Source organism: Cricetulus griseus, assembly GCF_003668045.3.
Source record: "Cricetulus griseus strain 17A/GY chromosome 1 unlocalized genomic scaffold, alternate assembly CriGri-PICRH-1.0 chr1_0, whole genome shotgun sequence".
In the NCBI taxonomy this organism is placed as follows: Eukaryota; Metazoa; Chordata; class Mammalia; order Rodentia; family Cricetidae; genus Cricetulus; species Cricetulus griseus.
Window position 1 is genome coordinate 263,587,878 of NW_023276806.1, and position 940,120 is coordinate 264,527,997.

Here is a 940,120-nt window from a genome sequence, read left to right on the forward strand (position 1 = left end):
ATCCTCTTTGGTGACATGGTCCCATGTACTGGTTTAGATGCAGACCTTTTCCCCCACATACTCCAATCTATATGGATGTGGGCCCTTCTCCCAGGTCCCTTGCTAGCTGGGTATGACTTCCTGTTTTCTTTGCTCAAAACAGTGTCTCTAGCCTCAGTCTATTTTAAGTGCTGGCCCTTATGTCCAACAGAAAGTCTACCCTTAAATGTCTCCAGGTAACAATGAACACCGGTTCTTCAGAAAACGTTTCAAAAAATACAGAAGGAAGGAGCATTTTTTTTAAACATGACTTTTTTTTTTTAATTGATTCTTTGGGAACTCCACATCTTGTACCTCAATCCCATCCATTTCCCAGTCCTTCCATGTTCACCCTCCACCTTTGTAGGTCCCCCCTGCCCTGTGCTGCCAAAAAGAAAAATAAAAACCATTTTGTTCCCCCATCTTTCAATAATCTTGCAATGAGTTGTTGGTCTGGTTCAAAACCTCTGGCTTCTGGTACGCCATCAATATAGGACCCTCCCTGAAATGTCTGCTCTTTCCCCAAGTCATGGAGATCCTGAAGCTATAGTTGTATAGGACTGATCTTTTCACTCGTTCAGCAGGTCATAGATAGGGTAGGCGTTGGTGTGGGCCAACTCAGAGCCCTGAATGGCAGCTGAGTTGGTCAGTCCCAGCCTCTTCTGGCTGTCCCACTCAGGCAAGGGTTAGGGCCAGCTCTCCTGTGACTGCACCATCGGGGGCCAGTTCTCCCAGGAGGAAGGTAGCCAGTGAGAGGCAGGACCAGTTTTCCAGTGCTCAGGCTAGCTCTCCCATGGCCCCTGGTAGTTACATGGGCCTCGGACATCAACACAGACATTGGCTGTAGTAGGACCACAGACCTAGACATGGCCCTCAGCCACAGCTCAGGCCCAGACATCACCATGGCCTCAGGCGGCAGGGCAGACGCTCAGATCAGTATGGCGCTGGAAGCAACATGGCCCTCAGCATGACCTCAGGTGGGTCATGGACATCTTTGCAGCCTTGGGTGGTGACATGGGCCCCTGGACATCAACCCAGACCCTGGCTGCTGTAGGGCCACAGGCCCAGACATGGCCCTCAGCAGCAGAGGCCGGAGCATCACATGGCCTCACTGTGGTCACATCTTCAGTTCCACCTCTCTCCACAGGGCACGAACCACTCTGCCTCTCCTTCTCTCCCATCTCCCCACCACATACCTGTTAATTGTCTTCCTACCTGTGTCTCCCGACCTGTCCTGCACACCTGTTGGAAGGGGCATTCTTTTACTCTACCATTGTCCTTACACCAGAAAGAAATCACAAGAAAACCATGGATCCACATGCCTTCTGAATAGAGACATGAAAAATGCAGCAAACAATAAGTGAAACAAATGTAACAACATAGTGAAAGGATTACATTATCAGGACCAAGTGCCATTTAAATATCCCAGGAAGGGACACGAAAAACCAGTCAAGGTACAAGAGTCAGAAAGATTATTCCGCAAAACCCAATATCCATTTGAGGTTAAAAACCAAACAAACACTGTTAGGACTCCTAACTTAGGGATCTCAGAATAGAGGAAAACCTCCTCTACGTAATACAGAACACCTGCAAAAATTCAACAGTTGGTATTATATTAACTACTTATTTCTTGAAATAAGGAACAAGACAAGGACCTATGTTTTTGTCACTCTGGTTCAGTGTTATCCTAGAGGTTCTAGCTAGGATATCCAGACTAGGAAGAAAAAGGGGGCATCCAGATTTTTTTAAATGAACAAACTATTTTTATTGATCAATTATACCATCACGATGAGAAAAACACTTTAAAACTATTAGAATTAACAGGTTCATCTTTGTGATGGCATCAATATACAATTAATTATATTTCTGTATGCTGGCTGTGAATAGCAAAATAAAACTAAGTTTTTTTTTACTTAGAGTAGCATGAAAAAGTAAGTTATAAGAAATATGTGCATGCTAGATTTTTTTCAACCCACGTTAGAGTCATCTGGGAAGAGGAACTTCAATTAAGAAAATGTCCTCACCAGACCCAGAACCAGATTGATCCATGGGGAGTAATCCTTTTTATTTTTTTTATTGATTGATGTGGGAGGATCCAGCTTTGGGATCAATTCCACCCCAATGCTGGTGGCCCTAGATGACATAAGGAATCAGGCTAAGTAAGCCATTATAAGCAAGCACCATTATTCAATGGCTTCTGATTCAGTTCCTGCCTGCAGGTTCCTGCTCTGAGGTTCAGTCATTCTTTTCCCTGGATGGGGACTAGAACCTGCAAGCTGAAACAAACTGTTTCCTCCCCAAATTGCTTTGGTCATGGAGTTTTAATCACAACAATAGAAACCCTAGGATAAAACCTAACAAAAGAAATGCAAGACCTAGGCACTGAAAATTCAGTATAGTTTCAAAGACCTTAAACACCTAAATAAATGGAAAGACATCCCACATTTGCAGATTAGAGACTTGGCAGTCACACCCTCATGCAGCTCATGCTAGGTGTTGGGAACGGAGCTCTTGTTTCCTTCCCCCAGGTTTGTTCTTTCTCCAGTGCAGCCTATTCTAGAATGGATGCAGCTTTCACCTGTATTTTCATGACAGTCACCCTGGCCCCTCTGTGATGGTTGGAACTGATTGTCAACAAGGTCTAGAAACACCTAGGAGGAACCCTATAGGTTCCTGCACACCTATGAAGGATCATCTGGAGTAGGTTAGCCTCTGGGCATGTCTGTGAAGGGTTATCTTGATTGGTTGAGTTGGATAGACCTACCTTGAAAGTGTGTTTGGTTGCATTCCCTGAGCTGGGCTGAATAAAAAGTAGAAATCTGGCTGACCATGGATATTGATCACTCTGCTTCTTGATTGTGGATGGAATGTCATCAGCTACCACAGCTACTTTTGCTATGGCTTTCAGGCTATGGTGGACCATAACCTTGAATTAGAAGTCAAAATAGACTCTCCCTGAAGTTGCTTTTTATTAGGTATCTTATCCCAGCAAACATGGAAAGTAGCCAAGATCCCCTCCACTCCAAAGTTCTTCTCTTCACCTTTGTACCAGTCTCCCAGAGGGTGTTCCTGCTTCACTTTCATCTCCCTGGCAGTGTCAGCAGATAGGATCTTATCACTTACCTGCTTTAACTCTAGAGGATTTAGGATTTCAAAGCATACAAGGACTCTGGTTGGGTTTGAAAATCTCTACCACCCATTGTCATTGTTTGGGCATCTTCAAATATGCCTTTCATTCTGGTCTCAAGCCTTCCAATGTCCCTTCTCTTATCAAATTGAATCCTCCTTCCAGGACTCTGGATCTGGGTGGGACACCATGCTGGGCATTCCTGTTTTGTGCAGGATTCCTAGTGTGTAAACCTGTGGACTTCTGCCTACCTCCTGCACTAGGTTCCTTTGCTGGAGCCTCATTGTTTCCCCTCGACAGTGTGCAATTAAGCGGCTCCTCTGCAAGGTGGTTCTATGCCTTGCAAGTGAAAAGGCACTTGATGGACATACAAACAGCATATGCAATATAAGCTATAGCCACCATTGTTGTTTTCTCCCTCCATAGGCTAGAAGGCCTCAGAGTAATTCCTATATGCTCTGTTCATAGCTATTTCTTTGGATATGGGAATAATGTACAACACAGTGATAGTGACACAGTACATAATCTGAACTGTCAGCTGGAGAATTAAGGAAAGGATGAAGGACTGGCTCTTTGAATATGCTTGATTTTCATGGTCTAGGGGTAGGCTTCCCTGAGATGCCTTCTTAAGGATTATGCCATTTCTTTTGGTCTAAAAAGGAAGAAGGAGAAGTTAGATAGTTCCAGCCCAGGAGTGCCTATACCTGATGGCTGGCTTAACATCCCACCTGGGAGAGCTCACAGCGAGAGTTTCCTTTCTCCAGAAATCAGAGTAGGAGACGCTACTAGTCAGTTGTGAATAGTGGGGAAGGCCAATTCAATTATAGCCTCAGCCCTAACTCTGGGCCAGGCAGGAGCTGAAATTTCCAGCCAGGTGGCAGCTGTTGCCTTGGTCTGTCATCAGCACTAGGCCCAGCATCTGTGAGTTAGGGCCCCTGGCACCTCCACCTGGCAGGGGTGGGGCTGGTCTCATGATAGATATCTTTGACAACAGGACTACATTCAAGGATGGGACAATAAAGCAGCAGAGGGTGGGTGGAGGACAGAAATCCTGATAGTCTGGTAAACACAAGCAAAAGAAAAACCAAAAAACCAAAAAACAAAGTACCAAACATACCAGAGATAAAAAGCCAAAATTAAATTTAAAGTGAAAGTCGTTGCTTATGAAGTGGAGCCATTTGGAGAAAATGACTCATCTCAGAGAGGAACAGATGTTCTCATTTGCATAGTCTCCTTAATCCTGAATGGACTTTGCTCTGTCCCCTGTGCATGCATAGTCCGCAGCTGGTGGCCCTTACATGACACCAAGGGAGTGTTTTCATTAGCATGGTCCTTGGCCCCCTATTGTTGGGTGTCCTTGGAGGAAACATTTCATCCCCATCGCAAGAAAGGAGTCTAGAAAAGGTAGCAGTCTTTCCTGTCCCCAGCTCCTCACTCCAGCTAGGCTTTTAGGCATAGTAGACGTGGTCAACAACCAACCACACACACAAAAAGGAGGATCCTTCCGGCAATGATGGCTCTCCAATGTGTCACCCTCTCTATGTCTTTCATGTGCTTGCTCACCTCTGTTATTCTGACTGCCTCTGCTGGGGCTAGGGCCCCTGTGCCTCTCAACATGCCACAGTGCTTTGCATTCTCCATCCCCTCAGTGTCCAGCTGTTGCTAAAATGCCTTCCTGGGGGAGGCATCAACAGCACCTACCTCTTCTAAGTTTCCAGTGACAAACCCAAGCACAGATGCACCAAAGTTCACTCTGGGGGGAACCCATGAGTTTATTGGGATCCCTTACAGAACAGAGTTGTGGTATTTAGAGGGATATGGATATTTGTCCTAGGGTCTCTATTGCTGTGAAAAAACACTCTGACCAAAAGCAACTCAGAGAGGAAAGGGTTAATTTCAACTTACAGTTTGTGGTTCAGGAAGTCAGGGCAGAGAACTCCAGGCAGGTACCCGAAGGTAGGAACCAAAGCAGAGGCCACGCGGAGCGGGTTACTGCTTACTGGTCTGCTTCTTATAGTCTGTTCAGTCTGCTTTCTTATATTGTTTGGGACCACCTGCCCAGGACTGGCACCACCCCCAGTGAGCTGGGACCTCCCATATCAATCATTCATTAAGAAAAACCGTGACATAGATTTGCCCAGAGGCCACCTCAGTGGGGGCATTTTCTCAATTGAGGTTCCTTCTTCCCAAATGACTCTAGCTTGTGTCTTTGACAAAACACCACCCAGCACAGCATCCTTCCCTCCATTGGGCTGTGCCTATGAAGTCTTTACCCATCAGGCATCAGGGCTTCTCCACATCTGAATAGATGGAACATCCCTCCCCCGAGTCTTTCCTGGCTTACTACTCTAGCTGTCTCTAAGGGCCACATGCAATTAAGGCAGTGTTATACAGCAGGTGGTAGGAAGCAGTCGGATACTCAGGTGGTGGTGGTGTCCTGTGAAACAATCAGAAAGCCCAGCTGGGACAACACCTTTGCAAGGGGCACAACAGCCGAACTCCCTAAGATGGTGATTGCTTGGCTAGGAGGGTACCCACCCACGGCAATGACTTGGGGGTCAATCATAAGTCCACAGAATAGGTCTGAAGACATTGAGAGGCAGGTCTCTAGGTCTCTCTAAATATACCTGAAAGAGAGGGAAGAGGCAAAGGTCAGGGGATATGCAAGTCTTGACCCTGAAGGGAGGAACTGAGAGTGAAGCCCACCTCCACAGTGAGTACAGTGTGAGTCCTCATAGATTCATCCCTAGGGTGTAACAGACACAACCAAGGCTGTGCTCAGCTCCCTCCAGCTGGACATTCCAGGTACATATGATGGAGATACGACTACCCCATGCTTCTGTTTTGCTGTTGTGTATTTATCCACTTCACCGAAATTTACTACAGCATCCCAACAGAGAATTACTTTTCCTCTCTGCTTGGATACCGAAGCACTGGGTGTTGTCAGATGGCTGACAAAAGCCTGGGTTCTTCTCTTCCTTTGTGATGATTCCACTTTCTCCTTTTTGTAGATGTTTTAGATGGGCATGGCTGTGCCTCCTAGCCATAAGGAGAAATGGCCCACACATTCTTGCTATGTTGCTGCAATATCCCGAGCTGTCTCTGTAGTGCTTAGGCATGGGTGGCCGGCCACTCCTCTGTGTGTGGCCTCTCCTGAGGCCAGAGGAAACCCTGTGGGTCCTGGAAACAGACATCATTCTCTTCAGTAACATCAGAGGTGTATCTTCTCCAGGAAGCTCTAGTCCTCTGCTTGGCCAGCAGAATACCTGCAGATACCTGGGCCCTGGAGGAACATCCTACGGCTGTCCGGAAGGGAAGCCTGGTAACTTCAGAAGGCTGACATTCCTTTCTCCAGGACTCCTAACTGGAGCTGCGTATTACCCCAGTGTCTGTCTGCACTCATGGTGCAGGCTGGCCCCTCAGAGCCTGTGTTGGCTGGGATCAGGACCATGTAAAGCCCTATCCCACTACTCTGGGCTCAGCCACTGCCTAGAGTGTGACCTCCCAGCCACTCTGGGAGCAGGATAACCCCATTTCAGTCAGAGCTGGATCCCAGCAGTTGTGCTGTGACATCTGATGTTTCATTCATTCATTGAACAGCCTCCAAGACACCCATGTCTCCTGCCTCCTGTCCCAGCCTCTGGGATTGGACAAGACTCAGGGACGGTAAAACTATCAGCCAGAGATCGAATGGGCTCCATTACGAAGTGAAAGACACCTGTAGCCAGGGAGGACCAGCCAGTGACATGGTTCTCTCATATTGTGGCCGAGAGTCTTGATTACCTGCCAGGCTGTGGCTTCTGCTCTTAAACACCCGTGGTATTACTCCATCACGCAGTGTCCAGGAGCACACAGGCTGCAGGGGAAGGCACTGGAGATGTGTTGAAAGTCAACTAGTGATTCAACCATAGGCCAAAGGTACCTAACAGGTGATGCTGTATAGTGAGCATCTGCCCATCTCAGGGGCTGAGTGCGCACAGTTTGGGGGCAGTGCACATTACAGATCTCTCATTGGTTACCTGAGTGCTAAGTGCTTCAGTGCCCCCAGCTCTAAAACTCGGCTAGTAATTATATGTACTCTATATCATTTCGGCAACGCCTGGCACACTGTGGGCATGAAGAGGTCCAGTTTTATCTGCTTGGAGAAGAGGAGCTGATAGCAGAGGATGTTGGGTCTTTTGTCCCCAGGACAGGTGACTCTCACTCCACAGAAATCCAAAGGTCATTCCTACCAGGTGATATCTTGGAGGTCTTGAGATGGTGCCACAGGCCTCTTCAGACCTAGAATTTAGAGTGGAAGGGACCTGTCTTAGTCAGGGTTACTATTGGCTGTGATGAAACACCATGGCCAAAAGCAAGTTGGGAAGGAAAGGGTTTATTTGCTTGTATTTGCACATCATAGTCTGTCATTGGAGGAAGTTAGGGCAGGAACTCAAGCAGGACAGGACCTGGAGGCAGGAGCTGATGCAGAGGCCATGAAGGGTTGCTGTTTACTGGCTTGCTCCTCATGGCTTGCTCAGCCTGCTTTCTTAAAGAACCCAGGACCACGAGCTCAGGGTAACACCACCCACAGTGGGCTGGCTGGGCCCTCCCCCAATCAATCACTAATTAAGGAAATGCCCTATGGGCATGCCTACAGTCAGTCTTACAGAGGTATTTTCTCAACTCTGATGACTCTAGCTTGTGTCAAATTGACATAAAACTAGCCCTCACAAGGCCTCAGAACTCCACCTTTCCTACAGTCTCTTTTCTTCTCCTTCCTTCTCTCCTTCAGATTCACAGCCTCTTGCCAACTATGTCCCAGGATCAAGAGTAATCTCATTATAGCCTTTATCCAGTGTTTGCGTCAGGGCTGGTGAGAGGCTCAGGTCACTCTCTTCCCTGGCTCCCATGGCCTCACATGCTCCTTTTTATGATGTTGCCTGTTAAGACAGGTTTTCTTTGGCCTTCTGGATGCCAGGCCTCAGTTTCTCTCAGGGTCACACTGTTACTTTTTGTTTGCATTGAAAGTTAGTTCCTGAGACTGCTTTGATGGTGACCTCTGAAGTCACCATCTTTCTGCCCTCCTGTCCCCGTTCTCTGTTACAGAGGGCTGTCTCCCACTGCCTTCTGTGGAGAGTCTGGTTTGGACTCCTGCATTACCCCCACACCCACCATATCCACCCACCCACCCACACCCACACACACACACACACACACACACACACACACACACACACACACACACCCCAAAAGCTATGCTCTATACCTGATAGAGAAAATGCACTATTTTCCCCTAGTCTGGTTATCTAGCTTAATTTAATATGTTCCAGATTCATCTATTTTCTTGCAAGTTTCATGTCTTACTTAGTGTTGAATAAATCCCATTGTGTATAAATACTGAATTTTCATTATCCATTTGTCTGTCTGCTGGTGGACATCTAGGCTGATTCCATCTCCTTGCTATTATGATTAAGGCTTCGATAAATAAGGATGTGCAGGTATTTCTAGGTAGGGCATAAAGCCCTTTGGCTCTATGCTATTGCTCAGAAGTTGGTATAGTTTGTACGGCAGTCTCATTTTTAAGTGTAAGACATTTTATTTAGCATTATTATTTTTCACTCTTGTGTACATGTGTATACACACACAATGGCGTTCGTATGGAGGGCAGAGGACAGCTTTCAGGCCTTTGGCTTTCCCCTTCTATGTTGTCAAGGCAGAGCCTCTTTTGTTGTGTCTGCCAGTCTACGGATTTTGTGCTAGCTGGATGGCTTCTGAGCAATTCTGTTTTCGTCTCCCATCTTGTGGTAAGAATGTTGGGATTTCAGATGCATACCACCGTGTTCAGCTTTTTGTGGGCACCAGGGTTTGAACTTAGGTCACTGGGATTGTGTGGCAATTGCATTTACCCACTGAGCCCTCTCGCTGATTCTATTTTTAATTTTTTGAGAGACATCTGTGTTAATTTCCCCCAATGGCTATGCTAGTTTACACCCCAACCAGCATGGGATAAACATTCCTCTCTCCTCACATCCTTGCCAGTGCGTGCTGTCATCTAGTTTCTTTATAACAGCATTCTGAATGGGTGAGATGGAATTTCAAAGCAGTTTAATTTGCATTTTCCAGACACCTAATCTTGTTGAACATTAAAAAGAAATTATTAACAATTTGTTTTTCTTCTTTTGAGAACTGTTTGTTCATTTTATTAGCTTATTGACTGATGCTTTTGATTTTTGATGTTTGGTTTTTGGCAGTGACTTATATATTTTATATATTATCCCTGTCTTAGGTATAGCTAGCTGGCAATGATTTTTTTTTCCATTCTGTAGGCTCTCTGATGGCTCTGCTGATAGGATACCATTTAATTTCCTCTAGTCTTGTTTGTTAATTCTTAATACTATGTCCTGTGTCATTAGAGTCCTTTCTTACATCTACATCTTGAAGTATAGTCCCTATATCCTCATGCAGTCCCAAGTTTCAGCTCTTAAATTAAGGTCTTTGGTCTATATATCTACGTATCAATATATAGAGATATAGATGTAGATTATAGATAGATATCCAGTTATATCAGCAGTGTTTGTTGAATAGGCTCTTTTCTAGTGTATGCCAAACAGCAGGCAGACATGACTATGTGGCTTTGTTGCTGAGCTTTCAGTTCTATTTGACTGGTCTACATGTTTTTTTTTTTTTTTCATGCCAGTTTCAAGCCGTCTTTGTCACGATGGCTCTCTAGTATAATTTGAGGTCAAGTATTGTGAGACCACCAGGAATGTTCTTTCTGACTAGGATTGGTTTGGCTGTTTGTGGTCTCTTGCATTTCCATAAATTTTTAGGTTTTTTTTTTTTTTTTCTAGTTCTGTCACTTTGGAGTACTTTGGTAACACGGCCATTTTACAATGTTAAATTGTCAATCTAGGAGCATGGAAAATCTTTCTAACATCTAATATATAATTTATATTTTCAATACCTTAAAAGTTTCAGCTTAGAGAGGTCTTTTACAGTGGGCTGGCTGCTGGTTTTTATATCAACTTGACATAAGTCAGAGTCATCTGAGAGGGAGGAGCCTCGTTTGAGAAATTGCCTCCATAAAGTCAGGCTATAGGCAAGCCTGGAGGGCATTTTCTTAATTAGTGATTGATATGAGAGGGCCCAGCCCATTGTGGGTGGTGTCATCCCTGGGCTGGTGGTCCTGGGTTCTATAAGAAAACAGGCTGAGCAAGCTATGGAGAGCAAGCCAGTAAGCAGCACTCCTCCATTACCTCTGCATCAACTCCTGCTTCCAAATTCCTTACTATTTTTGAGTTCCTACCCCAACTATATTTGGTGATAACTATGGTATGGAAACATAAGTGAAAAAGCAAAAACAAAAACAAAAAAAAACCCCAGCCAATCCTTTCCTTCCCTACTTGCTTTTGGTCATGGTATTTCATTACTATAATAGAAACTGTAACTAAGATAGCTAGATTTATTCCTAGGTACATTTTTTTCCCCAAATGATCCCTAATTTGTTTTTGCAGAAAGTTTACGTCAGGCTATGGGAAAACAATTGGTTCTCGTATGTTGGTTTTGAATTCTGCAACTTCATGAAAATGTTTATTAGATCTAGGAGTTTTCTTGTAGAGTCTGAAGGTCTTCTAGATACAGATTCATGTCAACTGTGAATAGAGATAATTTGACTTTTCCTTCCTTAATTTTTGTTCCCTTTATATCATTCTCTGATTGAGGAAAAGGGAAAACCAGAGGTAGGTGTTCTAACTGGAGAAAGAGGAAGGAGAGTAACACAGAGGAAGAGGGAAGGAGAAAGAAATAACATTTAAGATGCTTGAAAAAGTCATAGGCAAACATTGTTTTATTAGCTTACTTGAAATACATATGCAACACATGCATATACACACACGCATTATCTATGTTAAGTAGGCTTGTAAAATAATATATATTAATATGGAGTTATGGCACGTAGGATGATAATGCTTCTCCCAGGAGCCACAGACTATCCAACTAAAACCCCAGCACCAGATATGGAAAACTTCCATTTGAGTTGTTGAACAGGGGGTTCCAAGAGGCTTCTCTGAAGCATTCAATTATTCCTTATCAATCAAAAGTTGGGAGTCAGGTATTGGGGTGAGAACCTGAACAATCAGATAAGCTTCAGAGAAGCCACCAGTGACCTCCTACCTCTCCTGTTTCTCCAAAAGGGTGGAGATGCTCTCTAAGCCCCTCCTTACTACTTCCTCAGTCCTCCAAAACCTCTATGGTTAATTTTAATCAGGTACTAGCATGCTCACACTACCGTATGTGTGTGTGAGTAAGGTGTGCCCTTGCCACCACGTGACAGCCCTGGGGTATGGCATGCATGGACGCAGGCATGTCCACACTACTACGTGTTGTCATGGAATATGATATGCATCCAATGTTGCTATGTGGCAACATGGGGTTTGTGTGTGTATTGGAATGTGGCACAGGGCAGGTACCCATGCCACCACATGTCAGCATTGGCATGTATGGGAGCAGATGTTCCCATGTAGACGCATTGCAGTGCTTGGACAGGACATGTGTGGGAGCAGGCATACTCATAGCACTGCATGGCAGTGCTGGGACCCTTGCTCATGCCATAACATGGAGGCACTGGGACATGGAAGCTGAGGTACAGGTATATGCATGCCACTAAGTGATAGTGCTGGAACACAGAATATATGGGGACAGGTGGAGCCATGCCACACATGATGGTATTGGGTCACAGCATGTATGTAAATAGATGTGCCCACCACCATGTGATGACCTTGGGACATGACATGCATGAACAGGTATGTCCAAGCTGTCACATGATGGAGCTATGTTACGATAAATCTCTCCGCCAAAAGCCACCCGAGTTCTACGGCCATGTGGGCTGTCTCCGACAGCCGCCCGAGTTCTGCCCACCTCGTGGATGGACAAAATAATACACAGACTTCTATTAGGTACAAATGCTGCATGGTCAATCTTAATTAGCATAAATCTAATATATATTTTATAAGACTTATCTTATCGGACACCTTCCATTGTCGTCCCTCCTTGCCGGTGGATCAGATTGTGCTGCTGGAGGAAGAGCGGAGGGGAAAAGGACACTTCCTGTTTCTCCTTGCTTAAATATGAGTCTCCTTACTATGTCACTTCCTGCCTGGATCACCACTTCTCTACTATATTTCCCAGAATCCTCTTTGGCTCCTAGTCCAGTCTAACTTGCTGCCTCATTGGCCAAACAGAACTTTATTCAACAATCAATAAGCTAAACATACACAGAAGTACATTCCCCATCAGAGCTAGGATAAGCGTGTGTCAGCAGTCATGCCCATGCACAATGTGATGACCCTGGGACATGGTACAATTGTGAACAGGGGCGCCTATGCTACACAGCATGGCCCTGTGACACGGCACACATCTGAATAGGTGTGCCCACGCTGCAAATGTTGGTGCTGGGACACATCACGAGTGTGAACACACATGGCCACGATGCCACATGCTGGTGCAGGATACTGCTTATGTGTAGAAATGCATGTCAACTCTACCAGGGGACATCACTGGGACATGGCTTGCATGTGAACATGCACGCCCGTACCCAACACATTGGGACAGCACTAGGACATGGCTCATGTGTTCATATGTGCCCATGTTGCCCCAGAGTGATGATGGGACTCAGCACACGTATGAACAGGCGAGTCCTGTCACATAGTAGCACCGAGACATGGCAGGTGAATCCATGGACATTCCCAGGCCACACACACGGTGACTCTGGGATACAGCAAAGACGCAAACAGGGATGCCCATGCTGCTGTCAGACTGACATGGCATGGGTACAAATAGGCATGCCCATGCCACCAGATGCCAATGCTGGGATCCAGTAGGTGTTCCTGTCATGTGCTTGCACTGGGCCATGGCACACACACCAACAGGTGTGGCCAGGCGGCACGTCACGTGGCGTGTCAACAGGTATCCTCATGCTGTCTGGTGGCTGTGCTGGGACACAGAAGGTATGGAGGCATGCCTGAGCTGACATGTGGAAGGTAGTCTGGGACATGGCAGGTGTGTGACCAGCCACGTCATACTGCTGCATTGCAGCACTGGTAGGCACGCAAACAGGCATTTCCATGCCACAGACGGCAGTACCGGGGCACAGCCCGTGCACAAACAGGCATGCCTGTGCCACCTTGTGGTGGCTCTGAGAAACAGCATGTGTGTGCAGATGAGGCCAGGCTGGGACCTGGGTTATTATTCCAATACTGGGTTATTATTACAGGTCTTTGCACAGGTGGGCCCATGATGCTACGTGGTGACCCTGGGACATGGCCAATGAGCAGACAGGCACGCCAAAGCCACCACAGAGAGGCACTGGAAGACCGCGTGGGGACAGGCATACCCAGGCTCGCTGGTCCTGGATACAGCGGGTATGCAAACAGCCTTGTCTTGGTTTTCACAATGCAGCATTGGGACGTGACACTTGTGTACCCTGTGTGCAAACAGGCGTGCTTGTGCCACAAGGTACCGGCACCAACATATGACACAGTGTGAACAAATGTAACCGTGCCCACAACATGGCGCCACTGGGGCTTGGCAGACATGCAAATGGGCCTGCCCATGCCACAAAGTGTTGATGCTAGCTAGCACCCTTCGGGTATGTTCACAGGCACGTCTGCGCTGCCAGACGATGGCACTGGGACATAACAGGTGTGAGTAGGTATGCCCAAGCCACTGCATGATGTCTCTTGGTCATGGCATATGTGCAAGTGAGTGTGCCCACACAGCCACCTGGCATTGTTGGGACATGGCACTCAAGGGAGAAAGCATAGGCACACTGCTAAGCGGTGGCACCGGGGCCACGGCATGTGTGTGAGCAGGTGTGCCCAAGCTGCCATATGATGGAGCTAGGCCATGGCACATGCGTCACCAGGCAGGCACGTTTTTGCCATGTGATAACTCTGGGGCATGGCATATGTGTGGATGGGTATGTCCACAACATCATGTAACAATGCTGGGATACATGTGTCTGGGTCATCCCATAATGGTGCTGAGACATGGCGCGTATGTGAACACACATAACATACCATCACTGGATGGCATGTGTCTGAACCCAAGTCCTACGCTGCCGCGTGGAATCATGGGACTAGCATGCATGGTCACACATGACCATGATATCACGTGATAGTGCCAGGATACATCGCACATAACAACATCACCAGGTGTCAGTGCTGTGAGATGGCACGTGTGGGAGCAGATGGTCCCATATCACCATGTGTCAGTTCTTGAACACGGCATTGCAGGAGCGGGCATGCCTATACCACCACATTGCCGTGCTGGGACTCGGCATGCCAGGGTAGAGGCACACTCGCCAGGTGGCAAGTGCCGCAACATGGTGAGTATGGGAACAGGCATGCACACACCACTAGATGACTGGGTGGGACATAGTATTGTGGGAGCAGCCGTGAACATGCCACATGGGTGGCACTGGGCGTGGCACACAGGGGAGCATGCGTGCCAATGCACAGCCAAGTTGTGTCACTGGGATACAGCAAGCGTGGGAACCGCATACCCACCCGACATGGTAGTTGCGGGAGCCAGCGTGCCCATGCCAATATGGGCAGTGCTGGGACATGACACACAAAGGAACAGGCATGTGCACAGCACTGAGTGGAAGGGCTGGGACACAGCAGGCATGAAAATAGGCCCTTGCCACCACGTGGTGACACTGGGAAAACAGATGCGGGCAACAGGCAAACCCAGGCTGCTGTATAACGGCACCAGGACACGGCATGCATGTGAACCAGCGAGTCTCAGCTTCCATGTCGTGGTGGCTCTGGGACACGGCGAGAGTACAAACAGGCGTACCCAGGGCCACACATGGTGGCACTGGGATATGACAGGAGTGAGAACAGGAATGCCCGAGCTTCTCCATTGTGAGGCTGGTCCACGGCACAGATGTGAACATGTGTGCCCACACCACCAGCGGCCTGTGCTGGTCACAGCAGGTGTGCAAACAGGGGAGTGGGGGCCACCACATGGCAGGCCTGGGATGTGGCAGCTGTGTGTGTGCAAAAGCGAACCGTTTTGCTATGGCAGGTATACCTTGTCCATGAACAGGCCTGCCTGCCCCCCCACTGGATAGCGTGACGGGATGCAGCAGGTGTGTAAACAGGCAAGCATGCATCATCTCGTAATAGTGTGGGGACGCTGCAGGTGCTCAAACAGGCGTGCCTGCACTGCCAGGTAGCAGTTTGGGGACACTGTAGATGTTGTAATGCCAGGGGGGCATGGCAGGCATATGAACAGACACGCCTGTGCCAACACTTGATGACATTGGGACACGGCAGGAGAGAAAGGAGGCGGTCTCCCAACACGCAGCATTGCTTGGGCGTGGCTGGTGAGCAAAGAGGCACACCTGCACAGCCATGTTGTAGCACTGGAACTCGGCAAGCATGCCTACACTCGCATGTAGCAGCCATGGGACGCACCAGGCACACGAGCAGGTGTGTCTGTGTCCCCAGGTGGTCTAATGCACCTGGTGTGCTAGCTAACGCACAGGTGTGCACGTGCTGCCACGTCAGAACTGGACACGGCATGTGTGCAAGCAGGTGTTCCCACCCTATGATGCTTCGTCACTGGGACACAGGCTAGCATGTGGACAGGTGTGCCTGTCCTGCCTCTGGGTGGTGCCGAGATATGCCAGACACGCACAAAGTGTGTTCTTGCCCACCCATGGTGTCTCCGGAACACGGCAGGTGTGAACACCAGCATGCCTGTGCCGCCATGTTGCTGTGCCGGAACTCAGCAGACACGTGAACAGGTAGGTCTGCATCGTTCACCACGTATTGGTGTTCAGACATGACGGGCGTCAACATGCACGCCCACAGCGCCATCATTTGGTGACACGGGGATATGACAGGTGTACAAGCCACCAGATGCGGGTGCTGGAACATAGCAGGTGAATGAACAGGTGTGCCCCATTGCCAGGTGGCGGCATTGGGACATGGCAGGCATGAACAGGCATGATGGAGGCACCACCCAGCTGAGCCAGGAGGTGGCACTGGGACACAGCTAGTGAAGAAACAAACATGCCATGCTGCCAAATGACACTGCTGGCACTCGGCAGACTTGCAAACAGTCCTGCATGTACCACCATGTATCAGCTCTGGGAAATGGCAGGAGTGTGGACAGGCATGCCGTGATGCCAGGTGGTGGTGCTGGGACGTGGCAGGCCTGAACAGGTGTGCCTGTCTGGCACGTGGTGGTGGTACTGGGACATTGCAGGCTTGCAAACAGACATCTATTTTTTCTTTTAATTACTCATATTTACATATCCATCCCCCCATGTTCCCTCGCCTTCCCACCCTCCCATGTTCCCCACTCAACCCACCCCAATCCACCCCAACCCACCCCCTGACTCCTCCCCAGGGATGGTGAGGCCCCTCTACTGAGGACCTTCAAAGTCTGTCATATCATTTGGGGGAGGGTCTAGACCCTCCTTGCTGTTTCTGGGCTGCAATAGTATCCCTCCATAGGGAATGGGCTCTCAAAGTCCATTTGTGCTCTAGGGTTGAAGACTGGCTCCACTGTCAGAGGTCCCATAGACTGCCCTGGCCTCCTAGCTGGCACCCACATTCAGAGAGATTGGTTCAGTCCAATGCTATTTCCCCAGCTTTTTGACTAGGGTCTCCATGCTCTCACTAGGTCAGGTCCACTGTTTCTGTGGGTTTCTCCAGCCCTGTCTTGGCTCCTTTGCTCAACCCTCCTCCCTCTCCACAACTGAATTCCAGTGGTGTGGCTCAGTGCTTAGCTGTGGGTGTCTGCAAACAGACATCTTTGTGAGATGATACAGTGGCTCGGCCATGGCAGGCACGCAAAGGGACATGTCTGGGCTCACCATATCGCCACACTAAGATTCAGCAGGTGTGCCAGAGGGACTGCCCATGCCGTCACATTTTAGTGCTGACACACAACAGGTGCACGGACAAACCTGTCATACTGCTAGTACTGGGACATGGCGTGTACGTAAACAGGCACACTCAAGCCACCACATGGCAGCAACGGGATAAGGCAGGCTCAAACAGACACGCCTGCATGGACAGATGGTTCTTGGACACAGCAGGTGTGCGAACAGGTGTGCCCATGCTGCCACAGGGCAACGTGGGGACATGGTGTGCCTACAAACAGGCAAGCTCAGGCCAGCACGTGGCCACCATCTGGGCCATGGCAGCTATGTGAACAGGTGTGCCAAGGTCACCGGGTGGTGGCATTGGGAAGCTTGGGTGTAGGAACAGGAGTACCCAGGTTACATATTGTGTGGTTGGCATGCATGAACTGACATGCCCATGCCACCGGCAAGGTACCTGTCCTGCAACAGGCATGTTCCCATTGCCAGATGGTGTTACTGGGAAACGGCAGGCATGCAAACAGGTATGCCCCCGTGACAGTGCTAGGGCACAGCAGGCATGAACATGTGTACATAGCTGGGGTGTGACAGGTGTGTGGACAGGCATTGTCTACAATATGTGGATTGCAGGGAAATGGCAAGTGAGAACAGGTGACCATGCTGGGCCACACCGGAAAAATGAACAGGTGTCCTTTTGCTGCCACATACCAGCGCTGAGACAGGGTATGTGCGCAAGCAGGCATGCTCATGCTGTCAAGTGGCAGGCTTGGGACCTGGCAGGCATGCACAGGCATTTCCACACCACCATGTGGTGGCACCGAGACATGGCGGTCATGAAGAGAGACGTCTGTGGTGCTGAGACTTGGCAGCAACGCCAATTATGTGAACATGGCTTTTTGAGTCGCTGTATGTTGGTACCGGAACACAGCTGAGGCAGGAACAGGCATGCTTCTGCTAACAGGTGGCTGTCCCAGGAAATGGCAGGCATATAGCAGGCATGCCTGTACCATTAGGCGACATTGCTGAGGCACGGCAGGTGTATAATAGATATGCTCGTGCCATATGCCATTTCTGGGAAATGACAGGTGTGTGAACAGGTGCGCCCAAGCACCATGTGGCTGTGCTAGGACACGGCTGGCATGTAAACAGGTGCATCTCTGCTGACTCGTGGCATCACTCAGATGTGGCAGGCATACAAACACGCATGTTCATGCTGTAACGTGGTGGTGCTGAGATTTGACACACGTGTGAATAGGACTACTTGTGCCACACCACACGTTGATGCTGGGACACGGCAAGCCCACGAACAGGTATGCTGGAAACCCACGTGGAGGTCCTGGCACGTGGCTGGTGTGAAAAGGCATGCTCAAGCCACCATGTAGCCATGTTGGGAGATGGCAGACATTCAGACAAGAGTGTCTATCCTACGCGGTGGTGCTGGGACTCCACACACACGAATAGGTGGGGCTGCATAGCTACCAGGCATCGCTGAAAAATGGCAAGTGCAAACAGGTGTACACTCCTGGTGGCAGGGCCAGGATACATCAGGTGTCAAAATAGGCTCATCCGTAACGCCACTTGGTGGGGTTGGGACACGGCAGGGGCAAAAACAGGTCTGCCACCATGTTTGGCTCTGGGATATGACAGGTGCGTGAGCAAGCGTGCACACCACACCTGCCCGGCTGTGTGGCACGATGGGGGACAGCAGGTTTGTGAACGCACATGCTCATGCTCTCACATGAGGCCCTGGGACACAGCAGTCACAAGAGGGCTTTCTCACACTGCCTGGTGGCATCTTCAGGCTAGACAGGCATGTGAAAAGGTGTGCCCTTACTGCCATGTGGCGGTGCTGGACATACCAGGTGTGCAAATAGGCATGCCCATGCTCCATATGGTGGCACGGGACAAGACAGGTACAAGAACAGACATGGTTATGCTGCCAGGTGGCAGCCCTGGAATGCAGCAGGAGTGAATTAGGTGCATAGAAGCTTCCAAATAGCACATCTGGGATGCTGGTCGTGCAACAGGTGTGCCCATGTTGTCAGGGGGAGGCCCTATTTTTTTTGGCAGGTGCATACCGGCATGCTCAAGCCACCACGTAGCAGTGCTGGGACATGGCAGGCATAAAAAGGCGTGCCTCTCCTACGTAGCACACACTGGTACACAATAGGCATGAATGGGTATGGCCACACAGCCACTTAGCAGTGCTGGGAAATGGCTGGCACATAGAGGTGTGCCCTTGCCACTAACGGAGGTGCTGGGAGATCAAAAGTGCGTACAGGTGTGCCCGCACTGCCAGATGTTGCTGCTGAGATTTATAGCAGGCATGCAAACAGTTGTGCTTAGACTGTTACATAGTGTGCTGGGCACAGAAGGGATGTAAACAGGTAGGCACATGCCACACAGCATTGCAGAGATACAGCAGGTGCATGAAGTGCATGCCCACACTGCAGCTCCGAGTCATGGCAGGCATGCAAAGAGGTATGCCTGTGCCACCAGAGTTTGGACACGGTAGAAGTGAAAACGGTCATTCCAGTGGTGCTGTGGGGGTGGTGGTGAGAAATGGCAGGGGAACAAACCAGTTATTACTGCACTGCCTGGAGGCAGTGTGCCCGCTCCACCACATGGTGGCGCTGGATGCCACAGATGTGCAAACCGGACTATCCATCCATGTAGCCAGTGCCTGTGTGACTGGAATGTTGCATGTGTACAAACAGGCGTGCCTAGCTGCCATATGGCATCACTGGGATGCAGCAGGAGTGCAGACAGGTGTGACTTGTTAAAACAGCCTGCTCATTTTCACCCCTACCCCCTGCTGGTATAGCAGGTTTGGAGTCCGGCACAGTGCACATATCCAGGTGACACTCACGGTTCTGGATAAAAGCATATAGTTAGAAAGTCACTGCTGAAAATCACTGATTCACGAATCAGCTTTGTGAGGCAAGAAACAGCACTGTTGTTTTGCAAAGGAGTAATTCAAGATTCCGTGTTACTAATCAACGGGCAATTTTCATGCAATTCAAGGGCAGTCTTAAGTTACTCTAAATTTAGAATCCATAGCCATTGAATTTACTCAAACAACAGTCACCAATGTCAGAGAAGTTTAAAGCCCGTGAAAACTGGTTCTATGGCATTTGAACGGAACAAAGCTGGTTTCTTCTGTCTTATAATGGAGTGTGAAGTCAGTTCATCTATTTCATCTAACCAACACAGACAATTCCATGTCCTTTTATTTGAAAAATGACTGTTTTTTTTTTAATAGTTTGTAAGTCTAGTTGGTCGGGTAATTTAATTTCACTTTCAGTTACATTGAACAAAATATGGGATTATTATTGACCAGGGCATTGTGGTATATACACTAATACTCCTAATACTGAGAGGCTGAGACAAGACCATTGTAAATCTAATGTCAGCCTGAGCTACTGAGTGAAACTGTCTCAAGAAAAAAATGCATTAAAATGTATATTAGTTTAGTTAGAAAAGTGGCTACGGTGATACAATGTGGTTTCTATGAGGTAACAAGATGAACGTGTTCTAAGTATTTCAGTCAGAAATCATTGCCATTTGACATGCCTTTGGTAATGAGAGGAATAACCAATTGACTTGAATATTATGAATGAGACAGTAACTGGGATGGAGGAACTAAGAGACAGAGTTCCTCACTCATGTGAATCAAGGATGCAGAAAGTCTTAGGCAAATAAACACACTTGGAATGCCTGGAGACCACACAGGAAAAGATAAGAATCATCTACATTGTTAACTCCTAGACCTCAAAAATACCACATTGTTTAGCACAGAGTAATCGTTCAGATTTTTTTCAATGAATGTTTAAGTGGTTGCATGCATAAATAGAGATAGATGAGTGGAAACATGAAAATATATCTGAAGAATAAGGGTTGAAGGGGATTCAGGTTTGTTTTAGTTTACCTAAAATTTATGGAAAACACTGAGAGAGAGCATCTTCATTCTTTGGGATTCTTCAGATATTGAGACAAAATTCCTGTTGAGTAAAAGAAAGATGTACTGTAGTTACACTTAAACATCTTGCCATTTACTCTCCGTGTATCAAATGAATTAAACTTTTACTGTCAATCATGATGGGATTCTGATTTAAAAAGAAATAATTTCAATGTAATTACATTTAAGTTCGTGCAATTATAGTCACCTATGTGATTATGGCATGGTTAAATTGTGTAGTTCAATCAGTCAGTGGAGAATTCTTCTCTTTCCCATAGCCTGCTATCCTAAGACCACATCTTCAAGGGCTTTCACAAGAGCCTTGATGAAATAAAGTACCTAAATTCAGAAAATAATTGAATGGGATTATAATATTCTACTTGCTCTATGAAACCCAAACAGAGTTTTTTGAACTTTTGTCTTTAACAAATTAAGAAATTAGCCCCTGGATATGTATACTAGCAAGCAGGTCAGCCAGCAACTCCCAGGCCACACAAATCCCAGCACAGCTAAGAATGAAGGTCCTACTTTGATTTCTGCTTCTATGGATAAACATCGTGACCAGAAATAACTTGGGGGAGAAAAGGCTTTATTTCCATCTTACAGGTTATAGTCTAACATGGAGGGAAATCAGGGCAGGAACTCCATCAGGGCAAGAACTTGAAGCAGACTATTGAGGAAAATGTTCACTGGGCTTGTTCATAGGATCACATTCATCTACTATTTTTTTTTTCAAGACAGGGTTTCCTTGGGTAGCTTTGGAGCCTGTCCTGGAACTCATTCTGTAGATCAGGCTGGCCTCAAACTCACAGAGATCCATTCCATCTGCCTCTGCTTCCCATGTGCCTCCCTGTCACCACCACCAGGCTCAACTACCTTTCTAACAAAGCCCAGCTTACCTGCTTTGGGATGGTACTGACACAGAGAGCTGGGCTACAACATCAATTAGCAAACATGAAAATGCCCCACATGAATGCCCACAGGCTAGTCTGATGGAGGCAATTCCTGTATTGTGGATTTCACACTTGTCAAGTTGACAACCAAGATTAGCCATCACAATGAATCCCTCCCATCCTCTCTCAAAAATTGTAAATTTATTTAAAACATGATGATTTTTTTGTGATTTAGAAAAAATTCATGTGTACAGTCATTGAGCATGAACGTTGCAGATGACAGCATTATGTCACAACATCAAAAAGCTGGACAAATCTGCAAGGATGTACATAAAGGATAAGTCTGGATGGCATGAAGCTTGTAGTGATGTTAGCAAAGCTTCACGCTGCTCAGTCTTGTACCACCCACATACCTTGACTCTGGTCCCTGAGGACACAGAAGGTACCACATTGGTGAGCATATTTTTGTTTGAGGAAGTTGCTATTTTCAGTGCAAGATGAAAAACTTGCTGAATGGCAAGCCACCAAATAATACTGCACCCAGAAAAGCGAACAGGAGGTAATATGCCTGCAGTGCATGAGACAAATTCAGTGAAGTATCATGAATAAAATATTTCAAAAATTACAGCTTAGAAGAAGCACAGTGGAGTAGGAAGCTTCAAACTTCATGTCCCACAGAAACACTGTAAAATGACAGAATCGATTTGTTAGATCTCTGGAAACAGGCAACAAGGCAGCAGGTGATAAAGCAAACAGCAACTAACAGCAGCCGGACCCTTCAGATCTTTTCTGTCTCGTTCCCTTTTTTGCAGGACCATCCTGAACTCAATGAGTGTCTTTGTTCTGTGTTCTTGAGAAAGCAGAGCAGACATCATTTACATTTCATGCTTGTCTGTTCAAATTTACGTTAGGACTACCTAAAGAATTCCCCTAGAGTTCTTCCCCGTTCGGCTCATTGTTGAGGTCAGAGCAGAGAAGGAGTGGTCATGGATGGCAAGTCAGAGAAGATATGGGAAACATCTGCCTGGAGCAAGAAGTTACACGAGAAACATGAGGTAGACATGTTGAGCTGGGAGGAAAAACGAGGGGAAGAGTTTATTTCAGAAATTACAGCATTAGAAATCTGTTTATTGAGGAATTCAATCACAAGTCTACTTACCAAGAGCTTTAACTACACCCTCTCACCCACACACCATCCCTACCCCCACCCCCACCTACCTACAGTCACATAGGAGTGTGTAGGGGGTGCGGGGCAGCGAGACAGAGGGAGACATAGACATCAATGCTCAGAAACGACCTGAGAAGATTATAAGTTTTTTTTTTTCTAATAGCAATAGTTTCTTTATTTAAAAGTATCTGCTTTGAGCTGGGCGTTGGTGGCTCACGCCTATCCCAGCACTTAGGAGGTAGAGGCAGTCGGATCTCTGTGAGTTCGAGGTCAGCCTGGTCTACAGAGCAAGTTCTGGGACAACCTCCAAAGCAAGACAGAAAAACCCTGTCTGGAAAAACAAAAATAAAAACAAAAGCAAAAAAACAAAAAGTATCTGCTTTGCAGTGTCATTTGATAATATATCTGTTATCACTGCAATGGGAAAAATTCATCTTCAGTAACTGATATGCTATAGCTTCAATAAGATATGAAATAAAGAGTAGATTGTTTGGTCTCATGATGCTACTTACATTCTTTAGATTAAAATCATTTTATTCAGGATAAAAAAACCAGCAGAAATAAAACTTAAATAGCTACAGAGAAATTAATTAAGTCCCCAAGGCATTTCCTTTGTAAGCATTTGGTCCTGTGTGAGAAGGAGAGGTAAACTCCAAACAAGGTTTCTTCTACTCAAATCTTGGGAACATTTTAGAAAGTGGTTAAACCTGATCAAGAGTATTTTAAATTAATTAAAAATAACTATAGGATTAAACACATTTTCATAGAGCCCTTTTAGTCTTATAAAAATCATTTTATTTGCTTCATTTCCAACTCCCTCAAAATTCTTTTAAATGTTTAAGGCAAATCTCAAGGTTTGATTTCATTAGCGTTTGATGTACTCATGTATTGAAGTATGAGATAGCACACGGAGTCCCATTGGCGTGCATAATTTAAGCATATTAATAAAAAAGAAAATGCAAAAATCCACCCTAAGCTTTGAAGTAAAAATATTGGTCACAAATGTAAAAAAAGAGATGTTTCATATAACAAGCTATTAATAAGGATAATCTATAAAGAATAAATTCTGTAGAGGAAACTCAACCCTAATGTAAAAAAAAAAAAATCTTGAAAAACCTGTGCAGTTAAACTTAAATTGTCCCGTGACTGTTGGCAAGAGCGCTTAAGTAAAGATTAAGGTAGAATTTTTGCCTCTCTCTTGAGTGTTTGAAGACAAAATGGCATAAAATCCTAAGACAATAAACCAGAGACATCAGAACCAGAGGACTGTGACAAGATAAGGAAATGATTGCATGGAGAATGGTTGAGTGAGCCTCATTAAATTGTTGCACAGACCTCTCCAATTACAGCATCCCCAGGCTGTATGCTCTCATTTGCTTGAACTTTACTCTACATTTATTAAAGCGCCTCAGGCTTGAATTCTTATATTTTTGCCTAAGGCAATAAGACTTATTGGAAGAGAGCAATGTGAAGCTCAGCAGAATCTCCAGATCCAGGACACCCCTTACTGCTCAGGACAGGATCCTAAAGCATCATCCAAGACTAAGCTTAGTCAGGTGTAGGAAAAGGAAAGGGAGCTTGGAAAGGGCTGGGAGCCTGCCTTGTTTCTAAACGGGAATGTTGAGACTTGCTGGTGGGAGCCCGGGCTGGCTAGTTCAACCAGAAATCTGGACAAATATCTAAGCAACAGATTGAGGATCAATAGTGGTGAATGAAATAAACATTTCGGGAGAGCGAGAAAGGAGCGATTTGGTTGGAACTGGCAGCTAAGGACATGATTTCCATTAGCTGACGTTCTGGAAAAGCCACATTACAGATGGTGGGCTAAGATCCCAGGCAAAATGGCTGTGGCAGACCTCTTCCAATGATCTCTAAACAACCACTTGGGATAGAACATAAACGCTAAATTTTGTGAGACAAAAGGCCTTCTCACAAGCGCACACTCATTTTGAAGTCCTACCGACAACATGTGGCAAGTCTTATAAAAGAATGTGTATCAATGAAGATTATACTGAAAATTTCTTTCACTGTCTCAGTGACATTGCTAGTTTTGGGATTTTATTTTAATAATATTTGGGAATTTGTAGGAATATACAGACAAAGAACAATGTATCTCATTTCTGCAGTATAAAAAAAGAGCAAAAATATCATAAATATTTGGGCAGTGGTGGTGTACACCTTTAGTCCCAGCACTCGGGAGGCAGAGGCAGGCAGATCTCTGTGAGTTAGACACCAGCCTGGTTTACAAGAGCTAGTTCCAGGACAGCCTCCAAAGTCACGGAAAAATCCTGTCTCAAAAAACCAAAACTAAACCAAACCAAACCAAACCAAACATAAGTAATGAAAACATCCAAATGTTGGAACTGTCAATTTATGAACTAAACTGAAATTTTACAATCATCTTTGGTTTTCAGTCTTTGCTATGTGAAGCTGATGACATTCTCATCTTTATAGAAATATTTCTTTACTAATTTGAGAATTTAATACATAAGCAAATCTTCTGAGATAAACTCTAAGAATAAATGATGACCACGCTTAAAAGATAAACTAATGATAGCAAATAAGATTGGTCAACAAGCTATCCATGTTACTGTAAAGAAATATTAACATGAAAAGATGTATTGGCATTTCAGGAACTCAATTTTATGTGAATGAAATAAGTTTCTGCATGAAAGAAAAAAATTACTTTAAAGTTACATATAATGCTAAAATGTAATATTTGCAAAATTTGTAATATAAGCAGAATACAGCAAAGAGGAAAATCTTACATTCAGCCCACTGGAGTCATCATTGCACTATATCAAGTTAATAGAGACCAAGGACAACTAAGATAGATGCTCATCACCTATCATCTTGATCATATGGAGATAAATCAAATATAATCAACCTCACATAACCAACCTGGAAAAATAGAGTTTCAGCTTCAGCACTTTGAGTGAGAGGTAATAGTGAGTGCCATGGGGAAACCTATGCTAAGTTAAATCCCAAATCACAGCAATATAATGCTGATAGGATTTGCTCCCTGTCTTTCTCAAAGCTGGTTGGTGATTTGAAGAATGACTAAAGGACTGACTAAAGACTGTTTGCTGTTGCTCTCTTTCTGTGGTATCTGGCACAGTTGAATTGGGTGTGGGAAGATTCCTCACTGCCTGTAAGGTAATGTGTTTATTTCATGGAAACATCCTGTTCTACTGGACATTTTTTTTACCTGTGGATTATTACAAAAACAAACAAACAAACAAAAACCACGATTCCTCCCTAAGATCTACTGTCTAATTGATAATAATAATATTATCGTATACAGAGTTTTGATGAATAAAAGTAAATACAAGGAAGTGTTACACAGCAGGGGCCTATGAGTTTCACTTAAGGAGCAGGTAATGTTTAAGAGAAACAGTTGAGTCCCAGGAGCCAGGCTAGTTCAAATTCTTTTAACCTTAATGCTGAAAGACACGGTCACAGGTTTTGGCATGCATCATTAGCTGAAACAAAGCATTTTTACCTACACTCTGTAACAATTTAGCAGAATCACTGTATGGGGTAGATATTAGAATGAGCTGCTGTTCTTTAGAAGTACTTTGACCTTGAAGAATCCTTGTGGAAAATAGTAATTGTTTGGCTGAGGGGCTTTGCAGTCATCCCATGATTTTAGTCACAAAACACCTCAGGCATACCTGAGGCACTTGTATTACTGTGTACTGCATATGATGTATGATAAAGGACTAGAGTCATGGAGGCATGTGATGCTCCCTTTCAGGAAGACATGTAAATTAAGGTTAGGGACCTTGGTATGAGGAAATACTTTGCTTAGCAATCAATAAAGATACCTTTGTATGGCAGTTCAGGGTCCAAGTCCAGTCAGTCCAGTTTAGTCCATAAGAAGAGGCTGGACCTTCCTGCTGTCACATAGGCCTTAAAATTTCATCTTGGAGTGCCTTATTTTTCTTGAATCAACAATGAAAGAACATGGAAAGAACACAGAAGAATAGAGAATAAAGAAGGAAACCATCAAGAGAGTGTGTTAGTTTCTTTTCCCCTAACCCCCTCAGATTAAAAAGTCTTTGTTTGCACTATGTTGGTTCCCCTTAAGCCCTCCAGGGAGCAATATATCCACATCAAGGAGTCTAATAGAAGGCAATGGCCAGGGAGTACAGGAATGCCATCCATATACAAAGCTGGAATCCTGAAGAAAGAAGGGCAATTGTACAACATACTTGATATTTAAAACCCTAAAACTGAGGATATATCCCAGAGGAGGTATGTGGAAGGTAAATGATTATCCAATAAATGATTGGATAACCATAATTAAGCACTAGAGACTGAGAGTGAGCTCTCTCAAGTTGAAATTGCAACCTGCATCATGATCCTATAAAGTATAAAGGCAGTGTAGTTATCACCAGGTCTCTCCAAGTCTGCCATGCTGCTCATTATTTAATGGATAACACTTCACAGTCTAGCAAAGGGCTGTGCCATGTCCTCTGGGTCCATAATTCTCATCTATATAATGGAATCAATTAGAAACAGGCTAAGATATAAACCTTAAGTGAGTATTTTCTTTCCAGAAAAAAAAATAATTGCTTACCAGAAGTCTTTCCCAGGGTGAAGATGAAATTCACATCTAGACATCACCTAAAAACTTTTTTATATGAATTACTACTGTTATTTTCAAATACATAGCCTCTGCAGGGCTAACTCCTGCCCACATATCTGAGCACGGATTTACTTTATGCTCATTTATCTCTTCATTTTCTCATGGTGTCAGGACAATTCCCAGGCCATGTGAGATGGGTCTATTTTCTCCACTCTCACTTTAATTGTTAGAAAGATGGCAATACCGTTTCCACCAAACCATCTCTTCTAACAGGCTTTGCAATAGATCTGCAAGCCGACAGTTGAGCGTGTGGCACCAGTGACAGGACTAGCCTCACCCGCACATTGCTTTCCTCTTTGATTTTGTGTTTAATTACAGCTCTATGGAGACTTTCATTTTCTTCCAAGGGTACTGAATTAATTTCCATAAATCTTAATCAAATTAAAATTACCTAAATGAAATTAAAACAATCTGAAAATGGTTGCCCTTTAGACATCTTTGCGGAATAGGAATGGTAGAGTGCGTAGTATATTCTGCAGACTGTGACACTTTGTGAGACAAATTAGCATATTTTGTAAAAACCATATTTTAATTCCAGGACTACCATTTATCATCTTATAAACAATAGCTACTGGCAACTTAATAGAAATGCCTAATAGACATTATCAACTCAGTAATATGTTTTTTTTTTTTTTGTGTGTGTGTGCACTGGACTCGTTCCACAATGTTGCTGAGCTTCTAAGAAGTGAAAATCTTAACATCTGAAATCTTTGTAACTCTTAATTCTGTACCTCTTGCCAATGATCCTTATGTGTACATTTTCCCGATTTTGACCCAACTGGGCATTTCCTACCTTTCTCCACGAAGAAGTGTTTCTATATGACTTCTGTTGCATATTATTACTTTTATTTCTGAAAATATCATTTGTATGTTCATAAGCACATGGAAATACAATAAAACAACCATTAAGAAAAACAAAATTAAACAGTCATGGTGGCGTTCATAGGTAATTCCAGTACATGAGAGACGAGGCAGAGGCAGGCAGATCTCTATGAGTTCAAGGTCAGTTTTACCTATATGATGAGTTCCAGGCCCGTCAAAGCAACATACTGAGACCCTGTCTTAAACAAAAATTGCCCAAATCATGTCATTTGTAGAAATGTATGGATCTGTAGTTCAACATATTAAATGGAAGGAATCAGACTCAGAAAGACAAACATCATATTTTCTGTTGTATGTGAAATCTTGAGAAGTGAGAACATGAAACGAGAACAGATGCCATGAAAAAATTATAGGCTTGGGACAGCTAAAAAGGGATGTGAGATACATGGGTGCACATGGCTGAAGTACGTTCCAAACACGTATGAAAATGTTATAATAGACATCATTATTTCATTGTAGACCAGTAGCAATAACACTTTACTAATGACAATAAAATAATAGCTAGTAATAATCAATATTTGTGCTTTTAAGGGTGTGACCAGTGGTAGATCCACCATGTTCCAGTGGATGGCCACACACCCAGGAGTACATATGCAGCACAAACTGGACTCAACGGGTTATTAAAAAGAGAGGAGAACATGAAGTCTGGGGCAGGGGATGAAGATATAGCGGGGATATGGGAGGAATCAAGGGGCGGACCAATGGTGGATATGATCAAAACACATTGCACAAAGTTCTCAGAGAATCCATAAACATATTTTTAAAAAGAAACAAAAGAATAGAGCTAGAGAAATTATGTGAAAGCAATAAACCAGACACAGAAAGACAAGTGCCACATTCTACACATGGAAAGTTAAACAGTCTAATGCCTTACAAAATCACAATTAATACAGGCTGGGTGGATCAGACATGAAAGGGGAAAAGGAGAGTGGTCATACACGCATGGAAATAGCACCCCAATCTCCACGACTGTGTGTAGGTAGTACATTTTAGTAAGAAGTAAAGGATGAAATAACAGATATAATAGAAGACATAGAATTATGTTTGTTCTGTTTGCCTGGAAAAGCTGCCAAGGACTTATAACAGCTAAAGATCTTTTGGAAATCCTTGTGGTTCTGGAAATAAAAAAGATATTAATTGATAAAACTCCAGGACACCAGCAAAAACAAGTTAGAAATTATAAACTCTAAAAGGTCCCACACAAACAAGAGTCCTTTTTAGTTCCAAGTCATACAAAAAAATGGAGTTTATTGAAAGTTTTGAATAATGACACATGCCACAAATGAAGAGCAAGATGTATCATATCTAGAATACTCAATGGTTTACTACACTCATTTATAAAGAAATAAACATACAGCCATCAGTTTTACTTGTTTCAGAGAACTTGAACTGGTTTTTAAAACTTCTTGGTGATTGTTTCAAATAAAGCTAGAATACTGAAAATAATACAAAGCAATGCAATCTGGATGGAAATGGAGTACATCAGTACTTACACAAGTAATCTTGTATGTTGTTAGAACAACAACAGATATACTGGAACAACAATAACCAAAAAAAAAAAAAACCCAACACAGTTGCAGACTTAAACACATTTGAGTCTTTGTGTACCCTGTAGGAGGTAGGAGAAGTCACCAAGAAAAGATGGGGACAGAGACTTTGGTAGCTATCACTAATCTTCATCAGTATCAACTTATCTATCTTTTGTACTCATATCAAAATGTATTATTTCCCAACACTTTTGTTGTTAGACAACACTGACCAGGCTGTGTGAGTGAAATGTGAAGTGAGAGAGCTGGATTGAAATAGTAAGAGAATCTTCCAGCAGCTTTCGATGACATATATATGTATGTACACAGACATATTCATAAACTGAGTAACACAAAAGGGTCTAGAAAGCAATGATATTAATGAAACAAAGTCACAGGAAAACCCTGTAGTGATATTGTAGCTAAAGGAAATGTTAGCAAATGTGACAACTGCTTAAAAATGATTTGTTAGAGAATGCCATCTTTTAAAAAGACGCATTTCACTTTATGTGTATGAGTGTTTTGTGTATGTGTGCATTGCATGGATCTCCTGAGACTTGAGTTACAGATGGTTGTAAGTCACCATGTGGGTACTGGGAACTTAACCAAGATGCTCTGCAAGTGCAACAGATGCTCTTCACCACTGAGCCAGCTTTCCAGCTCTGAGAATAATACTTTTGTTTACAAGATTAGTAGCCAAATCTAACAAGTTGACAAATGATTTGCCATGCAATTTTAAAAAGAGCTAAAAATCATATAGTTACAAAAATGTTATGTGTCCAAAGGATATACACCGAATCATGATTCTTCCTCAGGAAGCAGTTAAGAAGGTTGAAACCCGATGAGAACATGCAAAAAATGTGGAGAAATTAGGGTTTTTCACGTTGCAGCAGCAAGGATTACAAGAGCAGTGTTGGTCCTTCCTTCCTTCCTTCCTTCCTTCCTTCCTTCCTTCCTTCCTTCCTTCCTTCCTTCCTTCCTTATTCTCTCCCTCCCTCCCTCCTTTGATCCTCCCTTCACTCCCTCTCTCTTTTCATTTCTTCCCTTTTCTCCCTTGTTCCCTCCCTCCCTTCTCTTGCTCCTTCCTTCCCTCTTTCTTCCCTCTCTCCCTCCTTTCCTCTGTCCCTCTTTTCCCTTCATCTTGCCTTTCCCACTCTCGCTTTGACAGTTTGCAAAGCTGTAGCCAACAGGTCACTTATTTAAATAACACAGCTCAGAATTAACAAAGTGAGAGGCAGTATTTCCAGATGATCACTTCTGTGAATTCCAGATGATCAGCTATGGCCAATTTTCAGTATTGTGATTTTGTGTTCTTTCGTGTGATTAAAATTTAGGTCTTTCTTGATATTTTCTAATTGATGTTTTACTCTTAGTTTTTCTAAATAACCAGTGAAAGTCATACTTGAATTTTATTTTTCCCATTTTGAAGCCTCCGTTCCTTATAGACAACTCATCACATACCCCAAAACAAAGGGAGAGCTGTCTATCATTCACAGAGCCAGGATGGGAGAAAAGTTTTTATGTAGCTGGCTAGAGAATCTCATGGCCCAATTTCACAAGCCATTAACACTCCAAAAGGAAGAATTAATTTGAATATCTGTCATAACCTAGATAGGGGACAAAGTGCTGAGACAAATTTTTTCAGTTGACTTCTTAGAATAGATGGCTACAAAATTAATTCATTTAAATGGGCAGATATTTTCACTTTCATTAAGAATTTCCAACATTTCCTCTTTGTCCTTTGTGCAGCACAAGAACAAAGTGCAAACAACAGTGAGGTTGACCAGAAGGCTTTCGAATGAATACATAGATAAAGAAGAAAATACATAGTGTGGAAGGGGAGTCAAGCATCCAAAAATAAAATTTAAGAAGTGTGGATTTAGAAAATTACTGCTAATAATTTCATAAGATGAAGCAAATACCCCTGTGTGCCTTGTCGAAGGATATTAATTAAGTATATTAAGCAAATATAAAAATCTGCTAGGCAGAATGAATTCTTCCTTCCCCTGGAGGTCCTTACTCCAAAGATGATGGCAGTAAATACTCTCTCTCCTTCTCTTTGCGTTACTCTTCTTTTATTTACTCTTTTCTCTCTTTACTCTTTTTTCTTCAAAGTAAAGGTAATTCTTATGTTGATACAAAACAGAACTTAGGGTTCCAATAGCTGCAGCATCAGATGTGAGAGACAAGATATAAAGACACAAGGTAGCCAGGTTTCAGGGGCTGACTGATGGTAAAAATATGAGAGTCTACAGCTGTGATTACTATCATCATTGGTAGCTGCAATGCTGCTGTATTGTGTATTTTGGCATCTAGAAACCTAGTGGACTTTTGGGAGACTGCACAGAAGCCAAGAGTGATGATGAAATTACTAAATGAAAGCATACAGACCCAACAAATGTGTTCTAAACAAAGGTGATATGTTTCATTATGAGGAGATGGAAAGAGTGTAGGTATTTTTGTTCCTTTGAACAAATTGCTACTTCTTCAGACAGAAACACTTTGCATTTTAAACATAGTTTAAAACATCTTATTTGGGGAACATGGAATTATATTTAAAAACATGTTTCCAAGGGAAGTTTTGGTATACTATTTTAATCTTGTAACCGATGCCATTTCTTCCCCTGAAATTGCAACGATAAAGGAAAATCTTGGCGTTTCTATGATGTGTCTGAGTCCTACAAGCTCCTTCCCAAACTTCAGCTAAGTTTCATGCTCATCTCTTGGACTGTTCACCTGAACAGGATTTGTCATGAAATGTTTAGCGCATTTCCTGAAAGTGTAAAATTTAATGTGAAGCTTCACAGGTTCCATTTCGAACGTCAATTCTAACTGTACGAAAGTTCATTAAGTGGTACAGAATTTGAGTCTGATTAATTTTGGTGTGTGTGTGTGTGTGTGTGTGTGTGTGTGTGTGTGTGATGTTTTTTATTTATTTTCAAGTTCTATCTATCTATCTATCTATCTATCTATCTATCTATCTATCTATCATCTATTTAAAAAAGAAGTATCCAGCACATAGCACATAGTTGGAACAGAACAACTTTGGTGATCACTCATGATTTTTATATAGCATAGAGTTCTCTCATTTTGATATTAATGGGCATCAAGAAATCAATGATTCCCAAACTGGAGGGCAGATCAGATGCAAATAGGAGATAAATAATATGAAGCATCAAGTCAGAACTAGTACCAATGACTTTTTGCTTTTTGAAAATGTCACATGAAAATCTACTACTATAGACACTTCCTATCACACACACACACACACACACACACACACACACACACACACAGTGAATATATACATAAATACTATGCACATATACATAAAGCTTCTATATACATAAAGAGTACACACACAAAGTGAATATATACAGAGTATACACACATATACACAAATATTATATATATATGTATATATATACATACAAAGAGTACACACACACACACACACACACAAAGAGGTCAACTGGATTTACTCTATAACAGGGGCTATTGCTAGCTGTAGGCTAGCAAATAAAACTCCATGACAAAAATGGGTTTCCTCATTTGAAATCGTTTCTCACTGTTTCCCAAACATCACCGGCCATTGCCATTGCTCTTGATCACCCTCCAGAGCTTGACAATAATCTTACTGAACAATACAGGCCAGGTCCCATGCCCAGGAGTAGTTGGCCCATAAAAACTGAACTCTGTGGTTTAAAAACAAGAGAGAACATTAAGTTTAGTGGGTAGAGAGGTTGGGGGTATTTGGGGGGAGTAAAGGAAGGGATGATCAAAAGATATTGGTGTATGATATTCTCAAATAATCAATAAAACATCAATTAAAAATGAGACCTTGCTAGGTGTTGGTGGTGCATGCCTTTAATCCCAGCACTCGGGAGGCAGAGGCAGGTGGATCTCTGTGAGTTTGAGGCCATCTTGGTCTACAAGACACACTTCTCTAACAAGGCTATACCTCCTAATCTTTGCCAAATGGTCTAACAACTGTGGACCAAGCATTTGCATATATGAACCTATGGGGACCATTCTTACTCAAAACATCTCTTCCTTTCAAGGCTCAGAGATCATCATGGAATATGTGGCAGATAGGTGGTTAGAGGCCAGGATGGTGGATGACGACAAGGAAACTGTTTTCTGGACACAGCATGGCAGTTGCTTATAGTGGACACAGCATTCATAAAGGTCTGTGTAAAACAAATCCCAGCATGGAGAGGGAAGGTAGGCATGAGCTCTTGAGCTCTCACCCCTTGCCAAGGAGCTATTGGCAGCTGACAGCTTCTGGAAGAGTTAAGTCAGTTTTCCTCAAGGTGTGTGGTTCCTGGTAGGTCAACCAAGATCCAGTGGGTGGTCTCATAGCCAAGAGGATATGGGTGGGACTGGACAGGTGGCTCAGCAGTTAAGAGCACTGACTACTCTTCAAGAGGTCCTGAGTTCAGTTCCCAGGAACCTCTGGATGGCTCACAACCATCTATAGTGGGACCTGATGCTCTCTTCTGGTGTGCAGGTACTTACTTACACATAAAAATACAAATAAATAAAAAATTAAAAAAAGAGTATATGGGCTGCACAAATTTGTTTCAATGATTTAAAAAAAGAGCACAAGTTAGGTGGTATACTAACGTGGTTTTCTGTGCCAACTTGACACAGCTAGAGTCATCAGAGGAAGGAGCCTCAGCTGAGGAAATGCCTCCTTGAGCTCCAGCTGTAAGGCATTTTCTCATTTGGTGATCCATGGTGGGTGGTGCCATCCCTGAGCTGGTGGTCCTTGGTTCTATTAGAAACCAGGTTGAGCAAGACATGTTGAGCAAGTCAGTAAACAGTACCTCTCCACGGCCTCTGCATCAGTTCTTGCCTCTGGGATCCTGCCCTGTTTTGAGTTCCTGTCCTGACTTCCTTCAGTGATGAACAACAATGCTGAAGTGTAAGCTAAATAATCCCTTTCCCCCCATCTTGCTTTTTGGTCATGGTGTCTCCACAGCAATAGGAACCCTAACTAAAACAGATGGGTAGGAAAAAGAAATAGATGGCTCTTGGAGGAGTTGGGGGAGTTTGAACATGATCAAAACACAGTATATGAAATTTCCAAAAGATTAGTAAAAATGTTAAAAAAATAATGTCACATGTCTTAATGGGTCCCTCCAGGAGACCTAAAAGTTTCTTAGTAGACAAAACCAATGTGATACCATAGAACTGAGTCAATTGTGATGCAGTTTGAGGAGGGAGATGCTTCATGTGATCTTCAGATTTCTCATTGCTGTTTTTGCATAATAGGTTTGACTATCTGTTATGAATGTGTAGCAGTCATCCAAAAAACCTCATCCCCTCCGTTTTCTTTGTCAAGTCAATAAAATCTAAATGTGGACCTGCATTAAAAGAACTTTTGATAGTCATAAACAAGCTGGAACTTGCTAGAATGAATGACCTTATGGAAGTCTGGTTTGGTCGGATACTCACAATCATATCACACAGAAAACACTTGGGGAAATGAACATAACACAAGGGTGGGAATTATGTATCCTTACCAATTAAATCTAAAATCTTATATATGTTATGTGATTGAAACTTGATCACTTTTCATAAAGAGGTAAAATGTGTTCCAACCCAATGAAGACCCCTTTGAAAGACAACAGTTGGTATCTCAGACACATTGGACAGGAACACTTTGTGGGAGGGGGTTGGATGGATTTCTATATTAGTAATAGATATAGGACTAGTATATAGGTAATAGGTGAGTTTCTATACCAGTAATCATAGCCCCAGGGAAGGAGCAATACAGCATTCTGTAGAAGACCAAAGTTTCTTTGTCTTATTGAAGTTTAGCTGCAAATATGCTTTTCTGGTAGACTACAAACATCATTTTAGGCCCCCTTCCAAGGGAAGCAATACGTACCAGCAGAGGTGAAGAAATCAAGACAAGGAGGCACAGTGTTGACTGATGAGGGAAGTACTTCTGTGTATGTTTATCTTATTGATTGTTTAATAAAGTTCTGTTTGGCCAATGAAACAGCAAGTTAGACAGGACTAGGAGTCAAAGAGGATTCTGGGAAATGTAGTAGAGAAGTGGTGATCCAGGCCGAAAGTGACATAGCAAGGAGACTCGTATTTAACAAGGAGAAACAGGAAGTGTCCCCTTTTCCCCTTCCTCCTCCAGTGGCGCCATGTGAGCCACCAGCAAGAGAGGGTGCCAGTGAAAGGCATCCTCTAAAGATAAGTCTTATAACATATATAGATTTATGATAATTAAGACTGAGCTAGCAGATGAAAAGTCCTAGTCATTGGCCAAGCAGCTTTGAACCTAATACAAGTTACTGTGTATTCATTTGGGCCCTAACTCAGGCGGGCGGCTGGCATAAAGCTCACACGTGGCGGTGGGGCTCAGGCGGCTTTTGGCAGAAAGATTTATCGTAACAGTTGACAGCTAAGAGCAGCTATCTGGCATGTCCCTTGCTGTTGGAGATGTCCCTGCATGCCTATGATGACCAAGGTCTACAGCTAGAGAGTTTGCATTTGTAACTTTTTACCTATTTCCAGGAGAACAGAACGAGATGGCAAGAAAACCACCTACAAGTCTGTAGGACTCTACTTTTATATATTGAAAGTCAGAATTTGTACTACTTAAAAATCCATCTACCAAAAAACTTAGCATATTCTTATTTGTCAGCCAAATCTAACCTCAGATAAACAAAACTCGAAAGAGGAGTTTCTATAAAGAAAAAAATACTAATGAAAAATTTTAGTGTCATTTGTAATGTGTGTTTTTAATTTAAAAACTCATTCCTTTTAACTAAAGCAAAAATTTTACTCTAATTGGACAGGGAGGTTGCTTCATTTCAGAGAGGATAGATGTCCTCATAGCCATAGAAACGAGAACACAAATTGCACCAGAGAGTACATGTCCCTTTGGCACAGTAGGTAACAGTGAATGTATAAATGGTCAATTGTCCAGTCCTGTCTGTGTGATATGAAAGGGAATCATTGCTTACCTTTGTCCTAACCATATGATTCAATTCTCAGAGAGTATTTTGATTGATATAATAGTATGGAAATTCTTGACGAAATCATTTTGTATTTACTCAAAATCTTGTAACTTTTATTTCCCCCTGATTTGTCCTTCCCCCATCCTCATAGACAATTAAGTGGTTCAAGGTGCCCGTCTGCATTCGCATTCCAAAGCTTCATTCCCAAGGATAGGACTCTTAGCAAACACAGATTTCATTAAATTCACTACAAGCTAGGATTTGTAGCAGGCTTTAAAAATGATCACGAGAAGTACTTTCACATTTGTTTTGAGCGTAAAATATCCACAATGTGATACAAATGGCAAGGTTTTGATGGGATTATCACTAAAATGGATGGTAGTCAGTAAAGCACAGTTCAATATCTGGAGCACTGTGTGTTAGCTATCATGGGCAAATGCAATATATTTAATTTTTATAGCTTTATTTTTCATGTAATTTTATTGTGCTATTACCCATCAAAACAAATATTTATATTAACATCAATGACCTGGATGACAGACACAACACATAGCAATTGCTTGAGAAATCTGCTTTCATATCAACTAACTCAAAAAACCCGATACCTGGGAAGGAATACTGTTACTGTAAAATGTTTTGTAATAAAAATATTGTTTGTTTCTTGTCAAACCCAACTATGGTTTATTATCTTTGTAAAATTAATTTAATATATATGACATATAATTATTGGTATATGATATCTCTATCTATCTATCTATCTATCTATCTATCTATCTATCTATCTATCTATCTAACTATATCTACCCAAAGAGGATTTCTAATAAAACATGTGTCTATGAAATAACTATAAAGTTAACAAGTAGCAAATGAGAGTACAAGAGACACAAAGTTTTTTTGTTTGTTTTTTGAGACAGGGTTTCTCTGTGTAGCTTTGGAGCCTATCCTGGCACTCGCTCTGGAGACCAGGCTGGCCTTGAACTCACAGAGATCCACCTTCCTCTGCCTCCTGAGTGCCGGGATTAAAGGCGTGCTCCACCAATGAATGCCCAGTGAGACACAAATTTAAGATGAACATTTGCTGTTCTCTAGAACCTTGAAATGTCTGATCTAACTGTATGAGATGGGATCCTGCGGTTTTCTGTGAAGTGAGGTAATACTCCTGAATGGTGATGCCTGTGTATTGAGGATGTTGACCATGGATGCCCTCACTGCAGGCTAAGAGCAGCATGTTGTCTCTCACCACAGACATGCACACATGGAATTTGTATATAGGAGTGACTTGGGAGAATCTTAAAGAATTGGTTTCATGGCTATTTATCTGGGATTTATCCCTACTACCATCTGGTCTAACTAGAAATGACTAAGTGTTTAGGAAGCATTTGCTCTACTTGGAGTTTGGGGAAACTCAACAGTCAAACACTTACCTTGCAAGCACAAGGACTTAGGTTTAATTCCTATCACCAAAGTGTAAGCATTTGGTAAATTAGCGAATTGTCGAATTAGTGATAATTTAATTAACTGAATATATCTATAGGGCCTATATTCAGATGTTTAAATATTTCAGATGCTGGCTCAGTCTAATTTGAATATCATCTGAAGAAATGTATACTCTTAAGTTTTCAAAATGTTATACAGGAAGAGAATTATGAATCTATTTAAAATAATTATTACACTTAACCTAGCTGTCTAACCCTCTGCAGGCTGTCTGACATGACAGACATGCTCCCACCCTCCACCCACTGACACAAACTCTCTCTCTCTCTCTCTCTCTCTCTCTCTCTCTCTCTCACACACACACACACACACAAAGAGTGATTATTAATCTTGGAAAATCAAACATTTCACCAAAATATAAATCATTTCATTGATGAATATTAAAGAGACAAATTAGCAAGTAGAAAATAACCCCCCAAGATAAAGAAAAGTAGAGGTTGCTTCATAAATGCAAATATGGTTTGATATTAGGATATTTATTCATATTATACTAAAAAAATCTAAGAGAAAAATCACTATCCCCTTGTAGGTGGAAAGGCATTTGATAGAATTTAATATCAGTTCACATTAAACATAATAAAAAGAAGGAAAAATTATAAATGGGTTTGTGCTATGATTTATTTCCCTCAGTAAAAGATTAGCTACCTTTTCATATTCTTCTGGAGAAAATGAAAATATTTAATAAACCAAAGACAAGATGGGTCATTCTATCTATTACTGTTTAATTTTATACTGTTATTATCTAATTTAATTAACAAGGGGAAGCAATTATTGTTATAGGAAATTGAAATGGTAAGTAAAATGTGCTGGTAAGTTCTTTTGTCAATGATACAGCAATTACAGTCATTTGGGAAGAGGGAACCTCATTTGAATAAAATGCCTCCATCAGAGTGGTCTGCAGGCTAGTCTGTGGGTTATTTTCTTGATTAGTGATTGGTGTGGGAGGGTCCAGTCCACTGTGAGTGGTGTCACCCTTGGATAGTGGTCCTGAGATGGGAGAAAAAGCAAACTGAGTGAACCATAAGGAGAAAAGCCAGAAATCCAGGGTTCTTACATAGTCTGTGCTTTAGTTCCTGCATTTCAGTTCCTGCTTGAGTTTATTCCGTCTTCCCTCCATGATGAATCCATGTAAACTGTGAGGTGCAAGATCACTACATATGATAAAATGTATTGCTAAGGAAACAGGTTATTAAAAACAATTCACAAGGAAGAAAACACTTGAATTTATTTTTTTAAAAAAAGAGATATTACCACATGCACACAAAGCACATCGACTATCAAACAAAATCAACAACACCAGGAAACTTCAAAAATGTGTTGAGTTCCATGAAAATAGGTTGAAGCCGTGGACTCTAATTTTCATATAGCATGGGAAGTTTCAAATCATTAAATTTAAGCTTTTCTGGAAAACAGAAAGTTAATGCAATTACAGCACAATTTAGTCTTTTATTTGACAGGAATTAGATAATGGAACTAGCATGTTAAATTTGGAAGGAAAAAACAGCCATGTGTATAAGTGAAATAGTCAAAGAAGGACTGGCCTTAACCACTCAGGAGAACAACCTACTTTTTATACATAATTACAATGATGTTTTGTTGCTTGCATAGGTAACTAATAAGAATAAAATATACTAAAAAGCTGGGAAAAGACATTTAGTGGGGCTTAGGTTTTGAAAGAGACATTTCCTATCACCGAGAATGTGTGAATTTCAAAGAAATGAAGACATAATGGAAAATTATCGCATAGAACAATATAAAATGATCTCAGTCCTAACTAGTATTTCTGTTTGGTCCTGGAACATGTCTTCCATCTCCTGTTTGCTTGGTCTTTCCTCTTTCTACTGTGTCTTTCTGTGCAGCAAGACCCCAATGCTTTCACACAATTTGACTAGGTGTCTAGCTGCTGTCAATGATGGATAGTTCAATCTGAGAATATAGACACTTTTGCCCTTTCTTAAATTTTACTTCTCTTTACACCAGATTAAATTGGATTAGTAACAAATGATTTATGTGTCAAAGAATGACCCATTTCTGCAAACTGCCATCAGTACTATGACCTTTATATTTAATAGTACATTTTACTAAAACAGGGCTGCTTCGGGATTCTCTGCTGTCACAAGAGAAACTGGCTCTAAGAAATGGTTCTGATACATTTACCAATTAAAATACGATTTACACAAACATTGTATTTGGACACTGATATGTTCTTTAGTATCAGTATCCAGGTGATCATTTTGATTTCTTTTCTTTTCTTTTGGTTTTTTGAGACAGGGTTTTTCTGTGGCTTTGGAGGCTGTGCTGGAACTAGCTATTGTAGACCAGGCTGGTCTCAAACTCACAGAGATCCACCTGCCTCTACCTCCCGAGTGCTGGGACTAAAGGCGTGTGCCACCACCGCCCATTGATAATTTTGATTTCTATACAAATTTGTTTTAAGCAATTTTAACCATAATCCAAAATTTATGTATTATTCCTTTGTTTCACTAAATAATAAATAAAATTTCAAGAAGTTAAAAGTAAAAGTTCTGGACTTAGAAGATAAACTTATGTAGAAGTTGCTGATTGATGGTGGTAAAATACTTAATATATGTAGAAACAGCTCTGCTAGTCTTAAAGTGACGAAAGTGATACATTTATATCAGATATTTACAGCTTAGTTAAAATATATTCTTGACCATCTATCTTTTAAAATGATCAGACTATTTGCTTTCAGAATGTATTTCAGGATGAAATTTAAAATATTGCTATCTAAATTACCTAAGGACAGAATTCATCTTGACATAAGTATGAACTGTTTTCAATAACCAAATTCATCCACTAGTTGAAAATATATTATATTATATTATATATATTATATTATTTCTATATAATAAAATGAACTTCAGTATGACCTGGGACAAAATTGCTTCAACATATTTCTCAGTTGACCAAAACCTACACAGATGTCTTCATGAATTCAAATCTTGACTTCCAGTCTCACAGTATTTATTAGGAAACCTTCAATTGTTAAGTTCTTCCTTAGCCCCGAGATAGAAATCTTATCCCACAACTCTCAGGTTTTACAAATCAAGGGTGTTTTAACAATGGCCTGTTATTTCTTTGAAATGTGACTAACTGAAAAGTTAAGGCCATTACCTTTGAATCTCTTTGGAAAGCAAAATCCTACCCCATTAGCAAATACAAGTTACAGGAATTAATTGGCACAAATAGTCAGATCCACAATGTTCTATTGAATGTCCAGCATTCCCACTATATCATACCAGTGCTCAGTAAGCCTGCCTTTTGTTTTAGTAGAACAGAGTCTAGGGTCTCTTCTATGTTTTAATGTTTTAAACTAACCCCACGACAGTAGTTGTGAATACAGTTGTTCTTTTCTTTTCTCTTCTTTTCAGTTTATTTAATTTTACAACCCTCCTCTCCTCCCATTCTTCCCCCCACCTCCCCTCTGCCACCCACACCCATCCACTTCTCCTCTGTTTCTGTTCAGGAAAGAGCATGCCTCCCATGGAGATCAACAAAACATGGCATATCAAATTGCGGTAAGACTAAGCACCTCCCCTTGCATTAAGGCTGGGCAAGGAAACCTAGTATGAGGAGTAGGGACCCAAAATCCAGCAAAAGAGTCAGAGACAGCTCCTGCTCCCACTGTTAGGAGCCCCACAAGACCAAGCTACACAGCTGTCACATATATGTAGAAGGCCTAGGTCAGTTCTATGCAGGCTCCCTGATTGTTGGTTTATGAAGTCATTCTTTCTATTTAACTTGTTTGGCGCAATTTTTCTTTGTCACCAAGAAAATTAGTTTTTAATGTATAGATAAGTGCCACAAAACAAGCAATTTAAGGGTCAACTGTACAGTCTTAGGTATGTCAATTCCAGATGTGAAAATGGCATTAAGGATGAAGTTTAAAGTATTACTATAGAAATTATTTAACCACCCACTTCTCTTAGTTTCTCATCTATAAACATAAAGGTTATTACCTACTTAATTAATGGTAACTTAATTAGTAGTGAATGGGTGACAAATCTAGCCAGGTACATGCTTATTATCACTTCCTATGACAGCAATGTGATCTGATTGATCTTTCTAGAGAATGACTGGCAATTTAAAATTAATGGCAGATGAACAAGATGTCAGACTCAAATATGTATTGTGTACTCTAGCCAATCCAATTAAAATGATTTCAGTTAAGTCTTATCTATTCTGCAACATTGGCTTTTGAGTGTGTGAGAAACTTCAAACTTGGTTTTAATTTTTCTAGGAGTTGAAACACTGACAGAAGCAATCACACAGTTCATGCTCGGCTATGCGAGATCCACATGAGAATTTTTCCTTCAGGGTTAGGGTAACAAAAGTCTTTCCAAATGCCAACTACATTACATGCTAGGACTTGTTAGACACCTGTTAGGGTTAGGGTTAGATGCTCAGTTCTTAGAGTATAATCCTTGAAGAATTACACTAATTGAGGCTGTACATTTGACATAGATTGCATTGGGATTTTATGTTTGGGAGGACAACAGGTGGTTCTACCCGTGCGTGCGTGCGTGCGAGCGTGCGTGCGTTTCTCTTTTTGGGCCACCAACCAGCTCCCAAATCATGACACTGCAGACTTATTAGTTACGAATGCTCAGCCTAGCTTAAGTACGTTTCTGGCTAGCTGTTTTAACCTAAATTAACCTGTTTCTCTTTATCTACCTTTTGCCTCAGAGCTTTTTACTTTTCTTTCCTTCTGTATACCTTACTTTCACTGCTTCCCATGTCTGGATGATGGCTGCTTTGCTTCTTGCCTTGGGCATGTCTCTCTCTTTCTCCCTCCTTCTTGTCCTTCATTCTTTTCCCCCTTTTTTTCTCTCCTCCTATTTATTCTCTCTGCTTGCCACCTATCCCTCTCCTGCCTATTTTTTTTTTTTTTTTTTCGAGATAGGGTTTCTCTGTTTCTTTGGAGCCTATTCTGGAACTTGTAGACCAGGCTGGTCTCAAACTCACAGAGATCCGCCTGCCTCTGCCTCTGCCTCCTGAGTGCTGGGATTAAAGGCGTGCACCACTGCCACCCAGATGCAATTCAGCTTTATTTATTTATTTATTTATTTATTTATTTATTTATTTATTTATTTATTTGGTTTTTTGAGACAGAGTTTCTCTGTGGCTTTGGAGGCTGTCCTGGAACTAGCTCTTGTAGACCAGGCTGGTCTTGAACTCACAGAGATCCACCTGCCTCTGCCTCCTGAGTGCTGGGATTAAAGGCGTATGCCACCAACACCCGGCTTCAGCTTTTTATTATACCAATCAGGTGCCTTAGGCAGACAAGGTGATACAAATGGCACACATCCTTACATCTTTAAACAAATGCAGTATAAACAAATGTAACACACCTTTACACAGTTAAAGTAGTATTCTGCAACATAAACAAATATAATATTTGCCAAGTTAAAATAATATTCCACAACATTATACATACACATATGATATATTACACATATACTATATACATATAATTAATATACAATATATGACATACATATGTATGTCTATGCTGTATAAATTGAGGGTTTCAGCTACAAGCTATGTAACCTGAAGACATGAGCTTTCCAAGGTATGGCTGATGGAAACTTTTCTATTATAGATAAGAGGGAGAGAGCAGTCTGAGGCATCTGGAAGAGTCCAGAGCAGAGAGCAAGTAGTAGATGGAACATGGCCAGCAGACTGGACTTAGAAAGAAGAAGAGAGAGAAAGAGAAAGAAACTGAGAGAGCGAGAGATGAAGATGAAGAGAGTGTGGGCAAAGGAGACCAAGAGAGCGGGGGCGGGGCGGGCAGGGGGGCAGAGAAGCAGGAGAGGGGACTGGGAGAGGAAGACAAAGAGAAGATGTGTGTGGAAGCTCTTGAGCTAGAGATATTTATGGTAGGGGAGGAGGTGAGAAGGGCTGGGTACTTGTGATACCAAGGGATCCTGGAGGCCAACACACGTTTTGGTGTGCTAATAGGCAATGCGGATAGCCATTTGTCCTTTCTGCCATTGAGAAGGGGACCGGCTCCTTTGGTTGAGGGTAACCAGCTTCAGAAGATCCTGAGGGAAGTTGGCTTTTGTCTAATGGACAGAATTTGAAGGGAATGATGCTTCCTTTGGACCTGACATATATCTGATAAGTGAACTGGGGGGGAGGGTAAAAACAGGAGGTTTTTTTTTTTTTTTTTTTTTTTTTGTCACCTCTGCTCCATTGTATGAAAAGGAACTGTTTGTGGGATAAAAGAATCCAAAGAAGTTGAGTCCGGGTCATTGTTTCCAATCTCACTGTTTCTTTCTTGAGAACCCTATAACTCTGAAACAGATACCACAATTCTGTCTCTAGCCTAGTGTTCTTTTCCTGCACCTCAGAGATCTGTCTCCAACACCGCGGTACTACCTAATAAGTGCTGCCTAGTGGCCATCTCAGGATAAATACTTCATAGTGAACTGGTGACTTTTCCCTCTGTCTTGTCCATCTCAGCAGCACACAGCACACAGCACGCCATTCTTTCTTCCGTTCTCTTTGTCCTGCTAGCACATTGGGTCAACTGTACCATGGGAGTATATGTGGCGATTGATCAGGTCTGACTGCTTTTATTGCTTCTGCTCTCTCACTAGTCAAATCAGCTTTGGATGATAGCTCTGGCCTCCTATCTTCGCTTTCACCCTGGACCTCTTCTTCCACCAGTCTGCTTTCAATACGATTACCAGTGTTGTCTGTCTAAAACATCATGTCAGTCCTCTGGTAGGAACTCTCCTATGGCCTTCGTTCCACTGAATGAGTGGTCGGTATTCTTAAAATAACCTATAAAGCTTTACTAGATTTAGACTTTTTCCTCTCATTCACTAATTGGGATTTTCTTCTTCTTCTTCTTCTTCTTCTTCTTCTTCTTCTTCTTCTTCTTCTTCTTCTTCTTCTTCTTCTTCTTCTTCTTCTTCTTCTTCTTCTCCTCCTCCTCCTCCTCCTCCTCCTCCTCCTCTTTCTCCTCCATGAATGAGGGCATGAATGTGTAGGACAAAGGCAGGAGCCTACTGTCTTTGTTTATTGCTTTCCATCATTTTTTTTTTTTTTGAGACAGGGTCTCTCAATGAATCTGAACCTCAGCAATTGGCTAGGCTGGCTGGTAAGTGATCCTTAGTGATCTTCATGTCTCTGTCCTCAAGTTCTGGGATGATAGGTATCTGTCAGGGACCAAACTTGGGTCTCATGCTTGTACAGCAAGCGTTTTGCCCACTGAGTCATCTCTCAAACCTTTGGGCTGAAAATTCCTCTACTACCACCCTACACAAATCCCAGGGACCACATGTTCACCTATCACCCCAAGCAAGCTCCATCCATCTCAAAGTGGGTGTCTGCTCTTTCTGCTCTGCTTGGAGACCTTTTCTCATCCGCTTTCCTCCATCCTGATGGCAATTTACTCTGAACATGGCACTGAGACTCATTTCGTTTGATTTCCTAACCCATTCTGTTATTGCTCTGTGCTGCTATTTTCTCTGTGGAGATGATCACAAATTCTCATATCGTGTGCTTTATTTGTTTGCCTGACAGTTTCTTTTTGTTTTTTCACATCTGGGAAAATGTGGGTTCCACAAGGGCACATAATAATCGTTGCTTTTTTTGAAATATGTACTTTAACAGCCATAAATCTGCCTCCAACTGTAACTTTAGCCAAACCCATAAATTGTGATATCTGCATTTTGACTATCATTCAGTCAATCTATCACTTTCCTCTCTCTCTCTCTCTCACACACACACAAACACACACACAGTATTTAAGTAAGCTTACATGTTTTAAAAATTTTTGCCTTTGATATTATGAGGCTGTACCATAAAAAAGAAATGGAAACCGTCCATTATTACAATGAAGCAAGTTTCCTTGTCATGTTTTTGTCCACTGGCCTAAGGTCTATATGGCTGGGGATTAGTGATTCCACCTTCCCTTCTATCAATGTATGCATCACACAGTTCATTTACGGCTCCTCAGTGTCCTTGTGGGAGTTCTAAGGAAGCACATAATATATTCTGTCAAAAACATCAAACAATACTTGATGTAGCTACTGCTGCTTGAGTTTAAATCAATCATTTTGAAAGTTTTCAATCTGTTTTATAGTCTTATTTTTCTTTACCTTATTATCAGTAAGATGCTTTTTATTTGTCTTCATTTACTTGTTATTCTGACAATAGTTATGGGCTATATATAGTCCCTGTGATGACATTAGGAAGTGCCACATGACTTTTCTACTCTAAATTAAAACTTAAATAATTTCTCTTAAAACGTTTTTCATTTAAAGGATAATATGGTGAGCACAATGAATCTCAATAATTAAGACATCAAGTGTGATTGTCTTTTCTTGCACTAAAGTTTACAATTTTTTAAGATTAAGATTCATATATTTATGTTCTTCAGGAAGAATCTGATTGACCCCTATTAAGAACTATTTTTTTTTCAGAGTTAACTTTTTAAGTGAATTCTCTTATAGTGGGTTGCTGAATCATTCCCAGGCAGTTAATTTTAAATTATTACCTATATAGTCCAGCCTATTAAAGGTTTGAATCATTTAACAGCAAATGTTATCTTAGTGAATCTTTTCACAGAATTCTTACCTGTCTAGGTATAGCATCTGTACTCTAAACAGGTGGTATGTACTGTGGGCATCAGTATTTGGTGTGCCAGATGAGATGTGAGAATAGTCAAGGGCAGTTGCCACCTGGCAGTGGGGAATTAACTACTTCATCTCCATGAACTGGAATGGGACTGCTGAAGATAATCCTTGCACCTTTTGGAATATTTTACAGTGGGTCAGCATGAAGCTGGGTGGCAACATGTTTAATTGTTGATCCCTGTACTACAAGGAATTAAGGCCAAAGAATAGAAAGAAAACGGGTTTCTTCAGAATTAGGGAGATCTAGAAAATAAAATGACAGTGTGAAATTTGTTCCCAAGACAGTCAGAGGTGACTATCAAGTGAGGCTAATCTTCATGTCGTTGAGTTGGTTGGATGTAGATGACATCTTTTTTTTTTTTTTTTTTTTTTGCTTATTGATGTTCTAGAGAAATATTTAAAGTCTATTGTTAATATATTGGAACACATGTCATTCAATTTCAATAATAATTAATTTTAACTTTAGTTACTTGCATGGAGCCAAAAAAAAATCTTCCCAATCACAACTTTATGTATTTGAGTACAAAACTTTTTCTCATCACTATGTTAACAATAAATTATTCCCTATAGGTCCCTAACTTCGTCCCAAAGTCAGCAAGAAGTAGCATGGAAATGAATACGCCGCCCATTTTCCCTGGTTGAAATGCTAAGTCAAAAGGAACTCCCTTGCATGGGGATGCTGACATCTCTCACTCCCTGATGGGGACGCTGGAGAGACAGCAATTCCATGATTGGAATTTCCAAAAAAGACAATGGGGGAATGAAGGGACCAGTTCCCCATTTTGTCAGCCATAATAGCCGAACATGCACTTGCCTGACCTTGTCTTGGTCACTAAGGTCAGATGCCTGCCCCTTTCAGCAGCCATAACAACTGAACACGTGCTTGTCTGACCTTGTCCTAGTCACTAGAAAGTCAGATGCCTGCCTTGTGGCAATCAGAAGTTAGCTGGTGGTGCTATGCTTTACGACTCTGGGTGTGCTTTATGGACAAGTAAACAGCAATGACGCACAGAACATAGCAACCACCCTGGGAGGGCCTATGGGCCTTAAAAACCAGTTGACCAATCAACACAGGGCAAACCCTCCAAGCCTGGAGGCACACTAATCCTGAGCCTGTGCGTACCCCTAGACACTCCCCTTTCGCTACCCTATAAGATCTCTATGCAGCCGATTCGAGCTGTCTTTCCTAGCCATCCGCCATGGTGGGTGGATGGAAGGCCCTAGCTAACATGGGGTTAGCTCGATAAACAACTATAATAAAGCCTCGTGCAGTTTGCATAAAAAAATTATTCCCTGTATACCTTGAGGCATCCTTCTGAAAAGCAAATGAATTTTGTGTAGTGTCCAGTGAGTGAAGAGAGTCATTATCTTACTGCTCGACACTGATAGACTAATGATGGGGGATGTCCTTCTGCATATGTGTTTCTCATTTTGGTTGATGAATAAAACACTCTTTGGCCAATAGAGGCAGGAAGATAGGCCAGACTAGGAGACGAGGAGAGTTCTGGGAAAGGTCGGCAGAGAGAGACCTTAGAGAGATGCCGCATAGCCAAGGAAGGAGTAACAGGTCTGTACCCTTCTCCAGTAAGATAAGACCACATGGAAATACTTAGATTAATAAAAATTGGTTAATAATTAAAACAGAGCTAGCCAATAAGAAGCTCAAGCCACCGGCCAACAGTTTAATAACTAAAATAGCATCTGTGTGTTTCTTTGGGGCTAAATGGCTGTAGGACCAGGCTGGAAAAGAAAAATTCCAGCAACAGGCTAAGGAACCAGAGAAGGCCCCATTCTTTAGTCACTTCTCATGGAGCTTTGTTGAGAGATTCTGAACTTGTGCACCATGCCACTGTGCCCAGACATCAGTCTTCTGCATTGTGGTTTTGCCCACAGACAAAGTTCCACTATGTGGTGACCCAGCAAGGAGGCCAGGAGAACTAATGCTGTTAATGTGTTTCAAATCTGCCTCCCCAACAACGTGCTTTGGGGTGATTTGTAGAATGGGGAGGTGAGAAGCAGCTTGTTAAAAGGTGACAGAGGTGACTTTAGAGTAGCCCCGGAGAAGCTCCAGTAGATAGACACCATGCCTCTCCAGAGTTACATGCTTCCTGTTTGAGTAGTTGCCATGCTTTCCACGGGCCTTTTGAGCTCTTTATGTAAAGCCACCAACTGCACGGTCTAGGCATGTCTGCTCACCACGATTGAGTTTGGCTTTGTGCTTGTTATGAAACACCGAGGCTAACAAGAACTCATACCTCCCCCCCCCCCCACGCCCCAACACCTCTACCTCCCAAGAACTGGGATACAGTGCCTGTCATGATAACCATATACCTGGTCTTCTAAACTGCCTTGAGTGGATTCTGGGGATTTTTCACAAGAGACCACTTAAGCCCTTTGTTATTTGATTCTGTTGCATCCAGGCGTACAGTCTTGATTTTAGTCTCTTCTCTGGTTAGACAGACACCAGTATGATGTGTGGTGTCACAATCTAGCTACTTTAGTGAGAAGCTTTCAGGCAGTTCTATTTCACACAGTAATAACAAGGAATTTGATAGTGAGTTTGTTGCCTGCCTTCTCACAAGAGTGGGCCAGAAACTTCTCAGAATTTGGATGCTCATTCATTTCTCTATTTTTTCTCATTCAGGTGGCTAGTAGTACATATAATTTATTAACAGCCACATTTAGCTGCCTAGAATATTTCCTTGTATAGTGTAGTGTGGGCAGTGTGAATTGTGAAAGTCAAGTACTGATTTGTGGGTCAGCACTAACTTATCTATTCAAATGACTGCTCTTCCAGTAAGAATTTATATGGCACTGGGCTGTGTGGTTAACAAAGACTTTGCCGTCACATGGGGCAGAATAAACCACATCCAAGGAAGCCCTTCTGGACCAGATTTTTTTCTTTTGGGCCACCAACCAGCTTTCAAATCATGACACAGAGACAACTTATTAGTTATGAATGCTCTGCCTAGCTTAGACACATTTCTGGCTAACATGTCCCTTGTTCTCTTTTCTTCTCTCGTTCTTCTTTCTCCTTCCCCAGAGCCTACATTTCCCATCCTATTTACTCTCTCTGCATATCAGCACTGCCTATCTCTCTACTGCCTAGCCACTGGCCATTTAGCTTTTTATTAGACCAACCAGGTACCTTAGTCAGGCCAGGTGAAACAAATGTGCACGTCTTTACATAACTAAACAAATGCAGCATAAACAAAAGTAACACACCTTTACACAGTAAAGTAATAGTCTGCAGCATGAACAAATAGCACATCTTTGCCTAGTTAAAATAATATTCCTCAGAGAAAATAGATGATATCTACAGGGCAAACCTTGTGCTAGGGTAACTCCCAAGAATCCACAAGAAGGACCCTAACTAAAACTCCTAGCAATAGTAGAGAGGATGCCTGAACTGGCCTACCCCTGTAATCAGATTGATGAATACCCCAACTATCATCATAGAGCCTGATGGAACCAGACGCAGGGATCCACAACCAAGAGCCAGGCTGAGCTCTGGGAATCTAGGCCAGGATAGGGAGGAGGTAAATATGAGCAAGGGAGGTTAAGATTATAATGGGGGAAATCTACAGAGGCAGTTGAACCAGGCTCATAGAAACTCATGAACTCTAGACCTACAACTGTGGAGACTCCAGGGAACTAAACTACCCCTCCATATGACAGTTATGAAACTTGGACTATCAGTTATGAAACTTGGACTACTGGCAGTAGGACCACAATATAATCCTGGTATATGAGCTAGGTGTTGGAGCCCATTCCCTATTGTAGGTTGCCATGCTCAGTTTTAATGCGTGAGAGAGGGGCCGGGCCCTACCCCAACCTATTGTGCCAGACTATGTTGACTCTGGGAGCCTTTCCTTGTGAGGAGGAGTGGGCTGGGAGTGGGCTAAGGGGGAGATGAGGGAGGGTGGGAGGAGGATGGGGAGGGAAAACTGTGATTGGAATGTAAAATGAAACAAAAAAATAAGAAATGGAAAAAAAAGAACTGATTTTATCATAATGTTAGATTTTAGTTCTCATGAAATTTGGTGTTTGCTCCTTTTGTTTCTTTTACTTTGATATGCTTATGTAATCACAGAAGACTTTAGAAAAAGTGTGTGCCATGAAAAGACTTTGTAATCAATGATTCAAGTCTATGAGAAAATGAAAAAAAATATTCCTTAACACTCTGCTGCATAAGGATGGCTGGAAGAGCAGATACACCTGTAAAAGATTTTACAGAGGCTGCAAGAGTGTTTCCCACGGACAAAGAAAAGCCCCACTTGTAATGGTTTTTGCCTTTGGGTCCCACGACAACAGTGGCTCTTAACCACAAGGGATCTGACCATTGGAGGAGACAATATCTCCCCCTGGAAAAACAAAGACTAGCTTGCTATTACCCTTCCCCAGACCTTTCTTCTCGCTTGCCTCCTCAGCTACAAGCTCAAAAATCCCATTTCTTTCAGCCTCATGGGTGAGAGAAGTCTGTGTTGTAGATTCCCCTGGAGTACAGTCCCCAATTTGATTTATTACACATCAGGTATCGTGCTCTATCTTTCTGTTAGACTAGTAAGAGAAAAATGAATAGTGGTTGACTGTCTTTTGTTACATAGAGCCTGAAAATAATCCAAAATGCTGGGAGGAAAACATCAGCACCTCTGTACCAACACCATTTAAAAGTATCGACACCTCTTAAAAGTCAAGCGATGGAAGATAGCTGTTCTACTTGAGTTTTTATTTTCAGAGGGTAGTAATGACTACGTTACTTAATGATGTGAAATGATTGTGAAAGAGAAAGAGGATGTGTTTGTCATATATTCATAAACAAAGAAACACTTGGGATGAGGAGTAAACAAATACATTGTCACGTCTCAGCTCTCCATGCTGATTTGGACAGTTTCAAGAGGACTCAGCTATCCAGTGCCAAATGGTCAGCTCTGAAAAACATACATGTGATTAACATTACATGGACTGAGTCATTGTGCTTAGAAATTTAAGTGTGTACACATAATATATATGTATGTGACATCAATTAGTGAAAGAGGAGGCCAGGAATTTAAAGGAGAGGGTATATTGGAGGTTTTGAAAAGAGGAATGTTGTAATTGAATTGTAATCTCAAAAATAAAATTAAAAAAAAGAGGACTGGAGATTAAAAGTTTAATAGGGTATATATTCTCCAGATGACAACATAAAAATGTGATGTTGGGAACTGAGATACACCATGTTGTTTTTTATCTTTTTTTTTTACATAAGAAAACTATAATACCTCAGTAAAGTTTATAAAAAGTAAAAAAGCCCCATTATGTGGAAGTCAAAAAGAAAACCAGACCTATTTAATAGGTACAGCATAGAGCAATTTATCAACGGATTGAATTGAAGGGACTATCTCCCCATTTTGGCAGCCATAACAGCTGAACATTTGCTTGTCTGACCTTGCCTTAGTCACCAGGAGGTCAAATGCCTGCCTCATGGCAAGGAACCAATCAGAAGTTAGCTGGTGGTGCTATACTTTATGGCTCTGGGTGTGCTTTACGGTCAAGCGCACAGCAATGACACACAGAGCATAGCAACCACCCTGGGAGGGCCTATGGGCCATAACAACCAGTTGACCAATCAACATAGTGCTCCAGAGACAGACAGTATTTCAGACTGTGGCCTGGCACAAACAAGTGTTTTCTGACTCCTCAGGGGTCATTGCCTAACATGGAACTCAAAAAAGATGGTTGAACCAGATCCATTAAACTTTTCAAGGTCTAATAAATTCCTTACTTATAAAATGCTAAATAAGTAGTTCAAGGTTTCCATTGACCAATAAAATACTTTTGTTAGAATTACAAAAGGACAGTTCTTTCAGGTAGGTTGACCTCTAGCTCATTGGTAGAGAGCTAGTCTGGGATGCACAAAAAGCTGATTTTGACTTTAGAGCTACTACCACAAATAAATAAATAAGTGAATAAACAAACAAACAAACAAATTCCAAATAAAGGAAAATAAAAAAACAAAAGGGGCCAAGGAGATGACTCAGTGAGTAAAGAGCTTATGATGCAAACACGAAGACCTGAGTCTGAATCCTTAGCATCCATGTGAAATCCAGACACTGTTCAAACATCTGTAATCCAGCACTTGAGATGAGAGGGAGGGGGAAGCAGAGATGTCCCTGAATTCATTGCTTAGTCAGCCTTGTCAAATTTATGGGTCCTAGGTTCAGTTAGAGAACCTGTTTCAGACAATAGGATGGAAACAATAGAGATGTGGACATCTGGTCTCTGCCCACGTATGCACCTGTGCACATCCACACAGATAGTTTGCACACACACACACACACACACACACACACACACACACACACAGAGAGAGAGAGAGAGAGAGAGAGAGAGAGAGAGAGAGAGGCAGAGACAGAGAGAGAGAGACAGAGAGAGACAGAGAGACAGAGAGAGACAGAGACAGAGAGACAGAGAGAGACACACAGACAGACACACAGAGACACACATATATACACACATACACACACACACAGAGACTGAGAGACAGAGAGACAGAGAGAGACAGAGACAGAGAGACAGATAGAGACACACAGACAGACAGACAGACACACACACACACACACACACAGACAGAGACAGAGACGCACAGACACAGACACACAGAGACACAGACAGACAGATAGACAGACACACAGACAGACAGACAGACACAGACAGACAGATACACACAGACACACACACACAGACATACACAGACACACAGACACACAGACACAGTCACACACATATATACACATGCATATATACACATGAATATATACACACACACACACAGAGACAGAGACATAGACAGAGACACACAGACACACAGAGGCACACAGACACACAGACACAGACACACAGACACAGACACACAGAGACACAGAGACATACAGACACACACACAGACACACACATACAGACACACACAGACACACACACACACACACACACACACACACACAGACACACACAGAGACACACAGACTCACAGACACACACACACAGACACACACACACAGACACACACACACTGGAATCCTGTGCCAAGGATGTGTAGAGAAGACTGTAGATGGATTGCAAGATTGGCAACCACACTTTATCTTGACCTTGGCCAAGCCTTGTCATACAGGACACAGCCTGCATCTTCTCATATAGACTGGTGAACCCATGTCAGTCACAGCATGCCATGTTTGGCTGAGCTGGTCACAATTACTGATTATCTTGGTACAGGATCCAGTCTGTGTTGGCATCTGTGAATCTAAAGTAGAATTCATCACCTTTATATAGCTCACATTTGGCTAAATCCACAAAACTATTCACATTGAACTCATTTGCTCTGTGCTGTTCTGCATTTCTCTCTCAAAATAAGCAAGTAAGGTTGTGTTTATAGGCTCTAGGCTCAGGCAGAGCAGTTTCATAACTTACTTTAAAGTCAGTCCCCTCAGTTTGTCATTTCTTCCCTCATGGTAATTCTGAATCCTCACTCATATATCCTGCTTATAGAACCCTCAGACCACATTCACATGCCATCTTGCTCATCTGCTTTTACTGCAAGATTATTTCTTCCCAAGTGAGCTATGTTTCCTATGAACATCCACAGCACAATCAAAATGTATTATTTATGAGTCTGGGTTGACAGAGATTGCAGCTATCAGAGATCCTCATTGCAATCTAAAAATGATAAGGAAAGAATTGGATTTTATTCTCAAATAGGATCAAGGTGTGGATTCTGAAACTCATTTTTGGGTTCCTCCAGGTCTGGTGAACTTGCAATCTATCATCTGGGAGATGACTGGTAAGATCCTATCTCAATACATCCATGGTGTAATGATTCCTTGATAATGTGCCACTAAGCGTCACCTGTCAGTAGAGTACCATGGATCAGAGTCACCACTGCCTCTATTTATTAGTGCTATATGTCACCGCAGAGTCACATCTCAGGGTCACGAACCCAGAGAGATGCTGAAGTTTCATTGTGATAAGTAATATCTTTAATAACAAGTGGGACTTGCTTTGTGGGTCTTGAAACAGCAACAGGGATGATTTTGATGGGGATGTAGATATTATTTATGTTATTAAAATAAGTAGTAATTTTACTATGAATTTTATTTCAAAATGTGTATTATTTATAACACTATTCATACAGTACACTAGCAGGCAGACACCATGTACTGTTTGTTAATCATGACTTATTTATAATATGATTTAGGTTTGGACTCATAAGCCTAATTCTTAGGTCAGAGGTATTTTTTATAAACCAGAGATGATAGTTTTGTTAACTTGCTTTTCCTCCTCTTCTGTCTAAATACATAACACTTTCTTTCTTTCCTCTAAGCTTAAAAATGTAAAACCTTTGCAGGAAAAATTGTCTTTGGAAAACTCAGTTGATTTATGTTATTTGTACAATAGCCTCTCCCTGTTGGGCTGTTTATTTACATTCGTTCACATCACTCTATCTAAAGGACCAGTTTCATCTTACATAGTCCTATCTGTGAAAACCTGCTTTCCAGAGCAAAGGAGAAACAGTCACATTTCAGTTTTCCATTGAGATGCTATTTTGTGACAGTTTTGTTACCACCTCCTATTTTTATAAGACGAGTACTCGGGAAAGACATATGCCCAGAAATGATCAAAAGGAAGATCATTCAAGAGAAGTAGCTTGGTTTTTTGAAAGGCAATGGACATTCATTATTCATGCTAACCCTGATATTAAAACCTATGCTAACATCAATAATAACATTATGAGGAAGCACACTTTTATCGTATTATATTACTAAGTATGAAGCAGTAATTCATTTAAGAATAATGACTTTATTGATTCTCTAAATTAGTAAGAATGTTACAGACTGCTTTTGCAGACTTGTGAAAGTGTGCTTACTATTTATCTATATGGGAAAACAATAAGTCATATTTCTAGTTTTATTTGCATGCTTTTCTGTTTGGAGGAGAGGGATCGAAGCAGGGTCTTACCTTGTACCATGGGCTCACCTGGAACTCACCATATTAGCTGACCTTGAATTCATGGTAATATTCCTGCCTCAGTCTCCCAATTGCTTGTGTAATAGGCATGAGCCATCCATCACACTTAGGTGTCTAAAAGCTATCTTAATAAATTCCTTGTATTGATGCTATTTTTACTTAGGAAGCATGAGCTAGTGTTGGAGAACAAACAAAGATGAATCCCTGGAACCTTTTCTTGTTAACATGTATCTTGGGGAAGACAGTTGAGATCAGAGCTGTGCTGAATGATACAATAAAAGGAGGCTTTGTGAGTTCTAGCCCATTCCTATCATCTCCTGTGTTCGACTCAGGAAGATGAACCATGGAGAATGGCATTAGAAGGTGGTTTGTTTTAGTCTTATTGTCTTTTCTTTCTCAATAAATATCAAAACTCTTTTGATTAGGAATTGATTTTTTTTCTGTATGTTCAGTCTATACTGAGGGTGTTAGACCCCGGAAAAACTCAGGCCTCCAGGATCTTAGCCCAGGACCTCAGTTATCCCAATCACCAGGCAGATTTGAGAGCTTGATGAAAACTGCATGAGGCTTTATTGTTGTTTAACGAGCTAACCCCATGTTAGCTCCGGTCTTTCACCCATCCGCCATGGTGGATGGCTAGAAAAGACAGCTCAAAGCGTCTGCATAGAGATCTTGAAGGGCAGCGTAAGGGGAATGTCTAGGGGTACGCACAGGCTCAGGATTGGTGTGGCTCCAGGCTTGGAGGGCTTGCCCTGTGTTGATTGACCAATTGGTTGTTATGGCCCATAGGCCCTCCCAGGGTGGTTGCTATGCTCTGTGCGTCATTGCTGTGCACTTGTCCCTAAAGCACACCCAGAGCCATAAAACATAGCACCACCAGCTAACTTCTGATTGGTTCCTTGCAATGAGGCAGGCATCTGACTTCTAGTGACTAGGACAAGGTCATGGCAAGCACATGTTACTGTCATGGATGCTGAAATGGGGAGCTGGTCCCTTCAAGGGAACAGTTCTGAACCCCACACACATGGCTAAGGTTGTGTCAGGGACGAAAATAGTTCCATTATAGAATGTCTTAAGGTCCAACCTCTGGTTTCACTAAACAGGAGCACCCAGGAGCTCCGGCCCACTATTGTATTGCTAATTCGAGCAAGTCTGCTATTGTTTACCATGGCATCAGTGGAGAATGTCACCTAGTTTGCATCTCTACAGAACTAAATATTTGAATAGGCCTGCACCTGGGTGAAGGTGCAAGGTATGTAAGTAACATGTGAGGACAGAGAGGAGCGATGGAACAGAGAGGGGTCAGGAGGAAAGAAATGGCCTGTTTGTGGCCATAGAAGCATGGTTAAGAAACAGCCAAGAAGATGCTAAATAAACAAGAGACTCTAGTTTTACATCATGAAACTGAGAACTCTCTAAAGATGACAAGATGCCTGTGTTTGGTCTTTATCACCTTTGGGTTGCTAGGAGCTTTCAAGTTCACGATCCCCCACTCAGGCTGAACCTCATGGCTGTCATGACTTGGAGCTGAGACCGGACAGGCCACAACAAGGTTGCAAATTTGTTCCCCTGGTTGATATACAGTCCCTAACCTGGTGGTCTCATGGCATGACCAGAGGTTTATATATTTATATAGAAAAGGAAGGGTGTAGCAGGGCCCATGTGTTAAAGCCTTGGCTACCAGCCTGTGGTGCATTTGGGAGGGGTTATAATCTTTGGAACATGGGATCTGGTAAAAGGTTATGAGTAACAAGCCCTTAGAAGTAGTATTGGGACTACAATCCTTTTCTGTGACTCTCTTTGCTCCATGATCATGAAATGGGTGCCTTCTTCACAATGCATGCCAACATGCCATGCAAACTCATGGACCAAAGCCCAGAAATGGCGGTCTGAAATCACCCTTTCCCCCACTTAGGTTGATTACCTTAGATATTTTGTTTGGAGACTCATAATATATTCTGTTAGCTGATCCTCAGTTTTCTGTAGAAGAAATTATGAACAGAGGAGAGGGCCAGTGCGCAGTAGATTTATCAGGGGAGCTGTTAATATATCTGCTATTGGATGCTGGTAGATGGAAGGAATGGAAACCCCACAGGGCATCAGCCATCCATTTTTAGTAATCGTCTTTCACAGTGTGTTGAAATATGATGACATCCTGATTAGTAATATATAGAAGAGTGTTTACATTACAAGGGAATTGAGTAAAGCCAACTATTTAGCATTTATGTTTTGGCAGGGGAATGGAAATCAAGGCAAGGTTACCCAGCAAATGATTTAAAATAGCAATCATTGCCATTTATGGAGTAAATAGCTAGTATTTGCCATGCTATGAATACTTTTTTATGTTTCACTTTATTTACTATTTAATGGTACATGCAAATAACTATGTCTTATATATATTATACATATGTAATGTTTAATTATGTGCAAAAGTAATGTAAATGATTCTACTATGAAATAAAATCTGTATTAGAATATCCAACTTTAAAATGGGAGCAGTGGTAATTTAGTTAAGTTGCCCAGAGTAATAATTAGTAGTGGAAAGACTCTGAATTGAGCAAGCATGTCTCCCTTGAAATGGGGCCTGCAGATCATACTTATGAAGGGACCAGCTCCCCATTTCGGCAGCCATAACAGTTGGACACGTGCTTTTCTGACCTTGCCTTAGTCACTAGAGGTTAGGTGCCTGCCTCGTGACAAGGAACCAATCAGAAGTTAGCTGGTGGCGCTATGCTTTACGACTCTGGGTGTACTTTATGGACAAACACACAGTAAGGATTCACAGAGTATAGCAACCACCCTGGGAGGGCCTATGGGCCATAACAACCAGTTGGCCAATCAACACAGGGCAAGCCCTCCAAGCCTGGAGGCACACCAATCCTGAGCCTGTGCGTACCCCTAGACCCTCCCTTTATGCTGTCCTATTTAAGATCTCTATGTAGACGCTTCGCAGTGTCTTTGCTAGCCATCCGCCATGGCGGGTGGGTGAAAGACCCGAGCTAACATGGGGTTAGCTCGTTAAAAAAAAACAATAAAGCCTCGTGCAGTTTGCAGCAAGCTTTTGAATCTGCCTGGTGATTGGGGTGACCGTGGTTGTGGGCTGAAACCTTGGAGGCCTGAGTTTTCCGGGGGTCTAACACTTATACCTGACATGCTGCCTATGACATTCAGGATTCTTATATTGTTTGATACAATTACATTATTTCTGATAGATATTCCAAATGTACATTTCAAGACTTGATGTTGCTCTCATTATATCATGGATGGCTATTTTGAAATTTCTTTCCACATGTTTATTTTATCTAGGCTTCTCATTTAAGACGTATTCGTTCATGTATCTGTGAGTCCTTCTTACTCTTCACTAAGCTTAAAATTCTATTTTATTAAAAAAATAAAAGGGTGTTGATTTGGAAAAATGTCAGGTATGCCTGGAATCTGTTTTCTAATCACGTGACAAATGCAGAAGAATCTATCAGACTGAAGAGCTGTGGAACTTCGTGGACTATTGAAGGCTTGGAGAAGGATTGCATTGGATCTCAGCTCTTGTCACATGTACTACAAATTTTATGCTGTTTTAACACAACACCTGATATAATTACCTCATGAAAGATTCATTTTGGCTCTCAGTTTTCAGGTTGAGGTTTATAACCAATGGTCTCTGTTATTTGGGAGTGTGTGCTAGAGAAAAAAATGGAAATCTGTAAGTGTAAGTGTGTGTGTGTGTGTGTGTGTGTGTGTGTGTGTTTTGACCTTGAAAGGGACACCGGTACCCCAGCTCTTTATTGTTTGCCCAAGGCCAGATCTGAACATCCTCCCCTGCTTCGATATACTGCTTATCCAAAGGCTCCAAGGCAATGATCCCAATCAACCATGGCCTGAAAACCTCCCAACTGGATGCCAAGGGGAAGCTCTCCTGCTCTGAAGATGACACTTCAGGCGTTTTGCTGTAATGACAAAGACTAAGGCTTCTTCATTTTTGCAGGTTCAGAGGAAGTGCATGGAACTAGAACTCTCCAGTGTCTACAAGAAGCTACACACTGAACCTCATAGTCCCTGACTGTGTGTGTGTATGTGTCTCTGTGACCACCACAGCCAGCAGAGTGTCCACTCCTGGGTGCATGCTTGGTTCAACACGACTCAGTAGCTGGCGCTGATTCTGACAATGGGAAGTTTATTTTAGGCATATTTAAACACAGCACATTTGGAAAAACAAGTTTCCTGGTGATGACTAACTCAATCCCATACTCACAATGAAGTTTAAGGCACGAGTACATAGGAACTCTTGTAAAACACTAGTGGAATCTTCCATAAAGACAGGTTCTAGAGATAAACTGAAGGAATGGGTTCAAGATAAGCAAGCTCGAGACCAGGGTCTGGGGGAGCTGGTGTGGGCTGGTGGCCGTTTGCAGATAAAACAAAGGTCACTAGGCTATTAACCACATTCCTTTCTAGCCTTCTGGGTGGAAAATAGGTTATACATTTTTCCTTTTGAAGAGACAACCCTGTGTGATTAATATTGCTGGTTTCCCTAGTGTTTTCCTGTGAACACAAGGGCCTCTGTGCCTCCTACATCTAATCCTTCACAACCTCCTTGCTGGTGTCTAAATGCCATGACACTTGTTTTCATTACTTATATCCTATGTTTTCTTTTAGAAATAATTACAGTGCTGGAAATCGAAAGAAGCCATTTAAAAAAACGCAAGTTGGGTAAAACTTCAAAAGCTGTATCTCGAGAACCTGTTCTTGGGTACAAGTGTGCTGAGATGGTTTCTACCTCAGGAGCAGCTGCAATAGTGGAGAATTTTTTCCTTAATTGAAACACACCTGGAGGGCCCTGTTCATAGGAAAGAAAATGATGGCGTTCTTCAGCTGTCCTGTTCTCACTGAGGAATCTCAATGCAGTGTTATTGAATCTGGGATTTTCCTTTGTTCCAAAAACTAAAAAAGAAAAGAGAACATTCTACAATAATACAGTTGGGTTGGCTATTGTTAATAATGCTGCTGTAAACATGTTAATTTCATTTTTGTCAGACATACATGAAACATCAATGCTGGATGTCGTGGTAGGCCAACTTTGAATTTTGGAGTAATCGTCATTCCCCTTTATGTAATAATGTACTAATCATATTATAATCACATACCAGGCTTTCCCCTTTCCCCATTCTCCCAGCATTTGTCTTTTGAAATAACCATTCTTCTTAGTTCTGTTGCAAAGACCTTTCTAAAATATACACTCTGTCACCAATGAGAGTGGAAGGGAGGTGATGTCACCAGGGGACTGATGCCAGGACAGCTCCTGAAAGGTTTCTGTCCTAGGTCCAATTTGCATTCTCATTGAGACTGTAAAACCGAAAGGTGGGGTGGGCAGGCAGTCATGATTTTACAGAAGTGTACGTGGCAGTCAGCAGGTTGTTAAGGGCAATGACCAATTATTTCACCTATTTCTGTGGGCCATTCTGTTTCAGGTAAGCAACTTAAGTCATACCTAGCTAATAGGCAGCACAAGGAGTGCTTTAAGTAAATCATTAGACAAACCAATATTTCATAATTAGCCTTTTCTACCCTAGTCTACTTCGTTTCCTCATCTTCATGTTTATAGACCATTTGAGTCTATTTTGAAATGGGTTGCTACTCCTGGCATATGGTCTGTTTCATACTCCCGTGGTTCTCATTTGTACCTCTAGCCTTAACTCTTTTCAATGACCTTTTTGGCATTTTTTCACACTGTTCATGTCTAGTTAGCATAGATGAGCATCCCTCATTTAAAAACACGCACATCCTTTCTTTCTCAGCATTAATCAAGTCTACTCATGTAGGGCTTGGGAGGACCATTGCTGTCAATGAATCTATCTGATTCTGAATGGTGACTGCTTTCCTGGTCACAGTTAGGTTTTCCTTGATGTACCTACTTGTTTTGTGTGTCAACTTGACCCAAGCTAGAGGTATCAGAGAGGAAGGAGCCTCAGTTGAGGAAATGCCTCCAGGAGATCCAGCTGTAAGGTACTTTCTCACTTAGTGATCAATGGGGGAGGGCCCAGCCTATACTGAGTGGTGCCATCCCTGTGCTGGTGGTCCTGGGTTCTATAAGAAAGCAGGCTGAGCAATCCTGCCTCTGGGATTCTGTGCTGTTTTAGCTTCTGTCCTTGACTCCTGTCAGTGATGAATAGCAATGTGGAAGTGTAAACTGAATAAACCCTTTCCTCCCCAACTTGTTTTTTGGTCATGGTGTTTCACTGCAGCACTAGAAACCCTGACTACACACTTGACCTGAGCCGAGAGCTGGCTACATTGAACTTGTCTATTGCAGTGGCTCTGGCGGTCATGGACCCTGTGAGGGCCGTTCCTAGCAGAATTTGTAAAACTACAGGGGTTCTCTGATTTCTTGATTCTGAGGGATGTAAGTATTGCTGGACCTAACTTCCTGTGGAACACATGCAAGTCAGGGACTAGTCTGCAATTGTCTTTCTGGATAGCAGGTGTAAATACCCTTGGGGTGATGGGGAGTGTACTGTGTATGTTTGTCTTATTGATTGTTAAATAAAATACTGTTTGGCCAATGAGACAGCAAGTTAGACAGGACTAGGAGTCAAAGAGGATTCTGGGAAATGTAGTAGAGAAGTGGTGATCCAGGCAGGAAGTGACATAGCAAGGAGACTCATATTTAAGCAAGGAAAACAGGAAGGCCCCCCCCCCCCCCACCTCCAGCAGCAGGATGTAAGCCACCGGCAAGGAGGGACGCCAATAAGGCGTCTGATAAGATAAGTCTTATAACATATATAGATTTATGATAATTAAGACTGAGCTAACAGATAATTAAGACTGAGCTAATTAAGACTGAGCTAACTGAGAAGTCCTAGTCATTGGCCAAGCAGCTTTGAACCTAATACAAGTTTATGTGTATTCATTTGGGCCCTAACTCAGGCGGGCGGCTGGCATAAAGCGCACATGAGGCAGTGGGGCTCTGCGGCTTTTGGCAGAAAGATTTATCGTAACATTGGGGCAGGTGACGTTATGTACCAATAGGAGCAACTGCTCTCTCAACTAGTCTGGTGCAGCCTTTTGCACTTTTCACACATTGGGTTTTTCCTATGACTTGAGTTAAGCATGTCCCTTTTATGTGTTAGGCAGACTTTGGCTAGACATTCCTGCAGCAGAGTAAGTAACCTGCCTTGCCTGTACATATATCCAGCAGTCCTGACTTAGAGATGACTCTGTCAAGCTAAGGAGCTCATGGCTGGCATTTACTAAAGCCAGCATTTTGCGACATGGCTTTCCAGTCTAAAGGGCTTTTCAATGGTCAGTTTCCACATCATTCCTCCTGGGTTCCCCCACACCAAAGCCCTATGACAGCCTTAACTCCTAGGTCCTCTGTGGGAGCTCCCTCTTCTATACCCCTTCATGGAGAAGTCCATGCATGACCACTAGGTTCCCCCATTGTTCTTTTGTCCTCTGGCCCTCGTCCATAGGCTGTCACTACCCTTCTAGAAAGAATCATTGTCTGCTTTTCCAGCCTGGGCTGTTCTGTCACAGCCTGATGAGGTTCGATGGATGATCTGTGGCTGGTCTATTCCCAAGTAGCAGAACCTACAAGAAGGAGCTCCGCAGAACCCCTCTGGGGGGCAGTTAGTTACAATTTGACAGGTGCCCAAGAATCTGAGTTGCCCTGGGACAATGTTGCACTCCAGACTCCATTGTGTGAAGGGGTCAGTGAGCAGGGACTGAAAGTGCAAGCTGTGCTTTAAATAAATCAGAATCTAATAACTGATCTTTTCTACCTTATTCTACTTGAGATTGATGTAGTATCGGTTTTGCATTTTTAACCTGTGTTTTTGGCAAATACCTAAAATGCCACTACTTAGACTAAAGTCTATAATCTTCCCCCCTGTGCTTTTATGAAATATGTTTGTAGTTTGAGGTCTTGCAGTTGCATTTCAGTCAAGTTTGGACAGATTCTATATACAGTAAGATGACGGTCTGATTTTGTTCTGTATTTATATATTCAATTTTCATAATACTGTCTACCGGAGTGTCCCTTTTACCAGTGCGCATTCTTCATACTTTCTTTTTTCTTTTCTTTTTTTTTTTTTTGAGTCAGGGTCTCTATATTATGCAGCTCTGCCTGTCCTGGAACTTGCTAGGGAGACCAGACTGGCCTCAAACTCACAGAGATCTGCCTGCGTCTACTAGAGGAAGGCTGAGATTAAAGGTGTGTGCCACCACTGCAGGCTTATTCCTGACTCTTGTGAAAATCAGTTGACTGTGTTCCTGCCCTTCTTGTGAGCCCCAGAATATCAATGGCCTCTGTGTGTCTGTGTTTGCAATAAGGACCATGCTTTCATTTCTGCAGCAGTGCCATGCACTTTGGGTTACGGCAGTGTGCTGTTCAGCTTTGCACCTATTTTGTTTGAGACTAACTTGGGTCATTGGACACCCTTTGTGGCCCCTTCCACTTTCAGGACTGCTATACTTCAGTGAAAGTGCCAGCAAGTTTCCAGGGTGGGGCACTGATGAGTTTGTAGGCTGCTTTGAGTGACATAGGTATTTTAAAATACTGTCTTTACCAACCCCTGAATCAGAAATAATTTCATTTATTCCCATCTTGTTTATATTTCACCATATTTCACTTTTAGGCTTTTTGTTTTACAAGCGAATCGTGGCACTTTAAAATAGTTAAATTCTTTGGATTTTTCTGAGAAACCCCCTCTTGCTTGCTTTGTAACATGCTCCTACAGAGTGAAACACACACGAAGGGCGGCACTCTCCCCTCACAGGGCTCCATGGTTAGATAACTCACTCTTCCATCAGAACTATTGGAGCCAAGTGTTTGTGAATGCTGGGATTACACTGTAGTTTTGTTACAGTCCAGGTTTAATCTGGTAATGATTCTATTAACCATAACACAGGTAGTAAAGTTTTCAAAATTTAATTGCTAAATTAAAAAAAAAACGTGCAATTTTAAAACTTAATTTAAGCCATTTCAATGAGGATTTGTCTCAATATGCAAGGATTTCTGCTTCTGTTGTGAAATTTCTGGAGATTGTTTTGTATGTTGTCCTTTTCTCTTTTCTTTGGAAATTTCTTGAAAATTTTCATCATCAGTAGAAACTCTCCATGTTTTCAGAAGTGACTGGCAGCTCGTTATATAATGTTTATGGATTTATTTACAACATATTGACTATTAACTTCAAAGCATTCTGCATTTGAACAAAAAAACATACATTTATATTGCAACTTAAGTCCATTCACAGGTCCCTCTACTCACACATGTGCACATAAAATGGCACAGAACCCAAATAATATCACGGTCAAGTTTTGGTCATTGCTGATGGTTTCTAATGGGTGTTTCTGTGGTGTTGGCGCCTGTCCTGGAACTCGCTTCAATAGACCATGCTGGCCTCGAACTCACAGAGATCCACCTGCCTCTGCCTCCCTAGTGCTGGGATTAAAGGCATGCGCCACCACTCCCGGCTCTAATCTGTTTTCATTCCTTTCTTCTAACTCTCCTGCTTTCTGTTCTTCTAATTCAGTCCAGGAAATACTGTTCTGCACATAAATCTCACACGTTACTGTTGTGCTTTTGAAACACAGGCTGTGCTGCAGCTGAAGAATCATGAAATCAATTTAATAAGACTTGATAGCATCAAACTGTGAACTGCTGTACTGGTTTTCTTAATTTCTTCCATGCCTCGCTAATACGAAGAAAATATATTTTGAAATTCAGCCAACTATTTTGAAATATTATCCCATCCAAGCATCATAAATCCATTAGAAACACTTCATTGAATTCACTGTTTCCCATTTTCATAATAAGATGATTTCAATGTTTATTCAGTGTAATAGCAAGTCTTTTCTAGGAAGCACAACCTTCAGGCAGAAGGAAAGTAGTTTACAACATAATCAATGCCATCTGATTAGTCGTAATCTAAGTTATTAGCACATGTTAACCTAAAAATCAACCAACATGCTTGGCACTCAGGGGCATACATTATTATATAAATGGTTTACTTTCAATATCTAAACAAGTTCAATTACAGCTAAGATGCTTGTAGAGCTAATTAATAGTATAATGATTATCACAAATATAGTTTAAAATCCTTCACATTAACTTAATAAAATCTTATGTAAATATAGCATGTTTGCATATTATCAATATCTAGTCAATATATATATGCATATATATATATAGAAGCTTTGTATGTCGTATTATATGAGAATACAAATATTTTTCAGATGTAGCATATGTGTGTGTATGTATATGGCTTATAATAAAAAAATCAAATATAAAATTATCAGGAAGGCTTAACACTTTCTGGAAGGATATGCCTAATTTCATTTTATCGGTTACATCTATAAATAAAGCTGTCCATAAGAGATAGCAGTGCATCAACATGTTAATTAACTAACTTAAGATATTAGATTAAAAAGTGAAAAAAATTATTTGGGTAGTCTTTTAGATAAGACAGATATAGGATAAAAAATAACCAGAGTAAAGGGAAGCTGTTTTATCTAATCAAAATTAATTAGGAAAGTTGTTTTAATGTAGACAACAACATAAAATTTCCAAGGGTAAAAAAATTTTATTTAACCAACATCAGAAGGCCAATTCCTAGTGCAAAAATAATTCACAAATACCCCCATGTCAACCTCATGACCTTCAGTTTTCACATGTGTAAACCCAAGTAATGCTATTGACTAAGTGGCCTATATCAAATGCAAACAATGTAGTCAGAAATATCTTTCTTAAAGGTTGGTTAGGCTATAGAAAATCATAAAAGACTTTCTATTGTTCTAAAGGCACAAATGTCTTTAACATCAGAATTTGGTTTGGTTTTGTTCTCTAGTAGCTTATGTGTCTGTGGCCGGGGTGTATGTGTGTGTGAGGGGACATGTAAGTGGTACGTGTTTGTGTGTGTTGTGTGTGTGTGTGTGTGTGTGTGTGTGTGTGTGTGTGTGTGTGTGTGTGTGTGTTCCACACCAACTACAAAGAACTCTAACTTATGAGAATACTCAATGATAGGGACTTCTTTACAGAAAATAGATGTGGGATAATAAAGAACAAAGATAAATGTCTCCAGCAAAATTCCCACAGAACTAATAATTTTTTAAAAATTAGAAAAACAAAAGACATCTATCTCCATCTATCTATCTATCTATCTATCTATCTATCTATCTATCTATCTATCTATCTATCTATCTATCCATCCATTCCAAGGAAGGAATACCATGGTCTAGAGCCCTACTGCAGTTTGATCTGGGATTTATATCCTCCATAGTGAAGAAAAGTAAGTGAGCACTTAAGGCAGCCAGCCTGTGGCACTTGACCACGGTGGACTTCCAGAAGTCTCCTGGAGAATTCGGAAGCAAAAATAACTGGCATCATTTAACATAGGACATTCATAAGGCTTGACCGTGAAAATCCATTGAGCAGCCAAGAAGAGGGAACATGTTCTCTAGAATTTCATGAATTTAAGTGTGACTTTTCCACTATCCAAGATGGGTTTTAAGGATCCAGGATTTGATGGAAACTCTTGGAGCAGTGTGGTAGTATTCATTAGCAGAAATGCAAACAGGAACCTTCAACCTCATCTTATTACATAGAACTTTGCCAAAATCCAAGTTCTATCTAAAATAATTGTGCAGAATAACTGCATAATTAACAATATCAATGCAGATAATGAGTATGACAATAAAAACATTCTAAGGCTGAGATAAATGCAGAAGTGCTAGTATTTAATAAAGCACTCAAAAAATCACTATGGAATATCATTGTCCTGTTTGGTATGGTCTCAAAATATCTTCTTTCCATTTTTAAATCCTTAAGAACAGTGAATTCTGCTTTTAGATAAAAACTGAGTTTTTGTTTTTCAATCCCATTAGAAACTTTGAACAAACTGTATCAGAAAATAGTATTTGTTAAAGACATTAAAGATCTTTGGAAACAAGGAATAAGTGAAGGCTACAAAATGTTCAGGAGAAGGGAGGATGTGTTGGCTAGCTGAGATGAAACTATATACTACATCCCTGTTGGGTACACAGGAATGCTGGGAATGTGGGCCAATGAAACACAGGGAAACTGACATGACAGCGATGGCCACTCCTATCTGGCTTGATGACGCTGTCAAGTTGAGGGACTCCCAAAGAAAGCCACTACATGTCAACAGGCATGCCAGTTTTATCTGAAGGACGTGACAGCTGAGAGCTAAACTAAAAATATGTGAGGGACAAAAGTCAAGCGTTTCAGGGACAGGCTCCAGGCTAACCCTCTATCCTGCAACAGTGGACATAGAGTCAGACTGTTAGCTTTACCAGATCGAAAGCCAGTCTCTATGCTCTGACTCCTTAGCATCATGCTAAGTCAAGAAAAAAATGCTGTCCTCTGAAGGGTGATAGAGATGACGGTTGAGTTGTTCACAATTTCTGCCTCAAGGTGCAAAGCTGGCACAATAGAAAGGGAGGAGAAAGACAATGGCCACAGAGCTTTAATTTCCCAGCCGCTAATGCTTGCCAGGGTTTGATGTTAAGATTGTGAATGATTTTCTCAATAAAATATTTCTCTGCTTTTCAAATATCTAAGGAGATGTAATAATGATAAAATGTCTGATTTTGAAATTTATAAAATACAATTAAACTCCAGACATGAAGAATACAAGAATATAAAGGATAAGATGTGAAAAGAACAGTGACTCATCACTTTGTAGAAACTTGTAAAAAGCAAAGAAAATAATACCATGCCAGAGGAGACGGACACTTTTCCTTCCAAGAAGCAGCAGTTCAGCGGAGTGAGGTGGCACACACCTATCACACACACCTGAGGTGTAGGCAGGGGATGCTCCGTTTGAGACCATCCTGGGGTACATAGCCAGATTCTATCTCGAAAACAGAAACAAGACAAAGCAAACAAATATATAGAAGCTGAAACCCTGGAAGACCTATCAACTACTTCAAGGATAAGCAGAGGGAGTGGGAGCCTTCTTCTTGGGGCAGAAAGCAATCCATCATTACAGTCTCACCAGCAGCTTGTTCCCAGGGAACCAATGCAATCCTCAAGCTAACTCCTCCCTAATCCGATCTCTGCTCTATCTCTCCCAGAAATCAAATTATTTTGAACTGTGGGGAACTGAGCCCTATAAAAAGAAAGAAAAATTCATACTGGAGGAATCACAGGTTTATTTAACTCAGGATTTTGATTTTTATAATGACCTTAGTGGACAGTTTGTGATGATGTCTCTTTGAGGTCTATATGAAAAAAGAAATTCATGCAGCAATTAAATTGGCTTAATTAGCTTTTGCTTAGAGCATTGGGAAAGAAGTTAAGGGTTGCTCAATTCCTGATGCCTTGCAAAGTATCAGTCAAGATAAACGACAAGAATATTATAATATATAGCATCAGAATATTCTTTTAATTTTCTTTCTCTGTTTGGCCACAGTGAGTTGAGTGTAGGCAGAGAGGTGACTCAGTAGTTTGTGCATGGTGTGTTGACCAACATAATAAAAACTGGTTTCTCAACGTCTTTAAGCTGCCTGTGTTTAGTAGAGATGGCATGATGATTGTATGTTAGGTTATGCTCACTTCCAAAGGTTTAAAATTGTGCCCTCAAGGCTACAAATGATACACAGATATATTTTAGTTGACTGTCAAAGTGTTTTGAATTAACTAAAGGATAAGTATAAAAAAATCTGATTTTTATTTATTTTGAGACAGAGTTTCTTTGTGTAGCTGTGGCTATCCTAGAACTTGCTCTGTAGACCAGGCTGACCTTGAGCTCAGAGATCCACCGGACACTGCCTCCTGAGTGTTGGGATTAAAGGTGTGTACTACCACCGTCCGGCTGGGTTATATTTTTTAAAAGTCAAGTTTTTCTTGTACTACTTGTTGAAATTACAGTTTGGCTTCTTATATTCCTACCCAAAATGTTCTTCGATGTTTAATGCAAAATTACCCTCTTGAGAACATGTAATGTACATTTTTACTTTAAGCATCCTGCATCCATGTTTTTGTAATTTTTCTAGTAGTGGTGTTAAAAATCAGTTGTAATTTGCTGTTTACTTAAAATACAGTATTCTACAGTAGGGCAATATTTCTATGTAAATAGTACCTGTCACAACTAGAAAGATAACAGACACTGACATGAAATATCAACGAGTATGTGTTCTTTTTGTTTTGCTTCAAATGAAGATTTCTTCAAAATTAATGCATAAACAATCTTAACTTAAGATAAATGGAATTGTTTTTAAGGAATTTGTACCTTGCACGGCCCCTAGAAAGGAGAGTTTTCCTAAACAAATTCCCTGTACTTCACAGGTAGGTCTTGCTGTATCTCAAGTACTAGATAAAGAAATCTAATAGGGAAAAAGAATATTCACAAATTATGTGGAATGCCTTTGTTGTCCAATAGCAGAAACTGAGCAGGGATGTGAGCTGTACTAAGAGACTCTGGGTACCCACGAGGCACCATGGGGAGGCACTTCTTCCTCAGTGTCTTTGATAAGGAAATAACTTGCATATATTAAGAAGACAAAGATAAAAATAGCAAAGATAAAACAGCAAAAACAAAACAATAACAAAAAAACCCCATGGAATATAGAAGTTTGGAAAAGTGTCTTAGAAACAACTTTCTGTTTTTTTGTTCTGTGACAAAATGTGTACTTCCTTCTATGTTTCGTTTTGGTTATGCTGGATAGTTTTATGTACCAGGCTTTTTCTTTTGGGCCACCAACCAGCTCCCAAATCATGACACAGAGACTAATTATTAGTTTTGAATGCTCAGCCTAGCTTAGGTATATTTCTAGTTAGTTCTTTTAACTTTAATGAACTCTGTTTATATGCCCTTTGCCTCACGGCTTATTATCATTTTTCTTTATATCTTTCACTGCATCTCTATGTCTGTCTGTCTGGTGTTGGCCTGGCATCTTGCCCCGGGCATGTCCCTTTCTTCTCTTATTTATTATCTCTGCCTGCCAGCCCACCTATCCTTTCTCTGCCCACCTGCTGGCGGTTCAGCTCTTTATTAGACTAATCAGGTGCCACAGGCAGGCAAGCTAAAACAGCTTTTCATAATTAAACAAATACAACATAAACTAAAAGAACACACTGTTACACAGTTGAAGTAGTATTCTGCAGCATAACCAAATGTAACACACCTTTGTCTAGTTGAAACAATATTCTGTAACAGTTTTATGTCAGTTCAACACAAGCTAAGGTCAGAAGAGGGACGTTTAGTTAGGAAAATGCCTCTGTAAGATGGGCCAGTAAGCATGCCTGTTGGGCATTTTCTTTGTTAGTGATTGATGTGGAGCCATCCCTGGGATGGTGGTCCTGAGTTCTATAAGAAAGTGGGTTGAGCAAACCACGAGGAGCAAGTCAGTAAGCCACACCTCCTCCATGACCTCTGCATGGAGGACCTCAGCTCCTGCTCCAGGTTCTTGCCCTGTTAGAATGCTTGTCCTGACTTCCTTGATAATAAACTGTGATTTGGAAGTGTAAGTCAAATAAACCCTTTCCTCCCCAAGTTGCTTTGGTCATGACATTTCATCACAGCATTTGTAATCCTAATTAATACAGTGATATATTTACTTTCACCTAGAATCCCTGCATGAATAGTTCAGTATAAATACATGGACTGCACGGATAGAATCAGCCTGAATGTAGGACCTGGCAACTGGAAACCTGGTGAGGTTCTATGCCAGGGAGCTCCTTATTGACCTCAATGAAAAGCAGTACTGGACCTGTCTTAGATGAGCAGATGTTAACACTGAGGCAGCAGTGCTAGTCATGTTAGAATCCATTTTTTTTTAACACCAGGATGCTTAAGTCAGCTTCCCACTGTTGTAATTTAGGGTCAGGGTTAGGGAAAAGCAGCACGTGAGAAAAAAGATGCCATGCAACAGAGCTTGGGTGGAGGGTTTTTTTTTTTTTTTTTTTTTTTTTTTTTTTTTTCCTGGAGACAGGGTTTCTCTGTGCAGCTTTTGGAGCCTATCCCGGCACTCGCTCTGGAGACCAGGCTGGCCTCGAACTCACAGAAATCTGCCTGCCTCTGCCTCCTTAGTGCTGGCTCTGATTAAAGGCGTGCACCACCAACACCCGGCTGGTTTTCTTTTTTTTTTTAATATTTTTAAATTTATTTTGGAAGCACTCTTATTTACATATCAATCCCCCCATTCCCTCATCCTCTCATCCTCCCATGCTCCCCATTGACCCCCGACCCACTCACTCCCTAGGGATAGTGAGGCCCTCCATGGAGGACCAACAAAGTCTGTCCCATCATTTGGGGGAGGGCCCATCTGGCCTGCAATGGTATCCCTCCTTTGGGAGGGAATAGGCTCCCAAAGTCTATTTGTGCTCTAGGGATAAACCATGGCTCCACTGTTAGAAGTCCCATAGACTGTCTTGGCCTCCTAGCTGGCACTGACATTCAGAGGGCTTGGGTCTGTCCCATGCTCTTTCCCCAGCTTTACAACTAGGGTCTCCATGCTCTCACTAAGTCAGGCCAACTGTTTCTGCACATTTCTCCAGCACCATCTTGGCTCCTTTGCACATCCCTCCTCCCTCTCCGCAAGAATGCACATTCATGCAACAAGGCCATATGTTCAACTATGTTCATAGCAGCATTGTTTGTAATTGCCAGAACCTGGAAGCAACCTAGATGCCCTTTGACTGAAGAATGGATAGAGAAAATGTGGTAATTTACACAATGGAGTACTACTCAGCGAGGAAAAAAAAAAACACAATGGAATCTTGAAATTCGCAGGCAAATGGATGGAACTAGAAGAAAGCATCCTGAGCGAGGTAACCCAGTCACAAAAAGACAAACATAGTATGTACTCACTCATATGTGGATTTGAGACATAGAGCAAAGGATTACCAGCCAACAGTCCACACTGCCAGAGAAACTAGGAAACAAGGAGGATCCCAAGAGAAGAACACATGGTCCCCCAAAGAAGGGGAGGGGGACAAGAATGCCTGAGCAAAGTGGGAGCATGGGGGGGGGGGAGAGGAGGGAGGTGGGAAGGGGAGAGGGGGAGAAGAAGAGGGGGGAGGAGAACAAGAGGACTGAGACAGGGGAGGCATAGAGGAGGGCAAGAAAGGAGATGCCTTGATAGAGGGAGCCAGTACAGGTATGGAGAGAGGTCTGTCACAGGGAACATATTAGGGGATCCACAGTGATGACCCCAACCAAGAACCTGGGCAGTGGTGGAGAGGCTGCCTTTGATGCCCTTCTCCTATAATGAGATTGATGACTACCTTGGTTTTTTTTTTTTTTTTTTTTATTGGGGGAAAGTGAAGGGAGAAAGGGAGAAAGGAGACGACAGGCTTCTGGGGACAGGAGTGTCAGAAGAGAAGAGAGAGGCAGAGAGAAAGAGAAGGGGAGAGAGGGAGAGAAGGAGAGAGGAAGAGAGGAAGAGAGGAAGAGAGGGAGAGAGGGAGAGAGGGAGAGAGGGGGAGAGAGACGGGGAAGAGAGAGGGAGGGAGGTAGGAGGGGAGAGTGAAGGGGAGAGAGAGAGAGAGAGAGAGAGAGAGAGAGAGAGAGAGAGAGAGAGAGAGAGAGAGGAGGTGGGCAGGGCCCTTTGAAAAGGGAACATAGAACATAGTGAATGTGCACAGGTGGTGCTCTTAGCCGCTGCAGCTGAGGGCACATCCTGTCAGAACCCCAAGGACAGGCCAGTACAGATGCCTGCCTGCATACTAAAACCTACCACTATGACAAAAAACAAAACAAAACAACCAAAAAACAAAAAATAAGAGAAGTCAATCTAATAATAAGAAAGGTTGTGGGGCTCACAGTATCAGAGAGTTCAGTGTCTGTTGGACCCACAGTCGCACTGCAGGAGCCTGTGGCGGCGGCATTGAGCCTCACTTCAGGAGTGTGTGACAGCACAGGACGCCATTACAGGAGCATGAGGCGGGGCATCTCTATTCTCTACAGGGCAATTAGGAAGCAAAGCAAGAAAGAGAGACAGGAAGGAGCTGGGGTCCCAGTATTCTCTTCAAGGGCTCAATTCCAATCACATAACTTGTACAGCTGAGTCCCATCTCCTTAATGCTTTGCTGACTCTCCATAGGATCAATAGATGAAAGTCATTCCCTCAAGATACGCGCCTTCCAAGAGAATTCATTGCCCAAATTATAGTACATGCTGTGAATAGATGTATGTATGTATGTATGTATGTATGTATGTATGTATGTATGTATGTATGTATGTGCAGATAGATAAAAGATACACAGATGCAGGGCCTTTGCTATTAGAGCAACCTGAAAACTGGTCAAAAGCTGATTTTCGTATTGTATTTAAGTTGAAGCATAAGCAAAAGGGAAGGAAAAGGTTTTATATTTGATCTTGTTGCTCATAAACAATTTAAGCAAAAGCAATGTAAGCGTTAAAATTCCAGCTTTCTGTGACAGTGGATTAAAATTACTATTTTCGCTTGTTTCGTACTTGTACCGAGTTAGGCTTTACCCAGGCTTACCAAGACACACCAAGTCTGCTTTCACTCAGGGCTCTATAGCAATGAGCACTTTTCATCAGGGGTTCTAGCAAAGAGCTCCTGGCTCCCAGGAAACAGCCTGAGCTAGTGTTTGCTAATTGTTCATGGTAGTTTGTCAACCATTACGTCATTACTTAATCAAACAAGCCTACCAATATTCACAGCGGAGTTACCATTTGTATGTCCTTTACCAAGGAAGAGTCTGGGATGGGAAAAAAATGAAAATTAAATGGGTAATGCAAGTCACCAAGGTGTAAGTGGGGGGTCTTTGGAAGTGGTGTTCTTTGTTTCCTGCCTCACTGTCACACCGCTAGGGTATGGTCCTTACACAGCTTGTGTTTCATCGTGGGTCTCCTGCAGGGACATGAACTCTTCCTGGGATTATTTTTGAAATTAGGGTGATACATTAAAAAATCAAGTAAGAACATTAGATGGGGTGGAGACATCATAAAATATGAATCATATTTGCTACTGATGCCTTTGAGTATACTCACACACACTTTTTTTGCAATATAAAGTGATACTTTTTTCAAATAAAATTTTTTATCTCTTCTATCCAACAGTATCTCCACATAGAATTTAGCTTTTATTCACAACCCCGATTTTAAGGAACCTTTTAGATACATGCTTTATAGCTTTAGTGGCTCATCATCAAACTCTCTTACTGTTTAATGATTCTGTGTTTTATTCTCTATCAGTCTTGGATGTTATAAAATAAAAATTTACTTTTAGCACATCAAAAACACTAACATACTTTCCATGTCCTCTTTATGAATTCCATTTTCCACCTAAATTGGTTTGTATTATATCAAAATGGCAATGGTAACATGAATGTCGGGGATGGGGTTAGGATATGTACATACATTAAAATTTTTACTTAAATCTGAATACTAAACTAACTTGCCGGTTGGAGTGACTTCACTTCTGAAAGTTAAGTTTAGAGAAAGAAAATCCTTATAATTTTCCATGAAATTCTTTTAAGTTACCAACCACTTCTTGGAGCTCAAATATCGGCTATTTTATCCAATTGCTTTTTGTGAAGATCTGAGTCTGAAAGTCTACACTGATAAACATTAAAAGGAGAAAATGTACATGAGCACGTAGACTATTTCAATCGCACTAAGCTGGATCATCCTGCACATTTATTTAACCACAAAGATCCCACTCGTGTCCCTTTCTGTGACAGGAGAAGGTAAGCTTCTACAGTGATCTTTGATACTCATAAAGTAGCTTTAAACTAGGATTTAAAAATGTCTCACAAGCACTAATCCCTGTAACACCTCAATAGATAAGGATTATAAACGGTGTTTTCTGAGAGGGCGAGCCTATCCATTGATGCCCCAAATTGCCAGAACTCGAAGCCAGTGTAGGAAATGGATTTTCTCTGCCCATCACTGCATAATATTTACTCTAATCAGAGCAGCACAACATTCTCCTAAGTGTCAGCCATCAATCTGTGGTCCTGTTTCAAAACAATGAGTAACCTGATACCTTTTTCCCAATCAGACAATATATTAAGAAAGCAATGGAATATTCATCAGAGATCAAGGGATGTGTGCTTGTAATTTTACTTTTTGTTTAAAGGATTTCTCTCTCTCTCTCTCTCTCTCTCTCTCTCTCTCTCTCTCTCTCTCTCATGTTCAAAAAATCATTTAGCAAACACTACTTCAGAATTCACATCTGTGTATTGTGTATAATGGTTATTTTAATTTTTCATGTAGTTACCACAACAAGGCAGTTGTTACTGGTTCCTTTGGTCTCTATTGAAAGAATTTATACAAGATATAGAGTACAATACTGACCATAGTGTGACATCAGAGTGGACAAGACCATGGGTGGGCAAATGCTGTTTTCTAGTGTTTCTGAAAAGACAGCCTTTCTGAGGGGTGCTTTCCTTTTCAGGGGCTTGGCAAGCCTATTTTTATTCAACCTTAAGACAATATTAATGTCTTTATTCTTCAATAGAATGGCTTCTGATAGATAGGATTCTTTCAGTCTTCCTGGCAGTTCAGAAAGTCCTGTCTCAGCTCATGTCTCACTACCATGGAAAAAAGCAAGACCACTATTGTAGGGAGTAAAAATGGTAAAAGCAACTTGTTGCAAAACTAGAGAGAAACATGCAAACTCTACCTAGAAACACTGCCTACATTTTATGTAAGAGCCTTTGACCAAAAAGTAAAGAAATATACTTTTGTAATAAAATTTATGGATCACCATATTAGCATAATTTATGTTATGTGATGACATATTATTTATGATTTAATAAATATTGCCTGAAGTATCAGAATGCAAAGCCAGCCTCACTAGTTAGCTATAGAAGCTGGGCAGTGGTGGCACACACCTCTAATCCCAGGACTCAGGAGACAGAGGCAGATGGATCCCTCTTAGTTCAAAGCCACCCCGAGCTACAGAAAATCGATCCAGTCTAAAAGAGAAACATTTCACACAAAGGAGATCTTGGCACTTGGGATCACACTCCTTAATCCCAGGATTTGAGAGGTATAAAAGGAAGAAGCAAAGGAGAGAATTTGTCTCCAGCCACAATGAGGAGAGGCAGCACTCTGGGATTACAATCTGAGGCTTGGTGGAGAAAGGATTGAAGCCTGAGAATTTGTGGAGTCAGGATCTCTCCTTTCAGTCTGAAGATTTCCTAGAGGTAAGAACTCTCTAGTGGTTGGCTGCTTTGCTTCTCTGATCTTCAGCTTGAACCCCAATATCAGTCTCTGGGTTTATGCTATATGCTAATTAGCATGTATGTTCTCGTGAATTCTAGTGTCACCAAGACTTTTCCAGCATGTCCTGTGTCATTCTTGGATCTGTAGAAGTGGTGATTTCACTCTCATGGTTAGTTAGGTCATGGTACCCAGGACAAGTGGCATTGTCCAAGTATGACCAAATCACATAAGACAGATGGTTCCAAAATGCGTAGGATTCATGCTGAGTGAGTCAGACAAAAGCAAATTTCACTGCTGTGCACTATTGAAGGAGCCACTTGGTGACATTCTAAAGAGGGACACCCTCTGAGAGCAGCTGCTGGCCAAGGGCCACCGAGGGAGTTGGAACCTCCATTCTATAACACAGGCACGAAATTATTTTGCCCACAGACATAACAAATAGATTTCTCTTCAAAGTCTCCAGAAGAAAACAGAATAGCTCAAACCTTGTCATTAGCTGGCTAAATCCAGGAAACCTAGCCATGCATTATCTGATAATAAAACACACTAACCTCTTTTTAAAATTTAATTAATTGTGAAATCATGCTGAACTCTGCCTAACTGTCACATGTCACACAAAATAATTGTGCTGTGGTGAAAGGGAGTCAGTCCTCAAGGAACTTAGAATTTTTCACAAGTAAATGTATATGCTTGAAATATGAATCTTTACCAACAAACATGAATTTGAGTATTTAAATTAGCTTCATATTTTCCTAGTTGATGAACATAAGATATTTTATTGGTTTAAGGATCAAGCTTAAAAGCGTTTTATGTTCGACTCTTCAATGCATACTACAGTGATGTCTCTTTAAGTATACACCTCATTCTCTAAGATAAAGAAAACTTGATGTACTCCAAGTTTGAATTAAATAGATGCATTAGTAAATATTTTAAGTTTGATAATTATTTTTTACTTCATTTAAAAAATATTTCAAAGGATATTAATTAGCTATAATTTTCTTAATTATGAATGGCTGTGAACCCACTACAAGACATGGAAAGGAATTAGGTATTTCAAAAATATTGCCCCTAGCTAGTAGTTTGGAAAAACTGAGAACATTTATGAAACATAGAACTTATAAGTGGCAAGCAATGCTTAATCTCAGGACAGGAAACAAAGACAGGAGAATGGTAGCCTGAGAAGTTCACAGTTTGTCTAAAGGGGCAGCTTCTTGGGTCTAATTGAATAGTCACACCCATGTGTAGGTGGTCAATCTGTAGGTGGTACTTTTTCGTTGGGACTGCCAGCCTACAAATAATGACACAGAGAATTATTATTAATTCTGAAAGTTTGGCCATTAGCTTAGGCTTATCCCACTAGCTCTTATAACTTAACTTGCTTTTATTAATCTATGTTCTTCCATGTGGCTCAGTTACATCTACTCTGTACCATATGTCAGACCTCTTCAATGTCTCCCTGGTGTCTTGCCGGTGTAATCTGTACACCTAGATCCCCTCTCCTCTTCCTCTCTCTCCCTAGAAATCCCGCCTATCCTTCCCTGCCTAGCTATTGGCCATTCAGCTCTTTATTACACCAATCACAGTCATACATCTTCACAGGATGTACAACATCCAACCCATAATTTTCTCAGAGGCCATGATGAAGGACATGTCTTTGTTCAGGAGTGGAATTTGGAAGGCTGGTCTAGAGCTGGAGCCAGTGCCTCAAAAGAGAAAGACTGTGACTTCTGGGGACTCAACTCTTCCTACTGGGGACTCAGTCCATAGGCAACCATGTCTGAGGTACACTGTATTCTCTTTGCCAACATTGTCTGACTCAGCTCTCTGCTGATCTTGGCCATCTTCCCCCTGAAAATAGTATATATGATGCTGTATTTCATATATATATATATATTATATATATATATATATATATATATATATATATATATATCTTGTTTCTAATATATTAGAAACAAGCTTCTTTTACATGTCAATCCCAGTTCCCTCTCCTTCCCCTCCTCACTTCCTCCCCCCCAACCCACCAACCAAGTTTTGCTCCCCAGGGACGATGAGGCCTTCCTTGGGGATCTTCAAAGTGTGTCCTATCATTTGGAGCAGGGCCTAGACCTTCCCCTGTGTGTTTAGGCTAGGAGAGTAACCCTCTATGTGGAGTGGGCTCCTGAAGTCCATTCCTGTACTAGGGATAAATACTGATTCACTACCAGAGGCCCCATAGATTGCCCAGACCTCCAAAGTGACATCCTTATTCAGGGAGTCTGGATCAGTCCCATGCTGGTTTCCCAGCTATCAGTCTGGGGTCCATGAGCAACAAGGAATGCTGTATTTCTTAATAAACTTACTTGGCATAAGTCATCGGTTTATGCAAGACCCTCTGGTTCTAGCTATTGTTTTTGTCTTTTTTTTTTTTTCATTCCCAGCCATTCCATATAACACCCTGCTGTTTGGGAACCCTTATTCCTGCTCGTTCAGGACATTCCTTGCAAAGCATGTATTTATTCTCAGTAACAACTTGTCTGGGTCCATGGAGAAAATGCACACCTAGCAAACCCCCTGAAATGGATTTGTTACTTGGGCAGTCACAAATATATTGTGAGCCAATAGCTCACCCTTAAGGGAGCTATTTGGAATATTGGGAGTCCTGATTATCTGTGTTTCCATTAGGATCACAGCTGAGGGAACTCCAAATCAGCCTATGGTGCTGCGTATTTTAGGGGTAACACAGCCCTCTGGGGTAAGACTTAGAATAACATTCTACTTCCAGGACAAAGTAGCCAATCCAGGGCCATCCCAAGAAGTTTCTCCCTAACTTCAAAGATTGATTTCCTTCCTAGGAGGGATGGGAGCAAGCCCTAAGCTGTTGCTGACAGAAGTCTTCCTATCTCAGGAAATGGCAATTTAATAACCTCTATAGTTATTCTTGATAACCACAAACAAACACGGTGAGAGAACCAAGCCAATCAAAGGCTGTCTGGAGAACTGCATAGTTCACGTTGGGATTTCCCATTGAGACCAGAAATCCGAATTTTTATGTGACAGTTCTTGCTTTTAAAGGACTCTGTAAGATAAAAGATAGTCAAAAACGTTTATTTCCAACTGGATATAGCATTTAAGTTGCCATTTAATTTTCTCTCTGTCTCTGTGTGTGTTTTTAAAAGAATTTATTATAAAGCAAAGCAGGTAATTGAGAGCAATGCATGATTGAGTTAGGCTGTGTGTGGTCATTATTCTAAAGAGAATAGACAGCTTGTAACTGCATGGAAAGCAACTGGAGTTAGGTCAGTTCTAGATTCCTTTGGAAACAGCTGGACCTGGTCCGGGTGATTTTAAATGCTAAATACACACATGACGGGGCTCCTATTATACTTGAGCCTCCATGATTCGTCACCTCCAGCTTCCTTGAGTGCATTATTCATGTTTTACTGTTCAGAGCTGATGTATTTGCCATATTGAGAATGCAGGACTGGCACATTTAGTACAAATACTAAATTGTGCTATGTCATAACATAAAAACACAAACTCCTAACCCTCTGCTGAGTCTGTTCCAGTGACTGTCAGCAGGAGAGGGACAAAGAGAAGGGAACCAGATGATTCTGACCCGACACTGCTTTGCAACGCTCTTGAACATCTCACTCCACTTTAAAGGAACTCGTTTATAAATGACAAGTGGCTTAGTTAGTGTAAAACCACATAACTCTCTAACTGGGGGCTTTCCAGCCCTAACAGGGCTTTGGCTGTACACGAAATGGTACAATTATCCTTATGGTACATATACTTCTTAGGAAGTAAAATAACCCCTTTAAGACACTAGTGCATTGTGAAGTGTGATTTTTATATTACTTTGCTTCATGAACGAACAGAACAATGACTTTGCGGCATCGGCCATTTCAGAGTCCAGGACCTCCTGAAATTAAAAGTAGAGGTTTAATTATTTAAAGAATAACAGGAGAGTTCAGTACCACTGCATAGTTAGCTAAGCACTAAATCTTCAGAAGTCTACATGACCTTTTCTCCTTGATGACCAGGGTATTAAAGTAGAATAGCGGTCTCTGTGTAGATAACTCCCATTGAGATGTATAGCACCCTGATCTTTTTATGTGTCTAAGAAGTTAGCCAAGGAGCTTTTCTGCAGGCTTTCCTGTGTCCGCTCTCCTAATCAATATACCCAGAGAAAGGCGCTGGTAAAGAAACGAACCAAACAATGTCCGGCTTGAGACACTTGCACTTCCACGAAGTGTTTAAGGGCGATACCCAGCTGCTCAGGCTCTCTTGCCTGTAACGAAGCCCTACAGTGACAGCATGGGGACAGCCACTAGGTGTCCATGGGGTTCGTGATTTAAATTAAGTTAAATTTCACAAGCGTTTTTTTCAGGTATATTTTCTGGGTTTTTATTTTTAATTTTCCCCATATAGCATAGCTTGCATTTGCCATATCTTGATTTTTCATTAATTATATGAAGAAAATAACAGGAGAGGTGTTGTAATTTTAAAAAGCAGCATTCGAGAGAAAGATGCGATGCGACAGAGCTTGGGTGGAGGTTTTTTTTTAATTGGGGGGGAAGTGAATGGGAAAAGGGGGGAGGGGAGAAAGGAGACCTGCCTCTGGGGACAGGAATGGCAAAAGAGAAGAGAGAAGCAGACACACACACACAGAGAGACAGAGACAGAGATAGAGGGAGAGAGGGAGAGAGAGAGAGAGAGAGAGAGAGAGAGAGAGACAGAGAGAGACAGAGAGAGACAGAGAGAGATGGAAGGTGGGCAGGGCCCTTTTAAAAAGGAACTTAGTGAATGTGCCAGGTGGTGCTCTTAGTGGCTGCCTCTGAGGGTGTGTCCTATCAGAACCCCATGGACAGGCCAGTACAGATGCCTGAATACTAACAAGAGGTCAGTATAACATAACTTGATTAGACAGGTTATTAGACTAGAGGTTGCTTTCTACAAACTTACAGCAAGGCCCTATTTAAGTCAACACCTACACAATTCATTGAACATGGAGAAGTTGAATTGGTGCCGGCCTAGAGCCTTGGCTCCTAAGTCTTAGAGTCTTTAGTACATGAAATTACTCTTCAAACTATCAAAAGAGAAACATAAACACCAAGCCAGCCACAAACCCTTTATCTACAATGGTGTACCTGCAAGATACGCTAGGCCAACAGTGGCCCAAAGGCTGTGGGAGCAAGCAACCAGTATCTGATTTGACTTAAGGCCTACTCTATGATGTTGCTTGGTGACCAAGAACCTGAGATTAGATAGCCCAGGGACCTAAGGGAAAACCAAACACTACTGTTCTACTCTAGGAATGTAGCAATAAAATAGCTCCCGGTGACATTCTGCTACACTCATAGATCAGTGCCTTACTCAGCTGTCATCAGAGAAACCTCCCTCTGGCACCAGACAGGAACAAATATAGAGACCCGCAGGCAGACTGTATGCCGAGACCTCAGGAACAGTCATCCCGGATGGGACATCTCCGTGAGATCCCTCAGGGAAGCCTGTGGAAGAGGAGGCAGAAAGAGTGTAAGAGCCAGAGAGGATACAGGACAACAAGGAAACAAGGCGTCTAAACACAAAGGGACTCACAATGACCGTGGCAGCACGCACAGAGCCTATACAGGTCTGCACCAGATGGGGTCCTAGGGGGTGAAGGGGAGAAGTGGGCATGTGCTCCCTCCCTAACCAAGAGTCTAGCTCCAATTGGTAACCACTTGCAAATAAAATGTTACTTTTCTCCCAGGGAGCCTCACTGGAGAAACTAACCACTCTTAAGGGTAGGCCCCATGGCCAACAGCGGATGGCCAACAGCAAACAAACTCAGCGGCATCTTTGGAGGTTGATTGTCTCACAAAGTGGTGTTAGGGCTTTTTATTTTTAAATCCTTAATTTTTATTATATATTTTAATTTTCATATTAAATTTAAAAATTACACATATATATGTACATATATATTTCTCCCTTTTTTACCTGCAAGTCCTTTGCATATATATATATATATATATATATATATGTATATATATCATGGATTCCAGCTTAGTGTTTTTATTAGATTCCCGAGTGTGCAAATGAGTGTCTGTATATGTTTCTTGTGCTCTTTGGGAGGGCTCGTTTCCTTCTGTTTGCTTTGTCCTGTTCCGATGTGTTAGTTTTTGTTTTGTATTGTTATATTTTATCATTATCCCCTAGAAGCCTGTTTGTTTTCTAATGAGAGACAGAAAGGGGTTGGATTTGGATGAGAAGGGAGGTGGGGGGGGCTGGGAGGAGTAGAGGGCAGGGCAATCAGTATCAAGATTTATTATGTAGAAAAAAAATCTATTTTCAACAAAAGGATAAAAAGGAAAGCTTTGTAGCCCAGATGCCAGAATGAGCTTACTTTGTGGTATTTATCTGTCTACTTTTGGCTATGTTGTCTAAAAACCTGAAACAAGAAAAGGATACTTTTAATGCAACCATTATTGATTGTTAGTTACCACACACAAAATCCAGCACATTTATGGCCTTCATCCTAACGTGAGTCTCCTTAATGAAACTAAAATAATTACATCATTACAAAAAGTTTTGGAAAGTTTTCGTGAATGATGCTTGGACTCTCTTCCGGTGGCTTAGCCTTGCTAGCTTATCAGTAGATCGAGGCAGGAAAAGATCATGCTATAAGGAAAAATTAACTTGCTGTCTTCTGCAAAGACATATTTCAGAAGTCAACCCAAACCGTGTCAGGGATTCATATGAATTCCCACCTGAAGCTGGCTTATCTGTCTCCAGAATGGAGACCTGGAGTAGAATGGTCTTTATATCCCCATTTTTTTTTTCCTACTTAGTTGAGCCTTGTTTTAAGGTATACTAAGTGGCATCAGTTCTTAAAAAAATATCCAGGCAGCTGAGTAAAAATATTCAGTCTTGAGATTTCATCTTGTAGCTCGTGTTTTGGAAGAAAATGATTGTAGCATCATTTTAAAAATAGGAGCTCTCCCTCCCTTTGTCTAAATGGAAGTATTTAAAATGCCCCAAATCAATAAACATCTGTTTCATGAAATTTCAATGCAGGCTTATTTCCAAGTTTCTGTCATTGTTTAACATTCTTGGAAGACACAGCTAAATAACAAAGACTAAGACTCTGGGTTACAAGAAATTTGCCAAATGTTTCACAGGTTCTATTTTGGGCAACACCACCAGCTAAGAACGTTTAAAAACATTAAGATCTGGAGACAACAAACAAATGGGTTGCGGTTGTTTGGCTTGTTCTTTTGGTAAACATTTTCGGGACAAACAGCCCTCGTATGTCATGTTTAAGAAAAACTAAGCGACTGTATGTGTGATACACTCTCAATGGGACGTTTTAAGACACACAAGTTTCTGACTATCCAATTACATGGCCTCCGCTTTTGGATAGTAGCTGAACCTCCATCCAACACCAGAGGGCGCTCCAACATCGGTTTGCTTTATGTTCCTCTGCTCATTTCAGTTTAGTGGTAAAAATTAACACTTAGATGTAAGAAGATTAAATGTGTGCCAAATTAAATGGCACACGAAAAATGGGCGTGATTGGTCAGAGTGTCAGGGGAGTGTAGAGCTGAGCCTGAAACTTGTCTTTGGGAAAACTGTTGAGTCTCCATGAGACGTTAAGAATGGACGCTGTATGAATAATGGCGCTGGTGTGTTGTTCAGCATGGGTTGCAATCTTGCAAAATGGCCACAGAAAATTCACCCATCCTTTTATTTTTCAGGGAGAGAAGGGAAGAGGGAAATTATTCAGTTATATCATAATCTCAAAAATAAAAGAAAAAAATGGACAAAAAAAGGCAAGTAACTTGTGCTCACTATGAAGAGGACCCAAAGTAGTCCTTGTTTGGAATATAATATCTCATGGTATTTTATTCTGTAAATGCCTTTTTGTGTACAGTTAGGCTCTATATTTGCCAATGAGATTTTTTTGATAATTATTTTTAGAACATATTTTTTCTTTGGGTAATGACTTTGTAAGAGAATAATGAAGGACAATAGGAAGAAGGCTATTTCATTAGCTCAGAGTAAAGCATTTTCATAACTTAGAAGTTGGAGAAGTTCTGGTCCAGTAGAGGGAGACATTCTAGCAGAAACCGGAGCAAGCATCCTCTGCCTTGGTAAGTAGCCCAAGACAAATTACTACTGGCTCCTAAGTGAAGACTCACCTGTCAGTGACTGGTCTTCTGCCTAAAATGGCAATTTATAAATTAGGCTGAACTTGGATTCACTGGATCCTAAGAACTCTGTCTTTTTCCAAGTTACTTGAATTGAAAATGGGAATCATCAATCCTTGAAGCGAGAGCTGAAGATCTATCTATCTATCTATCTATCTATCTATCTATCTATCTATCCATCCATCCATCCAATATATCCTATAATATATAATTGTATATATAATATGTAATTATCAATATCTGGTCATTAATAAGGTTAACTAGTCACTAGCTATTTCTAGTATATGATGAGGAACATTAGAACATGTTAGCATGGCTAGTATTTTGAGGCACTGTTACATATGAAATACATTGCTAACCTGATTTTAAATACAGTATCTAAATGCTAAGCCTCATTGAAAATGTGTATTCTGTGCCAAAACCTCTACATTACTCTATATTATAACACAAGGCTAATATAAATTTCACAGTAATATAATAAATATAATACGATGTATTTGTTATATATTGTATATTGTCCTCTTCACACAGATAAGGGATGAGATGGTTAAGATTTTCTAATAATTATAATGCTCTTAGTGGAAAACCTCGTTAGCTTTGATTACAGTAAGCAAAGCCAAGATAATGAACTTAAAACAAAGACAGTTTATTTGGATCCATATTTTGGGAGGTTTAGTCCGAGATACTTTTAATTGTGTGGTGTAGCCAGGCATCATGGTGGGAATGTGTGTTAGAGTAAGTCCTCCCCTCTCGGTCAGCACAAGAAAGGAACAGGAAGGGCTTGGGTCCCCATGTCTCCCTGAAGGATCCCTACTTAACCACCAGAACACTTCTGTTAGTCCACTCCTCTTAATGGTTTATCCATAATATGCTGGGGACCACACTTTTGTGATGTGCACCTCTTGAGAGCTGTCCAGATCTCAACCACACCCTGGGCCAAAGGTCCACCCAAATCCTTGGTCCTAGGGGCATGTGTTTACTTTCTTAGTGTCTTTTCTTTCTAATAATGAAGCATTTTCATTGCTTAAGAGTTGACATTGCCACTTCCTACTTTCTCACCACAAGGTCATATGATTAGCATAACAAGATATGGTGCTTGATTTAAAAAGCTAGTAGCAAGTGTGAAACCATTGCATATGAGAGAGAAAAGGTCAGAAGTGTTGACTGCCACAATAAATGTTAATTGGCAGAAATACTGACTTGCCAACCTGGAGAAACTACATTAAAGGCATCAGGTCTGGATCTACATCAGAGAAGATCATAAGCATATTAATATTTTGCAATCCAAGATTGTGCATTTTCGTGTACCATTGCAAACCAACACAACCTAAAGCACGAGGTCCATGAACATAAAGGGAATCTTTTAAGAACAGCTGAACCCTGGAGCAGAGGGAAGTAAGGCAGAGAAACTGATTTCAGTGCATCATAGCAATTTCTCTAAATGAAACTCAATGTATTTTGAAACAGTGACCTTCATGCTTTTGCCTTGTTGTATTCTGAAACAGGGAATGACTTAGGCAAATTGTGTAAGCGAGGCATCCGACTCAAGCTCAAACCAGCCTATCTTCTAGCTAAGGTAGAACACTCATGTATAACTTCTTGACTCACCTGCTAGGGTTAGAATATGCACCCACTCAACACACTCAAACCTCATGGACAGGTCTACTCTGTTCACACTAGGTGTAGCAGTTTTCTATTGGTAGAACACATTTACAAAACCCTAATTTAAAACAACCAAGGTATATTAATTTAGAGTCAGCTTGACAGAGGCAAGGATGGCATAGGTACATAGTTCTGTCTTAAATATTTCCAAAACTGAGAGCAGAGTGAAATACTTGGAGTCTTCCAAAGCAATCCTATTTAATTTAGGAAGACTAGAGCAGTGAAGGTCATTGGGACTTTACTGGAGGTCTGCTACTAGGTTGGTTACAAGTTAAAATATTTCTTTTTGTAAGTCATAGTCAAAACCAGTACTGCTGTCTCTACTTGAAGACTTCAGTTTGCAAACACTTTTATCATGCACAAATAGTTCAATCTTTGGGTCTAATTTGCACATAAAAATGAAAATAAAAGCGTATGCTTTTCTTTCCCCAGTTGATAATGATATTATTAACCACGAGTGAGAGAGAATTAATGTTTTGTCATGGACTAATTAGTTTGTTTCCTTAGCCCTTTAGACTATTAACACTATTAATACTAAGTGAAAAGTGTCAAAGAGTACTTTCTAGTTTCATTGATGTAGTGATAATTTAAAACAAAACAGAAACTTTCTAATGTTAAAAATTGATAACATATCAAATATGCTGATCACCAAGATTCAGAGTGTCACAAAGGCATGGGCCTCTCCTCACATGGGAGAGGTACAAGTTAAACTTCAGTCCCTACACTGTTTTGTTTGGCCTCTCTTAACTTACTTTAATGTAAATATATATATTAGTCAATATTGCATACAACCTTAAGGGGCTTTATTCTTATAGTCCTCATTTTCTCATTCCACGGCCCACTTATTATAAGCTCAGAGAAACATTATTTCCTCAGGAATGTAACTGTTAGGATACAAAGCATTTGACAGCCTGGCCACATAACTTCAGGGACATTGATAGCTCCATTTTTAGCTCATATTTTAGGTGTGCAGCTCCACGAAACCAAAAATGGCTGTTGTGGTGGTTTGAATAAGGATAGTCCTCATAGGCTCATGTATTTGAATGCTTAGTCACTAGGGAGTAAAATTGTTTGAAAGCATTAGAAGGATTAGGAGGTAGGTCTTGTTAGAGTAGGTGTGGTCTACTCAGGAGTTTGACAGTAGAGTGGGTTTTGAGGTTTCAAAAGCCCTTGCTAGGTCCAGTCTCTCTCTCTCTCTCTCTCTCTCTCTCTCTCTCTCTCTCTCTCTCTCTCTTTTTGTTTCTGCTTGTGGATTAGAATGTAACCCTCAGCTACTCCTCCAGCACCATGCCCGATAGCTGCCATGCTCCCTGCCCTAATGATAATGGACTAAACCTCTGAAGGTATAAGCAAGCCTCAGCCAAATGCTTTCTTTCGTAAGTGTTTCCTTGCCTTGGTGTCTCTTTACAGCACTAGAAGAGTGACCAAGACAGCTACAATATAAGAACATGTGTTGTGAGTTGGGTAGGTTAGCAGAGCATTTGACTTTAAGATTACTGGTCTAAATTTGGCAGGTGAGAATTGAATTACAATAGAAAACCTATACAGAGCATGTGTGGCAAAGACCTGCAGTTTGGGCCTGGAGTCTAGAAAACGCTTCTTTTCAGAGTGGAAGAGGAGATGCAGCTGCCTCAGATTCCTAATCAAAGGTGGACTTGGGAGGGGACTGTTGTTTTTAGATGCAGACTGATGGGGGAAGTCCTTCTGTGTATGTTTGTCTTATTGGTTGATAAATAAAGCACTGTTGGCCAATAGGGAAGCAAGTTAGGTGGGACTAGGAGAGAAGGAGGATTCTGGGAAATGTAGGAAAGGGAGAGAGTTGCCATGTGATCCCAGGAAGAGAGGACACATAAGGCCAGCATCCTCTGTAAGGTAAGTCCTTATAAAAATATATAGATCAGTAGTTATGGTTGATAATTAAGACAGAGCTAGCAAATAAAAAAAAATCCTAGTCATTGGACAGCAGCATTGCAACTAATGTAAGCCTCTGTGTGTTATTTTGGGGCCCTAAAGCCATGGCAGAATGGTGAAAAGAGTTATCGTTACAGCAGACCTATGTGTTTTAATAAGAATAGGAAAAAAATATCAGAGGTGGCTTGCCATTAATCATGGAGAATAAGGGCAGCTCCTTGATGTGCAATTCCTTCCTCTGCAAAGATCCTGCTCATGTGTACCCTCAGAAATGGCCTGTGAAGGCTGATGTCTGGGCTTCCTCGTCTGAACTTGGGTTCCAGTTTGGAAGCTGTTTCCCGAGATTTCTTTCCTAAACAAAAGGTAAATGAGGTAGCTATGGGCTCTTATTCCAAACACAAGGAGTTGTGTCAAGTTTTAACTGCTTTTCCCATTTTTTTTTTACCCCTAATTCTTGAATTCTATACTATGACCTTTCTTGCCCTTTGCCTCGATACTTCCCCCCTGAAGTCTGTTTCTAGATCACTGCCATGGCCTTCTGAAGGTGGTGTGCCAAGTCTCCTACTTGGGTAACAAAATCAACATGATTACAGACCTGATTTCTCCTGCCCTTGGGTGAGCCTCCTGTAGCTTGTTCTGTCTCACAGTTTAAGAGTATCCAGAAGCCTGTGATATTTGTATCATTTCTAGCAATTTGCTCCTATATTGACTTGGAGATTTTCCACTAGAATGACTCTAAGGTAACATGAGTAACATAAGGAAAATCTTTGTGTAGCAGAAACAGCCCCTGAATCTTTATTTGCTGTCCTAAAGAACAGCCCTGGTTCCTGTTGATGATTGATTTAGCCTACACACTTGCTCACGGTGAATATTTTATTTTTATTTCTTCTAAACTTTGTCATTGCTTTTTGATTTTCCTACTTGCAGCATAGGGTCATATCGTGAGATTCATTACATTTTTGGTACCCTTTAGAACTTCTTCCTCAATGTGCTGCTCCATCACGTGATAGATTTTTGCTGTTCAGAAGGTTTAAGAAAAGGAAGAATAAATGTGGACTCTTAGAAAACTCTATAAAATCAAGTTTTTGGGAACTTATGCTAAGATTTTATACCAATTGCATATCGGGGGAGGGGGTGGGGGGCTAGTCTTGTAGATTGCTGGGAGTTTCTCTTGCACCAGGTTTCTATCTTACCCCAAATGCCTCCGATTTCCAGTTGTCTACTTCAGTATGCTTCCCCTTCCTACTCCCTGCCAAACCTGATCTCTTACGTTCCCATCCCCTCCAGCCTCTTGGAAACACACACAAAGGACTCCAGATCTTGCTGCGGAGACACTTGCTCATCCATGTTCATTGCTGCTCTATTCAATAATAGCCAGAAATTGAATACATCATAATTATCCACCAGCTGATGAATGGATAGTGAAAATGTGGTATATTTATACAATGGAATATTATTCAGCTGTTAAAAAATGAAATGACGAAATTTACAGGTGAATGGGTGGAGCTAGAAATACTCATCCTGAGTGAGGTAACCCAGACCCAGAAAGACAAACATTGAATGTCTTCTCTTATATGGGATGCTTGCTTTTATATTTAGATGTTTGTGTTTCGTTCACAATATCCACAGAGGTTAGATAGTTAGTAAGGGACCACAGAGGAGGAGGGGAATCATTCAACAAAGAATAAATAGAACATAATGTTTTAAGAGGGCATGGGTAAAATTGAATAGGAAGACTAAATGAGGAAAGTCATGGAAGGACAGGATAGAGAGGAAGTTATGGGGAGGGGTAACTAACAATAAACTCCTTTTGAGAAGTCATATGGACCAATGAAGCTCTGTAAAATATGCAACTATATAAAGTGATTTAAATGGAGTTGCCCTGCCATGGGGTAGACAATGTCCTAACTAGACATCAGGTACTACCAAATAAAACCCCAGTGCCAGGAATGGGTTCATATTTTTGAGTACTTGGCCAGACAGGTCCCATGATCTGCCTCCAGACATTATAAGCTATTGCCAATGCTGTGGGTCACCTTCCACAACTTGATGGTAAGGACCTATTGTGACGACACAACATACTTAATGTCACTGAACATGGAGAAATTGAGCTGTTGCTCAAGGCCTCACTGACACTGAGTAGTGTTCATAGTACTGGAAGATACTCAGCATGCTACAGGAGGAGAAAAGCAATTATCAGTCTTACCCAGCTACAAACAATGCAAGCTACTATATGGACTATATGGACATATCTGCAAGTTACACACACTGGGGCAATAGGGGCACAAACGTTATAGGAATAACTAGCTACCTTTTGCTTATATTTAAGGGTCATTCTCTGAGGTGCAATCCATACATGACATTGTTAATAAGGCCAATACCTGAGGTTAAATAGAGCAAAGGCCTATACTACTAAATGAGCACAGCAATCAAAGGACTCCTAACACACTCCTGCAATATCCACAGATCAGTGCGTCACTGAACTGTTATCAGAGCAGCTTCTTTCGATAAATGGGAATTAACATGGAGATCCACAACTGGACAATGTGCAGACAGTGAGAGATTTTGGAGCACTCAGGCCTAAATGGGATGTCTGTATCACTTACTGTTACGGTGTTCCTGCCTGGTTCTGCAGTTGCCTCAGAGTCCCCAAATAACACACGAGACACTCTATTAATTATAAGCTGTTGGCCGGTGACTAGGATTTCTTATTGGCTAGTTCTGTCTTAAGTATTAACCCATAACTACTAATATATGTATTTTTACAAGGTCTCAGACTCATGTGTCCTCTCCTCCTGGGATCACATGGTGACCTTACTACATTTCCCAGAATCCTCCTTGTCTCCTAGTCCTGCCTATTTTGCTTCCCTATTGGCCAACAGTGTTTTATTCATCAACCAATAAGAGAAACATGTGTACAGAAGACTTCCCTCATCAACATCAACTTATCCCCCTAATCCCAAGGCTCAAGGATCTGTATGGAAGAGGAGTTGGAGCGAATGAAAGTTGGCAGAGGCTTTGGATGACTCAGAGGAAGCCGTTTCCCAGGCAGCAGGGCTCATGGACATATGAACCGACATGACCGAGACAGTACACCCAAGACCTGCACAAATTCAATCCAGACAGGGGGCCAACACAGAAGAGCAATTGGGTACAGAGTTCCACCTCCATTTAAGAAGCTATTTGTTTTTGATAGCTGCTGGGAGAGGGAAAAAATCACTTTTCTTCAATGGTGTGACACTGGGTATATCAACCATGCTCTGATGACCAACACAGAACAGACTTCATGTTTTGCTTTGTGGGGATGCTTTTTTATTTTATGAGAGAGAGCAGGTATCTGGGGGAGCTGGGGCAGGGCAAAGAATATGACCAATTAGACTGCGTGTAAAACTTTAAAAATTACTAATTATTACATAAGAAAAGTATTTGTTGAGCAGACATGATGCTAGACCATAAGAAAGTAATGGTGATCACTTAGACAAACTCCTTTCCCTTGCTTAGTCTATGTCTGGAGAGAAATGATGCAGAAAATCCATATAATTAGGAGCTCCAGGGAAACACTGTATTGTAGTATCACAATGCCTTGCTGAGTCAGCTCACTGTCTGGACAAGAGTCTGGAAGATAGTGGTGAAATAAAGTTAAAGGTCAGGAAATCTGAAAGGCAGAGCCAGAGTGGTAAAATGTATCCCAAGTGCAGGCATCATCAGTGTTTTTGTAATTTCTTTAATTTGACAAGTTATCCATAGAGCTCTATGTAGCATGAAAAATAAAAGACCCAGAGACTGATGTTGGGTTCAAGCTTCAAGCTGAAGTTCAGAGAAGCAAAGCAGCCAAGCCAGTAGATCTTACCTCTGCCAAGTTGAAATGGCAATCCTGTCCCCATGAATCTCCAGAGGCAAAAGCTCTGAGTTCCTGTCTCCTCCTCCTTATATTGCTTTCTAAGCCCAGCCATATCACTCCTGTCTCCACCTCCCTAGTGCTGGGATTAAAGGCATGTGATCCCAGGTGCTGAGATCACCTTTGTGTGAGCTGTTTCTTTTAGGACTGGATCAATTTCGTGCAGTCAGTGTGGCCTTGAACTAACAGAGATCTGCCTACCTCTTAATCCTTAGTCCTAGGATTAAAGGTGTGCACCACCACTGTCCAGCTTCTACAGCTAACTAGTAGGGCTGCTTTGCTATTTGATTGCCAGTGGCTTTAACAAGTCATAAGCAATATCTCACCACAGGTGTATGTATGTAAGAGAGGAGAGTGGAAGTGCAAGCTGAGTCTAAGATATTTACTGATTTATTTATCACTGTTTGCTAACATTGAGTATCCAAGATTCAACAGAAAACAGCAAAGTCAAAGAAATTAAGTATCTTAGGCATCACTTTCATCAAGTTACTTTTTAGAGAACTTTGAAAAGTAAATGATTAAGAAGAGAGGAAAAAAGATTTGTTTTGTATAAAATCATTTCAGACAATTAGTGAGTTTTTAACAAACCTTTAAAAATTTTTTTCTTACTATTTTAAAAAAGATATCATATTAGAGCCAATTATTTTCTGGATGTAACACCCAAATATTACAACATAAAGGAATCAGAGGAATGTTTTGATGTAGAGTTGGAAAGGGAATATAATATTTTATTTAAGTTTTTCAAATATTTAATTACTATACTATCATTCCTTTTCTTTTTTCCTGATTAGGGAATAACAAACTTAATATTAAAATTTTCTGTTCCCTTTTAGAAATTTTAGATCAAACAGCATTCTGACTTTCTTCACCTTGAAATTTTTCTGAAGAAAATCATGAGTTTTTTTGCCTTTATCTTCAATTTATGGGCTCACTAAGGGAATTCATTAGTACCAAAAGGACTGAGAATATTTTTATTACAGTAAAGGCCATCTAACATTTTAAAATAACTTTATTGTCTCTTTAACCCTTTTCAAGCCAATATTGGAAACAAAAGGATATCAGAGGAATTTGTATCCAAATAGTTTCCCCCCCACCCAAACCCTGATCCTCAAGCTATGCATTCCCAACCATAACAGCTAGGTCACCAGGGTTTTGCAGCATCTTTACAAAGGATGCCACACCTTAGCCTTTGAGATATGCCCACTAGAATGAACAATGACCTAAGTCATTTTCACTCTGGAGTGATGGAGCATGGCCAAAGGTAACTAGGAGGAGGTGACTCCTTGCTGTCAGGAGTGGCTGCCTACTGAAGATGATAATGTCTGTTCACCACACAGAACAAACTGTGCGTCTCTCATTTCTCATCTTTATCTAAATTCCATCGCTGACATCCGGTCCCTTTTCAGCTAACTCCCCACTGTCTGAAAGCTATTGCAGCAGAACCCATGCCCACCAAGTCTTTGCAGTTGTGTTGTTTATTTCACAATAAGTAGATGATAGCTTTTAATTTGTGGTAACAAGATGTCTCTCTTAAATAATAGCTGATAGTGTCAGATATGAGGGGAATGTGGAATAATAATAAGTCCTGTTTATTTTTTATTTTTTGCAACTTGCAGATTAAATTAGGTAACGTTCTAGGTGAGAAATTCTATGAATAATAAAAACATATCTCTTCATGACATTGAGTCATGTTTCGTTTTTATTTTAAAAACTATGTTTAAACGTTAAGAAACCAAGCTAAGATAATAAAAGGTGCGGAGAACAGGGCCTGCACTGGCTGACTGTGTCTGCTTAACATTTATGAATGGTGTCCTTCGGCCATCCTTTGTACCATTGGCTGCTGAGCTACATACACTGAAGGGAACAATAATAACGATGAGTTAGTGAAATAACAGGACACGGGAAAGGTCAGAGTTACACCATTCAGTGTTATCTTCCAGGAAACATACGAGGACATAAAAATCCTAAAACCTAAACTCTGAGACAAAGCTTGTAAAAAAAATGAGAGAAAACAGAATATCATAAATCCTACCCCTGCCACTAGCTGGAGTAGAAGGGATTCTTGACAGTTTAATCTGTGTTACCTCAAGGTTAAGACTGCAATCTTGTGGGAAACAGTCCCATAGCTAAGACTGAACATTGCTATGTTGTAGAATATTATTTTAAGGTGTGTTACTTTTGTTTATGCTCTGGAACATTTGTTTAGTGATGAAAAAAGGGGTTTAATGAAATAACATTCACCTGCAGTCAGGAGGCTGGGTCAGCAACTAGCTGACATAAAGTTGTATGGAGGAGCCAGCTGGAGAAGGGTTTATGGGGGGGGGGCGAGAAAAAGCACGAGGACTTCTTCGGAGACGTGAAGAGGTGAGCTGCTTGCTATTTAGCCTTTGTGGGACGCAGGATTCTACCTCAACCTTTGAATCTTGAGTTCTTTAGTGGGACAGAGATTTAAATAAGTTTCCTCAGTAGCTTTAAAAGAGTCCGTGCCTGAGGGAATTCTTCCGCTCTTGCAACCTTGCTGCTGCTGGTAGCAGCTGAGTTGCAGTTGCTAAACAGGATAGCCGTAGCTTAAAAGGTAGCAACAATTAAAAAAGAAAAACAACATCACTATCCTTCATACATGGAGCTTTTCGACAGAAAACGGTAGAGACGATTTCTCCATCAACTTGGTGTTCCCTGTAGCTATTTCCCTTAACGATGTGGTTACGTGTTTTGAAAGCGTTTCTGAGATGTAACACCTCTGCATTTGTAGAATTTAGAATTCATTCTGTAGGAAAGGCTATTGTCCATATCAAAATTAAGCACAGTTTTGAAAGTACTTGTTGTGTAATTAGAACTAATCTTTTTGCATCTATAAGTGTCTTGTGAAATGAGACGCCGATACAATGCAAGCCAGTTCTGGGCAGTCTGTTTCCAGCCAGTGAATCACAGGCTACTGTAGACACCTCCCTCCTCCCCTCATCACTGTCTGATTCTCTTCCTCTCCTTATCACCCGCCAAGTAGGTAGTTTACTGCCAGAGAACCTATTATTTTGATGACTATTGCGATCATATTAAATATCAAACAATATCAAAATCTCGCTCTCTCTTCTTTTTTTTTTCAAATTGACCTTTTATCTCCAAAAAGTTTATCTTCTAACTCACTTAAAGCTGGATATCTTCAGAGTCACATGATGGGCCTTGCCACCCAGGCTTCGCAATTTGAAATACTTTCTACAAACATTCCACCACAGGCTGGCTGTCCTCAGTTCACACGCAGTGCTTCTCCGCCCGTCCTTTGGAATTCAAAAGAGCGCTTTGATTTATGCGCACAGTCCTTTCTGTCAGTCGTGTTCCATTGCTTCATGATGAAGATGACGTCCTGGGGTCCATCAATCACACTTGCAAGTCTCCTCCATTCTCTAGACCCATTAACTTCCCATCGTGATCTTGATCTTGAAATTTTCGGTACCGTTCCGCTTCAACTGTCCGTGTTCTTGTAGCTCCTGAGTGATATTTTGACAGCCCCATTTCATGCCATGATATACTTAAGTGCCTGGACAGCACCAGTCCTCTATTTCTGGTGCACTTCGTGAATATTCTGTTCATGGCCCTTGCGGTTTTCTCCACATCTACCGACATATGGTTTTATGCAAAAAAGAGGATTCCCAGGACTTAAGGGCCTTTAAAGCTTTCCCCACAAATTTATCTCTAGCTTGCAGATTCTGGAGAGGTAAACATGTCTGTTTTGTTTAATGTTCAAATATCTCTTGATGTTCATCAATGGTGGTTATAGGATTATAATTTAAAGTCTAAGGAGATAAATGCCGTCTAGCATAAATTTCAGGCCTCTGGGAATTCAGGTCTCTTTAATTGTTTTTCTGAGACAAGGTGTCACTATGTAGCCCTCCCTGGACTGAAATTCACGATGTAGACCCAAGTGCCCTGGTATTGAGAGATCTGCCTGTCTCTGTCTCTGGAGTGCTGAGACAAAATCCTTTCATACCTGGCATCTTATTTACTTTCTTAAAATGTACAAAGTTTGCTTTAGACAGGAAAACACACGAAGGACTCAATAAACATTTGCATTTTGAGGTATTATGTCATATCTTGACTGTAGGTTTTCTAAGTTGTACTTTTCTTGTGTCCCTCCAAAACTTGACAGGGCTGGCGGTAGCCATGATTTATCTGAGAAATTAAAGTTGATTTTTTGTTAAGTGCTTTGCAAGTTCATTTATAAACAATCATTAAAGATGAGAAATGACAGTGACAATGGCTGGCAGAGATTCATGAGTTGGCAGTGCTTGCTTCATTAAGAAACGTAACATCTCAGCTTTTATGGTGGGAATTTTAAATCTCAGGATCGGACTCATGATATTCTCCATGATATGGTAACTACTTCAAACCTAACAATAGCTTTCATATTTCAATAATGAAAGCTGTTTTCAAAAATTAATAATTGACCATTCAAAGGGTTGAGTCCAAGATCAATGTAGAGTTTTTTGTTTTTTGTTTTTGTTTTTGTTTTTGTTTTGTTTTTTTGGCTTAAAACCCCAAAAGAGATAGGAGGGAAAAGGTGAAAATAACAACAAGAGAATATATTGAGGCATGCTTGTAGGGGAGTAGTGTCACATACTTCAAAAAAATATGTTTCTTAATAAGCCGCAGCTTTGTACAGTCACCAATAACACAATTTTACCATTATCAAAAATGATTTAAACTAGGATCTATGAATTTCATAACATTTCAAAACAACAAAATTAAATGCTTGCAATAAAGGTTGATATTTAAGTTGTAAAACTTGTTCCCGAGATAATTCAGTTATGTGGAAAAACAAACACCCTACAGTCGTATTTAGTTAATAGCAAGCAAATATTCAGAACATCTATGTTCTGATATTGAAGCAAGAAACAAAATATTTTCTTAAATTATTTTTTATTAGTTCAAGTTAGGGAACAAGCTTGTTTCACATGTAAGTCCCTTCTCCCTCTCCCTCCCCTCACCCCCAGAAATAAATTGTTTTTACTATTTTGCTTGCCTATGTAACAATGGATTTAAATCAGTTAGTGGTGGCACATGTCTTTAATTCCAGCACTCAAGAGGCAGAGACAAGCAGATCTCTGAGTTCAAGGCCAGCCTGGTCTATAGGGTGAGTTCTAGGACAGCCAAGGAAAGACAGGGAAACCCTGTCTTGAATATCCCCCTCCCCACAAAAAAGAAATGCTGTAACAGAGTTGATTAAGTTTATTTCTATTTTGGCGCTGAATGGAATGTTTCATTTATACACTCTGTTACTGAAACTCAAGTCTACACCAGTGTAAGTGGGGTGTCAGCAGAAAATGATGGAAGAAATTGATTTCCTGAGGAGGGAGGAGGCAGGCTTCATGGCAAGAGTAGGGTAAGTCATGTATGAAGTTAGCAGCCCCACAGACCAAAAATGTGGAACCAGGAGAGAAGCTCGCTCTTGCTCCAAGGCAATTATAAGTCTATTTTTTTGCTTGAGTAACCTGACACATCCTCCACAGCTGATAAATCAGCCAACTTAGGTAATTGCCATGTCTATGCTTTGTGTGTTCATGAGCTATGAACCAAGATATGACACTTACTGTCAGGAATAGGAGGACAAAATTTTTTTTTTTAAATGAAAGAAATCAACCTTCTCTGTGCTTTACCTTTGAGAGCATATGAATGATGTGTTTGATTTTTATAAATCTGTGAGCGAGTTTTACAGATGAGGGCTCTAATTCTGAGTTTATCAGTCAGCGCATTGTATGTATTATTGTGTCTTGAGATAGAGGGTAGACAGAGATTCATGACGGCTAATAGACTGATGATGGATAGATAGATGATTTATGACAAGATGTTAATTAGATGATAGACAGATAGATATGGTTGAACAGTAATATAGCCATTTAGTTCTCCATGTATCTAGATAAATCCATTTTAATACAGATGTACAGAACTTCAGTCACAGTACATGCCTTGCTGGCTATACCTCTTCTCTAAACTCTCTGAACATCTTATTTTATGGGTTAGGCAAGAACAGAAAGAAGTGAGGTGAGGACCACTGGCCTCACACACAGCCTAGCAGCCTTCTGCAGCCTTCCATGTCCTATCCCTATTCTCTTTGGCGGCTGATACTGACGGGAGACAGTGTCTTTACTTACTGGCCAGGAGTCAGTGTATGTGAGAAAGCCTTTCAAAGGGTTCCCCTGGAAAGGGATTCTAGGTATGACCTCATAGCATCTCCCACACTGAATAAACCAAGGACTGAGGTAGAATGAGTCATGTGACCACCTAAATTAGGACTCAGAACCATGGAGACCTTTAGGTACTAGGCATTATTTTTAACCGATTCCATCAGGATCCATGGAACAAATATAGCCACTTTAAACTCTGACTGAATGTGACAGATTCATGGAACACATACTAAAAGGACAGCATTGTATTAGATATTTTTAAATATCCACTGCATCATAATACTTATACACAAAGATGATTTTGTCTGCACAAAGCTCTGGGTCCTGTGTGTTTAAACTCTGTGTGTAAATTTTATGGCTTTAAAAAAAATCAGACGGCCATATAATCTAGTATTATAGCTATTTTACTAGAAGAATCTCTTTTAATTTTAATTCTGTATTTTAAACATCTTGGTGATTTCTGTTTTGATTGACTATAGAAATAAGTCTGTGTCAGACTAACAGCACCTAAGCAGCAGTGAGATGCATCCCAGTCAGTCTCTGTGCTGAGGAAGACCTGTGGTGTCTGTGTGGGGCCTTCTCCAGTTACAGTTCCCCAGCTACTTACTACCTGTGAACTCATATAGTTGGGAAGTGACAAGTCTCCATTATCCTGACAAGTTACCATCTACTGAGAGCTAACTGCGGACCAAACAAATTTAGGGGCCATGCTGCAATATTATGGATAGAACTATACCACCACTCTATACACAGGCAGCTCAAGCCTGTCCATTGTCATAGCCTGCCAAAAGCTCTTAACATGACATCCATGCTAAATATTCAGGCCAGGACGCCCACATGTATGTGTTTTTACTTGAAATACGCACATTGTGTGATTAGTGATATAATAACAAAGATGTAACACCCGTGGTGGTTTGAAAGAAAATGGCCCCCAAAGGGAGTGGCACTGTTGGGAGGTGTGGCTTTGTTTCAGTACTATAGCCTTGTTGGAGGAAGTGTGTCACTGTGGAGGCAGGCTTTAAGGTCTCATAAATGCTTCAGATACCTCCCAATGTCCCAGACCACTTCCTGTGGCTGCAAGATGTAGGATTCCCAGCTCTAGCATCATATCTGCCTGGTGCCATGATGATAATGGACTGAACCACTATCTGAACTATAAGCCACCCAAATAAAGGTTTTTCCTTTAGAAGACTTGCTGTGGTCATGGTGTCTCCTCACAGCAATAGAAACCCTAACTAAGATGCCAACGAAGCTACGTTTTTGGGCTGTAGGAAGTTTTGAGAACAAATGGAAACTTGAAAATTATCTAAATCAGAACATCCCAAGTTCTAGCATGAAGATGTTGGAGCTGGAGGATTCTTAGTGGGTCACCTGTGCACGGTGGAATCTTTCCAGAGTTCATGGCTTCATACACCAGAGCTCTCGCCAAATCATACTAATGAACATTCCAGACACTGCCAGCTGCCTCTTTGGAAGCAAAATAACCCCATAGCAGTATGAGCCTGTGACCACTGAGCATCTTTCCAGCCCAGAATCTGTGTTTAATTATGCTGGTCTTCCCTATGTAAACATCAGGATATTAAAACAAAACAAAGCAAAACCAAACCTCAGGGCGTTGATGGTCCATGCCTTTAATCCCAGCACTCGGGAGGCAGAGGCAGGTGGATCTCTGTGAGTTTGAGACCAGCCTGGTCTACAAGAGCTAGTTCCAGGACAGCCTCCAAAGCCACAGAGAAACCCTGTCTCGAAAAACCAAAAAAACAAAACAAAACAAAACAAAAAACAAAAAAACAAAAAAACAAACCCTCAAATTTAAAGCATACATTCTCACTGTGTTCTAGTGAAAAGCTGTATTTGAAAATAATACTGCAGTTTTTCACTTATGAAAAAAGAATGAAACACAAATTGAATCCCAAGCCATACTAGCATTTGGCCAGATGGCATCTAATAATATGAAGTTAAGAGACGAGGGAAAATCAAACCATTCCCAGATCTAAGAAGTGATCTCTATCCACTGATAAGTTCCCCTGGCAGAGCTTTCCCAAGGAAGAGCTACAGGCTGCTCTGCATGTGCTCCTGGTGTCATCTGTTTACCGTGACAATTAAGAAGGCTCCTCAGTGCAACGTTGTCACTCAAATGTGTATTCTTAACCTTTCCATATTTTCCCCCAGAGATTTCAGTGTGTCTCAGCACTTTACATTATTTGATGGATATGATAGTTAGTCAATCACTATACTTACTAAATAATTTACAGATTATTTAGGTATAAGTTAAGGGACAATGATTTGTCAAAACCTGATAAGATCTTTTTGCTTTGTCGCTGGCACTCAATCTTAACACAAAGATGAACAGAGTTTTACAAATAACAGTTAATTTGTAGACCCTCGGCAAGCTAATGATATGTTTAGCCAAGTCTTTGTACACCTGGCTAGGAGTTGTTACCCAAGAGCAAGCTTGACTGAGATAAATGGCTCTAGAATTTTGTGTGGATACCTCAGGAGACAGAGGAAGGCTGGGAGCTGCCTATGACTCTGAAGGTGCAGAGCGCATCGATGCTGGTAAGAACCATCATGGATTAAGAATCATGCAGATATGGACTCTACTGTGAGTGAAGAAACACACTGCTGAAGTGTATAAAATACAGTAATCACATTCTGGTCAGTTACACCCACAAGGACCAGATTCTCTCCTTGACTGATGGTTGCTTCCTACATGGTTCCTCCGGAATGTGTTCACAGAATGGTACCAAGGAGTTGAGGAGCCCTGTGCTATTTGTTATTTCACAGTTCAATTTATATATCAGTCTCCCATGCTTTTGTTTCTTCTCATCTGCAAAACTGAAGCACTATAAAGGTTGAGAGAAATTAGGTGTTCTTCTCTCTCCACTTGACCTGTTGTAAATGAATTAATTTTTCCTTACTGGTTTCTTTATTCTATTCTTTTTAACTCATAGGAAAACTGTATGTTGGGTTTTTTAGTCTAAGTTCTCAACGAACACTGGGATTTTTAAGAATTTTAGGATCCCTTAATAACAGAACTCCAGGCTACGAGGACATATTCTTACTTTCATATTTTAAAACTTAATGAAAATGAAATAAGGAAACCTTCTTTCTATGTTAAAAGTAATTCATTGGTATTATATAATAATTTGGGATGTTGCATTCCTATAAAGCTTATATATTCCATCCCTAACCCTCAGGACTATAGAACATAACTTTTAGGAATTGGTATCTTTAAGGAAATGATTAAATTAAAATGAAGTCATTAGAGAATGCCCCAAGCATAATGGACTGTACCCTTCACAAGGAAGAGGGAGAGGAAGGATCACGTTAAAAAAGGACAAAACCAACCTTCAATGAACACAGGCCAAAGGCTACTGAAGAAATTACCATTGAGAAATACTTTGTGTATATGTTCCTGGAGTTTACTTTAGCAACTTGTACATTATAAAACTTGAAATAGAAGAAGAGTTACACTAGGTTTGTTATATTTTCTCACTGTTATTACAGAAGCAATGTAAGGGAAGAAATTATTCCTTGTGGCTCACAGTCTCTATTCTTACACCACCACAGTGGCAGATAACAGGAGCCTGTACCCATATCCCAGTAGAATGGAAAGTGGGGAACAGGAGAGCATGGCATGGTTAAACCTCTCAAAAGCTGTCTCAAAGTTCCACTACTGACAGTCAGGACATACCTCCTGATGTCCCATAACCTTCACAGCCTTACCATCTATGAACCAAGTGCTCAAACACAGGAGCCTGTGTGAGACCACACACACACACACACACACACACACACACACACACACACACACACACACACACGCAAGCCACAGCACAATGCATGATGAATTGCTGGATTAGTATTTTATTATTTGGTTGTGCAATAAGCCAAAGCTATATATCTAAATATGATAACTTTGTATATAACCCTGTCCTCATATTAAACAACCACAGTCTCCATAAACCAAAGATGGATCTCCAACCTCCATCCCCATGTTACCCATTTTTTTTCTTGTTGGTGATAATATTTGTTGGGCTCTGATTTTGATTAGACTTCCCCTTTGTTTGAATTTCATTGTATTATTACAAATTCATACCTCCATTAATGCCTCTTTCTAGGATTCATTTATTGGCCTGTTGATCTTCATATGTCCTATAAGGATTCTGTATATTTTAATGCATTTAGGTTTCATAGTAAATGAAAACATTTCCCTTCATTGTTGTGTTTTTGAGATGTTTAATCATTGACACTCAGGTGAAAAGGGAAAAACTGACATTTAATCATTACTCTGTATTAATTTGATTAACAGGGTTTTCAGAGTGCCCTGCTCCCCTTCCTGCCCCTGTGTGCACAGAATATACTGTACCCAGCTGGCCACCTGCCAGGCTGTTCATATATGGGTGGGTACTCCATGCTGGTGTTGCTTCTGAAACTGACAATTATTAATATATCTTGCAACTCAAGATTCCCATTTGTATAAGATATCTGAGAGCAGTCAACTTATTAGAGTATGTGAAAAAGCTAAAAAATATTTGTTGAGAGTATCTGTTAACTCTATTTTATGAATACTATGCCATTTAAAATATAAATAGAAATATAAATAGAAATATTTATCTGCTCTTCAAAAAGCAAAAAAATTCAATTCAGTAATTGGTAATAACTGTAATCAAAATGTTACACAGATATCCAAAAATTTAGTGAACTCAGGTTCATCATCCCTGTTTAGCATCCATAAAATGTCTTCATATCTAAATTTAAAAAGGTATTCAAAATCCAGATAGTACTGTAAGTTAAACATCATGACATTGTTGGGGTAAGTATATCAATGTAGTTTTATTAGAATGTTGACATCCAAAGGGGGGTTCCATCTATCTTAAATTTATGTAAAAGAGCCAGTAAATACTGAAACAACAATACACAGGAAGAACAGTTTATTTTTACTTAATTCTTTTTTTATGCTACCAGCATATTTTGAAAACTGTATGCATGGCTGATAAATAAAACTTCAAATTTCAAGGAAAATTTAAATGACAGTATAAGAACCAGCTTCTGTCCTTTGGAGTCATTACTGTACTGTTAGCTAAGAAAAAGCCACTTGGAATTAGTAAAAGTTCTCTAAGCTTCCCTATGCTTAAAGTCCATTTTAATCATCACTAAACATGCTCATTTTATCCTGGAGAATATGAGTAATGTAAAAATAGATGACTGTGTCTGTATCAGCCGAAGCACACCATGGCATCATAGAACATTGTGGGCAACAGTTACAAAGCCTGCCATGCAGGACAAGCATCGATTCTGAGCCGTCTCCTGGGCCATGACTGTTTAAACGTGTTGAAGCCAGTGCTGAAGTGCTCCTGATGCCTGGCAATATAAACACTTCATACCCTGTTGCTAGGAAATAAATGCAGAGGAGAATAGAAGACATAGACATAGACATAGACATAGACATAGACATAGACATAGACATAGACATAGACATAGACATAGACATAGACATAGACATGGCCAACCAATGTCTGATTTAACTTGAGGCACACTCCGCAAGAGAGGAGCTCTAAGTGACACTGCTTGCATGGCCAGGAACTGGAGACCAGAGAGCCTAGAGACCTAGGGTAGAACAAAACAGTACTGGTCTTAAAAAATCAATGAGATGATTCTGAATGATAGCTTGCTATACTCATAGATCGGTGCCTTGTCCAGTCATCATTAGAGAGTCTTTCCCCAGCAACAGATGGGAGCAAATGCTGTAGGAAGTAGAAAGTAATAAAATCTGTTTCACAAAGAGAGAAACCAGAGTAAATTATAATCACCATAGTAGTGATAATTCATTAGAAATAAACTATAAAGGCTTTCATATGATATTCTGGAGATTTAATCATATAAAGAGATTATTTTAAAAATACCATTTTGAATTCACATATGTACTGAATCATCATTAAAATATTCGGTATTTTAAAGTTCATGTGACCCGTGAATGTTATGTAATGAAAATGCCACCGAGTACAAATCTGTTTTATGTGTGGTTCACATACTCAGGTTTAATCTAACATGCAGGGTATGTCCAGACCCCACATTCAGGGATAACAAGACATTGATGTTCAGAGAAATTTGATATAGCTGCCTGTCTGTAAGCAGTAGAGTCATGATTTGTCAAACTGGAAAATTATGCTTTCCTATATCATCTAAATGCATTTAACAACTTGCTCCAAACTGTAGCAAATGATTGATGCACAGGATTAGATTAGATTAGACTATGAGTTCAGTGTATTGAGATAAATATTAAGTATTGAAAAAGCCTTGTGTTGCCACCACGTATTTCTGCAGGGGGACAGTATAATTACACAAATGGCCATACTATTTAGCTTTTGTCAACATGACACAAGCTAGAGTTACCTGGGGATAGAGTATCTCAACTGAAGAAACTGCCTGTGTAAGATTGGCCTGTGGGAATGTGTGTAGGGCATTTTCTTGATTACTGTTTGAGCTGTGAAGGCCCAGCCCATTGTGGATGGTGCCATGCCTGGCTATGTGGTCCTGAGGTATATAAGAAAGTAAGCTGAGAGACGTACATGGTCCCCTGGAGAAGGGGAAAGGAACAAGATCTCCTGAGCAAATTGGGAGCATGGGGCGAGGGGGAGGGAACTAGGAGAATGAGAAGGGGAGAAGAAGAAGGGTGAAGAAGACATGATGGGACAGGGAGGTTGAGTTGGGGGAAGAACAGAAGAGAGCAAGATAAGAGATAGTATAATAGAGGGAGACATTATAGGATTAAAGAGAAATCAGGCACTAGGGAAATGTCTGGAGATCTATAAAGATGACACCAACTAACAATCTAAGCAACAGAGGAGAGGCTACCTTAAATGCCCTCTCCTGATTATGAGATTGAAGACTAATTCATATGCCATCGTTAGCCCTCATCCAACAGCTGGTGGAAGTAGAAAGCAGACACCCACAGCTAAACCTTGAACTGAACTGAAATCCAGATGCAGAGAAGGAGGACTGATGAGCAAAGGGGTCCAGATCCCCTAAATGTGGGTGTCAGTGAGGAGACCTTAGAAATCTATGGGGCCTCTTGTAGTGGATCAGTACTTATGGCTACCATAGGAATGGACTTTAGGAGCCCATCCCACATGGAGGGATACTCCCTGAGCCTAGACACAAGGGGGTTGGCCTATCCCAAAGAATATGACAGACTTTGAAGACACCCCCCCATGGAAGGCCTCACCCTTCCAAGGGAGCAGAAAGGGTATGAGATGGGTAGGGCATTAGTTGGGGGGGGCATGGGAGGAGGGGAGGGAAAGGGAGCTGGGATTGACATGTAAAATAATTTTCTTGCTAATAAAGAAAAGAAAGTAAGCTGATCAAGTCTTGAAAAGCAAGCTAGCAAGCAGTGCTCTTCCATTGTCTCTGTGCATCAGTTTCTGCCCCCAGATTCTTGCCTCGAGTTCCTGACTTGGCATCCCACTATGATGGACTATAACCTGTAAGCCAACATAAACCCTTTCCTCCCCAAGTTGCTTTGGGTCATGGCGTTTCCACAGCAATAGAGAAACAACCTGGAACAACAAAGATGTCTGTTCAAAAGTGTCTCCAGGTGTTTGTGTGTCTCGTTATCTTCCAGTGAATGTAAAGGTGCACACACATATGTGAATGTATTGTTTTAATGGAACCACTATTTCTAGTGTCACATAGTTTTTCTGTAGAAAATTTCCCCCGAATAAAATAAATCTCAGACTGTATGTGGAAAAACTAACCAGCTTGAGTAGTGGAGGAGAATCAATACATTCTGCTTCTGAGAACTGTCACTATTTTATTTCACCTGCCACTTACTGGAGAAATAAAGGCTGGCGTTAAACTTCACCATCCATCCGTCATGACATGTGGAATGAACCAATTAAAGCTTGGGCACTGTGAAATTGCTACCTTTCTATCTTTATATGGATTTATGTTTGACGAATTGAGGAAACCAAGAAAGCTTATCATAGAATATGACCTGGTTAATAGGATTTCTTGCCACAGAGAATATGTTAGATGTAGAAATAGTCATAAAATTAGATACCTTTTTGGTATGGTATTGGAAGTTCCAGGAAAGTTCTATTGTTATTAACTGAAGATTATGATAATGCCAATCCCCTATGTTAATAAAAGGAAGAAAAATGTTAGCAAAAACTGATGGAGAGTTCAATGAACAAGGGAAAAATAATGGACATAGTGTTTCATTAGAGCAGCAGATCAGTAACTAAGACAATGCCATTTAAGAACTGATACTTTATAGTAATGTATATATTTGATGCAAGACATGCTTAAAGGAAATTATCAGATTCAATCATATGCAAATAAAAACATTGTTTTAAGAAAAATGATCCAGCTAAATTTATAAAAAGAACACAGTAGTTAGGCAATACACATGTGCAATAGAGAAAATGCTTTGTCTTATTGTTCTGATTTCAAATTTTTACGAAAAAATGGTTAGCAATTCAACAGACCAACTCTATAACACACCTTCTACATGAGGAAGATTACTGATATGTAAGAGAGCACACTATATCTAACAGCCAGAGATAAAACTATGAAAACACAAATAACACACATAATACTCTTTGAATAAAATAACATAAATAATATTTGTTACCTGGTTACAGAAGTGTGCTGAACTAATACATTCTGTATTATTGTCATAAATATAAACAGCCTACAACTCTCTTGATTTGTCTGCTGGATTGTTATAAAATAATTTGGAAAATTGACACTTGTTTGCACTACTGGGGCAGTCAACTATTGTGAAAATTTATCTTGGGGTAGAAACTCTAAAGAAGAGAAAATACTATGCACAAAATGTTTATTGTCCTGTTGTACACGGAGGAAAACATGATTCCTGGTGAGTGTAGCATATTAGCATCACTGGATTCCCTGCTGAGATGAAAGTATTTGCAGGAAATGTAGAATATAGCCTCTTGAAGTCTCTTCCACTTTAAAAATGGTGGCATTTTTTTCCCTGTCTGTTGAACTGTTTGACGAGACTACCAATGATGAAGTTCAACAATAAAAAAAAAAAAAACAGAAATTCTCCAGGATAAACTGTCATGTCTCTCACACACTTGCTCTCCCATTTATACCCGTCTTAAAGGCACACGCCCCCCCTCCCCTTCCATACCCTTGCCTCCCTTCTCCTCCTTTCCTTTGTCTTCATTAAGTCTTCCTTCTCCTTTGCTTGCCCTTCATCGCCCCCTCCTCTCTTTGCTCTATTCTGCTCTGCTCTCCTCTCTACTTCCCCCTCCCTCCCTTTCCCAGCCCTTCCTTCCTCCTTTCTTCTGATTAACAATAGAAAAAAAAATAAAAAAGAAGAATATTATGAGGCTGTAGGCATACTAGTACCATAACGTTATAGCTATCAAGACAATGTGACAATGATAAAATAAATAATAAGCAAATTGGTTAAATAGTAAAATACAATGCCCCTAAATATAGCCCTGTAAGTGTAGCCAATGTGTCTTTGACAATGAGGCAACAGAAATCCTGGAACAACTTTTTGAGCAAATGGTGTTAGAGCAAATACCATATCTGACGATTGAATCTAGACCCAGAAGTCACAGCCATGTGTGTTAGTTAACTCAGTCATGATGGTAACTCAGTGAATCACAGGTCTCGGTATAAACCAGGAACTACGAAACCCCTCAAATGAGATCAACAAATTCCTAGAGGCTTCACATTTAACTTTAATTTCAAGGTTTAATCATCATCTTCTCATATAAACTCAATGCATACTAATTTTACTAAACTTTACCCGCAGCAAGCTGCCAGCTGCAGAGTCTGTTGGGGATCTCTACGTCCTACCAACCTGCCAGGGATGTGACTTCAACATCATCAAGATATTGAAGTGATGTGTGAATTCATGTATGTCTTCATCTTACGTGATTTTAATTCTTCACTGTGTTTTCATGCATGTTTATTCCCCAACGACTTCCTGCCTCTGCACTATCGCTTATTATGCCTAACACCTCTTCCAAGAGTCCCTGGGACAGGTGCCCACATGTCAATCTGCTGTTTTGACCCAAAGCAGTAACAGACATTTGAAGAAAACATCACAGGCCAGGAGAGTCATGGACGGACCGAGTTAGCTCTGCTTGAGTGTGTTCACCCTGTTTTGTATACAGAGAGGGAATCTAATGTCATTAATTGGTTTACTAATGTTCTAGACAATGTCCCATTGTAAGCCAACTGCAGGACCAGGAAGATCTGTCACACGAGGGTGAGAAGTTAGCGCATAATTGAGGCCCACATTCAGACATATGACATAGATAGAACCTAGGAGAGAATTACAAAATGCATTTTAACTTTCTCTTTATTTATTCTTTGTGTCTGTCATATCATGTATCTATATCCCATTCATTTTCCATCCCTGTATCTGCCCTCTGCCCTTGCAGATCCCTCCCTCCCATAAAATTTAAGAGGAAAAAAAAAGGGGGGGAAATCTCAACGTGGAAGCTATAGTGTGATGTAGTGGGTCATGCAGTAAACCCCTTTGTCTCCATACCTTTACTCGCAAGGAGTCATTGCTCTGGTTCGAGGCCTCTGGTTTCTGCTACACTATCTATGCTGGGCCCTCACTGGAACTCCTCTTGGTTTTCCTATTGCCGTGTCGTGTGAACCTGCAGCTTTGGATGTGCAGGACTGGTTCCAGCAGATCACAGACAGTGTGGATGTTGGGGTGGGCCAACTCATAACCCTGGTTCTGGGCCTGAGTAGTTGCAGGGTTGGTCAGCCCACCCACTCCCCCTTGTCCTCACCACCAGGGTGAGCTCTCCTGCACTGCCTTGGTGAATTCACCCTTTGCAGCGAAGAGCAGGGAGTGGGGCCAGTTCTCCTGCTTCTGTGTCCTCAGGGTTGGATCTCCCAACCTACACCTTCAGAGCCAGCTCTACTGTGTTGTCCAGGTGTGGGATAAAGCCACTCTCATGAGTGTTGTAACAGATGGGGATCAGGACTAGCGTTCTTACTCTTGTACCTCAGGGCTAGATCTCCCACTCACCTCAGGTGTTCACGGGCCATTTTTAACTCTATAATGTTTATTGTATAAGGCCATATCAATAGAAAAATAGAAATGTAATTTTTTCAACACTCACAAAACTCATCAATTACAATACTCCTGTATAAATACAGTCAAGGGAATTAGAAGAAAATTGAATATACAACAAAAATATGGCATACAACATAGAGCATTTGTGTGGAAACGATAAGCATGGGCACATTGAAGATGACAACATGAAGTCTTCAAGCAGCTCATTTGTTGTTTAATAACTACTAAATTAGTAAGCAGCCACTTAATAAGTAAATACTTGGAAAATGTTTTGCTGTTCAAAGAATAGCAGAGCAACATAATTTGAATTTTGAAATCAAAGTAAAAACTGTAAAGAAATCAAGCTAAAATTACTAGCAGCATAGCAGAGTGACTATATTTGATGACTCACTCCTGAGGTTCAAAAACAAAAAGAGCTGACTGTAGCATCCCCAAGGGAAGAGTGTACTGTCCTGGGATGAACATCTCAGAGGGTGGTTTCTGTGACATCTCTCTTTTCTCCTTTGAAAATATAAGTCATCTTGGTAGCTCTGTGTTGTTAACTCTAGAGTGTCCAAGGATCCATGAAAGAAAACCCAGAAGCCTAAAGAAGTTGTCTTCTATGTAGCCCTATTGTAGTCTGCACTGGTTCACCAAGTGTTTTTTTCATTCACCTTTTGATTAACACCCCACAATAAATACCCCCATTTCTTCTTTAACTTTCTTTTACTCTTTGAAATCTTAATATTCTGCCTATTGCAAATCTCAGGAATTCTGTGGTAGTTTGTAATATATTAAAAATAGAAAGTTAAACTTAGTTACTATACAAAAACCAAAAATCAAGTATAACAGTGGCCAAACATATTTTGATACATAGGTACATTAGGTTGTATTTAAGCCAAGCTAGACATGCCTGTCTGTTCAAATGTTTATCATTTCTATTAGTATTCAGAAGTAAACCTTGTCCTTGTAGAGATTGCTTGTTGATGAGAAGTGTTTTTTTTTTATTTATTTCATAGACCATGAGCTGCCACTTACAGCACAAGAACATGCCTAACTTTGCCTTATTAAAATTTTGTCATAAATTTTTGAGTAAAAAAAACTTTTAATGGTTTTAGAGAATTATCATATGTAGTTAGGATCTTGTTAAACTTAGCTCAGTAATTTCTATTCCATTTTCATTGGTGGATATTGATATTTCTTGCATAGACTTGGACAGTCTTATGCAGGAATTATATATTCTTCAATATTACCCCCTCTTGACTTTGAATTTGGGGTATCTAGTTTGAAGTCCTTGATATGTGCATTGTGGATATCTGTGTGAAGACGTGTGCCGTTCCCAGGATATCTGTAATCATCAACTAGCATCTTAACATTGTGTGCCAGAGGAATTGCTCCAAATTCAATTTATTGAATAAAAACGTCATTTTTATTAAAATTCAACATAATTTATTTCCCTGTCGAAGCTCAATCACAACACAAATTTATTTTTGCTTTGTTCTAAGATTTGTTTTGCACATTCCTGTGTTATCTTTCCTCTTCTCCTTTTTTTTCACACTTTTATCTCATTACTGCTTCCTTTAAATTCTATTTTCCAATTGCTTTTGCTTATTCATTGAAATCTTAATACATTTCATAAAGTTTTATATTTATGCATTTACATAAGTACTGCTTGGCTGTGTTAGATGATAAAACTTTGCTTTCCCTACATTGTGTTTTGCTTTATCTTTTCACCCTTTCTCCCTTATGAAGTCTGTCAGTCATCTCTGAGCCCTTGCTGGTGTGTCTACTTGGCTCTTCTGCTAGTTCTTGCAGTCCTGTCTGTCTCTAGGGCTATGCTTGGTCTGATAGTGATGACCTCCTTAGTGTTAGGAGCGGTTGTGAAGACACAGCTATTCCCAGAGCTCATGGGTGCCATTGATGCTCAGGGCTCTCTGTGAGATCTGGACTTCTTGTGTCCCCATCTACTCCATGCCTTTTATCACCTTTCCTTTGTCCTCTTCTCAAGATTCTCATCTTCCTGGGTTTTCTTATTTGATAAATAGGAGTATTGTTGGAGCTGGAAAGTGCTATCATGTAAATCTCTCTCTCTCTCTCTCTCTCTCTTTCTCTCTCTCTCTCTCTCTCTGTGTGTGTGTGTGTGAGACAGAGAGACGAGAGAGAGAGAGAGAGAGAGAGAGAGAGAGAGAGAGAGAGAGAGAGAGAGAGAGAGAGAGAGCACCATAAGAACAAAACTCCCAACTATCCCCGAGGCTTCACCCTGGCTAGGTGTTCTTCCAGGCTGTGTTGATGTGGCCCTCTGCCCTTTCACTGGCTAGCTCATCGGACTGGGACCTATGCTTCCTGGCTCTTCATTTCATCTCTGAGATGAAACCGACAGCTTCCCTTTCCTGTGGCCTGATCTCTATAACTGCTTCTTCTTTGCAGCTGGTTCTGGGGATGACAGCTCATCCATATTGGCTCTGCTGACATTTCTATCAGCCTTCTGAAAACCACTTGAACTCTCCTGCAGCCTCTTTACACTGTATTCATTCAATTAACTTCGCCTATACTATGTAGATAGAATTCTATGTGCTGTGTAATGTGAGAATTAACATTAGTAATTAATACTGAAATGAAATTAACTGCATTTACCTTGGCCAGATTACCAAGAAAGGTGGGATTATCTGACAAATTGCTGCCATTAAAACCTTGTTTATTTATTTTTACATCCCAACCAAAGCCACCCCCCCCCCACCATTCACTCCTCCTCCACTGTTTCTTTTCAGATACAGGCAGGCCTCCAATGGATAGCAGCCAGCCATGGGATATCACTTTGTTGTGAGACTAGACACCTCATCTATTAAGGCTGAATGAGGAAATTTGGTAGGATGAATGGTCCCAAAAGAAGGCAACAGAGTCTGAGAGAGCCCCTGCTCCCACAGTTAGGATTCTCACATGAAGACCAAGATACACAACTGTAATTTAGTTACACAACTGTAACATATATGCAGAAGGCCTAGGTCAGTCTCATGCAGGCTCCCTGGTTGGCAGTTCAGTTGTTATGAGCCCCTAATATTCCAGGTTAGTTGGTTCTGTGGGTTTTCTTGTGGTGCCCTTAACTGGGACCTACAATCCTTCCTTCCCCTATTCCACAGGATTCTCCAAACTCAGCCTAATGTTTGGCTGTGGGTCTCTGCATCTGTTTCCATCAGTTGCTGGGTGAAGCCTCTCTGATGACATTTGGGCTAGGCACCAATCTATGAGAACAGCAGAATATCACTAGGAATCATTTCATTGACTGTTTGGTTCTATTGGTTCTGTCCTAAGTCTCTGGGGTATCCTGCCTCTGGTCCTGGCCCTCAGAGGGGAGCTCCCTCTCAGGGTATGGGTCTTTAACTGTGCCAGTCACTAGTTGGTCAGTCCCACAATTTCTTTGCCATCTGCACCCTGTCACATCCTGTAATAAATTCTTACATTGTGGAAAGACATACTAGTTTGTTGATGTTTCTGGCATAGCATTTTCTCTGCGTCCTTAAAATCAACTTGATTGCCCATCTGCTGAGATAGTTTAGTCTCAGAATTTGCAACTATTTAGATCTCACACGTCTGTTTGTAGTTATTACTTTAAAACTTGAACAGAACTTTTTTTTTGTTATACCAGATACATAGAGTAATAAAACTTGTAGAGATGAAACAATTGAATTGTTCAATGGAATTTCACTGTTTCTTAAAAAAAAATTCTAGAAACTTCTTCATATGCCTTTATAAGAAAACTGTTTATAGTTGACAACAACATCACCACCGCAAACAGACCCAATGACTTGTTAAAATTTTTCTTTCACCATCTTTTCACAGTTATCTTTATTAATTTTTCTCTAGAGAGATTTTTATTTTCTTTTATGTTCTTAGGAAAAATGTTTGCAATGAAACTAATTACACTGGCCAGGGAATCCCCAACTAATTAACTGTCTTACTTAAGAAAATCCAGCTTAACTTTTGCATCTGAAAGAACAATAGAAATGATGTTTTGATAAAACAAAACCTAAATGGATAGATTATAGGCCCATGCACAGCTATCTTAATTCCTTTTTGTGATCTCTTGTGGGAATAGGGCACAGTTGGGTGATATTTAATTAGACTGAAAAGCAGAGCTACTCAGTGGGTTACATATGTATTAGCTAAAGCCAGTATTACTGGAAGTAGAATGTTAACTTGTGTTAGTGCTAGATTTGGATTGTGTACAAATAAATTTAATATCCACTGCATGTGAAAACCCCTTATCCTATTGACACTTCCCTACTGATGGAGGTCAAACATAGCTTCTGGACGTGTTAGAACATGTCAGAAGGAAAGGCTCATGTGAAGTTGAATTTTTCAATTTTAATTATCAAATTTTGTTACCCACAGTCACTGTTAATCTTGTGATGATAGAATCAAATATTAGTTCTTTCTTATAGGGCATTACAAAGTCATGAACTTTATAGTAATACTTGTATCTGTACGCTACCTGCAACAGTTAAATGTAGGATTGATATCAATATTTTAGTATGTATTACATGCAATACTTTGCTATGTGTAAGTTACATCACTTACTGCTATTGCTGTTTTTATATAAACATTTTATTTTAATCACCTCTAAGTCAGATACAAGGGATGCCGCCTAACTAACTTGTGATCCCCACTTTCTATTCTGTTCATTCCTAGAGACACAGTAAAGCTAAGTGTGGCTTTTCTCTGTAACTTTGACCTTGCTATTCTTGGTGAGAGGCATTCTGTCATGGGAACTGGTATATAAACTGATATAAATCAAGTTTTTCTACTTTGTACATAGTTCAAAGTACTAGGGACAATCACAAGCATATCTGTTTTGTTTTTTTTTTTTTGTTTCTGTCATGTTTTTAAACCAGTGAAGTGAAATGTTCAATTTACCAAGTCACAGCTAAACTAGGATCCTACGTGTTGGGAGCATCCCAGACAGCCATGTCCTTAAAACTGCATCATTTCTTTATCACACCAAATATGCTCACATTTTCAGTGTCATTCCATTTTACCTAAAACATCTTACTTTATTATTAATGTAATAGTGCTTGTACTTACAAATGCTGTCACTTGACAAATTGGGAGTATTGTTGAAGCTGGTAAGTTCTATCATGTAAATCTTTCTCTCTCTCTCTCTCTCTTTCTCTCTCTCTCTGTGTGTGTGTGTGTGTGTGTGTGTGAAAGAAGAGAGAGCGAGAGCGAGCAAGAGAGAGAGGAGAGACTTATTTATATGAATTTAAAAATTTTCATTAATTTATAATGTTTAGGACTTCATGTAATATACATACATTGAATACTTTTAATTGATGGCACCATATCAGTGATGTGAAAGGCTTCTTTATCCATCAGAGGTGAGAGTTTTCTGTATACTATCAGCCGCCAATTTTTTCTCTAATGTAGTAAGAGCAGTTTTTAATCTATTGGGCAAAACACCTCTTCCATGTACTTAGAAGCAGTCATTCAATACCCTCGAATTGTGATTTTATGCTTTTGTTTCGATGACCAGCAATTGATTCTAAACCATGAAGAATCATTTCACGCTTGATCACAAAGAAAATCTGTGACTATAGGACGTCAGAAATCCAGCTGAAGACATACAGTGACATTTTTTATTGTCATAAAACCCAAGCTTGTGACATTTCTATGCTGGCTAACTGTCATCCTAAGACGGTGGTGAAGCGCATGGCTTTAACCCTAGTAAAGATGGCTACTAACCTCATTGTTCTTTCCATCCTGATGATGTCATCAGTCAAGATGGAGGCAAGTCACATGGTCACTGTTTAAAAACATCTATCTTCCTAAGCAAGAATTGAATTAAAGTTACATATATAGCAAGTTGATTTAATTTTTAAATAAGAGTTGGATCACATATATAGTAAGCTGTATCAAATTAAGATTATCCATGTATAGAATTTTAACTATAAGTCTTTTGTTATTTGTTTTAAGGTAAATTTTGTTACAGCTTTTTCTTTTTTTTATACCCATACCCACTGAACTTACAATTCCTGAGACAGAGTTAACAATAGAGTCTTAAGAGACTTTTCAAGAGCAGAGCACAGAGAAATTATAGAGATAAAAGATTTTTTATATTTATTTATTTTATTAGTTCAAATTAGGAACAAGCTTCTCCCTCTCCCTCCCTTCCCTCCAACCCTCCTCCCAACCACCCACCTGCCCCCATCCCATCCACCCTCCACCCCACAGGCAGGGTAGGACCCTTGACGGTGGCTTCCCAAAGTCCACCACATGATCCTGGGCTGGGCCTAGGCCACACCCCACATTTACAGGCCAAGAGTGCATCCCTTCACGTGGGCTCTTAAAGTCCCTTCTTACACCAGGGAAAAATACTAATCCACTACCGGGGCCCCCTAGAGTGCAGAGGCCTCCTAATTGACATCCATGTTCAGGGGTCTGGATCAGTCCTGTACTGGCCTCTGGGGTCGATGCGCTCCCCCTTGTTCAGACCAGCTTTTTCTGTGGGTTTCACCGGCCTGGTACCGACCCCTTTGATCTTCATTCCTCCCTCTCTGCAACTAGGTTCCAGAGTTCAGTTCGGTGTATATCTGTGGATGTCTGCCTCTGCTTCCATCAGCCACTGGATGAGGGCTCTAGGATGGCATAAAAAGTAGTCATCAGTCTCATTATAGGGGAAGGGCATTTAGGTTATCCTCTCCACCATTGCCTAGATTGTCAGTTCGTGTCATCCTTGTAGATGAGATAAAAGATTTTAAGAGTGGGAAGAAGGAAAAAAAAATCCTTAGCGATAAGAGAGTTTTGAAAGTGTAGAGCAGGGAAAGTTTAGATATAAGAAGAGGTTTTGGGATCATTTGTTGTGCAGTGGCAGAAGTTGTTTCCATACAGGAGAGTTTGAAAATCCAGCATGCCAATCTTTAGCCAGTGATTTGTGAGGCCGAGTTCTTTGTAGTAGCACAGCAAGGATTTAACAAGATCTGAGTTCGTGGAGGAAGAGAATAAGGGTTCTGAAACTGAACTCTGCTATCGGAAGAGTTCCTATGAGCTCTTAGAGAAGCTGCAGGACCACTGGAGGGAACTGAGAGAGAACCTGGTCACAGAGGATCTCAGAAGCCAGAGGGAAGAGAAGGAGCAGGCAGCCCTGACGGGGAGGAGAGAAAACACCTGGAGGGAGCTGAGAGCTGGAGAACAGGGTTGGGAGACCCAGAAGGGCATAAGGAAGTGGTAGAATTGCAGGCAGCTCACCGGGGAGGTGAGAGGAGCTCAGTGAAGCCGCAGGGACTGCGGGAGGGAGCTGAGAACAAAGGAAGTGCTGTGGCGACCAGAATTTCAACCTAGTGGAATGAGAGACTTGTTCTAGAGAAACGCCCCAAATCATGGAGAGGTGTCTTTTTCGACATGGTTGGGGCCCAGGAGGGCAAGAAGAGCTTCCTGTCACACGGTTGCAGTGGCTTTCATAGTAATAGTAGACAAAGGAGGTGTGACACTTATCCAGTAGATGGGGGCGGGGGAGCGGCAGCTGAGGCTTTTGGGAAGAGGGAAACTGTAAGCATCTTTAGTAGAAAGATGTGCTTATATAGTATAGAGAGATACCCAGATGGGTGTAGCAGACTATATCTGAGAGATGTGAGGCAAATCCCAGGCAGTGCCCCAGGAGGGCATAGAAGGCTCCAGGAGCTGGAGAGACACTTGGAGTAGATGATAGAGGAATGATTAGAGCAGCTGGAGAGGAGAAGTAGCTGGGGGAGAGGAGCTGGAGAAACACTTGGAGTAGATGAGTAGAGGAGAGATTAGAGCATCTGGAGAGGAGAAGTAGCTGGGGAAGTCAGACTCTAGAATTCAGAGTCAAAGTTGGTGGGTGGCAGAAGCCAGCAACAACTACGATCCATACATGTCAGGAGAGTCAAACCAACAACTTGGTTTGGAGAGGCCCAAGTTCCTTGGAAGGGAACTCATTTATGCCAAACCCGGGTTTTGGTACCAGATGAGTGAAGGATGAGGACATGACTGCCCCTAGATATGATTTAGGAAAAGGGATTTATTGTAGATTCGAGGGCAAGGGAACAGCCAGAAGCTTCTAGAAAGGCCCAGATTGAACTGGGCTATGAGGTGGGGAGAGGCAGGAGTGTGAGAGAGGAAGAGAGAGCAACCAGGAGCCAAGAGGCCAGGAGACAAACAGACCACGTTTCCAAAGTGGTCGGGGTTATATAGGGATCAGAAGAGCTGGGAGAAGGGAAAGCCCAGTTCATTGCCTTGTCTGAACAGGTGGAGGGGAGGGGCAGGATATGCCAGCCAGGATGACCCTGTAACAGGTAGGGCCTGAAGGATGGGGTGACCAGAGTCTACTTTGATATGTTAAGTAGGCATCTCAGTTAGCCCTTTGTCCTTAACTTGAGAACTAATAGTTTTGAAAAGAAATAATCAAGGTAGGATATTACTAAACTTTTCCTCTTAATCTTGATTGGGTATTCCTCCAACAAGACATTGTAAAATTAGTACATAGAAGCATACGATGTGGGCAATCTTTTTATGTCCTAATTTAACCTGAGGTTAGATATTTAATCTGAGGTTATATTTGATTTCATAAAAGGCCACATTGACACCTGTCTGTGATTTCAACTGCCCAACAAGCAAGTGATCTGAAAATCAAAAAGCTCTCAAACACACGAGTATTTATAAGTCAGTTTGAAAATATTAACACGTGACATCATAGGCTTATAATCCAGAGAGTTTTGCTACCTCGTCCTCAGAAGAACGCAAGCAGTTGATAATCTCATATTTTCTTCTGTGAGAAAGACACTACCATCACCACCTATTATGAGGCACTGTGAACGATCAGCTTAATTTTCAAAGAAGACCAAGTCAATTGTCCCTTGCAGCACAAGTTTGTATGTTTTTCTGAGCTTGGCAAGTGCACAGGTCTTCTTATATTCAAGGTGTGATTCTATGGTAAATTTCCAAGATTTCCCAAACAATTCTACTCTGCAACAATGAGAGAGGTGAACATTCAATGTGTTTCAACCTTTTGCAAAAGGCAGCAGTGTGTTCATGTCAGGCTGTGTGTGGAGGTCTACATTCTCCCAGTCTCTATGGAGTGCCATGAGAATCATAGGCAGATGTGTGAATTTCCTTTGGGAAATATCTATTCTTCCAAATGTAAAACCACCTTTTCTCTACCTTAGATTTTAAATTTTAATTCTTTACCATGCAATATCTGCCACCCCCTGTTTCTGAATCAAGAGCGAGTATTAACTGTGCTCTATGTGTGTCAATGTGGCTGCAAGCATGCGCGAATGCTCTGTATATGCCTGTCTTTTTAGGTAGTAGACGCTGGCCCTAAACACCTACCTACTTTTTCCTCCTCCATAATGAAAACCAAAAAGACTTAAAAGCTTCTCAGAGTGTTGTTTGGGAAGAAAAGAGATTGAAAAAAATCGTTAACGGCCCTTTAAAAAAAAAAGGAGTAGAGAGTAAACAATGAGTATAATTATCTTGGGAGTAAGTGCTGCTAATGACAGTGAAATCAATGATGTACAATGAGCACATGTACCTGCTGTTATGGAATCGGTCCAGTTCTTGCTGAAAAACTTAATTTGGGATAGTATGGGACCCTCAGTGCATTTCCTTAAAGGATGTCCCCTCATAGTGCTGCCTTAGATTTCCTGATCTGAGGACGCGGGTCTGAGCCTCATTCTTGCAGGCTTCTGAAGGGTGAGTTTTCCACTGTGGTGTCTCAGCCGACTCTATTGTCCCAGAGTTTTTTTTCTGAGCAGAGGAAAATTAAAATTCAGACTTTTGTCAGAGTCACAAGAATGTGGTTTTCCCTTGTCTTGGGTCACAGATCTCGAAGTTGAGCCCCCCATCTCTTAGTCAATGTGGAAAATGCTAGGGGGCCATCCCTTCCATCAATGTCAGCAATAACCTGGCTATTTTAAAATATTTAAGAGGCAATTTCTTTTTTATGATTGTTTTTCTATGAAGTGAGGGTTATTTCCCCCACACTACCCCAATGCTATGACCTAATAAACCATATTCGAGAATCTGCCTTCACCTGTCTTACTATCCTCAATGTCAGTCTCAAGGGCAGCAAAACAGCACAGAGATCACACTGTGTCCTCAGTTTCCAGGAGCCTGAGATGAGAGCTGAACACACAGTTCAGTTTCAGCATGTTTTTCAATCAAATGCTCTGTACTAAATATTTATACATCAGTAAATGTCACACATTAAATCTACTTAGAGTAGGAAGAGTGCAACTCAGTCAGTCCTTCTATTCCAAAGGCTGAGACCCAATAATCATCATCCCTTTATCAACAGAGACAATTATGAGTTATGGAAATCTAAATATGGGCGTAGAGCTGGGTCTGGAGCATTTCCTTGTTCTTTAAAGGAGTTCAGTTTGAAGGAAAAGAAAGCCAAGAAGGGAAAGGATCAAGTAGTATGTATGGCAGGGATCTGGGAAGAAAGGAGAGATAAGCACCAAGACAGATCTCTTGCAATGCCTAACACTATGTTAAGGACACCTATAGAAGAAGAAATTTTGCTGTTTAATTTATATATTCTCTTACATGCACATGACATACTTTCTTCTTAGAATAACTGGAAAGAATACAAGTTCCGAGTGTGGGTAACAAATAAGGCAGTTGCAGAAAAGGAGGAGAACTGAACAAGAGCCCACAGTCCTGGTAAACAGCACTATGAGGAATCTTCCACACAACCCTGCCCTTCCACACACCCTGGAGTCCTGTGGGGGCTGCTGGTTTCCCACAAAGACTGAGAAAGGAAAATCCATTCATGGAGTTATCTAGAGATATGTTCTCCTTTCCTGACATCTCATCACAAAATCATTTAAAGAGCAATCTTAAGGAAATCTACCAAAGAACCAAGAAAATAAGGAGCATTTGGAAAACAAATGAAGTTTAGATGGTTTTCTCACACTACTTTTGCTTACTAGTATTTACAAGTCATGTTTTAAGAAACTATGCACCACACAGAAAAAGAGTAAAATGAACTCACAGAAACCTATTTTCCCAAGTCTCACTATATGTGTCTGTTTGTCACTGTCATTATCTTTTTATTTAGCTGTTTATCTAAAGTTAGATACAAACTTAAAATATATTTATATAAAGTGATATATTGATACATGTATATATCTGTGTAGATATCCCTCTAAACTGTTTGGTGGCTAATAGGCAGATAGCATATATCTTTACCTTTTCCCAACTCAATTTCAGTATGAAATTCTTGTGAATAAGGAATTATGCTATGTCATTATAGTACAATGACTGATCAAAGCTTATCTTTGATGCATTGCTATACTCCTTTATTTTTGATAAAGAGAACCTCATTGTTTTATTTCTTTTCATTACAAGTTTTTGTTTTTTGAGAATCCATATGTGTTTTACAGTGAAATATGCTCATGTCTACCGCCTAGACTTCCTGCTACAACTCTCTCTCAGTTAATTCAATTAATGCTGTCCATATGTGTATGGACGTGAGGCCATCCACTAGAGCATGGGCAAACCTACCTATGGCCATACCCTCAGAGAAGAGTGACTGTCTCTTCCCCAGAGGCTGTTAGCTGCCAATTGCTCTTCAGTTAGGAGTGGGTGCTGGAGCGTTTATGCTGGCTGTCTCTTGTCCTGTTGTCATGGCTGATGTGAGCTTCTGAGAACAATAGCATTGCTCTACTCTTAGCTTGATGGTAACAGCCTCTCTCTGTGAGGGGCCAGGCACTACAGATCCTGGGCTTTGTAGACAATGTGGTCTTTGGAGCAATACTCCATCCTGCTGTTTCAATGTGAAGGCTCCTGGAGAAGGATGCAGATGGTGGAAGCATGTCTGTGCTCAATATGCTTCCATCCTGAAAGGCAAGTGGCAGGCATGGCCCATGCTAGACTTGGTGTTCCCTAACATAAAGATGCCGTAAGTTTTTATGTCATTTATAGCAAATACAAAGCCATGTATGACATCCAATTTTTAATCCTGCTTAGTCACACTCAATCTTAAACTCTTTTATTTTAATTTCCTCTATCATCTTCATAAAGTTATTTTTAAGGTCATTTTCTTCTGCATCATCTGTGTTGGGATATTCAGGTCTTGCTGGTGTAGAATCCCTAGTCTCTGTGGTGCCATATTACTCTTTATGTTGTTGAATGAGTTCTTATACTGTCGCCTATCCATCTCTTTCTCCAGTGGGTGCAGGTGGGGCCTCTCCTGGTGTGGGCGGGGCCGAGGCTCCAATGGCAGCTGATGCAATGCTGGATGGTTTGGAGCTGCCCCCAGGTCTCAAACTCTTTTATTTTTTTAATTTTTTTGACACAGGACCTCTCTACACAACCCCTGTTGTCCTGCAACTTACTATGTAGACTGGGCTAGCACTGAACGTAGAAATCTGTTGGCCTCTGTATCTTGAGTGTTGGGATGAAAGGTATGTGTCACTATACCTGATTTATTTTTAATAGTTTTCAAATCTACTGGTGGCTTACTTTGTAGATTATTTATCTGGCTGAATTTATCACATAGCTCCTTCTGATTAAAGTTTAGTATCATAGGAAACGATAGTGAGCATTCCCAGGGATTATCAGGGTTGTGAAGCTTTTCATTACAAGGCTCTAGCTCATATTTCTTAATTAGTATGTGTTTTGTTGGATGCTGCACTGCATCTCCTCATATTGTCACCCATTGGTTTTTCAGAATTCACTATTAGTCTGGCTTGATTGGTCATGGTATCATTCTTTTTTTTTGTCAAATGCTGATTTTTCTCTTTTCTTCTACATTTATGGGAATTTCTGATTTAGCAAAGGCTACCTTTTGGTGTGTTATGTGTCAGGACACTCTTGAATATTTTATGCTTTAATTTATCTCCATTGAACAATCAAAGAATAACATATATAATTCATTACACTTTGCTTTCTCCACTTTACAATGTAACATGAAAGTCATTCCTCTCCATTCATTGAGATCTGCTTCACTCTTCTAGTTGTCTAGAACTTTAATTTTGGTATTCAACAGAAGGATTAATCTAGGGTCAACATGATGGCTCAGTGGGTAAAGGTGTTCACCACCAGGCCTAGCAACCTGAGCTGGATCATTAGAATGCACATTGCAGGGAGAGAACTGTCTCCCATAGGTTGTCCTCTGATTTCATACCTATGCTACAGTAGGCAGGGACTCACCTCACTCATGGGGTAAATAAATAAAATTAGAACAGAACCTGCCACTCTCTATTTCATAAAGATACTAATAATACAGAAAGGGAAAGATGAGGTTTAAAACCCCACAGTGTTTCATTGTATGTGTAGCACAAAGATCCTCATGTCTGGGGAAAGAAAAGTCACTGCATTGAAACTGCTAAATTGCCGCATAGCAATTTCTCTTTTCCTCTTTACATAATGCAGTATTTACTAAAATATGTTTCCATGTGTCACAGTGCTTTCAAACGATTTATTTTGAGATGTATGTAAAAGGATGATGTTCAAACATGAAGCGTTTAATCCCTGAAACATACAAAGTAAATCATGAGTAGTGGTAGTGGCTCTAACAAGCAAGTAATCTAATTGGAAACATGTGTCTCCAGAGCCCACCTCTTTGTCCAGGGTACTTATGAGTTTCATCACATGCCAGAGGCATTGTGATGCTTGGAAACGGAGTTGAAATGCTTCCCTCCATAGTGCATATCTTGTTGGTGAAAGTCGCACTTGAACATAATGTAGGTCTTAAGCAGCCTGGCAGTGTGCCTGTGGCTAGCTTGGAGGGAACCATCTGGAAGGAGTGAGAGAAGTGCCCGTGTTAACCTGCTAACTAGCTTCCTTCTCCAAACGTGAAGAAATAGCACAGCAATGCCTCATTTTTCCTCACGCCATCCTCTCGTCTCTCCCCATAAGTGTATTCACAGCTTTTATATGTGTTGAAATTAATGGCTTCTGAAAACACTCATTATGGGGAGTGTGTTGTTCTGTAATTGGTTTTCTTTTTATCACGTTAGTTTACCCAACCATAATTCTTTCCTTTTATGAAAATAAACTCGGCAATTAGGTCCAGGACAAGATGGTTTACATAACCACTAGTGTGCTTCCTGCCCAAATTTGCACTGACTGCTTCATTACACATTTCCACCATTGTCAGATGGGGTCTCCTCATTTTCCTCAGGACCTCTAAAGAGTATTTCTCTCTCCAAAGTCCAAAGCAGAAGTTTCAGGTCATTCAGAACATGACAGCAAGAAAATGTTTCTGCATATTTTATGTGTTTCAAATTACTACAGTAGGCAAATGGTAAATATTATCATACCACATTATCCCTCGGCTTCTAAATAGTTCTGCAAATGTCACTACAGGATGGAGGTGGTGTATAACCACTTCCTAAATTCCTTCAACGATGCTAGCATCAAAGGTGAGCAGTACTGAAGACCTCCATAGACAGAACCTAAATAAAAGGTATCCAGCTATGCCCCAATGGCCTTTGCCCCCCTGTAGGGAGACACCATAACCACACCTCCTAAGGGCTGGCTACAGGTGTGCCTGACCACGCCTGTCAGGGGTGGTCAAGGTGATGTCAGGATGATGTGTAATAGGTTTTTAAGGGTCTGCATGACACGTGCAAGACCCTTCTCTTTAGCCTGCCTGCCTTGCTGTCGCTGGCATGCTCTGGCTTGCATTTGGCTGGTGTTTATCTGAATAAAGATATCTTAACCTTATGGACTACAGATTGGCTCTCGGCTCTTGTTATACCTCCCTCTTCACAATACACCAGAAGACATTAATGGAAAAGGAGAATGGTTGTCTCATATAGCTGTGAAGACAGCTTCAGGTAATAAACATTGACATTTGGCTGTCTGCATCTAACTGATTTCTTAAGTTTTCTAGGGTTCTACTTTGATATTTTATAAAATGTGAATGATGATGGTGTCTATTTGGCCATATGTCTTTAATGATTATAATTAGACAATACATCTAAAGCTCTTCTAGGTAATGTTAGATGGGAGATAAAGACTCATATACAGAATCTAGCTTACTGTTTTCCCCTCTTTATATAATGCTGGCAAATAATATGTTTTTTAACATGGCTTTTGAACTTTTGTGTGTGTACTTTTCTGTCACAGGGTCTAACTCTGAAGGCCAGGCTGACTGTAATGTCATAGTGATAGAGGTGATTGTTGGCTCAGCTTAATCCTCAGCAGTATTGTGGATCATTTCACTATATGTGCAGTAGCTTAAATGAACCCATAGGGCCTAGAAGTTTCTATTATCAAGTCAAAGGGATTTATGAAAATTCAGGCCAAAGGGGACTGATGTTATCTAGAAGAAAGATAGAAAGCTGCAAGGCCTGTGGAGATATGTAGGCATTCAAATTAAGGAAGGATAGCAACAATCCTCAAGGATAATAATAAGTTATTATTATCCACAGTCAGTGTGGATTTTGGGGAGATTGCTTTATTCCATTGTTAATTAAAACCAGAGAAGCTGCCTAACAGGGTCAGTAAATCCTTATCTCCTACTTATTAACAGTATGCTGCAATGTGGCTAATGCATTTGCTGTTCAAACACCAAGAGTTATTCCAGGAAATGCCATACATCAGGATTTTATTGTGCAGCATCCTGGATTTTATATTTCAGACAAAATGCATTTTAATCTTATTTCGTGGCCAACTAAACAGACCACGATGCCTTCAACCTAAGAACTACTAAGATATCTTCTGATACAGTTACCTTGCTTAGGTATAAAATCCTTCAGTCTTCATCAGGTTAAGTTATCAGTCCTATTCAATCATTACCATTTTGGTCAATTTCCTTCCTGTGTTTGGACATACTTGGAAGTTATTTGAGCACTCCATTTTCCTTCTTTCTCTTAGAACCATGATGAAAACTCTAGTATGCTTTTTTTATGTATTGACAAAATTACCACATCCTTATCCATACAACAGTACCTGCATCCCTTTCTGTTTCAAATGGTTCCTCCAAGGATTGGAGTTTTTTTTTTTTTTTAATTTCTGGTTGAAAAGACTTCATTTATAGTAACACTCCATATTCTTAGATGTGGTCAAGACAGAGATAATTACTGTAATCTAAATCGCTCTGGAACACAGCCAGCACCAAGGGGCTATCTTTACCAGACCTCTGTAAAAAACAAATCAGTTTACTTCTGGATTTACTCTTCTATCCTTTCAGCTTCTGAGCATGCTCTATCATTTATTCCACTTGACACTTTACTCAACAAGGAGATATCTCATGTTTCTACCTCCCAATCAACTCTCCAGCACCTGGCTCAGATCTGCAATAGTTTGCAAAAGGTGAAAGTTATGCCACTGCTTATTTTATTTACTTATTAATTTCCCTAGGTTGGTAACAAACAAACAATTCAAGTGCTGTGATTACAAGTATGCATAAAGATGCCCACTAATATTTCTTGTGACTTAATCATGTTTTACTCATTTTATCAGAGATTTTGGTCATAGTTTTGGATATCGTTGTACAAGATTACTTTCTTGTACAAGATTGAATTTCTTTCTTTACTAGTCAAAAATATTCAGCAGTCAGGATTATTCAGACACAATATGCATTTAGCTCATTAGAATATGAAACAGCTCACACTTATCTTTGTTTGTTTGTTTTTCGAGACAGGGTTTCTCTGTAGCTTTGGGGCCGGTCCCGGAATTTGGTCAGTAGACCAGGCTGGTCTTGAACTCACAGATATCTGCCTGTCTCTGCCTCCCAAGTACTGGAATTGAAGGTGTGTACCACCACCGCCTGACAAGCACACACTTATCTTAAGAAGCAGCCTCCTGTTTGTATTTTCCCTGGCACAGAATCTGTTATTATGCTTAAGAACATATCAAAGTCAAGTTCACTTACTAGACCTCAGTTGTTGTCAGTCTGAGAAGCAGCCTTGTGATCGACCCAACAGCAGCCAATTATGTCATCCACTGAGCTCAAACAGCGTCTGTACTTCTTTTTAACCATTTTATCTTATCTCCTTACCTCCCATTTCTTTAAGGGAAATAATTTATGCATCTATGAGAGCAGTGCTAAACTCTATTTCTTATTTACTAAGTTGTTATGAAAGAGTCTCCAAAGATGAAGAACCCCTTCTCTTTGCCAGGTTGCTAATGTAATGTGCACCGCATCCTCAACCCTCATCTTCCTCACACACCTGAGTCAAGGACCCAAAGAGGTCACTTAGGGTGCGGGGATTAGACTACAGCTCTGAGAGTGTTTTTGTTACTCTCTCACTTCATCTTAAAACTTTTCTTGTGGACCTATGAAGACAAATAAATACATGACACACAAAATTTCAAGTGAGTGATTTATCAGCTCTGTAGACATCCTACGGTGAGTGGCAGTGTGAGGATGAGATTAGAGATATGATTTAAGGACCCGTCCTTAATTTCAAGCATGCCTGAGCTTTTATAGTGCTAAGACCAAGCATTGAATTCTCCTTTATAGTCTCAAAGAACACGGTTTTCTTGAGCATGATCTTTCTCTCTAGACTTCTACAAGTCTACAAGTTTCTTTACGGCTGTTTCCAGGACTCATTAATTTTGAATGTTGGATTCTGTGACTTCCATCTGCTTCTGCCTGGTTGTCAATTTTACTTGTCTGTTTTAGTGTTACCCATCTATTCTTTACCTACTTGCTTTCCCTTGGAATAGGATCCATTAGAGATGGTGATGTTTTAAAAAGTGGAATGAATGCTTACACTCTGGATCGTATACTCCCAGGGGCACCACTGGCGATCCTACATAAGTTTGGGGGAATTTATTTAACAATTTTCTTCTCTCTCATTTTAAAACTTGAAAGCAATTTAATGTAAGGCTTTGATTAGTTTTCTATCATGGTGTACCAAGTATTTGGAAAATTAGAATTTTGAAATAACACTCATTAGTTAGAGTCAGTTTCGTGTGGGAGTTCAAAACCAAGATCCTTGCTTTTCTTGACATCAAGAAGTAGCCATTCTTGGCAACTAAACACGCTTAGAATCAACAGTACAACATTAACTCCCTAAGGCCAGCAACAGAGACTCTGATGTTTGAATTTCTATTGTCCATTTTGTTGGCTCACCTGATAGAGCTAGATCCTGTCATCCACTGGAGGTGGGAGCAGTGAGGGGGCCACAGCAGGTTGTCCTCTATGGAGGCGGGGAGGGGTGGGGAGAATGGGGGATTTGATTTGGAGGAGAGAAGCAAGAGGTGGAGATCTGCAGTTGGCCTCCAGTGGCTTAAAGAATTTCTTTTGTAAGTTGTAAGGTGGATTTACTAGGGATGTTGTTTAGACATAGGAATCAGAAAGAAGCAATGCAAAGTCAAGATTATAGATCATTTTATTCTTGAACAAACAATTTATGTACTATCTTTGACATCTCTGCTTGAGATATGCTTAGGAAATCACACATTCCCTTTGTGGGGAATATTGTCTTTGTCTGTGGAACTCAAAGTTCCCTGAGCCTGTTCTCAGGACAGGCAAGCCAGACCTGGAATGAAAAGACTATTTTCCTTCCATGCTTTCCCTCCTCTGTCATCATCATGTTGCCAGTCTTTCTAGTCTGACACAAGATGAAAACCCTCTAGCTATCTTTTTCTCCTCTTTCTTTACATTGTGCATGTATAGGTCGTATGGGGTACCTGGCAGGGCCACCTTTAGCTCCTCATAGGTATTTTATTGATAAATTGTTACTTTCAAACCACTGTTGATGTTTTTGGTGCTCCAAACAACAGGATAAACCTAGAGAGAGTCCCATGACAGCTCCATCAATCACACTGCCATTGATATCATCAGAGGAAAATGTCTCAAGAGGAAACTGGAATCTGAGGAGACATGTTTCATACCAGGCATTCAGTAGCTTTCACTTTTTGTGACTGGTGACAAGAGTGACCCCCGTCACATGGCAGGGAAGGATCGATCCTTCCTTTGTGTTACACACCAGGCAGGTGGTGTTTCTAAGCATTAACACTCCGTGCACCTGGGCTGAGATGGAAGGCATACGGTGGTTTGCACAGTGAGGATGAGTATAGATGTTTGCACATGTCTGGATCAGAGAAATGTATAATTTGTAATCCTCGGTGGCCAAAGTGTAGCTCAGATGTCACCGACAAGAGATTCAGTGTGATGCAACAGTCCTTCAGGTCTGTTGTTGTCACCAACCAGACATGATTGTTTAGAGGACACAGTTAGTATTACTAATGCCCAAACATCTCTGGTAAGGAGAACAAATTTTGACTGTGGCAGTTGGAGTGTAAACCACCACCTTTGGGCTGAAGTCTCGCCATGGCCTCATTCATACCATACTCATTACTCTCATCTTCTGTGTGGATTGCTTCCTTAACTATTCATTTCTATCACTAAACCATAAGGGTTCTGAAAGTCATGTTACTTCCGCTGTGTTTCTCTGTCATTTTGGCTGATAATTTCTGATCAATAGGTAGTCACCAAACGTGATTTGGTTTTTAGAATATATCCAAATACACAAACACTTATCTTTCATTTTTTTTGAGAAAGTTCAAATCCATAATCGTCATTTCTGAAGATTTTCACATGCACCTTTATGTTGATCAATCAATAAATTTTAAGTGCTTTCTTATGCCTATCAGTTTACATACATTAAATCATTAAGGTGGAGCTGGCAATCTGTTTTTTTTTTTTTTTTGAACAGCTTAAAGTAATAGTAATTTTTCTGTTTTCTAGAACTGAACTAGTAGATAAGAAAGAATCCATTTCTTCTTTCTTTCTATAACTACTCTACCTAAGGTACTTTTATTTTAAGGCACCATTCACCATTTTAGGAATAAATCTAACATTGTGTGTATTAATGGATCATCAGAGCAATTAAGCATCCATAGAACTCCTTTGGGGGTGCCCCAGGCAGTGGTTGGTATAACAGCAATTTTCTGAAATAAGATTAGTGTTCACTATCCAGCTGTGCTGCCCATCAGCCACAGTGTAAAGCACCTACACCAGATTAAGTTTTATTAATGATGTCTAGCTTCTTATTGTAAACTATGAAGTAATGGATAATGAAGGGGAATTTACAGCAAAACTATTTCATCTAAAGCATACTTGCATTTTAAAGTATCTCAGTGAAAAAACAATAAACAATTAAAATGCACAAAAGAGTAAACAAGTTAAGGCTCATCCATGCAACAAGACACAGTGCAGTGTTAAAATTATGTGAGTCCACTGGCTATATCCAGCATATGCTGGTTTATATAATTCCAATTTCACAGAAGCCATCTCATTCCTTCATTTGCATTGTGCCTATCACTGCTATTGCTCTGCCTCAGGAGAGCAGGGCTTTCCACCCAGTGTTTTACATCCAGTAAAGAATAATAATTAACAATATAGAAAATATTCAGTATCAATTAAATATAGTTCCAAAGTTAAACTTAAAAGATTCCTGCTATATGTTCTGAATAAGTGATATTTTTAAAGTTTCCTGATTCTTTGTATTTTGTTAAGTTAAATACAAAAAATAATAGTTGGTCATTTGTGAATTGTTGCTGTGGAGATTAAAGTATAACTTGAAAGATTTTTAAAATTAAATAACCAAAGTCACCAAAAGTATGTTATTTTTAGAAATCACAATTATTAGGTTTGAAAGAAATCCACTAGTTGAATTAAGAGGCCATGGATACAGAAAGTTTGACATTAAATAAGTGTTAAAAGTTATGTGTGAAAATAGGCATTTATTGAATGTGAAACCCCATTTCATATTCAGACACTTAGTGAGGAAGGGGAATTAAAAGTCACCTTGGCCAAGCAGTCTCCTAACAGTGTGATAAAAGGTTTCAATGTTCAGTGCCTCAAGTTAGGATATTGTTTGAGAGGCTAAAGCATGAAGACCAGAGTGATGGCACCCAGGCAGGGATGAGTGTGGTTCATCCTGAAGAAGCCAGTAGAGATGAACACTGAGCAGAGGAGAAAATGCTAGCACGTAAGGACAGAGGACAGAGGAGGAAGATCCTGGAAAGAAGGGAAAGGAGCTACCCCTGACCAACTTGACCACCCTTGAACATCCTTGACTACCCTTGACTAACTTGACCACCTTTGACCATCTTTGACTACCCTTGACCAACTTGACCACCCTTGAACTCTTTGATTACCCTTGACCAACTTGACCACCCTTGACCATCCTTGACTACCCTTGACCAACTTGACTACTCATAACTAACCCGATCACTCTTGACCACCCTTAACCATTCTTTGAAGTCCCCAAATGTTCCTTTTTAAAATCTAGAAGATGGCACAGCCTCTATTCCCCTTCTACCTGAACATTTTTATATGAAAAAGAAGTAACACTTGACATCTTCCCGAGTCAGTGTTTTTTAGACTTTTTGATTGTGATCATGGTGAAAACACCTGTCATTTAGAGTGTTGTGTGTGGTCTGTATTAGCCCCATGCTGCAGGGGCAGTCTATTCTGGACTCATGCCTTTGGGGCTGCAATAGGAACTAGCCAAACAATCCTGGGTCCGACCCTGAGTGGGAGAGTATGGATGAGGTAAGGCCTAGTTATTCAAGGACATTAAAGATGAGACAGAGACATCTGGTCATATCAGGAAGGTTCTCTGTCAATACTGAAGGCCATGGTTTATTGAAGCATCATCTTAAGTAACCATCCAAAAGTGGGGGTAATGGCAGAAGACATCCATTATCATGTATAAAAGGCTGATAGTAAATATTTTCTTTAATTCTTTAATCCACTCCTTAGTAGCATGTACTCAAGCCCTCAGGTACCCCACACCAGCCCTCAGAGTGGGTGTAGACTCACCCTGGCCCAAGTCTTTTGTTATTCAGAATAGGAGCCATTTCCCATGAGGCCAGGCCATCTGGCGGTAATCAACAACATCTAAAAGACAATAGAAGTTTTGAGCTTTCAGAACACATTTCCAAAATTGTTGCTCCAACAATAGAGCAACCCAGTCTACCCTCATAATGAATTCCTCAAAGAAACAAAGGGTCATAAGACAAAATTACTCTTTCATGTAGTAGGATCTAGTGCTCTGCTCTATTGAATTAACCATTCTGGGTTTAGCTCACTATTCAGACTTTATAATTCATTAATTATCCATAATATTGCATTCATGTATGCTTATTTAAGTAAATGTCATCTGAAATACAACATAAAAAATGAATTTTTCTACTCTACCACTTTTCCTACATTTTCTCTTTAATCATCATCATTTTTCCTTAAACTCATGACTGCCCAAATGTTTCACCATTGATTTTCATTTCCTTCAACTCCCCTCACTTTACAAAAACTCATTGTTTTCACAATGAATCATCCATCATGCCTTGGTGTCTAACCCTAATCCATGTCAAACCCATCAGCATCACCTGAGGTTCCCATAGCATTTTCAGGACTAGCCATCCTGCTTTTGTTTGAAAGTCCTTGATTTTTTTGTTTCTCTTGATACAATGGCCTCTCATAATAGAATAAAATATCAGATAAAATTACTTAAATATAGACTTGTGGCTTTATATGTTGACTAAAGAGGCAATGGAGGTTCTGTGGGAAATACTATTGTTAAGAAACACATTTCTGAGGCTAAGATCAGTCAGCACAGAGCCAATGGATCAGCACACACCCAGAGAGCAGGACTATTAAGGATCTTAAAGAGAAAACACATCTGATGTACTTGAGACACAAGGAAAGCTTGCTGGAAAATGTTGAGCTGCCTAGAGCTTGAATGAGCTAAACACAGGCTACCTCATATGTGGTGTGCATATCATCAAAGGAGCTTTATTGCATTAAACTTGAAAGAAAACCCCTAGGGAACTCATGGAGGCATGCAACAGAACAAATACATTTGAGTCTTCTGTTTCTGAAAACCTTCCAGATATGAGGATGCTCAAGTTCATTACATAAGTAATGTTTGCATATGAGCTATGCCTCTGCCCTACTTTTGAAGTCATCTCAACATTACTTATAATTCTTAATACTGTGGAAATAATACATACTGTGGGAATATTTTTCTATAGTAGTGTCCAAGGACAAGTATAACTTAAGAGTCCATATAATGGTGTCGATCTGCTGTAAAGAGAAGTTTCTTTGGTGAGGGGTAAAGACCATACTTACCTGTGAGTAAGTATATAAAATAAACACTTAACATGTATGACAAAAAAAGAAGAGGCTATGACTTTTAATGAGAGCAAGGGTCAGGTATACAAGACAGATGGAGGGATAGGAAGGGAGAAATTATATAGATTATATTATAATCCAAAAAATAAAAATAAGTAGTTGAAAAATCTATATAGATGCATATTTTTTTTCAGATGTTTTCAGTCTGTGGCTGGTTGAATCTATGGAGTGGATCTATAGATAGGAAAGGCTAATTTTATCATTATAAATAATATATATGATAATCAATAATATAACTTTGATACTCAATAAAGTGAACCAATATATGTTTTCTTCATTTTTGCCTATTCGTGACATTTTAAATAATTTAATGAGGCACTAAAAGGATGCTACAACTTTAAAGGCAAAGATTTGGAAATTCCAAGTGAAGTAGCCTCAGATTCTGTTTTTCTAGGCTAGTCATTCCTGTCCCATGGAATTTGTTTCCTGAGAAAGTGTCCAAGTCACCAAAAGGCACAATTATCTCACTTGCCTGTGCTGGGTGTATGTTTATCTGGGATGGAAACTGAATAAGGGCAGCTTCTAAGTGACCAAGTAAGTGTAGCCGAGGGTCTCGCTCAAGGCTCCTGTGAGGACAACAAAACACCGTTTGAATCCACCACAAAGGCAATGCAAAGAACACCTGCTGTTGTGTCTGAATCTAGAACAAAATACTGGAAGTCAGTGCTGAGGACATGGACGTAATGGTGGTCTTTTGAATATGTAGTAACTATAAGATTTCTGCTATTTGTAATTTTGAATGCCGTCTTGACCCTGGTAGAGTAAAACAGTTCCAAGTTCACTGACCACGAGTCACTTTGCTGCATGAGTTAAATGTGGTCTTGCAGAAGAGATTTATACCACTATCCAACGAGTTTAATGAGTACAGGAGCCCTGGGTATTTGAGATAACAACAAGTAGCATTGATTGGAAGTTAAATTAATTGTCTTTGCCAAGAGCACCACATCTCTTAAATGTACATACTGGCTGGCTGCTCCTGAAGCAACTTACAACAACCCCTGCTGTTTGGAGCCAGTGGTGCACATATGTTCCCAGAGTCTCTGTATTTCACATCCATTCTCTAAAAGATCCTCATAAAAACGTTGGTAGTGAAGATAAGAAATCATAGTGAAACTCTGGAAACGAACATTGCATGCATAGACCTTGGGTTGCCTTTGAAAATTGTGACCGTCGTGCCAGGCATTGGCTTAAAGAAAAAATGGAGTGGTTCTATAGAGGAACTCTGGAGTTCCAGGCTCTTATGTCACACCCACATCAGCACAAGGACATTGTGTTCTCATGGATTCAATCACAACTGTTACTTGTGTGTGGATAGGCAGCCCTTCTGCCATCCAAAACATTCTGAATCCAGTATTTCCAGCTCCATATCGGGCATAATTTATGTCACTGGTAAAACGGTGTTCACACAATCCATATAAATTTGTACAGTAGTCCAATCAGGCTTTATTTTGGTGTGCCATTTGCTGTATCGCATATTGAACCAGAAATATGTGACCACTTCTGAAAGCAAAGTGGAGCTAGCTATTTTTAGAACTCAAGACCCATTTTCTCTCCATTATACATTGATTTTTTTTGAGACTGTCAGGACAAATGATCAGAACTGGATAGCCTAAAATGGCAGAAATGTATTAACTCACACTGCTAGAGGAGGGGACTGGGAAATCAGTGTGCTAGCAAGGCTTGTGCCTCCTGGGGATTTAGAAAGAGTAACCACCCACACTTGCCCCTAGCTTCTGGTGACTGCCAACAAGCTGCTGACAACCATCCACAGCTACATCAGTCCAGTCTCCTCTCCCTCTTCAGACAGCTCTAAGTGTGTGTTACCCTTTCAGTGAGTCATAACTTCGTACAAGAACCTCTGTCATTTGCTTTAGGACCACCCTAAGCCATGAGCTCATCTTGGATTTTGAGTATTATCTCACCTTGAATTTCTAGATCAATTACACTTAACAAAGAACTTACCTCCAAATAAACTCATACCCACTACCATAACTCTGGGAGATATTGGCTAGGATGCACACATATTTTTGGTTGCACACATTTTAATGAAATATAATTAAAAGGATATTGTTATTATAGGGCTATGGCAATTCTAGATGACTAGCTTTTAATATTATTTTCCAAAATGGTGTGGATAGCAACAACAAATTCTTTTTTGAATTGTGTGATTCTTTGGAAATTTCACTTCATGGGTTGGAGTCCTGCTCACCTCTCAGACCCTCCACATCGAGCCTTCACCCTTGGAGTACGCTCTCCCAAATGAATTAAAAACAAAACAAAGCGACCAAAAAAAGAAGCCCCCACCTTTCTCCTCCATCTTTCTAACACCTCTTTATTCATGTAATAACTTAAAAGTTACATATTTACTTTTAAGTGTCAGGGGGATGAAAGAAGATACCCAATGTAATATCAATGGCTGTATTTTATGTTTTGGATCAATCTCTGTATTTCATGTGATGTCTAAGTATTTTGAGCAGGGTGTTACACAAGCATAGAGAGGTAGTGGTGATCATAGCCTCAAGAAAGAGTATTGGATGTCATTCAGTCATGCTGAAATCCTAGAGGAGCCAGGCAAATTGTGAACCACATGGGATAAGTGGTTCACAGAAGCTCTGGTCTCTAGATTGATGGCTAAAACTCCTGAAGGAATTAATAGTTTTAGAAAACACACTGTGAGAACTTAAATAATTGTTTTCCTGTTAACTTTTAATATGTTCAGAGATAAAGTCATTAACATGGGCATTGCTAGTATTGGATTAGAATTCAATGGCATGGAGCTTAAGAAAGATCTGAATGTCTTGTGAGTTATCAAAACCAACTAGATTGTGATAAGACCTGGCATGTTTAATTCTTGGTTGGATAAAATCTCTTTAATCATTACTTCTTTTCCTTGTGTAATTACTTTCTTGGTAATTTTGAACAATTCATTTCAAGCAGGATTATGCTCAGTAGTGATCGTCAGTATAGAACATGGTCTCAAGTTTAAAAACAGTATTAATCTTCCTATATCTCATTGATGATAAACAGTGTTTTCTTTGTTTTTTATTTTTTCAATTTATGTTAAATTTACTACTTTTACTGTATAGTCATTTTACTGTAGAAAATGTAACTTTCCCCCATAATTATTAAATACTATTGTTCCCCTATGAGTTTGATACATACTTCATATCTTGTGTACATTGAAAGGAAATATTTTAATAGATCCAGTTTTCCTAAGCAAATTGAAAATTTATACCTGAACTCTTCCTTTGGAATTCTTGTGGTTTCACAATTCAAACTGAGTATAGGAATGTCCACCAACTGGAACAGAGCAGAGATCTTCTGGTTGGTGTTGTTATACATGAGACATGAAAAAAAAAGCCTATTTAGTTAATGGCATGTCTTCCATCACATCTTGAGTATTGTTTGTTGATGTGTTGGGTTTTTGTTTTAGAAATTGCTACCCCCCTCTGCTTCCTCCTTTCTCACTCTTCATACTTTTCTCATTTATTCCAAGTCTGAAAGCAAGAAATCCAGTTGGCTTTTGCTTCAGGATGTCTCCCAAGTCTGGAAAGCATAAATCTGACCCCAAACTTAAGCTAGGTTCAGCAAGTCAGTTTTATTGAGACAAAATTTTATTGGCATAAATTAGGCACCCTTTAATTACTGTGTGTCTCCATTCACTTTGTCCCCAAGATAATTTTTATTTGACAGAATTCTGGAGGGGATGGTGGGTGAGTCTTTAGTCCTTAATATCTAATTCAATATAATTAAAGGATTTGAATAATTGAGTTGGGATAAGTGACTTACTGCCATTAGTAAAAAAAGAAGAAACTTGAATGTTCATTCTGTACTTAACCCTGAGCTAGGCATAGTGGAACTAACAAAATTGTCAAGCCACTTTATCTGGAAGCTGAAGTTTGTAGAGCAAAAGCCAAGTGCCTTTCTAGGTTGATGTTGACAAGAAGCAGAAAAAACACCTTTGTTTCCCAAGTAGGATCCTTCTTAACCTTGAAAACTCACCCAATGAGAAGAATAATTAACCCAGGAACTTTTTCTTAAGATGCAAATGAGCTTCTTTTTTTCCTTTGGGAGAGAGTTGATGGCCTTTGAAGCATTAAATATGTAGATAAGATCACCAGGAAGGCAGAGGGAACTATATTGAGTGGTTCTATTGGCTATCACTTCAATTCTTCTTGAGAAAATGTCTTAATAAGGCATTGAATGATAGAGCAAGATACCCAGTATCATCCTCTAGTCCCAGCCCGTGTACGTGGGTTCCCATACCCCTAAGCACCTGTATGCAGACATTCTATGCTCACTTACACTCACAAATCACCAGATCACTGCATTCATCTGACATCTCCAATTAAATGCCATCGGTTAATTATGGGCCATTTAAATTTCTTTTAGTTTAGAAATGTAATTTAGTATGGAATTTTGAAATATCCATTCTCCAGTCTTCCCATAAATTTACAGATACAGATGTCCCATCCTCTGTTATTTTCTCTTGTGAAAGGAAGATGTGAAATTGCAATCTAATTTTCTGAGTCATTATACTTCTCTCTCAAATGGTTTCAGTATTTATATTGAGGAAACAAATATTCCTTTATCTTACAAATAATAATCGTCTTAGAATCAAGCATTATAAAAGTCCTAGCTCCCTGGCTTATAAGAAATTAAGTGATGTTTAAAAGTAGATTGTGTGGGCCCCACCTGAATTAATTCAAGGTTGGGCCAAACACATTACTTTGCAGTTTGTCAACTTGCCTCCTTGGAAGAGTATCTGAGGGCAAGAGATTATTCTTTTAAAGTCCTATTGGCTTTGCCAAGAGTGTTCTTCAAAGAGCAAGTGTCATCATTGTTTCTCTTACTAGGTAACATTTTCCCAGTGTTTTGGAGATTATCCCTGTTAAACAGCAGTTCTCAACTTAGGCTTTACATTAAGACCACATGGAGAGATTTTAAACTGAATGGCCAGGTCATGTCCTGGAGTAATTAATACAGAATATCTGTCTATAGAATCAGGACACCAACCCTTTCCAAAGTCCCTGATCCAAGTGTGAAAACTCATCCTTTGAGAGGATCGGACTTCTTCAGTTACATTAGTTAGATGTTCTCAACACTGTCTGCAGTGCAGTGTTTAAAAGATGTTTTTACAGCCTTCATCTGGTAACTGATGGAAACAAATCCACAGCCAAGCACTGGGCTGAGCTCTAGGAATCCTGTTGAAGGGGAGAAGGATTGTCTGAGCCAGGGGCATCAAGGTCATCACAAGGGAACCCACAGAAACAACTAACCTGGGCTTATAGGAGCTCACAGACTCTAGACCGACAGCTAGGGAGGCTGCATGGGACTGACCTAGGCCCTCTACAGATGTGTGACAGTTGTGTAGCTTGGTCTATTTGTGCAATTCTTAGCAGTGGGATCAGACCCTGTCCCTAATGCTTGGGCTGGCTTTCGGGAATCTATTTCCAATACTGGGTTGCTTTGCCCAGCCTTAATACAAAAGGAAGGAGTTTAGTCCTACCTCGACTTGATATGCTTTGTTGTTGGCCATGGGAGGCCTGCCCCTTTCTGAACAGAAACAGAGGGGGAAGGGGTGGGTGGGTGGGCAAGGGATCTGAAGGAGAGGAGGGAGAGGAAATTGCAATCAGCAAGTAAAATAAATGAAAAAAATCAATAAAAAGAATTGGAAGAAATAGACAAAAGATGCTCTTACATGTTATTCCAAAAAGAGCAAACATTGTACATTTAGGTAACCTTCAAAATCTGTGATAGTCCCTTCGGAGATAGAGGGATCAGCCCCTTTTGGTCACTAATTAGCATATCATGCATTTGGGTAAGCAAATGGATTCATTTGCACTTTCCACAAGCTCTGAGGATGCAGCTTCCTCTTACTCCCAAGCAGTAGAGAGTTTTGTCTTCCCCCTGGGTTACCAATTGGGGAACTTCAAAAATGAGATTGCACTACGAGGGTTCACAATGAACTTTGGCATGAGACATACCTGGGCCAAGGCAGTCTTCACATCCTGCTCAGCATGGCTAAACTATACCTTTCCTTCCTGACTGCAGTGTTTTCACTTTCCTAAGTCTGTTTTAGAAAACTCTCATTTTGTCAATTCAGTCTGCTGTTAGAATATATAAAAATCAGCTTCTCTCTAGTTTCTGCAAATGAGGAAATATCTTTCTCAAGGACCAAAGAACTTTTTAAACTGAACATTATTCTTATCGTTGTACTAAATAGCTGACAAAAGCAATACAAGGAGGGGAGGGTTTTGATCCACAGGCAGCAGAAAGAGAAATAAAGAGAGATTGGGATTGGCATGGGATTTTGGAACCTCAAAGCCCACCCCCAGTGACACACTCTTCCAACAAGGCCACACCTCCTAATCCTTCTAATCTTATCAAAGAGTACCACTCCCTGGTGACTAAGAATTCAAATATACGAGCCCAGGGGGCCATAATTATTCAAACCATCACACCTATTCCCTCGACCCCCATGGGCTTGTAGCCATGGCACAGTGCAATATGCATTTAGTCCAACTACAAAAGTCTCCGTAGTCTTTCACAGTCTCAAAACTGCTTAAAAGCCCAAAGTCTCTTCTGAGACTCAAGGCAATCTTTTAACTGTAACCCCCTGTATAATAATTAAAAAAAATCAAAGAGCAGATAACATACTTCTGACATACAATGGCTCAGGGATGGCTCCATATGTCTCATGCCCTTTCACCCCGCTCATGCCTGTGTTTACAAATTTTCTGCTTCTTTAGATAAACTTTAGTTCAGTTTCTCTTACTGAAAACCTTGAATAAGATTGCCCTTGCCTATTTAGCTTTGCTGTCAAGTTTTACTTTAGCAACCTCTATTTCATGTCTCCCCGAGAAACTACTTATACAATAGTAGAGAGAACCAAGGGTGAAGTGTTCTGACTCTCCAAATCTTCAAATGTCCCTAAGTAAAATAAGTAAAATGTGTGCGGCGTGTGTGTTTGTGTGTATGTGTTACTCATGGCTTTTTAGCATTATTCAGAGAATAATGAATTATATTACTTAATGTTCTTAGTGATTTGGTTTAAAGATTCCTTGGCTGCCCAGGCATGTTGGGTGTTACTGAAAGAAGAAATAAGGAAGTGTGGGCAGATAATCAGTGTACAGTGTTAGTTGTTATTGATGTTGTTGGCACTAATATCACTTGTACCACTCTTACTGCAGGTAGACAGCGCTCACCATTCCAGCTCGAAAAGAATATATCTGTGACAGGGCTTCCCTGCCTTTGTTAAGTTTTGTTTAACTGTACGCATCAGAGGCATCACAGACTCAATGTCAAATGGCGTCATAGCCATCACAGCCTCTAATAGATTGAGGCAAGCAGCTGACAGGGGCCGAAAACTCAGCTGTTTGTTTAATGTCAGTGATATTTGGCAATATCCATGAGGCAAACCTGTGTCCCGGTCCAGATAGCTACAATATTGTCTGTGTTCATTGCTATTCATGCATTCTTGGAGGAGTTATTCAAAACTCTTATTCTCAGGGCCTGTGAGATAATAGGGTTATGGCAAACTGCAGGTGTTAACCACCTGTCTAGTCACAAAGCGCTCTGTCTCCTTAGGAGGCCATCATGTTTTCTACAAGGGTTGCATGTGGAGCTGTGCAAGGCAAGCCATCGTGGAGTGTTTTTTGCGAATAATTGATGAATCTCCTGAGGAGTAACCACAGGTAAACAAATGTCTTTGGCTCTTGCTCTCACCTTATTTATCTTATAAAATCTCATTGTCATCATGAGACCAAGAGCCAGGAAATGAGAGAAAGGCTGTGCCTTTATGTCTTTCCACTCCTTTGCACCCCCTGGCCTTATTATTCCCTATTTCATCAGAGTCACTTAAATATTTCATGTTTACCTGAGTATTTTGTAGTAGCTCGTTTACCTTGTCAAATAAGGAAATAGAGTTACCATCAACAACAAACAAACAAAAGTGTCGTGTATTCTAGTCCCCACTGGAAACTGGTTGGAGCTTCGGTAACTTTAGTTTCAGCTGTCTGTGTTTGTACTGGAGCACCCTCAGAATTAAAATTTTGATTTTTTAAACGGACTTTCTCAAAGTCTCTACATGGAATATCATGCTGAGAGTGAGAGTGGACACTTTTGCCCCCCCACCCCCAAAACCTAAACACTGGCATCTGAAGCCTGCAACAAAACAAAAACCAAGTGGTCAGCCTGGAGATCTTACACATAAAAGTAATGTTACATGGAATGAGCAAATTATATGTGACATACATGTGCACACACACACATGCACACACACATATGCACACACATATGCACACACACATGCACACACATGCACACACACATACACACATGCACACACACATGCAGACACATACACACACACACACACAAACACACACATGCATATACACACACACACACACGCACACATACATACACACGCACACACATGTATACACATGCACACACATGTACACACATGCACACACACATGCACACACACGTACACACACATGCACACACATGCACACACGTGCGCGCGTGCGCACACACACACACACACACACACACACACACACACACACACACGCACTTACGAGCACATACATGCACACACCACCACCACCACCACCACCAATGTTGAAAAGGATGTCATGAATTTGAGAGAGCGCAATGAGGTACATGGAGGGAGGAAAATGACGCACAAAATGATATAATTGTAATCTCAAATAATAAGGACATATCATAAAGCAGACAGGCAAAAAGCCAGACTGCAACTTGTGTTGTTTTCCTAGCTTCTGTTCTGCGAGGTCAGTAGCTCTGCTGTGAGGAAGGAAGAGTGACATTGGGCCCAGTTTGAGCAAAAGTGTGAATAGAGTTGATTTTTGAATTTCAGAAAAGGCTGGGTGACATCTCGACACAGCAAAGACAGAGGTGAGCAGCAGCGTCAGGTGCAGAGAGAGGTAATCAGTGTGGCCACGCTCAAACAGATGGAGGGCTTTGGCGACCCACGACCACTATCAACTGGCAGGAACCTTGGGGTCTTTTAAGAACGTGAAACAGGAAGGGTGGGTGGCTATCACTGACCACTGAGACCCTGGTTAGGCAGTGTTCTGATGGATCAATTCCCTCAGTTTCATTCTGCATGGAAATATGCAGAAGTTGGTTTTACTTTGATAGGAGTAAGCAGGCAGCGGTGATGTGGACACATGCTCCAACGTGCTGCCCGGGACCCTTGGTGCTTGGCTTTCTTTAAAGCATGATCTTTCCTGCTGGATTTTTTTTTTGTTTGTTTGTTTGGTTTGGTCAGGGGTTGGGGTGGGTTCAGTCCTTTGCCTTCAAGTGTTTACTGAAGAGTCCTGCATTTTTCTGGAATTCAAGCTAATGATAGGAGACTCTAGGGAAAAGTTAAGAGAAGAACGAAGTAGAATGAACGAGGCCGTGACTGATGCTGGCCTGTAAATCTAGCTTTTATTTTGTAAGGCTAGTGTCATTGTTCTCTCAGTATGGTGAAGTGTCTGGATCCAGACCTGGGTTGCTATGGCTGGAGCTTCTGGTAGCATTTTTTATTCAGTAGTTACTTTTAGAGTTTTATTATTATTATTATTATTATTATGATGATGATGGTGATGATGATGTATCTGCAAGTGGGTGAAATGTAATTCTTAAAATTCTCATAGGGTTTTTAGACTAATGAGAAGGTAGAGAAAAATCAGTAAGAAACAATTTTATTGTAACTTGAACACAGATAGGGGCCTCTCCTTCAGAACAACGGGACAGTATGGAATAGGTGATTAAGCTCATTAAGCATTGGGTATAGGCTTCTTTGGAGTACTCATATTTACATTGTGGTTCAGTTAGTTACACACACACACACACACACACACACACACACACACACACACACAGATACAGTCATCGATACAGTGTTATCCCTCTATATGTCTGTCTACCCCACCTCATGTATGCATGTGCGTGTATACATACATGTGTCGGTGTGTGTGTGTGTGTGTGTGTGTGTGTGTGTGTGTGTGTGTGTGTGATTAGAGGACAACTTTCAGGAATCACTCCCCTCTTCACCACGTGGTTCTTAGGCATTAAACCCAGGTCCTTGGATTTGGCAGCCATGTCTATACCCACTGAGCCTTCTTACTGGTACCTACTTTTCCGATTTTATATTTTCCCTGGTCAAAACAGAAAGGACTATAATTTGGTATTTAAATCTTAAGAGAAGAAAAGTAAGGCTCAGTTGCATGTTAGGTGTTGATTTTGAGCAAAGTCTTTAATGCCTCAGCTTCATTTTGCAGATCCTTAAATTGTGGATGGTAATCACATACTCTTGGATGCAGTTTTGTGAAGATTAAATAAAACAATCACTCAAGCACAGTGCTTAGCATAGTTTTGACAGGGAGAAATCAAAACAGAATGGCTTTCATCACTTTTCCTATTCAGTGTGGCACTGGTTCCTTGTTTTTTTTTTAAACAAGAATCTTAGTGGGTTTTCTTGCCAATATTAGTGTGGTGGGCACAAATGCTCCTAGGGAGAAACACTTCCTTTACAGTCTTATTATGTATGAATTACACTATTGAAGTTTGCCAGGTCCCCAGATACTTTCAAACCATGTGTGTGATGGGCACATTTGTATTTCCAAATATAGACCTGCTTTGATTTAGTGACAAACCATTTAATAACAAACTATTACAAGTAACCACTTCCATTAGGTGCCTGCTTTTTTACTATTTCACATATATGAAAAATTTGCTCCTGAGTCTGTGTAGGTGAACATTGCCCCAGGTGCCCTCATTTTCTGAAGCTGCTTAGTTTGAAGGAGGCCTGTTGTTTGTTGATTTTTACTCTTTGGATCTTTTGGGGGCCTGCTACCCAGCTCCCGAATGAAACACACGGAGGCTTATTCTTACTTATGAATGCCTGGCCTTAGATTGGCTTGTTTCTAGCCAGATTTGTGTGACTTAAATTATCCCATCTACCTTTTGCCTCTGGGCTTTTATCTTTCTCTTTTCTATATATATTTCTTTACTTCTTACTCTGCAGTTTGCTGTATGGCTAGGTGGCTGGCCCCTGGTGTCCTCTCTCCTTTCTTCCTTGTTCCTTGATCTTTTCTTCCCAGATTTCTTCTATTTCTTCTTCCTGCCAGCCAGCCCCGCCTATCCCCCTCTGCCTGGCTATTGGGTGTTCAGCTCTTTATTAGACCCACCAGGTGTTTTAGACAGGCAAAATAACACAGCTTCACAGAGTTCAACAAATGCAACATAAGAGAATGCAACACATCTTTACATCATTAAACACATGCTCCACAGCAAACAAGAATGTAATACGTCTTTAACTAATATTCGACGGCACTGGTCCCTCCCAGATTAAGAGGGTTCTGAGAATCGTTGTGCAGTGTCAGAGAGTAGAACCCTTAATGTTTCTAAACAGATGTGATATCATCCTGTATTATTCCTCTGAATGAGCTCAGTTTCTTGGCCACACCCACTGTTCAGGGGGACAGTTAAGGCTATTCCCAGAAGTAGAGGTGAGCCTTGTGGACAGAGGGAAGACATGCCCAGGACAGTAACAAATGTGTGGATCAGAATTCCCATCACCACATCTCTATTGCTTATTCTTTTTCCTTACATGTAATTCACCCCATCTGACTTTATGCATCTAAACATCACAGTTCCTTCTAGAATAAGATGCTGTTAGATGAATACACAGTCAGAGAAGGAGGCTTAGCCTTGTTCTTAACCACACCAGCAAAAAAGTACCCGGCAATGGTAAATACAAACTAAATTATATTAATTAGCAAACTTGTTAACACAAAAGGAGTATTTTTTAAAATGGCTACCATTGGCATATACCTAAGATATTTTCTTCTGTGTGTCCTCATAGATAAGTGAAAAAAAAAGGAAAAGCCAGCCTAAGGTCACACAGCCCCATAATCACACAGGAAGGCAAAGACAATCAATCCAATCATGTAGCGCTGACATTGTTATATATTAAATAGGTAAGTTGGAAGGGAGGAAAAGAGATTGATAGAGGAAACCATAAAATTATCTGACTCCTTTTTCCCTGGTAGGTGGTATGAAGTAAGTCACATAGTATGTTTTTCTAGTTGAGGAATACTGCTGATGCCACAGGAAGGGATGAGTATGCTCTGTGTGACCATGGTGAATAGCATAAGGAGCCTTTGTTTTGAAGCAAAGACTAGCTGGTGGAATTGCACAGCGGCATGCCTGTGGCCCCTGAAGTTGAGGAATGATTGTGAGGGTTGAAGCCTCAGTAAGCACTAAGCTTTGAGAACTTAGGGAAACATGAATGCCTTGAAGAGAGAAATGATGAAGATTGGCAGCAATGGTGGCAGAAGGGAGTTTGAAAAGTCAATGCACTCCTACTTTGAGAAATGTGGTTAAGTACTCTCATCTAGGGTTGTAGTAGTGACTTAAATGGACAATATTCTGTTTAATTTTATCCACTTCAAAATTATGCCTTCTAGGAAAACAAATACTTCTTCAGGGGATTTGTGAAACCAGCTATTAAAGTAATTTATGTTTGTTGGGATGTAGCTATAGATCATTAAAAGCCGAATTAGAAGTTTCAAAATTTGTGTGCTCTGCTAAATTATATATTCAAATATTATGAACCTATGAATTCAGTAATGTTCTAACCATTTCATGCAAAAGATGTTGAATGATACTTGAAAAATACAGATGACAATGTTTTTACTCTCCAATATTTTTCATTATGGTGTAGTTAAAAGTAATAACTCTCACCTTTTAATTATGTAGTCCTGAACATCTCGACAAAATGCTCCTGTATCCACCATAAGCAAGAATGGCCACGACTGTATCAGACGGAAAAATCCCCTAGGGTCCCTCGTCAATCACACTACAAACATTAGAACTGGATAAGTACAGGACATTCCAGTGGTAGCTTCAGTTAGGACAATGGAAGAATTTGTGGAGGAGGGCATGGAAAGATTCATCTACTAAAGAACTATGTTTACCATTGAACCCCAAGCATGGTTATCATTACCATTACCTTCTTCTTCTTCTTCTTCTTTTTTTTTTTTTTTTTGGTTTTTCGAGACAAGGTTTCTCTGTGTAGCTTTGGAGCCTATCCTGGCACTCGCAATGGAGACCAGGCTGGCCTCGAACTCCCTGCCTCTGCCTCCCGAGTGCTGGGATTAAAGGTGTGCGCCACCAACGTCCGGCACCATTACCTTCTTAATTACTTACTTTGTGTTGCTGGAAATGGAACCTGGTGCTTGGCATATTCGAGACAAGAACCTTCCTGCCTAGTTATACCAGCACTAAGGCTTTCTCAGTGAACGGGGCGGGAGAGGTTTATAGGGATTTTTTTCCCTTGTAGGAACATTGCCATATGGAATACACTAAAAATAAGCTAAATTAGATTTTTCTCTTAATAATTTTTAATTAGTGTAACACAGTTTTAAAGACATAAGGGGCAATTATAATAGACAAGTTGTTCTTATGTTCTTAGTTTCTCAGTTTGAAAAATAATGCTTTAATTTTTATGTTTCATTACTGGTATAGTATAGTATTTCATTTAATAAAATAACACCATTATTCATGAAGACAAACTAATAGCTGACTAAGCGGATTGTTGGCATTCAGGATAACTAGCATACACACGCTGCAAACAGAGCCAGGATATAATCATATTGGAACCTAATCATAAAATGCCAGCAATTATTATCTCATAAATTATATATATCTTTTGATGAAAATTTTAGTCCAATTAACTTAAATGTATATAAATAATTCTTTTGTAAAGAGGAAAAAAATTCCCTAGTAAAACACACGCCTCCTAAAGAAACATGCAGTCACTGTGTAGATCTGACCAGTGAGTTTGTCTCTGTGTTTTCAGACACTATGTGTCATGGTGAAGCTCTTATGAATCTGTCTGCATATATACAATGTATCAAGAAATGAATATTCTAGCTATGCGGTATTTTATGCATCAGAAGAGCTGGAAACAGGGAAGATCTTTCAAGCATGCTTCCAAAACACTAATGCAATTTCAATTACTAATTCTAGACAAGAATTTTCTTAGTATAAACAAAACAAAAGATTAATTAGGAAGAAAACTAGTAAATAGACCTGTTTATTCTGATTTTATGAGAATTAAAAAAATCAGCCTTGAGATTTCACTGTCTTCCAATAATGAACTATGGTGACATTTAAAGACATCAAAGGTACCTCCTATCGTTACGTTTAAGCCTGTGTTGCTTTTGACTGTGAAACGTCCAGCATGACCTTATGTGTTAGATACTTGGGCCATAGTTAGTGTCGCTATTTTGAAAAGTAGAAACTAAAAGGTGTAACCTGGTTGGAGGAAGTGCACAGTGGGGTGTACCATTGAAGATTTTACCTGCTGCATAGTAATTTTTCTCTTTCAACCTACTTCCTGCGTGTCATGAGTTTGATTACTGTCCTCTATTAATCTCTCTGGCTTTCATAATATTCTGCTTATTTGGATGCCTGGAGCCAAGTAAGCATTGATTAAACTCTTTGAAACTATGAACCAACATGACTGCTTTATGGGATTCTGGTGGCTTGAATAAGAGTGGCCCCCATAGGCTCATATATAGAATGCTTGGCCTCTAGTTGATGGAAACTTTGGAGAAGGGTTAGGAGGTGTGGCCTTGTTGGAGGAAGGTGTGTCACTGGGGACTTGGTCAGAATAGAGCCGGGCTTCTTTTGTCATTTTTCGCTTATGTGCAAATAACATCACTATTCCACTTAAGACACCTTGTGTAATTAAGAAACATTTTCACCAAGTTCTTGCAATTGGTGAACCCTAGGCATGGATGCAGTGGGCGGGGGACTTTGGATGTCCAGATACACTGGTTGGCATCCTGGCATCTTCCTGGCAATGGGAGACTACATTTGGGTTTCAAAATCAGAGAATCCTCTACCCAGAGTGATGGAGTACAAAGATACTAAGATTATAGGAGAGAACGAGGGAGGGCAAGGGGAGAACATCTTAGTTACTTTTCTATTTTTGTGATAAGACACCACAGCCATGGCATCTCCTAAAAGGAAGAGATTAATTGGGCTTATGGTTCCAGGGGTTAGCATCTATGGTGACCAAGTGAAGGCATGGCAGCAGGCAACGTAGCAGAAGCTGAGAGCTCATATCTTCACTGGCACCTAGGAGGTAGAGACCACACTGGGAATGGCAGGAGTCTTTTGAAGCCCCAATTCCATCTACAGTGACACACCTTATCCAACCAGGTCACACCTCCTAATCCTTCCCAAACAACTGGAGACCAAATATTTAAACATATGAACCTATGGGGGTCATTCTCATTCAAACTACCACAGAGAGGAAGGTAGGGAAAAGAGAAGGGAGGGAGGGAGGGAGGGAAGGAGAGAGAGAGGTTACAAATTTTGAAAAATTACTTTTCACATTTTTCTAATATGATTAAAATACAATTTTAAAGATTAAAGTACTGTTGTATCACTTAGATATTAAAAAAACTAGCAATTTCAAAAAATACTTAAAACCAAATATAAAAAAAAATTGCAGCAGCATTCAGACAAAAGATACAGTAAGAAAAGAACAGCTGCCTCTAGGCAGAAATACAGAGGCCTGCTGACTATATATTCTCATATTTCCATCACCTTTTTGGAGGATAAATTTTGGAAAAAGAACTCATGAAATACTTGATACTATTTTGATTCTAGTAGTATGGGAGCAGGAAATTACATGGCACCAAATACCAGATTTAGGGACAAGACTGACGCCCATAGGCACATATAGTTGAATACCTGGTCTCCACTTGATAGAACTGTTTCTACCTCTGGACTAAGAGGTGTGGCTTTGTTGGAGGAGGCATGTCACTGAGGTGTGCCTCGAGGTTTCAAAAGGGCAGAGCCATTCTCAGTTTTCTCTCTGCTTCCTGCTTGCGGATCTAGATGTGAACTCTCAACTGCTCCTGCCACTAAGCCTTTACTTCACCAACATGGACTCTAACCCTATAGAACCTTAAGCTCAATCAAATGTTCCATTTATAAGTTGCCTTGGCCCTGGTGTTCTCTTACAGCAATAGAACCCCTAACTCACATAGGAATGAATAGTTATCTATAGCCTCATGATAGACTTAGCCACACATAATTTGCTACTATGGAATGATTTCATATTTCTTAGTACCCAGAATAGTTCATTATGATGTAAACTGAATCAAAATTGACCATTGTAAAGAATATCACCTAAAACTGCACCTAAAGAAGTCCATATATCTTCTGAAAGATGCATAGACTTATGGTAGCTTAGATTAGGATGGAGGTTCACAAAAAGCCACAGAGCAAGTAGTTGTGTGATATTCAGACAGCATCAGCAAAAGGACAAGTCCAGTCGACAAGATTTGCACTGCTCTCACTACTTAGCATCCCAGCTAAGTAGAAGGGTGCACTGATATTGGGGTGAATAGGCTGGCTACACGCCAAAGGTCTACAGGGAATTCAGGGACAGGAGTGGGAAACCTGTTGGAGGGATTGGTCCATTCTGAAATGTCTTTGGATGGTTGCCTGGATAGTTCCTTAGTCACGGAAGCTCACTGATGCACATTTAGCTGCCTAAGAATAAAGAAGTATCACACATCCCCTTGCAGAGCTTCCAGCTGTTGTGGGGGAAGGAGGAATACAAATCAAATGAAGCACTCTGAAATGAAAATGGTCTTATTGTTGCTTTTGTTCTCCTCCCCTTCCCCACTCTATGAGAGGCACAGACACAGGAAACAATAGCTCACTTAAGAAGCAAGGGATGGGTACTAATGAGAGGGATTAAAAAAAAAAAGTTTTGTTTTGAATCAATTGCCCATAACAACAAAAATGCTACGATTATAAATCAGTTTCGGGTCACTTACATTATCCCGTGACCCGCATAAACCTTACTAAGTTAGTGAAAAATACAAGTGTTTTTAGAAAAAAAAAAGAAATCCACAGAGGGCTAAAAGCACAGGTGTGTTAATAGCTATGCAGTTCACTCAGAAGCCCAGAAACAATGAAGGAGCTCACATCTCAACGTTTCATTTTACCAGAGCAAAGACCCCAGGTGCAGGCATATTCTTCATCTTCTCCCAGCCATTTTCTCTCAAAGATGTACTGTATTGATGGCAGATACTATACACACAAGAGCTCCTTCATGTAACGGGTGTTACTACTAACAGGCTCTTTTTATCCTGGAATATTATCTTGGTAAGCTCTTACAAAGCCAGACTCTTACCTGAATGGGAGAAAATCTGTCCTGTGATGAACTTGACCAATACTCATGTCACCACCAACTTTGTGTTCAGGGACTCTGAAATCTGCCTCTCCGCTTAGATTTGTTTCCCCTTCCATGGTAAGTTCTGCACTGAGTATCCAGTGCTGTGACCTCAGATCCATTCCCACACTGGTGGCTCTATGATTCTTCAGTTGCACAAAGACAGAGTGTCCAAATTTAAACTGCTGGATCATTGCAACTCTCCCAGAAATACACGTGGATTTGCTCAATGGTACAACCATAGGTTTCTACTCAAGTTATCTCAAAATGCATTTGTTATTTGTCAGTCAATGGCAAGGACCTACAATGATGATAAATGCAGCTCTGAAAACTGGGGAGCTCTGTGGTCCCAAGAAAATGCCAGCTTAGATAAACTTGAAGTATTCAGGCTCCATCACACACAAGTATTTATGCAAGGACTTCAAAGGTGGGAGCCACGATAAGGTGGTACATAGTAAGGGCCACACAAAGATGTTTTCTCCACTACTCAGGTTGAAATTTAATGGCCAGCAAAGCAGATGCTTCTACACTTTGAGGAGTTTGCACTCTGATAAGCCCATTGTGAGGGAACATATCTTAAGTCACATATGTAACTATAATCTGGGAAACCCATGTTAAAGCAAAAGTAAGTGGAATCACTGTAATCCACATGCTCCTTGACTTGTGATTGACCTCTGTCCACAAAATGCATTAGGAATAAGAAAACTCATAAGTCAGACTGTTGTCAGTGAGGGTATTTCTGCATTAAGGGATGTGCCCCTTGGGAGCTGATTAAGTCAGGAGGCTCACTGGCATATTTACGAAGGTCTCAAGGGTGAATAGAACATCTTGCCGTTTTACCTTCTACCAGTGACAAACTATGTGGCTCTGGCCCAAGGGTTGCAGTGACATAGTACCATTTAGAAGCAGGGAGCAGGCCTCATTGCATATCAATCATATATGTATATGTATATATTGGATTAAGGTCTCTTTATTTCCAAGCACAGCCGGGTGAAACACAGGCCAGAGCTAGGTTAAGAACCCAGCCAGCGCAGCCAGAACAAAGAGAGAGCCCGGTCCCCACGTGCAGTCCTTTAAGAAGCCCCCTTTACGTCATCCCGGCTTTCCTTCACCCCGCCCTTATGGGCGAGTCCCCAGGTCCACCTGGTACCTGCCCCAGGACTATTGGGCGGGGCTAGGGTGACTCCCTACATGTATATGTATATGTATATATATTTTTTCTTTTCTCATACAATACATCCTGATTTCAGCTTCTGCTCTCTCCACTCCCCCCAGTTCTTCCCCTTCCTTCTCCCCCAGACCCACTACCCTCTGTCTCCCCCCAAAAAACAGCAGGCCTCCCAGGGACATCAAAAACTTATCAGCCTATAAAGCATGAAAATAATAATTTATGTTTATAAATTATTTAGTTGCAGTTATTCTGTTTTGGGAGCAAAGAGCATGACAACAGGCCAGGAGGTCAGGAGGTCAGGGACCTTGCAGGAGAGGCTCCTAAAGACCACATGTCTATAAGAATCACTATCTCTGTAGTCAGAATTAGTAGATGATGTACCACACACGCATTTCATTCTCAGGATAGGTCAGACGGACAATTGTCATAGGACTATTCTGTACCAACATAGAAAGTTTCAAATTATGTTGCTTCCTTCTTTAATGGCCAGTGGAGAGTCACTCACAGACTGCTTTGTTGGGACTATACCTATGACCTGGTTATCTATGACCCAGAAGAAATGATAAGTGCTATAAACCAGTGAAGCACTCATACACTCATCTTATTTTTACTCAGAAAACACTTCTGTCTTTATTCCAAATTCCTAAAAACAGAACATTCAACAAAAATCACCTGAAAAATGGTCATGTTATGTAGGTTTATGTCTAGTATAATTGCAGTACCTTTTTGGCAATGTATAAATCCTCTTGCCAGATTAGTTTTAAAACTAGATATCACATTAATTAGAAATATCTGATTTTTAGGTCTATAGATCAAATCCTTAAATTGCACAATCCTGAAGACATTATTCATGGGTTGCAGGCAATCAGCAACTGTTTTTATAGCAAAATACCTGAGCAGATCCACTAAGGGGAGAGAGGACTTGCTTTGTCATACTTCCAGAAATTTTATTCTATTGTCACTCAGTGCAATAGCTCAGTGGCCTGTGGTGAGGCGGAGTATCAAGGATAGGAAAATGAGCTAAAGACAAGTTGTGCAGATCATGGCATCCAGGAAAGAATGAGGAATAAAACCAGGGACAAAATGTATCCTTTAAAAGATGCCTCCAGACTCTTCCTTCCCCCTCCTCCGCCGGCCTGACCCCTACCATGGTGCGTGTACTCACTGCTCCTGTCCTAGTCCTACCCAACTTCCCATTCACCTGGTCTCTCTGGGCCTGTGCCTGCTTAGAGTGGACCCACCCAGCAGGGAGGAGCTCCCTGAGTCTGGAAACACCTCAATCTTCCTTCCCCCTCCTCCAGCCTGACCCCTACCAAGGCCCAACCCCTACTGAGTGAGGAGACTTCCAGGAGAGGCAAGACCATCCACAGCTGCAGACATTGAAGTCTTGGCCCACACACACCACCGGGTGACAAGAGGAGACAGAGAGACCCCGCCTGCACCCACTGGAAGAAGACATGGGAAGAAGACTGAATAAGAACACACTCAACAACAGAAAGACCAATATGACACCACCAGAATCTAGGGACTCCACACCAGCAAGATCTGAAAAGCCCAACACAGAGGATGAAGAAGAGATGGACCTCAAAATTTATCTTAAGAAGATGATAGAGACCTTTAAAGAGGAAACAAGAAAATCCCTTAAAGAAATAGAAGAAAAAACAAGTAAAAAATTACATGAAGTGGAGGAAAAGACAAACCAAAAAAATTCACGAAATAAACAAATCTCTTAAAGAATCTAAAGAAAGCCAAGAAAAAACAACCAAACAAGTGAAGGAAACATTCGAAACAGTTCAAGGCATGAAAGCTGAAATAGACACAATAAAGAAAACACAGAATGAGGCGATGCTGGAAAAAGAAAGGCTGGATAAAAAACGATCAGGAACTAAAGATGTGAGTATAACCAATAGAATTCAAGAGATGGAAGAGAGAATCTCAGTTGTTGAAGACACTGGACACATGGGGGAGGGCCTAGGCCCAGCCTAGGATGATGTGGTGGACTTTGGGGTGCCCCCATTGAGGGCCCCACCCAGCCTGGGGAGTGGAGGGTCAGTGGGGTGGGAGGCAGGTAGGAGGTTGGTGGGGAGGGTTTGGGGAAAGGGGAGGGAGAGGGAGAAGGGATTGACATGTGAAACAAGCTTGTTCCTAATTTGAACTAATAAAAAAATTAAAAAAAAATAAAAGATGCCTCTAGGGGCCTTTCTGCAGCTATGTTGGGAATAATTTTCATTCCAGCCCTAAATCATCATGCTATCCTGAACTGTTAACGATACACCTGGAATGCTAAATCCACATTTTTCCAAATGAAGTAAATGTAAGGAAAAAAATAGGTGTCTGTTTAGGAAGACCATCTGTCTGTAACCAAGGGAATGCATTGTTGAACTCACTCTTGGCCTTGTCACATCACAGAAAGGAGACAACCTTCAGACCCCATGACGTCATTCTTTTTCTCACGATAAAGAAAAGAATGTATGCACAAAAGGCCAAATAAAGCTAAAAGGATAAGTACTCTTGGAAGTCTAATAAAATAATGTCATTATTCCATATAGCCAGGCCATAATTGGTGAGGATAAGAGGACACGGAAAAACAATTAGGTAATAGATTAAGTAGTCATCTCAGGTAACTGAGGAAAACACACAAGTCTTCTCCTCCCCTTCCTGGAGTTACAATAAAGTAAGTATTCTTTGATTTCATTGAGTTAACTTTAAAAGCAGACAGGTTAACCTTGGCCTTTGAGGTGTTGACAGTGGTTATAAGAACTGGGAGGACTTGATGAACTCTGAGATGGTCATTAGTCAATTCCTTTGTACACACAATATGGAAGGCTTATCTGTGACTGCAGCTAGCTAGTCGGTGGTCACTCTACTGCTCTGTATATATGTTACTTTCTTGAAAATAAGGGTTTAAAAATGGTGGCCTATGGAGGAGGCTAAGTGAGTAAAATCCTTGCTATGCAAGCATGAGGACTTGGCCACTCTAAAAGCCAGGTCCCGTGGTTCATGCCTATAATCCTCACACTGTGAGGCAGACAGTGCATTTACAGGTGCTTGCTGACCTAGTCCAGCTAAATTGTTAAGTCCAAGGTTCAGTGAGGGACTTTGTCTCAAAAAATAAAGCAAGAGCGATATAGAAAGTTACCTGACATGGACCTCTGGCCTCTGACTACACTGTCACAGCACGTTTATATATCACACAGAGATTCATACCATTAAAAGGATGTGGAATTTCCAAGAACTGCAAGTTCTAGGAAACAAGGAGCTAATCAATACTCTGCCCTAGTCCTAGAGTGTTCATCTCTGTACCGTGATGCTAGATGTATAACCAGAGTTTTTTCCTTTTCACTGTGTACCTGGAGTGTTCATTTTTGCACCATGACACTAACTGTGTACTCTGAGTGTTCAACTTTGAGCCATGAGGCTAGACCAGCACCTGGAGTGTTGACCTTTGCTCCCTGACACTAGCAGTACACCCAGAGGGTTCACTTCTGTATTCTCTGTCTGGATGACTATTCACTTAAGGTTGTAGAGAGTGTTTGGAGACCAAATACCACATAGAGGAAATAGGGACAAGAAGCAATAACTAGTTTTTTTTTTTTTTTTTGAGTCAGGGTTTCTCTGTATAACTTTGGAGTCTGTCCTTGAACTCACTCTGTAGACCAGGCTGGCCTTGAACTCACAGAGATCCACCTGCTCTGTCTCCCTAGTGCTGGGATTAAAGGAGTGAGCCACCACCACTAGGCTAGATTTCTTTAAAAAGGCTTTTCAACAAGATAGAAAGCTTCGTGAAATGAATAGGTGAAAGTTGCACATTGTAAGGTAATTTTTCTTTTTTCTTCTTACCGAGGGGATAGAACTGCAAAGCTGCACCTATTTGGCACTTCAGAAGCAGTTCCATGCCATCAGGTTGGCAGTTGTTAGTGAAAAGAAAGCATTGGTAGAAACCCACTTAGTGGTCACCGTGGTCCATGATATTCATGTAGGAAAGAACAGAACACTTCTCTCTTTTACTCTGCAAAACTTGATGACAGTGATTGTATTATCTCAATATAAAATAAAGAAAGAAGGGCTGGAGAGACGGCTCAGTCAGTCAAGTGCTTGTCACAAAAGGATGAATCCTCAACATGCACATCAAAAAAATAACAGCAAAATAGAAACCTTGCTGCCAGAGCACTCTAATCCAGTGCCAGGGAGATGGAGGCAGGAGAATCCGCAGAGCCTCACCCTGGCTAGATAATAATATGGAGAATAATAGAGTGTCCCGACCCACAGGATGTCAACCTGGGGCAAGAGAGTCAGGGATAGGGAATGGGAACAAAACATGCAGAAAGAATGACCACAGGCCAGGATTCTGATCAAGTGTCAAACTTAATTTTTCTCAGGCTAGCTTATATAGTCAGCAGAGCAGGATATGGGGAGGGGTAGAATAGGTAGGTTGTGCACCAGGTGTTAGTGTAGGTAGGTTATTAGGAAGCCACAAAGAGAGGATGTTTGACAGGGTAAAGAGTTCATGAGTAAGAGGTCCAGGAAGGGTTGCCCAGGTGACTGAGCCTGTGGGTGGAGGACTGGGTCAAGTGGTTTCTTTTCCTGAGCTGAGGTTCTAAGGAGCTGCTATGTAAAAGTTAACATACAAGTATGTGGCCGGCCAAGAATGGCCTAGGATCTCATGCCAAGCCCTGAGATCTTTGGCTCCCAACAATAGAGGAAAACAGACAGCATCAACCAGGGCTTCCACAGGTGTGCACAGGCACTGTCAGCCAGACATGCACACACACAAATACAATACAAGAATACAGGGAAGAGGTTTCTGGCCAGGGAGTTTATGCATCTTGTTTACCAATGCTCGGCTTCTGTGGACATGAGCAAGTATCTCACTGGGAAGCTACTGTACAACAACAGTTCCTCAAAACTAATTGTCAGCTTACACATGCAGTGATCAAATACAAAGCAGAGAAAGGCAAAAGTAAGAACCGAGCCCCCTCAGATGTAAGTTCATATTCTTGATCCTACCCCATGTCTAGGGATTACTTAGTTTCTTCATAAGGGAAAAGTACCCTTTGAAACTATACATACCTATGTCAAAGAAAAATGTTTAATGATCTGATAGTAGGATTGTTAGTATAAGTTATATAAGTAAGATCCAAACAGGAAACTGATGGATAGATAGTACAAGAGTGAAAATTCCCTTTTCCTTGAACCTAGTTCTCTTTGTAAAATCACTCCATCTGCAGATTAAAGCTTCCACCCACACAACCTTCACTGCTTACATATAACAGCCCCCCCCATCCTGAATCACACAGCAGAACCACCAGGGTCCAGATTTAACAAGATAAACAGCTTTACAAAAAGATAGAAGCTGGGATTATGACAGCTCAACTCCCCTCATTAAATATTATACCTAGTGCATGCTATCTGTGTCAAACAAGGGGAAAGATAATAAATCATCAGTTTCCATAGGTCTGCATTATTTTATCCTCTTTTATCTTCCATAATTCATAGAGATTTGACAGAAACTTGGAGATTATAGTCTTAAAATTAGAACATTGTATAATTTAATTACAAATAGCCGGGCCATCTTGTTAGGTTTACACTACTTTGATATTTTCGATTCCTTTAAGGCTATCTTAGTTTGCTAGAACAATCGCAGTTTGAAGCCACTGTGAAAGTATCGAAGTTGTTACCTTTGAGATTCTCTGTGTTATTTAATAGACTTGCTGGTGCTGAAAACTGTCAGTCATCCATGCCAATCTTTCTTCAACACTTGACAAAATCCTCGGCACTGCTGCTCAGGTGCACAGAACTCTCTGATCTTTGTATTGAACATTACACTGTGCAGGGACTAAATGGTTAAAGACATTTTTAAATGCAGGCATGTCACTTGACATTTTGTTCTTACCTAGATCTCAGCGGTCCTCACAGCACTGCGCTTATCTGAGTGCTACTTAGATCTCCTCGAACCCAAATTTCCAAGGCATCACCATGGACTGCACAGAGGTGCTTCAAATAGAAGCAGGGCTATGGATTTCAGCTGTTTCCGGAGATGCAAGGACAAATGCATTCTCTCCATTGACCCAGGTATTTTGATACCCAGGCAGACAAGCACCTTAGTCCTTTTTATTTCCGACATGGCGGCTGATCTTCAGGCTTATAGGCTGGGCTTGAAATTTTAGGACATTGCAAGTGATAATGAGAAGATTGTGCCACACGACCTTGCTTTGACAACCATATTAGTGCTTATCTGGCTGAACTGGATGACATTTTGCAAGGTGATAGTATATTCTGCTTTTTGCCTGTGAAAGGCATAGGAACAGACATCAGTAAGAACTATGATGATGGTCTTTCAAATGTTCCTGTGTCTTGAAACAAGCCACACTGTTGTGGTTTGTAAATGTTCAGGGTGCAGCATGGGAACGGGCATGGGATTGCACTACACTTTGCAGCAGAAGCTCATGCCTCTACCTAAAATAACAACAAAGCATTGCATGTCTCCTAATGAAGGCCATATAAGGTCACCCCATTGATTGCTACATTTTAGGACTGACTTGAAATGCAGCCACACAAATATAAAATCATGATTTGAAAGTCATAGGACATTAAAAAAAAAGTCTGCAAAAACTGAGGTTACTGAAATTTTCACTGACAATGCAAGATTGAACAAGGAGACTGTGAAATCCTTTAATTCATTTTGTTCTCCAGTAGAGGAAAAACTCTGGTAAGTCAGGATTAGTAAACATTTGACAAACAGCAGATGAGAATAAATAAGAGTATGCATAAATTTGAAGTTGAATGAAAAGATTTATTGATTTTTATTTTGTGTGGAGGAGCATTTGCCTGCATGAATGTATGTGTACCATGTGCGTGCCTGCTGCCCACAGAGGCCAGAAAAGGGCAGTGGGTCCTGTGGAACTGGAGGTAAAGGTGGTTAGGAGCTGGCTAATGTGAATGGTGGAACAGAATCCAGGTCTTCTGGAAAAGAGTCATCTTTTTAGCCTCCAGAGTTGAGTTTTATTTGTAAATATAAAGAGAAAAAAACCCAAACCCTCAAATGCATTTATATATGAACTGGATGACATTTTGCAAGGTGATAGTATATTCTGCTTTTCGCCTGTGAAAGGCATAGGAACAGACATCAGTAAGAACTATGATGATGGTCTTTCAAATGTTCCTGTGTCTTGAAACAAGCCACACTGTTGTGGCTTTTATATATGTATACATATATATATGTATACATACATATATACATATATGTTTACATACCAAAATATCTATAAACTTACATACAAGTGGCACATTCTGTACAACAGGCATGCCCAGTACATTATGCATCTTTGGCATTCTGTATACTTGTTTCACTCCATCGTTCATCTTAAAATCTTTAGGATTAAAATTAGAACTTGCAGACTCCTGTAGTATCAAGGGCTGGAAACTGAACAGCTCCATTTTTTCACGATGTGTCTAGTGCCCCCTCCACAAAAAGGAGACTGCTCTTTCTTAAGAACTGCCCTCCTTGGGGGATTGGTGTGCATCTCTAACACCTTAACCTGAATAATTTTTGTAGGATTTTTTTTTGATAAGTGGATCAACGGATGAGTTTTCTGTCAAGGAGATGAAATATGTCAGAAAATCAATTTGTAAGCGGTGATTTTTTTTTCTGGGTCATGGTTTTAGAGGCTTAATAATTGGTCCTATTCCCTGGGCTTGAGGTGCCTTTGTACATGCATGGTGAAATCAAGGAGAGAGATTTTTAATTTTTTTTTTTATTATTTCAAGTTAGGGAACAAGCTTGTTTCACATGTAAGTCCCTTCTCCCTCTCCCTCCCCTCACCCCCATCCCTCCTCCCCACCCCCAACCTACCCCCCACCCCATCCACCCACCACTCCCCAGGCAGGGTCGGGCCCTCAATGGGGGCTCTGCAAAGTCCACCAAATCTAAGGAGAGAGATTTTTAATGGGATAACTGTGCATTCCCCATAAACGATGTGCCGGCTTTCTTCATCAACATCATACTGGCTGGCTGCAGTGGATGATGGTCTGGGACATTTTCTACAATGAACATTAAGCATGAACTCTAATGATACCATGTTCTTTATAATGGGGCATCATAGCAAACTAAGGACAATCATGGAGCCTGCCAGTTTTTACCTCTTGTGAAAGAGATTTGTCTCCTGAACACATGCTGGATTTTTATTCCAGGGATGCAAATATGAAGACATTTGTTCTACAGAATACGATTCCAACTAACGAAGCAGGTAATGGGAGACGGAGCTGTACGCACACTTCCATTTTTGTACAAATTGGAATTACATCAGAATAGTGATGTTAATGAGATTTAAACATTTGTTTCCAACAGGGCCTTAGCTCTCCAAGCCATCGAGTATATTTAATCAACAGACTCTTCAGGTCCATTAGAATGTCTTCCGCGCATTGTTTGTGATTGTTACAATTTGTTACAGTGTAGTGGAAAGAAGGGAGTGAGGCTGATTTGTAAAGCCCCACTGATTTCAAATGTCTGTTGCGCCCTCAATAGCTCCTCCTTTTATTTCCTTAAGATGGCTTAGGTGCGTAGTTGCCGGCATTGGTTGCTTCCTCCATTTAGAAGAGAATTTGCTCATATTTGCTTTGGGGTTGGGAAGATCCCGCAGTGGTCAGAGCATAAGAGACAGGTAATATGTCTAAGACAGCATGGTCCAACTCTTGATGGTCCAACTGCTTCTCAAGCCTCAGTAGCCATTACCAGAACATCTTGCAGCATTGGCATCAGTTAAATCACAAGGAACTTAACTCATTAGATAGAAAGAAAGGTTAACTTGTGAGTAAGAGAATATCACATGTGGTTGAGATTAGCCACTTTACCTCTGTACACATGCAAAGGGAAAGAACACGCCTAAGTAAAATTTAGACCCCATTTGTGGTTAAGTAATAATAAAAACACGACAAAATTATGAAATATACACATTCTTTTTTCCTTTGAATAAATTTAATACTTTGAAATGATGAAAATGTAAACTATGCATTAATTTGATAACATTTAGTGTCCTCTCCAGATGGATCCTCTAATCCTGCTTTAGCCTGCCCACTGGAGCCCCACTTCCCAGCTTCCCTTCATGCCCATGGAACTCAGACTCTTGGTGTAGACCCAGGGTCCTCTTAGTTATTGTCAACCACCATTTCAGTCTTTCCTTCTAGCCCATCCCCATTACCTTGCGACTCCCTTCCAACCACAGAACAGCTCTCTACAAGGGACCCACAGCTGCCATATATGTCTGGACCATATATGCATGGTCAACAGCAACTAAAAAGCAGAATGCCCACTCAATGAGGAAGAGACCAGATATCTACACCAAGAAACACTTCAAACATCATGACTTCAGTTGCCAAGATCCCTATGAAAAACACAAACACGAGCCACCAAGATAATATGTCTCTCCCAGAAGCCAGGAATCCTATTGCAATAGGCCCAGAGAGAAGCAAGCTAGCTGAAGCATAAGATAAGGTATGTACAATAGCTGTTATTAATATTTTTAAGGACCTTAATGAAGATTGGAATAAAAGCCTTTATGAAGATTAGGAAGACACAAACAAGCAGTTGAATGAAATAAAACAATTGAAGACACAAAAGTAGAAATCAGTAAGGGAATAGAATCAGTAAAGAGAATCAAAACTGGTAATGAAAGTTCGAGATATCAAGCAAAAGCTTCAGGGATTAAGACTTACCAACACACTAAAAGCTATGGGAGAGAGAGCTTCAAGTATTGGAGACAAGGTAGACATGGATAGCTAAGTCAAAGAAAATACTATATTTAAGAAAACCTGGGGAAGGAAACATCCAGGAAATCTGGGACACAATTTAAAGAACAACCCTACACACAATAGGTAAAGAGAAAGGAGAAGAAACCCAAGTTAATGTCAAAAAATATTTTTTTCTAAAAAAATTATTAAAGAAATTTATTTTCCAAAATGAAAGAAATGCCTATTAAGGTACCAGAGGCATAGAGAACACCAAATAGACAGGACCAGAAAAGAAACTCTCTCCTACAAAGAATAATCAAAATGCTAAATGTGCAGAACAAAGAAATGAGTATTAAAAGCCCAAAGGAAAAATGACCAAGTCACATATAAAAAAAGGCTCTTTAGAATAATATCTGAATTTTCACAGGAGATTTTTGAAGGCCAGAGAGGGCCTGAATAATTGTTCTACAAGCTCTGAGAGATGACAGATGTCAGCTCAGACTACTTACTATACACAAAAAACTATCAACCTTAATCAACAAAGAAAGAAAAACATTGATTAAAACAAATTTAATCAACTTTTTTCACCAACTCTGTTCTACATAAGGCACTAAAGGAAAATTTCAGTCTTAAGAGGAGGTTAACTATGTACAAGAGGACTCAAGGAATACAAAAACACAGAACAGTTAATAAGAGTGGAAAAAAAAAAAGCCCATACCACCGTAACAAAATTAGAGGGATTAACATGGGTGTGGAGAGATGGCTCAATGGTTAAGAACATTTACTACTCTTGCAGAGGGCCCAGATTAAATCCCAGTGCCTATGTGGTGGTTTTTAATCCTCTGTGGCTCCAGGTCTAGGGGACCCAATGCCCATTCCTCTCCTTGGGCGTCAGGTACCCAAGTGGTACACACATGGGCTCAGACAAAACACTGTGTTGGTGTGAATGAGAATGGCCCTCCACAGTCATGTATTTGAATACTTGGGCCCATGTTGGTCTAAATGTTTGGGAAAGATGGGGGGGTATGACCTTGTTGGAGAAGGTTTGTCACTGTGGGAGGGCTTTGAAGTTTCAAAAGACTCATGAGACCCCTTAGTGTGCTCTCTCTCTCCCTCCCTCCCTCTCTCTCTCTCTCTCTCTCTCTCTCTCTCTCTCAATTTTGGATCAAGATACGAGTTCTCAGTTATTCCTTTGCTGAGCCACCATTGATTCTAACCTTCTGAAACCAGAAGTCAAATGACATGCTTTCTTTTAAAGTTGCCTTAGCCATGGTGTGAGGTAATTTGAATGCATTTGGCCCCTATAAGCTCATAGGGAATGGCTTTGTTGGAGTTGGTGTGGTCTTGTTGGCTCAGGCTTCTTAGTGCCTATCTCTCTCTTAATTATTAAGTCATTTCTATTAATCTAAGTATCACTACATAGTTTTGGCTTACCGGAGAATGCCCAGGCACCCTATCCTCCAAGTAGCTACATGGCATTTCCCTGGCGATTCCTCTCTGCCTTCCTCTTCCCAGAATTCTCCTAGACTGATAGCCCTGCTAAACTACCTGCCTGGGTACTGGCCAATCATCATTTATTCATCAACCAATAAGAGAAACATATATTCACAGCATACAGAAGGACCTCCCCCATCATATATATTATGGGAGGGGAGGAAAGAGCTCCCTTGTCTTGCAATCTTGGAAACTTTACAGCAAATGTTGGATGGAGTTGGTAGAAAACAATGCACTTCAATGATTTGAGGGGTCCACCAGGGGAGAATCCCAGGAGAATGTGAGCACTCTCATTTTCATATGCCATAAGATAGGACTAAAATGAGCTAAATAATGCTATTGTTCAAATTAAATGTGGAATGATAAGGGTGCTGAAACATTCTGTTTTCAGTTTTGATTCATGCCCTGAAATGGCTCATGTGAGGAGAGCCCTCACCCAGGAGAAAAACAGAGGCAATGCATGCCTAATGGTGGGCTGTAGACGTGCACTATCACCTTCAGGGTTCTTCTTCTCTTCCTTCTGAAAGCAAGTTCGGAGTCTCCCTGCCTTGACTCAGGGTGAGTCTGGGACTGTAGTTTTGCAGCGTAGTAAGTAAAATACAATGTGAGGTCAGCTTCTAAGTAGAAAAATAATAGAAATTTAATGGGTATGTCTTCCACCTTATTCAATAAAATGCCCCGTGATATTAAGTGAGATGCCTAGCTCCTAAGATGCAACAGAGCTGGGAGTGAACACAGATAGAAAGGAATGTGCCATGACTTGGCTGACAGTGTGTGTGTGTGTGTGTGTGTGTGTGTGTGTGTGTGTGTGTGTGTGTGTGTTCTAGCCAGGGTCTCACTCTGTCACCACGTTTGGCTTTGAACTTGTGGTCTTCTTGGCTCAGCCTTGGGAGAGGTGGACTTTGAGGCTGGTGCTGATGCCCACCTCAACCCAACTTTTTCATGAGCCCAACCAAGGCACCAGATGTGTCTGTGAAATGATTCCAACTCTTTTCAGTCAAATTGAAGGGAGTGTCCCAAAACTTGGTGTTTGGTTTTGATCTAGAATTTGCCCCAGATCCATGTGTTGGGAGTCTTGTTCACCGGCTAGCGGTACTATTGAAAAGCATCCAGATCATAACAACAATATTCTGTGGTGATATCTTGTTTATACTCAAACAAATAAAGCTTGCCTGAAGATCAGAGGGTGGAGCTAGCAATTAGCTAACCATAGAGATCTGGAGGTCTGTACAGATAGATAGGAAGTGAGGTGGCTGGGCAGAGAGAGGAATATAGGCGGGATGAGACAGGAACTCTCTCTTTTCAGTCTGAAGATTTCATGGAGCTAAGAACTAGTGGCTGGCTGCTCTGCTTCTCTAATCTTTTAGCTTTCACTCCCCAGAATCTGACTTGGGGCTTTTATTATTGAGACCTATTAGAACTTGTGTTACATAGCCATTGAGGAAGTAATGTGGTTGTGACTAGGTGGGAAGAAATAGGTCATTGGAGGTCACTGGAGGTGTGTTCTTGAAAGTTTACCCCCCCTCTTACTCCCCCTCCCTCCTCCATACCTTCCTCCATCCTTCTGAGTTACCATCCTCTGTTTGGGTTCCCACATTTTGCCTTGCCTCAGGGTCAAAGCCATGGAGCTCTTCAATCACAAACTGAAACCTGTGCCTGCAGGCTGTGCTAGGAGGGAACTGTTGGGATGCAGCTTTTGTGAGACCTCAGTAGTGCTGGGATAGACTTTCCTATGATGTTGCTGCCTTGAGTGACCCATGCTGCAATATGTAAACCCAGTCAATGCACTATTTCACTGAGCTAGCCTTCGGTAAAATTGTTTCTTTGGCTTGACATGGGTGTCCTCTCTGGGTTGGGTAAATGTTTGTTGACACTTCTCTGGGAGAAGTCACAAGTCATTCAGTCAAGCCTTTTGAGAAATGAAGAGACTTCTTTCCTCAGAGATCCCAAATGTGTTTAACATGAACTAACTATAGCATCCATTGGTGCCCTAGCTTTAGATCAGGTTGTTTTTCTCCGAGGGGAAAATTACCATCTTTGACTTCCTACATTAAACCCTCTAGAACTCTTTAAATGGATTGATACATGGAACTTGATTTGATGCAATTGAGCCACAAAGAAAATATAGAAAAAAATCTAGTAGTATTTCTGCACTTCACATCATTTGCTACGAGTTCAGCACTTTTTCTTGTGACATTTAACAGAAATTTAATGCTGTAGAGTGGCAGGTTTGAATCCCATTCTGCTTTTGAAAACCTCTGATTTATAGACTAAGTTTTCACTCTAAATTACAAATTGCTGTCACCAGTTTCTTATTCATGTTTTACAAAACACACTTTTGTTTTAGTGAAATGTGTTTTCAAATCCATACATGGAATAAATATTAACTCACTGGCTACTAAAAGAAGAGGTTTATTGTACCTACAATATCATATGGCTGATTTTTAAACACCGATAGCAACTGAAGTGTGGCGTTCATGTCGTAAGAATCCCCATCAAAACAGTGAATCATTCCTTCAGTCATCCGAACCAGACCATCACTTCAGAATCAGCAAGATGGATGTGTCATAGTTTACCCCTGGAATGCTCCTCTTGGCAGAAGACAAAGACATCACTGAATAACCATGAAGTAGAGGGAGGGGTGCTCACAACCACTCAGGAAGGACCCTTCTGCTCCATCCCAGACAGCATTCTATCTGTAACAACACCAAGGACTGGGTAGCAGGGAGCGGGGAGAGAGCACTTTTCTCTAAGTGGCTAGCATAAACAGAAGCACCTACTTTTCCTGCACACTCATGTTCATTTGACAGCAGCCTGATACAAAGCAGGAAGGGATTTGGGAAGAATGGGTCCTGGAAGAAGGGAAATGTTCGTCTTCCAGAATCTCTTCCCACTTCTCTCTAACAATTCGAGGACCCATTTCAGAGCATGGTTCCAGGGCAGCAAGAGACACTCACCCAGAGGGAACTGTTCATTAGTTTGTTTTTATTTTTAATTAATAATCCTCAGGCGAGCTGGGACAGCAGCAGTCTTGCTAAGATATCGTTACAAGCCCCTTCCCCCCGCCCCCGTGACTGGGTGGCTGTACACAGTGCCTGAAGAGATGGAGCAATCTATAACGTTGTATATTACATTTCTTATTGTGTAACGAGGAGTCTTATGATTTATAAGCTGGTAAGTATGTTCTGCTAATCTTCAAGTAGGCTGGTGTTAGCGTCATCTTCCAGTCAGAAGTCAGAAAAGCCAAGCCCGCCCTGTCTCAGACATGGGACACGCAGGCTCTGAGCTCATCAGAGGGCAGGGGCAGTTCTGCTTTTCCTCCCTAGCTTTATTCCGGCCGCTTTCCACATGGATGAGCGACTTAACACTGTGGATTCTGGGTGCCAAAAAGCAGCAAGAAAAGCTGCCTCACTGAAGATTTATATGGGATCGTCGTAATCGTTTCTGACACTGTGAAGAGACGCATCTAATCAGCCTCCTAATGGTGTGTCTGGATCCAGATGAGGCAGGAACAGAGGAATGCTGGGAGTTCATTTACTTCTCTTGACCTCAGCTGGGCCGAAGTGGCTCCACAAAGTAAGCCGTTCTTTTTTCCAGTCCAGGGGTAGTTAGGGCCACCTACACTGGCCATAGATGACAGGGGTACCCTTTAGTCAAGGAGAGAGTCTGTGTTAACACAGATATGAGACGCTTCCTTAAGATTTTAATTCCCTTAACAGTAATAAGAAAAGTATAGAAAAATACTAAAAACAACATAAAGAAGAAAATAAATCTTATTTCTCTAACAGTTTGATGTAGTAATCATTACTATTGTTTTACAAATGATAATTGGTAATCTAAAATGTCATGCTTAACTTATAAATGGATAGGCACCAGAAACTTCTTGAACTATGGATGTATTTTCTTTTATATACACTATACTTATATACATCGCTGCGGCCGTGACTATACTTTATTCCCTGCTACTTGGAAGGCTGAATCAGAAGGACTATGAGTTTGACGACAGCCTGGGGTATGTAAGTGAGACCCTGTCTCATAAAAGTAAAAGCCTTGAGGGTTGGCATCTATGAGAGCCTGGGTTTGATTGTCCCCTGCTTCCATATGCCAAATGTAATCAGCACAGATCTGGTGCTCACGTGCCCTAGCACAGGGGTCTAGCTGTGTGATAAGGAGTCTTAGTCTGAGGCCAAGAGTGGGAGCTGCTCTGTTGATAATGCAGGACTTGAAAGGCAGCCCTCCTAGACTTACCATTGCATATCTGTGAGTTTTCAGCCATGGCCATAGTTTTTTATTCAATCTAATGACTAAATTCATTCTGGTCAGAACATGTGTCTCGGTCCTTACCTCGATAGTTACGTGATATGAAACATGGAGTGAGAAATTCACCCCATGTGCCTTCTTAGCTCACATTTGTGAAAGGAAGTACACACAGTGTTTTCATGGAGTTCCTTCGTAACCGAATCTGGAAAGACTGGCAACTCACTGGCCCAATGACAGATGTTGTATTAGTGATGGTTTAGTTTACTAAGCAGCCCACCAACTGTCAGTCTTGAAACAGGAGAAACTGGGGGGCAGAAAGGAAGAGAGTGTCCCCAGGGGCAGAACATTCTACGACTACACATTACAGGAGCAAAAGGCCTTGAAGAGGAGAGGGAACAAAAGAGTGGGTATTAGCAAGTAGATAAAGAAAGAAGCTATTTCATCTGTCTTCTATTCACAGGTGGAATTTTCAGGCACTTTGGCTATCCAACCCAGTCAGTCTTCCAAGTGTGACTTTTCAAGGTCAGCTTCCTGGCTGTCAAACACCCATGAATCTTCTCCAGGAAGCCAAAGCAGCAGTGTTCGCCAGTACAGTTGTGTTCGTCATCACCTGTAGCCCTAGTTCTTGCCATGACAGTGAGATGTATAGCTCAAGAGTCAGAGAGAGCCATTCTCTGGGTGAGTGACTGATCGTTTAAAAGTCAATGGCTTATTTTAAATAAATATATGTTCAGTCCAATTGTTCTTTGCTAAGGAAGCCTGGCATCGCATCAAGCACCCAAGATATATTTAACACCTCACCTATAAGTCTATCCATCTGTACCAAGCACGTGATAGGTCCCATTTATTCATAAGCGTGGTGCAATTCAAGTTGAGAATCCTCAGAGTGTTTTTGGCGAAGGTTAAAAGTACTGCTATAAAATATAGTATGAGAGAGGGTGTAAATAGGATGCTAGTTCTTGAGAACTAAATAGGGGACAGGACCACAAGCTTGACCAGAATACATATTTGAAGATTTTACGGCAAAGGCTCTTGGTTATGGTGATTAAAAAATCTCGCTTGAAAAATTGCAAATGAAATGTTTTTAAAGTACATTTTAAAATGAGGATACTTGCAATTGTTATGGTTACTAGAAACATTTGCATAGGAATTTTGATTGGTTTATGAGTTTAAGGGGACAACTATCTATGGAGGACCAAACTTGAAAAAGACTTGTGTATATAACTGAGTAACAATCAGTGCATTTCAGTAGATAGCTGTCGAGGTAACTGAACTGAAGCCTCTGCAGAGTCTCAGAGTCAACAGAGCATCATCTCAACTCCATGCTCTCTTAAAAAAAAAGTAACAAAAAACCCCTTAACTTTGTTTTAGGAAATGTAAACAAATTCTTCCCTTTGAGAATTTGTGATAACCTGTAACCACTTCCTATAGTTGTTTGCTTCTAGCTGCAGCCCCTGGATTGCTAGATGTCTTGTGGACATCTAGCTAGGAGTCTTGTGGCCTCCATCCATCATGAGAAACTGAAATAAATTTCTCTCTGGAGGGCAGAATCCATAACACTCCCTTTTGCCTGCAGCAATGTGCAGTTTCTATTTTTTTGGGGGGGGGTGGGTTTCAAGGCATGGTTCCTCTGTGGCTTTGGAGGCTGTCCTAGAACTAGGTCTTGTAGACTAGGCTGGTCTCGAACTCAGAGAGGTCTGCCTGTCTCTGCCTCCCGAGTGCTGGGATTAAGGCATGCGCCACCACTGCCTGGCTTGTGCAGTCTCTATTTTAACTAATATTTGTATCACGGATATAAGAATGAGCTCAAACTCATTCATCTCATTTGAATGGTGTCATTTTGAGATTGCAGGTCAGAAAAAAAATTGAGATCAGAAACTCCCTTAAAACTTGTGCAAGGTGGGCAGGTTCCTTTGCAGGGTGTCCTCTGCAGGTCTGCCTCTGGCACCTCGATTCAGAAAAACCTCTCTGACAAGAAACCTTGATCCTGAACCCAAACCCACAGGAATGGTACCCTATTTTTATCTTTCAGGGGATTCACTGCTCTTCTGCGCCTGCTGTAAGCAGTGGGCCAGAGGCTGAGGAGCTCTATGATGCATTGTAGGTCTTCCCTATGATGGACAGTGGGTCTTCACTGTGGTCCAGTGACCTATTAGTTTAGAAGAATCTCAAATATTTAGCAGATTGAAGAAGAATGTCCACAGGCTAATGCTGATGATGCAGACATTTTGCAGACATAGATTATCCTTCACTGAATGCGTTCTCTGAAGCATCCTCTTGCATCCTGCAAAGCTCTGTTTCATTACAGCCAATTCCTTTAAGAATGCTTATACTGAACCAGAGTGCCAGGAGATTAATACCCTCCAAAGTTATGGAGCAAGAACTCAGGTCCTCTGACTACAATTGATGTTCTCCCCAGAGCCCAGTTGACTTGTTATTCTCTTTCTTGTAGAAAGTTAGACACAGCCGAGGAAGAAACAGGAATGGAACTTTTAAGACTGGAATATGATGTAAGACAATATGACTTTCACTTTGAGATGATGGGAAAACTTCTGAAGCAAAGACAAAAGTGGGGAGAAATAAATGTGTTGAAAGTTGTGTACTTTAAGTTACCCTATGAAAGAGGACATATGTGAAATTGAAAGACACAATGTACATTGATATAAGCATTCATGACACATAACAAGACGTTTAACATTTTCTGTAGACCTTTAAAGTGAGCGAGAAACAAAATCATCCTGAGTATAGGAAGGAGGAAGGTGTAGGGAAGGTAGGGAAATTGCTAGCGGGGCCTAGAAAGAATATCTAACCCCTTAAAAGACAGTGAAGTGGAAACTGGAACCAGGGCACTATGACCTCTCCCATCATATTGACAGAATATAAAGGTTGGCAATATAAACGACTTTGGGATATGAGAGAGGGAATTCTAGACTGGAGAGGAGAATGCTGGGTTACCTTGCAAGCTGATGAAGGAAATACAAGAATAAGTGCAAGGTTCCACTTTATTATCAGAGAAAAATAAGAAGAATAAATCAATTCTATTTTATGAGTTAGATTTCTACCAAAAATGTCATTTATGGCCACACACATATAAATCCATGCCACTCAAAATCAGCAAGTATATTACTGTTAACCACGATACCTACACACTCTCTTCTTTTTTGAGCCAGTCACGTGTAGCTCAGACTGGCCTCAAGTTTGTTATTTATCCAAGGATGTCCTTGACTTGTGATCATCTTGCCTCACCTTCAAATCAGTGCTGGGATTACAAGCATGTTATACTATCCCCAGCTTACACATCTTTATTTTTCTTTTTAAAGATTTACTTATTTATTACATACATACAGTGTTCTATCTGCATGTATGCCTGCAGGCCAGAAGAGGGCATCAGATCTCATTACGGATGGTTGTGAGCCATCATGTATTGCTGGGAATTGAACTCAGGACCTCTGGAAGAGTAGTCAGTGCTCTTAACCCCTGAGCTATCTCTCCAGCCCTGTTTGGGCAAGACTTTTTTTTCCAACCACATGATTTTTCTTGTTCTCTTGATGACTTGATTTTTTTTTTGTGCCACACATGAACTTACTTCAATTATTTTATTTAAATTTGCTTTCTAAAGATCGATTGGCCCTTGATGGTTCAGCACTTTCCCATGTTAGCCTCTCTTCCTGATGGGCAGAGTACTGCATATGTTTGTTTCTGAAATGGTGCTTCCTGGAGTACCGCTAGTGCCTGCATTCTATAAAAGTTAAATCATAACATATAAAATGATATATGATTGGCCCCATTTTCTTGTTTTACTCAAGAAATTGATTACAAAAAAGGCCCAGATAGTTCCATCTGCCCACCACACTTAACATACATTACATATACAATCAACATACTCTAAGTATAATAACATATGTAACTATATGTATATTATACATGTGTATAATTAAAGCTATATGCACACACATATATATAATACATCGAAAGGAAAATGTCTGAGAGCTATGTGAAAGTTACACACAAAAAAAAGTCACAAAGATTTCATTTTTAAGCTTGCTCAGTTCAGTAAATTTTCCTAAAGGGTGTCTTTAAAAACTCTATAATTGCTTCTATATAATGTTATTATGTGTATGCTTTCAGGTTTAACTATTTGATCTTGGAGTTGGATGTTGGGGCGGGGATGCCATGGGTAACACTACTGACTCAGGTGGATTTCCTTTTTCAGCAATATACTGTTTGACTAACGTGTTCTTGACTGAATTGAAAAAAAATTCACAGGATCCTAAGTAGACGACCACTAACTCCAAATGGACTAAGTGTATTAAAACTTATCTTTTCAAAAGAAGATGTTGAACTGGCCACCTGCTTGTAAAAAAGATAGTCTCCATCACTAATCATCAAGGACAAAGACAATCTCAATGAGACATCATACCACTCCGCTTGGGTTGTTATAAAAGACAAGGACATCATATGTAGGTGAGTTTATGGAGAACCCCCCCCCCCATGTGCCACATCCTGGGGTCATTACTAAACTGCGTAAACTCAAAACATTAAATACAACTGCTCTTTGATCCAGCACATGCATGCCTGGAAACAAAGCCAAAAGGAATGAAATAATTATATCTAAGACACATCTCTCATTGTAGCAAGCAAGATAACTGCCCTACCACCTGTATTATAACCATATTTACAAGTGAGAAAACATAGACTCAACCCAGATCCCCTTTAGTGGGTGAGAAGACAAGGCAAAGGAAATACGCTATGCACTAGGTGGAATAGAATAAAAAAACAGAGATTCTGTGAGGGAGGGAACTCAGGTTTGTGGTAGAATACTGTTTTAAGGTCTGTGACTTTTGTTTATGCTGCATTTGTTTAACTCAGTGAAGCTGTGAGTCTTGGCCTGTCTAAAACACCTGATGGTCTAATTAAGAACTGAATGGCCAATAGTGAGGCAGGAGCAAGGATAGGCGGGGCTGGCAGGCAGAGAGTATAAACAGGAGAAAGGCGGAGGAAGGAGGAACAAGAGAAGGAGAGGTGGATGTCAGCAGCCAGCCCACAGTCTGGCCATCTAGCTGTGCAGCAGGACAGGCAGTCAGCCAACCAGCCACACAGCAATCCATGGAGTAAGAATAAGACTTACAGAAGAGAACAGGAAAAGTCCAGAGGCAAAAGGTAGATGGGATAATTTAAGGTAAGAAAAGCTGGCTAGAAACAAGCCAAGCTAAGGCCCGGCACTCATAACTAAGAATGAGCCTCCATGTGTGATTCATTTGGGAGCTGGCTGGTGGACCCCCAGGAGAAAAAAAAATCTTATTACGAACATTCATTGTATTAAGAGAAATAAGCCAGATACAGGAACAAGGTCACATGTCCTCTCTGACTTCAGGAAAGGAGTAACTTAGCCTCACAGAGAAAGAAACAAAATAGTGGCAAGTACTGCACTAGAGAATTTGGGGGGGAGGGTTTAAGAAGAGAGAGATGTGGCTATAAAGCCCAGAACAGTATGACATCAAGTCAAGTGAGAAAATGCTTATTGCCTTTCTGCAACACAGTGGGATGATTATCAGTTAAAACAACCCATGATTTATTTCAATACAAGAGTATAAAATTTTCCACACAGGAAATAATTCGCACTTGAGATGGGAAAGCTCATCACCCTGATTTAATTAAGAATCATCCCCACCATCAAAGTGCATTCCCTAAAATATATAAATATAACTTGTTTAAAACACAACAGAGAAAGCAAAACAACCAAAAATGGTCCAGAAAAACAAAACAAACCAAAACCAAAACCAAATCTTAAATTTAAGTGATTCCATGCTTCTGTTTTGTTCATTTGTTCTGTTATCCAGACAGTGCGAGGGTGACACCACCACCCCCATTTAGGACAGATGGTACCAGACTGTCCTGGTATCCTGCGTAAGTGACCAGAAAGAGGAGGTGTGATATGAAGTAGAAGAGCATTAAAACTGATTTTTGAGAAGCCCCCCTATGCTCAATTTCTCACCAAATGCCTTGACTACTGGACACTATCTTGGTAGTCTTTTTACAAAAAGGCCGATATTTTTCAAACAATGACTGGCCTAGAAATCTGGAGAGATTATACTTGATTTTCAAGGGAAAAGGCCACATGTGTCGTAGACTGAGGCTGAAATAACATGACAATAACATAGAATGTTCACTAGTGGGAAGGCTTTACTGATAGCCATGGCATGCATATTGAGACTCTCAGTGGCCCAATATTCATTTTCTTCTACTTTTATGTGAGTTCTGGTGTCAAACTCAATCCATCAGGCTTGCAAACCTTTACTCCTGATGCCATCTTGCTGGCTGACATGTGGTCTTTCTTATGGCAAAAGAAATAAATAAAGCAACTGGGAATAGGACACATGTCTAACATGGCCAAAAGGGTGCTTGACATGTTATAGCTCATCAAATAAAAAAAAAAAAATGGAACAATGTCTTGAGTTATTCATTAGATAGACAATGTGTTCAGGGGAACAATTACTTCTATAATTTGTTATCTTATGTAGGGGTGATTTTAGTTATATCATTTATAATCTGTCCAAGAGTCAATAAAAATATGTGATGTCAATGGGAATGATTGTTGGCCAGAGTTATCGGGTTGAATTGAGTTTCTACCCTTTGGAACATGTGGCCACCCTGATTTTAATTTCTTACTCCCAACAGCTGTGACTGAAGAAGCATAATTTGCTCCCACCTCAGTGTAACTTAGTGAACCATGCCTGCCTGTGTAAGGTACATCTGTTCTGAGGAACTCATCAAGCCAAGACTTTTGCCTCAGACGCAGGGAGGTTAGGGTTAACATTTGTGGCCAGGGAGTAAATGACTTTGTGTGAAACAAAAATGGTGATAAGCTATGCCTGTCAAAGACACTATTTTCCTGTGCCGGGTAAAGCTCTCCTTATGAACAGGTGATTCTCCCATGAGCATCTACAGCAAATACGTGTAAGACACACTAATGTCAATACTTCATTCTTACAAAGTAAAGTGCTGAATTGCATGAGAAGTTCCTCTGGGTCCTCTGTTAGCATCTGTCACTAAGTTGTTTTGTTCAGTGAGGGAATAGATCACACACGTGACAAGAGACTGTAATAGCTGCCCAAAGAGTGCACTATGCTCTGACTTAGGCAAGTGTATATTTAGTTGGAAGATAGAAGACATAAACGGGTAGGTATAGTAGCTTGTTGGCATGGGAAAGAAAACTGGGATCCTGGAAGTATTTTTTTTTATTTGTTTTTTATCCCCTGGCTAGGTTCCCCCTATCTCTGATATTTTTCTCTTTCAAATTATCTGGCCCAAGGGTCTGGTCATTAAATCCTTTCTTTGTGTAGGCCGTATCTTTTGCAGCCAGGTGTCACCCATGTACTTGTGGTTGTCTGAATATGCAGAGCCTGTGACTAATTTTGTATTCTATCGAATGCAAAGATGAAAGTGAAGAGTCCTTTGATCATTGCATTATCAATTTAATACCACTGAGGTATTCATGATCCTGGCCTTCAGGCATCTTTGATTGCCATGGACTATTCCTACTCCAGTGTAGCACCTGGGGCTTAAGAAACCTTTATTCTCAATGAAAACAAACTGACAATATATAATGTAAAACCTTTCCTAATGATCAGAAATGATTATTTCTTCATTAAAGATTTTCCAAAATTTTCAGCATGCTCTGTTCTCTTGATGCCCCTGCAAGTTTTTTTCCTAGGCAATTTAAGACTTGTTCCCAGATATTCAGATGTGAGCTGTGTGGAAAGAACTAGTCTAAGCTGTATTCTAGAAGCTGTGGAATACTGTGATTGTGATATTGGATTGGAAATTTAGACACTAATAAAATCCAGAATTTCAAAGCTATTGATAAATTTAAATTTTATTAAGATCATATTAGAAGTTTTTCTCCAGGAGAAAAAGGCTAGAGGAGAGGAATCTATTCAGGATTTATTGACCAAGTCCTGGCCAGGTGTTTTCAGATCCAGGTCAGGGGTCGAGTCTCCATACATGGAAAGTTACTCTTCTGAGAGTGAAAGTGGAGAAAGGCAAGCAGGAAAAGCTGGTGTTCTTGGTAGAGGAAGGGATGGGGGAGTGCTGAGGGCACAGGGAGAGAAGGGAAAAGCAGGAAACCTTGAGCCACATGGAGCCACTGAAGGAGCCTGTGTAAAGTAACAGAACACTATGCTTGTTGAGGTCTGGGAATGATGAGCTATACATATAGTCCATTTTATTTACAATATACTGGATTTGAAGTTTCTGGGCAAATGTCAGAGGGGATGGTAGTCAGCAGAGTGACTCTGTAATATGTCAACATTCCATGAGTGTAATTTTGAGGCAAGTCCTGTTTTCACTAGAGAGGCTACAGTTGGCCATTTCAGCAGTGGAAGAATGATCCCCTATCTCCACATCCTCTCCAGCATAAACTGTCATTGGTGTTTTTGATTTTAGCCATTCTGACAGGAGTAAGATGGTATCTCATAGTTGTTTTGATTTGCTTGGCTAAGGATGTTGAGCTCTTTCTTATGTGTCTTTCAGCCATTTTAGATTCCTATATTGAGAATTCTCTATTTAGTTCTGTACCCCACTTTTTAATTGGATTAGTTGGTGTTTTGGAGACTAGTTTCTTGAGTTCTTTGTATATTTGGGAGATCAGCCCTCTGTCAGATGTGGGGTTGGTAAATATCTTTTCCCATTCTGTGGGCTACCATTTTGTCTTGGTCATTGTGTCCTTTGCCTTACAGAAGCTTCTCAGTCTCAGGAGGTCCAATTTATTAATTGTAGATCTCAGTGTCTGTGCTACTGGTGTTATGTTCAGGAAGCAGTCTCCTGTACCAATCTGTTTGAGGGTACCACCTACCTTCTCTTCTAAGAGGTTCAATGTGGCTGGATTTATGTTGAGGTCTTTGATCCATTTGGACTTAAGTTTTGTGCATGGTGATAGACATGGATCTATCTGCTGTCTTCTACTCGCCAGCATCCAGTTATGCCAGCACCATTTGTTGAAGATGCTTTCTTTTTTCCATTGTGTAATTTTAGCTTCTTTGTCAAAAATCAAGTGTTCATAGGCGTGTGGGTTAATATCAGGGTTTTCAATTCAGTTCTATTGGTCTACTTGTCTATTTTTGTGCTAATGCCAAGCTGTTTTCAGGTCTAGAACTCTATAATAGAGCTTGAAGTCAGGGATGGTGATGTCTCTGGAAGTTTCTTTATTTTACAGGGTTCTTTTGGCTATCTTGGGTCTTTTGTTTTTCCATATAAAGTTGAGAAGTGTTCTTTCAAGATCTGTGAAGAATTGTCCTGGGATTTTGATGGGGATTTCATTGAATCTGTAGATTGCTTTTGGCAAGATTGCCATTTTTTACTATGTTGATCCTACCTATCCAAAAACATGGGAGATTCTTCCATTTTCTGGTATCTTCTTTAATTTCTTTCTTTAAAGGCTCAAAGTTCTTGAGATACAGATCTTTAACCTGTTTGGTTAGCATTACCCCAAGGTACTTTATGTTGTTTGTGGCACTCGTAAAGGGTGATGTTTCTCTGATTTCTTTCTGAGCGTGTTTATCATCTGTATATAGTAGGGCTACTGATTTTTTGAGTTAATTTTGTATCCTGCCACTTTGCTGAAGGTGTTTATCAGCTGTAGGAATTCCCTGGTAGAGTTTTTTGGGTCACTTATGTAGACTATCATATCATCTGCAAATAGTGAAAGTTTGACTTTTTCCTTTCCAATGTGTATCTCCTTGATCTCCTTTTGTTTTCTTATTGTTCTAGCTAGAACTTCAAGGAAAATATTGAAGAGGTATGGAGAGAGTGGACAGCCTTGTCTTGTTGCTGATTTTAGAGGAATCACATTGATGTTTCTCTCCATTTAGTTTGATTTTGGCTTGCTGTATATTGCTTTTATTATGTTTAGTATGTTTCTGTTATCCCTGATCTCTCCAAGACCTTTATTATGAAGGGGTGTTGGATTTTGCCAATGGCTTTTTCGGCATCAAGTGAGATGATCATGTGGTTTTTCTTTCTCAGTCTGTTTACATGGTGGATTACATTGGTGGATTTTCATGTGTTGAACCATCTTTGTTCCGTGGGATGAAGCCTACTTGATCATAGTGGATGGTTTCTCTGATGTGTTCTAGGATTTGATTTGCCAGTATTTTATTGAGTATTTTTGCATCAGTGTTCATGGGGGATATTGGTCTGTAGTTCTCTTAGTTGTGTGTTGGGTACCAAAGGTTATTGAAGCCCCATAAAAAGTTTGGTAATTCTGGACACATGGGGAAGGGCCTAGGCCTGGCCCAGGATGATGCGGTTGACTTTGGGGAGCCCCTTTTGAGGGCCTTACCCTGCCTGGGGAGTGGCGGGGGGATGGCTAGGGGCAGGTGGGATGTTGGGGGGAGGGGAGGTAGAGGGAGAAGGGATTGACATCTGAAGCAAGCTTGTTCCTAATTTGAACTAATAAAATAAAAAAACAATCTAACCATGGGGAAAAAAGAAAAATAAAGTTTGGTAATGACCCTTCTGCTTTTATTGTGTGGAATACTTTGAGGAGAATTGGTATTAGCTGTTTGTTGAATTTCTGGTAGAATTCTGCATTGAAGGCATCTGGCTCTGGGCTTTTTTTTATTGAGAGAATTTTGATGACTACTTCTATTTTATTAGGGGTTATAGGTCCATTTAAATTGCTTACCTGTTCTTGATTTAATTTTGGTAATTGATATCTATCCAGAAAATTATCCATTTCCTTTAGATTCTCCAATTTTGAGGAATACAGGTTTTCAAAGTATGACCGGATGATTCTCTGGATTTCCTCAGTGTCTGTTATGTCTACCTTTTTATTTCAGATGTTCATTTTCATGTTCACTCTCTGCCATTTGGTAAGTTTGGATAAAGGTTTGTCTATCTTGTTGGTTTTCTTGAAGAACCAACTCTTCGTTACATTGATTCTTTGTATTGTTTTCCTAGTGTCTACTTTATTGATTTTAGCCTTCAATTTGATTATTTCCTGGCATCTGCTCCTCTGGGGTCTATTGACTTCTTTGTGTTCTAAAGCTTTCAGTTGTGCTGTTAATTCGATAGTGTGACTATTCTCCAGTTTCTTCATGTGGGCACTTAGTGCTATGAACTTTCCTTTTAGCACTGCTTGCAAAGTGTCCTATAGGTTTTGGTATGTTGTCTCTTCATTCTCATTGAATTCTAGGAAGTCTTTAATTTCTTTTTTTATTTCTTCCTTGACCTAGGAATGGTTCAATTGCACATTATTTAATTTCCATGAGTTTGTAGGGTTTCTGCAATTCGTGCTGCTGTTGAATTCTAACTTTAAAGCATGGTGGTCTGATAAGATAAGATACAGGTGGTTATTTCAATTTTTTTGTACCTGTTGAGGCTTGCTATGTTTCCAAGTATGTTGTCGATTTTAGAGAAGGTTCCATGTGGTGCTGAAAAGACATTCTTCTGTGTTTGGATGGAATGTTCTATAGGTGTCTGTTAAACCCAATTGGGCCATAACTTCTATTAGTTCCTTTGTTTCTTTGTTAAGTTTCTGTCTAGTGGTGAGAGTGGGGTGTTGAAGTGTCTCACTGTAACTGTGTGAGGTTTTATGTATGATTTGAGTTTTAGTAGTGTTTCTTTTTTGAACGTGGATGCCTTTGTATTTGGGACATAGATGTTCAGAATTGAGACTTTATCTTGATGGATTTCTCCTGTGATGAGGAGGAAGTGACCTCCTTCATCTCTTTTGATTGATTTCAGTTTAAAGTCTATTTTGTTAGGTATTAAGATTGCTACCCTGCTTGTTTCTTGGGTCCATTTGATTGGAAAAATCTTTTCCCAATCTGTTACTCTGAGGTACTGTCTGTCTTTGAAGTTGAGGTGTGTTTCTTGTATGCAGCAGAAGGATGGATTCTATCTTCTTTCCCTTCCCCTAGCCTGTGTCTTTTTATATTCCAGTTAATACCATTAATATTAAGGAATATTAATGACCATTGATTGTTCATTCTTTTTTGTTTTGGATTTGTTGGTGGTGGTGGAATTGTGTGTGGATTTCTTCCCCATTTTTCTTTTGGCCATTGTTAAAGTGCGTTTATCTATTGCCTATGTTTTTGTGAGTGTAGTTATTTTCCTTAGGTTGGAGTTTTCCTTCCAGTACTTTCTGTAGGGCTGGATTAGTGGTTACATATTGCTTAAATCTGGTTTTGTTGTGGAATATCTTGTTTTCTCCATTTATGGTGATTGAAAGCTTTGCTGGGTATAGTAGTCTGGGCTGGCATCTGTGTTCTCTCAGATTTGATAGAATATCTATCCAGGTTCTTCTAGCTTTCAGAGTTTGCCTTTATATGTTACTTGACCTTTTTCCTTAGCTGCTCTTAATATTCTTTATTCTGTATGTTTGGGGACTTTTTTGTGGTCCACTCTATTTGCTGTTCTCTAGGCTTCTTGTATTTTCATTGGCATGTCTTTCTTTAGGTTGGGAAAGTTTTCTTCTATGATTTTGTTGAATATGTTTTCTGTACCTTTGAGTTGGTTTTTTTCACCTTTTTCTATACCTATTATTCTTAGGTTTGGTCTTTTCAGGGTATCCCATATTTCCTGGATATTTTGTGTTAGGGATTTGTTGGACTTAAGATTTTCTTTGGTCGATGAGTTTATTTCTCCTAGTGTATCTTCAATACCTGAGATTCTCTCTTCCATCTCTTGTATTCTGTTCGTTGTGCTTGCATTTGTAGTTCCTGATCATTTCCCCAGCTTTTCTATTTTCCAGCATTCCCTCAGATTGTGTTTTCTTTATTGTCTCTATTTTAGTTTTTTGGTCTTGAACTATTTCCTTAAGAGATTTGTTGATTTCTTGTATGTTTTGGTTTGTTTTTTTCTTCTATTTCTTTAAGGAATTTTCTCATATCCTTTTTGAGGGCCTCTATCATTTTCATGAAGTTGTTTTTAAGGTCATTCTCTTTTGCATCATGTGATGTGATGTGATCAGGTCTTGCTGGTGTGGAGTCCCTAGACTCTGGTGGTGTCATACTGTTTTTTTCTGTTGTTGAATGTGTTTTTGTATTGTCTTCTTCCAATGCCTTCTTCTGGTGGGTGTAGAAGGGCTCTCTTTCTCTCCTGGTGGGTATGGGACCAAGGTTCCCTTCTGGTGGGTGCAAACAGGTCAAATACTCTGATGTCTCTCCTCTTCCCATTGAGGGAGGCGGAAGAAGGTGGGCAGAAACAGGCCCAAGCTTACCTAGGCCAGTGAATGGAGGTGGGACTGGTACTGGGCCCTTGGCAGTCTCTGGGTGGGGTGGATCCCATGGATGGGATCCAGTGTGCACAGTCCCCAGGCCTCAGGTATGTCCCAGCAGGGCAGAGGAAGGCCTATATTTTCATTTATATCTAAGCTATCTACATTCCCTTCTTTCTTTTTATTGTACTTTGATATTTTTGTCATGAGAATTCTGAGCCACTTGTGGAAGAGACCAAGGCACATAAACCTGATGAGGAATATAAAACAAGGCCGATAAAGACATGCGGAGTCACAGATACTGACATTTTCCAAAAGCCATTGCTCAGTGTTCAAGGCTTTTGGAAGCCTTGAGGCAAGGCAGTTGTTGAAGATAAAGGGAGAAAAAACCTAAACTCAGGTTATGTTTTTTTTTTTTTTATTTAAAACTCAATTTCCTTTCAAACCCACAGAGCCAAGGCTAATCCAGTTATTGCGTAAGTATGTTTTGAGCAGTGGGAATGTGGCATGTTTTGGACATGTCTCTAAATATTCTCCAGGCCTCAGAGAGGCCATAAGGCTGAAGGGCTCTTCTGTTCAGCCACTCTATGCTCCTCAGTAACAGCTTTTTCAGCCTTTAAATCTCCCACTCTAAAGAAACAGAAAAACGAAAACAAAAACAACACTTCCCCAACTGATAGACCCCCTCCTGCTTCTTTTTTATAATCGTATTTTCAGGAGCATCACGGGAAACAGCTGCATTTTCTCATTGACTCAGTAAGAGGGGCAGATCAAGAGGATTTACACTCATGTCAGTGCTAACGTTTGGACAGAGCTGTGAAGCAACTTCATCTTCTACTTTTGAAGGGTATTTTCTCTTTCCTGTGGGATAAATCACAAACGGATGAATCTGAGGCCACAGTGTTGCAATTATGACAAATCCACGTTTTAATTAATACCCTTGCTCCTTACTAGCTTTTGCTTATGCAAGGCGTTACAGCGAGGAGTGCAGGGCAAGCAGGGATCACTGAAGTGCTGCTCTAGGAAAGAACCGAAGGGCAGAGGGGCCAGGCTATTCCAGTTATTTTGTATTTTGATGTCTAGTTTCTTGAGTTCTTTATAAATTTTGGAGATCAGCCCTCTGTCAGATGTGGGGTTGGCAAAGATCTTTTCCCATTGTGTAGGCTGTTGTTTTGTCTTATTGACAGAGTCCTTACAGAAACTTCTCAGTTTCAGGAGGTCCCATTTGTTGATTGTTGCTTTCAGTGTCTGTGCTGCTGGTGTTATGTTCAAGAAGTGGTCTCCTGTACCGATTAATTCAAGGGTACTTCCACTTTCTCTTCTATCAGGTTCAGTGTAGCTGGATTTATGCTGAAGTATTTTTTTAAAAAAATTATTTAACTTTATTTCATCTGCATTGATATGAAGGTGTCAGATCCCCTGAGAACAGAATTGCAGATAGCCGTGAGCTGCCATGTGGGTGCTGGGAATTGAACCTGGGTCTTCTGGAAGAACAGCCAGTGCTTTTAACCTCTGAGCCATCTCTCAGCCCCTATACTGAAGTTTTTGATCTGCCTTGGATTTGAGTTTTGTGCATGGCAATGGATATAGATCTATTTGCCATCTTCTACATGTTAACATAGTTATGCCAGTACCATTTGTTAAAGAGCTTTTCCTTTTTCCCACTGTACCATTTTGGCTTCTTTGTCAAAAATCAGGTGTTCATGGATGTGTGGATTGATATCAGGGTCTTCAGTTTGATTCTGTTTATCCACAGGTCTGTTTCTATGCCAATACCAAGGTTTATTTTATTACTATAGCTCTATAGTAGAGTTTAAAGTCAGGGATGGTGATGCCTCCAGAAGATCCTTTATTGTACAGGATTGTTTTAGCTATTAAGAGTTTTTTTTTTATATGAACATGGGTATTGCTCTTTGAAGGTTTGTGAAGAATTGTGGAAGGATTTTGATGGGGATTGCATTGAATCTGTAGATTGTTTTTTGTAGGGTTGCCATTTTTATTATGTTGATACTACTTATCTAACAGTATGGAAGATCCTTCCATTTTTCTGATATCTTCTTCAGTTTCTTTTTTTTTTAGGGCCTTAAAGTTCTTGTCATACAGGTCTTTCTCTCCTTTGGTTAGTGTTACCCCAAGATATTTTATATTTGTGGCTATTGTGAAGGGTGACATTTTCCTGATTTATTTCTAGGCCTGTTTATCATTTGTATGTGTATTTATCAGCTGTAGGAGCTCCTGGGTAGAGTTTTTGGGGTCACTTATGTATACTATCATATCATTTGCAAACAACGATACTTTGACTTCTTCCTTTACAATTTGTATCTCTTTGATCTTTTGCTGTCTTATTGCTCTATTTAGAAATTCAAGTACTATATTGAATGGATAAGCAGAGAGTGGACAGCCTTGTCTTGTTCCTGATTTTACAGGAACAGCTTTGAGTTTCTCTCCATTTAGTTTGATGTTGGCTGTTGGCTGTTGGCTTACTGTATATTGTTTTTATTATGTTCAGGTATGTTCCTGTTATTCCTGATCTCTCCAGGACCTTTATCATGAAGGGACGTAGGATTTTGTCAAAGGCTTTTTCAGCATCTAGTGAGATGATCATGTGGTTTTTCTTCTTCAGTTGGTTTATATGGTGGATTACATTGATAAGATTTTCGAATGTTGAACCAACCCAGCATTCGTGGGATGAAGCCTACTTGATCATGGTGAATGATTTTTATGATATATTCTTGGATTCGGTTTGCCAGCATTTTATTGAGTATTTTTGCATCTGTGTTCATGAGGGATATTGGTCTATAGTTCTCTTTCTTAGTTGTGTCTTTGTGTGGCTTGGGTACCAAGGTAATTGTAGCCTCATAAAAAGAGTTTGGCAATGAACCTTCTGCTTCTATTGTGTGGAACAGTTTGAGGAGTATTGGTATTAGCTCATCTTTGAATTTCTGGTAGAATTCTGCACTGAAGCTATCTGGCCCTGGGCTTTTTTTTTTTTTGCTTGGGAGACTTTTGATGACTGCTTCTATTTCCTTAGAGATTATAGGTCTGTTTAAATTGCTTATCTGTTCTTCATTCAATTTTGGTAAATGATATCTGTCCAGAAAATTGTTCATTTCCTTTAAATTTTTGAATTTTGTGGAGTACAGGCTTTCAAAGTATGACCTGAAGATTCTCTGGATTTCCTCAGTGTCCATTGTTATGTCTCCCTTTTCATTTCTGATTTTGTTAATTTGCATGTTCTCTCTCTGCCTTTTGGTTAGTTTGGATAAAGGTTTTTCTATCTTGTTGATTTTCTCGGAGAACCAACTCTTTGTTACATTGATTCTTTGAATTGTTTTCTTTGTTTCGACTTTATTGATTTCTGCCCTCAGTTTGATTATATCCTGGCATGTACTCCTGGGGTGGTAGGGAATTTGCTTCCATTTGTTCTAGAGCTTTCAGCTGTGATGTCAACTCTATGGTGTGACTATTCTCTAGTTTTTTCATGTGAGTACTGCTTTCAAAGTGTCCCATAAGTTTGGGTATGTTGTATCTTCATTTTCATTGAATTCTAGAAAGTCTTTAATTTCTTTCTTTATTTCTTCCTTGACCCAGGAATGGTGCAATTGTGTGTTGTTCAGTTTCCATGAGTTGGTAGGTTTTCTGCAGTGTTGTTTTTGAATTCTAACTTTAAAGTATGGTGGTCTGATAAGACACAGGGGATTATTCCAATTTTTTTGTACCTGTTGAGGTTTGCTATGTTGCCGAGTATGTGGTTGATTTTTGAGAAGGTTCCATGTGATGCTGAAAAGAAGGTATATTCTTTTGTGTTTGGGTGGAGCGTTCTATAGATGTCTGTTAATCCCAATTGGGTCATAACTTCTGTTAGTTCCTTTGTCTCTTTGTTAAGTTTCTGTCTGGTGGTCCTGTCCAGTGGTGAGAGTGGGGTGTTGAAGTCTTCCTCTATAACTGTGTGAGGTCTTATTTGTGATTTGAGTTTTAATAATGTTTCTTATATGAATATTGGTGCCTTTGTATTTGGGGCATAGATGTTTAGAATTGAGTTGTCTTCCTGATGGATTTTTCCTGTGATGAATATGAAATGACCTTCACCTCTTTTGATTGATTTTCGTTGGAAGTCTAACTTGTCAGATACTAGGATAGCTACCCCAGCTCGTTTCTTGGGTCCATTTGATTGGAATGTCTTTATCCCAACTCTTTACTCTGAGGTAATGTCTGTCTTTGAAGTTGAGGTGTGTTTCTTGTATGCAGCAGAAGGATGGACTCTGTCTTTTGTATCCAATCTGTTAGCCTGTCTCTTTTTATAGACAAGTTAAGACCATTAATATTGAGGGAAATTAAGGACCATTGAGTGTTTATTCTTGTTTGTTTTAGATTTGTTGTTGGTAGTGGTATTGTATGTGGATTTACCCTGCTTTTCTTTTGTTTTTTCATAGAGTGGGATTATCTATTGCCTATGTTTTTGTGAGTGTAGTTAATTTCCTTAGGTTGGAGTTTTCCTTCCAGTACTTTCTATAGGGCTGGATTAGTGGTTACATATTGTTTAAATCTGGTTTTGTTGTGGAATATCTTGTTTTCTCCATTTATGGTGATTGAAAGCTTTGCTGGGTATAGTAGTCTAGGCTGGCATCCATGGTCTCTTAGTGTAAGAAGAATATCTATCCAGGACCTTCTGGCTTTCACAGTTTTCATGGAGAAGTTGGGTGTAATTCTGATAGGTTTGCCTTTATATGTTACTTGGCCTTTTTCCTTTGCTGCTCTTAATATTCTTTCTTTATTCTGTATGTTTGGTGTATTAATTATTATGTGACGAGGGGACTTTCTTTTGTGGTCCAATCTATTTGGCATTCTGTAGGCTTCTTGTATTTTCATTGGCATGTCTTTCTTTAGGTTGGGAAAGTTTTTTTTCTATGATTTTGTTGAGTATGTTTTCTGCACCTTTGAGTTGGGTTTCTTCACCTTTTTCTATACCTATTATTCTTAGGTTTGGTCTTTTCAGGGTATCCCATATTTCCTGAATATTTTGTGTTAGGGATTTGTTGGACTTAAGATTTTCTTTGGTCGATGAGTTTATTTCTCCTAGTGTATCTTCAATACCTGAGATTCTCTCTTCCATCTCTTGTATTCTGTTCTTTGTGTTTGCATTTGTAGTTCCTGATCATTTCCCCAGCTTTTCTATTTTCCAGCATTCCCTCAGATTGTGTTTTCTTTATTGTCTCTATTTTAGTTTTTTGGTCTTGAACTATTTCCTTAAGAGATTTGTTGATTTCTTGTATGTTTTGGTTTGTTTTTTTCTTCTATTTCTTTAAGGGATTTCCTCATATCCTCTTTGAGGGCCTCTATCATTTTCATGAAGTTGTTTTTAAGGTCATTCTCTTCTGCATCTTGTGATGTGATGTGATCAGGTCTTACTGGTGTGGAGTCCCTACTCTCTAATGGTGTCATATTGGTTTTCCTGTTGTTGGATATGTTCTTATATTGTCGTCTTCCCATCTCTTCTTCCAGTGGTTGCAGGTGGTGCCTCTTCCTTTCCTGGTCTGTATGGGTCCAGGGTTCTCTTCTGGTGGGTGCAATTGAGTCCGATACTCTGATGGGTGTCAAGGTTGGTGCAGGCCAGTTTGAGGCACTTGCTATCCCGGTTGGTGAGAGCCGGACTTGGGCACAGATATCAGCAGACTCTGGGTTGCTTGGTCCTCAGGGGCCGATTCAATCTGCCTCTGCATTGTGTGTGGGGGCAAGAATAGCCCAGTGATCTCAGCAGAGTCAGGGTCCCTTGGTCCTCAGGGACTGATTCAGTCTGCTTGCAGACCTGGAGACTTTTAATGACTGCTTCTATTTCCTTAGCCGTTACAGGTCTATTTAAATTTCTTATCAGGTCTCGGTTTAATTTTGGTATGTAGAACCTATCCAGAAAACTGTCCATTTCTTTTAAATTTTCCAATTTTGTGGAGTGTAGATTTTTGAATTATTATTTGATGATTTTCTGGATTTCCTCAGTGACTGTTATATCCATCTTTTCATTTCTGATTTTGTTAATTTAGATACTCTCTCTCTGCCTTTTGGTTAATTTGGATAAACATTTGTCTATCTTGATTTTCTCAAAGAACCAACTGTTTTATTGATTATTCTATTGTTCTCTTTGTTATTTTCTTATTGATTTTAGTCCTCAATTTGATTATTTCCTGTCATCTCTTCCTCCTTGGTGTGTTTGCTGCTTTTTGTTCTAGAATTTTCAGGTGTTTTGTTAATTGGATAATGTGGGATTTCTTTAACTTTTTTTATGTAGACATTTAGTGCTATGAACTTTCCTCTTAGCACTGTTTTCATAGTGTCCCATAAGTTTGGGTATGTTGTACATTCATTTTCATTGAATTTTAGGAAATCTTCAATTTCTTTCATTTCTTCCTTGACACACGGGTGATTCATTTGGGCATTATTCAGTTTGCATGACTTTGTAGGCTTTCTAGAATTTGTGGTGTTGTTGAATTCTAACTTTAAGCCATGGTGATCCAATAAGATACATTGGCTTATTCCAATCTTTTATGTATCTGTTGAGATTTGCTTGTAACCAAGTATGTGGTCAATTTTAGACAAGGTTCCATGGGGGTGCTGAGAAGGTGTATTATTTTGCATTTGGGTGGAATGTTCTATAGATGTCTATTAAGTCCATTTGAGACATAACACCTATTAGATCCCTTATTTCTCTGTTAATTTTCCATCTGGCAGACCTGTCCACTGATGAGAGTGGGGTGTTAAAGTCTCCCACTATTAGTGTGTGGGGCTTGATGTGCAATTTAAGCTTTAGTAATATTTCTTTTAAGAATGTGAGTGCAAAAAAAATGAATGTGGGTTCCCTTGTATTTGGGGCATATATGTTCAGGATTGAGAGATTACTTCTTGATGGATTTTTCCTGTGAGAATATGAAATGTTCATCTCTTTTGATTGCTTTTAGTTTGAAGTCTATTTTGTTAGATATTAGGATAGCTACATCAGCTTGCTTCTTAGTTACATTTGATTGGAAAATCTTTTCCCAACCCTTTATTCAGAGGAAATGTCTGTCTTTGAAGTTGAAGTAGGTTTCTTTTATGCAGCAGAAAGTTGGATCCTGTTTTTGTTTTTGGTCAAGCATTTGCTACTTTGCTCATTTGCTTTTCTAATTTTTTAAAACATTTTTTGATTTTTTGTTTTTTTATTAGAAAATTATTTTACATGTCAATCCCAGGTCCATCTGCCTCCCTCCTCTGCTGCCCCCCAACTAACACCCTACTCATCCAATACCCTCTTTCTGCTTCCCAGGAAGGGTGAGGCCTTGGTAGGGGGGCTTCGAAGTCTGTCATATTCTTTGGGATAGGGCCTTGGCCAACCCCCTTGTGTCTAGGCTGAGGGAGCATCTGTGGGATGGGCTCCTAAAGTCCATTCCTATGGTAGAGATAAGTGCTGATCCACTACAAGAGGCCCCATAGATTTCCAAGGTCTCCTCACTGACACCCACATTCAGGGGGTCTATATCAGTCACATGCTGGTTTCTCAGCTATCAGTCTGGGGACCAAGAGTTTTCCCTTATTCAGGTCAGCTGTTTCTGTGAGTTTCACCAGCCTGGTATGGACTCCTCTGCTCATCAGTCCTCCTTCTCTGCATCTGGATTTCAGTTCAGTTCAAGGTTTAGCTGAGGGTGTCTGCTTCTACTTCCACCAGCTGCTGGATGAAGACTATATGATGGTATAAGAATTAGTCATCAATTTCATTATCAGGAGAGGGCATTTAAGATAGCCTCTCCTCTGTTGCTTAGATTGTTAGTTTTGTCATCTTTGTAGCTCTACCGACATTCCCTGGTGTCTGATTTCTCTTTAAACTTATAATGTCTCCCTCTATTATATTATCTATTATCTTGTTCTCTTCTGTTCTTCCCTCAACTCAACCTCCCTGTCCCATCATGTCTTCCTCACCCCTCCTCTTCTCCCCTTCTCATTCTCCTAGTTTCCTCCTCCCTCACCCATGCTCCCAATTTTCGCAGGAGATCTTGTCCCTTTCCCCTTCTCCAGGGGACCATGTATGTCTCTCTTAGGGTCCTCCTTGTTTACCCACCTCTCTGTCAGCCTGGGCTGCAGGCTAGCAATCCTTACTCTATGTCTAAAATCCACGTATGAGTAAGTACATACAATACCTGTCTTTTTGTGACTGGGTTACCTCACTCAGAATGTTTTTTCTAGTTCCATCCATTTGCTTGCGAATTTCAAGATTCCATTGCCTGTTTTTTTCTGCTGAGTACTCCACTGTGTAAATGTACATTTATTCTATCCATTCTTCAGCTGAGGGGCATCTAGGTTGCTTCCAGGTTCTGGCTATTACAAATAATGCTGCTATGAACATAGTTGAACAGATGCCATTCTGATGTGTCTGCCTTTATATTTTTTTTCAAGAAAAGCTTTAATTGGGGCTGGCTTACAGTAAGTACAGAGGTTTATTTGTTCTTTATTGTCATGGCTAGAAGCATGGCAGCATATGGTGCTGAAGAGGTAGCTGAGAGTTCTACATATGGATCCACAGACAGCAGGAAGAGAATGACACAATGGGCCTGGCTTGAGCATCTGAAAACCCACATCCAGTAACACACTTCCTCCAACAAGGCCACATATACTCCAAAAGGTCACAGAGCCTAATAGTGCCACTCCTTCTGTGGTAGTATGCCATTTTTATTCAAACTTCCACAGCCACTAAACTAAATTTTACCTTTAAATTTGTTAAATACAGAGAGGTCCATGACTAAGAATTATAGTAAACAAAGGCAACAAATGTTGAATATTGCAGTAGAGATAGAAGATTTGCTTTTCTTTGCTGGTCCTCAAATTCAGGTGTATGTTAACCTTGTTAAGTGCAAAAACTGATAACATCAACAGGAAAATTATCACATGTGAGATTTCACCTAGTTTGATATCTCCTCAGAAGCTTCTGGAACATCCTATAGAGTGATTTTCTACCATAACTCTACATGTATTTTTACATTAGTCCCTGGCTGTTTGTGACTTTCTCAATGCCTTCTTATTGAGAAAATGCCACCTAACACCTAACACTAAGAATCTTTTTTTTCCACAAGGAGGAGATATAGCAAAAGAAAGAAAAAAAAAAAAGAAAGGAAGGAAAGAAGGCCACACTACAGCATGCACAACAAGATTCTCTTTTTTTTTTTTTGTTTTTATTTGGTTTGGTTTTTGGCTTTTCTTTTAAATTTGGTGTTGTTTTAAGGGAGAGGTTACAAGGGCAGAGGGCAGATTTGAGGTGACAAGGGGATAAAAGGGATCAGAATGTATGATGTGAAATTTCAAAGAATAAATAAAAGTAAAAAATGAAAAAATATTTTTATATAATATATTCTGATCACAGTTTTTGCTCTCCCACCTACCAGAGCCTTGTTCACCTCACCACCCATCCAACTCCATGCCTTCTTTCTCTCTCTCTTTAGAAAACAAACTAGCAAATAAAAAAGAAAACCAACAAGAATTAAAAAACATAACACACAAAAATTGCACAAAATTGGAAACCATAATATACTAGCAAAAGACCAGTAAGATAAAGTGAATTCCCAAAGGAATATGAGACAAAAAATAAATCTATAAGCCACCACTGAGTTTTTGGTGTTGGGCATCTAGTACTAGGCATGGAGCCTACCCTTATGAGTGGTTTGTATACCCAGTGAAACTCCATTGGAGAAAACCGATTTTTCCATTGAAAGAATTAGTTAAATGGAGATAGCTTTATGGTTAGAGATGGGAGCTCATGTCTACTTCTTCTCAATGCTGGGATCCCATCTGTTTTGAAACTGTACAGACATAGTACATGCTGTGAATGTCTGTGAATTTATATGTGCATCAGTCCTGTTGTGTCTTAAGTCAACATTTCCTTGGTGTAGTGTCCTCTGGCTCTTACATTCCTTTTGCCTCCTCTTCTGCATAGCTGAGTCCTAGGGGACAGCTTTGATGAGGACCTCTCCTTTAGGACTGAGTGTTCCGAAGTTTCTTGTCCTCTGCATGTTGTCCAGTAGTGGGTCTCTGTATAAGTTCCCATGTAATGCTACAAGAAGATTTGCTGATGATGGCTGGGAGTGGCACTTTTTTTTCTCTGCAGCTCTTAACATTCTTTCTTTATTCTGTATATTTTATGTTTTGATTATTATGTGGTGAGAGGCCTTTTTTTTGTCTTGTCTATTTGGTGTTTTGTGAGCTCCTTGTATCTTCATAGGCATTTCCTTCTTTAGGTTGGGAAAGTTTTCTTCTATGATTTTGTTGAATATATTTTTCTATGCCTTTGAGCTGGTATTCTCCTCCTTCTATCCCTATTATTCTTACCTTTAGTCTCTTCATGGTGTCCCAGATTTCCTGAACATTTTGTGTTATGACTGTTGATTTCAATGTTTTCTTTGACCCATGAATCTATTTTCTCTATCATATGTTCAACACCTGAGATTCTCTCTTGCATTCTGTTGGTTATGCTTATGTCTGTAGTTCCTGTTCATTTACCCAGCTTTTCCATTTCCACATTTCCCTCTTATTTGTGTTTTCTTTATTACCTCCATTTCAATTTTCAAGTCTTGGACTTGTTTAATTGTTTTTTATTGGCTATCTTTAAGGGATTTATTGATTTCCAATCTTTTTTGTCTTTTCCTCCATTTTAAGGGGATTTTTCATTTCTTCTTTAATGTCTTCATCATCTTGATCAAGTTATTTTTAAGGTCATTTTCTTCTGCTTCTGGGTTGGGATGTTCTGGTCCTTCCTGATGTAGTCCTACTAGGTTCTGGTGTTGCCATATTGATCTTTATGTTGTTGACTGTATTCTTGTATTGATGTCTACCCATCCCGTTTGTTGCAGGCAGTGTCTTTGATCTTGATCCAATCCTCTCAGCGCTCTCTCTCTGTGCAGTAGATGTCTGTGTCCCAGAGAGCTGCTGAGGTCCTAGGGGATGGGTTGCATTGGGGGCAGAGAGGGATTTGTAGGTTACATGGCCCTGTGGGGGGCTATTGGTATAGTCTGCCTACAGAGTCTTCCCTGCTGACCGGCTGGTGTGACTGACAAGGGTCCAGGTTTTTGCCCCAGGACTTCGGGCCTAGACACTGTGTGGTCCAGATAGCAAGCTGGTCTTTATTTTTGTTAATAATAAAATTAAATTGCACATGGAGATGGCAAAACAATTGCTGATTTTTAATGTCTATCTGAAAGAACAAAGAAACAACTTATTTTTAAATAGAAATTTATTTGTAAAACATTGTGTAATGTATAACAATGCACTTTAACTCAGACTTTATACTTGATTTTCTTCAAACAGTAACATAACATTTAAGGAAGAACAGGTGTTTGAGAAATCAGAATAGCAGTGGCTGTCCTGATAATTTCTCAAACTATAGATAACATCCATATCCTCCATACATGTGCTTAACGTACCATAAACTTAAACTAGACTTCAATGTAAAAAAAAAAGTAACTGGAATCAACTAATGCTAAAATGAGAGATATACAACAAGGCTCGAATTGTTATTATCCTCGAATAGGGAGGAACTTTCTATATGAAATGGAGTCCTGGATACTATCTGAACTTACCCCTCAGATGCACCACTGTGGTACTGACAGGCACAGAAGGCATCTGCCCTGAGAATATAGATTCTTAGCACTTTCTACCTATTTCACCAGTGAAATGAAGTCATCTGTAAGTTCTACTTACTATATAAAGTGCAGGCAACGAACAAAGCAGAACCAGAGATAAAAGAATTCCATGAAAGGAAGAAAGACAGTGGCTTCTTTTATCAATCAATATTCAATGATTTTTTGCTCTGTGATACATAAATGTTATTAACAACGTTTTGATTGTAGCTACAGTAACTATTAGGAAAAACCATAGAGGGCAAACGACATATTTTAACATCACCGCTGGCTGTGGGGACTTCAGGGCAAGCCTTTCCCATACTTTAAGAAGGTCTTTTGGGCCAGGAATAGCTTTCAACCAATGAGAAGAACAAATCTAGAGACTCAGGACACTGGGAGCTGATGGTCACTGAAGGGCCAATACCCTACCATACTGATTGCTTTTGCTTCTTGTCTTTCATGTCTATACCTTAGGCTCCTAATGTCATGTTTCACAACGGGACTTGATGGTATCTACTGCTTAGGTTGCTTCACTGGGAGCTGCAGTTTTTTCTTTTTCTTTGTCTCTTTGAAAGCTAGTGTTAAGGACAAAAATGAAAGGAACTTCCTATGCCCTTTCCCCAAAACCAGCCTCAAATTTCTTTATGCACACTTACACATAAATACCATCTAATGTTAACTTTTTAAGATTAAATATACCTAGGCATTTCTCCTGTGTTCTGCATTTTTAATACCGAGTCAGGATTTTATGGGCTTTTCAAAGTCCTGGGAATGTAATGATGCGACCAATTCTGAATTATTATTCAGCTAGAGTTTTAGTGCTGTCTCTTTTCTCCAAATACACTAACCAAATATTTGATTTGGCTGTTCTACATCAAGGCTGCTCATCTTTATCTCACCCAGGAACAGATTAGCCTTGTGATCACTTGTATCAAAATGATCATTCTGTAAATGCTGAAATATGCATGCCCCCTGGGTTTTAATAGCTGCATATTGTCTTACAAAATGTCATCTTGAAAATAATGTCATCATGTTTGGACATTATTCTTGGGCAAAAAGCTAATCTTCAGAATTATGCTCATATCTTAACAGTGGTCACAGAAATTTTCTGATATCCATACAGTTTTTTTCCTGAGATGGTCATATCTTACCCCCATCTTAAGTTTGTTTTCAATAGGAATAACCAAAATATAAAACACTGCAAACTTCCCTACCCAAAGTATAAGAAACTATGGCTCGAAAGCAAAAAAAAAATAATAATTGTGCTAGAAACAGCAACAAATAAGCTAAATTTTACAGCTAGAAGCTAAAGGAAGAAAAAATATTCAAAGCATAGGCATAAAGAATATGAAGGGAGGGTATGAAATACTACCATGGAATGTTATAATATTAAATTATAGTTAGTGATCAGTGACTGAACTAATGGGGAAATATGAATGCTTAATTAGAGATCTATGCAAGATATTTCATGTCACAAACAATTGCTTTGGTGCGTGAATGAAAAAGACCTGCATTCCATCATTGCGTCAGGAACTTCAGTATGTATACAGGCCATCTTAGATACTGTGAAAATGCACATTCTTGTTACTGTGCCTTCGAGTGTGGACATGACTCTGTACCTCTGACATTACTATTAATGCTGATGGCTTTTCTAAGGAATCAAAAGGAATGAATTCCCAATAAAATGAGATGTTAGGATATGATTCCAAGTATGTTCAGAAATCTGAAATAAAAACATACTAGTCACAGAAAATGGCAAGTTTGTGAATATAATTTCTTTACCTCATAAATATGAAAATAATACCCTAGAAACTTTGTAAAAATGTGAACCATGTAGGGGCAATAAATAATAACGCCCTATTCAGTTCTTCAACTATATAATAAGCATGCCTGAGGGGATTTAATAGAAATATGAACAATTGAGATATGAACTTGGTCAATACAGTGCAAAATTTTGAAGTAAACTCCATCACACTAAGACATACTCAGTAAAATTCTGATCTCTTTTAGTCTACTTTGGTCACCCTTTCTACTGCTGCAGGATACGTAACACATAAGGCAATTTTTTTAAAGGATATTTTGTTTAGCTTCTATTAATGGGAAAACTCCGTGCTTTGTTCAGAGGTGGGGAATGAAGACACATTTGCAGACAATTTTATAAATATGCAGAGAATCATTTTTCTGGCTTTGGACCACAGCACATTAATACGTGCATTAGAATTACTTATAAATGAACTGGAGCTGGGAGAAGTTAAGTGCACCAATGCCATGAAACTATATGTGCAGCCTGTACACGCATTTCACACATTGTATGTACCTGTGACCCTGACACATCCTGGTATGCTCCGCTTATGAAATATTCATGTCTAGTCACATCGAGACTTCTGCCTTGCCGTATCGTCTGCTGAACCTGCATTCTAGAAGCAGTATTGCCTATTTGATCCTCTCTGCTTCTCAGTGAGCTTGAGCTGAGAGTGAGGTTTCTATGTTTCTCCAGACAGTTACTGAATTTCAAGTGGTTAAATTATTTGCTACATTTGGAATGAATAGAGCATGTGTGGACATGTGTGGGTGTGCACCAGGTAAAATTGTAAATTATTTATGTTTTTAAAGCTTTGACCTCAAGTGTTCTTCCTAAGGTCAAGGGGACTATTTCAAAATCTTTTAAAACTCCATTGTGAATAAGTAATGTCAGATTAAAAATAACTTACAAGTGCTTCCCACATCTACTGTTGCTTTGCAAGTCTATTTTTCATTTATAAAGTCAGCACTGTACAGACAGTATCTGTATAAATCTCATACCTATAAAAAATCCCTTATCCCATAGAAAATAAAATTACATGTGCTGAAAATCTAGAAATGGAGTACAATCTATGTTAACCAAAAATTTAAATGTTTTTTTTACTGTTATTTCTTGTTTATTACAATGAAAACTAATTCAGGATTTAACAAAATAGCTTAACTTTTAAATATGTTATTTAGTGAATTGAATCTGTCCATAAAGATTTTCTGGGGCTAACAATTGATACAAATGTGATCTCTCTCTCTCTCTTTTATTGTAAAGCAAGTTCAAAATGTTAGCTTGTGCACATTATAAACCCCATGTTGATTTTTTTGTGACAATAAAAAGCACAGTTCATTTTAAAAACAAGTAAAAATCAAGTTATTTCTTTTTTTTTATTTATTGGTCAGAGTTTTGTCATTGGTATATGGAGGCTGTTCCATGGGCCCATCCAGAGCTCCTCCTCATCTGATGGTACATTGTCACCGTGGAATTCCATCGACTCTCTGGCGAGCCTACTGTCTACCATGGACTCCTGCTCGGCTGTGTTTTTCAGCCTGGTCCCCGATGGCTTCACTGCCGAGTGCTCGGCTACCACAGGACACGGGGCAAATGTGACCAAGGTTGGTGTTCTTTTCACTTTCTCTGTAGAAAAAGGCCCCTTGAACAGCGTGTTCAGGGGCACATTCTCCTCATGTGTCACTGCCAACTTGTCTAACTTCTTCAAATGCCTCCCCAGCGGCCCAGGGGAGGGGACCTTCAAGCTATCGGCCAGGCAGGCACGGCGTGTTCTCATCACAGAACCATTCTGCGCAATGTAGATGTTGCCGTTGACATTGCTGTGGCCGCCCGGCTTGTAGGGGCAGCTTCTCTGACACTCAGGGGCACTGTCTTCCCCAGTGGAGCTGCTTTCATACTCTCGATCCACCACTAACTTGATCATTCTTTTTCTTGCCCACTGAAAAAGAAATCACAATACACAAGTCATTCTCAAAGGAAACCAAAGGCCGTGGAGTCCACACAGTAATTCTTGGAAAGGTGGCAAAGAAAATTCTCAAGCAGGGACGAAGAACCTTTTTCATAGCTCACTTTCTTATCTCCAATTCTGTATTGGATTCTGAGCTTAAACGCCTTTGAATGAAGTGCTGCTGAGTTTGGAAGTAGACCCAATAGGAAACACTTTCTTTTTACATCAACATGCAGTGAGATGTGAAAAGAAAAGTGTATTATCCATAGTTATGGAAGTTCCAACTCATTGTTTTACAGCTGCTAAACTATCCGGGGAGTTAAGCAGAAAGCCAGGAACGGAATTTATACATTGTACCCATTTTAATGCTTCTCCTTCTGGTATTTTAAAGATATTGCCGAATCCATGTAACTCTAATTTGTAATTCACTTTCTCATGTTAGTGAACATGTTGGTACTTATAACAGGAGTCATCAGTGGGAGCATCTTGGTGTCCTGGGTCCTCTCACTTGGACTCCACTTACTTAGAGGAACTACCTGTCCAACACGAATGTTTATTACTTTATAAAATACAAAGTCTCCTTCTGTAAGCGACTGGGAAACAATGGGTGTTTTCACGGATTCAGTTGTCTTTTACCAACCAATATCAGAAGTGGACGAGGAGTAACACATGAGCAATGCTGCATGTTTCTCCAAACAGTATGGCACTTTGGGGAAACAGGAATGCTCTCTCTGCACTGAAGAGGCAATGGTTTCCCGTCTCTGTATGAATATTTTAAATTATGGTCCTTATTTGCCCAGAAGAGAAGCCGTAACTGGTACAATATATTTTTAAACACAATCATAAATGGTAATCACTTTTAACTTTCAAAATACGCTTTCCTTCAACTCCTAGAATTTGAAGGTGGGAGTTGATGCAGGGTACCTTTGATACGGCACCTTCTCAGTGAGCAGAAATACAGAGACACAATTACCATTTGCTGTTATTGTCTAGCGTCTATTCTGCAAAGACTACATGTTTGCTACATATATGCATATCTTCCGTTGCTATAGACAGCGATAATGCCACTTTACAGTCAGTACTGATGTTTCTCTGTTTAATGGTACAGGAGAGAGTGGTCAGCTTTGATCTAGTGTGTTTCCGCGTGCACATCTATGTAGGCAGCATATGTCATCATCTTTTTATGACCTACTTCTGATCTTTAGTCAGAGTGAAATCATTCTAAAGTCGAGAGTCATTTCAGAGAACACACAGAAGGCACTGCACACGGGAGCACACACCACCGCAAACCCCACCTACTAGGAACTCTCCTAAAGGGCTGTGTTGTAGCCTTCAGAGTTTGCCCCTGGAGATTTCTTTGGGTCTGCATCCTTCCTTCTGTCGTAGTCTGGCACCTGGAAGCCCCATGGGCCTCCAGACAGACTTTCACTCGTACTGCTGCTACTGCTCAGTTCTGACTCCTCTTCACTTTCCACGCCCCTCTCCATGGAGGCTGATTCTGCACTGCCCTCCTCAGGGACGTCTTGGGCCTCCAGGTCTGCGACCTCATCCATGGGAGCTGCTTCACTCTCCTCGTCTTCTGGCTGTTCTTCCTCCACCGGAGGTTCTTCCTCCTGCTCCTCCCGTGGCTCCTCTCTCTTGCCTTTCACTTCCTGGACTTCCTCTACCACAGGCCTCCTTCGAGCTAGCACAATGTTTTTTCTTGCTTTCTCTCCTTCTGACTCAGTGGACTCAGATTCTTCTGACTCTGGGGTAGAGCTTTCCTCCTCTTCCTCAGATGGGGTCTCCGACTCAGACTCTTCTGTGGTCTCGGACTCACTGAACTCAGACTCGGTTTCTGTGTATTCTGTGTAGTCGCTTGACTCCTCCTCGGATTCCACTGTGCTTTCTGTAGCTTCCTCCTGGTCTAGAGTTAGTTGGAGATAGTCTTTGTCTTCCTCTTCAAGGCGCCTTCTCCACTCTTCACCCTCAAGGTCAATGCCTCTTTTCTCAGCGAGACCTCTGACTTTCTTAAAAATCATTGGGAATATCCTGGCTCTCTTCCATGTTGGGTATGTGGGCTCAGCGGCTGGTGGCTTCTCAACAGTGACCACTACCTCTTCCTCACTGGGTTCTCTAATTTCAACTTTGGGTTTTTTAACTTTCTCTGGCTCTTCCTGAAAGTTTTGAGAGTGCAATTCAAACGTTAGCTTGAGGGTTAGTTACGATGTGATCGTGCCCCTCATAAGTTAAGCAGGGATTCATCTTTTGGGTAATAGCCTCACACAAGCTATGCAAATAGTTTCTAAAAACAAAGACAATATTCTTTTTCTGATGATAAAGAGAAGCTGGCTGACAGTCAGGCAGTAACTTATTTTATTTTGGCTTTAAGGTATTAATATCTAAATCTAATGGTCTCTCTTTTCTGCTATTCAGAGTTTTATTTAAAAAAGTATTATATCAAGAAAGAAATAATCATTGCCATTTCCCTCTTTAAACCGAGAGTTTTGGCATGTTAGCTTTCTGCTGCGTCTCAGAATTTTTAAATTCACAAAAATACATTAGGTGATTGGAAAGTTTATAAAAAATCTGTCTTGTTGAACCAATTAGAACTGCAATAACAGTCATTTCATGAAAAGAGTTGTTTGCCAAATGAATATAGCAGGTAAGGTGTAAGAATTTGAAAGAAATGATGCATGTTAATTTAGAGTCACACAATATTTTAAAAATACTAGTGATGATATTTTATTCTCTGATAATTGACATATGAATACTGTCTTTTTCATGATTTTTAGTTAAGCAGGTATAAGAACAAAAGCAACCAGGTATTGTATAATTTTTTAATATATTTGGGCCTTAGTTCTGCCTTTATAGAGAGACAGTCATGATTTTTGAAAGCATATTTTGTTGCAACTTCTTTCAGTTGTTTAAACTTCTCTGTAGAAGGAAGTCAACTGAAAAAACTTAAGGAATTTCTCTCCATAGATCAGAGAACGAAATGGCTAGCACTGTGAGACTTCGTTGTAAAACAAATACTAAATTATTAGAAATTCTCAAAATTGGAGTATTCGACAGTGACAGCCTGTTACTCAAACCAGATCAAAACTGCGATATCGCATTGCTCCTTCACTCAATAAAGTCATAACATTTACCTCTTCCTCTTCATATTCCTCTTCGGCTTCACCCATCACCTCACCGTACTCCTCTTGTCCAGCAGGAGGGAGAAGTCGGCGGCGACTTCCATACTGGGGCATTTCATACCTGCAACACAAATTTGTAACTTGAGACATTTCTCATAGTTGTGTAGACTGTCACAATGATCTCTGCTTTCTTCTTGTTCTTCATCATTTCATCAACAGATACTTAGGCTCTATTAAGTTCCTTCTAAAAATGAAAACCAAAAACCAAAAACCAAAATAGAACTACACATTAAGAACCACTACCTGCTGCCAGAGCTTATTATTTATTTATTTATTTTACCCAATAAGGTTTCCCTGGAATAATGAGGAAGAGCGTTATTATTTAACATGTAAATTTTGAGAGAGACTAGAAGTAGGGAAAAGAAACATATAACACTTTGTAACTAAATGAAGGATTCAAGGTCACAAAGGAAATTCTATATACAAGTATGTATCTCACCAAGGATGTAAAAGCTATGTTTTTACATGAAAATTTTATGGAATATGGCCTGGGTGGCATTGTCTTTCTTCTGTATCTTTTGTGGATAATTGTCTTAGGTGTGCAGAATTAACTCTAAATGTCCATACTATTCATTAGGTTCCGAAGTATATTTTCTGTTTTTGTTTTTTTCACTGCTCTGGCACAAAACTTCAGATAGGCTGGTTAGTTACAATGCTAAATCCAGCATATGGATATAAATGGTGAATTCAGGAATTGAGCAAACATGTTTGACTTCTATATTCCATTTTAATTATTATGAACTTTCTTTGCAGAGTTCTAGATACACAAGCAGCGCAAGTGAGATAGAAAAATGGTGAGAAGTTGACTAACATAAAAATCAGATACCCTATTCATTTTCAATTATAAAACTGGGGCAATGATGCTCTAAAAATAAATTCTACTAGTAATAATAATTTCCTATTACATTTTAAAATAACACAGTGCAATTCTGAAGGAAAAACTGAAGATGTACCCATGCTCATAACTGTAATAATCTTGTCCATATTCCTGGCCAGGATCAATCCCAGATTCCATGGATAACTCCTATTGTTCAAAAAGAGAAATTTGCATTTTTAAATAAATTCTTTACGTCTTACAGTTTTAAGTGAGATTGCCATACCTACAATTCATGTCTCTCCGAACACTCCTGCCAGAAGAATACGTTTAATGCCAAGTGCCGTTTAATACATTCCTCTTCTCTCAGTTTCAACTGCTTTCATGGAATACATTTGTCATTAGATAGTGTGTGAATGGGAGAGCTCAGTTTTCCTGATGGCAAAACTGGAGGTGTTTCCAGGGGAGTAGTTTTACTTGAGTCTAGGTAGCTTTTAAGAGTAAGGTAATCAATAGTAAACTACAGTGTAGCTTACTGTGTGACTTCTGCAACCAGGAAAAGTGTTATGCTAGCTTTACTTGCTCTGTCTTCCTGCTAATGGTTCTCTGGTACCAAGTGCTCCATCACCGAACATTTTACGTCATCTAATAGTAATTCATAATTCATAAGAACTGCTGATTAATGCTGGGGTTAAAGACCCTTGTTTTGAGATCTCACTATGATAATTCTGACTTGATAATTCCTACTTTTCTCAAACTCTGCTCTTTTGCAGAGTTTACATTAATTTCCACACACTTCCATTTTTATTCCACTAAATTAGCAATCATAAATGGCAAAGCTAAAGAAGACTAAATTTGTAATGGTGTAAGAGGAGTATGGGGAAACTAAGTATCCATAGGTTAGTATATATAGATAATCCACTATTGATAGGAATTGGTTTTATGTGTAGTGTGCATCAGGAACTATTGCCTACCCATGAAGGCAAAGGGGAATCGTTTATAATGCACACAAATCATAGCCTGTGTGATAAATATGGACAACGACTCTTAGTTATGTCACAACTTGCCAAATCATTTAAAAGGATTAATTGTGGCTAACCCCGACCAAAGAATTCTACCAAAAATCTGGGATTTGGATTTCTCTTAAAAAAAAAAAAAAGGCATGGCACTATTGCATACTCCAGATATTGTGTTGGTGTTTCCTGCCTTCCATGAGGTCTGGTTACTACGTATCTACTCTTCTGCCCCGCATCCATACTCTGCCTCTTGTTTTTACTACATGAAGTCTGCTCATGTACATTCCCAGCCAGGTTCCTGTAGTCACTAAGCCCACAATTACCCTCCTACACTAATGACAAATGACTTTGCAACTTACAAATATTTTGAAAACCAATTCAATTGTGATGCTAAAACTCATTCAGCATTCCAATTAGAATAAACATTGTGAAAAATAATTGGCAATATCATGGTACCATGGACAGTGCGCAACTGGTACCCATAAAATTTTGGTGTGTGTGTGTGTAAATTTGCAAAACCTGTTGGAAAATGCATACCACAATGTATTCTTCATAACAGTCCCAAATCAGCACCAATGTGAAGGTCCAAGAAATGAATCCATTGCAGCACATCGACACAGGATAGGCAAAGGAGGCTGAGGCCAAGTGCGGGTGGAACACAAGGTGAGATCCCACTTACAAGAGGTTAGAAAAGAGGTAGTCTGCATGTTGCATGTTACAAGCCTGGAGAGCATTTAGGATGCGGGAAATCGGTGCCCACAGTTGATCCATGTGCCAGTCACACACCTGAGTGCACTCTTGAAATTTCCGTGTAAGTGGTTTATATGTGCTTTGTAGCTGTAGGTTTTAGTATAACAAAATTTCCCATTATAGGAAGGGAAGCATAAAATAACGTTAAGAAAGAATGGTAAGAAATTAGACCAAAGTTAAAGCCTGGTTTTAAGTTTCTTTGAAAAACATGTGTGCTTCATACGGTGAGTTCAGACTTTTACGTGACTAACAGTATAATTATATTGGTTTACATAAAGCAAGCATCTCAGAAGTGCTACTTTTACACTGATAATCCATGCATTTCTAGTCTAATATGTAGAAGGAAGCAAGAAGAAACCTCCAAGTGGTTTTAATTGTAATTTAGTAATGATTAGTTATATATAACTGTACCTTTTTATTGCTAAGGTAAGAATAAGGCTCCAGTTTTGTTAATTGCTGTATGCTCCCAGCATCAACTACTTTCAACAGGGTCAAGGTTAGAAGGGAACAAAACAGGAATGATGGAGTACAGTACAATATTCTATAGTTCTGAGCTGGGTCAAGACAGACAGGAACTAACAAAAACATGAAGAGCAGAATGTAAATTGTTAAAGAAAAGGAGCAAAGGGAAAAAGTTTTAGTGACACAAAAGACCACAGAACTGAGATGAGCAAGTGCCAGGAATTGGCCTCTTCATGGCATGACAATGGTCCTATCTGCATCCCTAGTCACTGCATGTCATAGGTTCTATCTGCATCTCTAGTTCACGAGCCAAAAAAATGATTGTGTGAGTGGACCCAATATTTAAAGTTAATTTTCACTGCTGCCCACACAGAGAAAGCAAAGTTAACTTAGACTCTTCCTACTAGAATCAATGCTTAAACTTCTGTAAACCAGAACCATTTCAGTCATATTGTCTCAGCTTCTCTCTGCTTTGTCTGTCTTGTTGACCAGAAGCTCTTGAGCTGGATGTGACTGCCAACATTTTTGGGTGATAGTGCAAGATGCAGATCTTGTTGAAGGCTGTGTGTATATTTAGATTTTAACTATGAGGTTTTCTGACTCAATCATGTTGGAAGTTTTTTCATGAAACTTCCTATTTAAAAGATTAACATTAAACTTATATATACACGCCTGTCCCTTGCCTCTGTATTTGAGGAGAAATCTAAACAAGAAATACCTTTCTTTAGTAGGGTACCATTCCTGAAGAGCCAAATGTTTACAAATGCTTATCAAAGGCCCAAGTTTATCATAAAGAATATAAACATTTCAAATTAGTATTACTTAATATTCATTTTAGTCTTAGAGGTAGATAACAAGTAAATTAGTGTGCATTTATTGCATAACTCTGAAAATACTTTTTACTTTGTAGGAGAAATGCTGACTCATGCATGAGTCAAGGGAGCAGGGCAAATGCTAGAACATTCCTTCAGTCTTTGCCTCATCTCTTTCTGACCTGAGGAGTAATGGGATGAGTCCACATTGAGACGAACCCCAGCTCCTGATCATCCATGGAGTGGCTTCATGCAGTAGTGGCTGAGTCTTGGGGAACAGTGCTTTGTTTGCCTAATTTCTAGAGCAGTGGTCCTCAACCTTCCTAATGCTGTGACCCTTTAATACAGTTTCTCATGTTGTGGTGACTACCAACCACAAAATTATTTTTGTTGCTGCTTCATAACTGTAATTTTCCTACTGTTATGAATTGTAATGAAAATATCCATGTTTTTCAATGGTCTTAGGAGACCTCTGTGAAAGGGTCATTTGGGGTCACAACCCACAGGTCAAGAACCACTGTTCAAGAGAAAGGCTAAAAATTGGTGATTTTAGCCACCAGCAAGCAATTGACAGATGATTGCTTTTTGTTTACTTACTTCTTTCAATTTGAAAACACATTATCTCTCTTTGTTAAAAGGGGACCACATCAGAGGCCACTCACTCTGCCCACATGTAACAGAAATATTAAAGTATGGTAAAGGTTTAGTGAGGTTGAAAAGGAAGTGAAAATCGATACCTCCGGCTTAAGAAGAGAAGGTCTCAGCAGTTGATGCTGCCAAAGGAAATCAAAACAGGAAGAGATTTAGGTAAGAATTCAGACGGGAAATGTAGAATACCATTGCGAAGAGAGGGATAAAGGCAACAGCTTGGGCCTGTCACTTGAGATATGATTCACTGTTCACAGGACAGCTACCAAACTATTAAGTGACATTCTAGATAATTACTTGGGAATGTAAGGTGTACAAGAAGTCATTTCTTTTAATTTTGGTTATTTTAATTACATTTATAATAACCTCAATAACCAGCATCAATAAAGACACCTTTATTTAAGCTTTATAGCATGAAAGGTTACTTGGGTGTCTAAGAACAAATAACACGGGGACACTTTGACAAGCTTAACCTTGATTCAAGTTGTTTATCACTTTACTTCCCATCACATTGTAATCACATCCACTAGGAAGAATAGAAAACTGGAGTGACAAGATGCAGTACCTTTGGGATTACATTTAAGACATGGTCCTCATGCCCCCATTTCTTTTTAAATGAAACATTCATGCATGTTTTCAAATTGTCCCTCCTCTAATGTTGTAGAGCCTCCTACCTGCCTTCTACACCTTTAGTCATTCAGTGAGCTAACTTATGCTTCATGCAGATGGGAACTAATGCATGATCCAATTAGGAATAAGTGAATTTGGGGAATAAATAGTTAAGTGGAGACTCTTGCTTGGGAAGGTAGGAGACAGCTCTGGAAGTGGTCTTGTCTGGGAACCAGCTGCTCAAAATGAGCATTTAGACAAGTTGCTCTTTGAAAAGGAAAGGGCATTCAGGGTCGAGATTCTGGGTCGAACTCATCTGTCATCTGTTACAATCATCCCTGAGAACCAGTTCTTCCTATAGGTCATTAGTACAATTCTACATAGCCTAGAACTTACAAAATTCAAAATATAAGCTACTCAGAGAATGTATTTACATCCTTCTTTGGGTTGAGAAGCTGTGTGCTAAATCAAACTAGGATCCCAGTAACATTGCTGGCATCATCACTCACAAATCTGACCCAACATTATTGGTTAGAATCTTCAGTATGTTCTCTGTAGGCCGAGTCAGAGGAACATAATAGAAAACTCAGAGATTTCTAATGGTTCGATTGACTTATTAGACATTTAAGATATTTGGGCTAGGTAGAACCCTGGATTGTTTTTAGAGGAAGAATGTCAAGTAACTGTACAGCTTCTGAATCATAGCTATAGAACCAGAAAACCAAATTTAGCATGCTATCACAGTCCCAAATAGTTGCAATCGAGGACAACAGCATTAAAAGTTTTGATGGAAATAAAAGAAGATAAAGCTAGCTTCAAAAGAAGCAGCATTTGTCCTATGTATTATACAAAGGCTTCCCTTGAAGGCTTGGTGCTGTACCATGTGAAAAGGCCCTTACCTCTGGTGCAAAGCCTCCCCTGAAAGGCAGAAATGGAAACTTGTATTAAATACATGGATTTTCAGGCCAGAGAGAATTACAGATAAGGACCATTTAAGAGAATAAGAGGAAAATAGGAAAAAATTTACTAAAACTTGTCTCACCTATATTTCCTATAATAGAGTTATGATTGAGTCACACCTGAATTAATAAACAATTATCTCCACAGATCTTATATGATGAACTAAGTATATCCATTGATCAGGTGAAGGCTTTTGCCACCCAGCTTGATGAACTGAATTCAAACCCCAGAATTCACATGATGGAGGGAAAGAACCAACTCCTGAAAGTTGTCCTCTGACTTCTATCTATAGGTATGTTAGGGTCCATATTCTCCCTACTCCCATGCACAAACATATACCGGATGTAGAAATGTGAAGGTAACCTAAAAAGAATCTATTAGTTCATTTTGATTCTATTACGATCAACTGGCATAAAGGCATTCTATGCTGTCTCTATCAATCTCAATATGAATAATAGTTTCACCAAGGAAGAAATGCTTCTTAAACAGAAAGTCAGATGGGTATGTCTATACTTATATCCTTGAAAGTTATTGCACTTCTTTTGTCCACGTCAACTTGATTCTAGCAGTAACGAAAACAAAATAATTGCTACCTCCCATGGGTCAATTACATGATTAGAACTGGAGTGAAGAAGGTTTGACTTCCAAGTATTCAAAACTATAAAAAGATGAAGTTTCATGGACCACAAGTTGTACAATATTTGACTACACTTAAGAGGGACAACGAGTGTGACAATATGGGTGCCACTAATTATGAGACTTTTCTTTATTTTTTGTGTATTTAATCGTTAGACTGATGCTGTTAATCTTGTTGTATACAACTGTGACTAAGAGGTGTTACCAAGTTAAAGACGTGGCTTTCTAAAGGCACAACAAAAGCATCTCTGCAGAACACAGGCAGCCATACCTCTAGAGCCGTGGTTCTCAACCTGTGGGCTGTGAGCCCTCTCTGGGCCTCAAACAACCTTTTCACAGTGGGTCAAATGTCAGATATCCTGCATGTCAGATATTTATATTACAATTCATCACATTAGCAAAATTATAGTTAGAAAGTAGCAATGAAAATAATTTTATGGTTGGGGGGGTCACCACAACATGAGGAACTGTCTTAAAGGATGGCAGCTTAGGAAGGTTGAGAAGCACTGTACTCAGGATAAGTCTACAGATCTAACTGTGCCTTCAGTGGTTACCCAGTAGCTTGGTGGAGGTGCCGGTAATGAGGGGAGTGCAGTGTGACGCAATCCTCAACAGCTCATTTCCTGAATATCTCCGTAGTGAATTTTACAGTGGCCATATGCTTCTGCCAATGCACGTGGCTGTTACAGTCCTTCAGATTCTTGTAAAACTTGATAAGCATTCCAATTTATTCCATTGTCTTTCAGGCTCATATTTAGGACTTAATCCTGCTGACCACCACACACATCAGGCACGATATCCAGACAAATTCTATTTTCTAGAATATTTGGCCAAAAAATTTAATATCCTGGTTTAGTGGCTCCTGCTTATAACCCCAGCACTTGGGATTCTGAGACGGGAGAGTAGACCTGAGTGTCAAGTCAGTGTGGACTACATAGTGAGTGTGAAGCCATTGTGAGAGGTGAGTGCAAGGTGACAGAGTAAGATCCTTTCTCAAAAGTAATCACGCGCACACTTGTACGTTCTGGTGTTTTCATTGGGTATATCTATACAGCTGTTTGATCTGAAACGTAGAAACTAACCTACAAGAGGTCTATAAATCAATATTCATAATTATCTATGCTGTTTCAAAGTGTGAATATTGATAATTATAAAAAATCAGTCAGATAATACAGATGCAACTTTTATATGATTCTATCATATTGTGTGTAGCAATCATTCATTTTATATCCTGCATCTATATATATTTAATTTTAATAGTGACAAATGTGTGATGAATATTTTCTTTAAATTTTAAATAATCTATGTAAACCATCCTTTAGCCATCAAGCGGATCTTAACAAATGCAGAGGAAAGTAGGCCCTTTTCATACAGACAGGTGTCAGCTCGGAGCATGGAAGAGAGGGGGACATTTTGGGCCTATACATCTAAAGAACCTTTATAGGGCTCATGTAGAAGATAATTCAACTGACTTTCAGACACACCCTATCAGCATCCACCATATAGTGCAAATTCTCAGGCATAGGGCCAACAGAAATGCCAACAGAAGCTTTTCAGTGAGAGAGAAAAAATAAAAACAAAACACATTCAATACTCGCAGGAAAGCAATTACTTTGGATTTGGAGAAAAAGTAGCTGAAGCAGATGGACTACCAAGAATAAACAGATTTGCTGATTAAAAAAAATCTTGTTAATCAGGAATGAACATTAAGCTATTGAAGGGCTATCACCTCAGTGATGACGCGCTAGGAGGTTTCTCAGGCTTTGTGGACACACAGAATAAAGCCAAGCTTAACCCTGGCTGGAACACTTCAGCAAAACATCTGCTGTTTCCCTGAAGTAACGGAAGCTGTGGAGGCGGTCACAGCTGCTCTCCTGGAACATTGCAAATAACTATTTTGGAATTGCACCTTTCTCTGTTTAGGGTTATGTCTTCTCAAATACTACAATTCGAGAGTTCAACAAGTACAGGAATTTGAATAAAATTATAACTACTAGAAATCCCTACTTTTTAAACAATGTGTTTCAATGGAAAAACAGTCATGTGCCTCTCTATGTAGATATAATTTATAATGAATATGTACACTTCATGAAGATAGGGATGCTTAGCTTAACTTTTATTCCCAGAATTCAGTCTGTTGAGCTCAGGAATATTTTAACAATTACTGCAACTATGGGACTTTCTCCCCATGGGATAAATCTTTTATCTTCAGCCTAAAACAAGGAGCAAACATAATGAGCATAGAGGTGATAATACAATCTCTTCATTTTGAACGTGACTTTATTTCATTTACTAAATAAATTGGCTATCAAAGAATATTTTCATGTAAGGAAGAATCCTAAAATTATAATTAAGGAAATGATGTCATTATATGAAAAGGCTAAGTTAAATAGCATCTTAGGCAGCTTTGATAAAAATCAGATATCTTACAAAAGTCAAGGGCATGAGATTTATTTTCATCATAAAGAAGGAAACAGAAAATACCAAGAATAAAGGACTAGAACATCAACTAAAAAGCGGGAGAGATTTACCAGCTGAAAGCATACTAATAAGGTCAAAACAAGCCAGAATGGAGGGTATCATAAGAAAACCAATAACTACATATTATAGCACCTGAGATTGATTCGAAATCCCTGCTGTCTCTGTCACTCCCTACATTTCTAAGGAACATTTTTACCTGGGAAACATTTCTTTTTTTACCAAATACATAGACTTCAAGAAAATAACAAGCCCAAGAGAGAGCACTATTGCTTACTAATGGTCTGTTTTGCCGGTTTCCCCCCACTAGAACGTTCACATAAAACTATGGTCCAAAGCAACACTGCCCATCAGCAAAGTCAAACAAGCCTTTGGTTTTAGTTGGATCAGTACTTTTCATGCCCACATCTCCCCATGAAAAACAGATAAAGTTACTTACTTTTTAAATAAATGAAGGACAAATAATGCTACCTTGAAGTTAAGAAAATTAAGGTAAGTCTACTCTATGAGTTAGTGGCGATGATGTTAATTTAAATTAAAAGTGTGGAAGAAAACGGCATTGCATTGAGTTTGGGGTTAAAACAGAGGAATCTTCTTTGACGTTCGAATTCTCGTGCTCCACTTCAGGCTTCTGATCAAGAAAAGAACTGCCCAGTTAAAAAAGGAGAAGCAACATTACAATGATGTTGATTGACAGTGAGTTTGCACATCAATTCCCTCAACGACCCTAACCAACGTTTCCTGGCTCTGGTCACATGTGGTTTCCATGACTGTTTTGTCGGGAGGGCAAAACGTGTGTAGCTTTGAGAAGTCTGTGGGTGGACAGTTTTTTTCTATGTGACTGTACATGTTAGACACTGACTTCTCGAGTTCTGCTAGGTTTTTCACGTGTCTAAGGACCCCTTTGGGATGTCTGTGAGGTTCCGCGTCACACAGCCGTTTGGATGCTGGTGGCTGTGCCGTAGAAGGTTTAGTTTCTCTGGCGTGTGTGACACTGGCAGTGCATTTAACAGCTGGTATACAAATGCTGTCTGTGGGTGGACCTGAAGTCGAAGGAGGCAGTGGTGGGCAGAGGCGTGGAGCTGGCGGTCGAGGAGGAAGTGATGGTGGTGGAGGTAGAGAAGAGGTCCGGGGAGTAGAGGTGGGAAGAGAAAATGTAAGAAGCTGGGGAGGAGGAGGATTAGGAGGAGAGAGGGGAAGAGGAAAGGTAGTGAAGGCAACAGGAGGTCGAGGAAGAGGAGGCCGTGGAAGGGGTGCAGGGATGTTAGGTGGGTGGGAGAGGTTTTCAAAGGAGTTCCTTTTCGTTTCCGTATCTAACGTGCAAGTGGGGGTGTCTCTCTTAAAGCCTAGAGAATTGAAAACACAAGGTCTCGGAGGAGGAGGAAGTTCCAAGGTGCAGTCAGGAGGAGGAGCGACAACATTTGGTTCTGACCGGAGTTCTACCGCTCTGGAAATCGTTGGCAGAGTGGAGAATGAAAAGTGAGACCAGGAAGAAGAAAAGGAAGAGCCCGAAGATAGAGACTTCAGCTGCTCTGTTTGCTGTATGATCAGGGTGTCTCTGTGTCCCCTTTCTTTCTCTGACCCGTGGGCATCTTCGGTTGGGAGCAGGGCATTGCTGCTACCTCTCTGGGTTGGGTGGGGTCCAGTGCTTTCGCATTCAGCTTTCTGCCTGGTGATCTGCCACTCCACCAGGTCTATGGTCTCTGGTCTGTTTGGAGCTTTCCACATGAGCCTCCTAGGGAAACTCACAGACTGATTCCATAGCCTCTGAATCTTTTCTCTTGGGCCCCTCAGAGACTGACTCTTAACTTGTGTCCTGGGTGAAAATAGCTCTTCAAAATCTGTCCTTGGTGAAAGGTCAGAATTGGTTGACCTTTGACCTATACTCTCCATATAAAGGGGATTATGGGTACTTAAGTCATCCTCATCAGGAAGAAATGAGAACGTCCTTGCTGGCTTAGGCTGGCTGTCCTTAAGTGGTCCCTCTACATGGGCCGGCTCATGAGACTCAGTGGTACTGGACGAAAAGGCCATCCCATCGTGATGACTGGTCCTGTCTTCTGGGACCGAGTTATTTCCCCTGCTTTGTTCAAAATGGTAGAGAAGGAAAAGACTTGAAAGAGAAGAAGGAGACATGTTGTGAAATAGCTTTCATTAAGAGAGGCGTTCTCATGGTTATCATTCTATTTTACATTACAAAGGCCTAACAGTGCTAATTCATTGAAGCAGAACATCAATTTCAAGATCCTATTCTAGAAAAGACAAGGCAGGGGCATCTAGAGTTGGGAGACGGATGGGACATTCTCATGAAAATATCAATCTCTAGACTACTCCCCCCCCAGTTAGTTTGATATAGCAAAGTATCTGGGTCCATATCTAATGGTTTGTTCCTATATAAGTCACAGTTTCAGAGAGAGTGTGGAGGGCAGCTCAGCTTTTTTGTGTGTGCCCCACAAAAATATCCTTGCTGGAGGGTGCTCAGGGCACTGTTATGCACGGGTCTTGCTTGGTAGTATCTCATTAATGGTCCATTATATCGCATCTCAGTAACTCTGGGAGCTAAATATATCCACTGATACAAAACCAAATTTGTAACAATACAGAAAGGGATATCCCCTTCCCAGTTTAGAAAGATAGGAAAGTCCTCCGAGAGTTCAAAAGTCATAACTGAGAAATCAACTTCATGATACAATCCTGAGCTAAAACGATTTCTTCCCATTTATAAATTCCATGCTAAACTATTTTAAAACACAGTCAATACAAATAGAGGGGGGATTTACATTTTCTGCAAACATAAAGTGGGTCAAATTTTAGTCAGGGTTGCCCTTAATGAAAACATTTGTTAAAATAACATTGTATCACTACATGGTTTGTTCATGCATGAATACTGAGCAAGGGCCAGGAGTGGGTGTGCCTGCTAATTAAAGTTCACAAGTTTCAGAGCACAAATCAAGGGCCTGAGCTACAGCATTGGGACCCTTCCTTCTGAAAGGTTAGTTTGCCCTCAAGCTAAAGCATAACAGCAAATTAATTTTGTCACTTATTTAAACATGAAATAATATATAAGAAATAGTTATTAAGAATGGGGTAATAGATTAGGTAATAAAATGATATGGAACTCTGAAATTTGATGACAAAAACAGGCATGCTCACAAATGGGCTGGGATTATCACCTAATATGAGTAATTTAGAATGTATGGATTACTGGACCAAAAAAAAACAGACAACAAAGACTTTTTTGCCTTTCCTAAACTTGGAAAGATATTTTGAAAACACATCAGGTTATCATTTAACTTGATAATATATAGCCATTAGTTTTGGAAGAAGTGACCTATGAAATCTTAGATGTCACTTCAGATTGAAAGAAATCTGTCTGAATTTAAGATGAAGATACTTTTGAATCCTTCCCAGGTGGGCATGAGCACTGTCCCATCAAAAGGAAACTAGGCAGGGACGATGAAGTCTCTTTTAAATACGAATGCCTACATGGTGACAGATGAGGACCACTGTGCAGACAACAATACTCTCAATCTATCCCACCACTATCTACTTTCTAGAAGCTTTTTATTAGAATGATATTATTTACTTACTTATGCCTATGTATCCACAGGTGGGAAAGAGAAAACACATGAGAGGGAAAGAAAGTTTTAGCTATCATTAATTTGAGGCCATTATGCAATACTGACAGACACTTGTTTTAAACAATACACACATCCAAGAGAGAAAAGTGAATTTTTTTCAAAAAAATTTCTTTCCATTTATTCATGAGAATAATGTCTAATAATGTGTCAGATAAAGTCTTGTGGCATTTACTCCAGTGTCTTGTCACGTAGGATTTGTATCTAACACTAATTTGCTGGAGATATATAACATTTATCTTTGTGAAACATGGGTTATGTTAATCACAAAACAGAAATTTCAAATAAGGCCAAGAATCATGAATGTGTCTTAAATACTGGTTAGTGTGCACTATGACATGGAGATGGTGCTGGGGTTGGGGAAGAAAGTCAATCAGGTAACAGATGAGTAGTAGTTTAGAGTGTTACATTTACATAAAGTTATTTACCATGTGAAGATTTTTTTCAAAATTGATTTTTCTTTTAAAAATTAATTGGTAATAGTTCCCTTGGAGCTAGTTTATTTTGTAGCTTGCTAGGATCCTCATAAAACTATCAATAGAAAAATGTTTCAATACATAATTGAAAAATCTGCAAGTTTTCAGGTGCAAAATAAAAACTCTCCCTTGCAATTTACCCTCACCAAATACTACTGATTGCAGGTGCTGTTGCATGGAACTCTTTGTAAAAGTGGATATGTATATATATATATTTATCTCACTCATTGTTCTCATGGAAATACTGCCAACTTCACACAAATGCTTTTTTTTAATCTGAATGTTATTGCTGGGAAGAGCTGCTCGGTGTAATCATAGAATCAACTCATATTGGCTCAATTCCTACTTCACCAGTAAAAAATTCAATGAGAGCATCATTGTAGACAATGAAAGAGGTGAAAACACATACTTAAGGAATGAATCCTGTATGCAAATCCAGATCTGTGCTTTAAATTTTGCTTTAACTTCAACACACATGGGATATATATACTGCATATTATATCACATAGCACTATATATTTATACAACACTACAATGGCACCCATATACACTTTACATATACCACTCATGCATCTATCTAAATTGGTTTTTCCAGTAGAAGAAATTTTCATGATTTTTTAAGACTTGCTTTACTACTGTGGCTAAATGCAGGAAACATAAAAGATATGTTTTTAGTCACTAATAACAAAGTTTCCTGAGTTTAGGGCTCTTCACAATTGTATAGTATACTTAGTTGCTTATCATGACCCAAAGTAGTTGCTCTTGAAGTTTTATAATAAATACAAATTAAGTCAAATCAGACTGTGTGGGTTGCATCATTTGACAGAAACAGCTGTGAAGTCTCAGCCATACATAAACAAGCTCTGTCAAAATGTCTGACTTAAAATTGCACAGTATAGAGGTGGTGACCACAGCCGCTTCCAGAGCAATAAATACAGTGAGCAGACTGTTCAGAACACACCTTGCCCTTTCATAGTTCAGATTTAAGTGTTCCTTCATATAATATCCTACAATAGTATCTTCAGAATGTCTGATTTTAAACTACAGAATTTAGTTTTGATTGCCAAATGGAAGGTTTTTCTTTCCTTATCTCAAACCAGGAATTACCATTTTACCATTTGGATTTATTACAATCTCCTACTTAGTTGTTTTTTGAAGTCTATAATTTTGCTCAAGAAATTGTCCCAATATCATTAAGATTGGCAGACTAAATATAATATCCAAACTCTATTTTGTAGTTGTATGTTAACATGGATCTCTCTCTCTCTCTATATATATATAGATATATATAGTGTGTGTATATGTATTTTTTTTCTTGATTTGTTTACTTTTTATTTTTGGCTACCATTTTCCAAGTTAACTTTTCAACTATTTTTGACTTAATAATAAATGACAGAGCATAATAGGCTTACAGCTGTATTTCTGCATAGGCTTGGAACTAACTTCACGCAGAGCATCACTCCTCCCCAAAGCAACTGTTCCCCCTGCTACTCACATGGCGCTCTCTCCCAGCTCCTCATAGAGATGTGCCCCTGGAGGTGGTGGTGGTGGTGGTGCAGCAGGCACAGGAGCTGCAGGCTTGGCTGCAGGCATGGCAGACTGGATTCTTGCAGTCTTGGTACATTCAGCCTGGCGTCTTGAGTAGAGCAAGGTTGTCTTGTAAAACTCAGTTTAGGAACCATAAACAGTCAATAAATAGTCTATTGTTTTAATAATGAGGTTCTATTATCAGATGGGACCCACTTAAATCATACACATATATTTGAATTAATAAATTGATAGAACAGAGCATCCTCAGATATTCAATATGTATGTACATATCTGTCCCTTGGAGAAACAGAACTCACAGAAATATTTTCCAATTAATCTGATTTCTACCAATGTCTGTGACACTGGTGTTAGAGGTGATCTGTGGTTTTAAATGTCACAGACAGTATTTAATTTCTTTCTTAAAATTAAGGCACCAAATTGTAGAAATGATCAGAATACACCTTACCTTTCATGTTACTGTTATAACAAATGCACTAAAATCAGCTCACACACACACACACACACACACACACACACGCCTCAAAAATCTTAAATAAGTGCTAAGAAAAGAATACATAGTTCATGATGGTATGTCTGCTTGATCAATATAATGTCTGATTTCTCATTTACTATTACATAAATTCACATGCAAAAATATTCATAATGATACTTACACTTTAAACCTGTTTTGGAAAGCAGTGTGTAAGAAGAGAGAGCAACATTAGAAATACTAAACTAAATGGTTTGATAACATGATTTGCTATAAATTATGAACAAGTCACTGATTAATCTCAGCATGCCACAGTAGCAGGGAGAGGAAGGACTTGAGTTTGGTGAGTGAATGAGTCTACTTACAACTTATTAAAACATTCACCACAAAGAAAGATATAGATGAACTGTAGGGAGTAAGAAAAACTATTGAAACACAGGTCTGAGAGTTTCAATTCTCATAAGGAAATGGAAACGTGAGGATGACCTGATATTTGTAAGGGCTTGTTTGGTCTACTGGAGGAATATTGATTTTACTCATACCAGAATATGATATACTCCTTTGATGAATAGTTGAATGAAAAGAGAACCAATACTGCAGGATAAATGTGGAAATTGACACTAGATATCTTAGTGATTTAAAGTGATTTTTTTCAGTACTATTTATGAGGAACTTTAGATTTAATAATCAATTTGTTAAAGCAATCTTTCTGGATGGTGGTGGCGCACACCTTTAATCCCAGCACTCAGGAGGCAGAGGCAGGCAGATCTCTGTGAGTTTGAGTCTAGCCTAGTCTACAAAACAACACAGAGAAATCCTGTCTCAAAAAACCATACCCAAATGCCAAATGTTATGTATGTTTACAAGCTCACATGAACTTTGTTATGAAATTATCCACTTCACGTCTTCACATGGAACACATCTTGGACATTTCAAGTTGGGATCAACTCACTGTGTTCAATTTAAGAGAAAATTATTTAGTGATTGAAAAGAAGGTATGGTGACCTAGTTTTGAGTGTCAACTTGACACCCCTGAGAAGAGGGAAACTCATTAAGGACTTGCCAATATCTGACCGGCCTGTGGGTGCTCTGTTGTTGTTTTTTGTTTTCAGACTTCTCACAAGTTAGCAACCTCTGGGAAGGAAGAACCTCAAGTGGGAAAAATGCTTCCATCAGATTGTCTGTGGGACATTTTCTTGATGGATGTTTGATATGGGAGAGCTCCGCTCATGGCGTGCAGTGACACTGCTGAGAACGTGTGCTTGACTGTGGAAGACAGCTGGACAGGAGCCTGGAAGCACGCCAAGGCAGAATTCCTCCACTGTCTGTTTCAGCTCCTGCCTCCAGGTTCCTGTCTTGAGCTGCAGTCCTGGCTTCCCTTGGTTCTGGCTTATAACTGTAAACCAAACAGTCCCTTTCTTTCCCAGGTTGCTTTTGGTCAGTGTTTTATCACAGCACCAAAAAGCAAATTGGGACGGAAATGTTTCAGGGTAAGGATACATTGGGAACATCTTAATGCTTTCCTTGTAGGTATTTTAAATAATGAATAGCTTTTCCTACCATTATTTCTTAGTTATATCTAGTATTTATAAAATTTATTGTCATTGCCCATTTTTTCTTTTAAGAAGGCACCTTAACAGTGACTTCTCCTTTTCATCAACTCTTCATTTTTTAAAATGGCTGTCAATAGGGACATAACACTAATTTCTCATACCTGGCCCAATGTGTTCCTTGCTTACCTCAATTACAGATACCTAACACTTCAATTCCTTGACTACCTCACACATATTAAGTAGTTTTCACACAGAGATAATCCAAAATGAGTGTATTTTACTGTAGGAAGGGAAAAGACCAAGACTCTACCCAGCCATTGCATTTATGACAAGATATGCCCTGGCAAGTGTGCCAGGAAGAGAGAAGCTATATCAAAAGCCACAGGTGAGTGTTGAGAGTTTACCACGATTTTGCTAACACTACATTGTCTTCATAGAGGAAAATGTAACTACAAGGAATAAAAGAAACAAAAATAAGACAAAATGACGAAACAACTAATGAGCGCGATGCTATCTGGCCGGGTTAGAGACCATGCAATCTTTTCACTCAAACTGGGCGAAGAGCAACTCTGCTATCATCTCGTACTGCTTTCTCTCTGGGGGATTTTCTTGGGGGCTTTTGACCCACAGAAGAGAACGCACAAAGCCAAGAAGAAAACGGTCCTGTGAGCAAACACTTACCTGGAGGCAAAGGACACTAAGAAGTATACAAAGAGTCCTTGTATACTTGACTTGAGGAAGGTGTTTTGGTACAAGCAGGAAAACACAGTGATGGAATAGTTACACCATGCCCGTTTTGCACCCAAAGCTACTTTATGGGGTAGCTTCCTGAGAGTATCCATTTAGCATCCCCCATACTCACTGTCGGTAGCTCACTAAGACCACCAAGATGGCCGGGATGCAGCAAAGGATGATGATGAAGGCCAAGGCCAGCAGGGCCCCTTCCGTGTACCCTAAGCTTTCTCCTCGCTTCTTGATGCTGGTCACTGCCTCAGGAGTCCGGATCTCCAGAATGCGCCCTCCTTCCCCGTAATAGGGCTGGAAGTCTTTATTGATATCGAGCAGTTTGCCATCCAGGAATCTTTATTGTGAGACAAAGTGAAGAACCGATTACGTTAGAAGAGCAGAGTCGATCTGAAATTAAAATGTATCTGTGACATCTTTTGATATTTTGAATTTAAAAAGCAAACTGCATTGTGAGGGTTAGTGCTACTGAATTGAGACCTGGGAAGCAAGCATACTTGTGAGGGATTGTCTAAGGTTAGGGTTAGCCCCTGAGAGTGTCTGTGAGGGACTGTCTTGATTTCATTCAGAAGGAGGACCTAGCCACCGTGGGTAGCACCGTTCCTTAGACCTGGGATACTGGATTATATAAAAGGAGACAGTGAGCAGAGTGCCCGTGTGTTGGCTACTTTTCTTCCGACTGTGGATGCACAGTGACAAGTTCTCTCCACATCCAGTCTCCGTGGCTACAGCATGAGGATCTATAATCTGGTATTGTGAGCCACGTAAACCTTTCCCCCCCTTATGAGGCTTTTTATCAGAGTTACCTCACCATAGCAACAAGAAAAGTAACTGCCCATGATAGTTAAACACTGTTTACTCCATAAAAGCACGACGAAAGAATTGTGAACACCGTCACAGTAAATAAACATACAAGTTTCAGGAGACAAACAGGTTTATCCTTACTCAGGACAGGATACAGGAGAAGAGAGTGAGGTTATGCTTCTATACGCCAGTTAAACAAAGAAAAATATAAGCTGTGTGTGGTGGCACACAGTGGCAGTCACAGAGTGGGGGAGGCTGATGTAGAGGATCACCTGCTCCAGCTGTGAGGTCCCAACGGTCCCAGCATCAGTATTCATTTAGAAGCTATTTTCTTTAAAAATAAATTTATTTTACATCCCAGCCACAGTTTCCCTTACCTCCTCAGTCCCTTTCCTCATCCCTCCTTGGATCCCTCCCCCAAATACAGCCCCCCTCTGTCTCTGCCCAGGAAAGGGCATGTCTCAAGTTGCAGCAGGATTTGTACCTTTATAGGCATTTCCTTATTTAGGTTGGGAAAATTTTCTTCTATGATTTTGTTAAATCTCTTGGGTTTTGGGCTGGGTTTCTTCTCCTTCTTATATTGCAGCTATTGTTATGTTTGGTCTTTTCTTGGTGTACCAGATTTCCTGGATATTTGGTGTTAGAATTGTTTTAGATTTAACATTTTTTTTGACTGATGAATCTATTTCCTCTCTTGTGTCTTCAACACCCGAGATTGTCTCTTCCATTTCTTATATTCTGCTGGTGATGCTTGCATCTGTAGTTTCCATTCACTTACCCAGATTTTCCATTTCCAGGATTCCCTCAGTTTGTGTTTTCTTTATTGCTTCTATTTCCATTTTCAGGTCTTGGACATTTCCCTTTATCTGTTTTTCCTTGTCTTTCTTTTTAGTGGTTTATTATTTTCTTCCATTTTTTTGTTTGTCTTTTACTCAATTTCTTTAAGGGATCTGTTCATATCCTCTTTAAGGGCCCCTCTCATCTTCATAAAGTAATTTTTAAGGTCATTTTCTTGTGCTTCAGCTGTATTCATATCTGCTGTTGTAGGATAGCTGGGCTCTGCTGATGTCATATTTTCCTTCCTGTTACTGACTGCATTCTTACACTGGCATCTAGACATCTGGATTTGAGATCATTACAGGTCTAGGTGTGTTGATTGCTGCATTTGTCTTTGTTAGATGGGTGTTTTGTTCCTTGGTTTCTCTTTCCTCTCTGGTCTTCTGGTCTAAATGGCCAAGGGTTCTGGTGGCTAGTGTGTTTTCAAGTCTAGTAGGGTAGGTATCCCCTCCAGGGTTTTGGGGGCTAGGGGTCCCTATATCCAGCCTGGTCTCTGGTAAAGCCAAAGTTTTCCTGAAATTGTAGACCAGGATATAGAGCCCAGAGTGGTGGTGGTGCAGACTGGGGTCCTGAGATTTGGTCTGCCTTCTGGGATCCCTAGAACCAACCTGGTTTCTGGTATCAGCAGTGGTGTTCCTACATCTGGCCTATGTATCAGTAAAGCTGAAGTCTTTTTCTGAAATTGTAGACTTGGGGTCCATAGATCCCACCTGGCCTCTGGCAAAGCCGAAGAATTCATCCAAAGTAGTAGGCTGGGATATGAGGCCTAGGGGTTAGGGTGCATTCAAAGGTGGTTGGACAAGCTTTAATGAGTTTAATGGGTGGTGGGTGGGGTCTTCCCTGGGGTCTGTAGGACCACTCTGGCCTCCAGTAAAGCTGCTGGGGCTGTGGGCCCTAGTATGGAGCCCAGGAGAAAAGAAAAGGTACAGTCTGGGAGCTACCTTTTCTCCTAACTAAAAATTTCCACAATACAATGTAAGATAATTAAAATACTTGTGTCTGTCCAACTCCTACATCTCTCCTCTTTGTCATATATGCATATTTATTAATATATAAAAAGAAATATAATATAATATATAATATTGTATAATTATACATAGTAATCAACAATTATATAACATATAATTATATATATATATATATATATATATATATATATATATATATATATCTTAATGAAGATTCTTACCCAGAGACAGATATTATGCTCAGGGATATGGTAATAAATTTGCTAATTATTATTACTTTGTTTCCTATCTTTGGAACAAAGAATCCAACATCTTCAGATGCTTAGATTTCAGATGATAGAGATTGAGAGAATAACCTTACTGTCCACGGCTGGGTGTTAGGCAACAATTATAATGTCTTGGTATAATTGTTTAAAGCTTAATTTCCATTCCTTTAGTTTTAATATTAATATCTGCATTTTTGGTCTTGGAGTGTGAGTGTGTATCTTTATAAACAAGTTATGAAATATTTATGAAAAATTCATAGGTTTAAAAATGCCAGTGTTTCTCAGATAGTAGCTTAGGAAAATTCTAAATGCCACATTTTATCTCTTCAAAAATTATTTTCATTTTCCATATCCTTTTGCAGTTTTCTCTCAGATATTTTATTCTAAATTTCTCATGAATGCAGTTCAAATTACACCCCAATCGTTCTAGTCTTTACTGCCAGTTAGCATCCTTAAGACGTAGACATGCGTTTTCTAAAATCCTGAAATCTATTATCAAAATTAAAACACATTTATATAGAAAATAAAGGAGACTAGCAGATGAAAAAAACTAGGGAAAGATGTATTAAGAACAATTGTCGGAAAGAATGTATGCACCGCTCTGAAAGTCTAGATCAGACTCATGAGCTGTATTTACAGGACTATGTATCACTGAACATTTTAATTTCTTCAGGACACTAGGTGTCGCTAGAGTCCAGCAAAAATCTGGATATAGCCTTAGAGCAGATTAACAGCCAATGGAAAGTATGTAATAACATTCTATTTAAAATTTCAGCCTTTCTCTCCTCATTGTTTTTTTCCTGTCCTCCTCCTTTTTCACCTTCCTCCTTGCCCTTCTCTCCCTCTACTTCCTCTTCCATTTTCTCTTCATTCCCTCAACCCCCTTCCTTTCTCTGTGGATTCTGCTACATACAGAATGTAGACAGCGATTTTCCCTTTACGGAACTCCTCTGAGTCAGGTGGACTTCACACACTTTTATTTTTTCCCATTACAACAGAGTTGTAAGAAGACACAGTTTCTTCCTAACCATCAAGCCTGCTGAAGTCATTGCAGGCAATCACCTCCACCATGGTTTGTTTTTCCCTTTTAGCCAGTGTCTTGTATCAGGAGTGTGAGGTTGCTATGAGGAGGACTCAAGTGTTGTTTGGGCTCCTGGCTTTAGCTGACTCCTGCTGCTCCAGGTTTCTGACTTCAGTCCAGCCCATGCAGGACTCGTAAACAATGTGTGAAGATACTACACCGTCTTCTGAGTTAACTTTTAACAACCTCTCAGGAGCTTTTAAACTTTAATTATCCTTAAATAAGAATTATTTATAGGTTGTACTGTTAATGCATAGCTTTCTATAATAAAACAAAAACGACTTACTTAAAAAGCTCATTTCTGTCGATGGCTCTGTTGGTCTGGGGGTCGATGGCATAGACAGTCAGGTCGCACTTGCTGTAGTCTTCTAGGGAGAAGGCGTCTCCATGGCGGCGGGCACCAATGGACTCTACCACAACCTTGGCACCAGGAATCTGATCCTGAACATAGCGATCCAGAATCCTATACAAAAAATAACAGATACATATTACATTCTGATGGACTTAGTGAGGATAAAAAAATCACCCTGAAATGACATTTAGTAAATGACAGTTGGTTTCTGTTGATGTTTACTATATATGAACCATTGGAAAAAGCCTATATGTGGCTTCAGCATGCACCTGTCAATGGTGTTGGAGGATGACAAAGTGCAAGAGGTTATCAACCATGTGCTATTTAAGTCTCAACTTCTTAATTTATGATGTCACTTGAGTGTTTACCTTGCTAACAGGAAATATCAACTATATTGTACAAACGATGCTGTCTCTGCTTTAAAGAAGCCAATGGATACTGGGACTCTCCACCTGGGTTGTTGATGTCATACGTGACACCTCTACAGGAGTATGTGACACCAGCAACATGCTACAGTGGAGTAGTAGAATACCTTTCTCCCAAGGATATAAAGATCCTCTGAACATGGTTGCACTGGAAGATGTGGACATGTTTGGAGAGTTTACAAGATTAAATAGTCCATGAACATCTCAGAAGCTACTTGGGATAAATATAAAAATTTAGGAGATGTATTATCATCTTATACAGACAAAGAAATAATTGGTAGAAAAGATAGACATGATATTAGCCATGAGATCATTTCTTAGAAGTTATAATTCTTCTCTAGTTCTATAACTTGACATTAGTTGCAAATACCTATTATTAGCATTTGTTGTTTTCTATATTTCTATAAATAGGAGTTTCTTTAATAACTTCTTTATTATTAAAACATTATATCACTAACCCTTGTAGAGCACATTAGAGTATATATTAAGGTCTTATATTAAATATAAATGTATTAGCAATATCCACATGTCGATTTCCTTTGAGACAGGGTCTCACTATGTAGCACAGGTTGACCTAAACTCAGTTCACACAACACAGTCTTTTTGTGCAGAAACCCTTTTTTACCCTAAACATCTTCATTCTTATGTCTTTTCAACATATTTTCCTTTATCTTCCTGGTTCCCTTTCATTTTATGTCCTTTTATGTTACCATGGCACACAGGGAGCATAGCCAAAATGCCATCTTATTAAAAGAAATTTGAAGCCAATATACATATACAACATAATGCAATAAAATTGCCTTCATGCATATTATCATACTATGAGGCTTTGTACATTCCCAGGGAAACCCCATAGAAAACAGAAGATAGTAAATTGTCTTTTCTATCTTTGTAGAGCCCAGAGAAAGAACACAGTAGAGAGATGCTTGTGAGATTTTCAGGAGGCTCCAGTGGACTTTGATTGGACAATTAACATTCTGTATCCTGGCTCCTCTTGGTTCCCTGCCTAGGAACTGTATTGTTAACAACTCTTGTCTTCTTCCTATGTCTTCATCTAGGCACTAGTCAAGGATTCCTTTCCTCCCTACAACTGGCTGCCATACAATTATAACCATGATGCACCTTGGAGGTCCCCTAGATAAACCCACTGGAGGGGATCCCCCAACTGCTGTGTCTGAAAACCCCACCAAGAAGTATGAAGTCAGCATTGGTCAGTATCCCCATCCCTCTACAGAGAAGAGGATACTAAGGACAGGAAAGAGACATAGCAGGCACAGGGGACTCAGTTCATGTCCTTAGCCATAAGATGGAAATGTTCTTGGTCCTGTCCTGGTTGAAGGTCAAAACAATCCACATGTCCAAAGAACAGATAGTCTCAGTAGAGACCAAGCATTCCAGTTGGGCAGGTCAGTGACCTGGTTAAGGGATCACCCCTCGGAATGATGGGTACACCTTCAGCTACGGCGAAGAGAATGGAGGACAAAATAGCCCTTTAAGGAGGTGGTGTAAAACTCTTTCCTAGAATTCCCACCCTCCAGCACAGTAGCTGAGAGAGCATTGCCAGTTGGCTTGCTTTCCCGAATTGCTCAGAAAAAAAGTGTGGCTTTCCATTTTCCCTTCTCTTCCAAGTATGCGCTTTCTTTAGGGCTTTGGGCTTCACTTTTTCTCTGAAGCTCTCCTCCCTCCATGTGGCTGCTTCTTAACCACGTGGCAGGCTGCTTCTTGACCACATAGCTGGCCTCCACACAGGCTTAACTCAAACCACAAAGCATTTGTCCTTTTCTGTTCACATCTCTCTTCTAGGCACTTGCTAAGATTTATAGCTGCCTGCTCTGTTTTTTTTTTTTTTTTCCTTTCAACTCAATAAAATTGTCCTTGATGTCCCTTTGGAATCCATTCTTACATTTTTTAATTAATAAGCCTAAGAACCCAAGAGTGGAGCCTAACAAGTGTGATATCCCTAACAAGTGTGACTCTGCCCAGTCTGCTCCATGTGTGCACCCACAGGATTCTTCCTGGAGATTCTTCTTGGAGAAAGCCACAGCCTTACTGAGGGTGTGTCTTTCTGTGTGCCCCTCTCTCTCTACACTTATGGTTAATGTCTATGTTAGAATCCCCACTCTGTTTTATTAAAGAAAAAAATCTTGAATGCAGGCTACACATGCCTGCAATCCTTGAATTTGGGAGGTGGAGAGAGGGGGCTCAAAGGATTAAGGTCATCCCTGCACAATATAGTCTATATGAGAACTGTCTCTAACAACAGACAGACAGACAGACAGACACACAAGTGTGCAGCCCACACTTCCTTAAATTTGCCTCCTGTTTTGTTCTCAATAGTGCTTGGATTATTGATATGGACTACCATCCTGGTTAAATTTATCTGTAGATTTAATACTCCCTTTGGGATATATCTTTGAAGTATGTAAGAGAGCAACATACTCAAAAATGTTGGAACATCTAGAAATAACTGTTTCAAATATCAAACTGACCCACTTTCTGCTCTATTAAAAATGCACGTCTTAAGAGTCCAGTGTGTGCTATTTTTGCCCTTATTACAAGAGAAATCAGGATCTTAACTCTGGAAGAAATTTGTATAACAGTTCGCGCTAGGAGATGCTGCCAATTACAGCGAGATGCTTTGTTTGCTTGATTGATCTTAAACTTTTGTAGGCCAGATGCTTGAAGCCTGCCTGTTCCCTTTTACATTTATCTCACTCATTAGTTTCTTCACTTTTTCAAGTTTTCTGGTGAGACTCCCCAAAGAACAAATAAAGCATGGAAGACTCACGGAGAGGAGAAAGTCACTTTCCAAACTCTGAATTTCTGACTGCTGTGTCCATGCATGAATAGGGAAAGGGACCTCAACTAACAGCAATATTGATCTGTATTTTAGGATTTTTCATTCTCCCAGATAAATCCATGCTTACAGTGATAATAAAATCCCAACAGTCACATAAAACATATGGAATATAAGAAGGGCCTCCACATCAAGTAACATCATAATTTTGACATTTCATAGGCAGAGACAGCGTTAACACAGCATTGGAACCCAGAGGTTTGGCTTTAGCATCCAATTCTTTTACATAGCAGTTGCCTAATATTAGGCTAGTGATTATAAGTTTATGAAGTTTTAAGTTCTTTAAATATATTTACACTTAAATATATTACATTTAATATATATATGTACATATATATATATTAAAACAAAAAATAGTAGAAAATCATTTCCTGCATGGATTCGTGTGTGTTACTAACGAAACAGACTAAAGACTTCCTTACCTCCAGTTATTATGGGACACATAGTGTTCCACAAGATTTGATTGGGGTTAAACATTTAATAGAGTAATACCACCTAGACATAAAACAAATAATGCATTTTTACAACTATTCATTAAATACATTCTTGAGAAATGTATGAGGTGGTTCAGCTAGAATTCCCTTTTCTACCTTACAATACAGAATTTTACACTTTCTGTGTTCCTGGATATTAAGGATGGTTAATATGTCCTAATATCCTTTACTGTAAAAACACTCTACTTACTAAAAATTACCATCATTTCTACTATGGCTTGGAGAAGATTCAGGGGTGCTTCCTTGTTTATCTCTGAGAAGGCCACACACACCCTGATTCCACTTCCGGGTCCCTTAAATAACTGGTTCTCACTGCAGTCAGAACTAAGTTTTGCTAAACATGCTCTTTTAAAAAGGAAACTATGGGTTTTCCCTCCTTCCTCTGAGCTCCTTAACCTTACAGCCCAATGTTTCCATTTAGTAGGATAACAGTGGGGTATGACATTCTCTAATCTTATTTGATCAGTTTCCTCCTACACTTTTTCCCCCTAGCTTTAACTACTATTCCCCAGAACAGAAGAGTTGTTTTCCCTGAGTCCCAAGTGACTCAAAGTAGACCACACTTTAAAGTTTTCTAATGAGTCACATTCTTAGAGTTCTTGTTGCAGACCCTTGTTACATACCCTACATACAAGGATGGTTATGTGCCATCCTTGTTTCAGGCCTTTGGTGCTATCTGGTGGCTGTGTTTACCCTCATCTCTATTTTCATCCTGATCCTGCATCTTCAAAGTTCTTCCAATACATCTCTGTGTGCTGAAGCTAGCTAGCTCATTCAGTTTCTAGTACCCAGGAGCTTCTGGTATGTGAATTGTTATTTTAATGGCTAGCAACAGCCAAGGCCTTGTCCTTCAAATTGCTGACAGAGACTTGAGCAGTTGTCCTATTCCTCAGTCTTTGTAAATCTACAGATTCCATATTTTACATTTGTGGAAAGTTACAATAATTGCTACTGTCTTTGACAGAAATTTATATTCTAGCTATCAGTTTAGTCATTAAATTGCTGTGAATCAGAACTTCAAAACTTAGAAATTACTGTCTTTCAGAAGGCTACTGAATAAACAAACAAATAAGCAGCTATTCAGATATTAGCAAACTTGAAAATAAAACCAGGAAATGAAATGGGAGGGGGCAATATTTTTGATTATTGAACAAAAGAATGGGCTCTGGCTCCCATTTCTGACCCCAATAGAGAAATATCCTGCAGTGTCCAAAAGATTACTACCTAGGAAAGACTTTCTGATAAAGATCCAAGAGATAGTATTCCCCCCTCCCTTAAGACAATGCCAAATGTGGCTGACAATATCTAGATAGGCCCCTCCCTCCTCCAGGGAAGCTGTCTGTTTAAGAAACATTAGAAAATGGTGTAAAGCTCAATAAATACGTTAGTACAATGCCCTCTAGGCCACTGCTCTTTTTCTTTCTTTTCCCCTTCTAGTGTGCTTCTATTGTTCTGTAGTAAACTATGATTGCTTTCTATACCTAGATCTATGTGTTCATCTGAATTGTTTTGATGGAGAATACAAGGTTTAGGGAGCAGAGAAGAGCCTGAGTGACATTCCAGCAATATATGTACTTACTGAAGTACTGGTCAGTGATAAAATGAAACAATCTAGCCCTGAAACTGTGGAGTAACCTTAGACTGTTAATATGAAGGAAGCCAACTTGAAAAGGCTGCGTACCGAATAACTCCAAACATTATTGTCCTTCAGTTTCCATGGAGATGGTTTTAGAACTCCTAGGGAATTGCAAAGTCTGTGAATCTTAAGTTCTTTTTGCAAAATGCCATAGCATTTGCATTTAATCTATCCATATCCTGCCAAACCATCTCTACATGACTAATGATACCTAATACAGTATATATGCTGTACAGATAGCTGCCATACTGGTTTGTTTGTCTATACATGTTCAGCATTAATTATGTTTTTCTTTTAAATTTTGAACCACAAGTTGGTTACATCCATAATATGTGGCCTATGCATAAGGGCAATTTTACATTACATTCTAGAGCCAACAAAACCACAGATTAAAAAAAAGTGTGTACTATGGATCGGGTAAGGGAAAAATGATATCAAAACACTGGACATAATTTATTACACCTAAATCAGACATTCAGAAACTGGTTTTTCTAAGGATGAATGAGAACTGAGTCCTCATTTGGGTAACAAGGTGACTAAAATGAACAACAGATTGGTACCTTCTCTTTAATTTTGTGTGTGTTTCCTTCACTATGGAAGGACTCTGCATAGACATTTTAATCCCTCAAGGAATGTCTAAATTTGTCTCATCTCCCTTCAAGGGTGAAGGCAAAATAAAAGTCATTGTCCTGAGTCAGCATCACCTGAGAATCCAGGAAGAACAAGAATTCAAAGGAGTCAGACCCCTCTACATATTAGAGAAATTACCTATGAGGGTAGGTCTGCATTATGCAACAGACATACTTATCTAGAAACCAGATTGGTACCCTCAGGTGATGACACCAGTTAATAGATTAACAGTCCATAGGATCACCTTGTAGGACACCAAGATTGAGACAAAGATGGGTCAGTGACATCCTGGATCATGCCTTGATTAACACTGCTTAATTATGCATACTCCTTGGATTCTCTCTTTGAACCTACATCTCATGACAGCAGCTAGAAAGCAGACTTGGGGGTCACTGGCTCCCTCTATCTGTCCTTCCCAATATGGCCACATAGCCATATAGAATTAATCTCCCCTCTTTGTTTTCCACTGTTCATCTCTTTAATCAGCACCATTGGGATTAGCATGTTGAAGCTGCAGGAACCTAGGATTGCTTCATAAAGCTCTGGTTACACACATTGTTCAAATCCATAGAACATATTAGACCAAGGCTTAATCATAATGTAAATTCTGGAGTTAAGTGATAATTATGTCTCAAAATAGTTCTGTTGCATAATGCAACTCAACTGTGAAGAATACAGCATAGGGCTGGAGAGATGGCTCAGCTGTTAAAGGCTAGGCTCACAACCAAAAATATAAGAATACAGCATAAAGTTGGCTATGTTAGTAACACTGACTAAGGGGTGCTGACTAAGGGGTGGAGGATGAGGCTCATGGACAATCTCCATGATTCCCTTTTAATATTCTCTAAAAATTAAGTTTAATAAATTCTAGTGATATTTGAAGAATAGAAATAAAATGTACAAAACACACAAAGTCAGAACAAGGTTAACCACAAAATCCTACAAATTAAATGTTTTAGGCAATTGGTACTTTAAAATTAAAGAAATAATCCTTTATCATTAGATAGTATGAGCTACAATAGGTTCTTTGAGAATGACATTTCATATTGAGTAATGGCAAGTGTGAATTTAACAATTTGAATTCCAATGTGAAAAAGGATGCATTGCCTTAAAGTTCAAAAGTGTACAGGTGAGTGAGAGAAAATAGCATGAAATAAGTGTGTTTCCTCAAAACTGACTAATTCCTGTGATGTGTCCATTTATCAAACATTCACATGTGAGTCAGAGTACTGAGGATTTTTATGGTGAAAATACTCTATGTGATATTGGAATGATAGAAATATTACTTTAATGTATAGAGTCATTTGTCAGCTACCTATTCTTTAGTGTAAATAAATACAATTATATATATGTACATTTTAACTACTATATATATGTATATACATTTATACATGTACCCATATTATCCCTTTGCTAGCCACTTGCTTATGTATTAGAAACACAGGAATCAACAATAATAACATCTACTTATAACAATAATAACATCTAAAAGCTATCCTGACTTCATAAAGTTTATATAAGCATCACAAGACTGATGTATGATAGTTTATTCTGGATACCATAGCTATCTCTTGTGTAGTCACATTTCTCTTAATTTCACTGCAACCTCTGGTTTATACTATTTTAATAAGAGGATTTATTCAACATTTTGAAAATGTAACAATGGTGCTTGATCATTGTCATGCACACAGATAAAGAAGATTTTGGGTGACTGCATTTCTTACATTGCCACAGCATACTTTAGCCTCATATAGGTTTAGCAGGAATGAAAATAAATGAGAGCATATCTGTAGCATTATCCTAAAAGAATGAATTGAAGATGACTGACCAATAGCAACAAGAACAGTTGTCCTGAGTTTAAATTCTCACCATTAACAGGTCTATTTAAAATATAAATACTACTGTATTTATTTATGCTGTGATGGCCCAACTAGAAACACAGATCTATGATGCCAATCTAATGTTGAGAGCTGGTGTGAGAATGGAGAACACACCCCATCAGCATTATGGTTGTTAGAAAGCGGCTTCTTTCCTCTCTGATAGGCTTTGAACAGAGTGAACGGAGCAGGGAGAACCTGTGACCTACGCCTTCCTTTTCCAGGTCTTCTCTAATCCATTTTGAAGGTTGAGAGTGTCTTGCTTTGTTCCCTTAAACTCACAGCCTTCTCCCTCAGCCTCCCAGTTTTGGATTTAATGATATAGCACTATGCCTCACTTCCTGCATCTTTTAGAGGTGCATGCCTTCTCCACATTGTATTTTAAATTAAAGAAAACTTTTTTTTTTTTTTTTACATCACAGCAATTGATGCACAGAAAAGCAATGTGTTCACCTAAAAAGAACATACAGGTTCTGACTCCAGGAGGTCCCAGATTAGAGTCAAAGCAAAGGAATGCAAAGGGGACAAGGACGGAGACTACACACTATACTGAGGAGAAAAACAGACAACACAGACAGACAAAGCCCCGCTAGAGAAGAGACTATACACTGCAGCAGGGATACACCAACTTATCTCACTGTAACCCACTGTATCCCACAGAAACTTGCAACAAACCTCACAAACCCCTTCGAAGGTGAAGATGATGTAGAAAGCCGTCCCCATTTTCTTCAAAGCCGACTCTGAATGTAATACTAATGATTTTCAATTTGTTCCACAAAACAAAGTATTCTACAAAAAAGGGAACACTACCAAATCCTTTCCACAAAAAAATGTTATCTTGATACCAAAACCCAATGATGAAGCAACTACAACAAAGAAAACCACAGGCCAGTAAATGCAAAATTCTCAGAAGGATGCTTGCAAACAAGAATCATCCTAAAGATGCAGAGCCATAACCACAAAGCAGAGAGGGAGAGACACTGGGAATGGTGCAAGTCTTTTGAAATCCTGAAGTTTGATCCCAGTGACAGACATCCTCCAGGAAGGCCACACCTTGTAATCCTTCCAAACAGTTCACCAACTGGGGACCAAAATTAAATTGTATCTTCATGGGGCCATTCTCATTGAAATCAACACAACAGCACAACTAAAATTATGCCAAATGGGGTCAGGTTAAGAGCATCACCTCCAGAGTCAGGAGCAGGTCACAGAGGCCCACTTCCTTCTCTCTTATGAAGTCAGAGCTGGAGCAATAAGAGAGAGAAACACATAAAAGAGATGGAAATATGAAAGGAAGAAGCCAAGAAGTTTCTGTTTGCAGATGGAATGATTCTATACTCAAAAGACCCCAGAGAACCTTAAAACTCCTCTTAGATATATTAAACACTTTCATTAAAATGGCAGGATACAAAATCACTAGCCTTTGTATATTGCAACAATTAACTCACACAGGAAGACATTAGGAAAAATATCCCATTTATAATAGCTTCAAAACAATAACGTACATATCAAAGTTAAAGACCTGCCCCGTACACAATAAAAACTTCAGGACATTGAGAAAAAGAAATTAAAGATGAATTTGTAGAATTAATAGCATAGACATACCTATTTTGCCAAGAGTAATCTTCAGGTTCAATACAATTCCCATCAAAATCCCAATGCTATTTTTCATAAAACTAGGAAAACAATCCAAGAATTCACCCGGAACCACAAAATCAAACACTAAAGCAATGTTAAGGAGAAACTGTTAACATAGACAGAGGAATCATGGTCTCAATTTATACTACAGGGCTTTAGCAACAATGTTACTGGCATAAGAGGAGAGGTAGACGATAGAAATGAACTGAGAACATGTACATAGCTGACATAGCTATGAGAACCCAGATATAAACCAACATAGTTGCATGAACCTGGACATAAGCCAGCATAGCTATGAGAACACAGACTCTAGCTGGCTTGAATCTGTGCAGAGCCTGTGCACACTGGCATAGTCTCTGTGACTTCATATCTTATCAGTCCTGCTGTGTTCAGAAGACACTGTTTCCTTGCCTCATCATCATTGACTCTTAAAAATCTTTCTGCCTCCTCTTCCACGTAGCCTCCTAAGCCCCCAGCAGAGGCGTATATCCTGGTATATATCCTACTGAGCTTATTTAGTGCTGTCTGTTGGAATGTTGGCTGAGCTTGTTGACTTGATCTTTTTTTTTTTTTTTTTTTTTTTTTTTTTTTTTGTCTGAGACAGGGTTTCTCTGTGGCTTTTGGAGGCTGTCCTGGAACTAGCTCTTGTAGACCAGGCTGGTCTTGAACTCACAGAGATCCTCCTGCCTCTGCCTCCCAAGTGCTGGGATTAAAGGCATGCGCCACCAATGCCTGGCTTGACTTGATCTTGTGAAGGTAATTGTATCTTTATTTCATTCATGAGTGTAATGACTATGTCATGATGCCTGGAATATTCTTGGAGTTTAACTGACCACTCAAAAAGCTCTCTACCTAAAGCTTGTCAATACATTTTCCTCTTTTTTCAGAAGAATAATTAAAAGAGTCAACATACATGGCAGATGGTGGGAGAGCCCCAGAAGGCAGGTTCCCCTGACATTCAGAACTTCTTGGTTCCATTCCTTCAGGGAATCATCCCAGATTATGTTTAAGTACCAGGCCACGTGTCCCATAGCACTTTCTTCATTGGAGAGACCCTCTCTACAATATCCCACAGGGGAGCTGAACTCTGAAAGATTTTCTTTTCTACAATAATTGGTTTGGTGTTGTGAACTTTGTAACTGAGTCTTTTTTTTTTTTTTGGTTCTTTTGAGACAGGATTTCTCTGTGTAGCTTTGGAGCCTGTCCTGGCACTTGCTCTGTAGACCAGACTGGTGTTGAACTGGGATTAAAGGCATGTGCCACCACTGCCCGGCTGTAACTTCGTCTATTCAATTTGTATTTGTTTGTTTAGTTTGCTGACTCCTAGGCTTCACATTAATTGTTCAATGATTTGTGATGAGGTGATATTTGAAATGCTCTTTAGTGATTGTACTATCTAGAAAGCTCCGTGGTGATAGCTCATAGGCTTGGTGGTTGCTCTTTGAAGCATCTCTATACATTATTTGTTGTCATTGTGAACTCTTTAACTTATTTTGTTTTTCTGAACTTATTTTCAGTGTATTTTATTGAAATATACTATATAAATCACTGTAAAGTATTTTCATTCTCTTTGGGATAAGGTGGACTACTAAGAATAATTCAATGTAGGAGCCAATACACATGAGACATAGACAAAAGCATCTAAAACACTACTTGTCACGCTGCTGATACAAATGGAATTTTTAAAATGTGCGTGAATTGAATTTCCCATGATAAGAAGCAGTAGCTCAGACAGAAAAATCATGAATAAACCGTAGACAGTTAAGAGAAAAACCATACCCCCGATTCAGAAAATGCAAACTTGATAGCTACTGTTCAGAGCACAGGTCCCAAGCAAAAGACTCATTGATTTGATTCCCTCATGGGTTGGATTATAAAATAATAAGCTGTTCTATTTGACAAGATTTCTATATTTTAGAGCATAAAATATTATAATGCTAAATTATTCATTTGGTATCTACAGAGAAGTAGAGTACTTCAAAGGGGACAGAGGATGGCTACATGAGCTCATGTCTGTAAGGTAACTGCACAGCGTCTTGAAAGAAGTGTGGCTAGTGCCATGACCATTTTCACGGGATAACTACTTTCTACTTAGCTTCTGGTGCAAAAGTACTTGGTGCAAATGTTAAAAAAAAAATCAAATGGAATAATCTTATATTTGGAGAGAATAAAATCGATCAATGAGATCTAAGATAGGCTATTCTCCATTTTTATCTCCCTGAATTTTCAAGGTATTTAAAAACTGAAAATCTAGTTAAATAATCAGCTAGAAAAGGACATTTTCTCATTGTTTTAGTGGTTTATTGATTCTGGTGTCTGAGGGAGAGTGCTCGATAGATAGAGATGCTTGTCTTGAAAGCCAGACAACCTGAGTTCTAATCCCCAGCATTCATGTAAACGTCAGAAATGGACACATGTGCCTGTAATGTCTGTGTCATGGGATAGACACTGGTGAATCTGGGGAGCTCACTAGCTATCTAGCCTAGTCAAAACAGAGAGCCCCTGGGGCCAGCAAGAGACCCTGCCTCAAAAAGCAGTGTGGGAGCGATAGAACAGGTCTTCCAATATCCTTTTCTGGCCTCTGCATGTATGCACATAACACACACACACACACACACACACATACACACACACACACACACACACACACACACACACACACACACACACACAATGATTCTTGCAAAGTACATCACCTAAAAGTAATAGCTAAGCCTTGAATTATATTCTAATCTATTTATTATTATTATTATTATTATTATTATTATTATTATTATTATTATTGTTTTTTGAGACAGGGTTTCTCTGTGTAGCATTGGGGCCTATCCTGGCACTCACTCTGTAGATCAAGCTGGCCTCGAACTCACAGAGATCAGCCTGCCTCTGCCTCCCAAGTGCTGGGATTAAAGGCATGCCCTACCAACTCCCACCTTTAATCTATTATTTTTACAAAGATGTAAAGAATACTCACTGGTGAACAGACAAACGGTGATGACAACACTGGATATCCACAGATAAAAGAATGAAAGCAGACCTGTGATCCTTACCTTGCACAAACATAAACTCCAAATGGACCAAAGACTGCAACATAATGAAACCCTAAAAAGGCTAGAGAAAAAAGTAGCAGAAAACATGGCAAGATATAGGCACAGGTAAAGACTTCCTAAGTAAGATTCTAGTAGCTCAGGAAGCAAGGCTGTGATGCGGAAGTAAGACACCACGAGACTGAAGGTATTTGTTTAGTATAGATAATAGCTAATAAATGGAGGAGGTAGCTGATAGACTAGCATAAAGGGTTTGCCAGTTACACATCTCATAGAGGATTAATATCTAGAACATAAAAAGAACTAAAAAAACTAAACGCTAAGAAAACAAACAACCTGAACAAAAATGGACTGAGAAACTTAACACAATTTTTGGAAGAAGAAATACAAATGGCCAATAAATGTTTTATAAGTGTTCACCATTGTTAGCCATCAAAGCAATGCATGATACCATTACTCTGAGACTTTACTTTGCCACTTCCACAGTTGTTATCATTAAGAAAAACTGACAACAAATGTCGTGGGCATGGATAAAGAAGAATCCTGATCCACTATTGGTGGGAGTGATATGGGGAAGTCACTGCTGGGCATCACTGGCGATTTCTCAAAAAGCTTAAAAAAGCTGCATAACCCAGCTGTTCTGCTCCAAGGCAATTTACTCCAGAGATCTACATTCATCCATGAGTACAATTGTCCTATTCATGATGCCAAGGGAATGGAATCAGCTTAGATATCTACCAACTATTGGGTGGACAGTGAAAAATGCAGTACACATACTCAGTAGAATTTTATTTAGCTGTGGGAATTATTTACAGGAAAATGTATGAAACTGCAAAATCGTACATACTAGATGAAGTAATTTAGACCCTGAAATACAAAAGCCACATGTTCTCTATTATATGTGGATATTGGCTTATAATTTTTAATATATGTGTGGAGTAAGGAAAGGTAGAAGCCAGAAAATTAGAAAGGGTCCCAATAACAGCAGAAAAACTACTTTCACTGAAAGAGAAAGAAACAAAACAAAACCAAAAACCCAAAATGTCCAAATAGCTGAATCATATTAGGTATGGCCAGATGTCAAAATAGATGAATCCGGAGGATGTTAGGCCAAGTCAAGTCAGTCAGTCACAAAAGGTTCCACTCCACAATATGAGTTAAAAGGTCAAATTCCCACTGTTAGCAGCAGAGTGTGAATACTAGAACTGGAGGATAAAGGTAGGGGAGAGACGCTGTTTGGTGAATCAACTGATGTCGAATCTTTCCTATGAGGTGAGGAAGTTAGGGCATATGTTTAATAATAATGTAAGTCTATTTAATAACATACAACTATGAATTAAAAAGTGTATTTAAGAATGGAAGTACGAGGAAACCAGACACATATGCCCTCTACAAAGAATATATGATTTTATCAGGGTCAACAAGATGTTTTCATTCCTCTTTTGAAGATGAGAAAGAACAGCTTCAAGTATGACTTTGCTGGCAGAGGCCAATGAGGCTCTAAAGGTATTCAAACACTTCCATCTGAATTCATATGCTGCTCTCCATTACAAAGCTTTGCTGTCTTACAAGATGGTACAAAAGCCTGGCCTCTCTGTCAGAACCCAATGACTTTGTCTACTAGCCCAGTTTACACAGAGCAATAATCACTCACTGGGTGTTCTTGATTTTTAGCACCTTATATAATTTTGTTCTCTCAACATCAGTCGTGCAAGCCTTACTAGCCCTTATCAGCAAATGTTAGAACTGAGTCTGGGAAAGACTGTTTCAAGTAAAAAGCCTTCGTTCATGTCAAAGTTTCCTTTGCAATAATATGGGTATCTCAGGATCTCAGACTTTCTCATTCATGAAATCAGACTCCCTCATGCCATTGACTCTTATAGATGATCATGAATAATCATTCTGTCTTGATACTTTCAGTTTCTGTTTAATACATTTTGTTTCCCTATAAAGGAAAGGGTACAATGATTGTGCTTGGGTTAAATGTCCAACCAATAAATGTCATCAAATGCCTCCTATAAAACTGGACTGATTGTGGGGGAAAGGCCAATTCAGGCATCATCTCTAATTGTCACCATAGAACCTATATCCAGGAACTGATGGAAGCAGGTGCAATGATCCACAGCCAAGCACTGGGCTGAGCTCCTAGAGTTCAATTGAAGACAGGGAAGTAAGGATCATATGAACAAAGAGGGGTCAAGATCATGATCAGAAAAGCCACAGAGACAGCTGACTCAAGCTACTGGGAGCACACGGATGGACTATGGACTGACAGCTGGGAAAACTTCATGGGACTGAACTAGACCTTCTGAATGGGGGTGACAGTTATGTGGCTTGATCTGTTGGGGAGACCCCTGGAAGTAGGACCAGGACTTATCCCGGGTGTATGAACTGGCTTCTTGGAGCCCATTCCCTATGATGGGATACCTTGCTCAGTCTTGATACAGGGTGGGGGGAAGGGAGGAAGGGGGAACTGGGGTTGGTATGTAAAATGAAAAAAATTAAATAAAAAGCTGGACTGATGATTGCATCAAACCCCATTAATGCACTCATCCTATTATAATCTAAGAAGTTGACAAATGATAAGAGCATTAGTGTATACTTTGAAAGAATAAAAAAGACTAAACAGCTAGCTAGGAAAGAGAGTTTCACCTTTTTCAGTTGGTGTTAAGAGAGAGCATGTATCTATACGTGAAATAAAAGCAGCTAAGAAACAGGAATTACTCTATTTCTCGGGTGTCATCAGCTAATATTTTCATGGGGGTTATCTGTACACAAACTGCAGAGATAAATAAAAAGCTCCATCCCATCTGTGGCTAGTGAGACTATCTGTCTCATGGAACATTTACGTGGTATTAAATGTTACAAGCACAAAATCTGAAGAAATCTCTACAAAGTACTTAGGGGAACATGGCATGTGCTAGCCAGGCCCTAGGTAGGCTCTACTGTATTCCACCCAGTGTTTAATTGTTGAAAAAGAAACTGCCAAAGGATCTGAAGATTTTTCTGTGCATTTAGAAGTAGGGTTTTTTTTTTTTTTTTTTTTTTTTTTTTTTTTTTTTTTTTTTTTTGTAGCGAGCACCATGTTTATACAGAGTTGACATTGATCTCCCTGAATCCAACAGAAGGCACAAACATCACATGCTGCACGTAGAAAGCACAAAGTGGCACCAGGCTAAAAGGACAACTGTAGTTTGATAATCCTTGACATGATCAGAATATTAAAGAATAGAGAGTTGATAAATAATAGCAAGCCAGATATAGAACACAGAATGTAACACAACACTTAGGGAGCTGAATCAGGGGCTTCAAGAGTTCAAGACCAGCCAGGCATTGTTGGTGCATGCCTTTAATCCCAGGACTTGGGAGGCAGAGGCAGGTAGATCTGTGTGAGTTCAAGGCTAGCCTGGTTTACAGAGTGAGTTCCAGGACAGCCAAGCTACAATGAGAAACCCTGTCTCGAAAAAACAAAACAAAACATAAGAAAAATGAGTTCAAGGCAAGCCTGAGGTACAGAGAGACTCCATCACAAAAATAAATACAGGCATGTAAAAAATGACATAGGAAATCATTACCTAACTGGTGTTAAGGAAGCAGAAAACATAAACTTATAAGCTAATATCACTTTTAAAAATTTATTTATTTATTTAAAGTAAATTTATTCAATATGGTCCTGTGGGAAGAGGGACCAAGAGACCCAGTGACACCTTCTCCCCATGTGCATCCTGAAGTGAGGTAAGAAATTAGAGAGCCAAGAACATGTGCATCCAAAACATCCCATTCAAGGTGAAGCCTTACAATGAAACAGTCAATGTTCTACAGAAGAAATGAAACAACAGCCAATGTTCTACAGAAGTAATGAAGCAACAGTCAATGTTCTACAGCAGTAATGAAACAGCCTACAGAAGTGATGAAACAACAGTCAACCTTTTACAGAGGTAATGAAACAACAGTCAACATTCTATAGAGGTAATGAAACAGCATTCAACCTTCTACAGAAGTAATGAAGCAACAGTCAATATTCTACAGCAGTAATGCAACAGTCAGCCTACAGAAGTGATGAAACAACAGTCAACCTTCTACAGAAGTCATGTAACAGTCAATGTTCTACAGAAACACAGCTTCAGACACAGGAACCTGAATATTTTGCAATTCTAGCAATTACCCATAGCACAAGCAGAATGGATTTCAGTTATGCCTGACCTAAAAGCTATTCCTTCTATACTTCAGTTGTCTAAAACAGTGTCGAGTGCTTGTTAGCACTAAATGACTGGTGTTTGTCACTTATTACCCACTTAATGTGGGATCAAATCAGACCATAGAATGTGAATCTTTCTCTGGCATCATGGAACAGTGAAGATCAAACCACTAAACAGCTAATCAACAATGACTTTAAAAAATACAATGCTTTTGTTTTAAAAGGATGATCTATGTCAGTAGACATACCATTTTGAAAAATAACACTTTCTGTACATTGTATGATCTTGCAATTATGAATTTTTTAGATGATCTTGGATGGCCACTTCAAGGCACACACTCAAATCACAAGCCTGAGGCTGGCTTACACTGTACCCTGCAGTCTTCCTGCATCAATTCATTCTGTACCCTGGGCTATCCTCAGTCTAACATCCATTGTTACTTGAAGGTATTTTCAGAACCTTTACCTACTTCCAGTGAAACTCTACAGCTTGGGACAAGAGTAAACAAAATTAGCATGAAGAAAGTATTTTAAAAACTTTCCATAATCTGACTATTGTAATAATATAAACGCTCAGTCAAACTAAGATTACTGTTACATGGAGATAAATCTATAAAGAAACAAAATCCATTACTCTGTGAGATCTTCTATCTTCTTCTCCACTAATGTAGGTGGTACATTGGAGACGATGACCTGCATATCCAGTTGATTGACCACTGATACCTGAAAAGTGAAAACAGAATGTATTTAAATCCTGATCATGGAAATTTCAGTTTTAAGTATTAATATTGTCTGTTCCTGACTGTCTATAGAATTTGTAATTTCTTGTTCTTAACTTATTGCCAGATGATTGTATTGAAAAATTATTTATTTTTCCTATTGGCATTAGGAATAAGCCACTGTTGAGAGTACTTGCTATGGACCTAGAAATTACATGCTAGGAGGATTTCATTATTTTGGCTTTGAGTTTGCTTTTTAAAAATCTATTTATGATGACTGTGGTGGTTTGAATGAGAAAAGCCTCTAGAAGCTCATATTGAATAATTAGACACCAGGCAGTGGAAGTGTTAGAAGGATTACAAGAATTAGGAGGTGTAGCCTTGTTGGAGAAAGTATGTCCCTGGGGGTGGGCTTTGAGGTTTCAAAAGCCCATGCTAGGCCCAGAGTCTGTTCTCTTTCTCTCTGTGCCCATGGATCAGGACATAGCTCTTAGCTACTGCTCCTGTGCCTGCCTGTATGTTGTTCTGTTACTCACCATGATGGCACTTGGCTAAACCTCTGAAACTGTAAGCAAACCCCCAATCGAATGCTTTCTCATAATAGTTGCCTTGGTCATGGTGTCTCTTTATAGCAATAGAACAGTGATATGTGATATTCATTTAGTACTCAATGAGTTCCTTCTGTTCTTATATAAAAGAAAAATTCCATGCTGACTACATTCTATTTTATTTTTCTTCAGAATTCTACAGGTTTCAAGTTTATCATTAACTATCCCTAGTAGTTATTAATTTTATTCCAATTTAAATAAAAAACTATTTAAAAACTCAAATATTTGTTGTGTGATTGTGATGGCTAGTTTTATGTCAGCTTGACACCAGTTAAGAGTCACCTCAGAGAAGAGAACCTCATTTGAGGAATTGCCTTCATAAAATTGATCCCTAGGCAAGCCTATAGGGCATTTTATTAACTAGTGATTGACATGGGAGGGCCTAGTCTATTGTGGGTACTGCCATCCCTGGGCTTGCAGTTCTGGGTGACATATGAAGGCTGAGCAAACCATAAGGAGCAAGCCAGTAAGCAGAATCCCTCCATGGTCACTGCAAAAGCTCCCTGTCTCCAGGTTCCTCCAGGTTTTGAGTTTCTGCTTTATCTTCCTTCAATGGACTGTGATTCAAGGTATTGAGCTTGTAAGCCAAATTCTTTACTCCTCAAGTTGCTTTTGGCCATGGTGTTTCATCAAAGCAATAATAGCCCTAACTAGGACAGAAATTAAAGGATGTGACATAGCCATAGTTTAATAATCAATCCTGTTTAAATGAGAGCTGTGTGGCTCCATAACTTCTATGCTGTACTGTGTCCAAATATTTATACAAGAATTGAAGTCAAATCTTGTACAATCCTGTACATATCCATGTACTATTACAGTATTATTAGTGCATGTATTGCAGAACCATAAATTGAAAACTCTAGGTTGGTTATAGCTATGATTGAATATCTCAACATGATACATGATGGAGAATATATTCATTCTGCCATATAACTTTTATATAGGCTCTAAGTTATCTATATGCAGTTACTCATTGATGGCATTATAAAACCTTAAGGAATCAAACAGGAAACTTAGACAACAGAAGTAGACAAAAGAATAAATGACAGGGAGTAGTAAAAGTCTGCAATCTGAGGGCACATATACTCCTGTGAAAGGGCCAGCCTCTGAGGGAACACACTCCTAGCATTAGGCCAGCCTCTGCTGGCTTGCCCTGAGCAGAGTCCAGACATCCTGTATCACTTAGATTTCCAAGGAAAGAAGTCCAAAATATTACAGAAGATGTTCGAAACTCATTAGGACACTGATCAATTGAGCCTAATATTGCATGAACCTAATAAATCTCAAAGTCTCTAATAAGAATCTGTTTGGTATGCCCACAGGCAAGCAGTGGAGGTAGCTGGAACCCCAGGCACACAATTTTATTTGTTTTATTATTTTTGAGTTTCTAGGAGTAGAAATACATTGGGGAAAAAAGTCTCTAGAAGTGTGGATCTAAAGCTTGTCCCTCCCTTTCCCCCTCCTCTTTCCCTCCACATTCCCTTCCCCACCCTCGTCTCCTCCCTTGTACCTCCTTTCCTGTACCCCAACAGGCAAGTCTTTGACTGAAAATACCAAAATTTGGGTACATCTCACTAATCTTAGAGTGAGCCAGGACCAAAGGAATCAGTGAATGAATGAGCAGAGGGTAACAGTCAATAGGTATAGGAAAGGAACTGATGAATAAGTAGACGAACGGAATCAATGAATGGATGGAGGAAAGGGAATCAATAAATGGATGAGCAGTGGGAAGCTGCATCGAGAGCAGAGGACAATCCACATGGTGCCCCTCCTTACCTAAGGATTTAATCAAGGAAGTGCTAACCCAGCATTGGGGAATTATATAACAAGCATTCACAAAAATTCCAAAAATGGTGTGGGCTAATGAATGCTGTTTATCTACCTTCCTTGGCCTCTTCTGCTGAGGTTTTATTGTCTGTGCTGCTTCTTGCCAACCCCCTCTACAGTAGAGAACAATGCCTATTAGGTCACAGAAAAACAAAACACTCTCCCTCTAGACTTGATGGAAGGAGTAGCATTCCATGTTGACAGTTAAGATTCGGATGTCAAGTTTAATTGATAACACTCTGCTCTACATAAGAAAAAAGAAAAAAGAAATGCACGCTTGGTAACAAGCAAGGTTCCAGGTTCCTGGAATCCACATGTGTTACACTAACTTTTTAGAGATTATTGTCTTGACAAAATTTAAAAAAAATATTCTTAGGCTAAAGAAGAAATACAGGTAAGGGACCAACAAATTGCACATCAGTAGAGCCATTATCTTATAGGTACGAAGAACAATTATCTTGTAGGCATAAAGCCTGGGCTCAAATACACATCTATTTTTAATAAATTAACATATACATCTATTTCTCTTAAGTTGATAATTTTAGGCTCCTGTAATTCTATAATTGGTTGTCTCTGACTTGTCTTTAAGCAGATATTTTAAAAATTTTGATAGCTGATGTGTAACAGAACACAAACATTTTTATTATACACACAAGAAGAATAATACATTATAGCTTAGGTTTTAGTCTTTAAAGAAATCCTGGATCCTCAATTTTGCTTTTCTTTCAGCATCCTCACCAAGCACATATAACTGATTAAGAGTGTAACACTTGTCTTAATTCTCTATTGCAATCATTATGAAAATATTTCCAGAAACATATAATTTATTGAATCATAATTTAAAAATATTCTTATATAATTGCCTAATTTATTTTCTCTCTACAGGCTGATTTCAAATATTTCATAAGTATTCACTGTTGGGAATGCTTTGAGTGATAGAGTAAAATTAATAAATATGGTCACAATAAAGAGAAGCATATGACTTACAAAGGTTTAATGACAGCTTCACTAGGTCCTCTATTTCTTCCTTAAGAGCCATTTTCTTTACCTCCCCACTCTTTCCTATGAAATTCAACACTGCCATTCTAGCTAGCATGCACAAAATCACAACTAAGTGACCCTATGTAACTGAAATTCTTCCATATCCACATTAGGAAGATAAATGTCAGTAAAACTGTTTTAGTCATGATTTTAATCAAGTGTTTAAAAATAGTTTAAGACATTTTTAACTCAATCCCAACATGAAATCAATATAAAACACCTCATGGAGACATTTGACTTCATCCATGGAGTCTTTGGGATCCAGTTTCATCTTAAACCCACAACAGACCTCACTATGGCCCACAGTGGGTTTGGGCACAACACCTACACAAGGCCAATGGCTAGGGTTTGCACACACTTGTCCTCTCCTCCTGGACTCTTAACTGTCCTTCACATGAACTCACCTTTCATGAAACCAAAGGAGTGGTTTAAGAGCCTTTTAGGGTAATTGTGTATTTTCTTCTTTGATAATGCACCAAAATTCAAATGTTACTTTCTACAACCCTGGATTTCATTTGAAATCTGAAGCAATGATTACAAATATGGAAAGTCTATTTGTTCTTTCTGTATTTTAATTAATCTTTTGTTTGTGTTTCAAATTAATATTTTTGTTTCTTCTATTTTAGACAGCAGTCTCATGTAGCTCAGACTGGGCTTGAACTCTGTATAAAGTTGAAATTGGCCTTGAATTTTTGATTTTCATGCCCCCCCATCTGCACAAGTGGAATCACAGCAGTGTACTCCCATATTTGACTTTATGACTGCATTTCAACACGTTGTCCTCGCCATTTGGATATTGGCTCATATTTTTCAAATACTGGCAAATTTCATTACACAATAGGAAAAAAAGAAATGTTTTTAATATGAGCACCGAACTCATCAGACCATCTCAGAGTCATTGGCTAATGGGAAGTTGTCAAGTTCACAGTAGGGAACATGAGCTTTCCAGTGCTGTGAATTGAATCAGAAAGCTCCAACGCTATTGTCATTGGAAGCAAATACTGCCAGCTTTCCTTGAAATGAAAGGCTTATTTCATTCATTTTTCGTAAATGCCTTCCAAATATTCAGCTTGAATAAACATATTTTGTCTCTAAGTTGTTCCTTCAAATAAAAATATCTATTCTATGAAAAACTGGGTACGTCAAATTGAATCATGTTTTTCTTGAGACAATCACAATTTCTTATTATACTTTAATTCATCATGAAAATATTTAAAGATGTTGTTGATAGCTAGACAGGTGATTGTTGGAAAGATAGGGAGGGAGGGAGGTAGATAGATAGATAGATAGATAGATAGATAGATAGATAGAAAGATAGATAGTGTCTGGTACTCAGGAATAAGCTCTGAGGTTTGAGCATTTTTACTACATAGATGATATTTTAAAGTTATGGTACCAAATCTTGCCAAGTCAGTGGGAGGAGGGCAATAAAGAATACTTGACCTGAGCCTTGTAAAGCATAAATGCCACCAGATGAAAAGAAGAAGAAGAAAAAAAACCCTGAAGCTGTATTCAGCCTGAGAGAAGAAAAGACAGGAATACTATTTCATACAGACACAGGTAACTCAGTAAAAAGTCATTTCTATCATTGGAGATTCTGCTGTATCATGTATAATAGAATATGTTACCACAAATGTTCTCTGTTTTTTTAATTACAAAGGCCAAATATCTTGATGAAAATTCAATGACATTTGCATTTTAGATAGTCTATTTTGAAGTAATATTAAAAGTGCTAAAACACTTGCTCCGGGCTGGCGTCCCATGTCCCTCACTCATGCGCTTACCAGTACATCAGCTTTCCCGCTCAACCCCTTCCCATAGTCGTCAGTTGCAATCACTTGAAACTTGAAGTAGGATCTCCTCATATTGTGGAAGAGCATGGCTGTCTTGATGAGTCCCGTGTATGTTTCCACCACAAAACCCTCTTTGCCCTCTTTAATGGGAGGTATGATGAGTCTGTAGGCCATGGCACTATAGTTTCCTGTGTCCTTGTCGGTAGCCTAGGAGGGGAAAAACCAGATGATAAATCATTAACCATCATGAGATACAAGAAAAAGCTTGCAACTTTTTCATATCTCCACTTCCAAGGCTACTTGTGTAACAGCACAGTACATGTCTCCTAAAAATCTATTTCTCTGAATATCATACATCATAACAAATAGTTCTCATTAGACGATCCTGGCATCAGGACAGTTGTTAGAAAAGGAGCCAATCAACCAAGTTTTACATATCTGTCAGGATGAGATCAGATTTAGGCTATGGATCTAGGCTATGACCATGCTGGCACCTATGGGTTACTTGACGATCATCACCACATAGCTGTGGGTTTTTCTTTGCTTGTTTTTTTTTTCCAGATTTGTCAGGAACTTTTTTTTGTAATTGTAGATATTTCTTTCTAGAAATTTTCATTAATGTATTCTGGTTATGTTTTCCTCTCCCCCAGCCCCTACTAGATACTTCCCACCTCCTTACCCACCCAACTTCATGTGTTTTTCTTCCTCTCTCCAAAAAAAAAAAAACCAAAACAGAAAAACAAAAATAAAAACAAACAAAACCCACATTTTTCACCTAGCATGTAGTCTAAGGGGTAGGAGATATAAGCTACTGTACAATGACATATCAAATTGTAAGTCAAAGATGATAGTTTTAAACAAATACATTCATGGATAAATGATTGAATGCCAACCAGTTATTATTCTAGCAAGACGAGAGTAAGAAAGATGCTAACTCTCTCTTTTGTGATCCTCCGGAGTCAGCAAGGTTTCTAGTGACAGGGAGTTATGGTGCACAGGCTCATTTCTTCTTTAAAAATGGCTGCACATACAATATAACTACACGGGGTCTATGGCTTCTATTTAAGCGAAAGTCTTTAGGATGTCAGTTTAAGAATTATTTCAAAGCACCGCACTCAGAAAAGATATGGTTGAGAGTGAAGAGGCTCTCAGCACTGAAGAGTACTGGCTGCTTCCCGAGCACCCAGGTTTGGTTCCCAACACCCATGTGATTGCTCACAGCCAGCTGCAACTCCAGTTTCAGGAGACCTGATACCCTCTTACATTCTCTGCAGACACCAGGCATGCAAGCAGTGCACAGACATGAAAGCAGGCAAAATACTCATACACATAAAATTCAAAGTATTTTAAAAAAGATTTGTAGGCTTTATTGTAAAAGATAACTTGAAATAAATACCCCAATTAACTAGACCCCAAATCTATATGTTCAAATTGACTTTTAAACAGCCAGAAAAGGCATTTGGAATGGGAGCCGTGAACTTCCCATTAGGTTTGCAACTTTTGATAATGGATATATTACAAGAAAGGCTAAATACAAGAGGACGAGGAAGGAATGAATGTAGGTAATGGACATGAGTTACAAGAGAGGATAGGAAGCCAACTGCTTTTCTCATTCTAATTCTGTCATGGATTCTTTTGTTTGTTTGTTTGTTTTGGGTAGTGGGTAAGTGTTAGGATAAATCTTTCCGCCAAAAGCCGCAGAGCCCCACTGCCACGTGTGCATTTTACGCCAGCTGCCCGCCTGAGTTAGGGCCCCAATTAATGCACAGAGAGACTTGGCCAATGACTAGGATTCTCATCTGTTAGCTCAGTCTTAGTTATCATAAACCTATTTATTTTATAAGACTTATCTTTGCTGGCACCCTCTCTTGCCAGTGGCTCACATGGCGCCGATGGAGGAGGAAGGGGAAAAGGGACACTTCCTGTTTCTCCTTGCTTAGATATGAGTCTCCTTGCTATGTCACTTTCTGTCTGGATCACCACTTATCTACTACATTTCCCAGAATCCTCTTTGACTCCTAGTTCCATCTAACTTGCTGTCTCATTGGCCAAACAGAACTTTATTTAACAATCAATAAGATAAACATATACAGAAGTACTTTCCTCATCAGGTAAGTGCATAAAATATTTTCAATACTAAAAGTATATTAAAAAACAGTGAAAGAGAATTGGATAATGCCATCAGGCTGTATGTAAATTATTCAGGATATACATCTTCCATATTTCTATTTTTCAGCACTATTTTTCATGATATACATTACATATTCATTTTTACTTTTATCATTGCTTAATTAAAATATGATATATTAAACTTTTAAATTTGCATTAAAACTCTAAGAGTTGCACTAAAGTAATTTAAGTAGTAAGAAAAATATTGCTGAGGAAGCTTCTGTTCTAATTTTATAGATTAGTGATGTCTAATAGAATCTTCTGATAGACGTCATCCCAGAATAGCTGATCCTCACAGCCGAAATCAGCCCATATATGATCACTGAGAATCTGAAATGAGGCTAGGCAGCAGAAGCACCAGGATTCTACTTTGACCTAGCTGAACCACATGAGTGGTAGTGTTGGTATATAGACAAAGACAGTAGTAAATAATAACTCACATTTAGTATGGTATAGTATACACTTGACTTGGCTTCATACATATTCCAAACATGTAAAACATTTCAGGATAGGCCCATCTACACAACAGGGGAAGTTATCTTATACTAAATAACACAGATATTTCAATTCAAGATTGTCTAAGTTGCTGTCATGATTAATTCTGATTGCCAAGTTGACTGGATGTAGAGTTACCTAGGAGACACATCCATGGGTGTGGCCATTGAGGCATTTCCAGAGAAGTTTAACAGAGGAGGGAAAATTCCCCTTAAATGTGGGCAGTGTAGTCTCCTAGGTTAGTGTGTGAGTCTGAACAAAATGGAAAAATGGAGGAAGCCATGTGGACACCAGGATTCATCTCCATCTACTCATTGACTACATATGCAATGTGTCCAGATGCCTCATGCTCCAGCCAACATGCCTTCCCAGGAGGCAATGATCGGATTTACCATCCCACCGTGAACCAAAGAAAAGCCTTCCTTCTTATTTTGTTTTCACCATTTTACCCCCTACAGCAACAGCATAGCTACAGCTACTGAAGTTCCTCATTAAGTAGAGGGAAAGTATGCTATTTCAGCTGGTTTTCTCATGTGGTCTGATGTTTAGCAGAGCTGGGTTTGGGCATTAGAGTTCCAGGGAAGAGATTTTAGTTAGCTTTCCATTCTCTCTTACGGGAGAAAGAAAGAGTAATTAAAGTGAAGCTTTTAAAGCTTTAGAACATGGTGATTCTATCCATTTAACAAAGGCTAGCATATGAAATGTTAAAAATGTATCCACAACTAAAATTAAACTTGGAATTTAAACCAACTAACATGAGATGTACATCTCCATATTATGAGTAACTCTGCTACTAAGGTCAGATCAAAGAGGCTTGGAAAGGGTGTGGGAAGGGATGGCTCAGTTAGTAAAGCAGTTGCCTTTCAAGCATAATGACCTGAGTTTGAGTCCCAGATATCACATAAAAAAGTCTGGGCATGGTGGCATGTATGTATAATCTCAGCATTGGGGAGTAGAGACAGCAGAATCCTTGAGGTTCGCTGGCCAGTCAATCTAGTCTACTTGGTGAACTCCAGGCCAGTGAGACACCGTTTCAAGGTGAATGACACCTGAAGAACAACTCTCAGGTTGTCTTCTGGCTTCCACATGCACGTACACACACATATAGATGCAGACCTGCATAACACACAAGCACACGCACGTGTACACACACACACACACAGACATACACAAAACGATGTGATGCATTCAGCCTTCAACTTCTGGTTAGCATTCACATTTCTCTCTAAATAAATAATTTATTGTTAATATAAACTTTGAGATATAATAGCCATGCCCAATGGGTACCAAATTATAAATGTACAGACCAATAAAATCTTGAAAAATTAGCATATCTGTGAGACTATATGTATTAAGAATCAAAATACCACAGCCATTCCTGTCTACACGCATGCCTCAATCACATCCTTGTCCCTGTCACACCCATCTCCCTGTCACCTCCATTTCCCTCAAGGGAACCACCCACCCGGCTGCTTCATTGCTTAGGTTTTGCTCATTTTCAAAGTTTATATTGGTAGAATCAGTACAAGTTCTATTTCATGACTCAACTCTTTCACTAAGTTTTGTGCTGTGAGGTTCAATCCTGTTCCATTTTGAGATAAATGCTAACAACACAATGATATTTAGATAGGGGAGATGGTTACTGTACAAACATAGCGGTTGCTTGGTACATTAAGCTAACTCACACAGTTCCTACTGACTAACTTCCCATTTCAAAAAATTGTTTGCCTTTCTAATTTATTACATTATGAAAGCTATAACATAGCCATATTTCACAATAAACGACTGAAGTGCTTTGTGTTGTAAGCTTTTTCTGAAGCAAATCATCATTTAATATAAAACTCTGAAATGTCATTTGCTTTTAGAATTTTGTATAGTGTAGTTCCCAAAATAGTAAAAGTGAGGCACAATTTTTCTTAAAAAGCCAGATTTGCCAGGATCTATGTCTTACAGGCTCCACAGCATTCAAAATAATGCTGCAAGCTGGGAACAAACTTTCACAACAGGAACCTGGAGGTGGTGGGCATTTCACAAACCATGATGGTACAGGGTAAACAGTGACTTCACATTGTCCACAATCCCCATGCCTACTGCAATTAAAAAAAATCTCTGGATGGAAGTTAAATTGTAAAAGTCAGTTCTTTACAAACATTTACATACATACATACATACATACATATAGGATTTCCATATAGATTATGCTTATTTCATGTAAAAGCTCTTTAGACGGAGTCACGATTTTGTAAATCTTTATGTAATTGAAATAAGAATTAGCTAAACTTTCCTTTCCCCCATATGGTGGTATTTATATTTTCCAAGGTTGATTTCATTGACAAAGAGATGGTATAATGTTTGAATATATGTATACATTGCAGGCTGGCTAAATTTTAGAATTTAGCTCATACACCTCTCATTTTTTATTTTCAGAAAGTCAACTAGTTTCTAAACAGAGAAAAATATATTATAAGGTTCATGATAAAAGGTATTTAAATAAACAACCCTGCCCACTAGTGGGCTCAGCTCTTCTGTTGCTTTCAGAAAACAAGAGTGACCCTCTGCCTTTATATATTAGTGGCATTAGATGTCACTCGGGGTTGTCTTTGAAGATTACACCTGCCCCTGGATCTGGCCCTGGATTTGCTCTGCTTCCTGGAATGCCACTGATGCCTACAAATGAAACACAAACCTCCAGAGTCCCAGATTCTGTGTGGGTTTTCAGTGATGCAGCTGATTTTGAGTTGCCTATGCTCCTGTACATAAACTCTCACCCATGATCCTGTATTGACCCTATTTCATTTTCTCTTCAGGGTTCACTGTACTCAGCAATCTATCTCCAGGATCTCACTTCTGGAGATGGTCACAGAACAGCTGTCAGGAGCACATGAATTTTGGGAATTCTTTCTAGAAAGTCTGTAGAGTTGACTGCTGGTTAAGTACTGAGGAAAAGTGGAAAATTCTAGTGGCTGATGAGATTGGGACAAACAGACAGCAAACCCAAGTTGCATTGAGGATCGATCCTTAGCCTCTCTAGGAGACGTTAAGTCCAATGGTTTGTAGTGACATACAGACAAGAACCAAATGTTCCCACAAAGTCAATGATAAGATATGACATGTTTAAATACATACTGACTCACTTCCAAACTGCCAGTAACAGGACTCAGAGCACAGTTTGAGATCTGGGTTAGAATGTGCACAGGCGGCAAAACATTTCAGGGTTAAGTGAGTCATGTCCATGCCTTCCTGCCTTTAATATCTTCTCATTTATTTGCTTACTCTTCCATATTGTTTATACTGAGGAGCACTCCAAAGCCACTTTTAACTTGGGTTTCTTATCCACCCAGGAGGTGAATTATGTCTAACAAATACTATTATAAGTGTATACATTATATGACATATATGCTATATGACATGACTGTGATGTGCTGAAAATTATATTTATGTAATTAGAGTTAATGACCAGGGACATCATGACCATAAGAAATACTTGCTATCATGACCATAAGAAATACTTGCTATCAGAGCTGTTCAATTCATATTGTAATAGCAAGAAAGTTTTGCTTTTCTATAATATGTTGTGTGCCAAATGAATACAGAAATTTAAGTACTCAAGAATTCAATTTCGACTCATCATCTTAGACACATAAGATTATAAGTCCTCTAAGAAATTAACATTAAAATATTGAGGTCAGGGTGCATGTATTTGGTTTTCATAATCACCTTTCATTTTATTTATGCTTTCTAGTTTTCTTTTATTGTTTCCAGATCTCATTTGACTCAGTCTTGAAAACCTTCTCCCTTCATTGAACCCCACACCCTTACGTAGAGAAACCCCTCCCTCCTTATTACTGAACTTGAGGACATTGGTATCTAGTCCTCAGTTGTACTTTTCAACTTATTCCTTCTTTTAAAGTGCCATTTTCATGTAGATGGCATACTTGGCAATTTATCTTCAATTCTCAGTCTAGACACTCCTAGATCAGTGAGCCGCCTGCTCTAGTGTTAAATCTCATGGAGGTACTGGCCCCGGGGAAATGCTCTGTCTCAGGAAGATAAAACTTCAGCGTGTACATTTCTGACCACGGTGCACTCATCACACCTTAGACCTCTGATGTTAGAGAATTTTCACATTCGCCTTCTCCCTTGAGACATTGGGTTTGGAGTTCCCATCTGCTTCTGTTGAAGCCACACTGTGGTTATCTAGACTTTGTACCTTGGATCAATTGAGCCACAAACCTGATAAATAAGACTGAAGATGGAGAATTTAAACAACCAGGAAAAACAGCGTGACTATAAGCTCTCAGTCTGAGTTCCTAACTGTGCTTTTGCTCCATTTGGAAAATCTTTTCTGTAAACAGTGATGCTTCACATCAATAATTCAGCCCATTTGTCTTTGGTCTCCTCTAGAGATGTACACATTCTAATTTACATGAAATTTCAGGATATCAAGTGTGACATTTCTCAGCTGTTAACCTGAGAAGTAAAATATCTTTACCAGTACCATCTGTCAGCTCTTAGAATCTTAGAGAAGCAGCTGTCCTGCCTCCCCCATCAAAGGCACATTCACAAGGATCCAAGCCTCTCCCAGGTCTCATAAGGAACACGCTGTCATTACCCTGTCATTTTTACCTTTTCCTCTTACAGCTATAAAAACGTATTTATCTTTCCTATTAAGACAAAGTGAAACTTTTACTCCGATGCTAACTAACCACACCAGTTTTCCTGGTTCAGTTCTCTACCATTTCTTCCTACAATTCCTTCCCTCCACGTCATCCCTGAAACACAGTCAGACCTGAGTGTTGTTGGTTTTTCTACCCTTTTGACTTATTTGCTCTTTTGGAGAACCTGCCACCCAGCACCCAAATAGATACACATGGAGACTTATTATTACTTGTGAATGTCGGGCCTTAGCTTAGCTTATTCCTAGCCAGCTTTCTTTAACTTAAATTATCCCATCTACCTTTTGTCTCTGGGCTTTTACCTTTCTCTCACTCTGTGCCTGGCTGGATGGCTGGATGGCTGGGTGGCCGGGTGGCCGGGTGGCCGGGTGGCTGGGTGGCTGGCCTGTGGTGTCCTCCTCTTCTTCTATCTTGCTCCTTTCTCCTTTCTGCCCAGATTTCTCCTATTTATTCTCTCGGCCTGCTGGCCCCACCTCTCCTTTCTCCTGCCTTGCTATTGGCTGTTCAGCTCTTTATTAGACCAATTAGGTGTTTTAGGCAAAGATAACACAACTTCACAGAATTAAACAAATGCAGCATAAAAGAATGCAAAGTAACCTTGCATCATTAAAACAAGTGTTCTGCAGCATAAAGAAATGTAACACACCTTAAAATAATTATCCACAATACCCGAGCCTCTCCAGTGAGAGCAACTATCCCAAGTCAGGCTTCAGGTGGAGCTCAGGGTCAGATCTACCAGCCTGTGCTCTTAAAAAGCCAGTGTATGTATAATGCTAGTGCACAATTCACTGTCAGCTAACATTTGCCCACCATTCACAGTCTCCAGTGCTGTGTGACACCTCCACACAGTCTCCCTAACAGTTCCTTGTTAATTCACAGGAGAACAATGGAGGCCAGAGAGATAACTGTACAGGTGGCTGGTAGCTCAGTAGATTGGGTCTCACTCTATGTCCACTCTATTCAACATGTCAGAATACCAGGGATTTAAAAACTCGCTGAAAAGAACAGAAAATGAAAGATGGACCATCCTAAGAATTTTTTCTGTACACAGTAAGAAGAAGGAAAGAAAGCGATAAACATACATGGCAGAAACTAAGTGCATATGCTTTTTCCAAAGCTGTTGAAAAATACCCCTATAATGTGGTGTATGGAAGCTGGCCTTTGGATAGTGATTGGTGCGTGAGAGTAGAGCCTTATAGGAGGTTCTAAGATCCCCTTTATCCACTCCTGCCATGTAAAGATGTAGTGCAAAGACAGCTCTCCAGGAGCCAGGGATTCAACCCTTGTGAATCTGCTGATGCATAAAAATTGCTAATGATCCAGGCCTCTAGGAGCCAGGGATATAGCCTTAGTGAATCTGCTGATGGGTAAAAATTGCTAATGACCCAGGCCTATGAGAAAGAATTTATCTTCCATGTAAATCCGTTAGTTATAAATGCCAGAATGGATAAGTAAAAACAGTAATACACTGTGTAAATCTCATCATTTACTTGATATTTTATTATATTCAGTTTTTGTTTGTTTTTTATGATATGGTCTAGGCAGTCATTGGACTTGCCATCCTAATGGTCCAGCCTCAGGTGCTATGAATATAGATGTATGTCAACATGCCTGGGTAAGAATGTAAAACCTTAATGTTAATGGTAGTTTCTGCTTAGATGTCCTCCTCTTTTCTTCCTCCCTCCCTTATGATGAGTGGCTGGAAGATCAGGTAACAAGGTGTGCTCATGGAAAAGAATTTAATATGAATCCCTTCCCAGAAAGTGGAAATCTTCCTATAAATCAAGAATATTCCTCTCTTTTCTCTAGCCTTATTCTTCCATCACCATAAAACTGCAGAAAGAGTTGCCCAGCTTAAACCCTAACACCAACTGCAGTTGGCCAAATTCTCTCTGTGATCTCATAACCAAATGCCTCCCCATGTAGGGTTGCAGTCCTTATTCATACATTACTCTTTGGCCCTATGCAAGAGAAAATAATGGAAATTTTAAGGTCCTGTGGCCCTAGACTCTGCCTGAGTTGATGGGCAAACCACAGTCTTGGAATTTAAGACCAATGATGTTCAATGAAGCATGACTTAGGACTCTGACTTAAGGAGCCCTTTTCAAAAATGTCACCTCAAAATACACCTCAGGTAATTCTAGCAAATAAAGGTTCAAGAGAGATTAAAATAAATTTCAAAGAACAAAATAGTATGAGAATAGTGACATAAAAATCAAATCCATAATTGCGAAGAATTTAGATATTTGAACGAGTAGACTCAGATTATGAAACAAATATTAAATTTATTAATTTATTTGAGACAAGGTCTCACTAGCTAGCTTTGGCTATCCTGGAACTCACTATGTAGACCAGGCTGGCCTAAGCTCATAGAGACCAGTCTCTGCCTCTCAAGTGCTGGGATTCAAGGAATATGTCACTAGGCACATCTAATCAATGGTATTTAAAAGCCATATACCGAATGGAAAGTAGTTGAAGACTAAATATCTTTCAGAAATGGAAAATGAGTCATTCCACAAAATATCATTACAAGTTAATATTTTTAAAAATATAAACTGTTACAAATACAAAAAGGACTACTTTCTTAAAATTGGAGAAAATTCATAGGCATTTTTATAAAGGCCCAGATATATAAATAAAAACCATAAACCTGAAGACCAGCTAATAATCTTGACTAAATTAATGCCTACAAACTACAATTGACTTATCAAAAAGTTTAAAATGTATTGAATTTCCTTAAAGAGTTAACACAATACTACTTAATCTGTTTCTTTATACTAAAAAGATGATACCAGGTTCAAGGCATAGTTACCAAGAGGAAGAGGTGAGCCTGATGATTAGGTTTACTGACTTTTTATGTTTTCTGTTCGTGAAAAGAGGAAAGTGATGTCTGCAGTTCCTTGGAAAGAAGCCAATTTTGGATACTATAATTCTACTTGCTTTAATTATATTTTATAATGAAAACTCAGACACTGGCAACCATTTAAGTATTTCTAAGACCTCTTCTGGAATTTTTAATGTGTACAGGTGCCCAGCATTAAGAGACAACCACCAAATAATTGCCTCTGTGATAGGGAATAGGTTCGACATTTACTTTCTAATAGTCTTAGTAACCGTTCCCCTCTGTTGCCTAAATGAATACCACAGATGCAGAAATATTAGCAAAATAATTAATGATGTCCTAAGAACTTCCAAACCTATTAAAGTTCAATAATCGGGCTTTAACTCTAGCTTCTCAATTAGGCCCATTTCAGCCTTTAGCAGCACAGAAATCTTGCTTTACCTGAGACAGAGTGAAAGTGATTTAGAATGTAGAGCCCAAAACTCGTGTCTCATGTCCACCCACTGATGTGGGTGTCCAAATGTGATTATTAGAGGCAAAAAAGAACCAAGCGTTGGCTTCTGAGTAATACATTCACTTTACTCTTGTATTTTTAGAAAACACGAAGAACTTTCATTTTTAAAGTCCTTGCAATCAATGTGCCAGCATTTGATAAAACATGGATAAAGAAATGCCAAGGAGATTGATCTATTTCAGGCCTATTCAAAAATCTTACAAAAACTAAATGGAAAGGAAGAAATGTTTTAAATAGGAAAAAGAAAATCAATGTTAAGAGTTTTCACAAGAATTTAATAAAAAGTGACCTCGGTGAGACATTAATAACACCTAATATTTAGTTCACACTAGGTAATTGTGGAGTTAAGTAAATGACAATATATTGCAGAGCTATATTTTCAAGCTTTTGTTACAATGATCCAGCCTCACCCATGGATACACATGGTCTTCAGGGGTGGCGATCTGTTCCTTAGCCTGCCTGTTCTTACTGAAGAGCCAACAGAAGATAGAACTGAAACAGGACTACAATAGTGTTGTGCAGAGGCCTGCAGTCCCAGCGAATCACAGGATCCTGATAGGTTATTTATATTCATCATTTGTCTACATTACTCTTGAAGAGTGGTATCAAAATAATCAGATAGCATTTTTTGTGTGTGTGTGTGAAAAAACTAGGCACAAACCTAATGAAAACTTTTTTTTTTGAAAACAAACACATCAATATTCTGTATCATAGGAGGCACAATTGTGAAAACTAAGTTGTACTTCCTTGTGTTTGCATAGCAATTGAAGTATTTAATTTTCCTTTTCTTATAAATTCTTTCACAAAATAAACATTTTTACCTCCAAAATGAGTTCTCTTCACCACTATAATTATATAGTCCAACACAAGGGCTAACTTAAGACCTTCCAAGATGCTTTCAAATGAATTCTGTTCTTTTTACATGTATAAAAACAAATCGTTTGATATTCAATAGGCATTTAAACAAGAGGAAAACTGCAGTTTGAGCTTTCTTTTTGAGAGATAAAGTGAGTTTAGTGTCAATGTTTATTTTTATAAAAATGTATGGATTTTCTTAGATGTTTCTCAGTTATGACACCACTATTCAAAAATAATGAACTTATTTTTATGGGCATTGATTGATGTTTTGTCTCCATGTGTGTTTGTATGAAGGTGTCAGGTCCCCTGGAACTGGAGTTACAGACAGTTGTGAGCTGTCATGTGGGTGCTGGGAATTGAAACAGGTCCTCTGGAAGAGGAGCCAATGTTCTTAACCACAGAGCCATCTCTCTAGCCCTACATTATCTGTGATTTTACTTCCTCATTAAAAACAAGTTAAACATTTCACTCATATATTCTCACTTTCTGGTTGTTCCTTACTCACAATGAACTGCATCACTTTGATCCAAAGTCAGCTTGTCTCTCACCCCCATGTCATACTTGGTTCTCTTTCTGTATTCTCTCTTCATAGTGAGTGCATGGTTATTTGTATTAATTACATTTTCATAGTGATGAATAAAAGCTCACAGGTTTCGAGGACATAATCCATCGTAACAGAGAAGACAGGAAGGTAGGGGGGCGGGATATGTAAGTGGGACTCCACACCTCTTCACATCTTAGGAGAACAGGAAGCAGAATCTAGTCAGAAAGTGGGAACTGGCTACACAACTTCAAAGTCTGTTCCCATTTTAACCCATTGCCTCCTTCAAGCCCCCATTCCAAAGGATTCTCCTTCTCTTGAAACAGAGCCACAAAATAGCATTGTTTGTTTATTTTTTTCTTATTCAAACCACAGCATCCCTGTATTGAGCTGAGAGTTGCCTCTCAGCATCCTCTTTCTCTGTTCCGCCCCAAATCCTGACTCCCTGTAAACAGTCCATCATAAAAATTCTGAATTCTGACTCTGCAGTCCTCTAACTGTCTCACACCCTGCCAAGCTTATGAGGCCCAATTCCAGGCTTTCATCAAGTATTACCCGTTATTTTTTCAATAATTAAAGTACTGAATCACTTACAAGAAAATGACACCAGTTTACCATCCCAACTTCTTGCCTATTCTTATTTTTATTTCTTATGTTTTTCTCTTGACAAAGTAATCCAGTGGACACAATGTGCCACAGAGATGTCAACAATTCACCAGCAGCCATGAATCATCTCAACTGGGATTACTTATAGCAGAGACTGGATCTTACAGCAAATTCAATACTCGGAACCAGTCTATTGCTTATTACTTATGTCTTTCTAATAATCTATACTGTGAACCATCCCATTTCATATTACTTATGTTTTTCTAATAATCTATACTGTTTCTGATTTTGATACTTTTAATATTTTTTATACGTAGTCAAAACAGCTCTTATCTAGTAGGCCAAAGAAGCAATGGTTATTCCGTGACTCTAATATGGTATAAATGGGGAGGGAGGAGGGTGAAACAGATGGAGATTGATGCAGAGTTGAATGCTTCCTTTACTCCCTTCAAGTGAGTTGCCTTCAGTTGCATGTGCCTTGTGTGTGTGTGTGTGTGTGTGTGTGTGTGTGTGTGTGTGTGTATGTGTTTATTTACTATGTTATGACAATGACGTAATTATGCCTGTATATTACACATTCAACTTTTTGATTCATGCATTTAGTGGTAATATCTTTTCTAGTAAAGTGGCATTTTGTTTAAATACATATAGAAGAATGTTACAGTGCATTGCATTTAAATATTTAAAATAGATAGATTTAAGCTCATTTCTATCAGTTATTGTTGCTAGTTATTTGAAATTTGTCGAGTAACTCCCTAGGGTTTAGGTCCTCCTGTTAAAATGGGGAACCAGGAAAGATTCGTATGGGCAGGGATCAGAATATTATAGGTCCCCACTGGATTACTTTATTTTAAGAGTGTAGCACACAGGTACAGATATGAATTATTCTTTTATTTGTGATGTCTGTAAATTTGGGAACATCTGGGAAATTTTCTGATTTATTCTTTGCACATGATAAGCCTCGCTGTTTAGAGACTTGCGCACTTAAACCATTGCTGAAGGACAATTTTGAACTTCTAAAGAAAGTTCACTTATTGATGTATTCTAATAAGGTCAGATTGTTTGCTGGTTCAAAAGCAAAAGTTCTTAAATGGAGAGGGAATTCTATGATACTATTGCAAAGGAACCCTGTGAATCAGTCACTGTGGGCTAGAGTTCATTGTGGAGTCCTTGCCTCAGAGAGTAAGGTCCTGGATTTGATCCCCAGCAACCAATTTTAAAACAAAATAATAACAGACACTGGATCATTTACAAATGCAAATAAAATAGCTTCACTTCCTACTTAGCAGAATATATTTCATTGTTGGTGAATTTGCATCATATTGATGTATAGAACATTTTTCTCTTAAATGCATACATGTCTGTATTTTAAAGCATAGTTATCATTAAAACATAATCTTTAGTCCCGGCACTGAGGAGGATGAGGTATGAGGATCTTTGTGAGTTCGAGGCCAGCTTGGTCTTCATAGTGAGTTTCAAGTCAGCCAGAACTGCATAAAGAGACCCTATCTCAAAAAAAATAAAAACCCAAACAAAAACCAAAATTGTTATAATTTTGAGTAAGAATCAAAGATGAGAAGTCCTCTTATACTTCAACTCTTAAGTTTAATAGAAAACCAAGGAAGGAGACCAATAAGACATTTGAATATTCGGTCTGAATGTTAAATTTCTGTGAATTCACACTCTTGATATTTATTGCCTGTCAAGTAAATTAAACAACACAAAGAGTCTTATTACATAAAGAAAAACTTCTTTTTTATGGCTTTTACAGAAAAAAGAGAATGCACTGAGACCAATAGAATTCAATTTATAAACCTTTTAGTTTGGAAAATCAATGTGAACGTTCAAAAACATGATGAATCTAAATTGTTGCTCTGAAGCTAATGATATCAAAAAAAAGCCTTTAGTGTCACGATAATTGTAAAGAAGTTCCAATTCTCAGGCTGGAATGGGTTCTATCTAAACACAGGACACTAAAATCTGTCACTTTGGACTACACAATTCACAACATTTTAATATAAAGACCACATTTATCAAAAGCAGTGGTTATTCAAAATGGCCTTCATTTAAATTGGTCATATTTCCGAGTTTTCCTCTCTTTTCCCTCCTCTCTTCCCCTCCCTTCTTCCTGGCATTTGTACATATGGGTATGTAAATGCATATATTTAAAAATATGCACAAACGTGAATGTATTTTTTTGTACAATGGATTTTATGTCATTGGGTACTGATAGTTTCTAAGAGGACATAGCTGTAACACTGAAGCAAAATGATTGGGAAATAGTCTTTGATTGGCAGAAAATACACCACCTGTAATTCGATGATTTTTTTTTTAGCCACATTCAGCATCAACTGAAAACTTTCTTGGTTTAACCATAAAATGACTGGGAATGAGAAAAGAATATTGCATATTCCACATATGCAATAAATAGAAAATAAATATATATGAGAAAGAGCTTTTCTGTGAGAATTTATTCAATTTACCAATTTTACCAAACTGTTAGACATTCATAATTTTGTGAAAATTGAGGCAAAGTGAGCAATAAAGTATTTATGTGTATGTGCACATATGTGTGAGTACATGAGTGCATGTGTTTGTGTGTGTATGTGTGGTCATTTGTGTATATGTCTGTTTCTCCATGTATGTACATATATGTATGTATATATGTATGCCAATGAATGTGCCATGATGTGTTTGTGGGTCAGAACAATACTTGGTCTAGTTGATTCTCCCCTTTCACCATGTGGGTCCCAGGAATTGAACTCAGGGATAAGCATGAGTTAGAATCATCAAATCCTGATTTTTTTGCATATATTCATCATACATAGCTTTTTTTGCATTTACCTTGCAAACATTTCCTTCAAGTACAAGTATATCATGGACTTCAACCACATTTACCCACAGGCTCTCCCATTATTTCTTCTCTTTCCTCTTTTACTATGTGTGTGTCCATGTGTGTTTGTCCGTGTGTGTGTTTGTCCGTGTGTGTGTGTGTGTGTGTGTGTGTGTGTGTGTGTGTGTGTGTGTGTGTGTGTGTGTGTGTGTGTTATGGTTTTACTTATCTATAAATTATTCTAGATCCCTAAATGAGGGTAAACATTCAAATTTGTCTTTGACACTTTGTTTAATACAATCATTAGTAACATCCATTGTTCAGCAAATTACATAATTTCAGTCTTCCGATTGGGTAAAATTGAGATGCGTGTCTATTTTTTGACAGTGGAGTGAAGGACTTCCCTCTCCTGCATCCACACTGGCATGTGTTGTCAATTGGTTTTCATGTGAGGGCCATTCTGACAGGGCAAAATGTAATTTTAATTTGTATTTCACTTGTAAGTAAGAGCATTGAATCATCCCCCATATGCTTACTGGACATTTATATTTAATCTTTTGTGAATTTCTTGTTCATTTCATTGGCCCATTCTAGAAATTATTTTTTAAATTCTTTTTGATACTTAGCTTTATATATTTTAGAAATACTCTCCTATAGCAGATTCAGATTGATTTTAGTATAAAGCAAACGCTGGGACCTAGCTTCATTTTTTCACATATGGATATGGATATCCAGTTTCCCCAGCACCATTTGAAGAGGTTGCCTTTTCAACAACTCACTTGTGTGTCATCTTTAAAAAAAATGATCAGGTTGCTGCTGATGCTATGTGTTTCCTTCTGGGACCACTGTTTCATTCTGTTAGTCTCTATGTCTGCTTCTGTACCATGACCACACTTTGTTACTTTGACTCCATGGTGTGACATGAAATCAGGTACTGTCATATGCCCAGTATTGATCTTTTAGTTCAGGATTGCTTTTCTCTGTGTGGTCTTTTGTGTACGTATGCATTTTAGGGTGTTTTTCCTATTTTTCCAATAAAATATTGATGGGAATTGCTTTGACTCTGTAGATCATGATTAGAACTCATCCCTTCCTTGGCTAGGTTTATTCCTAGGTTTTCCATTTTTGAAGATATTATGAATAGGATAGGTTTCCTGGCTGCTTTCTCAGAATGTTCATTATTGGTTTATAGAAAATATGTTTCTTTTGTATATGTTTAATTATGTTTCCTGTTATATCGCTGAAGGTGTTTTTCAGTTCTAACTGTTGACTGGTAGAATCTTGAGGTTCTTTACGTATTAGATGACATTGTGCCCAAATAGAGATCATTTGACTTCTCATTTTTTTTTTTAGCTGAGATTTCAAGGACTATATGTAGAAAATAGACAGCCTTATCTCATTTCAAATTTTAATGGGAATGCATTGAACTTTTCCCTATTTAGTATTATGTTGGCTATAGGTTTTCTACATACAGCATTTATGATGTTGAGATATGTTACTCCTATTATCTATTTCTTCCAGGCTTTTATCATGGAGGTATGCTGGACTTTATTAAATTTTTTCTTTCTGCATCTACTAAGACATTTATGTCCATGAGTTTATTAATATGATATAATGCATTAATGACTTCCTGTTTTGATCACCATTTTATTCCTTTTATGAAATCACTTGGTCACGGGCAAGGCTTTTTCTGATACTTTGTTGAATTCAGTTTACAAGTATTGAGAATTTTTGTAATAGTTTTCATCTTGGGAGTGAGCCTATTATTTTCTTGTATTGTTAAGTCCTTGTCTGATTTTGATATGCATGCTATGCTGGCCATGGGAAATGAATTCAGTGTGTTCCTTCCATTCCTATTTTGTGCAGTAATTGGGTAGAATTGTTTTTGAAGAACTCAGCTGTGAAGTCACAAGAGTCTGGGGATCCAACTAAATGCTCGTTATGAACGTGTTTGTATTATTTCTATGCTCTTTGTTTAATCCAGTAGGCTTATGTGTCTGGAAAATTATCTTTTTTCCTAGATTTTAAAATTTATTAGACTATATGTTTTCATAGTATGCCTTAATAATCCCCTGGATATCCCAGCTGTTTGTTTTAATATCTCACTTTATCAATATTTGTATATTTTGGGTCTTCTCTCACCTTTGATTAGTTTGGATAAGAGCTTGCCAATCTTGTTTATCTTTTCAGAGAAGCAACTCTTCACACTGGATTCCTTTTCTGTCCATTTCATTACTTTGTGCTGTGGTCTTTACTGGCTCTGCTCACTGATTTGGGTTTGTTTGATCTAGATTTTCTAAAACTTTGAGGTTTATTACTTATTTCAAATTTCTCTGATTTTTTTAAAATATAGTTATTTCTGATACACGCTATCCTCCTAGAACCACTTTTAAACAATGTACCTCACTATCAAAGAGAAGCAAGAGTTCAGAATGAAACAATGGGGAAAAAATAACAAGATACAAAGAAGTCAGCAGTCTTGGCAAGTCTCATTCCTGAGGACATTGGCCTCAGAGTCATTAGGATGCGGAGAGATAGACACAGCATGTCAATTAAGAGAAAAGTCCACCAACAGGTTATTACAATTATAAATTTTGATTCTCAAGTTTTAACTGTTTTGATTTGCTGCAGAGAGAGAGAGAGAGAGAGAGAGAGAGAGAGAGAGAGAGAGAGAGAGAGAGGATTTGCTGACTTGTTTTCTATCTTACTGCCTTTGATGAGCTTGCTGTGGTTCAAACTTTCTCCAGCCGAATCCATAGGGACTGGGCCTGATGATGGCTGGGATTATTCAATGCCGAGGGGTGGTACTGCATAAAGGGGAGGAACGGTGGATGATATTTGAGAAAGATCTGGGGAAATGTAAGATACTGTGAGGATGTAGAGTATATTGTACTTGTCTAAACATTTCATTAATAGTTTTCTTTCAGTCCTGCAGAATAAGAAGCCATTCCCGAGCCACAGAAGATGCAGTGAAGAACCAAACATGAAGAAGAACTAACTTTCTCTTGACACCAAGCCAGAAATGCTGTTTGTTGATAAACTAAGACAACAAAATTATGAGACAGGCTGAAGATTATTATGAGGTTCTGTGTTTCACAGTGAGACAATTCTCGCACTGGATTCACAGATTTTACTAAAGTAACTATCCAGGGATTAGTGTGGGGGTGTGAGGTTTAGTTGCCATCAGAACATGAAGCCTGAGTTGGACTCCAAACTCCCACGTAAATGCCAGGTCTAGGCACACACCTTTGTAACCCTGTGTGAGGGAGGCATAGACAAGAGGATCCTTTGAATCCACTGGCCAGACATGTTAGACTAACTGATGACTTCAATTTCAGTAAGAAGTTGTCTTTAAAAATATAAAGTGGAGAGAAATTGAGAAAGACAACCAAAGTCAACCTCTGGCTACCACATACTCATACATGTATAGCCACCAACACATGTACATATACACACCCACACATGGAGACATGGACACACACACACACACACACACACACACACACACACACACACACTCTAATACTGCTCATTATTTTCTTATCTATGCACTCTGCTGGAATCTAGTGTGAATTAGCATAAACACGGAGGTTCTTTTCTCCTTTTTAAGACAAAGCAGGACTTAGGTGTGGAAGGAAATGAGTTGTGGATGACCTTGTCTGTGATGCAGCCCCAGTGGATGAGCTGTGGGACTGTAATTCAACTTTCTAATTGCATTTACTGCTAAGCATCCACTCATCAGCGTAGGTGAGATGTGGGCTTTCTGCAAACTTCTTTTTCTCATTAGATGGCCCTAATTTCCTTGATGATTATTCATGTAACATACAATTAATATGCACAGGAGGTGGCAAAAAAGATCACACCATTCATTACTGAGAGAAGGGGTTGTTTTAGTTTCCAAGCTTTATAGATAATTTACTTTATGTTCACGAAGGACAATTATTCTGCTGTCCAGAGCTTTCTATAATACCTTTACTCTGAAAACAAAACAAGAATAACAAAATGCCTTTTTAAAAAATGAAAACCACGGATCTATAAGGGAAGATGTAAGAGGCCTCTTAAAAATTCATAAGCTGATGCTGTTTTCTGCTTTAGAAACGTTTGGTAAAGCTTTTAGCTTTTTCAAGACCCACCTTTTTTTTTTTTTTTTTTACATCCACCACAGGTCCCTTTGTGCCACCTCTACCACTTTATCCCCAGACAGACTTCCCACATCCTTCTCCAGAGTCTAGTCCTCAGTTTTACACATTCCTCCAGATCTACTCTGGGTCCCACAGCCAGCACCCCTGCACCTTGCTGTAGCTAACCTCTAGCCTTCCAAGGGTCTTACTCTCCATGCCTCATCCTGACCTGTGTCACAGCTAACCTAAAACCACCTACAGGTCCCTTCTTTGCCTCCTCAACCACCCTGCAAGGTTACCCAGACTTCCCGCATCCCCCGGTGTGTAGCAGGGGACCCATGTCCTGGCCTTGGCTTAGTCAGACTGCCCCTGCCACATATCTGGCAGAACTGTAGGCTTCTACCAACACCCTCCCTTCTGTGATCACTTATAAGTCTCTGTGTGGCCTCCACCACCCCACTCAATACTTAGACTTCTTTCCTAGTCTGCCTTCGGTGTCTACCCTGGTGTGTACCCCAATCTCCTTCCTCATTCATCCCTTTTCCTCAGTTCACCAGCTGAGCCTCACACTCACAACCAGTGGACCAGCCTAATCTGGACTTCACTGCAAAGGAGATCTAATCCTGGACCAGGATCCTCTGTACCTAAGCGCCAAACCTCAGGATTTTCCCATGTCTCCCACATCATACTCAGCCTTTGTACTCAGACTTATCTACTCCCACACTCAAGGTTTGGAAACAGAAACACATTCTCAATGGCACCCAGTGTGGTCTGTCCACCTGACTTCATCCACCCAAAGCATTTCCAACCTATAGACCCAACTCTCTCCCACATGTCTTCCCCGTCCTCAGCATGCTTTATCCACAACAAACCCAGAACCAACAAAGGAAGCCCACATGCCTGGATCTCATCACAGGAATACCAGCAGTATGAGAGATCAATCCAGTATCTTTCCTCTAAAACCAACTAGCCCTGTAGACATGTTTGCAAATGCAACTGTCTAGAAGAATTCTAGAATACAGGATTTAAAAGAATAATCATGAATCTCCTCAAAGAACTCAAGGAATTGGAAGAAGATACAAAGAAACATTCCAATGAAATAAAAAAGACAAAGGATAAGGAAATAAATGCCTGAGTAATGACCAAGAAAGCATAAATATAAGGATGACAGAAATGAAGATGACAATTCAAGACTTGAGAATGGAATTCAATCAGGAGATCGAAACAGGAAAGAGGGCAAGCTGAAATGAAGATGGAATTGAAAAGACCCAGTATACTCAACTAGAAAACTCAAAGGAAAACATCACAAGAAGAAAACAGAATAGCAGGTTTCAGAGGTAAAATAGACTTCACAAACCAAATAAGCAAGGAACATGAGAAATTAACACACACACACACACACACACACACACACACACACACACACACACACACACACACACACACACACACACACACACACACACACACACACAGAGACACCATGGTGGGGAGGCACACAGAAAATGTAGGATACTATGAAAAAAACCCCGAACATTAGAATTATAGACATAGAAGAGGAAAAGGAACAAGATCATAGAAGAAAATTTCCCAAAACTAATAAAGACTCAGCCATACAAATCCAAGAAGCACACAGAACACCAAATAGACTAGGCTGGAAAAGAAAATCCACATGCTATATCAAAGAAACTGCACTGAAAACTCCAGGAGAAAAAAAAAAAACAAGCAAGTTATGTATAAAGGAAATCACACCAGAATGACATGGATTTCTCAATAAAACTTCTGAAACCAAAAAAAGCCTGGAACAATGTAGTCCAAGTCCTAAAAGATGTAACAGCCAACATAAAATAATAAACCCAGCAGAACTATTTGCCATGTTTGAAGGATAAAATACTGTTGAAATTCAAGGGAGAGTGCTGATGCAGCTGGGCGAAGGCACTGGCTCCGCTGGCCCGACCACATGAGTTTGAGTTCGAGAACCTATGTAAAGGTGCAGGGAAAGAACTGACTCCCAAAAGTTGTCCCTTGACCTCCACACAGCCACCTTTCCATTTGTGTCACTCCCACAACACTAATACTAATACATTATAGATGTATAAAGAGGCTTTAAACTGCATTGATCTGAAAGGATTAGAATAAACCAAGAGGAACCATTATATGTCCACAGAATGGCTAAAATATCAAGGATAGAAAAATAATTTTTTGGGGGGATAAACCAGAGCGCTCAGGTACTGTTCAAAGGTTGGATGTTGATAGGTGTAAAGATTTGGAGAACATTGTGACATCAACTATTAAGTATGAGCACGCATGTTAACCCTCACACATTTCCACGTCTGTTTGCCAACAGAAAGTACTGCATACATTCCTTAAAATAAGATACCTAACGTGAAGCAGGAAAGATGCCTCAGAGCTTAAGAGCGCCTGCTGTTCTTCGAGATGACCTGGGTTTGACTTGGTGAAAAGCTCATGCGTGGACTGGTCCTTTCAGCCGGAGCTAGAGGTGAGAGCTAGTGGCCAGCTGCTTTGCTTTTCTGATATTCAGTTTGAAGCTTGAACCCCAGTATCATTTCTTTATTCATGTTACAAATCAGTACCACACATAAACAGCCAACCCATCTCACATGAGTTACACCATTGTCATCTCCTATAGATCTATTCTGTTTCACTGAACATCATATCTTCAGTATTTTCTCAGGATACACTACCTTTAGGGCTGAATAATATTGTAGCGAATGTGTAGACTAGAGCTGCTCATCCATTCATGCAGACAGGCATATAGATTGATACCTATATATAAATAATTGGTTTTTTTCCAGACAGGGTTTCTCTGTGGCTTTGGAGGCTGTCCTGGAACTAGCTCTTGTAGATCAGACTGGTCTCGAACTCAGAGATCCACTTGCCCCTGCCTGTCAAGTGCTGCAATTAAAGGTGTGAGCCACCACCGCCTAGCACCAGTTTTTTTTTTATTTTTTTATTTTTTTTATTTTACTGACATTGCTACGTGAATGGTTGTGTATGCCTGTTCTTGCTTTCAATTACTCCAGTTATTGTTGTGTGGTATTCCTTTTGTGTTCTGACAAATAAAGCTTGCCTGGAGATCAGAGGGTGGAGCTAGTCATAGAAGCTGGGTTTAATGCCTTTAATCCCAGCACTCGGGATGTGGAGATAGGAATTTATAAGGTGTGGTGTACACAGGATCATGGCCCTTTTGGACTGAGGAACAAAACAGGTAGGAAGTAACTGGTGGGTGTTCTTGGTTTTCATTGATTAAGACTAATTAGTATCATGCTTCGAGTTATATATTCGAGTCGTGTTTTGTGCTGGAGATGGGGCAAGCACTCTATCACTGAGCTATCCCAAAGTGAGTGAGGTTTTTAAGTGATGTTAATGGCTTGGATTAAAGACTGAAAAGAAAAAATAGTATTGGGTTTTCCCTCCCACTCTCTGCAAGTGGAATGACTGATTACATGTTGCCAGTAGAAATCAATGTCGCTAATCACTTTGTGACAAATGTGTCAGCCTTAAACCACAGCGAATGCTGGTCATGCCGGATTAGTCTTTATCTTCGTGACCTTTTAACACAATCCAAGAATTGTTTGAACATGAATTGGACATTCAGTTCCTGAGTCACATAGAAGAGGACTCCATTCCCATGTGAAACACTGTCTCCTGATCTCCCCAGCAGGCTGGATTATTGCCTAACACGAGTGCAAATGGGTGGGACTGCCACGCCCAAGGACATCATGCGTAACAGGACAAGTGTGCTTGGGTCAGGCTGAAGTGAAGCGGGGAGAAGCCAAATGCACCCTCTAAACTGTCCCATGGTGGCAAATGATTTAAAGGCGCCATCACCTCAAGTTTTAGATGATAATGTTCAACTCAGTGTAGTGGAAACCTGCAGTAAGATGACGTTAGATGTTGTATGTCCATGCGGAGTTAACTTCTGCTTCTCCCTCCGTCTTTTTTTTCTTTTTGTCTCATTATTTAGGATGCCAGTTTTATTTATTATTTTTGTAAGGAGGGTAGAAAGCTAGTTCTGTGTCTTTAGCACACAGTAGGAAAACACTACGCTTCCTAATCATTGGCGCCTGGTGAGCTTGTTAGCGTATTAGATGCTCCAACGGAGAGCAGATGTGCAACTTCCCTATTTCCCACTGCATTCTGGGCAATTTATCCCACCAGTTATCGGACTGTGTTATCTTCTTCACACAGCACATTTTGAAGTATCAGCTCGAGTCCATGCTCCATATTCTCAGGCAGTACAGCTTTCTTGCTACTTCAAAGCACCATCTTACACTGTCAGTTCTATTTTACGCAACATTTTTCCTCTCTTGTCCTTTAACTGGCAGCATCTTTTGAAAGGTATAGCTTTCAGTATTTTGGGTTTAGTGGCAGGCTAAAAAAAATAACTTATTCATAGTCGATGAAATCCGGCATTACTCTAATGTACGCCAGCAAGTGGCTTAAAAGCCTCTATCATAATCCTGGGAGATTGCTCATTTGAAAACCATCTTTTTTCTCAAACCTCCCAGGAGAGTAGGCACCAACTCAGTGTTACTTTTAAGTAATATTTTCCCACCACTGCATGAATTGAGAACTGCCTTAACTCATGTCTACTGGGCTAATATGGGAAATAGATGATTCTCGGGTTCCGGGCTAAGAGTGCCAACTGTGTTGGCCAATAAAGGCTCTTCCATTGGCTCCTAAGTCCTTCCTCCTGTCACTATTCCACTGGCTTTTGCACTCACTTGCTGTCCAGCACTAGAGGATCCCATATATGCTCCAGTCTGATCTTTCCACCCTTCTGCAGCAGTGTTATCTGTTGTGTCCTCCCAAAAACAAACCAATGTTCTCTCAGTAATTGAAATGGTTCCTTCCTTTAGGTCCACAGTGCAGTCCATATTCTCCTAACTGAATCACTCCACCAGGTCTGTCCATCAGTGTATCTCTAGACTCTGTTCAGTCATTTCATTCCTGGGTTTCTGCAGTCAAATGCTCTACCCCTGAGCTATACCCCCATTCCTAGGTTTCTGATCATTGCAGGGTCATGCCTCACCACCAAACCCTGATTCCCATGAAGCACTCGGTCTCTAATCAATGTTTCCCCCCAAAACTCTAATGTCACCCTTCTCTAGACCCCCATCCCCAGAACTCACAGGCTCTGGAGTGTTTATTCTCCCCTCTTAGTATTGCTTTTACACCTGATTGTTGACTTGGCTGAGATTTCTTTTGTTACTGAAGGTGTTTGGTAGGTTATGAAAGCTGATGGAAGCATAAAACTAATCACAGAGTTCCTGCTAATGGGAAAGAAAGACAACTTTTAATGAGCAGAGCTTAAGGGATGCCAAAGCAGAGCTTGCCAGGGGTAAAAATGAGTCTATATATTTAGTGTATAGCTGTTAAAATGGTTGTTAAGGTAATCTCAGAAAAATAACTATAACTGATAATCTACAATAAACTAAGAATCTAACGCTTACCTTAATAAGAAAAAGCATTAAAAATTCTATTGTGCAGTTAATAATACAACTGAAAGTATTTGAGAGCAGTTAAAATATCTCTAGATATGCTTGTGGATATTAGAAAAAATGGAAAGCTTCAATCTGAAATGAGCATTTTGTAAATTATAGAAGTGGTTTGCCATTTTTTTCTGAATGTTAAGGGATTTTTAAAAAGAAAACTTTAGTAAAGTACCAAATTAGCAGTATTTATGAGTATTATCTTTTGCTAATTTAGGCATCACTTGAAATTTGAAAAGTTACTGTAAGAAGGCAATCATTTTCATCATAAATTGATGGTTTCCATATCTGTCACTAGAAATTTCATTTTGAGGCTCTGTGGAGTTATTCTTAAGTGGTCTTAATGGAGGCATGAACACTCATTAAGAGGCCTGTCATGATGGCTTAGCAGGTAAAGGTGCTTGCAGTTCAAACCTGACAACCTAAGTTCAAGCTCCCAAACCCAGAAAAAGGAGGAAGGAAAAACTGACTTCAGAAATACGATCTCTGATCTTCCTGAATATGATGTAACCCCATCACAGCATCAAGTACACAATATCCAACAATAAACAAACAAACAAACAAAATTAAATATATGGTGGGGAAAGCACTGTAACATTTTATGTGGAATATCATAAGTAATTTGACCTGATTTTTAATAAAAAAATGTGCTAAGTTGCTCCATGTTCACCTCATATAAATAGTCTGTGTTGAGTTTGGGTAATTAAATTTATATGTTTGTACCCTGTTTGAATGTGAAATGTTCCCCACAGGTTTGTGTGTTTGAAGATTTGGTTCCCAGAGGGAGGAGCCTTTTGGGAGGTTATGGAATCTTTAGGACGTAGAGACCTCCTGGAGGAAGTATGTAACTGGGGTGGGCTTTGAGATGTTATAACTTGGTCCCACTTCTGTCTTCTTAATGGTTCTGAACTGCTGATGCAATGCATTGGTGGAACTTCTTTTCCTGCTGCCAAGACTTCCCCATCACAATGGATTTATCTTCCCTGGAACTGATATCCAAAATAACCCATTTTCCTTATGTGGCTTTCATCAGGTTGCTGTTTATCCAGCAACAGAAATAACACTAATGCAATCTCTAGTTTAAGAACTTCGAGTTTTTAGCTGGACGGTGGTGGCACATGCCTTTCATCCTAGCACTCTGGAAACGGAGACAGGTGGATCTCTCTGAGTTCAAGGCCAGCCTGGTCTACAGAGCTGGTTCCAGCACAGCGGCTACACAAAGAAACCCTGTCTCAGTAACAAAACAGAACAAAACCCCAAGAAACAACAAGAATTTTGTGTTTTTAGCCTGTGTATTAATGTCATTAACACAAATGACGAGGCTATAGCAGATCTGCAAAACCCACAGCTCTTTGCTTTTAATGTCATTTGGTATCAGGATTTCTTTTCTCATACCTTCACTCTGAGCACAGACGCAAACATCCTTGCATCTTCAGACACACCGCCAATGTAGAATTTCTTCTGAAAAACTGGGGGGTGATCGTTTTCATCCTGAATCTCAATGTAAACTTTAGCTGTATTGCCTGGAAAACAAGATAAATTTTTGTTGGTGCTTTTTCATTAGAACAAAATTACTGGAGTAATATTTATCGTACTTTAAAATAAAGGGATGCATGTAATTTGCTAGAAGGTCATTCCTATGTGATGCCTAATTCTAGGTCAAGGGGAGATGGATAAGAAAGTTACTGGAATATTAAAATTTACTTTTTTATTTTTGAGGGGCTAGACATTGAATCTATGCTTGTGGGTGCTAAGCAAATGTTCTTTCAAGCTGCCACCATTTAAACTGAAATGCCATAGTATTTTACTTTCCACTTTAAATTATTTTCCCTTTTGTAAAAGTAATTAATGTGCCATGTAAATATTTCTTTTATGGTGTTACTGGACACTGGCTTACTGAAAACTAGTTGGCATATATTATACGCTACATTGTTCTATATGGTTTCTATATTTGACTAAGTAATATCTGGATAATTAAAAATTTCACTTGTGCATTTGTTAACACAATGCATACATACATGCACACTCATACATAAATAATAAATTTAAGATAAAATTCTCTCTTGTTGCTACTGAATATCTCTTGTTACAGTGGCCTGGATCAGCTCATGAGGGTTTTGAGGTAAGAAGGCTTATGAACAACTCAAAACACAAGCTATAACTTGAAGAAGGGACAGACGATGCTATGGGTTGGGTGTGAGTGTCTCCTAAGGTTTCTCATGATGGAGATTTGGTTCCCTTTGGGGCTGCATGCTATGGGCAGGTGGGAATGTGTCCATGATGGCAGCATCATGCTGTAATGTCAGAAGGTCAGGTATCCCTGGGCTTCCGGGACCTGGGAGAGAGAGAAAGGAGCAATGCTGAGCCACCTCCCTCCCCATTTTATTCTCATTTCCCAATTTACCCATGACATTTTGATTTGTTTTCAATCTGTTGCAAGAGGGAAGACTGTTAGAATTCAAGACCCCTTAACCATTTTTTAAAAAATAATGTATTTTTTAATGCTTTTAAATTTTATACATATATAGTATATATGTAAAGATGTATACATATATGCATTTTGGTGCAATTAGCTGACAGCTGCCGACAAAAACTCTAAATAATTTAAAACTACAGGTAGCTACTGAATTCCATTGGCCTGTGTGTGTGTGTGTGTGTGTGTGTGTGTGTGTGTGTGTGTGTGTGTGTGCGCGCGCGCATGAGCACATGCATCTGTCTGCCTGCTTGCCTGCCTGCCTGTCTGTCTATGAAGGTAAGTTCAGATGCTCAGCTCCCACACTGCTGCTGGATGAAAGTATCAGACAGCGAACAGCAATATTTAGAACTCAGCAGTTGGTGCTGGTTCCCTTCCCTCTCACAAACCCACTTATCCTTCAGCACACACCAGGAATTATAATCATTGTCATAATTCAGGATTGAAAGTATAAATTACATGCAGAATTTCCCAAAGGCTTACAAACACTTTATTATAATTTATGTGCACCTTGGTCTCTCTGCATGTATGTGTACATGCATGGGCTTGTGTATACCATAGGAGAAGTGCTCATTAGCAACCAAGACAATTTGTTTAAAAAAACTATGGTAGTGCTCCTGTTAATTCTTAAAATAGACCCGAGGTTGGTACATGTACATAACTTTTATACCCTAGTTTCAGGTATAAAACTAAGCATTAAATACTGCTTCAAGGATCCATCAACCTTAACAATTCAATTCATAGCGATGGGAAAACGGGTTTTAACCTATGAGGGGAATTTAAATTGTGGCATTTAGGGATTATTGTATTAACTCACTTTAGATTAAGTTCATCTTTGTCTTAGTTAGGTTTCAATTGCTATGATAAAACACCATGACCAAAAGTACCTCGGTGAAGAAAGGGTTTAATTGGCACAGGCTTCCGCATGACTGCCCACCACTGAGGGAAGTCAGGATGAGAACTAAACAGGGCAAGAACCTGCAGGCAGGAGCTGAGGTAGAATCCATTGAGGATCACTTCTTTCTGGCTTGCCCCTCATGGTTTGCTCAGCCTGCTTTCTTATACACCTCAGGGCTACCAGCACAGGGCTGGTACTGTTGGACCCAAAAGTGAAGTCCAACTCTGGGAGACACACCCCACAGAGTCACTCACAGGACACAAGTTCAATGCAAAAGCAAAAGGATTTTATTCCAAAGCGTTGGGGTCATTCCCTGGGAAGAGAACAGCCCCGAGTTTCCAAAGCAGGCAGTTCTTATGTCTTTTGGTCACTAGGCAGGAGTGTGACAACATATTGATTGGCTATAACATACATGAGTCATTTTCTGATTGGTTGGGAACTGAAGTTACAATTTTGCCCATGAGGGGTTTGGAATGTTATTTTGGTTTTTACACATGCAAGGGCATGGGACATCTAGTAGTTTTTCTGGGAACAGAATGACTTATACTTATTTTCAAAACTTGGATGCTTTGGAGCAGGGTAACCCATAACAATTTTTAGAAACCAGATAGTTGTTGAAGATAATAGACACTAGTTATAATAACAATTTCCAGAGACTGGTCATCATGACCGGCCATTTCATATGTTCTTTGTCCCAGAGGTGTGTGTGCCCAGAATGATTTTTAAATACATGCTGGTGGGTATCAGGCTAGGCTTGACTTGGGGTCTTTCAGTACCATGCTTTTTTATATGTCCCAGGACCATCAGCACAGGGCTTGTACCATGTTTTCTCATATACCCCAAGACCACCAGCTCAGGAATGGTACCATGCTTTTGTATATAATCACACGACCACCAGCACAGGTTTGCTACCATGCTCAGTATGCTGGCATCTCCCTTATGAATCATTGATAGAAAAATGGTCTAGACACTTGCCTGCAGCCTAATATTATGGAGCATGTTTTCAGTTAAGAGTCCTCTTTTCCAAGCATGTCCGTGTTTGTGCCAAGTCGACAAAACCCAACCAGCACATAATACACCTTGTCAATTTGACAAGCAAACATAATAAATGAAAACTGTTAAATCATAAGCTTTCATTTCTGGTATACCTCTACATGTCATATTAATACAAATATTATAATAAAAATATTTCAACTCGTCAAAGTTCCAGTCTTTAAAATTTAAACAATTTAAAAGCTCAGTTTCAAATATCCAAACTCTCAATCTAACATTGTACCTCAAAACCTCCATCGTCTCTCTAAAATTCTAAAATATCTTAACTGGGGGATTCTGTAAAATAAAAAAGTAAGTTACACACCTTTTTTTTTCTTTTTACTTCAAGAGGGAAAACTAGGGCACAGTCAATCAAATAAAAACAAAACTGAACTTCGGAGGTGTAAATAACTTGATGTCCTATGTCTAGGCTCCAGAAGACAGCTACATCATGATGCTGAGTTTCCGTTTGCTGGTTTTTTGTTTTATTAGCTCTTTTTTTAAAAATGCCATCTCCAGAGTCCATGGAGACATTTGTTTATTTGTCTTAATTCCATTCACTTAAATTCTCATAAGCTGGAACATTTTTCTTTACAACTAAGTTGAGTGTGTGTCTTCTAGAAACTTAATAAAGACAATTATCTTTACTAGTTGATGAATCCCCTGGCACCTGGCTGTGAAGACTTCAGGAAATTTGGGGAAATCAGAGCTCTTTGTTCCTTTTTTGTTACCAAATCACTGACATGGTTTGAAAACCCAGTGATACCAAAGGGAGGAAACGCTTTAATCCGGAAACATTTAAAGGCATTCATTCATCTAGTTCTGACACTTTCTAGTCTGTTCACAGTCACCTGTGCTCACCACTTCAATGTCATAGAACTTTGGGGAGATTTCTAATTACTAGCATTTAGTTTTAAAGAAATTAGTAAATATACAAGATTCCGTAGTAATAATCATGCAAACTAAAAACAACCAGTCATGCTCAGATTTAAGTATATGTAGGATATTTCACAAAACACATAAAAATTACTTTATGAATTGTGATTCAATATAATTTGCCAACTAATTTTGGAATTTATGTTTACAACCTTATGCAAAACTATGGCTAAAGCACAGTTATGAAAGAAGCAGTTTTCTAATTGTGTGATTTATATTTGGAATAAAATTAACTTTATATTTTTGTACTATAAAATAAACTAAGTCCACTCCTTCCTTTTTCTTCTGATTTTTGATAGATGATAGGTATCCTTCAATTAAATGTATAGACCCCTAAACAATTTTTCTCTATATACAACTTTTCAACTAATTTTATTACATTTAATTATTAGAATTCTTTGATTTCCACCACAATTAGATTCTTACAGGTGGGAAGTCTGCCTTGGTGACCTATTAGTGCTATAATACCTTAATTTACTAGTAATTTTTCCAGGGCTACTGCCCCTTTTCCTGAAGACATTATTCTAATTGCTTTATTTCCTGAATAAAGTAGTTAACGTAACTGTTTGTCTGAATGAGAATGGCTCATAGGCTAGCATGTTTGAATAGCTGGTCTCCAGTTGGTGGCACTGTTTGGGGATGTTTAGAAGCCAGGGCCTTGCTGGAGGAAACATGTCACAGAGGGCAGGGCTTTGAGATTTCAAAGGCATGTATGTGCCTTTCCCGGTTTACTCTATTGTCTGCTTGAAGTTCAAGTTGTGAACTCTCAGCTTCTATTTACTTGCCATGTTGGTCAGCTGCCATGAATCCCCACCATGATGCTGAGGGACTCCTATGCCTCAGAAACTGTCTTCTCAAATAAACCCTTCCTTCTATAAATTTGCCTTGGTCATGGTATTTTATCCCAGCAACAGAAAAGACAGAAGTCTGTGCCAGAAAGTGGGATATTGTAGTAGGTCTGACCATGCTGTTTTTACAGGAAGATAGAGCCCTTTGAACTTTGGACTTGAAGAGCAGATGAATACTTAGTGAAGCTTAATGGGCCCTTCTCATAGGGACTTGGAAGACAGAAGTTCTAAAAGCAATGTGGTATCATGGAGACCCAATTCAAGAGGTTTCAGTGGAGAACAATCTAGGCAACTGGCCTAGAGATTCTTGTGATATTTTGGTAAAGAATGCAGCCGCTTTCTGTCCATGTCCTAAGAACTCACCTTGGGCTAAATTAAAAATTAATGGACTAACTTCCTTGGTAGAAGAGATTTCAACATAGCTTAATATTAACTTTGTTGTGTGGATATTATTAATCACTCTCTTATGCTCTGGGAAAACAGCGAAGTCAGTAGGGCTTATGGTTAGGGTGAAATCAGAATAACCCCTTTGGTATTCAAAGAAAGAGAAGAGTTACATGGTATTGGCTATAGGGGGTTGCTTAATTTTCTAACAGATAACTGATGATGACATTGCCATTAGTGCATCAGAGGTACTGCTCAGTTTGGTGTCTGAAGCCTGAGGAACAGCCCTGAAGACCCTCCCTTAGATAAAACCAGCTCCTTGCCCTTGCCAGAGAAACGAATGCAGAAAGTGTTATAGAGAGGAAAAATTGGTTCTTCAATTAGAGTAGAAATAGGACAGATTTTAGATTTAGGTGTGGGTTATTTAGAGAGGAGGGAGGGATTTTAAATGTCTTCACAGTGTGTGTGTGTGTGTGTGTGTGTGTGTGTGTGTGTGTGTGTGTGTGTGATTTAAAAAAGAGGGAGGGATTTTAAATGTTTGCACAGAGTAGTGTGTTTGTATGTATGTGTGTGTGCTATTTAAAGAAGAGGGAGGGATTTTAAATGTCTTCACAGTGTGTGTGTTATTTAAAGAAGAGGGAGAGATTTTAAATGTCTTCACAATGTGTGTGTGTGTTATTTAGAGAAGAGGGATTTTAAATATCTTCACAGTGTGTGTGTGTGTGTGTGTGTGTGTGTGTGTGTGTGTGTGTGTGTGTGTGTGTTATTTAGAGAAGAGGGATTTTAAATGTCTTCCCAGTGTGTAAATTCGTATGAGTGTGTTTCTAAGATTTCTGTAACTGCACCGCTCAAAAGATGTAATTAACCAGTTTCAATGATTAATGAAAGCTTAAAAATACATACAAAAACATAAGGGCACTGACTTGTTTCTCTTAAAGAATTTCATTGTTGTAAATATTGTGTGTTCTGGTTTTGGCTTGAGAGAAGAGTCCTAATATAGATAAACTCAAGCATCATGGATATTTTGGCCCCAAGTATTATTCATCTATTGTTTTTGCATCCTTGTTCGATTCTTAGGAAAGTGGACATATTTTCCCTTGCCAGTCTTCATTGACTTTGTCAGCTATCCAGTTCTGGCTTCTCAGACAGTGGGACGTGCAACTAGACGCTGAGTGAGAAGCCATTTCCCTGAGCCAACATTTTCATTCTATCTATCCATTCAAAATAGCTCAGCAGACTCTGTTGTCTTCTTTCCTTATGATCCTTTCCCTTCTTTCTTTTTATTCTTTAGACAAAAAAAAACAGAGACTTATATACCGGAGACACCGCACCTCGTTTACCCAGTGTGGGTTATGTGTGCAGCTGGTGTCTAAGGGGCAGCGGTCACCATTCACCTAGAAAGAAATTGATAAGGAATTCATAAGGAACATGCCATGTGTCTGACGGAAGAATACAGAGTAAATGTTGGTCAATAGTGAAAGATCAAAGTGTTTCCCTGTGTGGGGAATCACCGGGATGCCTTCATTTGGATGCTTTTACTTGTGGGCACACAGCATGCATTGTGCCTTGATTTCCATACCTATGTTGGCGGTAAGGACTGTGTTTCTTGTTTTCCCCAGCCAACTCTGGGGTTTGATTATTTTAAGGCAGAAGCTTGGTAATCACTCTGATTTAAGTCAAGTTGCTTTAAATTTCCTTGAATGTTTGCAAAAATCCCATTCCTCCCTATGTTGTATCATTAATGTAAGACGGATTTCAAGCACACGGTGAATAAAGATAAAATAAAATGAGAGAAGTGTTGATAAAATGGATCAGAAATTAATAGAAAGACATGCTATTCGGTAGTCTCAAGGCAGTGTGAGAGTCACAGTGAGTTATGGAGCTGAAAAGGTGGCCAGGGTTAGCTCACACAGGCTGCCCCTACAGAGTATTTGGAAATATACTACTCTGTAGAATAAGATGAGAAAGCCACTGGTCCTTAGTTCTCAGCATTTCTCTGTGGGTTTATACTCCACTGTGTCTTTTGTGGTACTTGTTTTCAGTAGCCAGACAGCAAAACAAGGTTGAATATTTCAAAGTTTATTTTAATAGTTTTCTAATCTGGCTTTGATGTTGATTTAATTAACCTTTGCATGATTTTAATTGCTTGTATCTAAAACATGCATTTTATGTATGTTTGACTGAAAGGTTAATCACTGAGTTAAGGTGAAGAAATGAACACAACTGCTTGCCTTCGACCTAGACATTCAGATTACTATACTATACTATACAGTACTGCAGTTTAGCTAGGTTTTCTGTGACAACACTGATGACTTCAGCTCTGATATTGAGGACATAATTAAATGAGTAATATCCTAGATAGTAATTATGGATTTGTGTTCATATTAGCATTTTTTTCCTCTTTGGAAAATTATAAAATTACATTGCATTAAGTGTGAGTCTCCTATATTAATGGTTACCTTTTTTTGTTTTTCTAATCTATTATCAATTTATCCATCATCCACGTATCTAATCTATATATCTCCAATCTATTATCTGTACACCATTTGTCTATTATCTATGTCTGTCTCTATTATCAACCTACCTATGTATATATCGACTACCAATCTATCATATATCTATCTAGAAGATACATTTCATACAGTTTTATAGCAAATTACCATAAAATTGGTGTCAAAGACATTAACTTATGACTTTAAGTAACAAAACATATTTTGTTTTATAGTCTGTCTGTCTAGTCTCTCCCTAGAATGGCTGAGATATAGGCAGCATTGAATCCCACTTGGGAAGCCTCAGGTAGGGCTGTATCTTTTATTAAACATATGGTATGCAAGGATCACAGTTCTTAAATTAATCTGCCAGTGTCTTACTTTGTCAGCTTTGAGAGGTTGTGTGTTCTTTGCTTCCCAACACTTTTCTTCCTTTAAATCTAGAATAGTTAGAGACTTTCTAGTGTTGTTTTGCCAACACAGATCATCTTTGTTCTTTGTCTCACTTACTAAGACCTTTGTACATGTGTTAACCCCCAGATATTGTATATCTAGCTCTGCTTCTGTCATCCACCAAAACTGAGAAGTCCCTGGAGTTCAAACCTTCATGAAGTTCGGAGATTTGGACACAGAGATCTTTTGGGAATGGGAGGCCACCACTCTGTCTACAATGGCCTTAATGTTTGTATGTAAATTATAGGATACAGGTTTACCAAACAGAAAGGGTGTTCCCAAATAACAAAGTTAGTGAAAGTAAAATGACTTTCCAATACACATGTTTGTATTTTGAACCTTTTATTTATGCATGAACATGACCATGGACAGTGACTATTATTAATGTTTATACCAACCTTGGGAACTTAGGGGGTTAAATGCTTTCTAAGAGCTATTTCCATTTAATTCTGTAATAAAATCTTAAGGACCATTGATTGTCTTTGTTTTATCAATGAAGATAATGGGGCTTGAAGAAATGAAACATGTTCAAAATTATACAACTAGAAGAGCCAGAAATAGCACTTAAGCCCAAACATCTGATAGCATATACAAACTAATTCCATTATGCCCTCAGCTAAATCATTTTAAAATCTATGAGAATATTTGAAACTCTCTAAGCATTGTAATTCAGAAAGAATGTGGCACAGGAATTTTTGTTAGGAGGTGTTTAAAAATTATTTTTATTTACATAGGTACCAGACATGTTAGTTTTCTTCCGTATCAGAAAATGTGAGAAATATTATCTCACATACTTTTGGGGCTGAAAACAGAACAATGAAATGGAATTCAGGAACTGAAATTTACTTTAAAACTGCTTCAGAAAATAGATGAGCTAGTTGAGATGAACATGGTTTTTGGGTGAGAGTGTGTCTATGCAGACACCCCTTGACCTCACTTCAATAAACAGGAAATGATTTATACACAAAATGAATGAACATTGAGGTCTCCCATCCCATGCACTGAAATAAGCTGCCAACTATACTTGTAAAAGGAATCAGATTTTCAGTAACATAGCATGAGACTAAATTATGATACACCTCCAAGGAAAATTATGACAATTATTAAGTCATCAAAATGATGTTTCTAAAAAATGACATAAAATATTTTGGATATTATAATAAAAGAAAAGAAACAGTTCCAGATTTTAAAAAGAGTATACATGATGAAAATTGTGTTTGAATGCCTGTACCTACAGTAAGATAGTTGAGGAGAAAAAAAATATCAAGGTTTAAAAGAACAAATATGTGGAAATGTAAATTGAATTTCTTTTTATACACATTTTATGATTTTATATTACAAAAGACACCACTTCTCTAGCTAAAATAAATCAATGTTAATGAGTAAAAGGATATTTAATACCCAAGTTATAAAACATGATGTTATCTCTCACACACAAATCCTGAAGTGCACTTGACCAAGGCCATTATATGTATTTTCTACTATATACTATGCAAAGAGGAGATGTGGTATGAATATTTGCTTTTTCCACATGAATAAACTCAGGATAAAGACCTACATTTTCCCCTATGAAGTAAAAATATGAATTTGTGATTTGCTGTTTCACCTGTTTGTAAGAAGATATTTCCAACTTATATATGACTTACTTGGTGAGACTTAACCAAAAGGAATAACTAAACAGAACAATGACTGAGCAAAACACAATCTAATTATTCTTTAATATGTTTATTTCCTTTTAGTTCATTAATCATTGGTGCACAACATATTAAATAATTAAATTTTACAGAAAATTTAAGATGAAGCAATGCACTTGCAACTATTCAGTGTAATGAGCATGCTAAATTTAGCCTTTGGAAAGTACATAATGAATACCTGTTAGCATTTCACAGTTCTTGCACTAGGTCATTACCTCAAAGCATTACTTCCATCCACTCATAAACCACTTATTAGAAAAAAACATGTTTGAAGCAACACAACTTCATAAATTAGTTCAGTTATTCACTCGCTAATAATTTTAGGCATCTCAGTAAAAATGAAAAATAAAATTATAATAGAAAGTAAAATGCTAGTAGTAGAACCTTCAAAAATTATCCCATTCCTTCACACTGCCCCCCACACTGCTAAACCAAGCATTACCTCAAATATATCAGTGCTCTAATTTATTTTTGAAAAAGTGAAATAATTATTTTTCCTGGCCAGTCTCCTTTCATCTTTCATTTTTATCCTAGACTTTTATCATTGTGCCCACATACCCACCCCATTGGTTACCTCCATATCTCATGGGCTGCGAGCATCCACGCCAACCATGGTCAAGGGGACACACAGCAACATCAGCCAACCAGATTCTGTCCTCAACAGATGCTGCCATAAAGTCATTGCCCCAGTTGCCTTGATGGCATAGTTGCAAAAAGAATATTAATTTCTAATACCATGTGTTTCTCAAGCATTTGTCTTTCCTTAGATCCAATTTTACTCCTTCCTTGATTGTTTGAACCTTAGAGGGTTCTCATGATAAATTCTTAGCATGAGTCAGTCTGACCATGAGTGGCTTCCATCATTTTTAACTATGGATTCTTTCCAGGAAAAATTGAGCATAATAAAAATATCATGCTTAAAATTCTCAAACATCTAATGAGATAGAAACATTTTATCCCCAAAGGAAGCTGTGAAAACTTTAGAAAATTTAATAAATGTTGAAGCGTGGTAGGCCTATCTGATACCAAAGATAGGGATGTGCTAATACAGATTTTTTAAAAAATAATATTTCTTCTTTGTTTGCTTTATTGATATATTTAGTCTCCTTCCTGGAATGTGGGTACAGTGTATGAGCAAAGCTGAACCACTGGTCTGGATAGCATTCTTGCCATCCTATGTTTTAATAAAATAGGCACACAGCTCTGTGTGTTAAACAGCCAAGATGGAAAATACATGCTGTAAGTAAATAACCAGCAATACACTTTCCAAATTGAGAGTGACAGCATTTAGAATAATGATTTCCTTTGAACTGCTTGTCTGTAATTATTTTTTAAAGATATTACGTAGGGAGTTAATTCTCTACAAGTTTCCACAAGAGATGAAAACAGGAGCAAGATTGATTAATGGAGTTTATCAAAATTTCTAGGAATAAAAGCATGAATTAGGTTTGGAAGAACTGACTGCTAGACTTGCATTCTAAATAATGATTAAAAAGAATGGCAAACTAAATTTATGTTTATTGTTTCTGGGTCATAAAATTTTCAGAAACACTGCTAGAGCTTAAATCATATATTGACCTTCACACAGTGACAGTGTTTGATTTCAATACCCCACTCTCACCAATAGACAGCTAATCCAGACAAAAAACTACACAGAGAAATGCTGGTACTAACTGATGTGATATATCAAATGGACCCAACAGAACATTTCACTCAAATACAAAAGAAGATAACTTCTTCTCAGTAACCAAATGGAACTTCCTCCAAAATACTCAACTTTATATGGAAAAACAAAAAATCCAGGATAGCCAAAACAATGCTGTACAATAAAGGATCTTCTGGTGGCATTACCATCCCTGACTTCAAGTTCTATTATAGAGCCATAGTTCTGAAAACAGCTTGGCATTGGCACAAAAAATAGACAGATAGACCAAAGGAATCGAATTGAAAACCCTGATATTAATCCACACACCTACGAACACCTTATTTTTGACAAAGATGCTAAATCTATACAACGGAAAAAAAGATAGCATCTTCAACAATGGTGCTGGCACAACTGGATTCAGACATGCAGAAGATTGCAGATAGATCCATATCTGTCACCATGCACAAAATTTTAGTGCAAATGGATCAAAGATATCAACATAAATCCAACTACACTGAACCTTCTAGGAGAGAAAGTGGGTGATACCATTGAACGAATAGGCTCAGGAGACCGCTTCCTGAACATAACACCAGTAGCACAGACATTGAGATCTACAATTAATAAATGGAACCTCTTGAAACTAAGAAGCTTCTGTAAGGCAAAGGACACAGTCAGTAAGACAAAACATCAGCCCACAGAATGGGAAAAGATCTTCACCACCCCCACATCTGACAGAAGGCTGATCTCCAAAATGTACAATGAACTCAAGAAGCTAGCCACCAAAACACCAATCAATGAAATTAAAAAGTGGGGTGCAGAACTAAATAGAGAATTCTCAATGGAATCTAAAATGGCTGAAAGACACTTAAGAAAGTACTCAAAATCCTTAGCCATCAGAGAAATGCAGTTCAAAACAACTCTGATATGCCATCTTACAATGGCCAGAACAGCTAAAATCAAAAACACCAATGACAGTCTATGCTGGAGAGGATGTGGAGAAAAAGGAACACTCCTCCATTGCTGGTGGGAGTGAAAACTTGTGCAACCACTTTGTAAATCAGTATGGTGGTTTCTCAGGAAAATGGGAATCAGTCTACCTCAAAACCCAGCAATTCCTCTCTTGGGCATATACCCAAATAATGCACACTCATACAATAAGGAAATATGTTCAACCATGTTCATAGCAGGGTTGTTTGCAATAGCCAGAACCTGAAAGCAGCCTAGATGCCCCTCAACTGAAGAATGGATACAGAAAATGTGGTACATTTACACAATGGAGTACTACTCAGTGGAAAAAAAGCAATGAAATCTTGAAATTTGCAGGCAAATGGATGGAACTAGAAGAAACCATTCTGAGTAAGGTAACCCACTCACAAAAAGACAAACATGGTATGTACTCACTCATATATGAATTTTAGACATACAACAAAGGATTACCAGCCTACAATCCTCATCACCAAAGGAACCAGGAAATAAGAAGGACTCTAAGAGAAAAAAGCATGGTCCGCGGAGAATGGGAAGGACCAGGATCTCCTAAGCTAGTTGTGAGCATGAGAGTAGGGGAGAGGGAGCTGGCAGAATTAGAGGAGAGGAAGAGGAGGGAAGAGGAAGAAATGGAGGACCAGAAAGGTTGAGTCAGGGGAAGTATAGAGGAGAGCAGGATGAGAGATATCATAACAGATGGAGCCATTATAATTCTGAGGAGTGATCTGGAACTAGGGAGACTTCTGGAGATCTACAAAGATGACACCAACTGACAATCTAGGCAATGGTGGAGAGGCTACCCTAAATGTCCTTCCCCTATAATGAGACTGATGACTACTTTATATGCCATCCTAGAGCCTTCATTCAGTGGCTGATGGAAGCAGGGCAGACACCCACAGCTATATACTGAACTGAACTCTGGAACCCAGTTGCAGAGAGGGAGGAATGAAGATCAAAGGGGTCTGGAACAGGCTGGTGAAACCCACAGAAACAGCTGGCTTGAACAAAGGGAGCACATGGACCCCAGACTGCTGTCTGGGATGCCAGCATTGGACTGATTCAGACCCCCGAATCTGGATGTCAATGAGGAGGCTTTGGCAGTCTATTGGGCCCCTGGTGGTAGATCAGTATTTCTCCCTGGTGTAAGAAAGGACTTTGAGAGCCCATCCCACATGAAGGGATCCTCTCTGAGCCTGGACACATGGGGATGGCCTAGGCCTGGCCCAGGATGATGTGGTGGACTTTGGGCCCTACCTTTCCTGGGGAGTGGAGGGGAGGTGGGGTAGAGGGCTTGTGGAGGTTTGGGGGAGAGGGGAGGCAGAGGGAGAAGGGATTGACATATGAAGAAAACTTGTTCCTAATTTGAACTAATAATAAAAAAGAATTTAAAGATGTAATCAGATCATACTAATTGCTAACATTTATTATATACCATGCTCCACACACTGCCTGATACTATTTAATCTTTATTACAACTTTATTATGTGGATACCAAAATGGTCCCTTTCTGTAAGTAAGGAGATGCTAGATAGCTTTTTCACCCAGTCAGTGAATTTTGACTAACTATAGAAATGATCCCTGAAAGTATAGTCTTGTCAGTGAGTTTTGAAAGTAGGGTCTAAATCTGGTCCACCTGACTGCAAAGGCTGTATTTCCCATTGATCTTAGACAACTTTCATGGAAAGGCTGTCAGATGACTGCAGAAGTGTGGAGTTTCTATGGTTTACCCTATGTTTTATTACTTGTGAAGAATATTCTTGCCCAAGATCTTGTTCATTTTCATAAGATATTTACAGATGAGAAAAGTGGAGTTAAGTAACTTTCCAGAGGGAGGAGAGTCAGAATATCACCCTGGCCTTTGATTCCCATCTCAGCACCTGGTCTGTAATGCTGAAGTCAGATGTGCTGTGGGAAGGCTGGCAACCATCTTTGGCAAGTATCTTCAGTGTTGTGAGGTACCCATTTTTGTTTTGTTTTAGTTTTTAAAGTATCTGTTTACATTTCCAAACATAATATACCAATATTTTTGAATTATCAAAATATTAAAAAAATACATTAAAAATGGCCATCCTACCCAATCAATCTGATTCATTGCAATTTCCATCAGAATTCCAATACAGTCCTTCATTGATCTTGAAAGGACAATTTTCAGCTACATGTGTGTCTTACTTAGGATTTCTATTGCTGTGAAGAGCCATCATGACCACAGCAACTCTTACAAAGGAAAACATTTAATTGAGGTGGTAGCTTATAGTTTCAGAGGTTCAGTCTATTATTTTCATGGTGGGACATGGTGGCACACAGGCAGACATGGTGCTGGAGAAGTAGCTGAGAGTTGTATATCTTACAAGCAACAGGAACTGGTCTATCTCACTGAGAGTAGCTTGAGCATAGGAGACCTCAAAGGCTACACCAGAAGTGACACACTTCCTCCAAGACCACACCTACTCTAGAAAGGCTACCCCTCCTAATAACTCCCCTTGGGATTTGTCTTCCTTCAAACTACTGGACATCTGTTGTCATCAAATAAATCTTCCAGTACCAGGAGTAGGTTATGTCTAATTGAGTTGGTGGCCAAAAAGATCCAATGGGAACCCACAAACAACCCAAGCTGTTGCCAATACTACAGGTTGCTTTCCACAAATTGACAGCAAGGTCATATTGCTGAAGACTATATCTGCACAATACACTGAATGCAGAGAAGTCAAGATGGTGCCAACCTCGAGCCTTCAAGCCTATGGGCTGGTATTCTTGGTACAGAAGATACTGTGCACACTATCAAAGGAGAAATGTAAACACAAACTGGTTACAAACCCTATGATCTACAAGTGTGTCTTGCCTGCAAAATGTGCTAGTATAAAGCTGGCACAAAGCTTGTGGTAGTAACCAACCATCGCTGATTTGATTTAAGATCCATTTCACAAGATAGAACCTATACCTGCTCTATAGAACCTATAGAACCTTTATCCAAGCTCAGGGGCTTGGATGACCAAGAACCTGAGACTAGATAGCCCAGGGACCTGGGGGAAAACCAAATACTACTGTTCTACTATAGTGACAGCAATAGGATAGGAATCACTGATGTCCTGCTACACTCATAGATCAATGCCTTGCTGAGCCATCATCAGAGAATCTATCTTCCTTCTGCATTACATGGGAACAAATACAAAAAAAGCCACAACTGGACAATGTGTAGAGTATGAAAAACCTTTGAACATTCAGCCTTAAACAGTATGTCCTTTTCAAATCCCTCCCCTCATGGCCGAGGAAACCCTGGGAAGAGGAAGAAGAAAGAGTGTAATAGCAAGAGGGGGTGGAGGACACCAAGGAAACAAGGTCTTCTCAACATAATAGGACTGACACACATATGAACTACAAAGACTGAGGCAGCATGCACAGGGTCTGCATAGAGTCCGCACCAGATAAGAGTGTAGATCTGAAAGGAGAATTGGACCAAAGCTCCCATCTGTAACCCAGAAGCTATCTCCAACAGATAACAATTTGCAAATGATAGTTTATTTTTCTCCACAGGAGGTTCACTGGGGAAACAAACTACTCTTCTTCTTTTTTATTCTTATCTCATATAGTATATCCTGACCATGGTTTCCCTTCCCTGATTCCTCCAGTTACCCCCTCTCACTCCACTCCCCCAAATATACCCCCATCCTGTCTCTCCTCAGAAAAGATCAGACTTCCCGAACATGGCATAACAAATGACAATAAGACCAGGCACATATCATCACATCAAGGCTGGACCAGGTGGCCCAGTAGGAGGAAAAGAGTCCCACAAGCAGGCAAAAGAGTCAGAGATATCCCCGACTCCCACTGTCAGGAATCCCACAAGAACACCAAGGTACTCAGCTACAACATAAATGCAGAGTTCCTAGATCTGACACCTACAGGTCCCTGATCTCTGTGAGGCCCCATGAGACCCAGTCAGTTGATTCTGTGGGTCCTGCACTTCATCAACTATGTTCATAGCAGCTTTACTCATAATATGCAGAAACACAATACAGAATAGATGGCCCTCCACCAAAGAATGGATAAAGAAAATAAATACCCCATTTATACAATGGAATATTTATTACTCAGCTGACATCATCAAATTTGCAAGCCAATGGATGGATCTTGAAAAACATTATTTTTGAGTAGGTAACCCAGACCAAGAAAGACAACCATGGCATGCACTCACTTATAAATGGATATTAGGAAAAGTGAAGGAGAGCCATGCTACAATCCACAGACCCTAAGAATCTGGGTAATAATGAGGGCTCAAGGAGAAATGCTCAGACTTCTCTGGGAAGTGGAAAGAGAAGAGAATTCATGGGTGGCCTGGGGCAGCTGAGGACAGGACAGAAGGGATCAAGTGAAAGGGAGGGAGAAAATACTAGGAGAAACAACTGGAATTGGGGGGAGTGTGGAGCATTTCGGGGTGACATGGAAACCTAGTGCACTGGAAACTCCATGGAATCTATGAGAATGGCCATAGCAAAGAATCCTAGTAATGGGGGTCGCAGCCTGAACCAGCCACCTTCTGCAACCAGGGAAGGACTCAAGTGGAGGGACTGGGACTACAACCCAGCCACAAAAACTTCCACCTACAGTTTGACCGGTGTTCTGGGACCGGAGCTTAGCAGAGACCAGGGAGACTTCATCCAGCAAATAATGGGAGTGGATGTTGAGTTCTACATTCAAACATTATGCCAAGTTCAGGGAGTCCTGAGGAGGAGGAAGGATTGGAGGAACCAGAGGGTAAGGGACATCACATAACTACTCTTAAGGGTAGGCTGGCCAAGAGAAAAGAAACTTCATGATATCTTTGGAGGTTCCTTGTCTCATAATGCTGTCTGAGGACTTTTCTTTTTTATCTTCTTTTATTTTTTAAATTTAATTTTCATATTTTAACCCTATAAGTACTTTTGCATATATTATGGTTTCTGGTTTTGTGATTTTTTTTGGTGTGTGTGTGTGTGTGTATGTGTGTCTATATTTGTTTCTTGTGCCTTAGGCTCTTTTCCTTCTGTTTGTTTGATTTGTCTTATTCCAATTTGTTTTTATTTTATCTGTTCTATCCTATTCTATTTTATTATTATCGCTTAGATACCTATTTTCTAATGAGAGACAGAAAGGGGCTGGGTCTCAATGAGAGGGGAGGTGGAGAGGAACTGGGAGGCACAGAGGGAAGGGAAACAATAATCAGAATATCTTATATGAACAACATCTATTTTCAATTTCAAAAGAACAGCAAGCTAAATAAATTTATGTTTATTATTTTAGAATCACAAAATTCTGTTTCTGAATTGAAATGATATGCAAATGCAATTGTATTAAAATACACACTTCATAAATTGTAAACATTAATGGAAATCAGGGAATGTTTAAAACTGAGTCAAAATTTAAGTTTTTCTATTTTCAAATTTTCATTTGCATATAAGCTTGTGTGTGTGTGTGGACAGGGGTCAGTGCCATCTCAGTGCACAAAAGGAGGTCAGAGGATACCTTGCCCTGTGTGTGTCTGGGAATTGCTGACAAGTGCCTTAATCTGCGGAGACAACTAACCTGCTCCCTTCCAAGACATTTAATACTTATTTGTCGATAACTATGTTGATGTGAGTCTCAGCTAATTGCCTGAATAGCAATTCCACAATCGCTACATCCATGCTAAACATCCCTTAGAAGTCCAGTTTCCTCTTTCCAACTAGTTTCTAGATCTAAGTCACGTCACCCAGGCTTTTAAAATCATTCTTGATTTATTTTGTGCTCTTTCTTGACAGTAATAACAAATTTCTATCATCTTTTCTTTTGCATCTATTGTAGTCTCTATTCTTGTTCAACACGAGTTTTGGCTCGATCTGTTCTTTTGAGTCTTCATTCTGTCTCCCTGCCAGATAGGAGTGACATGAAGTAATTCTTGTCCTACTGAGGAATACAACACATTAAACAAAAGGAACCCTGCAGTGAGGGCTTCTCTACATCACTGTTTCAAAAGTTGTTAACAAACAAAGGCGAATGGGGTCATGCTAGATATTCAGACTCCCATTTCTGTTTTGGGGCATCTTAATTCAGTATATAGAAAGAACATGAAAAGTGCTTAAGAAGCATCTGAAGACATTATCATCAAGTATCTGTCTGTTCCTCATTTTTCTTCTTGAACTGGCCTTGGTGAGCACTCATCTACTTAGTTTTCTCCAGAGTGTCACCTTAAAAATAGTCTTCCCAGGAAAAGCAAACAGTGCTCTTAACCAATGAGTCATCCAGCCCGACCTAGGCATTCTACGTACATGTTATAACATATGTTGTGTAGCTTGGTCCTCCTGTGGGATTCTTAACATAGGAAACAGGCTGCTTCTGACTCTTTTATTGGCTTTTGGGACCCTACTCATACTGGGTCACCTTGTCCAGCCTTAATACATGGGGAGGTGCTTAGTTTCACTGCAACTTGATATGCCATGTTTTGTTGATACTCATGGGAGACCTGCCCTTTCCCAAACAGAAATGGAGGAGGAGTGGTCTGTGAGGTGGGAGCAGAGGGGTGGGGTATGGTGGGGGAGAGAAGGAGTGGGGATACTGCAGCCAGGATGTAAAATAAATAGATAAATAAATCTAATAAATAACCTCTGCCCTGATCCTTTCTTTCTAATTCTCTCCCCATATCCTTCCTCATTTGTTCTTCCCTCAACCTTAGTCAGAGTGGATTGATAAAGAAAAAAACCAGTTAAAGTGCCCATTTGTAATCTCAATGGGAATCTAGCCTAGGCAACATTTTTCTCTCTTTAATCCCAACCTGTCTCTTCCGGTCCTTCAAATATCAAACGGCTGCACACTGCCCCATCCTACTGCTAACTGCTATATTCATGATGATGTCTCACTTGAATACAAACATCTGAGGACAAGGAGCTGCCTTCTGGCCATCTGTCCTCTTCCCACCCAGAGAAAAATGCTGTGTCTCGTGAGCAATCAGTGTAGCCTTATTACTTCAGCCCTTCACTCTGATTCCAATGGCATGGGGATAATGTTCCCGGGGCCACATGACAGAAACAAAGTCATGTTAGACACATACCTTCAGAATAAAAGAACAGCTAAAATTCCTTAAGGTTAAATGCACATGGTCAATATGGAAACTGACATCTAATAGAGTTGAAAAGGCTTACGCTAATATTACTCAAAGAATAACACAGATAAGGAGAGGGTTAGAAACCCTTTTCCAGTCCCTGGAGTGTAATCTAAGATAATAGAGATCTCATCTCAAGGTCAGAAGAATGTCATTCCTGTAACTTGTCATGTATGTGTTCATCAATTTTATCTTGGAATATATTAGATCCTATTAGTTACTTTTGCGTCCAGTACTTATTTATTTTATGTTTAATTCTTAGAAGTTCTCTAAATTCTAGACAAGCCATGAGTCACTAACCAGCAAATAATATTTCATGTGGAAGTTGTACAAGATTTTTCTAAAGTAACTGATGATAATATATGAATAAGTGTAGCATGGTCTTTCACACACATAAAAATTTCAAAGGTAAGGCTAAGGGGCTAGAGTGTGGCTTCTGGAAAATATACAGCTACCATGAATGAGACCTGGGGTGAAATTTCCAGGACCAAAAGAAAAACCTAAAGCAAAATGTGATAGTGAATTAGAACAATTGCTAATATGAAAGTGCTTTGTTCACAGAAACAATGGACCACAGAATCACATCACATCTACTATATAAATTCTGCAATATGAAGGCAAAATTTGTCCCAATGGCTCCTGAAATAATATCCTCCAGCAGCTGTCCCTGCTCTATCGACCTGCATGTCAAACTCAGAATTTACCTTCTGTGGGATTCTCCACATAGCACCTGTGTCCTGGTGATGGAAACTGGGGTGCTGCAAAATTGAATAATTTTGTCACATCCTTGTCCTTATAAAGAAATCAAGGCCAGCTGTATCTGTTCCCACTTGACAGGGACCACTAATCATTAAAAGTTTCAAAACTGGGATACTTTTCAATAGGGCTGGAAAAGTCATCGGGGGTTGATGAGGATCAAAGAAAAGAAAGAACATTTTAAAAGAAGAGTATAAGCAAAGAAATTAAGATGCCGATATTCTTTGAAGTTTTTTTTTATCTTTTTTTTTTTTGACTCTGGTTGCTTCGAGATAGGTTCATGTCCAGGCTATAATTGGTTTACTCCATAGCTGACGAGGGCATGAACTCCTCATGTTCCTATCCCAAGAGATAGGATTACAGGTGGAGTTCCACTCTCAGCTATATTTATTCCTCAAGAGTAAATAGGTGCAGTCAATATAAAACTGAGAAGAGCAGCCACCTAGATGTTTTGCAGAGTGGGGAGTCACACTTGAGTTGAGATAAAGATTCACCGGAAGGGTCATTCCCATTTACACTTGTTGTATGTGGCATTTCTATGGTACTTCTCACTATAGAAGCATAATGCGTGGGGTGTCCCAGAAGTCTTGAGTGCATACCCATCATTGATATGCACACGTCCAGGCCAAGGGGCCCAATGCTTCAGAACCATGGCAAGGCTGTGTTGATATTTTCTTTATGATCTTACAAATGAAACTTGCCTGAAGACCAGAGTGCAAAGCTAGCCACACTTGTCGGCTCTAGAGGTGGGGCAGTGGTGGCCCACGCCTTTTATCCCAGTAGCCACACTAGTTATCCATAGAGGTCAGGCAGTGAGGACACACACCTTTAATTGCAGCACTAGAGAGGAATATAAGGCAAGGCAGGAGGAGACAAGAACTCAGTCAGTCTGAGGAGGAATCCGAGGACAGGATTGCCCTTTTGATCTGAACCTTGGCAGAGGTGAGAGCTCTCTAGTGGCTGGCTGCTTTGCTTCTCTGATCTTTCAGCTTTAACCCCAGTATCTGTCTCTGGGTTTTTATTATTCATGCTACACAAGGCTTTTCTCAGGTCAAGCTCAAAGGAATGGCAAAGCCTTCTCCTGCTCTAATTATTGATACCGACAGTGTGCAGAAAATAACCAACAGCAGCTCCTACCTCCTGGATACTGCAGCCTGAGAGTGCTCACAACAGGGACCTCCCCCTGAGATCAGCCACCTGCCTCATCCTCTTCCCTGCTGTACATAAGGGACTTGCAGAGTTTCTGCCCTTCTGCCTGTGAGTCTCCACCAGAGTGCATGGATCACCCAACCCCAGCCTTTCTGTATGTGTGTCTGTCAGTTCCTTATGCCTTGTCACCTCAGTCATGTCAATCCCCAACTTACATAGCTCACAGCAATAATGAGTACTTGATTTATTATTTGAGATATGCCATCCTATAGCCTTCATCCTGCAGCTGGTGGAAGTAGAAGCAGACACCCACAACTAATCACTGAACTGAACTGGAACCCAGATACAGAGAAGGACGAGTGAACAGTAAAGGGGTCCAGACCAGGCTGGTGAAACCCACAGAAACAGCTGACCTGAACAAGGGGGAGCTTTTGGTCCCCAGACTGATAGCTGGGAACTGATCCAGACCCCATGAATGTGGGTGTCAGTGAGGAGGCTTCGGAAATCCACAGGGCCTCTTGTAGTAGATCAGTAATATCCCTAGCATAGGAATGGACTCTGAGAGCCCACTCCACATAGAGGGATACTCTCTGAGCCTAGACACATGGGGGTTGACCTAGGCCCTATCCCAAAGGTTATGAAAGACTTTGAAGAACCCCCCCCCCATGGAAGGCCTCACCCTCCCTGGGGAGCAGAAAGGGTATGGGATAGGTAGGGAGGTAGGGTGTTAGTGGTGAGGAGGGAGGAGGAAGGGGAACTGGGATTGACATGTAAAACAATCTTGTTTCTAATTTAAATAAAAATGGAGAAAAAAGAAAATTAAAAAAGATTTATTATTTGAAATTGTGGTGTGTGTGTGTGTGTGTGTGTGTGTGTGTGTGTGTGTGTGTGTGTGTGTGTATGCAGGTACCTTTAGAGGCCAGAAACATTGAATCCCTTAGAGCTGAATTTATAGACAGTTGTGAGCCACCTGAAGCAAGAGCTGGGAACTGAACTTGGGTCCTTGGCTAGGGCATTGAGAGCTCATCCCTGAGCCATCTCTTCAGCTCTAGAAACCACTATTGTTATCAGGGAATAAAGTTCAGAGATGGACTACCTTCTTAGTATGGCTGTGGGCTTTATCTCCAGTCCTTAAAAGAGTTCCTTTTTTCTATAAATCTGTCGACTCCTCACTTGTTCTCTAAGCTTAATAACAGTGGGTTTGATGTCTAGCATCTTTGCCTTCATTTATGTCTGTACATTGGGTCAGACTCCTCTTGACTTTGCAAAGACATGCTAAAGTCTCACATGTGCCTGACCTATCTCACAGTCTCTAAGGCCAAAGGCACAAAGACAAGCATCATTGGCCTTGCCTGCAGTTGCCCTGTCTTTCAGAAATGGATGAGCCTTGCTGGGCAGATCACCTCCAATTATCTCTGTTGGTGAGGCTCAACTGTGAAGCAGGTGGAGTTGGCTTACAGGAGCCAGATGGTTCCTCTCAAACAACTTCATAACTGAGAAGATGAGTGCTGAGACACACTTTGCCCAGCACTGATTAAATACGCATACTTCTTGCCCCTGCACCAATTCTAACTATAGTCAAATCTAAAGCCCATGCCAGGACTCTGGGGATGGAGCTGGCCACTGGCACCCTTTGAGCCATTCCTCTTCTCAGCCCAGCCACACTGATGAAAATGCCTCTCTGCTTTTCAAAATTGCTCACCTCAACTTGCTATTGAGCCTAGCTTGTTAGGTCTGCCAGACTCAGGGTTGTTGCTATAAACTCGGGCAAGAGAAATGATGAAATTTATATTTGTCTAGTTAATGGGAGTTCCCCCACGAACAATCAAGAACCAGGAGATTTAGCCGCTTTTAAAATTTGATCAAAATAAAGTATTTCACTAAGTAGAAAAAATGCCCACCACTCATGGGCTATGAGGAGTAAAAAACAAATGAAAATCAGCCTAACAGGTATACTAAATCTTTAGAAAATTATAAAATGTCAGCCATGCTATTGGAGACTTGAAGTCTTTCCTCACTGAAACAATAGAATAAGACCTAGTCACATGCTCAGAAAACACAGACCTGGTACACTGGGGCTTCTTCTTCAGTAGAGCCAGCCTGACAAAGAGACCAGGCTGCTCACTGGGTAAAGAAGAAGCAGTTTTTATTGATTTGCTGGCATAGGTTAATGGGCAAGTATCATCTTGTCTGAATGCCTTCAGATGCTTAAGTTGTTATAGCCGCTGAGAGACCGGGAGGGCACTCTCTCTGCCCCAGGGAGAGTCGGCAAGTCTGCACACAGTGCTGGAAGGAATTTGACCCAGAGGCTCAGGCAGCAAAGGAAGGACAGGCATGTCAAGGGTTTCCATTCAGTTCCAGGCACTATTGAGCATCTAAAAGCCCATGGAGCCAAAAGGCTTATATAGTGTTTTTCACACTAACCCTGGTTTTATAGTTCAGGACTCCACTTTTCTTTCTCTGATACTAATGACTGTAGCTGGTCTGTGTACGCTAGGCAAGCACTCTGTCACTGAGCTACATACAAACCCTGGTCATAATTAAATATCTGTAGACTTAGTACATCTGACTCCTACTCATAAGTAGTAAGGAGTTCTTGTCATTTAGAAGAAAATAGTGATGATTTATCCTGTGCTTTCTATTACCTAGAAAGTTGCCTTAATTTTCTATTTTCAGAAATGATACTTTAGTTCTATGCATTATTTAATGGACTTCAGTTCCATGCATTGTTTTGTGTGCATTAAATTGGGTTAGTTACTCTCCATGGAGCAAGTGTCTTTCTGATTGTAGAAGCCTAGGGACCCATTGTATCATTTAGGACTCTCATTATTAATAGACCATTTGTGCTTTCTATTTTCTGAAATAGGATATAAGTTTGAAAAACATTTAAATTCAATAAACAATCTTGACTTGATTCTCAATTTAGACTTGGACTAAAATAGCTCAGGAAAAGCTCAGATGATGGGGCTGGTAACAGTTCAGGGGAGGTATATTTCAGTGTATGAACAAGGCTCAGAGAAACAACAACACACACACACAATTGTTAATTGCAATAATTAGAGGAAATTTAAGAAGGAAGAAATTGCATCTTTTGTCTTTATACTTGGGTTCAATTCTCAAAGATAAGCAAGGATACCATCTTATGCATTCCTATTCTCTTAAATACTTTTTATTTTTTATTCACTAGTCCTCAAAACCAGATCCAGGAGTATTGTGTATGCCAGGCATCTACCACTAAGAAAAATTATCATCAAGTGTTTGAAACATGATCTTTCCATGCAGTTTGGTCTGTCCCTCAACTACCTATGTAGCCCAGGCTAGCTCATAATCCTTAAGCTCATTATCCCTCCCCCCTTCTGCCTGCTGAATGCTGGGGCTTACTTTTTAAATTACCACTCCTGCTTAAGAAGAATTGTAAAATGTTTGAGATAAAAATGCTACACACGCCATGGCATTATTTTAAACTGGTCTCCGTATTTGAAATTAATGAATTATTCATAGGATTTCTAGAACTGCACCCATATGAACATAAGAGACTGGTCACACCTAGTTTGTTTTTTTATGGTGAAGACTATACTGTGTGACATGCTTCAGTTTTGTGGCTTGAGCTATGTGAAGAATGTTTTTGTAAGTCAGTCAATAACACATAGTCATTAGCAGTATCTGTCACAGACCTTCTGTCTAAAGCCAGAAAAAGCCAAGAAAATGAAATGTATTACAAGCTTGTACCCTAAAGCAAAACCATAAACTGAAATCAATGGCATTTGAGTCATTTTATCACCAGATTAAGCTTATCTTAATTGCCCTGTCATTTATTCCTGATTGAAGGCCTAGTTAACTGAGTCAAAATATGACGATGTGTTTGCAAAAAGATTTGGTTTTTCTCTTCGACACTTAAAGATAATTATAATTTTATAATAAAGCAAACATTGCCACTTTAGTTATGGAATTACATAAATCCACCTCAGCCATAAAGTTTTGTGTTACTGCTTCTTTTACACTACATAAAAATGAAGCACGTGTATATCACCATGGCAGAAATATTGCAACAGTTTTTTTTTTCTAGGTCTTGTAGTTACCAGCTCCATAGAGAGCTACTTTGAGACATATAATATTTTGCTCTGTGAGCTCAGGAGCAGTTGCGTTGGTAATGGGAAGATACAGTGCGTGTACAGAAACTAAAGGGGGTACCAGTTCAAGGCAGGCAGCCTATTAGAAATACCATCACTCTCATGTTCAAAATTATTGGATCAAAAATAGCGTTGAACAGGAGGGCCGATCAAGGGCGTGCAGATACTGTCAGAATGAGACTGAAGGTGAAAGGGAGGCCTAGCAAACAGAGTGATAGATACCACGGGAGCCAGTCTCGCTTTCCTCCAAGGAAGGAAATCCCTCAAATGGGTTGTCCCCATAGTAAGTGCGAAGTGACACAAAAGCCTAGCCCATTTCCCTGATGTCAGCACTGGTGTGGCTCATCTGCAGTGTAGCCAGGGCTATAGGGCCAGTGTGGGGAGGGGTAGAAGGGAACCGGTGCTTAAGCTGCTAGTCCTGGGTGGATGAGAACCGTGACACACAGATTTGATGCCGTTAGCCTGACGCTCAAGCCCTTCACAGTTTGGCCCTAACTTTCCAGATTCACTCACACATTGAACAAATACCCAGTGGATATATTTACACACTCCATTTTAAGGCTATTGTTTTTATTGGGATAAGAACCAATAGGGCCTCATGCCTGCTAACACTATTCTATACCCCGCTCAAAATTAGCAATTCTAACAAAAATCTTGTTCATGAATGGGGTTCAGTTCACTGCAACTATTCTCACTATATTTACAGTCATACTAAAGATGGACTCAGAACAGAGATACGGGTCATAGATTTTTTTTAAAGAGTACTCTTTCATTTATATTTTTATTATCAATTAAATATATCCTTTAACAATTCCATATATGTATGTAGTGTATCCTAATTACCATGTCTTGTAATTCCCTACACAAAAATACATACATACATATATATTCACTATTCTTTCTAATTTTTCATTTAAGATTTTTTTCTGGTTGATAAAAGCTTAAAAATAACACAGCTAAAAGACCTGAAATTATAAAACAGTTAGAAGAAACTTATGGGGAAGTTACTTTGTGTTGATTGAGACATGTTTCTCAATGCACAAGGAGCAAACACAAAACTTGAGAGGCATTGCTTCATGCTAAAAAGACCCCACAGAGCACAGGAAACATCAATGGGGCTGAGTGTAATACAGATTAAGAGTATGTATTTTCTAAATTATCTGACAATAAATCATTTGACTATATTATACTAAAAAGTTCTTAGTGATAAGAACAGTCCAAAAATTATCAAACAACCTAAATACATATTTCTGTATAGACCAGGCTGTCCTTGAACTCACAGAGATCTGCCTGCTTCTGCCTCCTGGGGTCTGGGATTAAGGGAGTGCACCACCACTGCCTGGCTTCTAAATATATATATTTCTCAAAGGAAAATTGTAAATTGCCAGTAAAATATATGGATAATTACTAGTATTTCAGCTATCAGGGAAATGAAATCAAAACAACAGATACCACCTGAGACTAGACAGCACCATCATTATCTAAATGGCAAACATAATAAATGCCTGAAAGGAGATGGGGGGAAAACAAACAAACAAACAAACAAAAAAACCAAAACAGACATTGACTGGTTGGTGCCTTTTCCCACTGAGCCATTTCGCTCAGTGACATGAAGATCAAGTGAATCTGTGCTCATAATGAACTCTGTCTGACTTGGAGCAGGATCTGTATTTTACATCACTAGGCCCAAGGCTGGAATCCTAACTTTATAATTCTGGGAGTCTACATGGATCAAGATGTGATTAGGAGCACCACCATAGTAATAGCAGCTGCTGTATCTGTTTACCTATGGATCTATCTACTGTGTCTCAAATGTGAGTTCCTCACCCAACAATTGTACTTTTATTGTAGCTGCGAACATCGAACTTGACATGGAAAGGCATATATAGCCCACACCTCTTCTTCTATGAAGATGAGTGTACTTTAGGGAAGGATTCATATCTAACTTCAGAATTTGATTTTCTTTCATATAAAATCTCCCATGAATCCATTCACTTGACATTTTCCTTTCTTCCTTTGAGTATAGGCAGCCAACCCTGCTTTAATGCCCTACAAATCTATTATTTATATTAAATTTGTTACAAATCTCTTTAGATTTTCAGTACCTTGGTTCTCTTATTATAGATTCTTACAAAATGATTATTTCTCATACTTTTAGTATCTCCTTACTGTGCTTAGAATTGCCCCCGGAACTTCCTCTAGTTCATTCTCAAAGGTGCAGTGCAAAGGTCGGGTTATTTCCTGGGTGAACTCTTCTGAGTGATGTCAATTTTGTACCTGCACTGGCAATTACTCACAGTATGGGTCTTGCATTGTCAATGGTTATGTGTTACTTTTGTTTCTTTATTCAATCAAAGGGAACTTGAAGGCAGCAATTTGGATTCCAAAATCCTTGTGTCCTCAAATACTGTTATGGTGACAGACATGTGGTAGGTAGCTAATGAACGGTCATCAGATCAATGAATACACTGACACTCAGGGCCTGGGCAGTCATCAGGACATGTGGAGGCTTGAGTCTGTTGTCTACTGGAGCAAAGGGAAGGGTGTATCAGAGAGTGACTACTGGAATACATTTCATCTTTCCTATATTTGTTTTAGTGCTGGGTTCATAAGCCAGTAGGTAAAAAAAATGCTTTATTTTTTAATTTGCTGGTAAAATATGTTCTTTAAATATGTCTTATACATATTTGGATTTTCTAATTCATTACTTTGTGTATTTATTATATTAATAGTATCAAAGAGGATCAATGAAATTTAAATAATAATTTTACCAGTTATGAAGGAGGATAACTATCTATCTATCTATCTATCTATCTATCTATCTATCTATCCATCTATGTATCTAGATAATTCTGAATGAAATCTCTAAAACAAATGAATAAAAAGTTAGGTAAGCTGAGACCCATAGCTACTTCATTAAAAGCTTCAGTGGCATTTGATGGAGTCTGCCTTGTGTTGTTTGTTGCTTTTTCTTACTATTGGATGGTGACATTATTGAGCACACTCCTTACAGAAAAAGCATATGGCCCATAAAACAAAAAATGATAATTATTTGTTATTTTTATTTAATTTCTGTTTCAATAAACAAGGTCTTGAGTGTCATTATTTAAAGAAACAACCCTTAGCCTCAGCCTCTTGCTGCCATCCTAGGGTCTCCCTAGTCCTTCCCTGGGGCCCATTTTAGTTTTTCCTTCTACACCATTACCATCTCCATTCCTTTGTGACTCCACTGACCCACAGAACCACTACTAGACTGGAACTCAAGTAGGCAACCTTTATCCCCTTCCTGTCCTCCATTTTGTTCTCTGAAGTTTAACCCCTAATTGGGCTTCAATCTGCTCAAAGGAATCCCTCCTCTAAGTCCATCTCCATCCTCTATGGACTTGGCCTCATGGTTCAGACCCAACGTCCCCTAGCTCTCCCCCATGATCCCTTTGAGCATTTTATTCTAGACCATCCCCAATCCTTTGAGACTCACTGTTACCCAGCAGAATAGCTCCCTATCAGGGACACCACAGATGGCAGCCTTGGCTGGGACCCAGATCTAATCTGCATCAGGAACCATATAGCCACCACACTTGGCTGGGACCCAGACAGAGTAACAGTAACTAAAGACCAGAATATCATTCAGCAAAGACAAGACCATATATCTACACCAAGAAAAGCTTCAGAGATCATAATTCTAGATGCCTAGCACAAAAACTAATCATGAACAACCAACAACATGTCTCCTCCAGAAGTCAGCAACCTTACTGTAATAGGCCCTGAGAAAATCAAGTTAGTTGATTCAGAGTAACAATTATTTATATGGTCAAGGACCTCAATATGATATAAATTAACATCTTCATGAAAACACAGTTGAATGAAATAACAAAAAATTCAAGAATATATATATTGAATGAAACTGGAAATGAAAAATCCATGTTATCAAAAAAAAGCACCAGATGTAAGCCTATATATTAAAAGACATGGAAGAGAGAGAGGTTTAGGTGTTGAAAACAAGATAGAAGAAATGGATAGTCAAATAAAATGTTAAACCTAAAACAAGGGTGGGAGGTGTCTCCAGGCACAAAATAGCAAGAAATCTGGGACAGGATGAAAAGACAAAAACTAAACAGGATAATAGGTATAGACAAAGGAGAAGTCCAGAAAAAGGCACAAAAATATTTGAAACAAAACCATAGAAGAAAATTTCTCCAGTCTAAAGAAATACATAAAGAGATGCCTATCAAGGTACAAAAGGCATACAGAACAATAAATAGTCAGGCCCAGAAAATAAACTCCCCACGATATATAATACTCAAATCACTAGAGATACAGAACAGACAAGAGATATTAAAAGCTTCAAGGGAAAATGATCAATCACATATAAAAATAGACCCTTTAGGATACTATATGACTTTTTAGTGGAGAATCTAAAACCCAGAAGGGCTTGAACAGATGTTCTACAAGCTTGAAGGGATCACTGATACCAGCCCAGATTACTATATCCAGCAAAACTATCAATCATAACTGATGAAAGAAAACAACAAGCCACAAAACAAAAATTTAGGCAAATTCTTCCCACCAATCCAAATCTAAGAAGACTCTAGCACATTGGTTCTTAACCTGTAGATTGCCTAAGACCATCAGGAATAACAGCTATTTAATTACAATTGATAACAGTAGCAAAATTATAGTTACGAAGAAGCAGTGAAAATAATTTTATGGTTGGGGCTCACAAACTGTATTAAAGGGTTGCAGCATTACAAAGGTTAAGAACCACTGATCTAGAAAGAAAACTTCAGATTGAAGAGGTTAACTAAAGTTAAGAGATTAAGAGGACACAAGGAATAAACCCAGAACAGTTCATCCAATAGGAAGAAATCCCACACTGGAACAACAAAATAAAAAGAGTAACTAAACATTGTTCATTAATAACTCAATATTAATAGTTTCAATTTCCCAATTAAAAAACACAGACTGGCAGATAGTATTAGAAAATAGCACCCATCTTTCTGCTGCATCCAAAAATACGGTCACCATCAAGGGCAGAGAATACTGTAAGGTAAAACAATGGAAAATATATTCGAAGAAAATGAAAAAGCACAAGTATAGATATTTTAATAGCTAGAAAAATATGCTTCAAACAAAAACTAACCAGAAGAGATAGGTAAGTGTATTATATTTTGTTCATTTAGGGAGAGGTAGCAGTAGAGTTCTAATTAAGATCTAAGAGGGTTTACTGTGAACTGAATGTTTACAAAATCATCCATACCTGTGGTGAAAGTTACATGACTTATTAGAAATTTGTGACTGTTAAAAGCTAAAATCCTGCAAAACTAGAGCCAGATTATCTTGCATTAATTTTAGTTCCTTTGAAAGTCATTCCTGCTCACTACTATGTCTGACCTAATATCTTTTGGATCCTGTGAAACCCTGGAATGTGTTAGCAGATCACTACTTTCCAAGAGCTAATTTGTTTGTAGGAATCTTTTCCTTAACCATGGGGATCTGGGGCTTGATAGCAATGGCCCTTTCCTGATAAGCCACTTCACTGGCCCCAGTTTCAGCACTTGAAAAACCTGAACGAAGAGGCTAGAGAGAAGGCTCAGTGGTTAGAAGCACTGACCGGTCTTTTTTTTTTTTTTTTTTTTTTTTTTTTTTTTTTTTTTTTTAACTTACTGGTCTTGTAAAGGATCTAGTTGCAGTTCAAGCTCCCACACTATAGCTCACAAATAATATCCATCATTATTTGCATTTGTTAATACCTTAATTTATAAATTCTTTATTCTATAACAGAAAAGCATGTACTCACTGCCACAGTTGAATGTGACTTCCTCGATAAAACTGAATTATGTTTTGGGTCGTAGTCACCCATTTTTGTTTCAAGAACAAAATATCACTTATTTCATTTTGAGGTCAGAGTTGTTTGTGTTGGCATTATTTTTAAGAGATAATACTGGAGATACTTAAAGATGGATTGGAATGATGAGTTTTAGAGTGATGTGATGACAGGTAGCTGGACTTGTAGAAGAGAGTGTTACACAAGTTACTATTTCGATGTGATGGTCTGGTAAGAGTTAGATATTGAAATATGCCCAACTTTAATTCAAGCACTGAAAAACACTAGCCCATACTGTCTTAACCTCCAATGTTGAATCTATGACATGAATTCTTTAATTGCCTATTTTAATTTTCATCTGCATGTTAAATTTATTTATAGAACATTTATAAATTTCAATTTGAAAATTGTTTTATGAACAATTGCTTGATGAAGTCACAATAAACTATAACTTTAGTGAATTAGATTCTTACTTTTATTAATATGATGTGCAATAGAGTTAAAATCCATTGGGTAGCTAATTTTGTAGCAAATTAAAACCTTTAGACAATTAATTAATTAACCTCAATTTACATAATGATCGACTTATTTGCATAGCTAATGGACTAGGGATTGATTTCAGGCTATTAACAGTTATTAATAGATGGAACAATGTTGGAAATGCATGTGTCTTCATTTTGAGCAGAAGGCAAAGGTTAGTCATGAAATGTTAATAACAATATTCAAATAATCAGGCAGTGAACAAATGAATATGTGGCTCTTAGGCTTCATGCATTTCTGTGAGGTAATTCATGAGTTTTTTTTAGCTGGTCTCATCACTGCATGCCCACCAGGGCACATTCAGGCATTTACTTTGGCATTGGGTAAAATTCTATTGCCTTCCATTTATGTTTATACCATAGTGGAGGGAATTACTTGTAATATGTTTATATAGAGAACTTATCATCTTCCTATTCTGAAAATCATAGATAGTCCTTTGGAAATGCAAGGTCCTATACCCCAAGCATGCAGTAAAATTTGCCTTTTTAAAGCTATTTGTTTCAACGTAAAGTGATAGCTACAATTTTCAATTAACCTCTCCCATTTGCTGTGCTAACAAGTTACATAACACCTTTTCTTCACAACATTTTGTCTATTTGTTTCAGCCAACAAGTTACATAATATCACTCTTTTATAACATTTCAGCCAGATAGGTTTACAGTCTATGGATTCTTCTATCCTCTCTAAAAGTGTAAATGCTTGCAATTTATAGTTTTTTTTAATTGCATTCATTTAATTCATTGTGTGTGTGTGCATGTGCCGGTTTGTCTTGGGTAAGGGAGAGTCAGAGGACAACTTGCAGAAATCTTTTCCTCAGCCATGGGGGCCTGGGGATTGACAGCAATTGCCCTTTCCTGCTAAGCCACCTCACTGGTGCCATCTTATGGACTTTAATGAAGGGGATGGAGAGATGGCTCAGTGGTTAAGAGCACTTGCTGCTCTTGTAGAGGTTCGAGTTCCAGTTCCCAGCTCCCACACCGTGACTCACAACCACCCATAGCTCCAGTTCTAGAGGGTTTGACCCCTTCTTGGGCCTCTATGCACATATTGCCACATGCATAAATGGAGGGAAGCACTGATACACATAAAAATCTTAAAAAATTACAAATGTTTAAAGCCTGGGAGAAGTGGTCTACTCTTTTGAAGCAGTTTAAATATGCCAGTGAAATATTATCTCTGAGTACTGAGGACAGTTTAATTCCTTTAATTTATGAGGCTGCTCTCAGCCTAGATACACGGGGGAGGGCCTAGGCCCTGTCCCAAATGACTTGACAGTCTTTGATGATCCCTCATGGGAGGCCTCACCCTCCCTGGGAGTGGATGGAGGATGGGATTGCAAGGGGGGGGGGCGATAGGGGACCAGAGAGGATGGGAGGGAGAAGGAACTGGGATTGTTAGGCAAAATAAGATTGTTTCTAATTTAAATAAAATTTATCTAAAAATAAGATATATTATTTACCTGGATTTTTAAAATAACTTTGACGTATCTTTGCAAACAACACCCACACAAGTTCGTTAGGTAAAATTTATGGTAAATAACAGTCTCTAGTGACAGTCCCCTGCTGAGCTGATGTGCTTGTATATCGCATCTCCCACGTTTGTTCCCCTACGCTGAGCCCTTCTTCAGCACCTTGCTCTTTTTCTGAGGTCCCACATTTCCTCCATCCCTTTTCCTCTTCCTCTTCTAGAGAAGATGATGAATGTCATCTTTTAATACCGTGTTGAAAGATGATCAAAAGGGAAAAGGTGAACGTTTTAGGTCAGTGGTTCTCAATCTTCTTAATGCTGTGATCCCCAGCCATAAAATTATTTCATTGTTACTTCATAACTGCAATTTTTGTTACTGTTATGAATTGTAATATAAGTATCTGATATGCCAACCCTGTGAAAGGGTCTTTCCAACCCCCAAAGGGGGTCATGACCCACAGGTTAAGAACTACTGTTTTAGATGCTTTATTGTACTTTTTCTTTCTTCAGGTGCCTCTGTTGTATAGTTAGGTGAAATGTGTCCTGCTTGCTTTTCCGTGGGAGTCATGTTGCTCTGATAGTTCAGAGAAATACTTTAGTATCACTGTTGTGGCTATATCATGTCTTTTATGTACTGTCAATTCACAACATGACTGAAATTAAGGATAGTCATTTTATCATCACATAGAAATGGATGGAAAGGGGATACTACATGTAATTTTATAATTACTATTAATCACTAATTTAAAATATTAAAATACTATACTTTTCTTAATTATGTTCTCTGTCTATCTGTCTCTGTCTCTCTCTGTGTATGTTGGCCATATGCATTCCTCCTATGTACGTGGTAGTCAGAGGATAATACTCAGGAACAGAGTCTTTTCTTCTGCCATGAGGATGCTGGGTCCAAACTCATGTCTAGGCTTCGTGGCAAGCATCTTCACTCACTGAGTCATCTTGTCAGGCCACTAGTCACTATTTTTTCCTTTTTTAAAATTTAAATTAGAAACAAGCTTGTTTTACATGTCAGTCCTAGTTCCCTCTCCCTCTCCTCCTCCCCTGCATCCTACCAACCCCCTATCCCATCCCCTTTCTACCACTCTACAGGGATCTTCAAAATCTGTCATATCATTTGGAGCGGGGCCGAGACCCTCCCCAATGTGTCTAGACTGAGAGAGTATCCCTCTATGTGGAGTGGGCTCCCAAAGTCCATTAGGGTACTAGGGATAAATACTGATCCACCACCAGAGGCCCCATAGATTGCCCATACCTCCAAACTGACATCCATGTTCTGGGGGGTCTGGAACAGTCCCATGCTGGTTTCCCAGCTGTCAATATTTTTAAGAAGCTTTCCATTTAGTCTCATGTAGGCAGTGTCTGATGGTCACACATCAATTGCAGCAATGTTAGCCATGCACCCTAGCTTTCAAGGGGGATTAAAATTTTACTGATCAACTTATGCAAGTGAAGTTAACATAATAGTGTTTTATATATCATCTATAAATAGTATGTTATTACCTCATCCCTAGAGCTGCCATGCCATCTGCTAAGATGAATGGCTATTCCTCTCTAGCACTTAAGAGGTTCCTCAGCCTTAAGGGATAGCTTTATTTTATGCATATATAACTGATTATCAAACCAGCAAAAATACCACAAAATATAGTCATTTTCTTAAGCAATGTAACTTACTTTTTGAAGGAACTCGGAGATTGGCAAGGACTACTTCCAGAGAATCTGCCTGCACTCGAAGCACATAGCTGGTCCTTGTCTCATAATCCAATGGTGCATTCACATAGATGACACCTGTGACATTGTTGATTCCAAACTTATCTGGAATTTAAGATACAACTCATTAGTTTCTTCACGTGGCAAGGAAAAATATCTCTCTAAAAGGTATCATGGTTTCAACAACACTAGTAACATCCAAAAGGACTGTTAAGCTTAAAACTCATGTGGCTCCAGTACCTGGAAACACATTCCTGTTGTTGGGATTATCAAAGTGTGTTCCCTGAATGGTGCATGAAGACTGTAGCTTCAGTTACATGTTAATTAGAGAGTCTGCTGGGTGCATGTGCTCAGTTGGCCATCCTCTGTGATGTTGGTCCTGCCCTAGCAGGGTCTTTGTCTTATAGAATCCCATCTCATTTTGATTAACTGGGTATTTTCAGTTTTTGATCTTCACCACACACATCCAATCCTGCCGATTTGGTGCTTGGCTATGAACACCAAAGGTCATGTTTGTAATTTAGCTTGTAGGTTACTTTTATACAGTGTTTTCTTATTATGAGCATTTTAAAATACTTTGCCTTGGTCTCTGTTATATTTTTTAAAATTATGTAAGTACTTTAAGTAGACAAAAGGGAGCACTCTATCTGTGTAGTATTCCACAGATCCCTTCCCCACGCCCTACATTACCCTTTCTCTGTAGTGATCACCATCACTGGAAACACTCTACATTCATGCTTAACAATGGCTGGACTCTTTAATTCTGAGATCACCAGGAACATGCTTGTTTGCTTTTCTCTACACTCCTGGCAGCTGGAAGAGCCGTTACCACACAGCTGACAGTCAGTACTTGCTGAGTGGGTAAATGGCTAAAGGGCATGGAACAGTCACTGTGGTGGAAGCTGTTGATAAATAGAGCGTGTTGCTATCTTGAGGGACAAGGACAGGGTGAACATCAGAACAGGTTGAGAAGTTACAGCTTTTTCTGAGGTGGAAGCAGTGGGGAGAGGAGGTTCCATAGCCCCTAGGGAGGAGGGCCAGTGGAGCAGATAAAACAGAGGATCAATAAACAGGGGCGTCAGTGAGTGCTTCTGGCAGGGGCAGCCCACTCTAGTAACAGGTGCTCACCTAAAGGCTTCAGACAGTCTCAGGACTGTGCTTTAAGATGCCAAGGAACATACATGCCTATTCTTTGATTAAACACTCAAAAATAAACTAGTTTATTAAATACTTATTAAAAATTCTCAGCCACCCATAATATCCCAGTCTGCTCAGTGCCTCAGAAGAGGAAACAGCAGACAATAGCTGAAATGCAAAAGCACTTCGGGGGAAGATGATATTGTTCCTCCAGGGAAGAATGAATAGGAAACAATACTGTTCCTAGTGGGAACATGGTGGGAACATGCGTGGGAGATGCTATTGTTCCTAGAATCCAGCAAATGACTACCATTCTGAAAGTGGTTAAAAGACAAAATTCAAAATTCCTCTTAACCGATTTGACTGTTTGGGGTATCATATTATACAGCACACATGTCCTTTAGCACTGACATGTCTCTTTTGGTATTTATACTTATATAAGATCCCAAAGCTTCTTCAGGATAAGTATGACATGAGGTCGGGGTGGTGGTACACACACAGAGGGGAGAGATGAGACTAGAAAATAATTATCTCTTGTATTTGAAAGAACCATTTGCTCATTTTGAAGAAATGTCACAAAAATATCACTAAGAAAAGGAAGGTAAAAGCTTCTGTAATTGAATGTTAATCATGAACCAGGGCACACAATGACTTTAGCTAATGCACCTAGACTATTAATCAAGTCATCAATGACACTGAAGACAGACACAATTACATTAGGATAGAGAAAATAAGAGCTTAATTAAAAATTCACATGTTTCTACATTTATTGGTTTTTGGAGAAAACACAGGCAAAACTCTCTACTTACCTTCCTCATTTCCTGCCACAATGGAATACACGATGCTCTGATTGATAGCGGCAGCAGAAATGACACCAACTACAGTCCCTTTGGCGGCAAGCTCACTTACAGGAGGAGGTCTGCAGGGTTAAAAAGTAAAAGATGCTCATTTCCTTCTTTTCTTCCTTCCTATCTATTTTAGTACAATGCTATTATTATTATAATTATTGTTATTTATTTTTTGAGACAAGGTTTCTCTGTGTAGCTCTGGTTATCCTGGAACTCACTCTGTAGACCAGGCTGACCTTGAACTCAGAAATCATCCGGCCTCTGCCTCCCAAGTGTTTGGATTAAAGATGGACATGATGGCTCAATCATTAAAGGATAGCCTCACAACCAAAAATATAAGCAACATTTATTTTTAAGAGTGAAATTGGAAACATATAGTGATTTATCCAAATATCTACTGATAAACAATGATACTTTTTATAAATTCTAGAACATTTTCTTCCAGTTGCAATTCCTAAAGCATCACACACAAAGTGTTTTTTTTATAGCAGGCTCATCACATTAGTTATATTAATAGACTTAGAATATCATACAACCTACATTAATTTATTAATAATTATTAAAATTAACACTTATTAAAATTATTTAAAACAATTATTAAAATGCTAGCCAAAGTAACTTGTCTTCATAAAGAACAAGAGCCATTTATGCCATTTTGATAAAGAGTATAAAGTAGATATTTATTTAGTTTTAATTCACTTATTTAATTTACTCCCATCCATTTCTCTGTTTTCTTCTCTGCTTTGTGCAGTGTTGGTTCCTTCACTAGCCATCGGAAACTCTGGGGAGAGCTGCCTCACCACTAAGGATGGATGAATAAACATATTATGGGGAACCAGTAATGGACAGAACCAAGCCCCCTGAATGTGGGTGCCAACTGGGAGGCCTGGGCAGTCTATGGGACTTTTAAAGTGGAGCCGGTGTTTATCTCTAAGAGCACAAATGGACTTTGGGAGCCCATTCCCTATGCAGTGATACTATCGCAGCCCAGATACACAAAAGAGGGCCAAGGTCCTCCCCCAAATGATGTGGCAAACTTTGACAATTCCCCCATCACCATTCTTGGGGAGTGGGTGGGGAGTGGGTTGGGGACACAGTGGGAAGCATGAGAGAATGGGAGGGTGAGGGAATTCTATCTTCTAACTCTTTATTTAGTAGTTTTATCAATTTCATTTGTTAATTTTAATGTTGTTACATTAGAAAAAGAAACATGAAGTAGATATTTCTAATGTATGGTATTATTAAACTAATATGTTCCATAAGAAACTAATCTAGACATTGTTTCAGTACTGGGTCAGTGCAATAGAAATGCCCTGACCTTTAAATGACACTGGCATACTATTTAAAGAAGAACAGCACATTTATAAACAAAGTTCTAAGTTTGGATTTGTTCTCTAAATGTAAATTTGTAGTATTTGATCCTATAAAGGAAAATAAAGATTACTTGTTTCACCCCTGTTGATTAATTAGAGACCCTGTAGCACTGAACCAGGAAGGGAATAAAAGGAGCAATTCATAGAGAGGGGGTGGGTAGGGCAGAGAGTTCTAACATGATAGTCCACTCTTTCTTCCTGGCATTCTTTCTCCTCATTCATTTGTCTTTTCCTACATGAGGGCCAAGTGCTATTAATTTCTAACCAGATTAACATGACAGTCACCTAGAGATTGATTGACATAACTGAAAACTTATGTCCAGACAGTAGACACTTTTGACCACATCCTTTGCTGGACAGAGTAACAACAGCTACTCTGGGAGTGGTTCATACGGCAGGAAGTTGAAAGTTATATCTTCACTGTAGCCAACAGGCCTTATTGACAATATCCTTCCTTGGACTGAATACCAGTTGTCATGGGGGAGTTTTTAATGTGGCAAAAATCCAAAAGTGATGTTCGATCACCAACCTGCAATAAACCTAAGCCCCAAGATCTAATACCTTCAAAACTTGCTGTGAATCTTTGGGCTTAGAAGTGTATCCAAGTTCAACCATTCATTAGAAATTTACATGAGCCTCCCAAAGTGAATGGCCCCCACCTGTGTGAGAACACCACGAGAGAACACAAAACAGGCCATACCCAGTCCATGCCTGGGTTCCTGACTGCCAAAGCTTCCAGATGACAAGGGTGTTGTTCTTACGCTTTTTGCTGTGATATGATGGTGCTGTACTGGATACTCAAAGACCAGAACAGTGAGTTGTTAATTTGTGACATACTATACCATGCTATTTTTTAAAAATAATTTGGACATGAGAAAACATATTAGTCATACTATGGTATGATTTTCAAAACTGGAAATTTTTTTGGTAGAGATTCACTTTGATTGAGTTTTTATCCTGTTACTATATGAGGAAAGCTAACTGCTATGTCTTCATTGTATACATATGAATCTGACAGCTTGAACAAGTACCCTTCTAGCATTAACATTAGGAAAAGAATTCAAACATGAAAACAATATGCTGTACTCATTTTTGCTACTTTAACTGAATAATCAGGATAGAAATAATTAATACAAGAAAAAATCAATGACATAATTTATAATGAAATTTACATCTTCTGCATACCAATAAAGCACTTAAATTTCTTCTTGGTAGCGAATGTGTAAAACTAATTTGCTTCTAGACAAATATCAGCTCATTAACCTTTGCCTTAATTATTCTAGCGGCATACGTCTTTCTACCAGAACAAACGCCACTATAAAAATTCAATTTTCTCCTTCCTGAATTGAGTGGACCTCTATGAAAAGTGAACATTAGATTAAACATTTTCAATTCTTCTCTGTTTATTGGCAGTCAGGTCCATTTTATTATTGTTTTATGCTCTGGAAAATATCTGTTACATTATTTGACAAATTGCATTCTCTTTCTGCAGTGAGATATAACTTGAATATGAAATGTACTAACAACAAATTATGAACAAGGTAATTCTATGGATAGAGAGACAGATTCATAAACAGGTTAAATCAGGTGAGCATGAATCACCATGGAGATGGATGGAGGTAAGGCTATAGACAAAGTATAACTCAGATGTTGTATTATATTGACAAACTCCATGAATGCAAGTCCAGTGTGATATTTCCAATTGACAAAAGAAATTCAAAGCTTTTAAAGTATGATTTGTATGAATTTTTAAAATTTGACAACTAATGGATTTTGTTTTATAGCATCAAGTGACTATATTTGATTCATGGGAGAAATCATTTTTTAAGTTTATTTTCAAATTTCATTCTTTGCAACTGATAGATTATGATGTATTATGTTCTTCTTTCCTTCTACAAAGTATAATTAAAATGTATGGCTTAATTTCAGAAGCAATTAATTATAGGTGAAAAAAAGAAAAGATTTCTCACAAGGCTTAGCCCAAACAAATCTTCCACCATTAACTCATACGCCTGAAATTCTTCTTATAATGTGTATTAGTAGACCTCTTTAAATTTATTTTTTTAAAGATAATATCTGGTTATGTTGTGTAGTTGGTGTTGGATTCTCTCTGTAGCTCAGGCTGCCTTCAGATTTGAGTGATATTTATGTTCCTTTGTTCCTGAGGGCTGGGATTACAGGTGTGCATCACCGTTGCAGACTTACTTTTCTTTTTTAAAGTTTTTATTAGTTTTTCAAGACTTTCATGCAGTACATTTTACTCATAATTACCCCCAACCCCTACCAGATCCACCTTTCTCTATCTTCCTGCTCAACTTTGCTTCTAGCCCTCTGCTGTAAAATCTATCAAGTCCAATTTGTGCTACTCATGTATCCTTGTCTATGTAGCTCAACTACTTGAGTATGGCCAACCTACCAGGGGTCATACTCTTAAAGAAAACTGACTCTTCCTCTCACCATCAATTGTGAATAACTCCTTGTCCAGGCATGCGAATGTGCCACGATGCCCTCTCCATGCAAGGTTTTGCTCTGTCATTCACAGGCTTTGTGCATGCTGTCATAGCTGCTAATAGTTTGTATGTGCGGCTACTCTTGTGTCCAGAAAACACTGGTTATTTGTAGTCATACAAACCCTCTGACTCTTACACACACTTTCCACTCATATCCTTCACGAAGATCCCTGAGCCTGGGAGGAGGGGTTGTGACATTCCATTTACGGCTGAGAATTCCATTGTCTTTCATTCCTTGCACCTTTATCAGTTTTGGGTCTCCGTTGGTTACTATCTACTGATTTAAAATAAAAAGGGGGGTTTCTCTGATAAGGGTTGACAGAGGCACCAATCTATGGGTATAACTACAAGTCATTAGAAGTTAATTTAATACTAATTCCATTTAGTAGACTAATAGTAGGAGGTCCTCTCCTAGGGCCTATTTTCTGGATAGCCACAAGTTCTTGGCCTGAGTAACAGCATCATATGTGGGCTTCTTCTTATGGACCAAGATTAAAATCCAATCACAAAGTGGTTGGCCACTCCCATGACATGTGGACCACTATTGCACCCCTATTGCATTTGTTGCCAGGCTAGTCATTATTATAGTACACATAATTCACACTTGGGGAAGACTGATGATTGCTTTTTCCGTACAGTAGCAGGCACAGTACCTTCCCCAAGCCTTATGAAAGTTAGTTAGTAGGGATGAAACTCCCAGGTTAGTTTGAGCATGTTTTCTCCATGTTCTGTGACTTAAATATGTGATATCTTCAGGCACAGAGGAACCAGGAACTCCTGTAAAGTAACCCAATAGCAATGACAATGGCCTGTAGTGTTTAGGGGTCCACTGGACTTCTTGTATAGTAGCTCAAAAATGAGGGGTCAATTGGGGTACTGCTCCCCTGTTATAGGGTAACTCCATTTAAACTCCTCTCATCCATGTGGATGCATATGTTTTATAGTAGGAAAATTAATTATTGCTTTTTCAAAAGGTCACTAGTTATTATTAGTGTTAGTTATTCCTCCCCTTATTCCTTGATATGCTCCACTCTCTCTCTCCCACCCCATTTAATCCTACTCGTCCCACTACTTCCCTTTATATCACTGCATTGAATTCCCTGAAGCCCCCTCCTTACCATGGCCCCTTACTAACTTCCTGATTCCTGTGGGCATTACAAGCGAAATGGACATATCTGAAGATGAAAGTTAGCATTCCATTTGTTTTGTTGAAAAAGAAAACAAAAGGTTAAAATTGCATGACATGGAATATTGCCTTTCTTTTAGCCCTGAGTACTTTAATTTCCCAAGAAGCTTCATGCTATATCATCCCCGTTTCCCTGCCTTGCTGGATAATGCTTCATTGCATAATGGACCAAAACAGCAGTGGTTTTTATTGAGAAGAAAATTGATCAAAATAACTCTAAACTTACTGTTTTAAATAAATCCTTGTAAATAAAGTATGAACCAGAAAAATTATTAGCTTTATAATAATTTATGTGTAAGAAATGTACAACATAATTTTTCTTAGTGTCATAAATTAATATGTGTTTAACATTTCTAATTGTTTGGGAAAATACATAGTGCATTAATACTTTTTCAAGCAAATGTTTTAAAATATCTGAGTCATCTAGATAATAGCTATATTAAAATAACATAATTTGTAGTATCCAAATGTTAGAGCCCATTTTTACAGTATAAATAGAGGTGAAATAATTATTTCACAGTTTAAAAATCAAGGTTTATATTTGGGTTCAAGAAACAACAATAAAAGTAAATGTTATGCATGCTGAACAAAGCTCCTAATTATTTTAAATGCTGTGCAGTTTAGGGCATAAAAGTGTTTGTCAATAGATGCTATAAAAGTTCAGTAGTTCCAATCTGGTTCTATTGCCCTCCTTCTAGAGAGAGACAAATCTAATTTATTTTGACATGCTGGAATTCAATATATTTGCAAATCAGTACCAATTAAGGGACCATTTTTATATCTGCTATGAGAAAATTTAATGAAAATGAGGAGAAGTAAACACCCAATGGAACTCCTATTATTGTAACCTTGTGGTAATTGTGCCAGAGTGACCCAATTACACACATTTAACTGAGAAAAATAGTGCCAAGACAGGGCTGTTCAAAGATACTAGCACACCCCATGATTCTGAGGATGGATTATAAATAATAACATGAGTCAAGGACCATGTGGGCAGAAGCTACCAGAGGTTTACAAGACACTTTCAGCATCAGGAGGTGAGAGTAGGAACCCAAAGAATTTCCCAAATTATTGTCAAGATAAAAATGTCACCTAGGGAAACATCCATGTGTGTGTGCATAGTGTGTGCAACTTAGTAAGCTTGGGGCAATATCACATGACTTGGAGTCTAACACTCAATAGGTATCGAGGTTTCTAATTTGTCCCATGGCAGCATGGGAAATCATCTGCTATAGACTTACCATGGACAGAAGAGAACACGGGAGGAGATGTCCAGGCAGCATCCAAAAACTCTGTGGCCATCCTGAACACCAGTAGGGTGCATAAAGTGAGATGATTTAACAGTTTCCCAGTTTGACTGAACTTAATGAAATTGTCTTCCAGCCTCTTTGATCTTAGCTTCATTGTTCCTAAAGCTCTACTAGAAAACTTGACATTGCACATTGTTTCTGTAAAATCTTTCAGAAAAACCCTTCTTGCCAGATTTATGGTTCAGGACAATGGCACTGCCATTGACCAGGGAGGCATGCTTTGCCACAGGTTCATTAGGAAAAATACCTATCTATCCTATTCTTGGCCCCCATACCTGGTTATTCTGTTTTATGGGTTCCCTGCTTCACATTGTAAAACTGCCTCTACTAGTGAACATGGGAGGACCTTTCCAGCACAGCTTTCTCTTTAAAAAAATCATTTATTTATAATTTATATATGAGTGTCCTACATACCAGAAGAGGGCATCAGAGCCTATTATAGATGGGTGTGAGCCACCATGTGGTTGCTGGGAATTGAACTCAGGACCTCCGGAAGAGCAGCCAGTGCTCTTAACTTCTAAGCCATCTCTCCAGGCCCCCTCTAGCATACCACTTAATGAAAACCCCCTTCCCATGCAATGTGGAGCTTAGATTGAGTTCTGGCCTTCTCCTTTATCACAGTAGCTTGTTATCTCTTGTGTGATCAATATGCTAAGCTTGGTTTGTTTGTGTGTCCCTCTTTTCTTGATAGCAGCATATGTAAACACAGTTTGGATCAGTGCAGGTTCTATCCAAGAAACCCATGGATCTTAAGAAACAGCCCATGGCTATTTGAAACCTTGACATTGATTTATACTGTGATATGTAACTTACGCACATAGGGAGAGCCTGTAATAAGCCAGACTCCATTCATACATAGCAGGAAACAGGGCATCCAAGCCACAGGGCACATACCACCAATCAAAAGTGTGTCGAGAGAGATTCTAGTAATCCTATGATTCAATTTATCTGTGACAACCCTTTTGTGCCCACCACTGCAGCTTAATACAGTGTGTATCTCTTTACATTGAAAAGGACTGTGCCTTGGGCATTGTAAAGATAGAGTAAGCAGGAAGTTTTACCCTCTCATTTATGATTGCAATCTAATTAGTGAGACCAGGCATAAATATACCTTCACAACTTGTGTCTGAATTATACCTTCATCAAGTGACATAATAGTCCTTGTTTTATTCTTGTTTGCATTTGCCTGATATACCTTTTTTCCTATCATGTGATTTTTATGCATGTGATTTTGTTTTCTGTGCACTGTTTAATGGAACATAACTATGTTTTAAAATTTTACAAGAAAAAAATGAATTAACCCCTCAGGAGATGAATTATATGGCATAGTTACTGAGAACCAGGGAAGACTGAAGAGGAAAGACTTTATTATAACCTGAAAGTAAAACCATGTCTTGATTGTGAATCCACACTCAGTGGGAAGACCTGACTTCAGTTCTGAGTGGTAAGTATGGCTTTTTCTGGTCAGTGCCTTTCAATTCTTTCACAAATAAGGCCCTTCATATTGCTCATAATTGTTCACGTCAGTTTGGCCCAGCTTGCATCTCCAGGCTCATCAAGTCAGAACTATACCTTCAGAGCCCTAAAACAGGACACTCCACAAAGAGAGAAAGATGCCATCTGTTTAGCTGTGAGTAATGAACTCCAAATGAGGGGAACAACAAGACACCATAAATCATCTACAAATCAGAAGATGCAAGGAAGTTCAATCCCAGGAGGCAGAGAAAGTGTTTGGATTCACTCTAAATGCCCCAAGTCTTTCCCCAAATACAAAGGGAAACTCTCTTGTGTCTGAGGAGGAATGAGTTGAATAGTGACAGAAGAAGATATGGCACTTTATCTTCAGGGAATATGAGATTGCACAAGGGACAAGAGATCTACACTAAAGTAGAGCAGCTTTAGCCAACAAGTAACACTCTCTGTATTTGAATGTTTACACAAATGTCCTTGTCTTTTTCTTTCTTTTTTTTTTTTTTTGTAGCCTCTTCAATCAGTGCGTTCTCCCTGAATTCATATTCTTGCTGGCTAAGGTCTTTAAATCTGCAAATCAAGGTTTCCATGAATGATAACAATGGCCCTTAATTGAACACAACTGTAATTCTTTGACTAATGGAATCTCATGGGACTTCTGTGAAAACATTCCTTCTACTTTTATCATTTAGTATATGAAATGGCTATCTCTGATTATAAATTATAATTTTCCTCATTTTATAAATTAGAAGGTAGACTATTAATTCTTTATCCAGTTTATACTAATTTCAATCCCCAATACAAAAGGAGTTCAGACTGAGTTTAATTATGAGTTATATGTAAGTTTTACTGTCCATTAGTGATGAAATTATTTCACATTAATCAGTAACCTACTGGTTTTTAATTTTAATGTGGAAATTGTGAAGGTTATACTTTAGTAAAGAGTATTTAAAGTTTGAAAAATATCACGATGTTCTCATGTATAGTTATCTTTTATCTGGGTTTGATATATTAAAATTGAATAATAGTAGAGACAGTAATATTTGTCTAGGATTAGCACAATACTTAAGAAATTAACAAAAATACATTTGGAACATTTGATCTTTTTCTTATTTGCATATAGTTATAAGTTCAATTTTTATTTTCATAGGAACAATACTTTAAAACGCACAGTTTTTAACTGTCTATAAGTATAATTTTAAATTGAAATATTTAATAATAAATTTGACAACATCTCTATCATAAATGAATACCAAAGCACCATATCTATCTATCTATCTATCTATCTATCTATCTATCTATCTATCTATTCACTGTAGTCTTTGGAAAATTTTAAAGTAATTGTTTTTGACTACTTTTTTTGATAAATGGAGAAAGACGCTGCATTTTCCACCCAAAATCAACATTTCCATTTAGCCTGCATGGGTCTATCTTAGACATGGTGACCTTTCCATGATATTTACTCTCAACCTGAAGGCAAGTGAATTCCAGTGTATGCATGATTCAGTGTGCCATCCTCAGATGAAGATCAAATGTCATTCTTCAGGGTGCTAACACACTTGACCTACAGAAGTCAATCCATTCTTGGGTACCCATCCAACCTTAACTACTACCAGGATTATAGTATTCTTGCATAGGGTAATGGAGAAACATGTTAAGTGAACTTTTCATGGCAAGGCAATTAACTTTCCAAGAGATGCTAAATAATGAAAGACAGAAACCCTCTCATTCAACATGAACATGTTGTAGTTTAGGTTGTATCTTGGGGCTACTGCCAGAGGAGATACATCTGGACCACATTTTAAGGATTACACTGGAATTTTACGTGGTATTTGTGTATAAGGGATGTGTGTTTCCCCATCAAACTGCAGTTAATGATGAGGGCAGTAGAGACACAGAGATGGGAGATTTTTACTATAACCTGTCGATGACCTGATTGTCAAGTAGACACTCACTTAAGTGAGATGGTACTCATTTCAATGTGATAATAAAGTCTGGGATATTGTAATGTTTTGGCCTAATATTCCCTATCTCTTAACTTGGGTTCATATATTTCTCTTAAACTCCCCCAGCCTCACCCCTGTTCCCTTCCAATCCTTTCACATGGGAGTTTCCTCTAAAGAGGTTGTTGCTTGTAAGTGTCAAGATAAATTTATTGTTGCAGGACTTTATTATTTTGATAAATATAAGATTATTTCAATATATTTATGATTAATGAGGTAAAGTTTTAAATAGAAATTTAATGGATATTAATATAGACTTTAGATATACATATTAAAGTAGGCCTTATTTATATGCTTGTATATTAAAATGAGTAAGTTGGATATGTTTAATACATATTAATTTATGTACATATTCCATCTTAATAACACCACCAATTACATGGAGTTTTCATTCCTCAACTGCTCAAACCATGTCAGGGTACCTCCCTACCAATAACTGTCATTTTTTCTCATATAACACTTTTAACTCAGTTTTAGTCATATTACTTAGAAGAGAGGTCAACAATGAAATGGATGATGGCCCAAAGAGGATTGAATCAGAAAAAAATCTAAGAAAACGAATCTAATCACTGTAGTATTGATGTATGACCAGTTCCGTAATCTTCACATTGGTTCCAAGAATGAAAGGGGCAAGTGAAAGATTTAGATGGCTTAGGCCAGTGAGTTGCCTCAATGGGCAAAAATATTCACTTTGAAAGCCTGAGGACTTGTATTTGATCCCTAAAGTCCACCAAGAAATGAGAGGAGAGAAATGATTTCACAAACTTATTGAAACATACACACAGTGACAGATGTGTTCCTTCCACCATAAATATATGCACAGAATAAGTAAAAATGAAAATAAAAGTACCCCAGCATATTTAACCTTGTAGCAAGGATTTCAATTAAACCAAATAATAAATTGTCAGGTCCAGTTAAATTGTGGGAAATGGTTTAAATAAAGATATGAGGACACAAACACCACACACACACACACACACACACACACACACACACACACACACACACACACACACACACACACACGAGCCTCAATATAGTCATGCTGGTGTGTTATGTCATTGCAAGTTTAATCTTGTTTTAAGCTTGGTTAGACTGAAACATCCTGGGAGAGAAGAACACACTTCAGGGCACGACTCTTGAGTGTAATCATAGAGAGGATTCCCTCCCTCATGGAGAAAGGACTATCTTGAAAGTGGTTGGTACTATCACACAGACTGGGGATCCAGCTGGAACTGAAGGGTAAGGAGAGGGTCCCTGTGCCAGCTTTCTCAAATGTCCACTTCTCGGCTGCCACAAGCTGCACTCATTCCCGACTGCCAAGTGAAACAAGTGTGTGGCCTTTAACTGCTCCATCATTGATGTCTCTGAGTTTCCCTTTTGGGAGACTGAGTGATCCATGTCACAGTTCCCATATACATGAAATAGTAGGGTTGTGGAAGATGGTGCCATGATTGTCAAGAATTCAGTTTAAATTCCTGAGATCTGAGATAAGTGAATAGTTCATCTTCAAATGCTGTCATTTGTTGGAAATAAACTTTCCACTAGGAACTGAGACATTAACACTTGAATGGAGACAGTCCTGAGACCTAAAATAACAGGTATTCCAGCTCTCACTGTGAGTTTTCTTATGACATACTGTTCACATGTAAACTCCGAGTCCACACCACAGGGCCAGAATGCATACACAACTTTGTATCTCTGCAAAATTTGACTTGATATGGATTTGTGTTTTCTTCCACCAGGAGTGACATCAGTGCAAGGCATCTTCCAGGCAGTCACAGATTGATGCCTCTTTGCCCTCTGGGACTGATGCACAGACTGCCAAGGCAGTGAATGGATTTAAGAGTAAGAGAACAAAGGCCATAAGCATCTTACATGTCATGGTTCTGGACCAGAAAGCAGACAAGATGGCCTTCAAGGTGTAATGGTATTCTGCCTTGCCAAGTGAACTTGTGGTGGTGGCCACACCCTTTGGCCATCATTTCAGGTACAGATATGATCCTTTATAATGTAGAAGAGGGGCTGGCTTATGTTTTTTGGATTGGTTGCGAGCATAGTAAGGGCAGAGACTGCATCTTCTGGAGCAGGAAGACCGCAGTGGTTATTTACTCTTATCTATGTTAGTGCTTCCTTAATAAATACCAATTTGTCATTTATCTTGGGTCTGGGGGACTCATTTAAACCTCGCCTTCATTAAGGTAGTCTGAAATTGCATAAGAACATTGCCACAGCTAGCAACTGAAAATACAGTGACAAGAATCATCCTTATAGACAATGCTTTCAAAAGAATCAAAGCAAAACAAAACATGAGAAAATCTTGTAGCATGAATGAGAATGGCTTTCAGTATGATTATGTGATGACTTCTTTCAAATCAATATAATGTCAATTTATATCACTGGAAACGGTAGTCCCTAGTACAAAACACAATTATAAATTTCTTATCTTCTTTGTCTACCTTTGTCAACAAGTGGCCGACAGGTTTGCCCTGTGTTTATTCTGTATTTCAGGTATTCCTGGGTGGAAAGGTTCCACCAGGCCAACATAAGGAAAAGACCATTCAGTGCCACATTTTATTTCTAAAAGTACAGCTCTGTTGCATGATTCCTGATAGCAAGTGTACCTAGGAAACAGTTTGGTTGTATGTTCACCAGAAAGGAGAAAGGACTTAGGGGACTCCAGAAACACTACCACGAGCATGCCCTAAATCAACAAAGCTGGAGAAAGTGCTGAGGAGCTGGCCTCTTAAGGTTTTCAAAGCACATATTCTAAATGCTTAAATTCAGATATTGACATTAATCACAAAAGCAGTACCTTCAGTTCAATTTACTACTATTGTCTTTTGTTTTTGAAACATCCTGTGTATCTGGTAGACAGCAGTAACAAATTCCACTGAGTGCATATCAACAGTAACATTGAATCTCATGTAGCAGTCTATCAATAACCAATAAGTTACAAGATGGCTACATCCCCTTTCTGATTCAGAATAACAAAGAATTGAGACAAACAGAGAGACTCTGGAGCTGTTAGAAAATTCTTGAAGGTCAGAACCTTCTTAAAGGTCTTATGACTGCTTGTAGCACCAGATAATTGGCAATTCTTTGTTCTCTAAGTTAATAATTCTATTAATAGAATCTATTTGTACTTGGTCTTTATATTCAGACACAGTAGGAAATGCTAAATTATTTACTGAGCAAAACAGTTGTGTTTTTCAAAACTAGTACTGAACAAGGACATATAGAAAAGAAAGCTAAGTGAAAAATGTCTAGATTCTTATTATGACCTTGACCTCAAAGCTTCAAGCTTTTACCTGAAGGAGCCCAAGCTCTTTCTCTGGGCCCCAGATTGGAACTTGACTTGTTCCCTGCTAGTACAGGTGTTTCTCAGATTCTCAGACAATCATGCTGATTTGTGTCTCCTTCAGGTAAAAGCTTGATTAAGCCTCGGGAAGAGTAGAGATTTCTGATGGCAACAGAATTATAAACCATATATATGTATGTGTATGTCACATCATATATGTGCACATACTCCATGTGACCACATAATGAGAGTGTGCAAAGAGCTGACTTTCTTTGCCGTGTGCAGACATAGCAAGGAGGCATTTCTAAGAAAGACTGGGCAGGAATCTGATTCTGATGATGCTGGTGCCCCAGAGAGTCTTGGGAAGCTAGCCACCATGACTATAAAAATGAATTCTAGGATATTTCATTTGGTGCCAAGAGCACATGAAAGAGAATTCTGGCCAGCAATACATTTCTAACAATTTCCAACTTTCCCTAGACTGTCTCAGATCACTGTTTTTTCCTTAATTATTTTCTTGTCACTTGATGAGTTGTTCTTGCTGTAAATGTTGCTGTAGATCATACGTCAGAAGTGAGGTCACATTGTACTGGCAACAGTGAGAACTAAACATTTATTTTTTTCACCACTGGGTTCATTAATGACTTAGAACCATACAATTATATTTCAACATATCTTCTTCATTATTTATAAAGGATCAGTTATTCACCAAAGCATTGCTAAAGTACTTCTGACTAAACGGTTGTTAATAATTGCCTATCTTCAAAGGTTCCATTCTAATTTTAAAATCAAGCTGAAGGTAAAAGCCATCATTATTGGTAAACTCGATCAATTTTGAGAGTACCTCTAAATCACACTAAGAGCTCAGTGTTTTCAAACCTGATAGAAATTCATACCTATATTCCTCTTGGGTGAAACGTGGGATCTCTCCAGGATGTAAGACGAGAATTCTCACGGTGGCACTGCTGGACATCACAGGCTCGCCATCATCAAATGCTACAACCACCAGCTAAAAAAGTGACAAGATTCACATAAAGATTATAAACAGGAGAACATGCCAACACAGACAGCATCAAAGACAAAAATTTTGCTATTTTGTTCCTGGTTCCAGTTGCAGGAAGAAGTAATAATTTTCCTGTTCCTTCCAAAGAAAGCGATATCATGTTAGAATATGCCACATTCTCCCTTAATCTTCATAAGCATTTAGCTATGTAATGTCATTTTTATTTGCCTGAAGAAAACAAAAGTCAAATGAATTACTAATGCTATTACGAAAAAAACCAACTTGTAGAGCATATGGATGATGTTCCATGTAATTCTAAATAGATTTCTACAGCCAATGCTGCCTATAAGAAGAAAACTGTACTTTTATAGCATCAACACACTTAATTAAAAGGTGTTAACTCTGGTTGTATAAACAGCAAAATGATGATTAGCTTACTTATAAAAATACTAATTTTTCCAGTGAATTTCCTCTTAAGTTAATGAGTAGAAATGTTTCTCTCTAGAGAATAAAATAGGCAACCTTTATAGTTAACACTTTATTATGTAATCTCTTAAAACAATTAGTCCATTTAAAATCAAGATCATACACTACACAGTGTGACTTATTTATATACATAAACTGAAAAGTTTTAGTCTCATGAGGTAATACCTATGTATTATCACTGCAATATTAGTTGGTACTTTGCCTTAACAACCATATTACACAGAGAAGTGCTCTAATATTTATGTTAAGGCACGCCAAACATTTTCACAGAGATGTACATTCTTGTGAAAATTATAGGTTATTAATACAAAGTAACTCAGTTTAGGCTAATGGATATTTTTCTTCAAATTTTCTAGAAGCATTATCTGTCAAGAATATGTGATTTTGCTTCTGCAATTATACTTGTGGGCACTTATGCTTGTAAGCAGGTGTACAATGACATTCACACAAGTCATTTCAGAACAATAGAGTTGCTTGCTATTAAAACACAGTAGCAAATTAATGATCAACTATAGTAGAATTAGAAACACAAAGAAAAATGTAATGGTTTTACTGGCACAGCAGAATACAATATAGCCATTAGGAAAGAGTACTACTTGTGTTGGTATGGACAGTATATAATTGAGTACAGACTATCATAATTATTGTAATGCATAGACTCTCATTATAAGATCAAATAGTAGCATCTACTTATGCCAAATATGTAAAATATGAAGTAATTCTTTTATTTTAAAATACAATTTCCAAATTTCCATGAGAAATGATTTTTAAAAACTAAAGTGAAAAACAGAAAGAAAATCATATTGGCAACTGTTAAGCAAAACCCTCAGTGCTAAAAGTCAAATAGATGTCACAAAGAAAATGGCACACTGACCTTAAAAATTGTTGTAGGCTCTTCATTAAGATTGACACGAGTTATTACTCTTCCAGAATCTTCCTCTACATCAAAAATGCTGGCAGGATATGGGAACTGCACGTCATCCACTCTATACCTCACCCGACTTGCAGGCAAACCCTGAAATGAAATAATTGATCTATCAGGATGGAAGCAAAGAGCATCAGTGTAAATAAGGTGACTTTTACAATAAATGGCTTTGTAGAAAAGAGAAATTGTCATGATTCCACGCACTGTGTTAAAATGTGACAGGATATTTCTTTTTTTGTGAACAATTCAACCCTAACCAATGAAGTGTGTTACAATTAGGCTGTGGTAAAATGATTTTTTGGAGGGGAAAAATTAGTATATTGCCACAGCCATCTTTCCTTTCACTCCACATCTTGTCTGCCTCCCTAAACACCCATTGTCTGTGAATATTTTATTTTCTGCCACAGTTGTTCCACTTTTAATTATGCTCATATAAATCCAGAACACTGGTTTCTTTTAGCATCAGCATTATAGCTAAATGGCTGCACTATTACAAAAGGGCAAAATATCAAAGCCCGAGAATATTCAACGATCCCTCTATCCACTAATAATCAACAACCAACTGTCACTATCATCATGATTCCTGTGGACAACTCATACACTGATTTTTGTCCGTCTTTTACAGCCACCTTTTTTTTTTCTGTATTGGATATTGATGTGGTTTGCTGCTTCCATTCTCTTAAAATTGTCTTCAAAATATAAGCACTCTCAGCTGCCAGTGGTAGCCCACACTTGCAATCTTAGTGCTTGTGAGTTCAAAGAAAATCACTATGACTTAAGAGGCCAACTTGTGTTACCTGGTGACTTCCAGGACATTCTGGAATGCAGAGTGAGACCCATTGTCAAAATAAAAAACAAACAAACAAAAAACCCAAAACTTAGAGAGGGAGCAGGAGTCAGAGTGTACAAGTGAGAGAGAATTCATTCTCATAAAAGCTGTTCATAACCTTCTAGCGCCTTACATCAAACACACAAATCTAGACTCCTCACATGGGGATAGCAGACGTTAATAATGTCTCATTGTTTTCCTACCTAGTTTGAAATTTCTATTCATTTTTGGCTCTCAAGTTATTGCTATTTATGCTTGGATACCTTTGTTTTAGTCCTGATACACCAGTTTGACAGACTTCCGCTTTTTGAATTTATGCTCATGATTCCCTGGTCTGTTTAAGATGTGCCCCTAAGCTATTGTTATTCACCAGTCCTACCTGGGATTGTTTCACACATTTCTGTTTACTTCTTGTGATAGAAGTAAATATGAAATATCCCCTACAGGCTCATGTTCTGAAATATTAGTTCCCAACTTGTGGCAGTTTTCCTGGTGCTAAGATCATAGACACGTACCATCATGCCTTGCTAAATGGTCTTTCCCTTCCTTTTTTAAAAATTAGAAATGGCTCTAATCTCAATTAATTGATGTTACACTTTATGTGCTTATGGTTTTTCTACCCATTTATATCTGTTCAGATACTCGCATTCATAGCTCCTTACATTCATTTTTGAAGATGGCAGGGATAATGAGAGACAGACAACTTTCTTTGTGCTTATTGTATGCTTATGATATTCACTATGGGTTAAGAAGTGATGATAATTTTATCTTATGCTTCCTAAGTTAGAAAAGCTTTCAATAATAAAATAAAATATGAAACAACTTTAAATTACTTTGAAGAAAACAAAGTGACCCAAGAAAAGTAAAACTATGTATGGAAAGCACAAAAAACAGTTTAGTAATTTTGTAGTGGTATATATTCTACTAAGGTTAAGTTCTTAGTTTTTATTTTTTTGTATTATTGATCAATTCGTTATTTTTATATCATTCCATGTATTTGGATTTAAAAGTTAGTTAAACTTAAAAACAAAACAACCCTAAAAACTTGACCTTTTCTAACAGAAAATAGTGTAAGGTATGGTGTTTGAAAAGGTGATAATTTTAGTTTTCTACTTTGATTTTAAAGTAATCAGGGCATCCTAGTAAAATTTATCTGACAAAATTTTGGAAATGTGAGCCTTGTGAAGCAAAAATCAGGGCAGAATATAGGTTTTTTTTTGTCATCGATATTGACAAATGTAAAAAGGGTTATCACACAAGCAGTACTTTCAAATAGCTTGATCTTTTAGATGATGAACCAGGGCTTAATTTTTTCTGTCATAACTCACCCAACACATCCCCCTACACTACACACACACACACACACACACACACACACACACACACACACACACACAGACCAAGATTCAGAGAACATCATGGAAGAAGCAGAGGTCAGGGAGAACTTGAATGAAACAGGGTCTTCTGGATATGACAAGAGTAACTAATAAATTCATAAACTCACAACAATGGTTGCCTGCACAAGATCAAACCAAACAACATTCCAGTATTGAGGTGGAGGGATTTATAAACCCTATCCATGGTTGAGGAGCTAATGACAGCTGATGGTTATTAGAGGAGGAAAAGTCCTTTTTCTTTAGGGGTGGGGCCCCATTGAGGTCAATGAAGCTCCAGTGAATGGCCCTATATCCATGTATATGTGGACAACATAATTGGACTCAGTAAGTTATTTAAAAATGAGGATATAAAGTTAGGAGGAAGGGTAGAACAATAGGTGTTGAATATGGTCAAAATACATTGTATACATGTATTGAAATTCTTGAGGAATATACAGTATATAATAGAATAAAAATTATGCTAAAAATCAAAATAAAGAAGTGATGATAGATAATACATAAATACCATTTTCTGGAATTACTTCATCAGTGAGGAATAAGGCTGTGGTGTGGTTACAGGGATCCCACCTCCTTACTTGTGTATTTTAGGTCTTATTCCTCACTCTATAGACACCTATCCCAAGAGACACAAAATATATTCTGATTCATAGAGTGTAGTAATCACACTATATGTTGAGTTTGACCTGATAAGTTATTTTAAGTTCAAAGTGATATACACATGCACACACATAATATATATATACATATCCATATATGAATCTTAAAATGTCTATTTAAAGAAAACTTTATATTTGGGCAACAATCTGATTATAGTATGTATTTTGTTTGTGCATTTTATGTCTTCTTACATTTTTTTCAGGAAAAATTTGCTCTCAATATAAATTGCTTCATCAGACAAAGTATTCAGTGAAAATCTCCCATGCAAATAAAACAAAGAAACCAAGAAGCAATACATGAAATTTAATTTGATATTCTAAAATGCAAAAGAGATGGTATTAACTCTGCAATACCTTCTGTCTGCTAAAATTGACATCTATAAGCCTGCATTACTATGGACACATTATTGAGTTTTATTTATTATAGATATGCTGACAGTGTAATATGATATACTCCATAGCCTATGGGCCCAGATATAAGAATCTCGTCATGATGGCACATACAGTATGGTTTTCTTAGAAACTGAAGCTCAATATGATTCCACATCATAAGGTAGAAATTATTAATATAGAAAAGTAAATGTAAATTTATATGAAGAAACTATAAGCAATTTGAATTATTTTTGTTATTAGTACATTATTTTTTACTTTAGACTTCCATTCTTATGGGTTAAATGTAGTATGTTTTGACTTTATTATGGTAAAATTATAATTAATTAGTACAGGTGGCAATTGCAGAACTGTGTGAAAGATGTTGCATACATACAAACAGGAGGAATTTCAATGAGACTGTAATGGGCCAAAATAATCAGATTCCTAATATCGCAGGACATCTCATTTAGTTATTCTTTAATACATAGTTAACAAGTAATTACTCAGACTCACATAACTTCCTTTATAATAATGTGATCATGTTATATCAGGAAATACTAAACACATTAGCATGAAATTCAAATACTAAGTAATTTGTTTTCCAGATACATGAAGATTTTTTTTTCTTCCTGGCAAGGTTTCAAAAACTCTTTCTTCTGGTGTGTTTGAAATCAGCATTGTTTTACTGCGTAAGTGTAATTGACTTACAACTGTAATCATGTACAATCTTTCAAACATGACTTAGCACAAAGAATTACTAAAAAGTAGCTAGTAACTTTTCATCATTCATGATGATTTTGACAATTATTTTTGTAATTCTTATGAAATGTTATAACATCCATAAAAATGATAAAGAGGAACTATGGGTCACACTCAATTTATTCCAAGGATCTGTTTTTCATTTTCATTCTTCCTGTCTGTATGTAACACACCACTCTGATAGGAGGGTTTTTCATGTCATATGCCATGTAATTAGTATGTGTGCAGTTGTGGCATGACTATAGCTACTAAAAGCCCTAAGAAACATTTCTTTGAGATTATTTACCACTTAAAATCTTGGTAAATATGCTTATTAGAGGGAAAAATAACCCTCAAGGCATTGCATAACACTGTTATATAACTTGCCTAATTCTGACACATTTGTTAGGCTAAGAGATAGCAAATTCCCTACTTCCCTTACAAAACATATCACATAACCCAGCGGTTGAACCAGGACCAGAGTGGATCATTTGAGATCTTCTTTCAGCTCCCCTAAAATCTTCCTACTTTTAAATGATAAAACAGGAATTTTGGGGACTGGAGAGATGGCTCAGTGGGTGAGAGCACTTGCTGCTCTTCTTGGGATCCAAGTTTCATTCCTAGCACCCAAATCTGGTGGCTCACAACTGCCTATAGCTTCAGTTCTAAGGTTTACAACATCCTCTTTTGGCCTTCATGGGCGCACACACGTTATAAGCTGACAAACATACATATCAATAAAAACTAAAAATAAATTAAAAAATCAAGAATTTCTACTACTGCTGCCTTCATGAGGCTTGAAAGAGGTCTCTCAGGAATATTTTCACCCTGTGTTCACTGGAACTATTACTGTATTCATATCACAGAAACAGCCTAGGTATGTACTGGTGGATAAGCCTGTAAAGATGTTTTCTATATATACAATGACAAAGTGTATGCATATAGTGGAAAGGTTGCCAACTATACACAATGTCAACAGAAAAGGAAATCCTGCCATTTGTAACAATGGGAATCCACCTTAAGAGCATAAAGCAGCTCCAAACAGTTTAATGCATAAAGAAAAATACTACTTAATTCTTCCTGCATGGGGAATGTATAAAAGGGAAAATTTACCTAATTTTATTTGCATTAAGAATCTAAAATAGTCAAAGAAACAGAGAAGAGAGCAGAGGTTGACAAGGATTGGGGCGGGAGAGGGGGGTGTGAGCAGATGTTCACAAGGCCCAACTTTCAGTGTTTTTGTTCTGTTTTCCAGATGTACAAATTGAAGGGCACAGTGGTTAAATAAATGCAGTGGTAACTGTTGGGGGCCCATGTTGAGTTGTTGCTGGTTCACGCAAAACCCATTTTCTTGAAGCCCCAGGAAACTTGCTTGAGTTAATGAACACTCAAACTTGTGTATAAGGAGCCATAAATATCAGGCAATATTAACATGGGAATCAATACCTAATTACATTACTAGTGTGTAGATTATTCCCAGTAGACAGGTAAAAACAAAATATAAAAGTAATAACAAAATTATCTTGGCTTTATATAACTTTACCTGACATAAAATAGTAGGGATCATACATGTATTGCCTTAAGGGGAAAACCATTAGAAGGCTCTAATAGCTTGTCAAATTATGTTTTATATGGACCAACAAAATAAAACCCCGTATTATAAGAAATCAGTATCTATTCTCAGCTAAGCAAAGATGCAACAAGATACACTGCTTAGCAATTAAAGGATCAGTGTGTGAAAGGATGGAGTTCACTCACACATACCATATACTGGAGTTAAGCATATGATCACCTCAGAGTATCCAGATAGTCAGTTAGGATGCTATGACAGAGACCTTCTGTATGAAGCTTAGCAAAAAAAAAAAAAAAAAAAAAAAAAAAAAAAAAAAAAAAAAAAAAAAAAAAAAGAGAACTGTGGGGTATTTAGAGGTAAATTTAATGAAATTTATTTAAGATCTATGTCTGAAACTAAAAGTCATTCCTGAAAAAAAAGCACTAAATAAATTGACAAAAGTGCAATTCAAGTAGATAATGATAAAACAAACTGACCCAGGAATGAGAGTTGTACTGTCAAATAATTTGATACATAAGGGAAGTGTCAGAAGGACCAAGGGGACCCCAGGTGGTTTATGACCCAAGTTGCCAGTGAGCTGTCAATCCACAGAGCAGTGGTCTTTATGCAGGTTGCATTCTGTTAGTAAACTCCTTCACCTTCATTCCTTCCTCGTCAGTGAATATCTTTAATCTGCTTTGAAACACAGGCAATTTCCTCCTCTATCTTTTCAGTCTTTAATATAGACATTTCTGTTCTGCTCTAGGGTGTTTGCTTCGTAAGGAATGAGCTCATTTCCAGCTTTAAGGTTTGCTCTGGACATTCATAGGTCTGTGTTTATTGTCTTAGGTTTCTTCTGGAGTTTCTGCCTGATTCAGCCATTGCTGGCCCTAAAAGACAGCTGAGTCATCACAGCTTCAGATCAAAGCAACTGTTCTATGCACATTTTTATCAACTTTTTATATAACTAGCTTCCCCATTGCAGCTGGAACTCTGGATTGGTATTTGAGTGTGCCTTTAGTACCCTGTAATCTTCAACCTCATGTCCAATACCTATTGTTCTTCTGCCTAAATGATCTTCACATATTTTTGTTGTCTCTATTTGTATTGCTACTTTGCTTTTCTAAATTGAGTGAAGAATATGTCAGCCAGTTTTTCTTCTGGATTTTATTTATCATGTTTTATAGAAAGTCACAGAATAACTTGTCATAATAGGTATCTTTGATTTTTATTACAACTCTTTATTTCTTTAGTAACCTTTGTTTTCTGTATAATAAACTGGGTCTCATAAACCATCTTGCAGATTTGAAGTCTACAAAAGAACTTCTTTTTTTATCTATTTTTCTCTTCATTTTTATTTAAATTAGAAACAACATTATTTTACATGTCAATCCCAGTTACCTCTGCCTCCCCTCCATCCCTGTCCCCCCAACTAACACCCTACATATCTCATACCCTTTATGTTCCCCAGGGAGGGTGAGGCCTTCCATGGGGGGGGCGTCTTCAGAGTCTGTCCTATTCTTTGGGATAGGGCCTAGGCCCACCCTCTTGTGCCTAGGCTCAGGGAGTATCCATCTATGTGGAATGGGCTTCCAAAGTCTATTCTTATGCTAGGGATAAGTACTGATCTACTACAAAGGCCCCATAGATTTTCCAGGTCTCCTCACTGACACTATGTTCATGGGGTCTGGATCAGTCCCATGCTGGTTTCCCAGCTATCAGTCTGGGGACCAAGAGCTCCCCATTGTTCAGGTCAGCTGTTTCTGTGGGTTTCACTAGCCTAGTCTTGACCCCTTTGCTCAGCACTGGATTCCAGTTCAGTTCAGTGTTTAGCTGTGAGTGTCTTCTTCCACTTCCACCAGCTGCTGGGATAAGGCTGTAGGATGGCATATAAGTCAGTCATCAATCTCATTATCAGAGGAGGGCATTTAAGGTAGCCTCTCCTCTGTTGCTTAGATTGTTAGTTGGTGTCATCATTGTAGATCTACAGACATTTCCCTAGTGCCTGATTTCTCTTTAAACCTATAATGGCTCCCTGTATTGTGATATCTCTTATCCTGCTCTCCTCTATTGTTCCCCCAAGCACAGACACTGAGATTGACAATTAATTAATGGGACCTCCTGAAACTGAGAAGCTTCTGTAAGGCAAAGGACACAGTCAGCAAGACAAAAAGGCATCCCACAGAAGGGGAAAAGATATTAACTAACCCCACACCTGACAGAGGGCTGATTTCCAAAATATACAAAGAACTCAAGAAGCTAGTCTCCAAAACACCAAATAATCCAATTAAAAATTAGGGTACAGGATTAAATAGACAATTCTCAATAGAGGAATCTAAAATGGCTGAAAAACACATAAGAAAGTGTTCAACATCCTTAGACAGCAGGGAAATGCAAATCAAAATGACTCTAAGAAACCATCTAACTCCTGTCAGAATGACTAAAATCAAAAACACCAATGACAGTTTGTGCTGGAGAGGATGTGGAGAAAGGGGAACACTCCTGCATTGTCACTTTGGAAATCAGTATGGTGATGCCACAGGAAAATGAGAATCAGTCTACCACAAGATCCAGCAATTCCACTCTTAGGCATATACCCAAAAGAAGCACATTCATACAACAAGGACATCTGTTCAACTATGTTCATAGCAGCATTATTTGTAATAGCCAGAACCTGGAAGCAACCTAGATGCTCCTCAACTAAAGAATGGATAGAGAAAATGTGGTACACTTACACAATGGAGTACTACTCAGTGGAGAAAAAAAAAAAAAACAGTGCAATCTTGAAATTTGCAGGCAAATGGCTGGAACTAGAAGAAACCATTCTGAGCGAGGTAACCCAGTCACAAAAAGACAAACAGGGTATGTACTCAATCATGTATTGATTTTAGACACAGAGCAAAGGATTACCAACCCACAATCCACACCACCAGAGAAGCTAGGAAACAAGGAGGACTCTAGAGAGACATACATGGTCCCCCGGAGAAGGGGAAAGGGACAAGATCTCCTGAGGAAATTGGGAGCATGAGGGGTGGGGAGAGGGAACTAGAAGAATGAGAAGGGAAGAAGAGGAGGGGTGAGGAGGACATGAAGGAGCAGGAAGTTTGAGTTAGGGGAAGAACAAAAGAACTTCTAAAGACAGATTTTAGGCTATCTTTCTTATAACTTACATTATTTAACCATTGAAATTTAACCATTTAATCATTGAAATCATGTTACATAAATTCATGAATGTTCTGGACTTTGCAACACGTGAATATGTTTTTTCTGCCAATTGTGTCTATTTGCATTCATATTAATCCCTGTATTTTTAAAAATTCAACTTCCTGCCTACAGCAGGATCAAAACATATCAAAATACATACATCTGTCTATTCTCTGATGTATTTTGGAAGGAACAGTATGGACATAACCAGAGCCAAGTTATCATTGCCTTCATAGCCAATTAAAGCCAAGAATCCTGGTCACAAGGAGCTGAAGTATTTCTTTCAGAATGCCTGCTCCCTTTTCTTCTGAAAAGATGTTCAGAATAAAAATTCCCATTTAATATCTAATGGAAATCTATGAGTGAACCCTAAAGACTAAGTATTTTGTTTTACACAGTGCCCTGGAAAATGCCCTTTGTGTTGTGACCTTGATTCCTTGATTCGCAGAGTTTCTCTCTAGAAGAAGAAAAGGGTCGGTGTGAATTACATCATGAGGTGGTCCTTCTAATTGACCACATACTCAGACACAAAGTAAGTCTCAAAAACTACATGAAGATTGAAACAACATCCTTCATCCTATCTGCACAGTCCAGATTAAAGCTGGACATTTAAAAAAACAACAGACACACAGAAAGCTTACAAACCCATGGAAACTGAACAATTCACTGCCAAATGAAAAATAGGTCAATACAGAAATCAAGAATTAAAAACTTTTTAGAATTGAATGACAATGAAAACATAATATACCCAAACTTATGGGACACAATGAAAACAGTTTTAAGAGGCAAGGTCATAGCACTAAGTATCTACATTAAAATTTTTGGAGATATCTCCTGTTAGTAACTTAGCTATATACCTGAAATCTTTAGAACAACAAGAGGGAATAACAGCCAAAAAGGAGTAGACAGCAAGAAATAATCAAAGCCATGACTGAAATAAATAAAATAAAAGTGAAAAATACGAAGAATCAATGCAATGAAGAGTTGGTTCATGGGGAAAATAAATAAGATTAATAAACTCACAAAACGATATTGGCATGTTAATCAATGTGATAGAATTGAAGAGCCAGGCATAAGTCCACACACATAGAGATATTATGGATATCTGATTTTTTGATAAAGAAGCCAGAAGTACACACTGGAAAAAAAGACAGCATCTTCTACAAATGGTGTTGGTCAACCTGAGTGGTTAAATGTACAAGATGCAAATATACCCATATTCATCACTCTGTACAAAACCCAACTCCCAATGGATAAAAGACTTCACCATAAGGTCATACACACTGAATCTGATCAAAGAGAAAGTGGGGCAATAGTCTTGAACTCATTGGCATAGGAAAAGATTTTCTGAACCAAACACCAATAACACTAAACTTTCTTAATGTTAATGAGAGAGGACAAATAGCTGCAGAAAGACACTGGACTACAGAAAAGACTTCTGAACTGGATCAGCCGGTATATCTCATAGATATATTGACCTCAGTATGGAAACCAGGACATATGTTATGTTGTGGAAGGGGTTTCACCATTGTTTCCACAGGAGAAGAAAAGCTTTAGATACCATCAAAGTTGATCAAGATTCTGGTCGAAAAGGAAAAACCTCTCAATGAGGAGAAATGACAGGTCATCCACCAAGGTACACCTAACAAAATGTATAGAAATCTCACAAAGGAAAGGGGAGTGTTTTGTTCTTGTCCTCACAGGAAAACCCATCTCTAAGAAGCAAGAAGACACCGAATGTGTAGATAACTAAATAAGAGAGGATAGCTATTGAAAGAAAACTATCAAACAAATGAAAATCTATCATGTGGTAAACTTAAAAACTGTTTCTATATAAGAATCTATTTCTCTTTACTTCCTAGTATCCTTTAGTCCCAGTTCACGCTGACTTTAGAGTTGGATTTCCCTCTCTTCTTCGCTCTTTATCCTACCCCTCTAGGTACCTGTGACCCTGCCCAAATGGGCGTGGTCAGAGGTACAGGTATCCATGTTCTCTCCCTACAATTCTGCATACTACCAGAGGAGAAAGTTAAACACCCAAAAAGTTAAAAACCCTTTGATCTACATTGGTGAACCATTTGTATGATATACTGGTGCAAAAGTGACATAAAAGTTGTGGGAGTAACCAACCACTATCTGATTAGATTGAAGGACTATGCCTGACACTGCTTTGATAGCCAAGAAAATGAGACTAGATAAGCCATGGACCTAGGGGAAAATCAAATACTACTGTTCTGTTGCTAAAGGATCATAACAAGTAAAGGAGCCCTAATGACACTCTGTTATACCTATAGATCAGTGTCTCATTCAGTCTCTATCACAAAAGCTTCCTTTGGAAGTAGATGGGGATAGAGAGACCTACACCTGGACATTGGGCAGAGAATGAGAGACATTGGAATGTCCAATTCTGAGTGGGACATCTTCATCAAAGCTCTCACCTCAGGACTCAGGGAATTCTGTAGAATAGGAAGCAGAAAGACTGTGGGAGCCAGAGGGATGGAGGATACTAAGGAACCAGTGTCTTCTAGGTAAAACAGCACGGACACACATATGAACTCACAGAGACTGTGGCAACATGTACAGGGCCTGTATAGTTCCAAACCAGCTGGGGTCTCAAGTGCTAAAAGGTGGAAGTAGACACAAGCTCCATCCATACACAAGAAAGCTATCCCCAACTGACAACCACTCAGAAAAAAAAAAAAAAAAAAAAAAAAAAAACAGTTTCTCCAAGAGAGTCTCACAGGGTATACAAAGCACACTTAAGGTCAGGCCCATGCCCAGCAGTAGATGGCCAATGCAAAGTGAACTCAACACTAATTTTTGAAGACTTTTGTCTCATTGCTTTGTTTGGCAATTTCTACCTTGTTGGTCTTTCACTTGTATATGAAGGTTGACAATTTATCTTTTAATTTTTTGTGTGTCCCTGGGTGTTGTATTTCTCTTGTATTTTTTCTTTATTTTGTTCATTTTGATCTATTTGCCTGTTTGTTTTTTAAAGGGAAAAAGAAATAAGGCATGAAATAGGTCAGGTGCGGAGGTCGGAAGGATTTGGGGGGTGATGAAGAAAGATAACTGTGACCTAAATATACTGTGTAAAAAAATGTATTTTCAATAAAAACTAACCAAAGATACCCTCTTAATCTTGATACATTGACAGTTTCTAAATAAGACCAGTGATATTTTCCATCTGAAAACAGTATTGTTCACAAGTACTAGTAATCATATTATTGTTTTCAGTAACTTACAGTTCATGATACATTAACTATACCATATCATTATAATGCTACATAACATAAGCCCAGAGAGGCCATAAAAGCCAGAAACTTAAAATGCATTAGTAAGCCATTTCCAAACATTAACCACATTTAAACTGCCTCAAAAAACTTCCTTTGCACTCTCTTTCTTTTTACCTTCAAATCTAACTATATCCCACAGTCATTGAAAAAAAAAACATCAACTATTTCATGTTTTTTTCCATCTAGTTAAGTTTCTGAAACAAAGGGGATATGGGCTGGGCCATGTCACCTCAGTGTTTATAAGGCATTCATGGTGCAAGTAGACCATGATTGCATCTCTGTTCAGCTTTAGGGTGAAGTAAAGAACCTGTGATCTGTACATGCCTCACATACACTAGACTGTGGAGTCACAGTTGGCTTCTGCTGCATAGCTGGCAATAAAATGAATCACAACACAGGCTGGAAAATGAAGAGTGATGAAAAATAGATCAGTAAAGATACCAAAGGAAAAGAACAGATGAGCACACTAAGCAGAGGTAAAAACACAATTTTATAACATTTCTGGTTCTGGTCAGCTTTCAGTGCTGCATACAGAGCAAGCAAATAGCAAGTTATGGATCAAAATGGGATTACTCCTCTTATGAATTCACTGGCTATAAAATACTGCAGAACAACGGATAAGCTTTCTCAGAGGACCACAATCAGCTGGCGTTCCTGGTAACATCACAGAGTTTTAATAAAACACAAGATACTCATCATAGAAATCAAATACATGGCCATCTTTTCTCCACTGTAGAGATCCGTAGAGGTACCCTGAATGGTGAGGATAACTGTTAAAGACATCTGTACAAACACTGCACAAAATCACTCCTTGGTGGTTTATCTAAATCCAGAATTGCCAAGTCTCATGTCGTCATAGAAGGATATGAAATTCATCACACTGGTGACTACTGTCTCATTATTCCTTCTGAAGAAATATTGTGAGATTGCTTACTGTTCAGGAGTAGACTTTAAGCCAATTGCTATTGATAATTTACAATCTTTGGATGGGGATTTTATTTCGTAATTCTCTAAGCCTATGATTTATTTGAAAATAAGGAAGTTTATGAGTTGCTAGCATTAAGGATGCTCTCATTAGTGCCCTATTTAATGAGAAACTGATTAATCCTAAAATACAGGAAAGGGAAGATTACACTAAGGAGTTGAGTTTCTGTGGGCTTCCATGCTTCACTTCTTAGAAATCGGTGAACAGCCAACCTCACTTATGTATCCCAGTTGGTCCATGGCTGTGTGTTGACAGAAGACATTTAATTTTAATACACGTTATATAATAGGTTAATTTCTAACCCTTCATACAAACAGAATCCCATGTGATGAGTTTGGAAGTTTCAGAAAGAATCAAGATATGTGAATGGAAATTACACTTACAGTTTTGTTTTGTGAGAGTTTGAAGTGAGAAGTCCCTAGTGAGCAGAAAGAGAAGGTTAGCAGTTTTTTTTCTCCCAGAAATCCACATCCCCTCAATTCTGTGTGAGCACGTAATGTCAATCCTGCCATCTCAGTAGAGGGGAAGAGAAAAATCCCAGCAGTGTCGGGGTCCTGGAAGATTGCTCCTCCCTCCAGAACACTTTAATTTTACACAACATGCATTTTATAATTTTTAATTTATATTCAGAAACAGTGTTCTCTCTGGCTTTGAGACTGCACTCAGTCTCCACATTTGATACTTCAAACAGTTTGCTATTACTACTTTATAGTTTAAAATGTGTGGTTCTCACTTTCCTCAAATCAAACGGGATGTCTTGACCAAGACGTGGTAAGTCTCTAAACATAAAAGTAATTTCTGAATAGCAATGATGCTTAAGATAGGAGAGGTCAGAAGCTGTGCTAAGAATAAGTATGCATCTTTCTTGAATTTCAGTTTTTCAGTGACCTAACTGAAGCTTGGAGACAGCAAATCTTCTGAATATCATGTATAGCTACATTTCTGAGGCTCTTGCAAATTGGCCAACACTGAAGAGCACACAAATAAACATTAATTTATCAATTTATTACATTATGAAAATGTTTCATAGCTGATTATTATGTACGGAACAAATAAAAATGGAGTGAGTTTCCTACTACTGAAGAATTTGATTTAGAACAGAGGTCACCAATAAACATTTAGTACTATATTAGGCAGTAATGGCCTCAAGTACTGATGCAGATAAAGGGACAGAGTCTCTACAGATAATAGATTAAAATTTTATCTATTGGTAAATGTTTATAACCTCAGGAGGGAAAAAACATCGGACAAGCACATCTGTAAAATACATGGTTTTATGAAACCAACATCAAAGTATAAGAACAAAATTACAATAATTTAAAATTACACACATAACACTTTTCTTTTGAAAATTTCCTTGGATTTGGGTTACTATTTTGCACTGGTGTGGATGCATCCGAACTACAGGCATCTTCATTCAAGGGAACAAATCTGTAGAAATTTGTTAAAAAGCTAAACTCCAAATAATAGCTATTGTGAAACATTGCTAATCCTTTAAGAGTGGAAACTTGAATCAGAAATTTGTACCTAAATGCAGCAGCTGAAGCCAACAGGCTCAGCCAATGGGATGTTCTGAATCTAATCTTTAACTGCTGAAAAGCTATCATCATCATCATCATCATCATCAATTATCAGATGCTTCAATAATCGCTAAAGAACCAAGGGTGCAAACTACCAGTTTCTTCCACAGGAATGTGGACCTGGGACACTTTTAAAAACAACTTCAAATCAGGAAGGTCGAGTTGGGGGAAGAACATAGAAGGAGAGTTAGGAAAGAGATACCTTAATCGAGGAAGCCATTATGGGATTAACGAGAAACCTGGCACTAGGCAAATCTCCAGGAATCCACAAGGATGACCCCAAATAAGAATCTAAGCAATAGTGGAGAGGCTACCTTAAATGCCCTTCCCCTATAATGAGATTGATGGCTGCCTTAAATGCTAACATAGAGTCTTCACCCAGTAGTTGATAGAAGCAGAGGCAGAGATTCACAGCTAAGCACTGAGCCAAATTCCTGGAATGCAGTTGTAGAGAAGGAGGAGTGATGAGTAAAGAGGCCAAGACCATGCTGGGGAAACCCACAGAAACAGCTGACCTGAGCAAGTGGGAGCTCAAGGACCCGAATCTGACAGCTGGGGAGCCAGTATAAGACTGAACCAGGCCTCCTGAACATGGGTGTCAGTTGAGGAGCTTAGGTAGTCTATAGGGGCCTCTGGCAGTGCAACCAGTATTTATCCCTAGTGTATAAATGGGTGTTGGGAGTCATTCTCTATGGAGGGATACTCTCTCAGCCTGGATACGTGGGGGAGGGCCTAGATCCTGCCCCAAATGATGTGACAGACTTTGATGATCCCCCATGGGAGGCCTCACCCTCCCTCACATGGATGGGAGGATGTTGAGGTAAATGGGAGAACAGGAGGGAGATGGAATGGGATTGGTATATAAAAATAAGATTTTCTAAAATTTAAATAGAAATTAATTAAAAAAAACTTTAAAGACTTAAGTCAGAGACTTCTTCTAGGAAAGGAAACAACAGAGACCATTGACCAAGTCATCGTTTCTCAACCCCATGAGGATGATCTTACTGTCAGGTACCAAGGCTGTGCATGCTAAAAGCAGATGCACTAAGACTTTGAGTGCCTCATACAGAAGAACTGGAATATTTGGTCACTCATCACGTATACTCTTAAACTTAATGATATCCTAAGTTCTTCATTCACCAAGCATACTTTGTTCTAATTTCCAGCTGTAGTTCTACCTTGTCTGATTGTGAGTTTCTTGACAGCAGAAACTGATTAGCACAGTGGGCAGTTGGAAGCAGGTGCTCATTGTTATGGGTGTGCCTCTGGGTCACAGTGGACAATGTACACTGGGTGTTTGTTGCTGTTGGCGTGTTCGCAGATAGGAACTTTTGCGTATTTCACAAGTGTGACAAGCCAGTTACAAAAATGTTTTAATGCATCAGGGAAGGTGCTCTGGAGATAAAGAATGATGCTTCCAAAGTCAACATATTCTTTTTGTTCCGATGTTATAGTCACAGGAGACTTCATACAGCTTGTTGCCACTGGAGCTAACATTTTGTGACCACCATTGACTTTTCATTAAGTAAAAATTGGTTTAGAAATACTATGCATACTAGCACTAAAACTAATTTTTAACTTGCTTATGATTCAAGACTTTAATTTTTGTGACTTTTCAATTATAGCTTAATATGTTTGTGTTTTCTAGATTCCATTAGTAGCACAATTTCACTTGAAGTAAAAATATAAATCTTTAACAGTCTGTTCAGAAAATAAAAAAAAATAACAGTGGAAAGCGTTGTAGGTTTTATACAGAGCATTTTATATTGGTACTATTACTTTAAAGTTGTATCAAATGCAATAATTTAACAGCATTAAGGAAAAATTTCTTTACTTCTGTTGTAATAATGTATTAGTTGAAAGCCCTCTCTCTCTTGATTGGCAATTTGAGATGTTTTGAAAGAGGTAAATGCTCTACATGGTTAAAGAAAACTCCTCTAAATATATTTGAAAGGAATACTGAGATTTCTGTTTATAAAAATGCAATCTCATGTTATACATGGGCTTAGCATTTTCTTACAAAATGGCTGTGCACAAATAAAACAGAAAAGCATGAACGTGAAATCCTTCCCATACAAAACAGAACTCAGATAAAGACTCTGCATGATGGTGAATGTTTCCAAATGCAAACAGTTTTGCATGATTTTATCATTTGGGCAAAATAATTGTAAAATAGTAAAAAATTTGAAATCTATGTAAAAAGCATATCATCAGCTATCTCACTTCATCAGTGGTCCAGGTAGCTGTGTAGGTAATAAGTAAGAACTCCCAAAAGGAGGGGAGGGTTCTTCAAGGTCTCCCTGATTTCGTGGGAACTGGGTGCTTTCTCACTCAACCCAGCTCATTGGCCAGTGTCTCTACTTACAGGAGGATCTGCATCTTCAGCATAAACCGTGGTGATTGGTGTCCCCTTGACAGCGTCTGGAGCCACCATCCCCTTGTAGATGCGTTTGCTAAATACTGGAGGGTAATCATTCATGTCCTGCAAAATAGAGATGAGAATTTGGTGCTGTAGTCAAGATTAGGGAAATGGTTAGGTTGATCCAGCTCTTTATGTCAACTAATCTATCTATCATGGCCAGCTGCATCCTCCCACTTCTATTGATTTCCCAACTGATACCCCAGACACCCCTGATGTCTATGATATCAGCTGGAGACCACCCTCAGAATATCACATGCTTTCAAGGCCCAAGTGGTGCTTGGAATTTGCCTCAGAATATTCCTAAAGGTATGATTTAAATTCTAAACATTGAAAACATGAAGAGAATTTCTTGTATGGTGTGAATGTTTGAGTGTCCATGGTGCCAGTTGAGCATGTGTGTGGAGTGTGCGTGTATATGTTCACATGTACACTTGAAGGCTAAAGGACAGCTCCAGGTGGCATTCTGTGGCTGTTCGAACCTCTTGTTTTGAGATGTGGTCACTCACTGGCCTGGAACTCACCAGAAGGCTAGACTGCCTGGTTTATGAGTCCCAGGGGTCTGCCTGTCTCTGCCTCTGAAGAACTATACCAGTATATGCCACCATGCCCAGTGGTTTTCTTTTCTTTTTCTTCTTCTCTATCTCTCCCTTTTATTCTCCTCCTCCTCTTCCTTCTTCTTCTGTGTGGTTTCTGGGTCTCAAACTCAGGTCTTCATATTTGCAAGTCAATAACTTTACCCAACAAGCTACCTGATCACCTAATTCCCCTCAAAATGTTACACACAATAGAAACAGAAGGCTCATTGCCAAACTCTTTTTATTAGGCTTCAATAACCTTGGTACCCGAGTCACACAAAGACACAACTAAGAAAGAGAAGTACAGACCAATATCCCTCATGAACATTGATGCAAAAATACTCAATAAAATACTGGCAAATTTAATCCAAGAACACATCAGAAAAATCATCCACCATGATCAAGTAGGCTTCATCCCAGGGATGCAGGGATGGTTCAACATATGAAAATACATGAGTGTAATCCACCATATAAACAGACTGAGAAAGAAAAACCACATGATCATCTCACTAGATGCTGAAAAAGCCTTTACAAAATCCAACACCTCTTCATGAAAAAGGTCTTGGAGATATCAGGAATAACAGGAACATACATAAACATAATAAAAGCAATATACAGAAAGCCAACAGCCATCATCAAATGAAACTGACAGAAACTCAAGGAGATTCCTCTAAAATCAGGAACAAGACAAGGCTGTCAACCTTTCCATACCTCTTCAATATTGTCCTTGGAGTTCTAGCTATAGTAATAAGACAACAAAAGGAGATCAAGGGGATACAAATTGGAAAGGAAGAAGTCAAGCTTTCACTATTTGCAGATGATATGATAGTTTACATAAGTGACCTGAAAAACTCTACCAAGAAACTCCTACAGCTGATAAACACCTTCAGCAAAGTGGCAGGATACAAGATTAACTCAAAAAAAACCTGTAGCCCTACTATATACAGATGATAAAAGACTGAGAAAGAAACATCACACTTTACAATTGCCACAAACAACATAAAACACCTTGGGGTAATGCTAGCCAAACAAGCCAGAGACCTGCATCGCAAGAACTTTGAGTCTTTAAAGAAAGAAATTGAAGAAGATACCAGAAAATGGAAAGATCTCCCATGCTCTTGGATAGGTAGGATCAAAATAGTAAAAATGGCAATCTTGCCAAAAGCAATCTACAGATTCAATGCAATCCCCATCAAAATCCCAGCACAATTCTTCACAGACCTTGAAAGAACAATTCTCAACTTTATATGGAAAAACAAAAGACACAGGATAGCCCAAACAACCCTGTACAATAAAGGAACTTCCGGGGGCATCACCATCCCTCACTTCAAGCTCTATTATAGAGCTATAGTCCTGAAAACAACTTGGTATTGGCACAAAAATAGACAGGTAGACCAATGGAATGGAATTGAAAACCCTGATGTTAACCCACACACCTACAAACATATGATTTTTGACAATGAAACTAAAATTATACAATGGAAAAAAGAAAGCATCCTCAACAAATGGTGCTGGCATAACTGGATGCTGGCATGTAGAAGACTGAAGATAGATCCATATCTATCACCATGCATAAAACTTAAGTCCAAATGGATCAAAGACCTCAACATAAATCCAGTCACACTGAACCTTTTAGAAGAGAAAGTAGGTGGTACCCTGGAATGAATTGGTACAGGAGACCACTTCCTGAACATCACATCAGTAGCACAGACACTGAGATTGACAATTAATAAATGGGACCTCCTGAAACTGAGAAGCTTTTGTAAGGCAAAGGACATAGTCAATAAGACAAAATGGCAGCCCACAGAATGGGAAAATATATTCACCAACTCTACATCTGACAGAGGGCTGATTTCCAAAATATACAAAGAACTCAAGAAGCTAGTCTCCAAAACACCACTTAATAATCCAATTAAAAACTGGGTACAGAACTAAATAGAGAATTCTCAATGGAGGAATCTAAAATGGCTGAAATACATATAAGAAAGTGCCTAACGTGAGTTATTGAAACGTTACATTCTGGACTTGGCATAGGTGTGGTGCATGCCTTTTATTCCAGCACTTTGAAGCAGTGACAGGAAAATCTCTTAAGTTCTAGGCCAGCCTGGTCTACAGAGTGAGTTCCAAGACAGCCAGGACTACACAGAGAAAACCATGACTCAAAACTAAAAAAAAAAAAAAAAAAAAAAAAATACCAGGAAATTAGATAAGATGATGTTTTGTTATTTGTTTTGAATATCTTGCATACTTAATGTGACTGTATGAACAAACTGTGTTCTATGATTTGATGTTCATTCTTATGAATATAAAACAGTAAAGGGGGGAGGTAAGGGGGACTTTTCCCTGAAGCATACTACAGTGATGGTATTCATAATCATATATGCTTACAGATAGAAAACAGTGTTAATTTACTTAAGGGAAAATTTCAAAGCACCTTATATGTATCTAATTTCATTTTCACTCTGGTGGTTAAGATATACTGTCAGTCATTAATAGATATTTACTAAGTTATGCCCATGATAACTAACCACTGGATTCTATGCTCTTGGATACTCCAGATAAAGATATTCCTGTAACAAACCTCTCCCAACTGCCATTTGACCCATAAAGATAATGGTCCAGACAGTATTGACTTCGTCCAAACTGATATAATTATTTGTGAGAGCCCAAAATAATAAATCAAGTCTCCTGAGTGGAAGACTTACCTTAACCACCTTATCATTTAGGGAGAACTGTGTGTCATTTATTTCTGACTAAATAATGTTTATTACAGTGATTGCCTTAATGTTTGATTAAGCATTACATTCTGCATTGTTTGGGGGTGCTTCAGGTCAAACACATTTAGGAACTATGCAAATTTAGTTAATTATCTATTTTTCCTCTCCAAGGTAACTTTTCTCATTTGCTCTTAAATGAATATGGTAAAATACTCTATATATTTTTTCCAGTGTGTTCAGACACATCTTCTCTACCCAATGCTAGTTTGAAGTGCACTAAATGACCTATTACAAACTTCTCTTTTTGCAGAATGGCCGGGGTGTTTATGTCTGAGAAATGAGGCAAGATTTATATGCACAGTACAGCAGGCTGAATAAGAATAACCCAAAGGTATTAGATAGAAACAGTTCTCAGTCAGCAAAATTGAAAAACAAAAGGTATCATTTCCTCAGACAAGTGATGTTCACAACCTTTTTATAAAAAGAATGCTTCCTTTCTAAGTTATGGAGTATAGAATCTGCACTAGTAAATGAACTTAGAAGTGCTGGCTCTCCATATGGGCTGGTATAAAGAGATTCGTCTGGGGGTTCAGGTAGAGAAAATGGAGAAAGCATTTGCATACATACTGTCCACTGCTATTTCAAGAGTAGTGATTAATTTAGTGAGTGTATCTCATAACTGAAAATGGGAATCTAATTTGCATCCCTAAACTGTAACTTCTGTATGTTTTAAAAGGAGAGTCCAGCATCAAACTTTTAACCAGGTGACCTTCTACTGAGAAAATCCATGTTCTCCTGTGTAGTCTCTTCTGTAGCTATCCTTGCCCTCTGACCCAAGGAAATTCAAATTTTTGGAAAATTTCACTCTTTGGGGTAGGATATCAGGGTGTATTTTGTTTTCTGGTTGCATTTATTCAGTTCTTGATGATACTGAGAGCAAAGACCTTTTCTTTTTCTTTTCTGCTGAGAATGTATTTTCCCGATTCACCTTTGTTAATTCACAGTGGGTATTTTGATATCCACCCTCATAAAGCAATTACACACACACACACCTAAGGCTATAATAACAGAAAGCCATTACAAGGTTGCTTATCCTCCTCATTATTTTCGCTTGCCATTGACAATGTGAAGAATAAATCAATACAGTTATAATGTAGCAGTGTTTCTTTTGATGGCCTCTTGTACATATTGTAGTCTCATAATCTCTATTGTGGCTGAGATATGTGGCAGGTTGCCCATCATTTTCCCACAATGCACTGTTTTGGATGAGGCAGTTTATTGAAATGCAATGCCAGCATGCATAATCAATACTTCATTATATTTATGCTTCAGGGACATCAAAGAAAAACCACATATGACTAACTCTGTTTCCCCACGTGCTGTATTATGCTGTAATTTTATAAGTTCAATTCTCCCACTAGAGGGCCATATTGGCAAAAGGATGGATTCCTTCCTCTGCCCTACAGTTAATTTTATCATTAAAACCCATTATAGTTTGTTTCCTGTGGTTATATTTGTTGATCTGAACAAAAATTAGTTTTCATGTTTCAATAGAGCATTCTAAATGCTACCACGGTTTTCAAGTAAAACAACACCAGGCATCTCTCTCACTATGTTGTTCTTTTTTTAACCAGTAAAGCTTGTAATTTGAATCCACACATCCTGCAAATAAAATTGACCTCAAGATATTGTTAGCTAGCTGGAAGAAAATACAAGTTTCATGTGTTCATTTTCAAAATTAAAGGCTAAAATAGTCACAAAACAATTTTTTTCTTCATTCAGACCAAAGAGTAGATTGGGAGAATGATTTGAACAGCATTCCAGGATGCTATGAGCTAGCTGGCAAGTATATAAATGAATAACAAGTTGAAAAAGAAGCACACAAAAATGAAATATAAAGAAATGACAAAAATGTGATGCTTTTTCAGCAATATGAATCAGTTGTGGTCTAAATCTCTTTCAGTTCTGTTGCCCCCGCTTCCCCAAGAAGACACAGTGTTGGGAAATCGTGGAAAGGGCAGCCTTTATGCTTCTGCCATTCTGTTCGGCACTGGCACGATTCTGTAGCACTATCTGGCCATCATGCCCATCTCCAGCTCTTCTTAGTCAAGCACAGTTGGCTCTACTGTCTGTGCCAATTCTCTTCCCGGCCACCCGGCTCCATGTCAGAGCTGTCACACTGGTGTTTCCTGTGGGATCAACTGGTCTTCTCTCTTTTTCTTGCAGCATTCTTGTGGTATGCTTTCTGACTCTTCTCATCCCTGCACTCCCGGGTGTACAGTCAAAACATGCTTGCCTTTACACAAACGGCATCTTCTCCTGTTTTGTGTTGGGACTTTCTTAAATATAAATCAATTTCTCTAATACCCTCATAGTTTTAGAAAACTAAAATCTTCACTAGATGATTCTTAGCTGTTGATTGTGATGACTAATCTTGGTTGTCAACTTGCTAACTTTTGGAATTAACTACAACCCAAAGTTGGATGGATTTTTGTTCAATTTGAGTTAAGTTGATCTTCCTGAAATTTGGATCCTTGAGATGAGAAGACACGTGCCTTTCATCTGAGCCTTACCTGTTGTTGGAAACCTATATAAGGAAGCTTTTGCTCCTTGCCTATTTCCTCCTTCCCTTTCTGGCAAGTCTGATCCTCCACTGGCATTAGAGCCCATTCCTTTGGCATTCCAGTGTATCCTGAAGACCAGCTGAGACATCCAGCCTTGTGGACTGAACAAGCCAGCAACCAGCACTCCTCCTCCATGCCCTTTGCATCAGCTGTTCCTCCAAGTTCTAGTTCTGACTTCCTTTGATAGTGGGCTGTAATGTGGAAATGGAAACTAAATAAACCCTAACTTCCCCAACTTGTTTCTAGTCATGGTGTTTCATCACAGCAATAGTTAAGATACGCGTGTGTATGTGCGTGTGTGTGTGTGTGTGTGTGTGTGTGTGTGTGTGTGTGTGTGTGTGTGTGTGTGGTGTGTGTGTGTGCATGAGAGAGAGAGAGAGAGAGAGAGAGAGAGAGAGAGAGAGAGGAAAGAGAGATCCTAAGTTTGTAAACTTTTTGCTGCAGCGAAATATCTGAGAAAATTAACTTTAAAAAATGAATAATTCATTTTGAGTTACAGTTCCGTGTTTGAAGAGTATTATAGAAAAGCTTCATACTTCGTGGTGGCCAGAAAGCAAAGAGAAAGGACAACTTTCATATCAAAGACCCTCCCCTAGCCCTGTCTTCTATGATCTATCAATAGGTTAATCCCTTCATAAAGTTCGAACCTTTGGGGGCCAATCGGCAGTATCTCCCTCCCCAATACTACTGCACTACCCAACAAAGAACTTTTGAGAAATATTGAAATTCCAACCATGATATTACAGGCTTACACTTGTTATCATGGTTTAAATGAGAATTGAAGCTTGAAGGCTTTAAATTGCTCTCTTCTATGCAGCTAATAAAAAAAAAAAGACACAATGAAATCTGGTGAGGCAGACAGACCCTAAACCATTATCCTGATATCTGGAGGGAATGACAAAGGGAACTGCAAAATGCAATAGAACATTTTAGGGAAGAAGACCTGAATGGAATTTTCATTAAAAAAAATGAAGAGAGCCCTCAGATAACACTTAAAATATCTCTTTCTGAATGTAGGTTTTTTTTTGAACAATCCTCCAAATCTTTGCTATAACTCATTTGGCTTGAGAAGTTACAGATCTTAAACAATTGCATACTTTGAAAGATTTTATGAATGACATAGATAAGACAGAAAATGGGTAGGAGTTATATTGACATTTAAGACAAGTACCAAATCAATATTCAACCACCCAAAATTGTTGTTTTCTCTAAAATCTAAGATAGTTTCCTCAAATATCATTCTTGGGAACATTAGTTCCAGAAGAGGCTTCACAAACAGGACCAAATATTCTTACTGGTATAAAAAATGTCACTTTATTTCTTTGATATTCACAATTTATAGTAGGATTATATGAAGTCCTGCTGTGCAGAAATGCATTTGCTTTTATGTAGTCTAGTGTTTCCCAAAGTTACTTGTCTATGGTGTGTGTGTGTGTGTGTGTGTGTGTGTGTGTGTGTGTGTGTGTGTACACTATAACAGATTCCTGAGGGGACTAGTCTGAGATATTGAAGATGTAAATTGTAAATTGTTATTGTTTGGAAAACTGAATGAGTGACTTTAATCAAAATTTTCTGAGGATATACTAAGATACCAAACACGACAAGGACCATACAGTGTATAGCAGGTAGCTCCTCAGGGCAAGGACAGCAGCTGTGCTTGGATGCGATGCAGCTGGGACAACAGAACCTATGATAACTGGAGACAAGGACTTAGTAAGAATGAGATCTTGAGGTGACGGCTGGTGTTGGACTTGAGGTAACTGAAGAGGGACTAGAGGTGATGGCTAGTGTTGGGCTTGAGGGAACTCCTCTAGTCCCACCTCAGTGACCTCAAGCCCAACACCAGCCGTCACCTCTAGTCCTACTTCATTTACCTGAAGTCCATCACCATCAGTCACCTCAAGTCCATCATCAGCTGTCACCTCAAGTCCATCATCAGCTGTCATCTCAAGCCCAACACCAGCAGTCACCTCAAGTTCAATGCCAGTGGTCACTTCATGGTGGAGTCAATGCCAGTCCATCCCAGAGTAAGGAGAATGCACCGCCAGAAGGCCCCACCATCATCCTGCTTGAAGCCTACATTTATTTATTTATTTATTTATTTATTTATTTATTTATTTATTTATTGTTTTTTCGAGACAGGGTTTCTCTGTGGCTTTGGAGGATGTCCTGGAACTAGCTCTTGTAGACCAGGCTGGTCTCGAACTGAAGCCTACATTTATACCAACAAAGTGATGCCTTCATTTCAACTCTGCCTGTACCCCGATGTTAAGGACTCCAAGTATCCCCCTGAGGGCAATAAGATGGTCCATTTTGGTTGTTGCCAGGACTCTGCCATATACTGGCTCTGGCCCATCGTGAGGTCTCGTAAATGCCTCTCTTACTTCCCGTTAAAGAAGCTAGAAACAAGGACAACTCATAGTTGATGACTCATAGTTGACATGTTTTTTTTTTTTTTTTTTAAGACTGGATCTTCCTATATAGTCCGTTTGGCCTGATACTATGTACACTAAAGATGACCTAGAATCCATGGCTATCCTGCTACTTTCTACTCCCACAGGCTGGGACACATCCTTATAGAACTTACTTATTTTATTATTGAATTGAAAGTAGGGAATTGAAAGTAGGCTTCCTATGTGTATCCTAGGATGCCGTCCTCTTGAGTATAAGAGCCTCCTAGAACCATGGGATGAGTAGGATCATCTAACTTGACTTAGACGCTGAGATTTCAGCCACTCTACCTGTGTTTCCCTGCCAGCTGTATATAATTCTGCCCCAGCTGCACCTACATGATCTTATGGTCAAAGGAGCTCCCACAGAATTAAGAGCATTTCATGTACAAAGATTTGAGGCTGTCTTCTTTGGTGTTAAATTGAGACTTTCCAGTATGTCTGTGTGGTGGTTTGATCAGAAATGGCCTCCATTGGCTCATATTTGACTGTTTGGTCATTAGAGAGGCACTACTAGGAGGTATGTCCTTTTCAGAGTAGGTGTGGGCTTTGTTGGACAAACTGTGTTACAAGAGTTGTCATAGGGGAAGGGCCTAGACCCTGCCCCAAATGACTTGACAGATTTTGATGGGAGGGAGAAAGAAACTAGATCTTTTCTAATTTAAATAAAATAATTTATATTTAAAGCAAATGTATAAATTGTTTCCAATTTAAATAACATTTATGAGAAAAAAAAAGAATGAGATCTTAACAGCTTCATTCACTCCCATTGGAAGGGGTGACAAGACTTCTTTTCTTTCAATTAGGGGAATAGTGCTAATTGGTCACAGTTAGAGGGCTGTATTTATATACGAATAAGACACTTCCTTAGAACTTCCAGAAACCATAATGCCTTAATTATATCATTCTGAGAGACCCATATCATTGTTCCAGTTCAGGAGACAAATTCAGCCAGTTTACACATGTTCATTGGCTTCCTCTAGTCTAGAGGAAACAAGTTCCATCTGAGCCCTCACTTTCTAGACTGGTAGGACATGTAGAAGTCCCAAGAAACTCTCTGTATCAGACCCAATCATATCTCTCCATGTGTTAAGTGTTTGTCAAGATAAATAACCACATGGAAGATCTCAGTATGTTTTTAATTTTTAAATTTTATTTTACATGTAAAGGTGTTTTGCCTACATGAATGTCTGTGTACTACTTGAATGTCTCATGCCTTCAGAAGCACAAAGAGATAATCAGATCTCCTGTAACTGGACTTACAGGTGTGGTGTGAGCTGCCATATGGGTTGGAAATTAAACTCTGGTCTTCTGCAAGAGCAGACAGTGTTCTCAATTACAGAACAATCTCTCTAGCTCCATGCATTCAGTAAATCTGAAGAGCAACAATCATTATTCCAACAGCTAGTTTCCCATAATTATCTTTTTGTTCAAATGCCTCCATTTAGACAGGAACATGGTGGCTGTCACTAGTCTTGGAGTGTGCAGAGTTTCTGCCTTCCTTGAGCCAGGTACTATGTCCAAATCAAAGCCAGGACCCTATTCAGTGGCCCTCAGGTGTTGGTGGCTTTGTCAATGTTGTTGATGTTTTGGTCCTGTACATTGGTTCTTTCTAAAAGAGAGCTATCATCTGGTTTATATTCTTCTGCACAGCAACATTTTGTTCTGGAGGAGAGTCCTTTGAAAGAATAAAATATGAGGTCCTTCTAGGACCCACAGTTTGTTACAAATTCAGCCTCTGTGGGCAATCTTTTATTCCTCAGCTTCTGTCCAGCCCTTCATGTCCCACAATGGCCCTCTGGGAAAGGCAAGCACAGCTGGGGTGAATTCAAGCACTTCTCTTCACAGAAGCCCTCCTGCCACCAGAACCTTGCCACTCATCAGTCTTCACTTGTCCCTTGAAGGTGTCATTCACCTATGAGCAAGCTCAGCCTTTCTAACTGGCACTCTTTCTAGTTCTGCAGTTACATCATATTGTAGATTTTGAGAACTTGTTTGTACTATGACTTATGCTGCTAATATCCCATATGAGCCAAAACATCATACTGGATCTTATTATTTACACTGTTTAGAGTTTTGTTTTCGATTTTAGGTATTTCCCCAGAGTCTATAATTTACTATGTTTTTATACAATGAAGGTTTGTTTACCAGTGCCCTTTAAATCTACAACAAAACATAGATTGTTTGTATGATTTTGTTTTCGGCCATTGAAATGACACTGGGTAAATCTTTCACAGTTATTTGTGGCAAACTTCTATTTTGTTCATTATGTAGACATACTTTCTTCCAAATATTTGTTGATTTACCTTGCTGTCAAGTTTTCAAATATTCGATGAGTTCAAATTTAAATATCTTATCATTCCATCTTTTTCTTCTTCTTTACAAAAGAAACCCTGCCTGTGTTCATACTTTTCAAAGAGATGGTTTTTAAGATGCTATCCCTGTGGTGAGTGTTCAGGAACAACTGTCCCTTCCTCAAATACCATGCAATTATGTTATCAGCAGAACAGCTTGCCATGCTGCTAGAAGCAGACAAACAGTAGAAACTTTACAAGCTTGGGGAGGTTGCATTTGTGGAGAGCGGTGACCTGGACTTCAGTTGTTGGCTTCAGTGGCATCTGTGAGAGCTTTTAAGTTTCAATTTGCACATCTTACCTAGAGTTCCCAGAAAGATGAAGCAACCACTGGCCATTAGAAATAGTGTCTGAAATTTAATTATGATTATATGAGTTAGAAAAGGATTAAAAAGTGATGTAGAACATGCATATAATTAGACAATGGAAAAGTTTTGCTTCAGATGTATAATAAATGAGAAGTGACATGGATCACGCAGATTCATCCACTGGAGTTCTTGATTTCTCTGAAGAAAGTGAAGGACCAAGGCCCAGAATTATTCTACATCCTCTAAATCCTGAGTAGAGGAATGAACCACAGTGAATGGATCCTTGTGTTACAATAATGAGAACGCCGGGACAAAGAAGAGTTCCGTAGGAGGCTTGAGTCTACATAGGGAACAGGGTGATTGATTAAAAACCTATTTTGATTCTGTTTTTCTTTTCAACAAAATATTTGGACCTGGTTTGTTGCTATGGACTTCTTCCATGAATGTAATCAAGACAGATTGTATTCCTAACAATGTGACATATTTAGTCTCAATTTGCCTTCTTCTGACCCCCCTACATGAGCACATGTCCACCCCAAAGCCAGCGCAGGGAGCTCCACTCATGGGTGTCTATGGCCATCTCTACCAGGCACTCCTGAGGAAGAAGACAGTGCCATTTGATTAGCTATTTTTCAGTCTGGGAAGAACAGGAAAACACCATCAAATGACAAGGCTTCTTCCATTGTCACATAACAACTGGACTATTTCCCTCTTGAATGCTGAAGGACTCGGCCCTACCACCACATTAAGGTAAGAACAGCAGGCTGTTTGTCATCTGCTTCAGGTGCTGCTTTGATGTACCTGATCCATTTTTCTCACTCTCACTCAGTGTTTTTTATGTACTTTCCCAGTGTGACATTTTTTTTTCGAGATAGGGTTCTCTGTGTAACTTTGGAAACTGTCCTAGCACTGGCGCTGTAGACGAGGCCTGCCTCTGCTTCCCAAGTGCTGGGATTAAAGGTGTGTGCCACCAATGCCCAGCTGTGACACTTTTTTTTAACCCCAAGAAAGTGTGTATACATACCCTGGAACTCACAACACAGACCAGGCTGGTATTCTTTTTGTGGGGACCTTCTCTTTGCCTTCAATTTGCTAGGACTGTAGTGGTGCTGACCACCATACCTAGCAGTCATGACAAATTCTTAGCCACCAGAGAGTAAGCTAAGTCCCCAGTGTCAGAGAAATTGGAGGTTGATCCAGATTTGAACATTAAACCTACTTATCTCTAAAGCCCTTTTTTTTATCCAAGTCTTAAAATTACAAACTAAAATTCATGCTGAAGAACTCTTCATCTCTCTTTCCTGAAAAGTTTGCAATATGTTCTATCCACTTGCAAGAGAGAGGAGGGCAGTCACTCCTTACCTTCACAATTACCGTGACTGTCGCTATACCAGGTGGCATTGTCCCATAAATATCAAAGGCCTCCACCAAGAATGTGATGCTTGCTTCCTGGTCAGGAAAGGCCTCATAATCCAAACTCCTCAAAAGGGACAGCTCTCCAGTGAATGGATGAAGTGCAAACAGGTGCTTCACTTCAGGGCTTCTGATTCGATATGACACATTTGCTCCAAGATCAACATCCTTGGCCTATGACAAGTTAGAGAGAAGAATGATTACATCAGAGGGTTTCCCACAAGAGGAGTGAGGGCTGATGGGAATGCATTAGCGCCTTGGATAGCATGGGCTTCATGATAAGACACATAACTGTCATTTATCAGGAAGTGGAAAATGGAGAGAAGGAGAAAGGACAAACATAAGATGATGAACATGAAGTAATTTAGAATTAAAAGTGTCTGTGGAGTGCTTCTAAACAGGTTCTAAAATATTATAAGTAAATATAGAACCAGTTCCTTCTCGGAAGAATGCCTAGGAAGGATGAGGTAATGTATTCACAAAGGCCACTCTCTTATACCTCCCTGCCTTTTACTAGTGTCTGCTTGGCACGCATTATGCAGAAGGTGAAGTGAAGAGAATAAAAATGAACTGATGTGTAAATCTTTCTCTCTATATCACAGCCCGAAGGGAATAAAAAGCATAAATAACCAAATAAAATGGGAAAGATAATGTTTCATCTAAAGGTGCTCTGAACTGGAACCCAGATGAAAAGTTTGTGTGTGTGTGTGTGTGTGTGTGTGTGTGTGTGTGTGTGTGTGTGTGTGTGCACGTGCGTGTAGGTAAAATGGCCATTCCATTCAGTAGGATAGGTTGGGAAAAGCACCTTTGTGTAGGGAAGACAACTGCAAAAGTAGAAATGCAGAACCCTGAGTCAGTTGCATGAGTACTCATTGAAGCCCATACTGCCTACATGTCAGTCATGTTCTCCTCTTACCAGTTGATGACATCACAGTAGAGAGAACAAATCAAAGCACAGATTTCATGTCATCTTCCTTTGAAAATGCTCCGGTTTCTACTCTATCTCTGACTGTACTACTACTACTACTACTACTACTACTACTACTATCTACTAACATTGTTAGTCACCTTTCCGGTATTATAACAAAATTCCTTTATTAAGCAATTTATAAAGTGGGATATCAGTCCCTGTTCACCTAGCCTTGTGTGGACATATGGGAGAACAGGACATCATGGAAGTAAACAAGGACCACAGAAGCCTTGTCTGTGTCATGAAACCCAGGAAGTAGACAGAAACATGGAGGGGCTGGAGACTAAATATCTTCTTCAAGGACTTGCTACCTGTGTCCCAGCCTCTAATAATACCACAGGCTGAGTATCAAGCCTTGAGTATAGGAGCCTTGAGGGACATTCAAGATTCAAATGAGAGCAATCTAATCCTCTGAATATTGTGTCAGAACACAATGCCTTCTGGCTCCTTAGAACCTTGATGAGCAATCAGCATCTCCCTTGACATTTTGAGTGTTTTATTTTTACATGGCCTTGAATAATCCTTTCTGTTTCTCTCTTTATCTGCTAACCCACTTGGTTCTTAGTCCAGTGTTGCAAAGTAGCTTTTCCGAGCAAAAAGAACCACCCAAGGTTGAACAGAAGATGTATCTCAGATTCCTAGGATCTTGCTTCTGAGTACCAAGGTGACTGAGAATTTTATGGAGGCTGTGAGTCCATCTTGATCACTTCTTCATCACTAAAGCCAGATACACACACATACACATGTATGTATATAGCATATATGTATGTAACAACAACCAATAAAAATGAAGGACATGGATTTGAAAGAGAGCAGAGGGGAGTCTTGAGGATGTGAAGGAGGAGGAAAGGGAAGGGGAAATGATAGTATCAAAAATAAAAAATAATTACTGAAAGAATAGCACCAGACATGGTATATAGACAGAGTGTATAGTTGGGCACCTATGATGCATGAGAGTTGGAGAGGTGGATGGATGATAAAATGGACAAATGATTCTTGCCTAGTTGGAACATGTCATTTGATTTATTAATGTCTGTAACCTAAGGATTTGCTCAGGCATATCAACACAGTCTTGATAGAAAACTTCAAGCTGTGCTTTGTAGATGAAGTATAAACAGACTGAGGATTGCTTTCTTTGTCATTATATGGTTCACAGACCCCCTGTGTTGGAATTAAATGGGCTAGTACATAAAAATAGATTTATGGGTTAACCTGAGTCTTAAAATTCTATTATTATAGTTGAACAAAGAGGTTTGCATATGAAATTCAGTTAAGAAGCGCTAGAAATTTGAAAATGTCATAAAAGCAAGTGAAAAATTACCACAGAATAAACAGTATTTTAATATGTGTATATAAAGTATATGGGGAAAGGTATATTAGTTCACAAGCATATACACAAGTATATATGTGAATATATACATGTTACCTGAACACACACACGTGTGTGTGTGTGTGTGTGTGTGTGTGTGTGTGTGTGTGTGTGTGTGTCTACATGCATGTGTATATACTAATGTCTATTTGGTATTTGTGTGACTCCTCTGGTAGATGTGGAAACAATTTTAAAATTTAATGTTGATTTTTTTCTGAGAAAATCAGTGTTTTATTTGTGTTCTCAATGTGACAAAACCATCTAGCATTACTTTTATATATGCCAAAATACATAAAATGTATTACATTTCTTCTGATTTCAATTTTTTTTTACTTTTAATTTTGTGAGCTCTCCCAGAGGAAGGTTTTCACATAAAACACAATATGCAGTTTTTGAGACATAATAAGATTTACCCATGGTCTATCTGAATCTAAGTTATTCTGAGCTCATCATATGTTTGTAGCTAAACCGCAATGTCTTATCCTCACGGCTAATCTTATGATACAGATTTCCTGGAATTAATGCTTGTCCACACACCTCTATTTGAAGAAAGGTGGTCCCAGCTGGCAGATTCTCTTCAACAACGACTGTGTATGTTGAATTGGTAAAAACAGGACTGTTATCATCAATGTCCAACACCTTGATGTACAGAGTCAGAGTTGAGTGCCGAGGGTGCACCGCTCCATCTGTTGCCACAACAACCAGTTCATAGTGGTCCCTGACTTCCCTGTTCAGCTTCACGGCTGTGTAAATGCTCCCATTGGATGTGATGCGGAAGAGGTTGTTGAAGTTCCCTAGGCTGTAGTGTACTTGGCCATTTATCCCAGCATCTGGATCTGTTGCCTAAACAGAAGAAACAAAGGGCTTAGTACAACAGCTTAGTACACACTGCTGAGAAACTGTGCCATGATTTCTAACCACCAAATATTCTTTTTTTCCTCGAAAAGTAAAATTTAGAAAGGTAATAAAGGTACAATTTGCAGTCAAAATAATGAAAAGAAATAAGCTATGATTTAATTATATACTCAGTATAAATGAACATAAGCTGATATCATTAGAAACAGTAATATATTATGTCAGAGAAATGGATATTATAAAAATGGAAAGTTTCTTATAATTTTATTGCTAGAGTAGATTTTGAATGTCAAAAATAGCACTTGGTTTGAATTAATTTAAGATAATTTATTAACAGTTTAAGATTTGATGGTTGATTTTGTTTAAGAAATTCATATAGTCATTTTCATATTTGCATATGTTTGGGCATTATGTATATTTACCTCATTTAATCCTTGTGATGATTTTAATGAGTAAATATCGTTGGCCCCATTTTTGCAAATGAGACCATATGGCTTAAGGAAATTAATCATCTCATGTAAAGTTACACAAGAATTAAATACCTTGGGGGGTCCTAGAATGTAGCACAATATCTCATATGCAAAACTATTTAATAAATACTAATGAAGTTAATGAATGTTCTGTGAGTATATGGAACTGAGGTTTGAAATTAAACGTATTCCCAAACTGAATGGCAATAAAAGTACAGTAATTGTCAAATTAGAAGACAGGGCTACTGTTTAATATTAGTCTATGAATCTCACATAATGGCTGAGAATTGTTGGTGATACCTGAATCTATATTTGCTGAAATTTTTAGGCATAGAGTTATTTTGCACAAAAAATGAAAAAGCTTTGAGTGACTATATTTCTGATAGAACGTTGATATGATAATCCTATTAATAATTGAGCTAGTTTACTATAACCTACAAACTCATACCACCAGATACTGTACATTTTAAATCAAATAATTCTATTATTGTTTTTCATAAACTCTTGAATCTATTTAAGAAGCTGTGAAATACTATATACTTATGTTTCAAAACACCACTAAAGAAATAAAGGGCCAGGACTTCATTTTGGTCTCCTTTTCAGTACACACACACACACACACACACACACACACACACACACACACACACACACACCCCTAAACATATGTAACCTGATTTACCATGGACTATACCCTTACAAACCCATTTAAAGTAGACCTATTGTGAGTCAAAACTCATTGAATGCATTAATGAGCTCAGCCGCACAAGCTAGGAACCCACCACACTGTGCAGCTCCAGGCATTTTCCTCTTGTGAGGTTTGTTGACCGAAGCTCCGTGCTGCTGCCCAACTTCACTAGACACTATCCTTGCAAAATGAATGCCACCATGATAAAGAAGCAGCTTCACAATTTTAAGTTTGTGTTGCTTCTGTAACATCATGAACCCCAAAGCTACTAAGTCAACCGTTCGCTCACAGGGACTGCCTGTACTAGTATCCATCCCATTACCCAGATAACAGATAACCATACTCTTCTCAGCCCCCATGAAATAAAAGTTCATTATATAGATCTCTGAAAGTAAGAAGTTCAGTGTAGGGTTATCAACCCAAAAGCTACGTGCCATCTCTGCTCGGCCCTGGAAGCTCTGGGACAAATATTGACAGACTTGGGCTGTGTAAGCAGTAAGTCTGAGATTTGGACCCCTGTGAAAGTAGAAGTGTGAGGACAGCCCCCAGCCCCCTGCTCCACCGTTTTCTGTACCTGTAAGTGTAGTGACATTTACCCTGTCTTATCTTTTTTTATTTAAATTAGAAACAAGCTTGTTGCCGGGTGTTGGTGGCGCATGCCTTTAATCCTAGCACTCAGGAGGCAGAGGCAGGAGGATCTCTGTAAGTTGGAGGCCTGCCTGGTCTCCAGAGCGAGTGCCAGGATAGGCTCCAAAGCTACTCAGAGAAACCTTGTCTCGAAAAAAACAAAAACAAACAAACAAACAAAGAAACAAGCTTGTTTAACATGTCAATCCCAGTTCCCTCTCCCTCCCCTGTCCCTCTCTGCCCCCCTATTCCATCCCTTTTCTGCTCCCCAGGGAAGGGGGAGGCCTTCCATGGGGTACCTTCAAAGTCTGTCACATCATTTGGAGCAGGGCCTAGGCCCTCCCCCATGGGTGTCAATTAGGAGGACTGGGCAGTCTATGGGGCCTCTGGTAGTGGATCAGTATTTGTCCCTAGTGTACCCTGTCTTTCTTGCAAGTTTTGAATCACTTCTCCTCTTCTTCCTTCTACCTCACCTCTCTGACCCTCTTTAAAAGCTTGTGTAGGTATTCTAGGCTTACTCTGACAAACAGGGCTAAATTATTACCCTCTCAAGTGCCTTTCCATCAATCATTCATTTTGCAAATACACAGTAACCTATATATGCTTTGAAATCATTTACTTTTAGTCTACCTGTTGAACTGCCCATTTTAAAACATTTTTATTAGCAAACATCAGTTGATGCACCCTCTTTAATGCATCCCAAGACTCCTTTAAAATCTATTTAAAGTAGCCAAAGAGTAGTGAATGTGTCAAGTACCTACACAGACACCAGAACCTTTGCTTCATCAGGTAGTACTGAGCTCCCTGCATGGCTAGCCACTGTGAAAGAATGTAGGCTTAACTGTATATTCTACAGCAATTAACTCTAACAATGTTAAAGTTGCTCAAATATGCACCTAATGGTGATCAAAGGACAGAATATGCATGAAATCGGATTCCTTCCTTCCTTCCTTTCTGCCTTCCTTCCTTCCTTCCTTCCTTCCTTCCTTCCTTCCTTCCTTGCTTCCTTCTTTCTTCCTTCCTTCCCTGTCTCCCAGTCACTGAGCAAGATGAATGAGGTTGTGACTCAGGCACTGGGGGCAGATTCAGTTACTTTACTGTTACATATGAGGAAGTCAGTGTGAGACAAGAGAGCTATCTACAGACTTCCTATTATCAATAGTACTGTCAAGAACTTTGCATGGATGCTTTAATATCTCTACTCAAGCAGCTCACTACACAGTGCTATAATGGGGCCATTCATCTTCTTACAGATCAATTAAAAGTTAATTAAAATTGTTAATAAGAAAAATTGCACTTCTCTACTTGTACTACATCAAAGCAATAAACAGTAATGGCTGCAACTTTATAATCATCTGTCCACCGTATACTCACTCTAAAATCTGCGTCCTACTGTGACCTGATTTGTAGTGAGTTTTTTGGGCATGCCTATGGCTGGGAGATTGGCTGAAGGTGTATAATCAAATAAATACTTGAAAAATCCAAACAAAGGTCTCATTGGAGAGATGTTTAGATATGTGCTAGAAAGATAAACAGTGCGTTTAAATGACTAAGGTCAAAATTAGAGAAAACCAGTTATTTAAGAGCGAGGCCAGAAGCTATGAAAATCACTTGCTGAACACTATATCTTTTTGAACAATTGTACATGGATTTTTTTTTTTCATGTTACATGTCAACGGAGCTATGGATTGTAGTTCCTAAGCATTTGATTCATTCCCTCCTTGACAAACTTGTAGAAATCTTAAATATTTCTGTTTTTTTTTTTTTGAGACAGTCTCTTCCTCTGTAACCTAGGCTGCCCAAGAACTCAGCTTAAACAGGAGCCAACACACCTCTGTGTCCTGAGTTCTGGGAATACAGGTGTGAGCTGGCGCCCAAGGATTTCCATGGTCAAAACAGACTGAGATAAAACTCTAAAAGAAGGCTAGATGTGTGTGCGGCCCACTGCTGAAATATCTGGGCGGAAGGTCTCCAATGTAATATGCCAGTGATCAATTCCAAGTTAAAAACGTATTTACCCTCACAATCAAATTATTTAGAGGAAATATATTTGTTTAGAGTGACAACATTTTTCTACAAGCATCAGACTGATGCCACACAGGGGGCTATCCCAGCTACCATGAAGGTGTGAACTACCATGCAGGACCTCATTATAGCCGTGTGAAGGTGAGAGTGAGCTTTGCTCCCTCTTTGCTCAGTTCTCCACTGCAGTTTCAGAGGCTATGGCCCGTCTTCTCACTTAGAGAAGGAGTTGTAGATTTTCCTGAGCAGGAGGTCATCTGAACACCGGTCAGCGCATCTTTAAGGACATCTTTAGTAGAGATGCCTTTTGAAGATTTTTATCTGGAAACTTTAAATTTTATGAAGCAGTTGTGGTGTTACTTCCTATAGTAACCTTCTGACCTTCTTCAAGAGCTGTGATAATTTGTTTAAGAGGAAAGAAAACAATTTAATTACTCAAAGTGGGGGTAAATTTTTTTCCCCTCTCTGAACAGATACCTAATTACTACTGCTAAATAAAAATGGGCAGACTTACTAGGCAAGAGTAAGCAACCCATGAGCTCAAAATATCCCAAGCCACAGCCAGAGTGAACAGCTTCCTGACTTGAATCTTGAGATCTCAGGCTGTAGGTCTCATAAAGGCTTGGTTTTTCAGTTGATAAATGGTTTTTCCATACTGATTGAATGGCCTTGGTTGAGCCTTTCCCTGCCCTCCTCATCTGTAAATTAATGTTAGTCAGTGGTATTCATTTCACTGCTTATGGGCTTCTTATAGAGTTAACACCAAAATATTGTCCATGAATATTGTTACTGCATCTTATGATCTCTATTAGAAGGCAATTTCAATGGATAGGCTGTATCCTGAAATGTATTCAGAATTTTGTGGTGGAACATGCCAGGCTACTTTTTTTTTTTTTAATCAGCGTATGTCTGTATTCTATTTTCCTTTGGCTCTATTAACTCTGAAACTTTGAAGATTCTCTGGGAATTTCAGTGTTGATCTGCCAAAGAACTCATATATAAAGTGTACCTCATTGTTCATGTAGCAATTTTAGTGCAACAAGTGCTATTGGCAAGGACATTTTATTTGATGCAAGTAATATAAATTGATTTTTAGTTATTATAAGGAAAATTAATGAAGATCAAAGCTTTCTTGTGTGTTTATAAATGTACTGTAGCATGAAGGGGTAAACTGTCACACAGCACCTAGAATGTGAGTGTATGTATGTGCATATGCATGTCTGTGTACGTGTGTGAGGATACATATGTGTCAGAGTGTGCAAGTTTGTATATAGGTTTATATGTATGTGTGTGTTACTATGGGAGAATACATGTATGTTTGAACATGTGTGGGTATGTGTGTGCATGTGCACATGTGTGTGAACATGTGTGTGGATATATGCATTTGTGTGGGTGTATGTGTATATGTGGGTTCACTTGCATGTGTTCTTACATGTGTGGTGGGTACATGTGTGTACATATACATGTTCGTGCATAAATGCATGTGTAAACACATGTGAATTAATGTATTTGTGTGTACATGAATATAGGTATGTGTGTTGTATGAATTAGAAACACCTCCATAAGTTCGTGTATTTGAACAATGGGTTCCCTGAGGTAGTGGTGTTTGGGAGGTTATGGATTTTTAGGAGGTGGAGTCTTGCTGTAGGGAAAACATCTCTCAGGGCAGGATTAGGGCATTTATAGCCTCATACCACCCCCAGTCCATCTCGTTGTGTAGTGGGAACTATGATATGTCAGCTTTCTGCTCTGGTCATCTGTGGTCATGCCTCCCCCAATGTTATGGACTCTCACCCTGGAGTTGTTAGCCAAACAAACTCCTTTTCCTATGTTCTTTGAGTCACTTATCATTGTGGTATTTTATCACGGCAATACGAATTAATTAATACATTGTGCACCTGTATGTATGTGTGTGCAGGTACATGTGTATATGTAGATAAACTAAGATTATCATCCTTTTTTTTTCAGCAAATGCTTTTACACCTGAGCCATCTCCAAGCCTGATACAGAGATCTTTTTTTCAATATACAAATTTAGCTATTAGATTAGACACATGATAGAGAATGTTTCAATGAAGAAGTCATAGATATTGTCACAAAGAAATGTCTGATAAATCTGTCCTGGGGAAAAACATCTCAAGATGTTCATTTTCATTTTAAAGTCATTTCACCGTGGCTTGAGAAACAAATGCATGCGTCTCTGTGCAAGCGTTTATGAGCTGGTCTTAAAAATCACTGCAGTGATACATTGAAGGGTCTAAGAGTTATCTCACACTAAGCATGTCTTTACTCATAACTACTGCAGGCTGTCCTAGCACATTTGAAAAGATAAATTCTGCCAACAGGAATCAGTAAATAGTATTTCTACACATAAAAGGTTTGGCAGCTGCCCATATTTTTCTACAAAGCTATGGCTTTTTTAGTGTTCTTACATTCTTTCTATTCTATCATGGAAAAACCACAATTAAGCTGTTGTAAAGAGTTTAGATATTTTCCTGGCTTGCATTCCTCCAATTGACTCTACCAATTTCAAATAGCTTTCCATTCATTCAGGACCCCTGTCACCTTGTATTTATTTGGCTTTCTAACATGTTATAATTGCCTACTTACCTGCCTGTCTCCTTCACTATACTTCAAACAGCCTGGGAAAGAAGTATCCTTCTTTATCCTTGACTTCTTATTCACGTCCTTCATGTATGCCCAACAAATATTTGCTGAATAAATGTTTAATTAAGAACTTCTTACCAAGCCATAGATGGCTTTCTTGAAGGTTTTGCTGACTCCCTCAACATCCAAAGCAATTACTCCTAGTTACACAATAAGGTGGGTTTTATAATAGCATTCAAGAATCCCCATGCTCTCCTCCTCCTCTGTCTTTATGCATTTATATCCACAACTAACCCTGTGACACAATCTCCATTTCACTTATGCTTTTAATGTGCTAGTCAGCTTTCAAGTGTCTGCTGTCTCTGTGGTTTCCCTCTCCCATCAATGCTTCGGGCATCATAGTTCCCTCCACTTGTACTCCATCCTTGCTTTACTTCAGACAGGATAGTGCTGGAACAGCCCCATTGACACAAGCCACTCTGGTGACAGAGGGGGAAAAAGAAAGGAGATAACCCATCCCTGACACTCCCTGTTTCTGGTTGGAAGGGGACACTTCCTCTATCACTTCATTGGTTAAGACAAATCACACATCTGAAGCTGATACCATAAGGTGGAGAAGCTAACCTCAGAGGGAGATAAAACAATCAAGAAGCCATCATTCTATTTACTTGTCTCATTTGTCTTGAAATGCATCTGAATCTTGTGACTTCCTTGAGAGACTTCTCTCTCTTTCCCATACTAAGCCTCCAATAGTTCTCAGTCTTTCTGTCCAGCTCCTTCCTGCACTTATCAAAGCCCACTTTTGTTGCTCTTTCTAAGCACCATGTGGCTATATATTAGATGTGAAAACTATAGCTCACTATCTAGTACATGGTGTTTATATCAAGAGGCAGTATTAGAGAAAAGAACCTGTGGGCTACTTAAAGAGAAAATAAGGGGAATAAGAAGTTGAAGCAAGGGTGGGGATGGGGAAAAAATTAAAACAGGCAGGCAAGTGAGAAGAAATAATCTCTGTGGAATTGGGTATATGAAGATGTCAAATAAGCAAGTCATTTTAAGATGCCACCACACAGTCTATAGATCTTGTAATGAAAGAATGTAAATTCACTTAGGTAATTAAAAAGAGAGCATCAGGCAGAAGGCATGTAGCCCTGTGCTTAAATATTTACATAGTCAATTATCACATGATAGCAGATAGTCTGAGATGAATGCTTTAGAGCTTAACAAAAAAGGTTGTTCAGTAGTTCATACTTTCATTACTAGTGTGATATTTCCAGGTTTACTAACAGCCTCTCCACAATTCTATGGTAAGTCCATTTCCTTCCTGCTCTCAGCATTTTTCCAACAGAGTTGGGAACAAAACAGAAGCCCTAGGAAGACTTCTTCAATGAATTTTGAATTTTATGTTTTTCCTATGTTACTAGATGTCCTAGTTTCTTTCCCTATTGTTGTGATAAAATATCCTGACAAAAGCAACTCAAGGTAAAAGGGGCCATTTTAATGCACAGTTCCAAGTTAATGTCCATCATAGCTGGGAAATCATCATAGAAGGAGCTTTGTCACATACATGTTCAGGTAGAGATCAACATTCTCATGCTCAGATTGCAGTCTCCATAGTACATTGTGGAAGGTTTCCGTCAGGGAAACACTCTCACCCACAATAGATAGGTCTACCCATCTCAATTAAAGAAATAGAAACAATTCCTCACAGATCTTCCAGCTCCTGGGGGATTCCAGACTGAATCAAGCTGACATCATTAAGAATCACAGTTGGTATTTCATAACTCTACAATCAGTTTAGTGGATATGACTCTATTCCTTGAGGTCAATGGATTCTGCAGTTAGAAATTATATTTGGAATCCTTACCTCTGTTCTCATTCTTGAGAGATATGGGCCAGGTTTAAGTATTAAATATTTTGTCAAAACACCAATGCTGTCTTATGCCAGCTCCTTCTGTCCAATGGACTCCACCCATTTCCTAAGCTTCATCTCAATTGTACTATCAATGGGCATTAAAAGGGAACATGGATCGACTTAGGCAATTCTTTAATCAATGCCTTATTAATATTTTCAGCAATTTTAATATCCTTGGGTTAGCTATTTTTCATTGCTGTGATAGGAATAACCAACATAAACAATGTCATCTGCCTCAATGTCTCTAAGATATCAGTCAGCCCCAGGATGTGCAGCCGAGCAGAGCCATTCCTGCCAGGGGAAAGGAAGCAGGGAAGGGAGGATATTGGCCCTCGGCTGGGCTCCTCACTTTTGCATTTTTATTCTGCTCAGATCACAGGCCCATAGTAAATACATCCATAATAGTGAGCTGTTCAGTGGCTCTTCCACCTTTAGTTATAGATAACACAAACTTAGTCAAGCCATTCAGACAGACAGATGGGATTACCCATCACAGCCCCAAGAAGTCACACCCTTCATTGTCCTAAGACCTTGAAAGCCATGCAACATTTTCTTCAAATAATGCCTTTCTTAAGCATCAGTTGTTGCTCCTACGTCGGCCATCCAGCACATGAATAAATGGAAACTATTATCTGGTATTCACAGTGTTTTCTTTAAAAGTAGGTAAGTCTCAAATTTGTTAGAAAAAAAATGAAGATAAAATATTTCCTTAAGATGAAAATTAAGTTAGCAATGATATCAACAAATGTCCTCAGATTTGTAACTATGTTCCTATTCTATTGCTTTTTTTCGCCTTGCCATCTAGAATCTCTTCTGAAAATGTATTTCTGGTTTGATATGAATATAAGTGAGTATATTATTTTGTGGAGAGTTAATATAGTAGTTTAATTCTTCATGTTCTTCCTAGTGTTGTTCTACTCCTTTTTTATTATCATTCTCTTACAGAGGTTTTCTAGATTATCTTACATGTAATTAAACTTCCAAGAAATTTCATTAGCACAGATAAACATTGCATATCTATTTGTATTCATATACACGTGTGTTTATGCATGAGGAAGGTAAGACAGTTTCATCATATAAGCAACAATATTTACTTTTCAGGAATGATATGTTCCTGGAGACATTTGTGTTTTCATCTAGCAGCCCCTATTCCTGATATGACAAAGACATACAAATAATGTCACACAAAAGCCATCCTTTCAGGGCTCATGTTGATGGCATGATTTTCTGAAGTGTTTGTCCATGTCACTATCAAGGTAACTGAGGGAAAGTGGAGCTGTCCTCAAGGAACACTACTTTTTCACAATGATTATACTTTGTGGGGTTATCTGCTTGAACCAGATTTTCAATGCATTTGTTTGTATTTTCTGTCAAGTTCTGACACAAAATATTTCTTTCTTTCCTCAACTAATTCTTAATCACCTCCTGCCCATTTATTGTCAATGTAATACACTACTTATTAAATACCTATATTTAATATCTCAATATCTTAACTACATATCTTAACTGTATTTTATCCAATATTATTTGCTATTAAATATGAGCTAATTTTTGTTTTATGTACTGTCCTTTTTTATTTTATGTTGCCATCCTTTGGTTTGGTTTTTCTGTATCAGTGTTAGTATAATATAACAAGAAACTAAAAAATAAAAAGGCAATATTCCCCAGGTAAATACATCCTAATTCTCCAATACTACCAATTCTTTGAGTGTAAGTAAGCTGTTTGAGGTACTTTTCTTCCTTCTTGCTGTGGCTAAACATCTGACTTGAAGGATGAAGGCTTGTAGTTTTCAAGGGATGTCACCCTCTCAGAAGAGACAACATGCCAGAGTGCCTTGCTGCAGGGCCTTGTGGTGTGGCCCTGCTGGCATACCAAGAGGCATAGAACATACACAGGAGTCAGCAGTGAGGGTGACAAAAGTGTCATTCCTAGTTTCCTCCCTCTGTTGGCTAGGTACGTCTACGTCCCTAAGATTCCATCACCAAACATCATCATCATCCGAGAACAGAGGTTCGCATATGTTACATTCAAACCATAACAGTTATGTCCCTAGACCCAGTATGGTCATGTCCATTTCCAAAAGCAAGAATCCTCACAATTTTAAAACCCTAATATGGCCGGGCGTTGGTGGCGCATGCCTTTAGTTCCAGCAATCGGGAGGCAGAGGCAGGCGGATCTCTGTGAGTTCGTGGCCAGCCTGGTCTCCAGAGTGAGTGCCAGGATAGGCTCCAAACATTTTATCAACATCTTTAGTTTTTTTTAGACTTAATGAGAGAAAAATAAGATCGGAAATAAGAAATTCAAGAAAACATTTTACTCTCTGTGTGTGAGTGCACGCATATACATGCTTCTAGTTTTATTGCTGGGCCAAAGGCGGCAAGTAAATGGGCATTGGAAGAGTGGAAACCTCCCTTGATATAATAAGATGTGATCTATGGAGTCATGTTTGTGCATTATCGCCCCTCCCTATGGGAAGAGCACAGTCAGTAGAATGCAATGATATAATGGTATAAAAGGGTTTCTTTTTTAACTCTATTACTCTGAGACGCTAAAGCTGTACAATGTGTCCACCAAGAATCTTTGTGTATAATAAAGAAGAAAGCTATTGACTTGTTTCAAACTTAAAATCTGAAGGATCTAAATAGAGTTGAGCATTACCAGGCAACATAACAAGTCAGAACGGCTTTGATTTGGTCTGCCCCTAGGAAATATTACCCCTCAGCTTCCTAAAGACTGATTGGCTTCAACAGGAATCTGTCTGCGCCGACATGGATGAGCAGGAGGCTGAGGAGTCATGAAACCATCAGAAAAGACTGCGGGCTCAGAGGAACCCCTCGTAAAAACAGAGGGGGCAAAGACAGTGAGTAAGTGGCTGGACTCGCTGTATATCCACGTGCTGAATTATGGCACACATAGGGAATATTTCCAGTCCTGAGTTTTCAGAAATCCCAATGAAGCAATCCTTCTGAGATACCATAAACTAAATAGTGAGAAAACAAGCCAAAGAAATATTGCCTGCTTTTATATATTTATTTCTCAGCCTGCAACCCTCTTTGATTCCTGTAGCTAGAAGGAGAAGCTGAATTGGCTTACAGGCTGCATTCAGTGGGAAGAAGGCAAAGAGGCAGACATTGCCTGCGAGTCCTTTGTTATGGATATGCTTTGGAAATCCACATCTCTGGAAGGCAGAGTAAGCAGGGCGGGAGTCAAGGAGAAGTTGGATCTCTCTCAGGGTCCAATTGTAGCATTAGCGGTTCCATAATTAGCACAGCAGATGACAACTGTTCTTGACTGAACCAAAATGACCATGCCTTACCCCTCTGCCATAGGTCAGAACAAAAACTACATCAATCAGAGTGGGATGCTGGGCGAGGAAGCCTTCCACAGTTGAGAGAAACCTGAAGTGGCTGCCACTGAAGGACATCTGCCTACCCCACTCCCAGCAGCTGAGATGGGATTTTTATTTCCCTTTATGGGGAGTCTGGGTGGTGGCTTACAGTCCTGTTAAAAGATTCTATCTGAATTGTTTGTATTAGATTCTAAATTCCTTAGTTGATGGGATACAGCAAGTTTTCTACCCATTCACATATAAAAAACCACAACAATATCAACCATTGATTTTTCTCAAAACAGTCAGCTGAAGCATAGCCATAAAATTATTTAATAAAAACCCATGATTTGATTGTTTGGACTCATAGAGTTTTCTTTTCTGCCCAGAGATGCATCTCATGCTTTTCTGTTGAATTTGATTCCATGTGGGATTAAAAACCACAGATAGCACAAGCCTCATCTCCCTCCTGTCTTCATGCTTACCCATTAGGATACTATTTTCAGTATTTGGAAGATGGTTATTCTGTGAAATATAAAGCTTGTTTAGATTAGTATGATAAGCACATAAAAGAAATTGGATTTGAATTTAGGATCCCAGTGTGGTTTCTATCTGTGATCTTTTTCAGGAGTACCCTACTTTGGCTGGTGTGGTATTAAGTGTTGTACCTTCAAGGGGATAGAGCCCAGAGATTCCAGTAATATTATCTGGAAAAAATGTACTATTTAGTTAAGAATTTTCAGTTCTATGTAGTTTAATTCTGAATATTAAGAGCCATATCAGGGAAATACACACTCTGAACACCACAATCCCATAAGGATTCAGAATTTACATTTGTTTTGGAATATGAAGATGTAGACTACCTAGAATTATTGTTGGTGTCTTCCCTCCCACTCGCCTTCATTCTGTCTGAATTCTGAGGTAATGTGACATCAGAAGGAAATTCTTTACAAAATTCAGCAGACCCTAAACTGCTGGATCACAGGGACAGATTGTGCAATGTGCTCAGGGCTAGGAATTCCACTCATGATCTTAAAACTTGCAGGGGGTGAGAGCAAATAAACTGAAACACCCTTCATGACTGCTATTTCCTCTCCATTCTCATGCTATTGAAACTGAACAAAGCACCAGGAAAAGTCTGCATTCCTTTCACAACCCCAGGGGACACGCTACTTCCCCGGCAGCATCTTCCAAATCTCTCTTCATTATACCACCCACCGATGTCCAAACATGCTGACAAATTTTTCATTGCAAAGAAACCACTCTTGCTGTATCTGTGTTTTGAAATAACATCTTATCTCAGTCTGATAGTGGGACAAGATACGACCCTCATAGCCATGGCACTCATTCCCTGAGGAGTTATTCGCTGAGTTGTCTGTTAAGTTACTTGTACAAAATATTCCCATTTTATTGGCCTGTCTTAATAAGTTCCTTTGTGTGGCGTTTACTTCTCAGCCCTCTAGCCCACATATGAGAAACTCCTTTACACACCTATTGTGTTAGCCCTTTTGCCTCATGGTACAGTTGGCTACTGGATGAATAAAGTAAGAGGCAAGATATGTTTATGAATAGTACACACACCATTTTAAAAACTTTACAATGTATATCATGCTGGATCTAAAACCATGAGTAAATGTCAGCAGATGCATAAAGGCTATGATCATAAAATTTTACCCAGTCACTCACTGCCATTTGTTTGTTTTCAACATCAATAGGATTACAGATATTTTTCACTTCTCAGGATCTCTCATTTCAAAAGCAGACAGAAAGCTAAGTATAAGAAAAATAGGTTGAGAAAGACAGGATGCTGTGGTTCTAAAATATTTTTTCCAAATATGTTTATCTGCAACATCTCTCAAGTGAAATTTAAAAGTTATCTAAATTGTCAGGGGGGTATTAAATACCACTGTGACTGTACCTTGAGCTGACAAGAACTGCTATCTGTGATTTGGGGGCCATCAAAGTGAAAATTCTGGGCTTAAAGATGCTTGGAAAAGTAGACCTAGCATTCATCAGTGGTGAGGCTTTGCTGAACTGCACTAACTCTTTAAGTTTCTCCTGTGCATAATATCATTTCAGTACACAGATAAGGTTCTTCTGTCTCTTCAGAACTTAGATCACCTGCACGTTTCAGTGAGATCATAAAATCAAGTGTGAAGTGTTTTAGGTACAAAGATTTCTGTCTCATACTTGTCCCAAGGAGGCTATAACCCGATAATCCATGGTTTCAGTCTGGAAGCTAACTTTGAATTTCAAAAGAATTTTTAATGTGTTCTTAGAAAAATCTCATCTTCTTATTCTATTTTTCCTGTCATCTCCAACTCAGCCTCCCCGAGTCTCCATCTGTGGGCCTTCTCATAGTCTCTTTATCATTACATCTTTTATCACTCTAAAGTCTCATGAAACAAGCTTTTGTTTCACAAGTACACTGTGGTTTGATGGAGAACTAAATAACTCAAAGTGAAGCAGTTCACAAACAACCAATTTCATTTTATTACTTGGCATTTAACTTTTATGTCCACGAAGCAGTGGTGGGAAGCCCTGGGTCACAAGGTTCTCTGAGTGCTTTCTGAGGGACCTCACAATCCTTCTGCTTTCAATTTATTTCTCCATCCTTTCTCAACATTTGTGTTTTGTTTTTGTCCAACAGGATGCTGACTTTATGAGCAAATGATGAAATTAATCAGAGATTCATGATGTCCTAATGCAAAGCTTTTGCTAGAACAGTAATGGCCAGGTAGTAAGCAATGAGCAGCCCCTGGACTTCCAGAGACAAAACCTGAATACCCTCTGAAGGGCTATGATGTGTGGCATGCTGGTCTAACCAACATGTTTATTTTTTTCCTTTAGTAGCTTATTGTTAAATTATTGGCCACTTTGAACTTTCTGTAAATGTTTTGTGGAATCAATGGAATAAACTCAATGACAAAGTAAACAAACTTAAACCATTATATAGGTAGCAGTCATGGTTGTTTCTTCCTATCCTACTTTTCTCTGGCTGCTTCACAGAATCTTCGTCCAACTGAGGCCCTAGGATGACCTGCTCTCCTCAGTCTATGAACACAGGTGTGGGAAACCACAAGTCACTCGGGTTCCATTTGGAGCCTATTCTGACCTACAAGTTCAGCTTGCTTGCTCCAGTCTCCTTGAGAGCTGTGAGGAATTTCTGATTGAGCTCATGAGAAAGAACACGGTATCTTGTAAAGACACAGGTTGCTAAGGCAGCCGGAGGTACAGTGTGATAGAAAATGAAACTTCAGGCTGCTAGCCAGAGGTGGCACGTGAAGAGACAGCGAGACTGCTGTTTCCTTGACTCAAGGGCAGGATAAGGGGGTGGTTAACCCGACTATGCTGTGCTTTGTTCTACCTTCTGCCTTTGGTTTGTATATAAGCAGGTTCTGGAATAAACTCATGACTGTTAGGCGTGCTGAGAGGCATTGACTGACAATTTTCCCAGCTCTGTCTTAACCACCCTGAGTCAGGTAACCCAGCTGACTCATTGGAGCAGGCTCCAACATATAGGTAAGACATTTTAAAATTTAAAACATAGCTATGTGTGGTGGCACTTGACTTTAATCACAACAATCAGAAGGCAGAAAAAGGCACATCTCTGTCAGTTTGAGGTCAGCCTGGTCTACAAAGAAAATTCTAGGTCACCGAGGGCTACACAGTAAAACCCAGAATCAAAGAAGAGATATTTTCATGATAATGGGTATATGATAATTTCTTTGCTATAATTATAAAATAAATGCCAGGTTTGAGATCCATTTGAATAATTGGACTTACAGAAAGAATAAACTTTTAGGAATCCAATGTTGTCCTGCAGGACATGTAGAAGGGGGGCAGATTTTTAGATCCCATTGAATCTTGCCGATATATCAAGGAGCCCAGAAACCCCAATTCATATGTATACATATGTGTGTGTGCATATTTCATAATATATATATATATATATATATATATATATATATATGTATTATCTATGGGTGATACAGCATTATGACCAGAATATATTACTAGTTCAAGTGCCCTTGAAAAGCATCTAAAATCTGCATTTTATAAAACAGTCTCTGAGTGATGATTTTCTTCTATGCTATATTATCAATGATAGATGAAATATCGCCTTTCCTCAACATAAGACCAGATAGTTTAAGCAGTGGAACTTTCTTAAAATAAAGAGAGGTTAAATATAATGAGACATATTTGCCAGCAAGACTCTAGTTGCCATTTCTTTTAATGCCAAGCCTCACAGTTTAGTAAGAGAGTTGAGCACACAGAATAAGGTCAGTCTAATATTTGACATAGTCTCTTAAAAAAATCTATCAAATTCTCTAATGACAGCGTATGTTGGAGAGGATTTGGAGTAATGGAACACTCCTCCACTGCTGGTTGGAGTGCAAACTAGTACAGCAACTTTGGAAACTGATATGGTGGTATCTCAGAAAACTGGGAATCAATCAATCTATACCACTCTTGGGCATATACCCAAAGGATGCTCAATCATACCCCAAGGACACTTGCTCAGTGATTTTCATAGCAGCATCATTCATAATAGTCAGAACCTGCAAACAACCTAAATGGCCCTTAACTGCAGAATGGATAAAGAAAATGTGGTATATCTACACAATGTAGTATTAGTCAGAGGAAAAAAAAAAAACAATGACATCATGAATTTGCAGGCAAATGGATGGAACTGGAAAAAATCCTGAGTGAGGTAATCCAGACCCAGAAAGGCAAACATGGTATGTACTTACTCATAAGTAGACGTTACCTGTAAAGTAAAGAACAACCAGGCTACAGTTCACAGCACCAGAGAGGCTAAGTAACCAGGTGGGCCTGTTATATAAGATGCTGGCCCAGCAGGTCCCGCTGCTATGTCAGACCCAAATGAACACACAAGACTTATATTAATTATAATACTATTGACCATTGACCTGGGCTTCTTATTGGCTAGCTCTGTCTTAATTACTAACCCATTTCTAGTCTATGTATTTCCACGTGGTCTTATCTCACTGTAGAAAAGGTTCGGACCTGTTACTCCTTTTGCATCCTACATGGTAACTGAACTCTGCCTACATTTCTCAGAATCCTCCTCATCGTCTAGTCCCACCTATCTTGCTGCCATATTGGCCAACAGTGTGTTATTCATCAACCAATAAGATAAACACATACAGAATACATTTCCCACCACCTGCCCAAAGAGGAATGCATGGATTTCTCTGGGAAGGGGAAACAGAAGAGATTTTCTGGATAACTGGGGGTGGGAGGACGGGAAGAATTGGGGGTTGGGAACATGAGGAATTGGGTTGGGTGGATTGGGAGTGGGATGGACGTGGAGAGTAATGAAAGAGATGTCTTGATGAGAGGCCATTTTGAGGTTAGGGAAAAATCCTTGTGCCAGAGAAATCCAAGGAACCTACAAGGATGACCCTAGGTAAGACTCCTAGCAATAGTGGTGAGGGTGGCTGAACTGACCTTCTACTGTAATTAGATTGGTGACTACCCTTATTGTCATCAGAGAGCTTTCATCCAGTAACTGATGAAAGCAGATGCAGAGATCCATAGCCAAACCACTGGGCTGAGCTCTGGGAGACCTCCTGAAGAAAGGGAGGAGGGATTGTATGAATCAGAGGGGGTCAAAGTCATAATGGCAGAACTCACAGAGATAGCTGACCTGAGCTCCTGGAAGCTCACCAACTCTCAACTTACTGTTAGGGAGCCTGCATGGACCCTGTGTGTGTGTGACAGTCGTGCAGCTTAGTCTGTTTGTGGTGGGTCCTAGCAGTGGAATCAGGACCTATCCCTGGCTCTTGAGCTGGCTTTTTGGCACGTATTCCCCACACCTGATTGCCTTGCCCAGCCTTGATGCACAGGTAGGAGCCTGGTCCTGCCATTACTTGATGTACCATGCTCTGTTGACTCCCATGGGAGGCCTGCCCCTTTCTGAAGGAAGAGGGAGGAGGAGTGGATAGGGGTGGGTGGGCAAATGGGAATTTGGGGGAGGAGAAGGGGGAGGGGAAATGGTGGCCTGTATGTAAAAATAAATGAAAAATTTGATAAAAAAGGAAAAATAATCTATCAAATTCTAAATATGAATTCTAAAGTATTTCCTGATCCTCTACTTTGGAAAAGAAAAAGGAATAAAGTTGCTGGTTCAAACCTAGTGATACCATAATTGCTAGTGTTAAAGGATGCTACAAATAGTAACAAACAAACCAAAGATGAAATTGGTTAGAGTATCATTTTAACAATGTTAGGAAGCAAATACTGGCAAATTCCTACTCTTCCAAGCACTTGTAGAGGAAACCTGATTGAACATGGCTAGACAGAAGTCCTTTAAAACAGAGATGAGAAGAATTAAAGAAAAAAGGTGGTTCGGTGTTTAATAGCTGCTATTGTAAGAGACCTGATTATAGTTCCCAGAACACACATCGTGGGTACAACCAGTTCCAGAGGAACAATAGGAACCACACATGTCTATATCCATGCAGGCAAACATGTATTCATGTAAAATAAAATAAAAATTCATCATAGTAAAAGAAGAGAAACTTTTAAAAATTTCAGACTAGAAAGCACAATCTCCATCATACAGGGCATTGGTGTCCACTGTCCAGGAGGAGGTGCATTGTGACTTCAATTGTATCCTCTTGAGATGGCTCACTATTTATACTTCACATCTCCAATTCTCACTTCTTTCATTGTTTCTGGACCAATAATTTAGGCCATGTTATGGCATTGTTACATAAGTGTCCTAACCATCTCAGTGAAGGAATTGCAGCTAAATGTCTGTGAAGTACAGATGACTGTGGAAAAAGGTAAAATGAATCACGGTGTTCCTAAGGTCAGTAATGCCATGGCTTGATTTACATAACTTAAAAAAACATCTTAAATAGGTGGATTGAAGGCTCATGTCTTCTGTTATATTTACTGTGATATTATATCTACATAATATTCACAGTGACATTATATATAATGCATATATATTATATAGACATGTTATTATATATTTACATAACATATACTATTATAATCACATGTAATGCCATGGTGAATATTTTATATACACATATATATATATATATATATATATATATATATATATATATATATGTCAATTATGGGTTATTTTGCTCTTCCTAGTATCCAGCAACCAATATTAATATTATATTGTATGAAACAGTTTTTTGATGATCCATAGATTGCACAAAATAGGCTTTTTAAAATTATTTAGAAGACTCATCTTCTTGGAAATGGAAATACTAGCATATACAAAGACCACTGTATCAGCTGACTCCATGTATGGAAATAACAAGCATTTCTGACCTGTTCCAACCATAGAGTAGGTTCTCGAAGGAACAATGAATGAAGGGAAGCTTTGGGGATTATTATTAATGGGTTAGGGCAACAGTGACCATAGAACACTATTATATTCTCAGTAGGGAAAATAGATGTGAAGGCAAAGAGTTTAGGGGTGGAGGGCCCTCTGTTGGGCCATCCCAACAGACATGGATACTTCCTGTCCTTAGTAATCATGCTCATCTTCACTCAGATACCATGATTTCTAAGGGTGTGCATGACACTTTTACCAAGGGGATGCAAAAATGTCCCACTAGAGTGACAGGATGAAGGAAGAGTCATAAAGTGATTGTATTCTAAAAGACAAGATTCAAGAAAGGTACCACTACAGTGCCAAGAGGCTGGAATGACACCAGCTAAGTAATATTTATGGTAGTCCCTGGTCATATTTGCCTATTTATGCAAAAAGGCGGACAAAAAAGTACAAAAAGAGACACCATGACCAAGGAATTAGCAGACTTGACTCTAATGAAAACTCGCCCAAGAAGAAAGAGGGCTGATTTCATCACATATAAGGCTTATTGTAAAAATCAATTGACTAAGACACTTTTGATATTGTTGCAAAGGTACACTAATACACCAATAAAAAAGGAGAAAACAGAAACAAATCCTGATACACAAGAAAATGGAATTTATGATATGGCTCACGCAGCAAGGGAAGAGAGGGTTGCCTGCTAAATAAATAAAGGACCTCACACATAAAACTATAGATAACAAATTTAATACAACTAAGAGAAAAAATGAGGTGCTTAAAAATAGTATAGGGCGATATTCATGACTTTGGGGTGTAGGGGGCATTCCTTAAACAAGAGAAAAACGGCAGTGACAACTTTAAATTGATGCGTGAATGAGAATAAGTTGTCTCAAAGGTTGCTCTTATCTGTAAGTATTTGTTTGTTTACAGATCAGGTGATTGAACCTATGGCCTTGTTCATGCTAGGCAGCACTCTTGGATTGGCTTAAGCCCCAAACCCCAAACTCTTCTTGAAGTAAATGAGCTTCTGCTGGCCACAGAGAGGGAGAAGTTGTCTGGGCACATATGATAAGGAAAGAGTCACACAGTCATATCTATAATGGACTAGGAATACTCATGGATGAAAAGAGTCTCCAAGAAAGGACAGTCAGAGGCAATCCAATGGGCAAGTGAGAAAGAGACTAAAAAAGATATATGTTTTGCAAAGAGAAGGTTTGGAATAACAATTAAATACAGGAAAAGATGCTCAGTCTCAAGGAAATGAAAACCAAGGTCAGAGAACATTGTGTCTGATACCATGCTGTGTTGGTAGAAGGTCTCACACAGCAGGATGCTGAGGGACACCATTCTGATCCTTGCATTGTCACCTTGACCAGCAAGCTGGGATTGCCAAGGAAGCCAAACACACACATGTGTGTGACCTAACATACCAGGTACATGTTTATGGATAGAAATAACAGGAAACTATTCATAGACTTATGGGGACAACATCCTCAAGACAAAGGCCACTCATGTATCAGAAGTGTGGCAAGGAACTGCCCCATGCTACAACTGCCTGTAGAGAGTAGAATAGAAGACACAGAAAGGGGCTGAATCACAACAGGGATGAGCAAATGATGACAGCCATTAACACACGTACACTGGACAGTTCTACTTCTATGTGTTTCAAAAGACAGACACAATTAAACTACATCATTCATGGAAGCTTATTCTCATGGTGAGTCTGTACAGAGAAGACGGGCCAGCAAGTGACTGTCAGTAAAGGAAGGTGGCTGCACTGAGGAGTGCTGCACACAGTTTTCCATGGCTCACTATAGAGACATACTGTGCTAACAGCTGTGCTTACTGTACAACGAGTTATGAGTTATGCACTGATATTGTATCACATTCACCTTTGCTAATATATGAGGAAAAGAGGCTGTGGTCTATAAAAGGCTCTAGATAGTTGGAATCATGCCTATGAACCCAAAGGTCGATTGCCATCTTTATTTCTGGTTGTGTAATAGTCAGGGAGAGTAATTGCAGCTGTAACATTTGTAAAGAACGAGAAATGAATCCAAATAAGTGTATAGGCCATGAATTCTCACCAGTCTATAAAACAGGAATACAATTTGTATAAAGTGGAGCCTTATAAATATGTAATGCTGCATTGACTGACACACTAAGACAAATAGAGCAAGGGTGTAAGGCAGACACAGTTGGTAATTCTTCTTCAGCAACTGTTAAATAATTTAAGGAAAACATGTTGTGTGTGTGTGTGTCTGTGTGTACATTCACACATCTGTATATTCATCTGGAGGCCAGAGGTCAACCTTGGGGGTCTTTCTTCAGGACCCATTCACTCTTGTTTTATTATTATTATTATTATTATTATTATTATTATTGCACAAGGTTTCTTACTGAGACCTGGCATTTAACAAATTGGGGCTAGGCTAGCCAGTCCATCAGCAAGGTCTAGTAACCTACTTGCAACCGCCTCTTCTGTGATGGGATTACCATGACAGTGTGCACCGTCATGCCTGCTTCTTTATATAGTTCTATGGTTTGTCCCCAGGTCCTTACACTTACACAGCAAGCACTTTTACTAACTGTGCTCTCTCTCCAGCCTGGTATATATTCTAAAGGAGAGTATTTTTGTTTTAAATAAATGACCAAATCAGGTTAATAGCATGTTGGCTAAACTTTACTCCTAAATAACCTTTCTACCTGAGAGAATCATCCATTATTGGTACTCTGTTCCAGGAATGTAACAAAGAGGTATGCTATATTGTTCTTACCAGCTCACTGCCAATTTCAATTGCTGTGCTAACAATTCTTTTTAAAATCAACTAAGCATACAGTGTGCTATTTGACAAAATTCTCAAACTGGAACTACAATACATTTTCATTTGCCAAGAGAGCTTGTAGGGTATGAATATGCTTATCTAATATGTCAAACATGTACATTTGGAAGTTGACATGTAATATGAATATAGTATAAGTCTCTTTCCTAAAATGTGTGAGTCTTCAGTGTAAAACACCAAATTTAAGGAACTTCATTCATTATAGATAATCTAGCATGTTTCTGTGAGCGTAAACCCAGGATACTGATGTTTCTAAGATAAATAATGCAGTCGGTGATTTAAAGAATTTGGATAACTTTATCAAGTGTCCTATGAGAAGGAGACACCTAGTCTGTAGAAATGCCCCAAAGGGTGAGTATATGTGACAGGAATGTTTAAGGATGAGAAACCTAAATAAAAAAAAATGGAGAAAGGAAATAAAGCAAGTGTGAGCAGAGGCAGGAGTGTGAGCAGAGGCAGGAGTATGAGCAGAGGCAGGAGTGTGAGCAGAAGCAGAGGCAGGTGTGTGAGCAGAAGCAGAGGCAGGAGTGTGAGCAGATGCAGAGGCAGGAGTGTGAGCAGAGGCAGGAGTGTGAGCAGAGGCAGAGGCAGGAGTGTGAGCAGAGGCAGGAGTGTGAGCAGAGGCAGAGGCAAGAGTGTGAGCACAGGCATGAGTATGAGCAGAGGCAGGAGTGTGAACAGACACAGGAGTGTCAACAGAGGCAGGAGTGTGAGCAGAGGCAGAGGCAAGAGTGTGAGCAGAAGCAGAGGCAGGAGTGTGAGCAGAGCAGGAGTGTGAGCAGAGGTGGAGGCAGGAGTGTGAGCAGAGGCAGAGGCAGGAGTGTGAGCAGAAGCAGAGGCAGGAGTGTGAGCAGAGGCAGAGGCAGGAGTGTGAGCAGAGGCAGGAGTGTGAGCAGATGCAGAGGCAGGAGTGTGAGCAGAGGCAGGAGTGTGAGCAGAGGCAGAAGCAGGAGTGTGAGCAGAGGTAGAGGCAGGAGTGTGAGCAGAGGCAGAGGCAGAGGCAAGAGTGTAAGCAGAGGCAGGAGTGTGAACAGAGGCAGGAGTGTGAGCAGAGGCGGAGGCAAGAGTGTGAGCACAGGCATGAGTATGAGCAGAGGCAGGAGTGTGAACAGACACAGGAGTGTCAACAGAGGCAGGAGTGTGAGCAGAGGCAGGAGTGTGAACAGAGGCAGAGGCAAGAGTGTGAGCAGAGGCAGAGGCAGGAGTGTGAGCAGAGCAGGAATATGAGCAGAGGTGGAGGCATGAGTGTGAACAGAGGCAAAGGGAGTGTCATCAGCATTTTCAGTCCCATGACAAATGATGGAAACCAACAGCCCAAAGGAAGAAACATTTAGTTTAGCTCAGAGCCTCCAACCCAGTGTAACTGGGAGGACCTGGCTAAGTTTCTGAGTTGAGCAGTTCACTTCCTGGTGGGCAGAGAGCAGACAGAGGGGATCTGTGCCAGCAAGCTCTCTCCTCTCCCTGTTTATTAATTCTGAGCACAAAGTCTCTGGAATGGGTGACACCAACCACACATAGGACTGGTCCCTACTTCTTAGTCAGTCTTTTCTAGAAACACCACCATAGACACACTCAGAGTGTATCAATATTCTAGGCATTGTTTAATACAACCACATATACAATAGAAATTAACTGATACAGGAGAGATCTCAGAAGAGACTTGTGCAACTCCAAACAGGCTAGGACAGGGGTTGATGAAGTGTCAAAAGAGTTAGGGTTTTTTGAGGTATGGTTTCTTCATGGCACACTGAGGGGAATCATCTTTTTTTAAATTAATTTTTAATTTAAATTAAAACAATCTTACTTTACATACTAATTCCAGTTCCCTCCCCTCCCAAAATTCTACCTCCCTCTACCATCTCCCAATCCCCCTTCCCCCATCCACTCCACAAAGAGGGTGAGGCCTCCCATGGGGGAATCATCAAGGTCTGTTGCATCATCTGGAGCAGGACTGAGGCACTGCCCCTGCATCTAGGCTGAAAGCATATCCTTCCATAGGGAATGGGCTCCAAAAAAAGCCAGTTCATGCACTAGGAATAAATATAGGTTCAACTGTCAGCAGCTCCATAAACTGCCCAAGCTCCCCAACTGGCATCCACATTCAGGGAGCCTAGTTCATTCTTATGCAGGTTCCCCAGTTGTCTGTCTGGAGTACCTGAGCTCCCACTTGCTCATGTCACCAGTTTCTGCGGGGTTCCCCAGCATGGAGAGGAGGACCATCTTCTACAGATGCATTGTGTTAGCCACACTATCTTGGTAGTCACATGAAAATAATTAGTAGCTGTCAAGACTATCTCATGGTTATAATAATACTTCAGATGAAAAATATGAGTCTGACAAGGTTGTTGGGAGAGAGAAGATGAGAGAATAAAACAACTGCCAGCCTGAATAGTGATCAGTATTGGTGACTGGCAGCATATAGATTTCAAGGGAGGAGGAGGAAGCTGATGAAGTCATGGCAACTGTCTCTGGGAGGATGAACTGAGGTATGGACTAAGTAGTGTGGACACTTAACAGGGAAGGTTGTTTTGGAGGCAAAGTTCTATTTGAAGAAGCTTGACGATCAGAAAGAGCTCAAGATACAGCCACGAGAGCCACCAGCATCTGGATATAATGTATCCTGTGGGCTTAATATGAGTGGAAGTTTTCCAAAGGAACTCACAGAGTCACAAGAGAAGTTTAGAAGATATTTCCAAAAGTTTATAGGAAAATAGAGAGTATCAGATATTATCAAACATGAAAACCTAAAGCAAGCTGGTATTAGAGAAGAGATGGACAAAGGGATGTCATTTTCCAATAAAGATTTCCCTTGTGACCTTGGGTCTATGGTGAACTATGATTCACAAGAATTATAAAATAGTATTTATACATATTATACATATTCATACATACATATCTGCACAAATACTTGCAGATACATTTATTATATCAGGTGGTAATAAAACTAAAACTGGTAAAAGGTTGGGCTTTAAATAACTACTGTAAAAATACTTGCTCACATTTCAAATCTTTTTATGAACTGCTAATTGAATAGTCAAAAGATCGTTTCCAAAAATAGCGACAGGAAACAGATGAATCTCATTATACATAACCTTATAGGTAGCTGCACTGAAATAGACATCTCCACAGTTTCAAATCATGTGATTTGTCTGTGTGTGTGTGTGGGGGGGGGATTGAACAGTGGTGTCTGTATTATATTGTTTGACTTGGCAAGAGAAGACATAAAGCTCCCTACTTGTGGCCCACTTAAAAAAGAAGTATTATAGCTTGAGGCACTGTTGAGTGCCATACAGAGCTCAAAAAACATAAAGGAAGACTCATAAGGCTTCCTACCTTCCTTTCATTTTCTGAACCCCACACAGAGAGACAACAGCTACATCAATCAGAGACAGCCTACAGAGGCTTAGATTCAGTTTGTTTAATATTAAAATGTACAGTTGAAGCAAACATCCATTTTCGTTTTAAGTGACACCATCACCACTCTTCTGAGCACCATAGTTTACTAGTGATCTTAAAACAACTTTGAGGGTTTACAAATGAATCCCAACTCTACATCCCAACGACCAATTAGCATGCAGATCTCCTAGGAAATGTCCTTGATTTTAGGGTAACTAAATTAAGCATCTTTGTTTTAGAACTATAGAATAATGTTTTGTTGACTCGGGACTCCCTTTGTCATATAGGCCTTTAAGAACATAGCAGGCCATGACTGAAAGTTTGGTGGGGGAAGCCCACCTCTACATTCATTGTACAAAGAGATAAGACCCAATTTAAGCTAACAGGAAGTGTTCTTCCCCAGTTTGCCTTCCATGGTACATCTGTGCATGTTTCCGCCAGAGGGCTCTCTGAGAAGAAGACAAATATGTTGCTTCTGAATTTGAAGAAGTTTGGCCCATAGGATGTTTTCCAGTGAGATGCCACTGTGGAGGCTTTACACCTGGGGTGTGGGTTTGGGGGCTTATGTCCTTACCTCTCCTTCTTCTGTCACCACTTAACCTACATAACCACACAGAGATGGGCCAAAACATCCAGTGTGCTAACCAAGATATATACAGTCACTACAGGAAATTCTAGGGTCCCATTCCACCAATAATGAAGTCATGTCACTGCAGATGGTTTCCTGTGAAATACCAAGATGGAGTAAATACATGTATGTATGTATGTATGTATGTATGTATGTATGTATGTATGTATGTATGTATGTGTTGGGCAACATGATTGTAAGTGACATTGATCTCCACTGATCTTACTACTCACAGAGTATCAGGACTAGTTCAAGCACATCTTCAATGATGACTAGTTCAATGATCTGTCTGACTCTCAACTTCAGTGGCCTCAGACTACCTCTCCATACAAATCACATCATATTTTAACCTCTTATTGCTTCACAATCTTAATTTCGTCCCCCTTTCTCAACATAAAATGTTACTAGAGGTTGAAAAAGAGTTAAAAATGACCTTTTTCTTTTGAACCCTTCCCTGGTCACCTCAGACTCCTGTAATATTGTTTCATCTCTTCTTTTACACACACACACACACACACACACACACACACACACACACACACACACACACACAGTTGGACAGGACAGGCACACACATGTCCGTACTGTGGGACTAGGTTTTATTTTCTATATATTTCCTCCATGACTACTTCTCTACTTTAGGCAGTTGGAAAATATTGGTAAATTTCTTTTTCTAAACCTCCAATAGTTGTTTGTGAATAGTAAGATCTACACTAATATTTGCTGGTTGGTATTTTACATTATATTCTGCTAATGAAGTTTCACTAAAAAAATTTGACATGCATAATCTTAAATAATGTTTAAGACACACTTCTTACTAACTCTTTTTAAAAAAGTAACCCAAAATTCTTTCAGCTTTTGCACAAAAAAACATTGGGTTGCTCACATTAAAGCACCATTAGGCATAAACAGGAACCAATAACTCAAGCTTAGTACAGTAATTAACCATGTGTATCCTGGCTTTTGAGACTGTCCTAATAGTGTGTGGTGACAATTCAAATTAAAATTTACAAGAAGATCATGAGTCATTTAGTGAAATTAATGTATTATATAATTATCATTAGGTAGCAACAGGAGACCATTAAGAGGCATGAAAATTCCATTGGAAAAACATTACCATGTTCTCAGAGCTGCAGAGTCAGAGGGATACAAGGCTGTTTGGGGTGTTTTTCTCTTCTTTGTACATTCAAAGTTGTTCTGGTTTTATGTGGAAATGCCACACCCTAATGAACACCCAAGATCCCTGCATCACACGAGGAGTGCTAGGTTCAGTGTTCGGTTTTCAAGACTGAAATACACGTTCTCGTCAAATGCAAGAACAAATAAGTGGAGTGGGGTTAATGCAAAAACCTTTTCAGGAATCACCAGAGGAAATGATAAAATGAAGAAAGAAGAAGAAAAGAAAAATGAATTACAAGTTGATAAGCTTATTTTACTTTCTCATATTTTTATTTATATAGTCTCTGAACTTTACCCCTTTAATTCTAGGTAAAGAAAGTATGAATGATAATTTCCATGGATAATAGGTTATCTGTTTCATTGGAAGAGTCATATGATAGAAAGAATCAGTTTTAAACAATGTGGTGTTTCAGAGTGGGGACCATAACCTAATTCTGGATTCTTACCCTCTGTCTATTTCTCCCTGTGTACAGAGAGTCTCCCTTGACAGTAATTAATCTTTCTCACTTAAACATCTGCTATGTCCACATCTTAGACTCTTTTTTGAGTCTCCCAAATCTACAACAAATACGGTATAGAAAAACCTTAATGCTGTGGGTTGTGTTTGTTTTGTTTATTATAAACATGGCGCATCACATTCCCACTTCCTGCTTTTAATTAGGTAGTGACTGTCCTGAAGAAGACTCCTGATCTCCCTTTGTCCCTCTTGCCAATGCCCATTCTCTGTGTGCCTCTCTCAGCATCATCATGATGTTTCCACACCAGCCTTTAATGTAGACTTCTGTTACCTTTCTTGGTGACTTGTGCCCAGCGGCCATAACATCTGTCATTCTCTATCAGTGTCCATCTGCTTGTGTACACTGCCTCATTTATTACCCATATTAAAGAGTGTGCCCATTTGCTTATGATGGATGAAGGAAGGCCACAGTGTGCCACTCTACCTTCAGTACTGGTAGCAGCCATGACTCAGGGTTTAGCATAAAAGTTTTCCAGAATCAGTGATGTTTTAGGGCTGTTGTTCTGGTACAAATGTTTGTCTCCTCCTTCAAGGTACCCTGACATTAGCTAGTCACGTGCGTTCTAAGTGGTAGCTGCTCTAATGACTCTCCCTCTTTTGAGTACTTTCCTCCTACATTGTCCTTACCTCACTGTTAGTACTACCTGAATGCACTAAAATTATCTATGTGTGTGTGGGTTTATTGAGTATATCTGTGGTATACGTACATGGATATGTGGGTGTGTATGTCATTAAGGACACTGCAGAAGGCAGTGAAGGACACTGTACAGAGTGTCCTGTACTAGCAATCTCTATTTTATGGCCTCAGGGCAGGCTCTTTCATAGAACTTAAAGCTGGGCTGGTAGCCAGTGAGCCCCAGTGAACTTTCTGTCTCTGCTCCCCACACAGCTGTGATCCAGGTACACTGTGGGCATATCTGGCTTTTTATGTGGTTGCTATTACTCAAAGTCAGGGCCATGTGTTTTTGCAGCAAGTGTCCTTACCCACTGGGCCATCTCCCCATATCCCTAGGAAACTATGTCTGTCTGAATTTTCAGTCACTGGTGATTTCCTTGTATAATCCACATGTGCTGCTTGGCTCTAGAGATGGTATGAGGGAGTGGAGCCATCACATGAATGGCTTTACATCTGCTCTCTAGTGAGTAACATAGCATCACTGACATCACATTATTGGTTCAGGTTCCCCTTGTGGTAAGTAGGATTGGAAGGAAATTGGAAAGTGCACTCTCCCCTAGATTGGAGATTGTGACAGAAAATGATGATGGCCATGGAGTTGGCAGTCAGAGCATTATCAGTGCTATAAAAGAAGGAACGAAAGGTTCAAACTAGCCAATCAAACTCTCAGCACCTGGGCTGGGGAGGTGTGTTTAAGTGCTTGTGTGGAAATGAGAGGGTCAGAGTTTAGACCCTCAGAATCCATATGAATGATGGGTGGGTATGGTGATAATTCTAACCTTGGAGATGGAGAGAAGGGATCCTCAGAGTAAGCTAGCTGGGGTGACTAGATGCATCAGTGATCTCTGGATTTGACTGTGTGTGTCAGCCACACTGAATAAAGTGGAAGAGCCATCCAGGGTGTTTGCTGACACCAACTCCAACCCAGACCTCCACATGCAAACACTCCTGTATGTGGGCCTGTACACATGCACAAACATGCATCTCTCTCTCTCTCTCTCTCTCTCTCTCTCTCTCTCTCTCTCTCTCTCTCTCTCTCTCATACACACACACACACACACACACACACACACACACACACACACACACGAAAATGAGGAGGAAAAACCTCAGGCCTTGATGTGAAAGTCTCGAGTTTGTAACAGCATTTAAACAAAATGTCTTCCACAGTCAGGAAGTGTAAGGGACACCTATCCCACTTCTGACACCAGATATAATGACAAATTATCAATATGCAGCCAGGAGAGATTGGGGCATATTTATTGGGGATATGCCTTACGGAGCAACCTAGCCAGCCAGCAGGAAACGTAGTAAGCAGAGCAAGCAAGCCGAAGAAGCAGGGAAAAAAAGAAGGGCCATCATGTGTGTCCCCTCACTCTTAAAACTTCTCTCACATTACCCTGCCCATGCCCTAGGGGGCATGGCCCGGTACACCTGTAGCAAGCCCCAGGAGGCATGGTTAAGGTGTCCCCTACAAGGAAGACTATAAAGAGTAGACTCTATATTTGCTTAGGAAGTAGTAGAATTGCAGAAAATGCTTTTTCAGAGACCAACCAGACTCATTTGAAAAACTGAGCATGAAGAGAGATAGGACAGAACCTGCCATGTAGACTTGGGGTCTGGGTGACTGACTCTCAGTAGTTGTTGGGTTCTGGGGCTTGGCTAAATGTCCTTTCACAGAACTTATGTTGAAAAATCATCCCCACTACTGGAAGATGGTGGAGTCTTTGAAAGGTAGAGATTTGTGGGAGATTCTTGTGTGCTTTGGGGGATGCTCTTAGAAGATATTTCTTCTCATTGCTGGATCCAGACATAGACAGGTGGCTTAGCTGTATAACTGTGTTTTGGTGTCTGTCCTCACCAGATGCCCACATCAATGGACTCAGTGAAAACTGAGCCAAACCAGCATCCTGTTTGTAATGTTAGTTATGACAGATGTTTCCCAGAGGTAAGTGTAGGGGACAGTATAAGCCATGCCTGCTAGAAGCTGGCTACAGGTGTGCCTGACCATGCCTGTCAGGGCGTGGTCAAGATGAGGTCAGGATAATGCATGATAAGTTTTTAAGGGGCTACAAGGCACATGGGAGCACTTCTCTCTGGCCTGCTTGCCTTGCTGCCCCTGGCATGCTCTGGCTTGCATTTGGCTGGTGTTTATCTAAATAAAGATATCTTAACCTTACAAACTACGGACCTTCTCGTAATAGGTAAGTCTTAGGGACGCTGATGGAGGACACTTCAACACTTCATCTGCCAGGACGAGCTTCTGTCTCTATATTTTTCTTGCCCTGTGGCTTCTGAACCACAAGCTGTGCTGGAGACTAAGCACAGACCAAGTATGGGAACCTGACTATACCTTAGGAGAAATGAGCTCGTTTTCAAAAAACAACCACAGAATGGAGGCTATGGCTCAGTGGCTGAGCATCCCACTAGTGTGCCCAAGGCTGTGGGCTCTTCCCTTATCTGAGGATAAGTACTGCAGAAAATGGCTATCATGTCCCACAAAGGAAGCAGAGGAACACTCCTATAAATTAATCCTAGAATGTGCAGGAATATACAACAAGGAATAGAGTCTAAAGAGAGATTTATAATGCCAAGTGAATTGACAACTAGTGTTTTATAATTAGAATTGGGAGAGTCCACAGCCAAACCTAATTGTATACTTAAACAATTGTGTACACATATTTCACTTTTTTCAGAAAATAAATTTATATGGGTTAAATGAGAAGGGACTACTCTAATGTCAAAGTTATATGCATATCATTAAATGTGACAAATAAAAGTGAAATGTACATGATCTGACTATGGAATGTTCGTGAAGAGTGTGCCCAAAGAGTCATTTAATGGATCTCACCTGAGTGTGTCTCCTTTTGAAATTACAATGTAAGAAACTAGGTTCCTCCAAACAACATGTCAGCTAAATGATTATTCCACTTACCCTGACTTGACCCACGAAGGCATTGGCCTCTTCCTCCAGCACAGAGAGGTTCCTAGGCAGATACGGATCGAACACAGGGGCGTTGTCATTGACGTCTGTCACCACCACGTTCACAGTGGCAGTTGAGGTCTTAAAGGAAGAAAGAAGAAGACTGTGAGAGGCAAGAGAGGATCTGCTGTCATTTTGGGTTCAGTCAAGAGTCCGCACTGGATTTTCTCTATCTGAAAGGCATCTTGATCCTTATCTTTCCAAAGAAAAAAGACATAGCACATAAAAGAATCATTTTGAAAGCCTTAAACATCTCAAAAAAAAAAAAAGAAAGATAGAGAAAGCCAGTGGTGATATTAAAGGGCACACATCTTCCTGAGAATGCCAAGTAATTTTTAGAGATATACCTTCTAGGAAATGATACCTTTATTTAATTTCACTATATTTAGAAAAACATACATCACACACACACACACACACACACACACACACACACACACACACACACAATCAAATAGCATAGTATATAAATAAGAATTTTTTAGCCAAGATAAGGCTATCAGAATATATACCTGAGTAAGTTTCTATGTTTACATTTAAACCCAGAATTTGAGCCCCACGAATTTTATTACTATTAAATTATTATTGAGATTGTTGTGTTCTCGGTTCCAAAACAGTGACATTACTGTTAGGTAAGCCACCAATTTTTGTGAATGCTGCTTTCTTACAGGGAAATCTTGTCTTACTGAACTAGAAAATGTTACAGAGGCTGAGGCCTTGGGGTCAGTAAATTTGTCTTCATGTGTGACTTGAGTGTAAGCCTGTGGTGATATATTATTTATGAGTTATTAAAGTTTATCTGAGGATTCAGAAAGCAAAGTCAGCCACAAGCCATAGAAGCCAAGCACACAACTTTAATTCTGGCAGCCAGAAACTAGGAGGTGGTGGTACATATCTTTAATCCCAGTTCTCAGGAAATAAAGGCAAATGGATCTCTGTTAGTTCAAGGCCACCCAGGGATACATTAGACTGAATCAGTCTAAAAGAGAATTATAGCCCACACCTTTAATCCCAGAATTAGGGAGGTATATAAGACAGGAGCAAGGTCAATATCAGACATTCATTCTCCAGCCACATTGAGAATAGGAATGCCCCAGCCCTGTTAGACGTAAGAACTCTCTGGTAGCTTAGCTGCTTTGCTTCCCTGATCCTCAGGTTGAACCCCAATATCTGTCTCTGGGTCTTTTATTAATTTGTGTTACATGAGCTTCCATCTAACCTTGGCCTCTTCCTCCCTCTGTCTCAGTGTGGGGGTGGGTTACAGTTGGCAAAGAGCTAACACAGAAGGAAAGAACCGTAACTTACAAGGTAAAGCATATGGTATGCTATGTTATTAAAATGCTTAATTTCAGGCCAGTGAGATATAAGGGGAAAGGGGGAATAGAAATCCCATGAGAGTTTGGTCCAAGATTTGTTTAAGAAAATAAAAACACACTGATGCCCGAACACCAGAGAAAGTGTTTATAAAAACAGTTTCTACTAACCTGTAGGTAATTTGCAATGAAACTAGACACAGAGCATAAACTGTAATGAGTGACTCTATAGAGGTTATGAGGCAGTCAACAAATGGAAAGAGGCAAAGTAGGGTTTCTCAGCCGCCAGAATGGAACGGCCTGGTAAATGCCTGTGCATTCTGCTGAAAACAGTGCAACTCCTTACTTGAGAGGAGTAGTAATGATTCAGTCCCAGCTGTCAAGACTTCTGTAATTTTAAACTCTCTGTACTGTAACAAAATCAAGAGCAGTCTTTACCCTGCACCTTCATATCTATTCTATAACATGTACAGCTGTCATCAAAACTCACCATGCATTACAGAGTGGTACTGGCCACAGGTGGATTGTTTATTTGAATCTATTGATGGCTTATCACCTCATAATTCAGAGCTACATCATATATGTATTTAATGTTCAACCAAACTTTGAAGACATGATATTAGTCCCAACACCATTCTGTAGCCCAAATCTGGAAACTATCCAATGCCCATTCATAGAAGATAAGGTGATTTGTGCAGGTGCTACAAGCAATCCTATAGTATAGTTCCAGAACATAAGGTTGAGTGACAGGAGTCACTCACAATCACATGTGGTTATAGGATTTCACTGACATAGGTGAGAGCCCTACATAGTGACAGGAGTCAACACAGGGCAGCAAGAAGGAGAGATGGAGTAAGTCCTACATCAAAGAAGGATTAGATAATTGCCCAAGTATGGAATGATTTGTTTCTTGTAGTGGGCTATACTTACATATGCTTTCCTACTGCAGAAACTCATCACACTTTCCAGTTATGGTTTGTGTACTCTGTATATATTTCCAATGAAATTGTTTAATTTAAAAGATGCATATAAACAAACACACAGGTGTGTACATATATTGTGGATTTATATAAAGAAATTAAAATGTTTTTCTGACTAGACAGAGTGCAGGTGTTTTATTTTTCCCTTGTAACATTTATATATTTCTCAAATGTTCTCCCAGAAAACTACAGTGCTTCTATAACAGAAAAGTATTTTAACAAATGTTATTTCTTTTCAAGTTATGTTAGAAGTGAAACCAACCAGGTTTTTGTTTTTAAATGTGTTTTATAGCAGGAGTATTTTCAGATTTGCCCGAGGGTGAACAAGGTATTAAATTGGACAGCTTGAAGCTAAGATCTCAGTGTGGCTGCATTCATGTTGCTGGCATTTCTTCAAGCTCTCTGGACACCTTTATGTCCACCTCTGCCTTTCCTATCAATCTATTATGTTGTTAGATTCTCCTTCATCCCCTGGAGCATAGGTTTGCAGACCATCTTGGATCCACTGTAAAAGACTACGACCTCTGGCTTCTTGGTGCACAGAGGAACTGAGTCACCACTGAGTAGAAGACAGACTGTTGGGAGCTTGGGTGTATTTTCCCATGTTGTTTTGAGTTTTACATGAAATGACAGGAATCCACATTGCTGGGTAATTTCTCACTTATATGTTTCTTAAGAGAGGGACAACTCTCACGTCAAAGTTGTCCGGGTGTCGGTACTGCACATGACCCTGGATACACTTTACAGCTACAGGCCACATTCTTTTGACTGTGTTGACATAGTCAGAGACTGCCTGGATGCAGGGCAAGATGGATTCAGTTTTTAGATTGGTCAGAACGATGGTCACCCTTTGGTTTAACATGGCTCCTGCTTCACACTAAGGGCAGATTCTAGGTTTTAAAAGTTAATTACCAATAAATGAACACAGCCTGTGCTAATAAAGGTATGATAAAAGGACCTTTCTAACAACTGATTCTGTAAGTCAATTTGTAATATGGCAAGTAACAAATATCAAACCAATAAATCTAATAATCTATCTATTCTTTTTTGTTGTTGTTGTTTTTGCTTTGTTTTTTTGAGACAAGATTTCTCTGTGAAACACTCCTGGTTGTCCTGAAACTCACCCTGGAGACCAGGCTGGGCTTGAACTCATTGAGCTCCACCTGCCACTGCCTCTGTAGTGCTGGGATTAAAGGTGTGTATCACCGTGACCCGACTAGTATATCTAGTCTTACTGAAGAATTTACTTATTATTTTTTTAAAGTTGTAGCAATTATAATCCTTCTAGTTAGAAATCCTTCTATTTCAGTACAAAATACTATCATTGATCACCTGTGGTCATTGCCTGTTTGATTACCACTGTGATTTTATTTTCTATACTATATGGATGTTAATAGTATATATTCTGTTCTCAACTAATGCAGGAAGTGGTTTCCATAGCCACAGTTTTTATACATGTATTTTCTTTGACTGTGATGGCTCTTAAATAGATACATATGTAGCATTTTTAGTTTTCTAAATATTTCATGGACTAGGAAGTAATGCACAATCATCCATGCAAAGAAATTCTCAGTTAGACAATATTAGAGTTGGATCTGCATTATTTCTGCTGCTTTTTATATTATAAACTTTATTGAGCCTATCAAGGTAATTTCTTAAATTGTTTTATAAAATATAGTGTGGAAGTAGAAGGTAATTAAGATGTACAAAATGTAAGTGCATTAATTGGTAAAACGAATGATGATGCTTTTCTATTGATGTAAGTCTAAATGAAAATATTTACTTTTAAATATATCACATGAGAATAGCTGGAGAAACATGTGCATCTATAGATTGAACCCAGCATTCTGTACATGCTAGGCCAAGCCTATACCATAGAACTACTAAGACCCAGCTCTCCAGTATTCATACTAGGGTGTGAATCCAGTGTGAAGGTATATGGGGAGGAACTGGGAAGTATGTAGGGAGGGGAAATCTTAACTAGGATACAGGAGAAAAAAATCAATTTTTAATAAAAGAAGAATGAAAAGAAGTACAGTATTTTAATAATAAAGTAAATTTAGACATAAATGAAAATTAAAATATTTTAAAGTACATCCTGAAGATTTAATTCAGAATTTACAAATAATTCAAAAACAAAGAACCAAGATTATAAATCACCCAAATAAAAATGGGCCATGGGGGAAAGAGGGCTGGGTATTTGGTTCAGTGTTTAAGAATACTTATTGTTGCAGAGGATCCAGGTTTGATTCCCAGCATAGCACCTACCTGGTGATTTGCAACTATACCTCACACATGCATGCAGGAATGCACATAGATAAAACACTCATGGATATAAAAATAATAAAAAATTTAAAAAATTGAAAAAATTAAAATAGGCTATGACTCTGAACAGAGAGCTCTCAAAAGAAGAAATAAAATTGGCTGAGAAACATCTAGAAAATTATTCAGCATCCTTAGCAACTAGAGAAATGCAAATTGGGATTCCTTTGAGATTTCATTTCACCCCAATCAGAATGGCCATGATGAAGGAAACAGCTGACATCAAATGTGGTAAGGATGAGAGGAAAGGGGGACCATTCTCTGGTGTGAAGAATCCTCAAAAAGCTAAAAACAAATCTACCATATGACCCAGCTATGTCACCGCCTGGCATATGCCCACGTGACTCAACAGCCTACTTCACAGATACTTGTTCAGCCATGTTCGCTGCTGCCTTTTCTACAACAGCTAGGAAACAGAGGGAAACAACCTAAATGCCCTTCAGTTGATGAATGGGTAATAAAAAAGAGGTATGTATACACTATGGAAACTATTCATCTGTAAAGAAAAATAAAATCATAAACATTTCAGGTAAAGGGGTAGAACTCGAAAATATTATACAAGGGAGTTCATGCAGACAGAGAAAACAAACACCTTCTAATTGGTTGTTCCCAACTCTGCATGTATGTAGCCTGAATTAATTCAGATATTAGGAAAGCTAAAGGGACCAGTGGGTAGGCTTCTAGACAGGACTTCTAGAGGGGAGGATAGCAGGACACAGGCATTATGAAGGCAGAAATAGTAAAAACGGGGAAGGAGTATGGAGGTAAATACATAAGAAGAGGGAGGAAGGCATAAATAACACTAGGAATGTCTGGAAAAGCCATAGACAAATTCAGTATTTTACAAGGTTATTTAAATACATGCACAATTCCACACTAGGGGATAAAGCCCTCTACCCAGAACCATATAACAAAACTCTCAGTTTCACAAATGGGAAACCTTCCTTCAAGCTGTTCATTGCAGGGTAACTAGAAGATTCCAAAAACAATTATATGCTATTGTCATTTGCTTTGGTGCTCCAAACTTGAAGATTATACCCCGTTGCTGGAGACACCACATCTTTTCAACACAGAACTTGGAAGAAAATGCACTCTCAGAGACCACGCAGCGTGCACAGGGCCTTTAGCGGTCATCACCTGCTGGAGTCCTAGAACTGAAAGGAGAAAGGGACACATTCTCTCTTTCCTAATGCAGACACTGACCTGGAAGCCTCCTCCATGAAGATTAGCTCTCATGGTATCAGAAGCTGCTATTCAAGCTACCAAGGGAGGAAGCAATTGGAAGTTTTACCAGCTGTAAAGTTTTACCCAACAAGTCACAGTAACGATCGGAGGGTGGGGGTAGGGGGAGGGGGGAGAAGGCTACTTATAGAATGCACAGTGCTCACATCCGGTAACAAAAAGTTTATTCATATTTTAGAAATTCATTTTTTTGGTAAAAATGGAAGTTTAAAAGGTTGAGAAAATTGGGATGGATGACTTAAGAGGTAGTTTTTTTTGTTGTTGTTTTGTTTTTTTTTTATGTGCCAAATAAAACAAGGAAGTGGAAAGTCAGTAGTGGGCACATTACCTAGAGAATGTTAATGGAAAATATTATTTTTCTTAGCAGCCAGACTTCTTGAAGCTCCAGTATCAAGAGCCAGGAGAGTCTTATTCAGGACATTGGATTTCCTCTGTGATTCAGAAAAATGTTATTCTTGCCACTCAGGCTGAGCTGGGAAATTTTTCAAGAAAGGAAAACCAGGAAAGGAGAGCTTTGTTTATAAAGATGGGACAAGGAAGATTGTCTCTCCCTCCTCACCCCATCCCTGACACTTGGATATGACACTAGATATTGCAGTCACAGTCTACGCAAGGGAAGGCTACTCATGGAAAAAGGAAGAGAAATTCACAGCAATCAAATTATATCCTTGAACATAGAATAAAGTTTTCCCAGACTTTAGTCTGGTTTTGTTTTAGTCTGTTGTAGTCTTTTTTTGTTGGTCTGGGTTTCTTTCAGAATTAAGAGATGTTACATAAAATTTCTTGAAAGGACAGAGTAAGTGTAAAACCCTTCAAAGGAAAAGGGAAGCAAGAATCTGAGAACCTACAAGCGGCTGCTACAAGTACACTCGATAGTGTGTAATTGCTTAAACGCCAACACACACAAGATGTTCCATCAAAACCTATTCCAGCTACACTTTGGCAAGCTGGTAAATAAGGAGCAACTCTAAAGGAATGTAATATTAATATGTGATAAATAGATGTAATTATTAATTTGTGATAGTGGAAGGACTTACATCTGTGATGATTAATGAAATCTACATGTTTATAATAAACTTTAGTTAGTTTGCTGAGGGTTTTTTAATTATTTGGAATGAAAACAGAAAAGAAAAAATATAAGAAAGTCAAATTAAGCAAAAAAAAAAATCCTGTTCAAAATTAACAATGAGACATACAGTGTGAGCCTCCCTTATTTATTTTCCTGTCAGTATTCAAAGAGACAAGGGATCTTCATAAAAATTATCCTGGCAATTTATTTCATACAAATTAATTTTAACATTTTTTATTTAATTGAAACCTGACTACCTCTGGCCCATGTTCACTATGAACTTATTTAAAATTCCATGGTTTATTTAAAAATATTTTTGTGATGCCTGGACAAAAATTTACGTTAAAAAAGTTTAAATATGAGAAGTGTTATTAAACTACAGAATACATTATGATGTATTATATAGTTTGTTCTTCAAGTACTGGCTGTACAGGTGCCTATAAAATTGTATTTCCGGCTTCCTGAATATAACACCAGTAGCACAGACACAGAGATGAACAATTAACAAATAGGACCTCCTGAAAGTGAAAAGCTTCTGTAAGGCAAAGAACATTGTCAATAAAACAAAATGGCAGCATACAGAATGGGAAAATATCCTCACCAACCCTGTATCTGACAGAGGACTGATCTCCAAAATATATAAATAACTCAAGAAGCTAAACATCAAAATACCAAGTAATGCAGTTCTCAAGAGAGGAATCTCAAATGGCAGGAAGACACTTAAAGAATTGTTCAACATTCTTAGTTATCAGGGAAATGAAAATCAAAATCCAGAGATTTTGGAAGCAGAAGCAGAGATTCAAGGTTAAGTGCTGAGCTGAACTCCTGGAACGCAGTTGTAGAGAGGGAGGAATAATGACCATGCTTGGAAAACCCACAGAAACAGCTGACCTGAGCAAGTGGGAGCTCATGGACTCCAGACTGACAGCTGGGGAACCTGTATAAGACTAAACAAGGCCCCCTGAACATGGGTGTCAGTTGAGGAGACTGGAGTCTATGGGGCCTCTGGCAGTTAGTGCATGAATGTGCTTTAGGAGCCTATTCCCCATGGAGAGATACTCTCTCAGCCTAGATACAGGAGGGAGGGCTCGGTCCTGCCCCAAATGATGTATCAGACTTTGATGATCCTTTATGGGAGGCCTCACCCTCTCTGAGGAGTGGATGGCAGTGGGATGGGGAGTTGGTGAGGGAAATGAGAGGACAGGAAGGAGAGGGAATGCGGATTGATATGTAAAGTAAGATTGTTTTTAATTTAAATAAAAATAATAAAAATGACTCTCAGATACCACCTTACACATGTCAGAATGGCCAATACAAAAAACACTGATGAAAGTTTATTTTGGAAAGGATATGGAGTAAGGGGAACACTCCTCCACTGCTGGTGGGAGTGCAAACTTGTATATCCACTTTAGAAAACAGTATGGGTTTTGTTGGAAAATTGGGAATCAATCTACCTCAAGACCCAGCTATACCACTCTGAGGCATATACCCAAAGGATGCACATTCATACCACAAGGACAGTTGCTCAACTATGTTCATGGCAGCATTATCCATAATAGCCAGAACCTGGAAACAATCTAGATGTCCGTCAACCCAAGAGTGGAAAAGGAAAATGTGGTACATTTACACAATGGAGTATCTACTCAGCTCTGAAAAAAATGACCTCATGAAATTTTTAGGCAAATGGAAGGAAGTAGGAAAAATCATTCTGAGTTAGGTAACCCAGACCTAGGAAGACAAACATGGTATGTACTCACTCATAGATGGTTATTAGGAGTAAAGTATAGGATAACCAATCTAAAATCCACAGCCCCAGAAGGACTAGATAACAAGGATGGCCCAAAGAGGGATGAGTGGATTTACATGGTAAGGGGAAATAGAAAAGATCTCCTGGGTAAACCGAGCAGGGCAAGTGTTGGGGTGATGGAGGGATGGGAACCACAGGGAGCAGGTTGGGTAGGTTGGTTGCAGGAGGCAGGATGGAGGGGGAGAGCAACAAAAGAGATGTCTTGATTGTGGGTGGGACATTTCAGGATTAGGGAGAAACCTGGTGCCTGGGAAAACTCTAGGAACCCACAAGGATGATCCCAACTAAGACTCCCAGCAATGCTGGAGAGAGCACCTGAACTGGTCATCAACTGTAAGCAGATTGGTGACTTCCCTAATTGCCATCAGAGACACTCTATTCAGTAACTGATGGCAGTAGAACAGAGATCCACAGACAAGCACTGTCCTGAGCTCTGAGTGAAGGGACCAGCCCCCTGCTTTAGCAGCCATGACAGGCTAACATGTGTTGGCCTGACCTTGCCCCTCCTGTCTTAGTTACTAGAGGTTCCTCGTGGCAAGGAACCAATCAGAAATTAGCTGGCACGGCTATGCTTTATGGCTCTGGGTGTGCTTTTATGGTACAAGTGCACAACAGTGATGTGCAGAACATAGCAACCGCCCTGGGAGGGCCTATGGGCCATAACAACCAGTTGACCAATCAATGCAGGACAGGTTGCCCAAGCCTGGAAGCACACCAATCCTGAGACTGTTGCATACCCCTAGACAATCCCCTTCCTTGCTCTACCCAATATATTCCCTGCCTCCTCCTCGGGGTCCTTCTCCAAGCCTCTACTTTGATGAATGGACGAAGGGTCCAAACTAATGGGGTTAGCTCGTTAAACAACAATAAAAGACTTTGCTTTTATATTGAAATGGGTCTCTTGGTGATTTTGGGGTTTCAGAATTTGGGCACAACATTTGAATCTTGTGGAAGAAAGGGAGGAGGGATTGTACCAGCCGGGGTTGTCACGATGCAGGAACCCATAGAAACAGCTGACCCGAGCTTTGAGCTCGCATGAGTTCATGAACCCTGAACTAATGGTTAGGGAGCTTTCATGGTACCAACCTAGGCCCTATGCCTGTGGCTTGATCTTTTAGTGAGGTTTCTAACAGTGAGAGTAGGACCTCTCCCTGGTCCTTAGCTGGCTTTTGGTAACCTGTTCCTTTTGCTATATTACCTGGCCCCGCCTTGACATTAGGGGAGTAGCTTGGTCCTGCCTTAACTTGATGCCCCATGCTTTGTGCAAGCCCATGGGCAGCCTGTCCCTTACTGAATGGAGATGGAGGAGGAGTGGATGGGAAGGGAGGTGGATGGGAAAGGGGAGGGGACAGGAGGAGTGGAGTGGGGAGGGGAACTGGTTGGTAGGTAAAATATATTTAAAACATGTTATTTAAAGAAAAAAGAAAGTTGAAAAAAGTGTATTTCCCAGTGCTGGAGAGATGCCTCAGCAGTTAAGAGCAGGTACTGCTTCTGACCTCAGTCCCTGTGCTCACACAGGGCAGCTCATATGGGGCAGCTCAGAACTGCCTGCAATTTTATAACTGTCTGCAATTTCACAACTTATGTGCCCCCTTCTGCCCTCTGCAGGGATCTGCATTCATGTGTGCGCCCCCTCCCCCATTAAAAATTTAAAAAAATGTATATATAACAAGTTACATAAATAATTAAAATATTCAAATCCAATATTTTTGGTTAAAAATTCAAAAATTTCAATATTTTCAATGCAAACTTTTGAGAATAGTTCTGAGCTTATCTCAAAGCAACAAGTTTTAAAGCTGAATGAGATCTTAATGATTAAAGAACAAGACAATAGAAACCTAGAATTGCTGTGACTCAAAAAGCAGAACTGAGATCCACATGCAAAGGACAGAAAATGTCCTGCTGTAACTGAAGAGCTGTAACACATAGATTGCAAAACCCAGTAGCGCCATGCTTAGCAGACAGCATCTGGTCCAGACTGTGAACATGTTGGCTATTCCCTTCACTGAGGCATTTTATTTTTAACGGTATGCCTCAAATATCCTCGGTGATGTCACTGCCATTAATTCCCAACTGGTGCTTTGATTCTCCTCAAAACTATGTGTACCCTTTGCTTTTTCTTTTACCCATGCTTGGCCCAAATGCCACTTCACTCTAATTATACCCTTTAAATAATTACTTAAGTAGTTCCTCCTCTGTTTCCCAAGGAGTGCCCCCTCTCAGTTATTGGCTGGTTATGTGACTCGGTAATCTTTATTATTGTTATTATTAGTTTTAATTTTGAATTTTTTAACATTCTGGCTACAGCCTCCCTCCCTTTTCTCCCTCCAGCCCCGCCCACTCCTTCCCCACCCACCGAGCCACTCTTGGATGCAACCTGTTTTGTTGATGCTCTTGGTAGACCTACCTTTCCTGTACTAAGTAAACTTTAATCATCGGTTGAATAGCAGGTTCTTCCTAGAGATTCTGACTCTCGCATATTTGTGTAACATTGGCATGCAACAAATCAGACATGCATCAATATCCTTTGAACTCTATGCTCTATTATCAGCATAGTACTAATCAAAATCTTTAAAATGTCAAGTAGTTCTTATGGGACAATTATAATGGCCAATTATCTCTAGTCTTCTTAACTTTATAAAGACTTTAATATTATTTCAGTATTGATTTGATGTTTTCATCTTGGTAAATTTTCTTAGCAATCCCCCTGATATAAATGTTAGAAAAACACTCTCTTATATTCAGACAAAGTGTCGTAGAGAGCAAATAAGTCATTATACAAGGAAACTGGAATATGCCGCCGTTGAACTTGATGACCTGTACCTACACAATTAATGGGTTCAGAATTGTTTATAGGCATATGTGTTGAGATGACATTTAAGGAGTTGGCTAAAAGAGATGAAACACAGGCCCTGGGAGTATGGCTCAATCTGTGGAGTCCATGATAGTGGTGTTGAGACAGATAAATCCCTGGGGCTTGCTGTCCAGTCAGTCTACTCTGAAAGTCTAGTTACCAATGAGAGACCCTGTCTCAGAGAAAGAGATGCATAGTTCCTGAGCCAAGGCTTGAGATTGACCTTTGCTTGTGAAATTATTTGCACACATACAAACTCAAGCAGATCTGTACACATACTACACACACACACACACACACACACACACACACACACACACACACACACAGAGTGAGAGAGAGAGAGAGAGAGAGAGAGAGAGAGAGAGAGAACAATAAAACAGAAACACAAACAAAAATAGTAAATAAACAAATAAACTATTATCAGTGATTGAGACACTACAATGTTTTGAAATCAGATGTGGAGACTGTGAGCAAAGTGGTTGAAAGAACACAGACAAATAATTTGAAATTATAGACTCTTGAAATTGTGGTCCATGGTAAAGGCTCAGACGAGACTCTGGGTTCCATCACCATATATTAAAATAAATGAAAGAAACAAAGCAAGCAAACAAACAGAAAAACCTCCAGAAAGATGAAATCAAAGTATTTATTCTTAAAACTGATGATTAGGTTTAGAAAAATGGGGAATGGAATTTACCTCTCTAAAATTATAGACAGCTTAAACTGGAGATGATAAGGTTTCCTCAGACTTTGAGTGATCCGTGTGTACACCTCTGTCCTCAACTGACCCAATCTCCTCTGCAAGTCAACCTGCCTCATTCCTACATCTCCAGGAATGGGCTTAGTGATGGATGTTCCACCTAGTAAGCCTCAGGAGCTACTCTGCTGCTGCTTTTGACTAATGCAGGCAGTACAATTACTGGTAGAGAAGATCTGAGTTCAGGTTATCTGTGAGTTGCAGTGAAAAAAAATAGCAGCAGTGTGGATCACAAGGACAGTTTCAGAGTCTGGCCTATCTCGTGGGGAAGCCCTTTGAGAAAGGAGCACTTTGCACAGTGCTGTCACACATGTTTTAGAGGATACGTGACCCTTTGGTTTCCTTAGCATTGCTTTGAAACCCTTCGCTGTGAACCCACTTACCCCATCAGGTCTGCCGTCTGAGGCTGTGACGATGAGGATGTAGCGGTCCGTGCTCTCCCTGTCTAGTGCCTTCCCTAGAGTGAGAATCCCCGTGCTAGAGACAGAAAGTGAGAGAGAGAAAAAACATGACAAGAGTGTCAAGTGAGCTGTTCTTTTCTGGAACCAGATGTACAGGTCTCTGCAGACCTGTTCACGTCTCTGTCCTCTCCCTACTTCTCCTCCCTCTCCTCCTTCCACCCTCCATTTCCTCCTCCTGCCTCTGTCCATTATTCATGTGCAAGCTGTATCTTTGCTTGTCCCCTTCTCCCATTTCTATTTCTCCCCACAAATAAAAAATTGCATATTTTCTCTTATACATATCATGAGGCAGAAGAAGAGGGACTGTTGGGAAGAACTATTTTTTTTTATCATTTTTATCCACTTTCCATAATCAAAAACTGAGTAGTCAAGTGTGATTCTAGTGCTCACACTGAAATCAAAAATGACTCTTTAAAGTTGTTGAAATTCTTAGCAATAAATAGCAAACTGCAAACCTGAATGAGATCACAGAGATGATTCTCTACCTTCTAGTGGAAGAAATCAAGCAAAACAAAAATCATTATGATTAATTCATTCGTGGGAGAAACACACAGGCCTTTGGTGTCATCATTTCAAAGTAAAAGACTCCATTAATTGTAATTCTCAGTCAAGGAATTGTCCTCTACAAATATCATGTGTGGTTTTCCCATTTAATGCAAAATGGAAATGGGAGACAATCTTTCCCTTTGACAAGTTCTATTATGAAGCTCATTTTCCTTTGCACTTCCCATTTATAGAACTTATAGAAAATCAAGTAATTCAAAGATTATATTAAATCTGCAAAGTGCCAAATTTTTAATATTTATTTTTATTTTCACGTATGTTTAAATTTATATCTGTTCTGTAAAGTGATCATATTGTATATTTTACATTCTTTATAATAAATTGTAACATGCTCATTTAATAATATTTAAATACACACCTGTGGATATACTAGAAATCATATAGTTTGCTTATTTTTTATCAAATTTGGAGTGATTCTTAATCTAAATAAAATAAGTTACAAACAATACTTGAATAAATTCTCATCCTTAGACTTATTTAATTCTACCCCTATTACCCAGAATGAATATCCCTGCTGTATATATTTCTCTAATGCAATATTTATAACAATTCAGTCTCCAAAAATCAATTCAAAATATCTTTTTGGGTTTTACACTGGATGCTACAAATGACATTGCCATCCAGGATCCACTGTAGAAGAGCAAATAAACAGACATATTAATCAAATGTAAAAACCTAGTTTGCTTTTAATTGAAAAATAGGCTTCATTTTAACTTAAATGTCTTGATTCTGAGAGTGGAATTTACATGATACTCATTGCAAGGGGCAATGAAAACAGAGTCAAGGGCGAAAAATGGAATCCAGGGACACAGTAGTTCATGTGGTTGATTTTGTTGCTGTTGATGATGCAGACTTTGGAAGCTCTCAGAGCACATGGCAGGACTGAGAAACACTGACTGAAAACTGTTTAGTCCAAATAACTGCAAACCACTTCCAGAGCACATTCACAATAATCGGGTTTGTATCAACTGCAGATGCCTCAGGAAATCTCATCCTGTGATAACATTCAAAGAGTAAAGGAAGGTGGTTTTGGCTTTTCAGACATACTTACAAGCAACTTAAATAGGAAATCTGTCAACCTAGGTGTGGTACAGTGAGAAAAATGAATTGTTTCCTGCCTTGCTCTGCTTTAGGTTGTTACAGTCCTTCATTCCTCCTCTGTAGCTCTCCTTGGGCATGAACTTAGAAAGAGACTTGACTTTCTGTCTTGTGCTAGTTTTTACACAAATCTATCTTTTCTTATTTATAGGATTATGATGGAGAGAAAACACTCCATGCCTTCTAACTCAGTGATGGGGGCAGTGGACCGTGGGGGAACACTTGGCACTGGGAGGGAAATGTAGATAGTGTCTTTGAGTACTCAGAGACAAAAGACAAGTCAATGGAAAATGTGAACATCTCTCATGGTAAAGATGGCCTGGACGAACATCCTGCCATGAGGCAGGAAACACTGTCCGCATCAGGAGTGAAAAAAAAATCTTTGCATGTTACATGAGTATTGCTTCTGAACAAAACCCAAAAATAGTGTTGTTTAGGTTTTATAGAACTGAAAACATGGCTCAGAAGTGAAGGCAGTGGGTGTGGCAAAAGAGGTCATTCCAAGACAACATTTCCCCACTGCTGCGCAATAATTCTTTTGTATACTGTGAGTATGTGTTACTTTCATTGGTTTATAAAGAGCTGATTGGCCAATGGCCAGGCAGGATTTGGGGGGCAGAGAGAATGCTGGGAAGGAGAAGGGTGGAGTCTGAGGAGTCTCAAGGAGACAGACGGAGCTGGAGATGATCATGCAGTACTGAGATAAGGTGAGCCACATGGTAGACTATAGATAAAATACGGGTCAATTTAAGGTAAAAGCTAGTTAGTAACAAGCCTAGCTATTGGCTGAGCATTTATAATTAATAATAAGCCTCTGGTTATTTGGGAGTAGCTTGTGGGACAGAGCTGAATGGCCATCTCAACCAACTCTGCCTACACTCCAAAGACCATTAAAGCTTCAAGCTGGCAGAGTCAAACCCACATTGGATGGGACTCTGGAGAACTGTCAGATACATACAGAATCCAAATGAAGATGTAACACAGAAAAAGGTTAACAATCCTGGGAGAGCATTGTGGATTATTTTGTTTGTTATGTTTCTACTCCTGGCTCAATTGTTCTTGAGAAGCTATTTTCAACCTGCGAGCCGTGATCTCTTTGGGGGTTCATATAAGCCTTTCACAGGGGTTGCATATCAGATGCCCTGCATAATTCATAACAGTAGCAAAATAACCATTATGAAGTAGCAACAACTATAATCTTATGGTTGCAGGGGGGGTCACCACAGCATGAGGACCTATATTAAAGGGTCACAGCATTAGGGAGATTGAGAACCACTGGTCTTGAGAGTGTAAGGAGAATTCATGCTCTGATCTCTGTGATATAGGGTCTCACCTATAACTTCTCACAAGGACTTGTAGCTGTCTTATTTGAAGGTTGGCAGCTGCTGTAAGAAATATTATATATAGCACTTTGCTTGCTTGAATTTAGAACTCACTCAAAGAAGTAAAATACTGGGCACACTTTAAAACCACTGAAGGCAAGAAAGAACCTGAAACCTCAGGCAAAGCACATCCTGCCCTCAAGATCCTAGGATAAAAGCCCAGTACACAATTTCAGGGTAATCTAAGCATTACCAAGTGGATTGAAATATCCAATGTACAAAATTGAGGTTCCAGAATGAATAGTGTCCACAGTAGAGTTTCAACAAGAACTAGGGTGTCAAAACCACTCAACAGGAAAAAAAATATTTTAAACCAATTACTGGGTGAAAACAAATCTACATGCAATAGTTTAAAGGATGCTACTTAAGTGTCTGCAATAATCAACTCAAATGTATTAATCAATAATTATAGGAAATAAGGCCAAAAGAGCCTCATATGGCAACATCTGGGATGATGAGGGAAGCCCTTCTGTGTATATGTTTGTCTTATTGGTTGTTAAATAAAGTACTGTTGGCCAATAGGGGAGCAAGTTAGGTGGGACTAGGACAGAAGGAGGATTCTGGGAAGTGTAGAAAGGGAGGGAGTCACCATGTGACAGCCAGGAAGACAGGACTCAAGGCTGGCATCCTCTATAAGTCTTATATAGATTAATAGTTATGGGTGATACTTAAGACAGAGCTAGCAAATAAGAAATCTTAGTCATTGGCCAGCAGCATTTGTACCTAATATTAATCTCTGTGTGTTATTTTGGGCACCCACATGGCGATGGGGCTCAGGTGGCTAGCGGAAAGACTTATCGTTACACAGGGACAATATTTATGACTTGGATTCAGCAATATATAAATATGTATGAAGCAAAAGGAAGAGTGCTTCTATTGGAGTTGGTCAAAATTATAAAATTTTGCATCAAAAGCCCTATCAGTGAAGTGAGAAGCTGATAAAGCAGAAGAAAATAATTTCAAAATCTATATCCGGCAAGCGTTCGGCTTCAGAACTACCAGGGACTCCTGCAACTAACCAAGAGGGAACTGGTTAAAGTATCACAAAGGATCAGAGCACATGTTTTCCCAAAGACAGTGTGTAGAGAAAGGGATCATGAGAGATGTTCAATGTCATCATTTTCTCTTGTGGGAAATATAAAGGCCACATGGAACTACCACTTCACACCTACTTATAGTTATAATCAAGGAAGAAAAACCATAGAGAAAACACTTGATACTAAGTATTGGCAACATTATGGGGAAGTTAGAATCCTTTTATATTGCCAGTGAGAGTGAAAATGGTTCAGGAGATCTTATAATTTGGTGCTGAGAATATAAAATGATTCAGACCCTGATGAAAGCATTTAACAATCTCTTTAAATAATTCTGTTACAGATTTACAATATTCCCTAGCAATCCTACTTCTGAGTATATAGTCAAAATAAACAAACCCCAAATCATGTACTTAGATACAAATATACACATGTGTATTCATTACAGTGTCAATAACCTAAAGGAAAGAATATAATCCAAATACCCATTAGGGAAAGAGTGAACACATTGTTGTTTATGTGTATAGTATGATAGTGTGCAGAGATATAAAGCAAGAGGGAACAGATATGTCTGCTAAATAGAGATGTAAAAGGAACCAGACACATATTTACTTGCTAGATGGTTCCTGCGCATGCTCATCTTCTCCTGGCTTTTGTTATCAGGAGGTGTGTGTCTGTGTGTGCATGTGCGTGTGTGTATGTGTGTGTGTGTGCATGCATGCCTGCATGCCTGCCTAATCTGTGTACTCCAAATAAATGGAAATAGAATTATATGAGAACTTTGAATTTATTATACTATGTCACTTAGAAATGTGTTTGCAATGTATGTCCTTACTGAATCATGTCTCAGTTATTCATTCCCTTTTAGCAATGAATAATAAACTATTATGTAGATGAATAACACTGCTTATTCATTGTAGATGGATATGTGAGGAGGTCCTACTCTGTTCATATATATATATATATATATATATATATATATATATATATATATTTGCAATGAACATTATTTCACATATTCTATATACAGGAATGACTTTAATTCTGCTGAGTATACATGAAGATAATTGCTTAGTTATATGGATGTATTGTAATATGTGGAGAAAATGTTCAGCTTTTTTAAGCGTACATTCTACATAGAAACCCGTGAAGGCTTCCTGTTCCCATGTTCTGACTCATTCTTCATACTCGTTTTTTTGGTGTTTTTTGTTTTGTTTTGTTTTGTTTTGTTTTGTTTTGTTTTTACCTGAATGTGAATTCCTCCTTCATTTCCATAGCTTTGATTTGCATTTTCTGGATGAAAGAGACTACATTTCTGAATCCTCACTGGCTGTCCCTTAGAGAGAGGGGAGGAGGGAGGGAGGGAGGGAGAGAAAGACAGAGAGAGAGAGAGAGAGAGAGAGAGAGAGAGAGAGAGAGAGAGAGACAGAGACAGAGACAGAGACACAGAGAGAAGGGGGAATAATGGAATAATGATGGGTGTCTTCTCAAATCTTTGCCTATTTTTAATCAGGGTCTTTATTTTTTTACTTTTGGGATTTTAAACATTTTTGATAAATGGTTTTTATAATATCATAACTTAAAGCATTTTATGTAAGTGTGTAGGTGTCCTTTCATTTCAATGATGGTGCCTCTTGGAACATATTTCTTCCTTAATATTTGTGGATGAGCATCAATATCCTTTCTTATGACTAATTTGTGGGGTTGTGCTATATTTGTGGATCACACATGGCCTGCCTTATATGCATCATAAATTTTTTCTTCTAAGAGTTCTGAAGTTTTACTTCTTGTATTTAGATTTGCAACCCGTTTTCAGTTAATCTTTAAGAATGGTCTCTAGACTTGACTTCATTCTTTCTCATTGTGTCCAAAACTCACCAGCTAAACTGACAACTCATTGTTGACAGGATGGACTCTGGTCCTGTTTCACAAGTGTTAGGAGTGTCTCTCGATTTGTAACTCTATGCCAGTCTTGGCAATATTTAGAATATGCCAGGCTTAGATTCTTAGCCTAGCATGACTACAGTTTCAACAAATGGCCTTTTACATAGTTTTATTTTTAATGGAAATTACAAACTCTGGCCAATTCATGATCTTAATGTATCTGTGGAGGAGATTTCAAATAGATAAGATTTTCTATTGTTAAGTAGAAATTAATTATCCAAGTTTTAAATCCAGAGAGGGAGGGGAAAAACTGTTACTGTCTACCTAAGACTTTCTAAAATGACTTGACCTTTCTCATAGAATCCTATTATATTAAATTCTGTTTGTCATAAGATTAATAGATCCACACATGGCTTGCTTGATTAAGAACCATATGTTCTAGAGACAGACTCAGTGGCTATCCTATTGTGACTATAGATAAGTTAGTTATCTCTCCTTTCATTCAGTGAGAGAAAACTGGCAACAGATAGAGAACATCAATTCTGTTTTTTAGAAAGAACCCCAACCTCAATGCTACCACAGTGCAGAGTAGAAGTCTATGGTGTCTATACATTGACCATCTTCTCAAACGCTATCACCCATTCCAGTAGCTATGACCTGAGTATCTTTAATATATTCAGAGCAGACAGACAAAAAGGTGCCAGGATTTTGTTTCATCTTAGATGTGACGGAACACACATGGTTGCCCAGCCTCCTTTCAAATGAACAAGTTAGTGCTGAACTCTTTGTAGAAATGCCTACTCACTATGAGCAACAGACAACTTTCCAGGCACCTAATTAATCCAAGGCTTTGCCTGAAAGCGAGACTTTTTCCACCTCGGTGGATTTTACTTGATAAAATTGTTTAAGATAAACAAATAGTCTCCTGGGAAAGGTTTTGTGTTTAGAATTACCCCCAGTGCTCATTAACATTCATAGGAAAAAATGTAAAATAAAACTATGAACAGCTGAAAGTCTGTCCTCTTGCTAACAGCATGTTGTTTGACATTAACAGGGGGCAACCAAGTATAAATCATTCCCTTGTAACTTACGTTTCTGAAAGATTAAAAACTCGCTGAGGGTCTCCATTCTCGATGGCATATGTGATCGGGTCTCCTTCTCGATCAGTTGCCTTCAGAGAAGAAAACATAATTCAATTACCAACTAATTACAGAATGTTCAAACTATTAGTGTAAAGGCATAAAGTATAGTCTGATGTCAAAGACTGAATAAAGAAGAATTTTATAGTGAATCTTGGAGTTTTTGCCAGTTTGAGAAATTTTATGTGTGTGTAATAGTGATAAAACTTAATTTATATAAGTTAATGAAATTATTTTATTTTTAGGCTCCTATGCCTGAAATGTAAACAAATACATTAAATGTTACAAACCTAATTGGGTAAGGTGTCAGTGTACTATTTAAACACTTTCGGCTTGTCAAAATGTATCAAGATAATATTCATATCTACAAAACAATTTTGATTAAAAATCTTAAATTCAAAGTTAGACTACACTTACCAGCTATGCAACTATTCCTCAGTTTCTTTACTCATAAAACAGAGGGCTATGGCACAAGTTGTAATGGGAGTTGAGAGATCTAAATTGAGATACCATATCAAGACTGATATTTAGAATATTGCAAATTTTCAGTAAGTTTAACTGTTTTGTTGTTGGTGTTGTTTTCTCCTTCTCTAACCTTAGTCTGAGAAGCAAAACCCCACATTGTCTCACACTGAGTTCTGTGTCTCTCTTCCAAAACACAGACATAAGCATGTGTTGTGGGCAGAGGTCTGTGCTTGCCCACCAAAAACATTTAATACTTTCTTTTTACCAAGAGCCATCAAATTCCCCCATGAAGTCATGGATGGGAAGGGACCTCTGTTGATTGTGTGAGTAGTATCAGAGGGAAGTCACGGATGGACAATGGAATCTCAGTGCTGTGTAAAGGATGTCCAGGGACTTCTCTGATCTTCTCCTAGGGAGAGGGGATTATCCACAGGGTGAAATAATCTGTGGGTCACTGTTCAGATACAGCACACCCCTTGGGTAAGATAAGCTCTTGTTTGTTACTAACCAAGTACCAAGGCTGTGCTCTGGAGGCTATTATTGCTTTGGAGCTGGAGGACTCCGGAATGGAGTGGTCACTGGACTTCCTGAAGTAGGATATTAAGTGCACCAGACACTCAGAGTCCAGTGGACAATCCATGCCACACTGGACAGGAAAGCCATTTCTATTGGCAGGTCAACCTATCTGATGTGTTATAGGATCTGAACGTGCAACATCCCTCCAAACTGTGTTCCCAGACTCCAGGGCCATCGGAATAGTTACATTTCACCTTGTAATAAACTACTATATCCCCTATTATGAGATTCTGTCTAATCTACCGTGTACATGGCCAGTTCCTCTCTGTGATTCGTGTTATCCTGCATTCACACATACCCTCATGTTATCCTGTCTCATTCATGAAACCAACAAGAATCTGATGTTGGGCCAGCAAATCCTTGACACAAAGCCTACACTCTCCAGGACCTATGGTGCCAAGAGATAACTGATGCTTGCACTATATGCACTATAGAATTTGGATTACCATAATACCCACTATACACACAAATGACTAAATGCAATCATAATAAAAAGAACCTGTTATAATCATTGCCCCAACATCTCAGAAGGACCAATGTCTTCATTCTCCATCTCTCCTTTCGACCTATCTCCCATCCTTTATCCTACATCTTACATCCTCAGGCTGACACAGTTCACATCCATTCACCTCACTCCAAGCCCAACCTATTGGCAAGTTCTACTGGCTGTTTTTGAAATGTTTGACCATGACAAGTTTCTTCCTTATCATGGACTTACTTCAGGTATAGAAATAAATAGCAACAAGCCCAGGTATTACTCTTATACCCTCACAACGATCAGTTTTCAGTTAGCTTAACAACATAATCATCATTTCCAGGCCCAAGCATTGTTCCTTCAGGTAGTTGCTATGACATATGTTCATACACAGAAAGAAAATGAAACACAAATAGAAAAGTATAAAGAAAATCTAGAAAACACTCTATTAAATCTAGACACACAATTCTCAATTTTGTGAAGTTAACTACAACAAATCTACAAAGTAAGAAAGGAATTACTCAGTGGCCATTCTTCTTTGTTTGCTGTTTGTAGGGAAAAAATAACAGAACTAAAACTTTGTCACTTGTTCTGTTGTCCCTGTTACCAAGAACTTTGTTTGCTTATTGCTTTGTATCTGAGAGTTTTTTGCTTTTGTTTTGCTATTGTTTGCTATTCACTTTCTTTATTTTTTCTTTTGGAACAAGTTATCAATTTTCAGAAGTGCAAGGGTACAGCGTCAGAAACAGGGATTCTTTGTAAACCCTCATGAAGTCTTGATTAATATCCCATCTTTGTGTGCACTGTTGGGAATGGAACCCAGGGCCCTCTGCCTTCTAATCATTCTACTGCTAAGCTACAACCCAATCTCAGGATATGGAATCTTATCTCTTAAACATTTGTTTATTTAATAAGGGTCACATGTGATGAGGCATGAGTGTGGAGGTCAGAGGACACCTCGCATGAATCAATTTTCTCCTTCCAACACTTGGATATCTAACTCCATTTATCAAGCATGGTGGCAGCACCTTTATTCCCTGAGCCATCTCAGCTGGCTGGCCCATGAATCTTTTAATGTGCAGGAGTGACTACAATTTGCTGTAGTGGGGATGAAGAATCTGTGGATACAGTACACCTTTATTTGTAACATTCTTTTGTGGTGTTAGTGAATTACAGTTTTATCTGAGGTTAATAGAAATCTTATTGGTAATTAAAAAATTCAAAAGAGTTTAATTATGCTATTATTTCTACCTTCATGTCAACCAGACTATTTTGGACTCTACTTAATTGAAAGTTGTATCTTTTAAAATCTTGAGATAGGGTTTTTTTTTTCTTGAAAAGGTAAAGTTTAGTCATATCATACATTTTCCATGTAATAAGTAGGAATCATTCCTCCTCATTGCAAAAAAATAATTCTAATATATTTATTTTACATAAGTCAAGTGAAAAATGGGTTTGAAAAGTGCAATATCAATCATAAATAACAAGTAATAAATATATAGCAAAAGTACCATATCTTGGCTTGACTTAGAATTCATTAGGAGGCTCTAGAGTCAGCTGCCAGGTTGGTCCCTAGCTGTCATCTATTCTGAGGCAAGATGCCTATGTTTAAAAGAGCTAAATAATGAGTACCATCTACCCTCCTTAATTAGCCTTATATTTATTAGGTATCCCACCTGTGTCATTGTCATCCTTGGATGCTCAGGGATGAACAGCACAGATAAACCACTGCCTGCTCAGCTTACACAACACAGTGGAGCAAAGTGCAAATAGAATAGCTAATTTGAATGCAGAATGTTCAGATCCTTGTGGAATAATTCAGGAAGAACATGTAAAGATGATGGCAAATTCTCCCTTCACAAATGAGTGATCAGGACAGCATTACTTAGTGTGTGAAACTCCAGCACTTGCTTGAATATGGGGTAGGAGAAATCCAGGCATTAGTGGGAGGGTGAGAGAGGCAGAACACACCCAGTGGGTGTGGGGAAGACCCATGAGCTTGTTAGCTTGGTACTCAGAAGACAATGACTGGCATTTGCTTGGCCACTGACCTCAAGCTAAATGACTGAATGATGTTGACTTGGACAGACAGTATTTAGCCATCAATTTGCTGATATTTGTTCAATTTAATGGCTCTAATAAAGCTAAGTTTTTCTTTAATTATTCCTTGAAAGACAAACAGTAGCTTTGAAAACAACTCTTTATAGTCAATTCAACTATAGATGACTTAATTCATCTATTATGAAACTGCTGCCTTCTTTTTCTTTTATTTTCAAGCTTACAATATTAATTATGCATTTTCCTGATTCCCTTTCCTCCCTCTGAATTCCCCCCATAAACCCTTTCTTGCTCTCTCTCAAATTCATGGCATCCCTTTTTTAAAAAAATCAAATGTTATTATATTCATACATATACACATTTCAGGGGCACAAAAATTCTCAAAAATATTCAAGTAAGAAATGTTCTTGGAGTCTAGAAAGGAATTTTGAAAAATAAGCAAATCTATAAACACTATTCTGTCAGGTTATAGAGGAACAGAGCCATCAAATGCCATCTGGTGGAGTGTACCTTAATGCATACAATGATGCTACACATTTCAGAGAACATTAAGACAAAGCAGCAGCCTGTGGGGACTCTAAAGGAGATACAAGATCAATGGATTTAGACGAGCTTCTCTCTCACTGATGCAAACAGGTCCTGACTGACTCTATTAACAATTGACAGCAAGAACTGAAATTCAGTTTAGCAAAACAGTATCTCACTCTTTTGGAAAGATTTTCTCCTGAATTTGTTTTCTTTTATGTGTTGGATGTTTTGTCTATTTCTATGCTAACATGCCATACACCATGTGCATGCGATGAAACATGTGCTTATTCCTGGTATTACATTGTTGGGCCTTTGATAAAATGATATCATCATGAATATATTTTGGTGTAGATTGACATGCATACCCTATTTATGTGAAGGAGTATCCATATAAAAAATCACTTTTAAAAAATGAGCCCAAACTCAAAAGATCTACCTATTAAACATTCAAAATGTTTAATACCCTATTTATGTGAAGGAAATACATGTAACACATAATTCTGAAATTTGTAATGTACCTAAATATGGTACAAAATAAAAATATACTTCAAAATATAATAATGTTGGAAATAATGAACTGGAGAGCAATAACTCCTCGAATGCTTCTTTTTCTTTCTGGATTGTGTGGTGAACAATCCACAAAAGTAAGCCACACAAAACACTTCAAACTGGAAAAGGCAGAGCAGAGTCTTTACTGTCAGGATTAGATTTTAAACTAAGTGTGTGCAATACTCAGAAATGAACAGTGGTTAAAGTGGACCTCTGCTTACTTGTTCCACATAGGGAAATGCCTGTAAACCAGGAACTGTAAAAAGAAAGTCTCCAGATGATTTGGGACAACACTTACAAGGTCCAGTTTCAATTTTCTTTTTTTCTTAAATACACAAAATTAGTAATTTTGGGATACAATGGACCTTAATTTATTCTAAACACATTTGCAGTTCTAACTGTGTATGGCTCTCAAGAACAATCAGCAAAATAAATGTAAAAGTAACAGAAAGACTCAAATTAGCTACTCATTATATCCACAGGACACTTTAGATCACATGCACCACAGTCCTTCAACCACACAACCTTCTTGGCCTGGTGAGACCTAACCTCTCTGCTTCCATGTTGATAAAATACTGATTGCTAAAAGTTAAAGGGCTCTTGAAGTTCACATCAACTCACTGTCCTCAATGTTTTTAACCACTTTCTTCTTAGAATCCAAGTGAATTCTCTGTGATGAGTATATCATCTTCTCAAGGTGTGAGTCCTATTGTTCTGAAAATTACTCAGCTCTCATTCCAACACTCTATTCACTGGATGGTATGTATCCATTGCAACACTTTCTTGTGAGTGTCTTCATTCTGCACTAATGAACACCCCTCCCATATTTTGCTCAATATCAATCTCATTGCCTGATTTGTTAATCTAATCTAATGGTTTTAAATAACACGAAAGTCCTCAGGGTATTGTGTTTTTCTAGCACCTGTTGTTCCAAGCTTGGATAAGAAGTATACCTCACAATGTTTCATGTGTTGGAGGGTTGGACTCTAATTGGGAGATGCTGGAAGCCTCATGAGGTATGTACTACTAGGGGGAAGTAGGTCTCACATAGCAGGGGCTTAGAGATAGTTGGTCTTTGCTATCACCTGTATAGTTCTTAGAACACACCCCAATGGTTCTGTATGGGTCACTGTATGAGCCCCTACAAAGTGGCTCACAATGATCTGTGACTCCAGCTTTAAGCATCTGCCACTTTTCTGACTTAGGCTAGCTTCTGCACACATGGCTCTCAGGCATGCATACATACACATTCAACCAATCAAACATCAATCACTAATCAATATTTTAAGAAGAAATTTTGTTCTCTTAATGATTTTCAAGTATCGACACCCCCTTGCTATGCTCCATCTATACCATCTTCCTCTGTAGGCTGCAGCTGGAGTGTACCATGAGAAACTAAAGCCAACAATGTACCTACATACACCCATGCACAAATCTTTTGTGTGTAGTGTTGTTTTTTTCATGACCTACAGACTGACAGGCATTTGATGCACACACTGGTTACATTGCCCAGAGGCATTCAGGGGATCTCTGATTATTACATACTTCAAAGACTGACATACACACCATACTAAGGCAACCTTCTGCCCTGCTGGATGCCATTCAAGCTGCAGCGCAAATGCATGGGGCCAACTAGAGTAGGTCCACCCTTGCTCAGCCTATGAAGACTAAACTGTTCCCTGCCACAGCTGGCATACTAGAGTTGTTATGCTATATCTGGACTGGCCTGTAGCGACAGACATGCAAACTGTTTGTTCATGGCACAGGGGTGCTCCACTCCCACAGTTCTGTGCACCATGCCTTCCCAGGATGTTGTTACAGTATTTCCACTGTTCATGGACTTTCAAAATGAATGATGCTCTGACTCACTGCTGTACACAACCCTTAAAAAGGCTGTAATCTGCAGTTATAGATTCTATATGGAAAGTATCAGGACATCCAACAGACACCAAATCCACACCCTGAAACTTATCTTTGGGAGAAATTTACTTACTGTGAAACCTCTGTAAATTAATAAACTTATCAGACAGATACCAAAATATAGTATAAAAATCAAGGACGTGTGCTAGCTCAAAAGGAATACAAAATGTTTTATCAACAAACTCCAAAATCTAAAAGAAGAAAATTATTGAAATGTCTAAAAAGAGCCTTTTAAAATCTGATTACTTGAAATGTCTATGAAATACTAGAATATATAAATAATTTATAAAAACATCATGGTCTTGACCCCTTTGCTCATCACTCCTCCCACTCTACAACTGCATTTCAGGAGTTTGGCTCAGTGCTTAGCTGTGAATATTTGCTTCTGCTTCCTTGAGCTACTGGGTGAAGGCTCTATGACGACATTTAAGGTAGTCATCAGTCTCATTATATGGAAGGGCATTTAAGGTGGCCTCTCCACTATTGCTTAGATTCTTAGTTGGGGTCATCCTTGTAGTTTTTTGTTAACATTAAAAAAACAAAAACAACAACAAACAAAAGGAGGAGCATTCCTTATTACTCATTTTGACATTACCCTGATGGCAACACCAAACACTAACACACACACACACACACACACACACACACACACACACACACACACAAACAGCAAAAAAACCAAACAAATAAATATTTAAGACCACAGGAATTTGATGGACACAGAAACAAAAATTATAAAAAAATACTTATAAATAAATTCCGAGAACACATAAAAGAGACAATTTATCATGATCCAGTGGTATTTATCTCAGAGCTACAAGTTGATAACAATTGATAAATGTTACACATCTTAGTGACTCAATAACAAAATGGTATGTTTGTGTCAATAGATGCAAGAAGAGAGCTAATGAGAAGGGAAGAAGAGGAGGGGTGAGGAAGACATGAGGGAGAAGGGAAGAAGAGGAGGGGTGAGGAGGACATGAGGGAGCAGAAAGGTTGACTTGGGGAAGAATAGAAGAAAACAAGATAAGAGATACCGTTATAGAGGGAGACATTTTTAGGTTTGCAGAGAAATCAGGCACTAGGGAAATGTCTGGAGATCTACAAAGATGACACCAGCTAACAATCTAAACAACAGAGGAGAGGCTACCTTAAATGCCCTCCCCTGATAATAAGATTGATGACTGACTTATATGCCATCCTAGAGCCTTCATCCAGCAGCTGGTAGAAGTAGAAGCAGACACCCACAACTAATCACCAAACTGGAATCTAGTTGCTGAGAAGGACAAGTGACGAGCAAAGGGGTCCAGACCAGGCTGGTGAAACCCACAGCAACAGCTGACCTGAACAAGAGGGAGCTCTTGGTCCCCAGACTGATAGCTGGGAAACCAGCATGGGACTGATTCAGACCCCAGGAACCTGGGTGCCAGTGAGGAAACCTTGGAAATCCATGGGGCCTCCTGTAGTAGATCAGTACTTATCCCTAGCATAGATGTGGACTTTGGGAGCCCATTCCACATAGAGGGATACTCCCTGAGCCAAGACACATGGCTTTGGGGGTTGGGCCTAGGCCCTATCCCAAAGGATATGACAGACCCTTGAGACCCCCCTATGGAAGGCCTCACCCTCCCTGGGGAGCAGAAATGTTATGTGATAGGATGGGTTTTAGTTGGGGGGGTGTGGTGGTATGGGAGGAGGGGAAGGAGGGGGAACTGGGATTGACATGTAAAACAATCTTGTTTCTAACTCAAATAAAAAACGGAAAAAATATTCAATAAGATTCAACATTTTCATGATAAAACTCTGAACTAATCATGTACATATGTAACACACATGAAATACGATACACGCTGTATATAAGAATATTCATACCCAGCATTGCACTGAATGAGGGAAAGCAGAAAGCACTTCAGTATGGCTGGGAAGAGCACAGATGTCCGTGCTGAACATGCTCCATGGAGTCTTAGTCAGTGCCATTATGATGAGAAAGAATAAAGGACATACAAATGGGAAAGTGGGAAGTCAAATTATTCCATTTGCAGATGAAATGATTCTACATATAGGAGATAGAAAGGATCCACCAAAATATCATTGTCTGAGATAGATCAATAAATGTTTTCAATGCAAACTATCAGTATCTCTTTCACAAAGCCAATGTGGACCTTGGAAAAGGGAGTGTCCTATTCATAATGGTTATGGTAAGACCACAAGAATCAATGTAACCAAGGATGCAGATGCTTACTCTATGGTAAAGCATACAAGATACTCATAAGTACACACACACACACACACACCCAACCACACACACACACACACACACCCACACACACACACACCTACCTCTCTTTTTTCCTATTTTAGATGTGTTTTTTTGGCTAATTTGTTCTTCTATTCAGGGTGATTTGCATATTTGACTGCAATTCCCATTAAAATATTTATTGTATTCCTCACAGAAATAGAAGAGGTATTTTGAATTCATACGGGAGACTCAAAGGTTTCAAAAAGCCAAAGCAGTCTTCCAAGAACAGATTCAGAGTTAACACAACACCTTGGTGTTATGATAGAGAGCACTGATGCAATCAGAGGGACAGCCTTTTAGTGAGGTTAATGACTGACATGGTGACCAGTGGCACAGCACTGAGAACACAGAAACAAACCCGCGCATCTGCGGCCAAGGTATTCTTTATAATCCTGCCAAAAAGAGTGTTTCCTGAAGGATCACTTCTTCAATAAATGGTACTTGGAAAACTGAATCTCCATATGCCGAAGGATGAAATCTGACACAAACCCCCATGGGAATCCAGTATGGCCCAAAAAGCCAGATGTCGCACTTGAGACTATAAAGTGACTAGCTAAAAACATGGGCACACTTCCCAGAAAGCCAGTGTAGGTAATAAATACAGGTGATAATATATCAAAGACACAAGTACAAAAGCAAAATAGACAAATGTGAGAGCATCAGCCTGAGGCAATTTTGCACAAAGGCCACGGATGGGAGACGGTGTTGCCGTCTATCCACAAGAGAGAGGAGTCACACAGAGAATGCGGAAGGGACGCAGAGCACAGCCAACACTTGTGATTTGATTAAAATGGGGCAAATGATGGGAATATACATTTCTCACAGTCCAAACCAGAGAAAATGTCAGCTGATTTATGAGCAGGTGCTGACTCATGAGTCACAAAAGAAATAAAACAAAACAAAAACAAAGATACACTTCTGCCACATTCAAGATGCCGTAATTGTTAGTCAGTGTGAAAATACATGCAAATGCTGGTAGTGAAGTTTCAGTGAAGGGTACTTACATGCCAGCGCTATGAGTAAAAATCAGCACATCCACCAAGAGGGGTGATGTGTAGGGTCCTCAGATAACTGAACTAGGTCTACGGTAGGAATTTTGGGTCTCAAAAAAATGTAACTGGCACATGGAAGACAGACACACATCCCCATGTGTGCTACAGTATTATACATAGCAGCTGAAATGTGAACCTATATGTTCATGGATGAAGAGATGAAGAAAGTGGTATAAGTAACTGATATTAGTCAGTCCAATAGGAAAACAATTACTGACTTGGGGCAGAAGGAGGCGGCTATGATGAAGTTAGTCAAACAGAAATAGCAAATGGATGTGTTTCCTCTCAGATGTGGAAACTGAAAGTCAATCTGGTGAGATGGCTCTTAATAGATGTAGGAGGAGACAGGGCATGTTGGATAATGGGATCCAAATACAGTGAAATAGGAGGAATATTCTAGAATTCTGTAGCACAGAGAGGTCCTCTACATTTGTGTGAAGAGCTCATGGCATGGTGCTCAGACATTACAAGCATCAGGATAGGATAGCAATTAGTGGAAAGAGATGCACAATGATTGGGCCAGCATGCATTGCACACATGTTTCCAGCTATCATACCCCACCCTCCTATTTAAGTATTTATTGTAAACTTACAAGGAAAAAAATTAAGCTAGAAAATAATTGTGTTGCAACAGAACACTGCATATATTTGTAGTTGGTCCTTTCAAAGTCATAAATTGTGAGAAGGTTATGATGAGAGAAACTCATTCTGACAAGAGTAGAAAAGGAAATGTCTCTCCATCTTCACGTTTTTCCAGAAGAACACGCATACATAGCCTCTAGGAGGGCACGGAAGCCAGATAACATCATTCAGGAGAAGAGAAAGCTACAGTAGAAGATTTTCTCACTTCCTTCAGTAAGTTATGACAAATGTCCCGTGTTGGCCTTGCTCTGAATAGAGGGGGTAGTTTACTTCACTGACAGGCACAATGTACCCCAGATTCACAGTGCACTCCCATCTGCCTGTCAACAGGATGCAGAGTAAAAGTGAGTAATGCTTTGTTTCTCCTCCATGCTTGTTCCATGTGTCTGTGCTTCTAAAAGCAACACCGAAAAGATATAGCATGTAGAATGTACGTGTGTCTGTACACGTGTGTGAAATATGCCTATCTAATTGTGTGAGCTTGTGCATTGTGTGTTGTATGTATTTGTGGTTGCGTGTTTGTGCTATATATGTCATGCTTGTGTGTGTATGTATATAACCACACACACATATACAGGGATTGTTAGTATGTATAATGTGTTTATATGTCTATATGTGTATGCATTTGTGTGTGGTTGTATGTAAGCATATATGTATGCTTATGTATATTAATGTGTATGTGTGTATGTTATGTACATGTCTGAATAAATACTACTTTCTAATCACATAAATCTGAGTTTTTCATACAGTTAAATCCATGTGTAGTAATATATTATTTATGATTTATTAAAGCATGGCTGAAAATTCAGAAAAGCAAAATCAGTCACAAGCCTTAGAAGATAGGCACACACCTTTAATCCCAGCAGCCAGAAGCTAGGAGGTGTGGGACACACCTTTAATCCTAGGACTCGGGAATAAGAGGTAGATGGATCTCTGGGAGTCCAAGGCCACTCAGATCTACACAAAAATGAATTAGTCTAAAAGAGAATTAAAGCCCACATTTTAAATCCCAACATTAGGGACGTATATAAGACAGAAGCAAAGTCTCAGAGAGGGGTTCAGTCTCCAGTCACACTGAATTGTAGAGGCTTTTCATACTCCAGCCACACTGAAGAGAGGCAGCAGTTTGAGACTTGGTGAAGAGCTCATTCGTGGATCAGCACTTTCGCCCTGAGCTAGAGGTGAGAGCTAGTGGCTTGGCTGCTTTGCTTTTCTAATATCCACCTTGAAGCTTGAACCCCGAATATCAGTCTCTGGGTCTTTTATTTTTTGTGTTACATCCATGGCTGACATAAGAAAATATAAAGTGGGTGTGAAACATCTTGTTAAAACAGAAAACAGCCATGTTCACAGAATGGTGAGGATGTGATAGGGAACACAAGACTTTCCTTGAACAGAGTCATGAAAACAATTCTAAGGCTAAAGGACAGTAGCACAGCTGTGACCTAAATCTGCATCCTTTCAAAACCCCCACATGAAGTCCTAGGCTGCATAGGGTTGTCTGTAGGAGGAAGGCATCATGAGTGGATTTGTGTTCTTGTATTATGAGGACTAGGAGAGGGATCTTTCTACTCCCACTCCCCACAGGTGTGGGCCTTCTGGACCCTGACTATGGTGACAATCTGACTTCACCCTTCTCCGGCTCAAGGATTTAGAGAAACATCTGTCATGTGAAATAATCCATGGATGATTTGAAAGAGCATTGCACCTTCTTATTTCAACAGGTATTACACTGTGCTATATTAACACCAATGGCTTACAATCTTTTGGTATAAATCAATAGGTGAATAAATTCATGAGGATAAAAGAGCTGTTTCCTTTATAATAAAAAGCAACAAACTGACGTAAAATAAATGATGTTAAGAAATTGCCACTTAGGAACAATAATGATAGTTTATCCATACATCATCAGAAATGTTAAAATTAAATGGTTGAAGTGAATGAGAAAATGATATTTATATTATCAAGTAATGCAGGAAGGTTCTTTACAAAAATATGTATTTTTATGTGTGTGAGTAGTGCAAAGGCATGAAGAGGGCCTTTGATATCTTGGAACTGGAGTTATAGGCAGTTGTGAGCCACCCAATATGGATGCTGGGACTTGGATCTAGGTCCTCTGCAAAAGCCATAGAGCTGAACCACTGATCTGGCTTTAATGAAGCAACAGCTTTAAAGTATCCATAGTGAAGTTTGCTGTAACGAAGTAACGTAAGCTCTCTGCCCTCTGAGAGGCAGCATCACTCCAGTGTTCCTACCAGAAAACTGATTTACAGACTGTGATTTTTGAGAAATAATAACCAAACTCACTACATAGAATGTGTATTAAACATCTGTTCTGGAATCTTGTAAAAAAATGAGAGAGCCACAAAAGTCAAGGCTATATGTTTCAGCCTGAGGAACCTAAAGGAATGGCAAATATGTGAGCATGGGGCTCTGGACTGTAGTATGAGCTAACAAGGACTTTGTGTTAGCATGGACCCTGGACTGTGGACCATGTTCACTAGGTCTCTGTTGGGGGAACTAGTAAGAACTGAAAGTAGTCTGAGGACTTTTAAAATGTAGGCATGTGCCAAGTTTGTGGTTTGAGTGGTTGAGTTGTAGCTATATATATAAAACCAAAGAACAAAACACAAAACATGCTTTTTATAAGAACGCCTTTGTTGATAATGTGACATCATGTTGACAAGTTATTTCAAAAGATTTCTACAGCAATAGTTTCTGTACCTTTTATGTTATTTCAAAAGCAACTTAAGATTCAAATATCCCATGCATATTTATGGCATGGCAAAAATGGCACATTTATGTTGTGTATGTGTCAATTCTATGCAAATGTTCACAAAGACAAATCTGTGCCTTACATAATCCTACATATAAAGGTGAAATCATGGACAGAAAGAGGTAAGAAAACGTTGGAAAACCAGCTGTGGAGAATACAGAAGGAAACAGGAACTAAGCAAAAATAAGAAAATGTGTATGTGATTGGATTTGTGAATACATGGCATATTTTAAAGTACACAAGTAAAGAAACAAAAAGGTAGGCAAAGTATAAACTTCTGGATGATGTTAGCCTGCTATGTTTCATCCTAGGCTTTGCATTTTTCCATCCTGCATCACACAGGCACCTTTTGGGTCCAAATCACTCAGCAGTATTCAATCAGGGACAATCAAGTGTGGCAATCAAGTGTGCTGTGCTTTCTAACCATTTGATTCCCCAAATCAGAATGCACTACTTTTAGTGGGGAGGAAAGGAGGGGCCAGCTCTATTGAAGAGCCGAGTCAATTTTTAGTGCTAGATAATTCTGTTTCCCTCTCTGAAGCTTATTTTCTTAAGCTGCATACTTAAAAACAAAGAAGTCTGCTCCTTGTTGGGAGTGGGTCACATGGTGTACAAGTGGGCCATGTGTGTGAGTGGATCATGTGTGCAGGTGGGCCATGTGTGTGAGTGGATCATGTGTACAGGTGGGCCATGTGTGTGAGTGGAGAAACAGAGGGAAAAAAGATACTTGTTTTATAATTTTTCAAATGATTGGATTTTGTGAATCTGTATTTTAAAAATACATTTGCAATAAGCATAAGAGGCATGTAATTGAATTCTTCAGGTTTCTTGAGTAAATTAAAACCCTCCAATGTAAATAATCTCTGATTTTTTAAAAAGAAAATTGTTTTCTCAGCTGCAATCCTAGCAGATAAGTGTGGGAACACCACAGGCTCTTCTCCAAATCAATGGGGCTCACGTTAATTTTGCTAGAAAACTGACTCCCGTTAGCTGCTTGATGAGTGTTTCTCGGGAACACCGTTTTGTTTCTTTCTATCTACCTAAATCTCAGGAAATATTGGCACTTGCATACTTAAGCTTTAATCAACAAAAACTGGCAGTGTGTGAAGCAACAAATGACTTCAAGACATTCAAATACACCCTGAGAATTACTTTAAAAACAAAACAAAACACAACACAACACTGCAAGATTTTCTACTGTTATGCTATTAAAGATGGGATAGAAAAGTTCCATAGAAATCTCACCTATAAGTAGTTGTCTCTGCTTTCAGCACAGAATTCAAATTAGTCCTCTTTTCACTTAACTTTAAAAGGGCATAATGGCTTAACTATGTGTAATATAAAAATACCAAAAAAACCCAAAAACTAATTAAACAACAAAAACTCCGTATGCCACCTTATGTACACTGGACAATGTACATTTTTTTCTTTTGGATTCTAGCATAAAGCAAATAGATTCTTTCATTTTCATTTACAGGCCTGACTCAGTTAAAAGTCATTTGTGAAAATAAGAATGCACAAAGATAGACACAGGAGTATCCTCATTAAACTGTGAAGTGTCACAGATTCTAAGTAGACATGACAAAGCTGTCAAAGGCACTCAGCACAGAACAAAGGTAAACCCAATGTGTCTTTTTCTCAGGTGTCTAAAAGGCACAGTGTCATTGCTCTATGCAAGGTCTTCAGGATGGCCTGCACTGTTTGGTTAAAGATGATATTGTATGGGAACACAGGGATCTGTCTCAGCCTGCCATGACCATCTCCATCACACAATGAAGGATGTGGTTACCTACAGAAGATGTGGTCTTGTAGTCATGGCAACAAGCAACACAGAAGCATCAAAGAGCAGAACGAGGATAAAATCTTGAGATCTCACTTGATTCCAGCCATCACACCCTCCTATCCCTGTTCACCTGGTCTTGAAGGAAGGGCTGGGGCACTGTGGACTTCAAGGCTATCATTTCTCCTGAGTTACTCCATAGCATATAAAACATCTTTAAACTCTCTTGCCCCATGAGGATGTTAATGCCTGATGTGGATCGAAATATCTCCAAGTCATGTACATGAAATGTCCTTGTATGGGATTATTGTTAAGAGCTTCTCTTTCAGGAATGTTCTTAATATGCAAGCCATAAGTATGAGATTTTTTTCTAAAGGCTTTGAAACATATAAAATGATGGATAGATATGTTTCACAAAAATCTGTATGCTAAATTCCAATTTCAAAAAGGAAATTGCACGCAGGAGATGTGATCCATACAAAAATGTCACATTCAGGGTTTAGATTACTCTGCCTGTAATGGAACATGTCTGTTTTAAGTGTTCCCCCAAAATGATGGATTAGTATGTCGCAGTAATGGATGACAGAATTGTTAAATTATGATTTTTTTACATCCTCAGAAAAAACTACTTTTTCCTTATCTGACTTAAATGAAAATTAAAAAGAATAATTTTAAGATTGGTCTATACATACAGATAATTTTATATTTTTCCATTTTTTCTCCATAAAAATAAAAATGTATTTTGCCAATATTATTAGGATAGTAATGCTATCTATCACTCAACATTAATTTAATGGTTGGAGAATAAAATTATCAATCAATAATGCTATGTATGATATATTCTAATATCTAACTTTGCATATATTTGTATTTGAAAAGCTATCAATAAAATAGTATTATCAATCACAAACTGATTGTATAATTCAATAGAATACTACCACCATTGACAAACTGGTGGTATATTTTGAGTCTCTATGATCCTTAATTCAGAAATCAATTGTTTTGTTCATTTTTAAAATTATAACAAAATAAAATATAAGATAAAGCAAAAGCTATCACATCGAAGTTGGACAAGACAAACCAACAGAAGAAAAAAAACAAGAGAAATTACAAGAATCAGAGACCTACTTGTTCACACATGCAGGAATTCCATAAAAACACTAAACTGGAAGCCATAATATATACGCAGAGGACCTGTGCAGACCCGTGCAGGCTCTATGCTTGCTGCTTCAGCCAGAAGTTTGATTTTGTTTGTAACAGAAAATGTTTTTCCAAAACCAGCAGTATAAGCTACATGACAAAGGCAACATGGTGAATGTATCATTAGAAACTTTGTTCTTTGTGGTCTCGGGTGAAGGCTCTGGGTTTAAGGGCACTTATTACTCTTGCAGATGACCTGAGTTCAGGTCCAGCTCCTACAAGATGGCTCACAATGATCTGTGACTCCAGCTTTAAGGATCTGCCACTCTCTTGACTTAGGCTGGGTTCTGTATGCATGGTACACGTATGTATACTCAGGCATGCATATATACACATTCAACCAATCAAACATGGATCACTAATCAATATTTTAAGAAGAAATTTTGTTCTCTTTATGATATGAACGCGGTTTGATCTCATCTGGAAATGCCGATCCATCATGTGTCTGTGGTATAGATTTAAATTTCTATGAGGATTTACAATACAAGTCTGGGCTGACAAGGCAGCTCAGTAGGTAAAGGTACCCAAGACCAGAGTTTGATTATTGGGACCCTCATGGTAGAAAAAGACAATTAATTTCTAACAGTTGTTCTCTAAATTGCACACAGGTGTTGTGGCAAATGTGTGTGCATGCAGTGTGTGTGTGTGTGTGTGTGTGTGTGTGTGTGTGTGTGTGTGTGTTTGTACACATAAATAAATAAATGTGATGATAAAGTACATATTTAGTTAGGTAAGACCATAACTGTAATGCTGTTTATTGAGTTTTTTTTTAACTGTTTAAAAACATTTTGAAATAATGTGATTATATCACTTACTCCCTTCCTGTTCTCACTCTGTTTCCCTTCCTGTTCTCACTCTGTTCTCTCCCATGTCCCCTCCCTCTATCCGCTCCCATTCTACTACAACTCCCAATTCAAATGGGTGGCCTCTTAATTATTATTATTGCTACACACATACACACATAAATACATAAATATATAATACAACCTGCTGAGTCTATTTGGTGTGGCTTCTGTGAGTATAATTTCAGGGCTAACTATTTTTCATTTAAGTCTTCATATTCAGAGCCAGTAGACTCTCTTAGAATGTTGATCTACTCGTAGTAAAATTTGAAAGATTAAACAAGAATTTAATATTCTCTGTCATTAAACTCACTAGTAGCAGCATCTTGGGGCTCATTTAAGTTCTGTTTAAGCTAAAACCCTAATGGTAACTTTCTAAGTTTAAGCGTGGCTAGCTCACTTTTACACCAGGGGATAAGGCTACTTGTGAACATTGATGTGATTTTTTAATTGTAAATTAAATGTATGTTTTTCTAAAGGGTTTTCTGAGATCAAAATGTAATGAAGCAATGTTAAATAGAATGGGATTTTCTGTGTCTAGAGCATTGGGGCTTCTTAAAAAGATGCTTCTGTTTCTAATAGAATATTCTAAAAGACTTAATTCTGACTCCTTAGGAAACTGAATGTTAGCAGGTTCAAATTTGAATTCTTCAGAGTTGGTCAAGAAGCACAGAGACAAGAGACCACAGCTGGTAAGGTCAGTTGAAGGCAGAGGGACTTGGGAGAAGCAGTGAAACTGAGTTATCTTGGGACCAGCTAATTTGGTTGACTAACCGGAAGTGAGGGCTTCAGAGAAAGTAAGGATCAGGCTAACTTGAAAGGAGGTCTGAGAATTCGCAGAGTGAAGAAACTTTTAGTGAGTGGGGTAAATACAGGAGGGTCCTCATTTTTCTCTGGAGGAGGAGAGTTAGTATCAAGTGCTTAGTCAAAGTAAATTAATTTAGAGTCTCCATGGCAGTACCGTGACAGTTGTCTCACAGCTCCTTCGAAGAACAGAGCAGTGTTCCCCATGTGTGTTGAAAATGTTGCCTGCTGGATGATGGCTTTAACTGTCATGCCATTCAGGGATTAAGTCTTCGAAAGGGAGATGCCTTACCTAAGGTCAAGTAGCATCTTCCTGCACCCTCTTTACTGTCTATCCCTTCTAACCCTTACAACTTGAAACTCTGGCTTGAGTGGAGTCTGCTAATCTGAACATCTCCAAAATTCTGATAATCCTGCATCTCTCTCCTTCTCCTCCAAAAGATCTTCAAAAAGCACCCCACCCCAGGGGCAGAAGAGATACTCAGCAGTTAAGAACACTGTTTGCTCTTCCAGAGGACCTTGGTTCAATTCCCAGCACAAACATGGAGGCTCATAATAGTCTGTAACTCTAGTTCTAGTGACTTGATACCCTATTCTGGCTTCCATGGGCACCAGCATGCACTCAATGCACAGAAAAACATGCAAGCAAACATCCATACACATAAAATGTGTGTGTGTGTTCAAACACCACTGTAAGTTTTCTTAAGTCCTTCATAATAAATATCATTCCAGTGATTCCACATCATGGCAGGTTTTGCTGAAAAGCCAAATCAAATAAATGCTTATTTAATATTCAGAGGGATCTGATATCCAGACATGAGTCCATATTTAACAGCTAAACTGGAAGAATCAATGAGAAAGTTTAGACACATAACAGATGAATTGATGACATCAAATGGACTTGGGGAATGAAAACAAACAGGAAAAGAAGCTTGAAAATTTAGCCTAGAGGTATTTCAAAATTATTAAGGATTCATTAATGTATACAAGTGTATGCCAGTGTGAATTTATGTGTATGACACATGAGTAGGTGCCCACGGAGGCTGTAAGGTAGCGTAGGATCCCCTGGAACTGCAGTTGCAAGCAGTTGATAGCCTCACATGCAGGTGCTGGGAACCAAATCCAGGCCCACTGCAAAATTACTAAGAGCTTCTAACTACTGACACAGCTTTCAAAGACTACATTTTCACTTTTTAAATTCAAGAAAATGAACAAGAAGTATCTAAGTAGAGTTAAACAAGGAATGAGGAAAAAGCATCCCTGGAGACTAGAAGCCAAATAAATTCATTTTAATTTTTTTTGTGTGTGTGTGTATGAGTATGCTTTGTCTGCATGTATATCTGTATATGATGCATATGCCTGGTCCCATTGGAGGCTAAGTCAGGATGTCAGCTCCCCAGGTGATGGAATGTGGGTCCTGGGATTGAACCCGTGTTCTCTGGTAGAGCAGTCAGTGGTCTTAACCACTGAACCATCTCTCTAGCCTCTAAATATATTTTAAAACAGAGAGAAGATGATCAATTTTAACATAGCTGCCAATAGATCTGGTATGAAGAAGGATATCTTTGAGAATGAAATGGGCATGGAGATTGTAAAAGAAGTCATTGCAATGAATTATTGTGATTAAACTTCTGAATAATACAGGGTCTGGGGAAATGATAGAAAGGAGAAAACCAAGATGCCAGGCCACTGAGAAGAACAAATCTAAGACATTTAACAGAAATGTAGAATTAAAAGAGGGGGTCACCAAGGGTGATTTTTGTGTTGTCTTCCAAATTTCAGTGCAAGCTATGTAGACAAATTTGAATTCTGATAAAACTGATTAAGTCAAGAAAAATATCCTTAAATTGCTAAGAATAGATGATTGTGGATCACTGAGGATGGTCTCAAGTAGCCATTCACAGCAAACAGCAGCATGTATACTGGGTCACTATCAAGGCTGAGATTTGCAATTAGTACTGGGCCTTGCAAATTAAGTTGCTAGTCTCCACTGCTGGGGGGTCCATTGACACTGCCCTGTGTCTGTGATGCTCAAGGTAAAATGAGAAACTGAGAGCCATGCTTGTCAACATTTGAAGTGGCTGAATGGGAATTTTGTATTGACTCTGCAAAGCAGCTTGCTGTTTAGATGTGCATGCATGTGTGCATGTGTGTGATTGCATGTAGAAGGCAGAAGGTAATCTGGATGTCATACTGAAGATGCTGCACATCTTGTATTTTAGAAATGATACTTCTCCTGGCCTGTTAATCACTAAACAGTTAGTACTGGCTGGCCAACAAGACGCACAGATTCTCATGTATCCACTTCCCAGCTCCGGGGTAACATGCTGGCCCTTTATTTGGATAAATTTAGGTTCTCCTACTTGACAAACAAGTGCTTTGTAGACTAAGCTATCTCTCCAACTCCCCCCCAATCAACTTTGATCCTATATTTTTGTAGTAATTCAATTAAATTCAGCCTTCCTCACAAAAGTTTTGAGCCAAGTTTAGATGTGAAGGGAATAGGAGAGGTAGGATTCAGAAGCACCATATAGAAAAGAGATGAGTAAGTTTGGTCTGTAGGGTGAGAGACTGAGAGAGTCGTGTTTTAAGTCTTTGATGAAAAGGTGATGCAGTAGAAAAGATACCATAAACTTTCCCCTTCTTACCCCATGAATCTTTGTTTTTGGGCTCAATTGTAACCACAAATGACAACTATACTGGCCTGTGCAAGAAGCCACAGGACTATTATTCTGTGCATAGTGGAAATGCTACTGTAAGTGATGGGCTCAGTGCACATCTATAACCCCCATCTCCATGTGGGAAAATGAGGAGGGAAGACAATGAATCTGAAGCTAGTGTATAGAGCATCAGTTTGAGGTATTGCTGCTCAGGGTAAGATCTTGGGGTGGAGGTGGAAAAAGAAGAGAAAAGGATGGGGTGGGGGAGAGAAGGGAAGAAACTATCTTATTTTTAAATCCCTATTTATTTTACAAAAGGGCTTGAGAACATGGCTTTATTACTAGATTATGGTGAGTTTTTCTAAACAACTAGTCCCCTTTGAGTGAAAAAAAATTTTTTTCCACTGGTTCCTATGGAAACTCCTGTTGTTCAAGTATAAATCAGAGGCAGAAATAAAGGCTTATCTCATTAAAAATGAACATGGAAGTCACAGTCTGAGGCAAAAAAAAGGTCAGGAGAAATTAGGTAGGAAATAACATACCTAACTCAGGATTCATCTCTGCTACCTCCCCGACATGCCTCAAATTTCATGTCTGTGAGCACACTGTTGTCTATGGAATTGTTAGTACATGAGACTAACTTATCACTGGTAAGAAGGAAGTGCACATACGTACAAAATAGATAAAAATGTGTTTTTTTCCAAATACTACTGTTCTGCTAAAGGAACACGGTAATAAAAAGACTCTTAATGATGTTTGTCCACACCCACAAACCAGCGTCTTGCTCAGTCATCATCAGAGAGGCTTCCTCTACTGCAGATAGGAATTAACACAGAGCCCCACAACTGGACAATACGCAGAGAATGAGAAACTAAATGGGGTATCTTCATTAAACCTTTTCCCTGAAGGCCCAAGGAGTTGTGTGGAAGAGGAATCAGGAAGATTAATATAGCAGTGAGCAGAGGCTCTACACAGGCCCAGCCACATGGGGTCCTAGGGCGGAGAGGGGGAAGTAGTCAAGAACTCCCATTTCTAACCCTGAAGTGAACTCTAATTGACATCTGCTTGCAAATGAAAAGTTAGTTTTCTCTAACATAGAGTCTCACTAGGTATATAAACCACACTTGAGGGTAAGTTACAGGCCCAGCAGTGGATGGCCAACACAAAATAAAAACAATGATACTTGTTTTGTCTTCCTGGTCTCTTGCTTGTATATTATAGCTCTTGATTTCTTTTTCGTGTGTGTGTGTGTGTGTGTGTGTGTGTGTGTGTGTGTGTGTGTGTGTGTGTTTCTTGTGCTTTAACTTTGATTTTGTTTTTGCTTTTTTAAAATAAATTTTATTTAAATTAGAAACAATCTTATTTTACATATCAATCCCAGTTTCCTCTCCTCCCATCCTCCCATGCTCCTCCCACCGACCCCCCTCTCATCCCCTATCCACTCCCCAGGAAGGGTGAGGCTTTCCATGAAGGATCATCAAAATCTGTCAAGTCATTTTGAGCAGGGCCTAGGCCAAGAAGTCTGTTCGTACACTAGGGATACATCCTGGTTCCACTGCCAGAGGCCCCATAGATTGCCCAGTCCCCTTAGCTGACACCCACTGTCAGGAAGCATGGTTTGGTCCTATGTTAGTTCCTCAGATGTCAGACTGAGGACCATGAATTCATACTTGTTCAGGTCAGCTGTTTCTGTGGGTTTTCCCACCATGGTCTCGACCCCTCTGTTCATCACTCCTCCCTCTCTACAACTGGATTCCAGGAGTTTGGCTCAGTGCTTGGCTGTGGATCTCTGCTTCTGCTTCTATCAGCTACTAGATGAAGGCTCTAGGATGGCATTTAGGGTAGTGATCATTCTCATTATAGGAGAAGGTCATTTAAGGTAGCCCCTCCACTGTTGCTTAGAATCCTAGTTGGCGTCATCCTTGTGGATCTCTGTACAATTCCCTAGTGCCAGATTTCTCTTTAAACCTATAGTGGCTCCCTCCATTGATGTGTCTCTTTTCATGCTCTCATCTACTCCTCTCCTGACTCACACTCAATCTTCCTGATCTCTCATATTCTCCTCTCCATCCCTCTTCTCCCATACTTTCTCCTACCTCCCTCCTTCCTCCCCCCATGCTCCCAATTTGTTCAGGAGCTCTTGTCCCTTTTCCCTTCACCATGGGACCATGTATGCCTCTCTTAGGGTCCTCCTTGTTTCCTAGCTTCTCTGGAGGTGTGGATTGTAGTCTGGTAGTCCTTTGCTCTATGTCTAATATCCATAAATGAGTAAGTACATACCATGCTTGTTTTTCTGTGACTGGGTTACCTCACTCAGGATGGTTTCTTCCAGTTCCATTCATTTGCTTGTGCATTTCAAGATTTCATTGCCCCCCCCCCCCACTGAGTAGTACTCCATTGTGTAAATGTACCACATTTTCTTTATCAATTCTTTAGTTGGGGGCATCTAGGTTGCTTCCAGATTCTGGCTTTTACAAATAATCCTGTTATGAACACAGTTGAACAGATGTCCTTGTTGAATGAATGTGCATCTTTTGAGTATATGCCTGAGAGTGGAATTGCTGCATCTTGTGGTAGACTGATTCCTGTTTTCCTGAGGAATCACCATGCTGATTTCCAAAGTGACTGTAAGAATTGGCACTCCCACCAGCAGTGGAGGAATAAGGGATATCTTTTCTGTGGGATGCAGTTTTGTCTTGTTGACTGTGTCTTTTGCCTTACAGAAACTTCTCAGTTTCAGGAGGTCCCATTTATTAATTGTAGATCTCAGTGCCTATGCTAGTGGAGTTATGTTCTGGAAGTGGTCTTCTGTGCCAACTTTTTTCAAGGTTACCTCCCACTTTCTCTTCTAAGAGGTTCAGTGTGGCTGGATTTATGTTGAGGTCTTTGATCCATTTGGACTTAAGTTTTGTGTGTGGCGATGGATAGGGATCTATCTGCAATCTTCTACATGTCAGCATCCAGTTATGCCAGCACCCTTTGTTGAAGATGCTTTCTTTATTCCCCTGTATAGTTTTGGCTTCTTTGTCAAGAAATCAGGTGTTCATAGGTGTATGGGTTAATACCAGGGTCTTCAATTCGATTCCATTGGTCTACCTGTCTGTTTTTTGTGCCAATACCAAGCTGTTTCCATTACAATAGCTCTATAGTAGAGCTTGAAGTCAGGGATGGTGATGCCTGAAGAAATTCCTTTATTGTACAGGTTGTTTTGGCTATCCTGGTCTTTTGTTTTTCCAAACAATTTTGAGTGTTGTTCGTTTAAGGTCTGTGAAGAATTATGCTGGGATTTTGATGGGGATTGCATTGAATCTGCAGATTGCTTTTAGCAAGATTGCCATTTTTACTATGTTGATTCTATCTATCCAACAGCATGGGAGCTCTTTCCATTTTCTGGTATCTTTAATTTATTTCTTTAAAGACTCAAAGTTCTTGTCATTCATGACTTTAACCTGTTTGGTTAAAGTTACCCCTAAGATAGTTTATGTTGTTTGTGACTATTGTAAAGGGTGATGTTTCTCTGATTTATTTCTCAGCCCTTTTATTGTTTATATATAGTAGAGTTACTGATTTTTTTTTAGTTAATCTTGTATCCTGCCACTTTGCTGAAGGTGTTTATCAGCTGTAGGTGTTCCCTGGTGGAATTCTTTGGGTCACTTATGTAAACTATCATATCATGTGCAGATAGTAAAAGTTTTATTTATTCATTTCCAATTTGTATCCCCTTGATCTCCTTTTGTTGTCTTATTTCTCTAGCAAGAACTTCAAGTACAATATTAAAGAGATATAGAGAGAATGGACAACCTTGTCTTGTTCCTGATTTTAGAGGAATCACATTGAGTTTCTCTCCATTTAGTTTGTTTAGGTATTATTATGTTTAGGTATGTTCCTGTTATCCTTTTAAGACCTTTATCATAAAGGGGTGTTGAATTTTGTTGAAGGCTTTTTCAGCATCTAATGAGATGATCATGTGGTTTTTCTTTTTCATTTTGTTTGCATGGTGGGTTACACTGATGGATTTTCAGATGTTGAACCATCCCTGCATCTGTGGGATGAAGCCTACTTGATCATGCTGGATTCTTTTTCTGATGTGCAAGTATATTATTGATCAGAATACATTGTATTATAAATTCCTTTTCAATAGAATAAATTAAAAATGCGGTTTCCTTATAATTTTACTTGCCTGAAAAAGAAAATTATCCTTGGGTAATCTAAGTCCCACAGTATTAAAAGCACCAACGTATTTCTTTTAAAACTTGGACTACCAGATCATCTACTCAAGAAATTAAAATTTTTACTATGAATCTGTTAATTTTTATGAAGCAGACAACTGACATGAAACAGCCTCACTCTACTACTTTTATTTCTCCTCTGCCTCCCCTTCATCCTTCTCTCCCTCCCTTTTCTCATTTTATCTCATCTATCAATCATCATCATTATCTATCAATCATCTATTATCTATCAATTCTCTATCAGTCTCCTATCCATGTATCTGTCATCTATATGCCCATCTACCTATTTATCTACCTATCAAGTTACTTATCATATATAACATCCATCTATCTTCTAGCCAATCTGTTTACCTAAATTCAGTCTATCAATTATCTATCTCTGCCTATCATCTCTCTCTCTCTCTCTCTCTCTCTCTCTCTCTCTTTCTTTCTCTCTCTCTCATCATCTATTATCTCTCTTTTGTCTATCATCTTTCTACCATTTGTCTATTCCTTGTATAAAATACAATTTATACCAATATCAGTATTTCACATATTTCAGCTGTGTCTTCTATACTTTGAACAGTCTTTTGAGATAATGCTAATAAGTAAAGAGTTATTCCAAGTCTGAAATTTGGTGCTAGCAAATGAATTTTCCAACACACAAGCTGAAACAAAGGAAAATCAGTGAGCCTCCTCTTCAATGCATACAGGAAAAGCAGAGTAGCCTTCCAACTGGGATAAATGGCACCTGTCATTTATGGGGAAATGGCATCTTCAAGCCTAATCTTCAGTTCCCACCATACAGTAACACATGAGGGAACTTGAATGCTCAGAGAAAATATTTTATCACAGAAGGGAAAATATTAAAGAAAAACATCCACACAACAGTGTCAATTATCCGCTGCACACCTGCACCCAGTGCACAGTGTTCATGAATCATAAATTCCAGTGTCATCTTCAGGGCAAAAGTACATCCTATTGTATAAGGCATATTTATCACACAAAAAGGGAGAAAATGAAAGAGGAGAGCAAGAACCTGAAACTTCTAGAGCATTTCAAATGTCAGAGAAACAAATTAGTGCCTCTGATGGGCTCTGAGCTGCAGAGGGGCATGTGTAGGACAGCTTGCATTTAATTCAAACTGTTATGGGAAAGAATCAATTCTGTAGTGAAGTCAAGGCAGCAGGACATTTTTCTTCAAGACTAAAAATAATACCGCCTCCAGGCATGTGGGCTAAATTCCATAGCATTTTGAAACTATTGTTAAAGACTTTAAATATGGAGAAAGATGAATGAAAAACATGCTGCAAGCCCACACAGAACCTCTGGAAGGAAGAAAATCCTACCCCATGCTAACTATGATCAGCAGGAAACCCAGAAACATAGGTCTGAGGGCAGCATTGTTCTGGGGAATGCCATCCCTACAGCAGTCACCAAATTAATATTCACACAGAGAGGAAACTACAAGCTTCCCAAACACCTCTAAGTAGGATGCAAAGAACATAAGGAAAAATAGGTGTAGGTCTGGAAACTAGGGTCATTGAAGTCCCTAGACATTAGGTAGAACAGATTCTCCTGAAGCAAATCCCTTACTACCCTAGGCTTTCCTTTTCTTTTCATGTTGGGTGGCATCACCACATATGAAGAAAAGTTAAAGACAGAGAGCTGCAGACACCATTGTGCCTCTTTTGTAAGACTTTGGAGGAGTAATTTGAAGGATGCTTTTCAACTTAGAGGTCTTGAGTTTAAACTGTGGCTCAGTGGATTATGAACAAAAGAGGTTGGTGGTCTATAAGAAACCCTTGATGGTGACACTCTTGTTCCTTCTTATCCAGTCTGTCACAACTGTGTTCTTTCTTTTGCTTCTTCCAGCAACACAAAGGAGAATTGAAATGTCATCGCGAGTATTTTATTTTTTTCCAGCTTTTGTGCCAAAGAAATGTGAGATATGAGAAAGGCAAACTCAATTCATCTTGAATGTCCAGTTATTGTTATTCTCCTATAATCAGGTTCCCAGATCTTCCTGGGATTTATTGACAAAAAATTCAGGCTGCCTTATAAGCAAAAGTTATGACTTCTCTCATAGATGTTACAAAAGGGAACATTGTTAGGGAAGATTTAATTGTAAACCATGGATATTTTCTAGACCTGAATCTTAAAAATTTAAGGTTTATTGTGTTTTCTATTTCCTTTTTGTTTTGCTAAATAACTTCTCATTGATATTAATTTTTCATTATTTCATTTCAGTGAATGTAAATTAATATTTTATTTTGCATTCTATATCTTTATAATAATATGATTAGGTATTTTGTCTAGCTAAAGAAATGATGCATTTTCTTTAATTTGCCTAATAGAATTGTTTCTTAATTATTCTTGACATTTTATTACTACTGATATTTTTACTTGCATGTAATTTTGTTGCCTACAAATTCCATTAATAATTAAATAATAAAAAGGGAAACATCAAGTCACCTTGAGAAAAGCAATAAAATAAAAATTAAGGAAAACCCCAGAAGTGCATTGGAATGCCAACAAAGTTCTTGCATTTTGGGTAGCCATAGGATGACCCTGCCATAGCGAGTTTGGAAGTCAACGGGCATAAGACCAAAACCTAATTGTGTCTTGTGTCACTATAGTTAAGGGCAAACGTCAAGGCTGGGATTTCCTCAACATATTATTTTAATAAATGTCTCTTAATATAAAGTACAGCTTCCTGAATACTTATGATAGAAAATGGGCTATTTCCAAGCAACATCAGGAAAGATAATGTCTGTTCTATAAACAGGTAAAGTAGTGTGATTAATTTTCACCTTTTTTAAGGAAAATTATTAATATTTAGGGCATCAAAATTGTGATGTCTATTATGACATTTTCAAAAAACACACAAACTCATATGCATACTTACACACAGAGATACACAGACACCACATATATATACACATATATGACATAGACATAGACACACACAGACACACATTGACACATATACACCCATACACACATTGACACATACACACAAATATAGACACACACACATCTGCACAAGTACACATACAGACATGTATGTACACACATGCATACACACTAGCACAGACACACACACACACACACACACACACACACACACACACACACACACACACCTAACTATACTTTGGCCATACTAACCCTTTCTTTACCGTTCACTAAACAGCACATTCTACTTCAATGTCACATTTAGACAGAGATGCAGGCAGATATATTTACATCTGGCTTGCATATGAGAGAAAAGGTGAAATATCACCTTTTCTACTTCTCTCGAGCCCATTCTTCATATACCACTTCCTCCTCATACAGTCCTTTCCCTGATACCATTTTCATGATTGTTTAAAGCCAGAGACATTATTGACATCATATGGGAAATGAGTTGAAGCCAAAGGTATATCTGAAGTAGTTCGGCATGCTTTGGTCAGCGACATGCAAATACTGAAAACCAAGCTATTTTTTTTATAAGAACCTCCTACACCAGGAACCTTGTGCTGCAAATAGAAATACCACCTCAAAGCTCCCTTTTCATATAAACCAATATACTGAAACACAGTCATTGAAACATGAATGTGGCTATGGGGGGGGGGAAGGAAGTTTGTCTCAAACTCTGAATGCCACCGTCAACCTGAGTCCAAGATTGTTCCCCCTGGTATGACCCTGCAGCCAAATAAACTGAGCTGGGGAAGCCAGGACAATTGTCGCCTCTACTTTTTAGTATCGAATCATAAAATATTCAAGTGCACACTGCCTATCCCTTCATTTTCTCCTATGATCACTGCAACCAATCCCTGCCAGCCCATGTTAGGGTTTCAACCATGCAACCAATGGAATAGATCAGATGTAGACAACCCTCCTCCCTGAGTCCACATGCCACTTGTCTCTGTCCCTTCCTCCCCAGAGAGGTAGGTGAACAAGGAATTCCACTCAGCACTGTATAAACTCACAAGTTATCACAAGGGGCCTTTGGGCATGTTACACACATATTCATATCCTAGGAATACCTGTAGGTTTAGTAAAACAGCACCAATCCTCATGGCTTCGCTGACTTCCAGACTGTACATCAGCTGTGGAAAGCGGGGAGGACTCTGGTTGTTGGGAGGGAGCACCTCGATGTACACGGTACAGATAGAGTGCCTGTGAGAGAGAAGGGAACAGGGTATTTAATGATCCACACTACTCTGAAACTTAGAATGCATGTTTTATTTGTTTGCTGGGTTTACAGGACAAGAACATTTCAAATTTTATAGAGAGCAGTAAAATCAGGAAAGAATAAAACAGTAAAAGTTAACACCAAAATATAATGCCTTTGTGAAATTAGCGTAGTAAAAGAAAAAAAATGGCCTCTAGTACCTGTTCTTACTATTTAGATGAAAATGTGAGTTAAAAAGCTGCAAAGGAGGGCTAGTAAATTGACTTGCCTCAACTGATGATCCTATTTTTAATAGCAAAGAAAAGCAAGCAGACAAACAAAATCTTTGTGTAAACACTTGGTAATAAAACTTGTCTTTCAGGTTCTCTTCCAGTTAAATCAGGTGAAAGACTATTTATTAATTCAACACATAGCTACACATATGAACACACAGACATGTGCACGTGAGCATACATCCCCCTTGCACGAATACACACACACACAGACAAACACACACACAAAGACATAGAGAGAGAGAAAGGGACAGAGGTAGAGAAAGAGAGAGAGAGAGAGAGAGAGAGAGAGAGAGAGAGAGAGAGAGAGAGCACTGAAACAATGAGCTGTGTTTTAATACTTCTGTCTCTAACATCAATCTGTAAATTTTTTCGGGGGGGGGGGGTTGAATGTCAAAATCATAAAAGAATTCTAGGGTGAATTTATGGTAATAAACCTGGAAATATTATACATTTTTGAAAATAAAATGAAAGACTGAAAATTACCTTTAAAGCCTCTAATGAGGGAGCATTTTCATGGGGAAAATAAAGCCACTTTATTATCATAAGTAAAACTTTTTACCATCCTCACATTGGTTCTTTTAGCGTCTTTGAACACTGGATTTTTAGAGAAAGAAGCCGAAGAACCCAGGTTTCTGAGACTTAAAGGGCTTTCTAAAGAGAAACACTGACAAAATAGATAAATAAGACTCATGAATTCACAGACCTGGTCCTTTATCAGGAAACGCTCAGAGTATTTTATAGGAACAATCCTGCTTTCTAAAATGTAGGCTTCATGCACTATGGTTTTTATTGTATTTTTAAATTTAAAACACTGTAGTGGTAATTCCTGTTTAGGGGCTAGAATTGTCTTACTGGAGTACAAAACCCTTTCGGAGTAATGTGTTCCAATGACACGTTCTTGTAGGACTAAACCATTTCTCTTTTTAAATGTTTTATGTGCAGACCTTGAGCACTGAGACCTGGCTGGCAGCCTGTCCATCCGTAACACACATGGGTGCAAGTTGCTGAGCTCCATGCAGACAGATGACACACCCTGTTAAGCATTTCTATTAAACTGGGGTCACTTTAAGACATTTATTACTTCCAATTATTATTCCAATTATTACTGCAATACTATCCCAAAGTAAACTCATTTTTTTTTGTAAAATATGTCAGTATTTCAATCAGTTAAAATGTCTGAATTCATCATCTCTCCTGTGTGTTTTGTGCAAGTGCCTTCACAAAAGAGAATACATTTTTTTTTCCTATGGAGATATATTCAGATGGAGATTTAGATGCAATGGTGAAGTAATTGAAAGACTTAATAATTCAAATTTAGCTTTTAAGGGTAAATTAAAATGAGTTAAAACAGCAGTTTTCAACCTGTGGGTCGTGACCCCTTTGGCAACACTCTATCTCCAAAAATATTTACATTTATGATCCATAACAGTAGCAAAATTACAGTCATGAAGAAGCAATGATAATAATTTTATGGCGGGGGGTGGTCAGCACAACATGAGGAACTGAATTAAAGGGTTGCAGCATTAGGAAGGGTGTGGACCGATGAGTGATGATAACTCATTTTCTATATGCTTGTTAGTGTTCCTATGCAAGCCAAGTAACAGAAAGTTACAGTTTTTCTCTGTTTGGGTGTTTTGCTTGTTTTGTTTTGTTTCATTGTTTTTGTTGTCAAAACAGGGTCTCTCTATGTACCGCTGACTGTCCTGGAACTCGATCTGTTGACCTAGCTGGCCTAGAACTCAGAGATCTACCTGCCTCTGCCTCCTGAGTGCAGGGGTTAAAGGCCTGTGCCACTACCTCCTGTTTTTTTTTTAATAGTTACAGTTTCAATGTTAGTGAGTCCCATTTCTGTGGTGAGAATGGGGGCGGGGTTGTCATCCTCAACTGGGCTTAATGCCCCTTACAACACACTTGGCAGTAGCCACAGGTGAGTCTCAGAAATCGGTTGCTGGTATTTGTTTTTGAGAACTAGTCTGACTACTTACCCCAGGTTGGCCTGGACCATTCATCTATGTTGATCTTAAGTTAAGGAGATCCTGTCTCAATCTCTTGCCTGCTGGGATTATGCTTGTAAACCACATCCCCAGACTAGTTGTCAAATTTTGTAGCTGGATAATGCTTTATTGGGCTATTGTTGTCCCTCCCACATTGTGACCTTGGGCTGAGACAGAGGACGATTCTGGTCCAGTATGACTGCCTCTTTCATTTACTCTTCCCCTTTCTCCCTTCTCCCATCCTCTTCATCATAATTCAGGGGTTTGGATTGCTAATCATGCTTCCAAGACCTTGGGATTTCTCTCTCAGGCTTGTTAGGGGAAGATCATATTTCAGTTGCTCCTCTGCCATCCTTCCTATTTTGGCACTCTTCTGGTATATTTAATAAGTACCAGTCTTTTTGAGGGTTACTGCTTTTTAAAATGAGACCTCCACTTTATCCCTGATGTCAGCATAGTGTCATTGTAAACATTCCTAAAATTGAAGGCCTATAGCATTAACAATAAAGTGATGACTTAATGCTGTAATAAACAGCAATCATTCAACAGCATAGTTTAACTACATAGTAAAACTGGGCAGTTGCTAGGTAAATAACAACATTTTATGTGAGTATTTCATATTTACATTTATAGCCAGTACTAAATGCATAAAATCAAGCTTCTTTCTATCCATATTTTATTTTGGTAATAGGGTATGTATGATGCAAATAAGGTTCCATTTCTAAAAACGAAAAGCATGAGGTCTTATTATTCTTATTTTGTTAAAAAAAATGGCCCAAGCTACACAAAAGATACCTTAATAGAGGGAGCTGTTATGGGCTTAACAAGAAACATGGCACTAGGGAAGTTTCTAGGACTTCACAATGATGAGCCTAACTAAGAATCTAAGCAATAGTGGCATGCCTACCTTAAATACCCTTCTCCTATGAGATGGATGACTACCTTAAATGCCATCATAAAGCCTTCATCTAGTAGCTTATAGAAGTAGAAGCAGAGATTCACAGCTAAGCACTGAGCCAAACTCCTGGAATCCAGTTGTAGAGAGGGAGGAGTGATAAGCAAAGGGGTCAAGACCATGCTGGGGAAACCCATACAAACAGCTGACCTGAGCAAGGGGGAGCTCATGGACTCCAGACTGACAGTTTGGGAACCTGCATGAGACTGAACCAGGCCCCCTGAATGTGGTTGTCAGTTAGGAAGCCTGGGCAGTCTATAGGCCTTCTGGCAATGGAACCAGTATTTATCCCTAGCATAGGTGTGGACTTTGGGATCCCATTCCACATACAGGGATACTCTCTCAGCCAAGATACACAGGGAGGAACTAGATCCTGCCCCAAATGATGTGACAGACTTTGATGATCCTCCATGGGAGGCCTCACCCTCCATGAGGAGTAGAAGGGGAGTAGGGTGGGAAGATGGTGGGGCAATGGGAAGACAAGAGGGAGAGGAAACTGGGATTGGTATGTAAAATAAGACTGTTTTTAATTTAAATAAAATTAAGTTTAAAAAGTAATGAATTTCTCAGACAGTTTTATGTCTTAAAAAGGCATGACGAATCACCTAATTTGACTAGGTTTATAATTTTAAATAATCACAAAGATTAGGTGACTGAATTAAAGTTGCCAAGCTCATTAACAAATTCAGATGAAATAAAGGGCCTTCCGAATCCCTTAGGTTTCAGAAGAACAGGTTTTATAAACTATATTAGTGAGATTTTCCTTATTCATCTAATGGCTGTGAATATGAAAGGTCTTTGCTTTGTTACAAATGATGATGTCTTATTCCAAATCCTAAAGTCTTTGAAGTCTTGGAATCAGGCTACCTAAATTCCAATATTTAATTAGTTATGGCATAACTGAAACTTCTGCTATGATGAAGTATGTCTATTTATTGTGAGGGATAAATAAAATATTAATGAAGAAGAGCCAGAAAGATGGACCAAATGTGCTTTGACTTTGGAAATGTTATAATTTAAAGAGATAAAATGGCCTAAATTTGTATCACTATGATACTAATCAGTATGATTGTGCTTATTCATTATATATGACTACTTATTTCTATGATAAAGGTGACTAGTATTTATATTATTTTCTCTGCAAGACTTAAAACAGAGAAATCACAGTGGGTTTTTCTTCATCCCCTCACCATTAATAACTTGCTACAAAAATCTATATTTATAATTCATTGCTTATGGATTCCATTTTACTATCTTGGCAGAAAATACAGACAACTACAGAAGCAGAAACTTCATATTTCAGTCTAACACAAGAGACCACTTATCAAAGAAGCTGGGAGCAGAGGACTCAGATGCACCACACATATGTAATAACACACAAAGCCTCACAGACAGAGGGAGCAGTTATGCAGCTTCATACAGGAGTAAATAGGAAAATGATAAATTTTGCACAACCTGCGTGGGGTAGTATGCAAGGAATAGAAAGAGCTATTGAAGCTGGAGTGTGATGGAGAGTGTTCTTCTGTGTATATGTTTGTCTTATTGGTTGATGAATACAACACTGATTGGCCAGGCAGGATGAGAGGTAAGACTAGGAGACAAGGAGGATTCTGGGACGCATAGGCAGAGAGGAGTAGTCATGTGATCCCAGGAAGTGACATAGCTGGGCAGAAAATGTCTCTAGCTAACCATAGAGGTCTGGAGGTCTGTACAGACGTAGCTGGGCAGAATCAGAATATAAGCAGGGACAAACAGAATCGCTCTCTTCTCTTCTATGCAGACATACTGAGTCAGTCACCATGTAGGATTCAAGAGGAGTAACAGTTCAGGACTTATTCTCCAGTAAGAGAATACCATGTGGAAATACTTAGATTATTAGAAATGGGTTAATAATTTAGACAGAGCCAGCCAACAAGAAGCCATAGCCAGTGGCAAACAGTTTCATAATGAATACAGAATCTGTGTGATCATTTGGTGCTGAAGTGGCAGCAGGGCCTAGCCAGGTCAGGAAACATTCATGTTACAGGAGTGTACAATCATTCAATACCATCAAGTTTGAACTTCATCTTGACAGTGGGCTAGTCAATACATTTAAAGCAGGCCACTAATATGATCAAATGTTCTAAGTCTCCTCATGATGCCCTGCCTTCACCTACATTTCCTGTCTTTGTCCTTGTTTCCTCCCTGACATTTCCCACAAGTGTTAATAGCCACTCCAAGACCAGTATCCCATCAGGCCTTTCTTTACCTTACCTTTATTTCAAGTGTTTTCCCCACAACATGAGGAATTTTGGAAATGCAATATATTTTTGTCAAAACAGATGACTATCTGTCATGTCTCTATCACTATTTACAATTATTTTAAAGAATATATATTCACAATGGAAAATCTTGTATTGGAGAACATTATTTAGTCAAGGGTTAATTAAGTACTAAATTGGATTCCATGACAAAAAAATAAGAATATAAATGATTACCATATTGTAGGGAGACACTGTAGCCTCACCTCCTAGTAGCCCCTACAGCTGTGCCTGGCCATTCCCATGAGGGCGTGGTCAGGGGAGGGCAAAGATGACATGGAGGCAATTTTTAAGATGCCACAAACACATGGATGCCCCTTCTCTCTGGCCACGCTAGCTTGCGGCCTCTGGGCACTCTCTGGCTTGTGTTTGGGCTGGTGTTTATCTGAATAAAGAAATCTTAGCATTACGGCCTATGGATCATCTTTGAGCACACGCAATACCATATCGTGAGTCAGTTATTTTATGGAGAGCTGTTAGGATCAGGACTGTTTTCATTACTGACAGTAGCAATAATTCATTCTAAGATTAAACAATATCTATCTACTCAATTTAATTGAATTAAGTAAATATATTAACCAACAGAAACCACTAGAGTAAATGATGCTTTAATAGTAGGACATTTTTAACCCTTTAGCTTCTGTCTGCATGTTTGTTCTGATCATAGGAAAAACCCTAAGAATCCAGTGATAGGTTTCTACTGCTGTCCCTCTGAACTGGTGGACACTTCACACTAGGCCTGGAGTCATGGAAACCTGACGTCATTTTATGCTGGGTCTGAGGTTCAATACTATTTAAATGTACAAACCCAAGCTGCCAAACTTAAAAATATTTACAGAGAATGCCCCCAATTCTGATTGTTGTGCCAAGGTTTTCACTGCTATTACTTAATGTGTATTCTATCATTGCTAGTGATATCAAACCACAGCTGTTTATATTCTTATGTTGGTAACTTTCAAATATCGTCTTCATTTCAAGGGAAATACTGAAAGCCAAGCCTCCTGACTCCAGCTCACTCTCCAACTCCATTTGAAGGCTTAATTTCTCTGCAGAAAACAGTGAATGTCATTATCCAACAGCAAACACAACATTATCCCCACAGGTAGAGAGGGGGAGTGGGGATTTTATTTTCTGCTGGTTCCAAATGGTGTCTGATGGGTGTGTTGGTGACACAGTGGCAAGCATAGCTGCCTTGCACATGATGTCTGATGACATATTGTAAGGCAATCTTTTAGCGTCCAACCCATTTAAAATAAAAAATAGAAAGCTGATGCCACTTTGAGGCCAGACACTCCCTTTTGAGGATGCCACTTTGTTTGAATGCCATTTTACTTGAGGAAAATCCCTTTTGCTGACCTAGCGTGTTCAGCCAGAGGTGAGCAATCTGCACACAGGAAAGGGAGAAGCTGAGAATTCTCTGTTGTCACTCATTACGTACAGTAATAACCCCACTCCGAGGTTTGATGTCTGAATTTTCAGTCACTCCTGTTCAACAGTGGTCCCAAAGGATTAAAAGAACAAAGTATGGCTAAGTTTCAAATTGCATATTGTTCTGAGTAGCACAATGAAGTCTGCCCCCCCCCTTTTCTGCCTTGGCCATCAATCAGACATTTTCCCTATAACCCTGCTGCCTATATGATACACGCTTCCATTCATAGAACAGCTTTCTGCTGGTGGGACCTTGTTTCAAGTCCCTATTTTTTTACTTAATAAAGACCCCAAAGTGTAAGTGTGCGATGCTGACAGCATTGGACTATTACATTGCTATAATAATTGGATTTCATCATTTCTGTTACTGTGTCACTGCTCTTCATTTTTAAAGTATATTATAAATATGTGAGCACAGTTAGAAAACAGCCTACATCCATACAAAGTCAACACATCAATAATTCCCTTAGTGAGCAATGTTCTGGTTGCTCACTGGAGGCGAGCCTATTACTTGCAGAGAAGGGCGCAACACCACAATTCATGGGATAATTAAAAACCCTTACATCATAGTAACTATAATATATCGACACATGTAAATCAGGTCAGATCTATTCAGTACAATGGTGTCTTCAAATGAAAAAAATTATGTATTATAAAATAAACTGGAGAATATTAAAGGCCTTTTATGGAATTTTAGCTGAAAAATAACAGAAGGTGACTTTTTTTTTATAGTAACCCCTTTTAGTATTTCACATTTAGTGTACAAATGTGAAAAATTTTTTCTAAGAACTATGAGACCTAGTGGGAGTCACCTTCTCTCTGCAGGTGGGGCGTTGTCCGAGGCCTGCACTGTAAGTGCATATGTCTGTCCCACGATGAGCTCCACTCCTGGTGCGATGCTCACCAGCCCTGTGGTCCTGTTGATGATGAAGTCTCCCTGGGCGCCCACGAGGATTTCATAGGAGATCTCCCCATTGGAGCCTTCATCCGCATCTACTGCAGTCAACTGCATTGAAAGGTCACAACACAAATCTTGTTAGGATTCAGCCTTTCACCACTGTGCTGCTTCCCCAAACACAAGGAACTGATTTCAAAGACGAAGATGCTATGGAGTGCATTAGGTGTGTAAATGTGTCCCCTATGTTTGTGTTTTGTCGTGACAATGAATCACTGCAGGAACCACTATTGTTGTTTTGTCCCTTGTGACCATGTTCAGACCGATTTTCAATACTGGAGATTATCTTTATTCTAACTTAATAAAAGGAAGAAGGGGAGAAATCCTTAACATAAAATTGAAGAATTTATTATCTTCCCTCTCATTCTTTACACATGGATGCACATCACTATGGTCTGAGACCAGGACAAAATGAAGGCACAAGGTTTGCTTTATTTCCACTGTGTTTCTATGGGCCCGTTTTCCCATCCACGATGCTCTCCTGCCTCATAACCTCTTCCCACTGGCTTATGATTGTCTGATAGAGCCTGCACTACAAAAATCCTTTTCTTTTAAGAAAAGAGAATTGTTCTCAGAACCACTGAGATGGAGGCACATAAGCACCTGTAGACCTGATATGCACGTGTTCAGTATCACTTGTGGGCAACTGGTACACATTGCCTGTGAGAGGAGAATGATCCTTATTAATCCCATAAAGCAATATTAAAGCAATAGTGGTTTATTGTGTTCAAACAAGGTCCCTCCATGTCTTGATAGATATATGTTTACAAAGAAGGGAATGAATAATTCTGGTAGGAAGGAGATGCTACTAACAACCACTTCATAATCTTTAACACGATCCTGTTTTCCACCCAGAATAGTATATGGGGGAAATAGGAACGTAGCCACACTTTACCCAGGAAGGAAAGCAAATATTGTCCTTTGGATAAGAAAAGCATGTCCCTTCAACCAGTTCGTCCATGTGCTTCTTTCGTCACCTTTCCTTGTCCTTTGCTAATACCTATCTGAATTCCCAGGTCTTCAAAGTTCAGAGTCCTTTAGGGGTTTGGTGACCTCTGGTGCATATTGATTCAGAAAATCTGACTGTTGCAGATTTATCTTGAAACTTAAATACAGGCCCCAGAGAGGCAGTGCTAACATATGGCTCATGTTTAATACAACCAGGAAATGAAAATAAATTCTTCACATACCCATTTATGACTCACCGAGGAGGCATGAGGCACATCTTTTAATTCTCATTCTATTTTAAAACGGGCTGGAGAGATGGCTCAGTGCTTAAGAGCAACTGTCACTCTTCCAGAAGACTCGGGTTCAACTCCCAGCACCCACATGATGGCTAACAACCATCTGTAATTCTAGTGCCAGGGGATCTGATACATGTTCCAGGCATGAAAATAGTGTATATACAACATAAAGGGAAAATACATAAAAATATATTTTATACCTGTGGTGTGTGTGTGTGTGTGTGTGTGTGTGTGTGTGTGTGTGTGTGTGTGGTGGAGATTAAAGGGCAACTTTCAGTAGTTCGTTTTCTTCTTCTATCACATGGGTCCTAGGATGAAATCCAGGCTGTCAGGCTTGACGGGAAGTGCCTTTTACTCACTGGTCCATCCATCTTGCTGGGCCTCTAATTATATTTTTAATTATTCACTGCTCTTGAAGTGGTGGTAGGAACAGAAATAGCAGCAATAAAAATAGAGAAGACAAAAAGATATTTAGAGACTGGCATTAAGGAGGCTACATCCAGAGATTGGTATTTTAGGTAGACAGATGTGGCTGCCACAGGGAAGATGTCCCTAAAAATGATTCTGGGACTTATGTAGGCATGACAGACATACATCTAACGGCAAAGGAGAAGCGGACTATTTGTAGAAGCAGTCGAACGAATGATGTGTATCGGGGGAGAACTGGTCCTGTCACACAAAGCCATGATCTTTGGTGTGTGAATAAAATTAGAACTTTCGAGGGTGGGGACCAAGGAGGAGATATCAGTTTTGATTATAGTAAATCACTTCCACAAAATGTCTTAGGAAATCTTAATTAAAACTTAGCTCAAAGTGGATTCAATATTAACATTTTTCTTGAGAATTAAATTGGCTGAAGAGATTTAATGATAATTGGCAGTGCATCCATTTATGAGGAGGACCTGGGAGTGTGCTCTGGGGACACAGGTATTATGGATGGTCTTATTTAACATTTTTTATAAATGAGGTTGGAAGGGAGGCATGGATAGATGATAATTAAATTGAGGAAGGCACCCATGTGGGAGGCACTATAAATATCAAACAGGGGTACGGAACACATATGTCAAGAACTCACCTAAATCTGAAGTCAGATCATTACAGATGAGCTAACCTAGTCTGCTAAAACTAAGCCCTCAGAAACTCTCAGTCTGTGGAAAGTTTAATAAATGAATGGAAATGATGAGTGTATGTTTGAGAGACTTAAACATTTTAAGCAATCTTGATCTTCTCATTCTCTTTGTTTTGAGTCATAAGGTAACTAAGATAATTAAGTATTAACATCATTTTTGTCTTAAAAGCAAACTTTTTTGAAGAAATTAGCAGTAGTCTAGGATTAGATTAGGGTGACTTCCTGTAGCATTAATATTGGACTACTCCTCTTAGTACCCAATCAACATCAATATTTTCCTATATATAACTGAAAACTCAACACATTTCTTTGAAATTCTCAGCAAAGGTTTGCTGTGGATGGCTCAGCTATGGTTTCCATTGTGGGATTGGGTAGAACTAGAGATGACACCTTGACAGTTGAAGTGCTCAATGTCATTACAAGGTAAGTGACTTGTGTCTGAAGCCATTAGTTAAGCGTGTATGAAACACATTTCTATTATGGGATGGAGAGAACTACTTCACAAATTAAAAGCAGATGTGAAAAACTGATTATACAAAGACACTAGTGTAGTATCTCTGATGAAATGAAAACTAAACCCATTGTTTTTAAGGATTTAAATATTTCAATAGCTAAATGATGAGTATTGAGCTATTTGTTTCTTTTCCATGGTGTATTACAGTTCTTTCCATGAAGTTTAATCATACCTTCCCATAATTCTGTCCTGCTATTTTCTAAATGTATATATTCCAGAGGTCCCCAGCCTGATTTGATCACTGATGCTACACTTTTCTGGGCATCCTGTGTTGGCCGCAATTAGAGACACTCATTTTCACTGAGTAGTTTGTCAATTCCCAATCCACATTTATGTCATGTTGACACTGGGCTCCTGTAAGACACTGTACTGAGGCTGAATCTGGAGTTGTGCACATTTCTGTTAGTCTTGTCTACCTTGAGCTGAGACAAACTTCCACATGGAGAAAACAGGTCCAGGAATTAAAACAAATATCATTGATACAGTTATGTCCAAGGTTGAATAACACCGAAATTTCTTGATGCATGAATCAAAACTCTACTTTGAAAAAAAACTAAGTGAATTAGAAAGTATGCCACTTTATGAATAATAATTCTGTTATATTTGAAAAGTGTTTTATTACTGGTTATGAGGCACACTATCATGAGGAATAAGTTAGTCACAGGGAACTCTTCTTATTGGTTTATGCTGGCACATCCCTCCCTCCCCATAATGCATTTGGCACGGTTGCTCCCTAACATTCCTGCTCTATGTGCACTCATGCTTCACCAAACAAGCACCTGGCAACTTCAGATCACTGCCTTGATTGTATTCTCCTCATGTCCTAATAGGAAACCAGAAAGGCAAATCTGGCTTGAACTGGTTTTACATATAGGAAAAAAATAAGTGGAAAAAATAGAAAACTGTGTCCTCCACTGAATTTTATCTCTATGCCTATTTTTCTAGACATATGTTATAATTATATGCTTCCATCCAAACTCTGCCCTTGGTAATTAGATCCCTCCTTTGCCTGAATCACAGAAGGGCCTGAGTATCTTCAGTTAAGTTGCTGCTGGCTTCCTTGCATTATATGCTAGTATTTTCTATAGCTATGGTTTAAATAAAGTTTCTTTTCTATATTTTTCAAATATATGCAGGCTTTTGTTTCAATTCCTTGAACAAGAAGCCATAAACTTACAAACACCCAGCTGTGGACCAACAGACCATAATAGTTATGTTCTTGGATCATGCTATGACCTTTGTGTAGAATGCCTGTGTCCTGATATCTTGGTATGTGGTAAATGTGATCACAAAGTTATCTAACCATCTATGATTAATTACTCATTATAATGGTCAGAGATCTTAATATGAAGATAGTAGCATTACTTTTACTAAGAAATTGTAAGATACTTTTTGAGTGATGAAATACAAATGACAGAGTTTCCCTTGTACTAATTTTAAAATTTAAAGTTATATTTATCTAAATTTTAAATTGAACACATTTTAAAGTGCCTTACTTCTTATTTATGTTAATATTATCTTTATTATCCAAGTTGACTATTTGAACCATATATACAGAAAATAATAGAGCAATTTGGGGGAAATTTGGTGGTATTTAAAACAATATTTGTCCATTAATGCTCAATTATGGCTCTTCTTACAATGAATATAAGTTTACAAGATAAACTGTAGATGGATGATATCCTAAAACACGTGAACCTGAGCTTGATAATTCTGGAAAATACTCCATTATTTCATTGGAAGAGAATTATAAAAGTACTCTCTCTGCACAAGGCCACATGATAACAGAATTAAATTCTAAGCTTGATTGAGAGAGAGAGAGAGAGAGAGAGAGAGAGAGAGAGAGAGAGAGAGAGAGAGAGAGAGAGTCATAATCTAGAGGAAGCATTCATTTCAGGATGAGTGATGAACACTGCAAAGCTCCAAGGCAACGCGGAAAGAGCTACGGGAAAAACGAAATACAAACATTCGTAAAAGATGCAGGATGCTGCGCTTGGGGAATTCACTGTTGGATGAGCAAAAAATTTGCAAAAGGGAACAAATAAATTCATGTTGACATTTTGTAATATCTAAATCTTTAAAATGAGCACGATAAATGGCTAGCGGGTGATAGGGTAGCTTCAAAGTTGCTTAGGCACGGATTAGATTCCAGGCATTATCTGAAAGATACAGATATGATAGGAGGAAGTGGATAAAGAAAAAGCGTGAAGTACTGTTGTAACCCATGTGCAGTGTAAAGCGGCTGCGCAGGGGAAGGCGATTTCACGAGATGATAATGGACCTACAAAGACAAGTGACCAGGGAGCCGCGGTACTTGTCCCACAGAGCACTGCTATAGGTGAATGATGCAGGTGTCAACACTCTGTTCATAAATGCCAGACTAATATCCATTCCTTACACATATTACACCTTGTCACGCTTACCGTACCATAGAGTGTGCTCCTTCTGCACCACATTGCCAATACAGCCTCGTGTGTGTGCATGCCACACGCTTGTCTTTGCCCTGCGTTATTTGCTCATGGGTACCACAGTGTTTGCACAAGGATAAACACCGAATGAAGCATTTCTAAGGGCTTATCTCTGTTCAAAAAGCAATGTGTGACCCTCCTGAACACTTGTGGGAGGCCGACACTGAATTGTAAATTGAAGCTCACAATGAACCCACAGATTGTACTGCCAGCATGCTACAAAATATTCTCTAGTCTAAGTCTTTGAAAACCTCTGTGCCAGAGCTCAAAGGGGAGAAGGTTGATTCATGTGCAACACACAGAGGACTATCAAATGACATGTGCAACACACAGGAGCCCAATACGATATGTGTAACTTACAGAAGAGTCTCTACTGTTTCCTCCACAGTGTTGTTTTTCGTACTTGGGGTTGGGAAAGCGAATATGATTGTAAGAGACAAATAACGGAAGAGAACTATTTTAATCATTTTTAGCTTGACATATATTAATTATTTGTATGCATATGTGAGTGTATATGTGACATATGGGCCATGTCATGCTTATGAAGGTCTGAGGACAACCTTTAGGATTTGACTCTCTTCTTCTACCATATGGTTTCATAGATGGAACTCTAGTGCTCTTGCTTGACAGTAGGTGCCATTACTGGCTGAGTTTTTCTTTGGCACATATGGTCATTTTTAAAGAAGATTTTAATTTATTTTCTTCTTCTCAGTGTTTACATCCATGCATACATATGTGATGCCTTTGGAGGCCAGAAGAGGGTAACAGATACCCCGGAACTGGAATCTAAAGCTGCCGCCATGCATGTAGGCGCTGGGAACTGGATCTGGGTCTCCTGCAAGAGCAGTAAGTACTCTTGAGTGTGGAGTCATCTGTCCAGTCCCCACAGGACTTACCTTTGAGGATGAAATGATGGACAAACTCCTTTGTACTCTCAACTATGAATCATGACTTTGCACACCCGATTTAGGCAGCAGAGTAGATGTGAAGATGGCAAGTTGTGACCAAATTATGAATAGTAAACAAATAACAAAGAATGAAGAGTTATTATTTGCTGTGTACCTGCAAACTCTTATGTTATAGTTGTCTAGTGTGATAAAAAAGTGTTTTCCAAATTATGTGGTACAAAAGGTTATTTTTAATGATGAGGTTGTACTCTAGAGACCCCTTATTGGTGGAGACAGAGTGTTAGAATGTTAACATAAGAAAAATCTAAGGATTTTTTTTATTTTTTTAATACGTGATTTTCACTGAGGATGCTTCTGTTTTCCTTAGAATTTCATATTCCCCCAAGCGCTATTTATTTGAACCTTAACAGGAGATAAATTTGAATCAAACAATAGACCAAAAGGGACAAAGGTATACAAAAAGATTGCATTGTGTTTCTGCCTGCTTCCAGCCAGGTCACACTGAGACTCTCATTTTCTGTTTCGCATTTTAATAGAAGAGATTGCTCTGTTTCATACATTGTTTCCTGTTTGGTCTGTTTATGAGAAAACAAGGAAATGAATCCCTCAGGAAGTACAACATAGGTCACAGAATTGTCTTCATGTTAATGAATCTGTGATGTTCTAATTTTCTCAGATAGTAGCTGCTTTGTTTATTTTAATTTGACAGAGCAAGAGTTTGTATGCCAACACTCTAATATGGCATAGTTTTGTTAGGCAGACATTACTGTCTAATATAATAAGTTTGAGTCATAAAATTAATATACTAGATTGTGGTTATCTCAAAACACAGAATTTTCCCTTTATAAAAGTCTACTTAGCATATACTTAATATGTGAAATTATCCATTCTATTGCTTCAGTAAAAAGAGATACTTCACTATTGAAACAGATGTACAGTAATATTCTGTATCTTTTCCCTTCAGAGGGTTTTCCATCTTCAAAATTCTTTACTTTACATCTGGTCTGACTGATACCTCCCAACTGAAATTTAATCTTTTAGAGCAAAGGGAAGCCTGTTGGGGAGACAGGACTTTAGGCAATGGTAGTTTACAATATCAGATAAACCCATTTCCAGAAGATGACTGAAAATCTCCTGCCTTGAGGTAAAGCAGAGACAGAAACTTCTCATGAAAAGTAACCTTAAGACCATAAATATAAGTTGATGGCCAAACTGTGCAGCCCACATGAGTTATACATACTGAAGCAAAACCATGCCCAGCAGATGAAGTTTAGATACATTTTTTAAAATAAATTTTGAGGATCAAAATTAAAAGTCTAAAGTGACTAAAATGTTTAAGTTAAACATATAAATGAGCAAGTAATAAGTCAGAGGTTATTAAGGAAAACTAAAACAATGACATGTGCTAAAATGGTATGGAAATTTTTACAAGGAATTCTTGGGATAGTTGTAGAGTCTTGTACAATTGGTACGAGAAGACCAGCTAAGCTCATCTCCAAGGGATATCAAGAAGGAATTTAGAGTTGAAGAACAGAGGGAAGAGGGCAAAAGCTGGAAACTTATAACAGGAGACATCATAGGCATGATGACAGGCGACATGGGTAGGAATAGAAGAACCTGATCAGAATCCAGGATGGAATCAATCGCTCTCTGACTTGGGATTCTGGCTAAAGCGTGGCTATCCATGCCAGAGGTAGGGCCCAGGGAGTCCTGTAATAGCAGAGGAATTTATGTGAACTGAGATCAGCAAAATAAAAAAAAAATCATGAATATTCAAAAGTTTAAGTATCCCAAAAAGTATAAAAACACAGATGGGTCCATATTTCATAGATTGTGGAAAATTTTAGAGAAAATGTTGAAATCAACAAGAATAAAAATTCAATTTACAAAAGAAGAAATAACATTAAGTGGTGTGACTCCTTTTCATTTACAATAAAAGCTGGAAGGAAAACATATTCAATGTTTTTTGGGGGGGGGGGCTAAGACAAATCAACATTTCCTTTTTACCAACTACCTTGCAGAAATACTAAAAAAATTAAATATAAGGAGATATTCTAACAATGTACATGATAAAGATGTCAATGAGAAATCATATAATATGATAGTTTAATTAAAGGCAGGATGATTAGATAACAGAGCTCAATATCTAGTTCGTGATAAATTTTCAGCAAGCTAGGAACAGATCAAGAAGCAAGTTCACAGTTCACAACTATTTGATGGCAGAGGGCTGACATTTCATTCCTAATATCCAGAAGGAGAAATACCCATCTGCACTTTGCCTATGAGTTGTGAACCAGGATATGCTCATGGATGCAGACACCTCCTCTGGTGTGGCTTGGACCACTCCACACTGCACATCCTCCTCACACACAGATAGCTGGTACTACAGGACTGATTCTCTGGCTCCCTAGCAAGCAAAACACAATACATGCAGGATGGTATCTGATTATGTTAACCCACCAGACAAAACCAGAATCATCTGAGAAATACTTTAAAAATAGTCTGCTGGGAAAAGTTGAGGAACTCACATGGTATATTAAGTAATTGAAGGATGTTGTGCTAAAGGTCTATAGTATCTGCCTTGATTCTTGGCTGTAATGAGAATTCCTTTTTCCTTATGCAGCTAAAAAAATGAAACATAAGTATGTGCTGGTCTCCAGGACAGAAATGGGAGCTGAGAAAGTAAGCAAGTCTCATAGAGTAGATAATATCCGCAGAGAGAGAGGCACCAGGAGAAGACTGGGTGCTGCAATGGGGGAAAGAAACACATTGAGGGTGTACCAATAAAAGCGACAACCAGTAGAAGACAGAAATATTTTTTTCAGTGAAATGCAAATATTAGAAAACCAAGTGAAAGAAGCCTGAGGTTGTAGTGTGTTTATTACAGGAAATTCCAACTATTTTCTGCCTGAAATGCATTGTTGGATGATATTGCTTTACTATCTACTTTTATGCTCCAGACATCAGTCTTAATTGGTGGTGACAGAAACAATAAATAAAATACCTTACCTTCTGAGTCCATACCAAGAATGAAAAGTGTCACCTAGTCGTCTTATTGCCATTAATATATGAGATTTCTAGTCCTGCATCCTTTCTTATCACTTCCTGAACTTGGTCCTTGGTCTGACACACGTTGATCTCAAAGTTGGGGTCTGTGGACCCAATACCATTTCTGCTGATTAGACAAATTGAGTCTTTGACGCTTAAAAGTTATAACAGGATACTGTCTATGCCTCAACTGTTCAGTATATTATAACAATAAAATATGATGGGCTTCTCATGTAGAGAATTGTTCAACAATATATAGCACCCAGTTTTACATCTATCATGAGTTACATACCTAAGTATATGTAGCACTTATATACCACTCATATCTTAGGAACTATCAGAAGAAGAAAACAGGAAAGGAAATTATGAGAAGGCATTATTGTGTGGGGTGCTTGAAGTGTTTCACTCATTTTCTCTGGCAATTTCAAAATCACTTATTAGAGTCTAACTGATTCACAAAACTCAGACTGAAGACAGAGACCCTGAAGTGCTCCAATGCACTTGAATTCTCTCACATTCGGTTTACATTTTTATCATATTAAATAAGGAGTTGTCAAACTAGGCTTTTATCAAGTCCCTTTCTTAAGCATCAACAGCCCATGTGCACCAGGATCTTTTACTATTATTTTGAGGAAACCTCAGATTTGCAAAGCCAAATCTAAGCTACTTTTCTAAGCAAGACAATTCTTCCCTGGTCTACTGACAGATTAACTGACACACATGCCATCTTAACTTGTACCAGGTACTGTCCTCTGAGACATGCAGAGGCAAAAGCTAAGCAAAGCAGGCACCCTGGGAAAGGTGATGCCCAAGTAAAATCTCTTTGATAGAAGTGTCTTCACACAAGAATCAAAGTCTGAGACAAGATGACAGAAGACCCTCCAACAGTAGCAGTGTCAGAAGAACAACTATATTAAACCTAGTAAAAGGAAAGCAATTATTTCACTCTCTCACTGTTTTGAACCCCTCTCCAAGTAGAACTGGTGTCCTGATACCTCAGGCAGTTGTTGCACCTATGCTCATTACATTCGCCTCTGCAAGAACACGAATTTGCACCTGCCTTTGAGGGTTAAGCATCCTGACAGAGTCATAGAGTTCTAATTATCCAGGAAGACCTCCTATCTACCTGATCTTTAACAGGTGTCACACAGATTGAGGACTGAAAGAAACGCTTTCAAATTTGAGATTATAGGTACAGTGATGTGTGGGGTTCCATGTGAATGTAGCAGTATGGCCTGGGTATAATTTGGGTGAGGCAGACAGAAAGAAGATGGATCACTACAGCTGTGTAGACACGTGCACTGATTTATGCATCCAGATAATTTTGTCAATTAGGTGAAGGAATAGAGTAAGGCAACAGAATGAAGAGCCAGACATATAGCTTAGCTTGTAGAGTGTTTGCCTAGCATATGCAAAGCCCTGGGTTCCCTCCCAGAACCACATAAACTCAACATGGTGGTAACTGTCTGTAATCCCAGCTTTGGGTATGTGGAGCCATGAGGATCGGGAATTCAATGGCAGTCTGCTATTCCGTGAGTTCATGGTCAGCCTAGACTAAAGACCAAAAGAATTCTATCTGAGTATAATGTTTAGATTCCAGCCAAGATATAGAAGGCTAAAGAGCTACTTGAAGATAATATTCCTCAAAGTTTGGCTCATTCCTTATTCATGCTGGATTCAAGAAAGTCTGTTACAGTATTCAAGAAGAAAGTGGATACATAAACCCATAGGTGTGGTTTATAACTGAAAGCTTTGAGATAGTTCTGGCTTCACTCTTCAGGTACAACCTATCCATTTCCTGTAGGCTAGGATAGCTACCACCTAATAAAGACACTGCACTCAGAGATGGACCTGAGCTCCTACAGGCCAAACAAGCTTAGACACACAGTGACATCACTGAACTTGTAACAAAGACTCACTTTTTGGGAGGGTGTTTTCTCTCCCCTTTGCCTTCTAAGACCTTCACTCACATGACATCAGGTTATTAAGCAACAAGCCAAATGGCTGCTCTCTGGCAGGTCGGGGGTGTCAATGGTGAAACAAGGGAGCACAGAAATGAGTCAGAACCTCATAGGGCATTTGCAGACTGGAGTTCTGAACCTCTTTACTTTGTTTCAAATTTTCTCTCTCGGGGAAATCAATTTCATTTTTATCTCTAGTCTCTTCCTGGATGATTTACAGTCACACAGTTCTTTCAGCACACACCAGGAATAACATCACAAATACTAATTATGAACCTTAAATTCTTGCCTCTTAAATAATTAAAAAAAATTGGAGGCATACAGACACAAACAACAGTCTGTCTTCATAATCTGCATGGTTCAGGGAAATGCACACAATATAAATCTTTAAATGCAAAGCAAGATCTGTTTTAGAAACAGATACATAAGGGAAATTAACTTTTGTAGACCTCAAATGCCAGAAGTAAGCTTTTGATCCCTGAGGGCAAACATTTTTGAGCTACGCTTCACCACATAATTACTATCGTTTTCTTAGTTAAACTTTCACATTCCCTGCTGGCTGGTTTTCTATATAAACTTACTTTTACTTCTAATTACATCATTATAGAGATGAGAATCAGGTCTAATTAAATAAAAACATGAAAATAATTGTCATTCCCTTATCTGCTACCTTTGAAAGATGCTTTTTTAAAGAAAAATGTGCCTGGTCCACAGATTGACTAGAAATAAAAGGCAAAGGCTTACAAGTCCCCATCCTGAATCTCCATTCACAGAGAGCTGGTTTCTGCCAATCTTTTGTCTCGAATACAGACATTCAGTACCCACTCTGTTAATCAGCTGCTACACACAGGTACTATGGCTATGCAAATGAACTAATTACAGGTCTGCTCTTGAAATAAATGAGCTAGAACTAATCCCTCAGTATGAGAGGTGCCACACAAGTATGTGGAGAACATTTACGGATCAGTGAGAAGCCTTTTCCTTCCTGATCACACACACAGTGAATGAATACGCAGGAAGATATTCATGCACAATTGCATGATTCCTTTCCATCTGACCCCAGAAACTCCCCGGCTGAATAAAAGAAGGAATATATGGCTTCGTGTCCTTAATGAAGAATGTAAGTGGGTAGTTCATCAGAACATGCATTTCTTGCACAGAAAACATTCCTGGCACATGCTGGCATTGCAGCAGCAAATATAGAGAAAGGGGTGATGAACTCTGAAAGTTTGGATCTGGGGTGAGGAAAAGAGGAACATAAGGAAATTTCAGATGTTTATAAAGGCCCTGGCTTTTAAATAGAGGGTAAGGTATCCATAGAGTACATGTGTGTATGTGTGTGCACATGGGCAGATGTGTGTATGTGCATGTCCCTGCACAAGGGTTTGTGCATGAACGTTTACAGTGTGTGTGTGTGTGTGTGTGTGTGTGTGTGTGTGTGTGTGTGTGTGTGTGTGTGTGCATGTGCGCATGCGCAGGTATTTGTGTGTGTGTCTGTGAGCATGCATAGCTACTTGCACAGGTGTGTGAGTATAAATGTGTAAATGTGTGTGTACCTGCAGAAGTGTTTGTGAACACATGAGCATGCTTATGTTTGTTCTTGTGCTTGTCTTTGTAGTTCATACGTACACATGTAAGTGTACGCCTGTGTGCATGTATGTGTACATGGGACTCTATGTGTTTGTGTACACAGAGAGACAGCTGACATCCTGGTAGAATTATTTTCTCACCACACCACACTGTTGGCGATGAAGTGCTCTGCTCCTGAGATCCAAGCATTGGAGCTACTTAATTCTTAGGAGCAAACTACTGACAACTGAACTAAGGGATAATGGCTTTGGGGAAATAGAAAGTGAAAAGGCATATAGGAAAGATAGTAAATGCTCAAAAAGCATCCCTAGAAAGGAAGAGATGAGGAAGAAGAAATAATTCAAGGAAATGAAAATGGGGAAGTTGGGAATAGAGGCCAGAGATGAAGTTAAATGATGTTCCAAGGACACCATGAAGACTATGCTCCATCCACAGGGGAGGCATTTGGCCAGTTTTCAAAACATTCTGATCTATTTATCTCATGACAAACTATGACACTACTTCTTTTGTCATTATTCAGGATAAATGAATAATTTACAATAATTTGTTGCCAGATACTGTAGTGAGAATACAGGATTGTGGCCTCCTTGACCTGAAAGTGACTTATTCGAATCAGGTCTAACCCTCAGGGTTGGAGAAGGTCTAGGCCTAGGTCTCCTCATGGTTGCACAGCTGAACCCAGTGAATTGAGTTTTCAGTGCTAATCACCTATGTTTTGCCCTTTGAGACGCACATTCAGAAACTCTAAATTGATAGGCTGTCTTCCTGACAAGATCCCTAGAAAAATGTTGAACAGATGGCTTGGAAAATATGTCAACCAACTACACTTCACATTCCTAAAAACCCTCACAGATTGATATGACCAAGTCTTTATGCCTTCTGCACCAAATAGCCAGAATACTAAAGGAATTTGCCATGGTTTGTAATTATCTAAATGTGAGCATATAAAATGTGAAAAATAAATTGAAAATATAATTTTGTCTGATTCTCATGTTTTCAAAAGAACCTTTTACTATCTAATCTAAAATTTATTTCCTGTAGTTATTTGATTTTAATGCAGGTATGCAATATCTAATATTCAATATCTAATAAATCCACTGATTAATTAATGTTATCTTTTATGTTTGTCAACAAGGGAAGCTTAGCAAAGGTAATTTGAACATTTAAATTATGTGCTGAAACACTAGTTAATCATATTTCCTAAACCAAAAGCTTTAAAAAAACAGGTATTAGCAGGTCAAACAATTGTTTGTACATAGTAGCTACTTCATATCATATATATATATATATATATAATATATATATATATAGAGAGAGAGAGAGAGAGAGAGAGAGAGAGTACATGTTTACTGTAAGCATGTGTATTTTATGAATGCATGTGTGCATGCATGCACATTTCTTGATGTAGTTCATTCCTTCTACCATGGTTTTTAGGCACCAAACATAGGACATGTGGCTTTGTGCATGAAGAATTTTTATCCACTGATCCATTTTTCTGCCAGCCCAGGGTATTTATTTTTATTTGAAACACTAGCATCCACTAGGAAGTTTCTAAAGCTGTGCCATTTGTATATCTGAAGCTAATTTTCATTTCCTAGGAAGAGCAGTGTGTGATGTCCCAAGAAGGGCTTCTGCAAGTTCATCCCACATCCAGTGGAATTACCTGAATGACACTGTCCCCAGGACTCATGTCTGTGTAAACGTAGACATTATAGGAGATTTCAGGGAAGGTTGGTGTGTTATCATTTGCGTCCATCACTCGGATATTGACCACAACTGGTTCACTTTCTTGAACTCCATCAAATGCTGTTATCTGTGGAGAAACGGAACACACTTAGTGGAGAAGACACATAAACATAAGAGCAAAGAAGTTACTCTAACATGCTAACATGTTTTTAATGTGATTTAAAAATATGCTTAGCTATGTTTTCAATAAAATGAACTAGTAAGACATGAATTACAAATGTCTAAAGTGTTAAGAAGCAATTAGGGAGGCCTACACACATGGTTAAAGAATTTTTAAATAATAAGATGTGGAAAAGTTTTAGAAGCTTACTATGGACCAGTGACATTGCTGACACTTTAAAGTTAAATACATTGGTTGTTATTGTTTTTGAGAGCTCCAGCAGACCTCATATTTATTATATAGTTGAGAATGACTATGAATTTGGTCATCTCATACTCCTACTTCTGTCTCATAACTTGGGATTATAGGCATGCACCACATTTGATTTATGTAATGAAGGGGATTGAAACTAGGAATTCATGAATTCTGGGCAAGTACTCCACCAACTGAGCTATATCCCCAGCCCTAGGTACAATTAAATACCTAATATTTCATATGTATATATGAAAAAATTTTTATGATTATAAAATTTGCATATAAGACAATTATTTCACAATCAGCATTCTTAGTTAAGAAATCTCGGGCCTAGATATGCAATGTAATATTCTATTAGTATGTAAAATGGTGACATAAATGATTCATCAACATTCATTACTCATACTATCTTAATTACCTACCTTATTGACAATTTAGAAGTTCCTAACATGCATCAGTGCTGCAGCCATCTGTTGGCCGTCTCACCTGAACGACTTCGAAATTCTACTACATATCTAAGTTGTAATTGTCATATGGGGCTTTCTGGAGGCTACAATCACATGCTAAGTGGGCTCTTCCAGAATAAACTCCTCAGTAAGCCCCGTAACTTGTGCCCCTATATCATCCACTTTTCTATTATGCTGCATTTGGGAATTCGGATATAATTAAACTTGCGTCTATGATATATGAATGTTTGGTGCATTTATATCCTATACCATAATAAACAGCTACAAACCACATCTCTAATGACCTTCATTCTCCCTCTAATAAGTAAGCCCAAGGTCTTTGTCTCAATATTACTGACATCTGGTGCAGATACTGTCTGGTGCTGGGCTCCTGTGTGCACTGTGTGTTGCCTAACAGTGTCCAGCAGTAAATGCCAGGAGCATCATCTGGCATCAACAGGTACCCTCTGGAGCTGGGAGTCACTGCTAGTTGAGAACCACCTGCTTCAGACAGCAGTGAAACTGAAAATCCATGTGGTGACATAATATTTATGACTTATTAAAGCTTGCCTGAGGGTACAGAACACAAAGCTCACCACAAGCCACAGAGGCTGGCAGTGGTAATACACACTTAATCCCAGCAGACATACTAGCAAGCCATATAACCAGGCAGCGGTGGCATACACCTTTAATCCCAGGATTTAGTAGACAGGCAGATGGATCTCTGTTAGGTCAAGGCCACACTGAGCTACACGAAATTGACCCAGTCCTAAAGAGAAACAGCTCACACAAAGGTGATCTTAGCGCTTGGGATCACATGACTTTAATTTCAGGATTTGAGGGGTATAAAAAGAAGAAGCAAAGTCAGTCTTAGAGATTAGACTCCAGCCACATTGAGGAGAGCATAGCAGTCTGGATTGCACGCTGAGGATTAGTGGAGCCAGGACCACTCATTTCAGTCTGAGGCAGAGGTGAGTGCTAGTGGCCAGGATGCTTTGCTTATCTGACCAAATGCTTGAAGCCCAATATCTGTCTCTGGGTTTATATTTTTCATGTTACACATCCATACCACAAACATTAAAGCTAATGCTTTATTTGCTGGGTTTCATTTTAAATCACTCACTCCTCTAAGGCAAAGACAGAAAAATATGTATGTCACTGGAGAGTACTCTCCTCTCCAATGGCACACATTTATAATACATAAAAGGGAAAAATGCATGTATTGATATCTTTCTTCTTCCTGACATGGCATGTTTTTTTCCTCACAAAGCATTGGCCTTATCAACTTCAATATCAGTTTCAACTACAAGAATATAAACATCTGAAATATTTTACCAGAAAGGTATACGTTTGCTGTTCTTCCCTGTCCACAGGCTGAAGTAGGGTAAGGTATCGGGTGATGCCGGTGGGTGTGACAGTGAAGACGGAGGTGTAATCATTCAGAAAAAGGTGGAGTTCTGGATCTTTTGTCTTTGAAAGAAAACACATCGTTTAAAAATGGTGATCATACAATGGACTTTTAGTTTATTGCCTGGAAATACTAAGTTTTGAAATTTGCCATCAATAATGTCATTACGTTAAAAATTCCTAAAGGAAAAGAGATACTCAAGTATATCGACTCACAAGCAACCAAAGCCATACAACAACATGGGCCACGGAATCCTGAAGTGTTGGCACAATTAATGTAAAACAGGAACAACAACACCAAGAAAGAGCAGGAAACAAGTTAATTGGATGTACTTCTGCAGATCATTTAATATAAAATTTTCTGTGCTTTATTGGATCCAAGATATAAGAAATAATAGGAAGAAAGGGAAATTGGAGCCCAGAATTTCAGCTGTAAAATTTTATAGTCACTTCATTTGTAGCAATAAACTGAACATATGCATGCTACAGTGTTGCTTTCACTTTCCATGTAAAACAGGAATAAAATTGTTGATGCATTATTCATTACCCATAAATATTAGGCTTCCTTTTTCTGTCTCATCTTAATACTGTAAAGTTCTTCAAGGGAAAACACAGTATTTTAATTAAAATATTCAGATGATTTGCTAGAAAATATAAGTGAACTTAACACTTGTGCCTGTCAAAAAGCCTAGAGAAATTTTTTTTTTAAATTTCAGAACTAAGACTATTAGCATAGCACTGAAAACCCTTCATAGTTTTGCTCATTCCCTCTTCAATGGTAAGACACCGTTCACTGCTGTTTGGAGAAGGGATGGACAGAAGGTAAGGACCTTGGGTTACTGCTTGCACAGTGTACAAGGAAGGAGCTAGAGGGAATGAAAGGGTTCTGGGGAATCCAGTGCCCTGACGGTTTATAAAACTGGGTGATACAGGATACAACTATGTTTATGCATGTTCCCTTTAAAATATTATCATAGTATGCTGTGCAGTGTGTTTAAGAACGCTTTCATAGGTCTCTTGTATTAATCACAGATTGCAGGGCAGGTGATTCCACTGTCACATCTGTTAATTTGGGGAAAAAGAAGACCTTACATTTTAAATTTTCTGTGTCGGAAGAGAAAATAAATACTTATATAAAAGTGGGTGCACCTTGGACCACAAGCTTTCTTTAGTAGATTTCACCCTGTGTGGTTATTTGTGTACATTTCAAGTATCTTCAAAATGAATGCTACTCATCTGGACATGCAACAGAGTGTATGTTGAGGTTTGTCTGTGTGTACTTCTGTGTGACCCCCATGCTTTTGGGGTCAGGCTGGTGTTCTATTTTCTTCTCAGAACAATAAAGTTTGAGTACTATTGAGACTGACTTCCTTTGTCTATTGGATTTTAAATAATCAAATCCTTTAGTCCATAAGAGCCAAGAATCAATACTCCAAAATCCTCATATAGGTCTTGGGCAGACCTCGTATGTGGTTAAAATGATTGAGGAACTTTGTTAATTTCAAAAAGTGAAATAATTTAAGAAAAATTATACCTTGATCCACATTCTTGAAAATTCTTCTTTTCTCAAACAGCAGTATCAATTTTGGTAAAATTCAGTTATTAATTTAAAGATGATCAAAAATAGTGAGCTCATAGTTTCACAAATAAGTGAATGTGTACCAGTTTTTAGTGTTATTCTTAGTTTTATCAAATTACAATACTTAAAAATTCACATTATTTTTTTGTTCTTTGAGTGTGTTACCAATATTGCTACCAGAGATATTCTACTCGTGACTCCAGGTTCCTGTGATGCAGATGCCTAAGTTTTGACATAATATTTGTTTAATAACAATGTAATTCTTCCTACTGGTTCACATATTCCATTATTTTCATTTCTCTTTGTGCCTACATTTTCCTGACATTGTCTATAGGCTTGTGCAGTACACTCATTAATACATTCACGAGTCAGCATGGTGACAATATAATAGTTAATATTAGTGTTAATAATAGTGTGAATATTAACCTGTCACCCTGCATATGCTTATGTGACTGTAGTAAAATAACAAATTCCAAATAGCACCATTTTTTGACTGATTTTGTGAAGATACAACGATCTTCCACATCAGATGCTACTAATTGATATTAGCACACACAGCTCTCCAGCTGTAGTAGCACTAAAGATGTTCTGAGGATCTCAGAGCATCAGCGTCTTGAGTCATCCAATGGAAACTGACTATAGATGAGACAGTGCATCCTAGAGCTGACAACTAGTGCATTACATGGACCTTACATGGAATACACTTCTGCTCACTCTGCTCTGCTCTGCAGTTAATCTCTTACTACAACAGAGATTTCCTTGACATTTATGTTTATTTATAACAGGAACCTTTTAAATCTCTGCAATGTATGCGTAGATGCTATTGCTAAATACCTCAGTGATCATTCAAGAACAAACATTTATGTCAGAGTTGGAAATACTGAGCAAATGGTAGTGTTGATATTGTACATTCATCTGAAGGTAAATAGTGAGTTATAAAATAGGTTATGTTTTTGATGACTTAAATAAAAATGTCATGATCGGTGTCAAACTTCAGTGCATGTGTGTCAACACAAATGACACCAACGCTTTAGGAATTTTATAAGTAGAAATTTCATCATTTTTGGCCAGAAACATTTCAAATATGCCAAAATTTTGGCAAAAAACAATGTGTGCATTGAGTCAAATATCCCTTTTCTCGTAAAGTACAGGTCTTCCTTTGACGGACTTCATTATAATATTACAGTTTTGATTTCATAAGAATCAATGACTTTTCATACAGTTACGGAGTCAACTAAAGGAAATATTGGTGTGTTTGCATTGTCTTGGAACATAAAAGAGCCTAGACCCCTGGGTTTCATAGAATAAGATGTGAGTATACATATTTTGTCACATAGACAGGTACTCTGACCTCATTTCCACACAAGTCCAGGAGAATTCATGTAGCAGTCATGTCTATGTGACTCTAAAATGAACTTCATTTTTTAAATATAGAGAATTTATTAATGAATAACATTTTCTTCTCTCTCATACAATTAATTTATTTTACCCTAAAACCCTAATGTAGTATGCACCAAATATATGATTTATTAGTATATTGCTTTGGAAATTGTTTGGGATAGGGTAAAATAAACTCCAATTCACTCACATAAATGGAAAAAATCAATACAAAACCAAGTGTATATACAAAAAGGTAAATAAACATTTGAATGTAAAATAAAATATCAAATAAACCTTCATTATGTAGGCCTGGGTTCACATGGCTGTTTGTAAAATGTAAAAACAGGTATCTTAAATGAGTCAAAATATTATCACATACATGCAAGTCAATATGCATGTTTGCATATGTGCACATAAAACATGTCTATATATGTGTCCATACGCATGAATGCATATTCATGTGTGTATAGACACATGACAGAGAATTATGGGAAATGCTAAAAATCTAATATAACTTGTAAGTTTTAATTAATTAGTTAATGAGTCCTAAAGCACTTAGATCAATAGTATTCCATCTTAAATTTAGATCCTTTTGGAAGAGAAATTCTATGATTAATTCCCGATGTCTGTGACAGACTAAGAAACCATCAATATTTAAATAACACTAAAATAGTGTTTGCTGACTAAATTATCACATACATTAGTAAGTGATAATAAAGTTTTATTTGGAAAGAAAAAGAACCAGAAATGATCCACACAGCAACTGGCAACCACAAAATCAACAACCTAGTACCTACAGGAACTCCACCGGGTGGCACCTACATGAAAATCAAACACAAAATAAACATGGTAAGCATAAAGGTCATGCCTACCCAATGCACATAAATATACAATAGTAGAGAAAATAAATGAAGTTCACTTAAAGTAACAATGTTGCCCATGAGATATACAATCATTTTTCCCTTAGCACTTTGACATACATATGACAGAATTACATTTTATAAGTATCTAATTATAAGTACATACTACCTTGAAAAATAAGTTGATTAAATATCTTAAAACATCATCACTTATATTGACTTGTTAGTGAATCACTATCATTAAACAGCTAATGAACAATTGTTGATTATCACTTCATGTGTTCTTACAGAGAAGTTCAATGCTCAGCTTTTCTTGGCTCTGCCCTTGGAAGCATAGTGTCTCAGATCTGCTGCAAACCTTGTGCATCTCTTGATGTTCTTCCAAGAAGAACTATTTCAAAACTACACTAACGGTACTGCTAAATGATGTAAGTAAGCATCTCATGGATGTGTGAATGTTGATCTATGAAAAATAAAGCCTGATACAGGAATGTAATTTTTCAGTCTTACAATGATGTTCAGAGTGTTTTTTAACTCCAATTCCATACTAAGAAAGGCACTGTAACTCAGCAATCTTGGCTCTCATTTCCTGAAATCTTGTCTCACTTTTTCTTGGTAGAAGGAAAAAGCCATCTGTAGGATGTAATTTACCATCTGAAGGAACAGATCCAGTTGGCATGTGGCCTTAGCCTTGACTATACCTGAATCAGCCCAAAGAAATCTCCCCCTGCAGTGAGCCCTGGCTTCCTTTGCTTGAGGCCAATTGCTTTTGATATTGGTAACATCTTCTTGAGGCCGCTCATTTCTGTAAATTTTATTAGACCCCTGCTCTGTGCTGGCTATTCTCACTAATTCTGGACCCTCTTGGAGAAAATTTGTCCTATCAGGTAGTAAATACTTTAAAAGTAAGTTGAAATAACCTTAATATTTATTTTTGTTAATGTGGATATTTGAAACTCCTAGAAATGAACTAATTTCTTGTAAAAATATATAAGTTTGAAAGAAAAAAACAGATGATTCAGACAGACAAATATCCAACTTACAAACATATTCATGTCCATTTTGTGATTTGTTTTGTGTTCCAATGAATGCAGAATTTAAAAATCATGGGTGAGTTGTAAGTAAATGGTTTATGTCAATGTGATATAGAGTTCTGTAAGAATTGAAGATGACCACCCAGTGAAAGGGCCATACAGTGAATACCTAAATCAACTCAGTATCTTTGAACTATCTGAAGCCCATGCTTGATGTCCTCATTCCTCCAACCATGTCTGAATTTATCAGTATATTGGGGAGTTATCAAGACCTATCAAGGGGTAGGAAGTGGTGTGAAGAATAAATAAGTTATCATGGTATGAGATTTCCATGAAGAGATTTAAGTTCAGTGAACTGGAAAAACCAATACTTCAAAGTCAAAAGTGTGTTAGAGAAATATACAAAAAGGGACACCCACCACAGCTTGAACTACAGGGAAAAAAAAAGATTCTTGAATGAAGAACCACCAGGTAAATTACAAACATTAAACAATGTTAGCAAGGCAAAGTAGTTTATATAAAATAGTATGAGACACCTCAAATCATGGAAGTGAAGCAATAACATTTAGTTAAGACAAAGTTTGTCAAACATGAGAAGTGCCAATGATTGCTCAAGGTCAGCAGGAAGTTTCAGAAATCGACGATGGGGAAATGTCCAGGTAGCAAGAAGTGCCTTGTGCGTGAGATGGGCATTCCTCTACAGAGCAACACACATCTCTACATATCTCAAGCACAAAAGAAGCATAGTTTGTATTCTAATCTTAAAGTTTAATTAAAAATAATATAAACGTCTTTAGAAGTGTCACACAGTCATGTCTTGAGGTTTTGAAAAGTGACTCAATGTCCCTTTCTGAAACAAGAGAATTTTAGAGATGAGACAGTCACCATATTTTCAAGTAGAGACAAAGAAATTAACAGAACTATTATTAAAAATGTATTCAAGATTAAGAGTAGAAAAAACAAAGAAGGACCAAAGATTTAGGCGAGAACGAGAAAGACAAGCATGAAGACAAAGAACAGAAGACAGCATTTAGGAGGAAGAGGCCTATGGAGCAAGAATAGCATGGGAGTTGTCAGTCTCAGCTGACAAAAGGAAGCTGAATGTGTCTTCTTGTGACAGCAGTGATGAATCCCTGTGTGATTAAAATTTAAGGATGTTCTAAAGAAGTGCTATCCATTTAGCCAAACATGATATTTATGTTTGTCAATTAAAGTTTTGTAAAATTAAAGCCAGGTGTTGTGGTGACGGCCTGTCATCCCAGAGCTTGTGTGGTAGAAACAGAATGATAAAGAGTTCCTGGTAGATTTTAGGGGATCAGGACAGCCCTGGGACCAGATGCCTCCTCGGGACTCTGCTATGCTCACCCTTTCCACTGGTTGCTTGCTCTCATCGTTATTTTAAGTATTAGCCTATTGGCTACAAAGATGTCACATTCATTTCTACAATAAATAACAATCTAAGCACCAGAGGAGAGGCTACCTTAAATGCCCTCTCCTGATAATGAGGTTGATGACTAATTCATATGCCATTATATAGCCTTCATCCAGCAGCTGGTGGAAGTAGAAGCAGACATCTATAGCTAAACCTTGAACTGAACTGGAATCCAGATGCAGAGAAGGAGGACTGATGAACAAAGGGGTCCACACCAGGCTGGTGAAAGTCACAGAAACAGCTGACCTGAACAAGGGAGAGCTCTTGGTCCCCAGACTGATAGCTGGGAAATCAGCATGGGACTGATCTAGACCCCCTGAATGTGGGTGTCAGTGACGAGACCTTGGAAATCTATGGGGCCTCTTGTAGATCAGTGAATCAGTACTTATCGCTACCATAGGAACAGACTTTAGGAGCCCATCCCACAGGGAGGGATACTCCCTGAGCCTAGACACAAGGGGGTTGGCCTAGGCCCTATCCCAAAGAATATGACTGACTTTGAAGACTCCCTATGGAAGGCCTAATCTTCCTTGGGGAGCAGAAAGGGCAAGGGATAGGTAGGGTGTTAGTTGGGGGGGGATGGGAGGAGGAGAGGGAGAGGGACCTGGGATTGACATGTAAAATAATTTTCTTTCTAATAAAAAACAGAAAAAAGTTCCTTTAGATATGCTATTGCACAAAATTGCAAGTTTTTTCCTAGCATGTAGACCAATAAAGTTATTCTTTCCAACTTGAAAAAAAATGATGTCAAGCTCCCTCGCTCTGCCTCTCCCTCCCTAAGTTCCTAGAGGACTCTGGTTTGACTCACATGGATGTTCTGTCCAGACTCCATATAAAATCTCTCTGGCCAATGACATAAATTACCCTCATTTTGTCCAGCTGGACTGTTTTCCACTCATACCAACAAGGTCAATACTACAAGACCAGAAGTCAGCCAGATGGGAACTGTAGAAATAGAAGCCATACCAGTCACTAGCTAAATTATGCACAGGTCAACGGCCCTCAAGCATGGGTTAATAACCTGCCCCCACAATGGAAGGCAATCCCAAGGTGCTACTCTGGGCTGATTTCAGAAATGGCTTTGATCAATCCACATTCTTTTGATTTATTTATTTGTTTACTTATTTGTGTGTGTAGTATATGTATGTGGACATGTGGTGTGTGTGTGTGTGTGTGTGTGTGTGTGTGTGTGTGTGTGTGTGTGGTGCACGTATGTGGTGTGCAAGTGTACCTGCCTCTGTGTGTGTGTGGAATCCATGAACACATGTGGTGTATGGCTGTGCATCCACAGATGGAGGCCAGAGGTCAAAATCTGGTATTTCTTCCACACCTTATTGTTAGCAGTCTTTCGTTGGTGTGGAGCTCTTTTACTGGCTAGCTTTCCTTTAAGTGGGTGCTCAGACTCTGAGCTGAGGTCCTCACACTTGGGAGGACGAACCTCCCTCCTTAGTCCTCCTGATTTTATATTCACTTAGCAATGCCCTTATTTTTCCCAGTTACAAACTATATCAAGTAGCTTTCAATTTATACTAACTCAAAATACCACCCTGGTGATTTAGCAAGCACCAAGTAAACAATTCATTGGTTTTCACATGCAGAACTGCTACACCGAAGAACAGCAATTAAGTGAAACAGACTTTTAAAAATATCTCTGATAGAGAATTAAACTATAGCACTAAGATTCACTATTGCCAACTTTGTGTATTCTCTGCTTTGTGCTTTGTGTAGCTATCATTTTGTATTACTTCCTATAGACATATAGAGAAGAAGAGGATATCAATAAACAACAACAAACATATTTATGGAACTTACGTCTTCTATGTCTTTGTCCAGAGCAACAATTCTCAGAGGAGTGGTTAGGTTTAGGCTGTCAGAAATGGTGGCTCCCACTGGGGCAGATTCCAGGATGTATCCTTGATAGCTGGGCATTGTGAAATACGGGCTCTGATTGTTTTCATCCAGTATTTCAATGTGTAGACTAGCAAAGGCAGGAAGTGGGTGGCCATTGTCTTGCTCAGCCTGAAAATTAAAGAAAAGATAGTTATGATGTGCTCTGGGATGATACTTTCCATGCCATAGGCATAGATTCCCTTTACCTAGGGGCCTTGCAATGAGACAAACTGCTCTAACAAGTGTTAGAAAACATAAATGAGGAAGAGAAGTAGAGAACCTATATTGCTTAATTGCCTCTTTTCAAATTCAGCAATCATTTCAGAAAATGGCTACAGTAAACTAAAGCAATACTATATATGGTAAAGAGTTGAGTGTATTGATACACAATTAGAAATATAGAAGACAATACAACTGAGTTGCTGATAATTGGAGGATACAGAAAAAGAGAGATTTATCAGGCAAATAAAAACCTTCACTTTTTAATATCTTTTCGATAACTTCTTATTCCACACTGGAGATTAACTGCCTGGTGTCCCATGTATGTGTGTATGCCCAAAGTTATATATTAAAATCCTAACTCAAAATGGAGTAAGGAATGGGGCTTTGGGGATGAATACCTTGGCAACTGTACCACCTCTAGCAGTGAGATTATTATCCTTAAAAAAGAAGGCAAAAGTGGCCCTGAGGAGGCTGGCCTGTCATCTCAGCACTGCCTGATAGACTCAGGAGGATAAGAGTTCCAGGACAGCCTGGGATATACAAGAAGAACCATCTCAGAAAACAAAAACATGAAAAGGCCTTAGAAGATCCTCTGCCACCACATGGAGCATGGCACAGAAGTGACAAATATGAGTGGATGCTCCCTTGCCAAAATGAACCTGCCAGGGCCTTGCCCTCAGACTCCAGAGGCCAGAAATGTAAGAGATTCATGTAGTTGGCAAGCCACTGGCCCATGCATTTTGTCACGGCACCGTCCCCAGTGATTGTTTTGCATAAATTAATAGATGAAAGCTGCATTTATCATTTTGGAAAGGACCTGGAAGATCACATCTACAAGTGAGAGAATTCCACCATAATTTTTTAGCAGTTAAATGATTTCTAAGGTTATTTATTGGAAATGTATCACTCAAGTATACTAGAATAAAGCTGTACTAATGTATGTGCTTATTTTTCATATATTTTATTTTTCTGTGCTATTTCTGCTCCCCTTCTGAAGGTCAAGGAGTGATAAAGGAATAAAGGAATGTCCCCTGTGCCCCAGGCCAGCAGAATCTATCCTGGCAATCAATGGGGTCACATGTAGCAACCACATTGCCCTCATATCTCTAACCTAGGCTTCTAAAACCTTTCTCTCTGTTCTTTTTATTTAACATTTCCATCAAATAAGATGATGAACAATAATCCCCAATTGCATTAGAATTGATGATCTTGTACCAAGAAAATTCCAAGGATCTCTTACTGCATGTGGCCACTACTCATAAATGTCATAATTACTACTTTTAAAATATGATCATTAGTAAGTGGACAGCAAAATACCATATACTACATTTTAAACTTCCTTGTATATTTTCACTTTTTTGTCGTTCATACTTTGAGGTTAGTTTCTCTTTTGTACAGTTATTTTATGCCTTCACATTATCACTTGGCAGGAGAATGCCAAACTGGTCCTTGGCATAGTGTTCTGAGCTCCACTCCTCAAAGAAGGTGACCCTGGAATCAACCTGTGGCTTCTTTCCACAGATGTGGGTGGTGCTGCCATCATCAGTTCAGAGGTCACTGTACTTTCAAGGACTGGGATTAACTGTGCTGAGCCATGAAAGTTCGAGGAGCTCCTGGGATGTAGGTCAGGCCTTACGGAGATAGCCAACGAGAAATGGAGATGCAGTGCACAAACAGCAAATAGAGTCCATCACTATAGAAACCAATGGTTCAGACACAGGGCTCCCACCCACGGCCGTGGTGTACTGAAGGCAGAGATGCCCCATGCTAGGCCTGTGGGCATGGGGCAGTTCATACACACAGGCCATTCTAGACAGGATTTCTCCCTCTGTGTTCTATTCTTCTTGTTCTGATAGTTACTAAGTGCTGTCCGGAGACACCAACAATAGTATAATGATTTGCACATTGTATACTTTATTTCCCTCCTCCAACGAACACATATATATTTTTATGTGTGAGGGAAATGAGGGAGACAGCACAACTGTATAATAATGCAAGGGGCTTGTATTCCATATTCAGATGATGTCATTGGTTCTTACTACCAGCTGTGAAGCCAGGAAGACTTGTATTATTTGCTTCATGAAAACAAAGTGATTCAGTGGGAAGAAAACAAAAACAAAAATTAAATTCTTCAGAACAACTTAATCCCCACTTTTCCCATAGCTTTGGAAAGCATTGTATGAAATTTTTACTGGTTGTTATACAGATATTGATTTGTTGTAATAATGACTTATGCTTTTGGATTGCTATTACACCTTTAGTTCTATTGGGTGTGCAGCAGACCCATTTCTAGTGATCTGTGCCCAAGGCCACATTTTTTATTCTTATGCTATTTGCCTCTGTAGATATAAAACCATATACTTCTGCATTGGGAAAAGGCTAAGAATGTTAGTTCCTGTTCAGTGTCACGTGGTATTTAAGACACAGGCAGGTTGGGCTGTGATGTCTCCAGATGAACAAGAAACTACACAAGGAAATGTACTGCTAGTTCCCTAAAATTTACAGAGCAATAATGAAAGGAAAATGGATGGGAGAAATTGGCACAGGAAATCATAAGACGATAAACACTTCCTGTTCAGTTAGGGTTAAAATGTAGCATTGAAAAGCAACCGTATTACGCTTTGTTCTTTAGCGGGCCAAGTGTTCTTAGGACTCATTTATGCTATTGCTATTCCACCGCAATCAAAATGGATGAGATGATTTCTAAGAAAGAAAGGCAAGTGAAAATTGTAGCATTTAAAGCCATTTACTCTTATAAAATAATGTTATTAACATCGACAAGTGTGTGCTTAGAAGTAGGAAAGTGTATTTAAAAGCCAGATTTGAGGGCTGGTGAGATGACTCACATGAGGAACAGTGCTGATTCCCAGAATCCACATAAAAAGCCAGGCACAGTGGAGTGTGTCTCTAATCTCAGCATGGGGAAAGCGGAAACAGGAGAGGAACCAGAGCTCACTGCCCTGCTAGCATTGCCAAATCAGGAAGCTCCAGGTTCATCGAGAGACTCTGGCTCAACATGCATGATGAGGATTGAAGAAGGCACTAAATTTGGACGTCTTGTAGGGAGAGATGGCTTACAGTGAGGCTAAGAAAGATCCTGCTCAAAGATCATAACAATATTAGTAACTATTTAACCATTTTATTAAGTATAGCCTATTTCTTGAATTGGTATAAAATTATCCTGCATTCAAGCCTACAGAACATCATTTGGTAGGCTAAAAATTAATGCCACATTAAGAAGTTTGGAAGTAAGGTTACTAGAGATCTTCAAAAGCTTACCAAAATATGTAACAGATAGCACAAACAAAATACACAGAATTGTGTTGTGTACAATAAAATGGATTTGTCTACAGGATCATAAATCCAAAGAACTTGTTTCTCATAGGAATAAACATATTTCCACTTGACAAAGAAAGATATCTTTACCACATAGAATATAGGAAACACACTCTCAGAAGGCCTTATATTATGACAGCATGATAAAAATCAGCAGACTTCCCAGCTAGGGATTATTTTTAATATAATGAAGTATATTTTTATTTTTGTTTCAAGTTGCTCATATGTTTGTAATTTATTGCAATAGAAATAGAAATCTTCAAAGCCCTTATGCACTTCTCAATAATAAAATCATTTCCCTTTGTTTAGATTTCAAAATACAAACTGATGCAAGCTTGCCAGTTATTTTCAGCAATTTGAAGAAGACAAAAATCAGTCACTCCTGGGAAAACCATAGCTTTAGAAAGGGTACTATCCAACTTGTGGTAGTTCTTCATTTTGCCTTACCCTTAACACTTCCATGACAGGGGAGCTCTGAGAGGTGGCTGCTCCCATTCCCAAAGTAGCCTCACCTTTGAGAAAACATCAGCTAAGTGCCTTTTCTGAACTGGTTGATTGATAAGCAACCCACTTTGCATTATATGAAAGTCAGGGACCAACAACATAAAAACACTGATGTAAAAATGGACTAGAAGCTGTATAGCAGAGGCTACTATTTCTCTTCTCTGTTCTTGAGGAAACTAGAAGTTTTATTTGACCTAGTTTTTCCACTATTCATTTTAATGGTTCTATGTAGATTCTAAAAGTCACATAAAAAAACCCTGCACAGTATAGGGGGTGATTGGGAAGTTCATCAGTGGGAAGTGGTGTGTGGGGGTTGGGGTGATTCACGGGGGGGGGATAGAGTGAGGGTTGGGGCTGTTCGTGTGAGGGAAGGGAGCAGGGGTCATTTATGTGAGACCTGGAATGGGTGCTTGGATCGTTCGTGTGGGAGTACAACAGTTGGGGACTTGGGTGGTCCATATAGTAGAATAGGATGAGGATGGGGTAGTTTATGTGACGGCGTGAGGTGAGGGGTGGGGTGGTTCATGCAGGGGAGTGAGGTAGGGGCTTGTCTTGCTCATTTTGGGTATAGAGTAGGGTCTTGGATGTTTCCTGTGGGGGATGGAGTCCAGGATAAGTGAAGTTCTTGCGGCGTAAAGCCTGGGGTGGTTCCTGTAGGACATGAAACAGGGGATGAGGAAGTTCCTGCGGGCATGGAGTGGGGGGCTGAGGAGGTTAATGCGGGCATGGAGTGGGGGGCTGAGGAGGTTAATGCGGGCATGGAGTGGGGGCCTGAGGAGGTTAATGCGGGCATGGAGTGGGGGGCTGAGGAGGTTAATGCGGGCATGGAGTGGGGGGCTGAGGAGGTTAATGCGGGCATGGAGCGGGCATAGGTGGGATATGGAGTGGGAGCTGGGTGGTTCATGTGGATTGGTTCAAGTGGAGGCTTTTACAACAATTGAAATGCTGCTTTCATCAAAACAGCCCAGGGGACTTTCGATGTGCTGTTTTGTCCCCAAAGAGTACTGTACATGTAGAGAGCACTTACTAAATAAAACTCAATGTCTATGAAGGGGCTGAATAAATTTCCTCTTTCTCCAAGCAGTGAGAGGTCAACCTTTGAGAAAGGCAAATGACCAAGTAAACTCTTGCCTCTGTGCATATTTTGTCAATGTGCATTTGGACACCACTGCATTCATCTACCATATATATATATATATATATCCCTTGCGGGTGAACAGTGGTATAAGATAGAGATGCCACACATCCATGCCTCACACTCATAACCAAAACCAGAAAGGAGTATATTCATTTGTCTGATTACTTATACATTATTACCTATCACCAGGACAATATAAAAGAAAAAATGTAGTTGTCAAAGATGCAAAAACCATGTTTCATGTGGTAGTGTACTGAAGAAAAGCATTCAAAATAAGATGGATATTTACCACTCTGTCAAAGGGGCTAATGGGATTCAGAAACTGGGTTTTTTTTTAATAAACCCAAGGAAGCATTGTAATATCTTGTGAATGGCAGTTCAGGTCTGAACTCTCAATGGGAAATAGAGAAAGGCACTCACTTCATTTTAGAGGCCTTGATGAAGCAGGGTGATGGATTCAAATTTTTACTAATTAGACAGTATGAAGTATGGTAGATTTATAACTTGAATGTCTGTGCTTTCCAGAGTCAATGTGGTCCTCACCTCTCAGAGAAGGTGTCAGAAGGTGGGGCCTTGTGAGATATTAATTTATAAAGCTTGGGTGTTCATAGACGAGATTAATGTCCTTTTAAAAAGCACCTTGGGGACATGAAAGATGGCTCAGTGGTACAGGGAGTTTATTGTGCTTCCAAAGGACCTGCATTTTGTTCTCAGTACCACACTGTGAAGCTCTCAGTTACAAGCAACTCCAATTTCAGGGATTTGACAGCCTCTTCTAGCATCCATGGATACCCACACATACATGCCATGCATAGAGATAAATAACTATTGAAAAAACTGACACCAAGTAGTTCAATTATGCTCTTCTCACCAAGTGAAGATACAATGAGATGCTACAAATCTTGAATGAAAAGCGACCTCAACAGAGCTCACCCCATGTCACTCAGACTGCAGACTCTGCAGAGTAAGGAAGATTGTGCTTGTGACCATTGGTTTGTGGGAGTTTGGAATAGACAGTAGTCTGGAGCAACTCACTGGAATGTACTTGATATGTATTTATTGTTCAAGGGGAGTACAGAAGAATGAGAGCACTAGCCAGATGTGCAGCACAACCGTGATGCCAGCACTTGGGAGGGAGAAGTAGATGGATCAAAATCCTGGACAGATCTCCTGGCTTTGTGATTCAAGTACACGCTGGCTAATAGAACTCTATTGATAAGTGGAAAAAGAAAGAAGGGAAGGAAGGACAAGATGGGGTGGGAGAGATAGGGAGGGGAAGGGGGGATAGAATAGGTCCATGATTATACAGCTAAAATATTTCCAGACTCTGAAGGAAAAGGATCCATACTCTGTGGAATGTGACTTGCCTATAGCTGGGGAAAGGCATCCATGGGCAATATTTTGTTTGTTTTGTTCTAACATTTTGTTACTGAAGGCTCCTGTTTATTCTTCCCAAAAGTAAAGTTTCATGATCTCTCATCTCTCTCTCTCCCTCCCTCTCTCTCTCTCTCTCTCTCTCTCTCTCTCTCTCTCTCTCTCTCACCTCTCTTTAATATACACTGGCAATATTATACATTACAGACATCTGAAAAGATCTAATGAATTCTCACTCCTTTCCATGGAGATTCCATCTCTGTGTATTGAGAAACTATGATAGATGACAGGTGACAGGCTGCCTTCTGTGACATGTGCAATCCTTCAAGTCTGTGTAAAAAACCACATGAAGCCGGATGGGAAGGGAAGAGGGTAGAGAGGTTAGAAAGCAGCATGCAGAGGGTCATGTCTGCAGTGGCTTTAAAGACATTCAATTGACATGTGACAAGCTGGATGGGGTGCCCAGGAAAGCAGGTACAGTTTGAGAGATAGAGATAGATAGATAGATAGATAGATAGATAGATAGATAGATAGAGTGAGAGAGAGACTATGTGTGAGATGTAAACAGATGATAAGAGCATAAGAGGCAGAGGAAATTATTCAAGCATCAGGGTAGTTGACATGAGGGAAACGAGCAGAGAAAACTTGTGAGAAGATAAGAATGCCTGGCTTAGGTGACTAGTGATAAAATACTAATTCATAGGAGAGTCAAGAGAAGGCTTAGCTGTTCAAGGGAATGTGTATCACTTGTTGCATCATTAACCCAACACAATTATATAAACTGGGAGGAGTTTTCCAGGTGATAATTCGAATGCTATTGTAGTCATCAGAAGGAAAATGTATTTGAGATTGTTTTGTGCCTTTGTACATGCCTATCTGACAGCTGTTAGGCACCTTGATCAGTACTCAGAGAAGTTACTGAGAACTGAAAACTAACAAACACTACACTAAATATTTTAAAAATATTGAATCTAGAGATGAAGCATTAGTGATACACAGAAGGCCAGGAGTTAAAGTGGCTGTGAGCTTAAAAAATAATCACTTCTCATGTATGACCTCATAGTGCTCCAGGTAAACATTTGACTAGGATCGGTGGCATGTGGGAACTAACGTCATTAATTTAAATTTCTGTCTCACTGTCTATTTCAAATACTTATATTTTCTTCAGAAGGAATATGGCTGTTAGTGACAGTCACAAATACCTCAAACTACACATTGGCATACATTTGACTTTTGCTAAGGGTTCTACGTAGGTAATGTTAAGCAGGGGGCACAATAGAAATTGTATTTTAGTGGTGATGGAGAGATGGCTCAATGGCCAAGAACAGACACTACTCTTCCAGAGGAAGAGGACCTGAGTTCGATTCCCAGTATTGGCATCAGGTGGCTTATACCCACCTGTAACTCCCGCTGCATGGGACATCTCTGGCCTCATCAGACACCCTGAGTTACACGTATATTCACGTTCCCTCCCCACATGTACATAATTTAAAATGATAAAAGTACAATTTAAAAACATTTAAAAGGAAATATATTACCATCCATTATCTTTAAAGACGAAGAGAATAAAGAGATCCATTTACTACTGAGGAACCTTGCCATAGTATAGACAAACAGCCTGTGAGGACGCTTCTTTCATATGCATACATAATTGTTTTATACTGTGACTTAGACCTCTGGCCTGAAAAAAGAGAGGGAGACCAGAGTAGCATGATGAATCTAGGTCTCTGTGATTCTCTCCATCTGGGCCTCAGATCCTACAAGGTGGCTGCTAATGCTTAGGATGGCAATACATTGCATGATAGTAAAGTATGCCTGTGGCTTGGGAGAAAAGCAAACTAGGATGTAGTTGCCGGGCATTTGAGCAAGCTCCTGAGTGGCATCAGGAAGCCTGAGGCACTGTAATGCTGTGTTAGCGGTTTCACCACGGCTCTTGCTTAATCAGAGTTTAATAAAAGCTTTTAATCAAAAGGATTTAGATGAAATGCAATTATTCTTTAAAGAACTGAGGGACAAAGAATTATTAATAATCTATTCATTTGATCTGTTTTAATAATTCAAGTTTTTTGCTTTGTATTGGAAGCCTAGCGTATAAATACAACTTTAAATATGCTACAACTAGTGAAAGTGAGTTTTCTGAGATTTGTATAAGGTACTCAACACATGCAATAAAATAACTGTTATAACATCTGAGATCTGTTTTTATATTTCTGCCTCACAGGAAATCTGCGGTTGCTTTTGGGAGGATCATGTGGAAGGATCCGATATTTCATAATCCAAACTGGGATGTTCTTGACAATTATTCAAGGACCACGGTCTATAGGTGGAGTTATTCTGGCACAAAGCAAGTGACTGATTCTTTTTCTCAAAATGGGTCAACTTTCAATATCCTCAGATGAGAGCAGTTAACTAAAGGCTGGGGATTTGTTTTATAATGGAGCATCCCTGTCTTTTCCAGGCCTGTGTGCTTGGGTTGTTTACCAGGCTAATGTTTCTAATTATGCAACTTCGTCTTGCAGGTTTCACCTTTACATTTTTACTTGTCAGCAGGCAGAATAAATCACTGGCAGAAATAGCAAGAAATAAAGATGAGAAATCTCTGGTTCGTGACACAAACCAGCTGTTAGTGCACTGTGTGGCTTTTAAAGGCAGAATTCTTCCTCGGTCCAGAAGGAGACACTGATATTTTATTTGAGGCAGCTTCCCAAACAGAAATTTGGATCAAATCCAACAACAACACTGAAATACTTCCATAGCTAATAAAAAAAACACAAAACACTAATGTGGGAAAAGGTATAGATAATGAAATATTTACTACTGAAGAGAACTGTGGGATTATGGCGTTTCAAAAAATGGCAGGATATTCGGTTATTTCTTGGTATGTGTTGTGTTGTTATTCTTTTAGCTGATACTTTCTCTCATGGTCCTATCATGATACATTTGCGTCATGGCAATTTAGATCTAGTGATGCTGCCAAAACTTTCATTGATAGTATAAAGTGCTATGAAAACATAAACAATTATTTGTTCACATTTCTAATTGATTTTTTTTCTGTAATTGACGAGCTGTTAACACTATTCTCAGACATACCAAGACAACTCATGTGAGTAGCAAAGGAAACTGATTTCATACTCAAAATGAAGTAGTTTGGAAACAATACATAGACAAAGATAAGCATCAGGGGACCCAGGCAGATAGACATAGGCAGTGGACGTACGTTGCTTCACTTCTATGGGGTCCCATGATAATGGCAGGTCTGTGCAAACTGAGAACCTCATGTGTGACCAGTTTGTATAAAGAAGGATAACAGCGACATTCAAGGGGGGCTATATCCACTCAGAAGGTGCTCTTCCTCATTTTTTTCTGTTGACTGCTTGCAGTGAGCTACATTATGCTTCTAAGCCTTTCTGTTAAGAACACATTTTTTCCCCCGCTTTCATTTATTGGCCCAAATCTCTTAACACAGCAACCTTAAGCTTGGAGTAATCTTCAGAAAAATCTTTGAAATGCCAGATAATTGAAATACTCTCTTTTGGTTGGTTGTTAGTCTTGTTTTATCTGCTGTCTGCCAGCAGATTCAATCTAGAGTGATAGAGACTTACCTTCTTCTACACTATTAATTCTCCAAGGACAAAGCATAATTAAACAAACACCTGATTAGCTATGCATTTTGTAATGTGATGTAAGAAGCTATCAATACTATGAAGTAAAATAAATGTATTTAGTATAATAGTATTTTGAAGTTGGATTTATCTACAGTTAATCCAGATAAGCCTATACAACTACATAGTGTGTGCAGAGAGAAGACCCAACAGTTGCATGAAATAAAACCAAATCACCTCTGCCCAGTAATAGTCGTGTGTCTCATGATAGCTAAGGATACTGGGATACTGACACTGAACTTGATATTCCCACATACAGCAGTGCAAATAAGACACCAACCAGGTGGTGGCAACCAGCCAATGAAGATGCACAAAATTCACCATTCCCAGAGCCCCTACTCAGCAAGCCCTCTCTCTTCATTTCCTTTTTATTTCAATTCTTCATTTAATTAGGTAAATTATTTATGTGGTTCTGGGGATTGGAACCAGGGCCTTGTGTCTGCTTGGCAAATAAATGTTCTACCACGGAGCTAATGCCATAGCACTATTATTTTTAATTATTTTAATAATGCTTTGGGCATGCACATGTATGTGTGTGTGTGCGTGTGCGTGTGCGTGTGCGTGTGTGTGTGTGTGTGTGTGTCTGTAATATCTTGCAATATTTATTAAATTTATTCAGGGTTGACTGCTGCCCTATCTCTTACTCACATTTATCTCCATTGAGTATTTATTTCCACTCAACAAATCCTTACACTTCCTTCAGTGTCAAACAGAAATCTTAAATCTCAACTTTCTGGTGAAGGTCACCAGGATTAATTAATTTCTACAGTACTTCTTCTGTGGCTTCCTTATGACATAATCTATATTATTATTAATTGTTATTTAATTTTCCATCTTTCTTTGAGTTCTAGACTCACCTTCTGACATAAAGAAGATAGTAAGTCATACATTTAAAAAATGTCAGGGTGAGAATATACTTTCAGTCTATGCTAGAAAAAGCAACAACACTAAAAATAATATGTTAAGATAAATAAAGCATATTCTAATGTTGCCATTGTTTATCTTTCATGTCAAAAGTTATTTTCTTAAAAAGTTAAAAGATAAAATGTAATTTGTTATTTAAACTATGTCCCTTTGACCAAGGCATTATGGACATAAATATATTGAATATTACTATACACATGAGAAACAATTCCAGTGTTTATGGTAAAAAAAATTGGTTATAGTGGTTCATATTTATTCTCTTTTTTTCAAATGAGATCTACAGTAGCCTCCATATGTTCCTTTGCTTAGCCTTTCATAACCACAAGGAAATAAGGTTTTAGTTTAATTTACCTTAATAACCAAATCGAATTTCTGGTGGAAGTCCCTGTTGACTGGCTCCAGAAGAGTGAGCTGGGCTGTCCTGGGATGCATGTGGAAGAACCTGGGGTAATCCTCAGGGGTGCCTGGGAGACAAGAGACAGCATTCAAAACTGAGAACAAACAGCAACTAGCTGGTCTGATTCATCTTTTTTCCCTCAGTAACCGAGCAACACAGTTACAATTTCATTAGTAAATTGAGTTTCTAAATTATCCAGTCTAGGGAGAGTGGATGCAAATGTGATATATAATTAATTAGCTTATGAGTTAGAGAAAGGGAAGATATTTGTTTGGATGGTTTTCTGAATTTTTTTAAAGAGAGCTCTTTAATTAATTTGGAAACTCATCATATGAAAATAGACATTAAGTAGAGGAAAAACAAATTTTGGGTTATAAAATTATATTTTAATGGTACATAAATCTTAATTACACCCTTCATGTTTTTTTTCAAAATATCTTGCAATAAATAAAGAGCAGCAATTTAAGCCAAATATCAAGATGCCTAGGAACTATTATAAATATGTTCTCTTGCAGTAGGGACATTTTTTGTTGTTGTTGTTGTTAATGTTGTTTGTTTTTTTTTAAAGATAAGTGTTCTGATAACTGCTGGAAATTTAAATGAATTTGTTGTTTTAAGGTACATATTTCTTAAATGCAGACATTTTGTACATTGAGTTATATTTGTTCCTACAAATTTTCTAACTTCTTGTATCTTCTTACCCTGTATGTTAGAATATTTTGTTCCAAAGGAAAGAAATGCCAATTCAGAGTAGTCAGGTGTAAAAGGCAAATTTTTAAATGTTAAAATTTTAAAATGTTAATTTTAAATGTTAAAACATTCATTAACAGTTAAGTATGTCAGTAACTATCAGTGACCCTGTCAATAATTTATACTTGTAATGAAGACTCGGGAACCTGAGAGATTAAATGTTCCCACTACAAAGATATTTATAATAACTGATTTCAGTCATGATGAGCAATTATACTTACTACTCTAGAGATTTATTTATAGGAAAAATCCACAGCAATGAGTGGAAATGGGCTGAGAGAGATTATACTGAGCACATAGAAGGAAACTGCAGTGTTTTAGTCACATCCATATATAGCTCCCTCTGGACTTAAGAACACAAACACAAATTCAGTTGCATTAAGTTTCCATCACTCATTTTTTTACAACAGACACTGATGACACCCTATGGAAGGCCTCACCATCCAGGGGAAGCAGAAAGGATATGTGATAGATAGGGTTTTAGTTGGGATTGTCATTTAAAACAATCCTGTTTCTAATTCAAATAAAAAAGTTGGAAAAAAAGAATGTTATGGAAATAGATTAGGAGACAGGAGTGTACTTAATATTCATACTTTGTATGATATGTGATCTTATTTGAATCTCAGTTCACATACCCCCTCTATGTTTAAGAAGGGGATCCTATCTGTAAATAGCTAGGAAGGCGGTTTAAAGATTCAGTAGCTACTGAGAACTTTCAACTAACCTCTATATGTAGACTACCTGTTTCTTAGTGTCACTGTCTCCTGACACTTCTGTATATAAACAATATTGCTTCTAGACTTTGCTCACTGACAATGTGGTATTTGTTCCTTTGTGTTTTGCTATGCTAATCTAGCTACTATTTGTTTTGGAGGATCTAATATGTAGTAGATATGTGGATTTGACAGAGTATAAATTAGATATGTGTTCTGTTTGTCATCTTTACCTTGGAATCTTAAAAAGTTTAATTATGACAAAAAAGATTCCATCACTCATTTTTGGACACATGTGGCATTAATAAAGAGTTTTGCAAAACCTCTAACAAACTTGGCTTGATCAATCTGTAGATCTGTGCCAAAGCCAAGCTTTACCTTCTTTGTAAGAACACTAGGGATGGGTCCTACAGCCTTATTCATGATCCATGCTCTGCCACTGATTATAAACATCCTCCAGTCAATAATGCAAGAATACCATTGTTATGATAAATCATCATCTAAAGTCTATAGTAATTTGTCTGGCTAAGTTACATGGGAAATATATCTACACGTACATAGATATTTACAACACATATAATCTTTAACTGTCAATGTAGCTATCTTTAGGTAAGTAAAACTGAACTTAGAAAATTGGTCCACTAAAAAGGAATACATAGTACATTTAAATGGAAAATCATATTAAAAGTTGATGATATAAGAGAGAGACAGTGAAGCAATAAATGACAGGGCGGTAGAGAAGCCAGACTCTGTTAACAAAAAAATGTATTATTTTTGGAGCCATATGTATATGCTCCATGTAATTATAAAACAGATTAGGTTTACAGGTATCTCAGAAATGCCAATGTAAATGTGAATTCATTTGGGGTTATAAACACAAACATCACAGAACTTCAAAAGGTTAAGAGTTTCTTATCTTATCCCAGTGAATATAGCTGATACAGAAAAATCACAGATGAAATAAAGCTGTGTACCAGCCCTGATGGTAGGGGTTGATGATATTACTATAAGATCACTCCAAGGGAATTTGATAGTAAGTTAAATAACTATGTGATACTTGAACTCTAGCACTTAAAGTATTGAAAACTGATAAAAAGGAGTAAAAAAGATATAAATATAGTATTAATGCTAAAATAAAAATATATTTACATCTGAAGTCTTGAGTTAGAAGCAAAACATACTCAATAAATACTGACAAACCAAATCCAACAACACATCAAAAGAAATCATCCACTATGATGAAGAAGGTTTCATCCCAGAGATGTAGGGATGGTTCAACATATGGAAATCTATCGATGTAATCTACCATATGAACAAACTGAAAGAAAAAAGAAACACATGATAATCTCACTAGATGCTGAAAAAGCCTTCGACAAAATCCAGCACCCCTTCATGATAAAGGTCTGGGAGAGATCAGAGATAACAGGAACATACATAAACATAAAAAGGCAATATACATTAACCCAATAGTCAACATCAAACTAAAAGGAGAAAAACTCAAAGTGATCCCACTAAAATCAGGAACAAGACAAGGCTGTCTATTCTCTCCATATCTATTCAATATAGTATTCAAAGTTCTAGGTAGAGCAATAAGACAACAAAAGAAGATCAAGGGGATACAAATAGAAAGGGAAGAAGTCAAACTTGCACTATTTGCAGATGATATGATAGTATACATAAGTGACCCCAAAAACTCTATCAGGGAACTCCTACAACTGATAAACACTTTCAGTAAACTGACAGGATACAAGATTAACTAAAAAAATCAGTAGCTTGCCTATATATAGATGATAAATGGGCTGAGAAGTAAACCAGGGCAATCTCATATTACAGACTAGCTCTAAGAGACAGGCACACTCCATGTGGTGCACCCTGAAATGGTGACCTGCTTGGGAACAATGACGATCCTTGGTAGTGAGGTTGTCATTTTATCAAGTGTATTTGATACAATGTATTTGATTTGATTCAAATCCCTTGAATCAAAAATCATTAAAGTTTCTTAAGGGCATTTCCCACTCTGGGTCTATGTCAGAAATTTAAAAACAAATGTGAACTATTTCCCTACAGGTGGCAGGAATAATTTACAAGTCGCCTATACTGCCATACACTTTTCAAGGGCCAATAAGAAAGGTCTTCCTCCTGAAAGCCAGGTACTTTGAGTATCAATAATAATAACTGTCTTGACTTGAAATAGAGCAACTATTTAAATTTCTTAAATTCAATTTTAATTAAAATTTAAATTCTACATTTCATAACATTAAAATCAAGAGTGCTGTGTTGTTCACTGTGGTGGTTTGAATAGGTATGCCCCCCCATAGACTCATGTGTTTTGAATGTTTGCCCCATAAGGAGTGGCACTTTAGGAGGTATGGCCTTGTTGGTATAGGTGTGGCTTTGTTGAAAGAAGTGTGTCACTGCAAGAGTGAGTGTTGAGGTCTTAAATGCTCACGTATGCCCAGTGTGGAACACAGTGTCTGCTGCCTACACATCAAGATGTAGGACTCTCAACTCCTTCTCCAGCTCTATGTCTGCCTGCATGTCACCATGCTTCCCATCGTGATGACAATGGACAAAACCCCTGATCCTGTAAGCCAGCCCTAATGAAAAATTTTCCTTTGTAGGAGTCACCATGGTCATGGTGTCTCTTCACAGGAATAAAACACACTTAAGACAATCACTATGGAGGAGGCTGGCTGGCATCATTTGAAAATTAGAAAGTTATACTGTAAATCCAAATAACTGAGATCACACATTTCTTTTTATGAACTTATTCAAGGTGGTGATGGAAAACAAAACCAAAAGCCTACTAAAAACAAAAATGAGGTGAGGATGCCCTATTGCACTCACGGGATGGGGACTTCATCAAAAGCCAGAGGTGGGAACCTGGATCTTCACCTCCAAAACTGGAAGGAAAGACTTTTGTGTGTTTGTGTATATTGATCTATGTGCCATGTATATTTAGTCTTGGGTATTCTGGGATGACAACACAAAAGAGGTTGCACATTATCTAGGAAATAACTTGAGCAGAGACATCAAGACCCTTCATTTGTTTACAGTAACTCTAAGAAGAACATGCAGAACCATGCCAAGGAGAACACTATGTGTTCGGCAGGGAATCTCAACAACCTTCAACTTATGTTTCTAATAAACACATCTAGGAGAAAATTAATGGGAAGAAATCAGTGTAAATTTAAAATGACTCAATAGAAATATTTATAACAGGTGAATGCTATGTGAAGCTTCACGACCCTGCTTTGTGTACTTACAAAGAAAAAAAAAGCCACAAGCTTAAGTATGTTTGAGAGAAATTTATAATAAGTAATGATGAACAGCAGACTTTTAAGCAGTTGTTTTATAAATGTTTGTAATACATATTTGGGAATTAAAGAGGTATGTCTGAAGCCTTTTTCATGATAATAAGATAGAAGAAGTGGAAGGGAATATAGACATAAAAACAACTTCACTCTGTTCATCATTTCTTAAGTAATAGTGAATGGAAAATGTCTATTCTCTCGTATTTTTATTGAAATTTATGTAAAGTCCAGTATAATTCAGGGTTGGCTCTGCTGGTTTCACCATCATTGTCTTCAGAGGAGAATGTATTGGGGGATCTGCTGAGGGTGAGCCACTAACATAAAGGAATGCTCAACACAGCTGGACTGGGAAAAGGGGGCTAGCTGCAGGAGAGAAACACTTATTAGATGATAACTCTGGGTTTTCTGTGGGGGAAACATTGTAATCTTTTTATTTATAAATCTTCTACTTCATCTAAGTGTCAAACAGCCCTATGGGGAAGATGCTATTATTGGATCTATGAAGAAAGGAAAACTCAGGAGGGATTAAGGGGGAAATGTCTTCAATTCTTACAGCTGGCAAATGAATGAAGCAGAATTCTACCACAGAATATCTATTTCTAGACTCCCAACTCTTCTCTGTCAGGTCATATAGTCTCACTTAATTAATTACACTATTGGGCTTATTGGGCTGTTGTAGAAGGTAGATTTGTAGAAGGGATTACAACATACTAAACATATCAAATGTGTAGCTAGAGATCTAAAGGAAGATCTAGAGTAAATGCTATGACAGTTTAATATTCTATACTTCTTAAAAATAATGCTTTACTAAGGAGAACTAAAAAACAATGCTTGTCTATCTACCACACACTAATTTTTATACTTTTATGAAACCCTTCCATAGAAATGATTTTGATTGCCCAAATTTCAGAATGTAATTCTTTGTAGTCAAAAGAACTCATGTATTTGAAAACCCTTATTGTTGTATATACAAAAAAGGCCTACATTTCTAACCTCGTAGTTCTGTGAAGGTAATTTCAAGTTAGATTATCCCTCTAATTTTTTACAAAGTTGGACATAATTTGTTTTCTGTAAGAGAACTATAATTACTATACCATAGGCTTTACACATTTTAGAAGTATAATTTCATGTTGATCCATGTACCATTGTCAGAATTAAAAGCAATGTCCCTGTTAATAATTGCATGATGGCTCCCGACTGCCTTCCTCAACTGCACCCTTCATGTTTGCATGTGATATTTTTATGGCATCATATGTTTTTATCATGGCAAACTTGTGGTTCATATTCTTTTCTGTATTTTAGGTCATTTCTTTTTACTGTGTTGAATTTTTCTGCTCTATTAGTACACCATGATTTTACCTGTTCTTGTGTTTGTGAGGATTCTAATTTAGTCACAGATGCAGTTTTTTTTTTTTACCATTTTTATGCACACTCATAGATGAGCATTGATGTTCTCTTATTTTTGTTAAATAGCCAGAGAGCAATCTCCTAGCAGTCATTGAGTCTAAATGTTTTATTAACTGTTTAAGGCAGCACAGTTGTAAACATCTCAGGTATGTTTGTTGGACAATCACCACCTCACTGGTGATTCACATGGTCCATGGTCAAAGTATCCTCTATGAGATTCTTATCTCTGCAGCCAGATTTGCTCATTGTCTCTTGGGTCCACCTTCCTAAGAACCCATTTAGATAAAATCATACAATTAATAGGCTTCTTCAATTCAGTCTGACACATCAGAGATTTATACAAGTATCTATTACCATTTTTCATTTATGACCATGCTTATCTTTTTTCTTTAAAAAAAATGCTAGTTTTCCAAGGTGACTGAACCATTTGATACAGCATTGTGCAGTAGTTCTGTATTCTCCATGGGTTTGCTACAACTGAGGAGATCAGTTTTTAAATTTGGGCAATTCCAATTGGTATGCAGTCATAGACACTGAGTTTTACCTTGCATCTCTTTAAAGGCAAATTAACTAAAAGAGCTTCCATTTAATTTTTATAGCTATATATTTTTCTAAGATAAATCATCTACTCAAATTTTATCCAAATTATAATTGAGTTGTCTTTTCTTGTTATATTGTCATCTTCCATATTCCCAGGGAAAGACTTCTGTTACGTATACATTTTGCTGGTCTAGACCTTTTTTCTGTCACTTGCCTTCATAAATCAGTTAACAATAGCCTTTGATATTTTTGCTTTGATACCATTAAACTTTAGCTTTTTTCTGTTTCTATGTTGGCATTTGCTGTATTTAAGAAATAAATGAAAACTTTAAGACTGCTAAGATTTTCAACTCCGTTGATTACAAGATGAGATCTATAACTTTATCTCTTAGATATGTAGATTGTATGACCTTCGTGTCAATTGGCACACAGAGATATGGGCGGAGTTGTATTTGATTGTGTTTGCTAATCCAGTTGTTGGGGATTGTTGTTGGCAAATATGAACTGTTTATGGAATTTCTCTCTCCGTGGATTCACTTTGTGCTTTGTGTTCTTTCTCAATGTCCTGAGACCCTTTATGGACCTTTCTAAGAGCACCCCCCACCCCACCTTACTGTGAGCACAGTGCTAATAGCCCTCTGGTTCCATGAAGTGACTGGAATAAAGTTCCTTTAGTGTCTCTTATTCAAATTCCTGCCTCTGATATGTCCTCAACATTTTCTTGAACTGAGGAACAAATCTGCAATTTAAAAACTTTACTTCCAAGATAAGTACAAGTTCAGTTGTATGTGTTTTAACAAACAGATTTCTGTGTAAAAATAACTTATTTTTATTGTTTATTATATTGAAGATGTGTTTCTAATATACTGATGAGGGACATTTACCCATATATAAAAATCTGATTGATATATGCAGAAATATAAAAGTCTTGTTTATTTGCTGCCATGAAGACATGAAAGTTAATGATTATTTCCAAAGCTAACATTAGAGATAACTAATGACTCATTTTATACGTACCAATCAAATATTACTAATGAATACATCAAAAACAAAAGAAACTTTAATATGTAATTAATCTTCAATTGATTGGCTATGAACCCTTTTCAGTGATGCATGAATGTTGAGAGCCTTGGAGAAGTGAAGGTATTGAAGTATCAAATTATCCAAGGCCACATGTGCATGTGGAAAATCAAAATCTCAGATCACTGGGATTTATCACAGGAAAATGTACTGTTTGGTCCAACCACCAGTTCTCCATCTATCTGGAAGTGCTACTCATCCACAAACATTTCCAAAGCTCTGCATTTTCTACAGTGAAGCCACCTCTTCCTTAATTCTAGGGTAAGCATTACTAACATCACATTTTTCTGATGTTACGTTCAAAGGCTACTCCTTTAACATTTACATTCCTCTGATGTTACCTACAAAGGCTTCTCCTTTGTAGTAAATAAAATAATTCCACAATTTTAATATTATTTTTCTTTAGGAATTAAAAACCAAATTTTCATTAAATTACCCCCAGGTTTCAGTTCTGATAATACCTATTACCTCTAATGTCTTGCTCATCTCCCCCAATGATCAACACTGCAGAGAAGGGAAATGTTGCCTGAGGGAAATGAAACTTAGGAATGATGTGCAAATTATGTAATGTTTAAAAGGCCAACATACGGAGGATGATTAATCCCTAAAATGTCTCACCATGTTAAAAAAGGAAAACAATAACAAAACAAACAAAACAATGAAAAAGTAGCTGTATTCTCCCCTTCATAATTCAGTAGCCTTTCATACTACTACAAGTTAACTTGGAGCTTATAATGCTGGGTTAATGATGCCATTAAATAGTGCTTAATAGGTGCTATTTGGGTAAACTTAGGAACACAATTAGAACCAAGAAACGCTCATATATGCACAATATTTCTGTATCAGTGGGCTCTTAGCGTAGTCTCTTTTGACTGTCGTTTTGATTAACCTGATGACTCGAGCCCACTTCATCTTGATATTGCTACCCTGTATCTATAGAAAGGATTTTATGCAAAGGAAGTACCATTACCATTATACATATTTCCTACAAATTAAGAGAACAATAAGCAATTTTGCTTGTTTCAGTATGAACATATTTTAGTTATCACTTTCTTCTGATAGTGGGTGCTAATTATCCTATGAGACTGACCTTACTGGGGGTGTTGGGAAAATGATTGGCAGCCATCTACATGATCTACACACACCAACTCAACATTACCATTCAATGTATCTGTGTACATGATTAGTGGCTATATAATGTCATGTATAGTATGGATTCTCATTTATTCTGGAAGACAGAACATCTATTTTCTGGCCACCGCCTTCAGCAAGCAATAGTTTCAGATAACTTCTACAAACTGTCTCTGATGTGATGAGATAAGCTGCTGCTATTAGTGGGATGGTAAAACCTGTATGATCAGGCTGGAGACATGGCTCAGAGGTTAAGAGCACTGACTGCTCTTCCAGAGGTTCTGAGATCAAATACCAAAAACCACATGGTGGCTCACAACCATCTGCAATGAGATCTGGTGCCCTCTTCTGGCCTGTAGGCATACATGCAGACAGAACACTGTGTACTAAACAAATGAATCTTTAGTATATATAATCTATATGATCCAAATAAATCAAAATATATCTAGATGGTTTAATACATTTGCCACATCAAGTTTATGGTAATTTGGTGGGCTTTTTTTGGTCTGGGGTACTATGAAGTCTGTCTAGAGTCAAAGAATATAGTTTGTATAATTTCAATGATTTCCCACTTAACCAGCCTCATTGTCAGTTCACAATGGTCTATACTGGAGAGCAAGCTCTCCAGGTAAATTTGAGAAGACTATTTAATGTTTTCTGCAACTTGAAAATAGAGAGGTCTATTGATCTCGATTTGATTTGGATTTTATAACACCAGCTGAACTCTCTTCACATTCTGCTACATTTTTTTCTTTTCAGTGGAAGGTGCTCTTCATAACCATTAGTGAAACTTTAATTTCAGAGACACTTCTCGGTTTTGCCTTTGTTCCTTTTAAGTCATCTGTTTCTCTGTTGCTATTCTGTATTTGTTCAGGCATCATTCCTCTGCTTTCTTTTATCTCTGTGTATGTGACTCCACTTAGCTTTTCTTACACACATAACCAGGAGACTGAACATGTTCATCCAGTGGGCTAATGTTGAATCTTCCTGAGGAGAATGATATTTGACTTAATTTTCTATCTGTAACATCCATGCTTACTGTTTTCTCTAGTTTAATAATTTGATTCCTTCATAGCTGGACATTTGAAATTTTACTATGTAGCAGCTGAAGAAATCATACTATTGCTCTTGTCTGTGTATCGAGGAATACAAGTGGTGTGTCTGTTGCTGTACTGCTCTCTGTACGTAGCTGTATCTGCTTATGTAAAGGCCGAGCTCTGTCATGTGGACTGTGGAATAACTGACTGCATGGGGGTTTGCTCTGTTTTATCTTGTTTTACATATTGTACCCAACATAATTTCTAGCTCTTCCCAGAAGAACTCTCTAAGTAGCATCATTAGTTTTTCAACTTGATGTCTGAAGAGCTCTTCTCTCAATTGCTGGTTCTGCTGGGGGGTTTGTAGGTCAGTAAGGGAGGGCAGAATTTAAAGCCTTCCCAAGATTTTCCTGTGTGTACACACAGCACATGTTTTGCAGTTCTTCTAGATTCCAAGAGACATGGTGAAGTTTTTATATCCCAATGGATCTTCTTTTCCACCTTTCAAGTCTTTTACTTATTTAAGAATTTCCTTAAATGTTCCCCCACTACATAAGGCAGCCAAAAAGGCACAGCATTTGGCATAAGTGCTTTGACAAATGCCCATGGGAGAAGCCATTGTGTCTTTGGTGACATGGGAGGTTCTTTTCTGGTGGTACTTCTGGGAACCCTCAGAAATGAACAATCTTGCTAAGTGAGGCATTGAGAGACCTCCTTTTTATTCTATCCAACACAATGGCTGATGAGCTACATGGAGTAGTCAGGCTGCCATGGACTGTGGGGCTTCAGGAGTGAAAACAGCACAAAATTCACCAGCTATTATCACGGTTTAGCTGCTTTGCTTGTATAGTCAATGAGAAATGGGGAACCTCATTTAATTCTCAGCTCAAATGAAGTTGATTTGGGCTTTCTTTGCCATTCCTTTCCTTTCTCTTTGTTAGTTTCTTTTTTTTTTCTCCCATTCCTTACTGTTTTTGGAGGAGCATATTAGTCAGCTTTGTGTCACTATGATAAAAAAAAATAAACAAAAACCAGAGACAGGTTTAATTTTAAATGCAGTTCATTACACCACAGTTACAGATGTTTGAGTCCAAAATCACAGGGCTCCTAGTATGAATGGCAGATGGAAATTGCAAAGCAGAATGAGTGACAGAGAGAAGAAAAACCAGGGTCCCTCAGTCTCCTCCCTGTTTGTGTGTGGACCTAAGGACTCCGCTGGGCCACTCTGCTTAGGTTCACAGTAGCTGCAGCACCACATTAAGGCTTTGCATTGTGTCCCTTTGGGGACAGTCATCCAATGATAGGGACTGATAAGTCTTACTGGACTGACTTTCCCAATTTCATTCATAAGAGACTGAATATTTGATCTAAATTTTCCACTGGTCATTGAGCCTCAATTGGAATTATAACTTCATATTATTGAGATAACAAATATAAAATAAAATCAAATAAAAATACCTAAATGTCCACACATTTCATAGAAACAATCAGTTCAGCAGAAATTCTATTTTGTTCTTACTTGAAATTTAATTTTGAATGTTTTCCCTGTAGCCCATTTCAAAGTAAGACTAAAATTCATCTCCCTATTGTTACACAGAGGAAGACCACCAATTAAACAGGCAAATCTATTTAAAGAAATATTAAACTCTACGATTTAAAGAAGGGGCTTCTCTTTTGATATCCATTCTGCAGACGTTCAAATGATATCCCGGAGTGTTGTTTTTGTCAATCCATCAATATTTTTCTGTCTCTTTTATAGAAGATCTTGGCAAGGTGACCATGGGCACTAATGGCTCAAGTGCCAAAGGACTGACTTAGTTTACAGAGCGACTTTGACTGCAGTAGCAATAACTCTACTGGTTTCCACCTGCAGACACCATCTTTCCTGTTAAAACAGCTGTGGACATAGCTGGGCAGCAATTTAGAAGCATTTATTTCTTCTTCCTCTGTGTATTTTAATTCTGCTCTTGATACTTTTGTACCTACATATCCCCCTTTTAATCTGGGGCATTTACCTCTCACTTTTCTATGTACAATACAGATGGACATATCTCATAATTTTCTTCAATTGGTGGATCAAGCATTTCATGTTTCCTGTTATTTATAACAACACAACTATGGGCTTAAAAAGACTTACGTTCATAAGAACTAAAAAAAAAATAATAATTTAATGGGCAGATCTCTGCATTTGGCCTGAGTTTTATATATCGATCTGAAGAGTGAAGCCTTGAAATAGAACTATGGGGGCAAAGTTTTGAAATACTACTTCTAAGCATGTTAATGTAAAATTGTCTGGAATCTGCATAATGTGGTTCATATGAGAACACAGGCTGGAGGCAGAGGCCCGGACTGGGACTGGAACTGGAAGATAATGCTCATCTCTATTGGGGTCATTCCTAAGTCAGCAATTCCTAGTTCAGAGATGCTGGCCTCTCCCATGAACCTGTCACTCCAGAGCCCATTGTCATGCAAATAGGAAACATCTACATTTTATCAAGGTATCTTAAGAACAGTTTTGTCAAATCTCTTCATTTCTATAGCTGGTGCAAATGGTAACATGCATAGAGATGGATTAGCACAAATGCTTTTTTTTTTTTTTTCAGAGCAGAAATGGGCTCTGGGTTGCCATATCATATTCCTGGGCTGGTAGTCCTTCCCTTCTTTCATGAACTTCAACAAAGCTCATATTTCCTTTGATTTTGAAAAACAAAAAACAAAAAACAAACCAAAATAACTGAAGAATGCTTTAAAGTTGATCTCTATCTTTTTTGTTTTTATGAAGGCAATATTTCTGTTCTGTAACATTTTACTGAGACAGGAAGAAGGAGACCTCAGATTTCTATCTACTTTTATATCTGTGACTTTCAATAAGGAAAGCCTTGTTATTAAAGAGCTTGATATGATATTGAGGGGATTCGTTCACAGACTTCTAACAGGATAAAATGTTGGCAGATACAAACCGACAAGGATGGAGTAGAGGATACCAGGTCGATCAGATGGTGGTTGGATGTTTCGGTCCTGATCAATGGCTTGGATAGGTGGGGTCACCAAAATGGGGTTCAGTTCTTCCTGGAAGAAAATTCAGAGTGTTTAGCTGTGCTGCACACGCACACTGCAGGAAAAACTGGCAGCAGAATGCTTGCTGGAATCTGGACAGCTAGATATGCACCAGGCAGGCACAGATTTGCAACTGCCTGCACGTGGAATTTGATACTTTGCCTAGTTCATTCTAAATCTAAGAAGGAAATGAGCCTCTCTCAAAGTCAAAACGAAAACACGTAGTAGCTATGTGCACAGAACATTATCTAAGGGATTCGCCCAGGAGGAAGTTAGGGGAAAAAAATTACAGCATTAAGCTGCCTAGAGGACTTAAGTGAAATGTAAAGACATCAAACAGCTTCTTATGTGGGTTCTCTCTGCTTTAGAAAAGATTTGTGACTCTATAGTCTTTCATTCTTAAATTATTTATTTTATTCAGATAATTACAGTGAAATTGAAAAAAAACACTCAAAATATATTCTAACTAAAAATGAAAATCAAAGCCACACCATTCAAGTGTCATGTAATTAAAATGAAGTTCATATTACAGTTGTGTTTATTTAATTAATAGTGGTGTGAAAAGATTCTGTTTAGGATGAGAGTGGAGTCCTTTAAGTCAGTGTTTCTCAGTTTGTGTTCAGCGGCATTCACTGAGCTCTTAGAATTCTCATACTGGTGTACATTAACTGTAGGTAGGTGCACTGGTTTCTCTTTCAGAGAACCCTGCTTAAGTTTTCAAAATCCTCATGGCATCTCACAGTTCTCTGGAATTCCAGTTGTAGGGCTTCCAGCACCCTCTTCTAGATTCCATGGGCACTGTATAACATGGTATAGCTATGTACACGCAGGCAAACACTCATATTAGACATAAACATTAAAATAAATACATCATTAAAAGAGGATGGGGACCAAGCAATAAGTTTAGGCTCTTGCAGTCAGAGGTCTGGGTTGCAGCCTTTCAGACATGCCATTATGTTTCAGATCTGCCATTAGAGTAGAAGACACACAAGCAGACATGGCGCAGTTAAGTGAGAAAACGGTGATGGGTACACTGAAGGGAAAAATGAAAATCCTACATAACAGATCAACTTGGGAAACACTACACTAGATAAAGTTTGAAAAGATAGTATTTCCTGGAGGTCTTCTCAAGGAATTCATTGTGCTGCTTTTCATGGTGATTCAAAGAAAAAGGTTATTTGTTTTACATTTTTTACATATACTGAGTAAACATCCACTAATATCTCCTTGAAATAATGCTCCAAGAACACAATTTAGGAAACATTAGGGGTGAACAACTCTCAGCCAAAATAAATAAATGGTAAGTCTAAAGAGGCACCAGTATTTACTCAGTGTCTGAGAAGTATTGCAAGGTGATTTTGTGGTTTATTGTGAAGTGAAGAACACTGAACGATGCTGTGCACACTTAGGCAAATCCAGTAGTTTAAATTCTCAGTGGACATGCCATGGTGTTGGTTTATATTTCAAATGAGCTATCATATTAACTAACCACGGGCAATACTTTTTACTAAAATAATAGGTAGGAATGAAATATAATTATTGGCCAATGGTTAGTACCTCACATACATCTCAGGGGCTGTACAATTGTTTATACATTTTCTAAGTGGTATCACTCTATTTTCTTATAAATAATGAGACTTGATAGCAACAATTTTGTAACATTGTATCTCTTCTTCTTAATGTGGTTTTAGAGCCATGTATATACCACCTCATAATAAAAATTGCCCCATTAGATCCAAATGATTTTTTCTCTCTATCTTACACATAGAAAATCTTCTAGAATTCTTTCACCTTCCTCCCCTCATCCCTTCCTTATTCACATTGTTCCTCTCCCTGTACTTTATTTTCTGTTTCTATTTCTTTTCCCATGCCTCTGTCTCACATAGTACCTTTCAGTAGTCAGTTCATGTCATATATAATAATGTGTTTTTCTGAAAGTGTCATTCTGGCAGACCCCAGGAATGCTCTTAAGAACTGAAGATCCTCTAAAATACAATTGTGTGCCCCAAAGTCAGATATTCCAAGTAATTCTCAGAAGTCTCTGACTATTAGATAAATAAAACTACTTTTCTCATTCATAATTATTTTAAAAACCTAGAATCTGAGCTATTCTCTTGGAGTATCAGGTAAAGAAATCTCATGTTGAGGGCACCCTGTGGTCCCCTTTACTCTCCTTGTTTCTGTAGAGCCATCAAGCTACCAACCCAGCACAAGTTTTGGTTTTGTTAATTCATCAGGTAACTTACAATCCACTATATTTATTATGTAGACTTGTTGAAACTAGCAATTGGGGATTTAATTACATTATTTAAAGTTACATGTAAACAATAGGAAAATTGAAAATAGCACAGCAAATAAAATCAGTGGGGATGGAGAAGTGTAAATTAGATTCCTCATCTTATATCATTGCTTGTTAATAAGTCTCATAAAATAAAGAGTACATGAAAGAGAGGTGGATATGATTTACAATTTCTTTGCTTGACATTGGAAGAACTAAAAACTGTGAACACTCCAGGAGACTTTGTCTAGAAGGAGGAAATGGGATTATATATATTTACCTAAAGTATTTAGTATTATTGGACTTCCTCATTATCATATGTATAATATTTTATATTATAAAAATAAATGTATTAATGTGAATAAGAAAAGATAATCCCTCTGGGTAAAAAGCTTTCATCTTTTGCTAGACTATTTAGAGAAGTGTTAATTTTAAATCACTTGCTAGCTTATTAGAACTGATATTTTCTCTTGTTCTCTGTTTACAACACATATTAATAGAATTTTTCTCATTGGTTATCATTCATGAGTTTGGCAGAAAACTCTAGGTTTACAGTCGTGATAGCTACTATTTGTTATCAACTTGAAAACATCAGGAATTACCAAGCTGCTGGGTACACCTGTGAGGGATTTTAATTAATTGTATCATTTGAGGTATGAAAACCCAACTTAAATTCAGATCACTTGAAGTCAGAAGAACCACTCTGAATCTGGGTCACACTTTCTTTCGGCAACCTTTCTATGAAGGACATTGAAGAAGGAAGCTTGCTCTCTTTGCCTGGTTGCCCTAGATCTCTCTGAGCTAGTGTTAGAGCCTACTTCTTTGAGACTCCTACGTGCCCTGAAAGCCAGCTGAAACATCACACCTTGTGGACTGAGCAACTGCTGGAACCTTGGACTTCACATCAGTAGACAGCCATTGTTAGACTAGGTAGACCACAGCCTGTATGCCACTCTAATATGTTCCTTTAGAGAACCCTAACTAACACAATAGAAAAAAAAGTCCTCAATGATAGAGGAGATTACTTCTCAAATTGTTACCCTTAAATCTGAGAAAATTTAAACATTACAGAATACTGAGGGTTATACTTAATTGAGGATGATTTTGTTAAAAATTAACTTTTATGAATAGTCATCATTTCAGTTTAGAAATGTGTGTGTATTCATAAGAAAGAACAGTACAAACTGCATGCTTTCTGTTTTGAGCTTAAGTCTACACTAAAATCTCTACAATAGATGGGACCAGGCTCAGGCAGAGTGCAGAGATAACTATTAAAATCTCAGAAGGATGCATTCCGTGCATCAGGAATTCTTTGCTGAGAGAGCAAAGGGCAGAGGACCTGGGAGGTACTATGTAGCCCACTGCATATTGAGTGCTTAGCAAAAATAACTAGGTATTCAATGATAAACTAATCCATTAATGTGCTACATAATCCACTCCACAAAGATAGAACTCTAAGGGAAATAAAAGCAGAAATCAACAAAAGGAGATTCTAAATCTATAAAAAAAAACAGTCAATATAATTATAACTCAAAAACTTTTTGGAAAAGTTATTGATAGAGTTGTTGTATAGCATGTAGGAGATTGTTGACATACCCTAACATGGCAACTGTCAAGCCAGCCTCAGCTGCAGAGTGAGAATCCTGTCTGGGTTCACAGTCAAATGAATACACAAACACAGAAAGAACATCTTAAGGCAATCTATTGCTTATGATTAATTACTGAATTACACTGTACCTCATAGATATGTACAATTACTATGGGTGGATCAAAAATAGTTCATTAAAGTTCAGTATGTAAGTGTTTACTATTCTAATTTGGTTCTTCACACATTATATAAAAGTATTGAATTATATCATACTGCACTTCACAAAAATCTTATTAATAGCATTAATAAAAGTGAGGAAGTAGAAATATTAGTGTTTACACATGAGTAACAGTGGTCTCTTTGCACATTAAAACCTGCAAAGTACCACTAGAGAGTTAAAAACAAATTAGCTGAAAATCCAATTACGGGGCTTGTTTTATTCCTCACCCTCCTAAGACAGGATTTCTCTGTGTAGGTTTGGAGCCTGTCCTGGAACTCACTCTGTAGACCAGGCTGGCCCGGAACTCAGAGAGATCCACCTGCCTCTACCACTCATGAGCTGGTATTAAAGGCATGAACCACCACCCAGCTAAGGGACTTGGTTTTAAAGAACAAGGTAAGCTCTAAAACCAAGTGTAAAATGGTTAAGGATTGAACAAACTGAGGCCTTATGCATGATCATGTATATAAGATGGCAGGTGAAGTAAACAGGGGGCATCTTGGTTCAGATCACTGAGTGCCAAAATATCTTAGCTTTTGAATTTCCAGAAAATAAACGTTTCCCTGATCCATCTATTTTCCCTTAAATTATTCTGAAATACATTTCTAAGACTTTGAATCTGGAATATTAACCTACATAAGAAAGTCAAGTGAAGATTAGTATATGGTACGTAGTTACCCTTTTGCTTGTAAACTGAGTTCTTGAGAACAGAATTCTTTTTTGTTTGTTTGTTTTGTCGAGACAAGGTTTCTCTGTGGCTTTGGAGGCTGTCCTGGAACTAGCTCTTACAGACCAGGCTGGTCTCAAACTCACAGAGATCCACCTGCCTCTGCCTCACAAGTACTGGGATTAAAGGTGTGCACCACCACCGCCTGTCGAGAACAGAATTCTTCTTGCATGCAAAAGTCATGTGGCCATATGTGGAACTAGACAAGTAGCAGGTTCAATTCATTTGTGGTCAACTGTATCTTAATGAAGCTTCCAGGCTGTTTATATTGGCCCATTACTCTCAGAAGACCTTTCAGTAACTACTCCCAGAGGAGTCTATTTGTGATTGCAGAGAGAATTCCTCCCAGGGTGTGAAATGCCAATCAGTTCACCTGTTTGCTTGGAAGTGAATCATCCCTGGGAGGTTGGAACTCGTGTCTCTCCTTCTCATCTCCCTATTTCTTTTAGCTAGTGACCTATCTGTCTAGGGTATGGAGCTGGCACAGGTTGCAATCATAGAGCCATTCATGGCTCAAATATGTCTAGAAAGTTTTGAAAGTATGGTTCAAAATCCCCTTCTATCTTCTATACCACATACATCTTTATCAAGAATTGTATTGGTAATGTAGAAAATACTCAATTCATCTTTATAAAGCACAGACTAGTGCCTAATGAATCTTAACACAATTTCACAACCCAGTTGAATTCCAGGAGACCGAGACAAGCCACCGGAACAGTGGGGGATGTTTGTACTTTCCCACCAGAGCTCAACTGCTGTGTGACAGTCTTTGGTGTCTTGGGGAAGCCTCACCTCACACACATTTGCAAGACACCATGTCACTTCACTGTGGTTTGAATCATTGATCTCCTTTACTCAATTTAGCTTTGGGGACACGTATCTAAATTGAATTATGTGCACATAGAAGTTCACACCGTAAAGATAATCATAGATGCTCTCATAATAACAAAAGTGCATTGTTAAAAACCAATTTGTCATTGGATGGTTATGAAGGTCAAGAAACTTCCACTTTCTTCTCTGTGCTAGCATCACTGAGATGTATTTTCTCTTCTAAGCTGATCCTAGACAGAATTTTCAAGCATGGTTATTGTGATCTTAAAATGAGGAGACAAATATTATGAAATTGAGTTGGGCTTTAAAATAGTTTAACTACAAATTTTGTCATGTACAGATAGTCAACCAGAATTTTTTTTAGCAGCCATTTACAACAGAATGATTTTTTTTTTTGAAATTCTACTAGTGTAAGGAGTCTCAGCTCTCTACTTTTATGGTTCAAACCACTGCCTTGTAGGAAAAACAGGTGCTAAAATTTCAGATATTTGAAATTTTGGCCATTTTAACTTACATCAGACAAATGGGAGTCATGATCCATAGAATTATAAGATTTAGCCTTATTATATCAGATCTATGTCCAAATGGTAAATGACCCATTTGAGTCTAAATATCCAAGTATTTTATAGACAGACAGACAATCTTTAAAATAATTTCAGAGTCATTATATATATATATTATTTTCTATTTCATTACTGGGACAATATATCCTATGCTTATATAAATATCTCAAATCTAAAATTAAAGACCTATTTTGACCCTAGAAGACTGATTACTGGGGTCTTCAACCCAAAGAGGTTCCAGTAAGAGAAACAGTATTAAAATTTAAGTAGACTTCAGCTTAGAATTCCATGGAATTAACCGCCTGAATAGCATATGGCTAACAGTACTCCATACTTGGCAAAGTAATGGAATATTATAAAATGAAATGAAATTATATCAATCCTCAAGACATTACGATAACTCTAAAACAAATAGGATTCGATGCAGCCCTGGGGAGGAAAAATGTGTCTAAATAACCACATAGTTCCCTTGCATTTGAAAAAATAAAGACTTAGAAACTGCCTTACAGTAATATAAGTACTAATTTTACTTCTATATTTAACTTATGAAGTCCTGATATCACCATTTAACAGTGTTTAGATATTTATTCCAAACCTTAAAAAGCAATAATCTTCTAGGATTGGAAAAGCTACATTGAAATATTAAAAGCCGTTTATCATATATTCAAAACTCAAATGATTTGAAAATTCAGTATGTTATAAATTTCATACTTAAACTATTAAATTTAACCATTTGTATATACCACTGAATTACTTTGTTAATGAAATGATTTTTTAATATTTGAATAGGTATTTATCTGTTTAACATTCATAAGCAATTACTAGTTGATTTGCATTTTGAAGATATACATCTTTTCAAAAAATAATATTTAGAGTACACAACAGAGAAGCCTTGGGCATTATTATTCTCCTTTCATGTTGTATTATAAATTCAGTTTTTTTTCCAAGAAGACTTTGGAGATGTTCTGTCACGGACTTGCTTATATGTATGTGTCAAATAGTACAGAAATGAGTATCAAACTCAACATGTTCTTTCACACATTTGTATATAAACAAATAGACTTATATGATCCCTTGAGAGACTATTTGCTTTTATTTGGCTTATTTTGCTTTTTGCAAGTTGTAGAAATAACATGTTGGCTGAGAGCTATCAGAAAATCTTACATACTCTCTGCCTTTGGTGTATTTTTGAAAGATAAATAAACTTGGGTGAGTGGCAAGGCCAACTAGGTTGCATTGAAAGCTATTATTATTGCATATTAACAAATGGAGCCCTTAAGTATAGTTTTGAAGCTTATATACTCTACAGTGAAGGACACCTGATTCTTATTAGTCTTCCAAACAACACTGATAATTATCTTCCCTGAATAGTAGTGGAAAGATCATAGAGCAGATGTCACATGGCCACAACTCATGAAAATAATATCAATACCTACAGAGCCATTGGATTTTTATATTATACTGAGACAAACAACAAAATCCACCGGGGTAACAACAACAAAAATCTCTTCATTTTATTATCTCGATGCTGGAACTTCGTGACCCTTTCAATATTAAACACATTTTCTCTGATGTGTACTCAAATTTCTCTCTCGTGTATACTTACCTATGTGCTGAGATTGAAATCACTTTAAAAAATTGCATTTGAATATTCTTTCAGTTGCACATATGAGTATCTGTGCCAAATTCTAACTTTCAAAAATGTTCCTTTGAATCTCTAACTCTAAAATTCATTTCCTCAGAAGTCTATGTCTATGATACTATGGATCTTCAAATCATCCCTAGACAGGGAGTCAGCTCTCTCATTATTTCCTAGCACCAGCTATAAAACCTACAACAAAGAAAGGAAGCCTGTTGGGGTCATTTCATTCTGTCCACACTGGAGTCCCAAAGCACTGTTGCAAATCAAAGACAATGGGTTAGCTTCCAGGAAGACCCTCCAGTTCCAGGGCATCCATTGTACAGACACAGTGAAGAGGCTCCACATGCAGTAGAGATATTTCTCACAACCATTTTCAGCAGTCTCATCTCTTCTCTGATGGCTTCTGTTGTTTTGTTTCTTACAGGGTTGGGTCAGATTGAGAATTCAGTCTCTTCCCCTCCATTCTAAACCTGAATTTCAGGAATATGAAAGATGATGGAGAAAAGTCCTGACTTACTTTGGAAATTGATTGGAGGGAGGACTGTGAATAGTCAAAAAAATGCTCCCTATGACAGTGAAGAGAAAAATCTTGGGAGGAGGTGTTCATAGGTTTTGACTTGTTGCATGTAAAGGTTGTTGTAATTTGAATGGAGTATACTTTCTGTTGAGTCCGTGTGGTGTCTTCATCATTAAAGAATAATTCCATGGGGCTTGCTTGTTAACCGGGACTTTGTGAGCATTTTAGGGTGGCTCCCCTACTCTGTCTAGCTCAAGTTTCATTAATCAAAAGGGTAGGAAGAGAGAATGAGACACACACACACACACACACACACACACACACACACACACACACAGACATATACATGTGCACACACACAGGCACACACACATACACACCATCACACACAGAGTGCATATATAAACATATATATGCATGCATGTATGTGTGTATACAGTTCTTAAAACTTTTGTTTTGAAGAAAGTGAAGTCTTAGAATTATCAGGTGCCATACAATTTGGTGGAAGTAGTACATTTAGTATCTTAAAGCAATGATCCAGAGTCATTTGAATAAAAATTTAACTGTATTGTTTTATCATCTTATAAATGTATGTGAGGTAAACGTGGGAGAAAACAGATTTTCATAAATAGTCATGATGACAATTTGGTTGTCAACACATGAAAAATCATGTCAGATACCAACACTCCAAATAATGTAAAATATTTTTGTGCATAATAAAACAATAATAAGAAAAAGACTCTTGTGTGAGTGCAAACTTGTATAGCCACTTCGGAAATCAGTACGGCAGTTTCTCAGAAAATTGGGACTCAACCTATCTCAAGACCCAGCAATACCACTTTTGGGCATATACCCAAAAGATACACACTGACACAAGGACATATGTTCAGCTATATTCATAGCAGCTTTTTTTTCTTAATAACCAGAACATGGTAACAGCTCAGATGCCCCTCAACTGAAGAATGGTCAAGGCAAATGTGGTGCATTTACACAATGAATTATTACTCAGGAGTAAAAAACAATGTCTTGAGATTTGCAGGCAAATGGACAGAACTAGAAAAAGCTATCCTGAGTGAGGTAAAGCAGACCCACAAAGACAAATTTAATATGTCCTCATGAATAAGCAGATATTAGACATAAAACAAGGGACAACCAGATGACAGGCCACAACCTCAGAGAATCTAGGTAACAAAGAGGAACCTAAGAGAGACATACATGGATTTGACTAGGAAAGGGAAAAAGACAAGATCTTTTCAGTAAATTGGGAACATGGGGGTGGGGGTGGGGGTGAGAGATTGGAAGAGAGTAGGGGTGTGGAGTGGAGAGACATATATAGCTCAATAAAAGAAAATTTAAAAATTAAAAAGACTCAAATGGATACATGATAATGTAGGGGAAAATAAGGAAAATAAATAGTTAATAAAAGAAGTCCTGTGTCAGACCTGTGGTTTCACATGAAATGCCAAGCATAGTCTCATGTGTCTGAACAGCACTTCTCCAAGCAATCTTTGGGAAGGTGATGGGAACTTTGGTAAGTATAATCTCACTCAGGACAGTGGGGCATCAGGAGTAGGTATTGGACCATCATTGTTTTCTGATTTCTCCATTTGCCCTGTGGCATGTATGTGCCCACATGTGCACATCGTGGACACACAATTTAAATCATCCTAAACAGTATTTTCTCCATCAAATAAATTATCACTAATTAAAGACAGATCCAGTAGTGAGCACAGTGGATGATGAGCACATGATCAGGGTCAGATAATTTGCAGGTTACATTCTAGAAAACCTTATAGTCTTGTGACAAATTGGAAGTGCTTCAAGCTCAGAATAAATGCATGTTCACTGAATACACTTAAAAAATGCTCAGAGGCACATGTACAAGAAGAATGCATAGCACATCAGCTGTTGCCCTGAAACATGCTCTTTACTGAAGTACGACACAAGAAATCCCCTCAAATCATTACTTATTTGTTCAACGGATTATCACAGTTGTAGTTCATTGGTGGGATCACTACTGAGATGAATAGAATATTAGCAGAACCTCGGCATCCCATTTTCTATGTCCTTCATCAATCACTACCCATCTTTCCATTCAGAAATAACCCATCTTCTAACATCACAAACTTGTGTTAGTTGTCTTGAATTTTCGGTGAAGTCTGTGTATCCTATTGAAGCCAATCGCTTCCTGCTTCATCATGCCTTACATTCATGTGAGATTCATATTCGCAGTAGCTCACTGTAACATTTATGAAATAGTTCATTAGATAAATAAGCCAAGCACTATTTGTTCATGTTTGAAAATTCACTGGAGAAGAGCTGGCTTGATTTTATTCTAGGGTATTGTGAACAATCCTACCAGATCCTCTTGGATGCTCACATACATGAACAGGGTTGCATTAAACCTAAGAATAAAGCAACTGAAGAAATGTATGGTCTAATAGGTGGCATTACCGCTATTCTACAAAAGATGTCCCATGGCTTTATTGTTTTAAATGCAAAATAATCCCAGCTGTCCCACATATTTGCCACCATTTATAATTCCAGTGTGTAGGAATATTGCCACCGTTCAAAACTGTGTATTTGGTCTCACAGTGAATTAAACTTGAATTTATCAATGGCATTTAGGTTGACCAGCCATTTTCTTCTCTTGTCTGTTTTATATTTGTCCTTTTGTCTACAATTTCATGAATTTATACAAATAATCTACATACAAATTTAAGTCTTATTTTCTGCTTGATGTTATATAAATATCACAATATCCTCAATGACTTATATTTGATTCTTTGTGTTTTGTGATATATATTTAGTATCTATCTATCTATCTAGCAGTATAATACATAAGTATATATTTAGTATAGTCCATTTTATCCCTTCCCCTTTCACTGACACCTGCCTAGTTCTGACCACCCATTATACACTATGGCTATTACTGTTTATGCCATGCTCAATGTATTCTTATCACAACTTGTCATACATTTGATTTTTGTATGCCTGGATGTTTCTGTGTATTCCTTGAGAATATGATTAATGCCTTTGCTATCTGTAGCACTGAATAATTCAGACAGCACAAAAGCCTTCTTGAAATGAAAAGCTTCATGTGCAGATTGACTCAGTGTGTTCTTGAGGGTCAAAGATATGATCTTTGCTCATAAGTATTGCATAATTTTTCACATATTATCTACTTACAGCTCTGAAACCTTTATATGAACCTGTTTTTGCCACTAATTGGAGACAGAGCTAATCCAGTCTCCAGAATAGCTAAGGACAGGGACTCTCAACACTTCATTGAGAAGGAAGCTTGTGTTGTGAATATCTTCAATGATGTATCACTTCTATTTGCTCTTAAAACTAGCTATAGATGGGAAATCAGAAAATAATTTATTTAATTACTATATTTAAATGTAAGTTAGAATTCTGGGCTAGGGAGCTGCATATTCACTTCAAATGAGTATTTTATTTGACCTTATTAAAGTGAGTTACAATGAAATTATTTTCCATAAAATAAATCATATACTACCTTTTCATCCAATTTCATAAAATTGTTGTTTGTGTTTTTAAAATAAAAATTTGAAGGGATAATCTCATAATTCATTGAACTGGGGATGGGCTTTATCAATCTATGAAGCTCTTAGTGTTATCGGGACTCTAATCATGTCCAAGCAGTTGAAATAAACTAGATAATGTTTTTATTACTGGAGGGCCCCATGATAAGGGGCCAGAAAATTTATGCTCCACAATTTAATTTATAATATGCATTAGGTGCATTTACTGATGAACACTTCTAGAAAACACTTAATGAAAACTTATAGGTTGATGCATAATATGAGAATATTTCAGAACAGCAAGAATTGTATTTACTGAATCATGTATGCCTTGAATAAAGAAAAATTTGATAGAATTAGCAAAAGTGAGGCTGACAGAGAAAAGATGAGCATGTCACTGATAGAGCTGGGTAAACTAGAAAGACAATGACAGATATAGATAGATGATAAAAATGATGTGACAGACAGATAGCTGTAAATGTATAAATGATACATTTATTACAAATGATACATAGATTACAAATAGATAAATATACATAGAGACAAGATGACATGTAGACTGGTGGAAGGTATATCAATACTATAGCAACAATAACAGCAGTGTCCTTAAATGAACACATGGCCTGAAATGCTTTGTGAGCCCTGGAGATTTGGAGGATTTTTCTACCTCTTTGGGTCTTTTATGGATTTTTTTTAAAGTTTTATAAGAACACATAGAACCCATAAAGAATACTCCACATAATATTATCCCTTGCCAAAGAAAATACAGACTACTTTTGCAGCAGCATTTGTAGAACAACTTCTGAACTTTGGCAACAACAAGAGCCATGGCCTATAGAAGCATCTCATTCTGACCTCTTGTTGATGACAAATATGTCTTTCAAATACTTTCAATGAGTCTGGATTATTGAGAGAAACTAATTGATTCAGAAATAACTCAAGACTGGATTAGTCTTAGAAGATGACTATGTTAGCTAGGCAGTGGTGTCATATGCCTTTAATCCCAACACTCAGGAGGCAGAAGCAGGCAGATCTCTGTGAGTCCCAGGCCAGCTTGGTCTACAGAGTAAGTTCTAGGACAGCCAGAGCTGTTACACAGAGAAACTTTGTCTGGAAAAACAAGAACAACAACAACAACAAAAACCAAAGCAAAACAAAAAAACCAGACAACCAAAATGAAAGGAAGCAAGCAAGAAAGAAAGAAGATGACTATGTTTGTTGTAGAAATTTACTCTATAAACCCTGAATCTTAAGAGGAGTGAATTAGAGTACTATTTACATACTCAGGTCCTAAATATTCCTATTATACAAGATATTATCAAATAAGGTTTTCATAGGAATATAAGAGCATTTTATTAATTATAAATGCAATGTTGATCAATTTTGTAGTATTTTATTTTTAATTATGTGTATGTGACAGTGTGTGTGTGTGTGTGTGTGTGTCACGCAGATGCCTGCAAAGGCCACAAGATGGTGTCAGAACTAGAGCTACAGATAGTTATGCATCTCTTGGTTGTGGTGCTGGGAACTCAGTCCTCTTCAAGAGCAGAAAGGATTCTTCTTAATTGGTAAGCCATCTCTCTAGTCCTACATATTTGGATCTTACATAGTACCTTTAGCAAGCTATTGATAAACAAATAGGGCTTCCACATATACCTAAAACATTTTATTCATCATATGTAAACACAATTATTGATCAATTGCTATTTGTTATCCAGGAAATATGGAATGGTATAGAAGAGATATATTAGTAGCAACTTAAAGTTTAGTAATGTTTATTACACTATGTCTCTCATTTGACTAAATATCAAATAAGTACTGATGAATTAGAGCTATTGCCGTAAATCATAGATGAGTTTTTCTTCTCATAAATGCTTTAAGATTATTTAGTGCTTTCTAAGCAGGTCCTTGGACAGGCATGCCAGCATTCTATCACTGAAATTCATCCTCTGCCCTTGCCCTATATTTCAAAAACAACATTTTCAATTTTATGTACTGAATTTGCATTTAGTATTAAGGAGAGAGATGGTTACATCACTCTCTGGTTATAGTTAATCTAATATGTTGATATTTTGTAATTTGTTCATTTTCTTTATAAGCAATATTATGGCCTGTGCAGAAAATCTGCATGAAATTTACAAAGAATGGTAACCCTATATAATTATACATAGTCCATCCATGATACTGAAAAGAGGAATTGAACCAAATACTCATTTGGAGACATAAAAGAACTGACTTTTTATCTGTATCTCTTAATGGAAGTGGGATAAAAAGAGACATGTCTTGTTACGAATAGAACTTGTCCCAGCAAAAACTGCATGATTTAAATGTTAACAAGAATATGCAAACAAGCAGAACACCTACAAAATAACACTGAAGTGGAAATACACACAGGATCCCTCAGAATCGTAATGTCTCCACGAAACTCATACATCTAGAATTTCCTGAGAACATAAGGGAAGCCAACGCCAAGGCTTCGTGGTATTAAGTCTGCCTCATGGGAGGAACTCAAAACACAGCCTGTAGATGGGCTGCCCCATCCGCTCCACCCTAGCTGAATCACAAACAGGAGAGCAACTTCCGCAGATTGAATTTTCTCATTATGTAAATCCCAGTATCCCAGACCTGGCTTTTTCTGCAGTAACAAAACACTTGGTTCTATAGCTGAGAGAAATATGACTGAGGTATGAGTTAAGACTGCTGCTTTGTCCTTGTGAGAGAGACTGCAATTGTAAATCTCTCAGAGGACTCGATGCCCCTGAACACTGGCACCTGCAGGGCACCAAGGCTGGCTTCATAAGTCTTCTCTCAGTGGTTCTTGGTATGTTCCCCCAGGGTCTCTGAATGCATCCATTAGATTTTTCAGGTTTTCCTTGGAAGTTCGACTTGATAGGTTTGTCCTTCGTTCACTGCATTGGTGTAGCAATTATTTCCTCTGCATAGTGGTTTTTCTTCCCCATGATACTGGCCTTTTTGGAAGAGTGGGTAGGATTACATTAGCATCAGAAGCCACTATTAAAGGAGCCTCATTCTGGGAGGAGAAAAATAATCATGACCCCTGAGGGAGACTCTGGATAGCCTGCATTTTGAAGGAGCACCCCAGGAGATGTGTAGGATCAATGAGGATGTATGCAAACTACCTTCTAGCCTTCATGCTCAGTCTGAGCAGCTTCTTCTACCTCTTTTCTTGCAGTTCTTCCTCAAGTCTACTTGACTCTCCACATCACCCTCTTTCCAGGCATTCTTATTAATTTAAATTATGTGTATGTGCATGTCTGCCTATGCGTATGTGCACACAAGTGCAGGTGCCTGCAGAAGCCAGAAGAGGGCACTGGATCCCCCAAAGCTGGAGTGTAAAATGGTTGTTAAGACACCACTGACATGGGTTCTGGGATTTAAACTGCGGTCGTCTGTTAAAGCAGTATGTGCTCTTGCAGCCATCTCCCAGCCCCATTTCTCTGCATTCTTAACAAAGACAACATCAAAGGTGTTGGGAAGCATGGGGTACATGCAAGGTATGTGTTCTCTATATGTTTGAAAACAGGGCTTCCTATATTGCATTGGAAGCTTGCTTAGCATGGGTAGGTCTTACTGTGTGGTTCCATTGAGTGGTATCAGCTAAAATATTCCCAAATACGTAAATTTAAATATATGGGGAACTAATTCCACCTTCAGACATGCACTGTTAATGTTCATCTCAAGAAATCCTTCTCGATGGCAAACTATTCAATGTAATAGAAAGGTGTTTAACCTAAGTCATCCACCAACCCCAAGATTTAACTGAATGTACACTTGATAGTATGGGATTTAGGTAACTGGTCAAGAAACAATAGTCAATGTGGTGATTTAACATGGGAGGAAAGTGGAGCTTTAAATAGAAAAGACTTGGAACATTTACAATGACACAAAGAACAAGGAAGGTAATTTAAAATAACTGAAAGAAAGGTCACATAGCTAGCATCATCTATTTGTAAAATGTCTTAGGTAGGTTAAATAATCGACACACACTTGCTGGAACTAACCACAAAGTTGGGTCAAGGACACTGACACTCTACTTCTATCTGGTTCTGTGGCTTTAATTTTAACTTTCATTGTTACAAAGATTGCGAGAAGCTTGAACACCAAGTGTGATACTGGGAACCAGAGGGAGACTTTGAAGCCTGTGCTTCCTCAATGCCTGAAACTTTCTACAGTCATGAGGACAAGACTACCTGACCTTGACTGGTGCCTGACTGCATCTCTCAAGCTCTTTCTCATTCCCAGCATCCTTAGATCTCTGTCTTTATTTCTTTTTTTTATTAAAATGCAAAAACTTCCACTTCTTTTTACATTTATTATTTCTTTAGTTTTCTTCTCATGAAGCAGGTTTCCAGTCAAACATCTTCATCAGAGAAACATCCTGTGGCCAGTCTAAGTCCCCCAACTGCTTCTTGTGTGTGCCACATTATTAGTGGGTGGCTTCTCCATAGTTCAGGGTCTATTGTGCAACAATCATGGTAAAGGTTTTCTACAGCAAACAGAACTTGGAGACTACCACCCTCTGTGACTGCTTCAGAAACACATGAGTAGCCTTCATTGGGAAAATCCAGCTCAGTGGGGAAATGAAAATCTGCTGACAGCATCACAGATGAACTATGCAAGCAAGAGCAGTTTGTACACATATGTGTGTGTGCTGGGTTCCATGGTCAAGCAAATAGAGAGACCTATGGTAGATAAAATTCAACTAAGCCATTTCTAATGTATAAAATATGGTGGAGGAATTCATGGCTTTTTGTTTCTTTGAGAGAGGGTATTGCAGTTGTAGAAAGCATGCATTTTTAAATGGAATTCTATCCAATTGGTCTCACATAGGACTAAATCCATCCTTCCACATGATAAAAGAAGGATTACTGCATTTACTATATGCACAGATCTCTACATGAGGCCTGATCCCATGAACACATTGATACATCATCCAAATCTGTTCAGCATCGAGAAACAACCCATATGAGTGACTCTCAGTCTCTCAGTTACTGATCTCCTTTTGGGGGGCATTCTCTGGGTTTTATCCAATATTCCATAGCCACTTCTGCCAGTTGTGAGACCTGGAGATGCGGTTGCTTAGATACCACAGATCCTGCATGGCCAATGGGAGGCAGAAAGTCAAAGAGTGAATTAGATTGATGTCTTATTCTGGTTTGGAAACAGAATTTGTTTTGTTCACTGAGAAGAATCTGGTGAGTTAAGGAAGGGAAGACGCTGCTGTCAAAAGACTGCACGAAGGAAAGCAAGAATTAGGAAAAGCACAGTAGAAGGCTTCGGGAATCAACTAGAGAATGAGCATAAATACAAATCATTAGGAAACAGTAGAACACCAACCATGATAGGGGTTTAAGGGCAGCATCTGAGGAATGTGAGACTGAACTCTGAATGTGCTTGCTCACTCATGCTTTCTCTGTTCTCTCTCTTAGTCTTTCTCTCACTGTCTTATTTGCTCTCACTCCAGTCTGTATATATAAAGTGAACATCAGTTATATCCTTCACCTAAATTTTGAGATAATTATCTCAGCACACTGTGAGCTTTTTAAATAAGGTGAAATCATATGATGGAGAGAAATAAGCATAAAATCATTAATATGAAAAAAATCAACAATGGAGAAATTTTGAATAACAAAAATTGCATCAAAACAAAAGAATCTTTTCCAGATAAAAATATTAATACACATTGATATTACTAGTATATGTTTCAGCACAAGATTCTGACATAACATATAAATCCCCTTTCATTTTCTGTTAATGTATTTCTTCATATTTTCTGATATGTGAGCATTTAACATTTATCCTTTTGCCACCTGCCTTTAAAACCTTTTAGTCACTTTAAATCTTACAAAGTGTTTGTATTTTAGAAAAGCTTCATGAGAAGTCAGAGACCTTCTGCATTTGAGGAGACAGTGACCCAGTGTACTCAATAGCCATGTGCACTATGATTGAATGACACCAGGGAGCCAAAGGTGTTTATAGAAAATAAGTTTGCATGGAATTCAACAGAACACCACAAGCAGGATGAGAAAGGACAATCAGCCACTGGGAGAGTACAAAAGTGTCACTGGCTCCTATCTGGAACATTCCTATCTGTTCCTATCTGGAACATTCCCATATGTTCCAGATAGAGGAGTAACCAAGTCCAGCAAAGGGTTGAGAACACAGAACAGTATAAGGATAAAGCTCATCAGATTTTTACTCTAATTTTTTGTGATGCTTTACATTCATGTAATTGAACCATTAAAGAATCCTAGACACAGCAGATCAGGATGTAGCTAGGAGTTATTTCTTTCTTGGGTGTAATCATCCCATCAGACACTATTTACTTATTTATTTACTTATTGGCATAGACCAACTCTATGGCCTCACGTAAGTATTTACTCATACTCTACCAGTTAGCTATATCCTAGTACTGTTAAGTTTTTATTTTTAGCAGGGCCTACTAAGGTGTTCAGTCTAGACTTGAACTCAACGTGTAGTCTAGGCACGACTGTATGAAAGATTGTGCACAAAAGAGGAAGCTGGTTCTTAGAAACTAAGATCCTGATTCATTCATTGAACGAACATTCATATTCATCACCAGGGTGGCCCTGGGACACAAGGTGATCTTCACATACATCAAGGCTTCTTACCAATAATGCCTCATTAAAAGGAATTCTTCATGCCATTAATTAATTAATCGTAAGTGTGAAGGTTACTCTGAGACAACATACAAATTGAAAATCATTTTACGCAGGAAATGAAGAAATCTTTAATTGAAGATATTTCTTGATTGACAGGATTTTTTAAAAAAATCTTCTGGGGAGAAAATGTCCTTGTTTTTAATGAGTATTTCTTTATTATCTTGCATATTTGACACGTCCCATCTCTTGTTTGCTCAGATCCAATAGAGCAACTAATGTTTCTATACTTCTGAGAAGCCTTAAGACTCACCCTATATTAATTCTGAGTGTCAGCAATTTCCCCTGCAGTGGCAATGTGGCTGTGTTCTCTCAACACTATAATCATGAAAAAGTGAGCAACTGGAAATTTAATTTGGAGAATGTGAAAGAAACAGAGTCAATTAGCCCAGGTTGTTTGTAGGCGGCATATGTTCAGCTTTCAGCAGGGGTGAACAAATGAGGATAAATGAGAAACTGAAAGAAAACATGCAAATACTTGTTTTAACACACAGGAGCATTAAAGAGCATTTCTTCTCTACTGATCTCAAGCAAACAAGCATTTGGTCAGATTGGTGGGTAGTGAGCTGTGTCCACACAACTTTGTCAAGAACAGTGAATAGAGTGTAATGAATCTGTGTGGCAGGGGAACATGCTTTCTACTTAAAATGATACCGTAGGCACCACATGTTCAAAAAAATGATCAAGGAGAGACTGCATAGGTGTTTGATCAGGGTGGTTATTAAAGTGTGTTTTTCTATATTTGACAAGCTTTACAAAAATGCCCTCAACAGAATAACTGCTGAAGCCAAAATGGAATACATTATGGAGTGATGTGCCTTGCTTGATATTCAGGTGCTGTTCAGTCTCGTGTATGGTCCATGCAAGAGTGTGGGGTTGGGGTTGACATTCCATTTTGTACAGTTTGAAAACTGTGATTAAGAGCCATAAAGACTTTTCTCATTGACATTTCATCTTTCTTCACAAAGGTGGACTGCTACAATTTTCTTATTTTTATTTCCTCTGAACTCTGATACCATCTATAGATGTTGGATTTCTCTTAAGGGCAAAGTTCTACAGTAAAACTACCTCTGGATAACCACTTCATTTTACCAGAAAGAGTCTAAGACACTTCAGATATTTCAGACATTACATTCGGGTTTTTAGTATTATCCACAATAAATATGCAAGTAAAATGATTTTGATTGTGCCAATATCTTAAAAATTATGCTACCCAAAATGAATTGTTGTGCTTTCTAATCTTGCAAGCTTTCATTTTATCTTGAATACTTAACTTGTTCTGTGGTGAACTTTATTCAAAAACCTGCATGTGGACAGTCACATCAACTGTTGGATGTAAGATCCTGAATGGATTATTTCACTTAAGGAAGGAGTTTAATCCTAACATGGCAACCATTACCACATTGGCCAGGAGTGAGTAGACAGGAAAATTCTGTAGGATATATTAGATTAGTGGTGTGTGTGTGTGTGTGTGTGTGTGTGTGTGTGTGTGTGTGTGTGTGTGTGTGTTAAACTGCGTGCTTATGGAAGTCAGGGAACAATTTTCAGGAAATTATTCTCTCCTTCCATCTTTGGTTTTGGGCCTCTATCACAGGTTGTCTATATGTGGGAAAGTGGTATTATCCTCTGAGCCATCCATCTCACCCATATTTTAAATTGTGACAATTATCATTCCTAATATCTCTAAACAAACAAATCATGAAGTATGTGGTGGGCTATTTTCTAAGAAGCACTAGAGAATTTGGAGATGGAATTATAAAGGATTCTCTGCCGACATTTCTTAAGAGTACCTTGGATTTGTTTGTTCATGTTTGTTTTGAAGGTGATTTAGCTACAGACCAAAGCAAATAGTATCAGCTAGATTTTGCACATGATTTCTAGCTCATGGGATAAGGACAGGAGCCTATTACAGTCTGTCTTTTGGTTAAAAACATACTCATGATTTGAAATGTTTTCTTGAGGCTGAGGAGATAGCTACATCTCATGCAATTACATCTAGAATAATCTGAGGGCACAGGAGGATACAAACAGTTACTCCTCTGTAATAATTCCCACCAGACCACCTGCCCACCATCCTTAGATACAGGCTGCACCATTCTCATTTTTGCAGGAGAAAGAACCAGTCTACCAGACCTTCTACTCAGTAGCAAAGAAACATGCACCCTTTAAAAAATTATGGTATTTAAGAAACCAGAGGCACCAGAGACACACTTTTATTTTTGTTTGCAGCTACCCATCAACATGCATTCTATTTATAGCTCACAGAAGATTTGATTTTGTACCCGTTATTTGATTAATTGTACAGCTGTCAAACTACCTAGGATTCTCACTGTTTCAACAATACAGAGAAAAGTATCCCCAGCTCCCATGTTCACAAACAGCTATTTGGGGACTAAGTTAATATTCTGGCAATCAATATTGACATCAAAGTTATTTCTATTTGTACTAGTAATTCGATGAAAATAGATGACTGTGGAAGCGAGAGATCTTTGGGAGAGACGTAAATCTTGTTATTTTAATGATCATTCAAAAGGATGCTATCAAGTGAAAAACATAATGACCTATACAGAAAGTGTGATCTAAATTTAAATCACTTGATAATAATGAAAGAGCAAGATGAGACAGCTTTTAAAGATAGAAAGGTTATATTATGTAAATGTTGCAACAGGAATGAATTAAGGGTACTAGGTGAAGGAAGACTCTTGGCTTTGGAAATGTTTCTCAGAATGAACTATTGAAAAAAAAAAAACCAAATAGCACCATTCTGGCAATATTATCTAATCCAAATGCTGGCATAACTGGTTGCAGACATGTAGAAGACTGCAGTTAGACCCAAGCCTATCGCCTTGCACAAAACTTAAGTCAAAATGGATCAAAGATGTCAACATAAATCCACCTACATTGAACCTAGTAGAAGACAAAGTGGGAAATACCCTTGAATTAATTGGTACAGGAGATCACTTCCTGAACATTACACCAGTAGCACAGACACTGAGGTCAACAATTGATAAATGGGACCTCCTGAAACTGAGAAGATTCTGTAAGGCAAAGGACACAGTCAGCAAGACAAAACGGCAGCCCACAGACTGGGAAAAGATATTCACCAACCCCACATCTGACAGAGGGCTGATCTCCAAAATATACAAAGAACACAAGTAGCTAGTCTCCAAAACACCAAACAACCCAATTAAAAAGTGGGGTAGAGCTAAATAGACAATTCTCAATAGAGGAATCTAAAATGGCTGAAAGACACATAAGAAAGTGTTTAACATCCTTAGCCATCAGGGAAATGCAAATCAAAACAACTCTGAGATACCATCTTACTCCTGTCAGAATGGCCAAAATCAAAAACACCAATGACAGTTCATGTTGGAGAGGATGTGGAGAAAGGGGAACACTCCTCCACTGCTGGTGGGAGTGCAAACTTGTACAGCCACTTTGGAAATCAGTATGGCGACTCCTCAAAAAAATAGGAATCAGTCTACCACAAGATCCAGCAATTCCACTCTTAGGCATATACCCAAAAGAAGCACATTCACACAACAAGGACATCTGTTTAACGATGTTCATAGCAATACTATTCGTAATAGCCAGAACCTGGAAGCAGCCTAGATGCCCCTCAACTGAAGAATGGATAGAGAAAATGTGGTACATTTACACAATGGAGTACTACTCAGTGGAAAAAAACAATGGAATCTTGAAATTTGCAGGAAAATGGATGGATCTAGAAGAAACCATTCTGAGCGAGGTAACCCAATTGCAAAAAGACAACCAAGGTATGTACTCACTCATACTCAGGTTTTAGACATAAAGTAAGGATTACCAGCCTACAATCCACACTGTCAAAGAAGCTAATAAACAAGGAGGACCCTAAGAGAGACATACATTGTCCCATGGAGAAGGGGAGAGGTTCAAGATCTACTGAGAAAATTGGGAGCATGGGAAGAAGGGGGAGGGAGCTAGGAGAATGAGAAGGGGAGAAGAAGAAGGATGCAGAGGACATGAGGGAGCAGAAAGTTTGAGTCAGGGGAAGAATAGATGATAACAAGGATGGAGATATCATAATAGAGGGAGACATTTTTGGTTTACAGAGAAATCAGGCACTAGGGAAATGTCTGGAAATCTACAAAGATGATACCAGCTAACAATCTAAGCAACAGAGGAGAGGCTACCTTAAATGCCCTCTCCGGATTATGAGATTGATGACTGACTTATACGCCATCCTATAGCCTTCATTCAGCAGCTGGTGGAAGTAGAAGCAGACACCCACAACTATCACTGAACTGAACTAGAACCCAGATGCAGAGAAGGACAAGTGAAGAGCACAGAGGTCCAGACCAGGCTGGTGAAACCCACAGAAACAGCTGACCTGAATATCCCATCTGGGAACTCTTGCTCCCCAGTCTGATAGCTAGAATACCAGCATGGGACTGATCCAGACCCCAGGAACATGGGTTTCTGTGAGGAAACCTCAGAAATCTACGGGACCTCCTGTAGAAGTCCAGTATTTATCCCTAGCATAGGTGTGGACTTTGGGAGCCCATTCCACATAGAGGAATACTCCCTGAGCCAAGACACACGGGGGTGGGCCTAGGCCCTATCCCCAAAGGATACAATAGACACTGATGACATCCTATGGAAGGCCTCACCATCCAGGGGGAGCAGAAAGGTTATGTGACAAGATAGGGTTTTAGCTGGGGGGGGGGCGGTAGGGGAGAACGGGTGGGAGGAGGGAACTGGGATTTTCATGTAAAACAAAACTGTTTCTAATTCAAATAAAAAAGTTGGGAAAAAAAACTGGTTAGAGAAAATAAGATAGGACTGGGGGTGTAGTACGGGAAAAAAAAAACTGGTTAGAGAAAATAAGATGGGACTGGGGGTGTAGTACAGCTGTGCTAGCCTGGCATGTAGGAAGCCCTGCGTTCAGTCTTCAGTACCATGTAAAACAGTGTGGTAGCATGTGCTTATAACCCAAAACTTGGGAGATGGTGACAGGAAGATTAGGAGTTCAAGGTCATCCTGAGCTACATTTTACTTCACCTCAAAAATGGAACAAAACAAATCCCACATGATGTTGTTAATGTTTGTGAAATTAAACACGTGTGGCATTTATCATTCAAAAACTTGGATGGTAAATCCATAGTTTTAAAGATTTATTTTAGTTTTTGTATAGGAGTATGTGGTGTGTGTGTGTGTGTGTGTGTGTGTGTGTGTGTGTGTGTTCTTGTGCATGTGCATGTGAGTGTATGTCCCATTCAAACGCCAGAGGAGGGTGTTGGATCCTTTGTACCTATAGGAATCAGTGATTGTGAGATGCCTGATGTGGGTGTTGGGAACCAAACTCCATTCCTTTCAATAACAAGCACTTTCGACCAGTCAACTGTTTCTCCAGTTCTTTAAACATGTTATCTTTAGATTTATTTATTTAATTTATTTGATATTTGGAGACAGGGTTTCTTTGTATAGATTTGGTTATACTGGAAGACCAGGATGGCTTTGTCATAGAGATTCCCTTGCCCCCTACTGAGTGCTGGGATTAAAGGTGTATGCCATCAAAGCCTGGCTGCTATCCTTAGACTTTAATCTCATTTACATAATGACAAAGTATGGTTGAACAGTGAAGAAACTGAAGCATGAAAGAGAGGGTCTCAGTTTCCCTGGCACTGGGGTTACAGGCAGTTGTGAGCTTCCATGTGGGGGAGAATCCAACCCAGATTCCCTCTTCAAGGGCATCAAGTGTTCTTGGTCTCTTTAACCACCTCTCCACTCCCAAGAATGAACGTTAAATCCCACATCACATCTGATGGAAACCTGAAGACCATAGAGCAGCCACAAATGATGGACAATTGGTGATCTACATATTGTATTGAAAAAGAATTCTGTACACACACACACACACACACACACACACACACACACACACACACACACACACACACACCAGCCCTAACAAGCTTGTAGTTCTAGTGCCAGGATTGCTGGCTTCAACAGGCAACATGTGTTACAACCAATTGTATTAGAATTTAATTTTCACAAAGATGTTACTCAATATATGCTACATGCAAAAATTAAAATCACCTATACTAATGAAAAAGAAAGCATTGCTGCTTAAAAATGACACTTAGCTGAGAATGTCACATTTTACCTGGCATCCTCTCAGTCTGAAGAGGCTTCAAAATAGTAACATAGCTATATTTCCTTTTTAGTGTTAAGGAAATTTAAAAACAATTCTATTGGGGTCCATGAAGCCAACGAAGCAGGAAACAAAATACTAGTTATTTTAAACGCATGGAATTTTCTCTAATGAACTGGAAACAGTCCAAGTTTTATTCTGCTACTGTGATAAAATACCTCAACAGAAAATGACTTAGGGGAGAGGGCTTATTTTCTATCACAGTCCCTTTACAGTTTATCATAACCAAATGATAAACTGTTTGTCAAGCTGTTGGTAGCGATTTCCAGGGGTTCCAGGAACCAGGAGCTCAGGTCTACATTGAATATCGGATGCTAAGTGATTTGCTATTGAATAACATGACCTCAGTGGGAATGTCTCCTAGTTTGCATCCCTATGGGCCTAAGCATCTGAATAGGCCTGCACCTGGGTGAGGTGCAAGGTAGGTAAGGAACAAGTGAGGACAGAAGGTGAGGTGCCTGCCTGCAGAGATGAGACGAAGGACAGAAATGGTTTCCTCACGGTCATGGAAGCACAGTTAAGAAACAGCAGAAAAGATGGTAAATAAAGAAAAGACTCTAGCTTTACAACATGGAACTGAGAGCTCTCTAAAGATGACAAGATGCCTGTGTTTGGTCTTTATTGCCGCTGGGTTGCTAGGAGTTTCCAGGTCCACACAACCCCACTCAGGCCGAACCTCATGGGTTAAGGCTGAGACATGCTGGGTCACCACATCAAGCCAAAATGGCAGGAACTTAAAAAAGCCTGTCACATCAAATCTGCAAACAAGAGCCTTGAAAAAGGAATACACGCATGTTTGTATTCATCTCACTTTCTCTTTTATGCAGTCCAAAACTGAAATCTAGAGAATGGCTCCTACCCATAGTGGGTTAGAACTTCCCATATCAATTAACACAGGACCACACCCCACAGACATGCCCAGAAGCCAACTGATTCAAGCAATCCATCATAGAAACTTTCTTTCCAGGTGAGTCTAGATTGTGTCATGTTGAAGATTAGAACTAATAAGCAAAAGAATGCAGTGGGGAACTTTGAGCTGGGTGGCTTTGACAACAGGGAGATACTCTCGGAAGGCATCCCAAGGATGCCTGTTTGAGAATGAAGTCCTGGGTAGGGCAGAACCACTGAGCTTGGTGGGAGGCTAGTCAAATGCTCAGGCTAGACTTAAGAGCTACAGAGTTGACATGATTTATCCCACACAGCTTTAGATTTGGGGCATGCATGTTCAAATTGATTTTGACTGTGTACCCAGCCTGTGGAGTCTCACAGCATAAGTGTTTACATTTAAGAGAAAATTAATTTTCATACAGGCATTTTTGTCATGTTATTCTATAGGCTCCAAGAAATCTGCTAATTCTGTGAGCTTGGGCTCCAAGTACTTCTAGCCTGACACCCTATGCATCCTACAGCATCTTTGGTTTTCTCCAAGGACTTGCTATACCCCCTAGGGTAGACATGTTTTTGTATATAATTGTGAATTTGCTTGTAACAGCTCCTGTTTACATATATACTATTATCACGTCACAGTGGATGGTTATCAGATGTCAAAATAAACACAATAAATACATCTTAGAAAATATAAAAATCAACACTAATATACATAAACATAGATAGCATTTGCTACAGCTGGGGTAGGGAACACTTTGTGGGCATAGTCATACAACAGTATGGTCTACTGGGGAAAAAATTCCATACTTACACAAGGAAATTAAATACCTTAATATTTAAATGGTGACTGCTAGGTCTCAGCTTCTCTAAATGTCTAGAAATAAGCTGGAGCTGGACTCCACTCCTTCTCTGTATAATCTGAATGATTTGCCCACCCTATGCTCTCCACACTATCTCACTATTCCTGTCTTCTACTTTGTGCTCTCTTGTGGTTTCTCTTCTCTCTCCTGCTTCCTTCCATCTGTTATCTCTACTACTTTCTCCTGCTCTCCCTAATCCCTATGAAGGGACCAGCTTCCCTTTTGGCAGCCATAACGGCCGAACACGTGCTTCTATGACCTTGTCCTAGACACTAGAAAGTCAGATGCCTGCCTCGTGACAAGGAACCAATCAGAAGTTAGCTGGCGGCGCTATGCTTTATGACCCTGGGTGTGCTTTATGGACAAGCACACAGCAATGATGCACAGAGCATAGCAACCACCCTGGGAGAGCCTATGGACCATAACAACCAGTTGACCAATCAACACAGGGCAAGCCCTCCAAGCCTGGAGGCACACCAATCGTGAGCCTGTGTGTACTCCTAGACACCCCCCTTACACTGTCCTATAAGATCTCTTGGGAGGCCCTAGGAACCGTCTTTTGCTAGCCATCCGCCATGGCGGATGGGTGAAAGACCCGAGCTAACATGGGGTTAGCTCGTTAAATTACAATAAAGCCTCGTGCAGTTTGCATCAAGCTCTCGAATCCGCCTGGTGATTGGGGTGACCGAGAATGTGGCCTAGGACCCCGGATACCTGAGTTTTCCGGGGGTCTAATACCTAGCCCTGGCCACGTTCATCCTGCTTTCTTTTCTCTCTGCTCTGGACTATTCTGGATGCTCTGGATAATTTCTCTCTCTTACAATAAAACCCTCCTCGATCCCTAATGCAGCACTCATATCTACAGTTTCTTTCTGCACCACAACTCAAGTATAGTGTCAAGTTCTCAATGTGGTTTAAATACCTATTTAGAGTATTTCTCATCACTCGAAATCAAACGCAATACTAAAGTTGCATGGTAGGCTCATAGCTAAGTTGATTCCAAAGACATCTTCCTAGGTAATGATTCTTATTGGCGAGGGGCTTTGCAGTGGAAAACAGTGTGTGAATAGTAGCATTTCAGGTAGGAAGAAAATGCACTTTGTGTCAGCATTCAGGTAATTTGCCAGTGGGACATGAGAGAAACCATCACACAGTCCTGAGAGCTGAGTATGGACATCTCCATCTCTTACAGGGAAGTGACACCAACTGGCCTGTCACATCTCAATCGCTTTCTCAATTAGCAGCAGTTTCTCTTAATTGTTTCTGTCCTTCTTAGAGCAGGCTCGCATATATAAAAATTAATTACCCGGAACTCACATCTTTATAATTTTAACCTTTTTATGCTTCGGCTGTTTACAGTGACATTTATTTAAATTGTTTTTCAGATGACTGCCTGTAGCAGGTCTGTGATTGATCAAAGTGGGGTGGTGCAAGGAGGAAAGTCAGGTGGTTTTTTTTTTTTTTTTTTTTTTTTTTTTTTTGGTACTTTGAGACTTTCCTAGAAATCCTTGGCTCATCAAAACTTGTTTTGACATGCTGAAAGACACGTTCTATTAAAACGGTATTAACGCAGTATCTCCCCTGTGCTGAGGCCATTACATTGCAAATTACACACAAGATGAAAACCTGTTTCGACTTCTTATTTCCTTCTCTTTCAATTATGATAAGGAACCTCCCAGATTATAGACAGCTAATTCACAACCACGAAGCCAAGGTCACCTGCAAAGTCACTCACCTCAGATCCATGAAGACTCTTAAGTATTCCTGAGGTCCTCAGCAAACCCTGACATTTGACAATAATCTCCACTCTTGGCCTTTGGTAGCCAATCTTTTTATTATTATTTTTTGAATGAGTGACTTAGGAAATAAATCTTTTATTCATCCTGCTGTTTTGCTGTTTTGTTCATAATCCACTCTCTAGGCCTTAAATTGTTATCTGTTATGTTACTTTTACTGAATGAAGTTTTTTGTTCTTTGTTTTGTTTCTTCTTCAATTCCCTGTCTGTTTCTATTGTCTGGTCCTCAGCCCTACAGACTACTCTTCTATATCCTTCAAGAACTCATTGTCTGCTCTTCTGTCAATGCTCAAAGAAGATCTCACGTACAACATTTTAAATTAAGCATCTGACAAGTTTCCCAATGTTGACAGGACCAGTGATGTTGCAAAGGCAAACATGATTATGGCTGGCAATGTGAATTCTTTGTGTGATGCCCCAGATGCTTTCTTGGATTCTACCATAACCATGGTCCACAAACTCAATTCCTTGTTATAATCCCTGACTGGCTCTCTTTTATCCCAATAATAACTGTTATCTGTTAAGCAAGGATATAAACTTGCTTAAAACATGAACAGTTGATTTTCTGCTTCCAAAATGTCAATCAAATGTTTACCATGTCCCTATATCCTAAAATCAACATGGAATTACTACAGGATGGAAAGCAGCTTTGCCTTTGATTACCTGGAGGAGTTTAAAGATGTTGTACTAGCAACATTAGAATTTGTTGTAATAAACCTGTTCATTTAACATAGTGTAAAATCTAAGGAAATAAAGATTTCCAAAAAGCCTCCAGGTAAACAATACCTCATAGACTTTTGACTCAATACAGGTAAAGGTAAAATTGAAAGGTTTACAAATGATCTTCTGTCCTTAAGTAATGCCTAGCTAAGGCTTCAAGGGGCAACATCACACACTTTATGGCAGTGAATACTGCCTTTAAAATACAAAGCACTTCATGAGGTAAAATTATCATTAGAGTGTCTGTAAGGAGTGGCATGATTCACACAGCTCAATTTGCTCAGTGTACTCTACAAGAGTACAGTCTGCTGCTATGAAGGCTGGGCTGTATTTTAGAATTTATTTACCAGTTGCCTCCGATTAGTACTTTTAAATCACACTTAGATATAACAAGTGCCAAGATAACTACATACCAGGAAGAATAATGAGATTAATAAATCTGGGAATCATGCACTCTATAATTAAGCTGTTATTCTTGCCTAGGCTAGCATAGTATAACTATTATATAATTGCAGATAAATATCAAGCCCTTAATTCAGAGTAATCTTGCAGGTATTAAAGAAATAAACTACCCAGTAACTCTTCAAAAATATCCTCTCACTGAGGTAATGTAGGTAATAACATCTGTGCACGTCAGTATAAAGAGATCTTAATTCAACTCTTTAAAGGTGGTAGGACAGAATCTTCAATTAGTTTGATTTCTGGAGCCAACCAGAGCTGTTGATTTCATGGGCAGGCTGGATGCTTTCTGACATTTACTACTGGAAACCTTTGTTATATAGACTCCAATAAAGCTCTTAGATTTCACCTTTCATCCATGGTGAAAATGATGTCACTAGTTACCCAGGATGGAGTACAGGTCTCCGCACCACAGAGGAACTGTAAATTCTCATGCTTAACCCCAGCTCTAAGGAAACAAGAAAACTGTGGGTCCAGCCATCGATGTTTTAATAATTTCTTTAAACAATTTTGACAGAGACTAAGACTTTCAAAACACTGGGAAAGAGAGAGTGGGGGAAGGGAGAAAGGAGGGAGAGGAGAAAGAGAGATATAGAGAACAAAGATGTCCTAGACTTTCCACTGTAGGAGAGACAGCTGAAATTTTGTAAAGGACTTAAAGTTTCTAAGATTTAAGCACAGGAGAAGAAAGCTCACATGTCTTTTCCTGCTTGCATACTGTCCTAGTCGGAGTTACCATTGCTGTGATGAAACACCATGACCAAAAGCAACAAGGGGAGGAAAGAGTATTTGTTTTTTATATCCCAAGTCACAGTCTACTGAGGAAAGTCATGGTAGGAACTCAAACAGGGCAGGAACCTGGAGGCAAGAGCTGATTCAGAGGTCATGGAAGGGTGCTACTTAGCTACTTACCATTTTTTTTTCTTAATGGCTTGCTTAACCTTCTTATTCAACCCAGGACCACTGGTGGAGGTATGGGAACACCCACAATAGGCTATGGCTTCTCCCCATAAACCGCTAATTAAGAAAATGCCCTACAAGTCTGCCTATATAACTGTCTTATGGAGGCATTTTCTCAATTGAGGTTCCCTCCTCTCAGATCGTTCTAGCCTGTGTCAAGTTGACAAAGCTAGCCAGAACACACACTATTAAAGATTTATATTTTTCTTTGACTTTCTTTAACATATATTTTTAAACAGAATATTAACTTATATAACTTCTTTCTTTCCCTTTCCTCTCTCCAACCCTTCCCATTCATCTCCTCCCTCCTTTTCAAATTGATGACATCTTTTTCTTTGATTATACTGTCACACACATATGTATGAATATGTAATAAATACAACCTACTAATTTTTTTCATATTCACACTATGAAAAAATGTGATACTTTAAAAATTGGATAAGAGGAAAAACCTACTGGGCAAAGTTTAAGATACCTCTCACTGCAAGTCTATTGAAAGTCTGGAAATTGTGTCTTGTCAGTTGAATTTGTGCAGAGTAATCAAGATTTGAGTGCTGTAGGTAAGTGACATGTTAAAAGAATGGAGAGAGAATCATATTGTTTGGGTAATATTTTGGACAACTAATGATGTTTTGACAAAGTAGCACTCTGCCATGGCCTCATTTGGGCACAGGAGCTTTGCTTTTCATCTTTAATCTTTTAATTTCTTTTTTCTCCTTTGGGGACACTTAGAAAATAAGTAAACCAAAATTACAGTATTTGATGTAGGAAACATAATTGTAATTTTTATTTAAAAACACATTCACTTGTCACATTGTATTAAAATTTACTCATGCTGCTTCTGGAAGGAAACTGTGCCCAGTATCAGTAGTGAGGCTACTCTAGTCAGTCTAGTCTCACTGAAATACTAAGAATTCATGACTATTTTCTGGAAAGTAGCAATATACATTACTATTTCCAAAATCAGCATATAAGGATAAAAAGTTATTTCTTTTTATATTCATTATAGGAACAAAAATATTGATTAGTAAAAAAGAGAAAGAAAACATATGTGCAAAAACATTGTGTAGTCTGTGTCATAGAGCACCATCTAAAATGAAAACCAGAAACTTGGCATTTTCTACAAGGCATGCTGGAATAGGTGACATGGTTTGTTTGATGCTCAAATCTCAGGAGAATTATGATAGCTAAATGGATTAAGTAGAGAAATGCAAAAGTTAAAATGATAATCAAGTTTTAAGTGGACTTTAATAAAAATGGATTAGAACCAGGCATTATAGCAAACACCTGTAATCCCTAGTATTGAAAAGGTGGAGGCAAGAGGATCAGGAGGTCAAAGCCAGTTTGCACTGTGTAAATTCCTAAGACAGACCAATGAATAAATAAATAAACAATAAATAGAAAATGGATTAGAATGGATAAGAGGCAAAAAAACTAGCAATTCAGTTTTGAGAAGTAGATCTGAGCATTTGTCTCTATGTAAAATGTCTGTTAAATCTTTCTGACTTTTTAATCAGAGAAAATAATGAAACATGATTTTAAAGTAACCATCCTCTGGTTGCAATTATATTTATGTATCGAGAGTCTAGTTGTTAAAACTTTCTCCAAGACCAGTGTTTATCCTCTCCTGAAGAGGTGTGATGACTAACGTGGTGTGGCATGTTTTAGGAATCTTTTGAAATAAATCATTAAATACATGGCAAAGTATTAATGCCAAAGGCCTAACCTGGAATAAAAAGCAAGTTCTGGGAACTGTTACTTCAGTCAGAGATAGCTCTTTGATGCCCAAGCCATTCAACTTCCACAAAGGTCAGAAGTAAAGGTTGAATGATTGACAAAGGTAATAGTGACTTTTAAGATACAGTACCCATTCGTGTCCTTGTTGACCTGTTCATTATTGCTGGCCAACCTCAATGAGCCCATGATACAGAAATGCCACCAGTACCAACTTCAGCAGGGCTATCTCATGTTACAACACACATTTAATACTGGACACAACACAGAGATCTTCCTGCCCTGGAAGGGAGAGGAGATGGGGCCATTCAAGACTCCTCACTTCCATTTTGGGGTCTACCTAGAGGTTCAGAGATCCAAGAAAGTAACTGGTGCATGCTGTCTAAATAAAGACAAGATACTTTTATGTTTCACATGGAATATTTTATATGAAAATAAGTCCTTGCAACAAATTTTATTCAATAAAACTATAGAAGGGAGTATTTTCAGCTAATTATATCTAACGAATGTTTGGTTAGAACCTGTTTGTCTGGCTGACCTCTGCCTGTTTATGTGACTTAAAATTAAATGATCAATGCTGAATTTGTCATTAGGCTCCTAAATATGCAGCAAATTTTGTCACTATGTTTTACACAATTCTAAGCTCTAAATATGCACAGAGGAATGTGTGTATGTCTCTTACATTCTATACTGATTGTATCCAAAACCTGTGTAATAAGATTGAGATTTTAATGTAGGTATCTATCATATTTTAATCACTCTCTCTTAGTCTTCAGGTGTTCTTACAGTGTTAAAATCATAGATGAGAAGATAAAAATCACTCAGTATAGCATGCTCATTCAACTAATCATATCACACACTTGATGTGTTCCATTCTCAAGAACTCTGAAACCTAAGTGTTTTCTTTGTTGTACATTTTCATTATTTGAATTGATTTTCTTCTCAAGTATTTCCTAAGGTTAAATTAAGAAAATACTACTCAAAAATTAAGAAAAAATCACAGGAAGTTGATACCATACCACATCTAGGGTTCAAAACTCAATTAGTTTTCTTTCCAGTAATCAGGGATTTTCACAACATAAACAAATTCTTTTGTTTGTTTGTTTGTTTTTATTTTTTATTTTTTTATTTCGGAGGTAGGGTTTCTCTGCAGCTTTCGAGCCTGACCTGGCACTACCTCTATAGAGTAGGCTGGCCTTGAACTCACATAGATCTGCCTGCCTCTGCCTCCCAAGTGCTGGGATTAAAGGCCTGTGCCATCACCGCCCTGTCACATAAACAAAATCTATATTTGTGTGTTATCAATTGTTATGTAGTACATTAAATTATATTAGCCACATTAAGGTTTGTCATGGTCGAGTATACTTCTTTTTAAAGAACAAATGCTGAAATACCATTGTCTACATAGTTGAATTTGGGACCTATCTAATTTAATGATTTGTTAATTTGATATATCTGGATTCCTGCCTATGTGACTATTAGTGTTTTACCCTCATGGATAATTGATGACATCTCAAGACACTAATATAGCCCATGGGTGTCCTTTTAGCCATTTTCCACAATATATATTTTTTGCCTGTTCATATTGTGCAGAATGGAGTTATTGATTATGGGAAAGAAAGAACACTTTCTTTTTTGATTTTTCAGGACAGGGTTTCTCTGTGTAGCTTTGGAGAGAGAACACTTTTTTATATTTCCTCAGTGGTTCATGAGCCCATATAGTCTTTACAATAGTAAAACTCATTTTAATGACATCAGTTTCATCAATAGGTATTAATCCAAATGCCAAATTAACCGAAATTTGGATTCAATTCCATTTAAGATAGTTCAAGTTGTGTAGAAATTTATCACTATGAAAGACAGTATAGCTAATCAATCCTGGATAGAAATGACAATGTATCCTAAATGAACTGTCAAATATTAAATAAGGCTATAAAAATCATCATTGTTGTGGGCAGCTCTTCAGGAAGGAAAACTCAAGGGTTGAGATATCTGCTTTTTGTTATGCTGCTGCTGTTGCTGATAGATGATGATGATAGAAAGAGAATAAAAATAGAGAAAGCAAGGGAAAGTTAAAGGGAGGAGAGGAATAAGAAGAAGAAGAGAAGGATAAGAGACTAGTAAGTCAGGTTGGGCCATGCTAACGTACATCGTTGTACGCGCGCGCGTGCGCGCGCGCGCACACACACACACACACACACACACACACACACACACACACACACACACACAAAATATGCAATAATATCCAGTTATGCTTCTCTGAATTCCAAAATGCATTTGTGCTACCATCTGAAGACACATGACTCTGGAAAATATGTACATTGAAAAATTCTCAATCCCAAGGTAATGGAACTGGGATGTAGTACCTCTGTTAGACGAGTGATTGGGAGATGAAAATTAAACCCTAATCAATTCACATGATAAGTAAGAAGTCTAAGGGAGATCCCATCTATCATGTGAAGATAAAGCCAACTCCACACATGCTGAAATTCTAATCTTAAACATCCCAAACACTAGAATCTTGAAAAATATGTATTGTCTTAAATCTACTCAGATTTTTGGCATTTCTGTTGTGTTCTAAGCACACTAAGAATTGTTCCTATGCTATAATCAGTTTATACAGCATCTCTCACATACTATAGGCATGCTACCACTCAGTTCCCCCTTTGAACTCTGTCTTTGCTTTGGGGCATTTGTATCTTTTACCAAATTGATTTTAGTTCATATTAAAGAAAATGTATGAAGTTTCCTCATGTTTAAATTTAGTTTGGTGAGTTGTGAGTTCCATACTGTAAGTATCTGGAGGGAAGTGTCTTTAAGAACAGGCATCACCTCTGACCCAAATTGGACATTCCACCTACAGGTTCATCCATGAAATCAGAAGCCTTTACTAAAGTTTGCAGAATTGCTGAGACTCTCACATTACTCTGCCATTCAACTATAGACTCCTCAGTGCATTTTCCCCACATAGAAAATATATATATATTTCTGCAAGCAGGTCATAATCTTGATTCTCTTTTGTTGTCTAATTTCATGTATTCTTCAAATATCCTGGTCTCTGAATGTGGCAATGCGCCACTGTCTTACAGCAACTGGAGTCTGAGTCTGGAGCATTGTAACTCAAGGTCATTCCACACACACTCTGTAAGCTATACATCTTGTGGTGCACATAGAAAACATAATTTTAGCCTCAGTGTGATTTACCAATCTGGCATATGACATCTTTAAACACTGTGTGGTATAATATTGCTTCTGAACATAAGACATATTTACAACCCAAGTATTCAACCTGAGAACTTCCTTATTTGTGACACCTCATATCAAAGCAAACAGACTGAGAAATGAGTACTTCGAATAGATAGTAGTGTTTTTAATAACTCTTAGCCCGGTACATGTACACCATGCTGATATGTGCGAACTGGTTTTTACAACCCTCAAATCACATACGATGCTTCCTGCAGAGTGACTTAATCCATTCACATCTCCTTCTTTGCTTTTCCCTGGTATGAAAATCACACAAAGAGTTGTATTTTAAGAAGTAGTAATTCATATCATATGCCTTCAGATAAATTTTCTGTCAAACTTCATATTGGAGATTTAGAGGTTTTGGGGTGTTTATTATAATTCTTTGACACTATTATTATAAATACATACAGGGCCCATGATAATTATTTTCTGATTATTCAAAATGTCAGGGGTTTGTTTTTTCTATTCCAGTGAGATAAAAATAGCTGTCTTCTGTTTATTTATTGATATTATTTTTATCTCAAATTGTCAACATCAGCACAAAACCATGGCAAGGACGAGAAACATCTCACAGAAATTGTAAGAGAGGTATTTTAAGTTTCATTCACTTTTCCATGGAAACTGAAAACAAATACAGTCATTTCTTGGTATCATTGGGTGTTGTAATCTATTTTAGGAAGGGTTGGTAGGATCAACCAATGCATGGTTTTGGTTTCTGGAACATGGATTAGAGTGAAGAGAATGTATCAACCGCTGGAAAGACCCAGAGGTGCTTTGCATCAGAATGAGCACAAAAGGTTGGTGAACAAACTCAGAAGGTCTGAGAATAAGAAAAAGTCTTGGAGAAAAAGATCCACAATAGAAAGGGCTTGAAAACCAATTGTTGTATTGAAGTCTTATTTGAACCCATGTTCAATTTTGTTCTTAGCATAATTAGATGCCACTGGAATGTTTAACCAGGTGTTTTAAAGCTATTTGCCCCAAATTGAGAAGGAAACAGGAATATTAATCAATTAATTATTTTTTAAGAGAATGATATTGTCTTAGGGTTTCTATTGCTATGAAGTGACACCAGGACTACAGAAACTGTTATAAGGAAAAACATTTCATTGGAGTGGCTTACATTTTTTAGAGATTTAGTACATTATCATCATGGAGCACCATGGTGGTGTGCATGAGGACATGGTGCCAGAAAACTAGCTGAGTGTCCTACGTCTTGACTTGCAGGCAACAGAAACTGGTCTCTGACACTTGAACATAAATGAGACCTCATGGCCCACCTCCACAGTGACACACTTCCTTCAACAAGACCACACCTACTTCAACAATGCCACACCTCCCAATAGGGCCACTCTCTTTTGATGCCTTTTTCATTCAAACTACCACAGATAACGTATTTAAAATTGCTAATGGGAATCTAAGCCGGTACAGTTACTATGGATATTAGTATGGAGGTTTATCAGAGGGCTAGTGAGATGACTAGGGGCTAAGGAGTTTGCTGACAAGACTGAAGACCCAAGTTCAATCCTTGCAAGTGACATGGTGGAAGGACGGTCCTGACTCCGACCACACACTCCACCAAACACAAGATACATAAACAAATATAAAACATCATGGGGACAGCTAGAATTATCAGCACACCAAGAGATGCCTGCATACCAATATTTATGGCAGCTCTGCTCGCAATTACTGAGAAATGCAACCCATGCATGTGTCCATTGATATGTAAATAGATGGAAAAATGTAGTACACAGACACAATAATCTTCTTCTCAGCCCCAAAAGTTCATATAAAATCATTGTCAAGAAAATGGATGGAGATTAAAATCATTATGTTTGGAGAAATGCTTGGCTTGGGAGGACAAATACTGTTTCCTCTTATACACAGAATCTAGATTTATAATTGTATATGTAGCTATGTGTGCATATGTATGTACAAGAGGAATGTCTGTTTAGGACATGAAACTAGACAGGGGAATGGCAAGAGAGGAGGAAGTTATCTTAAGAGAGAGGGAACTAGAAAGGGCCACAGAAAACACACCGTAAGGGAGGGAGATGGCAGGAGATACAGAATGAGGTCCAGAGGAAGAGACTCTGGAGGAGCCTTGTGGTCAATCACAAGTGATAATAATGTTGAAGCAGGAAATGACATGATCTACTGTCTACTTTTAAACAGTTACGACTACATTTCAGGTCCACCTGAAAATAGCATTGTAAGACACTAGCAGTGAACCAACGGGTGATGATTCGATTGTAAATCTGCTTTGGACAATGCATGTTCAGCAGTCCAGTGCTGGAAGACTTACTGCTAACAGTGGTTCCATTTTAGGAAATACCTATATACCCTGCTAGACATACTCTCCTGGCAGGTGGGCGGCTGAGGGAGCAATGGACACCTCAGTTCAAGGTCAAGGACAATCAGCTGGCTAGAATGCCCTCCCATTTGCGGAAGCTCAGGTTTTGTTCCTAATGTGTTCAGCTATTAGTTGAGCACCACTTACATATAGAATGTGACCTGCTCTACCATAAGCCCATTGATTAAATGTTAATCTCATATAAGTAAACATATTCACCTTGTAGTTAGACATTGGGCCAAACATTTGGATACTATGATTTCGCTAGGTATTTAATATACAAAATTACCATTGCAGGTTCTACCCCTCTAGTTAGAGAGGGAGCTGTGATGGCAGTTACTTCAGTGGGAGGCTATGCCTTCAAAGTTATATTATGTGTGTGTTTCTCTGAGCCAAGGTATCATGTAGTCTGGGTTGGTCTACAACTTTTATTGTAGACCAGATGACTTATCCTTCTGCCTCCACCTCCCAAGTGCTGTTAATGTCCATGAGCAGAAAGCTAGGTCCAGTTCCCAAAGAACGTAGCTGTTCTCAGCTTCTCAATCATTGTATCCCAGGTCCTTTAAAAGGCACTTCTATCACTCACTTTATGCCGGCCAGAGTTGTTTGGTTTGTTTGAAAGTATGGAAAAGTGATAATTAGAAGCATAGTTGCCTAAGTCAGCTCTAGACACTTAGAAAAATGTGAATCAAAAGCAGATTATCCTAGAGATTGAAGGATGATGATTTCAAATTTTTGTTTATTACTCTTTTTTTATTTATGTGTATATGTCTGTAGGAGTGTGGGCCAAGTGTATATGGGTGCTCCAGGAGGCCAGCAAAGGGCCTCAGATCCTGTGGAGCTGGAGTTACAGGCAGTTGTGAGCCACTCATCTGACATGTGTTCTAAAAATTGAAGTCTCTGGAAAAACAGCAAGCACCCTCAATCAATGAGCCATTTCTCCAGCCCCTTCTTTATATTTTTAGTACAAGTGAAGACCCAGGTCTGAGCTTGTACAGATAACTGGTCAACATCCAGTGGTGTTTTTTTCAAGAACTTTTCATCATATTTTTTTGAGATGGGACCTCTCATTTTCCTAGGGCTTACAGGTTCAGCTGTACTGGCCGTCCTGCAAGTTTTCATGATCCATCTCCATCCTCCCATTCTGGGATATGGGATATACACACTCTCCACAATGTCTAGCTTTTAATTTGGATGCTAATTCTCTGAAGACAGGTTCTCATGCTTCTATAACAAGTGTATTTATCCACTGAACCAGCTCCTTAAACCACCAATTAGTTATATTTTATTTTTATTGAAAATGGATTTATTTTCATGTAATATATTTTGATTATTGTTTCCCTCCCCCCATCCTCCTAGATCTTAATCATCTTCCAACCAACACAGATCCATATCTCTTTTGGCTCTCTCTTATTAGAAGGCAAAGAGGAATCTCAAAAGAAGAAAAGGGAGGAGGAGGGGAAAAAGGATAAAGTAAAATCAAAACACACCTGAATAGGACAAAAATAATCAAATGAACAGAAAACAAAGAGCCAAGGAAAAGGCACAAGAGACACATATAGAGCTAGAGAGACACATATTGGCATGCACAGAACCCCCCTAAAACACACAAAATTGGAAACTTTAATATATAAGGAAAACACCTATAGGGTAAGAAAAAGAAACATATCTGTATATACTTCTCAGGCTTTTAAGTTTCTTCTGTTGAGAAATCTGTTAGGATTTGTAGCCCATTTTAAAATTGAGTTATTTGTTTCTTAATGCCCAGGTTCTTGGCTATTCATATATTATGAAAATGACCCCTCTATCAGATTATCAAATGTGTAATTTGTAAAAATATTTTCCCATTTTGCATGCTGCCTCTGTGTGTGAGAGATCATGTCCTTTGCCATGCAGAAGCTTTCCATTTCATGAGATTCCACTAATAATTGTTGGTCTTAGTGGTTGGGATAATGGTATTCTCTTTTGAATGTCCTTTATTTTGCAAGTAAGTTTAAGACTATTCCTTATGTTCTCTTCTATCCGATTCAGTGTATCTGGATTTATGTTGATGTCTTTGATGCATTGGGAGTAGAGTTTTGGGAAGGGTTACAAGTATGGATCTATTTGCATTTTTCCACATGCATCCATCTAATTTGACTAGGACCACTGGCTGAAGATGTCTTTTTTCCAGGTTGTATTTCTGGCTTATTTATCAAAATTCAGGTGTCCATTGGTGTGGGCATTTATATCTGGGTCTTCCTTTAGATCCCATTGATCAACTTGTCTATTTTTATGCCAAGACCATGCTGTTTTATTACTATTGTTCTTTAGTCCAATTTGAGATTAGGGATGGTGATATCCCCACTATCTCTTTAATTAATCAGGGTCAGGGTTTTAAAAGCTGTTCTGGATTTTCTGTATTTCCACATGAAGATGGAAATTGTTTTTTCAGGATCTGTGAAGAATTATGTTTAAATTTTGATGGGGTTTGCATCAAATCTCTATATTGCTTTTCGTCATTTTGTTTTTGTATTTGTTTTTCTTTTTTTTTTTTTCAGTTTTTGGAGACATGGTTTCTCTTTGGATTTGGAGGCTATCCTGGAACTAACCCTTGTACACCAGGCTGGGCTCGAACTTAGAGATCTGTCTCCTGAGTGGTGGGATTAAAGGCATGCATCACCAACGCCAGGCCAAGGATGGTCATTTTTATTATGTTCATCCTACTGATCCATGATCATGGAAGATCCTTCCATCTCCTGATATCTTCTTCAGTTTCTTTCTTCAGTGTGTAAAAGTTTTATTATTCAGTTTTTCACTTGCTTAGAGTCATCCCAAGATATTTTATATATTTTGAGATTATTGTGAATAACACTGTTTCCCTACATTCTCTCAGTCCATTTTTTTAATTTGTGAAGACTACTGGTTATTTTGAGTTATTTTTGTATTGTGCTAGTTTGCTGAAAGTATTTTTCAGTTGTAGATGTTTGCTAGTTGAAGTTCTAGGGTCACTTATGGCTGAAATCACAACATATTCAAATAAAGATATTTAAGGTATTTTTACTTTTCTCCTTGCTATGTTCATTCCCTTTGTCTACTTTGGTTGTCTTATTGCTAAGGGTAAGACTTCAAGTATTATACTGAATAGGCATGAAGAGAGTAGTCAAACTCACTTGTCATGTTCCTGATTTTAGTGGAAACACTTTGAGTTTCTCTGTATTTGAATTGATATTGGCTGAGTCTACCACTTTTTAATTTGCATAATGTTTAGATGTTTCTGTATAATGCAATACTTTCTAGACTCTTCCTTTACCACTGAAGTAAATTATGGATCATTTTCCATTCATATAAAAAGGCAGGATGTCCAATGATATGATCAGTGCAAATCCAAGGCAAGCCAAAGCCCTGAAGCATTGCAAGCTCAGAACTCAGGAGGACAATTTGGAAAACTTTATTAAAATTCTTTGTTCTTATATTTCTATTGAGGAATGAAAGAAAGGATCAGGCACTGAACACTCTCCTGTTGACATTTGGAATGTGGCATGTTGATATATTTTTGGCTCAGGGCATTTATTACCTTGTGGCATTTTGCCTCAGCTGTTCCTCTGCACAAAGGGATAATATACTGCATAATTAATTCAGCACGAGCCTGCCAGTGCCACACCTGGCTGTTTAAAAAATACAGAGCACAGGTACTCAATCCTTTTAAAGGGCTAAAATCATACTGAAGTAATTAGAAACACCAAATCAGAATAAATTAGGCAGCATCATCATATACAACTTGCTTTTCAAAGGTGCCGTTCAAATTAAATATAGTCATACACTTAGAAATTAATCTAGATTACCTTACTTATCAGGAGTAGTTGAGTGAACACCCTACCAGGTGACTACATGTGACACTGACAGTGAGAACAATAAGCAGTACTTTTAAACTCTTCCAGGAAGTGCTTGTGTCCATTAAATGAACATCACATATGACAGAAATTTCCCTTGTTGTGTAGGTGACAAACTGAGACATTTATAGATATCAGACTTGTTTCCTAATACTACTGAGAATTTCCACTCACACTGACTTATTAGTAAGTGTTCTAGACTATGGCAGAAAACATTATCTCTACAATTGGTTTCTAAATCAAATTGAGAAACAATCAGACAGTTTCAAAATACATGGCTAAGAAAAGTTAAACATGCCTAACACAAATTTACACAAATTTCATCTTTAATAGGATATATATTTCATAGAATAAGCATAGATCAAGAATCCATAGAAATTAATACTTGGAAATCTTTTTTCCCAAGTAAAGATGTCCTTAACCTTGACACTCAGATAGTCATTACTTTAATGTTTCTCCAGACTTCAGAAAAATCAATTCCTTCTTGGAGTTTAACTGTTCTACCAAAGTTGCAATTTCTTATTATTGTGATGGAGATGTGATGGAGCGGACAGTGGCAAACACAACAAATCCTGCATCCTTGAATGACTGCTCTACAGCTGTGTACCTGAGACAGTCCTAACCAAGTTTATAGTCTCTGTTATTGTCACTCTTGTTGATTACTTGTTGCTTCTATGACCTGAGTCTGAGGCTTCTGAACATTTGTTTGACCTTTGCGGGAAAATATACAATACATTGTAACATATAACAACACATGTGGGTGTGTTGCTTATCAGTTGTTGTGTGCATGGTTTAAGCTACTACTGTTTCTTCTCAAAGCATGTGTACAAGGCCCCCAGAAAGCTCCATGGGAAACACATTGCAAAGAATCATCCTAAAGACTGAGACGGGAATCAAATTTAACATTTGAGACCTAATTGAAATGAAAAGGAGGCTTGTTGAACAGTATGTTGAGACTCATGGGGCTTGCCATAGCAACCACACAAAATGCATGCTTTACAGGGACTGGTAAACTCCTTTTTAAAGACTAGAAAGTGGACAGGAAAATTGGTGCTTGCCATTGTCTTCGTACTTTAAAAGACTCAAAGTAATTTAAAATATACAAATAATGTGGCTGTTTTTTATAATCTATGATTATATTAAATCAATGTGGACATATATGTATATAAGTTCTTCACATGTGCTTGTTTGTAATAAGAGCTGTCTTTACTTAGTGCATTTCTGTGTATTATGTATGTGTCTTAACATCTCAGTTAATTAATTTAAAATAAAACTCACTCAACATCTACTATGTGAGGTCATTGGATTCAAGCTGGAATATAATAAAAAAAAATAAAACCCTCACTTTCTACTGAAAAAAGAAATATGTGAATGAGTGCTAAGTGACACTTGTAGTGGGGTATGCCGATAAACATAATTTAACATTGTTCAAAATGAACCTTGAATAGCAAATATCAACTTAATGTATGTAATATATGACAAGGATGGGTGGAGAAGTACTGGACCAAATCAGAATCATCTGTGTGGACGAGGTGTTTCTGAGCTAGGGGAGATGAGTTAAAGAAAAGGACAAGATACAGCATTATTTTGAACAAAATGCTGAAAAGTTTGGCAACTTACTTGACATACTCTGATGAACATCAGTATTTTTTTTCCTAAACAGCCAAATATCAGAATAGTATTTTGAAACCTAACTTTGGGTTGATGTGCGGGTGACTAGAGGCAGAAGAGATGAAAGGCTGGGACTACAGAGTTAACAAAATACTTTAAGTGGATGTGTTGGCACTGGGAAGGGAGGGGCTCAGTGAATAGGTAAAATGGCCGTGGGTTTGAGGCACATCACAGTTGGTTATGAAGGTCAGTAGGCCATCTGTGCAGAGGTACGCAATACTACCAGACAGTGATAAACCAAAGCTTGGAACCTAGGATAGAGCTGGAGACAGAGATGTACTTGCAGCTTATTTAGCAAAAACACAGAGGAAAAAAAAACCAAACCAGAACTTACTGATGTGGTATTGCTTAATTTAGTCTTACCAAAAAACAGCAAAAAATTAAAAACAGAGAAATGTAGATATCCCTACATTTAAGAATAAGAGAAAATACAATGAGTTTTCCCAAAATGAATGAAACCCATCAAAGATTTAAGATGATGAACTCAAAGCCCTTGAGGGAAAGAAAGTGAAAAAGATACAGATGTTTGTCCTCCCAGACTGTAGGGTATTTATATAGAGTGTGGTCTGGGTGGATGTTTTAAATGTTGCAAACTTTTGGAAACCCCATCATTCTGATATTGGACAGAGCAGGTCAGAAGCAGAAGACAACAAACAACCTGAAGGAATTAATGTGGACAGTTCTATGGAAACTAGAGCTCTGTGACAAAGACTTTAGTGGGGACATTTGCGAGTGGTTATTATGAGAACCTGCCAAGAGCTTTACACAGGGGGAGGACGTTTGTTCCTTGCCTGGGAGGCAGATGATTCTCTCACAATGAAAAGCATTGGCACAATAACTCAAAGATGGCGTATATACAGGAATACAGATACTATGTCAGTGAGTCAGAGAGTCTATTCTGGGATAAATTACTCAACAAAAACACAGCCAAGCAACTAAAAAAGCAAATATATACTATTGCTTGGTTTTGAAAAAATGAATAAAACTTTTTTGTATCTTGGTCCGTGTTTCATTTAGAATACAAAAAATGAAGAGACAGATAAAAACACAGAAATTAGAATATGAAGCAAACTCCAGTTTGACCCATGATGCTACAGAATGGATTCAAGCAAAGATCAATGAATTCTAAATTCCTAGTTACACATATTAGAGCCCAGTAGATATTTAGTAATTGATAATAAATAACTGGCATTGAACTACCACTGACTTTAGGATAGGTATGATAAGAAATATACATAGTAACATATTCAATACTTAACAACATTAATGTTAGTGATGGTAAAGACATTAATTTCTGTTGACAGTTTTCTCTAGTAGAAAACATGATCTACATTCATAAAACATGTTTATCCTAAATAGATGCTAACTTAAAATGTAATAGGTAGCACAGACTTTGATTTATTTATGTTTCAGTTCATGAGTTAAGCATGCTAAGTAAGAATACACTAGACCACATTCCAAAAGTTTTTTTTTAAGCTGATAAATTATGTGTGTATTATATTAGAATTAAGAATATCACTGAGGTAATTCTTGGAAAATTTTCCAATAACACAGGGGTGACTATCAAAATGACTTTTGGAACCCCAGGAATTAGTTTTAGAGTCAGACACTATGTAATTACAATCAACATGTACAGTTCAGCTGACATCAGTGGTTGTTTTTCTCACTCAGAATATCAAGATCTTATTTATTGAAATTTCCCAAACTTTTAGCAGGATATATAAAGGAAAATTAAAGATTTAAAGATGGGAGGGAGCAGGAGGGGATGAAAAGACAGACACAAAGCAATTTAAACATGAAATTTAAAAATGAAGTCAGGTTTGACCTGTGCTTTGGATGTAGAAGAACACATGGACCTCTAAAAATTTCCCTTCTCCTATGGTCTTCTCAAGCAGAATTTGGACACTCCCCCAGCAACATTTGTCTACAGGTAAACCAAGGAGATGTTTGACTGTGGCAGAAAGAACACTGTAAAGGCCCAAGTTACTTGACAGCTGTTTATGCCTACTTCTCTAATAAGGTTATCTTTCAACTCACTGTCTAGCTCTGGGCAAACACCAGCAGATTTAATCTGCCAGCAACCTGAGTTACCCATCCTAAACATGACTCAAGTTCCACAGGCAGAAAAATTCAAATCTCATAAAAATAAAATCATAGCCTTATGGAAACTTTAAATGATTATAGTTTGAAGGCACTAAGTTTAGAATTAAACACATTGCATATATTTTTTTTTTCCTGGATGGCAATGAAAATCATCTCTAATGAGTAACTATCAACTTGCATATCTATGGGTGTAAAAATTTACCTTTATTTGTTTCACAGAGAATTAGGGAATGAATTGATCTCTTAGAATGGTGAAATATGAAGCTGGAGAGATGACTCAAAGGTTAAGAGCACTTAATACTTTTGTAGAGGGCCTGCATTCGGTTCCCAGAACCCATGCCATTTGACTCACAACTACCTATAATTCCATTTCCAGGAAATCCAGGGCCTTCTTTTGAATGCTACAAGCACCAGGCACATATGTGCAGGCACTCATGTGCAGGCACTCACACATACCCAGACAATAAAAATTGAAATTAAAATATGAAGTATAATGACTGATTATCCAAGAATTTTAATGTAATATTAATTCATAAAACATGGTTTGAAGAACCACCTAAAGGATACCTTCTCATGTGTTTATTTGTTTAAATATCCCCTTTTACACCAGAAAGTGTCTGCCATGCTGAGAACCCCTGATGTTTCTGTTAAATGGTCTTTCAAGGGGGTTAATGTCTCAGAGATTTCATGACCAGACATCAGTTCTCTCCTTGTATTATAATAGTAAATTTGGAGCTAAAGAACATATTAGCTTGTTGAAAAGGCAATAACTTTCAAAGTTGAGTTGTCTCTTCCTTGGGTACTGATTTCAGTGTATGAAAATTAGCATGTGCAGTGTGATGATAATAGAGAGTCAAAGGCTCATCATACATTATGGTTTCCATAGGCGACATCAATGCCCAGCTTAACACATGCCCCAGGAGCCCCAGGACTCCTCTATGTTAGTATGTAGTGCTAGTCAGGCAATGGGTATCAACTCTATTACTGATCAGATAGACAGACAGACAGACAGACAGACAGACAGACAGACAAACAGACACACACACACACACACACACACACACACACACACACACACACAGTGTGTATAGTCTCCACAATTCACTTACTGATGCTACCATGGGAAATTATATAAACTCTCTGAAGGCTCATCTGCAAAATTTGCATAAAGATACGCTCTCTGCCAAAGAGATGTGGGTACATTTGCTCAGTTAATATTTGTTCAGTTCATGAGTTCATGGCAAACTGGACACTGAAAATTACTGTTAGTCACTGTTATCATTTATCTGACTCTTCCAAACCCTGTCAATATAAGATTTTTTGTCAGTATCCTGGCGTGCAATACTGCTCTTAATGAAACCACAGGGTGCATTGCTATTCAAACTACAGCTTCAATCTTTGCTCCAAATATCAAGCCCTATTAAATAGCCTTTGGATCAAGTTAATAAATATAATTATTGCTATACCAATAATATGTCCTGTTGGGGTCTTGTAGCTAAATAAATTAACCCAGTAACAAATACCAAGATATTTTCAACATTCCCATTAAACTTCACAAAAATATTCTGCTATTTCCCACTCATAGTATTTTTCTTACAGAATTCAAGTATTAATATCAAGACATAAAAGTTGCCCACACATTTTATTTACACAATGCTGATTAGTTTTTGCCCTTCGAAATTAGTGAAACTTTGTTATTGTTTGTGACTATCAATCAGGTCAACACACCTGATCTCAAAACAATAAAAATACAATTAGCATCATATAATAAGCATCACAGCATTAATGCTTCATGTGTTAGTTGTTCGTACAGGTCAATGTATCATTGGTCATTTGCATTTAAACTAAGCTCTCACACATTTAAGATGCACTAAGAACAAAGTCTCCATCCAGATGTAACACTGGATGAGAACACTTTGAAGTGAGTAAAATTCTCAGCAAATTATTTCAGATTTAAGAGAAAGTACTTCTGTCTTATTATCTAAATTCTCAAATAAGAACAGTAAACCCCAAACTTCTGTTCTCATTTATACTGAGAAAAACTTCAAAGATTTTCCAATAAATTATAACATTGGAAATTATGTTGGGAACCCAGAAAGCTGGACAAGTAACAGATAAAGTTCAGGGAGATGACTCCTGAGAATTCAACTTCCATGAAACAATAATGTGTATATGCATTGGCACACACACACACACACACACAAACACACACACACACACACACACATATTAGAGAGAGAAAAAATACTATTTTGACATCAGTTAATGCCTTGTTGCATGCCAGTTAGTTGTTATTTTCTTAGTTTTTATTAAATATGTATTTGTTACATAAAATGGTCGGCTTCTTTCTGACATTTTCATGCATGCATATTGTGAACTTTGATCATATTCACCCCTAGTTGTCTTTTTCTGACCCCACATATTTCCTGCTGGACTATTTCCTCTTCTCAAACAGTCCTTCTTTTACTTTGATATGTCATCATATCACTTTTTATTCATTCATCCACCCATCCAAAAATTAATCAATCATCTGACAGCTTACTTCATTCATCCATCCATCCATCCATCCATCCATCCATCCATCCATCCACCCACCCACCCATCCATCCACCCATCCATGCAAGCTGTGCCCATTAGAGGCAATGCAGTCCTTGTCCTTTAGAGTTTTTAATGTCATTTTCAGAAACATGCCTGCCTTAAATCCTTGACTCTTGGGTATGTGTACCTGGCACTCACTAAACTGGCATGTTTTAAAACTCAGAATTGAGTGTAGAAAATATCATTCATGTTTTTCTTTCCTGATTCTTTAAAATATATCTTCAAAGGGGTAGACATCTATATTCAGAATCTGCTAGCTCCTACTTTCAGATATCCCAGCACCATCTTCAACATTGCGGAATGTATTATCAACTAAACACTGTTCTAATTTACTGGTGAAAATGCTTTTTAAAATCAGTGTCAGAGAGTTTGTGGCTCCTTGAGTTCTTTCCACTTTGTAAAGGACAAAATTATACATTGTGACACTATCTATATAGTGTATGAAAACAGTGTTATACAAAGCTATCACTTCAGTTCTTTGCTAGTAAATTTTGCTATTATCAACCAAACTGTCTGCAAAGCATTTTGACAGGGTTCTGATGGGCTAAAAGTTACAAATAGGGGAGAAAATATAAGAGTGTACTTACCGGAGTCCTCAGTTCAGGAATGACAGCTTGATAGGTGAGTGGACGGCAGTCACGGGTGTTTGGCACAAGTACACAGGGCAGAAACATTGGTCCCAGGTCATCTCCATCTAGAATGTCCACTGTGAGGGTGGTAGTGGTTGTTCGCCTCTCATTCAAATTTTGTGCACGGTCCTGATGATTATAAAACATACAAACAAGCAATTAAACAACTAGATGATGGAAATACCAGGCACTGCTGTTTTGTCTTTAAATGGATGATTAGTAACCTATTGAAATCAAGTGTGATGTGGGGGAAGTGGGAGGTGAACTTTCCAATGGTTGTATGAAAACCTCATTTCTTAAAAGTACATTGGCACCGCTAGGATGTCAGGTTAGAACTTTTCAATGCATTAGAAAGAAAATGACAAGATTTTGTCATGGGTTTCCTGTCTACTTGGGAATTAGCTTCATCGAATCACACTTGAGACAGTGTGTAGAAAGAAGTGTAAGGTAGAATGAAGAGCACCATGGAAGCCAATCTGACAATGAATGTAATAACTTGCCAACACAGATGGACAAGAAGAAACAAAGCAGAACGTACCTATTAGGGGCAAGAGTTGTAAACTATAGTGATTTTAAATACATTTTTAAACATATGAAGTAGATTTAAATCTAATTTATCTTTTTAAATTGGTGTAAACTAAATTTTCCTGAGTATTCCATTTAAGTTGAAAATCTTGCAGACAATTGACTGACTAGTTTTATGATTGTAGAGAGAGGGCATGGTATACTAAAGATCAAGAGTCTAAATTATTTTTAGACTAAATTATTTCTTAATTCTTCTTCTTCTTCCTCTTCCTCCTCCTCCTCATCATCATCCTTCTTTCTCTTCTTCTTCTTTTTTTTTTTTTTTTGAGACACAGTTTCTTTGAATAACAGTCCTGGCTCTCCTGAATTGGCTCTGTGGACCAGCCTGGCCTCGAACTCAAAGAGATCGGCTTGCCTTTACATTCTGGGACACTGGGATTAAAGGCATATGCCACCACATCTGGCTTCCTAGTCTTCTTAAAAGTAACTTATCAATGTCTGATTCTGACATAAAATATTTGTTACTATGATGTAAAACTTTTGGAATAGAGTAACAGTAGATTACTTGCTTCCACCAATCCCAAAGGTAAAATGGTGTCAGGCACAATCTGAGACCTATACAGAGATCCTCCACTTGGGAGCCCCCAAATCTCCTCCCGATATCCTTGGTAAATGCCTTGATTTATGTCATTCTGTTGTGACTATAAAAGTCCATGTGACCTTCCCTACAGTAGATTATGTCATCAGAGAAGCCTGAATGCTTGCGCCCAGGTCACAACCTGTCTTTTGTATTTAGCTCAGAATAAATTATCTTCTATTCCTTTGTTACAAAAGCGCTGCTTTGTACATCATTGGGAATAAAACAGAGTACCCATATATCCCAAATAGCATCTCTGTTTTACTATCCTGTTATAGTAATACAAAAACTTTGCTATAAAGAGACATCTTGAGTGGTTTCAGATTTGCACACTGAGCCTGGATTCATGGGCATGTCTCTCTGCCTTTAGGCCTCTGACCTACATCCAGATGGCCTAACACAAAGGTCCATCCTTCCTCTTCTTATGACATTCCAGGAACCTTGCAATTTCAATTCTATCTCTGCTTCTATTGGATAAAAGCCTTTTCTACAGCTCTCCAACCTAACCTTGCTCCTTTTCAATCACCCAGGAGCCATTCCCTTGTAAAATCATGGTTAGGGAATTTGAGTTTTCTACTCCTTATCCTTGAGAGGATAGGAATAGAACTTTCTAGAAGACTTGCTCCAAATTCTAAAATCTTTTATTGCTATAACTCTAAAAATAAGTTAGCTTCCCCCATCATTAAGTATATGTTTTACACTTCCTTCCTCAACCCCACACACATACCAACCACCCTATAGCCCTTGTGATGTGGGCATTTTTTCTTTTTTTGCTATAACAATATCCTTTAGTAGGCCATCCTGAACCTATTTATATTTGGTTTGAAAATTTATTGCTACTAACTAATATCCAAGTTTATTTATTTTCCCCAGTGGCTACTTAATGTCCTTTTTTCTGTTAATATATCCACCAGGACACTGTTCATTTAGCCATAATGTCTCTTAACACATTCTCAGGTTTTATGTTGATCTTGGCAGTGTTCAATACTTAGGTCATATATTTTGCACAATGCCTTTAAATGTAGTCTATGGGATTTGGGAAGGAAAACGGCAGAGGTAAAGTCACCCTTTCATCACAGTATATCAAGGTTGTATTCATTAATAAGACTATAACTTTCACTGTGTAAAAGGTTGTATTTGTCAGGCATCTTTCTCACATAAGGAATGGGAAATGACTTCATTCAAAATCTATAGTTCATCTAAAGAATGTTGGTCAGGGCACATAAGGAGGAAACGTTGGAGGAATCAGTTCCTCCTAATAATGGTGATGGTGGCGGCATGATCCTTTTGTGAAGTATCCTGGAGATTCCCTTCTGGTGCTCCATTCCTACATCAATATCTGGCCAGCCAGCAGCATGGCACAAGTAACAGTAACACTGTAAACTGTGAGTGATATAAAGAAAAGGAATTTCTGCATGCATTTTATTTAATTTCAGTGAGTTTGTTTCATTCACTGAAAAGGGAAGATGCCACACAGGAGCTAAAAAAAGAAAAGCTCATTCACTGTATGTTCTAATTTATACTCTTTACTTCTCTTTTCTTTCTTCAAAATAAGATGTTTTCAAATTTTGTTTTAAAAAGGAGTATTTAATTAACAGAAAACCGCAATTAATATTAATAGAAATGACACTTTGAATCATTTTCTGAGTTTAACTACTGCTCTACAACCTGAATTGTGCCATCCAAATTTTCAGGGGACAGTTCTCACCACAGTGACACTACAGATGAGTGATCAAGGGTAATTGCTATCAGAGGACAGGATCTGACACCGTAGAAAACTTACGGAATTAGAGATCCCCAGTCCACATGAAGACAAGGGAAGGCAATAAATGTGAACACAGAACAAGAAAATAGCCCTCTGTAAAGAGACCTCCCCTCCCCTAAAACAAGTCCTGGCCAGTTTTGATCTGGAGGTTTTAGACTCCAAAGTACTGGTAAAATAAAGTTCTGATTTACAAGGTACCCATTCTTCATAAGGTGTTTGTAACTGATTAATTTACATGTCCTCAACTTGTATTGTTATTTCATGTATCATGTACATTTCCTAACAGCATGCATTTGTTAACATCACTCAAAAAAGTGTGATGTCATTGACAGTGATGGAGTTTATCTGACATAGGTTGGGTTATAGATCAGGGGACCAGGATGTAGGAAAACCATCCACTACCAAAGCCAGGGTAGGCCTATAGTCTCCGGGTTCTTGTCTCATGAATTCAGAAAATAAAATTTAGAGACAAAGGAAGAGTGGGCTTCAAAAGAAAACTTTATCATAGAATTATAGGTAAGACTTTCAGAAAAAGGCGACAGAGGTCCTGGGTAGTAGAAGTGGGTCCCCAGAAATGCGAAACCACTGAATTGTTTGAAGAATTTCATGGGACTCAAGGCAGTAACTGTGGTGAGGTATGAAGCAGGGAAACAGGTGAGCTGGTTCATTTAGTCTGGCCATCCAAGAGGTATTCCAGTGTCTCTCAGTTTCCATCATGATTCACATGTAGTTTTTGGTCAGAGGTATTGGTTTAGGGGAAGCATTTCTAGCTTTTCACTACCACAGAACTGCTAACAGGACCAAGGACCTTTCTGACTGCTAACAAAGGACCAGAGTCAAAACTGTCTGATTGTGCATTCCTACACTAAAACTGACCTAAATTACCTTTAAGCACAATCACTTTATTTATCTTTTTCAAATGAAAATCTTTAATCATTTTTTAAATGAATCATTCAATGACCTTTACGTTTAACTACATATAGGTATTATAATTTATCATTAGCTAGTATGTGGGAAATAAAATATGTGCATGTATCTTCAATGCATTATTATACATCAAAGACAAAAATCTTATTATAAACTAACAGAGACCAGAATGAAGGTGGAAAATTAAACATCCGTAGACAAGAGGGTGAGGAATGGCTGTGCTTTCGAGAAGGAGTGTACTCATATCTCCATGGCCCAATCTGTGGGCCATGTCTACACATCCTCTGGAAACCTGATGCAATTTGGAAAGCTGAACTTCCCTAGCCTTTATGATCTCATTACCCTCCTAGTTCCACACAGCTGCCACGATTCCATGCCTTGCCACCCTAATGAAATCTCATGGGGAAACAAATGAACAACAACAAAAGCTCATCATAACTATTGACCAGAGTGGGATTAGTGTGACTGGACTTTTGTCAGAGCTTGTGGAAGACCACAAAGACTGACTCCCAAGTCCTTAGCATCTCACCTAGGGTTTCAATACTCTCATTCCGGACAAACTTTCAAGATCATATGGTAGCATGATGCCTCTCAAATCCCATGCATCTCAGTTTCTGTGTGAAGTTATCTCCAAACATCATGATGAAAGCCTAACTATGTTTTTCCCAAACAAGGTATATGCCTGGTAGAGTCTCAAGCAAAATTATCTTTGACATGTAGCTCAGTTATAGCTCACTGTCACACCCACTCCATTTATTAACCATAGTTTCAAACATCTACCTGTAATTGTCAGGAATGGAACATGATGGATATTAGATAATATGTCATACTTTACTTGTTCATTCCCATGAAATGAAGATACTTTCTGTCCATGCTCTGATGTGTGGTTATTGTTGTTATTGGTAACCAAAGAGCAAAAGTTTGTAGCTGCCTGACACAGATGCTGAGATCCAAACCCTCTTAATCACTGATCCAGCCTCCCAGTCCTACCCACAGATTTTAATTACAAACTTCTGAGGTAGAATTCAGAATAGTACCTTTTCATCATGCTTCAAGGTTGACACCACTGTAGCTATTTTGTATATACACAGAAGAAATACCTCAGTTTTGTATATATTTTGTATATATACAGAAGAAATACCTCAGTTATGAGCAGAGACCAAGTTTTATAGCGTGGTCAGCACATTAGAGAATGACTTAGATATAGAACAGAATGAATGGAAACCATATCCAACCCCACTCCTCCATCTATATATAGAATATATGCAGCAAGATCGGGGGTGCTCTGTCGAGGACCTAGTTGCACTCAAACCTCACAAGGCCACCACGCCTGTTCAGAGGCACACTTTGCTTTACCAGGTCCAGAAAAAAAGAAGCCAGGCACTCACATTAGCTTGGATGATGACGTAGTAGCGAGTCTTATCCTCATAGTTGAGTCGTTTCCTCAGCACCACATTTCCAGTCAACATGAGTGGGATTTCAAAGGTGTCGTTGGATGTCTGCAGATGTGAAATAACACTAACTTCAGACCCGTGGTAGCTTGGTATTGTGGTCTAGTCCTCTAAACACTGGAGTTAGTGGGTTTACAGTTGGAGAATAAAGCATGAGTGCTGACTTCAGACCTGACATTCTTATCCATCAAAGTGACTGACAGCCGTCACTGAGCTTCCTCAGAGTCCTTTCAATAATATGATGACTTTTCATGCATTATTAGATACATTCAATCCGTGGACCTAGACTGATTCTTAACCAAGTCATGCATATGAAAAAACTTACCTTATTACCTTTGCCATTTGGTTTTGCACAAAAGAGTTCAAAGCATTCCCAACTTATAATTTCTACTGAATTCCACTTTTCAACACTAGTATTTACTTTGCATTCTAAGTATATTTCACTTTAAAAATGGAGTGAATTATTATAAACTATTAAGGAACCAATGAGATGCCTCAGCAGCTAAATGCTTGTAGCCACACCTGGAGGTCAGAGATGGGTCATCTGAACTCATGTGATTCACATGACGGAAAAAGAGAAACTGATTTCCTCAAGTCACACATTCTCTCTCTCTCTCTCTCTCTCTCTCTCTCTCTCTCTCACACACACACACACACACACACACACACACATACACACACACACAACACACACACACACACACACACACACACACACACACACACACACACACACACACACACTCACTCACTCAAAGGATAAGGTTTCCTGCTGTCAAGTCAAGCCTCAGAAACTGACTTTGAAGACTGGAAATCACATGCAGAAAAGAGAGAGCAGAATTCTTTAAGTTGTCTTCTGACTCTCTCTCTCTCTCTCTCTCTCTCTCTCTCTCTCTCTCTCTCACACACACACACACACACACACACACACATACACATACACACACACACAGAGACATGCACATGCACACACCAGATAAGCAAAAAGCATAATTATAAAACAACTGAAATAAAATTATCTGAGATGAGGGTTAACGTGTTAAACTTTGCAACATCTGCCTATGCACTAATCTCCTCCCAGTAGAAACACTCCAAGAATGTTTGGATCCCTGCTCTGTTCATCAACCCTCACAGTTAAGTGCACTCAAGTACTAGGAGAGGAGAACTTCACAGGTCAGGGTCTTTTCCCTGAGAAGGCTTCCATGGCTCTTGTTTGCTTGCCATTGTGGAGAAGGATCTATGATGACCTCAGGAACCGTATCAGTCAGTTCCCTCTATTTCTACCTCTGTGACTGATTCTCAGGGTCTTGTTTTGTGACTGTGTATTAAGCAGTTCCTTCCATGCAGATTAATTCACCAGTTTCTGCAGGGAGAGACAGCCTATCAGGGCCCAGGAAATCACAAGTGTTTTCCAAAACTAACCAGTCTGCCCACAGTCTACCTAAGCAGCAAATACCTAGTAGGAAAGGAGACTCATAATGGTGTAGCTCCTGCAGGTCAGGAAACCAGTTCTGGTTTTGTGGCTTTCCTGAGTCCTCATCTATGCTGGTTTGGTTTTCAGAGAGGCAGCTGTTCCAGTCAGCCACATTCCTATAATTACTCCTTACCTACTCACTCAATAAATTTACCAAGATGAGCTTGAGTGAAGTCATTTGCTTGGCCTGTGACTGGCTTGCTAGTGCTGAATATAAATAAATTCCTCAGGAATTCTTACATATGAGAAGGGAAGGGTTATTTGGCTTGGATCAAGGATAGAATGTTCCAAAAGAAAGGAGAGGGGAAAGAGGATTAGGATTATTAGGAGAAGAACAGGAAGAGGAAGAAGGCAAGAGGAAGTCCCTCCCTCAACTGAGCATTGATGTATTCATAATTCATGCAGTAGTGACCTACTCTAAGTATCTATAAAGTTATGATGAGGAAAGCCTTACTAATGTTGTAATTTGTGCTAGAAAACATACATTTCAGTGACTCAAGAGCTATAGGAACAGATTTTTAGTAAACATGAGTTTAGTCATACATACATGTATATGCATATACACATACTTGAATAACAAATATACATACATGCATAAACAAATACACACACATACACACATACACAATGCATACACATTCACACCCATACTCACACATACATGATACACTCACATTCACATATGTATACATGCCCACACATGCATGCACATGTGCTGCGTGTATGCGCGCATGCACAGACACACACACACACACACACACACACACACACACACACACACACACAGAGTCAGATGCTTGACCTAAAGCCTCCTCATCCATGGACTCAGAATTCAAAGCTTAGCTTTTCCTCATCTTTGTCCTTCTAGGGAGGTGATGTTTCTAAGTAGGATGAATCTTAACTAATTCAATCTAACCATGGGTAATGCCATTCTTTTAAAATGATGATTAATTGCTGTTTTTACATGCCATTCAATCCTAGGCAGTGCAGAAGACATTCTCTTAGGTAGAAGGAGAGTGATGAAGAAACAAATCCCCCTCCTGTTTTTGGATGCTCTCAGGAGATGTGACCTAAACCTTCACAGGCAATTCATGAGAATTACTGAAATTTTTGAGAAGTTGCTAACATGCCAACAAAGTCAGAGGATAAAATGCAGAGGCCAGGTTTTATCTGTGAGGTTTTAGACATATCCGGATGTTGGTCCCACTTTTGGGAGATGACGAATCATGTTTTGGGTCAGCCATCTTTATTTCTGGTTTCTAACTCCCACAACTGGAAGCCTTATGCCCTGTGATGATTTCTGTCTTTGTCTGCATACTGTGGTCTGTGCATCTTTCCATGTGGACTGTGGCTCCCCATTCTTGCCATCTGCTCCTGTATTTTTTGTTTGTTTGTTTGTCTTTAACTGTCTAAGCAATATATCTCTTGTTTCTCTGCATAGTTACATTTCTGATACTCTACTCTGAAACTTTCTTTGTCTTCTCTTTTCAAATTAAGACTTTGATATGATGACATACTATTCTTTTTCACAAACAAAGCATCTGTATTTTTGTTTTACCTCACAGATTCTTGATGTCTCAAGACTGAGATAGCAACCCTTCTATCAACATAACCTAATAATATCTATAATCTCTCCCCATTGTTGTTACTGACAGTTTTCATTAAAATATTGTAGACTTATTACAGACAATGATATTAGTAGCCATGTTTTTGCACTTAAATTGCTTTTCAGTTGGATTTAATTCCTATAGCTGTATCTATCTATCACATATATGAGATTTTTGCTTTTTATTTGTTTTATAAATACTTGGATTTCATAAAAAAGGGGGCACTATATGCTTTCTAATAAAGTTCTTCTGAATGGCTGGGATACTTCTATACTGATGTCATTAGTTATTTAATTAAACAAGTAGTTTTTGAGTATCAATTTTTTCTGAATCTCAAAACACTAATAAAAGTTTTAAAAACAAAATGTAGGCTGTATATTCAAGACACTCTTTCCTCTTCTTTCCATTTAGCCGTATATTTGACTAAATCAACTCTAAATAAATGCTTTAAGTAGCAATGTTTTCTTTTGTAAGCAAACACCATTTTAATGTGTTACAAGTGGGCTGTGAGGGAATTGGGCACACACACCTAGTTTCTAGCGACTGAGGAAGACAGAAGAGATAGACATCACACTTCAGTATCTGGTATCTACCAACCTGAATGTCACGGAACATCAGATGACCCAATAAATGCTGATAGATGTGGCTAATAATTTACTTGGAGAACAGTGAACATGGAGGTGATAGGAGTGACCTCCATGGCACTTAGTCTGTCACTGATTTTTTGTTCATAGGTTTGGCCCACAAAGAATTGTGAAGATGGAACACCTGATCCAAAGCAGTATTTTATTTTTGAGGCAAAGCAACTGCCTCTCTGGCAGATTTGGAGACTTCTCTGGAAGCACAAAGAGTGTTGCTTTCCTGAATGTTGGAAACTTCAATGTTTACCTCCCACCCAGTATTAAAAAAGAAAATCTTGTTGAAAAAAATTCTATTAGTGCCCACCAGTTCAAATCCTCTTCCCAGCATTCACAGAGGTACACAATAAGTACCTGGGAATTCAGTAACTATGAAGTTATCAAACATGAGGTCATCCTCCATTTAAGATAGGTCAAACAATTATGTTACCACTCTAGAAAGACACCAAAGATGTCAGGAAGAGCAGGTAGAATTCACAGCCCATGTATACACACCTCTGTAAGAAGGGAGAGAGAGGCCTACTGCCATTCCAGAAACTCTTGTTCCCAGGGCTGACCTAACCCCATGAACATAGATGCCATGGCAGCTGAGCTGATGTCTCCATGGAGACAGATGCTCTGGAAACAGGAAGTACTTGGCCTTCCTCTGCCCCCTGCTTAGAACTCTGGCCACTCATCTTGTCTAAAGACAAATAATAGATTACGTGCAGCTCTCATGCCTGTGTAATATTTAGAAATATCATTTGTTATCTCCCCATTATATTTACATTAGAAATACAGAAGGGATGCTGCCACAAAGGCAGGGACACACACATGCACACAGGTCTCCTTGACATGTAAGAGCAGCTGAGCACAGGTATGCCTAGGAGGACCAGTAACTGAAAATGTGAAAGATGGGCAATGCTCTGACTCTCAGAAAATTTTTCTCAGAAGCCTCACAAATGTTTTAAAAGCTCTCCCCACCCTCAGTCTCATCCATCTTCCTCTTTCCCTCTCCTTCCCCATGCATCCCGATGAACACTATCAGCTGGTTCCCCATCAGTCTCCATTCCTTCTTTCCCACATCTCTTCGCAAGTGAGGCTACTGTGCCTTCAGCTACTATCTGTAGGTTGTGCCACTGCTGAGAATTTTCCCTGATCAAATTCCCTGAGGAGTAAAGAAGAAGGATTAACAAGATTTGACAGTGTCTGTCTACTCAAAAAAGACTGACTGGAATTTAAGCAGACAATAAAATTTGCCCCTTTATAGGAAGAATGGATACTAATCAATTATATTGTTTCATACAAAAAGATAACCCTAAAGGAACAAGAATAGCAGTTGTATTTTGATGGGTAACCAAAAGCTCTCTGATGGATTTAAGACCCATACAACAGGAGGAAAATCAGGCCTGGTACTAGACACCTAACCAACTACCCAGGGCTAATGAGGTCATGGATCTCAGAGGAAAACCTGCTACCACCACTTTATTAGACCAGCATAATTGCTAAATGTACTCTAAATACTCACCATTACACTCACAGATAACTGATGAAGGGAAGGGAATGGAGAAATGAATGACATCTATTTTAATTAAAATTTAAAAAACTTATAAGAAAAAGAAGGTATACATGAAAACAGAAAACAGAAGAGTTTAATTTTTTAAATGACAAAATAGAAATAAAAAAATAATTAATCAAAGAGTGGAAATTGCCGAAGGAATTTTGGTTTTCTTAGAAGTAAGTTATTCTGAGTCAATTCTCCATATTGGAATTATTCTTTCTAACTAGTACTGTGATTGCAGTTTGGGAGGAGCCTAAGCAGAGGCTCAGTTGGGCCGAGGAGAGGTACTGAAAGAGAGACACAAGGGGGAAAATCCAAGTGTATTGTCTGAGGCCACCATGTTTGTGACCATATGTTACTACATTAGAAATACATGATGTGCAGCAGATTGACTTGGCCCCTGAGGACCAAGCACCTCTGAGTCTTCTGAGATCGCTGGGCTACTCCTACCCCCACTCAGGGCAGATGTGAGCTGCTTCAGCCCCTGCCTTGGGTCCAACTTCTGCTCTGGGAACTCCTGTCCTGGGGTCTGCAGGCAGATTGACTCAGCCCCTGAAGACCAAGCAACCCAGAGTCTGCTGACATCTCTGTGCCAGTCATGTTCCCACCCACCTGGAGAGTGAGTGTCTCAGATCTGTCTGCACCCACACTGAAACCCTTCAGAGTATCAGACCCTCTGGCTCCCAACAGAAGAGAACCTTGGATCCATACACACCAGGAAAGGAAGAGAAACCACCTGCACCCACTGGAAGAAGAGATGGGAAGATGACAATATAAGAACACATTCAACAACAGGAGAACCAATATGAAACCACCACAGTCTAGGGAGTCTACACCAGCAAGACCTGAACATCCCAACACAGATGAAGCAAAAGAGAGAGCAACCTTAAAAACAACTTCATGCAGATAATGGAGACCCAAAGAGAGGAAATGAGAAAATCCTTCAGGGAAATGGAAGAAAAGACAACCCAAAAGTTGCAAGAAATTAAGGAAAGCCAATGAAATACAATTAAGCAGCTGAAGGAAACAGTTCAAGACCTGAAATCTGAAATAGAGACAATAAAGAAAACACAAACTGAGGGAGATGCTGGAAGTGGAAAAGCTGAGTAAACAATCAGGAACCACAGATGCAAGCATAACCAACAGAATACAAGAGATAGAAGACAGAATCTCAGACACTGAAGACAAACTAGATGAAATAAACTCCTCAAGCAAAGAAAATCTTAAGTCCAAAAAATACTTAACACAAAATGTCCAGGAAATATGGGACACCGTGAAAAGACCAAACCTAAGGATAATAGGTATAGAAGGTGATGAAACTCAACTCAAAGGTGCAGAAAAAGTATTCAACAAAATCACAGAAGAAAACTTTCCCAATCTAAAGAAAGACATGCCAATGAAAGTACAAAAAGCCTACAGAACACCAAACAGATTGGACCACAAAAGTCCCCTTGTTATATAATAATTAAAACACCAAACATACAGAATAAAGAAAGAATATTAAGAGCAGCAAAGGAAAATGGTCAAGTAACATATAAAGGCAAACCTATCAGAATTACACCAGACTTCTCCATGGAAACTCTGAAAGCTAGAAGGACCTGGATAGATATTCTACCAACTCTAAGAGAACACGGATGCCAGCACAGACTACTATACCCAACAAAGCTTTCAATCACTATAAATGGAGAAAACAAGATATTCCATGACAAAACCAGATTTAAACAATATGTAACCACTAATCCAGCCTTACAGAAAGTACTGGAAGGAAAACTTGAACCTAAGGAAATTAACTACACTCACAAAAACATAGGCAATAAATAATACCACTTTACCAAAACCCAAAAGAAAAAGCAGGGTAAATCCACATACAATACCACTACCAACAACAAATCAAAAACGAACAAGATTAAGCACTCAATGGACCTTAATTTCCCTCAGTATTAATGGTTTTAACTTGCCTATAAAAAGACACAGGCTAATACAGTAGATACAAAGACAGAATCCATCCTTCTATATACAAGAAATATACCTCAAATTCAAAGACAGACATTACCTCAGAGTAAAGATTGGGATAAGATATTCTAATCAAATGGACCCAAGAAATTCTAGTATCTATTCTAGTATCTAACAAATTAGACTTCAAACTAAAATCAAAAGAGATGAAGAAGGTCATTTCATGCTCATCACAGGAAAAATCCATCAGGAAGAAGTCTCAATTATAAACATCTATGCCCCAAATAAAGGCACCAATGTTCGTAAAAGAAACATTATGAAAACTCAAATCACATATAAGACCTCACACAGTCATAGTGGAAGACCTCAATACCCCATTCTCACCACTGGACAGGACCACCAGACAGGAACTTAACAAGGAGACAAAGGAATTAACAGAAGTTCTGACCCAACTGGGATTAACAGACATCTATAGAACATTCCATCAAAACACAAAAGAATATACCTTCTTTTCAGCATCAGATGGAACTGTCTCAAAAATTGACCACATACTCAGCAACAGAGCAAACCTCAACAGATACAAAAATATTGTAATAACCCCCTGTGTCTTATGAGACCAACATGCTTTAAAGTTAGAATTAAAAAATGACACAACTTGCAGAAAATCTACAAACTCATGGAAATTGAACAATGCACAATTGTACTACTCCTGGGTCAACAAAAAAATAAAGAAAGAAATAAAAGACTTCCTAGAATTCAATGAAAATATAGACACAACATACACAAACTTAAGGGACACTTTGAAAGCAGTACTAAGAGTAAAGTTCATAGCTCTAAGTGCTCACATGAAGAAACTAGAGAACAATCACACCAGAGAATTGACATCACAGCTAAAAACTCTCTAACAAATGGAAGTAAATTCACCCAGGAGGAGTAGACATCAGGAAATAGTCAAACTGAGGGCAGAAATCAATAAAGTTGAAACAAAGAAAACAATTCAAAGAATCAATATAACAAAGAGTTGGTTCTTTAAGAAAATCAACAAGATAGACAAACCTTTATCCAAATTAACCAAAAGTCAGAAAGAGAACTTGCAAATTAATAAAATCAGAAATGAAAAGAGGGACATAACAAGGGACACTGAGGAAATCTAGAGAAGCTTCAGGTCATACTTTGAAAACCTGTACTCCACAACATTGGAAAATTTAAAGTAAGTGAACAAATTTCTGGACAGAGATAACTTACCAAAATTGAACCAGGAACAGATAAGCAGCTTAAACAGACCTTTATCCTCTAAGGAAATAGAAGCAATCATCAAAAGTCTACCAACCGAAAAAAGCCCAGGACCAGATGGCTTCAGTGCAGAATTTTACCAGAAACTCAAAGAAGAGCTAAAAGCAATAGTCCTCAAATTGTTTCACACAATAGAAGCAGAAGGTTCATTGTCAAACTCTTTTTACGAGGCTACAATTACCTTGGTACCCAAGCCATGCTAAGCCACAACTAAGAAAGAGAACTACAGACCAATATACCTCATGAACATTGATGCAAAACTACTCAATAAAATACTGGCAAACCAAATCCAAGAACATATCAGAAAAATTATCCACTATGATCAAGTAGGCTTCATCCCCAGGTATGCAGGGTTGGTTCAACATTTGAAAATCTATCAATGTAATCCACCATATAAACCAACTGAAGAAGAAAAACCACATGACCATCTCATTAGCTGCTGAAAAAGCCTTTGACAAAATCTAACACCCCTTCATGATAAAGGTCTTGGAGAGATCAGATATATCAGGAACATACCTGAATATAATAAAAACAGTATATAATAAACCAACAGCCAACATCAAACTAAATGGAGAGAAACTCAAAGGCATTCCTCTAAAATCAGGAACAAGACAAGGCCATCCACTCTTTCCATATCTCTTCAATATTGTCCTTGAATAGCTACAGCAATAAGACACAAAAAGGAGATCAAGGGGATACAAATTGGAAAGGAAGAAGTCAAGCTTTCACTGTTTGCAGATGATATAATAGTCTACACAAGTGACCCAAAAAACTCTACCAAGTAGCTCCTTCAGTTGAAAAACTCTTTCAGCAAAGTGGCAGTATACAAGATTAACTAAAAAAAAATCAGTAGCCCTACTATATGGACAATAAATGTGCTGAGAAAGAAACCAGAGAAACATCACCCTTTTACAATTGCCACAAACAACATAAAATACCTTGCATCAATGCTAACCAAAAAAGTGAAATACCTGTAATATAAGAATTTTGAGTCTTTAAAGAAAGAAATTAAAGAAGATACCAGAAAATGGAAGGATCTCCCATGTTCTTTGATAGGTAGGATCAACATAATAAAAATGGCAATCTTGCCAAAAGCAATCTACAGATTCAATGCAATCCCCATCAAAATCTCAGACCTTGAAAGAACAATTCTCAACTTTATTTGGAGAAACAAAAGACCCAGGATAGCCAAAACAACCCTGTTCAATAAAGAACTTCCAGAGGCATCCTTGATTTCAAGTTCTATTATAGACCTGAAAACAGCGTGGTATTGGCATAAAAATAGACAAGTAGACCAATGGAATCAAGTTGAAAACCCCGTTATCAACCCACACACCTACGGACACCTGATTTTTTGACAAAGAAGCTAAAGCTATTCAATGAAATAAAGAAAGCATCTTCAACAAATGGTGCTGGCATAACTGGATGCTGGCATGTAGAAGACTGCAGATAGATTCATGTCTATCGCCATGCCATGCACAAACTTAAGTCCAAATGGATCAAAGACCTCAACATAAATCCAGCCACAGTGAAGTTATTAGAAGACAAAGTAGGAAATACCCTTGAGAGAACTGGTACATGAGACTGCTTCCTGAACATTACACTACTAGCACAGACACTGAGACCCACAATTAATAAATGGGATAAATGGGACTTCCTGAAACTGGGAAGCTTCTGTAAGGCAAAGACACAGTCAAGAAGACAAAATGACAACCCACAGATTGGGAAAAGATCTTGACCAACCCCACATCTGACAGCGGGCAGATCTCCAAAATTTACAAAGAACTCAAGAAGCTAGTCTCCAAAACACCAAATAATCCAATAAAAAGTGGGGAATAGAACTAAATAGACAGTTCACAATAGAGGAATCTAAAATGGCTGAAAAACACATAAGAAAGTGATCAACATCCTTAGCCATCTGGGAAAGTCAAATCAAAACAACTCTGAAATACCATCCCATTCCTGTCAGAATGGCTAAAATCAATAACACCAATGACAGTTTATCTTGGAGAGGATTTGGAGAAAGGGGAACACTCCTCCACTGCTGGTGGGAGTGCCAACTGGTAAAGCTACTTTGGAAATCAGTATAGCAATTCCTCAGAAAATGGGAATCAGTGTACCAAAGATCCAGCAATTCCACTCTTAGGCATATACCCAAAAGAAGCATATTTACACAACAAAGACATCTGTTCAACCATGTTCATAACAGCACTATTTGTAATAGCCAGAACCTGGAAGCAACCTAGATGCCCCTCAACTGAAGATTGGATAGAGAAAATGTGGTATGTTTACATAATAGAGTACTACTCAGTGGGGAAAAACAAAACAATGGAATCTTGATATCCGCAGGCAAATGGATGGAACTAGAAGAAACCATTCTTAGCGAGGTCACAAAAAGACAAACATGGTATGTACTGACTCATATGTGGACTTTAGACATCAGTAAAGGATTACCAGTCTACAATCCACACTGCCAGAAAAGCTAGGAAACAAGGAGAACCCCAAGAGAGACATACATGGTCCCCTGGAGAAGGAAACAGGACAAGATCTCCTGAGTAAATTGGGAGCATGTGAGGAGGGGAGAGGGAACTAGGAGAATGAGAAGGAGAGAAAAGTCGGGGTGAGGAGGACATGAGGGAGCAGGGAGTTTGAGGTGGAGAAAGAACAGAGGAGAGCAAGATAAGAGACACTAAAATAGAGGGAGACATAGGTTTAAAGAGAAATCAGGCACTAGGGAAATGTCTGGGAAGCTACAAAGATGACACCAACTAACAATCTAAGCAACAGAGGAGAGGCTACCTTAAATGCCCTCTCCTGATAATGAGATTGATGACTAACTTATATGCCATCCTAGAGCCTTCATCCAGCAGCTGTTGGAAGTAGAAACAGACACCCACAGCTAAACCTTGAACTGACCTGAAATCCAGTTGCAGAGAAGGAGGACTGATGAGCAAATGGGTCCATACCAGGCTGGTGAAACCCACAGAAACAGCTGATCTGAACAAGAGAGGGCTCTTGGTTCCCAGACTGATAGCTGGGAAACCAGCATGGGACTGATCCAGACCCCCTGAATGTGGGTATCAGTGAGGAGACCTTGGAAATCTATGGGGCCCCTTGTAGTGGATCAGTACTTATCCCTATCACAGGAATGGACTTTGGGAGCCCATCCCACATGGAGGGATACTCCCTGAGCCTAGATACAAGGGGGTGGGCCTAGGCCCCATCCCAAAGAATATGACAGACTCTGAAGACCCCCTATGGAAGGCCTCATCTTCCTTGGGGAGCAGAAAGGGTATGGGATAGGTAGGGTGTTAATTGGGGGGCAGGGGAGCTGGGGAGGGAGAGGGATCTGGGATTGACATGTAAAATAATCTTCTTTCTAATTAAAATAAAAATTTAAACATGAAAAAGAAATACATGATGCTACTCAGACTTACCTTAGAATTGGTGACTATAGACAGTCTAGTGACTGATCAACATTTACATGTGTTTATTCTTGAACTTAATGATCTACCATAACACTACAGTTTGAATGCTGGAGACAGAATAGCATGATGGTACCCTCATATAAATCTTCTTCCCAAAGCATCATCATCTTTTGTCTTGGATATAAGGAGGTGAACAGACATCTCAGATTCTGATATCTTTTCTGAGTTTATTCCTAACAGGAGATACAGTACAGGACAGATTTGAAGATTCAAAGTCTCTAGTTGCAATAACCGTTGTGACACAGCAGCCCACAGCGTGTCAGTGCAGTTCCGCAGTGGAATCTGACAGACTGAAGGGATGCCGGACTGCTGTAGGTTGTTCAGATTTTAAAAAAGATGCAGTCACTGCTGCTATTGCACTATGTTTGAGGAAAACCAGGGTGGTCCAAATGCAAACACAAGGGAAAGTGATCATTTACTAAAAACATGACTCCTGTGTGGCCCCATACACATACACATGTCCATTAACCGACACAGATATATCAGAAGCACTAATTAAAGTGATGTTTCACTGTAGGGGTTGCTACAGCCACGCCTGCTTAGGGGCTGGCTACAGGTGGCTAAAGCATCCCCTACATTTCATGGTTAAAAGACTTGTATTTGTCCATTACACTGTGCTGACCCACAGGATTGAGAAACTGACATAAGTTGGGAATTGATGGAGGCCAGGCATACCACACATGCTCACTCAGTGTCTCAGAGGAAGGAGTGATATCGCCCAATACCAGAAGATTACTGTCATATGGAAACTCACAAGCTTCTCAAGAAGGGAAAAATAAAAAGGAAACACATTTTAGTGTGAAATTCAGGAGTTTTGAAGAACTCTGGCTGAGTTTTTCTTTCCTCTCTTCCATTTTTTTTCTTTTTATTGAAAATAGATTCTTCTCTCATACAATCCATACTGACTACAGTTTCCCCTCCCTCCACTGCTCCCAGCTACCCCCTAAGTCCCCACTCCCCATATCCACTCTCTTTGTTTCCCTTCAGAAAGAGCATGCCTCCAAGAGACAACAACCCAACACAATAAAACAACATACAATAAGATAAGGCAAAAGCCCTCGTATGGAGGCTAAACCAGGCACTCCAATCAGAGGAAAAGAATCCCAAGAACAGGCAAAATAGTCAGAGACACACCTACTCCCACTGCTAGGAGTCCCCCCAAACACCAAACCAACAACCATAACATATGTACCGTGGACCTGACATAGACTCACACAGGCCCTGTGCTTACTGCTTTAGTCTCTGTGCGCCCATGTGAGCCTGCTTAGTTGCTTCTGTGTGTCATGTTCTCCTGGACTTTTCAGTTGAAGAATTCTGACATTATATAAGAAGTCACCAGAAACAAATCATTTCATGGCTAAAACAATTAGAAAACCAACACAGATATTCTCTGGTCTACAACAAAGAAACTGCTCCTACCCACAAACCACAAAGGCCATTGCTGTGTGTCTTGTTTTGTATAGGGTCCAGTGGCATGGATGGGGCATTAGAGGCATTCTGTACCAGAAACACACTTCCTATGTTTACACTACCTATGATGGCAGCAGTAAGAATATCTGCAGCTTCTAGGCTGGTGCCTAGTCTTGTCTGTGTTATTCTATGTTGTCACTGGTGATTCATTTAGAATGTTCTGGAGTTCACTGCGATGGAAATTCAGTTTAAAAAATGGTGCATTATATCTATCTCCAAAATAAAATTTTATAAAATATTCATCAATGTTAAGAACAATGCAACTCAAGGATAATCTAATAATTATATTAGCTAAAGCAACTATCTACTAGATGCCTCACAGCAGACACAAACACAAGCACCTACCGGATCTTCTGGGTTGTACTGAATGACATACTCTATCTGTCCATTTGGGCCATCATCGATGTCTGTAGCTCCGTTGTCTCCTGAAAATCCTGTGAAAATCGTGGTGCCAACTGGAGTGAGCTGAAAAGAAAAACAAAATAAAAACTGTCTGCTCTCCTTTCATCATCCGTGCAAACCTCCCAGCTTAAAAACCATCTCTGTATCACACAGAAGAAGAGAGAAGTCAAACCACAGACTCGTGGTAGTAGAGTAAGTAGAATAAGTAGGCAAATCTGTGCAGTCCACACACAAGAGTCCTTAAGTGTGTGAAGTTTGCGACATCAAGACTGTGATTGGATAAAGAAAGAGAAAGTTGAAAAGTCCACTTGGACCATTTTGCTTCCATTAGCATCTCAGCTCCTGTGGAGAAAAATGCATCTGTTTTCTTTTGCAGAAACGTTAATGCATTAAGATATTTCACAAGCTACAACTTACATTGAGGTTGGGCTTTTTATTTTAAAAGAAGAAACAATTTCAGAGAGTCACAAGATGCAGCAGGTTGGTGAGACATGCAAATTGTAGGTTAACAAATAGCCACTCTGATAATAAAATCTACTCCTCTAGCATAAACCTTCCTTTATATTTCTCTGGCTATCTTAAGAACAATACACTTAGTGACAAAGCCCCAAATCATCAAATTTCAACTATGGGAAAGAAAATGTATTCATTTGTTTTTGTAATTGTAAAGTTATCCCAGAGATTAGTGTTATTTATTTATGATTTTTATGATTTTAGTTCAGGATTTGGTGTCATATGTATCTTTCACAGCAGATTATATTTGGTCATATTTAGCTTTATTTTAGAAATTCAGCAGAAATACCACTCTACAAGAAACTTAAATAAGCTTGTTTTTGAAAGGAAAAGAGGGAGAAACAATGGCTTAGTCTATCAACAGAGAAAGGGGCTATGATTGCTATACAGAGTCATAGAAGATGTATCTGAGCAACATTTTAAGCTAATATTAGAAAGGGATTTAAGTCCTTGAAAACGAGATTGCAAGCTGCCGTGTAACAGAAGATCTTGCCATTTTATTCTCTACATGCTACTGTCTCTGTTTATACTTAAGTCAGAATTCATTTGATCTCCAGCTTCCCGAATGTTTGTAGTTTTGGTTTCTCAGTGTAGAGGAGGGGCAGGTTTAGGCACAGCCAGGTAATCCCAGAGCTCAGCATTGTATAGCTGAGGGAGCTTGGCTCTGTTCCCTGTTTGTGTGTTTATAGTAAACATCTTAATGCAGATGGTTCTTGCTCAGTTTTATAGTTATAGCACACTAACATGCACACGTATGAATTCATACACACAGTAGAGCATGGTTCTTTATGATCTGCTGGCGACAGACCTGTCCCACTCATGTTTGAAGCTGCTAGAAGAGGAATATCTGTGAATAAGGTTTGGAGGCTCTCACTGAACATATGCCAATCAATATCTGCTCTAAACACAAACAAATAGAACAAAGTGGCAAGATGTGCTATTTTTAAAAAATTAATAGACTTTAGGGCTAAGGAAATGGCTCAATGGTTAAGGGCTTGCCACTCAAGCAAGAGGACAGGGTCTTGGGTACTCAGAGTCCAGGTAAATACCCTGAAGGTGTTGCAGTGACCTCTTTATTCCAGTCTCAGAAGACAGAGGAGGGGATTCCAACAAGCTGACAAAAGAAATATTCTAGGTGGTTTCTGGGTTTGATTGGAAGAGTTGCCTCAAAGTCTAGGTAGTCTCTGGATTTGATTGAGAGAGTCTGCCTCAATAAGGCAGAGAACAATCTAAGAATATTGTGGATTCCAGCTTTAGACCTCCATAGGCACATACACACATACACACACACACACACACACACACACACACACACACACCCCATATCCATGCACATGAAAAGAAGAAAAAGACAAAAATAAATGTAAAATTAGTAGACTAAACATTTAATATTTTTTTGTAATATTGCTTGTATCTTTGCACCTACATGCCCGTGTACATGTGGCCTGTAGGTAGGAACATGCAAGCATATTCCCATGACATATTCCTGTACTAGAACTATTTTTGTATGTCTGCAAGCTTGCCTCTGTACATGTGCCATCTGGGGGTGAACGAGTAAGCATATCTTCATGTGAACTTCTCTTACTGAGGCACAATGGATGCTACTTTGTAAACTCCTGAGTATGTTGTGGGAGTGGGACCCCCCAAGACTGCCTGCTCTTGCCGGGCATAGTAGCTTGTGCCTTTAATCCCAGCAATCGGGAGGCAGAGGCAGGCTGATCTTTGTGAGTTTGAGGACAGCCTGGTCTACAGAGCGAGTTCTAGGACAGCCAGGGCTGTTATACAGAGAAACATAACAGCAACAAATACTACCTGCTCTTTTGTAGTCTACACTGTGTGGCATTCATAGTTTTGGGGCACATCAACTACACAAATAAGTATGTTCTAGATCTTTTTATATTTCAATATGTACGTTTTAATTTGGGTTTTGAAGAGCCCTACATAGTAAGACCAACCTGGGCAAATACCTGAGGGTGCCATTTCCTTATTTAGTTTGTTTCTTCCCCATGAATCATTTACACAGCTATCTTAAGGTTCATAAACAATACAGATTAATTGAAAGTCAAAAGCTATAGAAAATCACTACCCAAGCCTGATGGTGGTGGCACACATCTTTAATCCCAGCCCTGGGGAGACAGAGGCAGGGGCATCTCTGTGAGTTCAAGACTAGCATGGTCTATAAAGTGAATACCAGGAAAGGCTCCCAAGATGCAAACAAACAACAACAAAAAAAAAAAAAGAAAGAAAAAGAAAAAAAGAAAAGAAAAGAACTAACCAGAAAGTAAAACAGTTTATGAAGTTTCAATAGTGAAAAGGTTTCTTGAATAAATGAACGATCAATGCCTCAGGTGACAGGCAAGTTTAGACTAATTGAAATGTAAGTAATTGGTACATGTGTGTAAAACTCAGGCAGGAGTGCATCAGTAGGTGCAATTTTGTTAATACATATGTTATTTATTTAATTAAAAAGATCACTGTTTCCATATGCTATGGCTGGCAGAAGACTTTGTTTTGATTTGTAAAGTTATTTTTTCTTAATAGTTAAGCAATTGCCTTATTTAATGAACAGTAAGAGGCATTAGATTGTAAATATAATATTAGTTACTCTGTTTATTGTGCAGGTATCATATGACACACAGCTCCTTTTGCCAACTTAATTGATTTTGATCAAGAGTCTCAAAGAGAATATTTGCCTTCACTAATCTCACTTGATTTCCCCCAGAGAATCATCGTGTTTATTGCTTGATTTACATTTTTGGACAGTTGGTATTTCATTATACCTGGGTCTTAAGTTGCTTAAAATTACCATGAATGCTGAATTAATGAACAATAACTCTGGAGACCCAAGCAATATAGGACAAGTCTGTAAGTCTCTGCTCACACACGTTTATCTAGTTAGCTAATATAAAGTCTTTTTTTACCCACCTAGGTATAAAGAAATTTAATATGTAACTTTGATTCACTAATGTAGTGACAACACAAACCCTGTTTGAATGCAATTGATGTTACATCCCCATTTTCTCTGTGAGCCTCATTCTATCTTCTTTGGCTTGGGGGACAGTGGGAAGCACAGGACAACAACCAACACTTAAAACAACAAAATCACCAACAAATCATCACAAAATGTGGGGGGCAGGGGAACGGAACACTCAGTGAACTGTACAGACAATGGCATGTAGCACGGGAGCAAGTATAAGATTTCAGAGGCTGGGGCTGCAGAACCCTGTGCAAGCCTAAGTCTTTTCCTGAGGTTAGCTTCTTCCCTTCCCTGCCCTGCCCCTCCCCCACACAGCACACCGCCACCTGCAGCTGGGAACCAACCCTTATTTACCTGTGAAGAGACCATGACCAAAAAGCAAGTTGGGAAGAAAAGGGGTTATTTGGCTCACATTCCCACGCTGCTGTTCATCACTGAAGGATGTCAGGACAGGAACTCAAACAGGGCAGGATCCCTGAAGCAGAAGCTAACATTGAGGCCATGGAGGGGTGCTGCTTACTGGCTTGCTTCTGAAGGATTGCTCAGTCTGCTTTTTCACAGAACTCAGAACCAGTAACCCAGGGAAGGCACCACCCTTCCTTTCACTGATCACTAATTGAGAAAACGCCTTATAGCCTTACAGCTGGATCTTATGGAGGCATTTCCTCAGCTGAGGCTCCTTCCTCTCTGATGACTCTAGCTTGGGTCAAATTGACACACAAAACTAGCCAGTAAATCTTACCTGGGAACTCTCTTCTTCTCTCACCCCTTTCTCTCCATCCCATTATGATCGGCAAACTCAGAAGCCTAGTCCCAAACAAGGACCCATGAACCTTCTTTGCTCCAGGGTGAGCTTTGTTGCCTAAGTTGATCTCTCCCTTCTGCATTTCCCCCCATCCTCCTCCGTGTTTTCCCTGACTCTGACCATCTCCACACAGACCCAGGTGCAAATGAATGACTGTTGAACATTTTCTCAAGAGCCATCTTTGACCGGTGAGACTCTCCTTTCATCACCCATCTTTCCCTTTGCCAATGCCATCTCTGTAACCACAGACCTAGCTCCAGCCTCCGGGTCACTCAGCTCACGAACTTGCCTAGTCTCAGGAAAGCCAGGGGATCATATCAAAACACAACCAAAGAAAAAAGTGCAAGTGCCCAGGCCAAGTTGCAAAACTAACATGGCCAAGAGTACACCCTATTCCCTAAAAGGCACAGTAACCGAATTAAAGACGAGGATTAACAGACACTCAATAATACTAGGTGATTTCAACACCCCAGTAGATATTTCTCCAATAGAGAGGTCATCTGGACAAAACATAAAAAGAAACCTCAGAATTAAATGACATCTTACATTGAGTGGACCCAACAAATATGTACAGAATGCTCTACCCAACACCAATGAATATACGTTCTACTCAGCAACAGTAGAATTCATAATTCAGTAGAGAATGGCAGACCCTAAGATAGGATAGTCATAAAACATCATAATAGTCATACAAAATTTAGAACATTTCTTTTTAACTAGCAACAGGAAATATTAAAATGTCAATAAAACATGTCTATTTTAACCAGCTTGACTAATATGGGGGGTGTGTGACTGGCAATGGAACAAGGACCTATCCTTGCTGCATGAACTGGCTTTTAAGAGTCCATTTCAGACTGTGGAGTACCTTGTGCAGCCTTGATACATTGGGGAGGGGCTCCATCCGGCTTCAACTTGGTATGCCAGACTTTGTTGACTCTCCAAGGAAGGCCTCACCCCCTCTGAGGAGTGGATTGGGGGCAGGACAGCGGGGGGGGGGGTGTGAGGAGAGGGAATTGGGGTTGGTATGTAAAATTTTAATTAAAAAAAAAAGAAAAGAAACAGATAAAATACCAATTTTCCCCAGAAGGTGGAGCACGGTGCATGCTGTTGTTCTTCAGTGGAAACAAATTTTCCTAACCACTTTGAAAATATTTCCTTAGAAAATTCATGCATATCCTATTGCTTGCAGTTTCCTCTTTAAATGATTTAGTATTTGCCAAACAGGAATATAACCATATGTACCCTCATGCCACATATGAGAGTATACATAGATAAGTGTTGAAAGAAAAAAAATGAATGTCAAGGAATGGAGATACATCTCTACGATAGAACAGTTGTTAGGAATACAAATGCCCTTCATCAACCCTCAGTACTTCAAAAAGTCAGCTAAGTGTGAGGTGAACAACTTTCAGACCACTGCTCACTGTGTTGCTTCAGGATCAGTGCAGATGGACGGACCAGCAACATAATGGTGAAGCCAGGACATAAAAGGAATGTGCAATGTGAAACCCAGTTTACATTGGCAAAACCAATAAGGGTGAAGATGTTAGACTACCATTTACAAGAGAGTTCCTTCCCTATAGAGGGGATGGCTTGACAGATCTGGACCTGTTCCCCTGACTTTACTTTGGAAAGATCCCTGAAGTAAATGATATAAGCCATTCATTTGTGACATCTTGGTAATATTTCAAAAGTGTTCTTATATATAAAGCCTTCATCATTTAGTAGCAATATAAATATCAAAATGATTACATGTGAAATGATAATGATGTTTAGGATTTGCTTCACAATAACATCACTGAATGAGGAATACAATGAAACAAGTGCTGTTGATTGCTGAGGACGGATAACTGGTATTGATCATTGTACAGAAGAAATTAATAAGGATTTGAACAGATAACAAAAAATCATAATGAAGTTATTCTTGTTCAATATGTCTTTCCTCTCTGTTTAGATCAATTCAACTTTTTCTTCTTGGTTTCCTAACATCAAGATGAAAAGATTAAATGTCAAATGTATGTAAAGTATTCATCAGAATGTGTGTCTTAGTGGACTCTGGGATTTTATACTCCTGGTGTAGTGCTGATATTAGAATCTTCTTTCCTGGTGTCTCTCAAAAATATGTCCTCTAGTCTGTCGATTTCATTTTTGCAAGCAAACTGTGGTGTGAAAACAGCGATTTTTTAAAGAACTTTTCAGAACTGCTGGCTTGCTGCAGCAGATTACAGCAGAGACTGCAAAAAGCAATTTTGATACAAATATCCTATTTACCCACAAAGGTACAACATGCTGGAAGTGTCCACTTGCTATAAAACAAATGCAAAAAGCAAAAAGGAAAAATCAATAACACCAACTTAATAAAAATGCCACTTCAAAACTCCAAAATACAGAAATGGTTCTAAGGAATAGGAGCCCAGTGCAACATAAGAAGTAAATTGATGTCACAGTGGGGATTATATGTAAGAACATTCTATTAAAACTGTCTGGCTTTGGATTATTGAAACTAGTAAAGAAACATTAAACTGAGCAAGACAGCCCTGCCCAGTAGTTAAATACCAGGCGTTACTGCTATGTATACTGTACTAACTAAGCAATTTTTTTTTGTTTTTTTTGAGACAGGGTTTCTCTGTGTAGCTTTGGAGCCTATCCTGGCACTTGCTCTGGAGACCGGGCTGGCCTCGAACTCACAGAGATCCGCCTGCCTCTGCCTCCCGAGTGCTGGGATTAAAGGCATGCGCCACCAACGCCCGGCTTAACTAAGCAATTTTATTTGCTATATTTTCTTCACAATACAATTTTAAAGACTATATAGGATCAGCAATGTCCTGAAATAAATATCTATTATATACACACACACACACACACACACACACACACACACACACACACACACATTAACAGGTAACAATTGTATTGTGTTTTGAATGTGGAAAGTGCACCATGTGTTGATATGGTGGTATTGGATAGTGGTGTTACATTTGGTATTGTTGTGGAATATTTACAAGGAGGATCCTCTTGGGAGAAGGTAGGTCACTTGGGTCTGCCTTTGAGGCTTCTCCCTTCTTCCTGAGTGATGCAATGTGACTAGACAGCCTGTGCTTCTGAAACCATCTTTACCCACTGGCTTACATGTGTTTTCCAAAACTAGAAAAATCTGAAGCGTCATGTAGCTTAATGACAAAACATGTTACCAAACGTAGAGGGCACTCTGTATTCACTAAGAGATGAGCATCAACATGGCAATGTCATCTCGCAAAGCATGAGTGTATGTCAGTCAATCAGACTGACACACAGTTGTTTCCCAGTTAGCAATATAATCTGTGCGATTCATGGCATTAGACAGACATTGCGTGCAGTCTCAAGGAAATCCCAGCAGAAGGCCATGAGCAGCACATTGTTGACTTTTACTCTTGAAAGTTAGGGATGTTCCCTGTCCAATCAACAAATCCTCCATCTTCTGACTAATCTTCCGCATTTGAATGGCATGGATATCTATATTACATTATCTTGAACCACGGGGTGGCCAGACTAAACATAATTCTGCATATTTATACAAGAGGTTTCTGAGTGAGAGTATCAGTAGAACTGTAGAGTGATAACATGTCTCAAATGTCCTGCCCACTGTGATCGGCCTCTTTCAAGCAGCAGCAGCCATGAGTAAGAGGAAGGCGTAAGAACTTCTTTACTCTGTCACTGAGCTGGGCAGGGTCTCTTTCTGCTTCAGATCTGGACTGGAATTAGTGTGTTTCCTGTGTGTAAAACATACAAGCAGACTATGCTTTCTTTTTCAGGAAATCCACACTGACACGGGGTGAGCTTCATGGGCTTCATATATGCAGCTTACTCTTCCCTAATATAAATAGCTGCATATTTCTATGGAACATTTGACAAATGATTGTAAATGACAGAAATTACCAGCTTCTATATATTCAGCTACAGAATATATGTAGATAAGCATTTATTGCTACATATTTACTGTATCATAAGAATGTATGTCACCTTTTATCTATTAGAGGGATGGTTGTCTGACCAATCTTTCTCAAGGTCATCACATGAAAACTTTCCATGGTCTAAGTATGAAAAAAGAAACAAAGGCACTAAAATAATGAAGTTCATACATGGGGATATTGAGGATTCTGGTTTTAAAGAAAAACTAAGGATGTGTAAATAGTTAGATTTGGGTTAATAATAATGGGTACATATTTTAGTTGTTAAGAATGAACCATAAATATTTAAGAAGCTACTAATACAAGAACTCGTATGATGGCTTTTCAACTCCTTAAAATAGCATTTATGTATAAATTGTTCTTATAAAGCACGACAATAAAGCATTTCCATTATATTTTTTGTCAGAACAAAATCTAAGATATTACAATATTGTTACAAAATTAACTTCCCAAGTAATAGAGCTTTATGTTAATTTATTTTATAATTATCATACATAGCAAATCATAACTATTTATCACTAAACCAAACAAACTATCTTTGAAAGTGAGAGAAGAAAAGTAAAAGAAAAAGAGGAATGTTCCAAAACCTTTTCTTTCTGTGTGTGGCTTAACTTGACTGAAATTCAGTAGCTGGTTCCTACAGGTAGATAGAACCATTAAAATGTTTTAACTATTATACAGTCTACTAAATGTAACTGAGGAGGCAATGGAAACATAAATTTACTTAAGACACTCTGAGGATATTTTTGCAATTATTTTTGTGGTTCAGTTTTGTGGTTTTTTAATGTTAGCTTGGTATAAGACAATAATCTCACACCCTGCTGTTGGACACACTTAGTGGTCCAAGACAGTTCTTAGTCATCCTATGTGTCTTGGAGAAACCAAAACATTAACATTTCTCAAGGAAGGCTTTAATAAAAAAGAAGATCAAAATTTTAGGACCCCTTTAAAAGGAATATTATATGAATGCAATTAGTAATCAAAAGTGCCATGAATTGGAAAGAGAACAAGGAGAGGTATATGGAAGGCTTTGGAAGGAGAAAAAGAAGGGAGAAATGTTGTGTTGTTTCAAAAATATCAAAAAAGAAAACAAAGATAGAAAAGAATAAGAAAGAATATTATAATCACTGGTGTAAGAGCCAGTATTGAAGGGTGTGATCAGCCATACTGACATGAATAAACAAAGCTGCATGTAAGGCTAAACAAGGTATCCAATTAAGCAACGGTATCTCCCAATTCAAAGACAAAAAGCCTTCTATCAAATGCCAACAGCTACACAATGCTCATATTGATAAACAGGCCCTTTCATTACTGCATAGACACCTCCGTGATGGTATGGCATTCTATAGAAATGGTGATTAAAATTATAGTACATATAATTACCAAATATATGTTGTATCTGATAAACTTGTCCTTATAACCAACTGCCTTTAATGCTGTGCCGTCATCATCCTATACTCTACTCTGTACTCTACAGTCAGCTTATCATAAATAATTCATTTTAGTTGCTGCTATGATGCACTGAAGGGAGAATCCTGGTAAAGTTTGAAAAGAATGGGAAAATGTGTTCATTTTAAGAGAAAACTACATAAAATGAATATCTGCAAACACAGTGGTTTAAATTATGTTAGTCTTGGTGTTACACAGGTTACAACTGTTTTTATCCTATTTGGGTATCATGCTGTGCTAGCCAGTTTTCTTCAGTTTTAGAAAACAGAATTATTAGCAATATAATTATAAGTCTTGGGATCTAGAATTATCTTAACACAAATATGGTAGTAATAAGAAAACTTAATAATTTCATGATAAAGTTTCATTGGTACATATTTAATTTTGATAACTTAATTTTGATTAATTTAATTTTGGATGTGTGCTTGAGTGAAGGTAGAGAATACTGTATGTGGGGGGGAGTTTGCTGTCATAGCCCCCTACCCATCAGTGGGATTCAATGTAAGGTCCTTGGTTCCCTACCTAAAATGCCTTGCTTACTTTCTGATAAAAGGACCCAAGTCTCTTAGAAAGTAACCCACTTTCTTTGTTTATAGACGGTAAGCATTCATTCTGAAACTGGACCCCCATGCCATAAGGATTCCAACAGCTCTTTTCTTACAGCCATTTAGTTACAATATGATTCTCTTATCCAATTGTGAAGTTAATATGAGTAATTACTGATACAAATGATGTTAATTATCCACTCCTTAGACTTTCAAAAAACATAATTTGAAGACATGGAGAAGCAGCATGTATTTAATTTTATTATTGGTATTTTCCTAGATACTGAAGCCTTGTCTTTTTTTTTTTTTTTTTTTTTTACATCGTGGGTTTATACATTATGGTGGTGAAGTTCCACATTTTCAAGAGCGACTGCTTGGCTTCTGACTTTCATTTACCACCTGATAACAGAGAGATCGTGTGAACCTTGAGGACATATCTCTGTTCCTCCATCCTAAGCTGTCATATGAAACTATGAGGACACAAGGTTTGAGATTATGTGTAGATAGTCAGAGGTTTTAAGTGGGCTGTTTTACAGAATTAAAATTGAAATCTCTTTGCCAGCAGTGCATTTCAGTGTCAGTACTTAGTACAATTCTATTGCTGACATTATTCCACTTAACATCAAAAGAGATGAAGCTACTAAAATGGGAAGTAGTCTATAGTAACTGTATTAAAAATATTAGGAAGTAACATTAAAAATTGGTCTTCTGAACATTTATGGTGTTATCTAAGGCATAATTTGTAGTGGACTTGTGATGTCATATTTGCAATATAATTTGTTTATTCAGAAAACATGAGGTTATTTTAAAGTCTCAAATTGATTTCCTTAAATTGTAAGTGGCATCCTAGATTCAGAGTTATGAAGTAGCTTTTAAAGAGTTGTTATTCAGTAAAGAAAGCATTAGAAATTGATTAAACACAGTTTTTTAAATTGACTGTGAACTTCCTTGGATACTTTGTATCGAGCTTTGCAGTGCGTTTTATAGAAAACTTCCGAAGAAAAACAGACATTTGGCTAAAGGGGAGTCATATAAATGCTGCCTCATCAATATGACCTCAAGCTTTCTAGGACACGAGAAGTACAGTAAACATTCTCCAGTGGTGTAAAAACCAGTGGTGAATAAACACACAGAGTTACTATATATCACAATGTTCCTGGTGATGTCCCAGTATGAAAAAAAATGTGTTTTATTGTCATTGCTGTTTATAATTATATAATGTATTTGTTTCTTTTAAACTTTGCCATGCATAAACTTTTCAAATACTTCAGTGAAGAGCCCTACTAATTATGAACTAATTGGTTAGAAATCATTCAAGACACAACTCTGTGTTTTTCATTATTTCCAGTTTCAACTCACTGTGTGTATTCCTGTAATCTGATGATGTATTCTTGAGTATACTTCAAAATTCACATGATGATTTGAAGCACATAGAATAAAACAAAACTATGTTTGAAAATAAAAATGCAACAATTATAAACAACTTTATTATCATTGACTACCCTGACTGGTTACAATTGTAGTTCCTATGTAAAATCTATACTGGACTTTCTATATAAACTTCTGGTGGATATGTTATTGATTTATTTTAGATGGGTAAAAACAAACAGAACTGTTGATTCATAGAGAACCTATCCCTGATTAGTTTTATATAGGCACCAGAAGATTATCAAAGCATTTGGTCCAATGTTCTCAAGACTAACAATGTAGGAACATTATAGTGATTCCCTAACTTTGCTGAAAATGGTGATTGTAATTAGCATAATCTAATTAAGAATAAGTATAAGTGCAACTAAAATTCCATGTTAGTAGATACTGTGATCAGTAACTCATGGTCACTTTATTCTAATGAGCTCACAAACAAAAAAATCACAAGTTGATTTAAGGAAACAAGTCAAACACTTGCCCAGATTTGAACTTATGCATCTCAGAGAACTTCATACACTTACAATACCTATTCCAAAGCCATGGGGCTTCATTCATGGAAAAGTTCACTATCCATTTGTTGTTTGATTACAAAAATATTTTTAAAACATTGAATTTCTATCCAGTACATTTGGTAAATTCACTTTAAACTAATAATTCATATGCAGTTATGTTCATTTTCTGAACAGTCTATAATATTTAGTGTGAATAGTGACTTTTATGTTATTTTCTAAATCTTATGTGGAATTTGTCATCTGTTTTCATTGATTTTTAAGCACAAATATAAGGTTTTATATCATATTTTGTTTTGTATAACATATTTTGTATAACATATTTTGATTTCAGTCATTTGTGATGTGTTTATAGATCCATAGACACCAGCATTTGGTGAATTCTTGGCATATTTTATATCCTTAAAAGCTTTGAGTCCTGTGCTCACTAAATAAAATATTATATATGAGTCTACCAGGAAAAATTGCTAACTTCTTTGCTTAAATCTTCTAGTTTCTTCATGATTCTTTTTCCTATATTTTTAAGCCATTATAGAGATAATTTATACACTAATTTCTAGATCTTCTCTAACAAAACATAACAAATTTAGAATCCTAAATAGAATTTATTTTTTATGTAGTTATGCTAGTTAGGATGACAAGTTACAAAAAGGTGAAAACTAAGCAATGTGTCATTTCAGGTTTTTCTCCAAAGAATCTGGGAAAGAATACACTTTCAAGATCATCTAATATGGCCTCAATTAGTTGGCTAACTTTGCCCTTTAGAACTGAGGAATGTAATTCCTTGGTGCTCCCTGTGTAGGTTTCTTCCCAGCAATCAGACTGTATCTCCACTAGGGCTTCTGTTATGTCAACTCTACAGCAAGTAAGGGTTACTCTGGACTTCTTATGCCATCTTTTCTTAATCTCTTCCACCTCATTTCTCTCCTGTCTTCTTCCTCTATCTTTCTCTGACTCCAGACAGGCAAACATTAAGTGTACACATGTATTCAGAGTCCAGAATAGCCAGCATTTATATATCACATATGTATGTGCACATATACGTGTATATATAATGTTTAATGCTCAGACCATAGTAATTAGACCCTCAGTCTGTTTAGCAACTTGCCACTTCTTTGTGGTAGGAAACTTTGAGGTCCTCTCTTCTGTATTTTTTATAGAATGAATTATAATGATTTTCTGCCACTGCAATATATTCCTCCTTGTACTGGTTACACTAGCTCCTTTTCTTCTCCCTCCATCTTTCTAGATCTAATTGTGATGGTTCCATTCTCCATTTTCATGGATACCAAGTTTTCATCTTCCATTAATGAAGAAGGTTTTGTTGTATATCTCTTTCTATGCCTGGCTTATTTCACTCTATTTTGCTGTAAATTACAGGGTTTCATTACTTATGATTGGATAATACTTGTTTTGTCTGGAAACCATCTATTGTTTTTCCAATTATGCATGGATAATACATCAGTTGATTTCTCACTTTGTCTGTAGTGAGTTTGTCAGAGTAAACACTGGGGATAGGTATCTCTTTGATCCACTAATTTCATTTCTGTATGCTACAAACTCAATCTTGACCAGCCTAATCCTACCATCATTCTATTTTTACTTGTTCTGTGGGTTTTCTATACTGATTTCCGTGAGGGATTTAATAACTTTCATTCCCGCCAATATTGTACACATTTTCTCTTCCTCACCTTCTGATGACCATATAATTTCTCATCCTTTTGACAACAGTCATTATAATTAGATATATCACATTATGATTTTATATGTTATTGAAAAGTAATAGTTTTGAACAACATTTTTATATTCTTATTGGTTACCTTTATATTTTTTCTTGGGAAATATCTGTTGATGCTTTCCCCAAGTTTCAGTTTTTCATTGTTATCATTATTATTTGGCATTAAATTTCTGAGCTCCTCTTAGATTATGTAACTTGATTCCTCATTAGTTAGTTTTTTCACTCTTTTTAAATTTAAAATTATTTTTCATACACTATATTCTGATCACAGTTTCTCCTCCTCCTTACCCCTCCTACCCATTGAACTCCATACCCTCTCTCTCTCTCTCTCTCTCTCTCTCTCTCTCTCTCTCTCTGGAAAGCAAATAAAAAAATTAAAAGCAAAAGCAGAGGAAAAACAGAAGAAACACAGAGAGACATAAACAAAGCCCATAAAACTACAAGGTTGGGAACCATAATATAGAAGCAAAAGTCCAGTAAGGCAAAACTGCCCAAATAAGGCAACATGAGACAAAAAGTTAACAAAAATACCATTGAGTTCACTTTGTGCTGGTCATCTACTGGTTGGTATGGGGCCTACCCTCAGGTGTAGTTAATATACTCAGTGAGTCTCTATTAAAGAAAACTAATTCTTTTCCTTGGCAAGTGGGTGTCAAATGCAGAAAGCTTCTTGGTTAGGAGTGAGAGATCATGTCCACCCCCCCTTCTCCGTTCAGGAGCCCCTCTGTGACAGGCAGCTTTCAAATTCTTTCCTTATCTTCTCTGTTGTCTCATTTCACTTTGTGGATGCTCTTTCTTTGATGTAACCCCATGTGTCCACACTTGCTCCTTTCCACACATCTCAGCCTTTACTGACATTTTGAAGCTGTTTACTCTTTTCTTCTTGTTCTTCTATGTCTTTAAGGTGACTTTGCATCCAAGCCATTACCAGCTTCATGCACACAGGCTGTTTCTATGGATAAATGCTGCTTGTACAGAAGAAATGGGAAACATTTGGGATCTGTCTATGTAAAGATTCAGGGACTTCTGCTTTCCCCTGTGGAATGGTTTGATTCAAAGTCCTGTCTCTGGTCCACGAGAAGCAAATGAAGGAGGAGTCCTTCTTCTAAAGGCCATATATTTTCCATTTTCCCATGTTTTATTTTTGATTACTAGTTTTATTTCATTGTGGAAAGTACATGTTAAGATTTTATGTCTTAACATAGTGAGGATTTTGTGGATGTGACCATCAATTACACTCTATACAATCAAATATGGGGTCAGTGGATCAGGCCTACCTCAGCTGCCTGTCACACACAAAGCACTGAACAGCTTTGTAGAAGAAACGGGGTTGTCGAAAACAAGGGGCAAAAAAATGTCACATGTTCCTATTTTACATCACTCAGTTATACAGATGCTATGTGAGTTTAGGGTCCAAAGAGATCAATGATCAAGAAGCATGGATCATCTAGGAGAACATGATTTCTGGAGAATAGATCCTGAGCTCATTTTAGATGACAGAGGAGGAAGAGCTCATAGGACAGAACATAAACCTGGCAGAGGAGATGCCTGTGGGACACCAGGAAGTCGGTTGGAACAAGGTGAGGCATCATTAGTCTAAATGCAGAATGAGAAGAGCATTGACAAATGATGAGGCTGTGTGGGCCTTGAAGATGCGCTAAAGGAACTGGCCTTTTCCCTGATGATAATGTGAAATGAAGCAGCCTCTGAGCAGCAGATTGACATGTGGGAACTGGTATCTGAGAAGCATTATTCTTCAACAAGACAGCTGAAAGATTGTGGGAGAGAGGGAAAGTAATCGGGAAATGCAGAATGCTTTAAAAATCAAATTAAGAGCATTTTAAGTTTCAGAAAGAAAAATGAACAATAGACAAAGTTGGAAGAAAATGAATGTGAACTAAAAACAGATTTTTGCCTAATCTAGAGCTTTGCCTGAGATAATTTGCCTATCAGTTTCTATCATCCAAGTTACCAATCAAACAGGGCAAACTCTAATTCCAATGTTGTACTTCAGATATTGAAAAAGAAAATACTTAAAATTAACTTGGAGACAGAGACACGGGTAGTAGTCAGAAACTATGGTTACTGCAAGAGCTGATAGAAGGGTTTCAAAGACAGAATGGCCTCCTGACAACATAATGAACATTTAATGGTCAAACATTTTAAAGTGATATTATTTCATAATTTGTTATTTAATTTTACACAGTGTTTACAAACAGAAGTTTTTGTACAAACAAAACATACCTTAATTGCTTTAGGGATTGCTGAGCTGAAAGTAAGAAATTTGTGTTTATATCCAAAATATGCTGATGGCTTCCTATAAAGTATGTATGTATTTTAAAAAGGAAAACATTTTGAAGGTAAGAATAGTCTTATACATCAAGGGTAGTTTTTATAGCAACTTAAAACAATGTTATATGTGTCCATATTGAATATTGAAAACAATATTATAGTTACTTTGCAAGTGTTTTATAGCTTAATGTCTAACATGAAATTAACAGAGGATCCATTACTTAAAAAATCATAGGGATATTTGGGAAAAGAGAAAAATAAGACAAAAACTAATTTTTTAATAAAAACAATAATAATACTTTTAAGATTTTTTCAAAACATTGTCATGGTTTTCATATAAGAATTTGTAATAAAAATAAAATGAAATAAAAAAATGCAGTTGTGTGGTTGTGGTTTCTGTTTGAAGATTCTGGGTATCGTAGAATTGAATTTTAAAGTATAACAAGCTGCTAATGGGGTCACTGTTATAATTTGAGATTTGAGAAGGTGAGGGAGAAGGATCACCAAGAGCTTGGAGTTTGAAGCCAGAGGATGCTGTATGACCTATGGAGTAAGAATATTTTAAAACAAAAATAAAGCAATAAATTATTATTATTATTATTAAATATTAGTCAATAACTCTAAATAAATAGTCTCACAAAAATAATTTCTTCTGAAGTCTCATGAGATCATTTCACAAATATGAAGACATTTTGCCCAATGCTTTTCAATAAACATAAATGTCAGTAGCATGCCTTGAATTCTCTCAATATATTCAATTTATATATAAAAAAGTAATTTTCATTTTTCTGTAGCAACCTGAATTTCTGGAATGCTATTGTAAGTTACTAGAATGAATTTTTCCAAATATTAGTTCTTGTACTACGTTCCCATTACTTCTAGGACACATGGGTCATTATTATAATGGAATTACATTGTTTTATAATGTAAGCTAACCACATACATCAGCACAAGGGCACAGACCTCATTCACTGTGGCATAGTAGCTTTCATGCTTGAATGTGGGTGAGTTGTCATTCCTGTCCCGCACCACAATGCGTACTTCATGATAGATAACTGTGCCCACCTTCTTGTTGACACACTGGACTTGCACCACGATGGAGTGTATGTTCATTGGTGGCTGTGGGGAGAAAGTACATCTTTCTTAAGCACAGTTTTGGTCAGGGTCTGAGCACTGTCAACACGCTTGACCACCCATTCCTAGTTCTATTACTTTTTCTCTTTGCACTATGATAAATTAGGGAACAAGACAACATTGGCATGGTTTAAAAGAGAAGATAATCATGGTTATTTCATTGTTTAATTCCACATTCAAGCATATAAGGTTTCAAGTACTATTATGATCATCGGATTTTGCTGATGAATAAAACCACAGAACTAGTTCTGCTGGAACAAAACAATTATTTTCTTTATAAATCCTGAAGTAATGGCATTAACTTTATTTCTTTTAACAAACTTACCAATAAACTTCTGAGGGATGAGAGACATTATAGCATTTTGTTCATTTACTCTTTATGAAGACATATGCTCATTAATGATAAAATTAACATGAGAATAAGGATCAACTCACAAGCCAACCAAATTCAAACTGCACAATAAATGTACACACATCATCTATCTTTCACCTCTTATATATGCACCACTTTTTTTAATCACTATCAGGCTCATCAAATTTTCTCTCTAAACATTATTTTGTCAGAATAACCATTAGGGAGCTTTGTCCATCTTAAATATCCTCTCTCCACCATGCCTCATCTTTCCAACTTCTACTATTAATTTTTTTATTGTACTTCTCATCCACAACTTCATGTGTTCTATACTTTACATGTTTATTTCAATCTGTGTCCCTTGATGAGACTGTAAGCCACCTCCCATCATGGGGTACTATTCTAGGATACTAGTTACATCCTTCTACCTAGCAGCTGAACTGTGCCTAGAACAGATTTGTCAACCCTCAGAGTCAAGCCACCTCATTTCTCACTGTTTCTACAAATACTGTCTGAATGACCTAGGGGAAATTTAACATATGGCCAGTGCTTACCTGCTTAGCTCTGATGGTGGGAATACAACAATGTTACTGGGGACAGTACTGCAGTTATCATGCAGGATTACCCACCACTGGCCAATAATTTATTACAAACACTTACTGGTTGTAAACTATCTTCTATTCAAATACAATGAATTCCCATCCTCTTAAAGTTTTATCCTACATTCATGGTACAGTCAATATTATTATTGTTTCAGAAGCACATAATGAACTATTTATTATTCATCTAGTTGTTGTGTGCCATAGATCCCTGGAACACTGTCGCCTGTCCATCAGCAGGGTTGGTTTCACTGGCCAGCCTCCTCCCACAATTGACTATGTGCCTCAGGTCTGACAATTTCCTATACAGATCACTACCATTGTACATGAATCAAAGCACTACATTTACTTCACAATATGAGCACATCTCTGTTAATCAAATATGCCAAATCCACCCATAAAAATAAAACAAATGGAATCTATAAAATATAAACTAATAATTTTGGATTCCATGACAAGTTACTTAACGTTCAGGTTAAACCAATTGAGTGGAAAGTTAATGATCCTTGGGACTGAGGGAAGTACCTTGTAAATAACTACATGCCACACTTGGAGATGAGAAGAATGCTGCAACAAATGTGTTTAAACTGCCACAAAATGGTATTTAACACCAAGGGTCTTTGATGAGCAACAAAGACAAAGAGAACAGAATTGGTGAGTGGTGGCCTCCTTTAAATACAGGTGAAGATCTTTACATGAGTTGTGACAACATTCTGTGCTGTGATGTCAAACTGACATCAACAAGGCAGTGAAGTCATGTTTGTAGAAATTCCTGAATGACACAAAACTCACAGGAATAAATAATAAACACTGCCATTGAGGACAAAGTCATCTTAATAATTCACGATAAACAATTTTGCAGCATTGTAATAATACATGTCAGTCCCCAAATTTGTATAAGCAAAAACTGCCTAAAAACTGTATGAGACTACTGATGTTAATGTTGTTAGTATTTAGGCATCTGTACTGGCCTGTCCTTGGTTCTGACAGGATACACCTTCAGCTGCAGCCACTAAGAGCACCACCTGTGCACATTCACTATGTTCCCTTTAAAAAGGGCCCTGTCCACCTCCCATCCTTCTCTCTTTCTCTTTCTCTTCCTCTCTTTCTGTTCCCCCTCCCTCTGTTCCCCCTCTCTTCCCCTCTTTCCTTTTTTCCTGTCTCCTGCTGCTCCTGTCTCCGGAGGTCAGTCTTCCCTCTTCTCTTCCCCTTTTATGAGCCCTTTCCCTAATGAAAAACCCCTCTTCTTGAAACCTGTCACATGGTGTCTTTCTCTCATGCAGTGCTCTTCTTAAATTACAACAAATATGAGCACACACTGATTAAAGACTGATAGCTAAGAGTTACTCTTACATCCCAACATGAAAAACAGAGTTTGGAAGACTAATGTAAACCCTATACTCATTACTAATATCAAAAGCATAAGAACTTGACATAGCAGATACCCGTTTTACAGGTGAACAAGAAAGAGAGCAAGTGCATTTTGAGAGAATTTGGTAACTTTCAGAAGTTAGAAAAAGACAGAACTCCGCCACTCTAAACAGTGTTATAAGAGGGCCTTTTAATGAAACATCACCAAATCTAAGAGTTGTCCACCCTGAAGACCTTCAAGCTTCAGGTAATGGCTTATTCTAAAGGACTGAATCACAGAAGATTCCCAAAAAGAATAAATAAGCCCAGTGTCTTTACTGCTGGTTTCAGAATAGCTTTAATGGGCTAGTAGAAAGTATTAATGGTTTTAATTGTAAAAATATAAACAGAGTCAGTATGCCCACCACTATCCTTGGCAGACTCTTGGAAGACAATCAGGTGAGTTACATCTGAAGTTATCCTTCTAATCATGTCAAGAGGGACATATGAAGCCACCTATCTTCACTTGCAGTTATACATGGGACAGTATCTCTGGGACAAAAAGGTCACAGGCTTTCAAAGGGGTTTAAATGCAGTGTATAAGGAGCCTCCTCTTAGTCCAGTTGAAAACCCGTAAATATGACATGAACAAGTCACTTGGAATTGGCTGTCACTCTCAACTTCAGCTCCCTGTGCAATGCTTAGTGGCATGGATGAACTTACTAGGCAATAAATTCCAACCACTACGGATTACACTGAAGTGAAGAGTTCCCTACGGCTAATATTTAAGGCACAGTGTAATTTTGCATTGGAATAAATCCTATTCTCTGTACAGAAAAGTCATAAATACATCAAGTATAGTCTCACTGAGTTGATTAATCAGAGTTTGGGGATGCTGTAATGCTTATGGCAGTGTTGGAGAGTTTGGGGACTCTATAATGCTCTGTAATGACAGAGCAGCATGGGAATTTTGGGTGAACTTTCACAGCTACTGGCAAAAGTCAGTCATGGTAATTCTTTGATAATCTTTCTTTCATCTTGAATTCCGTTTACTAAGAAATATGCTACATATAAATGACATTGGGTATATATTTAAAATAATCACATTCATATACACCTACATTTCAAAATGAAATCATAATGTAGTATTTCAAAACCATACCTGCATATCTGTGTATTTGCGTAGTTTATCTTTGAAAAGTAATACTGGGAGCATGAGGTGAAGAAGAAACACTCCAAAGTGAACAGGAATTTTGTAATGTAAAAGAGACGGAAAATTAATCTCTTAATGTAGCATGAGAACAGAAGTTATGAAAAAGAAGAAACTGAAGTTTACTTCAGTTACTTCACTGTGGATTATAACACTCCTCTATGGTATAAGGAGAAATTGATATTTTTAGAAATCTATTACTTGAAGATTAACAATTTGAAGTTTCTTTGTTTAAATGAAAATATTTTTTGCAAAGCTTTAAGATTAGATCTTATTTTCCTAGAGCATAACTGTGTCAAATTCTTACAGGCATGGATTGCTTTGTCCTACCCCCTTCCCTCTGCCTGTGGATTTACTTACTAGTTCAATAGAATGAAGAATTGTCTGTGTTTTACAAGATAAAGGGGATAGGTGAAAATATATATTTTTGTATTTCTGAGGATTGGACCCAAGGCCACACATATGGTAGGCACGCACTCTACATTGAGCTATGTAGTTCAGTCCTGAAAATGATTTGCAAATGAGGACATAGAAGTACTGACTGCCCAGTGTTTTCTACTTCAAAAATTACACTTCATAAATAGGGATATGTTTATAGGAATTAACATTTTGAAAACCATAAAATTTGTAGATATTCCACAGTATTTGTTACATGACAACTTTTAGATTGGTTAAAATTAACATGATCTAGTCCTTGGATAGTAAGTATAGTCCTATAAAATTCATATCAAATAGGCATAAAAAATCACAATGGATCTGTGGCTTATTCCTTGCTGGGAATTCATCCCAAAACATCACAGACATGGTAGTAAATTAAAAAAAAAAAGAAGAGATGAATTTGGCATAGACACATGAAGGAGAAGAACTTAGAGGAGGTTGAGAATAGGGAGTAGAAAAGGCTAGCTGACATCCACTGATAGAAGGGCCACCATTTTCTGAAGAGAAACAGAGAAGGAGGAGTAGATGGGGGTGAGGGATGGCTATTTAAAATTTTTAATTTTGAAATACTTTTATTTACATCCAAATTTGCTTTTTGCTCTACACAACCATGATTATACAAATGAGGGATTGTGCATACCCTTGAGCAGAGGGCACACAACTTGGCTTGGACTTCTATCTCTAGAACAGTTTTCCATTATTAGCACATTAAAAAGAAAGTATAACCAAAGAAACACATTTGGCATGGCCCCACCTCTCTTCTTTGTTATAGTTCATTCAATCAAATGACTATTTAGTTGATCATTATATCAACAATTTGAAAAAAATATGGTCAACTTATGGGATATTCGTTATAGAATATGGAGACTTAGACTCTCGCAAATATAAAAAATATTCAAAATAAACCAAAGGTCTGAAGACACAGCTTATGAAATAAACTTCTTGAGTGAAAGGGGTTTAACAATGGCCTTGAAGGTATTGATGTGGCAACTGTTTATTTTTAATGGTAATAGTCCCCAAAGCAGAGGAAACAAAAGTTTTAAAAGTATGGGTAGAGTATATCAAATCAAGAAGCTTTCGTATAGCAAAGGAGAAAGTCAACAGGGGGACATAAATTGTCATTTATTAGTAGGATTGGAGAAATTGCCAATTAGTCACCCCAAAATGTTAATACCAGAATATATGAAGAATATGAAAGATTCAGTATGGAAAAAAAGAACTTAACCAGAAATATGCAGACACATCTCAGAAGAAAGTGTAAATGATCAAAAAAGTTTTGAAAAGGTGATTGAATTTCATTAGCTTTGTTGTCATGGAAATGCAAGTCAAAGCCTCAATGAAACATCATCTCACCTCAGCTAGAGTGTCTGTTATAAAGGATAGAAGTGCTACTGAGAATTAAAGAGGGACTTCTCATATGATTTTGTTGGGAATGCAAATATAACAGAAAGTTTGTGGGAAAAGTGTGGGGCTTCCCAGAGACTGAATCTACCACAAGGCACAGCTATCCCACTTCTGGATTTTCAAAGGAAAAATGACCTCAGCATATCAAAGAAAAGCCCATGTGTCTATGCCTGCTCTGAACTACTCTCACTATACACTATATAGACTTTACAATCATCCTAGGTGCCTATCACAGAACAGTGGGTAGAGACAAAGTGGTTCATTGCACAACAGAAACTTTCTTAGACATTTAAGGAAATGTTGTTCTATCACATAGCAAAACTGAGGGACCTAAAAGACTTTATGGTAAATGAAATTAAGTTAGATAGGGAAAGAGAAGTAATGGTGTTCTCTGATATGAATGTTCTAGATACAGTAGGTTGGAATTTATGATAGTGACTACCAATTGATGAGAAGGGCAGTGGGCAGGGCTTGGCAGCAGGAGGCTGATGTACAGGACTACAAGTTAGACAGACAGAAGTAACACATTAGGTATTATTCCTAAGAGTGGATGAATGTGTGTGTGTGTTTGTGTGTGTGTTTGTGTGTGTGTGTTGTGTGTGTGTGTGTGTGTGTGTGTGTGTGTGTGTATGAGAGAGAGAGAGAGAGAGAGAGAGAGAGAGATTTTACAGTAAGCTATTGCTTATTTTCTAGATAATTGAAGACTAAACTCAAAGGTTCCACACACAGTAATGAGATGAGATTGAAAACCAACCATATCTTATTACTTAGATTTGACACTATAAATCGTATACACATATTGAAACATCACAATAAAAACCACAAATGTGTATGTTTAAAGTCATCCTAAATACACAAGGAAAACTGTTACTGTGGAACGGGGAGGAATGAACATCAAAAGCCAAAATAATGCATGAAAAAGAGAAATTCAGCATCAAACAACACAGATGCACAAAAGAACCTGACCTGCGGGGATGAGAATAAAGACTGCACAAAGACAGATATGACCATAGGGTCCAAGACCAAGAAATGCAGCGGCAGATACACAAAACCACTGAGGCCAATACGAAGTAGGCTTCTTCTGGAAAAACAGCCGTTTTATAAAAAATATTTATCATGTCATATAAATATACATATACATTTATTTATATGACATGATACATACATGCATATATTTCACCTGCATTTTAACTGTATTTATCTGAAGTCATTTTTCTGCTTTATTACCCACATTTTGATTTTTTAGATCTTAGTATCATGGTATGTCTAAAATACAGGAGAATTGTGTCTAGTAAAACATTTCTGTAGCGGTTTTATTTTCTTTAATGTTTTGAATGAATTCAAAGCCAATGGTCATAGCATGGAGCTTGGCAGTCTGATTATCAGCTCTGTCTGGCTGTAAAAAGCATTCACATTGTTTATTATGGCTTATTATATTCATAAAAGGAATGAATCAAATTATTTGGCACCAACTCCAAGAATTATATTTCTGGCAAATACTCCATGTTTAGTTTTGTTTTCATTCACAATAATTAGCTCCATTATAATAGTGTATGTTTTATCAGTATTTACATATTGAATAGGGTATATTCTAAATACACTGGGCAGCATCATAGTAAATGTAGTCTGAATATGATAAACAGGTACTCCAACTTTGTTCAAATGAATTGTTCTACATTATTTAGTGGAAAATGTTAACAAGGGATACTGTTAAGAATAGGCACTGGCTGCTGGGTGTTGGTGGTGCACGCCTTTAATCCTAGCACTCGGGAGGCAGAGGCAGGTAGATCTCTGTGAGTTCAAGGCCACCCTGGTCTACGGAGCGAGTGCCAGGACAGCCAGTGATGGGGGAAGTGCTTCTATGTATGTGTTTGTTTTATTGGATGATAAATACAGTACTGTTTGGTCAATGAGGCAGCAAGTTAGGCGGGACTAGCAGTCAAGGAAGATTCTGGGAAATGTAGTAAAGAAGTGGTGATCCAGTCAGGAAGTGACATAGCAAGGAGACTCATATATAAACAAAGTCAGGAAGGAAGTCAGCCCCTTCTCTCTTCCTCCAGAGTCACCATGTGAGCCCGGGAAGACAGGATGCTTGTCACTGGCATCCAATAAGATAAGTCTTATAAAATATATAGATTTATGATAATTAAGACTGAGCTAGCAGAGGAGAAATCCTAGTCACTGGCCAAGCAGCATTTGTACCTAATATAAGTCTCTGTGTATTATTTTGTCCATCCACATGGCCGGCAGAACTCATGTGGGTGGCAGAAAAATTTATCGTAACACAGCCAGGGCTACACAGAGAAGACCTTCACCTCACATTGCCACTTCAGATCCATGTGGGAGCCATAGTCATATGCTTTCTTGACGAGTCTGACAAAGGACCCTAATCCTTGCCACCTACCCTCCCTCCAGGCCTAGACAAAAGCCACATCTCCACACCCATGAATCCTTACTGAGTCTCAGTTACCTCATTCTACTTGCTGATGATGGATGAATCCCAAAGTTCTACCATAAAACGTCTCAAGACGATCAAGTGTTTCAGCAAAGTGTCAAGATACAACATCAACTTATGAAAACCTGTAGCCTTTTTGTGTATCAAAAAGGGAAAAAGAGATCATGGGAACACTTTCACTTAACAATAGCTTCACAAAAAATCTATCAATAAACATAACAAATGAACTGAAAGGCTTCAATGATAAAACGTTTAAGTCTCTGAAGACAGATTGAGGAAGATACAACAAGTACAGGCTGCCCGTGCCCGTAGATTGGCAGGATGTTGTGAAAATGGTCTTCCTGCCAAAATAAATGTAAAGATTCAATGCAGTCAAAATTAATACACATAACATTCTTCAAGGGAATAGGAAAAATACTTTAGAATTCATATGGATGAACAAAAGGCCCCAGAGAACTATAGAAACCCTGAGCAAAAAGAATGATCCTGGGGTGATTGTCATACCCGATGACAAGCTATATTACAAAATTATAGTAGTAGACACAAGGTGGTACCATCACAAAACAGGAAAGTAAAATGATGTAATAAACAATGGAAGACAAAAACCTGAGTTCCCTTAACTACAGCCATCTCATGTTTGATAAAGATGCCAAAAATACATACTGTAGGAAAAACATCATCTTCAACCAGATATTGCTGGGAAAACTGGAATCACCAACACAAAAATTACCCCCAAATGGATCAAAAACCCCAGTGTGAAATTTTAAATGCTAAAACTTCTAGAAGAAAACATATGCAATACCCTAGAAGGTATAGGAATAGAAAAGGACTTTCTGAATAGGGCTCCAATGTGTTTTCAGGAAATAAGGACACAAATTGACCAATGATGTCATTTATAAAAGAGAAACAAGCTAAAAATCAAACAAGTGAAGAAGCCCATAGAATGCACCCATTCATCTGATAGAAGATTAATATCTAGAAAGAAACAAATCAAGAGAGCAAATACCTTAATTTAAAAAATGGGCATGGATATCAACAGAAAATTCTAACAAGAAGAAATAGAAATTGTTGAGGAATATTTGAAAGAGTTTCAACATCTTTAGCAATTGGGGAAATGCACATTAATTTCAATTTCATCTTATGCCAGTCAAAATGGCTCAGATCAACAAAATAACTGACAACAAGTGCCTGTGAGTGTATAGGGGAAGGAGAGCCCTCATTCACTGTAGATGGAAGTGCAAACCTGACCAGCTGCTACAGAAATCAGTGTGAGTCTGTGTGTGTGTGTGTGTGTGTGTGTGTGTGTGTGTGTGTGTGTGTGTGTGTGTGTACAGCATCTCAATAAACTAAAGATAGATTATGGCATGATCCATCTTCACCTCTGCTTGGCCTACACATAGAGGATTCAACATCCTAGTCAAAATACTTGCTGTATTCTCAATGGCTAGAAAATGAACACTGCAGATGCCATTGACCGATGAGTGGATAATGAAACTGGTTCACATACATGATTGAATTCTATTAAATTGTAAAGAAAATAAAAGCATGAATTTGCAGGTATATAGATGGGACTGGAAAATGTTACACAGTGAAGTACCTCAGACCCAGAAAGACAAAGGCTGCATGTTCTCTCTTATGTGCGGATCTTAGCTCTCAATCGTTAAGTGTGCATTTATAACATCAAGTCATCTCAGAAGCCAGAAGAGTAGAAAGAGAGCCTGTGAGAGAGGGGAGAAGGAGCTCTGAGGGGCATGGGGAATAGGGTAGGATGCAGGTGGTATGAAGAGGAAAGGGAGAAAATGGGGAGGGAGTTTAACTAGGGAAGAGAGAGGAGCGAGAGAGAAATAATGCTAAAGAAGTTTGAAAATTCCATAGGGATACATAACAGTTTATATGTAGGAGTGGAACAGAGGCCCTGGTTTATGTCACTAACTGCTCATGAGTAGTAGTTTGTGAGTGACTCAGTACAGGCGGGCTTGTAGGGAGACTGTAGATAGAAAGACTTCCACTGTGATAAGTGCAGCCCTAAAAGCAGTGCTGTGGGCAAGGGTGGGTAATTCCCAGGAACCCAAGGGCCAAATATTCTCAAGTAAATGGTGAACCGAGTAAACAGTAAGTAGAGAGAGCTATTACAGCCTGCATGTGGGATCTACGGAGGATGAAGGGGTCATGTAGTCAGCATCCTGCTGGGATGTGGGTCATGAAACTACACAGCAACGTGCAACAGCTAGTTCTGCAGCCTCCGGGGTTTGAATTTTGTACTCTGAGTAGGGAGTACTCTGTACTGCTTCAGTTTCCCTGGGGCCCTGTATACTCCCCTACCTTCTTTGTCCCCAAGAAAGATGGGGATACTTGTGGTTGAGATGGGGCACCAATCTTTTCAATACTTGGTCAACATTTTCAGAAATGATGGAATGGACAACTTTGGCAGTTCAGCTGGTCTTTATGAAATGCTTCTGCCACACTTTTTGACAATGACCGAATGAGGATGTTGCCAAGACTCTGATTTACCTTTGGCTTTTATCAGCCTTATAAACATGATGCTCAGATGCCTCCTTCCAATTCTAACTGTGCTAGCAGCTAAATGAGATGGCACACACCAACTTCTAGACTACCCCAGCCAAAAGGCAAATGGTAACCTCACTTTCACATTGTTGGGAAAAAATGGGGTTCTGTGTGATTTCCCTACTGGGCCAGAGTCATCATATCTTTATTCTTTGTTGTCTGTTCTTTAGCTCAGAACTAGGACAAAATTCATGAGTATTAAACTGGTTCCCTCAGACACAAATGTTTCTTTCCTTTCTTATTCTTATATCAAGGAGTTACATTTTCTTTTGTTCCTACGCCTAATAAATAAAATGTAATTAAGTGAATAAAGTTTACTGCTATGGAGATAGTGCATGTAGACATTTCAGTGATACTAAAGCTATAGAACAGTGACAGAGGAAAAAAAAATAAGAACACTGACGTCTCTATCCAGAACTCTTCCAGTACTGTTCAGGAAAAGCATCTGTTTAACAGGGTCCAACAACACCCAGTAGTCCACGTTGTCCTTCAAAGAGAGCTCTATGGTTGGGTCTGGTCCTCCAGCAGTTCCCTTAATCAACATATTGTCCACCAGAATCGTACCTGCAAAACAAACACAGCTATTACAACCACACTTTACTCAAAAGCATTATTTGGCAAGGATTATGCTTTTAAACCCAGCTGCCTCACACATTTCTCCCAAGGCAAAGCACATTGAATATTGTACTGAGCATCACAAAGGTATTTTCTTGGCCCTTGGAGCTGCAAATATCTACCTTCATTGTGCTATTTGTCAGTGGTGTTTGGGTAATTCCAGACACTTGCAAAATACCACCTCATTTCTCTTCAGCAGCATTGAAACTTCCCCATCTCCTGTCCATCAATTCTCTCAGGATTTATCACTGACATTTTTTTTTTATCCCTAACAAAGGAAACAACTGTGACAGCAGAGCAGGGTACCAAATCCACTCAGTGAGACTTCTGTTATGAAAAGAGAGATCTTGAAAATGAGAGAGGAATAAGGGGAAGAAACTAAAGGAGCAGCGAGATTTCCCACAGTGAGAAGTGCATCTTTCTCTTACATGTCAGAGTAAATTCATAAAACACCAATCTTAATGCTACCTCCTAGACACACAGCAGTAGCCACTCAACTCAAAGATATGTCTGGGGTGCTCAACTGAAGTGATACACTCTTGTGATTTTACATTTTAATGCTTGGTTTCTTCTTGTATTTTAAGAAGCAGTTATTGAATAAATATGGGAAAGAGAGCAAGCCTCTAACATTTCTTCTCTGCAAAAGATTTCATGTAGTTGCAAGTGGAACGTTATCAGCAGTCATGCAACTCAAACTTATTTTTCCCCCCACAGTAATGATCTTCCTGCCAATCAAGGGCAGTCACTTACTGATATATCATATTGCATGAACAGCATATAAAAACATGACTATGAAAATAAAGATGAGCTCTTCTAAACATCAGAAGAAAATGGAAATATTAAGATTACTCCTTGCCTTAGGACAGAACACAGATCAGATGTAATCCACAAATATGAATCTAGGCTTGAAAAATAAAATGTCAAGTTTATCAATCATATGACGGGAAAGCAGGAAAGTGGCCTAAATATCATACCATTACATAGTTACAAAGAATAAGATTGTGTCATGACTTGATTTTCCTCTGTACTTTATTAATATTAAGGTGGAATATACAGCATATGTTTTATCTGCCTAGGAAATTTTGAAAGCAGCTGCTTTTCTTTGTAGGTGAATCTGTTTTGTTGATGTACATATTCTTCACACGTCCCTAAATTCTAGGTATGATCTTCTTTTTTTCTCTTCTGCAGAATTGTGACAATAACTGGCAGGAATTTCTACCCCAAATCATATGTTTATCATTGAATCACATTTGTGTCTTTGCATCTGCACACCAACGAGAGCTGAAATAACCCTAATAGGTGCTCTCACACGGTTAAGACTGTAGAGGTGTTAGCGCTGAGAAAGACAGCCAGCCCTCTCTCAGCCTTGAATAACTTGGTGTGTGCTTCTACTTTGAAAACTAGGTGTTGAGGATCTTTTGTCTTTAAATGGATGTATTTAATTTCCTTTTTTTTTAAAAGCAAATATCCATGTATTTTCCCCCGCCAGAAGTTAAATGTTTTCAACCATCCTTAAGGGGATAGAATGTTTACTAATAGATAATTAAATTTATAAGACAAAACCTTGAGGACAGAATGGCATTCTTTCCTTTTTATCTTTACTGTTGTCATATCAGGGTTGGACAATGACTTTTATGTTAACTTCTTTTTCATATATAGTGTTTATATTCCATTATTGAAAATTGATTTTTTATACAATATATTCTGAATATAGTTTCCTCTCTCCTAACTTCTCCCAGATCTTCCTCTCATTCTAAGTCAAACTTTTTTCTCTCTCCTTAGAAAACAAATAGGCATCTAAAAACAATAATAAAATACAATAAAAACAAACAGATTCAAATAGGACAATACAAACAAACAGAAGAAAATAGCCAAAAAGAAAGCTCAAGAAACCCATACAGATAGAGACACATGTTCACACACATAGGGGAATTCCATTAAAACACAAACTGGAAACCATAATTTACACTCTGAAGACTTGTAAGGTAAATAATAATAATAATAATAATAATAATAATAATAATAATAATAATGAAAATGATAATACAAAACAACACCAACAATAATAATAAAGCCCTTTCAAAGCACTATGAGACAAGAAGTTTCAAAAATACTATTAAGTTCATTTTGTGCTGGCTGTCTACTACGAGGCATGGGACCTGCCTTTAAGATTGTTTTGTAACCTAGTGAGACTCCATCAAAGTCAACCAATTTTTCCTTTGTAAGTAATTTTTCCTTTGAAGAGAACTTCTGGGGTAGATATGGGAGCATGTATCCACTTTGCTTCTCATTGCTGCAATCCTATCTGACTCAGAACCCTATAAGCCCAGTGCACGTGACTACTGTCACGAGTTGATGTGTACATCAGCCCTTGCTGTGTTTAGAAGGTCTTATTTCCTTGGTGTCATCCATCCCCTGTATCTGGATGTTGCACACTTTACACCTCCTGTTCTGCAGGGTTCCCTCAACCCTCAAGGGAGAGATTTGATGGAGATGTCCCATTTTGAATGGACAGTTCCAAGGTATTTCACACCCTGCACACTGTCCAGCTGAGAGTCTCTGTATTTATTCCCATCTCCTGCAGGAGGAAGCTTCTCTGATGATGGCTGAGCAAGACACCGATGAGTATAACAGAATGTTATTAGGAGTCATTTAATTGCTATATTTCTTTAGCAGAACAACAGTACTTGGTTTTCTCCTAGCTACCTGGCTTATCCAGTCACAGGTTCTGGGTCACCCAAGCAGTGCTTGGGATGAACTCCATTTCATGTTGTGGGTGTTACATTACAATATTGGTTCGTTACTCCTGTAAGCTTTGTGCCACCATTGCACCAGCCTGTCCTGCAGGCAGGTCACCACCGTAGATTGAAGGGGCAGTAGCTGGATTCGTGTTTACCTTTTTCCTATGGTAGCATGCAAATTACAATAATCTTTAGTCAGTAGTGGTGAAGGCTTTAGGTAGGCACCAGCTCAACTTCTCCATTTTAAATGAAATGTGTAGATTTTGTCTTCAGCAATAAGGGCCTTATTATCTGTTTGTGGAGAGAAACCCATAGCCTTGGCAATAGTCTGGATTGTGTAGGGATTACCATGGATTCCTTTGACCAAGAAGTCTGTAGGATGTAACTCATTCCAGAACTGGAGGCTTCATTTGGTGACAAGAGATGTTCAGCTGGGACATGTAATATACATGTAAGAATGCAAAACAGAGACAGTGCATTTGGAAGTATGGTCCACAACCAGATATCTCCTTTTTCTTTGCAAGTCTTCCTTAAGTATATGGTTGTAATGCAAATGGATCACATTCTAAAAACACTAAGGAAGCCTCAGTATGGAGGGGAGGACCTTTGTGTTTCTAATTAACCTAATTTTTGTGAAGCTTAAAAAGCATATTGTACAGAGAGAGGGAATAATGGACTGACTGGGATCATTCCAAGCTCTGAATATATCTACTGCATAGAGCCTCCCAGTTGATGCCATGATCAATTAATGACCCAAAGCTGTATAAACTCAATTCAGCTTCCCCAGTAAATGTTTCCCCAGTTTTACCCACTTGGAAAAAATGGTACACTGTAAAAACCATAGAATATTTTGCTTTCTCCAAATGCTATTCTATGAGAAAACAAACAAACAAAAGAAACAGAAACTGGATTCCAAGATCATCAAGCCAAAACAAAACTCTGCTTATGTATGGATTGTTTGTCTTGCATCTTTCTAGGATGCTCACAGACACAATTTGTCATTTGATTTTCTCCCTTCTTGATTTGGAGATAAGTTGTACAGGTCAGTGAGGCACTTGTACTTACCATATCTACATAAGATTCTGCTTTGGGGAAGGAAGTATACCTGTTGCTAACTAGCAATTTCATAAAAAGTTTTTAATACAATTTATTTGTATTGTGATTTAAATATTATGAGGCTATTAGCAACCTGCCAATCTTTCTAAGGATGAATAATAGTGCCTGCAATTTTAAAAGTAGCTAGATGAAAACTCATATACAAAAGCACATGTTTTGCAAACTTGTGTTTTTGCTGAAATTTAAATTATTTATATATCATAATAAGAAAATCATGACAAAATGGAATACTTCACTAAAATGTACATATACCTTAAGGAACAATACATTTTATTTACTTATTTTTACTTCATGATATTTAATATATAATGTGTCAAGAATTTGTAAAATTGCATGTTTAAAAGTTTAAAAATAAAGTTTGTTCTCTCTTGAGCTTTTTCTTTAGAAACTAACATAGCTACCTTGATATTTAATCATCAGATAATATCTACTTTAGTTGTAAATTATTAAGTAAATAAATATACAATACGGATTTCCATGCAAAAGTTAGGCATACTTGCTCAATTTTCTAATGAGAAATATCATCATGAAAATCTAGAATGAGGACAAAATTTAGCATGTCTTCAAGTGTGTGTGTGTGTGTGTGTGTGTGTGTGTGTGTGTGTGTATTTTTGCAAGTGTGTGTATCTCTGTATATGTTTCTCTCTGTGTGTATCCATCTCTGTGTATCTGTATGTGTGTGTGTGTATATCTGTATGTATTTGTCTCTGTGTATATTTCTATGTGTGTATATCTGTATGTGTTTATGTATCTGTGTATGTGCCTCTAACTCTGTGTGTATTTCTGTGTGTATGTGTTTGTCTACATATCTGTTTATGTGCATCTCTCTCTCTCTCTTGTGTGTGTGTGTGTGTGTGTGTGTGTGTGTGTGTGTGTGTGTGTGTTTTATAGAAGGGGGTCAAAGTGAAAGTAGGAAGGAAGGGAGAGAGGAAGACAGAAAAGAGAAGCAAAGAGAAGAAAAGAGATGAGAAAAGTGATGAAACTAGCCTTTCTGCTATCTCAATATCTCTCTGTTCTAAGAGATGTAATCTAAGGTCACCCAACTAGAAGATACAGATCTCATATCCAAGTCTTCTCCACCATTTAGTCTTCTGTCCCTGTACATTGTTATTGCCTTAGAAATGTATGAGCAGATTCTTAACTATGAAACCCTTTCAATTTATGTTTCAAATATCTGGACATTCTCTACAAGAGCCCATTCTCTTTGGAGGGGTACCTTTCTCAGCCTAGATATAGCAGGTAAGGCCTTGATCATACCTCAAAGTGATGTACCATATACTTCATTGACTCTCCATGGGAAGCCTTACCCTCTCTGAGGAGTGGATGGGGAGCACATTGAAAATAGATGGTCACAGATAGATAGATGATAGAGGTAGATGACTGATAGATAATGCAGATAGATAGATAGAAAATTAATGTATATGAAAGCCAACCAGAAAATGGTCATGTCTATGCAAAAGACTAAACAGAATCAGAAAACAGGGACAGCTCATTTTCAGCTACTGTTGAGAATCTGTTACAAGGCAAAGGCTATTTCTTGCTGGTAAAAGAAAATGTTAACAAGCTAGCAAGCAATGGAGGTCATATTACTAAGGTCAAATGAGGATAGGATTTGTTTACTTGGTCAAACAGAATAGGTGATAAGGCATAAAGACCGAGTGAACACCACCCCTTCCAATTAGCAGACATGAAGGTGAGAAAGGCTCACACCTTCAGACCACTGCAAGACTATCATTTGCAGACTATCACATTGATGCAGTTTTAAATTAAATAACTAAAATTTTCAAAGCAGATGACTCTCGAATGCAAAAACAATGTGGATAAGAAAAAAATTCTTATCTTGCCCTAGTCTTTCCTAACGTGATGAAGAATGTAGAACTTTATTTTCAAGAAGGAAACTGAGGGAAAGGGTACAGGGGAAGACAGAAGACAGAGAGGAGAGAGAGGAGACTCAGTTTGCCATGTGCACACCTCACATTTCTTTCACTTAAGACTGAGGGAAAGACTAAGGTGAGATGATGTCCTCAGGGGCCATACGTGTGAAGCCCTTCTGCTGCTCTCCAAGCGTGTCCTCTTGGGATCTCTTTCTCTTCCTCATGTTGCTGCATCTTCAGGGTTTGACAGGCTCCCAAGTAAGGGACACAGTCAATTCATGTACAATTTGCTGACTTCTTTGTCATATTAATATTGGAAAAGGCAATAGAAATGGTGGCGAATCAATCTGTTGTGAGCATATTGCCTAATGATTCCAATTATTTCCTATAATTTTGAGTTTCTGTTTGAACTCAAACTGTGTTTATATTGTCAGCAGCATGATAGGACACATTACACTCTCCTCCCATTTCTGTGATCATTTCAGATTTAATAAAGTATTTAACATATATTTAAAATACTTTATATCATGTTATAAATATTTTAAATATATATAATAGATGAATTTGTCAGGAAAAAACAATCCAATCTTCTTTTCTAATACTTCTTGAAGAATTCCGAGTGATTGTAGCTCTAAAATTAAATCCATTTTCTCACCTCTAAATTCATTCAAAGAATCAACAAAAGGCATGAGGTTCTTGTGACTACACTATATGACAGTCAGAAAGCATATTACATAAAGAGGTTTTATTTCACATGTAAGTTGCCTCCAGAAATCAGTTATTGAAGGACTTACTAAATAAAAATTGTATGCATTTGCTATTTGATTTCTAAGTATCCATGTATTAGGAAAGTCAACAGTCATATTTCTATCACAGCATCCATCCTGGGAAAATAAATATGCTGAAGTTTGACCATTAAGAGTAATAAAGTATAATAATAGAGGATAGAATAAATGTTGCTAGGTGTCATAGACTGGTTGCTGAACCAGTCAAACAAACTGAATGCAATGAACTACAAATGAAATGAACCCTTCCAGCCTTTGCAAGTTTTTCATATTAAAGATATACCATGTTAAAAATCAAATTAAGTTGAATAAGTTTCTTTTAAATAGTTTTCATCTGGTGTTTAAAACAATAAACCCCAGACAGGCACTGGACGTCCAATATTAAGTGCTGATGTGGGTTCAGAAAGTTTTACAGATTTTACTATGCAAACTTTCATTTCCCTGCTTAACCCAAATATTAAGTGTCTAATTCCTTGTTATGCTCTGGTGCATGAGGTACTTTTCTTAATTTCCTGTTGGGATGATGATTTTTAGTGTAGTGACAGTAACTAATTTTGTATTGTCTTGAATTTTGTTATCAACTTTGGTCAATTATTTCTTTGTTCTAACAGGGGTCTGTCAAATCAAGATTTTCCTATATATATACAGTATATTTTAGAGAAGAAGTTTATTAACCATTATAGAATATCAACAGAGAACTTTTGGATATTTTAAGCAACCTCAACATCTTTATTCAACAACAATCCAACATTGATGGGAGAAGTCCTTCTGTGTATGTTTTTCTTATTGATTCATGAATAAAACACTGATTGGCTGATTGGCCAGGCAGGAAGTAACATAGCTGGGCAGAATCAGAATATAAGCAGGGACAAACAGGAAATCTCTTCTCTTCTCTTCTCTCTAGACATGCTGAGTCAGTCACCATGTAGGATGAGAGAGGATTAACAGGTCTGGACCCTTTCTCTGGTAAGCCAAGGCCATGTAGAGATACTTAGATTAGCGTTATGGGTTAATAATAAAGCCAGAGCTAGCCAATAAGAAACCATAGCCAACAGCCAACAGCTTTATAATTAATATAAGTCTTCTGTGATAATTTGGGGTTGACACAGCTGTGGGACCAGGCTGTCGAGAAGAGTTCATGTTACACAGCATTGCTGAAAACACTACCATAAAGTATTGTCCATTTTCTGTAAATACATCTCTATCACAAAAATAAAGCAGTGATAGTGAGAATATTTTGCTGCTCCTAACACTCAAAAAGAAAAAGATTTGATTAAAATATGGGTAAAGGATATAAATAGATATTTGTCCAAAGAAGATTCATAACAGACCAAAGAATTCTTGAACTTCATACTCACCAGGGAAAATCAAACCAGAAATACCATGAAATGTCCCATCTTACCCCACCAAATACACAGAAGAAGAAGAAAAAGAAGAAGAAGAAGAAGAAGAAGAAGAAGAAGAAGAAGAAGAAGAAGAAGAAGAAGAAGAAGAAGAAGAAGAAGAAGATACTGTGAAGTACTGCTGAGGGTAGAAAGAAGTTGGTACTTGGGCTGAGAAGATGGCTCAAGGCCCCTTTAGATAGTGCAAGCATGATGACATGAGTTCAAATTCCCAGATAACACATACCAAGCTGGGGATGGCCACATGCATGACCTGTAGCCCTAGAACTTGGAGGCCAGACATGGAAGAAAGGCTGGAGCTTGCTGGAACCAGCCTAGTTCCAGGTTTTTGGGAGACTCCTTGTCCAGGGAATAAGGAGAGTAGTAAAGAGGGAGACCTAAGATCTTCTAGTTTTGGCTTGTCCATGGGTATGTATGCACAGATATGTACACCACACACACACACACACACACACACACACACACACACACACACACACCAATAATGTAAAGGAGAAAATGGAACCCATGTGGGAAACTGAATGTATAGTATTCATTTAATTTAGAACTGAATATAGTATTCATTTAATTCCAGATGAAAGTTCTGGAAACAGATTACAATTCTAGGTAAAACAGAATGGATGTAGCTATTACCTCTGATTGCTACACCTGGATATACTTATGGTAATCAATAATATTATGTGTATGTTGTTCCTCCTTTGACTCCACGTGCGTTCCCTTTTTGGATGAAGGATAGTGTAGCCTGCATGCAAAGCTGAACAGATTCTTTGGAAAAGGATTCTGTGAACACACATGATGCTGAATCTATACAGATAACTCAAATACATACAAAAATATCATTCCCTTGGAAGAAAATGTACTCACTTCCATTAAGAAACAGTTCAAGGCCAAGCATTGTGGTTCACACCTTTAATCCCAACATTCAGCAAGAAGTAGCAGGTGGATCTCTATGAGTTCAAGGCCAGTTGGTTTTCATAGCAAATATCCAGCCAGCCAAGGCTACATAGTGAGACCCTGTTTCAAACAAACAAACAAACAAACAAACAAAAAACCCAGCCCCCCACCAAAAATTATCTAAGGTGACTGGAAATGGGAAGCTAGTTGGTCCTGTGAAGATGGAACATTTGATTTTCACTTTTCCTCAGCTGCTGCTTAGCTGCACATTAAGGGACAGAGGCAGCCAGGTCTGCCTCAGCAAAACTATCTTGTTGAGCCTGTATGTATGGATTATTCCTTGCTGAGACACTATGGACACTTTTTTTAGGGAAATTACTTAATTCCTAATTGAGATCAGATCCATCAAAGCATCCCTCACTACCTTCCCTACATCTTGGATAATGCTATAAGCAATGGAGCTGCTCATGGATATTTGATGCTTCTCCTAACAACATGTTTGCTAAACCATGTTGCTATGCGTGACTCCTGGTCAGGCTGGAAGAGTATGATAAAGGGTGGCTTATCAGGTTATGCATAAACATGAATCTACTCCACATTTCAATCGCCCTGATGCTTTCAAGTCCTCCAAAGTGGTGCTTCTGAACTGTAATGTGTCTATGACTCTCTAGGGATCTTATTAGAGTGAGGAGCTCTGGCTTTGTAAATACACTGTGGCCTCTAGTTGATGGCCTTCCTTGTCTATAAGTCTTGAGTCTTGATTTGTGGAATCACACCCTTTAGCAGTTTTTCCTCTAAGTGTCATCCCAGAGAGATACCTCAGTTTCATACAGAAGCTTAGTAAAATGCTTATCTGTGGTGTTTTATACATCACACTATCACTGAATTAGGATGTCAGAGAGAGGGGTGCTTGACTTAACAAGTCAATCACATGATTCCAATGCTCCATTGAGAGTCTGATTTTTACAATATTCTGGAAAGAATGGAAAATTTTAAACTCTTAAGGTGTAGGATGCCACCAAGAACTCAGAGCAGTCCAGCAGACTATTAATACCACCTTTGAGAATGTAGCCTACATATTCAATATATTCCACACTGAATCCAAGTTAATAGACTCAAGGAAAGGATTAAGCATGATCAAGCCTAAAATCATGATCTTGTAAAAATTTACTCAAGTTCAGTGAGTATGGGATAATTAATTAATTATAGGCATCATGGTCTAGGTACATGGGAGAAAATCTACCTTCATGGCCAGACAGGTACATGGGATTTAGAGGCTTAAGCTTGACTACATCATTTCTCAACTTCTGTTTCAATGTCTCACTTGTCCCTGGTTGTGTTTTCATTACATTTGTCTCTAGCTTAAAGGAAAAGAAAGGACTGGGAACACATGTGGCCCTAAATGTGTCAAACATTTGCAAACACGCAAAACAGTAGGGCTCCTTCAAAGCTCTCAGAGAGACACACAGCTTCCCCATGCATATTCTTGGTGAATTTTATAGATTTAATTTCACATTTTTTTGCTATGGAGATTTTTTAGGGTTGTCAGAGAAAGCAAATATGATCATAATTGCTACTGTTGTCATGGTGATTAAATACTTGAGCCACTTGATCGTCCAATGCTCTACACCTGCACTTCATCTCTTGCTACTGCAGGTGCTAATTTGGGTAATTGTGATGCTATGCTTGGCATGGATTAGCCACATGCCATGTGGATTACCCACCTATAAGAAAAGAATGTATCTCTGGCTTTTCAAATATATGCACAATGCAGTCCAAAAATTTAATTATGAGGTCCTTTTATTTATTTATTTATTTTTGTCCCTTGGAGGCAAGTCAAAGTACCAATTATAGTATCAGTGTGTCAGCAAGAAATGTCAGCTACCAACCACTGAAGCCAGTGTGGGTTCAGTAAAGGAACATTTAACAAGGTGGGGTATGGGAAATGAGATGTAGTTATGCACTGGGACAGCCAGGAATACAGAAGGGAAATGTTACTAAAATAAACAAACAATGAATATAACAGAGTCCAAAGCAACATCTCACAACAAAGGCCACTGTGAGGAGGTCTTCCTTTGTAGAGAAGCTTTAATTCCAGCACCTCAGGAACAAGCTTTGCTAAGACACTGAGTCACCAATCACTCAGTTCTATCCTCGGCTCTCATTCTCCAGCTACTAAGATCAGCACCATATCACAGTCAATCATTCCCTCCTCAGACACCTCACCAGAGCACCTCACCTTCTGCCTCAATTATGATCCTTTGATTCCCTTGCTCAAACATTCTAGTTTTTCATGGCATTTTCTCTATCACCTCTTTCCTATTGTCTTGTTCAGTTCTGTCTCTACAGTTAACTCATGATTCCCCAACTTGCAGTCACCATCTACACTATTTTCCTGCCCCCAAACTCATACCCAGATCTCCACAGCACCTCTCACAGACTTCGTAAGTGAATCAAACTGAGATTTGACTTAAGGGAGCCAGGGGAAGGGGTTGCCATGCATTTTCTTGTTATTTTTCTTGTTATTTTATTTTAAGGGCTCTCCATTTTCCAGGTGTTAAGTTTATTATTTGTCATTACCCACTTTCTATCACACCTCTTACCCATTTATTAGAAAATAATACATATTGAAATATAACCTGGGCTGGATAAATTTGAAAATTGTTTTAACAGCCTGGCCTGTGCCAACACTCTCGTGGCTGTTGCAATAAATCCCTAGATGGTCTTCATGTTGCAGACTCTACTCTGCCTTAGTCTATTTTCAACACACCTGCTAAAATTATCCTTCAAAAATATGCCAGCTCAAAATTCTCTAATGGCTTCTAATGCCTCAGAAAATAGAAGCTAAATCCTTACACTGCTCCAAAATGTCTAACATGATTTAGTCCTTTCAGTCTCTAGCTGGCTGCTATTTTTTTTAAAATCCCACCAGCTACCTTCTCTACCTAGTCTTCTTGCCTTATGGCCCTAGACCTAATTTGTCTTTCCTGCAATGCCTGTACAAGATCATCTTACTTGTGCCTTTTCCCACCATGCCACTGACTTACAAATAATACTGTATATATTTTTCCAATTTATATTTTTCTATTCCATCTAGTATTTCATGGATTAAGAAAAATTAGAGTTCTATTATGTAGTGGGTTTTTATTAAACTTACAAACATTTTGAAACTTTGGGCTGGAAATAGGTTTGTTACTGGTTGTTATAAAGTTTAGATTTACAGCACACCTCACCAGGAATGACTAAATAGTTACCACAGCATTAATTTCACAATTTGATATATAGATTCAGATTAAGGTTAAATTTATTATTATGAAGGAATTATGTAAGTATTGCTTTTATATGCTCACTAAAATAATAGGAGTGTGTTGATATAATTAGTCAGATCTACTTGAAAGTTTATTTTTTCAACTGTCTACTGGTTAGTTGGGGAAAATAATTAGTGCGAGAAGTTCATATATCACATATACATTCCTTAATTACCTTCTTTTTAAAGAAAACAATTTTCTTTTTTTAAGAAAAAGTAAGTGCACAAGAGTTTAGGTTGGTTATTCTCAGGGTAAGTGTATTCCATTATAGAAGGATCTCAGTATCTCAAAGAACCATGCTACATATGACAGATGTTGAGAACTAAGTTTAACATAGATAAGTACTATTTCATTATCGGTTTTTGGGCCATTTGATGATAATACATCTTGTATTGAGTTATAATTACTTTCTTCACCTCCTGTCACCCGAGACATTTGAGATGTATGGACATTCTTGAGTATTGGTTAATTACCAGCTCTCTGGCCTCTGTCTTTTATTTATTATGTTCTCACACCACCTCTCCTCTATCTTCAATCCAGGGAAACAATGTGAACTGCAATATCAGCACTACTACTCTGGTTCCATCCGAACCTTAAGACCACACCCACATCACAGATCTAGAGCATAGTATGTTGCCTAGAAACAGATGCTGTGTACACAAGAAAACATATACTCAGAAATGCACACCCACACATGAACATGTAACTGAGAGAAGATGAAACATCCCAACAAAGAAGGTTAGAATTGCTTTCACAGCACAGAGCTTTTACATCAGCTCAGAAGACATGAACAGGTCTTCTCGTCCTCAGGCCACAGCGAATATTCACAGGCATGATACTAATGTCACAAAAGATTGGTCTAGGCTGAAGGATGCCTTCCTGTGGAAAGGAGGAAACAGCTTTGCAAAAATGAAGACACCTTTTATTTTTCCCTCAAGGATTTAGCAATGTAATAAAAATGTTATTCACTTCCTGTTGTGTAATTTCATGTGTTCTTCCAATTCACAGTTAGCAGAAAGGAAAAGATACCACAGTATCCTAAGGTGCTTCCCTTCACTTCCATGTCTTCCCACAACATAACCTGTCAGGAACCAAAGTAGCAAAAGGAGAGGCTGCCACCTCAAACTGAGTATGGGAAAGGGAAGTGTGTGATGACATTTTTATCTTCAATATGTGATTAAAATTTCAATGCGGCTTTTAAGATCTGAGTATTTTGTTTAAGAATATAAGCTGCTTGGCTTTTTTTCCCCAAATTAATTTAGGCAAAGGAGATCTACAAGTCTCTTTTAGTCTTGACATAGGAGGTATATAAAACCAGCCTAAGTCCACGAAAACTGTCAGCAAACTCTGCCCTCATCTCCCTAAAAGGCTGAATGGAGGACACTTCAGGTGAGGGTCGGTTCACAAGGTTGTTGAATGGGCCATCCAGCCACCACTTCTGGAGCTAGACTAAGGGGATTCTGAAATTCTTGTCATCTTCACTACTGATTTTTCTCATTTGATGGCAAGAGCACCTTGAAGAAGGGAAGTGTTATTTGGCTCAAGGTTAGAAGGGTACAATCCATCCCGATATGGAAGGCATGGCAGCAAGTCACATCACACCCACAGGCACAAAGCAGAGGGGTGAATGAATTTCTCCTCTTCCTTTTTTATTTTGTCTGGAATACCAGAAGTGAGGTGGCGTCACCCACATTCAGGAGGGGTCCTCATTTCATACTCCCCGGAAGGATACTCACAGATACACCCAAAGCTGTTTATCTCATTAATATTTTGTTTCCTGTTAAATTTTACCTACCAAGCCCACATCTAATCAATCTGACTTCAAAAAAGAACATACCTACACTGGTATATCGAGTGCTAACGCTTTCATCTTTAGTGAAGATTCTAGTAAAATCCACAAGCAAGAAATAGCATCAAGTTCTTAGCACACACTAATACATTTGCAATGGGACAGACTCAAAGTTTAATGGCCACTATGAAAAGTAATGAAACAGTAATAACTAAATAAAGCTGGAGATAAAATCCGAATATCAGATTTGGAAGAAAATTGGAAGAGGAAAAATTCAGAGAAATGTATGAGCTTATTTCATCCTTCATTTCCTCCATTTACAACCTTTTCAAAAGAAGTTGGAGAGTCTCCACAGACTTTTTAAAACAATCTACATTCCATTTTCAAAAGGTTGCAGGCTGTTTTCTGTCTACCATGCCTGATCCACTGCAGTCTCTCTCTCCTTACTCCATTCTAGTTCATATTCTTACTCAGAAAGCTCCCTTGTCTGGAGAGAAGACATCACTACTGTCTGATTCTGAATGCTATCGCATGCTGCCTTAGAGCTATTACTGTGCATGGAAATCCATCCCTGTCTTGCAATATGCGGTATAGGCTGTTCTAGAATGTGCCTTAGTACATTCCATATAGTATCCTACTCTACTGGGACAAAACGATGTCTTACATGCTCTGTGATGGGTAAACTTTAGGAAGAACAGGAAATAAGGAAGTAGGTGGAGAAAGAAAGAATAAAGAAAAATGATGATAATTCAATGCATGGGAAACTAAATCTAGAACTTAGGTCTCATAAAATGGTGCAATTCGTCTTAGCTCAAATTCACAGTTATAATAAATTAAGATATTGTAAAGAGTCTTAAATCAGTCTGGAGGTACAGAGAGGTGGCAGAATGGTCATCTGCCATGAATAATGCTCTGGTTTCAATTGAGCATACCACCATCAACAACAATTAAGGTCAAAATAGGTAATGATTTTGTAAACATTTTAGCATGTGTAGAAACTGGTAAGGCAGTGGCTTAGGCATTCTGTGACCAAAACACCCACATCTGTTTGTTTGTATATGGTAGCATAGTATAAGTATTATATTAAGTATATAAGATCTTAGAAAATGGGCATAAATAAGAAAAACAAACATGCTAAATTGTTAATACCACCGTTTTCTACATACATGTGTGTAAGCATTATATACATACATTTTTAAGGTGTGCTGTATAATATATTTTCCTGTCTTCTAATGGAGAAAATTTTGTTCCATATTACGGTGTGTTTTAAGTCCTGTGGCTACATACAGTGCTTTGCAGCATTCAAGTGCTAAATGTGTGGTTCTAAGCATGGACATTATCACAGGAAGTGAGAGTCATGAGGCAGAAGGTCTTTTAAGTATTTTAGTAGCTCTAAGCAGGAAAGGTGGTTTCCCCAAAGCCTGAAGACCTAAGCTTTGTTAATCTTCCAGTTGTCCTCTGATGTCCATGTGCCCATAAATAGCAAACAGCAGACAAAGGAAGTTGTCTTCCATTTGTGGAATCTGGATATGTGTGTGTGTGTGTGTGTGTGTGTGTGTGTGTGTGTGTGAGAGAGAGAGAGAGAGAGAGAGAGAGAGAGAGAGAGAGAGGATGTCACAAAAGAAGAATTGCACCAAGTCATCATCAGACAGGAGGATGAGAGCCTAAGTGATGGGGAGGGAATCTGTGTTGTACTGAAGTGGAATGGGGTGGGGCTATGAAGAAAGAAATGGGCCAGAAAGAATTAGACAGGGGACTGCAGTGAGAACAAGTGACAATAAAGTACAATGACATATATGTATAAAAATGCCATAGTGAAACCTATCATTGCATGGTAACTTTAAAAATTAGTTTTAAAAAAGAAAAGAAAGAGGTTGGAAAATTCTGTGTTCACTGTATTTATATAAAAGGGGGCATACTATACACATGGCTTACCTCACATTCTTCTCAACAAAGGTCGAGGAGGGGAAACACTGACTGTTTGAAGGACCTATGTGGGGTTCTCCCTTATGTCCTGGTTCCAGGCTGCCAGGTGCCACCTGTGTGTTTTATCTTCAGGTTACTGTTTCTGATTTGTGCTGTCTGACAACTTTATTCTTGTGTAAGATATTACACAGACACAAACTAACCTCTTTGAGAACTATTCATTCCTTGATGTCTCCTATGTATAAACAACATATTCACCTTAATTTAGCTCTGATGATCTTTTCTTAGAATCCTTTTTTTTTTCTTACAGGGGTTCAGTATAATCAAGAGCTCACAAGGATTGTAGACCAGCACTCAGTCTAAATACAACATGTCTGTTAGTATTTTCTGAGTGAGAGATCAAAGGGAATGACACAGGGCTCCCACTTTACTGTCCTTTAGCCCTTTAATCACAGCCTTTTGAAATCAGTTTCACAGTTATAAGGTAGTATGACATACATACACAGGGAAAGGGCCATGTTTTCATTCCAGAGTTTAACGTGCTAATAAAGAGAACAGAAGGCAAAAGCCTGCACTGATATATATGTCATGTGGCACAGAGGTGTAACCCAATCAAACACAAGCATCAAGGGCCTCTGCCACCACCATGAGAGGGCCAGAGTTCAAGTGATAACTGTTGATTGGAATGGGATTTGGGACTACCAGGAAGGAAACAATGCATCTCTGTTCAGTAGGTTCTTTCCAAATGAGCAGAAAATGTCCTGATAATACTAGAAGTCTTAATCTGATTTCATTTTGTCTCATTTCTTTTCACAAATATTTTAATTTATTGTGCAATACTGAATCTGTTTGGGGATTTATCAACAGCTGCTTCTGACTCACACTGGAAAGTCCACTGAACATCATGAGTGTAATGTGTGCTCCGGTTCTCAACTTCAGGCAAACATCTTCCCTGCAGACCCCAACCTCTTCTGGATTTTCTTTTCTTTCCTTTCGTCATACTAAAAACAATTTTTCAAGATAAATATTCTCTTAGTCTCTTTCTAGGAATGCCTTTCTCAAAAACTGGACAGCCATCAGTTTGAGAGATCAGAACGGCCATTTCCTTTTTTATCTGTGAGTTTGTATGGAAGGAGTAGACATTATTTCCACAAGCAATGATGAATAGATACAGATGGTTTAATCACATAGACAGACCTCACCCAAATACCTTCCAGAATTTTCTTATGATTTACTTCAGCCTAGAAAAAAAAAAAAAAAAAAACCTCTTGTCTGTTGTTCCCAAAGATGTGAGTCGTTTCTTTCCATTACAGAAATAGTCTTAAGTAATGCTTTCCTTACCTGGTTAATTTGTTCATTGAAATTATTCTTTGAAATAATTTTACTTTATCCAGTTGTGTTTTGGAAAAGGAGTTTAAATTTTAACCTACTGTCATTTTATAAAAAATAAATATACAGAAATAAAATGAAATCCAAGCACATACTACAAATGGTATTGCATATATCCAAGTAGACACTTAACACGTCTTCTAAAACTATGACAATTTTGAACTGGTTACATTCAAAAGTGGATATGTACTACATAATTTTCATAGTATATTGACTCAAAAGCTTTTCTGCAAGATAGAAATTTATTTATTATTGCTAAGATTTTAGATATTCCAAAATTAACACAGTCCATTTGAAATCCATTATTTCATTTGTTGTCCCTTCAAAGGGCAATTTCATATTATTCCTTCTGACACAAATGTTCCATTAAAGTCAGATTGAATTCAGAAATTTGTGAACTCTACAATAGCTACAAGCGTGTGTGTGTGTGTGTGTGTGTGTGTGTGTGTGTGTGTGTGTGTGCATTACTGAAAACTAATTTATTCTTGGTAAAAATAATTGAGGTAAAAGTTAGATATCAAGATTCTGAAAGTAATTCTATATGTATTACAGTTACTCCCTGAGGTTAGGAATAAACAAATCTGAGAGCAAAGGTACATAAAGACCCAGAGATCAGAATTATATTAAGTAGAGAAAAATTAAAATAGGCTTTGCCAAAATCAAACAAAAACACCATCTTCATTCTAAAAAGAGTGGTTCAAATCATTTACTGCCAAGTTCTTTCCTGGAATGTTGCAACATATATTGTGTGCATGGAGATATACATAGCCACACCTATCATTTCAACACGTGTCTGAATATTCAAAACATGGTGGGGAATCAGTGTTATCAATTTTCACTCTGAAGAGTAGCTGACAAGACTTTTAGAACATGAGGGAGAGTGACTATCACCCAGTGTGCAGTGTGATATATATATATCATCAGGCCACCAAAGCCAACAACAGACTGATGAGCATTCTGCCATGAGAGACACCAGGCTAGTAAGACTCTGGCCACTGGAGGCACCAGTAAAATAAAAGTTTTTTCCCTTTAAAAAAATATTAAATTAGAAACAATCCCAGTTCTCGATTCCTCCCATCCTCCCCTGGCCCCCACCGATCCCCTATCCTGTCCCTTTTCTGCTCACATTATTTGGAGCAGGGTCTAGGCCTTCCCCCATGTGTCTAGGCTGAGAGTATCCCTCTTTGTGGAATGGACTCCCAAAGTGCATTCCTACACTAGGGATAAAAAATGATTACCAGAGGCCCCATAGACAACCCAGGCCTCCTAAAAGGCACCAGTAAAAATTTAAATAGCATCTGATCATGATGGGCACTAGGCTAGTGAGCATTTGGCCAGTAGAGAGACACCAGCAGAAGTCATTTCCCCACAAGCTTGATTAGAGAAATCTCAGGGATATCTCAGGGGAACTGTGTGGGTTCCAGTTCAGAAAGAACTGACATCTTCTTAAACTGGACACTATAAAATGGTAGGAATTTGGATGAAGGGCTTTTGCAAGAGATCCAGTGGTGTTCAGAGGAAGTAAATGTTTGGGCTTCCAGTGAGTATTTTATGGCACCTACACTGGCTGTGACAGAGAATAATGAAGAAGAGCACTGTGTCTGACCCACGATGGTCACCAAGTGTAGCAAGGAATTGCTCCCCATGAGATGAGGATGGCAGAGTTGTTCAATTGACTATGTGTGGCTAGAGTTGCATTACTCAAGAACTTGTGGGTGCCAGGAATCCAAAGATGCCAGTCTTTGAAAGATCTGCCAAAGTGACCAGTCATTTTACCTCATGAATTTACAGGTCCAGACCAGAGGACACAGCACTATGATATTTCCTTCCTCTCTATCTCCCATGTCCAGCAAGACTGTCAGAAAGTTGAAGAAACAAAAAAAGAATAAGGCAGTGATAGAGTAAAATGGCAAACTTCAGACAAAAAATACTGTATTAGTTGTGGTTCCTTAAAGGAATAGAACTGATATGTATATATATTTTTATGTACAAACACAGATATGTGTGTGTGTTGGGGGGGTACCTGAGGGGAATTTATTAGCTTGTCTGCTGTCTCCTGGTGGAAATCTCAGGGATTCCATGGCTGTTTAGTCTAGGAGACTGGATATCTCAGCAGTCCCAATCCAGTGCTAGAATTCAGGGAAATCTTAGAGAGCTGCCACTCTTATTATACATAAGAATCATGAAAAAGAAGGTTCCAACAGTAACAAAGGACTGTCCCAGCAGCGAGATAGATGGACTTGCCAAGAGAAATGAAGACAGGCAGTTAAAAAAGCAAAAGCTGCCTTCTTCTAGGTCCTAGTTGCTCAGATAGCTAGGTGTGGCTCAGATTTAAGGAGGGGTTTTCTGAACGCAAATGATCTGACCAAGAATAATCCCTCACAGGAGTGCCCAACTGCTTGGCTTTTAATTGATTCCAGATGCGGTCAGGCTGACAACCAAGACTAGCCATTAATAATAATATGATACAGCAGACAAATAAGCACCTGCTAAGCCTTGCACACCCTCTTTCTTTATGTCAAAGAAAGACATAAAATAGACATTAACTTAAAAAGCACTGGGAAGGAAATCTAGAAAAAAAGAATACAAGAGCAAGGACTCATAAAATCTTCGAATGAAATGGATGCTGATTTGGCAATGGTGTCCAATGTGGGTTTTTTTTACTGAGAAATTTAGGATTAGAATTATGACTCAACAATACACTTATGCTTCAGCAACAAACACAGGAGTGAAGATGATTTGGTTGGCTTTTAAATTTATTTTTCAATGTGCTAACCATAACCATTTCATTAAAAGTTCATTACCAATTTCTTGTCATTAGAGATTCAAATTTCCATTCAGATATGCACTATATGTTACAAAGGATAAGTTATATTAATCATCAATAATCAAACTTAAGGTGATATGCATTTGTATTAGGCTATTAACATCTACTAGAAATGAATATTTTGACTCAAATATACTCTCCCACTTAACTCAATAAAGATGCAAGGTATTATATATAATATTTACACAGTGAAATTAAAATTATGCAGTGCTTGTTCATCATTTATTTTTTAACTCCCATGACAAAGGATGGGTTATAAAACAAAAACAATAAAATAGCTTTGAATTTAGATTTCTCCCAAGTATCTGTCCACAAAAATATAAATCACCAAAACAACATGAGATAAAAGACAGTTAGGAGAGGAGGAGTGGGAGAGTTTTCTGTAATACAAAGATAAGTGGAATTTGTTAATTTGTTTTTCTAGGCCACTCATTTTATATGATGAAGAAACAATAAGAGTGCATGAGGGGATGCTAGTAACGGTTGTATGGTACTCTCAGTGTAGGGCATGCATTTCTGAAAACACTGATACTAATGTGCTAAAAATTTGTTCTGATCTCATTTTAGAATAAGGAACGAAAATGTCAAAGTGTCTTTTATTGTCAGAGACGCCATCCATAAAGCAAGACTTAAGATTTGTCACCAGCAGCACACACAGAAAATGTTCTCAATGGAAGATGATGGTTGGGTATAGTCTTAATTTTCTAAGCAATATGTCTATATGGCATGTGCCATTAGATTCACTTGAGATAGAAACTATGCCCAATACTTTAGATCACACATGGAGAAGTGCCATGGGTGTCTCCACCTTTCATACTTAGACACACAAAACAGGCCACAAATCACACTTTGGCAATTTCTGGGATATCTTCAAAACACAGACCTACAACTTCTTTCCACAAAACTTTAAAGGAATAGTGTAGATCAAGGAAAATCTCTTTGACAAATGGGAATTCATGTGAAACACAAAATTTAACCCAGACTTCTACCTTTGCACACCCGGAAAAATAATACATGAAGGACCAGAGCCCTCATCAAGCCCTCTATGCAGACAGAGAAACAAAGAAGAATACCACAGGCAACCTGGAATAACAATTTTTAAGTAATAATAAAAGTAATTTTAATAAATTGGACTTTCAGGAAATCAATCCCAAGGTTTCATGCATGGAGTCAAACACTGTACTGTGGAACTACACATACATCCTTAAAATAAAAATCTTTAAACCTGTAAAATTAACATTATAGAAACAAATTTGTGGGGATGGTTGGCAGTACTGGAAACTTCTTAGAGTCATGGAACACATATCATATCACAAATGGAGCAGTAATCACATGGGCATACCAGTGTTGAAACTACAATTCACTTTGGTGCCATCTACCAGGGCAAACATCATTTATTTTATTCCAACCACCTTCTTAGCACATACTGCTCAGATTTAGAACCTGGGAAGAGGTGAGGAACCAGAAAGGGAAGCAGAAACTACACTTAGAAACTCAGTTGCAGCTAGAATTCTATGTATAATTATGTTACACAGACAAGAAGGGATTTGTAAGGTTGGAGATATGGATCAACAATTAAGAGACTATTGCTGCTCTTCCAAGTAACCTGAGTTCCATGTTCCAGCAGATCTACTTCCCTGTTCTGACCTCCAAGAGTACCACATACATAGAATAAACAGACACACACAGAGTAACACACAGACACACAAAGAGTGACACACAGACAGACAGACTGGCAGACAGACACACACACACACACACAGACAGTAACACACATGCTGTCACACACATAAATAAAAATGAATAAATACTGTTTAAAGAAGCTTTTCACAAGAGGCAGTGTATACTCCACAAGCTGGTTCCTCCTAGATTAAAACATTCCGTCCTGCAGGGAAGCTCCTGAGGCAGGAAGGCAAGCCACTTAAAAGAGCCCCAGGAAGTCCCTGAAACCAACTAAGATTCACTAGGCCTCATCTTCCCAGAAATAAACAATCCAAGTTGCTGAAAGGCATCTTCAGACAAACTGCAAAAAAAAAAAAAAAAAAAAAAAAAAAAAAAAAAAGACTGAGACCAGACCAGCTGCCTAGAAGAAACAGAAACCAGCCAAGCTCTCTGTAAGAGGTTTAGACCCACTGAAATACTAGGAAAGAATACTCTACAACATGTTGAGCTATGTACAAGCTGTGCAGTACGCCAGGATTCCAGGTTTGGGGGAGCTGCCATTCATGCTAAGGAAGGCTTTGGTGATGCAGCTGCCTTTGGGTCATTTCTGCTCCTGTAAATAACCCTTTATCCGTATTCTTATAAGTAACCTCAATAAAACTCACTGCTTCACTAATTTGGATTTTGGTGGCATCTGTATTTTGATGAACTTTGTTGCCGGCTCTCTATCTGGGATGAGTTGACATGTGTACTACATATTCCCAGGAGAAGTCTTGTCACACATCAGGTATGCCTAATGTCAGGTTCTGTGATTTTCAAGAATGGATAGTAGCTAATGTTTGGAGGACCTAGGTTGCAGATGGTGGAAAAACATTTCTGATTCTTCACTTCTGGACCATAGGAAAAGTGGCATTTCCTGGGGTGGCTCCTTGTGTTAGAGTTTGAGGATTTGTCCAAACTATCCCTTTCTGCAGCCCTTCCAACAATATCTGAGATATTTTATTTTGTTTAAACAAACTAGAGTGGATGCTGTAGTGGGTTTGTTGTTATTTGTTTGTTCAATTGTTGAAACTACAATGGCACCTATTGGAGGCATCACATAAAATCCATCCTGCCTAAGATAAGAGGCTAGAGGTGGAAGATGCATTCCCCAGGAACACATAAAAGGAAACACACCCAGGATCTCGACAAAGAACTTGATTCAATAGCACAGTTGGTTTGAATCATGGCATTGTCAGCCTTTTGCTCAAAATATAAAGCAGTGTTTCTATAGCTTTTAAAATGTGCTCAATTATTATTTTTTACAATCTTTTGAAAACCACAGTCTCTCACACAGTTTGCTTGCTTGCTTGTCTATTACCAAGACCTGGAATCTCACAAGTACAATTGTATGTAAACTGATTATCTATTAAAATATAATCTATGCAGAAGCCTGTCATTGGAGTAGTAGACAGCAGAGCTGGGCTAGCTGTGTCTCTCTCGATTTTCGGAAGGACTTTCCGTGAGGGTCTCTACTCTTTCTTCAAATCTAGCTCTTACCGGCACACACAATAAACAAAAAGAAAACTGGTATAATCTTCCTGAAAACCATGCCCATGTCTTTCCTAATAGTGCCAGTCAGATGCGGAATGGTCTTGACTTTCAACATGGCAGTGAGTTTTTGTTTATTTCTTTAGACTTTGCTTGACAGTGAGGTTCTGGAAGACAGAGTGGAAAGGCAATCATGTACTCATAAAATAGTTTTGTAGAAACTATCAGACTTGTAGTTATTAAAAGCTTCCACAATGTTAGCATTTATGTAAGTAATTGTAAGGGAACATTCTTCTGTTGGAATAAATTACTTGGAGGCCCACTTTTGCCCTTTTCCAAATAATGCTGTTAGTTTCTTGATGAAACTCACAATACACAGACTTTCAGAGGAAAATGAAAGCAGGAGACTCCCAGAAAATAAATTAATAGTGTTACTTTTATTTTCAAACCTTTAACAGAGGCTCCTGCAAATTGGACCAAGATGTAAAGTTTTGCTGAGTTTCCATCTGAAATCCAAAGGCAGCAGTCATTTTCCAAAAAGACAGACCCACTGTGAGAATAAGAAGATAATGAGTCTGGCTAAGACAACATTGTTGGGCCCAGGCTCTGGTGTGTTTCACAATGGTTCACTCTTCAGGCTTCCATTATAAGAATATCTGGGATGATTTTCCTCTGCGCCCTTACTGGGAGAGAAATGTCACACAGAATCTAAGCATGTTGGGCCAAGCCCTAAAGCAAAAGCACCTGGACTTATGGAAGTGCAGGTTCACTGAAGCACATGTGTAGGTCTTGTTGTTTATGAAGGCAGCATGGTGGCTTTGCCAGTGGAACAGTTATCTACAACCACACTTGTATCCCGGCTGCACTGTCAATGTACTATGACTCTAAAGGATACCAGAAGCTGGCCCTGAGAAGGTTTTAAGCACCTCTTCCAAAACTGTGTGCAAGATCTTCCTACTTACATAATAAAAAAATGGCAGAAGTACAAAAGACTAATTTAATTTAAGGTGCTTGTTTTTTTTAACCTAAGTAAGCAAAGAAAATTTTTAGCATATTGTGATAAAAAAGGAAGGGTAGATTGATTATGTTTACCTATCAAGAGATTTTGTATTTGAGAATGAGAATGGAAGGAAACAGTGTTTTTTGTTACTGTTTGTTTGTTTTGCTACTTAATTGTGGTTTTAAAAGCCTATTTTGGAATTGGAATATGTTATTCATGGTTCAAAAATGTGTAAATGTAATACATCCCAATGATTGGTGGCATATGCCTTGAACCCCAGCACTAGGGAGACAGAGGCAGGCATACTGCTATGAGTTTGAGGCTAGCTTGGTCTATAAAGTTAGTTCCAGTACAGCCAGGGCTACAGCAAAACCCTGTCTCAAAAACAAAAACAAAAAAATCCAAGAAAGAAAATGGCAAAAGAATCCTAACTGCAATAGCAATAGTAATCATTTTCACACCTAGCAAATTGTGTACATGAAATATAATAGGAAACGGAAGCCAAATGACACAGATGAGGAGAAATAAGATTTAGCAAAAGATGTATCACAGTTTGCAATGATGTAAACAGAGCAAAAGATGTATCATAGTGTGGGATAAGGAAAGGAAGAATGTAAGTGTATCCTTGTCAACAGCTTTAACAAAACCCTAACAAGAACACAGTGAGAGAATCCAGACTTGCCACAGTAATACTGAGGTCGAGAGAGTTACTGAGAATAGAGACGGACTTGGCCTGTTCTGAATGGCATGTCTGCTCTAAATGTGGGCTATAGGATAGAAGTCAGCATTTAAACAGATTCATGAAGGAATCCAGCCCCCAGACCCCTTCCCCCTATAATGGAGAGTGAACTAGGGCCTCACACATGCTAAGCAAACGCTCTGCAATGAGCCATGTTCCCTGGATCTCATGAAGAGGCTTTTGACATTGTTTATATTATAGTTTCACATTATATTTCAGGTACAGTCAGTATTTCAAATTATAGGACACTTGGTACTTCATTTAAAGTAGGTGTGATGTAAGAAAATACAGTAACTAAACACATAATCATCCTATATGCTGTAGGCGATCCTGGAACTCAATGCGGACCTGAGGATGAAAGAGCACATGTTGCATGTACATAGACTCCACTTCTAGAACTCTGAGTAAAATGGTAAGCAATCTGAAAACATGAAATAGAAATTTTATGAGTAAAATAACAATAGCAAAGTGACAGAAACAACTGTTGTTTAATATAATAAGTCTAGGATACACCTTGTGCAAGCAAATATTTGATGAAGAAAATTACTGAAGATGTCTCCATCATTAAAATCAGTTTAGAAGATCTCTGAAACTATCAAATTTGAGTGTTTACATTTTGAAGTGTGTGATCTTTTGTTTTTCTATTTCATAGAATACACTAGCCTCATTTTCCTTCAGACACATTCTCTCCTTTCAAAGGAGATAACTGGTGAAGCCTTCTATGTAAATTATAGTTTATAGTTATTAAAGTAAATATTTTTGAAACGTATTTTGTATGTACAACTATTTAGCTATATTTATATCCTTCTCCTTTCTAACAACTAAATGGTGATAATTGTAATTGTCTTTTATTTTCACCACAAATCTCAACAGACAGTCTAAAATACAGGTACACATCTTTAATTGCTATTTTGAATTCACAAAAGATGAAGAAAGCCAATTTTCATGTAATTCGCCATAATTTTTTCCTTGGAATTGTAGGCATTTTAGCCATCAATTTGTTCCTATAATATATAAAATAGTAGAAAATTAATCATTGATGTAACAAAAGATGATGATAACAAAGCAGAAAGCTGAGTATGACACATTAAATGTTCCCCAGGAACCGTAAAAACAAAGAACTACTGTGCCAGATGCCTGGGCAGCCACCTGATCCTACTTCACAGGAGAGCCAGTAGGTGAATGTCCACAGGTCTCACTAAACTTCGTCCTCAGGAAGTAGGGCAACTGGAGGGAACCAGCTAATCAAAATTTGACTCTAGTGGGTCATGGGTGCAGTCCTTGAGTCTAAACTAAATGACACAGGGTGTTATCAACTCAGGTTCTTAACACCAGGTTGAAACAGCCTTCCAGAGCTTCCAACACTGTTAGTACATGTGATACTTTGAATATATTTAGCCCCTGTAATCTCATACGTAGTGGCACTATTAGGACGTATGTCTTTCTTGGAGTGAGTATGGCCTTGTTGAAGGAAGTGTGTCATTGTAGGGACGAACTTTGAGGTTTTTTATGCTCAGGATATCACCCAGTGTCTCAGTTGACTTCCTATTGCCTGCAAGATATTGGATTCTCAGCTACCCTCCAGCACCATGTCGGCCTTCATGTCGCCATGCTCACTACCATGATAATGGACTGAACCTCTGAACTCTAAGTTCTTGCCTCTACTAAATGTTTTCCTTTATAAGAGCTGCCATGGTCATGGTATCTCTTCACAGCAATAGAAACCCTAACTAAGACAGCACAATCTGTACTTATGGCTACTAAACTGGATACATTCCCAGCTAAGTTCACATTTTTGTAGAAAAATGTATCATGAAATACTTGATAATGGCATTTATTAAGCATCATTCTTTATCTTATGTTCACATTTCGCTTAACATCCTATATTGCCATTGGCTAAACCTAGTAATTTTTTCTCAGTTGTAACTGCCATAAGCAAAGCTGTCTTCTCAAAACTGCCTTCCCCACTTCCTTCCCCAGGCATTCCAGCAAATATCTTATACATGTCTATCTTAGACCCACATCTACAGCAGAATTCTTAGCAGTATGCTCAGATGGAGTCTCTTAATGAGTTTAAAGCCACAGAAGTGATGTCAGCTCTTTCATTTGAATACCAGCAGCATTTATTATACTTTAAAATAAAAAAGAACTATCATACAAAAGTTTTGTATTACATTTAAACTTTACTCATTCTAATTAATGTCTTATCAAAGGAAACTGAGAATCAGACAAATAAAGCTATGCTGGGTTTGGCTGCATATACATCTATCCCTAAGCCATGAGTATCAGACGAGGCTTTCAGAAAGTTAGTTTTCTCTGAGTCTCATCTTCAGGCAAACAAGTCCAGTCTTTTCCCATTGTGATAGGATATTGCAATCTATGAAGTTCACACTGAAGCATATGCTATCAAGTTCAACACCAACTGAAACAAAAACTTTTAAAACAGACAACCATCCCTAAATACCCTAAGTAACTTTAGTATTTTGTGTCAGAACACATTTATTTGTAGGTGTTCTATAGTATACAAGGATTGTAGGCTGTGAGCTGGACACTCTTGATAGAACAAAGTCAGAGAGGGAATTAGTGAAAAAACGTTAATTAGAACAAAATTTTCACAATTTCCGTGCACATATCAAAACCATGTTTCTTCTTGTTACTGATGATGACCATTTGGTGTTACTTGGGCTGTAATTCATGGGATGTTTGAGAACTTATTCTGTATAGAGGTGTAAAGTTGATGTGAACAATTGGGAATGGTTACAGTTGGAGCACAGAGGCAAAACGGGGGAGAGATGGATATGGTACCATTATTTCCTTTCTTTCTTTCTTTCTTTCTTTCTTTCTTTCTTTCTTTCTTTCTTTCTTTCTTTCTTTCTTTTTCTTTGTTAAAGCGTACACAAATTTTCTCCCTCTTTTAGAATGCTCACAAAGCCTCTCAATGATTTCAACAGTAAGTCTAAAAATCTTTGCTATGGACCATAAATCTTTGAAGTATTTATGAAGCTTCTCTTCCAATACTTTCTACTAGCCCCAACCTAAAAGCTCCTTGAGTCCCAGACTTAATGACATTTATATCTTGGGTTTTGCACCACCGAGACTTAATCAAAGACATCTTATTACCTGCAACTTTCTGTACTTACCATTTCTGCTGTATAATCTCTAACCATGCTTTAGATATTAGCAAAAATGTTCTTCCTTGAAGGCATGTTCTAGGTTTGGTTGTCCTCACACTACCTCTGGCATTACCTAATGTTATAACTATGCAATAACTACTGCCTGCTGTCTGCACTCTACTGCATGCAAGTTTGCAGGTTTGTTCAGGATTTGTCTACTGAAAGAAGGATGGAGTCTATGGAGGTAAACACTAGTGTGGGTCTCATTAACCTAACCCTAAATAACATACAGTTCTTTGTTTTTCCCAATGGATTCTCCAATCTGAGCTAAACCAGAAGTAGTTATGATTTAGTGATGGTTCTTATTGTCTTAATTTATTAATTCAATTGACTTAACTGAAGCAAGTAACTCATCTTGGCTTACAATAAACTTAGATATTAGAACAAAGCCAAGTCAGTGTCGTTTATATGCAGTGTGGTTTGGTTTAATAGACAGATAAAGTTTTTCATTAATAAACAAAATGAAAACAGTAAGAGCATAAAGGAACACTTCCAGCAGAATGCTGTGGCTCTGTGAAATATTAATAAGTTGAGGCATATCCTTTACAATAAAATGGTTGAGATGTTTTGAGGGCCTTTCTAATACTAGAAAATTTTAATTTGTCACAATTTCAAATGTATAAATAGTTAAAATAATTGTGTGATTTTTTTTATTTTTTTTGTCTAGCTCTTATTTCCTGTATTAGACATGTAAAACTATACTAAAATGAAAAGGATTACTTAATGCCTATATTGTGCTTTCAAAACAAACAAAGAAGATATTCAAGGTTATATTGGATGCATGACACTGATTCCTGGGGAAATGTGAACAAATGCCTATTCATTCTAGTAGGTAACCAGCCATAGACAACAATAAGCAAACCAAAAAGCCCAACTTGAGGAGCCAGTGAGTTTTATTGGAATTTCTTACAAAAATATGAGCAAGAGATTACATACAAGAGGAGAAATGATCCAAGACAGGTGCATCACCAAAAGCCCACAGCAGCATAAGTGACAGTTCACAAAAACTAGAGACCTGGAGCACACTGTATAACTTCTGTCAGCCAGATTGGAAAGTGTCTCTGCTAGCGATCTTGGTTGTCCTGAGCTCCTTTTAGGCAACTAGGCTATTTCTGCTCCTTCCAGGTAGATCAGTTTATCTGAGAGTGTCTCTTAGCCATCTTTACTGCTTATATTTGCTTAGGAAGGGCAGGGTCTAGAGAATCTCTTTAGCCCTCAGTAACTTCCTGAAGCCTTTGAGTTGTTTACTTCCCAATCTTCAGGGTGGACTGTTTTATCTTGGTGTAAAATGCTACATAACATGCTTACTTAGCTTAACAATTAAAGAGATAATCTATAACAAATACAAGTTTCAAATCTCTTATCATTTGGGAGAACATATAGCAATTTGGTAATTGTTAATTATTAGCCCAAATGTACCTACCCTCTCTGCCATCACTCTCTCTCACCTCTGTTTTGCGTTTGGAGACTTAAGTTTGTTCCTGATTTTTAGAGAGGATATTTATTATAATAAGATCAGAAAATAATTAGACTTAAATTCATAAGTTATTTAAGTCCTCAGGAAGTTGAAGGCCACTTCCTTTTTTCTCCCGCTTAGATTTTATGATGGTTAATAATGACTGTCAACTTCACAGTTATCTAGGATCACCAAAATAGAGAAGCCCCTGGACACAGCTGTGAGTATTAACTTAATTAGTTTAGTCCCTTGACATTGCTCTGTTGAGCTATCAAGACATGGTTCAGAGAGGAGGGAGGACTTACCCTCAACATGAGCAACCCCATTTTGTGGGCTTCTTTCTAGGACTTCATAGAAAGGAGGAAGCTACCTGAGTGCCAGCATTTACTGGTAATGGCTCTCTATGGACACGGCATGTTTGGCTATCCCTTGCCTCTGCTGCTACAGCTTCCCTGTCAAGCTAGACTGTATCGCCAGGAACTAGCAGACAAAAGAGATCACCCTTCAATAAATTGTTTTTGTCAGGGAACTTTACCTGGAAATGGGGCACATCATTAATTCAGAAAGCATGCATTCCTAATTAAAGAGAGAAACCCAGAATAAGAATTTTGTTGCAATTGTCAAAACTGGTGCCTCTACCTGTGGTCACACATTTTTATAACATTCACTTCAATGAGGTCCTTTCTTGTTCATCAGGACAGCAGGTAAACAATGGCACAAGATACAGGGATTAGTGACTGATAGGAAGTCAGCAAATTGTGGCTATCAAACTGAGGACATTCAGCAGAGATGATGAATGAATTCCCTGTATGCTATGCTGTAGAAGCAAACATTGAGTGTTTGGCTAGCATTTCAGGAGGGGAGAAGGAGGAAGGGGCGTTTCCATGGGCAGGACTACTGCTTTAATATGCAATATCCTAATTCCGGATCCTTGATTCAATTTCTTTGTTGTTGTTGGCAAATCCTTCACTGGTCTATGAGATAGTATTTCTGTCTTTAATTTGAAATCAAAACAACATTCAGAACCTACCCAGAGAATACAGTAAACTAAAAATTTGGCAGTATATCAGTTTGGTGACCTCAACAACCTAAATGAATAACAAATTGCTTCTGCTTGAGATCAAAAAGGGAAAATCTGCTCCAGTCAATGTTGCAGACAACTAATAATGACTATTGTTTGTGAGTTATACAAACCTTCCCTTGTTCCGAGTACTTTATTTCACATCTGTAGATGGACTCATCCATAACCACAAAATGTTTGCACCTGATTAGATTTATGTACTACAATGAAATCTTGCCCAAGGTGGCTTTGGGGCCACCTTCTGTCAAGAAAATATCATGAGACATAGTAGTGAAAATTGTCAAAACTAGTACAAATATTCTACCAGTTTATATGATGGTACCTTTATGCAGTCAGTCCTCAAGAGTTATGTGGATCTAACCAAATTTAAATGGAAATACTTAAAAATCATTTGCTCACTATGAGCATGAACAGCCATCCTCCAAATCCTCTTGTGAACAGTAAAGCATAATAGCAATTCGTACAGTATTCTCACTGAATTAGGCATGATTTCTTTTTTTGGGATGGGGTGGGTTTCGAGACAGGGTTTCTCTGGCTTTGGAGGCCGTACTGGAACTAGCACTTGTAGACCAGGCTGGTCTCGAACTCACAGAGATCTGCCAGCCTCTGCCTCCCGAGTGCTGGGACTAAAGGCGTGTGCCACCACCGCCCTGAATTTGGCAGGATAAATCATCTGTGAATGACCTGAAGTATGCAGGAGCCTCCCAGCATAGAGGGAGATAATATGCACCTTCCCATATAGGACTGAGCTACTAGGAGTTAAGAATCCATGTCTGCACAATTTGCCAATTCTCTGTAACCTGATCCCCCCAATCTCATACACAAGGGACACTTTACAATAGCATTTGCAATAGTATATAATCACACAGAGAAAATGCATCATTTCATTATGTATGCAATGCAAATGAATATATTTATTAGTAAATAAAGAAGGAATTTTTCTGTTCAAAAGTTTTGCTTATTTCTCATCGGGAATGATGATAATTTTTATTTGATAAGTGATAAATGAGTAACAAACTTTACAATCAGTTTTATTTTCAGTGTTGAATTCTATCTTCCTTCTTTGGTGAATACCTGCCCCTAGCTCTGTGCTGCCAGTTACATATTATCAGCTAGCCTGGCATAAGCCAGTTAAAATGAATTTTTATCTTTATAAAAATAGTTCATTCAAGAAAAAGCAAAAACTGTGTGATATAGATTTCAAAGTCTAAACTGGGGAAAGCATAGTCTTTGTGACATTCTCCACAACCCAAAGACTATGCTTTCCTCAGTTTATACTTTGAAATCTATGTCACACAGTTTTTGCTTTTTCTTGAATGAACTATTTTTAGGTTATGGAAAATGTCCATTCAGATATTCTTCTAATTTTACTTCTGAATTTGACTCTAGTAGTACCCTACTCCAGTCTCTGGGATTGCAATTTAATGCTCACATTTCTTTAGCTTGTGGCTCAACCAATGTACCCAATGGATCTGAAGAAAGGACTTGATCAAATGAGGTTGTTCTGAGTGAAAAGTAAAAGTCAAGAGTATGTCACTCTTTTTAAGACTTACTTTTATTTAACATGTATGAGCATTTAACTGAGAGTGTGTTTTTTTTGTGTGTGTGTGTGTACTTGTGTGTGTGAGAGAGACATTCAGAGAGGCAGAGAGCAAGAAAGAGAGAGAGAAGAAAGAAGGAGAGAATGAGATAGAGAGAGGGAGGGAGGGAGAGAGGGAGAGAGAGAGAAAGAGAGAGAGAGAGAGAGAGAGAGAGAGAGAGAGAGAGAGAGAGGAGAGAGAGGAGAGAGAGGAGAGAGAGAGTTAGGGTTACATTGCTGTGATGAAACACCACGACCAAAGCAAATTAGGGAGTAAAGGATTTGTTTACTTCACTCTTTTACGCCACTGTTCATTATTGAAGGAAATCAGGAGCAGGAACCTTGAGGCAGGAGCTGATGCAGAGGCCATGGAGGGGTGCTGTTTACTAGCTTGCTACCTATTGTGGCTAGTTTTATGTCAGATTGACGTGTTATAGTCATCTGGAAGACAGGAACCTTGATTGAGAAAATTCTTAAGAACAGGCTCTATGTAGATTATCCTGTATGTTATTTCTTCTAATTATTTTTATTGATGATTTGTGAATCTCATAACATGTGCTCTAATAACACCTCCCAGTCTTCCCATGTCTGCCCCCCACTATGACCTCCCCCACCCCCCAAAAAAGAGAAAAGAAAAAAGCCTACAATCCCATTTTGTGTTGTCTACATATACACTGGATCATCCTCCCTTGGGAGCATTTTCTTAAGTAATGATCCATCTCTAATAGCTCACCCCATTATGGGTGGGGCCACCCTGGGCTGGTGGTCCTGGGTTCTATAAGAAAGCCATATGAGCAAGCCACGAGGCAAAAACCAGTCAAAAGCACTCTTTAATTGCATCTGCATCAGAGCAACCTCCAGGTTCTACCCTGTTTGAGTTTCTATCCTGACTTCCTACAGTGACGAACAGTGATATGGAAGTATAAGCCAAATACACACTTCCCTCCACAAGTTGCTTTGGTCATGGTGTTTTATTATCACATCAACATAAAACCTAAGAGATTCTTCATGGTTTTTTCAGCCTGCTTTCTTATAGAACCCAGAACAACAGGCTCACAGATAATCCCACCCACAATTGGTTGGACCCTCCCAATCAATCACTAATTAAGAAACTGCCCTACATATAGGCTTGCCTAAAGCTCAATCTTATGGATGTATTTTCTCAGTCAAGGCTTCCTCCTCTCTGATGTGTCAAGATTTGACATAAAACTGGCCAGTATGATACGTATACTACATGGGTACTTGATGCCCTACGAATACTACATGGGTACTTGATGCCCATGGAGGCCAGAAGAGATCATCTGGTCCCCTGGAACTGAAGGTAGAGATGGCTATAAGCTAAATTGTGGGTGTTGGGAACCAAACCTCTAAATCTTGTTCCTCTACAAGAACAGAAAATGCTTTTAACAACAGAGCCATCTCTTTAGTCCCCTGTTATAACCTGTTTGTAAGTTAAGGGAAAAAACTAAATTAATTAAATCCTTTAGCTTTAAAGAGGTGGTATGCAAATATGGCTTTATGTATTAGGCTTTAGTTTTCCTTTATTAAACCCAGGGAACTCCCATTTGGGATTAAGATGTATGACTCTGAAGAAGGTATAGTGCTACAGGCCCACAATCTCAGGACTCCAGAAGCAGAGGCTGGAGGAAGGCCAGATCCAGGTATGCATATGTCACATAGTAAGATGCTATCTAAAAATAAGGGAAGAGAAAGAGAACAAACACATATGGCCTTATTATGTCAGGGCAGGGGCTTGTTTTCAGATGCTCATAGGAAAACAGTAATAACTCAACTCTATTGTGTCCTCCCCCACTTCTCAAAAATTCCAATTCTCATTCTTGCTATTTCACTTTCCACTATCCAACTAGTCAGTTTTCTTCTCTACATACCTCAAGCTGCATGGCCCTCATTTGTTCTCTGTCCTTCATGATAATGCCTTAGTTCAGCAAAAGAAATTAATACAGCAACAGAGACACATTGAAAGTCACATGTTTTCACATTGAGCATAAACACAATTCTTAATTCACTTTTCAATTTCTGTGTCTTCTTTCTAATCAGATTAAAAAAATAATCAAGTCCTATATTTATCCTTTAATTCAGGAAAATAATTCAGGCCTATTATTTTATGGAGGCAGCATTTAGTTCCTTCATTCAGAGTATGTATAACAAGGAATACAAAACACAATGTGTGAGGCACACAGGCTCATGGGGTCATAAAAACTAACCTTGCAAGCCTGAAAATACATTGCATATATGAGAATGACATATTTCTGCTTTACTCTTCAATGATGAGTGAAAGAAGAGCAGGCTTCAAAAGTCTGATGGAGGGGACTTCATTCTATTGTTTCCTCATTGGCAAGAATCTGATGGAACTAGATTTTCTTTGCCAGAAGTACAACGAGAAACATAGGAAGTGTGAGGATGATACTGACTGGACCAACCCAGACCATGACTACACAGGAGGAGGCTCATCTGCTTCCAAATGACATCACACAAGACATACAGTAGACACTGGATGATTGATGTAAGTAAATAACTTCTAGCCAAGATTTCCACAATGGATTCACTACTTGACTTCATATGGCTATTTGTGTATAAGGAGAAACTCTCCATTTCTCTTTCTTATCAGTGCCTTCAAGCATGCTCTTAAATTTTCAACACAGTTGAAGATTGTATCATGGATTTTGTCTTAGACCATTTGATTCATTTTCATATTTTAAAAGAACTTGTTGCATATTCTTCAAAATATCTCCCATCAAACTCTCCATTTCTTTCTCAGTACTACCAGACAACAGGAATTGGTGCCAAATTTGCCACTTTCCCTTATTGCTTTTCTCTCTGTTTTGCTATTTGAAGATCACAAATGATTATAGCTGTGAAAACAAAAAATTGTTAACAGGAAAAATGTACTTCATTCCTATGAGAGTGTTCTTTGAATGGTGTAGCTTTCTTTGAGGGGTAGGCAACTACATGTCTGTTTTGGTATAGACTGTATCTTTAAGTAATTGGTGACACAGCAAGTCCCCATATGCTCTGTGACCTTGGTGATTTGTCCTCAGCTCTTCTTAGAGCTCTTAATTACAGAGCATCCTTGATGTACACTCTTCTATGGGTTATACTACATTACTCATCTAAACTCTAGGACTTCAGTTTGACTGTTTTCCCCTCTCCTCACTAAACCAGCAGCTGTCTGAGTCCCTGAGTCACCTTCAGAAATCTTAGAAAAAACAAGGACCATGGTTTATAATGGCCGAGTTTGGCTTCATACGAAGAATCAGAATTTGCCCTAAATTGCATCTTGTACATTTCATCCTTCAATGAACATAATCTTGAGAATTGGCAACTCAAGATTAATGATGTTTAAGTATCACCATCCTCAAAATACATACATCCACATGGACCCTTCTTCTGATTTGGCTGTACAATAGAAAGCCATAATAGTTCTCTGCAATGAATGAACACTTCACTGCTTGGGTACCAGACCCTCTTCTTGTATCATTACCTTTAGAATGGCTAGTTGTTTCTTTCCAGGAGAGCCTGGAAATCAGAGAAGGTTTAAGTAGGCAGAATTTCCACAGCTTTCAAAGCCTTATGATTTTTATCTTCCTAGATTAGAATACCCATCACTTTGGATAAGGAAAAATTTGAAAGTCCCCGAAATGTTTTACCTCTTTTTTTGGAGTGGGGGTTGTAGACTATGGAAGAAAATAGGCTTTAAAAGAATGACCATTGACTTTCAAATAACAGGAAGTGATAGACAGTAACATGTGAAAAATTTAAATATAGAACAGACATGGGTCTGAATGATGGTGAGTAAGTGTAAGAATTGTGGGGTAGAACAAAGAGAGTCAGTTCCTGGGGGAGGGCATGTATGTGTTAAGGGTGCACTGTGGACCCACAGTAGGAGGTGAAAAAAAGACCATAATAGTATGAACATTCATAAAGCAATTGAATCCGAAGAATTGTAAGTTTTATGATTATGGTCAGTTGGTAAGGTATAGCCAGCCCCTATCAAACAAAAGGAATGTGCCATATGGTAAACTTTTCAGCTGTCTCTCAGAGAACTTTATTTCTCTTCATTTCCTAGTCCCTATTCAATTAAACCAATGCTGGATTTAGAGGTGGATTTGGCGTTCCTCCTCTAAAATCCAAGCACGTTATTTAACTAAACTAAATGTTTATGTATTGTATCAAGAAGCCAATTGATATAATACAGAATAAAAGAAGAATTTGGGGACTGTCTTTGTCTTTTTCCTGGATCTTTCTCTCAAGGTGTACACCCTCTCATAATTGTTATGTTCTCATGGTTGCATTCCCCATCATGTGTACATACACAAGCAAACATTTCTCTGCTGTTTATGTTTGAGTCCCACACAGCCAATGAAGACGTGCCTGACAGCAATTCCTGGACACCCCGGATAGAAAATGGACCACTCCTCCTCGACTGCACTGGATCCAACTTGCTCCATTTCAACTGACACTCCGGCCAGAGGTTCGGGTACTGACTTCAATCAAGTTGAGGATTTCAAGCGAGATCTTCTATCAAGAGAATCCCATCTAACATGGACTGGATACAATCCACTCAAAACTTTTACTACACTAACATTTTCTTCCTACAGGACCCCACATGACTTTCATTGTCCCATTTCAGAAGGAAGTAACTTGGAGGATGCTACGCCCCCTTTCCCCATTGTTGTCACTTAGGATAGTGTATATACCTAGTTAGGGATAGCTTCCTATTGTTTATGGTTGGGATTGGAAGGAGGTGTTCAGGCTTGGACACCTCTTTCAAATGACTTTAGGGTTTAGTTAAAATAGATAGTTATGATGTGATATAAGCAGATTGTTGTATCTTCTTATATTTCACCTTTATGATTGTTAATTTTGGATACTTTACACTGTTAAGTTTTAATCCTCTTTTAGACTAAAAGGGGAATTGTAGGGCAAGTTGTAGCCACGCCTACTTAGGGGCTGGCCACAGGTGTGCTGACCACACTTGCGTGGGCATGGTCAGGGTGACGTAGAGAGATACTTGCATGGGACTGCGTTTTCTCTTTTGGTTTCTCTTTTGTATTTCCTGGACAGACTGCTGCTGCACCAGCTGGCTAGGTTGCTCTGTAAGTAAGGCATTTCCCTATTAAATACCCTTATATTTCTACTTGACTCCGTATTGGTAATTTCCCACTATAGTACGGCATTTGTGAATGGATGCAGAGCTTAGGTAATTTTTATAATCGTGGCAATAGTGGAAGACAGCCTCCAAAGTCTGTTAACTTTTGAGAACATAAAGTTAAGTCAGACAAGATCCATCAGATGCAATGTAAATAATACTGAGGTAGCCTTTGAACTCTATAGAAAGCATCTATTACATAATATTTACTTTAAATATTCCTTACGAATATATACTTTGTATCTCCTACTTTTAAATTGCATTTATCTTGTCTGTACAGGAGAAAACAATTAAGATTTTTGCTAGGGTTGTTTTCTATGATTCAAATATTCATAACTTTGCTTTAAGTTCCTTAAAAAGTAGTAATCACAGTAATCCAAATGCTAATTTATACGACTGTGAAGTTCTTATGCCTATAATAGCTGTTGTGGTTTTATGGACAATTAGACATTGTACAGGATGCAGTTATAAACTAATAGATTTCTCATTAGACTACCTAATAAATATTTTCCACTTTGCTTTGTAAAACATGAGCTCTTTTTAAAGTCTTTGTTCCAAGAGATAAAATGCAATTTATAGTGAATGTTAAATTGACTGGAGTAAAATTCCTTTTATTTTTTTTTATTTTTTTTAATAGAGAGTGGATGTTGGCAGTTGAATGCCTGCTGTTTATTCAAAGTGTATGGATCAGCAGCAGACATGAGGCAAAGTTGGCTGCTGCCCCACTTCCCACAAGCAGGATGCTGTGCTCAGTGAAGGGAGGTTTGTTATTTGCACAGTGAGCAATGGGGAGAAGAGAGCACTTGAGCTTTATTCCCATGCAAATGAGCTATTTGCAGGTGGCCTGTGAACAGGAGGTAAACTATCATTAAAAAAATGGGTCAAATTCTCCTCATTTGTGCTCAAAATTTAACATATTCAGGAAGAAGTTCTTAAATTTTATTACACCATTTTGTAAGAAAATTTGGTATGTAGCCACTTTTATACTTCTAGTTCACCTGAAGTATTTTCCTTTTATGATATGATTGATAAGTTAGAAAGCTTGGCAGGATTCTAAATGTGTCCTTTTAGCATCTGTTTTTCTAGGGGTGGGTAATCAAATTTGGACAAAATCCTTGATTGAGAGCTCAGATAAAATGCTTACAATGTTACTGAGGACTCAACTTGAAATGCCCTTTCTTTAAAAAAAAATCTTTTATTTAGATGTGTTTATTGTGTTTTTATCTGAATAAGTGTGTTTTGTCTGCATGTATATCTATGTATCATATGTGTACAGGAAGAGGTATTTGTGAGCTGCCTAACATGGCTTCATCTCTAAGAGCTTTTAAAAGTTAAGCTATCTCCTGGGCACTAAACACCCTTCATAAACAATACTTTGTTTTGCCTAAGTTTTCATTAGCTATTTATCAATTTCTCTACCCCATCATCGCTCTCATCTATCTATCTATCTATCTATCTATCTATCTATCTATCTATCTATCTATCTATCTATCTTCTCTCTCGTCTATTTGTCTATGTATCTATCATATACCTCTATCTAGCTAATATCTTACTATCTACCTATCATCCATCTCTATCTAGCTATCATCTTATAATCTATCTATTATCATCTATCCATTTTATCTATCATCTATCAGTCTACCTATATAACATCTATCACTCTGGATCTATCTTCATCTATCATCTATCCATCTACCATTCATCTATCTATTTATTTGTCATCTATCTAAATGTCTATCTATCATCCCTATCATCTATGTATTCACTTACCCATCATCTATCTATCTATCTATCTATCTATCTATCTATCTATCTATCTATCCATCTATCTTCTATCCACTAGATAGGTGATGACCTATCTAATTCTTGTGGTGCTGGGAACTGAACTTAAAATAAGCATGCTAACAATGAGTTTTATTCCCAGCCTTGCAATCTGTTTTTGAAAATCATCCCATTTTAGGACATTTATAAGTATTATGGCTTATATATCTCTTATTAAGCTATCCAATAAACAATACTAAATAAAAAATAAAAAAATAATTTTGAGGACACAAAACCCCCATCAACCTAGTCAAACATTGCTTTATATCATGGAATACATGAATTAAAACAACTTTATGTTTAAAAAATAGAAGTATTAGGTATGACAGTGTGTGACTCTGATCAAAGCACTTGATAGACAGAGGCAGGCAGAACTCTGAATTGGAGACAAAAGTGGTCTACATTCCCAATTATTGACAAGCCAGGGCTCCATAATGAGACCTTGTCTCAAACAAACAAACAAAAACAAAAATAGACAGCAAACTAAACTAAAGAAAATAAACAGTAACAAAAATCATAAAATTATCCTGAAATTCCAAATTGTGGCCTTACAGTTGTACCTAACTGTATTTAATTCCTTATGGTGACAATTTTACACCTGTTTAGATGATTTGCTCCCTAGAAACCCTTCCAACTCTCCTTCATTCAGCAAAGCAATTAGGTATGTAAAGCATGAAGTGTGCTTGAGTTTTCCTGGAAATGTTTTTAAATATCTACCTTTAAATATACATATTGCTTGACTGTTACCTCTTCAATCTACTCTCCATGTCCTCCCAAGATTCACACAGCACTTTGTTGGGGAAGAATGTTGGTGTGAAGTATTTCTAGTAGTCTTATTCATAAATCACTCTGTCAACAAAGGACATGCTACAATTTTTTTAAAGCAATGCACTGAAACATTTCTTCCATTTATCCTAATCAACTAAAAAGTAATCCAAATCATGAGATACTTTTACTACAATGATTTTAAAAGTGAAGATATAACTGCTTTTACTAAACACAATCCTTTCCGTAAATGAGAATGCTCACTGATTAATCTCCTGGACTCATTGGTGCAACTATATAGTGGATCCCTCATCATTGTGGCATATGGTCAAACAGTCAAGAAGATAGTCTAAGTAAAATGGATAGATATGGTTTGTCTTCTAATGATTAAGAGGCTTGGATTAACGGATGGGGATGTATAGAGACCATAAAGATGCAGAGACTCATAGGAGGCCTTAAGGCATTGCTATGTTAAGGAACAATACTGTTCACTCAATGTTTCCTTGCTTCCCATTTGACTGTATTTCTCTTTCTCACTCACACCTTCCTAATCCAATAGCACTGTAACACTGTCCAAGAGACTTTCTCCAGAGCTGAGCTGATGCTAACAGTGTGAGAGCATTATCTCTGAGTGCTTGGGTATCCACATACATGCAATCTGCATTTCTTCTCTTTGTATGATGTGGAAACTTATTAAAGTAAAATCTTTAAATGTGTAAAACCTTTACACTTCTGAGGTCAAGTGTGAGGTGTGGCCAATTCTGAGACACACTCTTGATGTATTTTCAATTTTCCTGGAGGCATAGATATTAGTTTCTTATTAATAGTGCTAATCTCTTCAATAAACATATACTTTCATGTTTGAAACTTTGTCCCTTTTCCTGTGTTTCTTTTTTTTTGCTGGCCAAACTTCAAGTTTAGCGAACAGTAACAGCATCATAACCTGAACTGCATACTGTTTTTGTAAGTATCTCCAGCTACATTAATTAGCCCGCTCCTTTTGAGGATTTTGGATGAAAATGGCCCCATAGGATTATATATTTTAAAGCTTGGTTTCCAGTTGGTGGAACTGTTTGGGAAGGATTAGGACGTGTGGTATGATCTTGTCGGAGGAGGCTTGTCACTAGGATTGGAATTTCAGGTTCTGAAAGCCCACACCATTGGAAGTTAACTCTCTGTTTCTCACTGCCTTCTAATTGTGGATAAAGATGTAAGCTCTCAGCTTATGCTCCAGCACCATGCCTGCTTGCTTGTCATCACACTCTACATCATGATGGTCATTGACAGAAAACCTCTGAAACTACAAGCTCCAGACAGTCTTCCCTCTATAAGTTGCCTTGGTCATTGTGTCTTAACATCAGAATAGAAAAGTAACTAAGACAACTTAAGCTCCGGCTCCTAACAATCTTAAGATAGTGGCAAAATACAGATAAGTTCCTCGCCTCAATATAACATAATTTCTCTCTAGGACATTTCCCAGTTGAGTCCTTACTTCAATCTAAACCATCATCAGCGAATTCTTTTCTGGCCTAACACCTATTAACATCTAAGAGCACTCTAGGGTATCTCTAATACCTCTCCAAATTTTTCCAAAGGCCTCTACATTATAGTGGATAGTCACAGCAATGCTCATACTTCCTTGGTACTAATTTTCCATGTTGGTTGGATTTTATGTTGCTATAGCAAATGTATCAGCTGTCTTGGTCTCAAGTAAAGAAAGATTGTAATCTCTATGCCAAATAAACCTATTTCTTGGCCCCTGGCTTTTGAGCTCCCAGTTTAATATAATAGAGAGGTCTTGTTGCAAGAACAGCCTGCATCACAGTATATAGGAAGCAGTTCCAAAGAATGCCCACTCTAGTGAGTCTTGTTCTCCTTCCTCTGTTATTCTATGTCATTTCCAGCCTATTGTCAAGTAGTCTTCCCCATTTTCAGGACTTGTCCTTCCTTTTAGTTAATCTTCCCTGTAAGCCACTTCATAGACAGACTCAGAAGAGTGCTCGTGGGAATGACTCCATCCAACCAAGTAGAAAATCAAGTTTAATAGTTGGACAGGTAGCTACATGGTTTACAGAACCCGCCCAAAGGAATGAACAATACAGTAATGTAAAGGAAATTATTATATTCCTTCTCTGGAAGTAGAAGCAAATCCAGAGAGAAAGATGAGATGGGCTTGTATACAGAGAACCCAGGAATTAATACCTATTTGATTACAATGGTACTTCACTTTATAAGAAGCTAGTTTCTTTCTTGCTTCTAATTTTTCTTTATTGTTACTGAGTCTGTGTCTGGGAAATGACTTCCTGAGTTCAATTTAGATAATCCATCAGATTGCATGTTCATCTATTTTTTGTTCAAGGGTTGAGAGTCCTAATTAGTCTGGATCTCTATTTCCTTCAGCTCACCACTGGCTCAACCTTAAGCTCAGAGTTCCTTTAATAAAGTTCTAAGCTCTGCTGTGGCCTCTCCTGAGGAAATGTCTTGTGTCTGTCAAGTATGCAAACATGTAAACCTTCCTATTGAACAAGAACCCAAAGCCCCATGTCCTGGAAATATTCCAAGAAATATTTTATAATGAATTCAGACTATCAAAAATCCATTAGCTCAGGGGCTGGAGACATGGCTCAGAGGTTAAGAGCACAGGTTGCTCTTCCAGAGGACCTGTGTTTAATTCACAGCAACCACATGGTGGCTTACAGCCATCTATAATGAGATCTGGTGCCCTCTACTGGAGTGCAGGCATATATGCAGACAGAAAACTGTATACATAATAAACAAATAAATCTTTTTAAAAAAGGACAAAAAGATTTTTTAAAAAAATCCATTAGCTCTCTATAAAGACAGTGAGGGGGAATAGAAATGACAATTATTTCAGCCTTCTTTTTCATCTTTATACATTATATCAGAATGAATTCTTGTAAAATTGAATAAAAAATAACAAAAAACCTGCTAAATATGATGATACAATGTTTACTTGTTGATACAATGTCAGAATATTTATTACCTGTGTTTTGCCAAAAGACAGGGTGTTTGTTTGTGTCCAGTGAGTACTATGTCCAGGTACTGTGATATGGGTGCCATATACATTGGATAGGGGCCAGTCTTGGCTTCCTTTTTCTTGTTGTAGCTATATACAGACATTGTTCCTGGCCCTTTATAAGGAATACCCAAATACAGAAACAGCATTAATTTAATAAGTTTATCCAAACTGCCGTCTAGATGTTTTCATCATCTAATCCCTTCAGATGGAAGCATTTAAATTCTCTGATTGAAATCATACTATAAACATTTTCTGAAACATTATTATTTGAATTTCATATGTTTTCAATTTTAACATCACAGTACTATCTTGGTATCCTATAGCAACTTGTTCTTGCTAGTTTATTGAGAATTTGACATAGGGTTATCTGAGAAAAGAGAATCACAATTGAGAGAATGCCTCTGTAAGACTATCCTGTAGGTAAGTTGTGGGGCATTTTCTGAATTAATGATTGATGTTGGATGACCCAACCCAATGTGGGTTATGTCATATGGGGAAAGATGATCCTATGATTTATAACAAAGCAGGCTAAGAAATGGGGAGCAAGCCAGGAAGCAGTGCTTTTCCATTATTTCTGCTTTAGTTACTACATTTAGGTTCCTGCCCTGCTAGAGTCCCCTTTGTCACTTCCCTCTGTTGTAGACTAGTACAGGGAACTGTAAGATGACATAAACCCTTTCTTCCTCTGATGGAGAATGCCCTTCTGTATATATGTTTCTCTTATTGGTTAATGAATAAAACACTGATTGGCTGATTGGCCAGATAGGAAGTGACATGGCTGGGCAGAAACTGCCACTAGCTAACCATAGAGATCTGGAGGTCTGTACAGACAGGCAGGAAGTGACATATCTGGGCAGTAACAAACAGGAAATCGCCCTCTTCTCTGTGAAGATGCTGAGCAGTCAATATGTATTAGGCAAAGGAGTTGCAGGTTTGGCATTCTCCGGTAAGCCAAGATCACTTGGGAATACATAGATTAGTAGTTATGGGTTAATAATTAAGACAGAGCTAGCCAATAAGTAACCTGAGCCAACAGCCAACAGCTTTATAATTAATATAGTGTCTATGTGCTTCTTTGGGACAGAGAATGGTGATGGGACCTGCTGGGACAGAAAACTCATGCTAACACTCCTCAAGTTGCTATTGGTCATAGTGTTTCATCAAGCAATAGACACTCTACCTAAGACACATGTTAAACCCAGAATAGATGTGTGAGGTGGTGCATTCTTGAAATCCCTCCACTTGAGGGGGGTTAAACCAGGAGGATTGCCTTAAGTTCAAGGCTAGCCTGGGCCACACAGCAAACAATATACTGTCCAGTGCTACATGGTGAATATCAGGATATCCAAGGGTATGCAGTAAGAGCCTGTCTTAACAATGCAAACAGAGAAACAAAGAAAAAAAAGAATAGAAATTTTAAATATGACTACGTTTCAGTTCACTTGCTAAACCCACAAAAATTCTTTCCCTGAACATTCTCAGGTCTTGAGTTGTTTGGGGGGACCTAGGGTTGACTGTGAGTGTTTGTTTAGTCTTGGTGCCAGGGATTTTGTCTGAACACTCTGTTCTGCTCAACAGAGGCAGCATGTTTAGATTCTGATATATTCTTGATTGACAAGGTCTTCTGTGGATAGTCACATGGGAAACTCCTTACATTACACTTTTTCATAAGACCACAGGAATATGTACTTGATCTGACAAAATGCTTTTTTACCCCCCTGAGGTCAAGGAATGAATTTTTCTCAGTTGTTTCCATGGAGATACTTTTCTCCTTTCCTCAACTGTCTATTGTATTCTTTGTGCCCTGGCATTTATCTTTTCAAATCTCTTGAGGCATCTCAGTCCAGCATTCATCTTCTCTGAATCGAGGTCCTTGGCTTTTTCCCTTATGCATTGTTTTGTTTGTGGGAATTTTGTGTATTTGGTTTTTTTTTTTTTCTTTCTTGCCTTTTCTCTCTACTTCCTGCATGATGTGAGCGCCCAAGGGACAATAAATTCATCTATTATTCTGTGTTTACCTCACATTTTATGTGGATACTAAAACATTAAGGATGGCTACAAATCAGATCCCCACCTCCCCAGAAAGAGGTGAGATATGGAGAGGAGCAGAGAGATTCTGTCTTTTGGATTATGACTACAGGCAAAACTCACACCCGCTTTGGTTAGCAATAAAAAACTCAAACAATATCAAACCAGCTAACATTCTAACAGGGATGGGAGCTGATGCTGCCCCACCCTTGAGGAGCTATTGGCAGTAGGAAGCTGCCAGGGAAGAAGAATCATTAGTATTTGTGCTGTGATCACAGGTAGGTAGCACATGCTCCCATTGATGGCTCTACAGTTGGTGCACATATGGAAGCACTTAGTGGTTACTAGAGAGAAAGAAGGCAAAGACATGAAGCCAGGAAGGGGACAGGATTGAGGGGGGTTAGAGTTGGGAGTTGGAGGACAGAAATAAGGATAGACGTAAATATACTTTCTTGCATGCATATATAAAATTCTCAAATACTTGTCCTTTAAATTTTATGTATTCTTTGAGATTTTTGTACAGTATATTATATCCTTCAACTCCTCCAAGATCCCTTACCTATCCTCCACATTCCATGTTCTGTCTCTCCCTTAAAAAGAAACAAAACCAAAAGAAAACAGCCATTTCAAAACCACAGAGTCTGATTTATGTTGGTCAACTGCTTCTCTCAATTGAAAATAAATGTGATTTTCTTTCTTCCATTATTTGTGAATAGTTTTTTTTCCCCAAACGTAGGACTTGGTGCCTAGTGCCCCATCTCCAAGCTGATATTGTTGTCTGGTTTGAACTTGTACAGTTATTACAGTTTCTGTGAGTTCATGAGCACATTAGCCCTGTTGGGTCTGTAAAATGATGTTTCCTTAAAATTGTCCATCAGTTGTAACTCTTATAATCTTCCCACCCAATCTTTATCATAGATCCTTGAGCCTTGAGGGGAGGAGTAAAGTTCAAGACATCCCATTTATTGCTGGACATCCCAAAGTCTTTGGTTCTCTGCATATGGTCCAGTAGTGAGTTTCTTTGTAAATTATCATCTTCTGCTATAGGAAGCTTCTTTGATGAGGGCTGAGTGATGCTCTGATCTACAGGTGTAGCACTGTGTCATGAGGAGGCAGTCATCTTATTGCTAAGGTCATTTAATTGATTAATGGTAGTAGGTTTCTACTATAGTCCCATCCACTCTCAGGTTTTTGGTCACTTTAGCAGTGTAAGGTCTGCATTTCTTCTAATGGAGTGGTTGGGTATCCCTCATCCCCCCCATACACACCCAAGTAATAATTTGACATATTATAAAACAAAACAGTAAGAGCAAGTCTGGATGGTGCAAATTCAAGATCTACACCAGTTTGAGCTCAATATCTTGAGAGGAAAGTGAGGGACTGTGGTGAATGCTCAGTCACTTCCTGAAAGACGTCCATAGTTACCTGCTGAAGCACCTGGGTTCTAATGTGGAGATGACTATTAAATGTGCTGAGGTACAAATGTCCTTCCACACATCACCTTTTCTTACCAACATTTCCTCATCAATATCTAGTATTTTCCTTGTAAGATTTAATCATTTAAAATCATTTGATTTCAAATATTACTAAGACCACATTTTTAAAAATTGTTTTGTCCCCCATCCCACTACCTGTCTTAAAATTCAATCATCTAATATACATTGTTTAATTATGGCCTCTTTTTAACTATTTTCTTATGATTTCCCCTGAAGTTCTGTCTTTTGGTGATCCTTTCCTATATTAAATGTATTTCAGTCCTGTCCTTGGCATCTGGCTTCCTCAGCAAGGTATACTGCAGTCTCCTCAGTGTTTTTGAAGGCAATGGCCTTCCTGGCCTTTAGACTGGGCATCATGATGATGAGCAAATAGCTTTTGGGTTTTTTTGTTTGTGGTTTCCTTAGGATTCCTGGCTAAATCAAAGATAATGCCTTACTTCATTGTTTAAATGTAAGAGTACTAGTTTGTCTTTGTCTTGTTCTTCCTGGGACCATCATTTCCAAGAGTAAACCCACACACCATTAGCTATAAGACCACTTCACAATGCTCAGCACCTGGAGTTGTCATGTTAAGAAACAATACATATTTCACATGAATTTCTGATTGAAATTTGATTTAACAACATTGTAAGTTTAAAATGAGTATCTATGAACCAAGTGATTCAAAAGAAATGTTTTGTGGGGCTCAAGTGATGGCTCAGTGGTTAAGATAGTCCACTCCTCAGACAGAGAAACTCAGTTTAGTTCCCAGCACCCATGGTGGATATGGCACAATGGCCTATAAGTCTAGCTCTAGGCTAATCCGAAGCCACTAACTTCTGTGGACACATGTACTCATGTGCACATAATCACACATCAGCACACACTTATACACATAATTAAAATAATAAAGATAAATGTTTATAAAATATATCCCTAAGGTGAAAATCTCAAGAGTATCTATTCTATTATATTTTTCCCCTACAGATATCCCATAGGAAAAATACTTTAATATAATTCTAACGTGGATGCAGCATCATCCAAAATTAGAATTTAGACATGGGCATGGGATGGGGACACACTCTTATAATTCTATCATCTGAGAGCTTGAGGCAGGAAGATTGTCATGAATTCTAGGTCAGCCTGAGCTATGTACATAATGTGTTGCAGGAAGCCTGAACTTCAGTATGACACCTTGTTTCAAAACAAATAAGCAAAAGAGAGCAACAAAATTACCTATTATATAATATACACTATATATCTTTTAAAATTGTATACATATTGCCCTGTTCATTGCTCATGATCCTTGAGATACATGGAGAACATGCATGTATCATTTCAGGCTGGGCGTTGATGGTGCATGCCTTTAATCCCAGCACTCAGGAGGCAGGTTCAGGTGGCTCTCTGGAGTTTGAGGCCAGCCTAGTCTACAGAGTGAGTACCAGGATAGGCACCAAAGCTACACAGAGAAACCCTGTCTTGAAAAACCAAACCAAAACCAAAACCAAAACCAAACCAAAACAAAACCCACCAAAATGCAACATTTCTTACTTCTCTTCATAAAAAAAAATGGCGTCTTCCTCAACCCAAAAATTAAAATCCACAGATTTCCATAATAAATTCCAGTGAGGTGTCAGCATTAACTCATGCACAGTAATGTAATTCATGAACTCTGCCATAGTCTAAGCTGGGCATGGGCTGAAATACACAGGGGATACTCAGAAGTAGACAAAGTATGGGGAATCCATTCACCGTATTTAGGATGATGATTCCAATACTCCTCTACGCAAATAGAGCATTGCTAATATCAAAGAATCATGTACAGTATTGAAATATATAATTTTAAGAGCTGGGACGGGGAGATATGTTTTAGAAGAGATTAGGGGATCCCCTCCATGCCTGCTATTGTCTGTGCTTAAAAACTTAATGCAAAGCAGAAGATTGGAAGGCCAGCAGGAAGCAGCCATTAGAACCAGAGGGACTCTTCCCCGGAGACTCAAGAGGAAATGGTAGAAATAGCATTTATTGTGGAGGCTAAGTTACATCAATATTATCTCTGCATGCTTACTGTAATCCTCTGTAATCTTCTAAAGCAAACAGGGATGGTAACAGTCTTTTCTGTGTACTCAGGTTCTTCTCTGAGTGACTAGGACACATCTTATATGCAGTACTCATTCTCCAGTCAAATTTCAATTCTTCCACTTCTCAAGAAATGGATGTTATGCTTTAAACTCTCCTCTCCTCCTCTTCCCTTATGTGCTTATCTTAATCTCTGCTTAGCTTGCCTTTCCTTTGTTGTCATTTAACAGCTGATGGCTTTAACTTCTTCCTTCTCTAATCTTGCTTCACTTTGGGCAGCAATAGGAACCTTAGTACCCCTGCCCTCCACTCTAAGACAGAGGACGATTTCAAGCCATGCAAATCCTAGCCCTTTCTTTCTCCTTTCTTGGTAGTGCAGACTCTCCTTGAGGCCCTGGGTCCATCAATGCAAGAACAACACTGCCTCACCAGTACTCATTTCCAACAGATCTGGGGCCATTTTCATTGACAATCAAATGCCATTTAGGGTGCAACAACAATATGGAAAGCATTGTTTCATGTCCTTTGTTTCATATGGGTCTCAGTATCAATACATTCATAGGCATTAGGTAGAGTGAAGGTGACCAATATCCAACAATGTGGAATATATCCTTATTTACACATAAGGCTTTTACTTCCTCTAGTTACGTGTATAGGATCTATAACATACTTGATCTCTCATTCCTGATGTACTGATGACCATACACTCCTTTGTCCTGAGAAATATGGAAAGCACAGATCATGCCTAAGTGAGACAGGTGTTGGAAGAAGTCATATGAAAGAACTCAATGGGGAAGAGGGAAGAAGACTCTCAGGAACACAGGGTCTCATTTCTGAAAGCAAGCTTGTAGTGGCCGATGAGAGTCCTTGTTCAAAGTATGGTTTGAAATGAATATCAGGGAATAGGGGCAGAGCAAATGTAAAAGCAGGAGGGCTAGAAAGGGTGCTTTCAAATGCTGTCCTGTGTACGTACAAGCTCTTGGCAGTAGTGCTCTTTTAGGCAAGACCTGCATAAGATCAAGCCAGTTAAAAACTATCATGGAGTGTGGAGTGGCCCCTGCGGTCCCAAGCTAGCTGAGGAGCTATTGACAGTTGATGGGTGTCACGGAGGAATTGACACTTTCTTTAGGAATGTGGGTACTGGTAAGTTATCTGTGTTCCAGTAGACAAGTCATCCCCATGCTCTTGGGAGTACTAATTCGACTCAATGGACTAAAAGAAATAATGTTGCAGGAAACAGTGGAGAGTAGGAGGTTAGAAGGTAGATGTGGCGTGGGACCCTTGAAGAAGGTGCAGGAGGAGACGAATGGGTATATTTGATCAAGATACATTGTACACATGCATGAAATTTTCAAAGAATAAATCACAAATTTTTTAAAAATGTGTTTTCTGGGAAGCTTTGGAGAGTGATGACAGAAAAATATCAGCATGAAGCCTTGTAGCTTCATTTATGTTTTTGTTACTCTTTCTACTTTATTTCAGTTTTGTTTTTTAACATAAATGGGATATCTTCCAAAGTGAGACATTAGACAAACTTTGTGTGTAGTCCAATCCATCATAACTATGGCTGTTTCAACTGTACAAGATAATGAACTCTCAGAAGCTGACTGCTCTTTGGCTGCCTTAAATTAATGCAACTTCTTTGTGGGTTGTGGTTATAAAAAAAAAAGACATGCAGGTAATGGAACTGGCCTAGAACATTGTGAATATTACCAGAAAATAATGGCTCAGATCTATAGACAGCCATATAAAAAGCAGTCATTCTAGACCCAATAAAAATGTTAAAAGGAAAGCAAACTGAAATTGCCTCATCTGGATACTCAATCGTTTGTTTTACTGTCTATCTGCAAACAGGGTATCTCTCAGATGGAGTTAACACAATATAATGAAAAGTAGTGAGTTAGGCCTGCAAAAATGTATGATATCCAGTGGATTTACTACAAATGAATGGTGAACAATCCAATCAATGTGTAGCTCTCTTTATGATAGGTATATAAATTTCCATCAAATTTATATTCAAAATATGTTCAAATTTACCTAAGAGATTCAAAGCCTAGAATTTTATGCTATTATTGCTACATGCTCACAAACAAAAAATAGTAATTTTAAATGTTATTTCTATTAAAGAAATTTTGTTCATATTTACCCTTTCATTTCTAAGATCTTTCTTGTTGAAATATGAAAGAGTAACAGTATTAAATCAAGCATGATAAATATCACCTTTTATATTTATCTTTACCATTGGCATTTATTGGCACTTGAAATCTATTTATAACGTCATATATTCTTGCTAACATAAATTATTATGTAAATAGTTGAAATTTTACTGGTTGTTTATAAATATTGCATGCAAGTCTGTAGACTTTAACAACTAGGAAATATCTTTTGTAGCTTATAAATGTAGAATATAGAATAGAACATAGCTTAGACCAGTCTAAAACAGACATCCCCTGTTCATGGATTTTAGTGAATTTGTTTGGGGAGGGTTTTATGTATGCCATTAGCATCTGTGATTTGGAAAGTTAAACTGTAAATTATTTTCACTCCCCTAAAAACTTGGGAAGGAGGTAGCTCTAAATAATTGACCCTAATACAACTGAGTGGATTTTAATAATATTTAGTTAATATTGGAGAGTTTTCACATAGTGGATGTTTAACCTAAAATCATCAATATCCAGTAGGTATAAACTTATCAGATGGTATAAGGTTAACTCCAACTCCAAATTTCTGTAATGCAAATGTAAAATATACATATTTATTCTTGATTCACATTGTCTAAAATCTTCAGGAGATAACCACAAAGATTTAACAAACGTTTCTATAAATAATTCCTATGGAAAAATTTTTGAATGTGTACACACGCATTCCTGCATGTACAAAGATATGCATTGTTTTATGACTGTCTTTTTATTCCAGAGTAATGAATATGAATATTAATGTGGAACAAATATTTCCTTGCTTTTTAAAAAGAAAATAATAAGCCAAATATTCATGGGCAAAGAAAACTACTTCCAATCCTTTTCTTTTGTGTACTCACCCTTTCAGGTAATGCTTTGCAAGGGTATCTAGGCTACATTTCATGGGCTTTAAAATATTTCAGGATGTTTTGACAATTTTTGCTCATATCTTTTCAGCTATTATTTCATATGGATGCAATTCAAGTCAAGGTAAAAATAATAAAGTATAAATCAGCCTTGCAAAGACATATAAATCATGAATTTAGCAGCTAATTCAGATCTCAATACTGTGCACAGTACAAAACAATCTATTGCAGATGACTAATTTCAACTCCAACTGTCAAAATGACAAGAAAACAAGCTATTAAAGTCAGCCTCCCTCACAAATGCATGTGGTATTTTACTGACAAACAGTAACAACTAAATAATGAGCAATATTAGGAAGATTGAAACCCATAGTGTAAGAGATGACAGCCAAGGGCATAATGATGTCCTCCGTCCTCTACTATGTCTGGATACTTATTCTTCAGCTAACTTTTGTGTCTTCCTTTTTCTCCAGTAGGATAATGAAGCCCGACCCTCCTATTCCTGCATATTCTCCCCCTAGTCTACAGCATTCAGAACTTGCTGTGTGGCAGTTGGAATGTTATCAGATGCTCCCCCAGTGCTTGGACCACCTGCTACTGTTCTCAGTGTCTGTTTAGGGAAAAACGGTTTGCCTACTTTTCTTTTCAATCTGGCAAATAAAAACTAATTTGCAATGTGATTCAATGGAAAAATTCTAGGCATAAAAATTATACAGCAGCATCTAAAATATACTTACAATATAATGGTAAATCACAGTCATAAACACATAAGATAAAGTTGTATTGAAAGGATAATCATAAACACAAGCGTGTATGTTGCAGGGAAAAGTATAATAGGAAAGTTCTTGGACGCTCTGCAATGCCTATACAACCCACATATTTTGAATTTGTGGCATGCATTGTGCATTTAGCACATTTTTATGCACAAGAACGATGCTCTTCTCTAGCCTCCAGGAGAGTTAGCAATCTGGGCTGAGCTTGCGATATTGTTGGCACTTATCACTAACCACTGAATAATGTGAAGGAGAGTTTAGAGTAGTTATGGACAAATGAGGCTTTAATTTGAAAGTAGGATATGCCTCCCTATTAGAGTTAACATTACTGCCTTCCTTTCCTTTTGAATAACTAATCTTTATTTTCTATATACTCTGTATCTATTCCTTACCAATCAGTGTTGAACCAGAAGTTAGCACTAATACTAACCTTAGTCTATGGAGGAATACCAAGCCACACTACATTAATAATTGTCTTTGAAAATTCTGAATGGGTGAATAAAGTGCTTTGAGAACTTGAATGCTAATGCTGCTTTTCACATAAAAATTAAATGTTTGTCCTGATCTAAAAAACACCTTTTATGATCTAACACACCTTTCCTATTCATTCAGCCTCCAAGTAAATATTTTCTATCTTTGGTTGGTTGGGTTAGCAGGCAAGACACCCTTAGATTGTAGAAGCAAAGTCAATTCCCAAGGAGACAAGTGCAGACGCTAGCATGACAAAGCATAAAAATCAAGAAGATAACATATGAGGAGGCAGAGAATCTCATGATGGAAATAATGAATTCCATGTCCTTGTGTATTGAATGTGGGGAAGCTGGAAGAGAGGTGCTTCTGAAGTGATGTCCTTCTGTTGGCTTAAGAAACTCAGGAAATAACAGTGACATTTTGTGAGGTAAAGTGACCTATTGAAAAATTACTTCTTTCTCCTTTTCCATTCTCCCTCCCTCTCTCCCTCTTTCCCTTCTTCCCTTCTAGCCCTCCCCCTTTTAGCCACCCTTCTTGCCAGGGGGAGACTGTGAGGAAGGGAATGCCTTTTGGACAGGCAAATGTGAATTGTGAGAAATGAGAAAGCCAAAGTGGCTAGACTTTTAAATAAATTTTTCATGTATTTTTAGCTAAATGCAATTAATTTTTCTAAGACAAGGAATGAAATTAAATTATAAGTGGAGGAAGACATTCCCTATCAACGCCAGTTACAACAGTATCTGAACAGCATATACAATGTGAAATAAGTCCATTGTAAGTTACTAATACATTAGCCAAATGACATCCTACACAGGCCTTGCTGCTTGACATTACCTTATAAAATGGCAAGAGATGAGCTAGAACATTTGTGCTCAGTTATGTGTTTCAGTAGCAACGTTGAAGAATGTTTCCTATTGTTAATGTACTCTCTCCTCAAGGTGTGCATCACCAGGTATAATAATGACTGTCACCATCTCCTAGTTGTTTCTCTTCTAGAAAGAATGATCACAGCTTGAACTATGCTACTAGTAATGGCTAATTAGCTCAGGAAGTACAAACACGCATTATCTTGTGTTGTCTATTTGTGGATCTCATTTCTTTTCTATATCTGTCTTAGATAGCTTTAATTATCAATTTAAACAGTCTATAGTCATCAGAGAGGAAAGCCTAGATTGAAGGATTGTCTATATCAGACTGGCCTGGAGACATATTTGTGGGTGATTGTCTTGATTGCCTCAGCCCACTTTAGGCAGCACAATTGCTTGGGCAGGTGGTCCTTGGTGGAGAAAGCTAACTATGAGTCCATGAGCCATTAAGGAAAGAGGGTTTGCTCCATGGATTCTTATTTAAATTCTGGTATGACTTCTTGTTCCAGGTTCCTTCGAAGATAGACTGTGACCTAGGTGTAGAAGATGAAATATACCCTTTCCTCCTCTAAGGTGTTTTGATAAAAGTGCTTTTAGCCCAACAACAGAAGGAAACTAAAATAATAGCTTTCTTCATGCTGTTTGCACAGTATTAGTGAAGGTAGGAGGGAGCAGTAATGCACAATTCCCTTGCCAATCACATCCATGCTTGTGTTTCTCCATGTGAGTTTAAATACTGAGCCACAAACCCTTGTGAGCATGTCAGCTATCAGTTTTATGGCTTTATACCTCTGTGTCCTACTAGACATATTTAGATCTAAGCTGATGGAAGAACATCAGTCAGAAGCAACCATGCTGAATCTATGGAGGGCTCTCTGGCCTATGAGCAGATGTATGTAGAACTAGACACTGGTAAAGTCCTCTGTGAGTCTTTTAAACTTCACACGTATTCGCTATGGCAAAAGCCAACCAGTGACCATTAACCTCCATCAGAGGACTACGGTAAGAATTAAATAACACATCGCATGCATAGATTGCAGAGCACAGGTAAGTGAGAACAATTTCAATCCTAAACCTAACTCTATCTCTTAGATGGTGCGTGGTGCATTCTTGAACGTATAAGCATTCCATGAACTGAGCTTCTCATTTACACAAATTAAGATTAATGAGATCTAGATCACTCTTGTGTTGTTTGGCTTGTAGCTGTTAGTTCTGAAGATACACACATCCTGAGAGCTAAGTCAACATGAACTGGCAGGTTGGAGGTGTGGCTGGTACTTGTTTGCATGGGTGACAGCAATTGCCCTCTATCTGAATTCAAGTCTTTGGTAAAATTCTGCCACCTCAGTTCGTCCTTGTATATTTTTGAGCATGCTATTCTTTCGTCTCAGTGGCTCTGGGTAAGGGCATGTCTTTCACTTCCTCAGTCTTCAGTGTATGTTTGTGCAAAGTAACAGGTGCTTTCTAGATCCTTTCAAAACTTATATAAAACAAGAACAACATGTTCTGAGAGGTTCCCACATGTGAGAGCATTGATGGAAAAGCAAGCATGATTATTAGAGAGGATCAGCTAGGAATGTCAGAACATATGTTGACATGGTCACATCCCCTTGTCCAGCCTGACAATCACACTACATACCACAGACAGTGTATACTCCCTAAAGGAGATGAGACAGGTACTCAGCTCTGCTAACCCTGCCATGATGTTATCTTAACACATTCTGGGTTTGAAAAGATTGTTTCATAGACTAAAGGTTAGTAAGCTAAATGCACTCAAGTAGGAATATCAAAATACGTTAGAATACTACTTTCATCTGATTAATCCTATTGTGTAGTTTTCAATGGCTTGTATTTACAAAAGTTCAAAATTCAAAGTATGTAATTTTGTTAGTTACTCTTACATGTCTGTAACCTAAATAGACGCCACAAAAGGAAAGAGAATTTTAGTTTGATTCATGGTTGAAGGACACAGTCTTTCCTAACAGGGAGAGTCTAACAGATGACTGGGTTAGACTGCCTACAGGAATCTAAGTTCACACAGCCACTTGCTGCTTCTGAATTAGGCAGCAGAGTGAGTCTACCATGTTGGAGCCCCACCCTATGGCTTTGTCTTGTTCCACTTCAAAATCAGTGCTACTGCTGGAGACTGAGTATTGAAACACACGATAACAACGTGGGGGGACATTTCACATTTGAATACAAGTCTAACCTGAAAGGCAACAAACTATTGGAAATCATACTGAAAAAATCATTTTTTACCAAATATGTTAACAGTTTGCAAATAAATGTAACTACTGTCTATTGGGGGGACACTGAGAGCACAGCCAGATTCTTTGTCCTAAATCCCTAGATGGAACCACAACAGTTCACTGAATCATTGGCAGCAAAGTTTCACTGCCTTATGGTAAAAGTCGAGTAGACATTCACTTTTAATAAAACTAAGTACTGTGTGAATGGTGTAAATTCCTATCAGACCACAAGCTTTTCATTGCCCTGGAGAGCAGAAGGGTCAGTGACTTCATTTGGTTTGACTTCATGTTCCCACCACCGCCCACGACAACATCTCTTCATTTGACTCGTGATGGTGGTTTGCGGCAAAGTGCTGACACAGCTCTGTTAGAGCCCCAGGAGAATGCTTTCAATAGAAACTGACATGTGAACTCTGGCATGGAAAATCAATGCAGTTACTTATTCAGGGGAAAGATTCAGAGAAAAAACCCAGCATGTATGAAGGACAGCCTGAAATGAGAGAGCACTGGATGCTATTGTGTAGGGTGGCAGGAGGCGTTGTAGGACAACTAAAGACAAATACGTCTGAAGCTGTTCTTCCTATCAACCTTATGCAATTAAGAGGCACAACCCCCATGTGGACCTCATCTAGGCCTTCATGTGAGTGAAATGTTCTCCCAAATGTAAGATTTGGCCATTTGAATTCAGAGCAATAAGAGCACAGCTGGGGGGAAGTTATGAATGACTACTACAAGAAAGGCTTTGAGAGTACCTTTAATAGTTTTAGATTTAAAGACATGTAAAAGAAAGCTGGCCTGGATGTCAAAGGAAACACATTCTCTTAGTTCATGCATGCCCATATCCTAGGCCAGAAGCTACATTACAGAAAAATAAAACTCTACACTGGACACAAAAAATCCCATCAGTCAGTCAGTCAGTCAGTCAGTCAGTCAGTCTGCCTGCCTGCCTGCCTGCCTGCCTGCCTACCTGCCTGCCTGCCTGCCTACCTGTCTCTCATTCGGTATATATATCTGTGTATGTGTCTGTGTGCTTGTGTGTGTCTTTGTGTATGTGTCTTTGTGTGTGTGATGCTCGGGTTTGGCTGGAGAACAGGATGTCATGTGTCTTCTTCTTCCAGTCTCCCCTTAATTACCTCGAGACAGGGTCTCTCACTGAATCTAGAGCTAGACTTATAGCCAGCAAGTTCCATTGATGCCCCTGTCCCAAACCCTGGCTTCACTGGGGTTACAAGAGCACATACTTCCATACCCTGCTTTGAGTGTGGATTTTGGGACCAAAATGCAGACTTTCTTCCTTAGGCAACAAGATTCACTGATCACTAAGCCATCTCTCCAGTCACCCCCCCCCACACACATTTCTTTAACAAAAATTACAATGAAATATTACTGTCAATTTGCAAGATAACAACACAAAGCCTGAAAAAAACAAAGAAAAGCATTTAAAATATTTTGTCAGTTAGATCAATAAACACAGTGAGCTGCTCAGGAAAAACTCAAGGTCAAGAAAAGCTTCCAGAAGGTGGTAATAACTGACCACAACTTCAGAGGATCAACAGGAAGCAGGGAATGTGTGCATTTGTTGAGGAGCAACTAAAATGGAAGGAGAGAAATGACAGGAGGAAGAAATGCATTGTATACACACAATGATTATCTGTACAGCATACTGCAGAAAGGTTAAGTCACCCACATGTAACCACACCTCACCACTTTTAGGGTGAAGATAACAGCTGGAAGATATGAGAAGTCCATTCTCAGAAGGTTCTGTGTTGTCTTATCATGAAGGGTGTGGCAATGGGGCAAGAGAAATCCATATGTGACAGAAGTTTATGCATCCATTTAACATGATAGCCACAGGAGGTATTGGGAGACAGAATATGGAAATAAGTCAAATATATGATTTAAAGGGACCCAATAGCAAAAGCCTATGCAGATTTCAGAGCATCTTAAGGGGGGGGTGTTAAGAAGAATTAACAGCAACAGTCCACTGATTATTCCACAAAATAGACACAGAAGGAATGTTACCCAACTCTTTTTGACAAGACCACAGTTACTTGATACCTAAAATACATAAAGACCAAATAAAGAAAGAGAATTACAGACCAATTTCCCTTGTGAAAATAGATGCAAAAATTCTAAAAGGAAAAAAAAATACTTGAAAACTGAATCCAAGAGGACATCATAAAGAGCATCCACCATGATCAAAAAGACTTTATCCCAGAGATGCATGGATGATTCAACATATGTAAATCAATAAATGTAATGCACCATCTAGACTTAGTGAAAAATAAAAACAAAGTGATCATCTTATTAGATGCAGAAAAGGCCTTTGACAAAGTTCAACACCCTTCACAATAAAAGTTCTGGAGTGCCTAGGGATACAAGGGACATACATAAATATAATAAAGACAATTTACAACAAGCCCACACCCAATATCAAACTAAATGGAGAGAAATTCAATGCAATTCCACTAAAATCAGGAACAAGACAAGATTATCTGTATCTATTCAATATATTATTTGAAGTCTCACCTAGAGCAATAAGAAATCTGAAGGAAATAATGGGATACAAATAGGAAAAAAGTCAAAATATCTTTATTTGCAGATGATGTAATTATATATGTAAGTGACCCTAAAAATCCAACCAGAAAACTTCTACAGATGACAAACACTTTTATAAACTAGGCTATAAAAATTAAGACACAAAAGTCAGTAGGCTTCCTATATACAAACAATAATGGGGAATATATCCATTGATGGTGGAAGTATAACTTGTACAGAAACTATGAAAGTTAGTGTGGCAGTTCCTCAGAAAGCCAGGAATTGATCTACCTCAAGACCTGGCTGTACCACTCTTAGACATCTACCCAGAAGACTATACATCCTACTACAGAGACACTTGCTCCACCATGTTTGTTGCTGCTCTATTCACAATTTCCAGAAATTGGAAACACCTTGATGTCTGTCAGTGGCTGAATAGTGCATTTATACAACAAAATATTACTCAGTCAAAAAATTTAAATCATAGCAGTGTTGTGGTGGCATACATCTTTAATACCACCACTTGGGAGACAGAGGTACTCAGAGCTCTGAGTTTGAGGCCACCCTGGTGAATACAGTGAGTTTCAGGACAGCTAGGGTTACACAGAGAAAGACAGTCTTGAGAGAAAAAAGGAAATAGTGAAATTTGCAGGTAAATGGATGGAGCTAGAAAAAATATCCTGAGTGTGGTAACCCAGACCAAGAAAGACAAATATGGATTCATTTGTAGGTGAATGTTAGTTCTTAAGTAACATCAATCCATAAGCAAGATACAATTCATAGAAGCACAGAGATTAGGTGTAGATTAAAGGACTAAATGGGAGGGGGTATCTTCCTAGGAAGTGGAAATAGAATAGTTATGGATGGATGTGTAGAGTTGGGGCTGGAACAGGATGATCAATTGGAAGGGGGAGGGAAGGGGGGTAATGAAAGGACTTTGGGGAGGAACAGCTAAAGGGCCAATTAAGGGGTTGTATGGAAACAATATAGTAGACGCATCTAAAATACATACATATATGAATTAATCTAGATTAAATTCTAAATAATGGGGCGATCAAACACCACCTGGATGTCTCTCAATACCAAATGATGTTTCCAATACCAGGAGAGGATTACATCTAATTAAGCCATTGGTCAAGGTCCCATGGGAACCTGTAAACAACACTTGCTGTTGCCAAGGATATAGGTTGCTCTCCATAAACTGACATGGTCCTATTTCTGAAGACAACACCTGCACAACTCATTGAACATGGACAACTAGAGCTGGTGCCTACCTAGATCTGTCACCCATAATGTTCGTGGTAATGGAAGGTACTCTGCATGCCACCAAAGGACAAAGGTATTTAACAACCCAGCTAAAAAAAAACCCTTCAATCTATGACAGTGAGCCTACATCAAGACATGCTGCTGCAATAGTGGCACAAAGCTTGTAGGAACAACCTATAAAGATCTAATTTAATTTAAGGCCTACTCCAGAAAATGGAATTAATAACTAACATTGGGTATCAAACAACCCAAGACTAGATAGGACACAAGCTAGGAGAAAACCAAATACTACTGTTCTGCTAAAGGAATGTAGCAATACAACAATTCTTAATAATACTCAACTATATTCAGTGATCAGTCCCTTGCCTGGTCATCCTCAGAGAACCTTCCTCCTGCAGCAGATGGGAATAAATTCAGGTTTTTCTTGCTGAACTTTTGTTTTATTTTTATTTTATTGTTAACTATTCCTTCTTTTCCTAATGTATTTGGTAAAAAAAAGTGGTTTAATTATTTAAGTGCACATTTGATATTTTAATATTTAATAATTAAGTATCACACTGTCTTCAGTTTATTAGAAGACTTTTGGATTCTCAAGACAATGTAGGAAATAAAATAGCAGCCCATTAAAGAGCATCTTTAAACATTCTGTCATTAGATTTTTTTTTTCCAGACAGGGTAGCTTTGGAGCCTATCCTGGTACTCGCTCTGGAGACCAGGCTGGCCTCTAACTCACAGAGATCTGCCTGCCTCTGCCTCCCGAGTGCTGGGATTAAAGGTGTGAGCCACCAACGCCTGGCTTCATTAGAATATTTTATTGTCCCAATATCAACAAAAAGTGTGTATGGAGACCATCAAGTATAAAATAAAACAACAGATCTATATAGAAAATTTATAAAGGTAAAAAATATCAAACATTTCTTTGTATATATGGGTATTATTATCTGAAATTGTATTAGATTTTCTAATATGTATTTACTTTAAGGTATCTATAAACTCATTTTTATCAAGGAATTAATCAAAAATAGTAATTTGAAAATTAGCTAGAATGTAATTAATAAAGTCCATGTATCAAAGCAAACCTAAAATTTTGTGTGTGTGTGTGTGTGTGTGTGTGTGTGTGTGTGTGTGTGTGTGTACACGCTCGTGCATGTACATACATCATGGTTTGCCTGTGGAGGTCAGGGAACAGCTTGCAGGATGCAGTTTGCTGCTTCCACCATGCGTGTCCAAGGGATCATCAGGCTTGGCCACTGGGGCTTGTACACAGCTTGCATGCTGACCACTAAAAGCTTAAGAGGGACTTTTAATAAAACAAGTTTACTGTAAACAGAAATAAAAAAATAAAATCCCCATTTTTATATTCAGAATGCAAAGACTGGGACAAGAGCAAACAGATAATTTGTACAGCTCATAAAATATTCCCCCAAAACAATGGCTACATATGTCACTTGGAGTGATATGTTCTTTCAAATAAAATGAATCTTAAGAATAAAAGTTGGGGGCTGGAGAAATGGCTCAGAGGTTAAGAGCACTGGTTGATCTTCCAGAGGTCCTGAGTTCAATTCCCAGCAACCATGTGGTGGTTCATGAACATCTATAATGAGATCTAGCACCCTCTTCTGGCATGCAGGCATACATGCAGGCAGGACACTGTCTACATAATAAATACATCTTTAAAAAACAAAGAATAAAAGTTGGGTTTAAGGGAAGTCTCAAGATTAGATTCTTAGAAATGAAGAAAACATAATCTTAAATTAATCCTAGTTTCACAGACAAGGAAACACTTGACCCAAAACAGCTCAAGTGGGTGGCAGGAGAGTGCCCAGCCTGCATGAAACCCTGGGTTTGGGTTCCATCACTGTACACATCAGGCATGGAGCTCACATGTATAATCTCTGCAGTGGGGAGGTGAAGACACAGGATCAGAATTTCAAAGCCATCCACAGCTACATAGTCAGTTAGGGGCCAGCCTAGGTCAGGTGAGACCCTGTTTCAAAACACAATGACCAAGTGTTTGGGGCCAGGTGAGGAATGTCAGGGTCAAAAGAGGTCACTGACTCAGACCAGTTGTTCATAGGGTGACTAGATGTTCTCAATGGGCAGGGTCAGAAGCAGGACTGAGGACAGGAGGCTCAAGTCCTCCAAGATGGCACCATTAGACAAAACTAATCAATGTACGGGCATCCCCGGGAAACTCTAAATCCACATTGTGTATCAACAAGATGGAAGAAAATACACACATGTCTAGAGAATGTTGACCACCTGGCATGCTTTTATTAACTGAACGTATCCCCAGATTTTTGTTAAACAAAGTTTTCTTTTTATTTTTGTTATTTTATTTTATTCATTTTATATACAAAATATAGCTCCTCCTCCCTCCTCTACTCTCCTTCCTCTCAAGCTCCCCCAAACCACCCTCATCCATTCCTCAGAAAGGGTAAGTCTCCCCATGGGAAGTCAACAAAGCTTGGAACATTCAGTTGAGACAGGACCAAGTACCCACCCCCTCATGCACACCCCCACACCTACACACATCAAGGTTGAGCAAAGCATCCCATCATATGGAATGGGCTTCAAGAAGCCAGCTTATGCACAGGGATAGATCCTGGTCCAACTAGTCCCACTGCCAGGGGTCCCACAAGCAAGTATTTAATTTTCTTCTTAACAAATTTCTCTCTTAAATCAATGATGTACATTCTTTGAATGAATGAAATGTAATTCCATTTTAGATGAATTTTCTAAAGCTCTCTTACATACCCAGCCATATGAAATTAAATTCATCCTGGTGTGATTTTACAACTTTCTCTAGGAATTGCTCTGGAATCATTATTTGTGTTGTTGTTTCTTTCTCATTTATTTATTTATTTATTTATTTATTTATTAGTCAAGGTCTCTCTGTGGAGTCCTGGCTGTCCTGGAACTCACTATGCAGACCAGGCTAGCCCCAAATTCACAGAGATCTTCTTGGTTCTGCTTCCCACTGGCTTAACAGTGTTTCTTTTTAATATTAGTTATACTATTGCTTGGCATACTTAAAATAAGAACATAATTGGGTGATTATAATCCCAGCACTCGGGAAGCTTGAGGTAGAAGGATTTCTCAGAGTTTGAGGCTAATTAGGGCTACATAGTGAGTTCAAGGCCAGCCTTGGAAATAGAGTGAGACCTTGTCTCAGAAACAAAACAACCAACCAATAAAATTCTCCTAATTTATTTTGATACATTAAAAAATCTTTCATGTGTGAATTCATCATGTATATTGAAGCTATTCTTTAGAATTAAGTTGGCTCTGATGTATTGATTTTACTGATTTAATATTTCAACAGTAATACTTATGATTTTGTATTACATGGAAATAGGATAACCAAATAATCATAATTTGTACCATGTATTAATTATTTATTTATTTGGGACTGACGCTATGGCTTCAGCATTCTAAGGAAATATAAAGTACTTTACCAGTACTAGCCTATCCCTATCCCTCATTTTATACTTTTGCCAATTTTTAAAATGATTTATTTATTTTTATTCTGAATGTATGGATATTTTTCTTCTATGCATGTCTGGGCACCAAGTTCCCGAAATGCCCATGGAGGCAAAAAGAGAGCATGCAATCTCCTGAAACCGCAGTCACAGATAGTTGTTAGTCACCATGTGGATGCTAGGAAACCAACCCAGGTTCTCTGGAAAAACATCCAGTACTCTTAGCCTGTGCATCACTGCTCTAGCCAAAGCTGGTCTGATAATTGTGATTCTCCTGCCTCAGCCTCCTGAGGAGTTGAAAACACATGCCACCATACCTGGTTCCATTTGTTTAAATTACAAATTACACTTCACCTATCTAAGTTTACTTCAAAGCTCCACCACCTTTTATAGCATGTATACTTTTTATTTATAAAATCCCAGTAATGATTCTGAATTCATGAGTCCTTACATATATAAAGGTCTTGTATTCAGAGCTAGGAAGGTGCATAGCACTCCTACTTTACTTCATTTGTATTTCATTGACATATCAATGTAGAGAAATTCAAATGCCATAGCAATCGTAATCACAAACTATTTTGTCTAAAGACTATCTTTCTTATACCCCCTTCCTCAAATAGGGACAATATAAGTTAACTAGGAAAAATGAAAAATAACCAGTATAATCCATTATTATTTCTGCAAGGCCTCACAGGAGTGGACACTTCTAATGGACTGCTGTTACAGGTAAAGGTGATGATTCTGCCACTTTCAGAGGGAAAGCCATGAACTCACATCAACCCATAGGAATGAAACTCTTTGTGAGTTCCCTCAAGGCCAGGCTAGGCTGTAGCACAGTACATGTCCACACAGTGGAGACACATGTGGGACACAATTTCACAATTTTTCTCATGACATATTACACTCAGGGTCTATGCAGTAAAATGCAGTGACCTGTGGGGATATTTTGTTATGCTTTAACAAATAAAGCTTTCCTGAAGATCAGAGTATGGAGCTAGCCATAGTTAACCATAGAGGCCAAGCAGTGGTGGGTGGCATATACCTTTAATCCCAGCCCTCAGGAGGGATCTCTGGGAGCTCAAGGCCATCCTGGGCTACAAGAGATTGATCCAATCTAAAAGAGAAACAGAGCCAGGTGGTGGTGGCTCACATCTTTAGTCCCAGTTCTTGGGAGTCATACCCCTTTAATAAACCCAGCACTAGGGGGGTGCGGCCAGGAGTGATAAGGCTAGGCAGAGAGAGGAATATAAGGTGGGAGGAGACAGGAGCTCATTGCATTCTGTCTGAGGATTTGTAGGGACAGAATTGCCCCTTTGGTCCGAAGATTCAGTAAAGGTAAAAAACGAGTGGCTGGCTGCTCTGATTCTCTGATCTTTAAGCATTGACCCTGATATCTGACTCCAGTTTTTTATTAGAAAGACCAATTGGAATTTGAGCTACAGTGAACCTTGGGTATCAGAAAATTGGTTTGAGGGAATCAAAAGATACCCAAAAATTCAATATAAAATGGTACCCACATACCACTGTACACATTAAGTCATCTTTGGGTTAGATCTACAAAATATTTATGCCACTTGATAGTATGCACAACACATTGGTTAGGAGATAACGGGATAAGTTCACTAATGACACAACTTTAAAAATATTTTGCCTATTGGTTGACCTCATAAAGTAACACATATACATAGAGAAGACCGACTGTAACATTTTCAAAACACTTTTGGCCTCTCCCTCATATACATTGTTTAAAACCAATTCCTTCCTTGAAACACTTCAGTTCTCAGTTGAGTAACAGCTTTGCCCAGGCAGCTCTGCTGGGCTCCTCAAGAGCTGGGTGTTCCTTTCAAGCTGTCCTTGTAAAAGCATTCATTACAATGTGTTAAAATCAATGCCAAACAAATGTATGTCTACCACTAAATTTCAAATTCTTTGAGACAAATGACTGTAGACACCAGACGCACACTGTGTCTGAGCACAACATGAAGCCAATTGAAAAGCAAATGCTTATAAAACTCTAATGAAGGATTGATATAATAGAGAAACAAGTGACACAGAGAACACAGCACATGTCTGTCTAACTTCCTTAATGCTTGAAATCAATTTAGGATTATTACTGCTCATTTCCCTAGATTTCTGTATCTTTATTGCTATTATGTATCTAAGTTCAGATGGTTTAAAATAGCCATTTAATTGTATTTTTAGGATTTTCCAAAACCTACAGATAATGACCATTTCTCAACCACTGTGCATGGCAAGACTCAAACTGCACAGAAAAACAAAAGTACCCACCATCAGATTTTAATGATAGCACCAGGAGTTCTGAACATTTGAATGAAAATAAAATATTCTAAACTATAGCATTTATAGAGGCAAATTCCATTAAAACATGACTTTGAAAGTTTTTAAAATCACCTGGGTGATGGTGGTACACACCTTTAGTCCCGGGACTTGGGAGGCAGAGACAGGTGGATGAATTTGAGGCCAGCCTGAACCACAGAGCAAGTGCTAGGAAGGCTCCAAAACTACACATAGAAACCCTGTCTAGAAAATGGAAAAAAAGTCTTTAAAATCAAGAACATTGTAAGCCTCAAAAACTAAATTCCCTAAAAGGGTTTTTACCAAAATTAATTCTTTTTAGTTATTTGCACCCTATGTTTTCAAGAAAGGAGAATAAAAGAACGTTTAAAGTATACTAGCAAGTCTAAAACACAATAATCTATCTCGTTTCTTTAAGACAAATCTTCTTCACAAGAAAGTAATTTCAGCTGTTAAAAAAAAAGTGACAAAAGGCTATATTTAACACAAAACTATTTGACTTATTTCAGCCGAGGATTTAAAATCATTAGTGTGAATCATTCTCATCCCATACTCCCTCCCAAAATTCCATCCCTTTCCACCTGGGACCAAATCAAGCATCCCATATTATATTGATGGAAATTGCATTGATTCCTGCAATTTCATATTCCATTTTTTTTTAGTGTTCAACAGACTTATCTAGCAATTCCATTATTTATAGTTATTGTCGGGAGATGGTGGGGGGAGTATGGCAGAAAAGAGAATGCTATACAAATTGCATATTATAAAATTAAATGGTAACATATTGTGCTGTTTCAGATCACAGTCAAGTCTAGAGGCAAAATAGAAATAACAGATGCAACATAAATGCAGAGTTATCGTGTGTGTCATGCTGGTTCCAGGCTCACAAAATTAGCACGATATGCTATACCTGAGGGCACACACACACACACACACACACACACACACACACACACACACACACTAGAGAGAGAACAAGAGAGAGAGAGACAGAGAGAGACAGAGATAGAGAGACAGAGACAGAGAGAAAAAGAAAAAAAGAGAGGGAGAGGGAGGGATGAAGAGACAAGAACCTTTTAATTTTGGTTGATAATAAACTGTGAAAAGACACTGTATCCTAATTGGATTTCTTATTAAAATTTCCAAGAGAAATTTATTCTGCATTAATAGGTGCCTCCATTTGTTAATATCAGAAGAATTATAACATATCTTTTAATTCAGCCATTTTTACTAGTTTGAATGAACCTAATTAAACCCTACCCTGAAGCTAGGCATGGGTACCCTCCTTATTCTAATAGTCCATCAGTAGTTTTACAAGTCTGGTTTGGAAAATAACCTAAGGCAACTGGATTATATTTTTGGTTGAAATATAAACGTGCATGTTTAAGGTACTGCACAAATAGTTCATTTACTATAGTTACTGCTGTATTGTATGGATTCTCTATGATAGTAGTTGCCAGAATTTTTTTTTTTTTGATTTATACTTTAAATAGAATTCAGTCTACAGGAAAAAGAATCTTACTCTGCAAGTGAAGATTTAAATTTAAAGATATTTTTTCTTCAGGAAATAAAACTCGGAGAAGAAAATACTTCTAAACCAAACATTTCTGTGGTAAATTTAATGGGCCTCCCATCTTTACCCTTACACTATTCTTGGCTGTTTGCCGTGTAAAGTTACACTAATATTTTTCTCTTCTGTCCTTGAAAGACGTGAAAAAAAAGAGAACCCACCTTTCACTAACAGAAAGAATTAAAAATTCTGTTGAATAATTTAAGCATATAATGCTTGTTTCCTTACAACTTGGGGGCTAATGGCCCTATATTGCCACTAATATCTTTAACCTAATTTGCTACATTAGCCCTTACAGCTTGGAGAACCAACACTATTCTCCTGCAAAAAACCTTTTATGGGTTTTTCTTTTATTTTGGGGATTAAATTCACATAGAATTCTCTGCCTCTAAATCCCAGAGAGAAATCATCCATAAAAATAGAGAATAAAAAGCACTTGTACATTATTTATAATTAATTAGAGCTTGTCTGAGGATTCAGAAAGCAAAGTCAGCCACAGCCATAGTAGCCAGGCACACACATTTAATCCCAGCAGCCAGAAACTAGGAGGTGGTGGTATACACCTTTAATCCTAGGACTCAGGATTAGGAGGTAGACTTATCTCTCTGATTTCAATGCCATCCAGGGATACATGAAATTGAATCAGTCTAAAATAGTAACATACCACATGCCTTTAATCCCAGTACTAGAAGCAGGGTCTTCAGTATTCATTAGTAGGCATTCACTCTCCACCCAAGATGCAGAGAGCTCCTAGGTCAGCCCTTTCAGGCCTGAGGTAGAGGTAAGAATCTCCTGACCAGCTGATTTGCTTTTCTGGTATTCAACTTGAAGTCTGAACCCCAATATCAGTCTCTGGGTATTCTTGTTACAACTAGGGAAATCTGTTCTAAGGCTTGGTGATGGAGCTCAATGGAAGAGAATATGTTCTGGGTAGGTGGGTCCCTAGGAAAGGAAAAGAGAGGAAGGCAGGAGAAAGAGAGGTGGGGGAGGGGTGAAGAAGGAAGGAAGAAAGGAAGACTGGGCAGACAAGGAATGAGAACAGATTTCTCTTTAGAGGTAAGAGCACGTTTTACATTAATTGAGTAATTAAACTGAATGTTTGTCCAGTAGCTAAATTAAGGGAAAAAAAAGACTGGTGACTAGGAGACAATTCATGGTAGTGAGACTTGTATACATCTGAAAACCGAATGTTGTATTACAACCAACCACATTAGCCCATGGACTCTGGGAGTTTGGAACATTAGCCCAGTAAGGACTCTAGGTCTTATCTAAACCAAAAATGACGAACAAGAAGACTTGCTACCATTACCCGATCATTCTGTCTAGAACACACAAAGCAAAAGATCTTATCTTCTGCCAAGAAACCACATGTCCAAACTGCCAAATACTCACTCTACTAGAATCATGAACTTTCACTGGGTGTGATCATTCTGCTCATATTGCATCTTCATTATTTCCAACAGGGGAATACAGGACTAAAGACGTGAAGACAAGGTTCTTATTTTTCTAAAAGCACTTCCTGAAATTTCTGAGCAAAGCAATGGTTTCCACACTTCACAGAGAAGACAATCAAAACAGAAGCCAAGAACTAGAAATGTCATGATTCTTCATTTGTTTTGATTCTTCATTCAGAGAAACATGAGACCCTTCCCAAACAAACAAAACCAAAAAGGTGCATTGCTCAGTATCTAGGTAGGCAAAGGGGCAGATTAGGAAACCATGATATTTAGGGCCGTCAAAAGAGAGTAACAGTGGGTCTTTCTTCCCTAATCATCTTCTAGATTTCAGTGTGTGAGAGACTATCTCAAGGAATGAAAACACTATGAGAACTGTTGTTAAAAATAACCCCCGACTCCAAATATAGTCAGCAGGAAGGTGGGACTGTACTGCGGCTACATCAGCAGGTTCTACCCACAGGTACGGTCTGGAGCCAAGTGAATTTGGCAGTTGTTATGGATACAGAACAAGTTATCCAGCAGTGCGGTTTTAAACAGTGAGTTTTTTCTCAATGGAATATATAAACAATAACCTTTAGCTGAAGGTTTTCATTTGCAGGGTTTTATGGATTGTGTTTTGTGAAGCTTTCTTGAGTTATACTGCCTCCTGATAAATTTCTTCCTTTTGTAAATTTGTTTCAGAATTGAATCCCTAGGTGGGAAGTAAAGTGCATGGCCATCAACCCTGTATCAGTTTCCGTACGAGCAAGAAATGAAGCACCTTAAAATAGTCCTTCTCTTAGGTTTCTATTCCTGTGATTAAACACTGATAAATATCAACTCCCAACGAGGAAAGGGTTTATTTCAGCTTAAGACTCTCAAAGTACAGTCCATCAAGGTGGCAAGTAAGGGCAGGAACCTAGAGACAGAAACTGAAGCAGAGGCCATGGAGGATGGTGCTAACTGGCTTGCTCCTCATGGTTTGCTCAGCCCACTCTCTTATATAACACAGAACTGCCAGCTCAGGCATGGTGACCCCCACATTGAGCTGGGCATTCCAGAAAGTAATGTCCCTATTCTTACCCATAGGTAATCTGATGGAGACAATTCCTGACCTAAGGTCCCTTTTCCCAAATGACTACCTTGTGGTAATTTAAACAACAACAACACGGTAGAGGCCATGTAGTTGAAAGCCTAATTCTTACTATCGAGAAGTTGGTCCCAAAGAAAATCAAAATCGTGATGTCTTTACCAGAAACAGATGACAGGATTAAAGGAAAGGTGATTCCTACAACGGAAACAAAAGCAACGACGGATTGCAACTGGAGGCTGACATCTCTCTAGCCAAGGTTTTCATTTTCCTACTTTCTCCTCAACAATATTTTATTGTTTCCCCCTTTTCTCCCTCCCCCTCTCTCTTTGTGTGTGTATAAGAGAAGGAGAGAGAGACAAATGCAGAGGGACAGAGACACACTCAGAGATTGAGAGAGAGAAAAATGTGGAAAAGGACATATAGTATTATTTGAGATATTTTATACTATATTCTTTCAAAATATTTTCTAATTTAATCCTGTTCTACTTTTTCAAGCAAATATTACAAATGTTTTTTAACTGAAAAGGGAAGTAAATGAGCAAAAGTCAACTGTGTATAAACCTAAGCTCTTTCTGATTTAGCTGGTTATGATTACTTCATTTACTGTTTTAAACTTGTTAATTCCTTTTATGACCCCCATAATCTTCAGAAGTATTTCATTACTTCTTAAAGAGCAAATGCTACTCAGACAAAAAAATCATATTTTGCTCTTGTAACAAAACCCAACAAAGATGTCAACCATTGGATCTAAACAGAAAGGCAGCAGCATTTCAATTTTTTCTCCTTTCTCTTCTCTTCTTTCCCTCTCTCTCTGTCTTTCTGTGTTTCTGTACTCCTCTCTTTCCTTTTAAAACATGTGAACGATACCTGGCTCCATCCCGTGAGCTGAACAGGGCAAATGGAGTCTTTGCAAATTGCCTGCTTGAAGGTAGACGGATGGAGGACAGAATATCCTCTCCTGACCACCAAACGAGGAGATTGTTTTTCCTTCTCCCACTCCCAAGGCATGTACTCAAATGCTTAAGAACCATTTTTGACCTTTTATAGAATTCACCTGTTAAGAGTGCTTTCATAAGCCTGAGTCCAGGCTCCTGCTGTAGCCTCTACAGAATCTTCCAAGGAAATCTGGTATACCTCCAACGGGATATGGACATACAGCAGAAAGGATAGAGGGGACAAAGATAGCCATAAACCAATAAAATCCAACTTAAGGGTTTGACATGTGATGAGTGAGAAAAACTCACTGCCATTTCTCCAAAAAGAGGGAGATACTCCTAATCTTAGAATGATACAAAAAATAAATAAAAAATGGATTAGAGTCAACCAAAATCACATGACAATGCAGAGAATAAGGAAAAGATCAAAACTGGAAAAAGTGCTAATTTAGATACATTAATGGTCTCAACCCTCCTAGAGGAGTTATTAAGTAGGGATGATTGTCTCTGTCAAAACAATCTGGGAGTCCTTTTCAGATAGCTCTTGAAGAACTTCAACTATGTGTGGTCATCACCTGAGTGCTCCGTGACAGCATGGAAGGATTATATGAATAGGAATCGCCTGTGTCACCATCTAAGTCACCCAAAACTAGGACAGATGGAAGAGAACCCAAGTACACAAGTAATGACACATGCTGATGCCAGGCAGGGTCTGTGAGATCCCACAATAGGAGATTGAACTCCTTTTCTCACAAATTTTCTCTATATTATTTTGGAATAAAGTAGAAGTAATAGCTGTAAAGACTTCTCATAAAGTATCTAGTATCTGAATAATAGCATTTTCCAAATTGCTGTATATCAGAAAGTTCCATTTTCTCTGTGACCTACAAAATAAAAAAAATCTATTTTCTGAGCATGACTTCCTAGAAAGTGTTTCTGAGATGCATCCTGAGATAATCTGCTCTTCAACAAACAACTGACCCATGCTTCCTTCTGCAAGATGCACATTAGAGTCAGGGCCAAGTTGCATATTGAGAAACGCAAGATTAGGCACACCAAAATTTTGAAAACAAATCAAATTGCATGTTACCTACTGCATTTCATATTTCTCCTAGATGGAATCATGCTTCTGCTTTATAAAAAAATAAAAACAGATGCCACTTGGCCCATGATGTTAGTTAGCCAATCACTGGACTTAGACCATGATATATCCTTGAGAAGTGAGAGGCTGGAAAACTTCATCCTGAATTCAACATATTCATCTCATACATTAGGAGCTATTCGTGGTGACCAAACATCCATTTTTTCCCCTTTTCCTTAATTATGAATACCTTTCAAAAACACTTTATCATTTGCTCAAATCCTTGGGGGTGGGGTATCAGGGCTAAGTTTAATTGAACCCTCCCCAACAAAACAAATGTGAGCAGATTTTTAATTTGGATTTTAGGTTAGCTGCATCCATTTTTTTCTATATTTTGTAAGAAACTATCCAAAGATGAACTACATTTACTCTGTGTGTGTGATATCTTTATGTTTTTGTATGCTGTAGCACAAGAGGGATGAGCAGAGAACAGCCTCAGGCCACTGTCCTTATCTTCTACCATGTTTGAATCTGTTGTACACTCCAGGTAAACTAACCCATGTGCTTGCAGGAGTGTTCTTCACCCCACCCTCTTCTTTTAGGAATACTGGATTCCTAAATAGACTCCTGTTGCTGCACCCTACTTTACAAGGGTTCCTTGGATTAAAAGTCATGTCCTAACACTTGCAGGAAAAACACATTGACCCATTGAGCTACTACCTCCCTGAGCCTTTATTTACATTTTAAATATTTTTGTTCCACAAAATGATTGATTATTAACAGACTTGAGCACCACATATAAGCTGACATCCATATGCCAACCTGATTTCTGACAAGAGGCCAAAAATACACATTGGAGAAAGGAGAACATCTTGAACAAATGGTGCTGTTCAAACCAAATAGCTACATGTTGAATAAACCATACCCCTACTGCCCACCTTGCACAAAATTCAACTTCAAACATCTCAATTAAAGATGTCAGTATAAAACCTCATACCCTGGACACAATATAGAAGAATTTGGGAACATGCTTGAACTCATGGATACAGGAATGGACTTTCAAAAGAGGACCCCAGCACCACAAATATTAATATATAGGACCTCATGAAACTAAAATGCTTTGGTACATCAAAGGATACCATAATTTGAGGGAAGAGGGAGTCTAGAGAACATGAAAAATACTTACCAGCTATAATCTGGCAGAAGGTCAGCATTTAAAATATACTAAGATCCCCCAAACCCCCCAAAACAAAAAACAAAACAGAACAACAACAACAACAACAAAACCCAAAACTAACCATGGAGAAAACATCACAGTTAAAAATGGGGCATTGAATTAAACAGAGGCATCACAAAGGGTAAAATACAAATTTATGAGGAAAATTTTAAAAATTGTTCAACAACCTTACGCATCAGGGAAATGAAAATTAAGAATACTTTGAGATTTTATCTTATCCCTGTCAAAATGACTAAGATTAAAAAAAAAAGGACAAATGACAACAAATTCTGGCATGTATGTGGGAAAAGAGGAACACTTATTGATTGTTGGTGGCAATGCAAACTGGTACAGAAACTATAAAAATCAGTGTAGAAAAGACAGACATAGATTTACTACAATTTCCAGCTGTACCATGCTCTAGTCATAGCAGCCAGGGAGTAGAAATGACCTAGATGCTGATCGCCTGAAAAATGGAAAGTGCAAATGTGATACATTTACACAACAGACTCCTGCTAAACAAAACTATTGCATTAACAGGTAAATGGATGAAGCGGGAAACACGCATTCTGAGAAAGATAAATGTCATTTTTTCCCTCTCATTTTTAGATGTTGGCTTTGAATAATCACATGCATTTGTATCATTTGGAATACCCTTAAAGGTCAGGAAATTCGTAAGGGGCCATGGCGGTGAGGTTTTCAAGAGAGAGGAAGTAGACTGCAATGGTATAAAGAATTAAAGTGGAATGATGGGAAACAATGAGTTACATTGAGGTGGCAGATGTATAGAAGGGTTGAGGTATACAGGGAGAGGTAGTTGCCATCAAGGACCCTTCAAAAAAGTCATATGGAAATATACTACTGTAAAAAAATTTCTTAAGATATGTACATATACACAAATACAAGTTGCCCTATAAAAAGGGGGTTGATAATGCCCCTACTAGGCACCATAGGCTTACAAATAAAAGGCTCAGTACCCGCAGTGGGTTATCACTTTTAAAGTTTTTTTCACCATTGACCCATACACCACAGATCCACAAAGAATACAAGCAATTGTCAGCAAGTGCTCTTGGCTCCCCTCCAGAATTTGACAGCAAGACCTTATTGCTGAAGAGACCAGGTAGCTGAGTACTAGGACACAGAGAAATCAAGCAAGTATTGACATGGATGCTTCAACCTTACTTGCTAGCTTTCACAGTGCTAGAAGGTACTGTGAGTACTACTGGAGAAGAGAAGTCATCCTCACTCTTACCCAACCTTGAACCTGGGAGCTACAATAACACCTGGACTAGGAAGACACACCCACTGGAGCAATAATGACACAAATACCATGTTTCTAACAACTACTTTCTGATTGGGTTTAAGTCACACGCCACAAAATGAAACCCATATCTGCTACCTTATTGGGTGACGATCCAGTCCTAGACCCGAGGAATGTTCATCCCTTGATGGTACACGTAAATCATTCCCCTACTCCTAATTCTCAGAGACCATTGCAGAAGAAAGGGTGGAAAGATTGTAAATGACAGGGGTAATGTTTTCAAGACACAAAAAGGCAGTTACATCTATAAACTTGCAGGTGTGACAAAATGCACAAAACCTACACAAGCTAAAGTCAGAAAAATCCTAGTAGAGAGAAGAAAGGTGGGCACATAGTTCAATCCCCATGAGATTGAAGCTTTTGGGAGAGATGAATTCAGTATTCTTTAACAAAACAGCCCCTGGTAGATAGACTACACTCCAGTAAAAAGCTACACATTTAATAGTACACAGACCACAGGAAGAGAAGATAAATGTGGGTAGGACAGGGGGAGTAGATCAGAAAGAGTTGAGGGAGGGGTGAATATGATCAAGGCATATTGTGTGAAAGACTTAAAGACAATAAAGGTAAGAAAACATCCTACAAACCATAAGGTAAAATATCAAGAAATTCTTTTGTAATAATGTTTATTAATTTTTCTGGAATTCAATACAATGTCCCTTTGTCTTGTAGTATTTAAACTTTAATTAAAATGTAATTATATTACTTCTCCTCATCTCTGTCCTCCCTCCAACCCCTTCAGTGTCCCCTCCCTCCAACCTTCCCCATATTCCCCTATCATTCTCTCTTATATTGATTACCTACTTTATTATTGTTGCAAATATATACCAACATATATAAACACAACATGCTGAGTTCACCTAGCGTGGATTGTGTGGATATGATTTCAGGGCTGACCACTTTGTACAGGAATAACTAATTAATATTAGTGTTAAAACTTGACTAGATATAAGTGGTTTTGTTTTTTCAACAACAGATTTTATTATCTCAGGGTATAATCTCCACAGCTTAATGAATCAGAAACTAAAGGCAGAAGGATATTTTAAATTTTTTTGCCAGCCTGAATCAGTTTTGGTCAATGATAAGTTAATGATAAAGACTGTAAAGTTTGGTGGTCTACTCTGAAAACTACTCACATAATTTACCTAGAACTTTTCTTATGAGAATGATAAAAATAACTTTGCTCTATACCACTGGATTTAATAGGAGAAAATGCTAATTTTTATTCCATCACGTAGTCAGGTCATATAGACAGACAGAACTGCAGCCTGTTTGTACTGATGTTTTGTTATCCAATGAAATTCTCTCATTTTTGAGAGAGCATGTCTTAAAATCATTCTGTTTCTTATATTTATTTAAAATATCTCATTTTCCCTCCTGATCAAATAGAGGTCAAGCTAATCGCTATCATTTTTATTTTCAAGCTACTGCCTCTATCATATGGATAAATCTCAAATCACACTTTTGTTGTTATCTTCCAAGATTAATCTTAAATACAGGATATAGTTTTCAGGGTATTTTTTGGCCACACAGATTCAATTGCAGAGAAAAGTCTCTCAAATATGTGCTTTTGGCCTAGTAAGAATAGCAATGCAAAAGTAATGTTATATGTTTGTGTGAACCTCTCTACATTTGTTATAGGGCTTCAGCATTATCTTGAATAAAATGTTCCTAAGTGAAATACTTCCCTAAGACAGTTTAGTTCATATAAAATATATATTTAGAAATCTCTAGTGCATGAATTCTCAGAAACATATAATAATCATATAATCATCTAACATAATGGGGGAAGGAAGAGAGAGATAAAAACAGAGAGACAGAGAAAGACAAAGACAGAGACAGAGTGGGAAAGAGAGACAGTGGGAGAGAGAGAGAGACTGAGATACTGTAAGATTCCACAAACTCTATGCTCTATGGATCTATGAACTCTTCCCTTGTGTTCTCTAAACTGCTGAAAAACATGACTAACCTTACTAAATATCTTTATGATAGGAGTATTTCCTCCTGTGGTAGTTTGAATGGGAATAGTCCCCATAGGCTCCCATGTTTGAGTGCTTGAACTCTAGTTGGTGGAACTGTTTTGAAAGGATTAGTAGGTGTAGCCTTGTTGGAGGAGGTATGTCATTGGCAGTGGGCTTTGAGGTTTCAAAAACCCATGACAGGCCTGGTTAGCTTTCTCTCTGCCTTGTGTTTATGGTTCAGATGGGAGCTCTCAGAAGCTTCTCCCATATTACGCTTGCATGCTTTCTACCATGTTTTCATCTATGATGGTTGTGGACTCATTCTCTGAAACATAAGCCAATAATCTCTTTCTTCCATCAGTTGCCTTGATCATGGTGATTTAACACAGTAACAGAAAGTAATTAAGCCATTCCCCTAAGAAAGATCTGTCTGTTTTCCTGTAGGATGTGTTTGTTTCTCTAAGAAACAAACTTAAGTCATCAGATCCTGTTTTCAACAAGTAAACTTTGTGGTTATTTATTTTTCATATTTAATAAAAGTTCAAAGCAAAAGACTAGAAAATAGTCTTTTAATAGACTAGACACTTTCAGGATTTCAGCAGAATGCTAAAGTAGTGAAAACAAGGTGGGCATAGGCCCCTCCCCGGAATGATAGGAGGAACTTTGAAGGTCCCCTGTGGAGGGCCTCACTATCTCTGGGTAGGAGTTGGAGGAAGAGTGGGGTTGGTGGGTAACATGGGAGGATGGAAGAGAAAGGGAATGGGGGATGGATATGTAAATATGAGTAGGAATTTAAGTAAAAAATATAAAGGAAAAAAATAACTAAACAAAACAACTCAGAGATCCATGTTAGACTGCAGTTTTCATTTGGCTCCTGAAGAGAACTCAAGAATTGGAAAGAAATGTGTTAGGGCTTGGCTGGGTTTCTTTTTTTCTGGCCCTGCGTGAGGGACTGTGTGTCTGGGCATTCTCTCAACTCTTCTTTCTTTACTTTCATCTAGTGTCAGATCAGGAAAACATCAACTGCCAAATCTGAGCCATGCTTAGTTTAATAACTGGGATGTGGTAAGGATTAAATAGTTCAGAGTCTAATCCTTGAGATCAAGCTCAAAGTCATGGGACACCAAGATAGTGTCTCAGCTTCTATACTATGGAAATACAGAAACACATTGAATATCTTAGAAGAGAAGAGACGCTTGTCAAAATCAACATTTCCTCTTGGTTCATTTTTCTAACTAAACATCCAAAGATGCTGTGTCCTCAATTTTATGCTAAGGATGGGAAATTACAGATTATAATTTTTACAACTATGACATGTACTAGAATTTATGAGGGAATTTTTAAGCCAGATTTGCACCATCCCACCTCAAACCTGCTGAAATGGATTACCCGAGGAAAAGTGTTAGACAAATATTCCCTAAAGAAATCAATCATAATCAAATTTGAAACACTGACCACATTCACTGATGATTTCATACAAACAGCTCCTTGCCATTTTACTTGTTTTCTAGGTTTACTGAACACTGGAGTAGGTAATAATTTATAACTGGGAAATAAGATTTCACCTAGAATCACTAAAGTCAGATCTTACATAGTAACACCCTACTGCCTAAATTTTTTTATGAGATTTCAGATGGCTTTTTCTTAACCATATTGAATGTGTTACATTTTTAGCTTGCTGGGACAAGGGAATATTTTCTTAGTGACAATATTGCATATTCAGCAAAGTGTAAACATTTGGAAGCTTGCACAAGTGTAAAGGAAGGCACTTGTAGCATCATTCCGTTCTTTACAAAGGTACTGCAAAATATTGCAGACAATTAAACTGGAGATGACATACCTCTATGGGGCAATTAATTAGACATCTTTGAAGTCATGATCAAGTAAGATACATTGTTGCATAAGTTTGAAACTGAAGGTCAAGATCTTAATTGCTGTTTTATAAGTTACAAGCACTTGGCATATATATATATATATATATATATATGTATATATATATATATATGTTATAATATATATAATATATATATTTAAATCACCAGTGAAATATTAAGTCATCTGCTAAAAAGGAAAATACAATTTCTTTATACAGTTGGCATTAGTAAAAATTTCAGATATAAATACACAAAGTATAAGCTAAAATATAAAGAAGTTCTTTTGTAATAATGTTTTTATTAAATCTTTGAGAGGACATGAGGGAGCAGAAAGGTTGTCAGGCGAAGAATAGAAGGTAACAAAAATGGAGATACCATAACAGAGGGAGACATTTTAGGTTTACAGAGAAATCAGGCACTAGGGAAATGTCTGGAGATCTACAAAGATGACACCAGCTAACAATCTAAGCAACAGAGGAGAGGCTACCTTAAATGCCCTCCCCTGATAATGAGATTGATGACTGAATTATATGCCGCCCTCATGCAGCAGCTGGTGGAAGTTAGAAGCTGACACCCACAACTAATCACTGACTGAACTGGAATCCAGATGCAGAGAAGGATGAATGAAGAGCACAGGGGTCCAGACCAGGATGGTGAAACCCACAGAAACAGCTGTCCTGAACATCGGGGAACTCTTGCTCTCCAGACTGATAGCTGGAATACCAGCATGGGACTGATCCAGACCCCAAGGACAAGGGTTTCAGTGAGGAAACCTTGGAAATCTACAGGAACTCCTATAGTAGTTCAGTACTTATCCCTAGCATAGGTGTAGATTTTGGGAGCCCATCTCACATACAGGAATACTCCCTGAGCCAAAACACATGGGGGTGGACCTAGACCCAATCCCAAAGGGTATGATAGACTCTGATGTCCTCTGGAAGGACTCACCATTCATGGGGAGCAGAAAGGATACGTGAAAGGGTTTTAGTTGGGGGGGTATGGTGGGGGAGGATGGGAGGGAGAAGGGAACTGGGATTGTCATGTAAAACAATCTTGTTTTTAATTGAAATAAAAAAAATCTGAGAAAAAAAGAAAATTCAATACAATGTACCTTTGATTTATAGTATTTAAAATTTAATTGAAATATAATAATATCACTTCTTCTCATCTCTGTTTTCCTTCCAACCACCTCAGTGTACCCTTCCTCCAACCTTCCCCCATGGCTCCCTATCATTCTCTCATATATTGATGGCAATTTTTGGTTATTATTGTTGCAAATATACCATAAATAGAAAACACAACCTACTGAGTCTGCTTAGTTTTCTGTTTCATATACTTATTTAAAATGTATTGCAAAAGCCCGGGATAATGTTTTCAAGACACGAAAAGGCTGTTACATGTATAAACTTTCAGGTGTTGTTATAACATGCACAAAACCTACACGAGCTAAAGCCAGAACAATCCCTGTATAGAGGAGAAAGGTGGGCATTATGTTCAGTTCTATGAGAAGCTATTGGGAGAGGAGAAGTCAGTATTCTTTAACAAAAAAGTCCCTGGTAGATTAACGACACCTCAGTAGAAGGCTAGACATTTAATAGTATATGAACAACACAAATTAGACTTGGTTTCTTAAAAAAAGAAAGAAAGAGGACATAAGGGTAGGTAGGAGTAGATCAGAAAGGAGTTGGGGGAGGGGTGAGTATGATCACAGCATACTGCATGAAATACTTAAACTACAATAAAAATAAGTAAAATAAAAATTCAAATTCCTTATTGCTTTTTTCAATAGTCTATTTATGCAGTTTAAATAAATTTAAACTATGACGTAGACATTGTCCCTGATCCACATGCACAGAGTAGATGCTAAGTAAACAATAGGTTCTTATGAGGCTGAGAAAGAAACATTACATTTCTCTGCTCTGTATGGCTAGAGACGACTTCTTGCAGTTGGAGAGAGGTATGGTTCTCTTTTCTTGCTTTCAACAGTAAATCTGATAATGTTCTCAAACTGGTTGCTTTTTACCACTTCAAAATCCATTTTCAGAAAGGAGCAGAGATGGAAGAATGAGAAATAAGAAGGTGATGATGCTCGGTGAGCAGAAGGAGGGGGCAGGGAAGGAGTGGAACAGTGCTCTTTGAAGATACCCTGGCAATTAGAAGAGTTAGAATCCTGCTTTTACTTTTAAGAATCATTGTTATCTAGCTTTTTCTGATTTTTTTCATTACTAAAATATCTTCAAAATAAATAATTTAAAATTCACTAAGAAGAAACTGTTGGATAAAAATCTAATTTTACCTATGTGGAAAAGGTTGGTTATAAAGCTACATAATAACTGAAGTTCACATTACATTTGCCCTAATGACCAAATGTAAAGTCATATACATCACTTAGTATTCTCTAATATTTAGTTTTTAAAAACTCATTAATAAAACTATTTCTACTTCCCACATGGAAACCAGAGTAAGAGTCAAGCCATGTATCCTTAAAGGGATAAAAAAACAAACTTTAGCACAGGACAGCAGCCCTCTGGAATAGCAGAGGTGAGCCATGTCTTGAACAGACAGACATTCATCTTTACACACAAAAATAAGAGGTAAGAGGGCATAGAAGAAAGGTGTGGGTGAAACATTTAACTCAAACACACTTAGTTGCCAGACAGCAAAAGGTGAGGTTTCCAGTCTCAGTAAATAGTTTTCTAGATACACATGTTTTAAAGTAAATTTTCTAGATGAATTGTAAACAAGGGGCAGTGTACTAAATAAAGCATCAGCTGTAGTCCTGGTATAACAGGTTATTGTTATTATCTTTCTAGTTGTGGTCATGCCTATCTCATATAATATCTATTGCCTTCTCATAGTCAAGTAGCAACAAATGCAAACCTCTGGAGGGTTGATGTTCACTTAGTAATTAGCAAAACTCGGGCTATACATCAAACTGAGATAAACAATTGGCAAATCTCAGAAGCTCTTGTCTTGGAAGTTCTTGTCTCTACCTTCCGTCCTATTACTTGGAATTTCTGCATAGGTTGTGCTCTTGGTCGTGTGGACAAATGAAAAAGATGGCTCTTGGAAGGTTGGAAATACAGCTGTCCTCTTTTCTCTGTTGCTATTGAAACTATCTAGAATGCTCCCATCAATAAATTAATCACCAGTGGAAATGACTTCAGATGGATTGATTCATAAGAGCTTAGTATGATTCTCTGTGGTGGGACGTGTGTCCACTGTCTGGGAAGCCCTGTTTGCCATTCCCACCTCCACAAATGAAAACAATGAACTGACTCATTAAACCTTAAGTGTCACACTTAGCTTATTATCAAATAAGGAAGTTTATGGGAGAATTTTGAAGAATGTATATGGCAAGATGACTAATAAAATCATAGAAGTAATATTTGGAGATACCATAATAGAGGGAGACACTTTAGGTTTACAGAGAAATCAGGCACTAGGGAAATGTCTGGAGATCTACAAAGATGACACCAGCTAACAATCTAAGCAACAGAGGAGAGGCCACCTTAAATACCCTCCCCTAATAATGAGACTGATGACTGACTTATATGCCACCCGATAGCCCTCATCCAGCAGCTGGTGGAAGTAGAAGCAGACACCTACAACTAATCACTGAACTGAACTGGATCCAGATGCGGAGAAGGACGAGTGAAGTTTGTAAAGGGGTTCAGACCAGGCTGGTGAAACCCACAGAAACAGCTGACCTGAACATCAGGGAACTCTTGGTCCCCAGACTGATAGCTGGGATACCAGCATGGGACTGATCCAGACCTCAAGGAACATGGGTTTCAGTGAGGAAACCTCAGAAATCTACAGAACCTCCTGTAGTAGTTCAGTACTCATCCACAGCATAGGTGTGGATTTTGGGAACCCATTCCATATAGAGGAATTCTCCCTGAGCCAAGACACACGGGGGTGGGCCTAGGCCCTATCCCAAAGGATATGATAGACTCTGATGACACCCTATGGAAGGCCTCACCCTCCAGGGGGAGCAGAAAGGATATATATGATAGGTAGGATTTTAGTTGGGTGGGGGTAATAGGGGAGGATGGGAGGGAGAAGAGAACTGGGATTGTCATGTAAAACAATCTTGTTTCTAATTCAAATAAAAAAATCTGCAAGCAAAAAAAAAACAACAAACAAACAAACAAAGAAAAAAAATGTCTGTGCTTTCCAGGGAGCCAGCAAGATGTACATACAGTAAGAGTCCTAATGGGGGTCCAGCATTGAATGTGTAGTGGAGACCAGGGATCATAAATCAGATCAGTGATTTTTGCAATGAACACTGGACAAAGGAGTATACGGTATGACTTGTTGGGTTGCACTGCAGCTTCCATGACAAGATTTTTAATTCCTTCCAAGTTTTGTTAAATTTTTTCATTTTATTTTCTTCATTTTTTTCTCTTGAATTTTGTTTCTTTGGGGGGGTGTTGCAGGGGTGGAGGGCAAATTCGAAGGGACAAGGAATGAATGGCATCAAGATACATGATGTGAAAAACACATAGAATAAATAAATTTTATCAATAAAATGTATATCATAGTATCACATAATACTTGAGCCACTCTTGTGAAATGCAATATAACTACATAAAAATACAGTGCTATAACTTAGGTGAACACTCATGTAACCACTTGTCAAGTAAAAAATTATATATATGATCAATCTTACAGAAAGCCCCTTCCTCTTGCTTTCTATTTTATTTTACAATGTTAGTTCCTGTGCTTACTGGGTATATATATATTTTGAGACAGAACCTCACTATGCAATTCTGACCAGCCTCTCAAACTCATAGTTCAGTATGACAGGCATACATTACTATGTGTTTTATAGTTAGTTTGGAAGTAGTGACTTTGAGCATGTTAAACAGGCAACTAGACCACTGAGCTATGCCCCCATTACTTTGTGTGTAGATTTTGAATGTGTGTTGTGGCTCCATTGTGTCTGGATTGTTAATTCAATATTCCACCTAGTTTGCTGCATTTACTTGAATGTGTTCATTTTCATTTTTTTCATGATATTCTATCTAGGGTACACTCTAGATGTCACATACACATCCAACCTAGTGTTAATTTTGGAGCTCTTATGAGCAGCGCAACTTTGCCTTCTTTGGACTGTCTCTCACAGCATTTTTATACATGGAATTCTCTAAGTGCTCAGCTGTGTTATTACTGCTCGGAGTAAGCAATTTTAAATGTTATAAAATAATTAAGAAGTTTGTGTTTTCTAACTCCTCTCTCCCCATAACGATTTTCAAATGGTGGAGTTATAGTTGATTTCAGTATATCTTCGTGGGCACCAGTTCATTATAGAACCATAGATAGAAAGAGGACAGACAGACAGACAGTATGGTGATGGCTCTGCAGAAAGATTGGGTCCATATAAGCAGAGTGAAGGTCTCTTCTTATATATGTTAGTGGAAGGGGAGATCTATATATTTGATTGATAGGCATTCCATAATATATACTTGTAGTCAATTGTCTTTGATGGCTGGCATGTGGAAATGTAGAACTCTGTATACAAAATGGGCTAAGGGAGTGGGAAGAATATGGATCTAGAACTATATATTAATGGACTATTTTTACAAAATGGCATGGCCCTGACTAATACTGAGTAAATAGGAGAGTGATGTTTACTCTGATGGTGATTGGAGAGTATTTGTGGGCTTCAAGGTCATGTTAATGAGTGCCTGAATAAGAATGCAGGTCTTGAGTGCCTATGCTGTATCAGAAACACTCTGGGATTACCACAATGAACTGTCACAGACCCAACTCTGTTTCCTGGGACTGTGATCTAATGCAGGAGAGGACCCTAATGTTCTAATTTTAAAGGTAAAATGTACTCTCAGCTAATAGGAAAAACAGCTAAATATTCTCTTTTTGCCTTTCCCTAGATCATGGCTTATAGGTTGAGTTCTACATGTCCGTACCTCTTTGTTAATGTAAATACAATGACATGAGTTATTCACATAGTCTTATTCTCTCACATATGGAAGCAATGACTGCAGTAGCCCAGAAATTCTGTCACAGAATAAAGAAGGCACACTTTCCTGTAACCTTAATTTTAACTAAGAATATTTTTAAACATTAAAATTAAATAAAAAAACAGATGTTTTCACCTAGGCCCTCAACTATGCACTACCTGTGATGGTGACACCAGTCAGCCAAACTATATGACTTAATATAGTCTCTGAATTTGTTTTTATTTTCTTAGTGGAGCAGATATTTTCAAAGGATAGATCTAAGATATAAACAAACACGTGGAGCCATGTGGCTATGTGTTTGAACTCAGAATTGGGGAGAACAAGACTGCTGAGAGATGGGGAAGAGAGAAGTTCTCTGTACTACAGGCTTTAGAGTAGTTCAACATCAATGGATTTGTTTGGAAATCAATAACAGCATCAAAGACTTTCATGACTACTGTACACGTATGCCATCAGTCGGAACCACTCTTCTATACTTACACAAACACATTAACTTTCAGATATCTGCTGTCTCCTCCATCAACTTCTTAATACTTCTTCAAATGACCACTCATGCTCATCTGTGAAGTCTGGATTTGTTTATCCTATATGTAGCATAAAGCTTGTAAATAAACACCTCATATCTTCACTTGTAACTGTTCAGGGCTCTCTCAGCATACTGTTTCCCCCACCTATCTATTGTTCTCTGTCCTCTTGCTGTCCTTTCCTTTTTCTCTTGGTTGTCTGGTCCTGGCACAAATGTTGAGGTTCTGGACTATTTTTTCTTGATACATCCCAATACAACTCTATGTTTCATCTATCAATGTCAGAAAATATGCACAAACACATCTCAAAGAGAGGTCTAAATAAGTGACTTAATAAGTGAACCTTACATAATGATATTCATGTAGTATACATTTCTTTAGCTCATTTGTAACAGGAAAAAGAGAATGCAGGGAAGCAGTCTCCTTCATACATGTTGTATTGTAGTCAAGTTGATGGGAAGTTAAAGGTAGAAATGTGAATGTACAGATATCTTGATTTTGATTGGCAACCTACTATAAGGCATTTTCATACATTTTTCAAAAGCAAAAAGGAAACCAAACTGGAAGAACAAAAATCTGGCTACCAAAATATCTTAAGTAATGGAAAAACAAACAGATCAGTGAAAATCACCTTATTACTATAGACTGGAGACCAAATCTTCCATAAAATACAGAAAAATACAGGATTCAGAAAGCAGAAACAGACTAAAACCAACCAAATAAAACAAGATACCCACCATCTCCATCTCCAAAATAAATAAACCCTAAACAAAGAAAACATGATGCTCATCATCTCTACTCTGCAAAGTAAGTAAGTAAGTAAGTAAGTAAGTAAATAAATAAATAAATAAAACTTAACTCTCATAATTAGTGGCAAGTAGTTCTGATAAAAGAAAGTGTGTTGCCACCCCAACTGGTGATCCAATACCAAACGGTCAGCCCTACAAACACAGCTACAAGTAACATTATACATATTGAACAGGTTATATTTAAGAATACATATATGCATGTAACAACAACTAATGGAAAACAGGGGCCAAGAATTTGAGACAGAGGACGAAGGAGTCTATGGGAGGGTTTAGAGGGAGGAAGGAAAGGGTAAAATGATGTAATTATGTTATAATTTCAAAAATACAATAAAAAGAAAACTCTGTTGGTTATAATATATTGATATGTTTCCATATTTTATTTAGTAAGGACATTTGTAAAGCTGAGAGTATTTCAGCAATACATTGGATAACAATATCCAAAACCATTATTATTACCGAAAGTATTGGGACTAGGAGATTCCTTTATTTGGTATAAAGAGTAAGTGTACACTATTTGATTGAACTATATCTCATGAAATAATGTAAAAGAAACACATAAATTTATAAATACCTGTAAATTGAATATAGCCACTACTTTAGCATTGTTTGATCTACATGTGAATAGTACATGTGGTTGAAATATTGCATCCATTCCACTGGGAATTATTTGGTGCATAAACATTTTCTTAATTGCTATGGGAGGCACTATGAGACTAAAGCATTTCAAAATGGTGTGGAATGATTGATTTTCTCAAGTGGTTTCTAAAAACCTACACATTGTTGATTTCTATACTCTCTTCAAATGGGAGAATTTTGACCCATTTCCCATTTTTTTTTAAATATTTTTTGTCCTTTGAAGAAAATTCACAGCACAATTGTCAGAACACTCAGATCACTCATCCACCCTCTGATCGCAAGGAACATGGGTGTGCTCTAAATGCATATGTGTGACGATAATTTGGAAGAGCAAAGACATGGGATAGGGGCAATAAAGTGTAATCTAAAGCCTCCAGAAAGTGAATGTAAGGACAGGTAACCCTGGAGATCTAGGCTTAGAATGGTTCTTCAAAAGACCAGGTGCTGCACTGTCAAACCAGGTACTTAACTGGATGCATCCTCCAGCCACTGTTCAAAAATGACTTCCATCAGAAACCTCCAACTCAGAACTGCAGAGCACTAACACATGGATGGCCAAGGAGGAAATGAAATCCCTGAGTTCCTTCCCATAACAATGCGGCCCTAAACATGCTCCTTTCTTCAAGTGAGATCTCTGATTTTTCTGCTATTTTAGTAGACTTCTTTTATCTGTGATTCCCTAAGGAGTTTCAAAACAGTGCAAGGGCCATTGAGCTGCATAGATGCATTTTGTTTTACAAGGGATCAATCATTAAATTAGGCTGAGTCATTCATGTGGAGAATTTCTTACTTTAGTGGAAAACAATGGTAGAATGCACTTTGCTACAGGTTACAAGTGAACAGCCCTCTCTCTCATTTTGTATGGTAGTACCAGGGCCATTCTTGCTACCCCTGGTTTGATATTCTTTCAGTTTATGCAAATGAAAGTATTACACTAGCTAGCCTTTGCGTTCATGGCCTATGACTTAAATGCTGCATTTATAGAAAGTCACTCCCTGTAATAGTTTCACTTAGGAGTTATTATGTATATGTGCTACATGATTCAATTTGATATAATCCAAGCTTATTTCTATAACACACATAGTTAACATAATTGTTAGAATGAACAAGCAAGCATATAACAGAACCTGATGTCTCTTTCCTTAAATACAGTGGATAACTACACAATTAATCTTTTCACCTTCTTCAATAATCTTAGTAATACCAGAATCATGAAATTTAAAATGTAGTTAAGCAGTCACTAACATTTACTGTTATTTATCTCTATAACAAAATACTTCAGCTTCGTGGTCATTTTTTATATTTGGGCTTCTTAGTGTATGTCTTCTTTTCCTAGCTCTGTGAATGTTCTATTATTTCCTAAAATCTTGTTGTTTATTGGAACATACAGTCAAAACTGAGGATACGATTAATACGAGGAAATACAGAGCTTGATGGAATTCTAATAAACTTAGAGACCATTTGAGGAGATAAATAACAATTTTTTATTAGTACTCAGAGATCTTTCTCTTTTCTTGTCACTTCAGTTACACATTCAGACAGAGGAAGCCACTGACCTTCTGGGAAACCATCCCCCAGTACAAATGAAATAAACAGAAAGTGTTGCCCTATATGCAGCCTCCAGGTGGACATAGCCAAATGGTTTCTCATGACAACAGCTATCACACAATAGTAATATGAGCAGTTGAATATATGGGGAGTCTAACATGATAATCTCTTTATAATTCACAGGAAAATGATTCCTTCATCACTGTAAACTACTTTCACTGTAAATGAAATAATCCATAGTGACTTGATGATGAGTTGGATAAGAAATAGAGCAATGCTGATGGATGAGTTTGAAATCATGCTCTTAAAGTTATGTATCATCTATCAAACCACTAACATTACACAAAGACTCATTTTCTGCAGCTAGAGATGTTAGGGCACTACAACATTAGAGAATAAAATAAGATATTTTTTCTGCATTATCCAAATGTTAGAATTACCATGTTACACCAGAGGGCAGTGGTTTGACATTGCCATAGATGACTCTATTATCTTGGAAGAATATTTTATTACCACCTCTATTTCAATACATTGCAACACGGTGCAATCATTGTTAATTAGCCACAAGAATTTTTTGTCTTTTTTTTTTAAACAAATGTTTTATTGTCTTAGGCTTTCTATTGCTGTGAAGACATCATAAACATGATAACTCTTTTAAAGAAAAGACATTTAATTGGGGTGAGTTACATTTTCCGAGGTTTCTGTTTTGTTTTGTTTTGTTTCTTGAGACAAGGTTTCTCTGTGGCTTTGGAGGCTGTCCTGGAACTAGCTCTTGTAGACCAGACTGGTCTGGAACTCACAGAGATCTGCCTGCCTCTGCCTCCCGAGTACTAGGATTAAAGGTGTGCACCACTACTGCCCCTTTTGGGCCTTTAAAAAAAAAAAAAAAAAAAACAGAGTCTCACTATGTAGCCTTGGTTAGCCTGGAACGAACTATGTAGCTAAGCCCAACCTTGAACTCTCAAAGACTCACCTGCCTATGCCTCAGGAGTGGTGGGATTAGAAGGGTATGATACCAGAAATTTAAGTTTCTTCTATCATTACAATTTCTTTGTCTCTAAGTGAATATTCTGGTGTAGAAAACTATAGTTTTTATTTATTTGAAATTGTCTTTTACTTATCCCAGTTTCAGTGGTAACTAGTCTTTGACCAAGAAGTATCCTGCACTCTTGTGTAAGTACACTCAAGGACAGAGACAATTAACTTTCTCTGGCTGACAATGTGGCAGATGCACATGCTGGGTTAGCACAATACATGCATGACCTTAACAGAACAATCCTTCCAAATGCATATGTGGTCAGTAATATTCTGTCTTATCTCCCAAAGAGCTTTACATGATTTTCAATAGCTCATTATCTAAGACATCTATCTTATTTAAACATGGAATACACATACGTATCACTGATGCTTCATTTGAAATAAATGCAGGATTATATAAATATGGTGGTGGGAGGGAAGGAGAGAGAAAGAGGAGGGAAAAACACCAAATCTTATTGACCACTATTTTATATTAGTGGTCCATCTTTAACTCATTGAAAGGGTCATGACCCAGGCTGGGCTCAGGTGAGAACCTCAATATTTCCAAAGGGCTCTGAAATATTTGCAAACATCTTTCCACCTACTGGATTCTGGAAAAGCAGGATACACAAGAGTTTATTACCACCCCTGAAAATAGGCAGAAAAAGAGAAATTAACACAGCATTTAATATCAGGACTGGAAATAACCCAGCTTTGTGGCAAGTTTTTTTGTGTTTCCTAGATCATGAATGCCATGTCCTGAGAGCCTTAAAGTGAAGAGAATTGTGCACATTATAGTATCTGGCAGAGATGCATTTGATCTCAATGGTTTTTATAAATTTCATGTAAGAAGAAAAAATGTAAAACATTTACTGTAGGTTGATATTTATGTGGTCTTGTTGATCCTCCAACAGCTTTGGCAGCATTCTGAGGACTTGGCAGTTTTTGTAAAATATGTCAAGAAAGAAGCACAACATTCTCAATGCTGCATCAACAGCAGAGCTAAACTCCCTTCATTCACCAGTGCAGCCTTGGCAATCTCTTCCCATACCCTTTAGAAAGACGGGGATCAGTTAGCGCTAAAGGAGACAGGTGCCCATGCTTTGGCATGACCTGCAAGCCCTGCAGTCACATGCTAATACAACTTCCTTTAGTAAAAGTGACTGTTTTATTTCAGCTCAGTTTTAAGCACAAAGAAATTGGATAGTCTTTCTGGCATGCTTATTGGCTTTACACTTCCACTTAAAAGTCAAAATTTGCATCTTACAGAAAAATAGGTTTGATCTGACTAGAAATAGTTAAGTTTAAGAAAACATAAATCTGCCTATGGAAAAAAAATCTTTTCCTGTTATACCACTTTAATGCATTTTCTCCTTTGTATATAATTGTAATTTAGTTCCAACTTATTCAAGCTGGTTGCAATTACTTACTCCATATGTTTTCATTGTAGATGGATGGAATTAATTTTTAAATAACCAATATACATTTTCATAATTACCTAATATTTTAAAAATAGTGTTTGTTCTTAACTTTTTTTTTAATGGAGGCTAGCTACAGTGCAGACACTTTGATTACTTACAAAGACCATGGATGTAAGTAGAACTTTACAGTGATTTCTTAGTAAGTAAAAATGGGTAGCCATCAAAAGTAATCCATAATGAACTGCAGGTTATTGTTATAATATTATAATGTGTGTTAATGTTCACAAAGTAGGCCTGAGTAGAATTACAGGAAAAATAAAAGCAATTTTTCAATGAGCCACTTGACATAATCCCTTTCCTTAAAGTGTGATTTCAGAAGAAAAGTCCCTTATAACAGAAAGTACCCTAGCAACAACCCAGCAACAAACCACTTAGACGGACAGTGGAGAAAATGCTCAGAGTACTCTCACACAGGTTGGCCCAGGATGTCACCATCTTGATATGACCTGATAGGGGAGTGAATTTTATGACTATTTTGAAGTTCAAACTCATGAAGAGTGAGAGTTCTAGAACAAAATCGCATATATTCTTGATTTTGAGAAAGTATATTTTTATATGCAACTCAGTATGGCTAGGTATTATTTCTAATGACTGCAGACGGGGTGAGTGGAGTGAATGCTCAGGCTTGTTCCCTGCTGGCAGCTTTAGCTGTGTGCTCTCTTTCAAGTCTAGGCAGACTCCCTGTTACCCAAGCTCAACCACTGTGTCTCACCAGTTTTAAGTGTTAATCTTTACCAGATTCCAGGCAGGACTCACAGCATGGTCCCTTCTTTGGAAGAACCCACTGCATTTCAGTTAGTGGATTCTCAGTGACTGTCAATTCTACCTATTTACAGAAGCATCCTCCCAACACATATATGATTCATGCTTAGGTTAACTCAGATCAGTCACTACTCACACAGAACTAAAGACATATTCACCGAAAGAGTCTTTTGTGACAATCCCAAGGAGGCATTTCTAGAAGTGATATATTTGAAAGCCTTGGACAGAAAATTAAACATGAATCATTAATTGATTTTGATCTAAAAAGCAACCTTTTTATGTAGAATCTCTGATTGCATCAAACCAAGTGCCCAAATAAAAAGAAATTCTTATTATGGACAGCACTGGTAAATACAGAACTCACTTACCATTCCGACTCTCTTCATCAATGGCCACGATGGTAGCTGGTGGGCCTCCCCTAGCTAGTTTGCAATCTAGAGAAAAGATAACCAAAGACCATAATCAACAACTGCTTGAGAACTTAATCAAGATTACATTCACCAACATATATTCCGATATTAAAAAATTACTATTAAGTTAATATAAAACATTTCAAGTGTTTGACTATTAACAGAAAACAGGTTCTAAGGCCCACACAGATTCTATGACACCATAGCCAAACACTGCTCAAACCTTAATTGTGAAACCAGCAAAGATGGCTGAAAAGTTGTCCTACTGGACAGAGATAATGGAATGGTAATTTAATGCATAGAAATGACACAGAGATATGATTAACATGATAAATGATGAGAAAGCTCAACAAGAGAAACAAACACAGTTGGAAATTAATTTCGATAAAGGGCATAATTAAAGAAAGTGAATAGAATTTTGATAATGCTCGAAAAACAGTAGAGGGAAAATGGACAAGCAAGGGATGCCATGAGGTACTGGGGATTATTTTAATCACCTTACCCTCATATTGCCAGTCTGGAGTCAAAGTACAGAATCACCAGTGGGAGCAGATCAGAGAACAGAAGAAAGAAAGGAAGAAAGGATACATGTATATATTTAGCAAGAGATTTATAGATTCATAAAATTCATTATATGATAATAGATGAATTACCTAATGATCTGTGAAAAGAGAACCCATCAGATTTTATCATAGTAATATAAACACTAAAATTAGGTAATATATACATCCACCATTAGTATAGAACTATTTAGCAGTGACAGTAACAAAGTATATTTATACAGTTTTTTGAAATTATAAATTTACTTATGAAGTTTTTACTCTTTCACTGAAATCTTTAGGGTAATGTCTGTCAATCAGAAGTTATAATGAATTCATATTATAAAGACTCATCTTACCTTACTGAGTATTACTCAATAACAGCTATAAAATTAGCTTTATAATATCTAGAAGTTAAATGTAAAAGCCAAGCTTACAAGCTGACACATGTACATTTCACAAGCAGAAGACACTCTTCAGAGAAACAAACAGGATGATATGTGTATATATGTGCACTGATGGCACACTTAGAAGCATGCCGGAAAGTAACTTGATAGACATGGCTAACCTGTGTGCTACCTGAATGACAATTTCAAGATTTGCTGATAAACACTTATTTCCTGCCTTTTACGTGTGTTGGCACAAGTCACATAGTTTTTGGAAGCAGAGCTCTGTGACGTAAGTGCATTTCCTCTTCTGAAGCAAAAAGGCTGTGAAGTCTGCAGCTTTTACTTCATCTTTATCAGTTTTTTTTTTTTTTTTTTTGGCCAAAACATTCTGTTCTCTGTTTGACATAAGGAGAAACTGTCTGAATAACCATGGAAGATTTCCCTTCTCTGGCCCAGCTATTGTTTGAACCTGGCTTAAATGGCTCCCTAAGTGTTCCTGTTTGGGGTTTTGAGCCTAGCCTTCGATGCCTGAGACATTTCTCTAGCCCCATTTTAGTCTTTGTACAGCAGTGACAGGAAGTGGTGTACTTACGGAAATGTGACACAGGAACACTGGGAGAATTACCCTCAGAAAGAATTAACGTAGCTCTCTAGAACCCCTATTGGTCCTCACAAAGCAAAGGTGATCTCAAATGATGAGCCTGGCTTTGATTCCCCAACCCCTATCTTCCTTTGTCACTAGGTGGTCTCTTCCCTGCCTCGTACTCTTGCTTTCAATGTATCTTTAATGAAGACTGTGTGGTGAATATTCATGGGTCATCCTCCCAAATTGTGTTAAAATAGAAAAGAAGAAGAAGAAGAAGAAGAAGAAGAAGAAGAGGAGGAGGAGGAGGAGGAGGAGGAGGAGGAGGAGGAGGAGCAGGAAGAGGAGGAAGAGGAGGAGGAAGAGGAGGAGGAGGAGGAGAGACAGAGAGAGAGACAGAGAGACTCATACTCATTCCTAGTTGGCCCACAGTTTATGGTTCAAAGACATTTCCTAGACATACCGGAACATGTGTATTTAATGCATTAATTCTTCTGGAAGTTCATTTTCCCCATTTCTGTCCCCTCAGTAGTAGAAAAAGCTACAAAATAAGAGTTTAACTCAACTTCTTCCCAATTAGATCCTTTACAGGGCTCCCATTTTCCACCAATAAGCAGTGCCATGTCCAACTGATACTCCAGGATTGGCCCAAACCTATTTTTACTTTGTTACTTTTAAATGCAGAACACTGATGTGTTTGTCAGACACATAATCTATTAATAACACTATTCAAAGCAGCTCAAGGGTTTGTTTTGAAACGATGCATTCATGAAAGTATAATTAGCTCTGAAATGCAGGAAAACATTTTTAATAACAAGTTTATTTAGAATTGTCTTGAGAAGAAAGTCATTTACCTATTGAGGGTAAAATACCCTAAGTGAAATCAAAGGAAACACTAGTAAGCAATTTGGACTTTCCTCTTTTCTGTGGCCTGTGAAAAAACTACCTGCTGTGAGGAGGGTGAGTGAGCTGTTGGTGAGGGGACCTGGGAAATGGGCTTCTCTTGTGGGTTTAATTTACTCTTCACTGCCTTGGTTAAACCACACATAGGTCTTCCATCCTTATATATTTCCAACATCCAATTAGCTACTAAATGTGAGATGTGAGTGTCATTACCCAAATCAAGGTGGCTTATTATAGAGATATGTCACCATGCTACATGTATGCCATGCATCCTTCAATGATCTTACATAACTGGTTGGATTGAGAATCAGAAGTGACTTGCAGTGACAGGTTTGAGATTTGAATCCCAAGACATTCTGTTTGTAGTGTAGGCTGAGGACCATTCAGATTTGCTACTAACTAAAATCTTCATCCTGAAGAGGAGGCAGCCTGGGAAGACCATCCAATTCTAAAACTTTCATTTCATATCAAACACTGTTGTTTCAATAAAACCCAGAGTAGATGACATAAAAATCTACTGACAAGACAACTGTCACCTGATTGTCAATGACTGGCACATTGCTTTTCCTAGCAGTTTTCTGAGAGTCCATTGTCCAGATGATGTCTCCACTTGTTATTTCAAGGCAGAACTCCAAAATAAAATATCAGTTGGTACTTGGCCAAGCCTGGTTTTTTCAGTCACACTGGCAAAGTAAATGTCAATAATTTGTGACAACTGAATGAAGTTACCTATGCCCCTCCCACTTCCTATGTTTCCTTCCAGGGACTCACTAGCAGGTCTGAATTTAGTGGAAGTCATCTTTTCATATGTGCTGATTTCCATCTCCAGACCTGTGAGAGGATTCTTAACTCTCTTCTATTCAAATCACTCCCTAGTTTTCTTCCTACAGGAAAACATGTCCCGATATTTTATGCTAACTTTCTATCTTTAACATGGTTGTCTTTGCCAAATAAAAACATTATTTTAAAAGTGCTTAATACATATCACACCAATTTCCTAAGACTCAGGAATCTTCATGGAAAAGGAGAAGAAACATTTTCAGAGCCAGAAGTAGTCAATAACAATAGGGAAATAGTCATTTTCATACACAACATGGAAGTTGCACTTATGAACTCATGGCAATTGTGATGGCATACACAGGAAATGTGCACTTCCCAATCCTAGCCACGATGGTGTAGGAGTGAGCAAGAAATCCCGCCCCTAGCTAAGGAGCTTTTTGATTATGTATACAGTTTTCTGCAGGTCAGAAGAGGGCATCAGATCTCATTATAGATGGTTGTGAGCCACCATGTGGTTGCTGGGAATTGAACTCAGGACCTCTGGAAGAACAGCCAGTGCTTTTAACCTCTGAGCCATCTCTCCAGCCTCAAAGGAGCTATTTGACACCTGATGAGATGGCAGGAGTCAATTTCCTTCATGATGTGAAACTGGTAAGCCAACCACAGGACAAGAGAGGTCACACTCCAAAGATCAGGGGAAGATTAGAAGAAATGAGATGTGATAGGTAGGGTTTTACTTAGGGGTGGTGGTGGTAGGGGAGGATGGGAGGGAGAAGGGAACTGGGATTGGCATGTAAAACAATCTTGTTTCTAATTCAAATAAAAAAATCTGAAAGAAAAAAATAAGAAACTCTCAAGAATTATAACATTGTTGAAAATGACTAATCATTTCTTTTAGGTTAAAACTAAGTATTTTATGGTGTAGAACTCAATGCATAACATTATTTTAGAGAAAAATATGTTAAATGGCCCACTGGATGCCATAGTATACATTCTTCCCACACCTCTCAATATCCTTTAGTGCATGTTCTAACTGTAGACAAAATCCAGATGTTTTCTTTTCCTTAGTACTTTCCCTTTCATCAGGAGCTACCCTCAAGACCTGTTGATATTGCATGACTTTTTTATTCTATTTTTTTACCCATTTTTTCTTTGTGACCAATCTGTTCTTAACATGTATCTTCTATTCATGTCAACATATGACTAACTTCACCAGGAAAGCCATTTTTGTCCCCTGACTTGGTAAGATTCCCTGATGCACACTCTTATAATAATAACATGCATCATCGTAGCAATCTGAGATGATCTGAATCCCAGTGACAGACAACCTTGTAAAATCCTAGACCTCCTATATAATCCTATGGTGTATCTTACAGATAAGACCATATTATAAATTAACCATCCCCTTTTTCCTTTTAATCCTTAAAATGGCCTGAAGTACAAGAAACTTGAAAAGGATAGAAATTCATTAGTTGTCTGGAGAAAGGACTTTTGCTATCTCTATAAACAGAGTGTCTCCTTTTCACATAAAAGGGAGAAAATGCTTATTTCCTACAAATTATTCATAGCTTCCTCTGGAGCTTCATACACTGACTATCCAGTAGTCTGGACGTAAGCATATTATTGGGTAAGGTACCTTGTTAGGACTGAGGATGTATTTCAACATGTATCATAATTTTGTACGTTAAACAAATGATGCATAAAGACTTCTGCTACCAAGACTTTGTGCAACCTGTATGATGGCACACCCCTAAAACTCTAGAAAGGCTGAGTGTTCTAGTCTGGGATCAAAGATCTTGTCACTTTATAAATTACATACAGTCACTTCCTTTTCAGTATTATGTAACTATCTGAATCATGTACGATTCACTAACGTTTTTTTAACTTCTAATTATTTGACACAGTTGTTAGAGAATTCTCATCTCTGTGACAAATAAATACAAAACTCACTCATCCAATCTGTAAGTTCAGCCATTTCAAGTTGAAATTGATCCCTAGTGAAATGTTTTATGCTTTGACATTTGAAATCTAATGTTTAATAATCTAATATGAAAGGGATGGACACCCCTACTAACGCCTTTTTTCTTTTATTCTAATATGTTCCATGAAGATCCATTTTTAAAGAGACCACTACAGAGAATACAGACAACCAAAATGCAGAGTTATAGATCCCAGTCCAAATGCATATATCTACCAAATGATTCTCATACCGAAGGCTCAGGAAACATAGGGGAAAGTGGGGTAGAATGATTTTGAGAGCCAGAGGATCAGGGAGTTTGCTGTGAGAGTTCATCTCCTACTAATGTCAGAAACTTGTTCATGTCTCACAACATGAACAAGGAAGACACCAATAGACATTCCACAGTGAATGGGGAGAAACTCAGGGTGTCGACTCTATATAAAGGACTACAAGAAACTACAGAATCACAAGAATGCAGAAATAGACTCCCAGGGAAGAGCACACCAATTTGTTATCCAGTACCAAATGGTTGGTCCCAAAAACACATGTACAAGTAATATTATATGTACTGAACAGATTATATTTAGGTGTATATTACATCTGTATATGGTGTGTGTGTGTGTGTGTGTGTGTGTGTGTGTGTGTGTGTGTGCGCGCGCGCGCACATATAAGCATTCAACAACAATCAACAAGGAAAGCAACCATCAATTTGAAAGAAGTCGAGGAAGGATATGGGGAAGGGTTTGGAATAACAAAAGGAAAGGGAGAAATGTAATTTTATTAGAATATAAAAAGTTAACTAAACAAGAAATAAAATTGAGGCTTAAAATATATTTTATGTGTATGAGTGGTTTGCTTGCATGTAAGTATGTATACTAAATGCATGCCTGTTGTCCACAAGGCCAGCAGATGGCATCGGACCCTATGGAATTGGAGTTACAGGCAGTTATGAGCTGTTGTGTAGGTGACAGAAACGGAATCCAAATCTCCTATGAAAGCACCATTATCTTAATCATTCCTAAAGACTCTGTTTTCAAGAATTTCCTGTCTGCATAAAATGTGCTTTGGTGAAGTTCACACCCCATTCCCTTCCCTCCAAATCCTCCACTATACCCTCAGCATGATGGTTTCTCAATTTAATAACCCCTTTTAAAAAAGTCCACTGAGTCTTCTTAGAACAAAAGAGTAAAGCAAACAAACCAACAAACCAACAAACCAACAAACCAACAAACCAACCAACAAACAAACAAACAAGCAGATGCTTAAGTGTCTGGGTGGGGCAGAATTTGTGTGTGTGTGTGGGGGGGCACACTATGCAAAGCAGGTACACAGGATAGATCTAAGATGCTCCGAAAACCAATTTGTTATTTTCTTTTCTAATTATTCTTAATGAGGCTTTGTAAAAATTCTCAGCCATGATTGTAAGACTCAAAGCTACTGCATCAATTCCAGTATTTAAGACCACATTCCTGGAGCAGGAAGGTCCTCAGTCTTTCTTTATTTAGATCTACTTTGCTTCTTTAAATAGTTATTTGCCATAAACCAATTATGCAAATACATAAATGCTCATTAAAAAACCAAACTGTTAAAAGAGAAAGAAGAAAGAAATGATAATCCTTTAATTACTGCCAACACTCACTAGGTATTTCTTTTAAGTTAACATCTGTTTTACAGGTGTGAAATATTTCTAGAGCATTATCTGTCACATTTACCTGTTAGTGCGTTGACATATTTTCTTACTTACATGGAAAAAAAATAAGGATTTATTTTTATTTCTGGAACCTTGGAAGAATATGTTAATATTTACCATTGTATTTACTACCTTTCATTTATACATCAGTATGGAAAGGAGGAGAAGAGGGAGAAGAAAAATGTTGTTGGAGGGAGAAGAAAAATGTATTTCATTTGACCAGAAGATAAAATTTGATCATATATAGGTAGCTAGTTAAGCAATGCAGGTAACTATTGCCATGCTTGTGGAGTCTGGCAGTTTGCAATCCTTCACGTTATCTTCTTACTCTAACACACTTGCCTCCTCTCTTTTCCCTGAGTCTTAGTGGGTGACATAATGTCTTGTTTAGGACTGAACTATGGTGTTAATTTTCTGTCTCTTGGCATGTATGAGTCTCTTCGATCTTTATGCTATAGAGAATCTACTTTGAGGTACTAGTATAAAAAAGGAAACTTCCAGGGATAAACAGACGAGGGCTGGTGCAGAAAGCTAAGAAACCAGAAAGACTGGAAGAATGTCAAAATATCAGTGTACACAAGACTGTTCCCTATTTCCCTATTCATTTCATCTTGTTTTTTCAGGGCTTCCCAGGACACAGTAACTAAGAATAACCTGCTTAGGGTCAGCAGGTGAGAAAGTCATTACTGACAAGTCTAAATACTGAATTGCAAGCCCAAAATAAATCCATCTTCTCTAAATATGACACCAGAGAGGTAAAGTGCTAGCAATGTCTTTGTGTCCCACAACCCTAACCCTGACATTACGCCACTCAACGAACGATTTATTCCTGTGTTATAACCATCTAAAGAACAAAATAAAAGTCACTTCCAATCAGAAGTCTGATGTGACCCATTCTGAGCAGAAAGAAAACTCTTGCTGGCAAATGTGTTCCATCCTTGGGTTGAAACACACATATATACAACGAGAACAGAAATAGAGCTCACACGTGGTGACGCCATTTTCAGGTGTCCCTTCCTAATATTCAACATATAAAGAAGAAGAAAGACCTCCTGTGAGTCTTTCCACTCACAGGCTCCTCTTTAAACAAGAAATTTACAAATGGCGGGCACTATGAAGATCTGTTGCTGTTTATGGCATCTGTGGGGAAACATGCCTTACTTCCTTTCACTACATTTGCACATCTCAGATTTGACATTAAGCCCAATGAAGACTTTATTAAAGTTGTGCTGCTCCTGGCCTATAGGCTGCCTGGTCTTTCTCCATGTAAGCCTTTATTCATAGTATGGTAAATCAATTATTATTTCCCCGCTATGATTCAGAAAAGGCAGCCACTGTACAAAGACTGAGAATGGAACTTCTTGGAATCTCTAAAGCCTAAAACACATCAGTACAGGCCTCTTCATAGTGTCCAATTTCCTGCGGTGTTGGCCTTGGTGAAGACCCAAAATGGACCTGATCTGAATGTCTGAAGTATTAGCAATATGGATTAGACCTCTTCAGGAATTGCCTCACATTCCTGCACTGCTGGACTTGGTATTTTCCTGATTTATCTTCCTCATGAAGTTTCAAGATTTTTCTACTGCTGGTTGGGTGTCTTTTGGAAAATAGCAGTTGCCATAATAAAAAATAATGTATCAGGACAGGAGTGCAATAGCATGTCCTTGAACTCAAATATCTGCCCTGTCTTGGTGCTTAGAAAAATCTAAAAATAAATTGAAAAAAAAAGGCAAAAGTAAAGAACATTCAGATGAAAGAAGCAGGGGTTGGGGGTCAAGAAAGCAACTGGAGTTCCATGATGGAGAGAGTGGGGTTGGGGGGCCAAGAAAGCACATTCCCAGCTGAGTTCTATGCTGGAGAGTAACAGTTATCAGAGTATACAGAACTCAAAGAGCACTGTCTGGAGTAATGCCTTGTCTTAACAGGACAGCTTTGCTGCCTTGTGGCAAGTGACACTAATTAATGGCTATAGTATTGACCCTAACTTATCATATATCATGTAATTTATGTACTCTCTTTAAAGAAAGTAAAAATATATGATTTATTTTAGAAGCCTTTATATTTACTTAGCTTATAATAAAAGTAAATGTTATTAAAAAACAACCCTGTTTTTTTAAACTTGTCAAGGATTTTGATAAAGAAACTACTAGATGAATTTGTTAGAGATATAACAGTTTTAAGAAAAAAAGGAACAAAATGAAACAAAAGAAAGAAAGGTATAAATCCATATAGCAAATGCTCTAAGACAAGGTTTTTCATCCCAAAATTTTACTTCAGAGATTATATTAGTACAGAAACAGTCATACAAGTATATTGTTGTAAAATTATGCTAGTAAATAACTATATAATTATGCAACCTTAGTAAATTATCATTATTTGGTTGTCATATGCATGTATGAGAGGTAGAGTGATTGGCTATGTTTGTTGTTTCCACCTTTGTTGTTATTTTTGGCTTTATTTTCATATCATTAAGACCTGAGTCCATAAAAATGCTTTTCTCACACATTCTCATTTGCCATAAGAATTGATGCTGTGTTTTCCCAAGAAAAGTACACTCCCCGGGTATTGGAAGAAGAAAGGTAGTAAGTTATCCAAACTGAGGCTGAACGGGGAATGTAAGGACAGTGTAGTTCTTTGGTGTCAGCTACAATGGACAATTAGTGTCTGGCCAACCATATATCCAGGGTATCCTGTTGGGGTTTGTACCGCTGCGGCTTCTAGGAGAAACTTCGTATTTGTAATCAGATATTATTCTGTCTCTTTTGATCTTCCCTCTGGTGCTTAGTTTCTGATTTTTCTAAGTCACTTGTAACATCATGTGTACCATGTGTACCATGACAAGCAGATTCAACTAATAAATCATCCATTACAAACATGTATTCTGTTGATTTAAAGTGACTGAGAGTGAAGGGTAAGGGCAGTTCAAGAGATAAGAGTGTTTCCTGCTCTTGCTGATTACTGGGGTTCAGTTTCCTGGAGAAAGCATGAGGGTTACACTATATGACACCCATTCATCTAGATTTCAGAACTGGACATGACAGTGATAGGAACGAGACAGAATGGATCTTGGAGTCAGTTCTTGTTCTCTTGAGCACCTGAGCCATAGTCCTTGGATCGTGAAGACCATCATGTCATTCTGAGAGAGCTGTAGATGGGATTGACACTCAAGTCAGGGGTCAATATGCATTGCCCATCCAGTCTACAATCTTCCAGTACTTGAAATCCATTTTCCTGGCATTTATTGTACAGGAAAACATTCCACCATGTACAAAGTAACCTAATAAGAGCTTTAAAACAACACAAAAGTGATGGACACCCAGAAATTTAACAGAACATCTAACATTATTTCCCTTTACTCAAACAAAATATTATATATAGTCAAAAGGCTTTCTTGCCATCTCTGTCAATGCTCTCCTGTTTATGTTACCTTGTTTCACATGTTTTAAAATTGTCAAACATATCAGGTCTGCAACAAGAAAATCTAATATATTCATAGAGGTGGCCATCAAGAAAGGTACAATAAACAAATGTATTTATATCCCATAACTGACAAAAATAGACAGAAATAGCCATAGACCTGCTATTACATGTTATGAAAAAAAAATCTCAGTGCACAACCTGGCATGTACTGCATGCAACAGAATGATATTTTTTGGCATCCTAGTAGCAGAAATGGATTGTGGGTATTGTGAATATTTAAGTTTACTAATTTAGCAACAAGTATTTTCTATAACACTGGTATCATTTTCATAAGTAAAGGTAACTTGAAGGTGATTCTTTCTTAGAACAATTAGTATTGGGTTTTGTCATTTAAAATTTTAAAATGACATTTGATGCTTTTGTTTTTACAATTTTCTCACTGCTTGGTAATTTTGTGTTTTTAATGAACATGACTTTTATGAAGCATTTGTTCAATTTTACATTCAGTGGCTTCTTTTGAGATGTATGCTGCCAACTAGACACATGTGTGATGAAAGCCTTTCACGGCCAGTGGGATCCACTGTCATTTTCATTTGTGTCTTTTGATAGGATATTACTTGGGAGTTTGTTATATTCTTACAACATCTGTTCATTTTTTTGATAGCATTTCACTGTTTAGCTAAGGCTAGTCTTCAACTCTTTATATTCTTGTCTTAGGCTCATAGTTGGCAGATTACAAACATGCTCTTCCATGCCTCCTTCACACATGATTTCTTGATGCAGTACTTTTGAAAACTCTCTTGGAAGTAAAGAGACAAAGTTATCTCTCTAGAGCATCTTCTATCAGTCTTAAGTTTTGTCTCTTTTTAGGACAAACCAATATTAGTCTTTAAAAACCACTGTTATATTTTTAATTAATTTTGTAGAGTTGGGCATGAAATCTAGAGCTTCATGAGGTCCTATATCACTGAGCTACATCATCAAGCATAATAATTATTTATAATATGACAAAATTAGTAAATATCCAATTTCTCTAAATGCTACAGGGAAGCAACAAAGACACACCATCATTATCAGAAACAGAATTTCACCCAAGTGGAATCACAACGTTGATGCCACTTCAGCACTAAGTAAGAGATGTTAAACTAGAAATTAAATGTGTCATATCAGCTGCTTTTAATATGTAGATGCCCTGGGCAGTATGGAATTAAGTGAACATTTATGACTAAGAACAGGAAAGCAGCACATTAAAGTGAAATAAACTAATTCAATTCAATTGTAAAAATGGTTAGGAGAATAATTTAGGGACAAATGTAATAAAATAATTATCTTCATATAAAAAAGTATAGCCACCAAAATTCAATTTTTACTTTGACATCCTGTATTTCTCTGGCTTTCTAAATGACACAGTTTTCTTTTCTTTGAAAATATGCCTGCCTGCACTAAGCAATTTTAAAACACATCAGACCATCATTTTCACCACTGGCTTCAGTCATATTTTTAAATTTTATTATACTTGTTAGAAATCATTGTTTTTTTTAACTGCACTTATTTCCAGTAGTATGCTTTTGAAGGAGGACAGTCAAAAATTGTGGCTTTTTAATCTCAAAAAGGATTTTAGCTGAACTATAGCTCACAAATGGATATTAGAATCTCATTCATATTAATATCCCCAAGACTTTGTTACATTTATGTGGTACATTATTAAGGAAAAATATAAGTGTATGTTAATTTAGTCAGACTTTGATGACAATGTCATTAAAATTTCCCTTTTGGTATTATCAATTATGTTGTCCATTAAATGATATCAATATTCTTGTAATTGGAATATAATGGTTATCAAAATTAATACCTGTGGGGTCCTAATTGTTTTATTTGTCATTTTATGAATTTTTGAATCCTCTGAAGATTGTGGTCCTATCCCATCTATTTCTGCTGACTGCAGATGGAAGAGTAAGAAGTAAGTCCTCCATGTGAAATTTCTCAATATCAATGCAGATCTCTATTGCTTATCCTAAATGCATGATTAATGGGGTAGTATCATTATAGTGCAGACATTGTGAACATAGCAACTGGGCTGGGAAGATGGCTCAGTTGGTATAGTAATTTCCATGCAAGTATACCAAGTTGAGTTCAGATCCCCAGAACCAATGTAAAAAAGACAGGCATGACAGTTAACATCTGTAATCTAAGACAGGGTAAAGGGAGCAAGACAAGGGAAGAATCTGGAGATTGCTAGCCAGCCTTTCCACCTTGGTAAACTCTGGATTCAGTGAGAGACCCTGGACAAGAGCAATTGAGGAAGACTCTAGTGTTAACCTCTGTCCTCCAGAGGTATGTGTATGCAAATAGAAACACAGAGATATGCATATACCACACATGCACACATACTACATGCAACACACACAGACATGCATATGCACATGCATACATACATGATACAGGTCACCTGTTTGCTTTGTCACTCAGGTGAATGTTCTTGACCAACAGTTAGGGGTCCAGAAGACTATAAATGGCTTAATGCAATACAAGTTACAAATAATCTCATTGTTTTGCTTGTTTCTCTATGAAAAATATATAGACCAATTTACCTAAGACAATAATCTATCCATCTAACAAAATAATTCAATTATCAATGGTCTATTTCATTAGAATGCCATCATCAACTCTGAACTCAGACAATCCCAATCAGTCCTTTGCAATGAAAGTTCTGCATTCACCCTCTTGAGTTCATATCCAAAATTTTTGATATATGTTGCACTGAAACATAGCCTAGGCTCTGTCAAGGCAATGATACCTCTCATTAACCTTCCTTTAGATCTAACTATGTATCACTAACAGATAGACTAGGGGGAAAGCACATACAAATAGCTAGCACTATTGTGTTCAACTCAAAAATAAAAAAAAAAAAAAAACCTTCTCTAATGTATCTTCAACTCGTTGGCTTGGAGATGTTCCCATCATCTGCTGAACCCTTGGGGTGGATCTGCAGCTGCAATGGAAGTACTGATGATGAACCTGAACTTTGAGGAGCCTCTGCCAAGCTTCCAAATGCAAATTTCACTTTGTATCCCAGGCGATGAGAAATATTCCAGAACAATGTGATCTGATCAGATCTGAATGATGTAATGTTCAACGGAAAATTATTGTGTAAATCAAATGTGTATGGCCAGGTTGTGCCCTACACTAAATGACTTCATATTACAGAATACAGAAGCTTTCAAGGAGTACCTTGCCCTGAGTGACTTGCCCATATTATTGAATAGTAGTTTGCACCATTTTGAGTACAAATGCAGATATGGAATAACTCTGTATTCTTTGCATAGGTAAACAAACTATGAGAGGAAATGTTGAGTAAGTTACCTATACAATTAATACTACTACCTATGAAATTAACAAATTAAATCAGGAACACATGTACACATGAGTGTATCAGAAACATGGCCGGAAAAAAAAACACATGCCTAATTAAATGATGTAACACATTTATCTTGGAAAATAAAAGAGAGCATAGCACTTATCTTGTCCCATTATCTAGTAATTCTTCATGGCCTTTATATAGAAAAACTGAAACACATAAATAATGCTATTTGGAGTCCTGAGACTCAAATAAGTTTTATTGCCATGTTTCTTTAGCAGATTAATATTGGATTTTCCCCTAGGTCTAGGACCCAATCTAGTCTCAGATTCTTGGTCACATTAGCAGTGTTAGATATGGGTTCTATTTCATGAGGAAGACACTAAATCCAGTCAGAAATTGGTTGGTTACTCCAGTATCAGTTGTAGGTGGCAGGGTTAGTAGCTGGGTGGTATTAATGTTCAGTTTTTTGCCCCAGTAGTATACAGTGTACCTTCCAGAACCATGAATGCTAAGTGAAGCTTCTGTCTGGGCACCAGCTTGGTTTCTTTGTGTTTGATGATATAAATGAGTATTGTCTTCATCGATATGACTTTACCATCAGGTAGTGAAAAACAGTCAATAGCCTTGGCAATACACTGTAATGTTTGAGAAGGTATCCATGATCTCCCTTTGACCAGTGGTTTAACAAGATTTAACCATTCCATAAAATGACTCTTCATGATGTATTGCTATACCCATTGATAGACTCACTCAGCCATCATCAGAGAAGCTTCTTGGGGCAGATGTTAAGTAACACAGAGACCCACAACTGGACAATGTGAGAGACTTCGGTGCACTCATTCCTAACTGGGATGCCTTAATTAAGTCTCTCACCTCAGGGCTCAGGAATCTATGCAAAAGATGTGACAGAGAGTCTGTCAGACTGAGAAGTGGTGGATGACTCCAAGGAAACACACATGATGCACATATGAACTCACAGGGATTGTGCAAACATGCACATGACCTACACATGTTCAAACCAGACAACATCCCAGCATGGAGAAGATGAAATAGTGACAAAGTCCCACCTCTGACCAGGAAGCTCTATGATACCTCCAGTGAAGGTAGGCAGGGGAAACCAGGCTAAGAAGTATGGGAAGAAGAAGGGTAGAGTCGTGGAAGATGCTTAACAGTCACAAAGGAAGAAGATGTGCACAAAATGAGGTAAAAATCCATGAGCCATGTGGGAGAACAGATAAGAAATATGGGTTAATTTACGTTGGGAGAGATAGTTAGTAATAAGCCTGAGCTATCAGTTGAGCATTTGTAATTAACATTAAGTCTCTATGTTTTAATTTGGGAGTGGACTGGTAGGACAGGAAATCTCCACCTACAGCTAATTAAGACAGACTAACACAATTTCTATTTCCTGACAAATCATGGAATCCCTCCCTCAGAACCAGTTAAGTGCTTTGAAGATGGCATCTGCAATAATCCACAGACAGTAATGTTGGGGTGGCTGTTAGTGTCAGACATTTAAAATTCCTTCTCAGAGATTACCACCTGGTCCGATAAGAGGCTGGAAGAGTAGAGTTATAGAAATAGAACTGCCGATGTGAATGCTCCCTATGGGACATTCTGATAGCCCAGATTCCATTGTTCACAATCATAACTAATTTGGGTTACCTATAGCCTCAAATGAAACGCCTAAACAGAAGATCTCCAGAAGATGTCAATAATTCATTGGGGGAAATTATCAGAGGAATTTTCTACCCAATACACCAGATTTCTGATTGGATCATTTGAAAATCTATTGCTAAGTTGTCTTCTAAAACAAAATAAAATCAGAAGCCTAAATGTTATTGGGGATTTTAAGGTTCAAGCCTCCATGGGCTCTGGCAGCCCAATAATGAAGACTTTTTTCCTCATTTATCCTTAGAAAGAGACAATAGTAGTGAAAGAACAGAGAAATGAGATTTATTCAGGGAAGGCACTCTGGGTGCAATAAAATAAAGAGTCCCAGTGAACTCATGCATCCCATGGCTTTGAGGTTTAGAGTTAAAGAGAAGGTAAGAAACCTTCAAAGCTAGGCAGTCATAGTCAAGAGGAGGTGCTGCCAATCACTGACCATTGGCTCTGTCCGAGTCTTTTTCACAAGCTGCTCAGCAGGTTGTTAGAACAATGTATAATCATTTCCTGGGAGTCAAGTTCCCTCTCTAGCCAGCACCAGGCTTCAGCCTTTTCCTTCTTTCAGCACAGGATTCCTCAAGAAATTTCAATTCTTTGGGTGCCATTGTTTCAATAGTCAGAGAGCCAACAAGAAGGCACGAGGGTCACAACTTGGATATTTTCATGCCAGGACAGCTATAGGAATACTAATAAGTCATGGAAAACTGTCCATCACAATGCTTTTATTCTCCCAGTCACAAAATCCAGTGGACAGCACATTCCTTAGGGATTTGGGGATCATAAATAAAAGGTTTCCCTGTGGTCTCAACTATCAGTTTGTGCACATCATCTGGAACAGTATTTTAAGGCTCAAAAATGTACATTCTGCTTCTCCATTGCCCACTTTATATCAAGAGAGAAGATGTCCAATGAGTTCTTACCAGGGAAATCAACAAGAAGCTTGGACAGTTTTGCTCAAGGCTCATACAGAGACATCTTTTTGCATTCATAATTCCTAAGCTAGAACTGAAAGTTGAATCTCCCCATAATTCTATTCTTATACATGTAAGGCCAACCATTTGCTCTTTTAAACATGGCATGCTATTTGAAATTAGCTTCTGATTCTTTAACTCAGAAAGCCTATAAAATTAACAAGAAAATGTAATATTACAAAAAGAAAATGCACCATTTGTGACATGGTTTCTCTAAAGGAATATGCTTATTGCTCTGAGAGAGGGCTAACCATGTAATATTTTGGGGGATGTTCAAAAATAGATTATTATGAAATGTTCTTGTTTCTTTGTGGGACTTCATAGATTATTGCATGTAATAGATTTTCAACAGTTGTGAAAGTTGAACTTTAGCAACAAAATACCTTCTGCAATGTTGTAATTCTTTCTTCACAGGTACTAAAATTTCCCTTGATGGAGAACTATGCGTGGATCTTGCAACAGAAAACATTTTAATTTTCCTTCAACTTTGAATTTCTCCACTAATACTAGTGACCATTTTAATCTCATATGAAGGATTTTTGAATGAGTTATTTTATTATAATTCTTTGTATGTGTATGTGTCTATATGTGAGTATGAGCATGCAAGTGCAAGTTAATTCAGATGTCAGCAAGAGAGTGTGGAATCCCCTGGAGCTGGAATTACAGGTGGTTGTCATCTGGCCACCATGAGTGCTGGGAACTGAACATAGTTTGATTACAATGGCAGTATACCCTACAGCTAAGCCATCTCTCCAGTGTCTTTTATTAAAGGTTTTTGACATGTCTTTCTAGTACATTGTCCCTATGTCTTCAACCTTGGCACAGAAAAAAATAACTACTGATGTTTTAAAGCAAATATTATCATTTTTTTATAAGAACATTTCCTTTGGTTCTCATGTTTATCAGTTCTACACTTTAGCCACTTGTGGACTCTGACTAGGGAACCGTATCATTGCATATGACATTGAACATGTCTTCATGAGTTTTGATATCTACTTTATACACTGGACATGAGAATGTACTGACTGGTGAGTGTGTCTCAAGCAATATACTGATGAGAATTGCTTATTTGTTATGTCCACTCAGTCTCCAAATGTTCTTCATCACAGAGAAAAAAGATATTAATCAATCATGGGATGACTTCTGTTATGTATATTTGATCAGTACATAGCTAAGCTCCAGAATATGTCATAGGATCCAAGACCTCTGGTTAGAACAATTAATCTTCATCCCAGAGCTCTCACTCAGCCAGGAAATTACAGCACAGAATTCTAGAATAGTCAAAGAATCAATAGCCTTAGAAGATCACGGACCAAGAGCTTTAGGTTGAGACCAGGCCTGCACACCACAGAAAGCATTCAGTAAAGGCTGAGGAACACAATGTGTTGTTGACCAGAGCAATGATTTACATGCTTTAATCCTATTGTTTTCTTCCCCTTAATCATCCTATGATTTTATTTTATTCTTTTCCTTTTTTATTATAAAGAAAATTATTTTACATGTCAAATCCAAGGTCTCTCTCCCTCCCCTCCTCCCCTGCTCCCCCAACTAACGCCCTACCCATCCCATACCCTTTCTGCTTCGAAGAAAGGGTGAGGCCTTCCATAAGGGGGGTCTTCAAAGTCTGTCATATTCTTTGGGATAGGGCCTAGGCCAACCATCTGGTGTCTAGGCTCAGGGAGTATCCCTCTATGTGGGATGGGCTCCTCAAGTCCATTCCTATGGTAGTGATAAGTACTGATCCAAGAGGCCCCATAGACTTCCAATGTCTCCTCAATGACACCCACATTCAGGCGGTCTGGATCAGTCCCATGCTGGTTTCCCAGCTATCAGTCTGGGGACCAAGAGCTCTCAGGTCAGCTGTTTCTGTGGGTTTCACCAGTCTGGTGTGGACTCCTTTGCTCATCAGTCCTCCTTGTCTGCAACTGGATTTCAGTTCAGTTCAAGGTTTAGCTGTGGGTGTCTGCTTCTCCTTCCACCAGCTGCTGGATGAAGGCTATAAGATGGCATATGAATTAGTCATCAATCTCATTATCAGCAGAGGGCATTTAAGGTAGCCTCTCCTCTGATGTTTAGATTGTTAGTTGGTGCCATCTTTGTAGCTCTCCAGACATTTCCTTAGTGCCTGATTTCTCTTTAAACCTATGTCTCCCTCTTTATAGTGTCTTTTATCTTGCTCTCTTCTGTTCTTCCCCCAACTCAACCTCCATGCTCCCTCATGTCCTCCTCACCCCTCCTCTTCTCCCCTTCTCATTCTCCTAGTTCCCCCCCACTCACCCATGCTCCCAATTTTCTCAGGAGATCTTGTCCCTTTCCCCTTCTCCAGGGGACCATGTATGTCTCTCTTAGGGTTCTCCTTGTTTACCAGCCTCTCTGGCAGCCTGGGCTGCAGGCTGGCAATCCTTTACTCTATGTCTAAAATCCACATATGAGTGAGTACATACAATGCCTGTTTTTTTTTGTGAGTGGATTACCTCTCTCAGAATGGTTTCTTCTAGTTCCATTCATTTGCCTGCAAATTTCAAGATTCCATTGCCTTTTTTTTTCTGCTGAGTAGTACTCCATTGTGTAAATGTACCAATGAGGGGTAAATGTACCAATGAAGCAACCTAGAGGGGCATCTAGGTTGCTTCCAGGTTCTGGCTATTACAAATAATGCTGCTATGAACATCATTGAACAGATGTCCTTCTTGTAGGAATGTGCTTCTTTTGGGTATATGCCTAAGAGTGGAATTGCTGGATCTTGGGGCAGACCGATTCCCATTTTCCTGAGGAATCGCCATACATATTTCCAAAGTGGCTTTACAAGTTGGCACTCCCACCAGCAGTCGAGGAGTGTTCCCCTTTCTCCACATCCTCTCCAGCATAAACTGTCATTGGTGTTTTTGATTTTAGCCATTCTGACAGGAGTAAGATGGTATCTCATAGTTGTTTTGATTTACATTTCCCTGATGACTAAGGATGTAGAACACTTTCTTATGTGTCTTTCAGCCATTTTAGATTCCTCTATTGAGAATTGTCTATTGAGTTCTGTACCTCACTTTTTAATTGGATTATTTGGTGTTTTGGAGACTAGCTTCTTGAGTTCTTTTTAAATTCTGGAGATCAGCCCTCTGTCAGATGTAGGTTTGGTGAATTTCTTTTCCCAATCCATGGGGTGTTGTTTCATCTTGTTGACTATGTCCTTTGCCTTACAGAAGTTTCTCAGTTTCAGGAGGTCCCATTTATTAATTGTGGATCTCAGTGTCTGTGCTACTGGTGTTATGGTACAGGAAGCAGTCTCTTGTATCAATTCGTTCAAGGGTATTTCCTACTTTCTCTTCTAATAAGATCAGTGTGGCTGGGTTTGGTAGTCTACTTAAGTGCACTGAAAAACTCTACCAAGTAACTCCTACAGCTGATAAACACCTTCAGCAAAGTGGCTGGATACAAGATAAACTCAAAAAATCAGTAGCCCTACTAAAGATGGATGATAAATGTGCTGAGAAAGAAATCAGAGAAACACCACCCTTTACAATTGCCACAAACAACATAAAATACCTTGGGGTAATGCTAAACAAAAAAGTGAAAGACTTGTATCATAAGAATTTTGATTCTTTAAAGAAAGAAATTAAGGAAGATATCAGAAAATGGAAGGATCTCCTATGTTCTTGGATAGGTAGGATCAACATAGTAAAAATGGCAATCTTGCCAAAAGCAATCTACATATTCCATGAAATCCCCATCAAAATCCCTCACAGTTCTTCACAGAACCTGGAAAAAAAAACGATCTCTACTTTATATGGAAAAAACAAAAGACCCAAAATAGCCAAAACAACCCTGTACAATAAAAGAACTTCCAGAGGCATCACCATCCCAGATTTCAAGCTCTATTATAGAGCTATAGTCCTGAAAACAGCTTGGTATTGGCACAAAAATAGACAGGTAGACTAATGGAATCAAGTTGAAAACCCTGATATTAACCTACACACCTATGGATACCTGGTTTTTGACAAAAAAGCCAAAGCTATACAATGGAATAAAGAAAGCGTCTTCAACAAATGGTGCTGGCACAACTGGATGCTAGCATGTAGAAGACTGCAGATAGATTCATGTCTATTGTCATGCATCTTATGATTTTAAATTTCACACATTTACATTAACAATTATTGTTAATTTTAGCTATTGAGATGCTTGTCCTTCATCACTGGATTTAGAATCAGTTAAGCAGACATCCCTGGACTTGTCCATGAGGGTATTTCTAAACAGGATTAAGGAGACAGGTGGAAGCCACCCTGAGTATGGTGGCACCATTTTGTGGACTGGGGTTCTTGAATGAGTAAAAAGGGAAAGGGGGAGAAGACATGAGCAACAGCATTCATCTTTGTGCTTCTTGACTGGATACAATGTGGACATTTATCTCCTAGTCCAGCCATCATGATGGAATCTACTCAAACCAAACATGATCTGAAGCACATGCTTTATTCTTTAGGTTGTTGGAATCAGGTATTTGGCCACAGTAGGAAAACTAACTTACTAACTAACTAACTTACTAACTAATAAATTAACACAGCCTTCTGTTTACAAACTTCTTATCTTGAGCTTCTTTCTCCTATATACCATAAGATCAGGGCATACTCTTAATAACTTTGGTATTTGCTTGACAAAAATTCCATAGATCACTTCATGAAAGAGTCCTGTACTCTTCTGACAGATCATTTGTCTAGCAACAGTTTATATATAGAGGCTTTCTTCAAGATCTTCTTTCACTGTGATCACAACTAATTTACTCACTCAAGTTACCAAACTTAATCATATTTCCCCAGTCCACAAAGCCCTTACACATCCGAGTGCTGACTTTCTGTCTTTGAAACGTTTCTAATCCGCATCCAGGCTGGTGTTCCTTGAAACTACAGTCTCAAGTGCCAGCACTTTGAAATTTCTTAGCATGGTATCTGCTTAGGTCAAGCACTTAGAGTTGTTATTGATATTTATATTATTACCAGTCTTAACATTTTTATTATAGTATCTCTAGTTAATATACTGTTAAAAGTAAATGAGAGAAAAATATCTATTGTTGTTTTAAAAATAAAAGTTTGGTCATTTTTGTTCCTAGTCCCCTTAGCATATTTTCTATTTATGCTTTCTAGTTTCATTTATGTTAAACTTGAAGTTCATTAGGTATTCAAGTCAAGTAACACAAATTCTGAGTTCAGGTTCTACATCACTGAAGTAAGCATGACCATTGTCTTGTAGGTACTGGATTTGCTATTGAATTCTCTTCCTGTCATCACACTGTGTATGTGAGAGCTGAATATAAAACAAGAATAATGCAATGCTCCTGTCAGGCCAAAAGACTATGTTTAAGTCTCACAGTGTGTGTGTGTGTGTGTGTGTGTGTGTGTGTGTGTGTGTGTGTTAGGAACAGCTAATTCTATTAGCATAAATCTAAAAAGTTGTTAATGTTACATTTATCTATCATACTACACTTCAGATCTTTAGACCTGCTCAACCTACCGATCTATAATCTCACTTCACATCTGCTTTCTCCAAAATTGCATTTCTAGCAAAAATGAAGGAAAATTTCCTTTTATCCACACAGTTACCTACATTTGCTATTTTGTACCCCACTCCTCTCTTGAGATAGGATCTCCTGTCGGCTGGGATGGCTTGCACTTCACTGTTTTTCCACCTCCCCAGGCTTGGAATTATAGAAATGCACCACTGCACCTGGTGCACGCTACACATGCTTCCTACCAGCCGAATATCCATACTGACAGGTGTATGGTGATATCCTATGGAGTCTTTGATCATTAGTCTGGTGAAAACCTGCAAAGAATCCTCTTTAACAGTTCGAGGAAGTTTGTATTTCTACATGCAAATGAGTAAAATGAACAAAAATCAGCAGGAAATGAATGAGACCTAAATATAATCATAGAGACTATAAACTTGTCAAAGACAGCAGACAGGGAAGACCTTGGATATGGACCATAGGAACATTTGTTGGACTACACAAAAATCTCAGACATCAAAGTAAAAAAGTAACTGAATGGGACTATCTGAAACCAAAACCTAATTTGTACAGCAAAGGTAAGAAATGATACAATGAAATGACAGCCTACACATTTGGAGAAAACATTTGCAAGCTATTATACCTGAAAAAGACCCAGCATCATGGTTTGTGAAGACATGATACAACTAAATAATTAAAATATAAAACCCCAATTACTAAATAGGGAGTAGGCATAAATGAACATTTTATTTAAAGAAGAAATAAAAATAGGCCACAAGAACATAATGTGACCCCATTCATTGCTTCTCTAGCAGTGCCCTGTGGTCCTGTAGCTGAGCAATGGTGACCATGAGCTATTTGGGGCTGACTCATTAGGTGGTCCTGCTATGTAAATCAACTCCTCTGGACATCTGTTAAGATCTCCTACCAATGGTCCTGATGTCTGCTCATAAAAAGGGGTTTTATAAATGTTAACCCAGGATTAATCAACTTAAGAAAAATTGTCATAATCATTATCTCCCCAAATTCTAATGTATGATTAATGTTGTTTTACATTTCTTACCTCAGATAGGGATTTCTGACCCTAAGTATTTCCCAAAGTATTTTGGAAACAATGTTATTACTTCACGAGCACTGTGTTGCAGTGCACATTAGATTATGTTCATATTGATGGACATTTAGATTGCTTCCCTTCAGTAACAAATCAATGCTGTAAGGAATATTTTCATGCAAATCACTCTGTGACTTGATGAAAGTCTATGCTAGAAGTTGATTTTTATATCAAAGATAAAACAAATAAATTTTAACATGTCAAGGGATGTGCTTCTTTGTTTTTGACAATGAGTATGAACATGTAGCCTGTATTTGTCTATATTTAAATGAGAATACTTTATGGCTTCTTGGTCACTTTTCTATGCTAGAAATGAAAAGTAGAGTCACTTTATTTCTGTGTTCCTTTAGCAGAACAATCATAGTAGATTTTCCTCGAGGCCCACAATCTATCTAGACCCAGGATCTCAGACACTTTAGAAGTATCAGGTATGGGTTCCAGCTCATTGAATATGCCTTACATATGGTCAAAAAGTAGTAGGTAATTCCAAAAATGTTTGCACCACCGTTGCACCAGTATGTCTTTCAGTCAGATTAGTGTTATCTACTGCAGGTTTTGTAGCTGGGTAATAGTGATTGTGGGGCAGGATGACAGATACGGATCTATTTTCATCTTTACACATAGCCATACAGTTTGGCCAGCACTATTTTTTTCCTCTGGTGTGTAATTTTGGCTTCTTTGTCAAACCCTAGTTGTCAGTTGCTGTGTGGAGTGATGGCTGGGTCTTCGATTTGATTCCACTGGTGTGTTACCAGTTTGGTTTTATGACAATAGCATCATAATACAGTTTGAAATTTTGGATGTTGATATCTCCAGTGGTTCTTTTATTACTCAGATTCTTCTAATCTTCTTTTTCTGTCCCTCCATATGAAGTTGAAAATTATTTTTTTCAGTTTCTGTGAAGAATTGGGTTGGTATTTAGATGATTAATTCATTATTACAATAGATTGGCTTGGTAGGAGAGCCAGTTACACATAATTGATCCTTTTGATCCCCAGAAATGGGAAATCTTCCCACCTTTTCATGCCTTAATTCAATTTCTTTCTTCAAAGTCTTAAAAAATTTTATTATATGAGCCTTTTGTTTGGCTTGAGTTATCCAATCATATTCAATTTTTTGAGTCTACTGTGATAGCTACAGCTTTTCTGATTTCTTTTCCAATCTGTGTCAGTCATTTGTCTATGAGACGGCTACTGAGTTCCGATTGTTAATTTTGTAATCTGCTACTTTGCTGGAATTGTTTATCAACTGTAGATTGGTTTATAATTTTTCATTTGAAAAAGCAATAAATGGTCATGGCAAAGACTTGCCAGAAGAGGTCCTGAAACTTGAAAACATTCATTAAAAATGTACTAATTCTAGAAATGCAGTAGATGAAAGCCAAAGAATATTGAAACAAATCAAATTTGGACATATAATTTTGGAAATAAAAGTGCATAGAATTGGTGGATTTCAGGGAGTTGACTGTGTGAGCAATATATAACTTGAGCAAAGAAAGCATGGGGTAGACGGCCTCAGGACGATGGGAGTTGAAAAAGGCTGTTCCCCTGTTTTTCCCTGAACCAATAGTTCTCATCCTTCCTATTCCTGATGACCTAAAGTACAGTTCCTCATGGTCTCTTGAACCCCAACCATAAAATTATTTTGATACTACTTCATAACTGTAATTTTGCTGCTGTTATGAATTATAATGTAAATATCTGATAGGCAGGATATCAGTTATGCATCCCCAAAGGGGTCATGACCCACAGGTTGAGAATCACTGCACTGTACACATTCAATATTCATAAGTAACTATGCCAACATCTTTAGAAAGAAATGTTAGAGAAGGGAGTTTTTCTACAAGACAAGGGTATTTTAATTTTTTGGGTTTGCTATCTCTATAAAAGCACTACTAACTTAAGTAGATAAAAACATTATGTATTCACTTTATGTAGTAAATAGCAAGGGGCATAATTAAGTAATATATATAAGTGATAAAGCATTCTTCAGTTTTTAGTCAGTAAGTCATTTTTCCTATTGAAAGAAAAATAAGCTAAAGATGATTATAAACACATTTTATAATATTTTTATTACAATGTGTAAGGATTGTATCATTTCATGGAATTTTGTGAGGATTCAATAGGATGGTTGAAATGTAAACCAGAAAATAAATATTGGATATCAAGAAACTAAAGTAAAATATCATGAAGGATGGAAAAGCATCCTTCATGCCTTCATAAGCTAATTATTATCTCTACAATAAAAATCATGGTGTACAGGGTTGTAATACCATCCTGGGAATCTAATCTCTTATTAGAATATAACTTTCAAATGCATATATCTAGTGATGAATGCAGGGACTACTAACTGTTCACAGTGATGATAAGAAAGTGTGAATCCTCTACTCTAAATGGGATATCTACATTAGTCTCCCCACCTCTAAGTTTCAGGACACAGCACAGAGGAGGGAGTGGAAAGCATTAGAGTTGGAGCCTGGGGAGAGATACTGAGAAAGGCTGTCCCTTGACCATGGGACATTGCACCCACAAACTCTCAGCACATGCGGTTGTGTGCATAAGACCTACACAAGATCAAAGTAGTTAAAACTTCCAGCTTGGAATGTGGAGGGCTGCTAAGGCTCCACCCATGATTTAGGCTCTAACAATAGGTCATAGCCTGTAGTGATCAAGAGTTGACTTTTCTTTGGAGTGGGGCCACTAGTAGGTTCTTTATACCCCAGTGGACAAACCCACACTACACATACAGGTAGCATTAATTGCATCCAGTGAGTTGAAATATATTTAAAAAGGAGGACATGCAATTTTGAGGGAGATATGATAGGGTTGCTGGTGAAAGTGGGAAGTGGGAGTGAGGGGCTGATATGATCAAGATACATTGTATACACACATGGAATTTTCAAAGAGTAAGTGTTAAGTTGGGTATGAAGACACTGACTTCATACACACACACACACACACACACACACACACACACACACACACACACCTGCCATAATAACTGGTATGCTCCATATCATAGAAGCATATATATTATATCACAGAATGACTAAAACTGAATTATCAATGGTCCATGACGAGAGGTCAATATTTTATTCATCTCTTCATAGAATCAAATGCCTGAAACTCTGTTTTAATGAGAAGCCTCCAAGAAACACTACAGAAAATGTAGTGTGTTTATTTTTTTTTTTTTAGTATTACTGAGGGAGAAAAAAAACACAATCAATTTGGTCTCCAAAGTTCTGGAAATTCTTTTTTTTTTTTCTTTTCCTAAAAGCTTTGTTTTGGGGGGTGGTTTCAAGACAGGGTTTCTCTGTGTAGCTTTGGAGCCTATCCTGGCACTTGCTCTGGAGACCAGGCTGGCCTCGAACTCACAGAGATCCACCTGCCTCTGCCTCCCAAGTGCTGGAATTAAAGGCGTATACCACCAATGTGCGGCTGCTTTTTTTATACAATAAAAATATGCTACCAGGGTGTATTTTAAAATAATTTAACTATGTGTATTCTAGTACTATTTCTGACCCACTTTGTATACATTTAGTTTAAGAATAAATAATAAATTTGTATTATTGCTCAGATTGTGGAGTGAGCGTGTTTATTGCTATCAACTTAAGGCTAGGTCTACTGTGGCCACAGAACCACAGATCTGTGGTTCAGCAGGTACTAGAGCATTGTGACTTTTGTGGCTCACTCCCTCTGTTGTCCTATGATCTCCATTTGCACAAAGCCATGGCTTTAGTATGATTGCATTAGTATCTGAATTTTCTAGGTTATCATTGACAACTATGCCAAACATAAATCCACTCCAAATACAACCTTACTTTCAGCCAAATAGAATGTTTGACTGTCTACAGAAACCAAATTCCTTGCCCTGTTGACAAAAGAGAAATATGCAACGAAGAAGAAAAGTGGAAGGCAAAGTTGCTTCTGTAAATAACTGTGTCAGGATCCATTACATTAGTGGACGGTAGACTGAGAGGTAGAATATTTTTCTAAGTGTCAAGAAGCCCTGGGCTTTATCCCTAGCATTGAAAGATAAAACAGGAAGAGAAGCATGTATTCCATCTCATCTCTGGCTTGAAATTATAATAGAGACTAGAATCTGTAGGCAGTGATATGCCACAGAGAAGAAGGAAGAAGGGCGGGGGAGATGGCTCTGCCTTCAAAGGTTATGCTCACAACTGAGACAAGTAAAAAGTAGTTGATCAAATACCTGAAAAACAAACTGGTAACATTTAGCTACTTATAACATCAGGACAGATCTTGACACATCGGGAGAATCTTACATGCATTTGCCTGGCATTTCTCATTAACACTTAGGTACAAATCTGTAATTACCATGTAGGGTAAAATTAATTTTTACCTCGAAATATTCAATGGAAGGGAAAATATGTATCTTCTTTTAAACGACAACAAACAACAGGCAAACCATTGTAAGTTTTTTTTTTTTTCTTCAGTAAGGAGATGTGTCTGTCAGACCAAGGGTCTCCAGCCTGAGTTTTGATAGTGTGACTAGAACAGGGTCCAGCTCTGCTTATAGAAAGGACAGTCCATTCCAAGATGTGACTGCTGGATACTGTCATCACAGGCTCCTAGGAAGTCTTGGTCCTCAGCCTGTGATGTTGTTCTCAGAAGTGGTGGGAACTACAGGAAGCAAGGCCTAATTAGAGGAAGGTCACTGGGCATATGCCTTTGAATACCAGGGTTCTGGTTCCTTGGTACAACTCTCTGCTTTCTGGCCACACAAGGAGAGCAGGTGAGCTCCATCACTGCTCTTTCACCATGATGGCCCCCACCACAGAGGCAGAGTCAATGAAACCAGTAATGTGGCATGAATATAAAATAAACTCTTCCAAAAAAATAAACAAAATCAAAACCAAAAGAAACCACTGTTGCTCTTAGCTATTTGTCCACAGTTTCAGAAAAGCTAACACACAAATATTGAAAAATACTCCGAAATATGAAGCCAATAGCCCTCAGAAATTAAAAATGCAAGAATGACTGTTCTCTGATCAGTGTTGAGGGAAAACAAATATTGGACTAGTTACTAACTCACAAAGAAGAACAAAAACCAAAAACAAACAAATGGAGCTCCCCCACCACCACAGGCTTCCTGATTTATCCTCAAAATCTCAGAAAGGAAATAGGAGAGAGGACCAGAGTGCAGTTGATTAATTCCTTATTAATTAATTAAAACTGAGTCACCCACAGCAAAATGCTCTCTCACAGCAGTTTTCATGAATTTATTATTTTTCCCATATGTTGCTGAACTCACTAGTGTCTAAAACTGGGACTCAGCTTTGTCTATTCTTTCCACATTATCTCAACCAGGGATTCTATTTGTGTGATAAAACACAATGACCAATGACAAGTTAGGATGGAACTGGTTTACTTCATCTTACAATTCATATTCCATTATCCAGAGATACCCAGGCAGGAACTCAAGGCAGGCATCTGAAGGCAGGAGGCCATGCAGAGACAATGGAGGAGTGCTATTTACTGGCTTGTTTCTCATGATGTGCTCATCATGCATTCTCATATACCCCCTGGCACCTACTCAGGAGTGGCACCTTCCACATTGTCCCTCATACATCATCAATAAAGAAATTACAGCAGGTCCACAAGTCAATCCTGTGGGAGTATTTTCTCAATTGAAGTTCACTTTTCTCAAAGGATCCTAGGTTAGGTCAAGTTAACACAAAACTAGCCAACACACACACACACACACACACACACATACACACACACACACACACATCATATATCAAAGAAAACTGCTAAATACACAAAAATGAATTCTTATTTATTTCTGAAAGAATGAGAACATCTAAGGCAAAATTAGAGCTTGTTTCTCTTAACTCAAAGGGTCCAGAAATATGGTGAAATTCAGGGAAAAGTTGGCAAAAATATTTACATTAATAAAATCATAGAAAAATAAATGTTAAAAATAGAGAAAGGCATTCTTTAAGTACCGTTGCCGGGTTTGTCTGCTTTAAAGATTTATTTCTATTATTTTCATTTACACATGTATGTTGTGTTACATATGTGTCCAGGTACTTGTGGAATTCTGAAGTGGTCATTGGATTCCAAGAAGCTGGAACTACAGGTGGTTGTGAGCAGCCTACTTTGAAGCACACTGATCCTCTGAAAGGGTGGTTAGTGTTCTGGAATCCTATGACATCACTACAGTTCCTCCAGATTTATGTACACCACAGAGACAGCACTGTTCAGTCCACATGTTCGAGCTAATGTGACAGTAAAATTTACCATGATTTACTTTAGATAAGTTTGTGATCTGATTCTCTATCTGCATATTAAGGCTCTGACTCCACGCAATTTAAATGGACAATTAGAAATATTTCTATTTTTGTTGGCTGGGTGTTCATATCTTTTGTGACATTTTTATTTATTCCTTGAGATTTTTATATAAGTATACAATGTGTCTTATCAGATCCAACCTCTCCTTCACCTGCTTCAATTACCCACAGCCCCTACCACATACCCTTTGAACTTCATGCTCAGTTTATTTTGGTGAAAAATACACAGGTTGATATAAACTAGAGAAATGAACAGCCAATACTCTTTGGGAGAGAGTGGCAAGTATTACTTCTTCAAAAGGATAACAATCTGTGCACCTCTTTGGTTCAGATCTTCAAAATGTATGAATATATCCTGGAACTGATGAAAAGAAAAACCCTCCACAGCATGTAGTTTATCCTATATTATAGAATCATTCGTCAGTGTTTGTGTGTGTGTATGTATTTTCAATGTATATATCTTTAAAATGTGAATATGAGTAGCCAAAATGCCACATACTGGTGTAAAACCATGAAAATACAATCACAAGAAAATGTGAATGCTTTAAACAAAAGTATAGGATATACCATGTAACTATAGACAAATGTTTGGCTTCAAAGTACTACTTTTCAGATACCCCTTTTGATTTGAATTCAAATTTCACAGTTTGAGCTAACATTTTGTTGCCTGCTTCTGTTTTCCAACAGGAAGGAGGCAAAAGTCCGAATAGATTCAGACACTTTAGGTCATTTGTCAGTTGTGTTTCTTTTGCAGATGAGCATATTTGCATAGGGTCACATGGTCTTCTTGATGGCTATTCTTGGTTGTCAACTTGACTATATCTGGAATTAATTTAAACCCCCAAAATGGGTATACCTGTGAGGGAATTTTGCTTAATTTGATATGGGAAGATGCACTTCTAATCTGAGGTGGGAAGAGCTACCTATATACCAAATTTTGAGATGTGGAGATGAAAGACCCCTGCCCCTTAGCCCTCTCTTTCTCAAGTTTGCCTCCTCCTCCGGTTGGCGGCTGGTGGGGTGCGCAGTGGATGCCTCCGCTCCTGCGCCATCCCCACCCCCGCCGGCCTCCACTTCCCCCGCCACCGCACACCCGGCCGGCCGCAGGTTCCCTCCAAAGCTGGTCCACCCCGGCGGGGCCCGAGCCCCCTGCCCGCCCGCCTGGCACTGCGCCCCAGGGCTGGGGCCGAGCGAGGAGCCCGAGAGGCGGCCGGAGGGTGAGCACCAGGTGAGCCGGCTCGGGGCCCCGCCCCCGCGCCCCCGCCCGATGGGGAACACTCCGTCCCAAGGTCTCCGTCCCAAGGTCAGCTATCTGGACCGGAGGGGGAATTGAGTCTGTTGTACCAGACACCAGACCTTGAGAATATGCTGATCTGGAATGGCTCTGTGCCTCATTTGAACCATCCAATAGAAATGACTCTGTATCTCACCTCATTTGAATGACTCTGTATTTCACCTCATTTGAATAACTCTGTACTGCGCCTCATTTGAATTATCCAATAGAATCTCTGCTTCTCGCTTCTGTATTGTGCTTTCTGCTATATAAGGACCCCTCTCCCTTGGCTCGGTGCGCTTGGCCTCACAGAAGCTAAGTCGCCCCAGGTACCTGTGTATCCAATAAAGCCTCTTGCTATTTGCATCCAAGTTCATGGTCTCGCTGATTCCTGGGTACGGGTCTCCTTCTACGAAAGTACCTCTTCGGGGGTCTTTCAGAGATATCTGCTTCTAATCTGGTCATGCCTTCTGCAGGAAGCTTATATAAGGACACATTATTGTAGAAAAACCCTGACTAATACATATTTCTATTACACACTTGTCTCCTACCCTCCGTCACATCCAGGCTTGCAGCAAAGAAGGCGTGCTTCTAAATGTGTAGGCCAGCCTCTGGGCCTGGGCTTCACCAGCTAGGTCATTCTATCCAATGAAGCCTGTCTTAACTTAGACTTCTCTGGAAACCAGCAAGAGCCAGATATTGTCTAAAACACCACCTTAATGGTTAAAGATGTAAAGACAAACCTGGATTTTTCTGAATTATGATAATGACAGTGGTTGTGAAGATTAACAATAGGAGAGATACCTCACTGGAATGTACACATTGTTACCTTCTGGTATGATGATAATCTTTCATTATATGTTCAGATTGTCAAAACTGAACTATTATCAAATCTCATGAAGCATAAAATATAATTCCTGCATTCATGTTCCACACAAATACACTTCAGTGTATTCATTTGGAAAAAAAAAATCTATTCAACTTTTCCATTCGTAAATACTAAAGATTTGACTAAATGCTAGGCAAAGTAGCAATTGTTTATATTTAAATGCTTTTTGGTTGTTCGCTTTTTTGAAACAGGAACTTTATATTATGTCCTGGAACTCATTATATAGACCAGGCTGGCCTCAAACTCATAGATCCACTTGCCTCTACCTCCCAAGTTCTGGCATTAAAGCATGTGCTACCTCACTCAGCCAAAGGCTGTATTTATTTTAAAGGTTGTTTTAGGTTTATAAGAAAATTGAGAGGAAGATACAGACATCCCTCATGCATCTCTTCCCTACTCTATCTACAAAGTTAGTTATCATCATGGCAGCTCCACCCAGTGCTGTGCATCTGATACTTAGAACCCGCGTCTTCACCAAGGACCACAACTTATTCACTGTGTGTTTTACACCCTATAGTTTAAAACACAGCTTATACTTTACACTCTATAGCTTTTCCCAAATACATAGCATACCATCAAAGGTATTTTCACTGCCCTCGATACTCTTTGTTTGTCAACCACTCTTTCTTAAGCCCCTGCCCAGCACTAGCTTTCTTTTCATACATTTTTATAATTTCCCCTGTTTTATAACTTGAGATCATTGGAACTGTAGACTATGCAGCTGTTACAGACTGTTTCATTCACTTAGTAGCATACATTGAAGATTCCTGTCTTTGTGTAGACTGAAAATCCACTTATATTTTAGATCGAGATCATATTCCATTGCTTGGATATATACACTGTAGTTTATTTTCCCATCTAATTGGTGAGATGAAGTTTTCCCCTAAATTCTGGCAACTGAGACTTAACTGCCATAAGTACACATGAGTAGAATTTGGGGGTCAATGGTTTTAACACCTTTCAGTAAATACCAAGCACTGTGTTGCTGAATCATGTTTAGCCTTCCCTGGGGCTGTGTGGTTTACATTCCTGCCAGCACTGAATGTCCTTCCATCTGCTGCCCAGCCTAACCAGGCTGTGTTTGGAAAGCATCCCTGATTCTGGTCTAGAATCTAACAGGTGTTTAGTGAGAGCTCATTGTTTTAATGTGTATTCACATTTCATCTTGTGTGGCACATCTTTTCATGGCTTTTTTTTTTTTTTACACTTACATTTTTTTTTATTTTGTGATTGTTAAAGTTCTGGGCCATTGTATTAGTTTGCTTGTCCTTTCTAATTACCTTTTAAGAGTTAGTTGTGATTTTAGATAGCCAGCCCCTTACTTAGCTCTGTGTGTTTTGTTCTAGTTTGCCTCATCCCTCCTTTCCTCGCTAGCACATCACCTCCTTTTTTTTTCTCTCTAACTCTCTAATCTCTTTATTCTCGCTCTTATCCAAGTACCTGTAAAATCTCTCTCTAATTCCAGTATGTTACCTTCTCTCTCTCCCTCTTTCTATTTTTGTCTGTCTCCATATTGTCCCTTCACAATGACTTGCAAAATTTTTCATTTTAATGAAAGCAAACTTGCTTGCTTATAGGATCATGCTCTGATGCTTTATCTAATAGTTAATTGCTATAAGAATGAGCACAAGGTTCATATCCATAGCATTTTCGTGAAATCTTTCAAATAGAAATATAACTGAATTGCAACTGGTATTACATGATTTCATACTGCACATTTTTCATTAATTTTTAAATGATTCCATACCATTACTCCATACCATTATGAAGTAAGCATCTTTTCATTGTGTTACAAAACAATTTCAGAGTTATCTTTTTGCATTGTCAATACCATAAACTTCTACAATGAAGCAGCCTGACATTTTAATATCTATTTTAGCCATTCAAGGAACCTAGACTGTGTTGTGTCAGAACTGTTTTTTTCTCTCTTTGAAATTTCCTAATTATCTCAAAGACCTCCATAACCACCTATGCATACAGATACATCCATGCGTCTCTAGAGGGAGCAGGAAGCAAATCAAAGTGGGTCACAATGTCAAGTGATTTCATTACTATGTCAAGAGGCAAACAGCAAGAGTGAGTGGAGGCAGAGTTCTGCCTGGCATGGTTTCTCTCCTGCTGTGATTCCTGTCCCATCTGTGAGGCTCCCAAGTGACTCTGGAGGTTAAAGTCATCTTCCTACCCAGCACTTATCTGATCATATGAGTGCACTTATTAAGGAGAGTGCCTGCCACCCACTTAGCACACTAAATCATGCTTAATAAGGAGACAGCTAATTTTGCACACTTTGATAAGATACTTTATTAAAATATGTTTTAATACATATTTTCAAAACTTAGTTCTTTCTCTTTTTTTTCATGTCACTCATTAGCTTCAGCCAATTTTGCTCTAGTGTAACCATTTTTCTATTATTGAATGTGCAATTCCTTCTGACTTGTGGGGCTCAGGGCCATGTTTTGTCCCAACTTTACACCCCAAAGCACATTTTCCAACTCTGCCTAAAATAGCTTCCTTCCACTTAACCCAAGTAAACCAGTTCATAAAATAGCATATCGTGATTTGACTTACTGATTTTTCATTTGCTTACTCAAAAAGTCTCCTTTTAAGGTCTGAAATATAGTCTTTAGTGAAGAGTATAAATTATTGGGGGAGTATTTCATTGATGTGAAGTATTTGGGTTTAATGGTCTTATATTAAACCCATATATGCACATTTTGTACTTAGAAGACGGAGCCCAGTCGCCATTTCGGAAGGCTTGCTCTTGCCTCTCCCCAGCTGATAGAACATACCTCATTCTACTAAGGCATACTATTCTTGGTTAGTAGACCTAAAGTGTTTTCTATGTTATAGGATTTCCTATCATTGAAAATCTCTACTCTGTTCACATGTTGGCTTACACTATAATAGTCTTTACTGGGTTACTTTGAGAGAGGTGGAAGACTAAACACAAAAACATTTTCAAAGCTATTAATGATTTAAATAGTTAGGAACTCAACCACCCTTGAAGTGTGGACCTTAGAGAACTTCAAACATACTTCGGAATTCTCTTTTGTCCCGTGAGACCTTATTTTTTCTTCCTGTGGAAACATGATTTGGAACAACCCAAGAGAAATAAATTGTTACAATTTTGAACTCCTTTTCAGATGTAAGTGCTAATGTTGTTTTTAGAGGAGACAGTATTTTATTCTAATATTTTAAAATGTAAAAATAAAATTCATTCTGACAGAGGTTATCAGCAGTCAGGCCACTTGTTACAAGTGCTGTTTTTTTCTTGACATTAAGATATTTATTTAAAAAATCTAGGACACATGCTAACATTATATTTTAAAGGTAATCTACAAGGAAATACTTATAAGCTAACAGTTTGATGATCTTGAGGCTTATGGTCCTATTTGATATTTTTCTCTTTGCTCATAGAAATTCTGACAGGATGATGTCGTCACTACATTCTCTCCTTAAATAAGGCTCACCTATTTTTAAGGAGAAACGATACTCTTACAAGACATGGCCAACAGTATACAAGATCAGTTACTTTCTTGGTGAATTGATTTAAAAGTGTTCATCCAAGTTAAAAGATATTGAGGAAGCTAAACTTAGCGGAAGACAACTGTGTGAAAATAAATTCTCAGTGGAGCTTATACTAATCAGGATGCATAATAGCTGTTTCTGAGACTGACTGTGGGGATATTCAGATGAAGTCAGATGTCAAGACTGCTGCCAATAGGTCTCATTTGGAATAATGGATCTGCTTTGGGAACAACTACTATGGGAGTTACTGAACCAAGGAAGTGAGAAACAGGAAATGAGGAACTTGCATTGTGGAAGACCTTCTATTATATACCTCAGTTTTCCTTTAGAACTGTCTGCCCAAGACTTTAAGATTGTTAAATGTGTGCTTTGGGTTGTGATATAAAAAGTAAAATTAAAAAAAAATAAAGATACATTATTATATATACAAATAAACTTCAGACGTGAGGGGGAGAGGGAGGAAGGGACACACACACGCGCGCACACACACGCGTGCGCGCACACACACACACACACACACACAGAGAGAGAGAGAGAAGAGAGGAGAGAGAGAGAGAGAGAGAGAGAGAGAGAGAGAGAGAGAAATTTAGTAGGTAGCCACAACACATGATGCCAGGGCCCAGAGAGTTGACTAGACTCCAGAAACTCAGGTTTTGAGAATGAGTTCAAAGTCTGCTATTCAGATATGTAGGTGAAGGCTTCAGCAGTCTAATTTTTCACATTCTCCTTTACTGCAGCATCTGTTAAAAAGGAAGATATATAAGTGTGTTCCTTCATGTGCAACCATTTTAGTTCCTGCTATGTGCTATGATACAGAAATTCAAAAACTAAATCAAACTCCTACTAGTTTGGGGTCTCTTATTCCAATAACGGGTCTTGATTATAATTAGCAATACTGATATCATCAAATGCTAGGAGAGTCAGGACCTCAGGTGATACTTCCCCTTTCAGAAACAGAACAGCAGGGAAGACAAACAGGTCCAACTGCTAGTTTTGGAGCTTTCAGAGTAATAATAACAGAAAATTCCAAAGGGAAGCAAACCAAAGAGGATTTCAATGAGGATTTAAAACATCCTTAAGGAGGAACAGAGGCTGAGACACCTATAGTTGAGCCATGTCTATCAAAACATGTTACTTCAACATACTTAGGTGATCGATGGCCGGGATCATGTAGGCACTTCCTGGTAGACTCCATTTTGCTGATAAACACTGTGTCACTGTGGGAAGTTCTAGCTTTTTCGTTATTTAAATGTGAGACAGCTTTATTCTCTAGCCTATGGGTACCACATTGAAAACTCACAATGAAGAAAATAGGAGTTCAAGCAGATAACCAAAGAAATAAAAAGTAATGCATGATCACTTACGTATTGTAATAGCTACCTGTGGTGGTCTGAATAAAAACTGTCCCCCAGAGTTTTTACACATTTCATCACTTGGTCACCCTTTGAGTGGTATAGTTTGGGGAGGTAACGGGACCTTTAGAAAATGCAGTCTTGATGGAGGGATTTTAACACGGGAGGAGGACTTTGACAGTGCACAGCCTGCCCCCCCTTCCTATTCTCTTTTCCTGTTTACTGTATGCCAATGAGTGGTGCCCTCTTTGTTCCCTGTGAACATACGAGAATGTGGTCATCTAGCTTCCCACTGTTGTCACCATGCCTTCCCACTGTGATGGACTTCATCCACTCTGCGGGTCAACTGTAAGCCAAATAAATTCTGTCTTCCTCAGTTTGCTCTGGAGAAGGGATTTGTCACAGCAAGAGGCTACTGATATACAGTTTCCTCAATACAGGATTACATTCAGCAGAGTAGGAGGTGACAGAGGGTTAAATATAGAGTTGATTTTGCATCCTTAAGAAGATAAAAAAAAATATTCAAGGAATTGGAAAGATGGTTCAGTGGTTAGGAGCTCTGGCTGTTCTTCCAAAGGACCTGGATTAGAGTCCAGCCACCCACATTGAGGACCATTATCACCTGTAACTGCAATTTCAAGGGATCTAGCACCACACCCTCTTCTGACCTCCAAGGGCACCAGGCATGAGCATGTTGCACATACATATGTGCCTTCAAAACACTAGCACACCGATAAATGATTAAATACATTTTCAAAGAGCTTTTAAAGTTTTAATGTTTACCTGTAAAAAAAAATGTCAATGAAATGATTGTTAATGCTATTATTCTAGACTCATAGATTGGTACCTGGCCCATTGATCATCACACAGGCTTCACCTAGCATCTGGTAGAAAAAGACTCAGAGACCCACAGTCAAACATTAAATAGAGCATTGGGAATCCTGAGGAAGAGAGGGAAGAAGGATTGTAGGAGCCAAAGGGGTAAAGGACAATACAAGAAAACCCAATGGATCAACTAATCTGGGCTCATAGGTGCTCATAGAGACTGAACCACCAACCAGAGAGCCATATGGGGCTGACTTAGGATCTGCAAATATATGTTACAGTTGTGCAGCTTGGTTTTCCTCTGGCACTCCTAACAGTGGGAGTAGGGGCTGCCTCTGTTTCCTGCTTTTGGAACCCTTTCCTCCTACTGAGTTGCCTCCTCTAGCCTTAGTAGAAGAGGAGGTGCCTAGTCTCAAGGCAATGACAACTTGATATGCCACTGCTGGCTGATATCCATGGGAAGCCTGTCCTTTACTGAAGAGAAATGGAGGATGAGTGGATGGGGCTAGAGTCGGGAGGAGAAAAGGGAGGGGAAAGTGTGATTGCAACGTAAAAACAAAAACAAGTAAATAAATAAAAGACCCATATGAGGTTAGATACTAGTTTTCTATATTTATTTATTTATTTTTGGTTTTTGGAGACAGGTTTCTTTGTGGCTTTGGAGGCTGTTCTGGAACTAGCTCTTATAGACCAGGCTGGTCTCTAACTCACAGAGATCCACCTGCCTCTGTCTCCCCAGTCCTGGAATTAAAGGCATGCGCCACCAACACCCGGCCTAATTTTCTATATTTATATTTTGGTATTTCATATTCTTACTTTTCTTCAAATTACTTACATTATAGCTTGTTTCTCCTAGAATAAGAGAAACACCACACGCGTGCACACACACACACACACACACACACACACACACACACACACACACAAACATACATATATGAATTTGTTCATGTATATATATAATTTTCTACCAACTTGAGGATAATTGAGGTTATGAATCATATTCATTACCAAATCTCCTTCTTGGCCAATATTTATACCTCCCATATATTCACAATGTAGGAGATGAAGCATCAATGTAATGAAAATACATCCGCCTTCTTCATTATTTCTCTTTATTTATTTATGACTTCAATAGAAAAATTTATGTGTCTATGGCTGAGTATATGAGATAGTTATTTTTTAACCTTCCCTCTACCATCGTATGTATCATAATAATAAAAGAAAATATATAATATGGCAACAGTTTGGTGTTCAGAAAGATGATATTTTTTATTTATTTATTTATTTTTTTTGTTTTTTGAGACAGGGTTTCTCTGTGTAGCTTTGGAGCCTATCCTGGTACTCACTCTGGAGACCAGGCTGGCCTCGAACTCACAGAGATCCACCTGCCTCTGCCTCCTGGGTGCTGGGATTAAAGGTGTGTGCCACCAACACCCAGCAGTATTTTCAATGTAAATATTTTTAAATCAAACTCAAAAATTTTTAAAGATGTGCACAGATTTATGAGATATTTTGTGATGCTTGATTCTTGTTTGTTATATATAATGACCAGCAGAGGGGAAACAGCACATTCATCATTTTAAATGTTTGTCAGTCTATATTTTAAGCACAGTCAAGGTCCCTTCTCATCTGCTCTGAAATGTACAATATGGTCCCAATGCTCTCACACAGTACAAATTATTGTTCTTAACCACACACAGCACCATTCCCTTTGCCCTTTATGTCTGTATCTGTCTTCCCTCTTTCATTTTCCCCTTTTCAACCTTTGGCACCAACACTCTCATCCCAAAATCTATGTTATCAACTTTTAAATATTTTCTATATGAGTGAGTCTACACAATGTTACTCATTGCCTAACTTGTTTGGAATAATTTTAATTGAGTGGTTTCTGAGGCTTTTGCCTCATAACGAGATTTTCTCTCTCCAAATAATAAATGACTGTAAATCACAGTATTTAACATACCCAACCTGTATTAGCATTAAAGGAAACATTTTGGAACTAGCCATTAGGGGAGCGATTACTAGTAAACAGTTCTTTTATTAGAATGACCTAAGGTAACCTGTTTTACTCTCTTAGCTTTTCCTTGCCAAGACTTTGTATACTATCCTATAACCTAGATCAAGTCTCATTACAACTCGTTCCTCAACATTAGCCAATTTAATAATAAGAAATAAATTTTACAACCAAAAATATTTGGACTTTGTGTATGGTCACAGTTATATAACTAAAGACTATGAAGATGTTATATAGTGTTCATGCTTGTTATAATGTGATTTAATCACAAATGTGTGAAATTTTCCATCTGCACATACAGGTTTTCATGTTTATTACACTCTTTCCACATTCCCCTCAGCATTTTACTGTACTGCGCATACTCTCCTCTGCCAGTAAGTCTGTTGGCTATCACTCTACACTTAAGACAATGACAAGAAAAGAATGTCTGGAGATGGAGAGATGACACAGTGATTAGCAATACTTGCTCTTTCAGGAACCTGAATTCAAACCTCAGCACCTACATTTGATGGCTCAGTAACCCTTGTAACTCCAGCTCCAGGGAATCTGACATACTCCTCTGGTTACCATGGGTGTGTGTGTGTGTGTGTGTGTGTGTGTGTGTGTGTGTGTGTGTGTGTGCATGCACACACATGCACATGTGTACAGTGAATAAAAACAACAAAGATTATGAAATGAAAATCTGAGGAAAATATCAAAAAAAAGAAACAAGAATCACATGAATGAGAATACTCTTACAGCTGGATTCTGCAGTCCTCACTTTCATATGAGATTCACATGAAGCTAATTTAAGAGATATTAGACCCTGCAGCGGTGATACACTCAATTCTATGCAACATCTAGTGTGCTGAGCTACTAAGGAGTGAGAACTCTGTCAATGCTCACCGGAGGCTCTGGAGTATTTCATCCAGAGTCAAACCAGAGAATCAAACCATCATGCTGTTGATATGATAACTGGTCATTTGAAGATAACTTGTTTGCAGTTGAAGAGGAAGTGAGATGGAGTATACCTCACTGCTCTCTGGGGATGATCTTCAGCAATTACATCTTACATTTCTGGGGGAGGAATTTATCTTCTATTAGCAACAGGATATTATCATTTAGAAAAGTGAGAAAAAAATCTTTGTGATACTTTTCTGTGAAGATCAATGAGTCAATTAGTCTGAGAGGTTTTTTTTAATATGTTAAATACTTGGCACTGGGATCCAGACAAGACAATGTTGGACACTGATTGATTCTCTATAGCCCACATTGTTGGCTCTTGAAATGAGAAGGCAGCCAAGTGTTAGCTGGAAATGTCCAATGGTTTGAGTTCTTTCAGTGACCAAAGCCACCAGCCAGTCTCTTTCCCAACTTCAGCCTCTCAGATCAATAACTGAAGATAAACTCGCTTGGCTTCAGGTGTGGGGAAGAAGAAATACTCCACATAAGGAAACTTTTCTTTCCACTGTAAAGAATCCCTGAATTCTTTCCGGTGTTACTGATGAATGCAGCATGACAGTCAGTTGTCAAAAATTACTTGATAAATTTGGTTCCAGAGAGTATGGGATCCAGTGAAGTTAAATTATTTTCTTACTGGAAATTTTGCACAAGAAATGAATAAAACTGTGGACATTTACAACAGAAAGTAAGAAAATAAATATGAAAAGCTAGAACATAATGGAGGACAAAAAGCAGACCTGTAAGATCTCAGGAAACAAAAGCTAGGTAGTTTGCTTCAGTCTTGTTCCCTTGTTCAGACCTCTCTGTGCTTTCAATATTAACACTGAGGCCAGCTAAGGTGCAAACTCAATAGTTCTTATATGAACAACTCAGTACTATATTTAAAGAAAAAAAGAACTGAAAATGTCAGTTAATATTTCTATTAATACTTATCACATTTAATAGTTTCACTCATGGACCCCAAGAAATTACAAACTGTAGAGATAAAGGTTAAGGTCTGTCATTCCTTTAATGGTGTCTCACTGTCTGTATATGACAGGATTTATCCCTCACAAAAGCAAAGGAGCAGATACCTTGACCTCTCCCAATAGCCTATGCCCAACACTGCTTCTTTAAGTCTTGCTTCTCTCAGAAGAGTGCCATGGTGAAGAGATCTACTGACTTCTGGCTCTAAGAACACCCTTCTTCTAGGACCCCTTCTGTCATTTATCCAGGCTCCAAGTCTATCAAAATAGTATGCCATAATTATATTGGCACAAATGAAGATTTAATAGCATACTGATTCATGCATTTCATTGGCTGACTTGCAAACAGTTTGGGAAGAGTTACAATTAATCAATAGGTTACTTGCTGTTTATCAGTGATATCAAAATTGTCTATGGAATACTTTTAATTACTGATTATTATAACTCTTGGAGTATTTTATGAGTCACGGGCAACATAACCTAGAGCTATGTATTTTTGCTGGAACTTTCCACACTCCACAAAGACTGAGGGCCAATTATCTTTGGCATAAATAAGATGCTATATCCCCATCATTGTGGTGCTGTCAATCATTTATATCAAATGTCTAAAATCCTTTATTGGTGAAATAGACGGTCTTTGTAATATTCTGGTATTTGAACTCCTTGACAGAAACTTCTGTGTTCTAATGTAGATGGGCTTTTCTGAAAGCTGATATCTGATAAGAGAATACTGATGGGGGAAGACTTCAGAAGGTATTTGTATTGAATTCACTCTAGAATTTTTCAAAATGACCGCCTCTGTTAAAATAATAACAACATAACAAAACAGTCTGAAAGTAAAGAACAGTTTTAATTTGGTTTTTCACATCTGTTAGGTAGTGCCACTTCCCATTTTGGAAAGATGAAAAGAACTGTGTATATACTCAGCTTTTGAATGATGAAGAATAATCTTATTTAATTCATATTTTAAAATCACCTTCAAAAGCTCAGTCCTTGATCTTATTGAATTCGAATGATATAAGTGATTTGGAAATGCTTAAGTGGTGATTTTTGTTGGTGCCAAAATTGTAATGATCACAAAATATCACTTTCTAATATATTCCATTCAGTTTTTATAAATTATGGTTTATTTACTTCTTATTGACCAATGAGCTCCATTAGGGAGAAGCACATGTCGGTGATGATTAAAGTTCTAACTACTTTGATTCCACTTTCAGTATCAGCTTTTCAAATGTGTACCCACCAAAGTCAATGCCAAGAAAGTTGTAAGTTTATGTAAAATTGATTTCTAGCATTTTAAACCTCAAAGGGCTGCTGCTACAATCTGTAAAGTCCTCGAGGACTCGTGGGCATTCTCATCAACATATTTATGAGTCTGGAAAGGACTTGGGTCCAAATCTGCTTTTCTATTGCAAATAGAAATACCCTCTCTGATGTCCCTTGCGGCATCAAGGGCCCAGAGCGTGATGAGACTGCAATCTGCTCCTTCTCTGCAGCTAGGGGCACTAAGCATATGCAGATCTATTTAGGCAGGATTTTTACTCTTACTTTATTGTTAACATACTTTCATTTCAGTATAAAAATTAAAGACCCTACATATTCATGTGACCACATGATACCCTGTGCATGGAAATGAATGCTTATCAATATGGTACATGGCTGAAAAATACCAAAAGTGAAGTGGATGCATGCGTGTTCCCAACCTTGTCTAATTGCCTCTGTCTGGTCTTAAGGTGATGTTCCTGTATATCCATAAGGTTGTATAGAGTGGAATATCACTCTGGGTGCCTTTTTCCTGTCAGTTTTCTTAATTACTGTATATTCATTGTGCACAAAATAGGGTTTCACATAGACAAAATCTAGTATATCAAGTGTTTTGACTGTATAACTCCTCCTCTACATCCCTAACCTTCTTCCTACTCTTTCTTCTGCCCTCATGTGTGTCTCGTGTCCTTGTCCATATGCCTGTGAATGATTAGTTTTTATTCATCCACATATGACTAAACATTGTCATGTATCTATAAAGAATTTAGAGTTATACATAGGGAAAAATTAATGCAGTGTTTGTTGTCTACCTCTTAGCTTATTATTATGATCTCAGTGGCATCAGCTCTCCAGTAAAGTCGTTCATTCATCTATTTATGAGTGAAAAAGAAATACCATTATGTATATGTGCCACATTTTCCTTACTCAGTCCTCTGTTGTCAGATATCTACTCTGATTCCATAATAGTCTGCAGGTTTAAAGCAGATTTATTGCTCTTATCGTAGAACCACATAAAACTGCTGCAGGATTGCCAACCTACTAGAAAAATAGGGTAAAAGAACAAAACCTCCCCTAAACTCAACCCACAAGCTATCACAATATAGATTCTCAGGGATTTCTAACCTATACAACAGTATGTTTTTCCATCCACTCTGCTTTGGATCATAAGTTACTGAGTAAATGTTTATAGAGCTAGATGAACCCTGCGCTTAACCAGGTGCCCAAGCACTGTGTGTTTTTGGTAACACCAAATTGCAATTTCCCACAGTACTGATGTGATGCATGGATTTCCTCCTGTAAGTGAATCATAAAGCAGTAAGACGAAAAATGAAAAGGGGAAGTAACATACATAGAAAATTAACATATATAGAATACAAAACAGGAAATGGGATGGAGAGATGGCTCAGTAGTTAAGAACAATCAGTAGCTGCTCTTTTAGAGGTCCTGAGTTCAATTCCCAACAACCACACGGTGGCTCACAACCATCCTTAATGAGCTCTTGTGCCCTCTTCTGGGCTACAGTCATACATTCAGGCTGAATACTATATACATAATAAACAAACAAATTCTAAAAACAAAACAGGAAACAATGCATTTACAGAAGGGATGTAAATTGTTTGATTTTTTTTAGCACTCTCTCCTTGCTGAAATTGTGGTTACAGTCATTTTGAATTATTTAAAAATTAAGCTGATGAATGTATTTTTGTTTTTTCTTGTATCTAAGAAAACAAAAGAGAGTCCTAATAATTGATAAATTGGAGAGTGTAGGCAGTGAACTTGTCTCTTTCCAACACCCAAGTTTCTGTTTTCATCTCATCTCAATGTCTCTACATTAATGTACATTAGTGCTTGGGTAAGAAGAAAGGAAGCTCATCAAATGAACACTTCAGTCAAAAGTATTGTGTGCATTATGTGTGTTATTAGAGGCTGAACTCAGAGGTTTACATGTGTTAGTCAAATGCCCTAACATTGAGTTTTATCCATAGTGCCCAGCTTTATCAATCATTGAAAAATAAAGTTTTTTCCTAGAAACAATTTAATTATTTGACTAATTCATTTATTCAATACATACTCACTATGAATACCATTTTGGGAAAAATAAGCCTTACTGAGTTTAAATTATCACCTATCTTGACATTGACCCATTAGAGAACCATCATCTCTGCTGTAATTTGCAACTTAATTCATTTTTTCCTGCCATTTCCAAATGTTTTTCAAAAATAAAAGTCAAGTTACTAAAGAAAAAGTCAAAAGATCACATAATTCTCAAACAATATATGTAAGTTTTCACATGAAGAAATTAGTAAATAAGTTTTACAGACATTTTATGTTAACTATTGGTCAATATTAGGTGGTCATGGGGCTTGACATTTTTGGACAAAACAAAAACAACAGAAACTAAAATGAAAAATCTCTCCAAAGCATAAGTGGAAGTCAGTATGTTTCCAGGAGGGTGTAAGCATGTGATACTATAGACACATACCATATTGTAGACATATATACCCAGGACAGCATACCACTCTCTAGAGATGGATTTTGGGACACATATAATAACAAGATGTGAGTGTGATTCACAAAAAGTAAAAATGTATTTCCATGATTCTGTAACATATACTATTTAATCTCAGACATTGACGTTTCATAATTATTCAAAGGGTCAAAATTTACTTTATAAATATATTTTATTATTATTTTCTAGCAGAGTGAGATCTGCTAGAAAAGCCACTTGCTGCAGTGGCTTTTCTCAGACTTAACACTTGTTCACTTGAAGGGCATATTTACATGATGTAGTATATACTGTTGATCTGAGATTAATAAGTCATACATGCATAGACACATACTACTGATGAAGCACAACCCAATAAAATGTATTATAATTCTAATAACTGGCTTGACATACATATTTTCTAGTCACTATAGTTTCTTCATGAATTACTCTATATTGCTTGCTAATTTTTGTTTTAAAAGAAACATTTTCTTTTCAAAAGTACAGATTTTCAGTTTTTCTTCCTTTGGGATAATAATTATTTTAGCCACCTTTATCTTCTGGTTTTCCCCTTTCCTTCTTTCTTTCTTCCTTTCTTCCTTTCTTTCTTCTTTCTTTCTTTCTTTCTTTCTTTCTTTCTTTCTATTTTTTTTGCTTTTTTTTTTAGATAAAGTTTTCTGTGTAACAGCCCTGGCTGTCCTGGAACTCACTCTGTAGACCAGGCTGGCCTCAAGCAAACAGATATCCACCTGCATCTGCCTCCCAAGTACTGGGGTTAAAGGCATGTGGCCCAGTCAACTTTATCTTCTTTATCAAAGTTACATAAAACAATATCTAACTTCAAAATATTGCTGATTTCCACTTGATTACTTCATTTATTCCTTTGCATCATTAGTAAATGATGGCCATTTAGTAACATCAAATGGGAGATGAGGGACATGCATGTTGAAAATGGAATGATCAAAATTACAATTTGCTAGCTGTAAATAACATAAATATATGTACTCTCTTTGTCATGCTTTATCTTGTAGAAAGATTATACTTATACTGATGAGAACAAAATGTCCTTCAGTTTCCTGTTTATTAACAAATCAAATGAATAATATAGATCACATACTAACCCTCTACAAACACAGAATAGTACATTATTGTGATTTAGAATCCCTTACACACCTTCTCAATAGTATGTTAGTTAAATGTTGCTTGCTGCTGCACTAAAATATATGAATTTTAAAACAATATATGGACTATTTTGCCTTGAATGTCTTTAAAGACAGTAAGCCAAAGACTGTGATATGAAATACTCAATCCATTCAATTAATAAATTTGATTCAGTGGCTACATATACTATTAACCATGTGATTGATGAATTCAATGATTTTCTGTTTTGCTTTGCTTTGTTTTGTTTTTTATAAATTTGGTTCATTATCTCTATTCCACTTTACCTTAGCAAGTGGAAGACTTATTTCTATTATCTACATTTATTGATTGATTATTTAAATTAAAAACAATCTTATTTTACATACCAATCCCAGTTCCCTCTCCCTCTTGTCTTCCCATTTTCCCCACTATCTCCCCATCCCACCCCCATCCACTCCTCAGAGAGAGTGAGTCCTCCCATGGGAGATCATGGGTCAAGACTCACCCCGTTGTTATCTAGGCTGAGAGATTATCCCTCTATGGGAATGGGCTCCAAAAAGCCAGTTTGTGCACTAGGATAAATACTGGTTCCACTGTCTGTGGCCCTATAGACTGCCCAAGCCCCACAACTGGCACCCATGTTCAGGGGAGCTGGTTCAGTCTTATCCAGGTTCCCCAGTTGTCAGTCCCCAGAAGTCCATGAACTTCCACTTGCTCAGGCCAGCTGTTTCTGTGGGTTTCCTCAGCCTGGTCTTGACCCCTTTGCTCATCACTACTCTCTCTCTACAGGTGGATTCCAAGAGTTCCACTCAGTGTTTAGCTGTGGGTCTCTGCTTCTGCTTCTATCAGCTACTGGGTGAAGGCTCTATGATGGCATTTGAGGTAGTCATTAATCCCATTATAGGAGAAAGATATTTAAGTAAGGGAAATCCCCAGGAATCCACAAGGATGACTCCCATCTAAGAATCTAAGCAATAGTGGAGAGCCTGTCTATCATGTATATTTTAAGGACAAAATTAAATACATATCAAAGTAAAACAGCAGACCCAGGCATGTGGACAATACTCAATGCATATAGAAAGACATATTAAAATCTGGCAAATAAATCAATCCATAAACTACTTAAGTTTGCAGAATAAATGCTCCCCATTCACCTTTCATTTAATTCTTAAATTAAAATGATCAAATTGATAACCTTAGGCAATATATTTTATATATGATTTAACTTCTATCAAATACTTGTAGCTAAAAAGATTTGACTTTGAAGGGTTATTTTGTAGGTGCTTGAATTAGGGCTCCAAGGGTCAAATAGGAGGCATATCCATGTTGGGAGCAGGAAACAAAAAGCAAACCCTTTCTTTCCAGATGTGTGATAAGAGCTATTTGTGTGTTTGGCTAGTGTGTTCTGCTGTTGTTGGTTGTATTCAAGGTCTGATGTTATGGTTGAACCTGGGTTAGAATTTCTATTTGGATGTCTCACAACTATAGTTTTGTATTCCTCATCCCACTTGTGGTTTAAAGTATAAAAGCATTTCAAATGATGATCTCCTTCCTTTTTTATATAACACAAACAAAACTGATTTATTGTAATCTAACAGTTTACCAATTACCTTACTGTTACCTAAGAATTTTAAAGGCAGATACACTTGGTTAAAACATTGTAAATACTACTAAGAGTATTTCCCTAAATGTAACCACCCCTCATCAAAAAAGCCTTTCTTTGCAGCAAATCAAGACCACACACACACACACACACACACACACACACACACACACACACACACACACGTTGATATAATGCACACATCAACAGATTGTGGGCAGTTCACCTCAATGGATATGTCTACTCCATAGCTCCTGATTCTCTGTCTCAGGGAGCACTGTGGATGATGGAGTACAAAGATTGTAAGAGCCAGAATACTAGGAAGTCTGCTGTGAAACAGACTCTCCTAGAAATGGTTACATACACAAGACTAAACAATGGTGGCATCAATGTCAATGTGGAGAAGGGACATTTCACAGGATCCCAGCTCTACACAAAGAACTATAGGTGACTTATGACTGCTGGGACAACAAGAATTAGCCTTTCCTGGCAATGAACCCCTGAGTGGCCCTCCAATTCAGTGATCAGCCTTGAAATAATGTATACAAAAATAATAAAATGGACTCAGCAGGCTGTACTTGCATATATATTTCCAGATATATACATGTTACAAATCTAATACAAATAAAGGAAGCTATCAAGTTAAGAGTAACGGTACAGGAGGGTTTGGGGGAGGTAGTTGGGAGGGACTGGAGAAGGGAAATGGGGATGAAAGTGATGCGATGCTATTTCAATTTTTAAAAGTTTAAAATAAAAAATATAAAAAAATACATAAGAATATTTCAGAAGACAAATCAGGAACAAAAATAAAGGAGATGTAGCCAAATGTTTCTTAGGAAAAAATAGTTTACTCAAATAAAATCTATGGCTATTTCAAATCATGAGAACAAGAGAAGAAAAAGAATGCTAAGCATCATAAGTATGGGAATGTCTAGACCAGATGCTCAGCTAGTTTTTATTATATAAAGGTTGATTAAGTAAATATCCTTATAATACCAGATATAGAACATGACAGGTGGGATGCTTACAGTGTACAGATACAATGGAGTAAACAACCTGGTTCAAAATGGTTTCAGGACTATAGATACACAATCTCTGTGTTCTGCAAAAGCTATAAACTACCCAAGAAATTAGCTGCCTTAAAAGGTTAGTCTGAATGAGCTTGCAAGCACTCTTAACAGCTACAACTGAACTTCTTTAATGGAGACATTAATCTTATGAGAATTTCCAGTTCTTAGTATCAGTACCTCCAAAACAGCTGTCCTATGAATTACCAATTCTTACCCAAGAGAAGGGGAAATTTCCAGAATCATAAGGGCCAGAATGTCTTCAAATTTCTGAACAAAAGTTTTAGTCAATCTATGCATCGTTAAAAGTCCTCAAATATAATAAAGGTTTCTGATTAACTAACCCCCAGAGAAACTCCTATAAGCAAAGAGAAGATTTAGATTATCTTCTATTGACTTTATGGCAATAAGATAGCCGACCACTAGTGTCCTTGTCTTTTTCTTGACATTATTGCCTCTCAAGAAATAATTATGTTTTCAAATGGAACTTTCATAACACAGGGTCTCCCATCTTTTGTTTCTATTAGCGTATCAGACCATACAATAGATAAGAAGCCCATCAACTCGAGCAACCACAGAGGCAAATCCATGCCTGTCACTAATTTGTTTCCTTCATTTATGTGGTGATTGTTCATGTCCTAAAGCTCATTAAATGAAATATAATCTTTCTTTCCAGAAGACAGGGCTCCTATGATTTGAAAACTGGACATTTCATCTTCTACCTCAGAGAATTAAGCTGAGGGTTATCGATCAATGCTCAGAGAGTTAAGCGTAGAGTACCCTGGCCCCAAAAGGAAGATATGATTCTTAAAACTGATTATGAAATTAAATCAGAAAAGATATTGCTCCAATTTTTCCTTCAAGGCTTGTTTTCAGAAAAATTCTGTCCAGGTTACAGTATTTGGTCATACTCAGACATACTATAGAGTTTTAATTTATAAAGAGATATTATAACTGGTTCATTCAGTTGGATGATGTGGAGAGAAAGGGCATCGATCTTTACGTTTTGCTGAAAATGAATTTTCATGGATTAAGAAAATGTGTGGATACTTTGATTTATTTACAAGTTGTTCTGAGAGTGGAGACTGTTGGTTTCATTCATTTAATTGGGTGAGTTGGTGCCTCCTGAATTACAGGCCTTGTGTTAGGTGTTGAGAATCCAGCAGTTCATGATCTGTAGAGCACAAGCAATAATCCATCGGCTGTCAGAGATAGGAGCAAGCAGCCAGCTCCTCGGGAGAAGTGGGAAAAACAAGGGCCCTAGGTGTGTGGTGGCTTCGTCCTAGCTTATTACACAGCTGGGAGGAGCAGCAGTGCTAGTGAAGTAATAATTCTCTGTAGTAGTGAATAGCTGACCTCAAACTCACTATGTCGAATGAGAACAAGGCTGGTATTGGACCCTGATCCTCCTCTCAACATGCTAAATTGTTGCCAGTGTTTGTATTTTATTTCCCCATGGAGAATCTGGGAAGTTGGGTTGATTGCTGAAGAAAAGTAAGAGTGAAGAGAGAGGGCATACTGGGAATCCATTTTTGAAGTTTTATTCTTACCAACTTGTATCTTGATGGCTGTAGTAGGACACAGTGATCCTAATTTCCACCCCAAGTGGCAAAAACTGCTCTTGGGGTATAACTCCCATGCTTGGGGAGACAGAGGATCACAAGTTTCTGAAAGAAACCGCCAGAAAAATCTCCACAGATGACCAAGATCAAGTTTCATTTAAGAGAGCAGAAAATGTTGAGCCTATAGGATGCTAACCACACAGGTCTGGGACATGTTCATAGGGCTCAAGAACAAAGGGCATGGGGACATTTCCTCAGGGAGATGTTAAGGAACTGAAGGCTACCAAAGGCTTTGAATATTGCCTTATATGTAACTGCAAGCCTTATATGTAACTGTTCAGGAGAGGAACAGTTTGGATGTGGGTGAGGAAAATACAGATCACCCTTACACTGAATAGCTAGCCACCAAGAGCTTAAATATATGAGTGAGTGTGTAGGAGTATCAAAAATGAGACAAACAAAGAACTAAGTTTTGGAAGGTTAATAAACTATGTGAAAGGGAGCACAGATTACTAATCGGATGACCAATACCACAGATAAAGGCACATCATCCTGACTGGAGGCACGGACTTTCAATGCACAATATACCATTACATCAGAGTACCTCGTATGTGTGTAAAGAATGTGTGCTAAGCAAGAATTAAAGGTAAATATGAAATATAATTTCTAAGGGAAAAGAAGCATGCATGACTTTAAAGTGCTCTGTTTTTCATCAAGCAAGTGGTTGAAGGAGAATTGGCTGTTAGGAGAATTATACAAGTATTTGTGAAAAAAAATTGATCCTGAAATATAATTTTTTACACTATTATACATCTGGCATCTAAGGGAGGGTCTCTAAAACCTTTACATAAATTATAAGGGGGAGGTCATCAAATTAAATATTCAAGGATTATTATTGCATAATTCTAGTGTCACCCTGAGGCCCAGAGTAGATAATTAAACATACCTATAAAAATAAAAGAGTAAGTTTCAAAACATATGCCAACTTTAACTAGTAGAAAAGATTTAATAAGGTCAGTGAGTCTTTAGCTGTTGAGCTCATTAATATTCATGAAAACTATAAAAACAATGCCAATAACATTTGTAGGAAAAAATAGATATTTTAAGTCTAATTAGTAAATAATTTTTAAATACAGCAGATCTTAGAAGTCACAGAGTAATATAGGATTTTAAAGGAATTTTATATTGCTATGTGGACATAAAATTAACTGATGGGCTAGTTAGTATTTAATAATTTCTTTATCTGATGGTCCTAGACGCAATTTCTTTATTCTTTCTATACCTTATATTTCTAACATTAAACACTGGGGCTTAAGAATCTCCAGAGGACAGTTTATTATTTAGCAAGACCTTGTTTGTATCACAGCCAAAGTTACCCAGCTGTCCCTTCCAGCCTCCTTTGACCACCATGGTTGGATGAGGCTGTTAAAAAGAGCAGGGAGTTTTAAGTGGTGGGACCATATTATGCTGCATCAATACACAGGGGTAAGTTGTTTTCTGGTTTGTGTTTTAAATGAAAAGCCGTGGTTGTGAAGGAAAAATAAAACATCAGGAAGGGAACACGAGGATGGCAGTAAGTGGTATGTGGAGAAGACATTGGCAATTGTCCATGACATGTACTCCCTGACCGCAGATATCTCTCAATTACTGCCATACATTTATTTTCTGCACACTCTGCCCATATGGCTACAATACAAATTATTCTCGTTTCGGGTTCATGGCAGAATATAATATCTGGTCCTTGGCATTAAAATTACCATAGCATAAAACAAACAAACCATGGATTCAGTAAGGATGTGTGATGGACTAAGGAGGAGAGTGAGGGGATATTCACCTTTGTATTACCTTGATGAATATTCAGTACAATGAGCACTGGAACACATTAACATATTGACAGTTATTCCTAAAAAAAACCGTTTATTGCAAAGACGGGGGCAGTAGTGGGGAAATAGCTGTGCCAAGGTTCTGTGGTGAAGCCCACACAGTGCCAAGCATACTGTCTCTGTCCTCTGTCCTCCATGTTAGACTATGGGAAGACTCGTGACCTCTGTCATGGTGTTGTCATGAAAATTACACAAATACGTAATTTTAAATAAAAAATTAAGCTTGAAAGAGAATTCTTTAACCAATAGTATAACAGTAATAGAGTTACAAAGAGTGGTCAACAAAGATCGGGCATCTAAGGCCAGTCTCTAAAGGCATCATCCAGAATACAAGGGGGAGCTCTTAAAGTAAGATGGTCTCTATGTCTGTGGTACCTTTTAGGAAGGCAGAAACTGAGTACTCTAAAAATCAAGATTTCATATGGAACAAAATTATTGTAACATAATTTTTTGAATCATGGTTTAATTTTCTTCCATCAAACCAAGTCCTTTGCTTTCTATAGTTCTTTATGTGCAAAAAAGAAAGGCAGAGGGAAAAGAAGGAAGAGAAGCAGGAAAGAGACTAGGAAGGGAGAAACAGGAGCAAACACAAAAAGTCCTGGGGCAGAGGGTTTAAGAGTAAATAATATTTGAGAAATAAAAATGTGCTTTAAGGCCATGTAATCACAGCCAAACTATGAGGCTCTGTACTCAATCTACAAGATGTATGTGAGCAAAATATTAGAACCAAGATGAGCGATATCCATGTATTACAAGCCCATGAATAATGTCACCCTAAATGTACAGCAAACAATTATTCTATGCAAAACAAAACATTGACTGAGACAATTATTAAACTCTTGCTACTGGGTGGAGTGTATTAAACTTTAAAACATTTGGAAAATATAAATGGGCGCTTCTGCATTTGTTCATTTGTTCTAAAGTGAAAGTATTTGGTAGTCTTACCTGAAGGCAGATATTCATTATCGTAGTCAAGCATCATGAAATACATTTCAAATATTATTTATTCACCATAAATTACTCAGGAGTAAGCACAAGTAGGTTGTAAAGTCCTCACACAAGCATAGAAATATTTCTCGGGGATAAATGGTGTGTTTGAGCCTATCTACAGTATAGTCTCAGGAAAAGCATAGGCAGCATCCTGCCCATTACGTAGGCTTCATAAAAATGCAGCTATCTAATTTAATTTAACTCTGAACAGATTTCTTCACAGCACAATTTGTATTTTGAGAACATGTCTAAGAATCATTGCTTGCAATGTATGGCAGCTCAATGAAGAATAATCTGTAAACAAAATCTCCATCTATCAACAAAGGCCATTAAAGGCCATAAAATAACCCATCCCTAACTGATTAATGCTGCTGTGGAAAGAGATTTCAAACCATTAACATCCACAAAATATACTGCATCTGGGCTTGCATTTATTAGATAAATCACATAGTTATGTGTGTTGGTATAAGGCCATACTTTCTTAACCACCTTCCCACCCACATTAATTTAACATTTTTATAAGGAAGACACTTTGAAGAACAATGAGCATCAGTGGGAAGTCAACAACTCTATTCACTGCCTGGAGACACAGGCAATGATGGTGTAGCTATGGTCAAATGTCAGAGGCATAGTGATTCTTGTATGTACTTTAGGCACTGGGAAGATACAGCTGTTTTTCCTTCTAAACGTTGATATTCTATGAATGGTAACAAGAGTGCTTCATGGCTAGATTTTCAATGGAAATGTAGCCTTTATGGCATTAGAGTCTGCAATTCTGTAGTCACAGTGCCCCTCTTCATTGTAGGGATGACAACATGGCCTAGCCAGACCATTGTCTTCAGAGCGACAGGTTTTTGTCCCCTGCATACAATCTATCAGCTCTACTGTCTTTTCAGCTCTGCCTTGTATCTATGCAATGGTTCCAACACTAAAACCTACCTCTAGTTCACATCCCCGTTCATGAAGCATTTAGTAGAAGGCATCCTTTAAATATTTTATCATTTCCAAAGAAATATTTTAACTTTGTTTTTTGATATTATAATATAATTACACCATTTCTCCCTTCCCTTTCAACTCCCTCCAAACATCACCAAGTATTCTCCCTGCTCTCTTTCAAATTCATAGCCTCATTTAAAAATTATTGTTATTGCTTTCCTGTTGTTGCTGTTGTTGTTGGTGGTGGTAGTATGTGTTTGTGTGTTCCTAAATATATAAATACATCCTGTTCAGCTTGTCTACTGTTACTTGTATGTAATTGTTTTTAGGGCTGGTTAATTGGTATTAGATAATGAACTTGTGCCATTAAATGTTTCATTCACATTACCTCACTTCATCTATTCCACATAAGCCTACTGATTTTTGAATAGCAATTTTACATCAGGAAAACCTTGATTCAGTAGGTTAAGTAAAGTTTCCAAGGTTTCATATCCAGTGTATAGCAGTGCAAATTCAAGCCTTGACCTGTATTGTCTCTGAAATTCATAAATGCCTACTGATCCCACGATCATGATTTGAGTCTCTTTGGCCAAGGGCAGGGTCTAACTTTCTGTTAATGACTCTGGCCTGAGTTACTCTGTGTTTGAATCATTCTGGTCTCTGATCTTTTCCCTTTCCTCCTATCTTCACTGGATTTCGGTGAGGATCTCAATGGTAAGGGGCAGACAAGAATGACAGCCAAGTAGGCTTAACATCCAGAAGAAGGTTTCCACCAGCAATTTATCTATTTAACATTTGTTCTATGCATAGTTCCCGGATTTGATTTTCACAGCAAGGCTGTCATTATGATTAGCTGTTAGCCAAGTCTTCTAGACACAATGCGTATTTACCATTCATAGTTACATCTTTTAGAATGTTGGGAAACAATTAAATAATAGCAACTACCAAGTCCATCTTAATCACATTTTAGCTTTTCAGGGGTTTCTTACTTGCCTAAAAATATTAGACAGGAATACATATTTCTATCATCCAATTGTACTTTGGACATCTGAAAGGCATGGTATAATTATATTGAATCAATTGAAATCTCAATCTTGGAGAAAACTAAAGAAACAGAAGGTTAGGCAAAAACACTGATTCAGTTCTAGGAACAATAGAATGTGCAATGTTTTAAGGAAATACAGACAGTCATGTCCCTAAGGCACACTTAGTTCAAAACAAAGGTGGTTTGTCACTCTCACAAGGAAAGATTTAAAGGATGTATAAAATATGAGTACAGAAAATATCAGCTATAATTCAGACACTCTACTCTGGTGGGTTACTTAATGGCTTACACCAAATGTAACTTAGTTTGTCACAAAAGGATGAGGAAAACAAATTCTACCAGTTCTTTATATGAATTCAATGTTGTATGTGGCAAGAGCCTACTTCTGTGTATACTATACACTGTGGATGCAAGATGTAGAGACACACAGCTGGACCTAGGCTGGTGAAGCATTCTTGCAAGGTGGCTCTTATGGTGTCAGATGGTCCCTATGCTTGTCACTGTGAGGTATAGGCATTAAAGGTCTAACCCACAAGTGAACTCTATGAACTATAAAATACCAACCGGTCAGGCAAGATGCATTATTGGTTTCATGGTCAGACAGTTGTTACTAGGGAAATCCTTGCCTAATACTATAAATTTTGTCAATATTTATGACCCTTTGAGGGGACTCAATATGGCTGCTTGGCTGAATCAACATAGCATCGTCAAATCACTCACTAAATAGCTATATTTATTCTCACAAAGGCTACTTTCATACTTCAACATTAAACAAAGTAGCCTCTACTAGTAGTGAATACAGGTGAATGCAAAGATCCATAGTTGTAAATGATGTTGAGAATAAAGGGCAGTTGGGTTTCCAAACCTAGATAGATATCAAGGCTCATGGAATATTGCGGAAGAATAGACAGAAAAAAAATTAAGAGCTGGAGGATGGGAAGCAGAGTTGCAAATTACATTTTCTAGGAAGAACATGGATTCAACAGCTGTGAGTTCACAATAGCTGTGCATACTGGCAGAGAACTATTGAGAAGTGATGAACTCATGGGACCCCACTGCATACTACAGATCTCTTGACAACAAACTGGTTATAGGAGAATGGAAAGCATGGTATCCAATTATACAACCATTGGTGAATACACCAGGCTCTCACAGTTAGTTCCAACCTCAGAATCACACCCCTGATTAAACTCAGAGGGACAAAAAACAAAAGCAAAACCAGTAAGTAGGGGGAAAAGACTTATATGGGGATCGAATTCTGGTAGGTTTGAGAATGAAATGGATTATATGCACACATTTATATGCACATTTATGTGCATGCTTGTGTACCCACTAGGAGAAACAGAGGCTCCAAACTTGAAAGAAGTCAAGAGCAAGTAATATGATCAAGGGTCCCTTGGTGATTTTTAGATAATCTGATAAAATAAGCAAATGAATTGCAACAAGAGTACTGGATCAGTTTTTATCCCGAGTACACAAATGTACTTTGGGATCCCACTCTACACAGATGGATACTCTCTCAGCCTAGACACATGGGGGAGGGCTTAGGCCCTGTTCTAAATGATGAGACAGACTTTGATGATCCCCATGGACGACCTCACTCTCCCTGGGAAGCAGAAAGGGGATGAGATAGGGGGTTGGTGGGGGGCATGGGAGGAGGCAAGGGAGAAGGAACTGGGATTGATATATAAAACATGATGGTTTCTAATTTAAATTAAAAAATAAATAAAAGGGAGATGACAGTGAGACATTTTAATGTAATCCAAATCCCCATATGGACTAATACAAACCTGATAACTCTCTTAAAGAATAAAATCTAATTAATATTTCAGGTGTATATTGAGTCTTGGAGGTACCAGAATTTAGAAGAAAGTTTCCCTGAATCCTGTGCAGAGTATTCCTCTAATGTGAGAAGATGACAAAATTTAAAATCATTTGCAATTTTAAGCTTGTATCAATTATCACTATCTTCATTTATTTATGTCTTTAATAAATATAGCTCCATTAATTATATATAAAGTCACAGTAGATAAAGCATTGCCAAGGGAACAATTTGTAACACACACACACACACACACACACACACACACACACACACACATCCCATATGCCAACAGATCTATTTTTTACTGTGTTTCATAAAAAAATTCTTCTTTCATGTCATCTACCACAATCTTCCTAGAAAACCACAGACTATGAGGCATAGAACAGAAGCTTGGACCCGTGACTGTGCCTTTTACTCTGAGCTTTGCCCATTGCTACTTTTCTGTAATCCTCTATTTTCTCCTTAGCAAAATGGAATGGATGTATCTGTGTAAGCATTATAAGATCTATTGGAACATCAGGCAAAATTTTCTTAATGTAGATACTAACATTTAGTGACTGTATTAAGCAACAATGATTTTACTCTTGCTCATGTGGGCTGGGATTTGGGTTGAGCAATGTTGTGATTTTTCCAGTTATTCTGTACCTATTCATTCACAGTGCCAATAGCACAAACATTTACCATTGGTATTCATTTCAAAGGTAAAAACACCCTTGAAGGTGGCTCTTACATAAAAGAGCAGACACGAATTGACTGACACATGGCATGGCTAACTACCATCAACACGTGGTAGGAAGTAGAAGAGAGAGAATGGAAAAACACACATAGAGGAAAGTCAGCGCTGATTTCTAGCAGTGTGTACCAATGAGGAGGTAAGGAGGATGGAGTGTGAGGTGATTTGTCTTTACATTATATAGTGCTCCATGCATAGTATCCAATAGATGTTTCCTTTGTTTCTTTTCTTTTAAAAAGAGAAGAGATTGAGGAATTGGGAAATGGACTAAAGTAAAACATGCATGATCAAGAAAATCAAACAGGTATAGAAACTAGAGAAATAAGCCCCCAGATGGAAATGATATTAACATGAGAGTAATAAAAAACACTTTCATGCATATGTTCTAAGGCATGCACTTTACAGTTACTTTGGTGCTTAGGATACAGAAACAAAACACCATCTCCATCTTCATAAAGACAGAAAGACACACAAGCAGAAGGGGGAGAGGATGGAGGGAGAAACACCAGGAATTAGAAAGCTAGCCCTCCTAGAGATAAGATATGTGAAGCATCTCATATTTTAAATTCAATTTATAAACTATTATCCCCTTTCTTCTTAGTTTGCTTTCTATCATTGTGATAAACACCAAGATCAAAGCAATTTAAGAGGAGAAAGGATGTATTTCATCTTATACTTTCATCCCTCATGAGGTGAAGACAAAGCAGAGACTGAAGAAGAGACAATGGAGGAGTGCTTACTGGATTGCTAGCCTGCTTTCAAAAATATATATTCTTTAAAAGATTACATCCCAACCGGAAGTTTCCCTTACCTCCCTACCTCCACTCTCCCAGTCCACCCTTTACCTCCCTCTATCCCACATCCAATCTTCTTCTTTTTACTTAAAAAAATTATCAGCCCCTTCCCAAGGACATCAACTAAACATAACAAATTACAATAAGGCTGGGCACAAACCCTTATATCAAGGCTGGACAAGGTGACCCAGTAGAGGAAAAGGATCCCAAACACAGGTAAAAGTGTCACAGAAACCTCCCATCCCCACTATTAGGAGTCCCATAACAACACCAAGGTTATAATGCATTCAGATGATCTAGGTTAGACATAGGTTAGACAGGGTCCGTGATTATCGTTTTCTTAGATCATGCAGGACCACCTGCCCAGATCAGGCACCATCCATGGTAAACTGGGTCCTCCCACATGGATCAGCTATCAAGAAAATGCCTATAGGGTGTAGTGGCATCTTGCCTTGCCAGTGAACTTGAGTAGTGGCTACACCCTTCGGGCATGATTTCAGGTGCAGACTTGACCCTTTTAAGGTAGAAGAGCTGTAGGGCGCACACTCTCTTGGGTCGAGGAGAGCATCGGAAAGGCAGAGAATGCATCTTCTGGAGCAGGATGGCGGCGGTGGTTATTTGCTGGTATCTGTGTAAGTTCTTCCCCAATACAACTCTTATTTATCATTTATCTTGGGTCTGGTGAACTCATTTAAACCCCACCTTCAACAGGCAAACTAATAGAGGACTGTTCTAACTGAGAATCTTCTTCTCAGATCTTTCTAGTTTGTGTCAAGAGGACTAAAATCTACCCAGGATATCCCTTGATAAAACTTGCCTTCATTTATCTTGAGAAGTTCATTTTATGTCCAATCTTCTGATCTATGAGCATTTATAGAGGTGTATGAATTGAGTTAGGTTCCTCAATGATAAGAAAGCACTGTGAATGAGAAAAAGCCATGGACAACTGACTCAGGGTCAGTGGGACACCATAAGTGGTAGATATACTGAGGAAAGAAACATATCCTGTTATAATTAAAGCAAAAATCATTGCCATGTACAGCCACTGGTGGTTGATTCAATAAATAGTAAAAACAGTGACAAGTAAAATATTTCAGAAGAAAAATTTAAATCTAAATTTCTGCGTGCCAGTAGAAACAACATTCCATTTCTGGCATCAGCTACACAGCTAAAAGAACTATCACTGTAAATTTAAGTTTTCAGAAGGCATTATAAGACTGCTGTGTCTCAATTTATTCAGTATGTTCTAAATTTTCTCTATATAAGTACAGGGCCAGGAGCAGTGCATATTTTAATGCATTTAATATCGCATAGTCAAAGTAACTATACTAAATTATGAGTATTTGAAGTTGAAGCTTATCTATGAGAATACCAGAAGGGGCACCTGCTAGAGCAGTGAGCACACCCATCCTTCCTAAACTGGCATTTGCTGTATCCAAAGGCTGTGTTAATTTCATGTCCCCTTCCTCACTGGTAACATTTCTACTACTGCTAATTAGTGACATGCTGGGGGTACACTGGGTGATAGGGCCAGGGAACTATTCTAGTTAAGCTAATTCTGAACAGTGATGAGTGAGTGACTACAAAGCTCTATTTCATCCAGAAGACTGATGGTAAGAAAATGCATGAGGCTGGTTTTCATAACCAGCCTAGAGAAAGGACTCAGCAAAGGTGAGCTATTGTGGTTATTACCATCCCATTATTCATCTCTGTAGTGTAAACATACTTGTGTTCTCATAATAAGCCTTTTTGTTGTGTATGTATGTGTGTGTATGCATGCACATACACACTAGGTGAGATAACGAGTTTCCACATTTGACATATTAATACCATATAGTTAGTAATTACTCTAAATTGGCATTATCAAAATATGTAGATTTTATACTTTATATCCCAATCATCTGAATAGCAAGTAAATGCTTGGGGATATGCAGAACCACACTGACAGCAGATTTACAAAGTCAGAGCTGTAGCTAAAAAAATATCCAGGAGATGGAGGGGCTGGAGATATGGCTCAGATGTTAAGAGCACCAACTGCTCTTCCAGAAGTTCTGAGTTCAATTCCCAGCAACCACATGGTGGCTCACAACCATCCGTTATAAGATCTGGTGCCCTCTTCTGGTGTGCAGATATACATGGAAGCAGATGTTGTATACATAATAAATAACATCTTTAAAAAGAGAATATACAGGAGAATATCAAAGTATTCTCTCACTAAAAACAAATGCATCCAAATGAAATATTTAGTATGGTTTTCAAACATCTGATTAATGGTACTAATCATTTTTAAATAAACATTCCTGTTTCCTAAGTAACTTTCACTGACCATGTCTTCAAGGTAAGCTTGGTAAACCATGATCCACAAGGTAATTCCAGGCCATGGCTTGATTTTTGTACACCTGATCAGAAATTAATGTTTCTTACAGTTTTTAACCACTGGGAAAAAGTTAAAGGCTGCCTACCATGTTCAGTAGGTGAAAATTATATATTATTCAAATTTGAATATTCATTTGTTCTCCTTCTTGTTATTGTGGTTAAGACAATAAAATTCACCTTTCCATTTTATTTAGAAATTTTACCTATCACTGTTGTTCTGACAAATGGACATGATGTCAAATATATCCTTTCTTTGTAAACATACCCAAACAATAGGCTTAAATGTCTTTAATACTATGCACACAGAGAAGGTTCACTATGCAGTGGATGTTGGTCTTGCAGATACTATTGAGTGATATCAAAATGCATAAATAAATTGTTATGGTGTACTCAGGCCTAAACTGGTTATCTCTATCACTTCCTCCCAGGCTGAGGAAATATCATGGAAGCCGGAATGGAAATAATTCGATACTAATGGTGGGGGAATGCTAACAGTGTCTACTGGACATACCATGACCATTGCTTCTATTTACTGCTGCAGTGCTTATCAGCATAGAACTTCATGAGAGTGGACCTGTTACCATTTCATCATGTGTGGGGGAAGGGTTCATGCTTCACTAGGGGACTAAGAAAAGGCAATGGGTTCTTGGGGATGGAGAGCCATTTCACTCATTAGTGGACTACTCAGAGAATAACCACCTTCCAGTAAAACTGTTTCCTCATTCCTCAATACATGTTAAGATGGTGAAGTTCAGTATTTGAGGTCTCATACCCCGTCTAAAATATACACCACTGTGATAGAGCCCTTGGTTATCTGCTGCTAGGAGGCACGTTCTGATGTTCACATAGAGAGATTTGGATATCCATAAGGAAAATCATACTGAGTGCCTTATCTGGGGTGATGGAGCTTCTGCAATGAAAATTTCATAAAATGGGCATCTAAGACTACAACACACATCCCGCAGGAAGATGTCTGATACAAGTGGGAAATGGGGTAATAAAATGGTTCTGTTGTGCCCAGTTTTAAAGTAAAACCTGCTCATATGATATTTAGGAAGAAAAAAAAATTATATGGGCTGATTTCTAACATCAGCTTTCAGCCCTTCACTAAAGGTCAGATCAATGAATGCTCAAGCCCAACTTCACATAAAGTCTGTGTCGGTACAACCAACACTTATGTCATCTCCTATGGCTTCTCTGAAATCAAACAATATGTATCTTGAGAGATAATAGGGGGGCAGACAGAAACTGTTCTGACTGGCATTTAATTAGTTACAGCATGCATAACAAGAAACAGTCAATTATACAACTCTCTTGGCTGTGTCTTCTCTAAGAGTATCTATGCAAGAGAAGAGCCATATTGTATACATTTTGCCCCTTTGTTTACACACTGTACATAAAACATGCTGACAGCTTTCCTTCAGTCATGAAAAAATGGTGTGCAACTTATTTATTTGAACAAGTAGGAACAAAAGATCCAATATTTTAACATTAATTTGAGGGAAAATATATCCTTTCTTTGTAAACATACCCAAACAATAGGCTTAAATGTGCTCTGTTCTCCATGGTATACAGAGCAGGTAGAGAAAATTATTTTTCATTTAAAATTATACCCCTACATCCCATTTTAACTAAACATTATGGACATGAATCTGATTTACTTATAAAAGCCACATTGGTTGTAATTATTCAAATTACAAAAGCAACATGTACCTAAAATTATTTAATGCTAGGATTCTTTTCATTTATAGAAAATTAACATCTACTGAGGAGTGACCCTGCAAACCCCAAGCTGGTAGGAATAATTACTATTATTAACAAAAATATACCTCTAGTGTGTGTGAAATCATCTGACATATTAAATATGATGATCTCTGCATACCTTCAAAGATTATTTTGCAAGGAAAGTTTACTTATTTGACCCTGTAAGTGTACAATTACTTGCCAATTAAAAGTAAATTGAAAATTTAAATATGATTATCACATATGAAATATCCACATTTACTGGGTTGTCACAAAATGAAGTGCATTTCTCTTAATTCCCGATCTTCCTTAAATATATTAAATGGGTAACACTCTATTTTGCCAGAAACAGACATCAAATACACTAGAATCTCATGACCTCCTGTTACTCAACTGCTGCTCATTTTCAATTTTTAAAATCTACAAACATGGATTTTATTGTGACGTGCACCCTGAGCCTGGATTTACTTCCAGATGCCCCTTTCTCTCTCAATTCTTAGTCTTCTCAGTACAGAAATACCTTCTTTTTGTGAAGGCCACTAGTGATTGACAGTCACAGAAAACTTAATGAAACTAAAATGCCAAGCATTGAGAGAAGGGAAGCAATTTTCTTCCAGAAAAGAATGAAAAGGGACATTTGACAAGAGGCAGCATCTGAGAAGAGGAAGTAGTGGAAAGAATGACTGGTGGGGAATGGTATTTTTTTCATAAAGAAAAAAGAAGTGTCAATTTTTAGAATGCTATATTTATTAATTTATTATTTTGGTTTTTTGAAACAAGTTTTCTCTGTGTAACTCTGGCTATTCTGGAACTTGCACTATAGAACAGGCTGGCCTGAAACTCACATGGATCCACCTGGCCCTGCCTCCCCAGTGCTGGGATTAAAGGCATGTACTACCATCTCCTGGCTTAAATTACTACAGTTTTATGCAAATATTTTATGCAAATAAAATATTTTATGCAAAACATTTTGATATTTCCCCTCCCTAAATTCCTCACCTCCCCCTAGCCATCCAATTTTCTTTTTCTCCTTCTCTTTCAAAAGACAAAACAAAAACATAACCAACAAAATCAAGAAACAGAAAATCATAATAAACAGAAACCTAAATGACAAGTGGAGGGTCAATATTGCAAAAAGATAGGGAGAAAGAAAGAAAAAAGAGAGAGAGAAAGATAGAAAGAAAGGTCACCTACCTCTGGACATTCTACTTTTTTGGCATGAACGTGCCCTGATGTATGGCTGATATAATGAACCTCCATTAAAAAAAAATGTTTCTCCCCTTTGCCCTGGGGGCATCAATTTTGGATAACTTATTGGTTAGGGGTAGGAGCACTTTTACACCTCTCCACTCAGCACTAGAACCCTGTGTGGCTTGAACCTGTGTATGCTACCATGCTCTCTCTGTGACATATGTCCTGCTGTGTCTGGAAGACATTGTGTTTATGGAGTCTACCTCACCTGTGGTTCTTAAGATCTTTCCACTTCCTCTTCCTCATTGAGCCTTGAGCTGTGAGAGGAGGGGCTTGATGAAGACATCCCATCTAAGACTGAGTACTACAAAGTCTCTCACCCTCTGCACAACATTGTCCAGTTGTGGGTCTCTGTGTTATTCCCCATCTGCTACAAGAAGAGGTCTCTCTGATGATGGTTGTGCAATGATCTATGGTTATACCAGTATGTTGCTAGGGGTCATTTTACTGCTCTGTGCCTTTAGGAGAACAATAGTAGCACATTTTCCCTAGGTTCATGAACCATCTAGTCGCAGGTTCTCAGCAGTGTCAGGTATTGGTTCCATGTCTGAAATTGGCCTTAAGCCACACAAAAATGTGGATGGTTACTCCCAAAACATGTGTGCCATGGCTGCACTAGTATATCTAGCAAATAGTCACAGTGTTGGGTCACAAGGTCTGCAGCATGGAGATATTTATGATTTCATTTCTCTTCTTGTAGTGTGCAGAGTATCTTTCAGTACCAGTGAGTAGGGGAGAAACTCTAGTCAGCTAATAGCTCAACTTCTCTCTTTGATGACATAAGTATGTCTTCATCTTCTTGAGGAACTTCTAACCGACTTTCATAGTGGCTGTACAAGTTGGCTCTCCCACCAGCGTGTTCCCCTTACTCTTCATTCTTGACAGCATGAACTTTCATTTGTTTGATTGATCTTGGCCCTTCTTACTGGGGTAAGGTGAAATTCCAAAGTTGTTTTGACTTGCATTTCCCTGAAGACTACAGATGTTAGACATTTATTTGAGGGTTTCTCAGCCATTTGTGTTCCATCTTTTGAGAGTCCTCTGCTTAGTTCTGGACCATATATATATATTCAGGTTAATTGTTTTCTTGATGTTCAACTTTTTTTTTGTTTGTTTTTCAAGACAGGGTTTCTCTGTGTAGCTTTTAGAGCCTATCCTGCCACTCCCTCTGGAGACCAGGATGGCCTCAAACTCACAGAGATCCACCTGCCTCTGCCTCCCGAGTGCTGTGATTAAAGACATGTGCCACCAATGCCCGGCCGATGTTCAATGTTTTAGTTCCACACTGTCACTTCCTTTGTCCACAACCCAGGGACTTGGTGTAATTTTCAAACATTGTATCAGCAACAACGTTTATTGCCATGTGGATGAAATCAAGACTACATTTAAAAAAAAAGTACAGCCAAATTATCATAGAGATTGGGAGACTGTGACACTGTTATGAATACTTAGACATTCCTTTTGTATGAGATGACAATACAGTGAATAATAAAAACTGGCAATTAATTATAGTTGTGGGAATTATGATTAATGCCTTATAATTCTTAAATATTCTTAACCAACTATTAGACTTAGCGTTTTATTCTAAAAAGTATAATTTAATTTTGATGGAAACCTAGAGAATGGATGTTTTGGCTCATGTAATAGACAGCTGTATTCCTTCTGTATGAGTTGGGATTCTTGAGATCAAGGAAGACAGAAAGTTAAAGAAAGCATCAAAAAGAACCAGAAGAGAGAATTTTATATATCTGGTTTTAACACTGGAACTTAAGGAGAGCTCTAACTATTTCTGTGCACGAATGCTGTATTCCAACTGCTTCCACTGTGATGTCTTAAAACAAACACTTGAAAGGTGGGAAACAGAAAAGACACATGGCTAAGCTTGCTGATAAATATAAAACCGCCATCCATTCCAACACACCTCCCTGCAATGATGTGAGAGCTGGCACCGCTCTCTCAGATAACAAGCTCCACAAGTGAGTCTGCGATTATGTGGTTCATTTAGGCACATGTGCAATGCAGAGAATCCAGTCTGCAAACTTATCAACTTCTTGTGTCTGTATTTAACTGCCCAATCCTATTCTTACTTTAAAACATTTACACACTTACTTGTGCCTAAAATACATATTGGGAAAATTTGTTTATTTTAAAAAGAATCATCTCACATTACAAATAATTTATTCTGTACTATTCTCATGACTTGTAATTGAGGCAAAACCAATCCAAAAGTTACAATTTCAGGTATATGTATGGTATAAATATAAGGTGTAAGGGATTTTCTTTACTGCTTTAGTTTTGTTTTTTTATCTCCATTAATAAGAAATATTTGCAGGTAAAATATAGTGACAGAATTATTTTTTAATGTCTCTTAATTTACCATCATGAGAAACACATATGTATGTATAATAAAGTTTATCTTTTACATGGAGTTCTACCAGAAGTGTATGACTCAAAGCAAGTCAATAGTCACAATAATGTTACTAATTGTTAACCATATTTAATATGTGTTGTAGTCACAGAGCTATGGTGTGTCAAGTATCTAATCCTAAATTACTTTTTAGGATAAAAACATTATGTGGTGGTAATGACAGATACTTGAAACTAGAAGATGACATAGTTTTGTCCATTGTTCATGCCTCAGGTGCCATGCAATCTTGAATGCTTAGGAGTGCTGTGGACAAAAACTAGTTTGACCACCTGTAATGTGCTGTGAGGACTGCTTTGACAAAAACATAAGCTCACACAAACACTGTGAAATTTTTAAGGGGTGAATTAAAATTTTTAAGGGATGTTATTTTCCCTGTAACAATCGCCAACCATAGAACACATGTCTTGACACCCATTTATCATCTTCCAGTAATATCAGCTGTTAGTTTCACTGTCGCAAAACTAAAATGCTTTGTTTCCCTCTATTTCCTGTCATTCAGCTTCTTCTGTTTCCCACTATTCAATGTTACACTTTGATGCTACATATCACACTTTCCTCTTCCAATATTAGGGGCTTTAGTGAGAGTTACATTCTTTGGGGTGTTACAGGAAAGTCTCTCAGAGCCTGCTGATTGATTAGCCTTCCCCTTATCATAACCTACCCCTACTATGCAAAGTAGTCTGGTCACAATTTTTGAAAATTAGGATGAAGGGGCAATTAGGCAGCAATTATACTGAGGGATAACAGATTATTTGGTGTATTGAGAATTCAAGAAATACATTATTAAAGCAATCACATTCCAGGTGTGTGTTGGCTGGTTACGTTGAATACTACAGATACTAGGTGAGATATTTTACTTTTGAACTTCAGAAATAGGTAAACATTTAACTAGACATTACCCAGGTTTACATGACTCTTTGAGTTTTGTAAAAGGACCCTACATGATGTGGTGGTTTGAAAGAAAAGCGACACCAATGGAAGTGGCACTGTTAGGAGGTGTGGCCTTGTTGGAGGAATTGTGTGTCACTGAGGAGGTGGGCTTTGAGGTCTCATTCATGCTCAAGCCATACCCAGTGTCTCAGTTTACTGCCTGTTGCCTGCAAGTTGTAGAACTCTCAGCTCCTTCCACAGTACCATGTCTGCCTGCACTCCCTCATGTCCCGTCAGGAAGATAATGGACTAAACCTCTGAAACTCTAAGCCACCCAATCAAATGTTTTTGCTGTGGTCATGGTGTCTCTTCACAGCTATAGAAACAGTAACTAAGACACATAAGTATTTTAGACCAGTTTTTTTTTCATGTAACAGTTGAAAAGCCATGACCCACAAAGAAGCAACTACTTTCTCCATACCCTTAATGGGGGCAAAAGTCCTCCCTAGTGTGGTCTGTGCCACAGTTTGTAGACTGAACAGCAAGAAAGAGATTCTTGAGTGGTGATGACACAGTGTCTCATGAAAAAAAAATGGACTTTTTAGTTTCAAGTCACCTTGTAATTTAAAAACACACATGAGATTTGACTGAGAGGTAAACTTTCTGCATTTTACCTTTACATATAGACTCTATTGTAAAGTAGTAAATAAGCTGTGGGGAAGGAGCTGTGGACTAATAATGAATTGGAAGATTAATAATTAATATCACTCACTCACAGCTCCTTTGGAGAAGTTTCTCCATGAAACTCTCAAATTGTGGCAAGGTGTAGCAGGCAGGATTGGCATGCTGAGTCAAGGGATTTCATAAAATGAAATGCTAAAATTGTTATAGAATATGTAATCAGACGAAAGGAAAATAAAACAAAACAAAAAACAATCCAAAAATGATGCGATTGGGGGGAAAAAGAGAAGACACATAACCTTGAGTGGTTGATAGACTAGGGTCCCTGCTTGCCAACAGTCCTCACACATACCCCCTGAGTTACTACCACGAATGCCCTGCATCACTTAAGAATGCAAACCCTCACAGCATCATCCCTGTTGAACTTTCAAAATTTATAGCCATGCTTGACACTTTCATAGAGAATTAAAAATTGCCTTGTGGTACACTGAATGATCTTATATATTTTCAACATGTTGAAAAATATCTTTTTATAAATAAACAGTAAATTCTATTTTGCAATAGTGCATTCATGTAGCCACTATGATGGTTAATATTTTTAAATTCTGTAGTTTGTAATGTTAGTTATAGAATTTCATACAGAAATAGGGTCGGAAAAGTTTATATGAGGATTTGTTATTGTTTTTTGAGACAGGGTGTAGCATTGGAGCCTCTCCTGGCACTTGCTCTGTAGACCAGGCTGGCCAGGAACTCACAGAGATCCGCCTGCCTCTGCCTCCCAAGTGCTGGGACTAAAGGCCTGCTCACACTGCCCAGCCAGGCTTTACATTCTTTTTTTATGCTCTTTTAAAAAAATAGATTTTATTTAAATTATAAACAATCTTATTTTACATATCAATCCCAGTTCCCTCTCCCTCCCATCCTCTCATCCCCTCCACCAACCCTCCCATCCCATCCCCCATCCCTCACCCTAGGGAGGGTGAGGCTTTCCATGAGAGATCATCAAAATCGGCCAAGTCATGTGGGCCAGGGCCTAGGTCCTCCTCCACTGTGTATCTAAGCTAAGAGAGTATCTCTCCATGGGAAATGGGCTTCCAAAGTCCATCCTTGCACTAGGGATACATTCTGGTTCTGCTGTCAGAGGCCCCATGGACTGCCCAGTGCTCCTAGCTGACATCCACATTCAGGGGGACAGGTTTTGTCCTATGTTGGTTCCCCAGCTGTCAGACTGGGATCCATGAGTTCACACTTGCTCATGTCATCTGTTTCCCTGCGTGGACTTGACCCCCTTTTTCCTCAAACCTCCCTCTCTGAAACTGGATTCAGTTTGGCTCAGTGCTTTGTTGTGAATCTCTGCTCCTGCTTTTACCAGCTACTGGGTGAAGGCTCTAGAATGGCATTTAAGGTAGTTATTCTCATGATAGGGGAAGGGCATTTAAGGTAGCCTGTCCACTATTGCGTAGGGTCCTAGAGGGGGTCATCTTTGTGGATCTCTATACAATTCCCTAGTGCCAGATTTCTCTTTAAATGTATAGTGGCTCCCTCTATTGATGTCTCTTTTCTTGCTCTCCTCTATTTCTTTCCCCACTCAATCTTCCTGATCCCTCATGTCCTCCTTTCCCTTCCTCTTCTCCTCTCCTCTTTCTCCTACCTCCCTCCCACGCCCCCATGCTCCCCATTTGTTCATGGGCTCTTGTCTCTTTCCACTTCACTGGGGGCCCATATATGCCTCTCTTACAGTCCTACTTAGCTTCTCTGGAGGTGTGGATTGTATGGGAGTTATCCTTTTCTCTATTTCTAATATCCATATATGAGTGAGCACATACCATGTTTGTCTTTCTGTTGACTGGGTTACGTCACTTAGTATGGTTTCTTCTAGTTCTATCAGTTTGCCTGCAAATTTCAAGATTCCATTGACTTTTTCCACTGAGTAGTACTCAATTGTGTAAATATACCACATTTTCTGTATCCGTTCTTCAGTTGAGGGGCATCTAGGTTGCTTCCAGGTTCTGGCTATTAAAAATAATGCTGTGATGAACATAGTTGAACAGATGTCTTTGTTGTATGAATGTACTTCTTTTGGGTATATGCTTAAGAGTCAAATTGCTGCATCTTTAGGTAGACTGGCTCCCATTTTCCAGAGAAACTGCCATACTGATCTCCATAGTGGCTGTACAAGTTTGCATTCCCACCAGCAATGGAGAAGCGTTCCCCTTTCTCCACATCTTCTCAAGCATAAACTGTCCTTGGTGTTTTTCTATTTTAGCCATCTGGCAGGTATAAGATGATATCTCAGAGTTCTTTTAATTTGCTTTTCCCTGATGGCTAAGGGTGTTGAGCACTTTCTTATATGTCTTTCAGCCATTTTAGATTTCTGTATTAAGAATTTTCTGTTTAATTCTGTACCCCACTTTTTAGTTGAACTATTTAGTGTTTTGGAAACTAGCTTCTTGTTCTTTGTATATTTTGGAGACCAGCCCTCTGTCTGATGTGGGGTTGGTGAAGATCTTTTCCCATTCTGTGGGCTGCTGTTTAGTCTTGTTGACTGTGTCTTTTGCCTTACAGAAGCTTCTCAGTTTCAGGAGGTCCCATTTATTAATTGTCAATCCCAGTGTCTCTGCTATGGGTGTTATGTTCAGGAAGTGGTCTCCTGTGCCAATTTGTTCAATAATACCTCCCAATTCTTTTCTAAGGTTCAGTGTGGATGGATTTATGTTGCGGTCTTTGATCCATTTGGACTTAAGCTTTTTGCATGGTGATAGATATGCATCTAGCTGCAATCTTTGCATGTCTGCATCCATCTATGCCAGCACAATTTGTTGAAGATGTTTTCTTTTTTCATTGTATAGTTTTAGCTTCTTTGTCAAAGATTAGGTGTCCATAGGTGTATGGGTTAATATCAGAGCCTTCAATTCGATTCCATCAGTTTTCCTGTCTGTTTTTGTGACAATACCAAGCTGTTTTCAGAACTATAGCTCTATAGTAGAGCTTGAAGTAAGGATGGCGATGCTTCCTGAGGTTCCTTTATTGTACAGGGTTGTTTTGGCTATCCTGGTTTTTTTGTTTTTCCATATAAAGTTGTGTATTGTCCTTTCAAGGTCTGTGAAGAATTGTGCAGGGATTTTGATAGGGATTTCATTGAATCTGTAGATTGCTTTCGGTAAGATTGCCATTTTTACTATGTTGAGCCTATCTATCCAAGACCATGGGAGATCTTTCCAATTTCTGGTATCTCTTTAATTTCTTTCTTTAATGACTCAAAGATCTTGTCATACAGGTCTTTCACCTGTTTGATTAGAGTTACCCCAAGATATTTTATGTTGTTTGTGGGTATTGTGAAGGGTGATATTTCTCTGCTTTCTTTCTCTGAGTTTCCATGGAGAAGTCAGATGCAATTCTGATAAGTCTGCTTTCTTATGTTACTTGGCCTTTCTCCTTCACTGCTGTTAATATTCTTTCTTTATTCTGTATGTTTGGTGTTTTGATTATTATGTGGGAAGGGGACATTATTTTTGCTTCAGTCTATTTGGTGTTAGGTAAGCTTCTTGTACTTTCATAGTCATGTATTTATTTAGGTTGGGAAAGTTTTCTTCTATGATTTTATTGAGTATGTTCTCTGCACCTTTGAGCTGGGCTTCTTTGACTTCTATACCTTTTATTTTTAGGTTTGGTCTTTTCACGGAGTCCCATATTTCCTGGATATTTTGTGTTAAGGATTTGTTGGATTTAATATTTTCTTTGGTCAATGAATCTATTTCCTTTAGTTTATCTTCAGCACTTGAGATTCTGTCTTCCATCTCTTATATTTTGTTGTTTATGCTTACATCTGTAATTCTTGATCATTTACCCAGCTTTTCTATTTCCAGAAATCCCTCAGTTTCTGTTTTCCGTATTGTCTCTATTTCAGTTTTCAGGTCTTGAATTGTTTGAATTGTTTTTTTCATCTGTTTGACTGTTTTTTTCTTGTCTTTTTTACTTTCTTTAAGAGATTTATTGAGTTCTTACATTTTTTAGTTTGTTTTTTTTTCTTCCATTTCTTTAAGGGATTTTCTCATATCCTCTTTGAGGGCCTCTGTCATTTTCATGAAGTTGTTTTTGAGGTCATTCTCTTCTGCTTCATCTACGTTGTGAAGTTCATATCTTGCTGGTGTAGATTCCCTACATTCTGGTGGTATCATATAAGTCTTTCTGTTGTTGGTTGTGTTCTTATACTGTTGTCTTCCCATCTCTTCTTCCAGTGTGTACAGGTGGGGTCTCTCCCTCTCTTCTCCTCTCTCTCTCTCTCTCTCTCTCTCTCTCTCTCTCTCTCTCTCTCTTTCTCTTTCCAGAAGGTGGAGGTGCAACAGAGATCCACAAGGATGAGTTCAACTAGGAAACTAGGCAATAGTAGAGAGGCTACCTTAAATGCTCTTCTACTATAATGAGAATAATGACTACCTTCAATGCCATCCTAGAGCCTTTATCTAGTAGCTGATGGAAGCAGAAGCAGAGATTCACAGTGGCCGATGTGGAATGTTTTGTTCTGCCTCCACATCCCCACCCCTCTACTGGAGGGTGGAGGGGCAAGACAGGAATGGTGGCCTATGATACTGGCTGCTTCATTTTGTATCCTGGTCGCTCTGGGGCATTCAGTGGCAGGAAGGGTCTAGGGGCCACAGATCAGGGGACTAGAAGAGGGGGTAGGCTGGAGGAGCCCCTGGCACTCACCTCTCTACTGGAGGGTGGAAGGCCAAGGCAGGAATAGAGGCCAATGATGCTGGCCCTCTGTAGGATTTGGTGGCATGAAGGTCTCCTGGTTTTACATTCTCAAAATCCTTTATTAACAGGAAATTAAAAAACTAAAGAACATTTTTTTTCAAAATAAAGACTCAATGTCTTGATTTTATGCAATTGAAGGTTAAAAATAAAAACCCTAAGAGTCCTACATTTTCAAGGAAAAATACTCATTCTGAGTTGAGGATTCTTTCTAATATGTTAATTCAATTTAAGCTATCAAGAGCACATTATAGAACAATAACACATACACTTTTATCTTTCCTATAAATGAATTCAGTTTATTTCAGGTTCCTATGACATTGGAGAAAGGAAGCAGAAACAAGTCAGTCCAAAGGAGGAATCTGTATGCTGCATGATTTTAGGTTTTAAATACTGGTCAGTGTCAGCAAAGGTTCTCTAACTTCACAGTCTCCTCACATCTGAAACTACCACAAAGTAACACAGCAGTCTTGTAATTCAAAGTTTTTAAACAGATTATCCTCCCAGCAGCCCTGCAATGTAAAGTACTCATTATATAAGCATGTGACTGAGGATATCACAAGCTTAGTAACAGTAACTGAAAAGCAGGTCTACTTTCTTGGAAAGAAAGCAAAAGCTGAGCTCAACTTTGAAGATTTAAGGGATTTATGGATGTCTGTAAAGAAAAATTCTAGAAATAGAACTCCTCCTCACTCTAATGGAAAGAATGCTATCAGTGTAGAAGATTTTGCTCACACTCTTCTACAATTCCCTGATGTGGAAAATGCATCGGCGTTTTAGAAAAATGTGCACTACAGTATACCTGTAGAAATGTGAGTCACATTTGATGAGTTCATCTCATCTTTCCAGTTTCTGAACAATGTAGAAGCCTTTGCAATAGCTCACAATATGCATAACTTTGCAAGTTATACTGCAGGACAAAATGAACTTAAACGTGCTTTCTACTTAGCTATTGGACCGAAGCATTCATCACATTTAGTAAACACCCTCTTCAAGGTATTTTATGCTCACAAGGATGATTAATTTAGTTATAAAGAATTTACTTGAATTATGAGTAACTCCATAGAGAATTCTGTGTTTATAAAATAGTCCAGAAATATTAAACTTCCCAATTCTGCTTGAGAAAATAACCCAATAGAAGATAAATCCTCGTGAAAACATGATTGAAAGATTATGATCTATGTGACAAGGCAAGAATCAAAAGTTTCTGAGAGCAGATACAAGTCTGAGGTCAGAAAATGCAAAAAGTAAAGAAAAGGTAAAATACTATGAAGTTAACCTTTTTTCTTCAACTAACCTCATCAATGTAAACCAGAAAAGAATACATGTTCTTATTACAATGCTAGGCCTGGGTTCAATCCCCAACTCTGCCAAAAGAAACTTACTGCAGATTATAAATATAATCAATACGAACTTTCACTTGATTGACAGAGGTCTGCACTGCTTCATACATGGGTAGTCCCAATGACTATCAGAGAATGTACATAAATTGTTTACTTATTTGTTAGAAATTCTGTATTTTTACAACATACTTTATAAATAATAAAATATTATCCACCTAAAAATGGAAAATAACATTTCCTTCTGGTTTGGACTGTGGACCTAGTTTCAGACAATGAATATTGCTTCTGATTTGTCTTAGGACCCTTAGAAGTGTCGATTCATTAGCTTAGTATAAATAATTTCTGGAAACAACTGAAAATTAACTATACTATGTGATGGTTTACATTGTGATTTGAACTTTTAAAAATACTTATGTAATATACATGGTTGAATTTTTACAAATTTTTGTTTGTTCTTGTTGTTCTTTATTGTGTTTTGTTTTACTTCCATACCAGATCAAGGGACTGGCATAGAAGGTACCTTTTCTTTATAAAGAAATTTATTTATTTATTTATTTATTTATTTATTTATGTTTAGAGAACACGAAGGTTGCATACGGATGTTAAAAGTGTAAATGGTGGCAATAGGTAAGGTATCCCTGTTGTGTTCGGGGTGGTTAACAAGGTGTTGTTCCTGATTGCCAGTGGAATATATACACATAATATAAGTAACTTACTGGATATTGCTAACATATGCCTGGAGTGTTTAAAACACAAATATAATTGTTCAAAGCCTTATGTATATTTAATTGATAGAAGAAAAATTTGATGCAAACACACAATATACTTAAAAATAATTCATTTATGTCAAAGGAAAAATAAAACTTTCTATTGAAAAAACCCACTTGAAAGACTGGCCAGAAGGGAAACAACTCAAGACCTACCTGAGCCATGAAGCAAGCTGAAGTCTCCCCCAGGAAACTTAGTAGAACTGTGCTAAAAATAAAAATGTGCTGGAGAAATGCCTCAGTGACAGATTGCTAATCCCCCACCTGGCAAAAGAAGCCTAGATTTTCACACTGAAAAATAATTTTAGAATATTTACTAGATATTCTCTCATTGATAAATTTAATTTATACAAAGACACTGTAATTTAATGCAGTGAGTTTAAGTTAATATATTTATATATTGCATGTGAAAATGTAATAAATTCATTTATTTTCTTTTCTAAGACATATTTAATGTAAATTACATACACTCCAGCTATTATTTACTTTTGCATATGAAAGTAGGAAATACTTGCCTTGTTTTTTTAAGTTATTGAATGTGAAATTGTTCTAAATCAGCTTATTTATAAATATTGTTACTTCTGTAAAAAAAAAAATGAACTGTACAACCCTGAGAAACTGCACTTGGTAGTGAGTGCCCTCTATTCTCCAAACACATGTGCACAAGCACACACGCAGCCACACCTGCACAGAAACAGATACACACAGAGATGTGTACATACATAAGCTAGGATACATCTTTTCCAATTATTGAAAATACATCCATGTCAAGTTACTGCTACTAATTCCATCCAAGTGTGTGACAAGACAACACAGAGCTTTTACGTCATGACTACATATAATTTCTTTCAAAAGAAAATGAAACTCAGACAAATATAAAATATTGATATGGTTCTGCCTTATTTTTGATTTGTATTTGTTAAACTGTAGGCAAATAGTCAGCATTAATATTACCTTGGTGAAAACAACATAAAATTGGAAGCCAACACTTGAGATGAGGAAAATGAGCCACTTGGGAATTTTCTCTTCATGGGAAGAAAAGACCAATGGAATGACAAAATCCTTTGATATAAATATTTTTAGTTATGCAGAGTACTAAATAAAGCATATGCTTAAATATACACAAAAATGTAACCGATATCTGCATTAATGATGACATTTACTGAGATGTTTTCTAAGAAACAAAAACATATTTAAGTAATTTATGCATCTTGCTCTTTCCTTTCTTTTCACAACCATACCCTTCCTTCCTTCTGACATCATTTATCAGCACTAAGAATCTTAAGTGCAATCTTAGCCAGTGAGATGGCTCCTTAGATACAGACACTTGACCCCAAGCCTGATCAGATGAACTTCGTCCTGAAACACACAGAAAGAGACAACTCCCTCAAGTTATCCACATGGGCATGCCTACACACCTACACAGACAAAAACAAGTAATTAATTAGTATTTTAAAGAATCTCATACAAACCTAGAAGAAGGTAAAGTTTAAAAGGAAAACCAGTTTTGGTTCCTCTTTACAGCGACAATTTCTGAATGAATCTTAGACATATATATTTAAAGATACAACATACAAGTGAAGCCGTGTGTGTGCAAATGACATTCCTTCCCCATTAACTACATACTAAACCAACCAAACGTATTTTCAATGATTGTGAGAAATGAACATGGTCAGGTGTTTAAGCGATAATGTTGTTATTATTGTCAGATATGCACTGACAATATAAACTGTGTGAGGTGAACATGTAACAACCTTAATACAGAAACTCACTGTTGGATGTAAACAATAAAACCTGCCCTCTTTCAAACTTTACCACTAAGTAAAATGTACTTTGACCAATAATATTCCATAGTATTTATGGGATACATAGCAATTTGTGATCTATGTATCTATTAGAGAAAGACTGAATCTTACTAATAAATATATCACCTCATCAATTTGTCTTTTTTTGCGGTTAGAATGTTAACTGGGTATTCTGCTAATATTGAAATGCAAACAACATATAAGAAGAAATTAACCTGATCTAAATCATCAATTTTTCCTGAAATATATGGGTTACTAATCTCTTTTAAAGTTATGTGTATGAGTGTGCTTGTGTGTGTATGTGTCTGTGAGTGTGGTACCCTTTGAGGCAGGAAGAGTGCATCATATCCCAATTCACTTGAACATGCATCTTTAAGGTGAGGCTCCTGTGTTTATTGCTAACCCATAACAAAGCTCATTACCATTCCCTCTGAAATGTGGTCTTTTTAGGATCCCCCCCCCCCGCCCCGCTCCAGTTCACTTTGCTACTCTTAATTTACTTGTATCTGGCTTCCTTTTATCTCACTTCTGTCAAGTTTTCAGTAAATCACTAACCACATGCAAGTTGTTCCTAAGTATTCATGGGAGAATCATTCCAGAACACTGGTAACAAGACCCTCAAAGGCAGAAGTTGTAAGAATGGCTTGGCATCTGGGCTGTCCCTGGGTCAATGTATGGTGTGAGCACATGGATGCAGATGCCTCATGCCTCAGATTACCCTGGACTGGAGTTACAGGTGATTGTGAGCCACCTCACTTGGGAACTAGGAACCAAACTTGGGTCTTATGTAGGATCAGCAGGTGCCTATAGTCATGAGATGAGACTTTGACCACCACACTATGCTGACTTCTTATTGGACAAGTCATGTCCTAAAATATTCAGTGAACTCATATAGAGCCAGCTATGATGCCTCATCTCTGTTATCCCTACATTCACACACATTAAGCAGAACAGTCTTGAATTTGAACCCAGTCTGTTTTGGAGAGATAAGCCTTGGTCTCAAAGATACAAAAATAAATTACTTAGTAAATATATAAACAAATCTTATCCTACAAATGTTTCCTTTATGTGGAATGAATGCCCCCTGGGGCAAGAGGGGGGAACACCTGGACTATAAAAGGGACAATGTAAAAGTGTTAAATAAATAAGAAATTGAGTAATAAACAAATATTAATAGTGCAGCCACAGGTGACCCATGCATTGGCAAAGATGTAATGAATTACAGAAAGAAAAAAAAGACAAATTTTCAGAAAAATCTGATTCATGGACCTTAGCAATTATGATTATTTTATAATCCAGACTGACAACAGTGGGTCAGCTTAAGCTTGACTGTGTGTATTTATTTTATTTCTTTATATTTGAAACAAATTATATTGAAGGTAAATAAAAAGCCAAAAGCCATATTAATTATAAGTGCCCCAAATGTATTTTGTATGAAATCATCAGTCTCTAGCCAAGTGCTCTAAGCATATTCCTTGTAGATACCTCCTGGACCTCACAAAATGAAGAGAGGCTTGTGATGACCCATTGGTGGAGCTCACTGTGAAATCCTCTTTCTTTTCACTGACACTGTGCATTAAACCTGTTTGAAGTGGTTTCCAAATATCAGATGTGGGAGACTCATCACCAGGCACTTAGAGTATACTTCAGAAGGCTGCAAAGGCCACTTCCCCGTGGGCTACTTTTATGTAATTGAATGCAACAATGGAAAACACTGGGTAAGTATAACTTGTTGATATATCCAAATATGTGTTAAAAATCTTGCTGTATCTATCTACTATTGCAAAAATAGTTTAGTTTTGAGATTCTCAGAGGCTAGAGTATCATTTGTGCCTTGTAAACACTTTTAGAAGCTGCCTGCTCCCATACATTTTAAATAATGTATGAATCATGTGGTTTTTTAAAAATATAACTTTTGACTTCTGTTAGAATAGTGCCTTCAGAATCCGTGGTAGATTTTTTTGGTAGATTTATTTTAATGTGTATGAGTGCTTTGCCCGTATGCATATCTGTTCCACATGTGTGCCTACTGATCACAGAGGTCAGAAGAAAGGGTGGGATACACTGAAAATAGATTTAGGGATGACATGTTTTCTGCAAGCATGGATTTAATCAATTGGTAAATAAAATATCTATATATGTGCAAAAAGGAAGACTTCCATCCACTGAGCAGCTATAGAATCTCTCTTGTAATTATTATTCCCCAATACAACAATGTAACAGTATCAGCTATAGGTTATGTGTACTGCAGTGTTCTAGAGATACCTAATAGCATGAAGGGGGGGTAGACTACAAGCCTATATTGTGCCATTTTACATATGGAACTTATACATCACTGTATTTTGGTATTTTCTGATGGTCTTATTCCCTCAGATAACAGAGCCAAGGGTTATGTATTCTTTAAATGAGGTTCAAATTAATACCTTATTCATATGTTCATCCCCCAAACTTACATGAAATCCTAATTACCTGTGTGGCTATAGGGAATGACCACAGCCTCCCCCTTTCTCCGTAGTGAGACGTTTATCCTTTACACAGGCCCTATAGATCCACACAATAAGACATTAGACTCAGAAGCTGATGGGTTCTCTCTGAAACAGCATGGTAGCAGATGCATTAATTGCATAGTTCCCTTCAGGCAACACTAGCATGTTCATGATACCGAGTGGCAATATCCAAACATAAGATGCATTTAATTTCAGAACTGCTTTTATGTTCAGTACACTACTTATCATGCTAGCTGCAACTGGACCTTCCACCGTCAACCGTATTTTTTTTAACTCAACTGTGCCACAAACACTTAATCTGGGCACCTTTTTTCCTCCTAGAAGATTTTTAATAAATTTCTCACTGTCCACCCTGATCTTGATAATTGATTTTCAACAAAAGGCCAAAGTATTTTGTTCAAACAAGAGTGGAAATGTTTAATTCATCTGATTGCAACACCCCAGGAGCTTTCTTTCCACTCAGCCTAGAGCACAAAGCCCTTCAATTAGTCATAAGGCAACGGCTGGATCTGACTCCCCTCCTCACCCATCTGATCTTGTCTCTCGCATCGCTATTCCACACAGGAGAATGCACTTGGACCTCTCTTCTTTACACACGCTGAACATGTTCCCACCTCCAGGACCTTCCTTGGCTTGCTTCCCCTGGAGGCATGGTCACTGGAAATCTGTGTGCTTTTTCCTCCTCTCTTCCAGGTTTTGCTTACAAGTCACTGTCATGTTAATTACCCAGTGTCCTGAACCCCTTACAATTTAACCTGCCTTACATTTAATATAATCTCCTATAAACACTAGCAAATAGTACCATTTTAGTATTATATTGGGTTTTACTCCAATAAAACAAATATCCTGAGGAGAGAGAGAGGGGGGGGGTCTTTTGTTATCTGCTGGGTCTGTAATATCTATAAGAAAGCTTGACTCCAAGTGGCCACTTAAAAGGCATTTACAGGAATCTACAGAACCTTGTACAAATTAAATGTTCTATAACTATGAATGATATGGGTATTGTATAAACACACAAGGGCTAGATAAATGAAACATTCTAAAGTGACTGGGTTATACAAATAACTCAGAATATGCTAACAACAGATATTAGAGAGCTACTCTGTACATAATAAACAGAAATGTTTTCTGCACTAGAGTGAAGATGAGGCAAACATTTTACTGACACGTGATTCAGGTTATATTCTCTTACTGTAATACTAGAATTGCATTGTGGGTATCCAGCAAACTCAGGCAACAAAATTAAAACACTGATGACTATGTTACCAATTTTCTAATTTAATTAATATAACATTATTTAACAGTGAAATATTACCAAAAGTGTCCCTAAACCCACAGGAAGAGATGGAGGTGAAACACTCCATCCTTCCACAAAGTTCATTAAGAGTTCAAAAGGAAGGCTTGGTAAGACTCAGAAAGGAAACAGCTCCAAAGCTTCAGGCAAATCCTTGAAATGGATCTGCTCTTCTAAAAGCCTCCTTCTCCAAGATTATATAAGCAACAGCACTATTAGGGAAACTCAGATGATCTAAGCTGCCTGATCACAGCAGAGACCAGCAGAAATACTTGGAAGAGATTCTCTGCTGGCTTGGCTACAGATCATATAGCAAGTTCCAGGGTCCCAGCTTCTGTAAGCTGTTGTCCAGGCTGGAGCAGTGCTTCAATGGTGTCACTGTTTCCATGCCATCCTCACTCAGGTAAGCACCCCTCACTCATACTCCCTGAAGTAACCCAAATAAATTCAGTGGTTCATGCCATTGGGATTTCGGTGGAGGGTAATTTCTTACTTAGGGTAAGTAGGTGTTTATTCATGTCTTCCTGACAAAGGCATCACAAACATGGATCTATATTAGCAGGTGGAGGAAAATGAGAACCTTTGCATTAGTGAATTAATTACTAGGGCAGACAGAAGCACCAACTGCAAGTTTACCCAACTACAATGAATGACCTTCTTAAGCTGGTTCTGTGGGAAAGATTTGAGAACTGAAAACAGTCTCGTGTAATATATCCACTGTCATACATTATTCTTGCTCACATTTTACCACACAGGTAGTCTACAATCCTTGAAAATCGCTCAGTATTTACATAGTTCATCAGAGAAAATTGAATATTTACTAAGAATACTATTTATTACATGAGACATAACAAAGATCCAGAGTTTTCATTTATTTATTTGAAAAGAGCACACACAGGAAGCAACAACTATGAAGGAGGACACACAATTTAAATAACAAATATTACACATCCTATGCTCAAGGAATTTCAAGGCCTATTGAGACAGTCACCAAAGAACCTAGGACTAAGCATTCCTAGGAAAATGGAGTGAATGTTGAGAGAAAACAGAAGAGCAGTTCCTGAATATTTGTGTGAGCAATCTTCAACATCCTACCCTACCAATGTGTCGGGATGCATGCCTCTGCACCCCCTTTCTTCCTAGCATCTGCTTCTCTCTGGAACTCCTTTTCCCTTCTATTTTCTGAGATGGTTCAGAGGCTCTGTCTTCCAGTTTCTATCGTCTGTGATCATTCCCTAACTGGAGTCCCAGAGATTTTGTATCTAAATTGTGGTCATTTCTCACTGCCTTAAGGCATAGACAGCTATAACAGTTCTCTCCAATTTTTTAGGGCCTGTGGCCCAAGACTCCTGACTAAAACTTACTAAAAATCTACTTCAATCCCACTGTTCTGTGTCCCAGTTTCCTTTCTATTGCTGTGATAAAATACCCTGACAAAAATCAAACTAAGGGCCAACAGGTTTATTTTAGCTAACAATTCCTGGGTAGCTAAAATAATTCCAGTCTATCATTGCTAAGATGTCAAGGAATTGGGGACTTGAAGCAGCTAGTTGCATCACATCCACAGTCAAGAACAATGGGAAAATGACTGTATATGTGCCCATGTGAGCATGTACGTACACACACACACCAAAATAACCCAGGCCCTGAAATCAGAAAGTGGTAACCCTCTCTTTAAGGCTGGGTCTTAACATACAAATAGTCACAATCAAGACACTTAGGTTAACTCAATCTGGACAATTCCTTATGGAGAGTCTCTTTCCAGATACATCAATGTGACAATTAACACTAGCCATCACACATGAGAATGGATTTTGTTCCCAGGAGACTGAGCCTTTGAAGAAACGACACTGAAGAGAGTCAAACAACGGCACCTAATCTCATTTCATAGTTGTTCTTATGAATGGATTACAATGGAGAAATTAAGACACAAAGAAAGAGATTGTGACACTCATGGATGGAAACTAGAAAACATAGAAGAAGGTGGCTTTCTGCAAGCCAAAGAGAGGGTGTCTCAAAGAATACCAAACATGGCCACACCCTGATTCCCTGATTGTACACAATTCTGCCCTCTAGAACAGGGAAAAAATAACATAATTTTCAATGTGTGAACCAGTGTATGACATTGGTGTTATATCTGATTCTAGTTTGTAGGTTCTCCCTCTGTCCTGTATCAGTACACTAACTTCATGGTAAACTGTCAAAATCTGCTTATTTTTTTTTTCAATTTACCACTAAGAATCTTGACTAATAGTACAAATAAAAGATTCTTGTATATTTTTAATTGTGTTATAAACAGTATCTCCCCTATTGCTCTCCAAGGACTGATACACACACACACACACACACACACACACACACACACACACACACACACACACAAATCATTATAAATTAAAATAACAATTCATATGACGCTTCATTGTTTTTGAACCAACTTTAATTCAGTTAAGCATCATTATGTGACTGAATTCCAAATTCAACAGATTTTGCTTATTTACCATATATATGTATATATGTATATATTCTCTAATATATACACACACATATATATCATTCCCATGTCTATTATTATGTAAATCACATATTATTCATGCTTATTCTCCTAGATTGCATGGGGTGCAATTCCTTTTGTTTCCTGGAGTTTGACATTCAAATGAGTGTTAATTAAATATGTGTTTTTGTAGAGAGTCTACCAGGCTAACAGAGGACAGTTGAAAGCATATGTAGTAGGTCCACAGAGTCAGGGAAGTAAGAGGGGAGAAAATAATGATCAAGGACAGGTCCTTGTTCAAGTGTAAGATATCAGTGTTGTTGATTATGGTATATAGATCTTTAGAGAATTATACACAAGAATGGGATGATTTCCAAATCAGAGAGTGGGTATAGGTAGAGTATTTATGAGAAAATGCTACAGAAAGCCAATAATCAGACACTCTGAAAAGGTCAATGCAAAGAACTCCAAAAGCAATAAAGTCATTGGTGCAGTGGATCAATAACCCTACTTACTGAAATGCTAGAGAATTACAGGATTTGTCCAACTTGGGAGCCCCTGGAGGCTTTAGAGATGCAGTTTCACCAGAGTGTGAGAAAAACCAAATTGTAGAGCTTAAAAGGATTTGAGAACTAGTGGTAAGATACATACAAGGGCTGAAAAGGGCCCAGCTAAGAATGGTCAGACTATCATGTGATACTTGAGTCTTGGATGACTCTGAGCCAAGTAAGATTACAATTAAACTGTTGCTCTGTTTCAATTTATATTACAATAAAATTATTTCTGTTTTTTATGTGACTAAGATGTGATTATTCAATGTTATCCAGTTTTCTTATCTCAGAACCACAAAGAATGCATCACATCGACGATCCTTATTAATTGTAAGATGGAACATTGAGTTCAACTTTTCACTTCTCTGACTCAACAGAGCAGAGAGAATTCATGAAATACTGGCAACAGGCTGGCTCTTCTCCAGAATCTTGGGAATGGCATGTGTGAGTGCCTGTGTGAGCAGATAGAATGTGTCCTGAGTACAGCAGGTGGTCTTCTGTTTTTCAGAACTCAATTTTCTACTCTGTCTCTTTTTATTTTTGTCTTCCAGCCCATGCATGCTGACAGAAGGAGAGCTCATTACTACAGTATTCAGAAACCACTGAAATATTCTAGGTATAAGCTTAGAGTAGAAAAACGTAAAGACTATATACATGCAATTGATGCCTAGGAAAAAGTTATAGAAACAAACAAACAGAACCATGCGGTTTAAGATTTTAAAACTTGGTATTGGTGATAGAAGGACATAAAAGAGCCCCCACCATCAGAAAAAAAAATAAGAACAAGTAAGCCTAGCTATCAGCTAACATATATATTATAAGCAGAAAATTATAGTCTCCAGTTTTCTACTTGCTCTGTTAAGTAAATTCACAATTCACAAATACTCTCATGAAATATTCTTGACCTCAACTGTGTTATTAATACTTGCCTAGATAAGGAGTCATGTAATTGATGAAGTGACTATTGTGGAATAAACAATTAATAAATTCCTAATGCATCTAAAACTTGTCTCATTGGTAAGATGAAAAGGGGAAATTAAGTTGGTACCAACTCCAGAAGCTTCATCCTTAGCCTTCCAAAACAGGGCCACTGGTTCAAGAGTGGCACAAATATTATGAGAGAACCAACCACTTTTTAAGAATTTGTTTTTTTAGTTAATATTTTTCCATTTATTTTCCATAGTGACTACAGTTTTCCCTCCTCTCCTCCTGTCCCCCATCTCCCCATCACCTCCCATCTACCCCATCACCATCCACTCCTTTTCCATCTCCATTCAGAAAGGGGCAGGCTCCCTTGGGATTGAACAAAGCAGGGCACATCAACTTGAAGGAGGACCCAACTCCTCCCCCTACATCAAGGCAGGACCAGGTAATCAATCCATGAGGGGGAACAGGTTCTCAGCTAAGCACCAGGGGCGGGTTCTGATAACACTCCTAGGAGCTCAGGTCAGCTGTCTCTGTGGTTCTTCCATCATGACCTTGAAGCCCCTGACTGGTACAATCTCTCTTCCCTTTCTTCAGCAGGGCTCCCAAAGCTCAGCCCAGTGCTTGGCTGTGGATCTCTGCATCTGCTTCTATCAGGTACTGGGTGAAGGCTTTGATGACAATTAGGGTAGTCACCAATCTGATTAGAGGAGATGGTCAGATCAGGCATCCTCTCCATTATTGCCTGGAGTCTTAGCTAGTGTCATCCTTGTGGATTCCTGGGAGTTTCCCTGGCACCAGGTTTCTCCCTAACCCCAAAATGAATCCCCTATAAAGACATCTCTTTCATTACTTTCTCCTTCCATCCTGCCTTCAAACAACCTCCTATACCCAGTTCAGAAAATGTATCATCTTTCATTTATTCATTTTTATTTATCTGTCTAGCAATGAAGTAAATAAAGACGATACTTATGTTTCTCCTTTAACCTTTTCTAAAGCTTTTCCTGTGTGTAAATCTGTTGTCAGCTATTGGAAGGCATTCATTAAACCAGCCAATAATCAATGGAAAGAAGTTATCTTTTAATCTGACTTCTTCTGTCTTTTATGAAGACACTGTTGCCTTCCTTGAATTTGCATCAGCACACAGACCCCTAGATAAACATTTCCTCAATGAATCCATATCCATGTTCAGTGAAGTGCTCCTGTGTGTTCTCCAGAGCATACTCACTACTGATGCCATACATGGGTTATTCATTCTCTTGACTTTGCATGGAAATTTGACACAAACAACCATCTATAGGATCTCAGTTTACTCACATATAACTCAGAAAAAAAAAACCCAAGGGTACAATGATTACTGAATTGAGTGAGGAGGGGAAGGAGTGAAAGCTTGGCTGGAAGCACAGCTGAGGAATGAGAATTTTTGGGGAGCATAAGCACAAAGGGGATACTGAGGCATACATTCAACTGGATACTTGCCAAGCACTGCTGAACAACTGCAGAGCTCAAGGACCTGCACTCTTTCTTGTACCACCAGGCCACTAAGTCACTTTTCCTAATGGTCTCTTCCTAAAATCCATTAACTCACCTCTAGGAGTGGGCTGGGAAGGCTGCAGGGGCAGAGTTACACAGCTGACTTAAAGCCTTAAAGGGTTAACTTTGTCATTGGCAGACAGAGAAAGGTGCAATGTTCCAGTCTCCTTCAAGGACTTAACTACACAATAACCAACAGTGACCACACAATTTACAGTGGAGACTGCACAAGTCCTTGGAGAAAAGAGCAAGAGCTGTAATGAGCTTAGGAGTGAATTCCATTGATAGCATTATGGTTTAAACATGGGTGGCTTCATCTGATTACACAAATTAGCTTGCTAAAGTGAGTGTTTTGTGAATGTATAACTTGAGAAATGGCTTGTCTGCTCAATATGACTGTTAAATATGAATTAGAATAGAATGTTTTATGAAATAAATATGGGCACACTGATTTGTTACTGAGAGCTCAATTAAAATGTGTTCCTTCAAAATACTTGAATGCCTCTTAAATTGTATTTTTAAATTCCAAGCAGCTGTTTACTTATTACTACTTTTTAAAATTCATTTTTTAGACTGGATATTTAAATTTGCCATTAAAGGAAAAAGTACGAACATTTAATTTAGATGTACTTGACATAAACAGAGTGCTAATTAGTGGGACCACTCCAGGGTAAATCTTCTGATTTTATGAATAAGCATTATGGATTGTTCTTCAATCCCAAAAGATATTCACCTCCACAAATACTGAGGACCAAAGGTAACTTAATGTGTGAACATCTTGAACACATTTGGAAAATATCAAACTGACTCATTTATCTTCAGGCATGTCAATTTACCCAGGCAGAGTACAAAGGAATTTCAAACTCTGTTTTAGTACTGAGACCAACCAGGTAACAAGTCAAGAATGAAGATGCGACTATGGGATTTATGTTCACTTTAAGCTGTATAAACATCAAATAAAAACAAAAGGATGTTAAAGAAATAAACATATTCTTAAGTAGTAAAATTCCAAGGGGAAGTTGGCCCATATTTTCTCTTTCACTAACACACACATGTGTGTACATCACATACATAAATATGTATGTCATATATAAACATACCAAACATATGTATATCACACACACACACACACACACACACACACACACACACACACACACACACACACACTGTGTGTGTGGTATTTAAAACTCATCACTCTTATCCTGAAACACTAGCCCAAGCATAGTTTGGGCACTGCCAACCTAATGTAATGAACCTTTGGAAAGATGCTGAAGGTGACTTACTTATTTTTAACAAATTGATTTGCTATTATGGAATGACTTAAGAAGTCAATTACCAAGTCTTTGACATTTTCTCTTCCCAAACAAAATCACGAGGAATCTAATAAAGCAAAATGTGGTGATGGCATCAGCCCTCAAACCGCTTATGGCTTTTCTTATTGTCCTTTTCAGATTTTTTACTCATGGAAGAGTGTGCTGTGCCTCATATTGCTGACTTTATTGGAGACTACTATCTGTGTCCATTCAAATGCATTAGTAGAGTTTAATGTTTTCCAAAGCAATTTAGCACTGCCTAGTAAGTATTCCAATGGAGGCTTTATGTTGGATTTTCTACACACTACAATCTTTATAGAGAATCAAACATGTCTACAGCCACTTTGGTAAGCTCACCAGCTTAAGTTTCTACAAAGAGCTCCTAAGCTTTGAAAATAACTACAGATCAATATTCATTACCAGGAAGAAGCCTTGTTTAACTATAGAGATCAGAGTGAAGGCAGACTTACCATCGTCGTACTGGCCCCAGCTGACTGCCAAGAGTGAGGCAATGACGATCCCATGGGGTAAACACTTCCACAGAGTGAACTGTGGGAACATCTTTTGTCAAATTTCACTCACGGCTGATCTGGAATAACAGGAAGCAACACATTTGACATGTTCATTATCAGCTGTTGGAAAACAAAACTGCCAGGGCACTGAGAAACCTTAATGACTTCATAGTTAATTACCTGTATCACACCATCCATTATCAAGTAACACTCATGGCTAACATACTGGAACCCTTTGCAGACATGAATTTGTACAGAAGTTTTCTCTTATTTTATTGGCAAGCAAGATGGCTAGGAAGTCAGCACAGTGATATCATGAAAAGCATGCTAACTTGAAAACTGGGATGCAGGGAGGGGCTAAAGGAAATTCTAACCAATCTAACTTAGTAAAGATGTGGTTTTTACAGTGTCATTCAACATAAAGTACACATTTCTCTAAGTTGGCTCACTGATTGTTCATTTTTTAATGAAAACAAACCATAAGGAATTAGGGAATGACAACCATTATGAAAATGGCAATTCTTTTCTGGTAGAGTAATTAGAGACTGTCTTAAACATGCCAAGAAAAACTTAGAGAAAGACAGAAGTTTTTATTGTATTGTCTTTCTAAGCATTTGGGTGCATTAATTCCTATGTTTTAGCTTGCAAAGTCCTATCAAGTTTAAAAGAAAAACAATGATGCGTTGAGAAATATGTGGTTAGTTAACATATTGAAAATATTTTTCAAAGAATGATGCACCAAATTTCTTTATAAACTGAGAAAATTATCCTCACCAAATTACATAAAATACATTATAATTTGTGGCTGAGAGGAATCTGAACTCAGCTCTTTGTATTAATGAATTTCAGATCCAAATGCTACCAAGGACAGGAAAGCGAGGGGCTCTGAGTCAGGTCATGAAGGCAAGCACACTGGAGAGGCTGTGGTTACCCAGGGTCAGGGCCGGGTTGTCTAAAGAGTTCAGCTGGTGCTCAGTCTTTCAGGAAGGCTTGTGTGTGGAGATGTACATAAGGTTCAGCATCTCCTGGGATGGCACAGAGCCAGAATGGCCTCTCCATCCCATTTATGGAGCTGAATGCTCCTCCAAGATCAGATGAAGACTTGAGATGCTCACTGTGCCTAGGATTCTCTCCACCAGACCAGCATAGGCAAGCCTAAGTCGAGAGCACACAACTTTATCCTATGTGATAGTGTCCATATTTCATTTACATGTGTCTTATAGTATTGATTTTTACTATACTATACCACATAGAACTTATTGAGATATGTTGAAGAGACATCAAAGTATTCTGATAGAATGTGGATTGCTACACGGAGCTATAGACATTTTTCTTTTAGTTTTCCATAAGAGAAAATAGTAGCTTCATTTTACCTGGACCATTTATATATAATTCTTTGGCTGTGCTATAGAGGAATTAGATAAAAGAATATGAATTTTACTTTAATATGAGTTCATCAACCAGTTACATGGCTTTGAAGAAACTAAATAGAAGCTGTCACTTTCACTAAAATTACATAGGAATAATACCCTCCCATCTAATTGCTCTAAGGACTCAACTATTAGGCAATTATAAATATATGCTCAGGACAGTGACACACTTAGCATGAGAACCATTATGCCATCTATGAAACTCTGCCACTCAGCATCTGGAGTCGTGTGTCCAGGTGTGGCTCATGTGTTTCTTCCATATATCGTCAGAAATGCATTATCACTGTAATCCTCACTCCATGAAAGGGGGCAGAGGCTCAGTACAAAGCTTTGCTACAAAACTCCACTTGCAGTATGGTTCATTGAATTGGAGTCTACTTATGGTCTTTCCATCACAGAGAAGTTTAGGGTAATTTTCCAGGGGGGAAAGGGGTGCCTTAGGCTTCAAGAGAGTCACAAACCTAGCTAGAAACTCTTTCATGATGCCATACTCTGGAATCATTCCACCCCTTTCTTGGTGTTATATAATTTTCTTAGGATGTTGGAAAATAGTGGTGCTAACACTTCTTTTTCTTAAATGACGACATTTCAAATAAAACAAACACAAATGATGTTAACAATTGAAACCAAAAGCTAAAAACAGGGCTAGGGTTGACCTCAACAGCCAAGCACTTGCATAGTATGGTCAATGACCAGGGTTCCATTTCCAGGACTGGAAAGAGTTAAGAAAATAAGCAAAATTTCAAAACTAATGAATGAGTGAGAAGATACTGCCATGGTATCTATAAGAAACAATGAGAGTAAAAGCAGCATCTTAGCCCAGGCCAGAAAGACACAGTTGCCTTCCTTTGCAGGTCCCAATTCTGTCCATGTGGCTTCTCTGTTACTTGGTTAACTCCGAGTTTGTTGCTCTTCAGGCTGATATTATTATGTCTGACTCAAACCAATTTAGCTTCACTTAAAAGCTTTCAAGATGAAAACAACCTTACAGGTCATCACTTTAAAATCACCCCCGCTACTGGTCCTGTTGTGCTTCCAAAAAGAGCCTCCTATGACAAGACCCTCTACAGGCTTATAGCTAGGTCTTGTGCATGTCAGAAGTCATCATATTAAATCATGCATACTTGACAGAGAAGAAAGACTACCATCTGCCTGGAAGTAGAGGGGCTCGGGGAAATGCCTGGTTGTTTCTGAATAAAGAAAAAGCATCATCTCTATGCTTTTATTATTTCCTTCCTTAGTTTCTACTTACTTTATCTCCAGTCTACCTGTAATAACTTTAATGTGTTGCATACAGCAACCTGCAAGAAAGCTATAATGCACCCTGAAAACCTGACATCCTATAGATGGGGAACATCTGCTGTATAGAGCAACACAGTGATAATGCCCCTTTAAAGGAGGCCTGTGATTCAAGCACTAGAGGGCACTGTGTCTACTTAGTGCCACATTGTGCCAACCAGAGGAAGTGTGCCAAGCAGTACAATCTAGCATGACATAAGATGAAACAGATCAGATGTTTTAGGTTGAGACTACTTCTTCAGAAGCTTTGAGGTCTTTGCAATTGCAGAAAATAACCTTCTAGAGGTGAAAACCCAGTGCATTGCCCAATGAGTACAGGGCATTTTAATCATCACCTCCAAAGCAGGCATGGGTCTTTAGCGAACTTGAGCCAGATCCTCTATACACAACCCTTCCCAGCACGTAACTTCAGATATTACTATGCCTGAGAAGTCTACAGTGCACCCAGAGTTTAAAAGGCACACAGTGAGCTTTGAAGAACTTCAATCTATTCTCTATTAAGGAGGTAATTTAATTAGTGTGTTCAACCCTCTGGTGTAGTCCGACTTACTTTGGCCATCACATTGAAACCCTGTCAAAATACTGGTGATGGGAGCTTTCACGATTAGGTTTTCAATCTTACAGAGGAGACTCAGAAGCTTCAAGCTTGGTGTTTGATCTTTTTCCTGGGAGTTGAAATACCTTAATATAATTATTCCCTAGAGGATATATCAGTTTTGGATTTTATATCAATTGTGTTCCCTACAGAATAACAATAACAATAATAAAATGTTTGCGTTACTCTACCATCCCAAAGTCTCCAAATCCATTCACCCAGCAAGAACTTACAGAGGGGAAACTGGACACCACTTGCTCTCCTAGCAGGCAGAAAGTATCAATGATGAAAATGTAATCCTTTTCATGGATTAGTACACATGGATAGCACATATTAGCCAAGTGAAAATAAAACTCCACTGACACTATTACAAATGATGTTTAAAAGGTCACAAGTGAGAGAACCAGCATTGTCAAAAAAATTACAGCATCACATTACCCCAAACAGATGAAATCAGGCTGTATACAGCATCAATAATGGAAGGATAATCTTATGCAAAGCCCAAGTTTTGTAACAGCCTATCTGTGAGCCCTCTGTGAGCAGTGTGTCTATAGTTCAAGTGCAACCTGCTCATGTCTTAGAGTACAAATCAAAGATGCTCCCTTCAGCATTTAACCCATGCTCTCATCAAGGGTTAGAGTGGTAGGAAGGAAAACAGCAGGAGCTAGACACCAGCAGGATCCTAGAAATACACTTTCAAAAATGTTAACTGATCTTTAAGCCATTTCTCCTCACAGCTATGAAAGGGACTGTAAATTTTCTTGAGACACCAAATCTGGAGTGCACCATGACTAAGGTGATAGGTCATCCCACATCCACTCTCAAGAGGAAGTCGGGGAGCCCCACAATGTAGTAGGAGCCTGACCTTTGACAGTTTGCCAGTCAAATGCCGAGGACTTCAGATCTGTGACTCAGTCTAGAAAGAGCGATATATAAAGACCCAGCCCATGTTCTGTGTTCCCAGTGAGAAGTGTCTGGGACCCACATGCTAGAGTAAAGCAAAGCTCCTCTCCATGCAGCCTCAACTACCAAAGTAACAACAAGAAGCATTCCAGTGTGGCTGAATTTCACCACTCCCCACGTGACTTTCCTGAAGTGACTGGAGAGTCCTCTTCTAGCAGTTGGGAAACAACATAGTGTCTTAATTGTTGCCAGAAACCATTTCCAGTCTTAAGTGTGGCCTGGTAAGCTGTGCCTGCCTATCTGCCTTCTTTTTGTTTTTTTTTTCTCTTTGTTTATTTTTTAAAATTTTATTCAACTCTCAGTACAATACATCCAGACTGCCCTCTCCCTTCCCTCCACACCTCCTAATCCCTCCCCACCTGCCCTCTCCCCAAGATCCACTGCTCTCCATTTCCTTCAGAAAAGACCAGGCCACCCAGAGGTATCAAATGAACACAGCATAACAAGATCAGTAAGTCTAGGCACAACCCCTCATGTCAAGGCTAGATGAAGCAACCCAGCAGTAGAAAAAGGGTCCCAAGAGCAGGCAAAAGAGTCTCAGACACTTTGTAACCCCACTGTCAAGAGCTTCCCCCACCACAAATACACAAAACCCAAGCTGAACAACTTTAACATATATGCAAAGGACCTATTACAGACCCATGCAGGCTCCATGTGTGCTTCTTCAGTCTCTGGGAGCCCATATGACCCATGCTTAGTTGATTCTGTGGGCTGTATTTCCTGGTGCCCTCAACTCCTCTAGCTCTACAATCTTTCCATCTGCTCTTCCTCGGGGTTCTCTAAGCTCTGCTTAATGTTGGCTGTGGGTCTCTGCATCTGTTCCCAACAGCTGCTGGAAGAAGCCTCTCTGATGACAACTGGGCTAGACACAGCTCCATTAAAATACAGTGTTTAGGAAATAAGATTCCATGCAACCCTTCTTTCTAGATTACCTCACTTTTCCCCTTTCTTGTATATTTATACATAAATTCACACTCTATACCTACCTATGCAAAAATATTCTCATAATTTCATGTATTAATACGTGTTTTAACAGAATCAAATTATTATAACTGTATTACATCATTCTATACAAATACAAAATGATTATATTTTAGAGTTGTATTATATTTTCATAAATTTATTTTCATAAATTTAGAGGAGGGCAAGAAAGGAGATGCCTTGATAGAGGGAGCCAGTATAGATTTGGAGAGAGGTCTGACACAGGAGAAATGTTAGGGGATCCACAAGGATGACTCCACCTAAGAATCTAGGCAATGGTGGAGAGGCTGCCTTTAGTGACCTTCCCCTATAATGAGATTGATGACTACCTTGGCTGGCATTCCTAGAGCCTTCATCCAGTAGCTGATTGAAGAATAAGCAGGCACCCACAGCTAAACACTGAGCCATACTCATAGAATCCAGTTGCAGAGAGGGAGGAGGAATGAGCAAAGGAGCCAAGGCAGTGCTGGAGAAACCCACAGAAGTTGTAAAGCTGGGGAACCAGCATTGAAGTGAACCAAGCCCTCTCTGAATGTGGGTGCCAGCTAGGAGGTCAAGACAATATATGGAGCCAGTGTTTATCCCTAGAACCTGAGCCCTCCCCCAAATGAGGTGACGGACTTTGAAGATCCCCTACAGAGGGTCTCACTATCTTTGGGGGTGGATGGGTGGTCGATGGGGGTTATAGAAGGATGGGAGGGGGAGGGAATGGGGGATTGATATGTAAAATAAGATTGTTTCTAAAATAAAAAAGGAAAAGAAGGAAACATAAATTTAATTAAAATCGAAGAAGAAAAACTGTTATGTCTCAGCTAATGTGACATAAGAATGAAGATAGTCTAGTTTTGCACTAGATGCAAAGTTGACCAATCCAAATGCTAGAGATTTCTTAATGTATATGGAAGTAGTAGTGGGGGGGCTTAGAGAAGAGCCTAGGGTGAGGACTGATGTCATTGGTACATACCATCAGGATACAGGAGCAGTCTTGAAAATGAGTAATTATGCCAGGATAGATTGGAACTGATAGGTTTATTTGGTGAAGTTCATAAACCTAAAAAAAATACAGATAAACTAAAAATAAAAAACTGAGTCTTCTCTTAGGTCAAGTCAGTTAACAAAAATCAAAATGTGATAGTATCTTAAGGCTGGAAACATAGCAGGGTCCTAGCCTGTTTACCATGAATTTACAAGCTCAGAATTGCCATGTTTTCTATAGATCCCATAGCTGTAGAGGGTTTATTTGCACAGTTATTTTTCTTACATTGCAAAGCAGTGGAACCTGTGGCATTTAACCACAAATTGAGGCAAAACAATCTTCTGTTGTAACTAATAGATTAAAACTAAGCAGGGCTCTTTAGGAATAGTTGATTGCGTATTTGCTTCAGTGAGATTATTATTTGCAAATTCCAGACAAATCACTTTAAATCAGACCTTAAAACATTGAAAAAGACAGATGAGTTATTTATGAATGAAGAACTGAATAATGGTTCATGTGGAGTTTCCAGGCACCTACTTGGATGTCCCACCAAAGAGGCAAGTCCTGTATGATTCCTTGCCATATATCAATAAATAACCAGGGTTTCTAATTAATAAATAGGAAAATGTAAAAGTAATGAAATGCAATTTTTTTCAAAACGTTTAAAAGTATACCTGGATGAGTTATTTTCCTGCATTTAATCATATGTACCATGCATGTGCCTAGTGCTTACAGAAAATTAAGAGTGCATTGGTTCTTCTAGACTTGGAGTTACAGATGACTGTGAGCCATTGTGTAGGTTCTAGGAACTGAACCCCAATCAGGTACAAGAGCAACAAATGTTCCTTACTACTGAGCCATCTCTCTAGCCCCAGTGATGCCAGGTTTTGGATTTGGTTATTTATATGAGTCATTGTCTGGAAACTGGAAATTGACAGGAGAGAAAGGGAAGGAGATGATAGAAGAAAAAGGGAAGGCAGACACAAAGAAAGATTCAGAGGGAAGGAGGGGAAATAGAGGGAGAGAGAAAGGGAAAGAGGAGATAGGAATAGATGGCTATAGATAGACAGATAGATACATGGATAGAGAGATAGATAGATGATAGATAGATAGATGATAGACAGGTGGGTAGGTGGATAGATGGATAGATAGATGATAGAGAGATAGAAAGGAAGATAGATAGATTATGATTTTTCTGTACTCTTAAAGGTGAATATAGTTTGCAACAGGTCAGGTGACTTTTTGGACCTTCAAATATTCTCTCATAGCAGCCCTCAGACATGCAACCAAAAGCCAATGTATCTTACAGCCACCTACATGATGAGCTCCGTGACATAGTCCTCCAAGCAATCCCTGCAGATGAGAACACAGAGCAATAGGCATTTTGGTCGTGTCTTTGCCAGGCACTGAACAGAGGACTGCACAAACCCTGCCTTCCCTCCTGGCTTGGGGATACCTACCCGCTTACAGCAAAAACTGGATGTCAGAAGATCTAACATGTCAAGTAGGTATACTACTTATCATTTTACACTAAAACCATAACCAGTCAATAAAGCTTCCGATTATCAATCTGTCATCAGTGATATTAGGAAATACTCATTGAATAGCTATTTGAATAGTGATATATATATATATATATATATATATATATATATATATATGTGTGTGTGTGTGGTGTGTGTGTGTGTGTGTGGTGTGTGTGTGTGTGTGTGTGTGTGTGTGTACTAAAGACTGAAAGATGAGAAACATAATTGAAAGACTGTTTATTACAGTGTAAGTACATACCTTATAAAAGTTATGTATTTAGCATGGATTGAATAGAAAATATATATTATATGCACTTTGCTAAGTGACTCAGGCAGGATGAATGGGACCAAGTTATTCACTACTTCTTTTTAATCAAATGGAATAAAATACCACATAGCTTCTGAACTTGATCTTTGCTTCATTTTCCACACAGGTTAAGCAGTGATCACAAAGATGCTGTCTCAGTAGAACTACAAAATTTAAATCTCCTGTTTCACCTTTCACTGTCCTTCTGGGAATTTTTAGGCAAGGTCCTTAACATACTGCACACTTGAGTGATTTGTTATAACTTTAAGTTTTCAAAATCCTGTCCAGAACTAAACACATTCATTTGGTGATAAAAATCAGTAAAGATGAATGTTGTAAGTACAGTCCATGCAATAGTGTGTATTGTAATTATTAAAATCACTAGGTTTTAATAGATTTTGGTAACCACATTGTACTTTTGATTTTCTTCAATAAGTGCTGTTTTTAACTTCCATGCTAAGAATGTGTGTGTGTGTGTGTGTGTGTGTGTGTGTGTGTGTGTGCGCGTGCATGTATGTGTGTGTATTCTGAGATGCATGTAGAAATATCTCAAAAGTGGAAACTCAAATAATAGCCTAATAGATAAAGACAACCAAATTTTAACAAGTAACATTTTAAAACATTAAAAGCCTTGTTTTGATGAAATTACTTTACACTTCATCTTACAAAAATTATGCTAAAGGAAGTGATCAATTTTTGCTTGTAACGGTAGAAAGATGAATCATTTGTCTTCGGAAAGTAACTTTTTTGTATAAAAATAATAGAAGATCTCCATTCACCCTAAAATATCCACCAAGAGCACTGTGATAATTCTTAAAGAGACAAGATTTTAATGCAGCACCACATTTTATTTGAAATCTCAATACATTTCTGTACTCAAAAATACATTAAATCTATATTAGATGCTGTGGTTGGAAGACACAAGAGGGATAGCGTATGTCCAAAACTTGTCATTATAGAATATAATAAAGAAAAACTAAAACCAAATTAACACAAATAATATAAGAAAAAATAGGTAAATTTTCCTTAGTAGGAGTGTGGATATGACCATAGCTTATAAAGAGGTGCCAAGGATTCTGCTGCTCACTGGTGGAGAAATCAGAGCAAACAACATATGCATAAAAGGGAATTTTATTCTGCACAGCCTGGGATTTTCTATTATAAGTAGATATTCATTGAATGACCTATGACCTTCCAAAGCCAAATTTAACACTTTCATGCCATGATCTATTGTTTCCCTTAGTTAAAGCAAATTCTCTGTGGTCACATCTGTGGTGTGTGTGTATGTGTGTGTGTGTGAAGTATGCTGTCTCAGAGACATTGGGGCAAACACTATGATACTGCAAACTTCGTAGAAAATATAAATTTGCTTAAATCACAATGCATATTTATTGTGAACATATTCAACATATCTTCTTATTTATTATGAAAAGATAAGTATGGAACACAACTGGAAAATAGGTATCAAATAATAACTCTAATTTTGGTTTCATGTATGACATATTTAATTGGCCATTTATTTTCGTAATCGATGAAAATATGTCAAATTTCCTCTTAATATCAACACACACCCATTTGTAAGCCCTTTCTAACCAGATATCATTTGAATTTTAAGGTTCTTTCATTAGAGCATTATTAAAGATAGGTAAACATAAGCCAGAATATACAAATACTAATTTAGTATATTTTAAATGGTGAGAGTATTGGAAATTGACAAAAAGTTCTCTCTATTCTGAAGAATTTTTCACAAAAAAATGAAAGGCTGAGACAAAACACAATGGAAGTTTAAATTACAGCCTTTCCCCAATTAATTAGCTCTCATTACCTGTATAAAGTAGTGCTTTTCCCATAGAATCATTGCTGAAGTTCAGAGGTTCGAGATTTAATCACCACTTCAAAAGTTTGCTGCCTAACTTCCAAAACTATGAAAAAGGTCCACATTTTCCATGACTCAGCAAGATATTTCCCTTAGAACTAAATCATTAAAGAGTATTAACTCCTTGAAAATTAATGGCTAGAAACATCCCTAACTACTTTCTGAGACGTGATTAGATCAGAGCCGGCCATTATTTGTGGATGTGAGGAGCTTCTGGGAATGCTTAAGATTTGGACATCATTAATATGACGCCCTTGGGTAAAGATGAATCAGATATGAGGAATGATTTTGGAGCAGCCATTTTAACATAGATGATGATACACTGAGAGGAAGAATTGAAAAAAAAATAAACTGCACATTGCAGCCTCTTGTCTTACCCACCCAGCCACCACCACACAACCCAACAGCAGTAAATTCTGGTGGTGCTTTGTCAACAAGACTAAAGAACCAAGAATTCAGAGGTGATTGTGATGGTAGTGTGTATTTGGTTGCATTTATTTCTTTTTATTTTGTTTTTCATTTTCATGTGTAAAAGAAGTTCATGTATGTATGTATGTATGTATGTATGTATGTGTGTATGTATGCATGCGGACACACTTGTACATGTGTGCACATACATGTGGCGGTTCAAAGTTGACATGATCTTCATCCTCAGTGGCTATTTCTCTTTATTGAGGCAGGTCTCCCAATTGGATCCAGAGCTTGCCAGTTGTTTAGACTTGATATCCATCATGTGTGGTGATCCCACATCTCTGCTTCCCAAGCCAGGAATTACAGGCCACCGCTGTTTTTCCTGGCATTTGCATGGATCTCAGGGATGCCATCTCTGGTCTTCATATTTCTGTGGTAAACACTGTAACTGCTGAGCAAGAACAGTCCCGCTGCTCCACGCATCTTCATTGCACCTGGCCAGATGTTTACATGTGTGACTGGAAGTTTAGGGAGACACTGAGGGAATCTAAGAAGTGCATGGACTCGGATGAGCTTCAACTGATAGTAACTTTGTCCTGGGAATTACAATCTGTGCTTCTTATTTTATCTTGCACTAAAAAATAGAGTCTGTGCTTCGCTGGCCTAGAGAGTAGGCATGGTCTCGACATGTGGAACGATGCCGGAGAGTTCATGGACCTGTACTTGCCACAGAAATGTTCCTCGAACAACCATATGGTTGACATCAAGGATCACGCATCCATCGAAAAGAATGTGGCCAAGGTTGACAGATGCACGGGCCGGTTTAATGGTCAGTTTAAAACCTACGCTATCTATGGGGCCATTCGCAGGATGGGCGAGTCAGATGATTCTATTCTCTGACTGGCTAAGGCTGATGGAATTGTCTCAAAGAACTTTTGAACAGAAGATATGGGGGGATATTTGTCATAAATAAAAGTGAGGAAGTAAAAATATAGAATAAGCATCTATTACATACATAGCTAATTCTCATAGTTGTATTTGAATTATTTTTACTTCAGTCTTCATTATATTAGTATAGTACAAATATCCTTTATGTGTACATGTCTTTTACAGACCATGTTCATCCTCCTTAGTCAAAGAGACAATATTGACTAAAAAGATGCTTGTGGCCTGCCAGATGACAGCCAGCTAGTTTGATATCAGCTGTCTCTATTTTCAGAATCCTAGTGACATTATCATTGTCTTTCCTAAATTCTGTTTCCATGAGCACACACTGTGAGAACTTTTAACAAGTTTTAGTAGATTTTCATCTGGAAAATGGTACATCTGTAAGGTGTGCATCATCTGAATGAGGATATGCTGAACACCCAGGATAGGCCAGGTAGAAATTCTATGTCTGTAATATGCAAACTATCTGTAAAGACAACATATGAACTTGGATGGGATTAGTGGAAATTTCAGTTTTATTTTAGTCATTATTTTCTCAAAAAAGTAGTTGTCAGAACTGTAATATACTACTAGAGAGAATGAAATTCTCATACAATTCTCATACATTCAGAGATTCATTCTTGTCAGTACCAAAACCCCCATTGTAAAGCCAAAATGTACTTTGAGGCAGTCTTTGGCTTTCTGGTTGTTTCTTTTGCCCCAACTGTTAACATATCCTCTAAATTTTGCAACCATGAGGGCATGTTTAAACATGCTACCAAGTCTCCAGGTTCCTCTGCTCCTGAACTGTGTTTATCCATGCCTCTTCTGTGCTTTTGAGGCTTAAAGAGGATTCTAGACAATCTTTTAAATCGGCTCTTGGTAATAATAGCTGCTTGTCTTTTTGAGCAACACTGAGATTGACATAACTTCCCATGAGAGTCCTTACATACTAAAAGCATACATATTGGTCTCACAGAGACAAGTAAGAAAAAAGAGAGAATGTTTGCAAGACACTTCATTTCTGTAGTTATTTCCCAATTTTCCATAATTAATTATAAAGAAGCTTTTCCAGATGAATGTCATGGTTGCCATAGACACTTTCAAGGTTATTATGTCTGTAATCATAACATTCATGGTGTGGTATGTGGAAAAATTGTACTTTTTAAAAGGTAAGTATATCTAAATATGGAAGGAAAATACTAATATATAAAATATAGAAAAAAAAAACCGATGGCATAGAAGCTTTTTCTTGAAGATTTTTCTTACCACTTGTATAGGTTTTTTTTTGTTATTTTTAAAACCATCTACTATAAACTAAAACATGTGAAATGGTGGAAATATCTAATACTTTGTTGGTATAAACTCAGAAATTTCCCTCAGAGATTAGTGCATTAAAGAGGAAAAATTTCTATTTAATGATATTGAAAGTGGTATTATACAAAAGTGGACAAGCAAAGCAGCTGGCAAATGCACTCAGATTCACGAGGCATTGCTAATTAAAGTGGGAAATACTGCTGGCAGGGCTTAGCCTCTAAAAATCACTTTCCACAGAATCACAGGAGACGCAGACTAATTTTAATCCTCTGAGCTAAGGCTAAAATTGTATCATGCACTATCTCCTGCCCGCCAAGTAATACAGGCCTGGTGAAGGCCATCCAACTGTCATATTAAGCCACTTTAAGTGTAGCTCATGTCTGTAATTTTCCTGTAATCTCATTCTGTGTAGAGCATTCTCAAGCTACAGTAATTAGAATGGAGTAAGTGTCTGGCAATAGTGATTGGTTCATAGAAAAATACAAACAAACAAAATAACTAATAAGAAAGATAATAAGAACAGTCTGATAAGGAAAGTTTTTATTACACTCTTGCAAGGAAGGCAAATATATATACTAAAATGATTTCTTGTTGGTTATTTTCAAAATATGAGTTCTCTACAATGATATAGAAGCAATTGTTTTCTAACACCATCACCTTATGAATGTTGGTAACAGCTTTGATTCTGGGATTACTGCACATGTCATAGATGGAGAATATATTTCTAACATATATCTATGTGTCTGAGTATGTGCTGTTGTACAAATTGCCAAGATACAATTAGTCAAATAATGAATAAATGAGCAGTAATTAAGTGAATATGTGACCTGTAGATTTTGCCTGGTGTCAATAAGACTTAGATTCTTTTGGTTGTTTCCTCTAAGGGTACTGATGAGGAGTTAAGTGTTCCTCTTCAATTGAAACAGTGTGAGGAAAGTTGCGCAAGGTATATGGGAATAAAGAGAAACCTCCATGAAAGCAGACATTCACAGACTCTGCACTTCAGAGTGTTAGACGCAGAAGCCTGGCCTCGGCTGAGGACGATTTTCATTTAGTCAATGACCATCCACAATTTCTGAAGACAAATCTGGGGTGTATCCTTGAATACCTAAGTTTATATACATCTGTCCATATCTCATATCTCTGACATTAAATACAATTATCACGTACCTTTTAGATGCATCTTACTTTATTTTAGATATATTAGTTATAAAGGCCTTTGTGGTATTTGCATTTTTTGTGAGAAAAGACAAAAATACAAATGTAAAGTTAGTATTAACTCATTATTATGAAGGATGATATGATGATAAAAGGGGAGGGGATGGAATCAGGAAAGGGTTCCTGTAGTTTTTTTTCAGGGAAATCTGAGACAATATAATTTGAACTGGAACATGAGTAAGCCAAGGGTATTGTAGAGACTCTCTAATTGGGAACGGGCATGCATTTCTGAAGTCTCTGGGTTTGGAAACATAAAATCTGTGATTGTGAAATGACCATGGCATTAGCGCAGGTGAACATGAGGGAGGAAACAGCTTCTAGAAGGGGAGGTGGCTGATTCAGCATCCTGGGAGGATGAAGGTGTTACCACAGCTGGTATTATGCTGAGAAAGATGCAGGTTTGGAGGAGAATCATAACTCTGGCTAGGGACCTGGAAGCCTGGAAGAGTTGTTAAACTGCTGAAATGCACAAGCCCATGGAAAGACACCACTGGCTCTGGAATCGAGGAGGGAATATATAAGTTGTCATCCATGAAATAAACATAGAACTGATAGAACTTGGTGAGTAGAAAGGAAAAATACACAGGATTTGCAAATGTTTAGAAGTCATAAGGTAACCCAGCTTAAAAGATTGAGAACCTGGGCCTGGTGCTTGCTCGAGGATCTCTGCATCTGCTTTCAACATTTCCTGGGTGAAGGTTATACAACAACAGTTAGGGTAGTCACTGATGATTACAGGAGAAGGCCAGTTCAGGCACCCTCTCCACTACTGCCAGGAGTCTTAGCTGGGTTTATCCTTGTGGATTCCTGGGGATTTCTCTAGCACCAGGTTTCTCCCTAAACCCATAATGGCTCCAATCCCCGTGGTGGGATGTCTTCTTCAGCCTTGATGCAGAAGGGAGGGGCTTGGTCGTGCCTCAACTTAATGCGCCAGGCTTTGTTTCCTGTCTATGGGAGGCCTTATCATTTCTGATGAGTGGATGAGGCATGAGTTGAGGAGAGGCAGAGGTGGGGGAGTGGCAAAAGGGAAGGGAGGAGAACTGTGATTTGGTATGTGAAAGGAATAAAAAATTAGAAAAAAACAATTGAGAAGTGTTATTGTTTTGCTGCAGCTGTGGCAGGCGATCAAACACAAACCACAAAACTCAACAAACCCACATGGAGTTTATTGGGAAAGGGAGCAAAGGGTAGGTGTTGGCCAACCAGGGACAGAGATGGAAGGGGGAAGGGAAGGGAAGAGAAAAGTCGTAAAGAGACATAGAGACAGAGAAAGAGAGGACAGGGAAGAAGAAGGAGACCGGACAAGTCAGGTCTTCCCTAGGGGAAGACTAGGTAAAAGAGGAGAGAGAGTGGAAAGAGAAGAGAGCAGAAAGAGATGAGAGGGCAGAAGAGACCATTAAGTGGGCAGAATCTTTCTCTTAAAGGGGTCCTTTGCATATCCATTGAAACCCTGGGCTGACCAGGGTACTGCCTGAATACATTCTGCCAGGTGACAGAGGCAGGCCTGCATAATGCCTGAATCCTTATAAGAAGTAGGGACAGGGAGTGGCTGAAGTCAAGGGAAGGGTTTGAAGCAGAGGTTTTGGTGTAACAGATGCCTCTGGTAGGCAGAAGGTAAGAGAAACAGTGAATTCACCACCAAGGACATGTCAAAGCAGAAATCACTGGTATTTCTAAGAAAAGTTGCTTAAATGGTTAAGTCAAAACAATGACCCAGGCTGGAGTTGTTCAAAGAAATGCAATATCTAGCGATTCCTTTGTTACTATGTAAGATACAAGTAAATGTTGAAGATATGAGTGCCAACAGCTCACTTAGGAGTAAGGCCTGTGGTATCTGTGTTAAAGACATCTGCTGCCAGTGAGAATGAAGGTGCATTCAGACAAAGCAGAAGGAGACAGGCTTCCTTAGTGAGACCAGTGCTTTAGGTTGGCAACCACTTACCACAGTCTGGTGGTGTATGCAAAGAATGAAAGGTCATAGCTGGTGGAAAGTTGGGGATAAAAAGGTTATGTTTGTGGTGTGAAGACAAGGAGACAGCTGAGCTCTTACACAGAATTAACATGATGACGTTTACTTCATAAGTTTTCTCAATTAAATTAAAAAAGAGAATTACTTACCTAAGAAATACATCATCTAAAAGATGATGACAAATGTCAAATATGTAACTAATGTGAAGAAACATTTGATTAATCTTAAGGGGCAGAGATCTTTTCAATAGCATGATATGTTATCCATCCTGTTGCTCAGTAGGGTTCCAAAGTGTTGGGATGATCCTGGTAGCCACCCGGATGGCCCTGAGCCTGAAATACAGTACTTGACAAAGAGCAGGTCAAACTCTGCTCAAAAGTATCTTGCTTGCTATGCTTAACAACTTTTAATCATTCTCTCAGAAGTGGACTTTTAATATGAACACAGATTTTCAGAATCCAAACTTGAATAGATGCAGACACTCAAGCAAATACTTTGTTTTGTGCAGAGTGTTCCCTGAGGGGAGCACAGGGATACTACAGAAAATGACAGTGTGCAGCAATGAGAGTGTCTCAGTACTTTCTCTCCATCTGAGGTTTTGACAACTGGACAAGTAAAATGAGAGCTGCTGCTCAGTGAAGATACAGAGATATTCTCACCCTAGTTAACGTTTCCCAACAGCTCAAGACCCACACAGAAATAAATGCCAAAGGTAGCATCTTTCAAACAGCCCTGGAAGGCAACTCTTGTGAAATAACAGATGAACACAACAAAAGCCACACAGAGAACACAAGATCTAAGCTCACATCTTCACTGGCTACTAGGAGAGTGCTGAGATGGGTTCCAGTCATATTTACTGACAATAACAAAACTAATCAACAGTGTAAAATCACATCAACTCATAAAGGGAACTTAAACTACTTAAGAATTCTAATGGCATGGAGGGAGTTAGTGCTTTTAGATAGATTCCTATATTCTCCATAGCATTGCAAATTGCAAAACTCATTTTTCCTCAAAAGAACAATATATAATGTATATATATATATATATATATATATATATATATATTCAAGCTACAAAAATGTTAAAATAAAAATTTCTGATAATGGTAGTTGTTAGCAATTTATAAATGATAGGTAGGTGATAAATTACACCAATATGAGATGGGTTAATGATAAGTAAAAACAACTAAATTAGAATTATAGATGGTAGAGAATTTGGAACAGATGACACACTCACATAGGTTACAATAAAAGGTTTTAAAATTAGTCATCTTAAAGGTATACGAGCTAAATGATATTATAAGGGTAATACAGAAAATTGTGTAAAAAATGCGTCATCCATTTCATACACCTGACAGCCTTTTTTGGATTTAGTAACTAAATAAATCAACAAAGAGCTTAAATATTGCATGAAATGCTCACAGAAATTGTTAGTCTCTAAACAAACAAACAAACAAACAAGCAAACCCTTTATCATTATCACTGCTTGAATGCTACAAAGTTGGGAATATTATATCCTATGTAAAAATCTACCTTCTTCCTTGGAATCCTTCTTTTAGTAACATGTCAGACTTTAGATAACGAGGCAAGCAGGAAATAAGATACTTCAAATAGGTGAGGGCGTCATATTCAGTATGTGTCTCATTATGCTTATAAATTTATTTTTCAGTTTGTTAAATACTGACAACAAATAATGCTGCACATTCCCAAATCCCAAACAAGAGTACTTACACAACTCTGTGAGGATCAGAGCAGACAGCCCTACGGATGTGACCCTTGCCTCCTCCAAAGCATTTCTCACCAAGATGGAGGTTAGCACTTGGGTGATCTGTCAAATGATGCCAGCAGTTATCTGCATGGCAGCAAAATACTAGGCAGAAAGAACAGACAGCCCTGGCATGATTGAAAGGCTCTGAGAAAGACAAGAACACCTGTGGCCAAGTCCTAGCAAAAGAAAGGTCACAAGAGCACTAAGAAAGCTCTTGGCCAGGAAGTAGCCCTACTTTTGTGACTTCAATATGGGCAACTAAGTGTTCAGATGGGGGTGGGTGGGCTCAGGGAGAGAAGGGGTTCAACTCCTGTTTGACAACTACACTTTATTAAGCTATAGGGAATTTCTAAACTATTCATTACAGTAATCTCAGACATATCAAGTAAAGTTCTTAGTTTCTGTTTACAGAATTAACTTTTAAAATCTATTATGTGCCAAGTAATGTTTCTTCCTGCTGACAACGCCCCACCTATTTCCTCCCCTGTGCTGCTATTCCGTGGGCCACATACACTGATATAACTCCCCCTTTTTCATAATTGAAGTTCTTCTGTTGAGCACGGCCCCCATCATCATAGCCTCAGTTTACATGAATGTCTTCTACTAAAGGATCAGTCTTGACAGGAATGACCTTAGGCTGCCGTTTCCTAACTGTGAAGGCTTACTATTCAGGTACCAGTAAGTACGCCTCTGAGGGCAGGGAGGAAATTCTGAAATGCCACAGAAGGAAAACAAATGGTGCTGTGAAATTTTCAACTGTGCTATTGTGTCAAGGTTTGTATTTCTCAGATGCTGGGGGTTTGAACATCATCCTTCAAAGAAATTGGATTTCTGAAAAAAGAAAATCTTTGCCTTGTGACTATGGTCCTCCATAGCATTTAGAGAAATGCCGGGCAGTTTTGCACAGAATTCCCACTTCCTCCTGCACATCTTCTACTTAGGAGGGTCAAGTTACTCAAGAATTTGGTCCTGTACAATTACAGTCATTTGTACAGAAATAGAGCAAGGGTAGGAAACGGGAAAACTGCTCTCTGAACAGACCAAGCACACAGAGGCAATTCTCCAGCCACTCTACAGGAAGAGGGATGGATCTCAATTTCCCATTGATAAAGTGACTATGGATTGTATTTTGGAGCTGACTGTTGGAACTACATCTTTGGTAATGTCTATTCCTTCTCTGAGCACTTGCTCCTGGAAGAGAAGGAAAATGTGTAGTTTGGAGATGTAGTTCATGGTGATTCGTAGTGTGATTTGTGCTGCTCAAGGGAGTGCACTCAGCCAAAATGACAGGCTGCTTTGTTGGATTCCCCTCATATCCACCTGATTCTTATCCCTGCATCCTCATCCCGCAGTATGAGATAGGTATATACCTTTATGAAATAAGTGTATATGTATTTCTATCCAAGCACTAATTTTATTAAAATTCCAAGATTCAAATTATCTTCCTCCTGAAGCACACTTCCTCAGATATCTACAATTTAAGTCCGCTGGACTCAGATGTTGTGCAAAAGAGCCCTAATTGGGTTGCACATTTGACTCGTGCCCCTTCCCCAACCCAAACACCCAAGTTAGCACTACCTAAAACAGCTCATGCATAGAAAATACTCTATAGAAAATTTAAGGATTAGGATTTCAGTTTACTCATGATGAAGTCATGTAGCGTCCATAATTTCTATGCCCAGACATGCTAAAATTTCCATTCCAGCTAAAAGTCAAGAAATTCAAACATCTCTGATTGCAGAAATCAAAATGAGACGCTCATCAAGCCGACAGGAATGCCAGTCTCAGTTGTAGCAACAACAAAATGAAGACAGCATGACCTGTACTACATGAGAATAAGGCACTACATGCTTAGCATAAATTTAAGAGAGAAGTTAGAACCCACACAAACGATAACCTTCCCCACTGCAGGTTATTTACTTTTTATGACCTTGACAATGGAGGGTCTTTGCATGTTCTTTCCTTCAATATTTTACACCTCAATTTATACAAGTAAAGGGGCCCTTAATGTGGAGTATATATTCAAATTCTAGAGAATCCCAGTGCACAGGCAGAAAATGTTATAGTTTGACATGATGGGTTTACTTTATCAATGTAAAATATCTCATTCTAGACTGACAATACTTTCTGAGATCTATGCTTCTTAAAGGTTTGATTAGAAACAAACATGGCTGTTTCCTGATCATGAGAGTTTAAAATGCACTTGGTCATTTCAGATTTGTGGGGGACCATTGGTTCCATCAAATCATTTCTAAAGGAAAAATAGAGGTCAACAGTAATGGCTTTGCTAGCAACTTGACTCTCAAAGAAGCCTTCTTCGTTTCCATGTGATTCACCTTTCCCTAACAAGTGTTTTCAGAGGGAAGCTGTTAGACAAAGTCCAGGTTGTTGGATCAAGAGTTGGCTGGAGCCTTGGATGGAAGAGGGAGGGTTCCAGCATAGCTTTAGGACAGATAGTTGTCCATTATCCTGGAACATTTCACTGTGTGAGGTGTCCATGGTCATCAGGGGCCAGATGAAACAAGAGCCAAACCCAGAGCAGGGCAGATGGCTTCTTCTCCAAGAAACAGGTTTAAGAGCACAGATTTGCATTAAGCTAGACAGGGTTTGTAAACCAGATTTTCAATAGTCATTTGAGCTCATTTCTTCTCTCGTCTATAAAATTCAAATGTTTATAATAGTATAAAGATTAAACTGAAAGCATACTCATAAATATTTAACACTGCCAAATTCCCCATAATGATTCACATTTGTGTTATTATTACTTATGCCAGCACTGGACTGGTCCAGACCCCTGAATGTGGATGTCAGTGAGGAGGCCTCGGCACTCTATGGGGCCTCTGGTAGTAGATCAGTGTTTATCCCTGGTGTAAGAAAGGACTTTGGGAGACCATTCCACATGGAGGGATGCTCTCTCAGCCTAGACACCTGGTGTAGGGTTTGGCCCTGCCCAGGATGATATGACAGACTTTGGAGATTCCCCATGGAGGGCATTACCCTCCTTGGGTAGCAGAGAGGGGATGGCATGGGGTGCTGATGGGGGTAGGGGAGGAGGGGAGGGAGAGGGAGAAGGAATTGGCATGTGAAGCAGGCTTGTTTCTAATTTGAACTAATAAAAAATAATTTCCTGGGAAAAATTATGAGGAAAGAATGGCAGATATAATCAATTTGGTTGTATCTAGAACAACAACATAAACACGGGGAGCAGGCATGAAGACACATCTACAAAGATGTCAGATCACGGCGGCTAGGCATGCCCATGTTGAGAAATGAAGCAATTTTTAAAAACTGAACTTCTAAGATTCTCAATATGTCAAAGATCTAGACACTTCCTATTCTTGTATTTTTGGTTGTGAGCCTAGCCTTTAAAGGCTGAGACTTCTCTCCATCCTGATACTTCCTATTCTTATCTCTGTCATAATACTTCAGATTGAAAAACAACAATAGTCTTCTGTCAGTATTTTGAATTCTGACCGTGGTTTATGTTTCAAATTGTATTGCAATAAAGCTAAGATTCTGTTCTGTTTAACTTTTACTTCTGTAGCCATTCCAGAACCTTTAAAGAATCTCAGGTAGAAGGATGTGGTTTTGAATCTTCCTGCATAGTTTTGGTTTGTGTGCACTGGTGTTTGTGTGTGCGCATGTTTATGTGTGAGCATGTTTATGTGTGCGTGTGTTTATCCTCTCACTTGATTTGTCCATACGTCCCTACATGCAATGCAGCAGAGATTTTTTAAAACACAATATATAACAGATTGTAATCAATGATTTTCAAATAGATAATGTAATTATCCACATAAAACTGCAGAGATACTTTCTTTTATTATGATTTATATATTCATTCTCTCTCTCTCTCTCTCTCTCTCTCTCTCTCTCTCTCTCTCTGTCTTTGTCTGTCTCTCTGTCTCTCTCTCCCCTCCCTCCCTTTCTGTATACACATAGGTATGCATGTGGAGGCCAGAGGTCAACATTGAATGCCTCCTTCTACTTCTGTTATTTTCCCTTTCCTTAAGGCATCCCTCTTTGTATTCAGGAAAGAGACTATTATTCTTGTCTGTTTTGAATGTACTGACAATAGCACCCTACAGCGGTGTTTGTATGCGTGTGGAGAGGTGGACATGATCAGTCTTTTATTGGCTCTATCAAGCTATTATCTTTTAAGAGGATGTAGAAGGGTTATTTATATTGGTTTGATGGTGAGACATGCCAAGTATGACATATGCTTCAGCATCCCATTGCTGACAGTCCTTTGAGTTTTTGGGCTCCTGAAGTGGCCAAGAGTATACAGGTATTTTGTTCAATTATAATGACTATCTGCCTCAGAGAAAATTTTTCAGATTATGGTATATGGACTAATTTAAAATTACCAGATAGTAGCAACGAGTTTTCAAAAATGATTCAATGCAACAGAAGGAGCCCGAAAATCCCAGGTGACTCCCATGCTTGCGAGTACCTGAGGCTGTGTGTCTTTAATGTTGACCATCTCATGGGAGTGCAGTAATTCTCATTTCTAGCTTCCAATGGCATGTTTCCATATTGAATACCTTTTGTAACTTCACTGCCCACTGGAAGAGCTTACTTGGGTATTCTAGAGCCTGTATTTCACTTTGCTCCAGGGATAGTCTACCACATTCATTTGATTAGATGCCTTGAGTGGGATGACTGATGACCCCTCTGAATTGTTACCTTGCCATTTTCATTATAGATTTTGATGACCATTTTAAATTTTCATGTGCAACAATGCATTTTTTCATTGTGGTTATTGCTGTTTTTCATTTAAAAGATTTCCTTGTTACTCAAATGCATGAGAGTATTTTCATATTGTATCTTCTAGAAATCTTACTAAGTCAAAATGTTATTTGAACTTTCTTTTTCTTTTTCCTTCTGTCTTTCTCTGTCTTTTTCTTTCTTCCATCCCTCTGTTTCCTCCTCATCTTTCTTCTTCTTTTTGTACAGTATTTTAAAAAGGCGGTTGAGCAGGCTTTCCCTGTAGACATAAAGCATTTTACATCAAAACCCATAAGTATAAGTAAAACACTTCATTTGAGAAGCTGAAACAGAAGTTGAAACAGGGAAAGATGTTGTTGAAGAAATAATCATGGCTGAATTAAGTCATATATTCTTGTCATGCATTTAGAATTCATGCTAAGAGAAAGCAAAAACCTCCATCTGTTTAAAGGTTTACACTGACCTATTCAGGCGTGGGTTTTATAGGTCAAATTGGCAGAGAACAGAAAGGATCAATTGGGAGTTATCTTAGACAGACAGATGCCTGCCAGGAGGGCAGAAGCATCATGAATTAGTGAGGGGTCATGAGAACCAAGAGTGACAAACATTTAAGCCTTGATTAAAGAAAGGCTTTTCCTATCCTCCATGCTTTGTCTAGTCTTTCAACAAAATGTCATTTGTTAGAGAGGAATTGGAGTATGCTTCATTGCCTTTAGTTATTTTTATATCATTGCAGAAAACGTTAAACGACATTTCTTAACATCAAATTGTAATTGTACTACTGGAATTAAGAATCTAGCAAATTTATGTTATCTTTGATGAATTCAACATGAGTAGGCAGTTGCCAAGATTTTAATCAGTGTGCAAATTCCTACTCATAATGGAGTGCTCTGTAGTTTTCAGTGTTTTCATTACTAAGGTTTGATAAAGATCATTAACGGGGAATTATTGATTTGGTCATACACAGTCCGCATATTCAGTATCTCAATGTACATATGTTTATCATATTCTGCTCTCTGAAAAATGAAGATAATAGAAGTCAGGTGTCACACCTTGGTGTAAGGGCATCTTGCCTTGTCCTTTGTTCACCCTTGCATCTTTTAACTGAAAATGCTCACCTATTTCTCATTCTATTTACATACTTCTGCTTTTCACATATATTTACTTTAAATAAATTTAACTTATTACATGTAGGTATTAAAATCTTAGTCAGAAAGTCACATCAATCATTATAATATAAAATATGTCCAATGCAAATACACACAATATTTAATAATTACTAAAGCAATAATAATAAGATGATATTTGATGTAAACAAATTAATTGAATTATTATAGAGTGCTAATTATTATTAGCATCAACTGGATATTTTAATGTCAATTCCCTTAACTTCACAGCAATCCTATTCTGCATATCTCAAATGACAATATGTAGCTTAGTAATTTTTAATAACTGGGACACAATTGCCAAATCAATGAACTATGATGCTAGTATGTTGTCTTGGGTAAGCTTACAAACAATTGTATGGATTTGGGTCTAGACATCAGCTTTCTCCAAGATTCTACCAGTTATAGTGTACATTTATATGCATTGCTACTTGGTTTTCCACTCTCTCCACTCCAAATGGAATCCTTTAGGTATTCCATTTTATTTTATCTCATAGACTGTTTCTAATTGTGCCATACCCTTGAATGACTAACTAACCTGTCACCAAAAAAGATTGACGGCATCATTTTCTTTTGCAAACAATTTATCTTGGGCTTTCTCATTACACATTTAAATGAACTTGTAAAGGGGACTCCTGTAGGTATTCCATTTGAGGACAGTGAGGCTTCATTTCTCACAGAGATGGGAATAAGTAATGAGATAAAGAGGAAAAATATTCATGGCAATGGCAGGTAAAGTACCTTCTGTGCAAGCATGAGGACCTATGCAAGCTTGAGGACTTAAGATTTATTACCAGCATCCAAGTAAAAGTCAGGTGTAAACCTAGCCTTGAAAGGCAGAGACAGCAACTGACATTGACACTGACCTATGACCTTCACATGTCACACCTATGAATGTGCATCTGCTTGTAGACATGCACACACACACACTCACTCACACACACACACACACACACACACACACACACATACTCATGCACAGCGGGGAAAAACATCCTCTTTAGATGCTTTGCAGTTTATATAGAAATATCATACTTATTCCTATAATCAAAATGCTGCTAATGTCATTGAAATTCATAATCTGTACATTAAATATAGGTATTAATATTATTCTGGTTTTCAATTTGAAATTGCATTGATACTTTAAGACATACTAGTATGAAGCTCATATGATATGTTATAACTGAGACAAGAGAGAATGGTATAAAATTTTGAAATTACTGTGATTTCTCATCTTTCATAGATCTGGATCCAGATATCCAAGAAGTTTGCAACTGTTTAAAACCTCATCCCTATGAAACATAAAAACATAAAAACACATTTCAGATCTTTGGAAATATAAAGCAAGAAATCCCACTAAAGATATATTCCTGACCCGCCTCCTATTTATTACGTAGGTGAATTTACTTAGAGTGACTTTGTGAGCCTTTGGGGTGAATATGGCTGCACTTCTTGGACCTTCTGGGGTTCCCTCTATGAGTGAAGGTCAGAAAATCATGGGGAGATGTCTACCTAAACTATTGCATTAACAGATATGACCTAATAATGCTCAATTGATAATTTGTTTCAAGAACCTTAAGCAAATATCACATCCTCTATTGAAACTAATAGTAGTATCACAGGCAGGCAGGACAGTACACACAGCTTATATGTGTACTGAATAAAGAAAGAATCTAAGTAAATCTGTATCTTTCTTATTGGAGATAATTTATTGATGAAGAAGCAAATGTAGAGACACGAGCACACTCTCAGATGTTACAAAAACAACAAACGGAGAGTAAACAAATCAATTTTCTTACAATAGGGAAGATTCAGAGCACATGTGGATTAAGAGTTACCTGGAAATTTCAGTTTATCTTTCTACTTATCTGTGTTTGTTTTTCAGAATAATGCAAGACTTTTCATAAATGCTGAGGCTGGTTTGAAACAGTATTACAATTCCTGGGTCAGAAGAAATTGGCCATTCCATTCCAAATACACATTAGATGAGTAGCCAAACTTGATGTTCAGTGATGAAAAACAAACCCTGTCTCCATCATCAATGAATCTGTTACCATAGAATTAAGAAACCTAAGCCATGAGCAGTTCATTTTGACGAGGCCAGAAGTCTAACATGTGAATGTAAAGCAGAGCAGGTAGCTGACACACTATTGCAAGAGTGGCCCAGAGCACACAGGGTTGAAAAGCATCCTGTACTGCCAACAGTCTGTTAGGTAAATAAGAAGAACAGAACTCGGCAGCTACGAAAACAGCAGGGCGAATGCAGGCAACCATGAAAGGTCACCGATATCCTTGAAGCAGCTATCTTGAATGTTGTATTTCATTCTTTTAACAGAGAGGGCTGAGAATAAGCCAGGGATTAGCAAGGACCAGATACAGGGGATAGCCTGTGAAAGAGAAGGTAAGCATGTTCAGTGCCATACTGTGAGTGAATTACCATGGCAACAAGGCTGAGAGGCTCCCCCTTTATTCTGGGTCTCTGAGATCCAGCCCCATCCTTGTCGCCATAGCCCACTGTTAGCTAACAGGTCATTCTTCCATTGTCTATCTTCTGAGAGTCACTAGAATGTGAAATTTGCTATTAATTTGTTTTATTGTTTCTTTCCTTTTTTGCCTTTTTCCAAAATCAGGGTCTCATCTGAGCTATCAAGATTGTCTCTGGGATCTTTATTTATTTCTTTATTCACTTGCTGACTTATGTACCTATTTGTCACATTTCAAGCTGTTGAGGAATGAACCTAGGGCCTAAAGTATGCAGAGCACTGTAGTAACCAAGTGTACATCCATACCTCCTTTTACATTTTATGTGAGACAAGGGTTCACTAACGTACTTGGGCTTTTAGCTCACTCACTCTGTAAGCCAAGCAAGCCTTGAGCTTGTAATATTTGTTTTCCTTTTCATTCTATGTATCCAAATTGCATGCCTGTGTCACCAGCCCTATTCATCATCATTTATATTGGTAATTCCCATAGTAATTGTATCCTCTTAATAAGTGGAATTTCTCTTATTTCAGGAATCTTACTTTGAATTTTAACATATTATCATCCCTGTATACACTAGAATAAATGAGTCAGTGTGTGTGTGAGAGGCGGGTATGGGTAGGTGCAGGCAGTGAGAGAGGTCACCAGACTGTCTAAAATTGTCATGGCTTGAATAGGAAGTGTCTCTTCCACAGGCTTATGACTTGAATGCTTGGCACCCAGTGATTGGCTCTTCTTTCTGAATTCTGCAAACTGTGGGGGGTGGTTACTGGGGTATGTTTGTGACTTTAGGGTCTATTCCTTACTCTGCTTCCTGTCCCCAATGGGGTGAATAAGCCCCATGCACTGTCACCAGGAATATCAGTGCATGTGATAATGGTCATGTGTCTTTGAACTTTCAAGGCCTTCTTCACTGGATTATTGCATCTTACTATGGTTCTGCCTCAACAGGACCAGAATCAATGGAACTCAACCATCATGCTGATTTTAAAACCATGAGCCCAAATCGATCTTCTTCCTTCACTAGGACAAACAATTCTCATATTTATTTTGTCACACAGAAAACAGTGGCTTGAGTATTTCAAAGTAGCTAATAGCACTTGCATTGGCCCATCACAAAGAAATGGTGAATGTCTGAGACAATAGATACCCTGACCTTGATAACATATATTCACATATTTGAACATTATAATATATCTTAATAAATGTGTGACTGTATTGTAAATCCAATTAAAATAGCTAGATATTTAAACCAGGTTTGCAAACATTTATTCTCTTCTCACAACCATTCCCCCCACAAAATAGTAATCTCAAAAAAATCAAATAGTACACAGTAATGAAACATTTCTCTCTAGTTAGAATTCTTAAGTAGTGAAATCATTTGAAAATACAAATGTGCTACCTGAAATTTAAGCATATCCACCAAATTAATTGTCCTTTCTTTCTTTCTTTCTTTCTTTCTTTCTTTCTTTCTTTCTTTCTTCTTTTCTTTTTGCTATAAATAGAGTATTACATGGTTGCCTTGAATATCTTTCACTTACACCTTTAGTCTTTAATTGAATTGAATTTACATGATTTTGTTAGTCACTAAACATACATATGCTACAAAATATGTTCTCTTTAGCCTGTTTAAAGCCTCCATTTTGTTTGCTTAAACGTGGCTATACAGATAATAATACTGACCCAAAATACACCTGTATTTTACTTGTGTGATTAAGTTGCGGAGTACCTAGCTGTATGCCTAGCATAAACAAATGAACAGGAGATCTTAGCCCTTAGAGACAGTTCCTAATTGTGTGTCACACACTGAATAAATAGGGCAACTGGCATTGTTACTGACAGGACCCCACAAAGCAAGGGCCTGTGTGGCCTTTATTCCTCTCATCCAGTAACACAGATGGATGTTGCCAGCCCACTCCAGAGGGTGATGGTGAGGCAATTTTTCATAAACACATATAGGAAATCTGCTTTCATGGTGACAAGATCTTGTCTCTAAAGGCTGCAAGCATGGAGAAATCAATACCTGGCACTGGACAAGTAGCATGATAGATCTGCTACTTTCAGAATTGATCCTGTTTAGTTTAATGTCATTTAATAGCCCTGAAAATTTGATTTTCTCTACTGGTTAGACTTCTAGTGGGATGGTCTTCTGTCAAGACTGTGTGACCCACTATACAGAACACTAGAAGAGCAACACAGTAATGTAGTGTATTCATTACCACTGATGACTATACAAAATAGCAGTGTTCATAATGACCATAAACTATATTTTTCTAGTCCAAGTGTCAAATGGATGTTGAATTATCATTCCTTCATAGATGCTACTTCTACCTGCCCCACATGGAAGCAGCATGGAAGTACTGTTTTCCTAACTGGCACTCAAGCAATGGCCAGGCAAGTCCAGGATGAAGTGCCTACTTGGGAAACAGACAACAGAAAACAGAGCAAGAAGGCTTGATGGTTCCTCTCTTCCCATTTAATGACTCCATTTCCCATTTTCTGTGTCTACCATCTAATAATTCCATTTCAACGGGGCAGACATAACCTGTGGTCCAAACCAGAATGGTTTTGTGACTAAAAGGATGTGTTATGAACACAAACTGGTGTTCGTTTGGGGAAACCAATACATATGGCCATTTGCATGCAAGGGACTTCACCTTAAGGTTTGGCAGTGTTCCAGCAGCAGATTTGGTGATGGTCAAGTGTCTTTGACATTCACATAATTTCCCATTGGATTACTGTACCTTCTCCTTGCCACCACTTGGCTTGATGACCGTATGGGCATTAGCTATCATAGAAGGTCCACAGAACATCTCAATAATGCCACCAATTGTTATGATAAATCTTTCTGCCAAATGCCGCCTGAACCCCACTGCCACGTGTGAACTTTATACCAGCTGCCTGCCTGAGTTAGGCTCAAATGAATACACAGAAACCTGTATTGGGTTCAAAGCTGCTTGGCCAATGACTAGGACTCCTCATCTGCTAACTCAGTCTTAACCATCATAAACCTATATATTTTATAAGACTTATCTTATTGGACACCTTATTGGCGTCCCTCCTTGCTGGGATCACATCTTGCCGCTGGAGCAGGAGCAGAGGGGAAAAAAGGGGCCCTTCCTGTTTCTCCTTCACTTAAATATGAGTCTCCTTGCTATGTCACTTCCTGCCTGGATCAGCACTTCTCTACTACATTTCCCACAATCCTCTTTGACTCCTAGTCCCGTCTACTTGCTGTCTCATTGGCCAAACAGTATTTTATTTAACAATCAATAAGATAAACATACACAGTACATTCCCCATCAACCAATGGCACAGTTCATTCCCAAGAGAATGAAAACTGTCTTTTCTCTGCTGTTTTAAATCATTGCAAAACAATATTGAGGCAGTGTGGCAGTGTGGGGAGGCTCTTTGCCTATATCTTTTGGTGGTGTGCCTGAGTCTTCTCATCAACTCCTTTAGACACTGAAATCAACAAATATGCAAATCCAATATGTGAAAAGAAGTTGAAAACTGTCACCTTAGGTTTCTTCCTGTCACAGACACCCATTCCGAGGACTACAGAAGGAAAAAAATACACAGAGGTAAAGGTCTCTTCGCTGTTGCCATGAAGAAAGCTAAAGTGCTATGGGGTTTGGAGGAGACAAAGACATGGTCTTACATTCCTATGAATATGTTAACTGTTAATTATCTGTGATCAGTAGCTAGCTTTTTCATATTAATGAATTCAAGGAACAACTTCTTTAAATAGAAGTCCAACTCTATCTTTATATTTATTAATGATACAAATTACTTTCATGAGGAATTGGTTTGATTGTTATAGTTAAACATTAATGCTATCATCATGAACTGTGTGCACAACTGACTTGATTTTAATACTATGATGCCTGGTACTACCATAACTACAGTGGCATTAGAGTCTTTTTCATTTCAATATTCTCTAAGTTTGCAATCAATCATAGTTTAATTTCTAGAGCTCTTATGACTATTATTTGAATTTCTATGATGTCTAACTGGCTCTGGCCCTTTTGCCTCTGATTATAAGAATAAACACTAAATACTGTTGAACTCTGACATAAAACATGAATGTTTCATTCCCACACTGTCAGGGGAATTGGCCTGCTGAAGCACTCAGAAGTCAGTGTAGAGAATAAGAAAATGCAAGATTTTCTTTTTTAAAAGGCACCTAAAGATCACCCCAATGTTTTCTTCTCTCAATGCAATACAAACATCTTCAAGAATCCTGTCTGCATCATCCAGAACATGACAGCTTGAGAAACAGAAGTGGAATGGATACCATCCTAGGCATTGAGAATAACCTTTATCCAAGCACAAGCAAAATCATCTTAGAGTTCATAGACTTCAGCAACATTAAAATATATAATAGTTGAGATAGATAATTAGGATTTGAAAAGTATAATTTATATATATATTATATATATATATATATATATATATATAATTGAAATTTGTACAATGAAAGTTGAAATTGTACATGACAGACACTGAGGAAAGAAAACACATTTTAGGTAAGATTGCTATAATACATCTTCAAACATGTTGCACTACTGTCAATAATATACTTGAAAACATCTCACATGTATGCCAAAGGCCAGGAAGAATTCCACTTAACTCCATGTGGTCAAGAATACTTGAGGGACCTTGAGGGTAAAAACCTGGGTGGGGGAAGCTGGAGAGGTACCTCAGCAGTTAGTGTGGCTGTGAGTCTCCTGCTATGGATGCCGGGAGGCAAACCCTGGTGCCCTGCACAAGCATCCTTACCAGGGATACATATCGGCCTGCAACTCAAGCCCCAGGGAATCCAATTCCTCTGGTCTCCCCAGGTACCTGTATAGATGAACACACACCCATACCAATACACACAACTAAAACTAAAATGGTTTATTTTTTTCTGCCAAGAGAGAAAGACTTAGAATCAGACACTGTGAAGACCCTTATACACAGGAACTGAGGCAGAATTAAGAAATTTGGAGAACATTAACACAGAATCTTATCTACTGATGGGAGAGCTATAGGCCTAAATGAAAAAGAAACTAGACAGAATTACCCATGCTATGATACACTGTATCAAAATTCATGACTTTGATTCAATATAACTGAAATAATTATAGATGGGCATTTCAAATGAACTTTGAACTTCACTATACAGAAAAAACATTTAATATTCTCTGTGTGAATAGAAATATAATATATGTGATAGAAAATTGGGTGTTATGAAAATATCTTTCAGTCTTTACATCAAACTGTCAAGAGGCTAACGTTATGTCTCTAGACATAGCATATCCTCTCTCACAGAAGACTGAAATAAAGCTACAATTATTGCTTAGATTTTATTGTATAGAATTCATTCCACTTGACATGGTTATAACAAAATGAAGTTTCCAAAACATTAGAAGTACTAATTTAAAGTTCATTTAACTTTATAACCAACAATATATTCAATACAAATTAATTTTCAGATCTAGTTACAGGCATTTTTTTTCCCTTAACATTAAGGACAGAGTAGAAGAGGGGGATTTGGGGTATTACCAGATTGTCCTGAATGGAATATGAGTGTGTGTGTGTGTGTGTGTGTGTGTGTGTGTGTGTGTGTGTGTATGTGTGTGTGCACGCACATGTGTATATGCTGTGTGTCTGTGTTGAGGTTGTTGTATGTGTTCATGTGTGCAGGTGTATTCACACATGTTGAGCCATGAGGTAAATATTGAGTGTTCTTCTATCACTTCAATCTTATTTTCCAAAACAGGGACTCTTACTGAACCTAGTGCTCACCATCTGGCTAGACTGTATACTGAACCCTGGAGATCTCTGTGTCTCCACCCCCCCCCGGAAATATTACAATGTGTACTACTACATCTGACTTCTACATAGGTGCAGGGGAGACACACACAGGTCTTCATAATTGCACAGCAAGAACTTTAGACAATGAGACATCCCACCATCCCTATGATGTGTTATTTTTTGTCTTTTACCTTTACTTTGTGTGTGCACTAATCAGAGGGCAATTTTCTGGCATTGGTTCTTTCCTTCTTCAATGTAGCATGGAACTCAAATTCACACCTCAGTGACAAGTGTATTTCTTTATCTGCTGAGCCATCTGTGGCCTGGCATTCTGGTCTTTTAATACCAGCATAGTGAACAGTGTTTCAATTGCTGGAGCATGATAGTTCTTTCTATATGTGGTTTTGGGGCTTTCTCAAAATTGAAGTAACAAGTTGAAATAGAATCCAGGTCAATTAACATGTCAATATTCTAAGAGACCATGAAGGATTTTAGAACTGAGTATGCATTTTAGCTCATTAATAAAACCAGTATCTGTTCAAACCAACCAGTGGCATGCCTAGAGAATTTACTGTGGAAACCTTGAGGACTCCTTGATACAACTCCAAGTACATTGTAATACACAAAGTATACATCATCAGTGTGTTCTATGGGTACCTTATTTATTTGTGATCAAGTATTAGATACTAAAATTAGAAAAAATATTCCTCATGTTTAAATGATGCTGTATAAGGTTATCAAAAACCTTAAACTTTCTCTACCAAGTCCATTGTATTTTAACTTAATGATCTTGACTTAATTCACATCACTATATTATTATTTTGGTATCAGAATAGCAATACCACACATTTAATTCTGTTTCACTTGCTTGTCAATGAACAAGAATGTGGTAGCCCACAGAACCAAGGCTTACAAATGTAGAATATCTAATAGGAAGATACCCAAGTTCTCTGAGACTTCATTTTCTCCTAAGAAACACTGAGCACTTTGCTTCTCCTCTCATCCTCAAGTTATGTTTTCTTTCACAACTTCACAGCTACACAGGGCATAGAAAGAACAATGTCAGACAACCTAAAAGTGGAACACAGCCCTGTGATCAGAGAAGAGAGGTGCCAGATGTCCTGTGAAGTGGACTGTCTGTCACACACATTTCTGGTGCCTGTGAATAGCATCTGCATTCAGTACTGAAAGCTAATGTGTATCCACACAGTTTGGAGCATACCCTCAGACTGTCTTTGTTCAGGGAGCGATACACAGGCTCAATCCTGTTGGTGTCAGTGTGCATGAAGTAATAGGCATGCAGTGGTTATTATCACTAACTCAACAACATTGCTTTCAAAAAGCAGTAAAGACTGGATCGATGCACTTGGTTTATTTGTACCCAATAAAGGTACTATGGATCAAAAAGTATGTTGGACGTGGGAGCAGGGTTGCACATAAGTTAAATCATTTTATTGCTCTTTCTATAATACATTAGGAAGTCATTTAGAGCCAAAGCGATGCTGGTCTCTTACCTGGGGTTATGAAATAAAGATCTTTAATATGTGCATAAAAATGTTGATGTTAAAGTCATTTGATATGATGTCCACTGAGGACTCAATTTAATAAGTACTAAAAAATAATGTATATTTTAAGATATGTGTCTACTGAATATGCATTCATTTTCTTTTTATTCAAAGTTTCTTTCTATTATTTCTTATTCCATGCATAGGAACAACTATGTACACAGAACTTATATTAAAATAGTCATAGGTTAAAAAGAAAAGAAAAAAGAACATTCATAGGTAATCTATATATATTTTAATTATAGAGTGACTAGGTCACATGGAAATACTCTTGAATTATAGAAGCCATTGATAAACACACACACACACACACACACACACACACACACACACACACACAGTGAGGGGTTGGGAGAGGTCATCTGGCTGACTAAACAAAAACTGTCATTGCTTGAATATTTAATGTCCCTCACAGGCTTATAACTTCAATTCTAGGTGGCCAGCAGGTGGCTCTTTTTGTTAAGTTCTGGAAACTATATGAGGTAACTGGAACATGTCTGTGCCTTTTAGGATCATACTTGATCCATTCTCTCTGCTTCCAGTCCCCACCCCTTTTCATAAAAGAGGAAGAGAAACAGAGACAGACAGAGAGACACAGAGAATGAGATGCAGACACAAAATAGAATTTTATGACCTTCTCGTGCCAAAATAATATATTACTGGAGTTATGGATTATATCAAGTCTTGGGATCTGTGAATCAGTTAGATCATTTTGAATGAGGTAATACCCAGACCTAGAAAGAAAAAACGTCTCTAATATCAGACATAAGCAACTTTCTTTTGAACGGCTGGTCAAGGATGCTTAAGAGACTCACAAAAAAAACATGCAGCTTATTGTTGTTTTCCTTGGCTACCCCCACACTCCCTGAGGTGGAGGGTAAGTCTGTATTGCTGATATAAGGCAAAGAGGTCCCAAATCTAGAACTGGCTTGATTGTCCCCTCCATGAGGACAAGCTTTCATGCTACCAGAAGCCTCCATGGAAGCTTCCAAATGAGAGATGCAATCAACTGTCCCACCTGGATATAACACCTATGAAGCACATAACTATCCAGCATGACATGATAGACCTACAAATGTAGTGGTGGTTACATTCCTCAGTGTAACACGTGTTCTCTAATTGTACCTATGACCAGATCAACAAGATGGATACCATGCCTGGCACTGGAGGCCTGCTAACTCATCAGTGCTAGTAAGATCATCGATATTGGAGGAAAATCTACAACCACTAATACACTAAACCAATCTAATCCCCCATAACAATCTACAAACATTTGTCCTGGTACCCACAAATGAGTGTAATCTTCATCCATGATCAAGGAAACTTCTAATTGCAACAGATGAATACCAGAAGAGAAACCCACAATCAATCAAAACACAGAGTTGTGGAGCTCAGTCCCAGTGGATACACCTACAAAACACTTCCGCACCTCGGGCTCAGGGAGCATGGCAGAAGAGTGGGCAGAAAGAGGGTTTTTCCTAATAACATTAGAAGCTACACCCACAGAGTCTCACCAAGGCCACCAGAACTGAGCTGAACAAGGATTGCACCGATGACTATGCCAAACTGTATAAGCCAAAAAGCTCCACAAGGCCCCAATTCTACACAAAGAACTGCAGACAACTGAGTAAAGGATTGCCAGCCTGCAGCCCTGGCTGCCTGAGAGGCGTGTAAACAAGGAGAGGCAGGTAAATAAGTGAGACATACATGTTCCCCTGGAGAAGGGGAAAGAGACAAGATCTCCTAAGCAAATAGGGAGCATGTAGGGAGGTGAGAGGGAACTAGGAAAACGAGAAGGGGAGAGGAGGAGGGGTGAGGAAGACATGATGGGACAGGGAGTAAAGCAGGATGTGGGAAAGCTGGACCTCCTCAGGGAAGAGCACACCAATTGCTTGTCTCATGTCAAACAGTCAGCTTTGAAAACATACATTCAAGCAACATTATATATACTCTGCTTGGTATAATTGGGAATATGTTGGTATATATAAAATATATATACATATATGCATATATATATATATATATATATATATATGAATTCAATAACAATTGATGAATCATGAGGCCATGAGTATGAAGGAGAGTGAGGAAAGTTATATGGGAGGGTTTAAGAGAGAAAAAGGAAGAGGAAAGTATCATTAAAATACAACTCAAAAATAAATAAAACAAAAATTAAAAAAAAATAAAACTCAGTTTTCATAAAATTTTAGAAAGAAAAAAATTGACATCAATACTACAAAATATTACTTTAAATTTGCAATATGAAATGCCCATGAAATAAATATTTCAATTATACTGGTAGAGGAAAACATTTCAAAGCAGAAAGTCATTAAATAGATTGACCAGGTATTTAGTCAGTGGAAATTTAAATTACAAGGTAATGAGGTGAATGTAACTTTTAGAAATTGGATTTAAATTTGATTGGCTCAAAACTGCAATTTAGCAGCTTATTCTGCAACATAAGGAGACTATAATGAAGGCAGTAACACAATGTATTATTAATAGGTGACTACCATGCAGGATGGAATCCACTATAAAGTATAAAGTCCTGAGGGCCTTGATGATTCAATTAGCATATCTTTTTAAAGTATTAAACGGACATGTTCAAAACTAAAACTGAGAAAACTGCCAACGACAGCACCCGTTTGTATTGTAGCTAGACTATCCATTGAAGGCACACTGTCTAGTTAGTTTGCAGGGAACAATATTCACACGAGTCATAACCACACTGTCCTAGTGACTTGCAGTATCATCATTAATGTAAGCCACAACTCTCCAAGTGAATGAAAATGGCATCATCCTTGTAAATTACAACTGAAGCATCCATGTGAGATGTAGTGACATCATTCACATCAAATGGAACATCATCTATGAGTTGGAATGCCATCAGTATTGTAGACTGGAGCCCTACCATTCATGTAGCTGAAGTAACAACACACATGCGTGTTCGAATGACAGTGTTCATTTGAGTTGGAAGAACAGTACTAAAGTTTAGTCCTTCCTCTCTGAAAATGATAGAGTGATGACTATTATCATCTAGGAAAAAGTACCACCCCTTCTGAAAGTAACTTCAAAAAAAAAAAAAAACAAATTAGTTTATTTCCCTTGAAACTAAGTATCATTGCTCAGAGTCAGTGTTGAAATAAAAAGGAAGTATGTATGTTTGACGTTGCCATCCTGATTCTACTACATTGCCACAAAGTAAGAGTGGTAGAGAGGATGTTAGATAAAGAGAATGACGATAACAGTTAAGAATTTATTACCAAATGTTGTCGAAGAAGTCACTTAGTGTATTATAAAGAGCACAGAGTAAGAATGAAATGAAAGCATTCAAGTCACTATACCGGTCTACAGTTGCAGGCTAATGTTACAAAAATATGCAGAGAAAGAATGAGAATGAGATCTGAGATACCAGAAGAATGCACTGCTACTAAGCTGTATATGTTGTGATTATGAAAAGTCATTATTAAAACTGCCCCCATAAGTTAAGCAAAAGCATGAAAGACATAAAGTCTTTAATAGGTATAAACTTTCTAAGAAAACATATAACCTAAGATTTACAATGGGATAAAAATTTAAATTTAGGTTTGAAAAACCACAGACACATATTATTTGTGTGGTGCATTCATTGGGGAGAATGCAGATGAAATTTAACAACTTCACACATTACTTTCCAGAAAATAGAAGACACAACACCTCCCACCTGAGGTATAAATCAGCGTTGCTCTGATTTTCCCAGTCACACAAAAACATTCTGATCAAAAGAAGTGATATGCTCGTTAATGCACATGGGTGTCAATATTCTCAGCAAATGATTAGCAATCAAAATCCAGTAACACAAAGTGTCACAGATAGAAGGACTCATTCCAATATCAGAAATTTAAACCACCACTAGATGTAATATGAATAATTATCTTGGTATCATAGAATAAGGATAAAAATCAATACTGTCAAAGAAAAACTCTGACAAAATTCAGAATTGTGTGTGATGATGCTTCCAGTAAACCCAGAGTTACTTCCTAATAAGGCAGAGTTAGGTATGAAAATCTAATGTCCTCACTCTGGGGATGAGAGATGGGTATGGCATGTATATCTGTCCTCACCTTTATTATACTGGATGTTATCAATAGTGAAAACACATAAACTTATGTCACCAAATTCTATGGACAAGAGCAGAGATCACGGGTTAATGCTTGAATGCTAGTGTTTACCTTACTCTTGTTTTTGTGTCCAGCCCAGGGCTCAGCCTTTACAACAGTGATAACTACATTCCAAGTAAATGTTCCCATCTCAGTGATTCCAGCGAAGAAATCCCTAACATGTATACTCACAGTCTGGGCTAAGTTCCCTTCCCAGTGATCCTTGATTCTGTCAAGTTCATAATTGAAGCAAACTTTCACACTTCCCAAGTATGTATGTGCTTGGGTTATTCTAAATACGAGTATGTATTTAGTTTATTTGTTTGTAATTGAAGTCACTGAATAATAACCTTTAGTCTCAACAAACTGATTATGCATTCCTATAGAAGGATGATTAACAATATTTTGAGAAAGAAAAAACCTCTCAGCCATGCTGTATATGATTTGTGAAATTGATTATGGAGTGATAGCAAATAGGTCAGTATTTACCAGCAAAACATTACATTCAAAACATGAAAGGAGCAATACAGATTTTAAACAGAATCATAAATATGCTTAACCTACTTTTAAGGAAGTTTCCTCAACGTAGTTCATAAGAAAAAGAACTGGATTTTGAATGAAAGTTGACAGAAGAAAGTAAAATGTATAAAATAATGAACCTTGAGCTGAAATGGTACCTTTCTGTTAGCTCATCTCTAAATGGATCCTAAACCAAGCCATAACATGCAACTTAATTTGGCATTAGAAGGTAACTCCAGAAAATGTGACTGAGAACCAGGCAATTATTCAGAGATACAAAACTGGTAGAAAAATTAACTTTTTTAAATAGCAAAAGATATCTAGAGCCTGGGGAAAAAGACCTGCCAATCATTTATCTGAAAAACTGCTGTCACCTAGAATAGGCAAAAGATGATCACCATTCAATCGGTGGCAAGAAAAACTATTTATTTTCATGGTTTGAAACTGACATTAGAACAAAGAAGCAACAAGAAATAGAGGAATAAAAAAATAAGACTCTGGGGAGCTGCAGTCCTTAGAGGAAGCTAATTAAATCCACAACTTGAAACTACTCATGTCTCCTAAAAAGACTAAAATTACAGCAAAGCCTGGGAACAATAAGTGCTTGTGACTAAGGCAAGCAGGTGATATCTTGAGTATTGCTAGTTAAAATGCATCACATTCACGGAATATAAACAAACAGCTTTATATAAAGTAATTACTTTATTATGAAACAGGACCATGTCCTCATTCCTACACATATACCCAGAATCAAATAAGTTATGTTTTCATCGGGTACTCTGGAAAGATCTGGAATATCTTGTTCACAGCAAAGAAGGAATTAGCTAGGCAGGTTGGCTGATGCCTATAATGCCAGACTCATGAGGCAGAGAATCATATGTAAAAATGAAATACCCTTCAACTAATGAACAAAAAATGAACCACTGCATTTCCTGTTCTGGAAATAAAAATGGGGTGGACGACTCCTGATACACAAAGACTACAAGGATGAATATAAAATATATGAGAGAATGAAGTCAGCCTCAAAAGGCAATTTTACATCTTCAAGAGGATGTAAAATTCTGCTAGAGAGCTACTATATGGGGCTTTCTTTAGGTAACACAATTATTTCTCCCTGTTGTGACAGTGGCTGGAACACTTGTCAAATATCATTATATCTTAACCAAATTGTGCATCTAAGACAATTGCTTATATGTCACCACACAACTTATATTAACAGTTATGTGAGGGCCAGCAAGATGCCTCAGTGGATAAAGGCACTTGTCTAGAAGCTTGAAGGCCTGAGTTCAATCCCCGAATTTCCATAATAGAAAGAGAGAACCCACTCCTGTAAGTTGTTCTCGGAGACCTACATGTGTGCCTTGCAAAATGCCCTTCCATTACAACATAAGGTAAATAATAATAAAATGAAATTATTTTTCTGTATCTCTTAACATTGTTAATCACTCCATTATATTATGGCTCTTCATGAATTGTTATGTTTCTAATCTGTATAAGCTATCCAAAAACAAACTTCTCAATAAAGCGAGTTTTTTTTTTTAAAAAAATATTGCTTAGGGGTAGAAGAGTAGTTCAGACATGGAGAATATATTTAGCAGAGTAAAAGAACAAATGACATTATTTCTTTTGATAGCTTAAATTAGCCACACTTTATTATATTTGATGAAAACCCCTTTGTAATTGAATGTCATGTGGATAAACCATTCATCTTTGTAGCCTTCAAGTTCTTTATGTTGCTTTGAAGGATAAATTCTTAGAGAATGTCTAGGGCTACTAACGCAGTCCCCAGAGTGGCAGTAGTGCTGGTATCATAGACATTTAAGAGGTAGGGATATGGGGCTCAGCCTCCCAGCCTCTCTCGGCTTCAGTCAAGTGAGTGTCTTATTATGCCATTTGGTCCCTTCTGATAGCCTCACCAGAAGCCCACAGTCATGGGGGTTGCCTGGGCTTGGACATGCCCTCCCAGTCATGTCCTAAATAAAACTTACTCCTTATAAGATAACACTTTCAGCGACTAAATTTTAGTAACATGAAGATGGTCAATGCCAGTAATCCCTTTAAGGCTGAACAATTAAAAAATTAGAGGTTAAAAAGATCCAAAACCCTGAAGTAGCTTTTATACACCAAATCCTCTTATATCATGTATAGGAATCGTGCAACAATTTAGTCTCTCTTTCTCAAGAGAAATAACTAGTCTTTCTCAGCATATTGAATTAAGAAAAATACTCTCTCACCTTCACGGAGAGTGGTTCATTCATCAGACTTCAGTTTCATTAAAATCAATTCTTGATTTAGGATTTTCACTCACTAAAATACTTGCAGGCAGTGATCAGTCACTTCTGATTAGGGTTTATTATGGGGTCCATGGCTCTCTGTCTCATTTATCAGTTTATTTTTCTTCCTGAAGACTTGTTAAAGTACTGAATGCACAATGGGATGTTGAAACTAAAAAGAGCTGGAGCTCCATGGGGGCTTCTGCCACAGGGTCTTGTATGGGAGTCTCATGTGCTCATTGATTTGGAGGACATAAAAGGGTCACACCCTGGACTGCAGTTGACTCAAAACTGAATCTCACAATTTTGTACATAGCCATCCAATACTGTCCCAAACACATTATTCTACAGTGCTCTAGATAAACTGTGTGGTCTCCACTTTACCTCAGGACCCTTCCAAAGTCAGGCCAGTAATTCAGTTTTATCAAGTAGAAATTTTCAAATGATCAATACTTTGATAACATTGTTTTCACAAGGATAGAATTTAAAAGATTATTTCAACCATTTCTCGAGTGTGTATGTGTGTGTGTGTAGAGAGAGAGAGAGAGAGAGAGAGAGAGAGAGAGAGAGAGAGAAAAGAGAGATGTCCTTTTAGTTGAGTTTGTGGCCATGTTATTGAGATTTAGACATGAGAGCACTTTGTAGTTGCTGTGCATGACAGAACAAGCTTTCTCCTACTAGGTCTTTAATGCCTTTCCCAGAAGGCAGAACCTGAAGAAAATTTATGTCCTAGAATTTTGTTAGGGGCTATAACCCCTGGGAAATGAGAGTGGGGTAAAGGGGGTTGTGAGCCAGGAAGGTGAAGCAAATGATAGCCCAGTGTGGTCTTGATCCGGTCATTTCTAGTGTCAGCCCTAATGGATTACTTCATTTTTTAAAAAGTGTTTTCAAAGAGTTGAAATAAATGCCTGCCAGGGCAATGAAATCATAGGCCAATTCCCATTTTGAACCATCCTAAGATTTATCTAATGGAGCACCACTGCTGTGATACAGCTGCAAGTCCATAGTGCAGAGAGGGTCTTATAGCATCCCAGGTCCTAGAGAGAAAGGAAAAAACACAGCAAGGACCTAAGCTAAGGCACTTCCCTGAATGACAGGTAAAGTAGATCAAGTGTGACTGAGATGGCATGGTTATGCCCATGACTGTAGAAGAACTGTGATAGTCTTCCCTGGCCACAGGGGGGGATGGAAAGGATTTGAGACAGCAGGAAAGAGATGTTTGATTTGACAAGTGTGCACCTTGGTTGTAGCCTGACTGTCCTGGAACTCACCATCAGGTGATCAGTTGGATCTTGAATTTGTGGTGGTTTTTATGCCCCAGTCTTTTATATGTTGGATTACAGATTTAAGCTACCATGGCCAGCTCTCTGTATGTATCTGAAAGGTTTATTATGAAAGTGGAAAGCATCTTATATGTACTCTGATGGGGAATGTTCTTCTGTATATATGTCTATCTTATTAGTTGTTGAATAAAGCACTGTTGCCAAATAGGGAAGGAAGATAGGTGGGACTAGGAATTGAGGAGGATTGTGGGAAATGTAGTAAAGAGAAGTCACAATGTGATCCAGGCAGGAAGTGACATAGAAGAGCAGAATCAGTATACAAGCAGGGACAAGCAGGAAATCGACCTTCTCCTCTCTTCTCTGCGGAGACGCTGAACAGGAGCAATGTAGACCCCAATGGAGTAAGGGTCCCGGACCATTTCTCCGATAAGATAAAGCCACGAAGGAAGAGATACTTAGATTATTAGAAATGGGCCAATAATTTAGACAGAGATAGCCATTAAGAAACCATAAACAATAGCCAACAGCATTGTAACTAAGAGTCTCTGTGTCTTATCTGGGGGCTGAAATGGTGATGGGGACCCAGACAGAAATCCTGTAACAGTATTCACTATATTAAAGAGTATATTATATAATAGTCGTTTAAGGGATTTGCACTGTAGAGCTAGCTAAATGGCTCAGTGAATAAAAGTGCCTACCACTGAGGCTAATAACCCTTATCAATCCCTGGTAACCAGGTGATATGAGAACTTGTACTAGTTGGACTCGGACCTCCACAGGCAAATAGTTGCATGCACACAAACATCACAAATTATATATACACACGGCATAAATAAATACCATGTATATATGTATTTTCTCAGCAAAAGACTGTTAAATTTTAAAGGGAATGCAAGAATGAATGCTGACTCATAGGCAAAATTCATGTTTAAAGAAAGCAAATATGAAAAGTAACAGGTTATAGATTACTACATATTTAAAATTAAAAAAAATATTTTTCTGAATCTACTTATGAAAGCATACAGTTATATAATCCCTTTGCATTCAGATCTCTTCATAGTTAGAACATGAAGTTGCCCTACTATGCTTTTCTGGTATGAGCTCTGAGATACAGGGACCTTAAACTTTTGACCATCCATGAAGTTAAAGTAGTAAAGCTTCAATGTCATAAAACATTATCCAAACTCTAAAATAAACTTTAAGATTCTGAATTCAAAGAAATCATGAATTTAAGAGATGTTTTTGAGCATAAGACAACATGAGTATCTCTTACATACCTATTAGAGTGAGTCATAGAAAAAGCAAACATGGATGGTGCCCAGATGGAGTTTAAATCACAAGAAGAAGAATCTCTTAACAAACTGAGTATGCGTAGTATGTTTTCAAAGGTACAAGACCAAGTCGATAGAATGAAGCATTTATTAAGAGCCAGGGTGAGGTTTAGATACAAATCAAAGGGAGAGATCCATTCACATGAGGCACAGAAGAAAATCCCTTCCCCAAGCATAATCAGAGTATAAGTGCTCTGAGAAGATAGTCTACTTGACTCAGGAAGGGAGTACTGTGGCTCCAGCCAAGGACCGAAATGGAGATGATCACTGGAGAGAAGCCAGACAGTGAAGGCTAGGTCAGACTGTGACAGACAGCAGGGTACTTAGACAATTTGGCTTTTACTCATAATGTGATAGCCACTGAGGATTTTGAACAAGGAAGTCATGCAACTTGACATAAGGTTTTAAATGATCAACCCAATGTTACAGTTCCTTCATGTTAGCTGCCATGCTGATTACAACAAAACAATATATCAACAAAGATACAGAAACTAAATGGTCTCCAGAGGCACCTCTAGTATATTGTGTATGCATTTAACAGCCTGACTCTAATGACATTTGTGTTTGAACTTAAGCAATGAATTGTTCCTTAGTAATACAGTATATACTGGTGTTACAGCTTACTGTTGCTCCCATGGCCAATCAAAGCACTGGTGCCATGAAATCACCACAAATTCATAGCTAGAACAAGATTATGATTCTGTAAGATCTTCTGGCAACCAATTCTGCATGGAAAAGCCAGTTTGAAGAACTTTTCAAAACCTCTGCTTCTGTACAGCAGCCAAGGAAACCAGGTGAACACACTACCTGGGTTTGGGAAAGGAAGAAAAGATGCACCAAAGAAGGTAGATAATAAAAAGACAATAAAGAAATCCTCAAACTGAAAAGTACACTAAACAAAATGGAAAACACGGCAGACTTGAATAGAAGAATACATCAAAGTGAAGAAGTAACTGTTGAGATTATAGGCAATCTATTTCTAAATACATATTTGAAAAGAATAAAGAAAAAAATGAAAGGGATAACGGATGTGATGGAAACATGAGGGTAACATTCAAAAGCAAATATTTAGGATGTAGTGTTTGGGGGATAATTGATGATTGTCTGAGCCCCAGAAGGACACAGGTGCCATGTTGGGACTGTCAGGGTTAAAGGTCACCATTCAGAGTTGGCTCTATCTCAGGACATTTTCATGAAGCTGGTACTAAAAATTCTACAAAGAATTAGATTTCTATTGCTTTGATAAACAGCATGATCAATAGAAACTGGGGAACAAAAGTATTCAGTCCACTAAGTGAAGTCAAAAGCATGATTCTGAGGCAGAAGTCATGGAAGGAAGACTGCTGCTTACTGGCTTGCTCCCATGACTTGTTCACTTTTCCTTTTGATTCACTGAGGACCATCCATCTCAAGGTGGCAACATCCAAAGTGGCTTGTGCTGTCCACTGTATCATTCATTAATCAAGAAAATGTCCTACAGGCTTTTCCATAAGCCAAGATGATGAAAGCATTTTCTCAACTGTTGATCCTCTTCCCAGATGACTCTAACTTATTTCAAACTGACAAAAGCTAACCAGGGCATCTGTGTTATATTAGCTTTATGAATACATTCTCATGTGCTGTGTTCTGTCTACATTGTTGAAATAGACCTTGGTTACAAGGAGGATACCCATGTCCCAGGTTCAACCATTTCAAATATGCTTGACAAAGATGAATAGAGTAGAAAATAGCTATAGGAGCTATAAGCATTGCTTCATTGAGGACAGGAAGAAGGCAGGCCAATTCTACCAGAGGTAACTATTTTTTACTTTAGTGTATAAAAACACCTGTGGTAGGAGTGAGATGTAGGAAGCTCATCTAAGGAAATTGTACTCTGTTTTGCCTTGACATTTTTCAATAAGGAACATCAGCATTATGATTTTAGTGGTGCTTCCTCTAATTTCTATTGGATGTAGTTATTGTCCAGTTCCATGAAGTTGCTTTAGCTTGCTCTCCCAATTGAGGTACCTGGTTGACTCCACTGGATGCTGCAAGCGATCCATGTGATGATTTTTTTCTACTTCTTGCTGCTTCTACATCTTTGATAACCTGTTATTTGACTTTTGCTCACTTAATCCTTAATAAAGTGCACAGATTTGAAATCAGAAAGATGGCCTTCATGAATCATTATATGTATAGAACATGCTGTTTCAACTGACCTGATAACAGATATTTGAGCAGAAACTTACAGTTCAAAGAGTGACAGGAGATTTTTTCACAAAACAGAAGGAAAAATAGTAATAAAACAAGCAGGAACACAACATGGTCTAGGATCCCATCCAGGAATGGGTGCCACTGATAAATATGTGTGTCTTACCACCACAATTAATGAAGAAAATTCCCCAAAGCACGCATAAAGGTTCATTTCCCAGGTGAGGCTAACCTAACTGACAATTAACACCGATGTTTTCAAGCACTTTGGAGAAATTTAGGAGGACATATATGTTGCATCTTTAAGCCTCCATTCTTCCTTTATTTAGCCATATCCCTTTTTGATAGTGGATTGACAGTATTAACTCACATTGTGTCCAGATGTCTCAATTTCAAAAGCCGCACTGGGCTCATATAGATACAAAAAGATGACACAATAGAAAGAAGTCAGAGATTACAAAGATGCACAGAGGGCCACTTAGTCACTTGAATAAGCGAATTCTTATGCTGTAAAGTGGCACTCTGATTTGATCTAAGAACACTTTAGCCATTCTAAATAATCACTACTTGAAAGACAAAGGAGAGCAAGAGATGAATATAGTGTTTCCAACATGAGTTACTGACAATGGTTGTATCCTTTATATGATATATTTTAAAGATGAATCAACTTTAATTATGGAGGGAATCATGCTGTATAATGACGTATGCCTTAAAGAAACTAAAAAATTAAATCAAACATCAATATGAAGGGTTTTTTGGTCTTTTTACATCTCTAAAGCACACATATAGACACACAATTATAGACAGTTTCTGAATGTCTGTCAAGGATCCACTTTGTAAAACCATATCGTGGCCTTTCTCTTTATCTGTGAGCTGAAATCAGTTGCTCTTTTTCTTAATAAAACTGAAGTAGAAATTAGAGAAGCCTAGGATATCTTTCATGTTCTCTCTGTCTATGGGCTTTTGATGCTGCTTCCCCGGGATGAGCTGTTTCCTGGAGATGTTCCATGTGATCAGATAGTGAATGGGGCATCTGAAAAAGCTTTGACAGAGAAGAATCAGTCCCTCCAGCATCTCTACCAGTGGCTCCACCACAAACCCAGCCTCTGGATAACTAGCCTTGCTAGTGTTCTTTAAATTTTTCCTTATAGTTCTGTGAGTCATTGACCGCTGGACAGTGCTTAGCAGTCCTCCCTGTACCACTACAATCAAGGAGGGTCAATGACCCACAGAGCTGGGAGGGAAAGAATTAAAGAACTGCTATGATTTTAATAAGCACAACCTGGAGTCAACTTTTAAATAGAAATTTGTAAGTATCACACAGACACACTCACACACACTTGAAATGCAAACAAACAAACAAACAAACAAAAAACATGACCATAGATGCAGAAACTACATATAGTTGCCATAAAAGTCAAAGTTCAATAATATTTGATCACAGGACATGAGCTATCATGAAACACTGACCCTCAAATACATTAAGCACTCAACAGTTCTCCCACTAGGTATGCAAGCATGTGAAGAAAAACATGCAAAAGCAGGGGGCTTTAATGGAAGGTGGTTAAGGAAATCAAAGGTTTAAAAATCAAAATGAACATTTTTAAGGAAAATGCACTGTATTTAAGAAACTGTCCTCTTCCAGTAGTAATGAATTTTCTAGTGCTCTGTTGAAATGCATGAAGTTCTGAGGGATATACTAGATCAAATATTCAAGCAACGATTTGGGATCCAGGTAAACGTGTCTTCACAGAGAGAGCAGGAAGCATTCTTGGTATTAATTTAATTAAATTACTTTTTGAAAATTTTTTGAAGAAAATTTTATGCATATGTGAACTTAACGGTGTATGTATGCCTGTGCAGTTTGCATATGCATACAGTACCTACTAAAACCAGAAGAGGGGGATAAGTCCTTTAGAACTGAAGTTAAAGGCAGTTGTGACCTGCCATGTGGGTACAGGGACTAGAACTGGGGTATTCTGCAAGAGCAGATAATGTTCTTAAAGGTGCTCATCCAGCCAGACCCTTTACAGATACTTCTTATGTGTTTCTAGCAAATTAGAAGATCTACATTCTGGGGGAGATTATTTTTATTTGAACATTAACTACTTTTCAAGGGAAATTACCTGTATATGAAATTTGTTAGCTTTTAAGTCTTTTTCACTACTTTCGCATTTTGTTAATGAGTGCTTCATAACAGGTGAAAAAAAAAAAGTCTTCCAGCAACAATAAGATCTCAACAGATTAATTCAACTGAGCAGACATAGGACTCGGGCAGAAAATGGAAACTTAAACCGTCTTCTAAAATGAGGTTGATTGTTCTATAGTGCTTTCTTTGTTCAAAATTTATAGATTGCATGTGATTGAGGCTCAGACAAAATTTAGATTGCTAATTGCTTTTAATATAGAAAGCACTATTCAAAAAAGGAAGAGAGAAGAAACACTCCAAGCTGTGGGTCTGCCTGCAAGCTCTGCAGAGACTGCCAAGGTTTGCAATTGTTGTGAGTTGCCACCCATTTTGAGTTTGAGGTGAACTTTCCATTGATAAATCTGCTTTTGAGAACTCCTGCTCCTTGTAAGTATCACCTCACAAAATGCCTGTTAGTGACCCCAACAAAAACTCACTGGTTCACCTATAGATTTTGGTGTTACTGAAGGGTCAAAGTTCTAGCTCACTACTGGGTTTGGAAACCCACCAGTTTTGCTACTGTTATGAATGTAATTGTAAATATCTGCTTTCTGATGGTCTTAGGTGGCTTCTGTGGAAGGGCTGTTATACCTGAGGGGTCCAGACCCACAGGTTTAGAAACACTGTTCTAGAGCATACAGCCATTGACATTTGGAACCAGATAGCACTTTTCTGTGGTGACATGCTACCCACTATAGGATGCTTAGCAGATTGCAAACCCATTCGTTCAGTAGTTCATTCACTGACTGTCATCCATAAATTGTCATATGCCCCCTGGGGGAAATCACTGCTGTGGAGAATTACCATAAGAACAGCAAGAACAGCTTCTATTTCTAGGACACATGGATAAATTTTAGAGTTCATAATAAGCAAATCCACTTTTTATCTGTAATCAAGGTCCCAAGATGAAGCTCAAGTGTGATTACTAGGTGGCTCATGTGGATTATGACCATTTTGGGGATGGCATAGCAGATATCCTACATGTCAGGTGTTTACATTAGGATTCATAGCAGTAGCAATGTTACAGTTATAAAGCTCATCGAAATAATTTTATGATAGGGGAAAACCACAACATGAGGAACTGCATTAAAGAGTCACAGCATTATGGAGGCTGAGAACCACTGCACTAGAATTCCGAACACTCAAGATATTGGCACAATTGAGATGATAGTTTATCACAGTTGTGAAGGGGAAAGACACCTGGGGCAAAGGCCACCAGAAGCAATATTCAAGTTCTTCAGGAATGTCTCTTGTTTGAGTCTCACAGATGCAGAGGTGGACTCTAAGAAGAGTTGTGAAATGTCTATCAGAAAAGTTCAACTGAAACTCAGTGCTCACCACCTCACACGTAACTGAAATTTCAGACTTTCAGAACTAAAGCAGGTGTTTAGCAAACCCTGCATTGTTTATAGTTTCAGTGCTCTGAGCCTTGTCTAATAGCAAGGATTGGAAATCCAAGTTTCTAAATGTCAGCCAAAGGCCAACTTGGCAAGAAACTCTGGAACCCTTTAGTATAACATCAGACATTTTGGTGACTGTGAGATAATCCTTCAAACTCTGTGGGAGCTCAACCATCAAATATAAAATTGTATTAGTGGTGTTGGGTTATTGGATGAACATTCTTGTGCATACCTAAAACCATCAGACTCCTAATAAAATGCAAATGCTGTGTAAATAGTGAATGTACAATATCACTTAGGGAAGAACAGTAAGAGAAAATGTCTATGTCACATCACTGTTACCTATATTCAGAAGGCCTAATTTGATCCTATGCAGGTTCCCAAGCTGTCAGGCCATAGCCTGGAGCTCCCACTAGCTCGGATCAGCCGTCTCTGTGATTTTTCCCATCATGCTCAGGGAAGGTGCTGTCCATAGGAGGCAGGTCTTCCCTCTTTTGTTAGTAAGCATGAACAATCTCATGAAAGCATTTCCAGAGGCCCATCTCTCATTGTTATTAGAGATTCCATCTTGCTGGCAGTAGTAGCCATCACAATAAGGAGTAAGTGAACATCCATCACCACCATGCTATCTTTATACTCCCTGGAGTACTGCTAACATCAAATTTCATAACTAGTATTCTCTGATCACCACTCTGCTTTCATGAGAGCAGGACTCAGAGTATGAGTTCGATTTTGTCTCTCTAGGGCCTCACATGATATGTAGTAACAAGCACTTAACAAAAATTTGTCAGAAGAAAATATTAACAAAATCACACAAACAATATTCCACAGTCTGGTATAATTTAGACATTTAAATCAAGCAGGCTGTTAAGAGAGAAAATGTAGCCTTGTTGGATTGCTTTTCTTTATTGCAAGGCAGTATAACAGGGGCTTAGGGTGCACAATGACATCATCAAGAAAATCCTTACCAGGGTCAGCAGGGCTTAGAATGCCAGAAGCCTGCAGGAGATGCCCCTGACAGCACAGTTCAAATATCCACGTAAGGTCCCACTCATGTCGCCATCTCTTTGTTTGCAAGGTCTGCTAACTGCACCGGAAAGCAGTCGGAGGTAGAAGAGCTTGGTTTTAAATACCACAATACCAGCATTCAGTTATTCCTTGTATGAAAAATAAGAAACACCTACCTCGTGCCTCTGGCAGAGTTTATGTATGAGTCTGTCTTACTCGGTCCCTCTGCTAAGCGTTTTCTGTTTCCCTGAGCACAATTATACCTTAAGGGAACTACTGTATGTTCATTATTTCCAAAGGGTGAAAGGGTTCAGCAAATGCTGATGTCTGAAAACTACTTTGAGTGAGGTCACAGTCACTGAAATAAGCCTGCAAGTGTCATAGGAAGCATGGGGATTCAGAAGTGACAGCAAAACTGCCCCACAATTCCCTGCCCAGGGTTTCTGCCATATGCGATTCAATTCTGCATATGTGAATAATTTTTGGGTGAATGCATCTGGGTGCAATGTGATATTTTCATCACAGTGTAAGCATAAAGTGATGGACAATAATAAATAGAAAATGTTCAAAACTAGGAACTGTAGTAAATACTAAGTGATGATGAAATGCTACATGATTGTGATTTAAAAACCAAAAATTCTGGCTATTCTTTGGGAATCTGGGTGCTGCTTGGAGGTAACTATATTTGAAATGTTGAAATACATTTTTTTTGTAGAATCCAGAGTTTCACACTGATTCTGGCAGCTGTAACTCTTTGGGCCATTCCCTCTTCTAGAAATAATGGAAATTAGCCAGTGTTATATAATTTTCTTATCAGTATGTTATGGAAAAAATAGTCCAGTGTTTTCCTACCAAGGACTTATTTTTCAGTTGTAGCGGAGCTTTAAACAGTGCCCCAAGGACAAATGTAAGCAGCAGCATTGAGTGTGTGGTAGTGCAGAGTGGTTTTGGAAACCTCTTTGGTTTTCTTTCTCTTCAGGGACTGTCCATTAGTCACCTTGCTCTATGCAGTTAAATGTTCTCTGTGCTAACAGACCTTGACTTAAGCTCTGTTTCTGTTGCTACCCAGACGTAGACCTTCGAGCAGCCCCTTCTGAAGACTTGTGTGGACTTGGGTGGGGTGAGGGTAGAACTCACATTAGTGATACATAACTAATGTTTATTTGTCAGGTTACTTCTCCCCCAGAGAAATGAAGAGGGGCAGTGTCCTAGAGAGGAGGTGTTTCAGTGCTCCCCCAATATTTGGGCATAATTTAAAATGTAATTAGAGAAATTGATTTTCTCTCTATTTTTACTTAGTTTCGTTTTCAGTGTGGGATGTACCTCCAAATATTCTCATTATTAGGCGACACATGAACACTGTAACACTGAAAATATCACAGCCCCATTTTCACTTTAAAACTCATTTTAATGGTATATTTTAAGGCATTCTTCTGACTGTTAATTAGACGCCATCAGCTTATACATAGGATATAAAGAGTCAACAAGGCAAGTAACTAGTAATTATAACTATAGATTTTACTTTTGTTGTTGTTGTTGTTGTTGTTTTGAGACAGGGTTTCTTTGTGTAGCTTTGAGCCTATCCTGGCACTTGCTCTGGAGACTAGGCTGGCCTCGAACTCACAGAGGTCCGCCTACCTCTGCCTCCAAAGTGCTGGGATTAAAGGCGTGTACCACCAACACCTCGCTAGATTTTACTTTTTAAAAATGAGTCATAAAAAAAGAAAAAGCCCTGTACTTAATAAATATGGGCCTCCCAGGAAAAGACTGAACAGTGAATTATTAAGGATCAACTTCTATGCTCAATCAAATTATAAACTTTGGGGCTTTACAACCAGATTTTGTGTACTAGGATATTTTGTTTCTTTGTAAGGTTAATATCACCATCTTTAAATATACTTTTAAAATAACTAAAGGATTTTATTATAAATTATTATTGATATTAGGATATCTAAAATCAATGGACATATTGTTCCTATATTCAATGCTATCTGCATAGCAGAAGAAAGGAAAAAGTGAAAATAGATTTTAACATCCTGTTAAGATAACAGTTTTCCCAAAGTCCATCCCTATGCTAGGGATAAGTACTGATCTACTACAAGAGGCCCCATATATTTTCAAGGCCTCCTCACTGAAACCCACATTTATGGGGTCTGGATCAGTTTCATGCTGTTTTACCACTGATCAGTCTGGGGGCCAAGAGCTCCCCCTTGTTCAGGTCAGCTGTTTCTGTGGGTTTCACTAGCATGGTCTTGACCCCTTTGTTCATCACTCCTCCTTCTCTGCAACTGGATTCCAATTCAGTTTGGTTTTTAGCTGTGGGTATCTGCTTCTACTTCCATCAGCTTCTGGATGAAGGCTCTGGGATGGTATATAATTAGTCATCAATCTCATTATCAGAGGAGGGCATTTAAGGTAGCCTCTCCACTGTTGCTCATATGGTTAGTTGGTATCATTCTTGTAGATCTCTGGACATTTCTCCAATGCCTGATTTCACTTTAAAGATCCCATTTCACATAGAGGAATACTCCCTCATCCTGGACACATGGGGGAGGGCCTAGGCCCTATCCCAAAGGATGTGACAGACTCTGGGGACCCCCATGGAAGGCCTCACTCTTCCTGGGGAGCAGACAGAAATGGTATTGGATGGGTGGGTATTGGTGGGGAGCAGGAGAGGAGGGGAGAGAGAGGGAATGGGGATTGGCATGTAAGACAATCTTGTTTCTAATTTGAATTAAAAAAATTTAAAAAAGAATTTTAATGCAAAAAAGAAAGTGTTCTGACAGATGAAGTAAAATGCAAAAAAAAACAAAAAACAAAAAAACCACTGTTCCACATTCAATATTTCAATGGCATCTAAAGTTTCTTCATCTGATAGAATAAAGGATTATTATTTATGGGTTGTCCAGAAGGGCTGAGGACAAGATTCAACCTTAGTTCCATGTTTATTACCCCCATATTGCCAAGAACAAGTTCACTGACTCCCTGCTTGATTTCAAAATGTTCACCCGATCAAACACAATCACCAGGATTTACATCTAGTCATTTAGAAACTTGACTTTATTGATGGTGGTTATATCTTATTTATACTTCTGAATCAACCAGATTTATATGTGTGGGCAACTCTGGTAAGAAACTTATTTTTTTATAACATAGAGATCTGAATTATTTAGATTATTAAAGATATTTAAAGGAATATCGAGTGAATAACATCCTGTGAACATTCATTTGTAACTGTATATTAATTACTATTGAAAATTATGCACATTAATGTTAATATTAAAACATTTTATTTCATTGTCAGATAGGTAATTATTGTCCTTACTGTGCTGAATAATTCAAATTGAGGATCGACATAGTTAGGCATTTGTTGTATGCATTTAACTACTTGGGGGTGAGCTTAAAATTAATAATTAGGTATGTGTAATCCTATAATAAGCAGATGGTTATCCCAGGATGTCTTTGTGTTATTCAAACAGGTGTGCTGTTAAAATTTCGTACAATATAATAGTATAAACATAGGGTGTCTACTAGATGTGTTACTGACAATAGTGTCCTGGTATTTTCAAATGCCTTTGAATATGTCTCACAAAGAGCTTTGGAATTTGCAACATATACCCATGAAGAAACCTAATAGACAACCACTTCTACCACTCTTCAGATAAAACGGAGTGTAAGTAAAAGGATTAGGCTAATTTATTCTTCTTAAAACTCCAACATCCAAATTCATAGCCACGTGTCTTGATCAATTTTGAGAGCCACTTCTATCATGTCAAGAAAGTAGTTTTCTCACATTTCAAAACAATGTGTGTTTAATCTTGAAATCTTGAGCAGTGGTTCTCAAGCTTCCTAATGCTACAACACTTCAATGTATTTCTTCATGTTGTAGTGACCTCCAAACATAAAATAATTTTGTTGCTACTTCATAACTGTGATTTTTCTAGTGTTATTCATTGCAATGTAAATAGCTGTTATGCAGGCTATCTGATATGCCACTCCTATGAAAGGGTCATTTGACTCACAAGGGGTCTCAACTCACAGGTTGAGAACTGCTGATCCAAAGGGACCACAATGGTAATTCTCAATATTAAGACAGAAAAAAGCATTAGAAAATCTTCATTAACTCTTAACTAGGTAACAGGAAATTCTAAAGGAGTCAACAGTTAGTTATAACATTTTGTATTTTTGCAAAAATCTTCCCAGTATAAAACAGCAAAGTATATTTAAAATTGGTATCATTAAGAAAACAATACATAATACAATCTTCTGATCTCTTCGTAAAATTGGTTGTCATGCATAAACTGACTAGAAACCACTTGTGTTGTCATTTAGAAAGGGACTATTATGGAATTTCTATTATAAATTTTCTACTTTTCCAGTTTGTGTTCAAAGTTGCATCTGTATTTCTGGAACTTTATGCAAATACTGAAAACTATGACAGAAGATGTTTAAGGCCACTTTACACACCTTGAAGGGTAAAACCATGTTTCCAGTAGGTACATACTTTTGCCTCATAATTCTTAAGAGTCATATAAATCATTGAACTGATGCATTAACCAGAGGATTCTATTTCATCTTTGATGTTTCTTGTGTTCCCTGAAAAATGATACACTGTTTTTGTTTTTAGGATTTCTGCCAGGTAAACATTGGTGTCTTGGTGGTCTATCACCAGTTCTGATTGATTTGCCTTCATTAGAGTCTCAGCAACCCTCCCTGCAAACTGTCATTCATTGATGGAGCACATAAATAATAATGTATGGTCCTAAAGAGCACACCAGGTGAAGGGCAGTGATTTAGACAGAAACAACGTCACCACTTGGGTTCTAATATACGAAGAGACATATAAAGAATAAGTCAATCTTCTTGCAAGTCTCAGAGAAACCATGATCTAAAGACAGTGGTCAAGATTACCTCAAGTTGAGCTCTATTCTGATGGCTTATTACTTACCATGTGGTAGATAGAGATACAGACTGGGGAACATTTGTTCACTTACCATGGACATGAAGTTCGAAGGTGCATCTTGTAACATGAAGATACAACCAGCACAAGAGAATGCTTGCTTATGAGTGCAGAATAAAACCGGGGCATTTTCCAATGTGCTTGATTTATATCCTCACCCAAAGACATTACTGAGGCTCTTACGCTCCAGCTATTGATTTTTTTTTTTTTTTTGAGCATCCGTCCTTCCCTTCCCCATTACTTTAAATGGATGAGATAAAAACCCTTCTAGAAGTCAGGCAGCACTGGACAAAGATGCTTCTCTTGGAGAGGTGACAATGGTCTCCCTGTGAGTGTGTCCCTAAGGCACCAAAATTGACCTCAGCCCTGAACACTTTTGGCTCATTGCCCAAATCTTAATTGTCATTCAAATTCATTGCCTGGGGCTATACTGCCAGAGACATTGGCAAGGTGAATGATGTTCTAGAGATTCCAGTCAATCTAGGTGTCACTCATTTTAGATGAACTCTTTTAAAAGAAATCACCATAGAATTTAAAGAACTTTTAGTTTGAGGGAAATTGCAATTTAAGATTATGTAATAAAGAAACATCAGCCTAATAATGGTTGTTTTAGAAAATCCCATTTGGAAAATACAAAATATCTTCTCTACAGTTTGAAATGCTATTAAAACATGCAATATTAGTTCAAATTAAATATCATTTTAACCATATCATCAAAATAAGTCTGTATTGTATCCTGGAGACCAAAGTCAAGACATAAATCAGCATGCCAATTAAGTTTATATCAATACTTACTTTTTGACAGTTATAGATTTTAATTGGGAGGAAATTCAGCCAGTATATATGAAAGGAAAGTTTATCATTTTGATTTTCATGTCATCAAATGCATTTCTGAGAGGGAATCCTAGAGTCCTAGTGATCCCTCGCCAGGCCTGAGGGATCTGAGCTCATTGGACTCCCACCCCCTCTCCCTACAAAGAGTATCATTCACAGTTGGAGTGCAGGGATGAGAACATGCAGTCCAAATGTCCACACATTTTAGGCAAAGTTTCCCTGCTAGCCTGCTGTGGAACAATCTTTGTATACTGCAAATATGTATTACATTTGTTGGTTAATAAAAGAAGTGACTGGCTAATGGCTGGAAAGGTAGAGGTTAGGTAGGACTTGCAGACAGGATGAGAGCTTGAAGAGGAAGAAGAGAGGAGTCTTGGGAGTCATGAGGCGAGGTGGAGAGAAGCAAGATAAACTTGCTCTGTTGAAAAAAAGTATTGCCACGTGGCAAGCTATAGATAAGAAATCTGGGTTAATTTAAAACATACCAGCTAGTCAGTAACAAGTCTAAGCTACCACTTATAATTAATAGTAAGTTTTTGTGTGGTTATTTGGGAACTGGCTGGTAGGACAGAAAAATCTGCCTACACTAGCCAGCAAATAGCATCCTATTGTTTTGTGGTTGCATAATACATACTTCTGGCTCCTGCATTAACTCTATGAAATACTGATGTGTGCTAATCCTTCACCTGTCTCTACAGGACAGAAAGGTTTACTTCATAGATGTGGCTAACTTATAATTTGGGTGACTTAGCTCATTAGATATTAAATTACTTAATAAAAACATTAATAAAAAGTTATAATGAGTTTTATAAAATTACAATGAAGAATCAAAAAGTGTGCGTGTGTGCACACATACACCACACACACACACACACACACACACACACACACACACACACTTTTCCAGACTTGAGTATTTGAAGTGCTTTAAGTTGGTAAAGGTATTTACTGTCTGTTTATAATTTTAGTTAATGTTTATATAAAGGCATCTGAAAGCAATGCCAATGCTGATGTAATTTTCTTATAAGGTATCAAATAAAACACAGGTTGTTACTTAATGCTTTTAAAAAATTATAGCTTAACAATATTGTGTGGAGTTTTCCTAGATAGTCAAATAATTCAAGTGCAAACCACAATAGTATAAAGATTCATGTGGGCTAAAACTGTCCCTTTATCTAGATTTGAGATAATAATGCCAATACTCACTGTGTAGTATATTAATTACAGAATAAAAATTCATTTAAAACCCTAGGTATGTTTTAGAAGAAAAGAACAAACTCACAGTGAAGCGTATGTTAAAGTAAGAGTGTGGGTATTAATGGCCCACTTTTAAAGAATCCATTAATTGTGAGTCTGTCTAAGCAAGTCCATTCAGGAAAATCCCACTGTGTATTTATATTTTCATGCAGTTAAAAGTGTTACACAACCTACCACATTAATAATAATGAACTAAATGTATCTGTTAGTCCCTTGTGGTCAAGAAGCACTTGTCTCTTTGGGTTATTAACAGACAGTATTCACATAAAACACTTGCTTTGTTTAGCAAGGGGAGCATAATGGTTGTTAATTACATGTTATTTGCTCTATTTCTCATGCAGACACTTCTTCAGTGCAAGAACAAACACCACCTGTCTCTTACATGTGACCGAGTATACAGGCTTGCATGGTAGGAACTTGCCATCTAGTTTGACCATCAAGTACAGAGAGAAGGTTTGAATGCAGCTCTCACCTCTGATGGGGGAATTCCTTCTGTGTACATGTTTGTCTTATTGGTTGATAAATAAAGCACTGCTGGGCAATAGGAAAGCAAATTAGGTGGGACTAGGAGAGAAGGAGGATTCTGGAAAATGTAGTAAAGAGGGAGTCGCCATGTAATCCTGGGAAGAGAGGACACATGCTGCTGGTGTCCTCGATAAGATAAGTCTTTATAAAATATATACATTAATGGTTATGGTTGATACTTAAGACAGAGCTGGCAAATAAGAAGTCCTAGTCATTGACCAGCAGCATTGTATCTCGTATAAGACTCTGTTTTATTTGGGGCCCTAAATTGTTGGAGGAACTCAGGCGGCTGGCAGAAAGAGTTATCATTACACACCTCCATATTTATCTGGCTAGTACTCGATCAACAGAGGGCCAGCCATACCTGGACAGGCTCTGAAGAGTCAGATGGCACCAGCGGGCTCCATGGCAACCTGAGAAACTAGGATTTGTTAAACACACTCAGAATGACCATGGGTGTATATGTGAAGGATAATGGATATTGAGAAATGAATCTGGATTTTTTTTAGATCAGAGTAATAAACTAAACATTTTTTTGTGCATGTACATGCACACTCGTGTGTATGTGTGTGTGTGTGTGTGTGTGTGTGTGTGTGTGTGTAACTAACAACTTGGTACTTCAGAATGTGATAGGAAGTTTATGTCAACACAAACTGAAGTTCTTAAAGGAACAATTTAACGAGATTAAATATGTTCTGTTTTAGGTTTCTTCTTATTCCTTTGATTTTTGCTTTGATGAACTTTGGCTTTAGAAAGCCAGTTTTTTGAATAGAATTATCACCAGTCTCAATATGGCATGTGCGGCAGTTCACAGGAACTATCAAGGAGACATATGGCTTCTACAGTTTGGGCTGTGGTTACAAGAGTTGTGTCTCATTAGGGGTGTTAACCAACTGAAAAGAAGCTGTGTCCATTCAGACTGGTTGACTGGTTAGAATCTCGGTACTGTGGAGAGATTAGAATGTTGCAAGAACAAAGTCCAATAACTTCATTGGGCTATCTTTAGGCCCCAGAACAGCCATGCTTTGCCGATCTCTATATCAGAGCTAACATCTTGTGATTAATAGACTAAATACCTTTTGGAATTTGTTAACTTATCTTCCCCGACCTTGCTATACCTGCTCCTCCACCTACATATTTTGAACTTGCCTTATTTTATGAGTTTATTTATTAAGTAAAACTGAATGAAACTGCATCCATATGGAAAACAGTTCCTGGTGTTGCAATTTAAAAAAAGAAAAAAAAAGAGTGGCTTGAGAGCAAAAGACACCATGTGACAGATTTCAAGCTGAGGGGCTTTTTTATATTTTTTTATTAAGGGAATAGAATTGTAAAAAGGGAAAGGGGAGGGGTGAGACCAGTCTCCAGGGACAGGAGCAGAGAGAGAGAGGGGGGGGAGGCGGGAAGGGCCCCTTTAAGAGGGAACATAGTGAATGTGCACAGGTGATGCTCTTAGTGGCAGCAGCCGAGGGCATATCCTATCAGAACTCCAAAGGCAGACCAGTACAGATGCCTAAATACTAACACATGGGCCATGGATACTCAATGACTGTTTGCTGTTTGGCCTTGACAGGCTGCAATGTGAATCATCAGAGTAGAAACATTTTTTTTTTCTTTTTAGGATGGCAAGAGATAAGGTCTCTTGTCTCGATATAGTGACTTCTACTTTCTAAGACTTGATTCTTCATTGGGGACCCAAGAGAAAGGGACTTCTATTTCTGGCAATTGCAAACCTAAGAATTTTAGGTACTTGGTCTTCAGCAGTCTTGATAGACTCCCATGACTCCTGATACAATAAAAGTCAATGTTCTAAGGCAGAAATAAATGATATCACAGGAAACATAGTCCTCAAAAGGCTGAATCCCCAGGTCGACTCAGACCTAAAGAGCTCCCCTTACAACTGCCATTGCATGAGTTTATTTGAGCTTATTTTACTTCTCACTCATCAAAAGGCCTAAGAAATACTGGTTGAATAGAGTATTACACAAGGATACACTTTAAATAGAAAAACATACACATCCTTCTGGGTTAAGATACTTAAATTTTTTAAGCCACCAATTCTCTAAAACCCATTACTTTTGATTCTTGTGGTTATTTTTTTCATATGTGAATACACCAAATCACTCAATATTGAGCATTTCCATCTCTTAACAAAAGCTTTGTCCTTTACAATTAACTATGAGCGATTTTCTCTTTTATGGAAAAGAGGCAGAGCCAGATTGGTGAGACTATTTGAGTGTGGTGGTAAAAGAGCATTGAAGAGAGACTTAAAAAAATGAATGCCAGATAAAAACTAACCAATCAACTTTTGGCTTCTGCTGTCTAAAGAGTTGATTTCAAATAAGGCAGCTGGATTTCATATCATCTTTTAATCTGGTAAATATTAGATTATATGCTTTAGATATTCTCTTGAGGGCAGGCTTTTCTGATCATGTTATTTCTCTTTTGTTCTTCCAAAGTTTCTGACACAATGTCTGCCTTTCCTTTTATCATCACCTCCTCCACTGGGTCTGGCTTCCTCCACCCTCTCATTTTCTTGTGTCCCACTGAGTCTCTGTCTCTCTTATCTCACAGCTTGCTCCTTGGGCATCTCTTTCAGCAGCTGCTATCTTCTTTGAACTTCAGTTCCTGCCCACACTCCTTCCCTGGCCTCCTGTCTATCTTACTGATTATCAGTAGCCACATAAATAGAAAGAAAAAAATGCCTGGCATCATAAACTAGACTTCAAGTAGGCATTTGAGAGATGCCACCCTAGTTTTCTTTAAGGTGAAGAACACCACCTGAAATACTGGAAGTGGCTCATTGTTAAAGGGCTTGTGAGTCAACTTTAACATTATTAAATGCCTCAATTTTCCCTTTATCCTATCATGAAATATGCCAACTGTCTGAATTCCCTGTAAACTTAACAGTAAAGCAAAACACACTTCTTAAAATGTGCATCATCAATTTCAGATTTATTGGGATAATATAAGTTAGTGTTGGAAAAATGCATTGTTTCCAAACATAAATCTAATTGTTCACCAAATTAAAACCCTGAAGAAATTTCTATTTGGGCATGATTTTGAATATTATTGTTTGCTTTTCCATAGTCAGTCAAATGTGCAGTCAAAATCCCTATCTGTGTATGACCTACACAGTTCAATTTCTAAAACCTGTATGCTCTAACTAGTAGCAGCACTAGGATTTGAAAATTGGCAGTGTAGGTTTCTTTTTTTAATGAATTCCTCTTTTCGAATTGACACACAAATAAAAAGACCATGCAGATGGATTAAGGAAGAAAATCCAACATTTTTCCCAGATTCTAACTTTGTACAATTCAGAGAATTCAGACATTCTTAAACCTTGGAGCTTTGCATAGGGTTTTACCCTTTCTCTACCAATTACTTTATCTATCTATCTATCTATCTATCTATCTATCTATCTATCATCTATCTGTCTTATTGTCCTTACTTAATCAATACAGAGAAAGTTTAATTTACTCATCTACTATGAAAAAAAGAATAAACTATGACAGAATTGAAATTAAAAGAGCATTAGTTTTGTAACTTCATGACTCATGTATCTTTTTTGTCAACATCTTGTCTTTCCTCATCACCTAATATTACCCTCTCATGATGTGCTTTTGAAATTTTATTCTCTACCCATACTTACATCTCCTTCTCTTTCTCTCTCTCACACACATATAGATATATAGATATACGCATACATATATATATATATATATAAAAAATAAGCTAGCTTCTAGCTTTCATTCCAATTAATAAAAACCCCAGAAAAATCATTTGAACATTCATCTTTAAGCAATAATACATACTTTCAAGATAGAGAATGTCCCTCAATTCTTTGTGAAATAGTAAAGCTTTCTCCAGGGAATTGGTTAATACTTAGGTTCTGTCATCTGGCAAAACTTGCTTGTTCACTATTTATGTTATGAAATGAAGTTTATTAAATCCACAATTCTCTTTTATCTACATCCTCAAAACATTCGTCTACATTACCAGAGGTAGATAGCTGATCCCCTCTATTAGTTTCTCCTGCCGTTCTTTGAAGTTCCAGCTACTGTTGCTTGTTTGAAATGCTCTTGAAACGGGTGGAACACACAAGTGGGTAACACAACATCATCTTTTCTCTCTGTAACCTCAGTGATGTGAGGAACATCTACCCTTTGCTCCTCTGCCATCTCCCATAATGTGTTAATATCCCAGATAATGAGAGCTGCAGACGAGGCCACGAAAAAATCTCTTCACATTAACTGAGATCCAGCTGTAAATGGAAGTAATCCTGTAATCCACAAATTGCTTCCCAAGCCTGTGATCGTACCAGCAGCATTTGGTGGTAAGGGTATTGGCATTCTTAATCACATTTTCTTATTGAATTTAATAAACCATCTTTTGTGTTCATTTACCAGGATTAGAAATATCATAGACAATTTAAGACATTAATCCTTAAATGACTCAAGATGGCAGAGAAGTGTAAAGACAGTTGTAATCTGTGAGTGAAATTCTCATGTGTCCATGAACTCTATGCTCACAGTTGTCTTACACAGACAAAAATGGATGTTGGGATAGGTGAGAGACTGAGTTTTATTTACAAATATTAATAAGGAATATGATCATAACTGTCTTCTTGGATATAAAATTGATGTCATGCTAGTTCATAAAATATGGTGAAACTCTGAGAAATGTAACTTAGTTCCAAGACAGAAAACATTCTGACAATATGAAACGCTGTCCTTAAACATTTAGGAAAGGCTGAAGAACTGTTTTTACAAGGCGTGATTTACAAGTCTTAAAAGTAAATTTGTATGGAATGGAGAATGAATACTTCTTGGTTGCAGCCACACATTTGAAGTGTTCAAACATGTTACAATGAAGCAGAGTGTCTTTGCCAAACACATGTTTTATGCAGAAGGTAGAAGCCCAGGTTTCCGTCATCTTGAAATAAACTCTCTTTGCTTCCTGCCTTTAAAGCAGTCACTGGGACACAATTGAAGTTGATGCTAGCAACTTGCTGCTACCATCCTCTGTTTTGTCCGGATTAGTTATTCAACTAAAGTGTATGCTGGAGACCATCTGTGAGGGGCATTATTTCTTCTATCCCTTGAGGAATAATATGTCTCACTTGAAGATGAGCCCACCTTGCTTTTTGTGAACGCAGGACTGTGCCAGGTGGTTGGCACAGAAAAACACAAAGAGTAATACTGTGGGGGACTAAAAGACAGGGCTTTGGCAGCAAGCCTTTGTAATATTGCTGTAGACAGCAACAGGTGGCAAATGCTGACACACACCCCCATGTCATAAATGGAGACAAGCTGGAGTAGGATCTGCACTGAGTTGCTCAGATTCCATGAGCCATCAACAACAGATGTTAGGAAATTTCAATGTTCAAAAGTAGTAGAATTTAATATCACCCGAAACCCCAGCCTTATGAAGGTGCTACCCCAAAGTCACTCACTGCAGAAGAGACTCTCAGACTGCTGAACACTACATGCTTTTCTAAGTGACAAGGAAACCTACAAACTTCCCGAGGAATCTTGATTGCAATCTGTCAATAGACAGACTGACTGCTAGGCCAATTTTAACTAAGTATAAAGAGAGGTATCATGGTCACCTTGCAGATGAGAAACACCTGCTACCAACATCACCCTGTTCTGAGTGCATCACATAAAGAAAATAGACGTGGAGTTGTAAATAAAACCAAGAGAGATCACTCTGTTTTCCAGCAAGGCCAGGGCCATTGGATGACCTCGTAACTTACTGTTTCTGGCTGTGCTATAGGCACAAAATGATCAAAATAGCTCTCTGACTTAACTTCAGATTAAAAAATGAAATGAAAGAGAGTGTGTACTAAAACAGAGGCCTAGCTGTGGATATTCCCCAGGGAAGCTGTCTTCACCAATTTTCTGTCAGGTTTGGTCTGTACTATAGAGAAGTCAGACTCCACTGGGTAACTTATATACTGGGAAAGTGAGTTCAAAGTGGCTAGTACAAAACAAAATGATTAGATGTAATCAGGGAATAAAGAAGACATTTTTAGTTAATGCCTTGAAGAATGTGAAAGTACAGTGGGAATTAGACAAAAGAGATATTTTTAAATTACCATTCACAGATGACAGATCTCTTTGTGACAAACAATGTCCAGGCAGTCTCTATGATAGCTATCAAACACTATGAAGCTAAGCAGTTGGCACAGTTAAACCTTTTAATGTCTTCTATGATTCTCATCCATAGTTAGTCCAAGATAGAAATACACAGTGAGTAAGCAAAGCACATGAGGTGGACCCAGCAGGTGGTCATGGCAGGCAGGCAAGCATACTGTCAAGAGGTGAGAATGAAAACTCAGCTCATACTGAAATCATCAACCCAGATCAAGACTTTGGGGAGTCTTATGCCAGGCAGTTTATGCCCAACAAATCTACCTTTAAAAAAAAATTTGAGTCAGGTCTTCTCTGTGTAACAGCCCTGGCTGTCTTGGAACTCTCTTTGTAGACTATCCTGGCCTTGAACTCACAGAGATCCACCTGCATCTGCTTCCCAAGTGCTGGGATGATTGAGGGCATGTCTCACAATGCCTGGCTTCCCAACAAATTTAAACATAATATAATTTGGGGGAAACATTTTACTCAATCACTAGTGTACAAGGAAGGGTAATTACATTGAAACTTGACTCAGGGTACATGTCATTTCTTCTGAGAAGATGGGTTCTAGAGTTAGGCTACCTGTACTAGCTTAAGGGCCTAAGGAGGGGTCTGGCCTGGTCTTGGTCATGCAGATAACACAGAGGTCATTTGGGCTATTTACCACCTCTGGTCCTGCTTGTGGGAACCTGGGGAGTCCCCAGCCTTAAGAGTCATTTAGATTACTTACCACCTCCAGTCCTTGTTGTGAGAGCTTGATATGCCCTGGGCCAACTAATAATGCAGGTCACCAGGCTATTAATCAGTTCCAATTCCCAGTTTCCTAGATGGAAAAACAGGCTTTGTTTTGTTTTTGTTTTTTTGTTTTTGTTTGTTTGTTTGTTTGTTTGCATTTTCCCATTGGAAAGACAATCCTGCCTGCTTAATATCCTCGTTTTTTTCTAGATAGCTGTGCTAACTTCATGCTGTGCTCCCAACTCACACATAGGATCAATTCAAATCTGAACCCAGAGGAAGATGCCTCTAAGGTTATTAATGGAGGATGGAGAAGAATGAGAAAGGGCAGTGTGTACAATTAAGTAGAGAGATTAGATAAACAAGCCCAATAAAATCAAACCAGGTCTTTTCCCCAATAATTCTTTTTCATAAGGGAAAATATTGCACCATATAATGTGAGAGGATGGATGGAATCTACACCATCAGTGTCAAACACGGCAGTTGCAGTTACAGAGACCATGAGTAGACCCGTGCTTTGCTTCTCTAAGGATACAAAATGATCTCTACTGGCATATATCAACCTCACACAGACAGTCAGATATTATGACGCTGTCAATATGACTTTTGAAGTGGTTCTTTATAATGTTAATTTTAATATTTCTCTGTCACATTGTAGGAAACCTCACCAGTTTGTGTTGAGATCTCAAACACTAGTATTTAATGGGAAACTAAATATATACACGTGCTGCAATTCTAAAACCTACTTAGCAAAGTGTAATTTAAAAAAATAAAAGGAGTGGAGACAGTGATCACAAGTGGGATAGAAAGGCAAACTTGGGGGCTTGGAGCGATGGCTCAGTACTTAAGAGTACTTGAGCATGCAGAGGACTAGAATTCGGTTACCAGCTCCCACATCAGACAGCTGTGGCTGCTTGAACAGCAACATGAAGGGCAATGCCTGATTCTAGTCTCTGTGGGTACCACATTTGCTCAGGCATACTTATATATGTTTACAGACACATAGAAATAATTCTTTATGAAAAGGTTTAAACATGATAATTCCTGGTGATGTGAAGGAAAAGGCTGTGTTCTACACTCCAAAGAGCAGACAACCACCTTTCATAAATTTTATGACGGTGCTTCTAGTCCATGGCATATTTTAGAGGTAGTAAATACTCTGGGGTTATGAAGGGCACACATTAAAAAAAATAATTTAAAGCATCATTTGTCATATCATAAATAATTTAATTTCATCACCCAAACTGTGGTTACTCTTCTCAGTAGAATTATTATTATACAGATCACCATAAAAACATCCATTAAAGACCTTCACGTAACACAGGCTCTGCTAGGTCTTAATAATAAAAGCTCAGAGTCAGATATAGAGGAAAATACTGAAAGATCAGAGAGAAGAAGGAGCAAGCCAAAGCCACCTTTACTTCACTAGCTTCCTAACTGAACAGACATCAGAGTACCTGTTTCCTCCTGCATATATTCCTTTTACCTCCTAGCCATATCACTTCCTGCCTCTCTGCACACACCTCCAGAGCTCTATGGTTAGCTAGTAGCAAGCTCCACCCTCTGCTCTTCAGACAAGCTTTATTTGTACAAAGAAGATATCACTCCACCTTTGTTATTTGTTAAAGCTGGAAGGCAGATTGATAAATTGCCAAGGTTTATGCCAACTTTGAAGGAAAGATTTTTTTCCTTGAAGGCATAGCATGATTCTTCATTAGCTACAGTGCTGAGAACCAAAGAATCCAATAGTTAGGGACAGCCACCATGCCACACTATGATTAGAGGCAACCTGACTGCATGTTGAAGCATTGTTGGTCTTGTAAGTAGAATTCCATGTTCTACATCAAAACAGAGAGCCCAGAACCACTCTTATTTTTATTTTTTTTGGAATGCTATTGTTTCGCTTTATCATGTGTATTTCCTGTGTACCTTGCTCATCTTCAAATGAAAGAAAAACAGCTATGCATTGGGAAACATTTGGAGAAAACTATACTAAATATAAAAAGGGCAATGAATGAAAGACATAAAAATTTAAATTTGACAATGTACCAAGAGATTAGGAAAAGGGATTAAGTACAAAGGATGGGGGGATTGAGAGTGGTTGGATGAAGGAGGGATACTTTTATTCCTATAGCACTGGGTTCAATGGGGATTTTTAATCTTTTACAGTAAGTTTCAGGATTACACTAAATTTAATCATCTTTTGACTTCATTGTGCTTTAAATTTTTTAAAGCTTCATTCCTAAAGTCATACACACAAACAACAAAAATTGACCCAGCAGGTTGTATTTAAATATTTATACATATAATGATGTGACCATAATAAAGAAAAAGAGGTCATAAATTTAAGAGGGAGTTGGAGGAGCAATATTGGGGCAGAATTCGAGAAGCATTGGAGAAGTTGAAGGGAGGGAAGGGAGTGGGAAGTGATGTGACTATATTTTAATTTAAAATATTTTTAAAAAATTAATTGCTTAAAATTCATTACTAGTTCCTTCCTGTTTTAACTAGTGTTCACATTTTTCAGGCATACAGTCTAAGTACAATTTACATTCTCAGGCCTGTATGATTCATAGAATTATGGAATAACTTATAATACGTAGAAATATAAGTATTCCCTTTTACAAATGAATTACATAATGGTACATCTTGCCATACACTATCAATAGGCCAAGTAAGAAGCTAGGAAAGCTTTTGACTGGATTTTCTAAATGAATTTTCAAGGTAGAAAACCAAACTATCATTATTTATGCAGACTCAGACGAGAGTGAAGTGAACTTCTGTTATGCTAAATTACAGTAGAAAAAAAAAACTGGCAAAAAATGATTTGGATTTTCTCATCTTTTATTCTTCTTATATGAAGTTATTCCAGAGGTGATTTCAATCTTATCTATGCTGTACATTGTTCTAGCATTTGCCTCTGTTTTTCAGGATCAGAAAATGTATATTCACACTTAGCATATATTATCATTGAATGGCAGATTTTAGAGGAATAACTATATAGCTATATCCTATGATCTTAATTATTTATGGAGAAAGACTGATGCAATTTTTTCAGCTTTTTTGGTATAATTACAATTATATACTGTACATATTTACTATGAAGAATCTGATGTTTTGATGCATGCACACATTGTAGTATGATCAGCACACTCTAATGACCTTATCTCTAAACTTCAATCTCTTGAAACGTGGTGAAGATGTTAAAGACCACTACATGGCTAGGTCGATAACACAGTGATGAGTTGAAGCCTCCATTCTGTACACAGATCTCCAGATGCTCACTTTTTTTTGTTACATTGCTACATTAATGAGTTACTAAAACCACAAACCAGGGGAGGCCCCAAACAGTACCTTACTCAGCATAGTTGTGCAGGTAGGTATCCGTGTTGAGTTGACTAATGACCTTCCTGTGGGCTTCAGGAGTCCCACTCAGATTCTCAGTGGAGTCAGATCCCAGATCTATAGCAGAGGTCATGATTTCCCCACTGGTTACTACTAGAAGCTTCCTCCCCCAACAGTCCTTTGTCAATATTCAGGTCCCACCACATCCCAGAGGGGAGGGCACTGAATTCATACTGTGATTGTTCTTTGGCTATGACAATTACAATCTCTGTTCTTTTTTTTTTTTTTTTTTTTTGCTGCATCTTGCCTTTTACAGCTAGAAATGGCTCTGTGCTTTTACAGCTCATGTGATAGACTGAACATACCCACATAGAGACAACTCCCTGTCTTGGAGGCTGAAACCCAAATTACCTCTGCTATACTTGTTTTGTTAACGAAGGCCACATCTACAGGACTGGACCTATTTATAAGGACAGCAGTTCTATTTGTCTCATTGTCCTGTGAGAGCTCAGAATATGCAGAAGTCCTACAATGAGTAAGTTTTGTAACCCAGAGTACTGAAAATAAAGCGAGAACAAACTCTGACTCATCTTAAGCTGTTTGTCTTATCATTTGAAATCCCTGTTTGCTTCTCAATCCAAATAGCTTACATGACCCACTCCATGAATAATTTATTCCTGATGACCATCATTAATTACTTAGGGAAATTAAGAGTAAAGTGGCCATAAGTGTGACAGTTGTGTAGCTCACTCTACTTGTAGGACTCTTGTCAATGGGAGCAGGGGGCTGCCCCTAATGCTTCGGCTGGCTCTTGGGAACCTAACCCTCATACCTAATTGCCTTGCCCAGCCTTAATACAAGGAGAGGTGCTTAGTCCTACTGCAACTTGATATGCCATTCTTTGTTGATACCTATGGGAGGCCTGCCCCTTTATGAACAGAAACAAAGGAGAAGTAGAGTGAGTGGCATTAGGTTGAAGGGGGGAGGGAAGAGGAGGAGAAGAGGGAGAGGAAACTGAGGTCAGGTGTAAAATAAATAAATAAAGTATAAATAGGAGCGTTGAAAACCAGCAATTCTGGTTTTATATTTGGGATAATGAATACAAACCATATTGAATAATGCAACTGAAACTTCTCAGCAGTAGAGAATCTCTCCCTTCCTAAGATAATTCTCTATTGTTTAAAAAGGACTAAGTAAAATAATTCATGAAAGCACGAATTTTAAGAGAAATGAAATTTGTTAAGTTGGAATAATCCCTATTCCTCTCCACATCTTTATTTCAAGAACTTGATTTAAAACCTCAATTAGGACAGTGGCGCTCATGAACTTGCTTCAGAGACAGAGCTCATATAATCATTCTGATGATGCACCTTGGTAGTTTTCCTTTGCCCTTTTCCCTAGACATGCCGCAGTGTTGTGGTTTATACAAATGAGACAAGATTTGAAAACACATTCCCTATGGAGTGACAGTTCACAGACTCTCGCAGGGAGCATGGTCTGATTCTGAAAATGAACTTAAGTTAGCTTCCACTTTAAAATACCTCCCTCTAAAAGAAACCAAATAATCTAAAATATTATATTTAAGGATATTTTAGTGTTCAATAGATTGCTAGTTATATTCTTGCTAATATCATTTCCTTACTTTATAAAAGGCATCCTTAAAATCTCCCCCAGAGCTCCTCTCAAGAGTGTGGGTCGCAGCGCTATACTTCAGAAGGAACTCTGGTGAGCCCTTTTGGTATCCTCACATCTTTTTGTTCAACTTCTCCAGGGTTTGTGTATCTTACACTAAGCTTCCAGTATAAATTAAAAATAAACCTATTGAATAAACCTGGTGAGCAGTTATGACATGACATGTTGGCAGTGGGCTACCCTGGCTTAACTGAGGACTACTGGGGGGCTTTGTTTAGGGGGTTTACCTGAGCTTCATTTGCTCACACTATAATGAATACAAAGTATCAGTGCTCCAAATGAGAATCTGTCAATTTGGAGAGAATTTGCTTTCTCTAAACTGCTGCTACTCCTTTGTTTGTTTGTGTGTGTTTCCTGCACCCTAATACATATGCAGTACATTATAACAAATTAAACTGAAATTCATAGGAAAAAAATTAGCACAGCAGCTTCAAAGTCCTAAGTGGGGCTTTTATGGGGGTGTAGAATATTTTGATCAAGTGAAGTTGAAATATACTATGAATTTTTAGCCATTTTATTTTAAAAGAAATATTTTTGCATCCTACAACTAGACCCCTTTAAGTATGCCTTAAAATGTAATTTTAGCTACAACAAAAATCTATGCATTATGAGAAAGAATAGAAAATGCCATCTTGCATGCACCCTATGCCTATGAACTCCTGTGAATATGAACTCCAAGATTTTTATTCTTTAAAACTCCTGTTTCCTCAGCTTGGTATTGGCACAAAAACAGACAGATAGAGCAATGGAATAGGAATGAAAACCCTGACACTAACCCACATACCTATGAACACCTGATTTTTGACAAAGAAGCTAAAGTTATACAATAGAACAAAGAAAACATCTTCAACAAATGGTGTTGGCATAACTGGATTCGGACATGTAGAAGATTGCAGATAGATCCATATCTATTGCCATGCACAAAACTGAAGTCCAAATGGATCAAATTCCTCAACATAAATCCAGCCACACTGAACCTCCTAGAAGAGAAGGTAGGTGGTACCCTCGAATGAATTGGTACAGGAGACTGATTCCTGAACATAATACCAGTAATACAGACACTGAGATCGACAATTTAAAAAAATGAGACCTCCTGAAACTAAGAAGCTTCTGCAAGGCAAAAGACACAGTCAGCAAGACAAAACGCCAGCCTACAGAATGGGAAAAGGTATTCACCAACCCCACATCTGACAGAAGGTTGATCACCAAAATATACAATGAACTCAAGAAGCTAGCCACCAAAACACCAAAAAATGCAATTAAAAAGTGGAGTGCAGAGAATTCTCAACAGAGGAATCTAAAATGGCTGAAAGACACTTAAAGTGCTCAACATCCTTAGCCATCAGGGAAATGCAACTCAAAACAACTCTGAGATATCATCTTACTCCTGTCAGAATGGCTAAAATCAATAACACTAGTGATAGGCTATGCTGGAGAGGATGTGGAGAAAGAGGAACACTCCTCCATTGCTTGTGGGAGTGCAAACTTGTAAGACCACTTTGGAAATCAGTATGGTGGTTCCTTGGGAAAATGGGAATCAGTCTACCTCAAGATCCAGCAATTCCACTCTTGGGCATATACCCAAAGAATGCACATTGATACAATAAGGACCTATGTTCAACTATGTTCATAGCAGCATTATCTATAATAGCCATGACCTGGAAGCAACCTCAATGCCCCTCAACTGAGGAATGGAGAGAGAAAATATGGTACGTTTACACAATGGAGTACTACTCAGCAGAAAAAAACAAAACAAAAAAAATGGAGTCTTTAAATTCCCAGGTAAATGGATAGAACTAGAAGAAACCATCCTGAGTTAGGTAACCCAGTCAAACAAAAAAAATAAACATGATATGTACTCACTCATATATGATTTTTTTGACATAGAGAAAAGGATTACCAGTCTACAATCCACACTGCCAGAGGAGCTAGGAAAAAAGGAGAACCCCAAGAGAAGATTTGCATAGTCCCTTGAAGAAGGGGAGGGGGAAAAGATCCCCTTAGCAAAGTGGGAGCATGGGGGAGGGGAGAGGAAGGAGGTGAGAAGGGAAGAAGAGGAGGGGGAGTAGAGCAAGAAGACTGAGACAGGGGAGGAATTGAGGAGGGCAAGAAAACAGATGCCTTGATAGAGGGAGGTATGGAGAGAGGTCTGGCACAGGGGAAATGTTACAGGATCCACAGGGATGACCCCAACTAAGAATCTAGGCAGTGGTGGAGAGGGTGCCATTGATGTCCTTCCCCTATAATGAGATTAATGTCTACCTTGGTTACCATTCCTAGAGCCTTCATCCAGTAGCTGTTTGAAGCAGAAACAGGCACCCACAGCTAAGCACTGAACCATACTCTTGGAATCCAGTTGTGGAGAGGAAGGAGGAAGGAGCCAAGGAGGAAGGAGCCGAGACGGTGCTGCAGAAACCCACAGAAACAGTTGATCTGACCTGAGAGCATGGAGACTCTTCTCATAATTCTAGGGAAACAGCATTGGACTGAACCAAGCCTTCTGAATGTGGGTGCCAGCTAGGAGGCCAAGACAGTCTATGAACCTCTAACAGTGGAGCTATTCTTTATCCCTAGAGTACAAATGGACTTTGAGAGCCCATTTCCTATGGAGGGATACTATTGCGGCACAGATACAGCAAGGAGGGCCTAGGCCCTCCCCCTGGGGAGGATATAGGGGATGGACTGGGGGAGTTGGTGGGGAACATGGGAGGAGGGTGTGCAAGGGAATGGGGGTATGGATATGTAAATATTAGTGCCTCTAAAATAAAAATAATTAAAAAATTCAAAAAATTTAAAAAACAAAACTCCTGTCTATTTACTGAAATGAATATCCAATGAATTATTATATTAGAATAAAATAAATATTTTATTCTCTAAATATTTTGATGATAAGATCCTATATGTATGATGTACATATATTTGTATGTGTACACACACATGCTTGTGAGTTTTATAATTATGTTTAATTTTGTAAACTTGCAAGCTGGTGGGAGTGAGAATATTCTAAATAACTAAAGTACAGATTTCTTTTTTGACATTAGAGGAGTCTTTCTTTCCAGAATGCAGAATTGCTAGTGGTAAGTTTTGTATTTAGAGAATAGTCAATAATAATTGGCATGGAGAATAGATATTGAAACTTTAATTAAACAAACGTGCCATTTCTGCTGGTGAGGCCATGGAACCTAGAGGACAACTTATTGCAGCCAGTTTTGTAAACCAGTAAATTATCCCTACCTGCCATTCTTAGATGCAATGCAGCCTATTAATCAGTGTTAGTAGGAATTAAGATATACAGGAAAGCATCCTTAATAAAAACAGTGTTAATGCCTGCTTTTAATTTGGTACAGCAATGCTTGTGAAGGTAGAATGTGCACTTGCTACTGGACACTTCTTCCTATGCCTACTCTCTTATAGAAAGAGGGGGCAGTCCTCTGATCCTTAGTAGATATTTGCATCAAGCAGGTAAACTATCCTCCTTTAATTGGAAAGTAGGCAATTCTGTTGGCTGTCCAGAGAATAATCTCCAGGCTGCACCACAGGCTTAGGAAAGTCAATAGGAACCCAGTATCCAAACATATTATTGGAATTTCAAACATCTTACTGAAACCTCAAACTGAAGTTAATCCCATAATCACACAGGGAAATAATCCATAATGCCATATCTCAAAGTAATTAGGATGACATCACCTTGCTATTTTTGAAGGAGATTTCACAAAGTACATAATCCCATGTCTGATCTGCAATGGTACCCCAGAATGTGTGACTAACTAGGTTCCTCCTATTTTTCTGAATGGCAGATTCAGATTTATGCTTCAATTGGCTAGAGTAATACACATTGCTTCATACCCAGCTTAAAATGACATATATGTTCAACTTTATGTGTGAATGCAGATAGGTTTTACATAAAGATTTTGTGATATTTTGGCTTAAAAGACAGAAACACATTGAAGGTCTTATAAATCACTGTGCTTCAGTCTGTGGAGTAATCAGTTTGTAAAATAAGATCCCCATGTGACTATTGTCTGATTATTGACACACTAAGGGAGGGGTATTGTAAACTCCCTCCCTTCCTCCTTCTCTCTCATGGCATTTTGTATATGGCTCAGATACAGGGTTAAAGTATTTATAGTATTTCATAAGCAGTCGTACCCTTTCACTCTTTCAGTAGCAAAAACACTCTTTCAGTAGTCCACTAGTGAGGACATTTATTAGATTTTCTAAAAAGATTTATTTCATTATCTCTGTCTCTCTCTCTCTTTGTGTGTACACTGTATGTGTGTGAGCACACACACATACACACAGGTGCCCAGGAAGGCCTGAAGGTGGTGTCAAATTCTCTAGAACGCTACAGATATATAGAGGTTGTGGGCCACCTGACATGAGCACTGGTAACCAACTCAGGTCCTGTAAAAATCATGAAGCACTCTTAACAAGTGAGACATCTTTCTAGCTCCAGATTGCTTTTGAATTAACAGTGACCAGCTATTTACATTATATTATGTCCCAGTGTTGAAAATCTCCAAAAAAATTATCTTAACCTTTAATCCCATTACTCGGGAGGCAGAGGCAAGCAGATCTCTGTGAGTTTGAGGCCAGCCAGGTCTACAAAGCTATACAGAGAAACTCTGTCTCAAAAAAAAAAAAAAAACATCATTTTTGCATTAATTTTCATGAAACTCTACACAACTTTTTTTTAAATTTTATTTTATTTTATTAGTTCTAGTTAGGGAACAAGCTTATTTCAAGTCCCTTCTCCCTCTCCCTCCCCTCACCCCCAAACTTTCTCCCCCACCCCCAGCCCATCCCCCCAACCCCATCCACCCACTACTCCCCAGGCAGGGTAGGACCCTCAACGGGAGCTCAGCAAAGTCCACCAAGTCTTCCTATGCTGATCCTGGGCCCTTCCCCATGTGTCCAGGGCCAGAGTGTAACCCTTCATATGGGATGGGCTCTCAAAGTCCCTTCTTGCACCAGGGAAAAATACTAATCCACTACCAGAGGCTCCCTGGAGTGCAGAGGCCTCCTTATTGACATCCATGTTCTGGGGTCTGGATCAGTCTTGTTCAGGCCTCCTGGACAGCATCTGGGGTCGATGTGCTCTCCCTTGTTCAGGCCAACAGTTCCTGTGGGTTTCTCCATCCTAGTACAGACCCCTTCGTTCTTCATTCCTCCCTCTCTTCAACTAAATTCCCGATTTCGGCTCAATTTATATCTGTGGATGTCTGTCTCTGTTTCCATCAGTCACTGGGTGAGGGCTCTAGGATGGCATAAAGAGAAGTCATCAATCTCATTTTAGGGGGAGGGTTTTTAGGTTATCCTCTCCACCATTGCCTGGATTGTCAGATCGTGTCATCCTTGTAGGTCTCTGGAGATCTCCCTGGTTCCTGATCCCTTCTCGGGCCTACAGTGGCTCCCTCTGATATCGTATCTCTCATCTTGCTCTCTTTCCTCTATTCTTCCCCCAACTCAATGTTTCTGCCCCTCCATTTCCTCTCCTCTTCTCCTCTTCTCTTGCTCTTATTGTAGCAGCTCCTTCCCCCCCCACCCTCATGCCCCCAATTAGTTCGGGAGTTCATGCCACTTCCATTCCTGGGGACCATTTAACCCTTAGAGTCCTTCATGTTTCCTAGTTTCTTTGGTGAAGAGCATTATATACTGGTAGTCTTATGTACTCACTGATATATGAATTTTAGACATAGAACAAAAGACTCTACACAACTTTAAGGGAGGTTAAATATTATTAAAAGGAAATTTCTGTGTCTTTCTAACAATGTCTTCAGTCCTAAATTGGTCACTTTTAAAATTAATACTGTAAAAAACATTGAAGATATATACTCATAATGAAATTCCCATATATTCCAAAATCATATTTTTAACTTGTGCAACCATAAATAGAAAATTTTTACTATGTATTATTAGTATTAAATAATTAAACACTAAAATGTATTATAAGTAACATATACACAATTGGTGTTCTTGTTACCTAATCTACATATATCTACTTAGAATTTCTATCAATATTTATAACATTTGGTTCAGATTCATTGCAAATGCAAAAATATTTTAGAATATTGAAAACTAAAGTCCTGGAAAAACATTTTAAATATTAAAAAGGACTGGAAAGAATTCCAGTGATTCTGAAGATGAATCAAACCAACAAAAGAGTTGATTAATCCCAGACAATAATGAAAAGTAATCTAAGAGTCTTTATCATGTTGAACAATAATTAGATAAATTCATTTGGTGGGGGGGGCACAGTAGAAAAACCCTAACATTTACTGGGATTTTATTAAAATCATGCTAGAAAGGGAGAGTCAAGCTTCCCAATTCTTCACTATGGGCTGTATAGTGTCTTTCTTTCAAAAGATACAGTTTTGGAAGTGATATCAAACAAACAAGAACAAGTGATTTCATGGTAGAGAGATTCGACAAACCTAACTTCATCTGGGTAACCTGTGGGTATCAGCTGAGCAGTCCTAAGTCCCACTGATTGTGTAAATCATGGATTTGATGTAATGAAATAAGCAACGCATACCTGCTAAATTCCTTCCCAAGCCCCAACTTTATAGAAATCTGATAGATCCTCAGTAGTGTCTTATAATATGCTGTCAAAGTGCCAACACCACTAACAAGGAAAGTCTAACTTCTCACGGCCTTTTGGAGTCACGTTGCCAGATCAGTGTGATGTGGTACTATGGCTGGCATTTGGGATGAGGACATTCTATAAATGTGAGTGAGGTGTGACTTTTAGTTAATCCTGATGACGCACCAGTGCCAGCAATAGGCACTTCTGCTTGCTGTAGATCAGAGACAATTCTTGGTATAATCTATTCTATTCTTCTCTAAGTCCAAATTCTTTGGTGTTTCTTAAAGCACCTGTCAGACTCGCAATACGTGTATGGCAATGCATCAGATGAAGGACACATCCCATGAGGTGTGGAGTGAATGCATACTACACAGACCTGGTCTTGGCAGGCAGTTACTCTCTTCCCTGGGCCCCACACTGCTTGAGTAAACATATGTAAGTCACTTCATCCATCTTTTTTTCTAGTTGGCTGTATATCATGATTCCAGACTTTGTTTTATTTACTTTGGTAAAAAAAAATGTTGTCACCCTCAGAGAACATACAGTTCACAATAGTGAAATAAACCAAAGCAGATTAAACAGGGCTAGAAGCATGATTTGTGTGTACAGATTTCAAAGACCCTGGGGAAATAGAACAATGATAGGATGGACTTAACAAGCCAGGTAGACTAAATGACCACATTTCAAATGTGGTGAGTATGGGGCATGTTACTTCTCTACTCTGACAAAATGCCAAATAAAAGCAGCTTTAAGATTGAAGGATTCTTTAGACTCACAGTTCTGAGAAAACAGACTATCAAGGCAGTGTAGGGTGGGCAAATCTAGGCACAGGCACCTGATCGCTTTGTGTCCACAGCAGAGCAAGAACGCCTGTGCTTGGCTGGCTTTCTTCTTTATATTCATTGGGCCTGGGATTCCCACACATTAAATAAATGCATACATTTAGGGTGAGTCTTCGCATGTCAATTACTCCAGTCTAGATCCTCTTTCAGAAGCATGCCTAGAGATTTGTTTCCAAGGTGATTCTAAATCTTATCAATTTGAGAATCAATATTAGCTGTCTCAGAATGGATGGAAGTAAAAAGTAACAAGTACTGACCTTTGCAAATCATTGCAATGTTGCTTTTGCATTATGCTGTCCATTTACCTCAGGTTCAGGTGTGGAAAAAGGGACACTATTTCCTTGAGTCCCTCAGCAGCTCACTATCACCTTTATGAGTAAACCTAAATGCCTTGGACAGCATGTCCACCCTCCCTGACTGGTTCTGCTCCCCTCAACCTCTTTTTCATGTCCTTCACTTCTAGTTACACCCTGGAAATACAGAAGTACACTGTTTCCTCCTCAAACTATGTAGAATCCCTAGTAATTCAACACACCCCTCATTGGTATAATTCCTTTCATACCAATTGAGATAGTCATTACTGCATCCAATCTTCAGTGCAGAAGGACTGTTTTGGAATTTTTCTTAAATCCATCTCCATCAAGAGGATTCATACCTTTATTTAGGTTTTCCCAGTTCTCCGGGAAATGTTAATCACTGATCTCAACATTGCGGACACCAGCTACTACATTCCTCCTACCCAGGAATACTGCTCAATAAGAATAATGACCAGATTATATCATGATCAATCCTTAGCAAATGACAATTGATGATGTGATGGTGGCCATGGCAATGATAACTGCCAGGGGCTCTGTGCTTGAGTCACATTTTGCATCCCCTTTAATTAAAGCCAGATATCGAATACCATTTTATAATGCATATCCAATCAGTACATCTCTATATCCAATGTGCATGTTAGAACTGAATCAAGGAAGTCCACTCCACATCTTATTTAAAGAACAGAGAAAAAAGGAGGATTTAAAGGAAGAGATGTCAGGATGAATTGTCTGTGTTTCTTCAGACCCCATGGGAAAAGGTCTTTGATAAATATATTTTCCTTTTTGTGTGTGTGTGGGATCGGTTGATCTTACTTTACATCTTTCTAAAGAACATTGTCTTCAATTATCCACAAGAGTCAGCACACCTGATAGCACACAACAGAGAAATCAGCAAACACCACAGAAGCACTGTAAATACCTTTGATGCTTACCTCCTTGGCTTGATGCTCCACTTAGACTCTGCTTTCACTAAACTTTTCTACCCTGTGACTTACAAGCCTGTCTTGAGTTTGCTTGTCAAATTTCTAACTAATGATGCTATTTAAAGTTTTAACAGCAGAGATTAGTTGAAAGCAAAGCCCTGTCCATAAGGTAACAAAGCATTTTCCTTTATGCCCTACAGGAAGACAGAAATGCCACTGCCATTCTCTCTCACACACATTGATCTCAGAGGGCTGAGACTCCCTGGCTTGATTTAAGGAGCAAATCATGTTATAGGCTTAACATTACATATTGTGATAGTTACTTACCAGCTTTTCATTATTCACTTTCAACTTTCTCAAAATTGCTTTGACTAAACATTACTTATTTTCCTAAAACAAATACAGCCATATCAGAAAGTCTGCATTCATGACCCTATGTATTTTAATTTTCTGATTAGATGGATAGTAAGCACACATGCCTATGATCTAAGATTAATCGGAATGCATAGCAAGGAGATCAGGAGTTCTGCCTTTTCTTATTATTATCACCTTTACATTTTGGAAACAAAATAGTTATAGCTAAAAAAATATTCAACATATTTTCACTCAAAACCTCTAAAGATTGATGCTTCCAAGGGCAATTGAAATATAACCTCCTTTCATAAGGTATGAAGTTGGAATTTTTACATGCCAATGATGATTTAACTACCAGCATAGACTTATATTTTGAGAATATCAGACTAATAAACCATGAAACATTTTAGCGGTCTCCTAGAAGACATCACATGATGCACAGAGAAGTGACAAGCCAGACAGGAGGACAGCAAGGTGAGCTGGAGTGACATGTGGTTATAAACTACCCAAGGTGGATACTGGCCACTCGACTTGGATCCTTTGTAACAGCAGTGTGTGCTTTTAACCACCAAGGCATCTCTTTATCCTTAAAATATGTGTTATTAAATACTAACAACAATCATGCAAGATACTTAATGTTTAATGCTTAGAATGATAGGAAAACATCTCAAGACAAAAGTATCAAGATGATGCTATTGATCAACCTCAGGCATAATCAATATTAAGGAACAATGGCTAGGAAACTGTACAATCACCTTTTAATTTTGCATTACCCTAAAACACTAAGTACCTGTAAGTCCTGTCGGTTACAGGATGTTGAAACAAATGTGAAAACGTTTTCAGAATATGGTCGTTGATTCTAGTTTAACTCAATCTATTTTCATCTTTGTGTTTTTAGGGAGACTGTCATCTTTGGTAAAAATCACGCCATTGGTTTATGGAGCCCCAAAGTAAAGTTGCAGTTCAATTACTGAGGTTGTCTAGTGATAGGAATTAAGCATGAAACCTATGATTCCCAAAAGTGACCCGTTTAAAGGAGGCACCAATACAAAATAACCTGAATACAGTCTGTACTCTACAGAAACCTTTGGAAACTTTGTGACAACATTTTCCCAATCTAGGACCAATATGCCAGCAGGCAAGATGTGGCGGCTACATATGTCAACACAGACTGGTTCCTGTGCAATCACAATTCAGAACACCAATGGCTGTGCACCTCTCAGTGTAGCTAGAAGTCTCTTGAGATCCCTGGCAAATTATTTTGGGCTCTTTGGTTTTCCATTATTAGTTTGCTCCTCAGTTAAAAGAAAACAGTTGAAGGTGGTCCCACAGCTCAATATTGTGACCAATAGCCACCCTCGAGGCTATTTAAGTCTATAAAGGGATCAAACTAAGTAAGATTAAAAGCTCACTTTTATCATCGCACCAGACATTTAAATCACTGGTTGTGACCAAGAAGTCACAATGCATTGGTAATGTGGTTACTACTGAAGAAACTTCTGCAGAGAAGAGCTTCTCAAAGAACAGATAAGCAGAAAGAACAAGAATGGGTACCATAACTTGAAGGATCCTTTCCTAAGAGCTTCACACAGTGGTCTCACTCGATTATCATGTTTGGTTACTCCGTAAGAAACAATTGTGAAGAACAACATTCGATGGAGCTGATGATGTAAATTCATTTCACTAGTGGTTCCTTAGAGCCAAACTGACTGACCCATCCCCTCTTGATCTCCATGGCTTCATTTACTTGGTCCTTCTTGTTATCTGGTCTGTGATTCCTTTTGAATGTATCCTGTGAACTTGCAGTGATATTGACATTCCCATAAATTCTTTTCTTAATTTGGTTGGTTGGTTCATGTTAAATATTTATGAACAGTGGTTGATATTAGTCTGTCCATCCTGAAATCTACTTGGGAAATGTTTCAACCTTCAATGGCTCTTGATATTTCATGGTGTGAGCCTCACACCTCTGCCATCCACTTTGGTGTTCTGGTATGTGCTAATCTGGATCTGGGCCCAGAGGATGCTGTGAGGTTGGCAGTGGAGGAATGATTTTTATCTCCATTGCTCTGGCTGCTTTAGCCAGGATATTTTCAGATTCTCCCTCCAATCATTAACTTTATATTGGAAATTAAATGTCCATATGTTCCTGCTGTGAGAGAATTTTTGCATAGAAAACAGAACAGAAACAACTATTTTAGATGGTTAGAGTTGATTCTGTCAAACCTGGTGGGGTGTTTATGGGAAGCATGTTACTGAATGGACAATTTTGGAGAAAGAAACAGCACTCTTCTGTCCAAGAATGTATTCAGTACCTCTATATTAGGAATTTGGTGATATGTTATTTACTAAACCTAAGGCCTTCTATATAAGTAAATATTTACCAATAGTCTTGAGTTAGTTCAGTCCATGAAAACTGCTACATATCAAAGGTTATATGACTTCAAAACCATAAATTGCCAATGTGAATGACACTAAGTAAAGAGATTGTTTTAGTGGGGAAGAGATTGGGCACACTTAGAAATATTCATTGCATTGGCATTTAAGCTCATTCGACAGAAGGCTAGTTTAGATTCAACTTACAAGTTAAATATTAAAGTTAAATTCCCATTACAGAGATATTACTGTAATAATATATAGTACTATAAGCTGAACATTGAATAATATATAAAAATCATCAGCATATGCAAATGAGAAAATTCATATCTAAAACTCTTTGATTTAGCCCCATAAAAAGAGAGAAATCTGAATTCTGCACATTAAGTGCTTGACAGAATTATATGTCCCTAAGCATTAATGTGGTCACCCAGCATCTAGTGTACATCTAACTGGAAAGGTTGGTTTCTTGTTATTTATTGAAAAAATACGTTTCAAGAATATAAAACAAAACAGATGTTTAAGGACATCACATAAATTAAAAACACTTAAGGAGTCACTTTTTTTAAAGATGAGATCACATATTGCAGCTTGGGCTAGCACGGAATTCACCATGTAGTCAATGTTGTCCTCAAGCACTCAACAGTGTTTCTCCCTCAGCTGACAAACTGTTGAGAACATATGTATGAGCTTCCACAACCTTTTTCTAAGAGGTTTCTTTATCTAGTGATGCAATTCTCTCACACATACTTGGTGGTATTACATATGGCAATTCCACACATGTATGCAATTATTACATCAGGCCTGAATTTATAGGCTTCTCAGCCACATTTCAAAGTATTAATACACATATTTAGAATGGTTATTAAAAAACACAAATTTTTAGTGGACTTTCCTGTCCATAATCACCATAGTCAAGCCAATTTTGCTCCCATTATAAAGATGAACTCACTGAAATAAATAATTCACATTTTCTTTGTTTATAACTACATCACAAATGCATAATGCAATTATCACTTGCAAACATCAATTTACAATGTTGTCTGAAAGGGAGAAAGAACTGAAGGAGTCAGGAATTAAAAATTAAATACAAAGGCTTATGGCTCCTTGATGGTCCTAATTGTGAGACTGCATCTCTTAATGAGTAGACCTGTGTTCATCGGTGAATGTGAACTGTCAAAACTTTGAATTAAAGATTGCAATTCTCCACATTCCCCAATCAGGTACAGTCAGCATTGTGTTCCTCCCACATGGCCAAGGGTACTATTCTAGGCTTCAGAGTAAATCAATTACATATTTGAATTAAGTTTATGTCTCTATTTATGTTCCCCATCATATTAGGAAAAGCAAATCTAGCTAAATCTTCTAAGTGAGGGTGCTTGGGAGGCAACACCTCAAAAGAAAAAAATCATTAGTTTTTAAAGCTCAGTACAGATTTTCTTCTGTTTTATAATCCACACTTTCAAAGATACAGAGGAAACACCACATAACATCATGCGTATCTAATGGAAGCTGAGTATAGCTCAGTGGTAGCGCAAAGGCTTTGGTGTAATACTCAGCAAAATAAAAACAAGTGATCCCAGATTCTAAATATAAAATCAAACAGTACTATAAAATCACCAGAGGACTCCTTATGATATCAGCTTCATATAGACTTAAAAGGACAAGTTCTTTTTTTTCAGACAATTTGTTGTTTAATCTGTGCTCCCTAAAGCCTCATTGCAGGTGAATTAATACTCTTATAATCTTCTACACAGTCCTCATTTTCAGTAATGGCAGTATAGCAATCAGGAGTTATTAGAACAGGAATGAACACGATTATATGCTTCTACTGAGACAAAACACAATGGGAAAATGTCACATACTTTAAGGCACACACTTTTTCCAAGACTAAATACAGAGTTATATTTTATATACATATAAATTAAGATCAAATAAAACTGATGTTTATCGACTCCTACATTCTTGAAGTCATCACTGATTATTATCCAGATAGTATTACCTACTAAGCCCCAAAACCATTATTTTCATTTAAATTCCAGGAGTAGGCAAAATCTAAATGTCAAAACTTAGCACAATGTTTAATGAGTGGATAAATACTGGAAAGCAAAGCTCCTGGGACCTGAGAAAGTCGTTATTAGGGGCTTACCACTCCCAATACCTGACATTTGCTTGCTTTTTTATTTTTCATATTCATTTTAGTTCTTATTAAACATCTTCCTGCTTTGAAGATAATCTGTTTAATAAAGAAGGAAGAAGGTAGGATTTTTTTATTGAGATTTACTTGGTCAGAATTATCTTAGGCAGTTGGTCTATATTCTAGTCATTTATTGTATAATTGACAAAGGTTGAGAAGAAGAAATGTTGGAAATACACAGATATTACTCTCTCTACAGAGCAGAAGGGGGAGCAGAGGGAGGGAGGGATGGATAGAGACAGATGGGGTAAATTCGCCATAGGACATGCAAAGCGAAGAAATGCTTCAAAGAATTTTATGTTAAACACCCAATGAAAATATGTAGGCTAAAGAGTAATTCTTGATTTATTGCTATTACATATTTATCCTAACAACATTGCAGATGGAGGGTTTAATATCAATTCCAGGATGTGGGATCTAAACACTGTGGAGTATTCACTACACTGACATTTTTAAGTGAAGGGGGTTATTTTAAGTGATCCCTCAAAAAAAGTTGATACAGTTAACAAGTCCTAAGTCTACCTTCTCTAGGATCTAGCTACATATTCTGTACTATAAGAAAAAAAACTGCAACCATGGAATTAAAACAAATCACAAACATAATAATTTCATAGCAGCTCATACCTGTGAATTTCAGGCTTGCATTTTCTCTTGATTTGGTCAAATGTTAGGACTTAAGGTGGGGGTTTTCTTTTGATAGTATATGAAGCAATGTGTGATGTTAACAAAGATGTCAATGGGAATGAAGCTGTTATAGGGATCACAAGAAGAGAAACCACCTAACCAAGTTTGAGACTTCTCTCTTCTTATGAGACTAAAAACTATGTGTGGATCTCCAAATACTCATTTGGACAACATTTTCCCCATAACATCATGTTTATTTATATTGGATGACATTCTTGGCATGTTAGATTTTCTTCTCTACCTCTCACAGATGGGGGTGAGTCCACAGGGTTGGTGATGCACAACACTAGTCTATCACTGAAGAGATTGTGAGCCATGAAGTCTACATGAACAAAGAATTAGGGAGTGTGTAGAATGTCTTTCAAAGTAAAACATCCAGTTTTTGAAAATTATGTGTTGCATTTATCGTATAACATTTATTTCCAAATATTTTACTCAAACTTTTCAGAATATCCATTTTTTATTAATTTGTTGAATTTGTTTTAGTGGATGCTGGGATAGAGGACTGATAGTTGCCTTGGAAACAGACATTAAGATGGCTCTCCCATGCAGTGATTGGTGAATGGATACCTAAGAAGTGCTCCTGTCTTCATTCAGCAGTTGCAGATTATTATATACTACACTTTACCTCGTTCCAATACCAGATCTGCCATCGAGGGTTGTCTGAAGGTGTTAGTGTGACCTTTTCAGCTAATGGTACCATTTAGAGCGGGCTCTGAGAGATATCAACAGTCACCATTGCTGATTACTTTAGAGAGTGAAAAAGGGACCTTGATGCTAGCCATTAGAAAAACAAAGCTGGTCAGAGAATGCCAACCAGGGGGCATGGATGGGGTTGGTGTCATCTTGATATGAGTTTCTGTGCACAGGCCACAGGCAGCTGCAGAACGCCTTGTCCTTTCCTTTCTGTTCTGGCTTCAGAACCTCATGTCCCTGATCTCCCTTCCCCAGCACCAGGCACTAGAACCTCAGAAAGCATGCATGGCTCATCACCAGGGCATGTGGATTCTAGGGCATGATTGGCCTTCTGACCTCTGAGATCTGAAGCTTCCTGAACCCAGCTGCCATCTATGGCAGCAATGAGATTAGCCTGAGTGATGTTGAGGTCTATGTCATTGACTCAGGCTAACATGCTGACCCTGTGCATAGATAAAGTTCATCATAAACTAAGATTCCATGCATAATCAGCATACATGCAAGAAGGGAGACGTTTCATATCAAGGCACTCTTGGAAACATTTGAACAAGGGGATTTCTGAAAAAAATACCATCAAATATCTATCTGTGGAAAGGAACACAAATCACAAGGATGCAGGTGAGAAGAAATAAATGTCCTCAACCTATAGCTTGAGTAGGCAATATCAGAAAGAAAGAAAACTCAGAATATGAATAATAAAGGAAATAATATTACATATAATTTATTATTATAATCCATTTTATAATATTATAAATAAAAATAATATAGGAAAACAGACCTTTTGGAGGGAAATTACTAATCACAGAAACACTGCAACTAAATCCAGAGCTAGATAAAAATACCTGAATATTGAAAACTCTCAAGAAAACACCTTTCTCTTAAAGTCTCACATACTGTAAGCAAGAAGATACCTGACTCTACATATCCATGACAAAATAAGCCACCTAGACCCTTGAACCCTTGTTACAACTCTAAGCCTCTTAAGTAAACACCATCAATAGTTTATACTGTGATACATGTGGAATCTAGACCACGTACAAGGGTCAGACATTCCAATTAACCAAGATAATATCCATGCAAACAACTCTAACTGAAGAAGAAGCCTACTATATTTTGAACATGTCATTATCACTCCTGTCTGATAATGGTACATTTATACTCAAAATGCATTATTTTTTAATAGAAGCTAATTTCCTAGAAATTTCAGAAATTCTGTTATTACAAAGTTGCCAATATTGTTTACATGTGATAAAATGTAAATCAGTCAAATGATTCTTGTGGAGAATTTACAGTGACATATTCTTTCTATAAATGTAGTATGACAGTGGTTCATCGTCCATTTCCTTCAGCTGATGCATGGGGAGGTGCTTGATCTTGCTACAACTTGATATGCCATGTTTTGTTGACACTCATGGGAGAACTGTCCTTTTCCTGGACAGAGATGGAGAGGGGGTGGATTAGGGGATAAGAACAGAGCGGGGTGGGGGAAGGGGGAAGGACTGTGAGGAGAGGAGGGAGGGGAAACTGTGGCTGAGATGTTTAATAAATTAATAAATAAATTGATTAAAAATGCAGTGTGAATGACTAATCTCACAAGAAATATATTTTTAAACCCAGAAGTTCACTTTCTTTCAAAGAAGTTTTGTTTCTCTGTATTTTGGCTATCTGATATTAATTCTCTTAATCTACATAGCTATGGACACTCACTAATTTTCTCACCATTGGCTTCTGTACATACATGCCCTTGAAAGTGTTATGGGTCTGTGAAAGAATATAGCGTTATGCAATGCTACTCAAAGTAATTTATATTCATCACACAGAAGGGAAATGCATTTATAAATGGTTCACATATTCTTTTAAGTCATCCATGATAAAAGAAGTGGTTAACATCATCCATGTAAAGTAAATATAAGAATACAACTGGAATGTGTGATCAAATGGAACGATCCAGTCAAATTCAGGCATTTTGCAGACAAATACACCTGAATTATATCTGACTGCATAATTTAATATTGGTATGTTTCACTTTCTGGTATTCTGTCACTCTCAGGTTTGGTATAATGATGTCCGTGTACAGTGGTCACAAATGCCTGCAAATTCAAGCTTCATTAACATTATTATGCTGATATCATCCAAGTAGGAGCATTGTCAACAAATATACAGGAAATGGAGTAATATGAACAGGTAGTAACTCATCAAGATACACACTTTTAATTGGTTATAGAGAATCCATAGATGTCACAATGGTTTGTGGTGTCTGAGTTGGTAGATTACTTTGGGATGGACTTTTCCAAGTCTCTTTAATGGTCACTTATTACAAATGATAGGCCACACTGTGGTCTGATGCAACTGGGCCCCCTGGGGGAAGACATTTCAGTTGCTCAGTTTCCTGCAAGTGTCTCTAGCATTCTCCAGAAGAGTCCCAGGTGGATTCCAGTTGGGAAACAGTTTATCTGCTTAACTGATGCAAGGTCTTACTACAAAGCCCTGGCTAGCATGAAAACTGCTATATTATCCGGCTTTCTTAGAAATCTCAGAGATCCTCCTGCCTCTCTCACCAAAGTACTGGTATTAAAGACAGATGCCACCATACTGCTCCTTTAGACCACCCTCAGCTAACCCTAATTACTCAGGAACGTTTAGAATAAGACTGCCTAAGCTGATGAATTTAGACTCATGTTTTTGTGCCTAAGAACAGAAATCAGTAAAACTTGTGGATGCTTGTAGCATGCACGTGTGAAAATTTGAATATGTAGTTCCAAACTTGGCTACATCCTATCTAATATCTTTAATTCCCAAAGGGAATATTTGGAGTAGACAATCATCCACAAAATACACTCATTATTATATTAAATATGGTATATATCAGTGTTCGAGCTTATACTCTGGTAGAAATAGGATCTTACACCTAGAGAATTACATCAAAATCCCAGACATGGCACACACTGACTGTAGTTGGCATGACTGGGACACATTCACTATGTTGACCAGTCACGCACTTTCTGATTCATAATCCTGTTCCTATGTCTATTCATGAAAGCATGTGGGATGGAGTTGTCTCTTGCCAATCTATATAAACCAGGGTTACAGGTGAGAAGAGGAATTTCATACAGAAAACACTGATGCTATCACTAAAGGTTGGGCAGGGAACAGAGGGGAAAGAATAGATCTCTGCATAAACATGTAAAAAGATGTAGTGTAGCGTATCTGCTGGTTGTTTTGTCTGTACGCCTATGAAATAATGGCTTCAGTCTCAGGGAAGCTGAATAGGATGGAATCATGTGAGCATCACTTAGCATCTCTGATTATAACTTCACCAAGATCTTCTCTTATAATCTGCCACATGAATCCTCCTTCCTTATTGTCCTGGAACAATCCTACCCAAGACAGGAGAGTTCAGAGACTGACTTGTCAGTTCCTCAGTAGGACCCCCAAATCAGATGAGGTAAAGATACAGAACAAGAATAGGCACAAAAAGAAACAGAATGTGGAAGCAAAAATAAAAGACAGAAAGTTCTACTGTATAAAGAACGATTGCTACTCTATCCCCTTTGAAAAATAATGGCTTGTGAATGGCTTGTGCTCAGAAAACAAACTTTTCAAGTTTTTTTCCCCACAGGTTCACAGGACCTGCTTAAATATTATTTCCTATCATTCCACCAGGTTCTTGAACTCTGAATGAATACATAAATAAAGCCATACAATAATTTTCTTCCCCAAAGCTGTCTCTCACCTAATGTTTTTAGCCTACAATAAGCTGGCATAGTTAGCACAATTTGGAGACACTGTTTCACAAACAGCCAGGAAGTCTCTCTCTCTTCTAACACATGTGTGATGAGTGACCTGAGTCTCCTTTTGGTCTACATTCTCTGAAGAAAACTGACTCCCCAGTATCCTCACCCTTCAAGACAAACATGAAGTGTTACACTCTGGCCCTGGACACATGGGGAAGGGCCCAGGACCACCTCTCAACTCTTCACCATAATTGGCCAGAAACAAATGCAAATATAAGTGGCTTATCACTCTTTAAGGTCCTGTTTCAAAACTGGTGTAAATGAGTAGAAACAGTTTTCAGGGGTATTGATTACCTGGAAAAATTCAGGAATGTTAGCCTCGCACATAAAATTAACCTGTGCCTGTCTCTTACTGCACAGAACTCTAAAGGGAAAGAAAATATACCCTTTGTTTAACCATTTGATCTCAATCCTAGGTCTCCATCATTCCACAGAGTAGAATATCATATCTGATTCAAATACAACCTATGCCTGAATGACCAATGTCACTTCTTAATCTCCATACCCATGCACAGTAGAAACGTAGGATATTTTCCTCTACAAATAGGGACATAGACAGAACCTAACTGGAGTCATTGCAAAGGAAAACAGAAGGAACTTTGTATTTTTTCTCTATAGATTTGATATCTAGTGGGTCTCACAATTAATTTTCTTTTTATCCAAGAAAAGTTCTTGTGATTTTCACTAAGTCATCCCCAAAAGAAACTGTAGTCAAGGCTTCCTCATTCTAACACTTAGAAACCAATTTACCATCCCACTCCAGAATCTAGTCTCAGAGCCACAGTGAAGGGGCTGTTTCATTTTCTCTTGGTTTTCTCTTCTTGAACGTGACTTTCACCATACTGTCACCATGAGTAGCAATCCATGTGAACTCCCTCACATCCTCTAGTCTCTTAGGCAACTAGAATACCACTCTGACTTTGCTTCTCAGTCTGTTACCTCTTAGGTCACAGGGGTTACCCAGAGAGGACCCTGCTATATACGGTAGATGGTCACTGGGATGCATGTGTATGAGTGTGACAGGAAGTTCTCCTCATCCACCTATCTGATTCCCAACATGAGATGTTCATTTACCTCTTGGCTTCTTTGCCCCACACTGAAACTACTGTGAGTGTCCCTGACATATATTTTCCAATTATCTATTAAGGAAAGTATTTTGGGGGGAACTAGAGATATATTTCTGATTTGAATACAAAACAATATCATTTCCCGGACCTGGCACTGGATGGATCTTGAATCGTGTTTCCCTAGTCAACATCTGTTCTGCCACACCATTGGCGTCAATGGCAGCCTCCTGTCTGGGATCATTTACTTTTTATGTTTTTTAAATTTTTTTCTTGTCATTTTTTTTATCATACAATACATCCAACCATAGCCTCCCTTTCCTCCAAGTCTCCCCAACCCACATCTCTTCTCTTCCCTAGATCTACTGCTTCTTCCTTTCCCTTCAGGAAAGAGGAGGCCTCCTGGGCATATCAACTGAACAAGGCGTAACAAGGTACAATAGGACTGGGCACCAACCCTGGGGTTCTTTATTTTAACATCAAAATCTATGACATAATATTCTATGTAACAGAAATGTCCAAACAGGCTCAGATTCTTAGTCGAGAAGGGATAAATCAGTTGAGAGAAAGACAGCTCTCTTGTTTGAGAATAGTCACAGAGGTGTCAGCTCAGCTGTCCCAGATGCCGTGAAGTTTTGAAGTTGTTTGCTATCTAGACTTATTGTAACAATAAATAACTCAGGCATATGTCAGACTTGTGAGGGGGGGGTAGAGAGAGGTCCATATACCCAGGCATATACACAAAGGAATCAAAAGTCAAGACTTGGTGTCTTCTATCATGTCTCTCAACCTTAATTTTTGAGACAGAGTCTCTCACTGGCACTCCTAGTATCCTGTTGTGTCCTCTTTCCCAGCTGGTGATATAGGCATGTATATCATACTTGACATCTGAGGTGGGTGATAAGGATCACACTCAGACTGTCATGCCTTGATAGCAACACTTTACCTACAATGCTATCTCCCTGGTCTTATTATTGTGTTTTTGTTCATTTATTTGTTTGCTTTTAACACAGCAGATCCTGTTTTCACTTTCCATATTCTCTAAGGTAACGCTGACCATTGCATCATTTGAATTTCTAAAATTAGTTTAAAATATCCTAAAGTGCCAGTTATTTAATATATCTATATAATAATATCAATGTTCACAAGCATAGAGAACACTATGATGGTAAAATATATACAGAAAACAGTAATTATAACTGAAATTTCTATTTGGAGTGCTTGTGGACACCCCTTCAGATACTATTCCACAGAAATACAGAAAGGATCTTATGGTAAGATGTATTTACCATTTTCTTCTTCATTGTATTGATGCAATGTGTGTATGATCAACAAAATGCTGGTAACTGAAAATCACAACTGACTACAATTGATTCCATTACCTCTATTCACACATTCAGGCATGCTCTTAATGTTTGTTTTTGCTATCAAGGAATCATCTGTAGAGTCTAAGCATCAAGTACAGTTTACAGTTTTTTCTCTGAGAACCTTCTCCAGCAAAATCTTAGCTTATGATGTTGTTTAATATTAGGCATGTATAGATTATATTTTCTCACTCAAATGTATTACCTATTTTATGGGTTGAAACACTTTCAATTTATTCAATTCAAATCTTTGCAAGATCCACAAGCAATCCATATACATTTTTAAGTATTATCATAAGTATTGTTAAAAGGCATTTCTTAAGAACCATTACAAAACAGAGACACCTTACTTTAGGGGTTCACACATGCTCAGATTTATCACAGACATCAGTGTTTCTCAGTGAGTCTGCATAAGGTTTCTTCTCTCTCCGTATCTACACCTAGAGCTAGACTGATATAAAAAAATGCAGTTCTAGTATTGAGAAAAGTTGGTGAACCATATCTAATGTTATTACATCAAAATTTATTTGAAATAATATCTGTCATGTAGTGGCTTCTCTTTTATACTAAATTTTGCCTTTCTAAAATTGAAATTAGTGGCTCATGGGCAGCTGTAAAAGATCAGTTACAGAGCACATGTTCCTTGTGAGTGAAGCCTAAGGCTCAAGCCTCACAAGTAAGAAAGCAAGTATGAGAACAAGAGTAACAGTGAAAGAGAATATATGATAGAGAAAGAGAGAGAAAAACAGAGAGAGACAGGGAGACTCCCAAATGAGTTGTCATCAAAGACTTCATCTTCCAATAGAAATTCACACCCAGGATGAAAGGAAAGTTGCCTTCCAAGCCAAATACAACCAAAAGATAGCCACACATTTATTCTTATATCCAACATAGGGTGACTTGCCCCACATTATTTAGAAAGGACAAAGAAGGCACTGGCATATTAATAAAAGAACACTTTATTAAGAAAATATAAAAATTGTAATTAAATTTGACACATGTCATAAAACAATCACTACTGGACATAAAGGGATAGTTGGGTTTAGACACAACAACTGTGAGTGGTGCCATCAGAGAGTTGATAAATTAAAACTCAACAAAGAAATTTAAGCTAACTTGTCCCATTCATCAAAAGGATATAAGAGATTCCTCCGGAATGTGACATCCAGTACCTCTACAAAACATATGCTTTTCATTGAATTTTCTCCAAAGTACACCAAATACTGGGGCATAAAGTGTGCTGTAGCAAGTAGAAAACACACTGCAACTGGGTTCCAGGACTTGGGCTCAGGGTTTAGCTGTGGGTATCTGCTTCTGCTTCCATCCTGGATGAAGGCTCTAGGATTGTATATAAGGTAGTCATCAATCTCATTATTGGGGAAGGACATTTAAGGCAGCCTCTCCACTATTGCTTAGATTGGTAGTTGGGGTCATCCTTGTAGATCTCTGGACACTTCCCTAGTGCCAGATTTCTCTTTAAACCTATAATGGCCTCCTCTATGAGGGAGGAATGATGAGAAAAGAGGTCAAGACCAGGATAGAGAAACCCACAGAAACAGCTGACCTGAACAAGGGGGAGCTCATGGACCCTAGAGTGATAGCTGGGAAACCAGCATAGGACCAATCCAGACCCCCTGAATGTGGGTGTCAGTTAGGAGGCCTGGGCAATCTATGGGGCCTCTGGTAGTGGAACGTTGTTTATCCCTAGTATACAAATGGACTTTGGGAGCCCATTCCACATAGAGGGATACTCTCTCAGCCTAGACACATGGGGGAGGGCCTAGGCCCTGCTCCAAATGATGTGACAGACTTTGAAGATCCCCCATTGAAGACCTCACCCTCCTTGGGGAGCAGAAAGGGGATGGGATGGGGGTCTGGTGGGGGCAGGGGAGGAGGGGAGGGAGAGGGAACTGGGATTGACATGCAAATGAAGCTTCTTTCTATTTTGAATTAAAAAAGAAAAGAAAACACACTGTAAAAGCTATTACATACTAACAGACCAGAGTAAAAGCAGTAGGTAGAGAAAGTACATCAACTATCCAGTTACAGAGAGTTGCTGAACATTATAATCAGAGAGACTTTTAGAAAGTCATCAGATTAAAATGGAAATAGTATACAGGGAACTTTGCAATAAGGTGAAGGTAATTCTGAAAGAGAAATTAGTAGCAAAGATCCCTAATATAAAACACAAGGATGTACCTCAAGGTCACAAACACCAACAAGTGAAAACTGAAAATAGTAGACTCTCGGTTTCTGTCTTGTAGCCATTTTCCTCTGGGTTGGACATGACCACTGATGTCTTAAATCAGATCAGCTGTGATTTCCCCCAGGACTCTCTTCAGAGTCCAGCAACATTCTCATAGGAAGGGGCTGGTTCATGAGACTTTTTTTGCACCATGGGCGCTCTCAGATTAAAACCTTCATGAGATCCTGTTAGCTGCATATAAATTGTCCATAGGAGCTGGACAGTGGTTGTGTATACATTTAAACCCAGCACTCAGGAATTAGAAGAAGGTGAATCTCTGTGAGTTCCAGGCCAGCCAGCCTGGTCTACAAAGGGAGTTCCAGGACAGGCTCCAAAGCTACACAGAGAAACCCTGGGTCAGGGAAAAAAAAAAAAAAAAAACAATGGGTCAGAGGATTTCTTGGTGGTATGATTGTATGTAACTGAGTCTCTCACCCTCCTGTAAGTCACATTGCTTCATGGAGCTAGATTTGGACAGAATCTTTTCATATGTCTGCCTTGTCCTATCTGGAGTGAATACTATATGATTGGCTTTTTCTTGTTTCCATCTCTGAGGAAAGCCACATTACAGCTTTCACAATAATGCATGCCTCAGTGGTATGGGCTCAAACAGGATCATGCTATTAACCAAAATCATTTTCAGAGTCAACCAAGGAAAGCTAACCAATAAAAACCTACATGCTGACAAGACGAGTAAGCTCTAAATCCAGGTGTGTGGAAAGCAAGCTAGATCTGTACTTACTCTTTGCTTTCTACCAAATTTGATTAGGTAGAGAGAGCACCCACAGGAGATTCTGTGTAAATAAAATGAGAAAATAAAACAGTAACTTCCTGATATTCATAGCACTCTATAGAAAATGAAATAAAATAGAAGGGAAATGGGGAATGAAGGGTCAGAATAGGTTAGGAGAAAACAGGCACAAGGGTCCAGTGTGGGGTGTGGAGTTCAAAAGGAAGGAGGGGGAATTTTACATTAGTGATTACAGATTGGATAACAGGAAAAACAGGGCACTTGAAATGAGTGGGAGAAGGCAAGAGGAAGAAATTGACATACAGTGTCTGGATCTGGAATTTTGATGTAGCTGTCTATTAGTATAATAAAGATATAAAAAGGAGAAAATGAGGAAGTCATGTTGAAAAAGAGACACAGCCTAGCCTTACACTTACATGACCAAATCGATAAATGACTGAATTTTGGAATAAACTTAGAAATGTTACAAATACAATTTCCAATTCCGACTAGTGCCTAAAGGCACAAATTCACATTTTCACAGTAGCTGAGATGCTTCAAAAGTGTTAGGAAAGAGAGCCAAAACTGGCCCACATATCTAGGGATATTGACACATATGATACATACTGAATAAGAGGGGTAAAACTAAAGACCACTAACGTATATTAAATTTAAAACAACAACATAATAAATAAGGGTAATATAAAGAGCTGGAAGCTGTGCTGAGTGACAGGGATGTAGAGGACCTTGAAACTTGGGAACAGTCAGCAATATCGTGTGATGCAAGTCAAGGCATACATATAATCTTCCTTAAGTTAGCAGTGGTGACCTCTGCCAGTGCTGATATGAGAAGAAGCAAAAAAGCTTCGAGACTGGAAATGATATCTCAATAGCAGTATTGAAAGCATTTTAATAATTTACTGATGCTTCATTGAATTTGAAGCTGAATTCAGACTTATGAATCTGATTCTTTATGGAGTTGAGGTCCCTTGGCAACCAGTAATTTCCTATCTGAGACTGCTAGGAAAGGCATTTTTATCCATGAGATTGACCTTCATCACTCACAAAAGGAAGCAACATGGGATGTCCCTAAAATTTCTGCTGCTTTTCCCTCCAAGGCAACACAATCTCTTCCAGCAGAGTGGGTGGCTTTGAAAAAAAACTTCATAACTGAAAATTGACTTGGACAAGCAAGGTATTTTATAATAGTTACAAAATTACCTTTAATTTGTCAACAACAATAGATCACAAGACATACACTGTTAATATTATCTAAACTTTGTTTCTATTTTGTCTCTCATTAAATTCTAACCCCATGACTTCATGCAAGAGGGGGGGTTTCTTCCTGAGCAGTAGAAGAGATTATCCTTTCTTCCTATTGAGGTCTCAACATTTACAGTCAGTATTAAACTCACTGCAGCATGGATGAATGTGACAGCAATCCTGTCTGGGCAGGCACACCTGTGTGTGTGTGTGTGTGTGTGTGTGTGTGTGTGTGTGTGTGTGTGTGTGTGTGTGTGTGTGTGTGCATGTGTGCATGTATATGAGTATTTGCATGTGTGTGTGTGTGGGGGGGTTGCATGTGCCTTCATGCCTGTGTAGAGGTGTGTGTCTTAGGCAACAAATAGAGGGTTGAAATGGCAAAAAAACAACTGTTGTTATATAATTCACTATCAATGAGTTTACATATTCTTAGGTTTACATATTCTTAGGTTCAAACCAAATCTTCAAACAAGCTAGGAATGATGGCACATACTTTTACTCACAGCCCTTGGGAGGCAGAGGTAGGTGGATCTTTGTGAGTGTGAGGCCAGCCTCTTCCATAGTGATATGTCCTGGATCATGGAGGGATTGCTATAATTAGCCCAAATTTTTAATGTTAATTTGAAAAGCAAATTAGTAAGATTAAATCCTTTGGTTAGCCTGAAATAATTGTTATCTTCTGTATGCTCATCTCAGGATGAGAATTAAAGCAGGAAGCCACAAAAATGAGATACAATCAAAGAAACACCTGTTTGTTCGAAAGCCCTGCTCACCATCTGAGGCCCTCCACCGTGTTTTTTTTTTTTTTCTCTTGATAAATAGTCACTTTGTTCCATCTTGCATACAGCAAAATTATAACTCAGCCTCTCTTTGAGTTAGGAGTGGCAACACCCAGGAGCTAGAGAAGCTAATGTGGGAAGCTGCTGAGTAGCCTTGGTAGCCTCCCTAAGATTATCACCCCCCTCCTACGGAATGTGTTATTAGCAAGTCCACTCACAGGTTTGGATGTGAGAGCTTAACAAACACCGAATATTTGATAAATGAACATGGATTCTTTCTGGATATTATTTCTAAGAGGAGAGAGGAAGCTGAAATGCTGGTTTTGTGTTTTAATATGAAATACAGCTGTAAGGCAGTGTGCTTCTTCCTGCCTTTCGTCCTATGTAGAACATCATCAATATACACAGGTAGTTTGACAAAAATATATCCAGACCAACAGCACAAACCAGGCAAAAGCCAAAATCCAAACTGAAAGAGAACAGCAGCAATAAAACAAGCACTCATAATGTCCTCTGTTGCAAGTGCCTTCCAGTTATCACCTTCTCTTACTTGGATCACTGCTTTGCCACCAAATTCATCCCCCTGCCTCCACTATGGAGACTTTGGAGAATTATGCAGAGCAGTAAGAATCATCCTATGGAGTGAGTCAAAAAGTCTTGATTTTCCCATGTGGTAATAGTTCCATTCCTTTACATTGTTCTTGTCAAAACTGGTAAACTCTACTACACAACTGCAAATGCATAAAACATCTCTGAAGACTAGGAAGAAGGTTGGTAGGCTATGGAATCAATGACTTAAGCAACAAAAATCCTGGGGTACTCATGGATTTCTATAATGGCTCCATATGGACTAGACAGCAGGGTCAGGGGGAAAATCCTCTAAGTCAAACTGTTTTCCCTAGCTGAAGGGGCTAGAAGAGGGCATCTTTGCAACACACAGAGATTTGGGTAATATATAAGTCTTCTGCTACCATTACTAAGAGAGTAACTGTAGCAGTCCTTCTACCAATCTTGGACACAGAATCACAAAGGTTATGTAGGAGGTTGGTTTTCTACCTCTAAAACCTACCCATTCTACAAAGGAACTGGTAGCAGTTATTCACATTTATAAGATATGATGATTCCTTCCATATGCCCATAGGGTGTGAGACTTCCAGATAGTTGGTTCATCGTTATTCATTTGTGGCTACTCATTGTGCATCTGTGGGGACATTTCAGGATGTAAAGCAGATTGCTCTCCTCAGTGTGCACATTCCTCACACAATCTATTGAAGGCCTGAATGGGACAGATTGTGTGAAGAACAAATCTCTCTCTAGGCTTATTTTTAAGCTGGGAAATGGGTTTCTGGCATTCAAATGTGGACATAGACCAACATGTAACATAAACTTTTCTGAATCTCTAGCTAGAGAATTACAGGTCTTAGGAATTCTCAGACTTTATGAATGACCTTATTTATCTATATCTATGATTTATAATCTATCATACATCTGTCCATCATCCTTTTATCCATCTATAACCTACCCTCTATCACCCATCAACTATCAACTACCTGTCTAGCTATCTAGCAAACATTTCTCTATCCATTTTATACATTCACCTCTCTATGCATCTATTCATCTATTCCCATATTTGCTTTGGTATTGGTGGAATTATTTCTTAGTATAATAGTGTTTGCTTATTGAATGTAGACAGTCTAAAATCATTGTCCATTTATCACCAGAATCAAATGGTTCACTGAGGTTCTAGATCTCACCCAAACAAGTTTTTTGGGGAGTCATTCACCAAACCCACCAAGTGAGGCTTCACCCCAGTTCTGTAAAACATATAGTTAAGTAGGCAGGCTTAAGCTAAGATTCACACCCATTGACTTAATGGCTTTATATCTCCATTAATGGACAAATACTCACTATGAGAGTAGCTCAATTGAGCTGAATGTCCCCTTCATCTAGAAGTAAGTTAAAGATGAGGTGAGATAAGCCTCACTTATCCTTTGGTATTGGAGAGGTCAAGATTGCTAGTTCCCTCCCATTCTGTGGTAGCAAACCTGCCTGAGCCAGTATTCCACTGTCTCCTCCCAGAGGCTGAAGTTCAGTGGGAAACTAAACTCAGATCTTCAGTCAGGTCAATGAGCTGGTTTAAGTCCTAAGTTTATGTGCTCATATTACTAAAAACATATCTGCTACTCCAGACAAAACAGAATATAGTTATGTATTTCTGAAGACAAGGAAACTGTTTAAAGCATAGATGGAATGGCTCACAAAAAAGATAAATTAGGTGTTTAAAAAGGAACCACAAAAGTTCTGATGAGAAAATTAGAAAGACAATGCTACATAATGATGGTACTTGCAGATTAACATGATCAAAATTAATGGTATCACTGTGTTTGGAAATAGGATTAAGTAGAAAATGGCAAAGATGGCATAGAAAACAATGGATACCTAGTGTTTTAATTAGATCAATTAAGGCACTAAATCTAGATAGATAGATAGATAGATAGATAGATAGATAGATAGATAGATAGATATGGAAGATAGACAGATGCACAGGTATCTGTATATAAAAGTTAAGAAAAGTTAAGAAGAAAGGGGCTGGAGAGACAGTTCTGAGGCTAAGCTTGTATGGTGTTCTTGAGATGGAGTTTTGATCATAGCACCCATGCTGGGCAGCTAGAAACCACCTGTGGCTCCAGTTCTATGGTGTCTGGCACCCTCTTCAAATCTGTGGATGAATATACACAGACAAACACACACAGACAGACATATGATCACACCCAAACACACACACACACACATACATACACACACACACACACACACAGAAGAGAGAGAGAGAGAGAGAGAGAGAGAGAGAGAGAGAGAGAGAGAGAGAGAGAGGAAAATCAATTAACACCTAAATGGCAGCAGCTTACTATGTATGTACTCTGTTCTATAAACATTTAGACATAATTTCAGTACCTTCTGAAGCTTACAATGTCAATGTCTCCCACTGATGCTACTATCATTTTAAATGTGATTTTGCAATGTAATGAAGTATAATATCTGACAGTCTGTTGAACTTCATTCTCGTCCTAACCCCAACTCTTGAATCCCCATATATATTTATGCGACATATTCAGAACCAAATATAATTCAAATGAATATTTCTCAATAAATATTGGGACAATGCCTAGAAATTTTGCTATCCCCCCAAAAAAATCAAATCCTAGAATTCCAAGAGAGCATGCATCAATGTTTGAAGCATCTGACAGAATGCAATGTTGTTTCATAAAACTGTCACCAAATATTGGGTGTAGAGATTTTCAGATATAAAATCAGTCATGAGGGGCCATGTGGTTGACATCACTTCCCTTGCAGATCCTAAGTGGATGCCATTATCAAAGCTCTCTGCACAGTTTCTGGCACAGTGTGGACACTCAATACATTACCTTTTAAATTTAGCAAACTGACTATAGAACCCATCAAAGAAAGTAGAGAAAAATCATTCAAGCCAAACCCTTGTGAATATACTCAGAGTCTCTTCAAATGTGTTACTGTCTGCATGAGAAGCAATTTGCTTATTGAGAGAACTCAGTGCTGAGACATTTAAGATTTTGAGTTCCAATAAATAAATGTGCATTTAAAAATTTGAGTCTGTCTGCTACTTTCTACCTATAGCCTGGAATTGCTTTAGTCCTTGTATTGTGCACATTGTCACTTATAAACCAGACATACTCTTTATTTTCTCCCACATCTCCTTCAAATTCAAAGTATGCGCATGTTTTATTTTCTCAATTACAAACAACCCGTGATTCCTTGCATTTATCTATTTTAATTGCCATCCTTTTTACTCTTGTTACTACAAAAATAATCCATTTCCCACATTCCTATTCCCCTCTCTTTCATAACGGCACATTGTAATAAGCAAAAACGATTATAATGCCAACTGCATTTTTAATAAGTGAGATGGGCCACAGGGAGACACCTGCTCCAGTGCTTCTCTGCTCATTAACAGAACATCATCTGAAATCAGACAGGAGGAAGTAGACAGCCATACTGCCATGTTTCATATTAAACACCAAAACTGCATTTCAGCTTAGAAAACAATATTCAGAGCAAATGCATGTTCATTTATTAGATATTGCAGTGGACTTGCTAATACACTTCCTGTAAGTCCCAAATGAAAGTCACAAAGAAATAACAAGAGGTCTCATCAATCATACCCAGTTGTATGAGTGAAGTAACTAGCTTATCAAAACTCAATGCTGAACAGCAGTGCAGGCAGAAGTGAAGGATTTGGCTATATCTCTGATTCCAATGCTTCTGCTTTTATGGATCTATCCTAGAGGAATAGGTGATGGTAAAGATGATGGTGATGATAATCAAGATAGTAGCTGTGCTGATAGTGATGACAATGATGATAGTGATGATGGTGACAATGCCACATAACAGTCACTACTTGTTGAGAACATTCTTGGCTCTAGGCCTTTGATCAGATGGCTTCCATAGGTGGGGTTTTATATACTGTCTATATAAAGTAATGCTTGGAGAAGTCACACAACTTGCACATTGCTGCCAGGGCCTGAAGCATAGATCAAGTTCAGTTGTTCCTGGATACACGTTCTCTCCCATATAATATTTCTCATAGAAATAAGAAGACCATCTCATCCGACCCTCACCTTGCTCATTGTGGAACACAGAGATTTTCTTTATCTACTCTCTCCTCCTTCCACCTACCTCCGTTTCCCTTTCTCTCATGTATTGTCTTAATTTTCCCATGCATGGTGTTTTGTTTTATATGTTGTGATTTGTTTGAGAAAGGGCCTCCATCGATAGTCTATAGCTGCAAGCTATAGATTTCTAACTGCAAGCACTAACCCATCACACTGGGATCTTGTTTTGCTTTCTATTATTCATTAGACACTCTCTTTGATTGTCAGTCAACTTCAACATGTGTATGTCTGTCCAAGTTTGTCTGTCTATATCCCTCCCATCTCACACCTCCTCTTTTCTTCAATTTTTAATCTTCTCTAACAATGTGTGTGGGTCTTTCTGCACACCCTCCTTTTAGTTCACCTTCTACTCTGTCTCTCACCTTATTGTAGTGCCCGTTTCTTTCTTTTTGTTTGTGAGTATCTTGGTGTCTCCTCATATGTACCTGTCAGTTTCTGAGACATCTCTGTGGCTGCCTGTGCCTCAGCTGAAGTGATGGGCTCAAAGCCAACAGAAATTCTCATCCAGTTCTAAAGACACTTCCCTGGATTCCAGCGATATATGCAAAGTTGAAGAAAACAGTCCATTAAACTGGAAAGCAAAAAGGAAGTCTCTGTCCTTGGATAAACAATTTGCGTCCCCATAAGGATTCAGTGGTGCAGAATCCAAAAAGGCCCATCCCCCCATCTCTGTGAAGACACAGTGCATGCATTCACTAGCTGGGCGCTGCTGAATGATGCACTTCATCCCTCAGCCATGTCCTCCCCCAGTCAGGAAACAGTGCTTAATTCTGCCCAAACCCGCCCTTTGACTAGCCATGGGAATGAGTGTCCTTCCAAAGTGGTAGGAGTTCTGCACCTGCCATGGCCCGAGAATGCTTACCCTCTAAAAGCCACGCAGAAGTTACACCTCCTGTCAATTGCTTGCCCATCAAGAAACACAATAAACAAGCTTTGAATTTTCCATTTACCAGCCTGAAGGAGAGAAGTGCTTTACTTTCTGCAGTTTCCTGAAATAATGACTGCTTGTGCCTTTTGCATTTATGGGATCAGTAGCCATGATCTCATATTTATGGCTGAACACATCCTTCAAACAGCTTGTGAGAGAAGAGAACAATCTTTCCATTTGTCTGCTCAGGTAGAAACTTATCTTAGAGTGGGAGTTTTGTTGCTGTTATTAGCACACGCGCATGCACACAAATCACATTGAGTGAATACGAGAATGCTAACCCTGACAACCCACAGACTTCTTACTTAACGTCCTTGCTGATAACAATTCTGAAAGCTGAACTGCAAATGAAAACACTTGAAGGACAACACCTAAGGGATGTGCTGAAGTTCCAAGGAAACAACTGTTGTCCTTGGAACATACACTGAAGCTCACCTGTTTCTTATATAGATAGTAATTTCTGTGTGTACACATGTATGCATGCATACACTATAAATGAGCATGCCTTTTGTGGTCATGTGAGCAGAGCTATGTGCATGCAGGTGCATTCACATGTGTATGTGAATCTGTTTGGATGTGTATGGGTACACGTGTGAATACACGTGTGTGTGTGTGTGTGTGTGTGTGTGTGTGTGTGTGTGTGTGTCCACCTAGCACATCAGTCTATGACTTATCTTCAGACTGACACCAACTGACATTCACCTTCAACTTCATTCAATGCTGTTACTTCAGCTGACACCTTACTGGTGAAACAGACACAAGAGGAGGCTGCTCCTTCTCACCTTCAACCCCAAGGAAGGAATGTCTACATTTTAATGTCTTTGTATATTCACTTCTCATGTTGCTACTCTGATCTTAGTGACCCTGGGATGGGATTTAAGTCAATATTTCTTCTTTGCTCAGTTTAGAAGTGTTTGAACCTGGGGCTTTTGGGAGAATATAATCCTGCTGTAATTATTCAGAGTTATTCTTCTTTCTCAAAACCCACCAAGGGCCCTGGGAATTCCCACAGTTCTTTGCACTATTTTGCATGCAGCTCAGCATCCTAGGAGCAGGAAAATGATACACAAAGCCCCACCAATCATCTCTAGTTTTCAGTACCATCTGTAACCTTATCAAGTGACAACACACACAAACCTGCTGCTTCTAGGAACCATGTGTCACCCACAGGTATGCTTTAATAGAGAGTGTGGAAAGTACGTTTCAGAGAGTTACTTTTAACTGCAATAATTCCACCGATATAATTTTACACTATCATTTTATGTGTAGAAAACACCAGGACTTTAAGTCACACAATGTTTTTTATCAAAGTAAGAATCCCAGGAGGAAGGATAACTCCTTAAAAATTATTTTAAAAAATAGCAAAACAAAAAACCAAAACCCCAGCAAGAATATGACCATAACCCAAATCTATGATTAACCAATAAACACGACATCACAAGTAAAGAGGACTCTTTAGACAACATACATGATCCCTTGATTAAGATGTAATGTGATTTCCTAAAGGGTGGCTCAGCAGGAAAGGGCACTTGCAGCCAAGACTGATAACATGAGTTACACGCCTACCATCTACCACATGGGAGAATGAAAGAGCAGACTTCTATAAGTTATCCTCAAACATCCAGAGGTATCCCATGGAGCGGGTATGTCTGCTAACATATGCACATGTATCACAAATCAACACAAATAAGATAAAAATGTAAGGAGAGATGCAGTTTTTTGTTTAGATTTTTATTGCTAATGATTTGAATGTATTCAAAACCATGTATTTCTATGCAGTGTTGGGAAAGCAACCATGTCAGGATCTTTCAAATGTATTTTACGCACAAGGGTCTCCTGTGTTTAGAATAATGTTGTGGGTAAGTACTGGTTCATGAGAAGGCTGTGTGATTTTTTTACACCAAAAATTCAGGAATAAAATGGCTCTGCTAGAATCATACCTTCACTTTTACAACCCAGGGCAGCAGATGTCAAACCTTATAAATTGGCCATACCTGTTTTTTTTTCTTTTTAATTTTAGTTTTAGAAAACAGTCTCATTTCTATTCATGAAGTAAATGTCCACATGATCTGTGGCAACAGAGAGTAAAAGCTAATAAAGCAACAAAACCTGGAACTTTTGACAATACCAGTGAAGTCAGAAGTTTTTGTGCCTGCCTGCTTGCCAATAGTAGATGAAAGAAAGGGAATTATTCAAAATTTAAACATGGAATTATTGAGCAGCACAATGTATTTACCTTTACACACACTTATCTCGAATTTAAAAGCACAGATACTTTGTGCCACTGATTTTATAATTCTCATACTTACAAATCTCATCAATAATTCATTATCATCAAGTTAAGAATGCCTCATAAAGATTTTATTGAAATCTCTCTATATGCAGTATTCACAGTTACTCCATCAGGTTGTAAGTAAGTCTCACACTCAGACCTGCTCATGTCCCTTTGCGGTTAGAGCTTAGGGGTTACATTTGTATTAGGGTTCTGGGGATTGGCACAGCTCTCTGAGCACCAGCCGAGGGTTGAGGAGGTCATCTCTCAGTGCAGCTGAGCAGCCACTAAAGTGCACGTTTCTCTCATGGGAGAAGGAGTGCAGAGGCAGAGGCATCAAGTTTCTGAAACTTGAAGACTCTCAGGTGCAGATAAACTGTGGCTCAAACTCAGCCACAGATGAACAAAATACAGGAACGCAGAGCAGAGGCAACTTGCTGAGAAAACTCCACATCTTTATAAAAAGCCTGAACAAACTAGGGGCACCATTCTAGGGTTAAAATATGCCTTTCTAGAAAACAACTTAATTCTTTTTCTAAAGTTAAGCGACACCACAGCTTAGGCATCTAGTTTCTATTCTTGACAACCAGCCATTTTCTGTAAGTATGACAGGAGTTCACTCCCCAGAATACTCTGTAGCCTAGTGAACCTGGGGACTGGAGGTCTGTGCCACAATCCCATTACACTGACAGCTTTGTTTTCAGGGGTCACACATCAGAATCCCAGGAGACCCAGCCTGAAGCTAGTTACCAGGGGCCCATTTCCCCAACCAAAATATGTCTGTAAAGTACAAAAGCTGATGAGACCACATAGGATACTTCTGTGTTAGCAAGAAAAGATCAGTGTAGATTCAAGCCCTACAAGTCTTCTGTCCCAGACACTTTCCAAAGTAACATGTTTTCCAGTGCACTAAAGAGGCACTAATAACATTATCCAGAACAACAGAATGCTCAGTATTCACTGTATCAAGTCACTTACAAATTAATACCTCCAGCAACTTCTCACATAAAAGTGAAGACCGGTGTTTATGCCCATAAAACACAGTATGCCAGGTTTTTTTACTTTCAGGGGCGATAAGCCGAGACAAGCGATTTAGGCATTTTTTTTTTTAAAGTCAAGTGAAGCAGTTATAATTCAAAAGCATTCATAGTACATTGGCATCTCAACAAAAAATTCACAAAACCACTCAGGCATCAGGATGTAAAGGGGACACACAATTTCCAGAAAGTGAGTCTTTGGCCACCACTCCTATGTGCACTGAACAAACAGGAGAGAAAGATGTCACAACAGAGAAACATCAGATCAGAGTGAGCTTTCCATGTCCCGCCGAGCCTACTGCAATCTTAAAAAGAGTACGAAAAAGATGGGAACTTACTTGCCATTTAAAGTTTCATCTTTAGTTGATGCGAGCTCATGCAGTAACTCCCCGCGCTCGGATCGCTCCTACACATCCTTTTACAAACCGCCAGTGTTGGCTCACCCACTCTAGTCTCAAGATGATTCATTCACAAATTATGCTCCTGTTTCTGATGAAGCATTAATATCCACGTTCTTTTCCTCACACACACATAAAAAAAAAAACCGCTACTAGAGATGAATAAAACATAATCCCTTAACATATTAACCGAGGAGGCACCCCATCCTCCCCGTCCATGTTCGGAGCAGCACGCCAACTGCCTCAGGTGCCAGGGGAAACTAACTCCAAGCTGCTAGCCACAGATGCCCTCTATCTGTGGCTATTAGCTCAGCTCGTTGGTCAGCTGGCTGAGAAGCAGCAGCAATTAGCTCTCCTGCTTCTCTAGGCTTGTACAGCAGACAGTTGGATGTGCTCAGCCACGAGGAGGCTGCTGAATGCTTTGCAGCAATTAGTAGTAGCCGGTGCCTCCGCCCCAAAGACAAATGGACATCCCACTGTCGGTGTTGCTGAGGGCTTTTATTATGTAGCATCCTCTAAGCTTGTCTGGTGGGTCTCTGCTCCTTTGTGTGGACATTTGTACTGTTTCAATTAAACAGGATTAAGAAGTTCAGTGCTTATGTTCCGTGACAATATTATTGACCAGGCAAAAATAATGTCTTTAGCTCTGTTCATCATTGGCCTCTCTTTCTCTCTGACTTGTTTTTCCCAATCCCTCACCTCAAATACAACTTCTAAAACCAGTGCTTTCACATCTGCGGTCCATAGGGGAAAACAAACAAACGAACAAACAAACAAACAAAAAACACATGCGTTCATCCTGGAGACAAAGGTAAACACTTAAGGTTTTTTATAACCACAGATGTCACACAAAGGATGCTATGATGAAATTTAGCTTGAAGTTGGGTGTATTTCTGAAACATTGTGATAAGGTACCTTCACACAGATTTTTAGACCTGGATGAGTTCTAACCAGAGTCGCTTTTGGAACAAACACATCTATGTTGCAAAGTACTTATTCAAGTCAGAATTTGCCAATAAATTTCAGAAGTTAGACTAGTGGGCAGAGTAAAGGCAAATATCCTAATCCCTCAGCCACAGTCCTGTAAGTACCTAACCCCTCCTCCCTCATGCTCTGAAAGCTCTCAATACCCAGGCCGCCCCAGGTGGGCTCTGATGTGCAATCTTGGTTTGTCAACAGTGCTCCACCTGGAGAAAGCAGACATTTGTTCCCAACCCCAGAAAGAGAGGAATACAATAGTTTCTTACCACGCGAACAGGCTCACTTGCCTCAACTGTCACAAGTGAGGCATACATACATCGAGAGCATTGGATAAACAGCTGCTTTAATAACTGTAATATTGTATTAATGAAAAATTCTCCCCCTCTCCTCCTGGTAAAATTCAATTATAACTTCCATGACACATCAGAAAATCGGCCACAACACAGAAAATCCCATTTCTTCCTTGTCTTCCATGAGAAATTAGATCATGAATAGGATGTTTCCTGAAAGAGCTGATTTTACTTCTTTTTTTTTCTAATGAAAAAGAAATGATCACATTTCTGTTTAGATATTAGTAAAAACATTTTTAATTAAAAGTTAGCAAACTGCAATATTATGCAGAGTTTAAAAGTAAATTTTATGCAGACAGTTTAGAAACAGACCAGAAAAGAGGAGGCAGTGTCTGAGAAAATTAAATAATACATTAACATAGAAGGCAGTCTACTATGGTAATAATTTCAAACAGGATAGAATACTCCAGACTTATTCCCACTCCTCTGGCTCGCCATCACTCTCACCTCTCCCTCTTCCTAAAGCTCAGTTGAAATCAACTATGTATAATCTTAAAGAGCCATGATTTCATTTCTTCAATAAACCTATAATTTAATTAACATAAATATTTCATGACATGCCTGTGAGACTATATAGCATAGGCACATTTACTTTTAATTAGCTTTTAAATACACTTATTTTGGTGTTTTCTTTTTGAACTTTGATTTTACTACATTTCTTTATGTGCTTGTTTCTTTACTCACGGTGTGGATATGCTTGTATCATTGTGCATGTCTGTGCATGGAGGTCAAAAGTCCATTAGACTTTTGCAACAGTGTAAACCCTGGATATCCTACATTTAGTCTTCCAACAAGTCCCTTTACCTAGAAGACATCTCACAGGTCTGGATGTTGAGTTTCTCATTTTAGTGTCTGCATAGAACCTTAGTTTAACACAGATACATTTCCAGTCTCCACCTGACTATTGTAACCAATGCTTTGACTTATCCAATATGGTACCTGAAAGCCCTGTGTTCTGTCTGGGCCATTAATAATGAAATAAAGAGGATTTATTTCTTTTCATGACAGACATACTTGCCATGAAGAGCCCCCACTAATGTGAGGACTCTTTCTAAGTGTCCCAGATATAGAGTGGCTGAGGTGTATCACCCTTAGCAGATGGCCTGTTTTATAAAATACAATACTCTAGCAGGAAAAGATTCTGATTTGAAGACATAGCAGACCATCCAAAACACAAGAAGTAAGGCTTATCTTATTTAATAAAAAATAGCATTTACATATTTTGGAAAAATTAAATATTGAAAACCTTTAAAAGTAAAAAATGCTTAAATATTAAATTAAGATATTGTTCATTTCTGTTTGCAGTCACATATTTGCAGCTAAAATAAATCATTGCATATAAGGCAAATTGACAATAGGGAAATTACATCTAAAATTTTAAAATAATAAATGACCTGCTAAATTTTTAAATAAGAAGGAAAATAGCATACACCCTGTGTCTAGAAAAGCATTCTATCAGATACATATGCACAGACATTGCAATACCATAAGGTATATGAGCTTAGCAATTTTAATGTCAGCTCACTATTGTGACTATCTCTGTCTCTCTGTCTCTGTCTCTGTCTGTCTCTCCTCTCACCCTCAACCATTCCAGGGAAGTCCTCTGTCACTGAACTGTGGTCCTAGCCCCTGTCCATTTTTCTTTTCTTTTCTTTTTTTTACTCTCTGAACTTTATTTTTGACTTCTCTTATCACATTCTGATCCCAAAATAGTCATTTGTATACGCTTAACAATTATTTTTACTCTTGTCTGTTGGTATACAGCATTATGCTATGTTGTATCCCAAGATTTCATAACTTACTATGATTTTGTGAGTTTTTTTCCATAAAAATATGCTGTCGCATTTTATATTTTTCAGAGCCATGAAACTGAAAGGGAGTCCCCTGGCTTCATGTCAAAACTCAGCCTCTTCTGCATAAACTGTGTCTCCATAAGCATCTGTGTTCATGCCAGTTCTTCTGCACACCTGTTTTTAGAGAAACAGTTAAAAAGCAAACACACAAACAATTTTCTTCATCTAATCATTTAGATTATAAACATATTTTAATAATAGATTGATGAAGAGAGTTTACCATTATGCAAATCTATTCCTCTTGCTGGGGACTGACTGAAAACACAGTTTATTCCTTGCAGTACCTCAAACAAACTTTTATACTAACCAAACAGAATATTTCTTAATGGCTTTTGCCATTGGTTTTCTAATGGGAAACATTTTAAAGAGTCTAACTAGTGTGTAGTAACCAGTAGTAAAGATCCCATGTTAGTCTTAAATATAGCCCATTGACAAAGCAAGATAAAAGAAGACCTTTTTCTCTCCTCAGAGAATGAGGTGCTGGTTGCTTGAGTCAATAATTACTGCAAAGTAAAGAGGAGAGAAATCATTCCCCTCATCCCAGACTAAAGATTCCTTGTATAAAATTCTCAGCATTATCCAAATAGCCTGCTACTATAAAAGGGGGTCTCCATTAGTTGGCTGGGATCCACTGTTGCCAGCTTATTACTTACTATTCAAAGTTGTTGTCAGCTAAAATCAGAAGTTGCCAGTAAACCAAACAGTAAGACCTAGAAACTGGAGGCCTGGGAATCATCTATGCTCACACCAATAAATCTTTGCCACACAAATCCAACATATACATTTGAAACTATAATATGCTTCCAACATTTTCCCTTTCTCCCCTACATCACTTCCCATGTATTTGCCCACATAATCCCCGAAATAAGGTAGAAGGAGGGTAAAAGAGTGGTAAGGATGTCTGGAAAACTCATAAAGAATCATGGTATTCTCAATCTTCCTGAAATTACATGCAATTCATCTAAGTCTGTGTACATATTCACATATACATCCTTAATGAAATTTTCCCATCTGGGCTGGCAATGCTCCTCTTAGACTTACTCCACTTTGAAAAAGAAATTCTAATACTATTTACTATCAAGATTTGGTAGTGTATATATAACTCAGTTTCTTGCCAGCAGTACTCAATTCATTCCATTATCTCAACGTTTACATAAGGTACAGTTCCAGGGACAAGAATGTGAGGATCCTTGAATACTCGGGCCAAATTGGATACAACAAACAGCTAGCTTACAAGAGTAACCTACTGGCCACACAGTACAGAGAAACAGGGAGGCTAGCTGCAGATCTTCACTTTTCCAAATCCAATATTGAGTTCTGTAATAGACCACCCACTTTGGCCTCCCCTCCCTCTCTGCTCCCATCTTCAGCAGATCACATATATCTTTTCCAACTTTCCTCCTCACTTGTCCCTTTGTCTCAGGGCCCAACCCAAGCAGGCATTCCCTGGGAACCCAAATGGTAAACCTGCCAGAGATGCAAGTGGGCCAGCTGAGAAGTTAGGCAAGCCTCAGATGTTCACTCTCCCTTCTTTCCTCCACAACCAATCACCCCAGTCTCATCCCCAGCTCTGCTGCAGGCTACCTCCTGTGGCCTCAACCCACTCTCAGCCCCTATTACCACTAAGAGATACTGGAGAGGCACCCCGCTTTCCTTCCTCCCATAGAACCTGTCAGCACCACTTTCTAGACCATCCACATTCCTAAGTATCACTTCCCAAAACCAAGAAATCCATCTGAACTGGAAACCCCAGTGTCCATACCTATCAGGATCTAAGAAGCATTCCTTACCAGGAAACACACAGTCCCCTACATTCTCCCAAGAACTAGAGAGGGCAATAGAAACCAAGGAACAAAACACCAACCCAACAAAGAGAATTCCAATATTCTTAATCCACATACTTATACCTGGGTAAAAATATAATCAGTAACAGCCAGGACAATCTGCCTGCACCCAGAGTCCAGCAAGCCTATTCCAGTAGGTCCTGAAAATGCTACATAGCTGAAGCATAAGACAAGTACTTCAACTTAATCTTTATGAACATGATAGAGGTCTCTAAATAGGAAAATATTAAATCCCCTTAAAATGATCTATGAAAACACCAACAGTGAAAGGACATGAACAAAACAGTTCAGGACCTGAAAATAGAAATAGAATCAATAAAAATCCCAAACTGAGGGAAATATTGAAATAAAAAAAAATTAATACCGAGAACCCCAGAGCAATTCTCAGCAGCAGAATACAAGAGATCTAAGAAAGAATCTAAGACATGATAGGGAATGTTCTTCTGTATATATGTTTCTCTTATTGGTTAATTAATAAAACTCTGATTGGCTGATTGACCAGACAGGAAGTGACATAGCTGGGCAAAATCAGGATGTAAGCAGGGACAAACAGGAAATCACTCTCTTCTCTTCAGAAATGCTGATCATGCATCAGGCAAAAGGATTGCAGGTTTGGTATTCCCTGGTAAGATAAGTCCATGTGGAAATACTTAGATTAATAGAAATTTGTTAGTAATTAAGACAGAGCTAGCCAATAAGAAGTCCACACTATTGGCCAACAGCTTTATAACTTATACAGCATCCATGTACTTCTTTGGGACTGTGAAGGGCAGCAGGACTAGCCACGCCAAGAAAGATCATGCTACAAAGACACTGAAGACAAAGTAGAAGAAATAGATGCTTTAGTAAAAAAAAAAAAATGTTAAACTTCCAACAAATCCTGGTAGCGAACATCCAGGAAATATGGAGCATTATGAAAAGACCCAAACTAAGCATATAGAAATAGAGGAAGAAGAAACCCAGGTCAAAATACTAGAAGAAATTTCCCCAATTGAAGAAGGTAGCTATAAATGTACAAGAAGCATACAGAATATCAAATAATGCTGGACCAGAAAAATTTCCCCTCGGCACATAAAAATCAAACAATAAACATACAGAATGAAGAAAGAATATTAAAAGCTTCAAAGGGAAAAGGCCTAAATAGCATATAAAGGCAGACCTATTAAAATAATGCCTGACTTCTCAATGGAGACTCTAAAAGACAGAAGGACCTGGATAGACTTTCTACAGATCTAAGAGACCACAGATATAAGCCAAGACTACTATACCCAGCAAAACTTTTAGTAACAATAAATAGAGAAACAAAGAGATTTCAAGATAAAACCAAATTTAAGCAGCATCTATCCTCAAATTCAGACCTATAGAGGACATTTAGAAAGAAAACTTCAACCTGTAGAGGTTAAGGACAACCAAGAAAACAAAAGGAATAAATAATCCCAGGCCAGAAAATAAATAGGGCAGAACTGCACACACACACACACACACACACACACACACACACACACTCACCACCACCAACAACAACAACAATTAAATAACAGGAACCAACAAACGCTACTCACTGATAGCTCTCAACACCAGTGGTCTCAATTCCATAAGAAAAAGAAACAGACTAATAGAATGGATGTAAAAATAGGACCTATCCTTATGCTGCAGCAAAGTCATTTTAATATCTTACAAAGAGATTTCAGCCCAAAACTAATCAGAAGAGTTAGAGGAAAACTAAACAGAGAAATACTGAAGCTAATTGATTTCACACCCGAAATGTACCTAACAGATGTTTACAGAGCATTTCACCCAATACAAAAGACTATAACTTCTTTTCAGAAGTTCATGGAACTTTCTCCAGAACCGACCACATAGTTGGACACAAGCAAGTCTAAACAGACACAAGAAAACTGAAACAACATCCTGCATACTATCTGACCATCACAGATCAAAGCTGGATACAATAACACAAAACTTACAAATTCATGGAAACTGAACTACAGATCTTCACTTACTCCATTAATTAATGAAATATGGATCCAGACAGAAATTCAGAAATAAATTTAAAATATTCTACAACCAAATGAAAATTAAAACACAACATACACAAACTTATAGGACATTATGAAGGTGGTTGTAAGAGGCAAGTTTATACCACTAAGTGCTTACATAAAGAAATTGGAGAAATCTCAAACTAATAACTTGACAGCACACCTGAAGACTCTAGAACAAAAAGAGGAAATCACACATACAAAAGCATTAGACTGCAAGAAACAATCAAATTCATGGTTGAAATCAATAAAATAAAAATTAAAAAATCAATACAAAGAATCAATGAAACAGAGCTGGTTCTTTGAAACAATCAATAAGATTGATAGACCCTTACCCAAATTAACTAAAAAGCAGAGAGAGAAGATACAAATTAACAATTAGAGGTAAAGGGGAGAGCATAATAACAGACACTCGGGAAATCCAGAGAATCATAAGGACATACTTTAAAAACCTGTACTCGACCAAATTGGAAAATCTAAGAGAAATGGGTTATTTTCTCAATACATACTACCGAACAAAGTCAAATAAAGATTAGATAAACAATTTAAACAGTCTTATAACACCTAGTGAAATAGAAGCAGTTATTAAAAGTCTCCCAACCAGAGAAATCCCAAGGCCAGATGGGTTTAGTGCAGAAATCTAGCAGATTTTCAAAGAAGAGTTAACACTAATACTCTTCAGTTTATTCCACAAAATTGTAACATAGGAATTAGTTCTCCAAGTCCACCGTTACCCTAATACCAAACTACGTAAACATCCAACAAAGAAAGGGAAGTACAGAACAATTTCCATTTTGAATATGAATAAAAAATTACTCCATAAAATAGTTGTAAACTGAATGGAAGAACACATGAAAGAATCATCTACATGATCAAGTAGACTTCATGCTAGACATGCAGGGATTGTTCAATCTATGAAAATCAATAAATATAGCCCAACATATAACCAAACTGAAAGAAAACAGTACACATGATCATCTCATTAGATGAAGAAAAGGCCTTTGACAAAATCCAATACCATCTCATGATAAAAGTCCTGGAGAGATTAGGGATACAAAGAATTTTCATAATAAAGGCAGTTTACAGCAAGCCCATGGCCAATATCAACGTAAATGAAGAACATTTCAAAGCATTTCCACTGAAATCAGAAATAGACATGATTGCCCTCTCTCTCCATACCTAGTCAACATAGCATTTGAAGTCTTAGTTAGAGCTCTAAGACAAGTGAAGGACATCAATTGGAAAGGAAGAAGCTAAAAAATCTCTATTTCTAGATGATATTATAGTGTACATAAGTGATCATAAACATTCCACTAGGAGACTAATTTTCAGCCAATTAGTAGGATATGTCAACTCACAAAAAATTAGAAGGCTTTCTAAATACCAATGACAAATGGTCTGAGAAAAAAAATCAGGGAAAAAAACACCTTTCATAAGAGGCTAAAAAATATAGAATACCTTGAATTCTAGTCAAGCAAATGAAAGACTTGCAAGATAAAATGTTTGAGATACTGAAGAAAGAAGTTGAAATGAATATCATAAGATGGAAAGATTTTCTATGCTTATATATAAGTAGGATTAATATAGTAAAAATGGCCATTCTACCAAAAGCATATACAGATGCAATTACTATAAAAGTCTAACACAACTCTTCACAGATCTTGGAAGGACCATTTTCTGCTTCACATGGAAACACGAAAAAAAATTATAGGATAACTAAAACAATCTGGAATCATCAAAGAACAGCTGAAGGCATCACCACTCCAGACTGGGGTCTAGTTCACCTCAGCCAGGATGATTTTTTTCTTGTTCCACCCATTTACTGGCAACTTTCATTTCAAGATTCACAAAGAGAGGTAAGAATTGTAAAATATTTTTCCAGTCATGTCTACTGTCAAGCTATTTCATGCCTGGCTTAGGGATACTTTTTATTCATTATCATAATGAATAAAAATAATCAGACTTCACAAATAGTTTAACTATGATAATGGTATTACTAATGTGACCACTCAAGATTCCAGGTCTTAATTTGTATTATGTTATTGCTACAAAATATATCAACAAATGTTTAGTGTCTTAGCTCAACACATACTAATTTCTCATTGTTTGTGTGGGGAGAGTCCATGTGATAGGAGCATGGCTGGAGTGAACTTCCCTCTCCACTTGATCAAAGATAGGTTTACATCCAAACTCATTTGAGCTCCTTGATGGAAACAGTTGAATTGTAACTATTTGACTGAGGGCCTGGGCTTGACTTTTAATGACTCAGCTAAAAGCTAATTTGGGGAGGTAGAAGCTACACTCTGTCCTTCACCCACAGGTTCCCCCTCTTGATAGTTACAATAGAGTTCTTCAGGGCCAGAAGAGACATGTGTGAACCAGCAAGAAACCTTAGTCCCATCTGCAACATCATCTATCATATCATAGGGTTAGTTTTACACCACTGGTGCTGAGAAAGTTGTGGGTTCTTCCCACAATATGGGCAAAGAAACTTGCAGGACATCACCTGTCTCAATTTGAAATTGTAATTTGATAGTGTCATTGCAAGGTTCATAGTCAATAGCTTCAGTATTTCCCAAGTCCTTCACCCAAATATCCTGTGATGTTTTAAGTACCTTTATAATTATTGTGTTGGAGGTATTGCATGGAACATGGGTTATATACACTCTAGTTGACCTCTTAGAATTGTGTCATCAACTTTAGGTTACTTCCTAATATAGTTAATATATTCAAGGTGATGGCAAACTGTGACTACTTAAGCATAAATATTAACTTAAGCTAAACTGATGATGTTTGAACAAGGAATGCTTGCTTTCCAATTATCTTGAAAGCTTTATAAACTTGTTTGTATGTAAAGGTGGATTTTATTAGAAAGGAAGGGATGAGATAAATCCAGTAATTGTAAGTACTCTGATCATTTAACATATTCAAGACATGAACTCTTTAGGAATACACACAAAAGTCAGAAAGAATTCAGGCTACATGTAATATAAACATTCTTCTTGCTGCAGGATCTACCAGGAATTATAGCTCTTTGATAATTAACTAAAGACTGTGAAGATTTTTTTTCATTAGTGACTAAAACTTTCAAACTCAGTTTGTATTCTCTGCCTCTCTTATTCCTAAAGGTGAGTATCAAGATATCTTCTTATATTCTTTGAGCTTAAAGTCTATTGTTGTGTGTTGTATTTATATACATGTACCTTACTGAAAATGAGCTCACAGAGAAACAAACCTATTTCATATGTGAGGAGGTAGTTAATCTACCCATTCATGGTTTACTTTGTTAGATATTGAGTGATACAAAGGATATTTCTGAAGACAACAATTTTTTTCTATTTTAGAGATTATAATATAATATTCCTCCCTTCTCTTTCTGCCTTCAAAGCCCTATCATAGACCCCTACTTGCCCTCTTTAAAATTAATGGCCTAGAAGTTACATCCATAGTCTTACCAATATGACTGCTAAGTAAATTTTACAATGATAGACATAACAAAGTGGATAGTGGAAAGGCCTGGGCACTATACTAACATCTACAAGGCAACTAAGAGACACTGAAATTTGGAGAAATAGTTTTCCCCAGGTGGAAACATACCAATTATCTTTACAATACCAAACAGTTTGCTATATTGGGGCACATGAAGTACCATGAACAAAATATGTTAATGACTTTGAAATTACTTACACATATCTATCTTCAAAATCATGATTAAGATTTTATAGACTTTTTTTGTTTAAGACATACTAAATCCACATTAACAGTACTGATTTTAAAGAAGAAAACAAAAGTTGAATTAAAATTATTCCCTTTCTGATTTATGCTAATTGTGCTCCTGCTCAATGACCATCAAGTCACTGTATTCATGAGTGAAATGTAGGAAATCAGTTCTGAAGAAACCTTATAAGAAATGCATTTGGTCCCTGTTCTTGTCTGTCTTTTGTTTTGTGCTGAAAAAGCAGACACACTTGAGTATTCAGGAAGAGAAAGATCATTTACCCCAAATCCCAGAGTGTTTGTGCCAACCATTCTCAAACCACTTCCCACAGACAAAGAGTATAGAACAGGTTGGCATTCAAGCCCAGTGAACTCCCCAAATGGTCGAAAGGCAATGATATTCAGGAACTGGATGCAGGGAATCACAGAAAAGAGGCAGCGAGTCAGGTAGCAGATGTAGAGAGTCATGGGCCAGCTATAGAGAACCACAGACAAGAGATAATCATTGACCAATTGTGAAAGTCACGGACTGATTCAGAGTCAAACACATGCAGACAGCAATGAATCAGATCCAGAGTCATGGACCAAATGCAGAAAATCACGGGCTCCTGGGAAAGAGTCATAGAGTGATTGCAGAAAGACACAAACCAGATACAGAAATCATGGACCAGATAGATGCAAACTGTCACAGACTGAATGCAGAGAGGTGTAGATCTTTGGGGAGAATCTTGGAGTGAAATCAGTCACTGCATTTACTCGCAGTGTTTAAAGTCAGTTCATAACTTCCCATCTTTTAGCTCTTACTATCACTATCAGTCTCTCACCCTTAATACATGGTGGATAGCTGATATATTGCTATGACTATTCATATATTTTCAAAATAAGGAAACTACTTTTCTTCTATCATGTTGTCCCACTGGAGTGAAAGGCTCTGCACCTGATTTATATGCTCCATTTAAAAGTGTTTTTATAATTTCTACAGGAATAGATAACTATGTCCCATTTTTGAAATAAGGTCAGGTTACCAGGGACTTAAACTGCTGTGACAGCATGGGCGGGCTAGCAGGAGCTGCTAGAAATCTAAAAACCTTGACACCTTACATACACCTTTAACCATACTGAAGTTCACTTTTGTTTTAATTCAGCCCTAAAGAATGTGTTTGTGAGCACACACATAAAGATTCCATTGAGAAGCAACACCAGCATCGACAGAAAAATGACACATTTTCTTCCTGATTCAACAGCAAAAGCTGCCATCAGCATCTCCGTGAAAGAGAATATAAATTGTGCTTGGACATGCTTTCTGAATAGTTTAAGGTATGAGTGTTATTTGTAATCCAACCTGAGCCCCTCATTCTTGCATGTGAGACTCAGACTCATCACTGGATCTCAGCGATATTTTGTTAGTCATACTCTCCCTTGTCTATGGTTTCACTTAAATTCATATATGAAATTTTATTGATCTAGGAAAATGCCAGTACTAGGTTGTTTATCCATGGACTGGGGCTTTTCTTGCTATGGCTACTTGGTTAGGTTTACAGCATCAGGCAAGTTCTCATACTGATCAGAACTTGCTTCCAATTGGATGGCTGCTGACTAGTCCAGTTTTAAAATTCCCTTACTGCTCCACTGGTACATTTTTCGAGGTTGGCCACCGTCATGGCTCATCATCTTTGTAGCTGAGTAAGACTGAATTGCTTTTCTCCCTGGACTTCCCAGCACATTTGGACTGGGAAGCCTTAAAGTCCCGTGTCTGAAAAGTGTGGCATTTTCAGCAATAATGTCTTTCCTTCAAGTTCTGTATAAAGGAGTGTGTGTGTGTGTGTGTGTGTGTGTGTGTGTGTGTGTGTGTGTGTGTGTGTGTGTGTATGTGTGTTGCAAATACGCATCTGTATTTACATCTGTGTGTGCACATGTGGGTGTGTGTGCACATGAGTCTGTGTTTATATCTTTGTGTGTGTGCCCATGTGTGTGTCCTTGGGGGTGGGAGTGTACATGTGTGCTTGCAAATGAAGAAAGCAAAGGATGACCTCTGGTCCTCAGACACCATTCATCTTTTTGTTGTTGTTGTTTTATCTTAAATATTATTTTTTACAAAGTGTGTGTATGTGTGTTGATCTGTGTGCACATGAATGCAGGTGTCTGTAGAGACCAAAAAAGACACTGGGTCCCCTGAAGCTGAAGATGCAGGTGATTGTGAGATGAGCTGCACAGTGTGACTGGGTCCCCTGAAAGAGCACCAAGTGCTCTGAACACTTGAGCCCTCGCTGCAGCCCTTTTTGCTTGCTTTTGAGAAAGTGTCTGTCTCTCACTGGTTTGGAATCATATCAGCTGTACTCGGTTGGCTGAGCAGAGAACCCCTGTGATCCTCCTTTTCTGCCTCCCCAGTGCTGAGATTACAAGCACCACAATGCCTGGCTTTTGTAAGATTTTTTTTTTTAAATGTTAGTTCTGGGGATCAAGCTCAAGTCCCCTCACTTTCCAAAATCAACACTTTACTGAGTGATTCATCTCTCAAGACCCCAGAGGTATGCTCTTTACAAATCATATTACTGTTTCATTTCTTTAAAAAAATACCACTTCTGAGTCCATGGACACAGTGTAAAGAATCAGGGCTGAGTGTTTATACACTCATTGTCAAGGGGCAATAATACATGAGCCAAAGCTGTAGGGCTGAGAATATAGTAGTTAGAAAAAACAGTGTGGTGGTGCATATGAAAACTGCGTATTCCTCCAGTTGAGGAAATAGAAAGTTGGAAGTTTCAGGCATGGTGGCACCTGCCTGTGATCCAAGCATTAGGGAAGAGAAGTAACAGTTCAAAGCCAAGCACTTGAGGCCGGCATGGTAGTACAAGCTACAGCAATATATGTAGAGACATGCACAGACACACACATGTACACACACACACACACACACCACACACACACACACACCACACACACACACACACATGTACACACACACACACACACACACACACACACACACACACACACACTTGAGAATTTTGGTGGACAAGAAGATATATAACATTAACTCTCTTAGTTTTCAACTTTAAAACTTATGAATACTTCCAAATTTAGGTGAATTTTCCAGTTGCTTTATGGTTAAAAAGTGACCCATGTACATGATCAATTTTAGAAAAGGGTCCATGTGGTACTGAGAAGCAGGAATATTCTTTCATTTTTTGGATGGAATGTTCTATAGAGTCTGTTAAACCCAACTGGGTCATATCTTCTGTTAGATATTTTGTTTCTTTGTTAAGTTTCTGTTTGGTGGTCCTGTCTTTTATAAATGTGGGTGCCTTCATATCTGGAGCATAGATGCTCAGGATTGAGACTTCATCTTGTTGGACTTTTCCTGTGACGAGTATGAAATGCCCTTCAAGGGCTGATATCCAACATATACAATGAGCTCAACAGGCTAGCCACCAAAACACCAAACAATGAATTTAAAAATGGGGTGCAGCACTAAATAGAGAATTCTCAACAGAGGAAACTAAAATGGTTGAAAGACACTTAAGTGCTCAAAATCCTTAGCCATTAGGGAAATACAACTCAAAACAACTATGAGATACCTTATTACACCAGCAAGAAAGGCCAAAATCAAAAACACCAATGTCAGTCTATGCTAGAGAGGATGTGGAGAAAAAGGAACACTCCTTCATTGCTGTTAGGAGTGAAAACTTGTAAGACCACTTTGGAAATCAGTATGGTGGCTGGGAATCAGTCTACCTCAAGATCCAGCAATTCCTCTCTTGGGCATATACCCAAAGAATGCACATTCATACAACAAGGGCATAGCAGCGTTGTTTGTAATAGCCAGAACCTGGAAGCAAACTAGATGCCCCTCAACTGATGAATGGATAGAGAAAATGTGGTACAATGGAGTACTACTCAGTGGAAAAAAAGCAATGGAATCTTGAAATTCACAGGCAAATGGATGGGACTAGAAGATACCATTCTGAGTGAGGTAACCCAGGCACAAAAAGACAAACATGGTATGTACTCACTCATATATAAATTTTAGACATAGAGCAAAGGATTACCAGCCTACAATCCTCTTCACCAAAGAAACTGGGAAACAAGAAGAACTCTAAGAGAAGAATGCATGGAAACCAGAGGAGCAGAAGGGGAAGAAGCAGGATCTCCTGAGTTATTTGGGAACATGAGGGTAGGAGAGAGGAAGCAGGGAGAATGAGAGGGGGAGAAGAGGAGAGGAGAGGAGGAAGTGGCGGAGTAGGAAGGTTGATTTGGGGGAAGAATAAAGGAGAGCAGAATGAGAGATACCATAACAGAGGGAGCCATTATAGGTTCGAGGAGAGATCTGGCACCAGGGAGATTTCCAGAGATCTACAAGAAATGCACCACCTGACAATCTAAGCAACAGTGGAGAGGCTATCCTAAATGCCCTTCCGCTATAGTGAGACGGGTGACTGTCTTATATGCCATCCTCGAGCCCTCATCCAGTGGCTGATGGAAGCAGAGGCAGACACCCACAGCTAAACACTGAATTGAACTCTGGAACTCAGTTGCAGAGAGGGAGGAGTGAAGAGCCAAGAGGTCAAGATTGGGCTGGTGAAACCCACAGAAACAGCTGACCTGAACAAGGTGGAGTGCATAGACCCCAGACTGATTTCTGGGAGGCAGCACAGGACTGATCCAGACCCATGAATGTGGATGTCAATGAGGAGGCCTTGGTACTCTATGGGGCCCTGGTAGTAGATCAGTGTTTATCCCTGGCGTAAGAAAGGACTTTGGGAGCCCATTGCAGGTGGAGGGATGCTCTCTCAGCCTAGACACATGGGGGAGGGCCTATGCCCTACCAAGGATGATATGACAGACTTTGGAGATCCCTTATGGAGGACCTTACCCTCCCTGGGGAGCAGAAGGGGGATGGGATGGGAGGCTTGTGGGGGTGGGGGACGAGGGGAGGGAGAGGGAGAAGGAATTGAGCATGTGAAGCAGGCTTGTTTCTAATTTGAACTAATAAAAAATAATTTGGGGGAAAAATGTGACCCACTAATCATTAGCATCTGAAAAAATTGAAAACACAAATGGCAACAACAGTTTCTCTATCCAGATCAGGCAAGCTTCAATCTAATCAAATATTTAAGGTACCCTCAATGAAAACAATGGTAGTTTTGTTGGGCGTTTTCTTATTTGATGTATTCCCAGTATTTCCCACCCACAAGAGCACATAAGAATCTCCCAGCAAATTTAAACATCAATAATGTGGAGAACTGTGTCCCCTTCTTCATCAACTGATGGGCTCTTGGTGACAAGGTCTATGTGGAATGTCCCTGCATAATAAATCTCAAAGCCTCACAAGTATTAATCTTATTAACATTGATTTTGCTGTCCTCTTGGCATACCAGAGGAGGATTCTATACCTGATTGCATTTTAGTGTGTGCCTATCTGAGGAGTAGGACTTCTGTCCACAGCCTCCCTTCAATATTGAGTGTAGCATTATGACTTCCAGTGCGATGGCTCATCTTTGAGGTGTGGAGATTTTACAACCTAGACATAACACTTTACATTTCTCTATTTAAAAATATGGTGTCAGCGTATGCCATTATTTAAGAGGCTTAATTAGTACATGTTCTTCAATCTTTCATTTCTGTGGGAACAAAAGTACATTTATACTGTAGGTCATACTGAAATGTCACAAGACATAAGAGAGTTTTAACAACTCTGTTAGTGTTTAATATCTCATGCTTTGACCAACTTTATTTTTTTCTTTTGAGATATAGTCTGGATGAATAATCCTAGGTGGCCTGAAACTCACTTTGTAGCTGTGACTAGTTTAAACTAACAAAGAACCACTCACTTCAGACTCCTCAGTGCTGAGATTACCAGGGTACTCTAGCATGCTCAGAAATCCTAACATTTTCTTTTCTACAATTACACCTTGAAACCACAAATGATCAAACAGCCAACTATACGAGGAGTGTTCATTCAAAGTCAGCAAGAGATTTTACAATATGTTCTAATTCCTTGTATTTTGTTTTTTTCCAAGTTCTACTCTTTTTATTTTATGTATATGAGTATTTGGCCTCAAATATGCATTCATGTATATCATACGCCTGCCTGCTGACCGCAGAAGCAGAAGAGAATGTCAGAACCCCTGGTCCTGGTGTTACAGATGGTTCTGAGCCACCATGTTGGTCCTGGGAACAGAACGCTGGACGTCTGCAAGAGCTGAAAGTGTTCTTAAATACTGAGCCGTCTAACTGGTCTCAAAGTAATTGTATTTTGTGAATAATTCACCCCAGAATATGCATAAGAGCTATCTTTTTCACTAATAGTAAAAATTAGAGTTATCATTCTAACAAAACTTGGTTTGTCAATCCAAGTAAATCCTGGATCACATAGTGATTATCTGAAGAAAGACTAAATATTGTGTAGATTTTCAATGAAAGGATGCTGTAGACGTTCCCTTAAAACATCTTTCACATGTGAGGCTGGTACTAAAGTTCTAGCCATCTAGATAGCTGTGCAGAATTAAGCCAACAGGAATAGAATAGCAGACTCCATAGAAGGGAGCACTCTGGGATGCATCTACCTTTGTAAGTTTAAAATGTATGTTTCTTCATTTCTTATTGTTCACCTACATCTTATTAACAGAAAAAGATAACAATGAAAACAACAACTAAAACAGGTGGTTTATGAAACACATTGAAGCTCTATAACATTTCCCACACTTGCATACAAGAACACAAAGTGATACAAACTCTTGACGAGGAACTAATATGGACATAATCTGAAGTCACTTCATTCAAGTCCCATATTCACATACTCACTAAGAAGCATTTAATGGAGAAAACTTATAAAGAAAAGACATATGTAAGATTCCCAGTGTTGGGTGGCTGCTGTGTTTAGCTTAAGTTGATATCACAGTGCACTTCACTTCTCAGTTGAGTTTGTTAATCTCCATCCTTCTGTTTCAACACCTCCCAGCTTGATGAAGTACATATTCACCAATAATTCATTGAGAGCAGAATGACTGACATCATGAAATCCTATTGATAGCCTGACAATTTCCTTATTGTAAGGGATCTGTCTATATGTGATGGTCATATAAGATAAAAAGATCCATTCTATCACTAATTCTATAAATGTCAGCTAAAAGAAATATTTATAACAGTAAACTGTGGTGTTTTGAATTAGAATGTTCCTATAGGCTTATATATTTGAATGCTTAGGGAGTGGCACTATTTGAAAGGATCAGTAGATATGGCCTTCTTAGAGGAAATATGTCATTGAGAGTGTGCTTGAAGGCTTCAGAAGCTCAAGTCAAGCCCAAAGTCTCTAGCTCCTCTCTCTCTCTCTCTCTCTCTCTCTCTCTCTCTCTCTCTCTCTCTCTCTCTCTCTCTCTCTCTCTCTCTCTCTTTCTCTCTCTCTCCCCCTTCCTGCTTCCTAGGGATGTGGTATTTGGAAGTAAAGCTCTCAACCACTCTGGAACCATGTCTTCCTGCTTGCTGTCCTACCCTCTGCAATGACAATAATGCAATAAACCTCTCAAACTGTAAGCAAGCCCCGATAAAACACTTTCTTTTATTACAGTTGCCATGGTCATAGCATCTCTTCACAGCAATAGAACAATGACTAAATCAGAAGATGGTTCCAGGGACTAAGGTATGGCTGTGACAGGCCCAACCATGTTTTTATTTTTTGGAAGAATGTGCACTTTGGGACTTTGGATTAGAAAAGCAGTTGAATGCTTTAAATGGGGCTAAATGAACTATACTAGTAGAAGTAGGGAAGACAGAGGTGCTTAGCAATTAGATTATGACAGCCCAATTCAAGAGGTTTCAGGAGAGAAGAACATTAGAAAGTAACCTAGAGATAGTTCTTGTGATATTTTGATGATGTATATAGCTGCTTTTCATCCTTGATATAGATATATATATATGTATATATATGTATATATATGTGTGTGTGTGTGTGTGTGTGTGTGTGTGTGTGTCTAAATTGAAGAGTTTTGGCATTGTCAGAGAGATTTTCAAGGCAGAGTAGTATTGATGGTGCCATGTGGTTATTAGGGGTTACTGTTATGCAGATCTATAATGAAAAGGAACACATTGAGAAGGAAAAAATATAAAATGTACAGTTTGAGGAGAAAAGGAGCACCAGGAAGTGTAATGAAACTAAATCCAGTGCTCAAAGAGATAAAAAGTTTAAGGAAAAGCTCAAGGATAGATGGAATAAAGGGAGTGGTGACCTCAGGCAAGACCTCACCCAGCTAAACTTCCAACATGTAAAAGAAATTTAAAAAAAAGCAAACCCTTAGGTAGTGAAAGAAACCATCAAAAACAGAAAGTTGGTAAAGATGTAATTAATCAAGGGAGCCATGTTCCAGGCCCAGCTAGCATCAGAATCACTGAGGCTTATTGGCACAGAACTATGATCCCAGCTGCTTACGTGGTTCTGGCTTCAGAGTTGAGGATAGAAGAGAGAGATTGTGGAATCTCCTTCTAAGACTAAGGAAAACTGCCGAGACTAGGCATGTGTCAGAGGTATTCCTACAAGGAGTCCCAAAAAGGACATGTGTGAAGCTGTGAAGGTAAAGTCTAGATTGCCATAGAGACCTCAAGATGTTGGAGACACTAGCATTATGGGTTACCTGCCAAGGAAAGCTGCAGATAAGGTGTGGCACCAGCCCAAGGGAAAGAAGTGTGTTGTAGTCAATAAAGCTGACAAAAGCTGGAGCACTTTGGTATCAGACATGGAGATACAGAACTTGAACTTGCCCTGCTGGTTTTCCGTCTGGCTTTGGTTCCGTATTTGATCCCCTTCCTTCATTATGGAATAGGAATGACTTTACTATGACACTGTATATTGGAAATATGTGATCTGCCTTTTAAATTTTGATTTCACAGGAGCTACAGTTAAGAGATTACCTTGAATTTCAGAAAGACTTTGAACTTTGTTGAGACTCATAGATTATGTGGACTTTTAAAGTTGGACTCAATTCATTTTCCATTACTGTATGGCAAAAATCTGATGAGGACCAGGGAGTAGAATGTGGTGGTTTTAATAGGATGGTCTCCATAAGCATATATTTGAATGCTTATTGAGTAATGCTATTGAAATGATTAGAGGGTATGGACTTGTGGAAAGAAGTGTGTCACTGGGGGTGGTCTTGGGGGCTTCAGAAGCCCAAGCCTGGCTCAGAGTTTCTCTCTCCCTGCTGCTTGAACATTGGGATATAAAACTCTGAACATCTCCAGCACCATGTCTTTCTGTGTGATGCCATGCTCCCTGCCAGGACAATAATGGGCTAAACCTCTAAAAGTACATATATAGAAAAACACCTAAATTAAATGCTTTCTTTATAAGAATTTCCATTGCGAATGTGTCTCTTCATAGCAAGAAAACAATGACTATGACATAGGTTTGAATTCTTTGACGTTGTTGTTTAGTTTTTTTTTTCCCAATTGTCTTAAACTTTACTTGAAGTCCTGCCTGGCATTTAAAATACATGTCAAAACCTCCAAAATGCTAAGGAAGCTTAACTTTAAGTCCTCTTCTAAGATTCAGTGAATCTTCATAATTCAGAAGTCATCAAGGTATTAAAGAAACAATGCAGGAGAAAGGATATGTTATGAGAATATTGATGATACATGCAATCCATGCAATCCCAAATACCATAAACATAAGCATACTCTTTCCAAATATCAGCCCAATACAGCAAATAAAAATTTATCCTAAAATACAAAATGATCCCAGCTGCTTATCAAATTCAAGGCTGACATAAACAACCTAGTGACAACCTGTCTCACAAAAACCTGGATAGAAAAGGGATATTGTCCTCGATAGGGTGAGAACTTAGTGCATTTCATGCACTACTGAAATGAATGGATGAATGAATAAATAAATAAATAATCAAATAAATAAATAATGGAGATCAATACGTAGGTAGATGGATGGATTCTAGATAGTGATAGATTGTAAATATATGACAAATAGACAGGTGATAGATTATTGATAGATTCTTAACTTGTCTGCAGTGGTTGGAATAGGTATGACCCATAAACTCCTGTGTTGTGAAATATTATTTTAAGATATGTTACATTTGCTTATATTATGGAACATATGTTTGATGATGCAAAGATGTGTTGCATTCTTTTATGTTGCATTGGTTTAACTCTGTGAAGTTGTTACTTTGCCTGTCAAAAATACCTGATGGGTTGGTCTAATAAAGAGCTGAACAGCCAATAGCAAGGCAGGAAAAAGGATAGGCGCGGCTGTCAGGCAGAGAGCCTAAATAGAAGAAAATTGTGAGGAGAGGCTAGAGGAATAACAAAAAGGAGAAGGAGAGGAAGGCTACCGGGCCCAGACACCCAGTCATCCAGCCAGATGTGGAATAAGAAGGGGGGAAAAAGATATACAAAAATAGAGAAAGGTAAAAACCCAGAGGCAAAAGATAGATGAGATAATGCAAGTTAAGAAAAGCTGGCTAGAAATAAGCCAAGTTAAGACCAGTCATTCATAAGTAAGAATAAGTTTCAATTGGAGCTGGGTAGTAAGACCCTTAAAGGGCAAAGAACCAAAGGAGTAAAGAGTATGGAAAAAAACAACTACCCTTAAGTGTTTGAATGCTTGGCCTATAGGGATTGGCCTTATTGGAGGACATGTGTAACTGTAGAGGTGGACTTTAAGATATCATATATGTGCTGGGCATTGGTGGCACACTCCTTTAATCCCAGAACTCAGGAGGCAGAGGCACAAGGACCTCTGTGAGTTCGAGGCCAGCTTGGTCTCCAGAACTAGTGCCAGGATAGGCTCCAAAGCTACACAGAGAAACCCTGTCTCGAAAAACAACAAAAAAGTATCATATATGCTCAAGTTATGTTCACTGTGTTTTTCATTTCCTGTTGCCCGTGGATTACGATGTAGAGCTTCCAGCTCCTTCTCCAGCCCCATGTCTGCCTGCATGCCACCATGCTTCCCACCATGATGATACTGGACTAAAGATCTGAATTGTAAGCCAGGCTCTATTAAATGATTTTCTTTATAAGAAATAGAATGTCTATGTTGTCTTTTCACAGCAATGGAAACCCTAAGACACTCTTTTCACTGTTTCAACCTCAAACTCCTTTCAAGAATTCTCCTTATCTCCCGCTTGCTTCCATGACACTTAAGCATAAATTCTGTCCCAAACCATTTCACTGGTGCTCACAGAAGCCTCAATCTCCAATCTTCCCTCTCTTCTCAACATTTTTTCAGACCCTCTCTCTGTTGCATCTCTCATTGGAATCTATTCTCCTGGAATGTCACAGACCATTTCTCTTACTTTCCCTTTTGGCTGTTGGCTGTTCCTTCTTAGCAACTAAGAGAAAAAGGTGTTTTTCACAAACTGTGTTTATTTGACCAGAAACTTAAAATCAGTTTGCAATACTCTACAAGTCTTTCCTCTGGTGTCAGGTGGATCAGTGTTTACCATGTGAAAGAGCTATGCTAATTGGTACAATTTCTTCCATTAAAATCCCTGTGCTTTCTCTGTTTTTGTGAGTAGCAGTGGAGCTACTCAGGATTCCCAACACTCTTCCACCCCATTTTCAATCAAATATACACCAAGGGTCTTAATCAAAGCTCATAATCTTATCTCCAATCCATTCCTAGTCTTCACCTCTCCCCACTGCACCATACCTCACAATCATTTTCCAGGATTACAGAATCAAGCCTTACCATTTATCCTAGCCTCTTGTCTGCATGTCACAATCAGAATGACATCTGAAAAGCACTTTGATTGACACACACCCCCTATCAGAGTCTGTGAATGTTTTCGGGAACTTCTCCAAAATACTCAATTGTCCTTCATGTGATTTTTAGTCATCAGGTTTACCTGGCTTCTCTCCGTTCTTACAGATTTAATCTAGTCTTCTCTCCTCTTGGAAAGGGTACATGTTAATCAGTGAATATGTCCACGGAACACAGCATGTAATGGTCACCACAGACCTACTGCTTATGTGTTAATATTTCCACTGCAGAGACATTTCTCCTCATAGCCCACCTTGCATGAGCATATTAAAGCTCATAGCTTACCTTACATGTACACACTAAACCCTTCTAATCACAGCTGTCCTTGCATATGCCACTAAGCCTGCACACACATACTAAACCCTTCTATTCACTACCAGCCCTGCAAATAGATCATAAGTCTCTTCTATTCACCCGTCCACCCTGCATGTGCATACCATGTCCTTATATTCATGTCTCTACTAAGGACAAATATAGGTTCCTGAACTTTAAAATATAATATCCAAAATATTAAAGTAGCCTATGTTCATTTCATAGTATTAAGCCATCTGTCCCTTATTCTATGTTTGCTATATTTAGTGGTAAGTTTCTCTGTAGGTCCATAAATGTGGTTCTCAACCTTCCTAATACTGCAACACTCTAACACAGTTCCCCATGTTATGATGACCCCCAATCATAAAATTATCTTGTTGCTACTTCACAACTGTAATTTTACTAGTTATTAATCATGATACAAATATCTGATAAGCAGGATATCTGACATGTGACCCCAAAAGATGTTATACCCATAGGTTGAGAACAATTGCTGTAAAGAGTAACAAAAAAAGTGATTTTTGAATTCCCTGTTCTTTGTGCATACAAAAAAAGTTATTTTCAGTAAAAAATTTTTGTTATACTCATAGTTGTATAATAAACAGAAGCCAAATGAATTACATTAATGTTTGGTAAATTTAAACATCACAACTTGGAATATCCCATTTATTTTTTTCTGTAGTCACAATATTGTGAAAAGAAATTGAATTGTGATTATGTAATTGTGGGCCAGAATTGTTTCTTGCTCAAGTAAAGATGAGGCTTTAGTGATGACAACCCTCTGTGAGTTCACTCGAGGACGTAATGGAAGAATGCAATCAAGGAATAGCTGAGAGCCAGCCCACACTGACACTTACCTCTTCATGAACTGTAGTACACCCTCACTGGAGGACACACATACAACTCTGGACACACCCTCACTGAGGGACATTCATACATCTCTGACACACCCTTACTGAAGGACATTCATACATCTCTGGACACACCCTCACTGGAGGACTCCTGTATCTCCAGGGATATCCTCACTAGAGGACACTAATGCATCTTTGGGAATATCCTCACTGGAGGACACTCATACATCTCATGTGGTATGTTCTTTGCCTACCTAAAATGAAGTTCCTATTGACCTATCTTGGAACAGGTAACAAGCTTAGCTATACTCTACTTCTTAAAATGCAATGTGAAATAGTAGGAAATCCTATTACCTATATGGAATATATTAAAAGAAATGTTCTTAAAATCCAACCTGAGAGTCCAATACTACCACCTACACACACACACACACACACACACACATACACACACACACACACCATAAAAATATCCATCTTTAATAAGCCTACATAGACCTATCAGCTATCTGACTACTGCCATAGGTGAGGATGCCCCAAGTTAGGCCATGAAGGCAATTCCACATTATCAAACAAAAGTCATACATGAATCGGACTATTTTGACACAACCCCCCCTCTATATTTTAACTCCATGCTGACAATTACACAGTCAGACACAGAAGTCTAGCTGAGAATTTCCTAAGTTCCTTGATCCTGTAAACTATAAGAAGTGACAATATGTATACTGTTTCCTTAAGAATTCTATTTGGGGGCATTTTCTTGTAATTTTTATTTTTATTTTTGAAAATTCAGAATAACTGTTACCCTAATATTTCTCAGGACATAAGTAATTTTGGAGTAGTATCTAGGGACACTGACAAGAACCTACAGGAGCTAAACAAATACTTGCTGATTTTTGGATCAGATGCATTCCATTTTAGACCCACAGGGTCCTTAATATTGCATTTTTAAAATTCATGATCACTGATATAATAGACATGTCATGTCTACAAATACTCTATGTCTACAAATACTCTATGCCAAAAAATCAATTAGTGTGTTTTTTCTCCTTTGCTCATATTTTGGGTCTTTAACTTACAAAGCTTGTTCACAGTCAAATGTGTCCAATTAGCTTAAACTTAACAAGTGGAAAAAACTTTTTCATTCTTACAAATGGCTTTCATTTCACATCATTTAATGAAAACAACACCCTCTAAATTTATTTTCCTCTTGTTTTAAAATTGAATATTACTAATATCTATGACTTATGATATATTTCCTTATTAAAGTCAGTAGTAACAGAATTTATATATGTATATATACTATACAATATATGTGTATATTGTATTATATATATAATGTAATATATATATATATGTATATATATATATAATACATTTGAGTCACAAATAAAAATATAGCATAGCTGTTTTAAGGAAGCCACTCAAATGCATATCCACTCCTAAAATTTCTATAGAGTAAGAATGGCCATACTGAAGCATGGAGCATTGTTTAAGTTTTTACACTTTCATTTTTAGTAACAATTTATTTACTTACCCAACATGAGAGGGAAAATAGAAAACTATTACAGAGTCGGAGCTAGAAAAATGGCTTTATGTCCTTTCTTGTGGCTCATTGTCTTTTTGCCTATATTTGGTCCTTCTTTATCACTTAATATTACCTTCTCTTGGTCTCCTTTCTTATTGTTTCACTCTTCCCACACTTACAGTTCCACTTTAATATACAGTATACGTTATAGGTTATGATTCTTTTCTCTCCTTGGCAAACTGACTAATATTCTATTTTACATGGTGTATAATTATATGAAGATCCTAGAAACATGTCTCATCTTCATTAACATTTCCCTGTGAGTTTTACTCTCAGGACAGCACCATATTTATAAAGCAAAAAGAGACCATAGGAAAGGATACTGGGGTATCATCCCACAAATGGAAACCCCCCTTCATAACTGAATATCATGTGTGCCTTTGAAAAATTCACATTTAGTGTAGCTCACATGTAAGCATACATGTACAGATCATTGACTCATAACTTCCCACAGAAGGACACAATGAAACTTTCCCCAGGAATTTCTTTCTCCTCCTCTTCCTTTGCCATTGTCAGAAAGCACACTTTCCTGGACGTGTCCTGATGGCAATGTTATCTTCAACTAGAAGAACTCTTGGAGGTGAGTGTATGAGATAGTTCTGGGATCACATTATGTCTACATGTGTCTCATGTGTGGAGAGTCCTCTGATACTCAGAAACCATCTGTGGACAGGAGAAAGATGGCTTATGAGAAATCTCGCTCAGAAGGCATGCCTCAGCAGAGGGAGACCTGCTGAACCCCCCAGATGCACAAACACAGTTTATTCACACTGGGTTATTTGCAGGAGCACTGTGTGCCAGATGGAAGGACTTGCCCAAGGGCAAATCTCTACCATAAAGCACCTAGATGATCCTAGGGCATCAACTTCCATTTGGTTAGATAACACACTTAGCCATTGAGAACCAAAGATCTCCTACTTTTGCTATCAATCTTCCTTCTATAATTGTTGTTAAGGCAGATAGAAGCTTACTGATTAAGATTCATGTTGTCTGGGTGAACCCTTTTAAACACTTTGAAGGCAAAAAATAGATTTAAACTTTGGTCCCTACTGGCATTACAAACTATCTTTCTATTATAGAAGATGAAAATAAACTTAAATATTTAAGTTATGCTTTACATACTTTTTCTCCTCTTTTAAACACCAGGTTGTAATATGTGATCGGAGAAACTGAAGACTACTAAATTTTAAATTTATAGGAAATTTTATTTTACAGTATTTAAGGAAAATGGGGAAAAATACACCCTTATAGCTAAAGCTACCTGACATTAATTCACTTACTCTTCTACCTGTCCATATGATTATGGTGCTGTGTTTCTACAAATGTGATAAAATCCAGACATGCACACTTTACCATATGCACACAAACAACAGAAATGGATATAGCATGTTGTATTTATATAGGTTTGTGCATACTTGCAATTCTTAAACACACAACACACACACACACACACACACACACACACACACACACACGTGTGCACATAACAAATATAAGAAAAAATAGAGGCTATCAACTTGATAATGGGATCATGAGAGGGTTTCCAGGAAAGGCAACTAGAAGGAACTGTCAGAGGAAAAGGAGGGGGGAAAGTAGTGTAATTGTGTTTCAATTTAAAATATATTAAAAACAAATGAATTTGTAAGGAATAATAGCCAAAATAATCATTAAAAACAACAACAACAACAAAAGAACAGGTTTGGAAGATTGAGAATGTTGAGTCCTCCAAGAAGTGGGAAAAATTTAGTATAAACTTCAGGAATGTGTGGCGCCAAAGGAGAGTTTACCAAAGCGCTGCGGGAAGAATGCTAGAGACACTTCCATATGGTCTCTGCACGTAGAATGATGTAGAGCAGTGGTTCTCAAGCTGTGGGTCATGCATGGCCCCTTTGAGGGTGACTGAGCCTTTCACAGGTGTTGCTTAGACCAAGATAATACACAGATATTGACATTACAATTCATAACAGCAGCAAAATGACAGCTATGAAGTAGCCATGAAAGTAATTAACTATATGGTTGGGCTTTGCCACAGCATGAAGTGCCGAATTGAAGGGTTGCTGCATCAGGAAAGTCTAACACCACTTATTTGGATAGTCAGGTGGCAATTTCAGGAAATAATGAAAGCAAATCGAATAAAAATACTGGTATCCCATCAGACAAAATAATCCAGAAACTCTCACCAGGATTGTAAGAGAGAAATCCCCTGGACCTATTCTCAAACTAGGAATCAAATTACAAATGGAAATGAGTTTAATATTCGATGGTTAAGAGGCATTTGTTACTGCTGTTGATGCATGAGTTTCAAGAACTGAAATAAAATGTGGAATAGATGTCATTTGGAAGAATGAAAAAGTTATTTCCACTTGTTAAATTTCAGCTAATTGGACACATTTGACCATGAACAAGTCCTCATCTCAAGAATAAACTGAATTATACAAACTAAACAAACAAAATGAAAGGAAAGAAACAAAAGAAGACAAGAGTCCAAGTTGATCGGTGAGTCGTGTTACTAAGGAAGGCTGAAATTACAGATATCCTGGCCTACCTAGCGAGCTCGAGGCCAGCCTGGGCTACGGTATATGTCATCACCTCACTCCCAACAGTTAAAAGTAAACAAAGAAAAACAGTAAGCATTTTATAATTGACAAAGAACTTTTAAAATTATTTTGAAAACTTCCCCAGTGTTCCTTAGTCATCTGACAGCAACGTTCCTCTCTAAAAATATTCCCATCAGTTCTTGCTGTTGTTTGCACTTATTTATGCTTCTTCTTTTCTTTGTGGACATGGTTAAGGACTCTTCAATATTCTTTGAATGACTGGCGTTAATTCTCCACTTTGCTGCAGTACCTCCTGAGGGATTAGGGAGAGCCACACATCCAGAACCAGGATTAATTTGCTTTAGTCACAATTAAGAAAGCCCCAAATAATCCACCAGCCATGATAAGAGAGTAGTGATAGTCTAGTCCTTAGGTAGATGAATACACTTTTCACTTTACCCTTTAAGATGGCCAAATTCCCAGTTTTCTCTCTTTCTAGAACAAAGACTTGAGGGAGCACTTGGGGATGGTGGAGGTTCTGTGGCAGGAAGCAATCAGGTTCCCTTTCTTTGTCCTTATTTCCAATACCCTACAACAGGCAAAGGCAATTAGTTTCCAAGAGAGAACGGGAAAGAACCCCACTGGCAAATGTGCAAATATTTTAGCTCAGACAGACAATTAATTGCTTTTGGTCCTAATCCACTTCTGTCTTAAACTGTCCCCTGTCCCTGTCCCTGTCTCTGTCCCTCTCCCCCCACCCTTCTCTCTCTCTCTCTCTCTCTCTCTCGTGTGTGTGTGTGTGTGTGTGTGTGTGTGTGTGTGTGTGTAAGGCTTGTGTTTGATTTCTAGAACCAATAAACAGAAAGAAAAAAAGAAAAAAATGTTAAATAGCATTTTAATGTCATTTTCAAAATGTCAGAAGATGTGCAAACACAGAGGCACTCACTTCTGTTTTGCTTTTATCCTGGGACTGCGTTCTCAGGACAGCATGGCAGTGAACTGCTCTTGACTTCAACCCAGGCAGGTAGGTTCCTGCCGAACTTCCTTCTGTAAGAACTTTTCCTAGCTGGGAAAAGACTCATAGCGGTTTAGTGACTGTAGAGGCTGATGATAGCAGGGTCATGCCATGACTCTTCACGACTCCCCTGTGATCACAGCACACCTGTGCAGTAGCTGCCTTTTATGTTAAATTAAACTAAGCACAGGGAGGCCCAGGCAATCGCTTGCAGGAAGCTTTTCCCTCCATGTAGTCTTTTCTGATCATGAAGCATGTATGACTATTCTGCTGTGTTCCCTAGGAGCAATTTATCATGTCACTGAAAAATGAGTCAGATATCTGCGAGTGTGGCATGAAGTTGTACAGTTCTAGCTCATTTTGTGCAGTAGAAGCTTATTCCAGCAACACATTTTAAGTTAGATAAGCCTTCACACAGTTTATTTTGGTCTCAGAAAAAAAAAAAAAACAATACTTAGACTTTAAAAGTTTGGTGTTCGTACAAAGCAAGGCAGGGTACATGATTTAGATTCTGGGAAAAGCTTTTAAGGGTCTACACAGTTTTCTTTCCTTGAATCCCTAAGGTTATAACAAAGACGTTAACTTTCAGTGTTGATAAATCTGCCATGTGTCTAGCATATGATCAAACTCTACCACATCCTGCTGCCAAAGCATACCACCACAATCTCTTTATTATCCCCAAGTTTCTAAGGGAGGTCTTATATCTTCTGACTGAATTTCAGTGGAAATTTCCAGAGGGTTCCATCCATCAAACCCAGGACATGTTCTTTCCTTTCTTCAGCTCTCCTCAGGCTCTTATATGAATTGCCACTTGTTTATGTTTTCCAATGTATTACTGCTGGATTTAAATGTGAATGCAGGTATCTAAATCCACTCCCACAGAGACTGTTAAATTGTAATTATAGAGTAAGCAAGAGGCTGAATAGGGGCTTGGGAGAGAGCTCGGCAGGTTTGAGCCCATACTACTCTTGCATATGACCTGGGTTTGGAGACCAGAACCCTGTCTGGTAGAACACAACCAGCAAGTGTATCTCCTAGGGATTGGAGTCCCTCTTCTGGCCTCTTCAGATAACCATGTACATGTGACACATACTGACACAGGCACACACATACAAACACTCAGAGACTGATACAGGAACACTCCTAAATAGAAGTAAAATAAATTGGGAGCTGGAGAGATGACTCAGTGGCTTAAGAGTGTGCCCTGCTCTCCCACAGGAGTTAAGTTCAGGTCCTAGCACCTATGTTTGGTGTTTCACAACTACCTGTTACTCCAGTTCAAGAGGATCTGATGTCCTCTTCTGACCTTTGGAGACAGCTATACTCATGTGTGCCTATACCCTTAATCCCTCATTTATACACATGAAAAATAAATATAAATTTTTTTAAAGAAATAGGACTAAAAGTATTTTTATAACACAAGTAAATTTAACTTTCCAATTTTGTGTTCTTTTCAATTAATAAATGATAGTTGCATTGATATATGGGGAAAAATGTGTTTGGTTCTATGATGACATTGTGAAAAGATTCAGTCCAATTAATTAATAAATATATTTAGCACCTAATCAATATTTTTGGCATATCTGTGCTGAGAATATTTTTTTGACTTTTTAAAATTTGAATTACAAACAAGATTGAATTACATGACAAATGAGAATATTAAAACATCTGTATTTCTTAACAAGTTTGGAATGTTCATTGTCTACCTATTGGATTTAAATAATGTTGCTATGGACCTTCTCCCTATCACATTCAACACACATAGGATCAAGAGCCGCTCTGTAATATTCATGTTCGCTCAGCTTATGTTTACTGTGCAATGCATTCTGTATACAACCACAGACCCTCTAACGCTGACCCTTTGCTTGCCATCCCTGATCTATATGGACTTGTGAGATATGAATGTTCACCTTCACAGCACTTGAAGACCTCTCAGCGAGTGCTCACAGCATTCAGATAGAGGCTCTGAGACAGTGGCTGAGTGCTCCTCTCCAGTGAACACCACGTGGTACTCTGCAAGAAAGCTGGGAAGTCTTTCTGAAGATGTCAAACTATTAACATCCCTACCCCTACCCATGGAGCCTTGAAAGTGCTCCTTTCCTCATCAGAGACCTGATATCTAATCTATTGGATGATTAAACAAGAGAATTAATCTACAGATCCGATACCTAGGTGCTTCAGCCAGCCTTTGTTTGCTGCAGGCAATTATTCTGGTCATCAAGAGAGTGTGATAAAAGTATAGTCTGTTACGTTAAAGCTAACTATAGTCAACCTACACACCAAGTAAATATTATCAGCATACTAGACTATATTATCAGCATAATATAAAATGGTAATAACAAAATTTGAAATAAGATTAGGGCCATCAGCCAAAAGAATCCTATATATGAGCATGAGGCAAATGTGATTTGGCTTTCAAATTGCTATTTGAGGTAAAAATTTTCAAGTAAACAATGAATCGGGGTTTTCCAATGCACATAGAGAAAGCTGTAATATTTTTATTAATGCCAGGCTGTATCTTTTTAAAATGTTCTCACTAAACTTATGGGTGAGGCATTAAATATCCTCATTTGCCTGGTCATAAAAGCTGGGGTGAGCTACACCGAGGAACACAGATATAACTGACCACTATTCTCCCCTTAAGGTCTTGGTGCATTTGTTTCTGGAATCTGGAGGCAAGTTGAAGCCTTTGGATCCAGCATTCTATGAAACCACAAGAAATCACTAGGAGTTATGTCTTTTGAGGAGAGACATTTTATTTTCTGGTCAAACACAACCTAAGAAATCCTAGCCCTCTTTCCCTCCCTCCTTCCCTCCCTTCTTCCCTCTCTTCCTTTTTTTCTTTCTTCCTTCTTTCCCTCTCTCCCTCCATCTTTCGCTCTCTCCCTCCTTATCCCCTTGTTCTCCTGTGGTGTGTGTGTGTGTGTGTGTGTGTGTGTGTGTGTGTGTGTGTGTGTGTGTGTGTGATAGGAACCTGGATCCAAAACCAGGTATACAGGAATGGGAGCTGGTGACTGGGCTAACAGATGGCCAGAGAACCAGTTCACCTCTGGATGTCAGAGGCCTCTCTGGTAAATGTAAAAATGCCTTTAATATGCTGCACGAGCTCTCTAAAAGAAAGACTATTCTGTGCAAAAGTGGTATGACCTCTCCCGAGTCCTCTGCCCTGAATACAAATGTTTGTAACCATTTTCAAATGTTTGCTCAAGAAACACTGGAGTGCACACTTCATTTTTCATCGGCTGTCAAACAGACAACAGATGGTAACACCCAGTGATTCTCAACTGGGCAGCATTTGCGGCAGTAACTAGAAGATGGCCCATTGAAAAAGCACTTCATTAACTGCTGAGTCTTGGTCTTAAAAGTGGCTTCATTCTGCTGAATTTGAAATATTGTACTTTTAAAAAAGTTTTAATTATTTTCCCTCAAGTCTACAAGACAGACTTGCCTATCTAGCGAGAGCAGAGGCAATTTCCAGCACACTGTTACCTAAATCAACTACAACCCTTCCTTTTCCTTCCACTGGGAGTAGAGTTCTGATTTTCAACACAGAAGACCTGGCAAAAAACAACGGTGTCTTATTAAAGTGCCTGCTGGGTTTATTGAAACTTTAAAAATTATTGTACAGCTAATAGCCATTTTCATTTAGCCAGCAAAGACAACAGATATTTATCACAGCTACTGTCTTCAAGTTTTTTAAACAAGTTGTTCAAACTCTGTGTGGGAACAAATTTCAATATGGCTAGCCTGGTTTGGAGTGGTTACAACATGTCATGAAGGTGACAAAGGACATTTCCATGCCAGCCAATTATTCATCTGCCACAGAAGCCACTTATACAGATCATATCCAGCTAGGTCCTGGTTGGTACCACGCAGAAGTAGTTCAAGAATCTTCCATTCTATTCTGTATATCTGCCCTAAACAAACAAACAAACAAACAAAAACTATGGGTGCTCATATTGCCTATAAAATTCATTGGCATATATCCTATGTATTTTCCTATGCATATTAAATCACTTATATTTAATGCAAAGTAAATCCTATTTAAATAGTCAAAATACAGTGTTTGAGGGATCCTTTAATACTCTATACCTCTTCAGAACATATATATTTTTAATTATTTTCAATCTGTTATTAGTTGTTATCTGTAAGGAAGAGGCCATTGAAAAAGAAGTGAATAGATACACACGTGCAATCTTACATAAACAAATTTACTCTGTAATATATACGTAAATAGATCTTTGGAAACTGGACAGACTATTGGGGAAACTTTCCATTCCTCTTGGATACTTTGGATGAAATACAATTTAATCAGTTATTTCATGCCTGGATTTAGGATATTTTTACGATGCTATAGGTATTAAAACCTCTTGGATTGGTCAGACACTGCCCAGATATTGCATGTACACAGATTACAAACTGACAACAGTCTACACTAAAGAGAAACACAAAGAGGGAGTGATCCACACAGAGCACTGAAAGGAAGCAACGCAAACTGCAATGATTACCAAGAGCACTGATGATCTGAAAGGCCTGACCCTCACCAAGTTAGACAGAGATGAAAGTGGGTAGTGGTGGAGACCAGTGCTAAGCAGAGAGAGCAAACTCTGGCTCTTCCACTAGTTTTTGTGTGCAGTCCCTGTAGGTGAAGATCAAAGGCTTGGACTTCCACTGTGTGCTGTGAGAACGGTGTCTGGGGATCTTGTATGGTGAGTCTGGATGCTTCCCATTAGCTGAGTTCCTCTTTGTGAATCAGCGGATGACATTTGCAGGTTTTTTTGCATTTAACCTGCACTCTGGCCTCCAGTCATCCTCGTCTCCTTACTTATAACTACATATTCCAGTTAAGAAAAAATTGCCTTTTAAGTTAGAAGCTGTGTTCTGAAACTTGCTTACCTGATTATGTTGTGTCAGATACAAGAGGTTGTGTAAAACTTTCATCCAGAAATCAAATCCAGCCATTTTTGAAACTATGTAGAATGTATTTCCTACTTAATCATTTCAGGGGACAGCTCAATGAATGTATTCATTCATGATTTCATTCCAACACTTCCACGTGACTATTATACAACTATTTATTTGTTTCTATTTATTTATTTGTTTATTTGGGGTTTTTGAGACAGGGTTTCTCTGTGTAGCCCTGGCTGTCCTGGAACTTGCTCTGTAGATCGGGCTGACTTCTGACTTCGAACTCAGAGATGTAGCTGTCTCTGTCTCCTGAGTGCTGGGATTAAAGGCATGCACCACCACCATCCAGCAAGATTTATTTTTATGTTTTTAATTATGTGTATGTTGTGGGGGGCGGCATACCCGGAAGAAAACTGGTAACTGAACTTCAGTCTTACAGAAGAGCAATACTCTCCCTTAAACTCTGTCTCTAGCCCTTGGTTTATTTTAGTTTTAATTATGCATATACACCTGTGTCTATGTGCATATGCTCACACGTGTGAGCATGCCAGTGGAGGCCAGCAGGGGGCGTAAGATCGTCTGAGTTAGTCTGCTGTGAGCCACAGACTTGGGTGCTGGGAACAGAACTAAAGTACCCTGAGAGAGCAGTAAGTGTGCTTACCCACCAAGTTCTCTCTCCGTCCCCTACAAATATTTTAAGAAGCCCCTATGTGCCGGGTGTGGCTCCATGTGCAGGAACACACATAGAATGAAAATTTTGCACGGCACATTTTTATAATGCTGTGGCAGACAAAGAAAAAGACACACTGAGTGGAAGATGGGATAAGTTAGAAAAACAAAGCAGGGAAAGGAACACGGTGCCAGAAATGTTCGCTCAGCTCAAGAGATATGTCTAGGATTTAAACAGAGACTGGGAAATGGTGGAGTTTGGAAGCCTGATGAATTGTCCCAGTTTGAGACAATGTCAAGCACTAAGCCTCCTAACATCCTGAGAACATAGACCCCTGAGCATGTCAAGAACTGACACCACGTGTGGAGTTGGGATATAAAGAAATTAGATATTCAGACCTATATTCTGCACGTCGGCCTGCGAAAAGGTTAAATATTTGAGTTTTATTTCGAGGATGATGAATCAGCCCACAAATGTTAGCAAAGAATTGCTCTGGATGTTTTGTAATGAAGAGAGAAGCAGACAGGGCTATAGTAAAACAGTAGTGGTGATGGAAGTGGAAATAGGAGACTAGGTAGATGAGTGGCAAGGCAGAGCTTCACCAGGAATAGAACAGAGCTGTGATTAATAACACAGGGAAAGTCCTACAGTTAGAAGCAATTTATTTCACCACTGAAACTTCACTGTTTTAACTTAAAGTCTTTGCTCACCTACCATGAAGCCGAGAGTCTATTCTGAGCTCAAATGAATCCTGTGAATTTCATCGGTGGCTTCCTTGTGCTGCGTTTCCAATCTCCTGGTCCTCGTTATACTAACAGAGCTGTCCTTGACTCTCCACTGGTCCTGAACTTCAGGTTCACAGTCATCCCCCCTTCTCCCCTCTCCCTCCTCTGCTCTTCTCCTCCTCCTTCCTGCTGCTCTTTCCTGATCTGCTCCTCCCACCTCTGCACGACGATCTTCCCCAGCTTCAGCCACAGCATCTAGTACTGCTGACTCCACCCTGAAATACACAAGTCTCCTGTGCTTTTAAAATTATGTCAAGGTTTACCACTTTGGAGAAAATGTTCAAAGCAATCAGGAAGCACTCATACATATCACACAGATACAGAAAGGATCTTAAATATAAGCATAAACTCCTACACTTCTGTTTTCCAACTATCTCACAAAATTAACAAGCACAGTATAAGCGAACCTGTAGCTCTTTTATTTATTTATTTATTTTTACTCATAGGGGGCCTGCAGCCCAGCTCTCAAATAAATCTACAGAGACTCTTAGTTAAAAATGCACTGCCTCAGCTTGGCTTGTTAACAGCTAGCTTTTCAAAAAAAAAATCCCATTTCTTTTCTTTATTCTATATATCTTTCTCTCCTTTTGATTCTCTGGCTGGCTGTGTGACTGAGTGTCTAGCCCCTTGTGTCCTCTTCTCCTTCTCCTATTCTAGATCCTCACTCTCTTTCCTAGATTTCTCCCTCTATTTATTCTCTCTGCCTGGCAGTTCTGCCTGTCCTTTCTGCTGCCTAGCTATTGACTGTTCTTCTCATTATTAGCTCTGTCAGGTGATTTAGGCAGGCAAAGTAACACAGCTTCACAGAGTTAAACAAATGCTACATACAAGGATGCACCACATCTTTGCATCATTAAACAAATATTCCACTGCATAAAAAATGTAACACATCACAAACTGATATTCCACTAAAGGAACCATTTTCAAAAATATTATTGACACAACTATAACAAACAAGAACCCTTTTCCTTAATATTATATAAACCTGAATGGAGTGCAATTGTCATTATGGAAGGTTAGTTTATACCGAGAACTGAGACTGGTTACACAAATATATGCACACACACACACACAAACATACACATACATATACACACATAGAGACACAAACACACACACACACACACACACACACAAACAAACACATAAACATGCACACAAATACTTCTATGTGATATAATTTAAAAAATAGAATTAACAACAATTCAGAACACAACTCCTACATGAATCCCTGAAAACAGATTTTCAATAAAAGATACTTGTATCACAGTTTCTCATTCTTTAGTTCACAAGGAATTAGTTTAGTTGACCACTGTTTATAGTCTAAACATTTTTTGTGTTTTTATAGAAACATAAAGCAGTAAGGTGGCAAAAACACTTTTCACATTTGAAATAGTTCAAGCAGCTTGGACATCAAATGCATTCAATAAATTCAAGTATGGAAATTAGCACAGTGAGTAAAATTGCTAGTTTAGGCACATTTCCCCCGACTTTTTCCAGTGTGACATTTGCTGCCCTACAGGAGAACATTCTCTCTCTTTCCATAGTGGAGATTTTCTCTATACATAACTCAAAATTTTATTGTGCAAATTAACTGTACACAATAGTACTGGGATTGGCTGGTTAAGAAACTAGCCAATGTTTGGGGAATGCAGCATCCTAATAAAAGCAAAACTTCACAGAGCAAGTATGCTAAATATCATTAGCACATTTGCCTCTCTAGGTCAAAATTATATTTGAAAGGAGATAAATGTTATTAAATACTCTTACAATTGAGAAAACAGAGAAGTTTTCACAAAGTTTTATCAAGTGATCAACTGGGAACAGTTGATCCAAATTGAGAGATAAAGATCGTATATAGAATTGGGAAATTCCTAGAAAGCTTTGAATTGAAGATGGGCACAGTGCTTATGTTGGTTTGGCAGAACAGAACCAAACCAAAGTGTGTCCCTAGTCCCACCCTAAACTGAGCATTTGTTTGTTGGAATGAAATCAGTGTTCAATTGGGAGTGTCAGACTTGCTCTCAGATCCATTTGGTAGAAGCATCTTCACCTCCAAGAACTCTTTGTTGTTGTTATTCTCTATCCTGATGCCAAGATGCACTCATGAAAGCCAATCGAACAGCTGATGTCCATGTTGGCTGTTATCATAAAGCTACTGACAAGAACAGGCCAGGGAGACCCAGGAGAAGCTTGGTGAGGATACCCCATGACTGCCAGGCCCAATCAGTCACAAGAAACTGGGCATATGAAAATTAGCCCTTGGCACAAATAATCAACTGGACATGTAAATTAGGAATATGCAAATTGTGTCACACCTCTATTTGGAATGCCAACTTTACTTACAGGGTGAATGTGAGATTGTGTGGATAGGTTTAATGAGGGTATGGAAGCAGGAAGCATAAACAATTCCATCTGCCAGACGAGTCTCATTGAAGATTCAGGTGACTGGGCCGCTGCTGTTCACATCCATACTCTGGCATGCCTCATTCTAAGAAATTAGTGCATGTAGTGAAAACTATTAAAAATGATGTAATAATTAAAAACATACAAATAGAACAATGACCTGTGTTCTTTAACTACTAAAAAGCAAGGAGGTAAAAAATTCATGTGTGCAAAGGGGTTCAAATATTTGGCGCATTCTTTAGTAAAACTCTGATGCCACCTACGGCAGAAATAGAAATATCTAACATAATTGGCAGAGCAACATTAAAAAAAACCCTGAAAATCAGTGTTCTGGAAGATAAAGAATCATGTTTTAGACATTACCCTTTGTTGCATAAACAGTTTTATAATTCTGCAATAATGAAAATAGTGTAGTGTTAGCATAAAAAGCACAAATAGGCCAGAGTTCACAGAAATAAACTCACATCAATGCACAACTAATCAATATAGAGTAGTAGCCTTCCACAACCAGAAAAACAATGTCTTAAACAGTGGTTCTGGGAAAACACAGATATCTTTGTATAACAGATAACATTGTGCCTTTCTCCTCTAGAATACATAAAATGCAATTCAAACTTGTTGACTTGTTGGGAACTTAAATATAAGACTACAAAAGGTAAAATTCCTTAATACTCAGCCAAAATCTTCCTTATACTTTTCTTTTCCAATAAGCATTTTTAATGTTACCAGTTGTGCAAATAACAACAGGTAAATGACCAGATAAGCCCACATCAAACTAAGAAACTTTCATAAAGCTATGGAAATATCGACATTATACTCTCAGTAGCTCTCACCCCTCAATGAAGATGCTTCTCACTGTAATAGATGAAGACTATTACCGAGATTCACAATGAAAAAGAATACAGATAGTGTATTTGAGTGACTTTGAGGTACCAAATCACAAATGACACATTTAAAGCACAACTCCCACACCTAAGGCACAGGGAAATTAGAGAAGAGGGGCAAGGTATATTGTAAGAGCCAAAGGACCAGAATGTCTGCTGCATGAAAGTATCCTCTTGACATGGTCTCCCAAACAAGACTTGCATAATGATATCACAGTTGAGTTGACAATGTGGATGGAAAGTTTCAGTAATGCCCTACACTCAGATGTAGAGCTGCAGGGAACCAATGGCTGCTGAGAGAGGAAGAATCAGTTTTCTGCAGGGATGAGCTCCTAGTAGGGTATTCAATACCAAGTGGTCAGTCTAACACATACATAAGAACAATAGTGAATGGACATGTGTGTGTGTGTGTGTGTGTGTGTGTGTGTGTGTGTGTGTGTGTAGCAATAATAATTAAATAAAAAGAGGTCAAGAGAGAGAGAGTGGTAGGGGCTTATGAGGAGTTGGAGAGGGGTAGAAATGATGTAAATATAGGACTCACATATGAAATTTTCAAAAAATAGCACTACTGTATGAGAAAGCCATCACAATTTAATTATAGCTAGAGGAAACAAATATAGCAAGAATCCACTATGGTCAAGATGTGGTAACAACCTAAGTGCTCACTGATAGAGGACAGAGGAATGCATAGAGAAATGTACCTCTATACAGTCTTTAAATACACCTAGAGAAAACAAAGAGTGAGCTGATGAGTGGCCAATATCACTTCCATGTGGACTCCTAAACAAGGCAAAGTCATGAAAACAGGGTAGAACTCTGATGGCTGTCTGTGGAGGGAAGGAGGCAGGTTGATGGTGGTCAAAGGGCATTAACATGACATTTATCAGGACTTCACTTGGTAGCATCACCTTGTGCTTTGGATGGAGAGTTGATATGTACAGGATTACTCTTGGGAACACTGTCCTGTGAACTCAAAATCCACCAAGTAGAAAGATCATATTGCTTTCTTGTGTACATTACCAGTGCTTATCATGTGAGGAGATATAGGCCAAATCATCTGGATTGTGGTAATCATTTCATAAACATACATGTGCAGTAAATCACTGTCCAGCTTAAATACATACAACTTAACTACTGTTCCACAAACAAATAAGAATTTTTTTAAAAGCAACAATATCTTTATTTCAATAATATTTTATCAATCATTCTATCAATGTTGACTGAAGAAAATATTGCCTATAATTTACTGTCTACCTTTTTTTTACTTAAAATCAGCTTAAATATTTTAACTTAAATATAGTATACATATACAGTATTTTTTACTATTGCTTTTGTTTTAGTATTATAATATAATTATAATATATGTCCCTTCTCTTTCCTCCCTCTCAACCCTCCCATACATCTCTTCTCACTCTTTCATATTTGAGGCCCATTTTTCATTAGCTTTTATTGTATATATGTTTCTAAATATAACCTGTAAGTCTATATAATGGTACTTGTATGTATGTTTTCAGAGCTGACCATATGGTTCCTTTGGTATTGGATGAGCAGTTATCTTCACTTGGGAAGATTCTTTCTCCCACTCCTAGAATTCCTCAGTTGCAAGATTGCCATTTTGATTCAAAAGGTAACTCTGCCACTCACTCCTTGGCTACTTGCACATAGGCCTATAGAAATCTCTAGACTGCCAGCTACCAAAGCACCCCATATAATCCTTGATGTATCAGTATAGCAATTCTTTCTTCTCTGACCTCATTTTCATGAAAAGACACTGTTTATATAAAAGGGAGAAGAGGCTCAGTTTTGAGGAACTAAATCCCATTATAAGCAGTAAGAAACTTTAGGCCAAGGAACTTGTAGAGAGTCTCTTTATATTACTATGAAATTCATGGTGCTTCTCCACATGTAATTTAAAATCTGCCTAGTAAGAGGAAAGGGAAAAGAAGATTGTGTGTGATTAAGTGAGTGTGTGTGTGGGGGGGGGGGTAGAGAGAGGGAAGGTAAAGCATATGAAAAATAAAGACAAGGACTTAATTGATCAACTTTGAGGATTTTGGTTCTCCCCAACTGGACCTGTTGGTAAATACCAGCCACTCAAATCTGCTTCTTCTGTGTATAAGGGTTATGGTCCAGACCCCAGGGGTTCATCAAGAGTGCTGACCTCTATATATACTGTAAATTTCCCTTTGCACCCATATCCATGGTTAAATTGAAATTACTAGTTTGGTTCAGCAATATACAACATACCCTGGTAGCAAGAGGGTGCTCTCAGAAGAGGGCTCACTGACCCTGCAGTACAGGACAGGCTGACAACTAGACCACAGCCCGGCACTACAGAACAAGCTGACAGCACTGGGAGAAGAGTGGTACTTAGCATGACAGTTCTTCACACAGAGAGGAAGTCCTTATCCCCAGGTAGAGCTGTTCTATTTGAACAGTTTTAACTTCCATCCTACTGCCCAGAACAACATGGGTTTAACAAGTGTTTCTTTCTGGAATTTCCCATTTAGCACTTTCTGAGCAAGGCTGCCTGAGTACTGCTATTTCTGCAGAAAGTAAAACTGTGAATTAGGTAGGAGGGGCTTCCGTGTTGTCACTGAGGTTTCTTGGTTTTGGATCACTCAAGGCTAGTCATTAGTGATTTGCTCACTTTTTCCCCCACATCTACAACAATGAATTCTCATCACCCCATCCGGATGTTTAAGAGCAAATCATTTTCGCTTAGAGATCTCAAAGAGTGGTATCAAGAACTCAGATTGCCCATTTGAGGCAGTGGGTTACTTATTTGCATAGGATTGAAAAGTGGGTGAAATCTAATTGACCTCTGCACCAGGTTTTGAGACAGGAGATTCTAGCCTGAGACAGCAGAAAGTTCTCCGAAAAGTTGAAATGGAACACCCTCGCTTTTTTTTAGATTCTTTGTCCACATGAATTTCAGGGGGACCCTGAAAGGGGGAGCTGTGCTCCACCAAAAGAAAAACTGCCAAAAAATAGTTGGTATCTCTCTTCAGGGGAGTAGGATTTGAGCCAAATGAATTTCCAACCTACATTAATATGTAAGCTTGACAATCAGGTGGGTATCACTGCCAGACCTCCGGTCAGGGTGTTAATGCTTCCTTCTAACACAGGGAAGCTGGATTTGAATGCCAAGGAGTACATTTATAATTAGAAAACAACTTCATTGTGATTTATAGGTCCCTGACAGGATGACACTTGATCCTTATTTCCTTCTACTGGCTTAAAAGTTCCTTTTATGTCAAGAGAAACATAACTCAAGCTCAACATTTCACCTGGGAACTATCCCTTCTCTTCCCTCTTGCTGACCTTAGTTTTGGTCCAGCCTTATATTTCAGCATTTCAATGACATATATTAAGTTTCATTCAAATTCTTTTATTATTATTTTTATGGCTTATTTCTTTTTTATTTTAATTTTTTTATTCATTTTTACATACCAACCACAGTTTACCTTAGATCCCTTCCCCCCATTCCTCCCTCCCTCACCCCACCCTCATCCACTCCTCAGAAAGGATAAGGCCTCTCATGGGAAGTCAACAAAGCCTGGCACATCAAGTTGAGGCAGGACCAAGCCCCTCCTCCCTGAATCAAGGCTGAGCAAGGCATCCCACCAAAGGGAATGGGCTCCAAAAATCCCAGCTCATTCCCTAAGGACAAATCCTGATCCCACTGCCAGAGGCCCCACAAACAAACGAAGCTACACAACTGTCACCCACATCAGAGGGCTTAATTTGGTCCCATGAGCACAAGTCAGCTGTCTCTGTGGGTTTCTCCATCATGGTCTTGATACCTCTTGCTCATATAATCCCTCCTTCCTATCTTCATCTGGACTCTTCCTGGTGCTTGGCTGTGGATCTCTGTATCTACTTCTATCAGTTACTGGAGGAAAATTATTTGGGAGTCAAACATGACTGGAATTTTTTTATGTGTGAGATTTATTGGCCTGAGATATTTAAAGTCCTAAATATCAGATTTTATGTATTTCTAGTCTTCATATACCAGGTGAACATCTTAAAACACTAGAGTGTTCCTAACTTTTGAGAATTTATTTAAATGTGAGCCAAAGTTGGTGATTTTAAAAGATCTACAAGAAAAAACCTAGGCATCTGACTTATTTTCTACACAATGTAACTTACTTTCTAGAGATTTATTTACGTCTGTGTAGAAGTGTGAGTACAAAACATGCCTGGTGCCAGAAGTGGGCATCAGATCCACTGTAATTGTAGTGACAGACAGTTGTGAGCCACCCTGTGGGTGCAAGGAATTATACTCTACTCTTCTGGAAAATTAATATGTGCTCATAATCACTGGGAACTTTTCTCCAGTCCACTTCTTATAACTTTTTTGCACTTTTATGTTCATACTAATTATTTAATTTTACTGTATATTAAATCCAGCTCCACAAAATATCTCTTTCGGTGACTTGACTGCTGCTATTGCTAGCAAGCTTCATCACAGGCAGAACCTTCCTTTCACAGTGACAGATTATTAAAAACAGTAAAGATTTTCTGATGATAATTAGCACGTATCATACTCATAATTAAAATAATAACTGTGCTTTAAAAAAATTTTTGGTCACTGTTCAATTGTAGCCTTTTCAGAGCCAGTGAATAATGATTTAAATAATCTGTGTCTTGTATGTGTCTGTGTGGTGTGTGTGTGTGTGTGTGTGTGTGTGTGTGTGTATGAGTGCATTATGTATATGTGGTGTATGTGTGTCATGTATGTATACATAAGTGTGCAAGCCATAGTTCAATGTTGGATGTCTTCTGGCACTCTTCACCTATCTTTAGGAACATGGTTTCTTGTTGAAGCTTGGGCCCATCAATTAATTAAGTTAGGCTGGCTGGCTAACCATTCCCTCATGTCTCCCTCAAACTCACAGCACTGTACAGAGGGATGCCACAATGTACAGCTTTTCAGTGTGGTACCAGGAATGCATTTCATGTCTTCATGTTTGCATGCCAAGTACTTTATCCACAGAGCCATGTTCTCAAGCCTAAAACTACATATTTAATCACATGAAAATATTTGTACACCTCAGTGATGTGAAAGCCTTGATTGCTCTACAGTTCTGGAGAGGTTTGTGGACTGGGCAGTCAGAAATGCAGGAAGGGAACAAAGATGTCAACAATAATCTCCAAAATTTTGACACTAGCCCTAATGCCAAGCTCAACTCCCTCTTCAGAAAAGGAACAGCTTATTCAACTTGTCAATTATTTCTGAACACTCCTCTCCCTCCCTCACTCCCCCCTCTCTCTCAAAAATGGTTACAAGGAAAGAAAAACTATGCAAGGATACATTGTCACTGCTAATGAGTTGAACTTGGCACAAATTTCATTCTACCTGTTGTCAATTATGAAGCCAAATCCTTTTCCTGCCAATGTACTAATTGCTCTAGGTGACAGGATTCTGCCCCACCTGACTACCTCTTCAGAAATAAACCAACACAAAAGTGACAGGACATTAAATAAAAGCAGAGGCGCTGTGTCTATGACACAGCAACCAGATCTGACATAAAACATAAGGTACATATAGGAGATGTGTTGTCTGCCTCACCATGGATGTTATTCACCCTTATATTCAAGGCAGCAAACACTGAATCTGACTCTTCGGAGGACCATCTATGAAAAGTTTATTGTTTAGACTTCAAGACTTTGTGTTCAAATCAGCAAACATATCTGAATGGATCCTCTATATCCTGATTTTAAGTGCACACCAATGTTGATTTGGGATGAATAAGCAAAAATTGTATAAACTTAGTCTTTCACACCGTTTAGTCCTGAAACCAAACCATCTTTCATTCACCATATGGCCATCTATTACGCTATGGTAAAGTAAAAAAAAAAAAATAAAAAAAATAAAAGTGAGCCTTCAATCTTTAAACATGTAATTCCAAACTGAATATGGTTTCTTTGTGTTTTCTTTTCTAATTCCAGTACTTGGCAGACAAAGGCAAAGCCATCTTCAAAAGTTCATGGCTGGACTGGTGTTCATAGTAAGTTGTATGTCAATGATGGTAAGACCTTATATCAATAAACAAAAGAACAACACACAAGGCTTCCTCTACATAATTTCCATACTTCACATATAAAAGTTAACCTGTGGCATTTCCTTATAATGCTAGTGTCGGGGAGTTAAAGGCAGGTAGATTTCTGGGGCTCACTAGCCAATGACCCTACTCTAAGCAGGGAGTTCCAGGTACCAACTGTGTTTCAAAAAATCAAAAGGGTATGTCTTGGACTAACTGACATCGAAGTTTACACTTCAGTCTAGACACAAATGTATACCATATAAACATAAGCCGTCCCCATGTATACCTACACATACACACACAAGTCAATGAGATGTATTGTCCAATATATGCCACAGTATTGACATGAATTACTGTTGTCTCATGCCTTAGTGTGTCTTAGAATTGCATCAAGTCGCTTTGCTAATAGTGCATTCTCTGTCCCATACAGATTACTCCTCTTTTTCTAATTTAGTTTCTGTCTTCATACTTTCCCTGGCCCCATTTTCCAAATCGAAATCCCTCACCTCAAATCTGAGGAGTAGATTATAATTACTTGGAACTGCATCAAACACTTAGAATCTGTATAGCATTGACTGTAGCCCAGTATAAGCTTCAGTGCACTTTTATTTTTGCTGCACAGTAACCATCACACTGAAATCCACTTCAGTCTTACCCTTTCTAAGAAATGAAATGTGATATTCAAGCTTAGAGTAGATAGGACTGTGAGGGTTTGATTGAATGAATATTTATTGATCACACACACTTAATGTTTGTCATATTTGGCATGGCAGATTTCAGCATTATTTTCCCCATTATGCTATGGGTGAGAATAGTGATGCCAGGCTCTCCAAAGAATTTTCTCAAGAGCAGATGGTTACTCTACTGTCTGCAGTAGATTGCAGTAGTCTGCTGTCTGATGGCCAAACCCATTTACCTAATATGAAACAAAACAGACCCTGCTAATACTATAATTAACAAGAAGTCGGTCTCCTCTATCCACCTTTATCCTCCTCCTTCATCAACAAGCTTTCCTAGAATAGAGTCATCAAAACTCATTAGGAGGATGAAGAAGGCCTTCCAGAAAGAGGAATGTTTAACCAGAATCTGAAGTCATATTGGGATTTTGTCAAGAGAAGATTAAATAAATTTGAACAAAATACATCCCAGGAATAAAATGCTACACACAATCATTGAATGGCTCATATGACACAAGTTATTTTATTCCTAAAATTTGAAAAATTTTAAAAAGGGAACACAGCCAATCTATGTTGACAAAACTAAAATTTTTAAACTTAACCACATTTCCATTGTTTATTAATATGTGTTGGGGATTTTTGTTATTCTGTAAGTTGATGACTGAAAACTGGTGGAATTTAATGCACTCCATCTTCATTTCAAGCCAAAAAAAAAAGATGGCACTTGTAAATTGTTTCCAGGCTTGATCTTAACCAAGCTACTAGACCCTCACAAAACCTCCCTATATCACTCTGTTTAACTCTGAGGCCTGGGATCTGAACTGCTTTGTGTCAAGTCTTTTACAAAATGATGGATTAATTATATTACTTGACTTTTGTTTTATTTACTCACACTTTCCCCAGTGCTCTTGCTGATCCTGACTTTGCTCTGTGACTTCATGTCATAGGCATCTTACAGTCAGGTTTGATACTACCTAGCACATCTGCTCTAAGTTGTCACTTTGCCTCCAGGTTGATGATCCCATTCTCAATCCAGGTACCTCTCTGGAAATCATTCTGAGTCTCATGGACCTTTGACTCATTACACACACCTAATAGTCATTATCTAAAGTCATACCATCCCTAAATTTATGCTATGTTAGAGACAAAATCAATTTTAACCGTAAGTTCATGAAAAGTAGAAACTTTGTTCATGTATCAAATACCCTGGTTGGGCTGAGAATATTTTATTGTTTTTAAACTTTGAACTGATATTTTATCAGTTAACTTTCATAATTAAATGACCATATAGCTTCTAGTATCTCATGATATGTTAAACATTAGGGAAAAATGGTCAGGTAGATATTGAAACAAGAGAAACATTTTCCTCAGAGTTGTGAAAGTTAAGACGAATAAATTTTCAGATACTTCAAAATTTATCACTTTTCCCCAAATGCATTTTAAATAGACAAAAATGTAAAGCAATTCATGTGCTTCAAGCACATTTACTTATATTCAACCCTTATTTCAATTTTAGTGATATTTCCAGTATTTATGTGAATATTCTGTTTGTAAAACTCAATGCAGCTCAGTCTTTTTAAGAACATATTTACGTACCAGATTATGTATTCACATATGTATAGATAGTTAAAATAATGCCATATCAATGGAACCTAAAATATGATATATTCATTGTAAGCATCAAACTGGACAGAAGGCTGGAGCATGGCCACATCTTTCAGCAATGGAAGAGTTGGGGCTGCACATTTCACTGTGTAAATAGCAGTTGGGTATCATACTGAAGTACTAAAGCAATGTTCGATGTAAATGACTGACGGTACTTGGATTGATAGAAAATGTCATTCAAAACATTTGAAAATTTAGTGGCTGAACCAAAACTGTATCAAATGAAATGCTGGAAGGCTGCTTTCCTACAACCGGCATACACTGCTTTGGGAGCTGGCTACAGGTGGTGAGACCATGAAAGGGAAGGAGGATTAATGAAGAAAGAAGAAGAAAAGATCCAAGATATATTACATAATGGAATGTGAGTAAGAGTTTAACATACATCAATAGTAGATAAGATGTATATGGGGAATGAATTCAATACTTAGGAGCATATTAAAAAAAAAAAACAAAAAAAAACCGCAATACCCAGTTGAAAATGGGGCATGGAACTGAAGAGCAAGTTCTGAAAAGATGATCATACAAGTTACTGAGAAACATTTTTCATTTTGTTTTTTTTAAATGTTCAATATCATTAGTAAGCTGAAAGATATAAACAAAACAGCTATAAGACTTGACCTTACCACAGTCAGAATGACTTAGATCCAAATTAACAAATGATTATATATCTAGACGTGAGTACAAGGAAAGAGGAACACATATGGGTCCAGTCACCATGCAAAAAGTGTGGAGGTTCCTCACAAAGCTAGAAAGAAATCATTGGTCAGCTACCCAAAGGACTCCATGTTCTAGGGTAGACACCTGCTCATCCATGTTCCTTGCTGCTCTGTTCACAACAACAGTCTAAATGTCTGTCAACCGATAAATGGCTAATAAAAATGAAGTATATTTACACAGTGGAATACTTCATTAAATCATAATAGTCACAGGTCAATGGATGGAGCTGGAAGCAATCATTCTAAATGAATTACTGCAGACCCAGAAAGGCAAATTCCCTGTTCTTTCTCTCATTTGTGGATGTTAAGGTTGAATCTTCAGATATGTGTATTAACAAAGAAGTCAGGAAATCACTAAAGGGCCAGGGGAAGAGCTTCTGGTTGGGGTTGGGGTAGAAAGATAGAAAAAAATTAAAAGAGATAATGAACAGAAAGTGCCACATGGTGACAAAGCTCCCAATACACACCACAGGTTATTGTTGGTACTAAAAAATTGCCCTCTAACTTGATTTTAAGCTAGTATTGCTGAAGAACACCACCGACTTGAGTCATTGAACATGGAGAAGCCAATCTGGTATGGAACTGGAAGCTTCATCCCTGGTGGCTAGCCTTGACAGTGTTGTAAGGCGCTTAGCAGACTCCAGAGAGGACGTTTTGCCACCACTATGACCAATCTGTGAACATTGTGACCTATAATAATGACGGGATTGGCAAGCTATACAACTGGTAAAATAATTGTATCTGAAATGTTGTGGGAGTAACCAACAATTTTCTGATTGATTTAAGGACCACTGCATAGTGATGGAATTTACACCTGGCATCATCATTGGTCTCAAAAACCTGTGGCTCTACGTGTAAAAGGAGTTCTTAATTGTGCAAGAAAGATATCACCACATCTATGGGAGAACTGACTACTAATATATTCAAAAATGGTATCATATTCAACCAAGTCCTAATAACACCTTTACCCTTTACATCCATGGATCAGTGTAGTGCTCAACCCTCATCAGAGAAGCATATTTTCAATAGATGGCTATTAACACAGAAACCCATAACTTGCCAGTGTATAGAGAAGTAAGAGACAGTGAAATGCTCAGTCTTAAAGAGGAGATCTATATCACACTCTTCCTCCTAAGGCTCAGGGATCATTTCTGAAGAGGGGATAGAAAGAGTGTAAGAGTCAGAGGTGGCAATTTACTACAGAGAAACAGTGTCTGTGGACATGGCACGGTAGGTGCTTAATGAACAAGACCTGTGCAAGCTCAAGGAGGAGACACAATATTGGGTGTGTAGTGTTATGTGGAGGAAGGATGTGAGTCATATCATCTGAAGGAAAGTGGGTGCATAAATATTATCAAAACACATTGTGTTAAATTCTCAAAGAATTTATTTGAAAAATAAAAGACTAAACACCAGGAAAGGTAAATAATTTTTGAAAGTCAAGTCATTTTCATATTACAAGTGCCTGGTATTTGTTACCTGGATTCTTACATGGTTAACAATAACCAGTGCAAGCTACCATTTTCTAACAATATGTATGCAATTGTATAAAAATCTCAAAAATATGTTTGATGACCCCAATTTGTATATTTTAAAGTAACACTTGTGGAAAGGTGGTCAGCTGGGCATGCTCTTAGCAATCTTTCATCACACAGATTTCTTACTCATTCTTTGGTGGTATGCAACCAAGGCTATTTCCAATACATTTTTATAAAAATTAAAGAATGAACATATAAATTATTTGTAATACACAAGTTTAATTTTGTATTTCTAATTATATATGCCAAGAACTGGCACACGATGAGTAATGGACCAAACTTATCCTTCAACATGATTTGCTCTGTGAGGACAAACTAAATATCATACATTTTAATTATTATAAAACAAAGCAACAAAATGTGAAGGACATTCATGAGAAACTGTAGGTAACATTCAACACCTTGAACATTTATTATTTCACCCTTAGAAGTAAGTTTGACCGGCTTTGTTCTATGAAACCACAACTTATTCCCTGAATTTAGAAAGTCCAGGATTGAAGGAAAAACTGGTAAGGCATCTTTAGGAACTAGGGATTGTGAACTTGAGAACAGCATAGCATCCTACCTCAAAGGACTCCTAGATGGGTTGAGTGATTGGCTGACAGTATCCAGCCACAGAAGACCCAAGGCACTCTGAGACTCATTCAAATGAAATATCATAAATATTACCATTCATGAGTCTTTTTATTGCAGGCCATTAGCCCTGAGTTGTGACAGTTGCAGCAAGAGTCATAAAAAAAAGAATTTCAAACTTTATTCTACAAATGAATTTTCCAGTCTGAGAAATATGCTCAATCTAGAAAGGTCAAAAGCATTAATATGGAATTTTAACAGGTCCTTCGTCCTCCCCTGTGCTTACTGAACAGCCTGACAAGGCTACATTTCCTCACACATTTCTCAGTATCAGAATTAATTTGTATCTTTTAAAACAAGGGAAATGAACCCTGAATACTCTTCACATAGATAAATTGAAGAAGAAAAAAAGAACCCCAAAACAAAAACAAAACTGATGGCTGTTGATGTTTGGAAAAAAATACAGCCCTCTTGTAAGAGCAGTGGTCTCTTGCTGGCAAATCACCTGCTGGTAGATTGAAACACTGCCTGAAGTCCCTGTTCTTTATTTCCAGAGTGGGGCACCTGAGATTTTCACAGTGGTCACTGTTCATCATCAGCTGAAGACCTGGGGCAAAGAGGACTGATGAAGTCAGCACTGTTGTGGAAAAGACCACCTCATCTGACCTTGAATTTGAAAGAAGCCAAGGAAGCTGTATCTTCAGGCCACATGCAAGGTCATTTACAAAGGACTTAATAAAATACCATTACAGGCAAGCAGAATAGAAAGATTCCAGAGATGAAATGAGACTTTATTTATGCAATTATATGGTCTCAAGTGGCTAAAGCACCAAGCTTCCTAATTATGGAAATTGTTACAGCTTAGAATGTCCTGACCTTCTCTGAAGGCTGTGGCTAAGGTTGGACCACCTAACCCTGCCTGCTCTTCACTTTTATCCCTGACAAATGTATATAAGTTTGATACCCCAGAATCCTGGTTCCATAAAAGTCTGACAGCAGTTCCATCAGTCACAGTGATGTCAAGCCTCTGTCTTCTTACAAACACTACACTGACTGAACCACTCATGTGGGGAGGTCTGTGATGTGGCATGGCCTCTAGGCATTGCCATGATGGAAACACTGAAGTGCAGACACTGTAGCGATCCTACACACCCCTCTGTCAAATCCTGGACTTTGTCCTGATGACTTTGAATGGAAAGTTCCCTCCAAGGGTCCTTTATGGATTCTGAATGCTCTCTTCTCACCTTCTCACCCTCGACTGTGAGGAAAAGTGCTGACATCCACCTCTGTGACCTCACCAGATGAGGGATGCCACCAGGAATCTGTGGTTCTGAAATGTGTTTTCTGCTCCTCATATATTTGTATATTCTATGCTGCTGCTGAGTGAGTCTGGGACTCACCTCTGCTGCTCCAGCAAATTTATTAGCAGTTGTCAATCACACGCTCAGAAACATACCATAGAAGAATAAACCATTTTTGTGTTCCCATACTAACGGAATTGGATGCCATCATATGTATACGCTACTGCTAACCCAAACTTCTGAAAGAATAAAACATGGTAATGTACTTTAAAGGGCTGTAGGTTTTCACTTAATAATGACTACATCAGTGGTACAATTTTAAATCTTCAGGTCAAAGCATCCTAGGGAATGCAGATCCATTATTTTATGTAATTTACATGTTAGATACATTAAGAGATGCATTTTGTTATTTTTAATTATGTGTAGATGGCTGTGTCTGTGTGGGGGTATTCTCAAGAGAGCGCCCCTGTGTTGTAAAAGTATCCACTAAGATTGAAACATTCTATACTGCTGGGAATCCTCAGAAGGCAGAAGGCAAACAACTCAAAAGAGCTTCAGGAAATCCCTAAAAATGACCAGATTCACTAGGTCCCTCCCTCCCCAAAATAAAAAAATAAAGACTGCTGAGTGTCAGTCACTCTCCGAGAAGCCACAGTAAAAGGGAGCCTCGGAGACCAGACACCTGGGAGAGGTTTAGAGGACTGACATATTTGGACTTTGATGATACCCATACTTTGGATTGTCATGGGCTCCCTCCCTGGGTTGAACAGACATGTGTTCATGTGTTGCATCTCCTCAGGAAAAGTCTTGTCGCCCCGTGCCTTGGAGGTCAGAAGAGAGGACAAATTCCTATAGATCTGGAGTTACAGGCAGCAACATGGGCGCTGGGAACTGAACTCTGCTTCCTGGCAATACCAGTACCTGATCGTAACTGCTGATCCATACCTCCAGTCCTCTGTGTTATTATCTTTAAATGTCAAAAATAAACGATGCAGGATTTTCAGGACAAGTGTTACTTTAAAAAATACAAATTGGGGTCATCAAAACATATTTTTTGAGATTTTTATACAATTGCATACATATTGTTAGAAAATGGTAGCTTGTACTGGTTATTGTTAACCATATAAGAATTGTTAACCATATAATTTATCTCCTTGATAAACTTGATTTTTACTTATTTTCAATTTCCACCCTATGGTAGGTTGCTGCATCCCATGACAGCTCTGTTCTTTGAGGGCTTTCTTGTTTCAACCAATAGTACACAAGAATTCTGTCTTGCCAGAGTTTGTATTTCAGTTGTGGTCACTAAGGCCATTTTTACTGGGGAGAGTTGCTGTGTTTGTGGTTGTGAATGTGATTTTCCCACTGAATAGTAATACTGACGGTTTTGCATATCTGTTGCCATTTGCTGGTATTTCTTTGAATCTGCCTGCTTGAGTGTATTTCCCAAGTATGAAGCAGATTAGCTTATTTGGAGATTTTTCTCTGTTCAGGTTTGTTGCATAGTCTAGATAGTAGCTCCTTGTACAGTTTCAAACGCTTTTGGTTTAGAGATCATATCCATACTGGAGACTTTTTTTTCTTCACTGTGAAGATACAATGAAGAAGACACCAAACCATTTGTCTGTTTGCTTAGTTTTCTGACGAGTTAATACAGATGCAATTTTCTCATCACCATTTATTGAAAAGACAGTTTACTCTCTGCAATGCTGTTACTGACTGGTTGAATAATCATTTGGTTGTGGATACAAGAGTTTACTATGAGGTTCTTTTTTTTAGCGATGTTGGTCTGTGTGTTGGCTTTTATGCCAATACTGTTAAGTTTTTTATTACTACAGATTTATAGTATATTTTGAAAGTAGGTCATATAATGCTACCTGATTTTGCTCAAGATTATTTAGGCTGTTTACATTTTCAAATTATTTTATGCTTTTATCCTGACTTTCAGATCCTTTTCCTATTTCTGTGATGAATGCTATTGGTATTTGGGTAGTTGATTATGTTGTTACACAAATTTTAATTTAATGATTTTTCCTGATAGACCAGTGGGAGTATAGGTTCCCTTGTGGGTGCTAGTTAACACTGTCTTCAATCTTTTATTGTTTTCATTACTGAGTTTATTCCTATGGATAATTCAGTTCTTAACTATTGGATATCTTTGCTGGGTTTTATTTCAGATAACTCACTGCTATAGCTGAGCTTCTGATATCATAAATTACTGTTGTTTTCTGAGTTTATTTAAGAGTTTTGTGGGATCCTTGGGGTTTTCCACAGACAATATCATACCATGTGGAAACCGACAGGGTTTGACTTCCTCTCTTCTAACTGGACATCATTTGTTTCTCTTTCTTGGCAATCCTGGATGGGATTTCCAGCATCATGCATAGGCAGGGGAAATCCATACCCTTGTGTCCCTTCTCATCTCGCCAGCTTTTCATTGCCAGCAATGTTGTCTTCTCACTGGCAGCTTTTATGCTACAAATGTGTTCCCTTCTTACCCAGAACAATCACTGTCTTTATTATGAGGAGGAGCTGGGCTTTGCCATAAGATTTGTCTCCCTCTGTAGAGAAACCATCTGTTTTCAAATGCATCCGTTTGTTGTGCTGTGTCACGTTTTCTGATACGTGAATGTGTGAATAACTTTGTGGGGTGAACTGAGCTGACTGCTCTTATGTGACTCTCAGTGTGCTCTTCGATTTGCCTGTGCTTTCTCTTTTGGTTGTCTTTGGTTTGGGTATCAAGGGCATGCTGGCTCCAGAGTGTATAATGGAAAGAATTCTTTCCTCTCCCACTTCCTGAATAATTGGAGGATTTGGTGTTAGCAAACTTTAAATGTGTGGAGTCCAGTGGGCCCTTCTTACCTGGCCTTTGCTTTGAGGGGCTTGTGTGTCACCACCAAGCTGCTCAGCCCCTCCTGCAGAGTTTTCTTTCTTTAGATTCTATTCTAGTTATAGATTTGTTTATTTACCAAAGTTCTTTTTCAGAGAATCACTTCTCTGTCTCATCAGTCTGTTGGATAATTTTCCTGTGTTCTATTTATACCCTACTTATTTTGGAGTTATTCTAATTGTTTGAATTCTGTCAGAGGCAATCATTGTTTATTTGAGATTTTTTCTCCAATTTACTTATTTATTGAAAAAGATTTTACATGGTAGCCAAGAATGCCCATTCTTGCATTCATGCCAATTCTCCTGCCTCAGCTTCTCAAGGGATGAGACTGTACGAGATAGTCACCACACCTGAGTTCTAATTTTCTCATGTCAGCCTTAATTACTGTGACATAACCTTTACTACCTTCTCCTAAAAGAGCATGCTATTTTATTTAAACTTTTTTACATCAAAGTTAACAGAAAATGCCTCAGTTTTAGATCATAACTTCTTCTCATTGTTCAGTGTACGTTTTATTATTTCAATGACAACATGTTAACAAAGTGATGAGTTGGCATACCCGGATAAAGTAGAACTTTTTAATCAAGATGATTAAAATGGCTGTCACTTTGAGATTGTTTTGTGCTGGGACTTTTAAAATTTTTCAACCATTCTGAAATTTATCAAAGGTCATTAACTGGAATCACTATGGCTGTCTGTGTCATGCTTAAAGCATATCCCCTTGTGCTTTGCCTTTTCCTCATAGAGTAATTAGCATTCTTTGTAAGTATGGGCTTGTGTGGCATTTTTCATCTGCCTGATTTATTTCCCATATGTAGTGTAGTGTGTCCATTGTGAGTTTCAGCTTTCTTTTTTCCTCTATGAGTGAATAATACTATTTCTTTGTGTGTGTGGAGTATACATTCTGTTATCTTTCCTCTGGTGATTACTACTTAAATACATTCCCATGTGTTTAATGTGAATGAAGCCACAATGAGTGTGAAAGCTACTCCTAATACTTATGTCTCTAATATCATATTTAATCCATCATCTGTGCTTTCTTTTAGGACTCAATTTGGCATAATTAGGATAAGGCCCTAGCAACAGGGATGCCTAATGATTTACAACAAAATCCCACTGTGATCTCATAGTGTATTTTGTACTATTGTGTGGGATTTTGTTTCTCTAGGGACTGACATGACAGCACTTACTGGAATCTTTGGATATATCATCTGTCAACTTTAATCCCTGTGGCTATGCAATAGCAATTTCACCATACCTAACGTGCCATAAGTTTGTTTCTGTGGAAGTTAGTGTTAATGATGGAAGCATGGATCCCAGGATGTAGATGCCAGATGTTCTACCACCAAGATATATCTATAAGCCCTATCTCTTATTAATATAATCATTATATATGCATTGTATTAGGAAGTACAGAATTTGCAATAATTAACATCATTTATGTGATGATCACTGAGTCCCTTTCTTCAGTCTAAAAAAACAGAACGGCATAATTGATAGCAATTTACTGGAGAATTTTCTTCATATGCTGAATAAGTAATGAAAACCACAGGGTAATATCAAAATGATTCATCTTTGGGATTTCAGTCTTGGTTTTGAAAACCATATACCTGTGTGGTTTGGTACATTGTTATATCAGTGTGGTAGCTACCTCAGTCCAGGGAAAGGAGGGCCAGTAGTCCTAGAATTCAAACCTCTTTATATTACTTTCTGGTTGTGCCCAAATGGATCTTTAGCCCCTCAATTGTTTTATGTTTTTCTCTTGCTTTCTTATTTTTTTTCATGTGAAGAAATATGAAGCTGCTTCTGTTTGTAAAGACATTTTAATAATACTCATTTATCTCTGAACATTCCCCCAAATTAATATTCATGAATCCTAAATGTAAACATCAGTAGTCTTACTCCATTGGAATACCCATAATTCTTTTCATGGCTCTCAACCCACACTCCCATTCTTTGATACATTCTCTTTCTCTCTCCCATTCTCTGTGTGCATGGTCCTGGAAAGTGTTTAACTTGCTTTGTATATGACTTTTATTTCTCTGTCTATTTTTTCATCAATTGACATTTATTATTCAAAGCATACATGATAAAATACATTTCTGTTTATGCATGAATGTAATAGGTCATTCACCAGGTTCCAGATTGCACCTGTCCAGTCTACCTCCCAATCAGCCAGCTTCATTTGTTTTCACAATATAAGGAAACCAATAGTTTTCTGTGCAATATTTATGTTTCTCATGTACCTTTTGTGCAAGTATGACTTCAGTAAAAGAATTTAAAATTGGAAATACCAGAAAATCTAGATGTTTAGTTCAAGTTCCCATAATGATCCTGAAGTTTGATGTAAGTTGTGTATCTGGTCATGTTCAGGACTGCAGGAAAAAATGACTTCCTCATAATGCTGTCATGGTGGTGATATGGAGACACTTAGGGAAAAACACCACAGATGAACAGAAAACAAGGCAAGCTCAACCAATTCATGTGATGGTTTGGGAAAGTAGGACAAGGAAAGGAGAGATATCATTGCTATTCTCAAGAAACTAGGGTGGAATAACTTGTTATATATGCAGTGATATAAGAAGGGGATATTTTGGTATTGCAGCTGTGAGCCAAAATAAACTAATTTGAATGTATTGTCTCAGGCATTCTGTTGCCTCTGGATTTGTCAGCATTGACAGAACTTGTTATCTCCTGGTTTCTGAGGGGTAGTAAGCCAGCCCAGGTGAACCCATATGGGTCACAGGCAAGATGTTTCTTTGGCTGCAATGACCTAGGAAGACTAGGCTGATGGCCTACAGAAATGCTTCTACTCAAGGAAACAGGCTTGGAAACAGACACAGCAAGAAACCTTAGGAATTTGGGCTGGTGGAGGAGGAAAGTCCTGAAAGAGAAAACTGGAAAGGGGAAATCATTTGGGGGTTACATATAAACCAGGTGCAAGGGAATTTTCCAGGAATTTACAAGGATAACCCAGCTAAGATTCTTAGCAACAGCAGATACATAGCCTGAACTGACCCTCTCCAACAGAGCCACATAACCTTTGACGTACAGTCTGTCCTGCCTATGGGATGTGCAACTACAAGGGTGGCCTAGAGATTTGTGAGAGTAGCCAATCAATGACTGGTCTAGCCTAAAACTCATGCCAGGAGAGTAGGCCAACTCCTGATACTCCCTAAAACACTAGGACCCACAGGCTGAATGACCCAGAGACCTAGGATAGAACCAAACACAACCAAAGAAAAATAAAGTCAATCTAATGATGCTTAATGATATTCTGTTCTATTCACAGATTGATGCCTAGCCAAATTGTCATCAGAGAGGCTTCATCCAGCAACTGGTAGTAAGACCAATAGCCAAACATTAGGCAGAGCTTGGGAAATATTCCAGAAAAGGAGCAGAAAGGATTGTAGGGGCCAGGGTAGTCAAGGACACCACAGAAAAACACAGAGTCAACTAACCTAGCCTCATAGGGGCTCATAGAGCCTGAACCAACAACCAAGGAACCTGCATGGAACTGAGCTAAGCACTTTTCTTATATTTATAATTGTATAACTTGGTCCTCTTACGGGACTCCTAAGAGTGGGAGCATAGGCTGTCTCTGATTCTTTTGCTGGCTTTTGGGACCCTACTTCTTACACTGGGTTACCTTGCTAAGCCTTAATACAAGGAGAGATTTTTAGTCTTGCTGTAACTTGATATGCCATATTTTGTTGGTATCCATGGTATCCATGGTATCTGCCCTTTCCTGGACAGAAATTGGGGAGGAGTGGATTTGCAGGTGAGAACAAGGGTAGGGGACTGAGAGAAGAAACTTCAGCTGAATTGTTAATAAATAAATAAATAAATAAGCCAACTGTTAGAAGGCAGCCTCCTGGCAACAAGAGGCCCATAAGGTTCTGAATGAAAAGTAAGTCAATAACACATAGAATCCAGAAAGTGTGGATTCTAAGAATCAAAGCCATTCCAAAAAAGTCTTTATGCTCTTCTAACACAGGTAGAATCTTGAATTGCTCATTCCCCAGCACTTTAGGCCAACAATTCAGGGGGTGTTATGAAGGGCTAGGAGATACGGCTGTACAACCTCCAACTGAGTGCAATTATAAATGTATTCCTTCTGATGTAGTCAGGATATAGGTATGCCTTGTTATTAGAGGATGGCTTGCAAGAGGAAATCTGAGGACATCAGGAACAAAACGTCTTTGTTTGAGGTTTTTGAGACAGGGTTATTCTTTTTTTTTTCAATAGAGAATTTTATTTGAAACATGCATTTTAAAAAACCAGCCGAATGTGAATCAATTGTACACTCCTTAAGGCAAGAGTCCCTATGCAGGCTGCGTACATTCATGTCACATCAGATGCTGCTGGACAAAGGGCAAGGCCAAGGTCAGCAAATTGTCTTTTCATTAAAGAATCTGACAATCTCCCTGATACAGGAACTCTGAGGTCAACTTGTTATGAATTATACTAGAAAATGCAAATGGATAGCAAGGAATCCTGGTAGGAGACAGGGTTATTCTAATCTAAGTTGGTTTCCAACTCAATATGTAACTCTGTCTAATCCCCAACATGTGGCAATCCCCCTGCCTCAGTCTAGATGTTTTATATTCTCATCATTGATGAGAAATGCCTCTTCTACTGGACTTACTCATGTTTGTACGGAATGCTTTTGCATAGCTGCATGCCATGTTGTCAGCTCAAGAACAAAGTTTACATCAGAGATATATGTCTCCTAATAATACTACAAGAGGAATTTCAGAATAAGCTCACTTTCAGTTGGAAATAACTTCTGAACTCTCATTTTTGCCTAAACTTATAATTTTTAAGATTGTGTTTGAATTCCCTTACCCCACCCAATAATGATAGGATGAAGAACATTGAACAAAATCTCCTATGAATGAACAATTTTTCTTCAGGTAATACAAAAATTGTGTTATATTCCTTTAATGGCTACAGAGATAAAGAAATACAAAAGGAAAGAACATTAGGGTGGTGAATGAAATTATTGGCTTGGTATCTGTAGCAGAGATCTCCTTACTGCCAAATATTTACCCAAAGAAAAGGAGCCTTTGCTATCACATTTTATTACTGCTCACACTAAAAAGGTCTCTTAGGGATATCCCCCCTTTTTTTTTTGACAAGAAATGATCACAGTGTCATTTCACTTTCTGTTTGTGGAAAGAAAAATAAACATTCATTTCAGTAATTGTGACATTTTCCAAGTTCAAACATTCTGCCAACCAAAAATGAGCTGTGGTATTGAATAGCATAGATAATAACTGTGACCACCAACAGCTAATTCCCCGGTATGCTAGGAAGCAAAGCAACTGAATCTCAGACAGCAAATTCCGATTTCAGCTTAGTTTGAAAATGTAAATAGCTAGTAGACAAATGGTGGCTTTTTCAGGGCTTGCTTGCGGCATGACTGTGAGCATATTTAGCCCTGTGAGGGTTTTGGACTGTGATCTCTCCTGCTGCGGTTACTAAAGGAATTCCTGTTTGCCATTTGGTGATTGACTAGCTTTGTTGTACCTTCAACCACTCAAAAGTTGTATTTAGACACCTACTAAATGTAACATTTCCCTACTGACCTGGGAGGCTCCCTTTATCTTTCATATTTCTTCCTTCCATTTATTGGACACACAGTTGGTGAGTTCAGTTTTCACAATGACAATACACACACTGAAGCAGGGTATGAAACTCCAGTTCCATCTATTTACTCTCAAGGTTATAAGAATGCTAATGCATACCTCCTAACTCACAGAGGTAAGTAAAATGGCAACTAATAATATCATGCCAGATATTTTGACATATTAGGATGAATCATTTCTACCCATTCCTTGATGAACATATTAGATTGTGAATAAAGGTCTAAAATGAGTGAGCATTTTATCCTTGCAATCTAAAAGTTGTGAGCCAATAGCTAATACAATATTCCTGTTAACCAATTCAGTTACACATGAAGGAATTCTATATCTACCATGCCAACAGCTAGTGACAATAGTTACTTAAAATGTATGGCATGCCTGTGAATTTTGGAGAGTGGATTTTAAAAAGACCCAAACAACTACAGACGTAGATATATGAAGCGATGTATACAGTTATTTGTTTGTTTTAATGATTTTGAATTCAGGAAAACTCAAGTTGTACATTTTGATGATACATTTTTATTTGTTAATTATATAAATCATAAAACTGGAAAATGACCATAGGATAGTTTAAGGAAGCAATAGTAAAATAAACAGTATGATATGCACTGCAAACACCTATCCCTATGTTGGAGATTTCCCATTTTCTCTGAGGTGTTTGGTTCTTACATGACATCCATAGGTATCTTAACACTTTTCAGTGTTCTCCTTTGCCTTGTCCCATTGCATCCCATGTCCTCTTCCTTAGTCCTCTAATGTCCAGAGCTGTCTACCAGCACCTTCTCCTCTAAGACATCTAGACTACTTTTGCCAAATTAAATACATGTTTGGAAAATAACTGAGTCCATTTCCTTTGAAATGTGTCCTCTCTCACTTTAACCTAGTTTCCACCACTAAGTCATTCCACACAGGGTTTGTCATTTTGTCATTCTCTTTCCTCTTATTCTTAGGGAATTTAAACTCTAGATCCTCAGTCAGGTTATGAAGTTTACACCAATTTTGAACAATTTTGATACTCTTGTCTCTTCATTCATTCCGTGATTTCTGCTCAACACTCACATTGTAAACGATACCTACACCACCTATAAGTTCTCTTTCATAGGCCAGTCTCAGACTTCTAGAGCCAAATAGTCTTCTAGCTTCAGCCTCTTAAGCAGCTGTCACTGCAGCTGTGTGTCAGGATACACAACAAATAAGACTTGCACAAGGTAGGCAAGGCTCCTACCACTGAGCCATACCTTCAGCTGTCCAACATACTCTGTAATCATTGGAGCCTGCCAGAGGAAGCATTGTGGTTTGGAAAATCATGCAACCACTCAGGTTAGCAATAGCTTTACATGTTAACTGTAAGTGTTAGAAAACTCTGTCATGCAACTCCCCCAGTATTTTGGTTGGGAACCTGTAAATTTAGAAGAATTGAGGCATCCTCTACTATGTGGTAAAATTCTCTATTTCCCATCCTTCTCAAAGAGTCATGGGAATCTGAGGAGGTATTGCTGTGGAATATTTCTCTACATTGTGTGACTATATGTCACTGTGATTGGTTTAATAAACAAGCTGACTGGCCAACAGCTGAACAGGATATGGTTAGGTGGGAAAACCAAACTGAGTATGATGAGATGAGGGAAGGCAGAGTCAGAGGAATCACTGGCAGATGCAGAGGGAACAGGAAATGAATATGTCATGTTAATAAAGGTACCGCCATGAGGCAAAACATAAATAAGGAATATGGGTTAACTTAAAATGTAACAGCTAGTTAGTAATAAGGCTGAGCTATTGGCTGAGCATTTATAAGTAATATTAAGTCTCAGTGTGTTCATTTGGGAGTTGCTGGCAAGACAGAAACTTTCAAGTACAGAGGTATGGCATGGAATGTGGGCATGTTCCAGTGGAAATGTGACATTGAAGCCAAGGGCAAGTGGTTGTGACGAATCCCACTCTCATAACTCCAGAATGCACGGTTGGGCTTCCTTAGGTTTCACAGGCTTTCATTAGTGGTCTATTAGGTGTAAGAGTACATTAGAGTTGACCCTTAACCAATGGCTGGTGTTTTCATACTAGAAGAAACTTTAGACACAGAGACAAAGGGAAAATATCATGCGTTAAAGGCAGGTTGGAGTTGCATACGTGTGATCAGGAAATGTAAAGGCAATGCCAAAAATCACTCGTACACCAAAACAATGCTGGAAAGACAAGGAAGACCTCAGTCCTAAAGGCTCCATGGGGAGCACTGCTTTGCTAGAAGTTTCCTTTCAACCCTTTATCTTCATGGTGTCTGCTAAGACTGCCAAGGAATCCAATATAAGTGCCAGGAGCCATTCTCTAACAAACATTATGTAAAGGAAAGATTTTTCACTGTGAAATCAAAGCCTGCATCATGACAGAGCACTGTGGCTTCAGATGGGTTGCTTCCACAGTTTAAATTCCATCCTGTGGAAATTTTCCAGTAAGAATTGTAACTTCTGAATAGGGATGCTGCCTGAAGACACAAAGAAATAGGAATGAAGTATATGTCACGGTGCTCTTGCTGCAGTAAGAGCTGCGTGATGTTACCTGCAACCTGCTCTGTATAGATCGATGTAGGACTTAGTGCATCTGGGAAAGACACTTAACAATATAAAATACAACCATCCAACCTCAGCTTTACCTACAGAACAGCAAGGAATTTTGTAACCATGCTTCTGAAAAGTGACACATTTTCCAGGAGTCAAGCCCACCATCACTATTTCAGAAGCACACTGGCATATCAAACTCTCTCCAGCAATAACACATTAGACATTGCATGAAACATCACATAAGCAGTGGATTGCGATGGAAGTAGATACATTTTCCCTCTTAAAAGGAATCCCCACAATGTGGAATTCAAGAGATACGCATTTGTGTGCCATATGTACCATGACCCACGAATCCACCGACTTGTCAAGAGTTCTTAGTTGATTAGCTTCTAAGAGTAAAGGAGGTGCATGTAGATGGGTTGCAGTTTTTTCAGGGCTTAGAGAGACACAAGTGTCTGAAAGAACACTGCAGAGATCACAAGGTTCTTATATCAACTTAGTGTGACACCTCATGAGATGGAGATTTCCCAAAAGCCACCCACAATAAAGGTAAGAAAACCACCTGTTAGACTTCAGCAGATTCCTGGAGTGATGGGGTGAAGGACATTTGAGGTCACACGTTGAGAGATGCTAGTCTGCGTAAAATAGGGAGTGTATGCACTCTAATAATTTTGCTTTAGGATGATAAATACATATAAGTATTGTCGTATACTGAGATGGGGAATTCTTACATAGTGTAACCTTGCTTTGAACTCACAATTCTCTTGCTCCAGAAGCTTAAATATTCATGTGACAGACTGTAGAATCATATCGGGCTTTGGTTTAAGAATTTTTGTGAGATTTGTGTCTAAAGGTCTAAAATCCTTCAATTTGGGTTTAAGCTCTTAGATAAAAAATATATTTAAAAATATAGCAACATTCCTTCAAAGTTGTGTGCCTCATTTTTGTTTTAGTAGAATTTATGGGTAAAAGGACTTAACCAGTTATCTACATAATGTTTAGCTAATAGTATAATTTAAAATGAGCCTTACAGTTCAAGTTCCAATATAAAGACTAGAGATCTTTTCTAGGTCCTAAACTACTAAGTGTTGCTCTCAACCATTTCTTTATATACAATTTTCAAACATCTACATCTTAGGCCAATTAAGTGAGTTTTCTAGCTATGTAGACCCAGAGTTCAGGCTCCTAAATTGGTTCTAATGGGTGCCCAAGGCTGAAGATTTTTGCTAAACTGAACAGATTTATCAAAGTCTGCCTCACCAAAGACTTGGCTTGGTTACAAAATGTTTCTACTTACGAAGAATCTGATCCACAGGATTCATCATTTATTACAACTGTGAAATACTTGTGACTTCTCTAAGAGAACAGTTAACCCATGCACTGTATATTTAGAGTAAATCATCATCCACATACTGAAGCATAGCTGCAGAATAAATTTTGGCATAAATTGTTTTTTAGTGAATTAAGATTTCTTTGTTCTAGTAAGTAGAATATGAGCTTGCCTGCCAATTTTGTCCCTGCCTTTTCTAATTATTGTTATTCCCTGAACACAGCTAATCCTATCATGATTGGCAGGCTACCCAGCAGTCTCCATGCAAGGACACAAAACTCTGCACATATTTTTGCCCTAGGAAGATATGAACAGAAGAAAAGTCCATTTATCTCTGGTTACAATAGTTTCAAGATATGAAGGTAAAGAAGATAAATCAATTTGATCCAACATGTGGATGAGCTTGATTCCAGCGTGGTTGAGCATCAAGAGCTGTTGAACACATGACCTCCTAGCTGGGAATGGTGAACACATGTACTCTTAGCATGAGAGAAACCGAGGCAGGAGAATTACCAAGTGTTTGAAAGTCTCCTGGGCTATACAATAAATTTCAGGCCACCCTGTGATACAAGATCAGTTTTTTTTCTCAAAAAGCAAAAACAAAAACAAGTAAATAACATGAAAAAATTAAGAAAATTAAAAAAGAGAGAGAAATTGGTATCCCAGACAACTGAGTCTCCTGATATGCCTGTATGCCTTTACAGATAAGTATTTTAAAGAGTATTTGAAATAAAACTCTTCATTTCTAGGGTGGTGATATTTTGATCCAGGTATGTTATTTTTTGGGCTACTAAAGGATCTTTCTGAGGAGGCTGAATAGTCAGCCTTCAGCTTTTGGACACAGAAAAGTTGTGATTCTCTCATCAACATATACCCAGAATTCTGTGAGGTCTCCATGTGTCCTGAAATGCTGTTGCTGATGGATCACTTCTAATAGCCAACAACTATTTACAGTAGAAAGCAACCACAGAAACCGGTCAGGTATCCATGACAGACAAGGTTCATAGAGGAAAATTAAACTCTGTGAAAGCTGATGTTTGGTTTCTTCTTCTTCTTCACCAACAGAATTTACAGAGTTGCAAAACAGAACCCAGGACTCAAAGAACAAATGGTCATTTATGAAATGATGCAGAACAAATTCCAAGGGATGCTAACCTTCAAAGAAAAGTGACCGACTCTCTAATGTTGAGTATTCTATAAGCAAGAATAATTTTCTTTGCAGGTTATTTGAAGCAAATGGTAAATTTAACCTTTAGTTATGAAAATGCTGCAAACTGTAGTACACCTTAAAGCTTTTTTTAAAGTACAGGTAAGCTCCTTTATGTTATAAATCGGTAGATTTTTGTACATTTACACGGAGTCAAGTAGTGTCTAACATCATGGCATACAAATATTATTTCCAAAGAAGGTCAAGAATACTTATAAGCTTATATTGGGGATAACAAGTTAATAAAAATCTTCACATGAAGGACAGCTTATGAAACACAGGGACAATTGTTAAAAAGGATTGAGCAGCTTCTACAAAATGCACAACCCTATTACCTTAGATGATGGTATGTATTGTCATGAGCATACGGAACTCCCCTACTTTGTGTGTATGTGAAAATGTGAGAGTGATATGTCTGCATCTGTGGGTATGCTTTGTGTGCATATGAAGATCAAAGGACCTCCACAGGTTACAGCCCTAGCCTCCCACCTTTTGAGAGAATGTTTCATGTTAATTCACCATGGCACACACTAGGCTAGCTAGCTGCTGAACTTCCAGACATTCCCCTGTGTCTGCCTCCTGTCTCACTGTGGTAAGAGTGTAGGTGTGAAGTATTATGTCCTTTACATGAGTTTTCCGTATTTAAACCTAGGTTCTCATGCTTGCCAGATAAATGTTTTACCCATTGAGTCAGTTTCCCGTTCCCTTATTTAAATGTATAAACTGTCTTTGTTCATTTGAACGAAACAAAAAATATCCATTGAGTACTATCCTGACTAGCCATGGAATCTCCCACATATTTCAGGCATTAAACACACATGGGTATATTATGTTAACAATTACATTAAAAATACCACCATTTTAAGTTTACTTTAAATAAAATGACTAAGAAAAATATGGAAAGCAGTTAAAAATTTTATCTGAAATTTTGTTTAAGAGTATAAAGTAGGTCACATTGTCTCAGAAGATAAAATGTCTACCAAATTAAAGTGATGACACTCCTAAACTCACAATATTTTATTACTTGAACAAATGACTCACAATCTTAGCTGCTTACTTATTGATGTTTTATATTTGAACAATTTACCCAGATGATTCATATTTACTGGCCTAATAAAAACCACATCTGTGAGAACTTGGTAATTCTGTCTGTGATTTCCATTTTGTATTGCTTGTAGATTTGCAGATAGTCAGTGAATCAAAGGTTGATTTATATTCACTACACTTTCACTTTAAGTGCTAGAAGCAAGAAGCTTCCTCTGGACAATGGTTACAATTGTCCAACTTCTATAATACGATTTATAACATCAGCTCTATGGCACTGGTTATTTTTAGCCAGCTCAACCAGTACCAAACCACGTCTGCCAGAGGGGTGGCATCCCTGAGCAAAGGCATCACTAAGTAGAGGAGGGTGTACGTGTGTGTATGCAAGTCCATGTTTCTGTGCTTGTGTGCATGTGTGTTCAGCTGGCTTTTTGTTGATATGTAGTTAGAAAGTGGCAAAGGCATGGCTCAAACTCTAGCGAATGAATAGGAAGATAGCTATATGAGAAAACCATAATAAAATAAAGCATAGGAGAAGACTGTGATTGTACTACAGAAGGCAAATGAATTTACATGAAATGATTTTAGAAAAAAATAAAATTATATAAAATGATATTTTAAGTAGCTAATATACATTTAATATTAATAAGGCAAATACAAATTCCAATGAAATACAGATTACCACTTTCCAACATATTTCCAACATGACTAAGATATATTTGTATAAGAGCACTAATAAGTAATGACATCGATTTTACCTTTATTATTGTAGAGACTCAGTAAATAGAATTACACTGAGGAAAGTTTTCAGATTAGTGCAAATACCACAATTTCTTAATACTAGTGTTTGTCATTATGGACTTCAGATATCATTATGATATAAGAAGAAATTGTTTAAATAGTATAGATTCAACCAAAATATCATTTATTCTTAATTTTCCCTGTTTTGATTACTTTCTTGAAATTTCAAATACAAAGTAGACCTATGTATGTTTAGAAAAATTCCCAAATTTTGGTTTTACATTTTCATATCCAGATTCTGTATAAAATCTGTTACTGACTGTGTTGGTTAAGTTTGTAACCAGCATGAAGACAGAAGAGTGTTTATTGCACAAGGTGGGCTATGTGAACCCTGGAGAGTGGGGCCTAAAAATAAGGCAGACTAAAGTCTCATGCAATAGCCAACTTTACTCATGGCATTGGGCAATTCATACTCAGAGGGTTGAGAGAGATCACATGAGTAAAGGTCTCATGAGTTCAAGCTATGTACAATCACAGTGACGAGGTACATGTAATGAAACACATTTTTTTTTCATAGAGGGAATATAAAGGATAGTTTAAACATTGAATTAAATAACAACAGCAAGCAATAATGAGTAATCCAAAGTAAACTCACTCCTAAT

The 940,120-nt window shown here is 38.6% G+C and overlaps 2 protein-coding genes across 6 annotated transcripts; one reads left to right on the forward strand and one right to left on the reverse strand.

Annotated features, from left to right (window-relative positions):
• Window positions 1-195,232: 195,232 nt before the first annotated feature.
• On the reverse strand, window positions 195,233-873,396 carry Pcdh15 (protocadherin related 15). Of its 5 annotated transcripts, none has more exons than XM_027394188.2 (34): window positions 872,957-873,391; window positions 832,417-832,509; window positions 768,294-768,412; window positions 680,842-680,907; window positions 589,357-589,517; window positions 578,410-578,565; window positions 561,187-561,306; window positions 547,316-547,426; window positions 542,032-542,202; window positions 493,280-493,388; window positions 480,302-480,414; window positions 468,713-468,919; window positions 460,544-460,678; window positions 458,325-458,474; window positions 443,657-443,850; window positions 435,744-435,876; window positions 406,832-406,911; window positions 399,701-399,794; window positions 386,923-387,051; window positions 355,444-355,749; window positions 352,517-352,741; window positions 340,070-340,186; window positions 323,045-323,185; window positions 321,578-321,690; window positions 307,490-307,599; window positions 305,508-305,648; window positions 270,401-270,528; window positions 243,826-244,041; window positions 238,481-238,569; window positions 220,982-221,158; window positions 216,858-217,076; window positions 213,918-214,058; window positions 199,076-199,184; window positions 195,233-195,935 (listed from the first exon to the last, which is right to left on the reverse strand). In XM_027394188.2, exons 3-34 carry the CDS (start codon window positions 768,382-768,384, stop codon window positions 195,384-195,386), a joined length of 5,004 nt encoding a protein of 1,667 aa, XP_027249989.1. In that variant the 5' UTR covers window positions 768,385-768,412; window positions 832,417-832,509; window positions 872,957-873,391; the 3' UTR covers window positions 195,233-195,383. The 5 variants fall into 5 exon arrangements, with proteins under 5 accessions (XP_027249989.1, XP_027249987.1, XP_027249988.1 ...); XM_027394189.2 differs by lacking the exon at window positions 832,417-832,509 and adding an exon at window positions 200,077-200,147 and having other exon boundaries at window positions 195,799-195,935; window positions 872,957-873,392; XM_027394186.2 differs by lacking the exon at window positions 832,417-832,509.
• On the forward strand, window positions 779,387-779,599 carry LOC100765440 (40S ribosomal protein S21-like). Its single transcript, XM_035451501.1, has one exon. The coding sequence runs from the start codon at window positions 779,387-779,389 to the stop codon at window positions 779,597-779,599; it is 213 nt and encodes a 70-aa protein (XP_035307392.1).
• Window positions 873,397-940,120: the final 66,724 nt, after the last annotated feature.

Bases quoted from the DNA above. Each gene is read 5' to 3' on its own strand.
- Pcdh15 (XM_027394190.2), bottom strand. From the start codon at position 768,384: ATGTTCCCACAGTTCACTCTGTGGAAGTGTTTACCCCATGGGATCGTC. The intron at 443,851-458,324 runs GTAATTCCACTG...CTTTCAATGCAG, and splicing joins CTGGGGACAGTGTCATTCAG to TTGACTGCAGTAGATGCGGA. The intron at 198,095-199,069 runs GTTATGACTTTA...TTTCAGGAAGAG, and splicing joins ATGAAGAGGAAGAGGTAAAT to CCAGAGAAAGTTAAAAAACC.
- LOC100765440 (XM_035451501.1), top strand. From the start codon at position 779,387: ATGTGGAACGATGCCGGAGAGTTCATGGACCTGTACTTGCCACAGAAA.